At 39.4% G+C, this 1,137,696-nt stretch overlaps 4 protein-coding genes across 7 annotated transcripts; 2 read left to right on the top strand and 2 right to left on the bottom strand.

Annotated features, from left to right (window-relative positions):
• Positions 1-306,872: 306,872 nt before the first annotated feature.
• DAB1 (DAB adaptor protein 1) lies at positions 306,873-933,715 on the top strand. Of its 2 annotated transcripts, XM_063427998.1 has the most exons (19): positions 306,873-307,196; positions 447,529-447,606; positions 572,084-572,153; positions 728,787-728,937; positions 761,215-761,416; positions 831,441-831,580; positions 835,037-835,135; positions 878,796-878,927; positions 885,842-885,961; positions 886,482-886,520; positions 888,443-888,508; positions 890,502-890,561; positions 902,603-902,656; positions 904,103-904,156; positions 909,029-909,091; positions 910,951-911,059; positions 916,596-917,138; positions 926,052-926,179; positions 933,387-933,715. In XM_063427998.1, exons 5-19 carry the CDS (start codon positions 761,350-761,352, stop codon positions 933,435-933,437), a joined length of 1,725 nt encoding a protein of 574 aa, XP_063284068.1. In that variant the 5' UTR covers positions 306,873-307,196; positions 447,529-447,606; positions 572,084-572,153; positions 728,787-728,937; positions 761,215-761,349; the 3' UTR covers positions 933,438-933,715. The 2 variants fall into 2 exon arrangements, with proteins under 2 accessions (XP_063284068.1, XP_063284069.1); XM_063427999.1 differs by lacking the exons at positions 902,603-902,656; positions 904,103-904,156 and adding an exon at positions 927,674-927,769 and having other exon boundaries at positions 910,951-910,966.
• Positions 933,716-950,123: 16,408 nt separating this feature from the next.
• Positions 950,124-966,864, top strand: C8B (complement C8 beta chain). Its single transcript, XM_063427996.1, has 12 exons — positions 950,124-950,257; positions 952,770-952,908; positions 953,428-953,569; positions 954,188-954,329; positions 955,099-955,231; positions 956,964-957,161; positions 959,573-959,813; positions 961,888-962,016; positions 962,869-963,032; positions 965,109-965,262; positions 965,408-965,476; positions 966,478-966,864. Exons 1-12 carry the CDS (start codon positions 950,208-950,210, stop codon positions 966,627-966,629), a joined length of 1,713 nt encoding a protein of 570 aa, XP_063284066.1. The 5' UTR covers positions 950,124-950,207; the 3' UTR covers positions 966,630-966,864.
• A 17,484-nt stretch (positions 966,865-984,348) lies between these two features.
• Positions 984,349-1,042,015, bottom strand: C8A (complement C8 alpha chain). The gene is made up of 11 exons (XM_063427995.1): positions 1,041,818-1,042,015; positions 1,027,885-1,027,987; positions 1,015,573-1,015,717; positions 1,011,970-1,012,114; positions 1,008,255-1,008,444; positions 996,224-996,424; positions 995,263-995,503; positions 993,521-993,655; positions 990,559-990,716; positions 984,969-985,191; positions 984,349-984,608 (listed from the first exon to the last, which is right to left on the bottom strand). The coding sequence occupies exons 1-11, from the start codon at positions 1,041,925-1,041,927 to the stop codon at positions 984,457-984,459; spliced, it is 1,803 nt and encodes a 600-aa protein (XP_063284065.1). The 5' UTR covers positions 1,041,928-1,042,015; the 3' UTR covers positions 984,349-984,456.
• Positions 1,042,016-1,051,444: 9,429 nt separating this feature from the next.
• Positions 1,051,445-1,106,414, bottom strand: LOC134569093 (cAMP-dependent protein kinase catalytic subunit beta). Of its 3 annotated transcripts, none has more exons than XM_063427993.1 (10): positions 1,106,265-1,106,414; positions 1,065,329-1,065,390; positions 1,062,967-1,063,095; positions 1,061,901-1,061,999; positions 1,061,271-1,061,353; positions 1,059,703-1,059,829; positions 1,057,726-1,057,821; positions 1,056,993-1,057,115; positions 1,054,245-1,054,409; positions 1,051,445-1,053,378 (listed from the first exon to the last, which is right to left on the bottom strand). In XM_063427993.1, the coding sequence occupies exons 1-10, from the start codon at positions 1,106,308-1,106,310 to the stop codon at positions 1,053,253-1,053,255; spliced, it is 1,056 nt and encodes a 351-aa protein (XP_063284063.1). In that variant the 5' UTR covers positions 1,106,311-1,106,414; the 3' UTR covers positions 1,051,445-1,053,252. The 3 variants fall into 3 exon arrangements, with proteins under 3 accessions (XP_063284063.1, XP_063284062.1, XP_063284064.1); XM_063427992.1 differs by lacking the exon at positions 1,106,265-1,106,414 and adding an exon at positions 1,073,863-1,074,096; XM_063427994.1 differs by lacking the exon at positions 1,106,265-1,106,414 and adding an exon at positions 1,067,064-1,067,228.
• Between the last annotated feature and the right edge of the window lie 31,282 nt (positions 1,106,415-1,137,696).

Here is a 1,137,696-nt window from a genome sequence, read left to right as displayed (position 1 = left end):
TACATAGAAGTCTAATGGGTCCGGCCAAGGCATGTTGAAAGGTGGTAACTGGAGCTCAATGGTGAGATCTTGCAGGTCCTGTTGGTTGCGTACCGGCATGGGACCATTAGGGGTGTGAGCAGTTAGGCCGGTCGGGAAAGTCCATCGGTATCTCACCTTCTGAGCCGTCAGGGCTCGAGTGAGGGGTTTCAGGGCCCTGCGGTAGCCCAATGTGGCCGGGCAGAGATCAGGAAATATCTGGATCGGGTGGTCCTCGTGGGTAATGGATCCCGCATTACGAGCCGCCTGTAGTATGTCTTCTTTGAGGGAGAAGATAGTTAAGCAGCATATAACATCTCTTGGCGGCGCTCCTTCAGGGCCTCTGGGTCTTAATGCCCTGTGTGCACGGACAAAGTCGATCAGCGTGTCCGTAGGACGGCCTAGAAGGTCGTTGAATAAGGAGGTAAGTGTGTCTGTGAGCCGGGTTGAGGGTTCTTCGCCTTCAGGTAGGCCTCGGATCCGCAGGTTGTTTCTGCGGCCCCTGTTGTCGAGGTCTTCTACATGGCGCGCCATGGCTTGTAAGTGGGCAGTGTGGCTGAGAAGCGTGGACTCCGTGGTTGTGTGGGCCACAGTGAGGTTGTCTTGTTCCTCTTCCAGCCGCGCCATGCGGTCCGCCATACCCTGCATGTCCGCTCTCATCAGTTGGAGGTCGGCCCGGATCGAGGCATGGAGGGCCGATGTGGCTTGGGTCAGATCAGCTCTGGTAGGCAGTGCTCTCAGCAGGGCCATCCAGTCTGCCGGCGGGTGTTCAGTGGGTTCTCCGCTCGCGTCGCCGACCTGGGAGTTCGGGCTCATGGATGAGGCCTCCGAGTACAGGAAGGCCTCAGTGGAGGCCTGGGAAGATGGGTCCGGCTGTGTGGTCATGTATTGCCTGACCGATGCCTGGATTGCAGGTGGGCGGGTGGCCGCTGGTTTGGGGGTACCCCCAGCCTTAGTGTGTTTCCCCATATTTGCGTTTGGGGCAGCTTTCTAACGATTTGCAGGGCGAGTACGGAGGAGCTCAGAGATTAGGCAGCCATTCCGCTCCGCTGCTAGGCCACGCCCCCCAACATGCTATAGTTTTGAGTCAAACTGAAGTGTGCCTTTTAGAAGCTCTCCGTGGAATAATGGAATTATGTCATCCTTCACCTTTTTCATGATCTTTTTGAAAATACTATATTTTCTTGCTGTTGATTTAAATAGAAGAAATATCCCCAGGCACTCAGGATGTTAAAGCCCCAGGCAGGTTTATTGGAACAGAAAGGACAGCAACGTTTCGACCTAACAGGAGATCTTTGTCTTTAGCCTGACAAAGACCTGCTGTTAGGTCGAAACGTTGCTGTCCTTTCTATTCCAATAAACCTGCCTGCGGCTTTAACATCCTGAGTGCCTGGAGATATTTCTTCTATTTGCTTAGCTGTTGTGGGATTGCTGGTCCTGCTCCATAGCACCGGGTGGCTGCATAGGGATTGAGTGCGGTTCCTGCCTACACTTCTGCAAGGTTGATTTAAAGGGACATTTTAAGCACCATAATCACTACAGCTCAGTCTAATGGATATGTTACTAGGAGTCTATGGGTGTGGTACATGTGTTTTGTCAAACCATTTAAGAGAAATTTACAAAAATGACACCTGTATCCTGCCCCATCTTCAGATGCACTGACAATACCAATATTAATTCTGTCCTAGCTGGATGTGATGATTGACTGACTGCACTGGCACCAGAAGTGGATATTCCACATTATCAATCTGGTTCCAAGCAGCTTGGAAGAACATGGACAGTGCTCATGGAATCTAAGATCATAACCAGCACACAGAGCTGTAATGGGTTCTTTAAAGGAACACTCTGGACATCATTAAAACTTAAATGCAGTTGATAGGTTTTGGCCCCAATAATATGCTGTATTTCTTTGCTTGCTTAAATCTTTGTTTTTTTGTACAAAAAAGTATGTTTTGCAGAATGCTGCATCATAAGCCTGCCTCTTCAACCACGCCCATCACTCCAGAAAAATGTTTCCTTATCAAATGTATGCACACAGCTCAGCCACTGACAGTACTGAATGATATGAACTACAAAGTAACCTGCTTCAGAAGGGAAGGACACCCACGGAAGCTACTACTTGTTTATAGTTTCTCTGACTGTCTGCAGTCAGGTTGTGAATTAAAAGCCGCTCACTCAGTGCTGTTGAGTTGGGGCTGAGAGTGTGTGCATACAGTTCTTAAGTAAGTCTTTCTGGCATGTAGGTGTGTGGCGAAGGAGGCAGGCTTATGGCATTCTGCAAAACATTTCTTTTTTTTTGTGTGCAAAAACTATAAAGATTTGAGCATGCTCAAAACTCCAGCATATTAATAAGACCAAAACCAAATGCATCAAAGTTGTATTGATGAGCGGCATGTCTCTTTAAAAGGACATTATAGGCACCCCGATCACTTCATCTCATTGAAGTGGTCTGGGTGCAATGCTCCTGTATGTTTAACCCTGCACTGTAAAACATTGCAGTTTCAGAGAAACTGCAATGATTATATTGCTGGGTTAACTCCACCTCTAGTGACTGTCTTCTAAACAGCCACAAGAGGCGATTCCAGGTCCCTACTGTCTGACATTGGTAGTCATCATGCTTTGCATGAGGACGTTCTAACATCTCCTGTGATCAACGTAGGAAAGCATGCTTTCTTATGGAGAAGCTTGAGTGCGCATTAGGTCCCACCATCACTGTGATGTCATGGGCCGAGAACTCCTAGCTTTGAAAGAGCCTCGGGGCACGAAAGATTTAAGGTAAAAAAATGTTTTAACCCTTATTAACCAAACAGGGGAGGGGACCTGCTAAATAGGGACACTATGGTGTTTGTATTCCTAATAATATAGTGTTCCTTTAATGTTAATTATGTTTGAAGGGATTTTCGCTTTAGGCATCTTTCTTTGAGAATACAATATGTAACGTTATCAAGTTTATGGATATTTTGATTCAAGTTTCAAAAAAGTTTTTTTCGATTTAACATTTTCAGAATTCACTGTGAACAGACAACACAATCCTCATCATTTTGGGATTTGTGTACTTAACTATGGATTTTTTTTAGAATTGAAATTGGGATTGTAAATGCCCAAATAGCTGAATGCTCAGCCAGGATTTTGGTTACATGAACATCATGAGATATGCAGTTCTCAGATAATCAGTGTGCTAAAATAAACCATCATTACCTCATGGAGTTTCACTAATTACTTCTATTACTTCTATAAAACAACCTTTTTCTGGTCAACTGTTCACTAAAGCTGCAACTTGCTATATTTACAAGGCCAGTAATGTATGCCTTCCCAGAAAGGGTACGGGCTCGCCGACTGAAGGGGCCAGTCTTGCCAGCCACCAGCCTGCAGGTCTTTCCAAGGAGCGCTACTGAAGCATTCTCTGCAGGGTCTTTAATGGTGTCCCCCAGATGCAGGTAACGAGAGAACTAAATCGGTATGATGGGACAGGACCCCAAAATCAAGACTGTGGGCCTTGTTGTTTCTTACAGTTTATGGTAAATGTAGGTAATCAGTAAAGTTGTGATAGTTATACATGGTGTTTTAAAATTATGGGCAGCTAATACAGATGATGAGAACCTCTAGTGGGGAAATGTTTTACATTCAGCCTTCTATCTAAGTTGCTTTGAATTTTTACTCCTAGCTCAAAGAACTTTCACTCCAGAGAAATCATCTCCTACTCCCATGTTATTTAGTACATAAACTCCATATAGTCAAAATGCAGTTACGTGTGGACTTAATTTCCCATGATGCTAAGCCAACCTTTAAGGCCAGGCATCTTATGTACCATTGTTAGTCTTCAGCACTTTACAGAAATGAAGGAAAGCAATTCTCCCAGTAGCTGTTTGATTACAAAGTTCATCATTTCAATATTTTCTTAATCTTTTTAAAGCAAGCTGGCTGGGAAGTTGGGAGTTGCAGTGGCCTGAACTCACATGACCTCTGCTTTTATTTAACCTTAAATCAGGACTTTTACTTTAACGGCTGCAGTACACATCATAATATGATGTTTTTTTTATCTGTATTTAATAAAGTATTTTTAATGACTTATTTTACTTTCATAACATGCCTCTTATGCTTATTTTCAAATAATTCCCGACATATACCTGCCGTACTATCCTCAATGGCTAAGCATGCTAAATATCTTTAGAGAGACTGTTCTATCTCTATTTCACACCAATTGTAGTGTTATGAAAACTGAAATAACCAAGCTGTAAAAAAACTCTTTGCAATGCAGCTTCCAGCTTCCTGCAATTGGTGTTGTTCTTGCAATTTGCTAGAATTTGGTATTTAGTGAATAAGCCTCTGTAAATATTTTTGTGTAGGGCTCCCCATCCTCTGTGTATTTATTGTTGGTTACTTTGGTGTGGGTGCTGGTAGGCTCTGTTTATTTAGTATTTACCTCTTGTGTCACTTTACCCCACTCCCTGAACATAGTGCAACCCTCTGGGCTTCAAGTGCTCTTACTCCCCATGCATGCTCAGAGGCCCTTCATACTAAGTCCTTACTCCCAGCATCCCATTGTGAATATACATCTTATCCCGACTCTCGATTTGGCTTTCAAATCAAAACCATACTGAAACCTCTGAATGGATGCTCCAGTAGTCTTTATTGATTACTTTACAAAGCAGTTAGGGAATGGGATTCTGCATGTAATACTTTTATAGCACCCAGAAGAGAGAAATTACTACACAGGAGCGCTATCTCTGAAAGTTGTCTCCCAATCTGTTTAGAGTGTCATGTAGAAAGAACCATAAACTTCCTGTTGTACAATGTCCCATCCAGAAGTGTACAAATGAAACTGCTTATACAGGAACTGCCGCAAGGGGAACTGAAAGCAACGATGGCATCTATAGTCACATCCGGTTATTATCGTTTTGCTAATTTCTATACATTGATCATACTATTTTTTTTATTTTTAAGTACAGTTATTCCACATATATGCTTCTCTTTCACGATACAGAATATGTTTAGATTTTTAAGAGGTCATAGTGCAACGCAAGAATGTACTTGCTAAACACCCATTTGTAGTGTTTTGAAGACCAAATTGGAAAAAAATGTCGATTTGGGTAAAATTACCAACTCTGTTCTAGTCAAATGTAAATGTGCATATTTTAGCGTAAAGTTTACAAGTCAATATTTAATTCTCTAGAATGCATTTCTTAGTAAATAACCCCCTGAGTTATATTGCCTAGTAACTCCCATTTATTTCTATGAGAGTCTCCGGACTGTAGTGCTCAGATCAGCACTATTAGAGCTTAACGGATAACCGAGAGAATCTTCTACAAAACATAATTACAGCTGAGGCATGCTGGCTTTTAAGAAAGGTGGTAGGAACCTCACAAGGCCAGTCCTGCCATTTCACGGTTAACTGCACTAAGCTCCAGTACAAGGGATAAAGCGAAGAAAACCTGCACTAATTGCCTGTAAGTCAATGTAAGCTAGCACTGGATAAAACTGCAGAACTTGTCAGACCTTAATGAATCACTGTTTTATAGTCAAACTGTGAGTATTCGATCACTGGAAAATACACATCTACATGGACTGGAAGAATGAGAATTGACAATTGCTTTGCACTGTTTAATAATCAGCCTTAATTATACCATTGTGAAATGCGTTGAAAGTCAACATGATGATGAGAATATTTAGTGGAGGTTGGTAAATCATTAACCTTGCATTTTAGGGTGGTAATTTAAATTTTCAGGTTGATGGGCAGAATCTCATCTTTTGTCAGGTTAAAGTAAAATGTATTGCAAGGTTATTCACTAAAGGGAGAATTCAAAGTGAATTTCAAATGGTATGCCCAAACTGCAGAACTGGAAGCCTAGCTGAATTTTCCAAGTTTGACTATTTTAGCCTTTAACCCCTTAAGGACACATGACATGTGTGACATGTCATGATTCCCTTGTATTCCAGAAGTTCGGTCCTTAAGGGGTTAAGAGACATTATAGGCACTAAAACAATTGTAGCTTAATGGAGCAGTTTTGTTGTATAGATTATACCCCTGCAGCCTCACTGCTCAATTCTCTGTCATTTAGGAGTTAATTCACTTTGTTTATGCAGTCCTAGCTACACCTCCCTGCATGTGACTTACACCGCCTTCCTAAAGACTTCCTGTTTAGGGAGATCTAATGTTAAACTTCCTTTATTGTGGTTTAATTTTTAATTTCTTATCTCCAGCACTGTTAATAGCCTTCTATACTCTGCAGAAGACTCATGTGTGTGATTAAAGTTAAATTTACAGAGCAGGAGATATCAACTTCTAAAGTAAGTCAACATCTGATTGAAAATTAAACCTTTTTTTTTGCAGGATGTGTCAGTCACAGGGGAGGTGTGGCTAAAGCTGTATGGACAGAAATAAAAGTTATTTAATTCCTTAGTGGCAGAGAATTGAGCAGTAACCCTGTAGGGGAATCATCTATACACTGAAACTGCTTCATTAACACAACGTTGTTTTTATGCCTACAGCCTCCCTTTAAATTTAAACTTCACGTTTAATTCTCATTTTAGTGATTAACCCTATAAGTGTAAATGGCTGAATCATACATAAGATTCACTAAACTCAAAATTGACAAAGGGAGATAGAAGCCAAAATAGCCAATATGCTTAGTGTGAGTGTAATGGAGTGTTTTTATGAAACAAGGGTATTTTTCTAATTCAATTCTCAACTTAAAATTTTAAATTCACTGGTTTATTCCCAGTAAAATTTACTCCAAGTCTCTAACAAAGGTGCAGGCTCACATACTAAATTGCAGATTCTCAGACGGAATAGGCAGGATCTCATAGACTTAGGGCAAAGGTGAGATTCTCTGGGTGAATGAGAATTATCTAATATGCAGATTCACAATATATTGGGTTGAATCAAAACCTAAAGCTAAATGTACAGGTTCTCTGGGTGAATGAGAATTTCACTGTATGGATTTTATTTCTGAGAATCTCAGAGTGCACTGACTAGCTCTGATGGGCACACAGGTAGTAGCTGCCACTGACTGTGCTTTTTGCAGTAGATTATGGTTATATCTAACTTCTACCATTATCCATAACTGTAGAAAAATGCCCAGATAGACCAGAACAATTCACAATTTGCACCTGGGTGTTTTCAAGCTGGGACAAAACAGAAGAAAATAAGGATTGGTGTATTACTAGGAAAAACAGTTTCTTCTTTTTTCCCTGTATGTCCTGAAACAATAGCCAAAGACATAACAAACAAGCAGTGTGACTTACAATTGCCCATACAGCTAGAATTGTGCAAATCTGATGAGAAGGATGTAATAGTTAGTACAAGGACAGGAACTGCACTCCTCCAGAAGAGCCAATCACTGGGTGCTAACCAACCTGGGGTCCAGCACTACCTCAATACATTGAGTACGATACTCATTTTGGATTGGTAAGAATGTGTTTCAGCTCATCTTATAAAACAACATAGAAATTTCAAGAGAAAAAAAATCAAGAATGCAGCGTGTGCCGAACAAGGAATACACCTTGCCTAACACGTGTATTCACCTGTCTTACACAGTAATAGTTAATATCATATCATCCTGGTTGCCTAGCCTGAAGGAGAAAAGGAGTTAGGGGACATCCGAAGATCAGAAATGTTTCTATATAAGCCACACTAACAGACTCATTGGGGTACAGTATACTTAAAGGAGAACTATCATGAAAATTTATTTTTTGATATGTTAAAGCATATAGTATGTACTACTCCGTAAACCTGTAATGGGTATAGATTCTTATTAAATATATATATTTGTAGTGTTTATAGGCCTTTTGTGTACATAGAAAAAGTGTTAGATCTTTGAGTTCAGCTTTGTTCTCAATAAAAGCCATATATATATATATATATATATATATATATATATATATGGCTTTTATTGAGAACAAAGCTGAACTCAAAGATCTAACACTTTTTCTATGTACACAAAAGGCCTATATCTCTCAAATATTGTACACAAATCTAAGTGTTAGTGAGCACTCCTCCTTTGCCGAGATAATCCATCCACCTCACAGATGTGGCATATCAAGATGCTGATTAGACAGCATGATTATTGCAAAGGTGTGCCTTAGGCTGGCCACAATAAAAGGCCACTCTAAAATGTGCAGTTTTATCACACAGCACAATTTCACAGATGTGGCAAGTTTTGAGGGAGCGTTCAACTGACATGCTGACTGCAGGAGGTCTTGACCTTATTAAGGGTAGTGAAAACATCATGCTTGTGAAGTTCCTTCATAAAGGCTTCTCCAAACAGCCTACCCTGTGCCTGATGACCAAATTCACGTAGACCCAAGTCTGCCAGCTTAGCGTCAATCCTGAATAGGGCTGCCTTCCGTCTCTCTGAGGAGAGAGTGAAAGTGTTTCCTAAGAAACAAAAGCACCTCTGAGCCCATTCCTGAATGTCATGTGCCCATTCACGTACTGCATCTGCCTCAAAGGAATCCACTCTCGAGAAGGCATTGTCTGCCAGGAACATAATCCTCGAGAAAGGGGCAGTAGCATCCAGTAGTTTGTCCTGAGCCCTCTTAAAACCTTTCATGACACCTTTGTGTGGGTCCCGGGCACCACAGGCCATAAAGGTGAGCATGAGTGGGTCGAATTCAGGGGTCTGTGCAACCTTGTCAGGAAGCAATGGGCGAGGGTATACTGAGCGTAGACTATTACGTAGGTCCTTCTCAAGTGGCTTACGTAGCCATAGGTGCATAAACCTTGCCAGGTGATCTGGATGCGTCTAATTCCCAGAACAGGGGTGACAGATATTGCGCAGATCAAACATCGACTGACACGAGGGGTCCAGTACGGCTTTAGAATCTGGCTAGGATTTCGTCAAGATCCCTTCTCCAGCCTCAGGCATATGTGGCTAATCCAGGAATCCTCGGCCTGCCATTCATCCAGATCCCTGTCCTCATCCGATGACTGAGTGGATGGTATTACTGGAGCCCGTGTACATTTGGTAACACTCTCTTTAACAGGCGCTTTGCCCTTTGAAGACTTCCCTCGGGCGCTCTTGCCCTTCCAATAATGTTTAGCTAGGCGGCTAGGTTCTTTGGAGGAGGAATCTATTAAGCGTTGGGCTCGCTTCATGGGGGGCAGGTTTGACTGCATCAGGACTAGTGGTCAGCACCGTAGCCAGTGTCTTCTCTACAGAAGCGGCCATCGCCGCGTTAATCATAGATTGGAGAACAGTAGATGTGGCATTAGAGTCCTCCATCATCATGCAGATATTAGAACTAATACTGAAACAGGCACAGGGTAAATGTAAGGTTGTAACAGGCAGCAGATCAGTTCACTTTTGATAATAGTCACTAGTATCAGGGCAGATATACTGGGGCTCATCCAGAAAATGGAATGTGCTTATACAGACTCCCTCACAGCAGCTAGGGATAGTAAGGATACCAATGATTTATGAGTCACCCTAATAGCTGGGTTCAATATATACTTGAGGGACTAGACCCAGTAAGAGGGAGACTGACCTGCAGAGCAGGAAGCTCAAATTACGTTTCAGATCAGCCCAGACAGCAACCACTAACCTTAGGGTACTGTAGGAACATGGACAGACCCGTTCACGTGGGTCCGATGATACTAGTGCAACCAAAATGGCTGCCGCACTCTCGTGAGAGGCTGGAGACCAAATGGCTGTCGAACACGGGCGGAACCCGTCTGGACGGATTAAGGTAATAACTCCAAAACGGGGAAACTAGCGTGGGAGAAAACTCCTGAACGGCGGGATCACAGCCTACCCGCAATACCGCGCCGGCCTAGCCCGTTGTGAAGGAGCTAAGATCAGTGAAACAGGGAGACAGTGACCAGGAAGCCATGCCACAACGCAGGAACCCAGTGGGTTTAGAGGTGGATGCCTGATACAGGCACCCAAGTATAGAACACGCAAGCATTACAAGAAAGGAGAAAAGAAGAAAAAAGAAGGGGTAGAAAAACCCCTTCACAGGCAAGGCTGTTAAGCCTATAACACATAAATAAACACAACCAATAAATACAACAAAAATAATCACTCAGTAGAAACTAGTTAGTAAGGAATATAAAGCTGCACAATAAACAATCAAGGAGAAGAAGCAATTACTCTGACCTGACTTGTTGTGGAGCAGCAAAGAAAGAGGAAGTACTTAGAGTTACTGTACTGGTTATATACCTTACTTGTTTTTGATTTGTTATGTAAATGTCTTTCCTGCTGTGGAGTGAGTAAAGAGAGTTATGCAAAATAGGAAGCCTCCTGTCATGTGGTAATATTCAAAGTGAACTTCAAGTTTTAGGTGAAAAAGTCATCTGTGCTACTCTGAACTTTTCAAAATCACTTTTTACTCACTTTTTGGAAAACATCTTTAGCCATGTTTTCAGTTTGGGTAAAATAGGAAATTCACTTTAAGTTCTCATCAAATCACAGATTTGTGAATAAGCCTGTTGGACTGGAGGAATGACAATTAACCAATGATAACAAAAACCTGAATATCTTTAAAATGGGTCGGCCATTATGACTTTGCAAAGTCGTATATGATAATACATCTTTAAAGGACCGTTTTCTAGCATCCATAACTTGGCTGTGCATGTATATTCTAATTAACATCCCATATGAAACTGCAATATACTTCACAAGTCCATCTGGACTCAGAATGAAGGGAGAAAAATGCTTGAATATTCATATTCAGTTTTCTTTTTGAATATTAAATGAATGCTTTTTTTTTTTTTTGATCAAACAAAATTTCACCAGCAAAGGAACCCCTAACTAATTAGCAATATAATCCAGCGATGGATGATATGCATCAGGGTTTTATGATAATCTATAATGATTTTATGTCAGATCTTTAACGAATCTCATTGGGATTACACCTAGTTTACGATTAATTTATTTGTGGTTACAAAGTTTGTGTTAGTTTTTTTTTTTTTGTTACCTCTAATGTATTAGAGATAAAAAAAACGTTAGAAAATCTTCCAATGTTTTACTCCTTTCAATATATGTTGTAGTATGTTATTTGGTGGATGAGCACATGGATGATGCCAGGTACAGTGGAGATCGTTTTAGTTCCACTCATCTACAACATTTCTTTTCTTATGTTTAGATTTCAACAGATCCAGAACCCAGCTCTCATTTTTGGGGGGGAATTTTAACTCAGAATTCTGCTTTAGGAATGGTTATGTTTCCACTGCTGTTGCATGTATGCTGGGATGCACCTGCACGGCTGAATCTCATCCCTTTGTTCTCAAAACGGGGAATGAAACGGTCACCTAACTAATAGCAGTGCAGCTACTATCAGCTTCGGCAGCAGTTCTGTGCAACTTATCTTATGAACAAAATTGTTACCTAATACATGTCTCTTAAAAGTCTGTTGGGCAAGGGCTCAGAGGACATGTTAAAATCCACTGAAAAGCATCCTGATTGACCAAGCCACATTCTAAACTTGTTAAAGCTCACTGCACAAGCTACAAATTTCAGAAAATGCAAAATGCAGTTTTTTTTGTAAAATAATGCATTCAAATAAGGACTACTTTCAACCTGCAGTGACTTTTTAAATATGTTTAGAAAGACAAAACTCTGCTTTTAGTTATAAGCTATGTTCTGATCCAGAACCTTGTTTTATTAATGTATATACCTTCCACCCAGAATCAGTTATGCATGCATTCCATTGATCATTGGTAATCCACTGGTCTCTAAGCACATAAAGTGTTCACAAGTGGACCATCTTCCGTTTACAGAAAGACTATAACATATTTCAACAAGAAAAACTAAGTCTAAAAAACTAAACTCTGAATTGTCAAGAATTAAAACCTTTAGGTCTAAATAGCCAAATTCACCTTGTTGAGCAAAATTAAAATAGATTTTGTCGACTTTGTTGGGAGACTGTGTTTGCAGCATTCACCTGCACCAAGGATTCAAGATACCCAGAATTAAAACTGGAAGTGAAGTACGATGGCATTAGGCAGAGAAGTCTAACGTCCCTTAAGATAAATTGCCGGCTCAGACACTCGATGCCTCTCTCTGCCACGCTGAGCATCCCACAGCTAATTATAAAGAGATCCAATGCATGGCATAACTGGAAACTAGATCCATCATACTTTGGTGTTACTGAAGTATTACAACGCCTGACAGGCGTGTAGAGTTTACACAGGTTTAACACTTAAATCAAAATGTTTGGGTGGATTTTTTATTTATTTATACTTTTTTTTTTTGCTTCAGCCAGGGCTGGTGCGATGTTTTAAAATGATGGATGATGCCTCCAGAAGGTTTTCATGCGAAACATTTACAAATGCTATGAAAATATAGCAATTCCCAAAGCATTTGGTGGGTTCTGCGCTGTAAGTCTTGCTCACTAGAAGCAGTGGAGCTGTCAGCAGTAGTGCTATCATTTTACAAAATACAGATTTTTTTATTTATTTTTTAATTGCATTGCAAGTGCATTAAGATATACAACATGGCTGCCATGCCGCAACAACGGTAACAAGCGTTTTAGAATACATGACGTTTTAAGGTACATATATATAAATGAAAAAACAGGGGGTTGGTTGCTCTCTCCGGAACATGCTTAAATGGGGTGCTGCTGGGGGCCATTCAAGTCACTGCAAGTCATTCGAAAGAGTCTGCACAAATTTTAAAAGTAATGAATCAGTAGAGTAGTATGTTGCGCTTCGAGATTACATGTAATAAGTGAACTCACATTGCCACGACATACGATCAAGCATGTGTACAACAAGAGATGGTATGGCATGAGAAAAGAGATCAGCAAATTTTATGTTATTATGATCAAGCTAAATATGCTGAGAGAGATCAATAAAACGTATTTGAACGTAAGAGGTATGAGAATACAAGGCTAAGATGATCAGGTATGCCCATCCCTGCATAGGTAGACATGTTAAGGCATCTGGGGTTTAAGGCAAGTTAGTAGTTATAGAAACGAATAGACAACAAATGTCCTTCTTCTACAAGTGGCAGTGAAAGTCCTGTGGGGGGTTCTGAGCCTGAAATAGTGTCCACAGCTCAGTGCCGAGGGCAGCCAATGCTCTGTTGGCACAGTATAGTGCCCGGTCTTGAGAGTCTCATGGTCTAATCCAGCCGCTCACTCACATGGAGGTTTGCTGTAAAGCTACTGGTGTCGGTCCTGCCTGTAGTGGTTTGCTGGATGCTTCTTATAGGTGCAAGGTAACATTGCAGGAAGGAATGCAGGTTCTTCCGAGACCTCGCGTTGGGTCGTGGTGGATGACTTGACTTGGTCAGAGTCAGCGTATTCTTGTGTTGGGAGGTAGCTGCTGTCGGGTGCAGACGTGACGATTTGTACCCTGTAGGTAGAAGTCGCTGTCTTCGGCACCATTTTCGGGCTCGCTTTATGGGGTGAGATGTGCCTCTGGAACGGTTTTGTGTGTGCAGCGCCAAGAGTGAGTGCTTCTCTGGGGGTCTGCGAGTGCTTGCTGCTCCCTAAGTTCCACTTTCTTCCAGAAGGCTGCGAGTATGGCATCCAGCCGTACCACTGTGTCCAACCCTATTGCTGTGTTAAATGGGCCAGTGTCGGTTGCCGCCATTTGGGGGTTAGCCAGTTGCAACCGGGGATGCCGTCCCACAGCATGGAGGTGCCCTCCTGGGACAGAGATAACCCCCACCGGTCCATGAGGGGGGAACGAGGGCCCTTATTCGAGATTTCTGCTGTTGATGGCGGCAGGGGAGCGGCCACCTTCCCCGCGCCGACCATGCTTGTAGGCCGCAACTGTCGCTCTGGTGAGTCCTGCAGTTTATGCAGCTTGTTTGATGTTAGCGTGTGCCCCATGGTGTCACCTCTCAGTTGGTGGCCCATGTAACTTGGAGGCTGTTTATGCCTATTAATCAGCAGTATTTGCCTGGAAGAGCAGGAGCAGCTCTACCCTGCATCCTCTCAGTTCAGCGGTCAGGCCTCGTCCCTCAAAATACAGATTTTATGCTTACATGAGATCAACTGTCATTGTCCATAACATGCTTTTAGAGTTTTAGCTTTGCAGGGCAGAAAAATCCAATACTGACTACATCAACATCAATATCTCCTAACATAAGGTCTCTATAGCCACTACCCTTAAAGGACCGCTAAAAGCACCTACACCAATTGATCGCAATGCAGTGGTCTGGGTGTATGTTAACCCTGCAATGTAAAACAATACAGTTTAGCAGATCCAACAATGCTTGCAATGCAGGGTTTAACATTCCTCTAGTGGCTGTCTTCCTGACAACCACTAGAGATGTTTCCACTTAGAGAACTGGGTCAATATCGGTTCACACAGCTTAGCTTAATTTCATTGAAAGAGTGTGCATGTGCTTTTAATCCTCAATGATCCTCGATGAGACGCATTGGATTGGACTTTAGAAGCATTGGTGCGAGGTCGTGGGAGACGGATCCAGTGACTGCAGGGATTTGGCGCTGAAAGTAAAGACAACACCATCAGCCACAAAATAGGCAACATTATGCAATGCCGGTCTGCCATTGCAAAACCTAGTAAGGTGCTTTTGTGTATAAAAAGGGGTATTGATTCATGTCATAAAAAAATAATTTAGCGTCTTTATAAATCAATGGTAATACCCCACCTTGGATACGCGGTGCAATTCTGGGGACCAGTTTAAAAGAAGGATATTGCAGAATTAGAAAATGTACTACAAAATTAATTAGCGGTATGGAAAACATTCATTATGAGAAAAGGTTAGAAAAACTACATTTGTTTTCTTTAGAAAAAAGGTGCCTTCAAGGCCATAGGATAGCACTATACAAATATATATAAATACAAGGTCAGTACAAATTGCTAACCTGTTCTATAGCAGGAATATACAACAGACAAGTGGTAACCCATTGAGACTGGAAGAAAGGCGTTTTTACTTACAGCAGAGTAACGGGCTCTTTACAGTAACAACAATAAAGATGTGGAATTTGCTGCCTAAGGAGGTTGTCTTGTCAGTTTCTATAGACTTTTTGTTTAGATTAAACAGAATATTCAAGGATATAATTGATATGTATGTAAACTGCTTGTTGATCTAAGGAGAAATCTGATTGTTATTATGGAGCCAAGAAGTGATGTTTTCCTTTATTGTGGCATGATTGGAAATAGCGACAATAAGTTTTTGTTTTTTTTTGCATTCTTTTTGATCAACAGCATAAAAGAAGGTTGAGTGGTGGTTTTCAAGGTTCTACTTGACGAACTTTAGTCTATTTTTCAACCTCGCCAACTATGTGCCTATTCATTAAAGTGAGATTTTATCCTAATTAACCTCTATTATGATATATAATATCACCTGTATTTGTCTGCTGGTTTATCAAGCCCTTTATATTACTACGCCTGCCGGCAAAATAGTCTGAGTTTTATAAATAAATAATAATAATAATATAGTGTAAGTGATTGCATTAAAAGAACACTATACTGTTACGAATGCAAATCTGTATTCGTAACACTATTATACTTTAATTTAGATGTAAGGCCAGAGTAGCCGAACTGAAAGCAAAACCAAATTTTTCTAGTTTGGCTATTTTTAACTTAACTTTGAAATTCTCACCCTGTATAGCATTAGGAACACAGGTCTGTATATGCGACGCTATAGTGTTTATTTAATGCAATTCTGTGTACTGTATTATGATTTATTAATAAAGCTCAGACTATTTTGCTGGCAGGCGTAATATAAAGTGTATGAAACAAGCAGACAGGCATAGTAAATATTATATATCATAATAAAATTTAATGAGGATGGTGCTTGCAGGTGTTTACAGTGCACTGTAAATCCTGTGTCTGCACAACATGTAAATATTAATACGCATCACACATGTGTACATATGTAAAACATTGATAGTACCCAAGATACAGTTTAACGCTAAGACAGAGTTGGGTAGAAGTTGGCTTCTTTCAACAAAAATTTGATTTTGACAGCCGAGGCTTTTTTGACTAACTTGGCTACTGTGGCCTAAATTTTGCAGTTTGTTTGGCTGATGAGTGAATATACTATTGTAAGAGTATTTTTGGGACGTGCAATAAAAGCATACAGACATACTGCAAATGATTGATGCATAGGCCGGTGAGTTACCCATAGGCCGGTGAGATATCTCAGTGGGCTAATGCATCATCTATAGAATCTGTTTAAACCCTTGGAGGTCGTAGGTTTTAATCCCAGCAGAGTTGATTCAGCCCTTCATCCTTCCTAGGTAGATAAAATGAGTACCATTAAATTGGGTCATAGCAACATCCCCTGGATGTTGGGCAAACGTAACATCCCAAGGATGTACTTGGAAACCAGAGTAATCTGAATGTACCTTTCCTGGTTAAATACTTTATTATCATTATTTGGATAGAGCAGGGCAATAAATCAACATATATCTTCACAAATGTATTAACTGCATATGTATATATGCACATGTATAGCCCTTAATCAGTCCACAGAAAGTAGTGACACTGGAAAATCTTGCCTAGCCCACCGACGGCTTTTATCCATTGGTAAATCCAAATTAGCAGCACCAACCTTACACCTTCATGTCTTTCACGTTTTATACTGTAAATTGTCTTTCTACAGTTCTATATATCTCTTCATATGGTGCAATCTTATCAGGCAAGTCATTATGACAGCTTAACAATTCATGGATATCTAATGGGCTTTTGGGAAATCCATCCTGGCCTATTTTCTCCTGAACGTCTATGCAAACATACAATTTTTTTGTGCTTCACAAATCAAATGGCGAATCAATCACTCAACACGGCGTAATCATCTTTTCCAATCAGTATCCCTGTAAGTATTTTTCAAAAGTTGTATCACTCAAAGAGATAACAAAAGTTTTATTTAAATGGCTTGAATTCTTTTTCTAATGTCAGGATGTTTTTTTGTTGTTTTTTTTTTTCCCACATTCATTTTCTAACTGTTTAAGTGCTGGATTTATAACACAACAAGTATGCAAAAACACAATTAAGTCCAAATATGGAGTTAGGCATGTGCCAAACATAACCTTGCCTTGTGTAAGAATAGGTAGGCTCTTTTGGGTAGGGTGTTTATTTATTACAAATCATAACTTCTCCTGAAAGCCAAGAGATGTGTACGGCACAACTCCCAATCATCACAACTCCGGCGGGACTGTCATGCTTTTTGGGTCATGTCCCGGCTTTGCTCCTGTCTTGCTTTTGGAGATGCCAAGGAGCTTTCTCCAAAAAGTGGAGCATAAGCATATCATTAGACACGCTTGGGTTGTAGTCAGGGGCACTAGAACCCTGCAGAGCAGTAGAACAGTAATATAGGCTGTGGAAGTGGTGACACTAGAAGCGTGCATGCATTGGAGGATGATAAACATTGTGAGTGTGCGAAGGTGCACGTTTAGCCAACAGCAGAGACCTACGTGATATTTAAATGCATTGTTTATTCCGTGTGTAGTGGCATGGCTTGATTGACCTCTGCCAATGTAAAGGGCAGATTTAGAGTTTATTTTTTGTTCTGTCGATAACATCCAAAGAGAGATAATAAAAAAAAAGCTAAAAGTACTTATTCTTTGCAATTCTGATAGAGTGAAATAGATGAGAACCATATGGTCAGTAAACGGTTCTGTTTATTTACTATAAGTAAAATCTTTTAAATCATTTACTATAGAGAAAAAAAAACAATGATAATACATAGTACGTGGGGACATGAATACAAAAGGGGCATCTTTTTAAAAAAAAAAAATTACATTCTTTATTTTTGTCAAGCACCAGTTCGGCAACACAGTAAATCATGGTTAAAACATGACGTATTATACTTGTTTTTCACATTTAGGAACAGAAACTGAAAAATCTAAATACAAAGCACATTACAATTGAAAGAAAAACACTGCAAGATACAGAGCTGTTTGTAACAAGACAGCAGGAACCAGGAGGGCATTGTGCTCAGGCCCGGACTGGCCATCGGCCATACCGGGCAAATGCCCGGTGGGCCGCGATGGCCGTGGGGCCGAGGCCGGCAGGGGAGATCACAGGATCTCCCCTGCCAGCCCCAGCAGGGCCAGCGCTATCCGAGCGCTATCCTGCTCTGAGCCTCCATGGGCCGGTGGGGAGATCAAAGATCTCCCTCACCGGCCCAGAGACACTGACAGGCGGCCGCCGGCTGTGGGGTGTGAGGGAAGCAGCAGAGAGGACCGGCGGAGCTCAATCCAGCAGCTCCGCCGGGTCCTCTCGCGAGGTCTGAGCGTTGCCGCGGTTACCGCGGCAACGCTCAGATCTCGCGAGAGTGAACTCTAGCCGGCAGGTTAGAGTTCACTCTCACCACTGGACCACCAGTAAAGGAAGCTGCTCCTCGGCTCCTCGGCTCCTTGGCTCCTCGCAGGCAGAACGGCTCCCCCCCTCCCATGCTAAAGGTAAGAAGGGAGGGGGGGATCTAACTTTTTTTTTTTTAATTATTAATAATATATTTAAATTAAAATATTTAAATAAAAAAAATCACACCAACAGCCCCCTCACACACACACATCACCCCCAGAACACACAGCCTCCCCCCAGACACACACAGCCCCCCCCCGACACACACAGCCCCCCCCAGACACACACAGCCCCCCCAGACACACACAGCACCCAAACACACACAGCACCCCCAGACACACACAGCCCCCCCAGACACACACAGCCCCCCCCCCCCCAGAATCACACAGCCCCCCCAGACACACACAGCACCCAAACACACACAGCACCCCAAACACATACAGCACCCCCAAACACATACAGCACCCCCAAACACATACAGCACCCCCAGACACACACAGCCCCCCAGACACACACATCACCCAAACACACACAGCACCCCCAGACACACACAGCCCCCCCCCAGACACACACAGCCCCCCCAGACACACACAGCCCCCCCAGACACACACAGCCCCCCCAGACACACACAGCCCCCCCAGACACACACAGCACCCAAACACACACAGCACCCAAACACACACAGCACCCCCAAACACACACAGCACCCAAACACATACAGCACCCCCAGACACACACAGCCCCCCCAGACACACACAGCCCCCCCAGACACACGCAGCACCCAAACACATACAGCACCCCAGACACACACAGCACCCCCAGACACACACAGCACCCCCAGACACACACAGCCCCCCCCCAGACACACACAGCACCCCCAGACACACACAGCACCCAGACACTCACAGCGCACCCAGACACACAGCGCACCCAGACACACAGCACACCCAGACACACAGCATCCTCAGACACTCAGCACACATCACCTTCAGACACACACATCACCTTCAGACACACACAGCACCCTCACTCACAGACAGCACCCTCAGACAGACAGCACCCTCAGACAGACAGCACCCTCAGACAGACAGCACCCTCAGACAGACAGCACCCTCAGACAGACAGCACCCTCAGACAGACCGCAACCTCGCTCACACACATACACATATATAAAATAACCCTCAGTGAGTTAACAGACAAAGAAAATTAGAAACCTAGAATGTGACGGCAGATAAAAACACCCTCACACACAGCACCCCTCTTAAATACACACACACTGCGCCCCTCACACATACAATACGTCCAAATATATATATATATATATATATATACAAACACACACACTACAGCACCCCTCACACTGCACCACCACACACATTACGCTCCAGATACACGCTAGATCCCTTACCCTATATGCACTCTTAATCCTCTATATATATACACACACACACACACACAATCTCCTATACACACTCTGGGTCCTTTACACACTAGATCTCCTACACACCCTCTCTACAACCCCTACACACACTACGTCACCTATACACACACACACACTACAGCCTGTATGCACACACTCGCTACATCCCCTATAACACTATGCCCCCTATACACACACTATCTACAGCCCCTAGCCACACATATTACACCACAAACACAAATGAAATTGACCTATTTACACAATACCACACCACACTCAACACACACGCAATTTCACAAGCAGGCTCCAAACACATGCACCATACACTTTCCTGGCCCAATTGTCCTCTGGTATCCCACTTGTGGAGACACCAGAGACAATTTAAAAGCAAACACAGCGCACGCCTTTTTCTAATGCCAGAGCTCTTCAGCGCGGCTCTGCGCATTGAACCAACTTGCTCACTTTGAGAGGGGGTGTGCTTGTCATTAGTGATGACAAAACACACCCTCTCTGGCCCCGCCCCCTTCTTAGGGGGCCGCTCTGATTGAAAAATGCCCGGGCCTAATTTTTTTCCCAGTCCGGCCCTGATTTGTGCTATGCAGTCGTCTTCAGTGCCCACCTGTAATTTTACCATTTGCCGTTCGAGAGTACCCCACGTGATAGTGAGGAAATAAACAAAAAGAAAAATACAAGAACCAAAATGACTCCTCTACTGGAAATCAACTGGAATTATATCTGTAGTGCCCTTGACTATGTGAGTTGCCTAATTTAGGTAGGCCGGGCAAGAACAAGGACCCACCACTTGCCTCCATTGATCAAGTAGCTGTAACCTCAGTCACCCCTCCCCTCCCCCTTTTACACCAGATCCTCTGATGGTGCTCACACCTTTTCAAAAAATGTCATAGCATTATCAACTATAGGCGTGAGCTTATCCATCAAATAGCTTTCACGTATCCTGTGTTTAAGTTCCGTCAGTTTAGGCACCGTGTCACATTGTTATTCTATTGACAAGTTTCTGCAAGTCAGCCAGCACCCCCTCCACCAGTTTAGCTTAGTAGTCACCATATAGAGCTGCAGAAAAAGAGATCAGGTCACTTTCTATTTGACTTTTACCTTCATTGACATTCCTTATTTTTAAGGCTTGAAGTGTTATCACATTTTTATTTTTTTTTTAAATTCTTTATTTTTGTTTTGCATGAAATAACAGTCTGGCATGCTGCGCCACAATAGCTGCAGCCAGCCGGTCATACAGTAACATAGAGTGACATGGTAAGAGAAATAAAGTGCACTTGTTAAAGTAGTATAGGAGTTAACAAAATTAACTTTGCTGACATGTAAAGTAAACAGATTATGATATTAGATTCTAGCTTTTCTATTCTCGTTGGAACACTAGTGTGTATGTGGGGTATTACATTTATAAATCCTATTGGGTTAACGAAGATCATCTAGTCTATATGGCTAGGTATGCTTTTTTTTTATTTTTTTTATTATTTATTTATTCTTTGTTTGTAAGTGTATATAAAAAAAAAAAAAAGCAGTTACAAATGCGTTTGCCATGCCCCAAGAGCATGTACTTGCGTTTTAGCAGTCAACATCGGTTTACTAAAGCATGGCATGGCGATACAACGCACATTTTATAGTATGTTATAAGGATTTGTTGTGAATATACATGGTTAGAAACAGTGAAACGAACATGTAAGAGGCGTCTGAATATGCAAGTTAGTAAGTATTATATAAAATCTACACATTGTAGGCTGTCTGTAAAATAGGATGTCTATAGGTCATACCATCTAGGCCCAGAGGGACATTAGGCAATTCTATGCGAGGAATACCATATCATGTGTATAGAGGCCTAGTTTTGTCGTATTCGGTAGTAGGCGGTATGGGGGGGGGGGGGGTCAGGGATGACTGTGGTTATCTCATAGTTTGTATCAGATAGGGTTTAACTATGTAATGAGATATATGCTCTCTGGGTATAATCTTTACTTGGTGTTCCCACGCATAAGGGTGTAATATGGAGAAGTGAGTATGGTCTAGGACTTTAGGAAGTGACTCGGTGGGTCATCTTCCGTTGGGCTTTTTTGAGCGGCTTAGGTACCGCGTAGGTCGGTGCCTCGGTGGAGCCTGCTAGTGACGCTTATGGAGTCTTGAGTCATACTGTGACAGGGCACCGCTACAACTGATATAGGGTAAGGCCAGCGCCTCTATAGTACAGGGTGGTCTCTCTAGTGGGGTGCGCTTGAGCCTAGTGGCGAAGTGCGTGTGTGGTTTTCGTGGGGTTGGATCAGTCATGTTAATCATAGCTGCATGTATCCCCTAAGGGGTTAAAACAAACATTTTAGTGGTGTGTGTTTCAATACTGGTGAAGTCATTACCGGCCCATTGTTAGGGCTTGTTAGAGTCTCTTGCTAAGCCCCATCCTGTGGTCATGTGGGCCTTGATGATAACTTAGGTTATGTGGACGGGAGAGTCTCTTAATGGGGGGTCCTCCCGCCCCGTCAGGTGAGTGTCTCCAGTAGGTCTGTTTCTTCGTTTCTGCTTAGCGGTAGGGTTTGCTGCGTTGTGGTCCCCTATTGCGATCTGCTCCAGAGGGGTCGATGCTAGGGTGTTGAGTCTTTTCAGAAACTCCGTATGGTCTTCAGTGGCCGACAGGGTGTGAATGGTATCCCCCTGTGTTACCACCAGCGTTCCTGACAGCCCCCAGCGGTATTTGATGCCGTGGTCTCGGAGGGTCCGGGTGATGGGCGCGAACTTGCGCCGTTCAAGAAGGACCGTGAAAGGTAGGTCATCGTATATTGCGATCTTGTTGTTTGCGATCATCAGATGTGGGTTTTGCCTAGAGCGCGCCATGATGGCGGTTTTTACCGTAATGTCTCTGGAGACAACTATGATGTCGCGGGGTGCGTCCGCGGGTGCCGTGGGGGCCTTTCGGACCCTGAAGGCCGACACTATCGGTTGCCGATCGCCTTCCGTCCGGACTCCCAATGCCTGTAGGACTTCGGTGGCAAATTCGAGCAGGGCTTCTTGGCCTATTGTTTCTGGGGCCCCTCTGAGTCTGACATTTTTCCGCCGGTGGCGTGTTTCTAGGGAGGCTACCGTGCGTGTAAGGTGTTGCACTTGGTGGGTGAGGGCAGTGACCCTGGCATCTGTGTCAGCGATAGTTTTCCCCCTCTCCCCTTCTCGGGACTCGATAGCACCCATGCGGCGGTTCAGGCCTCCTACTTCCTCCTGTACCCCAGCGAGGTCCGCCTTCCACACTTCTCTCAGGTCCCGCAGGAGGTTTTTGATGTCTCCCTTAGTGGATGGGGACTGGTCGGAGTCAGATTCTGCTCTCTGGTGTACTCCGCTGTGGGTCCGGTGTTGTTGGGCTGTCTCATCCTCCCATGAGAGCTCAGAGTCACTCGAGCTGCGTGGCTCCGCAGGCGCCATGTTTGGTCGGGCATTCTGCGGCGGCCTGCAGAAGGACAGCCTGATGTCTGTGTGTTTCTGGCCCTCCGCTTGGGCTGTTTTTCGATGTTTTCTGCCCATCTCTCTCGGAGGGTTGTTCCGGGTATCGAGGAGGTAAGTGTTTGAGCTCCGTTGCGGTAAATAAAGCCAGTTTTTGGGACTCTGGAGCGGGAGCTTTGTAAGTGTGCGACCGCTCAGTAGCTCAGCTCGCATTTCCGAAGTGTTATCACATTTTGCAGCCGCCTTCTACACTTAAGGTAGGTGAACATTTTGAGAGGGGACTGGGCCATATTTAAGAATAAGAGTAGTCTTGGAGGTAATATTTGGTTATTATCAACACGATTGAGAAATGTTTCATAATGTTAAGTTACTAATTCTGTTTTTTTGACAGTTCTTCTCGAAATTTTATTTAACATTTATAAACAGAAGTAAACTTGTATTGGATTCTATAACCAGATAGGACTTCAAAAGTATTTCATAGTATCCATTCCACCTAGAAACAGCTGTGACCCCATGTTCCTTCCCACAAAGAATTGAAATATAAATGGTCCAGAAAACTAGCCAAACTCTGGCCAAGACAGCACCCAATACACAATAACAATAAACTGTCGAGGTCAGAAAATCTAGAGATTTGGATAAATTATAAATCTGGTGGTTGAAATCCAAAGATAATCTAAAAAGAATGCACTGGACCACGATGGACACTCCTGTTAAAATGGCTTATGTATACACTGTGTTCGTGGTTTAGTTCCCCTGGGTCACCAACAAAAGTGGTGGTGCTTGTGTGGAAATGATACATTTGACCATGAAACACTGGAATAATACAGACTTACAGAGCCAACAACAGATGCAAACTGGCAACTCTTTTATCATCACACTGTGCCACAATGTGGATGGAATGGGCTAATAATAACAAATGCCAAATATTTCTGTTGCAGGTTCTCATATTATAATTAATGTACGAACACGTGGTTTGCTGTCCTGTTTTCAGTACATTTTACCAATCCCATACAAAGAAAATGAAATGTGTGTTCTGTCTGAACACTGCCTCATTTACATGTGAATTGCAAGCGACAGATATACATGGAAGTGCTGTTCTAGCCAAATGAAGATCAATTGCATAAAAGGTGTTATTTAGGTTTAAATGGCAGAAACACACAATTACTGCTGCTAAGGGAAGCATAAGTGTGTCAGCTCAAAGTAGTGAGCCTCTGTGGGAGCAAATGTAAAGATAATGCAGAGAACAAGAGAGAGGACTTTTTATTGCGTAATTATGTAATTATACAAGATGAGCACCTGCAGAGGCCAGTCTTTAAGAATAAAAGAAGAATTAAAAAAATAAATAATAAAAAAAAAGGTTAGGGTCTCCTGATTACAAATGTATCAGATCTACACAGGAACATTCTGTAATCACGTTAAGTATCCATGCCAAAATGTGCTGCCTTTTATTGGGTAGCAGAACTAAAATTCTAATAGCTATTACTCTGTTAGAACATCTATTCTGTGATCAAAGTGGTAGTCACATTCTATGCTGGGAAATTATCATGTTACGTGTGTCATTCCACCCGTCAGTGTGTAGCCACTGTCTTTGTTTCTAGATCAGTAATGGCCCACATGATGTTTGGAAACTACAGTTCCCATTCTGCTTAGTAAGTGTCTCTGGCAGTAGCCACATGAAGGTTGACCCTGACAACTCAAATGATGCTCATTCAGTGTCTCAATCTCTACGCAAGTGAAAGTTGACGCTTGCACTCCAGTATTGTGTGAAATACATTTCCCATGATGCTCTACCTTCTCAGACGTCTGAACAGTAATGGCTTTCCTTAGCATCCATTATGTTTCTGAACTGCAGACTGAGAGTCTCTTTAAAATAGAATTTGTTTAGGTTTAGTTTTTTTTTTGTCTTATTTTAGAAAGTATTCATCCCCATAAGTACTACTAAAATGGTGTTTGAAGGGAATGTCAAATCAGCTTTCTTCTGTCAACTATACAATGAAGGTTACAAATCTTTTGAATTAGAAATAATCACTTTACAGTGCATACATAGATATTGTAATAGTTTTCTGTACTAAGATTTGAAATAATTGTTTGGTGAATAAGTGAGTGCGCTGGATTCTGTATATTTTGGCTCCAGCAGCACCCTATAATGTACGCATGTTTAGGTGAGTGAAGCCCTCTTGGTTTCACTTTACAGTGCATCTACTTACGTGTGCCAAAAACAATTACTACTGGACATAGACATGTCAACTTGAAGATCAAAGTTCACACTTACTTTGATAGAGGTTTGTTCTAGGAGTTTGCGAACAGATGGAATCATGGGAATCTAAATTAATTTGCATTAGTTATCCTCTGTGCATGTTTAGAAGATAATTGTGATATATTATAATTAAACACACACTTCTAAAATAACTGAACTGACATAAAAAAATACAGCATAAATGCACGTATAGCAGAATAACTTGCTGGATTCAAACACATTCACCACACCTGTTACTGGTTATACCAGTTGAAGCCCCACCAAGGCACAGTAGGGTTACTATGTATTATCCCATTTGTGAATATAAAGTGGGAAACGTGGATGCTGACTCGTCTCCTTTATTCCAATTCTACCCTTGAGCGCCCATGAAGCCTTCCCCACCCACGTCTCTTTCTCATCCATGTGAGAGTCAATTCTGTTGTAGTCTTCTTAGAAGTATGTGAGCTGTTACTGAGTGCTCATCGAGAGGATAAGCTGAACTGTCCCGCGGTGTTATCAGGTTTACCATTGTCACACTGACAGAGAAAACTAGGTCTAGGATTTATAGTGAACATAATAAAGTCATGGCTTCTCGAAGGGCTATATTACCTGTGTCCACGTCTTATTCCCTCTTTCTGTTGTTTCACATAGATATCCCGACTCTCGTTGGTGGGTTAAGCTGATCTAACATCATGAAAACACAATCGATTACTTCTTGTTTTTGGAACACTGACTTACAGTTCAACTTTATGGAAACCCAGTTCTGCATCCATGTACCTTTCTTCTGTCAGAACATAACTAGAGTTGCTAATTCAACTTAAGCGATGTCTCAACTTCATGTTGTTTTAGACATGATCTGATCATGGCTCATGAATAAACAGTGATTTAACAAAAACAGAACCATAACTTGCTAGAAGGTGTACAAACAGCTCAAATAACCACCTACAGTAAGTTCAAGGAATAAGACCAGTGGGTAAAAGGGCTTTCTGATGCCTATGGAAATTGGCCTATGCCAATTAAGATGGTAAATAAAAGTGGGATAAAGCAGTGCTTGCTAAACCATTCCTTTCGGACCATAGTTAGTCAATAAGTTAGGGTTTACTCAATTCTCTTCCAGGAATTCTCTTCCAGGTTTAAAAACAAAAAGAGATTGATGGCTTAATTGTTAGAAAGCAAGTGATTAACTTCAACAGCTGATGTATTTTACGCAAATTACCTATTGCAGAGATAACATCATATTTCATTCATATATTTGCATAGATTTTGTGTTTGCTCATTGAAAAGGCTGGGGTTTCAGGAACACCACACCTGGGTAGCCAACAAGTAGCTAGATACTGTCAGAGGAACATTAGGAGGTAGACTGCAACAAATAGAGCTCCATCTCCTGGCTACCACTGCACTACCCACTTCATATCCTTGGCTCTACCAATTTGATGTTGAGGGATTATTTCAGTTTAAATCGTCCTCGTTGTGTTTGTAGCAAGGAGAAACCATGATTTGGCTAAGGTTATTCCATTTTAGAGTTATGCTACAATGTATGGCATCCATATCCTTAATCAATATCATGTAACAAGTTCTGTTCCTGAATATTGTAACATTTATTACTTTTCGCTCACAATGTCATTAGTTCCAAACACACAGTGGGTTTGGGCAGAATTACATTGACTTTTTAATGACCCCGACTCTTAGACACATTTCGTCTTTTGCATTCAAGCGGGATTCAAGGTAATTAAATTTCTCCCCTTCCGGCCACATTGATCTATATTGGATACATGAGCTCCTGAGAATCAGATTTCTTTATAAAAATGTCCAGCTCCAGATTGCTCTTATATGTTTGATTAATGAATAATGGAGAATGGAAATACACAACGTAAACAATATAGGATATTTACTGAAAGCATTGAGAACAGATTCTTGTACAAGAGCTAAATCATGTGTAAATTAAAAGGGATATGATAGACACACTGTTTACGATATATATATATATATATATATATATATATATATTTACATATTTTTTTTTTTACCTGCTAGTAAAGGCATAAATGAAGGAAAAAGCCTATTTTTTTCTAACCTTCATTCCCCCAATGCCTCCTGGCCTGACTTTTATTTTAGCAGTGAGACAGGATTGAATTATCTTACTACTGTATTCCTGCTGTTGAGTACACTTCACCCATACCAATGAGTATGGCCAACCTAAAAACATGCATTATAACCACCATTGCTATTTTTACAGTTAAAGTACATCCGTTCATATTGCAAATGCATGCATGAACGCCATTACATTTTATGGGGTAAACCATGCACACGAATTGTATATGGCTTATTCCATTATTTCATTTATTTATAGGCAAGGGATTGAATGCAAAGCAGAGGGATTATCTATATATGTAATGTCTTGGCCTGTCCCTGGGGCTCAGTAATGACTAAGGATAACAATACACTAAGTTCTGAGTGGCAGTAAACGTAGATAAAACTGTTGGTGGCACATCTAATGTGGTCAGTTGTATGTAAAAAAAAAAATTCTGATGCCAATGTTATCTGTAAACATGCAGTATTATGGCACCTATGCCACCCGCCAACACAGTATTGTGCCACCCGCCAACCAGTAAATAGACAAATGTCTTTTAATCCAAGAAATGTATCAGCATGGATAGATTAAGGCCATTCCCAGACTTCCCATGCTACCACACAAAATAAATAAATATTTCTTGTTGTAATTCCCCATCCCTCTTTTTTAATTTTTTTTACATTTCAAGTTTTTATTGAACAGCTGTGTAGAATACAAACATATTCAAAATAGCAAAATACAAAAGTATGTTACAATAAACACTAAACCTTCGGTCACAGATGTTGAGAATACATTAAATCTATTTACAGAGACAGCATAACATACAAATACAATAATCATTCTGTATTTTGTCCCCAGTAATTTCGGGAGATGTAGGTTGGTAACTAATAGGGTTACATGTTTATTGACTTTGGTGTAGTTGGGGAGTGTTAGAGAGGTCTGAGCCCAGTTGTCTATTTATCCTGTACAGGGAGTTCATGCCCCGTGCTCACGCGATATTATATTTTACAGAGCTGCGGGTCCCCTCCTCTCGGGGTCCCCTTACGTCAGGGCACCATCTATCAACACCGAGAGATAGGTAAACAGTAAACATTAACAAGAAGTTAATCTCATTCCTTCCTCTGTTTGTTTATTTTCCTTCAATTAAAAAATAAATAAAAATAAATATATAATTAGAAACCATCACAATGGAACTTTTCTTCGCCACCCCAGCTGAAACTGCGGGTTTAAAGTCGGCCCCCTCTGATATACAGGCAATGATCACCCAAAGTCCTGTCGTACTGTGATGTGGGCACTGCGGCTGCATTGTTCCCTTCGTTGTCTGATCTGTCCCCCACCCAATCCCCATTGATGGGCTCCGTGTGAACCCGACCTAGGAGTGGGCAATATGATCTCTCTCTCGAATTGTTAGGCAGTGGGGGTGAAGGGGGGGGGGGCGAGAGGGAGAAGTTGTTACCCTTTTTTGTGTGTCAGCCCAGGGGAGTGAATTGCCCATCATTAGGGCCTGGCTTCGCATATATTCACATTACCCTTTACATTTACATACCCTGACTGTGACATGACACACCACACCCTTCGCCGTGGTGACATACTCCCGTTCCCCGTGTGGTAGGTCTAAGCAGACCAGCTCACCCATAGTCCCATAGCAGGTAAATCCAGACCACATCACCGGGATGCATGTGGGAAAGCCCCTGACCGCCCTCAATTTTTGGTTCTCGCATTGGCCCGCTTCTGTTTGGCTGCCCTCCACTCTCCTTGGATCCTGGTGCCACAGGCCTTTCCTGTTGCCGCCTTAACTGGTATGGGATGTTATGCTGGCGTAGGGTCTCCGTAATGGTCCTGTAGGTCCGCCAGCGCCTCAGGGTTTCCGCCAAGAGATTGGTAAAGATCAAGACATCTTTAAATTTTGCTGCCACATCTCTCTTGTTTCGGGGGTCTTTAAAATTAGTTCCTTAATGTGGGAGAAATGCACATGCATGAGAGCGTCTCTGGGTGTAGTTGGAGAGAGATGGGAAGGTCTGGACACTCTATATATCCTCGAAGCCACTCGACGATCAGCATGTCCACTGGGATATCAGGCAATATGGAGCAGAAGAACTCTGTTACGAAGGCAGTTAGTTCTGTCTGAGGTATTTCTTTGGGGATTCCACTTAACCGGAGATTGTTCCGTCGGGAGCGATCCTCCAAGTCCATCAGTTTACATTCATATCTCTCCAGCCTGATCTCCATGTCCTCCACTTTGTCCACCATAGTATTATGGGCTGTGGAAATTTCCGCCACCTTTCCTTCTAAGTGGGAGGTTCGAGTGCCCAGGTCCACTATATCTTTTTTCAGCTCCTCAATCACCGTTTTTACCATTTTCTGCATTCTGCCAGCCACTTCATCCAGCATGTGTTGTAGCATTGCTTTGGTTACTGCAGTCATATTTAATATCTTATATTTCTTATTTTCATAGCAAGATAAGGTTTACCCCCAGGTTCCTTGACAGGATACCCAATTGTTGCCCCATGCCTAGAGCTGTAGGTACCTGTCAAAATTACCCACATTTGATTACCTCTCTGTTTGTTTACCACCTTATTTTCTATCCCTGTACGTCAGTGGTTCCCAACCCAGTCAAGTACCACAGGGATTAGCCAATTGTGTCCAAGGTGTTTTTAGAAGAAAAGGCAAACACTTTAGACACAACAGGGTAATGCCTAAATCCTGGGGGGAACTTGAGGACTGAGTTGGGAAGCTTTGCTCTACGCCCATACAATCTCTCCTCTGCCCCAATACTGTCCCCCTGTAGCGTCCATATTGTACCTATACTATTCCTGCCTCTGCCTCCCTATATTGCTCCTGTAGTGTCTCCACTCCAGACTATCCCTACCACTGCCCATCATGCTAAGGCTTGTTCCCCAAATTGATCTGTTACCTTCACAGTTAACAGGTCCAACAAGGTAAATAAAAGTAGGATTTCAAGTGAGTTTTAGGGCTGCAGAGAATGTTAGAAAATGTAGGGTTAAATTGAGTGTTAGAAACACAATAATAGGTCGCGCTATACAGAAGAATATAAGTAAATATAATGAGCTCACATATGATGAAAAACGTTAAAATAGAATAAGAATATATACGTATAATAGTCCCAATACTTAATAGGCTTCTTATGGATTCCGGTAGGCTTGTAGAGACTTGGGTATATAGTAATTTCAATGGGAAGCTTGATCCTCTGTTATTTTCAGGAATCTTGACTCCGCGATGAACATACAAATGAGAAAACAGAGAGACTCCAATAGTGCAGACTGTGTGTAAATAGGTGAAAATTGGGTAAATACTAGGGAGGTAATTCACTCACCTATTTGAGAGCATAAACTCGCTCTAGTATGATTAGCATTCAGTGGCGTTTGCCCCTCACTGGTGGGATAGAGATGTTGGTAATTCCTCGGTATAAAAGAAAAAAAAAAAAAAGAGCCAAATATAGTGCTCACTGTTTGTATGATAAAAATAAGTTTAAAAAGTAGGATTAAAAGTACTCACATTTGTATGAGCAGGGTATACTGCTCAATATAATGGCGTGGGTGGTATTATCCCCACCTAGGATTCTTGGATGGATGTCAACTTCAAAGTGATGTATGACCAGGTAGAATGAAAATAAAAATATAAAATAAAAGGTATATGGCAAATATGTGATAAAAGAGCCAATATTCCTTTATTATTATAATTAAAATATGAAAATAGCCAAAACGCGTTTCGCCACACAGGGCTTTATCAACTGGCAATAGTAAAAATCAGCCTGGTACATAGATACTTATATAAACTTAAAAAATACATGATTATTCAAATTTTGGCGCCAAAATGACGTCATCAATACAATGTGTGAGATACAAAGATATAACAAATCTTAAATATAAAAAGTGCATAATGTGGGTAACTAAAAATATAATTAAAACCTTTAATTCTAGCTTAAAAACGAATCCTAATATTGAAAATAGAAAAGGGATCGATAATCATGTGATCACGAGCTGCCGCGATCACATGGTATGTACTGATGCCTTTTGGGAAATGTAGTATGGCGTGAAGCCTATGGGGAGACCGGAAAGAGAGGGGGGAATCATGAGCATGTGATCACGATCGTACGTATTATTGTGTTTCTACCATTTCCTTTTTGAGGACATTAGAGGGAACCTCATACCTATAGGTTGCAGCTTCTTATCTGTTTTTAGCTCTCATTAGATCACACAGCGCTGATCCTATACCCATTTTTTTAAATTGAGTGTTGAAATTTGGTTATGTTTAGGGAGAGAATTTAGATTAGAAGATCCTCATTCTTGAGGTAACAGTTAGGGTTACAATTATTTCTTTATTTAATTTTAGTATTATATGTAAGGTTGGCGTTAAGTTAAATTAACCCTTAACCCTAGTTTTAACCCACACCTTAACCTTACATTTCCTAGCTACTTGTGTGACAGTGCTGTTCATAACCGTTTGAGCATGATAGTAACTGTTGAGGTCCCACAGACTCCCCAGTTTCTGGAATGTGAGAGATTCATTGGGTGAAATGTGAAGGACTTCTGCTCTGTGTCACGGCTTACCTTAGTTGAAAGTCCAGTAGGCAGAGATCTGTGCTCAACCTTGCAGATATACACAGTCCAAGGTAATAAGGTTAGAAACCACCAGGACTATGAATCTGTGCATGGGGGCTGTGGATGAAAGGTGTTCCAATTCACAGTACAGACAAAGGCAAATCCAGAAGAGTAGTGCGACATGGTTGCAAAGGTCAGGGCAGGCAGCGAACAGGCAATAAAGAAGATCCAGAAGCAGGGGTCACAAGCCAAGTCAGTCTAAAGTAACAGGAAACATGAAACAACAAACTGACACTGCCCTCAGGGAGAGGCAGTGTTATATACCTTGGATAATGATCCATCTTCCTCAGGTGGTCTTTGATAGACAGGTGAAGCCACAGGTAAAGTCCATCCCCCTAGTGCTGGAAACAAGGCAAGGTTTAAAATCAAGCTGAAACATGAGCTTAAATGTGGTTCAGAAGCAAGACAGCAGAAACAGGACACGAGGGCCACAGTTCAAATCCCCTGTTGGGCACTTCTGGGGTGACTGCGTCTGGATGTCACGGTGAGAACTGTCACAATATATTAACCCTCCTTATACTGGTTCTTTGTAAGAAGGGCAGTAAGCTTCTGGTAATCTGTTCTTTGGACCCCTACACTTTCAGAACCACCTACCTTGCAGCTGAATGGGGTTATGGGCATTATTTTATTAGAATGGCTCAGCTCCGTATTTAACACTCTCTTGAGCATGGGTTGCTGGAAGGGTATAGACTCAGCTCCCTGTTAGTTATCAGGGGAAGCTAGGTTTCCCAGCACTTACAATAAATCCCTATCCAACAGGTTACGAGATAAAGGATTTCAATATAAATAATGTGGAAACAGAAAATTTTTAGTGGAAATCCATTGACGTCCCATTTTCTACTTTGTTTGAGTGACCATATGTGGTGAATGTAACTTTTTCACCTTGCTGTGTTAGAAGGGCGTAAGTGTATTTACTTGCTATTGCATTAAATTACTCTGGTCCACCTACAGATGCAAATAACAAACACACGGACACCCGTGAAAAAGTGATAAAACACAAGAAAAAAACGTAACTGATGGGTACATCCACCTACAGATGCAGGGCCGTCTTTAATATTGATTGGACCCTGGGCAAGCATCTGCTTGGGCCCCCTGGGCATGCAATCACTCCCTCCACCCCAACCTAGAGGCGAAACTAATGTAGAGAGTGCCTTGGTGCAAAAAAAAAAAAATTCAGGCCTGCCCTGTAGCACAAGAGTAAAGAAAAGATAGATCCCCATCTGTCATACAACTCCTGCGATGCTATGCCAGGTGGGGATCTAGCATCCTTGCAGGGTTGTATTTTTGAGCAGTGTTTGTGCAATTGAATGTCAGCATGTTATTGTATAGAGTGTATGTGTGCATGTAGGGGCGTATTTGTATGTACTGTTACCATTGGAATGCAGTGGTGTACTTTTGTGTAGTGTTTGTGTTTGAATGCAGGAATGTGTGATTGTCTGTAGTGTTGGCTTTTAAATGCAGGTGTACTTTTGTGTGTAGAGTTGGTGTTTGTATATAATTTTAGCGTTTTAATACAGGAATGTGTTTGTATGTAATGTTTGTATTTGCATGCAGGGGGTTGTTTGGATGTAGTGTGATTTCTATAACACATATACACATACACATTAACACGCAGATACACACATAGTTTGTAGTGTTTTAAATGCATATGTACATTTGTGTGTAGTATTGGTGTTTCAGCAAACTGGTGTGTTTGTATGTAATGTTTGTGTTTACAGGGCTCTGTTTGCATGTTGTGTGATTTCTATAACACATATACACATACACATTAACACGCAGATACACACATAGGCACACTGACACATGCTCACACCTTGACACATACTGGCACATACACACACACACTCAGATACAAGCACTTTGACACACACACACACTGGCACATCCACACACAGAGATACACACACACACTGACACAGGTATGTACACACACTCAGATACACACATACATAAAGGTATAAATGCAGGGGTGTATATGTGTACAGTGCTAGAGATGGAGTGTATTTGTGTTGGCATTAAAATGCTGGGATGTATGCATTACCACACACTCAGATGCACACTTACACACACCGACACATACATACATACACACACACACACACAAACACACACACACACAGGTACACATACGCACTGACACACAAGTACACATACACACTGACACACAAGTACACATACACAGGTATACATACACACAGAAACACTGACACACAGACAAACACAGCCAGATACACACACTGATACAAACACAGCCAGATACACACACTGACACAAACACAGCCAGATACACACACACATATATGTGTACATTTACATATTTTAATCTCTGCCTTCTAGCAGCTCTTGAACAGCAACTCCCAGCAACCTTGGCCAATATAATGTATCAACTCTGTTCTTACATACCCTGGTCCAGAATTTGGCAAAAGTGACATTTGGAAATGGTATACAGACTTTGATAACACTTGATGCAATAATATGTTAAAATAAATACTTTTAAAATTTATATTTAATAGGGAACTGTCAGGTTCTTCTAGGATTTTTAACATGTACTTATTCCCTGTGTGCTACATTACAAACACAAACACTTGAATAAAAGTGATATCAGAAATAAGCAAAACAAAAAACAAAACATATTTAGCCACCCTCCTGTCTCCTTACCTTTTGGGTACAGAAAGGTGGCTTCCCTGGGGTCCAGTGGGAGCTTGCTGGCCCAGGCTGATGGGAGTCTGCCATCAGCTTTCTCAGTCCCTCTCCCCAACAATGCTTGCATCCTCCTCCGTGTGGTGTGTGCCTCCTCCCCAGTCCCCAGCGGCACTGAGGAGGAAGTGATCTGACCTCACTTCCTCCCAGCATGCCACGAGAAGAAAAGGGATCACAGGGCAGTGTGTGCGGGGGCTAGCTGTATGTTTGTATTCAGCCAACCTCCATATTACAAGGGCCCGGTCCAGAGCAGTATTAAAGGGCTGTGGCCCCTGATTACCTCAGGTGCTGCAGGGGGCCCATGGGGCAGCTGCCTTAGGGCCCCCAGGAGTAACTGGGCCCAGGGCAGCTGCCCCTTTTGCCCCTCCTTAAAGAGGGCCCTGTACAGATGCACCTACAGTCCAACTGCACATATTTATTCAGAGACAAAACACAGCATGTCAGGGAGAGAGAAATAAAGTGTGTAGGTGTACAGAAATGTGCACCGTCCCTCGTAATATCACCGGAGGTCTTCTTGAATTAGCTTGTTAACATGTTAAGTCATCTGAAACCAAAGGTCACGTCTTTTATCATACTATAGTTAAATATACCTTACAAGGTGTCACCATACGTACCCAAACCTGATGATACCGCCCAGATTTTGGACTTGTGTGACAATGGCATTGCTGGGTTAAAGCCTGATACACTTATGGCTAACCTTGGACTCTGAAGCTGCGGACTGTGCATCCACAGTGCCTGAGCTTCATAGTAAATATAGTCACACTAGCTGCAATGCCAAAGGTTCAGCCATCGCTAGTGTAGGGGAACAAATTGATAGCGGTGTATTGTATATAGGACTCCCGAGCTATATCTATCCTCCAAATATACTCTTAAATAAAACCGGCTTTGAGCGGGACATATCAATCATATCAAGTTAATGTAAGAAAAAAAACTATATTTGTTTTCCTCCTGTCCACATGGATTCATTCACTGTCTCTGTTTTGCCATTTGCTAAATACATGGGCTCAGCTCTTTGGAGAAACGGATCATCTGTTACAGTGCTAGCACGCTGTCAGGGGTAGGATAGATCATTTATAACTGTCTGGTACCCTGAGATCAGAATCTTCTCAGTAAGGCTGTACCTTTCATGGCTGGGAAATAAACTGGCTTGAGCTGATAACGGTTATGTTGTCTCACAAAAAAAAGAGAATATGGATGGCTTTGGTAGACTGAGGTTTTTTAGCTTAGCTTTTCCCTGCTTCTAAAAAAGCGTCTGTTGCAAATCTGATACTGTAGACACAGTCTATCTCTGCTAGCATAGTAATGCATGTCATGTTTTAATGCATAACAGCCCCCTTTAAATTTGAAACTACTGAAGATTAGTGATATGTTATTCCTACAACCAGATGGCAGATGCTATAAATTGCATCTGTTTATTAACCACTTCAACTCCAGAGGTTTGAGCAACATTTTGCAGAGCAAGTACATATGGAAGTACCCGTATTATTATTTTTTCTTTCTTTATATTAAACCAGTGCTTCTTAGCCTTTTTTTTTGGCAGGGACACAAATTATATGCATGGCATTAGCTCAGTGACCTATTCTTCAATTGAAAAACTAGCTCAGTGAACCATTCTTTCTTAGTTAAAGTGGAACTGTTATTTCTTTGTAATTTACACCGTTGAATAAAACATTAAAAATCGCCAATAACTTGTGTTTGCTTTTTCGTTCCATTTTCTTAAATTTATACACTGAACAAAATGATAAATGCAACACTTTTGTTTTTTCCCCCATTTTTCATGAGCTGAACTCAAAGATCTAGGACTTTTTCTATGTACACAAAAGGCCTATTTCTCTCAAATATTGTTCACAAATCTGTCTAAATCTGTGTTAGTGATCACTTCTCCTTTGCTGGGATAATCCATCCACCTCACAGGTGTGGCATATCAAGATGCTGATTAGACAGCATGATTATTGCACAGGCGTGCCTTACGCTGGCCACAATAAAAGGCCACTCTAAAATGTGCAGTTTTATCACACAGCACAATGCCACAGATGTCACAAGTTTTGAGGGAGCGTGCAATTGGCATGCTGACTGCAGGAATGTCCACAAGAGCCGTTGCCCGTGAATTGAATGTTCATTTCTTTCCAGACATCTCCAAAGGCATTTCAGAGAATTTGGCAGTACATCCAACCGGCCTCACAATCGCAGACCACGTGTAACCACACCAGCCCAGGGCCTTCACATCCAGCATCTTCACCTCCAAGATCGTCTGAGACCAGCCACCCAGACAGCTGCTGCAACAATCGGTTTGCATAACCAAAGAATTTCTGCACAAACTGTCAGAAACTGTCTCAGGAAAGCTCATCTGCATGCTCGTCGTCCTCATCGGGGTCTCGATCTGACTGCAGTTCGTCGTCGTAACCAACTTGAGTGGGCAAATGCTCACATTCGATGGCATCTGGCACTTTTGAGAGGTGTTCTCTTCACAGATGAATCCCGGTTTTCACTGTACAGGGCAGACGGCAGACAGCATGTATGGTGTCGTGTGGGTAAGCGGTTTGCTGATGTCAACGTTGTGGATTGAGTGGCCCATGGTGGCAGTGGGGTTATGGTACGGGCAGGCGTATGTTGAGGACAACAAATAAAGGTGCATTGTATTGATGACATTTTGAATTCACAGAGATACCGTGACGAGATCCTGAGGCCTATTGTTGTGCCATTCATCCACAACCATCACCTCCTGTTGCAGCATGATAATGCACGGCCCCATGTTGCAAGGATCTTTAAACAATTCCTGGAAGCTGAAAACGTCCCAGTTCTTGCATGGCAAACATACTCACCGGACATGTCACCCATTGAGCAGGTTTGGGATGCTCTGGATCGGCATCTATGACAGCGTGTTCCTGGTCCTGCCAATATCCAGCAACTTGGCACAGCCATTGAAGAGGAGTGGACCAACATTCGACAGGCCACAATCAACAACCTGATCAACTCTATGCGAAGGAGATGTGCTGCACTGCGTAAGGCAAATGGTAGTCACACCAGATACTGACTGGTTGTCGGAGCCCCCCAGTTCCCGCAAATACAGTAAAACTGCACATTTTAGAGTGGCCTTTTATTGTGGCCAACCTAAGGCACATCTGTGCAATAATCATGCAGTCTAATCAGCATCTTGATAAAAAAATAAATAATAATCTAATTTATATATCATTGGCTACTTGGTGTTTGCATTCAACTTTGATGCAGATGGAAATTAAATCGTGGTCCCAGAACATGCACCGAAAAAAATGAGTTCATAGCATTATCAGGTCTATTATTCAGTGCACACATTCTAGAACAAGCATGTCAAACTCGCGACCCACAATTAATATTTTTGTGGCCCGGCAAGCGGCAAATTTGCCATGCTTACTAAAGCAGAGTAGACACCTGCTCTCCCCACATGGCAGATGCCTACTCTGCCAAAATTACACGGCCAGAGAGGAGAGGTTCCTGGCGGCAGTGAGGGAGCTCAGTCTTCCTGCTCCCTTGTGCGTACCCTCTGTAGTGATGCCTGGTGCCAGAATATTACGTCATTCTGGCATCACTAAACTGCGCGCACGAGGGAGCATAAAGGCTGAGCTCCAGAGAGAAGATCAGGGAGAGGCCCCATACCAGCTCCCAAAGGTAGGGAGCAATAAATAAAATGTGAGTGTGTGTGCAAGAATGTGTAAATGTGTGTGTGTCTGTCAGTAAATGTGTATGTCATCAACGTGCTCCACCTTTCGCACATGATGCAGACGGCACCATTGGGGGTATACCAGAGGAGTCTGCTTGTTGGTATATTGTTCTTGGCTTTACTTGACTATTCTCCGTTCTGTTTTCCTGTGACCTGGCTGTTGGTTTTTCACTTCCCTGAGTTCTGGCTTCCCTGACTCAGTTTTCCCTGACCATTCTTAATCTAACAACGTCTAACCATTCTCATATACACACTGCATGTTGGGTCACTAGGTATCGTCACAATAAAATATTGAAACATTAAAAAACTGGAAGAATGGTGGTTGTTTTTTTTTAAACAAGGGCTGGGGTTTAGTAGAGGTGGTGCTGGGATTAAGTATAGGGGGGGACTGGAATTTAATATAGGGGGGGACTGTCAATTAGTGCACAGGGGGGTACTGGGATTTAGTACAGAGGAGGGGACTGGGGTATTTATACTGTACCTTTCAAAACAAACCAAAGTTTCTATGAAAATTTAAGGTTTTCTTTTTTTTTTGCGGCCCTCTTAACTTAAACCTTGTTTATGTGGCCCGTGCTAGCCTTTGAATTTGACATGCTTGTTCTAGAATAATAAAAGTAAATATATACGGAACATTCCATAACAGTTACTATTATATCCAGATTCTAAATGTGCTCTTTAATAAAAGATCTACTTATATGACTTAAGATGACATGACAGAAGTTATCATATAATAATGGGAATTGCCTAACTTCATGTCATGAAAAGGTAAAAATAGCTTTCTTATCACATGTGCGCCAGAGCAAGCAACCATTTTGATTGTCTATTTTGCTCTCAACCAGTTATGGTACTTTCATATCATGGAATAACGACAGGAAGGACTCCGTATTGGTACTTAAATTGAATATTTTTATCACTTTCATAAGATAGCATAAAAGTAAATGGCACATCAATAATAAAGGGCAACTTCAACTGTAATACAAAGCGTTGCTATGGATGTAATGCCTGAAGATATATTTGAATTGAGAATTTCAGCTACTAATCACAATTTCCATGTCAAGTAGAGAAATACAGTCAGTCATGGGGACCAAGTAATGAAATGAGCATCTGGTTAGCTTCAAAAATATATATATATCAAGAAACAGCAATCTGCTTTTTTAACATGATGTGACCAAAACATATGTGAACATATGTCAAAGTAGCAGAAGAAGTGTATATATATATAAAGTCCCAAGGGGTACTGCACTTAATCTACCCACAAACGTTTATCCCACGGCGCACCTCCAGTCCATCTATATGATCCAACGAAGAGTAAACTCACTGGTCTTTCCAATGCAACATTAATTTATTCAAACAAATTTCACAGCACAGTCAGCGTTCTAGACATGTTCATTATTATTGTGGCCCCCGAAGTTATAGAAGGAAGCCAGAGGCGGTCACCTAAAGTCCTAGTACATCAACGCCAATTTATTCCAGACCAAGGCCATCTTCAGCTCCTGGTAGATGAAGCTGGCAAGAGTTGACTCATATGTGAACTCTAGCACATGCGTAACAATCCAAAATGGGGTTCTATGTAAGATCCCACAAGACTAAACAACCTTCCACACATGTTTTCATGCATGTGCAATGATATTGATATCTGCTGTGCATCTGGCTCAAATCTAAAGTGACGGCTGATGGCAAAATCTAGAATATAGTAAATGATATAGAACAGTATTTGTATAACATGTTTCTATACTTGTGGAGACACGATGCTTTAGCCATAAATCACACAATATAATCTCTCTCTCTCTATTATATATATATATATATATATAATAGAGAGAGAGTTTATGTCATATGTCATGTTACCTTAAGTTGCCCAGGCTATAACACAGCCTGGGAAGGTCCAGGAATGGGAGAGGGACCCTTACCACGGTCCCTCTCATCTCATCAGCAGTTCCGAATCCGGCTGCTGTAGCTCCACCCCTTTTTAATGACACTGATGACATCACAGCCCGCTAAAACATTGGATGTTGAACGTTTTGGGGTCGTGGCTATAGAGTTAAAGACATAGCCTATAAAAAGGGCACTTAGGGTGTGGATCATTGCCCTGTTGTGATTTATGTTTACAGTTCCCAAGAGTGTGTTATATTCTATGTTTGTTCTGGTATATTGTTCTTGGCTTCCCTTGACTATTCTCCGTTCTGTTTTCCTGTGACTTGGCTGTTGGTTTTTCGCTACCCTGAGTTCTGGCTTCCCTGACTCAGTTGTTCCTGACCATTCTTAATCTAACAACGTCTATCCATTATCATATACACACTGCATGTTGGGTCACTAGGTATCGTGACAATAAAATACTGAAACATAAAAACACTGGAAGAATGGTGGTTGAGGGCATGTGATGAAGAGTCTGTTCTATTTGTATTGGTTATGTTACTTAGCATTTAAATTGTTATTGTTATTGTTATTGTTCATTTAAACAAGATGTCACATCAGAACAGACCAAAATTATTTGCTTTCTATCCTTGAAGGGTGTCTATCGCCCTCTTAATATAATGTACTATCTACAACCTATATAGCCTAAAAAAATTTGGATCTTTAGTATTTCTGGCTTGGAATTGTTAAATAATCAAACAGTAACATACTCTGCATTCTATTACTAGAATTACTGAAAATTGCTGTATCTTACAGCTGTCTCCAAACAGTTATTATATATATATATATATACAGTTGCAAGAAAAAGTATGGGAACCCTTTGGAATGATATGGATTTCTGCACAAATTGGTCATAAAATGTGATCTGATCATCATCTAAGTCACAACAATAGACAATCACAGTCTGCTTAAACTAATAACACACAAAGAATGAAATGTTGCCATGTTTTTATTGAACACACCATGTAAACATTCACAGTGCAGGTGGAAAAAGTATGTGAACCCCTAGACTAATGACATCTCCAAGAGCTAATTGGAGTGAGATGTCAGCCAACTGTGTATCTGTGTGTGTTTGTCTTAGTGTCTGCATGTTTTTTAGTGTGTGTATCTGCATTTGTGTTTGTGTGGCAGTGTATGTGTTCATGTGCGTACATCTCAGCATTCAAACACACACATGATGCACAAATACACCACTGCATTCGAACTTCAACACTTTATACAAGCACACTCATTCATTGAAATGTCAACAATACATACAAAAACACATAGAAACATAGAAACATAGAAACACAGAATGTGACGGCAGATAAGAACCATTCGGCCCATCTAGTCTGCCCAATTTTCTAAATACTTTCATTAGTCCCTGGCCTTATCTTATAGTTAGGATAGCCTTATGCCTATCCCACACATGCTTAAACTCCTTTACTGTGTTAACTTCTACCACTTCAGCTGGAAGACTATTCCATGCAACACCTCTGTGTTAAACACCAAAATTATATATAACCACACCCTTGCATTCAAAAATCAACACAACTCATAAATGCATGCTTGCATTGAAACACCAACAACACATACAAACCTGCTCCTACATTCACACTAACACAAACACTGCTCAGTGCTAAATACAACTCTGCAAGCACGGGAAAATTGTAGATTCCCAGCTGCCCAGCTGTCAAAGCATTATTGGAGCAGCAAGACAGATGGGGATCTACCTGTTTGCCACCCTTGTGATGAGAAGCACAAAAAAATCTTGCACCAGGACCCTCTCCACTTTAGTGCAGTCACTGTGGAGGGGTATAGGGTGTGATTGCATGCCAGTGAGTGGGAGTTGGGGAACAGGGTCCAAGGGTCCCACGCTAATGCTTGCCCAGGGTCCAATCAATATTAAAGATGGCCCTGGTGATCCTACTAGTTTAGTGTGCCTACCTTTGTAATTTATTGTCCAAATAATTATTAGACAGAAAGTTCATACAGTGAGAAAAAAACATAAAATACTTACCATAAAAATCACAATTACCATTTAAGGGTATGCCGTGGTCAGAAGGTACGATGTTTCATTAATATAAGTAATGATCTTAAACTAATTTTATTTTTCAGGTACTGTTTTAGGGAGAGGCTAAGGAATATGCACACAAATATTTAGAAGCATGCATAGGGACTCAGTAATTTTAGGGGCATTTCATATCTGTGAGGTAGGACCATTTCTTTGCTACTGGAATGTTGGTGCTATAATACATCACTAGTCCCAGGGAGACGATCACCTCCTTGTGTTAGATATACAAGGTAGAGATACCTGTAATAATTTGAGATATACGCCTTTTATGGAGTGGGGACTATGGACCACTGACCCATGAGTTAAAAAAATACTCCACTACCCACATACAAAATAAATAAATAAACATCACTGTTTAGTAGATATACCCCAAATTAAAACATCCATGCATTTAATTATGCATTTTCTTCTTTGGAGTTATATCTACAAACAGCTTGCAAAAACTGCCGATCTCTTATCTTTACAAGCCCTCCTCTTCTAACCCTGCCCATACTTTATGTGCAACTCAATGAGAAGTCTATGCTAGGTGCACTGGGCGATTGCTACCTCTTAAGTTCAGTGCAAAACCAGGAAGTAATAGGAACTGTTGTCTGATTGACAGCCAGGGGGTGTTACTAGGTTAATTTATAAAAGTGTTAATTAAGCATAGCAAGACCACTTACTGTTATCTCACATATATATTATTATTCTTATTATAGCCAAATTTACCACCCTAACTCCTCCCACAGTTTTTACACTACATAGACAGTAATATACCGAAACGTGCGGATTGTTCCCGATTGGTGTGCTATTACTTTGTGGAATGTTTCGCCGAATGGTTCTCGGAATATCGTCGTTCTTGTGGCAAAATTGGTCCCATAGGAATAAATGGCAAAATGTTCAAAACTAGAGTGGGAGCTGGCAAAAGTTGAAAAATCAGGACATGATTTCTAAACTGCCACCACTCCCTCATTTTCAAGCCCACCTACACAAATCTTATATCAAAACGTTCAGCTATCCCTGCTGCCACTAAAAATGTCCACGACTAAGCCATATTCCTGATAGTTTTCACAATATGACCATTTGTTTGCAACTCACACCGTCCATTGACATTCATTGAAACTCCACTCTAGCCAGGTCAAATTTGAAGAGCAATTTCTAAACTGTGACTGTGCCTTCATTTTTAATACGTCAGAGACATACTATGCATCACAATGTAGGTCAGGCTCTTGTGATTCTCACAATGTAAAGCTCTTCGCTGTAGGATGTATAGTTTTTAAAATACGACCGTTTGAAGGTGGCAACCGCCAAAATACTCTGACTTGTGCCAGGCTGGAGCAGCAAGTGATGTCATAGACAGGGCCTTTTGCACCTGCTAATGTTTTTATAAATGTATGTTTTAATGTAACTGTGAAGCCCTTTGGGCAACAACGTTGCAATTAAATGTGCTATATAAATAATAAGTTACTCCGCCCACTCCAGTTGTAGACTAGTGGTGCAGGCAAGAACACTTCACACAATTTCCCCAGAAATTGTAGCTTTTCTAGTTTCTATTGAAATCTGCCCTTTTTAAAAAAATAAAAATAATAGGACACACTCTTCACACCTAAAGCTTTTCAGCTAGCTAAAGTGCCTTAAGAGTCTGGATTGTCCCTTTAATTAAAGTTCTCATTGAATAGACTTCTGCAGCTTTCATTATGGTGTTTAACTTTTAATTAAATATGTATCTGTCTCATTCCAATAACTATCTGCTTTACTAGCCCAGGTGACAGGACAGTAAATATATATGTCCAATGGAAGCCCTCTCCAGACTCCCCCATGATTCTGAAAAATACCAATAATTTATTTAAATGGGTGCTACCTTGTTCCCCTTTGAACATTTTTATTTGGTGTACCATAAAACACTAACTGGATAAATTGCAGAAATACATTTCAAAGCATGGCATTGACAACTTTTATTTAATTTCTCTGGTTGTTTCGTTCCCAGCATTTTTCACCCTTGTTTCGATGTACTGATGCTTTAACTAACCGTGTTACTAATTACAGATCAGCGATCAGGAACAGAGACTACATCAATATTGAAGCATTAAACATCCAGTGCAGTGCATATTCATACAAGTAAGTCCAGCTGGGATGTACCATTATGTTGTGATAAAGCTTATAACGCCAGATGGTATGTGGATAAAATGAGGGTAATATTTTACTGAATCTTGTGTTGTGTAGACTCCGTTAAGACAAAATCCAATTTCATTGTCTGGCTTGGAGTTCCACTGCCTTAACGGTTCTCAATTGCTAATTCAAGAATCAGGATCAACACTACAAATAACTTTATATTCCTTTTTTTTTTTACGAATCATGTAAAAGCAGTGTGCATGAAACACACACATTGAATTGACACTCTGCAGGTTTTATTAGCTTCTTGACAATTTAGCAATCACGGACAAAGAGAATTTGTGCACGGGAGGACTTAACGTGCTGAATTACACATATTGTAGAGTGTTTAATTCCCGGATTTTAGATTTCCTTTTGTGCGGCTGATAATCAGTCTGAAAGCGATGTGATCACGGTGCCCCAGATAATCTTAATAATCAAGGTCTAATGGCACAATATAATGCAATGCAGCAGGCAAGTGAACAACTTTCTTTCACAGGAGCAGGCTGAACCTAAGATCTCAGACAACACATTTATTTATGAACATTTGTAATGCATACTGTCTAGCCCAGGATATAGATCACTTAATAAAGCTCTGCTATTTAGGGAGGAGGGTATATAAAAAAAAAGGAAAAAAAAAGACAAATTCTATCATTGCAGCAGACTGTGATATCCAAGTGTCCTTGACTTTAAAGCAATATTTGGCACAGCGAACTTGGAAGCATCCAAAGGAAGGATAAATGGTGCCATATAGGGTATTATTGGAGTTTGGTCATCAGTAAGTATGATTTTTAATTTGAAGATGGCATTCCTCCTATTGAGCTTAGTGAACCTCAACTTAAAGGGACACTATAGTCACCAGAACAACTACAGCTTAATGTAGTTGTTCTGGTGAGTATATTCATTATATGCAGGCCTTTTTTTTAATGCAAGCACTGTCTTTTCAGAGAAAATGCATTGTTTACATTGCGCCTAGGGACACCTCCAAGTGGCCACTCCTCAGATGGCCACTGGAGGTGCTTCCTAGCTCAGTGCTGCACTGTAGGCAGCACTGCCGTTCAGCATCTCCATGCTCTGCATGGGGACGCTGAAGTTTCCTCATAGAGATGCATTGATTCAATGCATCTCTATGAGGAGGTGCTGATTGGCCAAAACAGCGTTTGGCCATGCCTTCTTGCAGCTTTTAGCCAATCCAATGCTTTCCCCATGGGAAAGCATTGGATTGGCTAAACATGGGCAATACTGATGATGTCACCAGGGGACCCCCTGGTTTGTTACAATCTCAGGGTTCTTGAAATACCTCCAGGAACTGCCCTCATCTAGGCCAAGTGTGTAATGAGGAATTAACACTTCTGCATTATTAATGTCAATTTCACCCAACCTAGACAACTTTGATTGACTAATGGTGCTGGGCTATTCTGCCCTCAGCCAATCAATGTTATCCACGTTGGATGAAATTTACACTGATAATGTGGAAGTGTTAAAGGACCAGTATAGGCACCCAGACCACTTCAGCTTAATGAAGTGGTCTGGGTGCCAGGTCCAGCTAGGAATAACCCTTTTTTTTATAAACATAGCAGTTTCAGAGAAACTGCTATGTTTATAATAGGGTTAATCCAGCCTCTAGTGACTGTCTCATTGACAGCTGCTAGAGGGCTTCCGCGCTTCTCACTGTGAAAATCACAGTGAGAAGACGGCAGCGTCCATAGGAAAGTATTGTGAATGCTTTCCTATGGACTGACTGAATGGAGGAGGAGAGTCCCCTGCCCGGCGCTGGAGAAAGAGGTAAGTTTAACCCCTTCCACCCCCTAGAGCATGGCGGGAGGGGGACCCTGAGGGTGGGGGCACCTTCAGGGCACTATAGTGCTGGGAAAATGAGTATGATTTCCTGGCACTATAGTGGTCCTTTAATTTTGCATTATCAATGCAGCAGAAATGGGGGCGGTCCCTTGGTATCAGTAAAATGCTCAATATATAACATCAAAGGTTTTTTTAGGGTATAGAGTGAAACTTTACTATGTATTTATAACTTCTCAAAGGAGCGATTTCACAAAAAATTATAATAAATAAAATCATCTTTTGCTATATTGGTACATATGTGAATATATCTTACTCTGAAATATTGAAATGGCAATGGCCCTTTAGTTTAAACGATTGTAGGATTTTGGTACGGGTTAACCCCCTTTCTCAAGCCTGCGTTTCCTGAGTACACTACAGACAGCAGCTAAAACCAAAAAACCTTTACTGTGTGGTATATACACTCACCCCAGTGAAACAGTGGAGCGCATAAAATGTGTTCACTTACCCTATTATATAGGTAAGGTATAATGTCCTATAATGACAAAATGCTTATATAGTGTAGTAAATCCAGTACTATACAGAGAATATCACTCAATATTGGTACACTCACATTTAATTGAGCCCCATAGGATAAGATCACAGATCTCAGATCATTTGAGCAGATGTGGTACACATAGGCAAGGTTCATTATACCTTACCTATATAATAGTGTAAGTAAAACATTATACCTTGCCTATATAATAGGGTAAGTAAAACATTATACCTTTCCTATATAATAGGGTAAGTGAAACATTATACTAGACATGTGCAATTCGTTTCGGTCCAAATAGGAATTCGGACGAATTTCGGACAATTCAGACATTCGGGTACTTCCGAATGTCCGAAGTGCCGAAGTGCCGAATTGCCGATGTCCCGAAGTTCTGAAATTATCGAAGTGCTGAAGTGCCGAAGTTCCGAAGTTTCCGAAGTGTCAAAGTGCCGAAGTGCCGAAGTTCCGGAGCACAGTATTGCCTAAGTACTAATATACTTACCCAGTGAAAGAAGAAGAATGTTACATTGTATACAATTTTAAAAAAAAATATAGCTTGGTTGCTTCATCTAAGTGTTGCTTCTAAGTGTCTGTGGTTGGAGATATTCTGGAGAGTGTTGCTTCTAAGTGTCTGTGGTTGGAGATATTCTGGAGAGTGTTGCTTCTAAGTGTCTGTGGTTGGAGATATTCTGGAGAGTGTTGCTTCTAAGTGTCTGTGGTTGGAGATATTCTGGAGATAAACTGGAGGTAATCTGAGGTATTCAGGAGGATAAATAAAAAGTTAAGATTCGTTTGATTTAAATAATTCACCTCATTGGAATGGCAGACTTAGTTCAGTGTAATAGTTGCTATGCATTTGTTTCGCGTTCCACTTATTGGAGGTTTGGTTGTTGTCTAATCTGTAGGCAGTTCTCTAACTTGCGGCAGGAGATTGTATTTTTGAATATAATTTGTAAATTATCTGGTAAACAAACTCAGGTTGGAAATGCTGCAAAGCCACTGCCACAGAGACATAGTAGGAATGGCAGATGGATTACTGTAGGATCTGGTAGACTTAGAGTTGTGGATAAAAGGCATATTGCACAGTCTGTTGTTCTACATAATTCATTTTCTGCACTTTCAGAGTGTAATGGTGTCATGGAGACAGGCACTGAGGCTAGTGGTGTTGTGCAGAGAGGCACTGAGGCTAGTGGTGTTGTGCAGAGAGGCACTGAGGCTAGTGGTGTTGTGCAGAGGGGCATTGAGGCTAGTGGTGTTGTGCAGAGAGGCACTGAGGCTAGATGTGTTGTGGAGAGAGGCATTGAGGCCAGTGGTGTTGTGCAGAGAGGCACTGAGGCTAGTGGTGTTGTGCAGAGAGGCTTGAAGACTATGGTGAGGCCTAATAGAAAGCAGTTGTTGTTGGGGGATTCCATCATAAGAGGTGTGGAGATGGACAATGGTGGTCTAGTGAGGTGTCTTCCCGGAGCTACTGCTTACAGAGACAGGAGACGTATCTGTAATATTGTTAAGCAAGCAAAGCAGGAAGGGGAATTGGATGTACTTGTCCATTTAGGGACAAATGACTTGGCTTGCAATGAGGTTTCAGAGGTTAAGGAAGTTTTTAGTGTTTTTGCCAATGATATACGGCAGGTTGCTTCCACGCTGTCATTCTCTGAAGTTCTGCCTGTGCATAACACTCAGAATGACAGGCGGATGCGTATTAGGGACTTTAACTTGTGGCTTGGTGAATGGTGTCGGGAGCAAGGATTTGGCTTTATTGCTCATGGTAGCTCTGTTTGGAATGGAAATAAACTGTACAAAAAAGATGGTTTGCATCTTTCTCAAAAGGGAACAAATGTTCTCAGTGAGCAGTTCAGAGGTTTTGCTAGGATGTATTTAAACTAGGAGGGGGGGGGGGCAAAGGGGTGATAAAACATCAATCCAATTGTCCCCCAAAACAAGGACAGAAGGTGCCTGTAGCAAGTGTGTTAAAAAATGATAAGCTTAGAGTCATGTCTACAAATGCTCGCAGTTTAGGAAATAAGATCCATGAACTTGTGGCAATAATGGCAACTGATAGTGTAGATTTAGTCGCTGTTACTGAGACATGGTATAATGGAAAAAATGGATGGGACATAGCAATACCAGGGTACTCTTTATATAGAAAAGACAGGGAAGGCAAGAAAGGGGGAGGGGTGGCCCTGTATGTGAAGGATAGCATAAAATCTAGCCTAATAAAGGTTACTGAGATGAACATAGAGTCCATTTGGGTTACGTTAGAATTTGGTAATCACACAGTAATTCGTGTAGGTGTGATTTATAGGCCCCCAGGACAAATTGAAGAGTTAGATAATCTACTAGTTGAAGAAATAGCTAAAATGACAATGAAGGGGGAAGTTATCATCATGGGTGACTTTAATCTTCCTGATGTGAATTGGAAAACAAAAATAGCTACTTGTGCCAGAAGCACACATATTCTAAACTCCCTACTGGGATTGTCTCTAAAACAAGTCATTGAGGAGCCAACTCGTAAAGAGGCCTTACTAGATTTAGTGTTAACAAATGGAGATTTGGTATCAGATATTACTGTAGGTGAAAGGTTAGGATCCAGTGATCATCAGTCAGTGTCGTTTAATATAAGAACAGTGACTGAGTCCCACCACACAAAAACAAAAGTTTTAGACTTTAGAAAAACAGACTTTTCTAAAATTAGAATATGTGTAAAGGAGTCATTATCAGACTGGAGCAACTTAAATGGAGTCCAAAAGAAATGGGATTATTTAAAAGCTGCACTACTGAAGGCAACAGAAAATTGCATTAGGCTTGTCAGTAAAAGCAAAAAATTCAAGAAACCACTGTGGTACTCCGCAGATGTGGCCAAAATAGTAAAAAACAGAAAGTTAGCACTTAGTAATTATAAAAAAAAAACAGAGTGAGGAAGACAGAATGACCCATAAGATTAGGCAGAAAGAGGCTAAGCAAGTTATAAGAGCTTCCAAATCACACACAGAAGAGAAAATAGCACAGTCAGTAAAAAAGGGGGACAAAACTTTTTTTAGATACATAAATGAGAAAAGAAAAGTAAAACAAGGATTAGTTAGATTAAGAACAAAAGAAGGAAGGTATGTAGATGAGGATAAAGGTCTAGCTGACTGCCTCAATGAATATTTTTGTTCGGTATTTACAGCTAAAAATGAAGGAAAGGGACCTCCGTTAAAAAAAAGGATAAATGAGTCATTTATTACACGTGAGTTTACAGAGGAAGAGGTTCTATTTCAACTGTCAAAAGTAAAGACAAATAAGTCAATGGGACCTGATGGAATACACCCAAAGCTATTAAAATAGCTTAGTGGTGTACTAGCAAAACCATTAACATATTTATTTAACCAATCATTGTTAACAGGAGTAGTCCCAGAAGATTGGAAGTTAGCGAATGTTGTGCCCATTCACAAGAAAGGTAATAGGGAGGAGTCGGGCAACTATAGGCCAGTAAGCCTTACTTCAGTAGTGGGGAAAGTGATGGAAACCATGTTAAAGGATAGGATTGTTGAACATCTAAAAACACATGGATTTCAAGATCAGAGACAACATGGGTTTACTTCAGGGAGATCATGCCAAACTAATCTTATTGATTTTTTTGATTGGGTAACTAAAATGATAGATCAGGGTGGTGCAGTAGACATTGCTTACCTAGATTTCAGTAAGGCTTTTGACACTGTTGCACATAGAAGGCTTATCAATAAACTGCAATCTTTGAGTTTGGATTCCAATATTGTTGAATGGGTAAGGCAGTGGCTGAGTGACAGGCAACAGAGGGTTGTAGTCAATGGAGTATATTCGAAGCTTGGGCTTGTCACCAGTGGGGTACCTCAGGGATCTGTACTTGGACCCATTCTCTTTAATATTTTTATTAGTGATATTGCAGAAGGTCTTGATGGTAAGGTGTGTCTTTTTGCGGATGATACTAAGATATGTAACAGGGTTGATGTTCCAGGAGGGATAAGCCAAATGGCAAATGATTTAGGTAAACTAGAAAAATGGTCAGAGTTGTGGCAACTGACATTTAATGTGGATAAGTGCAAGATAATGCATCTTGGACGTAAAAACCCAAGGGCAGAGTACAGAATATTTGTCCTAACCTCAACATCTGAGGAAAGGGATTTAGGGGTGATTATTTCTGAGGACTTAAAGGTAGGCAGACAATGTAATAGAGCAGCAGGAAATGCTAGCAGAATGTTTGGTTGTATAGGGAGAGGTATTAGCAGTAGAAAGAGGGAAGTGCTCATGCCATTGTACAGAACACTGGTGAGACCTCACTTGGAGTACTGGAGACCATATCTTCAGAAGGATATTGATACCTTAGAGAGAGTTCAAAGAAGGGCTACTAAACTGGTTCATGGATTGCAGGATAAAACTTACCAGGAAAGGTTAAAGGATCTTAACATGTATAGCTTGGTGGAAAGACGAGACAGGGGGGATATGATAGAAACATTTAAATACATAAAGGGAATCAACACAGTAAAGGAGGAGACTATATTTAAAAGAAGAAAATCTACCACAACAAGAGGACATAGTCTTAAATTAGAGGGACAAAGGTTTAAAAATAATATCAGGAAGTATTACTTTACTGAGAGGGTAGTGGATGCATGGAATAGCCTTCCAGCTGAAGTAGTAGAGGTTAACACAGTAAAGGAGTTTAAGCATGCGTGGGATAGGCATAAGGCTATCCTAACTATAAGATAATGCCAGGGACTAATGAAAGTATTTAGAAAACTGGGCAGACTAGATGGGCCGAATGGTTCTTATCTGCCGTCACATTCTATGTTTCTATGTTTCTATGTAACTCCCTAATTCCCATGGTACTATCTACTGTCTACTAAAAGGCTGAAAGACCTAAATTGGTCTTTTAGACAAATTTACTAATACTAAGTAAAGATTACTTAGTATTAGTAAATGATGCCCCTACTCGCTATAGCGCGAGTAGGGGCATGTCTATTAAACAGTGAGCAGCCTGTGGCTTGTGGCTGCTCACCATAACCCCCCAAAAATAAGCCCCCCCCGGGCCCCCACCCCTGAGCGGCGAGTGGGGGCCCTAATGTAAAATAATGGGGGGGACCTATTGTCCTCCCCCTGGGCCCCCACCCCTGAGTGGTGGGTGGGGGCTATAAAAAAAGAATTGGGGGGGGACCTAATGTCCTACCCCCTGGCCCCCACCCCTGAGCGGTGGGTGGGGGCCCTAAAGGAGAATAAGGAGGGGGACCTAATGTCCTCCCCCCTGGCCCCCACCCCTGAGCGGTGGGTGGAGGCACTACAGTAAAATAAGGGGGGGACCTAGTGTCCTCCCCCCTGGCCCCCACCCCTCAGCGGCGGGGCCAGGGGGCCAGGGGGGAGGACATTAGGTCCCCCCCTTATTTGTATTTAGGGCCCTCACCCGCCGCTGAGGGGTGGGGGCCAGGGGGAGGACACTAGGTCCCCCCCTTATTCTTGTTTAGGGCCCCCACCCACCGCTCAGGGGTGGTGGCCAGGGGGGAGGACACTAGGTCCTCCCTTATTCTAGTTTAGGGCCCCCACCCATCGCTCAGGGGTGGGGGCCAGGGGGGAGGACATTAGGTCCCCCCTTATTAGTTTTTAGGGCCCCCACCCACCGCTCAGGGGTGGGGGCCAGGGGGGAGGACATTAGGTCCCCCCTTATTAGTATTTAGGGCCCCCACCCGCCGCTCAGGGGTGGGGGCCGGGGGGCACTTTTTTTTTTTGAACAGTGAGCAGTCACAGGCTGCTCACTGTTTACTAGACATGCCCCTACTCGCGTTATAGCGAGTAGGGGCAACATTTACTAATACCAAGTAATTTTTACTTAGTATTAGTAAATTTGTGTGAAAGACCAATTTAGGTCTTTCAGCCTTTTGGTAGATAACTCCCTGATACCGTGGGAATTAGGGAGTTATCTACCAAGCGGCTGCAAGAGAAGTCCCGAGGTGCCAAAGTCCCGAAATGTCGAAGTTCTGAAGTGCCGAAGTTCTGAAGTTCTGAAGTGCTGAAGTGCCGAAGTTCCAAAGTTGCCGAATTTCCGAAGTGTCGAAGTGTCGAAGTGCCGAAGTGCCGAAGTTCCGAAGTGCTGCAGTGCCGAAGTTCCGAAGTTGCCGAAGTTCTGAAGTCTTGAAGTGCCGAATTGCCGAAGTCCCGAATTGTGAAAATACCGAATTTCGGATTGCCGAACCGAACCGAATTTTTTTCCCATGCACATGCCTACTTATACCTTGCCTATATAATAGGGTAAGTAAACCTTATACCTTGCCTATATAATAGGGTAAGTGAAACATTATACCTTGCATATATAATAGGGTAAGTAAAACATTATACCTTGCCTATATAATAGGGTAAGTAAAACATTATACCTTGCCTATATAATAGGGTAAGTGAAACATTATACCTTGCCTATATAATAGGGTAAGTGACACATTATACCATGCCTATATAATATGGTAAGTGAAACATTATACCTTGCCTATATAATAGGGTAAGTTAAACATTATACCTTACCTATATAATAAGGTAAGTAAAACATTATACCGTGCCTATATAATAGGGTAAGTGACACATTATACCGTGCCTATATAATAGGGTAAGTGACACATTATACCGTGCCTATGTAATAGGGTAAGTGACACATTATACCATGGCTATATAATAGGGTAAGTGACACATTATACCTTGCCTATATAATAGGGTAAGTGACACATTATACCATGGCTATATAATAGGGTAAGTGACACATTATACCATGGCTATATAATAGGGTAAGTGAAACTTTATACCGTGCCTATATAATAGGGTAAGTGACACATTATACCATGGCTATATAATAGGGTAAGTGAACAATTTTTAGCACTCCGCTGTTTACTGGGATGGGTGTATACACCACACAGTGAAGGATTTTTTGGTTTTACTTGCAGTGAATGTGAGGGACATTCACACAGAGGTGGTAGCAGCTCACTTACATTAGTTTTGCTCACTGTTTGAGCGCCTGTTACACAAACTTACCATTCTGCACAGACAGCAGCTGGTTTACTGACAGCAGCCTGATATGCCCTCCTTAGAGAAGGCTCACTGAAATTATTTTATTTACTGGGGCCACTGAGAGAAGCTGGAGGAAGGAATAACGCTTTTCCATTTTAACTAAGTATACTGGCCATTAGAGGTTTTGAAATTTGCATATATTAATATTAACATATCAAAGGTTAGGTTTTCATGACAGTACCCCTTTAAGGCATTAAAAGAACAGTCCTTCTGAACATCACAGAAACAATGGCCAGTGATCAATGATATTCTACACGTATGTCACTGATTTCTGTAACAGTTATTGCCAAATGTTCATAATTTAACAAACATCTTGATACATTAAAATAATGATGCTATTGCATTCTGTACTGCTGTCACGCCACATTATGCTTCATTTTTAAACCTCCGTACCCTTTCAGCAGTTCATGTCTGCAACATGCAGCAGATGATGTGCTACAATCAAAGTAAAGAACGTTTGTTTTCTCTCAAACACTTTCACTAGGAGAAATCTTTAGCAAATAAGGTCCTCCGAGATTTCTTCAAAGACCGTTTATTTCCAAAGGGATATCACTCTAGAGTTTGAAGCAACAATTAAATGTTGACTAGTTTGTTGAATGTTTTTTCCTAACACTGTAGCAGATGAGCAACTACATTCCTGTGTGTATAAGAAAACGTTGTTTAAACTTAGGGAGAAGGAAAGTGTGATCTCTGAATTTGAACGTCTGTTAAGGGGCATAAAGGATCAACATGAAAAATTGGGACAGTATTCCAGACCTCCCAAAGGTCCTTATTTTGGAGGGAGAGTCCCTTTGCTGTGCCCAAATCCCAGGCAAAAGGTAGGGTTCTGTTACACCAACCAATTAAGAAAAAACAACAACACTATATTGTAAAGAATATATTGGTAAGAGATACTAGGGTGAATGACAAAAGGCCAATCCAAGTGTCAATCTCCTATCTCCCACTCAATGTGCCTGGCCATACTAGCTACTAGATACATCATAAAGCTAACGCTGGTCTCACAGCATCACAGCAGAATCAATGAACAAGGCTATCTCCACTCCGATACACTGTATCACCGTTTACCGCATCAGTTGAATTTAAAGTATCTAGAAAAATTATGCTTGGAAGTATAGTAGGTTTACTGCTCCTTCTTTTTACTCCTCTGTTGGTCACTTTGTCTGTCTCCTTACTATTAACTATCATTGGTTTTTTTTCTACCTCTTGATTGAACAAGAGATCCAGCTAACATGACTGAGGAGACCTCTTGTCCATCATGGGAAATGTATCTTCTTATTTTCCCCCACTCAAAAACACATACCAAAAACAGCCTCTTCTCTAACTCTATCTTGCTTTTTCTGATGCTAAAAACTGCATTCCAAATCACGAGTGAAAAAGCGCATATTTGGGCTTGCACGAGTTGGTTCTCCTGAGATTCTGGCGTGTGGTGTTTTAGGTTACTCAATTGTCCCAAATCCAGACCATTTGTAGTTTGGCTTGAAACGAATATCCAAGTCTAGTATTTTGTTTAGTTGTTGATTTGCGGGAAGCGATTGCTTATGCGACATGTTGTACTGGTTTTGCTTTCATGGGGTGGAACTCATATCTGTAATTGTGCTGAATTGCGTGTATTCGGCCATCTTAGGCCTGTCCACCTGACTCTAAAAGTTCATGCCCCTAGAGAGTGTTAGATGAGGTATTTCAGATTCAGGTTCACTTTTTATTCATATTATTTTTAACATCAGTGTATTGTGTAAGGATATTGGTTAATATAATGGGTTAATAAAATGTTATGTGCATCATATTTCACAGAGCTGGATATAACTATATGGCTACCCATCCACTGATGTATGTTTAAAGGACCTTTTACAATTATTACAATTGCTAAATGTTTGCAAAATGAATCTATTTGTTTCCCTTTTCTTGTTTTCCATGGTAACTGCTTTTTTTGATATCTGCTTTATGACCAAGTAATAGAGTGTATAAATCACCACTGGATGTAAATTCACTCCATTACCTAAACAAACAGTACATACTGTATCGAAAAAGATACAAGAAAAACTGTGACAACTCTTCTTCATTTATTGCATTTTTTAACCCCTTAAGGACCAAACTTCTGGAATAAAAGGGAATCATGACGTGTCACACACGTCATGTGTCCTTAAGGGGTTAAATAAGTTTTGTGTCACAGTGATTGCTTTTGTAAACACATCGTTGAGTCCTTGTGGACCTCTCACTCTTACCAATTGGTTGGGTCCTCCCGTGTTACCTTTTGAAATAAATAACCAACCATTGGTCTCTTATATATATATATATATATAGGTGGGGGGAGGGGGGGTAAATGTATTTGTAAGATTATTAGTTAGTTTGCTTTTGGTGCTTATTATTGGAGTACTGAAAGTGGGTTTTTTTTGTGTCTAAACTAACTATACTTGATTAGCAAGGATTTAAAGGGACATTCTAAGTACAATAAATTATGCAGCCTGTTATAGTGTTCCCTTATATAATTGTCAAATTACAAATAGAAAGAAAAACAAATAAATTAAATCTTTGGAATGTTTTCTTCACTACTCATTTTAATTAATGTGCAAATATTAAACCAAGTGATTGTACAACTCCCTCTATATATAAAAAAATATTCTGTTGGATAGAGCCAGAGAAATTATAAAAGTAAAATGTTAACAACAAAATTGTTACGGACATTCATAAGTCTATAAGCAAACTCAAACAAAACATTTTCAAAAATAAAAATTATTTTACATATCTGACTCCAATAGAAGTCTCTAAAATGTATATTGATGATATAAAAGTGGATATGTAGAAAGAATCAGGAATTTTATATATGGGAGATCTTTTTGAATCTGGGAAAATGTCCCAATTTAGTAAGCTACAGAACAAATTTAACTTACCAGCAGATGGATTCTTTACATATTTAAGATTAGTAAACTTTTTTTTAAATCAAAACATATTAATAAAGATCAAAATCAAGATAACTAAATACATATAGATGATAATAACAAACTAGTCTCTATAATTAATACAACTTTATATAATTTAAAAGATAAAAGTAAATCACAGGGGATGATGAAATGGGACGAAGATATGAATTATTATTATTATGTTATTTATATAGCGCCATCAAATTCCGCAGCGCTTTACAATGGGTGGGCGAACAGACATGTAGTTGTAACCAGACAAGTTGGACACACAGGAACATAGGGGTTGAGGGCCCTGCTCAATGAGCTTACAAGCTAGAGGGAGTGGGGTAAAATGACACAAAAAGGTAAGGATAGTATTAGACTAGTGACCGTTGCAGAAGAGGAATCAGTTCGGAGCTATTTACAGTTTAATTGATACGCTTTTATGAAGAAGGGGTTTTTAACGATTTTTTGAAGGAGTGGAGACTGGATGAGCATCTAACGGAGGAGGGAAGCGAGTTCCACAGGAACGGTGCAGCCCTCGAGAAATCTTGAAGGCAAGCATCAGAGGTGGGAGTACGGACAGAAGATAGATGTAAGTCTTCAACAGATCAGAAAATAATAATAATAACAGATCGTAAGGGCCTAGACGGGACATACTTGTGTGTAAGGGAGGATAGATAGGGGCGAGCAGCATTATGTAGAGATTTGTCACTTGGGGTTTGGAAGAATTTCGTCCATGCAATCCTTTTGGGGATAAACAAATCACAAATCTTAATAATGAATCAAATTAAACTGTTCACCAGTTTAATTGTGATGACTAACAATTTTAGTCAGCTAAAATTTCTGAGATTTACTTGACTAAAACTAGCCTAAAACTAAAACAATTATAAGATGACTAAAATACAACTAAAACTAAAATGGTCTTTTAGTCAAAATACTATGACTAAAACTGAATTTAAATTTGCTGCCAAAATTAACACTGGCGTGTGAGGGAGCCACAGAGGGGTTGGAGAAAGGGTAAAAGAGACAGACCTGGGCTTGGGAGAGATACACCCAGAGGGGCTGGGGGACACAAAGAGATACAGAGAGGGTGGGGAAGGGGCAAACGAGACAGAGGCTTTAACTAAACCCATTAGATTTTAAGTTGTGTCAACTAAAATCTTCTGGAGATTTAGTCAACTAAAATTAGACCTAAAACAATTCAGATGACTAAAATACGACTATGACTAAAACTAAATTGAAATTTGCCACCAAAATTTACGCTGCTTTTCACCCACTGTTTACGTCATTTGTTTCGTCATTCATCCAGAGGAGCTTGGGATTTACTGAATTTGGACGACATGCACATTGCCCAAAATTCTGTCAAAGTAGACAGTCTACTAGAAATCATTTTCTTTCAGTATAGGAATCCCTGATATAAGATAGTATCAGAACGTTTACACCGCAGTATTCCCTATGTATAGAAAGTGACCTTCATTCCTTAGCAGATGTTAATGGTAGGCTGAAATGTTGACACCATTATCATATATTACCTTTAATTTAATTCATTCTGGAAACGCTGGCTTGTTCTGGCTCTGGGAAGCTATCATTGCTCTGGCACTTAACATGTTAATGTGAGTCCAACAATGCAGAGTAACAAGGTGAACCATGCATGAAGCTCAATACTAGCTCTGTTCCTTGTCACGCACCACATATTTTATATCCTCGTTTTAAGTGTCTGCGTGAGCGGAAAGAATGCGTATTAACCTCTTCACTACCAAAAAAATATGCCTATCATTCAACACAGGATTCAAAGGTCGTACTGGAAATTAAGAAAAAAACTGCATCTTTGAGCATAGACTGCTTTTAAAAAATGTCATAATTATGTAAATGTACATAAGTATTAGTTTTCAATTATTTTTTATCCTTTGCAAAATTTTGGGGAGTTACATGAACAAGTGAAGGACTCTCTTGAAATCCAATACATTACACATGTTATAAAATAATGATCTAGGAAGACAAATAGCAGTTTTTTTAGATATACAATGGATGCAGAACTAAAAACAAAACAATAATATCATATGTATTAATAAAGAATCGATCTTATATATTATATACATTTATATGTACTAGTATGCAAATAGAAATAATAATATAGCCATCTGATGGGTAATGGCAAATAATCTGCTGACAGTTTAGGAATGCAAATTCTCAAAATGCCATTACAGTGTAACTATTATCATTCTATACAAGTGGAATTCCCACATGCAGTAAACACCGTGTCTTAGATTTTAAATCTAACATCCATACTCGACCCAACACAGAAATCTGTTCACCTCTCAGTACCTCTACAGCACAAGGATGGACACTTGGCACTGCGATTCTAAAGATCATCTGGTAGATTTCAGTTCTACAACTCTCGCTTGGAACATGCCTCAACATCTAAACTAGTTGAAATGTGGTTCTCTAGTACTAAGGGAATTAGGCTGCATAGCTAAACCATTCACTTTGGGAAAACTCAGATCTACAGTTCTAGTTGGAGGTAGCTCTACAACTCAACGCATATCTTAGCATCTGACTTATATATCAAATGTTAACAAGTGTATAGAGCTATTCCATATCTTCTTTCTCAACATATCACTGATTAATTCAGGAAGAATGCTATTTAAACCGTTCTTAGACATTACAAAGGTTATTATGTAACGGCAATATATTCAGTTTCAGAACAAATTGTTTGAAAAAACATATATCTGTCACTTTGCACATATAGTGCTTGATATCAATTTGAAAAAAATGCAGTTTCCAGTTCATAGCAAGAACTTAATGTTTCCATTAGATGCCTCCACATTAGCCTGAGACTCTTAAGAGAACATTTTTAAAGTTTTTTTTTCTATATGTTTTAGGCATTGTTTGAAACCAATATATTATCATAATAGGACGTATGTAAATAAGACCGCAATACAGTATGGGGTAAGTAAAAGAAGAGAGAAGATTACATAGACTGAGTATTCCATTATGTCTTCAATAAGGTTTACGATACATATGTAGGTGTTGCAGGGCATACATTTTGGGCATAGTGGTTTTGATCTACAATGTGAGCACACTGACACATTCAGGCAGCAGAGAAGAGCACACAGCAAAGTCCGTACTTTCAGTGATGGAACTACAGGGGTCACTAAAGTTCCAAGTGCGATCAGACCTTCTGCATTCCACCTGTCTAAGGAGGCCCAGAAGGTGACCCTCTGGCCACCTCAGGGCAACTCCCAAGGTGGGTGGATATCCACTAAGGTAGTGAAGGCCCCTGCTAACCTGGATGGCCGGTGCATACTCTGCTGAAACATACAGTGTCTGAAGTAGGAGAATGGAGGTGGCGGCGATGGAGCTCTGATGTTTCTGCTCTCCCTCACTGTTTCCTCGCATGTCCTGCGGTAATGCCTGGAGCCGTGATATGATGTTACTGTAGCCCAGCATCACTAAATGGTGCATGAGGGAGTGATGAAAAAGAGCTTGAAGATTAAAGCAAACCACTGGAACCCCAGCTCTCCCAAAGTTAGGGTGGCTGGACGGGCTTAAAAAAAAATACAATAAAAAACTCCACAATAAATATTTTGTGTGCGTTTGTGAGATAATGTGTAAATGTGTGCGCAGGGGTGTAACTAGGAACCACAGAGCCTCAGTGCAAGAATCCGAGGAGGGCCCCCTTTAAGCTCTCACTGATACACATACAGTGACACACACTCACTGACATGACACAAACACTGTTTAACCAACACACACTTTCACTAACAGTGAGTATATGTCAATGAATGTGAAACAGTGAGATCGTATGCCTGACACACATCTCACTGACAGACACACAGTCATTTTCACAAACACTGTCTAACCAACACACACTTTCAATAACAGTGAGTATATGTCAATGAATGTGAATCAGTGAGAGCGTATGTCTCACACACATTCACTGACAGACACACAGTAATTTTCACAAACACTGTCTAACCAACACACACTTTCAATAACAGTGAGTATATGTCAATTAATGTGTATCACTGAGAGCGTATGTCTGACACACACACTCACTGACAGACACACAGTCATAGGCATACACACTGTTTGACCAGCACACACATTCACTGACAGACGCACACTCTCACTGATTTCAAACTCTCACTGACACAGACTGATACTGACGGATAAAATGTTATACACTATACACAATTGTATTATAGCTTGAAAGCACTTTATATCTACCTGGCACTTTAACTATTTATTAGTATTATGAATTACTTACCACCTTTATTCATGAGTTGGTTTTAATTGCCTTTGGCGCTTATCCTTTAATCCCCTAGTTCCTTTTTTACAGGTATTGTATATAATTAAAAGAACAAACCACACCATCTTTGCGTGAAAAGATCTCATTTTATGAATGACACTGTCACTTTAAATATATAGCGAAAGGAGTTTGCATACTTCATAACTGACACATCTTTTAATGCATGCATGTTATACTTTATACACAGTTGTATTAGATTTGTTAAGACATTTATATCTTCTTGACACTTTAAGTTCAAATTATTTATTGGCACTTTATTTATGAATTACCTTTTGCACTTATCTCAGCAATAGCACGTTGACTCATAATTAGTTTTTTGCTCTTATTGAAGCACTAGTTCCTTTCTTGTTTTTTTTTTTACACTGACTATATTTATATTAGATATTATTATACATATCCGCCCTTTTGTTTTGGTTTACAACGTGAAACATGCCTCTTTTGGACACAAGGCCAGTGAGTGTCTGCACATGAAGGAAGCTGCCACTCTTTGTACAATGTGAGTCACTTCTTTATTAACTTGATTAAATTAGAGATATGTGAAGGTATTTGTGTTGTTGTTTTTACATGATGTTACATGTTTTATTTCATGTTAATAGTTTTTACTTAATGTTGAATTGTAATTGAATTTGTAGCCATCTTTCGAATTGTGATTAATCACCGTGGATGGTATTTATATGGGTGTATCACACTGTTTATTCAGACTTGACAAAAGCACAGAATAGTGCCGAAATGTTGTCTTTTCTTCTGAATTTTAAATAAATGACTGCCTGTTATTAAGAAACCATTGGGTTCCGGAACATATGTTTTTGTTCCAGTTGGATTGTTTGGGAGTTGGCCCTCTGGTTTGGGGCACCCTGATGGCCTCTTCGCCTCTTTGCATTGCCTCTTACACACTACAAACACACACTGACATACACACTCATGGACACACGCACTGACAGACACACACCCACTAATTAACAGACACACTCCCACTGACAGACACACACACACACACACACACACACTCACAGACAGGCACACACACTCGCTGATACTAACACTCTCACACATTTACACCTTCTCTCACAAACACTCACAAAATAATTGAATTTATTGTGTTTTTGTTTTTTCAATTTTGGAGGCCCATCAAATTTCCCTATGTTTGGGAGAGCTAATGTGGGCCCTCTCACTAAGATCCAGTGGGGATACTCTCCCTAGAGTCCAGGGGCTCTTTGTCATTGCTTTGTCAGTGATGCCTGGGCCAGAGTGACATCATATCCCGGCTCCCGGCTTCACAGCAAAGCATGTGAGGGAGCAGCGAGGAAGAGCAGAAACATTAGAACTCCCTCGCTGCTGCCTCCATTTCCCACCTCTGGACGCTGTATATTTTGGCAGAGTAGGCACTTGCCATCTGGTTGAGTGGATATCTGCCCGCCTTGGCCACCTCCTGGACCCCTATGACAGGCGGAAGGCAGAGAGCCCAGTCACACTTGCCAATTGCCCCTTGCCCCTGTATTCTACCACTAGCAGATTGCTAATTTTGATCCAGAATAGTAAAGATGGAAAAATTATCAGCATTTGTCCGGTTGGATTATTTTGGCCTAAAATTTACAACTCCCTTATCAATTTTATACAAATCTTGGTTCAGTGAACAACCCTATTGTTAAAGAGCTTGCGGATATTTTGCGTAGATTAAGACATTTTACAATGTCACCTTCAATGGCCCCAAAGTGCAACAGTGAAACAAAGACATCTTACTTTTACTTAACTACTCTTTGAACACCTAAAAGCATTGCTTAGAATCTGCTTTTTAAAAAAGTTGAAAGTCTGTGAAATAACTTGTGTTCCCTGTAAGGGGGATGAAGATCCTTCTGAAGACACATGCAGTTAACAAGAAGAATGACTATTGGTGTCAAAAAACAAAGAAAATTAAATCCTGCCAGGCATGCTGTTCTTGTCTTCTGTTAGTTTGACAGGGTACCACTCATATCTTTGAGGAAATAGCTAATCAAGATTCCAGAGAAGTTCTATGTGCAGCACTGGGGAAGTACAAGAAGCTGTAGCATTCAATATTAAACAAGACAAGCAGCAAGTGATGCTTTGTGGGCCTTTGAGATAAAACGAAAAGGTCAGCTTTCTTAAGTTCCAGCAATTTTTTCATTGACTTGCCCAGCAAATGTCAGGCAGAATGCAGCACGTGTCAGCAGAAAATGCAAGGTTGGTCAATTTTGGCAAGCGCTTTGGTAATTCCACATTGTTAAGGTACCTTTTGGATATGTCACTTCATTGGCAGGCGCTTTGCCTGCAAAGAATTGATACCGAACAGTCAATAGGCAAAGAATGTATTATGTTAATTGCACAAGTTTTTATTTTTGAAAATACTGTCATCTGAGTAACCTTTGCAATCCTAGTAATTGGATTTAATTGGAGTTTAGAAACATCTATTTTCATTTATAATGCGATTTTGTACTCATAAAAAATTACAAAGAGTTGTTAGAAGTGTGCCCAAGAAACTTCAGCAACAATCACTAAAATCACTAGCATGACAAATCGCCGGCATCTCTAGAGCGTACCCATGAGTGCTTTCACGCTCCACAAATGCTTTCCATAGGCCAAGAGATAGCAGCAAAAGCACCCTCTGTGGTCAAATGGTGCAAGCGGCCATCTATAGGGGATTCACTATGAGACAGCGGAATCGGAGTGCCTGTCTGTTCCTAGAAGGTTGTGGACAAACAGTGAGAGAAGAAGGCAGCGGAGGAGACAGCTGTGGATACATTTAGATAATAGCGGAGGGAGTGTGCCATCTCCCACTCAAGATCTGTAGTCACATGCATAGAAAATAGGCAGTAACAGAGAAGAATGAAAGGTGTTTGTTGCTTCTAGATTCTCGTGATGGAGAAGACCAGATGCAGGGGATTCGTGTGTTCAACAGGTCCAACAAGTAATCTACTTTATTTCCTTTGAATACCACAAAAGGAACAGCACAACAATAAATGTCAATAACTTTCTAGTACCACCTAACTGTGTTATTCAACAAACTGCATCTCCCGAGGCCTACAAATGCTTGGTTTTCACTTACGATAAATTATAACTCCTACTATCGCATTAGCGACTTCAGAAGAGAACTAAATTGATTTACTGAGAAGGTCAGCTAGCACTCCAATAAATTGATATAACCATCACAAAAGGGGATGTCTGCTTTCAATATGTCAAACAAGTGGGCTAGTTTGACGATTTACTGTAGTAGTTATGGTGCCTAGACTGACCCTTTAAGAAGAACATTCCATGAGGTTTTTGGGACCTAGAAACCGAGTTGTGCTGACGCAAAGTGTTCCTTAATTGGGTTAAATAATACATTTACTGATGTATAAAATATTATGCACACTACATTATAGAAGTGATCCAGAGCATAAATCCTAAAATAGATTTTATCTTTTGCCATTTGGACCTCTGTAAGAAATGAAATGACGTGGTTATGATTACTGTGAGCAGAATGACATTAAGAAATGAATTTACATCTTTGGAACTTTCAGTAAGAGTTGTCCTTTCCAATCATTGTCTAACACAAAGCATGAACATAATTGTGTACATTAGATTTAATGTGGTTGATGGTGCATGCAAAATTGATATCAAGTAGTCGGAAGCTGTGTGCAATAAGGCAGAATAGCTATAGACAACTGAAGGCTTAAATGTCAAAAAAATTAACTTTGTTAATATATACTTTATAATGAGTTCCAAAAAGCAAGGATTTGTACTGAGCCCCAAAAGCATGAAAGATGACTTGGACCTGGTATTTGAATCAACCTTGGGTTCAGGTCAAATGTGGCCAGGATCAGATTTTTAGTCTGACTAGGTAACTCCCTAGGCCTGTGAAGGGTAAGCTCCTCAAGGCAGATCTTTGTTTAATTTTATTTCCCAAAATGCTTAGCCAGTTATTTGGGTTTGCAGTTCTTTAGATTATCAATCTCTGTAGGCCAGTGATAGATAGCTTTAGCAATACAGAGGGGTGTGAAATACATTTCCTATAATGCTCAGCTTGCCTAAATACCAATGACACCACTGGAAGGGCTCGATATATAATCTTAAAGCAATGCAATAGGCAACTGGCATACAAACTGTTAAATTTCCTTGCTCCCAGTAATTGCCCAACACTATATTTTATATTTCTTAATGATCTTTAAAGGGCTACTCCAACCACAATGACCACTTCTGCTTTTAGCATGAGTATGTATGTGCAACATTTCTGCTTTGGTAACATCGATGGGGGGATTGCAAACCAGTGCGAGGAGCTTCACCGGGTGCTGGATTCCAGGTACGTTTGTACTTTTAAAAAAAGTTACTTGTGCACTATCCCAAATCCCTACGCACATTTAAATAACTAGAGGTTTTTAGTATCACTCCAGTCAGGGCTGTATTTACCACGAGGCTAACAAGGCATTAACCTTGGGTGGCACTTTCCAGGCATTTTCTGCCACTCCCAAATGCACAGGCAAATGCCTTGTTAGCTTCATTTATGGGGGCCCAAGAGCTGGCCGACTGGCCACCTTTGGGGCCCCCCCGGGGCAGGCGGACAGTTGTGTTCCCGGGCGTGCAGCGAAGGAGTGCTGGTTTTATGAGCTCTACCTGCTCAGCTCCCTTGCGCAACCCGCCGTGGTGCCAGGAGCTGGAATATGACATCAGTCCAGCTCCCGGCATCACTAAGCAGCACACAAGGGAGCTGAGCAAGAAGATCACAGCTCTCTCACCACCTGCTTTGGTCATCCGCCTGCCTTCCTGCCTACCCACAAGCCTGCCAGCCCGCCTGCCTGCCTGCTTGCCCGCCCAGCAGCCCTACTGGACCCCACGTAAATAATCCACCCAGTTCTCCCAGAAGTAGGGAGGCTGGGTGGATTTAAATAAAAAAATACTAATAATGTGTGAGTGTTGGGGGAAAATGTGTGTGTGTGTGCATTTGTTTGTCAGTGTGTGTGTGTCTGTCAGTGAGTGTGTGTATGTCAGTGTATGTGCCTGTCAGTGTGTGTGTGTGTCTGTCAGTGAGTGTGTCACTGTCTGTCTGTGTCTATCTCTCAGTGAGTGTGTGTATCAGTGTGTGTGTCTATCAGTGTGTGTGTGTGAATGATTGTGTGTCTGTCAGAATTTGTCAAATCAATGAGTGTGTGTTTGTATGTCAGTGTATCTTAAAGTGTGTGCTTGCCCATGAGTGTGTCAATGTGTGTATGGCAGTCAAAATGTGTGTTATTCTTTAACAGAAAGAAGTGTAGTCTTGGCAGGAAGGGGTTGGACAAATTTAAATTAGGGGGCGTCCGAGTTTCCTCATACCTAGGGCAGTACCAATCCAAAATAGACCACTGACCCCAATGGCAACTTAACTGTAAGCTCACCTCCCATGTCAAGGCAAACTTCTAACACTAATAATTCACCTTGCTTCTTTAATCTTCAGATAAAACATCTCTAATGAGACTGAGATGGGTATATTTCCAAACATCTGCATACTTATTGGGAATTTTTCCAGGGGGGGCATAATTGGAGTGACATCCATGCTTGGCCCCTTTTTGACAGTGTCATGAAGGGGAGTGGCATAGTCATTATCACATAAAGCCAGGGTGACCAGATTTTGAAAATAAAAAACCAGGACACCCATTAGGCAAGGAGACAGCGTGATCAGCATGATGCCAGAAATAAGGTAAATAGCGTTAAGGGGGGGAGGCAGAATACGTAAATAGTGTTTTCACAAAATGTTGGTATTCCTGGCAGTACAGTGTTCCTTTAAGCAAATTAAAGGAATATTCTGGTCACCATAACAACTTCATCTAAATGCAAATGCTATGATACCAGGAGGCCCCTGGGTGCTATCTTTCCTTTAAGGGGTTAAACCATTTGAGAGCGGTTTAAAAAGACTTCCCCCAGCTGCAGATCTCCAGGTCGCTATGTGGTATTCAGATTCTGAAACAGAATGTCAAGAAGTGCAGATTGATGTCAGGCATGGGTGCCACTGATTGGCTAGAGTGGTCAGCTGATGCTCTAAGTCAATCGCTAGTTCCCAGTTCATAAAAATGCTTTACTGAGCTGACTGCTCTAGCCAATCAGTGGCGCCCCTACCCAGTGGCTTCCTCACACTCAGTAAATAAAAGTGAACACATTAACACTGATATTTTTTTACCTGGGGAGATAAGAAGGTCCAAAGTTTCCCTGTCAGGTCCAGGTACCAAAGCCTTATGATGTGGTCTCCAGAATAAAGTGAAAGGATCACTTCACTTGTCCTTCCTGCTCCAATCTCCTTCTGCTCCTTTACCTTTCTGCTACTTTCTGCTTATTTTGCGCCCTTCTGCTCCTTCTGACCCTTTCTGCTCCTTGCAGACCATTTCTGCTCCTTGCTGACCCTTCCTGCTCATTGTAACGGAATGCAGTATAACAGCATACGATATCCGTTGGTACATCTAGGAAATCCACAGTCAGAGTAGAAAGCAAGGCAATGTTCCCAATCCTCCCAATAACCGGACGAAACACAGTTTGGGAGTCAACTAACTCGGTTTATTCACAGGCAGCATATTTATACAGTTCCCCATGCAAGGGGTTTCCAGACAGTAATTCCAGGGGATTTCTCCCAACATGCACTGTGACTTTCCCAACAGGCCTTGCTGCACGAGAAAGATACTCCCACTAAAATGGACGCTTAAGTGGATTATCTCCTCGTGCAGCAAAACCGACAATTGACATTAAAATACACAATTCACACAATATTCGGTACTTTATAATAATTGAACGTTCGGTAGATAGCTGGGGTCGGAGCGCACACTTTGGGAGAATACCGCTCTGATCCCAGCTGAATTGACCGAACGCCGCACATAATACAGTAAAACATTAAAGAGGGTTTAAAAGTACCGAATAAGTACGGGACATATAATGTACCGAACGCGGGACTCCCGAACGCCCTGGAAGTCCAGCGGTGTTCAAATCATTGAGTAGCCGTTTTCCATTCCAGGCTCTCGACGACCGAACACCGCTGCAGAGACAAGGGATCCAAGATGGCCGACCGCCGCATGGTCGGTAGTCGAACGACGGCCACCTAGGAGAGCCCTTAATTACCGATTGCAACAATGTTGCAATCGGTTAATTGGTGCCACACGACCTGTGAATGTGTGGTCTACCTGGGGAGTCCGGCTCCCAGCATGCGAACGGCCATAGAGCAATACACATACATTTAACGTTATACATTATATTTTCAGCCTACGGACAACCGGTACTGTATGTAGTTCAGAAGTGGCTAGTTTTGCCACAATGCTCCCCCAGAACCAAGCCGGCATACACAGTCTGATCCCAACGGATCGGCTTGGGGATGTCCGGGAGAGTACCCACAGATCACTTCTCGAGTTCAGTCTGTCTGGATAACCCGTCAGCGTTACCGTTTTGTTTTCCTGGCCGGTAATGGATAGTAAAGTCAAAGGGCTGCAGCGCCAAGCTCCAGCGCAGCAGCCTGGCATTGTCTCCAGACACACGGTTTAGCCACACTAACGGGTTGTGATCTGTGAGTAAGGAAAAAGGTTGTCCGTACAAATATGGCTGTAACTTTTTAAGGGCCCACACCACGGCCAGGCATTCTTTCTCGATGGCGGCGTAGCTCACTTCACGAGGCAGCAACTTGCGGCTTAAATAGGCTACGGGGTGTTCTCCGCCATCGGCTCCCACTTGGCTCAGTACTGCCCCCAATCCAAACATTGAAGCGTCTGTGTGAACAAGAAATCTTTTAGTTGGATCAGGAGCAGTTAACACAGGAGCATTAGTGAGAGCAGTCTTGAGTTGTTGGAATGCCTGCTCACACTCTGGGGCCCAGACAACCAGTCGGGGAAGGTTCTTCTTCGTCAGGTCGGTTAGGGGTTTGGCCAGGGTGCTATAGTCAGGGACAAACTTTCTGTAATAGCCGGCTGTTCCTAAGAACGCCAACACCAGGGTCTTAGTCCTGGGGGTAGGCCACTTGGCTACGGCCTCAATCTTGGCTGGCTCGGGCCTCTGCTGCCCACACCCTACCCGGTGGCCCAGATACTGCACCTCGGCCATACCTATGTGGCACTTGCTAGGTTTTAGCGTTAACCCGGCCTCCCCAATGCGATCTAGTATCGCCCCTATGTGGTGTAGGTGGTCTTCCCAGGTCTGGCTAAAAACGGCTATATCGTCTAGATAGGCACAGGCATACTCCTGAAAACCGTCCAGTAGTCGATCTACCATCCGCTGAAAGGTAGCCGGAGCGTTTTTCATCCCGAAAGGCATGACCTTGAACTGGTACAGGCCAAACGGGGTGACAAACGCCGACTTGGGGATGGCGTCATCGGCTAGAGGGATCTGCCAGTACCCCTTACACAAATCAATGGTAGTGAGATACTGGCCCCGTGCCATCTTATCCAACAGCTCGTCTATCCGGGGCATCGGGTAGGCATCAGACACCGTTTTGTCATTTAGCCTCCGGTAGTCAACACAGAATCGGGTGGTGCCATCCTTTTTAGGTACCAGGACTACCGGCGATGCCCAGGGGCTATCGGAGGGTTCGATAACCCCTAGCTGCAACATTTCGTCTAGTTCGGCTTTCATATGGGAAAAGGTGGGAGGGGAACAGCGCTACAGTACTGATCACAAGGGGGAAAAAAAAGCTGCACACCTGAAAGGAAGGGCTACCCTCAAACCCTTCAGAAAATGGAGAAAACAAAAAACAACAAATACAGGGTGCGCTGGATAAAATAAACGAAAACGATAACACAAAAAGGAAAGTCTCTATAGGTACAGTGTAGACCTTGAGTAAATGTTCTTCTGTTCTCGCTTTGGAATCGCAGTGGTTGGATATGAAACACAAAAGCAGAGAAGGGGGGGACCAATAGTGCAAAACCGTATGGTAGAGAGGATCACGAACAACACAGACGTAGAGAAATGCCAACTTACAATTTTTAGAGCTAAGCCCAGCTCTAGGTAAAACAGCTTACAGTGGTATTTGATACTCCCCACATGTAGGATATAACTGGGCAATTGGAGTCTCCACACGATTCTTTAAAACTTCTGAGACAGACGTCAGCATATAAAATATATAAAAGAAAAAAACCCAATGGTGCAATAACTTAGGTAGTACTGCAACAACAGACAACACAGAGGTCCTAAGAGTGCCAACTTACAATTTAGAGAGCTATAACCAGCTCTGAGTAAAACAGCATACAGTGGTATTTAAACTCCCCACGTGTAGGATATTCCTCTAGTGATGCTTGTAGTGCCGGTCTTATGAAAAATAAAATCACAAGAGAGGGCCCATAGTGTTTTCCTTATGTAAAAATGACAAAGTGATAAAAAGAAACGTACTTACAGTGTTCAGAGCAGCCACACTGCTCTATGAACCAAGCGTAGGTGGAATAATCCCCACCAGGGATTTCTTTTGCAGTACTGGATCTTGTTAAAAATGATGATAAAAAGATCAGCCAGGATAAAACAGCAGCATATAAAGTAAATGAACTAACCCAAAGTAAAAGGTAGTAACAAAATACTTTAATATAAAACAGAGTAAAAATACACAACGCGTTTCGCCAAACAGTAGGCTTTTTCAAGTGTTGAAAAAAGCCTACTGTTTGGCGAAACGCGTTGTGTATTTTTACTCTGTTTTATATTAAAGTATTTTGTTACTACCTTTTACTTTGGGTTAGTTCATTTACTTTATATGCTGCTGTTTTATCCTGGCTGATCTTTTTATCATCATTTTTAACAAGATCCAGTACTGCAAAAGAAATCCCTGGTGGGGATTATTCCACCTACGCTTGGTTCATAGAGCAGTGTGGCTGCTCTGAACACTGTAAGTACGTTTCTTTTTATCACTTTGTCATTTTTACATAAGGAAAACACTATGGGCCCTCTCTTGTGATTTTATTTTTCATAAGACCGGCACTACAAGCATCACTAGAGGAATATCCTACACGTGGGGAGTTTAAATACCACTGTATGCTGTTTTACTCAGAGCTGGTTATAGCTCTCTAAATTGTAAGTTGGCACTCTTAGGACCTCTGTGTTGTCTGTTGTTGCAGTACTACCTAAGTTATTGCACCATTGGGTTTTTTTCTTTTATATATTTTATATGCTGACGTCTGTCTCAGAAGTTTTAAAGAATCGTGTGGAGACTCCAATTGCCCAGTTATATCCTACATGTGGGGAGTATCAAATACCACTGTAAGCTGTTTTACCTAGAGCTGGGCTTAGCTCTAAAAATTGTAAGTTGGCATTTCTCTACGTCTGTGTTGTTCGTGATCCTCTCTACCATACGGTTTTGCACTATTGGTCCCCCCCTTCTCTGCTTTTGTGTTTCATATCCAACCACTGCGATTCCAAAGCGAGAACAGAAGAACATTTACTCAAGGTCTACACTGTACCTATAGAGACTTTCCTTTTTGTGTTATCGTTTTCGTTTATTTTATCCAGCGCACCCTGTATTTGTTGTTTTTCGGCTTTCATATGGGTACGGACAGATTCCGGAACCCTATATGGAGCCTGGCGCATAGGTAGCTGCCCCGGGGTCTCCACTCGGTGGGTGGCTAGCGGAGTGTACCCAGGTAAATTGGAGAAGGTAGTCCCCTTTGCTACAATCAGCGCCTGTACCTGGGCACGCTCCTGGGGGCTTAGCCGTTCCCCCAGCTGAACTCCCCGGGAGGGCTCTATCTGTTCCTCGGGTTCTAGTAGGTCGGGTAAGGGTAGATTTTCCTGATCCTCTACGGAGGAGGCACATATTGCCGTCACATCCTCTATCCTCTCATGGTAGGGCTTGAGCATGTTCACGTGGAGCATGCGTCTCTTCCCTACCCCTGAGCAGGGGCCGATCACATAGGTAGTGTCGCATCGTTGCTCCACTACCTGGTATGGGCCTTGCCAGATGGCCTGCAGCTTATCTGTGCGGACGGGCTTTAAGATCAAAACCTTCTGTCCCACCTGAAAGCTGCGGTCCCTGGCTCCTCTATCGTACCAGCGGCGTTGGCGTTGCTGGGCCGCCTGGAGGTTGGTGTGTACAGCTTGAGTCAGCGCCTCCAGACGGTCCCTGAACTCCAGGACGTATGACACGATAGGGGTTTCGTTAAGGGTACTCTCTCCCTCCCAGTGTTCCCTAATCAAGTTTAAGGGTCCTCGCACCCTCCTCCCAAACAGTAGCTCAAACGGGGAGAATCCTGTCGACTCCTGGGGGACCTCTCTATAGGCAAAGAGTAGGTGAGGTAGAAACCTCTCCCAGTCTTTGTGGGTCTCCCCGAACGTCCGAAGCATCTGCTTCAGCGTCCCGTTGAACCTCTCACATAGCCCGTTGGACTGGGGGTGGTAGGCGGAATTAACTATTGGCTTAATGCCACACACCTTCCACATATGTTGGGTAACTTCGGCCGTAAACTGGGTACCTCGATCCGAGATTATCTCCTCGCACCCTACTCGGGAAAATACCTTCATTAATGCTTCTGCTACGGTCTCCGCGTGGATATTAGAGAGGGCCACGGCTTCGGGGTATCGGGTGGCGTAGTCCACTATAGTTAGGATATATCTTTTGCCAGAGGGACTGGGTTTTGGCAGGGGACCTACGATATCCACTGCTACTCGGCTGAAGGGTTCTGCTATGATGGGCAGGGGGCATAACCTGGCTTTGTGGCGATCCCCTCGTTTACCTACACGTTGGCAGACGTCGCAGGAGGTGCAATATTGGTGCACATCCTGAGAGATCCCGGGCCAGAAGAAGGCATGGGTCAAACGGTATCGGGTACGGGTCATCCCTAGGTGTCCTGACAAGGGGATGTCATGAGAAATTCGCAGCAGCTCCTGTCTATACTTCTGGGGTACCACTAGCTGTTTATTAGTTAAGGTGACAGACCCCCCCACATCCTTTGCCGTGACACGGTATAGCAACTCTCTTTCCCAGATGAACCGCTCCCCCTCTAACCCTGCTTGGTCGGTTTGTGCCCGGTCCCTATATACTTGGAGAGTGGGATCGGTCTGGACTTCGGTCGCAAAGGTAGTCGGGGTATCCCAGGACATGGGGGTCAGTTGGGGAACCTGGTCTCTTACCTGAGCCTCAGAGTGCATCGGTGTAGCCGTGGTGCGAGCCTGTTGCCGGGTGGTTACGGGAAGGGCTTCCTGGTACGGAGCCTGGGGAATAAAAGCGGAAGTCATTTGGCCCAAGTCATTCCCCAGTACAACATCGGCAGGTAAATTCTGCATCAGCCCCACTTCTACGGTCCCCTCTCCCACACCCCAATCCAAATGAACTTTGGCAGTAGGTAACCGGTATACTGCTCCCCCGGCCACCCGTACTGCCATGGAGCCGCCAGTGTGGGTTGCGCCTGTTACCAAATGGGGTGCAACCAAAGTTAAAGTGGCTCCCGAATCCCGGAGCCCTTGCACCTCCTTCCCCTCCAGGGTCACTAGCTGCCGATGATGTTGTCGGTTGTCGGTGGCTCGGACTGACATTACCTCGTGCAGCACCCCAAGAGGCTCCTCAATTTGAGCGCTCAGAAATTCTTGGGTGGCGGGTGCTACCTGGTAATGGTGCGCAGCAGCCCTGGGTGCCAAATTTTGTCGCACCTGGTTCCAAGCTTGTCGGCTCCGGTTTTGGGTGCACTCACGAGAAATGTGCCCCCACTGCTTGCAGGTGTGACACTGAATGTTAGCCCGGCCGTTGTATCGGGAGGGGGTTGGTGGAGTATTCAGTGCCGGCCTGTGCAGGGGTGCGGTGGGGCCGGTAGGGATAAAATTATTGGGTGGCCCGGTAATCCGAGGGAGAGTCTTATTTTGGGCACCGTGATGCCTCCTGGCATCAAAATGCTGATCCGCCAATTTAGCGGCTTCGGGTAGGGTGAGTGGTTTTCGGTCTCTCACCCATTCTTGTGCTTCTGGGGACAAACCATTAAAAAACTGTTCCAGCAGCATTAACTGCCTCAACTCCTCCATGTTAGTAGCGTTGCTGGCCTGTATCCATCCTAGTGATGCTTGGTCCAGCTTGTGCGCCCATTCTGCATGAGAATCTTTCTCAGGCTTGCGCAGGCCCCGGAATTTCCGCCGGTATGCCTCTGGGGTAATAGCATACCTCTCTAAGATCGCCCTCTTTACTTTAGGGTAATCCTTACTGTCCTCTCGGGGTACAGCACGGTAGGCTTCAGCCGCCCTACCCGATAATTTGCCTGCCAGCAGCGGCACCCATGTTGCGGGTTCCAAATCGTGCAAATCGCACAGCCGCTCAAAGTCCTGCAAATACCCATCGATTTCGCCCTTTTCTTCACAAAACGCTTTAAATGCGTGATGTGGGACTTTGGGTTTTACCTGTCCGTATGTGGAGGCCATAACAGACTCTGCCCTAGGCGGGGTCGCTGGTGTGCTGGTCGCCATCAGATAATCCTGTACATCCGATACCATCACGGTCAGTATTTCCAGCGGTACTGGTTGCGGTAAGAACTCCAACCTGGTTCGTAGCTCTTTTTGGAATGGGGTCTCTTCCTTGGCTGGTGGGGGTGTAGCGCTGCGGGCTCTGTCTTCCTCCATCAGTTCAGCGATCAGCACAGCCTTAGATTTGTTGCTGGCTATCTTACCCCTGGCTTCCAGTAGCTCCTTTAGAGTTTGTCGTTTTAGTATGGTATAATCAATCTCCATACGAATTGCCCTTGCTTTCCTTGTTCGGTAGTTCCAGTTTACACGAACGCTGCTTTTTCGGCTGTAAGGTTCGGATCCCGTCGCTTGCCACCAATTGTAACGGAATGCAGTATAACAGCATACGATATCCGTTGGTACATCTAGGAAATCCACAGTCAGAGTAGAAAGCAAGGCAATGTTCCCAATCCTCCCAATAACCGGACGAAACACAGTTTGGGAGTCAACTAACTCGGTTTATTCACAGGCAGCATATTTATACAGTTCCCCATGCAAGGGGTTTCCAGACAGTAATTCCAGGGGATTTCTCCCAACATGCACTGTGACTTTCCCAACAGGCCTTGCTGCACGAGAAAGATACTCCCACTAAAATGGACGCTTAAGTGGATTATCTCCTCGTGCAGCAAAACCGACAATTGACATTAAAATACACAATTCACACAATATTCGGTACTTTATAATAATTGAACGTTCGGTAGATAGCTGGGGTCGGAGCGCACACTTTGGGAGAATACCGCTCTGATCCCAGCTGAATTGACCGAACGCCGCACATAATACAGTAAAACATTAAAGAGGGTTTAAAAGTACCGAATAAGTACGGGACATATAATGTACCGAACGCGGGACTCCCGAACGCCCTGGAAGTCCAGCGGTGTTCAAATCATTGAGTAGCCGTTTTCCATTCCAGGCTCTCGACGACCGAACACCGCTGCAGAGACAAGGGATCCAAGATGGCCGACCGCCGCATGGTCGGTAGTCGAACGACGGCCACCTAGGAGAGCCCTTAATTACCGATTGCAACAATGTTGCAATCGGTTAATTGGTGCCACACGACCTGTGAATGTGTGGTCTACCTGGGGAGTCCACATTCGTACGGCGAACGGCCAGGATAGCCGTGTTTCGTCGTATGAATGCTTTGTATGCTGGCAGCATACGGCTGCCAGCATGCGAACGGCCATAGAGCAATACACATACATTTAACGTTATACATTATATTTTCAGCCTACGGACAACCGGTACTGTATGTAGTTCAGAAGTGGCTAGTTTTGCCACACTCATTTCTGTTCCTTTCTGCTCCATCTCCTACTTTACCTTTCTGTGCCTTCTGATTCTTTCTGCTCCTTTACCTTTGTGCTTTTTTTGTCCCTTCCTGCTCCTTGCTGCTCCTTTCTGCTCCTTGCAGACTTTTCCTGCTCCTTGCTGCCCCTTTCTGCTCCTTGCAGACTTTTCCTGCTCCTTGTTGACCCTTCCTGCTCCTTGCTGACCCTTTCTGCTCCTTGCTGCCCTTTCCAGCTCATTCTCCTACTTTACCTTTGTGCTCCTTCTGTCCATTAGTATCAAATAATAGTATACTTTATTTGGGAGCGGGGGGAGGGTTCTAATAAATGATGTCCAATAGGGTATTGTAAACTATACAAAATAATTTTGTATAAAAGGTTAGAGTCATTTTTGAGACCCTAAATAAAGTCAGATCCCATATGCACCAGTTTTAACTTTTCATTTCACAAAGTCTGAGTAAAGAGGATAAACATACAAAGGGCTATTTACTAAAGTGAGAATCCAAAGTGAATTTCACATTTAAAGCCAAACTGAAGGCATGGCTGACTTAGGAAAATTTCCAGTTTGGCTACTTTGACCTTGAAATCTAAATTTACTTTGAACTCTTACTTTAGTGAACAACCCTGATAGTGATCTGTGTCCAAATTCAGATTGTCTTAATAATATTAATTATTACCTATTGCATACATAGGTATACTTCTGTATCAAGGTATGAGATAATATAAATGAAAGAACATAAAAAAGGAACATATGAAAAGACAGTATTATAAACCATTATGTATTAACAATGTTCTATGCGATTAGTGTTGGCTGTTTAGCCAGAGGTTGTTTGATAGCGTTCCTCTATAGGTCTGTCTGGGGACTATACGGCATAGGTGAGAGCTTTAGTGAGGTTCGATCTGTCATGACAGTGTGTCTGTAATGAATTGGCGGTGTTCCCAGGGTGGACTTTGTGACAGATTTTGGAAAGTGGAGAGTCAGCATCTAGGGATTGTTTTCTTGGTAAGGTTGGATCTAGTTATCGAGGTTCCTTACCCTGTGTCTTTGTATGCTTCCCTTCCTGAGCACTCCTTGGCTGGTCAACTTCAGCTTGTTGAGTTTGCAGGTTGAGGCTCTGGATGATCTTCTCTGGGTCTTCGTCTGAAATCCCTTGTGGGATTCGTCTGAAATCCCTTGTGGGATTTGTAAAGATCTGTCGGCTTCCCATCGGTAGCGGACCGAATGGACCCTCAGCTTCTTAGCTACTGGTGCTAGCTTTCGCCTTTCTATAAGAGCAGCAAACGGGATGTCATTGAAGAGTGAAACTGCGGTTCCCTCATGCTGAACCGTTCCCTCTGGAGCGGCTCATTATGGCTGTGTGCACTGTTATGTCCCTGGTGACAAAGATTGTATATCTGGGGGTAGCGGCCGGGGCTGGGCTGCCTTGCACACCCAGAAAGCAGTCAGTATCATGGAAGGGTCTGTTCCCCCCTTCAGGCCCATTGAGGCTATTAGGTTTTGGGAGTAGGGTAGCAGTGTCTCCCCTGTGACCTGTGTGGTATACCCCTTAGGCAGATATTACGGCACCTATGTTGTGGCCACTGTTCTATGCAGTTTCTGGACTTGTTGGGTTAGGCCCTCCAGGTAAGTCTCATGAGTTCGCAGGCGTGCAGCACGGGCCTGTTCCCTCTCCTCCACTCCTCTGACCTTTTGCTGGAGTGCTCCCATTTCCTGTTGTGTCTCTTGGAGGTCCGTTTTCCAGAGTGCACGCAGGCCCAAGAGTAGCTTTTTAATGTCCCCCTTTGTAGAGGGAGAATAATCTTCCTCTGACTCAGTCTCCGGGGAGTGCACGCTCTGTTTGGATTAGGCCAGGAGCTCCTCTTCCTCCTGTGATTCCACTGAGTCTTCCTCCTTGAGTCTCATGGCGGGCGCTATCTTGGGAGGTGCAGGCAGTACAGGCCGCTCGAAGGAGAGCCATATATCTGGTTGTCTGGGGAGCTCTGGTGGGTAAAACTTGCGGTGCTTGCGCCCCATTATGTCTCTGTGGGGGTGCGATAGTGTGTAGGCTTCCGCTGGGCTCCGGTTAAATACATTTTCGGTATTGTCTCGGAATTGATGCGGAGCTCCATGGACTTGCGTCTGATCAGTTGTGCTGTCAGCAATGCCCCTCTCCCTCGTAACTCTCATATTTAAATGGGGACTACCACTTCCTAGGGTTTCTAATATTATGTTTATTTATCACCATGTTTAACTAATATGTATATGTGAGGTGCGAAAAATAAAATTTGCACTTTATTATCCTGCTACGGGAGCTGCCATCTTGGTTCCCTGTCAATCTTTCTTATAAGCTTTGTCCTTTGCTCCCGGCAGCCAGCATAAATAAAGTACAAGCAAGGAAATGAAACAATATTTCTGTTTCTCTTCCTCATTTGCAATATGCACTTTTGCTGTGCCTGGACCCAAAATGCCTATAATGTAATTTGATATAAATTTAAAAGAAAACCAGAGTGTCAATTGAAAAAAGGATAATAGAAGTTACAGATGATTTTCAATACTTATTTTTCTGGATGTTCTTCAACAATTATGTACTTCACTTTTATTCGGAACAGATTTTGGGCAAACAATTTCTTATCGAAAATGTAATAATGATAAAGGAATTGGCACACAGGGAAATATAAACTTATAAATATAAATTATCAATAAGTTACAAGGGGCACAAAGAAAATAAACCTTAAAAAAAATCAAAGATTCCATCGCTGCTTTAAGGATTACCCCGGTAATGACGGTGGAAATATATATATATAAATAAAAATCGGAACTGTTGCTGATTCTTGAAGCTGGAGGGAAAATGTTCTCAGGGGGGATTTAGTTGGAAATATACAGTGGTTTGACACGGCAAAGCACGATGTGTAACAGGCTGGTTATTGCATCTTTATGACTGTTAACATGATCAGACTAGGTAGAGTAATAACCTTCACTAAAGGAAACAGTATATTTCTTTCATGACAAGTTCCCTTTAACATGAGCGGCTTCTGCACACGCACTGTGTTCTATGTAGAACCGAGAGCAGCAGAACAGACTGGTCATCAATTATGTGCTCGATGAGCAATTAAACATGTCTCGGTGCCTCATAGGAAAACTTACATTAGTGCATATCTCCCCAACCTTTGCCTGGCAAATTTTCGACTCATTGTTTTCAGCTATGTGGTTAAGCTGCCCAAAAGACCGGCGCATTCCTTGAAAACAAAATGCTAATTAGTTCTACTACCCCAATGGGATTTTGGTTTTGTTTATGCACTAATTGGAAGGGCATTCATTGTTTGGACAGGATATTCTAAGCTACCTTGCTGGCCAAAGAAAAAGGGACATTGGTTGCAATAAAAATGTATATTTTGGCCACAATGACTGTTGTAAAAAGTAATTTTTAAAACGAAACCTAAAATTTGGCTCACGGTTATCCCATTATGGGGCATTCGAAGCAATGTAAAAATACATACCACATATTAAAGTGCTTTATTCTGTTGCAGACTAGAGTATTTTTACAGCAGAATGCTATAGGTCTAGAATGCTAATGTGATTGCAAGAGCTGGCCAGAACATTATTTCCAATAGCCTTAAGTGCAAGAAAATGATGTAGTTTCCTTAATGCTAAATAATAGCTACATTTAACGACCGTATACATGCACGTATTTCCTTATGCTGTTTAAAGTAAAAATGTGCCAAGTAACCACCCCAAAGTAAACCCCGCAATAGCTTAGCGGATTCACTTAATTGTTCTGCTTTTCCAATGTGCCTACGCTGTAATATCTCCCAGTAAGCGCCTGGCCACTCTTTTTCATTTGGGTGTCTTTGCAATACGTTTGTAACTGGAGCAGGACTCTAAGAGTAGAGCTGATTAAACACACAGACCTTGTGCAGTTTTTAACTCTTCATGGAGCATGGGAAACAAAATACAGCTAAAAAATACAAATAAAGCAATGTTGAATGTTAAAGAGCCTGTTTAATTTTTTTTTAACTTGGGATGCTGATGGATTGCTATGATGCATCCATGTCTAATTTTCCATAGTTAAGTAAACTACTAATTCAATAAGTAAGCAATAAGTAAGCAATACAATCTCCATTTTTTAAATTGAAAAAAAAATACAGATAAAGATATTTCACACAAATTATTAAATCATCGAAATAGGAACCAGAGAAAATCTGTAGGCAAAATTATTTATCATTACTAGGGAATCTATTAGTAGAATGGGATAACCAACTCTTTTAATATATGTTTCTAATAATACATGTCTCTAATAATAGAAGCATAAACTAGGCTAGCAGCTTGTGTAAAAAATGATGAATATAAAATGAATAAAACTTCCCTTCAACAATGAATGCAAGATTTCCTCTAATCTTCAACCACAGACATAAAGCAAGAAAGTAGGGGTAATTTTGCTAGGGGAAATAAGAAAGGCACAACATAGTGTTTAACTGTGTATAAACCTTTGTAAAAGAAAAAAACGTTCAATTGGCCACTCACATTTTTAATGCCAACTTCAAGCTTTCAGATAATCTTTAACGAGATCACTCTCATGCTTCAGAGCCTTGACAGTCTCAGGATAATTTATGGGACAAGAAAGTGCAGAAATTGTAGTGCAAATTTGAAAATAATGCGCATCACAAATTTATTCGCTTACATGTAATTTTAAAACAGCAGGTGTAGACGTCAAAAGCATGGATTTGTTGTCAGTTCTGTAGTCCTACGCGTTTCGGCCCTCCAGGGACTTCCTCAGGGACACTGACTGCTCTTGTGCAAATCACCAACAAAATGAAAACAAATATAAACAAGCCCTCCCTCCCCTCTCCCTTTTGAAATCCCCAAATTGACTAATTCATCCTTTGATTGGTTAAAAGTTCTTCCAGCAGATTTCTCTCCTGATGGTTTCCAGGTTATTCCTCTGAATAATGTCATTGTGTGCAGAGTGTGGCAGCATTACTGGTGTCTATCAGATGTTTAACCTCTCAGAGTCCGAGCCACCAATAATATGGATGGAGGTAGCAATCTGAAAGTTCTCGTACATAATGTATATAAAAGTTGGGACAAAAGAAGAAGAGTTTTCTATTTTCAAACATTCAACTTAGGGAGCCCTTGTTGACCATAATATGGTATCACTTGAGATCAACTAAAAAAACAAAAACGACTATATAGATTACTGAATAATATGATATTAAAAGCTACACCATCTCCGCTCATCCCCTCCATTACTTTTCTCGTTCCCCATTAGATTTTCTGGGTGGTTTCATACCCTCACTCCCCCTGGTTCCTACCACTTTGTATTCTACGTTTATAATTATTACACAAAACTAAAAAACTGGATAAATACAATAAAATAGGATAAAAGCATAGAATAAAGTAAAAAATTATATATTCTACTCTGCTCTAACAATCTAGAGCAAGAATGCAGGCAAGTTTCCATAAGTATATTTAAAGAAGAGTTAAACAGTTGAATATTTTGAAGAAACTCCTTGATGAATTCCCGAGATCTCTAGTGGATATAAAGGTCATTATTTTCAGGAGACGGAATAACTTGTCCCCTCACATCATACACACGGAATGCTTTTGTACTGATCGAGTGTTGCAGTCTCTGATCAATCATGCTGTACAGCTCCATAAAACTTCTTTGAAATGTAGAGAATGTGTCAGATACAGTTTAATAGAGGAATAGTTCATGTTTATTACACCCGGTAAAAGAAATGTGACAGCACCTTATTACCAAATGGACAAAGTAAATGGAATATATGCTGAAAAGGACCCACTACGCTAAAACAATCAATTATATCCTTTGCAAAGATGGGATTCAAATGTACTCACACAAAGTCAGACTTCTGCTACCTAAGGCTGGAATTCAAAGTCAAAAGAAATTATTCACTGTTGGGTGTCTTAACCTGAGGTATGTCAAAAGATGATAAACTGGAAAAGGTTTTATTAGGGGTATTTAATAACGTGGAATTAGTGGCAACACATAATCACACTGAAATCTCAGTGAAGTTGCCTGTCAATGGCCAAATGTCAATTTATCCTGATTATTATTATAAAAAATATTGGCATTTATATAGCTCCACAGCATTTTACAATATTATAAGGGTGGGATTTAACAACAAATGAGACAAACTATTACACATTTTGACAGGAACAATAGGATGATGAGGACCCTGCTTGAACCTAATATTATTTTACTCCCTCAGGGAGATATATTTACATGTCATGATTGACACATCGGCAAGGCGATCACCCAGTCAACGCTGGAAAATCTTGTTGCAGGGTATTTTTTTTTTTCACATTTATGAATATAATCACGTTTTTTGGGTTCCTCAACTCACAGACTGCATTCGTTATGTAAAGAACGCCTCAAAATGATCTTCACAAACAAGAATTCAGCTTCTAGACAACCAGAAGATGCTCCACAGACTTTACCGAACATTCTGTCCCAGAAACTCTACCCATTATCAGCATCTGAAACAATGGGTAAATATAGAGCAGTGATATCACTTTCTAGCATGAATAAATAACTTCAGTTTTTTTCAGAACCATGGAAAGCATACTATAAATAGTATGTATGTAAATCTATACAGTGTTTATGGATGTGGGTGTGTGTATTTTTTTTTTAAATGATCATGAGGTTTGTGTCAACTTTGCGCATGTAGCCAAATTGTCCCATGTTTGAGATTACAGAAATCATTATGTGAGTGTAACATTAAATGTGCTTGTGCCTCATTTTACTAAGCTAACTCAGATCATGCCGCTTGGTGCCTGCCCCAATTGCTTTTTGGTGGCTTTGTGTTGCCTGGCACATGGGCATCAAACACATCATGTGACTGTTATATTGACACTGAACATTTACATGATGATGATGTTATGTTTAAGACTGAGCATCGGCATGCATTGATTGAGCATCATAAACTGCATGGACAATGAAAAAACAACATGTCTGACATCACTAATTGTTGGTATATCTGTGTCGCCTTGGTAATTGGGTTATTCTCTGTGTCACAAATGTATCATTTTTCTCAGTCAGCTTTAAAAACCCCCAGAGCATGTTTCTAACTCTGGCTCAGTGATTCTGATGCCTTAGAGCCCAGAGGCAAGCATTCTAAATTTACCACTCTGGCACCCATTGACCATGTATACCCGCTCCTGCGTTTGGCTGATATTTCAATTATGATCTCTCACTGCTTGCCATATCCCTTCACACATTTTACACCCTAGTCTATCCTGCCTGAAGATCAATGATTCCAATTATCCCAGTAATGCTGTTTATTTTATTGTTGTCTTTCTGTACGTATCTGTTCAACCATAGATTTCCTATAAGCCAATCTTTATCTCCAGACCATCCTTATCAATGGTAGTTTTAAGAAAGATATAAAAGAGATTGTACTTTATTTATTAAACTAGGTTCTTCCCACCCTAAGAGTACATTTTGCCCATGGAGAACTCTGTACATATGCACCATTGAGGTTAGGGCAGTACATTTTTTTACTTTATTGGTATACCCCGATTATCATTCCTCCTGCTTGTTTTCCAGATCATACCGGGAGGTATATGAATGAAAAATATGAGACCCATGTTGGAAATTCTAAACTAAATAGATAAATAACACCACTAAGCTATTTTGTAGCAGAATAAATGAATACATTAAAATATGGCTTTGTAAATATATGTCAGTTGTTACTGGTTTTCTCTTCTTTTTTCATTTTGCTACAAAACTGTTTACATTGGAGCAAATTTAATATGCTTATTGTGAGATATAGCCCAGGGAAATTTCTGTAGTCCAAGCATCACCTTTTAATTAACACCTCTGTCAAATCATGTTTATAAAAACACCCAGGCACACGGAAGATCTTGACACATCACACAACTAACTCAGTTCTCGTCCTTATGGGAAATACCTTGGCACATGTTTCATAAATAGGTGTGATGAATTTTCTTCATTTGATAAGAACTTAACTTAAAAGTCACTCACAGATCAAACTAATTAGCCTTCAAACAAGCAGTAAAGGTCATTGTCACAGATTAATACACCATGCCAGGCGTCTTTAATGTGAATATTTAGCAACTGCTAACATGACAAAATGTGACATAAAAATAAAGAAACCTAAACTGAACAGGAGACTGTTGGAGTATCTAGAAATCATTGCTCGTCCTAGAAATCCACGTTTATGTGTTTTATACTGTGAAGTCCTACAGTATGTAACACTTTTGAAAAAGCCATTGGATAGGTGAAACACGTTAACTGTATCTTACTATTTTTGTATTACTTTTTATTGTTTTATAAACTAGTATATCTAATAAGGTAGTTAATATTTTAAACTTTATTGGACTTCACCTTGATTGTTTGCGGAGCCTGGGACCACATATTCCTTTGGTTGGGAAAATACCACCTGAGCGCTGTGTAGTGAGCAATAGCCTAATTTGTTTCATATTTGTGAGTACCTCTCCTATTTTTTAGCAAACATATTTTCATCAGTGAGCACTATAAATTTTATTCTGTGTTTTGCATTTATGACCGACTTACCAATAAGCCAGAGAGCGCATGAGGCAGGGTTGATATCATCCTGACCTACTGTATCCAGTTAAAGATTCTTTGTACTACAGCACTTTAAGATAAGAAGACACCACATATCCTTAGGCGGGGATTATACCGCCCAGGTGCAACTAAATAGAGCTATCCTAGCTCTACAAACTGTGAATGCAATTCCTTTTTTTTTTTTTTTACTTATTTTTTATTGTAACAGGATATACTACACTATATTTTGCTATGTTTTCGGTCTCCACATATTCTACTGTTTCTGGAAACACCTCTGTAGTGGAGCTCCCTGTACCCCATCTAGGTACCTCTGGTAAAGGGCTGCTTCCTAGCTGGAACAGGGAAATGGATAGGGGAACTAGCTCTTTTAGTCTTAGGACTTACCCCGCTGCATCCCCTGCAAGCTGGAACAGCAGAAAAAGGGGTTAAATCTTCCTTCCCTCCAGTAACTAGATGAGACACAGTTCTATAGGTACATACTCTGACAATCTTTATTTGGAACACACAGCTTTTATGCACAGACCCCCGCAGGGGGTCTTCATTCATAGTATCCAAAAAATAAACCTACTCCGTCGTTGCTGTGTCTGGAAGATAATCAAGTTCCCTCTCAGGTCCAGAGGGTAATCCCCACCATGATCCTCTGTGCCTGAGAGATAATCAAGTTCCCTCTCAGGTCCAGAAAAGTCTACAATAGTTCCAAATCCTCCCACACACACACATTTTAACATTACAAAATTGATTGTATGAAAGGACAGAGCTTACAACCTGAGTTACTCTTTGAAGCTACGGACTCCAACAGAGCTATCCGGTAAGGTGTGAGAAGTCACACCTAAGTGGCCTGGAAGCCTGGTTTGCCTCTTAGATAGGAAGTCCTTTGACATGTTAATGCTCATCAGCTTTCAGGAACAAACAACCCCTTGTGTTTCAATCTCATATTCAGAATGGGACAAACACAATCTTCCAATCCAGCCCAAACATGATTTGCGAACAAGGAACCCCACAACCAATACATTGCCTCTTAGATAGGAAGATCCTCGACATGAGGATCTGAAACAATGCAGGCAAGCAAGTGGACATAAGTGGGCATGGTACTCAGTGACGGCAGTCCGTCACAACCTCTTCCTCAAGAAATACATTGTGGCACTACCCCATATTCTTACCTGATAAACCAAGATCAACTTGTCCATTTTGACGATAATTCCTGGCCTCCTTGACATGTTACTCAGTCCTCTCAGGTGTAGCATTTTCTGATTATTTCATGGATGACCGAGAAGAATCCTCCAGTGATTTTAAAACACTACTGAACATACAGAGGAGAAATCCATCTACAATCAAACACATTGCTGGAACTTTCTTTGGGTATTGTGTTTTGAAATTTTTTAGGGATTCACTATTCTAGGGGTGGGCATTGGCAACCTTTGTCACTCCATATGTTGTGGACAACATCTCCCATAATGCTCTGACTGCAGTAATGCTGGCAAAGCATCAGGCTAGATGTAGTTTATAATACCACAAGTGTCGAAAGTTGACTACCACTTGCAAGGATCAATGGAAGAAGCTTTCAAATTTGGGATGCAGTTCTTCATTTAGGTCTTAGTTGAAGCTGCAGTGGTGTAACAGATCTAAACTGAACTACAGTATCTTTGATCCTGAAGATCATATGTCATATAGTAAAACAGCTGAAGAAATGTTATTTAGGTTATTTAGGTTATTTAGGACGAAATCAGAGAATATCAAGGTCAGGATTGGTGGAACATACACTCATAAGCCTGAAGAAGGGACAGGACTACTTTGACATGTTGATAGGCAGCATGGGGATAGTTAGAGAACATTAATTAGGGATTTGCTGACTCTAGGAATAAATAATTTATCAAGCAGTGTGGCCACAAAATGATTCCAATTTCTTTCCAAGCAGTAAAGTCTACAATCAAAAAATCTTCAAGAAAAAAAGAGTCTTTAATGAAGGGGTACTCTGGTCGTTTACATTTACTTTGTATATTTAACTTGGCATGTTGTCCTCAAAAATGTTGTAATCTTGTAGGGCCTAATGAGAGGAGGCAGGACCTACATGAGGGGGGCAGAGCCTAGTGCAGCATACTACACTTATTTACACAGCACCTGGGGGGTCTGCTCCCACCCAGAAAAGGTTCTGTAAGGAGAAAATGCAGGCTTGTTTTGGGTTTGAATTGCAAAATCCATACTTTGTTACATGGTGGCTGGCTAGCCCTTTTTAACCAGTCACCATGTTCAAAAGTAATAAATAAATAAATGCCCCCACCTGTGTACATCGGTTGGGGATTAGATGACAAAATAAAAAGGGGGAGGGGGAAGAGGCAATGCTTATGTTCCACATATGACCAGCGCAGTGGCGTACACACAACCCATGGGGCCCCGGTGCGAAAACTGATCCGTGGGCCCCCCCCGCGCTTACTCTGCGCGGGCTGGGGCCGCAACACATGGCGGCGGGCACCTGGTCGCAGGGCTGCGACCTGTGCGACCGCGGTATGTACGCCAGTGCATGCATAAACACATACACTTAAAGGACCACTACAGACACCCAGATCAAATCAGCTCAATGAAGTGGTCTGGGTGCCAGGCAGGGCCGGACTGGGAGAAAAATTCGGCCCGGGCATTTTTCTATCACAGCGGCCCACTAAGGGGGCGGGGCATAGAAGGTGTGTTTTGTCATCACCAATGACAAGCACGCCCCCTCTCAAAGTGAGCATGTTGGTTAAATGCTCTTCCAGGGCAGACCATGCACAGAGCTCTGCTGAAGAGCTATAGCATGAGAAAAAAAGCCCTGTATTTGTTCTGCACAGCGCAAGCAAATTTAATAACATGCTTGCACTGTCTCTCCTTGCAATTTGTCTCTGGTGTCTCTAAATGGACATCAGGAGACAAAAATGCCAGGAAAGAGTACTGTGCATGTGTTTGGAGCCTGCTTGTGGTATTGCGTGTGTGTAGAGTGAGCTGATTGTGGTGTGGTATTGTGTAATAAGGTCGGTTTTAGTCGTGTTGTGTTTGTGGTGTTATGTGATGCATATGTGGCTAGGGGCTGTAGATAATGTGTGTATAGGGGATATAGCAAGTGTGTGCATACAGGCTATAGTGTGTGTGTGTATATAGGTGATGTAGTGTTTGTAGAAAGTGTGTGTTTAGGGGTGTAGTATGTGTTTGCTTACAAAGAATCTAGTGTGTGTATAGGGGATCCAGAGTGTGTGTGTTAAGAGTGTAGTGTGTGTGTGTGTGTATATATATATTTGGAAGTATTGTGTATGTGTGTGGTGCAGTGTGTTGGGGGGGGGTGTGGTTCTGTGTGTATGTAAGGGGTGCAGTATGTGTGTGTGATGGATGCTGTGTGTGAGAGTGCTGTGTGTGATGTGTGTGACAGTGCTGTGTGTGATAGTGCTGTGTATGCTGTGTGAGAGTGCTGTGTGTGAGAGTGCTGTGTGTGAGAGTGCTGTGTGTGAGTGCTGTGTGTGAGACTGCTGTGTGTGATGTGTGTGAGTGCTGTGTGTGAGAGTGCTATGTATGATGTGTGTAAGAGGGCTGTGTGTGAGAGTGCTGTGTGTGATGTGTGTGAGAGTGCTGTGTATGATGTGTGTGAGAGTGCTGTGTATGATGTGTGTGAGAGTGCTGTGTGTGAGAGTGCTGAGTGTGATGTGTGTGAGAGTGCTGTGTATGATGTGTGTGAGAGTGCTGAGTGGGATGTGTGTGACTGCTGTGTGTGAGAGTGCTGTGCATAGGCGTGCGCACGGGGTGTGCCGGGTGTGCCTGGGCACACCCTAATCCCCGTGCGCCGCGCATGGATCGAGGCCGGCAGGGAAGATCAAAATATCTCCCCTGCCGGCTCAAGCTTACCCGATTAGCCCCGAGAGAGGCTCCGTTCCGTTTGGATACGGAGCTAACAGCCTCCACACTGCACACAGGGCAGCCCTCTCGCGATCTCCGATATTTTCAGAGCGTTGCCGTGGTAACCCGCGGCAACGCTCTGAAACTCCAGCTCTCACGAGAGGAAGACATGGTCTGTACCCTGCGGAGGTACAGACCACATCACTAGCCCACTGGATCACCAGGGATGACCAGCAGCATGCTCCCTCTTCCCCCTGCAAAGTAATAAGGTAATAAGGGGAAGGGGAGTAAATGTGGTGTAGGTTTTTTAAATTTTTTTATTTAAATAATGAAACAATCAAAACATATACATAAACTATACTCCACCACTTACTCACTACACCCTATATACACACTGCGCCTACACACCTTATACACCCTCCTGCACACTATACCCCTATACATAACACTACACCCCCTGCACACTATACCCCGATACATAACACTACACCCCCTGCACACTATACCCCTATACATAACACTACACCCCTGCACACTATACCCCTATACACAACACTACACCCCCTGCACCTACACACTATACCCCCTATACATAACACTACACCCGCTGCACCTACACACTATACACCTATAAATAACACTACACCCCCTGCACCTACACACTATACACCTATACATAACACTACACCCCCTGCACCTACACACTATACCCCTATACATAACACTACACCCCCTGCACCTACACACTATACACCTATAAATAACACTACACCCCCTGCACCTACACACTATACCCCCTATACATAACACTACACCCCCTGCACCTATACACCTATAAATAACACTACACCCCCTGCACCTACACACTATACCCCTATACATAACACTACACCCCCTGCACCTACACACTATACCCCTATACATAACACTACACCCCCTGCGCCTACACACTATACTCCTATACATAACACTACACCCCCTGCACACTATACCCCTATACATAACACTACACCCCCTGCACACTATACCCCTATACATAACACTACACCCCCTGCACACTATACCCCTATACATAACACTACACCCCCTGCACACTATACCCCTATACATAACACTACACCTCCTGCACATACACACACTATATACACACTACACACTATACCCCCTATATACACACTACACACTCTGCACTCACACACACACACACTCTATACCCCCTATACACTGCACTCAATCACTACACAAACTCTATACTCCCTATAAACACACATATTACACTACATACACACACACACACACAAAAGCACTACACACTCTATACCCCTATAAACACCTCACCACTGCATTCATACTATGCCGATATACACCTCCTGTGCACCCACTGTACCCCTATGCACACACAACTCCCCTAAACACACACTACACCCCTATTATTACCACACCAATACACACATGTGCACAACACCTATACGCATACACACAATGCCATCCCCTGCAACTCCTTGATACACGAAATACAGTCCTTACATGCAAACACAACACACCACTAGGCACACACACTCTAAAGACCCTATAAGCACACACACACACACACACACACACACACACACACAAACACACACACACACACACACACACACACACACACACACATATAATATACAGCCCAAAAACACACCTATACACTACAGGCCCCAGCTACATATTATACACCACAAACAGACCCCTTTACACTCTACAGCATAACCTCTACACACATGCAATCACATAAAAAACATCCAAACACATATAACACAGCAGGGAGCATTCCCACACGTGCAAAACACACGTTAACAATCCTTTTCCACTACTGGGGACACCAGAGACAAGTCACTAGGACTTGTTGTCCATCAGACAGCACTGAATGCTCTGGTGGGGTATCACACTAACATAACAATTGGGAGGGCGGGGAGTGCTTGTCAATGGTGGCGATATATCGCGCCACATTTCTGGCCCACCCTTCCTAGTGGGCTGCTCTGCCTGGGCTGACTTTTTGTCCCAGTCCAGCCCTGTTCACGGGCCCACAGGCAGGAGAGGACCCGGGAAGCTCTAGCAGCAGTTCCGCCTGGTTCCTCTCGCGAGGTCGGAGCGTTGCCACGGCCACGCTCAGATCTCGTGAGAGTGAACTCTAGCCCTGCAGGCTAGAGTTCACTCACTAGGACCAACAGGGATCAGGCATGGCAGCACAGACACACACACGCACTAACAGCACCCTCACACACACACACACAGCAGTATGCATATGTATATATATATATACACACATATATACGCGGCGTGTGTGTTTGTGCTTTAGGGTGCACACCCTGATGCAATAGGCTGCGCACGCCTATGGTGCTGTGTATGATGTGTGTAAGAGTGCTGTGTGTGAGAATGCTGAGTGTGATAGGTGTGAGAGTGCTGTGTATGATGTGTGTGAGAGTGGTGAGTGGGATGTGTGTGAGTGCTGAGTGTGATGGGTGTGAGAGTGCTGTGTATGATGTGTGTGAGAGTGCTGAGTGTGAGAGTGCTGAGTGTGATAGGTGTGAGAGTGCTGTGTATGATGTGTGTGAGAGTGCTGAGTGTGATGGGTGTGAGTGACAGTGCTGTGTGTGAGAGTGCTGAGTGTGATGGGTGTGAGAGTGCTGCTGTGTATAAATGTTAGAATGGATTGTATGTAAAGGGGGGGGGCTGTAAATAAACAAATAAAATAACAGGCATTATGTCCCCCCCTCCCTTCTTACCTTTAGCCTGGGAGGGGGGGACTGGTACCTGGGACTGGGAGGCGGGGTGGCGGTGTTCCCTGGTGGTCCTCGTGGTGTGTGATGTGTGTGACAGTGCTGTGTGTGATAGTGCTGTGTATGCTGTGTGAGAGTGCTGTGTGTGAGAGTGCTGTGTGTGAGAGTGCTGTGTGTGATGTGTGTGAGTGCTGTGTGTGAGAGTGCTGTGTATGATGTGTGCAAGAGTGCTGTGTGTGAGAGTGCTGTGTGTGATGTGTGTGAGAGTGCTGTGTATGATGTGTGAGAGAGTGCTGTGTATGATGTGTGTGAGAGTGCTGTGTGTGAGAGTTCTGAGTGTGATGTGTGTGAGATTGCTGTGTATGATGTGTGTGAGAGTGCTGAGTGTGAGAGTGCTGAGTGGGATGTGTGTGACTGCTTTGTGTGAGAGTGCTGTGTATGATGTGTGTAAGAGTGCTGTGTGTGAGAGTGCTGAGTGTGATAGGTGTGAGAGTGCTGTGTATGATGTGTGTGAGAGTGGTGAGTGGGATGTATGTGAGTGCTGAGTGTGATGGGTGTGAGAGTGCTGTGTATGATGTGTGTGAGAGTGCTGAGTGTGAGAGTGCTGAGTGTGATAGGTGTGATAGTGCTGTTTGTGATGGGTGTGAGTGCTGAGTGTGATGGGTGTGAGTGACAGTGCTGTGTGTGAGAGTGCTGAGTGTGATGGGTGTGAGAGTGCTGCTGTGTATAAATGTTAGAATGGATTGTGTGTAGGGGGGGGGGCTGTAAATAAACAAATAAAATAATAGGCATTATGTCCCCCCCTTCTTACCTTTAGCCTGGGAGGGGGGGACTGGTACCTGGGACTGGGAGGCGGGGTGGCGGTGTTCCCTGGTGGTCCTCGTGGTGAGTGAACTCTAGCCTGCGGGCTAGAGTTCACTCTCGCGAGATCCGGTCGTTGCCATGACAACGCTCCGGATCTCGCGAGAGGAACCCGGCGGAGCTGCAAGTTAGAGCTCCGCCAGGTCCTCTCTACAGGCAGGCTGGCTCCCTCCCTCTCTCCCCGCCGGCGGCCACATTTGTGTGTAAGGGGGGGGGGGCTGTAAATTAACAAATAAAATAACAGGCATTATGTCCCCCCCTCCCTTCTTACCTTTAGCCTGGGAGGGGGGGACTGGTACCTGGGACTGGGAGGCGGGGTGGCGGTGTTCCCTGGTGGTCCTCGTGGTGTGTGATGTGTGTGACAGTGCTGTGTGTGATAGTGCTGTGTATGCTGTGTGAGAGTGCTGTGTGTAAGAGTGCTCTGTGTGAGAGTGCTGTGTGTGAGAGTGCTGTGTGTGATGTGTGTGAGTGCTGTGTGTGAGAGTGCTGTGTATGATGTGTGTAAGAGTGCTGTGTGTGAGAGTGCTGTGTGTGATGTGTGTGAGAGTGCTGTGTATGATGTGTGTGAGAGTGCTGTGTATGATGTGTGTGAGAGTGTTGTGTGTGAGAGTTCTGAGTGTGATGTGTGTGAGAGTGCTGTGTATGATGTGTGTGAGAGTGCTGAGTGTGAGAGTGCTGAGTGGGATGTGTGTGACTGCTGTGTGTGAGAGTGCTGTGTATGATGTGTGTAAGAGTGCTGTGTGTGAGAGTGCTGAGTGTGATAGGTGTGAGAGTGCTGTGTATGATGTGTGTGAGAGTGGTGAGTGGGATGTGTGTGAGTGCTGAGTGTGATGGGTGTGAGAGTGCTGTGTATGATGTGTGTGAGAGTGCTGAGTGTGAGAGTGCTGAGTGTGATAGGTGTGAGAGTGCTGTGTGTGATGGGTGTGAGTGCTGAGTTTGATGGGTGTGAGTGACAGTGCTGTGTGTGAGAGTGCTGAGTGTGATGGGTGTGAGAGTGCTGCTGTGTATAAATGTTAGAATGGATTGTGTGTAGGGGGGGGGGCTGTAAATAAACAAATAAAATAACAGGCATTATGTCCCCCCCTTCTTACCTTTAGCCTGGGAGGGGGGGGGCTGGTACCTGGGACTGGGAGGCGGGGTGGCGGTGTTCCCTGGTGGTCCTCGTGGTGTGTGATGTGTGTGACAGTGCTGTGTGTGATAGTGCTGTGTATGCTGTGTGTGAGAGTGCTGTGTGTGAGAGTGCTGTGTGTGATGCGTGTGAGAGTGCTGTGTATGATGTGTGTGAGAGTGCTGTGTGTGAGAGTTCTGAGTGTGATGTGTGTGAGAGTGCTGTGTATGATGTGTGTGAGAGTGCTGAGTGGGATGTGTGTGACTGCTGTGTGTGAGAGTGCTGTGTATGATGTGTGTAAGAGTGCTGTGTGTGAGAGTGCTGAGTGTGATAGGTGTGAGAGTGCTGTGTATGATGTGTGTGAGAGTGCTGAGTGTGAGAGTGCTGAGTGTGATAGGTGTGAGAGTGCTGTGTGTGATGGGTGTGAGTGCTGAGTGTGATGGGTGTGAGTGACAGTGCTGTGTGTGAGAGTGCTGAGTGTGATGGGTGTGAGAGTGCTGCTGTGTATAAATGTTAGAATGGATTGTGTGTAAGGGGACTGCGGGCTAGAGTTCACTCTCGCGAGATCCGGTCGTGGCCATGACAACGCTCCGGATCTCGCGAGAGGAACCCGGCGGAGCTGCAAGTTAGAGCTCCGCCAGGTCCTCTCTACAGGCAGGCCGGCTCCCTCCCTCTCTCCCTGCCGGCAGCCACATTTGACAGCATGTGGGCCGGTGAGAGAGATGTTTGATCTCCCCATTGGCCCGCCATGGAACACAGCGGGGCCGGCGCTAGGATAGTGCCGGCCCTGCATAGACCGGCAGGGGAGAACCTGTGACCTCCCCTGCCGGCCTCGGCCCATGGCCACCGCGGCTCACCAGGCAATTGCCCGGTGTGCCCGATGGCCAGTCCGGGCCTGGTGCCAGGTCTCTCTAGTTTTAACCCTGCAGCTGAAAACATAGCAGTTTCAGAGAAACTGCTATGTTTCACTGAGGGTTAATCCAGCCTCTAGTGGCTGTCTCATTGACAGCCGCTAGAGGATTTTCTGCAATTCTCACTGTGAAAATCACAGTGAGAAGACACTGAACGTCCATAGGAAAGCATTGAGCAATGCTTTCCTATGGGCGGTTTGAATGCGCGCGTGGCTCTTGCCACGCATGTGCATTCGGAGCTGAGATGCGGATCGGGACGGAGAGATTCCCAGCGCCAAGGGAGTCCGCTGGCACATCTAGCATGCATTTTCTCTGTCATTTGTAAAAGTAAAAGAAGATAGGAAAAAGAAGAGTGAAACATGGCTTTTCCCTAAGCTGCCCTGTCTTGGTAGCTAACTCAACCAGGATATCTGTTAGTTGACCGGGCAAGAGAACAATAAGTGCAAAATAAAAACAGAAGGGAGGAAAAGTTGGAAAAATAACCGCACGCGAAATGCATTTCACTCGCAAACTCAGGCTCATCAGGAGTGCAGCCTGCCTCATTGGAAGCTTGTTTAAATTCCTCACCTTAACATGCTATTGGCTAGGCTGGGTCACATCTCCACTGTCACTAGAGGTGATAATGTGACCATCATCCTTAATAAACCTTTTTATTTAAAATGAGACTTAAGAGCTGCCTCTAATGCATCACTATATCACTATATATATAAATATAATTTGATACAGTATTATGCCATGCATCATTGTGATCGTGCCATTTCGCGGGACTGAATGAGTAGCCGTCATGTGACAGGTAAACATACATAGTGCCCTTTTATTATTATTATTATTATTATTATTTTTATTTATACAGCACCAACAAAATTTGCAGCGCTGTACAATAGGTGGACTAGCAGACAAGTATTTGCAACAGGACAAGTTGGAGGGTGTTGAGGGCTCTGCTCAAACAAGCTTACATTCTAGTGTCAGAAATAAACCATTACAGAATGTATGCCTCAATTTAATATAAACTTTGAAAATGACTTAATGTTATTAAAAATATTCTAATTTTGTAATATTTTGATATTTTTTAATATATTGATATATTTTTTTATATATGATATATGTTTTTGATATTTTAATATGTTAAAGAAATCATCGGAAAACTTTTTTCCAAAAATATTAAATCAAGGCTAGAAATAGACAAATATAATAAGGTTCTATGGTTTAATTATATCAATGGATGCCATACTCATTTATAACCCACTGAAAGATATTACGATCTTACCTACTTATCGATTTGTGCACAAATGCAAACAAATAGGCAGAGCTAAAGTCTGGTTATGGAAAGTCTGTTAAAATATTGATAAGGAGAAGTATATGAATAGAGGTAAGTGTGATCAAATATGGCACCTTTTGCAACGGATTCATAAAGTTCACTATTAAAAGTAGGTAGCATGAACGTTTATTTAAGTACTACATAACACCATCATATGATTTGGGTCACAATGGTAAGTAGTTCCATAGTTCTATACAAATTATGTTGACAAACACATTCTGATTACTGGCTGTTACAATGTACATAATGGACTAAACTCACACATGGTCCAAAATCAATGAAGCCATATAAACACAGTACTACTCTGTTAAAAAGTCCAAACGATCATGAGTCAACTGGAGGCAAATCATTAGATGGGAATCAAGGAAAACATATTACCGAGCTTACAAAATCTTATTGCCTACTAAATGATAAAGGATTGAAGATAACTGAAATCTAATGGGCATCCAAATAAGGTGTACTAAATGCCAATAATAAAATTATAAAGTTCTCCTAAACTTAAAACACCACTAAAATGTGCAAAATAAACCCCAACATTTAAAAATAGTGCTGCAATAATGCATTAAGAGAATGCAAGGGAATTCCTTAAATAAGATACCGGTTGTGACGAAGTGCCCTTCGCCACTTGGGCCTGGACAGGACTGCTTGCCAGCCTCTTGCCATGTGATTATGGTCCCTGGGTTTTGCCCTTTTCAAACAAGATTTGGGCACAATGGATTTTCGTTGGGCTACTGCTGGCCCTTTAACTTCCAGAGGAAGGGTTTGTACTTTTAATTTGGCACTTCGAATGCAGTCGAAGTGCCGAAGTCGTCGAAGTGCCGAAGTCGTCGAAGTGGCCGCCATTCGACAAATGAACACGTTGCGGCGGCCATTTTAACTCATTCGAACGCGGTCAGCGGTGTGTGCAGCCAAATCTATGGAACTGTTTGCGGCTACCCAAATGCACGAACACCGCTGAACCGTACCTTCTTCGACACTGCGGCTGGAGACTAAGTCCCGTTCGTAGATTCAAACACCCGTTCGAATGGGACTTAGTTATTTTCACGGTGTAAAATAGACCGACCGCACAGCCCAAATCCATGGAACTGTTGGGCAGGAAAAGGTGCCTGCGGTCGGTCAAAAGTGACTTATAACTATCTCCCGAACGGCTGAACGGATTCGTATGATTTTTGGGTATGTTTGTATTTGGAATTTGCTGATTAATAATATGAAACTGTTATTAATATTGGATGTATGGTTTTAGAGTTATGAATGTTAGGTAAAAAGTATGTTTTAAACTGTACGTATAATTGGGTTACCTCTCAGGCTAAGGGGAGGGAATCTGTGGGATGTAACCATTGTGTGATTGGGTAATGTATAATTGTATGTGGGCGTGTCTCTTGCATGGGAGAATTGCATAAAAGCAGAGTGTGTGTCATTAAAAGTCAGTCTTGTTCCAGCATTAAGCCTTGGCTCATGTGTGGATTATTCGGCGATACCAGCGATTTATTACACTGTGGATTACCGTATATACTCGAGTATAAGCCGAGTTTTTCAGCACATTTTTCGTGCTGAAAAACCCCAACTCGGCTTATAATCGAGTCACTGTCTGTATTATGGCAATTTACATTGCCATAATACAGACAGGGGGCTGTGGGGGCTGCAGAGATCTTACTTACCTCTCCTGCAGCTCCTGTCAGCTCCCTTCTCCTCTGCGGCGGTCCGTTCAGCACCTCGGTCAGCTCCCAGTGTAAGTCTCACGAGAGCCGCGGGGTCATAGTGCGGCTCTCGCGAGACTTACAGTGTGAGCTGACAGAGAAGCTGCACGGACAGGAGCTGCAGGAACTACCCCCCACTGAACTACCATGTATCAAGCAGGGAGGGGGGACGAAAAATAAATAAATATTAATATAATAAAATAATATTTATAAAATAAAAATAATAAAAAAATAATATTAAAATAATAATTTAAAAATAAATAATAATAATTAATAATATAATATAATAAATATTAATAATAATAATTAATTAATAAAAACAATAATCAAAATGTCCACCCCCCACCAACACATACACAAACACACACTGCATCACACACACTCACACTTCATTCATATACACACACTGCACTCACACACACACTGCACACACACACACACTGCACACACACACACTACACACACACACACACACTGCGCACACATACACACACACTGCACACACACACTGCATTCATACACACACACTGCATTCATACACACACACTGCACTCACACACACTGCATTCATACACACACACTGCATTCATACACACACACTGCACTCACACACACACTGCATTCATACACACACACGGCACTCACACACACTGCATTCATACACACACTGCACTCACACACACACTGCACTCATACACACACTGCACTCATACACACACTGCATTCATACACACACTGCACTCATACACACACACTGCATTCATACGCACACACTGCATTCATACACACACACTGCATTCATACACACACACTGCATTCATTATATACACACACTGTAAATAAATATTCAATTAACATTTTTTTTTAGGATCTAATTTTATTTAGAAATTTACAAGTACAAGCTGCTGCATTTCCCACCCTAGTCTTATACTCGAGTCAATAAGTTTTCCCAGTTTTTTAGGGTAAAATTAGGGGCCTCGGCTTATATTTGGGTCGGCTTATACTCGAGTATATACAGTACTTGGTGTTTTATTTTATGGGAAGAAGGGAATGCTTGACGGAGTAACGGATTGTACCGTCACACTGGTACTTATATAACGGCCATATAATTAAATTCCTTATTCAAACCCAAAGATGTTAAGGCTTAAATTCGTAAATCTGCTGTTGTAGCAATTTTCGATTTTGATCACCTTTTTGTAGGTGACCAAAACGATGATTTGATTTGCTAAATTAAGATAGATGGGAGGGATCTCCATTATGAATGAGGCGAATGTGGTGGGATATTGTGGGTTTCAGGTCCGGTCAAAATTGAATTTACATGCTGCAAGATAAATGGGCAAAACAATATTCCAATATATTGAAGGTGATGTGAACAAGTGATTTGATACACTATGTATGTAGATGGACACTTGATAAAGAATTTAATGCTTTGAGAGTTTTTTCCCATATTGCTGGTTACTTTTTTAGTTTGTTTGATGAACGGACAAGCCTTGTATTTTCCACAGTGTAAAACTGTGCTGCGTCGTTTAAGCCAAGTAGTTTCTAGGGAAGGAGGAGAAAGATGGCTGAGAGCGAGTAGAGGAACATCTGTCCGTCATGGATGGATGCATTGTCACAGTCTGACTGATGATAGAGTCTGATGCAAGTATGGGCCAATACTTTTGAGGTATAGAGGTTACCGCCCCCCACCCTGTGTCGTATGTGGCAATGCATCGTATTATTGTGTTTCCTGAGCGAGACTTTTTTTAGTTTGTTTCTCTGCAATTTCAAGTTGTCGGTCCCATTGAAAGATCTCTTCTAGGGTAGCCCTTTTCAAAAAAATAATTGTTTCGGAATAGAAGCTTTCTTTAAGAAGTCTTCATCTCTGCTGTAGTTCCTTCGTGCCTGATTTCCCTATCTTAGTGGCAGGGGTTGATAACTGTGCCAAAATGAGAAAACTGTGGCAGTATTTTTACGATGCAGTTTGGTTGTTAATCAATTCTGATCATTAATGGAAATCTTTAAATCCAAGAAAACCAATTCATTGGAATCAATAACAGAGGTAAGTTAAAAATAAAATAAAAAAATAAATCAAACATATATTTATATATATATTTGTGCTCGGAATTTAATTGGTTATGGAATGTATAAGAAGATGCATAGTTGGTTGAGGTGTGCCGAAACCAACGAACGAGTCGGCCTGTAATAAAAGAGGGCCTACAAAGGGGATAATTTAATGATTGATGGGTGCAGGTGGGTGGGGTCAATCAGCGTGAACGGCAGAGGTGAGTAGGGGCTGAGAGTTTAAGTTGGGGGACATAACTCCTCCCACAAATTCAGGCCTAACGGCCTTTTAACATATAAACAAATTCCTATGGGATTTAAGGAAAATTTGCAGTTTTTAACCCGACTTTGTCTATTTACACCTTATTACAGCCTAGCATGGAAGCGGCGAGTATCGTCTCCCGTTATTTTCTCTGGTAGATGGTAAAACTTGTGTCAGATGGTAGTTAACAGTCTCATCTGGTCAGATTTTCTAGTATGGAAGCAGCTGGCACTTGCTAACATTAGCAACTCCCATATTAGCAATTATAAACTTGTTTGTAAACCTTAGTGACAACACTGGATACAAGATCTCAGTATATTCATGTATCCTCAAGAGAAGGTATGGCAGAAATAATTTCACTAAACAAAGCAGGATAACGGAAATTTGCACAGAAAAAGGAAATGCATGCAAAATGAGAATGTCTGTAACTGTTACTTTTGTGACAGCGTGTGGTGTGCGCAAAACACATCTAGCTATTGCAATCCCCCCTGTCATTTAAATGTATACAGTGGTTTTGTACCCTGTATTTTTTTTTCCAGGATACTAATAATTTAATAAAGGTAAAAGTCTTTATTGTCTGCACTTTTTGTTCCAGAAGTGTTTTCCTTTTTTTTTCCTCAAGTGATGTTCATTAGCAGCCTGGTGGCTGTGAATAGCGAAGAGACAGTTCACAGGAAAGTATCTGCTTATTCGAACTACTTGATCAAAGGTAATATTTTTTGCCCACCTCTGTCTGTTCTTATAAACATGTTTTGAAATTTCAAAATATGCAAATCATATGAACATTTTAGACTTAAATACACAAGTTGGGTGGATTCCCCAATTCAGTGTTTTTTGGCCCAAATTTAGCAACTCGGTTGTCAACTCATCATAAATCACTGTTTAGCGAATAAACCCCTGGTTACAAATTAAAATAGCCTTTTGTCATATTGTCTGTATTTGTCCATACACTTTACCACTAGTTAGGCTTGTACTAAGTATTGATGGATTTTTTCAGTTTTGACGTTCAGTCATTTCATGCCGATGTAAACTTCAATATGTCAACTCATATTTAAGTGAAAGATAGTTTGTTGCTATTGATTATCTGTTACTAGAAAGAATAAATTGTAAGTGTTTTTTAAATACTCTAGGAATCAGCTAACCTTTTCCCTTAGAGAGTCACAGTAAATTTCTCTGCATCAATCCTCACTAGAAAACACCAATAACACTCCATATCCTGTCTTTTGCAGGCATTGGTGCAACCTTTTAAAGGGACACTACAGGCACCAAAAAAACTTTAGCTTAATGAAGTAGTCTTGGTGTATAGATCATGCCTCTGCAGTGTCACTGCTCAATTCTCTGCCATTTAGGAGTTAAATCACTTTTGTTTCTATTTATACAGCCCTAATCACACCTCCCCTGACTGAGAATGACACAGCCTGCAAGAAAACAAATGGTTTTAATTTTCAATCAGATTTAACTTTTAAAATGTTTATCTCTTGCTCTGTGAATAGAATTTTAATCACTCACAGGAGGCTCCTGCAGGGTCTAGCAAGTCAAATAACAGAGCAGGAGACAAGAATTTCAAAATTCAACAGAATTTGCCATAAAGGAAGTATAAACATTAGATGACTCCTTACAGGAAGGCTGTGTAAATCACGTGCAGTGAGGTGTGCCGAGGGCTGCATAAATAAAGTAATTTAACTTGTAAATAGCAGAGACTTGAGCAGTGAGACTGCAGGGGCATGATCTATACACCAAAACTGCCTCATTAAGCTAAAGTTGTTTTGGTGACTATAGTGTCCCTTTAATATTCTATACTCAGAATCTTTATTCACTAAACTGTAAGTGATGGTGTGGAATTTATTACAGAGATAACATATTGAAAAAAAGTCTCACTTCTGAATGTGTTTTCCAGGGATCTGATCCAGCTCCTTTGATTCTAATGGAATTCAGGAACTGGCTGAAAACTCTCAGCCAATCCTTATCCCCTTAGTTTTCTAATGAGAATTAGAGAACATTTGTTATGGATTTTTAATTCCACTACAAAACTATGTCATGTGTCTTTTTGTAACTGTAGTAGATTCGCTGATAGCTGAATGCTGTATAATTATTCACTTACTCTCTTTAGCTGTAGTCCGTTCTCTGTCACTGACATTCATACAAGGTCTTTTGGATAAGCCCAAACACAATGTAACGCAGCCAGAGCAAGTAAAGTCTATTAACACACCCAAATATGAGAGCAGCACCTGATTAACCCCTTAAGGACCAAACTTCTGGAATAATAGGGAATCATGACATGTCCCACATGTCATGTGTCCTTAAGGGGTTAATAAAGGTGGTCATACATACATTTTAAAATGCATTTGTTTTTTTGTGTCTGCTTTTCTCAGTAAATGGCAAGGTTCTTATATCTTCCATAGTAGGGCTCCATCATTAATAGGTGAGTTAGCTAGATGGACAGCTACTCTGCTTACATTGGGGGCAGTGGCAATAAGCCTAACTAAATGCCTTCCCCCAAGGCATACAGGCTGCATTCCACCTTTGGCCCATCAAAAGTTAATTCCAAGCCTGAATGCTCCTTGCATTTAGAACTTATGTTGTGATAACACACATGGCAGAACATGAACAGGAGTGAGAAGGGATGTATCTCTTTCACTCCTACCTAGGTGGAAGCCCCACAAAGTTTGGAGCTGATATATTTTACTATGGTGTCCAGCAAGAGGCATTGTACAGAGGCTGGAAAGGCGATCGCAGGAAATGGGTGGCAGCAGGCATGGAGGAAGATGGCTGGTAGAAAGGCTGTGTACAGGAAATGTCAGGTCAAAGTTGATGGCATAGATAATATGGTCACGAAATGGCAGATAGAAAGGGATGGGATGGGTGGTATGGTCTAAGAAAGCCTGGTAGAAAGGGATGAAATAGGTGGTACAGTCATGAAATGGCTGGTAGAAAGTGATGAGATGAGAAGTACGGTCTTAACATAGTAGAAAAGGATGAGATGGGTGGCACAGTACTGAAATGGTTGTTAGAAAATAATGAGATTGTTGGTACCTTTATAAAATAGCTGTTATAAAATGATGAGATGGGTGGTCTCGTCTTAAAATGGCTGGTAGAAAGTAATGAAATGGGTAGTACAGTCATGAAATGACTAGTAGGAAAGGAGATTGGTGATATGGTCATAAAATGGCAGGTATAAAGCTATTAAATAGATGGTATGATCATGAAATTGCTGGTAGAAAGAGATGAAATGGGTTGTACAGTCATGAAATGGCTAGCAGGAAAGGATGAGATTGGTGGTATGGTCGTAAAATGGCAGGTATAAAGCTATGAAATAGGTGGTATGTTCATGAAATTACTGTAAGAAAGGGATGAAATGGGTGGTACAGTCATGAAATGACTGGTAGAAAGTGATGATATGGATGTTACGGTCATGAAGTGGTTGGCAAAAAGGGATGAGATGGGTGGTGCAGTCATGTAATAGTTGGTGGAAAGGGATGTGATGGGTGGAAGGGCCATAAAATGGCTGGTAAAAAGGGATGATATGGATTGCACAGTCATGAGTTGGCTGGTAGAAAGGGATGAGATGGATGGTATGGTCATGGAATGGCTTGTAGAAAAGGATGAGATTGAAGGTACCTTCATAACATGGCTGTTAGAAAAGGATGAAATGGCTGGTCTGGTCTTAAAATGCTGGTAGAAAGGGATTTTATGGTGGCAGGAGCATGAAATAGGTGGGTATGTAAGGATTTGGCAGCCCAAATATCAATGTATGCTTTGGCTAATTGTCTTTTGTGCACACCCTTATGACAAATGCTGCACACGCCTAGGTCCTACATAATCCTTATTTTGGATTGAATTAGTGGAGAGAGAAAATCATGCAAATTGTATTACAACACATATATATGTCTATGTTAAACATTCATGTTACATGGTGCATCCAATACAAAGGAGTCTTTAAAGTCAGCATATGATCAATGTATTCAGACAGAAATGGCACATGTGCTACTAGGAAGGCAGTCTGGTTCCACACAGTCTTAAGCAGCCATACTCCTTCACCTTACATATAGCTCACAGTGATACCAGGCACCCAGGATCTTCGAAAGGGGAATTCATATTAACACTAACAGAGTGACGTTTTGAATCAAAACGAGAATGCTTCAGGAAACCTTATTGTGAGCTTAAACATCATATTTTTGGTGTTAAAAGTAATTAACATTTTAACAAGTTTGAGTGCCTACTCTTTCTGTGACTGATTATGGGATCAATAACATTTTAATGTACTGGTCTATAAGCCTGTACTTGGTTAAATGCAAAACTAAAATAATCCTAATTTTCTCTTCTGCTTTGCAATAAAACTGTTTATTTTTATCATAGATTGCAGTTTGTTCCTCTTTTATCACCAACTCATGCTTTTCGAGTAATTGAAAAGTCAATAAAATGCTGTTAAAAAAACAGTCAGGCTAATCCACCCAGGAATTGCCTTTACAAATGGTGAGAGCTGCACAGATTGGGTGTTTTGGAAATTGCAAATATATAGTGGTTGAGATTGATGATAGCAGACCAAATGAACGGGAAAGAGAGAAAAATAGTGTATGGTTTAGAACGAAGATTATCATTAGATGATTTCGATCGAAGACTTTGCCTGTCTCTTCAGTTATAGAGCTGTTTGGTGCATGATCCAGGTTCGGTCAATTAATTCTGACCAATGTGGTCTTCAGATGAGGTTCTCCATCAAGCTGATAAAAATCTGCTGATTTTGGGAAAGTGCATTTTTGTTTCTATGCCTAACAGTCAATAGACTCATCTGTGGATGGTAAATCCAGTTATTATCCATTTATTACTGGAGTTATTCGCAAGCTATAAAATGACTCGGGACAAAATCAACCTACACAAAAAAATATATTTTCATTTTTATTGCCCACAAAGTCTGAATTTTACTGCAGACAGGAAGTTGCCACATAATACCCACATCATAGAATTTTCTGATTCACATTCTCGTTATGATCGTGATTCACATTCTAGTTTTGTTCTGATTGATTAAAAAACAGGTAACCAATACAGATTTTTTTCAATCAGCATTATAATGCCACTAACCCAGTAATCAAAAATGATGGAACGTGAGGAGGAAGTATTCTATCTTTGAAAAGCAGAATTAATTTTGTATTCTAAACTAACATTAGCATCAAAACAAACAGTGGCAATTCTATAGGGGGGCTTGGGGTACCATGCACTTCCAAAAACCTTTGTAGTACCGCCACTGAGCCAGGAAAGAGAGGGTGGATAATAAGTAGAAAAAGGTTTGTGTCTGGTTATGTGTATGTATGTATGTTTGTATGAGTTTGTGTCGTGGGCACGTGTGTGAATGTTTGTGAATGTGTGTATTTAAATGGTTCTGAAGAAAAAAGAATAGTGGTGAATATGCAAGGAACATTTAATTGTTAAGGTTGAGTAGGAAGTCTTTGCTGAATTCACCCAGTCACATATTATTCTTTTTTTTTTAATTACCATATTTTTCCATGTATAAGACTATGTTTTTTTCTAAAAATCTTAAGTCTAAAATTGAGGGTCATCTTAAACACAGAATGTCACTGCAGGGGTTAAAAAAAACAGCCAACCAAGCTAGTCACATGTGGCTGGAGCTACTTCAAAAAAATCGAATTATTAGGCCAAATACGGTACTTAAACACTTTGCACAATTTGGGCACAAAACTTGGCTACTCGCTGACCGAACACTCAGCTAAATGTTGGGATCGTTACTGCCAGTTTCCTGCAGGCCTAGGCTGTGTTGTAGACTTCTGCGACATGCTTACATATTTGATGCAGAGGAGGTGCTTCCTTGTGAATTTGATCAATTGTGTGCGCAGGTCTGGGAGATCTAGCGCTACCGCATGCTTTCTCGCATCACTCTGGACCACGCCAAGATATCAAAGCTCCAGACTACACATAGAGGCTGCAAGGTGAAGCCTTGCCCGGACAACCCCCAGAGGGCATCATTGCCGCCAACAGCAGGATGGCGTTTCAGGGAACCAGTGTCCCGACGTGGCCGGACCTCGGGGAGCGGCCTACCGGCGTGTGAGAGGGCCAGTGACCGGGGGGGACTTCAGGGCTATAGATGTATAAAATATGTATTTCTTAATTTTGGGCTAAAAAAAAGAGGTCGTCTTATACATGAGGGCGTCTTATACATGGAAAAATACGGTCTCTCTCTCTCTAGCCAAATAATTTACAAACCTTTAACACTTCTTCTCCAGTTGCAGTTACTTTAGCTTATCAGGGTTTAGAAATTTAGGATTTCTCTGCCCAAAAACTTTATAAGAACACTCCAATCACAGTAACAGGTTCATCTAAATGAAGGTGTTATGGTGCCATTAGGTCCCCAGGAGCTTTTTTACTTATTCTCTAACACTTTAACACCAAAGTCTGCCTCCAGCACCGGATCTACAGTTCCCGCAACAAAATGTGTTTCACGAAGCGCGGAGTGCCGGCAGGCATGGGCGCCAATGATAGCGCAGACAATGGATAGCGCAGACTACTGTCACTCTAATCCAATCAGTGAAAAAGGAATGCACATCATAACCCTTTCGATGAACTTGTTATGGTCACTTCATTGTTCCTTTAAATGAGGCTCTATCTAGATAAGGTGATTTTGCAAACTATGCCTGAGTTTTGCTCCTTAATCTTTTACAGTATTTCATGTTAAACAGGAAGTTGTCTTTCCCATCTATTTTTCTGGCTTCAGAACCGACTGAGACAGAATAACGGTACACATTGGAGTTTTTTTTTTTGTCTGTGAGTCTACATTAATTATACTCAAACTTGGAAAGTGTCTCTTCATCTGTTTCTCTTCCACTTCGGTAATCATAGAGATCAAGCTTTAATAGTACAGACATTGAATGAATAGACAGTTGCTACAATTGTGAAATCTTGTGAAGCCCGAGATTAGTAGTTTTCTGACTAGAGCGTTCAAAGTGGACTCTCTCATCGTTTAGAGTCGCTACAGCTCACACTTCTAAGGAGAACATTTGAAAGATGTCTACCTGGTCACTGACCTTTATTAAGGCTTTGGGTACCAGCACTTTGGATCTGTGTTTTCGTTTCCTACTTGTATTTAGAGGCTATTGTATTTATAGGATATTGCATTGCATTACTATCCAGTTATTCTTTTGTTTTCACATGGAGCTATGATTGGGAATTGTTTTTGCATGGAGCTACGATTGGAAATTAACCCCTTAAGGACCAAACTTCTGGAATAAAAGGGAATCATGACGTGTCACACACGTCATGTGTCCTTAAGGGGTTAAAGGTCATTTAGTTCCCTTTCAATAATTTTTACTTTCTGCCTTGTCAGCCAAGTTGGAGAAGCTGCCCCTAAAGTGATATATTCCAAAGATAAACCTGGGAACAGACAAATAAAGTATGGATACATTATTTAAATCAAGGCCTTCCTGATCATTTAATACAAAATTAAGGATAATTTCAATAGAATAATGTCCAAATGGAATAGCTACATCATAGCATGCCTCCCAAGAATCCCACTTTAGGGATTTTGTTCCGTCCGTCCCACTTTTTTGTCCGCTAGCAGCACAACGTGTGCGTATCATTAGATGAGCTCACACTGTGCACTAGGACCAAGCATAGAGGACTTCAGGCATTCACTCCTTCTCAGTGGGTGGGACCACCATTTTTCTGGGTGGATTCACCCATTATGGGTGTCACTGGTGGCACGAGTTGCATTACTGGTAATGTCCCCATCAGGGCCCGGCCCCCCCTCACGATTGTAGACCTCCCAATGTTGCGAAGTGAGTCATAGACTGTTTTCCTTTCTGTTTATTCATTCATATTTAATAATTTACTGGAATAAGGTGAAATATACCACACTTATCTTTGCAGCATTTTCAGGTGTTTTGTTAAACACGTTTTTGAGAGCCCTGCATGTGCACACCTGCTTGCCATCTTATTTTCCCATTATGCATTGCATCAGGCCAGATATCTCACACATGGAGTCATGTGACTTAGCTCATTTGTGCTGGATGTCTGGCTGTAGCTGTGCAATATTAATTTGATTCAATCTTTAAAAAAAAATGTAATTAAAAAAAAGAACAATTTAAAAAAAACCAACAACTTCTAATTTGCTATAAGATTATAATATTACCTCCAATGTGAGATCTATTTTTATACATAATTCTTTTTTAAGTAACCCTTTACATTTCTTTATCAATATATATTTTAGTTTCAGTTTTTTATTGAAAATCCTGCCACAGTTTGACAAATGGTAAAATAATTTATAGTGGAAAACAATATCAGTCAATCTGCTTATTAGCAGGATCGCTGGAATAATTTTTCCACTGGGAAAGACTAATTGTATTACTGATCCCAATGTCACAGCTAAATGAGGCTTCTTGTTATTCCGACCAAGGTCGGTATTAATCCTATTACTTCTGTTGGTCATCTCCATTATTTGCATTAAGGCTTCTCAGCTTTGTTGCTGGAGGAGTCAAAGCATGTTGTATATAAGTATGCATTGCACATCACGTATTAAGTCTAAATAAAGAATACATTGCAACAAAACCAGAAACTATGAGAACTTTGAGAATGGGCAAAAGCTTATAAAAGCTCCATTGCCTGCTCTTCAGTTAATCCCCATTCAGATCTCAAAAATGTTTTCTGCCATTAGAGTGAAAACCTATGCTATTTGCCTATTGGACTGATCCCACCCATAAGGTCCATAAGGTCCAAAACTGAAATACCTGCAAGTTCTCTCTGCACAAGAGATACAGCAATCTCCGACATCATTCTGGCCTTCCTTGGGCCTAGTCAGCAAGGTGTAGCTGATACCTCTCGAGGGAAAGTGAGCACGGGAACCTTGTCTGTATGTCTATGTGTGAGTCTGTCAGTGTCCGTGTGGTTCTGTATGTCTGTGTTTGTCAATATGTCTGTCAGTGTATGTGTGTTTCAGTATGTCCATCTGTCTGTGTGTATATGTGCCAGTATGTCTGTCAGTGTATCTGTATGTCTGTGTGTGTGAGTCCGTCAGTGTCTGTGTGGTTCAGTATGTCTGTGTGTGTGTGTTTCAGTATGGCTGTCTGTGTCAGTACGTCTGTCAGAATGTGAGCCCAAGAAAAATGCATTGCAACAAAAACAGAGAACTTTGACGGTTAACAGCTTAGAAAAACTCAGTAGCTTGCCTTTTAGCAGGGCCGGTGCAAGGATTTTTAGCTACATAGGCGAAGATGCATTTTGACGCCCCCCCCCCCCCTCCCAAAAAGTGCATCTTCACCTGTGTGTCTTGTAACCCCCCCGTTTTGGGTTTCTTACTTTCTCACCCTCTTTAGTGTTTCATATCCCCTCTTTTGAATGTATTACCCCTTTTGTGCTTTAATGTATTTTATTCCCTCTTTAGTGTGTCTTACAACCTCCTTTGTATGTCTCTTACTTACACCCAGCCCCTTTTTGTGTCTCTTACCCCCAGCCCCTTTCTTTGTTTTTTTCTCCACCCTCTATGTGGCCATTTCTCCCCTGGGTCCGTTTTGTGTGTCCCTCCCCTCCAGATCCCTTTGTGTGTATTTTCTTCCAAGCCATGTAGACATAGATATGGAGGCAGAGACATATAGACACACAGGCAGAGACATACACAAACAGTCACATAGAGACATACAGACACAGGCACACGGAGATATACAAGAAGAGACATGCACACATACAGAGACATACAGGGATACAGAGACATGCAGGCATGCAGAGGCAGACAGAAACATACATACAAAGACGTAAAGGCATGAAGACACATACATACATACATACAGAGACATACATACATACATACATACAGATGCATACAGGCGGCCAAACCCTCATCCTCGGTGACACTGCGCCCTCAAGGGGAAACTCCAAGGTCCCGTTACCCTTCCCTCCCTCTCTGGGCCGGAGGGGGTCATCCCGGTCTCCACCAAGCAAGCACTTACCTCATGATTGCTACTTGGCGACTACTCTTAAGGGACCTGCAACGTGGTCTCTCCAAAATGGCGGACGCTACAGAAACCATCCGAAGCTGGGAAGCTACTTTCCACGCAGCTTATGAAGCAATATGTCAGCATTTTTGGAGGAGCCTGAAGGCCAGACAGACACACTCCCAAGACACAGCATATACACAAAGCACTGGTTTGGCGCCCTCCTCCAAGGCGGGGAGCCATATACCCGCCCGCAGTCCACACACCATCACCTGGGATCCCGATATACGGGTGAGGAGGGCCCATGGATTTGGAGAAATGGTTCCCGCTACCACCGGCGGCTGCAATGATGCCGCATGACATGGCACCATGGATGGCACAAATCCTCTCAAGTACAGAGTGGAACCCAGCCTGTCCGCTACAGGCATAGGGTGATAAGACAACACTCACGGAGTCAGTTGCTCAGTGAGCTTACACAAGCTGTTGCCTTGGCCAAAAGTCACTGACCCTGCTTACACCCCACCACAACCTGCCACATGTCTACCCCCTCCATGGAACATAACAAACAGGGTGCATACACTGTGCCCAGAATATATACTGCTTGGTGGCCCTTTACTCCTGAGTATTATCTTGTCATGTCAGCATGCCTACATGTTTATCTTTACTCGTTTTGCTTGTTTCTGCCTGACTCACAAGTATATCTATTTTCTATTATTAGCACTATTTTCTCCTTAGCATGTATCCGCTGGGCCTGTCTGCCTGCCTTTCCTCCCTGTCTCCCTCCCCTTACCTCAGTGTTATCACTGACTCACTCGTCTTCACTGTATAGGCGCCGCCATATTAAAGCCAGCCAGCAGGGGGAGCCCGTCCCTGCCAGCATCGGACCGCAGGGGACTCTGGGGGAGGTGAAAGTCGCACCCCTCCTGACATCATCAGGAGGGGGCGGGCCCGGACGGCACAGCACAGACTTCACCTCCTCTGGGACCAGACCGTCTGTGGAGGGAGCCAGCAACCAGGAGAGCAGGGCAAGGTAGGCTGCGGGCGGCTGTATAAAAATCCAAATCCCTAACCGGTGGCAGGGGATTCGGATTTTTGCGCCCCCCTGCTTGGGCGCCCTAAGGCGGCCGCCTGGGCCGCCTTATGGACGCGCCGGCCCTGCCTTTTAGTTAATCCCGCTCAGACCTCAAAACTGTTTTTGCTTACTTTTGCTATTACAAACTAAAACTATATCATTTGTATATTAGACTGATCCCACCCATAAGGGCAGTCAGAAACCAAAATGCCGGCAAGTTCTCTCAGCAACTAGCTGATAACCCTCTAGGCACATGTCTGGATTACTATTTTAGCTTAGCAAATAAAAGCATATGATGGGTGATTCCTGAATAGATATAGAGCAAAATAAAATGCCAAGACAAACAGTATACTTATTTGTCACGTTTAGTGATTTTCAGAAACCAATAGAACACTAAAGTAGAAATAAAATTCAAATTATGTTTAGAGTTAATAATTACATACAGAGAGTAGAAAAAATGCATTGCAAATTTCCATCTTTTTCTACCAAGTTGAATTTAAGTTCTTACAACGAAGTCCTTTCGGAACCCTACTTTTTTTTTTTATGGGGAGGCGTGAAGTCTTCTCTGGTGTGCTGTTGTAAACATAGCATCAAGTCTGGTTCATTTCTGCTTGTTCATTGTTAGTCCCAATACTGTGTGTGTAAGGGGAACTGATTGTACAGTTGACTGTGTGGCAGGGTGTCTTTTGTGAGGTTGTATGTGCGTTTGTGTGTATGGGGCTATTTGTGATGTATTTTGTGTGAGTGCATACGAATAGGGTGTACATACGGACTGGTGCTGTAGTGTGCATGTTTGAGGGGATATGGGTTGAAGGGTGTGTGGGAGGATAGGGACTGTAGTGTATGTTTTGGAGAAATAGGGGCTATAGGGCAGGGGAGGATCCAAATCCGAATCTTGGGAGGGGCACTTGGCAATTATTTACAGAGACAATGCAGGCACAATAACCACTACAGCTCTCTGTTGTGGTTATGGTTCCAGGAGTGCCGTGGTGCCCTCCCAGAGTAAATAGTCAAACCGTTTAAAAACAGTTTGATAATTTACCTGGGGTCTGCCGAGATAATAGGGGCAGTAATGTGTGTGTATGTGAGGGGTGCAGTGTGTGTGTGATGGGGCTGCATGCGTGTGAGGGGTGCAGTGTGTGTGTTTATGGGTGGCAGTGTGTGAGGGAGACAGTGTGTGTGTATGTGGGAGCAGTGTTTATGTGTGTGTGAGGTGGCAGTCTGTGTATGGGGGGAGGGGGCAATATGTGTGGCATTGGTAACCCACTACAACACTTGTGGGAGCCATACATGTGGTCTGTACTCTCGTGTATTCCCATGGTGCAGACCATATTATCTATAGGTGCCCACATCATCAGACTAGGCTTGCCCGTGAAGGAAAACTTTAATCTCGTCACTGGCTGCGCTGCCCCTCTACTGCATGCTTTCCAGACCATGGCCTCAGTGGCCTTGTTGAATTTCCAGCCTTGACAATGTTAGTTATATTTTTCATCAAAAAGTTAATTAATGAAGAAAGAAATGCAATAACAGACTACATGCTAGTGCTACCATTGCAGGACCTCCACTCACAATGCTGTATCCATTTGCTGACCTATTATTCTCTTTGGATGCTCTGCTCCCAGACTTCACAATGGTTTATGTTTCACAATAGTTATAGCAAATGATTTCTGAGTCTTAGCCAGCTATATCTTGTTTCACATTTGGTTATGTTATTTGGCCTTATGTATATGTGTTTTCAAAATTTGAGGGATTCGTGATTTAAATACCTACATCGTTCTGAGTTTGTTAACCATACCTCACCCAGAAGTTGAGGGCATTTTGGACAATTTCTTGTTTGATATTTGGTTTGACCTTGGTTATAGTTTATCATGGTTCATCTTTTCTGTCCTGCCAGACACTGACCTTAACTATATGTTTGGATTGTGGTGTACCTAAACACAGCTTCCTTTATCTTCACTTCTTTGGATGTGTATCACTATGCCTGGCCATTTTAAGGAAATATATATTTACGGTTCCTTTTCTTATTTCCCCAACCTTGCCTTTTATTATTTGACTTATAGGCCACATGGTAGGGTGTCCTACACAAAACAAATTTTAGATACCAGTCACACACAAATTAGGGAAATATTTAAAAATATTTGCAGCCATATTTACTGTTCTTTTGACATCTATACAGACTTTGTTGTGTTTTTTTTACAAGCCACCAATTGGATAATTTGATTAAATATCAATTCATTTAGACATGTTATGTGCAGGCCTTACTTAGTTTAGCAGTTTTTTTTTTTTAAATATTCTTTTGTATTAGTAATACAAGAACTCCACATATTTGTTTTTAGAGAGCAGCACATCTGACTCACTGAGAGTAGTGAGTCTAACTACTTCCAAAAGGTCCTTAGGTTGCTCTTTTAATTAGTAGGTTCAAAGAATCTCAAATGAATTCTGTAGGTGCCTGGTTCGGAGAGTAATGTTTAATGTAAATGAACTATAATTCCAAAAGCCATATACCATGTGAGATTGGATTTTGTGAGATTATCTATTATAAATATAATTAAATGTTACCCAAGCTCATTTGAAAATGATGGCAAAGAACAAAATGCAGGCAAACAGATAATAGAAGATGTAAAACTATTAGTGCAGTATACATGTTGAAAGTGGAGCCTAACTGAAATCCCGGATTGCTTAGGAGAAGATCATGTATCCCACTGATGTCTTCTCAGATTGACATAATGAGTACCTTTGGATTAGGAAATAGTGGTCTATCTAGCTATACTTATATTATTTACCCAAGTCAAGTGTTTTTTTTTTAAGTTTACAATTTACTGAATTCTGTGGAAGTTATGTATAAGAGTGTAGAGTTATGAAAAGTAGTCCAAAGATTTAAAACGGGTGAAGTCACACATGGAATATATCTCCTGGTTCCTCTTGTTTCCACTGTGATTGCTCCAAGTTTTGTACTTCAGATTACCTTTTAGCATGCATAACTTTTACATATAACCACTTGTATGAGATATTAATTGGCTCCAGAAGCACCCTAAAAATAAACGCATGTTTAGGTAAATCTATCTGTCTGTCCGTCCATCCGTCCCTATTATATTTGCCAAGCCAGGTATTTTTTAATAACATTTACATTATGTGAGCTATGGAGTTGGTTTATACTTCGGTGATTGCGCTGGATTCTGTATATTGTATAAATAGGTCCCAGTAGCATGTTTTTAATGTATGCATGTTTAGGTGAGTGCATCTTCCTATTTCATATGTATCTATCTATATGTGTGTGGTATCCAGCATGTTTCGTTGTGCTTATCATGAGTCTTCCAGCCATTCAGATGGAATGTTAATAGTGGTTCCTAGTAGTTGATTTATGTTTACGCTGATCTGTGTGGATTTGCCTGGATCAAAATCACTGAAGGAAGCTGCTTATACTAAACCTGAAATTGAACCTGACACTTCTGCAACTGAGCACCATCCCCCGAATGTCTGGAGGTTTTCCTTTTCACAGAGGATTCCCACCAGACACAATTATCTGACTGCTATTGGGGGTGGAAGTTCTATGCACTAAAATGTGCCCAGTTTGGCAGATGATCTTCCCCGATTTATTAGTAGTAGTAGTACGTTGTGGTGAATTGAGAAATGGATTGCAATATGTGGGATAGGGAATAAGTAAACATAATATTAAATATCCTGAGCACATCCGTAGTTTGCCCCATCTTTAAAAATGTTGAACAGAATTCCACAAGACCCCATAATATTCATTGAATATTGGGGCTACTTGATAAATGGAGGAATATGTTTAAAGAAACAACAGACATATTGTCTAGTAAAATATATTATGATAGCAATCTTTATGGCTCCCTAATGTATGGACGGGTATATATTACCATTAGTGTTTACTAGTTTGATTAGAGGTATCTGTTAGAGTGTCTGTTAGAGTATCAATAAAACATGTTGTACCAGATGACACATTCTGATAATAATCTCAGTGATTCCCCAAGGTCATAAGCATCACAGATACATATTACATAATGTCCTTGAAGGTTAGCTGGTAAACTGGAGAATATGAGAGCAAGGACACAGAATGTGTACATTTGTTCTAAGTCCTCTGCTGTGGTTATGAAGTGTCCTGGCACTAACCCTTCCAAGTTAAGTAATCAAACCGATTAAGAATGGGGGTCTGCTCGTTGCCTTGTCCTCTGGAACTGGAGGGAGCTTCTGGAGGGAGCTATACTGCGCTAAGTCCTCACGTACAGAACCAGCTCATTGGCTGAAAGAATCAGCTGAGTGCACTCAGCCAACGAGCTAATTCCTGCGCAGACCCCATGTCAATTGTCAAAACATTCTTAAATAGCTTGACTACTTACCCTGAGAGGGTGCCTAGCCACTCCTGGCACCATAACCACTATAGTGTGCTGTAGTGCTTATGGTTCTTGCAGTGTCTCTTATGGCGCTTGGAGTGTTCTTTTAGTAGAGCTTCTAAAGAACAAAACAAAGTGTTTATTGTATCTGCTGGAGTATTGTGTCAGTAGGAAGTCTGTTTGTAGCAACCATATCAAATTATTATATTATATAATTATATCATATTTTCATTGTCCCATAAAAATTGTGGGGGAATTAGGCATTTTAAATGGAATTTAGTATATTTTTTAAAGTGCAAGATAATGCATCTTGGACGTAAAAACCCAAGGGCAGAGTATAGAATATTTGATAGAGTCCTAACCTCAACATCTGAGGAAAGGGATTTAGGGACGATTATTTCTGATGACTTAAAGGTAGGCAGACAATGTAATAGAGCAGCAGGAAATGCTAGCAGAATGCTTGGTTGTATATGGAGAGGCTTTAGCAGTAGAAAGAGGGAAATGCTCATGCCATTGTACAGAACACTGGTGAGACCTCACTTGGAGTATTGTACGCAGTACTGGAGACCGTATCTTCAGAAGGATATTGATACCTTAGAGAGAGTTCAGAGAAGGGCTACTAAACTGGTTCATGGATTGCAGGATAAAACTTACCAGGAAAGGTTAAAGGAACATGTATAGCTTGAAGGAAAGACGAGACAGGGGGGATATGATAGAAACATTTAAATACATAAAGGGAATCAACACAGTAAAGGAGGAGACTATATTTAAAAGAAGAAAAACTACCACAACAAGAGAACATAGTCTTAAATTAGAGGGACAAAGGTTTAAAAATAATATCCGGAAGTATTACTTTACTGAGAGGGTAGTGGATGCATAGAATAGCCTTCCAGCTGAAGTGGCAGAGGTTAACGCAGTTTAAGCATGCGTGGGATAGGCATAAGGCTATCCTAACTATAAGATAAGGCCAGGGACTAATGAAAGTATTTAGAAAATTGGGCAGACTAGATGGGCCGAATGGTTCTTATCTGCCGTCACATTCTATGTTTCCATGTTTCTATGTTTTTGTCATGTGCTAGAATGCAGCAAATTTAACCTCTTATCAATCAGGTAAGATTACGTAGCTAGCAGCAATATATACCAGATCTCTCTCAGTAATTAAAATGTCAAATTTTTTTTTTTCTGCCAACGGTAGCAGTAAATGGGCTCTCAATGCTCAACTCATTTAAATTCTTCCTTAGCTTTCCCCATGAATGATGCTTACATGTGGATGTGTCCTTGCCATCCTTTTTCCCACAATAATGTGCAGGTCTGCCAATTATCATGCTCTGACATACACATTACGTGATATAAAAGATTTTCTGCCTATATCATGTTGGGCTTTGGTAACATAAGATATAATATACTGTATATCAACATGAAAGAGTGTAATATTTTGTGAAGCAAAACAGAAAATACTTTTAACCACATAACTCTTACAGTCCTATGAGATGAGAGCCACAAGGTCGAAAATGCAGTCCATTACTTTTTTCTGTCTTTGGTCCTGTTGGATCATAGCCCATATTTTGGTTTAATATAAGCTGTGTCTATTGCTAAGTGTATCTGTGGGAAGGCAATATGAGGTTATGAATTTGCATGTCAAGCAGAGAACTCTGGGAATGTTGTAGAAACATGATTTCCATGTTTCTGTTCCCAAGGAGGACTTCTCAAAATCCAACTTGAGATGTGCAGGAGACGCACAACAGTAATTTTTCTATTTGTACTGTGGGGACTTTTATTGTGTTTGGTCTCACCACAATAATTTTGGTATCGAGCTATATAATAATAATAAAAGTATTTAACCAGGAAAGGTACATTTAGATTACTCTGGTTTTAAAGTATGTCCTGGGGCTAGACCAGAACCAGCGCTATGCTGATGTGACCTTATATAAGTTTTAGAATGGTGTCCATTGCAAAAGTGCAGTATGAAGTTTGAAACATGATACCAGTCTGTGCTCATTTACATGTCAAGGTAGGAAGTCTGGGATAGTTGTGGAAACAAAAATTATTTCGTTTCTGTGCACAAGGAGGACTTCTCAATTTCCAAGATGAGATATGCATGTGGTGTGTGTCTCACACAGTTATTTAACACTCACACTTGAATCACAAAATACCAACTCTCACACCTTCTGGGGGTTCAAACTGCCCAGAAAGACTGAAAGAAAATGATTACTTGTGTTATTGGCATTAAACCTGCCATTACTCTTAATCACAAAAAAAAGTAAATTTGGATTAGACTTAACTTAAGCAATACCTTTAATTAAGGTTATAACACTAATGGATAGCAGGAATGCAAGAGAAATGAAATTATAGTGGAAATTAACTAACAGAAATAAAATTATAAATTACATTTTTAACAGAAATTACATTTAAATTTAATGTAATGTAGCATTTAACTCAACATCTCATTTTACTTTAGACTAACTGATTTAATGTGCAACATAATTCTATATTTTTAGTTTGGTGCTCGCTCCAATCTAAAAGAAAACCTGACTGATGATGTCATATGTCTTGCATAATTATCATTTATTTATAAAGCAACCAGCTTGAGCAGCATTTGGAATTTGGATTATATATATACATATTTCCAATGTATCACGGCATTCACCCTTAAGTTTTTTTGCCTTGGTGCTATCAGCGTATAAAATATATAAAAAGAGAATGAAGAGGTGCACTCACAGGTCTTCTTCCAAACGTGAAGTTTATTCAGTTATTTCAAGGTTGTCCCAACGTTTCAACCCCTAAGGGTCTTTTTCAAGGTCCTTGTTCTAAGTCCTCTGCTGTGGTTATGAAGTGTCCTGGCACTAACCCTTCCAAGTTAAGTAATCAAACCGATTAAGAATGGGGGTCTGCTCGTTGCCTTGTCCTCTGGAACTGGAGGGAGCTTCTGGAGGGAGCTATATTGCGCTAAGTCCTCACGTACAGAACCAGCTCATTGGCTGAAAGCATCAGCTGAGTGCTCTCATCCAATGAGCTAATTCCTGCACAGACCCCATGTCAATTGTCAAAACATTCTTAAATAGCTTGACTACTTACCCTGAGAGGGTGCCTAGCCACTCCTGGCACCATAACCACTATAGTGTGCGTAGTGTTTATTGTGAAACGTTGGGACAACCTTGAAATAGTGCAGAGTGCACCTCTTAATTCTCTCTCTCTCTCTCTCTCTCTCTCTCTCTCTCTATATATATATATATATATATATATATTATTATTTTTTATGAAATAAAGCTTTTGATATTTTAAATTAAGATAAACAGTCATCTATGTGTTAAAAAATTACGATTTAAAATTACGTTTAAAGAAAGGATTGGCAAGTTCTTAGCAAGTCGCTATTTGTTTTTAAAGTATGTTCATAATAGAGTGTTATCCTACTTCATGGGTAAATTTTACACTAGACGTATATTTGGTTTCAAACGAATTGCAATTCGTCAGCATTTTGTCTGATCTCTTATTCGTGTGAATTTCGTAACGCTGAAGCTCCCAATTGACGTATTACGTAAAAAACGACACGGACAATGGCCCAATAGGCTTTTTGATTTAGTGGCCCATTTGAATGGTAAAATATCAGAATCACTTTAACTAAAAAGGTTAAACAAATGATATTATGTATACATTTTGCAGTATAGTTACAGGATTCATTTGTTGTTCCCTTTTTGTTTATCTGGATAGATTTTCTTGAATCATTTGCATGGACACTATTTCGCCGAACCAAAGCGCCAGCATTGACGAAATTTGGCAGACATAATTACAGCTTTTTTTTTTTTTTTGGCTAAACTGATTTGGTGGAGCCAATCTTTTCTGTCTATCCACCACTCATCTTTTTCATGCACTAGGAAGATAATTCCCATTAAGAAAACCTATACTTTTGAATTTTGTTGTGTTATCTCTGCAATAAAATGGCTTATGGTTTATCATGAGTAAATAAAATAAAAAATAACTAATCTGTAAAGGCAGTTCTCATTCATTATTTTTTAACATAGTATTTAATTTCAGTGAAATTTCTGATGCAGTTTATTTTTAGCATTTGTGAGAAAAAAAATATCTCTGCATTAGGCAGATGTTCCTTTAAGTGAGCCAACATAAGTCAGCAATACAATCGTTCTACTAGCATTTACTACGTAAAGTTCTCTAAAAAGATGGAAGTATTTTTATATAAATAAAACCTTCCAAGCATACCGTCGTCAGCATTAGCTTGGTTTGTGAGTAGGTTTTAAGCTCTGATATATTACCACTTTTGAATAAGTTAGCGAATTCTGGATTTATTAAAACGGCTCCACTGTGGCACAGCGCATATATTCTGTGAAAATGCATTATTACAGACGCCTAGCTTTAATAAATCAATGATTACAAATTGCTTCTATCATCTACAATTGCCTGATCACATTGAATGCTTTAAATGTGCATTTTCCTTTTCATGGTAGGTTGTGATTAAATTAAATAAAACAGATTACTTTAAAAAAAAAAAAATGAAAGACAAATACAGTTCTCTAATATATATAGAAACTGACAGCCGATGTTGTATATGTGAAATGTAAAATATATTTAGTTTACAAAATTTCTGGTTAACTGTATCTGAGTTCAGTAACTGTTAGTAATATAACAAAAAATGGCAAAGACGTGCAGAATTGAAGACCAGACCTTTGCTAACACAGATTTTCTGGAAGATTCTCCTCTTGGAATCCCTATGTTGGTATTCGGCAATAAATTAACTGTGAGGGCCTTCATGATATTTTTATATTGGATTCACCGAAGCAACCATTACTGATGTGTTTGACGTTGCCAGATTTCAAGAAGAACATTGTACGGAACCTAGTTGCCTCTGCCAACTGAACTGGGTCCTTTTCACTGCCATTTTGAATAATTAATAATATATTTATATTCTCACATTATGCAAATCTTGTTTTTCTCATGATTCGTTCAACATTCTGTGTCTTCATGCATCAACTCTTGGCATCGAATTCAATAAGGAGACTCCAGCATTTGCCGGATTGAAATTATGATTGGAAGAGTCCGAGAGTGGGGCCCTTCAGTGATTCAGAATGCATTGCTGATGATGAATGATGCTTTTGACATTGGCTTACCAGTGATTCAAGATGCATTACTGGTTATGAATAATGGGTTAGCCTTTTGCGCATGTGCAAACCAGAGCTGTTCACACTTAAATCAATGTAATGGCCTCGTGTAGCCATGAGTGGATTACCAATGCACGTTCGTTGCACTCTATTGCAATTTTCTTTGGATATAGCTCTTTCAGTTAAAATCAATCAATTCAATTCATTCCCTATCTTGGCAATAGAGCGCCTGGTTTAAAGATTTCTTACTGTGTTATTTACTATAGTGAGGAATTCAAAGTAAATTTCAAATTTTAGACCATAATAGCCAAGAGAATTTTGCGAGTTCAGCTATTTCTGTCTAAAATAAAGCTAACTAACTTCATACCTAGTTCTGAAGACATTTGCTGCACTACGTTTTATAACAGTATTTGGTTTTTTTTGTATTAGCAGATTGTAATAATTCTTGCAGCTGGCAAATGATATTACATAACACACAATTAGTGGTGGAGCTTTACTCAGTAATCATTATGCTTAGATATAATTAAAACACTGGTATAAGTATTATTTACGGTATATAATTTTTCCCATCACCACCTAGTGTTTCCTTAATAAGAATAAACCTAACATTTATTGCAGGTATAGCTAACACTTAGGTAGAAGAAAATAATTACATATATAGATTCACATTCAGGGTTAAAGGGGAACAATTATTTCTCTGGAATTCATACCATTGAATAAAACATTGAGAATCACCTAGAAAATGTGTTAACCTTTTTTTTCCATGTGATTTAAATTAACATGAAAGATTTAGCAAGTTACATGATAACCTAATTCGGACAAGGCACAGCCAGGGCATACATTGCAAATGAGGAGGAGAAATAGATACATTATTTCATTTCTCCTCTTCTCTGTATGCTGACTACCAGGTGCGAAGGACCTATAGCTTATAACAATCTCTCACAGAGAGCCAAGATGGAGGCACCCAGTCGCAGGATAAAGATGTGCTGATTTCTACATTCAGTCTTATTTGTCAGATCTCACAAATACATATTTATTACCTGATAGGCCAGACGTCTCCACCTGAAATTGGTGGGATTAGGGTTGTGAGAATCCACCATTATTTTACAATTTACTTGAAAATGGTTTGCCAAAAAACAGGCAGTTTTTACACATAGCCTACTATGTCTGAATTTACAATCCATCTATTATTATTATTATTATTATTATTATTATTATTGGTATTTATACAGCGCCAACATAGGTTGATGAGGACCCTGCTCAAACAAGCTTACAGTCTATCTATCTATCTATCTATCTATCTATCTATCTATCTATCTGTCTGTCTGTATATTCTCCTTTAACAAAACATATTAAATGATGTAAAATGACACAGTATATAAGTACAATTTATTTTACAATATTACTGTTACTGGGTATTAGTTTACAAAAACAAATACAGTGTGTGTTACTAAGGAAGAAATAAAAAAGGGACACTATTCTGTTTATAAATACTTGTAATGAGTTTGTTGGTATTTTTTAGGAATATATATTCACAAAATGCCATCAGAAATGTACAGATATTCAGTAAAGTTAAGACTGGACAGAATTGAAACTGAATTTCAAATTTAAGGCAACATTTGTCAAACTGAAAGCAGAATTGACTTGAAGATTTTTATCCAATTCAGCTATGCCGGCCTAAATTTTGAAATTCACTTTGAGTTCCCAACAATTCTCACTTTTTGAATAACCCAGTATGTGTTATACAAATGGACATAATCATACTAAAACATCCGATTCCACACATCAATGTCGAATTAGTATGATGTATTATGTGAACAAACAATACAAACAGCAGGGCGTTGGTTACAAACAAAGTAAAGCCCCAAATGGGGTCAAAAGAAATGTCAGATTAAAAAACATCACTTTTATTGAGCATCATTAAAACCATCAATCAGTAATGAACGAAGATAAACAATACAAAAATAAAACAAAATAAACAAAATTGGTATAAAAAGTGTTTTTAATCAGGCATTTTGACCCCAGCTGGGGCTTTACTAGATTTGTTTCCAGATTTGATATTTGGTTAGGCCAATTATTTTTTCAACAAACTTTTTATGTCATATAAAAAGTTTCTTTGATTTTTGGTAGCAACAATTCTCTTCTACAGCAGAGCACTATTTGTGCTATACAGCCTTTTTTGGGAATCCTATTTTTGAGATTGCGCATTGACTCCACTGTACATGTGGAGAGGACCTGTGTCTATTTGAACAATATATAAAGCTGACGTGCTTTTAAAGTGAATTTAAAATTTAAAGTCAAAATAATTCAACTGGAAACAGCTATGCTTCCATTCAGCTAATCTGGCCTTAAATTTGAAATTCTATTCTATTCGAGCTCAACTTGAATTGTATCTTCAGTAAATATAACCCTGTTAGTTGTTTCTTGAGTCGCACAAATTTGCTCTGTACAATGTGATACACCATTAATCTGATATTTTGTTGCTTGAAAATGCTAAAAATGCCTTGTTGCTAGGATTTTTTCCATTCCGTTCTTCCTAATGCTGTGTCAGAGTTCTTTAAAAATCACCTCTAGACGTATTCAAATATAATTTTTTTTATTTAGTTTTTTAAATACCACATGTTAAATTATCCACCTTCCTGTTTTTTTATATCACAACTGAAAACATATGTCCATGATCATTTTTTTTTTAAAATGCAATCTGTCTTCACCGTGTAGCCTTGGCCATGTTTTACAAGCATATGAAAGAAAGAACGTATCAGAGCAAGATGGGGTAGGGAAGATATGCTATATCAGGGGTAGGCAACCTTTTAGCAGCACTGTGCCGATATAGGAATGTGATGTCCCGTAGCGTGCCGGTCCTATTTTTTTTTTTTTTAATCAAGGTGTGTATGCTGCCGTATTCTGCTTGTTATTTTTACTGTAATTGCTTTGTATTGCTGTATTTGTGCGTATATGCAGGGCCTTCTTTAATAGTGACTGGACCCTGGGCAAAGCATTTGCTTAGGGCCCCCTGGACCCTGTACCTCAACGCAGTGGCGGACCTAAAGTAGAGAGGTGCAAGAATTTTTGGGGGTCTCCCTGTTGCACGGGTGATTAAAAGGTAGATCCCCATCTGTCGTGCAACTCCAGAAATGCATTGATAGCTGGGGCTCTACCATTTACACATGTTTGGAGGTCTGTATTTAGCACTAAGCAGTTTTTGTTTGTTTGAATGTAAACAGGTTTTTGTATGGAATTTGTTTGTACGTGGTGTTGGCGTGACTGCAAGCATGTATTTGTGTAGTGTTTTTGAATGCAGGGGTGTATTTACATATAATTTTGGTGTGTAACACAGACATGTGTTTGTACGTAGTGTTGAGGTTTGAATGCAGAGGTGTATTTGTGTGTAGTGTTAGTGTGTGAATGCTGAGATGTATGCACATATACACACACAGAGATATATACACACTGAAATGCGCACACACACACACAGATACACACACAGACATACTGACACACACAGACATGCTGACATACAAACATACTGACACAGACATACTGACACACAGACACACACAAAGACATAGTGACACACAGACACACACAAAGACATACTGACACATGCTGACACACAGACATGCTGACACACACAGACATACTGACACACATACTGACACACACAGATATGACACACATACATACAGACACACTAACACACACACACAATGACAGACATATTGACACAGACATACACTTTAAAACCCACCCTCCAATTTCCTACCTTTCCTGCTGGTGGTTGAAGGTATTGGGAGTTGGGGTCTAGCGCTCTCGGCCAGCCCCCCTCCAATCTGCCTACTCTTCTTTCCCGCGCGCCCCTCTCTTTGTGGGAGGAAGTGATGCGCGGCCGTCACTTCCTCCCAGCCTGCTGCCGAAAAGCAAGGGGCCCGCTTGCGCTGTTAAAGCGCCTCAGCGTGCAGCGGGCCCCCGCTGACAGAAGCCCACCAGGTGGTCCTTTGAGCATGGGCCACCCGGTGGGCCTCCTTAGTGTGCAGATTACCGGCCAGAGGGTTAGAAATAGTTGAGGCCAGCAGGGCTCACAGTGCAGCTGCCCAGTTTGCCCTGCGTTAAAGTTGGCCCTGCGTATATGAGCTATTATATTGTTTATGTTCATGAGTAGTTTATGGTATTGTGTATGATACATATGAATGTGGGCTGTGTATGGGGGCCGCTTGTGCAATTGTGTGTGTGTGTGGATGGATATGTCACAGTGTGTGTTTGGTAGTGTGTGGGGGCTTTTTGGGGTATTGCATGTGAGGTTGTGTGCATGTATGTGGATTGTTAGTGGTGTTTCGTTTGTGCGGATTGTGTGTATGTTTGTGTGTGGGCTGTCCGTATTATTTGTATGAGAGGAGGGTTATTCTGCATTTCTGTGTATATCTAGCAGTGTGTGTGGCTTCCCTGGCTTCCAGTGGGGGCCAGGCAGGCCAGGTACAGGTCAAGGACAGGAGCTGCAACAGCAGCTGCAGGCTGCTCTGCTACAGTGTGGATTCCTATTCACAAGTGCTCTGAGATCACTACCTCTACGTCCTGCAATGCATAAATTGAGGATTGTCCTTCACCACCTTCTCGGATTAGCAGATATCTGAAGTTTTACTGGGACTCCTGATAGGCCAGAGCCTGTTTGGCTCTAGCAGCCTTGAGTGCCGTGCAAAGGCACCTCGAGTGCCGTGCATGGCACTAGTGCCGTAGGTTGCCTACCCCTGTGCTATATGATGGAAACTCATTCAGGAAGGAAAAGGTTAAGTCAGGCATAGTCTTCATATCATTAACATGCAACATCAAAGTATTGCTTTCTGCAAAGACTGGTGTACAGTGATTTTCTCACTCCCTCGTGACTTCATTACCTATCATTACTACCAAGCTCATTACTGATGTTATACAGCCTCTATTTTTGTAAAAGCCATTAATTGAATGCTATTGTTAAATTGTTGCAAATATCAATTTTCCCGTAATTATTTTTAATTTTCAAACAATCAGTATTCAAAGTTCCAAATTGACTTAATTTCATGTTTTGTTTTTTTTGAGGGTTAGGAAAGTCTATTCCTTTCCCTATATGATTGTCTTTACATAATTGGTGGTGTCTACGTCAGTGCTTTGGGAACAGGTATGATTTGCTGGTTTTATATTTCCTTGTTGAATTATAATAATCCCCCATCCTAATCTGGTACTATCTGTACTGAACCAATAGACCCAGTATAGAAGCATGAATTCTCAGTATATAAATAATTTAGTTTGTATGCATTGCGTCCTTTCAGGTATTTTTATAACAGATGGGTAACATGTAACAAATGCCCTCATGTCCGTTGGGATTAAATTTGAAATCAATTACAGGGTTATCGCCTAATTAGGGAGTTGAGGTTAATTGTTGACAGACTTGTTAATATTAGGACAAAATAGCCAAACTAGAAAAAGCAGGCAGTTTTATGGCAAAACACAGAAGCTTATATTGCATAACCCCTTCTTTACTAAACCACCAATATCAGCAAAGACAACACATTAGTAAACACTTCGCATTTGAAATATCCATCAACCAATCCTCAGAGGGGATATGATAACATTCTACAAATATATTCAGGGCCAGTACAAACCATTATCTGGAAATCTATTCATAAACAGGGCTATACATAGGACATGAGGTCACTAGTGATGTCCTGAACTGGCAAACATAGCTTGTTCGAGGCGAACGCGGCGGGCGAACATAAGCGATGGTCGGTCCGCCCCCTATTCATCATCATTGAGTAAACTTTGACCCTGTACTTCACAGTCAGCAGACACATTCCAGCCAATCAGCAGCAGACCCTCCCTCCCAGACCCTCCCACCTCCATGACGAATAGGGGGTGGACCGACCATCGCATATGTTCGCCCGCCGCGTTCGCCAGGAACAAGCTATGTTTGCCAGCGAACGGTTCCCGGCGAACAGTTCGGGACATCACTAGAGGTCACACATTTAGACTGGAAGAAAGGAGATTTCATCTAAGGCAAAGAAAATATTTTTTAAAGTAAGAACTATAAGGATATGGAATTCGCTGCCTGAAGAGGTGGTTTTATCAGAGTCCATACAGATGTTTAAACTGCAATTGGATAAATACCGGTACTTGCAAAATCATAACATACAGGGATATAATTTCTAATTAGTGGGGTAATAGCTGCTTGATCCAATGAGACATCTGACTGCTATTTTGGGGTCAAAAATGATTTTTTTCCTAGTTTGTTGCAAAATTGGAAGCGCTTCAGACAGGGTTTTTTGCCTTCTTTTGGATCAACAGCAAAAACATATGTGAGGAAGGCTGAACTTGATGGACGCAAGTCTCGTTTCAGCTATGTAACTATGTAATCCTGTTAGAAAACCCAGGTATAAAGCCAAGCACCCTCGTAGCATTTCTTGTTTCTTTGATGCTCCTCATGTCAGATAAGTACTTTCTTGTGACTTTCTGGTGACTTTCTTGTTTTAATTGTATTAAATGTATTGTTTTAATTAGATTGGTTCTGTTTCCCCTGTTTACCAGTGTCCCTCCCCTGGTGTATTATACCTTTTTTCACTCCTCCCGTATCCTTATTTCCTTTGTTTGGTCTGGCCAGCGCTTGCTCCCTCTATTGCAGTTTGCGAGGGGCGGACTCTTGTCACATGCATGCTTCTTCACTTTTTCCCGTGTGGTGTGAACCTTTTCCTCATGAATGTGTGCCTGTATTTCTCACAGCATTTAGGTGCAAAATTCCTATGTTGCCTCACAATTCTTGCAGGCTTTGAACTCAGGCTCTCTGCTGTTCTTCTGCTTCTCTGTCTCATATTGTGACCTATCCCTCAGTGATTTCTTCCTGCCTGCTACTATGTCACCTGCTGGGCCGTGGTGAGCTCCTGTGTTTGGTTCTTATCCCTGCAGTATTTGGTAATGCCAGGACAAACACTTGGGCATTTTTGGCCCACTTACCAAACTATTTGAATTGGCAGACGATGCCAAGATTACTAACCAGGCAGTGGAACTGGACATCCTCTGGGGTTGTGTTCAAAGGTTGATATGTATTTCAAGAAACGTTAACACCTTCTTCTCCATCGAATGGCATTTTATTCAAAATTTAGCCTAAACCGGCATACCTCGCCTTTAATGAGGCTGGTAATGGAGCCAATGGCCTAATTTTTTGGTAAGTCCTTTATTTGTTAGGGCCTCTACCAGGGTCAGCAGATCTAAGGTTGTCTAGCCAACCGCAGGTTCTCAGGACCGATTCGTTCAGGCCACGGCTCCTTCACCCAGAGTAACTCTTGTCAGGAGCGCAGAGAGCCCTACCAATTCTTCTTACGAGGGGTAGCCCATGGTAGTCTAAAGGATTTGGTGGTGAAAGGTGCCAGATGTCCTGTAAGTAAATTATCCTATAATACTACATTCTTCCTCTCTTCAGGTGGGAGGCACACATTGTTTTTTTTTTTCATGCCTGGGCTATCATTATGTCAGATGTATGTCTCGACTAAGTTCTGGGATACCATATAGAGCTGGTTTATAAGCATGTACAACTGTCTTCTTCTCCTCCCATTTCTTTTTGGCGTCAGGATCGAGAGCTCATAAACTCAGACCTAACCACCCACCTTAAAAAGGAGGCTACCAAAAGAGAATTCTCCATCTACCACAAGTTTCAGGAGCATCATATTCCTTGTGCAAAAAAACTGTGGTCAGATGAGACCTGTGATGAACTTCTGTTTCCTGAATGCTCTGGTGCACTATTGACATTTCAAGATGGAAGGTAATTATCTGTTGTGGGATCTGCTCCGTTGCAGCAACTATATGGTAAAACTTGACTTGAATGATGTATATCTGACATTGCTGGTGGTAGAACACTCTTGGGCCTCCTACATTTTCCTACACTACATATCCAGGAATTCTTTATACTTCAGTTCACACAGTCTATAGTTCCCAACCAGTGGTGGAACTAATGCAGAAAGGGCCCTGGTGCAAGAATAGTTTAGGCCCCCTGTCGCAAGGGAGGACAAAAGGTACATCTGCCGTACAACTCCTACAATATATATATCCGCAAATTTATGCTTTCCTGTAGTCACTTCCAAAGGGGCACTTAGAGTGGAAGGGCAAAAGTTCCAAAAGGAACCTGGTCTGGTCTTGTGGTTTATTATGATGCCTCCAGAACCCTGACATATCTATCTAACTATCGATAGATAGATAGATAGACAGACAGAAAGACAGATAGATCGATCGATCTCAGGGTTCGGAAGGCATTATAATAAAGCACCAGACCAGGTCACTTTTGGAACTTTTGCCACTCCATTCTAGTTGCCCCTTTGGAGGTAACAGCAGGAAAGCATAAATTTACAGATAGTCTCTGGAACCTGTTTAACCCCTTAAGGACACATGACATGTCTGACATGTCATGATTCCCTTTTATTCCAGAAGTTTGGTCCTTAAGGGGTTAAGCAGTAAGTACTGCAATTGGTATTTTATTCTTCTATGTTAAAATGTGCGATATTAAGGTCCTGTGACGTGGTGGTGGGTTTAACACAATATGCATTTCTTTTTGTGTGTGCTGTTGCTTAATCTGTATTATGTATATATTTTGATATTTACATCAGGACCACTGCTGAGAATTGCATGTTCTCAGGATCAGGTGATATTTTAAGACCTATTTATATATATATATATCTGTTATGTATAGCTACAGGACTCAAAATTGACACTACAATTTAGCCCTTGTAAGCATAGTTTGGCTTGCAGTGGTGAATAACTTTTAAGGCCTGGCTAATAGTAGCATAGGACTTTCAATATATATATATATACTGTATATTAGAAAGAGATGACAGTTTTCAAATAAGTTCAAAACTTAGTGCTACTGTATATTGCTTTTTTAGCCTAACACTTCGCTGTGGGACAAACAATTTAAATTGACACTGTTTTTTCTGGTCAGCGGCCCCCTGGTGAGGGAGCTACGACCTTCCTTACTCCTTGTGACTGACAGTGTATACTGTGCCGTCAGAGAGGAGTATTATTCCTTTATAACAGAGATAATGTCCCTGCAGCGTGAGGGACTGGAAAGGTTACAATCATTTTACCACAATAAAAAAAAGGTTACTCTCATACGGTTTGTTGTTGTTCCTTTTTTTCAGTTTAATGGCTACAAAAACAGTGCACAAGTAATTGCTCTGTTACTAGGGCAACTAACTTGACAAGCATGAGGATGTGACTGGGACTGTTTATACAGCGTGTGTGAAACTGCGCACATTCAGAATTATTTTTTGTGTTGCTCTGCTTTTTCTTGCATTATATTCCCCAGAAATTTCAGTTATAGGCACACTTTTAAGACATGCAGATTGAAATCCAATTCTTATCATATGCAGGCATCTTTTATAGTTTAGTGCACACAGTCTATAGTCCCAACCAGTGGCAGAACTAACACAGAGAGCGTCATGGTGCAAAAATATATTTGGACCCCCCTATCACAATGGTGGTCAAAAGGTAGATCCCCGTTTGCCATGCACCTTCCACAATGCTTTCCCAGCTGGGACTTTACCATTTGCCCATCCTTGCAGGGTGGTATTTAGTGCTGAACAGTTTTTGTGTGTTTGAATGTAAGCATGTTTTTCTATAGAGTATGTGTGTGTAAACGTAGGGGTGTGTTTGTATGTATTGGTGTCATTTGAATGCAAGCATGCATTTATGTGCAGTGTTTAGTAAATAGGTGTGTTTGTATGTAGTGTTAAAGTTTTTGTGTAGTGTTGACCTTTGGATGCATTGGTGCATTTGTGTGTAGTGTTGGCGTTCCAAAGCAGAGATGTATGACCATAGACTTTTACACACACACAATGATACACATACACACACAGATGCACACTGACACACATACAGAGAGACAGACACACAGATACACACACTGACACACATAACATACTCACACACAGACACACATACAGACACGCACAGATTCCTATTACTATCCCTTCCTCTCCTCTGAGCTCTGGCTCCTCCCCCTTCCTCCGGTCATCAGACCCTGGTGGCTCAGCCTTAAAAGTCTGCATTAAGTTAAAGAAGAGCACCATGTGGGATGCAGACAGTAGTGCACAATTTTCTGGGACCAGGTGGTAGTCCAGTGGAGCTGTGAGAGCTTGGAAGTCACCTCCAAGGCGAGTAGTCACTTTTCAGAATTCATTGTGGACTGGTCGGTTGTCCATGTCCCTGCTTCTTCCTGAAAGAAGGCAGAAAAGGCCCATTGCCAGCAGCAACATAAAGCAGTGGTGGAATTCCCAGCCATGTGCTAGGTTCACCTAGCATTTTACACCAGCTTCACCGGCGGTAGTTTCTCCACTATTCTCAACATCTTACATATTTACAGAAATTGCCATTTAGTGAATGAGTGAGTCTGCTGGATCATGTATGTTGTATGAATTGGCACCAACAGCACCCTTATAATGTATGCATGTTCACGTGAGTGCAGCCCTCTTGGATAGATATATATATGGGAGTCAAGGCCAACTCCTTGGTTTTGCATCTCTCCCTATCACAGGTGCCTCATTTCAGGGCCCTATTTAACCTTGCACTACAGTGTGTCCCAGGAGGAAGGATTTCCCCAAGTAAGTGGATTAATCTCATAAGAGCAGGCATTAGTCCTGACAAGAATAGTACACATGAGATACAATGGTACATTGGCTTTCTGGCAGGCTAATGCAATATATGATCATATAATGTAACTAAACCCCCATTATGTTTGCCTAGATTGGGTGCTTTAAAAAAAACAAAAAAAAACTATTACATTCTGTTAGCTTTTAAATTACTATTTAGTGAATAAGTGAGTGCGCTGAATCTTGTATGACATAGGTACATAGGCTGAAAAAGACTAATTCCAGTTCATACACATCTATCTTACTACTGTTGATCCAAAATAAGACAAAAAAAATCTGAAGAAATCTCCAATTTTGCCACAAATTTGGACAAAAACTTATTGAATCCAAAATGGCAGTAAGATTTAGTAAGCCTTAAAGGACCACTATAGTGCCAGGAAAACATACTCGTTTTCCTGGCACTATAGTGCCCTGAGAGTGCCCCCACCCTCAGGGACCCCCTCCCGCCCGGCTCTGGGGAGAGGAAAGGGGTAAAACTTACCTTTTTCCAGCGCTGGGCGGGGACCTCTCCTCCTCCTCTCCTCCTCCGATCCTCCCTTTCGGCTGAATGCGCATGCGCGGCAAGAGCTGCGCGCGCATTCAGCCGGTCGCATAGGAAAGCATTTACAATGCTTTCCTATGGACGCTTGCGTGCTCTCACTGTGATTTTCACAGTGAGAATCACGCAAGCGCCTCTAGCGGCTGTCAATGAGACAGCCACTAGAGGATTTAGAGGCTGGCTTAACCCTTATATAAACATAGCAGTTTCTCTGAAACTGCTATGTTTATCTAAAAAAGGGTTAAACCTAGCTGGACCTAGCACCCAGACCACTTCATTAAGCTGAAGTGGTCTGGGTGCCTAGAGTGGTCCTTTAAGCAAAGAGAGAGAGAGAGAGAGAGAGACCTCCACACAAAGCAATGTGGTATAATGATGGTTTTATTCAGCCATCAAACAGGATTTCGAAACATTTTGACACCAAATGTCATTACTGCTGACCCAAATACCAAACCCGTTACCCCCAATAACGACATGACACCAGTATGTTGGGTAAGGGCAACGGCCACAGCTTTATTAAACTTTAACACAGCCAGCATTTCCACCTGTCAGCTGTTGGGGTGACTACCCAACAGACAGATCCTCTAAGTCTTTATCCAGAGTTCGTACAGCCTGCCTTCGGCCATCAGCCCTAGCAGGCTGTGACTCCCCAGATACTTTCCGTGCATTACGTGTGCTGGCCAGGATCTCTGCCACCGCGATGCCGGCCCTCCCTCTCCTTTCCTGGCATCGCGCCCCCCGCAGCCAGGGCCTTTTCTATACCCGATTGCAGACCCGCATTAAATATGTCCAATCCTATTTGGTTCAGGTGCACTCCGTCTGCCCTCATCAAATTCTGATTGTCCCCCTCCGGCTCCACATGCCGGACCACCACACCACCAAGCCGCCGCACAAACCAAGAGATCGTCATGTTGACCTTGCGCCTGCTCCGCTCCAGACCCTTGGCATGCGGCAAGACCTGCCAGCCAGGACGGGGAACAATCTCCGACCAAATCAGGGTACAGTCTGTGAAAAGAGCCAAACACCGGGCCAAGTCGTGCTTGACAGAGTGCATCAGATCCACCGATCTAACCCTCCCTAAATCATTACCTCCCGCATGAATCACAATTGTAACAGCCCCCGACACGAACATGCTCAGGGCCACGCACTCCGGATAGACTTGCCTCCAGGACAGACCCCAAACACCCCTCCAGCGTACCCCTGCTATGTCCATGGAGATCCCTAGGTTCCGTCCATAGGAGCGAGACTGAGCCCGTCGAGCTGCCCAATATATAAACAAATGCCCCAAGATCCATACATAACGGGGGACACAACCTAAAACAAATTATAACAGATGCGGTCGAACATACAGCTGAAACCTCCTGGAAGACCATCTGCCTAATCGCTGCACCACCGAACCCGCCAATCCCATACCGCTAGCCTGAGTAGCGGCCCCGATTCTGAAGGAATGAGGCGAGAACCCCGATGGATCTTGCCCGCAGTCCACCAAAGCTCTCCCCAACACTGACGCGAACTGAAAATGCGTAAGCGGGGAACATCCGCATGCACCAACAACGAGGCCGACGCCGGCCGACTCGCCATATACTGTTGGAAGAGCCGTACCGGACAATACTCACCCCCATAGCTCCCCTGCGCGAGTGCTCTTCCCGCGCTCCGCCATCTTGGGCCCGCCTTACCGCAGCTCTCACCACCCGCGGCTGCCTGCTGGAAGCCCGGGATCCGCCATCACCGTCTCCATGCTCCGGCGCCGGCTGCCGCCCGCTTGTCCCGGCCTCCGATCCACCTCCTCTATGCACCGGACTGGGGGAAAGGCGGGAAGGAGGCCTAGAATGCCTTGGCCTCCTCCTGCGGCCAGAGAAGGGTCCATTGGATGCGAGGTAGGCCTGCAGCACCCCCAGCAAAGCCTCCCTTGACAACTCAGCCATCTTGCAGGGAAGGCCTAGCTTGCAAATAATTGAAACCACTGGAGTGAATGTAACTAAATCCTTTTTTTTTTTTTTTTTTTTTGAACAGCAGAAGGCTAAAAGCTAAAGGGCTCTGAAACTGTGAAAACTGTTCCAGACTGCTCCTTCTGCACTGGTGAGTCCCTCCCATCTGCTCTCCTTCTTATATCCCACCATATAGGCAACAATGTATCCCTCATACTCCCACTCCCTTAATGCAGGGCAGCAGTCATGCCTCCCCTTCCTTGCAGTCCAGGGGATATCTTTATCAAGCTATGGCTTCATAAGGATACTGATGCAAAAATCTAGGCACATCCTGTTTGATAGCTGAATAAAACCATTATTATATCGCATTACTATGTGCTGAGGTTTCTCACTTCTTGATATAGGAATTTGGTCTAATGAACAAGGTCATTCGTTACGGCGCAGACACGAAAAAAATTAAGTTTATTTGTGTGCCACACACCTATTTTACATCAGGCTTTAAACAAAGACTTTACCCCTGCTGTTTTTGTTACAATTGCCATCACGCTCAACTGGCATTTGCATTCCCACTCCCATTGCCATTATGCTTAGACACCTTATCATAGTGCAGCAGACACTTCCGTTACTTATAGTAAGGCTCCTGCTGACCACCGGCTGCAGATTGGCTAAGCTCTGTATGTTAGCTACTGTGAGTTTCAACTCCCTTTAAGCCAAGGCAGCCATAGAATTTATAGGATTTACAGTTACGGTACATATGGTAGACATAAAGGTGCTCCAGTATAAGTAGATCTTATGGATACTTCTAGAAAATTAAGTATTTCATATTTAGCAGAAGACATTTTAAAGCAATAGACAACCTACTTCTGTATGATAAACAGCTTTTAGGAAGTTGGAAATAAGTAAAAACCACAAGAATTATAGATACTCAACTACATTTAATAAAATGTTAAATAAAAAAAATGGTTTTGAATTCAGTTAAAAATTCAAACAACTTGCTGTTTAATTAATATGGTCCCTTAGGTTGAGGTCATTTATCCATCGAAAGGTGAAGAACACTGTCAAAAAAGTGAGTTACTGGCCAGTGGTCCTACTAATAAAATAAAATATACCCAAAGCTGGTTCTACTTACCACATCCTTAAAGGCACCAAGGATTTAATCCCAGAAAAAGTAAGTTTGGAGGCTGCATATATTTTACTTGGTGTCTAGTGACCAATGAGGCAGTTGAAAGATGTAACTAGGTAAGTCTAATACTTTTATGTCTTCATTGAAATCCAAAATTGATGATGCCCCAGGAAAGAACCCTACAGACTGGGTGCAGGAGAAAATGTAAAGCAGACTTGAGCGGCTGAATTTTTGATTTTCTTATTTTTGGTCAGTACCACCTTGGTGGGATGGATGCGTCCCATAAACATTAAAATCTTCCCATGTGTGATGTTACAAATGAGCTCAGTAGGGTTGATTAAAAAAAGAAGCGGTAAGTTCGATGTGGTATGTTGGAACGCCAGATTGGAAGGTCATAGTTCTATTCTGTGACTGTAGCTGGAAAGGACTTTGTAATTAAAACCTGATACCATGGATTAATTACCTTAAATTGCAATATATATTTAATTGGCAACCAAGCCTTAAAGGTAAATAGTTGAAATAAGAAATCATATAACTGAGATAATCATGGCAAGAGGTGAAGAAGAGCCTGCTCAAATTAGCTTGCAGTCTATTTGATGTAAGCAGATATAATTAGTTAGGTGTCTTGCCCAGGGACACTTACTGGTGGGGTGATCTGGATGGAATTCAAACTTTAGAAGCCCCCATGAATGGAAGAGACGTTGCCACTGCTCTAACCAGCATTGACAATGTACCTTAATTTTAAGAATTCATATAATATATGCTATATTATTACCTTGGACAGAGAAACATAAACACGACAAATTCTTTTTGTATAATACAATTTAATTAAATAGTAGAGAATATTTTATGTATTATTGTTCTTTTTTCATAACACGGAAAAGACTACAGATAGCAAAATTACTTATCTTGGTCCCATAGACAAAGTAATTTTTAGTTATCCAAGAAAATAAAATGTCATTTTGGCCATAAACAGAGAGGAAGGTCACATTTCCCCTGGAGCTAGGAAACGCAGGTATATATATATCTGTGGAATTAAACTTCATAGAAATAAGATTACACCTAATGCATTAGCAGTTAGTATTAAAAGTTAAATAATCAAAATGTATATTAAAATGGATAGGATGTGCTGTGAAGCCAATAATCTGCTGGAAAGAAGATACACAGTGCATGAACGGAGGGTTATTTGGGCAATAAATATTTGTTTTATTACCTTTTTTTTATCCTACTTTAATTTTTATATTTTCACTGGAGAAAATATTTAACAAAACAAAGAATAATTGCCCCCACTCCCCCCGTATTGAGTTTTACCATTCAACACCAGGAAGGCAGTCTGAAAAATTAACATAGTACTTAATCGGGGGTTGATGTATAATATTTTTTTTTTATTTACCCTCTATGTGTCACAGAATGCCATCACACTGTGTACAGCATATGGCACTATTTCTTTTTATTATTTTCATTTTTAGAATGTTTTCACTATTTCTTCGATGAACTTTTATTTTTTTTATTTTACCTATTTTATGCTTTTAATATTGTTTGTACAATTATATATTATATGGTGCTAGTGTCGTTGGCAGGTTTGGGAAGAATTAAGTTATAGGTTAGTACAATTGGCATGTACAAGATTATCTAAAGATAACCCATGAAAAAGAAAGTTATCTTAAAAATAATTGGATCATATCAAACACTATGCTTTGTCTCACATGTATTGTTCATGCTGTACAAGCTTAGCTTTCATTTTGAGTTATAACACATCATTTATTAAATAAGTCTTACATGATAAGGGTGGTTATCTAGGTGATACAAGGAATTCTGTTATCTATATAGACATTTCTTGATGCATACACTTTCATTTGACACTTACTAGAGAAACATCCCATCTTAGATAACATGCGAGATTTGCACACAGCCATCCCTGTTCTCCTCAATAGATCATTAACCATGATATAGTCTCCAAGATAAAGACTGCAAAGGAATGTTATAAAAATCATTTTAAAATGGTCCAGATAACTATAATGCTACCCCAAGAAAGATCTGATAACTTAAATAAATCAAAACATGACATTAAAAAATATTTTTTCATAAATACAAAAACTCACAAACTTATAAAAAAAATCTCTGGCACAGTGCTAACCAAACCATTTTCTTAACATAGCACGCAAACGATCAGATCTAGCAAAAAAATGAAAACAAATGGAAGGCAAAATCATGAAATTGAACTGGACTTGAGGGGGAAAGGGGGGGGGGGGGGGTGGTTAGTTTGCAAGGACTATCTTTTATTTATTTGTGCATATACAACAGAAATGAAAATATTAAATGTATAATGATGACAATATTGCAGCCACAAAAAAGTAAATAAAAAAATAAACAATATTATATTAACAATACAACAATATAACAATTAACAATATAATATGCATAATAATAAATTGTTTAACCAGAATTACTAATTTCAGCATTGCCCAGTTTTCAAGTATGTTCCTGGGGTACATGTCACGTCATGTTTGCTTCCCTCCTGCCGATCCCTCATATCTTGCGCCCACGGCCGGTGCGCCCTAATGGATGCGCTGGTCCAGGCAGTGCTGCAGCCACCAGAGCCTCTGGCGGCTGCAGCATTTGAGGGGTGGGTGCTCCTGGCGGCGCCACTTCAAAAGGGGCGCACTAGGCGACTGCCTAAGTCGCCTATAGGATGCGCCGGCCCTCCATCTAAGCTAATAACATTCTCATCTAGAGAGTACCATTGGAATTTTGTAATAATTGTATTAACTTGTTGTACTGTAAAAATCCTCCTACTCCAGCTATTTTTGCATATATTTTTACAGTTCCCTTGTCAGTTTACTAGAATGTCCTGGTTTAAACCCCATAGAGATTAGCAGATATCTTAAAACTTGTCATTCCATGTACTCACATTTAGTCTTTTTCTGCTGCTAAGTCAACCAGTGTGCTAACGGAACAGATTGCACATGTGTAAATAATAAATATTTTAAAAATAAATTCATATCCTAGTTTGCTATAGCCATGATCTAGTCACGCAGATTTATCTTGAACGAGTGCATCTAACCTGGCATCCTTTCTAAGCAAACCATTCTGGGAGAGCATTCAGAAGGCACACAGAACATTTTTTAATCTAGATCAGGGATGGGGAATGTCCGTAAAAGGCCCACAAAATAATTTGGTCCAGCCCGTTGAGAGCCGGCCCTGCTGTCTGATTTCCCCCCCCCCAACTACAATATAGACCCCTGACACACACTACACCACCTCACACATATACTGCACCCCTCACACACACACAGAACCCCTCACACAAGCACACTACACCCCCTCACACACAGAACCCCTCACAGAATCACACTGCACTCCCTCACACACACACAGCACCCCTCACAAACAGGTTATATATATTGACTTCAGAGATTCATTGACCTTCCTCTTTGTCCTAGGACCTGGCAGAGAAACATTTTAGTATACAGGGAGGGGCAGAGGTAGAGTTCTTTGCATATTATACAGCATATGTGCAGACTGCCATACCCTTTATTGTACAGATGCCTGATATTCCTCCCTTTTTTAGTGTGTGCATTTTACTCTTGTTTTTTTTTTGCAAACAACAGAACTCTGTCCATTGTCCATTTAATTTGTTTTGTGATTCATCCATATAGCTTTTTGGAGTTGCAAAATTCAGACAAATTCCTGATAGTCCAGAATTTGCAAACATTGCAATTCGGTTGAAACCGAATGTACAAATCTAAGATGAAGGATATAATTTATGTATTATTTAGTAAAACATTTTTATACCCTCGCTATTTCTGTAAAGGTTGAAGGAATGAATAATTGAAACGGAACATTTATTAACTTGCTAGGTATCCCTGAACATTAATCTATACACATAATTGCATTTTGTGGGCCAAAGTTTTCATCCTAAGTATGAAATAAATGTTAAACAAATAGTTTCAAGCAAAAAAAGAAAACTCAGTATCAATGGGGTTAAAGATAGGATTTTATTAGAACCGTAGTCTGCGGATAAGGCAGAGCTTGAGGCAGCCAATCAATGCACCTACAGTGTTAATATTTAATTTATTTCATTAGGGAATGAAAATAAGAAGAACCATGTCTTTCATTTTGCTATCCTGCAGTCCTTAATTTACCAAAGAAAATGCGGATTACGTTTCAATCTTCTCTGATTTTTTTTAAGTTGATTAGAATCTCATATTTGACACTGGAACTGTTTCCATAAGCATTTAATATTGTGGAGTGTCAAAGATCCCACTGTTTTGCTATAATGTTATCTCCATACTTGTAAATTAAAGCTAATTTGAATTCCTCACAATTGTCCGTGAAATGTTTTGCCTTTTCTGATTGCGGTTTACACAAATAAATATTCATGTTTCTTTCTGTGTTCTTTAGAAGAAATCCTCCTCCCCCCCAAAAATACCTATTTTTTCAATACCTATAATTAAGTATATTTAATTTGTATTCCACATCATTTACATATCACAATTTAATTATGAAACCAGTAATATATTTGCACGTCATTTTTAAATAGCTCTATTTTTCAACTGCTGTTGACACACAGAATGCCACTTAAGGCTACATACTTTGAGCTTATATTTTAAACCCAGGCAGGTTAAAAGGACAGGCATCACTTGACATTTATTATTTTAAATCAGCAAACACTATTAAATTAATATACAAACCAAAATAAAACAAGAAAAAACTTCTATGTAATAAACAGTTATAAACTTATTATAATGTTAGTGAGATTGCATTCTTGGGCAAGCCTCTGAGCTAGGGGAGTTTCTTCAACATCCCTCCTTCCGCCTTGCCCCCCGTCTTAATTTTAGAGCGGTCTACTAAGGACAGAAACAGGGCGTCATTGTGCAGCATTAGGAGAGAGAAACGCAACACCAGAGCCTGCTCTGCTTGAATTACACTGATCAGACTCCTCGTCTTCTCCCCTTGCAAAGAGAAGAGATATTCAATCTGCACATGTGTCACGCATGCCCAATTCACTTTTCCAGCATTGCTAGGGATAGGACACTGATTGGTTAGATCCGTGTCCCCAATGGAATGGGTGTAGAGAGTATTAAAAAAAAGAAGCAGGTAGATATGAAAAAGTCATATTAACCTGCTTTTTTCAGCCTGTAAAGTGAGGCAACTGTCTTATTCAAACCTTTTGGAATAAGACAGTTGTCCAAAAGTGATGTATTTCCATTTAATTACAACTTGGTAACAACTCCTTTCTTCCAGGAAAGCTGCCTTTTGCTTATCTACAACAAATTAGTTTTTATTTTACACTTTTTAGCCCTCTTGTAAATCATCTCCCCCAATATCATCCGCATCGTGACTGCTAATGCTTTACAATGTAATATCGAAAACACTAATATTTGTCCACATGATGGTACTTGGCAATATCACACATAGGCAGCTCTGACAAAAAGAAACACGATGAGGTTGACATTGTAAAGTTGCTTAAAATTGCTTAAACCTGTCCATCCAATGATACTCAATATATCTGTTGAAGATGCTATGAACGGTTCTTTTTTGATGTCTTGCTCCTTGCAAGCTGACTTGAAATTCACAATATATTTCTGGAACAAAGGGCAGTGAACTAAAAGTTGAAATACATCTCAAAGAACTCACTTCTATCAGTAGAGGAGAAAGTTGTACGGGAATGAGAATGACCTGCTGGCAGTATTGAGCTGCACACAGGCAAAGAGTTATATGAGTTATATAAATACATATATTTAAAAAAAAATGATTGGTGGTCCATAAGCCAGGACAAAATAGATGGATCAACAGTGATGTCAGCTGTGTGTCTATCTCCCATACCCCAGGTGTTTAAATCAAATAATAAATTAGGAAGAGTCCCATTGACGCTTACTTGTCATGATTGACCCAGTGCATGGTCCATTTATGCTCAGACATTCTGCATTTTGGTGAATAATGTGATACATTGAGTAGAGAGCTGCAAAGACAACTTGTTCCTTGACAAATAAATAGTAGAAAAATAATGGAAAATTAATAGTAGGATTACCTAACATCTACAATTGAATTTTATAACTGCTTATTTAAATACAGTATAAACAATGAACAATTAATAGTAAAATTAAATATATAAAAAGTTTAAAATAAACATGCCATGCTCTCCACAGTCCCATAATTGAATTGCAGTGTCTGCTCCATAAAATGAACTCCTATCCCATCGAGAATAGGGGATATGACACTCAGTAATAGGCAGTTTGGAAAGCCCTAATGGTTTATCAGCTTGTTTTATTATATGCTAAATGCTTCTTCAAGAATGCTATGTCACATGACATTGTGAAAGTCAGTTATCAATCAGCACTTTGATCTCTAAGCAGATAGAACCCTAGAATGTCATGGATCCACTGTCAATGTCATTGGTCCCTCTGATAAATAGCTGTTACCTGTCCTTGCTGAAAATGTGTTCCCGTAGATACAGACACCATAATGTTAATAATTATCAAAGTATCAAACAAAATAACTGGCATTCACTCTGTTTATAAATGTATTGTGTTCAAATCTTGTTAAGAATCAGGCAACTGATTGACGATATTTTACTCTTTCCTTTAATAAAATGGATTTTGGCTTGCTTTTAGAAAAACGTGGCTTAGTCACAAAGATTATTTTTATTATATTTGTCAAATTTTAAAAGCACACAAATAAATTTGCCCACTCCTAACCTTCAACCACTGCCAACATTTCAGAAACTATCTTAAAAATGATTTCCGTCCAGTAGCAAGGCTACTGGGTTAAAGATGATCTGATTTTTATGATTTTTCCGGTTAAAGTCTTAATGAAAAGTATGATAAATCCACTGTATCATAACATAGAACTAAAAGCATTTAAAGACTTTTAAATTGTTATCTGAAGGTTACGCATGATTTATATAAGTATAAAAGCCCCACCTCAGCAAAAGCCAGCTTTCCCTGATATCTTATATATTATTTCATAAAGCTGAATATCATGTTTCCAATTCCTTTATGGAAAAGAAGGAACGGGCTCTGCATTCTGAATATCTATAACGCTGGGGCGTCAGAAACATAACCAGAGATCAAATAGTCTCATTCCATTTACTTGAACATAAAATTACTTATTATACTGGGGTTTTCATAACAAAATTCAACGAGCTTGAAGTTTATTCACCCAATAATACGGCCATCTTCTAAAGCTATAGACTAGGGTTTTATAGACTTAACTTTAAGATACACTAGTCTTTCAGATGCTTTTACAGAGGACACTTAATACTGAGGTAAAATGGCAGACTGTCACAGTGTTGATGTAAAAATGGAGACACTGGTCAAATAAATCATGTCTATTTTATTCTTATGCTCAGTAAACTCTGACTATAAAAACTAAGGAATATAGTATTTGAGCAGGAAAATAATCTAAGGGATATTTTATAATGAAAGGGTAAGCAATACTTAAAGATTTGTGTATTTATCTAAAGTATTACCTAAATATTTATGTTTTAAAATATTTATATGTATTTTTCTCGTCTTCCACTACAGAGGATCCAAACACTTTGCACTAGAATTATGTGCATCTTTGAGTTCTATATTTTTATTTGTAAAGTAGCAATGCATTTTGGGAATTATTTAGCAATTTTCATATATAGGGAAGTAGGGCTAATACTCTCATCCCAAGCCTGGACTCGTTTATGGTCATATAGAGTAAATTTCAGGTGTTTTTGTGGACTGGTCTGCCACAAACAATGACACATTGGATTTCATAGTGAAGTGATATTATCAAAACTTTGTATGGCTTGGGACAATAGATCTGGAATCTTTGATAGTCCCAGTCTAGCTCATTCGGTCCTCTACTGAGTATGGACAAACAAGACAGTAAGGTTTTAATCAAAATGTTTTGATTAGGCCTGATCAACAAAGTGCTTCTATGTCACCGAGACATTATTATAATTATTATTATTGCCATTTATATAGCGCCAACAGATTCCGTAGCGCTTTACATTACATGCCGTAGGACCACAACTTCCAGTAGACACATTTGGCTACTCTTTTGCTTCCAGTAGACACATTTGTCTGCTCTTCTGCTGTAAGTTGACTCAGTATCATGAGAACTATTGTTCATAAACTTCCGGGATTGTCAAATTCAACCATTACTGCTTTAGTGGAACCAAAGATACATACAGAGAGCTATCTGGCACAAGTGAGATGGCAAGGTGGATCTCTATAGAAGGATTTCTATAACCCTTTTAAAATAATAATTTCCTAAAATCTAGAATGCACTAAGGCATTCTTATTACTCCCTCCAAACCCTTAAAATCCTGTAAAATAAGTAATAAACCTATCTTGGATTCGTGTCCGGCAAAGCTCCCTGCTCTGGTTTCTATGTCCCATTCCAACATCACTTCAAAGAGAAGCATTGGATTGGACCTTTTTCACCATCTCAGAGCGCTTTAAGCCAGGGAGGGGAGGAAAGAGTAAGTGAACAAGAGATGGGAGGGGTTTAGAAAATGAAAGTTGAGGAATTATTAGAAATACAGGGGGGCCGAGGCAGAAAGAAGGACTCCAAGGAGATAGAGCAGTGGTTTCCAAATCAATCATCAAGGCACGCCTACCAGTCCAGGATTTAGGAATTACCCAGTTATGCCTAAGGTGTTTAGAAAAATCCTGGACTTGTAGATGTGCCTTGAGGACTGGTTCTGAAACCACTGAGATTAAGGTCTCCCCTTGCAGCTGACCACGTCTGTCACTAGCACACTGTGTGACACGTTATGTACTGATTTAACATTATTGAAGCTCGGAACAGAGTTAGATGCAGCCTAGGTCACTAAACCCCTGCACAAAAGTGAATATATCTCTATATGTGCTACGTTTCAAGCAGACATGCTGCACATACAGATTCCTACCACCAAGATCACTTCTAAAAGCAAACATGCTTTTAGAAGTCCACTTTGGCAAAATGGAAAATAGACTGCAGGAAATGTACATAAATATACACTCTCCATATGGTAAAATACCCATATGCCTGTAGAATTTGGTCAAATATCCCTATACCTGTAAAATTTGGTAAAGTATTTCTATACCTGTTACAAATCCGTTATTATGCCTCACAGATATTGTGCTGTCCCTTCTCTTTTTATACTATCCCTGGTCTGCATTATCCATCGGTTCTCTGTGCCCACAGTGTGGTGATGCTGACCAGTGACACATGCATTGACTAAACTGTTATTCTGTCCTGTTTGTGGCTCTTGTTATCCATAAACCTGTTCCTTTAAGCAGGGGCGTACCTAGAGTATTTGACACCCGGGGCGGGTCCTATTTTTGTCATCCCTCCGCCCTCAACTTTAAAATTTAAAAAACAACTTGAATTTTTTTTTAAGTATTTAGCACTAAGCAGTGTTTATGTTTTTGAATGTAAGCATGTTTTTGTATGGAGTATATGCAAGTGAATGTAGAGTGTGTGTTTGTATGTGGTGTTGGCGTTTGAATGCAGGCATGCATTTTTATGTTGTGTGGTTTTTAAATGCATGGTGTGGTTATATATAGTGGTGGGGTTTGTATGTAGTGTTGATGTTGAAATGCATGGGTGTATGTGTGTGTAGTGTTGACGAGATTCTGAGATGTATGCACATATACACATACACACAAATATATATATACACACTGACACAAATGCAGATACATAGACACACAGTCACACACAGATACACTGGTCGTTCTACCCCCCCTGCTCCCCCTTAGTACGCCACTGCCTTTAAGCTACTGTAGTTTATTTGACTCAGCTTTGTATTGATGATTTGAGACCTTATTTATCAACTGTTTGATTCAACTCTCAGTTTTTCTAGTGCTGTGATTGATGTTTTTGGAAATCTCAGATAAGTTCTCAAAGCATACTAAAATGGTTTGACTATTTACCGATGGGCGGCCCCAGGGTACTCCTTGGCTTGGCTAATAGAGCTTGGTTGCTTCATCTAAGTGTTGCTTCTAAGTGTGTGTGTGGTTGGAGATATTCTGGAGAGTTTTACAGAAGCTTCAACTGTCTAAGAGCTGTGCTAAGAGTCAGGGCCGGCCTTAGGCATTTAGACGCCCTGTGCGAAAAATCTTCACAGCGCCCCCCCCCCCCCCGTCATCCATGTATGCTGTTATGTTTGTGTTGTCTGTGTTTGTAATAGTACGTGTGATGACTGTGTGTGATATGTATGCTATGTGTGATATTTGTAATGGGTATATTAACAGTGTGTGATATGCGTGTATTGGTTGTATGTGAGACACACACACACACACACACACACAGAGTCAGACGGCCATACACACACAGGAAGACATCCACACACGCACAAGCAGACAGTCATACACACACACACACACAGGCAGACAGTCATACACACACACACACACACACACACACGCAGACAGTCATACACACAGACACACACAGGCAGACAGTCATACACACAGAGGCAGACAGTCATACACACAGAGGCAGTCATACACACAGAGGCAGTCATACACAGTCACACACACAGAGGCAGACAGTAATACACACAGACAAACACACAGAGGCATACAGTAATACACACAGACAAACACACAGTGGCAGACAGTAATACACACAGACACACAGTGGCAGACAGTCATATACACACACACGCAGACAGTCATACACACACACGCAGACAGTCATACACACACACGCAGACAGTCATACACACACACACACACACACAGACAAACACACAGGCAGATAGTCACACACACAGAGGCAGACAGTAATACACACAGACAAACACACAGAGGCAGACAGTAATACACACAGAGGCAGACAGTTATACACACACACACACGCAGACAGTCATACACACACACACACAAACACACACACAGGCAGATAGTCATACACACAGAGGCAGACAGTCATACACACAGACACACAGAGGCAGACAGTCATACACACACACACACACACACACACAGAGGCAGACAGTAATACACACAGACAAACACACAGAGGCATACAGTAATACACACAGACAAACACACAGTGGCAGACAGTAATACACACAGACACACAGTGGCAGACAGTCATATAAACACACGAAAACAGTCATACACACACACGCAGACAGTCATACACACACACGCAGACAGTCATACACACACACACACACAGACAAACACACAGGCAGATAGTCACACACACAGAGGCAGACAGTAATACACACAGACAAACACACAGAGGCAGACAGTAATACACACAGAGGCAGACAGTTATACACACACACACACGCAGACAGTCATACACACACACACACAAACACACACACAGGCAGATAGTCATACACACAGAGGCAGACAGTCATACACACAGACACACAGAGGCAGACAGTCATACACACACACACACACACACACACACAGAGGCAGACAGTCATACACATAGGCAGAGAGTCACACTCACATGACAATCACACAGTTACCTGTGGAGTTAATTGTGGAGACAGTGCAGCTCCTGGTGGGGAAGCAGGGACTCCTTCCTGCTTCCCCTGCAGCAGTTTTCCGGCGCTTTTAGCTCCGCCCCCGCCGCACGGTAAGCTCCGCCCCCGCTGCAAATTTAAAAAAAAAAAAAAATTTTTTTTTTTTTTTTTTTAAATCTGCTGTGCGGCCGCACGGCGCCCCCTGCTCCATGGCGCCCTGTGCGGCCGCACAGCTCGCACACCCCTAAGGCCGGCCCTGCTAAGAGTTCTTTTTTACTGTTACAGGTAAGATTCATCTGTAGGAAAAGGTTACTGACTGCACAAGGTTTGATTTCCTGTTGGTAATTATAAGGCATTTGATTGGATTAGGTAGCTACTTGCTATTGATTGCTATTTAAATTAGCTATTGTTTGCTAATAAGCAGAGGCCTACCCAGGTGTTAAACATTCCTAGTGGGAGGTGATTTTAGGAGTATATAAGGGTAGTTGTCATTAGCTTGGCTAATAGAGCTTGGTTGCTTCATCTAAGTGTTGCTTCTAAGTGTGTGTGTGGTTGGAGATATTCTGGAGAGTTTTACAGAAGCTTCAACTGTCTAAGAGCTATGCTAAGAGTTCTTTTTTACTGTTACAGGTAAGATTCATCTGTAGGAAAAGGTTACTGACTGCACAAGGTTTGATTTCCTGTTGGTAATTATAAGGCATTTGATTGGATTAGGTAGCTACTTGCTATTGATTGCTATTTAAATTAGCTATTGTTTGCTAATAAGCAGAGGCCTACCCAGGTGTTAAACATTCCTAGTGGGAGGTGATTTTAGGAGTATATAAGGGTAGTTGTCATTAGCTTGGCTAATAGAGCTTGGTTGCTTCATCTAAGTGTTGCTTCTAAGTGTGTGTGTGGTTGGAGATATTCTGGAGAGTGTTGCTTCTAAGTGTGTGTGTGGTTGGAGATATTCTGGAGAGTGTTGCTTCTAAGTGTGTGTGTGGTTGGAGATATTCTGGAGATAACCTGGAGGTAATCCGAGGTATTCAGGAGGATAAATAAAAAGTTAAGGTTTGTTTGATTTAAATTATTCACCTCATTGGAATGGCAGACTTAGTTCAGTGTAATAGTTGCTTTGCATTTGTTTCACGTTCCACTTTTTGGAGGTTTGGTTGTTGTCTAATCTGTAGACAGTTCTCTATTTTGCGGCAGGAGATTGTATTTTTGAAGTCTGAGATTTGTAAATTATCTGGTAAACAAACTCAGGCTGGAACTGCTGCAAAGCCACTGCCGCAGAGACATACTAGGAATGGCAGATGGATTACTGTAGGATCTGGTAGACTTGGAGTTGTGGATAAAAGGCATATTGCACAGTCTGTTGCTCTACATAATTCATTTTCTGCACTTTCAGAGTGTAGTGGTGTCGTGGAGAGAGGCACTGAGGCTAGTGGTGTTGTGCAGAGAGGCACTGAGGCTAGTGGTGTTGTGCAGAGAGGCACTGAGGCTAGTGGTGTTGTGCAGAGAGGCACTGAGGCTAGTGGTGTTGTGCAGAGAGGCACTGAGGCTAGTAGTGTTGTGCAGAGAGGCACTGAGGCTAGTGGTGTTGTGCAGAGAGGCACTGAGGCTAGTGGTGTTGTGCAGAGAGGCACTGAGGCTAGTGGTGTTGTGCAGAGAGGCACTGAGGCTAGTGGTGTTGTGCAGAGAGGCACTGAGGCTAGTGGTGTTGTGCAGAGAGGCACTGAGGCTAGTGGTGTTGTGCAGAGAGGCACTGAGGCTAGTGGTGTTGTGCAGAGAGGCACTGAGGCTAGTGGTGTTGTGCAGAGAGGCACTGAGGCTAGTGGTGTTGTGCAGAGAGGCACTGAGGCTAGTGGTGTTGTGCAGAGAGGCACTGAGGCTAGTGGTGTTGTGCAGAGAGGCACTGAGGCTAGTGGTGTTGTGCAGAGAGGCACTGAGGCTAGTGGTGTTGTGCAGAGAGGCACTGAGGCTAGTGGTGTTGTGCAGAGAGGCACTGAGGCTAGTGGTGTTGTGCAGAGAGGCACTGAGGCTAGTGGTGTTGTGAAGAGAGGCACTGAGGCTAGTGGTGTTGTGAAGAGAGGCACTGAGGCTAGTGGTGTTGTGAAGAGAGGCATTGAGGCTAGTGGTGTTGTGCAGAGAGGCACTGAGGCTAGTGGTGTTGTGCAGAGAGGCTTGGTGAGGCCTAATAGAAAGCAGTTGTTGGTGGGGGATTCCATCATAAGAGGTGTCGAGATGGACAATGGTGGTCTTGTGAGGTGTCTTCCCGGAGCTACTGCTCACAGAGACAGGAGACGTATCGGTAATATTGTTAAGCAAGCAAAGCAGGAAGGGGAATTGGATGTACTTGTCCATTTAGGGACAAATGACTTGGCTTGCAATGAGGTTTCAGAGGTTAAGGAAGTTTTTAGTGTTTTTGCCAATGATATACGGCAGGTTGCTTCCACATTGTCATTCTCTGAAGTTCTGCCTGTGCATAACACTCAGAATGACAGGCGGATGCGTATTAGGGACTTTAACTTGTGGCTTGGTGAATGGTGTCGGGAGCAAGGATTTGGCTTTATTGCTCATGGTAGCTCTGTTTGGAATGGAAATAAACTGTACAAAAAAGATGGTTTGCATCTTTCTCAAAAGGGAACAAATGTTCTCAGTGAGCAGTTCAGAGGTTTTGCTAGGATGTATTTAAACTAGGAGGGGGGGCAAAAGGGTGATAAAACATCAATCCAATTGTCCCCCAAAACAAGGACAGAAGGTGCCTGTAGCAAGTGTGTTAAAAAATGATAAGCTTAGAGTCATGTCTACAAATGCTCGCAGTTTAGGGAATAAGATCCATGAACTTGTGGCAATAATGGCAACTGATAGTGTAGATTTAGTCGCTGTTACTGAGACATGGTATAATGAGAAAAATGACTGGGACATAGCAATACCAGGGTACTCTTTATATAGAAAAGACAGGGAAGGCAAGAAAGGGGGAGGGGTGGCCCTGTATGTAAGAATAGCATAAAATCTAGCCTAATAAAGGTTAGTGAGGCGAACATAGAGTCAGTTTGGGTTACGTTAGAATTTGGTAATCACACAGTAACTCGTGTAGGTGTGATTTATAGGCCCCCAGGACAAATTGAAGAGTTAGATAATCTACTAGTTGAAGAAATAGCTAAAATGACAATGAAGGGGGAAGTTATCATCATGGGTGACTTTAATCTTCCTGATATAAATTGGAAAACAAAAGTAGCTACTTGTGCCAGGAGCACACATATTCTAAACTCCCTACTGGGATTGTCTCTAAAACAAGTCGTTGAGGAGCCAACTCGTAAAGAGGCCATACTAGATTTAGTGTTAACAAATGGAGATTTGGTATCAGATATTACTGTAGGTGAAAGTTTAGGATCCAGTGATCATCAGTCAGTGTGGTTTAATATAAGAACAGTGACTGAGTCACACCACACAAAAACAAAAGTTTTAGACTTTAGAAAAACAGACTTTTCCAAAATTAGAATATGTGTAAAGGAGTCATTATCAGACTGGAGCAATTTAAATGGAGTCCAAAAGAAATGGGATTATTTAAAAGTTGCACTACTGAAGGCAACAGAAAATTGCATTAGGCTTGTCAGTAAAAGCAAAAAATTCAAGAAACCACTGTGGTACTCCACAGATGTAGCCAAAATAGTAAAAAACAAAAAGTTAGCATTTAGTAATTATAAAAAAACCCAGAGTGAGGAAGATAGAATTACCTATAAGATTAGGCAGAAAGAGGCTAAGCAAGTTATAAGAGCTTCCAAATCACACACAGAAGAGAAAATAGCACAGTCAGTAAAAAAGGGGGACAAAACCTTTTTTAGATACATAAATGAGAAAAGAAAAGTAAAACAAGGATTAGTTAGATTAAAAACAAAAGAAGGAAGGTATGTAGAAGAGGATAAAGGTCTAGCTGACTGCCTCAATGAATATTTTTGTTCGGTATTTACAGATGAAAATGAAGGAAAGGGACCTCAGTTAAGAAAAAGGATAAATGAGTCATTTATTACACGTGAGTTTACAGAGGAAGAGGTTCTATTTCAACTGTCAAAAGTAAAGACAAATAAGTCAATGGGACCTGATGGAATACACCCAAAGCTATTAAAAGAGCTTAGTGGTGTACTAGCAAAACCATTAACAGATTTATTTAACCAATCATTGATAACAGGAGTAGTCCCAGAAGATTGGAAGTTAGCGAATGTTGTGCCCATTCACAAGAAAGGTAATAGGGAGGAGTCGGGCAACTATAGGCCAGTAAGCCTAACTTCAGTAGTGGGGAAAGTGATGGAAAAAATGTTAAAGGATAGGATTGTTGAACATCTAAAAACACATGGATTTCAAGATCAGAGACAACATGGGTTTACTTCAGGGAGATCATGCCAAACTAATCTTATTGATTTTTTTGATTGGGTAACTAAAATTATAGATCAGGGTGGTGCAGTAGACATTGCTTACCTCGATTTCAGTAAGACTTTTGACACTGTTGCACATAGAAGGCTTATCAACAAACTACAATCTTTGAGTTTGGATTCCAATATTGTTGAATGGGTAAGGCAGTGGCTGAGTGACAGGCAACAGAGGGTTGTAGTCAATGGAGTATATTCGAAGCTTGGGCTTGTCACCAGTGGGGTACCTCAGGGATCTGTACTTGGACCCATTCTCTTTAATATTTTTATTAGTGATATTGCAGAAGGTCTTGATGGTAAGGTGTGTCTTTTTGCGGATGATACTAAGATATGTAACAGGGTTGATGTTCCAGGAGGGATAAGCCAAATGGAAAATGATTTAGGTAGACTAGAAAAATGGTCAGAGTTGTGGCAACTGACATTTAATGTGGATAAGTGCAAGATAATGCATCTTGGACGTAAAAACCCAAGGGCAGAGTACAGAATATTTGATAGAGTCCTAACCTCAACATCTGAGGAAAGGGATTTAGGGGTGATTATTTCTGATGACTTAAAGGTAGGCAGACAATGTAATAGAGCAGCAGGAAATGCTAGCAGAATGCTTGGTTGTATAGGGAGAGGTATTAGCAGTAGAAAGAGGGAAGTGCTCATGCCATTGTACAGAACACTGGTGAGACCTCACTTGGAGTACTGTACACAGTACTGGAGACCCTATCTTCAGAAGGATATTGATACCTTAGAGAGAGTTCAAAGAAGGGCTACTAAACTGGTTCATGGATTGCAGGAAAAAACTTACCAGGAAAGGTTAAAGGATCTTAACATGTATAGCATGGAGGAAAGACGAGACAGGGGGGATATGATAGAAACATTTAAATACATAAAGGGAATCAACACAGTAAAGGAGGAGACTATATTTAAAATAAGAAAAACTACCACAACAAGAGGACATAGTCTTAAATTAGAGGGACAAATGTTTAAAAATAATATCAGGAAGTATTACTTTACTGAGAGGGTAGTGGATGCATGGAATAGCCTTCCAGCTGAAGTGGTAGAGGTTAACACAGTAAAGGAGTTTAAGCATGCGTGGGATAGGCATAAGGCTATCCTAACTATAAGATAAGGCCAGGGACTAATGAAAGTATTTAGAAAACTGGGCAGACTAGATGGGCCGAATGGTTCTTATCTGCCGTCACATTCTATGTTACCATAACCACTACAGTAAGTAGTACATTGTACAGTGCTATGGAATTTGCTGTTGCTATATAAATAATACAATAATAATAATAATAATAATAATAATGATGCTTGTGACGTTACTTTAAACACAGTCACCCTAAGTCCAGGTAATATATTTTCTATTTCTTGCTTTGCTATCTTTCCTTCGGATTATACATTGTAAGTTGATGTCTGATAGATCTTTTGAAAAAACAATTTCTCTAAAACAAATAAATAAATAAATGAAAATCACAGATTGATAATTTCACAAACATTATTAATATTGATATTATATGGCAGTATACCATATTTTTCTATTTTTATGATTTGTGTTGTCATAGGAAAGCAACTTTAGTGTTTAACCGAATCTGACACGCATTGTTATAACAGGTGCCCCTCGTCACATTTTACTGAAATTGCACCATTTTAAAAAAATCATGTTATGTCTTATTCATTGACCTGTCTCTCACTGCAATCTTAGCTATGTCTTAGAAAAGCAAGAAAAGAGACACGTCTTACAAATCTTACATGATTTAATAATGTTATCTAATTATGTTTAAATAAAGGGACGGAAGAAAATATGTGTTGGGGAAATGCACTTTGAACATCATAGAGAGGTCCAGAGCTGTAGAACTGAGAGACCAATTGCAACAGTTTCCCTGGAAACCTCTATGGTGATTTCACCGAAGGCGTAATGTATAGCTTTTCCGTGTATATCTATTTTAGGCTAATCATTTAGTCTTTATTCACCAAACACAAAGTTGTAGTGACTTGAAAATTGAATTGCCAAATAAAGACTAAAATATTTGAATATTCTGTAAATTTTACTAATTGCTTTTCAACTTTGATTTCTGAATAAACCTCGTTTAGTTACTTGACGCCCACTTATTGTTTTTTTACTGAAATTAATTGCTAATTAATGCATCGTTGCTTAAGTACAATTTACCTCAAAAAGGTTCTTTTAGTGTTTCTTGAGTTGTTAAGGTTAGAAAAACCTATAACCTCTTCAGCATACAAAAAAATTAATTAAAAAAATAAAAATTAAAAAAAAATTCTGTTATCAATGTTTTATTTTAAAAAAAAACCTATAAAACACTAATTTTCTGATTATCCAAATGAAATCATATAACTGATATGTATCCTTTCATTAATTTGCCCTTTTCTGGATTTCCTTGTATTTTTGTAATACTCAATAGTTTCAGCATTGTATTTATATAAAGATCAAACGTTTCCCCAAAAGCATTCCTTAATCAAATTAACCCATTAGCCAAATGTAATTGATCACTGGGTTAAATTAGAGCAAATACAACTAGGCTAGATTACTGCCAGCACATCTGGATTTAAATATGACTTATATTTTAGGGGCTTGAGCCCAATGCAAACTTTATACCCCTTGGCTCCTTCACCCAATCTTACCTTCAGAAGACTCCACCTTTTTGTTGCCCCCTCACTTAACACCTATTTAGACATGCAGAGTTATTTACTAAAATGGGAATTAATTTGTAAAACAACAGGCGATTTTAAAGAGACACAGATGCAAATGCAGGCACATACATGGAGAGATACATTTATACAAACATACACAACCATGCAGAGACAGAGGCAAACATGCAGACATTCACAAACATACAGAGACACACATGTGCAGAAACCTGTAAACTGACAAACTCATACAAAGAGGAATATTCAAACACACGCGTAATTAGGCACATGAACAAAAGTTGTACACATATATATGCACATGCACAAATTACATTCACAATTTCTCATATGATATCAACATATTCTGCAGCGCTGTACAATAGATAAACCAAGACAAACAATACATTCTGACAAAACACGTTTGACATACGGGAATAGTAGCTCAAGAGAAACCTGCCCAAATGAGCTGAAAATCTAAAATAGAAACAATCCCAGAGAACACATAGGCAACCTCACACACAGACAAAACTATACAGGGAGTGCAGAATTATTAGGCAAGTTGTATTTTTGAGGATTAATTTTATTATTGAACAACAACCATGTTCTCAATGAACCCAAAAAACTCATTAATATCAAAGCTGAATATTTTTGGAAGTAGTTTTTAGTTTGTTTTTAGTTATAGCTATTTTAGGGGGATATCTGTGTGTGCAGGTGACTATTACTGTGCATAATTATTAGGCAACTTAACAAAAAACAAATATATACCCATTTCAATTATTTATTTTTTACCAGTGAAACCAATAAAACATCTCAACATTCACAAATATACATTTCTGACATTCAAAAACATAACAAAAACAAATCAGTGACCAATATAGCCACCTTTCTTTGCAAGGACACTCAAAAGCCTGCCATCCATGGATTCTGTCAGTGTTTTGATCTGTTCACCATCAACATTGCGTGCAGCAGCAACCACAGCCTCCCAGACACTGTTCAGAGAGGTGTACTGTTTTCCCTCCTTGTAAATCTCACATTTGATGATGGACAACAGGTTCTCAATGGGGTTCAGATCAGGTGAACAAGGAGGCCATGTCATTAGATTTTCTTCTTTTATACCCTTTCTTGCCAGCCACGCTGTGGAGTACTTGGACGCGTGTGATGGAGCATTGTCCTGCATTAAAATCATGTTTCTTGAAGGATGCAGACTTCTTCCTGTACCACTGCTTGAAGAAGGTGTCTTCCAGAAACTGGGAGTTGAGCTTGACTCCATCCTCAACCCGAAAAGGCCCCACAAGCTCATCTTTGATGATACCAGCCCAAACCAGTACTCCACCTCCACCTTGCTGGCGTCTGAGTCGGACTGGAGCTCTCTGCCCTTTACCAATCCATCCATCTGGCCCATCAAGACTCACTCTCATTTCATCAGTCCATAAAACCTTAGAAAAATCAGTCTTGAGATATTTCTTGGCCCAGTCTTGACGTTTCAGCTTGTGTGTCTTGTTCAGTGGTGGTCGTCTTTCAGCCTTTCTTACCTTGGCCATGTCTCTGAGTATTGCACACCTTGTGCTTTCGGGCACTCTAGTGATGTTGCAGCTCTGAAATATGGCCAAACTGGTGGCAAGTGGCATCTTGGCAGCTGCACGCTTGACTTTTCTCAGTTTATGGGCAGTTATTTTGCGCCTTGGTTTCTCCACACGCTTCTTGCGACCCTGTTGACTATTTTGAATGAAACGCTAGATTGTTTGATGATCACGCTTCAGAAGCTTTGCAATTTTAAGAGTGCTGCATCCCTCTGCAAGATATCTCACTATTTTTGACTTTTCTGAGCCTGTCAAGTCTTTCTTTTGACCCATTTTGCCAAAGGAAAGGAAGTTGCCTAATAATTATGCACACCTGATATAGGGTGTTGATGTCATTAGACCACACCCCTTCTCATTACAGAGATGCACATCACCTAATATGCTTAATTAGTAGTAGGCTTTCAAACCTATACAGCTTGGAGTAAGACAACATGCATAAAGAGGATGATGTGGTCAAAATTCTCATTTGCCTAATAATTCTGCACACAGTGTACACATTGCTTATCCCTAGAATCCCCTCTTTATGCCATCAGTCAATACTTAACTCCCGCAGATACCTTCACCCCACCATTCAATACCTAATCCCTGCTGACCCCATTACCCCATCAGTCAATACTTAACCATTGCAGTCTCCCTTTAACTCATCGATTACGTTACCCCCTGCAGCCCCCTTTATTCTATCTCTATTAATTACATCCCTCCTCCGTAACCTCACTCTGCAGCTCCTACTTTTACCATTTTTTTTTATTTTGTACAGCAATGCACATTTTCAGAGTAGTTTTCAGTAATCACCTTATTTTCAATGCCTCCTCCTTTTTAAAATGTTTATACCCAGACCCAACATTTTCCTAAACCTCTTGAACAATCACTAATTTCCCCAGCCCTCCTTCCCGTAGTAGATTTCTGTGAACATTGCAATCTTACCTTTTGATGTAGTAACATGGCAGCGGCAGCATTCCCGGTCTTTCTTGGCACATACTGTTCTCCATACTTCCCTTGCATTTCTCTTTTAGTGCATAGCCAGCTAATAAATGTCAACGAGAGTGTGTAAAAAAAAATAAAAAAAAATAATGAATAAGAGGTAAAGCTGCTTTTCTCTTAAATAAGAGATAAGTGTATTGTGGAAGTATTCCCCAAATATTTTCCAATGTGCTGGGCTATCCATGAGTACTGTTGGTAAATGCCCAACTCACAATTCCAAAAAGCACATTAAAGGTGCACTATAGGGTTAAAACCACCATCTAGTCCCCGTGGTCCCCTCATGCCTCCCTACATATAGTACATCTTACTTGTATTCAAGTCTGCAGCTGCATGCTTTGTCATTGTTTCCTTTAGACCTACCCACTGCCTGCTGACATCAGCAGAAGTGGTAGCCTGATCCAATCACAATGCTTCCACCTAGGATTGGTTGAGACTGACAAAGAGGCAGATCAGGGGCAGATCCAGCACAATTCAAGCACAGCCCTGGCCAATCAGCATCTCCTCATGAATTGAATCAATGATTTTTTATGAGGAAAGTTCAGTGTCTGCATGCAGAGGGAGGAGACACTGAATGTTTTGGAAGCATGTTAGGCAGCCATGACCCAGTAAGTATCTCTAACAGTCATCTAAGGAGTGGCCAGTGAAGTTATCACTAGGCTGTAATGTAAACACTGCATTTTCTCTGAAAAGACAGTGTTTACAGCAAAAAGCCTGTTTAAAGCCTGAAGGTAATGATTCTACTCACCAGAACAAATTCAATAAGCTGTAGTTGTTCTGGTGACTATAGTGTCCCTTTAATGACCTTCATGCCTTTTTGGAATAACACCCTGTGGACAGATGAGTCAGAAGTGGAACTTTTTGGGGCAAGCAGGTCCTGTTGTGTCTGGCATAAAGCAAACACAGAATTCTACTATAAAAACATCATATCAACAGTCAAACACAGTGTTGGTAGGATAATGTAGAATATCTGGCCATCAGTCCATGATTTGAAACTGAAGCATAAATGGATTATTCAACAGGTCAACATTTAAAAACACAAGAGTAACTTAATCTCACATCGGCTCAAAAGAAACAAAAAGCAAGGGATTTATTTAATTGATTTCCCAAAATTATCACTTGCAAAAAAAACACCAACAATTACTTTTATATTGGAATTTGCATCGGGATCAGATCAAGCATATTCTAACAGGGAGACAGATACATGTATTATCAGCTTAGTGTTTTAAGTCTTTGCTCTGGTTTAGAGGTTTAGATCGTAAGAAAACAACAGATGCATTGTACCTCGACTTTTGTATTTCCAAAGATAAAAGCTGCATTAGATCAAGCTAAATTAAAGCTTTATCCCATATCTATTGGATCACTCCCTTAGGCTCATTTAATCAATCAATAGGAAGACTGAACTCTAACCTTATACATTCAAATCTCAGTGGAACAATTTGACCTCCAGTCATTTGAATGGATTTACCAGAATTAAATCTGATTATCTCGTGTGGTATTGGGATTGGTCGTTTCAAAAATATGACACGGCTATGATATCCCAGAGAACGATGGTTGTTTTTTTTAATAAACCCAATGTTCTACATGAAAATAAATTGCATCACTCGGTTCAAAAGACCGTATTTTCTGCAGATACTTTGCCAAGCCCTATATAGAAGAAGCAAACTATTCGACATCCAGTAGAAACATGACGTGGTGTTACGTTAAAGCAATCCACAGCTGTTTATCGCAAATAACTGCAGAGTAACTGTTTACAACAGAAAACACAATGAATATTGCAAAACTACAACTCACATGGTTCCAAAACCAACTACTCAGTATGTTTTTTTTTTTTTTTTTTTTTTTTTACAAATTTCTTAAATCTCAGTAAAGGCACCCATCTCTGTGAGAAGCTTTGGAATGGAGATTTGCTTGTATCTGAAAAATATTTGAATAGACAATGACCAGCATCAGTAAGAAACTAATGATGGGCAAAAAGAGGATGGATCTTTTTTTTTTCCCAGCAGAAATGACCAGTTCTGTAGCTATTCAAAGGTACGTTTTTAGGATTATGGAAATATTTGTGCAAATTTTAATAAAACCATATTTTTTGCTTAATTTTATATATAAAATAGTTTTTTTTAGATATACTGTTTTCCTTTAAAGAAGTGGTATACAGTGAGAACACGATCATCATTATCTGGTCCCTATTTACTATTAGGAGCTCTGCTAATACTAAGTGAAGATGGCATTCTATATTAGCTTAGCTGTCTGTCTGTCTGTCTATCTATCTGTCTGTCTGTCTCACCAATTATATATTCAGTTACTTTTATCTTTATGTTTATATATTTCAGTAGACTTGTGCATGACACAAATATTTGGTTCATCTGAATATACTCATTCGAATTTCTTTGTTTCGGGTGATTTAGGTTTCATCCATGTGGCATTTTGATTCAGGCAAATGCAACCGTGCAATTTTTTCTGGAAAAACTACTTGGACTCAATGTAATGGAGCGAAAATGGGCCAGCTAATGCATTGCAACATATATACACAACATAGATATTATGCATGTATCGTTTGCTTCATAATTCATCTATATGGAGATTCAGAGTTTGGGATTTCAGATGAATCATGAATGGACAAATACATAAGTTTAGCGATTTATTTCTTTTTATCTATAATCTGTCTTTTTTATCTGTCCCTTTGTTTGTCAGTCTATCTATCTGTATGTTGCTTTACTTAATTATTTTTTAATTTTTGTTTAATTAATTTTTTTATAATATTTTTTATTAATATTTTTATTTTCAATATAAAACATACAAACATTAAAAGATAAATATACTCTGCGAAGATGTAATGCCTCTTCCCTTATTATACAATCCATTTTCATTTATTTCCTTATTTTCTTTGTTCCTTTACATCAGGAAGCTCACCACAGTCATGGTGCACTCAATCTACCTTTTTGTACTCAACTCCATGTGACGAGAGCAATCTCGCCACATTGCATTGGAGAAGCCTGGTTGCCCGCCTGCTGCCTTTGGACTATGGCCCTGGGAGATTGAGCCCTTTACAAACCATATTCGGCCCTAACAAAGTGCATGTCACTCATTCTGGCCCTTTAAATACAGTGGGGTCATTCGGTACTTGCCCTGTGTGAGCGGTGATACCCATTCATATAATGAAAGACTATGGGAAAGACTTTAGCTCCATGGCAGTTGAACTGTATGTGTGTGGTCTGAGCGCCATTCAATAATATGTGCTCAGACCTAAGCTATCTGGGGATATGTTGCATGTCTTTTTTTTATGTAGTAAATGTAACCTTGTGTATTTTATTGTATTTTATGTCTTTTTGCAACCATGTGCTCAATGGAGTCTGCCTCTATCCCTGGATATAATTGGATTATTTTCCCCATTGTCTCCAGGAAAGAGGGCTCTGTAAAACCGGTCTGAGCCAGATAGCCATGTGCTAGCCAGGGCCCAAAAGATATTTTACTAACTTTTGAACCCCTGGTCTGATTCATGCCATTTTTTAATATGTTGTTCCCCTGAATGGATTGATTGTGAATATGTAATTTTTTATGTGAATGTGATGTATGGTTTTAGAGTTATGAAAGTTGGGTAGAAAGTATGTTTAACTGTATGTATAATTAAGTTTCCTCTCAGGATAAGGGGAGGGAATATGTGGGATGTAACTGTGATGTGATTGGTTGTTTTATCCCTCCCTGTGGGCAGTCCTGTATTTGCAACAACTGTAATAAAAACCAGGCTGGGTGTGCCAGCACCTCAGACCACTGCTTGACCCTCAACACGGAGCCTTGTCTTGTTCTTGTTCACTGTATGCTGTTGGAGACTGATTGCCAGGAGTGTAAGCTGATGTATGCTTTTCCTGTTCGTCTGCTAGCAGCTATTCGTGAGGTTCCAGTTTGGAGTGCTATTTTGTATCCAGTTCGGGAGTTTGGTGTTCTGCAGTAGCTGTGCCTGTCTCTCAGAAAGGGGCATATCGCCTAAATGGATTTTAACCCCTTGTCTGCTGAAACGGTCCGTTACACTCCATATGTAACATTGGTATATCTTGACGTTTATACTACCTGCACCTATGTTTTATGATGTACAATCAAGAGATATGCATTTTTATTATTATTTCTAAGAGATTATACCTTTCCTGATATGTAGCCACTTCCTTTTCTTTATTCTGTAATCCCTATATCTGATGAACCAAAATTTGAAAAACCATATATAAACCATAAAGTCAAAGAAGTGTCTGTGGGGTGGGATTAGTGGGTCACAAAACTAACCTCTGCTACGTATCTGTCCTGAAACTATGCCTGACTTATGTGTTGTATTTAACATTCACAATAAAAAAAGTGTTTAAAAAAATAAATAAAAATAACTAACCTCTGGAAAATGTATATATTTATTTCTCTCAATCTCTTATGGCTACCTATTTGTTTCATTTTTGAGCCCCTACTAAGTGTTAACTTTGATAGGATGCTTAAGATATCTATACCAGATGATCAGACTCAAAATGTCCCTCCTGTCCCGAGTCCCACCACACCTTTCTGCTTAATTCTTTGTCTATCTATATATCTGTTATTGTTTTCTCTCTGTTGATATATTTGATCTTTTCCCTTCTGTGTCCACATTTCTCCATATATTTATGACTTTTCTAATAACTCCATAGTGTTTTTCACAGTGGATTACATAGAAAATTTCATGCTGTGTTTGTATATGATGGCTCCAACAGCAGTCATTGAAATCCTGGTTCCTAAGTCATTACAATGTGAAATGGTAGCTTTTTTTGTGTATATCAGCAAATTAAGTTCTAGATTGATGGATGTTTGTGTGCTACATTGGATTTTGCTTGTATGAATGCAACATTAGTTACATTTTGTTTATTACATATATCATTTATTATAGCTAACCATTATTAAATATCGCAGTTTTTACATACATCATTCCGTAATTATCCCCAGTTGTTATAATGTTATTTAAATATTAACCGTCCATAACAGTAAAGAAATCAGGCTTTTTAAAGTGTAGTTGAAATTGGTATCTAATAGGCAATCTGTTGTTTGAATTGTAAATATCACTAGTATTATTTTTATTATTATTTTTATTATTATTTTTATTATTATTATTATTATTATAATTACTGGTATTTATATAGCGCCAGCATATTCCGTAGCACTTTACAATATTATCCAAGAGGGAGATTTAACAATAAATCAGACAATTACCAAAACTTACAGGAACAATAGGTTGAAGAGGGCCCTGCTCAAACGAGCTTACAGTCTATAGGAGGTGGGGCGTAAAACACAACAGGACAGGAGGTAGCAATCAAACAAGGTGGAGTGAAGCAGAGCTGGAGAAGAGAATAGACTGCTGCCCTTTAGGAGAGAGCAAGGGACAGGTACGCCTGGTAGGGGTTACTCTGGGAGGCCATAATCTTTCCTAAAGAGATGGGTTTTGAGGCACTTTTTAAATGATTGAAGACTAGGGGAGAGTCTGATGGTGGTAGGCAGGCTATTCCATAGGAAGGGAGCCACCCGCGAGAAGTCCTGCAAGCGTGAGTTGGCCGTACGGGTGCGAGCAGCGGACAGGAAAAGGTCACGGGCAGAGCGGAGAGACCGAGAAGGGGCATACCTGCGGATCAGTGAAGAGATATAGGAGGGGCTAGAATTGGTCAATGCTTTATAGGTGTGGTTTAGAACCTTGAATTGACTTCTATAGGATACAGGAAGCCAATGTAAGGACTCAGAAGTGAGAGGTGAGAGGAGCGACAGGAGAGGAAAATCGGTCTAGCTGAAGCATTCATTACAGACTGTAGTGGGGCATTACGACTTGAGGGAAGACCTATTAGGAGAGCGCTACAATAAGCTTCTTCATAGCATCTTGCGCATATAAGGGGCAGATGCGGGATATGTTTTTAAGGTGGAATCTACAGGATTTGGACTGGATGTGAGGCTAAAATGTGAGGCCAGAATCAAGTATTTCAAGAATAGACTGATGTGGGTACCACTAACTTGAAGGGAGAGCGAAGGAGGAGGATCAGTATTAGGAGGAGGAAAGACAAGGAGTTCAGTTTTAGGGAGATTTAGTTTTAAAAAGCGGGAGGACATCCAGTCAGAGATGGAATAAAGACAAGCAGTGACACGTTGCACGACGGCAGGGGAGAGGTCCGGTGAGCAGACGTATATCTGAGTGTCATCAGCGTACAGGTGGTATTGGAATCCAAATGAGGTAATAAGTTTGCCAAGAGAGGCAGTATAAGGAGAAAATAGAAGGGGACCAAGTACAGAGCCTTAGGGTACTTGACATATTCTTGAGAATTTCTGAAGAATATACCTGTGAATTAGAGACTTTAATTTGCCTGTTTCCCTGGAATTTTGTTCTATTATTTATTTTATTTATTCACTTTGTTCTTGGCGCACCCTGTACTTGTTGTTTTCTGTTTTTTCCAGTCCTTTGAAGGGTTTTGAGGGTTACCCTTCCTTTCAGGTGTGAAGCCTCCCCCTCTCCGTTGTGATCAGTTTGGATACCGCTGTTCCATCCCTCTTTTTTCTTTACAACACCAGAAGACAAAGAGCAGTTGAAGATGTGTGTTAAGGAAGGCACAAGACAAGAGGAGAGAGATCTGACAAGGTGAGATGGGACAGGATCAAGCGGGCAAGTGGTGGGGCGAGAGGAAAGGAGAAGTGCCGCCACCTCTTGCTCAGTAGCCTTGGAGAAAGTCTGAAAGGTAGAAAAATCATGATCCAGGTGTAATTAAGAAATAGAGGGACAAGGTGATGAGAAATCTTTCCATAGCTGTTCAATCTTGTCGGTAAAGCAGCATGCAAAGCTATTGTCTGTAAGGTTAGTTTGGGGGATGGCAACAGCAGGGCAAAGAAGGGAGTTAAAGGTGTTAAAAAGATGCCTGGGATTGTGGGAGCATGAGCTAATAAGGGAGGAAAAGTATGACTATTTAGCAAGGGCAAGGACAGTGCTGTATGAACGCAACATGAATTTGTAGTGGAGGAAGTCCGACTGGGTGGGTGACTTCCTCCAGCAGCGTTCAGCAGAACGGGAGCATCTCTGCAGGTAGCGTGTTGATTTAGTGAGCCATGATTGGGGGCGTGTTCTCCTCAAGGTGAATGTTTGGAGCAGGGCTGCAGTGTCCAGGGCAGAGGTGAGGGTAGTGTTATATGAGGAGATAGCCAGTGAGGGACAGGAGAAAGTAGGGATGGATAGAAGTTGGGAATCAATATTAGCTGATAGCTGCTGGAGGTCAATATAATTCAGATTTCTTCTTAGTTGAGGGGGGTTGGGTGGAAGATGATGGGGTAAGGAAATATTGAGAGCAAATGATAAGAGGTGGTGATCTGAGAAAGGAAATGTAGTGTTGCAGAGATTAGAGATTGTACATTCATGAGAGAAAATAAGATCTAGGGTATTGCCAGCTACATGGGTGGGGGACTTTGCCTACTGCGATAGCCCAAGGGAGGAGGTCATTGAAAGTAGTTTTGAGGCTACTGAGGACAAGTGCAGGTTAATGGGAATGTTGAAGTCCCCAAGAATTAGGGATGGAATATTAGAGGAGAGGAAGTAGGGAAACCAAGCAGCAAAGTGGTCAAGGAAGAGGAGAGAGGTCCCAGGGGGACAATAGATAACGGCAATGTTAGTAGAGATGGGGTTTAAAATGTGACTTGAATGAATTTCAAATGATGAGAAAGAGAGGGACAGGGGTTGGGTAATGGTTTGAAGGAGCAGTGAGGTGAGAGCAGAAACCCTACACCACCACCTTTGTTGAAGACCACCAAAGGATAGATAGGCAGGGGTAGCGGCATCAGAGGGAGAGAGCTATGTTTCAGTTAAGGCTAGTAAGTCAAAGGAACGAGAGATGAAAAGGTTGTGCACAATTGTGGATTTAGTAACACTGCAAACAAAGCATGCATTCCAGAGGGCAGAATGTAAGGAGGACTGCTATCAATATGTGCATATATCAATATGTCTCTTTGTGTGTGCATTCACTAGTCCTGACCTCACCCATACCCTGAGTGCATCTCTGGGATAGTACTGGAAGAGTGAAAGTGATGGAACTTTTACTTAAAATATGAAATAATTTGGAAAGCCTATGCAACAAATCTAGGCCTTAGTTAAAGTTTTCATTATCTAGACAGAACCGTAAGAGGCAAGATGATGGATGTTTTAAATTCTTTATTTTGAGATTTGCATCCAACAACAAAACATCACTAGATAAATAATATAAGAGAAGGGAAAGAATGAGGATTGCACCAGTGGAGGCAATGTGAACCTAATAAAAGATTCATAATCCAGACGACTTATAATGACACTCAAGAACATAGAGCTGATTAAGAAAAACAAGGGAAGAAGTGGAGGGGATATTATCTGGAAAGGGAGAGGGGGTAGAGGATAGGATAATTACACTGGGTATCTTTGGTTAGTAACATATTGAACAAGAGGTTGGAGGCTTTGCTGTATAAATAAATGTTGAGGGAGGAAGTGCTAAGCCTTGGGGATGCTGATGACTTGGACCTTGAAGGGACATTCCAGATCCGTAAAGCACTTGTTGAAGTCTTTATGTGTGAATAGTGTGTCCTCTTTTTCTCCATTTTACAAAAAGTGAAGATTTCAATACAAATTGCCACTTTTATAAATTAACCTTGTTGCACCCACCTGGCTGTCAATCAGACAACCAGTCCTTGCAAGGACTTTTCATTGAGCTGCATTGGGAAGTCTGTAATTGTAAAGCCACAGAAAGTCTTGTTTTGGGAAGAAGGGAAGGGCTTGCAGAAGCTTAATATTATGCAAAGAAATAAGTAAAAGTATATATCAGGGTGTTGCAGTGGATGTGATCTACTTGGATTTTGCCAAGAAGTTTGATACGGTTCCACACAATAAGTTAGTGTTTGAACTCAAAGAAATCAGTCTAGATAAACAATTTTGTTTTTGGCTAGAACATTGGCTTAAAGATAGAGTACAGAGAGTTGTCCAAATTTCCAGCTGGACAAAAGTGGTAAGTGTTGTCCCCCAGGGTTCTGTTCTGGGAAAACTTCTATTTAAAATATTTATAAATGATCTTAAAATAGGCATTGAAAGCCATGTTTCAGTGTTTGCAAATGACTCAAAACGCTGTCAAATAATACAATGTGAGCAGGATATAGCTTGGGGGATAGATTGGGTGACTGGGCACTCAAATGGCGGATGACATTTAATGTAGAAAAATGCAAAGTTTTGCACAAACAATTTACACATTAAATGGTAATGGATTAGAGATAACAACACCCTAGAAAGATTTTGGAATTGTTATAGACAACAAACTAGGAAACAATGTGCAATGTCAAACAGCAGAAGAAAAAATAGCAAGGGGTAGTCTCGTAGGCCTAAGAACTATAGACAACAAGTAAAGAAGAGAAGAAGAAAAGATAAGACAAAAAGGAACTGTAAACGAGTAAAATAGAGAAGACTAAAGAAAAGGTAAGATAAAATGGAACTATATACAACAAATAAAGAATGATAGAGGTATGCCCTTTATACAGGCATTAGTCATCAGACTCAACAGTATTGGTCGATGAAGGATTTTTAATGATGTGTGAATACAGAAGAAATTGCTCCCTTTTTAAAGGTAAATTGGGTAGGTAGAACAGATGTCTTGTTGTATGTATGATGTTCATAGACCCCTATTATAAGCAGGAACAAGTATTTGTCATTAAGTAAATAAGCTTCTATTCTGTTTCCTTATCACATATGCAACAAATCCACTGAAACGAAGATGGTACAAGAGGCATCATTCATGCATATATACCGAGTAAATTAGATTAACATTTGTCCACTGATGCATAAAATGAAAGGGTTTCTCTTTTGTATCAATATTTTCTATTGAGCAAACATTTAAAGTGTTTTATCGTAAATATTCAACCTTTACTGCAGATTTAATAACTCAGCTTAACAATTTATTTATTTTAAAGTAGATATTAAAATATTTGGATATTAAAAAAATGATGTATTTGTTTGACTGTGATACATATTGCATATTGCTTAATATGCCTTAATATACTGTAATTAGGACAAAGTACATGTGAATAGGATTTTGGTACAGCTTTTATTTAAAATGGATTCTGTAGAAAGATAGTTATAGGACTGTTGTGGATAAAGACTCTAAATAATCTATTGGTTTACTTGTATATCCAAATTAATGACACAATTTTAAGGGTAAATTCACGAAATCAAATTTATTAAAAATTAAAAATGAATTACATTTTAAAAAAATATTTAAAAATTGTTTCAATTTCTATAATGCCCTTTAAGTGGAAAAAGTTGATTTATTTTCATTTGATGCTGAAAACTACACTGAGACATCAAACCAGTGTGTAAACATAAACAGGAAATGTAATGCATGAAACGAGTAGACATGCAGACTAATGGAATTTGTAATTTTATTTGCAATATAGCATAACGAGTGAATTCCGCCTATTACGTTTTACTTTACAGTAGATTGGAGGTAATGTAAGGACAGAATTTATTCAGCATTTCGTGATGCCAATGTATAGTAAGATTGTTTTATACAAAACTTGAATATATTTATGGTGCAACAGAAAGCACTCACTGAAAAAGAAAGGTGGGCTCCAAGCATTTTGGGCGTTGATTTACACTCTCCCTAATCCCTTCAATACCAAGTAATTTTGGTTTTAAATAGAAATTTATTTTAAACAACTTAAAAAAAACCATGGGGTGCAGTTACCTAAGGAATATGCAGTAAAACAGCAGTTATGTGCACAGACTAATGTTCAGAGCTGCATGAAAGAGCGTTTGTCATACGCAGTCACTTCAATAAAAATAAGTGAGTAAAATAGTCAAATATTCTGCTTTTAGGTATTGGTAAGGATCCTGATGGCATTTTAAAAATACCAAACCGACTGTGAAATTAAAGTCTGTACATGCACATAATTTAGTAGTACAGTTACACTAACTATAGTACAGACGCATGCAGGTTGCATAACTCCTTACAAATAATTTATGATCTGTACTGATTTATACTGAGCCCACTCTTCCTCCTCCACACTCCAAATGTTGTGATACATAAAGTTTATCATTCAAACTTGCGTACTGTGTCCATTCACAGAACCCTCTTAGTCGCATGTAGGGACAGAATGAAGATTAACAGAGACATTCATTTCTCTGTGCTCCGAGCTCGATGATAGTAAAAAGATGAAGTTAAGCGAAAGCAAGGCTTTGTAAGCTAAAATGTAATTTGCATTTCTTTGAAAGGCAAATGAAAATAAAAATAAAAGTTATATAAGATTTTGGCAGTGGTGGCATTAACAAGACTGGACAAACCAACACTGCCATTAGACATGGTGGCAGAAAATGTTCCTTTTAATTATATTTTCACGCAGATTTAATATTAGTAGCCAATTCAATAGATGCATGAACCACAAGGCTGCCTTCTCAATGTATGCTAAATTGAGATAGATATGGTATAAAAAAAAAGATTGCAACCTCTTCAGTCCAGATGATCAGCTCAATAATGTTTGCATTTTGAGTGGAATTCTAAGATTACATTGTCAAGAGATTTGACCTATGCTACGAGCAGGGCCCCTCCAGCAGAGGCTTCTCCAGGGCCACACGCAATAAAAGCTGATCTTATGATTTTCCATAATAGTTTAAATCACACCATTCGGGACAGCAAATGCTTTCCACCGCAAGGACATACTGTCCCTGCCTTCGAACGTACAGCTGTAGTATTAAGAATTATGTTGGATGTATTACCAGAGGGTGTTGTCAGTACTGTTTAATACTACTTTCAAGAAGGCTGACCTCACAAAACCCTTGAAATGGAGTCCCTCTGGTATACATTTTTACTGAATTCCGTTTCCCATTTCCTGGCATGACATATACAATTTTCAGTAGCTGGAGGTTTTAAATCTAGACACAGCCAGTGTCTGTACTGCAAACCTTTATAAAGACTAATATTAATAAAAAAATAAAACTCTCAAGACCTCGTTTGTGGAACCTCAAGCTATGAAACCTACATGATTATTTTTCTGCCCGGTTTCAGCTATAAGCACAGGTAGTGCACCACGATAGTTAAATACTCGTATGCAAGGCGATTGCCTTAGTGTATAGTGCTATATTTATAGAACCGTAGAATGATATCACATTCTTCCAATCCTATCACAAGACTAAAACAGAATGTCTTCAGGAAGAAGGACTTTGGTTGAATATAATTTTAAAGGGATATTAAACTTTTATTTTAACTTTTGATTTTTAATAGAAGTAAATGTTAAAACAGTCTCGGCAGCCTGATTGATTTAAAACAGACATATATCTATAGATGCCATATTGGGCATTTCCTGACCTCCTTATTTATATGACACCGTCCTCGTCTCTGAGCCCACCTTATGGAGGAAGGGGTAGGTTAGCCTATAATATACAATTTGTTCATTTCAATTTCCCATTCAATAGTACAGAAAGGGTAAACTACACTTTGTTTCTGTGTATACACACGGGGGTCTCACAGACCCCACTATGCATATTTTACATATTTCTCTATATTTATAATTTAATACCTTTTAGCAGCTACATTAGTTTCACCGCCACCTAGTACATCAGTCTGTGTCTATAAAGTTTACTTCTTTAAAAGTCTGAGTACATTACTATTTGAGTACATAGACACAGGTTACTGCATACTAATACATAGTGTATACACACGTCTGCACCAATCTTGTTAGGATTATATTGATACGATTATACAATGCAATGTTCTTCTACATGGAGGTACACCATGGTTGTGCTAGAAGTAACAGCAATTGATACAGAAACTTATGTGAATCTGGATCTCCTTGTGGATCACTTATAAAATTCAGGTATATATTTCTTCTTATTCCCCCCAGGCTAAAACAATTACAAACAGTGCAGCGTGTTCGAGAACAGCCTAACTAAGGAAATAGGATAAATGACAAGTTTGTTTTGCCGCAAATGTCTTATGGCTGCTCTCACATCTCTGACCAATTATGTTTTCTTTCTGTGAAAAATCCTCGCTCGTACCATTCTCCAACCTTAATGACTTGTGCAATCAAGGGAGTGCTAACATGTAACAATGCTCAATAAAAAGAAAGAATATCTGCAAAATAAAATTCACATAATTACATACATTTTCAATTCAATTCAATCGCTGAAAAGGTTCCCAAGATAACAGATTGCTCCTCTGCTCATTTAATCAACTATCGACTACGAAACCGACTTAGTCTCAAACAAAATATATTTACGTGGTACAGTATGTTGCTCAGCCTCAAGTAAACAAACAGAGGGCTGAATCAGGTTTCTGTTGCGTATCAAACGAACGATAATAGGTATGTGGATGAATTGTCAAATTTTTCACTTAAAGATTATTAATCATAAATAAATACACGTAACATATGTATATTTTGTTTCCATGATGGATTTAGGTCTATTGATTTTAGATAGCGTGCTTGTTTTTTGGTCTCTGAAAGCTGTTTCAGTTTTGTCACTAAACTGAGAATTAAGGAGATTTGATGAGGGAATTGCAAATGTTATGCCAAAATAGCAGAGCTTGAAAAATAATGTAGTGTTTTCATTTCGCACATGTATTTGGGCCGAAAATGTGCAATTCCCATGTCAGTTCTCTTCACTTAGTGGGTTAGTGAATACATTTCAATGTTTGCTACTTTTATTTTGTACGTAGCAGTTTAAATGCCTGCAAATATATTCAGGGTTATTTACTGAAGTGAAAATTATTGTGAATTCAAAAGAATTTTAAATTTAGGTGAACTGAAAAAAATCTCTAATTAAAGTGGCTCTGTTACCGCAAACGTAACTTTCTCCTATTGCTTCATCTTCTCTTCCTCTTTCAGAATCTGTTCTTCACTTCTGACCTATTTCCCTTTAAAACATAAGACATAGTAGGGAACTCATTTTCTTATATATGTTTCCTACACTTGACAATCTTGACAAAGGGTGAAACTTAAGGCAAGCTCCACTTCCTTTCTCGATTAACCAATGCAGTCGAGTTTTGGCCAGTTTGGCTAATTTGGCCTACCATTTAAAAGTCACTTTGAATTCACTTTGAAATCATGACAATTCTAACTTTACTGAAAAACCCTGATTGATTTTTATTCACTTAAGTTATGAACAATTAAAAAGAGAATTGTAGATTTTTAGCCAAAACAGTCATAAGGAAAAAAACAAAACAGAGAATTACAGAAAGGCCAAACAGAGAAGTCTAGATGACTGAGTCAGGCATCTCCAGTTCAGCAAGTCTTGTGTGGTGTTCATGGTATACAGTACTTAGTACCTCCTAAAATGGTGCAACAAGGACAACCAGCGAACTGGAAAACCAGCGTCAGGATCATGGACGCCCAAGACTCATTAATACACATGGAAGTAAAAGCTAGCCTCAAACTGTAGCTCAAATTGCTGAAAAACTTAATGCTATTATTATATAATGTTATTATCATATACATTAAGAAACAAATATCCTGTATGTCTACATAATTCTCACGTCTTATAGGTATAAATAACACAATATACATTATTTTTTAATAATAGTAGCAATAATAATATAGAGAGAAACATGCCAAGCTAACACATTTTTAGAGCTTTGCTTACAATAATGTATATATTTATAACAATATATTTTTTGCACTGCATATAGATTGGATGCATTTATCCATATTCTGTGCATGTGTGTATATATATATGTGTGTATACATATATATATATATATATATATATATGTTTAAGGCCGTAAGGCCTGTATTTGTGGGAGGAGTTAGCGTTCCATATAAACGCTACTCCCCCCCCTTCCTACCTGCCGTACGCACGCTGTTCACCTCTCCCCGTGACAGCCGAACTTCCGGTCCTCGCTCTTCCGGTCCTCGCTCTTCCGGCGGTCCCGACGTCCTCTCCGTTCTTCCGTTCCTCCTCCAAGGTAATCGGCAAATAGCCGCGCTCGGGCTATTTGCCGTTCTACAAACTTAATAAGGACCAGGGAGTGAGATTCGGAGTTGCCTTCTATGAGCTCAATGAATGTGCCAGGCAGAGCTAACAGGCAGAGTGCAGCGCCTGAAACTCTGCTACTGCGGACATCTGTGAGCTCTGCACTCACTCAATCATTATCACTTTGGCATATTCTTGCTAAATTACCCAGGGGTTTATTTGGAATCTTTCATTGTCAGTTTGACTAATTAATCAATGCCTGCTATACATATAATATATACATACAGCTCTGTTGGTTGGTCAGTAATTCATATATGTGCTGCATTTCTTGGATTTTACAGTAGTACCATAAGCTGATGAGTCAGCCTTGCATACATGTAACCTTTACGTTTTTTCTTCTCATTCAATACAACTTTATTTGATTTGCTTTCAAGTTTCCTGCAATTGCTTTCTTTTACAGCGATCAATGCTTCCCAGCTGACGGCTGTTGCCTATTTCCTTCGCATACGTTTGGACATAGTGCAATTGCTATGTGGGTGGGAGAGCATTCCCTTTTGAATTTGCCTGTCCTGTTTTGGGTGTATCTACATTAGCACTTCCATGTGACAATTCTCAATGTCTGACACCGCACTGGATTATGCGTTCATAGGGATTAATTGTTATATTTTTAGTTCAGTTATTCTGAGGGTTAATCCATTTTCCATCACTAACTGGTGTAACGTTTCACTGTCTGGTAATATCGTTTGTCAATCGAGTCAATTCATGCATTTACTACACTTTGTGTCTAAGTTAGACAACGAAGACTACTGCTGTATGTAATATATTACTCTCTGTCAACCATTAGGACAGTTTACAGTAACATATGGGGCTTGGATTAAAATCCCCTCCTTTCATTCATTTACTACCACTCGGTTGTTACTCCATTCATTTATAATTAACTTACAGGGGTTGTTAACATACAAATGTTGTTTACTCACCTTGCCGCGTCAGGCCACGGCGTCACTCGACTACTTGTTTCATGTTATAATCAACGCACTATCTCGCAACCAACATCCTAAACTCCTGTAACACCCTCCATTCCTTCACCATTTTCCCTCCATCTATACTACTATTTTAGGGTTGTCACCTTATAGGGGAATTTTAGTTAATGTCCTTAGTCTCTTTTGTATGCACAGGACCCTTGGTTATTATTCTATATGTAATATCACGGAATGCTCAATAAATATTCCCTACTATTTTCTACTCGTATGACCAACGGTGTTACTTTTTACATGTTCGGCATAATTTGTTTCCGTTTAGAGGCCTGGATTGTAGGGTGTCCTTCCTTTTTTTTAACTACACCTTGATTCAGGTTCATGACAGCATTCTATCGCCAATCAGTTACTGGCTTGTTTTCAGGTGTCATCATTAGACAATCACTAGTTCGCTATTGTCGCCTATTTCTTTCAGGTACAATTAAGTTTCGTCCACATTTCAAACAACTGCCTCGACAAGGCCACGTTGTTACACGGTGGGGTATCTACCTATATTTTATGCGATCAAGCTCACTAACGGTCTGACTCATGAACGCTTGACACTCACAGACAACACGGTTCGTATGAAACCGACAATCAGGTTACATTTCAGCAGACTATTTGTTTTGGTATTTATTGTCAATTGTGTCTGTATATTTATGCGAAACTATGTTTGTTGCAGGTACCACTTCCATAGTTTTCTTCTCACATTTGCACCTATTACATTGCAACCTTTATTCGGTCAGTATATTTGGAATTTCAGCGTTTTCCTTAGCAATTCTGCAATTTTCTGTAAACCATCAGTCTCACTGTTTTGGCTGCATCCAAACACCGGTGTGATACATTAATAACATGCTTTAAACAGGTCTTCAAATGTTTTCTATTTATTGTGGTCTTACGTTGTAGGTAATTCCGTTGGTGTTTAAATCACAGTTGACTCAGACTGATCAGCTGACTGTACAATTGCCTGCCTCAATTACGATTACGTAAGCTCGCAAATATTAATGTTATAACTAAGGTTACATATTATTCAGCCGCTTCACCATGTGGATAACCATTCTTTCACTGTTATTGGACTGCCTGTCCTAGTACTCCCAGCTTTGGCTAGGGTAGTAATTCATGTAATACCCTCGTTGGGGGACTGCTCTGTAAGTTATACTGTACAGGCAAGACTTTCAGGTAATGTTTTTCATACGTGTAATTGAAGGTGACAATCAATTGTTACATTAGTTTCACAATTACTATTGTTGTCATCTGCTATCAGTAGACAATTACTGGTTCGCTATTGTCGCCTGTTTCTAACAGGTATAAATGTGTTTTCGTTTACATTTCCTACAATTGTTACGCAATTGGCCGTTAGTCAATCGATTGTCACCTGTTTCCATCAGGTTTACCTTCGTTTTGTTTCCAAACAACTGCCTCTACTAGGCCACGTTGTTACACGATTGGGTTTTGGGGTACGGGGGCTTGATTCCTGCCTTGCCTCATCAGGCCACGGCTCCACTCGACAACTCTTCATTCGTACTCGCTACCCGTAACATTCGTTTTGTTACTCACTACCTTGCTAATTTCACCCTCCTCTCTCTGTCAGCTGCACAACACCTTCTTTCATCTCCTGTCAGGTTTATTTAGTTTCATCACGAGAATCTTCAGCACCCTCAGGGTCTATCGATACTGTTCTATCGGCTATATCTCTATAGTACTTCGCTGTACGGCACGTTATTTTCCTTCCCTCGACTTCAGTTCCTTTCCTCTTCTTTTTTCCTCCTTCCTCCCCCTTCATTTCCTCTGTCTCTGTCTGGGAATCTCCGGGTACCTATCATTATCCACAACTTGGGTTACCAAACACGTTACGTTACCCCCTTATCAAGCCCCCGTCTAGGGTCAGAGAACTGGCTATCTAGGGTTAGGAGCTGGCCTTAGCTGTACAACGTAGCTGGTCCCGCGAGGCCAACTCCCCAATCTCAACACGGAGATTTTCGCCCCTCGGCCCAAATCATAGTTAGTGCCTCGCATTCACCCACCTATCGGGTTTATAGTTAGGGCCTCACCTGACACGGCCACACGTTTTTGGATCTTTACTGTCACCGAGAGGCCACCACCCCGCCACCACGCTAGTGGCTCGAGCCCCACGCCCAAAACATAGGTAGAGCCTCTCACCAGCCGCTTGGCTACTAGCAGGGCCTCACTTGTCACGGGGTAGTGAGCTTTTCGCTTCGGCACTAGTTAGCCAGCCAGTTCTATTTTACTTAACCGTATTGTTGTTATTTGAGTTCATTGTTGTTGTCATGTTCTTTTTCAGGATGTCCTACATAGGCAACGTCGAACGAGGGATTGCAGCATTTTCGTGTCTTAGGACCGACTATCCAAGAGTCGCTCAGTCTCGTACCTCACCCAACTCACATCTCTCAAGCATAATCCGCATTTTCGCATCCCCTTCCGGTCACTCGGCTGTTGGGGCTCGACACAAGTTATCATCTAGAACATTATTCGTTTGCTCTAAGATACATATAACAGAATCGTGACATTCTTCCAAAAATCAGTGGAGCATGACTTCCACAGACATACTGATCACCCTGTAGTCTTTTCTACATTTTTGGCCACCTTTTATTCAAACCTTCATACGCACACGATCGCACTATTCCAAACTAACATACACGTTTATGACAAGCCTTTCAAACCATACCCCGTTTTTACACAAGATATCAAAAGATAATTGGTTTATCGCTCCACAGTAACGTTCATACACAGATGGGAATACCGGGCAGTATCAGACTCCCTAAAAACAGCATTCGCGCCACACAACCAGTTCTTAAATCTATGTGCCTGAAACCATACAAGGGTTCGGGAACCCTACAACTCCACGATCACAACTAATCAGACAGGTAAGTCATGTCTCCCCAAGGGAATGTAAGAAGGCACAAACACTACACCGCGTCACCTCAAACTCGAACCAGACAATCAAGACACCTGACCTACTAATCATTCCCTAACTACTTCTAAATACGATTCTACATTCACATTCCTGTCATTAGAGTAAGTAGGACCACTGGCTCCTATTTTTCACATCCATTCAATAAGCACGACATCCAGTAGCAGTACGCCGGAACAAACAATTAGAGGCACTAGGAATCGGCTATAATATACAGGAACATTCCCAATGCATGAGTAGAAAGACAACGGATTTTATATAGTGCTATAAGTGTGTTTTTCTGGCATTTCCTTTTGCCCTCTTTTTCAGGCCTACCCTCTACGTCGGTTCCGGCACACCACACCGACTTAATTCCAATCACAAGGTATTTCACTATACGATATTAACCGACCACAAGTTTAAGGCCGTAAGGCCTGTATTTGTGGGAGGAGTTAGCGTTCCATATAAACGCTACTCCCCCCCCCTTCCTACCTGCCGTACGCACGCTGTTCACCCCACCCACCTCTCCCTCTTATACAATTCATTCGGGGGGGCCCTCTTTTTCAGGCCTACCCTCTACGTCGGTTCCGGCACACCACACCGACTTAATTCCAATCACAAGGTATTTCACTATACGATATTAACCGACCACAAATATATATATATATATATATGCATGCAGTTGTGTGTATGTAAATGTTAATGTTTGTAGTTGTTTGTGTATGCATTGTTAGACCTTGAAATAGGTTAATGTCCACCAATCCTACAGGAATCAGGATATATCATTATCCACTGAAACTAAAACATCTTCCATACCACATGGCTGTAAACTAATGGCTTTTCTTGATTGCTGGACAGTTAGAAAGTCTTCAAAATGATGCCAAAGCATGATCAAAATGGTGCTTGGTGTTTTCTTAATCCTTACTGACTTCTTAATCCATAATATCCTAAATAATTCGATGATCACTTGAAGAAGTTTATCTTGGACTTAGCACATAGTTGGTCTCTACTGCCTTATAAAAGTCCATGCTGGCCACCGACTTTCATGATATAACCAAAGTGCCAAGGGCAGAAAAAAAGGCCATGTTTACCATCAAGCTCTTCAAATTATTTGTCATCCATCCTGCTTACAATGTCAAACAAACCACTATCAGTCCCATGACTTTGTTTGACATTGTGTTTCACTTTCTTCCTGGTTTTGAGGTGTAGGTCCTTCAATAGTCCAGAGTACCTTCCCACTGTTGTATCTTCTCATCCATTGATATACGCTTGACAACCCTGCCAGAGCTTCAAACTCAGCATGATTAAACTGGCCCTTTTTCTTCCCATCCATAATGACAAGAAATGGTGCAATTTGCAGGACAGTGCATGGACAGCTTTTCAGCATGAAGAAAATCATGTTAAGGCCATGAGGGCAAGCTTCTCAGTAATAACTCGAAGCAAAGGTATGAGCATTGTGCTCAAACTTCAGAATTGCTGACACAGTATCCACCAGCAACATCTATGAATTTCTCCCTCGAAAGATGCAGGCACTGCACGCAAAATGTGCTCCACATGGAAATACATCTCAATCAGGAAGAATTGCCATGGGTCATTTTTCACAAACCTAAATGCCAAGCATTTAGTAGTGGTGCTGCACAGAATAATAAAAAAAATATTTAAATAAAAAAATTGCTGACTTCACAGAAATGGCTTGCAGATTTAATTCAGGGTGCTAGATTCATTGACACAGACTAGCGCTAGCCTTAATAGAATTTGGATCTTGTTTTTATATATATATATTTTTTTATGTATTTTTCGTTTTACTCAACAAGGAAAACACTTATATACGCATGCGTTACATTTACTGATAAAATGTGGCTACTGATCCAATATAAATCAGTTTAAAGAGCAAACTGTATGAATTTAAATACATGACATCAGTTTAATTACATGGTAAATTAAAAATGTTTGCACATATTTGGAAGAGTAATAACTCGGGTGGAAAAGAAACACAATTGAAAAGGTTCTTAAATGAATAAGCCTTCTTTTTCTAAAGGGTAATTATGAAACTAAATTACGCGCTAAAGACCCTCTGGCGGCAGAAAGATTAACAGCGTTGGGTTTATTTTCTATATGTCTACATAAACAAACTGTTAATAAAGATTAGGAATTATTCCCTGCTCTTTATGAATAGGAACAAAATTATATATATTTTTTTCCTATGACCATTAATTAACATGCAAGGCACTGGTGAGATTTACACTCACCAACAGCAAGGTTTAGTATGTGCCTCCATATTGTTTTACGCTAACGAACCAAAGTTGTTTTTTTATTAATTCCATACACAGATTAATTGACATTAATTCTCACTGCATCAGAAATCCCCAGCAGAGTCAGCTATATCTTCACTTTGTCTAATCTGGCCTTATATTGCAAATCACTTTGAATTCTCAGTTTAGTAAATAACCCTGAAAATAATAAAAAAAATTAAATTTTGCATATTGATTTTTTTTGAGAAAATTTCACTTTTTTATTTGACTGACTAGCCTTCTGCGATTGCTCTCTGTGCTGTTTGTCAACCTGTAGCAGCAGCCAAGCCAGGCTGAGAAGCAGTTGGTCATATAACAGTTGACTCTGACTAAACATGGCTGCTCAGTCCGACAAAAAATTAAGTTTTCTGCACCACAAATCTAAGAAAATTAATTGATATAATAAAAAAAACTTACTATGTTTCAATAAACTATACATTTAAAAAAAATAACCAAATCACATTTTAAAGAACAAATAATGTGATCTTTAAATTATGCTACCTGAATATATTAACTTGTTAATATGAAAATTTGCCTGGAGTTTCAGGTTGGCTGCAAATAGGTGTTGCTGGGAAAGCAATGACATATCAACATCTCAGTTGCCATGGAAATTCTGTACCACTTCCTGTTTCCCAAGTTATGGAACATAAACCAAGTTGAAATAAAATCTCAATATTCTTAAAGAGTTGTTATGGTCCAGATGTTATAGACTACATTAGGGATGTGCATGGGCAAAATATTTGTTTTGGTTCGGCATTCTAAAATTCGGGACTTCGGCACTTTGGCACTTCCGGAATTTGGCACTTTGGTTCGGCACTCCCGAAATTCGGAAATTCAGCAATTCAGCACTTCGGCCATTTGGAAGCATTTGAATGTCCGAATATCCGAAATTCATCCGAATTTCCATTAGGACTGAACCGAATTGCATATGTCGAGACTACATCACCCTTACTGCTCTTACAGTCAAGACGCTGGCAAAGCATCAGGGGACATGTAGTCCACATCTGGAGTGCAGGCATTTGCCTACTCTTGCCTTAGAATGACAGAATTGAGAGAGTTTTGAAGAAGCTTTATCACTAGGCTTTACATGGACTGAAAAATATTTTGAGTTTTGTATCTATCCCCTGTTGCTTGCTGGCCTTTTTGGTAACTTTACATGTCCAGTAGGCTATCTTTGGCACTCCAGATGTTGTGGACTCTATCTCCCATAATGCTCTTAAAGCCATAATGCTGGCAAAGTATCAGGAGAGATGAAGTCCATAACATCTGCAGTGCCGAAGGTCGCCCTTCCCTGCGTCTAGTTTATGTTGTTTAAGAAAATGTTTACAATGTACCTGATTTATTTGTGCTGCTTAGGGTTTCAATTTAAACTGGAATCCATTGTGGTTTCACTTCAATCCTTTCTGCAGTACAAAAAAATATATCACCCCAGCACCTGTCCTAATTTTCAGCACAGCCTGTTAAATCATCTAGTGAGGGACCCAGTGTGTGTGCTTTTGGTGATAAAGCAGAATTCTCTGAGAATATACGTCCCACATGTAATAAATTGGATAATAAATTAACATAATTAGCTGTATGTGTAGAACATTTTAAATCAAAGAAGACTAACTTACAGTCCTTCAAATTTTTTAAAGGACATAATTCCTATCAATCACAGGCAGCCCCATGGAAACCAAATTTCTAATTTCTTGAAATCGAAACCCACGTATTGCTTTTTATTTGTATGTCCCTGTGTCAAATATATGCATTTATTTATTTATTTTAATGTTATTTTTTTGAAAAGGAAAACATTAAAATCTAATAAGCCCTGTATGAAATTACCAGTCATTTTTGTTTACTATTTATATTTCTTATATTTAAATTAGCGACTATATTCTATATTTCAAATTAAACATATAGTGATTCAGGAATAAAAAAAACTATGCACTGGATTAAGGTCATTAATATTTGATTTGCAACACTTAAAAAAAACAGCTGTTGCAAATATTTTCCTAAATCATTTTGTGGGAGTTTGATTTATTTTTCTTTTATCGCAGTAATAGCTATTTATATTATTTCCAAGCTCTTAGATTCAACTTATTTGTACACAATCAAAAATGCACACGTCTCTTTGACAGTGTTTCACCTTTCACTGTTCTTAAAGTTCAAAGAGGCATTAAAGGAACACCGCAGTATTAGGATTATAAGCAGGTGGGAGTTCTCCCTTCTACTATCAAATTATTGCCTTACGTTACTATGGCAACATTTTGATGCTTTCCCTGGTGACCCCCTAATGGGGGTGCAGACAAAATATGAAGTCTCCCATTGGACCACCAGGGAACAGTATTCCCCACTCCCTAGACAAAGGTAAGCCTCAGGGAGGGGGGAATACACTTTGTTATTTTTTACCCCATTACAACTCCAATCACCCCCATCTTAGCCCCTACCTCCACCATTTTAGCCCCAATCGCCCCATCTCAGCCCATACCTCACAATTTTAGCCCCAATCCCCTTCATCCCAACCCTTACCTCCACCATTGTAGCCCCAATTCCCTTTATGTCAACCCCTACCTCCACCATCACAGCCCCTATCTCCCCCATGACCCCTATCTCCCCCATAACAGTGTCTAAACCCCCTATAACTCCCCATCACAGCCCTATTTCCCAATCACACCCCCTATCTCCCCCATAACCCCAGGACAGCCCCTGACAGTTATCGACAAAATAAATCCTCACCTGTGGAGCCAAAAATCTTGCACCGTCCTGACTATAAAGCTGTATTCCTCTGCCCTCCCTTCCCACCACCCCCACAACTCATCTCCCTTGCTGTTAAAAGGTTAAACAATACATTTGCAATATGTGAAAAGGAAGGAATCCCAAAACCAGGGAAAGTAAGGGATTCCAAACTGGTAGAGTATATTGGAATAAAAATAATGAAAAGCTAACTAAAGTATCTACAATGACTTGGTAGGGCATGCATACACATTGCCTCCAGTGGGCTATCTAAGAAAAAAGTATCAAAAAAAGGAATAAACGTTATGGCAAAGACAAAAGGATACAGCTGAACCAATATACCCAACTGGGGAATAGTGAGCAATAACCTCTAAGTATGTTGGTCAGTTACCCCTGGGTAAAACCAGGACAGTGCATGTCCTATGTACTGATAAGTCAAAGCCTCCAAATAATGCTACTGACTAAACATGAAAACAAAACCACAGGGGGATTATTCGCTAAGCAGAACGTTGGATAACAGCCACTGAGAGGAAGACTGAACAAAGTGGGGGTAGAGGACAGATGGGTTAGGATTAGGATAAACCAGAAGGTAAAATAGAAAGGAATCCCAAAATAAGGAATACTAGGTAGTCACTACCACTGTAAATAGAGATTCCTGCCTAATCCACCTCTGAGTATGGACAGAGCAGCTCCTAAGTACACCTTGCTGGGTGTTCAGTGCTACTACGATATGAGCACAACTAGTGTCTATCTGGCTACAGGATCAGTAGACTCCAACTCCTAGGAAACACCTTTGTGGGTGTTCTGCACTATAGTGGTAAAGCGGTACTACTAACTGTCTACCTCCTGAACCTGAAAGGCTACAGCTCCTAAGGAATACTTTCATGGGTGTTCTATGCTAAGCTAACCAGTCGTCCTCTCCTCAAAGCCCTACCAAGACTAAAGTATAAAACAAAAACTTAAAGTGATGCATAGTGCTGAAGTGCTCAAAAGGTGAGTGAACAAATCAACCCAACGCGGGTTAGGTGTTATCTGGTTTTGGGATTCCTTCCTTTTCACATTTTGCATTATTTAGGGTTATATATAGGGTTCAAGCCCGGGGTGGGTCAGGTACCACCCACACTGACCTCTCTGTTCTAAGTCCCAGTTCATCTTGGACTCTGTGACAGTTCTCCTCTAGCTGAATAAAACGTTTTACACTAACTTTATTCTAGGACCGAGCTCCACTGAGGGGTCCTTAAAGCACATCCAAGGTAAGCGCACACATTAAGCCTTCCTCATAGGAAAGGATTGAATCAATACATACCTAAGGGGATTTAAAAGAAACTGGATGACCTCATCCAAAGTGTGCGGATGTCCAGCATCTTTTCATGAAGAACAACTGTGTAGTAGGAAACGACTCTAGTGGCTGTCTAGCAGACAGCCACTAGAGGCAGACTTAACTGTGCAGTATAAACATTGCAGTTTCTCTAAAACTGCAATGTTTTTCATTGCAGGGTTAAGGGGGCAGGGTGACTGCACTTCAATGAGATGAGGTGGACTGTGTGCCTAAGCAGTTAATTGAAGATCGATAATTCTGATTACAGTGTCTTTTACATCCATTTTAGATACAAACACTAACATTGCTAAACTAAAATATTCATAGATAGATATTTTGTCTCATCTATGCATTTTCTAGTCACTGATTATAGTTATAGTTTCAAGCGAATTAAAATTTCTGTCCTGGGACAATGCAGTTTCAAATTCACATTTAAAGGGACACTATAGCCACCAAAACAACTTTAGCTTAATGAAGCAGTTTTGATGTATAGATTTTGCCTCTGACATCTCACGGCTCAATTCTCTCCCATAAAGGAGTTAAATCACTTTTGTTTCTGTCCATGCAACCCTAGCCACACCTACCCTGGTTGTGACTGACACAGGTTACATGAAAACAGAATGAGATGTAACTTACTTTAAACGTTTTTATCTCCTGCTCTGTAAATTGAACTTTAATTACATACAGGAGGCTTCCAAATTGTCTAGCAAGCTATTAACAAAGCAGGAGGTTAGAAATTCAAAATTAAACAGAATTTGCAATAAAGGAAGTGCAAACATTAGATGACTCTTTACAGGAAGTGCATAGGAAAGCTGTACAAGACCCCCAGACATGAGTTGTTAGCACCATGCACTTTGCAGCAACAAAAAAATAAAAATAAAAAGTAGGTTTTGGTGTATAGACCAACCCTTTAACCCCTTAAGGACCAAACTTCTGGAATAAAAGGGAATCATGACATGTCACACATGTCATGTGTCCTTAAGGGGTTAAGAAGCATCCAAACACACATTATGTGACAATTGCTCAAGACCAAAGTTAGTCTGTTAAAAAAAAAAAAATTAAAGAAAGAAAACTAAACAGAAAAGCATTTATCATGTGCTATTACAATAGAAGTGACAGTTCTTTTTTAAGTCTAGCAAATCTAGTAAATCAAGTAGTACTATTGACAAAGCAATCCAACTGTAATGCAAAAAAAATAATCAATGATCTATTCTACAACAATGAAAAGGAGTTTAAAAATAATATATTTAAAGGAAAACAAAACATATAGAAAAAAACATCATGTATTAATGTGTAAATAGGCTGACTTCCTAATTACCCGTGAGCACCTTTACCCAAGCACTGAGTCCTCAATCAGTGGTGAAATATCACTAACCAGTCACTGTTATCCAAATCACTGGAAATAATATCACTGCCCACACAATTACACAATCACTAGTATCCCAATCACCTGTGAGCACTATTATCAAATAATTGGAATCCCAATCACTAGTGAACACCTCTACTCAATCTTTGATATTATAATCAATGGTGAACGCCTTTACCGAATCACTGATATTTCAATCATTAGTGAAAACCTCTACATAATCATTGATGTTACAATCACTCGTGAACACATCTACCGATTACTGGTATCCCAATCACCTTTAAATAATAGTACCAAATCAGGGGGCGAATCAGGGGGCGGGGCCTGACAGCCGACCAGGACAGTCACATGGTGCTGGAGCTCCTCAGGGAAATCCCCTTTTATGAGCCCAAAATTGATCTTTTACGTTCTAATGTTGGCTACAATTGTGTCCAGAGCCCTGAGGAACACTCAGCCACACTTGTGGTACTTTTTAGTCTGTAGCAGGTGACTACAGCCCATGACAGACCTACCTGTGGCCTGCAGCTGCACCCGAGGATGGGGAGGCAGACGATCCTTGGCCTTAATTTGGAGCCTGTTCGATTTGGAGCCTATGCTGAGCCCTGTTCACCCACCTTTGGACCAGTGGGGGATATCCCTGTCTCCACTGGAAGCTTGCAGTTGCCTAGTGGTTAAAATGGGGCCTTCCCCAATGGACCCTTACCACTGCTGTCCACAACTGTGGAACCACTACTCAAGGTGTTTGATATCTTCTGTGACCGATTCTGGGTGAAGCTCTTTGAAAGAGGGATTACCTTTACTCCTGGCGTCCCAATTGTGGGACCCTGGAGTCATGCTCCAGAACAGCGCCAAAAGTTTGCATCCTCCACGTGTTTTTTAGGATGGTGCGATGCAGCAGCAGGCAGCAGTCGGTTGTACTTCATCCACCACTGCATGTCCACTACTCACCCTCTCTGCAGAGGAACAGGTTTCTTCACCCCCAGCATACCAAGCCTGGTCCATGGGCCATCCTATCATGCCATCAGTGCAGGACCACAGATGCAGAGTTTCTATCTGGGGGGGAGTACATCGGACTCTCTGGGGACATGGGCGGGCCACTTTAGGGTGGAAGCCGTGCCTCTCTATCCCAGGGTAATTGCCTAGGGGGCATATGGGCACTGTCTGCAGCTTGGCTGGTTTATTGTTGGTTATGTTTGTTATAACACAAACAAATAGTATTCTTTAGTGGTTAGCTCCACACCACTGTGAGGTATCCCCTTCACCTACACCTTAAAACATATATAACACAAAAAAACATAGGGTGGAGCTAGTAATTCCCTCTCTTCTCAATACAGCCAACAATGCTGAAACAGGAAAAGAGTGGTATACAATAGTGCAGATTATGCTTATAACAGCATACATATTGTAGAATCTCAGTAAAGCACACTCACAAGAACAGAGCCATACACAGAATCTGGCTCTGGTGTGAATCTCCTTTTTGGGATATCTAAGCCCCACTTGAGATGGTATAAGGGTGATCCAATAGCCTCCCAAAAAACAATAGATAACAGGAAATATGGAAAAGGTGAACAAATGTATTGGTATAAATAAAGCAATAAAAAATTTGCATAAATAAAAGTCCAAAAATCACCAAGATGCGTTTCGCTAAAGTGTGGCTTCTTCAGTTGGTGCATATGGTATTGCTGAGTCCTTGTGGCTTCTTTTATATGTCCCTTGTTCAATTTCCACGGTCTTTTGCTGGTGGAACGCATCATGCGTAACTGTTCTTGATTATGGTTCAAAATATTCTTGCACAGGCCCTGGCTCCATTTAGTATTAAACTAAGTTTCTTGTGCGGCTCTCAGGAGCATAGTTATGCCTTACACTTAGCTTTCAGCTATGTCTTTTATTTGTCTTTCCATGCCCCTATTCTCTTTGTATTGCAGCATTTTTTTCACGTAATTTGCGGTGCATCCTAGGTTTCTCCTTCACTTTGCCCGTTTCCTGCTGACCACTATTATCGTGAGATTTCATGGTTCGCTGGTTCTCAGCTAAATTATCATCCATTTTCCCCTCAGCAGTGCCTCTCACAGAAATGTATGCAACGTCGCTTTAACTCTCTTGTTTATATTTTATTGCAGTGCTTTCCAAACTTTCCATGTTGGTGACACACTTTTTAGACATACATTATTTTGCGACATGGTAAATCAGTTTTACTAGCAAACCATAGGGTAAACTACTACTAACCTCTTATAAGAGATATGAACACATACATAAATCATAATATGGAAATAATAATAATAAACATAATAATCCAAGGATTTTGCTCACATTGAGCTACTCGTGGTTTTGACTGTTTGTGATATTTTTGATGGTTATTTAATTCAGATTAAAAAATAACAAAAGCATGTAGGCCCATGTGTGCAAATGTGTATGTTTGCAGTGTCACATGTACACAGTCTCACAATCAGATGCACACAGTAATACACATATACTGTCAAATACAGCCACATGCACACACTCCCAGACACATAGTCACACACACACAGTTACAGGCAGATAGTCATACACACACGGTTACGGGCAGACAGTCAAATACACACACTTTCTCTCTAATTACAGACATCATTAGCTGGAGGGGGAGCAGGGGCACTGCAATCTCACTGACACAAACACACATAAACAAGCAAGGTCATACTCACAAGCTCTCTCTCTCTCTCACACACACACACAAGCTCACTGACACACACTCAAGCTCACTAAAGAAAAGCTCATACTGACACACCCACAATCAAACCATAGACAAGCTCACACTGATAAGCTCACACTGACCTACAGACAAGTTTAATATAGACAAGCTCAAACTGACAAGCTCTCACTGACCTGCAGACAAGCTTACACTATAGGCAAGCTTACACAGACACACACCTAAGCTCACACTGACACACACCCAAGCTCACACTGACAAACTCACACTGACACACAACAAAGTGCACACTGACAAACTCACACTGACCAACAGACAAGATGATGAATATAGACAAGCTCACACTAACCTACAGACAAGTTCACTATAGACAAGCTCACACTGACTTACAGACAAATGTACTGATACTGACACAAGCTCATTACACACACGTTTACTGACACACACAATCTCATTGGAATGCATACACTCACCGCAAGCTGTTTAGAGAGTAGACCCCAGTTTTGCATGGGCAGGATTATTGTGTCTGAATGGAGACGGCAGCAGGCATCCAAAGTGCATCAAGTGAAGAGCCTAATGAGGCAGATACTGACACCGGCATGCCTTCCAGCCCCACTTCCTTCCTTGATCCCTTTCTCTCATCTTCCCACGTACATGGCCAACTCTGTATTAATTATTATTTAGTTTATTTTTTAGTTTTAAATGATTTTATTACTGAAACCGGTTATTATTAGATGTTTTAAGCACAAAATAACTCCTCAGTCACCAATCCCTTGCGCATCTACTGAGGATACTCACTGAGGATACTTTGTTTGCACTGCTATTTTTACTGCAATGACCATTATATAGGAATCGATTGCATAATCAGTGGCTAAGACTAGAAGCCATTCTAATAAAACAAGTAAACTGTCTCATGTTACTAATGCTCCCTCAGACCAATTTTGGTTAGTGGTGGAGTCTGAACGTCAGTTGGCTCAGGGTTTCAGGAAGGTCTAGGAAGGCCACCCAGAAATGAAAACAGTGTTTTGATGGTCCTTCAGATTCCCCATAATATTCTAAACATCATAAAATGGGGAATGACCAACACCATGACATAATGCAGCCTCACAAAGAATTGAACACTGTAGAGACCTTCTGATTAACAAACTCAGAAGGTCACACAGAGGAGTAAACCTGACTCTTTTAACATCTCCTCTAATGACTCATCTTCGTCTTCAGACACTGAAGATTCTGAGTCTGATTCTGCCTCTAATTACTCTGCGTATTCTGAGGCACCTGAGATCATAACTCCATTTGATAATTATTTATTTATTTATAAAATATTTTACCAGGAAGGATACATTGAGATTTCTCTCATTTTCAAGTATGTCCTGGGTCCACAAAACATTGCATTGTTAAAGATGATGATGTTATTCCAGATTCTAAGGGAAAAATGTGATTTAACACAGTTAAAACTCGCCTGAGTGGATTCCAATGGCTCATGTATTTTTTCCTAGTAGGAACAATTATATTTAACATTATTAATTATAATTTTCCTTGTGCAATGGGTCACATGAGTAATTAATTATCTGAGAGACAAGATGACAGAATAGTTTTACAAAAAACATGACACGAAGCTTGTTCGACTACAACAATGCTGGGAAATAAATAGCAACATGGTTAAGTGGAATGGAAAAGGTTAATGTAACATTAATACAGATATGACAAAGAAGGATACACACCCTTCCTTCAAGTTTACCCATTCAACAGCTAAAAAATCGTAGCGGTATAGTAACCAAACAGAGGATTAAAAACAAATTACAAAACATAGGTAGATGAAGTATATGATGCTCTCATCCAGGATATTTTTGCCAAATTATCCTGGATTTCCTCCCCAAAATATAATAAAGTCCCAATTATAATACAAAAAAATAAAAATAAAATAAAAGAACAATTATTATTATTATGTATAAAGTGTCGACAAATTCCGCAGTGCTGTACAATTCAACCATTATAACCACTGCAGGACTCTGATGCCAGGATTACACTGACTCCTGAGTAGTCAAACTGCGGCACTGAGAAAGTTTAGGTGACTTAATAATAAAAATGTTTGCAAATGAAATGTAAATGAACAAGAGCAATGTATCTTATTTACACAGACAGACTTCTAAACACATTTATTGTAGTTTAAAGATACATTGCTGGGAGTATTACTGCTGTGAAGCTCTGTTATATGCTCAGACACAACAACAATATAGTAAATCAGGATACCAGGCAAAAAAAGTCAAAAGTAATATTGAAAACAGTCCTTTATGTAATTTATATAATAAAATAAATTATTAAAAGTATCTACAACTAGTTTCACCTTGCTAGGCTTCTTCAAGTAGATAAATATAACGATTATTTATTTATTATTATATTTATATAGTTTTTATCAACCTGAAGAAGCCTTACAAGGCGAAACACATTGTAGATACTCTTAATTATTTATATTATTATGTAAATTTAATAAAATAACTTTTTTCAATATTCCTTTTGACATTTTTATTGCCTGGCTTCCTGATTTACCATCCCATAGAGCAGTGCTCCCCAACCTTTTTATCGCCGCGGACCGGTAAACATTTGATAATTTTTCCGTGGCCCGCTTGTTTTGATTTAATAAGACAAAAAAAAAAACAGTCACATATATTAAAAAAACACGCAGACACATACATAGTCAGAAAATCACAAACACAGTCACATAAAGACATAGACTCAAAATTGTGTGTATGTGTGTGTGAGCGGTGCAGTGTGTATGTGAGGGTGGCAGTGTGTGTGAGAGTTGCAGTGTGTGTGTGTTTGGGGCGGTGTGTGTATGGGGGGCAGTGTTTGCGGGGCAGTGTGTGTAGTGTGTGTATGGGGCAGTGTTTGGGGGCAGTGTGTGTAGTGTGTGTATGGGGCAGTGTTTGTGGGGCAGTGTGTGTAGTGTGTGTATGGGGGCAGTGTTTGCAGTGTGTGTATGGGGCAGTGTTTGGGGGCAGTGTGTGTATGGGGGCAGTGTGTGTAGTGTGTGTATGGGGGCAGTGTTTGGGGGCAGTGTGTGTATGGGGGAGTGTTTGTGGGGCAGTGTGTGTAGTGTGTGTATGGGGCAGTGTGTGTAGTGTGTGTATGGGGGCAGTGTTTGCGGGGCAGTGTGTGTAGTGTGTGTATGGGGCAGTGTTTGTGGGGCAGTGTGTGTAGTGTGTGTATGGGGCAGTGTTTGTGGGGCAGTGTGTGTAGTGTGTGTATGGGGGCAGTGTTTGTGGGGCAGTGTGTGTAGTGTGTGTATGGGGCAGTGTTTGTGGGGCAGTGTGTGTAGTGTGTGTATGGGGCAGTGTTTGTGGGGCTGGGTGTGTAGTGTGTGTATGGGGGCAGTGTGTGTAGTGTGTGTATGGGGGCAGTGTGTGTAGTGTGTGTATGGGGCAGTGTTTGTGGGGCTGTGTGTGTATGGGGCAGTGTTTGTGGGGCAGTGTGTGTAGTGTGTGTATGGGGCAGTGTTTATGGGGCTGTGTGTGTAGTGTGTGTATGGGGCAGTGTGTGTAGTGTGTGTATGGGGGCAGTGTGTGTAGTGTGTGTATGGGGCAGTGTTTGTGGGGCAGTGTGTGTAGTGTGTGTATGGGGCAGTGTTTGTGGGGCTGGGTGTGTAGTGTGTGTATGGGGGCAGTGTGTGTAGTGTGTGTATGGGGGCAGTGTGTGTAGTGTGTGTATGGGGCAGTGTTTGTGGGGCTGTGTGTGTATGGGGCAGTGTTTGTGGGGCAGTGTGTGTATGGGGCAGTGTTTGTGGGGCTGTGTGTGTAGTGTGTGTATGGGGCAGTGTGTGTAGTGTGTGTATGGGGGCAGTGTGTGTAGTGTGTGTATGGGGCAGTGTTTGTGGGGCTGTGTGTGTAGTGTGTGTATGGGGCAGTGTTTGTGGGGCTGTGTGTGTAGTGTGTGTATGGGGCAGTGTTTGTGGGGCAGTGTGTGTAGGGCTGTGTGTGTAGTGTGTGTATGGGGCAGTGTGTGTAGTGTGTGTATGGGGCAGTGTTTGTAGGGCTGTGTGTGTAGTGTGTGTATGGGGCAGTGTGTGTAGTGTGTGTATGGGGCAGTGTTTGTGGGGCAGTGTGTGTAGGGCTGTGTGTGTATGGGGCAGTGTGTGTATGGGGGCAGTGTGTGTATGGGGAGTAAGGAGGGTAGGGAGGCTTTTCTTATTTATTTAATTAAAAATAATATATTGATGTCCCCCCTCCCTTCTTACCTTTACTGGGAGGAGGGGGGACATTTCTTAGTCCCTGGTGGTCCGGTGGGGATTCCCTGGTGGTCCGGTGGTGGTGAGATGAACTCTAGCCCAGTTACAGGGCTAGAGTTCACTCTCGCGAGATTTGGAGCGTTGCCGTGGTTACCGCGGCAACGCTCCAAATCTCGCGAGAGGAGGACCCGGAGGAGCTGCAGGTAAGAGCTCCTGGGTCCTCTCTCCCTCCCCTGCCGGCTGCCAGCACCGTGCCTGCGGACCTGGGAGGGAGATCTCTGATCTCCCCTCCGGTCCGCAGGCACATTGCAGGGCTGGCACTTGGGCAATGCCAGCCCTGCATTAGCCGGCAGGCTCGCACACCCCTGGGCGGCCCGGTACCGTTTGATCCACGGACCGGTACCGGTCCGCGGCCCGGGGGTTGGGGAACACTGCCATAGAGGACCAAAGAATCCGAGGTGGGGATAGTACCACCAACGCCTTATACATCGTCTGCTCGATAAAATGTGAGTACATTTTCTATATTGTATGTCACCTATCGGTCTTAAAGCTACTGCACTATATTGTCGCAATCTTTTATTTTCTCGGTTTGGATCCTTACTACTGTCAAAGCATTTGACGAATTCACCTACCACAAATATCGCAGAAGTGGGGATCATTCCACTTCAAGCCATACAAACCGGAGCTGGATATAGCTCTGGTAAATGTGAGTTGAACCGACTTTGCTTATTTTTTCTATATTACATTTTAAACGTACTATACTATTTGAGTTTTTTCTTTTTATGTTATCCATGCACTACTGCAATTACAAGCACTCCACTGTCAAGAATGTCTGATTTTACCTAAGTCTGGCTGTTCCCTCCCAAGACTTTTTACCCATCGGACTTTTACCTATTGGATTTAGCCTTTACTATATTATTAAATGTGACGATTTATTTTATATATTTTTCCGTTTTATTACAGTCACTTTAGACTATAGTTTAGTTAATTTTATTGAGGCGCAACCTTCTCCTCATTTTCTTCCTCCACTTGGTATGTATGCATGTCTACTGTCCTTTTCTGCTCTACGCTTGATATGCACTGATATCAGCCATGGCCAGAGATATCATGGAGCACCAGTTCACTATTAAGAATTGATGGCTACATCCTAGATAAACACAGAGTGGCACCAGAGAGTTGACACGAATGCCATAAGTTCACCTTTACTATTAATCTGACAGTCATGTTTGATTTCTTTTAACTAATCCTTCATGTCTCCAAGGACCATTAATATGGAGATCCAGGGGGCCCAATTTCAAATGCAATAAAAAAAAATAAACCAAAAGAAAAGAAATCAAACATAAAAAGGATGAGAAAACACTTGCATAAACACTGGCAGTATTGTCTACATAGTATACATATATAGAAGAATAATATCTGCAATGAAAAAGCACTTTTAATCTGAAAACAAAACATCCCACTTAGGTTCTGAATATGTAGCACTATATTCCTTTAACCCCTTAAGGACACATGACGTGTGTGACATGTCATGATTCCCTTTTATTCCAGAAGTTTGGTCCTTAAGGGGTTAAATATGAAATATTATATGAATAATATATTAATATATATTAATATAAAATATAGTACTCTCACGTTATGGAGAGTCTGATGCTGGAGATGACAGCAATAATACCATTAGCATTCAGATCCTGTGCCAGACATTGTTGCAGTGATGTGTACGGTATTCTTAGACCTCAGTAGGATTCCAGAGAGCTTTTCTGATACAAGGGCTTGAGGTTAACTTGAGTTACTATTCTGTGATCAATACTGTAGATATAACTGCAACAAGGTCCAGTACTTCACAAACATGTCAATCCTTTGTGTGAGTGTTGATGATTTTAAACCTATAAGAATATAATAATATAAAACACAGAAATAAATATAAATAAGCACCTAGCTATTTTGATTAGCTGATTTCCAAAATGCACTTAAGTGACACTTAATATTGATGAAGTTGTTATAGTGCTTGCAGCCCTGCCCCCCCCCAAAACCATTTATTTCACTAATTAAAAGTCCTTGAAGCGCTGCTTCTCTTATACCGCAACACTGTGACATCACTCCTGCGCCTACATTCCCCAATGCTCATCTATGAGGCGCATTGGATTTGCCCATCATCCTGTTTTTTCCCTGCAGGAAGAATCAACCTGAGGAAGAGAAGCGGCAGCACCAAGGGAGACTCAGCAGCGGAGAAGAGAAGAGGTGAGCATTCATTTATTTATTTTTCATTTTACATGAAGTAAAGGAATACAGATATGTTTTCCTAACGATACTCTGTTCCTTTGACTCAAACGTAACAGATACGTTTTACAGTTTTTTTTGCCAATTTATATTTTTGCATGCACCATTCGTCAATTATTGTGTAAATCCTATATAAAATTAAAAAATGTGCATGTTTACGATATTTACTGATTTTTTTTTTATCAGACAATAACTGGGTATTGTCCCAAGACAGGTAAGACCAGGCTAAAAATCAATTGCTTCTTAGCGAGTGAATTCTTATAATCTGAGTATTTCCCATTCTCTGCAGTAGCAGCCAGCAGGCACGTAGCCTACAATTTCCTTGGCAGTACATGGGTTAACAAAGTGGTACCTGGCAGTACTGGCAAGAGTAAAAAGTACAAAAACTAAAAATAACATCCATATCACATTTGGGAGAATTATATGATATCTTATTTCCCTGTCTGGCATGAGTTTTGGCATATCACCGAAATAGTGAAGAAGGCAGGTGTATGCAAACACTAATGGCCAGATGATTACAGGTGATGTACACATTTGGTGAGTGAGCCTTTCAGAGTTATATGAGAAATAATTTGCAAAAAGCTAATTTCTCTTGACATAAGTCAAACTCACAAAACAGTAAATGCTAAGTGGTGGACGGTATCACAGGTAGTAAATGGGAAGACGTTACAGGACACCTGTCATGCCCCAAAATACAATACATCATTTTAAAGAGCATGACATTTCATCTCTAATTTGTGTTAGCAGGTTTACTAGCAAATGTATTGATTATTGATTAAAAAACTAAAAAAAAAAAAAAAAATTTGGTCTTTCTCCCATCTGTCAATCAATTCTTCAGCATTCACTCAGCCCCGCCGAATTGATTGATAAGGGAAAATAATCTAACGTAAAGGAATGCTAGTGTAACCCTGTTCAAACGCCTGCCACTTGGGCAATGAATTCAGCGTGTCTGTGTCATGGAGGAGGTTTAGAAGCATCACCAAGCAGGGTAGCTCAGTGAAGAGAGCAGGAGGAGTTAGGGCAGACCGGACGTGGGTGTTACAGAAATGTAAATGTAACACCCCTCTCTGTAATACGATTGCGGCAGGGGAGCGGAGACCGAGGTAATTTTTGTCAAGTAAGTTCCAGCTATTTTTTTATTTTTTTTTTCATTGTTAATTTTTTATTTCTTACACACACAGAAAAAACAACACAAACCATAAACAACACAAAACACAATAACATAAAACTAAATAAAATAAAAATAAAAATACATAAACAAAATAAATTCAATTTTACTTTTCTTTGCTATTACCTTGATTTAATTTATAATCCTTATATTCAACTTATACCAGTATGCAAAGTAAAAATAATTGACATTGACAATTAGTTCTTACTCACAAGCGGAATGCTCAGCATATTCGTCCTGTTTTAACAGTTTTAATACTATTTTACCTAAATCTTTCAGCTTTGCAGTCATACCCTATCAATTATTCATTAATATGCAATAATGTACATGCTTTAACCTCATATCTGTTTTAGGCTATTCCTCCTTTTGCTATAACCTCTATTTATACCTTACACCTATATGCTAACCAATCTTGCCATGCTTTTTCATGGCCACCTTCTCTTCCTTCTATTTTATTTACTATTCTCTCATATTCATACGTCTTGTCTACTCTTTCCTGCACTTCCAAAATATATGGTGGGATTGTTTTTTTCCAATTTTGAGCAATGCTTATTTTTGCAGCGATTAATATATGAATAATAACTACCTTATTTTTTATTCGACTCCACTCTTGGTATATATGTAAAAGATAGAACTCAGGGAAATTTGGTATCACTGTATCCATTAAAATTTGAATTACTAATTTAACATTGTTCCAAAACTATACAAGACGAGAGCATCCCCAAAAAATATGTAATAAAGTTCCCTTCTCCCTTTGACACCTCCAGCACCTGTCAGAGGCAGCTTCATACATTCGAGACACTTTTGCGGGAACTAAGTACCAACGCATTAATATTTTGCTATAAGCTTCCCAATATGTAAGGCTGTGAGATATTTGTTTAGTAATTTTTATAGTTTGATACCAATGGGATAGATCAAAGGTTTTTGATAGGTCTCGTTCCCATAATATCATATAAGGCAACTTTTCTTCCCCATTTACATATAAAAGGCTTTTGTAGCATATTGAAAGAGGTTTACTCTCCATATTAGGGTTCAAACAGAATTTACCCAACCAAGTCACTAAGGCCATATCTAATTTTAACAGCTTATTTTCTAACAAAAAATTCTTGATCCTTAAATACGAAAATACCTCTTTATTCGGAAGGGCAAACTCTGCCTGCAAACTAGGATATGATTTGAGCCCTGCCTCATTATATAACATATGCACTTTACTAATGCCATTAGTTTCCCAAGTATTCAAATTTAAATCTTGTATAAAGTACTTTATTACATATAATGGTGCTAAGACTAATAGCTTTACACCTTTTAGCAATTTAGGAGTCCATTTTGACCAATGATAGAGCATTAATTTTGTCGTAGAAAGCATGTTTTTGCCTATTGACCCATTCATTAAGGTCTCCCATAAAAGCTTTTCTATTAAATAGGGTTTAGCGCAAGCTTGTTCCAGTTTTAACCATACTGGTGAATTTAAACGGAAAAGTACTGCCAAAGCATAGGACAACATAGATGCCTGATAATATTTAATAATGTTAGGAATACCCAATCCGCCTTGTAGATATTGAAGCTCTGTAAGCCTAGCTGCCACCCTTGGCGTTTTTTTTTTCCATATGTATGAGTTAAACATAAGTTGAAATTTTTTTAATAAATTTTTTGGCACAGCCATAGGAATAGTTCGAAAAAGATACAATATATGGGGTAAGGCCATCATTTTAATTGTGTGTACACGCCCTAACCAAGATGTCCCCAAAGTCCCCCAATTTTCTAACTGATCTTTTAATTGATGTAATACAGGAATATGATTATGCTTAATTAAAAGAGAGCTCGTTTTAGTAAGTTTTATGCCCAGGTATGTTAGAAAATCTTTGCGCCAATCGAACGAGTAAGTACCTGCTAATTGATTTATCTCCGTTTTAGGTACACCCAACGGTAACGCCTGGGTTTTTTTAACATTATTTTTATAATAGGAGATCATACTAAATCTTTCCAACAGTTTAACCAAATACGGTAATGATTCTTTAGGTTTTGATACAAATAAAAGTGCATCATCAGCAAAAAGAGCTAATTTTTGTTCCCCAACCGGGGTATTTAACCCACATATACCAGCATGTTGTTTTATGTGTCTAATCAAGGGCTCTAAGGTTATTATAAAAATTATTGGGGAAAGTGGGCACCCCTGGCGTGTTCCATTTGAGATCTCAAATTTAGAGGATATAAAGCCAGTATTCATAACCTTCGCTGATGGTTTTGAGTATAATGCCATAATATTGTTCACAAAGGATTGTGGAAAATTGTATTTCTGGAGGACATGCTCCATATAACCCCAATTCAAACGATCAAACGCTTTTTCAGCGTCCAAAGCAAGCAAAATCCCCTGATAATTATTAATACTTGCCCATTCTATAAGATTAATATAATGTCTTGTATTGTCCTCTACTTGTCTACCTGAAACAAAACCAGCTTGCTCCTCTGAAATAAGCCCCAATAGGATCGGTTTTATTCTAGATGCCAATACTTTAGCATATATTTTTATATCTACATTTAAGAGTGAAATGGGCCTGAGGTTAGCGCATTCTGTTGGTGGTTTACCAGGCTTAGGAAGGGTTACTATAAATGCCTCTAACATTTCCGGCGGTATCGCATTTGGTGTTTTAAAGCTATTAAAAAGCTTCGTAAGAAATGGTGTCAAGATCGGTTCCATTTTGATATAATAATAGTTAGAAAAACCATCTGGCCCTGGTGCTTTATGTTTGGGAAGAGCCAATATAGCTTTGCTTATTTCATCTTCTATAAATGGCTCCACCAACATCTGTTGTTGACTCACTGAAATTTTAGGAAGATCTATTTCCTCCAAAAATTTCTCTATTTCAGAGCCAGAAGGCTGTAATATATTTGAGTCTTCCGTTAAATTATACAGTTTCCTATAATAACCTGCTAATTCAGCTACAATATCTTTTGGGTTAAATAATTTACAATTATTCGTCGAGATCATATAGGGGATTTTTGTTTGAAGATACTTTGTTTTTAGCATATTAGCTAACATTTTTCCTGCTTTATTGTCATGAATATAAAATTTCAATTTTAATGCTCTCATATATTTTTCTGTTTCTGCTAATGCCAATACATCGAGTTCCTTTCTTACTTTAGCTATTTGACTACCATACAATCTATTTGGTTTAATTTTATTTTCCTCTTCCAATTTGGATAGTACCTGAAGTAATCTTAAACGTTCAGCATCCATTTTCTTTTTACTACTAGCCCCTGATTTTATAAAAAAGCCCCTCTAAGGCAGCTGTAATATGTTTACAGGAAACACACTTCAGATCTCAAGAGGCCTTTAGATTAAAAATAAGACAATACCCACAGGAATTTCATGCATATTCAGCCAATAAAACTAAAGGAGTAGCAATTTTAGTTCATGCAGATTGGGGTTTTCAAGTGAATATACAATATACAGATGAGGCGGGACGGTTATTAATATTAGTAGGCTCCTTGAACGGGATTGAAATTACATTGGTTTCTTTATATGCCCCAAATACTTTCCAGATAAAATTTATAAAGGCAGCATTAAAAAAATTTTTGGAGTTGCGTGTGGGCCATTTGATAATATGTGGCGATTATAACACAACCCTTGATCCAACACTGGATATCTCTAGAACAGAAGAAAAAAGCCCTCATCCCTTGGCCGTTAGTAATAGTGAGAAATTAAGGAAATTGATCAATAATTACGACCTATATGACACCTGGCGATGTCTGTATCCATCGGGTAAAGATTATACGTTTTATTCTTCTGCACATATGACATACTCAAGGTTAGATATGTGCATAGTAGATAAACCTACTTTGAATAATATATTAGAAGTGCACATCGGCCTTAGAACTTGGTCAGACCATTCACCGGTTATAGTTACATTTCAAGCTAAATACCCGGGACGGGGAATGGGGTCGTGGAGAATGAATGAGGCAGTGTTGGACGATGAAAAAAATTTTTTTAGAAGCTAAGGAGGCTCTCATTAAATATTTTCAGGAAAATGACAAGGATGATATAGCAGCCTCCTCGTTATGGTTGGCACAAAAGGCTGTAATGAGGGGCTTTTTTATAAGTAAGTTCCAGTTAAATGCAAGTGTTGACCAAGGAAACCTCCACTGATGCTTGCTGTCAATAATTGTATTGCCTAACATCTACATTTGTCTGGGAATTTGTGAAAATAAGCCTTGAATGGTTGGTTTGATAACTAGTTCTAATGCAGAGACAAGCTTTAGAATTGTAAGCATTTTCTTAAACCTTCTAGTGGTCAAACTACTGCTGAAACATCCTATGATAAACATGTTGAAATGTCGTGGCTGTTTACTTTTTTTTGGTGTTCCTATTTGACAAAAAAAAGAAAAAAATTGCTAGAAGATTAAAAATCCAAGACAACTGCACATCTACGTCAACAGGCAATTAGCGCCGAGTGGAAAGAATGTGATATTTCACTGGGAGTTGACGCAAGTGAAGTGTTACACACAACTCATGCATACAGAACATTATCCAGATCTGATTGCAAATCCGTTCAATTTAAATATTAATTATAATAATCTAGCACAGATATAATGGGATCTGTTTATCACACGCAGAGATTTGACACGCTGGGGAGTCATTTATCAAAAAGCAAGAACTGTCTGCCTCCTGATGCTACCTCCAGTATGCAATCTGTGCTGGTTCAGTTTATCTAAACAGATTATATTTACCAATTCATGCTGATTTTCCTTTCTTTTCGTAAAATGGTTTACTGATGCTTAAGTATAAAATGTTAAATGTTTCTATTACAGTTCTTTGAATATTTGAATATCAAACTCTTCAATTGCAAAGACAAAATAAGACAGATTCATACTGTATCCGTTGTGTGCTCTATTATCTGTATGTGATTAGCATCTAGTATGTACATGCTAATATTTTGAATGTAAGTTACCATGTAAGCAAATGCATTATAAATATACAGCTCAGGTTCAGGCTCCCTCCAGTTAATATTTTTTGGGGTATGATTTATCCCTTCAAGGTCTCATGAAGGTCAAGTACAGATGTGAGTACGTGCAGCATTAACGGGGCTTTTGTTTTATATATAGTTAAAGGGACACTATAGTCACCAAAACAACTTTAGCCCTAATGAAGCAGTTTTGGTGTATAGATCATGCCTCCATAAGTCATTTTGAAAGTTGTTCTAACAGTATTGGATCATTTGTAAACTGTACTATAGGCATCGAAACAATGTTAGTGTAATAAAGCCATTTTAGTGTATAGATCATACCTCTGCAGCCTCACTGCTAAATGCTCTGCCATTTAGGAGTTAAATTAGTTTTGTTTCTGTACATGCAGCTCTAGCTACACCTCCCCAGGCTGTAACTCACACAGCCTGCATGAAAAAAAATGGTTTCATTTTCAATCAGATATTGACTTACTTTAGAAATTTTTATATCCTGCTCTGTAAATTTAACTTTAATCACACACAGAATAAATTCTAAATTAAACAGACTGTGCAATAAAGTGTAACCATTAGATCTCACTTTACAGGAAGTGTTTAGGAAGGCTGTGTAAGTCACATGCAGGGAGGTGTGACTAAGGATGCAAAAACAATGCGATTTAACTCCTAAATGGCAGAGAATACAGGGGCAAGATCTATACACCAAAACTGCTTCATTAAGCTAAGCTTGTTTTGGTGACCATAGTATCCCTTAAAGTTCTTTTGTAATAAAAAAAAGAAAAAAAGAAAAACCTTTATCAAAATTTTTTTAAAATTATGTAGAGCAATAAAATAAAATAAGTTAAAGGATATGTGTGGTTCGCAAGGTTTATGTTAATTTATGGGATATAGGGAAGTAAACAAGATTGCTGGTCACAAAGATTTGGAAAAGTGTAATTGGAGCAAATTCAGATGTCACCACAAAGTGTATAAAGTCACAAAAGGGCAAATATATTCCATAATAACTGACCAGACTTTCTTGGAATAAAAAAAATAAAAAAAAATCCTGAAGTGCAAAACAACACAACCAAACAAAAGAAAAAGCGCTTTGTCAAAAATGAATCCTTCTTCTCAGCATAGACTGAAATCTCAAAGTGAGAAAACCTAAATAAAGGCCTTACCATGCTTTCAATTTCAATCAAAACACTCTAATTGGCCCCAAAGCCAACCAATCAGAGTGTTCTGACAGGTAAGTCTTGCCTCACAAAAGAAATACAGTAATTTACATCAACCCACTGTGGGCATTGCATAGGGGTACCAACTGCTACACACTTAATTATTGTACAGCCAAGTATTTGTTTTTTAAAGGGATACCTCACTGCCCAAATACAAATAAAAACCACCGTTTAGTAGACACAGCCCAAATGAAAACATACATGCATTTTATTATGCATTTTTTCATCAGGGGCATATATAAAAACAGTTTGCAAAAACTGCAGATCTCTGTCTGCGACCTTTGCAAGCCCTCCCCTTCTAACCCCACCCAGACTTTATGCAGCTGTCCAATCACAGACTGAGCTAAACAAACCAGGAAGTAACAAAAATGTTGTCTGCTTGAAAGCCAGGGATGTATTGAAAATAAAATAAAAAAATATATAAATAAATACATTTTTCAATAAAGACTAAGAAAGAATTAAAAAAAAAAGGTTAAGAAGTTACATCAAAAAATGTATACCACTTCTTAAAACCACATTCATATCTCTCCAGCGTATGATCTCTAACCTAAACTTCAGACAGAGGTTAGAAATGGTGCATCAGCCATCCATTTCCAATAGCAATTCTGCAATTCCGAATCTAGACATTCCAAGACTGTTGCTAATTTTAAATAAAATAAAAAATATCACAAGATAAAAACAGTGATTTAATAATTTCCATATGACGACCAACTGTGTCAAGTAATGATAGCTGCAAAACTTACTACTCTAACTGCCTCAAGAACCTTTAAAAAAATTTTTATAAATAAAATAAAATAAAAAGAAAGCCAGGCATTTAACAAGGCTAATTTATAAAACTTATAATTTGTATTGAAATCTAAACTTTTTGTAAAATGAAAAAAAAAGGACACACTCTTCACACATAAAAAATGTCAGCATACAGCATTGTTCCTTAGCTAGGAAACCTCATTTAAAGTATTATCTATGTGGTATCGAGCCCCACAGGCCCTTCAGAGAATAAATCCATCACTGGATGGAGACTGCTGGCGCTGCCATGCGACCACAGGATCGTTCCTCCACATTTGGTGGGAATGCCCAAAAGTCAAACCTTTCTCGAAGGCGATTGACGCCATCCTACAGAGGTTTTCTCTCAGCCCCCCTCCCTTCCAGCCTGCCCCATTTCTCCTACACCATACCGCTTTGCCAACCGTAAATCTCTGGCGATTCGGATCTTAAATGTGGCAAAACAGGTCATCCCGCTATACTGGAAACAGGACCTTCTGCCACCCCTCAAAGTCTGGTTTAATAAAATGGAATACCTAAGACGACTGGAGGAATTGATTTACATAGCACAGGATCACTCCCAATTATATGTAGATATTTGGACGTTTTGGCTGACAACTGCATATATTACTGACTTCCAGAGGTTACTTACATAGGAGACCCAAGGAGAGTAGTTAGCGTAAGGGGAGTGGAGAGGGGGGTTGCCGCGTTGTGGGATCTTGGGTCACTGGCCGTAAAAGTAAGGGTTGTTTTAGCAGAGCTTGAGGTATGATGCTCTTCCCTGCCTCTGACCTTTGGCCCCTCATTTGAGACGCCTTCCTTGAGAGGGTTTTGTTGCTGACCACAGTCTGATTCCTGAACCCGTCTCAGGCGGGTTCAAGGGGGGTATAGCGACATGTTCCTACCAGATCAGGACGGAGTGGCGAAAGGATGGAGGGAGGGTGGTGTGCTCAAACTATCTAAGCTTATCTCTAACCAGTACAACTTTCCTCCTGAAACATGAATGGATGAAATTGGTGTATTAACAGTTTTACATTATACTAGAAATACACAAACTGATTGCAATGGACCTGCGTGTCCTTGCAAGTTTATTTTCTTGGTCCTGCACGACCTATGAATAGTTGCTGATTTGGACCTGCGTGTTCACGAGTGTTGCATCAGATGCTTTCCTTTACGATAAACAAAAATCTTATTCACAAAAAATAAAATAAAAATGTCAGCAAGCTTAAGTGCTTTAGGGTCTAGAGTTCCTTTGGACACTATAGGCACCCAGATACCTTCATCTCATTGAAGTGTTCTGGGTGCAGTATATCCATTCCCTTAACTCTGCAATTGTAATTTTTGCATTTAATTACCTTTCAGGGTTAACTCCAGCTCTAGCAGCTGTGTACCAGACAGCCAGACTTTTGGTCTGCTAAATGACGCTGGGTGTTCATTCAGCGTCATATAAAACCCCACAGAAAAGCATGGATTCAATGCTTTCCTATGGAAAGTCCTAATGCAATCGTGGCGCTAACCGTGTATGCGCATTAGATTCCCCTAATGGCTGACGGCAATGGAGGCAAAACCTGACCCAGTGCTGCTGGACACTGTCACTTGAGTCAGGTAAGTGATAAATGGATTTTTAACCTGTCTTCAGGTAAAAACAGATTGAAATCCAGTAGCCATTCTGTATTTGGTAAATATATTTTATGTAGGACATTGAACAGATATGACTGGATAGTGATTTGACTTTAGTAAATGTGAGAAATTACAAATTCAGTCGAAATTCTGTCATTTTCACTGAATTTTGTCCAATCAAAATAAAAAATTGTAGGTTAATAAAAAAAGAAATCCTAAAATATGTTTAGAAATGGGACAGTGTAAATAACTTAATTTGATCTTGTTCTAAATTGCATTTCGATTATATGTTATGGTTAGTATGAAAAGTCAGTAAAATATCTTATAAGAGCTCCACCCTTGCCACACATTTAGTGAACTGGCTGCTATTTAATATAGTTTATCTGACAGAGAAGGCATACACAGGGCAGTGTATGCAAATAAATTCCCCGTTATTTTTATCTTTTTTTTTTATATAGATTAATGCATACGGCCTAGCCACATGATTTCTGATGTTTTTTTATTTTTGGAGAGAACCATAAAAAAACCTAAGAAACAGAACAAAGCTGGATACAGGGTATGCCTCCATTCTTTTTTTTTTAATAAAACTGTATGATTGAAAAAAGAATATTGAGCATGGTTAATTTCATATCAATTTCCAGGACGAGACACATTATGTTCAGTAAAAGATACGTGTCACCAATGTTCTCCCATAACCTTCTTCATTAAATCAACATGAAATGATTTCCTATTTGACTTTGCAGCGGACCACTGTTTAGAAAGTAGCAAGTCCTAATTACTCTGCTAGTATTTCACTAACAATATTAATCTGATGAATTTATATGAAATTGCTACGGATGCAATTCATATTTCCCCACTCCTAATTTGTAATTTAGCAATTAATTAATGTCCACTTATTAAGTCCTGCAATTGTTACATAATAGTAATTTAAATGATTTCGAAAGGCTGGTGGCTCTGGGATGAGCTGTTTCAGTAAATGCAATTCAACTTAGAAAACAAGTTCGACATTCACAGCTAATGATTATAAAGTAATTAGCACAAAAAAACCTGTTACACTTTGACAATTATTTTGAAGAGATTTCAATGCATATTTTAGGCAATTTAAAATGCAATTTAAAGGAGTCATATGGATGCTTGGCTATAAATTCTTAGTATCATCGCTATATTTCTTTAATTGCATTCTACTCAGGTAGGGTGAGAGCTTCCCAGAAATGCTCTTATGCACAAGGCTGGAAAGATGAAGAGTGCATCGGGATTCCAGAGACAGCCAGTTTAGCTCTTTTAACATGTCTCAGTGGTGGGTAAAGTAATTACATTCTAGTACAAAGAGGCAGAACAAATTATATAACGTATGAAGTTTATTAAGGTGGGTTTGCGGTGCGGGTGCATACACTGCATCCCCATAATCAATGACCGGCATTAGCATTTGTTGCACTATATGTTTCCTTACTGGAGGGCTTAGGCAGGATTTGCTTCTGTACAGGGCACTTAGTTTTGGGTAAAGTTTTGAAGATTTTTTTTCAATGTGAAGGCCAAAGGATAGATTGGGGTCTAGCAACATACCTAGATACTTAAAAGAGCAGACTGCTGTCAGTGTGCTAATTGAATTTGTTCTGATACACAATTGTTGATTTTGCAGTTATATATAAGCTGCGGTAGCTTGGGTTTACTAGCATAGATTACAGTGTTGTCTGCTTACATGTGTACAGTTGAGGATCATTTAGGTAGCTCATTTATAAATAATGTGAATAGCAGGGGGCTGAGTATGGAGCCTTGGGGAACACCACACGTGACTGGAAGAGGGAGGGAAGCGCTATCAGAAATGACCACATATTTCAATCGGTCTGAAACATACGATTGAAACCTGGTTAGTGGACAATCACAAATGCCGGAGTTTTTAAGTTTTTGCTAAAGAATGCCATGGTCTACTGTGTCAAAGGCCTTTGCAAAATCAAGGAAATAGCTCCAGTTAAGTCTCCTTGTTCCATGCCAATTTGGATGTCATTGCAAACTTTTAAGAGGGCAGTCGAAGTTGAGTGATTTGGACGAAAGCCTGATTGATCAGGGTCAGATGATTTGATCATTGATAATATTCCCATAGTTGTGTGTGGACGCATTTTTCCAAGATTTTTGACAATACAGGGAGCAATGATATTGGGCGATAGTTAGATACCAAAGTATTGTCACCACATCAGTCTTCCAAAGTTTGAGTATGTATCCTGACACCAGGGATTAATTGATAAGGGTAGTGACAGGTTTAGCAATTGCTGGTGCACTGAGCTTCAGCAACATTGCTGGGATTTTATCTGGTCCACACTGGTTTTTCATTTTTAAATTATTAAGATGTTTACTAACAACACTAACAGGCACAGGTCTAAAATTGAATTTCTCTATATGAGGATTTTTAGGATTTGGCAGGGACTGATTTTTATTTGCGGTCTGAAAATGAGGGTCATTTGTTATTTTCGCTACCAGGGTGGTAGTACATCCAAAATAATAATTATTAAAGGTATTTGCTACATCTAGGTGGTGTTGCAGTGTTTGGTTGTCCATTTTGACAGTGGAGGGTTGGGAGTGGATTGTGGGGGTTTGCATGCTATTTATGATTTTCCAGAAGTTTCTTCAAATTTTCACTGAAATATTGGGCCTTTGCCATTTTTGTTTGTTTTGTGCATGCATTTTGCCATTGTCTGTAAGTACAGTGATCGTTCATGGAGCCAGTATGCTTGAACTTTGACCACAGTGAATCTTTAAACTGGTACATTTGAATGAAGTCAGCTGTAACCCAGGGCAGGTGTGTCCCTTTTAGTCACACTTTACGCAGAGGGGCATGCAAATTCCAAACAAAGACCTGGTGATTATAATCTTGGGAGGGGATTTAGTGGCCTTTATTTTGCGTATGCAGTACACTAGACAGTGGTCACTGAAACTGTTAGGGAGAATACCCACCTCCTAGATTCTGTCAGGACAACTGAAGAGAATCCAATCGAGCAAGGTATGGTTCTGGCTTTTAATATTAATGTGAGTTGGGGAGGAAATTAATTGTGTTTGCTGCAAAGTCCCAAACAGCCTACAGGATTTATTATTTTTTTAGGATTCAGCCAATCAATATTAAAATCTCCAAAAACCAGCAGTTCACTTTTTTGGTTTTTAGCTACAGACTCACTTAGTAATTGGGCGATGTCAGAAAGGGAGTGCAGGTGGGTGGTAGATTCCAGCAACAATGATTGTTTTACTGAAAGGGATCTAAATTGTGCCAGAAAGGAAATCAAAGGCAGAAGGGGAGTTATAGTTTTTTAAAGGAGTACATTTTATGGAATTGTCAACATAAATAACAATGCCTCCTCCTCTCTTTGCTCTGTCATTTCTAAAACATGAATAACCCTGTATTGCAATGGAGGAGTCTGGAATTTTAGTCCATGATTTTAATTTACCCATGATTTTTTGTTTGTAATGGGAACACCAGGCTCGCAGTGCATCCAGTTTAGGGAGTAAGCTGCGGATATGCACAAAAGAGAGGCATTTTTGAGTGGGGAGTTTAGAACTAGAATTAGCTGGGGGGACCAGGGTTAGACTCCACGTCAAAATATAAGGGCAAGTAACATAAGGAATAGGAATTTGGACATAATTTTTGTTTTGCCGTATAGTGAATGGAATAATTTATAATTTTGGGGTATGAGGGTTATTTTTATAACTCTCCACCAGCACTCAGCAGATAAGTTCCAGCAACAGAGCAGGCCATGGTGTATGATAATTTGTTTTCCAGTTTGAGGTGTGTGCTTATGGCAGTAGTAATGTTAACAAAATTGGAGTGAAAAAAGGGTTATTAAGAATAACAGTATGATCATATTTGGATTCATGTTAGTGGTATGAGGTGTGTAGATAAAAATGAAACACAAATAGCGAAAAACAAAAATTAAAAATGAAATCAATGTTTATAATGTGTGATATATAGCTATTTGTAGGGAGAGAGGGTATGTATTCTATAGGGTTAAGAGATTGGAAGGATGTGCTGATCAGTGTTTGCACCTGTCATATCAGGAGATTGAAAGTTGTGTGGGAGACTATCTATATATGAGGAAAGGAGCTTGGGGTGGGTGGGCGAGGGGTAGGGTTGGAGGGGAAACAGTCTTCCAGAAAACAACCTGTTGCAAAGGACCGTGGAACAGCTGCTTGAGCTCTGGGTGCTTTGCTGGGCTGGTTAAGTTTTAAAATCAGGCTGTAGGAGAGAGATATATTAGGGTCGAACATATATATTAGGGTAATAACTAAAAACAAGATAAAAAAAGGCAGCAACCCTTTAAGGGAATCCCTCTCACCCTTTAGGAAGACGTGGATAAATCAAAAACAGAAAGACCACAGAACAAACAACAATGTAATAACAATCTCCAAAGATACGACAAAAATAAAATATAGTACAGTATTAAAATATGAAGAATGTATAGTCCATAAAGTTCTCACATAAAATACTCACATAAAAGATGCCTCTACTAAGAGGGGAGGAAGTATCTAAAGCGGTAGGAGGAGATGTGAGGTACCTTCAGACTCAGAGGATTATAGCCCTTTTCAGATAGTTTGGATATCTACATAAAAGATCAACGAGAAATGCAGGGAAAACCAGTAGTGCAATATGTCAAATCTGGTGGACAAAAGTGTAGAAAAATAGTGGTATTATACTCACATTACACAGAGCTATGGCCAGCTCTAGCTTAAATGGCATACAGTGGTACAATCACCACTTATAGGATTTGATGGAAGGCGGCCTCGCCAATGGGAGTGTCCAGGAACTCGGGAAGAGATAAAAAGGCAACAAATAATAAAACTATTATGTATAAAAAAAAATTTGAAATAATACTTACAAGGGTGGAGCAGACTTACTGCTCTCTGCTGACAGCGTTGGTGGTATGATGCCCACCTAGGATTTCTTGGAGTAGGGTAATAAAATGCCAGAAAGTAAAATAGAATAAAATAAAATAAAAATTCCAGGAAAAAATTTAAATGGTAATTGGCACAAACAACAGTTGTAGTGACCAAAAAAACATTAATAGTAAAATAACACAAAAGTATCAGTATCTTAACGTGTTTCGCCAGTTGGCTTTTTCAATGGATTAAAAATGTACATCCTGGCTTATGGGGTATATATAGGTAAAAGGCACTTTAGATTTGGTGCCAAAATTGCATAGATAACTATCCAGCTATTCACAATACAACAATCATTAGTACAATACCGCTATAGGATTAGAGCTTATACAAGTAAAATATTGTAGTTGAGAAATGAGTGTGTATGATAAAATGGTTAAAATTAGGGTTCTATTAAAAGATATAAGTAACTTAATTTAGACACATGACAGGCGTTCTATTCATTTTGGAGATATTCACTTAATCTAATTTTTAGGCTCCTTGTGGTCATCCCCACATATTGGAGACCACAAGGGCATTCCGACAGATAGATGACATTCTTAGTGTTACAGAAAATTAAATTGTTAATTGGTAGACTTTATTTGTTTTATTGGATCTAAAATGGGTAATTTTGGATGGTACCAAAGGGACAGTATTTTAAAGACTATGCATCCTCTGCATTAAAAATAAAAAAACCTTTTGTATCAGAGAGAAAAGATTGGGGTTGTTTGGGTTTATTTTCTCTAGTAAAATTGGTAGTTAAAATGGACTTAAAAAACTTGGGCTCCCCGTGAAAATAATATTAGGCTTCTCAGGTGCAATATCCTTAAGGGTCTCATCTTGTTTTAATAAGTGCCAGTGTTTTTTTTTTTACTATTTATTTATTTATTTGGCCACTTTATTATTAAAAATAATAGGGATAGATGGGGGATTTTTTTGTACTTTTATTGTTATATTCTAAGAGGTTGTTCTTTTTTTTTTTTTTTTTACTCTATAGTATTATTCAAACTGGGTGACGGATAGTTTTTTTCAATTTTTTTTTTTAAATTGGCGTGTTCATTAAAATCATAAATTTGAGAGCAGTTTCTACAGAGATGTAAAAATTGGCTTTTGGGAGCACTCCCTAACCATGGCTTGTAGTGGCAGCTGGACTGGTCTATAGCTGTATTTGTGCAAACTTTTTAAAGAAAGTTTTAGTGTTACTTCTCCCGTCTTTAATAAAAATCTGTCAATCTAAAAAAAAAAATGGATTCCCTGCTATATTCACAGGTTAAAATAAATCCTCTATTATTAATATCTAAATTATCAATAAAAGAGCTCAGTGAGTCTTCTGAGCCATCCCATATAAAAAAAAGGATTTGATTAATGCGATATTGTTAGTTCACATTACCTGTAAATGTTATCATGTCACGGCTTGTCTTTATGGTGTTCATTCTGCATATACGCTAACATAATTTATGTTGTGTTGTTAATTCAGAAGAACTATGGGTTCTTAAACTTGAGTGTTTAATATTAGGTAATGATCCTTTTTTTTTTTTTTTACAATAATTATTAATGATATATCGGTCAGCATTAGTACATCAAATCAGGGTGTGAGAATTGCACGAATACATCATTTTCACAGTGAATACAGTGAAGTTGGTACACAAGGTGATAGCCAACACATGGCCTGGGACATCACTCCCTGGGTCTAGGGATACAGGGTTCGATATGTATGGATCTATGGATCTATTCTGTTGTCAATGATAACCTAAGTGGCTATTTGGTGCAACTTAGTACTTGCTGACCCTGTCTCATATATCTGCTTTTCTGTGCAGTATATTTGGAGAGGCATCACTTTCAATCCTGTGAATTCTCGGGGGAAACCACTTCAAGCCCAAATCCACCAGGCTACGGTTCATCCTTGTAATGTGTTTGTGTTGGGTCACTAATTTAAGCTTAGTACATTGGTCCCTCATGTGTTTACGGATCACCCAGGTCCAGTGCTACATCGTACACCCCTCCTGTGCTTTGACATGCATACCATGGTGCTATAACGAGTCATGGCCTGTATTACTTCAAATTTAGACTTCCTAGTATACATCTATGTTCCCTCCGCCGTACTACTGTTTCTGTGTTCTAATCATGAGATCTTACGTTTGTCTAGCTGCGAAGCCCAATAAGCCCCTGCATACCGCCTCCTATCGGTAATTCCGAACATTTCCTCTGCCCATCTTGCACTCACAAAGAATAGAAACAGAAGAGAAACACCGATAATGAGAAAAAAAATAATTATTATTAAATCTATTAAACTATAGGAAACGTGGCACTGTGATTATTTTGACAACATTAGCAGCTAATAGGCAGTTCTTAACGTTTTAATAAATAAAAAACAGACTGATGGTAAAAAATATCTAATTTTTTTTTAGTGGGGTGGATTATTGTATCTTTATTCCTTTTGGATACATTTATTTCACTGCCTCTATTTGGCAACAATTTGGATACAATGTATATCCTTCACTTTTTGCTACAAAGTTTCACAGCAAAGCTTGGTTGTGGTTGTTAAAGAGACACTGTAGGCACCCATACCACTTCAGCTCATTTAAGTGGTCTGGGTGCTGTGTCCCTTGTGCACTTAGTGCTGCAATGTAAAACATTGCAGTTCCAGAGAATTGCAATGTTTACATTGCAGCTCTAAGTCTGCCCTCAGTGGGTGTCTACCAGACAGCTACTAGAGCTATTCCGGAATTGAAACTGACCTTTGGTCCGTTATCTGATGCTAGATGTTCTTACGCTCTGCATGAGTACTTCCAGCGTCAGATTTTTTTCCCATCGGAAAGCATTGATGAATGCTTTCCTATGGGGATATCCTAAAGCGAGTGCGGCCATGCGGATTAGGTCTCCCCCGCCGGCGGGGGAGGAGTGTGTGCGGAGCCTAATCCACCGCTGAGGGACATTCAGGTAAGTGGCTGAAAGGGGTTTTAACAGCTTTGTTTTCCTGGCACTGAAGGATCCCTTTAAGTTACTAGTCTAAACATTCTTGATCACTGTCTCATATGGACGTTACATTCTCTCGTTTCATTCATGTTTGCTTGCTCAAATTATCTTAATAAAAGTCCACGTTAAATACTGAAACATTGATTCATTATTTGCAACATTTCTAAATGCTGTTGTAATAAATGAACACAGCTGATAACTTTTTGCATCAAGTCCTGTGTGTGTTCTCCTCCTATTTTTCTATATTTTTTGCCGGAGATTTTACCACCAAGACAAGTTTCCAAAGCAGCTTTTTAATGCGGTGCTCATGATGTTTATATATATATGTACACACGAGAGATATTCTTGCAATCCATATAGACTCTTGTTTGAGTTCATGAGACACTTTTTAACTGAAGGCATGATAGGAAAAAAATATGATTAAAGTAATACCCTTTTCTTCCAATATAATCCTAAGGGTATAAAGCTAAGATCTTAAGAGCACCTGTGCATGTTCTGTTCCCGAACAACACTCCGGAGACTGGTATCATAAAGAGAAAGCCTCAATAAAGAACGTTCAGAAAGATGTTGGATGACATCATAGTTGCAGTCTTTTATGGAAAAAGGTTTGTGTTGAGATTTTGGAAGTGGCTCTCCATTGAAACAAATAATTATGCATAATAGTACATAATCAAGTCGAGTACCAGAAGCAGACATTAGTAGTGTTTCTTCGTGATAATTCTCATAAACGTGGAAAATATTATAGTTGGCTTCGTGTGGGAGGGGGGACTATTGATTGAGGTGTTGAATTTTATATACTTTTTCTTTTAGAAAAAGAAAATTACAGTACTTACATTTTAGAATGAGAATTTAAATTGCCTAAATCTTCTTTCTTCTTTCTAAATGTTTAGCTTTTAGCTTCATACACGATTTACTTTTTTCCACCTTTGTGTGTTTATTTTAAATAAAATCTGATCCATCAAGTTTATTGTATTACCCATAATTTACTGCACATATTGTGTGTGCTTAAAAGGGAATATAAGGCTACAGCCTTATAGATAGAGCAGGCTTCCCCAAACTCCGGCCCTCCAGATGTTGCTGACCTACAACTCCCATGATTCTATGAATGAAATGAATAGGCTGAGAATCATGGGAGTTGTAGTTCAGCAACATCTGGAGGACCGAAGTTTGGGGAAGCCTGAGATAGAGCATCCAATGAAGTCCCCACAATTTATTATTTTAACACCTCAGGTGCTGGGCAACTCGGGTGAAGGATAAACACACCCGCTATTTTCCTCTTGAACAAGAGAACGTTTGTAAATATCACACTACGTAGGTTTACCTACTCACCTGTTGTATGTGGTTGAGGAGTATAGATGGGGACAATTAGTCCCTCGTTGGCTCCATAAGCTACCATTCTATAACCTGAGGTGGCAGATGGGGAGAGTTTTCTGCCAACTCATTTTACATTTTATTAACCCTAACAGCAGCAATCATGGTGTGAGGAAGCAGGAGGAGACATAACACGGGAAATCCAAACTAAATGGTTTAGTACGCCAGTATCACTTTTTAAATTTTTTTTTTAACCACTTTGTATTTTGTTAATTTAATTTTTACTACTTTACATTACCGCAGATTGATAAATCAGAATTAAACGTAATCTTTTTTTTGTAGTTTGCTTATAAAACATAAGCAAAATTAAATTTCCGACTTAAAACATTAAATGAAAAGTTCTGCCTTTGACTTGCCAACTTTGAGGAATGTCAGCTTTAATTCTGTGTTTAATAAATGTCAAGCATTTTTTAAATGCTTTCTGCTATATTTTTTATTTTTAGTACAGTGAACTTTTCAAAAAGTATTATATTCAGGACTTATCTCTTAATGTCGCTTTCATCTCTGAACTGGAATTTTGGGTCATAGTTTGAGATTTTTTTTTTAAATGTTATGAATTGTTAATCACAGTTTTTGTACACTATAATCTATATAATCCAAGATATGTATGCTTATTTGTGAAAGAGTATATTTATAACAATGTTAAAGGTTCTGTGTAAAATATAACTGTGGGAATTCCACCGGAAGCAGACATTTGAATCAGTTTGTTAGAAGTGGCTTTCTAACTGCCAGACAGAAAGCTTCTTCTGCTTCTACTGACTATATTTAATATGAGCTCTGCATGGAGTGGTCCATTCCTTTGGGACTTGAAATAGATCAAAAGGAACCGCTGAATAGTTGCCAATCAGGCCGGACACATGTTCTTCAGAAGTCACCTGACATCTAAGGTGGAACATTTACACAAAATTGCACCATGTAGAGACCATGTGCCTAATATGGATGCTGTGCTCTGCATCTCTTATTATCTAATAATATAGCACGTTCCATGGTTGCTATGAAACACAATCACAAACTAAATACAAATAGTATAAAATAAAGCAGAACATTTAAGATGTTCAGGATAACTAGTGCCCTGCAAACACTGGTCCTCTAGGTATATACATTGCCTGTAGTCAAAATTTGGTAAAGCGGGCATTTACCCGAGGCAGTAGTAAAACTTTTTATTATATATAGAAGAGTAGCTTCCAGTAGTTGAAGCTCATGAACAGTCAACAATTTATCAGCAAGCATATCCATAGGAACAAGATTGGAAAGAATCTAAATCCTGGACTTTGGGGTATGCCTTCAGAACTGGATTTGGGAACAACTGATCTACAGAACTTGTTCTAACAGGATGCTCTGTAATATGATTGATTTTGACATGGTATATTATCCAACACTAGCTCTTTATTTCGTCTACCTCAATACAAAAAGAAAGCAGCTCGATCCTTCTTTTCCTACAGAGGACCTCAATTATCCACCTTCTGCACACTTTCAAATCTTCCCCAGGCCTAAAGTCCTTTAAGAGATTCCTCTCTACATATCTCAAAACAGATTGCACATGTCATGGTTGATTATATATTTCCTACCTGTTCTATGTTAAATTTTGGATATATTGTGTATTAATCTTGTTTTTGTATTTTATTGTAAACTATTGTATCAATGCAATGTTTTGAAGACCCAGGACATACTTGAAAACAAGAGAAATCTCAATTTATCCTCCCTGGTAAAATATTTTATAAATAAATAAATCGTATATTATTATTATTACTATCTATGAAGCGCCTACAAATTCCGTAGCGCTGTACAACAGGTGGACTAACACACATGTATTAGCAACAAGACGAACTGGACACACAGGAACAGTGAGTATTGAGACCCTGCTCAAATGTGCTTATGTTCCAGAGGGAGTGGGATAAAGCTGCACAGGAGGTAAGGGAAATATGTATTTCATGTACAGGAAAAAGTAGGTTGCAAGGCCAGTGAAGGCTTAGTTTTTTGGATGACACAGTTGCAGGAGAGGAAGCAGGGTGTATTACAAAGTGAGGGGAGGGAAAGCTATTAACAGTGAAATTGCTATGCTTTCCTAATGCAGGGAGTTGTTAATGGTCTTTCGAAGGAACTGAGACTGGGTGAGAGTCTAACGAAGCAGGGAAGGGCGTTTCAAAGAAACAGCGCAGCCCTAGAGAAGTCTTGAAGGCGCGGGTCAAAGGTGCGCGTATGAACAGGTCCTGGATGCATACTGTATGTACCTTAGAAACCAATACTGACAGTGTGCACTGCATGTACCAAGAGTATTAGTTCTTACAGGGCACACTCTATATATGTGTACATCAATGCCCATTTGTTTCTATTATTTCTTCCCATGTTGTGCCCATTTCTATACAATAAAGAATGAATAAGGAGCACATCCCATAAAAAGTATAGGGTGAGGAATACACATTTTTGATCCTGACCCTATAGTGTCCCTTTATTTGAAAAATGACTGTCTAGACACCATCACCACTACATACCAATGTAGCTGTTATAATTATATTAGACTAGGGGTGCTGTCCTCCCTTTTTTAAACAGTTTGATAAAAAAAAAATTCTATCTTGAAGGATCATTTAATTTCCATGCTAACACACCTATGTCTGTATAAATGCATCTTTGACAGAACACAGGCAAATACATTTATTTTAAGGAAAAGTGTTCTGAGACCCTTTGAGTTACTGCAATTAACGTACCACTGAGAAGAGAGATTTTGTCCTGTTTCCAAAGAACTTCTCAGATCTCTAATCTCTTAAGTAAGCAGAACTGTGCGTTGCTTCTCTATTTCAATCTAAGGATCGAATTTACTGAAAAAGGGCTCCTAATAGCTAATTGGAAGCAGCCCTCCTAGAGCTGGCACTGTGAAGTGTGTGGGTTGCCTTCCTGCCACATTTCTAAATTTCAAACATAATTGCAGGAAAGGCTTAGAATTTTGTTTGAATTTGCTAATTTCTCTCTACCTACTGCACCAGTGTCTACAGTGCTTAAAGTTGTCCACCCCTCGCCTACGCACCACGAATATTACTAATGCCAGAGGTTCATCGCGTCTACTGACTCTGCTCTCCTTGATACACTACACACTGTTAATTCGTAATTGGAAAAATAATTGTAAGAATAAAAAATGTTTTGGCAAAAAACTAATTTGCCAAAATTAATGCTACATCTTATTTTGTTTATTAGAACCTAAACAATACAAAACAGAGAGTGAAAATAATTGCGACATTGTGATAAATAGTGAATAAAATAAGCTTAATAAAAACAGCACTTCCCCAACAGAGCATAGCGCTGTATATTTTTAACAAGTTGTCAGCCAATGTGCTAAAATCGCTAAAATACCTATCCTCACTGATACACAAGTCCCTATCCAGACCCCTACGTTCTGCCTATGATCTTAGTCTATTTTCTGTTCGTACTCACACCATGATGCCCATGCTCCTATGGAACTCCGTTAGACTCTAACCCAGTCTCAGTTTCTTCAATATATAATAAAAAATTCACAATTAAACTGTTAATAGCTTTCCCTCCCCATATCTTGGTAATTCTGCTTCCTCTCCTGCAACTGTGTCATCCAGTAAACTAACCCTTCACTGTAAACTACTCTATTAATCTACTTTTTCCCATACATGAAATACATCCTTCCCTTACCCCCTGTGCCACTTTACCCCACTCCCTCTAGAATGTATGCTCGTTGGAGCAGGGCCTTCAACGCCCTCTGTTCCTTCTTGTCTAGTTGCAAATACATGTCTGTTAGTCCACCTATAGTACAGCTCTATGGTATTTGTTGGCTCTTTATAAATCATAACACATTTTTTTTGGCTTTATTTGCACAGTTATGAAACCTCTCTTGTATTTTTTTGTTATTGTAGATTTTCTTTTCTTTTGAACGTTATTAGCTATTAGTCTCCCTCTGTCTTTGATTAACTGTTTATTGAATATACAGAGGTCTAATTTGCTACTGCCAGGAGAAATAAACACACTGATGCATCTTTGCGAAACATTCCTTCATTTATTTGCACACTACAGACAAATACACTGCTCATGTATGCCCTGACACTTTGCATTTCCACGAAAATTTTTTAGATTTACTAAAGTGAGAATTGTGGGAAATTCTCCAGCTCAGCTCTTTTTCTATCTTGGTCTATAATATGAATTTGTAATTTCTCCAATATTCCTCCTCCTTTAGCGAATAAACAACTGGTTTATATTTGTACATGCGCATATAGAACATCAAAGCGTTCGAGGACCTGAGTTAGCCCAAGACCTAGATTGCCTGCAGCCCGTCTTACGAATTCCTCCTCCTTTAGCGAATAAACAACTGGTTTATATTTGTACATGCGCATATAGAACATCAACGTGTTCCAGGACCTGAGTTAGCCCAAGACCTAGATAGCCTGCATCCCGTCCCAAGAATTTCCACTTTTTTTTATATATATAACAGTCATAACATCAATAACATGATCATTGATTACTGTAATGTTTGCTCCAGCAACACAATCTATTCCAATTGTTCCCTTTCTTCCTTCTTACAAATGAAAAAATCCTTGATTATATTAGAGTGAAACAATTACCGATAATCAATAATCACCAGAGTATTAAAACATCTCTGTGTTCCGTGTTTGTATAGGTACAGCAATTTACGAGATATATCTAATCACCTATGAATCAATGTGATGTATAGATCACGTGTAGCAAATTTCAGATTCTGTAATATGCACGAAGACCCCTCTTTGGTATAAATTGAAGGAAAGAATGTGTTCGGTTCACTGGTCTTGACATTATCACTGATGAACTTGCTAGATCAATCCTTTTGTCATCTTTTTGACATTTATGTAATTGAAGCACTCTTATAGGCTTGGTTTGGCAATTAAGAGTTTAATTTTCTATTTTAGCTGCCATGATTGCCTTTTTGTGTTGAATTTCTTGTACAATTGGAATTAATCCCAATTCCCCTACATCTGAAATAAATTCTCACTTACCCCATTATAACTCTTCCATGAACAGTGCGTTCAGCTATATTGGTCTGAATCTACTCCTATTGCATCTATTCCCATATTTAGCATTTTCATCTATAGAATAGACGAAAACCACTTTCTTGCTTAATCCCATATACTCTTGTGTGTGAAATCCAATGAATTTGGCTACAAGTGCCATTTTATCCTGAAATATATTCGATATTGTGTTTTAACCTTATTACTTTATTTCCATTTCCCTTCTTTGCTTTATTTCTCATTTTTATTACTTTATTTCTGTTTCTTATACCTGATAATAAATTTCATAACATTTCACCAAGATCGTCCCTCTATTTATCAGGTTTTGGAATATAGCTTATTTCACTATAAAAGTAGACAAAGAGAGAAATTGCAAGAATTTTTTTTTAAACTTTAAAAATAAAATCTGTTTGTTATGAAAAATTGTCTTATTATTTTATTATTATGAAATGATCACTCCATCAACCTTTTATTTGTAATGCTGAAGTGTTTAAATGTAATATTGACTAACTCACACATAGTGCCTTAAAATAGATAATTTGCCTGTAATACAGTGGCATGGGGTCTCCTGCGTAGCACTGCATTAGTATTTTAAAGGGACACTATAGTCACCAAAACAACTTTAGCTTAATGAAGCAGTTTTGGTGTATAGATAATCCCTCTGAAGTTTCACTGCTCAATTCACTGCCATTTAGTAGTTAAATCAGTTTTGTTTCTGTTTATGCCACTCTAGCCACACCTCCATTGACTGTGACTCACAAAGCCTGCATGAAAACAAAATGGTTTTATTTTCAATCAGATGTAAGTTTACTTAAAAGTTTGTATCTCTTTCTCTGCACATTAAACTTTCATTACATACAGGAGACTCCTGCTGAGTCTAGCAAGCTATTAATAGAGCAGGCGATAAGAAATTCTCAATTAAACAGAATTTGCAATAAAGGAGGTGTAAACATTAGATGACTCTGTACAGGAAGTACTTGAGAAGGCTGTGTAAGTTACATGCACAGAGGTATGCCCAGGGCTGCATAAAAAACTTTATTTAACTCCTAAATGGCAGAGAATTGAGCAGTGAGACTGCAGGGGCATGATCTATACACCAAAACTGCATCATTAAGCTAACATTGTTTTGATGACTATAGTGTCCCTTTAATGATCTCATGACCAGCCCAAGGTTTCTCATTGAGAAGCATTGGAATGCATGGTTCATGCCTGACAATTTGTGCTCTTGATGGAGAAGCAAGTGCTTCTCTATGTGAAGCACTGCTTTCATGTTTGTGCTAAGGATAAAACTATCAGGAAGTTTGCCTGACTCTTGTAATCAGCACTTATCTAAAGTGAGAAAAAAGGGGACATACTGTTAACCCAAAATCAATTTAGCAAGCTGAAAATCTTCTTTTGTAATTACATTTGTTTATTAGAAAGTAGCATGCATGTTCAAGTTACATGGTGTTTTCTGTCTGCTCAAGTGCACCCTGCGAATGTACATTTAGGGCTGGGGATACAATTGCATGCAAATTAAAAATCCTTTTTTTAATGTAAGTCTTCTTACATGAGCACTCCAAACACCTGAAGCTCTTTATCTTCCTATGTGAGGAGTGTGTCCTTTTTTGCAAAAAGTGCAGATTTCAATAGAAATTAGCACATTTGTTAATTAATCTTGTCACACCCCCTTGGCTGTCAATCAGGCAACTGGTCCTGTTACTTCCTGGTTTGATTAGCTCAGTGGAGCTAAACTCAAGAGGCAGCAATTGCACATAGCACCTGCCTTGCAAATACTTCTCATTTAGCTGCATTGGGAAGTCTGAGATTGTATAGTCACAGAAGGTCTGGGCTGGAGAAAAAGTAAGAGGTTTGTGAAGACTGTGTATAGCAGATCGTTTTAGATATATTTAATATATAATGAAATAAAATGCTTTTTTTCATTGTGGGGGAATATCTACTAAATTGATAAATTGTGATAAAAGGGTAGTGGCCCTAAATGAAAATGGGGGGGGGACCTATTGTCCTTCCACCCAGCCCCCACCCATGAGTGGCATGTGGATGCCTTAAATTACAATAAGGAGGGGGGACCTATTGTCCTCAGAATGCTCTGAGTCATTTTACACAGCATAGGAAAGTTCTTTGGAATTTTCCCATGCTGTGTAAAATGACTCAAAACTCTCTGATTGGTTGGATTCCAAGCCAACCAATCAGAGTGCTGTGACAGGTAAATGTAGAGACTTACCTGTCAGTCTCTTCATTTACGTGTCAGACAGGACCGGTGCTAGGATTTTTAGTTACACAGGCGAAGATGCATTTTAGCAATAAGGTTCATACAAACACAGAAATAATCATACAGAGACATACAGACACAGACAGAGACATACATGCAGGCATATAGACATACATACAGAGGCATACCGTCATACAGACACATACATACATACATAGACAGACATACAGAAACATACATACAGAGACATCCAGGCATACAGACACATACACGCATACAGAGACATACCGTCATACAGACACATACATATATACAGGTAAAGAGAGACATACAGGCATACAGACACATACGTACAAAGACATACAGGCATACAGACACATACATTTGTACATACAGAGACATACAGGCATACGGACACATACATTTGTACATACAGAGACATACAGGTATACAGAAACATACAGACACATACATGCATACAGAAACATACATACAAAGACATACAGGCATACAGAGACCTACATACATACATACATACATACATACAGAGACATACACACATACAGAGACATACACAATTACATACTTACATCAGTTCAATCTTGTCCCCTGGATGCATGCTGTCTGGCTCCTTGGAGTCCTGTCCTGCAGCCCAGCCCCATCACAGGGCGCCAGCCGCGTTGTGTGGTACACAGGGAGCAGGGATATGATGTCATTCATATCCTCGCCCCCTCCAACACATGGCGGCGGGCACCTGGTCGCAGGGGTTGCAGGGCTGTGACCCGTGCGACCGCGGTATGTACGCCAGTGCATGCAGATGCACACACAATTAAAGGACCACTACAGACACCCAGATCACATCAGCTCAATGAAGTGGTCTGGGTGTCAGGTCCCTCTAGTTTTAACCCTGCAGCTGAAAACATAGCAGTTTCAGAGAAACTGCTATGTTTCACCGAGGGTTAATCCAGCCTCTAGTGGATGTCTCACTGACAGCCGCTAGAGGAGCTTCCGCTATTCTAAAACACTGAACGTCCATAGGAAAGCATTGAGTAATGCTTTCCTATGGGCGGTTTGAATGCGTGCGCGGCAAGAGCATTCGGAGCTGAGAGGCGGAGGGATCCCCAGCGCCAAGGGAGTCCGGCGCTAGAGAAAGGTAAGTGCTGAAGACACACACACTCTCACGAACAGATGCATACACACCAGCTAACAGACACACACATTTACTGACAGACACACTCAGCGACAGACATACATACACACTCACTGACAAACACACACTCACTAACAGACATCAAACAGACTCACTAATACACACACAAACACACTCAGTAAGAGACACACAGTAACACACTTACTGACACTCACTAGCAGACACACACTGACACTCACTAGCAGACACACTCACTGACACTCACTAGCAGACACACTCACTGACACTCACTAGCAGACACACTCACTGACACACTAGCAGACACACTCACTGACACACTAGCAGACACACACTGACACTCACTAGCAGACACTCACTAGCAGACACACTCACTGACACACTAGCAGACACACTCACTGACACTAGCAGACACACTCACTGACACTCACTAGCAAACACACACACTGACACTCACTAGCAGACACACACACTGACACTCACTAGCAGACACATACACACACTAACACTCACACTAACACATGTTTTTTTTTTTTAAATTTAATCCCTCAGCCTCCTTACCTTTTTGGAGTGCTGAAGGGATTCCCTGGGGTCCAGTGGTGCTGCTGGGCTCCTGGGCTGGCTGGCTCCCTCCCTGGCTGGCTGGCTAGCTGGCTGGCTGGCTAGCTAGCTAGCTAGCTGGCTGGCTGGCTGGCTCCCGGGCGGACTCTCCCATGTGTGCTTCCTCTTCAGCTCCCTCGCGCACCGCGTAGGGATGCCGGCGCCGGAAGATGACGTCATCTTCCGGCTCCGGTATCAGTATGCGGCGCGCGAGGGAGCTGAAGAGGAAGCACACATGGGAGAGTGCTCCCTCGCGCGCCCGCAGAACCGGGCGCTCGGCCACGCTACAACAGGTTGTCGGTTGGAGGGGAGCGCAGTGCGCTTCCCTCCTTCCGGTCAGCCTGATTTTGCGCCCCCAGGGCCGGTGCGCCCTAAGGCGGCCGCCTGGGCCGCCTTATGGTAGCGCCGGCCCTGCTGTCAGATCACTCTCATTGATTGGCCTAAACCAACCAATCAGAGCACTCTGAGCCTAATTGCAGGGCGTGGGAAGGCTTTACAGGCCTTTCTCCACCCTGCAGAGCTCAGTCAACGCGGTACCCTCGCTGGGTGAAGATGGAATATTTTTTTATCGTCAGGCTTTTTTTTTTCAGTGGATTTCGACAGGTATGTTTTTTTTATTTGGCCTTTTTTGGGGTTGAAAATTATTATTAATTATTATTTACAGGTATTTAGTTTTATTGTCTCCTCCTTACTATTTGTAGGGTGAGGTAGGGCTCTTTTTTATTTTATTTGGGTGGGGGGTTGACTAGGGTCTTGGGGGGGTATTTTTGTACTTAGCCCCCACCCTTTCAGATGAATGAATAGATGAAATTCCCCTCTGATTTTCAGACAATAGCGAATGCCCAAGTGTTTAACTGGGCATATGCAGGAATTTCCCAGCGCTATCTAGTGTGGGCAGATGACATGTACCACAGGCCTTCATCTACCCACACAAAGATGGCGGCACCCAGGACCTACGTCCAGGCACAAAATAAAGATTAAAAAAAAGTTAATATGGGGGGCTTAGGGGCATATGGGGGTTACTAGGGAGAGAAATAGATGTAGTGGAGTCGGCAAGGTGGTTAATAAAAAACAGATGCGGCCATGACAGTACCGCATATTTCAGCACCAGCACACTGGACAGCTCATCACTGTCAGAAGTGCAAATGGAATAACCTAATATAAATGTAAAGAAAATCTGATATATACAAGAGTTTTTTTTATCCATTAGATAAAAGTAATAATAAAACAGTTCCTATTTAACTAATATACTAATATTTTTCATATATCTGTCATACTGTCTGTCTTATACATAACAGAAACGTAATAGGTTATGGGAATAATAAGTTAATTTGCATGAAATGCACTATTTTTCTGTCAGTGTGCTTTATTCTCATTGGCTCCTTTGAGAAGTTAGCTGTTAAGGCTGCACTGCCTCAAAGCCATTTAACTTTAAGAAGGCTATCAGAGCTGGATTGACATCTTTAAGATTTTGAAGTCAGCTGCAAACTGCAATACTTTCCTCATAGCTTTTCATCTGGACAATACTGGCGACATTAATGCAGTAGACTTTTACATTGCTTTCCTATGAAATGTCTGATGTTAGTAGATAAACAGAATGCTTGTTTTGCATCTGAATCTCTATAACGTGTATAAACATCTTAGAATACATGAAGTAAAAAAAAAAAAAAAATCACTCATAGAGAAAGACTCTTTTACCAAATTACTCAGGTTACCAAATTCCATACAATTGCACTTAGGTATGTGTATATACATGTATATTTCTATAAAATGTGAAGATATTGATGAGCTGGTCTTACGATAAAGTTGGCTATGGGTATAAATATATGTGCAGTTGGAGGAGATTGTCTGATTCTGTTCCCAAAAAGTTCAGTAAGCTTCTCCACATATGTTTCCATCTTTCATCCCCTTTTAATATATTTTTCTCTAATTTGTTCAAATGCCCTGATAGAGCTTCCGGGTAAGTGTGCGATTTATTACTGCCTATGGGCCCTTGGGCTTGCACCAGGAAGGTCTTCAGACATTGTCATTGGAATGTTAAGCTGTCAAACTGTGGACAATTAAAGCTATGACCCATGACATTCTCCAAAATGGCTCAGCTTGTTATTATTAATGTAGGGCAATACACCTGTTCATGGGATAGGTATGGCAGCGAAATATACAGTAATAAAGTTTTACATTATTGAATTTTTTAAACGTAATTTGCAAAACAATGCATAATCAATAATTACATGTTTGTTTAAATACTTTTTTTGCTGAAAGAACAATTTTACCTTTTTTTTCTGCCATTAGTCACTTTGTGGACTAATAGAGATGTCTCGAATAGTTCGCTGGCGAATAGTTCCTGGTGAACATAGCTTGTTCGCGTTCGCCACGGCGGGCGAACATATGCGATGTTCGGTCCGCCCCCTATTCGTCATCATTGAGTAAACTTTGACCCTGTACCTCACAGTCAGCAGACACATTCCAGCCAATAAGCAGCAGACCCTCCCTCCCAGACCTTCCCACCTCCTGGACAGCATCCATTTTAGATTCATTCGGAAGCTGCATTCTTTTTAACAACGAGCAAATTTCGGGGACAAAACTCCTATAATGGACTTTACACCTTACCTAACCTAATGGAACACAACACCACTATTATAGTTTTGTGTGTGTTCCATATATGGAACACAGATATAACCACGAACACATTGCGCCGCGTCACTTCCGGTATGACGCGTGCGGTTCACCAGTGGTTACAGGAAGCATCAATTACACAAAGCAGGAAGTAATTACCATTATTAGGACTCCTATATAAACGATTGGTACCAGGACATTCTCCACACTTCTGAGGAAGCCTTTTACAGGTGAAACGCATCAAGTGGATTACTAGAGACTATATACTTATATTTCACTTACTTTTTAATAAATTTTTGTTAATAAATTATCCTTTTTATTATATTTGGATTTTTTATCATTTTTTTATTATTTTTTATTCCTGGCTACCAACCTGTTCCTTGGTGGGGACTATACCACCCAAGCTATCAAGACTAGAGCAAGTTCTGCTCTAGCGAATGTGAGTATAATACTTTATTATTTATTTACGCATTCCTATCTATACACACTGCACTATTTGGAGTTATTTTATCTTTCCATATATCGCCCATCTGAGACTGTGAGGACAACTATATATCCTTAGGCGGGGATTGTTCCGTCCAGGCGCACTAACAGCTGAGCTCTAAGTTAGCTCTGGGCCATGTGAGTGTGGATTATCTACAACTAACTATCCACCCACTATATCTAATATACCACACCATTATTGTTTTTTATGTCTTATGCTTTTTTTGAGGTCAATTGATCATCTACTTGTTCCTTGGTGGGGATTATACCACCTATGCCATTAAGACTAGAGCAAGTTCTGCTCTAGCAAATGTGAGTACGATATTTTATTATTTATTCACACATTTTATCTATACATACTGCACTATTTGGAGTTCTCTTATTATTTTTTCATATATCGCCCATCTGAGATCGTGAAAGAAACCCACATATCCTTAGACGGGGATTGTTCCGTCCAAGCGTGCAAACAGTTGAACTCTGAGTTAGCTCTGGGCCATGTGAGTGTGGATCATTTACCACTACTTATCCACCCACTATACCTGACATACTACACTATTATTGTTTTTATGTTTTATGTTTTCTTTGAGGTCAATTGTATAAGAAGACTACTTACTATTACCACTGTGTATGTATACTTACATATTTTTTATGTATTTATATTAAGGGCGCGGTTTCCTTCTTTTTCTTTTGCCCCATGAGATGAGACTAGTGAATAACATAATACATGAACGGTTAAGGTAAAGGCATGTAAGGAACTACGACAATAAACTCTTTAGGAGGTGAAATAATGACATGTTTAAACGCTTGCTACTTTCCGATTAGTTAATGTGCAGAAAGCAGTTCATGTGATCAAAGGCATGGTGTGGAGGATCGGCTATAGTGGTTGGCAGGCTGCTGTTTACTGCTTGTGCTCATCCGATCCCTTCTGGGTGCCAGGTGCAGACCCTGGGAGTCCCCGATACCTGTAACAACAAAGGCAAGTCTCTGGCTGAGTGCCGGGTTCACGGCTTGAGGTGGCGGAAGCTTGTTTTGTCGGGTGGTCAGATCTGTCCCGGTGGTGCTTCACGTCCGGTGCGGGATTGTGGTGGCTTAAGGTGGAGGCGAGTGCTTGACGTGGGGCAGGCTCTGCATTTCTGTTTGTGCCTCCGGTCCCGTCTTCGACGCCTTTTGCGTTGGTGGATTTTAATGGGGACTGCTTCGCTTAGCTGTAGTGGAGCTTGTTGGGGGCTGTGGTGGAGCTTATTGGGGCTTCCTGCTTGTTATTTGCTTCCAAAATTGATTAAAGAGTCTGTCCAGCTTAGACTCAATATCCTGCCATGCTTTGCTGGTACCAGGAGGACACGCGGCTGCTGCCATATTGGGAGAGTCGCAGATGAGTATGTCAGCCTGGGCGGCTGTGCTCTGTGCGTCCATTAGCTCCAGACAGCCTCTCAGGGGTGGACCGGGATAACCCCCACCGGTCCGGGGGGGGGGGGGGGGGGGTAACGGAGCTCCTGCCGGGAAGTAGCTGCTCCTGGGCATCCCAGGATCAGTAGATCGGCCGCCTCTCCCACCCGGTGAGCACCAGGCCACACTTGCCACGCGGAGGTAAGTAAGACTCTGTCGAGTTGCTGACCACTATTGAGCATGTTGGGTCGGTCAGGTAGGAGCAACATTGCTGGGTCATCCCCTTCTGGGGTGAAATTCGCTTGTTGATAGCTGCTTAAAGTGAGATATTGAGGGAGCTCACACGAAGTGCGTCTTTCCTCCATGACAGCTAGGCCCCACCCCCGGAAGCTGCATTCTTAGTGTGAGGAGGGACAGTGTAGCTGCTGCTGATTTAATAGGGAAATCGATAGCTAGGCTAGTGTATTCAGTGTCCACTACAGTCCTGAAGGACTCATCTGATCTCTGCTGTAAGGACAGCACCTAAAAAGCCCTTTTTAGGGCTAGAACATCAGCCAGTGTGTGTGTCAGGCTCACAGCGTATACTGTGCCCACTTGCCCAGTGCCACCACTCATATCTCACAATAGCTTGCATTTAAAAAAAACAAAAAACTTTTTTGACGGTAATGTAATAGCCGTCAGTTTCCTTCACACGTGTGCGTTTCAGGGCCTGCCAGGGCACAGTGTCACACCAGTGCAACTCATATCTGGTGTAACAGTAGTGTACATTAAAAAAAATATATAGAAATTTGACTGTGAAATAATAGCAGTCAGTTTCCTTCACACGTGTGCGTTTCAGGGCCTGCCAGGGCACAGTGTCACACCAGTGCAACTCATATCTGGTGTAACAGTAGTGTACATTTAGAAAAAACAACACTTTTTTGACTGTGAAATAATAGCAGTCAGTTTCCTTCACGCGTGTGCGTTTCAGGGCCTGCCAGGGCACAGTGTCACACCAGTGCAACTCATATCTGGTGTAACAGTAGTGTACATTTAAAAAAAAACTAGAAATTTGACTGTGAAATAATAGCAGTCAGTTTCCTTCACACGTGTGCGTTTCAGGGCCTGCCAGGGCACAGTGTCACATCAGTGCAACTCATATCTGGTGTAACAGTAGTGTACATTAAAAAAAAAAACTATTAATTTGACTGTGAAAAAATAGCAGTCAGTTTCCTTCACACGTGTGCATTTCAGGGCCTGCTAGGGCACAGTATCACATCAGTGCAACTTATATCTGGTGTAACAGTAGTGTACATTAAAAAAAAACAACTATTAATTTGACTGTGAAATAATAGCAGTCAGTTTCCTTCACACGTGTGCGTTTCAGGGCCTGCTAGGGCACAGTGTCACACCAGTGCAACTCATATCTGGTGTAACAGTAGTGTACATTTTAAAAAAACAACAACACTTTTTTGACTGTGAAATAATAGCAGTCAGTTTCCTTCACACGTATGCGTTTCAGGGCCTGCCAGGGCACAGTGTCACACCAGTGCAACTCATATCTGGTGTAACAGTAGTGTACATTTAAAAAAAAAAATACAATTTTGACTGTAATAGATTGAATAGCAGTTAGTTGTCTGCAAGCGTGTGTGTCAGGCCTACAGCGTCTACTCTGCCAACTTCTGCCAGTGCACAGTGCCACTCATATCTGTTGTCACAGTAGCTTGCACGCATAGTACCACTAATCGAAAAAAAAATGACAGGCAGAGGCAGGCCACCCCGCAGGGGCCGTCGTGGTCGTGGTGCTGTGATTCCCTTTGGCCCTAGAATAATGCCCAGTGTTCAGAGGCCACGTACCCTGAACTCGAAAAGTTCTGAGGACATAGTTGACTGGCTAACACAGGACACCCAATCTTCTACAGCTTCCGCTCGGAATCTTGACGCACCATCCTCCTCCAGCTTAGCTTCGGGCACCTCTCAAGTTACCACTCGCCCGCCTGCCGCCACCACCAACACTAGCACCACAGCCGCTTCACTTGATCTGTCAGAGGAGTCATTTACACATCAGTTGGAAGAAAAGAGTGCTGCGCAACCATTATTGCCAGAGGATGTAGATAACAGGGATATGACTCCGTCAGGCAGCATTACACACATGGATGTACGGTGTGATGATGATGATGTTGTACCCGCTGCTGCTTCCTTTGCTGAGTTGTCAGATACAAGTGAAGCGGTTGATGATGACGATGCGTCCGTGGATGTCACGTGGGTGCCCGCTAGAAGAGAAGAACAGGGGTAAAGTTCAGATGGGGAGACAGAGAGGAGGAGGAGACGAGTTGGAAGCAGGGGGAGGTCATCGCAAGGAGCTAGTGGCACAGTCAGACAGCATGCATCGGCATCCGGGGTCAGCCAGACAGCACGCCAATCAACGCATGCTGTTGCTACCACAAGAATGCCGTCATTGCAGAGCACAGCAGTGTGGCATTTTTTTTGTGTGTCTGCCTCTGACAACAGCGATGCCATTTGCAACCTGTGCCAAAAGAAATTGAGTCGTGGGAAGTCAAACACCCAACTAGGTACAACTGCTTTGTGAAGGCACATGATTGCACATCACAAACACCTATGGGATCAACACATGAGTACAAGCAGCACACAAACTCAAAGCCGCCATCCTCCTCCTGGTCCAGCATCTTCAGCCACATCAACCACTGCTGTCCTCCTTGCCCCCTCTCAACCATCCACCACTCCGTCTCTCGCCTTGAGCAAGTCCTGCTCATCTGCCCACAGTCAGGTGTCTGTCAAGGACATGTTTGAGCGTAAGAAGCCAATGTCACAAAGTCACCCCCTTGCCCGGCATCTGACAGCTGGCTTGTCTGAACTCTTAGCCCGCCAGCTTTTACCATACAAGCTGGTGGAGTCTGAGGCATTCCAAAAATTTGTAGCTATTGGGACACCGCAGTGGAAGGTACCCGGCTGAAATCTCTTTGCACAAAAGGCAATCCCCAACCTGTACTCGATTGTGCAAAAGGAAGTAATGGCATGTCTGGCACACAGTGTTAGGGCAAGGGTCCATCTGACCACTGATACCTGGTCTGCAAAGCATGGTCAGGGCAGGTATATCACCTACACTGCGCATTGGGTAAACCTGCTGATGGCTGCCAAGCATGGAATGCGTGGCTCTGCAGAGGAGTTGGTGACACCACCACGACTTGCAGGCAGGCCTGCTGCCACCTCCTCTACTCCTCCTACTCCATCCTCTTCCATAACCTCCTTGGCTGAGTCCTCTTCTGCTGCTGGGTCTTGCTCCACATCAACGGCACCCCCCTAGCTCCCCAGGTACTATTCCACATCCCGGATACGGCAGTGTCACGCCGTCTTGGGGTTGACTTGCCTGAAAGCAGAGAGTCACACCGGACCAGCACTCCTGTCCGCCCTGAACGCACAGGTGGATCAGTGGCTGACTCTGCACCAACTGGAGATCGGCAAAGTGGTTTGTGACAACGGAAGAAATTTGTTGGCGGCATTGAATTTGGGCAAGTTGACACATGTGCTATGCATGGCACATGTGTGTAATCTGATCGTACAACGCTTTGTACATAAGTACCCAGGCTTACAGGACTTCCTGAAGCAGGCCAGGAAGGTGTGTGGCTATTTCAGGCATTCCTACACGGCCATGGCGCACTTTTCAGATATCCAGCGGCGAAACAACATGCCAGTGAGGCGCTTGATTTGCGACAGCCCGACACGTTGGAATTCAACACTTCTAATGTTCAACCACCTGCTCCAACAAGAAAAAGCCATTAACGACTATTTGTATGACCGGGGTGCTAGGACAGCCTCTGCAGAGCTGGGATTTTTTTTCCCACATTACTGGACGCTCATGCGCAATGCCTGTAGGCTCATGCATCCTTTTGAGGAGGTGAAATACCTAGTCAGTCGCACCAAGGCACCATCAACGACATCATACCATTTGTTTTCTTCCTGGAGCGTGCCCTGTGAAGAGTGCTGGATCAGGCGGTAGATGAGCGTGAAGAGGAAGAGGAAGAGTTGTGGTCACCATCACCACCAGAAACAGCCTTATCAGCATCGCTTGCTGGACCTGCGGCAATGCTGGAAGAGGATTGTGAGGAAGAGGAGTCAGAGGAGGAATGTGGCTTTGAGGAGGAGGAGGAGGAAGACCAACCACAACAGGAATCCCAGGGTGCTCGTTGTCACCTATCTGGTACCCGTGGTGTTGTACGTGGCTGGGGGGAAGAACATCTGAGGACGAGGAACGGGACATGAGTAGCTCGGCATCCAACCTTGTGCAAATGGGGTCTTTCATGCTGTCGTGCCTGTTGAGGGACCCTAGTATAAAAAGGCTGAAGGAGAACGACCTGTACTGGGTGTCCACGCTACTAGACCCCCGATATAAGCAGAAAGTGCCTGAAATGTTACCGAATTACCGCAAGTCGGAAAGGATGCAGCAGTTCCAAAATCAATTAAAAAGTATGCTTTACACAGCGTATAAGGGTGATGTCACAGCACAATGGGTATCTAACAGGGGAAGAGGTGAAAGTAATCCTCCTCCTCCCACGACCACGCCGGCAAGGACAGGATGCTTTACAGACGTGTTGTTGATGGAGGACTGTCAGGGTACCTGAAGTCTCTACCTCTGAGAGAGGTAGAGACTTAGTCGTTTATCCGTCTAGACAAGCCGTTTCCTCCGTTCCTCGCGGTCCATCCGGTCACTTAAACGCTGGCCGCGAGGGATCCGCTTCCTTTTCTAACATGACGCTCGGTACGTGACGCCATGACGCAATCCCGAGCGACCTGTCACTCTATTGTCATTATCTAATCAGTACTCGTCGGAGGCGTGTCTACTCTCCGGAGTCAGGGTATTTAAGCTTGCTTCTCTCTTCAGCTCATTGCCCTGTCGTGGTTCTAGCTTGTCTAGTCACTCAGTGCTCTTGTATTCTAGTATTCTCTTTGGTTCTGACCCGGCTTGTTGTACTATTCTGCTTATCTCTGTTATCCCTCTGACCCGGCTTGTCTCTCGCTTACCTGTCTTCTCGTTCCCTCGACCTCGGCTTGTCTCTGACCATTCTCTATTATTCTCTGTACGTTAGTCCGGCCATTCTAAGGTCCGGTATACGTACCTTTCTACTGTTTGTACTCTGCGTGTTGGATCCCTGTCCCGATCCTGACATTACGACAGGGCCAATGGATCCTGCAGGTACAAACAGTCAGCTTGGTTCTCCCGACCCCAGGTTTGATGCCATGGAACACAGGATGGATCAGATGGCCCTAGCACTACAGGCGCTATTGTCTCGTGCTAGTAACCCACCAGAGGAGACACGTACTCCTTCGATTTCTCCTGTAAGTTCAGGTCTAGAAGTAGCCACTGTAGGTGCTTCTTCTCGTATTACCCCACCAGTACGTTATGGCGGTTCCCCTGAGAAGTGTCGTGGCTTTTTGAACCAGATCAGCATCCATTTCGAATTACAACCCCGCTCCTATCCTACAGATAGAGCGAAGGTTGGATTTATTGTTACGTTACTCATTGAGAAAGTTTTGAGATGGGCCAATCCTTTATGGGAGAATGATAACCCGTTAGTCTATAATTATAATGCCTTTGTAGCTGCTTTTAGAAGAACTTTTGACCCCCCTGGTAGAAAGGTCAATGCAGCTAGATTACTGTTGCGCCTTAGACAGGAAAATCGAACACTTGTGGATTATGCACTAGAGTTCAGGTCCTTGGCGGCAGAAGTTAAGTGGAACGAACAGGCTTATATAGATGTATTTTTGAATGGGTTATCAGATGTAATCCTTGACGAGGTCGCTACTAGAGAGCTCCCTGAGAATTTGGAGGATTTAATTTCTTTTATCTCTCGCATTGATGAACGCTTAAGAGAGAGGCAGAACACTCGAGATAGGACCCGTAGACCCTCCTTTAAACTAGCTCCTGCATTTCAAAATTCTGAGATCGAAACCTTACGTTTTCCAGAGCCTATGCAGATAGGTAATACTCACCTCTCAGAGGAGGAGAGACAGTACAGGAGAAGGGAGGGTTTATGTATGTACTGTGGAGTCAGAGGTCACTTACGCCTAAATTGTCCCAATCGTTCGGGAAACGCTCGCACCTAAGTTTCTCTAGAGGACAGGCCTTGGGTGTATCTATTTTGTCCTCTATTCACAATTATAAAGATCACAGGCTTCTGTTACCCGTTTCTTTGACTTGGGAGAGGGGAGTAGTAAAAACCATGGCTTTGATCGATTCTGGAGCTGCTGAGAGCTTTATCGACCAAGTTTTTGTTACCAAGCATGCTATCCCATCCCAGTTAAGGGAGACACCCCTGGCCGTTGAGGCCATAGATGGTAGACCTTTACTTGAGCCTGTTATTTTCCGTGAGACCATACCTGTTAATTTAACTGTTGGTATCTTACATGAGGAAGACCTATCCCTATTGATTATTTCCTCTCCTTCCATTCCCATAGTCCTGGGGTACTCCTGGTTAAAGAGACATAACCCTATCATTGATTGGGAGTTAGGGGAGATAGTTTCATGGGGTCAGAATTGTCAAGAGAAATGTTTGCGGAGGGTCTCGCCTCTTTGTCTAGCTAACACGTCGGCTAACTCCTCCAACCCTACAGAGACACAAATACCGCCTCAGTACCTGGATTTAAAGGCAGTATTTGATAAAAAGAGAGCCGATACCTTACCTCCACACAGGTCCTTTGATTGCAAGATTAACCTACTCCCTGGTACCATGCCTCCCAGGGGTCATGTATACCCGTTATCTACTAAAGAGAACTCAGTTCTAGAGGAGTATATTCACGAGAATTTAGACAAGGGATTCATTAGGAGATCCTCCTCTCCTGCCGGGGCTGGATTTTTTTTTGTTAAAAAGAAGGATGGTACACTTAGACCTTGTATTGATTATCGAGGTTTGAACAAGATAACCATTAGGAATGCTTATCCCATTCCTTTGATTACCGAACTCTTTGATCGTTTAAAGGGTTCTAACATTTTCACCAAGTTAGATCTCAGAGGGGCATATAACTTGGTGAGAATCCAGCAGGGACACGAGTGGATGACGGCGTTCAATACTCGATATGGTCACTATGAATATACAGTAATGCCTTTTGGGTTATGTAATGCACCGGCTGTATTCCAGGATCTGATAAATGAGGTTCTTAGGGAATTTCAGCATGATTGTGTTATTGTATACCTGGATGATATACTCATACATTCTAGAGAGATTGAGACTCACCACAAACAAGTCAGAAGGGTTTTGCACAAACTTCTTCAACATGGCCTGTACTGCAAATTGGAGAAATGTAGCTTCGATCAATCCCAAGTAAACTTCCTTGGTTATGTGATCTCTGGGGAGGGATTTAAGATGGACCCGGATAAACTCCAGTCCATTCTAGATTGGCCTTTACCAAAGGGTCTCAAGGCCGTTCAGAGATTTATTGGATTCTCCAATTATTATAGGCGCTTTATTAAGGGATATTCTTCTATTATTGCGCCTATCACCAATATGACCAAACAGGGGGCTGATACTAAGAATTGGTCTACGGAAGCTCTCCTTGCTTTCAAAACTCTCAAAGAGCTTTTTGCTTCCGCTCCAATTTTAGTTCACCCTAATACTACTCTCCCTTTCCTACTTGAGGTAGACGCCTCAGAGACTGGTATAGGTGCTATCCTATCCCAAAGGTTAGGTGTGGATAAACCGTTACATCCATGTGGATTTTTTTCTAAAAAATTATCTGGTGCTGAGAGCAGATATGACATTGGTGACAGAGAACTACTAGCTGTTATCAAGGCTTTAAAAGAATGGAGACATTTATTGGAAGGGACATTACATCCTGTTACTATTTTAACGGACCACAAGAACTTGTCCTATATTGGAGAGGCCAAGCGATTGTCTTCCAGGCAAGCTCGTTGGTCGTTATTCCTCACCCATTTCAATTACGTTCTTACTTATAGGCCTGGTTCGAAGAATTCTAAAGCCGATGCCCTATCTCGCCAATATGAACCTTCTGCTTCATCTGAACCGGTTCTGTCCTCTATAGTACCCAAATGCAATATTATTGCTAACACAAGTCTCAAAATCCATTCTCCGTTGCTTGCCCAGATCTTGAAGTCACAACATCTGGCACCTGGACAGACTCCTGAGGGAAGAAACTTTGTTCCTCCTGAACTCCAACTGGAGCTCTTACAGTGTTTCCACGAAAGTAAGGTGGCTGGTCATCCTGGCATTCGCAAGACATATTCCCTGATCTCCAAGGATTTCTGGTGGCCTTCCTTACGAAAGGATATTAAGGAGTTCATCGGAGCTTGTGAGACTTGTACCAAGACTAAACAGCCTCATACATCTCCATGTGGTTTGTTGCACCCCTTGGACATTCCAGAGAAACCATGGTCCTGTTTGGCCATGGACTTTATTGTGGATTTACCTGCTTCCAAGAGACAGACTGTTATTCTCACGGTGGTTGATAGATTCACTAAGATGGCTCATTTCGTGCCGTTACCTAAACTCCCAACTTCTCCTGAATTGGCGGAGATTTTCGCGAGAGAGGTTTTTCGCTTACATGGGATACCTTCTGAAATTGTTTCTGATAGAGGCTCTCAATTTGTCTCACGATTCTGGAGATCCTTCTGTTCTCAATTAGGTATCAAATTGAACTTTTCCTCTGCATATCACCCTCAGTCTAACGGAGCTGCTGAACGTACTAATCAAAAGATTGAACAATATCTGCGCTGCTTTGTTTCCGAACACCAGGACGATTGGGTCGGTTTGATTCCTTGGGCAGAGTTCGCACACAATAATCTCGTTTGTGATTCTACTCGTTCTAGCCCCTTCTTCATGAACTATGGCTTTCATCCTTCCATTTTTCCTTCGGTCTCCTCTTCCCAAGGAGTACCGTCGGTTGATGATCATGTCGCCAATCTGAAGAAGTTGTGGGATCAGACTCGTCAAATTCTCCTGCATAATTCTATGTTGTTCAAAAAACACGCTGATAAGCACAGAAGGGCGGCTCCAGTTTTTGTTCCTGGGGATAGAGTATGGCTGAGTACTAAGAACATTCGTTTAAAAGTTCCCTCTATGAAATTTGCGCCTCGTTACATAGGTCCTTACAGGGTTCTGACTCGTATCAACCCGGTTGCGTATCGCCTAGCTCTGCCATCTGCCTTACGCATCCCCAACTCCTTTCATGTGTCTTTGCTGAAACCGCTAATTTGCAACAGATTTTCCTCTACGGTTTCCTCACCTCGTTCGGTTCAGGTGGAAGGTCAGGAGGAATACGAGGTCAACTCCATTATCGATTCCCGATTCTCCCGGGGGAGGCTACAATATCTGGTCAACTGGAAGGGATATGGTCCTGAGGAGAGGAGTTGGGTACCTCAAGAGGATGTTCATGCTCCTCGCCTCCGCAGGGCGTTTCACTCCCGCTTCCCATCTCGTCCCGGTTCCTTCCGCCCGGTGGGCGTATCTGAGAGGGGGGTACTGTCAGGGTACCTGAAGTCTCTACCTCTGAGAGAGGTAGAGACTTAGTCGTTTATCCGTCTAGACGAGCCGTTTCCTCCGTTCCTCGCGGTCCATCCGGTCACTTAAACGCTGGCCGCGAGGGATCCGCTTCCTTTTCTAACATGACGCTCGGTACGTGACGCCATGACGCAATCCCGAGCGACCTGTCACTCTATTGTCATTATCTAATCAGTACTCGTCGGAGGCGTGTCTACTCTCCGGAGTCAGGGTATTTAAGCTTGCTTCTCTCTTCAGCTCATTGCCCTGTCGTGGTTCTAGCTTGTCTAGTCACTCAGTGCTCTTGTATTCTAGTATTCTCTTTGGTTCTGACCCGGCTTGTTGTACTATTCTGCTTATCTCTGTTATCCCTCTGACCCGGCTTGTCTCTCGCTTACCTGTCTTCTCGTTCCCTCGACCTCGGCTTGTCTCTGACCATTCTCTATTATTCTCTGTACGTTAGTCCGGCCATTCTAAGGTCCGGTATACGTACCTTTCTACTGTTTGTACTCTGCGTGTTGGATCCCTGTCCCGATCCTGACAAGGACATGCAGAGCTTTGTAAGTCCTATGCATCGCCACAGCCCTTCGGGGTCCACCCTCAGAGAACGACTCGACCGACAGGTAGCAGACTACCTCGCCTTAACTGCAGATATCAACACTCTGAGGAGCGATGAACAACTTGACTACTGGGTGTGCAGGCTTGACCTGTGGCCTGAGCTATCCCAATTTGCGATAGAACTTCTGGCCTGCCCCGCTTCAAGTGTCCTGTCAGAAAGGACCTTCAGTGCAGCAGGAGGTATTGTCACTGAGAAGAGAAGTCGCCTAGGTCAAAAAAGTCTAAATTACCTCACCTTTATTAAGATGAATGAGGGATGGATCCCGAAGGGACTGACAGTGGGCGATACATTCGACTAAAAAAGGCCTGATGAGGGGGACGTAACAGGGATTAAACTGATAAGAATAGTACTACTTAACACACCACTGCTATCTGGTGGCACATTAGATTACATGCGCAGTGCCCCAAATTTGAAGTAGGAGGACAGGCCAAGCATCTTTTTCCATCTCCCAGTTCCTAAAATCGATGCCATATACACGTCCCCTGATAGGGGACGTAACAGGGATTAAACTGATAGGAATAGCACTACTTAACACACCTTATAATCACACAGATAGAGGCAACACAGATAGAGGAGTCTGAAGAAGAGGAGTCTGAGGCTTTGAGGAGGTGGAAGACAAAACACAGCAGGCATCCCAGGGGGCTTGTTGTCACCTTTCGGGGACCCTTGGTGTTGTACGTGGCTGAGTGAAGGAAGAGACCTTCAATGACATCAGTGAGGACAAGGAACGGGACATGGCTAGCTTGGTATCCAAACTTGTGCAAATGGGGAGTTTGCGGTTGTGCAAATGGACTGTTTGCGGTTGTTTGCGGTGCGTTAAACGGGGAGTTTGGTCTGTCACTGTGAAGCGGGCGTAGCCCTTACACAACCTGATCGATACAACATCATACCTGATGTTTTAAAGCACGTTATTCCAAACAATTTAGGAATGTTAAGTGATTTATGCCCTTTATGGATTAAAACCAAACTCTGCATCAACTATGTAATTTTCCATGGGAGTTTTGCCATGGATCCCCCTCCGGCATGCCACGGTCCAGGTGTTAGTCCCCTTGAAACAACTTTTCCATCACTATTGTGGCCAGAAAGAGTCCCTGTGGGTTTTAAAATTCGCCTGCCTATTGAAGTCTATGGCGGTTCGCCCGTTCGCGAACATTTGCGGAAATTCGCGTTCGCCATTTGCGAACGGAAAATTTTATGTTTGCGACATCTCTATTGACTAAACGTGTTGCAATTTCTTGGGAAGATTTTTATGCCTCTGCATCAAGGTTATCAAAGTGTGTGCACATATACAAATTGTGTTAAAAAATGCCTTCCAAACAAGCATCTATAATGGTCATCTGCTATTTTTCCCACAGTCAACAAAAAAGCTAATAATCTCGTTCATCCCTGCTAAATAGGTGGCAAATATCCTGCTGTGTTTTCTGACAGGAGTTTGCTTTCTCTTGGCCTAAAACCTGAATATTCTCGTATTTTATCAACATTTGTGACTGTGTGATCTCAACCTTCTGCCTGCTGTGTCCGCCCTTTAATGGATGCTAGCAGAACCTCTGGTGCTTGTAAAGCACAAATAAACTGCACCTCGTCTGCATTGTGTTGCTGCAAATTGGATTGTAATCTATCACACAGCTGCACAAATGAAATATGTACATTAAAACACGCTATATGTTCACGTAACATGTGTCATTCTGTGAAATGCGAGTGCTACAGATGTAGCACAGTCGGCGGCATACGTGACATCTGCTTTTCGATGTAATAATAAATTAAAACCTCCTTATTTCGGCATGGGATGGAATCCTTGAGTATCACCCAGTTCTGTACATATTCTTTTCTGCAACGCTCATCAGACCATGATTATCTCGTAGTATCACATCAACAAGAGGCCACACATCACAGAAAGGTCAATAAACCATGGAGCCATTGAATTATGATGATGTAAAAAGACATTAACACAGGGAAACCAAAGCTCTCAGTGAATGGGCTTTAATATTATAAATTAAAATTGTATTTATATATATGTGGGCTGTGTTCATGATATCTCTCTAACAATATGGAAAATGGCAAAAGAATAATGGTATAAAACAGTGTTAAAAACACTTTATTGGGGTCACTCCAGTCTGAAAGTGACCTTTTCTTTTTTGCTTTAAACAGATAATGCCTATAAAATAATATATAAAACAAAACCAAAAACATACAATCTATAATAGTAATAGAAAATACAGACATTTTTATTTGATTGCTTTTTTTTTTTTTTGCTAACTTTGTCCTATAAATATCTGCACAGCAGGCTTTTCTGGAAATAGTAGTTCTGTTATCTGTCTTTTTGCATAGGGAAGCTGCTAGTTAAACTACAACTCCCAGATCCTTGGCTTTGCTTTCTTAACAACTGTGTCACAGGAGCAACACTGGAGGTCAGGACGTAGGAACGGAAAGTGAGAGTTTATGGAACTGTGACATCACGTACCTCCGTATTGCAACCAACAAAAAAGTAGTATTTTAGAATGGTTAGGTAGGATAGAGGAGGCAGGGTTTTGATGCAGAATGCTGTAAAATCTTTGTTTTGCAAAGTGTACAAAACTGAGCATGTAAAACCAAAATATTAGTTAGGTCAATAGCTATAAAATGCTAAAATGTTGTGTTAGTACCCACAGTGGCGTACACATGACCCATGCTTAATCTGCGCGGGCCGGGGCCGCAACACATGGCGGCAGGCACCTGGTCGCAGGGGTTGCAGGGCTGCGACCCCTGCAACCGCGGTATGTACGCCAGTGCATGCAGATGCACACACACTTTAAGGACCACTACAGACACCCAGATCACATCAGTTCAATGAAGTGGTCTGGGTGCCAGGTCCCTCTAGTTTTAACCCTGCAGCTGAAAACATAGCAGTTTCAGAGAAACTGCTATGTTTCACTGAGGGTTAATCCAGCCTCTAGTGGCTGTCTCACTGACAGCCGCTAGAGGCGCTTTCGCGATTCCAAGACACTAAACGTCCATAGGAAAGCATTGAGTAATGCTTTCCTATGGGCGGTTTGAATGCGTGCCGCGCATGCGAATTCGGAGCTTAGGAATCCCCAGTGCCATGGGAGTCCGGCGCTGGAGAAAGGTAAGTGCTGAAGACACACACACACTCTCACGAACAGACGCATACACACTAGCTAACAGACACAAACATTTACTGACAGAGAAACACTCAGCGACAGACATACATACACACTCACTTACAAAACATACACTCTCACTGACAAACACACACTCACTAACAGACTCACTAACACACACACAAACACACTCAGTAACAGACACACACAGTAACACACTCACTGACACTCACTAGCAGACACACTCAACAGACACACTCACTGACACTCACTAGCAGACACACACACTAGCACACACACACCAACACACACACCAACACTCACACTCACACTCACACTCACACTCACACACTCATACACGTTTTTTTTTTATTTATCCCCCAGCCTCCTTACCTTTTGGAGTGCTGAGGGGATTCCCTGGGCTCCAGTAGTGCTGCTGGGCTCCTGGGTGGCCGGTCACTGGGCGGGCAGGCAGGCAGGCTGGCCGGCGCGCGAGGGAGCACTCTCCCCTGAATGCTTCCTCTTCAGCTCCCTTGCGCGCCGCGTAGGGATGCCGGCGCCGGAAGATGACGTCATCTTCCGGCTCCGAAATCAGTGCGGTGCGCGAGGGAGCTGAAGAGGAAGAACTCAGGGGAGAGTGCTCCCTCGCGCGCCTGCAGGACCGGCCATGGGGTGACAGCAGGGCCAGCCACGGGGGGCCCTGAGGTGGCCGGCTCCTGGGCTCCCCAGGAGAAGAGGCTGGCCACAGTGGCATACCTACCGGGTCACAGGGGCGACCGGGCCCCCTGGTGGGCTGGGCCCTGTCACAGCCGCGACCCCTCCGACCCTGGTATGTACGCCACTGAGTACCCAAATTAATCCTTTATGGATACATTTAAAATAGTAGTGATCCAAGGGTTACTGACAGCTGGTTGCAGTATTTTCCATGCTGTATATGGATGTAGCTAAATGATGTTACCCTTTCAACATCTCAGTCCTTTGTTATTTATATGTCTGCTTTTTTTAACCCCTTAGTGACCAGGCTGTTTTTCAATTTTCTTACCGTTTAGGACCACCTCACATGTACATATTTTTTTTTAAAGTAGACAACCCAGGGTATTCTATATGGGGTATGTCCAGTCTTTTTTAGTAGCCACTTAGTCACAAACAATGGCCAAAGTTAGCATTTATATTTGTTTGTGTGTTAAAAATGCAAAAAAAAACATTATGAATGCTAACTTTGGCAAGTATTTGTGACTAAGTGGCTACTAAAAAATATTGAACATACCATTTGCAATACCTTGGGTTGTCTTCTTTTGCAAATGGTATGCCATCATGGGGGTAATTCTCATTCCTGGGCTACTATATGCTCTCAAAGGCAACATAACCAATCTGGCAAATTTCAATGTGAAAAAACGGAAAAACAAGTCTTATATTTGATCCTGTAACTTTAAAAAAAAAAACATAAAACCTGTACTTGGGGGGGTACTGTTATACTTGGGAGACTTTGCTGAACACAAATATTAGTGTTTTAAAACAGAAAAATGTATCACAACAATGATATCATCAGTGAAAGTGCCTTTGTGTGTGAAAAATGCAAAAAACGTCACTTTCACTGACAATATCATAGCTGTGATATGTTTTACTGTTTTGAAATACTAATCTTCGTGTTCAGCGAAGTCTCCCAAGTAAAACAGTACCCCCCATGTACAGCTTTTAGGGTGTCATGGAAAGTTACAGGGTTAAATACAGTGCTAGCAAATTAAATTCTCTGGACTTTCGGCCTGGGTTGTCAGGCAGGTCCCTCAAATTTAAGAAAAAGTTACCTGCCCTCTCTCCTAAATCCCTATGTCTATTTAAACAAATGGAGGTCATTTAGTTACTCCAATAGCCATTGGAGGGAATTCCCGCCTGCCAACGTCAAGGCAGACCCCCTTAGGTGGGTTCTACACTGACCTTTCACCCTGCTTCCTTGACCCTCTGGAAAAGATATCTCTAATGAGACAGAGAGGGGTATTTTTTTATATACACCCCTATATACTTATTAACCCTTAATAGGGAACACATGGGATGGTCCCTCAAATCAATAAAATTACTTAATTATGTAAAAATATTACATAAATACGCACGTAGAATTTAAATATGTATATATATATATATATATATGTGTGTGTGTGTGTAATTGAATTATAAGTGTATTTTTATATTAATATTTGTATATATCAATAAACAAATACACTTAGTATGTCATATATATATATATATATGTATATATATATATATATATATATATATATATTGGAAGGCGGGGCCCCCTAGTTGTGGGAGGGGCTATGTCCCTTTAAAAGGGACTCCCCCTCCTACCTAACTTACCTGCTGGTCCAGATGTTCTTTTGGCTAATTGGTTGACGGCACTTCCGGTTTCCAGCACTGAACATTTGTTTTTCGCGGCACTCAGTTCTCCTGACAGCTGGTCGGTTGTTCACTCTGCCAAACACTCTGCCGCCCGTTACGGGACTTGCTTGCCCAAACAGTGAGTACAGCAGATGGGTATCATTGTACCCGTCTGCATGTTAATCCTAGCCTGACCCGCCGAGGTCCCCGGCTCCGGTTACACACACCGGGGATACGGCAGACCACCCACGGACTGACCGCAGGTCATGGAGGTCTGGGGTATCCCTGCAAACTGCCTCCACCGGCTGCGTTAGCAAGTCTCTTTGCGGCAGAGTGTCACAGGAAGGATCAGGGACAGTTAAGGGTGGTGGATTACCGCCAAGGTGCATCTAAAGCCGGGTGGTTCCCTCCATACACCGGCGCATACCCGTAGATACAGCCACAGGATCTCGGTACATCAGCCTGCCTGCCTCTTTTAAACAAACATATGATAGGGAAACTACTCCCATCACCTCCAAGGCAGTCACGGCCTATAAATACCAGGGAGAGCTAGAATCTGGGCACAAAACACTGAGCTATAACCCCCAGCTGCTGATGACAGCCAGCAGGGCTAGAATCTACTGCACAGAATCAATCTCATCTTTGAACAAAAAACATACAGACCTAATCTATGGAAAGAAGCTGACATTCTCCAACAACACACTTTCTCCTCCCTAATATTCTTGCACTTAGGTATGCGTAATGAGGCACATACTGTAGAAACAATTAAGCCAGTTATGGTTCGGTTGAAAGCTGGCTGCATATATACAATGTTTGTCTTTTTCATAAAAATACAATGTCAGCCAATGTGTCTCTCATGTTCAGCGCTCATATCTATAAATCGTGTTATGCTACAGTATTAAGTACACTCCGCTCCCTCCTTGACACCCCTTTCTCACTCCCTCCCCCCTTACTTACCATCAGAAGGGGAACCGCTCACATCGGCAAAGCTCCCTCCTCGGGTGCAGGTCTGACAGCCGGAAAGCACAACCAAGTTTAGCACTGCAAGCGGCAATACAGGCTGTAACCTCTAGAGGCAGTACATGCATACCACTCAATGCAGTCTAGGAGTTAATTATACTTGGCATATTTTAATTCAATTATATATGTTGATGCAAGATGTATTAATATACTGCTTAGGAATGGTCAAAGTCTCATTTTAAAAATATGCATGACTGGTTATTTATATATGCGGATATAAGTACAATATGCATAATCATGAATGATATTCCTCTCGGGAGGTTAATTATACCACTAAAAGTTATGTTACAACACTACCTGATTAATAAGGAATTAATTGCCCAGGGTATGTATACCGTATACTCAAACCATGGTTCTTCATTATATCTGCAGACCTCCTTACGTGATTCTAGAACCATATTACAATCTCAAGAATATTCTTCTTTATTCAATGGCCTTATATCCTGATTCTCCTGGCAGCGCTCAGAGACTGAGACAAAGACAAGATATCGTGTTGCTTTCTTTGGTGCATTCACTATATGAACTACGCACGTTTCGTTAAATCAGACATTCAACACTCAGTGCATACCCGCACAAATGTACGCCGGGCACACACACGGTGCCAGGCAGACATTTGCTATACTGCTATAACGTATTTGGACATGTGTTACAGACTCTAGAAGCCAAACTAAGACAGACTTGCCCATCAGAACCTACTTTAAACGTGACCAACAACTATAGGCCTTCCACCCTAGCTGGAATCAAACTACTACAGAACACCAGGCAGACGTTGGTAATACAGGAGACAATCCGTAAAGGCGCATCACCATGGCCAGTTAGGTTTTTTTTTTCTCTGGCACCTTCGGCCATAGAGTTAGAGGTCCCGCGAGGCCAACACCCATCCTCCATGTAAGATGTAACCACGTCCCACGGGCCAAATCATAGCTAGACGCCTCGCATGTTGCATAGATAGGGCATCACTCGTCCCAACCCTCCACTAACCAAAAAATTCACCACTGGTAAACCCACACCCAGCAGATCACCCCCTCGTGCCAACCATTGGAAACTGACCGAGCCGCTTGGCACTTAATAGGGACTCACCTGGCACTAGTATAACAAATTATTTTGCCACCTCGGCACTAGTTAAAGTACAACCATATAACACCCTCCTTAATAAAACTCACGATTCCATACGTATATATGGCAGTATGTCCCAAGTTCCTTAAGAAGGAGACGAACTGTCAATGCCAAGTACGCCAACCAGGACTGCCACCCACACACGGAAAAGGGACATCGGCAGTCCTTCATCTAAATAGATCATGGACCATTCCACGAATCACAGCTGAGCTACGCAAACGTAGTATACCTTTTCCTGCAATGGCCTGCAAGGTAAAACTATACAGGCTTATGCAAGCCAATACTAACAAATCAGACACGGGGGGGGAAAGCACAAGTGACACGAGCAATGCCAACCTGTATACCAGGATCGCCTCTATAGTAACATCCATGAGGCAGATGAACTATAGACTAAAGAGACTGGTAGCCTGTAGCTGTCCAGCCGTGACACCAGAAACCACTTGCAACTGATATTCCGGGCCCTCCCCATTACCAACCCAGTTAGTCAAACACACCCATTATCTTAGGGCCTCAAGTCATTACCCCAACCATATGGTACCAGCAAAACCTCAAAAGACATCCTGGAGGGCAAGAACATTAATCTCGTTTTGCTTCTCATTGCCTCTCAGGATGTCAGAGTACTGCGCATACACATAGGGCGATATCTCAGTGGTCCTTTAGGCCAGAGACACAAAACTGGAAATTTTTCATACTGGACTATTCCCACATCACCACTACATATTAGACCAGTCCATATACATCACATGATACTGTCCTTCTCACTTTCCTGGCTATTTGACTGCTCGGGCTACCATGGTACAAGTTACCACATTAGCCATGCATGTGCAATGCCTATGGTATGGCCTTACCCAGCATCTAGGCTGTTAAGTAATTCCAGCTTACAGGGGCAACCATGACCTTATCATACAATGGCAATTGTATTCACAACCACACTCTTTATATGTTACATACGACCCACCAAGGGCTATCCACTATAGCATAATTGCAGCCCCTCATTTGGGCTATCACATACGGCATAGGAATTACAATTTTGACATAAGTTTGCAATATTGTCACAACCTACAACAGCATGCCTATACACGTAGCCCTCACTAGGCCTTCACTCACATGTTACATATGACTCACCGCGAGCAATTCACTACAACTAAATTTCGGCCCACAGGTGGGCAATTACATACGACCAAGGTCACGGTAGATCACTCAAATCCTCCCTATACAGCCCTTCTTGGTATGTACAACTCCAGTCACAGACACTTACATGATCTCCAATATTAGTTCCCGCTGGTAAACTAGGAATATCCCACATACTTCATATTACAGGTTTTTCTAGCAGAAGGATGCCCAGCGGTAACTCACCTAGGCACAATATATTTAGGTGTCTCTTCCCTATACATATATATGTCTTTAACTAGGGTCATCTACATATGTAGTCACCCCGATGCAGCGGCTTACACAAGGCTTGCTGCAATCTCAGGGGACAGTGGGCTATGAGGTAGGTGGCCGGGAATTAAGCCAGATCTGAGGGTCCCTTATGAACTCTGCACGCTTCAAGGTATATCCATCGTAGCCAGAGCAGCAACATGGGGTCATTCATGGGCAAGCAGGCCGGTTCGAGGTCTCGGACAATTTTTCAATTGGCCACGTCATAAACAAGTCCGGTCTTGTATCCCTTATTAGGAATTCATCAGACGACTAAAGTAGGGGAAGCCTGTCACCAATTTTAACTGTATGTTACCACGTACCAGGCATTTACGATACAGCTGCTGACCAGTTATCTAGTCTTCAGTTTCAGGAATTCAGGAGGTCCTTAACAACTACCTCACGGATAGCCATGATTGCTCCCCAACTCCATGAATTACATATCGAATAGAAGAGTTGCAAAGTCACAGCAAGAATTCACGCAGTAGGCTCTCACAGAATACGCACTCTGCTATAACGGAGCTTACGGCATATATCAAAGTTCATGTCAGACCACCACCTTACAAACTGGTTCAAGAATACAACATTGGGGGCTTTCGCCATTTTTTACCACATCAAAATAAAATGTCACACAACATTATTAAGTTATATCTCCCGGGCATTCTACACCACATGTGTTCCGTTACAAACACCCTTCTCAAAACCGCCATATACTTGGCTTTTATGGTTTCCTATGACCCAGAGAATTTACCATCACAGTGCAACACGATTTCAAGCTTTGCCTACGGTATTCTAACCTGTACAAATACAGGATCACTACGTATTAAGCTTACCATCAACTAAGACCAGCGAGAGGGGTCACGAGGTGCTTATGCAGTACTACCCCACCTACAAGGCATACCTCAGCCAACACAGGAATGAAGAAATGCATTTGTGTAATGTCACCGTAATACGCTAACTCCATGTCTTGTGTTTTCGTATAAATATCTTTGATAACACTATATGGGTATTCCTTTTGCCCACTTATTTAGAGGCCTACCACACACGTTGCTTTCGGCACACCTCTACCGGCTTTATTATTATTATTGTGATAAGTATACTCACTTGCTATTTCATACTATACTGAAATGGCCCCGAACACAAATTGGAAGGCGGGGCCTGAAGTTGTGGGAGGGGCTATGTCCCTTTAAAAGGGACTCCCCCTCCTACCTAACTTACCTGCTGGTCCAGACATTATTTTGGCCAACCCTCCTCTCCCTCTATTCAATACTATTTAAGGTAGGCCCACTTATTTACAGGCCTACCACACACGTCGGTTTCGGCACACCTCTACCGACTTTATTATTATTATTGCGATAAGTATACTCACTTGCTATTTCATATTATACGGAAATGGCCCTGAACACAAATATATATATATACCGGTGTGTGTATATATATATATATATATATATATATATATATATATATATATATATATATAATATATTTTCTTTTATTAACTTTTTTTTTACTTTAACAGAAGCAGGGAGACTGCCTGTCAGTTTAGGCAGTCCCCCTGCAGGCAGCACTTTGGATGCCTATTGCGGCCATGTGATTGCTCTTTTAGCGTTTTTGTATTGTAGAGTTTGTGTTTGTAGAGTTTGTGTTTAGAGTGATCACATGGCCCGCGGGGGCCTAATTTGCCAAGGGGGGACTGTCTGGCCTGGGATGGCTCAGTGAATGCAATTGGATGACAGCTTGTTACAAGTTGGGAGTATGTGACAGGGAGTGTGACTCAGTGAAAGTGATTAGATGACAGTTTGAAACAAGTTGGGAGTGTGCAATAAGGTGCACGAGAAGTGAATGTAACTAAAATAAGTTTTGTTCACATTACGGCAATGTATACTGTTAAAAAACTGGGTATCTGGGTGAATTAACAAAATATTCAAAATAATTTGTAGACACAGTGAATCTACCATCAAAGGTAAGTTGACTGGGTGCATTATACACTGTGCACCTGTCACAATACCTGTCCCTCGTGGCACTGTGCGATCACAGGGATGATGTATTTTCTGAGTTCCTATGCACATCCTCTCACCCCTACCTTCCTGGTGCCTCATTATGATATCATATATCACTTGGAGCCTCTCCCATTAGTTTCCTTTTATAGTGTCGGCCTATGTGTCGCTTTTAGATGATGTATACACCTTTGTGACATCATGGTTCACTGTAACCAATCACAACCCAGTACAGCATACATATACTTCCTGGTTGTCCTTGTTTCCTTGCCCTATCATGGTTCTTGTTATTGAGCATGTGTTTACACTGTGTTTTGGATTTACTGTTTTCTGACCTATTGACTATTGTTGCTCTCTGTTATCCCTTTCTTTATTATTATTATTATTATTATTTTATTATTTATATAGCACCAGCAAATTCCATAGCGCTTTAGCGCTTTACAATGGGTGGACGAACAGACATGTAGTTGTAACCAGACAAGTTGGACACACAGGGACAGAGGGGTTGAGGGCCCTGCTCAATGAGCTTACATGCTAGAGGGAGTGGGGTATAGTGACACAAAGGGTATAAGTATAATTAATGAAATAGGTTGCTGGAAAAGTATTCACTGAGAACTTAGGTTATTTTTGACAGGTAAAATATACAGAAAGTTGTGTAGGCGCTTCCAATCTTAAATAAAACAGTAAACGTGAGTGTGAAAAAAGGTGTAATCCCTTAACACCTAAAGACAGAGTAAAAGAGTATAAATAAATTCACACATACTAGAAGGTACAGTATATAAATAGATATACCACCTATTGTAGATATAGATACTGTAGTTACATCTGAAAAACAAATGGAACATACATAGTGCTTTCCATATAGTAAAATATAAATAATCTATAATATATGAGGAATAAACACACAAAGATGGAGCCTCATAGGCTCTATGTACATCACCCTTGGGTGCCTGTCCAGGCTCTCGGTAAGCTTCTTATGAAGAACTCGAGGTCCACGAATTAGAATATAAATACAAATTTATTAAATATAATCATAAAAATATTATGTATAGGGACAAAAATAAGGCAGGTATTAAAATAGTACAAAGTATTCACCCGTTACAATTATGTGGAACAAAACACACCGGCAATATTAATAATAAAATACCTAAAAGATTCTCAGCTGTAGAAAAAATAGGACTCCTCCCAGTCCTCACTGTGCAATATATAAAAAACAAAATCTACAGGAAAGAGAATAGAAACTCATAGAGTAGTATAGTCAATATGCATTAATACACCAGTTTTACATGTTACACTCACAAAATTAAATTGATAGTAGGCGTATCTCAATAGTGTAGGATGATATGAGGTCCCCAACACTAGAGCATGGGCATGTAGGAGAAAAGGTAAAAGAAACCAAAAATAAGTGCAGATGGTAAGAACTTGTGTCTTGCGCTGTAATGAATTACACTTACAGAATTACAGTGATATATAAGCGTATCACAAGATGTATTCCTCCACCATCCTCCTCCAATCGTATAAATAAGGAGATGAAGAATGTAAGAGATATAGCTTCAAGCTTAAAATCTATCAATGCCAAAAATGCCAAAATAAAATAACAAACAATTAAAAGATAAAAAATAATCCTGGAAGATGATTTTCTTAAGACGAAAATCCCCAATAAACCCAAAATTATTTTTAAGAGGGGGAATAATCTCAAAAATATTTTGGCCCCGAGCACTTTTCGTATGAGGATGGAGAAAAAAAAATTCCACACAGGTTTTTATACTTGTAAATTGTAAAGCGTGTAGACATACATTTACATATTTCAGTGAGTTTAAGAGCACACAAACCAAGGAAGTGTTTAAGATTGAGGGTAGAATTTCGTGTTCCTCCACACATGTTGTGTACCTTATCACATGTGGTTGTGGTGCACAATATGTGGGGAGGACTGGAAGAAAAGCTAAAGTGAGGTGCCTTGAACACTATAACAACATACGTAAGAATGTTTCCACACATTCAGTTCCAGAACACTGCAATAAATGCCGCTTTTTCAAAAATAATATAAATTTTGTAGCAATAGAGCAAATACATTTAGATGAGAGAGGAGGTGACTTAATGCTGAAATTAAGAAAAAGAGAAGGCTTCTGGATACATAAGTTAAAGACCATGCAACCTCGAGGCTTGAACGTGGATTTTGATTTAGTGTGTTTATTAAAATAGTTATTTTCCTCTTTTACCTATGGTACTTTTTTATAAAGTTTTTTTGTAACATTCTGTACCTTTTGTCTGTAGGTTTAATGTATATTTTTTATATATTTTTTAATTTCTATAGGGTCTCTCTTTTCATTTAGAGGAGTTTAGAGTATACCTTTTAGGATCTAATTTAATTCTTTAAACTATATATCAATTTGCTGAGGTCTCCTTTAAGATTTGAACTTAGACTTTTGGGTGGTCATTTAGACAACATTTAGAAAATATTTTTTTATTATTTCTGATATTCACTATGTGATATGAAGCTATGTATTAGATTTTTAGTCTATTTTAATTTTTGAAGTCTCTTGGGTGGTCTTTTAGATACATAATAATTTTTTTAATTTTTTTGGGGACAGTGGAAGCACGTTTTGCTTCTTGTAACAATTGAAATGCAATATGTGTAATATACATCTTTTCTGTCTATGTATGTTCCGTTTTTTGGATTTACTACGTTGGGACTTTATAAAATGAGATATGAGGACTCTACACGGTGCACTAAGCTCTGTTTGATCTCCCGGTGATGAAAGAAATATGCAGTTTTGTGCACATGCGCAGAAGGAAGGACGGCACATGAAAACGAGGCTTGGAACGCTATTTCCACAGATGAAGCACAGCTGATTTCCCCGCTGATGATAGGTGGTTGGTGAAGGCGGGAGCCTCACCCGGTGATTTAAAACAACGCCGGAGGAAGGAAGGATCACATTGCATGGGAGATTCCTGAAGTTATTAACCCTGAGGAAGTCCGGTTGAAACGGACGAAACGCGCAGGGTTGGGCTTTTGTAGTGAGAGTGTTTAGATTATTTTTTATCTTTTAATTGTTTGTTATTTTATTTTGGCATTAATAAATAGATTTTAAGCTTGAAGCTATATCTCTTACATTCTTCATCTCCTTATTTATACGATTGTAGGAGGATGGTGGAGGAATACATCTTGTGATACGCTTATATATCAATGCAATTCTGTAAGTGTAATTCATTACAGCGCAAGACACAAGTTCTTACCATCTGCACTTATTTTTGGTTTCTTTTACCTTTTCTCCTACATGCCCATGCTCTCGTGTTGGGGACCTCATATCATCCTACACTATTGAGATACGCCTACTATCAATTTAATTTTGTGAGTGTAACTGTCAGGATCGGGACAGGGATCCAACACGCAGAGTACAAAGAGTAGCAGATACGTATACCGGACCTTAGAATGGCCGGACTTAACGTAAAACTACATATAGAATGGTCAGGGACAAGCCGAGGTCGAGGGAACGAGAAGACAGGTAAGCGAGAGACAAGCCGGGTCAAGGATAACAGAGAAGACAGGTAAGTAATAACAAAGCCGGGTCAGAACCAAAAGACAAGAGAATACAAGAGCACTGTGTGACTAGGCTGGCTAGAACCACGACAGGGCAATGAGCAAATGCTGAGAGCTCCCTTAAATACCCTGGTTCTAGAGACTAATCACGCCTCCGCCGAGACCTGATTCGTGTCCGGGATTTGACTGACAGGTCAGGCTAGAATAGCGTCATGACGTCGACTATTGAGCGTCACGTTACAAAAAGGCATAGTTCTCTCGCGGCCGGCGTTTACATGCGCGAGGGGACCGCGAGGAACGGGAGAATCATGCCGTCTGGATGGAAAAACGTCTAAGTCTCTACCCGTCTCAGGGGTAGAGACTACAGGTACCCTGACAGTACCCCCCCTCTCAGAAACGCCCACCGGGCGGAAGGAACCGGGACGAGATGGAAAGCGGGAATGAAAAGCCCTGCGAAGACGAGGAGCATGGACATCCTCCTGTGGTACCCAGGTCCTCTCTTCTGGACCAAATCCCTTCCAGTCAACCAGGTATTGAATTTTCCCCCGGGAGATTCGAGAATCGATGATGGAGTTGATTTCGTACTCCTCCTGGCCCTCAACCTGAACAGAGTGAGGAGAGGAGGCCTTGGAGGAGAATCTGTTACAGACCAGGGGTTTTAGCAAGGAAACATGAAAGGAATTAGGAATACGTAAGGCAGAGGGGAGCGCTAGGCGATACGCAACAGGATTAATTCGATTCAGGATCCTATAGGGTCCAATGTAGCGAGGAGCGAATTTCATAGACGGTACTTTCAAACGAATGTTTCTAGTACTCAACCATACCCTATCACCAGGGACAAAACTAGGAGCCGGCCTTCTGCGTTTGTCAGCGTGTTTTTTATACAGTATAGAATTATGTAGGAGAATTTGTCGAGTCTGATCCCACAACTTCTTCAGATTGGCAACATGAGTATCAACCGACGGTACCCCCTGGGAAGAAGGAACCGACGGAAGAATGGAAGGATGAAAACCATAATTCATGAAAAAGGGGCTAGAGCGAGTTGAATCGCAAACAAGATTATTGTGTGCGAACTCTGCCCAAGGAATCAGACCGACCCAATCGTCCTGGTGTTCAGAAACAAAACAACGCAGATATTGTTCAATCTTTTGATTGGTACGTTCAGCGGCTCCGTTAGACTGAGGGTGATAAGCAGAAGAAAAATTCAATTTAATGCCTAGTTGAGAACAGAATGATCTCCAGAAACGTGAAACAAACTGGGAACCTCTATCAGAAGTAATCTCGGAAGGTATCCCATGTAAGCGAAAGATCTCTTTAGCAAAAATCTCCGCTAATTCAGGTGAAGTCGGAAGTTTAGGTAAAGGCACGAAATGAGCCATCTTGGTAAACCTATCCACCACTGTGAGAATAACAGTGTGCTTTTTCGAAACAGGCAAATCCACAATAAAATCCATCGCCAAACAGGACCAAGGTTTTTCTGGAACTTCCAGGGGATGTAAGAGACCACAAGGAAGCGAATGAGGTAGTTTAGTCTTAGTACAGACCTCACAGGCTCCGATAAAATCCTTAATATCCCTCCGTAAAGAAGGCCACCAGAAATCCTTAGAGATCAAGGAATATGTTTTGCGAACGCCCGGATGACCAGCCACCTTACTCTCGTGAAGACACTGTAAGAGCTCCAGTTGGAGTTCAGGAGGAACGAAGTGTCTAGATGCAGGAGTCAGTCTAGGTGCCAGATGCTGCAAGCTCCTGATCTGATCCAGAAGCGGAGAATGGATTTTGAGAGTTGTGTTAGCGATGATATTACACTTAGGTACTATAGAGGATAAAACCGGCTCAGATATGGCAGAAGGTTCATGTTGGCGAAACAAGGCATCAGCTTTAGAATTCTTAGAACCAGGCCTATATGTGAGTATGTAATTGAAGTGAGTGAGGAATATAGACCAACGGGCCTGTCTAGATGATAATCGTTTAGCCTCCCCAATATAGGATAAGTTTTTATGATCCGTCAAAATGGTAACAGGATGCAAAGTCGCCTCCAATAGATGTCTCCACTCCTTTAAAGCCATGATAACCGCTAGGAGTTCCCTGTCACCAATGTCATATCTGCTCTCAGTACCCGATAATTTTTTTGAAAAATACCCACATGGATGTAATGGTTTATCCACACCCAACCTTTGGGACAGGATGGCACCTATACCCGTCTCAGAAGCGTCAACTTCGAGTAGGAAAGGTAGAGTAGTATCAGGGTGAACTAAAATTGGTGCGGAAGCAAACAGCTCCTTGAGAGTCTTAAAAGCCAGAAGTGCTTCAGTAGACCAATTCTTAGTGTCTGCCCCTTGTCTGGTCATATTGGTGATAGGAGCAATAATAGAGGAGTAACCCTTAATGAAACGTCTGTAATAATTAGAGAAACCAATAAATCTCTGAATGGCCTTGAGACCCTTAGGTAAAGGCCAATCTAAAATGGATTGGAGTTTCTCCGGATCCATTTCAAACCCCTCTCCAGAAATCACGTAACCAAGAAAGGTAGTCTGGGATTGGTCAAAGCTACATTTCTCTAATTTGCAGTACAAGCCATGTTGAAGAAGTTTGTGCAAAACCCTTCTGACCTGTCCGTGGTGAGTCTCAATATCCCTGGAATGAATAAGTATATCATCGAGGTATACAATAACACAGTCATGCTGAAACTCCCTAAGAACTTCATTAATAAGATCCTGAAATACCGCCGGGGCATTACAGAGACCAAAAGGCATTACAGTATACTCATAGTGCCCATAACGAGTATTGAACGCAGTCTTCCACTCGTGTCCCTGCTGAATTCTCACCAAGTTATAAGCACCTCTGAGGTCTAACTTAGTGAAAATCTTGGAACCCTTTAATCGATCAAAAAGCTCGGTGATCAAGGGGATCGGATAGGCATTTCTAATGGTTATCTTGTTCAAACCTCGGTAGTCAATGCAAGGTCTTAAAGAACCATCCTTCTTTTTAACAAAAAAAAATCCAGCCCCAGGAGGGGAGGAGGATCTCCTAATGAACCCTTTGTCTAGGTTCTCACGAATATACTCCTCTAAGACTAAGTTCTCATTCGTAGACAAAGGGTATACATGGCCCCTGGGAGGCATAGTACCAGGAAGTAAATTAATTTTGCAATCAAAAGGCCTGTGTGGTGGTAAGGTATCAGCCTTTCCTTTGTCAAATACCGCCTTTAAATCTAGATACAAGGACGGTATCTGTACTTTAGTAGAGTCGGTAGAGTTATTAAGTGTGTTAACAATACAAAGGGGTGACACTCTCTTTAAACATCTCTCTTGACAACCCTGACCCCACGAGACTATTTCCCCTGATTTCCAATCTATAATGGGGTTATGTCTCTTCAGCCAGGAGTATCCCAGGACTATGGGAACAGAAGGAGATGAAATGAGTAGTAGAGATATCTCCTCCTTGTGTAGAATACCAGTAGTTAAGTTAAGAGGTGTGGTCTCCCGGAAAATCACAGGCTCAACTAAAGGTCTACCATCTATGGCCTCAACAGCCAAAGGTGTCTGTGGCAAAACCAACCTCGCCACTGGGCCCTGGAGAAGCCTGTTTGCTAGCCTCCTACCTGCTGACTATGGCCCCTGGGTTATTTGGGGCATATTGTACTGTATATTGCTGCTACTGGCCCTTTTAACAGCATCTATGGACATATTGGGACTTTTGGGACTACTGTCCCTTTAAGATTGTGATACATATTCTAGTGTACTGCCTGTAATATTATATGTGTATTAAGTTTAACCTGGGATATGTATGCAGCATTCATCAGATTGTTCGGTAGAATCACTCCATTTATTATATTGAGTGAAACTACCGAACAACCAGACCACCCAGGAATAAGTGTGCCTCCAATTACAGTTTGCAACAATGTTGCAAACGGGTAATTGGCAATCCATGTAATGTATTCTTTGTCCTCTGGGTGGCCGCCATTCGGGAAACAAACACGTGGCGGCGGCCATCTTAAACTACCGAACAGCGGTGTTTTGCCGTCGAGTGTCTGGAACTAAAATCGGACACTTGACTAGGCAAACACCGCTGAGACCTCCATACTTCCAGAAATTCGTATGGAAACTACCGAATGACCCGCCGTTCGGTAGAAAGAACCCCATAAACAAGGGAATTCATTCAAACCCTCTCCAGGCTCTATAACACAGGCAATTCGCCTGTTTTCATTCCCTTGTTTGTGACCGACCGCAGGGCCCAAATGCATGGAACTGTTTTCGGATACTTTACCCATGCGGTCGGTCAAATCTTTGGAACCCCATATCTCACGAACCATTCATCCGAATTACTTGAATTTTGGATATGTTGTCCCCCTGAATAAGGGCTATCCAGCGATGCTGGATTTAAAGGTGTACCCCCGGGTTTTGGGGTACATCCAGAACTTGGCTGAAAAAGTGTACCGGATAATTGAGTTTAATGTTATCTGAGGGGAGGGGATGTGTGGGCTGAACCATGTATGTGATTGGTTATTTTATGCCTCCCCCTGGGTGTGGCCTGTATGTGGATTAGTGTAATAAAAGCCAGGCTGGATGAGCCAGTCCAGAGTTCCTGTTTTACCCTCAAAGTGATGTGTCGTCTCATTATTGGGGGGGAAGGATTTATGGCATGCTGTTCCAGTTGACTGCTAGGAGTACAAGCCTATTCGTATGGTTCCTATTCAATGGTCTACGGCATTCATATGCTTGGGAGAATTTAAAAGGTTTCCCGGATTCGGTGATTGTGGTGTCTGCCAGAGTGCTTGGAGTCCTCAGGAAGCACTAGGAGCATCCATTAACGGAGGTACCCAGTCGGGGTGCCAGGTGATCCGTTACATTGGTGGCAGCGGTGGGATGGCGTCCTAGTGCGAGGTAAAGCAGCTCAGAGACACTGTTTGGATTTACAAATTGAGGGCAACGCTAGCACTCGTGCAGCGCCCCTGGGAGCAGACTAGTATGGAAGGTTCTGGCTCTGGAGATGATTGGCTGGCCGAGGTGAGGCAGCGAGTGGCCGAGTATGGGGATGATATACCCATGGAGACACGCCGGGTGATCTGGAACCAGGTCATGGCCGAGCGAAACACAAGGCTGGACCGAGAATTCCGGTTGGCAAAAGAGAGGAAGTATGCTCAGCAGCAGGAGCGTTACAGCAGCCGAGTAGAGGCTGCATCCGAGGAGGTTAGCCGTCTTTCCCTGAGGCGGCGGGAGGAACCCGAAGTGGGGGTCCTCATAGACTGGTCCTGTGAGGAACCACAACAGGCAGGTAGAGATGGGACCAAGGTCTCTCCACCGGGATGCTGGGCAGCCGGCCCAGATCCCCAGCAGCAGCCAGAGTTGCCAGGTGGGGAAGCAGGTGGCCCTTACTCACAAATGTTGAGGGGCCTCATGGATTGGTCCTGGGAAGACCCACAGATGGCAGGTGGAGATGGGACTGCGGTCTCTCTACCGGCCCTACAGGGATGCTGGGCAGTCGGCCCGGATCCCCAGCGGCAGTGTGCGTTACAGGGAGCTGAATGTGCCGTTCTTGCTCCCCAGCGGCAGTCTACGGTGCAGGGAGAGGAGCCTGTTATCCCCTCTCCCCAGCGGTTGAAGGTGTGTAAGGGAGAGGAGTTTGTTATTCCCTCTCCCCAGCGGCAGCACAGCTCACCAAGGGGAGACAGTAAGCTCCTCACCAGCGCAGATGGGACCGTGGTCTCTGTGCCCTGCCTACAGGGAGTACAGAGGGTCAGCCCTGCTCCCCAGCGGCTGAAAGTGTGTAAGGGAGAGGAGTTTGTTACCCCCTCTCCCCAGCGGCAGCTTAGCACACCAAGGGGAGACAGTAAGCCCCACACCAGCGCAGATGGGACCGTAGTCTCTGCGCCCAAGTTACAGGGAGCTGAGGGGGCCGTCCTCCCTCCCCAGTGGCAGTGTGATTTGTTGGGAATTGGGAGCCCAGTCTCCATTTCCCAGCGGCAGAGTATCCAGCAGGGAATGGAGAGCCCAGCCCCCTTTCCCCGTCAGCAGGACTCTGTGCTGGGAGGAGAGACAGTCGGTCTCCCTCCGCAGAGACGGGAAGTATGTATGGGAGAGGAGATTGTTACCACCTCTCCCCAGCGGCGGATCATTAATGTACAGGGAATAGAGAGCCCAGTCTCCATTCCCCAGCGGCAGAGTGTTCTAATGGGAGAGGAGCTGGTTACCACCTCTCCCCAGCGGCAGCTTAATGTACCAGGGGGAGACTGTAAGCCCCACACCTGTGCAGATGGGACAGTGGTCTCTGCACTTACAGCACAGGGGGTAGGGATGGTCGGTCCTGCCCCCCCACGACAGGGCTGTTTAGCCAAAGGGGAGACAGTCTGTCTCCAGCAGCAGAGCTGTGTACCCAGAGGGGAGACTGTCGGTCTCCCCCTCCCACAACCAGGCTCCAATCATGCTACTTCAGGGGTAGTGCTGGCACCAGGGCAGAGTACCGCTGGGCTCTGCCCACTCAGCAACCCACCAAAACAGCCTACCAGTCCCCCACACAGCCATGGTGAGGCACCTGGACCTGGACAAGTTTTTCTCTTACTCAGGTGTAGTAACCATTTATTGTGGGTGGGCTGTACTGCTGTTTCTGTTTTGTGGGTGGGCTGCTGGACTAACAAGGGCACTGACCGGCAAGAGGTCAGGTACCCTGTTAGTCTGTTTGGAAAAGGGGAGAAATGTGGCGAAACCAACCTCGCCACTGGGCCCTGGAGAAGCCTGTTTGCTAGCCTCCTACCTGCTGACTATGGCCCCTGGGTTATTTGGGGCATATTGTACTGTATATTGCTGCTACTGGCCCTTTTAACAGCATCTATGGACATATTGGGACTTTTGGGACTACTGTCCCTTTAAGATTGTGATACATATTCTAGTGTACTGCCTGTAATATTATATGTGTATTAAGTTTAACCTGGGATATGTATGCAGCATTCATCAGATTGTTCGGTAGAATCACTCCATTTATTATATTGAGTGAAACTACCGAACAACCAGACCACCCAGGAATAAGTGTGCCTCCAATTACAGTTTGCAACAATGTTGCAAACGGGTAATTGGCAATCCATGTAATGTATTCTTTGTCCTCTGGGTGGCCGCCATTCGGGAAACAAACACGTGGCGGCGGCCATCTTAAACTACCGAACAGCGGTGTTTTGCCGTCGAGTGTCTGGAACTAAAATCGGACACTTGACTAGGCAAACACCGCTGAGACCTCCATACTTCCAGAAATTCGTATGGAAACTACCGAATGACCCGCCGTTCGGTAGAAAGAACCCCATAAACAAGGGAATTCATTCAAACCCTCTCCAGGCTCTATAACACAGGCAATTCGCCTGTTTTCATTCCCTTGTTTGTGACCGACCGCAGGGCCAAAATGCATGGAACTGTTTTCGGATACTTTACCCATGCGGTCGGTCAAATCTTTGGAACCCCATATCTCACGAACCATTCATCCGAATTACTTGAATTTTGGATATGTTGTCCCCCTGAATAAGGGCTATCCAGCGATGCTGGATTTAAAGGTGTACCCCCGGGTTTTGGGGTACATCCAGAACTTGGCTGAAAAAGTGTACCGGATAATTGAGTTTAATGTTATCTGAGGGGAGGGGATGTGTGGGCTGAACCATGTATGTGATTGGTTATTTTATGCCTCCCCCTGGGTGTGGCCTGTATGTGGATTAGTGTAATAAAAGCCAGGCTGGATGAGCCAGTCCAGAGTTCCTGTTTTACCCTCAAAGTGATGTGTCGTCTCATTATTGGGGGGGAAGGATTTATGGCATGCTGTTCCAGTTGACTGCTAGGAGTACAAGCCTATTCGTATGGTTCCTATTCAATGGTCTACGGCATTCATATGCTTGGGAGAATTTAAAAGGTTTCCCGGATTCGGTGATTGTGGTGTCTGCCAGAGTGCTTGGAGTCCTCAGGAAGCACTAGGAGCATCCATTAACGGAGGTACCCAGTCGGGGTGCCAGGTGATCCGTTACAGTGTCTTCCTTAACTGGGATGGGATAGTGTGTTTGGTGAGAAAAACTTGGTCGATAAAGCTCTCAGCAGCTCCGGAGTCTATCAATGCCACAGTCTCTAAAGTTCCCCTCTCCCAAGTTAAAGAGACGGGTAATAGAAGCCTGTGTTCTTTGTAGTTATGAGTAGAGGACAAAATAGAAACACCCAAGGCCTGTCCTCTAGAGAAACTTAGGTGCGAGCGTTTCCCGGGCGATTGGGACAATTCAAACGTAAGTGACCTCTGACTCCACAATACATACACAGTCCCTCCCTTCTCCTGTACTGTCTCTCCTCTTCTGAGAGGCGAGTAAGGCCTATCTGCATAGGTTCTGGAAACTGTGGAGTTTTGGTTTCAGGACTTTGAAATGAAGGAGCTAGTCTAAAGGAAGGTCTACCGGTTCTATCTCGAGTGTTCTGCCTCTCTCTTAGACGTTCGTCAATGCGAGAGATAAAGGAAATTAAGTCCTCCAAATTCTCGGGAAGCTCTCTCGTCGCTACCTCGTCAAGTATTACATCGGATAATCCGTTTAAAAATACGTCTATATAAGCCTGTTCATTCCACTTAACCTCTGCCGCCAAAGACCTGAACTCTAGTGCGTAATCCACAAGTGTTCGGTTCTCTTGTCTAAGGCGCAACAGTAATCTAGCTGCATTGACCTTTCTGCCAGGGGGGTCAAAAGTTCTTCTAAAAGCAGCTACAAAGGCATTATAGTTATAGACTGATGGATTATCATTCTCCCACAAGGGATTAGCCCATCTCAGAGCCTTCTCAATGAGTAAGGTGATAATAAATCCCACCTTTGCCCTATCAGTAGGGTAGGAACGGGGTTGTAGCTCGAAATGGATACTGATCTGGTTCAAAAAGCCACGACACCTTTCAGGAGAACCAGCATAACGTACAGGTGGGGTAACTCGGGAAGAAACACCTACAGTGGCTACCTCTAGCCCTGAACTCACAGGAGGAATAGAAGTATTACGCATCTCCTCAGGTGGATTATTAGGACGTGATAGTAACGCCTGTAGTGCCAGTGCCATCTGATCCATTCTATGATCCATGGCGTCAAACCTAGGATCAGGAGAACCAAGCTGACAGTTTGTACCTGCAGGATCCATTGGCCCTGTCGTAATGTCAGGATCGGGACAGGGATCCAACACGCAGAGTACAAAGAGTAGCAGATACGTATACCGGACCTTAGAATGGCCGGACTTAACGTAAAACTACGTATAGAATGGTCAGGGACAAGCCGAGGTCGAGGGAACGAGAAGACAGGTAAGCGAGAGACAAGCCGGGTCAAGGATAACAGAGAAGACAGGTAAGTAATAACAAAGCCGGGTCAGAACCAAAAGACAAGAGAATACAAGAGCACTGTGTGACTAGGCTGGCTAGAACCATGACAGGGCAATGAGCAAATGCTGAGAGCTCCCTTAAATACCCTGGTTCTAGAGACTAATCACGCCTCCGCCGAGACCTGATTCGTGTCCGGGATTTGACTGACAGGTCGGGCTAGAATAGCGTCATGACGTCGACTATTGAGCGTCACGTTACAAAAAGGCATAGTTCTCTCGCGGCCGGCGTTTACATGCGCGAGGGGACTGCGAGGAACGGGAGAATCATGCCGTCTGGATGGAAAAACGTCTAAGTCTCTACCCGTCTCAGGGGTAGAGACTACAGGTACCCTGACAGTAACATGTAAAACTGGTGTATTAATGCATATTGACTAAACTACTCTATGAGTTTCTATTCTCTTTCCTGTAGATTTTGTTTTTTATATATTTTAAGTATTAAAATAGAATATTGCACAGTATTGCACTGCAAATATGGCCAAAAAGTAAAAGCAGTGAAAATACCACAGCATATAAACAATAAGAAATACCGCCAACAGGAAAGTCCCAATAAAAGTCCAGTAGTAGGCAAACGCGTTTCAGCCCTTGATAGGGCCTTCCTCAGTGCTGTATTACTGGAGAAACTTCAGGGTTTAAATAACCCTCTTGATGTATCCAAAATAGGTCCGGCTGTGGTTCCGAAATGCCGCAGATCACATCACTTCCGGTTTCGGCAAAATACACGTGACTGCCGGTTTGGCGTGGTCACATGATACTTTTGCAGTCCACCATGCGTTCCATACCCAAGCATGGTGGAAATTGTCCCAACGGAGTCCATATTGAAAGAGGACATTTGCCCATACATGTTAAACAAAACACAAATTAAAAGTAGAAAAGAAAAAAACAAAATAAAACAAGTAGTAAGCTGTGAATCAATAAAAAAAATATGTTAATATAATATGCATAAAAGATAAAACATGATGGATGAAGCAAAGTGGATATGTAGAGGGGAGGAAATGTCCAATAAAATATACATATGCAAATACAAAAGATGTGGGGATATTGTTAAAAGAATTGTTAAAATCCTAATATCTTGATAAGAAAGAATTAAATTATAAAAAATGAACTAGTTCAAAGTCTATGTTCAGACCTTTAGGGCACATGGTATCTAAAGTAAAAATCCATTTGCCCTCTAATTTGCTGAGTTCTCGGACATTGTCCTCTGCTCTCCAATTCATCCGCTTTTTCCCAATCACCATAAAACTTAAAAGGGAAGTGTCACCATTATGATGTTCAAGAAAATGTGCTGATACACTATGTTTGGTGTATCCCCTCTGTATGTTCCCCATGTGCTCCATGATGTGGGTTTTTAAACTTCTAGTAGTCATACCCACATACTGGAGTCCACAGGGACACCAGAGAAGATACACCACATTGGTAGAGTGGCATGTGACAATATCACGTATCTTGAAACAGCTTCCTGTGACATTAGATTTAAACATAATTTGTGTATCTTTCTTTAAAAGAGTATTTTTGATACATCAAGAGGGTTATTTAAACCCTGAAGTTTCTCCAGTAATACAACACTGAGGAAGGCCCTATCAAGGGCTGAAACGCGTTTGCCTACTACTGGACTTTTATTGGGACTTTCCTGTTGGCGGTATTTCTTATTGTTTATATGCTGTGGTATTTTCACTGCTTTTACTTTTTGGCCATATTTGCGGTGCAATACTGTGCAATATTCTATTTTAGAAACCTGCCTTATTTTTGTCCCTATACATAATATTTTTATGATTATATTTAATAAATTTGTATTTATATTCTAATTCGTGGACCTCGAGTACTTCATAAGAAGCTTACCGAGAGCCTGGACAGGCACCCAAAGGTGATGTACATAGAGCCTATGAGGCTCCATCTTTGTGAGTTTATTCCTCATATATTATAGATTATTTATATTTTACTATATGGAAAGCACTATGTATGTTCCATTTGTTTTTCAGATGTAACTACAGTATCTATATCTACAATAGGTGGTATATCTATTTATATACTGTACCTTCTAGTGTGTGAATGTATTTATACTATTTTTGACAGTTGCAGGAGAGGAATCATGTGGGGGCAGGAATGAATAAAAACACGCTAACAGTTTAAATTATATGCTTTTCTAAAGAAGTGTGTTTTCAAATATATTTTGAAGGAGTGGAGATTGGGTGAAAGTCTAACGGAGAAGGGAAGGGAGTTTCACAGAAAAGATGCAGCCCTGGAGAAGTCTTGGAGGTGAGCATCAGATGTGGGAGTATGGACAGAGAATAGACATAGGTCAACGACAGAGCGCAGGGCCTCTCTGGGACATTCTTGTGTATTAGGGAGGATAGGAAGGTTGGAGCAGCATTATATAGGGACTTGTAAGCAAGCACCAGAATCTTAAATTGAGCCCTATATCTAACTGGAAGCCAATGTAGCGTCTGACAGAGGGGGAAGGCATGGGAGGTGCGGGCGGACAGGAAAACTAGCCTCGCCACCGCATTCATTATAGATTGCAGCAGTGCAATCTAGGAACACGTAAGACCACTGATAAGGTGATTGCAGTAGTCAAGGTGAGAAAGAACAATGACATGGACCAGCACCTTAGCTGCGATTGATGTTAAATAGGGGCGGATGCGAGCTATGATTTTGAGGTGGAAGCAGCAGGATTTGGCTATCGACTGGACATGAGGGGTGAAGGAGAGGTCGGAGTCAAAGAGAACACCTAGGCAGCGAGCCTGAGGTGGTGGTGGCGCCGTTGACTTGGAGACATACAGACACGGTAGTAGCAACACTTGAGTGAGGAAAGACCAGAAGTTCTGTTTTGGACAGGTTGAGTTTAAGGAAGTGAGCAGCTAACCAGTTGGAAATCGCGGAGAGGCAGTCAGAGACACTAGTCAAGATGGGCGGAGAGAGATCAGGAGAGGACAAGTAGATTTGTGTGTCATCTGCATATAAATGATAATGGAAGCCAAAGGAACTGATGAGTTTACCAAGGGAGGAAGTGTAGACTGAGAACAATAGGGGACCAAGGACAGATCCTTGGGGAAGGCCAACAAAGAGGGGTTGGGGAGAAGAGGCAGAGCCAGAGAAAAAAAACACTTAAAAAGCACTGGGAGAGGTAGGAGGGGCACCAGGAGAGAGCAGTATCTCATGGAATGGGATTATGGAGAATGAGAAGCTGTTGATGATCAACAGTGTCAAAGGCAGCAGAAAGATCAAGGAGAATTAGGATCTAGTAATGGCCGCGAGATTTAAAAGCGATTAAATAGTTGGATACTTTGGTCACAGCTTTTTCAACAGAGTGACAAGTGTGGAATCCAGATTGAACCGGGTAAAGCAGAGAGTTGGATTCGAAGAAGTCTGTCAATCTTTTCTTGGCCTGACTTTCGATTCTGTTTATTTCTGTTATCCTAGACCTCAGCCTGTCTCTCATTTATTCTCTGTCTGCTTGCAGTCATTTCGTATACCTGTCTCAGGCACTAACCTGGCCACTCTAAGGACCTGTAGGTGTATCTTTACTATTTCCGTTAGGTTACTTTATTGCTGACAGCACCCCACTTAGCTCACCCCTGAGTTAAAAATACAGACTCAAAAAATAAAAAATATTTTTCTTGGGATTTCCAAACAGTCTTTACTATTACTGGTAAGAAGGAAAAATAACCAATAGTAATTACAAGAAGAAATAATGCATCTCTGAGATTAATCTTGGCATTACATAGCACTGCTTGTTGATACACAACTTATTGACACGATTATCATGCTGTTCCTACTTGCATAGATACACTTGACATACCCCACAGTCACCAAGCATTAAACCCGTAAAGCCAGAAATTATAATCTAAACAGTGTTTTTCAAAGTAGAAAATAATATATGGAGACCACCCAGAATACGTATAATAAATGAAATACAAAGGGACAACCTGATATGGGTCAAATTCCCTAGAATGGGATCTGTGTGAAAATGAAAAACACTTTCATAGCGTAAAAAAGTAAATATAAATGGTGTTTAAAGTGAGATTAGAAATGCACTCACAAACAAACGGTTATTCAGGCCTTTCACCCTCTCAGGGGTAATGTGATGAGCACAGAGGTCCTCCAGCACGATATATGTGGATGTAAAGAATGCAATATAGTGAAGAATGTTTAGAAATATATAAATTCACATTTATTCATTGCACTTACAAATTTTCAGCATAAAAAAGGCATCTCTCCATAAACATATGGAACTCCTAGTGGTGATAGTCGAGTATCCACAGTCCAGAGTCAGGAAGAAGATACAGCATACAAATAAAATTAAATAAAAACAATTATAAGTACATAAGAAGTGTAGTAATATCCAACGCGTTTCGTCCTATTGGATGTCGGACTTCTTCAGGGATCCCTGAAGAAGTCCGACATCCAATAGGACGAAACGCGTTGGATATTACTACACTTCTTATGTACTTATAATTGTTTTTATTTAATTTTATTTGTATGCTGTATCTTCTTCCTGACTCTGGACTGTGGATACTCGACTATCACCACTAGGAGTTCCATATGTTTATGGAGAGATGCCTTTTTTATGCTGAAAATTTGTAAGTGCAATGAATAAATGTGAATTTATATATTTCTAAACATTCTTCACTATATTGCATTCTTTACATCCACATATATCGTGCTGGAGGACCTCTGTGCTCATCACATTACCCCTGAGAGGGTGAAAGGCCTGAATAACCGTTTGTTTGTGAGTGCATTTCTAATCTCACTTTAAACACCATTTATATTTACTTTTTTACGCTATGAAAGTGTTTTTCATTTTCACACAGATCCCATTCTAGGGAATTTGACCCATATCAGGTTGTCCCTTTGTATTTCATTTATTATACGTATTCTGGGTGGTCTCCACTTTTGTCTTTTTGTAACATATTTCCACAGGTGGTTGTGAAGTTCACCTGGAACTATCTCAGTATACGTGTTTTCTCTTAGTGTATATACTTTATCTCTTTGTTTCATTATTAGAAAATAATATATCCCTTAGCTGTTTCCATGGAAAGTTGAATGCTAATTAGTTATATTTATTACAGCTGCTTTAGTTGAGGGATTTATAAGCTGGCCCTATTAATGTAGCATTATATACTTAGATTGCAGGTAGCCTTTGTTGTTTGATTAGTAAGAGCTAAGAAATGTAATGTTTTCATTATAATATTTTCACTTTGACTCAATACTATTTTAATGTACATTTTAAAGTTGACCTGTCTCTATCAAACTGTAGTTCAATAAATTAGATTAGAGCAACACTACCAACAGATTAACATTATTTACTTCTAGCCTAGCAATAGCTGGAATTACCAGTGGAACTCTTGTTCTCGATCTTTGCTGAAGATACTGTCCGAAAGCTCATTTTTCAAACCTGCAAAAGAAAAAATGCAGTTGATAACAGAAGCCAACCAGAACCTGGAATTCAATCACATGAGCTGTTTAATTCCGAGAAGTACAATGTATGATGCAAGTGCTACTTGTGCCATGACAGCATATCTGTGTTGAGAAAACCGAAAAATCTAATTGTACATATTTTAGTAAATTGTAAACACAATGTAAACATTGAAGCTCTCAATGATCGGCCTTTAAGCTAATTTGCATATTTGCTGTGTAAAGGCAAGCATTCATTGATGCTGCAAGTAGAAAAAAGTATTTTTGTATTATTTCAATTGTAGTTTTGATTATTTGATATACAGACATTACATATAAGTATATACTTTGCAGACCTTAGGTTACTAGTTAGGGGGTCCCCTTCACTCCTATTATAAAGATGGAGATTGGGATCAAGCATTTTCCTGGCACTAGGTCTAACCGTAAAGCCTTAGTTCCATACCTTAGGTCATGTTATGTTGCATACCCACATACAGTAAATACAGATGCCCAGGTATATCTATTATATAGGTGCTCTGCAATGTACATTTTTTGTCGTGCATGGAAATAACATAGCTGAGCATGCAATGCTCCCAACGACAAGTGCATTCACAAGAGTAAACATAACATAGATAACCGCACGGTTGGTCAGTAGACTGCACATTTTAGGAGTATATAAGGAGAGTAGAACAAGAGTAAAACAAGACATTTTCGTGTACGTACATTCGAGTAAAGGACATAAATGTAGCTAAAAATGTCCTGGATTGGCAATGTACGTTTTTAATCTATATCATACAGAATGCAAGAAATGTCAGTGTTCCAGTAATGGAACACCTTGACAAAGTGGCAGGTTTAGCAGTGTAAGGAATAGAACAGGATTAAATCAACATACATTTTTCCTAAGATTGGTGTTTTATGCAATTGCTTGAGCTACTTAGCTACTTAGTATCTTAATATATTTTATCTGAGGTATGAGCAGCTTATGCATGTTTACATTGTGCTTTCCTACCGGTACTATGTGTGTGTGCATACATTAATTTATTACATTATCATTGAGTTATACAAGATACAGTGTTCTTGAAATACAAAACAGAACACACATTATAACAAAAAGAAGGTGTTTGCTGTACTGTCTAACATAAAGGTTAAAATAGATAGGCTTGAAAATATATTGTGTGGTCATACACTACAAATTCCAGTAGATTTAATGAATAACTAGCTAATGAGCACCACAAACATAATTACTAAGTGATAACAACTAATTATGACCTTTTCCCTTCTAAATTACAAAAGCGATCATATGGCTTGTTTAAAATATGCTGAAGTAGTGTAATTATTTCATTCTGGAAAAAGTCAGTTACGTGTGGTGAGCCCAGCACCTTGATCATGTTAATGGTGTCATTCGGTGTAATATCTTCACAAATTACCACACTCGGCTCACCGTGTAAATGGCCTGTATTGTCTTAGCCCCCAGTAAAAGAGGACTGATACACGGTAATTCAATTATTATGACTCAAATTATTGGATTAATAACAGCGTAATGCATCCATTTTAAGTCGGTTATTCTAGATATGAGTGTCAAAAAATGATTTTACTCTGCGTGTAGCTAGAACAATGACCAGATAATGGCGTGCGCTCTTACAAAACGCATCCTTGGATCATCAATCTACATTTTACATAATGAGACAATTTGTATCATTCACGGTGATGCAGAAGTGAAACAATGCAATATGTATCATTAAAACAAATGAGCATGTTCAAAAACCCAGTACAATGGCATTATAATTGTCTATGCATCCATAATGATAGCTGTATATTATATGCAGACCATTCATGGTTTTAGGTATACGGCTATCTGTGCACAAGGGATGTGATTAGACACTGACACATGTTTTACACTTTGACCTATTGATATTTGGTGATATCAATCCAAAACCTTTTCTTCTTTCTATATGTTACTTAACGATGCATTGTCAATGACATTGTTTATTTTCATGGAACCAAGCTCTTGTAAGTTTTGGGTAATGAAGATCTGACATTATGTGACATTATTCATAATGGAATTATATCACAATTTTGTATCTCTCAGTGACATTTACTGTTAAAAAAAAATTGCAGAAAATATTTTGGTATTGGCAGCCATCAGAATCTCTAACTATTCCTAAAATTCCATTGTGCACGGAAAAGGTAAAATTAGTTAAATGAACTCTAAAATGATTCTCCATATCCGTAGTTCCTTCAAAAATACAAACATATTTTAATAAGATAAAATCGCTGATTAAAGGTCATCCATACAAGGTATAGGCAGTTTTAAATAGGACTATGATGCAATTTATCATAAAAATTGTAATGAAAGTTCAAGAAATTGTCTGACAGTGTCTTTTTTTTTTTTTTCGAGGGACTCTTTTGAAGAGCATCATCAAGATTCTAAGTGTTTGAAACATCTGACATTGTGACAGCTGAAGGGTTAATTGCAAACACACCTCTGCACTGTGATGCTGCAGCGAGGCGGAATCGAAGCATTGGTACAAAATAATGAGGGTAGCATGGGAGGTTAGGTGGGGGAGGGAAGGAGGAGGATTATTGAAGACTTGGGTATTCCTCTAGATTAAAGAATGCTTACCATGGCAACCGTATGGAAGCTATGTGTCATCTAACCTTTGCCCTGACTCTTCTGATTTCCATTTACTGACTGTATAGTGTACACGTTTTAGGATACCCAGGTGAGAAACCTTAAAAAAATGCTACCCTGCTATAAAACAAACAAACCAAAAAAGCAATAATAATTCTTATAAGACTAAATAAATAGTAAAATAAAAATAAAATAAATTACTTAAATACTGGCTGCTTATATATATATATATTATATATATATATATATATATATATATATATATATATATCATATAAATGATAATGGAAGCCAAAGGAACTGATGAGTTTACCAAGGGAGGAAGTGTAGACTATATATAAAAAATACCAGCATAGACTTTTAATCCTTTTTTTATTTCATATATTTGCGTAAAATACAATGTTGACCTTTCAGTTGATGTACGAAACCTTCTTGAGGACTATATATATATATATATATATATATATATATATATATATATATATATATATATATATATATATATATATATATTTGTTAATAGGGTTAGTGGAGAAATTAAAAAGATACCTGTTACTAATGGTTTAATCCTAGACACTGTCACTTTAACTTTCTATACATTGTATTTTTACGATTTATTTATTTGGACACAGAGTTTTGCACCTGTTTAGCACTAAGCACTTTTAATGCAAATTATGAATATGTATATATTAACTATAGAATTGATTAATGGAATACTATGCATTATATTATATATATATATATATATATATATATATATATTTCATGCATAATATTCCAATTCCATTTATCAATTATTAATTGCTTAGAACAACCAGATTGTAAACTAGTTTAATGATGATATAAACTTTCAACTTGAGAAAATTTTATGACTTGCTCAGGCCATTGAAAGCTTTTTAATCCCCTCCCCCCACCATTTTAAAAAAAAATCTTCATGAATTTTATTCGGTTAGAAATAAAAAGAGATTCTTTTTAATTGACATTTTCATTGCCTCGTAACAGTTGATTTTCCACTTTGGTCCTCTACAATCTCCGAATGAGTAAACAAGGCAGAAAATCCATATAAACATTAACAAGAAAAATTAACGGATATAATAATCTTGAAAAAAATAAAAAATAATAATAATAAATTTGGTTATTCTTTTGTATCTAGCTACTCTATACCAGTGCTGGTTTGTCATTTAATGCATTAAAACAGGAGAGCTGCACTGATAATGATAAAGAGAATAAATTAAATTACATTAAATAAAAAATTAAGATCAGTAATAATATCAGCAAACTATTGTAAAGCAAAGATTCATGAAATCACAGTCTTGTCTCATAATCCTGTTTGTAAAACTCTCACAATTATTCGTGCCCACAAATATTGCAGTCTCTCTTCTTATTACAGACATTAATCAATAAAAACAAGTTCTCTAAAAAAAAAGTACATTTTTTTATTCAAACAACTATAATGTTTTTCTTTTATTTTTACGTTTCTAATTTACCATCACCTTAAAACCAATGCAAAAATGTTACAGTAAAAAAATATCAGGTGACATTTTAATACCTTGCAATGGAACAGATATTATTAACAGACTTTTTATTAGTGTACGACAGTTTAATTTTGCATTGGTACCCAAAATCCTTATTTTTCTGTTTTACATATTTGGGTTCCTGGCTTGAGAATGTATTTCGATCTCACTGTGACCAACAGATCAGACCTAAGAATCCTGAGCCCCAGCGTGGTTTGAAACATCTGTCTAGGATTAAGTTTGTTGGCACGCCACTCTTCTCTGACCTACTATTTTGCAGGAAAAAAAAGACATAGCTTATTGCGTGAAAAATTAAATGTAAGATTTGAAAAAACGCATGTATGCATAATTTTACCTATTTACCCCCCAAAAGACCAGCTTTAAAACTAAAGCTGGCTCCTGGTTGGGTTTAATGCATGAGTGATCCCAGTTAACGACATAGTGCAGGGCCATTCATTAGACTGGAAACATTTGCAAAATTGAAAAAACATTGCAAATTGTAGGCCAAAAAAGCTCAATTGGGAACATTCTTCAATGCAGTTTTTTTCCCAACTCAGGTATATTGGGCTATAATTTACAGTTTCTTGTATGTGTATAACCCTGTTTGTGTGTCTGTGTGTATCTGTGTTTGTGTGTAAGTATGTGCACACAAACCATATGTACTGTGATACAAGTTTGATTTTTTTTTTTAATGCTACAATAGATTATTAAATGTCCTGTTTTGCTGTTGTCTCCAACGTTGAGGGTAGTGGCATTTGCTATTCTAACTGTTTTCTACAATGGTTCCTAGGCAACTAATGCTCAGATTTGTCAAGGAATTCCAAGACAGCTAAGTGAAGTGGGACCTGATATCATTTAAATTTCCCGAATGCTCTAGAGATTATCACTAAAGGCCTTTGGCGGAGGAGGTAAGTAGAAATAAAGAGATACTATGGAGCGGATTGCGTGTGACATGACCATGGATGGATGCCACACGTGGTCAGCATCATGGCCATTTGTCAACTGTATAGTGAAATGGAAATATGACCTGATTGCTGACACTTGTGTAATTTTATAGAGAGAATTATATGCTTTTGAAGAATGTCTGGTGACAAGAATTTCCGTAGAATCATAATTATTGCATGCCAATGTTTTCGACCAAAGCTTGTTGGGAATAAAGCTCCCTTCTGGATTAAATGTGTATTACACATAAATGTAACGCTAACCATAATAAGCATTGGCATTTTTTTAAAATCTAGATGTTTCTATGAAGAAATGGGAAGGACAAAGAACTATGATAGTTTTCCTACATGGATGCTACTGAGTACTTTACAATATGGAAAATACACCATCATTTTAGTATGCTTCTCTTTTCAAAGCAAAAAGGTGATATGTTTATTGTATTTTGAAGCTGCGAATGTTAGCTGAGTGATGCTAATCAGGGGGCTCATTTGCATGTACATTCCCACTTGCTGTTTAGTGATTTACTAACGTGTGAATGGTCAGAATTTGAAAGCAAATTTGAAAATGTGGTCTCACATTTAAGGGTAGAATATCAAAATTGAAAATATAGCCAAATTGAATAATTTGAAATTCAGTTTGGATCTGCTTTGCTTAATTTATGAAATAACCTTAAATAGGTTTTATTCACTAAAGAAATTGCACCATGTATGCATAAGCCTATGCTAAAAAACAAAAACAAAAAAAAAACAGAATAGTTGCATCACGTTTACAACGTAGATGTTTTGGACCAAACATGTGCAATTTTCTTGTTAATTGTCCACAATTCCCAGTTTTCTGTGGACATTCCAGACATGTAGAAATATCCTGTAGGAGGAATTTTTCTTTTGTTTTCTACTAACATGTAATTACACAAATACTGTCTACATCACTGATCATTAACTATTAGCTATGAAGAAATGCTGTGTCTGCAGCCCTGTGGAGTGTTGTCAAACAGGTAATGCAATAAATACATCATTGCGAGGCTTCAGGAAAGCTTGTTTAGAGTATAGTTTTATATACAGTTAGCAGCATTTTTCACAGGCCAATCAAACATTTACAATTTCCTGACATCACAGTGCTGCACTATATGCAGATTAGTTGTTTTCTTTTGCTATAGATAATTTTCATTCTGTACTTGCATGGTGACCTTCTTATAGGGCAAAGGTCCCAAAGGAAAATCGATCATTTTCAATGCACAGATATTTTGTGATGATCAATATTAAATTCATTAAAAATTTTTTTTTCATATTTACATTCCCAAGCTCCTCTAAGAGCTTATGACATACAGTATATAGGTAGGATAATTTTAATTGTGTTTATAAAAAATACTATGACATTACTGAATCATGAAGGATATATTTAGTTTTTTCCCAGGAGCTAAACTGTGAATTAATAGGAATTCACTATGAAATTTCAGACTTTAGGACAATATACCCTGTTTCCCCGAAAATAAGCCGTAGCTTATTTTCAGAGGATGCTCATAATATAAGCCCTACCCTGAAAATAAGCCCTAGTCGCTAATTCGCTAATCTAAATTCAGGGGATTTTTCCCGAACATAGATTTGCGGGATTCCATTGGCGAGTAAACTAATCTATATTCGTGGAAATTTCCCCGAACATAGATTCGCTGGATTCTATGCCCTAGTGAACTGGCCTATGTTCGGGGGTATTCCCACAAACAAAGACCTGCTTTCTAGCACATGCATGCTATCGTTTTCCCCCAAAATAAGACATCTACTGAAAATAAGCGCTAGTTTATCGGGGGGAAAATTAATATAAGACCCAGTCTTATTTTTGGGGAAAGATGGTAGTCAGTTAAAGTTAGCTATGTTTCAAACACAGCTGTTTTTGCTTTAAAATTACACTTCTCTGCTGAATTCTGGACAGTTTTGTGAATACCTCTGTTGATGTTTGTATTATCCATTTGAAATAGCGTCATGTTTGGATAAAGGGTCATGGCCACAGCACTGCACTTGGTGGTTAAACAAGTGCATTAAATTTATGTAGAAATTGAGGTTTTATAAACATTTGAAAGTTTTCTGGAAGGAAGTGTTTACTTTAATAACACAGTGTTAGCACAGGAAACTAATCTGATGAAATACAGAAGGATAGGTCAGATAGATCCTTGTGTGACGTCCATCTGTAGAGCTTCCTTAGGGTGCACCGTGCATTCTCTGGGCATTAATCTACTGATTACAACATAAACAATCACCTATAACTTGTTTTAATCTTTTTCATGTGATGCTCTATTTTCTTTCAAGCGTATCAATTGTATATATTTGTATAGCACCAAATGGAATTTTTAGAGGTGAAGAAGACACTACTCAAACCAGATTACAATCTATGAGGATCTGAACTAGGCCAATATATATCATTTGATGTTTGGCCCAAGAACACTTACTGGTCTGACCAAGATTTGAAGTTCTAAGGCATGGTTAGGCTACCTCTGGCACTCCAGATTTGTGGACAACATCTCCCATAATGCACTTACAACTCTAATGCTGGCAAAGTATTATGGGAGATGTAGTCCAAAACTTCTGGAGTGCCAAAGGTTGCATAAGCCTGTTCTAAGGCATTGGGTTTGCCTCTACTCTACCCAGTCGACGTATGCTTTTCAGAGTTTTCTTCTCTTCCTCAGGTCTGAAGCAATATTAATTCAGAAATTAACATCAACAACTATGTCAGTCCATGCACAGTCAGGGTACACAATGCATTTTAGGAGGAGAAACAGAAACATTACTTCTGTTATCTGTCTAACAATGACAGATAAACAATGTTTAATTGCAGAAAAGGGCAACAAATAAAAGCTGATTGACAGTGAGCCAAGATGGAGATACCCAGTTAATTGATTGATTTGAATACAGCAGTGTGGTTTTCAACATTAAATTAGTTTTTCAGACCTCACAAACTCATATTTGCTACAGATTAGTAAGTGAAGCTTCTTTTCCACTTCTCAACAGTACATAATCAAAAGTTAACTTTAACTTCAGTTTCCTAATTATTACCACTGCTAATCATGAAAATGTAGATGGACATAAATAAATATTAATTGACACTAATTGTAGACTAAACCTCCCCTTACACTTGATGACCACATTTGTGGATTGTGGCCAGACAGTAGTGGCAAGAGGTGACCGGGAAGGGTGATCCCTTGCTGGTCCTCTACAATTGTGTGCATTATGTTATAACTGCATAGAGGGAATGACCACTGGAGAGAAGGTGACACTTTATGTTTAATTCACTGACAATTCTTCATTCATACGGTCATTGAACAAGGGACTTCAAATAACTACTCTGCAAGGCAGATGCGTACCCAAGAACAGGAAGATGACATAAGTTGTGTTCCATTGCTCCAGGTACATTGAATAACTCATAAGATCTTCTCTCACACTAACAGACAGCCAGACATTCCAAGCTGAACATCTGACCTGGGGTAGGTAGGTAAGAGGTATGCTGGAGGGTTGATTCTTTCCCTCTTTTTTAATTCCTCTCTTCTTTCTTTTTTGATTCCCATAACCTCCCTATAATCCTTCACTTCCCGTTCGGTATATCCCACACCCTACATACATTCTTCTAAAAAATACATGTATTAATGCTCTCTAAGTGTATTCCTAACCCAATATCTGTAGCTAACAAATGACCACCATAGATATGACTCTGGGTACTTTGTGGTTTTCTTTATTGAGATCATCTGGACATTTTTTCCTCCCAGATTTTTTTAATATTTGAGTTCTCTTTTTATCATGATTATGTATGATTTCATAATTTGAAATGTGAAGCTATTTCTAAAAACACTAAATCTGTGTATATGTGTTTTCATTTTAATTATTGATGCATATCTGTTTAAACATTCTCAAAAGGTTCTATTGAAACAACAAAAAATACTTTCAAGCAATTAGCACAATTACTTTCCAAAATGACGAAAAGCATTAAATGTTACTTGGCTATTTATTGGCAGCAAACAGGTTTCTATAATTACATATAGGTTAGTTAGCTCAAAACCAAATAACCAAACTGTGTCTTTACTTCAAATCTTTATTTTCTCAATTCAAAGTACTACTAAAAAAGAGAATAGAGATAAAACGGTAAGAGGGATACAAATAGAAAAATGTGGTTATTCACTAAACAGCTGATTGTATTGAACTGAAAACGGAATTTTAGCCAAATTGGAAAAATTCTCTGATCTGGAAAATTCTCCAAATTGCTCTAGCCACATATTGGCTATTTTAGATGACATTTTGTGGTTCAGTTGTCAATTCTCCACTACATAGAATCCAATTAACTGACTGAGATTGGATATTTTTGACTGTCTTTATTTAAAGTATCAATAATGTACAAGAAGAATGACACATATAGTGACATAAGTGACCACATGTAAGAATCCTGATGAGTACAAATATTCTAAACTAAGACTTTATCAATCTGGAAAACAAGTCCGAATGATTGTCCTCTTCTTAAGTTTGGCATTATAATGATATCCATTAGGAGTAGCATCTTAACAAACCTGAGAAAACTTGAATATAGGGTACCAGTGGGTAAACAGTAACCAATGAGGATTGTTCCACAAGCTGAATAAGTAGGAGTAAGGAGGGGAGAAGGGGGTGTGGGCAGATACAGAATGTGAAAAGACAAAATAATAGAAAGAAAATATATTTAGTTTATAATGAGAAATGGCAATACTAGGTTTTTAGCATTATACCAAGTAACTCTAATTCACTGCCAAGATAAATAGGTACAATACCAGAGGGCAGCTCAGTGTCAATGTTGTCTAGGTTATTCACCAAAGAGAGAATTTCTAAGTTAATTTTAAATTTAAGGCCAGAGCAGCTGGAAGCATAGTTGACAATGTTTCCAATTTGAATTAGAATTCTCACTTCAGCGAATAACCCTGTATATGTATGTGATTGGAATGTCAGTGTTTAGTAAATACATCCCTATATCTGTTTAATGTCTTCCTCAATGGATTGCATTATTCAAAGTGATGTTATGTTTAATCTTGTGTCCGCTAGTTGCCTTCTATGCATCATCTCTCTCATAGTTCTCTATTGGCTTTGTGTCTTCATGTGACAAACAAAATATTCAATCACACCTGGGTCACGCAGCCTGTACGAGGTGAATGGTGAGGGCACAGCTGTATGAAATTCATTTGGGCCATAATTCAATTCGCTCTTACTTGCCATTCCTCATTTGATGTATCTCAGGACATCTAGGAAATTTTAAATCACTATTTTATCCCTGTCCATGTCTTGTGATAGAGGAAGTGAGATCTATTGCATTAAAGGAGATCTGTAACATTTGAGACACGGGTACTTTTAATTTATTAAGGACCAATGAAATAGAAAGGGTGCCTTACATATGGTCCTTAAAGGACAACTGCCACCTCCAAACTATTTTTAATATAATAATCCTTTCATAACATTTTGAATTTTAACTTTTTTAAATTAGATATATCGGGGGAAAAAAGAGGATCTACATGCGCCTTGGGTCAGAATGTTGCAAAAAGACAGTTAGTCTCTGTAGTCTTCCTTTATTCTGTTTAAGGAGTGAAGCAGGGGAGATCATAAGATTCATTGTTGGTTTCCAAACGCTGCCTGACCCAAGGATCCTGTTATATGCTAAAGATAAGGATGAGGTTTTCTCATTTTCAACAAAGGTATTTCCTTTCAAAACTTGATGAAAATGTTATTATATTAAAAATAGCTTGGCTGTGACAGTTGTTCTTCAAGGGGTTACAATCCATAAAATTGTAGAAGATGTTACATATAATTACAATTTTGGCTACCCTAGACAAGGACCAAGCACCTCATAGACTTTATCACTTATGCACAAATCCCTGTCTTTACATCAACATACATAAATAGTCACACTCACACATATATGTAATTGGCCACAATCACACATATGCATAATGAACCGGACATGCATACATAATTTGCCATTTGTCATATTAACTCTCATAAGTAGATACACTTTCACACAAACAGATTAGCTCATTAATAAAGAGTCCCCTCCTATCCTCTGCTGCTCATAACCTCTGGTGGCAGTGAGCAGGATGGAGGGGAGGTGAGGAGGTATAGATTTTTGCATCCTTCGTATCTCGGGGGAGCAGCTAATCAGTGCAATGTGGTGCACATCTTCTTTCTGTACTTCCTTAGCAGGATACTTATGAACAGACTGCAGATCATCAGCATATCAGCTCACATCCAGCCACCCACTGACTGTGATTATTAGAATTATGGAGAGGTGGTGTTGCTCTGCAATAACTGGGTGGCACCAGGGCATTGAAAGGGAGAGACATAGTACATGGAGTGCTGTATGTTTTTAAACATTAAACTACTTTAATGTAGAAGAAAAAAACTAATACTTTCAAGAAATTAAAAAATACCGGATATTTAGCTACTCTATATAAAAATACATCACTGCTTATCCTATAAATTAATTTTTTTTTTAATTACTGGTACCTTTGTATTATTGTACATATGTAATTATATTAGGATAACCCATATAACTGTTATGACAATTGTCAAAAGGCATGGCCAAGGCATTTAATGCAAATAACCATTTTCTGCTGATTTCTATCTTGTGTTCAAAGTCTCATAAAAAAACAACAACAAAAATGATCTTGTATTTAAGTCAATGTTGCCTCACTCATCTCCAAGTTGAAACCCTAGGCTGGAATCCTTTGTGAAAATAAGTAGATTTGCTTAGGATGAACATTTACAGCACAAAATGGCAGCACCCGTTACCCAGCTCAGTTATTAGATGTAATTAGATCACTTAGTTGCTGAAGTACTTGATGTATGAAGAGTCCTCTTTGTTTCATTTTATAAAAGGACAGATCTTGTGAAATGTGCAATTTTATCAATGTACATTTAAACATCTCCAGTCACCCAGCCGGGAGGTATTTCTTCCTGCTAGTTTAACACAGTGGAGCTAAACTCAAAGGCAGATGCTTGCATAGGGTACCTGAATCTGAAAGACACATTAAGAAGTCTGTGATTGGACAGTTGCACACTTTTTGTCCTATGAGAAACCTCCGATTAGTTATTTTATTGTTATTATTTTTAGTGTCGCATCTATGCCGAGGAAGAAGGATATATATATATATATATATATATTCCTGCACTCAGGCTCAATGTTATTTTGCCGGCTGCCAGTCTATAAGGTTTCTGTGATACAATAGTAATCAAAAGTATGGCTGCACTTACGGTCATTACATAAAAGGTTTTGCTTTATTCCGAAATCATAAACTCCAGATAGATCAACGTTTCCGTCCACACAGGAACTTTCATAAGGATCAATATTGAGAGAGAGAGAGATATATATATAAATAGGGTTTCTTTAAGCCGTTTTATATTTTGAGTCGCTTACTCACAATGTATTTCTTCATTCATGTGACCAAGTAGAAAAGTAGACTTTTGCATGCCTTTTGAAAACCTTTTGTTTTGGCTAAATGATTTGAAAATAAAACAATCTCTGGATGGCTGAATTTTGTCAATATGGCATGCCAGCTTGGCCAGATTTTAAGGAAGAAATATTTGGGAAAACGAATCAGACAAACTAAAAGGCGCAAAGATGGGTAAATTATGCCTCGTTTCCACTGAGTGGATTGGTTCGGGTTGGTACAGTTTGGAAGGTTTAGAATGGACCAGCCCATTCTGGTGAGCGTTTCCACTGCAAGTCAGACCTTCAAGGCCATGCAGGGTTTAGAATAAATGCTCTTTCTGTCCACCAATCAATGGATTGTATAGTAGCTCCGCCCTAACCGAACCGTTCCATTTTCTATGGCCCTACATCTGAAGCAGGACCCCGAATGGATCGGTACGGTTCGCTTATATGGACCACTTTCATAATGGAAACACCCAAAATAGCGAACCGAACCGATCCGCTCAGTGGAAACGAGGCATTAGTGTACTGCAAAGTATACACATAACATAAATATTATAAATATTATACACAGCACACTGATAGCGGTATTTTATCACCATTTGGTTCACTGATATGGTGAGAAAATTGTAATTTAAAAAAAAAAAAGAGGATAAATCATTACAAAAATCTACACATGTATTTATATATTTATTTAAAAAATAAAATATACATTATTTTCCTACTCCTCTTATTTTTTTTCCTCAATTGCTTACTTCTCATTGATCTGTGAGTAAAATCAACATTTAGTGACTATTTTGTTTGGTGCCACAGGCTGAATTCAGAATCACAAATCAAAACGAATCATTTTGCGTGTTAGTTGGGTTCATGGTTTGGTTTGTCTACATTTTGGATCAGAGTTTGGGAATTCACCCGATCAACCGATCAACTTAAATTTGAATTTAACCGATCAACTTAAATTTGAATTTAAAGCAACCTCTGTGTCTAATTTTGAATCTGAAGATGTAATGATGACATAGCTCAGTTGAGTAATACAACATTAGTAGACCATAATTTCTATTTTTAGCAGAGTCTATTCAGCATGCTATTGGCGCTATGAGGATTTTGAGTTTCAAGACAAGATTGTCTAAAATGCATTTAGAAAAAAACATCTCAAAAACTAGTGGACCATTTCAAAGAGGACAACTCAACATATAGATAGTGTTTTTGTTCTATTGATTGACATTAAGCTGTCTTAAGTGACAGGTCTGCTTTCATGATATGTGATCATAAGTGCAATAGGAGCATGAATTTGGTCAGTCAATTGCATTTCTGTGGTCATGTTGCCATAACAAATCTCAATGTCAGCTGATGAGATGGCTCAGTTAGTTAATGCACAACCTTTGCACAACCTTTACACAATACAACTTTGTATTCAACTCCTCCTCAAAAAAAGTCTATGAAACTTGCCACATTAGTTGAGTTTGTAGTAGCTATGGAACAACAGATTATTATGTATTGTGTGTGCACTTTAAATTATTTGTGGTGTATTAATTTAAACTAATTCCTCTTTTTATATAATTATTATCATTATGTAAAATGCAGTTTTTACCAAAAATATTTATCTTGCTTTTAAATGCTAAAAAAAAAACTAGAAATAGTGTTTAATTTTTTTGTTTTAATCTAAATATGGTAACATTATTAATATGAACATTTAGAATAAAAATAATATCACAAAAACTGTTAAAATGAACAAGGTCCGTCCCTGGAAACTGAACTAATATCATTCACTTTATTTGTTTAGTTTTGCCCTACTCTATTTGTGATTAGTTTATCGTCTCGTAGCTATTCTTCTCTACAGTTTATGTTTGTAAAAAGAAAACAACAAAAAAACACAAACTAAACGAAATCCGGATCTTCCCATTTTGACATCAATGTCACCATGTTAATGTAAAAGCTCCTACTGCCAAGCATGTCTTTTTCTTGCTTAATATACAAAACCTCTTCTATTCCACTGCATAGATATAACATTTTTGAATAAATTATTTGCTCTGTGACCACATGCAAAATGCATTTGAATAAAGTTAATAGCATTTTCAAAGTAGGATCCAAATGAATATTTTCTTGCTGTGAAAGAAAGGTCACCATTAAATTGTTAAAAATAATATATACAAATATTTTACACGTCTATTAATGATAAAAATTAAAACTCCAATTTTGTTTTTTTATACATTTAAATATATGTTATATCACGTATTGTTATTGTGTTATCGAATCTTATTACTGTGCTTTTTATGGACAGCAATAGAGAATGAAATACCTTTTTTTTTTAGTTCTTGTCTGAAGTATATGGGATAATGTGCAGTTTATAAAATGATGAACTATGTGCAGGCCCGGACTGTCCATCCCCAAATGACAGGAGGGGCGCGATGACCATGGCCCAAGGCCTTGTTTTTTTTATTTATTTTTTTAATTACACCTACCCCCTACTACTGCATCATTCCCCCATCACAACTCCTATCGCCCTATTGCCCTTATCCCCATCATGGCCTGTTTAGCACAGCACTTTCTTTGGGTAGTGTGCATGTCATTGATGATGACACAACACACCCCTCTATGGCCCCACCCCCACCTCCTCCTAATTAATCTGCTCTGCCTTTAAATGTCCAGGCCAAATGTTTATCCCAGTCCGGCCCTGACTATGAGTGATGAAACCAGGCTAAACTAGATGGGCGCCATGTTTTCTTTAGATACACACATTTGATTATTGCATGTTTCTAGATTCTACAGAATAAGGAAACAGGTCCAGCAACAGATGATGTGTGGCCACATCATCACAGTGTTCAAAGTGCATTTCACATTTAAGGCCAAACTAGGCAAAGTGGAAACATTCTCTGACTCAGCTATGCTTCCATTTTAAATACTTTGAAATTTATTATTAATTCTTATTTTAGGGAATAACATTGATAATCTCTGATTTCAAATGTTTGATTCCTCCTAACATTTTAAAACTTTAATGGCACTTTCATATTTGGAGTGCTGTTTGGGGTGTGGTTAGGGGTAGGGCCCTTCTGAGAAATTTTACTTACTATTAACAATTCATACAATTAGAATACGAACACTCTGTTATACCCTCTGACACGCCAACACATGGAACTCCAAGAAAAGAGGTACATTAGGATAGAAACGAGGGACAGAAGGTTTGGTTCCAAAATAGGGACTGCCCCCTCCTAAATAAGGATACGTGGGACTTATGATGTTTTCACATCACACTTCCCACTTTATCATAATTATTCACCCACAGGATTATTTACTAAAGTGAGATTTGTCCGGAATTCAGATTGAATTTCAAATTTAAGGCCAAAATAGCTTGTCTGGCCTGGAAATATTTTCTAGTTCAGCTACTTTAGCTTCAGTTTTGAAATTCACTTTTAATTATCTTTGAATTTCCTAAAATTTTTACTTGAATAACCCTCGTCAATTTTGGATTGTTGGAAATTCTAAGTGTTTTTCAAGTTTCTGAGCTTGCTGACTGGTGGCATGGGCAGCTTGTAACAATGATTGGAAGGAGCCAAGATGGATGCACACAATTCTAGAATTTCTACATTAAATGTTTTCCTTTCCTAATGAAAACACATATGCATCGTACGTAGTGGATAAGTGAGGATCTTTTTCAACATCCTGGGCAGTGACAGTTCTCATTTAAGAGGAAGTATGAACAGTGGCAAAATTGTCGAGGCAATAGGCAGGACACTTTTGTACACTAATATGTATATATATATATATATATATATATATATATATATATATATGCCACAACATTAAAGGTCCACAAGATTAATCAGGTGGTTTTAATGTTGTGCCAAAACAGGTCTGATGCATCAAGTCATGTACTCCACAAGACCTCTGAAAAGTTCTGTTGTATCTGGCACCAATACATTAGCAGCAGTTCCTGTAAGTCCTGCAACTTGGGAGGTGGGGCCTCCATAGATCAGATTGTTGTTTCAGCACATCTCACAGATGCTCAATCAGATTGAGATCTGGGGCATTTGGAGACCAAGGCAACACCTTGAACTCTTTCTCATGTATCTTGAACCATTCCTGAAGACATTTTTCTGGGTTGCAAGGTGTGTAATCCTTGTGAAAGAGGCCACTACCATCAGAGAACACCATTCCTATGAAGGGGTGCACATGGACTGGAACAATCTCTAGGTAGGTGGTAATCTAAGTTGTAATCAAAGTGACATCTATGTGAATGCCTGGACCCAAGGTTTCCATGGTTTCCAGAAATTTGAGCTAAAGTAGCTCTTCTGTGTGATGGGACCAGATGGGTTAGCCTTTGTTCCCCATGTGAATCAATAAGTCTTGGGAACCCATGACCCAGATGCCGGTTAACCAGTTGTCTCTCCTTGCACCACTTTTGGTAGGTACTAACCATTGCATATTGAGAACCACCCACAAGACTTACTATTTTGAAGATGCTCTGACCCAGTTTTCTAGTCATCACTATTTGGCCCTTGTTAAAGTCACTCGTATCTCTTCACTTACCCATAATTCCTTCTTCAAACACATGAAATTCAAGAACTGACTGTTCACTTACTGCCTAATATAGCCAACCCCTTGACAGGTGTCATTGTAATGATATAATCAATGTTATTCTCTTCACGTGTCCGTGGTTTTAATGTTGTGGTCATCAGTCTCTATATATTTAATATATATTTATTATATGAACAATCTTTAGTATTTAACATGACAGAGTGGCCATAATGTACTCAACCCTAATTATATTTATGAAAACATTTAGAAAGTGCTAGTGGAATCCTCAGGATACTGACTTTTACAGCCAATGAGAAGATGTACATAATGAGAATGATCTTTTATCAGTTCTATGACAACTCAGCAAAAATGAATGTTCCATGCTTAGTACCTATCTGTCTTTTAAAATTAACCTGTCATTCACATAAGGCTGATGACAAGGTCAGCTTTAGGCATGTATTCAACTGTAATTTATACACAGGGCTAGCAAGCTTCCCAGAAAATGTATAGACTAAAAATACTATCACTAAAAATGCATATACAAAATTGCGTGTGTCTCCCCCCAAATGGCCAAAGCAATGGAGTTTCTAGATGCTGATTACATACATATATATGATTGCCATATATAATTTTAGTAATAAAACAGATATGTACTTACTGTTAAAAATTAGGTTATTGTCAGAGAAGTACTAAGACTCAGTGAGGGCCACACTTCATTCTTCATATACGAATCGTGAATAGGACCAAGCAAATTCATGGTTCTCTACAGGGCCAGAATGGGAAAATGTTTGACCTGGACACATAGTGTCAAGACCAGAGAGTTTTTCCAGTTTACAGTTTGTCTATTTTGGCTTAAAATGTCCAGTTTTCTGCCAGTGTTCCACAATTCTCAGTAGAGAGAATAAACAGTTTGGTTTTTTTAGGATAAGAGTGTACCAGGATTAATTCTAAGGTGACCTTAGAAGACCAACTAAGAGCTTAGACATTGAAACCAAGTCTGGACTGGCCATTGGGCAAACCGGGCAATTGCCCAATGGGCTCCGATGTCCAAGGGCCGAGGCTCACAGGGAGGATTAAAGCATCTCCTCCATGCACTGGCTTTCATGTGTGCCTTCATGGGCCAGTAGGGAGACCAAAGATATCTTCACTGGCCCAGTGCACTGTACTTTGGAGAGGAAGGAGACCACCTCTGCTGGATTCAGACTCAGAGTAGTTCTTCTGCATGCTCCAGCTGTTCAGGGCTACCATGGCAACACTTGCATACCACACAGTTGTGGGGTTTGCGAGATGGCAAATCCTCTCTCACTGGCCAAACAGTAAGAATTAAAAAAAAATTGGAAGCTTTTCTTTTTACAAATAAATACATTGAAAAAACAACAACAAAACATTATATTGCTTAGCTCTTACTTACTAAACGACATAGTCCCTATACCACCCCACATATTCACGCACACACAACATCCCTTATACATATACACTGGATCCCTTGCACACAATATACAGACATACACTAGATCCCTTATACACACACAGTCTACATCCACTCTGCACACACTGCAGCGACTACACGCTCAACATTAATTGAACACACTCCCTATGACCCCTACAGCCCCTACACACACACACACACTACTGCACCACAACCTACACACACTACAGCCCGTAGATGCACACTCGTGTTCTCTCTAAAGCAATTAGACACAAACTACAGCTCCTAGCCATGCATACTACACCACAAACACAGCACAAAGGAAACATATTTACCAATAAACTCACCTTTTTACCCTGAAGCGGGGGCCCGTTGGGTTAAGTTAAGTTTTTACTTGGGCACATATTTGGGCACATATTTGTATTCCTAACATTATAGTGTTCCTTTAATTATATAAATAGCAAGATTGTGCTTTGTGTTTCAAGACTTCACTGCAGTGAAAAACATTAGATTAGTTTTTTCGCAACATAATGTTGGATGCCTAAACAAAGTTCATTGAAAGAAAAAAGAAAGCGGCGGTAAGTGTGATCACTTGCCTGTTTATAGATAGCCTGTCATCTCCCCACAATTCCTAGTTTAGCGAATAAATTCCAAAGTGCCATTTATAATAGTGATTTTAGAAAGCATGGGAAATACCTTTGTCATGAGAACCGAGCTGAGACCGCTAACTTGTTTTATGCGCTTTTTTGACATTAATAGTTTGCCGTCAGTAGTGGCTTTGGCAAGATTTCATTGCACACCCGTTCCAGGCCACTAATCCATGCAGTCTCCTTCACAGACAACTAATTACAAAATGATCGTGAAGCCGGGAAAGGCTGGGATTTCTGAGTATATATGTTTGGCTGGCATAATTTCACAGTGGGTACTGCTAATATTCTTTTAGGTATAACTTCTTATTCCCTAGATTTATATAACTTGATCTTGTGCAAATTGCAACCTGCTATTGTTTTCTTTCTATAATTGTTCAGAGAGTGATATAAATTGATGGCATAACTTACTAATGATTATTTTATTTCTTGTTGAATAGGAGATAAAAGGAAACCATACAAAGAAAGACATAACTGGGGTTTAAAGAGGCTTTTTGAAAATAACTTACCCCAGACACTCAGCATTGGTGCAGAAATATATTCTTAACCAATGTTTTTAAAACAGTGAAACATCATATAAAACTGCAACCCAAGAGAAAATGTTTTTCACTAGGAATAAACATCTATTAGGTTGTAAGTTATACATTGTATAGGATTAGTAGTTCAGTAGTTACTTACATTCCTTTTTGGATAACCTTCCTTTTTGAAGAATAGTTGTTGATTGGTTCAGTGGGCTTTGAGCTTTTCCGGTGCATTGTGTGCTGTACATTCAATCACCTTTATATACATGTGAGTCGCATTAGGATTACAGAAATCATGGTATGATATGACCATGTGAGGTGTGTAGGCCATGTTGCGAGAATGCAGTTTGGAGCTTAAGGGTTGGGAAAGGAAGTTATGCTCATGTCTGCGAGTCTCTCCTCAGTTAGGTGAGGATAGTTAGAGGCTTCAATTATGATGAACGTCAGTGATTTTCAAAAGATTAACCATTAGCAGTGGGAGCACAGCAAGGATGCGTCCTATCACTCACACAGACAAAGTTTTGTATAGCAAACAAATATAGAGGGACTCAATTTGGGCTGACACCCCTAATCTTTTGCCAACTACAAATCTTCCTGTAGGGACTTAGAAGGTCTGGAAATTTATGGTCACAATTCAACCAAATACTTTTTCTTTAACCACTTTTATGAATCTATTTTTGTCACATGTCGACTTGCAACAAAAGTGGTATTGCTGTTTATACACTATAATTGTAATAATAGTACAATCTGACACCTTGTAATCTAACATGTTTTTTCCCCACTCAATAGCTTTTATAAATGATGAACAAATTAATGAAAAATTAAAACTGTGTATATTTGCATAATTTTATTGTTTAGGTATTCCTGACTATAAATCTATGTATAGAATTCTCTTTAAAACAAAATGTTATTGTTGTTTTTTAATAGTGGAGGTGCATCTTTGTAAGAACAAAAATAAATAAAATCTTATTTGATATTTTTTACAATCAAATTCTAATCCCGTTCTCCATTAGAGCAGGGCACTTTACATTATAAGATTATACCGTATCTCTTTATGGCTTACTTGATATTTTTAGTATTCTATTCATCTGGAAAATGAATTGTATTTTTATATTCATTAATGAATATGCCTTGAGTTTGTGTCATTTTATTCTGCTTAATTTATTGCTTTGTGGGGTTTAGAGTATATGTTACAGATTTGTCTTATTGGGATATATTTGCGGTGTTGGTTTTAATTTAACCTGTGTGTATTGTGCGTGTGTATATACATATATTCTTATTTATTTTTTACATACAAGCATTAGCTTTACTTTCATTTCTTGGCAATCTCAGCGTTCCACAATTGATTTTCTTGCTCTGGAGGATGCATCTTATTTTATTCTCTATTTAATAGCATCCCTTTGAGACATATGCCATAGATATGTGGATTGATGTAATGAAAGTCTCATCTTGTTTGTATCTACTCCTTATTTGCGTAAAACCAGCTGTGCAGATTGGCCTCCACTGCAGTCTCAGAAGCAGAAAATAAAGGGGGTGACAAGAGCATCATGCAAATAAACTATAGGAAGAGATGGCTCTATACAGAAGAGGTTACAACACAGGCTTAATTCAGAGTCAAGTTTATATCCTCGCTAAATTGCAGAGACTACAATTCTTCACCCTTGAGATTTGTTAATTCCAGTGCTAGGTTCGGGGCTTCATGGGCCTAGACCTTAAACTTCCAATAAGACTAATTATAACATTTTAATTTCCATTTTAGGTATCTAGTGTTTAGAATAGCAAGTGCTTGACCTCTGTCTGCAATTAGGCTTTGCAGAGGTCACTCCTTATCCTTTGGACCATGGAGCACAGATAATCCTTCCAATGAGTCATGCATTGGGTCAGGGTCAGATAAAGGCACCTCCTGTGTTCATTGAGCCATGGAACATTTAGACCCCTGCAGTTGTTAATCAGAACACAGATTAGCAATACACTGATTTGCCACAACATTAAAACCCCTGACAGGTGAAGTGAGTAACATTGATTATATCCCTACAATGGTTTCTGTCAAGGGGTGGGATATATTAGAAACAAGTGAACAGTTAGTTCTTGAATTTCATGTGTTCGAAGCAGGAAAAATGGGCAAACAAAACGATATGAGTTTGTGATGGCTAGATAACTGGGTCAGAGCATCTCCAAAATGGCAAGTCTTGTGGAGTGTTCTTGGTATGCAGTGGTTAGTACCTACCAAAAGTGGTTCAAAAAAGGACAACCGGTGAACCGGCATCAGGGTCATGGGCACCCAAGGCTCATTGATACACATGGGGAGTGAAGACTAGCTCGTCCGATCACACAGAATAGCTACTGTAGCAGAAATTGCTGAACAACTTGGAAACCCTGGGTCCTGGCATTCATGTTGATGTTACTTTGAGACATACCACCTGCCTAGAGATTGTTAAAAGAAAACTTTAAAAAAAAATGTTTTTTTTTTTAACAATCTCTTTGATAAATATCCCCCTATGTGTCTGCTATATATAAGGACTACAAACACACTCCCAAAATTCCGGTAACGGAAGGCTCTGCATAGAGGCATCTCTATGACTAGATGCTGATTGGTGCAGAGTTGCCTTTTGCCTCACATGTGCAAGAGCCTCCCAATGCTTTCCTATGGGGAAGCATTGGATTGGCTGAGATTATCAAATTTGATCATCTCAAGCACGGAGACAGAGACAGACACAGTAAGAACGGGGTGGCGCTGGATATAAAGGTGAATTAATGTAGTGAAGGTGCCGGGGACCTACATACATAGTTATTTTAACACTATAGCGTCAGGCATACATGATTATTTTCCTTACACTATAGTCCTCATTTACATGTTATCATTTTATGATTGAAAGGGAATTTGGAAAAAAATATGCAATTCTCCTAGCATGTGGATTCTAGATATTCTACATGTAATTATTTAATGTAATAAATATTCATTTTTTTTTGTTGACAAATCAGATTTAAAAATCACTTTTTAAAAAAAGAGTTGCATTCTATCTTACCCAAAGCATTTAAAGTGTTCCCACAATTCGAAAATGATAGAGGTGATCTCTAACAAGTAAAATACTTTTGATTTACCTAACATGCCAGCCAAAACATTTGATGTATACTGTATTCATAATATTTTGACCTAAAAAAAAATAATTCTGTATATGATACACAAATTTGGTTTGGCCGAGTGAATATATTTAAAACGAGCACACTCCCTAGAATACTATATCTCCTAAGTACACTCCTGATCACAATCCCATGAACCTTTTTCAAGAAAATACAGACATTATTTACTTAATTCATTTGGGCAACAAAAACACCCAAGGATACGTTACCACATTCTCACTAGACTCAAAGAAAGAGGGGGGATAGGCCTGCCAGACATCTGGCTACACTACCAAGGAATACATCTTAACTGCATCATAGATTGGTCATACCAGACAACTTCTAAACTGTGGATTCAAATAGAACAAGCCCTGATAGGGAAATCATTAAAAATAATACCATGGATGCTGACATCACCTAGTGACTGAACAGTCCCTAACCACTCGACAGTGACCCCAACAATCTATCTTTGGAAAAAAATCCTTAACATGACAACCATATCCCCAACCACATCACCAATCTATCCAGTAACTAATAACCCCAATTTTATAGCAGGGAAACAGGGCCTAAAGCTGAAAATACCAAATGGTAGCGACCAAATAGAACATATTACCTTATCTGAAGTGGTAGTAGAGAAGGGAATGATACCAGTGACCCAAATGACAGAGGGGAAGATACCTTCACTTATGCAGAGATTTCAATATGAACAATTGAAACACTTTCTGAGAGCTCAGGGTATAATAAATTGGACCCCCAGGGAAATTACTACATTTGAAGAACTCTGTATGAGACACTAAGCACCACAAAAACCAACCTCTATAAACTCTTACAAACACAAGCCCACATACATCTACCGTATTTTACTAAAATTTGGAAGGAACATATGGTTGTGAAACTAGTGGAAGAAGACTGGACTGCAATATTTAAAACCATTTTCCACACACATTCTAGTATCCCATTACAAGAAATTAATTACAAATTTGTTTCTAAATGGTATACCACGCCAGTCGATGTTAACAGATTTGACCCAACTGCACCCACTGATTGTTGGAGATGCACCTCAGAGAAAGGAACATTTCAGCATATATGGTGGACTTATGATTTAGTCTCAGGCTTTTGGAGGGAAGTGTGGAACACAGTAAATTTAGTAATGAATCTAAATATCCTCTTCACCCCGGAAGCCCTTTTATTGTTTCATTTTAATATTTCCAATCAAAAATTCAAACACTCTCTCACATATTTTATGCTGACAGCAGCTAAATGTTGTATAGTATACAATCGGAGGTCACCAATACTACCCTCCAAGAAAGAATGGTACTTGAAAATTGAATATTTCCACACTCTGGAAGAACTAAGATGGGGATCACTTGACAAATACCACAGATACTTAGAAATGTGGCAACCCTGGAAACAATTTTTAAGGGGCACACCATTAATTAGCACGAGGTCGGAATTGCAAGAATAGAGGGAAGCTAGGAGAAACATGGGGACTAAAGGGGACAGAAAAAAGGGAATGAACTAAGTTTATATATAATGTTCATTGTCTATCTTACAACTGCAATCACAAGATAACCAAGACTTGGGAACCTAACTCCATGAGGGATAATCTTCTCAAATAAATCATGAAACAACATTAGTACAACAGGAGTGAAAACTTCCACCATACACATCCAACTCGATAGAATCAGGGTATGAGTCCGAGACTGATTGTCATTGTTAACTTAGACATATCTAGAAATTGTTAAATGTTAGAACATGTGAAGTCGTTTAATCTACACAGAAATAATTGATATTATGCTGTTGACCTCTTGTTTCTTATGTTCTGTAAATGTCCTTTTACTTCTCTTGTTTTACATTGTGACATTTATGTACCACATAAAAAGGAATAAAAATGGGGCGGGGCCTGCAAAGCAAGATGGTCAGACGTGTCTGTTCATAGCTCCGGCGATCTAGAGCCATTAAACCAACACAAAGTGCAGAATTCAACCTGAAAGCCGACAAAAAAACACACTGCGGAGCACTTACCAGCCAGGGAACCGAGTGCTGACACTGGTGGGCACCGATCTGGCATGGATCCCCGAGATCCAGAGCTTGCGGCCTACAGGATCTGACAACACGTCGGTTGGTGGAGGCGGACGCTCTCCCAACTGACTCACAGTGAGCTAAAATCAGCCCTGTCACCCCCCCCCATGGACCGGGGGGGATATCCCGGTCCCCACTGGGGAAAGCAACACCTCCGCAACAGAGGACCTCTAAACCCGAACACCTTACAGCCACGTGGTAGCATCAAGATGGCTGCCGCACCGCAACAACTTCTAAGCCTAGAGGGCTCAAGTATACAGACCTGGCGGGAAAGCTTTGATAGGAAATTCGAGCAGATATGCCATAATTTCTGGAACCGACTTGCCAGTCGAACAGCTAAACCAACCTCACCAACACCGCTGCTCAGACCAGCCGCCATGCCGACTCTCTATGGGCTAAATGACCACGTCACGGTGAGACCACAAAACAGCAATCCACGCACCAGCGGGCCGAGACCCCGGCGACCGCTGAAGTCTGGCCCTCAAGCAGCGCACCCTACTGAGAACGGAGCGGGCTCTGGCAAGCGGGTCCGGCACAGGGGACCACCCGTTTCCCACCCTCCTTTTCGGCACCGGGCCAGCCGGGGATCTGCTCCCAGACAACGCCGAGGCCCTCCAGGGGGGACAAGATTGCCGACAGACTGGCAACACATGGGATACCTTATCTGGCACCGGAGGATCAATGGACACTGGGCACTGGCCCACATCAAAGCCTGGAGACAGAGGCTTGGAGACCAGGGATGCAGAGATATCGTTACACTGGCTGTGAAACTGGACCTCTGTTCCAGGCCCCTGTGTGGCATTGGGTGACTCAGTATGACAACACCTGGGCTATCAAAGTCTAGGCTTTTGTCCCCAGCCTTCTAATAGTTACACCATGAGTTGTTTAATTCCCCTGCTCGGTTATTTTATTATCTTTGCCCCATCTCATGCCCAGTGGCAGTCAAAAGCATGACACGCATAGCATGTTGACCAGCAAAATATTAGCACTGTTTATACCTACACTTAACCTAAACCCTGCTTAGAGCTTCCTTGCCATCTCAATCTCCTGATAGTCGCAACCGTTTAATGTATTGCACTGGACAAATGGCATGTTCCTTCTAGCAACAATCATACATACACTTGTTCAGCCCTAGCAACACTGCTAGTCACGTAGGTTAAAGCTGAGTTCAACATGCACGTGCTCCTGGTTCAGAATGTTTACTAATTTACTCTATAAACTCAAACGTGTACCACTCTTGTTTCGTAAAAAAAAAAAAAAATTGTGTGCAGACATATCAATATGCCTATATTGTTAACCTCATTGTTTATTCTTACCTCGCTTTTCCTGTTGTGGCATAGCGAGATTTACTGTTACCCTCATGCACATCAAAAAATAAAGAATAAAAAAAAAAGGAATAAAAATAAAATAAAAAATGATACGCAAATTTATTTATAAAATTGTTTATAAGGTATAATATATCAGGTATGTTCTCCTATAATTTATTGTATGTGATGTATCTCATAGTATATTTCTTCTACTCTCACATAATAAGGTGAATAGGTACTTTTTGAATGTACACAATGCAAAACTACCTCTCATTATTAAAAAACAAAGAAAAAAACTAAATTAAGATAGTTTGTTCCAGTGTTCCCTGTAACACAAATTTTCCATGCAGTTCAGCACAGAAACAAATGTTAAAGGGGCCCTGCTCAGCTTGCAAACAAATAATTAATGCAGATTGTAGGGGATAATTCGATTTATGACTTTTTCAGTGCTGGACCACATGCAAAAACTGTTATTAGAGGGAACACTCTCCAGCATAAAGCTTTGTGTTGCAATGATGCAAAAGCCTATTATCTGTATATGACTATCACTTTCATATTTCCATCTAATACTTAACAGATGTGCGGCAGTAATATAGCCGTATTGAATCACAGCACACAGAAACATTTTTTTTTTTTTTTATATTTCACGCTTTAAAGTTCACTTGAAATCCTGACAGTCTTCGATACGTTTAGCTTTAGCTATACTGGATTCCTGCAAATAGTTCTTATCTCGTTTAACACTACACATAACTGTTGTTTATAATGCACTGTGACCTAAAGTCTTGCTAAAAACGACTCTGCAATTATACAGAATTCCTGATTTCCCAAGTCACAGAGAACATCAATTCAAGGCCGTTTGCTAAATTAATGCCAATTTGGCAGGTGGCAGCAAGTGACAGGTGAGTTTGTATTGACAACAGCAGAGAGAACACAACATTCTCTCCAAGTATTTTTTTATGCAGAGCTTCACACGGCATTGGGTATGGGTGCCAGGTATTGGCTGGTAGATTTAAAAAAAAAACCTGTCTAAATCTCAGAATTTTCTGGTTCGCATGAAGTCCTTAAAGAAAGGTCATATAATCTATTTTAGTAGAAGCCCACCAGCGATGAATTCTCCATGGCAACTAAGGGCAGTAGATGGACTAGATGTCACTGCCGTTGGGTAAGATCTTAGGTAGTAACTATCTGATTCCTAATAAATCCCTTGCTTTCATTTGCAGAGCGTTCTTGAATAGAGATTAATTGATTACTACACATCTCTGGAAAGGGGGCAGGGGAGAGAGCTTATTGCCATTAATTATTTCATTTTCGTCTGTCCTTGCTCAGCTGACCAATATTTCCTTTGCCAAGAATCAATGGCATTCTCTTCTGCTCAGATTATCTAGTCATTTTTTTTCCTGGCTTATTACTCAATCAAGCATGGTGCTTCTATGTTCTCTGAACTGAACACAAGTGTATATTGTTTAATCCATCAATTATAGGTTAAAAGTCAGGTAATACATTAAATTATTTATCTTGGGATTCAGTTTATAGGGCAGATTGGATTAATGCACTGAGAACGTTCCTTAAACAAGAAAATCGCCGGCACGTACACTGACAGCACATCCAACACACACATAATACACGTCTACATTCACACAAATAACACGACAAATGCACACTAATTCATTCTCACACATATAAATAGATACAGGCTGTCTTGAACACACAAATGCACACTTACATTTTTTGTCACACACATGCACACTTGAGCAGTCACATTTTGGAGTCTATTCATTAAAATCTAAATCGTAGGAAATAGAATTTCCAAAATTCAGGGGAAAATATTGAATTTGTGACTGTGGCTAAAGTAGGAAATATTTTATACAACAGCTATATTGGTACAGATCTCAATTTCCTATCATTCAAATTTTAGTAAAATAAAAAGCCTTTCTCTTAAACACACAAATACATACGTACACCACAACATTTTTTCCCTCACATTTCTCTTTGTTTCTATCACACATGCATACAAACACTATTACACTAATACACACGCATACACATACTTGCATATTCATAATTCCATGTTCATGCACACAGACACTCAGTCTCACACTCATACACTCATGCACACTCATATTCAGACTAAACACAGACTGAACATATCCAATTAAGTACTATCTGCAAAATTACAAGAGGCAGCTGCCACTTCTGATTCAAAAATGTCAGTTTCAGCACCAGATTTTTGCAATGAAAGTTTATTGTCTATTTTTATTATTCACATTTAGTTGTAAGTTGACAGTTTGTTCATCCCACCTATACTGTGCCAGATCAGCAATAGCCAGAGAAGAACAAAGTCATGGAAATTGTATGAAAATGCAGCAACTGACATGCTCATCTTCTTTCTATCACTGATACATGAAGATAAATATAATCTGAATAGGGGCAGTACTGGCATTTCATGTAATTTAATGCATAATAAGCGCCACACGCACACCTTACTCTATGTGACATCAAAAGTGAACATGGGTGTGGAGAATTTGACATTTCGCATATAACGGAGTCTGCAGGAACAGTGTTCCGCAGCTATTTGACCAATAGGACACTTTATATCAACATCACATAAAATGCCTATAATTAACGTAAGGGCCATATGTAAAAAATAAAGCATATGCCATTCTGGATATTATCACTCATTGCCACCTCTTCCCCACTGCTATCACCATAACAGCACTATTCCCCCAAATCATTACCATCACAACTCATGCAAAACGGTTCCTTTTCTAAAGCAAGGAATTCAAAAATTATATATTATTATATAAGTAATTATATTACTTCCAAATAAAGCATTTCAATCTTCAATTGGAGTTGCTGAGTTTGAGTCCACATGAATTCCGGTGTCTGGCTCCTAGACTGTGGTTATTACCAGAAGGGATGTGTAGTGTAGCCCCTCCTCCCCCCTACTCCCCCACCCGACCCCCCCACCAATATCTCCAGTGGGGGCACTTTTGAGGCAATTTCAACTCTAACATCAAATTTTAGACATATAATTTGGATCACAGAATTGTGTATTGCATACTTGTGTTTAGTCGGTTAGCAACTGGGAAGTAGCCTTGGGAAGCTGTATTTCATTAAAAAGTTAAGTTACATTATTTTAGTTTTTTCATCTTGCACTGTGGTGCGAGGTTTTAGCTATACTTTAGTCGTTAAACCCCAATACATATTATGACTATGTTTACTGTCAGATTCTTCTTTTCATCATTTTCTCATAGTTAAAGAAACAGGACTGTGTTAGTTATTTTTTTTTCTGCTTGTGTCTGCAGTAATTGAACTAGCATGAGTTACTACTACCCTAGTGTACAAAAGCAGCCTTAGAAAACATACAGAAATAACAAAGGTTCAAAAATATCAAAATGTAACAGACATGCCCTAGGAGGCAAAGTTCCGATAATAATTGATAATAAAAATAATATGTTCATATCCTGAGCAGGTAATTACAGAGAACAATAAAATGAGCAACAATTGTGAAACAAACACCAACCATCTCTTGTCTGCAGCCTTTGCAATCCCTCCCCTTCTTCCCCAGCCCGCTTTGTATGGCTGTCCAATCACAGACGTCCCAATGCAACCCAATGAGAATTCTTTGTAGGGGCAGGTGCTCACACTTCACACATAACGCACTTCAGCAAGCTAGATTTGATTCAGTGTTCTTTTAATGACATTGGTATTGGTGTGTGTTCCTTTAAACATGTTCAGAGTGGTTTAGTAGACATGTACACATTGTACTGCAGGAAATGTCTGTGTTAATTTATATTACCAACTGCGGTGAGGTGTAGGTAAAGTTTCTTATGCACGTTATTAAGTTTGATAAGTTTGCAGACATTCATTAGTTTGTTGAAAAGCATTGTGAGTGATTTCAGTCTTTTTGGTTGTTGATTTTCATAAGGGAAAACAATTCTGAGAAAGGGCTTATAAGACGTATAAAAAAGTGATTGTTATCACTTAAACTGGCTGCTTTAAATAAGGAATAGGGCCCTTTTTTTGCCAAAAGGATAATGTAAAAAATGTCAGAACATTGGGAAGGTGTGATTGTGATTATGTCAACATCGTTAACAGCTCATCAGCAGCTTTTACCATGCAGATAACGATCAAACAGTAGATTCTGATTGAGACTATAATTAGGAAACAAACCTGCTAGAATTGCTCTGGTTTCTAGCAGGGATTTGGGGAAACTCATAAATACTGAGTAAAGACATAATGGGCAATATAGAGAGATTCTAAAACGTTATCTTATTATGGAACACTAAGTGAACCCTAATCTTTCCCAGATAAAACACTGAGTTTTAGTAGTGATACATTGTATAAATTGGGACATCAATTTAAAGAATGAAGGGCATTGAAAACCAAACAGAATGCCATGAAATATTTCACAGTTCTTCTACATGACCCCTTTAGTGTGCACCGTGTGTTATTCTGACTATATTCAGCATCCACAGACCTTGTATCCGAATTAATCAATACTTCCTAAGTGATAGATGGGCTTTGATGTTCCAGTTTCCTCTACAATACGATAGTCTCTTTATATCATTTTGTTCCGACAGAACTCATGCAATCAGTTTAGTATAACTATAGATTTCACATACTTGTGTGACTACGTCCCTTAATTACCAAATCCGTCTTTAATACTGGCACAGACGGGAGAAATAATCCTCTTAAAAGAGTTTGTTTAACTAAAGTTGAAGGATATGGACTGGAAAGTCTTAACTTTATTATGTTAATAAGTGAATGAATTTGCTGCTACCGGGAGCAGCATCTTTTGATTCATATGGTCTATGAAGAAATTAGATTTTTAGGGTAACATTTCTCTTTTTATTGCTTGTACACGTGTTCTTATTAGGACATTACAAAATAGAGATATCAGAATATAAAAATACATACAAATTATAATGGAACTTATGTTTCAAGAGTAGTTCTATGGCAATGTTCTAAACATGGAGCATGAACAAGAATAGTTTATTGGTTGCCATGGTGACTGCTTTATTTAATAACAAAATACCCCCTGGTTACGCTGATATAGATCACCCCATTTATTGACAAATGAATTTACCAGTATATCGATTCTCCATATTAAACGTTATAAGCTAAGGTTAATAAATACACACAGTAGTATTAATTAATAAAATGTGTTTTGCGTGAATTTCTTCCTCTATCTCCCCTATACCTTCAGGCTAGAAGCTTCTGCTACAGTAAGACAGGGGCCTGAAGGATGATTGGTTGGCATTTTCAATGATTGTTTCATATTATTAGTGAAAATATTTTCCTTTTCTCACTTCTAATCCCTACTAACTCGTTCGAGGTATTATATTCTTTTATAAATCCATTAATTCATTTCTCCTGCAAAATGACCAGTATCCTCAACATTTGTAGAATACGCATACAAGTATAGCACGTAAAGCTTTGGTTCAATTGCAGTGTGCACTTTTCCATCACTTAGAAATACATTCCATTTTCTCTATACGAAAATTTCAAATGACATGAAATGTGGAAATGTTTATTTCCATAATAAAAAAAAGAGTGTTATTCTTACAATGTTTTGTACGTATTTGAAAATATGCTCTATTTTAAAAGTATTGCTGTGTAAATCTAGGGCATATTTTACTTTTTTGAAGGGCTCACTGGAATATTAATTGGCATCAGTGCTTAAAGGAACATTCAAAATGCCATAGCAACACATGCTTCCTGCCATGCATTCTGTGCTTAATAACTAAAGAGAAGAGCACGACACCCACGATGACATCACAAAAGGAAGTCATGAGAGGTTTCCTCTAAACTTGCAAATGCAAGTATTTGAAAGGTGTCTTCAGCATTTGTCATTATGTCTATATTACATAATGCATTCTAAAAACTGCACAATCACTTACATTACTGGTTCTCAAACCAGTCCTCATGGCCCACCAACAATCCAGGATTTATGTATTTCCCTGTTTTATTTCAGTGGAGATACTGACAAAACCTGGACTGTTAGTGGGTCGCGAGGTCTGGTCTGGGAAACACAGGAATACATTATAGAATGTTCCTTTATGTCATATTTTATTTTTCCCCTGACCTCATAAGTTGGAATCTGACAGTAGTTTAACTGTGGGTTGGTTAGTTTTACCACCTTAAAACACACACACGTATTACGTATAATTTATTATGTACTACACAGTATTATGGAAAGAAAAGAATACATATACAGTATATGTAAAGTACAAGCATTTTATTATATAAAAATCTAAAACATACTAAACACTTTTATGAGACTTATTTGTTATTTCTTTCTTTATTAACATAAAATCTTTAATATATCATTAAGCCTTTAATCAGAAACACATGACTCAAGGCTTAATTTACCCCAAATGCAAGACATAAATGAACCTGAATTTCTAGTAAGTTTAAAGACTATTAATGATGTTTCTAATACTTATAAAAGTTGTACATGTAAGAGCTGTTAGGGTTATTCATAGAACTATATTTACTGTCTCTGCTAACCCACATATAGTTTACTCAATGGAGCACCCCCTCCCCCCCAAAGCTGTCTGTCTCCCTGTGATTACTTCTCCACTATTTTCTACCAAAATTGATTCATTGTCTGGCCTGCAATTTCCCAAAGCTAAGGATTTTAAGTGCTCCAGTTAAAAATCCTGTTTAACATTTTTGAAAACTCACTAACTCCCTCAGTCTCTCTTTTCCACTTATTTTGCCAACCTCTTTTTCTCAGAGACTGAATTCCTGCTTCACCCCGCCGAGTCTCTGTCTCCGATCCCCTACCAGCATTATCTTATCCTCTGTCACTCCTCAGACTCTATTCACTAGCTTTCTGTCTCTTGGTCTCTTTAACAATATTTCTCTAGTCACTCTTTAACCTACAGTCAGCCATTTCACCCCAAACTAGATTCTCGTTTTCCACAGCAAATTCAATTTGCAACACTCTTTGCTAGCAAGCTCTATTATTTCTCCCCATTACTGAGTATTCTGGGGTCCTGTATAAATGTGGGTTGAACACTTACTGTGTGGGGCCTGTATGTCTGTGAGTGGAATGGATGTGTGAAAGAGACAGCCAGGGGTGTTTTAGATTTCAAAACACAACACTTATTTAGCTTATCATACAAAGTGTATACATTTCTGGACACGTTATGGTACACCTGTTTGCAGAGAGGTGGGTTGACTGACTATGACATTCTGGCCAGTTAGTGAACTATACAGGAATGCACCTCAATACACAAAATATTTATTTTTCAATAAAGTTCTCGGTTGAACTAGTTCAATACATACAAAATACAGTAAAAAAAAAATGTCAATAAAAAAACTAAATATTTCATTTATAATAGTTCAAGGCACTTGAAAATACTCATATAAATAAATAAACTTTTCTAAAATGTTTGGTTCCAATATATTTACTATAACATGTTGCCATATTATGAAGTTCTAATTGCAGAAGATATATTGACATTAAAAAAGTTGTTCATGATTTTTTTCTAGCGAAATATGATTTTATTTTGTGATTAAAGGGACATTGTAGGCACTGTGTCTGCTTTATCTCATTAAACGGGTTATAGTGTCTTGAGTCCCCTGGTACCATCATTTCATTCAGCATTAAACAGTTTTTAATGTTTTTATATTTTAATGTTAAATGTGAGTCCCTAGCAGCCTATACCCTCGGTGTGTGCTTTTGCTAATAAGGAAGTATTAGCCTGAGCAGCAATGGGCAGCTGTGATGGGCTGAGAGTGTCAGCTGACTGCTTTTAGCTTATCCGAGCTACGACTGACGGTATGAATGGGTATGACTTCAAGGAAGTGTGAAATCTCGGCCTTAGCCCCACCTCCAGCAGGGGTCAGACCATGGGTGTCCAGGGATGCTTATTTAGTGTCAAACTGCTCTACAGGGGTTAATCACTGATTGGAGGGACATTACCAGGGAACTCCAGACACTATAACCAATTCAAAGAGATGAAATGGTTATAGTATCACTAGAAACATGTCCTGCATTCCCTGAGCAGGCAGCAAGGTCCCCATGTCTAATAAGCAACTAGTAAGCAGGGGTGATACCTATGTGATTCAAATGGTTCATTGTCTATCCTCATTGAATTATTGCACTTTATATTTTCCCATATTTCTGCCAACACTTGTCACTTTATCCATAATCGGGATTACTGGTCAGAATGGTTTATTTTTCATTAGACATTTTTATTGACAAGGAATTAGTATAGACTCCTTTAAAAGAACCTTTAATGGCTTTTTTGTGAAATGATTTTGTCAAAACAGTCAAACTATTATTGTTTTGGCAAATCAATTTACAAAAAGCCCATAAATGCCACTTTATTGTCGCTGATGATGAAACAAAGCAAAATGCAACAAATCAAAACAGAAGAAGGTTTAGCTGCAAACATAAACAATGAATATGGAATCTCAGGTCGACATTTGTATTTTACGTGGTAAGGAATATTTTCTTTTGTCGCACCAATAAATCATCATATGATGGCTGCCTGTTGATCTCTCCAGAATGAAATCATCTGATTTATGGTAGGAACATTTTGAGAGTCAAATTTCTTAGAATTTTAAGTTTACACAAATGTAATTGCTTATTTTTAGTTCTTTTGTTGTCTCCATTTTCCCTATTCGTGTTGCAGTAAAGGTTAGTATTTTGATTTGGAATATACCGTATTTATCGGCGTATAACACGCCCCGGCGTATAACACGCACCTCATTTCCAGAAGGAAATTCCAGGAAATTTCCACCCCTCCCATAGTATTCCCCCCCCTCATCCCATAGTGCCCCCCCCCTTTCCATAGTAATCTCCCCCCCCTCCCATAGTATTCTCTCCCCCCTCCCATAGTATTCTCCCCCCCCCATAGTATTCTCCACCCCCCCATAGTATTCTCCACCCCCTCATAGTATTCTCCACCCCCTCCCATAGTGTCCCCCCCTTTCCATAGTATTCTTCCCCCCCTCCCATAGTATTCTCCACCCCCTCCCATAGTATCCCCCCCCTTTCCATAGTATTCTTCCCCCCCTCCCATACTATTCTCCACCCCCCATAGTGTGCCCCCCCCTCCCATACTATTCTCCACCCCCCATAGTGTGCCCCCCCCCTCCCATGGTGTGCCCCCCCCCCTCCCATGGTGTGCCCCCTCCCATGGTGTGCCCCCCCTGCCATGGTGTCCCCTAGTGCACTTTCCCTCTGTCCCATATTTACTTACCTGTCTTGAAACGTGGGCCGGCTTCACAGCGCGCACCGCGGAACTGGAACTTAAATTTCAGGTTCCGGTTTCCGGCGGGACTGAAAGGAAGTGTACACACAATAGTGTGCACACTTCCTTTCAGTCCCGCCGGAAACCGGAACCTGAAATTTAAGTTCCAGTACCGGCGGGACTGAAAGGAAGTGTGCACACAATAGTGTGCACACTTCCTTTCAGTCCTGCCGGAAACCGGAACCTGAAATGTAAGTTCCAGTTCCGCGGTGCGCGCTGTGAAGCCGGCCCACGCTTCAAGACAGGTAAGTAAATGTGGGATATCGGCGTATAACACGCACCCATGATTTTCTCCCTATTTTCAGGGAGAAAAAGTGCGTGTTATACGCCGATAAATACGGTACTTTATTTTCAGGCTGCATGTGTTTTTTGGTACATTATTAGTTAGCAGAATATAATTGTTTTTTTTTTTACTGTGTTCCAAAATATCGTTATCGTTATTTTGCTCATATTGCGCGTATCCTGTGGAAATATAACCTATTTGTTTAGGTGAATCTCAAACTTGGTTGCTGGATGTACAATGCACGGAAGCTTCATCACTCTGGTAGCTTGTTCCCCATAGCTGCTAACAGTTTTTTGATTGGTGTAAAATTAGATCTGCTGCAGTACTCTGCTGTTGTAGGCAGACGGGACTATAATCTATCGTTTATACATTGTATCGTGATGAATTGTATCACTGATGTAATCTCCCACCATCAGCTGTCACTAATCAAAAGGACCTTTCTGCCATTAATGCACATGGTACACATACTTGCAACATAGCATGGCCTTGTTTGCAGAGGTTTTGACCTTTACAAGATGCATTTGTTTGGTTCTTGTATAAAATGCAGGTTTAACGGATCACTATAGGGTCAGGAACACAAACATATAGTGATAAACCCACCATTTAGGTGGGTTGCTCCCTCCTAACCCCCTATAAAAGTTTCAAACTCACCTTATTTCCAGTGCCGCGCAGGTTCGCCGGCGCTGACTCCGCCCCCTTTGTGACATCATATAAATGGCCGTTTTTTTAGCCAATCCAATGATTTTCCTTAGGGAAAGCAATGGATTGGCTAAAATCAGCACGGGGCAGGGCCAAATGCCGTTTTGGCCAATCAGGACCTCCTCATAGAGATGCAATGAATCAATGCATCCCTATGAGGAAAATTCAGCGTCTCCATGCAGAGCGTGGGGACGATGAATGGCAGGGGTGCTTACTGTGCAGCCCTGAGCCAGGAAGCCCCTCCAGTGGCCATCTAAGGAGTGGCCACTTGGAGGTGTCCCTAGGGGCAATGTAAACACTGCCTTTTCTCTGAAAATGCCTGAAGGGAGCTATTATACTCACCAGAACAACTACATTAAGCTGTAGTTGTTCTGGTGACTATAGTGTCCCTTTAGTTATAGCTGGATCGTTTCATGCCTGGCACCTCGACATTAATGTTTCTATGTTTTATTGAAATGTTTCCTAGGAATTACGAATAAGAAGAATCTTGCTAAGACACATGAGTTGTGGCACACACTTCTCTTGAATTCTTGCTCTGGGGATATCTTATTACTCTGGGAGCCCTGTTCTTCGGTTAACATCCAACCATAAATGATCCTTAATACAATATTAAGGAATGAATTCTACTTTTAAACTAAACAATATTGATAATGAAATACTGATGAAAAATGTAAACCTTGTACAGCTAGAACTCTTCAGCTGGAACACTAAGATTGATCAATGATCATCAGCAAAGTAGACATTCTTCAAAATGAACAATGGCCAGTGAGGAAAAAAAAAACTGACTGACCACTGCAAAATAATAGCAAGGCCAAATTGCCCATCTGGAAGAGTAGCTCAGTTTGTTTCTATCTTATTTGTTTTGGCCTAATTGTTCAATGTGGTTATCAATTAACTGTAATATAATTTGTGTTCAGTACATTTTATTTAGAATCAACAACATTAATGAAAATATTGTTTTATTTCTTTGTTATTACATTCTATCTTCTTCTTGTCCAACTGAAATTATAGTATTCAGTACTGCAACCATAACAACCGATATAATTTTTGTTTAATTTAAAACAATAACGTTTTGAATACTAAAATACATACATTTCTAACTGTCATCTAGCCTTTCAGGGAACGGCACAATATCAGAATGGTTGGAAAACCACAAATTGATTTAGGTGACTATTAAACGTACACAAAGCTTACCAAATCATGGACCCTTTTACCATCCATGTAACATGCATTTTGCATCACACCCTTTAAAGAGCAAACGTTCCTAAGGTATGAAGATGTTTTGATAGAAGCAAGCAAAATAAAACAGCCAAGGACCCAGTTTCAGATCCAGGATTTGGACTTGTATATATTCTTGCTTGGTCTCATCTTAGGACATGGGTTAAGCCAGTGCTTCCCAAGCTGTGTGCTGTGGCACCCAGGGGCGCCGCAAGATATTTTGTGCCTCACTGTGATAGCTGTGCCTCACTCTCACCTGCCAGCTCTCCAGGACCGGAGGGGAGATCAGAGATCTCCTTCACCGGCCCGCTAACAGTGTAATGCTGGTAGATGGCAGAAGAAGAAGGAAGGACCCGGGGGAGTTCTAGCCTGCAGCTCCGCCAGGTTCTCCACTCGTGATCTTGGAACGTTGCTGCGGTTACCATGGCAACGCTCTGAATCTCGTGAGAGTGAACTCTAGCCTGAGCTGCAGCACCACTAGGACTGCCAGGGCTTCTCCACCGAACCTCCAGGGATTAGCATTGCCCCCCCTTTTGAAAAATATATATATATATTAATTTGCCCTCCTACCTCCAGAGACACAATAGCTCCCCCGTATACACACTGCCCCTTACACAAAATTACCCCCCATACACGCACACTGTACTCCCATGCACACACACTGTACTCCCGTACACACATTGTCCCCCCATACACACACTGCCCCTCTATACACACACTTTACCCGTCACAGACACTGTACCCCTCACACAACCAGCCCCCCACACACACTATACCCCTCACACACACCCTGTACCCCTCATACAACATTCCCCCTACACACACTGCCCTCCACACACACACTGTATCCCTCACGCACAAACTGCCCCTCATACCCACACACTGCACCCCTCACACACACTCTACATCCTTCACACACAATACATCCTTCACAATCACAATGCACCCCTGTACACTCACTGCACCTCTCACTCACACACACTGCAACCCACACACACACACGCACACATTGCACCACTCACACACATGCACACACACACATACACTGCACCTCTCATGCACACATGCTCCAGAACTCACACACACATTTATTGCACTCCTCACACACACACACACACGCATACTGCACCCCCCCCCACACACACACACTGCACTCCACCACTCACACACATATTGCACCCCTCACACACACTTCTGCCCCTATCCCCTACTACAGCCACTATCCCGGCAGATCCCAGGTAAGTTGTCAAACTGTTCTTAAACAATTTGACTGCTTACTCTGGGAGGGTACTACAGCACTAATGGCACCATAACCACTACAAAGTGCTGTTGTTGTTTCTTTAAATAATCTACCAGTGCCCCTCACAAAATTCGGTTCTGCGCTTGAACGGCAAGCATTACTGCCGAACAGGGGCCCAGTATACCCGTGCCTGGAGAAAGTAATTTCTATTGATTTAATGGCATGAATGTATATTCGGAACGAAACAAAATGCACATGTCTATTTCTCATTTCATTGGACAGGAAATAGTGAAACCAGATTGGGCAAGCAAGAATTACATTGCACAAAAGGAATTAGCTTATTGGTCAAGATTCCTCTCATTATTCACATAATTTTCCCACCCTCTCTCTCTTGTTTTGCCACTTTTCATAAATCCGGATCACTTCAGCACTTCAGTGCTTTGATCCTTCTGAGCTTCGGCACTTCCGAACTACCGAACTTTACCACTTCGGAACTTTGGAGCTTCAGACATTCGTAAGCATCCGAATGTTCGAATGGCATGAAATTCAAATGTATATTTGGAACGAAACAAATTGCACATGTCTAGTAAATAATATATTACTTATAAATATGACATACTGTGAATATTGTGTATGTAAGGAGGAGTGTATGAACTAATAATCTGAAGTATCAAAGTTACAAAATGAATATATAATACACACTTAATAGTTACACACAGAGAACACACACACACACATTTACACACAGAGGACACTGACACACACTTTTACACACAAAGGACAGTGACAAACACAGACATGTACAGACAGAGGACACTGACCTACAAGGTTACACACAGAGAACACTGACACACACAGTTGCACACAGAGGACACTGAAACACACAGTAACAGACAGAGGACACTGACACACACACATATTTACATACAGAGGACAGGTGGCCAGTTGGTGCATGTACCCCCTTAGGTACGAGTACCATTTCTGCTCGCCGCCGCTCCTCCCAGTGATTATGTCAGCCAGTGGGCTGCTTTTCAATGCTTTCCTATGGGGAATTGAGTGACGCTGGAGGTCCTCACACAGCGTGAGGGCGTCCAGCGACGCTCTAGCAGAGGTTTCCTGTGCTATGGACACGTAAGTGCCCTCTAGTGGCTTTCTAGTAGACAGCCACTAGAGGTGGAGTTAACCCTGCAAGGTAATTATTGCAGTTTATAAAAAACTGCAATAATTACAGTTGCAGGGTTAAGGGACGTGGGAGTTGGCACGCAGACCACTCCAATGGGCAGAAGTGGTCTGGGTGCCTGGAGTGTCCCTTTAACCCCTTAAGGACCAAACTTCTGGAATAAAAGGGAATCATGACATGTCACACATGTCATGTGTCCTTAAGGGGTTAAGTTGACTGGCTTTAGTATCAGCTTGGTAAAGGTCTGTGAATCAAGTTAACCTGTTTTAAAGTTTAGAGTGGTAGCCTTAAAATGTTGTCTATGCCCTCTTTTTACTCTGTCTATGCCCTCTTTTTACCATGAAGTACACACTGCCCAATGCAGCTCGGGGTAGGTGTAACTATAGCTAATGCTGAAAATACAATAGAATGTACTCCTCACCTCTCTGAAGGTTAAAAAAAAAAAAAAAACAAGACAGATGTTGCTACAAATCTTATTGGGGTCTTTAAATTGTGTTTTGTTTTTTTTAACAAGAATTAGTAAGAAAAGTACCAACCAAAGTTAAACCTCTTAAAAAGTGCATTAAATTTGTGTTCTGTTCTATAAGCTCTGTTATTGGCTGTAGAGTGACAACTGCATAATTCACAACAAAATTAATTGAGCAACCTCTCTTTCATGACCAACTGTCTTCTATCATAGCCCAAATCATTATAATAAGCCCTAAGGCAAGTCCAAGACCCAAGGGAGATTATTTAGTAGCCGTGGGCCAGTGACCTTTTATGCTTTTATTCTTTTGCTGTGAGTTACATCATTGGCAACACACATGAGTCTTATTTGGCAACTACTGAAAATAGGAAAATTCTATACTATTTCCTTAAAGTATCCATTCAAATTGGTTTGATGTTTTGTAATTGTATAATAAAGGTATGTTTATTTTTTTTTATTTTTTTGGCATTAAATTAAGTAGAATATATTTAAGTTTAAAAAAAACATATTTGACAAATTTCAAGAAAGTCTCGAACGCATACTGTTTTACCCTAAAATATACAATTTGGTTGTCCACTCATACAACCATAGACTGAAATAGTTCCATTACAGATTTGTTCATAATTAAATACATAAAGTTTCATAAGCCATGTACATTAATATCGAGAAAAAGAGCAAGACTTTTGTAACTTTAATCAAATACAGATTATATTTTATTTCACAAGTGTACAATTAATTAACAGACTGTTAAATTTAAATTCTCCCACTCATGGGCCTTGATTTTGACCTGTGTGACATGTCATGATTCCCTTTTATTCCAGTAGTTTGGTCCTTAATGGGTTAAAGGGACACTATAGTCACCTGAACAACTTTAGCTTAATAAAGCAGTTTTGGTGTATAGAACATGCCCCTGCAGCCTCACTGCTCAATCCTCTGCCATTTAGGAGTTAAATCCCTTTGTTTATGAACCCTAGTCACACCTCCCTGCATGTGACTTGCACAGCCTTCCATAAACACTTCCTGTAAAGAGAGCCCTATTTAGGCTTTATTTATGGCAAGTTCTGTTTAATTAATATTTTCTTATTCCCTGCTATGTTAATAGCCTGCTAGACCCTGCAAGAGCCTCCTGTATGTGATTAAAGTTCAATTTAGAGATTTATGTAAGGTAAATTACATCTGTTTGAAAGTGAAACCAGTTTTTTTTTTTCATGCAGGCTCTGTCAATCATAGCCGGGAGAGCTGTGGCTAGGGCTGCATAAACAGAAATAAAGTGATTTAACTCCTAAATGACAGTGAATTGAAAGGGAATGATCTATACCAGGGCTGTCCAACCTGCGGCCCCCGAGATGTTGCTGAACTACAACTCCCATGATTTCCTGGCTATCTATTTCATTGAAAGAATCATGGGAGTTGTAGTTCGTCAACATCTGGAGGGCCGCAGGTTGGACATGCCTGATCTATACACTTAAAATGCTTTATTTAGCTAAATTAATTTAGGTGACAATAGTGTTCCTTCAAAGAATCATAGTTAGTTGACTCCTAATCTTATTTTGATTTTAATTGCTATCATTAGTAGTAGATATTAGTAAATAAGATTGTGTGAAGAACTGACTCTGCTGGGTTTTGAACCCTGGTTTCTATATTGCTAATCCTCTCACTTACCAGTTCACTAGTCCGCCTTTTGCAAATTTATCTGAGATCTGATAACCTTGACTCTACAAGCATTTGGATTAGTGCCAACCCTCTTCAGCTGTGTCTGGTCAGGTGTCTGGTTCTTGCCTATTTAAACCACTTCCTGTCTCTGCACTTTTTGCCAGATTATTGTGGTTCTTGTATGTTATGCTCAAGTTTGTTTCTGTTTCTTCTATCTGGTGTTGAATTTGGATTGTTTGACTTTGCTGCTTTTTCTTCCCACTGACCTCGGCTTGCCTTACTACGATTACTATCTTTCTGCTTCAGTCTCTCATCTCTGCTTAAGACCAGACGGCCACTCAAGGCTCAGGGGCTCAACCACCTGGGTAAGGAGTGGCTACCTCATTGCTGATCTGGCTGCTAGACTCCAAACCTTTGTAACATCAATAGCATTACAGAATGTGAGACCTGAGTATTGCGAATTAAGCACCCTGAAAAATGCAATAAGTAAAGATTTTTAAATACTTATTGTTGTAAAAGTAAGATTTACATTTGCAGTGTAGTTCTCATTTGTATCAGCTTTGATATACTGCTGTGTAAATAAGGCATAATTAAACAGGAGTATACTGTAATAGATTCTTGTTCGGGTTAAGGATGTGTTATGAATGTTGACTAATTAGTATAATGACTATCTTACTGGCTTTGAGAAACTTTGAGAAATCATGTAACCTAGGTGAAACGTGTTAGTGTGTTACTTCCTTTTTTTATATATTGTTTCTAATAAAATTAGGTATTCTCATTATCCCTTGGATCCTCCTGCTTTTATTATGCCATTTGGTCATCAATGTCCTTGCTGCAGAATGTACCACCAACGCATATGGAATGAGCAAAATAATTTTTTGCTCTACACCAGTGACTAAATATAATTTTTTATATATATATATATATATATATTTTAATTGCACATTAAACACTATATTTTAATCTGGGTTATATCTACATACATGATGGTGAGAACTTCCCCCACATATATCCAAGAGTGGGAACCTGTGTGGATTGTTCCACTTCGTGTCATTCACTGGGAGCCATCAGTAGGCTCCAAAAATTGTGAGTGTACACCCATTTATATTCATTCCACCTAGTACATGTAATCTACTACACAGTGACTGGCGTCAGTTTATCTTTTCTCTGCATACCTCTGGACCACTCTCTGTTGGACTAAGACATACAAGTACATATTCATGGGCAGGGATTACACCGTCTAGGCACATACAATTAGAGGTATTATCAGCACCACACACTAAGTACAACTCCCTTTTCTTTTTTTTATTAATTCAGCTATCAACATACTAAACTATATTTTGCACTTTGTCCTCTCGTCTAATTACATACTGACTCACACTGACCCGGATTTGAGGACTTTTTCAAAAGTAGACATCATTGCCACCTCCTATTCCATATAACCGGGTTTGTAGCTAGACTATTACCTGTGACAAGGCTTCCTAAACATGTGCCACCATCATTTTATCCTCTCCCAATGCTACCACATTACACCACCATCTTAGAACATTATTTTACGAATTGAGGCAGGGTGGTAGAGGGAAGGATGATATAAACATGGCTACAGCTGCTGGGGGGCTATTAACCCTTGAATACCAGTGAAACTATAAGTCACAAATAACCCTATATATTTTTGGGACAGAAAACTGACAAGAGAATTACAATTTTGAAGCCAATATAACCTAACAGAAAACATATCTGAATAAGGTATTTCAGCTTATCAGCTGTCCCCCAATAACATTAAATTACCTGTGATATTTATATCTCCATTTTGCATGTGTACTTGTTGCATTGAACAGCATTGGTGCTCATTTCTGCTTTTATTTAAGCCTGTTCCCATTTCTGCTTTTATTTAAGCCTGTTCCCATGTCTGCTTTTATTTAAGCCTGTACCCATGTCTGCTTTTTTTTTTAAGCCTGTTCCCATCCTATTACAATTTTCGTCTCTCTGGATACATTGTGGCTAGAACGTTCCTACATTCGATTTTTGTAACAGTGAGAGACACACATTTATACTTGGGCCATATTGCCCCCATTTAGGGGGAATTAAAGCGAGTTGCCAGGCTGTCCTTGTATTTCATTGATGCACACTGTGTGCTGTTCCACGGCAGGGACGCCCTATTAGGAGGAATGCGGTAGTGATGTATACGCTATGAGATGTGGCCTGCAGAGCACCTGGCACTGCCTCTGCTCTTGCTAGTTCTTGTGCTGCTGATGATGTGAATGAGCCTTTAGATCTCTCTGCTGCTGCTGAGGATTTTCTGACACAGGCAGTCCAGCTCCAGGACTTGGTGGTTTTATTAAGGAACATACTTATTTCTTGGACCAGGCAGGGGATACAGAACAGAAGATAAAAACCTGCAAGAAAAAAAATATAAAAATGTAAAAAAAAAAAATCTATATACATCTATCAAGGAGGAAAGAGGGAAGGATTCAATTGATGCAACAAGAGGATGAGTGTGTGATCAGAGAGGTGAGCTTCATACAAGGTAAGGGAAGGTAGATTTTATTTGATTGCAGTCAGGAAGAGGCACAGGGGCTTGAGATGGGGGGAGGACTGAAGGCTGAGATCTCTTACTAGAACTGAATTTATACATTCTGTTCATCATTCATCTGATTGAACTAGCATTTAACCCTTTGAGACTGTGGGAGGGTAATGTGACATAACCAATCTGGCTGTGCATGCCCAGTTTTCTATACTGCAGATCTGTATTTATTTATCTATTTTTATTTGTTTGTTTATTATTTTTTATTGCAACATTCTAAAAAAAAAAAAAAAAAGACACGCAGAGCAGTAAGGACCGTGAATGATGTCCCCATAACTGGTAGGAAAAAGAACATTGGAGACTTGAAATGATCCCTGTGCTGAAATCGATCACTAGGATCTCAGCTGTGCAATTCTGTATAGGGAAAGCTATAGGATGTATGTACACATATACATTTATACAGGCACCACCCCTTTTATGTCACATTGAATTCCTGCAGTTAGAGGAATAAATTGCTCAGAACAAACTTTATGGGTTTTTTTCTTTTTACATTTTTTTTCTTCTTTAATATCTACTCTTCCTCTACAGTAACCTTTCAACCTCTGTACAGCCCATTCTCAATCACATTACTATACCTGACTAGAGCAGGCTTCAATATCATCCTTCTAATGTATCTGTGTAATATGTGACTTGAATAGTAGATGGGGCTAATTTAGCTTCAGACACTGTCGGATATACTTGATGCATTTTTATTGCCTGGTCTTTATGAATTAAATATTTTTAGAGAAAGCAATCTTACTGGAATTGGATTTTTTTTTTATAGATAGAATTAAATGTTCATATAAGGGGAACCTCTCCATTTAAACATTACTGGTACCACTGAAACTGAAATATTTGCTAATGTACTAAATTTGCACTGACTGCCTATCGCAGAAATGCATGTCTAATCTCTGAAGTGCTGGAGAGGACACAATCAATGTATTGGGCAATTCTTCAGAATATTGGCTCATTTCTCCAGCACTCTGAGGGTTAAAGTAATGCCTGTGCCATTATTTTTTTCTAACAGTACTATGTTTGTTTTTATACGGCTGTACCACACCTCTGATATTTAACCGTTTATTAGCTAGAAGCGTGAGTAGCACATTGCAAAGCCACAGCTCTGGAAGGGTTAATGCTGCAGAATGCTTCTTTAAATCTCTTCGCCTGTCCCTTTGACAGCTTGTGTAATTAAGTAGACTGCCCTCTAGAAAGGTTTGCATGCTTGAGATAGATTTGTGGTTAAGTATCATATTGTGCATCCTTGGTTGTAAATGCTTAATATTGGGCAGACTTTATCATTGCACAAAGATGTGTATATTGCATTTGAAATAAATATATGTATAGATGAAGTGATACAGATCTTAAGTGCTCTGCCTTTTTCCAGTCAAATGAAACCAAGATTCAGTGTGATGCAGGCTCGTGATGTACAGGAATAATTAACATTTTCAATCAAATTTTTTGTCCTTTTCTTGTGTATTCTTGTATGTGCAGGCTGATGGGAGGATTTTTTCCCCTTGCAATATTTTATTTGCTTCCCTTTAAGAATCTCCTGTTCTCACTAGCTCCAGTTGTGATGCTGTTAAGTCCAAATTCATTTTAGTTTCTGGTCCTCCTGTACCTTCGTAGCACCGAGCCTATTGAAAATCCTTAGTTTAATCTTTTAGAGGAAAGTGAGTACAAGATCAGTTTAAATGGAAGCAAATATATACCTATGTTCCTGTTTATCTGAGCTCCAGATGTGTGCATTTCTATATTACTATAGAGATTCTTATTACTAGAAAAGAAGCCATATTAAAAGGGTCTTCAGAGTCGATGCTCTGTGGATCTACAACCTCTAATTAAAACAGCTTAAATGACTGTTTCTGGGTATTAGACTGAGATGACGGACCTCTCTTGCAACCTCACTGATTATTTGTTCGGTTTACCATTTCAAGGCACCATTTAAACTTTTTAAGACTGTCAGGAGAAAATTATGTTCAGATTTGTACATTGGGTTATTTTTTTGTAACAGGTGCTTTGAGGTTGACTGTACCTTACTGACAGATACCAAAAAGCCCAGTCATTGCACATGTTTTGGCCTCTTGGGCAAAACCTCACTTACTTATGCAGGAGTGTCCATATTCTAGAATGTCCCCATTCGAGATTCCTTCTATCTTGTTCAATGTAACAAGCAGATCTCTAAAGCAGCCACACTGTATCGCTGAATATGGACAGTGCGTTGCTTTACAATTGCGTGTTTGACTTGACAATATAGGCACAGGCTTGTAATAGTAAAAAATGCAGCATGCAGAGATCAGCAGAACCTTTTGCCCTACACAGCTATCTGCGGCTTCATATTAGAAAGGGAAAGCCCATAGATCTGGCTGTAAAGATTGCAAGTTGGGGATGGTTCTTGGTGACCTAAGTAAACAAGCTTAAAATGCAGTTTTCATTTCCCTTAGGAAACCTCCCTCTAGCTTTCTTAAGTCAACAATAGTGAGTAATTAAACAAAATCATGTCAAAGAAAATGTTCCATTATTTCAAGGTCCGTACTTATAACAAGACGAACAGTTGTTTTAATGCCACTGTAACTCTGAGAAGGTAAGAAGACACAGGGACATTATGTGCAGAATTTGTTGAGAGGTTTTTGATGCCGAGTGAGGCACATATTTAGGAAGGAACATATCGGCTGAATACGAGGCCTTTAACTCATTGTGTGCCGTGGGGGACTACACAACACATTGCTTGTGATCCCTAATGGCAGTTCTAATATAAAGGCACTTAATGTAATAAAAAAATGTAGGCATTTCTTTACTGAGAGTAAAAGATTTTTAATTAAATATGGAAATTACAGAAAGCAATTCATGTTTCCGGTGCATTTCTTACCATCTTGTGACAAATAGAGGACAGAACATGTTCCCACTGACACACTCACAGCTGTAAATGTCACACTCTTACCCGACACATTATTTATCAACTGCACATGCTCTCCCAACTGCCAGGATCATTGCCACAGTATATACCAACTGCCATGTTCACAACTTCCGACTCATCATCATGTGACAGAGAGCACATACCTTGCCAACTGCCAGGATCATTGCAACAGCATATACCAACTGTTATGTTCACAGGTTCAGTTCCTTGCCATCATTTGACAGAGGGCACAGAATTTACCAACTGCCGCATTCATTGTTATACCAAATGCCACAGCTTCAGCTTCTTACCATCATGTGACAGGGGATAAAGGCTTTACCAACTGCTGCATTCATTGCTATATCTGCAGCCTATACCAACTGCCACATTCACAGCTTCTTACCATCATGTGACAGAGGGAAAGGCTTTGCCAACTGCCGTGTTTATAACTACAGCTGCCATGTTCCTAGCTATAGCCTTGTACCATTGATTGAGTGCATAATCTGTACCAACTGTTTTGCCCTTAACTTTATCTGCAGCATTTACCAACTGATGTGTTCCCATAGATACTATTATATACGACGGAGGGTACAGGTGTTACCAGCTACCATGTGCATAGCTACAACATTTACCAAATGCCATGTTCACTGCCTCAGTCTCTGACCATCATATAACAGAGGACACATGCTGTACCAACTGTCACGCTCATAGCTACCCTACATCTGCAGCATTTACTAAGCTTCTGACCCTTACCATCATATTTCCAAGGACACCGTCCTTACCAACCTCCATGTTATTACCTGCGGCATTTGTCTTGATTCCACCTGATTTCTGGGAATGTTATTGCATTGGGAACATTGTATTACTACTAAGTTTACTAAAGGCTCTGTATGAGGATTATAAATTAAATTATGGTAAAGGTAAAAATGAAATAGAATGTAGATATTAAAATTACGATGGTTAAATGTCCTGTAGTAACATCATTTCTCAGGTCAAACCTCATTCACCTCAATGCAGACCTCAGTACTGGAAGAGATCCCTAGTGAGGTTCTACATGAAGACTAGCAATACAAGGCTCTGCGGGGAAAAAGGACCATCACAATGAGTTTAACTAACCTAGGAAAACATCCAACTTGCCTCACCATGTGTTTTACTACCATTTCCATCAGTCTCTTTTTGTCGCCTTCCCCCTCTCAGTATCTTTTTTAGTGTCTTTCGATCCCTGTCTTACCCAGGTCTTCTCTGTGCTCCCAAGCTTCCACCAGATTATATAAACTTCTGATGATGGTTGGCCTCTGTTCCCCACTTTGTCCCAACCCCACCCCACCCTGCTTCCCTTTTACTCCAAAATAAGAAACAGCACCTACCAACCATACATGGGTTCATGGAATCTGGTTCCGCTCAAAACGGTCTACGTTCAGGAAAGTATAATAATACGTTCCACTTCACTTTGAAAGTAGTGTCCCTTTATTCAGGTTCCCAAAGTGTACAACAGCAAAATTTCGACCGCTGCAAAGTTCTTTATCAAGCTCTTTTCGTTTTACATCACAAGTCATTCAAACTTACCAGACTCTCCCCCAAACCCCCCCCCCCCTTTTTTTTTTTTTTTACCAATTTTTATTTTACTTTCTTTCCACCTGCATTTTCTTCTGTCTCCCCAATTCTTCCAAACCACAGAAAGGTGCCACATATGTACACTATAAGTTTATTTGTTTTGTTTTTTTTGCAAATAAAGGGCAATTAGTGCAATGCCATATACAATGTTGATTTAATGACATATGCCTTTTAAAGACTATATTTTCATCTCCGATAAAATAATTAAAGTCATTAATAATTCTAAAACAAAAGCACAGGTGGCCATGATTACATGGTTGACTTATTCTGGTACTCAACCTATTCTGTAAGGGCAATACCAAATTAAACTCATTCTCTAATCTGCACAAATAAATAAAAGTGATGCAGTCACCCTGCAAAAAAATATATTTAAAAATTGGCCAACTTAGGCCAGAGCATCATGGAAGCCGCCAATCACAAACACTAGCACAATGTAATTGTGTCTACCATATGCATATAACACTGTGTGTGTGTGTGTGTGTGTGTATATATGTGGATAAACCTTGCTTTTTCACCCTTTCTTTTATTTAAAACAAATGAGTAAAGTTTAATTATGTCCATCGGTAATTATTTGATGAAGACAAGGCATGATCCTAGGTAGTACAGTGAGTGGAGTGCAGTTAACCTGCCGGTAGTGTTCAGAGTTACAGAGAAGCACTAAATCACATGGGTGATCTGCCAGATATCTGGAATACAGACACATCATAAGCTTCTAGAAAAGGGAACACTTTGGTTGAGAAAAGGGTTGTTGGGATTTGGGTCTACAATATGGACTAGTTCTCCAACTCTGAATGTGGCCTCCCTGTATATTGGTGGGAAAAGGACTGGAATCATGACAAGATTTTTTTAGGCAGCTTGGCGGAGTGCAAATGTGATTTGGCAGCTATTACTTTCTTTGTTTGACTAGACTAGAGCATAGGCATTGCCCTGGAGACCTGTCATTGAATATTCGATCCTGGGGATTCCAAGGCAAACCAAGAGTGCTCGGAGTTACTTGGGGTGATGGATATTTTGTATTTCAAAAAAAATATTTTTAGTAATTTAGCAATATTGAGGGAAAATAAAATTATAGCACACAGCATTGCATGTTACACAAGCTGCTGCACATGTGCAGGAAGTGTATTTAGTATCCAAAATATATTACATGACAGCTGCATGACCTGATCATTTTGGTTGTTCAGTAATTTGGACTTCCCATTTTGACCATTATGTGGTTGAGCAGTTTATAGACCACGATTCTGGCTATGATTCCCAATTGAGCATGGGTTCAAAAAGTAAATCTTTTTTTGAGTAAAATAAACACTAGGCTTGTGTAAAAATTAATTTGAGCTGGTTCATCCAAATAAAATTCCTGTCACTCGATACTGAAACAAATCGATCTAATCTTTTTAGAAAAATGATTCGGAATCGATTTCCTGGACAATCAGGAATTTTATTTAGGCGAACAGGCGCGAAACAAATTTTTGCACAAGTCTACTAAATACCATTAAATGCTTTCTTGGGCAGCAGTTCTCTGGTAGCCCAGTCTTTAGTTGTCATACCAACAAATTCAAAGACCTCCAAGGCATAATCAAGACAGCATGGAAAGCTGTACCGTATATGTAGAAATAAGAAACACAATACATCTTAAATATAGGCATAATTACCTTATTTTAATGTGCTTATCATTTCCTATTGGGCTGCCACATTTATTTATGATTGAGGCTTAACTGGAGCTATCCATCTTTGTGGAACACAAGTCATAATGCACTCAAGGGTTTAGATTCAGTTAAATTCAATGGATTCCTTTTTTTAATAGCAAAAATCATCTCATGTACTGATGAGCAAAATGTTGCATCTTTATTGTGTTCGCGTGTATATAAAGTTTTCTTTTAAAACTGTGGATGTTCTGTTTTTTGTCTTACTTGACTATTTTTGATCCAAATAATGTCTTTTGCATGTGGAAACTAATGTTTCAGCTTTTTTCAGGATTTTTTTCAGGAGTAGGCATTTGTAAATCAAAATGTAAAATAATAATAGTAAATAAAAACAAAAAAAAAACAACCCAAAAACGGCAAACTGCTAGATTTGAAAATTGATTATTTTCTTTTGTTTTGTGAGGAAAAAATACTGGTTCCAAATGTAAAGTTCTGGACAGGAGAAAAAAGATATGTCAAGCAACTATTATCCGTTCTGAGGTTGTGATACTATGTGTTATCTATAGAGACAGCATCTACCCTGGGGTTTTTCCATGTTCTGGCAGCCGTGACATCCTTGATGGACACAGACTGCCTCTCCGCCGTAATACCAGAGTATCTGTAATATTGTTTGCTTGTCAAACAAACATAATGTACTGTTTTTCTATTAATTGGGCAACTTCTAAAACTTTAGTATAGTCTACTTTATATGGTATTATACTACTGTAAATTCTGGGTAACTTTACGAACCTATGATTTGAAATTGGAGAGAACCAAATATTGTGACCTAAAAACTCTAAACTGTGGAACATAAGATAGCTTCGTTAACTTGCAAAAGGTATAACATTTTAGGCCAACTCCCTGTTTTATTACCTCCTGGCCACATGTTGGCAGCACCCATGGAAAAAGAAAGACTTTCTTGTTTTGAGAGTACTTGTGCTTGGGAACAAATTCCAAAGGCCACAGATTCTGTGCAGCACCCTCTCTTTGAGAGTTGTCTCAAGCTGTTATATGTGCAGTGAGAATGATTTACATATATTTGAATATCATGGGAAATGCAGGCAGAATGCTCCTGTTTTTTTTTTTCCTGCTGACTCTTCCTCATTGCAACAGAGTTATAACATATTGTGATAAATTGTTGCCGACATGTTTTCGATACGGTTATATATTTTTTGTACTGTTTTCAAGTATGTTACTATATGTTAAATGTAGTGCTGTTGAATCCTAGTCCTTGTGTTAAATTGAGCATTTTAGCTTTTTTTTATTGCCCCCCCTTTTACAGTAATAGCTGCCTCTGATAAGCAAAGGGTGCTAGATAGTCTGTGGACCTGTTTAATAATAAACACATTCACTTGGGGCTGTGATTCAAAAAATGTATTTGTGAAGATAGTCTTGAGAGCATGCAAGGGGGGACAATACCTGCCTGTCCAGTGGGTAGAGGACTAGACCTTCCCCTGTGTCACTGTGTTAGACACTTCTGCAAGAAGAGAATGGATGGAGTGAGTGAGTGGCAGAACAGGCCTGGATCCCAAGTTGGGAACCTATGACCCCTGTTTTTGCTACACATATATTTAAAGTGAGGCAATCACATAAGTTTTTTTTTTACCAACCTGATTTTAAGTTGAAGAACAAAAAACACCATCAATACATCATGGTAGCCAAATTGCAATCAAGTAAGCCAATTTAAATTAATTTATTAATATGTGTTTATATATGTAATCCACAGGCAACTGTACTTTCAGACACAATGTTGCCACGTAATATTCTAGCTGCCTACAGCAATTGTGTGATTAGTTTGTGATATTTGATGAATGGGGCAATAGCGTTTAAAGCCACCCCTTCCAATTCCAATATTTCTAAAAACAAGAAAGTAAACTTTTCTACAATTTGGATGGATGGCCTTTTCCGTGGGATAAGATGGTGCAAACATGGGGTGTAAATTGACTTCAAGCCATTTGATTTCTGTTGTAAAAACCGAGAATTTGTATGGATGAATTATACAAAATAAACACATAGATGACCGTTTTCACTTATTTTCAACGTGTATTTCTTTTGGGAAAAATAAGTCAGAATTTTCCCTTTTTCTAAAAATGACTCCAGGTTTGCGTTCATCATTCACCATTCATCATTAGAAATAATTGCGTAAGCATGCTGACAAATCTGAGAACCTTTTTTCCACTGGAGTTTGTGCCGTTTATAAGTTTGAAAGCCAATTAGAAGAACATGTAGGTACTGGTTCTGCATTTGATATAAATAGAAAGAAAATATTTAAATGATTTTGGAAGTCATTCATCAAAGAGGCAAACGTGTGGCTCTTGATTGGATTTGCATATAAACAAATAGGGCAGTATATAAATCTAAATGCTGATAATGGCTAAATTTGAGAATACATGATTGAATCCTAGTGAACCTGTCATGTAAATAAGGACCCAATATCACTTTGTAGGCTGTAACATTGTATCTGTAAATTGTACTAGCTAGACTGCTATCAAATGCTGATCGCATGGGCTTATTATCTCTTCTTCTGTAAAATATTAATTGTGAGTGAATAAAATAAACATCAGAAATGGCAGAACTTTGGCATCATTAGTCAATACAAAAAAATTCTTGCACCAGGGCCCTCTCTACCTTAGTTCCACCTCTGCATTTTAAATTGTATTCAAGATGCATTCTTGACAGTGACAACCAACTATTCCTTGCGCTGCCAGACAATTCAGCCAGCTTGTATTCAGTCACCATTGATTGTTGAATACACCAGCTCAGAGCTATCTTTAATGTAGGGTAAAAGGGGCAACTGCCTAGGGCAGCTAGATGTTTGACAGCATTCTCAAAATATAATGAAAGCAGTGATACTTGCACTTGGAACGTTGCATTAGGCCATGCCTCTTGGTGCTGCAATTTAAACTCCGACAAGCTAAAAACAGCTTGCTGTCTGCTTTTCTTTGTAATGAACATTGCATACTACTTGCATATAGTGAATGTATTTTATTAATATTGTTCTTTTTTTATAGCACCAACTTATTCCACAGTACTTTACAGTTATACTTATCTGCACTTCTACTGCTTTGTGTAAACTATACCAAAATGTATATATCATCCTAGTCTTTAATGTAAACATTCTGCAATATCCGTGCCCTTTTTGAGCACTCATTCACGTTTGACGTATAGGGTTATTCACTAAACTGTGAATTGACAACAGAAATGCTAATATTTAGCTCAAAATAGCTGAATTGGTAAACATTCTCTAGTTAATTTTTTCAAGCTCAGCTGTAAATAATACTCTTTTGAACACAGGTCGATATCATTGGAACCAGATAACTGGTGACAGAACATAATATTTGTGCCATATTTTGACAAGTCACTTCTTCAAACGTTGTTCCAACCAGACTGGTGTTTGGGACTTGTACGTTTTCGAGTCCCACTTGAAAATGATTCCACCATAATGAAGTAGCCAGTGAATATATTTCTCGCTGTCACATGTGATGACATTATTGTCCATTTTTTGACAGATGCATTACAATCTCTGAAAATGAGTGCCCTCGGTTCTATAATTGATTCGCTTGACTAGGAGATTTAAACCCCAAGTTCACCTTTTTTCAAAATGTGGCGACATGTTAAAAAAAGCAAGAAACTGTGTTAGAAGAGTGAAATGTCTTTTAAATTACGGGCACTAAGCTGAAGACACTGACAGTATTAGGGGGAAAAAATGAAGACTGATTCCTAAGGGATGTTCGAGAATTAAATATTTTGTAGGTTCTAGCATCAGACTCTTACAACAAACACTGATGTGACAAGTGATGCAGGCATTATTTGACACTTATGCGTAGTTGTGAACTTAAAACGGTTGTTATAATTGCTCATAATAATGAATATACCAATATAATTAGCACTTCAGCTGTAAGTAAATATGGTGACAGTGAGTTGAGGAGCTAATTAGAGCAATGGAGAAACATTTTTAAGCTCAATAAATGTGATTTCCAGAATGCATGAAATTTCTGGTCAAAGGTGAAACTGCCTGTATTTTTAATAAACCTGCAGTGACATTATGGTGACTTGTGCTGTTGCATTGTAACCTGCAGGGATTATCTATCTGTTATTACTCTTATTTGAAGTGAAATTAATATTTATCTTTAAAACCCTAAACACGTACTTTACCGTGTTTTTACTTTTTAACAAAATGCAGCATTGTTTCATCTTTGGGAGAAGCAGTGTGTGGAATTTTCATATCGTTCTCTCCCTAGAGACTGTGAATTTAGCAATTAAATTCTGAGTCTAGAAAAAGAAGACGAGCTGATGAGATGAACAACTTGAATGAGTTGTAACCATCGTGATAATATAAAAGAGGCTATTTTATTACACTATTCTTTTTACCAACATTTCTAATACCACTATTAAGGAGTTCTAGTTTTGGAACTGGCAAGTGTGTGGGTCAGTTGAAAAAACATTGTGAGTTAATCCACTGCTAATAGCAGTAGCAAAATTAACAACAAACAACAACAACAACAAATGTCTATTCCTAACGCTACAGTGATATAGTCACTGTCTAGGTAACCCTGTTGCAAGGGTTAATATGGTGTGTTTACTTACCTTTTCTCCCTGGTAGCGATGGTCTTCAACATGTCACTTCTCCTCTTATGGCTGAGATCATCGAGGGCGATGATCTCAGCCAATCCAATGTTTTCCCATAGGAATGAACAGGGAGGCTACTGCACGTGCATGACATAATGCTGTACTGCACTCTACTATTTTGGTGGAACCACCTCCAGTGGCTGTTACTTTGACAGCCACTAGAGGCAGATTAACCCTGCAATGGAAGCATTGCAATTCCTGCAGAAGGGCAATGTTTTCAGGTGCAAGGATAAACAGGGGGAGGGGAGGGAGAGATGGGGTGAAAGCACCAAGACTACGTCATTGAGATGAAGTGGTCTGGGTGTATATAGTGATCCTTAAAGTATTTAAATACAATAAAATATATTATATTTACATATTTAAAGTTATTTAAATATTCAGTGTGATTTAAACACATCTCAAAACAATTGTATTGCTATGGAACTCTGGCATGCACTCATACTTGTTGCACATTACTGGGATTCCATTGCATTGGAACTCTTTGAATTTTGTCCATTTTATTGCTGTGTGATGCTTTAGTATACTCACATTCACTGTACAATGCTGTCTGTGTTATTGATGTAGAGCACTGAGATACATTGAAAAGCATATTTCAAAAATGTTTTCTGGAATATAAGAACAATGGTATAGGAACAGGAAAAGGATTAAATTGATCTGAAATTTTGATCCCCCTGTTGTCCACATTACCACTGCTTTGTGGTTCTTCGGTCAGCATCCATTCACAATTTTCCACACGTCAGATGCAATTCCATAGTATCTTTACTGCTATTCTGTATTTATAACTGTGGATAAAGAATGAAGCTACATATTGGAGGTCAGCATATGCCTCGATGAAGATGCCCCGAGGGTGCAGTGCAAATGGATGGAGCTGAAATGTTTGATATTCACGTACAACAGTCATGTAATGTCTTGGGCAATATATATTTAAAGTACGTATCATGTTAATTTAGTTTTAAAAGCACAGTGATGCCTTTGACTGACCTTGATTTGCTGTATGGTTCATTCTGTATTGAGGACCAGTCGTGACAATTCATTGAGATAAGGAAGATTTACAATGGTGCTTCCGTTTTATTGGTATAACTGCAGAGACAGAGGCACTGAAATCAAAATGAATGAGAGGCAGATGGGGTATGGTGGGTGATTTGGGAACAATTAGAGATGCCAGGCTATGATATATATTTGTAAACCTTCCAGGTAGGCTTTTAATGGATATAACGACTTTCTTTTCTTATTGCCAACTCTTGCACGCTTCTTGATACATTGTCAAAAAAAAAACTTTATCTCCTGTGCTGGCAGAAGACTTGATTTTTTTGTTGTTGTTTGTCCAGCTTTAGCAATTGCACAGAACTTTGAACAAGAGGAGACAAATCTTTACTTTTCTAAATTGTTTTTAAAATTATTCCAAGAATTTACGTTATTTTATTCTACATTTCTGCAGTGATTGTGATCATGCACAAATGGGTTTGCTGGTTGTTCTAAATATGGGTTGGCATTCTTTAGACCCCTAGCTGTTCTAAAACTAAAGCTCAGAGAAGGATTTAGATCACATAGTGACATAGGCAGGTTCCCACCCCCTCAACCTTAGAGCTAGTAAATATGGCCAAGCAAATGTATGATTCTGGGGTACCTGTCTAACCCCTGGGCTCTAGGTGACTGCCTATCATCACCTCATGGTAAATCCTGCTCTTCTACGGTTCCTATGGTACTTTGCTGGCCCTAACGTCTAGTTGTTCAAAGGCTTCTTAATACTTGGTCCCAAAGGCTTCTTAAGACTTGGCTGTTTTATTAAATGAGCAGTATAAAGAGAGTTGTCCAGCAGTCATAGTATTTTTTTAAACCAAGAGGAGAGTTGTCCTTTTGCCCTCTTTGTCTTGTTCTATATAATATGGAGTAAATTTAGAGATGCATCTAATGCGGTAATTTTATATAAAGAAGGAGCACTGATTTCAATGGAACATTATTTCTTTGATATATATATATATATATATATATATATATATATATATAGGAATCACTTTACTCCAAGGCTGTTACAATTTCGTCTTGATGAATGCTATCCATAGTGGAAGCAATGAAACTGAACTGCTCTCATTAAAGCTTTTCTAACACCAGGTGAGAACCAGTTTTGATTATAGTGCTTATCTGTCATGTCCTACCTTACCGCATAGTGTTTAATGCTAAACCCAGAAGCATTACTTGTACCACATTACGCCTCCACACAGCCAATTTCAGATAGCGTAGACTCCAGTTAGTATTAAGTGAAGGTGCATATACTACATGCCCCCTTCAGTGATACAGTCTGCAGAGAGTATTTAAAACGGATTAGTGGTGAATACTGTATATCTCTGGCTGTTGGGCGTAGACAAAGAGTCACTAGGGTATGCATGGATGGACTTGCATATCTTTAGCCATTGGATACAATTCCAAAAAGCAAACTATTGCTATACCATTGTTAATTCTGCTGGTGTGTATCTAAAGAAATCCAGCCATAGACATCTATTCAATGACCCCTCCATATCTGTTCCAAAACCATTCCCCTCACTCTTTCTCTACAGTTTCAGACACGTGTCATCCGATCACTTGATCTTTAAGAATTGAACAGAGGCATGAATACGGTCCTGTTATCATGGTTAATTCATAAGTATTGAGTACTGATTATTCTGTTCGTATTGGAATCCTGTAATTGGCAGACATGTCTATCTGGAATGAAGAGGAAAAAGAAAACACCTTTCGTTCTTGCCCATAAATTATTCAGCTATGAGAATCCATTCCTTTGTAACCTGTTCCTTATTTATAAGTTCCAGTCTCAATCATCCCGACTCCTAAATTATAATCATTTGTGGTAGATTATAGGTTGGCTAAAATGAATTAGCATTTTTATATCACATATGCTTCATGTGGCTATTGTAATTTATTTTTCTGTTGAAACAAAGTATTTCTCGCCAGTTGCTGTAACATGTAATTGTGCCAAGCAAGTATACTTCATACCCCTCTATTAAATAATTCAAACAAATTGTAGGCCTAGAGGAAACGACAATATAAACCTGCATTAAAGTAGCCAGACACACAATGCAGCAGCACAGTTAGCGACTTAAAAACCTCTACAAAAATCTGTCTTCAGTGATGTGTTTCTTTCTCCTGATATCTTTTCAAATCTATTCACCATATTCTTATAGACATATAGATAGATACATTCTATCATGGGTGTAGTGTGTTCACTTCATACTTTTGCTATCCCCTGGTGAGTCTTTTTCCACCCCTCCTGTACTATATTATATGTCCACCTACCTGGATTGCAATGCGGTTGAGTTAATTTGCAGCAGGTGTTAAGGTTTGGGGTTCCACTGATAAAACGGTTAGAGGATCTTCCTCTGCAGCTATCCTGCTTGGTCATGCTATTATTAATACTACTGCAGGAAGAGGGTGAACCCTCTACCGCCTCCTGACATTTATCTGCAGTAAACTCATGGGCAGGACGGCTACACAAAAATATAACTAAAATAAAATTATATACAGGCTGTCCTCAGTTACCGACTGGGTTCCATTCTTACGACTCGGTTAAATTCCCCCGAACGCAGGCCAGTTCACTAGTGCAGGAAATCCAGCCAATCTATGTTCGGGGAAACTTTCACGAACATAGACCAGTTCACTAGCGCATGGAATCCCGCAAATCTATGTTCAGGGAAATCTCCCCGAACATAAATTAGCTTACTAGCACAGGGAATCGTTCTAATCTATGTTGGGGGAAAATTCCCCAAACATAGACCAGCTCTCTAACGTGGGGAATCCCTTGAATAGCCACGCTAGATACCTGGTCGTAAAACAGGTAGGTCATTAAGTGAGGACCATCTGTATACAGTGTTATTAAAATGCCTGTATTATGCAGCTCCTTGTGCCTTGCAACCCTAGGTCAGGGACGTTTTAGCTGCGATGCAAACAAGGCATTTGCCTCAGGCGGCATTTTCCAGGGGGCAGCAAAAAACGCCACCCCCAAATGCCCAGGGCAAATGCCTTGTTAGCCTTGCGGCTAACAGACATGCTGGGCTGCCGGTCAGGCTGATGGGCTGGACTGGCGGGTGGCGAGGGAGCACTTCCTCTGAGCGGTCGGCTCAGCTCCCTCGCGCGCCGAGTCGGAATATGACGCCTAGGGCAGCACAAAACCAGGATACACCACTGCCCTATGTTGTATATCACACTCTGTCTGTTTGTTTGTCTGTCCATCCATCTGTCAATCTTTTCATGTTTCTATAGATGTTTGGTTTATGTAATAAAACATATTTAACAGTGAAGCCTTTGGTCTAATGGTTTATTATGGTGTTTCCCGAAAACCTCTATGCCGTTTTTCTTCTTCACCTTGCATCCTATACAAGACATTCTGTTAAGTTAAGTAATTTTTTTTTATTTAAAAAAAATGTAAAGCAACATTGCTCCTTCCAGTCTTATCTTCTACTGGATCTGTTGTTTGTAGCTTCATACCAGTTCTGTTTTATAGGTTTTTTTTGTTGTTTTTTTTTTGTTTTTTTTTTACGCCATGGCTTTAAATAAATAAATCATCATCATAAAATACATGAATGTATATAGATATGAGATACCAAGGATTTTTATTGCTTTTCTAGCTTATTTTAGCTGAGAATGGCGCGTGAACTCTTTCTCAGAAATGTGGAGGTTGTTGCGTTTTATTCCTAGGAATGACTATACATCATACATAGTGTCAGCTTTCTGATTTTACAGGATTGAGTTTCTGGAGCATACATCAAACAGAATTCAAATGACTTAAAGCCTTCTGTTTTAGTCAGTGTTGTCTACAGTTACATTTCCCGGCAGTGATCGATGTAGCAGGATATAAACATATTCTATGGGCCGACCCAGTTCACGAGAAATCCTCAGCCATTGCCATTGATTTATTGTGAATTAAACACAGATAACCACCAATAGCAACACAGAAATAGCGAAGGTATTGCAAATTAGAATTAAAAGTTGTTGGTTTTTATCTTTGTTTACTTTTTGAATCACATTAGCCTTTCATTGTTACCCTGGCCACTTACGGGGGTTTACGCACCGGAATTGTGGCAAATAGATTAGTGGGATGCAATTTTTTAAATTTAAATTACCTAATTATAAAAAAATTAAAAAAAAAATATCCTACTAAGATATTTTTCAAGATCAGTTATTTTGACCTGTAATTTTTTTGTTCCTTTCCCAGTTGTCATTTTAGTAAATAAACTTACCAGTTTACTTACCAATGCACTAGCCTAATAAAAGAATGTTGCAGCAGAACTTAATAGTAACTAAAAGTTTTGGAGAACCTTCGGAATCTTGACGCCACTTTGCATTTTGAGATGCAGTTCCATTGAAGAAGAATAGAACAAGGAACCTAAAAACTCCTTGAGCCTTCATCGCTATGGTAGATAAGTGATCTAAAAACTAGCCAGTCCATGTTTATTGAATAACGAATATATATCTACCAGCAGGACATCATAATAAAAGTATGGACCATACTCTTTGAATATATGGCTGGTGCAGCAAGACACAAAGCCTACATGTCTTTGCTTGCACGTGTCCACACATGCATACTACGATTTATAGATTAGTTTTTGTCTTAACTGCAGTATGTCCGAATTTAGAACAATTGGGTGACTAGTTGACTTCCCAAACTCCATGCCAAAATGTAGCCGAATTACGAACCAGCTGATATGTGCGATGACTGAGCATGTTCATTTTGAATCATGATTTTGTATTCCGCCAATGACACCAAATAAATAGATGTTTAATGGGAAAAAAGATGATTGATGGCTAAGGGGCAGCTACTAAATGTCAATTTTATTCACTGATTTTCCCTCTATTAGTTACCAAATTGATCATTGATCTTTGAATCAAATGGCGAAAAAATGCTCCTATCAATTTACTGCAAATATATACATAATATTTATATTATGTTTATATTCTGCAGTCACTGATCGGTCCATTTTTGCTCCCTTTTGTTTCATTTGATTTGTTTCCCAAATCAGTTTTTCTGTACTGAAATTCTGCCGAGCCAAACCGATATAGGCCAAAATTCATCCATCCCAAAAGGTTTTTAAAAGTTTTTCAGTATAAATTGTTCAGGAAAGAATGGATTTTCTCACCATACACGAGTTTAATGAATATATTCAAACACAAACAAAAACACATACACATTAGCACACGCTTTACTGAAAATAGGTGAGATGGTCCGAATAAAGTCACAACTCTTTTGCCTCCTAAAACACTCTAAGAAATGCAACATTAGCTTTTGTGTTAGTGTATGCTTCTAAATTAACCCCCTAAATTATTAACGTTTTGCATATTCATTTACAATTATTTCAAAACAACATTAACCATTTAACTCAATGCTAACTGCTTGTATGTTGCTGCTTTATAAAAAGAGAGTAAACAATATTTGCACACTGTAGGAATCTGTATTTGCACTTTAAAGTTGACGAAGATGCAGAGTCTGCACCTGGTGAAGCCAGTCTGCTTACTCTCCACCCCCAAATGTCAGTCTTTCACCTACACACCCACACTGCCTAGGCTCTCACAAACCCCAGGTGCCAGTGAGTTGTTTTTGCTGTTTTTTTTAGCATTAACAAAATTAGTTCGTGTTAACGTGATGAAGTCAAATATATTCTGCTGTTAGCTTGTAATAAAGAGACAGGTTTATTTATTTTTTTATTTACCCCCCCAAAAAAATGGCTTAATGAGGTGAAATGTTCAAGCAATGTAAGTGCAGCAGGGTTATTTACTAATGAGAGAACTTGAGGTGAATTTATAGTGAATTTCACTATCATGTCCCTGTGCCCCCACCACCCCTCAATCCAGCAAAGAAAGGGATAAAAAAAAACTTTTTATGCTTGCCTGACTCCTGCTCCGATAACTTGGCGTTGGATCGCTCTTTGCCTCCTCTGATGTCATCTATGGGGGCGGAAACATTTGCATATGCAGCACGCACCCCGCACGCATTAGACCTCCCCTACAGGAAAGCATTGACTTAGTGCTTTCCTATGCAGATTTTCAAGTTGCTGGATCATGCAAAGCAGCGTTTCATGGAGTTAAACTCTGTGAAAGGCCAGGCAGGAAACACAGTTTGTGGCGGTCTGGGAGACAGCTACTAGAAGCAGTCTTAACCTTGCAATATAAACATCGCAGATTCTGTGAAATTGTAATGGCTTCGGAACAGGGACACTGCACCCAGACCACTTCAGGTCACAATAGCTGTACTGGAAACAGTTTCTAAGTCAACGATGCTTTCACTTTGCCTACTCTGGCCTTAAGTTTGAAATTCTCTTTAATATTACTTTAAATTCTTACGTTAATGAATAACCCTGTAAATAAATTAACCTCGGAAGAACGAACTGGGCATTTCAGCCATCTCTGAGCTACGTGTCCATGACTGCCAGACGAGGGATGCAAGTATGGCCCAGCGATCAGGGTGGAACAAGCTGGAGAGACGCTGTTAGCTGTGGCTTGTGCATGCTGAGAAGCACAGTTTGAGCCAATATAAGCTGGGAATCACTTAAAGGGAACTTTTGAAATGGTGTTGGAATCAACTGCATTTATAACAAAAATAAATAAATATTACAACCTGGTTAACCCCTTAACGACGCAGGACGGTTCAGGACCGTCATCGGCATTTTTCCATTGCCGACCGCTGACGGTCCTGAACCGTCCTAACTTCAAGAGTTACTTACCCGATCGCCGTCGTTCCCCCGGCGGCGATCGGCGGTGCTCCCGTTGTGGGGAGACTGCCTGCAGCCCAGACAGTCTCCCCATGGCGAATTAGGACCCCTGTGGCCATGTGATCGCCCAACAGGGCGACCACATGGTCACAATAGGTGTCCATGTGTCTGCCTGCAGGGGGACTGTCTGTGCTGACAGGCAGTCTCCCTGCTAGTGTAAAATCAAAAAAAAAAATTAAAGTCAAAGTTAATAAAAAAAAAAAATGATATATGTGTATATATATATGATATATAGACATATATTATACCTATATAATATATGTCTATATAACATATATATATAATGTCATACTTAGTGTATTTTTATATTAATATGTACATATATTAATATAAAAATACACTTATAATTAAATTACACACGTATATATATATATATATAATATATATAATAACTATATATATTGTATATATATATTATAAAATACAAATAATAAGTAAATTAAATTAAACATGTAAAAATAATAATACATTTTTTTTACAAAATTATATATCTATACAAAATTTTATTCTAACTGTATTTTGATATTAATATATATATATTTATATCAAAATACACTTAGAATGAAATTGTATATATATCTATGTATATATAAATAAATAAAAAGAATACGAACTATTCATATGTCCATATACAAAATTACATAAATAATTATATAAATATACACGTAGACTTCAAATATATAAATATGCATATATATTTTAATTCTACGTGCGTATTTATGTAATATTTTTACATAATTAAGTTATTTTATTGATTGCAATTTAAGGGACCTGCCTGCCAACCCAGGCCGAAAGTCCAGAGAATTTAATTTGCTATCACTGTATTTTACCCTGTAACGTTCTACGACACCCTAAAACCTGTACATGGGGGGTACTGTTTTACTCGGGAGACTTCGCTGAACACAAATATTAGTGATTCAAAACAGTAAAACATATCACAGCGATGATATTGTCAGTGAAAGTGACTTTTTTTGCATTTTTCACACACAAACAGCACTTTTACTGATGATATAATTGTTGTGATACATTTTCCAGTTTTGAAACACTAATATTTGTGTTCAGCAAAGTCTCCTGAGTATAACAGTACCCCCCATGTACAGGTTTTATAGCGTTTCTGAAAGTTACAGGGTCAAAAATATGGGTCAAATATTTTTACATTGAAAATGGCCAGGTTGGTTACGTTGCCTTTGAGAGCATATGGTAGCCCAGGAATGAGAATTACCCCCATGATGGCATACCATTTGCAAAAGAAGACAACCCAAGGTATTGCAAATGGGGTATGTCCAGTCTTTTTTAGTAACCACTTAGTCACAAACACTGGCCAAAATTAGCGTTCAATTTAGTTTTTTACTTTTTTCACACACAAACAAATATGAACGCTAACTTTGGCCAGTGTTTGCGACTAAGTGGCTACTAAAAAAGTCTGGACATACCCCATATTGAATACCCTGTGTTGTCTACTTTAAAAAAAATATGTACATGTGGGGTGTTATTCAGCGATTTATGACAGATAATAGTGTTACAATGTCACTATGTCACTATTGATACATTTTAAAAATGTATGTTTTGAAACCGCAATATCCTACTTGTACTTTTAGCCCTATAACATGCAAAAAAATAGCAAAAAGCATGTAAACACTGGGTATTTTTAAACTCAGGACTAAATTTTGAATCTATTTAGCAGTTTTTTTCATTCGCTTTTCTAGATGAGTAAAAGATTTTTTCACATAAAAGTAAAAAAACATGTATTTTTTTCAATTTTTCATCATATTTTTTCATTTTTAAAAAATTTAATTACATGAGATTATATAAATAATGGTATGTAAAGAAAGCCCCTTTTGTCCTGAAAAAAACAATATATAATTTGTATGGAAACAGTAAATGAGAGAGCGGAAAATTACAGCTAAACACAAACACCACAAAAGTGTAAAAAGATGCCTGGTCGCAAATGTACAACATCGCAAAAACAGTCCGGTCCTTAAGGGGTTAAATCAGGGTTATGCACTAAAGTGAGAATTCAAAGTGAATTTCAAATCGAAGTCCAAATTCTAAAACCAAAATCTCTAATTGAGCTATGCTTCATGTTTAGTTCCTTTGGCCTAAAATATGAAATCTACTTTGAATTCACGTTGAATCCTCACTTTACAGGATTATTTACTTAGGGTGAGAATTCAAGTGAATTTAAAATTCACTTATTCTTCCAGTTCTGCCACTTTAACCTTAAATCTGACATTTGTTTAGATTCACCTTTAATTCTTACCTTAGTTAATAGCCCTGTTTAGTTATTAACCCTGTATGTGATATATTGCATACAGATCTTGCTTTACTCGTATCTCATTCAAATTATGGGGTTTATGACATTAATCAGAACACTGCAACAATCTCCAAGTTCCCCACTTAACGAACGATCTTGTATTTGAATAAAACCAAATTCAAGCAGGAACGTTCTAACGTCCAATGAAATCCCAGGAGAGTGTAGGCTGCTATTTTTACACTTAAATATTTGATGACGAGAAAAGGAAGATGTTGTTGTGATAAACATTATGCTAACTGTTACTCTAACAAAATACTTTCTAAAATAAATGTCACATACATGTGGTGAAAAATGATGTGGACTCCTGCTTGTGAGACATCTAATTCCAAACACAGGACTAATTCCATAATAAATGGTCGTGATTTTGGAATAAGATGTTCCACACGCACGTGTTCACATACTTTTGGCCACATGTATGTGACATTTATTTTAGAAAGTATTTTGTTAGAGTAACCGTTTGCATAATGTTTATCACAACAACATCTTCTTTTTATCATCAAATATTTATGTGTAAAAACCCAGACAGATAAATATTTTTAGTGCTTGCATGCCCTCTATATCACTTAGATTGCAGATTTACAGATATAAATGTAATTTGTGAGACATTTGACTTTAGTTGTGTCTGTTATCCTGAGGATATTCGTCTTCAGAGGAGGTTATGGTCCTTCACGGCTGTCCTCAGACAAGGCCATCTGCAAACAGCATGATCACGGAGTTTATGACCAAAATCAAATTTATCGCCCTGATTCTGATGTTGTTTTTTATTAGTATGTTTAGTTTGTTTAGTGTCCAGATGGTCTAGATGACATCGCATGGACGTATTGATGAATCTATAAGTGATTGCTGAAACTTTTCCAGACTTTGAATGTCCCTCGTCGTCATTGCTGCAGACTATCTGCTAATGTACAAATATTAACCGTCATTCTAATATGTCAGATTTCATTAATAAAAAATGAATTTTGACACCCTGGTTCCTATTTGCACCAACTGTGACACAGCTCTCCGGTTTGTGAAATAAATCTGTAGGTCAGACAGAATAATGAAATGTCTGCTACATTGTGTCAGCGTATCCAAAAGTGATTAAGCAGTAAAATAAATTTTATGTTCTTTTAGTCATAATGTTATATACTATAAGTTTGTTTGTAGCAAGCCTTCCATCTGTCCTCAGTAAATAATAAAAACAGCTTTATATATTATACACCTTCAGCTGTCTTCTAGAGGTTTTGTATCCTATTAATTCGACATGCATATGCTAAGATCGGCTGTCATAGCAAACAGTACAAGAAAAGTTTACACAGCTCCCCAGTAAATACTCATTTTTTACATTGGATTTATTTTTTATTTTTTTTATTTATTTCAGCCTAATTATAATTTTTACTTCATATTTTCATGATAAACTAGGCTGACGGTGTTATTCACAAAAGTGAGAATTGCAGGTGATTCAAAGCTAATTTGAAGTGAATTTAGAATTGAAGACCAAAGTAGCCATACTGAAAGCATAGCCGTCTGAAAGAACGTTTCAAGTTCATCTATTTTTGACTTAAAGGACCACTATAGTGCCAGGAAAACAAACTCGTTTTCCTGGCTCTATAGGGTCTTTGGGTCCCCCCCCACCCTCAGGGTGCCCCTCCCGCCGGGGTGGAGGGGCAGAAAGGGGTTAAATTCTTACCTTTCTCCAGCGCTGGGCTCCCTCTGTGCTGGGGACTCTCCTCCCTCTTCCGACATCATCCGCCGAATGTGCATGCGCATTCAGTCAGTCCATAGGAAAGCATTTCTCAATGCTTTTCTATGGACGGCAGTGTCTTCTCACTGTGAAAATCACAGTGAGAAGCGCGGAAGTACCTCTAGCGGATTTCAAGGAGACAGCCAATAGAGGCTGGATTAACCCTAATGTAAACATAGCAGTTTCTCTGAAACTGCTATGTTTACAGCTGCAGGGTTAACCCTAGATGGACTGGGTCTGGGTGCCTATAGTGGTCCTTTAGGTCCGATATTCACTTTGAATTCTCACTTTTATAGAATAACCCTGTATTTGAAGAAATGAGTCAGTTGGCCTAAAACAGGGGTGCCCAAACGGTAGATCCCTATATGTTTTAAAACAGCTCCCATGATGATTTATCATTCTAAAGGCATGCAAGAATAATGTTTTAATTAAATTAGAGAATACACATTTAATTGCCATCTCTGGAATATTATCCCCAAGTGCATGAAAAGCAAGAGTATATAAGTATCTTAGGGCTTACTGTATTGTATTAAAGTAGTATGGAAAATGCATGTTAATGTTAATACATGAGAATTTGGCTTTGCGTAGAACATAATCTGCTCTTATTGAATCACCTTCAATTAGTTCACTTTTTAGGGTCCTAGCCCGTAAAGATTGAGAGAAACATTCTACACCAGTAGAGTTTGTAGAAAATCAATCAAGAAAAGAGAAATGCGTTGTGTATTCCCTCTGTTCATCTGCCTGCATCTGATGGGCAGGAGAGACCAGGCTTTGTGTGCCAGCCAGGGGAAAGACCCATTTTTTTGTTAAACGTTTTGAAAATATTTTGACAGACAAAGGGATTCCATCAAAATGCTCTGTAACAACAGGTGCGGGGTTATGGTACATATACTATTCCTATAAGCATTCTTCTATATTGTTTCTCCTTGGTGTTTTTGTGCAAATAGCACCATATTTTGTTTAAATTATTCATGAAAAATAAATTTTCAGAAAAATATATTAAAGTTTTTTTTTATTGTGTGTGTGTGTGCAAGAAAGACAGGTAGAGTACCTCCCAAGTTAGCCTGATTGACATTAAGAGAGGTGTTTCTGCATTTATTTATAAAAGTGTCAATTTCAAATAGAAATCAGCATTTTTGTAACCTGCAATTAAAATGAGCATATTCTCACGCATAGAGCACTTCAGCACTTTTAGTGAAATGCTTTTTGTGTGCGGAGTGTTTCTTTAAGGGATTAAACAATCATACTCCTATTCACAAATCCCACGATCTATTAATATCCTTTTGTTGGGACAAGTTACCTATTCAGTACAGCTGGTTATATTTTACCGTTTGCAGCTCTCAGTGGTTAACTTATTTTAGAGTAAGTTGGTTTAGATTCAAGAGTGATTGTATTTCACGCCGCAGTGCTTATAAAACAGCAGCAAATGGCACACTTTAGCTATGGCAGTTGTGAAAGATATCAAATCACACGGATTCATTGCAGTTTATATTAATTCTGAACAGCTTGATATACTTACTAAGTGGGTGACATTAAAACGTGGAATAAAATACAAGCATTCGCCAATTTGGAAGACCATAATTTAAAACCAGCAATTTTTAATTACTTTAACCGGAGCAGACTGGAAGATCTATAATCTTCACACCTCTCCTTTATCAGGGATGCTGATAAATAAGCTTAAATGTTGTGCAATGTCAGCAGGCTGGCAAAGGTATAGGAAAATATTACAGAATTACTCCAGTTAGAAATAATTGCATGTAAACTGTGTTATCATATATGGCCACTGGGGGTCACTGAGGCATGATGCCCTGTGTCTATATGGTTTCTATACTGTCCATGGTAGTGAGCACTAGAGACAGGTCTATTGTTATTGAACTTATCTGGTTAGTATTTTTGGAGCGCCCCATTTGTTGGGATATAATGTTCCAGGTCACCTATAATTCACACGTGGTTCTTTAGTATAGTTTGGTTTATGAAAGAGGAGATTTGGTAGCCCTGGTGTCAGCAATAGTTTTCACCCATAAATCCTCATTGTATTAGAATTTACATTGGCAAATCTGAATTATGTATCCCCTAAGCAATACTTTACCAACCGTCCAAATTATAAGACTAGGAATTTCTATTTGTTGGTTAAAAGAAATGCCAAAAAATGCTAAATGATGAGCAAATAATCTGTTGTGTGCTAGAAAACGGTAAGATGTATTCACTAAACCTTTATACTTTATTGGGCATTAAACTATTGGAGGTCCACTATGGAATGCTATTTATTCAAATGATTGAATGCTGATAATAATATCAATAATATTCAATTTAATTCTAAAATGTATATGTGTCCAAGATTCTAGAGTTTAAACTTTGAGCTTCTAATGTGTCATTCAGTGTTTTTCTGAATGAGTTAAATTAACTGATCAAATTCAGAAATTTCGGAGTTATGTTACGACACATTCATTCATTAAGGGGAGGAGGTGATATGGAGTTAACTCAGACAGCGTCCCCATCACTTGTGTTAGAAACATTTTCACTGAACTCACTAACACACTAAAGAAAATTACATTGTTAAGACCACTATAAGGGTTATTCAATAAAGTGAGAATTCAAAGTTAATTTCTATTTAAGGTCATAAAAGTATGATATTCTTTTAATTTAGCTATTCTTTAAATTCTCACTTTTGTAAATAACCCTGCAAAAATAGATGTAAATCGGTACCGAGGTAAATTAATCATAAACACCATTTATTATTATAAACAAAATGAAAAAAGATGGATGTTCCCTTTATATAGAGCAGTTGTGTGGATTGTATCTGGTGAGGTAGGTAATCGCTAGTGTGCTTGCAAACTGTCCAACAATTATGTGTAGAGCAAAATTGCAAATATTAATTAATAAATGGTATGCAGCAGACTGAAATGATGTTAATATTTAGATTTACTCAATGGATTTTGACCACTTCTTCAATTTGACGTGTGTTCTGTAAAGCAAAATCTTAATTAAGACCATTAAATGCTGTAAGTGATATAAATAATAATACATGTATCAGTTTCTCGGTTACCTTAATAATGCAGCAAAGCCTGTGGTAGTTCACATCAAGTGATAAGGAGAAAGCAAAAGGTATGATTTTTGTGCAATATACAAGATGTATCTAGAATTCCAGCTGGGTGGATATTTTGTACATTACATCAGCGATCTACCTTAGAAATTACTACCTGTGGCTATATTCCCTAAAAAACAGGATACTGTTTATCTTCCACAATGGCCACTGTGCAGTTGCTTGGCAACTATTAAACTTGGCATTGAATGGTGGAAAAGCTCTGCCTTTTCACTCTGAGCATTTATTTGTACCAGTTGAAATCGCTACAATGGTTTACTAAAAGTATTATAATGAGAAACCAAATACCTTCTGTAACACTGCAGCATAGTGAAAGTTTAGTTATTCATATTTGTTATTAAATCATTTTTTTTTTTTTATTACCGATGCACAAATTTAAAAGCAATTTGAAATGCCATTTTATGACTAAAAGTGTTTTGCTTTGTAGAGGATTTAAAATAAAATAAATATTTGCCGGGACGCTAGAAATATTGTCCCATGACTATCAAAACATGCGCTCATTTTATATCTGTAATATCATTTTTGATTGATTCACTGATTTTAATTAATTCACTAATAATCAGTGAATAGTGATGAGTCAACTTACAAAGTGTATGTTAAAATAGACAAGCCAGATATATAATAAAAATCATAGTCAAGATTTTCTTTAGTTATCCTCTCCTATGGGGTATGTCCAGGACACTCCGATACAAAACAGGGTAATTACTTCCCTGTGCCTGAGAGATAATTGAGTCAGGAACAGTACTAAACTCCATTATCTCCAGGCACGGAAAACACACATTTTAACAACCTCCCGAAAGTACCCCCAAAACACAAAGAAACCCCACAAAAGTCACATGCCCTGATAGCTACAATCTGGGGGACCAACATATCCAAAAATCACCCACATCGGTTCAGGGGTTTGGGATTTCCACGGAGGTCATAATTTGACCGACCACACATGAGGCTCCTGCCCCAAAACAGTTCCATGAAATCAGGCTGTGCAGTCGGTCTCTTTCTGGAGTTCACAAAACAACAGAAATACGAATGCAACCAGTTCGTATGTACACTTAGTCTGTGTCTCTTGTTCGGGAGTGTGTTTCCACCGCATGCCACTCTTCTCTAGTGAATCCAGACAAATGTACGAAAAGATTGAAGTCCCAGCAGTGTCCGATTATAGTTCCATGCACTCAACGACCAAATACCGCTGTATGTGTTTGTGGCTAAATATGACCGCTGCCACGTGTTCGCACATACAAATGATGACCACTCAGCCGATCACCCATTAAGTTGCGGTTTAGAGGTGTTAATAGGGGTAATGAGCTGCATACTCCACTTACAGGTGGTCCAACTGTTCGGTAACCGAACAAAATAAGTACAATCCGTTCGGTACATCTCATGTACTGAATCTGGTGATTTAAAAGGCACGAACAAAGCCTTTTAACAGTCCTGAACCAGGGGCCATAGTCCTGAGGCAAGAGGCTAGCCAGCTGGCCCCTCCAAGAGCATGTGGCAAGGTTACTTCCGCCACACCCTCTTCTGACAAAAGTGTAACTTCTTCATTATGGTGTCATTTACCAGCTCAGAACTTGAGTTTAGGGATGGCTAATGTCAATTCTGTGCAAATGCCATTGCACATAGTGTCATTCATTGGCTGAGAGAGGTCAGCTGATCATTTAGAAGGCACTATTTCCCAGTATACACCTGTCTGTCTTTCTGATTGGCAGCTTAGTGTGTTTCTTAACCAGTGAAATATGTTTTCTTATTTCTATTTCTTTATGTTTTGAAAAAAAAAAATAGTCTCTTTAAACATTACATCTACATTAAAGTATCTACGGATGCATCCTCCTCTTTTTCCCTTTTTTTTTATTCTAAATTAATTTTAGAATCTTATGGCTGGAATGATTTTCTATGTTACATGGCAAGCATGTAATATGGTATTTAGAATCCAGCATATCTTTAAATGTAATTTTCATTTGTTTGAGGAACAGTAGGTTAATGTAAATTGATTTCCTATTTTTCATTGATACCAATCGATTGACTCTATTTTCTATTTTATAAATCACTGCATTTGGTGCAGCAATTTTATCTATGATCACCTTTTCAGTGATTTGCACTAATTGAGGGCATTTATTGCCTAGGTGGAAAGAACGGAGATAGATGTAGTGCCACTTAGGCACAAAACATATTAGCACTTTGCCAAGCTATCTCCCTCCCCTTGTGGAATTATGTCTTATATTATTTGAAGGAATAAAGCACATATTATTTTTTGAAATACTATATACTGATTAAGACATCATCCTTCTTCTTGAGAGAAGCGGGCCTCTGCTTGATTACCGTATATACTCGAGTATAAGCCGACCCGAATATAAGCCGAGGCCCCTAATTTTATCCCAAAAAACTGGGAAAACTTATTGACTCGAGTATAAGACTAGGGTGGGAAATGCAGCAGCTACTGGTAAATTTCTAAATAAAATTAGATCCTAAAAAAAATATATTAATTGAATATTTATTTACAGTGTGTGTATAATGAATGCAGTGTGTGCGTATGTGTGTGTGTGTATGAGTGCAGCGTGTGTGTATGAGTGCAGCGTGTGTGTATGAGTGCAGCGTGTGTGTATGAGTGCAGTGTGTGTGTATGAGTGCAGTGTGTGTGTGCATGAATGCAGTGTGTGTGTGTATGAATGCAGTGTGTGAATGCAGTGTGTGCAGGGCCGGTGCAAGGATATTTGCCGCCGTAGGCAAAAAAAAAATTGCCGCCCCCTCCCCCCCCATATGTCCTGACTTCCCCTCCTCCTCCCTCAGTGGTCCTTACCTCCCCACCCCCGTGTTCCTTCACCCCCCCCCCAGTGGTCCTGACTCACCCCTCCCCTAGTGGCCCTTACCCTCCCCTCCCCTAGTGGTCCTTACTTCCCCCTCCCCTCCCATAGTGGTCCTTATCCCACCCCCTCCCTCTCATAGTGGTCCTTATCCCCCTTCTCCCTCCCATAGTGTTCCTTATCCCCCCCATCCCTCCCATAGTGGTCCATATACCCCCCCCCCTCCCTCCCATAGTGGTCCTTATACCCACCCTCCCTCCCATAGTGGTCCTTATCCCCCCCTCCCTCCCATAGTGGTCCTTATCCCCCCCTCCCTCCCATAGTGGTCCTTATACCCCCCTCCCTCCCATAGTAGTCCATAACCCACCCCCTCCCTCCCATAGTGGTCCTTATCCCCCCCTCCCTCCCATAGTGGTCCTTATACCCCCCTCCCTCCCATAGTGGTCCTTAACCCACCCCCTCCCTCCCATAGTGGTCCTTATACCCCCCTCCCTCCCATAGTGGTCCTTATCCCCCCCCTCCCTCCCATAGTGGTCCTTATCCCCCCCCTCCCTCCCATAGTGGTCCTTATCCCCCCCTCCCTCCCATAGTGGTCCTTATACCCCCCCTCCCTCCCATAGAGGTCCTTATACCCCCCTCCCTCCCATAGTGGTCCTTAACCCACCCCCACCCTCCCATAGTGGTCCTTATACCCCCCCCCCCCTCCCATAGTGGTCCTTATACCCCTTTTTTATTATTATTATTTTTTTATTATTTCTTCTTATTTTATTTATATATTTTTTTTCGTCCCCCCTCCCTGCTTGATATATGGCAGGGAGGGGGGCTCTCCTTCCCTGGTGGTCCAGTGGCAGTTCAGTGGGGGGGGAGAGGGGGGCTGGCAGAGCTGTAACTTACCTGTTCTGCAGCTCCTGTCAGCTCTCTCCTCCTCTGCGCCGTCCGTTCAGCTCTTCTGTCAGCTCCCAGTGTAAATCTCGCGAGAGCCGCGGCTCTCGCGAGACTTACACTGGGAGCTGACCGAGGTGCTGACCGGACGGCGCAGAGGAGGAGAGAGCTGACAGGAGCTGCAGGAAAGGTAAGTACAGCTCTGCCAGCCCCCCTCTCCCCCCAGTCTGTATTATGGCAATGTAAATTGCCATAATACAGACCTTGACTCGAGTATAAGCCGAGTTGGGGTTTTTCAGCCCAAAAAATGGGCTGAAAAACTCGGCTTATACTCGAGTATATACGGTATATGTGTAGATGCAGTATAGAGACCTGCACTATCTTTCAGGAAATATGATGGATCTTGAGAGGGTAGTCCTGTTGCTTAAATCTGCTTTATGTGGTGGCCGTGTGGCACCTATTGTTTTACTTTTGATTGTGACTACCCCGCCTAATATTTGTGTGTCATCTTTTCAAATGGTTTTAAAAAGAACTGAATGGAATTACATTATCTTTGAAGTTCCTAATTTGCATTAATGCTAAAAATGCAGAACAAGTTTTGAATTTTTTTGAATTTTAGATCTGGTGAGCCAAAAAGAAAATCTAACTTATTTAGGATACTTAGGATTTTCAAATATATAAATTTAACCAGACTAAATGCTGCAGCCATTGCCCTTCCCCTTGTCATTCCTCCAGACACTTTATTAATTAATTTCAGATAAATATCAAACCGTCAACGTTTAAGAGCCTCAGGATATGGCTACAAAATATAGATGACAAAATCTGTTTAAAATACCAGTTTCTATATACTTGTAACAAAAATATACCCCAACACACAGGATTCAACTCAACAGAAGACAACACAGAGGGCAGATACGTCTACCGGATCTTAGAATGGCCGGACTCGACGTATATGAGAGGAGTACAGAGTCAGGAGCGATTTGAGGTCAAGGGCACAAAGAGACAGCGTAAACTAGGACTAGTCGGGGTCTGGTACACGGTAAACAGCAAGCCGGGAAACAGAACAGAGAAGGGTAAAGAGAAAACGTAGTCAGAAATAAAGCCACGGTCAAGTACGAAGGAACACAAGTGAACACAGCAAGCGCTAAAGGGAACTGAAACAGAAACCACGATAGGGCAAGGAACTAAGGGAAAAAGGTGAGTATAAATACCTTAGCAATTAATTTGATTGGCCCCTGTCATATCCACACCCCCAAAAGGTGAGTGTATGGGGAATGTGGCATGACAGGGGCCAATGGGAGACCTTTTCCAATTTAGGCTCCCACTGTTCCTTTAAGAGCGTGCCCGAGACCCACGGCGCGCTCTTAGAGTCAGGCGGGACATGTGACTGCTTCTCGCGGTCACTGCCCACCTTTCTGTTACAGCCGTCGGATGAGGACCGCGCGCGGCTTGAACAGAGGACCCCGGCCGGCCCCTGGAAAGGGTAAGTACCGCTACAATACTGAAGTCTTGTAAAAAAAATGTTTAAAGGGATTCATTTAGGTCAACAATGCCTGGAATATCTACTAATATTTCATCTTTATTATAGATTATACATTTTCAATAACTTAAATATGTATATGTACATCTTGTCATTTTTTTTTAAAAAAGGAATTCATTAGGGCAACAAAGCCTGGAATGTCTACTAATATTTTATCTGTCTTATAGAAGATAAATTAGGCAGCAACTCTCTTTTAAATTACAGGGATGGGGAACTTGGGAATAGTGAACTGACCTCCCTGTGTATCCCCAGTCCCTCTCCCAGCATACCTGTGATAGGTGATGGCAGACTAAATAATGATGGAGGCAGAGGCAAACAGCAGTCCTGGAATGTAATTCCCACTAATCTCAGGCAGGTTGAGACCTGTATACCAAGGTGCTGCCTGAGATTATTATTTCCGGCATTGCTTTATAGGCTTTGTGGTGTCGTCCACTATGCAGTGTAACATTTGTAAACTTCTCATTCTATAACTGCTTATGTGTTGTTTTTTTTTGTGTTTCGGTGTTTGTGCAGGAAAACACTTTCCTTGTCCCAAGTTTAAATCAAACAGCTGTTCCATGAGTGGACAGATGTACATTTCTGCTTAGCGACAAGAACCACTGCCTTTTCCCTAGCAACACAATGTAAAAACGGCATTAACAGCTTTGACCCCCAGAGCACATGTTTCATTTCTCTTAGCAGCTTATATATAAACTTGGAGAACTATTCATGTTTTTTTTAATTAGACTGAGAGAGGTTAAATTTCAATTTAATACATTGTTGTGATCCAGCGACCTAGGGAAACAATGGCTAGCTAGGGAACTGCATTGCCTCAAGGAAATGTAATTTACAAACACTGCAGATAAAGGCTCTTCGATCATCATGGGATATGTAGTTTGTTAACACTACGTTGCCATGATTTTACTACCTATCTCACCCTGTACTGTCTGAGTGGTGTAACTGTCTTTGGGGTTAGTTCAGTTTCTATATCTTTATTCAGATGTAATGTGGGAAGTAAACACAAGACACGAACAAACCAATATGTTACTAATTCAAAAGTATAAAGTAAACTGAATTTTAATAGAACAATAGACATCCAACAGACATGTGTATAGTAATTTACTTAAATGTACACTGTAGCCACTAGAACCATTTGGTTATTGTGCCTGGAGTCCTCTGTTGCTGTCCCTTCTTTCAGTGCTAAACCATTTTTGAGCAATTTAACACAGAATAAGTGTGTAATCTGCTGCTTTAGCCTAGATTACACACTTAAGTAAGGCTAAAGCAGCAGATTACACACTTGCCATATGCATGTATACAGGCAGTGGGTGTTGTGATAGTCTGAATGCAAACAGCTCCAGACAATCACAGCTGCTCATTTTTGCTCAAGCTAATACCTAAGCAGAAATGGACCACTGTGGTTGGCTGAGAGTGCCCAAATAGCACAGAGGTTATTAGGGTAGTAACCCAAACAGCTAATGGAGCTGCCGAGGACTCTCATTTAGCATTAGAAGAGTCAATAATGGTTTAATGCTGAAAGAAAGGGCCGCGCCAATGGGATGTTAGACACTATTACCACTTAAATTAAATGAAGCCGTTACAGTGCCTACAGTGTCACTTTAACCCCCTTAAGGACACACGACATGTGTGACATGTCATGATTCCCTTTTATTCCAGAAGTTTGGTCCTTAAGGGGTTAAAGGGACGCTCTAAGCACACAAAACACTAAAACTTAGTGTAGTGGTTTTGGTGCCTAGATGCTGTCCCCGCACTGTGACAAACATAAGCATTGACGTTTGTGAGAAAGAACAGCGTTTCTATTTGCCATGCTATCAAATCCGAAATACAAATTGTATATTATACAGATGTACCTCGGTATATATACTGTATATGTATACATGTTGTTGCAGGCCTGATAATGCACATGACAAACCATCAGGGCTGTGCTCAAAGTGATATATCTGTGTAATTTCATTCAGAGCTTGAATACATTGTCATATGTATGTGGAACAAAGACAAACAATGTTTCACTTTATTTGTACAATCTATTTGCAGTAATTTATTAGTTTTTTTCTTATTTGCAGCCAAGGGCTGAATTACATGTTGAATAAACTGATTTAAAGTGTATCTCTGAATCTTCATCTGCATTTCGATGTCAAATAATTCTAGTAAATTCAAGGCAAGGAATAGCATGACTCTATCCTAATAGATGGAAGTTGGTTCCAAGAAATCTCTGCAGATAAAGGAATTACTATTTAACACTCTACAATTTTCCCCTAATAACTCTTGCCAAGATTTTGCAATTAACGGAAGCAGAAAGATATCAATTCATCTGCAGTCTGACCGAATGTGTTTGATTTAGTAAAGATAACCTTTTTTTAAAACAAATCTCCTATACTGATCAGTCTTTATACTTAATTAAGAAAACTACGGCTAATAAGCGATGAGTATCAGTCGAAGAAAGATTGAGGTTATTAAATATGATTGAGTAAAATCTCCAGCAGTTGCTTAACACTCAGGCTTAGCCTTAGATTAAAGGTAATAATGCAGAAAAAAAGATAACTAGATTAAGAGCTAAAAATAATTCTATTTAGTATATTTTATTTCTTTACAATTCCACTAGTTTAATATTTCTCACAAATTGTGTTCAGCCATATTTCCTCATACTTCCCACTTATTATAATTACCAATTTTATATATTATTCCCAGTCTAATATTTGTCATTTCTCTATAGCTCCCCTTGTCCACTTTCTGATTCCATTCCCCTGGTCCATCTGCCTTATCTCCTCATCATTCCATCTCACATTGCTCACCAGTAAAAATAGTGTACAGCACCTGGTGGTTTTAGTGAGTGGAGTTCTCACTGATACACTGATATAACCCAGAGCTCACAATCTGGGATGGCCCATTGGATGGCCCTCACATTTAGGGCCATGCAATGGGAATCTCTGATCAGGTGACCGTTTAACAGCCCAGCCACTGTGTGTACGGTTCACTTCCTCCCAGCTTACAGAGAATGCATGGGGAAGTAGAGAGAGGAAGTGGAAAAAGGAGGGTCTCATCAGCTTCAGCCAAAACATGTTGCAGCCAGATCCCACTGACCACAGGGAAGCCACTCTCTTGCAAACAAAATATATGGAAATAGGAAGGTGGCAAAAATATGTAAATAATGACTTGTATGTATGTGTGTGTCCTTGTTTATATATATATATATATATATATATATATATATATATATATATATATATATATATTGTCAGGGTATTTATATCGGCAGACATTTTGTGCTATGATAGAAATACAAAGTGTATATTCTGAAGTCATTGCTAAACAGACCAGACTCCATTTTGTATCTTCAAGCTAACAAAAGAGACACAGAATTTCTTTACTTTCTCTAAAACTGACCGCTTAGCCAGAGCTGAATGGAATGTGTATATAAACAAACCAAATAGATAAGACATGGAGAATGGGGGTGGACAGACTGTCTAATTGCTAATGGAATATAATAAATTCTAAAAACCCAGACCTGGGTGACAGAGGATTAAATAATTAAATTTTACTTTCGATATTGTACAACGTCCCATTATAGTTTAAGGTGAAACTTAGTTCACAAACTATCAATTTTAGGAATTATAGCAGAATTTGCAGACGCATAGTCTGGACAAAACTGAGAAAGACCCTGTGATCTGACAGAAAATATAAAGTTATAGCCACCATAAAGATAACGTAAATGACGTCAAAAATAGCCACCAGGAAAAGTTAACTCCTTCCTGGATAGGTATGTGTAGTGGAACAATGCTGCCATCTAGAGTCCAAATATTAAATGGGTTACCTAGAAGGGAACCACACCCCACATTTGTGATTGGCTATCACTTAGAGGAATTTCCCCTTTAAAAAGTTAAGACAAGAGAGATTCGAAAATTCAAAGATTGAAGAGAAAGACATTACAACACTCTGGTGATTGAGAGAGATCCAGGCAGAATCGGGCGATCAGAGTAACCAAGAAACTCTTACACTCCATGCAGAGAAAGAGACCCATGACACTTAGCTACCTGAGAACATCTGATGAAAATATCTACTTAACTGGTAAATATACAGGCATTTAATTAATTAATTTAAATTAATTAAAATTAATAGCATGATATATGACTGGATAAATCATGATTAGATTTCATATTTAGAAATCTTAATGATTAAAGAATTTATATGGTTATAGCATCCCATCTGCAGCTGGGATTAATATAGCCATTAATGTATTTGTGTGATTAATATCACATTAGCATATCATGACCATTTATCCAGCTGTATTGATTGGCTCTAAAATAAGATAAAATATCTGTTTAGACAAATTAATAAAATATCAGCTAATATAACATAGTAGATTTCTCTCATTGGATACAATCAAGGAAATGGTTGATGACTGGTTAAATGTTATTTTAATTAAAATCACACAAGAGTAGATCTTAACTACTTAGGAGGTCTAGCCAGCACTGCAAGGGTTATTTCTAACTGCTAGCTAAGTTCTATTGCCCAAACTGCAGCTCAGTGTGAAACTCACATTCCTTCTCTGAAACCTATCATAAATCAGTCTTGACAGCTAATGGAGTCTATGCTGTACTAACCACGAAGTAAATTGCCTATTGTATTGCATATTGTTTTATACTGAATATTCATTGATTATTGCCATATTGTATTGCATATTGTTATACTCGAATTCCATTGATTATTATCATGCATGTTGCTCATCATTATTAATTTAAATTGTTAAAAATAAAATTATATTTTTATAACAATTTGTGATATTAATTATGTGATATAAATTTCATTTAACACGATAACGATTAGGGATCTGAGAATTTAAATAGTGGGCAATTTCTCATCTGTTTACTATTATTATCCCATAAATATCCCCACAATATATATATATATATATATATGTGTGTGTATCTTTGTGTCCATGTGTGTAGAGTTATGTTTCAGAATGCGTGTGTGGCAGAGTATGAATGAACAAATATAACCTTGCCTTCAAATGTCAATACTACACACAAATACATGCTTATGTGGAAATGCTAACATTATATGCAAATACACCCCTGCAGTCAAACGCCAACACTGTGTACACACACACACTCGTGCATTCAAACATCAACATGATATAAAACCACATGCCAGTGAATGCAACCACAACTGTATTCAAATGCCAACACTACACACAAATACAGTAACACACACAGATACTCAATACAATACATAAATACAGTTAAACACATATACCCTGCTTATAAATACAACCCTGCCACGATGAGCATATAGATCGTCAGCTGCAAAGTTGTATGCCAGTTGAGGGTCTATCGTTTGACCTTCCTTGTACTATTTACAGTGAACTGTAATGACTGTAAAAATGAACACTAAAATCAGAGCTTTTTGACTCAGTGCTCAACTGCAGACTTAATGAAATCAGTTTGCTAGTGCAGCCAGGAAGCTTTACTAATTGGTGTTGGCGTAATGTTACATCAAAAATGTAATTTACTAACTTGTGTAATAATGCTACAATGCTATTTAGTAAACGATTCTGACTGGTGCACAGAGTCATAGAAACCACAATGCCATTTGCTGTTTAATAGACCGTGTCATGGTTTCAGAGAGCTGATCGGATTTCTCTAACTAGTTACAAAAAAAATAAGGAACCTTGGACTTAAAAAAAAAAAAAAACAACTGGATAGGGGCTCAATGAGTGGCCCCTACCTCTACGTTTGGCTCTACGTTTTTAAGAGGTTTACATAATTTGCCTTGGACCAGGTGATGCCCAGTCTCCTTGCCGATTAATTTTCATTTAAACGGGTTATTCCTATAAAGGGGTTCGGGCCCATGAGTACTTGGTCAGGATGTGCACAGTGCACAGTGTCCTGACCCATTATATTGCCCGTATAATTGTTAAACCTGAAAGTTAAATCACTGACTTTACCCTAACAGAAGGGCAGTCAGTGATTAGCAGTTGCATTGCTTCTCAAATTGTTCCTGACACTATTAAGTTCTATTAACAAAGTTATCTACCGAGCAAGACGCTTTAAACAAGAGCCGCAGAGACAAACTCTATCAATAATACACACCATGTACTGTCTGAGGACTGGCAGACACAGGGTTATTTTATTGTACATGACACTATTTTATTAGCGCTTATGCATTTGTTGCAGATTAATGCGGCCAAGGCACAATGTGTTGCTTCGAATTTGCCCAGATGTCCTTTGTTTAAGGTTTAGTGCTGAGATTTCCTATTGTACAGTTGGGATGAACTGTTCCCGTAGCATTAGAGAAACAGACAGAGCTGCATTAGAAGATTGTTGTATTGATTGATGGTGCCAGAGGTTTAGGACGTAGCGCATAAACGTTTACCTGGCTCAGGGCAATACTGCAGTTGTTGTATTTGCATAAAAAAATCATTGCTTCTGATGGGATATTTTTCAATGAACAGAACGTCGCAGTCTCCATTTTTGAGCTGACACGAAGGACCAATCGCCCGAGCGTTCTGGAGGAAACTTCTTTGCTTGCGGCTGTCGTAATTTTAATCATCAAATCAAAGACATAAGATGTTTTAAAATTGACTTAATCCACTGCAGTAAGAATTAACTGCTGCAAAAACTCTCCGAAAATGGTCTTCTAGAGCAGCAATGGCTAACTGGCATTAGTGGATTTTAGAGTGGATTTAAAAAAAACTAAAACATTAGTGGAAGACCTCATCTAATTCCACAATCTGCTCTTTTTCAATCAACGGCTTCTTTAAGAATGAAATAAGTCTTACAGGGTTATTCACTAAATGGAGAATTTAAAGTAAATTTAAAATTTAGGGCCAGAGTAGCTAAATGGAAACCATAGCTGACCTGGAGAATTTTTACAGTTTGGCTATTTTGACATTAAATTCACTTTGAATTCACCTTGAATTCTCACTTAAGTAAAAAACCCTGTTAGACTGAGTGCTGGTTCGGCCAAAAGTTACCACGGGGATGCTATATATTTTCCTTAAGTCTATGTTTTGTGAGTCATGCAAAAAAACACAATATGTTAAAAAAATTATAATATATATATATATATATATATATAATATATATATACTTTTTTTTATTTTTTTTAACATATTGTGTTTTTATATTGGGTTATTCCCCAAACTCCATATTGTAGCAACCTAAAATCTAAATTGCAAAATGTAGGCCTAATTATAAAAAAAAAAATAAAGAATCCAACTGTTAAGCCAATCCTGAAGACATCAATTACACCCTTGGTTGCCGGTCTTCATGTTTTTGGGGCATGACAATAGGAACCTTGCAAGTTTCAAAGATTCCTGGCTCCAAAACTGGATGAGTTGCAAGATTCATCAGAGAGAAGATTCTTGTTTGTACTAGAATTTCTTGCCTTTGATCCACAAGTGGCCCAGATTGCTGCTGAGAAGCTTTCATTAAACAAAACTTCACCTATATGCTTTCTTCAGCTTGATGGTGACATTTACATCTAAGACCCATCAGTTGTTCATCTGTAAGGTGAGGGCGACGCTGAGGTTGTTTGAAGCTTGCTCTTTAAGTAAAGATCCAACAAGTTATGATTCCTTGCTGAAGATGACTCAAGTGGGTCATGGTTCTTTCAAATAGGTCAGTACACTGGAGAAACTGGAATAGATTGGAACATTTTCATTGTTTGCACACAAGTGTATGAGTTATTTTAGAATTTAATGTCAAGAATATTTTTTGTCACCTATAAAGATAACATTTGTGATCTTTTTAGTGGTGTTGATTATCATTGAAAATATATATACATAACATACAAGACCCCGTGCTCTCACTAAACACCAACTTTAACCCCTTAAAGACAGACGACGGATATATTCCGTCATGATTCCCTTTTATTCCAGAAGTTGTGTCATTAAGGGGTTAAAGCTTACAGAAATAACAAAACCACAGGAGTTGAACTGGACTCTCAAATATCAAGAGGGATGCACTCACCTAAACATGATGCTCCTGGAGTCATTTAATACAACCACACACGCACTCATTCATGAAAAATAACTTCAAATCAGTATTTAAAAATAAACATTAAAAAGAGAGAAATTGATCCAATTTTTTATATTTTCAAGACCTCTTTAAATTCTACAATAAACAAAATAAAAAAGGACCAATAAAACACGTGCATTTTAGTAATGTTGTCATTTTGCCATTATCTAATTTGTGGAAATTGACTCTATATTATCTTAACGCTCTCCATGTGTATCTTCCAAAGTGGCTAATAATGTTAGCTGTCAAGGGATATACAGAAAACAGTTGTGAAAGTAATTTCACTTTGTACCACATAGTAAATCTTGGCAGTGTGATAATGTGACATTTCATGAGGTTAGTATATAGTTAAGTGTCCGAATGCTCCTTATGGAATCTAAAATAACATATCCACTTACGTTAGTAGACATTTGTAACAGAGCTGAGATTCCTTCAGAAATGGAGTATGCAGCAGACTGTGGACACGCTATTTAGATGCTATCATCATACTATCACGACCCCGATTTTTGTTTTTGTGATATTATATATAAGTAGTTTGACAGAAGACTGTTTTTCCAGCTGTGAATTCTTAAGACCCAACTACTTTACTAAATAAAATGGGTGTGTTTTGCAGTTTTATAACAAGGATGAAAAATGGATGGTTAAACTCATGAAGTGGTTCTTATCTGACTTCATATGCTATGTTTTATTTTATTTTTTGCATTACCTCTCTTACCTATAATTTATTTACTACTTTTTTTATACTACCATTATTAAATAAACTCTGTTCTTGATCTGAGCATTTACTTCCAAAATGAACATACCTAATCATGCATTTTACACAAGTCTCCTATATTTTGTTAAATTATATTTTCTTTTACCTTATTACCCTATAATTCTAGGTTACCAGCAAACACACATTTTGTGAAAGAATTTAATCTTTTCGAGCAATTAATGAAAAGGAAATATATTTTGCAGTTTTTCTTAATCTACCCGTCTGTGTTCTCTGTTTTTATCTGTTGTGTACAGTTTTGCCTGCATGGCGTGTCTAATTGGTTAATTAGCTGATGGGCGTCTATGCTACTTGGGCTAAAAGTATTGAACTGTTGCTCAAATTATTTTGCTTCTAACACTTTAGAACGCGCAATGGACCTTGAATCTCCAAAGATTTTGTTCCATTAGAGAAATGTTCAAGTGTGTTCTAACATCTTAGAACAATACCTTCGTATGTTACAAAAATGGTTCATCATTCTGACATTTTTTAATTAACCAAAAGCGGCAATACAGCTAAGAAAGTTTCATTACTTGGAATGTTAAAATGATCTATTAATGCATAAACCAATTGTATCTGTTAATCACAAATAGACTGCATTGAAGAAAAATATTTTTTACTCTTAATGTTTTGGGGGCATACTATTTATTTTATTTATTCAGGTTTTCTAAATAGACAACTATACACAGGATATGCCAAATAAATTGAATTGAACTTACCTTCTACTGACAAATGTTATAAAGAAATGACACAGTATAAACTTTGACTGCCTACCTTGTTTGTGTATATAAGCAAAGGTCTGAACTCCTAATAAGACTTTTCACAGTTTTACAATAATACCCAAAGAAATCTTTTGCAAAACTCCACACCATAAGCCTGCTCTTAGCCTCACCTCTTCCATTCCAAATGATTTCCCCATTACCCTGTATGCAGGGCTGACCTTAGGGGTGTGCGAGCTGTGCGGCCGCCCCTGGGCACCATGGAGAAGGGGGCGGCCTGTGGCCGACACAGCACACACATGGCCGGCTACCCGGGTGGAGGATTTAATTATTCTCCATCTGGATTAAAAAAAACAACAAAAAAAACATTGCGTCGGGGCTTAGCGTGGGGCGGGGGCGGAGCTAGAAGTACCGGGTTATTGCTGCATGGGAAGCAGGAAGGAATCCCTGCTTCCCCAGCAACCTAGACTCCAGGAGCTGCACTACTTCCACCTCCAAAATGAACAGAGGTAACTATGTGTGACTGTCTGCCTCTGTGTTTGTGTTTCTGTCTGTCTGTTTGTGTGTGTGACTGTTTGCCTGCGTGGGAGTGTGCGTGAGTGTCTGCCTGTGTGTGAGTGTCTGCCTCTGTGTGAGTGTCTGCCTCTGTGTGAGTGTCTGCCTCTGTGTGTGTGTGGGTGACTGCCTGTGTGGGAGTGTCTGCCTGTGTGTGAGTGTCTGCCTCTGTGTGTGTGTGACTGTCTGCCTGTGTGTGAGTGTCTGCCTCTGTGTGTGTGTGTGTGTGTGTGTGTGTGACTGTCTGTGTGTGTGTGACTGTCTGTGTGTATGTGTGTGACTGTCTGTCTGTGTGTTTGTGTGTGTGACTGTCTGCCTGTGTGTTTGTGAGTGTGACTGTCTGCCTGTGTGTTTGTGTGTGTGACTGTCTGCCTGTGTGTTTGTGTGTGTGTGTGACTGTCTGCCTGTGTGGGAGTGTGTGTGACTGTCTGCCTGTGTGTTTGTGTGTGTGTGTGACTGTCTGCCTGTGGACATGGATGACAGGGGAGCGCTGTGAAGATGTTTTGCACAGGGCGCTTAAAGGCTTAATGGAAAAACAGTATAAATTAATACTTATCTCAAAAGATAAAACGCGACAGCCTCCCAGGTCACTACCCAGAAAAGGTGACCTTTACACAGTGGAAATATAAGATAACAAAGAAGTTTGGGATACGGCTGCAAATCTACAACAAACAAAACACATACATAGTGTGATACAGTTTAAAAAACCAAATAGCATAAATGTAATGCACTCACAGAATTTCGTGGAAAATAGAGCTCTAGGGTGCCTCCCCGGATAACAATGGGGGGTCAAGTAATCCCTTCTGTAGTTCACCGATGGATACACAATGCAGGACTCCAGTGATGGTGAAAAATAGCAGCTTTATTAATACGGTGGAAAAGATACCACCAAACAATTTATAAAATAAAGTATAAAATAAGATATAAAATATCAAGAGGTCCTACGCGTTTCGTTCACTATATGTGAAATTCCTCAGGGACCTTAGAGTAAAATAATCATCACAAAATAATGACAAACATGAAAAGCAGCCTAATTCCCCATCGCCTCAGTCCCAAATATATAGGGCTACTCCCTGTGTCCATATTGGAATACATGGGCGTCTTCTTGTTTCTCAAACTTCATTGGTCCGGTGGAAACTTCTCCTCAGCTGTTCAGAGTTTTTTTCCATTTTCAATTACAAAAAACCCGCGTTCGGGTCCGTGAAACCGGAACCGGAAGTGACGTCCATCACAGACTTCCGCGTTCCACCTTGCATGTCACCGCTGAAGGTGATACAGCATCAGGGCAGTGCCCTCTGGTGGTCGCCAATAGAATAATCCCATAATGCAAAGTGTATCTATCTGAAAATACAAGAACATCGGCAGCAACAAAGTATAACCAATATAATAAACTCCCCTATATATGGGGAACTGATAAGACATTGTATCAAATGAATCATAATGAAGAAGAAAAAGAAGAAAAGAAAAAAGGGGGGAAAAGAAAAAGAGAAAAAAAAAAAGAGAAAAAATCTCTTGGTATTTTTTATTTTTAATATTTATTATTTTTTATTTGTAATATATTTATTTATTTATCAATATGAGTGTTTGTTGACAAATTTCAAATAAAGATTAAAGTGTATACACATCTACATTTAATGATATAATATATTATGTCCGCAAAGGGATATTATTATGTATATAGATCAATAGTAATCAATGTGACCAATAACCATTTGGTTATTATAAACTATAAAAATAATAAAATGCAAAAATTCCACAAGTGATGTAAATATTGTTATATATAGAGAAAGAAAAAATATAAGAAACCACTCAATTGGTTTTACTATATCTCAATTCGATTTATCATGCCTCAATGGGAATTAAAGGGATACAGACCAAAAAATAAAATAACATATGATTATAAAAAGCAGACCAGATCAATATCAACGTTTAGCCCGTTGGGCTCCAGTGTCTTCAATTCATGAATCCAAAAAGTTTCTCGTCTAGAGAGTTGTTGGACTCGCTTAAAGGCTTAAGGCTGGCCCTGCCTGTACATACACACTGCACTGGTCAGTGAGTTGAACTCTTGTCAAGAGAACATACAAGCACAGAGATGTCTGTCTGTCCCTGTATACCTTCACATTTCTTTTAACAGCTCTTTCATTTTCTGGTGTTGTAAGTACCACCAGGCTATGGGAACACTGTATAGTAGACCTGGGATCATTATAACTGTCATTTTCAATTTCTGACTGATACTTATACCAGTTCTGAAATGCTATTTATAATTCTTTATCACCCAGTTACCTGAAATCCAAACCCTTGTACCCAGGCCAGTGCTTTCTGTTTGCTATTAGCTACAATGGCAAACCAAAATACTGTTGCTTTGGCTACCAGGGGGTAATGTTGCCAGTATGTGACAGAACTATCACTCCGAGTTTTGCTAGCACACAAACTCAGTGGCAGTCTCATGAAAGTATCATTCAAGGCTTCAGCTCAGAAATTAGCACCCCACATATTCATGTGACAACCTCATGGAAGGATTGTACAATATTTAATGCAAATAAAGTTTTCATTGGATAAAACTTTTTTAACATTGCAGGAGATAATTAGTGCCAGTTGGATGTTCTTCTAAAACAGAGGTATCCGACCTTCTATGAGAGTCATGTACTTTATGCTGGTTGGTTACTGTATCCTAAAATGGAAGCTAGTTGAAATTTTCACAAGTAGTCTCTGGTTGGCCGCAGGAATATAGCTGGCACAGAGAAAATGTCAATAAAAAGCTACGCTGAATTAATGTCTGCAAATCTTGTTGAATGCATGCTTTTTAATGCTTATGCATTATATGCATGATACAGATTAAAAGAAGTGCTTAATTTCAACCCAGCGGTTCCCCTTAATATCTTTAATACAATGTTGTTAACTGCATAGATCAAAAAAAAGGAAAAAGAAAGAAAAGAAAATGACAGTTAAATTGACTAAATCTATGCCTTAGAGAATATGTCAACGTTAATTCTATAGCGTTTTGTTGGCTTGTGTGCTTTGGGAACGTGAGCCTCGCCAGGAAGCTTTAATAGAGATTCATTCATCTACATTCAGATTTTACGAGGAAGATTTTACTAGGAGCCCTGCGAAGATTGAACACTTGCACATAAAACACTATTTAGTATTTATTACATAGATATCTACCTAAGACAGAAAGCCCTTCAAAGGATTTCACGTAGATATAGAAAATCCCTCTCATCTATTTCTAGCACCCAAAGTAGGTAGTCATATTATTATACCATCATAAAGCTTATGTAAGTTGCCATCTATTTTCAGGATGGCAAAATTGTCTTGTGAAACACAATAGCACTGTTGTATGATAGTAAAACTATGCAAGACACACATCACATACATTAAAATAAAATGACCAGTTTGATGATATTTCTAAATGCAAATTTTCAAATACAAGTCTTTAGGATACAAATACCCTGATCAGCCAGAACATTAAAACCAATGAAGGTAAAGTTAAAAAGATTGATTATATTGTTACAATGGCATCTGTCAAGTGGCGGAATATATTAGGCAGCAAGTGAACAGTCAGTTCTTGAATTTCACGTGTTGGAAGCAGAAAAAATGGGCAAGAGAAAAGATCGGAGTGACTTTGAATGGGGCCAAATAGTGATGGGTAAATGACTGGGTCAGAGTATCTCCAAAACGGCAAGTCTTGTCGGGTGTTCCCAGTATTCAGTGGTTAGTACCTACCAAAAGTGGTGCAAGGAAGGACAACCGGTGAACCGGCGTTAGGGTCATGAGCACCCAAGGCTCATTGATGCATGTGGGAAGTGAAGGCCAGCATATCTGGTCTGATCACACAGAAGAACTACTGTAGCTCAAATTACTGGAAAACGTAGTGCTGACCATGATGGAAAGGTGTCAGAACACACAGTGCATTGCAGTTTGCTGTGTATGGAGCTGCATACCTGTAAACCAGTCAGGGTGCCCATGATGAACACTGTCCACAGCTGAAAGCACCTTTAATGAGGTTGTAAGCATCAAAATTGGACCATGGAGCAATGGAAGAAGGTTGCCTGATCTGATTAATCACATTTTCTTTTAGAGTGGGTGGATGGCTGGGTGCCTGTGCGTCATTTACCTGGGGAGAGATGACGGCTGGATGCACTATGGGAAGAAGGCAGGTCGATGGAGGCAGTGTTATGTTCTACTGGGAAATCTTGGCATTTATATGGATGTTACTTTAACCTGTAACACCTACCTAGAGATTGTTGCACACCATGTACATACCTTCATAACAATTGTCTTTGGTGGTAATGGACTCTTTCAGCAGGACAATGCACACTGTTACACTTCAAAAATTGTTCAGGAATGGTTTGAGGAACATGACAAAGTGTTACCTTGGCCTCTAAATTCCCTAGATCCAATTGAGCATCTGTGGAATGTGCTGGAAAAACAAATCTGATCCATGGAGGCCCCACCTCACAACTTGCAGGACTTATATGATCTGCTGGTAATGTCTTAGTGCCAGATACCACAGGATACATCCAGGGGCCTTGTGGAGTCCGTGCCTTGTCTTTTCATAGCTGTTTTGGCAGCAAAAGAGGGGCCTACACAATGTTAGGCAGGTGGTTTTAATGATGTGGCTGATAACAGCTATGATGTATTGGTCAGTGGATAATCAATACATAATTCCTTGCAATCCAAAGAACATTTCCACTCACAGGGCTTGTTGCACTGTTTATTCCGTAAGCAACAGGTAAGTCAACATTTTTGATCTTACAGGTTCCTTTTTCAAGAGAGACCATGTGAGTACCAATGTTTTTTTGGATTATATGGAATAATATATATATATATATATATATATATATATATATATATATATATATATATATATATATATATATATATTGTGAAGACATTTAGCATTTGAGTATTTAAAGTTTGTAAGAGTTATTTCATTATGAATTAGTTAACCCCTTAAGGACACATGACGTGTGTGACACGTCATGATTCCCTTTTATTCCAGAAGCTTGGTCCTTAAGGGGTTAAAGGTGAACAATCCATGTTAACAATATTTTCAGGACCTGGGACAGCTCCATAAATTCTGTGCACTTGTACTTCTTTCAGATTGAAAACCCCTATTCACTTTTCTACGATGGTGACTTTCTCTTCCATGAGCTGGAGATTCCTGCTATAGATCTAGAAGAGTAAAACTCATTAGAATTGTACAGTACAGATGATATATTACAGAACTCCACAGCAATAAACTCGCTGTAATGTGCACTGTTTCTTAGTGGATCATAGAGCTCCAGAGCAACAAAATTGCATAATACGTGATATATAATGAAAATACACTAATATTCCAAAGAGATGTCTCATAAAAACCATACCTATTGTACATTTTTGCTGAGATAAATTCAATATAAAATGTTATCTAATTGGGCTTTTAAGTCACAAAATGACTTTTCCATTCGTGGCCATCTTTTAAACTACATGTGTCGCATAGGTGGGCAATGCGGGTTTATTTACATCATCCATTGAGAATATTTCAAAACTGAACATCCCTCCTTGTATTATTTTCCAAATTCTTCTGTGGATTTTATTTAGAAATATACAGGTAGCTATACAGTACTACTTGTATCACAGGTGATAGAACATAGCCCTCAACTGTTGCTTGAAATAAGGATTCATAAGGGCCCAGTTGAGTCTAATGAGGCAGTTCGGAATGTGATGCCCATGGGTACAAGTGCAGGTTTTAACAGCAGCCAATTAAAGAGTCACTGAACTAGTGAATCACTGAGGGATGCTCTACATGAGTCCATCTAAACACACCATCAGATAGACAGAATTGAAAGCAAGATAAACTTCAGCTGGTTTAAGTGAGAATCAAATTGTTTGTGTGGCATTAACTCATTGTGACTCAATAGGCTGTCAACCAAGGGTTACAAAAAAAAAATACTGTGAATGTGACGCAGCCTTTTTGGGGGTTTTCAGTAGAAAGAATGTCACCTTTAACACATATCACATTGAACAAAAAATCAATAAGGCAATAAAATGGAGCAGCAAGTTACAGTCCCGGAATATTCACTGCCAATGCATTATGCCCGAATGATAGCATACCTGCATTTATTGCTTACAATTAAGCCTGTTCTTGCTTAATAATAAAAAGAGAAAGCAGCTTTCACGTTCGACATCATCATTCCAGATATAAAACATACAAGACATATAGTTCTCTACAGTTTGGGAGAGATGGTAGGGAGACATAAGAATGTGTTGTTAAAGGTGCAAGGACTCAGGCTGTTAGAGATCCTTCATGGGTCATGGTTGCCTAAAAGGCACCTAAACATTCAGTATCTCCTCCCTCTGCATGCAGACACTGAACTTTCCTCATAGAGATTCATTGATTCAATTCATCTCAATGAGGAGATGCTGATTGGCTAGGGCTGTGTTTGAATCCTGCTGGATCTGCCTCTTTGTCAGTCTCAGGCAATCCTATGGAGAAGCACTGTGATTGGATCAGGCCACCACTTCTGATGATGTCAGCAGACTGCTTGTTTTGTTTTTTTTGTTTTTGTTTTTGGCAAACAGCATGCAGAGTTACAGCTTCATGCTTGAATACAGTAAGATGTTGGATATTTATGAAGGCAAGAGGGGCCCAGGGGGGCTAGATGGTTGTTTCAACACTATAGTGTCAGGAATACATGTTTGTGTTCTTGGCCCTATAGTGATCCTTTAATAAAGACTAATTTTAAATCTGTGCATGCTGAATGCTTTTGTCAGTTGGAATTCTTGAGGTCAGTAGATACTCCTTTTGTTTATTAAACAATCGGTATATATTTGGAGCCAAACATTGGCATATGTTTGATTAAAATGGCACACTATAGACAATGACACACACACAGTAAATATAGTTACATCAAGCATTTGAACTATACAGGGCACTGATAGCTGTTACGGCAGTCTGAAAATATTCCCTGCAGTGTACTTAGTGTGCTCAGATACGTTAAACCAGCTATAAATTAAAAGTACAATTTGTTGGAAGACATAATTAAGTCCCAGCAGATTTTTTTTTCTTTTTTTTTTAAACAAAAAATAATAATAATTGGACCACTGACTAATCTAGATATGATTTTATGGTTTGAGTTCATTTTTGGCAAAGCCAGGCAATAGTAATCCCACGTAAACATATTTTTGGATGGGAGAAGATTGATAGATAACAGTAGGCCCAAGCTGTAATTTGCTCGAATTTGGGCCAATTAGGTGGTTTATTCCTGAGAAGATTACTGAGGTGTAAGGCAAAATGAAGTCAAATCACAAACCAACTGAATGGTCAAGCATGCTCGTTTTGGGTCGTGATTCTGAATTCCACCCGTGGGGCCAAAAAAAACCTGAGATGATCAATGGTAATAAAAGATGAGTGATTGGCTTGTGGACAGTTTCTAAATGTTGATTTTATTCACATTTTAGTCAAGTGAGAAGTGACCAATAGAGGAAACAAATAGGTTTTTTTTTTGTTTTTGTTTTTTTACAAAACATAGTAAATTGTCATGTTTACAGATATTTTATTGTCATAACTATTCTTGCCCCATTTTGTTTTATGAAAATTGTTTGTATTCTCTGTGATGGCTTTTAGAAGAGTGATGTTATAAAATAATTACCACATTATACTCAACAAACCTTTTGAAACTGATGAAAAGATACATTTTAAAAATGATAATTTTGTTAAATGTACCTGCATTCTTTTGTCCTTGAATAGCAACTTATGAATAAAATTGTGTTCAATAAGCTAACTATTCATCATGAACTTTTATAATATTTTTAGATAACATTTTTCACACTTTTGTATGACATCACTACATCCATAATTTAAGGTTTGCAATTTAAATCATCTTCACAAGTGATTTAAAAGTTTAAGTGATTTTTCGTGCTGTTTGGTGTGGGAGGAGCCAAACTCTAAAAGTATTCAAAAATAAATTAAATTGTAAAAATGAAATAAAAATCTGAATGTTTTAAATATGATTTAAACAACATGCTGACAAATGCCATTTCCTCACGCTGCACCCAGCAGATCTTCCTATAGCATAGTATAAAACAAAATTATAATCTTATCAAAAAGACCTGCTCCTATGGCGTTGAGACAATCACTTGTGCTACCAAATGCATCTACAGTGATTTACAGACATTTCAAAGACACTGATAGATGTTTTAATAATGTCATTTGAAAGGAAATTACAAGAGCGGCTGTCCTAAAAAAAAAAAATCACCCACTGATTCATTGGACTATGTTGAATATAAAAATATTTGTTTTTACCAGAATGAAAGCAAGAGTCTGAATCCAGAGATCTTTAAAGGATGGTTAAAATGTTGTATGTAAATAAAGACACATTTTTTAATTTGTTTTTTCTTCTTCTTTTTCCATTGCAAATTCTTGACAAAAATAACCCTAATGGAAAAGATCCCCACTATGTCTGTTTTTCCCGCTTGAATATTTTAGTTCCAAACTTTTACATCAGGTCCAATTTATAATAATTTCTTATTAAGAAAATGCACTTTTCCCACTTTTGTGTTGGCTAAAATTGGTTTCGAATCAAAGAAAGGCTTAAGAATATTTTAGTGGCTACCAAAACAATGACTTATGTACAAATGCATGTTCGTGTCTCGTTAAGTGTCTCATGTAGGTTTTTCGGAGGTTGTGGGGCATGAAAGCTTAGCTAGTTTCCATTGATACTATAATGAACCATGCAGCCACAGAGCAGATCATGGACAAATCGGTGAAACCAGCTTCCTATGTTGTTCTATGTATCTAGCAAGAATAGTTTAATAACAGCTTATAGACACCCTTCATATACAGATCGATATAAGCATCTAAGCATCAACGTTAATTCAAACAAATGTTTGAAATGAATCGGTCAAGCCAAAAATATTGTTTCCCATGGTGATCAACAAAAAGCCAAAACACACTCCGAAAGTTAACAAAACTTTCAGGGTGCATTTTGGCTTTGTGTTGATCACCATGGAAACAATATTTTTGGCTTTACAGATCCATTTGAAACATTTGTTTGACTTAAAGTTGAATTTTCTAGGTTTAAATAAAGTTAGAGTCTTTATTATGAAACACCTATTATTTGGAGTAGCCTTTTTACTTCTACTGTATTTAAGATATTTACCTAAAGGACACTATATAGCGTTACGAATACACACATATATTACTAATGCTGTAATGTCCTGTAGATGTTTAGGTGTCTACCTTCGCTTGGCTGTTCCACCTCCTTGGCTGAGATCACGAATATCGATAAGCTCAGCAAATCTAATGTTTCCCCGTAGGGAAGCATTGGAAGACCAGTGCGCATGCATTGCAAATTCACACACTCGCTAGGAGCAGCATTTGATTAAGAAATGAGTTGGACTCCGCTTTTAACAACTAAAGGTGTATTCAACCTTGCAATGTACACACTCTTGTTTCTACAAAACAACATTGATGTGCATAGCAGGGTCAAAAAGATAGGACCACTGCACCCAGGCCACTTCATTGACATGACCTGGTCTGGGTGAACTTAATTGCCCTTTAAGCTGTATAGGTTACTCAATTGTTCTTTAGGGTGCACTAAGCACCATAACCACTACAAGTGAGTGGGCTGCCAGAATTTGCAGGGAGAAGAGGGCAAAATAGTGCTTCCCTCGATGATTTTTGAATGAACATAAACTAGCTTATTTTTTTCAGGTTTTACATGGCTAAAGGAATAACAAGATGACAAAAAGCTATGTTTACATAGCAGATTAAGATATAAACATTACAAACACAGACGTGTGTGTGTATATATATAAAAAAACAAATGGAAACCTCTTGCACTCCAACTTAAACAAATAATACCAGGTGCCAAATCCCAAATTTATAAAGTATCAAAATAATACCGGCACTCGTCTGACCTAGCAGAACTTACCTACAATAAATTGGATGAAAGAAACCCACGAGTGCTGGTATTTTTTTGATACTATATATATATATATAAAACAAACATACATACAGTAAAAACAAACCTTAAAACATATTCTTTTTAGCATGACTGTGCTACATACTCACGACAGAACATTTCACTTTCAAATTCCTCTACTTGGCATTTACCTCAAAATATGAATATCACAAAATGATTATCCATTTACTTCAGAATGTGATGGAGTTGTGATTGCTCAACTGAACATTTACCTCAGTATGAAGCTTATTCTGTATTTTATTCGGAGCAATTTAGCTTAAATTCTTACTAGAAAACACATCAGAATGTAGAAGATTTTGAATGTGAGAGATTTAGAACTGGCGCATCGCCTATTTACATTTAAAATCTAAAGATTTCTTTTTTTTATTATACAAGAACGCTTTATCTTTGGAATGATGTGGAGTGTTCATGTCAGTAATCACTGTCATTGTATTAAGCTTTGTGAAACAGTAAGCAGAATTGTGTAGAACAATCACGATACCTACATTTTCTAAACTGGATAATGGTTGCTGCCATTTTGAATATGGCAAATCAACTTATTTTTTTTTTTTAGCATAAATCCACTATGACATTTTGTCAAACATGTGATTACTTTGGAGAGTTTTCCAGTTTCAAAATATTTGATTTTCAGTGAGGAAGCAACTCTCAATTGCCAAAAATAGTAGTATACAAGTAACTCCCATTTTACTTCATCATTACAAGCAAGTGCTCTTTATGGCTGCAAGTTGCATTTGCGTGTTGAGACAATAATTGGAAGGTGTCTCTGGCATTGGAAGTGAGGAACTCATGCACGCTGGCATAACTTTATGTAAAAGAGTCAATTTCTGGGTAATTGTGCATAAAAATAAATATCCTTTTCCAAACACAAATGGTTGACATCATAGTGACATCATACCGATTTAAATAGGCTTAAAATGTAACATATTACAAAACAAACCAATAAATAAATAATGCATGTATGAAGTACCTTTTGTGCTGAAAATTACTCTTTTCTCAAATGTGATAAATCTATTTTAGCTAACTCTAAAAATATGTGCAGATTACTTTGATGTTTATTTGCGTTACATTTTCCCCTTAACTAGTTATGTGAAATGAATACTTCTGTCTGTCTGTCTGTCTGTCTATCAATCTATATATATACACACACAGGGTCAAGGCAAGTTTTCTTCCCATTAAATTTAACTAGCTTGTTCAAATACCAGAAGCCCTTAATGGCCAAGATAAATAAATCCCCAGACTCAACAAATTACACCATGTTCTAATGCCATTATTTTATGCTTTATTTTACGTGGAATAAAAAAGATGAAGCATTTTTATGCATTACACCAGGAATATATCAAACTCATATTATCATTTAGACTCAGTGATTCTTGTTGTAAGGTCCTTGTTTCTGTGTGCTCAGCAAGCTCATGGTTTATGAGAATTTATATCTTCAACATTTTTGGACAGCTTTTTGGCTTCTTACACCCAGTATTTCTCATCCATTATTCCGTACTTCACATTTTCAGCAATTTTCTCTGTTTCATCTTCCTTTTCTTTGACGGCTCATTTTCTTTCTTTCTTTCTTTTTTTTTTGGTGTTCCTTATAAGTCTATCACACCAGCCTGATTTCGAGACAATTCTTCTATACACTGGTGATGCTACAAGAGACATTGGAAACAAAACTAGAGAGAAGTACTGGCTAGAGGCCCTCTAGGCAATGTAATACTTTAGAACTTTCTAAATTACCTAACAATGATACTTAAAAATAAATAAATCAATAGTCCATTGTGAAGATATAGTGACTGCCTATGGTGTTAACCATGTGGTTTCATCAATGGTCCTTATGTACACTTTAAAGCAGCTCTTTCATTTTGGGGTCTTTCCATATTTTGCAACGACTCCCAGCGACATCCCTATTTTGTGGGCAGCAGTCAGTAAGTAAAGTTAACGGTAGCTATGCTAACCTGAATCTCTTCCTAGTAGGTTCTTCAAGATTCTTACTTCAGCTTTTGGCACTTCATCCACCAGGAACCCGGGACACTACTGTTCTCACCTTTTGTCAACCTAGACTTTGACTTTGCTCATAAGACAACGTAGTCCATATTTTTTCTTATGATATCTTTTGATTGTGCTGGTCCTCTACATGAATATTTCACAAAGACCTTGCCTTTATAAAAAATACTCAGAGTTACCAGAGTGAACTTTTTCCACCTTATCTGAACTTTTCGAGTATCTGTCACATTTGTGATCAGAGTGTTTTTAATCCAGCAATTATGTAGATTCTACTTGTTTTATTTATACTTTTTATATATGTTACAGGTTGCCTAGATTACGTTTTATTTATACTTTTTATATATGTTACAGGTTGCCTAGATTACATTTCATACTCTCTCAACAAACACACAAGAATGTTCTTTTTTGCAATCGATGTTACCTCATCTTAACCAAATGGCAATAAAAAAACTAAAAAATTCATTATAAAATACCTGATTTCAGTATAGACTAATAATTCACGTTTGTATGTACATCAGAAACAGAAAAAAAATCTAAAGCCATAGGGGCATATTTTAATTTATGAGAAGTGGATCTGATAAGTTAAATATTAATTAATAGTATTAATTATCTAAAGTTATGGAAACCTCTCTCCTTTTTGCTAGCTCTGGCAATGTTTAACTTGAGTGGTGGCTGACCTCATACTAACATCGGTCATCAATCAAATGACACAATAGGGAATTCCTGTAAACAAAGACACAAACTTGACAAATTGCAACTGCAAAGAGGAGCCCATTATGTAAAACTGCATTTTGATTTGTGTTAGAAAAACAAAAATCAAAGTTACAAGAATACATGGATTGCTATTGAAAATGAAAACTGACATTTTTAAAGGAACATGATAGAGTTAGGAATACAAACATGGCTGCCCTCCACCCTGCTAGGTCGATTTAATTACCTTACATCCCACAGCGTGCCATTCTATGTGGGAAAGTTACGCTGAGATGACAGCCGCTAGAGGCATTTAAACTCTGCAATGTAAAGATTGACATCCCTCCAGAACAACCACGTTTTCACTTGTAGGGTTAAAACAACAGCGACATGGCACCCAGACCACTTCATTGAGCTGAAGTGGTCTAGGTGCCTATAGTGTCCTTTTAACTTACAATGCAGAAAACATTGGAGGCTGTTTTAGGTTACTTGTCTCTCACCCTCGATGCTCATTTTTTTTATTTTTTTGCCAACTCAGCAATAAAATGGTTAAAGCTGCTGTGAAACTTGCAATAGTCTCAGACACATCATTGCATTCACGCTCTTCAAAATGCCCCTGCATAATGGCACTGATAAGCCATTCCAGATACATTTTATAAAATGGACACGAAACACAACTAATTGTTCTATACATTTATTGAACATGTATTATATTTGTATTATACGGTTTGTTTGCTGTTTGTCTGTGTAATTCATGTCTGCAAACCCTGAGGTGCAATTCTAGCATTAGTAGCTGGCTGTACTGCACAATGTTAATTGTATTTTTCTACCCAAACAGATCAAGTAGCACGTTTCCTCCAGAATCCCTGTGATTTTGAGCATTAAGGCATAGTGTAGAAGCTGTAATTTTGAATAGAGATGGATGTTCATGGAGACATCTGTGGCGTCCTTCTCTCTTTAGTATTGTCGCTGAATTGTAACATTGTCAGATGACTGGGGAGAAACCAGAGAGGTATGCAATAAGCTTTAAAGGAACAGCAGGAGTGTGAAGTCATGTCGACTAATCATAACAACTGTTTCATGTAAAACAAACAACTGCAGAATGTTAGCACAGAAATGTGGCAACTGGAGAAATAATGAGTAATTAGTAGAGCCCTGCAAACAATGTATGTGACAAGACATGAACATATGTATAGGAATGCCTTTCTAACACTCCATTGACTGTGTAGATTAATCTTGGCAGGAAATTCTGAGCCGTAGAATTCCATCTAAAGTGTATTCTGATTTCCATATTTCTACTTCACATAGATTGATGATCATCATGGAAAACTCCACAACAGTTGGAGTAACAAAGTTTAGCCATCACTTAACTAAACAGACTCTGTGTGCAAGTGATCTAACATATGGATACAAGTCTAGAAATGGTCGGATGAGAATGGGGGCATGTCACTTAAAACTTCCTCACATCTTTACAACTGCAATTAGCTGTAGTGGTTGTGCTTAAAGGGACACTATAGTCACCAGAACAACTACAGCTTAATGTAGTTGTTCTGGTGAGTATAATAGCTCCCTTCGGGCATTTTCATGTAAACACTGCCTTTTCAGAGAAAAGGCAGTGTTTACATTGCCCCTAGGGACACCTCCAAGTGTCCACTCCTTAGATGGCCACTGGAGGGGCTTCCTGGCTCAGGGCTGCAGAGTAGGCAGCCCTGCCATTCAGCGTCCCCACACTCTGCATAGGGACCCTGAATTTTCCTCAATGAGATGCATTGATTCAATGCATCTCTATGAGGAGGTCCTGATTGGCGAAAACAGCATTTCGCTCCACCCGTGGGAAATAATTCGATTGGCTAAACTTCGCCAATTTTGATGATGTAACAAAGGGGGTGTAGCCAGCACCAGCGGACCTGCGCAACGCTGGAAATAAGGTGAGTTTTAAATTTTTCTAGGGGGAGTTGGAGGGAGGAGGTGTGAGGTAGGGGAAGGAGCAAGCCACCTAAATGGTGGGTTAAACACTACAGGGTCAGGAATACATGTTTGTGTTCCTGACCCTATAGTGATCCTTTCATACTGTGTGTGGTGCTTTTAACCCTTTCCTATGTATTGAAGCACATGTATCTGACCAGCCTAAGTCTCCATACATATAGCCAGGTTGCTAACAATATGTCTTGGGGAGACACAGCTTCTTGGGTTTACACCTGTAACTGTTTAGTTAAGTGTCTCTGCTTCCTGTTCTTCTACTGATCAGACATCTCCATCTTGTCCCAATGGCTTTGTGTCGATAAATATATACCGGGGGAGCTGATAACTAAGGGGCTTGGCTGTTGTCTAGTATGCATCAGTTATATTTGTATGTAATATAAATATTATATATACATGTCTGTTGTAGTGATTTACTCTGCCGTGTAAAAAAAATAAAAATAATTAGTATAGCGGACAAACATCTTATGTGTAATATAAATCTTGGCTTGGACTCTGATAACCAATTGAGATATTAATACAATTTAGAAATATGACCTTACTGTGTCCAGATTAGAAAGTGAAAAGTGAAATGAAAATTAAGTTTCACGGTACCTAATCCCTAAACTCTGAATTGTACCAAATTAAAATCCAAATTTAGGCCAAAATAGGTGATCAGAAAATGTTCCCCAACTATAGGCACAAGTTGACTAATTTACAATTTGATGTTTAGTGAAAATACTTTTTGATTTTTTTTTTGTAGATACTTTATCACAAGGGATACAATCTTTTAATTATCAATTTAGATTTCAGCAAAAATACATTTTAACAAGAGTAATACAGTTTATATTATTTTCATTTTATGCTATCTCTATATGAACTAGAAAAGCTCAGTAAATGTTATTGTTCTACAAAGGAAAGAAGAGAGAAGCAAGAACGTGTTTACCAGTGGTAATTTAGGACTTTAATATTTTGAAGACAAGGAAGGCTTTGTGTTTTCATTGTGTGCATTCTAAAAACATCAGAGAAATTAAATATTCTTCTAGTTTAATGAAGCATCTGGTGATAGCAGTGGGTATACTGACTGCTGTTGTGTGTCTGGCTCCGACAGGTATGTTACGCTTTGCTTTCTGGGGAGCACTGGAGATAATAAAGGGAGGAAGGGGGAGACGCAGATTGATGGGGGGCAGCATTGAGGATTACTGTAATCATATTGTCAAGTAACAGTTTCTCAGGTTGATAAAAGAATGATAAGAAGCTTTTCAAATAGGGCAATAAATAAAAGGTTTCAAGCAGAGAAGTGTCATGAAATTAGGCTCCCTTCTGCTATATCAAGCAGAAAATGCATTGGCCTGAATAATTTTTGAATAGGTTCAATTGACACAATTTTCCATCAAAATACATGCTTTTACTAACTTGCCAAATTGTAACATTATGTTTTGTGTTATTCAGAGGAAGAAATCTTCTATTTAGGAATGAAAAAGGGAACAGAACACAGGGATTTCTTGTGCAACTAAAAGCAGTTGAGGATAGCTCCCTCACTAATGCAGATTGTATACTTCTCCCTTCATTACTAGCACCCACCTCCTTTCACCATAACTACTCCAATCAACTGTGGTGCTTATGGTGTTTACGAGTCTAGAATTAAAAATAATTGCTTTAAAGGAGCACTCCAAGCTCTGTAATCATAACAACTCACTGTAGCAGTTATGCCAGGAGTTCCCTGATGCTCCTCCATTGTGAGTAGTCAAAGCATTTTAGAATGATTTAATTTCTTACTTGGGGTCTTCCAGGCCTGAGTTAATCACTGCCAAGCAGTGCTTAGGTCATTGGCTGAGAGTGATCAGTTGACATTGCAAGCCAATGAGCTAGCCATGCTTTGTATGGCTTAGGTCCGGCAAGATAAGGGAATGTCCGGCATAGGAGTGTATGGCTTCGTTGGTAGTGGAGTCAGGGAATGACATCGAGCAGACCCCAGGTATGAACTCAAACCATTCTAAAATGGTTTGACTACTTAGAATGGGGGAGCACAGGGCACTCCAGCACCATAACTGCTACCGAGAGTTGTAGTGGTTATTAGGTCCTTAAGCTATGAGAATGTAAAGGACCAGCACATGGACAAATACAAAAAGTTATCCTTAAGAGGCATTCTAAGCAACGTAATCACTATAGCTCGCTACATCTCTTATCAAATCAGTTGGTATCATTTGATAGCATTGATTGAAAGAACGGTACTGAACGTTTGAGAGTTCTGTGGACAATGTAAGCCCAAGAAACCAATTTAGTTTTTTCGAGGTTTTGAAATTAAACACTGGCCAGGATGCAGGCAATAATATTTAGTGGTTATATTGCTTAGACTGACCTGACTGAATTAAATAAGTCCAATGTATGCACAAGACTGGGAGGGAAGTGGTCCAAATATCTAAGTCAGGAGTGCCCAAACGTTTTAAAACTTCAGTTTCCAAGATGCTTTGTAACTATAAAGACATTCTACAGGCACGCAAAGCATCATGGGAGCTGTAGTTCTACCGTTTGGGGATTCCTGATCCAAGCAATATGAATTGAGAAAATACCTCTTCCAGTTTATCTGTGTGGCCATTCCATTCCATTTATATTATAAATGATTATATTACAAAGATAAAATTTTTTTTTTATAATTGGTCATTGCTTTTAAGGCTGCGTAAAAGAAAAAGCTGACATATTTTTTTCCGTTGCTTAAACTCCTTATGGCCACAATCACTAATACATATTTAACAATTCTTATTTTACTTACAGATTATTAGCATGTCATTTGCCCTGTAAAATGCAATCTGTTCGTTAAACTAATCATATGTAAAAACAAGGTCAGTAATTGAACCCCAAAGCAGTCATGAAATGTCACATTATATGTGGATAGCTCTGTGTTATCCTTGCATAATGTGATATTAGTCCCAGCCGTAAGATATGATAGAAAAGTTCAATTAATTAACTTTTATCTACTCTAACAGTTACATCTTTGACATGAGTTGTGGAGGTTACAAATTGGATGCACAGGGAGATATGTACAAATAAATTAACTTCTTGTAATGACGAACATAAACACTTTGGACATATTTTGCCTCTACATTTGATAATATGAAATAACTTATAAAGCGAACTACTTTCCTTCCAAGTTCTTTCTAAAAATGTTGCGAATGTGTGATGCTTCGTAAAAGGACAAAACGAAATCTTTCAGTGAACATTTAATCATGTAAAGAATTAAATATTTAATATTATTCGTAATTTTTAATACTCCATACAGGATTAAAAAACATATTTCATAAATACAAGCAAACAAATATCTATCTTATAGCTGTTCACATTTTACAAATAATTCATAGATCCATATTTACTATAGTCTCACATGTCAATAAAAAAAAATAATTATGACTGAAGTACAAGTGGGAGTTACAAAATGTCTATTAAACCAATATCAGTTTCCTATTACCATAACCCAACATAGTAAGCAATGCATTGCTTACATCCAGGTTGAATACCATTGGCTATTTGTAATTCATTTGCTGGTATTTTTGAAAATGCAGATTCCCAAAGTGACTCCAAAATGTCATGTCTGTTGGCATGCATAAGGACCATATAAATAGAGCTGAATGACTAAAACCAGATTCTTGTATTTCACAGGAAATAGCAAGCCTATGGCAGTCTGGATAGAACTTGGGTTGCCCAAACAATAGAGCCCCTGGTGTTTTAGAACTGCAAACCCCATGATGCTTTGCATGCCTTTTTGAATCACAAAGTATCATGGAAGCTGTAGTTTTAAAACATCTAGGCACCCACCTTTTAAGTACCCCTGTTGTAATACATCATCGGCAACCCTCCTGTGCTGCTAAAATGCAGGCAAGTTTTCATTGATTCAAACATGCTCCTCGATAGTATGAGAGGAGGAAAGGAATACGTAATTCACAGTGCCTTTGTATAAGGAAGAGGGATTTGCCTGAGTTCCAATGTCAATTTCTCTTCCACGTGAATATCAATATTGGTGTTGGGACAAAGATAAATGTTCTATTAAAAGGACAACAGTGGTTGTCCTTTTAATGGAAAATATATTTCTTAAAATGTAATAGAATAATTTTTTTTTTTTTAAACATGATATACTATAGAGGTGCTATTTGCTTGGGAGAGCTAAAGGAGTTGACCAAGAAGGTCAGAATTGTAAATCCCTTGCAAATTCTTCACAATTCTAATGAATTAACCCCTAAAAGAAGTCTTATACATAAATGTAGATCGATGGTTCCTTGAACAATCAATTTGCTTGTATATTTTGCTGCCGTTCTTTGAAGCAAAATAAATATGACAGATCTATTTTTTCAGTAAATTATTGCTATGTTGAAGAAGAACTATGTGGGTGGTATTGCATATCTTCCTAATACGACAGGTTAGGTTCAAGACCCCCTCTGTTAAGCAGAATACGGGATTTTTTTTTTTCATTCTCTGGTGCATATAAGAGCATTAAAACATACATTGTATGAATATTTACTGTGCATTAGCACCACACTAACCATACATATTGCTAACATTAAAAAAGTGAAGATAGTGGAGATTCATCATCTGAAAATTGAAAAATGCTGTATTAGTGAAACACTGCAAAGCGAGATATTACTGAAATTCCATTTTCCTTCACTCCAATAAGTGCTTCTATAGAGGTAACAGGGATAAATCACTTGCACTTCGGGGTAATCCGCTTCATCAGTTCTCTTACAAGCATGCACACAACAGTTTGTTCATGGAATCATGGGAAAAAGATACATTTGCATTGGCTTCCAAGCTGTAGATTGCATTCATTGTAAATAAAACAGCAAGTGGGACAAGTGGGAATCATGGGATATGAGGCCTAGACACATCTGTTATGTCAAGAAAATTCTTTTTTGAAAAATGAAACCTTTACAGGAGTCCAAAAACAGTATAACAAAATAATAATTATTACCTTCTATACAAATCCTATTGACAATTAACATAACAAATCCTGTACACTACAAGTTTTAAGAGAAAAAAACAACAAGCACACAAACAGGTTATACAGCATAAAAAATAGATTCCAACAAGGGAAAAACAAACAGTTGTCTGCCCATATTTTTAATGACCCTTGTTTCATCAAACTCACGAGAGGCATGTTAAAGAGGCCATCTGTATATCCTACCTGAAATGTAACTAGACAACACCGTGAGGGAGTGCAGGTGTGTAACAAATGAGATGTGATGGGAGTTCAGTACCTGTAAGGGTGATGGAATTAACCTGTCTCAGGTTTCCCAGCCTTTCTGTACAATAACCCGGGAGTAAATGTCACAGCTGTCATGCTTGGGAGCCGGACTCGCTACTAAACTGCCTGTATGAGTACAGGGCAAATTAACATAATGCATATGTTCGGCTTTTGGCAGTGGCCCACTAGAAAGCAGGTTTTATAGCTAACCGCATCATTGATGGGGACACTACGAATGCTTCTGCGCCTCTCAGAGCCAAAAGTCGATTGCCACTGTTATTTATAGACTATTAATTAAAATAAAAACCATAACTATATTTACAGAAAAAGATCACGTTAATCACTCATTAAAAATATACTGTTATATATATATATATACATATATATACATGTATTGGTTTTTTTTTTCACCAGACTTAGAATTGTGGAAAATTGACAAGAGAATTGGAAATTCAGCTCAGAAAATCCAAACTGTAAAAAAACAGTGGGGAATCATTTTTTTTTTTTTTTAATTTTGACCTTGAAATTTTAATTCTCTTGTCAATTATCCACAGGTTTAAAGGCACATGCATCATGGGATGTTGATCTAACCAGCCAGTGTCCAATCCCTTGGAATGCTGGAAAAGGGCACTGGGCAGGCCAGACAGATTTACACAAGTGCAGTTGGAAGATCTCTTCACAGTCCAACATCTTTCACTTTTCTATCTCATGCTGCTGCACAATAATGCCTTTGTTTCTGTAATTTGTGGGCTAGTCTAAAACTGAGATTAATGGGTAAGAGGGATCGGGGGACTGAAGAAACTTCCCTAACTGAGAAGTGTGCCCAATAATGCAATCTGACCAAGTTTATAGTAAGTTTATAAATGTTTATTACATACTTTTCAAAATTTTTTTTTGCTTGATTTAGATTTGTATAGTTTTAAATGTTTTTGCTTTCTTGTTTAAAAAAAATATTGTCATAGGATGCATGTCCCTTTAATGTAAAACCTCCATGGTTTCATCAAACCGCAAATAGAAACCTATGCAAATCAGTTTACATCTTCCAAATGAATCAGTTAATGTGCTCTGACATTTAAAAAAAAATAAATGCATGTTTTTTTCTTTACTGTTTCCACTTACCTTTCCCATGATTCCTCCTGTTCCATAAATCGATAGCCTTTGTAGCAACGCAAAAGAAGAACAAATTCTGTCAATGATATTGAGGAGTTTGGTTGCGAAAGGATGAAAACACGATACAAGTTAGTAAATAACACAAGTGGCATTTACTTTAACTTAAATGCATATTTTGCAAATTAGCTAAACTGCTTTGAACAATTGAATTAGGAAAGTGTTCACTCCCTAAATGTGTTAATCCTACTACTAAAGTAAGTGCTACAACACATTTTCAAGCCATAAGTTAGACAATGAAGAATATATAATATATAGCTAAGAAAGTAAGTCTTACTGTGCATGCCTAGTAGGTCTATTAGTCAGAGACAAAAAGCAAACACTGTATGCCCTATTCACATCAGATAGGGCTTACGAACAAAATTCAGAATGTAAAAGCAGTTGAATTATTAACACTGACATTTCGATTGAATACAATCGAAATGTCACAATCCCTGTTAGTACAAGATTTTAACCGTTTGACCTCTCGCCAATATATCAGATTATACGATAAACCAATACAAATTACATTTGCGATATAAACCATGTGACATGAACACTACCCTCATCCTTTCCCTTTTTTATTTTAATTTATTTTTTATTTTTTTGCAAAATGTGAGGCATGTGAATGACTTTATGTCTGCATGTAGGCAATAGGTGTGACCCGTAGAAACTTCGATCCATTTTCACAACTGTTGCAAGTACATTGTAAATGTCCCCCTGGCATTCTCGCTACTAGATCTTTGCTTTGAATGTGTTGTTTACAAAGTTGGGAGAAGTATTGAACTTCACGTTCAGGTTCGAAAGTATTCTACAAAGTTCTTATTGTTAGAAAACATTATTTTATGCAACTGATTGGCACATCGAGTGCACGTAATTGCAAATGTGTGACAGTCCAAAGCAGTACATTTTCTCTACCTCAGATGAGGTTATAGAGTCTAAAGGTGTTTCAATGTTTCTACGTAGAGACATTAAAGTGACAAATCTCTTTTGTGAGTTGTGTAGATAGATTGAATACTAAAATACAGTGGCTTTTGTAAGCATAAGTGTGTCATTTCATGGACCAGCATTCCAAACACTTAGCTGTGTCGAGGCAACACGTAGAAACGAGATACAATTGTGATGATGATTATGTTGTTATTGACAGCACTTTTAGTAAGGAATCTGGGTTTCTCATTAATATGCATTTCAACTCTGCCAAAGAGTTTTGTTATTGTAATTGTGACAGTGATTTATCCTTTTTATCTTCAGGTGGAAGAACAACGTATAATTTCCATTAACCCTTAGTGTCAGACAGGGAGAGCGATTGGGTGTAGAATCATGGTGGGCTTTAAGGGCAACTGTTGCCTCCCTAAAAATGTTTAATATTATGCTTACATATTCTTATATTTAATGAATATGTGTTTGTAAGTTGCAAAAAATAAAACAATTTATAAATCCACATCGTTTTATCCTGAGACTGCAGCCTACATCTTAGTTCCCTGTTGATCATTGTTACGCTGTGACCGCTGCACCTGGCCGTCTGCATACAGAATCAATACAGAGAAAAAAAAGAAACGATGCATGTTTATTATTTCTTTTCTTTTTTTCTAATCATTTGCAATGTGTGCCCTTCCTGTGCCTTGAATTAACTCGATTGTGATATAATTTGCTAAATACTTGATAGAAATATTAATGAAAATGGTACAACACGTGAACAACGGTTAACAGAAGATATAGCTGAATTTTTATGTTTTTCCATTTTTCTCTTTTAATTGTCCTCATTTAATTACTGCCACTGCGAGCATAAGAGAGGCCAAAATGCACAAAAATAATTATAAGAAAAATAATGTTGACCTAAACTCCTTGAAATCACTGAAATCTATATGTGTTATCAGGGAAGCTGATCTTCTAACTGTGCGGCAGAATGATTTGATGCAATTACAATATGGTTGTTAATTTTGAAATTAAATATTAAGGTCTGGGCAAATAAACAACTGAAATAAATAGAATTCATGCCACCGGCAAAAGAGAGATCAAATATGTTTTCAAGCAGAATCGTATCCGTTCCTGTTGGTTATAGTGATAATAAAACAGTATTTTAAATAGTTCTAACACAGTAATAGACATGGAAGCCTTTGTTGTCATTAAATGGCTGCAGAGTCATTATTATTGCCTCTGGTGGAATGATTTAGCTCTTCGTGGGGGTGTGGGAAATACTCAATATGGATATAATAATTTAGACACCTATATTAATTATTGGGTTCAGGTGTTTCAGCCTCTCTGATTGCCAACAAATGCATAAAACCAAGCACATCAAGTCATGGTATCTCCATAGTCAAAATTGGAAGTACTATGGGTCATACTCAATGACTTTAAATGTAACACTGTCGTAGCCTGCTGTCAGGGTACCTGTGGTCTCTACCTCCGAAAGAGGTAGAGACTTAGCTGTTCCTCCATCCAGACGGTCTGATGGCTCCCTTCCCCGCGGTCTATCCGGTCATGCTAGGCCGGCCGCGAGGGAGTGACTGCCTTTTACAGCATCTAGGCAGGAAGTAGTCATCAGGACACTCCCCCGGAACGACCTGTCAGTCAATTGCTGCAGGACCAATCAGGACGCCTCGGAGGCGTGGTTACTGCTCTGAACAGGGTATTTAACAGAGCTTCTTTCATTAGCTCATTGCCCTGTCGTGGTTCTAGCTTGTTCTAGTCACTCAGTGCTTGTGTATTCTATTATCCCTTTTGGTTTTGACCCGGCTTGTTTACCTTACTCTGCTTATCTCTGTTACCCTTGATTCGGCTTGTCTCTCGCTTACCTGTCTTCTGTTACCCTCGACCTCGGCTTGTCTTTGACCATTCTATACTGTACTACTTACGTTAGTCCGGCCATTCTAAGGTCCGGTATACGTATCTGGCTACTGTTTGTACTCTGCGTGTTGGATCCCTGTCCCGATCCTGACATTACGACAGGGCCAATGGATCCTGCAAGTACAAACAGTCAGCTGGCTGCTCCTGATCCTAGGTTTGAAGCCATGGATCACAGAATGGATCAGATGGCGCTTGCGCTACAGGCTCTATTAGCTTGTGCCAATAACCCACCAGAGGAGATACGTAATACCCCTGTTTCTCCTGTCGGTTCAGGTCTAGAGGTAGCCACAGTGGGTGCTTCTTCTCACATTACCCCCCCAGTACGCTATGGTGGGGCTCCTGAGAAGTGTCGTGGTTTTTTAAACCAAATTAGTATCCACTTTGAATTGCAACCTCGCTCTTATCCTACAGATAGGGCAAAAGTAGGATTTATTATCACCCTACTCATTGAGAAAGCTCTGAGAAGGGCCAACCCACTATGGGAGAACGATAATCCATTAGTTTATAACTATAACGCATTTGTAGCTGCTTTTAGAAGAACATTTGACCCTCCAGGTAGAAAGGTTAATGCAGCCAGATTACTGTTGCTCCTGAGACAGGAGACCCAAACACTGGTGGATTATGCACTAGAGTTCAGGTCTCTGGCGGCAGAAATCAAGTGGAATGAGCAGGCGTATATGGATGTATTTTTGAATGGCCTATCTGATGTAATCCTTGATGAGGTTGCTACCAGAGAACTCCCTGAGAATTTAGAGGATTTAATTTCGTTCATCTCTCGTATAGATGAACGTCTAAGAGAGAGACAGAACACTCGAGAGAGGAACCAGAAACCTTCTTTTAGGTTAGCTCCCGCTGTTCCAAGTCCTGACTCCACGATATCTTTGCTTACTGAACCTATGCAGATAGGGTATACCCGCCTCTCTGAGGAGGAAAGACAGCACAGGAGAAGAGAGGGTTTGTGTATGTATTGTGGAGCCAAGGGTCATTTACTCTCGAACTGTTCTAACCGCCCGGGAAACGCTCGCACCTAAGTCTCTCTAGAGGACAGGCCTTGGGTGTTTCTATTTTGTCCTCTACTCCTGATTATAAAGATCACAGGCTTCTGCTACCAGTTTCCTTAACTTGGGGGAGGGAAGTAGTAAGGGCTATGGCATTGATAGATTCCGGTGCTGCTGAGAATTTTATCGACCAAGCCTTTGCTAGTAAGAACAATTTCCCATCCAAGCTAAGGGAGACACCTTTGGCCGTTGAGGCCATAGATGGTAGACCACTACTAGACCCTGTTATCTTTCGTGAGACCATACCCATTAATTTAAATGTTGGTATCCTACACGTGGAGAATTTATCTCTTCTGCTCATTTCGTCTCCTTCCGTTCCCATAGTTCTGGGGTACCCATGGTTGAAAAAACATAACCCTATTATCGATTGGGAGTTAGGAGAGATACTCTCGTGGGGCCAGGGCTGCCAGGATCGGTGTTTGTGCAAGGTTTCTCCATTAGCTAATATTAACATACCGGAGAATCCTACTCAGTCCACAGAAAGACAAATACCAGACCTTTACCTAGACTTAAGGGCAGTGTTTGACAAGAAGAATGCCGATTCTTTGCCTCCACACAGGTCATTTGACTGTAAGATTAAGCTTCTACCCGGCACTATGCCTCCGAGGGGCCATGTATATCCTTTGTCTGTTCAGGAAAACTCGGTTCTAGAGGAGTATATTCGGGAGAATTTAGAAAAGGGATTCATCAGGAGGTCTTCTTCTCCGCCCGGGGCTGGGTTCTTTTTCATTAAGAAGAAGGATGGCACGCTGAGACCTTGTAACGATTACCGAGGCTTGAATAAAATAACTGTCAGAAATGCCTATCCTATCCCACTGATTACCGAGTTATTTGATCGTCTTAAGGGCTCCAAAATCTTCACCAAGTTAGATCTCAGAGGGGCTTACAATTTGGTGAGAATCCAGCAAGGTCACGAGTGGATGACTGCATTCAATACCCGGTATGGCCATTACGAATACACTGTTATGCCATTTGGACTATGCAATGCTCCTGCAGTATTTCAAGATTTGATTAATGAGGTACTTAGGGAGTTTCAGCATGATTGTGTTATTGTTTACCTGGACGACATACTAATACACTCTAAGGAGATTGAGACTCACCATAGACAGGTCAGAAAGGTATTACACAAGCTGCTGCAACATGGTCTTTATTGCAAATTGGAGAAGTGCAGTTTTGATCAGTCTCAGGTAGACTTTCTTGGATACGTGATTTCTGGGGAAGGTTTTAAAATGGATCCTGTAAAACTTCAATCTATTTTAGACTGGCCCTTGCCCAAAGGACTCAAGGCTATCCAAAGGTTTATTGGTTTTTCCAACTACTATAGGCGCTTCATTAAAGGATACTCCTCTATCATTGCGCCTATTACCAATATGACCAAACAAGGGGCTGATACTAAGTTCTGGTCTAAGGAAGCTCTGGGTGCTTTCAAGACTCTCAAGGAACTTTTTGCCTCGGCTCCCATTCTAGTCCATCCTGATACGACTCTGCCTTTCTTGCTCGAGGTCGATGCCTCTGAGACAGCAGTTGGGGCTGTTCTGTCTCAAAGGTTAGAGGCGATAAACCGTTACACCCTTGTGGTTTCTTCTCTAAGAAATTTTCTGGGCCTGAGAGCAGATATGACATCGGGGAAAGGGAACTGTTAGCAGTCATTAAAGCCTTAAAGGAGTGGAGACATTTGTTGGAGGGGACCCTTCACCCTATTACGATTTTGACGGACCACAAAAACTTGTCCTATATTGGGGAGGCTAAGCGCTTATCCTCTAGACAAGCTCATTGGTCCTTATTCCTGACTCACTTCAATTATGTACTGACTTACAGACCTGGTTCTAAAAACTCTAAAGCCGATGCATTATCTCGCCAATATGAACCTTCTACTGTACCTGAACCAGTTCTTTCTTCTATAGTTCCGAAATGCAATATCATTGCTAATACGAATCTCAGGATTCATTCTCCATTATTGGCCGAGATCATTAAGTTGCAACATCTAGCACCTAAACAGACTCCTGCGGGCCGTCATTTCGTTCCTCCTGCTCTTCAACTGGAACTTTTACAGTATTTACATAATAGCATGATGGCGGGACATCCTGGTATTCGCAAAACTTACGCGTTGATCTCTAAGGACTTCTGGTGGCCTGCTTTACGGAGGGATATTGAGGAGTTCATCGCTGCATGTGAAGTTTGTACTAAAACCAAACAACCCCATCCGCTTCCATGTGGATTCCTGCAACCCTTGGAGGTTCCAGAAAAACCATGGTCCTGTTTGGCCATGGACTTTATTGTCGATCTACCTATCTCTAAAAGACAGACTGTTATCCTCACCGTGGTTGACAGGTTTACTAAGATGGCACACTTCATTCCCCTGCCTAAACTCCCGTCTTCTCCCGAATTGGCAGAGATATTCGCTAAGGAGATTTTTCGCCTACATGGGATACCCTCTCAAATTGTATCGGACAGAGGCTCCCAATTTGTTTCCCGCTTTTGGAGGTCCTTCTGCTCTCAACTTGGTATTAAATTAAACTTTTCTTCTGCCTATCATCCTCAGTCTAACGGAGCTGCTGAACGTACCAACCAGAAAATTGAACAATATTTACGATGCTTTGTTTCTGAACACCAGGATGATTGGGTCGGTTTGATTCCTTGGGCGGAGTTTGCACACAACAATCTCGTTTGCGATTCTACTCATTCAAGCCCCTTCTTCATAAATTATGGTTTTCATCCGTCTATTCTTCCTTCGGATTCTCCTTCCCAGGGGGTACCGTCGGTTGATGTTCATGTTGCCAATTTGAGGAAGTTGTGGGATCAAACTCGACAAATCCTTGTGCACAACTCTATGTTGGTCAAGAAACACGCTGATAAACGTAGAAGGGCGGCTCCGGTCTTTGTTCCTGGTGATAGGGTATGGCTGAGCACGAGGAACATCCGTTTAAAAGTGCCCTCCATGAAGTTCGCTCCTCGTTATATTGGACCCTACAGGGTGCTGACCCGTATCAATCCAGTTGCGTATCATTTAGCTCTTCCTAATACCTTACGCATCCCGAACTCGTTTCACGTTTCATTGCTGAAACCACTCATATGTAACAGATTTTCCTCCACAATAGCCCCTCCTCGCTCCGTTCAGGTGGAGGGTCAGGAGGAGTATGAGGTTAACTCTATTATTGATTCTCGAATCTCCCGGGGGAGAGTACAATATCTGGTTGATTGGAAGGGATATGGTCCTGAGGAGAGGAGTTGGGTACCTCAGGAGGATGTTCATGCTCCCCGTCTCCGCAGGGCGTATCACTCTCGCTTCCCATCTCGTCCCGGTTCATTCCGCCCGGTGGGCGTATCTGAGAGGGGGGGTACTGTCAGGGTACCTGTGGTCTCTACCTCCGAAAGAGGTAGAGACTTAGCTGTTCCTCCATCCAGACGGTCTGATGGCTCCCTTCCCCGCAGTCTATCCGGTCATGCTAGGCCGGCCGCGAGGGAGTGACTGCCTTTTACAGCATCTAGGCAGGAAGTAGTCATCAGGACACTCCCCCGGAACGACCTGTCAGTCAATTGCTGCAGGACCAATCAGGACGCCTCGGAGGCGTGGTTACTGCTCTGAACAGGGTATTTAACAGAGCTTCTTTCATTAGCTCATTGCCCTGTCGTGGTTCTAGCTTGTTCTAGTCACTCAGTGCTTGTGTATTCTATTATCCCTTTTGGTTTTGACCTGGCTTGTTTACCTTACTCTGCTTATCTCTGTTACCCTTGATTCGGCTTGTCTCTCGCTTACCTGTCTTCTGTTACCCTCGACCTCGGCTTGTCTTTGACCATTCTATACTGTACTACTTACGTTAGTCCGGCCATTCTAAGGTCCGGTATACGTATCTGGCTACTGTTTGTACTCTGCGTGTTGGATCCCTGTCCCGATCCTGACACCTGACACCTTTTGCCACAAGTCAATTTCTGAACTTTCTGCCCTACTGAAGTTGTTTAGTCAAATATACATGCTATTATAGTGAAATAGAAGCACCTAGGAGCAACAGCACCCCAGCCATCAAGTAGAAAGATGGAAATATACTCACAGAATAGGGGTGTTTAGTGCTGAATCGTGCAGTGTTTAACTTTCTTAGATTATTATATCAGCTTGTTAGGGAGCTGGTAATGTCACTGCCCAAGAGCTGGGAAATCAAGGTTTGAGGTCACACCACCTCCCCAGCAAGTATCCAGATACCTACAAATATATACCTGCCTTTCTCAAATTATATAGATTGTAAGCTCTTCTGAACAGAGCTTCCTATAAATAAACCCTTTCTATCACTGTATAATGGTGCCATATAAATGAATATAATCATCTATTGTATCACTCACTGCAAAGTTCCAAATTTCCCATGGAAGCAAATTCAGCTCAAAAACTGTGTTGGAGCTTTGTGAACATTGCTGAAGCTTCCTGAAATGAGTTTTCATGGCTGATCAGCTGTACGCAAGACTCACATCAACATGCAAAATGCCAAGTGTTGGTTGCAGTGGTGTAAGACATATGGTCACTGGACTCTGGAGTAGCGGAACCTTGTTCTCTGGACAGATGATATACTCTTCACTCTATGGCAGTCTGATGGAAGAATCTTAGTGTGACAAATGGCAAGAGAATGCTACCCACCCGAATAGATATTGCCTATTGATCTGGGCTGTTTCTCAGGGTTTGGGCTAGGTTTCCTAGTTCCAGTGAAAGGTCATTGGATACAAAGATATTTTAGACAATTGCCAGAAATGTGTTTCCACTTTTGTGGCAACAGTTTCAGAAATACTCTTTTCTGTTCCAGCAGAGCCCACGAGATTCTATAGGCGTGATGCTTTGGTGTTTACATAATGTTGTCGATATAGTGTATATGATCATGATATCAGCATACAAATTTGATCTGCAGGAAGTTATGAGCCAACTTCACCCCTCAAAAAAATAAATAGAAATCTCATATCTGAACATGGGAAAACTGACACCTTTCCCTTCCTGTAAGAACTCCTGTTAACTTGTATGTAATCTTCCTCGTGACATACATCCTGCAAGTATGTAGAAATCTGCAAAACCAAATAGAAATTAGCAGTAGCGTTCATTCAACTTAGGTCGTTTTCCGTGCCTCTTCTTCTCTATGCATGTTGTTGCTATATTGTATGTGCTAATAAAGTTACTTGAAACTTACCCTGATTTTATACGGAGTAGTGTTTGCACATGTAGCATTTGTTGTCTGTCTGCGATTTTCAAATGTAAACTACGGCACATCCCCATATTCTATAAAATATGGAATACTCTGTTATTTTCTGTTTTATTTTACATTCAAAGCATCCTGAAATCGATTGTACCACTCACTGGGGTGTTACGAAGTGGGATGAAAATCATTTAGTGTTTTCACCTATTCACACATGTCTAATGTATGTGGGATCCTCTGGGACATTAAGCATATTGCTCTAACGGATCATGTTAATACACACTATAATGACACTTTCTACGTCTGTTAAATTATTTCAGCAGTGTTGATATGGAGATAAGAATTCCAATTTATTTTCTAAATAAGTTGCCAATCGAGGATGGAGAGAAAGTATTGTGGCATTAGGTAGGAAACTGCATAACCTTATTCAGCTAATTATTCCTTTGCCGAGTATGACGGAACGATATGAATTTTCAGTCCCAAACTCTCTTTAATTTACCTCTTAAAGGGCAGTATTGTGCATGAGGGATTTCGAATGCAAATCATTTTCGAAGTCTAATATTTGCCTCTATTAACTCTTAAATAAGTCTCTTTTAAAAAAAATAATGACTTGGATTGACCTAGAATCCATTTATCCCTACTAATATCACATGCTTGTATAGAACATTTCTTGAAATTAATTGGAAAGTTAAACATGTCTCCGTGGACTAGGGCAATGGTGGCTAATGTTTGGCTAATGTTTGAGGGCTATATGTCTATTGATGCTCAGCCAACCTTAAAGCTGACTAAGAATCATGGGAAATGTAGTCAAAAATTTCATTGTAAGCAAATAACTAAGACTTCATAAAATTATTGAATTGAATTTTTTTTAAAAAAAATATTTATTAGAATCATAGTTATATGTTAAAGTAAAACAAACTGTCAAGTTAAACAAATAGATTAGCAAGCAATATCGAGAGGGAAGTTTAACCAAGGCTGTATTTACCACAAGGCAAACACGACATTAGTCTAGGGCAGCACTTTCAGGGCGGTGGCAAAATACGCCGCCCTAAGTGTCCAGGCTAATGCCTTGTTTGCCTTGTGTCCTGGGAGGTCCAAGAGATGGCAGGCTTGCCACCTTAGGGTACCTCTGCCCCTCACCCCTTCCCAAGGTGTTAAACTACTAATATTCTAGCTGGGCCGCGAGGTAGCACTGTCCTGGTCTCTTCTTGCTCTCTCACGCGCCCTTTTGTGATGCCAGGAGCCAGAAGATGGCGTCACTCCGGTAATATTTAAAAAAAAATATTAATCATTGGTGAGTGTATGAGAAAATGTTTGTGTGTGTGTGTGTGTATGTGTATCTGTCAGTAAATGTGTGTGTGTAGCTCTCAGTGTGTATGTGTGTGTGTGTATGTCATTTAGTGTGTGTCATTGTGAGTGTTTGTCTCTGTCAGTGAGTGTGTCTGGGGGTGAGTGTGTATAGCTGTCAGTGTGTATGTGTAGCTGTCAGTGTTATTTAGTCGTGCATAGGGCAACACAAATCCAAAATACACCACAGGGTCGGAATGAATATCGATAAGCATTGTGTGAAAGGTATTTCAGAAACATTCACATGGCCAAGTTTAACCAACCCTGGTTTATAGTATGAAACATGATTCAGCTAGGTATCATTAGTTCGTTAACAGCTTTACTTTGGCACATTCTGGGATTGTCTCCAGCTCAGGTTTTGGCAAAGAGTGTGGGATCTCAAGGACTTCAGCAATGTCGTAGGTAATTCAACTTTTCAGTGCCAGCAATTCCCAGCAGAAATTGGAGCCATTGCAGTCCAACACCAAAAGAATTTACGAAACTAACCATTATGGATAAAAGATGGCTAAGATTTGAATCATGAATCAAATCTTAAATTAAGATATAGATTTTCAAATATTTTGTGACGGATGGCTGGATTCTAAGTTGCATTCATTAAGGCTAGACAAAATTGTTTGCTTTTGGTTGTTGCTGCTTGCCAATGCTTTTTAGAAGCAGAACCTGGTAGGGCTCCAGATGCGTCTGATAATTTGTAGTTTTTTACAGCAGAAAATGTTTTAAGCTGAATGACATTCAGTAAAATGCTGTACTTTTTCTATGAAACTTCTGTGAGATCTGATAAGAATGTGTACAAAAAAACAAGTAATAGGGTGGCGCTATAACAATTGACACGATACAATATTAATAAATAGCAGCACTATATATAGTGAAAAAGCTCCACTCACATACAATTACAAAAAACAAAAAGAAAAGTGCCCTGTGCCTTTAAGACTATAATTAATATAAGTTATACAATAACTTTAATAAGTTATACAATAATATTATAAAACGTGTAAAACTTTAATGTGATATACAGTAACCAAAGTGACCAGGTGCACTTGTGAAAAAACACACTATTTAGTGCAATGTGCAAATATTCCAAATGTGAAAATCTTTTAGTAACTCACTTGTGATAAGAATGACTTGATTTGATAAGAATGACTGTTACATGGAAATAAACTGCAAATTTCATATGAAAATAGAGAATTAGAGAGAATAAATATATATGGGCGGTGGACAGCAGTTGTATGTGATTAACAATACAGATGTGAACAGATTAAAACTCGTGGGTACATCCATATGAATAAGGATATGTTTTTCATCTAGATTACGACATTGGAATGCTGAAACTGAAACGTCATTTAATTAAAATTAAATGACGAAATGATTTAAATTAACTAGCTTTAAAAAGCATCCCTTCCAAGTATTCCAATTTAGGAGAGGCATTCCTAAAATCACTCTGTCCCTCTTTTCTACGCTAATGGCCCTCTTTTTTATGAGCTCCATAATGCAGGTGTTTCTGATATATCAAAGCTCCACAGCAATAATACTCACAGTAATGAATTTTTAAACTACAATAAATGTGTTTAGAAAGTCTGTATGACTAAAATACATAGTTCTTGTTCTAAGTTACATTTTAATTGTGTACTTTGTTATTAGTCACTTAAAATGTCTCAGGACTGCCTGCCTCTGGTCACACCCCACTTGCACCCCTAAACTTAAAGTGTCCCTCGTACAAAAAAAAAATCAGCTTTTTGACAGCTGGATTATGGTCACAGATGCAGACATAGCAACTGATATAGCTATAGTTGGCAGTGCGCAGAATTATCTTTAGAAAATCCCAAATGAAATTTGTCAGGTATCTGGGATCCCAGTTAAAAGCAACACGTTGTACTCTGTTTATGTACAATAATTTATATACTTGCTATATATGCCAGATTAAATGTTAAGGTGGTTATAGCTCGCAGAGCAGAATCTCAGAGTTTTGGTCCATCTCCTAGCAAGGTACACTAAACTTGTCATTCTTCCAGTGTCAACAAAACCACTTTAATTAAGTTGGGTAATTATAACATAAGAAAGCCAAAATGCTTGCAATACTGTAATGTATATCTCCTGTTTATATTGTTTCAGATATTTGAAGTAATCATGATGGCTGGAATCTATGCAGAAACAATGCACATAGCAAATGTAACCACTTTGTTGCTAGAGCTGTAACCCCTCCTCCGGCAGCCTCACTGGACTGGCTAATGGCAATTCTGTGCAAATTTTGATGCACATCTAATCTAAGTCATTGGCTGAGAGGCGTCAGCTGACACCTTGAACTAATGAATGAGGGCGTGGATTGACATCCAGCTTCTGCAGCCCTACCGAAGCCTGACGTCGTAAACCCTGACTCAGATGACCCTAGGGACCAGCTAAGAGGGCAAACCATTGAAAAAATGTTTGCCCAACAACACCAGGGTGCTCCTAGCATTATGATCAATACAGTGGACTGTAGTGATTTTGATGGTTGGTGTATCCCTTCAATATAATACTCAGTGTTTTCATACACACATATATTTCCCTAAATAGTCATGATGTACAGGTTGGATGATAAAATGCAACACACAGGTACATTATGATGCATAACAAATCAAGATTACTTTCAGTAGACATGAACCTATATAGGATGTAGGATGAAAGGTAATAGGGACTAGTAGTGTATATTAAAATAAAAAAATAAAAAACATATTTTTAAACATTTCCAACATTAACTTATTCTGACACCATACCAATAAACACAATTGTATGGAGCAGTGATTTTCCTTTTTTTAATGGATTTTCATCCTGGATAGCCATACTTTCCACTTTGCATGATTTACAATTAATAAATGTGAAGCTGGGTTGTTCTATTTTACAGTATAAATTGAGCTGATCGAGCACTTTTTATTTTTTCATTAAATCAGAGCCAGCAGAGCAGTTTTTTTTTTACTGAGGGATAGGTTGTGTTTCATTGCACACAAACAAATGATAATAGCGTAGAAAATAAGAGAGGTTTTTGGCACCGTTACTGAGTTCTGCATTATAGATCACCTTGAAAAAAAATATTGTCAAAATCCTGGAAGGAAAATAATAGTGGGGATTACAGATTGTGAACTTGTAAACTGTTTAATCATTTAGAGAAAGACAGGAATTTGAGAGTATTAAGCATTTCTTTTGGTATTTAATTTATCGTGTATGTAAATCTTGAAATGTTTTTTGTAATTTATCACAGAGGATATACATCCATTATTATATGTCATCAAACTTGAGATGAGTAATAAGTCTAACCGCAGTTTGTTTCTATAAAGGAATTTTACACATCAACTCAGAATTCATTAATTCACATTTCAAAATCGGAAGTGACTGACACATTTACACAAGACATGAATGATCTTGAATGGTAAATTACACTGTGCGTAAAAATATACATCTATAGAACTGCTTTGACTATTTGTCTTTTAAACCACTTATGACTTTGGTCATGACTGCATAGAGTGCAGTGGTCAGGATACAATGGAGTGCAGTGGTCAGGATACAATGGAGTGCAATGGTAAGGGAGGAAGGAATGGAGTGCAATAGGAAGGAAGGAAGGAATGGAGTGCAGTGCTTAATATAGAATGGGGTGCAGTGGTCAGGATAGAATGGAGTGCAGTAGTCAGGATTAAATGAGTGCAGTGGCCAGGATACAATGGAGTGCAGTGGTGAAGATTGAAGATAGAATGAAGTGCAGTGGTGAAGATATAATGAAGTGCAGTGGTCAGGATAGAATGAAGTGCAGTGGTCAGGATAGAATGAAGTGCAGTGGTGAAGATAGAATTAAGTGCAGTGGTCAGGATAGAATGAAATGCAGTGGTGAAGATAGAATGAAGTGCAGTGGTGAAGATAGAATGAAGTGCAGTAGTCAGCATACAATGGAGTGCAGTGATAAGGAAGGAATGAAGTGCAGTGTTGAGGATAGAATGGAGTGCAATGGTAAGGAAGCAATTGAGAGCACTGGTAGGGTTTTTTCATCGTCAAATACCCTACATTTGTTTGCAGAACTGTTCTTACCATCTGACCCAAACTATTCTACCAGGCTTATTATCTAAACTCTGAAATGTAACTTATTGAAAATCCAGAATTGCAAAAGTTTGGCTAAATAACAGATATGGATATGGAGAAATTGTCCTGTAACTGCAGCTTGACAATTTCAGCTTGATGTTTTCTATTCTATTTTCAAGTTACTTTGTTATATATTTTAATAGACAAGTGAATCACTGAACTCATACAATTCTAGAGTTAAGGTGGAGTTTGCCCCAGATGAGCAATAGTTTCCAACTCAGGTTATGAGGCATAACATTCCAAAACACTTTTTAGATCCATGCTCCCCTCGTTCCCCCTTAAAAAATTGTAAAACTCACCTTTATTTCAGTGCCGAGCGGGTCTGCCGTTGCTGGCTCTGCCCCCACCTTCCCTCTTTGATTGAGATAATCAGAATTGCCTAACGTAGCTAATCCAATGCTCTCCTATGGGAAATAATTGGATTGGCTGAGATGATCATTTCTGATGATCTCAGCCAAGGAAGAGGGAGGGGAACTGTTGCGGTCGCCGGCCCGCCGAGTCACACGGCCGTGCCCGATCGGCACAGCCTCGCCGACAACACGAGCTTACCTGCTCGTCGGCGAGCCAGGAACCACTCCCCCAGGTCTTCCGGGCATCGCGCCCAAATCCAAGATGGCGCCGACCGCGTGGTCGCGTCCATCTCTAGCTCCGCCCCCGAAAATTATACTAACGTGTGCGTGACGTCACGTCGTCAACGCACATGCACGTTTTGGGGTCAGAGGTCGCCCTCTGACCAATCAGAGCATAGAGAGGGATATTTAAATCCCTAACTCACCCTAGTACCTTGCCCTGTCGTGGTTTCCGTTTCCTGGTTTCCTGAGAGTGCTCTTTATTCGTGTATCTGATTTCCTGGTATCCTGATCTTGGCTTTTCTCTGGTTATTCTAAATTCTGGTTCCCCTGACTTGGCTTGTGTTCACGGTATTGTGTATTTTCTGACTTCCCTGACCTCGGCTTTCCCTTTGACCATTCTCTGTCTCTAGCGTATTAGTCCGGCCATTCTAAGGTCCGGTTTACGCTCTGTCCTTTTATTTCCCTTTTCCTTGTATATGTATATGTTTACATAGTTTCTGCGTGTTGGACCACACTAGTAGTTGTGACAGGAACCAAATGCTGCCTGGCCAATCAGCATCTCCTCATAGAAATGCACTGAATCAGTGCATCACTTTAAGGAATGCTCAGCGTCTCCATATGCAGCACTGACCCAGGAAGCACTTCTAATGGCTGTCTGAGTGACTGTCTTTGGAGGTGTCCCTAGGCAGTAATGTAAACACTGCCTTTTCCCTGAAACAGCAGTGTTTGCATGAAAATGCCTGCTGTGACTGACTATACTCGCCAGAACATCTACATTAAGCTGAAGTTGTTCTGATGACTATAGTGTCCATTTTAAGGATTGGGCTTGGTAGCACTGTACTTATATACTAAAATGCCACATGCAAGCATTTTTTGAAATGTATATAGTAAACCAGTGCTTAATATACTATTTTTTAACAGGGGCCCAAATTATGTATAGAAGCCATTTAATGACACATGCATAATCTGAGCTCCTGTTCAATTCTAGAATTCCTCCCCCATAAATGGTACAATAATTGTTAAAAATGTGCTTTATTTTTTCTTTAAATTAAAATATAGTCAGTAGTCTAGAAATTTTCTGGCTACATTCCACAGGAAAGTTTTCAGCACTTAGAATAGACTTGGAGATATTTTTTCAGTCCAAACTGCAATTCTTCCGATCTGGGCCGATCGGGTGATCGTAAAATTCCTGAACTCCAAGCCTAAATGTACCCAAATCACGAACAAGCTGAGATGTGTAACGGCCGAGCATGTACGTTTTAGTTTGTGATTCTGAATTACACCCATGGTGTCAAAAAAAGAGATGGTCGATGGCTGGGGAACAGTCCCTAAATGTTACTTTCATTCACATATCAAGTGAGCATTATGTATATATTTAGCAGTACACTGATTCAGTTCTCAAGTCAGTTTTTCACTACCAAAATTATTTCGAGCCAACATTTGGCTGAAATTCAAATGTCCATAAAAATCTTCTGTTTTTGGGAAAATGGGTTTGTTTGGACTGGGTACCTCCAACCCAGGCACTTCTTGGACTGTGGGTAGCTGAAGTGAGGTGCTCCATTACAGCATTCTAAACTAGCTTTAGATTAAAACTAGTCTCCCAATAGAAAAGGTAGCACAATTCCCTAAAAGTCAAACAAAAAAACATTACTTCTATGGCTGAGTAATTTTTTTTCACAAAAAGGGAATTAGAAATTTTGCTTTGTATGAGAATTTTGAGATGTTAGTTCTTGCAATTCTTAATCCCATACAAACCCCGAGTCTATCGACAGATATTATATAGATATTATAATTTATCGTACGGTGGTCAAAGAAGACTGTGTTATTACTTAAAATCCCATTTAAGCAGCCTTTCTGAATGTTCTGATATAATTGTAAAATTATACTGAGTACATAATAGAACAGCATACTGTGAATGTAATAGCATAGTGTGGAAGTAATGAATATATTGTGTATGCAAACATAATACACTACTTCTAACTATTTCTTATATAGGTTTTTTTTCAAATAATATTTGTCTGGGATAAATATCACAAGCTTTAAAATATGGATCTAAAATTATCATTTTCCTATAGAAAAAAAGCAAGGGCCTTTATTAAACCCAACAGTTTATAAATGTATTTATTGTAATTCTCAGTGTACATATTGCTTAAGGTAAACTGTGTTTATATTATTTCTACCCTGGCCCTCTGCTGTCTAATTAACTAATCTGTATTTGTATGTATGAATAGGTCAGTGTTAAAATTAAACAAATGCATACAATTATAAAATGTCATGTGTAAAATAATTATGGGAGAGGTAGAAATACAAATGGGTTTATTGAGAATAAATTAATTACATATCAGAGGTCTTTGTAATAATACTTTTATTGTGTCAAAAAAATTGTACACCTCGGTTCTGTCTACGTTTCTGTCTTGAAAAGAGTTCTGTGTTGGGCTGAAACGTCGACAGAACCAAGGTGTACATTTTTTTTTTTTACACAATAAAGGGGATTATTAGAAAGACCTGTGAGTGCACTTTTCATCTACCTTATATTTTGGCTGAAGTTTTGCACCCAGGCATCTACAGGACTGGGAGAGAGAGTACTGGACCCTCATGGATATATATATATATATATATATATATAAATAAAACAATAAATTGGATAGCACTACAAGAACCTCTAGCAAAATGAAAACTTGTCTTTAACATTTACATTTTTCATAAAACTTTTATCAAGGTCGTGATGGCACTCACTCTCAACCTTCTTAGTCTCTCAATATCTCATGCCCGGTTAATCAGAAAACTAATGGGGTGTACATGGAATCCTGACAGAAACACTTGTATTAAACAATATCAATATACAAAATAAATTTAATGAGAGACATTCTGGCTAATATACAGCAGGAAGTGAATTTATTCATGTAATTGGATAGCATTGACTTTCATTTATTTGCTTTATAATAGTCCACATTTAAACATAACAAGTTAACAAATGACATAGCAGATGTGGATAAAGAAACATTTCATTTTTTTCTTCACGTGTGAAGGGCAGAGGCAAAACTGTCAAAATTGATGCATATGAGGTGGGGAGTTATTGTCAGCGCACTTTAATTTGGCGCCCAGCTGTGGTCAACAATACAGCTGGCTTCCGCCTGGCCTAGTAATTTAACCCTAAATGAGGTTATTACAAAGGTTCCTCATTGAAGATTCATTTCTGTAATCTCCAGGTAAATCTCAGATATTGACTAAACAAAAAAGTAGGGAAAAAAACTAAAGAACGTTTCTTCTCTTAGTGCATTGAATGGGATCCCCGCTGTGAGATTTCTTTCCTTGGCTTTGGCAATGATAATACTTAGTGATGAGTTTGAAATGAAAATTTAAATCCATATTACATATATTAGAGTAAAGGAGCAGTAAATATGGCTGGAAAACTGGTGATTTGAATACATTTTAATGAGTAGTAGATGATGGTATTCGTGTTCCGGCAGATGTAGTAAAGACTAACACAATAGAAGATTTAATTTACGACACTTGGGTACCAGGGGTTCTAGTGAAGCCAGGGAGTCTGTTTGTTCAACATGTGTAAACAAGCAAAGTATTCTAGAATGAGGCATAGGGAAAAGGAATAAGCAGGGATAGATATGGTCTGTTGGAATAGCTCCTGGACATCTATCTTCTCAGTGAACCTAAACCCATTGTCTTAATGAATATGGATGCACCTTTGTGCTTTCTCTATTCTGTTGCTACCTTGTTATTTAGGATTTATATGCAGTATATCTTAAGTGGTCTCTTGGACTTTAGGAAAGGACAAATATATATATACATACAGATCTTACCTGCCACTGTTCTTCGACAAAGCTCTTAATATATATTTCTAATTATTTATTAATCTATAAATACCTGTTTCTCTGTAAGCAAAGATAAGTTCTATTCCAATTTTTCGTGCCCACCTATAAGTCTGTATATAGCCACAAGGGCAAAAATGTGTATATTTTATACCTGTGTTTTAGTTTAGTTTACTTAGCATTTTTTTATGTAACGTTTATATGGTATCATTCATTGGGCGCACACCTTAACCCCTTAAGGACACATGACATGTCTGACACGTCATGATTCCATTTTATTCCAGAAGTTTGGTCCTTAAGGGGTTAAAGTAACGCGCTGTGCACGGCAATGAATACTTAATATAGAGTTTATAGTTAATCATGACTATAATTATTATAAAAAGGATAAAACGGAGAATTAATTTCAATAAAACTGCATCCCAAGGATATGTCTCCTGCGAAATGGACCTTGAATTTTTCAACACGTCCACTTGGAAAATAACAATTAAAACATGTTATATAATCACAGCAGAATGAAACAGGCAAATGGATTTTATACCTTATGGTTTATAAAAAGCAATGCTGGCAATATGACCTTGACAATTCCTATAGAAGTGTAGTTAAAGGGAAACTCCAGTGCCAGAAAAACGATCCATTTTTCTGGCACTGGAGGGTCCCTCTCCCTCCCACCCACCAATCCCCGGTTACTGAAGGGGTGAAAACCCCTTCAGTCACTTACCTGGGACTGCGGCGATGTCCCTCGCCGCTGTCTCCGCCTCCGCGACGCTCCTCCTAATGATTACGTCGGCCGGTGGGCGAGACTAATCTCGCTCACCGGCCGAGGAGACCTAATGCGCATGCGCGGAAATGCTGCGCATGCGCATTACGTCTCCCCATAGGAAAGCATTGAAAAATCATTTCAATGCTTTCCTATGGGGTTTTGAGCGACGCTGGAGGTCCTCACACAGCGTGAGGACGTCCAGCGACGCTCTAGCACAGGAAACCTGTGCTAGAACCCAGGAAGTGACCTCTAGTGGCTGTCTAATAGACAGCCACTAGAGGTGGAGTTAACCCTGCAAGGTAATTATTGCAGTTTATGAAAAACGGCAATAATTACACTTGCAGGGTTAAATGTAGTGGGAGTTGGCACCCAGACCACTCCAATGAGCAGAAGTGGTCTGGGTGCCTGGAGTGTCCCTTTAAATATGAAGCCATTGACCAATACCTAGATCGTGTCCTTTAGGATTATAAAATTAATAGTTAAAGAAATTACTTTAGGGAAGGACAATGAGAAATAGTTAGGGTTGCTTGACCTGTTGCAATGTTTAGTTCATACTGTAATTAGTTGATTGCTTATTTTTCCCAAGTATCTCACGTTTTGCATATGTAAAGTGTTTTAAAAAAATTATAATAAAGCGTCGAAAAATAAGCACTTCAATGTTTATAACACATTCATGTTTATATCCTTTTAAGTTTACTGTGTACATGAAACCAGCTCTCATGAGAAATCCATTCGTATAGAACAGTTGCAAATGAATAAAACATCAGACTTTGCAAGTTTGCTTAGAAAAATAAAACACAAGTTAAAAAAAAAAGCAGAAAAAAAAAAAAAACAAATATAATTGGTGCTAGCTTGCAAATAATTATCTGACAGCTTTTGTTTGAACACTGTATAGCAACTTTGCCCGGTTCTAAGATAACAAAAAAGAATATAAGGAAAGTGATTTTATTTTCTAAAATTGGAGAGTGTGACACAATCAGTGGCAAGAGAACGTCAATATCTCCAAAGTGTGAAAAATAATTTATGATTTGCAAGCTGCAGGGAATTTATATGCATGTAGCTTTATTCTTGTAGGACGACCACAAAGCATTTATAACCTCGTAGTTTGAAAATAAATGTAGTATTTATTCACTACTGTGTGTGCTATTTTGGAAAGTATGTATGTTTATCTTTTTCTTTGTTCTACGTATCAGGGGTGTTGTTAGCGTCCAGAAACAGCCGAGGCATGAGCCCAAAGCAAAACTAGATGGTACCTACCCTAAGGCTCTACTATAGGAGACATATGCCCGGCTCTCTGTGCAAACCATGCCAGCTATTTTTGAGCAGGAATACCAACGATAAAATAGTCTGAAATAAGAACATACTGCATTGCCAAATTCAGTGGAACCCTGCCTACTCACACTACTTAAATGACCACTCCACACCCCAAAAGCACTTCAGAGGAGTACCCTAGTTTAACCCCAGTTTATGAAAGGGTTGATTTCAGTGAGAAATCAGCACTTTTATTAATTAAATAGGGACTTATCTGACCATACAATGCTGCAAAGGACCACTACACACCCTAGTTTAGGGTTCTGTGAGAAATCAGCACTTTTATATATTAACTAGGGAACTCCCCCCTTGCTGTCAATCAAACAGTCAGGGAGGATTCCTTCATACTTCAATTAGCTCCCCTGAGCTAACGGAAGTGGCTGGCATGTTCTACTTGAGCGTCCTTGCCTCCTCAGCTTCAGTGATGCGCGTGCACGTGAGGACTAAGTGAGAGGCTTCTGAATGAGAAGTATGCGATTGGTTATTTCCCTGTGGAGAGACTGAAAGTATCTTCTGGGGAAAAAAAGGGGAGGCCTTACAAAGGCTGCAGCCATAAGAACTGCAGCTTTTATAATCTCTTTTAGACTATACTCACAATGAATACATGCATGAAATTATGCATGCATGTATTATCTACTAAACTGTGTTTTTTTGTTTGTTTGTTTTTTAAGTGTGAAGTGGTCCTTTCAGTAATGGAAAAGGGTGCAGTGCAGACCCTCTACCCTTTGTCTATTACTTGGGAGATTGAACCCCTCCACCATTGTACCCTGGAGGAGCTCTATACTAGTGATCTATTTTGTATGAGGCTGCTGCTTTCAGAATACACGGCCTGATGTAAAGAGAACAAAAAGTATTTGTGTCCTGCTATTCCTCCAACACTTGAAGAGTTCCGGAGCTAAAGAATCCCACATCCAGTGCTCCAGCCCCCCAGGAACATTTGTTACGCAATACGGAATGGTGCCTGTGCATCATGGGAAAAGTAGTTTACAAACATTTGGATGGCCAGTTTTGCCATTACAGGGAGTGCAGAATTATTAGGCAAGTTGTATTTTTGAGGATTAATTTTATTATTGAACAACAACCATGTTCTCAATGAACCCAAAAAAACTCATTAATATCAAAGCTGAATATTTTTGGAAGTAGTTTTTAGTTTGTTTTTAGTTTTAGCTATTTTAGGGGGATATCTGTGTGTGCAGGTGACTATTACTGTGCATAATTATTAGGCAACTTAACAAAAAACAAATATATACCCATTTCAATTATTTATTTTTACCAGTGAAACCAATATAACATCTCAACATTCACAAATATACATTTCTGACATTCAAAAACAAAACAAAAACAAATCAGTGACCAATATAGCCACCTTTCTTTGCAAGGACACTCAAAAGCCTGCCATCCATGGATTCTGTCAGTGTTTTGATCTGTTCACCATCAACATTGCGTGCAGCAACCACAGCCTCCCAGACACTGTTCAGAGAGGTGTACTGTTTTCCCTCCTTGTAAATCTCACATTTGATGATGGGCCACAGGTTCTCAATGGGGTTCAGATCAGTTGAACAAGGAGGCCATGTCATTAGATTTTCTTCTTTTATACCCTTTCTTGCCAGCCACGCTGTGGAGTACTTGGACGCGTGTGATGGAGCATTGTCCTGCATGAAAATCATGTTTTTCTTGAAGGATGCAGACTTCTTCCTGTACCACTGCTTGAAGAAGGTGTCTTCCAGAAACTGGGAGTTGAGCTTGACTCCATCCTCAACCCGAAAAGGCCCCACAAGCTCATCTTTGATGATACCAGCCCAAACCAGTACTCCACCTCCACCTTGCTGGCGTCTGTGTCGGACTGGAGCTCTCTGCCCTTTACCAATCCATCCATCTGGCCCATCAAGACTCACTCTCATTTCATCAGTCCATAAAACCTTAGAAAAATCAGTCTTGAGATATTTCTTGGCCCAGTCTTGACGTTTCAGCTTGTGTGTCTTGTTCAGTGGTGGTCGTCTTTCAGCCTTTCTTACCTTGGCCATGTCTCTGAGTATTGCACACCTTGTGCTTTTGGGCACTCCAGTGATGTTGCAGCTCTGAAATATGGCCAAACTGGTGGCAAGTGGCATCTTGGCAGCTGCACGCTTGACTTTTCTCAGTTCATGGGCAGTTATTTTGCGCCTTGATTTTTCCACACGCTTCTTGAGACCCTGTTGACTATTTTGAATGAAACGCTTGATTGTTCGATGATCACGCTTCAGAAGCTTTGCAATTTTAAGAGTGCTGCATCCCTCTGCAAGATATCTCACTATTTTTGACTTTTCTGAGCCTGTCAAGTCCTTCTTTTGACCCAGTTTGCCAAAGGAAAGGAAGTTGCCTAATAATTATGCACACCTGATATAGGGTGTTGATGTCATTAGACCACACCCCTTCTCATTACAGAGATGCACATCACCTAATATGCTTAATTGGTAGTAGGCTTTCGAGCCTATACAGCTTGGAGTAAGACAACATGCATAAAGAGGATGATGTGGTCAAAATACTCATTTGCCTAATAATTCTGCACTCCCTGTACTGTATAGGCAAATTCATCTGTAAAAGAGTGCTTGATTTCATGTCTTTATTGATGGGTTGCTATCATGATGATTCTTTATGACTATACCTAGGTTTAATGTATCATGTTTACCTTTCTCACCTAAGGAACAAAATTCCAGGAAATCGAATGTTACTACATAGACTATGGCAAATCATCAATATATTGATACATTATGGATATGTTGGCTAAACTGTGAATTGAAAATGAAATTGCAAATCTTAAGCCAAAATTTCCGATTTGGATGTATTTGTTTTTTAATTCTTGTTCTAACATAATCACAGTTTTTTCTTATTTTATCCATGATCTTCACTTATGATGGCATGGTCAATGGCCTCCATTGAAAAGAGTAGCAGGATAATGTACAGTTAGTTACCTGAAGATAATAAGGTCCTACAATATTGATGCCGTATAGATAAAGTAATAATTATAACAAAAGACCTTTTAAAGCTTACAAAGCCTTTCCACACTATGGGATATAGGGGAGGGGGGGGTTCATTAAATAAAAAACATACAATCACTTTTTGCTTCGCTAACCTACTTGGTTAAATTTATTTTCTTTATTATATGTGTCCTATATGGTCTGCATTCTGTATCTCGTGTTCCTGAATCTTTTTTTTTTTTTTAGGTTTTATTATTATTTCAGGAAACAATATACCATATATGATCAAAAAAATGCAAATCAAAGGGAATTTCAGTAAGCAGAGCCGGGTTAACAATACATTGTCAGCAGATAAAGGTGTGCATAAATAATAAATAATGTCATGAATATGTGTCCAATAGTAGGAATTTATCAGTGCCCTTCAGGGACAAAGAAATCACATAACAGTCTCTTGCCAAAGGATCTTCACCAGTTAGTACTCGGCATTTACTTAATCTTCATTATAAAATAATGTTTAAAGCATGGACAACAAACCAAAATGGTATTTTGAGTTATGTGAAGCGAAAGAGGACTTAATCATTGACTAAGAGTCCAAGATGAAGTCACTTTGCTGGAACAACGCAAGATGTTCCTTTGATTGTGTCATAGCATATAAGGCTGACAATATAAGTTATAATGTTTTTTATGCATTACCAAAATTGTAAATTGCTCAGAATCACGGAGCGATATAAATTGTCATTTTTAAATCCAAAAGAAGTAAAATAAAAACCTCCATTCTAATTGATTTGTCCTACATATTCATGCAAGTCCCACTGAAAATTTGCATTGGCTCCCTAAAAACACATTTGTAAATCTTTATTTTTCAGTGCAAATTTAAGGTAACAGACATTATATAGGGTTGCCACAACAGCACATGTATAAAATATAGCAGTAGTCTGAGCATCTCGCGGTTGGAGCAAGGGTGAACAGTGCACATTTTAATTATATGGGACTGGTTGGTTATATCGAGTTGGTTGCCTGTGTCTTAAGGCTTTGTGGTAGGTGTCATTGTGGTACATTGCACCAAAGGCGATTTGGATTTGATACAGGGATTACGCTGGTAAGCTCCCTTTCCCTTTTCGACTAGGAGGTGTATGGAGAGATGAGTAGCAGTAAAAGGGCTGGGGGTTAAAATGTCGTCTATGTGTGGTGGAGTCGGGTTATAAAGCGTGGGTATCGGTGTCGTCGTGAGACTGAGCTCTTGGGGCTGTGGAGGGAGAATGTGTGTCAGAGATGTGAGATCGTTGCGAATGTGTGCTCCAACGATGGCTATGTCCCTGGACCCCGGGGCATTAGAGGGGGAGGGGGAACCAGAGCGGTGTGTTGCTTTGTTGTCTTGAGGTTACAAGGACCTTCAGTCCCTCATCGTGGAGGGGGTAAGTAAACTTGGCATATTGAGGGAAACACGTATCTTACTTAGTTAAACAGGGCAATAATAATAGAAACAAAGAGAGAGAAGAAAAATAAAAAAGTCAAAGTCCTGGTAGGGAACTTGAACGAAAAGTCAGTTGTATAGTCCTGGGTTCACGTCTCAGGTCCAGGATGCGGAGTGTCTGCTCTTAAATCTTTGGCAGGAAGCCCCAGTGTAGTCAGCAAGGCCGGTCCGTCCTCTGCGTTGGTGATCTTGTAGTGTTGGTCGTCTTTCGTTACCCATAGCGTTCTGGGGGTTGCCCACCTGTAGACGAGGCCTGCTGTCTGTAGGGCAGCGGTCACTTGCTGCAAGCTCTTGCGCCATGTTAGTGTGTCCCTGCATAAGTCCTGGAAGAAGGTAATTTGTTGCGATTCAAAATGGTATGGAGCTTTCCCTCTCATGGCAGTTATTAAGGCAATTTTATCTGTTAAGGTTTGGCAGCGCAGGATTAAGTCACGCGGGGCTGATTTGGGTGCCCGTTGCGGCTTGGCTATGCGGTATACGCCATCAAATATAAAGTGTTTTGCCTGCCTGTTGGGGATGAGGGAGGCCACCAGTCGCCTGATAAAATGGGGCAGTTCGTCCAATGGCACTGACTCCGAAATCCCCCTGATCTTGATATTTTTCCTCCGACCCCGGTCGTCTAGGATGTTTACTTGCCTTGAGATGGTGGCCTGTGTTGCTTGCAGCTGGGCCACTGTGTCTGTTAGTGAGGTTAGGTCTCGGCGAAGGTCTGTAGTTTCTCGTTCAGTGGCCTGAGTACGGGCCGATACCGCCTGTACTTTTGCCTCTAGCCCTTTTAAATCAGTTTGCCACATCTTCTGTAAATTACCCTGGAGTCCCACCAGCATGGCCTGGATGTCTTGTTTCATGGCTGGTGTCAGACCATCAGTAGTCTGCAGTTGTGCATTGCCTGTGATGGATGTAGTAGTGCCGAGTACTGAGTCCCCATCTTCAGACCTTTCAGGTGAGGCCTCCGTGTGGGCCCGTGTCTGTGCAGGTGGAGGGGTGTGCAGCAAGCTGCTTATGTCCCTGTGTGGAGTGGGGGCACTTGTGGCCGGTTTGTGGGACCTCCGTCCCATTGCTTCCGACGTGTGGGAGTCTGCCTCTGTGTATTGCGAGCTCCGATCAAGCCACGCTGTCAGCTCCCTGGTGAGGTACTGGTCGCGTGTGCGGTAGGCCCCCGTTCCCTTAGTGCGGCTTTTCGTGCCCGTTTTTTGAAAAAAAGGCATCGGTGTGTTCAGCCTGGTGTCAGGGGGTCGTATCGGTCGTTGGTTTTAGTCGATGGGCTGCGGGTGTGCAGATATTTCTCGCAATTTGTGCTGGTCTTGTGGAGCTCTAGTAAATGGCGTCTGCTTCGTTTCAACGCTGGCTCCGCCCCCCCCCTAAAAACACATTTGATATTTGAAATTGCTTGTAATAAAAGTACTAATAAAATTAGTATCAATAGAATATATAATAAAAAAAAAAAGAAAAAAGAAACAAAATAAAACATTGGTGGAATGATCTTTTCCATTCCTTGCTTGTCAAGCCCTGTTTTCGTCTGATTAAAATTGTTCTAAATACATCCAAATATCTCCCCCTCGCCCATAGATAAAGAGCCATATAATGTAAAGTATCACAAGTGTGTAAATATGAGTTCTGATCCACCTTTAGTCTTTAGTGTGACCCAACCGTACCTTACTGGAACTGGATCCTAAGACACATAAGAATAATTTTAATTGGAATTAGAAGTGCATCTTTATTAACTATATCTTTGGTAGAAACAGGGTGAGTCCTAAGAGATACAAGGTTACATTATCCTGTCTTAAAAAATGCAAGTGCATGACAGATGAGCTTCATATCTCAATTTCTTACGGACACAGACATACAAAACATCTTTAACCTAAGGGCAATTCTGTCTGCGAGGGCTTCAAAGTCATACATCCACGTCTTTTTGAAAGGTGCAATTGCCCTATCTTTAAAAGCCTTTGATTAATTGCAGAGAATGATAGGTGACAAGTAACAATATTTCATAGCTAATGCAGTTCATGCTGGTAGGAATCGGTGATAGCTGATTTCCATTGAGCTCATTGCAGAGATGAAATTATAGCAATGTTTCCATTACATGTCAGCTCAACGGCAGCTGCCAGGGCCATTTAGCATTCTCCATGCTTAAAACCAGACTACGGGAAGAGAGTCCATGGACGTGTCATCTCTACTGCTGGTTCTTTATCATCTACTACACAAATGTTGGATTCCATGAACTAATGTAAAAACATATGCATAGTATGGCTCACGGTAAATGTAATAAAAAATGTTTTGAAAATAAGCATTTTGTTTCTGAAGTAGATTTATACATAAAAAAAGAGACACATAATAAAAAAGGGATTTTGCAACAAACCTGTCTCATGCAGCATGTTTGACCATGGTGTATATCAATTTAGCGGTCATAACACAAAATTAACAAGTTTCTTCTGGTGTGTCAAACTAAATTGAGATGAAGAAGGGGAATGTTAGGCAGGTACATATTAGGAAACTGTGAATCAAGTAGGACATAGTTTTTTTTTTTTTTGCTAGTTTCTTGCTTGCACCTAATCTCCTCTCCTGTAATTCTAATAATTGAAGAAAAACTATTCTAAAATGACTGACTCCCGTTGACTTGCTCTTCACTCTAGAGACCATAGATCTCTTGAATCCACTACCAGCTGAGTAATCACAAGGAGGAGGTTATTCTTGATCTGGAGGGAGAGTCCCAGTTTGGGTACCCTCTGCCACCTTCCCATGAGTGCAGTATGTAACAGAAGTACTTCAGCAGTGGTCCGCACTTAGACCACCCTAGTTGGGCTCCCCATGCATACCTAAAGTGATGATTTGCTCCGTTCATGAATACACACATCACCACCACTCCCAAGCCTCCATCCAGTATTGGAAGATAAGTTATGGATAATGAAGGAACGGCACACATTGATTATTATTTGTCTTATTTTCTATACCCTTAAATGTGGGTTTTTTCATTCAGTAGATTGCACAATCATGTAACCTGATGTAGAACACATAAAAAAATTTTTCCTTGTAAGACCTAAAGTAGTACTGACAATTACATTTACTAAAATGTACAACTTCCTATTTAAAATTGCAGTTAAGTCCGTTTCCTCTTCTAGAAGACTTTATAAATAGTTTACTTTTACTGAACGGTACATTTAGTGTGTGCAAATATATATTTTGTGCAAACCATGGCAATATTATATCTTTCAAGGTTAGTTTCCTAATCTTGTTGTTTCACAGCGCAGAGCAAGGGAATTAACTAATCACGCACAAATAGAAGCCTTGATTGGTTGATTTATTAATTAACATCAGTAATACATAATCAAAATCAGTTGAGTTCCTGAATATAGCGTGCATTTTCAGAGCAGGGTTTCTGTATTTCAGAATATCTATAATGGAAATAGTTTATCGCTATTCATAGATGGAATTTCTACATTAAAGTCTGTTCTCTCTCTCTTTCACCCTTCTACCATTTTCTTTTATCATTTTATTTTCTCTTACTCTAATTCTATCTTTTTACTGTGTGTGCTTATGAATGCATATTACCCATGCATAATACCGAATAAAAGAGAACACATTTGAATTGGGCCACTATCATGTTATTAAAAAAAAAAAAAAAAAAAATCTTATTACTAACTTCTTTTGAAAATACTATTTTGTGATTCTGAAGCCCCTTAATGATTTTTCAGCCTGACCTTGTTTGTGTACATATTTTGATACCAAGAACATATAATTCAAGGGTCTGTCCATTTGGTGTGCTTTTAAGAAAAAACACAGTATACATTATACCCTAAGCTATAGTCTACCAGAACATATTCATGATTCAGACGTTTGCATGGCAAAAAAAAAAATAATTTAATTTCCTGAATCGATTTGCCTGAAAAAAAAATTAAGTTTGAGCGGTCCGAGATTGTTCACATTTCATGCAAGTGTGTTCAAATTATATCTATGCAAATGATTTAGGAAAAACAACGTGGATGAACCAAAAGGGTGCAAAATGGGCCAATCAGTATACTGTAAAATATATACACAAGAAAAATATTATGTATATATTTTGCAATACACTGATAGGTGTTTTTTTCCCGATACTAACCATTCAAAGACTGTCCACGCCATCAATTCTTCCCACAATCCAAGGCAACTATCATCCTGACTGTGTTTGAACCTTTGTTGACATGAAGTCCATTCTAGCTTTTGTAAACAAGACAACCCATTGACTGGGCCACACCAAGTTCCATAGGAATTTGTAACTATACTTCTTTTCGTGCTCTGCAACAGTACTGAATAAGCATGGGCAAAGTAACTGTTCAGAATATCTTTCCCTAACCTTACCCAGGATCACCACTTGTCCATGCAAACCTGCAAACTTCCAGTAGGATTAATCAGTAAGTCAGGGCTTGCCTGTGGCGTCAGAAGCCTGCCTTCTTGTTACCATGATGAGGATTCCAGAAGGCTGCATTCTTCTTACTATGATGAGGATTCTAGAAGACTGCATTATTGTTATCATGGTGAGGATTCTAAAAGGCTGCCTTCTTGTTACCATGATAAGGTTTCTAGAAGACTGCCTTCTTGTTACCATCTAAAGGTTTCTAGAAGACTGCCTTCTTGTTACCATGATTAGGATTCTAGAAGACTGCCTTCTTGTTACCATGATGAGGTTTCTAGAAGCTTGGGTTCTTGTTACCATGATGAGGATTCTAGAAGATTGCCTTCTTGTTACCATGATGAGGATTCTAGAAGACTACCTTCTTACCATGATGAGGATTCTAGAAGACTGCCTTCTTGTTACCATGATGATGATTCTAGAAGGCTGCCTTCTTGTTACCATGATGAGGATTCTAGAAGACTGTCTTCTTGTTACCATGATGAGGATTCTAGAAGGCTGCCTTCTTGTTACCATGATGAGGATTCCAGAAGATTGCCTTCTTGTTACCATGATGAGGATTCTAGAAGACTACCTTCTTACCATGATGAGGATTCTAGAAGACTGCCTTCTTGTTACCATGATGAGGATTCTAAAAGACTACCTTCTTACCATGATGAGGATTCTAGAAGACTGCCTTCTTGTTACCATGATGAGGATTCTAGAAGGCTGCCTTCTTGTTACAATGATGAGGATTCTAGAAGACTGTCTTCTTGTTACCATGATGAGGATTCTAGAAGGCTGCCTTCTTGTTACCATGATGAGGATTCTAGAAGACTACCTTCTTACCATGATGAGGATTCTAGAAGACTGCCTTCTTGTTACCATGATGAGGATTCTAGAAGGCTGCCTTCTTGTTACCATGATGAGGATTCTAGAAGGCTGCCTTCTTGTTACCATGATGAGGATTCCAGAAGGCTGCCTTCTTGTTACCATGATGAGGATTCTAGAAGACTGCCTTCTTGTTACCATGATGAGGATTCTAGAAGACTGCCTTCTTGTTACCATGATGAGGATTCTAGAAGGCTGCCTTCTTGTTACCATGATGAGGATTCTAGAAGGCTGCCTTCTTGTTACCATGATGAGGATTCCAGAAGGCTGCCTTCTTGTTACCATGATGAGGATTCTAGAAGACTGCCTTCTTGTTACCATGATGAGGATTCTAGAAGACTGCCTTCTTGTTACCATGATGAGGATCCTAGAAGGCTGCCTTCTTGTTACCATGATGAGGATTCCAGAAGGCTGCCTTCTTGTTACCATGATGAGGATTCTGGAATGTTGCTACATTCGAGGAACATAAACTTGTGCATTGCTGCTTGAAATCGGCTGTGTGCATGTAAAAACTCATACAATCTGAAAGGTACCAGGACTCTTTTTTTTTTTTCTGCTTGAAAATAGACAATCACGAACACTGTGCATTGTGGGCAAAACTTTCCAATTATTCAGTGTACATGGTTGACTATAAAGAGTTAAAGGAACACTATAGTGGTAGGAAAACAAATATTTATTCCGAAAGCTATAGTGCCCTAATCACCTGTTAGGTGACTGGGCCCCGAATGCAAGGGTTGAAAAGATGAGTGTATAGTTCTTTTATCCTTTGCAGTGCTGGTCTCTGGTGTGCTGCTCAACCTCTTTGGTGAGGATTATCAAGATCTATGATCACAGCCAATCCAATGCTTTCCTGAAGAGAAAACATTCGGAGTCTAGTGTGCCTCAAAATGCCATGTTGCGCCCATAAGATGGTCTCTATGAGATCATATGATTAAAATAGTTATACTGGAGTTTTACTCTGCTATTTCAGCCAAACCAGTTCTAATGGATTTCTGTCCTAGCAAACAGTGATGCTTTCAGCTGCTGGGTTAAAATGGGGGTTTGGGATACATGCCACTGAGACTACTTAATCTCAATGAAGTTGGGTGTGTGTCTACAGGGCCAGTGCTTGGATTTTTAGGTACATAGGCGAAGATGCATTTTTCCGCCCCCCCCCCCAAAAAAAAATCTTCACCTATGTGCCTCTTAACCAGCCCATCTCCCCTCCCCAACCATTAGTGGTCCCTTCCCTTCCCTGTCCCTTAGTGTTCTTCTCCCCTCCCACCTCTTTTCCCTGTCTCTTGGTGTTTCTCTCCCATTCCCTCCCTGTCCCTTGGTGCACCCCACACCACTTTAGTGGTCACACTCTCCTTCCTGGTGTGCCTCCTATGTCTATTGTTGCATTGCCGAGCGGAGCAGATCCCCTAAAGGAGCTTCAGTTTTCTGTACCCGGCCAGACTGACAGGGAGTGCTCTCTCTGTGAGCACCTCCTATCAGTCTGGCCAGGTACAGGAAACAGAAGCTCCTGTACCGCGATCCGCTCCGCTCCACTCTGTACATACTGACAGTCACACACTCAATGACAAACACACAGACGTCACTGACAGACACAGACTCATTGATCTGACACACACTCATTCATTGACACTGACAGACCCACACTGATTGACACTCATTGACAGACACACTGATAGTCACACACAGACTCAATGACAAACATACTCTCACTGATTTGACAGACACACACTCATACACTGACAAACACACTCATCATACACTGACAGACATACTCATACACTCACATGCACACACACTCATACAATCACTCACAGAAACACACACACAGACGCACTCACTCACCTACACACGCTGTCACTCACCTACACACGCTGTCACTCACAGACACACATGCTGTCACTCAGACACACACGCTGTCACTCAGACACACACGCTGTCACTCAGACACACACACTGTCACTCACAGACACACACACTGTCACTCACTCGCAGACACACACACTCTGTCACTCACACACACTCACTCAGACACACACACTTTGTCACTCACACACTGTCACTCACAGACACACACACTTTGTCACTCACACACACTGTCACTCACAGACACACACACTTTGTCACTCACAGACACACACACTGTCACTCACAGACACACACACTGTCACTCACAGACACACACTCTGTCACTCACAGACACACATCACATACATTCACTAATTATTATTTTATAAATACACATTTTCCACCCAGCCTCCCTACCTGGAGAGCTGGTGTGGATGATGGATCTGTCCCTTGGGCTGCTGGGCGGCGTGCGGCAGTGCTGTGATCAGACGTGGCGAGGGAGCTCTAATCTCCCTGCTCTGCTCCCTCGCGGTCTGTCTGCTGATGCCGCGGGAGCCATAATATGACGTCATCAGTAGGCAGCCCGCGAGGGAGCAGAGCAGAGAGGTTAGAGCTCCCTCGCCGCGTCTGATCACAGCACTGCCGCGGCCTGGGTCGAGATGGTGGCCTGGCAGGAGGGAGAGCTTCCCTCCTGCCAGTCACTGAAATATTGCGCCCCCAGAGGTCGTGCGCCCTAAGGCGGCCGCCTGTGCCGCATTATGGATGCGCCAGCCCTGTGTGTCTATAGTGTTCCTTTAATTTTAATTAAAAAAATAAAACAAAAACCTGTGCAAGCAGTTGCTATTTCACTGTATCCGATTAGGTAGCAATGCAATTTGGCATCACTCTCTTGCCTTGTGCCCGCTGCTTTTCCTATAGAGTATAGAGGAACCAAATACTACCCAGCAAATCTTTGTCATAGCAACACCTCAATATGTTCCGGCAATCAGTTCTAGTTAGTTACAATGAACAGCTTTCTCTAATTAGATGCACTTAAGAATACATTTTCTGTGTTTTATTTCAAGGTTTTTATAGTCTTGCTGTTTTATACCACTCATATTTTTACTTGTATTTGCAAACATTCAAATAATATATAAAATACAAGAAAAAAAGGAAAAAAAACAAAAACAACAACAAACACTTTTATATGATGAATATCAGTCAAATGGATTCAAGGAGGCACAGCGCTCTGTGTTAAATGCACCTTAACGTGTTACTAACACAACAATACAAGGTAGAGCACAGCTGTTTGGCCTGTTCTCTTGAGTATACTTATGAATGAGAAATTTAAAGCTCCTTGTGTAATAGTCTGGTTCCGTGTCCAAGCTCAGCTGGTAAATTTATTAATTCTGTTATCCCTCATTTGCACACATGCAACTGTGTTGGCACCACAAAGCTCTTCTCCTCTGTGTCCTGTCTTTCCTGATTTTCATCCCTTAGAGGGACACGTTGAATAATTTAATCTGCCAGGAATGTCAAGACTTTAATCCCAGCCACCAATTCTCACTTGGTTATTTGCAGATTCAAAAGAGTTGATTCTGATGAGACCATAAGTTTTCTACAAAGATTTTGCAGAACCCTTTGACACAAGGAGAGATAAATTAAAAAAGGTGAGTCTGCCTAGTTATCATTTACACAGTAAAGCAGGCTACAGTTATAACTGTACATTGTAAACTAACGAAGTGTGCATATTTTAGAAGAATCTATTCTAAACAAACGTCATGCTTTGTGTGGTTGACGTTTTGCTCAATGTTAATGTAAACCCGATTATTATCCTGACATGCCTAGTGATATCGATGCCACATTTGTGTGGATACCTAAGTCGATGGCCAAAAACATCATGTAGTGTAGTGTTGACTTGTCGCCTAAATTGGAAAATGTATTGACCTATTCTTATCATGCCCTTTCACATACATTGTACATGATATATCGCAGCAAAAACAAATCTGGATATTGATTAGAATAGCTTGCCAAGGGAAAATAGCTTCCACCATCAGAACACTCATGGGCTACTGTTGGACAAAACCTAGGATGGCATTAATAAGCTTTGGACAGATAATGCCGAAGTAAAATTGTATGTTTGATTGAAGAGTGGTGCCAGGCTATAGATTCTGAGCCAATTCAAAGACTTGTTGCACCATAACTACTACAATAAGCTAATGTCGCAACCTGGTGGATTTCGTGGGGATATTAGGAAAAGAATTACTGTCAGTAGGAACAAGCAGCCATTGGCAGACTGTTTGATCAATTACCAATCTGCACTGCTCATGTTGTATCATCACAGCCCTCCAGTCCGTGCCTCCTGGAGCAGTGCTGATCTGTGCTATGCCGAGCATCCTACAGCTGCTTCAAGTAACTGATGGAAAAGGATGTGCTGGGTGGACACAGTGGAAGGGGGTGGTGAGTGTAAAAGAATGGTTGGTTGAGAGTGACATAGTGAGATGAAGAGGCACATTTTTCACCTTCTGGGAAATCCAAGGGAAATCTGCAAAATATGGCATCCTGTGGCATGTCTATAGATATAGAGGAGCGTGCAGTGTTTCTCTTGTTGGTGTGTCTAGGGCAGGCTTCCCTAAACTCCGGCCCTCCAGATGCTGCTGAACTACAATGCCCGTCATTCTATGAATGAAATAGATAGGCTGAGAATCATGGGAGTTGTAGTTCAGCAACATCTGGAGGGCCGGCGTTTGGGGAAGCCTGGTCTAGTGTAATAATCCCAGATGCTATTAATGTAGATCTAGTCATAACCCACTCCACTGAGAATTATCTTTTTTTTTGGACAATGTACAAAGCAATGTGTTACAAAATTCATATTTTTTTATTTCCTTTTTCCCTGGTATCTAACCACCCAGCAAAGGTCCGGTGCAAGAATTTTTGCCGCCCTTGGCAAGCAAAGATTTGCCCACCATGTGATATCACAATGCCCCACCCATATGATTTGCCATATGAGCCAACGCCAGCGCTGCACACAGTGTATTTTATCTGTAAAGGCAGTGTGTTTACATTAAAAGGCCTCAGGGACAGGCTATAGACACCAGGACCACTACATCAAGCTTTAGAGGGTTCTGGTGACCATAGTGTCCCTTTAATGTGAGGTAAATTAGAGATTAGTGCCACTAATAATATACTGGATTGCCTACTTACAACCAGATGAGGACAAGAGGATGATGATGGGCTCAGGCTGCAGTCTGGCTTCACTGGTCTAGTGTTTAAACAGACTCTCTGGAGGCAGTGCTCACAAAAATAAACAAATAGGAAGCAGCTCCCTTACACAGATCACAGTCTGGGCCCCCAGAGCCTGACCGTGAGTATACCTACAAGGCCCACCCATAAGCCTTATGCCTACAAGACCAACCTATACGTTTGCTCACAGGGAGTGGATGTGTGTAGGGGATGTGTTATGTGTTATTGTAGAGGATGTAATGTGTGATTGTGTTCTTGTGGAATGTAGTGTATAGGGATATCAGTTCGTGTAAGGGATGTAGTGTGTGTGTATAGGGGATGCATTGTGTGAATCTGTGTTTGTATGTGTAAGGGATGCAAGGTGTGTGTCTGTGTATGTATTGTAATGCAGTGTGTGTGTCTGTAATGGATGCATTTAGTGTATTAAATAATAGGTTAAGATTGTGTTGCACGTTAAAAAATAAAAATACAGAGCGTCGAGTAAATTCAATTAGTAGACTCCCGATGGAGAGGATTTGCAAAGAGCATTTTGCAGAAGGCACCCACTGGTCTTCTAGTGAACTATGCTCATCCCATGCTAAGACCTATTACACTATTCGATTCATTATTTCAGCCTAACGTGGTCACAAAGTATATTTCCTGCTCTTTACATTACATCTGAATGGGTATTGTTGTGATCTCAACATTCTTATTATTATTTAAATTAAAATCCACATGGCATTCAGTCCTTGTAAATTACTTTGCTGAGCCAGTGGTTATTAGATTATTTCCATTTTACGTATATCCATTGTTAAATCTAAAGTTTTTGTAGTATATAACTGACAAATTGATAGTATTTCAAAAAAATGAATTTACTCCAGGCTCTCCTGTCACTATATGATATATAGATAGATAAACACACACTTGAAATAGAAAAATAAATGTCATAAATCAGATTCCACTTTATTATCACTTACCGCTATGCACTCAACTTTATAAAACTGAAAATTATGCAACTGTTTTGGTATGAAAAATGACTTCCTGCACATTCAACAAATTATAAATTATATTGAGTTATAGATTGAATTCCTAGCAAACAGTAACTAATTATCTTAGCGTAGTGTTTTGGAATTTTTATGACTATTCTAGAACCCGTTAAGGATTTGGAAAAGGTATATTGCACTTATAAGATGCTTTCAATGCTGGTGAGATAGTACAGATGGTTAATATATCAATTGTATAATTTTATTCATACACTGGAATCACAAGTTATGCTCTTGGCTGAGTTAACGTTGTTTTTCATTTCTCTAAATTTCATAAGAATCAGTACCACTGAGTTTAATAATAGCAGTCTTATCTATATAAATATATTTATTACATATACATACGTATAATTTAATTTCTCGAAGTTGGCATATTTAAAAACAATCTGTTTAAAATTAATTTTATTTCAAGTAAGCTGAAAATATATTGTGGTATAAATACAAAACTGTTAATGTTCTCTATGATTGTCTCATAATTCGTGTAAATATTTGTAAAAAATGGTTTGGAATTGTCACAGTTAAATCTTCTTAATTACTTCTTGTCTTCAGTTGATTGATATATATATATATATATACGTCTTTTGTATATATAGTCTTGGGCCAAATGCTCGCCACAATAATATATGTCTATATTATTGAAAAGTAATAATATGCAATCTGACTTACGGTTTCTTCAGGTTTATTCTTAGTTACGGATACATAATAAAACAACAAAGGATGTTACAGGATAATGGATGTTCAACAGCAGATGGTAATTGCTGGACTTCTTTACACCCTTACATCTTTACATCGAGAGAGAACCAGAGAGAGCTCAGAGCCAAGAGAGAAGAGCTAAGAGAGCAGAGAGAGAAGAGAGCCAAGAGGGAAGAGAGCGAGACCTCGTGTCCCTCTGTTACTATATAAAAGTGCCCATACTGACGTCAGAGCATACTCTTGCCATATAAGGACAAGACCCCGAAATCCACATTCCAGAGCTCTCAGACAAAGAAACCCTTGTGACTTATTGATACCATCTGTTTCTTATGTCAATCCACACATCCATATATATAATCAATAGAAACATAGAATATGCAATATTCTACAATATTTAAAAATAATACAAGCTAGTTTTTTTTTTCAAATTTTGCAAACGTATTATCTTTCCTGATAATCTTTCATCCTACACCTCTAGCAAGTTAATAAAAATAGCAGACTGTGAAGCATGTGTTATAAATTAAGAACAATTACATTAGAAAATCTTATGTGGGGCAATTGTGCCAATAAACAAGATGAGGTCAAAATGTTACTTATCAAAGTTGGCAACATTAATGACGTTTTATTGGGTATTTTCAATGTATTGTTTAATCTTTGCAAATAAATGCCATGTTTCAGATTAGATATAATTGAAAAATAAAGAGAGGAAATTGTGACATATTCAGAAGCGGATTAATATTACATTTACACCCGATAAGTGCTTTTTCAAGAGCAGAATATAAAAAAAGACTTCTAGTTATTCACTAAGCTCTGAATAGACCTCAGATTTGCTAATTTTGGTAAAAAAATGCAATTTGGATATTTATCGAACACAATTAAGGGGTTTATATGGGAAATAACACCAAACGTGTTCTTCAGGTTCAAAATAAATGGTCCATATGCCATAGCATAAGTATTTCATTTGGATACGTGTAATTTACTTAATTGCCTCCAAACTAGCACAGTTGGAAGGACATAAACAAATTTCTGCTTGTCTGCATTTTTCAGTTGAATAAGTAAAATCCTCAATATTTGTGCACCCAGCAAAAAAAAAGTAAATACATAGAAAGGTCCTAAGGACCCATTGTCAACCTTCACATTTCCTCTAAATGGTGGGAAATTGCTAGTATTAACCCTCACATTTCTCCAATTAATTGATATATGATATATATATATATTTTTTTATTTTATTTAAGAGTACATGAGGACATTGCTTATGCCGCATACGAATAATACAAGTGTATACATTTGTGATTATTGTAGATATTAAAACTAAATAGGGGGAAGACAAATTATAAGGTGGGGCAGGAGGGAATGGAGGGTCATATCAGGTCTCCCCTGTGGAGACTACCGCATTTATGCACAGATCATAAGAACCTTAGGTAATCCTGAGTTTATGAGATGTTTTTAATGTATTTCGGACATTTGCAGTGAGTTTGTTTATAAGATAAATATCATTTATTTTGATGATGATTTTCCTTTCTCTGGCATGTCTGACGCCAACCACACTTGTGCCAAAGCTTGTTTTTCGGCTATTAAACAGCTTTTGGGTATGTGAGGAGAAGCCATCCACGGGCCTCGTCAGCAGGAATATCCAACTCTAGAGGTTAAAATATCTTTCACCATTTCCCAATACTTAACTGCTCTGTGTCACTTCTAGGATGCATTATACTTTTACTTAAATTCAGTCTTAGTTGAGTTTTACTTTAGCTTTCTGTGTACAAATCACAATTTCCCAGAATAATGTCAAGAACATGGCTTCCTACTGTATAAAAATATATTTATTTTTTCTATATTATTTGGTTACCATAGTTCTGTAAAAGTGATTCTCTCTATGCTACAAATGTTGAATATAAAATACTGTCAGATATTAATTTTACATTCTATGTTTACAGATATCCCTGATGTGAAATAAACCTGTTGGCCAATATATGTTTAATTTTAATAGATGTCACATATTGGTTGATATAGTTTGAACAGTCCCTTTCATGCGTTTTTAGGTGTATTCCTTCAGAGCAAAGCAATCTAAAAATATGAGAATCGTTCAAATGTCCATGAAAACAAAATAGGTTCCTTACACAATTGCTCATTTTTTTCCCCATAAAATATCCAGGAACACTATTACGGTTATTCATTAAAGGGTGCATTGAGTTTAAAGCGAGTTTCAAATGTTGGGTAAAATAGCCAAATTGGAAAACTTCTATGTTTTCAGTTTGGCTATTTTATGTCTAAAATGTGAAATTCACTCTGAATTTACTTTGAATTCCCAATATTTCACACTTGTGTTAACCACACATGAAATTTACCAGGCATAAAAACTAAGCTTAAATTATTATAGCTAATCGAAAAAAAAAAAATTTTTTTTTCTTTTTGTGTGGTCCAAACGGAGAAGAATTACCATGTCTTCGCTTTTTAACTTAACACAACACTGCTCAGAGCTAACTAGCTACTTGGCAAGATTGGGCTTTCCAGGGATGTTCCTAGAAAACAGAGATTGGGTGAACTGTGTACCATTTAGAATTCTATAGAGAACATGCTGAGTTCATTATGTTATGCATTTCTAATTTACGTAGGAGAACTATTTGTAAATAGATAGAATATGGCACAGAGAGTAATCGTCAACCATTAAGAGATGCATTCTGCATATTTGATAATCATAGACATCTTGAAGAGAATAGAGGAGGTCTATCTCTTGGGTGGAGACAAGATATTTCAAAAGGACATTTATTGAGAGCGATGTTACTTCTTCCAGGGCTCAGTCATGCACGTTCTGAGACCTTTTAATCAACAATTGCCTGACCTGGACCTACAGGCGGCTTGACTTGACAGTTGGCTGACCACCATAGTAATTGTACAAAAGCCAAAGCTCCCTGTAAACAAATCTGGAAAATTCTTGATTTTTACGTCTCTGGATTGGATATTTGTCCTGTTATTAAAACACAGGGCTTTCCCGTGTTTCTGGAATGTATGGAAACCCTACTAGCAGAGCATGCTGGGATTTGTACTATACAGCAGATGGACTACTCAGAGTTTCTAACCCCTTACATTCATGTGTCTATTTCTAGTATGGAAATCAGAATGAATTCAGTTCATTATCTGTGCCTGTGTTTTACTAACTAATTGAGTGCTGAGATGATAATGAATATGTATGTCTCCCTGCTTAGTTCTAGTGCTGCAGAGATACATACGACAAGAGGGTTAGAACTAACGCAGCAACGTATTAAGAATACACAAAGGCTTGTGTACAATGCTATTTTAACTCCATGTGAAATGCTGATGGCAGCTTATTTGCTTAGGTGTCTAATTACCTTCATAAATAAAACATTAAAATATAAAATACCAAAGAAACAGCCTTTAGTTATCCTTCAGTCTCCGCGGCAACCTAAAAATGATATGTTATTCTTTAACACAAACACTATTTTCACGCTGCATGGATAAATCCTCTTAATAAGCTTGAACCACCGACACTTTGCAGAATTTGAAACTATATTTATATCTTTCTCTCTCTATATATATATATTGTTATTTTATATTACTTACTGTACACTGTGTTATAAATTGGCTTCATTACCAAATGCATAACAGACCATTAATATTAATGATCAGACACTGTTCAACCCTCATTGTTTTGGCAGGGACAACCCAGTCTTGCATAATTTTCAGGTCTGCAAATCAAGTACCATCGAGTTGGTAATGATGACCTCTAGATCCCTGGTCATACTTGAAAACTATTGAATACTCAGTGTGCCTGGGCAGAGCTAGATGAGTCAAGATACCTGCTACATCACTAGATATATATTTTATCATTGTAATCTCTTATGGTTTGTATATATTTTTATATTATAGACCCATGAATGCGTAGAAAGGATAGGTAGAAATGCAAACAGATATATACATTGACCGACAGTCATCATTCCATTTATATTATAAACACAGAGGCTACAAGTCATAAATGCTATTACAATAAATATCGACCCTCTAGAAATCAAGTGATTTTCTGCTGAAGTTACCAATATAGTAACTGTATCAAACCAATTTCATTGGTACTTAGCATACAATTCCGGAGTTTGCAGAGAATGAATAGCAAAGTAATGTATTTTTACTGCATTCCATTTCTATTTCTCGTGCACTAAAATAACTGATAGAACAACAAGACCTGCGGCTCTAACTGTATTGACCTTTCTTCTTCTACCAACTTGTCAATATTTGTTGTCCATTATGTCACCGGGACATGTCACTAGTTACCAGCTATTTATTCCTACAGCACAGAAAGGCTTAGGACAATAAATAAAAAAAAATTAAAAAAAAATGGAAAAAGTTAGAAATACGGTATCGTAAGCAATTGAGCAAAAGTAGCAACTAATTTAAATATGGAAATAACTTCAGAAGAAAACATGACATCCTGTGTAAATTAGAAAGAAGCGTTAAGTAGCCACGTCCACAATTGACAGCATAAACAAATTCACAAGCTACAAATTTACATACAATATTTTTGGAAGATGCTGGATTAGTCATTTTCTCTTGGGATCTTGGTCGAATTAAATTCAAAAGGCAATTGTAGCTCTAAAGTGCTTGCTTTTGCACATCTATGATGACTTATTGTTGCATTATTATTTTACACCTCGGTTTTAGCATTACAGTGTTTGTTGGATATTTATCTATTTCTCTGTCTACCAACATACCCACATATCTACCTATGTATCTGACCTTATTCCTGTCTGCCTATCAATCTATCATACCCAATAACTCTCCAAAATGCATATGTAGATGATTGATTTCTCTGGAGTTCTCTAGGCTACTGACATTCACGAAATTAACTATAAACAAATTAACAGATGGTATAAAATGTCAATCACACATGTACAGTGATCCAACAATGCTGGTCACAGTTACAGCCAGTTATAAGTTCTAACAAACCTTGAATAGTATATCTGGAACTGCACTCACTCCCACAAATCTGAGCCAGGGTGCTTGCTGAGCCGGAATCAAACACCAGATTTCCAAACATTAGTAAAGTAATAGAGGTCCAGGCACTCCTTGGTTCAAGACAGGCACTTTATTAGGAACCAACACAGCAATGTTTCGACCCGAAAAGGTCTTTGTCAAGCAATGCTCCAACAATGCTGGTCACAGTTACAGCCAGTTATAAGTTCTAACAAAGACCGCAAGTCATACCTCTCTGCAAGCCATATTGTTCCACCCAACCACCACTCCCCATCGCCATGTAAATCCTAATAAAATGTGCTTAATGCAGCAAAGTTTCTTATTTCAACATTTCAGAAGAAAACTGCCCTTCCAACTGTTTTGGATTGGATTGTACAGGTGGAGGGGATTAGGGTGATGGAGGAATTAAATGCAAGAGCCAGTTCCAACTTCCAGGCCAACCAAAAAATCTGGTTGGCTTGTATTTACACCACAAATCTGGTTGGCTTGTATTTACACCACAAATCTGGTTGGCACATATTTGCACTGCCACTTTCTGTTTATCACTGACCACTTTTCATGACACAAACACAATAACCAGGAGACATTGGTAAGCACATCAGACATGCATTCTATATTACATGCATAGGCCAACAGAACAGACAGGATCTTAAATCTCTCTTGGCCTCGGATGTCACTACTGCATGAATTATCCCTTATTGCGATAATGATCTTCTCACTCACCACACCAACCATAACCATTTATTTCAGCCTGTATATGATAGACAAATAGTGACCGTGTGTCTTTCCTAGTTCCTACCCTTATCATATTTATTTATCCTCTACCTATACATCTACATCATTCACCTTCCTTCCATTATTTTGTCATGTTAATTTGGGTTCTATGTTATATTGCTGAATTCACACACAATATGTACTGTTATCAGGTCTTAGTGTTGATACATGTATTAGCAACTGGTGTCTGGATATTGTACAATATGAGCTACAATCAAGAGTAATGTAAGTTGAGTTGCATTGTATGCCCTTGAGTAGCCCTTTCAGGATGTAATTATGATATCAGAATGAAATGCTATTTCTATATAACCAAAAAAAATAATTATATTGATAATATTTTTTTCAAAAATCCAACAGCACATAATAACAAGTCTTATTTCCTGTATTCTAAATACACTCTTGAAAAATATAAAGGAAAAACTTTGTGCAGTAAAGTATTTGAAATCCGAGAGAGAAGTAGAGAGTGACAACGCCTCCCTAAGGATGATCTCTTTTCAGCTTGCTAAAGTTTTACACAAAGGACAAGCTGCAACTTGGCTGTCTACTGCTGCCATACAGGTAATTCTTATCAAAATAAAAAGAAGATAAATGTCCAATATACATTACATTTGTGAGCTGTAGACTGTTTCCTGTAGTTCCAATGAGCTCAGTTGACCCCAAGACCATTAGAGTACCAAGGCAAGGTGGTTTACAAAATACTGTAGTATTGAAATTTGCTGTATAAATTATCAAGTAGAGTACTCAACCAAGATTAAGAAGCTACTCCCTACAGATTAAAATATCACATAATATTTTTTTCAGTTCTTCAAAATATAAAAATAATCTACAAAAGGAAGGTATTGTGCAACAAATCTCTAATTCTATATGATGCAGCCATTCTAAGATTTTGGCAGTAGGAGCACCATAATTTGCATGCTAGAATTCCATTGACCATAGCAGAAGTTGCCCAAAATACATTAAACCACCTTGCCTTGGTACTCTAAGGGTCTTGGGGTCAACTGAGCTCGTTGAAACCACAGGAAACAGTCTACAGCTCACAAATGTAATGTATATTGGACATTTATCTTCTTTTTATTTTGACAAGAATTACCTGTATGGCAGCACTAGACAACCAAGTTGCAGCTTTATAGCATCACTGTTGTGGCCATTATCTGGAAGACGGTAAAAATTATTTCATGGTCAGAAGAATTTGGATCAAGCTAGGAAGAAAATCAAGAGTATTTGTTATAATATCCTTCTCCTTGTTATTCTCTGTCAATCTTTAAGTGGGTAAAAACAAGTCTTAGATCTGTTTTGAATCATCTTGTCAAGAGTAGTTATATAACTATTCATGACCAAGAAGACACTCTAGATTCATATTATTCTGAGGATTATAGTATTCATTATCTTCCATTACTTTACTATCAATCTCTTCACAATACTACCATTGAACCAACTCCGCTGCATTTCCAGTATTAGAGTCATCCCAAAATATATATATATATATATATATATATATATATATATATATATATATATATATATATATATATAAAAAAGTGATTTTGAGGGCAGCCTTCACTGTTGATGGAATCAGGGTGGTTAGAAGGCTAGAAAATTGAATTTACTAAATAGAATTAAGACAATAATCTCTCACTAAATAAGCTGAATGTAGGAAAATACAGAGATATAAAATGGATTGACTTATTGCAAAGGTTTTTATTTATGTAATTAAGTTAAAGGGAACTTGAACTTTGTAGGGAATACATGTCCTATTCTCAGTGAGAATGTCATGACACTACATGCCTGTAATTCTTACCATCTTGCTATATATATAAAAATTTAGTATTTTGAAGCAAAAAAAAATATATTTTATATATTCTCAATAAATTAAACCAAAAATGGAATTTATAAGCTAAATGGTTTTCCCGTGATCCTCTGGTGCAAATAAATTAAATTGTGTCAATGTTCTTCTTTCAATAGCTTTTGAGTTTTCTCATCTTTTATTCATCCATTTTGGATGTAGCCTGCAAGTGCAACTTAGAGACCCTTAGACAAAATGTAAATGCAATTTAGAAATATCAAAGGGTTGTGGGATTCCCAGGTGTCTCCATAATGAACCAAAGTACATTGTTAGTATTTCACATTGTTCAACATTCAAACAATCACCTCCTGCACCCTACAAGAAGAAATGTATACAATTCCAAGTTAATTATAGCATACGGACTTGACATGGCAGGCATATGTTACGTTGTAGTTGATCTACATGTGTGGCAAAACTTCAGCTTTATTATTTAGTAAGTTGCCTATAGCTAAGTGCCATATTCTGTAATACTGCAGTATTTCAAGAAAGGAAACAGTGAAACGAGGATGTCCCATCACAAATAAGGTTAAGTAAACTATTAAATTGCACAATTGAAAGAATAAGAAGTAGAATAGAGAAGTAGAATAAAATAATAAAACAAATACAAAATGTAAAAAAAAAGTAATGCCGATCACATGTATTCTGTGACTTTATATTCAATTATGCTTGTCTATGTTGTTCATTTGATGAAACCTTCAGATATCTACTCAACTTGAACTTACGAGAAACCAGGGAGCAAGAGGGGCACAAGGACACGGTGTAAGATTGATAAAAGCAAAGCAATTTATTTGAAAAATAAGCCAAACATACATCAAAGTAGGGACTGGCCAGCTAGACAATTTCAATTGCAGGAATAATATACTTACATAGTAAAACAAAACCAAATCAGTTTTAGTTGGATTTGGAAATTAAGAAAAGGAAACATTTGTATTGACAAACCATGATGGGATACACCATTATCAAAAGCTACGGATGCATTTAGAATTGCCCTTTCTTAAAAGTTATAAAGACGGGCTGAATACATAGAGGGAACTTAAACATAAAATCAGGAAAAAGAGTCACGCCACTAATTACATCCTGAAAAAAAATAGAACTCCTGACTCAGCTGAAACCAGAAGCCATGGGGTAAGAGGAGAGGCTCCTTCTCCACTGTTGCTTTACAAATTGATTTCTGGTCAATATAACCCAACAAAAAAAGGGGTGGAAAGAAAAGAAAATTCTGTTAAATGTGGGAAGGTGTTCGGATTGTAGAAAAATGTAATGTTCAATAAAAATACACGGCACACAAAAATAGGAGAGACAATATGAGTAATGCCACCTTAGGCACGAAATGCATTAGGCGGCTCTCTTATTTTTGCACATTTGAATTTGTACTCTCTTATTTTTGCACATTTGAATTTTTATTAAACATTAATTTGGCATTCGCACTCTTTTTCCACATTCTATAGAGCATTTCATTTCTTTCCATCCCCCCCCCCTTTTTTTTTTTTTTTTTATTAATTGGTATTCTGAATGGATTCCTATTTGTATGAAGAGAGGGAGCCCTGAAATTAAAAACTCTTTCCACCGTGTTGTGTAGTTAATTTGGAACTGGCTTGGTACTGCAATACTTTCAATTTTTCATTTTTATGCATTGAAAACACAGAAATATAATAAAGTAAAAAGCAGGCAGTACACAAAGCGGAATACATTTTAGATCTAGCACTTTGTCATGGAAACAAACCAAGGTAGCGCGTAAAAAAAAAAAACCATACAAATATATTCGGAGACTCAGATAACATTTTAGGGAACATATTCTTCTTGGTGTGATATTTTTCACTTGTGTTTTCCTGACTGATTTCATGAAAGTCTGGTTTGTGATAAGTCTTGAATGGGAGGTTGCCATGGTGAAGTTGTCAGTAGTAGTTTGTGTTTTTTCCTTTTTACTTTGAAAAATAGCTATAAATAACTCACATTGAACAAGGGTGAAATTCAGATGGGGAATATTTCCATGGTACTTGTACACATTTTAATCTATTAACTGTTCATGTACCGAAGAAGAAGGAATAACTTCTCATAATTTTTTTTTATTCTATTTGTAAATATATATTTTTCAAAAATTAAAAAAAATGATACCGCTTTTTATGTTTATTGAATTGCTGTCATTTAACACAGGTTCTAAATGCAGTACTGTAATAATCTGATGTCCCATACTGTTAATTCTCTGTATATTTATTTCACTGTGTGGTGGTATATATAATTATTATGTTGTTTTTTTTATTTGTTAATCTGTTTTTTAAATTAAATATCTGAGATGGATAACCTTACTTTATTTAGTCGGTTATCTTTTAAGATAACATTTAAGGTGAGATAAAATGATTTCCCCTCTGTTCAAAGTTTATTTTTTGATCTTTAGAAAATCTAAATTTACCAATAAAATTTTCTGTGTAAAGTTTTGATTTTATACAACTTCCCTCAATCATCTATTAATTTTTTTTTATTTTTTACCCTGACTGTGTAATACAACTCATTTAGTAGATCTCACTACAGTGCAATTAAAAAATAATTGTTCCTCGGGAAAATGCATGTTTACTAAAGACTTGGCAGTTGATTTAAATTGCAAAAACATTGTTTGTCTAACTTACCACCCACCATGTCTCACATAATATGTATCATTTTGGAACATCAGTCTATCCTGATGCTTTTAGTGATTAAGGATTTTTAAATGAAGGCAGTAAAATTGACGATTTGAGTGCTCTTTGGGTATAGTTATAAATGCAAGGTTTAAAACAAATGTTCGCATTATTGAAATTATACAATGACTCTGACAAATAAACAATATTAAATCAGTTTTGGGGGGATTCAACAATTTAATCTATACAGTATGTATATATAAATATATGTGTAAATTAATACCTTTTTTTATCAGTCACAGTAAAATAGTAATATTAATAATCCTTCCCCCAGTGCCACTATCACTTTCTTTACATTGTAAGCTCATTCAAGCAGGACATAGTACATGTTTCTCTACCATTATTCGAAAGTTAGTTTATTAGAACATTTGATTCTCTGGACCCTCCGGATTCTCTTCATGTTCCTTTCTGCTCTTTCTTAGCTTTCAACATATGTAAGTACAATTGCAGAATAGGGCAACTGACTCACTTTCTGTGATTTTGTTGTTAATTGATACATATTCATTCACAGAGGCATAACAAGAAACCACGGGGCCCTGGAGCAAAAATTGCCCTGGGGCCCCATCATACATCTACCCCCACCCCATACGTCCCCCAACCTCCCCCCGTCTGTCCCCCCCCCACACATGCAGACACACACATAGACATACACATGACACACACACTGTCATGTAGACACACACATACATACATACAAACACACAGAGACACATAGATACAGAGACACATGCATACAGACACACACACACACACACATACACACAGACATACATACACACATACACACAGACACATACATACAGACACATACACACAGACACAAACACATACATACAGACGCACACACATACACACAGACACATACATACAGACACACATACACTAACACACACACACATGCAAAATGGTTGTCATCCTCCTGTTTCCTACCTTTTAGATGCAGGAGGGTGACTTCCCTGGGGTCCAGTGGTGGCTCAGCCTGATGGGAGTCAGAGTTCCCACTCTGACTCCCTCCTCTCTTCCTCCCGAGTGGCTCCCGGTGGTTGCTGGGAGGAAGTGACAAGGGCAGTCACTTCCTCCCTGCGCTCTGATGTCATCGCAGGGGGCCAAGCGGATCTACCGCACGGCCAGGGCCGCAACACAGATGGTGGGCACCCTGTTGCAGGGGTCCGCAGGGTGGCCGAGCACCCTGGAGTGACGGGCCCAGTTGCAGCTGCAACCCCTGCGGCCGCGGTTGTTCCGCCACTGTTCGTACATGCTATTTAATGTATTCACAATGAAATATGTTTAATTTATCCACTTACAGAAAAACATATGTTTCTTTATGAGCCCACAGACAATGTTAAATGGTCACAAAAACTCACAATCGACATTAATAAAGGAATTATCTGCAAGGTAATAGTATGTGCTAGATTAGTGTACAGAGTAACCTAATATGAACTTAGAATGGAAGCTGTATGATTTGTGCATCTACCTATTCTTTATGGCCCTAACATGCTTTTATTCTTCATATATATATATCAACTTGACTTTAATTATTACTCTGTATAAAGAACTAATGTACATATGGGACTTTGAGATATGCATTGTCTTGTGTTAACAGTGTGTATTCGATGTACGAACTGACCTGACCCTATCAAACAAACCTAGGTTAAAACAAGGTAGAAAAGTGTACCGGTCCTCAACTTGGCACGGTAACACTGAGAAATAAGTCAGAATGTCTGAAAACGTTAACAAGCCAAGGTCATGGATAATTGTACACAGAATCGATAAACAAGCAAAGGTCAGGGTTGCAGAGATGAAATAAGCCAAGGTTAGAAAACGTAATAAGAAGTAATATTTAAAGTACCTTCAAGTATACAGAAAACATGACAGGGCAAAGAACAACGAGTAAGTTAAATACCCTATAATGTGTATTGATTGGCTACATGTACGTGTGATGTCATAAGGAAATTACATGTCATAAAAAGGCTACAAGTATCTTTAAATATAGAAAGGGTCGAAATGTGAGCATTCTGCACCAGGTATGAAGTCCGGACTATGTGTCACGATGTCGGGAAATGTGTGGAGCTTGAAGTTCGGGTATTGTTAACGTGTGGCATCGCGAAGAAGTAACGCGGCACATGGAACCTTAAAATGTTCACAAAATCCAGATTGTTAAGAACACTATTCACTTTTATAGAAAATGGCCCATCGGGAGGAACAAAGTTCTCAATCTTATTGATCTTAGGAGGATTTGAAATGTATAAAAACAAACAAAGAAGAAACAGAACTCAATATATTTATCTCCTAAATGAAGTCTTATAATATTCACAGAAGGTGTACATGAAGGTTCACATACATTGACAGAACTTAATGTATTTGAATTTATGTGGACTATATCTTTTTAACATGCTGGGGGAGTAATTTTGCTTGGAATGTTATACTTCCTGCTGAGTCTTACAGCAAACTCCCTGCTCAGAAAGTGCTCAAGAGACTAAGTGAGGAAGAAAATTGCTTCCCCAGGAGGCTAACACTACCTGTGCAATTTTAACAATTATGAAGGTACAGGAAAGGTTCTATCTATATATTTGTGAATGTTACCAAATACAATTTTAAATATCCGAAACAAAAAGTTTAGCTATTTTATGTTTTCTTTACATATTGTGAGGATATTGTATGTGACATGAGGCAGATTGAGACCAATATTCAGTGCTCATTGGAACTATCAATAATACCGATGGCTGGAGTTTGGTATGCTTTTACCATCAAGCCAGTCCTATAACACATTGACCTGTTTGTTAATATCTCATAGTCACCTTTAGCATATAGCCAACGTGCAGAGTTAGCATTAGATACAGGCACCTGGAAGACCCTTGATAGTCGATTGTGATCACTAGGCTAGTGTGTGCATTTACCCAGCAGATAATGCTTCTTTGCATGGAACTCGCTACTTTATTAGCCAGTTTTACGTTGCAGAAAACCTTTTACCATCACGACCACAGATTCATTTTTGTCCTTGTAAATGGATATAAAAAAATGGGAAAAACACAGCTGTGCTATACTTGCAATTTCTTTGATGGTACAACGATAGACATTTTTGCAGAGTACTAATGAGGATGTCACCAATTAGCGAAAATGTTCCTGTTTTAAAAATGTAAGCATGTGTGACTTAATATAAGAATACATTTAGGACTAGTTAGTTACAGTTTTTTTTTTATTTTAGTTTTTTTAATTAGATTTAGATTGGCTGTCTGTACTTAAAATTATTTTAACCCCTGCCTCATTCCCCCACAATTTTAGTAATCCCTTATAGAGTTAATTCTAAGCTAAATTTTAACAGAGATGTGGTGAATGGCAAAAATTATATTTTAAATTCGCAAAAAATATATATATATTTTTTACAAAGTTACAAACCTAAATTGTCATGAATGGTCCATACTCAGTACTCAGTAATATATTTAGTAAAAGTGCTATACGAATTGCCATTGCTTTAATCATGAGAGTAATAAATGTATTTTACTACCAGGGTAGACCTTGATTTTGTATTGTTGGATACACTTTCCAAATGTAATGTATGTTTCTTCAAATTTTGAATGTATCAAAAAATATTTCAATATGTCAAAATTACATTAAAATATTTTTCATAATGTTAAATCATTTTATAAGTATATCCAAATATATTAAATCAAGAATATTAAATCAAAGTCATACTGAGGTTTATTCAATAAATTGAGCATTTTGGAGAAATTACCAGGGATATACCCATTTTGGTCAAAAATAACTGAAATCTTTTTTTATGTCTTGTTATTTTCCATGAAATATTCAATCTCCTAATTGATTATTTTCAGGTTCTATCTTAGCAAACTCTAATGTAATAAACATACCCACCAACCTTCCCTATCCACTTTCCAGGTTAGAGGTGGGCAACAAGCAGACTGCAAAGAGCACTATGCAGATAGTAAGCTCTGCACTGGCTGACTGTCAGCCTGCCTCATCTAGCAGAACAATTTGCTGAATCATTCTGTGCATGGTCCTAGGGCTAATTTCCCTCGTGCATTTTAAAATCTGCTGGTAGATGTCAAAATGTGAGACCGTTCCCAAGGACCTATTTTTGCTGGTTCAGTGCCCACAAATGCAGGACTGCCCTAGCAAATTCAGGACTGTTGGCACCTAAGGTAGTAGAAAGTGAGCCTCATCAGTTAAGGAGATGGCATTAAGGAAAGCTGGTACTAACTTGAGCCTGAACAAACCATTGTGTGGAAATCTATTCACAAACCGGACTTTACAAAGGACATGAGGCCATTCATTTAGACTGGAAAAAAAAAGGATTTTGTCAAAGGCAAACGAAAGGGTTTTTTTACAGTAAGAACAATAAGGATGCAGAATTCTTTATCAGGGTTCTTACAGATATTTAAACAGCAACTAGATGCATACTTGCAAAAACAGAATATTCAATGATATCATTTTTTAACTATAGGGTAATAGCTTCTTGATCCAAGGATACATCTGACTGCCACTCTGTTTTTTTTTTTTTTTTGCCTTCTTTTGGATCAACCGCAAAAAACAAATGTGAGGAAGGCTGAACTTGATGGACACATGTCTCTTTTCAACCAATGTAACTATGTAACTATGTGTGGTTTATTGAATTCCTTGATAACCTTGTGACCTCTACAGTTGTCTCAGACCGGAGACTGAGTTGTACTCGTGCCAAGCTTGGGGTATTTCACTGGCTCAAGTAGAGATGACTTTGAGCTTGACGTAAGCCTATATTTTTTTTTGAGGGTTTAATTTCTAAGTTTACATCATAGAAACATAGAAACATAGAATGTGACGGCAGATAAGAACCATTCGGCCCATCTAGTCTGCCCAGTTTTCTAAATACTTTCATTAGTCCCTGGCCTTATCTTATAGTTAGGATAGCCTTATGCCTATCCCACGCATGCTTAAACTCCTTTACTGTGTTAACCTCTACCACTTCAGCTGGAAGGCTATTCCATGCATCCACTACCCTCTCAGTAAAGTAATACTTCCTGATATTATTTTTAAACCTTTGTCCCTCTAATTTAAGACTATGTCCTCTTGTTGTGGTAGTTTTTCTTCTTTTAAATATAGTCTCCTCCTTTACTGTGTTGATTCCCTTTATGTATTTAAATGTTTCTATCATATCCCCCCTGTCTCGTCTTTCCTCCATGCTATACATGTTAAGATCCTTTAACCTTTCCTGGTAAGTTTTATCCTGCAATCCATGAACCAGTTTAGTAGCCCTTCTTTGAACTCTCTCTAAGGTATCAATATCCTTCTGAAGATAGGGTCTCCAGTACTGTGTACAGTACTCCAAGTGAGGTCTCACCAGTGTTCTGTACAATGGCATGAGCACTTCCCTCTTTCTACTGCTAATACCTCTCCCTATACAGCCAAGCATTCTGCTAGCATTTCCTGCTGCTCTATTACATTGTCTGCCTACCTTTAAGTCATCAGAAATAATCACCCCTAAATCCCTTTCCTCAGATGTTGAGGTTAGGACTCTATCAAATATTCTGTACTCTGCCCTTGGGTTTTTACGTCCAAGATGCATTATCTTGCACTTATCCACATTAAATGTCAGTTGCCACAACTCTGACCATTTTTCTAGTTTACCTAAATCATTTTCCATTTGGCTTATCCCTCCTGGAACATCAACCCTGTTACATATCTTAGTATCATCCGCAAAAAGACACACCTTACCATCAAGACCTTCTGCAATATCACTAATAAAAATATTAAAGAGAATGGGTCCAAGTACAGATCCCTGAGGTACCCCACTGGTGACAAGCCCAAGCTCCGAATATACTCCATTGACTACAACCCTCTGTTGCCTGTCACTCAGCCACTGCCTTACCCATTCAACAATATTGGAATCCAAACTCAAAGATTGTAGTTTGTTGATAAGCCTTCTATGTGCAACAGTGTCAAAAGCCTTACTGAAATCGAGGTAAGCAATGTCCACTGCACCACCCTGATCTATAATTTTAGTTACCCAATCAAAAAAATCAATAAGATTAGTTTGGCATGATCTCCCTGAAGTAAACCCATGTTGTCTCTGATCTTGAAATCCATGTGTTTTTAGATGTTTAACAATCCTATCCTTTAACATGGTTTCCATCACTTTCCCCACTACTGAAGTTAGGCTTACTGGCCTATAGTTGCCCGACTCCTCCCTATTACCTTTCTTGTGAATGGGCACAACATTCGCTAACTTCCAATCTTCTGGGACTACTCCTGTTATCAATCCAATGTAATTTTTGTCTGAGATGATTTAATCTAATACCAAATGTTGTAGTTTACCAAACTGCGAAAACTCAACACACATCTGCTTTTTTATTCATATACTTCTTTACTTCATCTTCATTTAAATAAACGACTTAATATTTTTTAATGAGATTCCTCCTGCAAAAGACCACAGTTCAGTTGTCGTGCATGTCATTGTGCTTGGAAAGAAAAGATAACGCACTAGGACTTTGTAACGTTCTACTAAGCATGCTGATATGTATTACAAACTTGCTCTGCTGATGATATCATACAAGTAAGAGTTAGAAAATTCCACAACTTTTACCAGGGGCTATTCCATTGATAGGCATGTCTATAGAGTCCCTTGCCTTATTAATTCAAATTCTCTGTCACCTGATAAAATCTGTCCTCATTTATTTTCAGTTACAGATTTCACAGAAAGAGACCCTCCAGGAAACAAATTAATAAACTGGAGTGCTCACAATTAGAGAAGGTGTTTCCATCCATACAAATGAAAGGCTGCGTTACTTTATGAGCCTACGGACGATAGTATGTGGTTATCTCAGTTTAAAAAAATGCTGACTAATAGATATTGTCTGAATTTATTATTGGTCTGCCTGCTAAGACGTCAAGTGCACCAGAAAACGATAGCATTTAGTTATATATACTTAATTAACACTCAGCTGTAAGGCAGTTACATATACAGCAAGGTCAGTGTCAAATTAAAATACAACGTTAAACATTGAAGGGATTAACTATATCACAATATTATAAGCAACAGCAATATATGAATACCTCATTTTTTACACACATGGAATAAAATCTGCACAGACAAGGGGGTCTGCCAACATTTTTATTGTTTTAACGTTTATAGAAAACTGTTTCCTTATTTTTTTTATGGTATATTTGGAGGGTTCACGGTTGGGCAGGAGGTGACTCTGGGTTGTTTATAAATCTGAACAGAGCTGACAAGTGTTTTTTGTGCACGCTGTATTGAGAATCCTTTTCTAATACACCATTATGTCTGCGTTTTATAATACAGCTTTATTTACAATGCCTAATAGGAAATTCAGCCCTCGAGCTAAACTCAGCAGCTGCCATTTATAATATACCTAGACTTGAAAAAACAAAATGGCACACATAACACGGTATGTTTGCGAGAGACAATTTTCTCCAGTAGCAAAACTGTGAGTATTTTTAAGAAAGAGGTGTCTAATTGTGTTTCTTCTGTTGTTCTTGAACTTTGTTCTCCAGAATAATGGGAGAAGTCGTCTGACAACAGCTGGAGACAGTGGCATTGCTACATTAGGCACTAGAAACATTTAGGATTGAGCCCAAAATGTTTTTCCTATACTAACATAGTGGTTGAGATATAGTACAACATATCCCTGCTTGTGCATGTTATCATCCATCCTTTTTACCCATGAACAGCGTGCTGCTTGATGCTCTCTGGGATCTCAATAAAACTATAGCCTGAAACAAGAACGTGTGGCACATCCAGGTATTCAATGTAATCCTGCCATGCTATCTAATAGAGAGGTGTATGCAACACAATTCTGTTAACAAATATTGTCCCTTGGCAGTTACTTGGGAGCACCAATAATTTCCCCTAAGTGGAGCACTGTACTATTGATGTTTTCCTATTATAATAGGAGATACAGGGCTAAAGAGCACCACATTTGGGGCTTCTGTCCCCCCAAAAACCCTCTAGCAACACCTATGATTTGAGAATCCGAGCTGGGTACCTCAGTTTTAGGCCTTAGCAAAGAATCTGCAAAGTGTTTGCAATAGCCGTCATACCCTGTCTGTCTCTCTCTATTGTCTTTCTGTCTATCTACTATGATGTCACTTAGGAAAACCATGAATGAGGAAATAGTTTCACCCCTTGTGATAAGCTGTCAACCAAGTTTTCCTATTCTGTAGAATTGTGGCGTCATACCAGTTTGTGTACCAGTTCTCTATCTGTCTATCTGTCTCTCTCTCTCTCTCTATTGTCTGTCTGTCTATCTACTGTGATGCCACTTAGGAAAACCATGAAGGAGGAAATAGTTTCACCCCTTGTGATGAAGATAAGCCGTCAACCAAGTTTTCCTATTCTGTAGAATTGTGGCAAATGCTGAATCACGTTGCCTCATACATCAAAAAATTTTTGGTGCCCCAGTATCAGAAAAAAAGGAACCTTCTTGATTTGATACACCTACTTTTTCTGGATCATATGTGCTAACAGCATTAAAAAGAGAGCAGGTTGAATAAAATAAAGATAACCTTTTACCAGGTATTGACTTTACTTAGTTCTTAAACAGAAAATATTGCAGAAGAGAGTAAAGTTTATATGACCTCAGCTTGAATTTTCAATCTTTTTTTTCCCTACGGAACCAATAGGCTAATATTTTTCCACCAAGGTTCAACACTACAGAAAAAAAAATCATGTTTCTAGTGAAACAAAGACGATAGGGAGACAGCAGGCCATAAATTGGCGAGCCAGCCTTTTGTAAACAAGAGCACACAAACTATTGGTCTGACCTCTTGTTTCCAGACAAGTAATCTAGCAGGAATGACATGGGTAGGGTTTTCATTAATATCCCTCGTGTTCTAATTCCAGACAAAACCCATTTTCTTAAAAGTATGTCATTTCTTTGGTGATTTGGGATTTAAATATGGGACACTGTTCTTATTGCAATCACAGCAGGTATACATTGAGAATAATGTTTTGTCTGCAGAAACATACAATAGGAAATTTCACAGTAATATATTTAATTAACAAAAACAGCTATAGAAATGAAAAAAAAATAACAACAACAAAAAAATATATAAATAATATTCATGCAATTAGTGGTTGAATAAAAAAAAAAAAAAGCCTCTCCGGGGAGTGAGCAGTAGTGGATTAGTGGCTGACTGGCATTTAAATATGTTATCAACAGTTTCCGAAGTCGCAGTAGAGATGCCACCCCATGGGATCTGGCTAGCATTATAGCTCTTAATGAGTGTTATTGTCTCGGTAGAATTGTGCATTGATTTATTCACTAAAACAATTCTGGAAATTCACTCTGCTTTTGTAAAACATGTAGGCTGCAGCATAGCACTGGTTCTGATTGTATTAAAAGTTATCGTATTGTCACATTAAATGGCATTGGGCTCATTTAGTTTGTTAAGAACAAGATGATATAAAGTAAGTGTTTCCTTGGTGAAGTGATTTGTCTCGCAAAGCATCTCTGATGCCTAAATGAACACTATGAATAGATGGCAGTTCTGCCATGGAGTTACAGCTATTTGTTCCCCATGTCACCACTGATCTTTCTCATGGAAATATGGCCCTTTGAAACTCACGTCCGTAAAACCAGACTGATTCTTAAAGTGAATTTACCATGACAGGTTAAAATTAAGCTGAAATAACTTTAAGTAAAAAAATATATATAATTTAAAGGGGTGCTCTAGGCAGCATAACAACTTTATTTCTTTCAAATAAATGCTGATTGAAGTCCCCTGGCTCCATCGCACTCTTTGGTGTAACACTGAATAAGATTGCCCAGGTGTCTGTGGCCCCACCCACCTCTGGAGGTATGGATAAAGTGGATTGTAACTCCGCAGTAGCCATATCCACTTATACTAGCATTTGTGATTGTGATAGGCTGAGAGAGCTATCTAGTGCTAGCCACTTATCTGACATACCCACCTATTGCTACACAGGTTAATGCAGTTGTGTTTGTCGTAGCATTACAGAAAGGTCTGGTGGGGTGTTGCCAATAAGCCCCATTCAGTATTGAATCATTCAAATAAACAACCGTCGTGAATTTAGAGCGTTACATAAACCTATATTTATAAACTCCATCCCTGCTGTATTAAGACCAAGCCAAGTTGTGTGAACCCTTTACCCCAATGTATTAAAACTCTGCACCTACTACAACTCCCCAAAACTGTGCTGAATTAAGTGGCACTGTCACTATTTATGTAATTGGAGGTCTAATTTCTCTCCCAGTATTACAGGAGACTTGGAGCAATACATGGTGCCAAAACGAGACCTGAGGGTTCTTCGGACCCCACTTGGGGCTCCAGCCGCCTAGCAATACCCCTGTCCCATTCACTCATTACTCCCTTCCTTTTCTCCTCATTCATATTTTCTTTCCTCCCTTTTCCTTATAGAGCAGGATTTACTATTTTAAAGTTGACTTTAGGCAGCTGACTAGGGCCCAGGAGCAAGAGAGGGGCTTCAGGCCAGACCCATTAATATGATTGGTCTCGTTCACCATCCATATGTAAATAATGAAAGGGGGGCTTGTTGGATTTTAACCCCTGTCTGTTTCCTCCTCTGTTTTTATTGATGCCTTGCTGAACCTATCACAGATCTTTTTAAAACACTGCTGTTATGGTACACGTAATCTAATCTGGAGATTAAATTTGGGTTATTTGAGATGTACATGATTTACAGTTATGCATAGAACCATAAAAGCAGCATGCTTGGCTATGGTTTCTTATTTACATGCATCTGGTTATCATGCAATTAATTAATCTGTTCTTATACACTTTGCTCTTCTGTGAAATTAGGAACATAAAGCTGATAAACAGGGAGATACGGGTTCGTAAATATTTTTTTTTAATCATATGATATTTCCAGAAACTGCAGCTGTACACAATGTGTCAATTCAAATAGTAAATTGCAACCACACAGCTTTAGCATTTTTACTTATTTTCACCAAAAATCTCCTAAATATTTTATTTAAATTAATATCTCCCCGATATTCACACTGAGCTTCTTAATTTCAGATTGCAGATTTGTTACTGCAGAGCTATCTTAGTGTGAACCTTACCTTTATTTAGAGAAATGATTTGACACCCAGCCAATCAGCATCGTATTATATTTGACACATTTATGCATCTGTGGACCTGTAATGACTGTTACCTGTCAGCAAGCTCCCAGCATCAGGCAACTCATTTTTTCTCTCTCCTTCCGATAGGGACAGCATAGAACACCCTCGAAGGTGTTTTAGGAGTTGCAGGGTATATACCTCTTTTTCTATGGACTTATACCTATGTTGTAGATACACATGTAGGTAATCTCTGCCTGTTGTCTCTCTCTTCCCTATAGGGGTAGTACAGAACACCCTTGAAGGTGTCTATTTTAGGAGTGGTAGGGATTATACTCCTGTCTATGGATTTATACCTATGTTGCAGATACACATTTAGGTAATCTCTGCCTGTCATCTCTCTCTTCCCTACACTGTGTGCAGAATTATTAGGCAAATGAGTATTTTGACCACATCATCCTCTTTATGCATGTTGTCTAACTCCAAGCTGTATAGGCTCGAAAGCCTACTACCAATTAAGCAAATTTGGTGATGTGCATCTCTGTAATGAGAAGGGGTGTGGTCTAATGACATCAACACCCTATATCAGGTGTGCATAATTATTAGGCAACTTCCTTTCCTTTGGCAAAATGGGTCAAAATAAGGACTTGACAGGCTCAGAAAAGTCAAAAATAGTGAGATATCTTGCAGAGGGATGCAGCACTCTTAAAATTGCAAAGCTTCTGAAGCGGGATCATCGAACAATCAAGCGTTTCATTCAAAATAGTCAACAGGGTCGCAAGAAGCGTGTGGAGAAACCAAGGCGCAAAATAACTGCCCGTGAACTGAGAAAAGTCAAGCGTGCAGCTGCCAAGATGCCACTTGCCACCAGTTTGGCCATATTTCAGAGCTGCAACATCACTGGAGTGCCCGAAAGCACAAGGTGTGCAATACTCAGAGACATGGCCAAGGTAAGAAAGGCTGAAAGACGACCACCACTGAACAAGACACACAAGCTGAACGTCAAGACTGGGCCAAGAAATATCTCAAGACTGATTTTTCTAAGGTTTTATGGACTGATGAAATGAGAGTGAGTCTTGATGGGCCAGATGGATGGATTGGTAAAGGGCAGAGAGCTCCAGTCCGACACAGACGCCAGCAAGGTGGAGGTGGAGTACTGGTTTGGGCTGGTATCATCAAAGATGAGCTTGTGGGGCCTTTTCGGGTTGAGGATGGAGTCAAGCTCAACTCCCAGTTTCTGGAAGACACCTTCTTCAAGCAGTGGTACAGGAAGAAGTCTGCATCCTTCAAGAAAAACATGATTTTCATGCAGGACAATGCTCCATCACACGCGTCCAAGTACTCCACAGCGTGGCTGGCAAGAAAGGGTATAAAAGAAGAAAATCTAATGACATGGCCTCCTTGTTCAACTGATCTGAACCCCATTGAGAACCTGTGGCCCATCATCAAATGTGAGATTTACAAGGAGGGAAAACAGTACACCTCTCTGAACAGTGTCTGGGAGGCTGTGGTTGCTGCACGCAATGTTGATGGTGAACAGATCAAAACACTGACAGAATCCATGGATGGCAGGCTTTTGAGTGTCCTTGCAAAGAAAGGTGGCTATATTGGTCACTGATTTGTTTTTGTTATGTTTTTGAATGTCAGAAATGTATATTTGTGAATGTTGAGATGTTATATTGGTTTCACTGGTAAAAATAAATAATTGAAATGGGTATATATTTGTTTTTTGTTAAGTTGCCTAATAATTATGCACAGTAATAGTCACCTGCACACACAGATATCCCCCTAAAATAGCTATAACTAAAAACAAACTAAAAACTACTTCCAAAAATATTCAGCTTTGATATTAATGAGTTTTTTGGGTTCATTGAGAACTTGGTTGTTGTTCAATAATAAAATTAATCCTCAAAAATACAACTTGCCTAATAATTCTGCACTCCCTGTATAGGGATAGTACAGAACACCCTTGAATGTGTCTATTTTAGGAGTGATAGGGATTATACTCCTGTCTTTCAATCCTATCTGCCTCCTTTAGATATTGTTCCATTGATTTCTCACAGTGAGAGTTCCCTCCTTTGGGTTTCAGGAGAGACAGCTTAATACACGATTATCAATGTGTTTAAATTAGGAGTTACAGGGTGGATACATTGTTATTGAGACATTTACGTTTTTCTTTAACCCCCTGTATACCTCCATATTGACTGGCATTATATCTATCCACTCAACCTGACCTGGAGATCCATCACTGCCAGGCCTGGCTGACTGGTTTATGGTACTCATAGACTCCTCATTTGATTAATTATTTGGCATACTATACTTTTTTCTTAGCTCCAAGTTTTGCTGTCTCCGTCTCCTTTTGAACGAATTACAATAAAGTTTTTTTATTTATTTTTTGAGACACTAATTGGATAGTATAATTTTATACTGTATCTTTGAATGCCAATATCGTTTTTTTTTTCCTCCTTTCAATTGTATATATTCAGTGCTGATGGTTGGGCTAGGGGATACATTTATACTGTGTAGTACTCTTTAATATATTAAAAAACAGTTTTTGATTCTCATTTTTTGAGTCTCAAATAATTTCCTTTGACTTTATAAACTCATTTTTGTCCTTTATTTATTTTGAACTCAATAGTATCTAAGTTGAAAAGAATAGTTATCGAAGAAGGATGTCAGAATGCATGAATAATAGGTTGTCCCACGATTTGAAAACCCAACTGTTGAGTTTTGTTTAGAAACATTACAAAATAACAAACCATGAACTGCAAAATTAGTTACATAAACAAAACATACAGAACACATTAATATGTTATCAATCTCATAACCAGTGTCCGAGTTACCACCAGGAAAATAAAATGAGAACTAGACCCCTACATCTTGTCATATATTAGGGTTAAATCTCCAAAGGGACCAACTAGAGCATTGTCTTCTAGTGGCGGTTACAAGATGCAAATGGGTGTCTGCTAATGTTGTCATTTCCTTAATGTCTCATTCAGGTCCATGCTTACCATACATATCCTTGTGTGCCTACTCCTTAATAGGGCTAATATATGTTCTATTACTTGCTAGAGATGTGGGGTAACAAGGATTAATATCCTTCAGAAGGACAACAAGAGCTAGCATTTGACCCTCTTTGCTTCAAAGAGAAATTGAAAAATAATGCAACCACGAGAGCATGAGTTTTGGAGTTCGGTGTATTGTCCTGAAATTTAACCTGGTTTCGCAAGATTTATTTTGTGATATTTGGAAGAGGTAATTTGAGACTGACTTCTAAATGTTATCATTAATTTTTACAGAAAAACTTTAGACATATAGGATATTTAACCATAGGTGAGATTCTGGGTACAGTGTCCATATATTCATGTAACAACTGTCATCCTGAGACTTATATTTTAAATGTTATATACTAATGGGACATTATATATGCATTCTTGGAATGATTGGTTGGTAAAGAAAGCAGAAATAATTTTTAGGAGGAAAAGAGGGAAGGGGAGAATGCATGCATTGGGACATGTCCCACACTAAAATTAGCATTTCTAGCAAATGTTTAAAGGACCAGTTTGGGCACTATAACAACTACATTGCAATTAAGTTATTATGGTGCCAGGAGGTCCCTGCCGATGTTTCACCTTAAGTGGTAAACCTTTGTCAAATTATTTAACCCTAAATTCTGTGTTCCAAGGCCAAATCTTCCCACCTCTCTGTCCTTCCGTTTTCTTAAAATCATGAAACCAGAAGGTCTTGCAGAATTGGGCAATGGCGCCTTTAATTGAGTTGTCAGTGACTCTCCAAGCCAGTTTTATGAACGGGGAGTCACTGATTGGCTGTGTGTTCTCAGCAGCGCCACTTCAAGAACACGGACTTAAGGGTTAAACTGTTTCAGAATGGTTTAACCCCTTAAGGTGAGCCAGTGGCAGTGACCTCATGGCACCATAACTACTTCAATTCAATTAAGTTGTTATGGTGCCAGAGTGTTCATTTAATGGCAAAGAGCAGATAGTGGACATTACCTAACATATAGATGATATTCTTCAAGTTGCAAAGTTCCAAACTACCAGGGTAGCTTAATGGGTAAGGACAGCATGGAGGTTGTAAAATGGATTTGAGTAAGAAAAATACCAACACGGTTAGTGAAGTGAATTAGTTATTTACTTGCTCTGTTTCAAAGTCACCATGGGTACCCACAAATATAAAAAAAATAATGATTCTCCAGGTAGTAATTTGAAGTTTGCTATAACTAGATACTGCTTCACATTAAAGGAAACTCTAACTACTATACTTACTGTGGTGGTTATGGTCTATGAAGAATGGAGGCTTTGTTTTCTCAGTTTTTTCCCTCTGTCACTTTTGAGTAGCTATATGAAATAATGCTCTTTCTACCTCCAAGTCCTACCCACTTCCAAGTTATCAGTTTAAACCATTGGACAGCAGTAATAGGTTGAGGATGCTTGGCTAAGCAGTTACAATTGTCCACAGCCTGTCATTGCTGACCAAGGTTGGACAACTTTGAAATTTTCACGTAATCTAAGAGGAAGGAGAGAGAATTGGTTTGGATGCCCAAAAATTCCAAGGTCTTTATAGAAGTAGTCTGAAAATGTTTTGATGGAAAATGGGGAGAGGGCACCACTGTAAGACTCCTGTCACCATATGCATTGCAATAAGCTCTTGAGCAGGCGTGCCCAAAAATCCCCAGATGTTTTAAAACTACAGCTTCCAAATGTATCATGGGAGTTGTAGTTCTGCAACATCTGGGGATCTACCTGTTGGGCACCCCTGTTGTAGAACATATAACCCTTAGAGTGTTCCTTTAAATACTTGACAGTTAATGATCGATTAATACCTAGAGAACATATGTGTAATGTATGTTGCATACTCAAAAATGTAATTAAATTACAATGTTGTGTTATTTTGAAACATTGTTTAATCAATTCTTAGACATCCATAATAGTAAATGGATTTGGGAGAAGTAAAAAAAAAGTGATTTGTTTTCCTTTTTGCCCGCTGTATAAACTGGTTGATTCACAGAGATGTGGTTTATTGACATCAAAGAGGCTTGGCTGGACGTGCCTGAGGAGTCTCTTGACTATAGTAAGGTCATCTTTGCTTGCTGGCTGCCATCCATGGCACATTATTAATTATTATCTGAAGCATAAAGCAAGGTTAGCAGTGGGAGCTGTCAGAGAACGCTGTGAATGCACTTCCATACGTGACTTAGGTATATTCTGTCAGTTGAGTCAATAGTTTAAGATGTTCCGTAGAAGAAATATGCTAAAGGAAAAAAAAAAAAAAAAGAAAGAAAATAGTGGGCCTGGGCAGTGCCAACAGAATGTATTAATAGAAGTGAATGTTTATGGTTGTGCCATGTGTAATGCTAATGTGCATGTTGCTGCATTGCATTCTGGAACTGCAGAAGAAACATCACATTCTATACATTGATGCAGGTTAAGCAGTTTTCTTTCTCACCTAACTTAGTAATGTGAGTGACCAGACCCATTATGTAAGTGACCTTTAGGATAAGAAATGTCTGTCTCTTCTAGTATCACTATAATAAACTGTTAATAACCAGCTAGGTGTCTTGCATAGGTTATCTGAATGATCCTGGTACAAAGGCAAGAATTATGCAGAAATGGAAGAGACCTTGCATGTTGAGGCAAATGATTCCTGTAGTTTCACAGCCATAATTGGTCAAACATCGGTGTATCTGGTAACAGAGTTACAAGCAGCATGCTTCAATTTGTATATGCCTGCATGGCAGCCTCACATTGTGGTCTACGCAACATAACCCTGGACCTGCTAAAATCGTAATGACATCTCTAAAACGTTATGCATGTGTTTGTGCTTCGAGTACCTACAGAGACGTGAGTGTGAGATGGTCACAATTAAAAGAAATCAATGGGGTAAAAATAAAGCCCTAGTTTATTGACTTATGTAGAAAATACATAAAATATAATGATGAAAATAAAATAACAAAAAACACAACTTATAGGATCCTGAAACTTCACAGATTAGTTTTAAGGAAAACAATAGCGCTGGGAATACAAACCTGTATTCATAACAGTATTGTGTTCTCCTCTTTAGTTAGATTCAGGCCGCTCCCGAAATCTGAATAAAGGGTATTACTTACCTTTTGTTTCCAGCACTGAGATCAATTCCCTGCAGCTGATCAAGCTGCCTCCCATGACATCATGCTGACGTTCTAAACATCCATTCCAATAATAGAGGAGCATAGGGTACAGAAAGCGCATGTCATATACACAAGATCACGGCCTGCACTGCACACCTTTAATGAAATTAATTTTAGCTGTGAGAACCGATATTGACACGATTATCACAGTGGAAGCGCCCCTAGTGACTGTCAGGTACACAGCCCTAGAGCAGGGGTGCCGAATAGGTTGATCCCCAGATGTTTTAAAACTACAACTTCCTGATGCTTTGCTATTCTAAAGGTATTCTAAAGGCATACATAGCATCTTGGGGATCATGATCATGACACCATCTGGGGATCTACCTGTTGGGCACCCCTGTACTAGAGGCATAGTTAAACTTGCAGTGTAAGCATTTATGTATGTACTAAAGGTCAATGCTTTCCATTGCAGGCTTAAAACTAAAGGACCAGTTTGAGATGAAGTTCACTGGTTGCCTTGAGTGGTCCTTTAAGTTGACCACATACTTTTATCAACAGGTAGAGGCTCCACCAACCATGTGCCTCTAATTCTAGTCTATAGTGTCTGCCAAGGGTTCCTGTGATGCATAGCCAGACATGCATCACTTCTCTCCCTACCTTTCTCTAACTGAGTAGAAGGAGGAGGAGGGGACTAAGGGGTGGCTGGGTAACAACTGCAGCAATGTTTTACAAGTCACTGCAGTTATAAGGCACTCTCAGAGCTCAGAATGAGTGCAGGATACCTTCCACACCACAACCTTTGCTATATGTTATATAGAAAATAATGTAGCCTTTAATTATTATAAACAGAATTATAGTATATAACACTTTTTAGTTGATATTATTATTTATATAATAACAATACTATTTTCAATGAACAAATCTGATCCTTCCTAGCTTTGAGATGAACAATCAAGGGTGAGAGGACAGATCATTTTATTCTTCGCACTCTTCTAAGAGGAATATCTGGATACAATGTTTATTAATGGATAAAGGGGGACTTCAATGGGCAAATACTCCATCTCTCCTTTTATGAAACCAGCATTGCCTGTTCCTTTCTTACAGCAGTGAATCAGGCTTTATATGACACTGAAAGGCCCTCGTAGAGCCAATGTTCCCAGTGCAATAATATGTCTTCCTATGCTGTACGTGAAGACAGAATGAAGAATGCACTGGCTCTGAGAATGGTGTCATACACACAAGATCGCTGCTTTTACAGCTCGGATCAACACTTTCAGTGCCAGCACCATTAAGACAGTTAAAACCATAGGGCTTATTCTCTAAATCAGAATTTGTCGATAAATGAGAAGCAAAATACAAATTGTAGGCCAAAGTAGTAAGGCTGGGAATACAAGTTTGAGTTTTTTGGTTTTTTTTAATTTGGCTGGTTTAACCAAAACTTTGCAATTCCTGTGTCCATTCTCAACAATTACTGTTCAGAATAAATCTCTATTGTTTCCATCCTTGATCCAGTCATGGGCAAAATAGCCATCTCTTCTCAGTTCTTGATCTAGAACACAAGATACGCATTACAAAACATTAAACATATTCAGTTTGAAAATCATAAAAAAAAAAAGGCTATTGAATTTTGGTGATGCTTCAGATGGTACCAGGTTTATAAAATTTCCTTTTCCTGTGAACTACGTGTGTGCTAGAATTTTCGATAACAAAGTAGCATTTGTTAAATGAAGACACGGTAAAAGCAGATCATATGTATGTTAGTGAGGACTCACATTTCCAAGGTAACATGGTAACAGAGTTATATAAGTGGTGCATAGAAAATCGTGCTTGAGTTGCCTTGATGATTTTCCACCTTGTAGAGTTCTTGTGCAAATTTTCCTCTGAAATTCATTTGGGGCAAACCAGAACAGCTTGAGGCTTCTGCAAAAATAGAAAACTCGTAATCAGGCATCACTTTAAGACACCATGATATGCAGTTTATTTCTTTACACAAACCGTGATAGTTTTTGTCTGCTCTACAGCTTTTTGGCTGTTTCTCTTTTTTTTAAATTTGGCTCGTTGAGTTGTATCTGTTCTCAATATGTACATGAACACGCTGTCTTCTTAGGATCCAATACAAGAACCTGTGTTCCAAAGACGTTCAGATGATTAATATATATCGATGAGTGACTTTTTTTGGAAAAGAAGTAATAAAAATGCTTTGGGAGTCGCGGCGAGCAGAGTAGGCAGATGGTATTCTCAGGCTGAATTGTCTAGATGGAGAACTCAAATTAAATCAGTGTGCAGATCTCTGTTTGCCTTCGGCAATCTTCTCCTCCAATATAAATGCTGGACAATCTCAATTCTGTGTATGTAGTCGTGTTGGGATTACATAAATAAGCATAGAGAAACCTTACACCAGAACTAATTTAGCAATTGACTCTGGATACTAAAAGAAACCATTGTCTACCAATAAATCTAGAACTCGACTAATAATAACATTTATGTAAGACATTTCATTTCTGACTTCAAGAGTATTTACACTTGCTTATTCTTTAGTATTCATTTGTGTGTATTTATAATACTATATTGTTTATAATGTGCGCATGCTGAAAGGTACAGAGATTAGTTTCTAAAGGTCAAAGGGCAAACTATCACCACTTATCCATATTTTTAAGGGCAACATTTTAACTAAACTGTTTTTGATTGCTATGTTTTAAGTACATATCCCTTCTATTGACTTCCATACATTTGTCTGTATATTCTAATTATATATAATTGTTTCCAGTAAAGAAAAATAGGAGGTATCCGTAGCATCAGGATAGGACAATATGAATTGATCCCCGTTGAGAACTGCTCTCTGTTTGTGCCACATACATTTACTGCTCAGCTGACATGCTAAATGTCCCAGTTTGGTTGAGACAGTCCTGGTAAAAGTCGACTGCTCTTTTTTATTTTAAATCCATATGTACAAGCTGATAAATTGACACAGTTGACTTCCAGGTTGATATACCTTTGATCTACATAATATGTTGAAAAAAATCTCCAGGAAGTATATTCTGTATAAAGTATAAATAAAAAAGGCGTCACCTGAAATTCAACAGATGGGATAGCATTTAGGGCTATGCCATCTTCGTAGACTGTTTGCTGAGGATTAGCTTACAGGAGAAGCACCTGCATCAAATAATAATAGCTGTTATTATTCACATGGACAGTTTGTTTCTCACTAGGAGGTACTGATGTAATCATTTTTTGAAAACCTTTTAAAATGACTTAGTATTTTGAAAAAATATTGTAATATTCAAACATTTTAATATATGTGATATATTTTTATGTTTTAATATTCTGAAAAAAATATATATTTAAAAAGCATATCCAAAAATATTAAATTGAGGTCTTTGTCAGAGAAATATAGACTTGTGTAATAAGTTTTGGGGTAATGGAAATGTTGCTTGGGAACGTGTACTCTTCTAGAAAGACTACCTATGTCCAAGGAAGTTGGGAGTTAGAAAGCCATTAAACTATGGTAACACTCATGAACCTGGGATCATGTTGGCCGTTATAGTGCCGGAGATGCTATCTGCATTTGCTTAACTCAAAAAGTCATGAAATACGTAAATGTATTATATGTAAATAATTCCAAGTCAAAGTTCGAAAAGTGGAGCAATCATTGTGGGAATGTGTCAATTTTTCCATTTTAAGAGCGAAACAATATCTCTTAATGCATACCCACCATAAGTCATCTCATAACCACTAAGGAGACAGTACTGCTAATTTTAACATTCAAGCGCAGTAGATACACAGAAAATTGTTCGTCTTTCATTAACGTACAATCAAGCACTAAGCACAAGCCGACGACACTTTTAGGTTCTAAAACTGACTAAAGCTGAAACTGCATTGTTGTCCATTCCAAGACTCAGGAAATGATTACATTTGCATAAGCTTTCCAACGGCATAAAAATGAATGTAAATGTACCTAAGGTTAATTTTACCACATGACAGGAGGCTTCATATTTGCATATCTTTCTTTACTGAAAACTCCAGCAGCATAGAAACAGTAACAACCAATCAGAGAAAAGATATGCTGCCCATAAAAGGGCCTGTCTATGACATCATTTCCTCTTTCTTTGCTGCTCCAGCCATTAACAGGTCAGAGTATTTTGCCTTGTGCAAAGATTTCTTACTGCATACCTACTTTATTTGTACTGTATTGGTTGCATATATGTGTTTATAATTGCCCTGACTGCCTGTACCTGCTCCCCTCTCCCTGCTCTGTGCTCGTTTTTATTCGTTTTTTCTACCTTTCTTTTTTCCGGCGATCCGCGGGCGGCGCGGCTGTCTGTGCCACGCTCGCCGCGCGGACCTGCCTCTACCTAGCGCAGGGTTATTGTGGGGTGACGGGTGGAGGGTACCAGGGCTTGTTTAAGTTTTTTTCCGCCGCGTTTGTTTTCCTTACCGATCGCGGCCGCGAGCGGGAACCCCTTCCCCACGCGGCCGGCGGCCATCTTGGATCTCGCGGTTATCGCGAGATCCGCGGCGGCCTCTCTCTGCGGTTCGGTACTCACCGACCGCCGTCACGACACCGGGGACCTCCATCAGTGTGACTCCCCGGTCTCCTTGCTCTCCCAACCCCTGCACCGCAGGCAGGGAAAGTTACACTTACGTTTTGAATGTTTGATGCACTCTCTCTCACTGAGGGAGAAGAAATTCTTCACATCACTTTTGTTTTTCCTATCTGTACATCTGCCTCACTGTAAGGCAAGGGATTGCATGCTAAAATTTGAAGGCTCATAAGGCTATCGTCCCCTCATTGTGAATACTATTAAAGGGACATACATACATATACACATATATATGCTATCACCCCTCAGGGGAATTTACTGGCACTACCAACCCTTCGGGGTATATCACTGGGTACCCCTCATAGGGTCCTGTTATCTTACTGCACCCAAGGGTGAAACTTATGTGGGTGTCCTCTGGGTATTTTTCATGGCACACCACCTGGGGTGACCCCCCAGTCACGCATGCAGGGCGATACAGCCCCCCTTTTTTGGTTGATGTGGGTGTCCTCTGGTTACCACGGCACGCCACCCGGGGTGAACCCCGAGAATATGCACTAGGGCGTACCTAAGTCTGACGCTTAGCCCTTTTTTGGATAAAATACGTGCATAAAAGCCTTCTAGATACGACTATATTGTCTATGTTTGCATACGATAAACCACCACGGTTCTCCCCACTGAACCTTGCTCTCGCCCCACAGGTTTGACGCTACACTTGGTCATGGAAGATACGCAAAGCTCAGACTTTCAAGCCATGATCAACGCCGCCGTGGCGGCTTCCGTGGAAAAGGCCCTCTTGCGAGCCCTTCCCCACAGCCATGGTGATACTAGCCCTTCGGGACGCATGGAAGCGTCGGGCTCTGAGACGTCCAAGACCAGGCGACTCAAGAAACCTTTGAGCCCCCCCTCCGCCAAGGCGAAGAGCAAGGTGCCCGCCAAAAGGGTCAAGGGCGCGGACCAACAACCCGCACCCCGCGCACCCCTGTCCTCGGACGAGGACGACGCCTACGACCCACGTGACCTAAATGTGGTGGACGAATGGCAACGGGAAGGTTCACCCTCGGACAACGAGGACTGGCAGGACCTGCCACCCACTTCTTCGACTTATGTCAAAGAGACCTTTTTGGACGGAGAGACCGATGACAGCCACACCGCCGGTCCGTCCGGGGATGGCGTCCTTATGGACGAGCAGGGCTTGCCACTGTTTGACCCACGCACCATCCGACACCCTCGCTCCTCAGAGTGGACACTGCCAGAACACCTGGCAAAATTTATTCATTACTGGCTGCGCAAGCCATTGGAGAAAGAGGTGCGGACGCGCCTCCGGGCCGAATGCCCCAGACCCCTGATCCCCGACAAGGTGGCACTAACACCAGAATTCGATGATACGATGGTAGCCTTTATGTCACGCTCGGGCAGAGACCCGCGCAAAGGGATTGAAAAGGGCATCAAGGCAGCACAGGACAAAGTGCTGGACCTACTGGGTCCCATAGCCAAGATGTTGTATCATGCTGACATGGCCCTCAATCAAGGATCGCTACTGGACCCCCATATCATGCGCGAATGGGCCCAACGCGCAATCTGTCTGCTGGGTAACGCCAACGCAGCGCTTTGTGTCGAGAGACGCAGATCGGCTCTGATCAGAATCGACAGCAAGCTCCTGGAACTGGGAGCCAAGGAGTTCGGGCCTAAGGCCAAAGGTCTTTTATTTGGCGATGCCTTCATTTCTGAACTGAAACGACATGTGAACCTATTCACAACTTTGAACAAGGCCCAGACCTCACTCAGACAAGTGTTCCACGCTCCTCCAGCTAGAGGTGTTTTTGGAAGGGCTGGCCGACAGCGGAACCGTGCCGGCAGCCGATTTTGGACCTCAGGTTCCAGGGCGTTCCCACAGACGCCAACCTTCTTCCCGTCCGCCTCGCAAAAATCCTCTACATTTCGAGGCGCAGGAAGGTCCAGAGGTTTCAGGAGCCGCGGACGCGGCCGCTTCAATAATGGTGAGTCCCTCCATACGTACATTTGCCCCAAAGTTTATTGCAGGCAACCTGTCTTCTTTTTTCCAGAACTGGACACGGATCACCAGAGACGCCTGGGTCCTCCAGACGGTACGCGGTTTCGTAATAGACTTCACCGCACAACCTGTCCGAACCGCTCTCCCCCCCCGATACACATGTCGGCAGAACAAAACCGACTGGTGGACGAGGAGATCCACTCGCTCTTCGAGAAGGGCGCGGTTCAGTACGCGCCAGACGGGGGAGGCTTTATAAGCAATATCTTCTTGGTGAAGAAGAAAACAGGCGAGTATCGGCCGGTTATCAACCTCCGACAACTAAACGCCTTTGTGGCCTACAGACACTTCAAGATGGAAGGCATCCATCTTCTACAAGACCTGCTCGTCAAGAACGACTGGTTTACGCGCCTGGACCTCAAAGACGCGTATCTCACGGTTCCCGTGGACAAAGACTACCGCCAGTTTCTCCGCTTCAGATGGAGAGGACGGGTATGCCAATTTACCTGTCTGCCATTCGGCCTCAGCTCGGCTCCGTGGTGTTTCACGAAGCTATTGAGACCGGTGATGGCTCACATCCGTACAAGGGGCATACGCTGTCTCGTATACTTGGACGATTTGCTGATTTTCTGCGAATCAGCGTCCAGGCTACGATCGCAGACGAACTTTGTAGTTCACTTACTAGAGTCCCTGGGATTCGTGGTGAACATGCAAAAATCGTCTCTCACTCCATCCCAGTCAGTGCAGTTCCTGGGGTTCGACATCGATTCGAGGGAATGCGTCTTACGCCTTCCCTCGAAAAAGATTGCCTCAATAAGGAAGGAAATCAGGCGAGTCTTGAAGATGGACTCAATGCCGCTCCGGATGCTCGCCCGGATTGTAGGACTCCTGTCCTCATCCATTCAAGCGATATTCCCGGGCCCACTACACTACAGGGCCATGCAACGGCTGAAAGCGGGATACTTACGCACCGGACATTCCTACGACCACTGGATCCCACTCACTCGGGAGGTGAGATCAGAACTGAGATGGTGGTTGCTACACATACAAGCCTGGAACGGCAAGGCGATCTTCGGCCCCTCCCCGGACTTCGTTGTGGAATCAGACGCCAGTTTATGGGGATGGGGCGCCAACTGCTCAGCGGCCTCCACAGGGGGCCCTTGGCAAGGGGAGGAGACCGGTCTGCATATCAACTGCCTGGAGTTGATCGCGGGCTCCTTCGCCTTACGCAGCCTGGCCAAGGACAAATCGAACTGCTGTATCCTGCTCCGCATGGACAACATTTCGGCGGTGCAATACATCAACCGCCTGGGCGGAGCGAGGTCCAAAGACCTGACCGAAGCTACGAAGGACATCTACAGCTTCTGCATGCAGAGGAACATCACGTTACAGGCGGAATACCTCCCAGGGGTCGCCAACCTGACGGCGGACTGGTTCTCCCGGCACTGGAGAGACACCAGCGACTGGACGCTCAACAGAGAGGTATTTCAGTCACTGCGACAACGGATGGGTCCGCTATCAATAGATCTGTTCGCATCGAGGACCAACCACCAACTGCAGAGATACTACAGCTGGCTTCCGGATCCGATGAGCGAAGTGGCGGACGCCTTCCTGCAGGACTGGCCCTCACACGGAGCCTACGCTTTCCCTCCATTCTCGATGATCCCACGAGTGCTACGGTACTTACGCACCCACAGGACTTCGGCTCTACTCATAACGCCCCTCTGGCAGAGTCAGCCGTGGTTTCCGGACCTCCTGGAGATGTCCCACGACACTCCCGTGCGACTCCCGACCTTCCCACTCCTGCTGTCGGGACCTCGAGGGGAACCTCACCCCCTCGTCCTGGAAGACCAGTTGGAACTGGTGGCTTGGACGATTTCAGGGGATCCTGGTCAGTCCACGGCCTATCGCAGTCTACTAAGGACCTCCTTTGGGATTCGTGGGCCCCGGGCACCAGGAGATGTTACATTTCCGCTTGGTCAGCCTGGAGTGATTGGTGCGTGGAGAGGGATTCCGATCCCTTTACTGCCCCTATCCCGCTGATACTTAACTATCTGGCCCATCTCTTCTCGACTGGTAGATCATTCAGATCCCTTAACGTGATCAGATCGGCCATTTCAGCGGCTCACATCCCAGTACAAGGCAGACCGGTGGGTCAAGACCCGCTGGTGTGTCGCCTTCTGCGAGGCGCTAGAATGACGAGACCCCCAGCGCCCAAATATTCCAACCTTTGGCAGGTAAGTAAAGTACTGGACTTTCTGAGAGGTTGGCCGGACAACCCGTTTCTATCTCTGAAACAACTCTCAGCAAAATTGGCCCTTTTGTTGTGTCTGGTCTCCTTTCGACGGGTGTCTGACATTAGGGCCTTTGACGTGGACGGTTTCTCTCTCACTCCAGAGGGAGTCACCTTTTCCATTGCGAGACGGACTAAATCGGATACGCCCTCTGTATCCTATCCATACTTTGAATTGGACCCCAAACTGTGTGTTGTCAAGTCACTCAAGAGATACGTAGAATGCACAGCCTCTCTACGGCAGGTCCCGACGGGTCAACTGTTGATTTCCTACGTGAAGCCTCACGGACCAGTGTCTACGACCACCCTGGCCAGATGGGTTCGCTGGTTATTACAACTGGTGGGAATCGATTCTAGCTTTGGGGCACACTCAGTTAGGGGGGCGGCGGCATCCCAAGCGTTCTTGGCAGGCGCCTCCCTAACCGACATTATGCGTTGCGCAGACTGGTCTAGGGAAAGTACTTTTCGGACATTCTATTTTCGCCAGGTTTCACATGCTTCCTTCACACTGGTTAGGCCTAAGCTTTAAAAATGCAAATATGAAGCCTCCTGTCATGTGGTAAAATTGAAGATTATATTAGCTTTAGTGTACTAATAATCTTAATTTTAGTAATGACAGGAGGCGAATATTTCCCGCCCTAGGGTTTTTTCTTTCCCTCCCAGATATTTTGTTTTTCTTCAGGTATTAAGTCCTAGTGCTCAGGTAAGCATGCAGGTTACTACTGTATATGTTAGCATATGTTTTTCGCATTATTCTGGTTATGTATGGATTATTCATATCATCACTTTTTTCATTTGATGTTGTGGTCATGTTAATCACGCTCCGTTTTGATACCTAGTTTAAGTATAATACTTTGATGCCCTAGGTTTAAATTTCTACTCTTAATATATATTATTGTTCAGTTATACAATGGTTATGATATGCGGACACGTTTCCACGCCAGAAACCTTTCACCTTTTTCTTTTTCTTTCAGCGTGAATATTCATTTCAAGAATCGTTTTCCACTGAGTCATATCATGGATTTACCTAAGTTCTTTATCGTTTTATATTGTTGAATCGTTAATCTGTATTGATATTTTATGTATTGACTGTTACCTTTTTTTCGCCTCAAAGAAAGAGGAAATGATGTCATAGACAGGCCCTTTTATGGGCAGCATATCTTTTCTCTGATTGGTTGTTACTGTTTCTATGCTGCTGGAGTTTTCAGTAAAGAAAGATATGCAAATATTCGCCTCCTGTCATTACTAAAATTAAGATTATTAGTACACTAAAGCTAATATAATCTTCAATTTTCAATCATCAAAAAAAAAAGAAAAATAACCCTACATCTATAAAATGATTTTTGCCAGAGTCCTTTACTCATAATGCTTTAAGTACCTTAATGTGAAGGATTTGTTTGCATATATAGATCTGAAAATCGAATATGAATCTAGTGGTAGAAATAGTGATTTTGCAGAGATTTTTTTCGTAGCGTTTCCCTTCAGGCATTTGATTCTTGGAAGTAACCATTAACAAACTGTCCAGCAAATGTTTCTTGTATGATTGCAATTCCTGATTTTAATATTGTTATTTTTTTTAGGGGTTATTTCAAGGAGGCTGTAAAAAAATTAAACGTTCTGTTTATTTTAACATCATATATAAGGTGTTTCCTGATTTTTTTTGGAATAACCACAAAGGTCACTAAACTCACAGCAAGATAAGGGTTCGGTGGACAGGTTTCATAGCCAGGACATACCTGCACAGGAGACAAATCTCAATATATCCTACCTGGGAAAATATTTTATAAATAAATAAATAGTCAAATCACTTGTACCCAATTTGTGAAGTTGTGGGAAGATTTCTAAGCCAGGAGGACTCATGCGAGTTGCTTCCCCCACTACATCACAACATATAAGGCAATATAAGGGTTAATAATTTATTTAATAAATGCAAGAATCCAACAACCCATAATATTTTTTTTTTAAAAACTGATTATTTATGCACATATATAGATACATGTGTATTAATAAAAGTTACACAAAATCTAGTTTACAAACTTACTAATCACAATAACATTTAAACTAAAATGTATACACATTTATTTTAATTGCTCATTTATTAAAATATACCTTGGGGAAACTGTGCCTAAACTAATGTAGAACTACGCACAATGTACTAGTACAATAATGTCAATTCTAGCCAAGACATGCCACAATGCAAAACAGAACTAACACATATGTTGAGAGTGCCACTATTGAATTAGAGGTTACCAGGTTTCACCTGCAGTTATTTTCAAATACAAAATGGTGGAGATTTACCAATTTATGGTCAAATAGCCAAATATGGTAAAATTCTCTAAGCCAGTTATGCTTTTAGTTTGGCTGTTCTGGGCTTAAATTTGAACTTTGAATTGACTTAGAATTCTCACTTTACTAAATAACCCTGAAAGTATTGAGTTCCGAACAGTCGTATAAATATGTAAAAGGTGAGGCATCACCAGTGAAATGCGTCGGTCTGGTTTCACTGTTTTTCACCATGATAATTCATCCCTATGTATTTCAAATGTAATATATATATATATATATATATATATATATATATATATATATATATCTTCTAAATGGATCAGCTTAGCACAGTTGTACATTTTATATTAAGTAATATTGCTCATAGTTTTATTCTATATAGCTTTATTTTTTGGAGAGAGTAATTTAGAACCTACTAATGTTTCCACCATTCAAGGTTCCTCGAGCCTTTTCTACTTCCTTAGACCTTACTGAAAAGATGAGTCTAACTCTGTCATATATTTATTAATATTAAATGACATTTCATTTGAAAAAAAGCTTTGCTTACCAGTTGTAGAAGTGATAGTTTAATTAGGAAGGCAGTTAACGTTTTTACGTTCCTTTAAGTAGTTGTCAGATCAGTGGTTTTAATAATGTCATCATATCAGTTTGAATAATCTAAAGCCATTAATACTTTTTTCTCTCAAAATGAAGTAACTTTGTAGAACAACATTAATGGGGAAATAAAATTAACATAAAAAAGACATCATTTTTTTTTCTTTGTGTTGTATATTATTAAAAACAATTGTTTGCACACGTATTGTAATTTTAATTTCCTGGTCAATCAACATTGCACAATTAACCAGTAGGTTAGCACATCTCCTTACAGAAGAAAGTAAAGGAAACATAACTCTGAAATTAGCATAAATTGAACCACCCCTCCTTTTCAACGAGTCTTTGTAACTAACTCCACAACTCTCATTAAAGAAGAGAAGAAGGGACTGAATGCGTGTGTAAAGTATGGAAACGATTTTCCTTATTGCTGGTCAAAACATTCTCAGCATTAACCAATGAGAAATATCTATGAAAAGTACAGTGGGAGGGACAGAGCTCAAATACAGCTAATATATACAAAAACAATTACTGGACTGCACAAACCTAATAAACATTTTCACCGTGATTAATGGGACATCCACACTCCTTCAAAAAATCTTTGAAAACATACTTCTTCCGGGAAGCATACCATTTAAATGACTCCTCTCCTGCAACTGTTAAAAATAACTTACTAAGTTCCCAGTAATTACTTTTCTAGCAACCTATTTCATTACCCCTACTTATACCCTTTGTGTCACTATACCCCACTCCCTCTAGCATGTAAGCTCATTGAACAGGGCCTTCAACTCCTCTGTTTCTGTGCGTCCATTTGTCTGGTTACAATTAAGTGTTTGTTAATCTGTTAGTCCACCCATTGTACAGCGCCACAGAATTTTGCTGGTGCTATATAAATAATAATAATAATAATAATAGCAGGGCTAGTCACCAAACCAGCAAACTCCAACAAACCCAATCCAATCAGCAAAATCAAGGCCAAAATAGCAGAAAATTCTCCAACTCAACTATAGCGATAGTTCGGTCATTCTAGCCTACGTTCTGATGCTCAGACTTGACTCACAAAAATGTGGTGTCCAGTAAAGAGCCCTGTATATCTGCTCACCCAAATGAGTGCTTTCCAGAGGCTGGTGTTCAGAAACTCCTTAACATGTAATCACAGGATTATAAAAAAAAAAAATCTGACAAATTATTAAAATTCTTCACACTTAAAAAAAATTGATATATTAATTCCTATAATTCCTCAAGTCTAGATATTTTCCTATGGACTCAAACAATTGCAGTTTATGTTTCACACTGTTATGCTGCAAATGCAGTCGTTCTGTACTCAAAGAATGTGATTTGGCTGTGAACACTATGGATTTCAGTAGAGTTCTCTTTCATAAAAATGTAAACCATAAATGTCCCTGACGTCCACAAACCTTGTTATTGTTTTAATGTGTGTCTTTTTATGTGACGTAGTGAATAGGAGCATTGTAATATTGAGTTATATCCAATCATTTGACTTGTATAGGATCAAGAAAGGACCTTGATGACGAATAAAATAGTTTTTTTTTATGTTGACATGGCATGGGTCTAAAAGTGAATGAGTGGGGTAAAAATCATGGTGGCTATAGCAAAAGTACATACTGAGGAACATTAACCTTTAACTTGCATAGCATTTAAATAATGCAAGTAATAAAATTTTTAACATATTTTCTTTTTCATTTCAGATCCTGATCTCTGAACAAACTTCACAGTGCCAAAAACTGGTGTCAATGACTGGTTTGAAAATCACTTTTATTATAAAGGTATTCATACTTATATTTATTTATTTTGGCTATATTACAATGTGTTATAACAGATCATAAAGTGAACTTGTCACTAGCTGTGGCTGCTTGGCTAAATTAATTTAATTCATCAGGTATCACAGAGATACATGATTTATTTAATGCAATTTTTTTTAGAAGTACTCACCTTATCTTCGTTCCAGCACCATGATTCCCTAAGTTTTATGAGTGTTACCCTTCTTATAACATCCAATTCTGGTCCTTGTGTGATCCAACCCATCTTTTCTGTAATTTGCCCTGCTTGGGGATACTGCCTGGTCAGTGCTAGCAGTGTCTGCAGTGCAGAAGGACTTTTATGCTATCTCTTACCGCTCTGCCTTTACAAAGAGCATACATTCTATATGGCATGGTGCCCTTTAATGCAGCTTTAAACTGGTTTGCAGGTTTACAGAAGAGTTGAAGCACTCATAGCAATAAAAAACACCTAAACCGCGATGAGCATGCATGGTGCTGAAAATGTAAACTTACTAAACTTTCAATAAATCATTTAAATGAAAACTTAATATGGAAAACTAATTCTGCATTGCTGATTGCTGTTTCATAAAAGCTCATGCAATGATAGACACAAAATAGACACAACATAATTAGTTTATCAAGTGTTTCTGTAGCTTTAATACGTTTTAGTAAAAATGTTATACATTCCTGTTCACTATTGTTAAAATGACTTATCTGACCATACAATGCTTTAAAGGACCACTACACATCCGAAAAGCATTTCAGCTTGCTGAAGTGCTTTATCGGTGAGGAATACCCTAGTTTAGCCCCAGTTTAAAAAAGTGCTGATTTCTGTGAGAAATAAGCACTTTTATAAATTAACTAGGGAACTCCCCCTTGGCTGTCAATCAAAAAGCCAGAGACAATTCCTTCCTACTTCTGCTAGCTCCCCTGAGCTAACGGAAGTGGCAGGCACACTCTACTTGAGCGTGCCTGCCTCCCCCTTCCTCATAGACCTCCAGCTCCTCATCTTTAGTCGGTACACGTGTGCATGTAGGGGCCAAGTCAGAGGCTTCTCAATGAGTAGCCTCTAATTGGTTATTTACCTGTGAAGAGACTTGAAGTCTATTCCTGAAAAAAATGGGGGATGGATTACAAAAGTTGCAGTCATAAGAACTGCAGCTATTGTAATCTCTTTTAGACTATACTCCCAATTAATACATACATAAAATATGCATACATGTATTCATTTGGGGTATATCTACTAAACTGTGGGGTATTTAAGTTAAGCCTCTTTGTCTTTCTAAGGAGTGAACAGATATTGAGCTGTAAGGGAGGGAATTGAGGGAGCTCATTAATGGTTAAGATACACCAAATTGGCAACTGAATTTCATGAAATTTGGATGAAATGCCTCACAAGGCAAGTCAGTGTCAAATTCGCATACTGTAATCAACTTTTACAATTCAGCTGGCTGATAGCTGGGTGGAATTTTTCATTGCAATTAAAGTATCTATTTTATCCACTACAAACTGTATATTTATATGACATGCAAAGCAAAGATAACGTAGGTGCTCACTATAGCGGTTTATCACCAATTGTTGTTATTTATATGACATGTAGGCATGTTCAAGCCCTATTGTTTTCATATGTAAATATATTTGGGAGTCCAGGCCAACTCCCTGGTTTTGTACCCCTTCCGATCACAGGTGCCTCATTCCAGAACCCTATTTAACCTTACATTGCAAAGAGCCCTAGGAGGAAGCATTTCCCAAGTAAGTGGGTTCATCTCATAAGAGCAAGCATTAAGTTGCTAGAGTAGGACCAGCCAAGAATGGGGTACATTGACGTTGTGGCAGGCTTATGCAATGTATGATCATATACTGTAACTAAACCCCCATTATTTGTTGCCCTAGGTTTTTTTTTTATTAAATAATAAAGTTTGTATGTTATATTATCTATAAAAAAACATATCATTTCTACTATTGTAAGTTGTTTATTGTTTAGCTTTTGTCAAATGTGTTTTGAACAATTATTTGGAGGATATGATTTAGCACTCAGTTTTTTAAAGGCTTTTGACTGTGATTTAGAATTAGCTTAAATAGTCTTAAACACTTCTATGAACAGTGGCTGAATTCTTTTGTCCTCATTTTATAAACCCCCCGAGTGCACTGGAGGATGAGGAGAAATTTAGGGCACTTCTCGACAGTGAAAGAAAATACAATAGGAAAGCGTTGAAATAATTAACTTTCTGTGCGTGGCATCTACTGCCTTTGATGTAAAAGCACCTATAAAAGGGGCTCTTCGGAGCAGAAATGTAAATATTACAGAGTGACACAGCTCTAAAGAATACTAAAGATTAGAAAAAAACATGTATAAAATTGTGTGAAAAATTGAAAATGTGTAAAATGTTAGACAAAATGAATTCAAGACAATCCGGTTCTTATGAAATGGTTTATATACCTTACACGCCCTTACAAAAGCTACACATTTCTTTGACAATCATTGAAGACAACATATTTACTTAATTGTCAGGACTCAGAATGCTAATGGTAACTTATTAGCAATCTATTTCCTGTCAGTGTAGCAAAGGATACTTCGGACAGACGGACAGAGAGGGTTGCATATTTTATCTTCATATGCTTACAATGTCCATGGCAGTGATTACATTTCAATGCATATTGAACTATCCTACCCTTGAACGATTCCGATAGTGTCCACCCCCCAAAAATACCTATTTAACTGGTTCCTTATTTTATTAAGTAATGGTTAATATAGCTCTTGCTGCTCTTTAAAAAGTTTTATGTCTCTCTTGTTTAATGCAGGATTAAGAGAGAGTGCAAAATCGCAAGTCAAGCTGTGAAATGTTCCACCTTAGCCTTTTTATCTGGGTTTCAAAAATTTCCACTTACCAATAGCCTTTGGCGAGTGAAAATTCAGCCATAGTAAGGAAAAAATTCATCCTTGGTTAGTCATATTTGTACTCCCCGGACTTGCAGTAGCAAGTAACATTTAGGTCTGGGTAGCATACAAATTGTGATTTTGAATCTTGGCCTCTATATTTATGTAGTGGAAAAACAAGGTTTACATTATAATGTTTGTGGAAACTCTAGAACAGGGTTAGGTAACTGCACTCAAGATGTTGTGGACTAACTCCTATAATGCTCTTATAACCGTAATGCTGGCAAAGCATCAGGGGAGATGTATATCACAACCTCTGGAGTGCAGAAGATTTCTTAACCCTGCTCTGCAAGTTCAGGGTTAAGTATTAAGTAAGAAAGTGAGAAAATCCACCTGTGTAGAAGGATCCAACGTTCTCTGTGGCTTTGGTTCATTCCAAACCTTCTGAGCATTTTTCTTTCTTCTTTTTTCCATTAAGTATTAAGTAACAGTGGTAGATTAAACAAATGTTATTACTAACTATTTAACTATTTTTATTTGACTATTTATTTATTTTCGTTCAGGACGTACTTTAGATTTTAGTTCATGTCCATTTGTTTTAATGAAGATGTCTTTAGCTGTGCTAGTAAATGGGAATTTCAAGATATAAATCAGTGTATCTGACAAGTCATCTTCTCTTTTTACATTGCACACATTGAGGTGAGCTCTTAACCTGCTTCTATTGACTTTAGTGACACTATTTAATGGAGGGACAAAAACCCAACTTCTTTATCTGCTTCCTTTGAGGATACACACTAAGAATGTGCAAACAGATTCATATAATGTAACACTTCCAAGGCCACGAGTTTTTGTACATGGATTATGTGCCCAGATATATAGTTCAGAGATCAAGGATTCAACCTGTACTTTATATTTGGCTGCATATTTGTTTTAGATATTTTATTACCAGGTTTTATTCAGTATTTGTGCCAAGTACAGCTTGGTATTTTTTTAAAAGCTTCATTAAGGGTGTTGTCAAATTTTCATTACATTAAAATTTGTATTTATTTTTAACCTTAACTCTATGTATTTTATGTATATATATATATATATATATATATATATATATATATATATATATATTGTTTTACTACAATTTACTTTAGTAATGTTTTTGCTAGGTTTTTGATGAAAAGTCAAATGTAATCTTCTTGAAAACTCCTCCAAGTAGGGTCTCAGTCTTACGTTCTGCCTTTTAATCTCCCACTAGAGCTTCTACTCTAATGGGAGAGGTACTGAACTGCTGTCATCACTGCAATATTTAATAGGAACACATTTGGGGGATCACGTACAGAAATCGAGGCCTGTGAAAAATATACCTTGGAATCCACTGGATTCACTATTAACTAGGAGGGATTCTACCAATGATCACCCTGTATCCTCACTCCACAAATGACAGAGTACAGATTAATGGCATGGAGTAGTATGGAGAAGGGGTATTTTATCCACCCACTTCTACCCATCGAGTCGAGTGTAGGATTGAGCTAAATAATAAGCAGTTGCTCTCTTGCGTCTCCTTCTTCAACCCTCAAGCCAAAGGTTAAAATACTGGCTTTGGATTGTTTAAGTTTCTTCCAGATCTACATTTCTTTGAATAGACTGCCTTGTTTGTTGTTGTTGTTGTTGTACATTAAACTTGTACTTGCATTATCTCAGTATTGTGAAATGGTGGGCACTTTAATTGAAAATGTTTTCACCCCTAATTTTTATTTTATCTTTTAGTACATTATATATATATATATATATATATATATATATATATATATATATATATATATATACATATATATATATATATATAGATTCCAAGTGCCCCGCACTCAATTTAACCGGTCTTGTTCGGTGCCTCGGTACAACAGCTCCAGCCACTCCATATATTCCCGAAAGAGTGCACTCAAAGGACTTGTATAAATTTTCAAATAAATGCTTTAATTCAGCAAATATGTACCAAGTGTACAGATCAAGTCGACGTTTCAGTCCAAACGGACTTTTATCAAGACCTATATATATATATATATATATATATATATTTAAATTATGGTTTAAACTGGCCTTTACTATTGTCACTTGGAGAGGGTATCCAAAATAGCCTTATAATCATTTACCCTTTTTCACTCAATGTGTTTTTGTGTCCTATAAAAAAATAAGTTGTATCTGTACATTGGAAATCCCTGCAAAATCTAACATTTCCGATACTTAGTATATCCCAGAAAACATGAAACGTATGAAAGTACCAAAGATTGCTAGGCAACTCAGTCAACAAATCGGGTATAATGTTTTCCTCTGTTTTCAGTGGGAATTGAAACATTGGATTGCTGTTTTTTTATGTGTCAGCAAATTGGATTTATTGAACTGATATTGCAAAGGACACAGCGGGGGAGAAAATGACTCTCGGACAATAGGTAGCGGAAGTTTAGTCAGTTCTGAATATATATTAAAGACAGTCTGGTTGCCTTAGACATTGGAGTTCCGATATCTCTAGTCCTTTTGAAATAACATTTTACTTGAAACATGTTGTGCTGTCCTGGGGCCAGAACTTAGAACAATATTCTTTTGAAGTCAAATAAAAGGTAGATGACCCAAATGTTAAATAATCAAATTGCAGCTGAGAGGTTACCAAAGCTCGCAACAGGGAATCATTTTGGAGAGCGGCGCCTTTCAAACATGTAAGACTCGGAGCATTTCAAAAAAACTCTTGGGTGCCATTCAACAGAAATAATGAAAACATTCTTTCAAAGTTGCTTTTAAGACAATATTTCAGCATCTGACCTACAGCCTTGCACAAAATTATTGTTTTCTGAATTTCTGATTCCAGGGGTTTTATTAGGTTGTTAGCTGTAATAGCTTCTGTGCTGAAATATTAATAGGTAATGAAATCATATTTATTACATTTTATTAGTATTGGTACTTTTTTTAACGGTAAGTCAGAATTGGAGACCAAATATTCCTAAAACAAAGTTAATTTGTTTTCTTGTATTCAACCTGATTTAATACTTACGGTAATTAGTTACTCTATGAAATTAGATATTCTTTCATTCTAAAGAGTAGGCAAACTGGTAGGGGTCCCAAAAGTGTATAGTCTTTACCACCCCTGTTGGCATAACTTTTTCTTCCCTTCCCCGTTATATATGTTTCAGATTTCAGAGGGTAAAAAAAGACCAGATTTACCCTCTGTGGTTATTGATCAAGGTTAACGGGAGATCTGTTCTCTTAGCTGAAGATTTGAAGTAGTAATGTATTTTATGAGTGCGCAGTTCCTTAATTCTATTATGTATACATTTTGGTCACTACGTACGAACCATTCCTACAAGATGCATGTTCCGGGTGTGCCCCGAATTTCCTTTTGCTTTTATAAATGTGGCTACTAACTGGATGTGATTCAGGTAAATAAATGTTTTTCTGAAGAAATCTTTGTGCATATATTAACTTTTTTTCTGACTTGCAAGACTGAATTAGCTCTAGCTGATTCTTGTTCGTTCAAGATGAAACAAAGTTCATAGCAGAATGCAGGTCATTCCAGAAAGAGAATAAACAGCAGATCTTGTATCCATGAGAGGTAACTTCTACAACTACTATCACCTTGTCTCAACAAGTCAGAAGCCTGTGAGTACTTATGGTCACCAAACTGGAAAACTACAAGAAAAACAAACAAACACTCAAACCACAATATAGTGGGTGAGTATGTGCTGGATAGTGAATAAGTATCTTGAGTTTGAAAGGATCATATATGGATAGACAAGCACCAAATTTGTATAAACAAAAAACACATATATCCCTGGTGCTAGTGGATTAAATAAACTAGCCTTATAAGGTTTCTCCACTATCTCATATTCGGGGTGTGGGGTTGTCTGATAAGGTGCTTAAATGGGTACTTGCTTTATTGATCTGCTAATGTTAGCATATGATCTTACCCAGTTCCCAACTGAATATAACAAATAATACAAAAATAATAAAAAAAATGTTAGCCAGGGTAGATAAGAGTAACTTTATTGTGGATCAGGTACTCTCAAAAACACAATCGCTATAAAGAGAGGGACCAGTCATGGTCCTTACTTCTGAGATAGAAAGGTATATATATTAAGGACAGTAAAGTAGAAAAGCCTCTCTCCCTGGTAAACTAACAAGATAGTGGAGACAAAGTCAAGAGAGTAAAAACTTAAATATGTTAAAAAGCTACATGTTTATATGGCATGGAAAACTATATAAACTGGAAAACTACCCTGAACACACTATGAATAGAACATAGCGTTGCATTCTATTTAGGAAAGAAAGGACCCGAACACAACAGTGTTTCTCTTGTAGTGCTGTACCTAGATTCGAACAGAAGCCTATATGTTAGCATGACTGATTCTCCTCTCTAGAGGCCAAGAAACACACTGCTTGAATTATATCTGAGAAAAGCAAAATGAGGAATCACCATGATCTACTTTTAAAGGAATAGCATTGTATAAAATGCACAATGCAAGAACAGACTACTCTATTTATAAGAGCAATTCTTCATTTGTTCATTTATTATCCATTCTTTCCGTAATTGAACCCAGTACAAGCAAGCCATCTTACAAGTAAAAAAAGGTGGTCAATTATCATGTACTCACAGTCTAGAACACTCTGTCTTCATATCTTAAAACATCAGATGAAAATACCAAATTCAGACACATCTAAAGACTTGGACCTTTTATGAGATATCTTCTCCCATCATCTTTAACTGCTCTTGCTCATATTTATCCTTTAATATTAACCCATGACGACCAACGGATCACATGCTAGTTTTAAAGAGATGTCAAGAGTCCTGAAATAAATAACTACTTGATTTTGCTTCTGTAGGTATATCAATAATAGCTAAAGCTGGCTTACATTCATTGCTGTATAGTGATTGAAGGATGTGCCATTGATAAATATAATATTGTTAACTTTACCTTTGCGTAGTAGTTGTCAGATTATTCAAATTATGTTTTGCTTTTTAAAGATAGGCTTGTAGAAAATGAAAACAAGTCATTTGAATAATACACACACCTGCTCATTTCTAGCTGAAATTTTACTAACCTTTCTTTTGGACCCGAGGGGTGGAGTTGAAAAGCCGAATTTTATTCATTCTCATGGTTCTGAGTCATTTCATATTATTGTCTGCTGCACCGGCATGCAAAAAAAAAAACTAGAATGCAAAGTGTAGAATGAAGCTTGGAAGCAAAGAGGTTAATTGTAAGGTTAATTAACAGATTGCAATCACAGTGAAATGATGTTCTTCAAACATTTGCTAAGTTTAGGAAAATAATCATTTGGTCTCGTAGTTCGAAGGAATAATCATTGCAGCATGAAAGTGTGTTTAACCCTTGAGCTATCTACGTAGATTGACCATTTACATTCAATTAATTTTTATGTGTTTGAAAATATTTTAATGGATGTGGAAAGATTTCACAGACAAGTAAATCAGAAGAGTGTTGTAAAAAAATATAGGCATTTATTGAACGTGTGCTAACAGGATCAGATAAAGAAGTAAATGCTTAGGGGTGCATTAAAAGTAAGGGTTTAGATCATCAGCTGAATCCATTGTATATTGTTCACTGAAAAAAAGAGAATCTCAGTCACAGGTTGGGTTCTCAGCTTGTTCAGCTCACCCTTTCTTCTTTCCAAGGTCAATAAAGTGCTATTAAAAATGGTTTATAATAGTTAGATCCCAAGATTTACTTTGAAACTAAAGCTAAACATACCTCTCCTGGTTAAATGTTTTCATTTTATTATTTTATCACAATTGAATAAACTAGATCCTTGAGTTAAAATAGAATGGATGGACGGACGAATGAAGGGATGGTTGGTTGAGTGGATGGATAGGTGAGTGTGTAGATGGATGGATGGATGGGTGGGTAGGTGGATTGATGAATGAGTGGCTGGATGGGTGATTGGATGGATGGGTGGTAATTTGGTTCTTAATGTAGACAGTTAATTAGAATGTCCACAGCTTGTTGCTAGAATACATTTACAGAAATAATTTGGTATGTGCTTACTGTGATAGCTAAGTTGCATGTGATACATCAAATACCTTGAAATATTCCTTAATTATGCCTACGCACATACAATGGTACAAATATAGCTAGCAAAGGCAGCTAAGAACACAATAAATTACACATTACTCTTATCTATGCTTATACTGATAATATCTACAAGACCTTATTGTGCAGGTTTAGAAGTTATCAAAAGGCTAATAAATCCATTTATGGATTTTGCAGATTTAAACTTATATTACAGTGATCATTGTATTCTGGGCTCTGTAGGCTAATGCCCAAGTTTAGCTTATAAATGCCTTCTCTGTGTGCTGTTTCAATCAAGTTCCATGTGAGGTCAGCTCATTTTAACATAAGTTGTACTGAAGCTTATCTCTGTGCCTATAAAAGCAGAGCTTTAAAGGCCATGTTCCTGTGGAAGGAGACTGTTAACAATTCTAAGTATTCTAAGCATGATAGCCTATACAATTCACTAGTGGTTATGGGGCAACAGGTCTGTGGACCCATTACTTTGGTTTTGACAAGACAAATGGTTCTCTTGGTGACTACAGTCCTTCCAATAACGTGGAAGTGAATAATTAGTGAATAATTAGCCTATTATTGCTGAGAAAATTTAGATGGAGTAACATAGAAGGCCCCTTTTGAAGCAAAGGGTCATGGTTTTATGAAGACTCCCACTCAAAGATGTTTTGAGAAGGAAAAAAACTGATGAAATTATGCCCATTGATTCTTTTCCAATAACCACTACAATGAGCTGGGGAGGTTATGATGCTTAGAGTTAACTGTAAAAGTGTACCTGTAATAACAAATATATCTTAATATTAAATAATAGAGAGTTAAAGTTGATCATCTATACGTTGTTTAGAATTACTAGCAAATGTCTAGATGTCTTTAAAATGCGATTCTATAAAAATCAGCAATGATAAGAAGGCTGTGCTCTACTTGTATATTATCAGGGCAACCTTCCTCTGAGAGTTTCTCCTGCTTGTCTTTAGCCTAAGGAAAAGCAACCTCTGTGAGGGGAAGGAGGGAGGAGGGGCAAGCTCTGTGTGAGAGCAACACGGAGAGACACACCCAGATGATTTAATGCAGCAGCTTTGCACATGCAATCTGAGTATGGAGAGGGAAAGAGAGAACAGATATGTTTTATTTACATACTATAAAGACAACAAGGGGAGACTTTTACTTCCCAAATAGGTGTATGCAGGAAAGGTGTGCCTTACTGCAATGGTAACACCCACTAAAAACGTGATTGATGTTTTCAGCCAGTGACAGGGGTAATTAAAATAAATTAAAATATAAGCTTTATAGAGTAATAGTGGCAAACAATACTTAATTTTATGACATGAGTTAAGCCAGATGGTTAGAACACTGCATATCTATATCTGCCATCACAGGTTCACACAAAACAAAACCCTGTTTCTGGAAAAGTTGGGGGATAAAAGTTGTTCCAATCCTGAAGAAGGAGATGTCAAAGGCCTGTCTACAGGAAAGGGGAGAGTTCAGGACTCTATTGCTGAGGAAGATTGAAAATCATATTTCAGGAGAAGAATATAAATACAACTAGCATTCCTGGGAAGGTAGGAGTTAAAGAGCCTGTACTTCGGGAAGTGGAAAGTAGTTTGTACCTTGGAAGCGGAGAGGAAAGTAAATGCCCCTTTCTTAGCAGCACATACGATGTATTTGGACTAAACACGTAATCAAGCTTAAAATTCTAGCACATCTAATAACACAACATTTAGAATTGTCTTAGCTTAAGCAGTCAGGTAACATTACATTAGAACAAAGCATTGTTATAGCCAGACATAATCCTTTAACAATGTACATCTAAAAGAGCAAGGATTGCTTGGGGCTTAATAAGTACTCAACATTATTCCAAATAATGAAAAAAATTGATGTTTGAGTCAGCATGAATCTCTAATCAAAAGAAACCTGCCGTTTATTTTTTTGTGTTTGAATTATTTGTACTGGCTAACATACTATTTATGTAACCATGCATTCTTTATGAATTTTTTTTCTTTTTCATATTTTAACTTGACATTCTTATATTGATATTTACATAAGATTGAAGTTCGTTTACTCAATGTCAAGTCCCACTCAAGGGCAAGGTCACTTTTCTGCCAAAGTGTTTAAACTTGGGTGATTTAGAAGTCTTAAACAACTTCTTTAAGTCATTTTTTTTTTACTAAGCAGACATTACTTAAAGGGACACTATAGGTACCCAGACCACTTCAGCTCATTGAAGTGATCTTGGTGCATAGTCCCAGTTCCCTTAACCCTGGAAAGGTAAATATTGCAGTTTTTGAATAACTGTAACAATTACCATTATGGGTTAACTCCACCTCTCGTGGCTGTCTACTAGACAGCCACTAGAGGAACTTCCGGGTTGTTAGGCAACTTTTGGTCGCCTAACTGACACTGTAGCACTGTGTGCCTATGGGGCTGTTCTAATGCGAGCTTGGCCATCGCATAGCTATTTTCACAGGGTGTTAAGCACAAGAAAACTGGCTACATCTACAGTTTCCTTTGCTGGCCATGATAATCCATATTGGATTGTGGACATTGATTTAGCACTTCAGAGATTTTTTTGTGACTACTGACTGATTTGGTGATTTATGTATGATGTGTACGCTGGGGATACTTCCATCTATTTTCAGAATGATACTTTTATCTCAGCTGCAAGTTTTATTACATATTCCGCATCTATAAATGTTCTATCCATAAGCCATCATTTGAGTTCTGCACCTTTTTTTTTCTATAATTTTTTTCTTCTTTTGTTTTGTTTATTTATTCATTTTCTGATTAAAAAAAAAAAAAAAAAGCTTAGATTAGAAAGTTATATTTCCATCAACAATTGCAGAACTTTGATTTGAAGTGGCTTCCTCGCCTGGAAAAATGTTAAGCTGGTCAACTAGAGGGGTTATTTACTGAACATCGATTTGTAGTGTAATTAAGGGCAAAATAGCTGATTGTAATATATTGTACAACTCAGTTATAGTCAGTGCTTGGCTTGTTTATTTTACTCTGACATTTGCAGTTTGGTTTTAAGTTTGCTACAGTTCACTCCTAAGTGATTAAATCCTCATGTGTTTTGGTTGCTTTTATTTTTTTACAACAACAGGTTTTGTAGTAATTCCCAAAGATCAAGTTATTGTGCTATATACTAAACAGGTTATACAATGGGTATTCTGGACAGTCCACTATAATCCTGGATGCCTTTGAATAAGTGCACACATCTTTCACGAAACATGCAAGGTTGACTCTCGGGATACGCTTACCTCCTTTACTTGACCATACAAGTTATGTCTTATTTCTGGAATGCCAGAGTTATTTCCTATAACAATTCTGCCCATTGTGTGTTTGGCTATTAGATTGGTGTTACTCCATATCTTGTAGCTCTAAGACATTCTTATGGAAGAAAAAACCTAGCAAGTGAGCTTATAACAGCTGTTATATTATGGGCTTTCTTTGGAACCGCTTTTTTTTTGCCACTCTGGATACTCTTCTAAATCATCTTCTATTTCCATAACTGGGATGTTACCTGAAGAAATTAATCTCCCTATGTAAAATAACTCCACCAGCTTCTCAACCAGCTTCTCCAATATATGGAACATCAAACTGTGTAGAGTTATAACTTGCTTCTCTTGGCACAGCTACCGCTGTTGGCAGTCCTATCTACTTTTAATATATTGTCTGAACATTTCATTGTTGTTTCACTCTTGTTTACCCATGTGCTAGCCTTTGTGGCCTCATATGGGGTAACCATGAGAATAGGATGGTTCCCAGTTTTGTTTCTTCCTTGTTTTTCTTCATCAGTTATAAAACACATTTTTGAAGTCCTTAAAGAATAAAAAAACGAGAACACATTCTGGTAGATATATTATTAGGAAATGGTGATGTTTGTGTGTGTATTTATATTGAGATTACAATAGGTATTTAAAAAACAAACAAAAACACAGTTTGTATTTGCTCAGGTGGTGGTTTATCTTAGAAACATAGAAACATAGAATGTGACGGCAGATGAGAACCATTCGGGCTTCTAGTCTGCCCAATTTTCTAAATACTTTCATTAGTCCCTGGCCTTATCTTATAGCTAGGATAGCCCTATGCCTATCCCACGCATGCTTAAACTCCCTTACTTTGTTAACCTCTACCACTTCAGCTGGAAGGCTATTCCATGCATCCACTACCCTCTCAGTAAAGTAATACTTCCTGATATTATTTTTAAACCTTTGCCCCTCTAATTTAAGACTATGTCCTCTTGTTGTGGTTGTTTTCCTTCTTTTAAATTTAGTCTCCTCCTTTACTGTATTGATTCCCTTTATGTATTTAAATGTTTCTATCATATCCCCCCTGTCTCGTCTTTCTTCAAGCTATACATGTTCCTTTAACCTTTCCTGGTCAGTTTTATCCTGCAATCCATGAACCAGTTTAGTAGCCCTTCTCTGAACTCTCTCTAAGGTATCAATATCCTTCTGAAATACGGTCTCCAGTACTGCGTACAATACTCCAAGTGAGCTCTCACCAGTGTTCTGTACAATGGCATGAGCACTTCCCTCTTTCTACTGCTAATACCTCTCCCTATACAACCAAGCATTCTGATAGCATTTCCTGCTGCTCTGTTACATTGTCTACCTACTGTTAAGTCATCTTTCTTGTCTTGTACGATGACGTGGTTCACATGACCTTTACTCAGCAAAGTCAAAGCAACTCTTCTGTAGTATAAATGCTCATTCTTTCACTTTCTAATCTGTGTAAATGAATTTAGTTTGTGTATGTCAATGAACATATGTTTGTGAGCGCTGTACAGGAATTATAGGCATTTGCTTTTTTTTTATGCAACAAATTCAGAAATTTTACTCTTGCATATATGTTGTTCCATTAAAATATAACTGTACATACTGTATTAATGGCTCAGAATTAAACAAGTGCACTTCAGAGATTATGTAAAATGTCCTATTGATTGCAGTAAATTGTGCTGTCGCCTTTAGCATACATTCTGATAATTGTATGGGCAGCAGAATGCAGAAGGGCTTAGGCTCTTTGTTCATTGCATTCTGTATATAATCTCTTCTAGGCAGCTTTTAAATATGTATTCCAATTTCTACACTTCTATGTTATGCCTTTTAGTAAATTCTGTACTTAATGTTTCTTGATGGATGAACAGTCCTGGATTTAGGGGTCGTCAGACACCTCTCCAAAAAAAACTAAAATATTACAATTTAGAGCTATAGGAAATGCTAAAATCTTAGAATTAGGTAAAATGGCAAGTATACTGCATATAAAACAAAACAAAACATAGACTTTAGTTTGATGTCAATGATAGGTTGTCTCTAATAGAAAAATCTGTGAATTTATGAAAAATTACTAATTTAGGAAAACGGGTGGGAAAAATGGAGATTACTTCTAAACATTTCCTCTCCAACTCTGTTCATAAAATATTAGTTCTCTGTCAATTTTATTGGTAAATGCACCCCTTTTGGGTAAATAAAGACACACTTTAACAAACAGGAAAAAGAGCTTTAAACGTCTAACGTCTAAATGGATTAACAGATGTTTAAGCCGTTAAAGTACATAGACATGTTTTTGTATCATAATAGGTTAAATATTCGTAATCTAAATATTTTCAAACAACTATTACATGATGTATAGACTTTGATCAGACCAGTCTAACAATATACTTAATATAATTAATCATACGGTATTTGAAATGCTTGTTTTTGTACTTTTAGATAGTGTGACAGTTTGGTGACGAGCTTTAAGTTGGAAGAATTATAAGATACAGTTAGGGGTTAAAAGACAAGCTTTCGAAAGATTTGACTGTCTCCATTTTGCAAGATTTCATATCATCTCACATGAAGTCAAAGCAGAACTGAAAAAAGCAAAATAGAGTCAGGAATGGAAAAAACTGAAGCAAAATGAACTAGACTACAATATAAAGTTTTATCCAAAGCGAGACATCACCATTTCAATGTGCACGGTCAGATCTCATTATATAACTCAGGAAGGTTTTCCATAAAGTACTGGTTAATTGTGGCTTTGCCAATGCTTATAAATTATATATCCAATGATGTTTTGCCACCCTTTAGGCTTAGCATTATGGGACATGTAGTTAACAAAAATGCATTATGTAAAATGCGGTTTAGAAACATTTGCATCACCAGGGTTACCCATCACTGCCTTAAGATGGAAAATGTGTTTGCTTAATCTTAGTATTGTTACAATTACCATTTTTAAATATCCTGAGTGTTAGATGTACATATAAATGTGACAGAGGGGGATATATTAGGTAGTCCCACGTAATTAGAAAAAAATATCAACTCTGATCTCTTAAGCTTGTGAAAAATGCTCAGAATTATACTATTACTTATTTTAATATGTGGGATACATTCTTGAGAGCCCATGTGCAAAACAAGATTTCTGGAACATCACTGAGTTATAACTAATAAAATGACAAAATGTTGAGTGCCAACGCATTGCACAGAACTCCATGGAAATCCCAAGAGATCTTTTTAAAATGCATTGGGCACATGTCCCCAACCCTTAGAGGTGGAGATTGCTTTATCAAACTTACAAAGGGAGACTAGGGAGACTGCAAAATGGGGTCATAATAATAATATCAACCTAGCCTACTTTTCACTTTTATCCTTTTTGTAGGGTTATCCACTAAAGTGTGCAATTTCAGGCATTCAAGGTGAATTTATAAAAATATTTCAAAAATGTGTCCAAGTTAGCTATATTTTTAATTCAGCTATTTTGGCTTCAAATCCCCCCCCCCCCCCCAAATCCAATTGAATTGACTTTGTGTGCATAAAAACACATGCTAATAAATACAACTGTAAGTTTTAGTATTCCGGATGATTACTGGTGTCTGCTAATTCCACCATGAAAAAGTGAGTTACTTTTGATGTGTGTAAATGTGTGCAGATATAAAATAATTTTTACATTTATTTTTTACATTTTATATTTCATAATTATTTGGCTAGCATATTTCTTAGAACTATTTGCTTTACCTAGAAAGTGTGTCCATGTAATTTTCAAGCACAAATAAGTCTATCAACATTTCAAACAATTGTTGTACATTTTGCCCAATGAACCAAGTATACAGTATATTAGTTGATATTAAAATCCATTGACATGAGGAATTAAATAACCTAATAAATGAAAGGGGGGACCTAATGTCATCCTGGTCCCCACCCATGAGAGGTGGGTGGGGACCCTAATAAAAAAATAATAATAGGGGGACCTAATGTCCCCACCCATGACCAGCGGGTGTAGACCACAAAAAATAAAGTGACTAGGGGTCCCCGAGCCCCTAGTCACCCCCCAATAAAAATACCCTACCTCCCCCACTCACCCTAATAATAGTGAGGGGGGAGGGCATTAAACTAAGCCTTTAAAATAAAATGTTTTTGCTTACCATTAGATGTCTTCTTTCTCAACTGTTACAAAAAAACAAAAAAAAGAGTTAAAAAAAAAATCAGAAAAAAATAATAATTGAGACGGTAAAAAAATAACCCATCTTCACTCATGGAGGGCACGGTGCAGAATGAGCTCCACAGGGTGAGGAAAGGCTTATAAAGCCTCCCCACGCCCTGTAATTAGGCTCAGAGTGCTCTGATTGGTTGGCTTAAGCGAACCAATCAGAGTGCTCTGACAGGTAAATGAAGAGACTGACAGGTAAGTCTCTACATTTACCTGTCAGAGCACTCTGGTTGGCTTGAAATCCAACCAATCAGAGTGCTCTGTATCATTTTCTTTCTTTGGAATTTTCCCATGCTGTGTAATTTGACTCATAACCCTCTGATTAGTTGCTTCCTTTTTTATAGCAACCAATCACAGTGTGCTACCTCTTTTAACCTTTAATTTGTAAGCTCACGTGCTATCTAGATAAGTACTTTGTATGAAAGAGCTTGAGAGGCTGGATCTCAGCTCACGGGCAGAGCCCTCTTTATCTTTTGTATTTGTAAAACATCTGGGGTAGATCCCCAGATGTTGTAGAACTACAACTCCCATGATGCATTACATACCTTTAGAATGTATTTAGTATGACAAAGCATCATGGAAACTGTAGTTTTAAAACATCTGGGGATCTACCTTTTTGGCACCCTGGTTTATATTTTACTGTCTCTTTCCCCAGTTGTACAACTCAGTGGAAAATATTGGCGAGTTATAAATGCTATTATTAATAATAATTATAATACAATATTACTAATTTAGGGATTAAGGACCACAACAGCAGTTTAGCATTAACAAGAGAACTGCTAATCTTCTGGTCAAAATTGTAAAAATTGAAGAAATTCTCCCAATCAGAGATTCATGCAGTTCAGCAATTTCCTCCAAGAATATGCAAGTCTTTTGTTAATTCTCAGATTCTCCTGCTCAGTTTCTCAGATTCTCAGATTCTCCTGCTGTGTTTTTTTATCCGACAAAAGATTGTGGGAGTTGTAATTCTCCAACAGCTGAAGATCTGAAATTCGAGTATCCTTGCTGTAAATGTTAGGTGGTTTAGTTTAAACGTGATTTTCCTATCATAGGATTCATCATTGTGACGTGCCATGTATGCTTCTTTTAGTTATGTCATGTCGAATTACATTGATCCTTTCTATAACCCGCCTGCAGCTTACATCAAAAATGTCTAGATTGAGAGTGACACAAAAGTGCAAGGGAGTAATCTGAAGGCAGACTGCATATTTTCTTCAGATCCTATCTATTGATGTATATTGGAATGACAAATAGTTTTTTTCCATAACCTTCATTGTATGACCTGTTGCATTTCATCTGAAAGACCGTGAGTATTTTTTGCTTCAAAGCGACAGAAGTTTTTTTTTGCTCCAGAACAAAATGTTCCTTTACTTCTCTGTGAATTAATTATTTTTAATTAAAATGTTGTTTGGATTAAAACTACTTCAGACACGTAGGAAAATTACTTCTAATTTTAATCAATTATGATTTTAATAATGATAAATCTAGCTTTCTCTAATTTTATTTCTTAACCCCTCAATTACATTTGATGCCCCAGGTTTGTAAGAATATCATAGGAGTAATCCCTTGTCCTATAAAAATATATTAAAAAAATCCTTACAAAAGTTTACACCCCGGCAGAGAATGCACAACTATACAACCGTTATTCACCTATATTAATCCCTATAAGCGGTTTCAAATAGAAAAATTACACATGCTTTTGCAAAAAAGTTACTTAATTATTTTTTATAATTTCTTTATATAGTTAAATGCAAAACTAAACAGATTTGTACATGGAGAAATACACGGCACAAATGTGGGGACACAAACTATCAAATTATTTAAAGTTGTGTTGGTGTTGCAGGTAATATCTTGCTCCAACTGTCCCTGTACAGGGTGGCTTATAGCTGCACTGATTTGCAAAAATTCGCTCCAGCTACGGGACAGCATCCAAAAATTGAGATGTCTAAGGAGGGATTTTATTTCCTTCTTTATCATCCAAATTTTTTCAACTTCTGCCTGTGAGTTGCAAGCACATCGTGCACACTTTGGATGGAGCTTACTCTTCCTCTATCTTTGACTCTGGAAAAAATTGAGAGTCAAAGACATGGTTGGTGATTTGGATGAAACCTTTATCTGGCCTGATATACAAAATAGTGAACCAATGTTGTTGTATAGGCTGCTATCGGAATACGCAGTAATTCCTGTAATCCTATGTCATGAGTGGATCTTTGGCTAGGAGGCTAAACTAGTCCCATAAACTTTTTCTAGACAAATAGACTATGGGGAAATACAAAATAATATAAAGTGAAGTGAGATGCTCCTAATTCGTTAAGCCTATATGTGGTCTCATAGGGGTGTGGGTGTGACAATTTTAGGAAGCGTAATAATAAGTATAAAGGTATTTTTTCCTAATATTATTTTAGTTTATTTATTCTTTAAAAATGTCATGATATCGTTAATCGTCTATAATATAGTAGAGCTAATTAATCTGCTGAAAGATCACAAAGGGAATTCATGACAAATTCATGAATTTAGCCAAACTAAAAAAATAAATCCCCAACTCAGCTATCCATTAAGCCTGGCTACTTTAACTAAAAATTAATTTTGCAGTTTCATATTAAGTGAAAACATTGAGTATTTGGAGTTTTTAATAAATATAGTGGAACCTCGGAACTCGAACGGTCCCTTATCCAAACAATTCGTTAGTCGAACAAAAAATGTGACTACAAAATGTCTTGGTATATGAACGATTATCGATATCCGAACAAATCATGCCACAAACATGTTCAATTATAAAGCTATGTCTCACTTTAGACACATTTTAAATGCCAGAAGAACAGTTACCTATCCCCATCCAACCAATAATTATTTTACTTCTCCTTTCCACTTACGCCATCAACTCTCATCATTACATGTAAAGTGAAGTTACATTTGCTTTTCATTTACTGTACATTGTCTTTATTTATTTTTTTTCTATTTGATTTTATGGATGTAAGGCATTATTAAACTGTAAACTTTGTGTTAAAATGCTGTAATTTTGTGCGTCTGGAACGGATTAATCAAATTTACATTAATTCTTATGGGAAATGTTGATTCGGTTCTCGAACAAATCGGAACTCGAACAGCCTTCTGGAACGGATTAAGTTTGAGTTCCAAGGTTCCACTGTACATTAAATGGTGCAAGAAGATGAGGGCGTTTAAATATATTTTTGTTGATCTGGTCTATCCAATTTTATTATCATACAGTATATAACCATGTTTTTTACATAACGTATCAATGTAGCGCAAAATATTAGTCGGGGTATCTGCTAAAATCCAAATTATAGCAAAATGAAATAAAAATTGCAAAATTAATTATAAAAAGCTAGTTTGGTGAATTTCTCTAATTAAGCTATTGTCTCTTCCCTTTGTCTTTATTTTTTCAGTTCCAATCTCAGCTCACTGCAATATGGAGTTTAATGATCTGATGTACTGTATTGTATCACATCACAGCTTTCTTTAAAACTCGGTTTAGTGAAATATCTTGCTATTAGATACAATATTAAAACTCTCTACAGAAACTATGAGACATATTAACTTTTGTTCATTTATATTCAGAATGTCAGTTGCTCTGTCTGTGAAAGCTCAAGGCTTGTCACAAAGTGTTCTCGTACAATGATGCAGTCTCCCGTTAAGTGGTGGGGTACAACAGTATTTTAGGTTGGTGTGATTTAAATTACTTTTGCCATCCTGAGAGGTCACTTGTCAAACACAGCATTCTGGCGGCAAGATGTGTCATTCACTGTCTATCTACATAAACCCCATTCAGGTAGTTGTGGGCAGCCTTAAATTTAGGCTTAATAGCAATGCATTTTCTTAAAGGAATACAACCAGAGTCTATTTAATTGCTGTTCTAACCAGAGCATGTCCTAAACAGACAATGTATGTCTGTATGTTTATGTATTAATTTTTAGATTGAATTGTGTGTGAAAAAAGTTTGCAATAATGGAAGCTACATCTAATCCTTAATCTCATGGATATATGGCATATAACATTAGAGCGCTAGCTCTGTGGGTCGCGTTGCCTCTGTTTGGGCGGGTGAGGAGAACAAAAGCTCTCCTCAATGGCTGTGCTCATGGGCGTAGGAACCCCAAAAAATCTGGGGCGGATAGCATTTTTACTCGCTGGGTATATTCTTATTCCGTAAACTCTGAGTTGTTTATCCCATTGTACAGCGCTACGGAATTTGCAGTCGCTATATAAATGATTAAATAATAACATTAAAGGGTCACTACAGGGAAGGTGTTTTACTTACCCGGATACAGCGCCGGGATCCTCCTGATTAGAACCACCTATACCCCTCCCATGAATATTAGAACCACCTCTACCCCTTCCATGCACAAAAGAACCCCACCTACCCCTTCCATGCATATTAACCCCCTACCCCTTCCATGCATATTAACCCCCTACCCCTTCCATGCATATTAACCCCCTACCCCTTCCATGCATATTAGTACCCCCCTAACCCCTTCCATGCATATTAGTACCCCCTAACCCCTTTCATGCATATTAGAACCCACCCTACCCCTTCCATTCATATTAGTACTCCCCTAACCCCTTCCAATACTTTTTCTACCTCCCCCCTCCTCCCATCCATATTAGTAGCCCCCTAAACCCTTCCAATTATTTTTCTACCTACCACTCTGACCCTATCCTTATTAGTAGCCCCCCTAACCCTTTCCAATTATTTTTCTGACATGTTAACTAACGCCAGTGCTGAAGTGCCGCCGTGTTTACATTAAAAGGCCTGCAGGGACAGGCTATAGACACCAGAACCACTACATTAAGCTGCTATAGTGTTTCTTTAATGTGAGGTAAATTAGAGATTAGTGCCACAAATAATATGCTAGATTGCCTACTTACAACCAGATGAGGATGATGATAAGGGTTGCATGATTGTGTGATTGTGTATGGGTGTGTGTGTGTGTGATGGATGTCAATCTCTCTCCCTCCCATGTCACTCTCTTTCTCCCCCTCCCTCCCTTGTCACTCTTTCTCTTTCTCCCCCTCCATTGTCACTCTTTCTCCCCCTCCCTCCCTTGTCACTCTTTCTCCCCCTCCCTCCCTCCCTTGTCACTCTCTTTCTCCCCCTCCGTCCCCTCCTTGTAACTCTCTTTCTCCCCCTCCCTCGTCACGCTCTTTCTCCCCCTCCGTCCCCTCCTTGTAACTCTCTTTCTCCCCCTCCCTCCCTTGTCACTCTCTTTCTCCCCCTCCCTTGTAACTCTTTCTCCCCCTCCTTCCCTCCCCACTCTCTTTCTCCCCCTCCCTCGCTCCCTTGTCACTCTCTTTCTCCCCCTCCCTCCCTCCCTTGTCACTCTCTTTCTCCCCCTCCCTCCCTCCCTTGTCACTCTCTTTCTCCCCCTCCCTCCCTCCCTTGTCACTCTCTTTCTCCCCCTCCCTCCCTCCCTTGCCACTCTCTTTTTTCTCCCCCTCCCTCCCTCCCTTGCCACTCTCTTTTTTCTCCCCCTCCCTCCCTCCCTTGTCACTCTCTTTTTTCTCCCCCTCCCTCCCTTGTCACTCTCTTTTTTCTCCCCCTCCCTCCTTTGTAATTCTCTTCCTCCCCCCTCCCCTACCTCTATTGTAGCATGGCCGAGCCCTGTATGATCCGCGGGTACAGGGAGATTTTGTTTCCCGTACCCGGCCGGACTAAAAGGAACTAAAAGGAAGTGCGCACTTCCTGTTAGTCCGGTCGGGTACAGGAGACAGATGCTCCCTGTACCCGCGGACCATACAGGGCTCGGCCACGCTACAGTGAGGGAGTGACAGGAGGGTGTGCTGAGCGCTTCCCTCCTGTCAGCCCCTCTCCTCATGCTGCGCCCGGGCGGTGCGCCCTCATGGACGCACCAGCCCGGGCAAAGCTGCAGCCGCCTGAGGCTCTCTGCAGAGCGCTCGGGCGGCTGCAGCATGAGGGGGGCCGGCGGAGCTGGGGGGGATTTCACCATAACCTGTCCCCCCCGCATGATTTGCTGTGGGGGATGCATCTCCCCCCGGTTCCTACTCCCATGGCTGTGTTCTATTGCAACTGTGAGAGAGCAAGTCTGCACCTCCACCAGAAGGGAGCATTCACAGAGGCCTGCATCCAGCTGTAGGTACTTTATTTGCATATGAATTGGTAAATCTCAATAAAATCCAGTGGTTTTGTTTTGTGTGTCTGCACCTATAAGGCAGTGTCTAATCAAAATGCTTCTCATATAGAAGCATTGGAAAAAAATCTTCAGCCAATAGCCTCTCATAGAGATGATGAGTTTTACTGAGATTTAGCAATTCATGTAACGAAAAATCATACTTAAATGTATTAGTGCCATTTGTAAGTATGAATTTTTATGCATCCATTAAAATTCTGACTTGCTATTAAAATCCATGATGGACTAAAATTCTAAATTTTAAACCTAAAAACTAAAGTTAGGCACAATCAGTGACTGGATGAGGTTGGTTATATCAGGTCTTTATTACATATTAAAAATGTAATTTATATCAGGGGTGCCCAAATGGTAGATCCCCAGATGTTGTAGAATTATAGCTGCCATGATGCTTTGCCATCTGGAGATCTAACTTTTGGGCACCCCTGAGTTATATCATATAATACATATTATATTATCTCCTACCAGCATCAGCCACAATTTTACTGTGCATGATATGAGTTGTAGTCCAGAAGAGGCAGGGAACTTTTTGCACTCAATTTGATGGGACATAAACTCTCAGAAATTGTTTTTTTTTTTGTTTCTTTTTCCTCTCACCGCTGCAAGGACAGAGGTAAAAAAGAAAAACAGAACTGATTTATGTTTTTTCTATACCAGGGAAATAGAGAGCTTGACAGTGTGTATATAACTCACCCAGCCATGGGCAGTCTGGCCAAGGAATCTGGGGGAGGCATGCTGTGTGTGTTGACATCAGATCCAAACGTTGCACAAAGTTGCTATTACAAACCAAAAAAAGAATGTCCCTGCTGGCTGATTGACAGCCCAGGAAGGCAGCACTACATCCAGAACAAAATGTATTTACCTCTGAAATGAAACGTGTTTCAATAGAAAGGCTGCAAGGACAGAATCTTTGCATTACAACCAGTTCAGTAAGGTATATTAATTATGGCCCTTAGAGTATCATTTGAACTAATGCAAGATGCATAGATACTTTGGTATTTGGGCTGAGGCTTTAAAGAACTACCAGACTACCCTGCCTACACATCATAACATACTCCTCAAAATGAATTCACAGTTATTATGTTTTTACTGTGAACTGCAAGCAGACAATCGTTTTTTTGAAGGACAACTGAGTTGGAATACAGATATTTGTGGGTTTTCATATGAAAATATCAGTAGCAATATAAAGAGACCCCTGTAGTGATTTTGTTCAGAAAAAGAAGATTTTGAGTGTCAGAGTAAGCTCGTAGTGGTTCCTTTTTATATGAATGAATATCAGAATATAAACATTTTCCAGTTTTCAATGGAAAAAATATACAAATATGGGTATCATAAAAAGTAGATGGTGAGTTAATTTAATATAAATATATACAAATATGAGTACCATAAAAGTAGTTGGTGAGTTAATTTAATTTAATTTAAATATATACAAATATGGGTAACCTAAAAAGTAGTTGGTGAGTTAATTCAAAGGGACACTATAGTCACCTGAACAACTTTAGCTTAATGAAGCAGTTTTGGTGTATAGAACATGCCCCTGCAGCCTCACTGCTCAATCCTCTGCCATTTAGGAGTTAAATCCCTTTGTTTATGAACCCTAGTCACACCTCCCTGCATGTGACTTGCACAGCCTTCCATAAACACTTCCTGTAAAGAGAGCCCTATTTAGGCTTTCTTTATTGCAAGTTCTGTTTAATTAAGATTTTCTTATCCCCTGCTATGTTAATAGCTTGCTAGACCCTGCAAGATCCTCCTGTATGTGATTAAAGTTCAATTTAGAGATTGAGATACAGTTATGTAAGGTAAATTACATCTGTTTGAAAGTGAAACCAGTTTTTTTTCATGCAGGCTCTGTCAGTCATAGCCAGGGGAGGTGTGGCTAGGGCTGCATAAACAGAAACTAAGTGATTTAACTCCTAAATGACAGGGAATTGAGCAGTGAAATTGCAGGGGAATGATCTATACACTAAAACTGCTTTATTTAGCTAAAGTAATTTAGGTAACTATAGTGTTACTTTAATTTAAATATATCAAATATGGGTACCATAAAAGTAGTCAGTGAGTTAATTTAATATAAATATATACAAATATGGGTACCATAAAAAGTAGATGGTGAGTTAATTTAATATAAATATATCAAATATGGGTACCATAATAGTAGTTGGTGAGTTGACTTAATTTCCTATCTTCCAATGTTGTAATTAACATTTCTCATAGACACACCATTAGAACACTTATTTTCCACTTGTTTCCAAACTTAGTTGAAACCAAGGTGGGGCGTTTTTGTAATTCGTCCACCATTTTTTTTTTAAATGTCATGTAGTCAGTATACAAACTCTTGAAAGAAAATCTCCATGCAGCTTTGTGACTTTGACGTTATATTTCTATACATAAATAAGTCTTATACCCCAACTAAATTACAAATTCAAAGAGTGAACCTTCTCAGAGAAGGAACTTCAGTCAAATTTGTGAGAAGATGACAGGTTAGTCCAGGTAGCTATGTAAATCTTTTGAAAAAAATTATATAGTTCTCTACCAGAAACAATTCAGCAACCCGTAGACTAAGCATTGACAGAAAATAGGCACATTGCCTGAAAAAGTGCAATGTATTTGATGTCTCCTCTGGATTTCTCGATGTGGAAGATTTTTTTCCCCTGTGTCCATCAAACATTGCATGACGTGATGGAACTAGAGAAAGCATATTGGTATAGCATGCATGAAAACTAAATTAGATTTTTTTTCCTTTTCATTAAAATGTGTTTTAGATTTTGAGATTGTTAATTTGGCCAAAGTATCAAATGCATATACATGATCAAACAACAGGGACTGAGGAATTCATTTTTGGAAGAGACAACTCATCCCTTCATTAGATCATTAGAGGGACACTTAAAGCCTGATAACCACTATAGCTTAGTGTAGTGATTATGGTCAAGGAGACTATGAATGCAGTCAAAACTTGATTTTTTTCCAGCACCCAAAGAGTGGTATTCACACTATTGAAATATTATGGAAGTGGCATTCCTGTCCAAGGTGGTGGGCTTTTGGTGAGATTGAGTATATAAATATTTTGGAAGTATATTGTGGACATGATTTTATTTATTATGACGATCCAAGCAGGCGTTTTTGAGTGCAAAGGCAACCCTCCAGTTTTTGGTTAAACCACTTAAATTGTTTGACAGAATCCAAGGGTGAAATGTATTTGTCGCCTCCTTGCATCATGACCTCTTCAATAAGCTGCAATGGTTACGGTGCATGCAATTTCCTTTTAAAGTGTGTGACATAACGATCTCCTTATCAAATTCCCAATTAGTTTAAATCCAGAGTGCATAACAAAGATTTTGAGGCTTACTCTTGCTATATAAAAATAGCTCATCATTTAATTTGTTTATACATTTTGATTGCATTGTAACATTCTCCCTTATCGTTTGTCACATGGTTGGTATTGCATTGTGTGTAATGGAATCTCAAATTCCATTTCTTGTGTAGCAAACACAAAAATACAATTAATACAGCAATTCAACTGCTGAGAATGAACTATCATCTCGTGTTGAATTATTGATGGGTATTCAGTTGCACCAGTCCACCCAACTGTTAACAGACTATCTGTCCTATAATACTCCGTTATAATACCCACAAAACCCATCTGTAGTCTGGCAGAAATTGATGGGAGTGGTAGTTAAATAATTAGAGATAATCAGATATTTAGTATGTTTGGAAAATTAAAGTTTATCTCTAAGGTCAATAAAGAATGTATTTATATAAAACAATTAAAAAAATATCAGGTTCCATTTAACAGCTGCAGGAAAGTCGCCCAATATACATTCAGACTATATTTATAGATGAAAATAAATTAAGCGAATGTTGGGATGACTCACTTAGGGAGAGGAATAAATGTATTAATCAGCTGGTTTGTGTGTATAGCTCTTCTGAACGTGCGACAGCAAAAAATGGTTATCGTCTGCCAGTTTTATGATATGCTCTGCCACAGACAATATTTTGCTCATGTGACTGTGCCGTGATGCATTTAAGCGGCCATTTAACTGATGACTAATGCAGAATTCCTGCTTTTGAATGGGGCATCTGTGCATTGAGCAAATGTTATTTACAACATATTTAAATGTAGCCACCATTCTTTTAGAAACATGTTGCCAAGCTTAGCTAATTTGTGGCAGTCCAGCTCCCGTGCTCAACCTCTCGCACGACTGTGCATCCGGTCTCTACTGTAGCTGGAAGTCCAGAGATTGCTTTGTTCAGTAGATGAATCAATGCCAATTAAGGCCAAACCTGGCAGCGCACACATTTTAGAATTATACATTTTAGTTCACAGATATTTGCAGTGCCAACATTAGCCATATGCACATGTATCTGACTATCATGCTTTGCAATTAACACCATAAACAAAGCATTCAAAGGCATCGGAACGTATGCCAGATCACGTACTGTATACATCCTTGTCGAAACAGAGTTGCATCAAAACCTTGAGATGAAATTACTGCACATCTGTATATTTTCTAGCTGACTGGATAGCAGAATGTGTAGATGGAAATCCAAGGTGTTGCGAATGGGACTCGGTCATGTTGTCCATAATCCTTTAATTGTGAATTCACTATCTAATCTAGTAATTTAGTAACATGTCTATGGCTCTTGTTAGTGTTAAAATAGTGCATGCAGCAAAATTAACAATTCAACAGCAAAATGAAGGAAAAAGCATCAGAAATTGAAGGACGTTTTGACTTATTTAGGAAAGATTACTCTTCAAACATGTTTCCTTTTTGAAGGTTGGGAAAGAATTCAGACTATTTAACACTATTTGCAAATTGCTAGAAAAAAAATTATCTCCATCTAGAAGGGATTTATAGTAAAAGCAATTATCATCAATAGCTTTCGTCTTCCATCTTGTAAAGGGTCTATATTAAAAACAAGCTTTATCAATAGCCTCCATCTTAGGAAGATCTATATTAAAAACAAGCAATATCAATAGCCTCCATCTTAGGAAGATCTATATTAAAAACAAGCAATATCAATAGCCTCCATGTTGGGAAGATCTATATTAAAGTAACCATTATCAATAGCCTCCATCTTAGGAAGATCTATATTAAAAACAAGCAATATCAATAGCCTCCATCTTAGGAAGATCTATATTAAAAACAAGCAATATCAATAGCCTCCATCTTAGGAAGATCTATATTAAAGTAACCATTATCAATAGCCTCCATGTTGGGAAGATCTATATAAAAGTAACCATTATCAATAGCCTCCATCGTGGGATTAAACATAGCAATAGCAATTACATCAATTTTTCTTTCTTAAGGCAATCAATACTAAATGCAACCAAACCAATTCCATCTGTATTTTGGAGCTTGCATCTCAATAGCAACTATATCAATTGAGTGAGCTAAAATTAAACTGTATCTACTTGCATCTTGGAACATTCATATAACTAGCAACTATATCAATTGTGGGACCTAAATTTAAACTGTATCTACCTCCATCTTGGAGCGTATATATACCAACAGTATTAATAGTATCTGTATCAATAGCAAGGGTTATTACAGCCCTTTTTTGTTCTAAATAGAATATTGCCCTATTGGCATTTTCCTGTAGGTCTTACCTAAAGAAATGCTCTAAAGTTGTTTAAACAATTTTTTCTTTACTTACCTTTGTCCAATGCTGAAATAAGCCTTTTGAGATAAGACATTGATTGGACCATTTTACGGTCCCAAGGCACATGCTCACGCTCTGAGTCAGTGAAGGTGGGGAGAGGGGGGGAACGGAGGAGGAGGGAGGTCAGAAAATCAAAAAATATAGCAGTGGGCATATGGAGGAAGGGGTGCTATCAATGTGGGAGTTAGGGGCTCTGTCTGCAAGGAACAAGCAGTTATGTCTCTGAGCAGCATGGTGCACACTTACAACAAACACAAAATATGCACAGAGTTCTGGGATGCCTAAGTCACATGTGCCGGGGTTGCAACTAGTCTCTGACACACAATTAACAACATCTCTGGATGTGCAATTTTTATATGCTACAACACTGCAAATCCAGACTCCAAACAAATTATCACATGCAACATTGGGTGAATATGAAGTTGCAGAATATTTTCACAAGTTACCTGAAAATTTTATCTCATGAACCAATTCATATTGCCTAAAATAGCACCTAATCCTCATTCTCTTAAGTGATTAGAATCCACTATTTATTAACAAAACAACAAGAAAGCACTGAGATGGTCTGTGCTTGAATGCTGGCTTTGGCAAGTTCATTTAAATCACACTAAATGAATCGAATCGTTGTTGTGAAATGGGAGTTCATGATCTCCCACATCACATATGCTGCATCTCCATTCTTGGATACTGATTAGTCTGAGAGGAATAGAGTGCCACTAGCCTCTTTATTTATCGCACTGGCATGAAATTGAATGCAGGAATGAATCATTGCACGAGAAAGTAGGAGATACATTGCAAGCCGAGTTCTGGCAATGTCTTTGATATTTATGCTTGAAATGGAAAAATTCCAATTAAAAAAATATGCAATTTTAAAATGAAAAATGTGCAGCAATAAGTTAAATCTATTTTTTTTAATTTTATTTTTCTGATGCATCCACATATGTTACTTGTGAGAAATACATTCAAACTGCAGACTGCTGGTGGACGACCTACAAATGTATATATTTTATTTTTACTTTTAATTTTAATTCAAATGCTTAACATTAATACATGAATCTATGGGTCACTTACTTTATTATTGTTAACGCATGGTAGTCATAAAAACGCAAGTGACACAATCTATCTAATGCACAGTAGTTAAAAATGAACATGTTGCGAGAGTGAAACCCCACAAACTAGAATGAGAGAAGGACACAGTTTTGAAAGGGACCGCCAACAGAATGGTGCCAACAAACCCCTGTACCTGGAAAGTACAGTTTTCACTGTATACGAATTGCAGGTCAATATTCACTTTGCTGTCAGGAACATGGTCCATATTAGAAATGAGCAAACTGGTTTATACCCTATTTGACTTTGCAGATACACCGATTTTGACCAATAATTTACTCATGGCTATCTAACTGGGAAACCAAAAAAGTTATCACAAGATATCTTCTTTCTCCCATAAATATTAAAACATTACATTTTGTTTCGATGTTTGCTAGTTTGCACATTCAACGTTCTATTTAAACTTCAAGTGCTAACTGTCCTCACTTCTCATTGCTCCAAAACAAATTCAGGAATCCAAGGGGTTTAATAGTCATTGCTCACATGATACGAAATCCAAATAAATTACCCGGACTATAGTGAGAGCAATACAACCAGAGGAGTCAAAAAATTGCCCTTAGAAATTATAGTAAATTTGTAGATTTTAATTCTAAGCGTAATACAAATAAAGCCTTGCTCCTACTTATCAATAATTTCTCAACATAAACCACGGTGTCGTCAGCAGAGAGGTTATTGACGAGGCTTGAGTGGCAGGGCAGACAAGGAGAACAGATTGGAAGTAGAGTAGATTCTCCAACTCTACTTGCTCAAGGAATATTGGAATGGAATAAATAATATAATTTTGTTCTGATTTCTGGATTTAAAGCCAGCATGTTGGAATTATGGTGGAAGATTGACGTTCATGGGGAAGTGTTCCTAAGAACGGTCAACCACTCTACAGATAGGAGAAATTAAGATGTGACTGAAGAGTATCATTATAATAGTGTGAAACCCATAGACTACTGATCATGTTGGCATGTGATCAAGGGGTAGAATGGATGTAAGATTATAACAGCTACTACAGCAAATAAACATATTGTTGATCTTTTTGATAATTACTATATGTATTGCTTTGGAAGGTGTAGTGTGAACCTAAGAAGGTATTTTGTTTTGGGTATTACAATTCTCTACGACCATATATAGAAGGGGTTGGTATTTGACCCATTCTTCTGCCATCTATTTCCTCAGCGTTAGTGGTAGAGATAGTGTTAAAAATGTATTTTCAAGAAATGATTCACAGAAAATGTAATTTTTGAGATATTTGAGCAGGATGTTTCTCAAACTACATTGCTGATGGTTTGCTTATCTGTAGTCCAAACAAAATGATCATTTAATAAATCCAGTGACATTGAAAAAAAATGCTCATATTTTCTATCCAACCGTGGGATTAATCTGAAATAAGGATCATCAATCATATTGTCTGTTTATGCTGCACTTGAATAATTGTTTTGAATTGTAAACTTAGGGTGTATTATATATCATGCAGACAGTAAATATTTCCTAAATATGCTTAATTTAAAAATAAAATGCATGTCACATATCTGACTCGTTATTATTGGTAATGACTTCCTAGCAGAAACTTTAAGCCACATATACGGTATTTTCAATGTCACATCTTAATCATGCCTTATACTTGTCTGCTGTTATATCTGACTTTTGTTTGCCAAGAGATATCCACAACATAATACTGTCACTCAGACAGAACTCAGCAGGGAGCCAGTCGAAAAGTACACGAAGAATAATGTAGGGTATATTTGATAGTTTTCCAAGGGATTAGATTTGAAAGTGCAATAATCTACCAGACTGCATTGTAAGGCAGTGCATAAAAAATCATTATAACAAAAGCAAATATTTAACAAACGGTCTTCTGAAAATTGGTTTGCAGTCTCATTTTTTTTATTGCGCGAAACGTGTTAGTAAAGTAGATCAAACCCTCCTTCATTGTACCTGAACTAATAGTTTGTGTTTAAGATGCATGATGGAGAGGTACATTCATGTATCCCAGATGTTTGAAGAACACTTCCTATGATGCTCAGTCAACTATGAGGCTGGCTGAGAATAATATGTACTTTTAAAACAGATGGTGCACCAGTGTTTTAATTTACTACTACAAGTGTTATTTACTAAGCTGAGAAATAATTGAAAATTACAACCTAAAAATTCATGTATTTTATTTTTCCTTTTAATTTTAATTCAAATGCTTAAACGTTAATACATGAATGTATGGGTCACTTACTTTATTATTGTTAACGCATGGTAGTCATAAAAAAGCAAGTGACCCAATCTATCTAATGCACAGTAGTTAAAAATGAGCATGTTGCGAGACTGGAACCCCACAAACTAGAATGAGAGAAGGACACAGTTTTGAAAGGGACCACCAACAGAATGGTGCCAACAAACCCCTGTACCTGGAAAGTACAGTTTTCACTGTATACGAATTGCAGGTCAATATTCACTTTGCTGTCAGGAACATGGTCCATATTAGAAATGAGCAAACTGGTTTATATTTGACTTTGCAGATACACAGATTTTGACCAATAATTTACTCATGGCTATCTAACTGGGAAACCAAAAAAAGTTTTGCTTTGGAAGGTGTAGTGAACCTAAGAAGGTATTTTGTTTTGGGATATTGCAGATTTTACTCTAAATTATTAAATAGGGGAAATCTATTTATTCTCTTTATTTCATTTAAACAGTGAATAAAAAATAGTTTTTCAAAATTATTTTCCGTATCTCCTAAAATCCTATGTTTTCTTTTTTTAGAAGTTTATTTTGCTGCTAAGCTGATCTGCCTCTTTTTGCCGGTACAAATAGTGCTAGACAGTGACTAACTACATGCTTCTCTTTGAGAAGCATTTTAGACATGGAGCATAATATAACCAGTTTATAAGATACAAACATTTTTTTTTTTTTTTTAAATGGAAGGCGATATAAACAAGTTTGCATAGTGCATTGGCAGACTGATATAAATTATAAAAAAAAAAAAATGGTCCTAACATGTAAGAGTGCAGGCCGGTGGGTTTTCTTCCAAGCATTGAAGTTCTGAATGCAGGACCCGGTGCTGTCAATGTATTGTAAGCTATGAAAACATAAACTAACATAAATGTTAGTTACTTTTTTTTAATAAAATAATGCAATACTTTTACAAATTGTATGAAAAAGTCATATACAATATTCACAATAATTATGTTCTTTAAAGGGTTGCAAGTCTTACCTTAAGTCCTTGTTTTATCTCACACAGGAGGCTGCTGGGAGGGAGCAATGCTTATATCGGCATTGCTTAGAAAATTTGAGAAACTACATTTATTGCAGAATTTGTGCAGCACATCCCTTTGTTGGACAGAATCGTTGTCCTTGTAAGCTTCTTCATTTGTTCCCTTACATTTTTGTGTTCATACAGTTACTAAGAGTGTGGGCCAACAAGTGATCATCAATGGTCTGTATCCAAAAATACATTGCCAGTTCATTTCCAATTGACTGAAAGATTTCTATTCATAATTTATAACTCAATTTATGGCCATGGTTCAGAAAAAAAATCTCTAGATTTTAATTTATGTTTAAAAATATTTTTTGTCCGACTTTTTTGTCAGACTGGATTTTTGATTGAGAGTATTTCAGTAACACCAAATTCAGCTTGCAATAATAACATTGTTACGGATCCGTTAGAGTCCTATTCTTTCTTACGAGCCTGACACTATGTCATATTACTATCCGTCTCACAGTGGTCAGTCTCTGGAAGGATGAGCCTTTATTAATCTTGCAAGTTTGCAGAAAAATCTGTATAAGCAACCACATGCCTCCCTGATCACTGATGACATTTGGAAAACCTTTGTGCTAGACATTATATCGTGTAAGCCTTTAATTTCAAAACAAGCAAATAAAAAAAATAAAAAATGCCTGAATCATTAAATCATGCGTATGTGTTGTGGTATAATTTATTAAAATGTTTTAGCTAACACAAACATACATAATTAAGCCCTGCACTCAAACTACCACTACGTCTGGGCAGCAGCAATGAATATAGTACACATCAGCACCAATACATGCAATAAAAACATTGTTTAAAAGTCACTTGCGCACTATCCCAAATCCTTTTGCACAATTACATAACTTGAGGTTTTTAGTATCACTCAAATAGTGTAATTAAAGTGTAAGCTCACCTGCCATGTCACGGTGAAACATTTTAGGTGAGCTCTACACTAACAATTAACCGTGCTTCTTTAAGCTGAAAGGCAAAATCTCTAATGAGACAGAGAGTGGCCTTTGTCTAAACCCCTACACACTTATTAAACCTTAACAATGCAAGTTTTTTTTTTTTTTTTTTTACTTTTTCATCTAATTGATAGATACCTCTGAGCTCACATGTCTTACTATGCAGGGAAAATATACACCATCAGGCATCGGACCTACGTTAACTAAACTATTTGCTTGTTCTGACTTTTTACACACGTAAAAATAATATAAAATTAAATAAATAAAAATGTGGCTTTTGAAATACTGGTACACAATAGCAAATCAATCGTGGTAATTCGAATACATAGTTTTTGGATTGTGCATAGTTTTATCTGCACTTTGATAGTGCTAAAAATATATTAAGTGCAACTAAATAACAATAGCGACTCCTTAAATTCCCTTAAATAATCAGTTATGACGATCAGCACCATATATTACAACAGGCTGTATTCCTTTAATATAAGGAATAATGGCAAGAAAGAAACATAAAAACATATTAATATAGTGTAATACTGTTGCCTATAAAAAGGTATTACGGTACATAGAACCATTCACATAATTTAGAGCCATGACCAGGCTCAATATAAAGCACCACAGGGTGCCTATCCAAGCTAAGGTAACTATTCGAGGTTTATTGCAGTAAAGCCATATGAAAACAAAGCTCTAAGATCTCAAAGCTGAAGGCATTATTGCTTGTTAAAAACAAATATGTGAAGAAACAAATATATACAAGAAATAACCACAGCTAATTCCAAGACAAAAACAAAACAAAAACTGCAGACATGTTTTGACCCTTCATTTACTTACCTGGTCCCAGCGCCGAAGTCGCTCGGCGCTGGGTCAAAGCCCCGCCCCCTCCTCCATCCCACAAGACGTGGGGTCTAATGCGCATGCGCGACAAATGCCGCGCGCACATAATACATCCCCATAGGAAAGCATTGAATCAAAAGTCCATTACAATTCCGGAAGCGCCCCCAGTGGCTGTTTGTAAACAGCCACTGTGGGCAGACTTAGAGCTGCAATGTAAACATTGCTGTTCTCTGAAACCGCAATGTTTAACATTGTAGCACTAAGTGCAAAAGGGACACAGCACCCAAACCACCTCAATGAGCTGAAGTGGTCTGGGTGCCTACAGTGTCCCTTTAAGTAATTTAGGACAAGGCCAATGCATTCATTAGTTAGTCTTGTGCAATAAAACCGTACACATAATTTGCTTTTGGAAGTTTGTTGTAATAAAAATACGAAAATTAATTCAGAAATAGTCAAGCTTAGATTTTATTAAATTGAGTATTCCTATGATATTCTGCTATTTACAATAGACGTCTAATATTTTGCATTCTGCAACATAAAAAAAAATTGATTCCACTATTAAGTGAAGAGAATAAATATTCCATTGGCTACACAAAGTGCTTCCTGTCTTCTTACAAACTTTAGCACCCAAGATCTAGGATAGGCAACCTACGACACTCCAGATGTTGTGGAAAACATCTCTCAAAATTCTTTTACAGCTATAGTGCTCGAAAGCATCACGGGAGGTGATCAATACTCCTTCTCCCACTATCAATACAATGAATAGTGGACATTTAGCTGTATACAGGAACAGTCAAGCTGGTTGCGAAAAAACTTATGGGAAAACTAAAGTAGACAAAATAAAAAATGTCTAGATTGTCAAATAATATTGCAACAGAATGGTAATGTATCACCTGATGGGATCTCTCACAGCTGCATAGACAAATTTAATCTTCCTAAAACATTCTATTGTTTATGAGGCCTGTGGGTCCAATTTTATGCTTGACTGAAGAGAATGCTAATAGCTGCCATATTTGTGTTTAAGGACATAGAAAAACTTAGCTAAGTGCTTTAATGATCTATGCTGAAGTCATTTTAAATTTAGATATACTAATAATATTTCTGTCATAGAACATCATCTTTTCAAGAATTTCAAAATAGATGTAATTCATTAGACAATATTGTCAAAGAATTGTAAAACTTCAGAAATATTTTTGAACGAGAAGAAAGTTTCACATTCTATTAAGTGCATTGTTTGTTTATTTTAATATAATGTTTATTGAATTTTGTTGTAAGAAAAATGTTAATTTTGGAGTTCACTTTATTTTATATATATACCCTCTTCACCTATTTTCCAGATCATAAGTGATGTTGTGAGTTATTTCTTGCATAAATTATGTAGGGATGGTGGATAAAACACTTATGTACTTTCTTATCTCTTTCAATACAAGCAACACGGAGGTTCATTAGACTGCCACTATGTGTGGTTATGATACATATTGTCAATGCTTTTTTATGTTTATTTAACTTTTGTTTCCCATTTGCTTTTATTAAGTCAATATGTGCTGATCAATGTATGATACAACACTTTGACCACAGAGGGTTTAAGATGGTGACCACACTGCAGATACGACTTATGTCCTATTGGAGAAGTCTTTCATACCTCTTGCTCTCAGGTATCCCAATCTGTCATTTATTGGACATCAATGGAGTATTGTTATCATTTTATAAAAATGCCAATGCGAGGCTCTGTTGGAGTCTATTTTCCCCTTCTCTATTCTATCTCCTTTTTTTTTTTACTTTAGTTTTTCACATGAGCATATCGAGTTGCCTCCCCCATCTTGACTGGCCCTTAGGATTAGACCAGTTTTTACCATGCTTATTTTCCTATTTTTTTTCAGGTGTGACCAGATGCTCTTTTTCTTACCCGACACTGAACCTCTCTGCTGTCCCCTACCTACAATGCGCTTGTACTAACAACAATGGGTACCACTTTCCCACTAAAATGTGTCTCCATCAATGCCAAGGGCCTCAATAGTCCTACCAAATGACACAGCCTACTAAGGTGTGCACACAAACAACTGGCTGGCATCCTGCTAGTACAGGAAACTCACTTTATCACAACTCACAACTTTCCACTACAACATCAATAACTCTTTAGACACATTTGAACTCTCTTTATTCTTCTTCCCCCAACGCCTATCTTATGAAACAAACTATTTTCATCTGGCTTCACACCCAAGCATTGTGCCCAATTTGAGGACAGATATATTATAAATTGATGCATATGTATCATATTTATGTTGATAACAAAGTAATTGACTACACAGATATGTCTGAACACATCTCCCTTACAAAAGTTGACTATTTTTGTTATTTACATTTACAAGTTTACAACAATCAGGCACAGCTTCCCTAATATCTTTTAAACACATGTGCCTTAATTCTCCAGCTACGAAAGGACAGATACTATAGTATACAACATATTGATATCAAACTCCCAAATGTAGCTACCCTATGTTACAGTCTGAGAATGGGATCTAATCCCTCCAGAAGAAGGAGACTAGACAGATATCTGGGAAGCCAACACACAAATAACATACATATACAATGTTGTTTTGCTGGTACCTAACACCCCAAAGACTAGCTCAAATACCTTTATGCCACAACAAATTATGTTGTAAACTTTGCTGAGAACCAGGGATATTCTTAAACTGATGGTAGACTTGACTAAGACTTAAAACTCTGTGGACACAGATCACTTCCTTTCTTACTCAACTCCTACCCATTGGACCCATGGGAACTATTGATGTCTAAATCCCTTGACATTTTCCCTAAAACTAAGAATAAATTAGCACCACAAGTCACAATGTCAACATGAAGAGCTATTGGAGAACAATGGGCCAAACAGGATATACCTAACATAAATATTATTATACAGAAAATGAAGGGGGCAGTAGAGATAGGTAAACACAATTTATAATTATATAATACACTCTTTCATAATATTTGGGACCCTTGTTCCCACATTTTGTAAGACTTATGAAGGCAATATTTCACTCCACTTAATCTTACGAAGTACACTAGTGCTCCTCCAATTCTTTCCTCCACTTGACTCCTCTTTTCCCTTCTCCCTAACCATTTCTTCAGGGCATGCATCAAAACACACTCACTTTCCCTTTCCCACTTTTCTAGACCTTCTTTCACACTCATCCCCACATTATCTTTTTGTCTGTCCTAATGGACCTGTACATAGTACTGAGTTCCTCGTTTTCCATTCGTTACCCCTACCCCTTTCTCCCCGGTTTCCTCTTTCCCCTCCAACTCCTTCAGGAGAATATAAGGAAGATCTGTAACACAGTTGATCTTCACACTTCAGGCTAAAAGCAATATGTGCTTTACCTTTAATTCTTCCTCTATCACCCCAATTGGAGAAATTCCCACCCCACTTTTTATGTCTTTCTGTTTCTCTAACCCCCTAATACCAGACATTACTCTAGGCAACATTCTTTCCCTTCAATATATCACAAGTGTTACCATCTTATAATAATGGTTTAACCTCTGACCTTCCAATGAATGTTCTGTTTCCCCTTGTTTATTGACTTTTGTTCGTTGTTATTCCTTTTGCTTGTATGATCAGTAAAATGAAAATAACGAATATAAAAAAGAAAACTGTAACAACAATTACTATTTCTAATGGAAATAAAGTTCTATTATTATATCATTTATATGTCATTATTCAGCAGCTCTGCTATATGGTTTAATAAAACATCCAATTACATGATGACAAACTTTGGATATGGACCACATAGGTGACGAGATCCCTGCTCAAATAAGGTTAAAGTTAAAGTGCGCTAAAGGTGTATAGTATACTATACCACGAGTGGAAATTGAATAGACTGTATATAATCCATGTGCAATTAAAGACATTATGTATACAAAGTAAGGTATGCATTTGAAAGTTTTACATTTAAAATCAGTGTACGTACATTTTAGAACAGCCGATGGGGGTACACATTATTTGAGGTGAGAGTGATCTATGTAGTGCAAATAATTGGTTAGATAATTAATTGCATAGAGAAATAAGTTACTAGGAGAACATCTTGTGGGATGTGTTAATACATTCTATGTGAATGGCTTAATCCAAGATAAGTCTTATTTTCATTTATTGTACTCAAATATTCTAATATATTCTAATACAGACGCTTATATATGTGTATCATCAAATATAAGCAGTGTGGGAAGAACGTTTAATTTAGAATTGCATTGATTTATGTGTTTCGCGTAAACATAATGTCATAGTAATTAGTATTTAGGAATAAAACCTATGACCTTATAGTTATGGAGGCTCCCGAGGAAATGTTCTGGGTGGGATATAAAATAGCCTCAGTTGGCTGGAAGTTCAAGTTAATGTGTTGGAAGTTTATAAAATTAGAGTTATTATTGTGATATGATCTGTGTAAATTGTCAATTCCAGCTGGAAAAGGATTGAGTTAGACAAAATGAAGCGTTGCTATTTAATCAGTCATTGTTCAACATTAATTTAATGGGATATGTTCAGACGAAAATTCAAGGTAGTGCAGCCATAAAGTAGACACTGGAATTAGTAGCACATGCGGTAATAGGGAGATAAAATATCATTAATGTAAAAAATTATTGTGCATTCAATTACCACGGACTGAATAATCGGATTTTAAGGGGATTTTAAATAATTTTTTTAATACATGTGCAACCACATACGGTACTGACATTTTCACTGTCAAGAAAACAGTCGTTCATGTATAAAATTAAGACAGATGAAGAAACTAAGTTGCCAATTTCAATAGTGTGTCAAAGGGTTGGTGATAGATAAATGACCATGTGATCCATCTAAACATGCAATTAAATCACAATCACTAATGGTATTACATGTTAGAATTTTTTAGGCAAAAAAATGTGAGTGGTTTATGTATAGAAATAGCACTGGTAGAATTTAAAGTGGATTCGGTATATATGAAACTAGGAGGGATTATTGTAAAAGTGGAGGGAGTATATGTGATTATTGGTTTGTGTGGTTGATATGTGATATCAGCATGTGTTGTTGATGTTTGTGTAATTTGGTGTGTTTGTTGTTCATTTGTGATCTTGGTGTGTGTTGTTTGTATGTGATTACTGTCTAATGTTGTCTGAGAGTGTATGATCTTGGTACGTGTGGTGGTGGGGTACAGGTTAAAGTAGGTGGGACATTAATGGAAGTGAGTCTGATATATGTTTAATTGGTTTGTGATGTGGAGGTACATGTGATTGATGAGTGATTTTGGTGTGTGATCGTTGTTTTGATGTTGGCGTGTTATTAGTGTTTGATGTGAGCATTTTTGATTGGTGTAATGCAGATTTAATTAAGTGAGACATCAGAGTATTTGTGGAAGTGGGTCGGGTATAAGTTGACCATATGTGTTCATATAGCTGGTGTAGTAAAAGTGAACTGAGTGGAGGGATCCTCTCTAAAGGGATCCTATAGTGCCACGAAAACAAAGTTGTTTTCCTGGCACTATAGTTATATAAGGAACCCCCTCCCTTGCACCCCCCCCCCTCCCACAGGGCTGAATGAGTTAAAACCTCTTCAGTCACTTACCTGAATCCTGCACCAATGTCCCTTAGGCAGACATAGAGCTGCCATGTAAACATTGCAGTTTCTCACCGGGTGCCAAAGGGACATTGCACCCAGGCCACTTCAATTAGCTGAAGAGGTCTGGTTGCCTACAGTGTCCCTTTAACTAAAAGTAGGTTGCAGGTTTAACATACACTCAAGTCATTCACAGTTTTGTTTGCCTCATCCCTAAAATGTATGTTCATAAAAACTCAAGAAAGAAAGAAGTAACTGAGAGAAAACTGCCTAATAACAAATGGGAGAGTGATCCAGGATTTTGATCTAAGTTATGGTTAAAGCATCTACCCAGTCTTTTCCATAAGATTTATTAAATATAGTAATATTAATTCCCACCAGCCTCTGGGAAGTTGCTACAGACCATATTTTATAAAACATCTATCGTTAACCGAAATTGATCATTGGTATGTCATTGAATTATGGCTAACGGGGTATAAGGTATTTTACAAATGTTCTGGCTACTACTTGCTAGAAGAAACAAAATATTACTCAATGTCTCAAACTAAGAGTTGAGATTAGATGACATCTAAATTTCCAAATATGAGCTGAATAAGCTGCATTTTGAACTACCTGTATTGATTTAAGTAGACTGAAATTGTTGAAGACATATTTCTTTTTGTATTCCAGATAGAAAAGAAAATACCCAAGTGTTGTAAATTTGGTACTTGCATGAAGCTCTGACAGCTTGGGATATATGTTTTATCCATCTTCATCTAGACTTCTGTAGCCTTCATTTGTGAGTCATTTGTGAACTCACTACAATTCTCTAAAGAATACGTTTATTACCAGAACAAAAACATTTGTATTACCAAAAAAAAAAATCATCTGAACTGTACAGAATTTCCAATCAAAACACAGGTCAATGGGGGTTTTATGCAAAACTTTCCTGAACTCTTCCTGTTTATTGTTCTCCTTAGCCTCTAGAAGCTAATTTACGTCTCTACAACGTCTCAAGATCAGCACAACATAATAACCCATTGCTTTAATTCTGTCTATGGATTCATATCACACATAAACAGAAGAAGCGCAGCTTTTATGTGCTGAATTGTATTTCTCATAGTAAACTATAAAAAAATATTGTATCGAAGCAAATGCCGATAGCAATGTAGATTTCTTTGAAACAAATATCACTGGCAGTTTTCTATAATAATGATAAAAAAAAAAAACAACTAAGTGCATACTTGAATTCCTGAGCACTATATTCCCCAGAAATATTGCACACTTACAGCTTTGCTAAGACTTTTAAACAAGGTTAAATGAAATGTTTTCTGTGCTAGAATTCCTGAAATGAATGTAATTATACAGTAGCATGGTGGCATAATAACAGTCTTGACACATTGGACATTCTATATTCTAAGCTCTATATATACTAAGTGTGGAGTTTATCGAAAACTATTGCAGAATCCGAGTGTGAATGGTTATTGAAAATTGTAAAATTATATTTTAATATGTATATTTTTTTATATAGATTAAAGTAATCAGTACATACTCATAATATGTAGTTATTTATTGAGGGAGAAGCTACCATTCTGCTGTTGATGTTTTATAGTGTATTTATGGCAGTAAATGGCACACAAACGTTAGTTCCATTTTAAAGAGTGTTAAACCATCTACATATCAATCTAGCAGAAATGCTAACAAATGTAGATTTTAATTTAAATCCTTTAAAGTCTTGGCCTCTGGTCACCTGTCAGTCAAACATCAGTACGTGACCGTCTTCCTGGTGGCACACCGGGTCTATTGCCACAGATTGAGTGCCAGGGGGAGGAAGATCACCATCTTTGAGCCCTTGGTCCTTGGCCACCTGCCAATCAAATACCAGCATTTGACCGTCTTCCTTGTGGCACACATGGTCTATTGCCATGGATTGAGTGGCATGGGGAGGAAGATCACCGTCTCTGAACACTTTGCCCCAGGCCACATATCAATCAAATATCGCCATTTGACCATCTTCCCTGTGGCACACCAGGTCTATTGCCATGGATTGAGTGGCAGGGGGAGGAAGATCACCATATCTGAGTCCTGTCACTGTTTTATTCCCCCAGCAGGCTGTGGTGTATTACCAAACTGTATAAATGATGTACGCATTCACATATAAACTCTGGCCTGTCTACTTTCACAAATATTTATTCAGAGACACAACAACAACAACATAAAAATAATGACACAATCTAACTAACTTAACCAACAACAACAACAACCACAATCTATCTAACTAACTAACAATAACAACTAAACCTTATGAAGTCATCAGATCCCACTCACAGTTCACCATGTTAGGAATTATCCCATTTCTGCTCATGTGTCTGCTCACTAGCACAGGGAGAATGGAGATAGGGGGAAGTGGTTATCTGTTTCCTGACTTGTAAAGGTATTGAATTGCCTAATTACTATATCAAAGAGTAAAGCTTACCCCCCTGCAGGCCCGGACTGGCCATCGGGCACACCGGGCAAATGCCCGGTGGGCCGCGATGGCCGTGGGGCCGAGGCCGGCAGGGGAAGTCCCAGGATCTCCCCTGCCGGTCTATGCAGGGCCGGCACTATCTGAGCGCCGGCCCCGCTGTTTTCAATGATGGGCCGGTGGGGAGATCAAAGATCTCCCTCACCGGCCCACATACAGTATATTCCGGCCACCAGCAGGGAGAGAGGGAGGGAGCCAGGAGAGGACCCGGCGGAACTCTATCTTGCAGCTCCGCCGGGTTCCTCTCGCGAGATCCGGTGCGTTGCCATGGCAACGACCGGATCTCGCGAGAGTGAACTCTAGCCCGCAGGCTAGAGTTCACTCACCCACTGGACCACCAGGGATGGTGTCACCGTGCCGGTCCCCCCCTCCCAGATACCACCATGCCGGTCCCCCCCCTCCCAGGCTAAAAGGTAAGAAGGGAGGGGGGGGACATAATGCCTACTTGTTTTTGTTTTTAATCTACCCCCCCAAACACACACAGCACTCTCACACACAGCACTCTAACATACACATCACACACAGCACTCTCACACCCATCATCCACAGCACTCACACACACAGCACTCTAACATACACATCACATACAGCACTCTCACACCCATCATCCACAGCACTCTCACACACAGCACTCTAACATACACATCACACACAGCACTCTCACACCCATCATCCACAGCACTCACACACACAGCACTCTAACATACACATCACATACAGCACTCTCACACACAGCACTCTAACATACACATCACACACAGCACGCTCACACCCATCATCCACAGCACTCTCACACACAGCACTCTAACATACACATCACACACAGCACTCTCACACCCATCATCCACAGCACTCTCACACACAGCACTCTAACACATCACACACAGCACTCTCACACCCATCATCCACAACACTCTCACACACAGCACTCTAACATACACATCACACACAGCACTCTCACACCCATCATCCACAGCACTCTCACACACAGCACTCTAACATACACATCACACACAGCACTCTCACACGCAGCACTCTCACACACGCATCACTCTCACACACACATCACACACAGCACTCTCACACCCATCATCCACAGCACTCTCACACACAGCACTCTAACATACACATCACACACAGCACTCTCACACCCATCATCCACAACACTCTCACACACAGCACTCTAACATACACATCACACACAGCACTCTCACACCCATCATCCACAGCACTCTCACACACAGCACTCTAACACATCACACACAGCACTCTCACACCCATCATCCACAACACTCTCACACACAGCACTCTAACATACACATCACACACAGCACTCTCACACCCATCATCCACAGCACTCTCACACACAGCACTCTAACATACACATCACACACAGCACTCTCACATGCAGCACTCTCACACACGCAGCACTCTCACACACACATCACACACAGCACTCTCACACACACACATCACACACAGCACTCTCACACACATCATACACAGCACCCACACACACGAATCACCCACAGCACCCTCACACACATCACACAGCACCCTCACAGAAATCAATCACACACAGCACCCTCACACACATCACACCTCACATACACATACTGCACCCCTCACATACACACAGAACCCCCCCGACACACTGTACCACACACATACACAATACTTCCAAACATATTTTTATATATATATATATATATATATATATATATATATAATATTCACACACACACTATAGCCTGTATGCACACTCTTGCTACATCCTCTATACCAGTGATGGCGAACCTATGGCACGCGTGCCACAGGTGGCACGCCGGGCCCTTTCTGTGGGCACGCGGCCATAGGTTCGCCAATAATGCAGAGTAGGCACCTGCCTGCCCGAAACGGCAGGCGCCTACTCTGCTTCCGGGTCGGGAGGCAGCATCGCGCGGGAGGACAGGGGAGCTGCTGCAAATATCCGCCTCCCGACCCGGAAGACTGCTTGCCACCACCGGACCACCAGGGATGGCTGTGTCCCCCCCTTCCTTCATTAGAGGTAAGAAGGAGGAAGGGGGGGACTGATTTAATAAAAAATAAAAAAAAGTATATTAAAACACCTTTAGCCCTACCCCCCACACAGCACCCCTACCCCCCCACACACACAGCACCCCTACCCCCCCACAGAGTACCCTTACCCCCACACACACAGTACCCCTACCCCCCACACAGCACCCCTACCCCCCCACAGATTACCCCTACCCCCCACACAGCACCCCTACCCCCCACAGAGTACCCCTACCCCCCACAGAGTACCCCTACCCCCCACACAGAGTACCCCTACCCCCCCACACACAGTACCCCTACCCCCCCACACACAGCACCCCTACCCCCCCACACAGCACCCCCCCCACACAGCACCCCTACCCCCCCACAGAGTACCCTTACCCCCACACACACAGTACCCCTACCCCCCACACAGCACCCCTACCCCCCCACAGATTACCCCTACCCCCCACACAGCACCCCTACCCCCCACAGAGTACCCCTACCCCCCACAGAGTACCCCTACCCCCCACACAGAGTACCCCTACCCCCCCACACACAGTACCCCTACCCCCCCACACACAGCACCCCTACCCCCCCACACAGCACCCCCCCCACACAGCACCCCTACCCCCCCACACAGCACCCCTACCCCCCACACAGCACCCCTACTCCCCACACACAGCACCCCTACCCCCCCACACAGCACCCCTACCCCCCACACAGCACCCCTACCCCACACACAGCACCCCTACCCCACACACAGCACCCCTGCACACCTACCCCCGCACACAGTACCCCTACCCCCCACAGCACCCCTACCCCCTACAGCACCCTTAACCACCCACAGCACCCCTACCCCCCACAGCACCCCTACCCCCACAGCACCCCTACCCCCACAGCACCCCTATCCCCCACACAGCACCCCTTCCCCCCACAGCACCCTACCCCCCACACACAGCACCCCTACCCCCCCACACACACACCACCCCTCACACACACACACACACACACACCACCCCTCATACACACCCCTCACACACACAGCACCCCTCATACACACACACAGCACCCCTCACACACACACACAGCACCCCTCACACACACTCAGCACACACAGAAACCCTCAGACACACACAGCACCCCACACACAGCACACACACAGCACCCCTCAATGCCCCTTAAACTACACCCCTCAATGCAGTATGTGTGTGTATTCAGCAGTCTGTGTGTGTGTGTGTGTATTCAGCAGTCTGTGTGTGTGTGTGTGTATTCAGCAGTCTGTGTGTGTGTGTGTGTGCGTGTATTCAGCAGTCTGTGTGTGTGTGTGTGTGTATTCAGCAGTCTGTGTGCGCATGTGTATTCAGCAGTCTGTGTGTGTGTGTATTCAGCAGTCTGTGTGTGTGCATATTCAGCAGTCTGTGTGTGTGTGTGTATTCAGCAGTCTGTGTGTGTGTACTCAGCGGACTGTATGTGTGTGTATTCAGCGGACTGTGTGTATGTATTCAGCGGACTGTGTGTATGTATTCAGCAGTCTGTGTGTGTGTACTCAGCAGTCTGTGTGTGTGTACTCAGCAGTCTGTCTGTGTGTACTCAGCAGTCTGTGTGTGTGTACTCAGCAGTCTGTGTGTGTGTACTCAGCAGTCTGTCTGTATGTGTATTCAGCAGACTGTGTGTGTGTATTCAGCAGTCTTGTGTGTGTATATTCAGCAGACTGTGTGTATGTATTCAGCAGTCTCTGTGTGTGTATATTCAGCAGACTGTGTGTATGTATTCAGCAGTCTCTGTGTGTATGTATTGCATTTGTTGGAGATATAAATAGATAAAATTAAGCTTATATTTATTAGTATCATCTTTTAAAATTTGTATTATTGAACTCTCTGCTGTTGTGTTCTTTTAAAACAAAAGTTGTTAATTAGTTCAGACAACAGTACGAGTTGTTTTTTCTAAACTTAAACCTCAGTATTGAGGTTTTATTGCCGTGTTGGCACTTTAAGGAAAAAAAAGTTGGCATGTATTGCGGTTTGGGCACTCGGGCTCAAAAAGTTTCGCCATCACTGCTCTATACACACATTCTCTTCAGCCCCTAGCCACATATGCATTACATTACACCACAAACACAACACGACTAAAACCGACCTTATAACACAATACCACACCACAATCAGCTCACTCTGCACACACACAATGGCAGGCTCCAAAAACATGCACAATACTCTTTCCTGGCATTTTTGTCTCCTGGTATCCATTTATAGAGACACCAGAGACAAGTTGCAAGGAAACACAGTGCAAGCATGTTATTAAATTTGCTTGCGCTGTGCAGAACAAATACAGGGCTTTTTTCTCATGCTAGAGCTCTTCAGCAGAGCTCTGCGCATGGTCTGCCCTGGAAGAGCATTGAACCAACATGCTCACTTTGAGAGGGGGCGTGTTTGTCATTAATGATGACAAAACACACTCTCTTTGCCCCGCCCCCTTCTTAGTGGGCCGCTGTGATAAAAAAATGCCCGGGTCGAATTTTTTTCCCAGTCCGGCCCTGCCCCCCTGTATGAAAGGCATACCTGAGCTTGGTCATATGACCCTGGTCACCATATTAGTTTGATGACAGAATGTCACCACACAGGCATTCCTCACACTTCCTGGAAGAATATTGCACTTACTGATGTCAATGTGGTGGTAGTAAAGGCAGCATGTCAGCATCAACATGTACTTGAGGAAGTGTCCCCAAGCAGAGCAAATTGCAGCCGGCAATAGGTGGTAAAAGAGGGTTGTCGTGCTGGAGCCAGGGACAACTAAATACATGATTTGTCAACTATAAAATTTTTATACGGTGAGCTATAGGAACACTCTGGGCCTCGCAACCTCATCATCTCTTTGAAGGGGTTATAAAGGCTGGGGGACCCTAAAGCGACCACCCGGTTCACTTTTAATCCTTTTATTTACTATTTAATAGTAAACTAGTTATTTGACATCTCACATAGTGTGTTTTATTTCTTTCATTTTATAGGTTCTAAAATGATCTTTCTTCCACTGTGAAAGTTAACATTTAAAGACTAATAATGACTTTCTCCATATCACTTCATACTGTAGCTCACTAATTGGATTTGAAGTTGGAATGCAAACCTTTTTTTTCTGAACCAAACTCCACACCAACCTTTAAAACATGGTTACCATCTTATAGATCTCATTATCTTTTTACTGGATTGTTAAAAATGAGACTCAGTGAAATACAAACAAACACATATTGTTATTTACTGTGGATCATGTAATTGTTGCAGAAAATTGTCAATTTGGAACTCTGATGTCTCCGGTATTTTCCAAAGGGGACACATTATAATAAGAGAAATAATCAAAGTACAATTCATATCTTTTGAATGCAGTGGTTTAATAGGGAGACTTCCTGGGAGGCTAAATATTGCTAAACAAGAAAAAATATATTGCATCTATATTGCTTTTCATTAGTGGTTCTTTCATTTTTCAGAGAGAGGAAATAAAATAAGAGATGGTAGTATAAATAAAATAAATAAAAAAAATAAGGATATATAGACTATCTATAAATCATTTCTAATTTTCTAGATTTGTGGTGATTTCAGTCCGAGGAAAACTGCTAATTTTCTTGGCATTTCTTGCCAAAGTTATATGTATCTGCATAATAGATTTTATAATGGAAAGCCTCTATCAAATGCAACCATAGTCGCACAGTTATAATATATATAAAGCACCACATTTACTTGCATTAAATGATGAATGGGAGGCACAAATGAAACTATTATAAAGCCACCTTCCATTGTTTCCATTGCTGTGCAACCATCGGTGGTCAGAGTTGGGCATTCTGGAAACTGTAGTTTTCATTTTCTTTTACTGTTCATAGTTAGATGAACTACAATTCCCAGAAACCTGTGCTGTGCTTCCCATATTACCAGATAAACACTGCAGAAATGGATCTGTATCATCACACACTTCAGTACTATATCCAGCAAGACGGAAGTATTTTAGAAAAGAGGAGGTGGGACGGAGAAGGCAGGGGTAATATGCAAAAAGCTGCAAACACAGGACTCCCAACAGTCCCAATTTTGCCAGGACAGTCCCACTGTTATATCTTGTTCTTGGTGTCCTGCTATTGAGGACACCAAGGGACTGCCCCCAAAAATGTAGCACGAACATATCATTACACGCGCTTGCACTATGCTTAGAGCATAGTGCAAGCTTGTCTAATGATATGTTCGTGCTACATTTTTTGGGGACAGTCCCTTGGTGTCCCCAATAGCAGGACCATGCCGAAAGTGAAGAAACAGGGCTCTCTGCAGGGTCAAGTAGGACAGACTGTGTGATTGGTAGGTAGCCTGGTGTGCAGTTATCCCAGAAGTGGGATGTGTCTTCCCTCTGGGTGGCACCAGTAAGTCACGCCACTGGCCCCTCCCTTTTACCAAGGTCACCGGCATCCCACGTTATGGGAAGCTGATGTTGCGCATAGAGAGTCACAACTTTTCACATAATAACAGAATGAATTTTATTTTTTTATCACCAAAGTCTAGCTATTATTTTTAATCCATAGGCTATTAAGCCTTTCACTATTTATTTTACCAGGAACATGTCAGCACAATTATACAATTTGTAATGTTTACATTTACCTGTTTTGCGATGTCAGAATTGTACAGGGTTATGAGCAAACACAAAGGCTCAGTACTCGTTCTACGTTTGCTATCTCTAAAGTTGCAAGTATTTTTTATATAAGGAAAATGTAGAATTTTGTCATTGGGAAGAAGGATGAATTTGCTCCAGAGCACTGTCAGTAATTCATCTACATTCACTTTGTTTGTCTCTGTGGCCCTGAGGGATTCAATATGAAGAGAGTTTGCGCAAAATCAGTAATACAGCTGCCAAAAGAAATACCGGATCCCATTTGTATGTGCATCTTCTGGGTACTAAAACACTAAATTACCAGAACCGTTGTATTTTTGTAGTCCGGTGATATTCTACAATTTACTGCTCTTATCAAGCAATCGTCTGTCATGTTCATAGTTTTTGCATAATAAAATTCTTCTGTACTTATGATTGAGACTCCCTGTCATTATTTGTGAAACTTATTAAACATATGCAGCTTTGGTTGCGTGCTCATACCCTTTGTGTGTGATTTTAACTTTTTGTATTTCATAGGTGCTTGGGAGCAGCCTTTGTACTCAGTTGGTTATTATGAAGAGTCATAATGAAGTTTGACAGTGATTTTACATAATAGGTTCCTGGATACAATTGCTCTCAAGCAAGTTTGTTAACATCCGTTCTCCCAACAGTTTTCCGAAACTAAAAAGAAATAGTCCTGAGGTTTAAAAGGGCAATCACAAATGTGGGTTGCTGTCCCGCTGTCCCGCTGTCCCGGGCTTGTCCCATGTGTTATGCTTCTGGGGACATTGGGGAATTGCATACTCATCATTAAATTATTTAGTCAGCCAATGCTCTGACCACTTTCCAAACATTCCAAATGTGCGCTGACATGAGTTGGACTGGCCAGGGAAGGTTTCATTCACATCAAGCTGACACACTCCTTTTTTGGATTGGCTAGCGTTCATTTTAGGCAGGCATGCCCATTTGAGCACTACCAATCATACACCGTGCTACCGACGTGCTCCTATATTAGCTCACTCACCTCTGTCCTGACTCCATTCCTTCCTTCGTTTGACGGTATACAAAATACTTCACTACTCTTTTATAGTGACAATAAAGCAACAAATCACTGCATAGTTTTTACCCTAAAAAAAATGGATATTTCCAACACATTGCATTTCACTGATGGATTATATTATAAATTTTCACCGATTAAATTATTATTATTTTTTTTTTTTTAATTCTTTATTTTATTTGTGCTTGGAATAACAATAAGCGTGCAGAGCCACAACAGCTGCTGCAAGCATGGTCGTAGCATTGTACATTGCGGCATTTCAAAACAGCACATTTTTTTATAATATGGAATTAACAAGTTCTGAGGTATCATCGATTGGTAGTGATTAATAAACATGCTATAATACAAAGTAAGCGAGCTAGGCAATTTTGGTAGTTAATAGTAAGTAGCAAACACGCTAACATGCTAGATTAGGTATGTATACAATAAAAGTTGTTGCTCTTAGGATTATGCATCTGAGAAGGCGTTTCTATATGTATAGAGGCCTAACTGGTTAGTCGGTAGTGCGTCAGCAGAAACAGTAGAGTTACAGAGTAAATATGCTTGGTCAGTTATGTCAGTAAGTCTGCAATGTCGATCACAGTGAGACCACAATATAATCAGACTAGGTTAACTCTAACTATTTAGGCAGCAGTTACATTAACTTTGTGGGTATTTTCCAGGGGTAAGGCGTCTCCGCTGTGTTGGGTAATGCAAGTCCCCATGATTGTTCCTGTCTGGTAGCCTATGCCCACCCTGGAGGCTTGATATGCCGACCTGTTTTGTACGTGCCACTTCAGTGGGTTGCTCTTGTGCGTTGAGTCTGTAGGTAGGCATTTGTTTGCGTTTTCCAGTCTCTTATGATGGGTGTTAAACCGGGTCATTTTCCCTTTGCCTTACTGTGGGTGCAGAGCGCCTCCTTTCTTCCCATGTGGGGAGTGGTACAGGGCTCTCTGGCTGGTTTTTGGCGGTAATCTTCGGCTGTTTGCCCGTGGGGTTGCTGTGTCACCGCCTTGCTCCTGATGGATATCTGCCCAGGTTGCGACTCCCTCTCGTGTTGTCTCTGTGTCTCCCGCGTTAATCGAGCTGCCTGTGCCATCAGACGCAAGCGGGCCTCCCATTTCGCCCAGAAGAGCTCAAAGGCGGCATCCACCGCACCTGCGGGCGCCAGAGGTGAGCGAGTTTGATGCCCTTGAAGCTATCCCCAATCTCACTTGTGTGCTGCCTGTTGTCCCTGCCATATTGTGCGTTGGTTAGGTGTTGGTCGGCCATCTTGGGGCACGCCATCCGGGCCGCAATACTCGGCTGGACCGGAGTTGAGGTGTTGCGGCATGCAGTGGTGGTTGCCCGTGGGGACCGGGTTGACCCCCCCGGTCTAGAGGGGGGGGTGGCAGAGCACCGGTCGGAGAACCGGGCAAGCAGTTGTCCCACCCAGGCTCAAGCTCGTAGGCCTCAGGCCTCTACCGGGTTACTTTGGTGCCGCTGGGGGTCTTGACGGGTATCACCTGAACCCCCATCGCCTGAGCAGTGCTGTAATTATATTTTCAGGTCGGTGTCTGCTTGTGGCCCGCAGTTAGCTCCGATATTCCAGCTCAGAAGCAGGAGCTCAGATGAAACATGTCTGATCCGACCGGCGGTCAGGCCCCGCCCCTCAATTATTTTATTTTTATCTAAATTTTATTGAGATTTATAATTCCCTGTCCATTTTATTGTATATGTAAATATCACAATATTGAGGTAAGCACCACAATGTATGTTCTATATTGAAAACAATATAGAAATCTTACTTTTTACTTGAAATAATAGAGGAATGACAATTTAATATAGTGATTTTACTTGTACTAACACATTTACCTAGCAACTGGTAGAACGATGAAATGCTAAAATAGGCAGTTCCACCATTGTTTGAGCAATGCTGCTGTAAATACTTAAACCAAGCCAGAAAGGTCTGTGGACTAGTGTACGGTTTAAATATCTTTCCAATGCATTCCTCATACAGAAATGCATTGTATAATCCTCTCTCCAAAAGGAACACTGCCTGTAGATTTATCCCATCCAAATAATTTGACACAGCAAAGCTACCCGTTCTTTAATTTTACCTTTTGTTCTCATCCATATAATCATCAGCAAAATGTACTTTGTATTATAAGAAATCAATTCAGTTGAAGTGTGCGTGCGTGCGTGCGTGCGTGCGTGTGTGATGAAAGGTATAAAAATCACATTTTATCTTATAATATTTTCTAAATAATGAATCATTTGCCATTTATTGCAATTTATTTATTTATTCTTCTTAATGAGAATAAAGAATTCCATGATTTGGGGAATATGTTATCTAGATAGACAAATGTAAAAAGCATGTATAAATGCTGATTAAGGACTGCGCTTAGAATGAAAGGGAAACTATGGTCACCAAAATAACTTTAGCTTAATGAAGCAGTTTTGGTGTATATATAATGTCCCTGCAGTCTCACTGCTCAATTTTCTGCCATTTAGGAGTTAAATCACTTTGTTTATGCAGCCCTAGCCACACCTCTCTGCATGTGCCCTGCACAGCCTTCTTAAACACTTCCTGTAAAAATAGATCAAATGTGTAAACATTTCATTTATAGCACCGTGTGTTTAATTTAGACTGTATTATCTCCTGCTGTGTTAATAGTCTTGTCGACCTTGCAGAAGCATTCTGTGTATGATTAAAATTTAATGCACAGAATAAGAGATAAAAACTTCTAAAGCAAGTTAACATCTTATTAAAAATGAAATCTTTTTTTAACTCATGCAGTCTGTGTAAGTCACAGTCAGGGTAGCTGTGGCTAGTACTGCATAAACAGAAACAAAAGTGATTTAACTCCTACTTGCCAGAGAATTGAACTGTGAGACTGCAGGCCCATGATTTCTACACAAAAACTACTTCATTAAGCTAAAATTGCTTTGATGCCAGTGGAGGAGGATCAGACTGGACCTTTCTTCTTTTATCTATTGAATGGAAGTAATGTTGCTTCATCTGTGAGATACCATAAATTATATCCATTTAAAGGGACAATATTGGCATCAAAGCAAGTTTAGCTTAATGAAGCGTTTTTTGTGTATAGATCATATTCCTGCAGCATCACAGTTCAATTATCTGCCAAGTAGGAGTTAAATCACTTTTGTTTCTGTTTATTTTAAAGAGAATTGAGCTGTGGGCAGGGGCATGATCTATACACACAAACTGCTTCATTAAGCTAAAATTGCTTTGATGCCAGTAGTGTCCCTGTAAATGGATATAACCCTATGGTGTCTCGCAGACTGAAGTAACATTACTTCCATTCAATAGATAAAAGAAGAAAGGTCCAGCGTGATCCTCCTCCACTCACGTCACTCTCCCTAAGCAGAGGACATCCGTCTCTGTACCCCCCTTCAAATGACCCCCAAGGCACTTGTACCCACAGCCCCCTCTAGTTTCGCCACAGGCAATTACAAACAAATAGCCTTATTTGAGATCAAGGCAGCATATTGTCTCATCACAGTTCACTCCCTTTCTTAATTTTATATTAAATGTATTTTACTATTACTTCAATAACTGTAATACAATGATGATAAAATAATATAGTTATAAATCCATCTGTCTATCTATATATATAGTGTTGTGAGGCAGCAGATAAAAAAAACCTCTATACTAATGACATGGGGGGCAAATGCCCCCTGCCCCACTTTGTCATCCTTCCTGTGCTATTGGTATGTTTATTGTTTGTCTGCAAGAAAGATATACCATGTGCTTCTATTTAAATGTTCTCATGTTTAAATTGATCTGTGCCAACATATTTCATTGCCCTTTGCTTTCCAGAGAAGGACAGTTTATACAAGACTATTAATATAACATTACAATAATTTTGTATGATAAGCATATACACATTTTTTTCCCCTTCTGTTATCCTAGAGAAATGTCATTTTGCATGCATCATAGAGTAAGTGCTTAATTCAGTATTCAGCAGCCACAGTTCCTCTCTTTTCTGTTGAAAGTGGACATGCTCCCTGGTACTAAATATATTCTGGAACACTGGGTAATAGAATGAAATACAATATCAAAGTATTCACCTGTTGATTCATAAGCATGAAATGAACATGGCTCCGCAGAAAGCAGGTGTACGCACTGACAGTCCCATTGCTCAGTCTGTATTAGTAGAACCAGTGAATCGATTCATTAAACTCTTGGCCAATGTTTCTTTTCCAGGTACTGGTGGGTGGATAGACGTACAGTATATTGCCTACAGGAAACAGGGCTCCAAAAGTGGATATCCATATGGAAAAAAAAAAGTCAGGCATCAAGGACCAGAAAACATCAGTAGAACGCAACCACCAATCCATGTCAACCATTTGTAGAATTGTCTAGAAACAGACAGATAGATAGAGAGATGATAGATTTTATTCGTCTGGGTGAGAAAAAAATCACTCATTCGTGAGAATCTGTATATGTCCTGTATTAATATGTACCCCCTAGTACAACATATGTAAAGCAGTCGTTAGAATTGTTTGAATCTCTTACAATCCAGTTATGACAACGAGGAAATTTATTCGAACTATCTGAACGTATAAAGTTAAGACGTTCTGATATACTCTACATGCATTTTTTCATTGCCAAAAACACGGTAAGAGGAAACAAATGGACCTTGTGTACTCCAGCAGTTATGAGCGTGAGACTCAACTCTCTGATCAATAGTACAGATACATGATATCAGTCACTATATAACTGTAAGGATATTAGAAGTGTGGCCTTTAACGTAGGCCAGTCACATTGTCAGCAGCAAATAGATTGGATTGGTCTGTTAACCCTTGCTGGTACAGATGCAGAATACTTACTTCCTAAATTGAATTATCCTGTGCTGCGTTACAGGTGCCCAAATGCTCCACTTCGCTCCCTAACCGGTTAATTGAATTAACCATAAAGCTTTTTAATTAATCTCCAACCACTGAACCATTCGCAGTATGTTGCCTAGCCATTTAATTAATGATCCTAATTATCAGCACTTCTGCAATCCAAACTAAAAAAAGAGAACTAATCAAGGACAACTTGGAGTAAAATTAAGTGGAAAAGATCCATATATTTTACCTATAACCGTCGTATCAGTTTAAAACGAGAAGCTGATTATTTTTTTTTTCTCTCCCAAAGATTGATTTTTGTGGCTCTTTTCCAGCGATGGGGTATCAGACAAGAATATACACAGAGAAAGACACAGATTAAATAGAAATTTACAATTGTCTGTTATGCAGCACTTTCTCTAACAACTAGTGCTATGTCTACTGGGCTGAATAAAAGCGAATAATTATCTGATAAGATCTAAGAATCTAAACGTAAAGTAGAGGCTAATTAATTTTTTTCTTTTGATGAAATATATGAATTTTCATTTACAAAAGAACTGTAGATTTTGTAATTATTATAATGGACGAGGTAGACTTTTTAATGCAGTCCCTTTTACATTATCCGTATTTGTGTCTGCCACTTTAAGAACATAATATGCTTTTAATAATTGATAAACAATGTGGATCTGGCTGCTACCATTCAAAAGGAAACAAAAGACTAAAAGCAGAAATGCTGCTTCAGTAAAAAAAGAACAAAAATAATAATACATCCATGCAATAATTTATTCGTTCTTTGTAAGTATTCCCCTGAAGCAATACTTTAATAAGATTGCTAGTCAAAAGTCAAACTCTGCCTATAATTCAGTTTAAGCTGTTATCATACATTTATTAATATAGGAACAGTACAAACCGAGTGGCCCAATGTAGGTGCAGATACGCAAATTCAATTTTCTGTCACATTTCTCCTAGATCGTGTGAAAACAAAAAAATATGATACAAAGCGAGTAACAACATTTGCATTAGGAAAAGACTTAAAGTCTTTTATTAGATAACAGTGAATGGTTCTTTTATTAGGTTTCCTTAAAGTGTTTATTGAGTGTGATGGATTATTCAAAGCGGCAGTGAAGTTAGCAGTTTAAAAAGCTTTTGTTTCAAAAATGTAACTGAAGATGTAGATATTGCAAGAGAGTTGCTTCTCGGAATCTAAGTTGTGAAAAGGCAGTGACTCCCAAAGGTTCTACAGCTAGGCGCCTGGATGGTACGATAAATGTGTGTTTTTAGGTAACATGCGCTACATTTATAACGGAAAAACATTCTATTGTGCTGCAAAGTGGTACATGTTGAGAGATGTTCTGTTTGTTTCCATGGTGATTTATTCTAATTTAGCACTCTGCCCCAAATTAGCACCTGTGTTTTGCTTGATAAATATAATGGAATGTGTGTGCTTAAAGGAACCTTTCAGCCTTACTATTTTATATGACCCAGTAACATACTATTGAAGTAAAAACCAAAGAAAAAAGTTACCTGCGCTCTTCCCAAATCCCTATGTTTATTTAAAGAAATAGAGGTTATTTAGTTTCTCCAATGGCCATGAGAAACTTTAGCCCACCTGCCACGTCAAGGCAAGCCTCTGACGTGGGTCATTCACTAAACTTTCACCTTGCTTCATTGAGCTTCTGGCAAAGGTATCTCTAATGAGACAGAAAGGGGTATTTTTTAAATTAAATAAAAAAAATACCCCTTTAAAAAAGTCAAGTACTCTGTGTTGTATGAAGGCTGCTGTAGAAGCTTGCAAATCCCTGTATAACACAAACACTTGGAATTGCACCCATTGTATATAGCCATGATTCCCCAAATATGAATATTGTTTTCACAATCTGTTTACATATTTAAGAACCTGTATTCCAAGAAATGTCACCAGGTTCCTTACAAATATCCAAAAGTAAAGGATTTGATCTTGATTTGAAGTTGGATCCTACATGTGCATATTTTCAAAACGTGCTCATATCAGTGCTAATAGATCTCACTCAGAATAAAGAGTTGCGTGCCCGGTTGAGTTATTAAAATTCTTTATATTTACTTTTTCTTTATAATTATAATTCCCTGACACCATGTAAAAGTTTACTGACTACAAAGACGTTGAAAATAACTTGTAAACTGTCCTTGCTTTTGCACTTTTGTTTGGCTCCTTTGCAGATTATCAGCTTTGAAAAACTTGCCGTTATTTTCCTAAAGGTTCACTCTTACGTACCATACCAACTTTAGTTGGCTTATCATTGCAGCAATTTACAATACTGCTGCAGCTCTAAGTCTGCCCACTGGAACTTTAATGTCCAAGAATAAAATTGACTCTCTTCTTTGATGTCCATCCTTTGTCAAAAGCACATACATTTTTGACAGACTTCCCTAACATCTGCGTCTCTGAAGTGAGGCTGAACTGCCGCACATTTGGGAAATCACTGTGTACAGACTAGTTCACTGATTTGTAGTTGCACAGTATGGCTGCTATCAGCTTGTTCAACAATTTTACTCATCCCGTGAGGCTTCCGATTGGTTGGGCCATTTCCTGATTAGGTAGGAGATTTGTGCAAGTGCTTCAAGTTTAGGAACTTTAAATGTAATTATTTATTTTGTACTTTTTTGTTTACATGTTTTTATATCAGTATATGATGCTTTATAAAATGTGGAATCACTTACTGCATAGTATCTCTTTTTAATCAAAGTAGATTTGTTTGCTTGTATGATTCCATTGTAAGAATTTGGGCATGCACAACATTCTGTTAACCTCACAGAGTAGGTTTTTCACGTCGTGCTGGGATGTGAATCTATTCTGACTGTTGGCTGGCTCTTTGCCCCACTCCTAATCCATATCCGATCTTAAGACTTCTCTGTAATACCCCCGTCACCTGCACTCCATTATAGTTAATGATCACAATATAGGAAACAACAGTTCCGTTTCACTGTTGCCAAGTCGCTGTGGTTTGCCCCTAGGTCTGTAAACATGCCTTGATGTTTAAGATCCTGCGTTGATGTTTTAGATGTTTAATTAAAAAACATATGTTATTATGTCAGTTTAAGGGGCACATAATCAAGAGCTGATATGTCTTCCCCCCAGCTGTTTGGTCATTAGCCTCAGCCAATCTAGGACTGTGGGTGATGGGAGCAACAATAACTGTTGTTCCAGGGAACGCAGCCTCTACCAACATATAATCTTTCTTTCTTGTGTTTCATAATAGAGTGAAGGACAACCGAGCAGTGTGAGGCTTTAATACGGACAAGTTCCATTCAACTACACCAGCATGAGTCATTTTCCCGCAATATCCACATCAATTTCCTTCTGTAGTTTATGCCTGTGCTGGTTCCAGAGCAGTCATTACCTTGCTTGCTTCTTGTTCCATAGAAATATAAAGTGGAAGGTTAATGTCAAACCTTTATAAATTTCTCTGAAAATGTATTAATAATTCAGTTTCAAACAGCTCTGTAGTAAGTACAATCATGGTAACATGGAATCTGAAATCTTTGTAGAATTTATTTTTGGAAAGAACACAAAAGTAACGCCTTCGTGGGAAACCTACGATTATGTTAACACTGGTCCTTATGATCTTTTCAAAAAAATGACCACAGTTTGTTACATTTATTGCTTTCTACGCAGACTTGTTTACTACAAAACACTTATTGCTTTCTTGAGTATTGCACAATAAGTGATTTTTTTTATACTAAAATAACACCATAACGCACTAAATTTCACAAGGGTATTGGAATCTGCTGATTGTAAACAAGAATAGCCTTGATAGGAAAACTCTTCAATTTAATAATGGTAGATGGATTTATTAATCATTGAATAAGGTATTTTTATTACTTGGGGGAACAAGGTGTGATACTTTAGGAACACTTCATTTGGAACTCAACTGCAGATAAATCAATAAATTTGATATGGTCACTTTAAGAAAATATATTTAATTGAAATGAAGTAAATTAACTTTGGCAATCTTCTGCAGCAATAAGAATTGGAAATAGCAATCTTGCTTAGCATTGCTTCAAAGAAAATAGCGTTTAGCAGAAATAAATAAACAAGGTAACTCCTTGTAACAAACTCCCCTTTCCAAGTGAGTTTGCCACGGGCTCCTGGAGGAGCCTGCTTGCTAGCCTCCTGCCCACAGACTATGGACCCTGTAAAATGTAATGTAAAAGTCTCAGTTCGTGTATTTGGAATGTATGGTTCGGTAACCGAACAGCCGCACGAACCGGAGACCACCCTGGAGCTTGTTAAGCCTAATTGCTACTTTGTAGCAAATTCTACCACAGTGTTCTAAATGTTCATCTAGGTGGCCACATTTCCTATAGATGACTACGAGGTTGTGGCCATCTTGTTTGCATGAACACAGGCAGTGGTGTTTGGTCGTTGAGTTCATGGAACTATTTTCAGACACTGAAACTCCCGAACACTGCTGGACTTCCATGATCACCTGTGTTCAGTTTTATAACACTTAGGAAGACACTGTTTGGTGGAAACGTTCCCACAAACAAGAGGAACACGCTCCAGGGCAAGAGTATTGACTATGTTCAGTAGTTTGTTCGTTTTTAGACTACCGAACTAGACTGACCGCTAGCTCTTTTATGGAACTGTTTTGGGATAGAGCCTCGTGTGCGGTCAGTCAAATTAAGACTTCCAGGAAATTCCCAAACCCCTGAACTGATCTGGTTTTTGGATATGTTGGTCACCCAGACCGGGGCTTTCAGGGAATGTAACTTTTAGGGGGATTTTATGTATTTTTAAGGTACTTTTGGAATGTTTGTGAAATGTGTGTTTTTTTGTGCCTGGAGATAATTGAGTTTTGTACAGTCCCTGACTCAATTATCTCCCAGGCATAGGGGAGGGATTATCCTGTTTTCTGTAAGAGTGTCATAGGCGTGCTCAACTGTATGTGGAGGATTCAACGGGGAAAGTCCTTGTAAGGAATAGAGTTCCCAGGACTGAGTGTCGTCCATTCGGCTCCAGGAGGGAGTGGTTCCAGGACCCCAGTCAAGCCACATCGACTGTGGGCAGAAGTGCTGCGTTTGGCCCCTGTTCCAGCTAGGAAGCGGTCCTTGGCGGAGGTACCCAGTCGGGGGTACAGGGAGATCTGTTACACTCCTTTATTAGGAAATTGTAACACAGTCCATTTGACATCAAAATAAGGAATAGGAGGAATAGGTAATTCCTGTTGTAGTCTCTTAAGTTGCAATAGTAAATGATGACATTAAATAGATCCTGTTTGGAAAAAAATCACTGTCCTTAGAATCGAATTAATAAATGAAATAAATTAGGAATAATAAATCAGCAGTAATGGTTACTTTTAATAAAGCAATTTAGAAGTTGCTGAATCCCAAAGAGTAGACAAACGTATTCCCTTTATACCCAATAACTTTAGGTATATGAACCAATTAATAATCCCTGTAACTGGGGAACTTAGCTTGCTTTACTTAGATGATGAGCATGGAACTCCTTTCCAGGATAGTGAGGATTCTGGTCCCCTGTAGTATATGGAGGAGAAAAGGAATACGTGGTGAAGTCTGTTCCTAGTCTGGGAGTGGAGAAGTCAGCATAGTCAGGCTCAAGCCATAGAGGTTTGGTACACAGGTAATCTTAAGAAGGAGCTCTCTCAGCAGTTAGCAACCTAGTACCAAGTATCAAAGTGGCAAATTGATTGAGCACCTGAGATCAGTTGCAGCTTCCTTTTAACACAGGTGTTGATGACATCAGAAACATAGGTGGGGCTTGATCGGGCATTAATGATAGTAGAAAACATGACACAAGGTCAAGTTGTACTTTGTATAGATCTAAGCTTGTTCTCTCTTGAGTTTAAATGGTACATGGTCAACAATTGGGTGGAATAAAGTCACTCTTCTAACATATCGTGGTGTAATGCCTACTTGTGAGTATCTCAAGCTGTGAAAACAATGGAAAGGTTGTGTTCAGTTGAAATGTGATTTATACATTGTTAACATGTGACAATGTATATGTGTACATTATGTTATTCTGTGTCAGACCCTTTAAAGAAAAAATACAAACCTATAAATCATATCAATTTGCTGAAGTGTTGTAAGGATTAACAAAGTCTCCCCACTTACTTATTTAACAATGGTACTGATTTCAAGAGAAATTGTAACTTTTATAAAATGACAAGGTGATACCATCCAAGCTAGGAGGGTGCTCTTCCTGATTACTTTGTTCCCCAGGATAAAGCAAAAGACTATGAGAAGCATTGAAGGTGCAGCGTAGCTATTGTCATCCATATGCCCTTCTTAATGAAAAGCATTTTGCTGGTCGAGAGTTTACCAATACAGAGTTGCATCAAAGGACCCTCTTTCCTTTCGGTTAGAGGTAAGCTAACTCTATATTTTTACAGGTACTGAGTGGACAGATAAGAAACTCCACAACACTCCAGAATTATACATGTATGCATTTTTTTAATAACAGTGGAGCGTTCCTTTAAGTTTAGAGTGAGCTAAAGGAGGGAGAAGAAATAGTCTCCAGAATACACAAAATAGTGCCTTTATGAGTACCTGTTGCATTCATTTCTTTCCAAGTTCCTGCCCTTGGGTCTTCCAACCCTGGGGAGCATGGTGGGGCTTCAAAGGCAAAGGGCCCACATTGTGTTATTAGAAAGAGCTGGCTGAAGTTAGTGTTGTATTTCAGTTACTCTGTATGATATCACTCACAAGAGCTTATTATTTAAGTCTGGTTGTCATGATCCCGTGAAACCCACATTCAGATGTCTTCTATGTTCATTTTGTCCACAATTTTTTTGTATAATCACGTAATCTTTTTAATGCAGTAGACTGTTGACTGTGCAATACCAAGGCAGATCTTCATATTAGTCTATGACATGCTTCCCAATAAGTCAGGCCAATAATAGGTATCGCTACAAACAAACATGATAATTTTATGGGCCTGATTATGATTTCCTGTCATTAATGAATGAAGCAATCAGACATGTTAAATCAATATGTCCCGAAAAATGAATTATGTATTAATCATCCTCCTAAAATGAGTGTATAATTGCCATGGCGTGAAAAGCCAAGACATGGATATTATGCCTCATTGTGGCCTCTCAAGGAGAATTCAAGGACAGCAATCAGAGATAAACTGGCAGTTTTATGATTGTGAAAATGAATGCTAGTTTTTGGTTTAAAAGGCCATGCTTCAGAATTCAGTTTCAGCATTTTTTCCAGTGTGTGTACTGGCATGGCGACAAAAACCATGAATAGATACGAGGTCAGAATATAAACAAATACGGCTATTTCCCGTAACCAACTCTGCATTAAAATAAATACAAACAAAAAAATGGGACATGTCATTAGAAGTAAAATCAAATAAATAATCAAACACAAATAAATACATTAAAATATACTATAATATAAAAAAAATACAAAACGTGTGCCACCTAAATAAGCATTAAAATAAAAATAAAAAATGCAAGGAGATTCAAATAAATGCAGTATACCAAAACTAAAAGAACAGAAAATATAAGCTGCCTTAATTTATTTGTGCTCGATGCATCCACTTGTTTAACCATTTGGACACCAGTCATCGAGCTTCCAGGTATTATATATGTATGTGACATTATTTGGAATATATATTTTATTATCTGGTGTGCATTTCTTTCATACTTGTTTTCGTCTTTCTTTTTCTCGCCTTATTTTTATTCAAGCAGAGTTTGACTCCTGGGTGTTGACCATCATTTTTTTTTACTCTGTGAGATAGGGCCACCAATATGAGAGTTGAATTGTCCCATTACGATGACCTTATTCTGTTAAGACTTGGACAGGTTTTTTTTCTCTCTGAGATAAATCACAGTAAACAATATGTTCCTCTTTGTCTTACAAGGTAGATATTTGCGGTCAGGGTCACAGACATGTGTATTTATTCCTGGTTATCCCTGACACATCGTGTTACACTAGAAAAAAAATGGAAATATCTGCAGAAAGGGAGGTTATTTTAATAGGAGTTAATGTTGCAATGACAAAGTCTAGCTTCCATATCTCACAAAACTCAATTTGGATCCATTTCAAGTCTCAAATAATTTTTCATATTATACATTAACATTTCTACTGAACTCTAGAATATTAGCCAGAGCAAAGATGAAAAATGGATCAAGGCCACAGTTTTAGAAAGTTGAAATGGAGAATATACCTTTCACGGAATCCTTGTTCGCAAGGTTAGAATGCAAGTGACAACTGTTTCTTGATTCATTGATGCTGCTAAAGTTATACTATGAGATATCTATTGTTCCAGTGTGATAGAGAATATGTTAGGTATGTGGTTTATGTGCGACCAATTAAAAAAAGGAACTTATTAAATTAATAGGAAGTGAGTAAGGACACGCACAAAAAAGGGACCCGTATTTTATAAGTTCACATATGTAATTAAAAATCAAAATTCACTACGGGGAATGTTTTAATTAAGCTAAGCTCTTGCTTGACCAGGCCATACAGAAGAAAGGTTGTCAGTGCTCTTGAAACTCCATGCTGTGGTTGATTTAATTTCCATACCATAATAAACAAAGTTATGTTAAACCTAGAAACAAAGTGAGGTGTGCGACATAAAGTGGGGTATATTGTGCAAAATAAATCAAACAATAAATGTATATGATAATATAGCAGATGTGGCACTTTGTTAACACTCCTTAAATCCCACAATGAAAATAAAACTAAACAGAATACTTCAATGTTTAGATTATGTGCTCCACCTTTAGGTGAAGTGCTGCAAAAAAGCAAAATAGTGCAATATTGTCTGAATCCAACGTTGTGTTAAATTACATCTAAAAGTAGTATACTCTACAACTTTTAGTGCCTTTTTGACGGTATAGCTCTAAACGTAAAAGCTTCTGTGCCTTTTTGGCGGCAATAGGACCTCTTTTGGTAGTTGTGCGAAATCTCTCCAGTGAGATACATAAAAATAAACAGAAAAGAGTAGTACAACCTATTGCAGTATTGTGATGAGCAAATGGACCTGAAGTGATGATGGTAATATGCTCACCTTTGCTTGAAGCCCATATATGACTGGCTCCAAGTTTGTAAACAAAAGGCCAAATTGGCAAATTCCTCTTTGCTTCCCCAGAATGGAGAATATTGGACATGGTGTCACTTAATAGTATAGATAAAATAGACTTTACTTAAACAAAAAATAAAATAAAAAAAATAGTATATAGAACATATAGTCTTTGTAGGTAGGGATCTACTGAAGACGCGTTTCACACTCCTGTGGTCTTTTTCAATCAATGTAGTTCTTTTCCTGGATTGCCACATTTATGGAATGCTTGTAAGTTTTGTCCAATTTGAGTTCTTTGATTTTGGGGGTATGGTGGGGCGTGTTTACTGTTGACAGGAAGTCATGCATGCTTTTCTTGTCCTTTGTGTCACTTCCTTTCGTTTCCGATTTCTAATTGAGAGTTCCGTTTTTCAGTAAGTGACGTAATGCATGTAGCCTTCCAATATGTCACTTCTGTAAATCAGGGAGACGGTCAGCCGGCCAACGTCCTGTACTACATTGACCATGATGCTTCATAGCTCATTAGGCTCATATACATGAGAACATTAAAACATGAACACACAGTAAATGTCAATAAATTAATCTATGAATGGTACAATTTTACTTTACCCTCCCATTTATGATAAACCAATATTATGGATGAAAGGTACACAAAACAGTTTAAAATATAGCTGTTTAACCTTAAAGTGCATAGCATATTGATACCTGGTGTTTTTTAGTGTAGTCTGTTTTCCATGTTCTTTTTGCACTCTACATTGCAGGGCAAGGGTGTTAATGGCTTATATAATAAGGAAGCACCCTCAGTTGACAATGTAAAGTATGTAAAAAGGATTTGAGGAAGAGAAACTAGATCCTCACACCCTGTTAGACCATCAGTGAAAGACCAGAAGCTCTAAGCTTCTTGCTTGCCAGGTTAAGCTAATGGGAAAAATACTTTTAAAAAACATGCATGTCTCATACCTATTATTTTGTGCTTCTCGCTCATAGGGAGGTTTAATTTCATGTTTATGTGTAGAGGAGAACCTCTTTCCAGTCCTGCAGTCTGTATAGTCTCCCGTACAATATTGCCCTACATAATGTTTTCCTGGCTTTCAATACAGGTTTCTGCTTGCAACTCCAGTCTCCACGTTCAGTGTAAGCATTTCCATTAACTCAGGATGGGTTGTGTATATTTTTATTTATGCTTGGAAATGAAATAACCATGTACAGATAGGAAGCAGGGTATTGTGTCCTAACGCTGGGAAATGATTGGAGAAAATGCATTCATTGTGATGCATGAGTTGCCGCACTGTGTAAAATTCTGAATTGGAGATGTTTGCGAGGTGCCGAGAGAGACTGAAACTTATCAAAAGGCATCGCAATAATTCTTATCAGTGGCAGAGCACAGAGAAAAGGTTCTGTAGCTAAATAAGAAGTGGATTTTAAATTTATTTTAACAAAGTAAAAAACATCTCAAGAAAGAATAATATTTAGAATTAATTTTCTTTCCCCCCATTAGGATGTACTTTTACCAGACGGATTTAGGCCTGTGAGCTATTTCTATGTACATTTGCATCTTCAGGGTTTTTATTCTGTGCAGCAGTATCACGAATAATGCTTGGCATTTAGGTTTGCATTTAAAGAACCCATATAAAATCAATTTAAATATAGATTTTCATGCACAGCACACTATATGTGCCATATCTAAACATTCATATTGAGAAACAAATGGATTTTGCAGGTACATGCACTTAGAGCACTTGAGGTTTATCCACCATGAACATGGATTTGCTAAGAGAAATCTGACGATATTGCAAGCTTCAGAAAAGTTGCACATGCAACAGCTTTATCCAAGGTGCACTTGCACTATTGATTGTTAAGGTGGGCACTTAGCTCGTCTTCACTGTTCCCAAGATGTGGACAATAGTTCCAAATTCGGATGGTAGAGTTGCATAGATGGTAGACATTTTTAAGATGTTAAATCTTAGCTCACCATCCTAAAAGTCACCTGTGTCAACCAGTCACCAGAATCAAGGCAGATGAAGAAGGGGCAATTAATGGGTGATAGCTTATTGGTCAGCCCTAAAAAATGTTCCAACAAATGTTCATTGTTGGTGTTGGTCTTGGATACAAGAAGTTCTTGAATGGCAACCATTGTGATGCTCAGCACATATATTTTTGTTGAGGTTGAATCACATAGCTACTAATACAGTTATGAATTTATATCTGAGGCAATCCATCTGTTCTTGATGGTGAGTATCATCCATTCTTGATGGCAAGTTCCACCGATTCTTGGTGGTGAGCTTTAACCTGAAGCCCATGTTCCTCTTTGCAAATACAGTTTGTCAATGTCTAACATATTCTAATTCTGTGATTATTTTTGATAACTGACTAGCAGCCATTAAATAATTGTAACCCCTTAAGGGCCCAACTTGTCATGTGTCCTTATGGGGTCCTTATGGGGTTAAAGTTTTGCGAGGCATATGTACCGTATATACTCGAGTATAAGTCGACCCGAATATAAGTCGAGACCCCCTAATTTTACCCAAAAAAACTGGGAAAACGTATTGACTCGAGTATAAGACTAGTGTGGGAAATGCAGCAGCTACTGGTAAATTTCTAAATAAAATTATATCCCCCCAAAATTATATTAATTGAATATTTATTTACAGTGTGTGTATATAATGAATGCAGTGTGTGTGTGTGTATATAATGCAGTGTGCTTGTATGAATGCGGTGTGTGTGTATGAATGCAATGTGTGTGTATTAGTGCAGTGTGTGTGTGTGTGTATGAATGCAGTGTGTGGTGTGTGTGTGTGTATGAATGCAGTGTGTGGTGTGTGTGTGTGTATGAATGCAGTGTGTGTAGTGTGTGTGTGTGTATAATGCAGTGTGTGTATGAATGCAGTGTGTGTAGTGTGTGTGTGTGTGTGTAGTGTGTGTATGAATGCAGTGTGTGTGTGTGCATGAATGCAGTGTGTGTGTGTGCATGAATGCAGTGTGTGTATGAATGCAGTGTGTTTGTGTGTGTGATGCAGAGTGTGTTTGTGTGTCTGATGCAGAGCCTTGGTGGGGGGGTGGGCATTTTTATATTTTAATATTAAATTATTATTTTTTTATATATATTATATTTTATTTTTATTTAATAAAAAAAAAGTATTTATATTTTTATTCATCCCCCCTCCCTGCTTGATACATGGCAGGGAGGGGGCTCTCACTCCCTGGTGGTCCAGTGGATGGGCTGTAGGAGGGGGGCTGGCAGGAAGCTGTAACTTACCTTCAGAGCAGCTCCTGTCAGCTTCCTTCTCTCTCCTCTGGTCGGCTCCCCTGTCAGCAAGTCTCGCGGCCGCGCGGAGTGTTGCCACGGTTACCCATGGCAACGCTCTGACCCCGTAGCTCTCGCGAGACTTGCAGAGGGAGCCGACCGGAGGAGAAAGAAGGGAGCTGACAGGAGCTGCTGTGAAGGTAAGTTACAGCTTCCTGCCAGCCCCCAACAGTACCGCTGGGCTTGTAATGAGCCCGGCGGTCCTGTCTGTATTATGGCAATGTAAGTTGCCATAATACAGACACTCACTCAAGTATAAGACGAGTGGGGGGTTTTCAGCACAAAAAATTTGCTGAAAAACTCGTCTTATACTCAAGTATATATGGTACATTTCTATTTTGCATATATTACTTCTATCATGTAGCTTTAATAATTTTATACCATATTATTTAATAGCTGTTACACACCTGACAAATTCTTTAAAATAGTTAACCAAAGTCTTTATCTTAATTTTCAGTTGCATCCCGTTCTGCCAGTCTCTGCATTGACTCTTAGTTCCAGAATAGAATGCCAAGTATATTCTCATTACTACCAAGAACATCTCCCATGTTGCACCCGTCCATTGGAATTCCATCCCTTACTCTGGCAAATTCTTCAAATGTTTTTTTAAATATGCACTTATGTAGAGAAACCTACCACCTCCCTTCTTAAAAGTATAGACGCTGGCATCTACCCCCAAATTTAGCTATCACTACCTAAGGCCTCTTATAGTCTGACTTTATCTTCCAAACAAGCCCCTCATTCTGCCACCCTACAATAAACTAGATTGTACATTTTAAAGAGCGGACGCTATATTCTTCTCTTCCAGTATATGTTTACATTTATGCTATGTAAAACCTACTAATGTAAATGTGAAGCTGTGTGTATCCCTGTTATGTTCTATACTGCTGTGGAATCAACTGCTACTCTGTAAAATGAAATGATATTAAAATGATTTACCTTCGTAATTGCATTTAAAACTGTGAGAAAGGGGGGAATTCAGTTCCATAATTGGGTTTTGTTCTTCTGTGTTGTGTCTGAGGTCAGCATGCATGATTTAAATTCCTAAAGGCAATCCCAAATAAATTAAGTATGATTTGTTAAGTCGATGATGCTATGCCTGAACATTCTCTCGCCAACGAGGTTTGTGGCTGTCCAAATTGGCGAGAGTTTTTTTTTTTTTGTAAACCCTTCATTATCAATATGTTAATATGTTTTTACTTCCAGTACTCCCTCAGATCCTGTGCTTTGTGATGCTCAATACGCAGTTCAGTACAAGTATCACATTTATAAAATATAACCTTCTTTTCCCTAATGATTCTGCTAACTCATAACAGAAAATATACATCAACAAATTAATCTGGGACTAGCTTCATTTCCAGGCTTGTATTGGCAGCATTTACTCTATCAGTGCTCAATCTACTCCCATGTTTCTGGCAGACTCCGGGCCCCAGATGCTGCACAAATATCTGGTGGTGGCATTCGTTCGTGTGACTGGTTCCTTGACTCTGTTTATGATCTTTTGGAAACACTCTTCCTGATGTGTGTAACCATGTACAAATCCAGTTCATTATCTCAAGATCTGTCTAATGATTTAATTGCGAATTAATTACACTTTTTTACATTTTTATTATTTTGCAATTTTAAAGTTTATATTTATATGTTTCGTTTTAAATGCATTCATTTTAAATTATATTCATTACATAAACATTCTATGCAGTAATCATCTTTTTGGTTTCTGTGTTTTCTATGCCTTTTTGGATTTTGGCAGTATATATACATTAAAGCTGTGCCTCTATAATCTCCCTCTCTTCTTACCATTGTTCCCAGAATATCCTTTACTAATATTCTCTATCTACATTCCATCATTAGATTTGGTTTTCTGTAGAACTGAACCTGGAGTTCGGATTCCACAGGCCAATAATGATGCCCTCTCATCCTTATTTCCATCTAACACTGAAAAAAATTAGAAATGCAACACTTTTTGTTTTTGCCCCCATTTTTCAGGAGCTGAACTCAAAGATCTTTTTCTATGTACAAAATAGGCCTATATTGTTCACAAATCTATCTAAATCTGTGTTAGTGAGCACTTCTCCTTTGCCGAGATAATCCATCCACCTCACAGGTGTGACATATCAAAATGCTGATAAGAAAGCATGATTATTGCACAGGTGTGCTTTAGGCTGGCCACAATAAAAGGCCACTCTAAAATGTGCAGTTTTATCACACAGCACAATGCCACATATGTTGCAAGTTTTGAGGGAGCATGCAATTGGCATGCTGACTGCAGGAATGTCCACCAGGGCTATTGCCTGTGAATTAAATGTTAATTTCTCTACCATAAGCCGTCTCCAAAGGCGTTTCAGAGAATTTGGCAGTACATCCAACCTGCCTAACAACCGCAGACCACATGTAACCACACCAGCCCAGGACCTCCACATCAAGCATCTTCACCTCCAAGATCATCTGAGACCAGCCACCCAGACCACTGCTGCAACAATCGGTTTGCATATCCAAAGAATTTCTGCACAAACTGATGGAAATCGTCTCAGGAAGGCTCATCTGCATGCTCGTCGTCCTCATCGGGGTCTCGACCTGACTGCAGTTCGTCATCGTAGCTGACCTGAGTGAGCAAGTGCTCACATTCAATGGCATCTGTCACTTTGGATAGGTGTTCTCTTCACGGATGAATCACGGCTTTCACTGTACAGGGCAGATGGCAGACAATGTGTATGGTGTTGTGTGGGTGATCAGTTTGCTGATGTCAACGTTGTGGATTGAGTGGCCCATGGTGGCAGTGGGGTTATGGTATGGGCAGGAGTATGTCATGGACAACGAACATAGGTGCATTTTATTGACATTTTGAATGCACAGAGATACTGTGACGAGATCTTGAGGCCCATTGTTGTGCCATCTATCCATGACCATCACCTCATGGTGCAGCATGATAATGCACGGCCCCATGTTGTCAGGATCTGTACACAATTCCTGAAAGCTGAAAACATCCCAGTTCTTGCATGGCCAGCATACTGACCAGACAATGTCACCCATTGAGCATGTTTGGGATGCTCTGGATCAGCTTATACGACAGCGTGTTCCAGGTCCTGACAATATCCAGCAACTTCGCACAGCCATTGAAGAGGAGTGGACCAACATTCCACAGGCCACAATCAACAACCTGATCAACTCTATGTGAAGGAGAAACTGCACATTTTAGAGTGGCATTTTATTGTGGCAAGCTTAAGGCACACCTGTGCCATAATCATGCTGTCTAATATGCATTTTGATATGCCACTCTTGTGAGGTGGATGGATTATCTCGGCAAAGGAGAAGTGCTCACTAACACAGATTTAGACAGATTTGTGAACAATATTTGAGAGAAATACTCCTTTTGTGTACATAGAAAAAGTCTTAGATCTTTGAGTTCAGCTCTGGAAAAATGGCCAAAGTGTTGCATTTATAATTTTGTTCAGTGTATTTACTGTAACCTTTCATTAAAGCAAGAAACTAGACATTTAGATTATGTTATGCGTATTGCAATATAACAATGTCAGTGAGCCGAGAAAAAGAGTTGGTCAGGTAAACACAAAAACGCAGCGGATCGGTCACTATATCTTGTATATTAGAGTATTATTTATTTTATTTATTACTCACATTTATAAAGCACCAACATATTTCGTAGTGCTATACAATTGGAAAAAGACAATACAGTGTAAACCAACACAACAACCAACACAAAAGGTAGAGGACCCTGTCCATGAACTTACAATCTAAAGGTTAAAGTGGGGAGATGAGACAAGAGTAGGTTATACCCCAAAGGATAGCAAAACCAATATACCAGTTGACAAACCCAATACTGACTAAACACTAATTTTTCATGCACGCATGTCTGGCAAGGTATTTTTAGACTTGTCCTCGGTGTCAAACCTAGAGTATTTTGAGGTAGTACAATCATCATAAGCCTTACATTTGGACATTTGTTTCCAAACAAATTATTTAGGCCCTCATTTTAAAAGTCAGTCATTTGCCAACTCAAAGAAACATATTGTTTATGTGAATAAAAACATCAGACCTCAGGATCTTCTGCAACAGATTTCTCTGGAACCGATTGAGAAACTAGAAAAGAGGACCATTTGTTGTTGGTGATGCAAGTGTTCTTATCCAGGAATCATTTGTGAGCCCAAAAGATGTTTACAACCTAGACCATTAGATTTGACTTCCACAAATCTATGACAAAAACAAATAAACCTAAAGCTGAAAATTGGAATATGGTTTGCTGATTGTAAAATGTAGAGGGGGCTTCTAAACAATGCTGGACCCATAATTTTCTCCCTAGCATGCAGCAATTGAACATCCTGTTCTTTAATGTTTACGGCCTCTCTCCATACAGCTGTTTGCACTTAGAAACATATATACTTATCAGCTGAGAGACGCATTAAACCACTAAAACCATAATCCTTAAATGTTTTAAAATTGGAAAAAAAAATAAAAATAAATCTAAGGTGTTTAAAGTGTTAATCCTACAGACGGAGATGTAAAAAAACAAAACAGAGGCCATTTTAAATCCAATGACCCATACTGACTGTGGGATCACAGCTTGCTAAATCCCGAGATAAAAAGACCCATCAAAGATTATTGGCGGTTTACCACTTAATGAGTGCTTCGGATTGACTTGTTTCTCTCGGGGGTGGGGATATGTGTTGCCCTCTTTTCCACATATGATTCAAAAGATTAAGAAAAAGGATGCTTCACGTCTAAATGATTGCAAAGACATGAAAACCATGGATAAGTTGCTTTCATACACCACCTGTTACATCTTAACATACCAATGTCTCTGCCATTCTTCCCCAGAACAACACAGTTTATTTATAGCTGTCAAGTGCTAAGGCAACTCCACTGATTCTTTTGCTGAATTATTGCACCGTCATATTACAGGATTCTATCACAGGATATCTATGCTCTAGGCCATGGGAATGTAACTTGTTTGTTTCTTGTTTTTTAAAAGAAGACAATGTGATATCTTGGGTTGTTTTTTTTTTCGTTTTTTTTCTCTTAGTTGTAAAGGGCTGAATACTCATGAAAAAAAAAGTAATTCACTGTGTTTTCAGGATTATATCATGTACTGATTTATTCTGCACTCAAACTTCCATCACTCCTATAATAATGTACACGGTTCTATTAGAGTTTAATAATTAATGTGTCAGCCTATTTAAGCTGCAGAAACAGTATGTCCATCATATATAGGTCACTGAATGTTTTTAATTACATCTGATAATGTATAATAATATAGATTTCAGTATTTCATCCTTCAGAGCAGTGTTCAAAAACTCCAGGAGGCAATGGAGGCAAGGAAATGGTACCTGATGCAAAGAATTTGTCTCGCTGATAGGTGAGAACAAAAAGATTTCCTCTGACTGGTTATTACTGGCTACATAGGAATTATTTACCTGCAGTACTGGTGCTCCAATGGGAGATACTGATTTGGAAGCCTTCTTGCTCTTCCATGCCACATACAAACAGTGCTGGGTGAAATCATACCATTCCCTTATGTCACTTAGAGTCTGCATACCATGTAAGAGAGAGATGGGATCCAACAAGCTGCCTGTGACATCAAAGCATTGAAAGACAATTCTATCCACTGAAAGTCCAAGGAGACAATGTTGCATTTTCTGAGTTTGAGTTACTGGTAATCATGTGTATATGTGGCTAGTTTTGTTTGCATTTTTATGTATCGATGTGAGTGGCTAACTGAGTGTGTAAGAGAGTCTAGCTAATAAGGTAAGTGATAGAAAGTGATTGTAGCTGTGTGTATGACATGGCTAAACAGGTGCATGTAAGTGTGCATGTGCGTAATATAATGGACAACTACAGCCTGTTGTAATGGTTATGATGCTTTGAATGTATGTTTGACCAGTTAGCAGTTTACTTTCCTTTCTGGGATTCACACCGCTATTTGAACAGGCTCTACATGATTAATTAGCGGAGCAGTGTTAGTGACTACCATTTGGAGTGAGAAGGGCATTTTCACAATGCTGCACATTTTATATCCTTTGTTGCTTTGCAGGTAGGTCAAACGCTTTATTTTAATATTTACGTAGGAGTCGACTTTTCCCACTTAAATATTGTTCTAATGATCAAATAAATTAAATCTCGTTGCAATAAATAAATATTGCAATATGGCTTTGATTACATTTATAGACTACTAGATATACATTAGAGTGAAATTACAAAGCAAAATAAACTTGTGTAAAAATGTATATGGTTATGGGTGGGCAAACAATTTTTCTTGGTCTATGGTTTTGCTGTAAATCCCATCACTCTCGGTCCTTCATAAAATGCATGTTGCCATAAATCTATAAAACCACGTGACTACTTTAGACGATGATTTAGGATCCTTGTTATGTATGCCGAACCTTTTTTAATTTGTTTTATGGATGTGCTTTTCTAGAGAATGTGATTACTCTAACGAGTAATTTAAGGGCACATTTATAAAACAATAATTTACTTTGCTGCACATAATAATATAATTAAACTGACATGCTGAAAAGGACAATGTACACAATAAATTTATCTGCATGAATAAAAGGTCTATTTACTTTAATGATCTTCTGTCCTTATTCGTGCTCTCCCTTTCCAGCCTTTGCTTTCTATTGGCAGTTTGTTGAAAATCAGAGACAAAAAGAGGCAGATTCTCCTGGACTTCTTAATATTGGAGCTCCTCAGTTTGGTCCTCATCAGACTTGTGCATGGCGGAAAATTAATTTTGGTCGAACAACTGCACCCGAAATTAAAAACATTTTCGGAACAGCTGAATATAATGCATGTGGTGGTTCAACTCGTCAGAATTCCAAAATAAGATTTGGTAAAATAAATCAGATAAACTAAAAGGCCACAAACTATGCATATATTAGAATATTATTTATATATTTTACAGTAAGCTGATCGGTGCATAATCTCGCCATTCGGATTAAAGATCTAAGTAACCAATACAAGGAAAAAGAAAAGGAGCAATCATAAATCTATAATTATTAAATCTATAATATATAAATATAGAATTGTTTAGTGATCCTTCTTTTTCTCTCTGTTGGTCACTTCTCACTTGATCTGTGAAAAAATTTTACATTTAGTGAATGTCCCCTGGACATCATTCATTTTTTTTCTCATTAATCAGCTCTTTTATCATTGCGGTGGATCTCCAAATGTCAAATTAAAACGAACATGTTCATCCGCTGTTCAAGTCGTTTATTTCATGATTAGGCTATATAGAGGTTCAGAAAAAGGAATTTGGGCGATTACCGGATGGACCCAAATTCAGATTTTGTAATGAAATGAGTCTTCAAATCTAGTACTTATCTAATAAAGTGGCTGTCTCAAAGCAACATGGGAAAGAGAGCTACCAGCTCATGCCGGTTGTTCTTATAAAAACAAGACTCTCTGCAGAAATAGTTTAACACAGTGGTTTTCAAACCAGTCCTCAAGGCACGTCTACCAGTCCAGGATTTAGGGATTACCCAGTTGTGTCTAAGGAGTTTTCGGAACATCTTGAGACAACCTGGTAATCATAAAAAAAGTTTATTACACGTACACATTTTACTTAAATCAGCTCATTTATAGTGAAGTATGTGCTTGAATTAACAATTTAGATTCATTTTTTCTTGATGCAGCGTGCTATATCTGATTTTGTGACTGTAGTAAACATTTCAGATGAGCAACACATATGTTGTATATAGCCTTTAAAAGAAAGTCTATTTTCACTGTCCCTTTAAGATACCATGTACGAGGCTGCACTACCGATGCATATTTGCATCCACATATCCTTTTTTTAAAAATGAAATGTATTTCTCCAAATAAACTTGCATCAGAAAACTGACCTAGTTTTGCTTCGTAGATACTTTATTTTTTTATTTTTAATACAAGCTAAGGATGTTCTAGCAATTTGTCTAACTGAAAAAAACAACCCTATCATTATTATAAAAAAAAATAAAAAAAAATTGGGCTCTGAATCAGAAACTGTGTTTGCAGTAATTTGTTTTTCTTGTCATTAGGTTCTTTAATTAGTTTTTCACTTGAGTACCTTTATCTACTGATGCTAACATTCTAACAGGTAGGAGGGAGACTGGGCGTTGTCATAGTAATTTTTCTCTTTGCCAAAGTTCTTAAATGAAGACATATGATTTTGTAAGTGTTTTGCTGAAAGGTCAGCATACCAGTTTTGTGAACTACAGGCACTTTTTTTTTTATTATAAACCGCCGCAGTATACAGTCATCAGTGTTTTTTGGGAAGGGACATGATAACAAGGCTTGTAATGTTTGACTTTGATCTCTTTGTCGGCTTTCAACATAGGAAGGCTTTAGAAAACCACTTTTGAAAGATAGATAAGAAGTATATTATTATTATTGTTATTATTAAAGTAACACATTTTGTAGTGCTGTAAAATAGGCAGACTAACAAACAAGTAGTTACAAGTTGGATGTAAAAGAACAGAAGGTATTGCAGGCCCTGTTCAAACAAGGTTCTACATACATTCTAAGAGAAGTTGGGTACGATCACACAAATGGTAAGGGTAAAATGTATTTGATACATTGAAAAAGTTAGCAGCCAGGAGGATTTCCAATGAAACTATATTTTAAAGGGACTCTATAGGTATCTAGACTACCTCATCTCAATGAAGTGATCTGAGTGCCATGTTCCCCCTAACCATGAAAACATTACCCTTCTGCATTGACTTGTTTAAATGCCTCTAGAGGTGCTTCAGATAAAATAGCTGGGTGGAACTCTGATATTTCAATCAGATGTACTCATACCAACCATCTGATTGGCACAGTGTGGCATTTTGCCATGTGTGCCTCCCAGCCTCCTAATGCTTTAGTATGGGAAAGCATTGGATTGGCTGAGATCATCAATCTCAATGATCTCAGTGAAGAAGGCATGCCAGCAGGATGGAAATTGAAATGAAAATGGAGGGCTATAAGATAAGTGTTTGTTCTGGAATATGTGCTAGAAGGGTGAGAGAATTTGAGGGGAAAAGTGTGACCTTCGTGAGAGAGTAATTTGGACATTATTGAAAAGCAGAATAAATTACATTTACTATCACCCATAGTATGTACCTGATAAATTTGACTCAAAGCTAAATTTAATGGAAGCACGCACATCCACATTAAGAATATCTACACATAGTGTGCCAGGGGTGAGCACTATAATCAATAAGGTAATGATTGCACTATATGATCTCACCAAGCTCATATAAGGCATAAGATTGTTTTGTATTGGCTGTCTATTTTAGGAGTAGAAACGTATCACATCTGTTAAAAGCTCTAAAGATAGAATGAGACAGAACAAGTATATCATTAACCAAAATGGTACTCAGCCCCACTACTTTACTTATTTAAAAATGAAAAATTCTTATCTATTAGTTTAATTATCTATTTTAATTTAAAAAAAACATTTCCTCAAACATTGTCAAAGTGCTTTTTTACATTTGCAATCACATATATTATCCAAATCAACAGCTGATTAAAATATATCACTATTACCCAACCGAAAGGGACAATCTAGGATGAGATTGACCCATTATTTTTTGTGCATTGTATTAATGCATTACAAATATGCAAAGAAATAATCTAATTTAGTTAAAGATAAAATGTTACTCACCTTATGTTTCCTTAACTTTGTGCAAACGCCCACAAATTTCTGTTAAAAAACCCAACATATTTTTCTGTAATAATTACCTGTTAAGCATATGTTAGAATTCATTCTGAGAAAGGCTGGCGTTGCCCTGAAATAGTATCACGTTACAAGTAAAAAGTTTTTTACGTTAATCTATAAACTCAGTTTAATTTCCTCCTTTTATTAACTTTTAAGTTAGCAATCTGTAAAAAAAAAAAAAAGTCGAAACTTTTATCAAAATCAATTTCTGTCTTGTTTATTATATAGCAATTTATATCTGTTCTATATCTCAGATTGAAGCTAAATGCCAAATACTATAAGGAAAGGAGAAGGTTTTATGCAGACCAATATGAAAATTAGTTACATCAATGATGGTGAATTTCATTGTTTTTCTTGCAAATTCGTTTTCTTGAACCATCCAATTGTTTGCATTTATCTGTGCCTGTCTATGTTTTCACAGTAAATGCTATTTTTGGTTACAGTCCCTTTAATATTTTTTTTTTCTGCTTGACAATAACTTTTTTATTTCCCTGTATAACTTTGGTTTTATTGTTTGTTTTTTTTGCTGGTCTGATTTTCACCATTTTACTGTAAATCCAATGAATATAAAACATCTCAGTTTCACATCTCAGTATGTTTCAGAGCAAAATAAATTTGGTTTACCTTTATTAAGTTGCTTGACATAAGAGTGACTGCTGAAAGTCTAAAATAGAAAAATATCTAATAAAAATCCCACAGCCTACCTTAGTAATATATACGCCCACACTGTATTCACGCTGAGTAAAAGTATTCAAAGTACTTTGAACCCAACATATACTGCCTACTTGAATCTCTAAATGTAAGTTATTGCCTAGACGGAGAATAGAAAATAGGATTAGGCACATCTAAGAGTGAAACGCGTCAGGTAGATGTCAAATTCCACCTTTGTACTTTATCAATATATTCAATGTATTCAATATCATTAAATGTAAACTATATTCAGTATCATAAGATATAGTTTAAATTGACTTGTTTGCAGTAACAGTTACTGTTTTTCTACACGTGGTCATTCTTAGAAAACATTTTTATTTAAAATGTATATATATATATATATATATACAGTATTTTTTTTTACTAAGAAAAAATAAATTGAGTTTCTCTTGTTGTCAAGTAAACCTATATTAGAAAAGCTATATAAAATGTTTTTACTTTAACGGATAACATCAGTATAAAGTGGATATGTTTTGTTGTTGTATGGTTGGAAACAAGTCATGTCTGAAATGCATCCAGGCAAATATTATCTGTTAGTGTCAAGTTTAATAAGAAGTTATATTCATGTAAAGTCCCCTAAACCATTTTTAAAGCAGCTATTACAATTTTAAAAAGTTATTTTATTCTAAAAAGGAGGCATTTGAGCAGTGGAGATCTAGTGTCTATGTTTGCGATGTTATTATCTTGCAGAGAATAATTAATTGCATATAGAATTGGGATGATGAAATTAAAGATTTATTTTTCCTCTAAAAACATTCCGTACCTTAACGTAAGATATATAGCATCCTGCTTTTTCATATATATCAAGTTTATGCATCCTTGGTTCTTTAGATTTTCTGAGGTGTATTTCCCAGAATTCACTGAAAGTGCACTCCTTTAATAATGCATATACTAGGAAGCATGTTTAGCTAAGTTATAAATACCAAGTAATGTGCATAACTAAAGGGGCACAATTGCTATAGAGTATTAAATCGATTATGGTGCAAGGAGGCTTTGGTTGCAGTTCCTTTGTTTTTGGACAAATTGTTTTCAAAAGTTTTGACAATAAAACTTTTGACTTGCTATAGTGGTTATAGGGCTTGGAGTGTTCTTTAAAGTTATATTTTGTTTGCATATCCTTATTGTTGATAAGCATTCACCTTTTGTTACCAACATATCACGTACTTGTAATTGTTAGCACTTAAGAAATTAAATGCCCAGTTTTTTTAGTTGGAGAATATCATGTACTTGTAATTGTTAGAACTTAAGACATTATTATGTTATTATTTATATAGCGCCATTTAATTCCGCAGCGCTTTACAATGGGTGGACGAACGGACATCTAGTTGTAGCCAGACAAGTTGGACACACAGGAACAGAGGGGTTGAGGGCCCTGCTCAATGAGCTGACAAGCTAGAGGGAGTGGGGTAACGTGACACAAAAGGTAAGGATAGTATTAGACTAGTGACAGTTGCAAGAGAGGAATCAGTTGGTAGCTAGTAACAGTTTAATTATGCTTAAATATGCTTTTATGAAGTGGGTTTTTAATGATTTTTTGAAGGAGTGGAGACTGGGTGAGCATCTAACAGAGGAGGGAAGCAAGTTCCTCAGGAACGATGCAGCCCTTGAGAAGTCTTGAAGGCGAGCATCAGAGGTGGGATTACGGACAGAAGATAGACGTAAGTCTTCAGCAGATCGTAAGGGCCTAGACGGGACATACTTGTGTATTAGGGAGGATAGATAGGTGGCAGCAGCATTATGTAGAGATTTGAAAGCAAGAACCAGAATTTTAAATTGAGCCCTATATCTTACAGGAAGCCAATGTAGGGACTGACAGAAGGGTGAGGCGTGGGAGGTGTGGGCGGACAGGAAGATGAGCTTCGCTGCCGCATTCATTATGGACTGTAACGGTGCAAGTTGGGAGCACGTAAGACCACTGAGAAGCGGATTACAGTAGTTAAGGCGAGAAAGGACAGTGGAATGCACCTTAGTCATAAGTAGGGTCGGATGTGCGCAATGTTTTTGAGATGGATATAAGGATTTGGCGATAGACTGAACATGAGACTTGAATTAAATGCCCAGTTTTTTTTAGTTGTAGAATAAAATATTTTAGGATTAAACATTAGCCCAGATAATATGTGAATAAGGAATGGTCCCACTTCCACAAAAGTACACAATATTTTTCAAGTGTTTAAAGCGGCACTCTCACCCCTGCTTCAAAACGTGTATTTTATAAGGATAAAATCTTCATGAAATACTCATATTGACTGTGTTGGAATTGCACTGAAATTCCAACGCAGTCAAACGATATACTGAGACAGAGTTGGGACTACTTTGTCTCAGAATAGTTTTATGCTTGACACGTCTTGACACTGGGTGGAGCTATCACCATCAAAAAGTGTCAATCCCCCAGCCATTATCAGTGATGACTGCAGAGAAATTGGTTCTATCTATGGAGGATCCCACGGTCTTGCAGAATCCTCCCTAGACCTACTGCAGCAACATCCGCTCTTGGCAGCTGAAGCGTCTGGAGCAGAAGAGGATCAGCACCAAGAGGATGGCAGTGCCCGCCAGGGGCAAGTTCAGGTAAGTAGAACTCACCTTTACCTGCCCCTTCCCAGACAGTGACAGTACCACTTTAAACGTACATTATTTTTATCACTTATCTTTATTTAATTGATTTAGTGTGTTAGTTTTTTTAATATATATTTTACCAACACCAACAAAACATTAAGATATACAGATGTACATAAAGATATATATTTCACGTTTTTTTTTTTTGTTTTTTTTACCAAGAAGCAATAGAAAACCGCTGAAATATGTAGAAGTCTGTCTTAAGAATTGATAAGACCTTGCGATTTGAATGTAACAAATCGCACCTGGAAGCATCATTTTACAGAAACAAAAAATCTGTTGGGAGAATTTAACTGCCACCGAATGTATTTATAGCAATAACAGTAAACATGAATAATCTATTCTGTTTGTTCACTTCCTTTATGAAAAATCTCCAGTGGTGTTTTCGTTTTCCTCCAATGTACTATAAAGTTCAGGATATCAATGCATAATCACTTGAAGTGAAGCATCGGTGGTACATTCTATAACCTTACAGATGGTTAAAGTATTACTAAGTACTGTGAGGTTAGCCGGGGAACACAGGAGTATATTTTAAAACTGGAAAAGATAAACAAAACAAAAAAAATGTGAACAGAAAAGTAATATACTATATTATATTTATAAAGCAGATTTTAAGATTATGTTTTGCATAGTTTTGCAGTGTGAAATATATGATAATCTTACTAAGTATTTATAGAATGTACAAACATGTTTTAGGTCATGTTTTAACTGTGGAGCTCTTGCATAAACAGTTTGTTTTTTTTTAACAAAAATAAGTGATAAATACCGATCGAGCCAGGAACTGCAGGAAGTTTCTTTGTTAAAGAGTTACTTCAACCCTTAAAAAAAATAGAATAAAAAAATATGCATTTTCAATTTATAATGTCCTAATGGGCACTATTCATAGAAACATAGAAACATAGAATGTGACAGCAGATGAGAACCATTCGGCCCATCTAGTCTGCCCAATTTTCTAAATACTTTCATTAGTCTCTGGCCGTATCTTATAGCTAGGATAGCCTCATGCCTATCCCACGCATGCTTAAACTCATTAGTCTCCCCCCCCCCCCCCCCAAAAAAAAATAAATCACATGTGCAAAGGGTGCCCCAGCACAAAACAGAAAATATATTTTAATGTGTAGTGTTTCAAGGAAAAACACTGCACATACAGACTCCTACTAGCATGACATCTTCTAAAAGCAGAAGTGGTCATATTGGTTGGAGTAACCCTTTAAGGAATCAAATGTGGTACATATACAAACCTCTGAGTCTCTGGTTCAATGCCTAGCAGAGTCAATTTAGAATTTCATCCTAAGTAACATATATCAGTTGACCAAGTGTACTATAAAGTGCAATGGGGACAATTGTATTATACTAAACACATATTATACAATACATAGAAACAAAATTACATGCTCTGTAGAAAACCATGTTTGTATTGAGGCAACAGCCACAGCTGATTACCATATGCAATAAAAACTGTAGTATTAAGCTTGTATGCAAGCTGAATCTCCCATGTTCAGACTTTAGTTAATTTGAGTACATTGTGTTCTAAGGTCATGAGCACACAATTTAATCCCTACAATGTATCTGTATAAAGCTATCACATATACACATAAAATCTATTACATGTTTAGTATTTCATGCTTTACAAACACATTTCAGTATGTTGTATCTTGTGTATGTTTGATTTTGACTACATAGAAATGAATAGCTCACGTTTGTAGAAATCGGAATAGTGAAATTGGTATAAACACAAATCAATTTTAATGCAGTATCCAGCCAAATTTTGACATTCCAGTGCTATAAATCCAAGGACTTATTAAAAAAAAAAAAAAAAAAATACAATGCAGGAATGCAAATTTACATCTTTATGGCATTGGTGGGTAAACATTCTTGCTTGACGTAAAAACGTGATAAGCATATTTGTGTTTTTATAAAGATTTGTATAGTAACATGACTATGTATATGAAATGTTTTAGTAATGGTTCCCCTTTCATGTGTTATGTAATTTGTTATGCTTGCTCTTAAAACACAGTTGCTAGGGATTTTTGTTATATTTTATATACGTAGTTACATAAACACTCCTTTCTCATTTATGTTCAAATGTGATTTGCTTTGCATAGAGCAAGGACGTTTATACAAATTTTAAACCATTTCACTGAAATGTTTTGCGGTCTTAAATCATTTCCATGCTGGATTTGATTGCATTAATCTGCTAAAAGTGTTATTTAAGGAAGATTTGAAATAAATCTGTGTGTTTTGGGTTTACAGTTGCTAACGAAAAAAAAAAAAAAATGAAAGAAAACCAAATTAGGCAACTATTTATTCTGTATTCTCAAAAGAGAATCATAAATCCGGCTTTATGATCTTACTGGCGCTATTAAGTCTCCTGAGGTTTATGAGAATTGCAAATATTGTGCTGTAATTTACAATTTTTAATGCTAAGGCCTCCTTCTTTTGGAATGATTTGTTACCTTTTGTATGATTTCTTTCATTTCTGGCAGCCTCAGATATAGTGTGATCTATAACTCTTTCAATGTTACAATAAAAAGCTATTCGTAACAAAGATTGTGAAACAAACAATGAATTTTATAAGATGGCAACTATGCGACATCGATAAAACTTGTTAGCTTTCTGTGAGCGGCGAATGTGTATCAAAAGAAACCAGTTGGATACCAGATTGAATATTGAAATTTTAAGGGCGAGGGTAAAAATTTTGTTTCTTACATTCTGCAGGTAATGCTGGTATGTGTCACGGTAAACGTAAACCCAAACACGCAGTATATGAAACCCAGAAAATAACACAGGCTAGAACATGTTATGCTTCATGGAAGACAGAGTAATAGTATAACTAGCCAAGGTCAAGGGATTCCAGAAAGCATGGCCAATGAGAACACTAAGCCAGGTCAAGGTTAACAAAGGTCAGAATCATCAAAGGGATAAAAGGGTTAAAATCACAATAAAGAACACTATAAATGCACTTAAGGGATAAATGAGCCACATTAGGGAAAGGAACATGGGATTTGGCGCCTATTTAAGTGATTTGGCATTGCCACCCCTACAAAACTTAAAGGGGCATCGAGAATGACACAGATGCACATCATTTACGTCTGTCAGGGTACCTGTGGTCTCTACCTCTGAAAGAGGTAGAGACTTAGCTGTTCCTCCATCCAGACGTCCTGATGGCTCCCTTCTCCACGGTCTATCCGGTCATGCAAGGCCGGCCGCGAGGGAGTGACTGCCTTTTACAGCATCTAGGCAGGAAGTTGTCATCAGGACACTCCTCCGGAACGACCTGTCACTCAATTGCTGCAGGACCAATCAGGACGCCTCGGGGGCGTGGTTACTGCTCTGAACAGGGTATTTAACAGAGCTTCTTTCATTAGCTCATTGCCCTGTCGTGGTTCTAGCTTGTTCTAGTCACTCAGTGCTTGTGTATTCTATTATCCCTTTTGGTTTTGACCCGGCTTGTTTACCTTACTCTGCTTATCTCTGTTACCCTTGATTCGGCTTGTCTCTCGCTTACCTGTCTTCTGTTACCCTCGACCTCGGCTTGTCTTTGACCATTCTATACTGTACTACTTACGTTAGTCCGGCCATTCTAAGGTCCGGTATACGTATCTGGCTACTGTTTGTACTCTGCGTGTTGGATCCCTGTCCCGATCCTGACAACGTCATGACGGTGTGTGAGTACCCCATCATAGGAAAAGGCAGAGGCAGAGGCCGTATTCGATGTCCAAAATGCTGGAAGAGGATACTGAATCGGCACACTGCATGGTTGGCTGGAGGTAAGTAAAGCCACCGACTTCCTGACCATATACGACTATTGCCATTTGTAAGCATGCAGAGATCATGCTAAATTGGCAAAGTACATTTCACATCTCGTTTCATGTCTTTAGAAATACAGTAATTCATAGGGTCACTCCTTCAAAACCTGAAATCCCACTATCATCAAAATGCACGTGTGTTGTGCTTGTGTTGACCAAAATATGAAAAAAAGCAATTTCAGCCACAAATCTTGTGTTACTATGTTATAGAAATCTTGTCGATGTGTTATTTGTAAACCTTTAGAAAACCTCAATGAAAGTTTTTTAAAAACGTAAATTGAAAAATTACTTTTTTTTTTTTTTAAATTTGAATTTTTATTGAAAGATTTTCATTGGGATTAGGGTACAGAAAAAAAAAGAGGGAGAGGGGAGGGGAGGGGAAAACATATATAAGGTCCAGTAGAATACATAACAGTGGCATACATTAAGTCATAAAGTCATACAGCATATTACAATAGGTTCCGTGGATTGGAAGCATTCCTAGATGACAACATAACATTAGAAACATTTTCATAACAGTGTTGAGTACCCGAAGGTGCTACTGGCACAATTTAGTTTCTCCTGTTACGGTATGGGTGTCTTATGGTTCCTTGCTAGGAGAGATTGCGGTATGCAATACTGTATAGTATAACGGTACATTACAAGAGGACACCTTGACACAGTGAGTGAAGACCCACGAAGCATAGTGATCGTCCAACAAATCGATCTTCGTATACTAAGTTCCCTGTTGAGCATAGTGCGGTAGTGGAGTACATAAATTGCATACATTGAATAAGACAGTTAAAGTAGATGTTGTGTATAGTTATTGTAGGCCTAGTCTAGCGGTTCAGAGGAGTGTCGAGCTTTGCCGGAGTGTGTTATACACGATCCCATATGGTCCAATGCTCTCTGACCTGTTACATATCTGATAGGAGTTACAATTGTGTTACGAGCCCTTATCTTTCTGTATTATATATGCATTTGAGTTCCATTGGTTCCAGTTATATTGGGCTGTAGATATTTGTGTAGCCGAGTGTGCTGACATTAGTTCATACCTTAGAAACTGCCTAGTCTTATGGTGTAGTAAGTTAGGGTGTGGGCATGTGGTCTGTTTCCAATTAGCAGCAATAAGACTACGGGTAGCTAGGATTAATATGCTTAATAACTGTTTATCCGTATGTGACAGAGTATCCGGTGTCATTAAAAATATACCAATTCGTGATGTCAGAGTTAAGGGCTGAAAGCCTACTTCATTCCATAAGTTTTGGGTCTCTTCCCATAGAGGTAAAATAAGGGGGCACTCCCACCATATGTGGGTCATGGTACCTTTGGATTGGAGACATCTCCAACAGCTATCTGGAGCGTTAGGGTAAATGTTGTGTAATCTGTCCGGTGTGAGATACCACCGATATATAAGTTTTTTGTGAGACTCTATATGAGAGTAACAGGAGGTAACCCCTTTTAATGCCATGAGCGAATGGAGCCATTGGTCGTCCGTGAAGTTTTGAGGGTTTTCTTTCTGCCACTGGGATTTATAAGCAGCCTTCGGTTCAGGGGATTGCTCAATCAAGGTAAGATAGCTTAAGGACAAAGTCTTGTTTTTTATTGGGAATTTATAGCATCTATCATATAGTTTAAGAAGGTTCTTGCTTGGCCCTGGGGTTAGGTCTACTAGTGTGGCTACTCTAGTAGCTATGACGTCCTTCAATTGAAGGTAAGGAAATATAAATGAGTGGGGTAAGTCGTAAAGAGTTTGGAGTTCTGGGAATGGTATGATCTCATCGTATCTACAAATATCAATTATTCAGGGATTACCCATCTGCTTCCATTTGTGTATAGACAGCCAAGGAGAAACCGCGGCTAGTGCCTTTAATGGTGCCCACGGCAGAAACTTACGATCAGGTATGTGTTTATGGTGTAACCTATCCCACGCTTGAATTGAGAATTTAGATAGTGGCAACAATGTGTGAGTATGTTTCCTCAAATGTTTAGGTGTCCACATGATCTCTACTGGGGACCCCAGTGGGGTATAATTGTTTTCTATGTCCACCCATTGTAATGTGGACTTAGCTGCATGGAGCTTAATTGCTGTTTCCAACAGGGCCGCTTTCTGGTACTGTATTATATTGGGGGTGCCCAGTCCACCTTTTGAGGTCGGGACTTGGAGGAGACTAGAAGCCAGACGGGGTTTTTTACCTCCCCAGATATATGTGGTTATAGTTCTTTGGATTTGTTTGCCTAGAGTCGGAGAGATCGGGATTGGTATCATCCGAAACACATATAGTAATTTGGGAAGAAGTACCATTTTAATTACGTTTATCTTCCCAAACCAAGACAGCATTACGTCTTTCCACTTATATATCGTTTGAGTACACAGTCGTGGTAGTGTCGAGTAGTTATGTTTAATGATTTCTCTTAACGTGGTAGATATCTTTATACCTAGGTATGTGATATGTGCCTGTCTCCAGTCGAAGGAAAATCTGTCTTTCAGCGATTGGACAGTGGTTTGTGGAAGTCTCAATGGTAAGGCCTGTGTCTTCGTTTGGTTCAACTTATAATAAGAAATGGCACTATATTCTTGTAGTGTATTCATAAGATGAGGTAGGGAGTGGGTCGGGTTTGACATGGTAATGAGAACGTCATCCGCAAACATAGAGAGTTTGCATTCCGCGTTGGAAATGGATATCCCTGTTATATCATTGTTTTTCCTTATCCTATCTGCTAAGGGTTCTAAGGATAATACAAATAAAAGGGGCGACAACGGGCAGCCTTGACGTGTGCCATTTGTTATCCAAAAGGGTTGTGAGATAAAACCAGCATTAGCTACCTTGGCTGATGGTTTGCCATAGAGGGCCAGAATCCCTTTAATAAATGGGTCGGGGAAGCCAAATTTTATTAGAACTTGCTCCATATATAGCCAATTCAATCTATCGAAGGCCTTCTCCGCGTCCAGCGCTAAGAGAAGGCCTTCCATGTGAGATGAGTCCATATGGGCTATTATATTAAGAATTTTCCTCGTATTGTCGGATCCTTGTCTAGATGTCACAAACCCTGATTGGTCAGTGTGAATAATTCGAGTTAGAATGTTTTTCAATCTATCAGCTAGGATTTTAGCATAGAGCTTGGTGTCACAATTTAGAAGTGATATAGGTCTAAAGTTTTGGCACAATGTGGCCGGTTTGCCCGGTTTTGGTAACGTAGACACATGCGCCTGTAGCATTTCGGGTGGCATAGCCCCGTTAGTAAAGCAGTGGTTAAGAAATTCCGTCAGGGAGGGAGCTAGGGTAGTAAAAAACGTCTGATAATAAATATTAGAGAGACCATCTGGGCCCGGGGCTTTATGTCGGGGTAGTTGTCTGATAATTTGGCCCAATTCTTGCTCAGAGATTGGTTGGATGAGTGAATCAATTTCAGATTGTTGTAGAGTGGGCAGATCAACCTTATTCAAAAAGGATTGTATTTGGGAAAGGGATGGAGTAGGAGTGGTTTTATCGTCTTTAAGGTTGTACAGGGTACTGTAATAGCGAGCGAATTCGTCCACAATATCCTGTGGATTCATTAATTTTTTGTGCGTTGAGGAATAAATCCAGGCCACCCTAGAGTTGGCCATTCTAGCTTTTAATTTGGCCGCTAATACAGAGCCCGCCTTATTTCCATGTGCAAAGAACTTATGTTTATAGCGTTGGAGAATAAAATTTGCTTTGTCTATATCGATATCATTTAATTTAATTTGAAGGCGTCTAAGTGCGTCACTACGTGTTACAGAAGGGCTTATCTTGTTAGCGTGCGTAAGAGCCGCAATTTCATTAATGAGGGTGGAATATTCTTTGTCCCTTTGTTTTTTGGCTCGGCTAGCATGTTTGATGAAAGATCCTCTAATTACGGCTTTATGAGCCTGCCAAATCGATTCTATAGTGGTATCTTGGGTGGTGTTTAGTTCAAAATATGTCTTAAGGTCTTCTGCTATTTGGCGTTTGATAAGTGGGTCTTTCAGTAAGGTTTCGTTGAGACGCCAGGTGCCGCGTCCCTTAGAGGGGAAACGTTCCTGCAGTGAGATAGTGATGGGCGCATGGTCCGACCATGTAATAATCCCTATATTTACAGCATGTATTTTTGGTATCGTGGAGGAATGGACTAGGAATCTATCTATACGCGAATATGAATTGTGTATTTGCGAGTAAAATGTGTAATCTTTGTCTGAGGGGTGGAGTACCCTCCAGGCATCTACAAGTTCCGAGGAATGAATAGCTTTCCTGAGATTGGACGCCACAATCGAACGTTTGCGGGCTGTGGCCTGAGTTACATTATTGGTTGAAGTCGTATCTATCGTCTCATCTAATACAAAGTTTGTGTCCCCTCCTATAACTAATGTTCCAAATGGGTGCGCTTGTGCCAATGCGATCATTTTGTTAGCAAATTGCAGTTGATTGTCATGGGGGCTATAAACATTTAGCAGTGTGTAGGGCTCATTGTTCAAATAACATTGCAACAATAAGAATCTACCCTCTCTATCAATGACCTTATGGTGAAATGAGAATACCACATCTTTACCTATCAAGATTGAGACTCCCCTTTTTTTCTTTACATATCCCACATGGAAACCAATCGGGAATTGTTTAGAGGAGAACTTGGGCATGTGTGATTTCAAAAAGTGGGTCTCTTGGAAGAACGCTACATTTGTTTGATGTTTTGTGGCTTCTGTTAGGGCTAATCTCCTCTTATGCGGAGAGTTTAAACCCTTAGTATTAAGGGAGAGTATGTTTAAAGGCATCAGAAAAATTTGAAAAGTGTCTACTAGGAAGTGAAATGTATTCAACCCGGGAGTAATTCCGGGGGGGGGTCTGTAGTCTCAACACACCCATGTTAGTGGTCATGAGAGTGAAGAGAGGAACTTCATCCATACCCAAAATAAAAGCTCTGCCACTATAACCGTAACATTGAATTAATACCTTGCCCTTTTTTTGTTTGTGGTTTCGTGAGTTATCCTGTGGCTCTTTATATTTGAGGGGGCTTAGGAAAAGAAGATTAAACCATTGTAAGTGCCATAATACATTATTGACCCATATATGTTTGCATCGCAAATTTACAACTTTCGGATCATTGTGGTCATTCAGGGACCTTAAAGGAGAGGGGGAAGGGTGGAGAAACGGTAGGGGAGGAAGGGATTTGAGGTGCCAGAAGGCAACTAAGTACAACAAGACACTCCAGGACTCACCGTCCAGTGTCTTAGTAAGAAGTATCGGCCACATGTAGCCAAATCGGGGGAGGGTGAACGTGTTATATAGGTAGGGACTTATACCAGTACTGTATTGATATTACCTTAAGTCCTCACCATTGGTGAGCTAAACTATCAGTTAGCATTGTTATCGGTATCGGTAGAGACTTGCCGATGCCTGACAGTACAGTAGCCAAACGGGCTATAAAACAACATAATCACAACCAATCATCATATACATATATACAGTAGGAATCTCACGTGATGTCAGGTCAAGTCGGCTCTGACAGGCAAGTTACTAGCGGGTCTATCGACCTTGTTCCCAGTAGTCTTTCATTTAGGCCTCGGAACTTGAATCCAGTCCTTCGAGATTTTTGCCGGTGATTTGCGGTGTTCAATAGGGCGATCTTCTCCAGTATTCTGAGCAAACGGGATTTTCCATTCCGTTAAGAGTTGAATCCCTTCAGCTTCGGTTTTTATCTGGTGTTCGATGCCGTTCCTTCTCACTATTAGTCGAGTAGGATATCCCCATTTGTAGAGGATAGTTGCTTGGCGTAGTGCTTTAGTGATGGTTATGAGCGATTTCCGCTTAGCAAGTGTGGCCGCGGACAAGTCAGTGAAAAGTTGGATCCCAGTGTATTCCGCTGGTAAGTCCGTGGTATCTCTGATTTTGCGCATAATCGCTTCTTTCGTGGTAAAATAGTGTATTCGGACAATAACATCACGCGGTACTGTATCTGCCAGAAATCGTGGCTTTGGTAGTCGGTGGATGCGATCTATGCATAAATCGTTATCTTCAAGTTGCGGGCATAGAGTTTTAAAGAAACTTTGAGCGTAGGCCTTGAGTTCCATCGCTGTGACAGTTTCGGGGATGCCGCGCAGGCGGATATTGTTGCGCCTGTCGCGGTCCTCCTGGTCTGCCACCTTAGCAGTGAGGAAATTCACTTTTTCTGCAAGTGATTCATAGGTGTCTGCTAAATTATTGTGAGCTTCTATGATTTCATCCGCTTTATCTTCTAATTTGGCGGTGCGCTCACCGATTTCTTTAATGTCATTTCGTACATCTCGAGCTAATTTAGCAAATTCAGCTTGTAGAGTATGCTGCATATCCTTGAGCATTTTGAATAGTGCGGTCTCTGATGCAGGAGTCAGATTGTCTAGGGAGACAGAGGTGTTGTCGCTCCTGTCTGAGCATGCTGCAGGAGATGAAGGGCCGTCGGCGCCATCTTGTGGGATTCGTCGCGGCGATGTTAAGGCCGCAACTTGTAACGCTGGCTGGCGCAGTTTCGCTTTTTTAGTGGATTTTTGGGACATGGCTATCTCAGGTAGGTATCCGATAGTCACCTTGAGTGGTTTCGTGTCTCTATCGCTCTGCTAATCGCTGTTTTTTCGTTCACCCTCGACGGAGCTGGTCACTCACACATCCACTCTCTCGAGTAGCCAGGCCACGCCCCCCCGAAAAATTACTTTTTAAGATCCAAAAACTACTATATTTTGAGAACAAATGTCATCGGCTAGGTTGAATCTTCCCCAACCAGGAAGAGGATCCACCAATCGGGAGACTCTCATTCTTTCTATGGGAATCTGATCTTACCTTATAAATTACTGTGCAAGGGGAAATAATTCACAGAAATGAAACATATACTACTTGCCCCACCAACTCTGTTGACCCATCTGCAGGTTGGAGCTCCTGTCAGGCAATGTAGCTTTTATCATAGAAAAGAAAACATGTCCAGGAATGTCCAAAAATAATAAAATAATCACCTGCTGTCAAAATGACCAATGTGTCATAAGACTGAATTAAAAATACAAAAACACTGAAATCTCAGATACAACAACCACAATAAGACTTGCACGTCAAACCGACGTGCAAGTTGACCCCCAAACCATGACTCCAAGTTAGTATACAGGGAACTGGAAATGAAGCAAAGGGAGTATAATCAGGCTTTAGAGTAACCAAAACATTGACAGTTGTTTGGACGTAGTAACTGATACTTGGAATGGAAACAAAATTGCATAAACAGGGACAGACAAGGTCAGGATTATAGAAATCAGGGTAGTCAAAATATAGAGGACCAGAATGCAGGAAAGCTAATAGGGAAGTCCAATACCAGAAAATCAACAGTGAGGTGTCTGAGATCAGGGGGCTTCTAGTAAAGTAACATAAATTAACAGGAATTACTGTAATTCTTTTTAGGCACAGAGGTAAAGCAACAATGTGTATTTATTATAGTGAGTAAATGTACAACGCATAAAGTCTGAAGATGTCTAGCACCAGTCTGGTAATTTATGCATGGCCAAACTTGGTATTCTATGTACATTGCTACTGTTGTTTTGGATCTCTACAAAACATAAGTGAAGATTCAAAAAGATCTGCAATTTATAGCCTTTGGGGAAAAAAAACCAATATGATAAAACATTTAAAGTGTTTTGATGCATCAAAGACAACGGAGAACTGTTTTATAAAAAGATGTGCACTTTAAAAAGAGGTTACTGTTAATTACAACAACGTGGAAAACTGAATGGTCATTTGAGAAGATATCCCTTACAGTAAAGGTTGAAGATACCTGTAACAGCTTTCTCGTGGGAGTAGTGGAGACTAATTGAGTGAAGGAATTTTAATGTTTAGAAAATCAATAAAGCTGGCTAGAAAACTAAAAATGGTGTATCATAAGGTAGAAGATCTCTAACTTCTAATATTTATTCTGTAACTATTTACATTTATTTTTTATGCCAAATTATATGTAATATTTTATAGGACATACTGTTTCATTTGCTGCACTTGTGAAATGAAGTACAAAGAGAATTAGGTTTGTCGTAGCCAACAGGATAAAAATGCACTCGGTCCACTCAGTTAAGGAAAGCAAATATGTGTTAAATGGGGCACAGCTTTATAAAACCAACCATTGCTGGTACCTGGTTATTCTTTTGGGAGATAAATGAAGTAAGCGTTTCGATCTGACTGCAGTAGAAGTCATGCATATTTTAAAAAGTGGCGTCAAATAAATACTTTTTATTCAAGGAAACGTATATTTCCATACAGATTAACATTTAGCAGCAACATATATCAGCAAAATTCTCATTTAGAAAACAATGTCGTATGTGATCTGAAAGTTTTATGAGGTCAGGAATCGGTGCAATGCCTCATGAACTTGTACTCCTTATGTTTAAAAAATCATTATAGCAATTAAATGAACTCTATTATGAATGAGTGAAAAAGTGCTAGTAAATGAATTCTAAAAAACAACAACTTTGACTTGATGTGAAAGCTAGGCTAAAATAATAAACATGTCTTCAAAGGAAATGTATCATAAAAAAAGATTTCATGGCTCATTTTAATCTTTATTGTAAATGGTCACAGACTCACAGTGACTATTTGCCAATTTAGAAAATACAGAAATAGTATTTAACCCCTAGATTGTTGCCCCCATTATTTCAATATTTACTTCCTCCTCAAATTATATTGCTAAATTCCAAAAATATATGTGACTTAGGTGCCCAGTAAGATACAATCATTTTCTCCTTCATGATCACATTAATTTCCCAAACACTTCATCCCTAATTGAGTGGATAACAATATATTTAATGGATGAAAGGGCAGCTTGGGGGCCCCTGGGGTGAAAGTCAGCTGGTATGTTAGTGATCTTGACAAGAAGGAGAGAAAAAAGAAAAACAATGGATAGGGAGCAGTGTCTGTCTCCATTTAATGTGAGTCTGCATACAAATGAAGTGCAGGTAGCATTTCCAGTGATGATAATTGTAAATCTTCCATTACACTGTGCGCTAGTATACAGAGATATGTTTTAAACCACCAAATAAAGGAAACCACTAGATATTATTCATTAAATTGACTATATAATCTCAGTACAAAAGAAGACATCAGCAAAGAACTTTGGATGCTAGGACCTTTGATATGGTAAGAGGCCATGGTGTGAAAGACCTGGCTGGGAAGATAACTTAAGGACTCTTTGAGTAAGAATGAGCCATAGGAATGTGGCACTGATAGGGGAGTCAAAGTAGAGTACTGGTAAGATATAAGGTATACCAAGGGAGAGAAATTGAGGTGAGGGCAATATCTTTGGAATGAGAATGAGCCTTAGGATCCTGGTTGGTTTGCTGGTAATATGAAGCCCTGGGAGAGAAAGGGGTCTATGAGGGAGGAGTGAGGTGAGTCAAAAAAATGAAAGGAAAGCCCTTAGATGTGTTTTTGGCTGGGCTTTTGAGAAGTTGTCATGGATGCTTGATCGATGGATCATCTTCCCGTACAGAAGGCCCTTCACTTTATTTTGTCATTTTGTCTTTTCTTGCAACTGACCAAGCAGTGTAAAAAAGGGTGTGTATATTAGGTTAAAATACAATAGACAAACAGAGTGCTACAATCACCTATGTGGGTCACTCCACCACACATAAATAAGTGTGGTAGAGTGACCCAGCTTAGTCTGAGCCAGCTTTTATTTTAAGTGGCTCAGAAATATGTGAGTTTGTACATTTACTAAATTACACATTTATTATCTGGACGTTATTACCCTATGTATTTTCTCCTGATTTTATCTTTTACAGGATTTTAATTGAACATAGGGGTAACAAATTTGTTATTTTATCTTGTGTGCTCTCACCATTTTTACTATTTTATTGACCAAGCAGTGTGCTGATCATTTTGCTGTCATGTAACCTACATGTGAAAAGAAAGATTGCAATCATCTGAAGAGAAGCACATATGGAAAGCTTGCTAATGCCTTAGTTAGGCTGAGCTGCATAAAAAATATAGATAATTCATCCATCATGAACCACCATGTGTAGACGTATGGCAAAATTACATAAAACAATTACCAGGCACTTACCTAGAACAGTGAAATCACCCTGGATTTCAGGGATATCTCACCTGTTCTAAATGGTTTATAGATAATGACTGGCTTGGTGATAATCCTTGGTTTGGATTGTGAACTACTAAAAATAATGCATTTTTTGGAATTATTGTTATATTGTAACTTTATTGTTATAAATATATTGTAACCTTAAATATATCATATAAAATGTTTGCTGATACTTTTGGTCCACTTATAATTTGCTATTTGATGAGTTGTAGATATTTCCCAATTCTTGATTAAAATTTGTGATTTACTTTTCAATTCCTAACAGCTTCATTTTAAGTGAGCAGATTATGGTACTCATTTGTAATGCCAAATTGATGCATCATTAGCACTGCATAATTATTGGTCACAGCAAAAAAATTAGGTTTTTTTAAACTGATTCATTAAAAAAAAAAAAAGTTTCAGGTTGTTCTGGTTTCGTCCATGTGGCATTTCGGTTCAGGTGAATTTCATCCATTTGTTCATTTCAGGAAAAATAATTCAGTCAAACCAAAATGGCTCAAAACTTGGCCAATCTGTGTGCTGTGAAATATATTAATAATATAAATATTTTCTAAACCATTTGGAACACAGATCAAGTGAGATATAGGAGAAGCAGTAAAATCAATAAAAATTTAAATTATATAAATATAATGCCAAAATACCAGAGTATTGCAGATTGCAGTATGCAATGATACCTTTTTTATTGGACTAACATAATAGTTCAAAGACAAGCTTTCAAGAGTTTTTCTCTCTTCCTCAGGTCTGAAGCAATACTCTTTGCCAGAAGCTCAAGGAAGCAGGCTGAAGGGTCAGTGTTAGGACCCGCTTAGGGGGGGTCTGCCTTGACGTTGGCAGGCGGGCATTCCCTCCAATGGCCATTGGAGCAACTAAATGACCTCCATTTGTCTAAATATACATAGGGATTAAGGAGAAAGCGCAAGTAACATTTTCTTTTCTGAAGCAATACTCATCAATCTGATAGAGTTTAGAGTTTCTATCAGATTGTTCAGTATTGCTTTGACCTGAGGAAGAGAGGAAAACTCTCGAAAGCTTGTCTTTGAAATATTATGTTAGTCCAATAAAAAGGTATCATTGCATACTGCAATACTCTGGTATTTTGGCATCTTGTGTACTGGACTAATACAGCTCATCCAATCTACAATATATATATATATATATATATATATATATATATATAGCGTTTAGAAAAAAGCCAGCACTCAAGGACTTTTCAGTTATAAAAAGTAAAAACCTTTTATTCCAATTTGTCTGAAGGTCGACGTTTCAGTCCACCGTTGTGGACTTTCATCAGGACTTTCATTCATGGTGTCCTGATGAAAGTCCACAACGGTGGACTGAAACGTCGACCTTCAGACAAATTGGAATAAAAGGTTTTTACTTTTTATAACTGAAAAGTCCTTGAGTGCTGGCTTTTTTCTAAACGCTATACATTTGTGCAGCCGAGCACCGGGCTGACACTTGAGGAAAGCTGGAGTGCAACTCCCATCAATTTTTGTTTGTATATATATATATATATATATATATATATGAAAAATCCAACGTAATCCTGCTTAAAGTATCCCAAAAAATCCGGGTGCTAGCATGCCATGGCTAGTGTTATATATCCATCCAAAAAGGCAGGAGCACTCACTTGTTAAAAATCCAAATTTTATTTTAACATCTTTAAAAAATGATCAACGTTTCAGTCCTGCACAGAGGACTTTCATCAGGATCAAATCTTTGATCCTGATGAAAGTCCTCTGTGCAGGACTGAAACGTTAATCGTTTTTTAAAGATGTTAAAATAAAATTTGGATTTTTAACAAGTGAGTGCTCCTGCCTTTTTGGATGGATATATATAAATAATATATATCTACAGTATATAAACAACTCAAGAAGCCAATTCCAGGACACTCAAGTGAACATTAAATGTGACATATACCAAGGTGATGCGCTAACCCCAATGCTGTTCTGCATAGGCCTCAAACCCTTAGTCAGATCATCAAGAAGAGTGGCTACGGATACAGGTTCAAGAGTGGAGCTACCATCAGCCACCTACTCTACATGGACGACATCAAGCTGTATGCCTAGAATAAGCGAGACATTGACTCACTGATCCACCTAACTAGGATATACAGCAAGGACATCAGAATGTAATTCGGAATAGAGAAGTGCAGACGCATGATAGCAAAAAGAGGGAAGATGGTCAGGACAGAAGGAGTTGAAGTTCCAGAAGGCCAAATAGAAGATGTAGAGAACAGCTACTAGTACCTGGAGGTACCACAAACGCATGGCAACCATGCGGAAGAGGCAAGGAGGATAGCAACATCCAAGTACCTCCAAAGAGTTGGACAGGTCCTGAAGTCCCAGCTCAATGGCAAGAACAAGATCCAAGCCATCAACACATATGCCCTACCAGTCATCAAGTACCCAGCTGGAATAATAATTTGGGCAAGAGAAGAACTGGTCACCATGGATGTCAAGACCAGGAAACTACTCACCATGTATGGAGGATTCCACCCGAAATCCAGCACCCAGAGACTGTACAGCTGCCGGAGGTAAGGAGGTCGAGGCCTGATGAGTGTCAAGGCCACAGTCCTGGATGAAACACAGAGCATCCACAAAAACATCACGAAAATGGCTCCCAAAGATTAACTGCTAAGGGAATGCCTGAGACTTCCACAGATTAAGAATGCAGAAAAAGAGGAGGTTCCTTGGCAAGACAAACCTCTCCATGGGGTGTACCACTGGCAGATAGTGGATGTGGCTCACATGACAAAAACCTACCAGTGGTTGGAAAAGGCAGGACTAAAAGACAGCACTGAGGCACTAATCCTAGCAGCACAGGAGCAGGCACTCAGCACCAGATCAATAGAATCTGGAGTCTACTACAACAGGCAAGACACAAGGTGCAGACTGTGCAAAGAGGCCTCTGAGACAGTCCAGCAGCTAGTAGCCAGATGCAAGATGTTAGCAGGAACAGCATACATGGAGAGACACAACCAAGTTGCTGGGATTGTGTACCAAAACATCTGCACAGAATATGGATTGGACCTGCCTAAGTCCAGGGGAGAGATACCACAAGTAGTTGAGAATGACAGGGCTAAGATCCTGTGGGACTTCAAGATCCAGACAGACAAGCAAGTGCTGGCCAACCAACCAGACATAGTGGTGGTAGACAAGGAATGAAAGACTGCAGTCGTGGTGGATGTGGCAATACCCAGTGACTATAACACCAGGAAGAAGCAACATGAGAAGGTGGACAAATACCAATGACTGAAAGAAGTACTAGAAAGAATGTAGAAAGTGAAGGCAGTAGTAGTCCCAGTTGTGATAGAAGCACTCGGGGCTGTGACTCCCAAGTTGGTGGCTTCAACAGATTCCAGGTGGGACATCTGAGATCACAGTCCAGAAGAGTGCAGTTCTAGGAACAGCTAAGCTACTGTGCAGAACCCTCAAACTCCCAGGCCTCTGGTAGAGGACCCAAGAATGAGGAATAAAGATACCACCCAGGAGGGGTGAGAAAATCTATTTATTTTATTTATATATATATATATATTACATATTTTTCCCTCTACTGGTCACTTCTCACATGAGCTGTGAATAAAACAAACAGTTAGTGGCTGTTACCTAACCGTCAATCAATCTTTTTTTATTATCAATAATCTTTTTGTTTTGGCACCACAGACAGAACTCTACATAATAAAAAAAAAATCAATGTTTTGTCCATTTAGAATATTTGTGATTCGTCCATATAAAGTTTTGGACATTGGGATTTCAGATGAACGTCAATAAATTTGGACAAATCACAATATGTTTTAATCAAAATGCACAAGTCTAATTGTCATAGTGAGAACATCACATTGCATATCTGCATATCTTCATATCTATTTTATATATCCATGTATTTACTTTTATTTGGGTAACTCTTATATTTCAGTTCTAACACCTACATCAGTGTCACACAATGCAACATCTTTTATTCTGCAATCTCTGGTAGCACTCCAAGGAATTACTTAGACAATTACCTTTAATACAACCTTTACGTCAGTATAAAACCATTAGAAGATTATATCAGCCAGGTGTCAGGAGTTCTGCATCAAGTTTCAACTTATCAGCCAGTTGCCAGAAATGTCATATTAATTACATATTTTATTCCACCTGATCACATCTGTCCAAGTGACTGTGCCAGTAACACAGTAGCTGCACTAGGGAGGACATTGCAATTGTTCAACATGCCAGGTACACCTGCCAAAAAAATTCACTGCATAAGGAACATCAAAAACATGCCTTCTATTACATTTTGATTATGTAATATTGTAGCACATTAGAGAAAGTGATTTCCAGGATTCTGAGAATGAAGCCAATAATATAAAATATTCATATAAAATTGATTACGGTAAATAAAAAAAAAATGTTTACATTACGAGTTTGATATATAATTTATTGATACATACAGTTATGATACATACAGTTACATCGGACATTTGTAAGACTATAAATGCCAATTGTGTAGTCTAGCAAACTAGTAAAAAATGTATACTGGGCATATGGCTGTATAATGAGATATCAGATTTGATAGGTAAGCTAGGCTCAAGTTTAGATGCGATTGGTGCCCTGATTGAGAGTGGTAAAATCTTGTATAAATGATTTTACACTCTACGCACTAATTTTCCCAGTTTTTTTGCACCATTTTATTAATTGGGGACAAGCACTATTACACAAAAAGCTCACACCAATAAATCTTTGACTCTGCTATTTTTGACTCAGTTAATTTGGCCAATCATGTTGATCTTTTACATGGAGCCACCAAAGGGGTATAAAAGTCCAATTGGTAGTGCTATATATTACCTGGATTTTTTTGAGGGTGTTGATAGATTTGGTTTTTAAATGTCAGTGTGTATTTTATGTTTGCTTATTTTTGGATTTTATAGCATGTCTACTGCCATGGGTAGACGATGGGGGAAACGAGTGCTAGATTAGCAATCCTTTCAAATGTTACAGGTCAGTTAGCTTTAGAGCTACTACAATAGAAAGGGTGTACAACAATGTGAACACGTTTACAAGTTACTTACTACTTTACAAGTTAATTCGGATAATTGAAAAGACTAAATTGCTAGTATTCCATTAAATTATTCCTTAATTAGTGAATTGTGGATTTTTCTGGATGCTAAATTGAGTTTTTGCATTGCTTATAAAATTAAAATAAATTCTGTCTGTGGCTGTTTAAGAATTTATTATACTATAAAAGTTAGAATTATAAGACATTGATTAGCTGTCCTGTTTTTAGAATGCTGAAGTCAGTTACCTCTTAGTGTTGTTGCCAAAACCCAAATTAATTATTTTCTTCTGATGGCTTGACGGTTAAAATTAAGCAGTTAAAATTACAGTTAAATGAAAACATGGAGTGATGTGTAGTTAATATAACTTTTTTTTTTAAAGTTTGTATAGAAGGATAGAAGTTTTATTCAAACCCAAATAATGAAATGTATGAGATTTGTGTGTGTGTGTGTGCATCTATGTTTTCCTTGGAATATAAAAGCAAAATTTTGCTTACTGTTAATAATTTGAGAAATGAAGTTGTTTATCCATTCTCCACACTGCCTCAGTCTGGCGCATAAACTGAAGCGATTATAATATTTGTACTCTCATAAATGTCTAATTTAACTCCGGAACACGACTTGTTATCAGCTCTAAAACAGCCAACAGGTGTTGTCTGTGTGGATTGTTAATGTAATCCTTTTGTAACAGCAAGTAACTCAAACATATTGTGCATCCTTATATGTCTTTGAAAATTATTTTATAGTTTATGAAAAGCAAGCCTCAGAAGGCTTCATTATGCTAACACTGGCATTATCTGATTGAATATTTCAAGTGTAAAATCCGTTTGAAGCGTGCCTGAATTTTGCACTGGAGACTTAAAAGACTGGTTACCATATGTATCCAAAAGATTGGGAAGGATTAGACTTAAGAATATAGATAATTTAAACTGCATGTCTTGCATTATAGTACCAATCTAGGAATAATCGTAAATGAATACCACGTAACATTTTATAATATATTAATTTTTTAAGATGCCATGTGTTTTTTGCATCAAATAGACAAATTAAGGTGCCAAATTAAGGAGGGATGTAAGGGAATGAGTGTTAAACAAGTGCTAAATAAATAACAAAATATTAGTAATATTTATATTTCTGGCTACAAAATTAATTTTAACATTATCTCAGGCACAAGGGTTATATAGAATAAATAAATTAAGTTTAGAGAACACTAATGTTAGTATATTATTTTGTTACTTGGGGAAAAGCATAAGGAGAATAAGGCATTTGCCCGGAGCAAACTCTCGAAGGGCGTGTTCTGTTGATCTATAGGCTGAATGAGAGTTCAAAAGATCTCTTGACTACAGTGAGAGAGCTTGTGGTCTGCTCCTGCTAAAAGGTCTGATACCAGCTAGTTCAGGGAGGGGACTATGTGGCCAACTTGCCCTGTGGGCAAGCTCTTGTAAGCTACATTTTCTATGTCAAACAGACTGCTGCCATAAGGTAACCAGAGCAGAAGTGAAAGGAATAGAATAGGCAATTCTCTGGTAATGCACAGCAGAAGTCACTCCTAGAGAGAGGACTGTTTAGTTTATGCACAGGGACACTGGGTTGACATATAGTCTTTCCTGTGAACGGAGCTACGGAGCGACTTGCCCACTTCAGTGCATTTAATGGTCTATTTGGTGTATTTTCTTCTGGTTTCCTCATCTGGTAACTCATCTGAATCTGCTGGAGGTCCATACCTCAACCCTCACCCCACTGTACTATTATAACCACCTAACATTTGCAATGCCCTGTCCGTTCCTTGAAATTCTCGGTTTAGGAAATCCTGACAGAATTCCATAACTACACTGGAATTGGTGATCATATTGACGACAGGTTGACAACCCTTGGCAACTGTCCATGTAATCTGTATTGATTTTTGAGTGGGATAGTAAGACGAGGTAACGTGAAAAATTTAGCCACTGGATTGACACTTGTAAAGTTTCAATACACATTTCTAAACAAGTTTCCAAAAATAAGTACCAAGTTTGAGAACGTTACATTAGCTGGTAAAGAACTATATTTCCATGTCAGACAAAGCAACAAAGAAAGTTTCTACAATCCTGTATTAAATGTTCTCCTATGCAAAGGAAAGTTAATAATGATAATGAAATGATCGGCTATGGATATCACAGTTTACTTAAAGAATGTCTAATAGCATGCAGTATACAGTACATAACCGCTTCTTGAGTGCCTTCTATTGAACCCTTAAAGATATAGCATGCTCCCCCAGCTGCTTGAGATTCTCACCCAATTACCTCTTCATTCCCCTAACATCTTACCAATAGCTTCTCTCTGTTAACTCTTTCAGCCATCACCTCCGAACTTCCCCTGCTACCTCTTGTCTCAAATCCCCATGGTTTTCTTTAGATTGTAAGCTCACGGGCCATCTAGCCAAGCACTTTGTATAAAAGAGCTCCAATGGCTAGATATCAGCTTACGGGCAGGGCTCTCTTACCCCTTGTATTTGTATGTGTATATTGTACGTTTCTCAACTAATTGTACAGCGCTGCGGAATCTGTGTGCGCTTTATAAATAGCAATAATAAATAAATAAATAAATAAATAAATGAACAGCCAAGACAAAAGACTACATAGAGTACCATTACATTTTACATTGTTGTCTGCTTTCCTGTATCACAGTTTACTAAATGAGCTTTGTATTCCTTGGACTTTTAATTTATGGGGTCTATCTATCTAACCAAACCAGAGCTTGTTTATTCACCTTCAGGTGTCATTTATCTGCATTTTATTTTTGAAGTTTTGCTCGTTTCGAGAAATATTTAGCTTCATGAATCTTAATGAACAGTAAGTAATAGATTTGTTGCAAATTGGGTTAGCATGATGTGATTAGCATTCAGCCTGATGCGGCTAAGTGTACCAGTAATGGAACATGTGCTCAAGTCTTGATGAAATGCAGATTAGGACCCTGGAGTGAGCCCACGGAATTTGGCCAGCACAGTTTCATCTCTGTCAGATTTAATCTAATCTAAAGTTTGTCCGCAGCATTCACAGTCAACAATGCTGTAAAAATTGGCAAACTAAACTAACTTGTGCAAAGCAATCATTGTATTTCCTCCATATACCCTTCTTACAATGTGATGTATGGATTTAGTACAGCATGGCTGACAACAGTCCCAAATTTGCCTGGACAGTCACGTATTTTGGCGCACTGTCCCAGCAAATATAGGTGGTGGGGATTTGTCCTACATTTTGAAATATATTCTGGCAATTTTCAAACTGCAGGAGGGTTCTGGGCACGAAGCTCATGCCTCAGCAATGCGCCGTGCATGGTCTTATTGAGGGAGCAGGCTCTCAGTCATCTGACCTCTCTCTTTAGGGGTGGTCCTGACCCATGTGACCCACCCCTTTGACAGCCAGACCCACCGCTTTGATGCCTCCGGCATGCCTAACTCTCTTCCCTGCTTACTTCTGTCCCGGAAGGTACAGGAGGGGACAGTACCAGTGAGAGTGTGTTCCAGTGCGAGCAAGTAATGCAATTCTCTGGTAATGCACAGCAGAAGTCACTCCTAGAGAGAGGACTGGTTAGTTTATGCACAGGGACACTGGGTTGACACATAGTCTTCTCTGTGAACGGAGCTATGGCGACTTGCCCACTTCAGTGCATTTAATGGTCTATTTGGTGTATTTTCTTCTGGTTTCCTGCTTTCAGGGACACACCAGAGGAAAAAAAGACAAGGGACTCAAATGGTGACTACACTGCCAGATCGGAGATGGTTGGTTACCATATCTCTTTAGTGGATAGAAGCTTATTTGGAGACTTATTGAGAAGTTTACAACACTTGCATCTAAGCAGAGTTGTCACTTCACAGAGGGGAGCTTCTTGAAATGATTTAGTGCATATAACGAAGCTGCTGTATCAGACCACCGTGAGCGCGATCACATATTTAATCATTTATTTGGAATTTGCTTTTGAAAGTGCTATGTTTTCAGATCAGATCTTATCTTAGCCATTAATCTCATTTAGCCAATTTTAAGTATTTTTATTTTGCTTTTATTTTAAGGCACTTATATTACATTAAAAAAAAATTCTGTGCTCTTCCTATTCTGGTTTCATACTCATTTTATACATTTAATGATTAAATAGATTCTGGGATTGCAAGCACTTTTAACATTACAGACAGATTGCAGAAAGATATCATATCTATCCACTGTCATTGTGTCATACAATATGCAAGAGGGATGAAAGATACGTGTCACCAAGTGCACAGGTCCTTTGCTCCACAGTTAGAAACCCAGGGATAAATTAGGTTGCAGCGAGAAATGCAGCGTGAGGTTCAGAGCTTCAAAGCTCGATTGGCAGGTGGTAGTTGCTTCTACCTCGAAACCTGTTGTTACAGCAAGTAATCTAAAATGTACTTGTAATATTCTGAAAGGGTCATTACCACGTTGAAGTAAAAGAAAGGTGCTTTTATAATGAAACACTTTAGAATGCAGAAGCATGGTCAGTTTCTTGGCAATTCAGATGCAGATTATTTCCTTGAAGCAACAAAAAATATAAAAGTAACAGAAAATGGAATTGTAAAGCTATTTTGTTTTTCATTAACTCCGTAAGACGTTTTTCTCTCTCTTTTTTTTTTTTTTCCTGTTTTTCTTTTTTTACGTCTGAGTTTTGATGTAGAACTAGACTGCTGTACATAATTCTAAAATAAAAAAATGCTCTCTAATTATTTTGTGAAATGTATTTGCATCTCTCAGTTAAGTGCCGTGCAAATAGATATAATGTACTTTAATAAGTATTGTTTATTGCTTCCTCTAAAGCAGGGCTCCTCAACCCTCTCCTCAAGCCACACCTAACAGTCCAGGATTTATGGATTAGCCATGTGTGTCTTAGGTGTTAAGAAAAAGAACCTTCAGAGTCCAAGACGTGTTTTCATTTTTTAAACACCTTAGACACGCCTAGCTAATTCCTAAATCCTGGACTGTTAGGTGTGGCTTGAGGAAGGGTTGAGGATCACTGCTCTGAAGGATCCATAGATACTCAAATATTCCTGTAGGCAGAGTAGGTAGTTGCCCAGAAGCTGCAGGTATGCGCTGGAGGATTCTGCCCTGCCATGTTGATTTTTCACAATGTCATTATTTTCAGATTCTAATGCTCAGATGAATATATTTAACACCATGCTACTTTTTTGTTACCAGTTATGGGGTGTCTCTCAACTGACAGTAAGAATATTGGGAGATCCAGGTATGCATTGAAGCTTTGGAATTCCTTCTTTCTTTTGGGACAATTTTTAGTGACCTCAATTCAATTGATTAAATGTAACAAGTGCACAAAGGGAGAACAATTCCATCAAAACTGAAAAGCATGACTGCAATTCTTTATTCATTGATGCGCTCTCTAATGTAATCAGTGATGTCACTAGGTATCTTGAAGATCAGAGGTGTACAAAGACCCTGATCAGGTTTCTCTGTATGTTCTTTAAGGTGGTGATCATAAAATGGTTGCGTGATCCTGCCACATGTGAGCCAAAATGACAGGCATTCAAGACAGCCAGCCAGTGCTTGTTCTGCACATAGATCACTGCTGAAATCCTCTTGTAACATTAGAATTCCATGAAAAAGCCTGAAACTATGTATTTATTAATGCAAGTTCCATAGGTTTTAAATGGGCTTCATTTGATCTCTACTGAAGTGGAGCACAAGAGAACACTAAGAATGATGGGGCAGGGGGTCAAATTTTGGACTGGCCTGTTGGATTCAGGACAGGTGCCACCTACAGTACTATCTTCACCAGAAGTTCATGCTGATTGTTAAAATCCTTAAAAAATCCACAGGGCTGCAGGAAATGAAGTCTGTCTAACCTCCCATTGACCTTTTTAAATTACAAATAGAAAATATTAATTCTAGTCTGGTGGTAGAACTGTGGGAAAGTGCAGATGTCTCTGATCACATGCATTTGATTTACAAAGCACACTAAGTTGTAGACAAGGTGACCTTCTTCTTGTTTGGTCTGCTCTTACTGTTTCAATTATGGACCACTTGTCTGACTATGGGGTTTGTCCGTATTCCTGAAGCCAACAAAATTGTTACCTTTGGAGCAATCATCCAAGAATTGCTGCTGACTGTCCCACATTTAGAGCGGTGCCCCAAAAATACTTCAGTGTTGCCTTTATAATGAACCCTAATATGTTTATTTTCTCCAGCTCTCTGTTCTTGTCATATGGCCAGTAATAATGTGTGCTACGCTACAGATCATCATCATGAAGAGCCAAGGAAATGTTAATGGTAACGACCAACACAAGTGGTTCAGGAAATGGCTTTGCTATCGCTGATGTTCATTTTGTTTAATATAGATGGTTCTCATTGAATGGCCATTGCATGTAAAATCTTGCTTTCCAGTAAGCTAACTTTCCCTGGAAACAGATTACAATTGGAACGTGTCCAAGTTGCTTAATAAGAGCAATTCCATCATCCGGTTTATAGCCAGCCTTTGAAACGCCAGAATAAGACAAATAATTAGATTTTTTTTCAACTGCTGTTTTTCTCTAGTGTTTTTTTTTTTTTGGTTGTAATTGTCCCCTACTCACAATTGTACTCATTCACTGTTTACACATACATCACTTCTTCCATTATGACATAAAATGGAGAAATACAAATCTCTACAAATAGCAGATTTTTTTTTAACTGTGTTGTAATTAAAGTAAATGTCCTATTCTAGTTTTAGGTGGGTTGAGTTTCCAAAATGTGATTTTAATGAGGGAGTTAAGTTTTGTTGTATTTATTTTTTTATTTACAAATTGTTTTAGCAGGAAGAATAGAGATTTCTCATATTTTTAACTGTGCCGCGGGATCCACAAATAATGCAATCTAAGAAAGGTACATAGCTAACATTCACAAAACAGATCATTATCAGAAATGATCACACATTTTGTTTCAATGGAGAGAACGAGACAGTTATTACCAAAGAAGGTGGACTGATGTAAGATTTGCACTGTTTTTATAATGAACGTGCAAATTGCTGTGAATTCAAAGTGATTTTGACGTTCGTCAGAATTATTTACCGAAGTGAGATTTGTGATGAATTAAAATTGAAATTCAAAAATAATTAAAAATGTAAGACCAATGTAGCCAAACTGGAAAAGTCTGAGAGACAGTTCTGTTTCCAGTTTGTCTACTTTAGCCTTACATTTGAAATGCTCTGTGAACTCACTTTGAATTTTAGACAGTTACTCATTAGCACATAGTCATTATAGTGTAAAATAGGTAATTTAGAAAAAATTCTCAAGGACAGTTGTATTTCCAATTTGGCTAATTTGGGCAAAAACATTGAAATTTACTTTTAATTCTTAAGAATTCATACTTTAGTGAATAACCTTGATTTGGGCTTGTGACAAGGTTGCACAACCTTTTGTAATGGGGAATGGATATATATATATATATATATATATATATATATATATTGATCCTGAAGAAAGTCCTATAGAGAGGACTGAAACGTTGATCATGATTTTTAATATGAACAAATAAAGATTGGAACTTTTAAACTCCGTGAGTGCTGCTACCTCTTTGGATATTTGGATAATCAAGCCCTGGCTTAGCACCCGGCAAACAAGGGACATTTACAGTGTGAGTGCAAGAGATTTTTCTTCGTTCCTTTTCTCTTTATATATATATATATATATATATATATATATATATATATATATATAGCAACGTCTAATGCAAACAAAAATACTTGAGTGAATACAAACTATGTTACACGTATTATACATTGAATATATACAGAGAAATGCAGTATCGTAAAAGACAATTGATAAACAAATGACCTCTTTAACCCCTTAAGGACTGGACTTTTTTTGCGATGTTGTACATTTGCGACCAGGCATCTTTTTGACACTTTTGTGGTGTTTGTGTTTAGCTGTAATTTTCTGCTCTCTCATTTACTGTTCCCATACAAATTATATATTGTTTTTTTCAGGACAAAAGGGGCTTTCTTTACATACCATTATTTATATAATCTCATCTAATTTAATTTAAAAAAAATGAAAAAATATGATGAAAAATTGAAAAAAATACACGTTTTTTGAATTTTATGTGAAAAATCTTTTACTCATCTACAAAAGCGAATGAAAAAAACTGCTAAATAGATTCAAAATGTTGTCCTGAGTTCAAAAATACCCAGTGTTTACATGCTTTTTGCTTTTTTTTTGCATGTTATAGGGCTATAAGTACAAGTAGGATATTGCGGTTTCAAAACATACATTTTTAAAATGTATCAATAGTGACATTGTAACACTGTTATCTGTCATAAATTGCTAAATAACACCCCACATGTACATATTTTTTTAAAAGTAGACAACCCAGGGTATTCAATATGGGGTATGTCCAGACTTTTTTAGTAGCCACTTAGTCGCAAACACTGGCCAAAGTTAGCGTTCATATTTGTTTGTGTGTGAAAAAAGTAAAAAACTAAATTGAACGCTAATTTTGGCCAGTGTTTGTGACTAAGTGGTTACTAAAAACGACTGGACTTACCCCATTTGCAATACCTTGGGTTGTCTTCTTTTGCAAATGGTATGCCATCATGGGGGTAATTCTCATTCCTGGGCTACCATATGCTCTCAAAGGCAACGTAACCAACCTGGCCATTAAAAATGTAAAAATATTTGACCTATATATTTGACCCTGTAACTTTCAAAAACGCTATAAAACCTGTACATGGGGGGTCCTGTTCTACTCAGGAGACTTTGCTGAACACAAATATTAGTGTTTCAAAACTGGAAAATGTATCACAACAATTATATCATCAGTAAAAGTGCTGTTTGTGTGTGAAAAATGCAAAAAAAGTCACTTTCACTGACAATATCATCGCTGTGATATGTTTTACTGTTTTGAATCACTAATATTTGTGTTCAGCGAAGTCTCCCGAGTAAAACAGTACCCCCCATGTACATGTTTTAGGGTGTCGTAGAACGTTACAGGGTAAAATACAGTGATATCAAATTAAATTCTCTGGTCTTTCGGCCTGGGTTGGCAGGCAGGTCCCTTAAATTGCAATCAATAAAATAACTTAATTATGTAAAAATATTACCTAAATACGCACGTAGAATTTAAATATATATGCATATTTATATATTTGAAGTCTACGTGTATATTTATATAATTATTTATGTAATTTTGTATATCGACATATGAATAGTTCGCATTCTTTTTATTTATTTAAATATACATAGATATATATACAATTTCATTCTAAGTGTATTTTGATATAAATATATATATATTAATATCAAAATACAGTTAGAATAAAATTTCGTATAGATATATAATTTTTTTTCAATTTTTTATTATTATTTTTAATTTTTTTAATTTAATTTAAATTATTTATTATTCGTATTTTATAATAATATATATATACAATATATATAGTTATTATATATATTATATATATACGTGTGCAAATTAATTATAAGTGTATTTTTATATTAATATATGTACATATTAATATAAAAATACACTTAGCATGACATTATATATATGATATATAGACATATATTATATAGGTATAATATATGTCTATATATCATATATATACACATATATAATAATATATATTTTTTTATTAACTATAACTTTAATTTTTTTTTTTGATATTACAGTTGCAGGGAGACTGCCTGTCAGCACAGACAGTCCCCCTGCAGGCAGATACTTGGACACCTATTGTGACCATGTGGTCGCCCTGTTGGGCGATCACATGGCCCCAGGGGTCCTAAACCGCCATGGGGAGACTGTCTGGGCTGCAGGCAGTCTCCCCACAACGGGAGCACCGCCGATCGCCGCCGGGGGAACGACGGCGATCGGGTAAGTACATTTTAAATTTAGGACGGTTCAGGACCGTCGTCGGTCGGCAATGCAAAAATGCCGATGACGGTCCTGAACCGTCCTGCGTCGTTAAGGGGTTAAAAGTCAAGTTGTGTTTGTAAAGCAAAGCAAGGATCTGCTTTAAAGAAATACGTTATGCGTCGTTTGTAGCTATTATTGTAAAATAGACCTTGGGGTTTGTTTCTAAAGCCATTGGTAAATATCTTCTGTAAGCTGTTATAACAACTAATGTTGAAAATATTTCCAACCAACAACCCTGCGTTTAATATCTACATGTAATTAATATATATACCACGACTATACTGATCATCACCTAACATGTGCAATTGTGAACATTGAAAAACAGTAAAAAAAATATAACTATAGGAACTACAACAGGAAAACCTTCTAATTAGCCATGTCAGTGCCGCAGTGAAGAGCAGCACAATGATCTTCATATAAGCACTGAAATCATTTATCAAAGTTCAAATAAAAAAAATAAAAACAAACAGGGCCCAAAATTGTCAGCGTACGGGCCTGACGAGAAGCCCCCACACATCCTTCACTCCATGTTCAGCAAGATGCAGAATAATGGACATTGGGCTCAGGAAGTAGGGGTTATTTGTGTCTTTCAGACAGCGTTTAACTTTGCAAGATTAGGGAAACCATTAACATTTAACAGCAGACTTGCAAACCAATTTGCAACTAGATGTTAAAGGCTTCCATTACTAATAACATCAATTGGTAATTCTTAGCTACTAAGGCGAAGATTGGTTGTTTGTCAGTGTGGGTTAGTAACTAGAATATTAAAGCACTGACAACAAAGTGTCCTGTGTTCTAGCAACGTATTGTGTCTCAGGTGGTTTAATATACAAAAGCTATCCAAGCAGGCCACATCTCGGTGACGGAGGACAGTCACACGTTCATCATTGACCATATTGACTGCTTAGTCATTTTCTATGATTATTACACCCCTGTGTAGGAACGGTAATATCATCTTTAGTCTAGCCATTTCCAATTAGTTAATCTCACAAATTAGCACCATTAATATATACTATATATGCTACTATAAAGTGAAACATAGACAGAAACAACATATTATACAACAATGAAGCCATGCAGAAATGTTACATTATATCACTCAGGAGACTATCTAAAATGAATTTAATACTGTTAAAATAGGCACCAACCAAAGGATTTAGCTACTCATAACATAGCTACCCATAACATATCCATGTCTATGGAATAAATCAGAGGACCTTTTTTGCACAAGTGCCTTGTTTTTACACCCTGTTTATTATCTAGTTATGGAGCAAATGCCATCATCAAAAATCAGAGATTTGTGAGAAAAAAGGTGATTAATGGTTAGTCATTAAATGTTGATTTTATTCAAAGTTCAAGTGACAAGTAACAAAAGAAAAATGGAGAAGTGAAAAAAAAATATATATATATATATATATAAAACTTTACATTTAAGGAAGGTTACTTTTTATCACTTATGATATATTTTATCACTTATAATATCATATTATGTATATCTTATGCAGTACATTCATTGGCCAATTTGCATGCCTTTTTGTTCTTTTCATTCAGTTCCCAAAGCAGAATCTCGGTTTCATAATTTTACCAAGGCAAATCGGTATTCAGTCAAAATGTGGGTGTTCTATCTTTGGAAAAAAATGGCTTGGCCAAGCCGAATTTTCCAACCATGCACAAGTATATTTATAACTATCCTGGCATTAAAAGAAAAACTGCTATATTGTAAGTCATTCTATACTTATGGTAGACGTAGTCAGTTATTTCTGATTTTACTGTTACTTTAATAAACCCTAGAAAAAAAATAATCAGTTTTTGTAACTTTGTTTGACATGATAACTCTTCAAAAATATTTAGCTTGCCAATGGTTGTGCATGACAACTCTTAGGATGACCAGTGAGTCTCCTAAGAATCCTAGTTTATGATATCAGTAATAATCTAGCTTTGGCTTGACGTGGAATTAACAAACGTTAAATGTTTTTAAATGTATTGTTATTTTCTAGTGAATTATGTCATCTAACTGCTAACGCCATGCTGTTATATTCCACTGATTACTCATATTTGGTGGTAGCTGTGACAAATGTTTTATCATTGTGTTGTGTGATTCAGGTTTGGGCACAGACCAAATTATTATCTTTGCTGCCATAAGAGTTATTGGAGCCCATGTGTTCTCCTAATAAATTATGATGCTTTGATTGGAAATTACATCTAAATGATTTCTGTAAACAGTGCAACATAATCTATTATGAATGGCCAGACAGGGTCGCCAGGCAGTGGAGAAAGATATTACTCAATAAACATGATAAAAGAGAGTAGAAATTGTATCATTGATCACACGTTTAACTCCACTAGTTTAGACTCTACTGCAAATCCATTCTAGCATTTTAAATTGTGTGTGATAACAATATAACATGGCATGACTCAAATAAATATTGTCTATGCAGCCATTGGGCAATGACCATTAAAACACATTGCCCCAGAATAATACCTGTTTTTTTCATTTAAATCTCCCTTTTATCCTTTAAATCCACTACTTATTAACCAAAAGTATAAATGCAATAGTATTGGGTGCACATGAATTTGGGCATTTCCATAATATCAAGAGTAGCATCCCACAATGCTTAACACGAAAGATAGCACATCTACAATGGATCCTATATCTTAGAGGTTTATATTATTTAATCTACTATTGATTTCACTAGCCTAAAGTAAAGATAACCTTTATAACGTACCTGAAGGCAGTGTTCTTTTCCACACTGTGATATGATGAGAGGTAGGTTTCAACTCCTTAACTCCCAGTTAAAACATAAACACATGTACTAACTAACCCGACCTATGCCCCTTTATTCTCTAATATTGGTTTACGTTCTAAAAAATGGTTTACTTTACAAAGAGACATTCAGTATTGTAGAGAAATTACAACATTAATTCATACACTACAAAGGAACTCCACCCCACAACAATATTTAATATCGAGCGTCATGGCTGCTTTTTACCAGCCACAGAAGAGAAGAACAGTTAGCTCTGAAGATAATGCATTGTAGAGATTTTTTACAAATTATAATAGAGCCATTATTGTATAGGTAATTGGGGACATTAACTTTTTATTCCGGTTTTTTTTTTGTAGACTCTTTGCATTTTTATAAATCTATTCGTGTGACTTCCTTTGACTGTTTTAGCTTCTGTTACTCGGCATCTCTTCATAAATCGTGAGCCACCCCTGTCACTTTCCAAACTACAGTAATCTTTGTAGGTCAACATTTATGGCTACAATCGAATCGCTAGTGAGGGGCAATGAGGACACTTGTTATACTACAATTATCCTTATAGACTTTACATACTGTTTTTGTAAGTATAAACTTGCAGCTATGTTTACGTTTCTTACAAATGTTCTTAAGTAGGGTATCTGAATTTTTTTTCCATCTATTTATAACATATCTGAATTTTCTGCTCTTAATGCACGGAAAGGGATACTATGTAATCTCTAAGATGTCTTCACCTTCAAATATTTGTGCAAAAGATGAACAAATAAATGAAAATAAGATATTTGAAAAACTAAAGCTGTATAAACTGAGCGGTGATCTATGCACAAAAGTGAGGTATTACCAAATGCCTTTCTGCTAGCTAGATTTTACATATATGTTGTGCTGGTTTTTTTTTTAAAACAAAACAAAAACTTAGTAGAGAAAATAAAGCTCAGCAAAACTAGTTTTAATTAACAAGTGCGGTGGATACAAACAATTAATGAGATCTAGTTACACACAATAATAATCATTAAAAAAATAATGCAGAAGACATTTGCATTTTCTATTTTTTTATTTTTTTTTAAAAGCATGTTCTTCCATTTTCTATATTTAACAGTTATTTTGTGTTACTTCTTAATATTTTGGTGACATGATTAATTGTAAACACCAACAATTACATTGACTGATACCTTATCATTTTCTACATTGAAGAATGCTAATTAAAATTGATTATAATTCTGTTTTTGGCACAACAGTGATTTTTCTTTTCTTTATTTTGTTACAGTTCATTATTCTGAGATTTAATGAATCACAGAAGACAAGTTCATTATTTTCTTACTTATTGTTCTTATTTTTACGTAGCAATACAAGGTGTGATTGAGTCTGGTTGATACGATTTCGAACAACAGAGATTGTCAGGGTACCAATGAGTTGCAACCCATATATTACATATTTTAAATAGAAGTTATTATCTCCAGACTGGCCTGAAACTGTTCACGGCTGGAATATTGCAGAATTAAAATTTGTAAGTGTATTTTAACTTCTTTGCTTTATGCATATATCATATATTCTTTGCATAAAAGCATTTGATTGTTAGCGGTCTTCGTCCAATATGTTATGGTAATGCACAGATTTACAATTTTATGAGATACCAAACTCTTGACATTATTCCACCTAGTCAGACAATGCTCTTTCTCCGTTAAACCCCGAATGAGCTATCTTTCATTGGCCACTGGGATGGATTTCAATTGACTGCAATACAAGTACGCATTTGTTAAGAGCGTGTTATAGAGAGATTAATCATTTTATGTTTAATGAAGGTATAAACACTGAGCCATTTATTGCCGTTGATGTGAATTGAAATGCTGCTCAGGATTTATCAAACAGGAAAATTCCAATTACCGAAACATATTCAGATAAAATATGGGTAGGTTTCCTCCTGTTTTGCTGCCAGAAGACTTTTTTAATGGTCTTTGAAAAGTCAAACAACTAGAGTATCGCTCAAATGCTGCACAATATTAAGGTTCTCTTATAGAGAACTTTGTATTTTGAAGGAATTTCAATTTACGATGACATGGCGAATGAAAAAAGCAAGTCTCGGATGAAAAATTGCTTTCGTGTTTTGTGCTTTAAGTGTTTTGTAGTGTCATGTAGTTCAGGGTTATAACAAATGTAGCTGACACAGGATATATGTAACTGCCCTCACTGCAGCACAGATTACAGTCCTGTACATTCCGTGAGGTTAGTACACAAAATGATATTTTAAGATGGTAACATTTGAGAAAACAGATAATTACTGTGAATTTCTGAGGTCAGTTTGGAAAAGGGAAAACACTGGTCTCATAGAGAGATGAAGGCTAGGCCTGGACCTGTGTGGTGTTTGTATACTTTGTTTCCTATGATATTAGCAGAAAATTAAAAGCTAAAATGTAGTTCAAGCACATTTGGGCGTGGCAAGGCTATCCATCACTGGCTTAGGGCATGGGCTATGATGAGTCCTCTCGAGTGTTTTTACACGTTTTTTTAAAATCAGTTCTAAAGTAGCATTTCAGACTCATTGACTCTTTAGAGAAAGATATATTGCTACAGGAATAAAGGCCCACATCTATGTGGAGTTTATTTACTAGAGAGAAATTAAATTCCTAACATGAATTAAAAGAAAATCTAAATCACCTATGCTTGCCTACATTTTGTAAATTGGATTTTAGCCAACATACCCCCTGTTTAGGGAATTCTCCCAATATGTATTAAAGGGACACTCCAGGCACCCAGACCACTTCTGCTCATTGGAGTGGACTGGGTGCCAACTCCCACTACCCTTAACCCTGCAAGTGTAATTATTGCAGTTTTTTTTAAACTGCAATAATTACCTTTCAGGGTTAAGTCCTCCCCTAGTGGCTGTCTATTAGACAGCCACTAGAGGGAACTTCCTGCTTCATAGCACAGGTTTTCTGTGCTAGAGCGTCGCTGGACGTCCTCACGCTGTGTGAGAACCTCCAGCGTCGCTCTATTCCCCCATAGGGAAGCATGCGCATTAGGTCTCCTCGGCCGGCGGGCGAGATCAGTCTCGCCCACCGGCCGACGTAAGCAGAAGGAGGAGCGGCGGGGGAGGAGGAAGCAGCGACGTGGGGCCTGTCACTGCCTCTGGTAAGTCACTGAAGGGGTTTTCACCCCTTCAGCAACTGTGGATTGGGGGGTGGGAGGGAGAGGGACCCTTCAGTGCCAGGAAAACGGATCGTTTTCCTGGCACTGGAGTTTCCCTTTAAACTCTCAACTCTAGAACATTGGATAAGACTAAAAAGCTGACATAAAGAAACTCCTGAATCTTTTTATCAGTTTGATAGCAATAATTCTGAGAATCGATAGGGACAAAATCTTGGTTGTCATGTTGTTAGTTATTTCCCAGCAATTTTGTTGTAAAATTGGCAGTTCTCCTGTCAGTTGTCTACAGTCCCCAGATTAAAGAATAATTCATTGTGTGAATAATCTGCTGTAACACATTTCAATATAGCTTGTTTCTCTCTCATTGCTAAAATGTGCTTGTTTTCTAAGATGTAAACAACGTATCTATGGAAAACCGTGAGAGGGAGTGAAATCAACAGGAGATCTTAATGTAGATAGCTATAATGACACATTAGGACCAACATTGGACTGTAAAGGTATTGTCATTTACTTTCCTTATGTTCATAAAAAATAATCAAAACGAACAAGATGTATTTTTCACTGGGCTCACATTGGATACCGAAATCCTTGCATTTCACACTTACATGTGGGGACAGAGAGAGCATGCTTTTATGTTCCTTGTATTAATCATTCTACTTTCCCCAGTATCAATATATTTTATATATTAGCCTAGTTAGCTTTGTGTACAATCTATTGGTGATGAAGCCTATTTTTAAATTAGCATCATTATTATTAATATAGAAATTTTATATTATCAGCGTCTCTCAGTAGTAGTGCCTGTGTGCACGTGTCCAAAGAGTCTTGACTCCTTTCTCCGTTGTTAATTTGAAATCTCGGGTTGGCTTTTTATTCTGGGGCTGAGATGCAGTCAAGAGGGCTATTCACATCAGAGGGTCAATTAGGCATAGATATGGCCAACAAATACTTAGATAGTTAAAAGAGAATTGTAAATTCAGAAGGTATATAATATTATCCTCTATATTTCTGTATCTGCCATGTATAACATATATGTGTTTGTGAGTTCTGAAATATAGAATTCCGGGTATGAATCCACTGTTAATTAGTGTTATAAGCTCTAACATTTTCTGGTATTGAGTGCTAAATCTTTACTGTTTGGTTAATAATTTAATATTACTTTGCAAACGTGGAAGTGACGAGCCAGTTATAATGTTGTACTGCATTTCTGAGGGACTCTTCACAGGCGTGACAGGAGGACATTCTGGGCCGAGCAGGGATGTTTGGATGTTGTAGTTCAATTATTAGTTTCCTGTTTACTTATAATAGCAGTTGGCTGAACCACAATTCCATTTAAAACTTTGCTGCGCTTCCTAATAAAATATACAGCTGTGTTATTGGTGAAACCCTGCTGGTTCAGAGGGACAGAAAGGGAACTGAACACACACGTGGTAATCAGAAAGAAAGAAGCACTTTGCAATAGAGGAGGTGGGGCATAATAAGAGACCGTATTAAGATTTGAAAACATACATTTTCACAAATTATATATAAATTGAACATAACAAATCCACATCCTTATATTTATGGTAAAAACTTTAAAATGTGCTAAATGTGTGTTGGTGGCTGGAGTGTCCCTTTAATCTTACTCAAAATGACCTACAGTCTTTGTCAAGTGAATGGGAGTTGATCAGCAAATGGGTTAAATATCAGAAAAACAGTGAACATTCACTGGATATTTAACAAAATGTATTTTTAATTAGTATTTTCAGTTGTAGTTTTTCGTCAATACACTTGGTTTTCAATACACCAGGAATTGGTTTTCAAATGATGAACTACAAAGAATCACTACAGGTACATTTAATTAACTCACTCTGTACAGGTTGAGGAGCCACTCCACCTGACTTGACTTCAACCACGAAGACAAATTCTGTGACTTGATGAATGCATCTGATGTCTCCATTAACTACAAAAGTAATGGCCAATCTCGGCAGTAGCAATCTGCACTAAATTTGAACATTTAGAAAGACATTAAATAATGTAAGTGTAATCTTTTACCTTGCATATGAACAACGATAGTCAGAGCTCAGCTGCATTATTGAAGAATTATTTGATATTTTCAAAGTCTTCTATAATTTACCCAATCCAGTAAAAATGACACAGATGATGTGCCTTTTATCAGCATCCAAAAATGTTACAGTGTATATTGGTATTTAAAGAACAAATTAATTGTGTCGACTGACACAGACTCCTCATTGCAACTTAAAGCAAGACAATTTTCATTAAAATTAGCTCAGCTAATGTAATGTGACTATAAGTTAATTCAATGTATGAATATTAGGTCCATGAGGCGCATATTGCCTGAAGCTTTTGCATTAGTGACAGTAAAAACTATCGGAGAAAGTCCAAATGCCCAATTTGCTTAACATGTCTTATGCGATTTTTGCCTCAAACTTAAAGAAAATCTCTCAATATATATATCAGTGTACTCAACTTTCCACAAGCAGGAAGAAATCCAACGCAAATTAAAAATTTATAATGCTCTTGTGTGTAATCTCATAACATTCAGAATGATTTATGTAAACTAAAAAGATTAAGCTAAAATGAAAGCACACTCTGCTGAATTTCCAATTAAGCCAAGAAGATACCAACATAAAAACATAACTTGCTGCATGAGTGTGGTTTGTGAGGGCTACTAAGCAGGTACTGGAGGCTTGGTGAAACTCCAACATGGGAGTTGGTCAGCTGTCCCACCCACCCTCTCATCCACTGGACCAATGATGAATGATTTTCCTAAAATAATATGAGCTAATGAAGGTGATGGTCTAATATAAAATCACTGGGTATCCAGTGCACCCCTTACCTATATGAGGGTAACATCAACTGCCTCAGATGTATGATGGTCCAATGTAAAAGGCTGGAGGTCCTGTTAATTCCCATTAAAGCACAAGGGAGTCTGTGGCCCACAGTAGCAAGTGGGTGAATGGAATGGGGACCTTCATTTTGTTCACGTGCATTCCACAGCCCAGGGGATTGTAATATTAAAGGTTGTAAAGCTGATGGGTAACCAGTTTGAAATATTAACCCTTTCTCTACTCCTCATCTAGGTAGGGAAAACCTTATCAAAGCCACCCACCATAAACACTTGTAGGGCTAAAAAGAAATAAAAGAATCAAGACGAAAAAGTAAGCATTCCATAATAAGCAAAACTATACAAAGACAAGAACAAAGATAACCAATAAGAACACAAACAACAAGACAAGAACTCAGATACTACCTCTGCCCCTCACCACAAAAATGGAGTGATAGCTTATTATAGGTTATTATAGGGTGTGCCCATAAGTGTTGTATACCATTCACCCATACTATACACAAAGGTAATGTGTTTTACTAATATCCCAAACTGTGCCACGTTATCTTTCCACAAATGGGCAATGCAAATCTGTGGAGCCGTGCTGATCCTATGGCATATCTTACAAGATGGTTGTGAAAGTGGAGGAGATGATAAAACACCATTCAGAAGGACCAACATAGGTTCAGGCTTCAAAGTAAAAAAAAAAAAAAAAATAACAGCTAAGGAACCTAAACACCTCCCTCTAAAACTTTGCTACTTTCTTGCACTACCACCATACGAGGAAGTATATAGTGCAGATTTTACATCTTCTGAAGCAAAAAGGGAAAGGTCTGGATAAATATGGTTTAGTCTTGCTGGGTCAATGTATCACCTTGAGGCAAACTTGTAGCCATTTTCTTTGATTGTAGTGTATATTGACAGTCTATAACAGTTCTCAAAAATATTTTTTCACAACCTGTCATTCAAAGTCTGACCCAGATACCTTTCCCAAGTCTTTTGAAACACCATTTCATAATTGCTAGGAACACTTTGCAGCATAACGTGATAAATGTGCTTGGTTTTATAATGCTATGGTTAGAAACTGTAACCTTTACTCAAATGTCCAGCAATTTCATAATTCATTCGCTATGTTTCTAAATAAGTGGGTTTTATTTACCAAACACTGGTCTCTAGTGAATTGAAAAGAGAATTATAACATATGGACAAAAAATTGCTGATTTAGGAACATTTTCCAAGTCAACTATAGTCACATCTTGGTTGTTTTGTCCTGAATTTTGCATTTTAGTTTTAAATTCGCTGCTATTTGGTGCTAACAGATAAGCACCATTATTTGTACAATTACACCATGATTCCCATTGGAGAATATTCAGTATTATTATCAGTCAGTAGGCTTGCACTTCATAATAAAAGGAAAAGGGATCTTATCCTGCCATAAATTCATTAGGTTGTTTGGTGTTAGATTTCCTTCTGGAACCATAATTAGACAAGAGACCAGTTTGGTTCCAGTGTGGGATGCAAAAAGCATGTTCAACGTTATTGTTAGTGTTTGGCTGTATAGCAATACAAGGTGGGAACACGACCAAGATAACACATTCCATGTTTTATATCTGTAGGAGCACAGTTCTTTGGCTCGGCTTCCATCTTGTATTTTTTCTTACTCAGTCAACATCTACCAATAAAGTTTTTTTTTTTTTTTTACAAAATGGCATTATTGCTTTTTGTATCCCCTGAGTGGAGTCTGGATTGTTCATGTGTAAAACATTTTCACATGAAAAAACTAATATATTAGATCTAGAGAATCATTTAGTATTCCCTATATGCTTTAAGTTGTAAACATAAAGAATGTGTTAAGTAAAAAATTGAATGCGATTTAAAAGGGGATTGTACACCGGTTTCTCAAAATTCCCGCTGCTAATTAAACCTATGATTTCTATAAGACCATGTGAGTGTATTTTTTCTTGACCTGCTTTTGATAAAGCAAATGTCAATATTTTTATACTAAACAAAGAGAAACGTGTTTCTAACACAATGTATTGCTCACTATGACACGAAAATAGTATTCTCTAATAGCTACCATTAATGTGTTAATATGTTAATATATTTTTGAACAGTTGATACAATTTATGAACAGATGGCATTATTATTAAAGTGATTTTAAAGGGGCGCTTCAGGCAGCATAACCACTACAGTTGATTACAGTGGTTATGGTAGCACGAGTTATAGGATTCTGTGCCACAGTTTTATGTAAAATATATCATATTTTTTATTTCTGCTCAGATATTGCAGAAATTTCATTTTGACATTATCCATCCAGAGTCCTAAAATCTCTGAAAGTAATAATCGACTGTGAGTGGCCAGTGCCTGCTGCCCGCAACCCCCAATTACTCTCTACTGTTAGTGAGATTTTGTCCCTTGTTTATTTCATACCACTAGACATGACACCTATTAACCCTTTGCACAATGGGGTTTTTGAGTGCTCATTTAATAATGTGAAAATCTATGGTACTTCATAAATGAAATTAATCTGGTTACTATGTCCCATCCCATTTTAGCTAATAAGAAAATATTCAGCTTATTACATGCACTATAAAACTGTATATGGAAATAGTGCTTTTAATATAAGTGGGTTTTTGTTCTTGTTAGCTCAATCGTAGCAGAATCCACTAGTGTTTTATTGCATTTCATATTATGCATTCCAGATAATAGTATTAGACTGGCACACATTTGTAAAGTGGTTTACATTTTGTCTGAGAAAATTGTACTGACTCCTTTGATCTTCTCTCGTTTTATAGATCAACCTATTATGAGCTTTTGCGAGATAGACACGTTGTTTACTGCACAATATAACAATGCTTGTGTCTGTTTATATTTTACTATATGCATAGATCCAACAGTCCTGAATTAGATGCTATGTTCCACCATCCAGTTCCTTGGTGGTCTACCTCAGAGGGATACAGAACAACATCCCCTAAAAACACAACAAAGGGGCTCATTGATCATTACTGCAGAATTGCAAGAACATTTGCTTCCTGCAGAAATGCTTCAGCTATCCATGCACACGTGGCAAGCTGGCTGGCAATGTATGTAGCAGTTCGGCACACATGTTTTGACTTACTTCCGATAGATCATTATTGCTGCATTGCATATGTTGATTATCATTAACAGGCCTAGGCTGGGGCAAGTTATAGGCCCAGGCATATTAAAAAAAACAGCAGACCAGTTTTAAGCATCAGGATTCAAAAGGTTTGAATATGGTTTGGTAAAAGGTATAGTTTGGGTTAGAGAACAAAGGTAGGAAAATTAGGGTGAGGGTTTAGGATTAATTCCAGTTAAAATAGTTATGATTGAGTGTTTGACTGCATTAAAGAGAAACTAGTCTAGTGGGTTCATATGTATATAGGTATACACACAATAGTCTGTTCTGGCTCTGGTAGAGTGTGAAGAAAATTGCATCATTTATAGCCGAAGTGCTGAGTTAATTTTTCATTTTCCCAGGGTATCTATGTACTTGTTCAGTGCCAAGTTCAAGGATAGTTCGATAAAATATTTTCTGTGCTAGTTTAGACTTTTTCTGGTAAATGTAGGATTGATTCAAACTGAATCAGTTAAATGAGTCCTAAAGTGTCAGGAATACAAACATATATTCCTGACACTATAGTTTTAAAACACAGTTTAGGCACCCAACCCCATGTTAAAAATGTAAAAGGTGTTAAAATCATTTTTTTTCTCCTGACAAATGGCCTCACCCCAGCTCCTCTTCCTTGACTGAGATCATCAGATTTGATTATATCAGCCAACCCAATTATTTCCCATAGGAAAGCATCGAGAGGCAATTGTGCACGTGCAGCAAAAGTCCATGCTGCACCAATCTGCCTAATGATATAGGGGTAAAATTAGTTTTCCAAGTTTGTACGCACCCCTTACACAAAACAATTTGCTCGCCTTTTGACCAGCTTAGCCAGGAACACTAACATCAGGCATATTTCTTACTTAGAGAAATCGAGGATTATAATACAGATAGCAATTGTGATGTATGAGTTCCAGGTGTTGCTATCAGATCCCTGTGCTTTGTCCATGCACAAACTGACTGTAAACACACTGGCCTGAGGCTTGTTGAAATCTCACAATATGTCAAATTCCCGAGTCCATGAATCCGGCTGCCATCAGTTTGTTTCCAAGCCAGGGCTTCTTAATGCTTTTAAGCCACCTGTCTAAGTGTTTTCTGTATGACCCAGCATTACACTTAATTAAGCCTCTATGCATCTGGTCTTCTTCACATTGCTTCCAGAACCTTTTAAACTATTTCAGCTTTCTCAAAAACAATCAGCCCTCATCATTTCTGAATGTAATTATGCCACTATTGGTCATGTTTTAAACCATCATCATGCTAAAACATTATTGACTCAACCAGGCTGAGATTTCCAAACACACACATCCAATCATTTGCTCTAAAACAGAAGAAAAAAAAAGCCATTTGGTATATTCTATTCTATTCAATATATTCATATTGTTTATTCAAAATGGCTGAATGCCTGCGAAGGTTCCCTAAACACACACACACAGAAGGCTATGTGTACAGAGCAGTTCTGAGTCAAAGTGAAATGAAATGAAATCCAATAAACGTTTCTGCTAATTATTCCCATTTTAAGATTTTACACCAAATACCTGTTGGAAGGCAGGGTTTTGAAATGTTTGTAAGCAACCAGATATTGCAAATATTAAATATAGGATATCCCTTAACGATATCATTTTCAGGCTAGTTGGGGAATCACTTGGTTTTTTACTAGCGTGACACATTATTAACCTTGAAGCACCTGACACACTTGACTGTTTTTTTTCCTGATATAATCTTCAGATCTAGACTATGACAGCAAAAATTGTCTAGGACATGTTTTTGCATGGCCGTGCTAACTCAACCCCTACATCTATTTCTTGTGTCCTCTGTTGCTTGCAGTTATCCACTGCTTTCCTGTTGCCTATTTGGTAGTGTGAAGCTTGTACACTATAATACTTCATGGTGTGTGCCAGAACTGTACTGTTAGAAGCCCACGCAGGAAGCAACAGGGCGCCTTTGTATGTCCCATACAATAAGGACAGCAAGAGGCTTAAGTGGGAAAGGCAGAAATGGTGGTTGGATGGTATATAACAATGTTCATCTCATGCATGCCAACTGTGAGGAAAATAGGATTGGCAAGACCATAAAAAAACTAAGCAGAAACTGGACAGTGGTAGCAATTTGTCCATTCAAACCTAGAATTTGCAATTCCATTGTCAGTTGTTTATGTAATAAACCCCAAATATACTGAGATACTCTATAAAATGCTCATCTTTTGGACACATCTAGTGTTTCAAGTCTCAAAGGATTTTTGACAGTTAAACTCTTCAGAAATCTCCCCATTAAAGTAAATAAATAGCGGAACAGGTACAGTTTTGCATTCCTCTTGTTTCCAAGTTATTACCACAGCTAAAAGTCTGGGCATTATAACTATGTATTGACTTAAGCTAGAGACTGAAGAGTTTGTTTACTAGACTACAAATTGTAGTGAGCTGAAAATTGAATTGCAAAAGTAAGCAAAAAATGCTGAGTTCACAAAATTGTCCAACAAAGTCAAATTTTGTTTTCATTTCACAGCAAGTCAGTGTTCAATGATTAAACTCATTAGGGTGCATTTTTTAATATCACAATATAATATTGCCAAGGATAATCTCTACCAGCAGGTGCTTGTATTGCCAATTCTGTGGATCATTTTATAATCTATGTTAAAAAATGTAAAACTACTGTTGCTTTGAATGTTTGGGAAAGGGCAGTAAAGACTGCAGACCCTAGTTCATTTCTTCCACTGGCTTACGAAGCCCTGAAAGGTGAAAGCATTCAATCTTGGCCTTATATCATATCTGGAAGACATGGGAGTAGGTACAATAATGTTGGAACCTGCATTTGAAGATCTGTCCTTCAACATTTTACTTCCACTGCAGCCCACGATGATTGATCACTTAATTTTCCTACCTAAATATGCAACTGAGGTTAGGATCCTAAAAGGAAACTATGAGAGAAAATGAATAATGGGACTACAATCTGCCTAATTATATGTTATTTGAAATGTAACACTCATCTTTTAGTAAATGTACTATCAGCACGCCATTTTAAGAGGTTAAAGAAATGAAAGGACATATTTTTTATTTTATTTTATTAATCTGTCTTTCGCCTTTAATACCCTAACTGGAATTGATTTAAAGCACCTCATAGAAATGATATCGCTATCTTTAGCTAGTAACATGTGTCTGGTTATTATTTTCTTTGTTAAAAAAAAAAAAAAAAAAATCTGGAATGCCATTTAAAAATTCTTTATTAATGTTGGACTTCATTTTAAAAATTGTCTCTGCCCTTGACGTCACTTTGATTCATGGCTATTTCAATGCTACCATTAACTAAAGGGAAACCGAACATACGTCTGGCGTGCGATGTTTTAGGAAAGACTAATTTTGAAGATGTATCCACCAGACATAATATAATTTTTTTGTGTTTCTTCAATTTGCAGCATTGGCCGTTTTAATCAAGCTTGATATATGTGACTGATTTGCGTCTATGTTTTTAGCACAATGCACTTACTAAAGAAATAAATTGTCTTCTTTTCTCAGTGACAACGCTATGGTGTTTATAATTTGGATTTAGCATTTCTGGTGAGAAGACATGCATCTACTCCTTCAGGTACCTATTTCATACATGACATATTTTCTTATATTACATATTGTGTAGATGTGTAATACATGTAACTACATGGATTAGAGTGTATTGTGACAATAATTTTGTTTATTATTTGTTTAAAACATATTTTCTTTGACTGTCCAATCACAGACTTCCCAAAGCCTCTCAATGAGAAGTCTTTGCAAGGCAGGTGCTCTGAGCAATTGCTTATACCTAGCTCCTCTGATATAAAAAAAACAAGAAGTAATAGGACCGGTTGTCTTATAGACAGCTGGACGGTGTAACAAGATTAATTGAAAAAAAGAGCCAATTTATATTGAAACACACTTTTCACATATAAAACACTTCAGCAAACTAAAGGGTTCCGGAGTGTCCCTGAAAGCCTATATTTTTTTTCATATGTAGTTTTTTTTCCCATGACCACTAGAAGTGTCTAGAGCAGTGATGGCTAACCTTGACACCATGAATTGTTTCTCGACTACATTTCCCATAAAGCTCAGCTAGCTTTTAGACTCTAAAAGCTAGCTGAGCATCATGGGAAATGTAGTCCAGAAACAATTTATAGTGTCAAGGTTAGCCATCACTGGTCTAGAGCCAATTACACTTAGCAATACACCAATACTAGGGTTGGTAACCTATCGAATTAGGGAACTCACATATGAAGTATTCAGATGTTTTAAACTAACCATTTACAGCTTGCATCACACAATGAGCAAAAAGGACATGAATATTTGCCAACAGAGGTATGGTACATGACAAACCCAGGTGCTCTTAGCAGTTAACTCACACTTTTAATCAATTGGAAATATACATGTTCTGCAATATTAGGCAAATTAGAAGAAATTGGAATTCTCAAAAGTTACAATTTATTTTCCCGGTGATAGATTACTGTTAAAGATCTGAAAAAGGCTTTAGTGTTCTTGTAACCCAAGTGTTAGAACAGATTGTATAATTTGTATAAGTGTTGTAAGAGGTTTTTTTAATTTGTATAATTTATCAAGAAACACCCAAGTTAATAGTATTAGGTGCATCCTGAAATAGCCCTGGGTGTTCAAAGCGATGACACATTAGCTAATGCTAATCATGTTATTTCTACCATAATTTTAAATACACCATTAGCAGTTTGTGATAGTGAGGAGGAAATGTTGGTTTTCTTAACAGTCTGTATGAGAAAAGGCAAGGCTGATTTGTAGACATTTGCAGCGACACCTAAGGCACTAAGTAAAATCAGTAATATTGGCAAATTACAATAGCTTTGTAGCTGCTTGTTTGCTAAATAGAGAGCTGGCATCTCAACCGACTGCTTAAAATAGTTGAATTGGAAAATTCCTCCTACTTGGCTATGCTGAGCTGAATGTCGCAATTGTGTTGTCAACTCAATACAATTCACTATTTAGGAAAAGCAGTGTAGAGATGAGTTGGTTGTTGTCGAAATAAAATTGTGAAAGAGGCTATAGATCAACTTTGGAAATATACTCCAACTAAACCGTTTATTCTTCAGCTTGCTGAAAACCCTTACATAAATATATGTGTTGGCTGAAAATACGATATGCATTAGATAAATGGGATTTACAGATTAATAAATTAATCTGTGGTCTGATTTCCATGTCATTGCTTCTAAATAATTATTGTTACAATGTGTAAAAATAGGGAACTAAGCAGGTGATTCATAAACATTATGACTTACAGCAATTTCACAGTGGGATTAAGCAATACAGTTGTGTCGATCTGAGTAGAACATTCACATTATTACCATCTTTCCCTGAAAATAAGATTGGGTCTTATATTAATTTTTGCCCCGAAAAACGCACTAGGGCCTATTTTTGGAGGATGTCTTAATTCGGGGGAAAGCATCCGGAAGCATGTGCAGGAAAGCAGGTCTACGTTCGGGGGAATTCCTCCGATCATAAACCAGTTTACTAGGGCATGGAATCCCAAGAATCTATGTTCCGGGAAACTTCTCCAAACATACATTAGCACACTAGTGACTAGGGCTTATTTTCGGAGTAGGGCTTATATTACAAGCATATCCCGAAAATAAGCTAGGGCTTATTCTCAGGGAACGTCTTATTTTTGAGGAAAAATGGTACCACACCACTTTTCCGTACCACCATCAAAATATGTCATGCTAAGGAAATATGCGTATACCTCCATATGGTATGGAGCCTTTTATGTAAATATGTAAACAATGATTTATTGATTTTGTTAAAGCACTTATATTTCTAAATGGCTATTATTAACATGTATATCTTTGTGTGTACTATTTTGCATTAATAAGAACACAGTTTGTAGTTGAGAATTTTTTTATGTTCTTTGACAGGCAACATTATTGCTTTTAACACATACAGTAATGTTGAATTCAGATTCTCTATTTTAACATCTATTTACACCTCTTCCAGGTTTATAGCTTATATCCTCCCAACATCATTTGAGTTCAGTTTAAATGTGAAAGTAACAGATCGGCCAAGACATATTTTTCTTCTCCAACAATCAATGGCATGTTTTCGTGATACAAGGCACTTTGGTTACTTATAGTTAAGTTGATTCTCTGAACAGTATTCGAAGCTTATTTGAAGCTTAATAAAGGCAAAATATCAATGATATATTCTAAAATTACCACGGGTAGTCATTTATTCACTTCATTGTTTAGAATAAATCTAATTCCTAATTCTTATATTTTGGCGAGCCAGCCCGAATCTCCCAGTACAATTCAATATACAGAAGCTTTTTTTTTTTTTGAATGATTTTTTAAGTGAATTTTATCACTAGCTTTGTCTAAACTGGGCATTTCAAAAACAGGCACTTGTTCATAAGGTAGGTCTGTAATTAGTGTGAATAAAATTACACGTTTTCGCAGGTAATTGTGTGACATAAAAATTACAGAGTAATTCCGTAATAATGACTATTACAGATTGTTTTTAAACATTTTCTCACTTGCAATGAATGTTCATCTCTTTACGAAGTTAGGTTTTATGTTGAAAGTCTGATTTAATAGAGCTATCTAACAAATATCTTTTTATATGAATACTAAGTACCAACTGAAGACTTGTTGACAGAAGCTTATTAGAAAATTGATCTACAGATGACATTTAAATAGAAATTATTAACTACATGTCAATGTTCAATTCAGAAGAAAGTTTAGGAAAAAAATTATCTTTCTATAAATCAGAATTTCTAAATATAACAAGAAATAATGAAAAAAATGAGTATCACAGCATGGGTTCAATCATGATAGTGATATGTCAAACTATAGCAATTATTCTGCAATCATTCTATAGAAGAATGTCCAAGACAGTATATGTAATAAAGTCCTAATTAACATATGCTTTTATACTAAGAAACTAATCGGTACATATATATGGAAAAAAGAAAATCCCTAAAAAATGTGTAAGGGTTTTGCAATATTTTATTTTTTTTGTGTCATTCAAATGTCAAGTTTCTAAACCCAGCTCTATATAGATGGGTTATTTTATTTGGTATAAACAAATCCTATATATATGTGAAAAAAAAAACCTGCACTCAAATGTATTTAACCATTCTGTACTCACAAGAGCTGGATGGTTCTTATTAGCCATCAAATGCATTTTGTTAGATACCAACCGTTAAATAATTTAACAACTACTGTCTTGGTATTAAGTGGTTTATTGTACATCCAGATGCTAATTCCTTTTATGATCACATTATTATAGTTGTTACTATTTGCAAAGTGCCAACAATTTCCATAGCGCTGTACAATAGGTGGACTAACAGACATGTTATTGCAACAAGACGAGCTGGATGCACAGCAACAGAGCTTATAGTGGGCCCTGCTCAAAACGAGCTTACGTTCTAGAGGGAATGGGGTAGAGTGCCACAAGAGGTAAGAGTTGGATGTATTTCTTTGGAAAATTGATTCCAAATAGAAAAATAATACTGTTCAGTTTTTGTTTGTGGGATAGATTGGTCTCACTATTCAAATTATAACAGCCTATCCAAAATACTACACATTGCTGTATTTGAAGCTTCGGGTAACATAAAAATAATACTTTTAGTGTGCTAAACCACGAACTCTTTGAGTGCTGAATGTTGAGTATGACTATATTGCAAAGTTTTGCTCACTCTCTAATAATTAAACAGCTATTGTTAATTCTAATTTTAAATCAGTCTAGATAACTGCTATGCTATTCCTTATAACTTCTGCAATACATTTTCTGAAATCCTCCTCTAAATCCTTTCTTTACCTCCTTCAGTTCCTCTCACTGGTAAGGTTTACTTTAAGTGTCATTTAAAAGGGACATTATTTGTTACATATTAGGATCGCATTTAGCATCTTACTGTACTTAATCAAACTATGAAAATAAAAAACATAATTGCATTAACGTAGCGCCTGCTTTGGTCAGGGTTGGGTGCATGCTGCGACACCTTGAAATCAATAACTTTCGTTAATTATTCAAGCCTTCTCCTTGCTGATTACAGAATATTGACAAGCTCTAATGATGTGTTCATTGTCCTCCTGGTACTGCTTGCAATCTATATATCTATTATCATTATTTATAAGGCACCGTTGTAGTAGAAATGTGGAACTGCACTCAATCCCAAGTGTTATGTATCTGAGTGCAACCAGGCTAGCCCCAGTGCCGGGGACCAAGTACTCAATAGCAGATAGAAGAAAGGTCCAGGCACTCCAAGGTACAAAAAGGCAAATTTATTGAACCCACTGCCACTTACAACGTTTCGACCTATACGGTTTTTGTCTTGACAAAGCTTGACAAAGACCGTATAGGTTGAAACGTTGTGAGTGGCAGTGGGTTAAAAAAATTTGCCTTTTTGTACCTTGGAGTGCCTGGACCTTTCTTCTATCTGCTATTTATAAGGCACCAACATTTTCCGCAGTGATGCTAATATGTAAATGAAAGATGATACAAAGCTTTAGATCTCTGCCATTTTACAGCAATTTGTTTTATTGCATCTGAATACTGCTGCGTTTAGGGTGGTGCAGGTTTCAAATACATTTACAGCAGATGAAGAAAATGGAATACTGCCAGACAAAAGCTGAAATATGGGTAATAAATTATTTAAAAATTCTGCATGTATAAAACCATTTGCTACCGGAAAAGCCTGGGGCTCCGTGTTTTTTTTTAATAGATTTTTTTTCCCTTTCTGCTTTGTATTTTGCCCCATTTCCTTGAAATGGGGATTAGTGTTTTTTTTTTGTTTCTTTCTTTATAACTCTGGCAAAGAAACAATGAAAGAAAAGAAGCCATCGCTCAATGAGATACAAATAAAACAACAGCAATAACTAGAAACTGACAATATCTAACTGATAATATACATTTAATCACTCGATTAATACATATGGCAAATAATTTTCAAAGTGAAGATTTAAAAGACAAAACAAAACATTTTCTTTTCCCAAATAAGCATTTTTAAAAAAAAAATTTAAAATCAGAATTAATATTTAGCATATAAAGCCTAATCACCTGTGTTGTAGACATGTAGAAATATGTCCCTTCATTTGGGAATATATCTAATTAGAGCAGCGATCATCAGCAATATTGAAATGGGCTTGTGTGGGGACTATTGTTATATCCCCAAATGCTTCACAAAATATATTGTGTTTTGTTGGAAGGAAGAAGCATACAAGGACACACAATTTACACATTATGATGGGAATGTTAAAATCATTTAAACAGGACCGGATGCATTTTAAATATTTACATGCTCAATTTTGTGTAGCTTTTGATAAAATAAATAAATAAATAAATTATATATATATATATTAGCACTGTGCATCTTAACTATAGCTCCTCTGGCCCACATTTTTCATTATAAAGCACTTTCTTCTTGCTGATTTGTGAATAGAGATATGTAATGCCTGATGCCACAGGTCTATAAGCTCATACATTATGTCACGCCCTTCTAAATAATGATGTTTTTTTTTCAATAATACACTTGTACATCTGCACATACAAGAAGCACAGCTAAAGGTTCAGAGGAGCTGTAGTTCTAACAGTTTTCCTGAACAAAATGCTGATAACTGAACTACAAAACGAAAACCCTGCTCAGACCAGACCCAAGGCTGTGGACAGAGAACTTTTAAATATTCTTGTCAACTTCTACCCCCTGTGCAGTGCATACATAAACAGACAGATTATTAGGTGTGAGTTATGTCCACATGTAGGATAGTAACTGTCACATAATTAAAGGGATACTATACTTCCAGGAATACAAAGCTGTATTTCTGGCACTATTGCTCCCCCTGCCTCCCCCCTCCCTCGTGTGCTATCCTCCCATTGAATAATGAGTTAAATACCCTTTTTAAAATGTACCTGATCTGAGTGCCGATGTCCCTCGGCGCTGGGTCAAAGCTCCTTCTTTTTCTCTTTCCGCGCCGAGCGAACTCTAATGCGCATGTGCAGCAAATGCGACCCATGCATTAGACCTTCCCATAGGAAAGCATTGATTCAATGCTTTCCTATGAAGACAAATCTGATGATTGGTGTACTCTTGCAGAGCGTGAGGACATCCAGCGTCAGATACCGGACCAAAGGTCCATTTCAACCCAGGAAGGCCTGTAATGGCTGTTTGGGAGACAGGCACTAGAGGCTGACTGTATGCTGCAATGTAAACATGGCAGTTTCTCTGGAACTGTAACATGTGACATTGCAGCACTAAGGGCAATAGGGACACTGTTCCCAGACCACTTCAATGAGCTGAAGTGGTGTGAGTACCTACAGTGTCCCTTTAAACAGTCTGCTTGTTAACCCAACACAGTGCTGTGTTAAACATGTCCAACAATTCAGACAGTTATGTCCACATGTAGGATAGTAACTGTCACATAATTAAAGGGATACTATACTTCCAGGAATACAAAGCTGTATTTCTGGCACTATTGCTCCCCCTGCCTCCCCCCTCCCTCGTGTGCTATCCTCCCATTGAATAATGAGTTAAATACCCTTTTTAAAATGTACCTGATCTGAGTGCCGATGTCCCTCGGCGCTGGGTCAAAGCTCCTTCTTTTTCTCTTTCCGCGCCGAGCGAACTCTAATGCGCATGTGCAGCAAATGCGACCCATGCATTAGACCTTCCCATAGGAAAGCATTGATTCAATGCTTTCCTATGAAGACAAATCTGATGATTGGTGTACTCTTGCAGAGCGTGAGGACATCCAGCGTCAGATACCGGACCAAAGGTCCATTTCAACCCAGGAAGGCCTGTAATGGCTGTTTGGGAGACAGGCACTAGAGGCTGACTGTATGCTGCAATGTAAACATGGCAGTTTCTCTGGAACTGTAACATGTGACATTGCAGCACTAAGGGCAATAGGGACACTGTTCCCAGACCACTTCAATGAGCTGAAGTGGTGTGAGTACCTACAGTGTCCCTTTAAACAGTCTGCTTGTTAACCCAACACAGTGCTGTGTTAAACATGTCCAACAATTCAGACGCCATTCACCAAAATAAGACTCCTCTGACTAGCTCAGCTACCGTCTGATAAAGACAGAGCTTAAAAGGACCTGCAGTCGTATTAACTTCTTAATCTCACTTAAATGGTTGTCTGGTGTCCCCTGTCGGTGAGGAAACATTAGTCTGTGCAGCAATGGGCAGTGGTGATTGTTTTAGAGTGTCATCTGATCACTTTCAGCCTATCACAACCTGAATCCAAACATTGGCGAGACTAAGGAGGAGCGTTATCACTGTCAGAGCCATACATCTAGTGGGGGCCAGGGTGTGGATGGACAGGGACCCACATTCAGTGTTAAACTGCACAGCTGTCCTAACTGACTGCACAATAACTTTATATACTTAATGTTTAAATCGGTGCTATGATGATAACCGTGATTTATAACAAGTGCATAAATCAGAAGGAGTAGTCAATTTAAGGTGAGTTTGTTCATCAAAGGTAATAACAAAAAAAATCCATGCAGATAACAAACTACCCATTATACTATGACAACTTGTAATCATGCAGAGCTAGAGGAACAGACCCATGCTCTTTGAGCGAGCAGTAAATAAAGTCTATGTAGATACAGTAAATATATTTGAGACAAGGTGATGGGCCTACTTTCCCTAAAAGTATTCCACATAATTGAATAATTACTTGCATTGCCTAAAAATGTATATAATTTTTCAAAAACAATTTAAAAGTCCATAAAGAATTGCATTCCAAACTAAAACAGTTTAAAGATTTTCAGCGACAGCTCCTATTTATTATATGTGTAATTATTTGAAGTATATTATTCTTTCTTTAATTTTCAACAAGGAATATCTTTTATTATATAACATGTAGACATTTTTTATATTCTTTTTTTTCTGGTAAATACCAAATGTCTGAGTGAATGCTGTTCTATTGTCAACTCTAATATGTAAGAAAATTGAATTTATCTTTGGGGACTTTATAATGGAAAAAAAAGGCTGAAAACTCAGAACCCTTATTTCTGCCAGTGGCTTGTCTGCCTCAAACTTAATAAAGTGGTATTTTTGTTTTGATTTGTTCAATAAATGTAACAAAAATGGTGCAATACGTTTCTTATTAGATCTCGCAGACGTTCTTAAAGCTTTTGGGTGGTCCGCAGTCAACTGCTTTAAACCTTTACACAGCTTAAGGGATACAAAGCTTTGTAACATGATATCAAGTGGATTGTGTGTGGAGTACTAAGAAAAAAAATGTACTATAACAGTGGTAAAAAGTTTAATAAAAGATGCATATTGAATGAGCAGAATACTTTGAAGATTAAATTGTTGCATTAGTATACAGGATTGTAAGAGGTGGTTAGCAGGTTTTAGTATAGCACGATTTTTATTTTTCCAGTGAAAATCCATCATCTAAAGAATGCTAAATTTTTCTAATGTTTTGCAAGTTTCTGACATGGTCTGTATTCCATATTCTTATTATGTTTAATAGTAATAATATCAAAAGTGGGTTACTATGAATGGTACATTTAGGTTTTGCTGTTTTTCATGTCTGTATAGATTTTTAATAGATGTAAATGATGGAGTTTTTAAACAAATTGTTAAGAAAAGTAAAACATTTTTACATTCTACAGCAGGGGTATGCAACCTTCGGCCCTCCAAATGTTGCGGATTACATCACCCTTGATGCTTTGCCACCATTATGGCTGTAAGAGCACCATGTGAGATGTAATCCATAACCTCTGCAGTGCCAAAGGTCGCCTGCCCCTATTCTACAGAGAGTTACTACCAAAAAGTATATCTATCTATCCATCCATCCATCATCCACACATGGGTTGTAGATGTTTTCACTGAAACATTTGCTCACAACTTTGTAGAACTATATTTATATAGATACTTATTTTGAAAAGGCTATTGTGAGTTTTCAGGCAAAAGGTTAATAAGCAAAGTATGTATCCATCTATCTCCGTGATACCAGACACACAATATATATCCTATTTTCAAATCAAGTGGGCATAGCTTAATGTTAGGCACAACCCTATACTCAACCTTTTCACATGTCCCATTAATGTGGACCTTTTCTCCATCCAAATGTGCCAACCACTCATTATGTGTCTTTTTTGTTCGGAACGTGTTACTTGTGAAACTTATTGCGTATATGATTTAAAATATTTTACAGTGATGGTTATCTTCTTAATTATAGCAATTGCATTAATTTTGTAAATGCTACATAACCTATTTTATTAGGTGTCATTTTTAAATCTCTACTTCTACAGCATACATTATGTCAATAATTAGGACCTGAAGCAAATCTCATGCATATACATAAAATAATTATATTATGCAAACAATATATCAACAAAATGTGGTAATGAGAACTGTTTTGCAAGCCACAAGCCATAGAGGTAGTGTACAGGTTATTAGTCATTAATCATTCATTATGCTAAATGTAATTGGATTTGGAACATTCGTTATGGCCATATTTGAAAAGCTAAGGTAAATTATCTTTACAAGTAATTATTGAATCTTCATTTATAAATAGATTTAGTAAGTAGAAATTGATTGATACACCATTGTCCAAAGCAGAATATTGTTAATATAAAATGATATATAATAATATATTGTTATGCTGGGGGTGGCAGATTCTGTCCGGCATGCTAGACGGACGCAAGCAATGTGAGCTCTTTATTATACATTTGTTATTTGGCACTTAATCAACACGTCGACGTTGTAAGGAGTCTAGAGCTACCTGGGTATCTTACAAATGATTTTGGCTAAAAGGAGGGATTCTCGGATGTGAGGGCTAGTGTGAGCCTTTGAAAGGAGTGGCAGCCAAACTCCTTGACAGTGTTTACTTAGACACAAGTTTGGTTGTGCCTGGAACACCCTCTCCTTTGTTCTGGTGCGAGTCATCTCTGTCTCCATCAACACAGATATTTGATGCCCCCATAATCATTGGGCACTCAGCCATGCACTAATGTTAGCAGTCCAAGATGACCACTAATTATGTTACACCAAAGTTACCGGTGGAGGAGACACTGCAGAGGTTGTTCTCATGGCATATTATGACATCTGCACTAGTCTTGTATTAAATTGGCTCCAAGTGGTGCTTCAGTCCTTCATTCCCTTCCTGGAAAGGTAGCTAATGGGGGTACTGTCCCCACATGCAGTCCACCACTTGGAGAAGCAATGTGCTCTTGAGACTTTGAAACATGGGGGATGGTTGCACTCACCTGAACATGCTTAAATGGGGTGCTGCTGGGGGCCATATTATCCAATAAACAATACACAAGATCCAGCACACTCTCCTATCTACTAAACAGCAACTTCAATGTTGACAGATTTTATTATTTTTTTAAAGTTTTTTTTTTAAAAACACCTAATCTAGGCAAAAAAATAATAATGGGGATTTAGTGACATTATATGATCATACATTGCATAAGCCTGCCACAACGTCAATGTACCCAATCTTTGGCAGGTCCTACTCTCACAGTCTAATGTCTAATTTTTTTGCCTAGATTAGGTGTTTTTAAAAAAACTTTTAAAAACTAATAAAATCTGTCAACATTGAAGTTGCTGTTTAGTAGATAGGAGAGTGTGCTGGATCTTGTGTATTGTTTATTATATATATATATATATATATATATATATATATATATATATATATGTATATATATATATATATATATATATATATATGTATGTATATATATATATATATATATATATATATATATATATATATATATATATATATATATATATAGTTATTTTACCATAAAATTAAATCATGTGTTTAAAACCCTCACGGGGAGGGGGGGATATTTTAAAATTTGTAGAAATAATGGAGAATCTATAAGCACATATTTAATTATTTTGATGTATTAGCCAGAATTGCAACGGTATCAAAAAGATTTAAAAAAAAAAAGTGAAATAATCAAGTAAGTGGTTAGTATTAATTGGCAATTAAATTCAACTTAGCACTTCAAACAACAGTTTCACGATAATTATTAATGACAAACTGCCTATATGCTGAGTTATTCATTACTAACTTTAAGGGTTACTTGAAATAATTCATGTTAAATGAACACTACAATGTTAGGAACACATACATTGATTTTTAATGTTGGAGTATTCAGTTTTTAAATAATATGTGGGCCCCCCTCATGCTATCTAAAAATAGAGGTCACTCTGCTCCTACCACTGCAGTTTACGCGCATAGAATGCTTCTCAAAGAGAAGCAGGGAATCCAGAACTTATCTATAAGAATACCTCACTTCCACTTTGAGAGAATGGTCAAAACGACAAGTAGAAAACTCTCCCAAACTGTTTGATTGACAGTCAGGAAAGTGTGAGTACGGATATTTACAAAAGTGCCAATTTCTTTTGAGATCACCTCTTTAACCCCTTAAGGACCAAACTTCTGGAATAAAAGGGAATCATGACATGTCACACATGTCATGTGTCCTTAAGGGGTTAAAGGAACACTATAGGGTCAGGAGCACAAACATGTATTCCTGTCCCTATAGTGAAAACCCACAATTGAGGTGGCTTGCCCCCTCTTAGCCCCCTCAGAATGGGTTAAAACTCACCTTATTTTCAGCTCTCCATGGGTCCGCCGGCACTGGCTCCGCTCCGTTGGTGACACCATCAGAATTAGCCATGGGGAAAGCATTGGATTGGCTAGAATCGGCAAGGAGGCATGCCAAACAACGTTTTGGCCAATCAGCACCAATTGAGAGGCATTGAATCAATGCATCTCTTTGAGGAAAATTCAGGGTCCCCATGCAGAGTGTGGCGACGCTGAATGGCAGTGCTGCCTACTGTGCAACACTGAGCCAGGAAGCCCCTCCAGTGGCCATCTGAGGAGTGGCCACTTGGAGGTGCCCCTAGGGGCAATGTAAACACTGCCTTTTCTCTGAAAAGGCAGTGCTTGCATGAAAATGCCTGAAGGAAGCTATTATACTCACCAGAACAACTACATTAAGCTGTAGTTGTTCTGGTAACTATAGTGTCCCATTAATAAAAATACAAAAGCTGAGGTGTTTTATGTATTTTGAGTGTTCATTTAACCTACCTGATTTAAAATTCCACTTTCAATAACATCATTTATTTATTTTTAACTGTTTGCTTACTGGCAACTCAGTGCTACCGATCGGCTTTTACACTACTCTATTTTTCGTTAAAATTATAGGATGTATTCAGTTTGAAAAGCCAGATTTGGACAACTGACACAGCTCGGTTTACCAGATCAGTACTCTGTAAGGAGGTGTATTTGAAGCAGCAAGGCTTCTATTATTCCTGCCTTAAACAAAATAAAAAGAGATTTCTTCTTAAAATATAATAGGTAACATTATAGCATTTAAAGAATTGCAAACAGAGTATTGAAGTAAAGCGCTGGACATTTTGACCCATATTCTGTTGCTATGTTCAGCAGATAATCGGATTGGAGCATGCTACAGATGCATGCTTCTGTGCGATGGTGTCAAACGTGTCATATGGTAAATGTGTGTGGTGTCATCACTTGAGAAATGTGACAGTAGAGTTAATCTTTGCTCCGTTTCTGATATATAAAATAGTTTGGTTTGCTTAAAACCCCTTAAGGACACATGACATGTGTGACATATCATGATTCCCTTTTATTCCAGAAGTTTGGTCCTTAAGGGGTTAAACAAGTAACAATGCTGTCCATAATAAGCTAATTCTATGTGTTTATACTTTCAGCCCCCCTCCATTACTGAGTAAGTTCACTTACTGATGAGGAAGGGAGGAAACAAATTTTAGTATAGCAATTTTCATTAAAAACCTTAAAAACTAAAAACCATAATACCATTAAAAAAGGTTTGCATTTGTTATATGGTTTTAGACAATATAACTCCCTCTCACTCACACAAAAACACACAAAAATATAACGAACCATAATAAAGTTTTATTTTGTTATTGTTCTCTAGAAATCTACAATATAAAGACAGTGACTATTTAATCTAGAACGGCCTAAAAAAATCAGACCAGGTATATTCACAGTCTAATCTGCACTGCTAAGCAAACATATGCGAAAGGTCCCCCGAGATTGGCGAAATATTAGTAACATCTGCTTCTAAACCACGGTATGGTTATGAAAGTAATTTATAGACTCTGCATGCATTTGCTTGTCTTCTAATAAGGCACTGCAGGATATCCCCTTCTATTGCCATCCCTTTGCTCATGAAACCATAATATGCACAAGTAGGCATTGGAATATATTTAGGCTGATAATGAACCTAATTGGCATCCTTTCCCTAGTCCTGGTGATGAAGCAGTATTGATTCTAGAATAAGTTATCTTTTATGTTTCTAAGTATATTCTATATGTATCAGTATTTTAATTAATGTTATCGGTGTATATAAGGACGCATAGTGCAGTGCTTCACATTTGTTTAAAGATACAGTTACTACCCATGGACTGCTCATTTTGCCAATTTTTACTTAAAGATGTATTTCCTGAATGTAAAATTGAGTCGAACTAAAAAAGGTATTTCAATATTTACGTCGCAATACGAAAGCATGAAATATTGATTAATGTTAATATTTGTTATTTTTACCTAAAATTTGAAGGCCCTTGTAATTTCTTCTCAGTTCCAAGTTTAGTGAATAACATGTTAAATCGTTACTAGAATCAGACTGGCCAAAAGAAAAAAAAAAACATGTAAATGTATAGTGGATAGCTACGTGCGCATGTCACAACAACTGAAAATCCCAAAACCCAAATATATAACAGGCTCTCAGAACAAAATTAAAAACTAGTTTTAGCAATATATTTAAACACTATGTATTGTGTGTACTATCTCTTTAAATGGTTCAACAAAAGTGAAATTGGACAAAAAGCATCAACCACTACTGTGCCAAACCAAGTTTTACCTTCTTATACAATAAATAATGTTGCGCTATTTAACATTATACTCAACATGTATTCTTCATTAACACATTTTTTTTTAGTCGCACTCACATATACCAGAGCCCCTTCTCACCCAGCTCTGGGTTTATGCAGCTCCAAATTGAGAGGGATCTCACCCACCATGATATATTGGCACTCTATGTTTCCTTCCTTCCACACTTTATAGGGGGAGAATAAGAGAGACCATGAACCATGAAACCCCTCTTTTATTAATACAAAAATAGATTTAAAAAAAAGGTAATGATGAGCTTGCCACATAAGACAACTCACAAACATGCTTATCCATGATACAAAATGGGATGTATGGGAAAAGAAGGGGCTGGCTGCACTCACCTAAACATGCTTAAATGGGGTGCTGCTGGGGGCCAATAAGTACAGTAAAAATAGAAATCCAGCGCACTCACATATCAACTAAACAGCTACTTTGATGCTGACAGATTTGACTAGTTTTATTAAAAACACCTAATCTAGGCAAAAAATAATGGGGGTTTAGTTACACTATATGATCATACATTGCATAAGCCTGCCACAAACGTCAATGTACCCCACTGCCAACTGTCTACTAAATGAGCTACTCACTTGGGGAAATCCTTCCATCTCGAGTTCTCTGCAGTACAAGGCTTAAATAGGGTCCATATAGTGTAACTAAACCCCCATTATTTTTTGCCTAGATAAGGTGTTTTTAATAAAACTAGTCAAATCTGTCAGCATCAAAGTAGCTGTTTAGTTGATAAGTGAGTGCGCTGGATTTCTATTTTTACTGTACTTATTGTCCCCCAGCAGCACCCCATTTAAGCATGTTTAGGTGAGTGCAGCCAGCCCCTTGTTTTCCCATATATATATTTAGGAGTCTAGCCAGTTCCTTGGTTTTGCACCGCCCCCTGTCACAGGTGTCTCATCTCAGGACCCTATTTAAAGGGAAACTCCAGTGCCAGGAAAACGATCCGTTTTCCTGGCACTGGAGGGTCCCTCTCCCTCCCACCCCCCAATCCCCAGTTGCTGAAGGGGTGAAAACCCCTTCAGTGACTTACCAGAGGCAGCGACAGGTCCCACGTCGCTGCTTCCTCCTCCCCCGCCGCTCCTCCTTCTGCTTACGTCGGCCGGTGGGCGAGACTGATCTCGCCCGCCGGCCGAGGAGACCTAATGCGCATGCGCGGCAATGCCGCACATGCGCATTAGCGCACCCCATAGGAAAGCATTGAAAATGAATTTCAATGCTTCCCTATGGGGAATAGAGCGACGCTGGAGGTCCTCACACAGAGTGCTATAGAGCAGGAAGTGTCCTCTAGTGGCTGTCTAATAGACAGCCACTAGGGGAGGACTTAACCCTGCAAGGTAATTATTGCAGTTTAAAAAAAACTGCAATAATTACACTTGCAGGGGTAAGGGTAGTGGGAGTTGGCACCCAGACCACTCCAATGAGCAGAAGTGGTCTGGGTTCCTGGAGTGTCCCTTTAAGCCTTGTACTGCAGAGAACTCGAGATGGAAGGATTTCCCCAAGTGAGTAGCTCATTTAGTAGACAGTTGGCAGTGAGAGTAGGACCTGCCAAAGATGGGGTACATTGACGTTTGTGGCAGGCTTATGCAATGTATGATCATATAGTGTAACTAAACCCCCATTATTTTTTGCCTAGATTAGGTGTTTTTAATAAAACTAGTCAAATCTGTCAGCATCAAAGTAGCTGTTTAGTTGATAAGTGAGTGCACTGGATTTCTATTTTTACAAAATGGGATGTAAACATTTTATTGCCAGTAATGGGTTAGGCATGGGTAAAAAACAGATAGAATGCGGCCAAAATGCGTGGAATGTTCCGTGGAATGGATAAAGTTAAAGGGGATACATTAGTTTCTAGGATTTTTAATATTATGCTTACTTATCCTCTTTATTTAAGAAATATGTGTTTGTGAGTTCTGAAAAATAAAATGAAATGTAGATATTCACATCACTGTATTTAGTTCTTTCTTGGAACAGAGTGCCACCATCTTGCTCTCTGTCATTCATTGCAATAAAAAAACAGCCTGTCAATCAAGGCACATAAGGCAATGTGTGCCCTGCCTGTGCCAGGATTGGACTGGGTTGCAGTGTCAATCTTCACTGTCAATCTTCAATATATATTTAAAAGAATATAAAAAGATTAACAATGTTACAGTTGATTTTCAGTGTTTCCTTCAATTAAGTAACATCTAGAAAAGGGAGAGTTTCCCTCTTAAAGTGTGCTTATCCAATATGGGTTCAGCAACCACAAAAAATATCCAATTGTCATTCAGATCTCCCCTAAAATATTCAGTTTAAGGTAAATTCCTGATCTACTATGGGGGACATATGACCCTGCTCACAGAAGAAAGGACCGGTCTGCCTTTCTATTACCAGCTCACAAATATTGTCAAGTAAGCCAGTAACCTAGGGCTAGTTCTCGCTAAAGACTTACTGAGGATACGGTTTTTCCTCTGATTTCCTTGTCACAAAATATTGATGACTTTAATCAGCAATTCCATGCCTTGCCAGATGTGTTGGAAACCATCGAACTCAATCTGTCCTCTATTCTTTTGGAACACCGTGCTTTCGTCTCTGAAACATCGAAGCGGTTTGGAACAAACATTCGATTTTAACACCATAAAATAGACATTAATTCAGTAAATTTATTTAACAAGTATGTTAATTTTAATATCCTTTCAATTGTAATAACATCCAGGGAATAGTTTGCTCTTAGAATGGACTGCACCTTCTAAGAATGAAAAATGATTATCTAATTCTAATTAATTTTTCTACCTAACGATCTGGATACAAATTAAAACACATTTCTTATCCTAATATATTACAGTGTGATATCCCCCTCCTATTCCTTCCTGGCATTGCTTAAGTGGTTTGATTGTCACTGCAAAAACTCTGTGTTATCCTTTTAACTGTTTCAGGCCCACATTAATAGACAGTCCGACAGTTCAGTATAGGTTGCAATTTAAAAATTAAAAAAATAAATAAAATTAAAACTATTTAGATATCCATGCTATATCTCACCTGGTGAGAGATTTAGCTGTTGTAAAACACACGGTATCTTTTACCAGTCACTTATTATTTAATTTTTTTGTGTTTGTAGCATTTAACTCCCAAACTGATTGCAAGCTTACCAGCCCAGAGTCGTCAAAATATACAGTAAAACGACACTACATTTCTATCTCTAATTTTTCTACTGGGAGCTAAATAGCGCTCACTGGAACCAACATCAAAGGAAAGGTAATGACTAACAATTACAAAGCTAATTGTACTCTAATAGCAAAGCCTTCAGAGTACGAACTGTATATACATTTATGATATATCTAACACCAAATTTCCTTTTAATGACCAATGATATGTCAGACATAGCATAATACAAATTAATTTGCTTAGCACTTGTTGTTTAAGGGTTAACCTTTTCGGTGTTGCATCTGAGAGATTATTTCTGATGACTTAAAGGTAGTCAGACAATGTAATAGAGCAGCAGGAAATGCTAGCAGAATGATTGGCTGTATAGGGAGAGGTATTAGCAGTAGAAAGAGGGAAGTGCTCATGCCATTGTACAGAACACTGGTGAGACCTCACTTGGAGTATTGTACTGGAGACCGTATCTTCAGAAGGATATTGATACCTTAGAGAGAGTTCAGAGAAGGGCTACTAAACGGGTTCATGGATTGCAGGATAAAACTTACCAGGAAAGGTTAAAGGATCTTAACATGTATAGCTTGAAGGAAAGACGAGACTGGGGGGATATGATAGAAACATTTAAATATATAAAGGGAATCAACACAGTAAAGGAGGAGACTATATTTAAAAGAAGAAAAACTACCACAGCAAGAGGACATATTCTTAAATTAGAGGGACAAAGGTTTAAAAATATCAGGAAGTATTACTGTACTGAGAGGGTAGTGGATGCATGGAATAGCCTTCCAGCTGAAGTGGTAGAGGTTAACACAGTAAAGGAGTTTAAGTACTGTATGCGTGGGATAGGCATAAGGCTATCCTAACTATAAGATAAGGCCAGAGACTAATGAAAGTATTTATAAAACTGGGCAGACTAGATGGGCCGCATGGTTCTCATCTGCTGTCACATTCTATGTTTCTATGTTTCTATGTTTCTCATACAGAAAGATTAGACAACTTTAAAATAGCTTAATGTAACCAGACATTAAGCAAGAACTTGGAATCGCCAGAGGATCAGGTGATCTTTCTTATTTACTTGAAAGATGTAGACATGTTTTGGTGCTATTGTCTCTTAGACTAGCAAATAGGCATTCTCTCAAAAGGCTTTATAAGAGAAAATATTCATGGATGCTGGCAACTTTTAATACATAAAACATAAATAAGGAGAGTGGCATAAAAATCTAGCCAAATACCAGCAACTTTTAATGCATGTTAAAGACTTTAGGAATGTAAATGCTATAATGCCCCTGTCACTATTTAGATCTATGCAGCCCCCCCCCCCGGTGTATAATAAAAAATTCCCTTTTCTCCAGCATTGAGCCTCTCTTAATGCCACATCCCAGGAATTTGTTAGAATCAAATGATTCTCATAGGAAAACATTACATTCAATGCTTTCCCAAGAGTTGCATTTAATGACTGTGATGGACCGCCTGGCACCCCGACCGGGTATATCTGTCAATCACTGCTTCCTAGTACTTGTGAGTACCATAAGCACTGCACTTGAAAACCATAACCACCGCAAACCCCACGAACCGCCGCAGCTTAGTTGGGGTCTCGCCGTCCTCCACCCACCCTGGACCCAAGACCAGGATCCAGCTTCCAGTGGGTAGACCTCTGATAGTCCAGAGAGCATAGCAGGAACAGCTCTTAGAAGAGCTAGTGATTATACTCAGGGGAGTATTGTGATATAGCAATCCCCTGAGTGTATGTAGTTCTCCAATCCCCCAAACATAAGCCAAGACTTTATGAAGGGGTAAAGCATTCCGTTTAATGGCAGCCACCACTGGCCTTATATGCAAGTACCCATGCAAGAGGCACTCCCACCTGGACCTTGTGGGAAACTGCAGCACCAAGTCACAGACCAATAACAACAATGGTAAAATGCATGACACTATACAGGTGATACAAACACACAATCCCTCCCCTCTGCATTGGAGATAATTGAATCAGGAACTGTACTAATCTAATCCAATTATCTCCAAGCACAGCAAAAACATACCTTTTTAAAACACCCCAAAAGTACACTAAAATACATAAGACCATACATACATCCCCTGATAGCCCTGATGTGGGTGACCAACATATCCAAAAATCACCCAGATCAGTTAAGGGGTTCAGGAATTTCCTGGAAGTCTTATTTTTAACCCACCGTGCACATGATCCCATGCCCAAAACAGTTCCAGAGAATTAGGGCTAACGGTCGTTCTCACTGTCTGGAGTACAAAAGTACATCCTTAACATGAACAGAGCCTTTTAAAGTGCATTGGGCAAGGTATATTGCAGGGCCTAAAGTCCTGAGGAAACAGGCTGGCCAGCAGGCCCCTCCAAGAACCAGTGACAAGGTTCAGTTGGTCACAGGGCCATAATCACAGGGTAGGAGGCTGGCAAACAGGCCCCTCCAAAAGCCAGTGATGAGGTTACTTTCGTCACAATGACGTTCAATGTCCTCATGGACATCGAATGTCACATGACCACATGACCCCATGAAGTGGAAGGGTTTTTAGTGGCTGTTAGGAAGTCAGCCACAAGATGCGTTTTTAACGACAATGTTTTACATGGTTAAAACTAAAGGGCCACTGCACCCAGCCTACTTCATTGAGATGATGTTGCCTGGATGACTTTACATAGTTGCATGGTTACATAGGCTGAAAAGATAGATGTGCTCATAAAATTTAGCCTTTCTCATATCGTGTTTTGCTGTTGATCCAAAAGAAGAGAAAAAAATCCAGTTTAAAAGACTTGACAATTTTGCAACTAGGAAAAAATCCTTTTTGACCCTAGAATGGCATTCAGATCGATCTCTCCTTTGACCAAGGACTACATCCTTGTTTTTTCCTCTTCTGCCGAGCATTCTAGGAGAATTGTGGAAACACAATTTCTCAGAAAACTTGTGCCCAAGATGAATTGTTCTCATGGTCTGTCTTGTGATAGACGTATATACACTTGTATAGGTACATATACACATCGAACAAGAGAGCTGCATTCACCTAAACATACTTTATAAAAGTGCTGCTGCTGACCAATACATACAACACGCATACTTTAAAGGTCACCATAATAACTTCATCTAAATTAATCTTTTTGTTAAGAATGGGAAGCTACTGATTGGCTTAGAGCGTCAGCTGACCGCTCTAGCCAATCAGTGGGATCCTGCCCGGCAGTACTCGACACTTCCTGAAACTCAATTTCAGAAGCAGGATGATGCTGCTGATGATTCATTTCTCCACCCTCTTAACTCCTAGAACAAGCTTGTAGACCACTGATTGTGATACACTTTTTTTAAAACCATGCTATTGAAACAAAGAATTGGAAATATATTGTAATGGTGCTGCATTCACGAGAAATTATAATTACAGTGACATTCATAATAAAGTAACCAATAGGCTTAGGGAATACTTAGTGTAGAGTGTACACTATGTAACTATGTAACTATGTAACTTACGAATGTGAGTGTTGAGAGGTACTGAACCACAGCCTGGCCTGTGAGAGTTTGGGAGGTACTCTATGGAGGCAAGGTTATAGTGTTGGATACACCACTCTGCTCCATGCTGTAATGATACCTCTCATTTTAAACAGAATTGAAGCAATGCTGCGTTCTTTTGGGGGAAGCACTATTACAGTATTATACTTGTCATTCTCAACTTTTAATGGCAACATTTTTAATCAGTGATATATAACCTAGAACCTATGCACTGCAAAAAGGCTAACTAGAAATCACAAAAAGTCTAGTCAACAAGTCAACAGGTCTTCTTCGGTCGGAACACATCTTGTCCAACCAAAACTATCGAGATGATAAAGAGTTACTACTTACTGCATGTTCAACATTACTAACATACTACCCAAACAATGTGGACGACTAAAAGTAGCAAATAAGGAGTTAAAATAGCTGCAGTGAAGTACGGTTCATTATCTGACTTTCAAAAGTAAGCAACGGATAAAACACAGTGAATTCAATTAATATATATATGACAGAGAGAATAGTTTAATTCATTTATTCGACAGCACTACATGTGTGTGTCCCTGATTTAATTCATTTATTTGACCCATATACCCACTTTATGAGTTGCTTAATGGCTTACTGTAATCGAACCAGATGCTAATGACCTTTATAAATAAATTATGGCTGATGCATTTTCATATTTTACTGCCCATTCAGGGTTTTTTTTTAAAACTTTCGGCACTTTTCCCACAAGATTTAGCAGAGCTTGTTCAAAGATGCAAATTTGTAACATATTGATGCAGACCAACTGCATTATTACCGGACAGTTTATATAAGAGATATGGACCTATATGGAGGCATGGACCAATGAATTATGAATTATGAGGTATGAATTTAGTATACAAAGTATATGTCGCTTTTTTTAAATATTTTTTTTTAAATATATTTAAATTAAGTTCATGCTAACATCAAGGATGCATTCTGAAAATGGGATTTCATGCAAGTTACCTTATTTTCTCATGATCTACTGGTACAATTAAAATTGTGCCAGTGAACTTTTTTCATGAATAAAGTTTACATCTTCTATATCTCAGCATTTCGGCACATGGTTTATTATAGTAGAGTTTACAGGGGAATGTATGTTAATATATTGTAAAATGCCTTGAAAAGCAGGTAGGTAAGGAAGATGGATGTGGGACTTGCAGCATAGTGTACATGCATTTGTGCAGGCTCTGACCTACATAGTACAGTTGTTTTATGCAACTATATCTATATGTATACCCAGTGGTGGAACTAAAGTAGAGAGGGCCCTGGTGCACGAAAGTTTTTTGGCCCCTTCTAGCACTAGAGTGGGCAAAGGCAGATCTCCTGATGCTATGCCAGCTGGGGATTTACCGTTTGCCCATCCTTTCAGGGCTATATTTGTGAGCAGTGTTTGTGCATTTGAATATAAGCATGTTTTTGTATAGAGTATGTGTGTGCAAATAGGGGTCTATTTGTATGTGCTGTTGCCATTAGAATGCAGTGGTGTACTTGTGTGTAGTGTTTGCTTTTGAATGCAAGGATGTGTTTGTATGTAGTCACTGGCATACAAATAGGGATCACAGTGGTCACAGCTGCTACCGGGCCCATCGCTCCAGGGGGCCGGGCCGCCCTGCGGAACCCTGCGACCTGGTGCCCGCCGTTATGTTTTTCGGCACCGGCCCGGGTGGCAAACCGCTGGGGCCACCGTTCAAGGGGTCCATCAGGAGGCCCATGCTGTCAGGGCCACATGATGGGTATCTATTTTCAGGGGGCCCGGTCAGCGCTGGGCAATTTAACAGCACGACCAGGCACCCTGTGATGACATCACACGCTGGGAGGAAGTGACTGTCCCAGTCACTCCTCCCAGCATACACAGAGCTCAAATGAGAGGAAGCAGAGGAGGGAGTCAGAGTGGGTACTCTGACTCCCATCAACCTGAGCCACAACTGGACACCAGGCAAAGTCACCCACTTGCACATAAAAGGTAGAAAACAGGAGGGTAACTTAAACATTTTGTATATGTGTGTGTGCTTGTTAATATGTGTGTATGTTTGTGCCTGTAGGTATGTGTGCCTGTCTGTTTGTATGTATATGTCTTTGTATGTATGTATGTGTGTCTGTCTGTCTGTGTGTGTGTGTCTGTCTGTCTGTATGTATGCATGTGTCTTGTGTGTGTCTGTCTTTATGTATGTATGTGTGTTTATGTCTGTCTGTCTGTCTGTATGTGTGCCTGTCTGTATGTATGTGTGTCTTGTGTGTGTCTGTATGTGTCTGTATGTATCTGTCTGTCTGTATGTGTCTATGTGTGTGTGTGTCTATGTATGTATGTGTCTGTATGTATGTGTGTATGTGTCTGTGTATATGTATGTGTCTCTGTATGTATGTGTGTCTGTATGTATGTGTGTGTGTGTCTGTTTGGAGGAAGGGGAATAGAGGGAGGGCACAGATCAGTTTCGCACCGAGGCCCCACGGATTGTGTGTACGCCGCTGTTTGTAGTGTTGACTTTAAATTGCAGGTGTGCACTTAAAAGTCAACACTACATGTTTGATTAATGCGGGTATTTAAATATAATTCTAGTATTTTAATATAGGGTTTGCACTGGCAGTATTTCCGACACTGTGTATAACATATTGCTGCATTATACGCAAAATATTTTCTACAGACATTTTTAAACTCTGCATTCTTAAAAATGACTGCAGATATTGCAAACAAATATCTTACAAATACCCTTAGAGTATTTCACATTTTATATCAATGTTAGTTCTCCACCTACTATGTGCACTTAAACCACAACTATAGGCACCCAGACCACTTCAGCTTAATGAAGTGGTCTGGGTGCCAGGTCCATCTAGGATTAATCCTGCCTGCTGTAAACATAGCAATTTCAGAGGTTCTGCTATGTTTACTTTAGGGTTAATCCAGCCTCTAGTGGCTGTCTCATTGAAGGCGCTTCCGCGCTTCTCACTGTGATTTTCACAGTGAGAAGATGCCAGCGTCCATAGGAAAACATTGAGAATGCTTTCCTATGGACTGGCTGAAATGCGCGCGGCTCCTGCCGCGCATGCGCATTCAGCCGATGACGGGGAAAGTAGGAGGAGATTCCCCAGTGCCGAGGAAGCCCGGCGCTGGAAAAAAGGTAAGGGATTAACCCCTTCCTCACCCAAGAGCCCGGCGGGAGGGGGGCCCCGAGGGTAAGGGGGACCCAAGGACCCTATAGAGCCAGGAAAATGAGTATGTTTTCCTGGCACTATAGTGTTCCTTTAAATCTATATCTTCTCTATTTTTTATCAGAATTATTATTAAGACATATAAGACTAAGTGATCGCTAATGTCTTACAGTCCCAATCCAAAGAAAAAATCTCAAGAGAATGAAAGAGTGAATATTCATGTAAATGTTTTTCTTAATATTCTTCAACAACATAGTTGTATTTTCCCTTGATATGTATTTGTTCAGTATGCATCTCACTTTACATATACATATTTAATTTCTCAACACTAGCTTGGCAGTGAAGTGGTTAAACTTGTGCATTAGGTCAACCTACAGCAGAACACAGATTCCGTGTGGGCACATAGAGTTCCGAGAGCCTATTTAACATTTCTCCTTGGTCATACTGCAGTTCACAGCCTAACAAATAGTATGTAAAAAAAAAATAGACAAACTTATATCTGGCCAAATAAATGTAACTAATGCAAAGGAGATGGATTTATGATACTGTGATTTACAGTTCCTAAAACACATTAGCTGTGCCTCATTTTAACCAATTCCCTTGCTTGATTTCACTGTGATGCAGAAAACCCAGCATGCCTTGTAGATCACTTTATCAGCATCAATGAGAGTAGACTTGGCAAAGTGCTTGGAAAACGCTAAATTAACAAATCACTGGTTAATGAATTGTGCCCACACTGTGCTGAGTCAATTTGCATTGTGCTTTGTAGATTTTTGTTAATGAAGCCCAGCAAACTATAACAGTACTGTTTTTATTCTCAGCAAGCCAACTGCTACGTAACCTACAATTCGTTCTTTGTTAAATGCAGAGGAAACTAGAAATAGATTTTATTGCTTCTAGTAATGGAAATTCATGTTTTTTTTCTTAACGTATTAACGTTCCCAAAACGTGTATTTTTTTTTTATTATAAGACTGTTGTCCACACTCTTTCCTTATACCTCCTGTCTCATTCTTGTCCCATTCCTCTTCAGATCATAAAAGGAAGGACCGGGTTCTGGTGTTTGTTACACGAAGGAGTTTACTTGCTTACTTGTGTGATGTTTTGGAATGTACAATTTTAATGAGAATTGAAAAAAATCCCCAACTTACCCGAATTGATCATTTTATCCGCAATTAGTTCTTTAGAATACAAACGCTAGGTTCTGTTTGATTACTGATTACTTATATTTGCATACTCCAATGCGAAATTTACCTGTTTGATATATTTTATTAATGATGCATAACAACCCATTAAAAAAGATAGTTCACCTCTAGATGACCGAGTTCTAATTTGCACTGGACTCTGCTCTTGCTGTTAGTAATAAATGGCTTGTGTAGTCTGCAGCATGAATTTTTACTATAAGTGTATATAGCGGCCATCATTCTCTGTTTGAAACATATGTATAATCAAGGCTCTGAATGTAAGATCAAACTGTTGTTTCTATCATAGAGAAAGCAGCAAAGGTCAGATGAGTAGTTAGCTGATAATTTCAAAAGAGAATCAGAAAATCAATGCACGAATGCACTCTGTATTTTACTCAGCAATATATATATATATATATATATATACAGCAATGAGATATAAATACAGTTGTAATCAACATTATTCAACCCCCATTGAAAATCAGGATTATTGTAAAAAATTACAGACGTTTAGATGTTTGTAATGAACAAATCAAACAAAAGCAATTGAACAAGCTGAACACAACAAATGCTTCAAGTGGACTCCCTAAATTCAAATGAAAATGCAACTTATGACTTCTCCAGTCTCAAAATTATTCAAGCCCTTCATGACAAGCATCTTTCATACTTGTAGAGCAACATTTTGCTGTTATGACCTGCTGTAAATGAGATCATAGACAGGCACCAGCTTCCTGCAGCATTCCCGAGGAATCTTGGCCAATTGCTCAAGAACGATGGCCTCCAGTTCAGTAATATTCTTGGGTTTGCCTACTGCAATCACCTCCTTCAAATTCCGCCATAGATTTTCTATGGGGTTCAAGTTAGGTGACTGTGATGGTCACTGTAAAATTTTCCATGATTTCTTATGCAACCAAGCCTTGGTGGAACCTGAGGTTTGCTTGGGAGCATTGTCTTGTTAGAAGGTCCAATGAAGCCCAAGCTTCAGCTTCCTCACAGATGGCATAACGTTTTCTCCTAGGATTTCCTGATACTTCAATTAATCCATCTTACCTACCACACGCGGCAGTGTTCCAGTGCCAGAGGAGGCAAAGAAGCCCCAGAGCACCACTGAGCCACCACCATGCTTAACTGTAGACAGAGTGTTCTTTTCAGCATATGCTTCATTCCTTCAGACATACTGAATCTGTTGGGCTGAAAAGTTCCAGTTTTGTTTCAATGCTCCGTAGAAAAGAATCCCAAAACTTCTGTGGCTTATTTATATGATTTTAAGCATATTGGAGCTAACCTTTCTTGTACTTTTGGGTCATTAGTGGTGTATGTCTTGGAATTCTGGCATAGAAACCTATTGTGTTTAGTAAGCGCCTCACTGTGCTCACTGAAACCTCAGGGCTTGTTGCCACTAAGTCTTGCTGCAGGTCTTTCGCAGTCACTCAAGGGTTTTTCACAACCTGCTTTCTCAGAAAACTGGTTGCAGTCATTGATAGTTTCCTTTTTCTGCCCTGTCTAGGTAGTGTAACCACTGTTTCAACTTTTAACTTGCAAAATTTGCTTCCAACTAGGTCTCTAAGAACATCCAGTGCCTTCGCTATCTTTTTGCATCTTATTCCTTGTTTGGGAAGGCTGACGATCTCTTATCTTGACTAAGCCATATTTCTAACATGCAGTAAAATGTGACACTCAACAAACTGCTAGCCAGTTTTTCAAATGTTCTAGTTCAAGCACACCTAGTGCACCTAGATTAATTGCATCAGGTGAGCGTGAGACAACACCTGTTTTGCATATTTGTGCTGTTGTGAGGGATTCTATTCAGGTAGTTGAATACTTTTGAGACTAAAGAAGTAAGAAATGATAACAGTGTATGTGAGGTGAGGGATGTAGAGGACAGGGACTCCTGTATCATTTTTCATTTTTCGGGGTTTGGTAGGAAATTGAAATCCAGACTACCTTCATTAAATACCTGAATTGCAATTTTTAGATACATCCGAGGTACATTCAAAGTATAGTAGATAAAGCTAATTAATATTAGAAGTAAATGCAGCAGCAAAACAAAATTAACAAAAGAAAAAAACAAGATTATTTTATTTAACAAAAATGTCTATTTTTAGGTGAAAAACAATAGTCTGGTGTTTCAGATGATCTGGTTCATTTAGACATATTTTCTGTTTTCATTAGCACACAGCATATCATACTTAAAAAAATATTATCTATTCGGCTGTTTGGTCCATCTGCCATCACATCTGACCTCTGAGATAACTGTCTAACCAGAGATTTTATGCCTTAACTGATGTTTTCTGCCCAATAATGCATAAAATACTTTAGGAACACAAAGTTCCGTGTTTAAAATAGATGTTCTAAATCATTAGGTTCTTCTGGATGATATATTTTGTCAAGGGTCGATATTGGAATAGAATTGAAAAGGCTCTGGTCAAAACATACTTTAGGTTTATATTTTTTACCTTATTAATAAGACATGGGTATGCAAATATCGACGCACAATACAAATGCGTTATTCTAAAAGCCACAGTGTTGTGAATATGGTATCCTGATAACTCAGACACCCCACTTACTAACATAGCCACTGTTGCATTAAAAAGAAGTTGACAAATAAATATGTTCATATGATTTATATATTGGCTTACACAATATACCGTTAATAAAATGTAATTTTAGAGGAATGTCAGCCTTTTTAATTTATTTTATTTTTTATAGCACAAAGATTGTATATTACCTACTGGAAATAGTCAAATAACTGGCATAAAAAAATATCAAGTTTGCTATTTCCAGCTCGCTAATGGGAGCAGAGCTTTGATTTTATTGAAGGGAATCAAGTAATTTATTATTATGTCATGCATGATTGAATAATCTGAATTATTGCATTACTGTCAAAGCTGTTTCTGAGGTAACTCCTCTTTACTCATTGTCAGTTCTGAGCAGAGTTGAACTTGCTTGCACATATGTACAGATTACTGTACAACAGTGGTATATTTTGGATTTGTGCTGCCCTAGGCACGACTAAATTCAGGGACCCCCAAAATCTAAATTTGACCCTCCAATTAATGTTAAGGCCACTTTTTTGACTGTCAGACACATGCCCTCATTGATACATGCACTGATATACACTCACTGATAGATACACAGTCATTGGCACACACATACAGTCAGAAAGTGCCGCCCTAGGCAAATGCCTTGTTTGCCTTGTGGTTAATACATCCCTGCTGTACAAGTGCAATAACACATTAAAGTTAATAGATGCAGTTGTTGTGGATCTGAAGAAAAAGCATTAACATTGCGGGAGCCTAGAGATACGGAGATCCATTGATAGGGCAGCAGACCCAAATCTCTGACTGGTAAAACAACTTGTTCTAACTTGTTTTACTATAAGTAAAATAATACCCACACAGTTTTATCATATGTGAAACAAAATTCACAATCATATTGACAATTTGAAAGTATGCTTTAACATATAACAAGTTGTGCATGGACCTCAAAATCAGGTTCTTAACCCCTCTAAGAATTGGTTATAGTGCTTGGAGTTCTCTTGTTCTGTCACTCCATTAAATGTTAAACCCTTTTCAATAAGAGGTTCACACTAAATGAGGGTCCCTTGCCACCCACAGTCCAGTCCCCACTGGATGTATGGCTAGGGCAGTTTTTACACACTTCCTTCAATGCATACCAATTTATACCATCAATGGGCACTGTGATAGACTAAAAGTGGTCAGCTAACACATTCAGACATTCATAGCTGCCCATTGCTGCATAGGCTAAGACTTTCTCATTAGACCAAGCAGCACAGAGATGACTCTCCTTTTAATACATTAAAATTGATATAACATTGAATAGAAGTATGCCACCTGGTCAGGGTCATCAGCAAGAGGCGAGACTGACCCAGGATAGAGCAAGAGTGGGCCACAAAAAGCTGTAGTTGGCCGTGAGTCTAATTAATGAATGGCAAAATGCTGAAACAAAATGGGGAGGAGGAAGGCAGAGAGGACCTCTGCCGGGAGCAGACCACCGGCAATGGCTTCTGTGAGCTCTTGCTGTTCAGAGCATTGCCACATGTTACCACAGCAATTGCTGGAGCTCACAAGAGAAACCAGACTGCATTCTGAGGTCCACAATATTTGTAGCAGATTATTATTATTATTATTATTATTATTATTGCAATTTATATAGCGCCAACAGATTCCGTAGCGCTTTACAATATTATGAGAGGGGATTTAACTATAAATAGGACAATTACAAATAAACTTACAGGAACAATAGGTTGAACAGGACCCTGATTGGGTTTGTGTGTGTGTATATGTGTAAATCTGGGAGTGTGTATAGGCCTAACAGACTGTGTGTGTGTGTGTGTGTGTGTGTGTGTGTGTATAAGAGTATATATGCAAGTGTATGAGTGTGTATATGTGTAATAGAGTGAGTATGTGTAACAGTTTGTGTGTATCGGTTTGTATTTGTGAGTGTATAATTGTGTATAGGTGTAACAATGTGTGCATTTTTTATTTGTAACTGTATGTGTAGGTATATATTTATATAAAATGATAAGCATTGAGTGGAGATTGATAAAATTAAACACATAGGAGGGGCTATAAAATGTTTTTTTTTTATCTTTTACCCACCTAACAAGTGTTTTCAGACACTAAAACCACCTTAATGTGATCATAATGATCTATTATTCTCGAATATATTTCTAAAATATAGTATTCTATCCCATACTCAGACAGCTGTACAGAGTTGTAGATCATCAATGATAATCTCAATTATTATTATCTCAATTTAAGGACCAGTGACAATGACAGAAATCTTTTTACATAATTCCTTCAGGGATTAAAAGTAGTATGCTTCCAATGTAAATAAATAAGATAAGTCTAAGTAAGAAAAGATGCATTCAAGGGTAGGCTGGCAAGTTTTAGACTAACAGCTCAAACATTGCACCCTCAAAATATATTTGATGGAGAATCTTCTTAGTTTAGATAAACACAGTAATTTATCACTGACATTGATTATTTAGTAAGCTTGTGTGAAGAATATATAGCTATTAACCTTTGATTACTGAATCACATGTCAATTTCCCATCATAAATGGTAGAGCAAGCTAAGTAAGTAAGGAGAAAATGTTCTCAGCCCTAAAATTTCAAATTTAATATCTCATCTATTAACCAATGACAGTCTACTCTTTGAATGCAAATTGTTAAGGATTATGGATATGAAATAGAGTTTTGCAGGTAGAAGTCTGTCTAGAGATCTCCTTTCAGTTCTTTAGGCAGCCAGCGTAAAGAAGTGACGGTACTACTGATTAACTGAGTTGTGCTTAACTGAGTCTGAATGGTTAGTTAAAACGGATACTGCCCAAATACGAAAAAAAAAACACTTTATCAAATATACAATGAAAACACGCATTCACTTAATTATACATTTTTGTTTCATTGGGAAATATCTTAAAACAGCTTGCTAAAGCTGCAGATTTCTTGTCTGCAGGTATTTGGCAGCCCACCCTTCTAACCCTGCCCAGACTTTCGGTAGTTGCCCAATCACAGGCTTCCCAATGCAGTTCAATTAAAGGAATTTGCAAGGCAGTTGCCCTGAGCAATAGCTGCCTTTTGAGTTTAGCTCCACGTATCTAAACAAACACCAATTGTCTGATTGACAGTTAGGACAGAGGAACCAGTTTTATTTATAAAAGTGCTTGATGGAATTGTTTTCTGAATTCTTAATCCCGATAAAAGGATACAATCAGAAAATTCAAGTATGTGAATTCAACTTTATGTGAAATCAAATATTTTGTCAGCTATGATTAACCCAGAACTGTGGTTTGATGACTCAGTCGTGTCTACATGAGTTGGATGCAGAATGGTTTAGGCTAGAATGTTGTAAGGCCACTCCAATATTCTACAAGCAGTTAAACATTAGAGAGTTGCATATCATTGATTTATTCATTGTATTACAGTAAAGATGAATTAAAATAAATGTAGGAATGAAAGTAAGTCCTACCATTAAAGCATCCCCACGACAATGCATGAGTCGTCTGAAGTGTCACCTTGAAACATTTATTCTAAGCTATGTATTGGTGTTTGTTTGCCGAGATGATAAGAGCACATGCTGTTTAATAACCTCATGAGAACACTAAAAGTCTGCAGACATATTAGGGGATTGATGAATAATGATTGTGAACAGTGACAATTTGACAAACTGTCAGTGATAGCATCAGAAGTTTAGAAATGACAAGTAAAATCCAAATGCCTACTCAGTCTGTTCATAATTGAATGTCTTGTCTCCAAGGTCTTTTAGAAATTTCTAAATCTCTCTCTTGGCTCCATCGCCATTTAAACTTTCAGGTTTGCAGATTCATTCGAGATTTTCTTTGAGCTTAGCTGACAAAGGACAAAGTCATCGAAGAAATGGTCCAAATTAATAAAGAAAGAAATCAGATGCTATATATAATACGTAGCTTGTGTTGTGTATCAGAATGTTGATCTTTGTTATATTCAGAGGAAACCCAAATTGTTGTTACAAGTGCACTTGGAGAAGCGAGAATTAGACATCAGACACGTGTTGGTATTCAAAATAAGCCTCTGACGTTTTATTCATCAGCTGGGTTTTATACATTAAAAAGTAAGTGCTTACGTGCAAATACTCTTAGAACAGTAATAGCAAGGGAGTACAGATAAGACATAGGGATGAGCGTCATGTACACATAACAAATACATTTCAAGGTAAGAGAGAACAAAAAGATTAGAGTAGAGACATCTTAGGTGGGGCCTCTCTGCTCCCGGAACTTAGGCATATATGGTCTTAAGTGTTGTTTAAGCATCAAGCATTTCCTTAGTCCAAGTTAGCCAATTTTAATATAGGATATCATTATATGACACTTATAAGCTTGAGCCTTGGAATCAAGATAAATTCTATCACACTTGCCTCCATGAAAACAACCAAAATACTAGTGTATGGTGATGCCTCACTATATTAATAGTGCATTTTATTATTTTTAGAAAGCAAGTGACAATGTTCTTAATAATGACTAAAAATGAGACCAACGGAAAAACGAGATGTATCAGAGCTATTTCTGTTCTGTTGTATGTGAGGATTAACTAACTTTGGCACTCTGTTGATAGAAGTCTGTAGCGTCGCCCAACAGGCTTAAATGTGTCAGGCTTTTTATCACGAGCCTATACATTTGGAGAGCATTGAATATTGGTGATATTTTACTGTGACTAACAATTTAAAAAAAAAAAAAATGGAATTTTAACCTTCGGTGTTGTTTTGCAGATTGCAAAAGCAGCCTTCAGTGCCCGCTATAGTATATACACAATGGGAAAGTAATGGCAATTTAACTTGCATGCTAACATTTCATGCCCTGTATGACATATTGAAAGGAAAGAGATTTTTTATAATCTTAAAATTGTTTACTCTCTCCCCTCCAATATTTTCATGAAGGATGAGCTAATATATAAAAAAAATATTCGCTCATCAGACTCTCCCCTAGCCTTCAATCCTTTAAGAAGTGCCTTAAAACCCATCTCTTTAGGAAAGCATATGGCCTCCCAGAGTAACCTCTACCTTACGTACCTGTCTCCTGCTCTCTCCTATAGGGCAGCGCTTTACTCTCTCCTCCAGCTCTGCTCCACTCCCACCCTATTTGATGGCTATTTCCTATCCTAACATGTCTTATATCTCACTTCCTGTAGACTGTAAGCTCGTTTGGGCAGGGTCCTCTTCAACCTATTGTTCCTGTAAGTTTTCTTGTAATTGTCCTATTTATAGTTAAATCTTCCCTCTCATAATATTGTAAAGCGCTACGGAATCTGTTGGCGCTATATAAATGGCAATAATAATAATTATAATGAAAAAGAAAAAGAAAATTAAAACTTAAAAAACAAACAAAAAGAAACCACAATTTCTTAGGGGTCCGTAAACAGCAAACTACAAACTACATGTGACATTGATGACTTGTCCTGCATTCATTTACTTGATACACATCATTTGTTTTAAAGAAATGTTACACTATTTAAAATAAATAAATAACTTGGTCGTGAAAGGGTTAGTGTGACAAAGAGAATGTGATACAATAGGATTTGACAGCCCTTGCTACAAGCTTACAGCCCAAACATGCCTGACGTGCGTGTGTGTGTTTTATTTTTATTTTTTTGGATTATTATTTTATACTTTGATGCAAGAAATGTAAAATGAAAATATAGTGGTACCTTATCTCATATAGATGCTAATGTACCGCAATGTATATTTTAGAGTTCTTTGTACGTACTAGTCATTCTTAATCTTTCCAGACATGCACATCACCCATGTCTGCTGTTCTGTCTTCGAAGAGCCAAATGACAGGAGATGATATTTGTGGCGTCCTTCTAGTCTGTCTCCACTTCACAAATAAATCCTTCCCTGCTTCTTATGCTTAATCCTCAAAACAAAAGCTTTCATGGGAATTAACCTAAGCAAATAGTATGCATCGTTTACAGTGTTTGCTACAAATCTTGACACCATACAAGTGTAAGAATAATGCCATGGGGCAACCTATTTGGGCGCATAGGTTAATTTATATGGTTAAGAAAATGTAGAACAAAACTTACAATTGTTAATAGATACAAAAACATAACTGGGAAAAAATACATACTGACTGATAAAAATATGTATTGACTAAAAAAAAATAATATTTAGGGTTTTTCACTAAAGTGTGAATTCAAAGTGAATATCACATTTAAATAAAAAAAAAAGTTAAACACAAAATGTTTCTAAGTCAGCTCATTATTCAGTTTGGCTATGCTGGCCGACAAAAAAAAAATCACATATTGCCAGGCCCAGACCGACCATTGGGCAAACTGGGCAAATGCCTGGTAGGCTGCAATGGCCAAGGGCCAATTCCGACCATGGAGATCTAAGGATCTCTCTGGCCGACCCATGCAAACATGTGACGAAGTTCCTTCATCTTTATGGGCCAGTGGGGATTTCAGAGATCTCCACAAACATGCAGAATGATGCAGGGAGCGTCAGGTCTCACCTACGACTGGGGGTATATTCTCGTGAGCTCTGGTCAATGAGAGCGTTGCCGTGGGTTTCCATGGCAACACTCTCAGTAAAGCTGAAGCTCATCCAAAGTAAGTGTACTGTGCACCCAAGCTCACCAGCATGTCCCCATGATACCCCCTCCTTTAGTCAAAGTAGGAGGGAGGGGAGAATAAATATATATATATATATTTTTTTATGATTTAATATTTTTTTTAAATAAAATAATTTGATTGTTTTATTTTAATATTTTTTCCACTTTGCAGCTGGAACCCCAATGCCCCCACACACAACAGCTACATAAATACACACTAAAGTCCCCTATACACATACTAAATCGTCCAAATCAAAACTCACTGTAGCCCCTGTACACACAATACATGCACATTAGATACATGTATACGCACAATACAGCTCCTAGATGCACACACACTCTAGTCTGTTGTGCCTAATCATTAAATTCATGAAGCGCCAATATCAAAAAGCAATAATCAATTGCCCTAAGGTTTTTAAAGATATTGGTGGGCACCAAAACCCGATTTGGGATGAGTGAATTGAGTATTTGAGAAAGGGAAAGACACTGACATCAAGTACTTGTAAATAATCAATACAAACTTTATTGATTAACAGAGACTTAATTAGTAATCATTCAGCTTAAAATTCAGCTTAAAGGAACAGCTCAAAGAAACAGCTTAATAAAAACAGCTTAAAGGTACACTGTAGGCACCCAGACCACTTCTGCCCATTGGAGTGGTCTGGGTGCCAACTCCCACTACTCTTAACCCTGCAACTGTAATTATTGCAGTTTTTTTTATAAACTGCAATAATTACCTTGCAGGGTTAACTCCACCTCTAGTGGCTGTCTACTAGACAGCCACTAGAGGGAACTTCCTGACTCATAGCACAGAAAACCTGTGCTAGAGCGTCGCTGGACGTCCTCACGCTGTGTGAGGACCTCCAACGTCGCTCAATTCACCATAGGAAAGAATTGAAAATCATTTTCAATGCTTTCCTATGCGGAGCTCTAATGCGCATGCGCGGCATTGCCGTGCATGCGCATTAGGTCTCCCCGGCAGGTGGGCGAGACTGATCCCGCCCACCGGCCAGGGAGACCTAATGCGCATGTAATACAGAGGAGGAGCGGCGGCGGAGGAACAAGCAGCGACGTGGGACATGTAGCTGCCTCTGGTAAGTTACTGAAGGGGTTTTCACCCCTTCAGCAACCGGGGATTGGGGGGGGTGGTAGGGAAAGGGGACCTGCAGTGCCAGGAAAACGGATTGTTTTCCTGGCACTGGAGTTTCCCTTTAATGAAACAGCTCAATGAATACATCACCATAAGAGAGGCTTGTTGCACTCGACTGAGAGAACTTCTGGCAGTCAGGCTTGAGGGAGACCCTCTCTTACTGGGAAATCAGCAAAACCAACAATATGCGTCCGTATTACAGTGGTGGGTAGTACTCCAATTGAGTGCAAAGTTTTCCCATCTTTTATAAGAAACTTAATAATCAAAAGGGGTGAATAGTCTGTACTTTTCCACCAAATTGTCTTATCAGTGCAGCCCAGCAAAGACCTTGCAAAAGCGTTGGATGGGAGAACTGTAGCTGGCCAGGCTTTCCAGTCCCACAACAATGCCATGCCAGATCGCTGCGGTTAATATCTCTTATCTAAAAGCTAGCTACGTTCTCTTCTCATAACTATCTTGTGAAGCTATGCATGAGTCATTCTGGTACTGTGTTTTGTGGTTATTAACATTTTCAGTACTGTGTACGGCGCCATCTTGACTATCTATAATAGTTTGATTTGCTCAATAGTGATCAATCAATCATTTTTAATTAATATGGAATATTATTATCACATAGACACACACTACACTACATATCATACACTAATACATACACTACGCCCTATAGACTAGCAAACACTCTGTAGTCCCTATACACACACAATGCAGTACCTATACAAACACAAACTACCCTGTAAATACAGACTACAGCCCCTATACATAAACACCCCCCCTACAGCCCCTACATACACTCGCAAGCACACAAAAGACCCTATACACATAGATGCAGACTACACCCTCTACAAAAATACACACATGCTCTCTCTCTCTTTCTCTACAACCATTAGACATACAATCTCGACAGTCCTTACACACACACTCTTTACCTCCAGTAGAAATACATACATGCTACATTCCCTAGCCACAAACCAGACTCTTTTACACACACACACACTACACCACAAACAGTCACATCTGTGCACACGCAATCCCACAATCAGCCTCCAACCACATATAGCACCACAGAGAGCCCATACATGCACAACACCTTTTAGTGACCAAGCACCACTTTTGTCCTCTCGTATCCCTCTTATGTAAATTATGTGAATTCAAAAATATGTTCACGTTTTATGCAAAATAGTCAGACTGGAAAGAAAGCGGTCTCAGAGACTTTCCAATATAACTATTGCGTTGAAGTTTGAAGTGCACCTGGAATTCACTGAGAATTTCTGACAAATCATATTTTAGAGGTTATTCCCAATAAGGATTTTCTTTGCAGTTCTAGATGATCAACGTTAGTGAACTGGACATAAACTATTGGACAAATCACTTTTTTTTCCCTCTTAAACTTTTTTTCCTAAAAAAAAATAATAATGGTGACACAATGTATCCAAAAATTTCAACATTGCCTCATGTTCTCTGTTTTATTTTAACTTAGTAACTTTAATTGGCTACCACTGACAGACAGCTCTAAGTGTCTAATTCTCTATGGATCAAACTTTTCCTTTAATTTTACACTACTAAAGCTAAAAAAAAAAAAACCAGTATATTTTCATGATGCCTTGAGGTCTTGTCTCTGCAGAATTGTATAGCACATCCTTAGACAGTCACCTCATTACTGTTAATTGGATTATATATTCTTAGTATTTTATAGATCACTGTGAGTTTCGGTGATGTATATTCTACTTATCGGTTTAGAACTCAATTATGAAGTTTATGCTCTAAATTAGGAATTGTGGAAAATTGAGTAGAGAAATGCAAATTATAGGTTAATTAAGTAAAATTTACTATTTCTTAGTCAATTTCCCACAGTTCTTGGCTTAGTATATAAGCCAGTGGATTTTAGAAAAAAAAATACTGTGGACTTAAAATGATTGGCAATGTACCTTGATAATGCATTAAAATAGTTGCATTCTGTCAACTTTCTAATAAAATGCAACATTCTGTCATTTTCAGAAATTCTAGGAAGGAGAGAAGAATGCCATGCAGTCTTTTTTTTAAATATTGCTCGTACCATGCACTGTGTTACAGTTTCCCATTTATACGAATACTGTGTGCGTGACTATTCTGATTATAGTCATTAATGAATCTCTTGATTCTAGATCAGGAAGCCACCCACTTTGGATCCTAGCGTAACATCAATATAAAACTATTAACCAGAAATGAAATTATTTTCGATTTGTATCCACTGGCTGCAGCAGAATCCCAGGGTAAACTTAAATCAATATACCAAGGCTGCATGGGTTTAACCCCTTAAGGACACATGACATGTGTGACATTTCATGATTCCCTTTTATTCCAGAAGTTTGGTCCTTAAGGGGTTAAACATCAATAACCAATGTGGGGGATTCTACCTCTGAGATGTGTTTACCATAGTCATGAATGCAGGCAGCAAAGTGTTAAATATTGGTCCCAAAATAGTCTAAATTAAAACGCTTATCAAAAATAGATTTTTCCTGATATTTTATCCTACATTATTTAGCAAATCCTCCATGATAAGAGGAGAGAGGATTTATATATTTTGATATCTGAATTGCCTTTAGCTGGCTGTGCGTCATGGGAAAACCAGTCAATAAATATTTGCAGGGTCACAATTAACAAAACTGTTTTTGGTTGCCTTGACACTTAAACAGTTTTAAACTGGCTGAAAAACATGAAAACTCTAATCCATTAAGATCTGTAGGGTTATAGTTAGTGATATAGTTGAGCATCATGGGAAATGCAGTTTACAAGTGTTTCCAGTGCCAATATTAGAAATACTGAAATTGTCCATCCTACTGCTAGACTGTCATATCTTTTTTTATATCATACTTTTTTTAGTCAATCTTTATTTAGGAAGGTTTTTAAAAATGGTATATGATCAACATATCTAAAAAGAAATAAATAAATTCGGAGAACCAAAATAAGAAGAGAGGAAGAGATGAAAGAAAAAAAATAGTGCCTGTGTGCAGGGCTGATCCTGGGTTGGTGCAGAGAGGCAGATTGGCAAGGTGTGCAGTCTTAGGCTCCGTCCCCTAATGTTAGGTCTCACCCTCTCTTGTTAGACTCCACCCCCTCTCGATTGTCGCTGGGTGGAAGAGCTGGAAGGAAAAGGTTACCAGCTGACAAGCTCTTTGAAGACAACATGGCCTAGTGCTGCTCACCTTGCCAATCTACCATTTTGCACCCACCCAGGATTGGCCCTGCAAATGTATGAGAGGGCAAGAGAGGAAAAGGACAAAAAGCAAGAAAGAAAAAAGATGAAAAAAGGAAAATGAGAGAATGGTCAGGGAGTGGGATGGAAGACACCCTCCGTCTATAACTTCTTCACCAGTTCCACCACACTCGCCAAGGTATTTCTAGCCCTGGTGCCCAGGTAGAGCGTTACCGTTCTTGCTTCCGGTACAAGTAAGCAGTTAATTTCTACATGGTCCACATTTTCCGATAATTTCTTTTGATGGGCAGCATTTGGTATATAGTACGGATCAATAAGTAGACAGAAACATTTTATTTAAAGAAACCCTAAACCCAATACATTAAATATTCTTGTCCCAAAGATCGTTGAGTGCAAGGAGTTAAAATATTAGTAAAAAATAAAAATGGCAAATATTTTTCACACATTATTTTTGTCAAATTTGCTTAATCATCACAAAATGCTGTTACATCACACATTACCAAAACAAGGCTTATTTTAATAAACTGTAATGCAGAGCACACATGTACTCTAACACTGCAATTACATGCAGAAAGTTTTGCTGCCCCTTTAATTTACAGGGCTTCATTGAGGCTTTATAAAATTGAGGAAGAGAAAGTCGCTATACCTGAATGCAGTTATTGGAGGAGAGTTTAGAGTCATTGGACTCAAGTCGTCTTCTTTAGCATGGAATGTCTGATATTTGCCAAGAGAAAAATCATTATGTTAGAATGCACTTCAAACAATATGACTTGCGCTGTCAAATAACCAGTAAGATTTCCTCAATAGGTCACATATTATTGTACTATTCAATCCACAGAGAGGCTTAAGCTAGACGTTATTTAAAATAAATACATTAAACTACTAAGTAATAAAATGTCAAATCAACAGGAAATTCCCCTCTAAATCCTTAATGTTTACTGTTGGCAGAAACCCAATTCTGCGCAGAGTAGAAGTCTCTTATGGAAAGGTTATTAAACAATCCGTCTTTGTAAAGCTTTGTGTCTGTGGATTTTTAGAAAGTGTGCTGTATTGAAGATAAAAAAAAAAAATGAAAACAAATAAATGCTATTCTAATAATTGCAGAAAGTAAGTTGTAATTTATCTTGTACATTGCAATGTCGGTATACATCCCCCCACTACAAAAAAAAAAATAAGAAATTGTATTAAACTATATATAAAAAAACAAAAAACCAACAGAAAATAAAATTCTTGTATACTTACAGCAAATCCCTGGGCTCCGATACTCCTCATCTATCTTTACCTGACATCCACTTAAATCAGGAACTCTAAGAAAATTCTCAGCCAATTCTTAAAAAAATAAATGGGAAATTTACTGAATATGTGTGCGAATATGAAGGGAGAGAGGCTCAAGAATCCAAGTATTTTAATGTGCTATGTTTTAAGTTGGCAAACTCTGAGTGGCTAGTCCATACTTTGATGTACATTCATCAATTTGGATAATCAGACAATTTTTTAAAAAAATTTTTTGGCAAAAGACATGATATATCTCCATATCTTCCAACTTAGGGAGATACGTAATCGGGACATGATGGTGGACGTTCTAGAATATTTAAAAGTGGCACAACTTACAGCACTGGGGACACATCCACAGTGTACGGGGCCTGCCTGGGAAGGCTGTCAAACAGCCTCGTGGCCAGCCTCTTATTTGCAAGACTATTCAGAAAGAACTGCTGAAGCATTTTCTGCATTGTCCTTGTGACTGCGAGTGCATCTAATGATGCACTTGCACTGTGCTGCTTGAACAGTTCCCTGGTGTCCCCCGGATGCAGGAAACCTGAGATCTAAATTGGGACAGGGTCCTGCTGAAAGTGGGGACTGTTGGAATCCTTGTATCTGTGAGGCAACTGAGAATGACAGGTCATGGGTTTTTAAAATGCAGAATGTTACTTCAAAACAGAGACATTTTAGAGATAAGGTCTTCACTGGGTAACCTCAAGTGTTTTTGATGTTCTAGACTTGGACCTAATTTGTAAGGTACACAGACAGTCCAGGGAATAGGCATTTTTTGATTCTGTTGAGAATTGACAAGTCCTGGACTAATGGTTTGCCTTAAGGTCTCAGTCTGGAACCACTGTGCTAGATGATCCCTGATTTTGGAAGCTCACATAATACTGCCTTCTAGGAGGACTGCCCCTTAGGGTATGCAAAGGGTCACATCCAAATATCCCCTGCTCCATTAAAGTACTCTGGCTATTTTTAAAAAAAAAAATCCTCTACAGTCAGCAAAGCTAGACTCAATGCTTTGGCCCAGTTTGTCTTTATGATATGGTTTTGCAAGGAACAATATACTGACACTTAGGGGTTAAAACAAATCAAAACGCACCATTGTATTTCAAAAAGAAACAGACCTGTGAACCTAAATGAGGTGTCACAACAAAGCATATTGTGTATTTCTGTGCAGCTATGGTTGCCGCTAATGTTTCACATAATAGTTTTATATATTAAGTTGGTTTGGAGGTCAATCTATTTGCTGTGTGTATTACTGATCCGCAGTATGAAGTTCTTGTACAACACGCGGGTGGATTAAACTCCACGACTTCCCGTTTGGACAAAGAAGCAGAGCTCTCTTAATGTAATGACATTGTGGCTAATATGTTCGCCCATGTCAAGCTTTCTGACACAATGCCACAGAACTACGGTAATGGGCACTCAATAAGATTACATTTGGAAGTAAAATCTTTGGAAGTGCAATCATGTAATCAGGAGGGGAAACCGAAAGAAGCTGATTTAACTGTTTCATTAGCAGGTGTGAGAATTGCATGCTGACATTCTAAGAGTTAAGATACCCTATTCTGAGTTGTGGTTCACCCTATAAGCTTATTGTTCAAAAAAAGAAAAAAAAAGAATACAAAATATTTAGCAAATAATTAAATAATAAAGTAAAAAAAAATGCAAATTCCTTAAAAAAGTAGATGTGATATATTTTATGTATTTTCTTTTTTTTTGCAATTTGATAGTATTTAAACAGTTTTTGCTTTAAACATGTAATGCTTGTCTTACATGATTGTCTAGTTAATATAAATATCAACATGAATATAAAAGAGAGCTGTTCAGTTGTTCAAGCCAGTAATTTCAGGTGTGATTTCTCCACTTGGACAACTGAGTGAAAAGTCAGTAGATAAACAATTAGACCAAAAAAACAAACAAACAAATTTAAAAAATAAATAAATAAAATAGTTTCCGTCTATAGCCTTTTCCCAGCCTTTTATGGCACAAGAGTGATAAGAGTAATACAAAATGTAACTTTACTATAGAATCCGGTGAGCTTATTAACGCCCTTCAACTCATTTTTCAGTGGGGCAGTGGAGTTAAAGCAACATATAGATGCCAAATGGGACCTTTCTTTGGCAGAATGGGCCACTGGAATTACAAGTGTGGGTGCACATAATATGAAAGAGGTGAATAACGCCTGAACAGACATATAGCGCAAATTCAAGGTTTTGTTTACGTTTTGTTTTAATCACAACTTGTACAACTGCCTCAGTCCTTAAGGGGTTAAACTCCTTCACTGTGTAAACCTCTACCACTTCAACTGGAAGGCTATTCCATGCATCCACTACCCTCTCTGTTGTGGTAGCTTTACTTCTTTTAAATATAGTCTCCTCCTTTACTGTGTTGATTCCCTTTATGTATTTGAATTCTTTCCTCCAAGCTATACATGTTAAGATCCTTTAACCTTCCCTGGTCAGTTTTATCCTGCAATCCATGAACCAGCTTAGTAGCCCTTCTCTGACTCTCTCTAAAGTATCAATATCCTTCTGAAGATACGGTCTCCAGAACTGCGTACAATACTCCAAGTGAGGTCTCACCAGTGTTCTGTACAATGGCATGAGCACTTCCCTCTTTCTACTGCAAATACCTCTCCCTATACAACCAAGCATTCTGCTAGCATTTCCTGCTGCTCCATTACATTTTCTGCCTACCTTTAAGTCATCTGAAATATTTACCCCTGAATCCCTTTCCTCAGATGTTGAGGTTAGGATTCTATCAAATATTCTGTACTCTGCCCTTTGGTTTTTACATCCAAGATGCATTCTCTTGCACTTATCCACATTAAATGTCAGTTGCCACAACTCTGACAATTTTTCTAGTTTACCTAAATCATTAGCCATTTGGCTTATCCCTCCTGGAACATCAACCCTGTTACATATCTTTGTATCATCAGAAAAAAGACACACAGGCTGTTAGTGCGGGGGATAGTAAGACAGGTACCTGCTTTGTTGTTCCTTTTTTGCTTTTTGGCAACTCAGTTTTTGCTGTGGGAAAAACGGAAAAAACAGACTCTGTTTTGAAACCGAACATTGATAAATGATGTGTAAATTGCAGAATCAATAATACTACAAATGGATACCTTTCTGAGACCTCCTCATTAATGGTTAATAGAATAAAATAATACCAAGTCAAACATTTAAATGAGAACATTACAATGGATTTGGAATCTACTTATTGAGTAATTACACCTAACTTCAAGGAGACCAAGACTGCCTAAAGAGTATATTTAGAGATGCTTTTCAACATTCTACTTTTCCATTCTAATGATTGGAAAAGCATCATGGGATCTATCTTTTGGTACCCTTGCTTTAGACTCTAAGCTTGGTTGAGTTTGGCCCTCGTTACCTTTATACATGTCTCACTGCATCACTTGTATTTTTCTTTCACTCATTGTACAGCACAATAGTATACGTTGTTGCTTTACCGAAAAACTATTGGAAAAGGAAAGCTTTATATATAACTTAAATATCTGAGTAATTCTTACGGTGTTCCTGTATTTCTAAATCTCCCTCCCGTTTGCTTTATCCTAGAGAGATGGTGTGAAACGCATGCAATGTTTCTAAATCATTCTGTACATAAGCTAGAAGAATGATTGCTATGTTTTCCCTTCAGATAATATGCCAGATTTTAATATGGCCTTCCTGAAATTGAATCTGTAGTTGAAAGATGAAGCTATAAGGTACTTAAGTGAAATGATTTCTCATGATGGCAACTTATGTATTCATATGAAGTCAGACATATGGTCTGTGTTATGAGCCCTTGCTCGTTTATTATCAATGGCATAAAAATTGAAAATATTGTGGTCATATCATTCTAAGACAGGAAAGCTCTAACAAATGGCGTCTTAAATCATATAGTTCATCAGTGTTTACTAAAACGAATCCCCAAATTACATTGCAATTGTTTACATTTTAATAGTTTTTTGTTTGTTTGTTTGTTTGTTTGTTTGTGTTTTGTTATTACTATAATTAACTATTACTATATTAAAACTCTAAAACTCTTTTTACATACATGTTTTTTACCTTGTTCAATATTAGCAAGTAGGATATGGGGACATTGTAAATTGAGCCTCACTTAAAAAAAAAAAAAGGTTCAATAAGGAGGGTACATGTTTGTTTCCAGATAGTATTTCAAGGAGCTGGCTATTAATTTCTAAACATATTCATTATACTTTAAAGAGATATTTCTGTGCATAGAAGGGTTGTTGAGCTATGTTATAAATTCCCGCATGAGAGGAACACAAGGGTAAATAAGAGTAATGGGTCTTTGCACATGAAGCAGGGACTGTCCCTCCTAAATAGTGTTTAGGAGGTACAAGCATATGAACTTTTTGTTAGAATATCAATATTCTACAACTATTTAAACTGCCTGGGGACTTTGCTCCATGGAGGGCCCGTTCAATAAAATAATTGCCCAATTTTGCATCAAATGTCAGGTGAAACTTTTTTTAGTGTAAAATCTCCAAACTGACTCTTCACCGATGAGTTTGTTTCAAATACAGAAATATAATACAATATAATGTAATGTATAGCTCTGTGATTGGTTAAGTATTGGAAGATCACCAGTCACTGACTTGTAGATAACTTGTAAATCTAAGCTGTCTGCATTGTTTAAAATGAAATTTCAGAATGGGTGCTGTATAATATCAATTGACCTGAACAACTAGTTGGGGAAATGGTCTTCTGGAATCCCAATATATAAGTAAAAATACATAAAAAAAAAAAAGAAAATAAACTCCTTGATGTGATTGTGGTAAGCAGTGCTGGTTGCCATTTAGTGTGGCCAAAGTATTCTGAGCCACCCACTGCACTGCATGAGAACAACAAGCTTGCTAGCACCACAAACAAGTATTTCATGGGTGATAAGTGTTAGGCTTACTGATTGTGAGATCACATGTTAAGAAGTACATTTTGGGAGCTGGGGATTCTTAAGGATGTTCCCAATCTGATTTGGTTTGGCAAAAATACAAGGGACTATTTAAAACCATATTCACTACAATAAGTAGTATCAGTTATGTTGGAGTGTCCCTTTAAACCAACTTGGTTTGTTTGCGTACTTTGCTTCAGACAAGTCATATTTTTGAGAATAATCTTCTTAGCTCTTAAATAGTGTAAATACTAATCTGACAGCTATCACCATGGTACTGCATGAATTTCTTGGCATGGAAACATGTACGGTAAGTTTGATTTATTTTGTGTATCAGAACGATCATATTCCTCTTGTAGAACAAATATTTGTAGCATAACATGGATATTTTTTGCCCCACCAGCTGTTTAATCCCCACATAGAGGGGTTAGTATTCTACAGTTATCAAAGCTTAAAAAAAAAGCTCTACACACTACAAACAACGCACATGCAAAAAAAAAAAAAAAAAAATAATAATAATACAAATAGCCAAACTACAAAACTGTATTAACTATTCATAATAATAACAGTTAAGATTTATTTACTCCAGAATGTTACTAGCAGCATGTTTTATTATCTAAGGATTAATGAATCAATAAACATTATATAACACAAATTTTTTCTTAGATAGTACTAGTAGTTTAAAGGTATATTCAGAGCACCATAACCTCCCCTGCTCTCTGTAATCATTAAAGTGTTAGTGGTGCTATGGTACCGTCCTAGTGTAATCTGTCAAACCATTTTAGCACAGTTTGATACTTACCTGTGTCCTATCCTCCCAGCTGAAGAAGCAGAATTTTAGTTTGTTTATTACAATAACCAGTTCAACTCATCATCTGGTTCTCTCAGAAGATAGATGAACACCTTACTTTGGCCTATGGCTTCTCTGCTCAAGAAGATCTGAAACAGCACAGGTGCAATGTGGGGCTTATGTAAGTGTTAAAGGGTTTGATCATTATGTAGTGTTTATACTGCTTGGATTGTTCCTTTGTACAACTATACCTAAATGTATGCATCCTGATATCATGTAGCAAGTTTAACCCATGTTGGGCTCTACACAATGTCAATAACCTTAGTTTGCCCTATGTTAATCCCGCCACCAAAACTCATTGATCTGAGTCAAACTGTGATTTGCCCTAATTTCACCTATAAGGCTTAAGTCTTTTTTTAAATGTAATCTTTAGTTGCTCTCAACCACAGTACAGCAAGGTATAAAGTACAATGTATTTTAAAGTAAAATGATTAATGATTAATAAGTTGACTATTGTTAGGCACCAATCTCTTACTAGATGTAATAGCTGTTAGAAGGCATATTTGAATATACTGCAATATACTGAACAATACTGCCATGCTCATGTGTTATGGTGCCTAGAGTATTGTTGAATGGACGCAGAGAAATTTCCAAGAACATCTGAGATTTCTTCTAAAATGCAGTCCTTTTGTTTGAAACAAGGAAGTGGAGACAACATTTCCGCTCTAAAGGCTCAGAGATGAGCCAAAACTTTGTCTTCACTTCCTTGTTTCAAAAAAGAAGATTGCCTTTTAGAAGAAACCTCGGGTGTTCCTGGAAATTTATTTTCTTCCATTTGATGTGTACAGGGTTTGGACCTCCCTTTATGGAGCATCCCCCCCCCACCCCCTCCCCCCGTTTTAGTGTGTGCATTATACTCTAGTTTTTTGGGTTGTTTTTGCAAACAACTAGAGCAGGGGTAGGCAACCTTCGGCACTCCAGATGTTATGGACTACATTCCCCATAATGCTCTTACACCCATAATGCTGGCAAAGCATCATGGGAGGTGTAGTCCAAAACATCTGGAGTGCCAAAGGTCGCCTATACCTGAACTAGAGTATTGTTGAAGTGATCAAGCACCAACAGATATATAATGATGTCAATTTCCATGGCACTTTAACACGTATGTTTTTTTAGGTGTTTTGTAAATTATTAAGAATGTGTGAACACCAATAAACACTGAGTTTAAGTGTTTACTGGCGTGAGTAATACAGTGAAGGAAAGTAAAACGTTTTCATAAGTCCACTGCAATTCCATGTTGCTAGTAATGGTACTGTCCCACAATGACTCAAGTACGCGTGTGCACGCCAAGCATTTTCTCCCGATGTGCCATAAACATGCATGTGCCTTGTATATGGCACTGCAAGAGCTAATTAATTTATATACGTTGACTGGTTTTACCCAGCAATGCATGTAAATTAAAATAAACAAGAAATAAAATATTTAAAAATAAAATAGCAAAAACACGTATTAATATTGCCTAAATGACAGTTAATTTCTAAACATAGCAACTACTGATGTATCTTAATTACTAGCTGGGCTATTCGATAAACTGATAATTCAAGGTGTATTCTACATTAATTTCATAGCTAAGGTGAAAATAGCCAAACTAGATTAATTCTCTAAATCAACTATTCTTTCAGATCAGCTAATCTGGCCTTAATATTGAAATTCACTACGACTTCTCTTTAAATTGTCACTTTTAGTAAATACCCCTGTAGATCTTTTTTTTCATTTAGACAAGGACAATGGAAAGTTGGTGGATACGTGGCTAGATAACATCGCAAATGCTCAACTCATAATTCCCGCATAGAATTCCATGCTCTGTAAACTGGAAATGAAATTCCACTGTGACATTTCTTTAACTTCAACAGAGTTACTTGCCTATGGGTACATTCCAAATAAATCTGTATTTCTATTGTGGAGACCATAAAGCTCCCTTAGGGTACACGACATTCAAATCAGGCCTGGGATTACTAACATTACTAATGAATTGTGTGGGATTTATCTAACGTTCTAAAGTTACAATGTTCTAACTTAAATATGAGCAATGGCCTAAAGTCATTTATTCTAAAGCAATCCAATCTATCTGGAATTATCACAATTCTGTAGCAAGCCATAGAAAAAGAGTACTTGGTAAATATTTTGTAGAAAAAAAAAACATAAAATATATTCACCAAGGAAGTCAACTTTGTAAGAAAAATAATTTAATTTTTTTCCTATGTGTTTATTTCTAGCACTGATGTCAACTCATCCACTTTACAAAATTGAAACTATGTGATAAAAAGTCGAAAAATATGAGGTCAAGAAAATAAAATGTTCTTGTCTTTTATGATTTAAATAGGCTTATGGTAAAACACGTCTATATCTTGGACAACATTAATTAGAAAAAAAAAGCCACATTTATTTATACTAAGAAATTCTGTGCTATATCCTCAGACTAATGGAATATATAAATAGATGTGCAGATGGATGGATGGATGAATTGATGGACACAAGAATTGAGAGGAATACAGGCTGGCCAAAAGACCAACAGACATATAAACAAACCAAATATAGATAGAAGCAGACAAGTAGAGAGACAGAGAAACAAAAGGATTGGATAGATGGATGAACGGACGGACTAAAATCGAGATGGATGACAAGATATTATCTTAACAGTAAATGTGTTACAAAACATATTTTTTTATATATATACTTGGCAAGGTCATAAATAAAATGTTATTGCATTGCTGTTTACAATCTGTGTTAGAGCTAACATATTTAATGTTCTTTCTTAAAGGGACTCTCCAGTGCCAGGAAAACAATCCGTTTTCCTGGCACTTCAGGTCCCCTCTCCCTCCCACCTCCCATCCCCGGTTGCTGAAGTAGTCAAAACCTCTTCAGTGACTTACCAGAGGCAGCGACGATGTCCCTCGGCACTGCTTCTTGGTCCGCCCATGCTCCTCCCCGTCACCACGTCAGCCGGCCAGGGAGACTGATCACACCCGCCGGCGGGGGAGACCTAATGCGCATGCGTGGCAATGCCCCGCACGCGCAATATACCTCCCCATAGGAAAGCATTGAAAATGCTTTCAATGCTTTCATATGGGGATTTTAGCGACGCTGGAGGTCCTCACAAACCTGTGCTAGAATCCCGGAAGTGCCCTCTAGTGGCTGTCTAGTAGACAGCCACTAGAGGAGGAGTTAACCCTGCAAGATAATTATTGCAGTTTATACAAACTGCAATAATTACAGTTGCAGGGTTAAGGGTAGTGGTCCATTGGAGTGGTCTGGGTGCATGGAGTGTCCCTTTAACGTTGTTCACAGAAATGTGAAAAACTACCACTGCTACTGCTCGATTTCTTAAATACTAGATACAAGAACTTTGATAGATCATGAGGGTGAGGTTAATATTTTGTATTCATGTTGAACAGATGTGCAAAAATGCCAGGAAATTACTTGACAGTTACTATGCCTTTGTGCTGACTACAACTGATACAAAATGTATCCATGTTCAAAATGAAGGGAATTAAAATGAAACTTAATGAAAGGTGTTAGAGCTGCACCCGTTGTCTCATATAATTTTATTTGCCATTGTCCCGACCATTTCAATAGCATAATCTCTCATCCGGTCCCTAAAGTATATTTTGGAGTTCCCAAATCACCTGTATTTGTGTGCAGCAAATAGAGTTTTTTAGTGTCTTGTTGTGTTATGTGTTAATGCGTGTTTCTCAGTCTCAGTGCAGAGCTTTTTCCTATGAGATGCTAAATAAATATGTTACCTCATTTAGACGCATATTAAAAAATGTGATGAAGCTAACCCCAAGCAGGCATAAGGAATAATAGTTTATTTCTAATAATTCTTTGTTACAAGAATTCCCATCTGATCACTAAAAGTCCTAATAACAGACCTTCAACCCAGTAATCTCAGCGTGTGTCTCACACATCAAACCTTAGATTCTTCCATCTTACACGTGGTCTGTTTGCGTTATTTTGTTTGATTCTGTTTATTATTTTGTTTCTTCGTAGGACATGGCAGTTCTGTTTCTGGGTTGTTAGAAACAGTTATTGATGGTTCTAACCACTTGGCAGTAATCTGCTTCCGTCTTGCTCAATGTGATTATTATCATTTGTCGGTTATTACTTCAAAAGATTTTTTTCCCCCTGCATTAAAATCAAATGCTTTTTTTTTATCTCAACGGCATGAAATGCATATTTTTTCATGTTCAGCACATGTAAATCTTCATAGTATTGTAACCGGGGATAAGATCTCCAGTGCATTAACTTTTCCAGCGTATTTACAGTATATAACATCAACGTGTAACAATGCAACTAAAGAGGTCATTAGCAACATGATTGACATCTGTGTGGTTTTAAATTATACAGGCAATTTTATTAATATAAGGTACTCCAGCAATATACTAGAGCTATATTTTCCAAATGCTTGCACCCCCCTCTCCTCCAAAAAAGGGAATATATTACATGCCATAATGAGGACTACTGAATGATTAAAGGAAAAACTAAAACGTTAGGAATACATATCTGTATACCTAATGCTTTGGTGTCTCTGTCGCTTGTCAAATATAGGTTCCCACATGGCAAAAAAAACCCCAACAAAATAAAGGATTTACTTATCTTTTTCCAGCACTGAGGCTCTCTCGTTGCTGTTCAATCTTACTTTTTCCACAACATCATGGAGGAGGCATTGCCTCCTCCATGATGATCCAATCCAATGCTTCTTTAAGAGAGTTGGGGACCTGATGCACATGCACAGTGAGCCCTGCATGGGCATCCAAGCTTCCCCATAGGAGAGCATTGAAGTAACGCTTTTCTGTGTCACAAGACATAGTCAGTGCTGTGGAAGAGCCTCTAGTGGCTTTCAGTATGACAGCCACTAGAGGTGGATTTAACTGCAATATAGACATTGCCATTTAAAAAAAAAATGACTACTGCACCCAGACTGCTTAATTGAAGCATAAGTAGTTTCCGCATGGTGCCCAGACCATGAGATCATGAGCTGGATAGTGCATGGAGTGAACACAGAATTACAACATAGATGGGTTATTCGTTAATATACAGAACTGTAGTCAATTGAAAACCATAGTGTATAATATGGTCAGAAACAGCCAAATGGTTACTATAGCAGATTTAGAGAATTATTCTATATTAGTCATTTTTGCCTACATTCTTCTGGTTTTAATTGGCTACAATTCAGAGTTTGGTAAACTTGTGCACAAATGATTTTTCACCTGGAATGAACAAACCAAATTCAATTTAATCTACTCCAAACAAATCGATCTGTCTGGGATTTCCCTGTGAAGTTGTATTCATGAAATAAGACTTCACAGGCAAATTCCAGACACATCAGTATGTTTGGGCTAGAGTTTCCTGAATTACCCTGATTAGGGAATTCATTATTAAAGGCACACTATAGTCACCATAACAACTACAGCTCAATATAGTTGTTCTGGTGTCTATTGCCTGTCCCTGGAGGCTATTTGCTTTAATCACTGCTTTCTTAGAGAAAATACAATGTTTACATTAAAGTTTAGGAACACCTCTAGTGGCTACTTCTCAAATGCCCCCTAGAGGTGCTTCCTGAGTCAGTGCTGCATAGTGTACAGCACTGATGTTCAGCGTTTCCACACTCTGAATGGAGACACTAAACTTTCCCCACAGATATGCATTAATTCAGTGCATCTTGATGAGGAGATGCTTATTGTCTCTGTCCGCTGCCCCGCCTCCTTGGCTGAGATCATCAGAGTTGATGATCTCAGCCAATCCAATGCTTTTCTATGATGAACAATTGTGATTTGCTGAGGTAATCAATTCTGATGATGCCAGACAAGGAGGCAGATCGGGGGCTGTCTCAGTGCCGGCAGACCTGTGTAGTGCTGGAAATAAGATGAGTTTTTAGTTTTTTAAAGGGAAACAAGGGGGCTGGAATTTTTTTTAATGTGATAGGGTCAGGAATACATGTTTGTGTTCCTGACCCTATACTGTTCCTTTAAACACCAAAATATAGAAAACTGAAGCCAGGTTGTGTACATTACAGAGTTATATATTTTTCCAAATCAACACTTGTTGCATAAAATATGCAGTCTGATGCATGGTGTTCAATGTTTAGTGAATAAACCCCTCAGGGTAGCAGCCTAGTCATGCATGCGCAGCAGAGCTGACAAGAATGCACAGCACATTGACTCATCTGAAAGTGCATTAAGTATACCAGCACAATTACAATATATAACATCAACATGTGACAATGTAACCACAGAAATAATGATCTCTATTATTGATGGATGTGTAGATCTATATTAAGAGAGGCAATCTGATTCCATTTACACATTAAATAATAATAAGAGAACTGTATACAGACGTCGAGGGCTAAGGATGAATATGCAGCTCTGCTCAAATAGATTCACAGCATTCACAGCATGTGCATTACGGCCCCCCAAAAAAGAATTTATTCCTATGTTTCAGCTAAAGAATGTTAACACAAGTCGATTATACTTTATAAAATATGATATTTGTCATGTATTATAGAAATATGTTTTTCAAATATCATATTTGTGTTACTTCTCTTAAGTGAAGTGGAAATTTATTCGATGTGAATTTGAAAAAAAAAGGAAAAGCTGAATTGAAAGTAAATTTGACTTGCAGAATTTTTTCCAATTCAGTTGTTTTGGCTTTAAATTTGAAATTCACTTTGAAATCAGTAAATGACCCTCTGGGTGTTCGATGGGATTCAAAAAAGTGCATGGTTAAGGAGTTTGTATAATAAAATGTGTTGTTTAGGGTTGATATCTAATAGTGGATGTTCCAATGATAAAAGGTGACTACAAAAAGAATCCATATACAAACATTTAAAAGCTGTATGTACATTTTCAAGGTAACCTTTAAATATATATTTTATAAGGTTTCTAGAAGATTAAGTAAGCTATCAGAAACTTTAATTTTCCTAGAATGAATGAGCCACTAATGCATCACGCCACTGCCTTTTAATCCAAACTAAACCATCTGCAAATGTTGTATTGATGAGAAATGTATCATTAGGTACAAAAAGGTTCATTTTACAGTTTTCTCAAATGCATTGAAAAATAATTTAATCAATGTGTTGATTATAATTTTCTTTGTAACGTAGAGCGCTAATCGATACATACATTAAGGCTGTTCCAAACAGAAGAAACATTTGAATGTAAGTCTTCCTTGCTACTGCACATTGATCAGATTGATGAAACCATCGTATTGTTCTAGATGTATCAACTTTTTAAAGTAAAACTTTCACATGAAAAGAATACTCTGATTGCTAAGTGAACATTACCTATTGCCTCTTTTTCTGGTTTTCAAATGTGTGTTTTGTTTTTTTACATACTATTCCTATTTCAAAGGTGATTCACTAAACTGAGAAGTGTCAACCGATATTTTTATCGTAATTGTTGAGCACATTTCAAAACTATATTAGAGCTTGAGAATTTTTAGATTAGGGGTCCACATGTGTGCTTTGTCAATGTGAAGTGGCCATTTTACCATTTGTTATTATACACCCATAAAAATAATATAGCAACGTTTACTAAAAACATTTTTAAGACCTATGGGTGTATGTCACAGATAGGCAACTCCAGATGTTTTGAACTACATCCCCCATAATGCTCTTACACCCATAATGCTGGCACAGCATCATGGGAGGTGTGGTCCAAAACATCTGGAGTGCTAAAGTTTGCCTATGCCTGGTGTATGCTGTAGAAGACAAAACTGGGCATTGGACACTCATTGAAGCTTATGGATCTTCTATCACAACACCTAATTGCTATGAATGAGAAAAATGACTGGGACATAGCAATACCAGGTTACTCTTTATATAGAAAAGACAGGGAAGGCAGGACAGGGGGAGGAGTGGCTCTGTATGTGAAGGATAGCATCAAATCTAGCCTAATGAAATTTAGTGAGGTGAACATGTTTGGGTTACGTTAGAATTTGGTAATCACACAGTAATTCGTGTAGGTGTGATTTATAGGCCCCCAGGACAAATTGAAGAGTTAGATAATCTACTAGTTGAGGAAATAGCTAAAATGACAATGAAGGGGGAAGTTATCATCCTGGGTGACATTAATCTTCCTGATATGAATTGGAAAACAAAAACAGCTGCTTGTGCAGGGAGCACACATATTCTAAACTCCCTACTGGGATTGTCTCTAAAACAAGTCGTTGAGGAGCCAACTCGTAAAGAGGCCATACTAGATTTAGTGTTAACAAATGGAGATTTGGTATCTGATATTACTGTAGGTGAAAGTTTAGGATCCAGTGATCATCAATCAGTGTGGTTTAATATAAGAACAGTGAGTCACACCATACAGAAACAAAAGTTTTAGACTTTAGAAAAACAGACTTTTCTAAAATTAGAATATGTGTAAAGGAGTCATTATCAGACTGGAGGAATTTAAATGGCGTCCAAGAGAAATGGGATTATTTAAAAGTTGCACTACTGAAGGCAACAGAAAATTGCATTAGGCTTGTCAGTAAAAGCAAAAAATTCAAGAAACCACTGTGGTACTCCGCAGATGTGGTCAAAATAGTAAAAAACACAAAGTTAGCATTTAGTAATTATAAAAAAACCAGAGTGATGAAGACAGAATGCTCTATAAGATTAGGCAGAAATAGGCTAAGCAAGTTATAAGAGCTTCCAAATCACACACAGAAGAGAAAATAGCACAGTCAGTAAAAAAGGGGAACAAAACTTTTTTTTAGATACATAAATGAGAAAAGAAAAGTAAACCAAGGATTAGTTAGATTAAAAACAATAGAAGGTATGTAGAAGAGGATAAAGGTCTAGCTGACTGCCTCAATGAATATTTTTGTTTGGTATTTACAGATGAAAATGAAGGAGAGGGACCTCAGTTAAGAAAAAGGATAAATGAGTTATTTATTACACGTGAGTTTACAGAGGAAGAGGTTCTATTTTAACTGTCAAAAGTAAAGACAAATAAGTCAATGGGACCTGATGGAATACACCCAAAGCTATTAAAAGAGCTTAGTGGTGTACTAGCAAAACCATTAACAGATTTATTTAACCAATCATTGATAACAGGAGTAGTCCCAGAAGATTGGAAGTTGGCGAATGTTGTGCCCATTCACAAGAAAGGTAATAGGGAGGAGTCGGGCAACTATAGGCCAGTAAGCCTTACTTAGTGGGGAAAGTGATGGAAACCATGTTAAAGAATAGGATTGTTGAACATCTAAAAACACATGGATTTCAAGATCAGAGACAACATGAGTTTACTTCAGGGAGATAATGCAAACTAATCTTATTGATTTTTTTGATTGGGTAACTAAAATTATAGATCAGGGTGGTGCAGTAGACATTGCTTACCTAGATTTCAGTAAGGCTTTTGACACTGTTGCACATAGAAGGCTTATCAATAAACTGCAATCTTTAAGTTTGGGTTCCAATATTGTTGAATGGGTGAGGCAGTGGCTGAGTGACAGGCAACAGAGGGTTGTAGTCAATGGAGTATATTCGAAGCTTGGGCTTGTCACCAGTGGGGTACCTCAGGGATCTGTACTTGGACCCATTCTCTTTAATATTTTTATTAGTGATATTGCAGAAGGTCTTGATGGTAGGGAATGTATTTTTGCTGATGATACTAAGATATGCAACAGAGTTGATGTTCCAGGAGGGATAAGTGCAAGATAATGCATCTTGGACGTAAAAACCCAAGGGCAGAGTACAGAATATTTGATAGAGTCCTAACCTCAACATCTGAGGAAAGGGATTTAGGGATGATTATTTCTGATGACTTAAAGGTAGGCAGACAATGTAATAGAGCAGCAGGAAATGCTAGCAGAATGCTTGGTTGTATAAGGAGAGTTATAAGCAGTAAAAAGAGGGAAGTTTTAATGCCATTGTACAGAACACTGGTGAGACCTCACTTGGAGTATTGTACGCAGTACTGGAGACCGTATCTTCAGAAGGATATTGATACCTTAGAGAGAGTTCAGAGAAGGGCTACTAAACTGGTTCATGGATTGCAGAATAAAACTTACCAGGAATGGTTAAAGGATCTTAACATGTATAGCTTGGAGGAAAGACGAGACAGGGGGGATATGATAGAGACATTTAAATACATATAGGGAATCAACACAGTAAAGGAGGAGACTATATGTAAAAGAAGAAAAACTACCACAACAAGAGGACATAGTCTTAAATTAGAGGGACAAAGGTTTAAAAATAATATCAGGAAGTATTACTTTACTGAGAGGGTAGTGGATGCATGGAATAGTCTTCCAGCTGAAGTGGTAGAGGTTAACACAGTAAAGGAGTTTAAGCATGCGTGGGATAGGCATAAGGCTATCCTAACTATAAGATAAGGCCAGGGACTGATGAAAGTATTTAGAAAATTGGGCAGACTAGATGGGCCGAATGGTTCTTATCTGCCGTCACATTCTATGTTTCTATGAAGCAACATCACAGCATCCATAATATATTCCCTTGCAACCTAATTGCAGGTGACTGACGCATTCATTGATGTCATATCTCAACACTCTCATTCATTAACCTGCACAAGGTCCATGGAAGCACAATACATATTTCTGCTCAGGAAGTCCTGTCCGGGCAGGAAATATACTAAGCATCCTGGACTGCTGCCCATTGACTTGCATCACATGCATTGCACACTTATCCTATTGTCAATTAAATCAGATAAAAGTTTAGTATTAACTTCAGTATGTAGTGTTTGTGTGCTGCAATATCTAAGGAGTGGCTGCCTTCTATATGAAAACCATCACTCTTAGTAGTCTTCAAAGAGCAATACAGAGGCATAGATCACCAGAGGTAGTAGACAAAAGGAGGAGGACATATCACATAACTGTTTTCTTCCAACCTGAAAAACTATTCCGTGACGAGGCTCTCACCACAATAAACTAAGGATAGCTGAAAACTAACTTACCAAAATAAAGCAAAAATCTCCAATTCAACCTATTCTTTCCCAATTCTGCTGTTTTGACCTTATTTTATCTAAAATGATTTCGGCTCACCCAAAGCTATTCTTTTGAGGCCAGACCCCTCTTTCTTTTTCCTGTAGATGAGATAGAACATGCTATTTAGGTGTATATCTAGGCTTAGGATTTTAATGGAAATATAATAAAACTGTGTTTTGCACTAATCGCTTGAAGACAAAATGAAAAAAAGCATGATAAAATCCCCAAACCTTTGACAACAGATCGTTGCATTCCTTCTCTGTGTATCTGATTTAAAGGGTTCAGGGTACAGCTAGCCAATAAATCTTTCTCTTGTATCATGTTGTTAAATTGCCTATCCTTGATAGCTTGTAGCTACAAAGCTAACAAGAGGCATATTGTACTTGATCCTGTTCCAAGAAGGTCTCAGCAGGGACAGGTGGTTTTTCCAGGATTCTGATGAGAAACACATCTTGAGTTAGGTCAATGCTGTCTGAAAATTTATTGCAGGTGTAAGTGTCCAGGGACTGGAATGAGAGATTTCTCATTACTCTGAAATACGCGGTGTGATAAGCTCTACCAACTTATCGAATTTAAAGCTTAATAAGAGGAGATTTAGATCAGGTGATTTTTAGAATGTAAACTCCTTTTTCCAGCTTTTGTTCACAGATTGGATCTGTTAGATAGGAATGTCCATTGCCAATTAAACTAATAGCGACTGTAGGTTTTCTTCAAGAATTCTAAATTCCAGTAGTAGAAATAAAATGAACTCTGTCCATCTTAATTGTCATATTATCTTGTTTCTGTGGATTTTAAATTTATTCAGAATACCATTTTGCTACGTTATACCAATTCGATAAATATAAGGAAATATAGAAATATACAAAAAAGTGATTTTGAAATATTTAGATATGAATTGAATGATAAAAAAAATATATATGCAAATAAGACATGATAAATAAAGAACATATTATCATCATTTCCAATTTCAGCCCAGGGCAGGCAATAAGAAAAAATGAATATAAATGTAACAGAACATCTTTACAAAATAAGATCTCTGTATGAAAGTATATATTTTTATATATTTCATTGGCTCCTATTGTGAAAACGAAGTGGGTATAAAACACATCTGCTTGTATTACATTGGATTCTATCTTGACAATGCAGGGTTATATTACCCTGTGCTTTTATAAAGAGCTCATTCTTTCTCAAAGCCATGTACAGATACAGATCTATCCCTATCGTTTGCAGCTGGGGATATTATTTTTAACACAATAAAATATGTACACTGTTTGAAATCCTCAAAGACGTCCTTTGATCTTTCAGTATATCACATATTATTGAACCTAGAAGTATTTAAGTATCGTTAAGAAATCAGAGTGAAGTGGTTGAAAAATGTTTAACATATTAATAAAATATGATTAAAATACTTAAAAAGGTCAGGGGAAAATGAAAAATTACACAACAGTGTGTAGTTTATGGTAACAAAACATAACTTCAAGTATCGACAAACAGCTTCCAGAAGACTTTTCCATTACGAGCACCATCTGTAACAAGTTCCCCCTCAAAGCTTCGACAAGAAATTTTGTTTACCCTTCAATGAATGTATCAAAGGTTACCTTACGTGTATAGAATGCACTTATGGTTATATGGTAAATTAACAACAAAAGATAAACTTTTGGATTTCTGTCATAAAATCAACATGTCACATGAGATGAGTATTTTTTTTAAAATCATTCCCTAAAGTAATTAAAATGTATTTTTTTTTTATTTATGTTATGTCATTTTTACATACTTTTCCAAATACTATAGATTGCAAACCGACACCTTATATACCAACAAAAAAAGAGGTCGACAGTAAATTTTATGCAAATCAAACTTCCCTTTTCCACGATTCAGCTGAATAAAATAAAGTCAACATGCATGATTCACTCGCTTGTATGTGATTTGCAGCTTTGAGTCCCGATTGACTTCAACTAGTCTTTCTAGTGAATTGCTGTGAATTGCACTGGTGAGCTGAGTCTCTATCGAATCATGGAAAAATTTAGTTCATTTTAGCAATCATGATGACAGTGGCCAGTTCACCCAGCGGAGTAAACTCGATTATGGACATTTTAGAATGCTTGTTAAAGGGATACTGCAGTTGAGTTAGGTGAATAATGGGGATAAGGTTACAATTAGTTACACTTGTCTCTGTATTTTTTTTATGTGTCTGGCTTTTTTTCCATTCTTCATTTATACCTTTCTGCCTTGCTGTTATAATCCAGCTGTATGAGAGATTAATATTTAGGTTCCTGGGAGTTGTACTTCATCTTAGGCTTTCTAGATTAGATAAAGATCTTCTCTGCAGTGGATAGTTATATATCTACAGGGAGCATCACGATTGGTGGAGATTCTTGCTATTGAGATATTTGCACGTTATAAAAGTATCTTAATGATTCTCCACTGGCCACATCCTCAGAAAACTCCATCTTTTGATACCTCTCAGGCTCTACCCACAAATATTATTTTACAGGCAGACATGTACAAAACATATAGACACACCCATGCAGAAACATTCAAACAAAAACAACAATATAGAAACACTCAGACAGAGACACACATATGCAAATGAGTATGGAAATGTCCAGACACATTCTGGAACACTGCTGCAAAGTCACAGAAGCATTCATGAACAAACTCATAAAGATAGGCAGGAATATTCACCATGGGTATCGTCTACCAGTGGGTAGACGGGGGTCTACAGAAAGATTTCAATGGACACACTGAGGGTCTACAAATAATCTCAGTAGGTGTACTGGGAGGTTTCAGAAGGAAACTTGGGGTCTCAGAAAGATACCTATATGAGTTCACTGGGGGTTTCGAAAAGATCACAGTTGTTACACTGGGGGTCTTGTGCTCCCTGTTATGTGGGAACTTGCTGTGTTGGTTACACACAGAAAACAAAACACAAAACGCCATGCATGCATGAATGGTAAGTTTGTGACTGGCATCACTAGCTGTTGATATTGACATTGATTTACACTATTTGCCTGTTTAAGACCACCTTCGACTGTCCCTTACCAGCCCAAATTTTGAATTATATTGTACCTCGGTTTTAATTTCTATATATAGTTATATTTACATAGTTACATAGTTAGATAGCTGAAAAGAGACTTGCGTCCTTCAAGTTCAGCCTTCCTCACATTTGTTTTTTGCTGTTGATCCAAAAGAAGGCAAAAAACCCAGTCTGAAGCACAATTTTGCAACAAGCTAGGAAAACAATTCCTTCTTGACCCCAGAATGGCAGTCAGATTTCTCCTTGGATCAAGCAGTTATCACCCTACATTGAAAGTTTATATCCCTGAATATTCGAGAATTGTTAAATTAAATGATTGAGAATTTAAAAAAAAAAAAAAAAATAAATAAAAAGCTCTATGTATGTATACATCACATATGAAACTTAAATAAGGGGAAACAAATAAACAACTGAGCAAGTAAAAACCAAACTGTGTTCTGATGCATGGTATAGGGGAATGGCTAAAATTAGTATACTGGTTGGTGGATGGAACATGTAAGCTTAACTGGCTCTCAGACAACCTTCTCTGCGGTTAGATAACATTAGACACTACTGGGGCAAATGGGAAACAAAGATTAAAAGAGAATATAGGTTTTGATTGCTTGTATAAAGAAATGCATTTGGAAAATAGTTTGACAACAAAAAATGTTATTCTATAATGCGATTATCTGAACTAGGTATTGTTGTGTCATGTTATGTATACTAGAATTGGTTATAGTCATTAGAATTTATGTTGAAAAAAGCTATTGTGGATGGATGCACTCCCCTTCCCCTTTTTCCCTTTTTTTTCTTCTTCCTTTGCCACCTCCCTCCCATTTTTTTTTATTTTTTTTAACTCATTAACATTGCAATTTAATTGCATAGTTCATTCATACCAATATGTTATCACTATGGAAATTGATTATAAAGTGCCAGTTCAATACCTTAATCATAGATGTACATATGGACTGGATACATTGGTATTTGCTCTTTTTATGGATAACATATATAGTATTTTCGTTTTCATTGTAAAGTTATTGTTATTGTAAAAATATCCCTTTAATGAAATATATTTGAAAAGGAACATGTAAGGTTGAAATAAAAGAAAAATGGAAAAAACTCACTACTTAACCCCTTAAGGACCAAACTTCTGGAATAAAAGGGAATCATGACATGTCACACATGTCATGTGTCCTTAAGGGGTTAAAAGAAAATGTGCAATCTGTTGGGCAATACAATTAAGAGTAGGTATGTCCTACAGCATTTACAGATATACTTGAGATTTTCTAACTGTGGTCTTTTCTAGAAGTAGTGCTTAGAATCTTTAGCTAGCCATTTCAATAGCTGGTGGTAATTTAACAAGAAGGCCAATTTTTTTTTATCAAACTTTCCACTTCTTCAAAAATTCAGTTCATCTGGAGGTTTTAACAATACCGATCAATCGCATGCTGTTACTTGTGATTTGACCAGCGGGATTACAATGCAGCAACGGCATGGGTTTCCTTAGAAAATTAATAGGTTTGAGTTATTAAATGTATTGTAGAGGGCACTTCCATGTTAATTAATAGCTAGTTCATCAGTGCAACTGCTTGAGATCCAAATTACAGAGAAACCTGTGTCATTTTCACAAGTAAATTGCCGCAGGATAGGTGATTGCTTCTCAACAAAATAAGTTGTCATGTGTTGGATTTTAAGCATTCTATTTATGTTAATATTCAAAATTTATCATCCCTAAATAATATAACTGAAGTGTAAGTTTAATATTGAAATGTTCGGAAAATACATTATGCATCAGACAATAGTGGATTAGAAATGTTTGCAGTCATAAGAATTAATGGACGCGGTTCTGAAAAATATACTTGGCGTACAGTAAATATACTAAGGTATGCCTTTTTCATCCATCAGTGTGCAGGACAAATCTCACACAGTCATTGCTCTAGTCCCTTTGAATAATATTTTCCCATCAAATGTACCCATTTAGTTATGATCATTACTTTTGCTTTTCTATTACTGTAGAAAATAGGAAGAAAACACACTTAATCAAAGTTGTCTGATCGTTAGGAATATAAATTGTTTGTGTACCTTCTCAATGCTAGTTCAGTGCTTAACCAATATATACCCACATTGGCCTATTTTAACAAAAAGTATAGATTAAAAATAGGTATTTTCAGTTTAGTTTTTCATACTTAGCTGAAATAAATGAGGTGTCTGAAATTAATGTATGCTAACTGACCTATGCCTTTATTTAGCCTTTTTAAGATTTTAAGATTAAAGGAACACTGTGGGCACCATACCCACTGTAACTGATTGAAAGGATTGTGGTGCCTGGGGTATGTGGGTGCTGGGTCCTGTATCTCTGTTAAATGGTTTACTTGCTGTTTAACCTAGATGCTCAGTCAGAGGTATGACTTATACCAAATCATACCAGGTATTGGGGCAGTGATTGGTTGAGAGTGCAGAGCCTCTACCCCTGGCATGGCATGAAGTTAGTTCTGCTTTATCCAATTTGTCATTGTTAACAAGGCAACATGCTTCCATGGACTAAGCATATCTGCTGAACAGTGAGTAAACCAATCACAGACTCCAGGTACTGTAACCTCTTCTATCAGATCTTTCGTTAAAGTCACCAAAACCATTTCATCTCAGTGAAGTGGTCTGGGTGCACTGGTACGATCATTTTAACTTTTCAATGTAAAACATTGCTTTTAACATGAAATACGCTTCTTGTGGTTGTCTTCCTCAGCCACTAGAGGTGCCCCCACCTCTAGTGGCACGTGATTGGAGGAACGTGATGTTTGACCACAGACGAGTTTCCCGTCCCCAATGCTTCTCTATGAGAAATATTGGATTGGATTAACAGTCATGCTTAAGGAGACGGTGGCAGAGCAGGCAGCTTCTCCGGAGGTGTTTGAAAGCTGAAAATGAGGTTAGTCATGGAAAAAAAAAACATTGTTGTATTAGGGATTATAGGTACATTTAAATAGAATTTTAAGATAACAAGGGGAATGAGCGGATAGTGTAAGATATTGGATAGATCCCTGTCTAAAAAGCATGGCAATGTCCAAAATTCAGCTATCTCTGTCTATTTCTTTCTTTCTTTCTCTCTCTCTCTCATTCTCGCTTTATCTCTCTCACTTTCTCCATCTTTCTCTCTCTTATTCAATCCCTTTTTCCTATGATTTAGTAAATTTCTGATGCTCTTAGCTTTATGCTACATAATATTCTTTCATGCACAAAGGCACATTTCAGAAAACAAGAGTTGTGAAGAATTGATAAGTAATTAAAAAGGTTACAACAAAGTGGAAACAATCTCCAACACCGCTACTTTCCCAGCTACGATGTTTTGGCTTAAATATTTAGATTTTCTTGTTAATTCTTTCTAAATTCTATGATGGCAAGAAGCATCAAAACCATAAATATAAAAAAATTTTATGATAAAATAAATTAAACTATTTTTATTTTTTAATTGAACTTTGTAGCTATTCCATTAAGCAATTGACTCATCCCAATCATCTGAATTGAATACTTGCGTGCTTGTTTTGACTAAGTATTGAGCCTGCCTAAAGTTCTTTGATGAGAAGATGAATTTGTAATAGCATATTCTTGATGTATGCTCTTTTGGAAAAGATGTCACTTTAAGAATTTCAAAAAGTTTTAGAACTGTCTTATGGGAGATCCGTTCCATGCTAAAATGTCATTTCAAATTCTGCGCTACACACCGTCTCGAGCTTTTCACTTATAAATATTTTAGGACACCTGCATATTTTATCATTGCACTTTCAGATGACCTGTAAAATCTTTCTTAGTAACCTCCAATATCTGCGTGAAGGAGAATAAGTCATGTTTAAAACATAATTGTTTTTTTTTTCTGTTGAAAGGGGCAAAATTGCCCAATTATCTTCTCCCCACCCATTCCATGCAAAACTATCCATATTCATAATAGAATCTTTATTTTGCAAGAAACAAATTAACATGTTTAATGCAGAGTATGAATGCAGAGAAGTATTTGAAGACATCCCAAATTGGTCATAATATGATTGGATTTGTATAAGACCCTCTCTTGAATAGGTTAATGCTAGACTTTCAGTGAGTCACTTATTTATGATAAACATAAAATTTACTCTGCAATTATATTGAATATTGCATTGTAATTGCTGCAATTAAAATAATGTGACGTTATTTGGGATGGCAGCAGAAGCAGAATTGTAAATGTGCCGATGTGATTTAAGGTGAATGCATTATTTGTGCACAGAAAAGCTGAAGTTAAATTAACTGCTACAAAACATGAACTATCCCAACCGCCCCTCAATATGAGAGCTAAATCTAGGCAAGAACATATTTATAGTAACTCAACCACTTTTAGGACCAACATTATATAGCATGATTTTAAAAAGTTACGGAAATGCTATGAATAATTTTAAATCTGTTCAGCACTTCCTAAAATGTGAAATGTTTGTTTTTTTGTTTGTTTTTTATACACAAATATAAGAAATATTAATAGCTGTGGCATATATAGAAAAAAATAAGTGTTTTTAATGGTTTCAGACCTTCCAGTTGTCCAAATTTAGGCAGGTCTGTCACAATTTTAGACTTGAGCTCTGCAGAACTAATTTTACTCCCCAGCCAGCAAAGTGCAAAGACATCGTTAGACACATGAGCACTGTGTACCACGTAGAGAGTACTTTAGCAGCCTGCTACCTGCTCTGTGCATGGTCTGCCCACCAGCAGGTAGTAAGTCAGTCTGATGTGCTTTCACGACAGGCTGATAAGTACCTTCTCTGGACAACACTGCTCCCTTTCCGAGAGGAACTGCATGTTTGGGGCATTGCCAGTAATGCTAGTCACCTTCATGCCCCTTTAGACCTACCTAACTCCTGTCCATCTTTCATACCACCCACATTTGGGAGGTAGACAGTTTAGTATTTTTTATATTGGTAAATATAATTCTGAAGACAGATATTTACTCACATTGATAGAATAAACTTCACAGAATACCGCCACGATATATATTTGAAAAAAAGCATACCCATCATTGCCGTCTGGAAATATTCGGATTCTAGTAAAACATAATTTGGGGAGAAACCTAGTCCAGGCAGTCAAGTTCATAATTCACATGCTTTATCTAAATCATATGTGGGATAAAAATTCATTCAATGGCTTAATAAAATGCTTCAAGGTCATCATAATTACAGTGGACATCTCCTTGTGGTATCTCATCCTGTACTGGCCAACTAGAAAGCTTATCGGGATAGTTATTTTTGTGAAAAGCCTCCAACTTTAAATGGTTTATCAACTTCCCCAGAGGTCCTGTCATATTTAACAACATAAAATGCCTGCAAAAACATTGAGAAGAAGAATGTACCTCAAGGTGGCTTATTGGGAAGAGAACGCATTTTTACTATATAATGATACATAACCCAGCTCTGCAGTCTCATCCCCTGCCACCATAACATAACCCAAGCTGTGCAGCTTAACTGCCAACAGCAGACTAATTGCCTATCTTAGATCTAAGGTATCTCAGTAAGTTTATATTAAGTCCTCAGTCAAGTACTATAGCAAATTGTTTCCAAGTGCCTGTAGGGTAAATACATTTTTTCAAAAGCAACTTAGTGATAATAGTTGGAATCTTGCACCTGAGATGTTTGAGCCAACATAATGTAGTGGAAAGCAGTATATCAGGTAATTAGACACTGCTATATTCCGGATCACCCCGTAAGTGCTTTGAACAATATGGCAGGTGGCCAGGGGGACATTAACATTACTAATGGCAAAAGTGTATTTTAAAAATTCTATTAACCTTTACCACTGAAGTATCTGATTCCACTTTAACAAAATCTATAATTAAACAGAAGTGAAACAGAATGGATATAAATTAATTAATTTAAAGACACTGAACAGGAATACTTTCTCTTTCATTACTTGTTAAATGTTCCTTTTTCTATTTTTTATTTTTTTACAGTGTAAGATATTTAATTAACATCGTGTGACCGAAACAATTATTGTAAGTCCTAATATTCTTCTTTAGTACAGTTAAAGAATCTCTCATTTTTTTATATCTCGGAAGACTTCCCTTTAATTGCTTTACATTATATAATATTTATCCTTAAAGTATATAGATTTCAAGAAAATGTGACACATTCTATACAATTTACTGTACACCCTGTGCTAGAAAATGTATAGATAACATTGTTTTTTTTCATATTATTCCTTATACATTGTTCTTGTTGCCATATAGTTAAAGTGGCATTGTCACCATCTGGGGACAATGTCAAATTTGCAAAGACCCTCGACAGTGACATTTCGGGAGGAAGAGGGGAAGAATGAGATTTACTTACCTGAACCTGCCCCTTGCGGCCATCTTGTTTAGTCTGTTCCGACGTCACTGCTGTACTCTCGCACATGTTTAAGCGCATTGAGGTCTGTGGAGGATCCTCTATAGACACCCAATTGCCTGCAGCTGTTACTGGTGATGGCTGTTGGGATTGACACTTAGACTCTGACCTGAGTCTAAGAAAGTCAGGTGGAAAAGAAATACTGAGACAAAGTAGTCTTTTGTGAATAGACCACTTTGTGTGTTTTTTTTTTTATGAACCTGTAAATAATCATATATTAAAGGAACACTATAGTCACCTAAATTACTTTAGCTAAATAACGCAGTTTTAGTGTATAGATCATTCCCCTGCAATTTCACTGCTCAATTCACTGTCATTTAGGAGTTAAATCACTTTGTTTCTGTTTATGCAACCCTAGCCACACCTCCCCTGGCTATGATTGACAGAGCCTGCATGAAAGAAAAACTGGTTTCACTTTCAAACAGATGTAATTTAACTTAAATAATTGTATCTCAATCTCTAAATTAAACTTTAATCACATACAGGAGGCTCTTGCAGGGTCTAGCAAGCTATTAACATAGCAGGGGATAAGAAAATCTTAATTAAACAGAACTTGCAATAAAGAAAGCCTAAATAGGGCTCTCTTTACAGGAAGTGTTTATGGAAGGCTGTGCAAGTCACATGCAGGGAGGTGTGACTAGGGTTCATAAACAAAGGGATTTAACTCCTAAATGGCAGAGGATTGAGCAGTGAGGCTGCAGGGGCATGTTCTATACACCAAACCTGCTTCATTAAGCTAAAGTTGTTCAGGTGACTATAGTGTCCCTTTAAGCATGCAAACCAATAAAAGGGTTATTCACTAATGTAAGAGTTTGAAGTAAATTCAAAATGATGCCCTCATACATGTAAACTAATTGACTTTTGCCATTAATAGCCACGCTTAAGTGAACTGGAAGTTTTTTACCCCAACTCGTTTAGTGATCAAACCTCTTGACGTAATAGCTGGTTGGACATATATACAGAGACAATGATTCATTTTTACAATGTAATTACGTTTGATGAGTCTGTGGACAAGTAGAGTCTTTCTCTTTTATTGTTGCCAGTCATAAGTGTCCCAGAGAGATTTACTGAGATATTTACAATCATGGGAAGAGTCAGTGTAATCTTCAATGATTGCAGAACATTGGAAATAAATGTATATTTTATATCAAAAACAATCAGACCTTCTGCCTTCTAATGTCCCTTTTCACCCATTTAATTACAATAAAAAATGTATGTTAGTGATTGTCTAAAAAAAAAAAAAAAAGAATCTGTGCATGAGTTTTTTTACAATCCAAAACACATTTTCAAGCATGACCAAATGTTTATTCAGCAAATAGTGATTTTTTTGAAATGACCACCAAATTTGTGTTATTTGAGGTGAAATATTTAAAGGATCACTAAAGTCACCCAGACCACTACATCTCAATGAAGTGGTGTGGGTGCAATGGCCCTCTAGTCTTAACAATGTATTTGTAGAAACTGCCATGTTCAGAATGCAGAGTTAAACACAACTCTTCAAGACAGCCACTAGAGGCGCTTACTGTTCAACAATGTACAAGATGTACATGAGGATGTCAGACATCATCAAAAGTAGCGCAGTGCCTGCCACACACAAACATCTTGTCCCCATTGCTTCTCTGAAATGAGCATTCGATTGGACGATCACCAAAGAAGTGGTGCCTGCACAATGACGTTGCGGGAGGTGGTGCAGACAGCAGCACAGAGCGAGTCTGGAAAACAGGTAAGGTAATTAAAAACTTTTTTTCTTTATTGTTCATTGGATGGGGGTACAAAGCTAATTAAATCTAATTAAGGACTACATCACTATAGTATTGCTTTAGGTAAGAAATATGCTCATATACAATTATATTTTGCTAACATAACAATATTGGGAACACTCTTATGTTATAACAAATTAAATTGTTGGGCCTCTACGTGTAAGTTACTAAACTCTTTTAATCCTGCACCGTTCCATTCTCAGTAGTGCATCTGTTCTACATACTGTAAGAACATTGTGATCAATAGATTTGCACACGGCATGAAAATTCCACACAGTCGAACCATTTAAAAAAAAAAATAGAAAACATTTTGGGACACATGAATTTTGGTTGAATGCTTGTTTAGCTCCACAGCATTTTGGTAGAGAGAAACAGAATCAGAAGAGCAAGAAAGGGGAGAAAATGGGTCAATTAATATGCTGCCAAATATAGAGATGATATTATGTATATATGTTGACGTACATCAATAGCAGCATTTTCCCACCATTTGCTTCACAGATTAAATGAGAAAAAGTAGCCAATAGAGGGAATAACATGAGGAATGGTAAAATAAATCTATATTTATATATTAATTAAAATCAACATTTGGTGGCTGTCCCTTAGCTGTCAATGTCACGGACGCACCCTACTTCAAGAGTGTGAATGACATAGTTGTGGTGGTGAAAGGGTTAAAGTTCATGATTTGTCTGCACAAGACCTGAAATAATGACAAAATTCTCCCTTAACACCACCCACACTTAAACATAATAATATAACTATTACTATTTCAATGCTGCCACCACCAAGACAATTCATAAATGCGGTGCCTTGGCCTCCCAGGTAAACTTAATAATAAAAACCCACCTGTGACGGTATCAATAAGTATCTCCGTCTAGTATTCCCTTATCCCAAATAACAGAATATCGCCAATAATCCACAGGGTAAAAATATCCAAAGCTTAATGCTGGAACAAGACTGATTTAAAGGAAGCAACAGGCATTCAATTTATACAGTACAAGCTCCTCCTCTGGGCCAGGCTAGATAATTGAGTTTTAGCAACATGCTAAATTTCCTTATCTGCTGGACAGAAAAAGTAAAAATTTCCACAATTTTTTGAAATATACTTTATGCATATCACATCAATATAAAAACATACCCCTGGGTAATTGAGGATGCTGTGGGTAACATATCCAAATGTCACGACAATCCATTTGGTACTTTCCGAACGGCACCGTGTGGAAGTTTGACCGGCTCCCCATGAGGTTGTATCCGTCTTAGAGTTCCACAGAATTAGCAATAAGAGCCGGTCTCCGTTCAGATAGATTTGCATGAAAACACTAAGGATAAAGTACAGATGATTCATGGAGAATGCTCCCCTTGTTCGTTTGTTTGAAAACGCCGAACGCCGTTCTTCTACCGGATGTGGAGCCAGTTCGTAATGCACTTCCATGGAGACCGGGTGTTCATGCGAGTGCCATGCCTAAAACGATTCCAGGCACTCGACGACCAAGTCCCGCTGGTCGCAATCGGGAGTTAAGATGGCCGCCATCCATTGTTCTCACCACGTGCGTTCGTATGCACGAAATTGGGGCCACCTAGGAGCATTCAATTACCTTGCGGTTTTCGTGTGGTTACATAGTGTTCCATGTTCTAATTGCTACCCAGGGTGGTCTCCGTTTGGTAAACGAAAGGTTTTTACCGAACCAATAAAATAAAACGAACAATCCAGTGAACTTAAATAGCAGGGAGGGAAAAATAGCCAAATGGGTGCAGGGAAATCCTTCACACCACCAAATACAACTTAGCACAGTATTTAAGAAATTGCTAAAATACTAATTAGTCTCTTCAGGTAACGTGATTCTTAACCAGACAAAAGCAGAATTTATTTATTACGAGCAAAAAATAGTCACAGTGCAAACAAAAGTATAGATGATAAACAAATTATTTAAACCAACAACACATAAAAACAAAAGGGATAAAATAAATCCTAAACACTTACTCACTTAGGTTTTCAAAGTCAAACTTTTGCTCAGGGGGTCTCCGACAAGGAAGATGGTGACTTACTCAAAATTAGATTTTGGCCCCAAGCAAGTATTCTGCCCACTTCAGTTTCATTAGAGATATACCCTTTGGATTACCACGCCTCACCCAGTGGTGGAGTTAAGGCGTATCTATAGAGACACTAAGTGACCACCCTCTTGTGTCCAGATCCACATTAATCCAAATGGAAACATTTGGCTCTATTTTCTTTTATGTACCTGCCACAGAAATAATAATTGCATCTGTGAATTTTGTATTATTTTCCCATTCTATAGAGATGTTTCATACCGTACTTGTGACCCAATATGGCGGACATCACAATTCCTTCCTCTAAGTTAGGCAACTCATGTTTGGGCTTGTTTGGAAGATGGCACTTATCATATTCCAAATATAACAAAAATGAGGCTTAATTATTATTATGTGGGGTAAATATGAATATTTTTTTCCTTCCTTTGCATATGATACTGGAACAAGGCTAATGGCCATTAACATATCACAGAGGTTGGCTCATCAATTACAAGGTACAGCCAAATGGCTGAAGCCAGCTAGACATTCAGGCTTTTAAAAACGTAGGATCTCACCCTGCAGAGCCTTGATTAATTCACATCCATATGGTAAAATCCTTTTCACATTGCCATTCACACTACCCCTTCTGTCATCTGACCTCTGTGGGGGTCCCAGCCTCAAAAGATGTTACCCCCTTTGACCTCCATACAATCAAATTAACCTCTTTTGACAATACCATCTCTGCCAGGTCGGCAGGTCCTTAATGCACTACACAAATTACATTAAAGGACAATATTCCATAGTGCAAAAATAAATTAGGCACCCTTGCCGTGACAGTCAATAATCTTTTAATTCCATTCATCATCTCTTTTATTTGCGCCACAGGAGGAATTCAGAAGCATGACCTGAACCAAGCATGTTCGGCATTGCGCTGTTCAATTGGTTTGTGATTCGGGTACATGTTGGCTAAGAGTTCTGAAATTCAAAGGAAACCCAACTGGCCAAATTGGGAAGAATTGCAATTCGACTTGAAACATATCTCCTAGTTTAGCGATCAATTATCTTGGTCCAATCCAATTATTTTCATAGAGAAGCTCTACCAATCAGATGCTCATGAAGAAGCATTGAATCCAGTGCTTCTCTAAGGTAAGAGTCAGCAGCATTTGATAAAGCAGAATATGAAGACTTTCAATAATTGAACATTACCATTAAGGATGCACCTCAAGTGGCTGTCTGATTGACTGGTTGAATGTGTGATTAACACTCATTAACAACATCCTTAGTGACAAATGGAAACATTTATCAGAGTGTAGAGAATGGGGCCTTTGTGTATAAACCACTTAACTACATTAAAATGCAGTGGTTTTGGTGCTTAGAGTCTCTGTTTAAGACATTCAATCTAGCTTTTGCTTCTGCTCAATTTGTTGTTTAATTAATAAACCCTTATATATGTGTGTTGAATGGGAAGATATGTGGATTTACTTGCAGCTTACACTATTAAAGGGCCACGTGATACCAGGTTGTTTATTTCCTGTGCGGATACTGCAGATTTATATGCACTATTTGCTTTCATGCATGGAAGGAGGATTTTACTATAGAGGTCATGAAAGGCTACAGAGAACATTGTTTCATCAATAAAAACAATGTGATAAAATCTATCTGTTTTGTCTTGATATATGATCCTGTTTACTGCAGATCTCACTTCCATTTTTTCCATCTTTTCGGAACTGTGTGGGTCATTACAAATGGGACAAGGAAAACCACTTTTGGAGGAGGCTTAATAATTTAGAAACAAATTATATTTAATATTGTCATCAGACTTTGGCAACTAAATCACCTGTGCAGTGTGGGATATCCCACTAATTAACCGTTTGCAGATCTACAGTCCTAGCACTGTTAACCAAGTTAAACATTCTATTGTAAATGGTCTTTATAGGCTGGTTTGTTAAAGGGACACCATAGGCACTGTATCTGCAGTATCTGCTGCACCTTATTAAACTGGTTATAGTGTCTGGAGTCCCCTGGTACTATCATTTCTTTCAGCATTAAACAGTTTTTAATGTTGTAATGATAAACCAGAGTCCCCGGCAGTCCATCCCCTCTGTGCTGCTTTGGCTAATATGGAAGTATAAGCCCGAGCAGCAATGGGCAGCTGTGATTGGCTGAGAGTGTCAGCTGACTGCTTTTAGCCTGTCAGAGCGCCAACTGACGGTATGAATGGGTATGACAACAAGGAAGTGTGTAATATCTGCCTTAGCTACACAAACAGAAGGGGGCAGGACTGTGGGTGGCCCTGGACTCTTATTTTGTGGCATACTGCATGAACATGGTGCAACACTAAATGGAGGAACAGTGCCAGGGCACAAATAGAGGAAATGGTTATAGGGACAACAGTGTCCCTTTAAGACAGAATTATCTCATTGATGGTTCTTTACTTGTTTAAATATTTTGGCATGCTTAGCTTTAGGGATTGCCATCAGAATTGTGCATTACAATACAATTTGTTTCAGCCAATCCATTTTTTCTGAAAATATAAAAAAGGTTGGGACGTCAGAATTTTGGCCATATGTCGGTTCTCCTCGGCAGAACTTTGGTAACAAACAATTTATTTGGGAAACAAATCAGTAGAACTTGGAACAAAACAATTCTCCAAGCCTGGTTTCCAGAATTTGCTAATTTTATGGCAATATAGCTAATTTAGAAGTGTTGGTGAGTCAGAGATTTTTTTATAGTTTGACTATCATGATGTACAATTGCTACCTTGTCCATTGTCTACAATTACCGGCTTAACGACAAAACCTCATTGTGGAAGCGCTGTATTTCGACTTGTATTTGTATATACACTTTGGGAACAGCAGTAACGACGCTGGAGATTGGAATAACAATCTGCATGCAGAACTAACATAATCAAAATTGAAATATATTATCGTTGCATGAAACAGCTACAAAATCTTCATTCTTGCTTCCCCAGCATGAAATCTAATAAGGTTGAGCATGATTTCTTCCTAATGAAAATGGACTGAACATGTAAAACTCAAATGGGGTGATATATTAAGTTTACTTTCTCCTCTGATTTTATTCAATTCTGAATTAACATAGCAGCAAGAAATTTAATTTTCTCCTGAAAACAAAACAAACAAAATAAAAACTAAACAAAAAAGTGTGTACCAGATTAGACAAAAAAAAGTCTAATGTGAGCTAATTTCACAGAGTCTCTTAATCAAAACAAATATATTTTCAATCATTTGCAATTCTCTTGGCTATATTAACCTCAAATTAGGCAATTGTTTATATGAGACATTTAATTTATGTGATTAACACATGCCAGATGCGAATATTGACAGGTTATATAATACAAGAGCTTCCAGTGTCTGTGTTTTTGTTCTCAGGAGAATGGCATATTTCTGGAGTAGTGTCTCTGGCTGTCTGCATGAAGAAGCTTGGAAACAGACGGTGCACTGTAACCTCTGTACGAGAGCCTCCGATTCTCCCCCCCTGCTGTTTTATTAATATAATGAATTGTTCACAGGTGCTTCAAATGAGGTTTAGATGATCTCTGAGACTGTTGTAACTAACACATGGCAAACCTAAATGAGCAAATTTATTTGCAAAAGCAACAGCACCCCTCATTTTAGGTGCCAAATCCAATTTAAACAAGGTTTCTACATACATTTGGACATGTCCCCAGTGATTGTAAAATCCTGAAAGTTTGATAATTGCTCACTGTTTACAGTGCACAAATGCAACCACTTCTCACCATTTAAAGAACTGTTATTTTTTGTGATTATGTTGTACTTAGAAGAATGAAAGTAGAAGCAAAATCCTTCCTTTTTATAAAAGCGCATTTATGTTTAATACAGGTTCCACCATGTGATTGTTTGTAGCAAGTACACAAATGAACTAATTTAAAAAGAAGAAAAGAAAAGTGAAATTGGTGCTCTCTGTAAATACAGCAAATCAAGTAGAATAAATAAATAGAATAGAATACAAAATGTAAATGATAAACATCGTGGATTCACTCACATGGCAGTACACTTGCCCTGAGAAAATATATTTCTGAAACAATGGACAAGGCCCAATGAAAAGACAAAATCTGAACTATAGGTGGGCAGAAGTGTGTATAGGTGTGTAGAAATAACTGGGTTATCTAGCCTTCTTTTCCTTTGTGATGGCATGGCATGTTGAGTCACGTTTTCTTCAACCCGTGAATATATTTTAATTGTATTAGGATAATCTTAATTATGATTCATTGTTTATGGTATAGACTTATAGATTTGTTTTGTTCTGAATTGCAATTGTCTGAATTTGTGACAATCATGTGACTGTTTGAATTCCTGAACTCTGAGCCAAAATGTAGCCGACGCATTTACCTAACAAAATATGCAATAGCTGAGCATGTTCGTTTTGATTCCGCCTGCGGCACCGAAAAAGAGATGATTGATGGGAAAAAAAAGATGATGGATAGCTGAGGAATAATCCTTAAATGTCACAGATTAAGTGAGCAGTAGCGGGGGGAAAAGGAGGAGCAGTAAAAAAGAAAAAATCTATATTTATATAATAATAAGTGTAAAATATATACATATACATTATAAATATATATTTTTCTTCTTTTGGTTACTTTTTCTCACTTGATCTGTGAACCAAATCATTGGAAAATGCTACTATCAGTGTAATGCAAAAAATATACATAATATTTGTGCCCTTTTGGCTCGGTTTTTTTTTTTTCTAAATCAGTTTTTTGTTGCCAAAATTCTGCCGCGCTTAACTGATATACGGACCAAATTCGTCTGTCCTAAAAAATGTAAAAAAATAATATATATATAGTTGAGCCAAAATAAATGTTTTCAACGTACAAAAGTGTAGTTTGTGAAATATGCTCCAGACGACGTTACCATTGTCATTAAAATGGTAGTCTCATACAATGTATTAATATTCCAACTTAATATTTTCTAAATATAAATACTACAATATAAGGATGGTGATACATTAGACATATATATTATCTATACATCATATTGCCCAGTCAATAAACATATACTGGCTGCTCCAATTATTGATGAGTTCAAGAATTGGATAGCATCAACATTACAATTAATGATAACTGCTCTCCCTGTCGGTAACCTTGTTACTGACCTTTATATCAATCAAGACTTGGAAAATATTGCATAATTGATGTGTCCATTACACATGAATAATATGGCTTTTAATAGAAAGCCTTGAAAGATAATTTTAACTTGTAAGATAACATAGTTCTAGCCCTTGACCTGGTCAATGTAATGTCCTCACCATTTAATCTTGTAAATATGCATCAAAATGATACATGTTTTTTTTTATATAATGCACAGTTCAGCAGTGCAATGTGTGTCTATTGCATAGAACAATATATTGATGTAACACTTTGAAGAGGTTACAAATTTGCGTAAAAGTTGCTAGCAAATTCAATTATTAGGAACATTAAAGTTTACGCTAAGGTTTAATCCCACAATCCATTACATACACTCCCTGCTTGCCTTGTGGATGACTGCACCCTTGGCACCAAAGTTAAATTACCTCTAAAGACACCCAGACCCCCTCATCTCAAAGAAGTGGTCAGGTTGCAGTAGTTCTACAGTTTTAACTCTTCCAGGTAAAACGCTGCCTTTTTGCTGAAATGTATGTTTACCTTCAAGGGTAATATGAAAAAAAAGCTATTCTACAGGAGGGCATTCTAATGAAAATAATTCTTATCAACAAATAAAATAATATAATATTATATACCAAATGGGTGCTCACTAAATTACTGTATTCCCTTAGAGTCAAAAGTATACAAATACTAAGTGACAAAGGAGCACACCCAAACGAAAACTTCAACAGTTTTATTGCAAATATTCAGTACATTTTACCAATGAAACATAAACATAGAAACATAGAAACATAGAATGTGACGGCAGATAAGAACCATTCGGCCCATCTAGTCTGCCCAGTTTTCTAAATACTTTCATTAGTCCCTGGCCTTATCTTATAGTTAGGATAGCCTTATGCCTATCCCACGCATGCTTAAACTCCTTTACTGTGTTAACCTCTACCACTTCAGCTGGAAGGCTATTCCATGCATCCACTACCCTCTCAGTAAAGTAATACTTCCTGATATTATTTTTAAACCTTTGTCCCTCTAATTTAAGACTATGTCCTCTTGTTGTGGTAGTTTTTCTTCTTTTAAATATAGTCTCCTCCTTTACTGTGTTGATTCCCTTTATGTATTTAAATGTTTCTATCATATCCCCCCTGTCTCGTCTTTCCTCCATGCTATACATGTTAAGATCCTTTAACCTTTCCTGGTAAGTTTTATCCTGCAATCCATGAACCAGTTTAGTAGCCCTTCTTTGAACTCTCTCTAAGGTATCAATATCCTTCTGAAGATAGGGTCTCCAGTACTGTGTACAGTACTCCAAGTGAGGTCTCACCAGTGTTCTGTACAATGGCATGAGCACTTCCCTCTTTCTACTGCTAATACCTCTCCCTATACAACCAAGCATTCTGCTAGCATTTCCTGCTGCTCTATTACATTGTCTGCCTACCTTTAAGTCCTCAGAAATAATCACCCCTAAATCCCTTTCCTCAGATGTTGAGGTTAGGACTCTATCAAATATTCTGTACTCTGCCCTTGGGTTTTTACGTCCAAGATGCATTATCTTGCACTTATCCACATTAAATGTCAGTTGCCACACGAATAAAACGAATTATATTCCCAAACCAAACATAAATACACTCACCCAAAACTGGGTGGTAAGCCACTTGAAACAATTCATACGAAAATATAAACAATCCAAAATATAAAGCAAAAAAACAGAAGAGAAAAAAAGATAAAATAAGGGGAAAAAATCATCACTACATATAAACTAATAGACGAGTAAACTAACCTTTAAGGGTAAAACATGCCTCTAATGGCTATTATACTGACAGCCACTGTAGGTGTTTCTACTGTAAGAACTGAGTTTGACACTTGAAGTTCGATGTCTAGGAAGATGTCGAAAATCATCAAATGCAGATCATAAGAAAGCATTGAATTCAATGTTTCTGTATGGTTTGATTGGATGCACATGTAGCACTCACCATGCATGTGTATCAGATCACCAATGCTCCTGTATGAGAAAGTGGACCAGTGACAAGGAAGCAACTAATCGTCGATGATGTCGCTATAGGTGGTTTGGGTAGTAGTGCCGAAGGGGGTCGTAGCATTGGAAAAAGATAAGTAAAAACATTTTTCACACAGCAAAGGAGGGGGGCTGAGTTTAATTAGGGAAAGGACACTATAGCGTTAGGTTTACAGGTTTGTATTGTAAGTGGAGACACCTCTGCATAATTCAAGAAGCAAACTTCAGATAATTTCATCATTTAACCTAGACGTTTGTACAAATTGATTTTCCTGGATCGCAGTCAGTATGTAAAGTGCAGGTATGGAAGATATGTAATCAAATGTTTGCCAGGGGTGCTGGTAAAACCAAAGGAGTTTGTTGAAATATTAACATAAAAACCATTACCATTAAAATGTAGACATGAGTTGCACTGCAGCATCAGGTACAGTAACTGGAGCTGTAACAATGTGGGTTACAGCAGTGCACCCTGTGCTGCAGATTTACAGTTAGTTAGGTTACTGGTAAACCTGAGGCCCCCTTAATTTGAACATCTCCTAACCCTCGGCAATACCTCAACCAAGCTCTCCCTAATGCTATAGACCATATTGGCCTTGATGGGAACTAAAGACAGATGTTGAGATTTTCTAATTAAGAATATCCCCTCTTAATGTTTAAGGAGCACTATAGAGTTATTAACACTATTTAGCCCCCTGCCCCCCCCCCCCCCCCCACACCTAAAGCTAGTAAAAACTCACTTCATTTCCAGTACCACATGGGTCCGCGCTGTCTCTGCTCCGGATCTGCCTCCTTGGCTGAAATCATCAAAATTGATGAATTCCCAATGGAAAGCATTCAATTGGTTAAACTCAGCCAAGGAGGCAGCCGATGGGCGGAGCCAAACTGTGCCCTGGCCAATCAGTATCTCCTCAAAGAGATGCCTTAAATCAGTGCATCTCTATGAGGAAAGTTCAGTGTCTCCATGCAGAGAATGGAGACACTGAGCGTCAGTGCAGTGCTGCACACTATGCAGCACTGCCCGAGGAAACACTTCTAGTGGCCCTCTGACGAGTGGCCACTGGATATGTCTCTAGGCCGTAATGCCTGCAGGGACTGACTGCAATCACTAGAACAACTACATTAAGCTGTAGTTGTTATGGCGACTATAGTGTCCCTTTAAGGAGCTAAAATAACCAATTGATCTTTTCCTTTTGTGGCATATTTTTATATAAAATGTTATAGCATTCTTTTACTGTTTGTAAAGTTAAGTTGAAAAAAAATGTTCTAGCACAGTAAGGCACTTCAAGCAAGAAGAACTGGGATAGCAGGAATGAATGATATATCTAAATGTTTTTGGTGGATTACCCAGTTGGTTCTTATTGGCTGTCACGGTTTAATATTCTATGTAAATTGGCCTTGAAGATTGTATGTAAAAGAAAGGAACGTTCTTTTTAAGATATCCTTAATCTGCTCCTTCCAGATGGGAAGCTACACACAGATTCAGGTTCAGCCTGTAAAAAACTGTTCTTGTAGAAGAAATAGCAAAGCATATAAGACACTTTATGATGACAAAATGATCCCCTGTGTTGTGCGTGATAGGCATTGCATAATAACCTTGCATGAAGAAATTCAATGAAAAAGTACATCTAAAATTACTATTCGGGCCTGTTCTATTTTCAAGTATTTTAATATAGTAAATTGCATGCTACAATTATGTTAATTTGCATTCATATTACCATTTCAGTGAGCAATTACACTCACAGACAGAAGGAAAAGTATTTAAAAAAATTGACTTGTGTTGGTACTTTTTCATTAAAGATTTCTGCCACTTGTAATTTTTCCTGGTTCATTTTAATCTTTGTTTCAGACAATATGGAAGAGAGGAGGTACAAATTGCACTTTTGCTAAGAAAACATAAAAACCTGTCTATATATACTGCACAGCCACAACATTAAAACCACTTACAGGTAAAGTGAATAACATTGATTATAATGCTACAATGGTACCTGTCAAGGGGTGGGAAATATTAGGCAGCTACTGAACAGTCTTTTTGCATTTCATGTGTTGAAAGCATGAAAAATGGGCAAGCAAAAAGAGTGTCACAGTGCCCCTAGAGAAAGGGAAGAGCTGACTGTCAGCCTCCTCTCTGGTTGATGCTCCACGTGGGGATCCTCTTCTGGGGGCTTGGCCCAGGCCTTAGGGAAGTAGTAGGTTAACAGGAGGAGTGGCGATGCAGACTTAGAGCCCACCATGGCACCCTTGCTCAGAAAGGTGGTATGGGCATATGCAAATTATGGGATGTTACCTCTCTAATTAGATAGGCCACCATATTCCTCTCCATGGTAGTGTTAACCACTCAAATTCCTGTATTTATACCCTGTCTGCCAAAAGCTTACTACTCAGATAATGGGCTGGGAAATAAGTGGGTATAAACACACAGGACATTCACTCTTTCCCCTTTAATTTGCTTGCATTGGAGATGTTCTAGAAAACCCAGGTGCAAGTTCCTTATAATGTAACCTTTATGTGTGGATGAAGGCTTCTTACATGATGTGATCAGCGCTGTATTTACCGCAAGGCTAACAAGGCATTTGCCTTGGATGGCACATTCCAGGGGGTGGCAAAAAAAAACGCCCCCAAATTCCCAGGCAAATGCCTTGTTAGCCTAGTTTTAAGGGGGCCCAAGAGCTGATCGGCTGGCCACCATTGGGCCCCCCCGGGGCGGGCAGCAAGTTCTGTCCCAGGCGGTCGGGTGCGCAAAGCAGGCAGTGAGGGTGCTGAGCTCTTCCTGCTCAGCTTCCTTGCGCACCGCAGAGTAATGCTGGGAGCCGGAATATGACTGTCAGTGAGTGGGTATGTCCGTGTGTGCCTGTCAGTCAAAGTGTGTGTTATTCTTTAACAGGAAGAGGTGTTGTCTTGACAGGAAGGGGCAGGGCAAATTTAAATTAGGGGGTGCACGATATTCATCATGCCTAGGGCAGCACAGATACAAAATAGACCACTGGATGTGATAAGGCATCTCAGAACATATCTCTCTGTTGTCTTACACCCAACCACTACCTAAGGTAATTACAAAGATTGCTGAGCTGGTATCTTCATCCCCATTAGTGGACCCACACGGTTGATGTGTACATAAAGTCTCCAGCAGTACGGAAACAGAAACAACAACAAAATAATCAGACAACAGTATTGTTGTTATGAATTATTATTGGTGTCATCCTGAAATATATTTGTTCTATATCAGTAATATAGATATTTGTATTTCTTCAATGATCAGTTTCCATTTAAAGAGTGTTCTTTAATGCTATCCATAATAACAATGTTCTCTTTTCTAGCTTAAGTGTACATCTGTGAAAAGCACTCGGGGATTAAAGCTAATAATTATTGTTAGGAAAAACCATAATTAAGGTTTGTCTGAACTACAGAATAAGTGGATACTTATAGTATTCATTTTTCATAAGCCAAGTGATTTAGAAACTGGATTTGAGACCAAATGATTTTCTTCTAGCACTTTTATGACTTTATCAGATAGAAGAGAAAAGCCTGTATAACAGCATGTAAATTTAAGAAAAAATACATTCACATTTTATATTTATATCAGCAGAAAGTGTATATTTGTATGTTTATCTGCATTTGTTCTTAATCTTGGCATGCTGCTTGATTCATATGTCAATTGGTTGTGAACTAAAGACATTCATATATAATAGTATTATTGTTATTATTATTATTTTTTAAATCAAACCTTTGACTTTTTGGACCTCTGCCTTTTATTTGCAAAGATCTTCCTCTTGGTTTAAAAGGGAAGAGATGTAATTGCCCACCTAAATGTATCCATCCTGCATTAGTAGACCTGTTGAGCTCTGCATGAGAAGTGGACTTTTCCCACCAGATGTCTCAAGTGAAGGCATGATGTCCAGAAGTCAATCGATATTACGGTTTGAACTTTTTTGGAAGGATACTCAAAAAAAAAGTAAGAAACAAAGCAAAAAAGGGTCAGCAAACTTATTTCACCTCCATGTCGGCAAACATTTTGTATAGTTAATGAGGGATCTTGTTTTACAGGTGTGGCGAATGGGAAGGCCCGTTCAGCAAAAATTTTAGAAAAGATTATGGCCTACTGCTCACGTATGTAATAAAAACAGAACATATCCAAAGCATGTTATGCGCATCGTCTTTTTACTAAATTCATTTATTATAGTTTAAAAAGCTATATTACAGTGAGATATAATTTTGTAAATCAGTGTACATCAGTGTAGGAAAAACAAAACAAAGAAATATTGTCCCCTAAGAGGATCTGTCCATCCTGCAGAGTAAAATTTGGTTTAGAAATGGCTTTGGTGACATGGTTTGCAATTCTTGGATCTCTTGGGATCTGATGATTTTTCGCCAACACGTTCATTAGCTAAATTCAATGTAGGTTAGTTATTTTCCACTTGGACGTGGTTAGGCTCTGATGATTTGTTTTAGTTTAGCGCACAACACCATCTCATCATCTGTACGATGAAGTAGTCATCATGATTTGTCAGACCAAGCAACAACGTTCTAATCTTCATTTGGACTAGTAACCATGTGTTCCCTGTAGCCTGTTTCCCATTTCCTTCAGTAAAACTTGGATATCTTCTGCTATATACTTCAACTTTTACACTTGTGGCTCAGCAATACCCTTAAGCTCATAGAGTGGATGTTCATTGTCTTTGTATTAGTTTTAAAGTGTCCGTTAAATATTGTAAGTTACCTTTACACTTATTGCCCAATTTTCTGTTAACTCTCGAGAGAAGAATGTATCAAATGCTAAGAATGCCAGTTATTACCGAGATGCTTGTAGTCCCTAGCAACATCAAATATCTCACAAAGTGCTTGCACTCCATATATCCCACTTTGCACAGCTCAGTCAAATAGCAACTAATAGCAACTAATCTTGACCACGTCTGCAGTATCTAGATATTTTTCTGCAACTGTGTAATTTGTGGTTTGGCTGTTTCTGTTGATGAACAGGCATAACGAGTAAAGTGGCCATTAAGTGTAACATTTATTAATGTTACAAAATTCTCTTTCACAAAGGAAAAGCTCTTTTTTCTTTTAATATATATATATTTTTCCATTTCATATTAAGGAAGGCTGAAAATGATCAAGAAGAAAGGAGAGTTGAAATTCCTTTGTCTATTTCTTTGCATCCTTTTCTTCAGCCCAGTCTTGCTGCTAACCCATTGTTTGTTTAACTGTTCTCACGAGAGACTTCTCTCTATGTGCTAGGGTAGCCTTCCATCAATTTGGTGTAAATCCCATTACAGAGTAATTTCAACAGCGGCAATGAAACATAATAGGTGGGTGAAAAGCATCTCCTTTGATCTCAGCATACAGCTGTGGTGCTTTAATAAAGCTCTCGAGAGGATGGAAATGTGATCTGATGCAATATGTGGTTTTATCCCTTCGGGCCAATGATATAAGGCATATTTTACGCATGAGCTGATGCTAAAAAGTGTAACCTACCAAAGGGGACATCCAGGCATTGCTTTAATACGCTGCAGGACTTCCCTGCCAAAAGAGAAATGTCTTAGAGAGCAATTATGTAGTTTATCCAAAAAAAAATATTGAATGGTTTAATAGTATTCCCAAGCAATGTATTGAAAGAGCTTATATTTTGTAAGGGAATAAAATATGTAGTGACATAAGAGACCTTTATTAAATTAAACAAAAATAGAAAACCTAAAACAATGATGACTAAATAACTTTGCCAGCCCAAATGTTTCTGAGTTGCATTTCGTATCCTTAACTGGCCTTAAAGGAACACTCCAGACCCCTAAAGCACTTTAGCTTGCTGAAAGGCTTTATGTGTGAAGAGTGTGTCCTCTTTTTTCATTTTGCAAAAAGTGCTGATTTCAATAGAAATTGACACTTTTATACATTAGCCTGGTTACACCCCCTTGGCTTTCAAGCAGACAACAGGTAATGTCACTTCCTGTTTTTGTTAGCTCAGTGGAGCTAAACTCAAGAGGCAGAAATTGTTTAAAGCATCTGTCTTGCAAAAAACTTCTCATTGAGCTGCATTGGGAAATATGTGATTGGACAGCCACAGAATGTCTGAGCGGGTTTAGAAAGGCACCAGATGAGAGTACTGCAGTTTTTGCAAGCTGTTTTTATATACACCACCAATGTAAAAATGCATATTTAACTGCATGCAAGGTTTCATTTGGGGTATATCTACTAAACAGTTGATTTATTTTGTATTTTGGCAGTGGAGTGTCCCTTTAAAAATAGCTGGGCATTCTGGCAAAGGTAGTTCAGAATATGCTTGGCTGCTAAATGTACTTAGCCAATACTGTCCAGAGAGAGCAATATATTATGGTTACATAGTTACATAGTTACATAGCTGAAAAGAGACTTGCGTCCATCAAGCTCAGCCTTCCTCACAAACGTTTCTGCTGTTGATCCAAACGAAGGCAAAAAACCCAGTCTGAAGCGCTTCCAATTTTGCAACAAACTAGGAAAAAATTCCAACTAGCATAAAATCTAGCCTAATAAAGGTTAGTGAGGCGAATATAGAGTCAGTTTGGGTTACGTTAGAATTTGGTAATCACACAGTAACTCGTGTAGGTGTGATATAGGCCCCCAGGACAAATTGAAGAGTTAGATAATCTACTAGTTGAAGAAATAGCTAAAATGACAATGAAGGGGGAAGTTATCATCATGGGTGACTTTAATCTTCCTGATATAAATTGGAAAACAAAAATAGCTACTTGTGCCAGGAGCACACATATTCTAAACTCCCTACTGGGATTGTCTCTAAAACAAGTCGTTGAGGAGCCAACTCGTAAAGAGGCCATACTAGATTTAGTGTTAACAAATGGAGATTTGGTATCAGATATTACTGTAGGTGAAAGTTTAGGATCCAGTGATCATCAGTCAGTGTGGTTTAATATAAGAACAGTGACTGAGTCACACCACACAGAAACAAAAGTTTTGGACTTTAGAAAAACAGACTTTTCCAAAATTAGAATATGTGTAAAGGAGTCATTATCAGACTGGAGCAATTTAAATGGAGTCCAAAAGAAATGGGATTATTTAAAAGTTGCACTACTGAAGGCAACAGAAAATTGCATTAGGCTTGTCAGTAAAAGCAAAAAATTCAAGAAACCACTGTGGTACTCCACAGATGTAGCCAAAATAGTAAAAAACAAAAAGTTAGCATTTAGTAATTATAAAAAAACCCAGAGTGAGGAAGACAGAATGACCTATAAGATTAGGCAGAAAGAGGCTAAGCAAGTTATAAGAGCTTCCAAATCACACACAGAAGAGAAAATAGCACAGTCAGTAAAAAAGGGGGACAAAACCTTTTTTAGATACATAAATGAGAAAAGAAAAGTAAAACAAGGATTAGTTAGATTAAAAACAAAAGAAGGAAGGTATGTAGATGAGGATAAAGGTCTAGCTGACTGCCTCAATGAATATTTTTGTTCGGTATTTACAGATGAAAATGAAGGAAAGGGACCTCAGTTAAGAAAAAGGATAAATGAGTCATTTATTACACGTGAGTTTACAGAGGAAGAGGTTCTATTTCAACTGTCAAAAGTAAAGACAAATAAGTCAATGGGACCTGATGGAATACACCCAAAGCTATTAAAAGAGCTTAGTGGTGTACTAGCAAAACCATTAACAGATTTATTTAACCAATCATTGATAACAGGAGTAGTCCCAGAAGATTGGAAGTTAGCGATTGTTGTGCCCATTCACAAGAAAGGTAATAGGGAGGGCAACTATAGGCCAGTAAGCCTAACTTCAGTAGTGGGGAAAGTGATGGAAACCATGTTAAAGGATAGGATTGTTGAACATCTAAAAACACATGGATTTCAAGATCAGAGACAACATGGGTTTACTTCAGGGAGATCATGCCAAACTAATCTTATTGATTTTTTTGATTGGGTAACTAAAATTATAGATCAGGGTGGTGCAGTAGACATTGCTTACCTCGATTTCAGTAAGGCTTTTGACACTGTTGCACATAGAAGGCTTATCAACAAACTACAATCTTTGAGTTTGGATTCCAATATTGTTGAATAGGTAAGGCAGTGGCTGAGTGACAGGCAACAGAGGGTTGTAGTAGATGGAGTATATTCGAAGCTTGGGCTTGTCACCAGTGGGGTACCTCAGGGATCTGTACTTGGACCCATTCTCTTTAATATTTTTATTAGTGATATTGCAGAAGGTCTTGATGGTAAGGTGTGTCTTTTTGCGGATGATACTAAGATATGTAACAGGGTTGATGTTCCAGGAGGGATAAGCCAAATGGAAAATGATTAGATGATTAGAATGATAGAGTCCTAACCTCAACATCTGAGGAAAGGGATTTAGGGGTGATTATTTCTGATGACTTAAAGGTAGGCAGACAATGTAATAGAGCAGCAGGAAATGCTAGCAGAATGCTTGGTTGTATAGGGAGAGGTATTAGCAGTAGAAAGAGGGAAGTGCTCATGCCATTGTACAGAACACTGGTGAGACCTCACTTGGAGTACTGTACACAGTACTGGAGACCCTATCTTCAGAAGGATATTGATACCTTAGAGAGAGTTCAAAGAAGGGCTACTAAACTGGTTCATGGATTGCAGGATAAAACTTACCAGGAAAGGTTAAAGGATCTTAACATGTATAGCATGGAGGAAAGACGAGACAGGGGGGATATGATAGAAACATTTAAATACATAAAGGGAATCAACACAGTAAAGGAGGAGACTATATTTAAAAGAAGAAAAACTACCACAACAAGAGGACATAGTCTTAAATTAGAGGGACAAAGGTTTAAAAATAATATCAGGAAGTATTACTTTACTGAGAGGGTAGTGGATGCATGGAATAGCCTTCCAGCTGAAGTGGTAGAGGTTAACACAGTAAAGGAGTTTAAGCATGCGTGGGATAGGCATAAGGCTATCCTAACTATAAGATAAGGCCAGGGACTAATGAAAGTATTTAGAAAACTGGGCAGACTAGATGGGCCGAATGGTTCTTATCTGCCGTCACATTCTATGTTTCTATGTTTCTATCTTGACCCCAAAATAGCAGTCAGATGTCTCCTTGGATCAAGCAGCTATTACCCCACTAATTGGAAATTATATCCCTGTATGTTATGTTTTTGCAAGTATTTATCCAATTGCAGTTTAAACATCTGAATGGACTCTGATAAAACTACCTCTTCAGGGAGAGAATTCCATATCCTTATTGCTCTTACTGTAAAAAAAAACCTTTTCTTTGCCTTTCTTCCAGCCTAAATGTGTGACCTCGTGTCCTATGTATTGCCCTGTTTATGAATAGATTTCCAGATAATGGTTTGTACTGGCCAGAATATATTTGTATAATGTTATCATATCCCCTCTCAGAGCCGTTTTTCCAAACTAAAGAGATTTAAATTTTTTAACCTTTCTTCGTAACTAAAATGCTCCATTCCTTTTATCAATTTTGGTATCAGATAATGAATGCAAAATTGCAGTTCAAACACCTTTAGTAATGAATACATTTATATTTAATGAAGATTGCAAGTTCATTGCCCATCTACATGTCCTCTCCATTTTATTGCTCCCCTACTGCGATCTACAACCGTTATCATGCTGAGCCTGGATCTGGCTGAGTTTGATGAGAATTTTAAGCCAGAGGAGCTGCATTGGTTGAGATGAGTTTATCACGGAGCACAAGACACTATAACAGAAAAATATAATAAGAAGGGAGTGTGGGTAACTGACTTGCAGTGTGTGGCAAATTACAGAGTGCATACCTCACAACAAATTGTTGTGGTGGGAGGAGTAAAAGAGGCAGGCTAGTGATGAGATATTTCTCACTGGCTCCGCCAAAGTTAGTGGACTCGCCGAGAAAAGGGTAGTCCACCTGTAGAAATGACAGGTCAATTGACTGGTCAGTTAACAATTGACTAGAATTGACTGATGTGAATGTACGTCAGACTGTCTGCCTATTAAAGCTGCACTTTCATCATCTGGGGACTTTGCAGACTTTGCAAAGATCCCCACGAAGACATCACGAGGACGCAGGTAAAGATGATATTTACTTACCTGAACCTATCCCTCGCGGGCGTAGCCATATTGTTCCAGCAGTTCCTTTTCAGCTCCTGGCACTTCAGGGAAAATTAAACTTTCATTCTTCAATTATTATGTTACACGTATATGTTAACCACACATATATATATATATATATATATACATCAAACATATACTGTAGACACATTAAGTACACTGATATGCCTCACATAATATACACATATAGTTTATAAATCACGTGCCTGCATATGCATCATGTACATCAAGTGTATATGTACCAGACACATACAAATGCATTCATACTCAGAATGTAACACATTGTATACATATATATATATAGCTATATGTATATAACTCCCCATCCAACTACCGTCCTATCTCGCTACTGCCTTTTGCATCCAATACCTAATACACAAGTATGTCCCGTCTAGGCCCTTATGCTCTGCCGAAGACTTACGTCTATCTTCTGTCCGTACTCCCACCTCTGATGCTCACCCTCAAGACTTTTCAAAGGCTGCACCGTTCCTGTGGAACTCGCTTCCCTCCTCCGTTAGATGCTCACCCAGTCTCCACTCCTTAAAAACATAATTAAAAACCCACTTCTTCATAAAAGCGTATCAATTAAACTGTTAATATCTCCCGACTGATTCCTCTCTTGCAACTGTCATTAGTCTAATACTATCCTTACCTTTTTTGTCACTCCCTCTAGCAAGTAAGCTCATTGAGCAGGGCCCTCAACCCCTCTGTTCCTGTGTGTCCAACTTATCCGGTTACAACTACATGTTTGTTCGTCCACCCATTGTAAAGCGCTGCAGAATTTGTTGGCGCTATATAAATAATAACATAATAATATATGTAAAGGTGTGATATAAGGAGTTACACACTAGCCACCCAGTTATAGCATATTGAATTCCCACTTGCTAAAGTAGAGGCTAAAGTAGCCAAGCTGTGACTGCAATAGAGTTGGAGAATAAATAGAAAGGTTCCACTTGTGAGGATGGGTCCAGAAAATTGGAACCACTACACTGGTGGAACAGCACCTTAGTGGACACTCCAGGGGTGTCCTGGGGCTTGACCCCTAGTAATAAAGATAGAGAAAGATACTCAAAAAGCTGGAGTAATCCAGACTGGCTGAGTATAGTACTGGATGGGTAGATAGATAATTTACCATACGATATAGGTACTGAGTAATCTGAATTAAGTTTAATTAAGATTACTCAGTACCTATACTCAGTACCTATACTATACTCAGCCAGTCTGGATTACTCCAGCTTTTTGAGTATCTTTCTCTAGAGTTGGAGAATATCTCCTAATCAGCTATTGTTACCTTAATTTTTCCATTTAAATTTCAGTTCACTACATTTGGAAGTGTATTGAATACACTCAATATTGTATATATAAGGAAGGGTAAAAAAAAAAAAAAACTGGCTAAATCTAGGGGGGCAAACATCATAACATCATGTGCCAATGGTATTATTTAGGATTGCTCTTTCCACTGTGTATATGCAAATTTCGGCCATATGTCAGTTCAGCTCTGCAGAATTTTGGAACTAAGATTCCGATTAGAAAAGTAAAAATAGGCCAATCAGTGTATATATGTAATATTATGGGTATATTTGTAGTACACCGATAGGAGCATTTATATATTTATGTAGTATATCCATTATATATATATATATAAATGTATTTCTTTACTGCTCCACCTTTTTGTCCCCATGTTGGTCACTTCTCCTTTGATCTGTGAATAAAACCAACATTTAGTGACTGTCCCCCAACCACCAATCATCTTTACTCTCCATCTCTCCATCGATGATCTCTATTTTTGGTGCCATGGGTAGAATTCAGAATCACAACAAAAAACTGAACTTGTTTACAATTGCATGGTTTGGGTAGTCCATAAGTCAGATACATTTTGGCTCGTAGTTTGGAAATTCAGCCTAATACCCAATTGGTCCAAATTTGGATGATTTATTTTATACTTCCGCCTGAAACAAATCTTCAAGTATAGTGGTAACCTGTTTAGAACAAAACAAGTGCTTTCTATCAGTTTGACAAATATGTGATGTTCTCCCAGCATAAAAAGTGCACCCTATCTGATGCCCTAAGCGCATAAGGTGTTTTAATTTCTTGTTATCTGTTCTAATGTGAACGGCTAGATGTAGGGACAGCTTAGTCCAGTGTTCAACCCTGTTAGTGCCTTCAAAATTTGGATGGTATGTTTAGCTTCATGTACTAGTAACAAAAAAAAGGACTTGTTAAAATACATTAAATTACATTAAATAAGTATACTTTTATCTTTAAGGATTTCAGTTTCTTTCTGGTAAAATAGTAAAATATATAACAAGCATGCTGGGATTGTTAAAAATATATAAAATACAATAATCATTTTTCTAAACACACCACATTCGTACAGTGGACTTCGGTGCCCTCTACATGCTTATATGACAGATTTTAGCACAAGGTTGACCAGAGTTCACTACTGAGCGGCGACTACTTATTGTCAGAGACAGGCCTTTAAACTAGGCGACTTGCTTTTATACTTGTGCATAAACATGAACTATCAGCATGATTAGAAGTACAATAATAGACAAGACTAGAATCTGACCCTACAGGGAAGCTTTTTTTCGTGAGATAAAGCCTCCCTTTCCTTTTTTCATATCTCAGCGGGCTGCAAACCCCCATCTCAAGCATTCTCCCTTCAAAAGCATCAAAAGGATGCTACCAGCAAAATCCCCCAGATTCCTTCATCATAACATATCAACCTACTGCCCTTAATACGAAATGTAGCTAAACCAAGAACGTTAAAATATCCATCTACTCTTTTTATGTATTGTATTTTTCAAGGTTAGTGATTTATGTTTTATTCATTTTATTGCATACCAGAGGCGAAATAACTTTTTCTCCTTACACTCACTTTACAGATATCACATTGCTAACTTATGTTTGTAATTGTTGGTGATTGTTTGTTGATTAATCCAGATTTACATTTATAGATAGCAGTGGATACATAGTCGTAAATATAAATTCATTATCTGTAAAGCAGGTATACCACTAGACCCCTTTAAAAGCATTCCAGCTAAGACAATGTAAAGCTAAGGAGAAACCAATAGCGCTTTATTTACTGGAAGGGCAAAGTAAGATACAAAGGAACATAGAATGTGATGGCAGATAAGAACCATTCGGCCCATCTAGTCTGCCCAATATTTCGAAATACTTTTAATTAGTCCCTGGCCTTATCTTAAGTCTAGGATGCATATCCCACGCATGCTTAAACTCCTTCACTATGTTAACCTCACTTCAGCTGGAAGGCTATTCCATGTATCCACTACCCTCTCAGTAAAGTAAAGCTTCCTGATATTAAACCTTTGCCCCTCTAATTTAAGACTATGTCCTCTTTTTGTGGTAGTTTTTCTTCTTTTAAATACATCTCCTCCTTTATTGTGTTGATTCCCATTATATATTTAAATGTTTCTATCATATCCCCCCTGAAAGCAATGTTTCTGCCCGGTTCTATCTGACTGATACAAAGTTCAAAATTGGCCACTGTCCATTTTGATGCATGGGTTATTTTCTAAAGAAGCATTGTTTCAAACAATGGTTACAATTGAACCTAGCAGAATCAGTAAATAAAATAATGGGGGGTAGGGTTAGGAGTGTGTGTATATATATATATATATATATATATTAAATATCCCAAATTACTTGTTTTATTTTCATTGTGTTGACTGATAAAAGCAGGAATACAGCAGCCTTAAATTCTATGAACCTTTCTACAAAGCATTTGTTTTGTGGCTGCATTGATTCTATTCCACTCTATGAAAATATAACAAAATATAAAATGGCAAATTTTCACTGGAATTTTGTTAAACAGGCACAGGACACATATATTAATTATTTAGAGACATACTAAATCTATGGCAATCTATAAGAATGTATTACTGTGAGTGTACAAATTAATGGAGGTTTAAAGTTGCCAAGGAAAATCTGATTCTGTCTCGTTGGGAGACTTGTTGGACCTGGTCAGAGGAACAGGTGATGACAGATCCACATCAAGCATAAAAAATTGTCAAATATGACATATTGTACGACTGTCGGTTTTGGTGTGTCAAATTATTTGAAAATCCCTCTAGGCTAGACTTTATCCTGTGTTTCCCATATGACCATATTTCAGACTAGCTGTGCCAGTTTATAGCCTCATTTCATGGAGTTACTCTGTGACTGAGTGAGACAGGATTGATACAACCAGGTTTATTTTCTATTTGACCCCCCTCACATATTCTGTCCTCTGGTTCTCTTTGACTCGTCTTGTCTCATCAATCTTTGGCTTAAGCTAAAATTTCCATTTAGTTCTCTGAACATCCTGTGCATGTCATCTGAAAATGCTAAGGACTGGTAATACACCTCTCTATATTAACCTATTTTTCTGGATTTTGTCTCTGTCTGTGTGCAAGATCATTTGTATTGTTGACATGAAGGAGGCTTATGTCTGTGACACTGTATATACATCAGTGAAGTACCAGTGTTTCTGTTTGTATTGACTTTTCTAACTTAACTATGATTTAATATGTTCCTGGAATGTTTGCTCTTTAGGGTGATCCCTAATTGTTTATAATTATCAGCCTTTCACAATTCAAGAGTACTGAGTGTGTGGAAGGGAGATCAGTTCACTTTAAATGCAAGTTTTATGTAAGAGAATTCTTATATAATTATTTTATTATTTATGATCTATTTTATATAGTGCCAACATATTCATTAGAGCTGTAAAATATAACAGATTTACAGACACGTTGATGATTAAAACAAAATTGTAGGCACTAGGACCACTACAGCTTAATGTAGTGGTTCTGGGGAAAATGGGCTGCACCTGCAGGCTGAGCAGTGTAAAAAACTTTTATATGGAAATGCAGTGTTTACATTGCTGCCTAAAGCCACCTGTAGTGGTTCTTATTTGGACTATCACTAGATGGGTTTCCTGGAAGCTTCAGCCTCCCCTTTTTTGCATGGAAATGTCTAACATTCTGCATAAAGGTACATTGACTCAATGCATCTTTTGTCAGGATCGGGACAGGGATCCAACACGCAGAGTACAAACAGGTGGTAGGTACGTATACCGGACCTTAGAATGGCCGGACTTAACGTAAGGAGTAAGTAGAGAATGGTCTAAGAACAAGCCGAGGTCGAGGGAACGAGAGGACAGGTAAGCGAGAGACAAGCCGAGTCAAAGGGTAACAGAGGTAAGCAGGGTAGTACAAACAAGCTGGATCAGAACCAAAGAGACAACTAGAATACAAGAGCACTGAGTGACTAGACAGGCTAGAACCACGACAGGGCAATGAGCAGATGCCGAAAGCCTTACTTTACACCTTGATTCTAGAGGGTAATCACGCCCCCGACGAGTCCTGATTAGTGCTCGGGACTTGACTGACAGGTCGACCCGGGTTGGCGTCATGACGTCGACTACTGGGCGTCGCGTCATATAAGGAAGTGGATCCCTCGCGGTCGGCTTGTAAATGGCCGAGAGGACCGCGAGGAACGGAAGAAACAACCCCTCTGGGAGGATAAACGTCTAAGTCTCTCACCTCCTCTGAGGTAGAGACTACAGGTACCCTGACATCTTTATGATGAGATGTTGATGGGCACAGGGCTAATTGTTGAGATTGGTGATCTCAGCCAAAGAAAAAGTGGCGTATGCTGTGAGATTGGCACACCAAGGGAATTAAGGTCAATAAAATTCCTTTTTTTTATTACTTCTGGGGAAGGAAGTGTACTTAACTAGATAGTATAATACTCCCATAGTAGATATTAACGTGTTCCTTTAACAAATATTGCAAATCATTTTACATAGCCTATCTTAATATCTGCTATCTCAAGAGAAGCATTTTTTTAATAATGTAATAGTTTTTTGTTTGATCAATCACTGCATCTACTTATAGTAGCAGAAGTAAATATACCAATGGTGGAAATTTGATTTAAAAGTATTGCTTGAGGAGTGTTTGCCACCGTCCTCTACTCCCGGTGGCTTAGTTTGCCAACAGCTGCATTGGTTATGTACATGTGTGCATGTACAAAAGACACCATGACATCACAGCACGTTCTCTGTACGATCTGGTGCATGCACAATGAAATGCCATATCTTCAGAAAAACTCAAAAGTGACAATGCTGCTTTATTAAAAAAAAAAAAAAAAAGAAAAGTAGAAAAGTCAATAGAAAGTCTTTCAGTCAAGAAAAATTACAATTACCCATATTCTGTGAATCTACAGTAGGTTTTTATTTCTTGATTTTGATTTCTTATTAAGAAATCTTATAATAGCCTACTTATTTGTAATGACTATTTTGACAGGTGTTGTGTTTTCTCCTCTTTGTAGCTTCCAACGTAGACGTTATTAAAGTATCAGACAGTTTATATAAAAACAAAAATACATTAGTTTTGTTTTTTATTTATTTTGATGGAAAAGTATAGAGCAAAAAAGCTGAAAGGAACAATGCTAATTTGACAGTCGCACAAGTCACCTCTGCTTTTTCTTTAGCAATGTAAAATACCCTATTAGAAGAGATTGTAAATGTCCCATTCAGTTTCCAATCTTTAACCCAGTTAAATATAATGTTCTTGAAAGGTTCTATGTGCTTCACCAGTGACCTCACTTTGGCTTCGCCTGGAACAAAATTGCCTTTCTTGTCTCTGTCTCAAGAATTTCATCTATAAATTTATTTTCCAATTTTGCTTCTCATAAGTTAGCTAGCTATTGGTCTTTCTGCAGTAACATTAGAAAAGATCAGCACACGGAGCTTTCGAAAATTGTCACATCATGACATGCGGTGTCACCTATGTATCCCTTATAATGCAATGGAGGCTCAAACAATAGGTTAAAACTCATACATAACAATCACTACTGTTTATCAAAGTCAAGGAAATATAGGGAAATGCTTTTGTGTCAATTATTAATGGTTAGATTAAATCTTCTTGCTGCAATTAAATTAAATGACTGATGTATCTATTTGTAACTACAAGCGTATTTATGAAAACTGTCGATTATAGATTTAGCTTATCTCTTTTGACAGTAATCCATTAATCCCAGCCATCCATAGCTTGGTGGCTTGAAACTGGACTTAATATAATTTTTCATTATTCATTAGTTCTTTAAAAAAAAACTAGTACTTGTGTAAATCGTTTTTATAAACATTGAGTAATGCATGAGCTTTTCCATAACACTTAATCTTACGATATCATCCCTAATTAATAATGTAAACTCAGAAATAATAATATTAAACATTGTTTTGTACCCTGCAAGCATTTATATACTTTAACAGCTTATTATTTTAATGCAACATTAAAATAATAAGAAATAAAATAGAATGTTTTATGTAACAAACTGTTTTTGCTGCTTATAAATCTCAAAATCGAGTTGAAACAAAACATAGACAATTAAAGTTCTGAGTTTGGGGTCTGATGGAGGTTGTTTACAAACAAAGCCACAGATTGTCTTGTGTAATTGTGTGAGTCTGCTGCTTTTTTATTTCTTTGTGTCCAATCAACAGCAGTCTGACTGGTGCTCGAAATGGGATCTGTACCAATCTAAATGCCTTGCAATTTACAACCTGGCAATGGAACTCACAGACTCATTCCTAGCTTAATTTATGTACTGATTACTTAACTCCATCTAGGTCACAATCTGCTGGCCAGCAACACATTCACAAATGTGAAGAGCTTTCATGGTGCCTATAAAGTGGAACTAATCTAGATCAGAATATAAACAATGATTAAAGAAGAGAATAGAATTCCAGAAAATGTACATTTGTTCTGCTGCAATTAAAATCCCAACTTTACCTATTATCTGCAAGCCAAGTTCTAAAGGATTTTACTATTCCACGAATTTTGTCATGCATTAAAAATGATAATTAACAAGCGGCTGAACTTACATTGTTTTTATTCCGGGGTTATCTAGTAGTTTTATGCCAGCAATGCCCAATGCAGAACATTTGTGTGTGTTTTTTTTTTTTTCCAATAACTTACATTTATTTTTTAAAACCATATTTACCTCATTTAAGTATTACACGCACCTGTCAAATTTGCTGCCTTTCAAATTATATTTTAAAAAAAAACCGCATTAAATATTTGAGCACATTGGATCTTAAGAAACATAAGTGAAAACAGTTTAAATCCTTGGGATGGAATAAAATATAGCTGGTATACGACTTGATTTAATTTTAGTTTATACAATGTTGTTAATTCCGAGAACACAGTTAATTCCGAGAACACAGTTAAATCTGAGAACACAGTTCATTCTGAGAACACAGTGAGTCTACGACTACTGAAATACTTTTAAATCATTAAATGCCATCTAACCATTCAATGTGGTCATACCCCATTTTTTGCAAAGAGTATATAACCAATGGAGTGGTAATGCCCAAAATAAACTCGAAGAATACACCGGTACAAGTGAAAAGCAAAGTAAAAACTAGTAAGATTTTTGCTAGTTCCATTAATCAGTCTGTGTGTTTATTAGAATCATATAACTAATCTAGACTTGAAAGGAGGACATTTAAGAGAAAGCTATATATGTATATATTTTAACTAGAATTTTACATGTTCCCAATGTAGTATTTGGCTTCCATAACATTTTCTGTATTCTTTTAAAAAATAAAAAAATCTGATAGGTGGTTACGAGATTTTGTTTTAATTATAACCATTTATATTTGCCAAGAGCACCATCACCATGATCCATACTTCCAATAAAAAAAAAAAAAAATGAATAAAAAAAAGCAACAAAATTCACAGCTTCTCTTGTGCACCGAACTCTCATTATTGTGTGAGGGATCAAGTAGACAAGTGCCTGTAATTAGATTGTTAGTCCCGTCAGGGGAGTCTAATGATATTGTAAAATATGAATTGGTAGGTGAAATACTTTGTCTCTGTCATCATTATAGACAAACCACTGTCTCTTTTAAAAAAAAATACACCATCCAAATTAATATTGGCTCCCTTGTGTTTCGACAATCCAATTTGAGCATCCTTCCCTTCTCTTTGTGTGTTTACTTGACTTTACTGCATATCCTAGGATATTGAGACTAGAAATTGACATATTGTGTCTCATTAGTGCTTTTCGTGCTAAAGAGAAATGTTATATGGCTTTGGGGAAAAAGCTCAGAGTTGAATGAAAGCTGACAGTTGAGAGTAGCATATCGTAATATTGGATGAAAGCATGAAAAGGAGACAGGGTGTCATTCGTGATTGAGCCAGCGGATGCTGAGGTGTGAACCTTAATTATGGTTTGTTGGAGCAGTTGATTATGGTTCATAGGGTCTCGATTCAATATCACTGAACTCCAGAACCCATTTGCCATCTCCCATTCTTTCTATTACAGATGATATTATCAACTGTCCTGTTTAGATGACAAATTAGGAAGCCACAAATGGACACTAGCAAGAACTGTCAAAAAAATAATTTATTTTCAAAGGAATGCACTGCATATAATATTACAAGCATTTTAGATAATATAAAAGATAATATAAACGTCATGCTGATATTTAAAGGAAAAATATATACTTGGTATTATTTATGCTTAGTTTTTGTAATTATAGCAATAATCAATTTTTATATAGCAGTTTTCGGCTCAATGGAACTCAGGTATTTTTTCTACTTTAAGAACCAGTTGAGAGCTGAAATGTAACAATGTCTCCGATATAAACTTCTTAGTGTTGGAGTGTGATATATTTACGTTTTTTATCATTGCATTTAATTCTTTTTAACAGTCTGTGATTGCTGGGAGCGGCTTAATTCCTTAAAATATTAAAAAAAAATCCTCACTTGTATTTAAATCTGTTATGTGTCAAATGATTATTACCTAGAAAATAAAAACGTTCTCCTGTACTTGAAACTATTCTGACATAAACTTGCTCACTTCCACCTTCTTTACCATGTTGTTTTTAATGTGGTATCCTTGTGTTATCGAGTTGCATATGTCTTCAGTTGCACAGTTTGTGCAATGCTGTGTATGCATCCTGTGCTGATACTACAGAGGTGTGAAACCAAAGCTTAGAAGACTAGTCACAGCCAATTAAGGCAGTGATGCATTTGTCCAGTTGCACCCTTCCTGCAGTTGACTGACAGAATGAGTAGTGGTTCTTTGATTTGTTTGGGCTACTTAAATTGAGGTTGGCTGTAGCCTGCCTCGTGTTCTATATTGCTAATATAGATATCCTCTGCACACTAGCAGTGAGTCCTAAAATACCTCATATACCTCATATTTAACGTTTGTCTGTTTGTTCCGAGACTCCAGCTGTGTCTACTCATTTGTCTCCACTTATAAACTTGTTCACAACTTCATATTTTTCATATACAGATCTCCCAATACTCCTGGTCTTCGACTCTTGACTCATCATCCCATTTGTTCCTTAGTTTGTCCTGCTAACTGTACTCAGGGCATTCAGCCCATTAACAGAACATGTTAACATTCACATTAGGCTATCATTACCCTCTTTCTGATGGACACATCCCATTTTGCTTGAACCCTCTCTCTTTGGGCATCAGATTTAGGTGCAATTACTAACAGAAAGATTGGTTACTACCTTATTGAATCTTAGGACCCGCTTTAAAACAGCTTTTTACAGGTTAGACTTTATTCAAAGGATTAACATTCTTAGAGTGATGCAGCATAAGGAACATCCATTGAGCTCTGCCTAGTGGTATCAACCTCTCGTTCTCCTGACTGTAAGTGCTTAGCAGTAATTGCACTGCCAGAGTTAGAATTAAAATCTACATCTTTTAAAGCTCCTACATGTCAACTTGTCCTGTACACCAAACCATGAAAATGTTCCTTAATGCTGGGATTTATGTTTTTTTTTTTTTTACTATATTAATCAAAACTGTCGTTGTTCATATTGAAGCTTTTAATACATGGAAAATATATGCATACATTTGTAGGTTTGTGTGTGAATGTGTGTGCATGCATATGTGTGTGTCTGTATGTTCACTTGGAGATATATTTGCATGTCTGTCTATCAGTCATTCTGCACATCACTTGCAATGTTTGTTTCTTTCCTCCCTTGATTAATAGTTACATAGTAAAAAGAGACATGTGTCCATCAACTTCAGCCTTTTTCACATCTGTTTTAGCTGTTGATCAAAAAGAAGGCAAAAAGCCAGTTTGAAGCATTTCCAATTTTGCAACAAAAATTGGAAATGCTTCAAACTGGCTTTTTGCCTTCTTTTAGGGTTTTTGCCTTCTTTTAGTAACACACATCCTTCTTGACTCCGGAATGGCAGTCAGATATCTCCTTGGACTAAGAAGCTATTAACCCACAAATTAAAAATGAATATTCTGTTTTTGTAAGTATTCATCCAATGCTGTTTAAACATCTGTACAGACTCTGATAAAGTCACTTCTTCAGGCAGATAATTCCACATCCTTATTGTTCTCACTGTAAAAACCCTTTCCTTTGCCTTAGATGAAAGCTCATTTCTTCCAATCTAAATATGTGACCTTGTGTCCTATGTATAGTCCTGTTTATGAATAGATTTCTAGATAATGGTTTGTATTGGCCCCAATTGCATAATACTACCATACGCCCCAAACTAAACAGATTTACATTTGTTAACCTTTCTTCGTAAATAGAATGTTCCATTCCTTTTATTAATTTTGTAGCCCGCCTCTGCACTTTTTCTAGTACCATAATATCCTTCTTTAGAACAGTTGCCCAAAATTGCACAGCATATTCAAGTTGTCATCTTACCATTGATTTTTAAAAAGACAAAATTATATTTTCATCCCAAGAATGAATGCCCCTATTTATAAATGGCAATACCTTACTGGCCTTAGCAACTGTTGATTGCCTACTTTGCCTAGTTTGTTGTCTATAACAATTCCCCAATCCTTCTCGTGTGTTGTTATCCCTAATTCACTTCTGTTTAGGATGTAAGTTGCTTGGGCATTCTTTACTTCAAAGTGCATAACCTTGCATTTATCTACATTAAATTACCTGGACAACAGTGTCCTGGTAAGGGTTACTGCCTGAACTGACCACTGGGTTCACACAGTAGAAAATAACAAAAGTGTTTTTATATATTAATCTGTTTGTGTTTAGTGTCTGTGATTATCATTCCCCTTAATAACAAGTAAAAGTGTTTATTCCAGTGTAATAACTTTTGTTTTAAAATACAGTAAATACAACTTGTGATTTTAGTAAAAACATGTTTATTTGGATCATGGTAGATGTAACACATTGTGTGTATTGTGTGATGTATTCTATATAAAAAGACAAATGTGCCTTTTTTAAATTATGTATTTGTTTTCCGTTCCCATCTGTTCACTGAATACTCATAGGGGAATCTTGATATTGAGCCTCATTCAGCCTTGCTTTTGCACTGTGTATCTAAGCAATATGTATATTCCAATAATAAAACAATGTGTTGGGTATATTTGGGTAACTGGCAATGTATGTAAAAATACATAAATCGGGTTTAAAGTCATGGCCAAATTAAAAAATACAGATTTCTTAGAAAGGCTAACATGCATAGCTTAATTACTATGGAGGATATTAAGTAGGCATTCTGAATATTGGGATTTAAATTCCATCATTGTTTTGATCATATTTATTTCAGTGTTGTAAAAGTCATCAAAGAGAAAAAAGTTCCACCAGTTTTCACAGACATTTCCAATTCAGAAGGCTGCCAAATTTAAAATGGTAGATAAAAATAGAGAGGTGAAACAAAAAGTTTTTGTTGCAAAAATAAAAATCATTAACCAGTTGCCAAAAACAATTGGCGTAAATTTTTTAAAAAATGACGCTTAGGGTGCAAAAAAAAGCAACAGATGAAAAAGTCTGACAGATTTAAAAAACTGCTTCACAAATTGGCCAAAAATTAGGCTTAAAAGTGTCAGTGACGCTTTCATAGATGCCACCAATGAGTAGCAATTATTTTACCTTCTTTTATAGCTTAAAAGACTGTCAGAAACAATCTAAGGATAATATTTGGAGTCTCGCTGCTCAATTCCCTACCATTTAGAAGTTAAATCACTTTTGTTTCTGTTCATGCAGACCTAACCACACCTCCCCTGGCTGACACAGCCTGCATGGAAAAAAAAAACTTTGACTTTCAACTTGCTTTAGAAGTGTTTATCTCCTGCTCTGTAATTTTTACTTTAAATACATACAGGAGGCTCCTACAGTGTATAGAATGCTATTAACTGAGCAAGAGATATGACATTCTAAAGTAAACAGACTTTGCACTAAAGGAAGTTTAAAAATTAAATGTCTCTTTACAGGAAGTGTTTTCGGAAGGTGTTGTGTAAGTCACATGCAGGGAGGTGTGACTAGGGTCGCATAAACAAAGTGATTTAACTCCTAAATGACAGAGAATTGGCTGTGAAACTTTTAGTGTCTATAGTGTCCCTTTAAAGTCCAAAAAATAAAATGATTTTTTGTTGTTGCACTTGTTAAACCTTTACAGACAGTGGATAGAAGCAGCAGACCCATGCCTCCACCAATACAGATCACTTTAGCAGTGCTTCCTTTTCAATCTCATATTGCGGTAGACAAGAAGAATAGGGAGCACTTCTATGGAAAATTCCACACTGGTTAGGAGATCTGCCATGCACACTGCTTTACAGATTTATATACAGCTACAGAGATCTGCACACTACTGTAATTTTCAAGGAGAAATCATGAGAATTAATTAGTTAATATTGCATTGTTTATTCCCTTGATCTGTGCAACTGCATATTTAGCAACAATTGTGGCAACACAGATTTTTACCCTTTTAACTAATGAATTTCTAAATTACAATATCTTTCGTGTAGGATTGCAACACTTATTCACACAATACAATTTCAGATTGTGCATTCATAGAACTGCCGTAGAGTTTACTGTGTAGGTTAAAGTACTAAAACATAGTGGAATATTCCATTACCTTGAACCAAAATAGAATAGAGATAAACAAACAGCAAAAGACAATAAAACAACAGGACCAAGGGGAGGGTCCAACAAGCCTTTAGAAAATGTATTTTATTTTGCTTTTATCGACCTCTTTTTGGGTGCCTTTATTGTTCAGAGCGTATACTGATTTCGCAAGTATCAAACATAAGGATCATTAACAGAGTTATACGGTACCATGTGAATTGACAGAAACTCAAAGGAAATTCACGGGAGTTTATTAATTAAACTCTGATTTTTAGTGATTTAAATTCAAAATGGCAAAATCTAGGCTAAAAATGCTAATTCATCTTTAGTCATAGCTTGATAATTTCAGCAAACAAATAAAAATATAGATTAAAATGAGGCTCGGTTTGGCCTCCAAAATAGATTTCAAATTTTAGGCTAATATGCCCAAATCGGAAAATTTCTACACCCCAACTATTATTTTTAGATGGTTATTGTGTCCTTAAATTAGAAATTCTCTTTCAATTCACTTTGCTTTCCCAGTGATTTGTACTTCAGTGATTAACCCTGTAAATCTCTACAAAACGCAATCACACGCAAATATATCTACACTTATCATTTGGATATAAATTCAGATGGTCTCTTTCTGGAAATCATTTGCGGAAGGTAAGGTAGCATAACATGAAAGTGATTTTCGTTGTCTCTCTCAAGAATAAAATCAATCTTTCAGTGGAAATGGGGGGAAATTGTCCCTAATGTTAAATATGTGTTGACTAAATGAAGTGTGCATACTCTCGACCTTTAGACAATGGAAGGACAAAAGTAATTGGAAAAAAAAAGTAATGAAAAATAATGACAAAGGTTGTGGAAGGAATTTTTTTTTTTTTATTACTTTCCTGTTTAATAATATTCCTGGTATTATTCCCTGGATCTTATGAAGTTCAGCTCATTACAAGAACAAACCCTATTCAACAAACAAAGAAAGGAAGAAGATCAGTACGTTTGATAATAAAGACTAATGCGAACAAAATTGTAAAATATGAAGCACTAGGTGGATTAGATGTTAGATTCAGTAATGTATTATGTCCCACAGCTCAATTAATTCATGAAAGTGTCTGAGATAATGAAATATTGAAAATATTCAGAATATGAATATGAAGAGAAAACACAACTATGCTGGTGTTACACTTTCTAACAAGCTGAATGTGACTTTTTGGGACATGTGACTTTTTGAAACGTGTAGGTTGTCTGCTTTAAATTTATAGGTTATAACAGTAATTTAAAGGGAAACTCCAGTGCCAGAAAAACGATCCGTTTTTCTGGCACTGGAGGGTCCCTCTCCCTCCCACCCACCAATCCCCGGTTACTGAAGGGGTGAAAACCCCTTCAGTGACTTACCTGGGACAGCGGCGATGTCCCTCGCCGCTGTCTCCGCCTCCGCGACGCTCCTCCTAGTGTTTACGTCGGCCGGTGGGCGAGACTAATCTCGCTCACCGGCCGAGGAGACCTAATGCGCATGCGCGGAAATTCCGCGCATGCGCATTACGTCTCCCCATAGGAAAGCATTGAAAAATCATTTCAATGCTTTCCTATGGGGTTTTGAGCGACGCTGGAGGTCCTCACACAGCGTGAGGATGTCCAGCGACGCTCTAGCACAGGAAACCTGTGCTAGAACCCAGGAAGTGACCTCTAGTGGCTGTCTAATAGACAGCCACTAGAGGTGGAGTTAACCCTGCAATGTAAATATTGCAGTTTATGAAAAACTGCAATAATTACACTTGCAGGGTTAAGGGTAGTGGGAGTTGGCACCCAGACCACTCCAATGAGCAGAAGTGGTCTGGGTGCCTGGAGTGTCCCTTTAACATGCAGAGGTGTGCCTAGGTCAGTTAGCAGTAAGGGCAGACACGTATGTTGGAACCCACCACCATCCGCAATTTTAAAAGTTTCTGTGTCCATCATTTTGGGCCTAACTCCTGACCCTTCCTGTGTGTTTCTCCTTATCCAACTTTTCAACCTTGTCCGTCTATCTCTTAATCCCTTTCACTGTCTTGTGTTTCTCTTAAAGAAACAATTCACATTACACATTAAGAAATAAACTACTATTTAATAGATATACCCCAATGAAAACATGCACACATTTAGAGCTTGCAAAGGCTGTAGTTCGTATTCCGGCAGCCAATCAGGGAAATGGCCAATCAGATTTCACTGAGAGGCCTCTGATGCTTAGCCCAAGCATGATGCAGTGAGTGGGGAGCTGATGACAGCCAAGAGAGGACTCACAAGCAGTGGTGTATTTTGGATTTGTGTTGCCCTAGGCGTGGCTAAATTCGGGAACTAATCTGAATGTGCCCCACCAATGTGTGTGAAGGCCACTTTTTTGACTGACATACACTTACTGACAGATACAGAGTCATTGGCACACACATACAGCTTTTTGCACACACACTGTTTAACCAACACACACTTTTCCTGACAGACACACACTCACAGACACACACATCCTCACTGATTTGACACACTCACTGACAGACACAAACACACACTCACTGGCAGGCAGACACACACACACATTTACAGACACAAACACACTCAACCTACCAGGGCCGGACTGGGAACTAAAATCAGCCCTGGAAAAAAATTCTATACCAGCCCAATAATGCGTCGCGCCGGCATAGTGTGCTGATATAGAGGGTGAAAAAATAACCTAAAATTGAAAACTCTTACTCCAACGAAGGAACGCATATAGGGCTTCAAAATAAACAAAAGAGCGCCTTTATTTTAAGAAGACGTACATTTGCATGTAATCAATATTTCAGTACAACTACTTTGGCCTATTAAGGACATTTTAGTAATGATACTGAAATGCTGAATGTCTGCAGTTGCACAACTAAAAAAAATGAAGTGATCTGGTTAATTTTAAAGTTCTATGGGTGCGCTCTTCACTTTGCATATGTTATTGTGCATGAGTATGCAACTAGCAACAAGACAGGGCCAATACGTGCTCATTACACACATACACACATACATACATATATGACATTTATGTGTGTGTTATGCATATATAAATGTATATTACTATATGTGTAAATATTATAGGCTTAATTATATGTTACTAATACACACATCAATATACATGCATATATATATATATATATATATATATATATATGTGTGTGTGTGTATTACTGTCAGGATCACATCAATTTACGTCTATTACCTTTACCTTGTTTAGTGTATCTTGTCTCCAATTGTCTCCTTTTTTTTCCTCTTACAGCAACCCTTGTGCATCTTTTACTTCATCCCAGTCCCTGTGTGTTTCTTTTTACCCTTCTCCAGCCTCTGTATTTCTCTTTCCCCCAGCCACTATGTCTCTTTCTCCCCTTCCAAATCTCATCTGTGTGTCTCTTTCTAACTCCAGACTCTGTGTGCCTCTTTCTCTTCTCCCAGCCACTCTCTGTCTCTTTTTCCCCAGCCCAGCGTTGCCTCCCACTTTGTTCCCCCTTCCCTACTGTATGTCTCTTTGTCCCCCCAACAAACCTTCAGTGTGTCTCTCTTCCCCATCTCCTCCCTGTGTCTCTCTCTTGCCCATCTGTCTCTTTGTACCCCCATCCCCTGTGTCTCTCTATTACCCCATATGTCTCTGTGCCCCCCTTCTCCTGTGTCTCTCTAATCCTATAGAATGTAAGCTCGATCTATAGAATGTAAGCTCGATTGAGCAGGGTCCTCTTCAACCTATTGTTCCTGTAAGTTTATTTGTAATTGTCCTATCTATAGTTAAATCCCTTCTCATAATATTGTAAAGCGCTACGGAATCTGTTGGCGCTATATAAATTGCAATAATAATAATAATAATAATAATACCCCTCTCTTTGTCCCCCCAACCCCAATGTCTCTCTATTACCCCTCTGTCTCTATTACCCCTCTTTGTCCCCCCATCCCCTGTCTCTCTATCACCCCTCTGTCTCTTTGTCGTTGTCCCCCAACCTGGTGTCTTTCTATTACCCCTCAGTCTCTGTGTCCCTCCTTCCCCTGTGTTTCTATTACCCCTCTATTTGTCTCCCGGCCTTCCCCTCTATTTGCCCCCCCTTCCCCTCTATTTCTCTCCCCCCTTCCCCTCTATTTGTCCCCCTCCTTCCCCTCTATTATTTGCCCCCCCTTCCCCTCTATTTGTCTCCCCCCCATCCCCTCTATTTGCCTCCCCCCTTCCCCTCTATTTGGCCCCCCTTCCCCTCTATTTGTCCCCCTCCTTCCCCTCTATTTGTCCCCCTCCTTCCCCTCTATTTGCCTCCCCCTATTCCCCCCTATTCCCCTCCCCCTATTCCCCTCTATTTGCCTGCCCCCACTCCCCTCTATTTGCCTCCCCCTTTCCCCTCTTTATCCCCCCATTGCCCTCTATTTGCCCCCCCTCCTCTCTATTTGTCCCCCTCCTTCCCCTCTATTTGCCTCTCCCCTTCCCCTCTATTTGCCTCCCCCCATTCCCCTCTATTTGCCTCCCCCTTTTTCCTCTTTATCCCCCCCATTCCCCTCTATTTGCCCCCCTTCCCCTCTATTTGCCTCCCCCCTTCCCCTCTATTTGCCTCTCCCCATTCCCCTCTATTTGCCTCCCCCTTTCCCCTCTTTATCCCCCCCATTCCCCTCTATTTGCCCCCCTCCTCTCTATTTGTCCCCCTCCTTCCCCTCTATTTGCCTCTCCCCTTCCCCTCTATTTGCCTCCCCCCATTCCCCTCTATTTGCCTCCCCCTTTCCCCTCTTTATCCCCCCATTCCCCTCTATTTGCCCCCCCTCCTCTCTGTTTGTCCCCCTCCTTCCCCTCTATTTGCCTCTCCCCTTACCCTCTATTTGCCTCCCCCCATTCCCCTCTATTTGCCTCCCCCTTTCCCCTCTTTATCCCCCCCATTCCCCTCTATTTGCCCCCCCTCCTCTCTATTTGTCCCCCCCCTTCCCCTTCTGACCTTTTTACAGGAGGACTGAGGGAGGGGGCGGAGCTAACTACCAAGCTCCCTCGCGGTTCCCATAATTCCCAGCATCTACACATCATAGAGTAATCCCTACTGTATGATGTGTAGATGCTGGGAATTATGGGAACCGCGAGGGAGCTTAGTAGTTAGCTCCGCCCCCTCCCTCAGTCCTCCTGTACTGATAGCTGCACGGCTGTCAGTATCAGTGAGTGTGCCGCCGGACCGGTTAGGCGGCCGCCCGGCACACTCACTGCTACTGACAGCAGCATAGCTGTCAGCAGAGGAGATGGGGGCCGCCGGCCGCAAGTGATCACCTCATAGTGTGCCGCCGGACCGGCCACCCGGCGGCACCGACATGCGCCCGGCGGCCGCGATATTCTTGTGCAGCAGGGCTCCCTCTCTATCTCCAGCCCCCCAGGTGCCGCGGCCCACCGGGAAATTTCCCGGTATCCCGGTGGGCCAGTCCGGCCCTGCAACCTACCTTTGGGAGAGCTGGAGTGGATCCTGTCCCTGACTTCTGCTGAGCTGGCTGGGCTCCTTGCTGGCTCTACTAGGGCTGCTGGCTGGGCTGGCTGGGCTGGCTCCACTGGCTGTGTGGGCACTCAATGCAGGCAGCTCCCTCGCACACTGCTTATTAATGCCAGGGCCGGAGTGACGTCATTTTCCGTCCCCCGGCATCACAGAAGGGCGCAAGGGAGCAGGAAGAGCTGAGGACAGTGCTCCCTCACCACCCGGCTAGAATATTAGTTGTTTAACACCTCAGGGGGCCCTAAGGTAGCCAGCCAGGGAGCTCTTGAGCCCCCATGACATTAAGCAAACAAGGCATTTGCTTGGGGTGGCGTGTTTTGCCGCGCCATGAAATGCCTTGTTTGCCATGTGGTAAATACAGCCCTGCTCACAAGCTCACTATGACTGGGATAAGCACAGACAGGAACCCTCTATATGACAGTCAGGGAGGTCTTGATTTAGAAAAGTGCTCTATGGTTGATTTAGAAAAGTGCTCTATAAGTTAACTTCTTGTGAATCTCTTATTCCTCCTTTACATCTTTCATGCTTTTTTTGCCCTCTTACTTTTTTTGTCTCCCACATACATACTGAGTTGCATGCATGCAATGCACAAAAACATTCAACATTCAATACATGCACTCACATACAAAAATAGACATGCACAGTCACATACACACAAACACATGCAGAGTCACATATACAGACACATAATCACACACAGTTGCAACATATATAATTATAAAAAACAGTCACTTAAATATACATATACCTAGACACACAGTCACATACATACACACACGTTCACACATATTAAGCTCAGAAGGATGAAAGTCCTTGATCCTGTAGATAATAGAACATGGGACAATGAGGTTTGAACAGGGTTTACAAGCCTTCTAACCTTGGTTACCAATTGGTTCTAGAGTGCGGCATTGGGACACAAAGCTCTAATTTGTTTTTTGTCCCTCCTGCTCCTTGTAGGTTTAGAGGTGATGACTATTGCTAGATTGCTTGGCTGGAACTGTTAGCATTTAGATCGCTCATGAATCACATGCTCCATGACAATGCCCCCTCGATGTATAAACATGACAGGGTCATGTGCAACTAATGTACATCATAAAGCTTTTTTTAACTGTTTCACTAGCTCTGTGAGCTCACATGGCTTTCTAGCAGAGCAAGGTCAAAGGCTTGCTCTTGCTAAGAGGGTCTGCGATAATAACCCCTAGATTTATAGTTAACATTCTTTTCCCTGTGTAAATGTCATGACTGGGGAGTGGGAGAATATATCTATTCTAGATTTTATTGTCCTATCATTAGTTCATGCGGTTCTTGGTGCTTTAAGTTATATTCCAATTTCCTGTTAGCTAACACCATAATACAGCCATTGTACCTTTTAAACATTGAAATGTAGGAAATTCACCTCCAAACTTCCAAAACATTTTTATTTATTTTTTAAAAGCAGATATAGAAAAAAAAATCTAAATTGTTATATTTCCAAATAACCAATACTTTGACTAACAATTTGAGATTCCATTTTCAAAAAGCCACAATGTGCTGTTTTGATAATTGACCCTTTTGTATTTTTAAGAACATGGGATATATCATGGAACAAGTCTTGTCCTTTGCTTATTAAAGATGGACTCATCAGTATTAAAAAAAATTAACTGGTGTTCTCTAATTTAATTTATTGAAATAATGTAACTGTTATGTTTGTTTATCGGGAGAAAAGTGCTGATGTGCATTCAGACCCAGTGACCAGCATCATATATTAATAACAAATTATAAATCTTGTTTCGGTTTAATTAAGAGTGAGCCCACGCTTGTATTGATTTTATATATCTGAGTGTACATAACATAGTACTGTGCAACTTGTGTGGGTAGGAAGGAAATTGCGCAGGTTTTCTAGATTGAAACATAAAAAATTAAAGAAAGGAATTTACGATAACATAGTAAATATTTAACCAGCATTGCTTCAAAATTCTAATTATGAGCAAAATAAAAAGTAACCACCTTAAAAAAATATCTATCTGTCAACCTGCCTACTAGATGAATCAGATGGTTAGTGCATTGATTGTAGAGTAACTCAAATCCCAGAATGTCGAGTTTCATTATTTAAAGCAAAATAAAAAAATAAAAAATAAAGAAACAAAAAATAAAAATAAAAATGTGTCCTTCCTAATACTGTGCTCATATCAATAAATCTATCACTTGGTTCTTGCATTCAGCTAATATAAATTATAAATAGTGGTGCCCGGCTGAAGTGCGTTCTCAGCAAGTAGATACAGAGTTCACAAATGATATAATACTTGTTGGTCTTGAAAATAGTATGTTTCCTTATTCGGTTACAATTAACCCATGTTTCAGGAAAACATGCTTGGTTTTATCACGGTCCTGCTAAGTCCTTTCACTTTTTTCGAGTCCTCCACCTGTTCCCTCATTTTGAATTCTCTCTATATATATAAATTACAAAAAAAAAAAGAAAAATCTAATCAGCAGTCACCCTCTTAAAAAAGTAGTGAGTAATCAACATTGTAGCAACATTGTGCTGGCTATGGGGTGTCTTATGTAACAGAGGGGTGTCAACTGGCCTCACATGCCAAATTAAAGGACCACTCTAGGCACCCAGACCACTTCAGCTTAATGAAGTGGTCTGGGTGCCAGGTCCAGCTAGGGTTAACTAATTTTTTTATAAACATAGCAGTTTCAGAGAAACTGCTATGTTTATCAATTAGTTAAGCCTTCCCCTATTTCCTCTAGTGGCTGTCTCACTGACAGCCGCTAGAGGCGCTTGCGTGATTCTCACTGTGAAAATCACAGTGAGAGCACGCAAGCGTCCATAGGAAAGCATTGTAAATGCTTTCCTATGTGACCTGCTGAATGCGCGCGCAGCTCTTGCCGCGCGTGCGCATTCAGCCGACGGGGAGGAACGGAGGCGGAGAGGAGGAGGAGAGCTCCCCGCCCAGCGCTGGAAAAAGGTAAGTTTTAACCCTTTTCCCCTTTCCAGAGCCGGGCGGGAGGGGGTCCCTGAGGGTGGGGGCACCCTCAGGGCACTCTAGTGCCAGGAAAACGAGTATGCTTTCCTGGCACTAGAGTGGTCCTTTAAGCTTTGTTCACCATACAGCAGATTATAATGAATAAAAAATAACATTGGGAAAAAAATGTGCTAATACAGCCAAGCTCTGACCTTAGCACATTTGTAATTTTTAACAAATCATCTATTTTCCGTCAAGTGTCCTTATTCTTCTTACAATGTCATGTGTGTCATATCAGTTGTGCAAGGATGGCTTGGCGATCATCACTTTCACACTTACGGCTATTCACACAATTGTGAATTGTAGGTAATTAAAAGTGGATGTCAAATTTCAAGCCAAAATATGAGAGCTGGAAAAGATTCTAGAAGTCAGCTATGGCTTCATTTTAGCTAGCTTGGCTACCTTGTCCTGAAATTTTACATTTACTTTAAATTCATTTAGAATTCCTAACAGTTCACACTTTAGTGATTAACCCTTGTTGTGTCTTAACTCAAATGTGCTTACAAGTCTTTTTTAAATGCTCCTTCCTCCCCCATGCCAAGGGCACCTGCAATGACCAGCAGTAGTCAAGCAAAATTGGAAGCATTGCATTTATACAATTTTAAACCATATCTTTTAAATCTACTATCTCCTGATCTGCATTGAAAATATATTAACCAGATTATCATATTAAATTCATATAGCAAACATGACTCTGTGAAAATAAATGACATGTTTGTATATTTACTCTTGTAATCATTAGTTTACTTGTGACTGTTAATATCTTACAGCTGTAAATTGATTTATAGTAATGGAGCCATAGGAATGCCACCTACTTATAAATGGTGCATGTTTTATTTGTCACCGTTCTCATTTTGCGCAGGACTTTTCACTTTGTAAAAAGGATAAATACTTCCTTGGAGACTGGGCAGAATTAAGAGCAAAGTGTCTGCTTGCTAAGCACTTAATCAGGCTGAAGTACTGATTTATTTCTTTAAGAAAGTAACACAAGTCAAGATGAGGTCAGGTATTGCTTGTAATTGCAAGGGAGACAAAGGCGTGCAACGGAGGAATAACGGTACAAGAATTTTGTAATTCACTTAGAGCCTTAAATAAAAAATGCAGTAATGGCCTTTTCTTTTATCTTAGAAGATACCCCTGAGACACACTACGAATACAAAGGGTAGAGTGACTCAGGTGTGGTTCTTATATTTTCTGAAAATGTCGGGAAAGAAGTATGTACTAATAAAAGAGACTGTACTGGAGCCATTAGAGCTCTGTTAGAAGTCAATAGCCTCTGTTTCGAGACTTTTTGAGTTCGCAAAAGAAGTAATAAAGAAAGACCCTCGAAATATATTTCGTGTTTTATGTTACGACTGTTGATGGGAAGCCATTTAGAAGTTCCTGCTTCTCATTCTTTACGTTATGGCCAAAATGCCACTGTCTTCATTATTACTTTCAACTGGTTTTCCCGAAGATAATTCTAACTATCTGCAAACATGCAATCTTCCATCTCTGCTACGTACTCCCCACGTGGATAATTCAAGGTCTCCCATAGTAGGCATTCTTTTTTCTCCTTGTGAAAATTGCACAGAAAATATTTCAGAGCACCGTTGCCTTACTCCAGTTGATCTGTAAGGCTATTGCCATGTTTTTATGAAGTTGACAACATGCTTACCAAAAATCAATAGTTAAACAATTTAGCAAATAAGTTATTAGCGATGCACCAATAAAAATTATTATGCCTAAACAAAAGTTGAAATTATATCCATAGGCGTCCATCACAGTTGCCGTAAATGGTCCTTGATTTATTTTATGTTTTTGTGTGTTGTTTAAGAGCTGTAGGCCACTATTTACTCTGGGATTGTGGATGGGGAAGAAGCCTGCTAAGTTTGGAGAACAGCAGCCAGATGACTTATTAAATCACGGGTGAACTTGGGGTGAAATATGAAATATGGGATTATGGGTTAGAATATGAAATCGCGTATGATATAATGGGGCGAATATCGTGAACGTTAAAACATATCCTCAGTTTATGTGCTATCTGAATTATGTACTCCTTGCCTTTGCCTAGTAATATATACTATATGAGTTTGGATTCTACCTCTGCTCTATTTTATCATTACTGTATTAAACAATCCATGTACTGCGTGAGGGCAGTTGAGAGTGTAGTGTTTGCAATATGTAGTCAATGTTTCTGTGTTCCAATTGCTCTACTAGGCTCTGCCTTTTCTTACAGGCAGATATTGTGTTGTTCTTCCTGTATTTACAGGTGAGTAGATCACAACGCAAGATGAAGCAGTGAGTATGATGTCTTTAATAAGTTCATATGTTCAGCCAAAGGTGGGATTTTAGGTTTAATTTATCCTGTTATCATGTTTTATAGCAGTTGTATGACTGTTCTCATTCAGTAGTGTCTGGAATTCTACGGTTTGTTCAGGCCTGGTATCTGGAAGTCATGCTTTTGACAAGGGTCCAGTTTGAAAATGCCATCCATTGAGTATTTTCTCTATATTAGAGCAGAGCATTAACTTGTGTTTTTGTCAACAAACGTTTATAATTTGTAGGATGTCTTTATGTTTTAAATAGGTTCTTCTATTATCTATTGTATTATTCTTCATAGCAAGACAGATACAAGATGGCTGTCTCATTTCTTGCAGGAGTTTTAGTCTAGACTTGTTCATTTTATACGTTTGGTTATCATGACCTTAATTCCTACCTGGCACTATAATACTCCAGTATATTCCCTATATTTTATTACCACGAGGTTGCTGACCAGCAGCCTCTGGGGTGCAATAACTTGTATGAACAGATATTATGACAATAGCTTATGTATTACTTGTTTGGGTTTTGCTTAGACTTATTAAGTTTATGCAGCGCAATAATGGTGTTTATAACTATTAGCTGTATGGGAACGCTGTCCCTCCCTCTATATATACTGCTTGGGTATTCCCCATAAGTAATGCTACCATGTTTGCTCAAAAATAAGGAAAATGTTTCATACTTACCACAATGTCATATTCCTGATCATTACACATGGCAGCATTGTATCCCACTCATCTACTTTGAGAGTTGTGAAAACAAAGACTGCCTGATGGGGAGGGGTGTATACTTATACCAATTTCGGAGTTCAATTCCCTGTGCTTTCTGCTGTGAGAGAAGGAATTAACCCATAAGTTAATGCTGCCATTTATAATGATTGGGGAAATAAAAGTACGGTAAGTATGAAGCAATCGTCCATATTTTTAAACCACAACTTTAGAACACAAAAATGTTCACTTTTTTTGACAAATTGAGAGCCGTAATCGCATTGCCATTTAACTGCCAGTTCTATCTGACCTTGCTTTTCCCATATCTCTCCTAGAATGTACACCTTGGAAAAGATTTATTTGAGTCTTGTCTTTTACTTTACTATATTTAGTGCTGTAGTGGTTTTTTTGGCCATTTTATCAATAAATAAATAATAATAATATATTTGTTACTGTGTGTACAGAGAAGACATTTGAGGCTCACTTTGCTTGTAGAGGTTTAATAGAGCGAGATGAATTGGTAGTGAAGGGAACCGTTCCAAGTGCGGTAACACTTTAAATGTGCAATATCACATTCCTAGCTGCAAAGTATACATTTTAGACACACCAACGCGGGACTGCAAGTGGGGACAAAGTGTGAATATTTAGTCAGGATACAGCAATATCAAACAAGCAGAGGAGATCACAGGTTTTACTTTATCTTGAATTAATAAGGATTTAAATCCATATAATAATATCATACTACAGTATATACTAAAACAAATAAACAACAAATATACAGTTTATAGACATATATTATAAGCCTTAGACTAGGATGAAGTAACATGTCCATGTTCATTTTCTTTAAATTGTAACGCTTTGTCCTTATCTTGGTAGACGATTGGTAGAGATTATCAGTGTTAATTTTGTCGACTAACAAATTTAGCCAAATTTTATTAAACTAAAATTTTTTAGATGTAGTTGACTAAAACTAGACTAAAACTAAAACAATTCAGATGACTAAAAAAACGACTAAAAACGAAAATAGCTTTTTAGTCAAAAGACTATAACTAAAACTAAATTGAAAGTTTGCTGCTAAAATTAACTCTGCCCAGAGCGGCTGTGGAAGGTGCAAAAGAGACAGACCAGGGCTTGGGAGAGAGATACCTAGGGGGGCTGGGAGGACACAAAGAGGCACAGATGGCCTGGGGGAGGGGCTGGAGGAGGGCCTGGGGAGGGGCAAAAGAGACAGATAGAGGCTTTATCTACACCCATTAAATTTTAGTCGTGTCGACTAAACACAACTAAACATACAGGATGATATATGGGATAACAAAGAAGTTTGGGATACGGCTGCAAATCTACAACAAACAAAACACATACATAGTGTGATACAGTATAAAAAAACAAATCGCATAAATGTAATGCACTCACAGGATTTTGTAGAAAATTAAGCCTTAGGGTGCCTCCCCGGATAGCAATGGGGGGCCAAATTATCCCTTCTGTAGTTCACCGATGGATACACAATGCAGGACTCCAGAAATGGTGAAAAAGTAGCAGCTTTATTGATAAGGTGGGAAAAATACCACCAAACAATTAATAAAATAAAGTATAAAATAAGGACCTCTTGATATTTTATATCTTATTTTATACTTTATTTTATTAATTGTTTGGTGGTATTTTTCCCACCTTATCAATAAAGCTGCTACTTTTTCACCATTTCTGGAGTCCTGCATTGTGTATCCATCGGTGAACTACAGAAGGGATAATTTGGCCCCCCATTGCTATCCGGGGAGGCACCCTAAGGCTTAATTTTCTACAAAATCCTGTGAGTGCATTACATTTATGCGATTTGTTTTTTTATACTGTATCACACTATGTATGTGTTTTGTTTGTTGTAGATTTGCAGCCGTATCCCAAACTTCTTTGTTATCCCATATTTCTGCTGTGTAAGGTCATCTTTTCTGGGTAGTGACCTGGGAGGCTGCCGCATTGTATCTCTTTGAGATAAGTATTAATTCGTATTGTTTTTCTATACAGGATGATATACCTGGAACTAAAACAGTGAATTGATTTTCACATGCACATTCTCAAAGAAATTTTGCACATTTATGAAAAGAGTATATTTGATTCCCAAAAAAGAGAGCAATTAATTATGATTTAATATTTTGCTATGGTGCATGCATAAAAAAAATACTTGCTCTTATTTGTAAGATCTTATTTGTAAGATTCTTTACATTTGAAGCAAGCTACACACACTCCTGTTCATTCCCAATTTCCCTACTGATGAAAATAGTCATATTTATTTGTTTCCTTTTGGCACTGTGAGTTAGTATCCCGAGTATTGTTATCGTTTTGCTCACGGGATATAAATCTACGCTGGCTCGCGATGAAGAATATTCTTTTATCCTTCATTATTCACTAAAAGCCTTAAAAGCCATCTTGTTTTAATATGGAAAAGTAAGCTTCTTTTAAATTAAATATGACTTTCTAGTTTATTAGTGGTTACAGAGCTAAAGGAAGATCCGGTAAAATTTCACTTGAACATAAAAGCAAACATTTTTTGCCATTTTTATTCACAGTTTTTGATACTTCTTTAGTTAGGTCCTCCCAACTCTGCCAAGCGTGTTGTGTCATAGGGCTGACCACTCTAGAGATTGTGGTTTTCTCATCTATACCTCCTGATGTACAATAATTAACATAAAGTTGTCAACAAAATTACACTGAAAAAGTTGATGGAAAATTGTAAATAATTGATGTTAAATGTTATACAAGATATTTAATTGTATGTAAGACACACACTTTGAGCATTCAAAGTACAGATGTATTATGTATTTCCAAGATGAATTATTACTGAAACAGTAAAACATATCTTGTAGTCTAAGAATTTCCATGTCTTTCCAAATGATCACTGGGACAAGAATTCCTAAAATGTGTATTTGTGTATTCGTGGAAAGTGACAGTGGGGCGTAGGGAAGATTATGAAAGTGTCATATTCTAGAAGTGGTTCTAAGGTGAAAAAGAATCGGAGCCACAAAAGAATGGGCCTCATGGTTCTACTGGTTACCATAGTAATTTTATCCACTTTGGTACTTTGCGTTAATTTTCAGAACACAATACTTCATAGTGGCTCATGAAATATAGTTTGCCATACCTTGTTTGGCTAATTCTGGACAATTAGTTGTATTTTTAGAATACAAACTTCTCAATCCTTCTTCTAGAGTGCAAGGACATATAAGCTAGCCTGGTGACTTACCAGAGGTTCTTGGTTTTACATTGAGCTAATTACTGATTCATTTGATACTCCCAGTTAGGTACATACCAGCTTTAAGCTAGACACTTTTACATAGTTACATAGCTGAAAAGAGACTTGCGTCCATTAAGTTCAGCCTTCCTCACATATGCTTTTGCTGTTGATCCAAAAGAAGGCAAAAAACCCAGTCTGAAGCGCTTCCAATTTTGCAACAAACTAGGAAAAAATACCTTTTTGACCCCAAAATAGCAGTCAGATGTCTCCTTGGATCAAGCAGCTATTACCCCACTTATTGGAAATTATATCCCTGTATGTTATGTTTTTCCAAGTATTTATCCAATTGCAGTTTAAACATCTGAATGGACTCTGATAAAACCACCTCTTGATAAAACCACCACTTTAAAAATGATTAATGTTACCAGCCTGCTTTAGATTTTTTTTATTTATTTTTTTTAAAACACCATGATACATATGATGCATAGACTGAAAAACAAATGCTCATGGATTGCTCATTCTTGAGTCTTTGAGTTGCCTTTGAATTACAACTTCCATACTGTCACCAGGGATGTGGGCAACGATCTGCTAGAGCTTGTTGACACTACGTATACCTGCTGCCAAATTGTCACAGTGCCAAGCTACAGTTAAATGCCACGTGACTGTTATGTGACTAGCATGTGACTGCAAGGTATTATTACTAGCATGTGACTGCAAGGTATAGGAATACTTCTCCTGAAATGAGACTCTACTCCGTACGTCAGTGAGTCTAATGATAACTTGTTTTATTCAAGGTATGTTTCATTCATAGAATGTTTGTATAGAAGTCTTTAAATCAAACCATAAAATATAGCCGGGTGAAATTCATTAAAAATAAAAAATAAAAATGTAAGAATAGAACATCTACTTTAGTGTGTTTTAAAATGTGTTTTTTTTCCCTCATCCGTATAACAGCTCTTAGCAGTCTCAGAAATGGATTTTTCAATCTCTCTGTCTAAACATCTTTGAAATGCCCTCTTATTACTTGAATAAATTGAACAGCAGCAATGAAGTGTGGAATATCCAGAAAGAAATTAGGTAGAGATTTAATATGAGGAACAAAATCTAAATAAAATCTTTCTTTTCTGTTTCGTTCTGTTCTGCGACAAGTACTGCAGGGCTATGTTATTTGTTATTTATGAGAATATATTCAATAAAGGTCAGATTGCACTGACTTTGTAACCTGTTTTCACAATTCCAACTTAAAATAGCAGCCTTGGGGAAACATCTTCAAAGCTCGCAGTGCCTGGAAGGAAAGTTGTTTGCTAAGTCATCAATACAAGCAAGACATACTACCCGGCTTAAATCAAAGTCCAGCTTTAAAATAGCCAACTCAAAAGTGTCACATGTTAGCCAAAAATATATATTAAAAAAATAACTAGATACATAAAAGTGTGCCTTACAGGTTGCCACTTATTGTCTTTAATTACCCGGTAACATTATAATACTGGGGGTTGGTCAATCTTCATTACACAACTAGTGGCCAACACTTTCTACTTATTTCGCCATTGGAATTCTAAATTGCCCTCTAACCTACAGTGTCAATAGCACCCTCAAAATGCACGTACTTGTTATCAATAACAATGTCATGAAATGTAAAAGATATTACGCCCTTACCTTCAAATTCCAAATATCCTCTATAACTCATGAACAATAAAAACAGAAAACAAAATGTATTGTTTACTATATTTCATAGTACAATGGCTGTATGAAAAATAGAAGGTTCCAAGAAGGTGATTTACAACCATTTTGTCATCTCTGAATGTCCTATCATGTTAGGCTATCAATTCCCCATTCACTGATCATATTTTAATGGTTTGGTTTTATTTTAGACAATCTGAGGCTAGTTGGATGCTTATTGACTCATGATTATTTGCCTGTTGAATTAATTTTCAAACTTGGTCAGTCTGCAAGAGGTCCATATGAGTCAACCTCAGACTGTTTAAGGCATCCTTGTTTTGTTTTACTTGAGTTAAGCAGGTAAACGTTTCACCATATTTGGCTATTAGTGAACAGCATTAGTATGAACAGGCATGAACCGATAAGAACATTTTTCTTCAAATTTTCCTAAATAGTTAGTAGAAATGTTGGACTAGTAGATGAACCTCATGGTGTTTCTAAACCTTAAGGTTGGTGAAGTCTTATCAATCTAGAACAGTTGTGAATCTAACTTTTATCCATTTCTGGTTTAGACAGTTCCATAAGAAATGAGGAACCTGTACAGGAAGCTCTGCTTCCTGGGTTGCCACATCAATCCTTAGAGAAATGAACAGTTCCACAAATAAATTTTTGAATACAGTTGCTTAATCTCTTGCAAGATACAGTCAAAGCTGTTTAATCATTACAATTCTCAGGAGTTTTCATTCCATAATATACAAGTGGCTAAAAAAACTTTATTCTACTCTTTTCTTTCCAAGAGTAATATTAATGGGGTAGACACCAACAGTGACTAACCACTACAGATATTAGTGACCTACATTTAATTATCTACCCTGGAATGCAACATGATTTTATGAGTGTAAACAGTCCTCCTGATCATTTCAATAAGTGGGTCTATCACACAGTGTCAGGAGGACTGGGAAAAAGGGTAACATGAGTACATGTTCAAACTTGCTCACGTGCACTTGGAGGAGAATTGCAGAGCATCTGAGCCCATACACAATGCTCCAGCAACACTCATCAATATTGCAGCCTTGATTACCTACCTTGCTGCGCAGTCTATCATACAAGTACATATGTGCGCCATGAGGTCATCCTCCCCTCCCTCTTTACAGGCAAAGACTGCAGACTTATAATGGAGACAGAGATGGGTGCAGAAGTTCCCAAGCACTTGCACTTTCAATTGCCTGTGTTAGAGATTTTCTCCCTTTTATTAATGATATGTAAGAATCAATAAACTCTAGAGTGTTTGCAGATTGCACTCCATTCTGGTACCCAAAGAGTTAAATTAGCTACCCGCTTGGTTGTATAGCTCTCGCTCTAGGCTCTCACACTTTACAGAGGTTGGCAACATTGTGAAAGAGGAGACTGTGTGTACTGTGTTCAAATGCCCGAGGCAAAGCCCTTGGCTGTCATTTGCAATTGAATGCCTAGACGAGATGAACTCCATTAAAGAATAATTACAAACATTGTTACATAAAATTAACTATAATATGTTTCATGATAATCTTCACAAACTATTTTTTTTCTTTCCGTCTGTGGTGGAGAAGAACATTTGCTGCTCTTTTATCATCTTTTCTACTTCAAAAAGAATACTTTAAAAGTCTAGTACAATCCAAAACTGAGATTATTATTATTGTTATGTTCATTTATAAATTGCTAGCATTATCTGCACAACATGGTTTATTATCAAAAGGTACAGAGATAAAATATCTGCTACATTCCAAAGCTGTGGTACAAAGGTACCAAAATTAATTCTCAGGAGTTTTCATTCCAGTCTGGCACAGGTCTTGACTTTATTTTGCCAATGAGTTAACTGGGCAAATGAACGATGGGCCACAATGCTCATTAAAGAATGTCAGTTGTGGAGGCTAGGGAAGCCATAGTTTCCTCCTTGGCTGGAATGTGAGAGCAATATATAGGCCCAAGCTGTCTATTTTTGTCACCCCTCTGTAACATCTAAAAAAACATATACTAATAAGTGCGAAAACACAATTTTGAGACTTGAGCATGGAGTAAACAAAGTGAAAGCTAATGAGATTTCTATGAGCTCTCCCATTCTCATAGTCCTCTTGTTTCCTGTTTTTGTCGCAATGCATTTACTTAGGCTCTCCCTAAGTTAAAAGAGTAATCCAGATGTGGATCCTGTGCTCACTGTGCCTATAGAGATATCATCTACACCTTGCTGATGAGGCACAAAGAAGGCTGAAACTATTGTCAGTTACTGCATCTCTCATGCAGAGGGAATTTGCTAGCGTTTTGGATCTAGCCTGCCCTTGTGAGCGGGATCAGTCTGATATGCAAATAACATACACTGATCAGCCACAACAGTAAAACCACCTAATATTGTGTAGGTCCCCATTTGCTGCCAAAATACCTGTGATGTGTCAAGGCATGGACTTCACAAGACCTCTGAATGTGTCCTGTGGTATCTGGCACATGAACAGCAGATCCTTTAATTGCTGCAAGTTGTGAAGTGGGGCCTCCATAGTTTGGATATGTTGTTCCAGCACATCCCATAACTGCTCAATCAGCTTGACATCTGGGGAATTTGGAGGCAAAGGCATCACTTGAACAAATTTTGCAGTGTTGCAAGGTGCATTACTGCCATCAGGAAACAATATTGCCATGAAAATATGTAAGTGATCTGCAACAATCTCTAGGCAGGTGGTACATCCACATGAATGCCAGGACCCTAGGTTTCCCAGTAGAACATTGCCAGAGCATAAAACTGCCTTTGCTGGCCTGCCTTCCTCCCATTATGCATTTAATGCCATCTCTTCCTCAGGTATATGAGGCACTTGCCCCTGGCCATCCACATGATCTAAAAGCAAATGTGACTTTTGAGACCAAGCAACCTTATTCCATTGCTCCATGACCCAGCTCGGATGCTCATGTCTCCATTGATGGCACTTTCTGCAGTGGATGGGGTCATAATTTTTTCTGCAGTGGATAGGGCAGTCTGACTGGATTACAGCTACGCAGCCCCATATGCAGCATACTGTGATGCATTATGTGTTATGACACCTTTCTTTCATGGCCTGCATTAGGTTTCCCCATAATACTGCCTCTGTCTGCCTGCTTTCTTCCCATAGTGCATCTTGTTGCCAACTTTTCTGCAGGAAAATTAGGCACATGCACTCAGCCATCCACTTGATCTAAAAGAAAACATGACTCATCACACCAGGCAACCTTCTTCCATTAATCCATGGCCTAGTTCTGATGCTCACATCCCCATTGAAGGTGCTTTCGGCAGTGAACAGGGGTCATCATGCATGCTCTTAGCAACAGCTACAGAGCCCATATGCAGCAACATGCGATGCATTGTGTGTTCTGACACCTTTCTATCATGGCCAGCATTAAGTTTTTCAGCAATTTGAGCTACAGTAGCTCTACTATGTGATCTGACCATACAGACTAGTCTTCTCTCCCCACGTGCATCAGTGCCTTGGGCCTTGGCCCTAAAGCCAGTTCACTGGTTTTCCTTCCTTGCACCACTTTTGAAAGATACTAACCACTGCATACCAGGAACACCCCACAAGACTTGCTGTTTTGGAGATGCTCCAACCCAGTCATCTAGCCATCACTATTTGGCACTTGTCAAAGTCACTCTTTTCTTATTGCTTGCCCGTATTTCCTGCTTTCAACACATGCAATTCAAGAACCGACTGTTTACTTGCTGCCTGATATATCCCACCGATTGACAGGTGCAATTGTAACTATATAATCAAAGTTATTCACTTCACCTGTCAACGGTTTCTGATCAGTGTAGGTGCTCCCTGTACTGGCAATTTATATACAAGCTAGTTTTTACCACCACAAAGCAGCATAGCATATATAATTGGGTTTGTGTGATAAGTTATTTAGAAAAAAGTGCACTTTTCAGAAACATATTATATACAATTGACGTGTGAGAAACCCAAGTGCTAAAGTGGTTCTAATATGTTAATATATTTGTGTAGTTAAGGTGTAGTAAAGTCAATAATATGCTAATTAAATAATACATAATTATTAATACAAAACACACAAAAAGTCAGGCCCTTTTTTTCCCAATCATTCCTTTATTTCTACTGAATAATTAATTGACTTGCGGTCCGAAATTCTTTTATATAATTCTTTTATATATGAATGATATGCATCCATGCAAGTGATTTGGGAAAATGATGACAAACCAAAACAGTGTGGATATTTATTGAATATATAATATACAAATGTATAAATATTGTTTTTTTTTTTCACTGCTCCACCTTGTTCCCCCCCCCCATTGGTCACTGATCTAACTTGATCTGTGAATAAAATCATAAAATCAGCATTTAGTGGCAACCCCCTAACCATCAATCATGTTTTTTTTCATTAATCATCTCAATCTTTTTTTATGCTATGGAATGAACTCTGTATCATGAACTAAAACTGTTCATCCATTGTCCATTTTGTTTGGATTGTGATCCATGGCAATTCAGAGTTACAGATTTCGGGCTTACCAACAATTGTCTTAAATTCTAACGAATCTTAAATAGTTTAATATAGTTTAAATTGTTTTAAGTTATTTGGGGGATGTCAAACATGGCACCATAGTAGCTAGATTATTTTTTATATATTTTTCACTTGTCTTTTGAAAGCGGTATTTATTGTCAGATTATAATTTAGCTCTAATGATTATTGTAAGATAATATAGGTTAACTTTAATTTTCACTTTTTCATGTTACCTGATTTTTTTTACATTTTTTCTTTACTTTTTTTTTATGCTTGCACAAAAACTAGGAAAATGAACCTGCAATCACAGTGAAAACAAGCATACGTTATGTTATTTTTGCAATACGTTCCAATTTGAGTTCATCTGGTAATATCCCCTATACAAAAAGGCAGCAAGGCATAAACTGATGAATGGCTGACTGTGCCCAACGCTGAATGAAAATCTCAAACCTCTTTCTGGAATGAATAGAAAGATGTACTCTTGTCTGGGATTCCAATCCGTGCTCCTCCTGTTTGAAAGGACTGAGGAAGGAACAAATTTAAGGAAATGGGTCTTCCCCCAGATTATCATGAATAGCTGAAGCCCTGATTGAGAATTCCAATCACAGTCTCGCAGTCCTTCAGATCACAAACAGTAACAGTCAGCTCACTCCTTCCCATGCCTTATGCCTCTCTCTGCTTACGGATCCTCTTAAGTGTAAGGCTAACATTATCACACAAAGCATGATTGATTGCTTGGGGTACCTTTCTCCGTAGAACCTGGGAAATGCTTATCTCTCTGTATCCGAGTAGCAGAGTATGACACCCTCATGAATGGAACAGGAGACAGATATAATGTCGAATCAGCTTATTTGCTGCCAGTGATCAGAGAGACAGTGGTGCATTGTGGGGAATGTAAGTATATTGTCTACTTCTTTTTCTTTTTTTTTTTTCTTTTTTTTTTACCCCTTAAGGACCAAACTTCTGGAATAAAGGGAATCATGACATGTCACACACGTCATGTGTCCTTAAGGGGTTAAATAGTATTGATTATAATAGCAACATCATTATTATTATTAAAATGCTTGGTAATTCATAATACAAACATTTAACGAGAAATATTTGATTTTTGAGACTGATTTGTGGTAAACGTGAATTGTGTTTTTTCAAAACTGTAGTAATGTAGATTACAAAACATATTGTTGGCAACAACATTTAGCTTTGATGTAATATTACAGGGAAAATCAAATAAGGATATATGTGATATCCAGAATAAAGTTAATTCAGTGACAAATCTCTCCTTTTTATGCTTTCCTCTCTCTTTCACTCACTCAATCACTCACTCACTCACCCCTTCCTATTTTACTATATACGTTTAGAATTCATGGACTGGAGTGGTTTATTCCTTTTCAAATTGAAAAAAGGCAAACATATTGTTATATATTCTGAAATCACATCAAAGAACGCTACATTTTTCTACTGTGAATAGACTATTTAAATAAAAAAATAATCAATATGACTCGTACAGGAGAAATCTTATTGACTGGCGCTTTGTTGTGTTGCATTTAGTTTGACTTTGTAAAATTATGTTTAATAAAGCTGGGGTTGTTTTGCCTCAGAAAAAAAAATCAATGCGGCATTTGTTGCAAAAAAGTAATAATAATCGCAATAATAATATCTAGGTATTGAACAGAAGCATTTACTTTAAGTGTGTCGCATATTATGAATAATGAACTAAATAAATATAGACCAGCTTCTTCATCCTTCATTCTTTCCAGTTGTCAATAGGTCTGCTTAAGAGCTGAATTTGACCAAAAAAAACTGTTGCATGATTGCCTTCTAACTTGTGAGGATTTAGAATGACATTGATTGACCATGACAGCCTGGTATTGTCCACTTTGCAGAACTCCTAGATTCTATAGCCACACAGTAATGAACCTGACACTCCTCTGTAGGGTTATTTTAGCAGGCATAGTAACAAGACTAATTGGTGACGTGGACAGAATACACTCCCAGGAATTCATGATAGCTTTTATTGACTGGATATAAAATTGCTGATTGATTTTAGATACAACTTTTTTGTTTTCTTTGTTATACATTCGTGAGTTTCAGGAGTGTGTACCGTACTGCACTTTAACTTTCATAACCTGTAAATCCATTTTACTATACTTTATAGATTTTTTTTTGTTCTATATTTAAAAAATGAAAGATTTTTAGCATAGGTCCGAAAATGCGTGGACAAAATGTTCCATTCAAATCGAGACATTTGCCGAAATGATCACTTTTAGACTACGGCAATATTGAACATATAGCATATGGCTAATTTGAAGAAAATTCAATTTGATTGACTGGTTTGCAGTGCCAACCCAATGCTAAACCATCACTGTGCAACCACAAGCAAGTCTAACTCCTATAAAGCCTGGCTAATGATTTTATCACCATCTAGTAAATATCTAATAGCATTGTGGTTTCCATGGGTATTTTGTTCTGGAATAATGACAGAGATACATCTGCTAGCAAATCCAATTTTGGAGTAAATTTACCAAAATGTCAGAAACAAATAGTGTAAGGCTCTAGAAAATGTATCCCTATATCTTCATTTTTACATCTTATACATTACCTATGTCATCTACTATCTATATCTGTGAGGTGCACAGCGTATAAATAAAGTCTTTCCTAAACATGACTCTACTAAACCTCGGTATTCAATGTCAGGTTAAAAACAGAAACTTTATATGCCATAGAGGAACAGATATGGACAAGTCTATGGTCACCACACTTAATGTCAGATGTAATCTGGAGTTGTGTAGAGTTTGTCATTACTGAACTTAGAATCATGAGAAACAAGTTCTCTGGAGTGAAGATTCACACTTCATCATTTGGCAGTGAAATGATGATGGCAATTCTAGGTTCAATGGAGGCCAGGAGTACGTTACCAGCCTGGCCATACAATTCAACTTGTACGTTTTTTGTGGAGAAGGAATAATGATCTGGTTAAATCTACCTTCCCAACTTTTTTCAGTAATGCCTTTTCCTGTATCAATACCTTTGCGAACAAAACAGATTCTAAACTGAGATGGTTTGTTGGGCAACTTGCACAGAATCCAGACCTCAAATCCAATAAATGTGGAGAGAACCAATTATGGTAATGCTCATGTGACTGAACATTCTATCCATAGTAACAGTGACTACAACAGATGTGTAAATAGTGAATTAGACCATTAATATTTCTTGTTGGGTATTTTATACAATTCTCAGTTTGGCACTTTTCTATAGTGACTTCCCATCAATTCCTGATTCATTAATTACCTAATAGTGTAATAATATTTAAAGCTTACTCTAGTTGCGGTCATATGCAGAATCCCTTCCTTAATGATCTTTTCCACATTTTCCATAAACTATTTTAACCCGTTATCCACCATTGCATTTCTACAATCGTTGTCTATGCTCTGCTAAAATATATACAAGTACTTCCCAATCCTCTTCTTTTTTTTAATATATTTTATATAAAAGGGTTAATAACGAAAGCTAACAAACCCTGGTGAATCTACACAAAATTCTTCAAAAATTAATTTCTTAAAAAAAAAAAAAAAAAAAAATAGATGTATTTGAATATCCTGGTATTTTTATAGAAAGTAGAATAAATAAATATTTTATTTTCTTCTATTATTATATAAAATATTGCTGATAACCACTTTTGGAATAATTCATTTGGCAGATGTCTGTTCTGATTCTGCAATATAATTTATAAACGTTTTTAACACAGAAAATGGAAATATTGGAATTGACAGCAGATACAGTCCATTTACCCTGCCTTGTCTGCCAATTTCTCCTATTTAATCTGAAAGCACACTTTTTAAATCACAGAGGATTCCAAGGAGCTTTTTTTTTTTTAAACATATTTGAAAAAGCACAGGGTACAAAATGTTGTGTTTTTTTTTATTATGTTCACAGTCCAATTATTTGTTAGGCAACCTGGGTAGAAGCCTTGGGCAAGTAAGTGATATGGACCTGGCTGCGTGATTCAGCTATGGACAGGTAAAGGGGCATCTTTAGATTTTGTTTTACTTGCTCGGTATTACTAAACATTTACTGCAAGGGATGTATTAGGTGTGTGTAACACAGACAATGTAGGTAAAACTATAAATTTAATGGTGCAGGCCAATAGCCCAACCTTAACATTGGTTAAAGTAATACTCCAGACCCCTAAAGCACTTTAGTCTGCTGAAAAGCTTTATGTGTGGTGTGTTTTTTTTTGTTTTTTGTTTTTTTTTGGGGGGGGGGGCAAAAAGTGCAGGTTTCACTAGCAATTGACACTTTTATAAATTAACCTGGTTACACGTACCTGGCTTTTAAGCAGACAGTCAGTCCTGTTACTTCCTGGTTAATAAGATCAGTGGTGCTTAACGCAAGAAGAAGCAATAGCTCAGGGCACCTGCCTTGCAAAGGTCATTAATTGTGTTGCATTGGGAAGTTTATGATTGGACAGCCACAAAGAGTCTTGGTGTGGTTAGAAGGGGAGGGTTTGCAAAGATCTGCACTTTTGCAAGCTGTTTCACGATTTATGCCCAAAGAAAACATGCATAATTAATATATATCTACTAAACACAAAACAACAACGAATAGGCACTCACTACAATAACAGGATGGAAAGCAGCAATGAACCAGCAAGTATTCCCAACCCTTGCTAAAATACAAAAATGTGAAAAAAACGATGTGGTAAACCACGCCAAAGAAGGAAGGTGTTTAAAACAAATCAATACATATATATATATATATATATATATATATATATATATATATATATATAAAAGAAACCAAGACTTTCAGAGAGTCCCAGTAAGGATGTATTTCCCAAGTAAGTGGATTAATCTCATAAGAGCAAGCATTAGGCTGCTAGTAGGATAGGACCTGCCGAATATGGGGTACTTTGACGTAGTTGGCAGGCTTATGCAATGTATGATCATATAATGTAACTAAACCCCCATCATTTTTTGCCTAGGTGAGGTGTTTTTAAATAAAACTATTACAATCGCTAAGATGTGAAATCACTGTTTAGTTAATAAGTGAGTGCGCTGGATTCTGTATTTTATATATATACACTTTATGAGGTCCAGTGTTGTATATAATGACCTCAAAATAAAAATGAGATAGGAAAAGATAATAGTGCAATATTTCAAGCAAGTTTTAAAACATCTTTTAAAACCCAATAAAAGACTAACTCACACTCTTTTGAGCTCTGCTGCTTAGCGCGTAGATGGTACAATCCCTGTCTTAGGATATATAGGTATTCCTTGTATTGGACATCCACTTCTCAGCAGTCATATAGATAAAAGAAACAAAGGGAAAAGAAGCAATGGCACAGTATATTGTAAGTAATATAAGGTATAAAAACAGGTAGCTATCCTACTTACAATTTCCAGAGCAATGACTTGCTCTGGTAGTATACACTTATGGTGGTACAATCCCAACCTGGGATGTGCAGGAAACAGATTTAGTAGAGCAGCAGCAGGGTAATGTAAAATAATAAAAAATAGTGTTGTATAGTAACAGTTAACTTTATTGTATTTTTAAAATATAAAGTATTAAAAACAAATATAGCAAATGGCAAAGTGCTCCAGTCCTCACTTAACGCATTTAGCCTGGATTTGGGCTTCCTTAGAAGAAAAACAGAAGTAGAACTCCAGGCGAAATGTTTCAGACCATGACTATGTGCATTTCTGACAGGCAGCCTGTCACTACTCCTATATGCTACAGTGGTAATGCGAATATGGCTGTGGGAATGCAGGCATGATTATGCAGAAACACCTTGGTTACACATTAGGAATAGGTTTATGGAAGTCATACACTGATATCTTAATCCAGCTCTCATTTTAGCTAGTCAGAATTATCAGTTAATATTTAGACCTATGCACATTGACAACATTCGGCTCGGCCAAACCATTTTTCGTTTTTTGAACTTTTTTGGGACAACTAAATTTTGGACAAATGTTGGTTCGGTTCGACAGAATTTTGATTCTAAGATGTTAATGTTATGTATGTATTTTCCACTACACTGACAGGAGCATTTCCTTGCCATTTGCTTTATTGTTCGAAAAAAAATTAACCAATAGAGGAAAAAAATAGGAGGGAGAGAAAAAATATCTATATTTATATATTATATATTTTTCAAATATTTAAGGGATTTCACTAAAGAACAAATGCATAGGGGAGCATTTGGACTGCAAAATCTCTACATTGTTCATGCTAGTTAACCATGTGCGGATTTTGCAATTCAGGCCCTGAATGGGCCTGAACTTGGTTTGGATTTTCAGCCAGCCTGAACACCACTGGACAGACCGAATGCTCCAAATCCGGACCTAAATGCTTCAATGGCTGGCTCAAGCTTAAAAACAATCCAAACTATTTGCTCGCAAATCATTAAATTTGTTAATTAAGTGGCAACTGGCCTAAATAGTTAGCAAAATAATAATAAACAAATAAATAAATTAAATAATGGGGAGAGGGCACTAAAACTGATACCTGGTAGATAAAATGATATTGACTCGTCAAAAGTCATTTTTTTCCCCAACTCTTATTTTCTCTAAACCCACAAAAAGGCTGCCCCCCGTTCCTATTATTCCACAGGCCACAAACCCATACTTGGCATTAGTATATTTGCGAATTGTCATTGTGGTCATAATTTGGTCATTTTCACTGGACCTTTAATGCATTTCAATTTGAGGTAGTGTTAGTTAGAAAAGTATTGTAATGTTTAGACTAGTGGACTTTTCATTTTTCATTGATATTCAAGTTCCTCGTTGTTAGTATTTTTGAGAACCAAGTAGTGGTAGTAGTGTAGGACTGTCCCCCACAACATTTGCTCTGTAACTTGAAACAGAAATGGCTCTTCCTTTCATCAGAGGATTTCTTTTCGTATGAGTATGCAAGATGGCAGATCACTTCTAAAGGGTGAGGCCTGTCAAAAAACAGGCACAGAGTAAGATAGAATTTGGCAGAGTTCATAAGCTAAATACTACAAAACACATCGCAGAAACCTACCTGTAGAGGAATAACAATAAAGTTTAACTTGCATGCAACAAACCTTTAAAGGGATTCTATAGTGTTAGGAATACAAATACAAATACGGTCAGCACCGCAAGTGCATTAGGCCTTCCCCCGAGGAAAGCATTTTTTAAATGCTTTCCTATGGGGATTACACTGATACTGGAGGAGCCTATGCAGAGTGAGGATGTCCAGCATCATTTAGGGGACTCAGAGTCTGCTGGCATCCAGTAAGTGCCTCTAGTGGCCTTCTGATTGACAGCCACTAGAGGAAGTCTTAGTCCTACAAGGTAATTATTGCAGTTTCTCAAAAACTGCAATGATTTACATTGCAGGACTATGTAGGGACCGTGCACCCAGACCACTTCAATGGGATAAAGTGGTCTGGGTGACTATAGTGTCCATTTAATGTCATGAACAATGCTTGTATGTATCACACAAACATAAAATTCCTCATAATAATATAACAGTGCAAACATATTTATTTTCTGGGATTTTTAGACAAGTTCTAACCAACATGAATCACAATTGACTAAATTATTTATGTTCCTATCATGCCAAAAACTAATTAAGATTTAAAGAAAGTAGAAATATTTTTAACTTTTTCTAGTTGGCTAATTCAGGAGTCATTTCACTAAACAGTTTGACCCTTAAACAATTAACCAAATTTTATGCAGATAATTCTACATATTAATTAATTATAGCTCCTCAGTCGCCAGCCTCTTTAATCAACAAACAACTCAAATGTTGATTTTAAGATTTTCCTGAACTTTATTGACCACTGTATGTTCGCAACTTTTATAATTACGAGGAATAAAGTTCATATGGTCAAATCCTCAATTTGGAATGCAGATCTCGGTGCAATATATTGCAATAATGGTGCTGATGATAATTAAAAACTACTACTATGCCAAATACCATAACAGATTTTCAAGACTAGTAAAAAAAAAAAAATGATGAAGTTTTTTTTGTTTATGTTATTGGCAAAAGAGAACTGAAATAGGCATCTCTGACATAAAGTAAAGTAGTCATAAAGCACTGTATATTTAAAACGACACTCAAGTTTGTTGGTTTCCTTGGTTAAAGAGTGCAGACAACAAGCTTAAAGATTTCCTTCCTGGGAAAAGTTCCATCACAGCCCCAGGCAGAAGATCCCCGGAGACCAAACATAGGTCAGTGTCCTTTTAGCAGTCTTTCCCTAAAGACAGGTAACTGTATCAGGAAGAGAGACAGATACACAGCTTGCTCCTAGCATAACAGTCAAAGCTTAAGCCATCTGCCACTGAACACCGCAATGCTCTAATGGGTAAAAAGTATATATTGCACATTTGAAAAAAGATAAGTTTGGTTCTTACTGTTTACCTACAATAAGTGATTGTTATTGAGACTCTCCTAGATTAAATGCATACATTATATTGTGCCTCTACATGTTTTTAGTCCCTCTACGTGCAGTCTGTAACCATGCAGGTTACAATTTCAGTGCAGTAACCAACTCGAGCATCACCCCCTGATAGGTGCTTTTAACCTGATTTGCATATTAATGTTAAAAGCTTTAAATTGGCCGTGGAAACAGCGTTCTTTTCTTTATGTCCTCCTTATCGCTCCGATCTCATTACTCGAGCTGTATACCTTGAACAGATTGCAATGTCCTGATCGCAAAAGGTGTAATATATCTGATATGTATAATTTGAACAGCTCAAATCGTTTTCATACATCTAAAACACTAAAGGCTGAATCCATAGAGCTTGGTAGCTGACGAGTGTAGCACTCTCTCTCTAACACAGGAAGGTCATTGGTCATTGTCAGTCTTCCTCCCAAGACACCCAATCACTGTGCCACCATCTATAGGGCATCAATAGTGGTTGGCAGTGTTATACTCACATGATGTCAGTAGATCTCTTGACTGGGCTGGAAATTCTAACACAGTCAATATGACTATTTCTTAAAAATTCTATCTTTATGAAATGCTAATTTTTCATGGGAGAGATGACAGTGCTTTTTAATGGCACTCACCCATGTTTACACTAACATGTTGGCTTCACTGGCGTCACTACATGTCTTACTCTTGCTGGGGGGGTCACAGTTGCGACCTCAGTGACGCCTGGTGTTCTGTCACTGAATCAATGTAACTAACTTCATTCTTTCGAGCTTCAAAAACATAATTATTTCTTATGTTGACCAGTTTTCAACCTATTTCATTGTTCATAATTTTATTTATAAAAAGCTCTTTGGTCTGTGTATGTGATATTTAATTACTAGTCTTATTGTTCAAATAATGTTTCTACCAATTTTGTTTCATTGCAATAATATACTACTAGATGTAAACGTACTGTCTCAAACAAAATAGATTTTTAGCTTAGATAATAGATGTCTTATCCTGCTATATTTTCACAGTCAATATTATTCGTAAACTAAAATAATATTAATAATATCATGTCATATGTGCCTTTTAAATTACTGCAGTCAGGTTAAATAGTTTCTACAAATGTCATGGCTAGCCCAATATTTTGTAAACACGTCAAACCTGTTTTGTGAGTCTGTTTGATTTATTTTGCAAAGGTGACAGCCACCTTAAAGAGTCCTTGAAAAGGCAGTAAATATCTGTTTTCGGGGATTGTTGAAGTATACTGTTATATATGTTTTTTTTAATTTCACATATTTATTTATTTATAAAATATTTTACCAGGATGGCAAAATAACATATTTGTTAGTGTTTAAATTTAAATGAGATGTGAGGATTGAAAAATTCCAAGATGTTCACTTACCTTTGAAATTTCTCCAAGCTTAGTACTTGGTACACGAAGTCCATGTAACCAAATAATGGCAACAAATGAAAGCATTTGTTGGAAATAGATAAGTGATTAGCCACCTGCCCAACATTAGGTCCCCCTTGTGTTGCCAAAACAGTTCTGAACCCAGATGTTCAAATTTCCACAAGACCTCTGAACATATCCTGAGGTATCTGTCACCAAGACGTTAGCATCAGATCCTTTATGTCCTGCAACTTGTGAGGTGGAAACTCCATGGATGAGATTTGTGCAATGAAAATGTGATTCATCAAACCAGGAAACTTCTTTCGTTACTCCATGGTCCAGTTCTGACTCTGACATCCCCATCATGGGCACACTGACTGGTCTGATGTTACGCAGCCCCATATACAGCACACTGCACTATGTGTTCTGACACCTTCTATCATGGCCAGCATTAAGTTTTTCAGCAATTTGAGCTACAGTAGCTCTTCTGTGTGATCGGTACCAGACAGGCTAGCCTTCACTCTCCACATGCATCAATAAGCCTTGGGCGCCCAAAACCCTGACATTAGTTCTTGCACCACTTTTGGTAGGTTATAATCACTGCATACTTGGAACACCCCACAAGACATGCCGTTGTGGAGATGCTCTGACCCAGTTGTTATCACTATATATCCTTTGTCAAAGTCACAGCGATCTTTTCGCAAGCATTTTTCCTGACTGTTTACTTGCTGCCTAATATATCTCACCCCTAGATTGCTGCCATTACTTAACGATATATAAATATATTTTTTAGTCAATCTTTGTTTATTTGTTTTTTTTCAAGATTAGTTAGAAATACAGAAATAAGAAGTAAGAAGACAGTGAAATAAAAATGGATTTGTCACAGGATTTCAAATAAACATTCCCCTCATGGGGATTCCACATTGCAATATTCACAGAATGTTTTTTGGATCAGGTTAAAGTTTCTTATGAAAGAAAGAGAATTACATATAAGGGGGCCATTACTTACAATCTCACTGTCCCACTGTACCATAAAGTTAGCTTAGGTAAAGTGTTATTGCAACCTCATTTTAGTGCAAGGTTGCCCGGTCCAGGATTTGCCAGTATTATTTTCCTAGGTAAGCTTCTTTTAATGTTCCACATCACATTTTTATTTTCTGGGAATGCCATTGTTGTGTGAGGTAGGGGAGTGTCTCGTCCCTCTTAACAGTGTCTCCCCTGTCTTAGCCTTGCGCTGTCGTTCATACAGATTATACCCTTGGAAGGGGACATGAGAGTATTCTCATCCTATATGAGAACTGTGGGGGCACCTCCGACCCGTGTGTCCTAGAGGATAGCCCCTAGTGTAAGTCCAATGTGTATGTTGCCCACTTATCTATTAAAGGAACACTGTAGGCACCCAGATCACTTCAGCTCATTGAAGTGGTCTGGGGGCCAACTCCCATTACCCTTAACCCTGCATGTGTAATTATTTTTTATAAACTGCAATAATTACCATGCAGTGTTAAGTCCTCCTCCAGTGGCTGTCTACCAAACAGCCACTAGAGGGATTTCCATATTCTTAGATGACTTTTGGTCATCTAAACGATGCTGGACGTCCTCACACTATAAATGAGAACCTCGAGCATCGCCGGAATCCCCGTAGGTAAGCATTGAATAATGCTTTCCTATGGGGAAGTCTAATGCGCACGCGACCATTGCCGTGCATGCACGTTAGGTCTTTCCCAGCCGGCGGACATCAGCGTGGGAGGAGCATGGGCGGAGCCTGACCCAGTGCCGAGGGACATCGACGCTGGATTTAGGTAAGTGTCTGAAGGGGTTTTAACATGAGATGGGGGGAGGGAGGGTGGCACTCCAGGATTCTCTAGTGCCAGGATTTGTTTTTTTAGCACTGGAGAATCCCTTTAAGCTAAGCGCACGAGGGAAGAGTGAAGTACAGTGCTAGATCCAGTTAATTGCCATTTGATATTAGTGAGTCAGCCTTGGCTGATGAGATGAGAAAGGTGAGTGAACAGTATAAGACAAGTATGGTACGATAGTTCAGAAAAAAGGAAAAAGAGGAGAAGAAAGAAGAGTTGTATCCAAATTTGCTAGTAGAGGTATTTAAGCATAATAAACAACAAACAAACCAGAAATAGTGTGGACCAGGTGCGGAAAAATAGCGTGACAAATGAAGTGGACAAATATTGCTTAAAAGTTGCTAATATCCACAAAGACGATATATGACCTCGGAAATGACATATTAAACCCTGGAAATGATGGAATAATTCACAATATAATTGTTTAATTTATTAATTATTCTATGAAAACATTTATAGGATCGATTCTTCCTTTAAAAAGGTGATTGTGTCATATTATTTTGTCTCAACAAAAATGCAGAATTTGTTTTGCATAAAACTAGCGGATGTAATTCTGTTCTAAGAGCAATATTGCATTAATGTAGCTATGTCAGGGAGATGTCTGACCAGGTGTTTAAATGTATTCCCTTTTGATGACACCGGATTAGCCGTATTACAGCTCTGTCATTCCACATACACCAGTTGTTAATGCGATGGTACCTAAAGGCAACAGAAGCGATTCCAATGAGACATGCCAGAGAAAGTGTCTCAAACTGCAGAGGAATTTAACTTGGGGCACTTAGCAACCAATTATAAAGCCCACGGAGCACACACATTTCAGACTAGTGAGGTAATTCAAGAGTTTGAATGTCGAATGTGAAAACCCTTCTCTCAGCTTCAACATTGCTTTTTTTTTTGTAAATCCTTTATAGTTGAGTAAATGAAGTGAAGCAGGCTTCGGGCTATTCAACAGTGTGAGGAGGTTGTAAAAAAAAAAAAGAAATTAAGAGAAAAAAAAAAATAATACAAGACTACCGGCATGTTGAATTCCTTGTCTGTGAATCTAACTGTGAAAGCACAATTTCAAAACTTTCATACTTGACTTGAATGATAGCGCTTGAAGAAATCTCAGTTGTACACAATTTGTTATCAAATGGGTACTCTGCGGTTAAACGGTTTCACTTGGTGGTCATTGAAAGAGTTTACTGCTGTAAAAGTGACATCCACTAATGCATCCAATAGATTTTGTTCATTCTAGTAGTGAGATGCCTCCAGCAGAGAGCTGCTGTTTTTTTCTATGCAATCTAAACGATTTACTAAGTAGTATGTTTTTTTTTTTTATAGAAATAATAATTGTTATTTTTTAGCTAAAAAGTCCTAATTTGTGTATTTCCATTATTGTGCAAACTATATCGTAAGATTGATTGACTTATGAGAATAATTTGATTTGTTGAAGCCATTAAATCATTAACTCTAGATGTTATTTGTTATATATTTTGTTTGATACAAGAAAGTGAACACTAATCTACATTTACACCACAGTGGTAAATTCTATACCAAAGAGTCCCTTTATAATGATCATATATAGTATTTGATTGTCTGTATGTCTGTCTGTCTGTCTATCTATGTATCTCTATCTATCTATCTACTAGCAGTTTGAAAGCTGACCTTGTCATCTACGCATTTAGAGTATTGTAGCTTTTAATGAGTAAGACTAAAATGTGATTTATAATCTGAAGATTCCATTAGAAATGATTTACATAATGTTTTATTCATATGGAAACATTTATTTTTTGCTACAATTGATTTGTCATATATTATTTTACTATGTTGGACAGTATAGAATTTGCAGATTTTGTAAAATAATTAGTTTTGTCTCTAGTTGTCTTTCTGATTATGTCATCCACTCGGCCCACCATTTGTCCCATTTCTAGTCATACACTGTTTGATTGTTGCCATTTACTAGGGGACTTTAATCCTACTTTTAACACTTAAAGGGGTACTCCAAAAAATATATACTTACCGTGCTGGTTCATCCACCCTCTAAATTAAAAAAAACTAGGAAGGCTGAGATGGGGACATGGGTGGTATGGATGGAAGCCATGCTGCCATTGGACCCTTGTCATCAACATGCTCTGTGTGCTGACGTCAGACATCCAATATGCACAATAATAACATTAATCAAGGCTAATCATGCTTAAATGTTGCTGCCGGAGTTGGAGTCACATACCAGCAGCACAAGTGTTAAACTATGTATGTGCAGTGTTTCATAGCAAAACAGACTCCAGGCACCATTGCCATTTCAGGTCAATGCGGCCATGGTGCTCGGAGTAACCATATAAGCAGTCTGGTAGAACAGCTAAGAAAAAAAGATAGTGAGAGAGAAGCCTGCATTCTGTAATGCAAGTTTCAGTGGAAGCCCAAAAGATAATTTGCGTGTCCATTGACACATATTGTTGGTTGAAAGGTTTATTGATTTACTGTTAGGCTTACACATACATATATATCCTTAGATAGTGTTTATAAAAAATAAAAGTTGCCACTGAAGTATGTCTCTTAATAAATGGTAAAAAAAAATTCTGTGTGAGAAGGTGTGTATGTCCACTATCCCACGTACTAATAAGGACTGGCTGGTAGACTCTCCAAAAAATAATTTGCTGTGAATTTCCAAATGGATTTGACATAGCAAATTTTAGTTGAAATAACCACGGTTGGACAAAATGAATGCAATTTGGTTGCCATTCCACACTTAGTGTACAGACCTCATGTGTTTTTCTGAATTAAAAAGCCATGTTTGAAATTCCTGTAATCTAAAAACTTTGAAAACATACCCTGTAAAAATGAGTTAGAATTAAAAAATAAAATAAAAAATTAAAAGGTAAAAAAGCACGCAAAGCATCATCACAGCAATGCTGAAATGTTGCTGCATTCTCTAGAGTACAACAGAATTACAGAGCTGTTTACTACTATGCAAATCATTAAGATAAGGTTACAGAGGTGTACCACACTCTGTATCCCCAGATCCTTACAACCTGGCTTAAACTAGTGTACCTCCTAATCCTGGTGAATAGTCTACTTAGTACCATAAATACTGTGATCTGCAACACCCATTATTCCCTGACATAGACTGGCTATGTTTATAGGATTTACAGTCCACAGAACCTTGAGGGCAAGTGTGTCTGCTAGCAATGGACCCCTATCACTAGACTTCTGTACCCCCTAACACTAACCCAACATACTCGTTTTAAGGTAGTTTACGTTAAGATGACTGTCAGTTATCTTAAACAACAGTAAAACAGGGCATGGGTTATAATATTCTTCTTATTAATCTTATTCTTATTGTCCTCTTTACACAATATTCACGTTCGATTATCACAGATTTAATAAACCAAGTGGAAAAATTGAGTGCAAATGTAACGATAGAATTGGAAACCACACAACTTAAATGAATATAATAATACAAATGAAACCACTTAATTTGGTAGATGGTGTGAAATAAATTGGGCCGCACAGAACGTAGCATGTTCTCTTGAAGGCTTGGTGATATAAAAGTACAGAAAAAAAAATCTTAATGACGCTTACCAAAGGTACTTAGTGTGGGAAAGCTGTCTATTCTTTTTCTTATGTCTGTCGACAAGGATTTTATCATTCTTCAGGGACTTTGTCTTGCCAAGACAGGACAGTTTGACTGTTCAACAAATAATGAGTATCTGTGAATCTACCGACCATTTAGCTATGCTTGACTAATGTGTAATGATCAAATGATTTACGCAAGAATAGGTTATATCAAGAGACTTACACAGCTTGACTACAGGTCACCTTGACCGCTGTTAGGATTCCTTTCGCCTAATGTGTGTCAACTGTGTGTTTTTCGGGTTAACTTAAAATTTTGATTAGACAATCAATTTTTTTTTCCTCACATGAAAAAAAAAATCTGTTACATTCTAACTTTAATTTTAATAGATAGATGAGGATGATCAGTTAATCTGTGTGATAAAATATGCAATACGTCTGGCAATGTAGTCTGCTGTATGATATAATACCTACTTACCACGAGAGAAAATAAATAAATACTGTAATAAAAAATGCACAAAATGTGATGTCATGTGATTGTTGCATTGTATTTAGAATCTAAATTAGCATTTTCAAGAGTCTGAAACCTCACAAAGCATTTGCTCATTTCTATAATTTATATCAAGATGCAACCAACACTAATGTTAAATATTAAATAGCTCAAACAAAATAGATCAACATAATGATATAGAGCTCACAAGTAAGGCCACCAACACGTTAAGATGGAAACTTATTCAGCTACTCATGGTACCATAGAGCATGGAGATGCAGAAGGCTCCCCATAGAGATGCATTGATTCAATGCATCTATATGAGGAGATGCTGATAGGCCAAACAGGCGTTTGGCCCTGTCCCCGCCCCCACCCGCCTCCTTGACGATGTCAGCATATGGGCAAGCATTGGATTGGCTGAGATCATTAATTTTTATTACGTCAGCCAAGGAGGTGGATTGGGGATGGGGGCCAGTGTCAGCAGACTGGAATTAAGGTATGTTTTATTACCTTCTAAGAGGTGGTAAATGTGTTCCTGCCCCTATGGTGTACTTATAAGGCAGGCTTCCCCAAACTCGGGCCCTCCAGATGTTGCTGAACTACAACTCCCATGATTCTAATGAAATAAATAGGCTGAGAATCATGGGAATTGTAGTTCAGCAATATCTGGAGGGCCGGAGTTTGGGGAAGCCTGCTTTAAGGAAAGAGATGTATAGAGAGATATATAAACTCCAACATCATAGTGACCAAAATATGGTCGTAATGTAACTCCTTCAGTTACTGGACCTGTTTATTTTAAAATATTGACACTAGAAAAATATATATATAAGGCAGCATTTATTCATGCATATTTTACCATTTTCACTCACATGCATGCAGTAGCACGGTGACCGATGTATTGTAGCAGTGTGGGCTGCACACGATTCATTACTGAAACTTTTTTGCTTTTTGTACCCTGAACAGATTTAATAGCTTAAATAGTCATGTCTATTAGCAGGATACAAAATATGCCAGAAAAGCATAGCTAGATAAAACACAGTGGATTGTTAAATGAAAAAAAACTAAATGTATCCAAAACAACTGAGCTAAAACTTGGAACAATTTAGAAATATGTGTACAAATTCTATTCATTTTGGCTATCGTGGCATAAAATGTGATATCCCCTAGATACTTCTCCATGTTATGTGATTTAGTGACCAGCCCCATGTGAGTGGTAATGTGTACCCATGAGCTTGGATTGGCCCTTTAACATAAGTTCTAATACGGTGATAATGTATCTTTAATTTCAGGGGAGAGTTGCACAGTTATAAAACCATTTGGCAGATCGTGTTTATGATGGCGGATTGTTTATTTGGGATTTAAGAGGCAGTATGATTCAGCTTTATGTTGCCTCAATAAAGGGTGCAGTTGAAAGGAAGCAAAATGTTGCTTGCTGTTGCTGCTGGTTTTGTTCTGCAATAAAGATTGCCATCAAAATGGGCTTTAAAATGCAGTTTAGTAATGTGTTCCTGAATCTCAACTGTCCTGGGATATTATAAATAAATGTCATGCTGGAAGTCTGCAAAGGTTCAGATTTGCTCCAAGCTAAGCAAGTTAAATTCAGAGTGATAGTGGCACCGGAAAAACACTGAGCACCTTCCTTCACATTACTCCCACGGTAGATTTGCTATGGCTTTTATATATATATATATATATATATATATATATATATATATAAATAAAGTGTGTGTGTGTGTGTGTGTACATATATATGTATGATAGATAGACAGACAGACAAACAGACAGGCAGGCAGACACACACTGGATATGCATTTTATTTATATATTTATTTGTGTATTACTGGCATTTATAAAGTGCCAACATTGTCCACAGCGCTGTACAATTGGGAAAAAAAATACAATATAAACAGACCAATACAAAAGGTAGATGGCCCTGCACGTAAGCTTACAATCTAAATTTAAAATAGGGGAATGAGACAAGAGGTAGCAGAGGATGTACACATACAGGCACACAGACACACACATTCATAAAGACATATATCCGCACTGACAAACTGGCCCGGATTTACCCTCTCTCCTACCCCAAGGCCAGTTTCCTCAATTTCCCCCTATCCCGTATATATATATATATATATATATATATATATATATTTATATAAAAATAAAAATCCAGAGAACCCCTGCACTCCAACTTCAATGATAAGAAAAATTTACCTGGTGCTCTGGTGGCTAAACAATACGAGATACAAAATTACCGGCACTCAAGGGTTGAAAGTTGCTTAAATCTTCATTTATTTCGAAGAGAAAAAAATCGACGTTTCAGCTCCTCACAGGAGCTTTCATCAGGACACAAAATATTTAAACACTAAAAACACTCTTATATAGGACAAACAATTATTACTAATGGGTACTCACTATATATATCATTAAAGTTTAGTAAATATTCCCCCAAATGAAAATTGCATGCATTTAATTATGCATTTTGTCATTGGAGTTATAACTAAAACTGGCTTGCAAAACTGCAGATCTCTTGTCTGAAGCCTTTGGTCTTTCCTCTTATTTAGTCTTTCTGTGGCTGTTAAATCACAGGCTTCCTAATGCAGCTCAACAAGTAGTCTTTGCAAGGCAGGTGCTCTGAGCAATTGCTACTTGTTCAGCAATTGCTACTTGCTACTTGTTGGCAGATGAAATTTAATGTTGAAAAATGCAAAGTTATGCACTTCGGCGTAAAGAATACACAAGCAACGTATACCCTTAATGGAAGCGAATTAGGGATAACAACACACGAAAAGGACTTGGGAATTGTTATAGACAACAAACTATGCAACAATGTGCAATGTCAATCAGCAGTGGCCAAGGCCAGTAAGGTATTGTCATGCATGAAAAAGGGCATTCATTCTCGGGACGAGAATATCATTTTGCCTCTCTATAAATCACTGGTAAGACCACATATTGAATATGCTGTGCAATTTTGGGCACCTGTTCTAAAGAAGGATATCATGGCACTAGAAAAAGTGCAGAGGCGGGCTACAAAATTAATAAAAGAAATGGAACATATCAGCTATGAAGAAAGGTTAACAAATTTAAACCTATTTAGTTTAGAAAAACGTCGCCTGAGAGGGGATATGATAACATTATACAAATATATTCGGGGCCAATACAAACCATTGTGTGGAAATCTATTCACAAACCGGACTTTACATAGGACACGAGGCCATGCGTTTAGACTGGAAGAAAGAAGATTTCGTCTAAGGCAAAGGAAAGGTTTTTTTACTGTAAGAACAATCAGGATGTGGAATTCTCTGCCTGAAGAAGTGGTTTTATCAGAGTCCATACAGATGTTCAAACAGCTACTAGATGCATACTTGCAAAGACAGAATATTCAAGGATATAATCTTTCAATGTAGGGTAATAACTGCTTGATTCAAGGATAAATCTGACTGCCATTCTGGGGTCAATAAGGAATTTTTTGTCCTAGCTTGTTGCAAAATTGTGCTTCAAACTGGGGTTTGTTTTTTTTTTTTTTTTTTTCTCTTTTGGATCAACAGCAAAAAACAGGTGTGAGGAAGGCTGAACTTGATGGACGCAAGTCTCTTTTCAGCTATCTAACTATGTAAGTTTAGCTCCACTGAGCTAAGCAACCAGGAAGTTACAGGACCTGTTGTCTGCTTGAAAAGCCAGGGGGGTGTAACCTGTCTAATGTATATCAGTTATAGAATACTTTAATAAATATAATCAAGTTAGTCTAAATCATAAAATACAATACAGTTAACTAGTGCATCAAATCAAAATAGTGACTGAATTTAACCACCACTGTCTGAATGCGCTTAAATATCCACTATATAGTTAGACACACATATTCATAATGGCAGAATCATACAAAGACACACACACAGGCATACATATAGACACAGTCATTCATAAAGACACACAGTCATTCAAACATACATACAGGCACACATACACACACATTCATAAAGACACGCAGTCATACAAACTGAGATATACACACACAGAGGAAGTGAGGAAGGCTCCACAGCTGGACCTTACGCGATATACAATGCAAATTAAATGTCATATGTTGAATCTCGCAGGCACTCAGTGCCGCCTCTTTCCTGCCTGCCGCCCCGTGGCCATGGCCTTCGGGGTCCTTATGGCAAATCTGAGCCAGCTGACATACACAAACTTGCATATGAGTTTTTTTTTTCAGAAACAAAATTAGTGAGATAGTTACCATTACAGGTGATACTCAAAAAATTAGAATATCGTGCAAAAGTTCATTTATATTCAATAATGCACCGTAAAAAGGGAAACTAATATATTAGATAGATGCATTACATGCAAAGCAAGATATTTCAAGCTGTGATGTGTCATAAGTGCAATGATTATGGCTTACAGCTCATGAAAACCCCAAATCCACAATCTCAGTAAATTAGAATATCGTGAAAAGGTGCAATATTCTAGGCTCACAGTGTCCCACTCTAATCAGCTAAGTAAGCCATAACACCTGCAAAGGGTTTCTGAGCCTTTAAATGGTCTTTCAGTCTGGTTCAGTAGGAATCTTCATAGGGAAGACTGCTGACCTGACAGTTGTGCAGAAAACCATCATTGACACCCTCCATAAGGAGGGAAAGCCTCAAAAGGTAATTGCGAAGGAAGTTGGATGTTCCCAAAGGGCTGTATCAAAGCACATTAATAGAAAGTTATGTGGAAGGGAAAATTGTGGAAGAAAAAGGTGCACAAGCAACCGCAGCCTGGAGAGGATTGTCAGGAAAAGGCCATTCAAATGTGTTTGGGACTTTCACAAGGAGTGGACTGTGGCTGGAGTCAGTGCATCAAGAGACACCACACACAGACGGATCCTGGACGTGGGCTTCAGATGTCGTATTCCTCTTGTCAAGCCGCTCCTGAACAACAAACAACGTCAGAAGCGTCTTACCTGGGCTAAAGAAAAACAGACCTGGTCTGTTGCTCAATGGTCCAAAGTCCTCTATTCTGGTGAGAGCCACTTTTGCATCTCATTTGGAAACCAAGGACCCAGATTCTGGAGAAAGAATGGAGAGGCACACACTGCAAGATGCTTGAAGCCCTGTGTGAAGTTTCCACAGTCTGTGTTGATTTGGGGAGCCATGTCATCTGCTGGTGTTGGTCCACTGTGCTTCATTAAGTCCAGCGTCAACGCAGCTGTCTACCAGGAGATTTTGGAGCACTTCATGCTTCCTTCCACAGACGAGCTTTATGGGGATGCTGACTTAATTTTCCAGCAGGACTTGGCACCTGCCCACACTGCCAAAAGCACCAAAGCCTGGTTCAATAACCGTGGGATTACTGTGCTTGATTGGCCAGCAAACTCGCCTGAACTGAACCCCATAGAGAGTCTATGGGGCATTGCCAAGAGAAAGATGAGAGACATGAAACCGACCTAGCAGAAGAGCTGAAGGCCGCTATTGAAGCATCCTGGTCTTCCATAACACCTCAGCAGTGCCGCAGGCCGATATCTTCCATGCCACGCCGCAGTGAGGCAGTAATTGCTGCAAAAGTGGCCCAGTACTGAGTCCATATGCATGCCTATAATTTTCAGAGGTCCGATATTGTTCTATGTACACTCCTTGTTTTATTGATTGCATGTAATATTCTAATTTACTGAGATTGTGGATTTGGGGTTTTCATGAGCTGTAAGCCATAATCATCGCACTTATGACAAATCACGGCTTGAACTATCTTGCTTTGCATGTAATACGTCTATCTCATATATTAGTTTCCCCTTTTACGTTGCATTACTGAAATAAATCAACTTTTGCACTATATTCTAATTTTTCGAGTATCACCTGTATAGTTAAAATAATTCAAAGAACATTATAGACCAGTGGTTCACAAACTTTTTAGGTTCAAGGCGCCCTTAATATTTCAGTATTTTTCCAAGGCACCCCAAGTAAAAATTTCTAGGTTGCGTATCTGTACAGCGCTGCGGCATTTACTGGCGCTATAGTGTAATGTACAGTGTTGGTGTTTGAAGGGGTGCTTGTATATAGTTATTGTGTTTTAATACAGGGGTGTGTTTGTATGTAATGTTTGCGCTTGATTGCAGGGGTGTGTCTGAATGTAATGGTTGTCATTTCCTCCCAGCCAGCCAACATTACAGGGGTCCGGCCACGGTCTTAAAGGACTGCGGCACTCGACCGGGCCCCTGTTCAACATGTTTCATCAAACATTCCGCGGCACCCCTGCGGCACACAGTTTGGGAACCGCTGTTATAGACGAATAAAGCATCTCACTTAGGTACTCTATGTGTCTCGTTTCTTAGACAGCCAGGGAGGTTTTCTTACACTTCCGCTAGCTGCCTTAGCCCAGCATACGTGCTTTCTCACCTTCTCGTGAGCTAAAGTACAGTTCATTAAGAAGCTTAGGAGAGCCATGATTAGTGTGCATGTGAACCTCTGACTGATGTATTCCTCGGCACAGTCTGGAAATGTGTGCTTGGGAAAGACAGACTGGAGGGCTTGCAAGTGCTGCAGATAGTAGTCAGCAGGTCTGCAGCTTTTACAGGCTGTTTTTATTTATTTTATTTTTTTTATACCCCACAAAAAACAAACAGAAAAAAATGCATGCATGTTTCTTTGAAAATACATCAACAAAAGTGTTTTTAAAAATATATAATAAATGGATTGTTACCTTAAATTGCAGACATAATAATAATAATAATAATAATAATAATAATAATAATAAATAATTACTAATAATAATTACTTGTTTTTTGTTTTTTTAAGGCAATTCTAAATATCCCCCTGTCCTTCGTTTATAACCTTTTTTTTTTTTTTTTTTGCAGTAAGCCAATAATTGTGGAGAATTGGTTTAGTGAATGAAGCCTACAATTGGGTCGGGGATACTAACTGCTGAATGTATTAGATGAATTGTTTAGTTGTCATCATTATAAGTTAAGCTATACATTGCCGGCTTGGTAGCAATTGAAGGTAAAAGCATATATTAGAATTATCTAAGAGAACATTGCCTTTCACACAGAGCTGGATTGCCTTCTAGTTGTTGACAGTGTGCAGTTTAGTGGGCTATACATCGATTTCATGACTTCCCCTGCTAGAAAAATGCCGTAGAGTGGATGTGTAGTATTAATGTAACTATTTTCAATGATCAAAACGAATAATGATTATGGCTGAGAATAATGTTGTTTATGTCTGGCTCTAAAAGTATACATTGCACTTAGGAGATGCCTCCTGTGTGATCTCTGTAAAATGCATGACAGTACATTTTATCACATATTCGACTTAACATTTCATGCCATTAAAATGGTAGCATTCTCAGAATGGTTAGAGGCTTGTTGGTGTTGCCCCGAGGGCCAAAATAAGTGTTTAGATTACTTAAAGTAGCAGTCTGCTTCTTTATATAGGTTTTTTTTGTTATCTGAAAGCAAGTATATATAGGGTAACTGGTAGGCATTTTTTTTAGATTTAAAATATACCTGTGCACATGGAAAACTAGATTTTATGTCCCTCTGCTTAGTAGTCCCAGGAGAGAATTATCAAGGCAAAATATGCTATTCTCGGTGCAAAGTGCTAAATGTTAAAGGGATCCTATAGTGCCACGAAAACAAACCAGTTTTCCAGGCACTATGGGCTACTGTAGTGTCCCCCTCCCTCGCACCCCCCCTTCCGCAGAGCTGAAGGGGTTAAACCCCCTTTCAACCGCTTACCTGAATCCAGCGCCGATGTCCCTCGGTGCTGGGTCAGGGTACGCCCACATTGTCAGGATCGGGACAGGGATCCAACACGCAGAGTACAGACAGTAGAAAGGTACGTATACCGGACCTTAGAATGGCCGGACTAACGTACGGAGATAGAGAGAATGGTCAAAGACAAGCCGAGGTCGAGGGAACGAGAAGACAGGTAAGCGAGGAACAAGCCGAGTCAAAGGGTAACAGAGATAAGCAGAGTAATACAAACAAGCCGGGTCGGAACAAACAAGCCGGGTCGGAACCAAAAGGATAACTGGAATACAAGAGCGCTGAGTGACTAGACAGGCTAGAACCACGACAGGGCAATGAGCAAATGGAAGAAGCACTGTTAAATACCCTGGCTCAGGAGAGTAGACACGCCTCCGACGAGTCCTGATTAGTTTCCAGACAATTGAGTGACAGGTCGGTCCGGGTTGGCGTCATGACGTCGACTGCTGGGCGTCGTGTTACAAAAGGAAGTGGATCCCTCGCGGCCGGCGTGTAAATGGCCGGGAGGACCGCGAAGAACGGAGGAAACAGCCCTTCTGGACGGATAAACTTCTAAGTCTCTACCTCTCTTAGGGGTAGAGACTTCAGGTACCCTGACACACATCAGGCAGCGGGGGAGACCAAATGCGCATGCGCGGCAACGGCCATGCACGCATTAGACCTCGCCATAGGAAAGCATTATTTAATGCTTTCCTATGGGGAAAATCTGATGCTGGAGGTCCGTGAGGACTCCAGCGTCAGATAACGGACCAAAAGTTAGTTTAGATTCCGGAAGCCCTCTAGTGGCAGTCTGTTAGACAGCCACAGAGGGCAGACTTAGAACTGCAATGTTTTACATTGCAGCACTAAGTGCAAAGGGGTCACAAACCACTTCAATTAGCTGAAGTGGTCTGGGTGCCTACAGTGTCCCTGTAAGACCTGTTGGTTTCCATGGTAATTGTTCCCTAGAACTTTCCCCCAGATTACCATCTGTTTTTGCCTTGATACATCATAGGCAGTGTTGCCATGAGTGATGTACCTTAGTTTGTTCGCTAAATTCGCCACTTCAAAGTCCCCACCGATAGGACTTATACTTGCTCTCGGCTTATTAAACTGTGCTAAATGCATACATAAAGCAAATATACCACCTTGAAAATTATATATCACCTAAAATCAGTGCAACTTTATCAAAATGAAATATGTAAATGCAAGGGGTAAAGTTTGGTAGGTCAGTGGTTAGTACTCCAAATGCCAAACTACTACCCAGGATCAGTTTGTTACAAGATCAGCTCAGTCTTTACCTTTAAAGTATCATTATGTAGATTTATCAGAAGATTATTAAAATTGTTTGTTCTTAGTTGGAGTATTATTTAAGGGTGGAGGCAGTGTGCTATATATTAAAACTATTTAGATATTTATTTAAATTATTATTATTTAAAGAATGCCTACATATTCCACAACACTATACAATAAATATATGAAGAAAAACAAACAAAATAATTGTGATAAACAGCTGCGGAGGGCACTGCACTAAGAGCTTACAATCTAGAAGGCTAAATTTAGTAGATTATCTATCTTTTATTTAGTATAATTATTACAGCTTACATTTCTTTTCTCAATCAGAATAATTATTGGCTTAAATAATAGATGAAACTAGGCAGATGTCTGCCTTTTTTTCTCATCAAACCTTTGTGTGCTTGCCACACGTGTGTATTTGATTAAATAATTACAGCAATGATTTATTGTGTACATTTTTTTTTATATATTTAACTATTTTTGTTGTAGTAAATAATTTTGTTTTCTACTGGAGGCACAAAGACTGATTCTAAAATTGATAGAAATAATTTTATTTAAATCTAATTAAGACTGGCAAATATGATTTTCTGTTTCCACAACTGGAAAAATGAAAATTGACAGGTTTTTTTTACAACCCTTCATTTGGGTAGGATAATTGATTAATTTTTAAACTTTTAATAGCAGAGACTGTAGAGTACCACATTGCATAGATTTAGTTCAAGCTAGGATTTAAGCTTGCAGCTAGGGGAGTTTTTGGCAAGGGAGGCTTATGATTTGGGGACTAAGTTTAGGGATACCTTTCAGATGCTGGACTGCAACTTTTGCATGTAATAAATTTGGATAAAAAACTCCACCGATGTTGCAGAGTAAATAATGGGCAAGAACTAGCATAACAACCCCATGACAGTTTATTGTCGGCTCTATTTATTAACAAAGATGATTAACTTATTATACACTTGTAGAACAAACCAAAAGCATAAAGAGACAGGCTGTTGCATTGTTTAAACTCATTGGGGAAGAGAATTGGTTATAACTGTGGCATTATTTGGTTATCTCTTTTACAAATAACCAGGCACACACTGGTCCCCTATGGAATGTCGAGCATTCTAGTTTATTTGTGTCAAGCCACTTGCTTGTCTTTTGCTTTAGCACATCCTGATGATGTACATGGGGAAGTGTTAAGCTGCAGACTTCAGATCTTACCTCTCTCTACCTCAAATTAAGGGAGGACAGTCAGGAAGCTCTAAACTGATGCAGTTAGCTTCACACAGAGTTGAATTTTACTTTTACTGAGCCAGCAGATAGCAACCTTACCTCTTTCCTTCCCCGTCTTCATAAAGCTGGAGGGGCAAGAATATATTTATCTGCTGCTCAGAACAATGTGTTAGCTTATTGTCAATGCTTCCCCAACCCTGTGTGTTCAAAATACAGTTGGGTAGTATTTCCAGAATTTGGTCCAGCAACATTTAGATTGCCATGATTGGACAGGACGGACCTAGGAGTTTGTTACTGCCAATTGACACTTACAGTGTGTATCGTTATGAGATATTTGATTATTAGAAGACAAATTAAAGAGCAATCTCTTATTTATCAAGTAAAATGCTTTTGGGTCAGGTCTTACAATCCACAAATAAAAAGTAATGGACTCAACTAAAGCAGATTAATGAACAGGCCAAGAAAGAATAGATCCTCCAGGAGTGAGAAATGAGACCAATTACTTTTTTAAAAAATGGCTTATAGAGTTGTCAATAGAAAGAAAGGCCTACAGAGATATGCCTGACACAGAACTATACATTTAAATGGTCTCTTGCTTGAGTTACATTGCTAAGTATCTAATGGACTTGTGCATGGGTAAAAAACAATTGTTTCATCCGAAATAAATTTTGGTTTGGGCGATTAGTTTCGTCCTTGTGGCATTTTCGATGTAGACACAGTTTGTCAATGCAATAATTTCAGGAATAATAATTCAGACAAACCAAAATGGCACAAAAATTGACCAGTTTGCGGCATAAGAAATACATGTTATATTATATACAAATTTGCTAGTTTTCTGCATAAATATATAAATAATATGTATATATATATTAAGTACTCTGGTTCACACGTCAAGTACGAAGAAGTAACCAATAGAAGAAAATAAGGAGGAGCAGTAAAAAAACATTTATATTATTTATTAAATAGATAATATATAAACATGAAGTTTTAGCCATATTCACTAAAGTGAGAATTTGAGGTGAATTCAAAGTAAATTTCAAATTTAAGGTCACAACAATATAAACTGGAAAAAATTCTCTAAGTCATGTCTGACTTTCATTTCAGCTACGCGGACCTAAAATATAGAATTCGCTTTGAATTCACTGTGAATTCTCACTTAGTAAATGACCCTGTATATTTAGCATTGGGAGGTGACAATAACATTAATTTTAAAGGAGGATTAGGTCAAGCTGCATCTTATTATTTACATTAATACATTTTGTTTATGAAGCGCCTGGGTCTATTTAAGGTTATAGTATAGATACAAGGGAGTTTAGGCATGGAAGCGCTGAACGTTGCCCATAGAGATCCATTGATTAAATGCATTTTTATAAGTAAATGATGATTGGCGCAGCACAGAGTTTTGCCGCGCATGCGCAATAGCCTCCCAATGCTTTCCTGTGGGAAAGCAGTGGATTGGCTGAGATCACCAACACTGATTATTTCAGCCATGGAGATGCAGCCAGCTGCAGGGAGACAGGTGTGGAGTGGGAAAAAAGGTGACTAAAAACACCTTGCCCATGTGATTAAAGTGGGGGCCAGGGGCCTACATAGTTAAACACTATAGTGTCAGGAATGCATGTTTTTATTCCTGACTAGAGATGTCCCGAATATATGCGATGTTCGGTCCGCCCCCTATTCGTCATCATTGTTTAAACTTTGACCCTGTACCTCACAGTCAGCAGACACATTCCAGCCAATCAGCAGCAGACCCTCCCTCCCAGACCCTCCCACCTCCTGGACAGCATCCATTTTTGATTCATTCGGAAGCTGCATTCTTAGTGAGAGGAGAGACAGTGTAGCTGCTGCTGATTTAATAGGGAAATCGATAGCTAGGCTAGTGTATTCAGTGTCCACTACAGTCCTGAAGGACTCATCTGATCTCTGCTGTAAGGACAGCACCCCAAAAAGGGCTAGAACATCAGTCTGCTTTTTTTTTTCCTGTGTAATCTAATTGCAGTTGCCTGCCTGCTAGCGTGTGTTAGGCTAGCAGCGTATACTGTGCCCACTTGCCCAGTGCCACCGCTCATATCTGGTGTCACAATAGCTTGCATTTAAAAAAAACAAAAAACTTTTTGGACTGTAATATAATAGCAGTCAGTTTCCTTCACACGTGTGCGTTTCAGGGCCTGCCAGGGCACAGTGTCACACCAGTGCAACTCATATCTGGTGTAACAGTAGTGTACATAAAAAAAAAACACGTTTTTGACTGTGAAATAATAGCAGTCAGTTTCCTTCACACATGTGCGTTTCAGGGCCTGCCAGGGCACAGTGTCACACCAGTGCAACTCATATCTGGTGTAACAGTAGTGTACATTTAAAAATATTTTTTTGGACTGTAATAGCAGTTAGTTGTCTGCAAGCGTGTGTGTCAGGCCTACAGTGTCTACTCTGCCAACTTCTGCCAGTGCACAGTGCCACTCATATCTGTTGTCACAGTAGCTTGCACGCATAGTACCACTAATCGAAAAAAAAATGACAGGCAGAGGCAAGCCACCCCGCAGGGGCCGTAGTGGTCGTGGTGCTGTGATTCCCTTTGGCCCTAGAATAATGCCCAGTGTTCAGAGGCCACGTACCTTGAACTCGAAAAGTTCTGAGGACATAGTTGACTGGCTAACACAGGACACCCAATCTTCTACAGCTTCTGCTCGGAACCTTGACGCACCATCCTCCTCCAGCTTAGCTTCGGGCACCTCTTAAGTTACCACTCGCCCGCCTGCCGCCACCACCAACACTAGCACCACAACCACTTCACTTGATCTGTCAGAGGAGTTATTTACACATCAGTTGGAAGAAATGAGTGATGCGCAACCATTATTGCCAGAGGATGTAGATAACAGGGATATGTCTCAGTCAGGCAGCATTACACACATGGACGTACGGTGTGATGATGATGATGTTGTACCCGCTGCTGCTTCCTTTGCTGAGTTGTCAGATACAAGTGAAGCAGTTGATGATGACGATGCGTCCCTGGATGTCACGTGGGTGCCCGCTAGAAGAGAAGAAGAACAGGGGGAAAGTTCAGATGGGGAGACAGAGAGGAGGAGGAGGAGACGAGTTGGAAGCAGGGGGAGGTCGTCGCAAGGAGCTAGTGGCACAGTCAGACAGCATGCATCGGCACCCGGGGTCAGCCAGACAGCACGCCAATCAACGCATGCTGTTGCCACCACCAGAATGCCGTCATTGCAGAGCTCAGCAGTTTGGCATTTTTTTTGTGTGTCTGACTCTGACAACAGCGATGCCATTTGCAACCTGTGCCAAAAGAAACTGAGTCGTGGGAAGTCCAACACCCACTTAGGTACAACTGCTTTGCGAAGGCACATGATCGCACATCACAAACACCTATGGGATCAACACATGAGTACAAGCAGCACACAAACTCAAAGCCGCCATCCTCCTCCTGGTCCAGCATCTTTAGCCACATCAACCACTGCTGTCCTCTTTGCCCCCTCTCAACCATCCACCACTCCGTCTCTCGCCTTGAGCAGTTCCTGCTCATCTGCCCACAGTCAGGTGTCTGTAAAGGACATGTTTGAGCGTAAGAAGCCAATGTCACAAAGTCACCCTCTTGCCCGGCATCTGACAGCTGGCTTGTCTGAACTCTTAGCCCACCAGCTTTTACCATACAAGCTGGTGCAGTCTGAAGCGTTCAAAAAACTTGTAGCTATTGGGACACCGCAGTGGAAGGTACCCGGCCGAAATTTCTTTGCACAAAAGGCAATCCCCAACCTGTACTCGATTGTGCAAAAGGAAGTAATGCCATGTCTGGCACACAGTGTTGGGGCAAGGGTCCATCTGACCACTGATACCTGGTCTGCAAAGCATGGTCATGGCAGGTATATCACCTACACTGCGCATTGGGTAAACCTGCTGATGGCTGCCAAGCATGGAATGCATGGCTCTGCAGAGGAGTTGGTGACACCGCCACGACTTGCAGGCAGGCCTGCTGCTACCTCCTCTACTCCTCCTACTCCATCCTCTACCATAACCTCCTCGGCTGAGCCCTCTTCTGCTGCTGCGTCTTGCTCCACATCAACGGCACCCCTCCAGCTCCCAGGTACTATCCCACATCCCGGATACGGCAGTGTCACGCCGTCTTGTGGTTGACTTGCCTGAAAGCAGAGAGTCACACCGGACCAGCATTCCTGTCCGCCCTGAATGCACAGGCTGATCAGTGGCTGACTCCGCACCAACTGGAGATCGGCAAAGTGGTTTGTGACAACGGAAGAAATTTGTTGGCGGCATTCAATTTGGGCAAGTTGACACATGTGCCGTGCATGCCACATGTGTGTAATCTGATCGTACAACGCTTTGTGCATAAGTACCCAGGCTTACAGGACATCCTGAAGCAGGCCAGGAAGGTGTGTGGCCATTTCAGGCATTCCTACACGGCCGTGGCGCACTTTTCAGATATCCAGCGGCGAAACAACATGCCAGTGAGGCGCTTGATTTGCGACAGCCCGGCACGTTGGAATTCAACACTCCTAATGTTCGACCGCCTGCTCCAACAAGAAAAAGCCATTAACGACTATTTGTATGACCGGGGTGCTAGGACAGCCTCTGCGGAGCTGGGAATTTTTTTTGCCACGTTACTGGAGCCTGTAGGCTCATGCGTCCTTTTGAGGAGGTGACAAACCTAGTCAGTCGCACCGAAGGCACCATCAGCGACATCATACCATTTGTTTTCTTCCTGGAGCATGCCCTGCGAAGAGTGCTGGATCAGGCCGTAGATGAGCGTGAAGAGGAAGAGGAAGAGTTGTGGTCACCATCACCACCAGAAACAGCCTTATCAGCATCGCTTGCTGGACCTGCGGCATCACTGGAAGAGGATTGTGAGGAAGAGGAGTCAGAGGAGGAATGTGGCTTTGAGGAGGAGGAGGAAGACCAACCACAACAGGCATCCCAGGGTGCTCATTGTCACCTATCTGGTACCTGTGGTGTTGTACGTGGTTGGGGGAAGAACATACCTTCAGTGAGATCACTGAGGATGAGGAACGGGACATGAGTAGCTCGGCATCCAACCTTGTGCAAATGGGGTCTTTCATGCTGTCATGCCTGTTGAGGGACCCTCGTATAAAAAGGCTGAAGGAGAACGACCTGTACTGGGTGTCCACGCTACTAAACCCCCGGTATCAGCAGAAAGTGCCTGAAATGTTACCGAATTACCGCAAGTCGGAAAGGATGCAGCAGTTCCAAAATAAATTAAAAAGTATGCTTTACACAGCGTATAAGGGTGATTTCACAACATAACGGGAATCTAATAGGGGAAGAGGTGAAAATAATCCTCCTCCTCCCACGACCACGCCGGCAAGGACAGGACGCTTCACAGACGTGTTGTTGATGGAGGACATGCAGAGCTTTTTAAGTCCTACGCATCGCCACAGCCCTTTGGGGTCCACCCTCAGAGAACGACTCGACCGACAGGTAGCAGACTACCTCACCTTAACTTCAGATATCGACACTCTGAGGAGCGATGAACCCCTTGACTACTGGGTGTGCAGGCTTAACCTGTGGAATGAGCTATCCCAATTTGCGATAGAACTTCTGGCCTGCCCCGCTTCAAGTGTCCTGTCAGAAAGGACCTTCAGTGCAGCAGGAGGTATTGTCACTGAGAAGAGAAGTCGCCTAGGTCAAAAAAGTCTAGATTACCTCACCTTTATTAAGATGAATGAGGGATGGATCCCGAAGGGACTGACATTGGGCGATACATTCGACTAAAAAAGGCCTGATGAGGGGGACGTAACAGGGATTAAACTGATAAGAATAGTACTACTTAACACACCACTCCTATCTGGTGGCACATTAGATTGCACGCGCAGTGCCCCAAATTTGAGGTAGGAGGACCGACCAAGCATCTTTTTCCATCTCCCGGTTCCTAAAATCGATGTAATATACACGTCCCCTGATAGGGGACGTAACAGGGATTAAACTGATAGGAATAGTACTACTTAACACACCACTCCTATCTGGTGGCACATTAGATCAGTGTTTCCCAACCCAGTCCTCAAGGCACACCTACCAGTCCAGGATTTAAGGATTACCCAGTTTTGTCTAAGGTGTTATTTCTTTTTTTTCTAAAAACACCTTAGACAAAACTGGGTAATCCTTAAATCCTGGACTGGTAGGTGTGCCTTGAGGACTGGGTTGGGAAACACTGCATTAGATTACACGCGCAGTGCCCCAAATTTGAAGTAGGAGGACCAACCAAGCATCTTTTTCCATCTCCCGGTTCCTAAAATCGATGCCATATACACGTCCCCTGATAGGGGACGTAACAGGGATTAAACTGATAAGAATAGTACTACTTAACACACCACTCCTATCTGGTGGTACATTAGATCAGTGTTTCCCAACCCAGTCCTCAAGGCACACCTACCAGTCCAGGATTTAAGGATTACCCAGTTTTGTCTAAGGTGTTATTTCTTTTTTTTCTAAAAACACCTTAGACAAAACTGGGTAATCCTTAAATCCTGGACTGGTAGGTGTGCCTTGAGGACTGGGTTGGGAAACACTGCATTAGATTACACGCGCAGTGCCCCAAATTTGAAGTAGGAGGACCAACCAAGCATCTTTTTCCATCTCCCGGTTCCTAAAATCGATGCCATATACACGTCCCCTGATAGGGGACGTAACAGGGATTAAACTGATAAGAATAGTACTACTTAACACACCACTCCTATCTGGTGGCACATTAGATTACACGCGCAGTGCCCCAAATTTGAAGTAGGAGGACCAACCAAGCATCTTTTTCCATCCCCCGGTTCCTAAAATCGATGCCATATACACGTCCCCTGATAGGGGACGTAAGAGGGATTAAACTGATAAGAATAGTACTACTTAACACACCACTCCTATCTGGTGGCACATTAGATTGCACGCGCAGTGCCCCAAATTTGAAGTAGGAGGACCAACCAAGCATCTTTTTCCATCCCCCGGTTCCTAAAATCGATGCCATATACATGTCCCCTGATAGGGGTCGTAACAGAGATTAAACTGATAGGAATAGTACTACTTAACACACCACTCCTATCTGGTGGCACATTAGATTGCACGCGCAGTGCCCCAAATTTGAAGTAGGAGGACCGACAAAGCATCTTTTTCCATCTCCCGGTTCCTAAAATCCTCCCGGTTCCTAAAATCGATGCCATATACATGTCCCCTGATAGGGGTCGTAACAGGGATTAAACTGATAGGAATAGTACTACTTAACACACCTTATAATAATGCAGACAGAGGCAATGCAGAGAGAGGAGTCTGATGAAGAGGAGTCAGAGGAGGAAGGTGGCTTTGAGGAGGTGGAAGACCAAACACAGCAGGCGTCCCAGGTTTCACCCTGTATGAAACCTGTTATACTAGAATCATGTGTAACACGTATCTCCCCTCTAAGTAGCCCTGCACACACTGCACTAAATGTTACCAAGATTTAAAAAAGAAACAAAAATGATATACACTAATCTCTGAATCACAGTAAATTTGCAACCAAGTAGAATATAACAGTTGAATTGAATAATGTGACACCCTAGAAATATGTAATTATAGATAATGATCCAGTTATTTTATGACAAATCAAGTTTGTGTTCATAAACATTGCATATTGTTGCAGAATATGTTTGACACTTTATACATAATAGTAAGGAAAAGTGCTAAATATTATTGTTTATGAATGGGAACAGTTGCACGGCAGGCTAGCATACACAAAACATTTAATTTGTGTCCGGCTATATGAATTGCAAAGCTTGTCTATAACTCATGCAAGTTAAGGCCAGGGATATAATTATTACTGGAGTCTTTTCTCAACTGGTAACTGTCCAGACTTCAAATGGTGGGAGTTTATGAAATAAAAGCAGAAAATAAACAGTAATGGTGCTGTGCGTATGAAACTATGTGCAGGACTTTCAACAATAATGTATATGGTCTATCACTTACATTTGAGAATTACATCGATTACAGTGAGCACTATTGTTTGCCATTTTTATTTTTTTTATATCAAACCATACATTGAGGGACAAGCCCCCAGATCTACATATCCATCAGTGGGGATTGTACTGCTGCATGCTGTTAAACTCAGAGCTGGTCTTATAGCTCTCTCAAATTTGAGTGATATACCATATGCATTATTGTTGTATGTCTTGCACCTAGTTTCATACGCCCAGCACCATCGCTGGTTATTTTCTGCTTTCATTTCATATACTCCCACCATTTGAAATCTGGACGGTTGCCAGTTGAGAGCAAACTCCAGCAATTGTGGACTAATTAGACTTTATATTGGTGCAACCTATATTTTGCGTAAATTGTTTTCTCTATATCTTTCAGTAAGGGGTTTAGGGTAACGCTTACTATTAGTGTTTGCTGCCTGCTATCTTATCTATATTCAGTTGACACTTTAGCGCTTATCCTATCTGTGTATTCTTTATATAATTATTACTGCTAAGGCGGAACCTCTTGAAGTTTAGAATTTTGAAGTCTACTTTATGAATGTACCTTCATAATTAATGTTGGCCACGAACATCTGCTTTGGCTTCTTTTAAAGGACTTTCTCATCTTAACTGAGTATTTTTGCTTCTTGTGAAAAAGCTTAACGTGCCATATTTCAATTTGATTATCTGTTGTGGATTACATTCCCATGATGCTTAGACATCTAAATGTCATTTTTGCATGCATGACTTTCCTCCGGAGATACTTTCACATGTTATATGTTAATTGTATTTTTTTTGTATTTTTTTTTTTTAAAGAATCTACTAATTTGTCTTTGAACAAAAAAACATGCACATAGACACAATGTTAGCGTGTTTTCCTGTCAATGGTGAAGGCAAAGAGGTTTCACTTGTTCTCTGTTTCATTTTATTTAGGAAAATTTGACCATCTTCATTCATAAAGAATTTCAACTGCAAAAGTCACTGTGATTGACAGCTCTGTTGAACCAGTCAAAATCGCCATTCCTCCCTACTTCTACAAGAGCTGCATCTGTAAGATTGTGGTGATGACTTCACAGCTGGACCTGTAAGAATATATTTATTTTAAATCAATCATATACCATATGAATTAGTGCTTGGAAAGACTCAAATCTGTTAAATATTCAGTTACCAATAACGTTACTGGAAGCCATTGGCTAAATGTTTGATATTCTGATATTTAGTTCACTATAGATAGTAAATCATTATTGCGCTTGTATTCCAGCAAATATTGTTGTTTGATTTCAAATGTGAATTTTGCTAATATTAATATCCTTACTAAGCTGTGCTATCTGATATAAAGTGTCATCCTGGTATAAATACTTGACATTGTTTGCTAAATTGGCTATAGTGGAGCTTATACTTACTATCGCAATTAAATATGTTTTCCTACCAGTTTCCGTGCTTTAACACCAAGGTTCGTGAACTTTGCTCAGAAGCCAAGAGGAAACCTGCCAATGCAGGGATTCTTTATCCAAGTAATGTTCATTTGCAAAGCTGGCGTTTCAGGCTGGTACTGGATATGCAATGCTTAGTGTAAAAATATAAACAGGACGTCGATACCACAGTGTTTACAATACATTAGAACACAAAGTATACAAAATAATATACAGGTACATATTTAACCAGAGGCATAATCACCCTTTACATAAAGTGTATACTAATTTACATTGTATCTTCATTTAATGATATCAAAAGTGACAACTATTAATAAAAGATAATATACCAAGAACTACGAGGCCTTAGCATTGTGACAGTAGTCACCATCACCGGGGGCTGAAGACGGACACTTTATGTAGGTCCTTTGATTAATATTATGTTGTAGTCAACCTGTGCCCAATATAGGTGCAGGGTGTGTGTTTTTCCCTCCATTTTCTTTGTTGTTTTTTTAGAAGGGTGTTTTTCCATGGTACCAGAGACACTTCCAGGCTAGTTCAACCTGGCTGTACTGCAATGCCCTTAAATAAAAAAAATGTGGTCCTCAGCCCTTGTTATTGTCCGTCCCCACCCTGTCTTGTAAACACAGCAATGTATTTATGTTTATCTAGAACAGAATGGAAGTTAATTGGGTTATTGCGTGATTGGGAAACTGTTATTGTGCAACGCTTCTTGGTGTCCAGCAGGTCATTAAATAATTGTGACTTAAACTAATTATGTCCTGGACACCAAGATTCTAGGCAGGGACTTACATTGTTTTAACTGGTGACTTCCTGTGGAGAATGTGCCTATGAAATACCTGTGTTGTGTTCAATAAAGTCAGTTCTACTTCACCCTACCCTAAGTCTTGGCTAGTGTTTGGGTGAGACTGCTATACAGCTATATCATTGTATACTGATCCAGGGTGGAAAGACCCCATTTAAGCTGCGGCGACTGGGACAAAAGTGTTCCAGGTTTTTCCCTGCTTGGAAGCAACCTTGGCACAGGTACCCAGCCATGGTACAAGGAGCTCCGTCACAAGCATGTCATATGAGACACCCTATTGACTCTCGCTAATAAAAAAGCGGAGTCCCCTCCACCCAAAAAACAAAAGAGAGAAAAAAGAGTGGAGGGAAAAGAGGGCAGGTAACTTTTTGGGCCAATCTTATTTTCTAGGGGATTCTAAGAGAGTTTTCTTATTTTAGTTACGTATTTACAAAGGACAGACATGGCCGAGTCTTAGTGAGAGAGCTGATTAGATTACATTACATTACATGCTCAGTATGGAGAACATAGTTTAGAGTAGAGTAGCGGTCCTGTTAGCTGTCCTATTGAAAGGGTTCATTTTATCCCCATGTCACCTAGTGAGAATCTATGCTTGGTCTCACTAGACTGAACATTTATGCCATTAAAAGTGATTTTTTTGAGCCCATTCACCAGAAATGCCATTTCATGAATAGGAAGTGGTGTTGCAATTTGTTACATAGCTTTTTAATAATTTGCAAACAACAAAGTTAGGCAAGTTAGTAAATAACAGTTTTGACATAACTTTGCTGTGACACCAAAAATAAACTCATCAGAATCGAGTAAATCAAGCTCATAATGGCTTAGCACTTCGCGCTCCACACAATGGATGCTTAATGAGTAGAGTTAGTATTGGATTTTTTTGCAATTAGTCTTACAAATGCTTTAAATTAACTGTTAATCAAACACATTGTCTTCACAGACATTCTGATCTTTGGCTCAATAATATACCATGTGCTCTATATCAATTCAAGCTTTGATCTTCCACACTTTTCTGTTGAGTTCTAATTGATGATTTGATCCCAATTACCTTTCTATTTAAAAAATCCCACCAATTGATTTGCACTTTCCATAAAGGGTTTGTTTTTCAGGCTGTCAAGATTTGTGGCATTATAATTGTGTTGTCCGATTTTAATCATTCAAGTTAGAAATTGTTTGTAGCTAAAAAAAAAAAAAACACTGATAGGCCTCAGATTGCAATACATATTGAGGTTCTTTCTGACTCTCAAAATGTGGTATTTAACCCTTTGGGTGCCAGAGACATGACCAGCACATGTATGTGGCACACCTCTGGTACTGGATTGGTTAAAAGAACGTTAACAGCTATAGATTTTTAGTTGAGTTTATGGGTTATGAGTTAGGTCAATCAAGCAAGCTAAGCTTTTAAATGTAGGTAGTAATGATTGATTTCCACGAATATCATAAAGGTGATATTTTCTGTCAACTCAATGATACTAATTATATTAACCTTGGAATTAAAAAAAAACATTTAAACTTTGCCTCTCTAGTGCATCTTCGTGGCTTCTTTTGCCCAATCAACAAGAGGATCCATCAAAAACATTGACATATTTTAAGTCCTCCCATTTTGATGTTGGTGTAGAATGGGGTCCCAAAGCCATGGCACCGATTTTAAATACTAGTGAAAATTATAGAAGTATCGAATTCCATAATTTTAGTATTTGAAGTTTGACAAGATAAATTGATTCTGATAGTAACAGACACGGAATTGAACATTAGAATGGAGTAGGTTTGACATTTGGTATACTAACTCACTGAGCTATCTCATATTTGGAAAAAATTCACGTTCTCTTTATAGTACAGAGATAAAAATATATGTTTGTGGAACAAGGTATAAAATATCAAAATATTTAAAAATGCATTCACACGGTTATGTAGTGTGAATTGTCTGGGATTCAAAGTGAATTTCAAATTTAAGGCGTAAATAGCTGAATTTTGAAAAATTGTAACTAATATTTTCAGTTTAGCTATTTTGGTCTAAAATGTGAAATCCACTCTGAATTCTCTTTAAATATCAAACAATTTTCACCAGTAAATAACCCAGCCATTTTAGGTAAAGGGCAAGATTAATTGACAATAAAGATCTCGTTGCCCTCATACAACTGTCACAATTGTTTCTTTCTTTCTTTCTTTCTTTCTTTCTTTCTTTCTTTCTGTCTGTCTGTCTGTCTGTCTGTCTGTCTGTCTGTCCTAGGCTCTGCTCACTAATAAGTGACTTTCATAATACATTTTAAGATTGATGCCACAATAGAAGTTAGAAATATGTACATAATTCTATTAGAAAGGATTTTTTTTAAACTTGGCTATATGTCTGTGTTTCAATGAATATATTTCTTATGTATTGTTTTGCATTGATAGGAAAATTATATAAGGGGGGTAGTTATAAACATTATCAGAGTATAACTGAATGGGGAGGTGAAGAAAACTCAAAGTAAACATTATTTTCTATTGTAGCCTGTAACAGTACCTTACCTTTGTTTGATTTTACCATTATCCACAAAAAAGACCGTTTCTGGGCCATTAACTGTGTTGCACAAAGAAAGGGTTTGTACTTTTAAACTGGCACTTTGAATGTAGTCGAAGTGCCGAAGCCGTTGAAGTGCCGAGGTTCAAGTGTCGAAGTCGTCGAAGTGGCCGCCATTAGACAGTCGAACACGTGGCGGTGGCCATTTTAATCCAGTCGAACGCGGTGACCTATACCTTCCCCTACCCTTCGACACTGCGGCTGGAGGCTAAGTCCCGTTCGAAGATTCGAACACCCGTTCGACCGGGACTTTGTCATTTTGGCGTAAAATGGACCTACATTAGACTATGGAACACTGCTAAAACGCGCCTCGGTTACACTTCGACACTTCGACAAAAGTCGAAGTGAGTTCGACGATTCGAACGCCGCCTTCGGATGGGACTTTGCTATTTTCAAGGCAGAAATAGACTGACCGCACAGCCTGAATCTGTGGAACTGTTTTTGGGCATGCAAACAGGCGTGCTGTCGGTCCAAAGAGACTTTTTAATATCTCTGGAACCACTGGACGGATTCTCACGAATTTTGAATATGTTGTTTCACAATTTATGTTGTTCATAAAAAAATGTACATTTTATTTATGTACCATGTAAAATGGGGAAGTTATAAAAATGCATAAAAAAGTTTTAGCTTGGAGATAATTGAGGAGATACAGTAAGAAACTCAATTATCTCCCAAGCAGAGGGGAGGGAATATGTGGGTTGTAACCACTGTTTTATTGGTTAACGTCTAATTGGTTGTGGGCGTCTCCCTTGCATGGGAGCACTGCATAAAAGGAGAATCCCTGTCATTAAACCTGAGTTCTTCTTGACCCTTCAAAACGTAGCCTCGTCTTGTTCTTGGAAGGGGATTTTTACTGCATTATTGCTTTACTTTTTAACAGCTGAACCTGACTCTCCTCTTGGATCTTGTGGATGGGAATAACCAACTTCATTACTATACAGCAGCTTGCCGGGAAAAAGGACGTCTCCAACGGCTGATACCCTCACCTGGGTAGCCGTTTCATAGCCCATGCAAATTAGATTTTTAAACAATTTCCAGTCTAATTTTGTTTAAAAACAAAACAGTATTTATATTACAAAAAATGAACATGTACTACATTCATCATAAAAAAGGTGGAAATAGATACACAGATTCATATAAACAACATTATTCCATGCATTTGGTGGGGTGGTGACTCATTCAGTCCATATTGTTTGCCAATCATAAATGCCTGCCTGACTTCTTGGATGGAGTATTTCTCCCTCCCCCCATTCCATCATTGTCATTAGCTGAACATTTGCAGACATTAAATTGGTGGCATGGGCTTTTATTTGAGGAAATTGGTTTTGTAAGCTTGTAATCATCCCTGTTAAATACATGAAAGTATGTAAAGCGTTAAGGGTTACTATAATCCTTTTCAAGACATACATTTTTAAACTGAAAACGACCAATTGGGCATTACAGGCTAGGCATCCCCCTTTCAAACCTGCAATGAAGACTTGGAAACATATGTAATCCATCGCCGGGCATATTGAAATTTTGCACAGAACTGACATTTGGCATTTTAGAATAGAGTGCTGGGCTACCTAAGCCACACATGCCGGGGGTGTAACTAGCCCCCTGGCACAGCAACTCCTTATGATCATAATCTTAGTGAGAACATGGCCGTCTTCCAACAGCATTCCCATGTGGTATAACAGCCAACCTCCTAAGGGTCCCCATGTGAAAGCACAGCCATCTTCCTACAGGATCCCCATGTGAAAGCACAGCCATCTTCCATGTGAAAGCACAGCCATCTTCCATGTGAAAGCACAGCCATCTTCCTACAGGATCCCCATGTGAAAGCACAGCCATCTTCCATGTGAAAGCACAGCCATCTTCCTACAGGATCCCCATGTAAAAGCACAGCCATCTTCCATGTGAAAGCACAGCCATCTTCCTACAGGATCCCCATGTGAAAGCACAGCCATCTTCCATGTGAAAGCACAGCCATCTTCCTACAGGATCCCCATGAGAAAGCACAGCCATCTTCCATGCGAAAGCACAGCCATCTTCCTACAAGATCCCCATGTGACAACACAGCCATGTTCCTATAGCATCTCTGTGTTACATCATGGACATCTTCCTGCAGCTTCTCCATGTGGTCAGCACAACCATCTTTTCACAGCAACTCCATATGACAGCACAGTCATTTTCTCTGTCGAGACGACGTATCTCTTACCTATGTCCTCCTGGGTTATAGTATCTTTTCTATACATACTCAAATAAATGGGAGTTGCTTACAAATAATAATAGACTGTGTTTGGTACTCTACGCAAACGAAAAAAGAAAAACAGCAAATTACATTTTTTTCTAAAGCAGAACGAATTTCTACTTTTGGTTAATAATTAGAAAGTGTTATTATCTCTGAAGTGGAAGTTTCTCTTCAAATCGCAGACACCAGCATGTTATAAAGTGCAAAAATACTCTAACTTAAAAAAAAATGTTTCGTCCAACCAAACAATGAACTACGTGAAGCTAGAATACACCACTCTAGTAAAACATATTTTATTTAATAAATATTTTAAATGTAAAAATTTAGAAATAGCATTATATGACCTCTTTATTAAGCATTAGTCCAGATGTAGTCCACGGATAACTGTCCAAATTTTGTTGAACTCCAACTGACATGAACCTCAAGACATGATGATTGCGATTCTTGGGTAATTGAGGATTCCACAACTCCCGAAAGATTACTCCGTGAATGTCTTTGGATTAGAGTTTGCAAAGCAGTTTACTCTTCGCATCTTCCCAGCTGTCGCTACTTCCTGTAAATGTTTCAACACAGCATTATAGCTTTATTCAGCTGACAGTAGTAATTAATGCATACTACAGAAGTGTACTTTGCCCCTGGTTTGATCTGATAGTATCACCTGCGTAAGGCTTCATTCTGTGCAAGAGAAAACAAAAACATGTCTTTCTGCGGCTTACTGAGAGAATAAAGGAGCTGAACTCGTGAATTGAGAGGCAAGGTTTGTAAAGAAAATCCGACATCAAGGGCGAACTTCAATGGTGTGCAACATATTTCTATAGAGGAAATAATCAGATATTGCTTTACTGGTACGGGTCTAGTCAATAAATTGTGAACTGGCATGAGATGAGGACAGACTTGCAAAATTTACTCAGAAATGGCTGATTTGGGAAAGATTTTCAAAAAGATCAATGGTATATTTTTCTAAACTGGTCTAAAATTTGTTAGCATTTGACCGGCAACCCATAGCTAATCAGTGATGAAAACATGAGAGAGAATGTTTGTAATCAGTAGAAATCGAGAATTTCCAGATATTACATCTAAAACCTATTGTTGATTGTTCCTGCCAATCAGTCATCTGTGACGTTGAAGGTCCTGCTCTTGTGTCCGGAATTCTTGTGACATTTTTCATTAATTTAATATTAGAATGCTGTGTTGTGATCTGTTGACTTGTTTGCTAGTTTTGTCATGTTGAGTTTTTTAGAGCCATGATATAATTTTGCAGCTTAAATGCTCAATTCTTCTAAGATGTATTTTTATAGATAGAACAAGTGCTAATTTTCACCGGAAAGGAAATACATTTGCTTTTTCAGAAAATATCTGCATTTCATTTTGGTTTACCCAAAAGTGAATTAATTCAGTATTTTTTATCTTTTGCTAGTGTTGTTTATTATTCACAGTCAGGAAAAATCATTTTTTTTTCTTGCTTATTCTGCAGTTTCCATCCTACCTTGCCCTTTATCCATTTTATTCTGAGACTATCAGTTATAAAAATCATATAAATCAAAGGCAGACCACGGAAATGTATTCATTAACCTCTTCGTAACACGTGCTAGGTAAATCCAAGTATATAATGATGACATATAATGATCTTGGTACGCTATCAGTCATGAAGGGGTTAACCCGGGAGATATGATAAGCTTAGAATTGACTTGCAAAATTAAGAGCAAAATAGCAGATTTAGAAAAAAAAAAAAAGAATGGCTAATATTTTTACATTTCCGCTATTTTTAGTTAAAATTTTCTAGGCATTTGACAATGCGAAATTGCTCGCTGTACAGAAAACAGACCCCAAGCCGGGCTTATTCACAATTGCTTGTAATAATCAAATTTTAAGTATTTAAGCCACATTAAAATGTCGGAATGCAAATTAAGAAATAATTTGAATAATCAATCGCACTTAAAGTATATATCGGAAATAAAAAAGGGTACATGTGTCACATATAGGCAGCCTTTGAGCTTATCACCTAATGTGTTTAAAATGTAAATACTATACAAAACACTTTCTAGTTACATTTATCTGAATAATATAGGTAGTGATATATGTATAAAAATTGTTAGTATGCCAATGCTGCTCTTAGTGGGAAAAAGCCTCTGTATTTTCTTGATTAACAAAGTTTTTATCCTGGATATTTATAATCAGTTCAAAATAAACCATATCTCATTGTTTAGAGAAAAGAAACCTCAGAGCATTATACAGGGGAAATGCCATATTTAAAAATGTAAAAAATGATCACATATTCAATGATAAACATATACTTGCTTGCCTTTTAATTCTTATCTTATTAATGAATGACTATATCCTTTATATTAAAAAAATGTGTTTAATTTTCTATTTCCCTCAGTTTGTAAAATCAGAGAGGCTTTTGAAGTTCACTCACTTTATCTTTCTATGCAAAAATTGTTTTTGTATGTAGAGCACTTTACTAAGTGTTGGGTTAATTCAATGTCCCTGTCATCTTAAAAGGTTGAGTCCATCTCCCTCGATCCCAGTGGTCTTTGAAACAATGGCCTTCATATGAATGTAAACATTTAATCTTCCTATGAAAGGAACACTCCCAGCAGTACTCTGTCCCCCAAAGGAGACAAACTGTTTTTGAGCAGTTTGACTACTTACCAGAGGTCCCATGGGCACTGGTCACTGACTCCCATACCATTGTCGATAGAGCTGTTCCCCAACACAGGACTTAGCTAACTGACTGAGAGCATCAGCTGATAGGCATAGCAGCGGATCCCATATACGAATTTAAACTGTTCAAAAAATGTTTTATTCCTTACACTGTGAGTGTACCAGGACACTCCTGGCACCATAACCACAAGAGTAAGCTAGTCTGTGTAGCGGTGCCCACTCGGCACCACCATGTGATTGCAGTGCGGTCACCCTGCTGGAGGGGAAAGCTACTCACCTAGTTTACAGTGACTCTCCACCTGAGCTGCATCTGCTGCAGCAACCCCGTTCCAGCATCGAAAGGATGCCGGTGGCAGCACTACCGCCCTATTTATAGCGTCGCCCCATAAAACATCAATCATAATGTAAACATGCATGCATTGTCACGCTATTGACACACACACACACACACAATTTGGGGTCATAGAACCCATTTGGACCAATCAGCAGGGTGTTAGGGTTATTTAAACCCAAACCTGCTTGTTTTCATTGCCTTGCTGTGGTTTCCACTAGCTAGTTCCCTGGAGCACATTTTTTGAGTTTGTCTTCTGGTTATTAGATCTTGGCTTGTTTCTGTCTATCCATATTTCTGGTATCCTTGACCTTTTGGCTTTGTCTATTCGTTTACGCTTATGTCTGTGTCCCTGGCCTTGGCTTGTTACTAACTGTTCTTTCTACATTAAATCCGGCAATTCTAAGGCCCGGTAATACGTTTAACTTGTTTTAGTATATGTTTTACTTTGTTCTGCGTGTTAGGCCACAGTATCGTCCTGACAGTCAGTTACTCTGGCTCGGCTAGCCTACTGTCTCCATGATCTTGTGATATAATAAGTTTGATCATCTTTGTTATTTATACCCTTGGAAACATATATCTTATGCCCCCCGGTGTGTACCTGTCTTTAGTTACTTATGTTAGGACTCTGTAGCCAAATAGACAGACCGCATTTTCACGGCTGCACTCACTGCATGTTGACACCAGTGAAAGTTAGAACTGGGGGAAGGATGTCTGCTGTAGCTCTTGCAGTCGTGAATAGCCTGTAACATTTATTAGAATAGACTTCTATGTATTATTAGAAGTGACCTACATTAGGAGACAGTAGAAGCCGTGAACAGATTGACTGTCACGCTAATCTGCATAACAAACATCTCACATGTGGACAGTATGGGGGATTTACATACTGCGACAGACAATCTCCCAGGCAACAACAGTAATGTTCTTTATGTGATTTTTTTTTTTTTTAAAGCACGATTATTGGCAAGAGTTGCTTGAATATTTTACAATGACAAGGAGAGTAAACAGTTTGTGTCACATTGGTGCAACCTGTATTGATATGAATGTTATTGAAATCATCCCTTGTGAATGCATTTACAACTGCTTAGAGGTACCTATTCCACAGAGACCACTAACCATTGCCCACCCTCTGCTGCTACATGTATGTATACTGTACATGTGACCTGTAAACACTATATACATGTAGGGGTAGATATTGCTGGTATTTGTAATTAGAGGTAGCTATAAGAAAAGAGGAGAATACTATTAAAAATTAGCAAGAATGAGAGTGAGTTTTGAGAATGCAAGGAATGGGCAATGGGAAAATGATCAACTAGTGGCGATTACAGCCAAATACAATGAAAATGTAACCTTTAAAAAGATAGGATAACATAATAATGAAATAGCAGTCTGATGATCACAGTTCACAAAGCTGCCCTCCAAAAATGTGCAGTGTAAAAAAAGGACTCCACCTATGTAAGTGAGTTGTGGGATTTACAGATGGGTTAGTAATTTAGGATGAGAGTGTAGTTTGGTAATGGAGTAGTGTCAGAAGGACTCAGGGTTGTGTTAGGAGGCTTCCGATTAGGAGTTGTTTAGGACATACATGTTTCTGACATATGGCAGGGCTTTCTATGCATCCTCTTCCCTCTGCCTGCAAAGGTCAATGATAGGAGAAGGGAAACATCTGTTGGTTTTGGAAGATCTCATATACTGATCTCCCTTGAGTGGACTAGCAATTTCACTGCCAAGAGGAAAGTAACCTGGACCTCCTGCTCCCACATACAGCTCTCTGTGCTTAATTCATTCCTTGTAGATGTTTTGGTGCACTCCACTAGTTATTTTATGTCTTTCTGGACTGGTTTATTTTATTTATCCCACCGGGAATTGAGGGACAAACAATGTGTGCTCTCTGCACAGGACCACCGGGGTGTATTGACCTTTGTTGTCAATGCAATACAATCGGTAAACAAGAGTTGAGGAGCTAAGAATGCATTACCTCCCTAAATTAAACTACCTTAAGGAGAGTGCGAAAGAAAAAGAGCAAATAGTTGTAGGAAGACAGGAAAAGGTCCTGCATTAAAGGAAGGGGGAGGTGGGGGGGGAGAGGGACTGGTGAAGGGAGAGAGCAAAAATAGAGACATGGAGGCAATTAAACTATTAATTTATATTTGAAGTTAATGGTAGTTCCGCTGCTTAATTAACAGAATTGTTAATTAAGTGAAAATGCCATAGAATTTTTACTGGCCCATAAAGTGCATCTGGAATTCACGTCAGTCAGTGACTTCTAGTCATCTCCAGAACTTGAAAGGTGAGTGTATAAATTATGTATCTTATGCACATAAGGTACACACAATCACACGTTACAAATGGCCTAGTTTATAATACATGCACCCCTCACATATACATGCATTTTCCAACATACATTACACATACACATAACTATGAATGACTGAAACATATGCTTTCTCCCCTGGCAAACAAACAGTTCAATAAATCGAATCTATATTTCTTCTGATTCTTAATAAATGCAAAGTTATGCTGGAAAAAAATAAACACGTTTTATCCCAGTGTCATAATAGGAAGTACATGACCGTGTAATTCTCTGTCAAATCTCTAATACGCTGACAACTTTTAGTGAAAAATGTGAAATCATTAAACCAAACAAAAAACACATTAAAGAAATGTCACAGAATGTCACCCATCCATTGTACAGTACACTGGCTCATTGTGCCCCCAGTCATTCTGTTACAGTTCATGACAAAGCTTCGCAGTCCGCTGTGTCAAAGGTATTATGTAATTTACACAATGATTACTCTGATGGGAGACTAAGAGTCGGGCATGCAAGCCTCCCAAATCAAAGCAGAACAGGAGAGAAATGGAAAGTATTGTAAAGGATTTCCCATGGGGAAAGGATTAATACAGTGCAGTGTATACGTAGAACCCTGATACTGAATCTCCATTTCGGCACTGTGTTATCAATAAGAGGGACGGAACGCCTGTCTTTATAGAGACCACTTCAATGGAGATCACTTCCTTTTGGAAAAAAATAACCAATAGAGGGGAAAAAAGGAGGAACAGTAAAAATCTATATTTTATTTTATGATTTATTTTTATACATATATATATATTATTTTATGATTTATTTTTATACATATATATATATATTATTTTATGATTTATTTTTATACATATATATATATTTTATTTTATGATTTATTTTTATACATATATATATATTTTATTTTATGATTTATTTTTATACATATATATATATATATTATTTTATGATTTATTTTTATACATATATATATATTTTATTTTATGATTTATTTTTATACATATATATATATTTTGCTGCTTCTACTTTTTTTCCTCTCTCTTCGTCACTTCTCACTTAATGTGAATACAATTAACAGTTAGTGGCTGTTACCAATTGATGGCAATCTTCTTTATTCCCATCAATTGTCTCTTTTTTTGGCACCAAAGATAAAACTCTAAATCAGAAATCAGAATGAACATGTTTGTCCATTGAGTGAGTCTTTTCTTTGGTCGTATGGTGGTTCAAAGTTTGGGAATTCCGATGATCACCCGATCGGCCAAAATCTAGACGAATTGCAATTCTGGACAAACTGAATCTCCATATCTACAGTGTTTACAGATATATCTTTTGGTAGTTAATATATTCACCATACAAACATTTTATTTTCAGAGCATATTGTTGTTGGTTCACATCTAATGTTGGTCGTATGAGTGAATCAAATAAATCCTTGTTTGTTTCATTTATTTTTTTATGATTCTTCCTGACTCCAGTGATATCTCTCGTGTTTCACACTTTACTTCCACTTAATGTTGATTCTCTTACAAGCTGCTGAAAATCATTCATTGTAACATTGTGCAAGTGGCTTCCACAAGAAGAAAAACAATATCACCTTCAGCTATGTCTACAAAAAAAACTCTATATGATGATAACTTTTGATCACCTATAATTGCCTAATAGTGAATATGAAATGGCAGGAGATTGATTTTGGCACAGAGAGGCAGAGTGAAATACCAACTTTACTTCCTGTATTTTCAAAAACAGGAGGAATTTAATTTATTCTCTTCTTTAGCTAAAAAAAAACATTACAGAAAGGGATGTGCATGGGCAAAAAATTTGGTTTGGTTCGGAAATTTGGCTAAGTAAAAAAAAATTGTTGGCTTCGGCAATTCGGACCAACCCCCTAACCCCTAACCCTAACCATCACAACCACTTACACATTTATAGGGCTCCCAGTGCCCGGACTGCCACCACAACCACTTACACACCAGGGTGGCTCCGTAACCCAAACCCCTAACCCTAACCACCACAACCACTTACACATCTATAGGGCTCCCAGTGCCCGGACTGCCACCACAACCACTTATACATCTATAGGGCTCCCAGTGCCCGGACTGCCACCACAACAACTTACACATCTATAGGGCTCCCAGTGCCCGGACTGCCACCACAACAACTTACACATCTATAGGGCTCCCAGTGCCCCGACTGCCACCACAACCACTTACACATCTATAGGGCTCCAAGTGCCAGGAATTAGCTTAATGATCAAGATTCCTGTCATCATTTATGTAATTTTCCCTCCCTCTCTTGTTTTGCCACTTTTCAGAAATCCGAAGCACTTCGGCACTTTGGCAATTCGGCATTTCGGAAATTCGGTACTTCAGCAATTTGGAAATTCGGCAATTCGAACTTCGGACATTCGTAAGCATCCGAATGTCCTAATTGCATGAAATTCATCTGAATGTACATTCTGAACAAAACAAATTGCACATGTCTAGTTACTGCTTTGCTACCAATCTTATATAATATTTTATAGTTACGTTTAAATAGTTTATAACTGTAAGCTACCTCATCACCAATCAAATGGAAAGACAACTTTGAGTGTACAAAGGGCGGATCCAGCCATAGTGGGACCATTATCACATAGTCTGTTATCAGGGTTCTCTGAGAGAGTCTTCATCCCAAAGTTCTGCCTACATATATTATGGTGTAGGGCAAGCCATCAGTGTCTGAGCAATTCTTTCTTGGGTTTAAACTCAGGCGTTGTTTACACAGTGAAGGAAACTGACACTTCATTTTAGGATTAGGGCTAAGCTTTTACCTGTCATAAATCCAGATGAGAATTGAGAAATGTTGGAAATGTAAAGTGAATTTCAAATTTAAAGCCATAACAACTAAATTGGAATCACTTTGACTTTGAGAATATTTTTCAGTTCTGCAATTTTGACATTAAAGGAACACTATAGTGTCAGACACTATAGACAACGATTTAGGTGTCCAGCCCTCCTCCACCCTTCTTTGAAAAAATAAAATAAAATAAAAAACAAGTTGTACCTACCTTGTTCCCCTCTCCACATTGGTCTCTGTGCTTTGATAATATCAGCCAATCCAATACTTCTTATGAGGTAGCAGTAGGAGGATAGTGTGCATTCACCGCAAATTGCCATGCTGCACCACTTAGCATCTCATAAAGGAGATGCCTTCATTCAATACATCTCTATTTGGAGAGTTTAACTTCTCCATGCAGAGCTTGGAGATGCTGAACACAAGTCCTGCAAAGATTGCAGGACTTCTTCCAGGAGGTCCCTCTAGTGGCAGTCCGAATGACAGTCACTAGAGATGGACTTCTGCAGCAGTGTAAATGCTGCTTTTTGTCTGAAAGGACTGTGTTTACAAAGATGAACTTGCAGGCACAAGTTTTATGCCCTGTAGCCAGTGGCATACACACAATCCATGGGGCCCCGGTGCAAAACTGATCCATGGTCACTTCCTCCCAGAGTGTCATGTCATCACAGGGGCCCGGTCGCGCTGTTAAAGCGCTGCAGCGCTGACAGGGCCCCTTGAAAATTCATACTCATCGGGTGGCCCTAACAGCATGGGCCACCCGATGGACACCTTAGACGGCGGCCCCAGCAGTTTGCCGCGCAGGCTGGGGCTGCAAAACATGGCCGCGGGCACCAGGTCGCAGAGGTCCGCAAGGTCCGCAAGGTGGCCGGGACCCCTGAGTGACTGGCACGGTCACAGCTGCGACCCCTATATGTACGCCACTGCCCATAACCACTACATTGAGTTGTAGTAGTCATGGTAACTGTAGTGTCCCTTTAAATTAGATTTATTTTTTGTCTTTGAATTCACATAGAATTCCTGACAGTAACTCTGTAGCCGTGTTAGTTAACCATGGTATTGCACATGTTTGTGAGCTAGATTGTCAAAAGGCTAGGAAAGCTTCATGTGTAATGAAGTAGCAACACCTAAACGCTGGTGGAGCCTCACAGGAAATTATGTGCCAGGATGGCCAGCTAGTAATGAGCTTGTTAAAAACGTTTTATAAAAGTCCCGATGTGCAGCATTTCATACTGTCAACACTCAGCTTGGAATCTTATTTTTAGAGTGCATGATAAACTCATTTTTTTAATTTATTCCAAATTAGAATTCTAAAGCTGACATGAGCAAATTCTGTATAGTCATTTGGGCATGGTTTTTATGATGTTCAGTCTGGGTAAATCACAAAAATTACAATATTCTTTAAAAATAGAAAATCATACATATTTAAGCTTTTTTCTAAGATCTTGTGCAACAGCCTAATTTCACAACGCACAGGCATTGTATAAGAGTCACATAACACACCTTAGAATGTACTGTTTCATTTGTAAAAAAAATCAAATGACAGTAAAGTTCCTGTTATCACATGACGACAATATTTGCTGTATTTTAACTGAAATAATTAAATAAATCCTGAAATGTGCCAACCATTTCGTAAACAGATTTCTACATATCTGAAACAGTAATATTTGTCTGAATTCCATACTTGAAAATATTGCATAGAATAGCTAGAATTAAGGAATTATTACGAAATCAAACATAGACATTTATATTGTTCCTGTGTACACAGCTTGTACTAGACTATTCATGTGGGTGCAAAGATCTGTCAAATTCTGTGGCTCTGAAATGTCACTTCGTACATTATTTACATATAATCATCCCAAACATTCAGCCCATGCTGACATATGTTCTGTAAATATAATGTATATCAGTGGAGCCATTCTTAGCTTTAGCCTTTTCGGTTTTAGATTTGTTTTTGATAAAAAAAAAAAAAGACATTAAAGGGCTTGTTTTGCAGTGCTGTTAATTCTATGTTTGCATTGAGCTAGTCGTATGACAAGTAAAACTATAGATTGAACATGCCAAGATAGTTAGGCCTTGGAACTACAAAGGTGGCTGCTGCTCCATCAAACTTTTACTGTCAGGGTCCTAATTATAATATTTAAGTGAGGAGGCCTAGTGTCCCTCTCAGCCCCCAGGTAAGTATTTTTTAATAAGGTTAGTAAGTTAGTAAGTAGCCCCTACCCCCATTAGTTTACAGGCTCATGGGATAGGGCATTTCTAGCAACAGAGTAGCAATGCATAGTTTTAGATAATTAATAGCTATTCGGCAGGTGTGGACATTGGGAGGTTTAAAACCTCTATTATAGTACTATGATGTTCTTTTTGGTCCACACAGGCTTATTTTTTTTTATATAAATTTATTTAACTTTTCTAATGTCATAGCCAAAGAGCCAGCACATAGTTACCACCGCATAGTTACCACCACAGTTTCATCATTTGCCTGCTTGTATTGCCTTTGCTACTGCTCCCAGCAGGCAAATAGTTTAGATTTTTAAAATCCAGATTTGAAGCATTCAGATCAGGATTTCAGCTGTCAATCAGCATTCGATCCAGCTAAAATCTTGACTCAATTCAATAATTCAGGAGAGCTGAGCAGTGCTTTAAGCTGAAAGGGGTAAATGAGCCCCCTGTTTCTATTATTATTATTATTTTATTTAATTATATTATTATTTATATAGCACCAGCAAGTTCTGTAGCGCTGTACAATAGGTATAAAAAAGGAATCCAATTTCTCAAAATCTGCTTTAGAAAGGTTCCACAGTGATAAGTACATCCTCCCCCACCCACTTGCCTATTGATTGCTAAAGTAAAACAGCAAGACACATTCCCCAAAACGTGGTACTTGAAGGTTCCATAGTGATAAACGCTTCTCATAGAGAAATGGTCCGTAAGTAGCTTAGGTTTTCACATATGCTAAATCCTGCAGAGTGTTTGGCAGCTCTGAACAAGAAACAAAAGTGCCAAGCATCTGATTTCTTGTATATGTGTAGAGAGCAGCAGTTTCCCCAGCATGTCCGGTCAAACAATGCCGCAGTCCAGTTCTTAAAGGAACACTCTGGGTAACAATGTCACTTCATCTTAACGCAGACAATTTGGGGCTTAGATGCTGTGCCGCCAGCCTTGCTAAAGAAAACAGTGCCGTTTCGGAGACAAATCAGTTTTCTCTTTGCAATCCACAAACCTTTGGTGACTGTCATTCAAACAGCCACTAGGGCAGGGGTAGGCAACCTTTTAGCAGCACTGTGCCGAAATATGATTGTGATGTCCCATAGCGTGTCGGTCCTATTTCTTTAAATTGAGGTGTGCATGTTGCCATATACTGCTTGTGTTATTTATACTGCAGTTGCTTTGTATCATTGTATTTGTGAGTATATGAGCTATTATATTGTATATGTTCATTAATAGTTTTTGGTATCATGTATAATACCTATGAATTTGAGCTGTGTATGGGGGCTGCTTGTGGAATTGTGTGTGGATGGATATGTCACATTGTGTATTTGGTAGTGTTTGTATGTGTGGGGCTGTTTGGGGTATTGCATGTGAGAGGCTGCATGTGGGGTTGTGTGCATGTATGTGGATTGTTGGTGGTGTTGTGTTTGTGCGGACTGTGTGTGTGTTTGTATTATTTGTATGAGGGGAGGGTTATTCTGCAGCTCTGACGCTTCCCTGGGTTCCAGTGAGGACCAGGCTGGCCAGGTACAGCTCAAGGACAGAAGCTGCAACAGGAAGCTGTGGGCTGCTTTACTGCAGTGTGGATTCCCATTCATAAGTGCTGGGAGGAAGTGATCTGAGATCACTTCCTCTATGTGCTCCAATGCATAAATTGAGGATTGTCCATCACCACCTTTTCGTATTATAGATATCTGAAGTTTCATTGGGACTCCTGACAAGCCAGAGCCTGTTTGGCTCTTGTAGCCTTGAGTGCCGTGCAAAGGCACCTCGAGTGCCGTGCATGGCACTAGTGCCGTAGGTTGCCTACCCCTGCACTAGGGACTTAAAACTAAACAGATTCCATAACTGAATCTATTTTACATCCGCAAAGTATCGTGACACTGGACACTATTCTCTATTGGAATGCTGCACGTTCTCTGTGTAAACCATCTTATCAGTTTTTTATGACTCTTGAGAGGCAAACTGGCACTAATATAAAGGTAAGTTTCACTGCAGGTTTTAAAATCTTAGAGCAGGCTTTCCCAAACTTCAGCCCTCCAGATGTTGCTGAACTACAACTCCCATGATTCTATGAATGAAATAGATAGGCTGAGAATCATGGGAGTTGTAGTTCAGCAACATCTGGAGTTTTGGGAAGCCTGTGTTTAGAGGATTCTAAAATATTAAAGGGATACATGTAACTATTTTGTTTAAAGGGCTCCTTTAATTCTCCTACCCTTTCTATAATAGCCTATTGGCTTACCTCATTTAGTTAAACCAGTGATACATTAATGTGTATTTGTGCAATAAACACATTTTTTGTATTCTTTTACTGGGCGGATGCATGAGACATACATACCAACCTCAATGTTAATGAGATGTAAGAAAGGGGCTAGCGAGAAATACAAAGGCCGGTATACATTTAACAATCTTTTTTTTTTTTTTTAACAATTCAAATGCAATGGGGATTGTTCTGCATATTGTTTACACCCCCCAGCACCCAGATTGTTGACTGTATCATCTTTTATTTATGCGTTTATTTTTATTTGTGCTGCAGTTGTTTTTCTGTAACAGAACTGCAGGATTGTGTGTAGGTCTGCATAGCAAATGTTTCCTTTAATAAAATGAGCCTGCCATTTGAATTATAATCGTGTCTGGTAACATACTTTTTAATAAAGTGAAAGCATTGAGCCGTGTAAGTATTTATCTTCCAGTTCTAATGTGATATTTTTAAAATCTGAATTTGTAATGGCTTATGTGTGATTTTATTTTTGTTTTCGCCTGAAGCAGCACAACTGTATTTTACTATAAAATCTAATCTAGCCTATGGTTGCCATTTGGTTTTGAATTTCAAGTAGTATTTAAAGGAACTCTCGCTAGAATAAAACGCTAAGAATAAATATATTACATTTTAAGGTAGAATAGTTTTTTTTTTATTTTATTTTTTATTTATACTTAGGGTCCACTTATTAAACTGAAAAAAAATAATTATAACGGCATAAAAACATTAAACTTACCTGTAAGATAGCCTTTGGTCAGTCTGAACCATTCAGAATGAGATTACCTTGCTTGATGATCTCTGGTCCAATCCAGTGCTTCTCAAGGAGAAGCATCGAGGGCACATAGTGCATACGTGTGCATCCACCATTTAATGAAGTGCTTTTGTATGAAACGCTTTAGCCGTGTTTGGGTCATCATGTTGTGTTTAATGACTTTGAGCATGGCTTTATAATCAAAGGTCTTAAGAAGGACTTTGAGCATGGCTTCATAATCAGAGGTCTTAAGAAGGACTTTGAGCATGGCTTTATAATCAAAGGTCTTAAGAAGGACTTTGAGCATGGCTTCGTAATCAAAGGTCTTAGGAAGGAATTTGATCATGGCTTCTTAATCAAGGAAGGAACATTAAAAAGAAGGAACCAACATGCTTCCACTAGAGATGTGTTTTCAGCAAAATGTTAACATTGCTATTTCTCATAAATGGTTTTACCATTGTTTTACATTGTCTGAGAAATGGGGCAGTATCTTAGTGTCCAAACCAGTACATTAAAATGTAGTAGTTTGGCTTTGAGTTTACTTTCAATTCATGTAGAAAATAGTTTGGGATTACTACTAATACTATTGTCTAGTGAAGGAGTAAGCAAACTTTGGCACTCCAGATGTTGTGCACTACACTTCCCATAATCCTCTTACAGCTATAATGCTGGCAAAGCATCAGGGTAGATGAAGTCCACAACATCTAGAGTTTTAAAAGTCACCCACCCCTGGTATCTAATGGTGCTACATTTGTTGTTAATAAATGAAAGAAGAAGTTCCATCTTGGAACGATTTACACAAAGTTAGGCTCTGAAACCGCTGGCTGCGAACTTTCAAATGACCTTACAAACACAAATTAATTATAACTAACCTCCACTTTTTGGGTGTATGCATGCATTGCTATGTCTACCTAAGCACAATTTATGGGTTGATATATGAACTACTTTGCACTAAAATGCTCCCTCTATTGGTTGTTGTCGGTATTGCTTCTACATTTCTGTGTGATATTTATTTTATTATTATTATTATTATTATTATTATTATTGCCATTTATATAGTGCCAACAGATTCCGTAGCGCTTTACAATATTATGAGAGGGGGGATTTAACTATAAATAGGAGAATTACAAGAAAACTTACAGGAACGATAGGTTGAAGAGGACCCTGCTCAAACGAGCTTACAGTCTATAGGAGGTGGGGTATAAAACACATTAGGACATATTTATAGTCTTATATTATCTGAAAATTGTGTATTATCACATATGAGAACATTATAATTTGTCTAAACATGGAAACCTCCGCAGAAATACAGGTACTAAAAAAAGACAACCAAAAGCACAAATTCCCAACCCCTTCCTGCTACAAAAAAAAATAATAAAAAATCACAATTTATGTATCAAACTCTTACACTCAGTCAGGCTACATGAATTCTTTATACAGTACCTTTTCATGATTATTATAAGGCATTCTATAATAAGGTTGTTCTGTCTACAAGCTTCCCAGTAATGTAGATACATGCCCAAATTATAGACACCCTTATAAAAAAATCATCAGACGTTGCTCAGCAGTACAGTTTTGTCCCTGGCACTTGCAACTAGAACAGAACAGAAAATTCATTTATTAGAACTGTCAAAATCTTCAATCTTCAAATCTTCAATTTTATGCAATATACAGTGTAATACAGTAGAGTTTGTTCATTTTGCCTTCGCTAGTCTTGAAGAAAATAATCTACTGTCAAGGTTCTGTGATGGATACTATAATTCTTTCATGTAGCTTTTTTATGCTTCACACTGTTTATTGGTTTGATTTTTCTTAAAGATAAACTTCACAGTGGTTGTTTTTAACCTTAAGCATGGCTTCATGCTGTAGTAACATAGTTATCAAGTTAGATAAAGAAGTCAATAAACCCACCAAGACTTATATTTTACACTTTGTTACGGACAATCCAAAAGAAGTCCAACCAAAGAAAAGGAGCGAAAGTATAATAATAATTATCATCAAAAAAAAAAAAGGGGAGACCTGTGGTCAAGTATGAAATGCAAAAAGCAAGGTGCTGGATATCCTCATAAGATAAGGGATCTGCAGAACAATTCATTTTAGATAATAGTATAGGTAGGATATATTACAATAATAAATGTAATATCCAATTTTCTAAGGATATTTTTAAATTGCTTATTTAAGGTAGTATTTCAAACACACTCCTAGAATGTCATGAAGCAATATGTGATTAAATGTGCAAATAACAATATGCATAGGTAGCAAGATCGACTGCGTGAGGAAGAGAGTAGGCCGACATAAAGCTGGTGGATGTCAAACAATGGAATTTCACGCATTACTACGTTTAGAAATGTTTGATTTTGCACAGTTTGATGTTGTTTTATAGAAATGGTAGTTTTATATTGGCATTGCAGTAACGTCATAGGACGCCTCTAGTTGTATGCTATATGATAACATTATTTCTTTGGTAGGCAATGGCCTGCTATCTTTCCATCTGTCAGTATTTATGTGTAAAAGATAGGATATTTTAGGGATTCTGCTGATGTACCTAGAATAGAGGATAAAACATAGTGCAAATATTGTTTGATACTCAAAGGTAGTGTACTGGTATATATGCACTCACAAATTCCAAATGGATTAGCGTTTTAAAGGTGCCGCCCCACGATGTAGATGGGGGGTATCGATCAGTATTCCTCCTCGAGTGGTAGCCAATGGGGTGTCTGGGTCAGCTAGATGATTCAAAACAGACTCCGACCAAAAGAATCCTTCCAAGGCAATTTATTCACTCATAAAATCAGGAGGTGTACAAAAAAAAATAAAAACAAACAAATATAAAAATAAAACAGGTCACCGGTCCTACGCGTTTCGTCCTTTTAAAGAAGGACTTCCTCAGGGACCTTTTCAATAAAACCAGCAGTGACATGTACAATAGTTGGCAATGGCATCCTAAAAAACGCTAACACAAGAAATCTTATATAGGGCTAGTCCCTCCAAGTCATTGGTGGAATAGTGGGTGTCTTTTTTCCTCTCAAATTCATTCGCTGCCCGGTATTCTCTTCAGGTGTGGATTCTTGCCGGAGATTGCAATTCCTCCTCGTGTAGTTTTCCTATCACTTCCGCATACGTCACGCGTTACGTTCCGGTCACGTGACCCGTATGCGTTCCACACTCGGGAAAAATAACATGGCCGTGCGTTCCACCATAAAAAGAGATGAGTCCATTTATTGCTTGATGGTACTTGAGAATCTAAACGAGAGGGCTGTTATACATTGCATACAAAATACCCATAATGCTAATAAGAACATTAATATGTCCTCTCTAACTTGTAATAAAAACGGAAAAATTTGAAAAAATAAAAAAATGAGTGCAACAGCTTATACCCATAATGCTAATAAGAACATTAATATATCCTCTATAACTTATAATAAAAACGAAAAAGTATGAAAAAATGGATGCAACAACTTCCTATCCAAGTGTGCATACAAATATAATTCTAAAGTTATATATCACAAATTTATCTTATATTATATACCATAAGTAATTAATAGTTTGTGAATTCTTAAAATACCTTTTAAACCAATAGTTCATGTGAATATATAGCTATAATTTTTAAATTTTTCATTTTTCATTTTAAAGTGACATATCCATATTTGCATTTGCATATTGTGTTTGACATAGTTTATTTCTCGTGCCTAATCGCAATCCATAATTGCATGTGCATATAGTGTGCAACATAATTTATTTCTCTTGCCTAATCGTGAAGACTAGTGTGCTCAAATCTCAGAAAAAACTTATCTACATCAGAAGAGAATATATATCTCTCTCTTTAACTCAGTTAATCCAAAAAACAAATGATATCCATATCTACATTCAGTCCCCTTGGTGTAAGGGTGCCCAGTCTATGAATCCAATAGGACTCTCTTTTGGCCAAACGCTTTTCCCTGTTCCCCCCTCTCCAGTGTGGTTGAATTTGTTCCATCCCCATGCACCGTAAACCTTTTAAAAAGAATTGTGGGCAATTGTTGCAATGGAGAGGAACAGAGTGGGTCTCAAGTTTTTTCTTGATGTTGTTAATATGTTCAAGAAGCCTCACTTTTAAACACCTCTTAGTGCGTCCAACATACTGGCTGCCACACGGACACTGAAGCAAATAGACCACAAAGTCCGAGCGGCAGCCAATCCCCGACTTAATGTGAAACTCCTTCCCAGTGGTGGAACTGGTATATGACATAGCTTTGTCTGTATTGACCTGTGAGCAAGCTTTGCAATTCTTGCATCCCTTGAAACCTTTATCGCTCTTTTTGTTTTTAAAGACATTTTTTAGAGCATAACTTGGTGCCAATAAATTTTTTAGATTTTGTTTTTTCCTGTATATAATTTTTGGTTTCTTGGGCAGATGTTCTCCCAAAATAGGGTCCTCCAACAGTATTGGCCAATATTTGCACAAACTCCTCCTAATTTTAGGATGATCTATGTTGTACTGGGTAAAGAAAGATTGTCTGAAATTCTCTTTATGTCTACCAATCGGATTATTTATTAAGAGGTCATTCCTATCTTTTTTAGACATCATATCAATTTCTCTATCTATCCTCTTTTTGCTGTAACCTTTTTGGACAAGTTTGTCAGCCACATGTTTGGCCTGTGTATGGAAATCTTTAATATGGGAACAGTTTCTCCTGACCCTGGTAAGTTGTCCTTTTGTAATCCCTTTCAACCACGGTTGGTGGTGACAGCTGTGTTTATGAACATAGCTGTTTCCATCGGTTGGTTTAAAAAAACACTTTGTTCTGATTTCATTTCCTTCACTAAACAAGGTTAGGTCCAAGAAATTAATTTCCCTGCGGTTCCATATTGGAGAGAGTTTTAAATTGTATTCATTAGAGTTCAAATAATTTACAAAGGTCATAAACTCCAGATCTGACCCCTTCCAGATAATGATGACATCGTCTATATACCTCCGCCATAGGACCAGGTTCTCCACCCAGTCATGCCCCAACCTCACGCAGAGGTCTTCCCACCTGCGCATGTATATGTTGGCATAACTGGGGGCGAACCTGGTACCCATGGCGGTCCCCACTAATTGTAGAAAAAACGACTGATCAAAGAAAAAGTAATTGTGTTCCAGTATGAACTGGATACCAAAAAGTACAAAGGTTTTAAGCCCTGGAGAAATATCTTCATCCCTGTCCAAATAATGGGCAACTGCTTCCAACCCCAAATCGTGACTGATGACTGTATACAGCGAGGTCACATCTAGTGTGGCCCAGCTGTAATCTTCCCGCCATTCCAGATTTTCAACCTCTTGTAAAAATGATTTGGTATCCTTGGTATATGACCATGCCTTTTGCGCATGTTTTTGTAGGTGAAAATCTAGAAAGGCGGACAGATTTGCTGTAATTGATTCAATGCCACTGATTATTGGGCGTCCTGGTGGATTTCTTAAGTTTTTATGGATCTTCGGAATAAAATAAAAAATTGGAATGACTGGAGAAGGATTCCAAAGGTATTCAAAATTCTTTTTAGAAATAATATTTACAGCTCTTGCTTCTTCTAAAAGGGTTTTAAGTTCTGCATTAAAGGCTAGGGTGGGATCACTTTTAAGCTTTTTATATGTCTTCTCATCTGCCAGAATGTTAAAGGCCTCTTGTCGATAATAGTGTTCTGACATAATCACTATCGCTCCACCTTTGTCCGCCTCCTTAATGACAATGTCTTCCCTTGAGGTTAAATTTTTTAATGCTAACTGTTCTCCCTTAGTTAAATTTTGTGCCTCCTTTCCTCCTTTTTGTTTATTCTTTCCTGTCCATTTCTCAAAATCTTTTTCCACTAGACTTTCAAACGTCTCCAAATGGGCCCCTTTGCTTTGTACTGGAAAAAATTTAGACTTTCGTTTGAAACTCTTTTGTATATCATTTTCCTTGACTTCAAAACCTGTCTCAATTGGATTGGGGAACTTCAGAAAATGTCTCGTTACCGTCATAGATCTAATAAATTTTTTCAAATCAATGTACAATTGGAAATCATCCGCTACCTGATTGGGAGCAAATTTCATTCCCTTCTCCAACAGATCAATCTCTTGTTCTGTCAAATTAGATCCGGATAAATTAACTATCCCCCTCTTTAGTTCTTCCCCCAAAGGGTCTAATCCCTCCCTTGTAGTCTCTCCTGATCCTCTGCTCGTTTTCTCTTTTGTGGGGATTCTATGTACAAATTGGAAAACCGATTGGGATGTTCCCACCTTTTCTCTCGGGGACGGAAATAGTTGGTGATCATTTTCTCTTTGGGGGCTCGGGTTCTCCCCTGAAAATTTTCCTCCTCTCTTGAGTCAGAAGTATTTCCTTTCCTATTCTCATCTTGATTTTTGAGGGCCTGTGCATAAGATCCAAACCTTTTTGTGCCTCTATCTGGAGATCTTTCCATACCATTCAAATTCCTATTTACATGACTATTTACATTATCATCGGCTGTTCTTCTAAAAGATGGTCTCCCCTCTCTTTCTGGGGTTCTCTTATGTGTCCCCCTTGTTCTTTCTGGGGTTCCCTTCCTATAATCATTTGATGACTCTCTTTCTCTCACTGGAATTCTCTCTCTGTGATGGATTGGTGGTTTTTTTTTGCCAAAATAATATGGTGCTTTCCTTTCTCTCTCTGGGGTTCTTTTTCTAAAATTCAATGGATTTCTAGTGAATTTTCTTTGGGCATTCGATCTACCTAATCTCTTCCGAGTGACCCTATTTTTAGTTGAAAAGGTATTGTATGTCATGTCCTCTTTATCCCTTAGATATTTATTATTTTTGGTATCTGAAATTTTTTCGTCTAGATTTTTTAATCTTTTGAACATGATTTCCTCTTTCTCTTTAAATTCTGGGTCCTCTCTATTCCCAACTTCTATCTTATCTAAAATTGTCAAATCCTCTTCTGCCTTTGCTTTACTTGCTTTAGAAAAATCTAATAGCAATGTCATTAATTGACAAGAGCAATTAAACAAGATATGGTCCCATTTATTCAAGAATTCCTCATTTTCTAAACCAAACGCTGGGGTTTTATCTATACGGAGCCCTCTTGGAATGAGGCCTTCCCCTAGATAACTCTCCAGAAAAGCAATCTCCCACCATTTTTTTGTTTCCAAGCTTAACAGCTTCTCTTTCTATTTAAAAAATTCCTCTAGCCCTTCCACATATTTCGGTTTGGCTACATTTTTAAACATTGACTCAAATTTTTGAGATCTTGCTTTTTGTATCCTTTGTAAATAGCTGCTGCTATCTGCCATTATATATGATTTGAGAACACAATATGGATATGTATAACAATACTGGGAATACAACAGAAATACAAACAAAATCACCCGTGAAACAAAGTGATTGAAAAAAACTTAACTTCTGGGTACACAGCTCCCAAGGTTATTTCCCAGTTGATAACCGTTTAGTAGAATAGTATTTATGTGTGTCTGTCCTTCAGTCTGTCAGTCCATCTGTCTTTCTGTCCAACTGTCTTTAAATCCAATTGGAATTTAAAGAGGCAATTGATTTTTTTTAAAAACCTTTCTACTATTGCCTTATTCCATTTATAGCATGCTCATGTTGTGGTGGCTGAGGCGTTTCCAAGTAGCCACCACCATCTTCTTCTTTGGCCCCTTTGCATTTCACCTGCTGAGATCCGCATCATTGCTGCTATCTTGCACATGAGCATGTACAATAAGGAATTTTACCCTGGCATGTATATACTACTCAGTAGTAACATATCAGCTTTGAAGGAACACTATAGGGTCAGGAACACAAACATGTATTCCTGACCCTATAGTGTTAAAGCCACCATCTACCCCTGTGGCGAAACCGACCTCGCCACGTGTCCTTGGAGGGGGCTGCTTGCCCGCCTCTTGCCTTTGGACTATGGCCCTGCAGGTTAAACTGTTTATTTTCCCTGCAGAAAGGCTTATTCGTGTGATCTGAGTGCCATTCATCTAATAATGTGCAGTCAGATCAAAGCTATCTGGGGATATGTAGAAATGTGTGTTTTATGTACTAAATGTATCAGTATGTAATTGTATGTCTTTTACTGTCTTTTTGTCTGCCATGTGGGTAATGGAGTTTGGCTCTGTCTTTGGAGATAATTAGATTCCTTCTCCAATTATCTCCAGGGCAGAAGTGAGGAAGCCAGGATGCGTTGTGGGGATGTTTTACTTTTACTGTTTGAGCCAGGGGGAACAAAAGATACTTTTACTAACTTTTGAACCCCATGTCTGATTCATGCCATTTTTTTATATGTTATTCCCCTGAATGGATTGATTGTGAATATGTATTTTTATGCGAATGTGATGTATATTTTGGGAGTTATGAATGTTGTGTAAAAACTGTATTTTCCCTACCTATGATAATTGTATTTTCCTGTGTGTACAGATAATTAGTTTACAGGTAGAGGGGAGGGCTATGTGTGGGATGTAACTATTGTGTGATTGGTTAATGTACGTTACTGTGTGTGTCCCTCCCCTTCATGGGAGCACCTAATAAAAAGGGCTGCAAGCTAGCAGCCAGGGAGTTCTATTTTTACCCTCAACTTGAGTCCTGTCTCTTATTGGGGGAATCTGCTACAAGGGATTGCTATGCTAGGCATATTCCCTTGCTATAATCACTGAGCTCTTGTAAGAGCTTGTTCCTGCTTCGTTCTGAAGGGAGATAGCTGCAGCCTGCGGTGCTTATGGTGTCTGGTGGAGTGCTTGGAGTCCTCTGGAAGCGCTAGGAGCATCCATTAACGGAGGTACCCAGTCGGGGTGCCAGTGGATCCGTTACAACCCCCTTCCCCCAATCCCCTCCTTGCCTCCCTAAAAATAGTAAAATCTTAATGGTATTCAAGTCTGCACCTGCTGCCTCTACTGGCTCTGCCCCTGATATGCCTGCTGTCTGCTGGTGGTTAGAGCCAATTAAAATGCCCCCCTCCCCCCCCCCCCCCCCAGGAAGCACCTCTAGTAGACATCTGAGGAGTGGCCAGTGGAGTTATAGTCTGTAATGTAAACATTCAAAACACAGTTTTACATGAAAAAGTCTGAAGGGAATGATTATACTCACCAGAACAAATACAATAATCTGTGTTCTGGTGACTATAGTGTCCCTTTAAGTTTAAATATAACGTTTTCCTAATGCATGACATATTATGCTGAGCAGGCAGAATCCTGCTTTTTCTGGCCCATGTAGGCTACTCTGGTTGGCAAGTCACTGATATGGTCTCATTTTTAGATGGCAAAATAATTAGAAAGGATCCAAAGTAGGTTTTCTTTGACTAATTACAAAGAAAGTCTAAACCCACTTCCTGGTACCTTCACTGCTGGTTGCTTAGGCATGTGCAGATTTGCCTGATAAGCAGTGATTGACTGTCTACGTGAAACACAGTGTACCTCCAAGTTTATGCTGCTTTTACTTGGCTCGGGTTTGTTATAGGAATTTAAAGTTTGCGTCTATCAGTGATGTGAAATGTTCAATATTAGCCTTAAACTTTTCACTTTCATCTCAAAATTCTTTTCACTTTCATCTAGAATGTCGAGTCCCTTTTTGTAATTAAGTGGCCAAGCCCCCAGGACCACATGATGATATTACCTTATGTAAGCCATAATTGTGCCTACAGGATGAGACTTATTGCACAATTTTCTGTGTATCCGTTACCAAGTCTATTTCAACATTTTAAGACAGATTGTGTGTTAAAAAAGATACTGACTTTCACAGCCAGAATAAAATCTGTTCTGTTTTTATAATTTAAAATGCTAAATATTCAGACAACTTGCTGTTACTGTGTATTACTTGCCAGGAACCTGTGATTTTTCTTGTTTTTTTACATGGGGGAATCAGCATGATAAAAATGCACTAAAGTTATTAATATTAATATTATGTTTACATATATATATCACTATAACATAATAAGAAATAGCCACATTTTTTTTAAATTATTTAATTGTATTATCTTTCTTAAAGAGACTCCCTAAACTGCAATTAACCCATTATTTTCAAAATATTATATAGATAATGCATACAAAGAAAACTCAGATGTAAAGATCCTGCACATGCTGCTAATTCCCAAGGTATGCGAGTTCTGCAATTGGCTCTCACCAAACCAGGAAGTAACTTAGCACACTTTACTTTCAATAGCACTGCTAATCTTACTACAAGACCACTGCATGCAATTTAGTTGTCAGCTTCCTGCCATAAAATTCATGACAGCATACACAGCAGGCTGTCTGAGGGGTGGGCAAGAGGGAAGAAAAGGTAGGCCGATTTAGCAAAACTAAGTTCTGTAAACTAGTATAAATAACAAAATACTACGTTCAGAGGCCAGAAACATATCCAAAAAACGCAAAAAGTATAAAAAGATGAACAATCTGTATGGTCTTATCGTTATGAGAGTTTAGCCAGGTGGGTTCTCATCCCACAATGCACACAGTCAGGTCAATGGTGCTGGGTCCAATCAACAGGACAGATGGTCCGAACTCAAATGTGAGGATTAAAAGTCATTACTTTAAATACATGTATCACATCAATGCAAAGAAAAATAAAATATGTGGGGGAGTTGCAAACGCCTTTGTGCCAAGGGCACGTCCTCAGAGACCTCCAGCCTAGTAAGGTTATATCAGTGCAGAGTAATTACAGCAAAACACACAGGATCAACAAGCAACTAGCACAAGATACAAACAAGAACATTAACTAAACGGATGAAAGTGTAAGATACTGTCGACTTCAAAATAGATTCAGGAAACAAAGTAGCAGCACTGGATCGAATGTCCACAATATGAAACTGTTACTAAAAGGCCTAATACAGTACGAGTAACATGGAGAAAGTAGCCCGGGAGAATTGACCAACTACCAACAATAACCTAATACCCTAATATACAAAGAAAGTAAACAAAAGACAAAAGAAAAATAAATACATACAAATCTAAAATCTAAAAAAATACTGTTAAAAAAGAGAAAGTAAGTCTAAACAAAATAGAGCATAACATAAATGTTCTTAGTACTTTACCATCAGAAAAGTTTTTTTATAATCAGTGTCTAAATCTGGAATTCAAATCCTACTCTTTGTTGAGGGCTTAAAGGACCACTATAGTGTCAGGAAAACAAACTCATTCTCCTGGCACTATAGGGTCTTTAGGTCCCCCCCACCCTCAGGGTCCCCCTCCCGCCAGGTGGTTGAAAGGGTTATTCGCGTACCTTTCTCCAGCGTCTGGCTTTCCCAATGCTTCCCTATGGACGTCAGCGTCTTCTCACAATGATTTTCACAGTGAGAAGCCTGGAAGCGCCTCTAGCGGTTGTCAATGAGACAGCCACTAGAGGCTGGATTAACCCTTTTGTAAACATAGCAGTTTCTCTGAAACTGCTGTGTTTACAGCTGCAGGGTTAACCCTAGATGGACCTGGCACCCAGACCACTTCAATGAGCTGGAGTGGTCTGGGTGCCTATAGTGGTCCTTTAAGAATTAAAAAAATAAAAATCTAACAAACCCTGTAAATAAAATTAACTAGGTCAGCATAAATGACAAACCCCCGAACACTTGCTGTAATTATATAGGTACAATTATAATACAAGAATAGAAAATAATAAAAGCAGCTACAGGTACAATTATAATATAAGAATAAAAAATAATAAAAGCAGCTTACCAAAAACGAACAGAGGGGTATTTTAAATAAGTTTGCGCTAGTAATAAATAAATTATATGATATATTGTAAACAATAAAACATTTTTTTTTTAAATTGAATGCCAGCACATATAATACTCCTCATGTGCTCTCTAGTACATAACTCAAAAATCGAGTTAGCTTCTCATAATTTACACTTTTCTTGGACAGTATCACCTCTGATGGAGATAGAATATCTCTCAATACCTTGAAGAAAAAAAACATATACTGGAACTTAACCTATACATTGCACCAATCATGAAATATCCAATAGCAAATGGAACGGTTTATATAAATACTTGTTTGACGTTTGCTTATTATTTGAAACCTTTGGGTCACTTGCTGAACACACATTTCTCCTCTAGCTGCCAATAATATAATCACTATAATATTTATTGCTTTTTATTATTCACATTGCTTGTTAGAGTTACAAAATGTTCATTATTTTCAGTCCTTACAAGATATTCTTTTTGTATTGGATTGTCTAGACAAAAACACAAAACAAAAAAAAAACAGTTTGACAAGAAGTGATACTGATGAATACTGATTTAAAAAAAATAATCTTTTAGAATAGTCCATAGTTTTGTTTTATTTCAAACACCTTGCATCAAATTTGTGCAAGAAAAAAACAATTGGTGGTTTGGTACGATGAATGTGTTAGTTTCAAAATGTACTGTCCATCTAGCATATCTTCCAAGTGTCTCTATTTAGGAAGGACAGTACATGTTTTGGGTTCCTAATGTATCCTTTTGTAGAAGCTTGATATTCTTGGTGTGTTTGAATGTATAGTAGAGTTAACAGCAATAATACTCAGTAACCTGTCTTTAAACTTAAAAAAATATGTTTAGAAAATAGTCCGTGTAAATAAGATACATTGTTCTTGTTCGAAATTAAATTTTTGATAAATAGTTACTAATAAGTCATTTAATATTCCTCGGAACAGCCCTGTCCCTGGCCACAACCCTACTCACACCCCTAAATGAAAGTGTCCCTCTTTGTCCATTTGAAATGTGGGGAGGTATGGTGGGATCAGCCACAAGCTGTCCTAATATGTTGCTAGGTATAGACAGCCCTTACTTGTAGCAGATATGTATGATAGTTAGAAGTTGGGAAGACTTAAGTTGTGAAGTATTACTTTGACCAATGTCAGTTAGCTATAACAGTGGGTGACAGAAAATTATGTTTCCCAAGAACAAAGGACGAGCCTAGATTTGATCCTCTTCTGTTAAATAATTCTAACTGTATTATCCTGACAACTTTTTTGTGGCAATGTGTTTTTTTTACTAACATGGTTATTTGTCCTCTTTTCTTGCAGCTCACTAAAGCAATGACTGGGATATGTGATTTGGGATATTGTATATAAAGGCTAAGCTATTTTGTTGGAGAAGAGTTCTAAATGAGCCTGACTGAGACACTGGATCTGTGTGAAGACGACTAAGGATATAATAGGATGTCAACTGAGACAGAACTCCAAGTGGCTGTTAAACCCAGCTCGAAAAAGGAATCAAAAAAGAAAGGTACGTCTCACTTTGTGCTTTCATGCGGTACCAGGTCACCTGGCAGCATCGTCAAAGAAGCCTACTGAAAGTTCTAAATGATATGAAAAAGTTCTTTACTGATGTGAAAGAGTTAGGATAACATTATCTTAAGTAAAATTCATGTACAAAAAGAGGGCTGAATTTATAAAATATGGAATCGATGCTTTAGAGACAGATGTTCTTGATCATGGCAAACTTGTTTAGACATTTTTGTATAATTACACTTCAAACGGCACACTTGTTGAGAAGCTCGATACTTGGCTAAACTGTATTAAAGTTGATGTGTGGATGCTGGTCCTTTTTGGCAGGTGTGTCAGTGCTCACTCCCACCCAATTATTGTTGCGATCAAAAAGAAAAAAAATGGGGTGGTAAGGACTAATAGTAAATTTATGTTAGAAATAAACATTGTGTCTGTCTTAGTGTATTTATTATACCCATGTTTTCCTTCCCCTCTTATAGATGGCTATAGATGCTCCAGAGAGGATAAGCAACTAACCATGTTAAATTGTTGGGACATTTTTCAAAAATGCCAATTTCCTTGATATAAATCTCTTGTATAGTCTTTGTGTTGTGCCATTGGAGCCTGTATGTTCTAAGACATGTCTGCATATTGTTCTGTCTAGTAGGGCTCTTACTTGGTGATAGTATCAGGGGTGGAATCATATCTTTCTATTGTATTTGTTGTTTCCCAAATACATGGATCTATAGGTTTATGGTGTTAATGAGCAGTAATCTCATTGAGTACATGGAGGTATTGAGTACATGGAGTTAAGTGAACTGTGCCCAAAAAGCCAAGGGCAAAACCTAACCATTTTTAAACTTCACCAGTCATTACTGTCAAAAGGAGGTTAAGGTAGGAAGGACAATTACAGCTAATAGTTCTCCTCTTGAATAGTATAACACTTTTAAAATAACACTTCAAGCATGATAAATTGATTATGGCCCCCAATGTAAGTAGTTAAACCATTTGCTGATGACTTGACTTCTTAAGTAGGGCTTCCCTGTTCCACTTCCATTATATTACACATGCTCTGGTCTAAAAAGTATTGCAAAAATATAAAAGGTGAGGAGTCACCAATGGCATATATCTGCTGGTTTCCCAGGCCAGATTTACCCTCTGTGCTGCCCCAAGGCCAGTTGTGTCAGTGCACCCTGGCCCTTCATATATACATTGATATGAAGTATGGTGTGATTCAGTGGGTCGATGCGACTCATTTCGGGTATGATTTAATAGTAAACATGACTAAGTGGGTTATTGGATGGCAATATGTAACAGGTTCGGTGGGTAAGTTACATCTGATGTAGCCCAGTGTGTGAATGTGATAGGGCGAGTGGGAAGGATTGGGAGATGAAGTGGGCCTAAGGCACTTGGTGGGTGGTAGAATATGACTAGTTCAGAGTATGTGGATGGGTGGGCGGCTGGATGGCAATGTATGAATGGGTGAAGTAAGGTAAGTTCTGTGTGAATGTGTCATGTTGTTGGCTGTAAATGACAAGTAGGTGAAGGGGATATATGACTGGGAGTTTATGTGCAAGTGATGTGAAAGTGAAGTGGAGATATGTTACAAGATGAATGAGTGTAAGTAAATGGTAGTGAACTGGCAATGTGTAATTCGAGGTGTGTGTAAGTGGCTGGGAATTGAGCTGGGGGTATGTAATTGGAGGTGTGTGTAAGTTGCTGGGAATTAAGCTGGGGTATGTCATTGGAGGTGTGTGTAAGTTGCTGGGAATTAAGCTGGGGTATGTCATTGGAGGTGTGTGTAAGTTGCTGGGAATTAAGCTGGGGTATGTCATTGGAGGTGTGTGTAAGTTGCTGGGAATTAAGCTGGGGTATGTCATTGGAGGGGTGTGTAAGTTGCTGGGAATTAAGCTGGGGTATGTCATTGGAGGGGTGTGTAAGTTGCTGGGAATTAAGCTGGGGGTATGTAATTGGAGGTGTGTGTGTAAGTGGCTGGGAATTAAGCTGGGGTATGTCATTGGAGGTGTGTGTAAGTTGCTGGGAATTAAGCTGGGGTATGTCATTGGAGGTGTGTGTAAGTTGCTGGGAATTAAGCTGGGGTATGTCATTGGAGGTGTGTGTAAGTTGCTGGGAATTAAGCTGGGGTATGTCATTGGAGGGGTGTGTAAGTTGCTGGGAATTAAGCTGGGGTATGTCATTGGAGGGGTGTGTAAGTTGCTGGGAATTAAGCTGGGGGTATGTAATTGGAGGTGTGTGTGTAAGTGGCTGGGAATTAAGCTGGGGTATGTCATTGGAGGTGTGTGTAAGTTGCTGGGAATTAAGCTGGGGTATGTCATTGGAGGTGTGTGTAAGTTGCTGGGAATTAAGCTGGGGTATGTCATTGGAGGTGTGTGTAAGTTGCTGGGAATTAAGCTGGGGTATGTCATTGGAGGGGTGTGTAAGTTGCTGGGAATTAAGCTGGGGTATGTCATTGGAGGGGTGTGTAAGTTGCTGGGAATTAAGCTGGGGGTATGTAATTGGAGGTGTGTGTGTAAGTGGCTGGGAATTAAGCTGGGGTATGTCATTGGAGGTGTGTGTAAGTTGCTGGGAATTAAGCTGGGGTATGTCATTGGAGGTGTGTGTAAGTTGCTGGGAATTAAGCTGGGGTATGTCATTGGAGGGGTGTGTAAGTTGCTGGGAATTAAGCTGGGGGTATGTCATTGGAGGTGTGTGTAAATTGCTGGGAATTAAGCTGGGGGTATGTCATTGGAGGTGTGTGTAAATTGCTGGGAATTAAGCTGGGGGTATGTAATTGGAGGTGTGTGTGTAAGTGGCTGGGAAATGAGCTGGGGGTATGTAATTGGAAATGTGTGCAAGTGACTGGTGGAGAGGTGTGTGTGTGTGTGTGTGTGTGTGTGTGTGCGCGCGCGCCTTGGAAGGCAACTGGAGATTTTGTGACAGGCTGGGAGTGCAATAATAAAGATGAAGATTATTAAAAGGACTCTTGAAATACCGAAATTACTTTATCTTAAAAATCAAAAATGGTTTTGGTGTGTATGACCCTTTTGCCTAGCAATTTATTTTTTTATTTTAAAGGTTCATTTTAAACTGTGTGTGAATGTACGGTATATTTGTGTGAAGTGTGGGCATGTGAATATGGGGTATATTTTTGCACAGTGTTATATGTGTGAATTTAGTGGTGTATTTTTTCAGAGTGTCAGTGTTTTATTTGTGTGCATGTATGCGGGTGTGTTTGTGCATTGTGTTTCCAGCCCCCATCCACCCTCATCTATCTCTTTCCATCCTCCTCTGTTTATTATTCTTTCCCTCACATGTTCCCCTTTTACCACTTGTACCCTCTCCCAATATTCCTCCTTTCTCCACTTGTTCACCTACTCTCGTACCCCTTTTTTCTTACTTGTTTCCTTACTTACATTTATCTCCACACTGCCTCACCTTTCTTATCACACCGATTGCCAACTTGCTCCCCCTTATCTCTGCTTCTTCCCCCACTTGTGTCCCTCTTCTAATAACCCCCCTCTCCCCCCACAAGTGCACACTTTATTGCTGCCCAACAGTGTAGGATTTGTAGCATGACACCAGTACAGGAGGTCAGATGGATGATGATTTTGAAGTCATCTCCACATTCTCTTCTGTAATTAATTTGGCTGTCTGCCATGATGAGAGGGACTGCTTCCACAGGTGCTGGATGTGAAGGATAAAGCGCTATTTCTCTTCTCATACGAGCACATTGTTGACTCCCACCATACTACTAATGATAAGGCTGTGATCACACACACCCATCTCCTACTTGTCACATTGAGACAATGTTGATTGCCTCAATTTGAGTACTTTAGACCACTTTTTACATAAATTTCACCCAATATAATGATGACTGACATATACTGGTAATCAAGTATAATATTTTAGAAATAAACAAAACTAAATGTCTTAGCTTGTATGAAAAATCAAGTTATTTCTCAAAATGGTTGAGTCAGTCAATTAGCTTTATTATATATATTAAATATTCTTTATAAATGGTATGTATTAATTACTCTATTGACCTGATATTTTAATCATTCAGTAAATAGCAGTCTATTCAGTACTAGTGTTGGTTCATTGATAAAATAGCTTACAGATTTGAAGGAAAAATACATCAAATTCAATTTTTTTTTTTAATTTGTGCACTTTGATCCAAATCTTCAATTTGTCATTGCTTTATAAATAGATCCAAAGTAAGCATTGTTATATCTCGCATTAGTATATTAATATCTTATAGGGGTAACTGTGCATTTAGGAAAGTTATAATTATATCTTTGTAAACAATATTAGTTACCGGTAGTTGGCCGCATGTACATATCTTGATACTTCGGTTTTGTCTCGTGAAATGGACTCGTATCCCTAAAAGTGTAGTATTATAATATAAATGGCTTGAGAACACTAGTCTACATTATTCTATTCTGTTATTCTGTATATAATTTTTTTGGCTTTTTTTTCTGTAAAAAAAGCCAGTTTGTGTTTTCTTTTTTTATTTCTTTCTTAAAAGATTTAGGACCAATACAATTATTTACAGAATACTAATGGACTTATTTGGTAACAAATATACACTAAATATAGGGGTACTACAAATCTAAAAATACAGCAGTGTAACGCTGCAAAACAATCATTTATATATTAATTATATTAATAATATTTTTAGGGTGAATAGGAGGGTTAAGGATAGACAGAGCCTTATACTTTCAGACTGATTGGACTGTTTCTATTACTTGCAGTATTACTCTTGACACTTTTAAAAAAGACCTTGTGGGTTTTGGTAAGGATAAAGGGACCACACAAAATTAATTCAATGTATAGAAATTCCAAGTGTGAGAATTGCCATTTTTGTCATTAACCGGAGAAAATGTCAAGTAAAAAACCTGGAGATCTGGCTGCCTCTTCATACAAAAATTTTCCAACAGGTTATAATGTAATGCTATAGGAAAACTGAGTAAATGTTAAACAGTTTTTTTTTGTTTTTTTTTACAGTCAGTCTTTTCATAAAAATAATTATTAAGTTACTTTGTTGGATCATATTATCAGTTTTGAAGTGATATACAATGCTTTGTAGCAGATACGTTCGTAGAGGTTTTGTAGTAATAAGGAGATATTCTCACTGTATCTATCAATAATAATGTATTCCTCTTTAGGATAACTATGAGAACTACAGACTTCAGTTTATCTTAGAATGAATTTACAGCTATACAATTATGTTTCATTTAAATATGTTGAAGGAGAAATGTAAAATGTAGCCCAAAACTGTTGCTTTAGAAAAAAATCTCAAGCCACATCTTGATTATTTTAGCCTACAAAATGGGTTTAATTTCCTTAATTCTGAGTTTATGAAAAAAACATGTACAGTGTCATTTCCAGTTTACCCACCAATAGATTTTCTCAGTTTTAGCTGCTGAATACTGACTTCCTATTGCTCCTGGATTATCTAAATTATGTTTTTTTCCTTGTATAGATAGGAGAATTAACTTGTCTCTTCTGACAATAAGAATAATCTCAATTTCTTTCATTACTGCCATACTGCGAAAGAATTTGCTGATAGTATGAAATATATATATCTCTGTTTTCTACAGGCTACAAAACTTCAGAGGTTTATTGGTTGTCTGATCTCCGATCAGCAGACTCAGCTGTCAGGGGGGACAAGCTCTGTTGTATGTTCATAAAACCTTCTTTTCGGCTTTCAATACACGTCAACAATTGTTGACAATTCCTAGTCACTTCACTATCCTGTACGAGATTACATGGGATTACTGAAAACTACAAATCTCTTATTTTACAAATATTTCAACAGTGGTGGATGCCTTCTAGGCAATGAGTAATACAGCTTATGATATATAAATGTAAAATTCCAGAACCTTTTTGAGTAACAGGATATACGAAGTTGGACAAGTTATCATCAAATGGTATATAATGTTGACCAGCGGAAAATATTCTGAATCAAACCTAACCTGTTTTACTGAGTATGATGTGTTTCAATTACATTCAGTATGTTAATCTTGTGTGCAGTCTGCTAATTGCCTGTCTGTTGATTTAAATGGTGTCTACAAGCGACTGTTTAGAATAGTTGGCTAATAGTGTGCCACCTGTGACAACTGTTTAAAGGGCCGAGAGACCCTCTTCAAAATAAAGGTAAAAATGTGTGTAGTTAATACTAACACTTGGTAATACAACCACACATTTAATCCAAATATGCATTTTTGTTTGTGAGAAAGTGTTCTGTTTTTCTATTTGCTTGTATTTAAAACTTGAAGTGGCGATCAAGTGTATTCTGCAAGAATTGTACTGTTAATGGAAAATGCAACTTTTAATCTTAAATATACTTGAATGTTGGGGACAGAACTCAGCGGTGTATCTGTCTGTCTGTAAAAATCACTTAGCCTATACCCAAAGTGTTCTATTGCTGATTAATTTCCAATTAAGCATTTAATTGGTGTAGCAGAAATAGAAATAAAAAACTAAACAAAAAACCACCTGACATATCTGTCCATTGATGGACACATGAACAGACCGATAGATAGATAGATAGATAGATACCTCCCAAGTGTCCCTATTTAGGAGAGACAGTCCCTATTTTGGCCAAAATCCATCTGTCCCTGTTTTCTAATCTAATATCCTTTTTTTAGGAGCTGTACATTGCTGGTATATCTGAGTGTGTAACCAAGCTCCACAGCAATAAAACTCCCAGTAATCTGTCTTTAAACTACCATAAGTGAGGAGTTATGTAAATTTGATACATCATTCTTGTTCTAAATTATATTTTAGTTACATAAATTTTTATATCACATATAATTTCATATAAATAGTGTCCCTCTTTTTCCATTTGGAATATTGGGTGGGGTGTAGATAGATATGTTGCATGCAGCTTGCCCTTATATGCAGATAATCATTTCCACTGTCTCTATGTAAACTGAGATCACAATCCACCTTATATATATATTTATTTATAAAATATTTTACCAGGAAGGATACATTGAGATTTCTCTCATTTTCAAGTACGTCCTGGCTATAGAAAAAAAATCTTTATGTGTTTATTCTTTAGTTAAGAATCACAGGTGGATCAATCGGTTCTTGAAATTCAGCTTCCAAGAAATAGCTACTGCATTTGTTTATAACGTACGGCATTTTAAAATAATTATATTACCTCGAGTAAGATTAAATCCCCCACATCCCAAAAGATAGTAGGAATCCTTCTAGATGTCAAGATAACCAGACAATTATTATTGTATGTCCCTCTGGCTACAGCACTACCTGGAGATAGCATATCTAATCTGTATAGGAGCTGAGTGCATTGTTGGAAATCGCTTCATTCAGTGTTTGACATATTTCACAATGACACAGAAATTGCATCTTCTCTACATCCATGTTTAAAGTCTGTTCCCTTTCTCTTCAGTCATCAAATTCTATTGTTACTTTATATTTTTGAGTAAAGCTGACCGCGAGCGTAGCACTTTTCAGTAAATTAATAGAACCATGTATTTAAATTCACAAAAATAAAATACATTTTGGTGTGTCCATCATTGCTTAACAAACAACAAAACTGCACAGTATTTGTATATCCACAGTTAAAGACGGGGTGGGGTGCGGGGGTCTGTGCAAAATTACCCTACTCATATTTTTGCATTTTTTTGTTGCCAATCACAACATATTTTCTCTCTCTAAATTACAGCGTCTTTCATAGTGATCTATTGAACAAGACAGGCAGATAAAGACATGTGGATTAGAAATGTGGAAATTTGCAAACATGCGAATCTAGATGCAGAAATGATTTGTTACTGGTTTTATTTAAATTACAAAATACGTTCTGCGGATGGAATTCATGTTTAAAATGCAGGCAAATTTATTCTATATAATAGAATCGGGGACTTCAGAGAGAAATGTCAACTTCTTTTGCAACCGAGTTCTTATTGGGTTTTTCAAAAATATATTAGTGATATATATATATAGGTAATATTCAATGCATGCAAACATAATTGTAATATTTATCATAATTATGAGAGAATCCGGAAGCACCTTAAAAGAACAGTGATCGATCCATATTTAAATAAAGGCCACAATGTGGAGGTCTGGGGGAAAACTATATTATCAATGTAAAAAGTTTGTTAGAGATGGGTTTGGATCAGCATCTTGTTTTAACCTAATTCCCCAAATATTGTAAAATTGTGCACATAATTCATATGGGACAGGAGTTAACTTTTGTTGTGAAACATGTTCCAAATTTTAATTTCCACAATTGTAGGAGGTCCAAGGGCCTCACAAAGAATCTGCTACCGATATTATGTCTCAGGACTGCTCGGCACATGTTAAGTACATAGAAAGCTTAGAGCACCATACAGTGCCGGTGGGGGTTATCCAGGTCCCCACAAAGCAACTACTACATTGCTCCTGAGCGACTCCTGTGATGGCAGCCTACTTGCAGCTTTTCCAATGCTGCAGCTACCCAAATAAGGGAAACAGAATTCTGTAGATCATTTGAAGCCATGTGCCAGTGGTTCTGGAAGGGCTGGTAAGACCAAGACAGCAACCGACACTGCCCACACCTCAGACAAAGCCTCCAGTCCAAACTTCTGTTCGGAGTCCTTCTCCTCAGTGGGGAACCAAGAATGTTCAAGTAACCATCTATCGTTCACACACTGGGATGGCACATAATCCCGAGGCTTGCTCCCAGAGATGGTGAGAAAGGTCTGTGGACATTGGGAGCTGGTTCCCGATATCTCTACATGCCATGCCTATATATCAACGTGTACGTTATTGAAGGCTTGTCAATGATGTTGTGGCATCGCAAGCATGTCTGTCATTACTTGCACTGCAAACAAAAACAGTAAATGGAGGGAGTAACAGAAAGCATGAGGTGTTACTTCCTTGACAAGTATTGACAAGCGTTCAATAACGTACATGTTGATACATAGGCATGTAGAGAAATTGCACTTCACAAGGTGAAGGTATCACATTGAATTAATTTTAAAAGCTTCCCTTTCAATTTGGGCACATACTGTAAGAGATCCTCAAGGACGCAGCTAAGTAGGTGATAGATTATGAAGAAGGAGAAGAATATATTACTAAAACTTTAACTTCTTAACAGAATTTTTCACAAATTTTATCTGGTCAATTTTTTTTAGATAAATACCCATGATGTCATGAAATCTTATACATTTTCATTGGACTTTGTTTAAATTAAATCATTGACTCTATTTATTTGTGTTCAAACATATTCTGCAGGATCAGTACAGGATATAATTCCCAACTTTACATCCCAAAATTGTGGACTTGTTCCCCCACAAAAATCTACAAGACACAAACACAGGTTTTTGATATAGGTTTTGGAAATGCCATCTGTATTATCCCTTATTGGTACCATCAGATGTATCTCATCTCATACCACAAGCCGAAAAACTACAACCGTGCTCTAACAGGCGCTATATGTATGTATATCATTTCTGGTATCTTACTGGAGAGCACGGGGTTCAGATCCAGGTTATTTGCAACATACATCTGAACAAAACTGTAAAGTTCAAATATATTGTGCTTCAAATAGACACACATTTGAATAATAACCAATTGAAATAACCTCAAACTGAGCTGTGGCTCAGAATGAAGAAAAAAAAATTATCTAAGATTCAACGCTGACAAAAATCTGAAAGCAGATGTCATACACCACATATAAGGGGAAAAAAATCATGTTGAGCCAACCAGAGTACATTGTTTGTATTGGCACTTCTCAATGTTAAACCGATCACATAGAACTCATATATGTTTATCTAAAAAGGACTTTCTATGTAAATGATTTCACCGTAGGGGATATAATTCTGTATTGTTGTTTATTGTCCCATAGTGATGTATTTTATGGATGATAGCACTATGATTACACTGTCCACCACTCAGAAACCATGTAATCTAAATGACAAATGTCCAACTACATGCATTTAGGAGATTGGTAGATAATGACATTGAATAGAGTCCAATATTGGATAACAGAAACATTGTCAAACTCACAGGATAAAAGTAGTACAGGGGTGATGGAAGAAAAATACCCCTTGAGTTTATGAGCTTTCTGTCCTGCAGTAACAAACATAGCTACTGGTACCTGACCCACTATAAACTGGATGTCTTTTAATCTACTCCCCATTTTATTGGGTACTGTGCGTTGAACTATTTTTTAGGATAGTCCTAGTGCCAAACATTATTTTAGGATTTTGTGCTGCCAGAACCAGGATATGGTCTGGTGCTTTCCAGACCATATTTAAATAGTGTTCATTTATGTCACCAAATCAGGGTCCTTAAAAAAGATGGAACTTGAAAGACTTCAGCCTCATTGACAATGGAGCTATGTAACAAGCAGTAATAAGCCTTCTATTGTGTCGTCTTTGACTTATTTGTGGTGAAATCTTTTTGAAGCGTTACTGCTAGAATCTAGTTCATCTTTTTTGCTAAATATATCACTCCCCTAATAGCCTCTCACTAATCGGACGCAATTACATTTTTTTCTCAAGAAATGTTCTGTATGAAAGAGACCATAGCCTCCAAGGTCAACGATGAACCAGAGCTAAAATTTCCATTTCAAAAAATGCAAGTTCAAAGAAAAAGTCCTTTTCTATAGATTTTAACTGGAGGTGAAATAAAGCTTCAAATCAGAACACAAAAGGCAGCATAACTAAGCACTATTCTGCTAACATCTCCATCTAATGACTCGGAAAGACGACCAGCCATCCGATTGGGAAGGAACATTTCCAATGTTTTACTGAATTCTTAAAATGTGAACTATTTATAAACCAGATTTATACAATGCTGGTTAATAGTTTTCTTTTATTTATTTTTTGTGTGTGCTATTATATGCATTCTTATCTTGTCTCTACACATACAAGTAATATTCTTACAGTTAAATCTAACTGGTCATACTTACCGTATATACTCGAGTATAAGTCGAGTTTTTCAGCACATTTTTTGTGCTGAAAAACCCCAACTCGTCTTATACTGGAGTCAATGTCTGTATTATGGCAATTTACATTGCCATAATACAGAATGGGGGCTGTGTAGGAGGGGGGCTGGCAGGAAGCACTTACCTCTCCTGCAGCTCCTGTCAGCTCCCTTCTCCTCCGCGCCGGTCCGGTCAGCACCTCTGTCAGCTCCCATTGTAAGTCTCGCGAGAGCCACGGGGTCATAGCGCAGCTCTCGCGAAACTTACACTGTGAGCTGGCAGAGGGAGCAGACCGGACCGGCGCGGAGGAGGAGGGAGCTGACAGGCGCTTCAGGAGAGGTAAGTGCTTCCTGCCAGCCCCCCTCCACTGAACTGCCAATGCCACAGGACCACCAGGGAGTGAGAGCCCCCCTCCCTGCCATGTATCAAGCAGGGAGGGGGGCCGAAACAAAATTTAATAAAATATTAATAATAAAAAAAAAATAAAAAAAATTACTTATAAAACAAAATAATAATAATATTAAAATAATTTAAAAAATAATAATAAAAATGCCCCCCCCCACCAAGGCTCTCCATCACACTCTGCATCACACACACACACACACTGCACTCATACACACACTGCATTCATACACAGACTGCATTCATACACACACTGCACTCATACACACACTGCATTCATACACACACTGCACTCATACACACACTGCACTCATACACACACTGCACTCATACACACACACACTGCATTCATACACACACACACTGCATTCATACACACACAATGCACTCATACACACACACTGCATTCATACACACACTGCATTCATACACACACACACTGCATTCATACACACACACTGCATTCACACACACACACACATACACACTGCATTCATTCACACACACTGCATTCATTATATACACACACAGTAAATAAATATTCAATTAATATATTTTTTTTAGGATCTAATTTTATTTAGAAATTTACCAGTAGCTGCTGCATTTCCCACCCTAGTCTTATACTCGAGTCAATAAGATTTCCCAGTTTTTTGGGGTAAAATTAGGGGCCTCGGCTTATGTTCGGGTCGGTTTATAATCGAGTATATACGGTAGTTTTTTTTTTTTAAATCAGTGCATTAACTATATATTTGTATACGTTGTGCTTTTTTTGCTAATATATTTGTTTTCATGTTACTGTTGCAAACATGTAGCGATTGTTTTACCTTGTAAGCATTACATCGTTTGGCGGTCACTTGATTGATGGCTGAGTTCCATCATGAGTCATATTCTAAGAAGACAGTTTAAGCACTGGTAACTAATTAAAATGTTGGCTTGGCCTTAGATTGCCTGCAGGAGGCAAAGCCCTATAGAGTAATATAGTCTTTAACATTTTCACAACTATAATTGGAAAACATAAAAAAGTCAGGGGAAGAAATTTTTTTCAGTCCAAAAAAATAAAATAAATGAAAATATCAAATTGCAAACATAATATAATGTTGTTGAAATTCTGAGTATTTTTTTATAGCAGTCTCATAGACCTCTGGTCTTCATTGCTAGAGATAAGTAATACACCTCTTGTGATTTGGTTTGCATGCTGGTAATTCAAAATAAGCGATTATTTTAAATTTTAGTTAAAGTGCATTTGTTTATTTATTCTAGGTTTTGTGTGTGTGTTTTTTTTTTTTTTGCTTTTTTGAGTTTCCAATACATTTAAAAGTTCATAAAGCCGCTAGAAGTGCGTTATTCAATGCAGAAGTAGAACATGTTCAAAGGAATTGCGAATTATAATATTTATAGATATTCAGAGTTCCAAAATTATAAGCGGATCACATAACTATATTCTTCACTATTCAGAGTGACATTTATGTCTGTATTTTTGGCATGTTAAGGTATACCAAAAATGGGGAAACAGATGGCAAATTTTGCAAGAAGTCTGCTTAAAAGTGAAGATTACTTTGACACAGTCTGCTCTTGCAAATGCACAGCAACTATATTAAAGAGCAACTGTCATGTCAGATTAGGGCTATAACTACCAAAAAAGTTATTTATAAGTATTTTTATTTACTTTTATTTATATTTACACCAGATACATTTAAATTAAAAATGTATAATAAACAAGCTTTACATTTTAGCGAGTTAGGTCATAATGGTTATTATGATATAGCTAAAATATATCATAGACGTTATATAAAACATTTTTTTCTAATTAAAAGGTCATATTTCATTCCATTTTATCAATCTGTAATTGTATTAAAAAAAAAAAAACAATCTCCAACTCAAACCGAGATAGACGTAGAGAATTTGCAAAAGTGACTTCAACCTCAATCGGTGATGTCATAACATGAAATGTAAGATGCTCCTTGACTGTCCAAGTTCTTACAAGGTATGTGTCCCCCGGAAGGATATGTATAGTTCAAGACCTCGTCTTTTTAAAGAAAAATGTGTGTGAATGAGCCAGAATTACAGCTCTGTGTCTTATCATCATGTCTATTTTTCAATCTATTTTCATTCCACATTTACCTGATTCAGACCTGCAACATATGTATGAATTCTTTAGGTATCACTTAATTAAAACCATAACTGAACACTCTTTTGGTCTGTCACATTTTTAATCGGAACTCCATAAATTATTCTCAATATTAAGTACAGCAAACTATACAATCAGCAAGAGAAAGCATCAAAGATAAAGTGATACAAACAATCTTTTTGATTACACTAAGGTTAACAAGTAGTATGAAACACCATATGAATAATTTAATATTCACTTGAGAAAACATAACAGTGAAAAGCAACTGGATGAATTATGCTGGTTATTGTACAGATTTCGCGAATAGCGGGAGAAGAATAGAGTTGCACAAAAAAACTTAGTGGAAAGATATTCTTATTAAACTATTGTTTTTTAATACAATAAATATTGTTTTATTTAATGATGATATTTGTATTCAAATTTATTTACAATTTACTGTTTTCCATATAGTTTCATATAGGGAGTAAAAAAAAAAAAAAAAGGTCTTTAGCTGTCTTAAAAAGAAAGCCTTTCCATAATTTGTACCACTAGTCAAACTTCTAAAAAAAATTATCACTCATTGTCATGAGGATGACAGGCAGTAACTTAAGGCTGCCCATGTATAAAACGGTGCTAAAGCACTCATAAATACCTGTAGGTAGCATTTTCTACAGAATTTTCAATTTTATTTTTAATTGCATGGCCTGCAAGAAGATGTATAACTGCTATATGATTATACACACGCCGTTAATGATAAATAGTCAGATACAGAGATATATGTGCATCCCTAGATATTAATAAGCTCCTGGCACAATGCACTTCTGTTTTAGATGAACATTTAATTTAATTAATTACAGATACAAATAAATTGCACTTTTTTTTCCCCATGAGCTTTTCTCGTGGTCAAGGGAGGAAATGGGTAGAAAATTAGCAATTTTGCCACCAGCAAAAACTATGACCTTTCATTATCTACCATAAACATTTTTTTTACTCATAGAAAAATGAAATGCATCATCCCACACCAGAAAAACATGAATCGTTCCCAGCCTTATAAGAATTATCTCCTATCTTAAATCAAACCAAATTCTTTAACAATTGTGTAGCTTTGTAACAAGATTTTTTTTTAGCATTTCATGACATACCAAGAAGAAAACAAATAACTAAGAACTTATTTTATATTCTAACTGAAATGCTTGCATTTATACACAGTCTTTTACGTGATGTAGTACAATAACAGATTTCTTATAGAAAAAATATTTGAGAAATCGCTTTAAAAAATAAATGATGTGTACCAAAGGACACAAATAGCGAAAAGTCGATGGACCGAAAAACAGCTACAATGACGGGACGAAACACCGCTTACTAGATATAGAGACATGTCCGGAACATAAACATTGATATATTACCTATGTGTTAAAAAACGAAAATAGTCAAAGACTAGCCTCTCCTTTTCCTTTTCCGGAGTTTTACAGATAACTCCAAAGTTATGGAGTATCCCCACCATCCTTCTCATTTCCTTCCTTCTTAATTTTAATTTTGGTTTGTATAAAAATGTAAAAACCTTGACAGAATGCGGCCACAAAGAAGGTCTCTGAGCAATAGAACCATCATTTAGCAAATCATTCTAATTTTTCTGTATCATTGTGAAACTGCTGTAAATCCCGAAATTTGGCTTTTGCACAAGCCCTTGTACTGTTCACATGCCGTAATTTCTGTCATTGTAAAATAAAGAATTACAAAGTAATGATGTGAGCTACTTTTGGTTGCCTTTTCCGTAATTAAATAATTTGTTATTTCTAAAAAAATGTATTACCATAATTAAGTTACCATAAATTGGCTTAGTAATATATAAATATTTTAAAGCCATGAGTAAGGACTCTGGTGTAGACAACTTGTATAACTTAACTGTCACAGCATTTACAGAGGCTCTGGGGAAACAGCTGTCACTTTTCCTATGACTAACCTCTGGGATAGACAAGCAATTTCCTATACAACTAAACCCTTCGAGGGACTGCACAGTTGCTCATTTTCATTGGATAAAGCAAAAGAGCACAATGTTCACAATTGTAATAAAAATGATACTGTATGTATATACTTTTCACACCCTGAATATTTTTGCTATATCCTGATAAATTCTTTAATAAGTCAATGTCCCCCCCTATGGTTGCTATAGGTACATTAACGTATTGCTTCTCTCCTGATTTTTCATGATCTTCTTCCTTTAATGTTTTGAAGGAATCCCAGTAGAAATTAAGAGGAACCTTTAAAAATGTTGAACAAAAATATCTTCAAAGAAAATATTTAACTTTTATATTTCACATTTGTGTTACATTTTAAACCAACCCTAGTTAAAATATAGTAATAAAACATCTTAAAAATGTCACATCAGTTTTCAAATAAAAAAAAGTATTATTTTTTTTTAATTGAAGGGGTAGTCTGAGCACTAACATAACTTTAGCTTAATAAATCAGTTTTGTTTTATATAATCATGCACCTGTAGTTTCACTCACGTCTCTACCATTTAGTAGTTAAATCACTTTTCTTTCTGTTCTTTCTGTTTATGCAGCCCTAGCAATATCTCCCCTGTTTATGATTTACAGCCAACATGAAAAAGTTACATTTTCAATCCGATCTTACAGCACAGTGTGTTTACTTTAGAAGTTTGATTCTCCTGCTCTGCTAATTGAATGACACACACAATGTGTCTGCATGCTCTAGCAAGCTCTTAACAGATCAGGAGACAAGAAGCTCTAATTGAAACATATTAATCAATATGGAAAGCTAATATCTTTAGGGTTCTTTTTCAGGAAATGTAGGGAAGATGTATGGGTCACAGCCAGGAGATGTGTGTCTAGGGTTGTAAAAACAAAGTGATTTAACTTTTAAATGGCAGACAATTGAGCAACAAGAGTGCATGGGCAAGAACTATACACAAAAAACTATTTTTTAACCTAAAGTTGTCCTGATGTTTAGTATCCTTTCAATTACTTTTGATTATTGTTGAAAGTAACTGAGCAGTGTATCTTATTAGGTAAAGTAAATTATATTTTAGGCACTATAACCCTTTTTATAAATTGATAAATGGGAAAATGTGAGTTAGTAATTAAGGACTTTGCACATCTGATTAGTTATTTAAAGTCTTTGAATGGATACTGTAGGAACAGAAACTTCTATCTTCATCACATCTAATTAGTTATTGTGCCTGAAATCCACTGGCACTGACACTCCATTCAGTATTAAACCATTACCGAGCTGTTTAACAGTAAATTAGAGTCCCTAGCCATTAACTACCTGGCCCGTACTGGAGGTAAGGTTAAGACAGAATTTACACATTTCCTTCTAGCCATAACAATTCATACCAGCAGTTGGCACTGTGTTAGTCTTAAAGCGGTTAGTTGACTCTCTCAGTCAGTTATAGCCACTCACTTCTGCTCAGGCTCATATTTCGTCAGTAGCCCAAGCAGCGTAGAGGGGATAGACTGCTGGAGACTCTCGTTTAGTATAAAAAATATGAATGGTTTAAAACTGAATAGAAGGACAGCAGCAGAGACTCGAGACAATATAACCATTTTCATGAGATGAAGCAGTTACCGTCCCTGTAAAGACTTTTAAGATTTGATCAGACGTGCAAAGTCATTAGCTAACTCATATTTGCACATTAACCAATAAAATAATCATTACATTTGTGCACACTGAATTTTTTTTTTTAATTATCCAAAAATAAAAAAATAAAAGTTTCAAGAAGGTAACATTTCAGCCATGTGCCAGTTCAGCTTGTCTAAATTTCATTAATGAAAACAAATTGGGGAAAATGAATCAAGTGAACTAAAAGGGAGCAAAAATGAGCCAATCAGTGTATTGCAAAATATATATATAATATTTCCTGCCCTTTGGTTCATAGATCAAGTAAGAAAAAGTAAACAGAGTGAAACAATGGGCAGAGGAGGGACAGGTTTTTTTTATCGCTCTTTTTTTCCCTAACTTTTTTTTTTTTCATCTATCATGTGTTTTTTGTTGCTATAGGCAGAATTCTGAATTACTAATTAAACATACTCGTTAATTGCGTGATCCCTTTGTTTTGTGATTCGGCTACATTTCAGCTCAGAACTCACGTATTGACCGATCAGCCCAAATTCGGACGAATTGCAGTTCACAATAAAAAGAATCTCTAAGTCCAGTACTCACAGTTATCTGTCCTCATATCAAAATATTAACTAAAGAGTGTACATGCATTTGACATTGTGCAGTAGCTGGAGGAATACGTTTTTCCTTTTTGAACATTAATCTGGACATATTACATTTAATTCATTCAGCATTTAATCATCAGCTACAATTTCCCTACCATGCAATTGCCACTGAACTGTCAAATTAGTTTTCAGGAATTATAGTGAGAGCATTCAGAACTAGTGTTGCAATATACTGTCTTAAACATTCCTTTAGCCGAGACATCCTTGTATTTTACAGTTGGCATCTTTCCTTCCAGCCTGAATTTAGCAGATTCCCTCTCACGATAAATAGGAATGAATTCTTCATGTTATATCCCCAGGATGTTTGAGCTCAGATGTACTATAGCAAGTATACATATTGTCCTCATTGTTGCATTTGGATTTTTACCCTGATTCATCCCTTGTACACGAAATAACGAAATGTATCTTTCAAAGATAGTGCTGTTTAGCCCTCGCTGCATGGTAGGTTAGCAGCTTGTTACTGCAATGTATTATTAAAACATTTAGCAATCAATGAGTTAGTTAAAAATTAAATTAATAATTATTACAGACCACAACTATTAACCTTCTGAGGGCTTGTGGAGCCTGAAATTTATAACAAAACAATGGATGACTGTCCATTTTAGTATCCAAAAATAATTTAATGCCATGAATCTCTGTTCTCCTCTGATGTCAATTTTTTATTTGTTTATAATATTTTTCTGTAAACTTACCTGCAGGTCTAAAATATAAAAAAAAAAATCTGTTCTCTTTAACTATATGATAAGAATACAATGTATGTATTTATACCAACTTCAAGGATCCAGGGAGCATTATGTCCAGCCTATCTATCGGTACCTAACCCTGCTTATTTCTGACGGCACTCAATAGATAAGGATTTATAATAAATAATTTCATAAATACATTTCACTTTCCTATTTTATATATTTGTGTGTCTGTTTTATTTTATTTTGCATGAATATAGTTTGAACATACTCACAATATTTAATGAAATCATCTTCATCTCAAGTGGTCTAGGTGCTATTCTCCCCCACCCCCATTTTAACACTGCAGTGTAAAGCATTTTTGTTCTCCAGAATTGCAAGGCTTTCATTCAGACAGCCACTAGAGGCACTTCCTCTTATATCGACCATCTGATAGGTGCAGTGCAGCTTTTTGCTGCGCATGCCCACTAGCCTCCCAATGCTTTGCTATTAAAAGACTGGATTGGCTGAGATCATCGATCTTGAAGATCGCAACCACGAAGGCAGGACTGCACCACAGGAACTGGGCACTGCAAGATAAATAAAATATATTTTTTTCTCCCTTCAGGCAAAAGTGTTCCTTTTAGTTATAAAATATCACCAGTAATAAACAGTATGATTTGTTCTGGCAAATAGAACCCACATGTGTTCATTATAAACAGAATTACACTTTTGGAATTATTTGCATAGAGCAATGTCGAATAGAGATAGAAAAACAGCTATGTATGCATTTTGAGATGTTCCCTCTGGCAAGATTGGCCACGTTTTTCTGGGTATTGTCCAGAGGTGACAGATTGGAGCCTTTACCTTCAAAAGAACCATCAGGAGACAATTGTAGTAGACAATTTCAAATTTTCCACAAGGCATCATAATTCGCCTCCAGCAATAGTTTCCATTTTGTCAAGCAGAATACATGATCATTAGGAAATCAGAGTTAGGAAAAAGCTGTAAAAAGGGCTATAGGGAAAAAAGACAAAGTTGTATTCCATCTCCAATAACAATAAATCAGCAATGGCTTGTAACCCTTTAAGGGTTATTTCAAGAGTGTCACTGGGATGGAATGTGTTAAAATTTGCTAATAGGTTTAATTACAAAGCAGTACATTAATAGGAAGTGAGGATCCCCCACTGCAGAATGTAAAAATCTAAAAATGCAAAGGTATCTAAGTTACAAGATGAGGCAGGACATGAAAAACTCAGGAATGGTCAACAAAGTCAAGTCACAAGGAGATATTCTTTTGGCAAGGAAAAAAAAAAGTAAAGGAACACTATAGTGTTAAGAATACAAATATGTATTCCTAATGTTATAGAGCCCTAGTCACTGTTTAGGTGACTTGGGCCCTGTTCCATGGCGAATAAATGGTTAATTAACCATTTATTTGCTTACCTTAATCCAGGGCCAGGCTCCCACGGCACTGGTGACCTCTGCTCCTCCATCGATGTCAGCTTCCGAGTGGAGCCGAACGCGCATGCGCGGCCAGAGGCAAGCACGCATTCAAACCCGCACATAGCAATGCATTACTTAATGCTTTCCTATGGGGAATTTGACACTGGACTCCGTGCAAATCGTGGAAGCAGTCTCTAGTGGTTGTCAGGGAGACAGCCACTAGAGGCTGGATTAACCCTGCAATGTAAACATAGCATGTTCTATGTTTTGCTAGTTTTCAGCTGCAGGGTTAAATCTAGGGGGGCCTGGCACCCAGACCACTTTATTGAGCTGAAGTGGTCTGGGTGCCTATAGTGGTCCTTTAAGTGGAAACCATACAAGGATATCTTTCTAGTGGAGCAGTGAAGATATATAGTCCTGACTAGACTTGGAGACTCGATCTAGTCCTAACTAAATTTTAAGCTGATTCGGTGCATTTCCAAGTTTCCGAATTCCAAATGCAATTTAGCCAAATTTTGAAATTCCATGATATGGGGTAATCATCAAAAGAGACTTTTCTTTTAGGATGGGTTCCTTTTCCATGGGTACATGAAAAAGAGAAAAAACAGAACAGCCTATGGTGTAGAACTTCTTTGTATATGAGGACACAAAACACTTATGTGAAAAGTTTGCACTCACGTAATATGGAGCTTCAAACAGGCTCCAGTTACAGTAGTAGCATTGTAGTATGTAGAATTGTACTCCCCACCAATAGGTATAGGTGTCATGTGAATTTCTCCATAATGGATATGGAATAGTGCAATACTGTTAATCAATTACTGCAATAGTGTTGATTCAAAATTATTGGTCATAAAAAATAAAGCACTCACAAGCAAGGAGCTAACATTTCAAGCTCAGAGTATCATGTGTAGGGTGGTACATTTCCCGCCTCATTGATATCTTATTTGCCTCATTCTCCTTGGGGAATAGGTGGAATATACCGATATATAAAAAAAGGAGAAACAATATAGTGCTCTCTGAAATACAACAGAGGATAAAAAGTATGATATTTTACTTACTTTTTATAGAGAAGATAAACTGCTCAGTACTTCCAGTGTAGGTTTGTGGATCCACTAAGTAGTGCTTCTCTTGATATGCCAGGGACAAAATGTAGACAAGGGGATAAAAAAATAAAATTAAAATAGTCTAATGGCAATAGAAGTATCTGGATAAAACCAAAGTTTGTAAACCATTCCACTACGTGTTTTGCCTTTTCTGGAACTTTTTCAATGGAAGTCAAATTTCATGTGAATGGGGTTTAATATAAAACATCAAATTTGCATCCAAATTAGGTTTTGCTAATGATCATGTTTCAGCGGATCCCAGAGTTTGATGAAATCAGTCATTACATGTATGGAAAGTGTTGTTAAAATCTGCTTATCTTGTTTCTGAGTAGGTAGTTTGCCTTGTTACCAATTACTAGCAGTGTACAAATGATGAGCACTCTACAATAAATAAGTAAATTATGTACCACTATTTCATTTATTTATTAGTTTTTTTCATATTGTTGCACCTTTCTTTAAACTCTTGTTCTTAGTTCTGCGATGCATTAAAAAAAGAATACTATATCCGCCTTGGATTGTGACTTAGACATTATGCTATACAGCAATCCCCACTACTCCAATGCTGCTCGTTGAAAAAATATTTTTCAGTCCACAGCAGATAATATATCATTTATTTTACAGCTTCAGAAATGTGTATGATATTTGACGTTGTGTTTTATATCATTGTGTCTGGTTTTTCCATCAGTGAACATCTTTAGGCCCAGATTGTACTGGTTTTGTGTTTTACATTTTATTTTCCTCCCAATTAGCTTGCATGGATAAACAGGAATATAGATAATATGCTCATCTGCCGAAATATATTACAGACTTTGTGCAATGGACTGTGAAGAAAAAGAGCTTTACGTTGTTATCCAAAGTGCTCTACTGGGTTACATTAAAGCACCAAAAACATATATTAACGGGAAGCCTCTCTTTTTGTTCTTCCCAGACGAATGGAGGCAATCTCTCCAACAAAGTTCAAATCTGTACAGGATAAACTTGTTTATGTTTAGAATAGTAATCTTATTAGCGGAAAAAAGAATAGACAAGAAATTATGCATATTTTTGAAAGAAAGATAATCAGAACTGTAATTATCATCTAAAATGGATTACAATGTAAAATACAAATGCGTTCTGGTGTGTTTTTCATTTTACAACACTGTTGAAGTCTGAGCTTCCCAAATTTTATGGACAGTTTAAATTTTGGACAGACGGTTAGAAGAGAATTCTCAATGTGGCTTGTTTTAGTGCCGTACTGTAATATGATAGTCCATAAACCTTTGCAGCAGTTTTATTCTGTGTCTGAATTACAATGCTTTTCCATATAAGAAACTCATTTTGTTTCTCTAAAAGTCTCATTGTATGTCACAGTATTTATCAGCATGTACTGACATTCTTTCCCTGATAGGTTTCAAAATGTTATTTTTAAATGGTTTCGGACTAAGGAATTACAGACACAAGAAGCAGGGGCCGGATATTAGTTATAGTTCTGTGAATCAATGCAAAATATACAAAATGGTAGTAATCCCTAAAAAAAAGCTAAACAATTAAATAAATAAAATGTAAGAATGGTAAATGTCCTTATTTTCTATGTGATTATATTGTAGCATTACTACAGTAATTACCTAAATTAAAAAGGTAATCCAGATGTGGACCTCATGTTCACTGTACCTAGAAAGGTATCAGGTACCTCAATGATAAAGCCCAACAAAAGCTCAAATATTTTAAATGTATTTCTTTCATGTAGAGATAGTTTGCATTTCAATTCTGGACCACCATTTTGGGTGGAATCATTCTCACAGGCAATAGGTCAAGGTTCTATCTGTAGTGTCACATTACATTTTAAACCTGAGAGGGCACTAAGTAAGGGGAAGTTGTTATATTTTTGCCTGCTCTCAGTATTATCATATCTTCTGTTTGCTAGAATGGCAGCCTCTTTTTTAAATGTGCACGTGTTTATTATACTAGGGGATATGCATTCAGGACAGGATCGTTGTGGGTCCCCATAGGAAACCTCTCAGATACATGAATGTCATCACTGATGACTCTCAGAACCCAAAACGGTGTTTGTCATTGGTCACCCCCTTTTATGCCTCCTCATGCGACATGTATAGCTGAAACAAGAGCAAAAAACGGGTCACAAGAGTATTCTGAGAACGGACAGCAACTGAAATAGCCTGTCCTTCGGTGGATCCCCGCTCAGAACTCAAGTTGGTTTTAGCTCATCTTGTGCCATTACAGAGAGAACATATCTGAAGCATATCAGACTGGTCCCACCCATACAGGCAGTCCAGATCCGAAATGCCAGCAAGTTCTCTAGAAAGATATTAGCTATGCCTCACTGATAATGCCTAACAAGGCTGAAATGATCGTCTGGGGTTGTTGTGGTTCTCGTGCCTGTATGGGTGGACTTCCTGTATGGGTGGGACCTGTCTGATATGGTTCAGAGATGTTCTCTCTGTAATGGCACAAGATGAGCTAAAACCGGCTTGAGAACTGAGCGGGGACCCACCGAAGGGCAGGCTATTTCAGCTGCTGCCTGTTTTCAGTATTCTCTTACGCCCCGTTTTTTACTACGTATAGCTGAAATGCTCTTACATGGGCAAAATTCTCCACAAAACTATTTCTGTGGATTGTTTCTGGAGTCGTGAGAAGCACAATTGTCCTGCTGAGTTTTGGACAATTGAGAGGTTTGAAACACTGCTAGACATGTGCTCATGTGTTTTTCTTGTAACATAGCCTTTATCTTGCTTTCTAACCATGTTATTTTCTCTCTGTATCAAGATACTACATCAGTGTGTTGTATAGTCTGCCATTTCTCAACTCTACATTCAAGTACAAACATTCCTTTTGGCTTGAAACATATGCATTGCAGTGTTGTGCCCCCCTAAGAGCATGATGAAAAACTCTCAGGTGGGATTTATATATTTTATATATATATTATATCTAATTAATTAAAGTTTGCTGATCTTCACCCTTGACATTGAATTTATATCCATGGCGTGTAGGAAACACAGTGACAGCTGACACGCTGGCTGTCAGAGCCTGTAGCAGTTAAAAAAGCGTGTGGTTTAGAGCTAGCTGCTGATGTGCTGAGCTGAATTTAAATGTCACTCAACTTCGCATTTGGGGGGAAAAAAATATCAAAATGCAGACGATCCCCAAGGTGACATGGGCCACATGCTGCTGTCACTCTCTACATTGTATCACAACGTAAATACTAAAAAAGGTCTACTGAGATAGAAAACTTCACTCAATATTGCAAATTAAGTTGAATTATTATTTCATCAAACTTTATCAACCAGTTATCAATGGCAACAAAGAACACAGGCTAGGGAAGGAGGAGGGGGGGGGGAGGGAGGGATTCATTTCCGGTATTCTCTCACAGCCAGGACCTTTCTGTAATGGATTTGTACATGAATTGCCCCATGATCTGGTTATTTTCTGCCAAACACTAATCTTCTGATAGTATGACCTTTCACTTGACCCTTGAGGAATCCCCTGTGATTATCCCTGTATATATGGCAATGATACATTTCAAATACAATCCCAGTGTATGTCAGCTTGTCTGTAACAATTTTATATTGTGTGCTAGAAATTGTTTCTCGTTGTGAATAGTAACAAATTGTGATAATAATGATATCGGCTAGCACATAGTTTAATACTAGTTTAGTAATGTAATGTCAGTGTTTATTATATGACGTAAAGGACTATTGGCGCATGTTGGGGCAAAACATTGTATTTCTTCCTCTCCCACTAATTACATTACCTCTTGTAAGAGTGTTAAGAGATTGAAAATAAATTAATTGATTAAGTTAATTCATGTATTTTGCCTTTTCTATGCACCATGCACATGCAATAGATGCTGACGTATAGAAGGCTGGATTATAAAGCCTCCTTAAGGTAGCACCTTAATGTCAACTATATACTAAAGGCAAGCCAACTGCAAAATTATCTACTTGATGTTTTTCACTCAGTTAGCTGCAATCTGTTTGGAAAAAAATTGTCAGATGCAATTTGATAGCCGGATTCCAGTAGTCAAAATTGTGAACAGCTCACCAAGACAGTGGAGACACAGTCCAAGTACCACAAGGCTGAGCATGAGAAAGGTCCTCCTATGGCAATGATCCATAGGATGGGTCCAAAATGCATTAACAATAGATATAAGACAAAAACAAGATTAACAAGTGCAAAAAAGAGCAGTAATGAGCGCTACTGCTTCAATGACCAGCAACTGTTTAAGGAAAGATAAAATTTGCTGAGCTGCTTCGATGGTTATATTGGTCAAAAATAGTATGTAGCACTCAACACGAGGGAGCAATTGTGGTAGCAGAGGTATTTTAGTGTGCCTACATATTGGAGCTGTCCCATACACGCACAAATCATTTGACTTTGGGGTATATAAATACCAGGGGGTTTAGTTGCCACACTATCTTTTACTCTAATTGGCACAGGGAATGATGTGCCTTTCTTTCATTTAAGAAATAAAAGCAATAATTGAAGCTGTTTAATAAAAAGTAAGCAGCAATCTATTGTGGTTGGATTCTATGTATTTCGGTGGTTATTAAAAGGAGCAGGCCATCAATTTATTTCTTCATTCACAGTTTCTAGCAGAGTTACGTCTGCTGGAATTCTGGAAAAGTTCTTTTGTTCTTTAGTATTCTCATAAATCATGGGCGATCATATCTCGCTACATTTTTCTCATTGTATTCTACACAGTCCAAGAGTACTGCCATTGTTTCCTCCAGTAAGTTAACCCTATTATTCCAGAGTCACCGGAAGGCTTTTAATTAAATACAGAGGCCAGCTCGTCTCCTTCCATGCACAAATTTGTCAACCCTGATTGTCATATTCTGACTTTCCTTTATTTCTGCAGTTTCTTAATTCTTTTATTCCTTGACTAGTATAATAATGACTTTTCAGCTCATAGCTATTGATCCCTCTAATTAAATTAAAATACAGAAAAAGAAAAGAATATTGCAGGTAATAAATGTCAGTACAATTCTACCATACAACATTTCTGAAATAGTTGGACTTGAAGTTATCATGAAATAATTCATGAGTTGTAATAAGTGATATAATAGTTTAACACTTTTAGTACCAGAGAAAGGGAAATACATATAAACAATTTTACTTAAAAGGGTTTGCAATGTACTGTACCATGCAAAAAATTATGCAAGCAGAGAAGGCGCTAATATTAAAATAATGTGATAATATTAGTAAGTATTAAAAAGGGGGAGCTGCACCTTTACAGAGAAATAGCCCAAAAAACACTAAATTAACAAAACAAGGTTAAAAAGGTGTGCTGTACCTTTAAAATACTATTCAGTGAATTTGTAAAGTGCAACACAGTGCAAATAACAGTGCACTATAAAGTGCTGAAAAAATTGTGTAACAAAAAAAAATTATAGATAAAATGCAAAAATTGCAAGTGCACTAAGTTATAAATATAATAAAAACTTACTAGCAGTCTTTTAAAGATGGGATTTCATAATGTTCTCCCAGAGATATATTGGAACATAATACACAAAAATAAAAGGAGAAAATATACAGTGTGGCTTAGCAGTCTTTAAAAGTCATGGCTAGCACTTGTGGTTTTCAAGTTGCGGCACAGTGGGAGTTATTTCGGGAACTTGAGCGTCATGCGACTACCGACAATGGACTTCATTTGGGAGAAAGGCAGAACTAATCATATTCCTTATAATTAGTACAGAGTATGATAAATGTATCACAAGCATATTTCGCTTAACTTTGATCCATAATATGCCCAGGATCCAGGTTTGATGGACTCTCCCCAAAAATCTTTTGATGAATTTGTTCTGATTTTTGTACATCATTTTTCATGATCAAGTCTTTCGGATAAACTATTGTTGTTTTTTGATCTATATATATGATGTACAGAATATGAACTCTACTTGTACAGTCAATATTGTATATAATATGAATTCAGGTTTTTTTCGACCAATGGAATTTTTGTGTATATTGATGAATTTTAATGTGAAGTGATACACTAATTGATTGTATTTAATATTTTTTGTTTACACTATCCATTAAATATGTTTTACTTTTTTGAGCAACATTTTGGAGTACGGTATAATTCCTTATTTTTTTTTTATATTTTCATGTTGGGGCTAATATAGGTGGGTAACCCTGATACCAGCACCCTTCTGCAGGTTAGAGTTTACATTTAGATTTTTCACAGCAATAGAAATGGAAATGATTCTGTGCCTATCGATACATAGTGTTGTTATGTAGCACTTACAGTACTGATGTGCACGTTGCCTGCTGTACTTGTCTGCAGTTCTTACACGGTGCCTCAACTGTTGGTTATACGATCCTGCAATAAGCTGACATGTTTTCTAGAAAGACCAGACTTTGAATTATATTTGGTCTGTGAAATGTTTTTAAACTGCTTTTAATTACATATACATACTTATATCAATATACTTGTATATGGATATTTTGGTGAGTGGGCTTAAAGATGCCAACTGGCATATGCCACTTTGAAACTGACTTGCCTATAGAGAATAGTCAACCTGGAGATTTTTCCCCAAGGTACGCAAGTGGGTTGTAAAGTCACTTCAAACCGCCTTTCGTGACAAGACCCTTAAGTAATTCCAAAAATCTATTTGCTGCTGAGTCTGAAATTGGAAAACAAAACAAAACAAAACGTATAGACTTGTACATTATCTTTCAACAGAAGTGAATCTTTTTTTTTTTTTTTTTTGTCATGGAGCATAAATATTTACAGCTATTCATTTTTATCTGTACTTGTTTGTCATATGAAAGTATTGTGAATGGAAAATAGAAGTGATTCGGCACACAAGAAAATTGATTTCTGTCATTTTTCACTTTCCTAAAATCTTCTATTATTTTTTAAAATATACAAATCTATTGAGAATAGAAAGTCCTTAATCTGTTCAACTTGTGTTCTCAGAGAGAGTATCCTTGGAAAGTAAAAAACAAACCAAAAAAAAAATGTTGTGTCTGAAAATTCTTGGCAGGTCAATGGATTGAATAGGCATACTATCCATTATTAAACTGGTTACTTGCCAATGTTAATAAGCCAGTATTGCTTCTGTACCCATAAGTTTCTAATATAGTATGTTGCAGATTCCTTCTTAGATATGTTCTATTACTTCCATAGAGAGCATCACACAAATTACAGTAAACATGTATATAGATTTATGGAGAAATAATGAAATCTCTTATTAGTTAGGCAAGCTATCTCTCTCATATGAATCAGCAGGCATAGAAAGACTTGAAATCCCAGATACGAGGATTACTTTGTTTTATTTTATTTTTCTGACATCATACCGTATTTTTCGCTCTATAAGACGCACTTTTTTCCTCCTCAAAAGCGAGGGGAAATGTCTGTGCGTCTTATGGAGCGAATGTGTGTGCACCGCGGTACAGGAACTTATGTTTCCTGTCTCACTGAGAGAGCACTTCCTTTCAGTCCGGCCGGGTAAATTAAACTGAATCTCCTGTATCGCAGTGCACACTCCTCCGCTCGGCCACGCTACACTAAAGGTAGGAGACCTACCGGGGACCAAGGGGGGAGAGAAAGGGACACAAAGGGGAAGGTGGAATGGTGGTAAGGCACACTGTGGGACAGGGGGTGGGTGGAAGAACACTTTGGGACAGAGGAGGGGAGTGGGTGGTAAGGAAGACTATGGGACAGGGCAGTGGGTGGTAAGGAACACTATGGGACAGGGGAGGGGAGTGGGTGGCAAGGAACACTATGGGACAGGGGAGGGGGGAGAACACTATAGGACAGGGGAGGGGAGGGGAGTGGGTGGTAAGGAACACTATGGGACAGGGGAGGGGAGTGGGTGGTAAGGAACACTATGGGACAAGGGAGGGTAGTGGGTGGTAAGGAACACTATGGGACAGGGGAGGGTAGTGGGTGGTAAGGAACACTATGGGACAAGGGAGGGTAGTGGGTGGTAAGGAACACTATGGGACAGGGGAGGGTAGTGGGTGGTAAGGAACACTATGGGACAGGGAGGGGAGTGGGTGGTAAGGAACACTATGGGACAGGGGAGGGTAGTGGGTGGTAAGGAACACTATGGGACAGGGGAGGGGAGTGGGTGGTAAGGAACACTATGGGACAGGGGAGGGTAGTGGGTGGTAAGGAACACTATGGGACAGGGGAGGGTAGTGGGTGGTAAGGAACACTATGGGACAAGGGAGGGTAGTGGGTGGTAAGGAACACTATGGGACAAGGGAGGGTAGTGGGTGGTAAGGAACACTATGGGACAAGGGAGGGGGTGGGTGGTAAAGAACTCTATGGGACAGGGGAGGGGAGTGGGTGGTAAGGAACACTATGGGACAGGGTAGTCGGGGAAGAACACTATGGGACAGGGGAGGGGAGTGGGTGGTAAGGAACACTATGGGACCGGGGAGTGGGGGAAGAACACTATGGGACAGGGGAGGGGAGTGGGTAGTAAGGAACACTATGGGACAGGGGAGTGGGGGAAGAACACTATGGGACAGGGGAGGGGAGTGGGTAGTAAGGAACACTATGGGACAGGCGAGTGGGGAAGAACACTATGGGACAGGGGAACGGAGTGGGTGGTAAGGAACACTATGGGACAGGGGAGTGGGGGAAGAACACTATGGGACAGGGGAGGGGATTGGGTGGCAAGGAACACTATGGGACCGGGGAGTGGGGGAAGAACACTATGGGACAGGGGAGGGGAGTGGGTGGTAAGGAACACTATGGGACCGGGGAGTGGGGGAAGAACACTATGGGACAGGGGAGTGGGGGAAGAACACTATGGGACAGGGGAGGGGATTGGGTGGTAAGGAATATTTTTTTTCCTTGTTTTCCTACTCTAAAAACTAGGTGCGTCTTATGGTCAGGTGCTTCTTATAGAGCGAAAAATACGGTAGCTGTTAGATGTAAGGGATACGTTGAAAGGATATTAAAGGGACATTTCAGTCTCGAGTCGCCTAATCACTTCCCTGAGTGCTTTATGTGTGAAGAATTTGCCTTCTTTTTTCATTTTACAAAGAGCACAGATTCAATAGAAATTGTCTCGTATAAATTTACTTTGTTACACCCCACTGGCTGTCAATCAGACCACCGGTCCTGTTACTTTCTGGTTTGGTTAGCTGGTTTTTATTTATTTATTTGGGTAGTCGAGTGTCCCTTAAAAAATCCTGATAGGTAATGGCTTCCCTTTAACCCCTTAAGGACCAAACTTCTGGAATAAAAGGGAATCATGACGTGTCACACACGTCATGTGTCCTTAAGGGGTTAAGGAGGGGACCAGAAATGTTCAGAATTTTTTTTTATAGTCTCCCTGAAAGGGATACAAATTTAAGGTCTTGCCATCTTTGACAACCTTGGTTACATAACAAGTATGGTATGTTAATTATCCTCATGAAACTTTGATAGAGTCTAGTGAGTGGCTTCCTCTCATTCCACACTACAGGTGTGGATAAAATAATGTGTACTGGTCCTCTTATTATTATTATTATTATTATTATTATTATTATTATTAGCATTTATATAGCGCCAACAGATTCCGTAGCACTTGCATTATTATAAAACAGGGAGATTTAACAATAAATAAGATAATTACAAAGAACTTACAGGAACGATAGATTGAAGAGGACTGGTCCTCTTAAAATTGTATTTGGTACCGTGGGATCCCTAGCAACAAGTGGAGCTAAACATGTAATCCCCCGTTTACCTTTACTTTAAACTAAGCTTGTCTGCAAGGATCAAGGGTAATGAATCAAGAAGAGGACTGTGCAGTGCTCCAACTGCATTTTTTTACATTCATACATTGTATGCACTTCATAAATTCTAGAACATAAGATTCCTTTTCCTAAATTTAATGCAATGCTTGCTAAAGAAAAAGCTTTCACAATGGAATACATTTTTTTTCTCAAGATATGATGAAATACATCTCTTAAAATTGAATTTGTAATACAGACAATATCACTTCATATACAATGACATACATTGATAAGAATAACTCTCCCTCTGAAACACTAGATGTATCTTTAGAAAGTAAATACATTTTAGAGAATTCATTATTGTGGGACATGACAGGACAAGTCTTGACTACTTCAAATAATAAAAAAAAACAACAGAAGCAGAATTATACTATAATATACAATACTGGGATTTACATTTCCACTCGACTTATAAAACCCTTTCATTCACTTACCTGATTCCAGCATTGAGGTCTGTCAGCATTAGGCCTTCTCTATAGGAAAGCATTAAATATAGGCTTTACTGTGGGTGTTTTCAAGACGCTGGATGTCCCCATGCAAAGCGTGAGGACATCCGGCGTAATTTCACGGAGTTAATCTCTGTGTGAATCAAGGAAGTGCCTCTAATGACTGTCTCTAAAACTGCGATATTTTACATTGCAGGGTTAAGGGTATAGAGACACTGCACCCAGACCACTTCATTGAGATGAAGTGGTATGGGTGCAAATAGTGTCCCTTTAAAACACACCCTATTGCTCCTCTTTTTATGTCACTGTTAACCTTCCTGGTGTGATATATGTTTTGCTCCTGTAAGTGCAGAGGGGGCTGAAAGACTCCTCAGTACTACTAGGGTTAAAAACCAGATAGGGCAATGGCTGTTTAAAGTTTCCTGCTGTAGTGGTTATGGTGCCAGTGCCCTGTTGCCCCCATTTTAGTTAATTAGACATTTTTTTGAATAATTTGACTACCCCCCCCCCTTGTGTCTCTTACTCAATGTTTCTTTCTCCCACTTTGTGCCTGTTACCCTGCCTGTAGCATGGCTTTGTGTAAGGTGGTAGTGGATCTTCTATATCCTCTAGCCAGTCTGAAAGGAAGACACATGTTGTTCATTCCCCACTACCTCCAGTCACTGAGAAAGCTTCCTGTCAGACCGGATAGAGGATAATGAAGATTCTTTAAGTGAGGACCCACTGCACTAGACTGAGTGTGTGTGGGGGTGAGCTTTGGGCACCCACTCCCACCTGTCACTCGACCATTACAGCCCATGAGCTGGTGTGCTCTAAGTTGGCAACCTGTGCTCTGGTTATGATTGCCATGCTTACTGAGAATATCACAAAATTGAAAACTGTTGCCATTTGTCTCCTGCAATGCAACTCCAGTACACAACATCGCAAACTAACTCTTCTCAACCTTTTGACCTTTTAAAGAAACCTTTCCGAGACTATCATACACGTGTGCTTCCTGTGTATGTGCTGAAGGTCCATATCTCCTTAGATAAATGGACTCATGTGCTGCCCTGAATTGTTGAGGAAACTACTTAGAAATGTAGTGAATTGCAAGAAACACTTTATGAAAGCATACCCACTAAATATTTAAGAGTGTGACCAGCTGAGAATAAAACATGCAACTTTCAATTTTCTCATCAGCTCAGTTATTTTAACTTAAAAGGAATCGTGTCAGCTTCTAAGAATCCTAAAAATAAGTTTCGGCAGATGTTGAGACAAAAAGCTGTCTGCAGCAATCATGTCAAAGGAGTCACAGCCAAGGAATGGAAATATCTGATACATAATTTAAGAGTGAGGACCACCTGTCTTCTGTTCTTTCTTCTATGAAGATAATTAAAGTCGGTGTACGTGTGCCGTGCTCACTCATCTGTGACATTTGACTCCACAAAGCTCTTCCCAGGCCTATGATCACAAGCTGTAGAACAGGTGCAACCCAAAAAGCATTGTTTAAATAACAAGACAGTCAAGAATATTAAGGTTCCCAAGTCATTGCTTTCATTATGTACTCAATAAGTCTTTGCAATGACTAAAATTTAAATATTAAAACTGTGTTTATATTTTATTTATTCATTTTAATGCAAATAGACTACAGCCAACCGTAAGTCTGCCCTGTTTGCTGAAGATGTGCCAAAGCTCCCCAACAGGCAACAGAAACCCTCCAAAGAACGTGGGGATACTCTGGTCCATTTTTGCGTTTAAAATTGAAAATAAATGTACTTATTCATCAAACAACCAGTTGCAGTGAGTTAATTTTTCAGGTGATTTTTACTGTAACTTACAATTTTATAAACACATACCCTTATATATTTTAATTTATTATTATTATTATTATTATTATTATTATTATCATAAGTGGTAAAAGCAGGTGTTTTAAAAAGAAAACCCTAAATTGTTATCTTCGATTTTGCCTATTCACACGACTTTAAACAGTATGTGTGCTCACAGAATTCTCTCCAGCGTTGGTGAGGAGTAATGAAGGGTATGCTTTTGGCAGCTCTCCTGACATGTAGAGAGAGTGCCAAATGAATTTGCCCTTTGTGTTTTCCTTCGGTACAATTAGTGTAGACAAAGGTTAAACGAGACACACAGGAAAAGGAGAGAGAAAAGATGCAAATAAATGAAACTGGTTAGAAGAAACAGACAACAAGGAGACTGTAACAACACTTGGAAAGAAAAGGAAGGGACAGCATACAGGACAGTTTGAAGGATTAAAGAGAGATGTGGGATTATTGGTAAAGTATTTAAGATGTGTGAAGATACCGAGAGATAAAAAGAGAAACATGGGATCACACCGACACTAAAAAAGACATTAACTCACATGGAAATGTAAAATCATGTTGCTATAAATTGTGTTTAGACTCCATTGATGTGAATTTGGATAGCTGCTTAGAGGACCTAATTTCAATGGACATTGTGTAAACCATCATTGGTTTCTAGAATCCAATGCACTTTCAAATGGATACTGTAGCTGTGTTATGCATGTGTCCATCATTCTACAAAATTCTAAAGTTGAGTAATCCATCTAGAGTCTTTTAATTACCTATAACTCCCAGGACATCTAAAGGCTATCCTAAATGTAAACAAGTGTGACTAAATATCCGTGTACATGACGTAGGAAAGGAGTATGCAACCTTTGGCACTAAAGAGCAATAAAGCTGGTAAAGCATCAGAGGTAATGTCGTCTACGACATCTGAAGAGCGGAAGGTTGCCTAACCCTGTTGTGTTTGGGACCCAGGCTCTGCATAAGGCTTGTAGCTGAGAGTCTTGGGAGCTAGTTGATGTTGTCTTTGGGACCCAGGCTCTGCATAAGGCTTGTAGCTGAGAGTCTTGGGAGCTAGTTGATGTTGTATTTGGGACCCAGGTTCTGCATAAGGCTTGTAGCTGAGAGTCTTGGGAGCTGGTTGCTGCTGTGCTTGGGACCCAGGCTCTGCATAAGGCTTGTAGCTGAGAGTCTTGGGAGCTAGTTGCTGTTGTGTTTGGGACCCAGGCTCTGCTTAACCCTGACATAGGATATGACATAGGAACTATTTCTCATCTATAATTGTATGAGTGGGTCTGTAATAGATGTATGTATATAAATAGTTTAATGTTAATTGTCTTGAAAAACTATTCCTCAACCAGTATCTCCATAGAGGAAAGTGACACCTCTTGCCTCATTATATAGAGTCTTTCACACACACACTGCCTCAATAAAGTGGTCTGGGTGCTATGTCCCTGCCCTATTAACCCTGCAATGTAATGTTTCCATTGCAGGGTTAAAACCCCCTTTAGTCAGTGTGTCAGTATGTCGCTGCACTGACCGAATAAAACAAAGTCACATGACACAGAAGCATGGTGCGCATTAGGTCCCGATGCCTCTGAGTCACGTGACTTTGTGTGAGGCAGAGAGGTAAGTGGCACTGAGGGAGTCTTAGCACTGGGGTCTTAGCACTGGAAAATGTATTTATTTTTTATCCTTAAAATTGTTCCACTGCTGATGAGGTTGCCATCACGCACTAAACGTAGTTTCTGCTGTAAATAATATTGTCGGTGAGCATTTGTTAAGTGGCCCTCAAGCCAGCAGTGCCTCTACTTTACTGTAACTCAAAAATCTAAATGTAATAATTACAGGTAAGATAAAAGATGACAATAATGAATACAAATCACCAATAAGTTGTAGTAAACCCTTCGTTTATCAGTTTTAATGTCAGTGGGGATGTGATATACATGACTTGACTCCCTTCTGACATAAGTAAGATACATAAAATAATATTATTATTTTTTTTTTATTGAGAATGCAGGTTTGTTACCCAGAAATAATAGAACGTCCATTTAGCCTTTATAGTTATCATGCACACATGAGAATTTCTTTTTTCAGCATATGTTGGCTTGTCCTGGAAATAGCAACAAAAGCTTATAAGCCAAATTCTCTGCAGTTAAACTGACTTGGGGACTTTCCAAGATAAACCAGCACGAGACAAGTGTTTGCAGTAAACTCCTATTGCAAAGAAACGGCTTATACATCGGCACACACTGATAAAAAAAAATATAATCCAAGTCATTTTAATGCAGAATGCTTTTCACAAACGAAGATGTCGGTTCTCTGCATATAAATCCCAAGATATGGCTGAATTGTTCTGCGGTTTAATAACGCCATGACTGCATAGTTTCTCTTGACTTCTTTTTTTTTTTTTTTTTTTTTTTTAAGAAGAGGCTTCACAGTCACATGTTTGCATTTGCAAGGGGCAAAAATCGATTAAAATGCAGGTCTTACATCCTTTTCAAAAGTGAAAGAGCTCTTGATTAGAATGTGAGGGCACTCTTAAATACAAGGTTCCTCTGATACCACAAACTAATTTGGGGATTAATAATCCAGTCACATAGCACAGACGCAATGTTAAAATGAGACAGTCTGTTCCCCAGTGGGTGTATTAAGTACCCTGAATGGAGGCTGTTTGTCCTATTGAGCTTATTAACTGATTGAGCTACCAGCTCATGGATAGTCCAAAGCGCCTTAATTATATGTTGTATAAAATGAGTCTATTAGAAGCACCCTTTACTCAAGGTCATTCCATTCTGTTTCTGTAGACTAAACACTTATGCAAATGACATTTAAGGAACATATTATTATTATTATTATTGACATTTATATAATATTTAAATATTTAACAATATATGAGACAATTACAAAATGTTACAAGCACAATAGGTTGTGGAGAACCCTGCTCCACCAAGCTTACAATTTAGAGGAGGTGCGGTATAAAGAGACAACAAGAAAAGCATTGAATGGGATATCAACTAAGCAACGTGGTGGGAATGTAGCAGAACTGGAAGGTGACCCTTTAAGAGAGAGCAGGAAACGGGTTTGTGAAAGAGAAGTTATAAAGGATCAGAGAAAAGACAGTGTTTACATTGGTGCCTAGTGGTAGTCACTCAGACAGCCACTAGAGGTGCTTCCTGCATCAGCGCTGCACAGCGTGCAGCACCTATGTATAACGCCTCTGCACTCTGCATGGAGATGATGAACGTTGTGCATAGAGATGCATTGATTCACACATGCAAAATAGCCTCCAACTTCTTTCCTATGGGAAAACATTGGATTGGCTAAGATCATCAAAACTGAATATTTCAGCCATAGAGGCGGAGTCAGGTGGGGCCAGACTTGATGAGACTGGTGAGGCGTGTGGAAATAGGTGAGTAAAATAACTTTTTCAATGCTCTGACATGGGGGGTCGGTAACCTAAACAGCCAGACAGACACTATATTGTCAGAGATACATGTTTGTATTCCTGACCCAGTAATGTTGCTTTAACCCTTTAAATGCCGGGAGAACAAGGAATTATTTATTTATTTATTTTCTAATCAGTAAACTGTAAAAAATGTATCAGGCAGCAAAATTGAGGAGCCAGACCATGTTTTTCTAAATACATACAACTTTTTGTTGGGTTGTGTAGGAAGAATACATAAAAGGGCTAATTCTAAAAGATATTTCAGTGTTTTAGCAATAGACAAATTGAACCACCAATCAGAGGACATGAGCATGCTAACACACAAGACATAGTATGGATAACCCTTAGCGTACTAGAGATATATTTGCTTTTTTTTCATGAAACAAATTGAAAAGAGTTTGAGGAACACACAGAGGGGCTGCATCCATTGGTCCTAAGCATAGATTACTTTAGCATGCTCACAAGCAGTATATATAAGACATATGACTCCAGAGTGGTAAAATGATATACATTTCCAATTACACACGTCAGCCACCAGTCACAAGTCAGAGTTTATCTTGTGATTCTATAAAGTCTCTTTTTAATAGGTGGTGTTTTTCCAGTTTAAAGTCCCTTGTGAGGGCAACTTAAAGTTTGATATGATTTTACCATACAGGAGTCATATGTACTGTGTGTGCTACTTGTGACACACACATTGCAGTGTTTCATACTGAAAGATTGTTCAGTTGAGTTGATACAATTTGCTTTCATGCACTGCGTGAGCTTGGTGGTTACAGAGCGGGCCTGTTTTGTTTTTCTATATGAGGCATGGCTTCCTAGAACCAAAACTAATGCAATAAGTGTGCACACAAATCAGGCAGGGCTGCTACATTTCTTCAATGTAGCTATAGTCTAGCATCAAATTATCAAGTTATATACGTCCTTAAAGATGCTGTGTTACTTCTTGAAAGTTGGCAATGGTTGTCTGCATGGTTGGTCATTGCTGTTTTTGGAAAATATAGGAATCCTATTTTGACGGTAGTAGCACAAATCAGAAATTTTGTGTGTGTATGCATGCATGCGTGTGTGTGTGTGTGTGTGTGTGTGTGTGTCTGAAAACCTTAAACACAGGCACTGAGGGATTTCTACATTTAAAAAATTAATATATATCAATTTGTGACCTTTTTTTAAGCTTAACAGACCAAACAATAATGCACTACTTTCAATATGTAACCTATAGCTGCTAGTAAGTTTTGAAAATTGTAACTCCTGGTGATCTCCACAATCATGACACCTCTATTCTGCAGTATTTTCCTTTAGCTATACTTTATTCATACAAAATAATAATATTTAGTAGATATACCCATATGTTAAGAACAAGAGATAAAGGTGTGAGTGCATTCAATGAGAGGGACATCATACATGAATAAACACAACAGAAATGCCTAACTAAGTTTGGCATTTGATCCATTGCAAGACTAAAATAATTCTGGCCCTGGAGGGGGTTAAAGAAAAAAAATTCACATATTTATATTTGCAGTATAAACCGTGAAGCAAGAAATCACTATAATGTATTCCATATTGGAGCACAATTCGCACACAGATCAAGCATGAACATTCTGATACACACGAACACCATCCAAGCTTTTCAAAACCTGACCATTCATAAACTGTTTGCAATAATTGCTGTTGACTCTTTTGTCTGCCGTACCAGATTTATTAACCCTGTTACATTGTTTTATAGTTTCTGCCTTTTGATTTGACAACTCTTAAATTAAATTGAAATTAATTGGAAAATAATTACTTCTGGGTTGTGTTCAGGGTGATCAGAATCATTTATATGCAGAAAATAATTAACCCCTGGAATGCAAGACACATGTTGACAGTATTATAAAGCAACTGGTCCCGTATTACAAAATTGGCTTTAAATGTCTCACTGGGAATTTTGAAGGAAACAGATCTTAATGCTGTTAAAGCAATGTTGCTGCTGTCGTTTTTTATTCTTTTCATGAAGATAAGATAGAATCGTAAAGACTGACTTAAAATTTAACTGAAAGCGCTTATCTTCTCACACACTTATTGTGAATACATGTGTGATGTGGCTCCTGGCAGAAAGTTAGAAGGTAAAGATCAGGATGAAGAAGAAGATGGTATTGAAGAAGGGGAGGTGGGGGTTCAAGTATATCTACCATCAAGGACGGACTGACAGCCTTCTGGGCCCCTGGGCAAAATCACCTCTTGGGCCTCTTATACGATATATATATATATATATATATATATATATATTTACATATATATATATATATATATATATATATACATATATATATATATATATATATATATATATATATATATAGTTAATACAATGTTAAACTAAAATCTGCACACGAGTCAAGCCATTAAACTTGCTTTACCCACAGAAATCCCAAAACTGCAGAGATGTTACAACCGCAAAGGTGTAACGGAAATATACCCCAACACGCAGGATTCAACTCAACAGAAGACAACACAGAGGGGAGATACGTCTACCGACCTTAGAATGGCCAGACTCGACGTATATGAGAGGAGTACAGAGTTAGGAGCGATCCGAGGTCAAGGGCACAAAGAGACAGCGTAAACTAGGACTAGCCGGGGTCTGGTACATGGTAAACAGCAAGCCGGCAAACAGAACAGATAAGGGTAAAGAGAAAACGTAGTCAGAAACAAAGCCAAGGTCAAGTACGAAGGAACACAACTGAACACAACAAGCGCTAAAGGGAACTGAAACAGAACTGATAGGGCAAGGAACTAAGGGAAAAAGGTGAATATAAATACCTTAATATCTATTTTGATTGGCCCCTGTCACATCCACGCCCCCAAAAGGTAAGTGTATGTGGCATGACAGGGACCAATGGGAGGCCTTTGCCAATTAAGGCTCCCACTGTCCCTTTAAGAGCGCTCCCGAGACCCGCGGCACGCTCTTAGAGTCAGGTGGGACACGTGACCGCCTTCCTGTTGCAGCCGTCGGATGAGCCGCGCGCGGCTCGTGCAGCAGCAGGACCGCGCGCGGCTTGAACAGAGGACCACGGCCGGCCCCTGGAAAGGGTAAGTACCGCTACAGTACCCCCCCCGAGGACACGCCCTCCGGGCGGAGAGGGCCAGGCCTGGCAGGAAAACAAAAATGGAAAGAACGCACAAGGCGAGGAGTGTGAACAGCGTCAGCGGAAATCCACCTGCGCTCCTCAGGCCCATAGCCCTTCCAATGCACCAGGTACTGAAGTCGACCCCTGAGGAAACGAGAGTCAAGAACCGCACGCGGCTTGAACAGAGGACAAAGGGTAAGTACCGCTACAAAAGGATTCTGGGTGGGCATATGCAAATTAGTTTAACAAAGAATCACATTTTTACCTCATTCCATTTTAAACATGGATTCCTTTTAATCTGTGTTTGCTGTATATAACAGCTTGAAACACAATATAGGAAAATATTCAAAACCAGTAAACCACTCATGGACAGCTGTTTCGTTGTTAATGCAACTCATCAGCATGAGGTTGGTCACATCAGATGCAAAACCAGATGCCAATTCACCAGGATCATAAATGCCCAGGGATCATTGGTGCATTTAGGGAGTGAAGGCTAGCCTGTTTGGTCCAATCACACAGAAGAGCTACGGTAGCTCAAATTTCTGAAAAACTTAATGCTGGCCATGCTAGAAAGGAGGTATCCAAACACACAATGCAATGCTGCGTATGGGGCTGTGTAGACACAGGCCAGTCAGAGAACCTATGATGACCCCTATCCACCGCCGCGAATGCCTTAATGGGAGCATGAGCATCAGAACTGGGCAATGGAGCAATGGAATAAGGCTACCTGGTTTGCAGATTTCCTATTTTTTTTAGATCAGGTGGATGACCGAGTGCATGTGCGTCAGTTACCTGGGGAAGAGATGGCATCAGGACGCACTATGGAGAGAAGGCAGGCTGGCAGAGGCAGTGTATTGTGGGCAATGTTCTACTGGGAAACTTAGAGTCTTGGCTTTCACGTGGATGTTATTTTGACATGTACCCTGTACCTAGAGATTTTTGCAGAAATTGTGTTCGTTGATGTCAGTGGCCTTTTTTTTTAGCAGGAAAATGCACCCTGCCACACTGCAAAAATAGTTCAGGAATAGTTTGAGGGACATGACAAAGAATTCAAGGTATTCTTTGGCCTCCAAATTCCACATATCTCAGCCAGGTTGAGCATCTGAGGGATGTGCTGGAACAATAAATCCATTCCATGGAGGCCCCACCTTGCAACTTGCAGGACTAAAATAATCTGCTGCTAATGTCTTGGTGCCAGATACCATAGAACACATTTAGAGGTCTTGTTCAGTTTATATCTCGACACATCAGAGTTGTTCTGACAGCACAAGGAGGACCTACACAATATTAAGCAGGCTGTTTTATGTTGTGGCTTATTAGTGTGTAAGGGGCTTTTTCTGGTATGCAAGCTCAATCTACGTGGAGTCCACCATGGGTCAACGTGAATCTATTTCCAAGTGGTGTGTTTGTTTTTTCTGAATTTTTTTTCTTTTTTGTGATTCTGCACATTCTTATGTACGGATGAACCTTTTATTTTATTTTTTCAACAGTTCTGATGGTACTTAATGTTTTTTTCTTTGCCCTTTTCTTGTGGCTGAAGAAAAAGAGCTTAATAAGTAAGATCTGTTGATATAGTATACATACATATATATATATTTTTAACAGGAACTTTATTGGGTTTTATTTGCTAATTTAACCCTGATATGATTAGGGAAAGGAAGGATCAAGAAGCTCTGCTTAAATGCCAGCAATAAGTGAAAGGTTAAAAATTGAAAGCAGTTGTCTGAATTTAATTTACACCAAAACTATGCAAATAAAATTCGGACAAACCTAATTAGGTTCGACTGAATAGTTTATTTTCTGACAAAACTATTCAGATGGACCACATTTTCTGTCTGTGCACAAGTCTTAATGTCAAGCGAGTTTTGAGTTGTTTGACAAAGCATGGACAATCTCTTTACATGAAGCCTGGGTCCTATGTTGTGACGCTGTTAATGAGGAAGTGAATATTAGACTTGGAGATTTGTTTTATTCTGAACTGCAATTTGGCCAATTTTGAGCTGATGGAGTGATAAGTTGAAATCCTGAACTGCACAGCTGAAATGTAACTGGATCACGAACCAACAGAAAAAAGATGATTGACAGTCACTAACTTTAAAAAAAAAAAAGTCTCCATATCATACATTTATATATTATATATTGAATACATATTTCATATATAAATAGATGCTTTACTGCTCCTAGAGGTTACTTGTGGTTTCTTTTTCTCACTTGATCTGTGAACCCAATGGCTGGAAAATCAGTGTACTGCGAAATATATACACCATATTTATATTATTATTGCAGTACACTTATTGTCCTATTTTTTCTCACTTTTGTTTATGTGATTTGTTTCCCAAATCAGTTTTCATTATAAAATTTCAGCCAAGTCAAATCAACATATGGCCAAAATTTGCCCGTCCTGAAAAATTATTTATTTTTGGAAAAAAAATGTTCACGTTCTTTTCTGCATGCACAAATCTGGTGAACTTCCATATTATCTGACCAGCATTAAAAAAAAAATAAAACTATTATGTCATTATCAGAGTTGCAGCAGAGTGATATGGGATATACAGCTGTTGGCAAACTACCCAAAAACATTTTGACACTAACCAGGAACACTGTAAATGTAGCTAGCAATGGCCATTATCTGGTAAAAGAAAATAAATGTAGACATAAAAATCATATTTTCTTTTCTTGGACGTAGTGAAAGGCAGTTCCTTATATTATAGCATAAAATGTTTAAACTGGATCCAGTTATGAAAATGTTGCCCAGAGAAAGGATGGAGTTCCACCTTTCCTCCTATGAGCAAAAATTACTCCAGTTGCAAAACTATAACGCAAGCTAGCAACAGCTACATTTCCAAAACAGAACTAAATAATTAAGGTTTAAATAAACCATGAACCTGTTTAAATTATTATTCTGATATTTATATAGCGCTTTACAATGGGTGGACGAACAGATATGTAGTTTTAACCAGACAAGTTGGACACACAGGAACAGAGGGGTTGAGGGCCCTGCTCATTGAGCTTACATTTTAAGTTTAAATCCGTCACATGAGCAGGAAGCAGAGTAGACATTTGTCTATAAAAGCACTGACTATAAAAATGAACATTTTTGCAATTTTAGACATATTTTGAAATGCTTTGAGAGATGAGAGAGGTGCACTTTGAGACTATCATGTGCATCTTCCAGGAATAAGAAGGAAAGGATAATTAACTATAGAAATAAAGCTCCAATTTCGTAGATTAAACCCACGGATTTATGTACGGATGGTCCTTGTGGGACATAGGTTCATGCCATTCAACTGTCATTCCTGACTCCATTGACATGAACGTCTCATCTCACCCTGCAGCCGCTTGCAAAAACTTCCACATCCTACATTCTCCTGATAGTTTTGCAGCCTGCAGTCTCCCAGGAAATATCCCAGTGAGCCGGTCTGGGCCTGGAGAGTGCTGAGATTCTGGGCCACTTGCGCAAGCCCAAATGCTGGACTATCAAACGCCCTACACATTTCCTGCCTGCTATCTTCCTCCTGCAGTACACTGTTACATGGCATCCCAAAGCACCTCTAGTGGCTTTTAATCAACAGATAAATGGTGATGTCAGGCTGCAGACCACAAAATCTTTGTGTTAGTAGCCCAGGGGCAAAGGCCCCCAACCCTCCTTGCCTGTCCAACCTGGAACGTTCGCAGCAGAGAACTGGATTTCTTGAGGAGAATTCTACACCTATTGACATGTAAATCTGAATGAGCACATAGATGAGTTACCCATCTTGCAGCATCAAATAGTGGAAACATAAATGTATCTTAGAGACTCGTTGCCAGGAGACTATTTATAACAAGATGCAAAGTCTCTAATGTTTCTCAAACTAACTAATCTCCGTCGTTTGAGTGTAATTATTGGTATGTTAATTTGCAGACAGTTTTTGACATGTTTAATGGGTGACAGATTAATGCTACCTTGTCTACTTTCAAGGTGAGTTTCCTCGAATGCTCATCTTGACTTTATTGTTTGAGAAGAAAAACACAGATCCACACCACTATTATTTTCCAAATGCAAAGTGCATGTTCTTGTCACTTTGAAAGCTTTTAGTGAGGTCCCGAGCTGTTGTTTTACCTCTCTGTTTCTTACAGTGTCACAGATCATTTGGAATCATACGTGAAACTATTTTGTTTGCCCTTGAGAATTCTTTCTGCCGGCATCTGAATCAGAAATTCACACATGTAGTGAATTCCCTTTCATTTAACAATACCTCTTTTTTTTCTGGACCCAGTGGATCTCTTGTTTTGTAACACGTTTTTTTCCAACTGCCTCAGGATCTGCTAGAAACTGCCTCGGGATCACTGAACCTATTACCACTTATTCTAAAGAATAAATCATTCGTAAACACAACCCAGGCTCCTCCACCTTCTGTACACTCATTGTGATTCTCACAGCTGTACAGTAAATGCAGGGAGCGTTAATCAGCCAGAAAGGTGCAGTCACATCATCTATAAATACTGTAGAGATGCTCCAGGCACATTTGCTTTATAATTCTGTGTACAATCTAAACCCAGAATATTTAGAGAGAGTGAGAAACAGATTGAATTGGTGAGTGCGTTCATGTCCTCTGCATACTTATTACATTGGAATCTTTATAATTTTATATGCTGTGTGTATATATTAATCTAAATTATTTGTTGGTTCCTTCTGGGCTTGTATTTGCTAGTGATATTCCAAGCTCTGTTTAGAAAAAAATAAAGATCTTGGCTTGATCTCAGTTTAGCAGTCTGCATGTATGTTATCTGCTTGGTTTAATACACGTTTTTGGCTCAATTGATGATCAGGGCAAATGCTCCCCCCGAAACATCAGGGGCATTTATGCCTGGCCGATTGTATGGGCTGAATGAATGGACACACACACACAAACATGCACAATCTTGTAGTCATTGCATAAATTAATCTATCTCCATGTTGTTGTATATGTTAGTGTGACTTTATGTTGGTGTTGGTAACTGCATTTGGGCATATGTATGAATATGTGTCAGAGTAAATGTAGGTATTTGTTATTGTGTCCATATTTGTAAGTGTGTGTACCTGTGTTTGTGCCAAAGTATGCACCTGTTTTATAAAAACTGAAACAGAATTGACCAGTGTCCCTCACATAATTTGGGTTCCACCATTTATGGGCTAGGAAAGAAGAAAATGACTGCCCTAACTTACAAATTCCCCTAAGGAGCAGAAGGATATTTATTAAAGCATCATGCTCCTGTTCCTTAAACACGGGTACATTGATAGTATTGCAAAGATTACATGTGACTAAATGACTGAAAGTAAGAAATGCCTATTAATTTTAGTATTTATTTAGGGGGAGTGCTAGGCACCCTTACATATTGTATTAGGGGGACTGGACTGGAATGGACAGGGACAGACACTGAAAGGACAGTCTAAAGTAAATGTTAATAGCCTGATTGTGCAGATACTGTAATATCAGCCCATGACCATTATTACACAATACGTATTTGCCTAGCTTGTTTGATGGCTAGTCTGGCCACAGACATACCAACAATCCAACTCAACAGAGGATTAGGAAATGCTGCTTAGAGTTTGCAAATCCCTGGCCACCTTCCCATTAGAGCCCAGTCCTATATTGGATTATTAGTGGGTATTTATATTAAAGCCAGGTGGCTTGGGTATCTTCTGACTCTAGTGTTATTAGGGATAGAGGAATGGATATCCCCTAATCCTAGAACTATTTACTGTAGATAAGCTCATTAGAGACCTGTAAACTCACCATTATATTAAACTCCCACAAGTTATGGGTTGGAGGAATTGGTAGGGATCATTTATCGAGCTACTAACCAGATTAATGGAGGTTTATAAGGATATCCTTATACCTGTCATTTGGGGAAGGACAATTTTAGGCCCTCTCTGGCTTGACAGATTTCTTGAATACCTACTTAGTTTGGTTTCCATGAGGTCCTACAGATTTTAAAAGATGTATGCATGTGTTTACTTTTAATGCTACACGTTCCCACTTTTTCCCTCTATAGAAATTAAAAACGAACAACACAATCCTTTATTTCTAGGTCCACAGCCAGAAAACAAAATAATAAGGTCCAACATACCTTGGGATATATATAAAAATTGTGATGGTGTTCCTTATGTATTATGAAATTGTGGTATTAAGTATAGATTGGAAAACTTACACTGGAATTACATTTTTTTAAATAGTATTTTTTATAAATTACTGCTACATATCTGTTCAGAGGCCAACTGTGTTTTATTGCCCTTGTATGAACACGGTACAGTGACAAACAAGGTGAATCTGAATTTAAAAAACCTAAAAGGCTCTTTCTAGGTCGAAATGTTATGACACAATAAAGATCCATCATTATTTTTAAATACATTCCAAGGTGTGCTAAAACCTTTTCAATTTGTTGCTATTTGACAAAAATTTAAGTAGCAAGTGTAACTGAATGAGGAGAACAACAAGTCACAGTTTGTGGTTCGAAATCCTTGCTGTAGTTTGCTTTCGGGCATCTACACTTAGAACTACATACTACGGCCAGGTGAAATGAAAATGATAAACGTCTTTGGACATGCACATCACTGGTGCGTTTGGATTACAATGAAGAAGGAAGAACTTAATACCTAATGTCAAGTATAGCAGTAGATAATATTATAGAACGTCTTTATTTTACTTTACTGGAACATTTACTCGTTATTAAGGAAGCTGGCATCACAAAGTCTGCAAAGTCCCAGCACAATTTAGTTAAAGACCTAAGTAACTCTGGAAAGCTTACATTGGTATGACCTCTAGCACACATAAAACACCACACAGAAATTATTTGTTAACCACAAAATCAATACTTGCAACAGTCATCTCCAGTCTGGAATTCTTTTGAAAATGTGTTGGTTGAACTGGAGGGTGTTATCTATAAGCAGGAAGTTAAAGGTCTCAAAAGGAAAGATTCTTTAAAAAGGACGCACGCTTAGATGTCCTCTGATATGTTCTCCCCAAAAATATGAGCAAACGCTCGGTATTATGAAAGTGTGCACAAAATATTGAATACTGTGATAGTAATCATTTTGACTCGATTCACTTGAATCATCAACAAAGTTCAAGAGTTATTTAATATGCCGGAAAACACAATTTAGCTAAACCCATTTTTTGTAGCTTCATACTCATGTACTTTATCTTCTCAATAAGAGAAATATTATTTTCCCTGACTTTGACTTGTCTGAACTATAATATGATATTATTTGCTATATTTAAAAAATATACATTTAAAAGAAAATCTACATATATAAAAATCTAATATATATGTATATTGTTTTATCTAATTGTGTAAATACTAGAGTGACTGCTCCCGTTTAGGAGATGACAATAACCAACTACTCTATATCAGGGCAGCTAAATCTGTTACTTGCCAGGAATGTTTGGGTGATCCATTGCACCAACAGAAGTCGCCAGTCGATGTCATCAACAACCATTTGCCCCTTTTTTCTGGAAACACTGTTAGTGCTGATTGGATAATTCCTGACGTATGACTTTTTTTAAAGCAACCAATTAACATCAAGAGGATCATCAACACTTGGAAATGACTTAACCAACTTGAATACACCTTTTCACGTTTTATTGTATGTTATTAAAGCAGACTTTTTCATCTTTTTTTTTTCAGTTGACATTAGTTGAGCAACCTCATTACCTTCAAAGTCATTAACAGTACTTCTGTGAAAATTAAACAAATATGCAGGAAATGCCATGTATATGCCTCTTTTGAAAGCCTTTGTTATATTTGCGTAAAATTATTTTTAATTCTCCTTTGAAACTTTAAGAGAAAATAATAATTTCTACAATCTGTTAACCTGCACATTTTTTTGTGTTACACAAAATTTAATCTTGTGTGTATTTTTGATAAGACAAAGCAGAATACAAGCATGTTTTAAAAATTGCAATACATCTTTTCAACTTAGCCCTAGATTCTAAATGCCTGGAATTAGTACGGTGGTTTAATTTATTCCACTAGAAAAAAACAAAGGTGAGCTCATTATGTATTTAAATGATTGTTTTAAATTACCTGCCGTTTAAAACCACCAGCATCCACTATTAAATGGAGTTTAAGCTCGAGGAAAACAATTAAGTTCCTTCTTTTGTGGAGACAATTGTGAATATACAACACTGCAAGCTGAGACAAGCCATACAGTACTGCAATCATGTAACACGGTATTACTGCTAAAGAAAAAAACCTTCGGCGACATTGGGTTTATTTTAATTATTTTTGGGGATTTGTATGTTTGAGTATTAATAGAAATGATTGGCAGGGGCAGAGCATTCAAAATTTAGATAACAGATCCATATGTACAGCTTATTATTTTTTAAATGCATTTTTTTCGTATTAATGAGATTCTTGTAATTTTTCATTACAAGAATCTCTGGTATTCATATGATCAGATTAAGATTATTATGGAATAAATATACGAATCTATAAAAATAGCATGGAAAATTAAACGATCAAACATAGAGGCACTCGTGATTCTGTGCAGAGTGGCCAAACTGCATGGATTTTATATTAATTAATACTTACCATTGTTATTATTGGTGATATTATTACTTATTTGGCACCAGCAATGCTCCTGCACTTTAACATTCCTCCGAACAATTTAAATGGACAAAGAGGGACGCTTAATTTTTGAGCTGGGGTATGACCAGGGGCGGCTGTTCAGAAAAATGTAGGTGTCTTACAATTAATGTATGCAAATAAAATGTAATTTAGAACAAGAACGTTGTATCCTAGTTACACAGACTGAATTGTCAACACATTTATTGTAGTTTAAAGATATATTACCATGGGTATTATTACTGTTGAGCTCAGGGATGCTAGGATAGACAATAGGGACAGAGAGGTTTATGGCTAACATAGGAAATGTTCCTCCTAAATAGGGACACTTGGGAGGTAGGCTTTAAGAGTATATAATAAAAGAAAGTCAAATATACAAAATAATAAGGTGTACAGAAACCAGAGCTTGTTTCTAAGGTGGGCTACAATGTAGAGGAAGCGGGGGTATAAAACACAATAGAGAAATAACAGACGGACCTCCTGGTGGAATGCCTGGACTTACAACACATAGATTTAAAATTTTACGAATTGTATAGATAAGCGGAAAAGCTGAAAAGTAATGTCATGTGTTAAATGTGGTGAGAGGCAAGGCATATGCAATAGTGAAATTATTAAGTGTTTATAATGAGAGAAGATTGTAAGGACTTTTTAAAGAAGTGGATACAATGGGAAGTCTAAAACTCTAAGTACAGTAAACTATGTAACCCTCTGTAATAATTATGGTGCCAGCAAGCTCATGGAACCAACCTCCAGCTCTGTGTCAAACTGGTTTCAAATAGTTTGATACAAACTGAGGTCCCCTTGTGCACCAATGGCCCAGCCATTGTCCACATGGCTAATGCAGAAGTTACACTTCCACATTAGGAATATTAAATCCATCCATATTTGGACTGGATTCATTGGATGACTTCTTTCACTTAGCTGGTGCTATGGGGAACATCTTGACGAAGAACCAGTGGTTGGCGCTATGGACATGCTGTTACCATAACCACTATAGCAAGCTATAGTAGACATGCACCTTAGAGCAGTTCTCCTCAACTCTCTCCTCGAGGCACTCTTAACAGTCCATGATTTAGGGATTGCATGGGTGTGTCTAAGGTGTTTAGAAAAAGAAGAAGATAAAACACCTTAGAGTTTACGGTGTTTTTTTGTTTTGTTTGTTTGTTTTTAAATGCCTAAGACACACCTGGGTAATCCCTAAATAGTGTTAGGTGTGCCTTGAGGCGAGGGTTGAGGAGAACTGTCTTAGAAGACCCCTATAATGAGACTGCGACTGTCTCCATTTGTGCATACTTGGGGTAACAGTCTGGGCAACCTAAATACATGGATGAAAAAAGGGCTTCTGACTGTGCATTAGACCATGTTAATCTTTACGGAGATGATGGCATTAATGTAGAAAATTAGTTCATTATATGGAGATGCAGATGCTAACACTGAATAGGATAAAACTTTTATAAGCTGATAGTGTGCTTTCTCCACAATTTCACAAAAAGCATTGTATCAACTAGTGTTTGCTGAGATGAAACATCATAAATAGAAGTATGACAGTTCCTCTGTAAAGCAGCTGGAGATAATGTGACTTGCCTTGGGTTATAGGGTTAAAACGTTTTTAATGAGAGCACCCTATGCCTCTTCTATAGAAAAAAATAAACAGCCCAATGTCACAGTCCTATTTCACTAGATACTTTACCAAAGGCAATACTTGCAGTAGACATATAGTGACAAAGTACTCACCACAGCTCATGTGGTTCTGAGATGTAAGTGGCACAGAAGGGGGTGTTGTACTTTTCCTATATACTGATTCTTAATGGAAAAAAGCACTTACCATAAATGGCACAGCAGGAAAGGGCTGATTCAAAATCTACAGTCTATTTTGTTTCTTTACTTCCCAACAGTTTTACACTCCGAGCAAACCTGCTCATATCAAAACAAAAAACCCAAAAACTATTGGATTTAAAAAAAAGATATTTATATTTATTAAAAAAAAAAGTTATGTAATTTGTACACACTATCCTTTATTGTTTAAGGATTGCAATCACTCTAAATTAATTTCATTTCATTTAAACATTATCTTTTATTTTAATTTTTTTTTTAATCTAAAACGATGCTACCATGAAAATAGCATGGATTTTACATTTTTGAACGCATGCTGATTTTCACTCGATATCTGGGATGTAGTAAACCCTTCAACAGTAGGAAAACAAAAGTACCACAAATACAAAATCCAGTCTCAAATATGCTATTGTATATTTACACACCAATTTAAAATTCAGACATCACTAGAACTGTATCACGTTTTAGCCAAAGAACATATGATGCCAGCAGCCAATCAGATTGTGGGCTTTATTCAGTTGAAATGATTAGCACCGGGCTTTGAATGACAAGGGCAGAGGAAATTTTCATAGTTCATGATGTAATGTCCCCTATATATCTGTGGGAAATTTAGTTAACCTGAAAGTCTATTAATCTACTTTCTAATGTAAAGCTAATTAAAAAATAATAAACATAGCATGTAAGACATTTTAAAAGATTTCCGGGAGCAGAACAACATTAGACTCAATTTTTCCAGCATATTAGGGGCAGGAAAATTTTTTATAGGTGTAGCTTGTGTTTATTGCAAGATAAAGACCGTACAATTCTGGGAAAATAAATCTTTCCTTGTTTGTGTTTATCCTCTGTTAGATAAGTCGTGTCTATAGGGAACAGTGACGCTACCTGATCATAGCTAAAAAAAAAAAAAAAAAAAAAAATATTCATAAACCACAACAGCAATAAACCCGCCTATAAATTCTATTACTCTAGCACCAAGTAATGCAGTTTTCAGAGGGTTAATGATTTTTCCATATCAATTTGTAATTTGCTTGCCAGAAGCTATGGCAGAAATGGGATTTGAGGTGTTGCATGGAACTGTGTCAGATCATTTTCTGTTTTGTCTAGAGGTTGTAAGATGTTTTCCTATAATGTTATATATCTTGTTATAATACAAATGTATATTTTGGTAGCTGGAAATGCAGACATGTATGCATGTGTTTGCGTATTGATATCAAGTGTTATGTAAAGCAGAAACATGTGTATATGTATTTCTTTTTCTGGTTGGGCTAAAGATATTGTGGAACAGGAGTGGGATATTCACACCTGCTTTAAATGTAAGTTTTTCTTGGAGCAGTCACGTTGCTGAACCTCAGAGGCGGGGCCATTTTTAAGCAGGGGACGTATTTAGCTTTGGCCACTCCCTGTTCTACTTTAATGTCTTTTGGAGCTGTCTGCTTCCTTTCAGGCCAGAAAAAAACACTAAGCTTGCTAGTTTCAGTTTAATTTCCCTGTGGGAAGAAGAAGGGAAAGGTCACTCTAAAATATCCCCAATATATAAACTATAAAGGCTATGATACCCTAGCACAGGGGTAGGCAACCTTAGGCACTCCAGATGTTGTGGACTACATCCCTCATAATGCTCCTACACCCATAATGCTGGCAAAGCATCATGGGAGGTGTAGTCCAAAACACCTGCAGTGCCGAAGGTTGCCCATGCCTGCCCTAGTAGCTAGAATGGTGGGAGTTGTTGTTTTGGTGCTGTCAGTTGATTGCATGGGTAATAAATGCCTAACATCTGGAATTTTGGAACAGAATAATAAGTTGTGATTTCTTAACAGCTAGCCTCATTTTGTCTGTGTTTGAGAAATATTATTAAGGTGCTATACCTTATCTTATCATGGTAAATATGCTTTCTCATACAATGAGGAGAGTGAGGGAAGGGGTTTATCTTAATAATATATAGTGTTGCTTAATGTGCAGATATTCCCATTCTTGCAAGTTTGTTAAAATATGTGATTCATTTATCAGAGGTAAGCGGGACTCTGTGACAGGTAAACAATGCAATGAGCTAGATTAATCACATCTGCTGATTACTATCACTTGATAATTCCCATCTGCATGAGCAGGATAGGTGTGGAATGTGCTAAAATGTCATTTATTGTGCTGTCTCAGAATAAGGGCCAAATGCTACACGAAAGCACTTTTAATGTATGAACGCTTCAATTTAAATTAAATGCTACAAGCCTGGAATGAAGATATCATCCAAAGAAATACCCAATCTTTTGTCTGTTCTTGGGTTTACAAAATTGCCTAGAATAATAAAAGTATATCTCGGCCATGAAAATGTGTTTTCTTGTTTTATTGGACCATTCCTGTAGAGATATCTCTCTGTCAATGATTAGTAAATAGTAATACACTATTTACCTATTAAAATGAGAAATTCCCTATATGATTCTGATATTTGTAAACTCGCCAATTTTAAACTTGAGCACTGAGACTAGGCTTGACAGTCTGTGCTTTGCTTCACCATCCATAAGATGGGGCAATGGTTCTCCAAAATGTTTAAATACTTGAATCAGCTTTGAAAAAGATCCACGTGATACTGGACACGGATCTGTCAAGGGTGCCAGAAGAGTTAAATTAGAGCCTCAAACTAAGTTGGGTCTGAATTAAAAAACCATAACTATTACAGATCATTGTAGTGGACAAGGTGCTCTGGATCTTTGTTTGTTATCTCTGGTTTCTATCAAACTGATTCTGAGAGAATGGCATATTCAAGGTTTAGGAAAATGTTTAAATTGTATAAACATCATGCTTAAAAGATTGTTTGAAATAATTAGAAAAATTTAAAAACTGACACATAATTAATACAGCTTAATGGATCTATGAAAAATGGATGTATTTGTACTCGGAGCCATATTGTTAACACACTGATCAAATATATATTTCACCTGTCTGTATACAATCATTGAATCATGATGAGCTAACATATGCATTTCCACAGTTAAGATGGCTAACCTAAGCATATCTGTAAGAAACCAACTCTAGTGGGCTCATAATGTATCTCTCAGAGAAACATATGCTGCTTGTTGCTCAGCAACTATGTCTTTAGAGGTAACTCCAAAGGGACATTCTACAAAGGGACATTCTAATGCCACCTGCATTGTGTTTTATCAAGAGAATAAGGGATAAATGTTAATTAAGCTTAGAGAATCGTTTCACAAATACTCCAAAGTTGCATGAATGTGATTCTTTTGCATTCTATGAACTGGGTTGATTAATACAGTGTTTCATTAAAGGACTCCAGACAACAAATTAGGTTAAATACGTAAAATCCCTCTCAATTTATTTAATCTGCTCCCCAGAATAAAATTTCCTTGGAATTGTTTTTTTTTTTTTTACTCAACCTGAAGAAACAGAATGTTTATGTTTTTTAGAATCAAAACTAAGTCTGAATACCCTTAAGGTGTTTTGACAAACTAGATTCATCAAAACATGCATTTTCTGATTAGTTAACTTATTAAAACATATTTTTCTCATTTTTACCTCTACGTTATTTTGTTACTGTGTTCATTAACAATTTAAAATAAATTTAAATATTTTATACTGTATATAAATTCTACAGAGCTACTCACTATAATATTTTATATAAGTTAGCACAGTGTGTGTTTGTGTGGTGTGTGTGTGTGTCCATGTAGAAACAAGGCTTTGAATTGCATTTATATATAATCTGAATGAGCATTTGTGCTAGTTTGAAGCTATTTATAGTAGATAACAACAAAACATGTTTTCATTGCTTAAAATGCTGGGAACTAACATCTGCCACAATGTATCCTTAAGCAATAACTCTAACATAAGTCCTGGGATTTCTTACTGTAACCTAGTTTGTATTCCTTGAAGTCAAAGACAGGGTGGCTGTTCTTTGAGAAGGGTAATGAATCTTAATGGCCCACATATCAGGTGATCTAGAATACAGAGGTCGATGTGTGTTTGCGTGTGCATCTTTATAGAGAGACTGACAAAAGAGGAACAATGGGAAAGATAGATACATCAATAGATAGAAAGATAGACCAATAGATGGACAGATAGGAAGATGGATACATGTACTGACAGTACACAGTATTTACTGAAGACTTTTGACATGTGGTTATTGTAGAAAATAAAATTGAATAGGGTTAGCACATACAATAGGTTAATAAGGCAGGAATAGAGTGAAACAGGTAGTGGCAATTATTGTCTAGTTATTATCCCTTCTGGAAGTGTGAAGGCTAATACACACACATACACACACATATATGTATTATTATTGGCATTTATAAATAGCACCAACCTATTCTGTAGCAATTTACAATATTATTAAGGGGATTTTAACAACAAATGAGACAAAATTAGAATAGGGAAAACAGTTGAAATCAATTAAAAACTAGCAACTACTACAGCAAGCATGCATATTGCAACCCCACTTATTAATGAACTTGCTTGGAGGTCTAATTATGCAGTTCCAGTTAAGATGCATACATCTCTCAAGGTCACACAACAGATGTTAGTGCAGAGGAAGCTTTCACAAGGTATAAGGCAAAGGTGAAAGCATACTTGTTTGTTGAATACTTCATTTTCCAGCAATTCTTTAAGGGGTCCCAGAGAAGAGGGACGCCAGATAGATCATTTGCAGCATTGTGATTTAGTTACAAAGAGTTTTGCAAAACATATAACTGTATTAAAGAGACACTGTCAGGATATTTATATCAGCAGACATTTTGTGCTAAGATAGAAATTAAAAGTGTATATTGCCTGAGTCACTCAGAACAGAGAGGACTCCATTTTGCTATCTTCAGGATAACAAAGACACATAATCTCTTCTTGCTTTCTGTAACTAACCACTGAGCCTGAGCTAAGGAATGCATTATATAAACAAGCCAAGTGATAAGCAATGAAGCAAGGGGATGGAATGCTCTGTTTAAATGTTAATGGAATAGAAATAATTTTAAACACAGACATTAGTGACAGAGAAGACTAAGTAATTAATTTTACTTTCTAAATTTTACAAGGTCCCATTGTAAGTAAAGGGTGAAATTGTGTTTATACATGTCAACTCTAGAAATTACGATCAAAGTCGTTGCCACAAAGACTGAGGCAAACGCTTTGAACTGACAGTAAATGTAAGTTATGGTAGTCAATATAGATAAGCCAAATGACGTAAAAATCGTCATCAGGAAAAGTTAACTCTTTCCTGGATAGGAAGGTTTAGTGAGGCGAGACTGCCCTCTATGGACCAAATACCTAAATTGCAATCTGCAGGTTGACCACACCTTCAGTATCCTATTGGTTATACCAACTGATGACATACAGAGAATCTTTCCCTTTAAAAAGTTAGGACAAAGGGAAGAGAGTTAGATCTGGGCTTTCAGATTCGGACATTAAAAGAAATCCAGGACAGATATTCACTCTGGGACTAACATTCAAACTCTCTTGGACACAACTCAAGAAACACTCCTTGACACTTAGCTACCTAAAAGCATCTGATGAGAACATCTACTTAACTGGTAATTATGCTGGTTTTATTTAATTAATCTAAATTAATTAAAAATCTAATAGCATGATATATGACTGGATAAATCATGGTCAGATTTCAATATTTAGAAATCTTAGTTAACTAAAGAATATATAGTTATAAACATTCCATTCTGCAGGTGGAATTAAGAATAATTATATATTAATGTGATATTATCACGTGTTAGAATACCGCTGTTTTTATCCAGGTGTATTGATTTGCTCTAAATAAGATAAGCTATCTTTTTAGGCAAATTAAAATTCGGCTAATAGAATCTGGTAGATTATTCTTATTGAATGGTTCCAGGAAATGATTAATGAGCTGGTTTGAACGTTAGTTTAATTGAAAATTACATGAAAATAGGATAGTAAATGCCTAGGAGGATCTAGCCAGCATTGAAAGGGTTACTCAGTTGATCTAACCGTTAGCCAAGGTTTTACGACTTTTCGCTGGCCTGTGTGAAGTTTTGCTTTCTGTCTGTGAAGTACCCTCATAAATCTAAAGTCTTGACAGTTGATGCTGTTAGCCATTGGAATGTGCCATTCCACTGTATTGCATACTTATGTTATACTAAATATTAACTGATTATTATCATGCATGCCACCTAATATTATCATTATTTTATTTGTCACAATAAATTATATCTATTTTTATAACAAATTGTGATTTTATTTGTATGGAATACATTTCACTTACATGATAACGATCTCTAAGATCTAAGAGAATTGAAATAGTGGGCAATTCTCGACTGTTTAATATCATCATCCCATAAATATCCCCACAACACGGTAGACCACTAAAGCACATTAGCTTGCTGAAATGCTGCATGTGTGAAGAGTGTGTCCTCTTTTTCAGTTTACAAAATGGGCAGTTTTCAATAGAAATTGTAGCTTTTTGCAAAGACAACTTGTTACACCTCCCTAGCTATCAATCAGACATCCAGTCATGTTACTTCCTGGTTGCTGTTCAATGGAGTCCAGAGAACCTGCTCGATGAGCTGCATTGGGGAGTCTGTGACAGAAATTCTGGGCTGGAACTTGCAAATAATGTAGTCAAGAGATCGGCAGCTTTTGCAAACTGTTTTTAGATATACCCCCATTGAAAACATTTTTTGCATGGCTCTGACCTATAATTAAAAGAACAAGGGTTGGTCCTGGATTAAATACTGTTGATTAATGTGACACTAAAATTCAGATTTATGTTCTTTCTTTTATTGTATAGAAGTGCCTTACACAGATATAGACAGAACTAGATAGAAACAAACCTGTAGATATTCTACTCATATTCTGTATACATTCTCAAGTAAAGCAACGTAAGAAAAGAGCCCTCTGTTACTTTGCAATAATAAGATAATACTATCACCAATAAATGCACTAGCTTACACTCTTCACATAATCTTCTTAGCTGATCTTAGAATAATGCAGTCTGTGTTCTCTATGATTTTTCTAACTCTATGTATACTTTTTAGCATTTATTATTCACAGTTTGTTTTAGCCTTCCTGGTACAGCTGCTTCAAGTCCTGTTTGTGTACTATGTTAAGGTCTAAACCTCTTCACATCTTATTTGCACATGCTGTGTTGCAGTGTACATCAGAGCTTTAAAGACGCAGGAGCCAAACACTGAAATTCCAAATACCAGTGATCTATCTAAAAATCGTCCGTTTTAGATGTTTGCTTTACTATGCCTTTAATTCGTTTAGAATTCCACTTTAGTCTCATTCTCACCTGCTCTTTGAACGCCGTCTCACACAGCCGTAACCTGGTTAATGCTTCAGATACAGAGAATGAATTCTGAGCTCCTTAATCTGTCTTTATTGAAAAATAGTTGGGCATATAAAAATATGATTTTCTCAACTAAACACTCCGGCTTTGTGTGAGTGACCAGGAGCTCTGAACGAGTAAGAATCTGATGTGCTTTAAAAAGAAGACTACAATTCTTGTGTGCCAAAGCTTTTCTATATTTATAAATATATATTGTGCCGGGCAGTTTCATGTTATTTTGCAGAGTAAGAACAGAAGAGATTTTAAAGTAAATTGAATTTCTATTTCCTTCATCTCAGTTTTTAACGGGTCAGCACTTGTATTGAATATTTTTTTGTTTGCTATGTTTCGTGAATAACTCTAGAATCATCTGTTCCTCACCTAGTTTATTCTTTTTTTTTTTTTCTTAAATATTGAGCTGCTTGGAGATTTGGAAATTGTTCACATCAATTATTTAGATGGTAAATAGACAACATTGGACATACATTTTTAAAGTCTGTGCATGTAGTAAAATATACAGAAACCAAGAAGAATCAAGAATTACCAAAGGAGTACAGGATGGAATTAGTGGGCATCTTGTTCATACGCTTATATGCTTAAAGTAGAATGAGCAGGATGGTGTGATGGAAGAGGAGCTCTAATCTACATTTTATTGACGTGCTACCCAATCATGTCCAATCAGATTGGTCGTGATCTTGAGGCCGGTGGCCAATGACCTGTGGAATCAGGAACTGGAATGCCACCCCTGTTGGTGTAAGATGTATGCAATATGTTATCTATATTTGTGATACATTATACATGTATTATTGCATTAGAATACACTAACCACAAATATGAACTTTTCATGGAAGGTAAGGTTAAGCTTAATAACAAAGAATCGCCAACTTTAATTATTGCTATAACTGTTTATTTTTACAAAGGTTGATCCATGGTTCACAGTTTCAAAATGCTTTATGCCTATAATTCTTTTTGCAGTTAGAATTACATCGACTGTCAGGTGAAATATGAGAGATCTTAAAAGTGAGCCATAACATCTTTATCTTAGCTTATCACAGCTTCTAAAGCAATCATCATATAATTTTACACAGATATAAATATATATTGAATTGGTTTAGGAGATCATACATTATGATCTTATTTATCTTCTGTCCAACATGGATTGTAGGTTTGTGGGTGTTACTCTATCAATCTTCCACCTCTCTCTTGTGAAATTAGTCCTACTTTGGATAATTCATATTCAATTTCAGTGCATTGGAATGAATTGACATCTGTAATTCCATTCCTATACCTATGATGGAGTGCAGGAGAACCACTTGTAGGTGGATTCTCCTGCTCTCCCCAGTCACTCACTTGTTTGCATAGACCTCTATATCGCCAAATGATTGACATCAGAAGAGACCCATTAAATATTTATTTAGATGTATGTAAAAATATATACATTTGCTAGCATATCTGCAAACACAATATACTAAATTGTTTTTCTTCTGTCATTTAAGCTGATGTGTGTACTGATTACAGGCATACTTTAACTCACAAGGCACCTATTTGCATTGTATATTGTATGGAAATGTATTCATGCATGTTTGTCTGCCTATGAATAAATTGCATGTAGATTACAATGGAAAGACAATTCACAGTGTCTCCAAAATTATTGATTTGGAAAATGTGACAGTCTGTGAGTTTTGAGTCCCTTTATGAAACATAAAATGAAAAATATCAGGTAAGTCGCCGCCCGTGGCACTGAAATAATTACAGGAAAACTTATGTTAACCTCTATAATTTAGGTGTCTGAAACAGCTTCCATGAGGAATCATAAAGTCAATATAATCAAAACATGAACAAGGAAACAAGCACAGCCTCCTAGTATAGCCATCCTTTGCACTAATGGCTCAGAGAGGTTTTGAGTGCCAAGTTTAGTTGTCCATATCAGTAAATAAAATACATTTGACCCAATGGTTTTTTTTTTTTTTTTTTTGCACAGGCTGAGTTTCAACATAGGTTATTCACCAAAGTGAGTTCAAAGCGGTTTTTCAAATTTCACATTAAAGTTCTCATTTTAATTTAGATGTATTAAATTTATGCAACTTTATATAATTTTGGACTGTCAGCATGGAATGAAGGAAAAAAATTACACAAAAGGAATATGGCTAGGGGCGGTGCCTGATAGCCGACCAAAATGATTGCATGATACTGGAGCTCTTCGGGTAAACCTTTCACTAACCCTAATCCTATACTTAAAGGAACACTATAGTCACCTAAATTACTTTAGCTAAATAAAGCAGTTTTAGTGTATAGATCATTCCCCTGCAATTTCACTGCTCAGTTCACTGCCATTTAGGAGTTAAATTTAGGAGTTAAATTAAATTGAACTTTAATCACATACAGGAGGCTCTTGCAGGGTCTAGCAAGCTATTAACATAGCAGGGGATAAGAAAATCTTAATTAAACAGAACTTGCCATAAAGAAATCCTAAATAGGGCTCTCTTTACAGGAAGTATTTATGGAAGGCTGTGCAAGTCACATGCAGGGAGGTGTGACTAGGGTTGATAAACAAAGGGATTTAACTCCTAAATAGCAGAGGATTGAGCAGTGAGGCTGCAGGGGCATGTTCTATACACCAAAACTGATTCATTAAGCTAAAGTTGTTCAGGTGACTATAGTGTCCTTTTAAGCACTCTATTTTTTGCCATAATCCTGCACATTGCCATTGAGGGGCACCCTGTCGAGCGTGTATCTCACTTTGGCATCTTGTCCGGCGGGCTCAGCCTATGCAACCTGCAGAAATACTAGAGGCAGGGGAGGCTCTGCTCGGGTTTGGAAAGCCCCCACTGTTGAGCCCTGTTCTCCCCCCGCTGGACCGGTGGGGGTTATCCCAGTCCCCACTGGCACATTCTTGCGGCTTTTTATCAGAGGCCTTATAACCCAAGCAACCCACAAGGTCGTGGCCTACTGCTCAAGATGGCCATCGTACCGCAGCCTGCACAGTCCTTTCCATAGTCATCTATCTATGCTGCTCCATTCCTGAAAGCCTTTGACAAGCTGTGTGCCCAGTTTGTGGTGAAAGAGCACTTGCATACTCACCACTCCTTCTATTAGCCCAGGGGAAGTCTCCCAGCTCTGGTCTGTAGATCTATGCCACGTGCTGGAATCTCACCAACGTGCCCACTGAAAGACATTGCCGAGATGGAAGAGATGGAGGCATAGGCACCCCGACGTCGGTGGCACATAACCGCCGCATCAGATAGGTGAAGAGAAGAACCACAGTTGATCCATGATCGCACCCTGCCACCGCTCTGGAAGAGGCAAGCACCATCTGCGCTGTGGGAGGTTTGTTGCATGGCAAAGCCAAAGACAGGCAACAAGGTGGATTCAGAATGTTGTTCCTGCAGTAGTTAAAAAATCTATCCCTAGGCATACCCTCCACAGCATGATAGACTCTCAAATCTTTTCGTCAATAGCCTCCCTTCCGCGGGTAATGGCTGAGCAGTCCCATGTAAAGATCACAAGTTCTTCAAGGCTATCCTGTCTTATGTTTCAATACTCTGTATAAGATAGGTGGCATTTACATAGGCCTTGAACTTATTATTCTTGTCATTCCTCTGTAGTTAATGCCCTATGGCACTTTATCTAATTTGTTTATGTCTCCTCTTACTTTAGGCCAGTACCGTACTTTAGCATGTCATATATATTTGGGTCATAAGTTCTTGTAATTTACTCTGTTAAGGGACCCTAATGGATTATCTACATTGATTAATATTTTAATGTTCCAACTACAATCTTCTATTCTCATGTATACTCTTATGGAATGTCTTTGCAAACCTGTTTGCTATACTATGCACTGTAAAAATTAAAAATATTAATAAACAAATAATTTAAAAAAGGAGTATGGTTAAAGCAAAAATATAACTTCAGCTTTTTCAAAAGACCAGAAGTAATGTGTGCACTCACAGGATTTGAATATGGTTTGACTTTTTGCCATGGGGTGATGAGATTCTGGCACTATAACGTCTACAGCCGGCTGAAATGATCCCATCAATTCATGCTCATTTTCACAATATTTCTACTTTCCCACACACAAAATCCCCTCAAAATAATTAAAACTCAACTTTTATTGTGATGCAAAAAAAACATAAAAACAATGATTTCGGTATTCAATGTTCATGCTATTCTGGATAGACCTTTGCACAGCAGAAAAAAACAGTTTAGCTGAATGAATTTGTCCAAACAATGAATTGGTTAGTCAAGTAAATTTCATCCATGTGGCTGTTCAGTTTGCCCAAATTTCATCTATGTATGTGTGTTAGTGCGTCTTTGTTTGTGGGAGTCCGCATGTGAGCGTGTTTGTGTCTGTATGCAAGTTTGTATAAACATGAACTTGTGTGTGAGTAGGGAGCAATATGGAGAGAGCTAATAGGATATGCTTGGAATATGCTATGAGTGTGATCTATTGGATTTATATGAGGTGTTGCATACAGGGATGTGGTGAGATGTACACTGGGGTATCCGGGGTATGAGACTTAGGGAAATTAAATGGATAGGGATGTAGGGTGAAGTTCTGAGTTCTGAATGTGGCTGTACAGAAATGTATTAGGGTTGTGTGGAGATGTACTGGGTCGATGTGGCTGAGATGAAACTTATTTGGTTGATGAAGACGAAATGTAGGAAAAATGTGGCTGTATCATATGAATTACGGAAAACATTGAGTGAATATGTTTTAGGGGAAGAAAAATGTTGAGAACATGGATAACGAGTGGAATAATTAAGTGGTGAAATTAATTGGGCAAAGGGCATTTGGGGGAATTTGCCATGGTGGTGATGAACTGATGTATCATCTATAAGGGTGTGTCAGAGGAAATTAAAAGGAAAATGTAAAGGGATGAACAATGGATTGGGGGTGCAGTGGAAAAGGTGTGTGGCTTCATTAGGTGGGTAAGGAGAGAGAAGTATTGCTACACAATTTCATGGGGCAGCCCTTGACCTCATAAACATAAAATGTTCTCTAATATTCTTGAAGTTCAAATTAAAGTGGATGGAAAATAATGTCTATGTACAACCCAGAAGTGTACCTCTACTTATCTGCGTGTGTAGAAGTGTACCTCTACTTATCTGCGTGTGTAGAAGTGTACCTCTACATATCTGCGTGTGTAGAAGTGTACCTCTACTTATCTGCGTGTGTAGAAGTGTACCTCTACTTATCTGCGTGTGTAGAAGTGTACCTCTACATATCTGCGTGTGTAGAAGTGTACCTCTACTTATCTGCGTGTGTAGAAGTGTACCTCTACTTATCTGCGTGTGTAGAAGTGTACCTCTACTTATCTGCGTGTGTAGAAGTGTACCTCTACATATCTGCGTGTGTAGAAGTGTACCTCTACATATCTGCGTGTGTAGAAGTGTACCTCTACTTATCTGCGTGTGTAGAAGTGTACCTCTACATATCTGCGTGTGTAGAAGTGTACCTCTACTTATCTGCGTGTGTAGAAGTGTACCTCTACTTATCTGCGTGTGTAGAAGTGTACCTCTACTTATCTGCGTGTGTAGAAGTGTACCTCTACTTATCTGCGTGTGTAGAAGTGTACCTCTACATATCTGCGTGTGTAGAAGTGTACCTTTACATATCTGCATTTGTAGAAGTGTACCTCTACTTATCTGCGTGTGTAGAAGTGTACCTTTACATATCTGCATTTGTAGAAGTGTACCTCTACATATCTGCGTGTGTAGAAGTGTACCTCTACTTATCTGCGTGTGCAGAAGTGTACCTCTACATATCTGCCTGTGTAGAAGTGTACCTTTACATATCTGCATTTGTAGAAGTGTACCTCTACATATCTGCGTGTGTAGAAGTGTACCTCTACATATCTGCGTGTGTAGAAGTGTACCTCTACTTATCTGTGTGTGTAGAAGTGTACCTTTACATATCTGCGTGTGTAGAAGTGTACCTTTACATATCTGCGTGTGTAGAAGTGTACCTCTACTTATCTGCGTGTGTAGAAGTGTACCTCTACTTATCTGTGTGTGTAGAAGTGTACCTCTACTTATCTGCGTGTGTAGAAGTGTACCTTTACATATCTGCGTGTGTAGAAGTGTACCTCTACATATCTGCGTGTGTAGAAGTGTACCTCTACATATCTGCGTGTGTAGAAGTGTACCTTTACATATCTGCGTGTGTAGAAGTGTACCTTTACATATCTGCGTGTGTAGAAGTGTACCTCTACTTATCTGCGTGTGTAGAAGTGTACCTCTACTTATCTGCATTTGTAGAAGTGTACCTTTACATATCTGCGTGTGTAGAAGTGTACCTCTACTTATCTGCGTGTGTAGAAGTGTACCTCTACTTATCTGCGTGTGTAGAAGTGTATCTCTACTTATCTGCATGTGTAGAAGTGTACCTTTACATATCTGTGTGTGTAGAAGTGTACCTCTACTTATCTGCATGTGTAGAAGTGTACCTTTACATATCTGCGTGTGTAGAAGTGTACCTTTACATATCTGCATTTGTAGAAGTGTACCTCTACTTATCTGCATGTGTAGAAGTGTACCTCTACTTATCTGCATGTGTAGAAGTGTACCTTTACATATCTGCATATGTAGAAGTGTACCTCTACATATCTGCATTTGTAGAAGTGTACCTCTACATATCTGCGTGTGTAGAAGTGTACCTTTACATATCTGCGTGTGTAGAAGTGTACCTTTACATATCTGCATTTGTAGAAGTGTACCTTTACATATCTGCATTTGTAGAAGTGTACCTCTACTTATCTGCGTGTGTAGAAGTGTACCTCTACTTATCTGCGTGTGTAGAAGTGTACCTTTACATATCTGCGTGTGTAGAAGTGTACCTTTACATATCTGCATTTGTAGAAGTGTACCTCTACATATCTGCGTGTGTAGAAGTGTACCTTTACATATCTGCTTGTGTAGAAGTGTACCTTTACATATCTGCATTTGTAGAAGTGTACCTTTACATATCTGCATTTGTAGAAGTGTACCTCTACTTATCTGCGTGTGTAGAAGTGTACCTCTACTTATCTGCGTGTGTAGAAGTGTACCTTTACATATCTGCGTGTGTAGAAGTGTACCTTTACATATCTGCATTTGTAGAAGTGTACCTCTACTTATCTGCGTGTGTAGAAGTGTACCTCTACATATCTGCGTGTGTAGAAGTGTACCTCTACATATCTGCGTGTGTAGAAGTGTACCTCTACTTATCTGCGTGTGTAGAAGTGTACCTCTACATATCTGCGTGTGTAGAAGTGTACCTCTACTTATCTGCATGTGTAGAAGTGTACCTTTACATATCTGCATATGTAGAAGTGTACCTCTACATATCTGCATTTGTAGAAGTGTACCTCTACATATCTGCGTGTGTAGAAGTGTACCTTTACATATCTGCATTTGTAGAAGTGTACCTCTACTTATCTGCGTGTGTAGAAGTGTACCTCTACATATCTGCGTGTGTAGAAGTGTACCTCTACTTATCTGCGTGTGTAGAAGTGTACCTCTACATATCTGCGTGTGTAGAAGTGTACCTCTACTTATCTGCATGTGTAGAAGTGTACCTTTACATATCTGCATATGTAGAAGTGTACCTCTACATATCTGCATTTGTAGAAGTGTACCTCTACATATCTGCGTGTGTAGAAGTGTACCTTTACATATCTGCATTTGTAGAAGTGTACCTCTACATATCTGCGTGTGTAGAAGTGTACCTCTACTTATCTGCGTGTGTAGAAGTGTACCTTTACATATCTGCGTGTGTAGAAGTGTACCTTTACATATCTGCATTTGTAGAAGTGTACCTCTACATATCTGCGTGTGTAGAAGTGTACCTTTACATATCTGTGTGTGTAGAAGTGTACCTCTACTTATCTGCGTGTGTAGAAGTGTACCTCTACTTATCTGCATGTGTAGAAGTGTACCTTTACATATCTGCGTGTGTAGAAGTGTACCTCTACTTATCTGCGTGTGTAGAAGTGTACCTCTACTTATCTGCATGTGTAGAAGTGTACCTTTACATATCTGTGTGTGTAGAAGTGTACCTCTACTTATCTGCATGTGTAGAAGTGTACCTTTACATATCTGCGTGTGTAGAAGTGTACCTCTACATATCTGCATGTGTAGAAGTGTACCTCTACATATCTGCGTGTGTAGAAGTGTACCTCTACTTATCTGCATGTGTAGAAGTGTACCTCTACATATCTGCGTGTGTAGAAGTGTACCTCTACTTATCTGCGTGTGTAGAAGTGTACCTCTACTTATCTGCATGTGTAGAAGTGTACCTCTACTTATCTGCGTGTGTAGAAGTGTACCTCTACTTATCTGCGTGTGTAGAAGTGTACCTCTACTTATCTGCGTGTGTAGAAGTGTACCTCTACTTATCTGCGTGTGTAGAAGTGTACCTTTACATATCTGCGTGTGTAGAAGTGTACCTCTACATATCTGCGTGTGTAGAAGTGTACCTCTACTTATCTGCGTGTGTAGAAGTGTACCTCTACTTATCTGTGTGTGTAGAAGTGTACCTCTACTTATCTGCGTGTGTAGAAGTGTACCTCTACTTATCTGTGTGTGTAGAAGTGTACCTCTACTTATCTGCGTGTGTAGAAGTGTACCTCTACATATCTGCGTGTGTAGAAGTGTACCTCTACTTATCTGCATGTGTAGAAGTGTACCTTTACATATCTGTGTGTGTAGAAGTGTACCTCTACTTTTCTGCATGTGTAGAAGTGTACCTTTACATATCTGCGTGTGTAGAAGTGTACCTCTACATATCTGCGTGTGTAGAAGTGTACCTCTACATATCTGCGTGTGTAGAAGTGTACCTCTACATATCTGCATTTGTAGAAGTGTACCTTTACATATCTGCGTGTGTAGAAGTGTACCTCTACTTATCTGCGTGTGTAGAAGTGTACCTCTACTTATCTGCGTGTGTAGAAGTGTACCTCTACTTATCTGCATGTGTAGAAGTGTACCTTTACATATCTGTGTGTGTAGAAGTGTACCTCTACTTATCTGCATGTGTAGAAGTGTACCTTTACATATCTGCGTGTGTAGAAGTGTACCTCTACATATCTGCGTGTGTAGAAGTGTACCTCTACTTATCTGCGTGTGTAGAAGTGTACCTCTACATGCGTGTTTCACATGTAATATCACTTTTTGCCATCTGGTTTTAATTTCCCAGCGTGTTCTACGCCTTTGCATATTATAGTAAATGACAGGCAGCTGAATAGGTCAACACATTAAAATTGTGTTTGCATTTTCATTTAATAGCAACATTAAATACCTTTTTCATACTCATCGGCTTTGATTAAAGAAATGAATGAATGTGTTTAATTTAGAAATACAGTTCACAATGGTTGTGTCTTCTCCGTTAACCTGCAGAGAAAGCTGCAGGAAAGGTTATCTCATACTAGCATTGTCACTTTAAAATTAATGTTCTCTAATATTTTAGGATGTTCTAAATTAAATGTAGCTTCTATTTTTTTTTATTTTTTTATTATTTATTTATTGTAAAATGCATAATTTTCAGATTCTATTATGCGGTTTTGAAAATGTGATTACAAGAATTTATATAAATTGACCATTTGTTTCCAGGAACATTTATGCGTGGACTTTCTCATTTTTTTTCTTCCTTTAATTAATAAATTAAGATTCTATCTCTACATAACCCGTACACAGAAAGCAAAGCTGCCTGCAATGTAAAATTAATTTACATTAATGTTGGATCTGTCTGAAACAAAATTTCCAAATTAATTCATATCAGGCTTATTTGCATTGCTTGATTTTAATCTGTTAAAGCCCATCTATGTGAGGGGCTTGGTTTTTGTTTTATTATTTTTGTATTATTGTCTCATTGGAAGTGTTAATCACTATTTTGACTTGTATCGTTCTCAAAGAAAAATTATGGATTGTATATCATTGCCAATCGAGGACGAGAGACACACATTTATATGTGCAAATTAATTTCTTAAAAGGTTATTCCAAGCACCAAAATCCCTTCAGTGGTCGTCATGGTGCTTAGAGTGAGTATGTGCAATGTTCCAGCACATACAGAGTTAAAGTACTTAGCTGCCAGAGGTGTAACTCGCCTCCTGCAGTATCATTAGCCAGCCTGGAACAAGAGACTGGCTAATGTCAATTCTGTGCATATTTGGTGACTGTCATCTGCACGCATAGCATGCTGCCAATAGATGATCAATGGAACCAACGGAAGAACAACCCCCTTTCCCCCGCCATGCTGCCCAAGTCCTCTCCTCAGGCCATCTTCCTTGACATCTTCCCCCCTTTAGTTAGGTGGAGTGATGTCACCAGTACCGGATCTGGCTGCAGAGAGAACTTGGCCTTGGCGCTGGAGCAAAAGTATGTTTATTGTTTATTTCTTTATTCGTTTTTAATATAACTGTGTTTTATACTTTGGTCGGAGTTACCCTGTAAGTATTTACGCCCACTGAGCCTTTTCTTGTATGTGTTTGTTCACTGTACTTCTTGCTTTACCATTAACACAACCCATACATATTGTATTTTACTTTCTTTTAAGTGGTCTCTTCTGATATTCCTAATATCTAAGGCATTACGTATGAATAAAATACAAAAAAATTAATAGACATGTCATATTTTTCCTTATAATAAATTATACACAGCTAAAAAACTAACCCCTGGTAACCATAACCCTAGCTAAACCTATCTAATATCTAACCATAAATCTAGCTTACCCTAACTAACCATAACACTAACCTTAATAATGTACTATTTAGTAGATTGGACCTCAAACTAAGTTAGCATGATGAGAGCCAGTCACAGTGATCACATTGTCTTAATGGACAACTACTGTGATTGATTCATAAGGTGACCAGTCAGTGTGGAGCCAATAAATGGCTACTAATGAACCTTTTCATTAACTGTCAATCACAGCATAGAACCACTCTGATTAGATGTCACACAGGTCATATGGCATATGGCATCCTTTATGGGATATCATGGGTAAGGCGTTCCTAATAAAAACAAGTATACACTGCATTTGCAGCATATATTCTTAAAGAAGGTCTTCAGACTGGATGAGGTTCATGGACAAACTTCATAAGTGGTATTGCTGTACTCTGTACAGTGGTTAAAAATACACTAAAGTAGATTATACTGCTGTATTATAGTCATACAACAAACACATTACACCATGTTTCCTTGTTGTGGAGCTATGTGATACATTTATACACAATGTAGATAAATGTGAGTATAATTGATGTAGGGTTTTACTGTACACTAATACATAAAGCTTATTACTGTGTGTTTTATAGTCGTGGAGCTCTAAGTGACAAACATATGCACACAAAATAGTCTAGAAAATAACATTGGATAACAATGTCACAGGTAGGGATGCATGGAATCAATGTTTTACCTATGGAGAGGAAGCCATAGAGTGGTGTTGCTACACGTTAAATAAATGTCAGAGGAATGCAATCAAATTAGAAAGCTAGAAATTAGAAAAAATATATATAATACCATTTTAGGGTCAATTGCTAATGCTTAAGTGTCGGTGACATTTTCAAATGAAATACTTTAGAATTATGTAACTTGCTGTATGCTACAAACTTCAGAACCATCTTGGCTTATTTTTTTCGTATGTAGCACAGGGCTAAAAGAGTTTTTTTTACCAGAAGAAAACAAGATGAAGAAATAACAGACAGATGAAGCTGTAATTATAGCTCACAAGTAGTTGGATGCCTCTTCTGTGGCGCGACGTTTTTTCACAATACATAGAGCTGAGTTGCTAGTATATCTCAGCATATCCAGCTTGTAGCTATGGAAACTTTCAGTAGGCATGTGTCTCTTTTTATAACATTATTTATGTCTTAACGTGAAAGGGAAAACGTATTTCCATAAATAGACGTTGCTGCCAAGTGGTTTGGAACAGCATCAGAAATGTACTGGTATCTCGCCTTGTGCCAAAACATGAAGTACTTTCAAGACTTGAGCAATTTAAACCTAGTTCTAGCATGGTATCTTCTTAAATTATGTATCTATTCTGCTTTGGAAGAGGGTAGCTGCATTCTTCAATAGAATCATTGACTGCGAAACCGTGTACACAGCACTAAACATGGCATATGGGGATAAATAGTTCTGTCTCTTTGTACAGAGTATGCTATCTTGACTTAGGTTGAGTTAAATGTGAGCAAAATTGAACAGCTTTAGATTCCTAGGACTAGTTTCTGTTTAGAGCAATAAGAATATGTATGGTAATTGAATAACAATTTTCACATCTATATGAACCCTTCTTAGAAACAAACGTATCTTCAGAGTGATGGGAAAATAAAGTCCACTGTTGGCACCGAAAGATCATTGGATAAACAGTTAAAACAATAATTAACAAGAAAACAGGATGGGATCGATGTGTTGGATGCAAATGTAAAATGCAAATTCACTGGCCAACAGTAATGGCACAGGGGTTAGAAAATAACTTGGGCTTTACCAGAGTTTTTATTTTAAACTCTTAGTGTCTGGGATTGATTATAAGAGATGAGCATTTATCTGGTACCTGAGTAGAAAAGGTTCCATAGAAGAGAAGAGAAGAACTGCTATTCAGTTATCTTCTACAGTTGAAATTGGTCAAATTGAAACATTACAAAAGGTCCTATATTTTGGAACAGATGGTGACTCATATAAGTTGATTGTTGTTATGTTTCCTACAACCTGATTAAACATGAACTTGTCTTTCACTCTTCGTTGTGAGCTTGTGCTGCCTAAAGCAAAAAAGTAAAAAAGAAGAAAATGTAAAAAAGATTTGGTAGCCAGATATGTCTAGAACTGTAAGTTTCACATGGTCTAGTTGCCCTCCGGGAGTTTAGAAAGTGTCCTCTCCGTTATTACATGATTATATTTTTGCTTAAATATCTTCTTTCTTTACTTTCAGGTCAGGAACGTAGTGAAGCTACTTTAATAAAAAGGTTTAAAGGGGATGGTGTACGGTACAAAGCAAAATTAATTGGAATTGACGAGGTTTCTGCCGCAAGAGGAGACAAGTTATGCCAGGATTCAATGATAAAGCTCAAGGTACCATTTACATTTCTAAATAAAAATATCAAAAATGTTTTGATTATGTCTTTCATCAACTGTCATAATGCACTATGGTGTTTTACAGGGTTAAATACTGTATGCAAAATAGTCACAATTACAGATTATCCATCAATTCATCAACGATAAATACCAGACAGCCATGGATGACTTTTGTCCAAGTCAGAAAATCAACCTCAAAATTAGAGAAATTTCAAAATTATGATTTCTAAGCATTTTGTAAAAATACAAACAATTTTAATCTCTAGCAACCAGTTGCGTTGCCAATCTCCAAAGTGATGGTCCCAAGGTATTACAGATTATCCATCAATTCATAAAAAGTACTAGACAGCCATGGATTACTTCTGTCAAAATCAACCTCAAAAAAAGAGAAATTCCAAGATAATATTTTCTAAGCATTTTGTAAAAATACAAACAATTTTAATCTCTAGCAACAAGGTCCGTTGCCAATCTCCAAAGTGATGGTCCCAAGGTACAGAGGTAGAAACGTCAGGTTAAAGGAGAAGAGCTCAAAATGCACAGAATGGCTTAGCAGGATCTGGCTTGCAAGATAGCCATCTGTCACAAAGGATTGAGCCCCCTGCTTTTGATAACTATATTGAAGGATTGGACCCCCTGCTTTTAATTACTGTATTGGAGGATTGAGCCCACAGCTTTTGCTGACCATATTGGAGGAATGAGCTACTGCTTTTAATGACTATATTGAACGAAACTAACAGAGTTATAAATAAACAACTGTAAACCTATACATAGTAAGTTGTTTTTTCTAGATACACATACAGACAGGCAGAGGCAAGTTGTACAATTTTGAGAATTAGAAAAATCACTTTTATTTCTAACGTATCGTTAGTATTGAGACTTCAATACTCTTGTTTGGAAAATTCTCAGTTCTTTAAATTATATTATAGCTACAAATCCATGTGACTTGTTATATGTAAATAAAGCATTATAACATCTAGCTACTGCTAAACATGTTTATAATTCACAACGGGAAATATTTAACAGTTTTTAATCTGTAAAAAGGATTAAGAATAAAAATAAAATCTACTTTTTTTACAGAGTATGTTAACATAAATCATAAAGATCAGTCTGTAAATTTCACAGTAGATATAAACACAATCTTTTTATTTTGTAGTTAATATGCCTGATCAATGTTTCCAACTCTTTAAGTGCCAGATTGGCTTTGTATACAAAGACTGTGTGTTTAGTAGCAGAACCTGCCCGTAGGTAGGACTCCAGTATATAATCTGTAAACCAAGTGCCAGTTCACAAGATGCTTTCTAAATATTTGAACTGAATATTGTGCAAGTATTATGTCTTTGTAATAACCTATTTTTGTTATTAGTTATTCTTTTTCAGCAACTTGGAAATAGCTACGTTAGAAATTAGTTTTAATCCCTTTCATTTCCACTTAACCAACAGGCAGCGCAGACACCTGCTGATAAAATATGCCATTTGTTATGTCCTGCATGTCTAAAACGCATGCTTCTTTTCTTAAAAATAATTGAAAGGTTTATCTGAGCGCTGGTAAATGATGACAAGATCCAGGCCGACTTGCAGATTAATGTTCTTGTCTTGTAAGCAACCATAACAGCCTTTATGTTTAACAGTAGGACATAAGGGTTCTTTTTAATTTCAGTAATTTCTGCTACATTGACTGAAGGCTGCGCAAGGCGTTAAGGTTATTTTATGAATACACATGACATCTATTGCTGTTAATACGCTCTGGTCGGTGGCAGTAAGTGCTAATGCTCTCATAGACAGAGAAAGCCATCCTGACATTTATTGGTTCAAAGATATCATAGCACACTATAGAGGGATAAGAGGTGCAGGCGCACGTAGTAAGTTATATTGTAGTTGTTGTAAAGTGCACTCGTGCATCAATTTTTCACCGCTGAGATGTAATATTTGCTTGATATTTTAATCCAATATTAGTATAATAGCTAAAAGGATTTTGACCTTAAAACATCAGCCTGCTATCTTTGATTAAATTATATAGTTATTTTCATGCGAGTGATTTTTATTGCTAAAAATGAATGTATTCTTTAGTTTGATATATTTAAGAGAAAGAATGTGTGCATTGAATGGTCAGTGTTGTTGCGTAGCAAGTGTTACCTTACGTGAGCTGCCCCTGTTTTGAAGATGCCAGGTTCTAAAATAGAATATTGTATGTTTTCATGAAGAGTTTAAAAATACTGGACCAATTTATGCAAAGATCATGAAGAAGAATGTTGTCTGGTATTCAAAAGCAAAGTTGTTCAAGGGGTAGGTAACCTTTGGCACTCCAGATGTTGTGGACTGCATCAACCTTAATCATTTGCCACTCTCATGTCTTCAAGAACATTATGGTAGATGTAGCCCAGAATATCTTGCCTACCCCTGGTCTAACACCTTATATCAGCTCTAATGACCCCCTGTTAGCACTTGCACTAGGACAGAAGATACAACAAATAAGCTCTTGTCTACCCTGCATCCATTGAAAGCTATGTGTTTTACTTAATTAACTTAAGTGTTGAAGCCACATACTAGAAAATGCCCAATAAATCTTTGCCTTAGCCAATCCATATTTATATCCATTGATATATTTTTGCTCTTCCATCAATAAATCAGTTGGTCAAGCAAAAGAGGCGAGATTTTGAGTGTCACTGCACATCAGCATACAAGCATAGCCAGTGTTCATAGTATACACAGAATAGGAGGGCACACATATACTAAGGAACGGGTAAAATCTAGACCAACCAAACTCCTCAACACAGGAATACAACAGAGAAAACAAGCACAGCAGGTAAGTCATTTTCAAAGGTTTATATCCCAACCAGCAGATGATGTTTCAGCTCAAAAAAGAAATAGAAATGAATTCTCGAAAAGGACTTACCTGCCGTGCCTAGTTCCTCTGTTGTTGCTAGTGTGCATGAACATTATTTCAATGCAATCTTTAAGGTTAGTGGGCTCACTATTAAACTAGGGTGTTATGGCTACAATGCTCTTCTCTCTAAAATGCATATAGTAGTATGAAAAAAAAATCAGTGTTTCACAAAGTTATGGTTAAAATTTTTTAACTTTACTGCTGATTTAACTTGCTAGAACATTCCGTTTATATCTTGTCTTCATGGAACAGCACTTTTTAGACAGTAAAATATTGATACAAGGCACACTCATAAATACCTCTCTCTATAATCTACTTGCTGGCAATTTCTTCCCTTTTCTTACATCCCCTGCACACTCTGTCACCCGTCTCGCTCTCCGTTTTTATTTGTATTTCTGTTTCATCTCTCATTGTACATGCCAACTCTTTGGCTCTTTCTAGGAAATCCATTTATAAATCTGTGGAGCTCACATGATTGAACATTGGACTTGCAGATTCCTTTCGAAATGTTTCAAAGTTGTGAAAAATAATAAAGTAACCTTTTAACCTGGGTATCTTCTTATCAACAGGGAATTGCTGCCGGTGCTCGATCAAAAGGAGAACACAAACAAAAAGTATTTTTGACAGTCTCCTTTGGAGGAATCAAAATCTTTGATGAAAAGACAGGTGTAAGTAGATTTAACATCCACCCACATCAACATGAACTGTTTAATATTCGCAGAGTACATGGAAATTGTCTAATGCAATTTGTGTATTGAAAATGTAGCCGAGATTCAGAGTGACACTCAACTCTGTATACAAAGACCACACTAATGCCGACTAAATATTGTTCAATATTAAACACAAATACTAGGCTAAAGAGAGAAAAATATATAAAAAAAAAATATACTAATAATAATATTAATACATTGATTTAACGTATATTTAAAATAAAACATTAAATATAGTTAGTGTTATCCCTAAAATAAAATGATTTACATTACCAAACATGCAACATTATTTAATGATTATTTAATATACATTATGTAATAATAGATAGATAGACAGACAGAAAGAAAGAAAGATAGATTGATATAGCCATGGGAAAAAGAAAGTACACCCTCATTGATTTCCATGATTTTACAATCAGAACATAATAACAATTAACTGTTCCTTAGCAGGTCTTAAAATTCTGTAAATACAACCTCAGACAAACAACACATGAGGTATTAATCTGTGTCATGATATGTTTAACAAAATGTAGATATACATTCTGATATGACATACTGATATGTATAGATCATGTGTATATTACAGATACATATGTAGATAGACAGACAATCAATCAGACAGACAGACAGATTTGTTTACATTGGAATGGTCAGAATGGACCGAAGGACAGACAGATTTCTTAATTTCTTTATTTGAACAATTTTTCTATTCTCCTTTATTCCCGTAATTGTAAATTGAGTTTAATAGGAAAATGAGCAGTTGGCTTTCAAAAGAAAAGCAAATACTAATTGGATAAATTCAGAGAACAATGTATAATCTATAGATACTGGTGATATGGGTACAAGCCAGTTCTATGGCAGTGTAAAAACCCACATGGGATTTGCTTTTCTTGTCGTGTCTGCACCAGCATTGCCGCTGACTTTGACACACAGTGAAACAAATATTAGCGAACGATCTAACCACCTGGATCTTGCAGATGCGGTTAACAAGAAACCAGCTTTGTGTTCTAATTAGAAACTGTTACAGCAGTTTATATCTATGTAGAAATCACATAGTTTACCGTATATCTCCTAGCTGCAGAACTAGCTCCTACCTTCTGAAAACGGGATGATGCTACCTGTAAAATTAATTCTTCATAGTCTCAATCCTGGATCTCCATCTGGTACTTTTCATCTGATGCTGCAGCCCAACATCACTGTTGCTTTTATATGCTGCTAGTCATCCTGTATTTGGTCTTACTCAAGCTTGCGTCGTTTAGTAGACACCTGTTGTAATGCATCATTAATGCGCATGTATAATCACAGATTACGGCAATGATGGTTTTACACAAGCCATTGATATTTTGTCTATCACTATAGCATGTAACCCTATTCGCTCTCCCAATGGAGCATTCGCTGTGATACGCCAGTCTCAACTAGTATATATAACCGTGTTTACCTGTTGGTGATTCATTAAGTGTGGCCACAGAGAAGGACAATACGTCTCACTTATTTCTGTATTACTTTCTTATTTTTCCATGTTAGATTCCAGAATATACCAGGAGAGTTTGGGTCTCTACTTTCCCTGACAAACACAGGGTTCACTAGTAGGTAGTTTAATAACATTATATACACAGTAGGTGAGAAGGTGGCTGTCACAGTGAATTTCATATTTTAGCTCAAAATAACCAAACTGGAAAAACTGCCTTACAAGAGGCACATATGCTTTACTGCACTTACAATAGCAGTAACATTGCATGACAACAGGCAATAAAAAAAAACAGGCATTGTATATTGGGTCACACCAACAAGCACCTTCAAAGCTCAATACAGTGAGCAATCTGGTACAACATTGGTTAAGTCAAGGCAAGTAGTACCCCATGCTCTATCTTGTTAAATATCATATCTATCTTCATTTGGTACCTTTCTTTCCAAATGGTGAACTTTATAACATCTTTTGACCAATCTTCCATATTTAGAGAAACACTGTCAAATTTAAGATCAGAATGTTCTTGAATCAAGCAAATAAAACCAGTTCTTGCTCAAGGTATAAATTCCAATTAATAAAAAAAAATGTTTCCTCTTGTATCACCAAAGTAGTCCAGGACTACTTTACTTTTGCTATATGGATTAGGGGTTTGCCAGCCCTGTGTACAGTGCACTGAGATTAACAGTGGATGAGACTGCGGATCCCTCCTTTTTTGCTATCCTCTTGTATCACGACTTATTTTTAGGGTCAGTACAAGAATTTGTTTGTTACCTTAGACAAGAATCCACTATGCTTACAAGTTCCCCAACACGTTAGTGAGCATTCGTAGTCCCAGCACCCATCAATATATCACACTAAACCAAGAGAGAAAACACATATTTTTAATGCTTGACTCAAAAAAATAGCAGCATTTTATGGCTCACATTAAATCTACCCCTAGGTCATGATGATAGAGGATGTTTTTTCACCTAATTAAATGTAGAATAGTTTGCTGTTGTCATTAACTGATTGATATTAATACAGTTATGGTACTGTTGTGTTATGTAGACATTGCTGCCTCTATTCTGATGTTTTGCAAGAATGCGGCTATTTACAAATGTCTTTCTCCAAATGAAAACCCCACGGCATATTTATAATACAGGTACTAACTATATGTGGCCTACAGGGTGTTCTATTTACTTTTTGAAGGACCTACACTGGTGGAATTAGGGGCTGCCTGGAACCTTAAAATATCATATGCTTCTTCGTCTAGGCACATACAAACTGAGTAAGATAATTAGCAGAATCCTTTCATTTATTGTAGACTTTCATCGTCCGCTGTGCAGTTTCGCATAAATTTCTTCTGGCAGTTGTTTTAAAAAAAAATATTCTTGAAAAGACATCATCAGAAAATCATATCTGTGGGTATTAAACAGGAAGATTATAACTTGCATCTCATTATTGCTGTATAAACTATCTTCTTTTGGTTCATTAAGTCTGTTTTACTTGATATATCATTGAGCAAATGTATGTTCTAAAAACAAAGATTGGGACCCTCGTGAGATAGCAACAGCCCATAAACGACCTATTTTATTGTCCCTCTTGATTATGAGGCATTCTGGGAATATGAATCCATTAATATGAAGTTAATCTGGAGATTCTAATACAAGTCAAGCGTAGTACATTGAACAGAATCACATGCGTATTGAAAAGACATCTGTCACACAGGGAAATAAACAGCAGTTTAAGAAGACTGCACCATAGAAAGATGGCTGTGAATTCATATGCTTTGCTGTCAGCTCTCTGTGTTACCACTTCTGTTAGAACCCTCACCCCATATGTGTAACATTTCACAGAAAATGTTTTTGATTGCATGCCAACAAAAAAGATATACAACCGTCTCCGAATGAATATTTTATACATTGTAACATACATAATGTTGGTGGTTTTGATATCTAAAAGGTCAGCTTTTAAGCATTCATGGTAACTTTTTTTGATTTAATAAAAAAATATATATATTTTAGTACCAATATGTGTTTATGTACTATATTATATATTATATATATTATAGTGTCAACTCACCGTTCAGTCAAAAAATCCCTAAGTATTACAATAAAAAAATGCTTTGTGTCCTTCCTCTCTAAATATGCCACCTACATCTATCTCCCTCCAGTTCAGAGGTACACCTATACCTCAATCCCCTGTTTCCAAATCATGTCACTTTCATTTGAAAAATATTGCTCATATTTACCCCTAATTAACATAAGATGCAATTAATGAACATCATGCCCTTGTCATTTCTTGCGTTGATTACTGTAACTCTTTCTTCATTGGCCTTCCTGAATATCAACATTATTTTACTTTAAACAGCAATGAATGTGGCCACCAGACATATTTTTAAAAATCATCAGTAGACTCACATCTCAACCCTTTGACAGTTCTCACATTGGCTTCCCGTTCCCTTTAGGATCCAATTCAAACTGCTGACAAACTTACGAAGCTCTCAACAATTCAACTCCTCATTACATTTCCACTTTAATTAACAAAAACAACCTTCTCATTGCAGGCATTCTGTCGGTGACCTTCTCTTGTCCTCTTCTCATTCTAACATTTCTAACTTTTATCGACAGGATTTCTCAAGAGCCACAGTATGCTCATGCCATGCCCTTCCTCGTCCTATCAGACTTTTCCCTAGCCTTCAGTCCTTTAAGAAGTTACTGAAACCCAATCCATTTAGGAAAGCCATCCATATTCCTCAGATGACACTTCTCTTATCACAATAGCCCTCTTGGCCCTCCACACTCCCCTTGTTTCTGCAGACCATTCCACTCTATCTCCTTTCACCTCCAAGTCCTTGCACACACCAAATGTATAAACTTAACTATACATAAGTATAATATTAAAATAGCATGCCTCCCTCCTAGGCACATTGTCCTTCCTTCCATGTTCCTGTAACTCTACTTCCTAGAGTGTAAGCTCATTTGAGCAGAGCCTTCTTCCCCTCTTTAGTCTGTCAACATGATTTGTGTCTGTCACATAGTTACTGTTAAATATCCCCATTTCATAATTGTAAAGCACTAAAAATAATGTTGGTGCTATATAAATACTTAATACATAATAATAATAATAATATATCTGTAAATATACAAATTGATGTTTTTATAAAGCACATATAAGAACATCTTTAAACAAAAATAGCTTAGAAAAAGAGAATAATCCTAGTTCTAGCGATTAAAACTCTGTCCTTGAAACTTTTCCAGAAAATCTGTGCATCGCTCTGTTTAAACAACTTACTCCAGTTTACCATCTGCAATTCTATTACCATCTGTGCAAAAAGTCATAATTTTCAAAGCTTTATTCCGACCTTAATTGTGAGTTCACCCATATTAATACTGACATTCCAGATTACCAGACTTTATTTACTAGAGAGGTGAAAATAATTGTTTTATTAACTTTACATTTAATTTATCTGTTCGGGATTAGGGAAGAAGGAATGTAAAATACATATATAATTTTGTAGCTTGATTATATATACTATTACATTCAAGTCAAATTATATTGTTTATTCAGTAAAATGTATACTTCTGAAACATGTTAAACATAAACAATTATTATCACAAGCACATGTTTAATTACTTTTGTTCAACATATTTTCAATACTTCAAAGGAAACAAAAGATTATAGTAAACCATACATAACCTTTAACAGGGAACAAGCTTATGTAACTTTGCAGAACTAAATCTAGCAAATTAAACCTCACTCACCCTAATTTATACTGTAGGAGGGATTACCAGAGGGACAAATGTTTCTGCCAAAAACCACTAATCACTTTAATGTCTGCAAATGTGTTGAAGATTTTAGCACACTCCCTCTTTCCAAACAATAAAGGAAGTTCCAATGGGTGATACAATTTCTACAGTTATAAAGGGGGGAGGAGTGAACGAACTCGTCCATTACACTATTAGTTTTCATTAGCATTTACGAGAATGATAACGATTTCTATAGCACTTTGTAAATGCCTTTATTTTAGAACTATATAATTGTATTTTCTGTGTGTGGGAATTGTGCTAAAATGAATATTTGTTGCTAATTATTAGTATGTTGTACTGCTACAAATTACAGCAGGTACCTTACAAATGTCTACAAGCAGGCTATTTTGTCATTTTTATTTATTAAACTTGTAACATCTCCTGTGTATGAGGAAAAAATAATAATTTTGCCTTTGTATTAGTATTGTCAGATCCTGTGTGATATATTGCAAGATTTGAGATAAAGATTTATACTGTCCTAAGCTTTCCATTCCTCAAATATTTCTATAAATGATGAACCAATGAATGAAAAATAAATAGCACGTTACATTTGAAATGGAATTCGCCAGATTGGTTACGTTGCCTCTGAGACTGTATAGTAGCCCAGGAATAAAATGTACACCCATAATGGCATACCATTTGCAATAGTAGACAACCCAAGGTATTGCAAATGGGGTATGTCCAGTCTTTTTTAGTAGCCATTTGGTCACAAACACTGGCCAAAGTTAGCGTTAGTATTTGTTTTGGTGGGAAAAATGCAAAAACCGCCAATTTTGGCAAGTGTTTGTGACTAAGTGGCTACTGAAAAAGACTGGACATACCCAATTTGCAATACCTTGGGTTGTCTACTATTGCAAATGGTATGCCATCATAGGGGTAATTTTCATTCTTGGGCTACCATAGGGTCTCAAAGGCAACGTAACCAATCTGGCGAATTTTAATGTGAAAAAAATTAAACACAAGCCTTATATTTGACGCTGTAACTTTTGAAAACAGCATAAAACCTGTACATGAGGGGTACTGTTGTACTCAGGAGACTTTGCTGCACACAAATATTTGTGTTTTAAAACAGTAAAAAGTATCACAGCAATAATATCGTCCGTGTAAGTGCTGTTTGTGCGTGAAAAATGCAAAAAACGTGACTTTTCCTGGCGATATCAACGTTGTAATACATTTTACTGTTTTAAAACACTAATATTTGTGTTCAGCGAAGTCTCCCGAGTAAAATAGTACCCCCCATGTACAGGTTTCATGGTGTCTTGGAAAGTTATAGGGTTAAATATAGTGCTAGCAAATTAAATTCCCTATACTTCCGGCATGGGTTGTCAGGCAGGTCCCGCTAATTGTAATTAATTAAGATACCTAATTATGCAAAAATATTACATAAATATATATGTAGAATTAATATATATATATATATATATATATAATTTTTTAAAATATTTTTATTTATATATAGGTATATATATATAGTGATATATACGTATATTTTTATGTATATAGATATATATATATTATTTCATTCTACGTGTATTTTGATATATATATATATATATATATATATATATATATATATTAATATCACAATACAGGTAAAATGAAATAACACACATCTATATATTTTTTAATTATTTACTTTTAATTATTTTTTTTTTTTTTTTTTTTACGAATTTTTTTATATTATATATAAATATATATATAACAATAATTATATATATATATATATAATCAGTATCAGTCTACGTGTAATTTGATATTAATATATATATATATATATATATAATTATATATATATTAATAGTAAAATATACCTAGACAGTGTATGTGTGTGTGTGTGTGTATATGTGTATATATCATATATGTAAAGGCTTTGCCTGTAGTTGTGGGAGGGGCTTGAATTCCCTTAAAAGGGCTGCCAATCCCCTCCCACCTTACCGTGGACAGTCTGGCGAGTCACGTGACTTCGGACTGAACTTCCGGTTCCCTGATGGCTTGCAGCTGTTTCAGAATGATGGCCAGCAGTTCCTCCTGTCAGCTGGCGTTCCTCCTTTCACGGCTGTTTTCGGCGGGAGGTGAGTAGGCAGGCCGGTATCATTGTACCGACCTGCGGACCACACACAGCCTGACCCGCCGAGGTCCATGGCTGCTGTACAGGGGCATCGGCTCAGGGAGTTCCCCGCAGGGGGGCCGGGCCCCCATGACAACTTACCCGAGTGCCAAACTAACCTAAGTACCCCCTCAGCCGGCACTCACCACAGTGCTCTGCTGGCTACTAGTCTCTAGTGCGGCTCGGTAACCTCCTCCCCCACGGTGTCACCTCCAGGGCAGGAGTGTACCCACATGCCAGGTCCTTACTCCCCCCCGCCCCCCCCCCCATCAACACGGGCACGGAAGATTGTCACTTAGCAACAGGGGCGGAGGGGTTTCACTTACCGGCCACGCATCTCCCTGTAACAGGGGCACCAAGGGTAGTGACGTACCGGCTTCCCTCCAAGACCGGCGTCGGTCCATTTACGGCAGTAAAGTAAAATCTTACCACGGCTCTGCACAGCAGTATAGGCGGGAAAGCACTAAGTCAGCTCAAATCCCATCACGCTCAGCCAGTAAGTGAGTAATAATGGCACTGTCAGGGAAACGGCGTTCCCACACAATTTCTGTTTGTATACATGAGGGGGAATTTTGGGCATTCCTTATTATGTAATATAATTTGCTGTGGTTGTGTGAACTGGTATTGCTGATTGATATTAGGTTCGGCTACATTCCAGCTATTCGGTTACACGATTTAGCTTGTTTCAGTCTTGTCGCCACCTGGTGGCCTGATTGTGTAATGTCATGTCCCTGGTTTTAAGTCATATGCCCCTGTTGTTTTAAAGGTTTAACCATATGCCCCTGTTGTTTTAAAGGTTTTACAGATTCCAAGTAAATGTATTTATGTGTGGGTGTTCTAAATATACGGTATGCAGCTGGTTAATTTATCTGTTAGCTGGCAATTATGTTGTTCCTACATGGTCATTTCAGGATGTTAAGCTTACGTTTCTGTGACATCGCTCCAATACTGGCCTTATTAGGTTGATAACATGATTGTAGGTTGTACGCATTGCAAGTTATTTTATTGCATTAACATCTCGCTTTTTAGGTACCTAGGTCATGCTGCAAGGTTGCTTTACAAGCACTGCAATTCCTTTCACCTACCTCTGTCTTATGTTCATTGTTTATCTTTAGGTTCTGGTAGGTTTTCCGTTATGGTTTGAGTCCTCAATCTGGGTCCCTCACATAACTGGTACGCACAGATACTCCCCTTATCAATTTTCTGAATTGCAGCACGTATCTACTGCCACCCTCTCGCTCCTATTTTCCTGCAAGTGATTTCGTCCTGACTCAAACTTTATCAGGCACATTTCACAACCCCGTACTTTCTATTTAGAGTGGTACTGGCTTTTGGAGAATTAGGTTGCCCAACTAGGTTCTGTTTTCCGGTCTTAATCCATACGTTAGTGGTCCCGCGAGGCCAACACCCATCCTCATACTCGGAGGTATACGTCCCTCGGCCCAAATCATAGGTAGCCGCCTCGCATGGTTGCATAGGGAGGGCCTCCCATGTCACTCCCATTCTATCTTATGCTTTAGTTGCCACCGAGAGGCCAACACCCTGCCACAACGTTCGGTGGCCTCAAAATATCCCCTCGGGCCAACGCATAGTTAGCGCCTCTCACGCCGCTTGGCATTTAGTAGGGACTCATCTGTCACGTTGAGGTAGCTTAATTCTTCGCCACTTGGCTTTTAGCTAGCCTGCCAGTACCAGGTCCTTTTTCCTCATATAATACTCAGGTTACATATGCACGGGTACTCAATCCTCTTATCGTTTTACTAGGTTACAGCACGTATCTAACACCACTCTCGCTCCTATTTTCCTCCTGGTAATCCCACAAGGTATGTTTTTCTGGCCTTCTACGCCTTTCGTTAGTGGTCCCGCGAGGCCAACACCCATCCTCAATTCGGAGGTACGGCATCCCCTCGGGCCAATGCATAGCTAGCCGCCTCGCTTGGTTGCATAGGGAGGGCCTCACTTGTCACTCCCTTTCTGTCTTATGCTTTTACAAGTCACAGAGAGGCCATCACCCAGCCATAATGCCAATGGCCACGTACCCCACACGAGCCAAATCATAGATAGAGCCTCTCAAAGCCACTTGGCTACTAGCAGGGCCTCACCTGTCACGTTGCTTAGTAATTCTTCGCCGCTTGGCATTAGTAACAATATAAAAATAATAAAATTAATTGTTTCTGTTAGATGTCACAGTTCCGGAGGGGCTGGTGGTTGCTGGTTCAGATGCCGTGGCATGCTCTGGTTTGACGGCCTTCGGAGGGAATATATGGCGTTGCGCGTCATGACCCATAGGCATTAAGTCCCGATCCAGCTTCTCCTATACTCCAAACTTGTTTCATATGATATCCGTTCATGAAGCTGCCATAGCCTGGAGACCAATATGGTCCAGTCACACTGTCAGACATTATTCACATACACCATTGTACATAGGGGCCGATCTTCATCTCTGGTCTTAAGGAGACTATTAAGGGAAAACACGTGTATAGCTGCTTGCTAATTTTTCTCTTGTATTCACATGCCGGGTTTCACAAACGTCTCAGCAGACCACATTCATCGGTTTCGTTTCGGGGCCTAAGCCAGACACTACTCACCTCTTCCGGGATAGCTTACCGGCCCGCCATTCCGAGACATGCTCATGGAATAAGGTATGGTTTAACCTTGCACATCACATTTCTCACCTTACACTTTCAGTCGTCAAAGGTAAAGGGTGTTCACATATTTCACTAAGGCTGTAGGAGGGTTCAAGCTATTGACATGTTTGCTATGGAATCTGTTTTGGGGTTCACTTCTTTTGCCACCTTAAACTCATATAATCATTTAACACAATTAAACGGGATCTTATGGATATCCAACACCACATGCTCCTACAACACCCCAACGATACAGGATTCCTTTTATATTATCTGGTAAAGACCTACTGAAAGGAATTCATATCCAAACACCTGTGCCATATCAAAGGCTACTGATCCACACGACATATTCATTCACTATCCAACTATGGATTCAGCTCCTGCGGAACACATGACCATACAACAATAAAACAGCCAAACCTCTAGCATACTATGGGTTCTTACATCCCATGACTTACCACTAAGAACCACAGACACCATAGTTAGACCATTAGGACCTATCTTTACATCAGCCTATACCTAGCCCTATAGCACATACGGTTAACATACCCCTATTACCTACTCTAAACTATGAGGCCCGGTAAAGTTCTGGATACTTATTGCACCACTTTACAGATACAGCCAGTCCAGCCATTTTCAGAACTTCATGGCTCCCATTCATACAGCATCTTAAGGTATGCTTCGTGTTCACTTACTGTTAACTAGGCTCGGCATATACAAACCTTTCATCAGGACACTCCTACCCCATGGGGGCAGCATTCTCAGCTTCCTTCAACCATATTCTAGCTCATGTCATCGGGACTATGGGATGCTGGACGTGCTCCACCTATACTCTTTACAGCCCGAACCAGTGGAAGAGGTAATACAAGCTTTTGTGACTTATCCGAATAAACGATTGTTGTTATATGATAAATTGGTATGGTATTTTCTTTTTGCCCACTTTTATTACAGGCCTACTGCTCTGTCGGTTCCGGCACACCACAACCGACTGGTGTAATTTGAATATGTCTATTGGTTAAATATACTAGGTTACACTATCATTACGGCTAGATTGCCCCGACCACAAATGTAAAGGCTTTGCCTGTAGTTGTGGGAGGGGCTTGAATTCCCTTAAAAGGGCTGCCAATCCCCTCCCACCTTACCGTGGACAGTCTGGCGAGTCACCCCTCCCACCGCTCCCTCTATTCATATCACCCTCTAAGGTGGGCCCACTTTTATTACAGGCCTACTGCTCTGTCGGTTCCGGCACACCACAACCGACTGGTGTAATTTGAATATGTCTATTGGTTAAATATACTAGGTTACACTATCATTACGGCTAGATTGCCCCGACCACAAATATATATATATATATATATATATAATATATATATATTATCTAAGTATATATATATTTTTTTACACTTATTTAAATTTTATTTTATGTTATTTCCAGCCAGCAGGGGGACTAACTGTCATTACAGGCAGTCCCCCTGCTGGCAATGCAGCAGCCAGCTAACCCGGCCATGTGATTGTGAGGTCTTCGCAAGGACCTCACTCTCACATGGCCGGGGGGGCTGTAGGAGGCAGGATCCGCCACGTGGGACTCCCTGGGAGTCCCCCCAGCTGCGATCGCCGGCGTTGGATTGTCAGAGACTGGGTAAGTAAAAAAAAAACAGAGGGCATACTATTACCCCCTCGGCGTTTAGAGCCACTTAGAATAGGGCGTAATAGTACGCCCTCCGGTTTTAAGGGGTTAAAAAGAAAAAATATCCCCCCCCCAAAAAAACACCAGAAAAACCCAGCTGAGCAGGGCACGCAAGTATATAGCTGCATATATGTATGTATATAAATTGATCACAATAAAGGTAAAGTGAGAATATTGAAAAAGAACTATATAGGACATTAAGATGTGCGTTTATAAAAAGTGCTAGTAGTGTGTGAGAAAGCCAGAGTATACATTAACTCCTTCATTTCTGGTGTTGAAATGTGTAATCATTTTCATCTCAAATGTCTTTCGTTCATGAGAGTCTTTGAAATTCCCTTTAAAGGGACAGTGTAGTCACCTGAACAACTTTAGCTTAATGAAGCAGCTTTGGTGTATAGAACATGCCCCTGCAGCCTCACTGCTCAATCCTCTGCCATTTAGGAGTTAAATCCCTTTGTTTATGAACCCTAGTCACACCTCCCTGCATGTGACTTGCACAGCCTTCCATAAACATTTCCTGTAAAGAGAGCCCTATTTAGGCTTTCTTTATTGCAAGTTCTGTTTAATTGAGATTTTCTGATCCCCTGCTATGTTAATAGCTTGCTAGACCCTGCAATAGCCTCCTTATTGTGATTAAAGTTCAATTTAGAGATTGAGATACAATTATTTAAGGTAAATTACATCTGTTTGAAAGTGAAACCAGGTTTGTTTTTTTCATGCAGGCTCTGTCAATCATAGCCAGGGGAGGTGTGGCTAGGGCTGCATAAACAGAAACAAAGTGATTTAACTCCTAAATGACAGTGAATTGAGCAGTGAAATTGCAGGGGAATGATCTATACACTAAAACTGCTTTATTTAGCTAAAGTAATTTAGGTGACTATAGTGTTCCTTTAAGAACTTTAATCCTGAGGTTTTGGATGGAGTGACCAGTCTGGGTGAAGTGATGACCAATAGGGGTACAATATCCGTTTTTCATATGGTTCTTGATTGAGTGTCTGTGTAGATCCATTCTGAGATGCAGCTTAAAGCCAGTTTTTCCAATGTAGCAACCTTTGTCACACACTATACACTGTATCATGTACACCACATTCGCAGATGTGCATGAATATGATCCCTTAATATTGTATGATTTGTTACTGTGTCTGGCTGTGTTATAGCCACATATACGTTGACACAGTTTGCAGAGTTATTTGTTGCATCGTACAATGCCATTCTGTGTGAGCTCCTGTTCTGTGGTCAATTTGCTGCGGACCAATCTCTGTCTCAAGTTAGGCGGTTGTTTGAATGCTGGTATGGAGGTTTCAAGAAATGTTTTGTTTGAGTGTGGGGTCCTCTGAAATTAATGGTTGTAGCTCTTTAATAATTTTACGTACTCCTTCTAGAGTTGGGTTGTAAGTAACTACTAGAGGGTTCTTTTTTTTTTTGTATTGTAGGAGAATTTCCCGTGGTGTTTTTAGGGCAGGTTTTATTTTTTTAGATATTGTCCTTTCTATTTTATTTTTCTAGATATTGAACTAATACGACTAATTCAATCTACACTCCTATATATATATATATATATGCAATGTTTAAAAAAAAATATATATAATATATATATATATATATATATATATATTGAACTAATACGACTAATTCAATCTACACTCCTATATATATATATATATATAGGAGTGTAGATTGAATTAGTCGTATTAGTTCAATATATATATATATATATATATATATATATATATATATATATTATTTTTATTTTTTTTGAAACATTGCATGGCAGTGAAGGTGTTAATGAAGGTTATATGAGTTAATTCAGTACTGTATCTGAAAAAGTAGATATGTCTCACCTTCTTAGTAAATCGCAAATAGCCATGCTTAAAGTAGCAGTAGGATCACCAAGCCCCTTGTTATCAGATCTTTTACAACTATTATCACATAATATTATCACATAATAAAGTAATTAATCCAGTATATCTGTCAACATTCCAGATATAACACCACTAGAGGACATGCTGTGAAATTGTATTGTAAACATTCTGTCCTTAAAGTCAATGGTACTGAGACCTAAGTCTCCCAATCCTTGGCAACTCAAAGTGTATTCATTTTTTTTTATTTTTTTTTAAATGCTGAGGATGCCAAGAACAATTCCTCAAGTGGGGCCCAAATTTATCTTAGATCATGCTCTACCCATTGAGTAAATGTATTGTGTAATCTCGGGAGCATACTGAGGACTACATTTAGAGGAAGAAGGCACAATGCTCCTCTGTTAAAGGTTTAAAGGATGAGCTGAAATGTTCTGACACTCACTTGAATATGTTCCTGCGGATTTTATTACTGTTGGCATCTAATGCATCGTTTTCTTTGACTTTAAATGTCCTTAAACCCACACGTTTTTCTTTTTGTAAAGGACAATGAAGCTAACACTTATATTATTATTCATTAATTTTTATATTTATTATTCTTTAGCAATTAGTTTGGGCATTTTAGACTTAGCCTCGAGAAAATTAACACTGGAGAACCGGAGTATCTCCTCTCACTATTTATAACTACCAGCCCTGATAATTAAGCAAATGATTAATATATCATTTGAATCATCTGTATACCTGCGTTCTGGATGGCTGGAAAAGTTATCCAGCTCTGCATGACTAGCAAGAGACATTATGACTAATTAACAGTCAATTTATTTTCCTTGTCTAAAATAATTGAAGAGAAGATCAGCCGTAGCTAGGGTAACTAATGTGAACTTTCACCCAGCTGATAGGAATACTTTTAATAGAAGGCTACAAATTAAATAAGGAAAACTCAATCTGCAACAGATAAAGCAAACTCATGTGTTCGGAAAATCTCAATGATGCCCTGTTAATCTTCTATAATTTGTCTTCTCATTTAGATTATTGATATTTGTCATATTTTTTTCTTTACTGATTTATGCTTTAAGCTCCCCAGTCATTCTTCAGTGAAGCGCAGTTGACAAACATCTCACACATTTCTGGTAGTGCTGCGCTACAAAGATGTCAGTGGGAGAATCTGTAAGGCAAATCATGGGTATTGTTGAGCAACATAAGTTTTAGAGGACAACTGTCCCCAGAATTTGTTTTTTTATATATATATATATATATATATATATATACACAAGAATTCGAGCAGCATTTAATTAAAAAATATTAATTTTTTAATTAAATTAAGTATGTAAAAAATACCTGAATATCTGGCCCCAACTTTTACAGAACACTAGATCCCTCTGCCATATGCATACACCTTCGGTTGGACTGAGGTAGAATCCAATGGTTAGGCTCCTTCTTCACTTCCTGCAAAAAGCGGTGACATCATCAGCCATCACCCTGTGTGGTCTGCCTGGTTCAAATTTCGACCGCATTGGCAATTCTAATATTTACTAAAGCCAAATGCAGTGAGAATTTTCTCAGTCCGACCAATTCTGTAAGTCAGCCAAGTCTCAAGAGAAGCATGTCCACTCCCCACCTACTTTTAGGGCCCCCACCCACCAGTATGGGTGTGGGCCAGGGGAGGATACCCTAGGTCCTCCTTGTATTATTCCAGTGCTGTAGATTTTTTCTAATTATTATTATTTATAAAATGCCAACAAATTCTGCAGCACTGTACAAAAGGGGGAGTTACAGACAAGTATTTGTAACAAGTCAAGTTGAAAGCACAGGAACACACGGTGTAGAGGGCCCTGCTCAAAAATGCTTACATTCTAAAGGGAATGGGGTGTAAGTGGGAGTGATGGGATGAGTTCAGAAAAATGTTTATTTACTTTTCTGAACGAATGTTACAGAATTGGTCAGACCAACCAAATTCTGACCACATTTGGCTATGGTATATATGAAAAATACCAACAGAGTTGGAATTAGGTTGGAATTTGGACCAGGCCGACAACACAGGGTGATGGCTGATGACAACACCACTCTATGAAGGTGAAGCAGGAACCTAATGGCCAGATTCTACCTCACTCCAACAAAAAGTGTATGAATATGGTGGAGGGATCTAGTGTTCTGTGAAAGTAAGGGCTAGAATTTCATGTATTTTTACATATACTTCATTAAATAAATGTCAGATCTTTTCATTATTTGCGGCAAGGATTCCTACAGTAAAAGAAAATTCAGATGCCAATTGTTCTTTAAGTGAAAAAGGCTTATACAGAATGTATTCAATGTTGGTTTAATTTTTAGCCCACGTCAAATGCACTGTCTAATAAGCACGAAGGTACTGACTGATTCGTACTAGGTCAAATAGCAAAGGATCACTACTATTACTGAAAGGAAAATGTAGGAATTCACCTGCTGAACAAGAAATTGAATTTTGTTTTACTTTGTCAAGATTTAAGGGTCATCAGCAGAAGACTCATCTATGAACTTTAAACTTATTTTATTAAATTCTTTATTTTGGTTGTGCTTCAGTAGGCGTACAAAGCAATAAAGACATATCTGTGGTTTCAACAATATTTCACAAAAAGAGAGAGGGATCATGTCAATGGCATACAGCACATTTTATAATTTTTTAACTAATAAACACTGTTAAAACATTATACTGGAGCCCGTCAGCTAATGTATCATGTGTGTTCATGAACTGGAGATTCTCCAAGCTTCCGTCTGAAACAAGGACTGTCACACTTGATACTAAGTGATAAGTGTATCGGCTGGTCTATTCACCTAAATAGCGGTCAGCTATGTCTAGTGAGGTAAGCAGTGGTATTGGTCGTCATGTAGAAAGTCGCATTATTATATATGAGGAGGCACTTATCTGTCAGCTGGCGGGGAGAGGGACACTAGTGATCTCCGATTCTACATCAGCTTGTGGAGCCAGAAGAATAATAGGAAATTAAAGTAAATTAATGAAATAGTAATAAAACAAAAATATAAACCACTGGTAGTAGCACAAAAATTAAAACCAAACGTTAGATGAGAGAACTGTGTGCGGTAATATTAAGCCTGCAGTTCACATCAAAGAGAGTGGTGTCACTCTTTAGATTGGTGCGTTGCTAGATGGCAAAGCCGTTGCTCCTGGTATAAATTGAGTTATCCGGTCCACTGACCACCTCAGTCGAGATGTGTTGCCAATAGGGATCCATCTGGCAGTCCCAGCTCGCGGAGCAAAGAAGATGCCTCTGAGAGGTGAGTGAGGGAATGGGTCTTGTCACACTTTCCAGTAGAAGCCTGTACATCCCCTCTTTGTCCTGTACCTTGTGGTCCTGGAGTAACTGGGTGATTTGCCGGAGTGACTGTCTCCAAAGGATGGTGTGTCAGGACAAGTCCCTATAGAAGGTGAGTTGGTGGCCCTCAAAATTCACAGAAGGCATATTCCTTGTTGCCCCCATAATTATCCCCCTGTCAGAGTCCAGGACAAATTTTATAAGCACGTCTCTGGACGCCACTGGAGGAGCTTTAGGTGCTTTAGGCAAGCGAAAGCAATAGTCCATTGCTACTTGTTTCACCTGTTTTGGTGATAGAAGCGTGGTCATGAGTCGTTTGAGATAATGAGGCAGTTCTTCGGCTGTGACGGTTTCAGGGATCCCCTGAGTCTCACATTTTTCACCCTTGTCTTGTCCTCTAGGGTAGCCAGATGATTAAGTATAGCTGCATTGTTCTTCTGCACCGCATGTAGGGCTGCATCTGTAGCTGACTGTGCCACCTTCACAGTCCCCATCTCTTCTTCCATAATGACAATCCTGGTGGCAAGTGTGGCTATCTCTTCCCTGACCACTGCCACTTCAGCTTGAAACATTGCCCTAATTTGTTGGAGTAGAGCTTTTGCGTCGGCTTTAGTGGAAGGGGCCGTGTCTCCAGTCCCAGGGGGCCCTTGGGCTGCTTTTGGTACCTTTTTGAACTCAGAGAGCTGTTTAGGGAGGCTTTCCTCGTCCAACAACTCCGACGTGGAGGCCCCCGCCGGCTCGGATTGGCCCGGTATTTCTTATTGCGCTTCCCCATCTGCTTCCGCAGGCTGGTGCAGCCGGGAATGGCTTTGTGACCGGCTAAAGCTGTTGGAATTGGCGGGTTTCTGTGAGCTTTGCACAAAACTCTCTTCTCCTGCGTCCGTCCCGTAAGTCTGCTGGTTCCGCCCCAACTTCAAACTTATTTTACGTTTGATTGAAGTTGAAGCTAGATATAACTGATTTTAAGTGCTAACTTAACTGCTTTTAAATTGCTTTTACTGTGTTTCTGAAATAGTGTTAAATATAGAATTTTACAGAGGTACATAACCAAAAATATACATCATGGTTTGAGTTATAGATACTGGTGTTGGAATAGATGTCAAGTGACCTGAGATGACATCATATGAAGCAAAAAAAACATCGGCCACAAACAAATTATTGTGGTTTTAGGACTGTGTTCTTAGGTTTGATGAATAGTTAACACTTCAAAAATTAGAGACATCAATTGCTACAAAAAAGAACTGAGGAGAATGCAGTGTTCTCACCCTCATATAATAAATGAAGGACAGATATAATAGAGATATGAAGAAGGTCCATTAGGTAAAGAAATACAGGATAGTAAACTAGCAATCTGAATTCATTAGGTCGGTCAGTAACTAAAAATGGTGGCCAGCAACCTACAAGGTCTGTGGATTGTAGTGTAATCAGTAAAAAGGCCACAGCCTATAAGTAAAATAGATACAAATAGTAAATATATACATTATCAGTTGGAATGCCGTGGTCAGATTAGAAATGCTTTAATAAGCTAGCATAATAGTACCATCTCTGAAGGAAACCATCAACCACCTGCCATTCCCAGAGAGCTTGATGGAGCCAGATTAAACAATTAGGTTCACCAGCTCAGTTTTTGTAATGGTGGAAGACCAGTTTGTAATCACAAGAGTAAAACTTTGTGTCTTACCATACTGAAGATCTAATGTTCCAAGGGTTCCAGGTCCTGCTCTTTTATGCACTTTTCTCCAATGAAGATGGGCAATTATATAGACCAATCAGATAAAATACATTCATTATCCTGTTTGGAGATATTAAAATATAAAGTCTGTTTGATAACACATAACGAGGTGCTACTTTGCAGCAAAATTAAAGCCAGAAAAGCAATTAAAACTGTTTGCAAACTTTCTGTTGTATGAAAGCATAATGTTTTTGGAAGGACAAAGAAAAAATGGCACTTTGATCTCCTAATTAATAGCATGTTTGTATTATACAAGTTGTAAGGTAGCCAGAGGTTGCAGTTAAAAAAAAATGTAAAGAGAAAAAGAAGTAAAAGAAAATAAATTGCATCTCTCTTTTATCATGTCATACTCAGGTGAAACTGATTTTTAAAGGAACACTATAGTCACCTAAATTACTTTAGCTAAATAAAGCAGTTTTAGTGTATAGATCATTCCCCTGCAATTTAACTGCTCGATTCATTGTCATTTAGGAGTTAAATAATGTTGTTTCTGTTTATGCAGCCCTAGCTACACCTCCCCTGGCTATGATTGACAGAGCCTGCATGGGAAAAAAAAAATTGTTTCACTTTCAAACAGATGTAATTTACTTTAAACAATTGTATCTCAATCTCTAAATTGAACTTTAATCACATACAGGAGGCTCTTGCAGGGTCTAGCAAGCTATTAACATAGCAGGGGATAAGGAAATCTTAATTAAACAGAACTTGCAATAAAGAAAGTCTAAATAGGGCTCTCTTTGCAGGAAGTGTTTATGGAAGGCTGTGCAAGTCACATGCAGGGAGGTGTGACTAGGGTTCATAAACAAAGGGATTTAACTCCTAAATGGCAGAGGATTGAGCAGTGAGGCTGCAGGGGCATGTTCTATATACCAAAACTGCTTCATTAAGCTAAAGTTGTTCAGGTGACTATAGTGTCCCTTTAACTTCAACCAAATTAGTTATTTAGTTCTTCCAAAGTGGAGGACAGTGCTGGAAATGTGGGAAGATAAAAGGGCTGTAAAAAAAAAAGTACATAAATAACAGGATGTCAACTTTTGTATTTATTTTTTTTATTTTATTTTTTATTATTATGAAACTGAACTTTGATTACAGAAGAGCAAATGTGTTAGAGAAGAGCTTCAAAGAATTGATAAGTAAAGTTTTTAAAGAATGGCTTGCACAATGTCTCCAATTTCATAATAATAACACATTATTCCAGCAAAGTAGATACCAATTTTAAGAAGGCTAAATGAAAATGCATTTTTCTTAGGGGATAGGAATCCGGGGGCAGTAAAAGTTAAGAGGTTAAATTTGTCCTAATTTTATTTGTGTCTTTGTTGGTTGAAACGTGTAACTGATCGCCAAATATATCAGGATCTTTTCTCGTTGCAATCAGTAACTGAACAGCCAATAATGCTTAAAATTGCTGTCAGTAAAGTTAGAGTCTCACAGCTGCTTCCAGTGGAAATTAGAAGTAGCCAATGGAAGACGTATAGTCACTGGAAAATGTAGCTTTTTGTCCAGTTTACAACATAGTAAATTCGAAATGGTGGTTGCTGTCTGTGGAAGCAGATGTGAGTAGCATCCCGACATTAAAGGCAGGGACGGACCCATGGAAACCTTTAGTATTTTTTTTATTCTGCATGATCTACCAGCTGTTTTTACTAACAATTCTTAACAGCTGCATTTTACCAATAAGCATAAAAAGCCCATTGTCGGGCTATAACATATTTCTGCGTAATTTTACATTCTAAACTCAAAATTAACATGAAAGGTTATTTAATTCTAAATTATTTTTATTGTTGAAAAAGTGCTATTTCACAGTGTATTCACATAAGAAATATTAAGTTCAAAACACATATGGCAATCAAACGTCCACAATAAGCACTGCAACATTATTCTGATTCGAGATAATCAAATTGATTTGTTGTAAAAAGGTCACAAAAAACAGAAATGCAGAGAAGAAGTACTGATTGCTTATTTGCATATTTAACAAAATGTGTAACCAAATATATGACAACAGCTTTTGGTAGACCAAATGTTACACACTAGTGCCAGGGAGTAATCGTCCTTCTTACCATACTCAGACGACTAGACGTCATTATTAAAAAAATGTACCCAGGGTTATTTGGGGGGCCATGGGCAACACAAATTTGTGTCCTACCTCCAACCTGCCATACTCCCCTTAGCCATGAGCCGAGGTGCCATCAGCCCAGTGTTGTATGAAACTGAATATCATCTGCAATATTGCCTCCTATTGTTCTGACAGAAATGTCTGTGATACAAGGGTCTCCAAAATTTAAGGAATGCTGGTGATATCCAGATATCCATAAAATAGGTATCAACATTTTTGCCCCCTTTAAAAACTGCAAAATATTCAACCCATGGCAACATCAACCAATAGCGCGTTCTCTCGCATAAGAATGCCAATGCTGCCACGGTGACTGATCACAAAAAGTAAAAATTATAGAAAGTATGTAAAACATTTTGTTGAAGATGTATCCAAAATTGGCCAAAACACAGTTCCACCAAATATTTCAATTAGATCCAGCAAAATGTTTGCATGTATTTGATTCTGATAGATTGTGGAGAGCAATATCATTGAGGTAGCAATTCAAGAAAATATTATTTGCTTTGCTGGCATATTTACTTTAAATCATTATTTTTTTTTTTTTTATTTTTTTTTATTCTTTATTTTGGTATGCACGGTGATTAGTACATACAAGCTCTTGGTGCCCCAACAGCATTCCTCGAGCAATTTGTCAAGCATTACATTAGGAGCATTGGTATAACGAGCACATTTTATATATTTTTAACAGCTTTCTAACAATAACTTTCTATCTGCTTGCGTGTAGGATACGATTCATGACTATTTAGTTGTGTCTTATAAATACTGCGCGATTAGTCTTGAGGAGGTTTACCTCACATCACATATTCTGCCCTGTTTATGTTAAGGTAAGTCGCTTACTCCACGTGGCTATGTAAAGCTAATTAGTAGATGTGAGCATGTAATCTATGTCTATCGCTTAGAACGTGTATGTTAACTTGCGTGTGCGAACATGTTTTAAGTCAACAAAGAATAAAATACATTAGAGGTTTGTTTACATAGTTAGAGTAACAAAGTAAAAGTGCCACTGGGTTGCGTTAATGTAACTATAACATAGCATATGCGACAACTGCGGTGTCAAAATGGCAGAAATATGTCTAACTTGCGAGGGGGCAAAAAATATAAACAGGCTTTGTTGTAGAGTGGTCAGCAGCCTAATCAGCCGATGCCTGCGGGAACTGTCCTTGGCATGCTGGAGGCTAGAGTCCGTCTCGTTCATCCGACCCCGTCTCTGGAGGCTGGACAGGTGTGCTGGGGGTGAGGACAGGTGGTCCAGGTAAAGTCCGGGATTGTGGGTGTCTCCTCCCCTCTCGCTTGCATCAACTTTGCACTCCCGACCCGGGATCTCCAGAAGGAAATCTGGTCCAGTGGTCTTGAGGGCCTGTTAGGACCCTGGTGCGCTGCTTGTACCCTTTTGCTTGGTTTCGCTTGAGAACTGGTGCTTTTTCGCCATGAGCCCGGGTTCCGGTGCGGCCATTGGATCTCCCCTGTCTGGGTTTTGCGGTGGGTCTTGTTCCCTGGTCACCCTTGCTTCTTTCCTGCTACCCTCCGCCAGTGTGGCTGGCCCCTGTGGGGTACATCCCCTTTCGCTCTCGGTCCAGGAGGGCCCCCGGTTCGGGGATTCGAGGCTCGAGGTTTCCAAGCGCCTGGAGGTGGCGTTCCCAGTCCCCCTTCAGCCGGGGCTACTTGCGTTGCAGGCTTTATGTGGCTTGGTCCAGCAGTCTGCATGCGTATCAGTAGTTGGGCCCAAAAGTTGTCGAAGATGACCTCGATCGGGTCTCTCTCATTCTCGCTAGTGCCCGGCCAAGTAGGCTGGAGTTTGTCTCGCTTAGCTGGAGCAGATATGTCCGCCATTTTAGAGGTCCCGAGCCCCACATTGCTTGTAAGCGTAGCTGGCTGGGTCGGGGGTTGTGGGGTGGGTGGTACTCCGTCTGGTGGGGACCGGGATAACCGACAACCGGTCCATAGGGGGGGGGGGGGAGGTTGTACTTGCTCTTGTGCAGTCATGTGCGACTGGCAGGAAAGCGGCTGCCATTCCCCACCGCCACCCGCGGTAGGCCTCACTCCGCTGTTGCGGTTCCCGGTAATCCCGGGCATCGATTTTGGCATCGCCAGGTTCGGGTAGTGCTCCCCAGTGCAGTGGTCCGCTTTGTTGGAGGTTTGTGGCACTTCAGCACGGGTTAAGCCGTCGATTATGCGCTCGTCGGCAGGAGCTCAGGCAGAGCACGACCTGTCCGCTCACTTGCTAGGCTCCGCCCCTTTAAATCATTATTTGTAACCCCTTAAGAATATTAGGACCCATGCTGTCCTTTGCAGTGTTGGTTTCAACAATGGGATGGGATGCCTTAAATTGTCTGGTATATGCAGGGATAAATCCCTATTTTCAGCAGGGAGACTCAGGTATTACTCTCCTCTGTCATTTGGGGACACATTTAGCGATTCCAAACTGACTGATGAGCTGTATGCAGCACTCAAAGGGTGTGCTGTGTACAACCCCTTGAATGCCATTTAAATTCCCTAGACTAAGCAATCACACTTCTGAGAGTACCCCAAATCTATGGGAGTACCCCAGGGTCTGAAAACACTCTGACAGGGTCTCCCTGTATGCCCCCTTTGCCGATTGTGACCTACACTGGGCTTTGGTAGCTTCCCAACAGCAATCACAGTGGGATCAAAAGGAACAGTATGCTGGAGCTGCAATCTCCCAGTAGATGGGCTCATGGACTGATTTAGCTGAGGAATCCCTCTGCTGATATTACCAGGGAGAATATCTCTGATTTAGGGCTTTTTTGTCAGCATTTAGGGTAGAGTGGAGGCTTAATGCTGAGTTATTGCTGAGGGTTATTGAGGGTTTTTGTTGTTTAAGGGTTAGGGACAATGTAATACTAAGGTTAGAGGTAAGGTTGGGGTAGGTTCTTACACATCTGGTTGAAGATCATAACTGTGTGAAAGAAGAAGCAATTTGGGAGATGGAGATAAGATTTAGAGATGTTAAGCATTTTTAAGCATGCCCTATTGATGCAGGATAGGGTTAATTAAAGGATGTCTTATTAGACCACAGGTGCAAGTCCAATGATCAATGTTTGCCTAGATCAGGGATAGGCAACCTTCGGCTCTCCAGATGTTTTGGACTACACCTCCCATGATGCTTTGCCAGCATTATGGGGGATGTAGTCCACAACATCTGGAGAGCCGAAGGTTGCCTATCCCTGGCCTACGTAATGTCTATCTATATCTATACTATTTAAATCATTATACCATTCCACCACTCTAAATGCAGTATTGGTGGCATCATATTTTAGAAATTCTGCAAGAACCAACCACCTCACAATTCAGTCTAACAATTTTATCACTACAAATAAATTTACAGTCTTAAAGGCCAAGGGGGTGATTGATATTGAAATGTAATACTTTTATCTTCAAAACCATTCTCTGAAACCAACTAATGTTCAAGTTTATCTTGGCATCAAGATTTTTCTTAAGATATAGTCAGTTGCAGAAGAGAACACATTGCCAAACTCTGTCTACTCAGGACAACAGGATACTGTTACTATTACCTGCTACCTGACTAGCTATGTCTTTAATTTCCCCACAGTGACACCATAATGTGGAATCCTCATGCAATGTGATTAAAGATTACAATACATTAAAATGCCCATTGAGACATATTGCTTTGCGCCAGTTGTCCCGACTATAATATTTCTCATCTCAGCAAGCAGTAATTCATGAACATGAAAAAAGGACACGTATACAGTGAGGGAAAAAAGTATTTGATCCCCTGCTGATTTTGAACGTTTGTCCACTGACAAAGAAATGATTAGTCTATAATTTTAATGGTAGGTGTATTTTAACAGTGAGAGACAGAATTACAAAAAGAAAATTCAGAAACATACATGTAAAAAAAGTTATAAATTGATTTGCATGTCAATGAGTGAAATAAGTTTTTAACCCCTTCAACTTAGTTCTTGGTGGCAAAACCCTTGTTGGCAATCACAGAGGTCAGACATTTCTTGTAGTTGGCCATCAGGTTTGCACACATCTCAGGAGGGATTTTGTCCCACTCGTCTTTGCAGATCCTCTTAAAGTCATTAAGGTTTCGAGGCTGACATTTGACAACTCGAACCTTCACCTCCCTCCACAGATTTACTATGAGATTAATGTCTGGAGACTGGCTAGGCCACTCCAGGACCTTAATGTGCTTATTCTTGAGCCACTCCTTTGTTGCCTTGGCGGTATGTTTTAGGTCATTGTCATGGTGGAATACCCACCCATGACCCATTTTCAATGCCCTGGCTGAGGGAAGGAGGTTCTCACCCAAGATTTGACAGTACATGGTGCCGTCCATGGTCCCTTTGATGCGGGCAGTTGTCCTGTCCCCTTAGCAGAAAAACGCCCTCAAAGCATAATGTTACCACCTCCATGTTTGACGGTGGGGTGTTCTTGGGGTCTTAGGCAGCATTCCTCCTCCTCCACTGTGAGTTGAGTTGATGCCAAAGTGCTTGATTTTGGTCTCATCTGACCACTATACTTTCACCCAGTTCTCCTCTGAATAATTCAGATGTTCAAAGGCAAACTTCAGACAGGCCTGTACATGTGCTTTCTTAAGCAGGAGGACCTTGCGGGTGCTGCAGGATTTCAGTCCTTCACGGCATAGTGTGTTACCAATTGTTTTCTTGGTGACTATGGTCCCAGCTGCCTTGAGATCATTAACAAGATCCTCCCATGTAGTTCTGGGCTGATTCCTCACTGTTCTCATGATCATTGAAACTCCACGAGGTGAGATCTTGCATGGAGCACCAGACCGAGGGAGACTGACAGGTTTTTTGTGTTTCTTCCATTTGCGAATATTTGCACCAACTGTTGTCACCTTCTCACCAAGCTGCTTGGGGATGGTCTTGTAGCCCATTCCAGCCTTGTGTAAGTTTACAATCTTGTCCCTGACATCCTTGGACAGCTCTTTGGTCTTGGCCATGGTGGAGAGTTTGGAATCTGATTAATTAATTGATTGCTTCTGTGGACAGGTTTCTTTTATACAGCTAATGAGCTGAGATTAGGAGCACTCCCTTTAAGAGAGTGTTCCTAATCTCGTTACCTGTCAGAAAGACACCTGGGAGCCAGAAATCTTGCTGATTGATAGGGGATCAAATACTTATTTAACTCATTGACATACAAATCAATTTATAACTTTTTTGACATGCGTTTTGCTGGATTTTTTTTTTTTTTTTGTTATTCTGTCTCTCACTGTTAAAATACACCTACCATTAAAATTATAGACTGATCATTTCTTTATCAGTGGACAAACATTCAAAATCAGCAGGGGGTCAAATACTTTTTTCCCTCACTGTATGGTGAAATACACTAATAGCAGAGGAGAAACTTCTGAGAAGCTCAGAAGCAATTCAATGAGACAATAAAACAGGTTTTTACAACGGTGCCTGTAGACAACTTGGTTCTAATTTTAACTCTAATATTCCCCTAGATTTGGCCTCTAATTAATGGGAAACTCAGATTTGCTCAATTTTCTTCAGGCTATATGTTTTCACAGTGCTGAGAAAAAATAAATATATATTTATTTATTTATTTTTGTCTACAGTAGATGTTTCCTTGATTCATAATATCTTGTCTGTGAGCAATTTGAAACTCCAGTTCTAGTCTCAGAGCTTGAAATATCTCTTACTGTTTTCATATGGGCTGTAGAGTGCAAAGGTGCACGTTCTTTATCAAGTTAGCTTTATTAACTCACAGAACACCCTACATTCTTTTTCTCTGCAATGAAATGTGGCTCTAACCACAGAGGAAGATGTGGACCAAATGACTGTTCATCTCATTCTGACAGATAAAGTGCATTTGTGGCTCTCCTTTACTGGAAAGTTAAGAGAAGGTGCTAACGATTATAAACATCTTTCAAGGGTCAAGCGTAAAAGCAGTCACTGGGGCAATATATTATAGATGTCATCTTTTTCAGTCATTATTCCATTATAATGATTACAGGAAATGTTGCTGTTATACTATTTTTGTTAAGTATGAGTATGACATAATGTCTGTCTAGATTTTATCTTAAAAGGTCAGTAACTTTAATAAAAATAAACATGGTTGTGTACACAGTTTGACATAATGATAATAATAATACAATGTATCCATATATCATTTTCTAAATCATTATCGGAATGCTGCAAGGAGCAGATGGATAGCTGAAGACACCAGAGGATCTCAATTGCCTGGCCAAGCATTGTGCCTCAACTAAACAACCAGTTATCCTACAGAAAGAAGCCTCAACTTCTGCATCTCCATGTTTCCCTTTGTCGGGGTTCTGTGATAGAGACACAGGACCAGCACAACCATAACAGGCACAGGCACAGGCAGCCGCTTTAGGGCACACTGACAAGCAGGAAGGAAGTGCAATTCTTTCACTTCATGTAGCATGGCTGAGCAGACCATTGTGGAAGATCTTCTGTGCCGACTACCCAGTCTGAGAGGATACAGAATATCTTCCACTATGGTCTGCTCAGCCATGCTACAAAATAGAGATAAGTAGAAGGGAAGGGGAAGGGACCACAAAGAGATGGAGGAGGGGAGACACACAAAAGGGGCTGGAGGGAAGAGACACACACAAGGGCTGGGGAAAGGCAGAAAGAGACACACAAAAGGTACTGGGATAGAAGAGACATAGAAAAGGGGCTGAGGGGATAGAAAAAGACAGAGAGGCTGGAGAAGAGGAGAAAGAGACACACAGAATTGGGTGATGAAAAACGTAATGGGGATTAGAAAGGGGAGAAAGAGACGCACAGTGGGGCTGGGGGGAGATTCCAATAGGGTCTGGGGAGGGGGAGAAAAAACACACAGAGGGGCTGGGGCAGAAACACACACAAGGGATGGGGAAAGAGACACACAGAGGAACTGGGGTGAAGAGACTCAAACAGTGTTTGGAGAAGGGGAGAAAGAGGCCCACATAGGGGTAGGTAAGCAGAGACACATACAGAAGCTTGGAAGGGGAGAACAATGCACATAAAAGGGGTTGGTGGGGAGGCACCAAAAGGGTCTTGAGGGAGGCACATAGAGGGATACAAAAAAGACATAGAGAGGGACTGGAGAAGGGGAGCCCACATCAATTCCAAAATAAGGTAAAGAGGCTTAAATATACATTTCTGAATGTAACGCCATATGGAAATAAGGGATGAAATATGGCCATGGTAAGTGTGGAATGATATTTGTCTAGGGTGAGCCGTGATTTAATTTTTACCAACAATTAGCCATATTCCATGATGTGAAGATCTTTCAGAATTTCAGGTGTTGAAGGAGGAATAACCTCCAGTTGTTTCAAGTTGTCTTGTGTCTGACAGCCATTGTCTTTTCTCTGAAGGACAGGTTCTTTCCACCAAAACCACTTCATTAAGATTAAATTAATCTTAACTCCCTTCAAGGAGTTTACTCAAATTAGCATAGGAATTCAAGACAAATGTTAGTTAATATGACTGTAAATTTCTGTCTATATCGTTTCAAAAGCCACCAGGAAATTGAAGTGCAATTATGTTAATCAAAATATATTTAAAATAAAAATAGTAAAGATATAAATATGTCATACAAATGCTATTGTGTATTTTTGCTATTGTAAGATAATTTAAAGCCAGCAAATATTACATGTATATAAAACCAGATATAAGAAAGCTCTACCAAATATCTAACCCCCGTAATGTGCCCAATTCAGGTTAATGAATATAGGCAGATATATGCAAATGAAGAGATTGTTAACCAACTGTATACAATTTCCTTCTGTTTGAACACTCCTTCTGCCTTAAACACAGCTTTTGGATGTGACTTACAATGAAACGCATGAACCAAAGCATTCCACTTACAGTCAGCCTGTTTTAACCTTGTCAGATTTCATCAGCACCCAAGAGAAATTGTATCGGTTCATCTTAGAGCATCCGCTGAAAGGCGACTCACCACAAATTCATTAGGAAAGCTTCCAATGAACAGAAAAGTGACAGAAGCCCTCCACCACACAGAGTACAGGAAACAAAATGTACACTTAATGAATTGTTTCTATGTCAGCATAAATCTTAGAGCGATATAAAAGTCACAGTTTATAAAATTGCAACTTTTTAAATTATTTTTTTTCCCTTTGCATATTCATAGTATTAAGTTATCATTATTTGCTGAAACCCTATAAAAAATACCTTCTGGTTCTTACCTAACTATACATCTGTAAAAAGCAGCATCTTGGTGATGACAGATTAAAGGACCACTATAGGCACCTAGACCACTTCAGCTCAATGAAGTGGTCTGGGTGCCAGGTCCCTCTAGTTTTAACCCGGCAGCTGAAAACATATCAGTTTCAGAGAAACTGCTATGTTTACACTGAGGGTTAATCCAGCCTCTAGTGGCTGTCTCACTGACAGTCACTAGAGGTGACAGTGAGAAGACGCTGGACGTCCATAGGAAAACATCGGCAGGGGGTGGAGAGTTCCCCAGCACAGAGGGAACCCGGCGCTGGAGAAAGGTAAGTGGCTGAAGGGGTTTTATCCCCTTCAGCCCAGTGGGAGGGGGGCCCTAAGGGTGGTTGGGGGGGTCTAATGACCCTATAGTGCCAGGAAAACAAGTTTGTTTTACTGGCACTATAGTGCTCCTTTCAGTTGTGTTTCAAGGATTGTAGAGACCACTGTCAATTCTGTTGGCTGTCTAGCATGATTACATTCTTTAACAGGAGGGCAGTAAACTACTGCATCTTCCCTGTGCAATAGAATGTTGTCCTGTGTATACAGGAAGATGATATAAGCATTATGTATGTTTTGCATGAGAATGTTCTTGCTCCTATTAAAGGGACACTCCAGACCCCTACAGCACATTAGCTTGCTGAAATGCTTTATGTGTGAAGAGTGTGTCCACATTTTTTTCATTTTACAAAAATTGCAGATTTCTCTAGAAATTTTAACTTTTATATATTTACCTTGTTACACTGCCTGGCTAGCAATCAGACAGCCAGCCCTGTTGTTTAGCTCAGTGTAACTAAACTCACGAGGCAATAAACTGCCTGGAGCACCTGCCATGCAAAGGCTTCTCATTGAGCTTCTTTGGGAAGTCTGTGATTGGAGAGCTACAAAAAAGACTGGGTGGGATTAGAAGAGAAGGCATTGCAAAGGACACAGACAAGAGATCTGTCGCATTTGCAAGCTAGTTTTAGATATAACTCATTTGACAAAACAATATACTTAAATACATGACTATTTTCACTGAGGGTATATATAGTAAACAGGTTTTTGTTTTGTTTGTTTTTTTGTGCAATGGAGTACCCCTTTAATAATTGCAAGCGATTGGCTGTTGGCAAATAACAAGATATTGAATTTGAATTCTCTTTTGGAAGCAACTAGCCATCATCCTTTTCATCTAGTAAGTATTCCGGTGGGTCATTTTTTAAAGCTGAGAAGGAATTGTAAGAATGAATCACACTTCCCTGAAAAGTTATATGCGATTAGGAGTGTATCACTGTATGGTGAAATACTATTTTATTATCTTGCAAATTGTGGAGTAAATTTTTTTTTATTTTAATGGAACGAGCAGGGATGAAATCTTAGTGAATACCAACTCTTAGGTTATATTTTTCATTTGAATCTCACCAATATCCTTATTTTGTTAAAGTCCTCCTTTTAGATAAAATTATCCCTATTGATATATATATAAGAAGAAAAAAAATAAATAAATATATATATATATATATATATATCTCAATGGAATTTCATTGTTACAAAACAATATATATGACTATTTCATAAAGATTCTATCTTTATGTTAAACTCAAAAGTAACTCTGCTTTAAAGTTCATTACATTTTGCATTTGCTCTTACCTTGGCATGAACGGAGCATCCAGCATCCAGCTCTCCCCTTATTATCTAAACTCAAAGCTAAGTAAATAAGCTCCATGTTATTAGTCTTACGAGATGTTAGACTAACATCTGTGTTTTGTACCAATCTGTTTTATTTCGATACTCAAGTTCATTATTATTATTATATTCTTTTTTTCTTATAGTATTCAATTTAATGTACTCTGGGAATAGAAATGAGTTCTTATATCTCTGGACCATAAATGAAATGGTCAAGGTATGAGTTGATAGGGAAAGATTATTCATATTGAAGTTAACTGGGAAATATTATTCCTAAGTATATACGGTGCAGGTGTCTTCATCTATTTTGTAGCTAGTAAGGCAGATTCTTCCATTTTATTTTGCACGACAAAGTTTTAAATTAGGTCACTTTAGCTCTGCTGTACAGTAATGCGGCCCCTGGTGATTACAGATGCCTGATATCAAAGTTTGTGCCAATTTCTCTCTGAGTCAAAAGAGTGGCTTGGGGCTAGAAAAATAAATGTGATTCAACACAAAAAAAAATGACACTTTGTATCAAGACAAGTTTGGGACAGAATAAGAAACTGAAGAACAAGCCAGTGAAGTATTCCATTGCACATAATAATGCACACAGTTCAGTAAGTAGCTAGAAAGGGGAGCAAGCTCATTGCAGCTCAGGGATGGTCCCTTGGGGGAGATTTAACAAAGTTTTCTGCTCTAAAAAAGTGGTGCAAACATGTAAAAGTGGAGAAGTTAGCAATAGGATGTGGCCACTGGTTTTCATGGTGACCTCCACCACTACTTTATTAGAACAGAACACTTTAATAAATCTCCCTATTTGTTTCCATCAACTCCCTTTATATAACTAAGTGAAAATAAGGCATCTGATTGGATGGATCCTATACATGTCTGAAGCTGTGTACGTTCGAAGGAAGATTGGGAGGACAAGAAGGATTCGTTAATGAAACAGCACCGATTAACAGTTGAGTTTTGAGTTTAACATAGCTGTCAAAGGGTGGATGTTGATGGTGGTAGTTATAGACTATATCATTCTAGGTATAAACTTATGAGTGGCAAATCAATATGAGAGATCTGTTTGTATAACAGCTAGGTATATATATGTCTGCAGTCTTTGATTTGGTAGTATTAGCAAATGGCACCCAACCAATACATGTTGCTGTCTTCGAGAACACTTTTTTAAATAATATATTTAAATAATATATTTATATATAACACTTTTTTAAATAATAATATTCAAAGTCAGTTTTGACAATCCAGTTTACACATATGATTTTTATTCACTAAACTCTTAATTGTGGAGAATGATTATTATTGTCTTTATAACACGAACAATTTCCACAGAGCTCTATAATTATACAGTGGGATTATTGACAAAAACCAAGAGGTAAAAAGGTCCTGTATCTTGTAAACACATTGCAAAGGGATGTAGGTTAAAATGTTAATCTATCTCAAAGTAGAAAGTACCTTAAGCCCAGTGTCCACACATCCCTTTTCATGTTAAAGGGATACTCCACTGCCCAAATACAATAAATAAATACATACATACACTATTTGGTAGACATGCCCCCAATGAAAACATGTATTTAATTATACATACATATAAAAGGTGGAGCTTCTGGGTAAAAATTCAACAGATATTCTCAGTTGGCTGTTGTGTCATTTGTTTGTTCCTTCCTCCTTTTAAATAGCCCGCTCATAAGGTTCGGTCCTAATGCCTTCTACTTCCGCGTTGCGTCTAATGGAACGCAACGTGCGTTCCAGCGCTCTCGATCGTTATTTCACTTCCGTGTATGACGTTCTCGATCGACGATTTCATGGAATCCTCAAACTTTATTAGAATGAGACAATCCTACCATATATGTGGAATGCATTTCCGTTCCAAAGTTATTATTATAATCGATCTGTGTCCTTTTCTTAACAAAAAAATAAGGAATTAATGTTCTGAATATTTCATTAGCATATATGTATTCCTATAATTATATATTGGAGCATACTAGTCCCATTCTACCATATTCTATATTATTGAAAGACCGTGTTTAAGGTAATTTGGACATTTAAAGTGATAAGTTCATAAAAAAATCCTTTACATCCTTTAAATATGCATATAATTTGAGTGGTATAGATTCTCTACGATTACATACAAAATAAATATTCTAAGATCAATATCAACAAGAAGATCATCCTAAAATCCAAAGAATTAAAACAGAGGTTGGTGCATAAAACCAAAATAATGAAAAAATCTTTTAAAAAGTATATTTTAAAATGTATATTGGAAGGGTTCTAAAATAGTGCTCTATTTAAAACCTAAAAAAGTTTTCAATTTAAAAAAAACCATAGTTCAAAATCATTATTTAACCCATGCGGTATCATAGTGTTAAATTGAAAATAAATTTAATTTTTTCCATTCCTATTTTTTTTAGGAATGTTTAGTATCCTCCTCTCCAATCTTTTTTAACGAGTTTAATAGCACTAAAAAACATTCCTTCAGGGTTTTTGATTATGAGTTGTTTTAAAATGGTTTGAGACACTATGTGTCTCTACTCCATTTTTTATGTTTCTTGTGTGCTCTGCCACCCTGGTATTGATATTACGTATTGTTCGGCCTACGTATAGGCGAAACGCGTTTTGGACTACTGTTATAGACTACACAGCCTACCCAGATATTGATCTGGTATTATTTTATTGATTTTATGTCTTGATTTTTATTTGGATAAATAAAGCAGCTTTTTAAAGAAACCTCTTCAACCTGACATCTTTATACTTTGGAGCCAACTAAGAGAGAGAAGGAAAGCACTCAGCACTTTAGTAAAGAAGGATTTGGACATCCTTAAATGGTCCAAAGGCGCATACCATCCGAGTCATATGAGGGTATGACTCCAGGCTTGTGAGTGACATCGCTCTTACATTTTATTATTTAAATCTTGTAATACTGTATTGCACTATTTATTGTACAATTCTATTTTTCAGAATATCTGTTGAATTTTTACCCAGAAGCTCCACCTTTTATATGTATGTATAACTATGTGTTCTTAAGTGGTGTAGGGGATACCACTTTTTAGGGGTGTTAGAGCTTTTTCATCCACTTGCCTCCATATTGTGCACATATCTTGTTTTATTATATGTATTTAATTATTTATTTTATCAATGGGTGTTATCTAATAACAGCTCACAAAATCTGCAAAACACTTGACTGCAGCCTTTGCAAGCCATTTCCTTCTAACCCCGCCCACACGTTCTGTGACTGTCCAATCACAAACTTCCCGGTACAGCTCAATGAGAATGAGTGTTTGCAAGGCAGGTGCTCTGGGCAGTTGCTGCCTCTTGAGTTTAGTTCCATGAGCTAAACAAACCAGGAAGTAACAGGACCAGTTATCTGATTGACAGCACACAGGGGTGTAACAAGGGAAATGTATAAAATTGCCAATTTCTATTGAATCTGCCCTTTTGTTTGTAAAAATAAAAAAGACACACACTCTTTACATATAAAGCACTTCAGCAACCATCTAATATGTCATTTTGAGAGCACATATTACTAGGATGCATGTAAAAAAACGTCGAGGAAATGAACTCCAAATGACAAATTTTAAGCAACAATAGTCAGGCTGTGACTATAGCTAAGCTGAAGATAACATAAAGTTCTTCACCACAATTATTGTGTTTTTATTTAAAAAAATAGAGTGGTTATTTGTAAAGGACTTTTTACAGGGATAATATGTTTTTGTTTCTTTTTTTTTTATACATAGTACTTTTAACATTTTGTAAAATAAGCACACAGAAAGTGATTGTTTGTGTCCTTCAAATTCTTTCTCTGTCCACAACACTCAATAAAAATACAGAGAATAAAGAAACTTACAGATGGAAGCTTTCAATGACATGTTCATGAATCATTTTCTTTTGTGCAAAATTAATACATGTTACAAATACGGTCCAATAATAATTTATTGGATGTGAACATTTATCAATTGTAAGATATATAGAGATAAACTATTTTAACAAAAAGATATTCTGAGTATAATCAAATTTTGTGACCTTAAATACACTGTGACGAAGCATAGACACCTACTTCAAACATGTCAATTAAGAATCGCGATTACCACTATGGAGTATAGCCTCAACTGCTTTAACAGCTTCCTTTCTTATCGGAATACTTTTAACTAGACATCATATTATTGTGACAGTAATGTGATATGTTTCAGACGCAAGCGCAAGTCATTCGCTGACATTGTTAAAATGTTCCTTGCCAAACTGTTAACATTTCTATCCATCCAAAAGTGTCTGATGGGCTACATTTCCGAGCCCTGTGCTGGCTGGACAAGTTCTGCGATACAGTTCTTAATAATCACTATATGGACCTTGCCTTGCACATGCTGACTTTAGATGCTAAAATGAGGAAGAGGCTTTGCCATATACCGCACAACATTGGATTCACAGCGTCATATGGTTATGGGCCTTGTACAGACAATGAACAACCTCCACAGACTATAATTTATCCCCAAACTTTACAGATGGCATTTTGCAGTTGATTAGGAGTGTTCTCTGGCCTTATAGATAATGAAATATGATTTATCACACCTAAACCCCGGAGCTCAATGACGTTGAGTTTTCCGTTACTCCTGCTAATACATTGTAAACGTGTGATCTTGGATTTACATGTAACATGCTCTGTCAGACATTTAATAGAACTCTAGAATTCTGCAATTATTCTGCAAACTATACTTCCAAAGGTAGTTTGGTAATGGGAAACAAGTGTTTCAGCTTAGGATAGGTTTACAAGCTACAAACTTCAGGACCGAAATGTATCATTCTCTGGGATTCCTCGGCAAGACAAATCATGTTTACGTTCCTCTCATGTTTCCACTCTTCATCAACAGCTCTAGCAGTTAACTGAAAAATCTGTGCTGGGTAAAAATGGAGCAAACTGACATATTGTAAAAAATACATCCTATGTTGGTGGGGTAGCAATACTGTTTGTGATTATAGTACCACCAAAAGGGTGAATTCAGAGTTCTCATTTTGCCAAACCTCAGGTTATACTCACAGCCCATGGGGAAAATGTGGTTGTCAAATCTTAAAGCCATGTGTATCTCTGAACTATCTGGAGTTGAGTCGTAATAGAAAGTCAGGCTCAGAAACTCATACAGGTAAAAAGCACTGCATCTAGCGTGACTCTCTGAATCTTATCTACATAGCAAATCAGACAATGTTTTTATGTGACTGGGGCCAAATTTATGAGGAACCCCCAATGCACTTTCCTCCCAAGTTCATCCAAGTTGTTAAAGGTTATGGAAATCCCTTAATATGAACAAGAGCATGTGTTGCACTTTTAGTTTATAAAATTAACCATCTAAGAATAAACCAATGCGTTCTCTAAATATGAAGAAAAGTGTATTGCCATTATTAAGGTCAGTTTAGAATTTATTGTGGAAAGCAAGGAATCTGCATTTTCCGTGACTTTTTAAGTTCAGGGTATGTAACATGAGATTTTATATGAGATTTAGAGTTAGTAAAATAGCCTCATGAGTTTGTGTTTGTCATACACGGGTATAAATTACTTTTAATGTCAGAATGCCGAAGAATAGGGAAGATATTAGTGTATTATGCAACAGGTACAGCAATAGCCACAGGTAAAAGGCTTTTACAATATAGACATTATGACACAGATATTTTTGGCATCTAATAGTAAACGCAAATTGCTAAAAGTGTAACAAACAACAAACATGATGCAAAATAAGCATATTTTCCATGCCGAAGTCATGGAGATATTTCTTTATAACATAGTGTCAAGGTGCTACCCGAACATGAAAACTAGAGGTAAAGATAAAATACATACTATCGGAGGAGTCCTTCCTCCAGCTGCAACACAGCCACCAACTCCTCACAGTACAAGTGGCAGCACAAGAGGATAAAAACCGACGCAATTACATTAAAATCAGAGGCATACCCGCCTCGGTGAACAAAGAGGACCTACTACACTATATTAGGAGACTCATGCAATCACTACTACCACCCGCAATGGCAAGGAAGCTCACATTCGCGGGGATATACCGCTTACCAACACCTCCCAGAGCCGCCACCACGCTTGCTGGAGATGTCATTGTCCACTGTGTCCTACCCCAAGACAAAGGGCACATCATGAATGCGATCAAAGGCAAGACTCCACTGGATTTCGAAGAGTCCCAACTAACCTTCTATCAGGACTTAACCAAAACCACTCTCCAATGGAGAAAATCACTCAGTGAACTCACCAGTCAGCTGCGTTCAGCGGGGATACCATACCACTGGGGTAACCCACGCTCCTTACTAGTCACCCACAAAGGGACCACACACAAACTCTCCTCGGGGACTGAAGCACCCGCACTTCTAACGAAGCTGGGCCTACCGAACAAACCCGACCAAAACACCACCCAAGCCTGGAACCCAGCAACCGCGGAAATATTCATTACAAGAAGGCAGAGACTGGACACACAGGCCACCTGACAGGTAGGGGGGGAGAAGTCTCCTACCCCTGCCTGTTCAAAGGCGATACAAAATGTTCATGTTATAAAATGCCTATATACCATTTACTGCACACGCATACTTGTTAATGTTACACAAGTTACAACACTAGTTTAATGCTCATTATAAGAGCCTGCTAGAGAAGGTGCTGGCACACAATACCACGTCCACAGAACACGTATCACGGCGTAAGACGGAACACACACCCCCGACAGCCCCTAGGTTAGGGCTTCCACCCCTCATCAGTAGTCTCTATTGAGCTCAAGCCAACTACACCTCTACTGAGAGGTAGAGCAAACTGAAGAATTATTCACAGGACTCAACAACCAGCATTGCAACCTCTACCAAACCCATACTGACCCAAGCAAGGAACCAGAACCACGACCAGCCCGCTGATAACACTCACACTGGGCCAGACCTCCGCAACCGACCCATGACCTAGCTAACAAAACCACAATCTCATACGTTAGCTACACATATTCTAGACCTTACTCACCACCTAGGATTATATGCTTGTTATAACTAAAAGAAAAAATTGTGCTAAGCTCTGACACATGCATTGTATAATCTTTGTTGAAATCTGTTCATACCTGCTATTATGCATATGGAAAACCTATTGTAGGTTTGCAGCACGCAAAAATAAAGAATTTAATTTAAAAAAAAAAAAATACATATTATCGGACCTTAGAGTGGCCGGGCTTAACGTAAGGATTAAATAATATAGTCCTAATATAGAATACGGGTATTCGGAGACAGGTCAAAGTCAAGGATAGGAGAAGGTAGAAAAATCGAGTAGACAAAGCTAAGGTCAGGGATTCCAGAGGTCGAAATAGTCTTGGGCTACTAAAGCTATGACATGGCAAGGAATGGATATTAGAGAAAGACTTAAATAGGCATAAGTGTGAGGTGATTAGTTGGGGAACAATTTGTGATTTATTATACCTGTATGTATTTAGCCCACAAGTGATTTGAGCTGCAGTCACCTTAAAATGGGATGAAAACAGGTGTTGTATCATGTTGACATAGCGTACGTCCCACTCTCTGTAGGTGACTTTAGTTTAGTTAACCCAATAATAACAATTTTAACACAATAATAAATGCAGCTGGTAAAAATAAATGTACATTAGCGCCCGGCAAGTATCAACATGTGCTATTCTCTTATTTCATATTTTCTTTCTTATTTATTTGTTTTTATAGTAAATGTAATTACAGAAAATAGAGAAAAACAGAAATATAGAGAGCAGGCTTCACAATGTAGAGTGTAATATTAACCCATTTTATTAAAGCCACTGAGGGCTCTGTGGCATAGAAAAATTTACAATAGGAATTTTAGTTATTTCATATATAATAATGACTGATACACCTACAGTAGTTAAAGCATCTGGCTGCTTTGTGGTATCTAGATCAGCTGCTACAATTTGGTTTTCAACATTTTGCTGTCTTTTTATGAATTTCATTACATTTAAATGTTTTAAGGATTAGCTGGTTTTATTTACTTTTTCCATCCGATACTGTTCATGTATAAATGTATGTGCATTTAATTCCAAATACTATACAGCACGATGGGTAACAAAACACTGTGCATTAAAATATGATTCACAGTTTGATACTATGCTTTGTGAGATCCCTAATCTATTAAATAAGGTGACATCCCATCCAACTCCTGTTAATGATATGCTGGGAGAGAAGCTGAGGAAAGTGCTTGTGCAATTCTTTCTCACCCAGCTCCTTATCACAAAAAGGGGGGGGGGGGAGGTTAAATTAAAGACAGCAGCCCCAAATGACTGTTGCTGTCAATCTTGTGTGATGATACCTTGATCTTAACCCTTACATTAAGTCTATTTATGTAATATAAAATATATATCACAGTGGAAGCATGTTTTAAAGGAAAATATTGCCGTCATAAAACACTTGACCTTTTCCCAAATATTATTAACATTATTAGCATATTTTCAGCGCCAACATATTCCGCAATGCTTTTTACAATTCTACGATGGGGCTATGAAACAACAAGTAGTGGCATACAAAGTCAATTTTACAGAAACAAAAGGTGGAGATAGCACTGCTCAGATGAGCTTACAATCGAATATACATACGCTATTCATATCAATTATATAATTGTTAATAGTGAAATAATTGTTACTAAATATTTTTATTTTAATGCCACTAATACTACTTACCTACAATTTTTTATTGGGGTAAAAAAAAATGCTCTTAGCTTAAATTGTTTATCTTTTCTTGAAGTTTTGGAAGTGGGGATAATGTTCCAACTAATGTGGAGAAGGCTAACAGGGTGAGGAAATGTAAATATGATGATAGGCATAGAGTCGCTATAGACAAAATTAGTTGTGGTGTAGTTAAAACACAACAGTTAATTCAAAATGAATAAGTTGAAAAAAATGTTTGACCTTTTTTTTTTTTTTTTTTCAAACACTAGTAATTTAAATAAAATGTTGCAATTAGGTTGTCAATCCATTACAACCCCATAATTAAAATATATCAATATTTTATTGGAATTTTAATGCCGGTAGAAAAACTGTTAAGCTGAGTGGGACATGCGACTTCTTATCGAAACATTTTTGCAAGAATTTTTGAAAGCTGAAAAGTCTTACAAATTTCAGTATTTACCTTGGATACTAATGGTGTCAGTAGGGACGTTTCATTGGTTTCCATGGAGATTTCTTCACTGTTAGAGTTTTGCCCCATTTTTCCGTTAGTGACACATTTATAAATTGTCCTTTTTGTATTTTAATTTTTATTTGATGGGAACAAGTACTCCAACATTAGTTTGAGCATTTGGCAGAATGAGCATGGCTAAACTAATCAACATCTGTGTCTCTCCAGAATGAAATTGAGAAACATACATTTTATAATATTTTTGGCTATTTGTACCATTTGGTGTCACATACAATCTGATGATATGAATATTGTTATTGTGGCGAACAATTAAAATCCTGCTTTTGATGCGTGGTTCGAGTTCCCGTTTCCTGATCTGATTGGCGGGATATTGGCTTGGTTTCATTTTAACTCACGTTGCAAGTCCCAGAAGTATACCTTAGAATATTTCTTCATTGTTTGCAAAATGCAAATGCTACATGCCTAATAAAACAAGCCAAGTCATTTAGTTTAAATGAATTTGAGAAAAATGCATTTTTATATACCTAGAGTCATAAAGTAAAAGCAAATAAATTCATGTTTGTTTGAGGATTTGGGAGAAAATATCATTCTCTGGAATCAGCAGAATGAAGTGCATACTGAATAATTACTGTATAAAACAAACATGTTTTTAATCTCCTGGCATTATTTAAACATAAGGCGTACTTTTATAAATTAGTTGGTAGTTAAATACAAAAGATAACATAACGCTTGTTTTATTGAGTGGTATAAAAATGTGGTAGGATTTAGCATTTTTCTATCTGATTAATTTTGCCTTGTAGTAGAAAATTATCATAAGGAAAAAAAATAGTTTTTTGAACATTAAAGTTGGCATGGTGATAAGCCTATCTTATTGTCATAATAAACGTATGAATTTATTTGTACAGATTGAGGTTTACTAGATGTTATTAAATCCTCTTTAAACTGAAAATGTCATGTTCTTTTTTTTTTCTTTTTTTACAGCATTTTAAAGATAATTTAAGACTGCATATAGGTTGTGTTAAAAAATAACAGCATCATCATTTTTAAAATATTAGACTTCAACTACTGATGTTTGTACTTTGTATGCACATTATCCTCCTGCAAGTTCCAGGTCAGATATAGACAGTTAATTTGCATAAAAAGGTTTTAGAAATTGTCAAGAAACAATGGTCTTTTACATCAAATAACTTTGAAATAATAGTATTCCTATTTTAATTTTACACCATCGTTTTAAAGTCTCTACAAGTGCTGTCAGAATCGAACTCTAGGGGTTGAGTCTAATTGCACACCCCCTTTATATGTTTTTTCCAACCAAGAACAATGTTCTAATAAAACACTGTTTTTGGATTGATGGATGGATGGATGTAAGGAAGGAAGGAAGGAAGGTAGGTTGGTTAAACTTACCTGCGACCCTACACCAAAAGTTTTTCCTGTGGCATCACTCCTCGCTGGAGGGGGATCGTCATTCTGTAGGATGGGCTGTGGGGAGAGTTGAGTGGCACGGGGGAGGTACATGCGACCATTGGTTGTCTGTCACTAGCATACTTTTAGAAGAAAACTTAAAATTGAAGATATTGGCGTCTGTTCACTAAACAATCAGAGTAACTTGAGAATCTGGTAGCAAAAGTAAGTGAGATTGTTAAAATATCTAACTCACATATTTTCTCGATTTTATTTAAGACAACGTATAGTGGGTGATAAATGATCAAATAAGTAAAAAGTATGTGTAACTTTGCAGGTTATTTCAAGATATGGAATGCTAATTTACTAAAAAAAATTGCTTCTCCGGTATGCCTACAAGCATGACACTGTAGAGAACTGTTTGTGTGCCTTCTGAAAAATTCACTATTGCTGTGTTTCTATGGGCTGGGGAAGGGGAGAAATGGAAATACAAAATGGGCTGGGGGAAAGAGAAACACAAAATGAGCTAGGTGGAAAAGAAACACTCAGAGGGTCTGGGGAAGGGGGGAAATGTACACAAAAGGAAGCTGGGGGAAAGAGACATACAAAAGAGACTGGAGAGAAAGAGAAACACTGAGGGGGAGCAAAAGACACACAGAGGTGCTGGGCGGTAGAAAGAAGGAGAGAGTAAGACAAAGGGACGGGGGAGACAGAGACACACACAAGAGCTGGGAGAAGAACGAGATACACAGAGGAGTCAAGGAAGGGAGAGAGAGAGACAAAGAATCTTGAGGGAAAAAGAGATGCACACAAATTAGCTGAGAGGAGTAAAAGACACACAGAGGGGTTGGGGGTTTAACCCCTTAAGGATACATGACATGTGTGACATGTCATGATTCCCTTTTATTCCAGAAGTTTGGTCCTTAAGGGGTTAAGAGACACACAAGGTGGAGTTGTAAGAGATACACAAATGGGGGTAAGACACACAAATTGGAACAATAGGGAATAATATACACTAAAGGGTGGTGCAAGGGGGTAAGACATTCAAAATAGCAGATAAGAAACACAAAAGGGAGATTAAGAGACACACAGTTGAAAAACGTGCCATATTTATCAAGGGTTATGTATAATAAACAACTCTGAGGCAAAGTTCTGAAACTTTCAAGTTCAAGAACTTGATAAATATGTTTTATCAAGTTTTCCACTGTGATTGCTTTACTCTTGCCCCATAATTACTCTTTCTGCATATTCCCCATTATCTTTTACATAAATCATCGTTATACATAATACATTTTATATTACAAATTCCTTCTTATTCATTATGCAACTTTTGCATCCAAGATGGTCATTGTTTTTTGATTGTGTGTCTACATTTGATATTACCTATTTTCTTTTTGTTGTTGTACTGATGTTTGTATCAGTGTTGTTCAGTTGTGCTGAACATGTTAGTGCTTTATAAATAAATCATGAGAATAATGATTAATAACCAAGTGTATTGCCTCTGGCTATCTTTACCCAGTTTATTCGTCAGTAACTCGAAAAGGCAGATGTAATAGAACATTCGGGTTTCTCAAACCACTTGTAAAGAGTGCCAATTGTTTTTCTCGTATAAATTTTAGATCAGGAACATTTGAAAAGCTAAACATATAAATCTGAATTTCATCATTACCATCTATATATTTTATACTTCTGTATGCAGTACATTTTCAACCCTTTTCACCCATCATTAAAGAATAAAAGAAAATTGACATTTATCACTTTAGTGCCTTTGCAGTATTAGAGTCATTTAGTAATTCTATGTGTGCCTGGTAAGTGTTATACTATTCTTAATGGCATCATGGCCACATCTCTCTTTGGTCTTTCAGGGTCTCACAGCATCCCCAACTGCATTTCCCCACTTGTATTTTTCATTTCTATTACCAAGTTTGTTAAGTTTTTAAGAACATTACAACATATATGCAAAAAAGGAAGACACGAATAAAGTTATTTTAATAGAAATAAAGGACATTTTAAAAAAAAAGATATATAAAAGATTGTAAAAAAAAGTAGTATTTACCAGTTGATGAAAGTCAATGAAACTCTTTGTTGTTGCCACTGCTTGAGAAAGAGCTGTACAAACTTTACAAAGACTTGTCTTATACAAAAGATACTTAATGACACACTGGGCTCAAAATACTTCAAATAAACCCCATGACATCTAGGGCAAACCTCAATGGAATTGTTACCCTTGGTATATTCTATAAAACCAATCAATATCTGTTGAAAGACCAATGGAATTAGGTGAATGGTACATGACATTTGCTCCCACTCCATGTTGTCATTGAGCAGGATATTAACCATAGCTGACAGATTAAGAGTTGCTGTTGACCTTCAGTACTCTTGCCTGGTTTGGGCTCACTTACATTGGGTCTTTGTATTTTGTTAAAAAGAAACCAAAATATTGGAAAACCAAAACACATTACTTATAAAATACAAGAGTGCATGAGTGCCTATAACAGTTAAAAAAAATAATGTTTACGAGGAGTGGATATGAACAATGGTTGATATTTTCTTCTTTTCTTCCTAGATTCTACATCACCACCATGCTGTTCATGAAATTTCGTACATCGCCAAGGATATCACAGACCACAGGGCGTTCGGATATGTTTGCGGAAAAGAAGGAAATCATAGATTTGTTGCAATAAAAACTGCTCAGGCAGTAAGTACTTTACTCTATTTTGGTTTAGAGTTACATGATCACAAATATAAAAAAAGTCCTTAAAGTAATTTTTGTTTCTTGAGAATTTTCTTGTAGAATCTTCTAAAGAACAATGAAAAGTTCTAAAAAAAATAAAATAAAACCATCAAAATGAACTTTCCAATTCTTTCCATTTTAAATACTTAACACGTGGAAATGGTTCTACTTCTATTGTAACATAAGTCCGGCTCTAGTATCTAATTTCATTAAGTTTTACGTTCTAGCAGCTATTAAAGCATATGTCCGTGTTGTCATTCGGACATATCTACAACATATTCCCATTTGTTTGGTTAAACATATTCTTTGCAAGGGACTTTGGGGAAAGGTCCCTGGGAAGACATCCACAAATATCCACCATTCCTACAGTTAAAGTATTATTCTGCTTGATTTAGGGATTGGTGGTGGTATCTATTGTTTTGCAGTGCTATATACCTACAACATTTCCAGTAAGATAGATATATATATATATATAATGTATAACATCATTTCCATATTATGAACTATATTTTTTGTATTGTTTGTACTTGTCATTGTTCCCGGAGACTCAAAAATTCCTTTCTGTGAGTTTCTCCCTCATTCATTCTAGTTGATACTTTGGAAGTTCAGGCAGCATTTTATAACATGAAGCTGCTCCTGGGCAAAAATAAACTGCTGTGCTTCCATGGCAATAAGCGAATTCTCGAAGCCAAGCTTTATCCCCTTCGGCTGCCTGGGAGTCAACGAGAAATTGCTTGAAATATAAATGGGTTCCAACAAGGCACTTTGGGGTTTAACAAGGCTATAGCAAAACTGGAACACTTGTCAAAATGAACTTTGCTTCCAGTTTGGCTAGTATGCATCCAGTTTGGCTACTATGCTTCAAGTTTGGATACTTCTAGTTTGGCTACTATGCTTCCAGTTTGGATACTTCCAGTTTAGCTACTATGCTTCCAGTTTGGCTAGTATGCTTCCAGTTTGGCTAGTATGCTTCCAGTTTGGCTAGTATGATTCCAGTTTGTCTACTATGCTTCCAGTTTGGATACTTCCAGTTTGGCTAGTATGCTTCCAGTTTGGCTAGTATGCTTCCAGTTTGGCTACTATGCTTTCAGTTTGGATGCTTCCAGTTTGGCTACTATGCTTCCAGTTTGGCTAGTATGCTTCCAGTTTGGCTACTTCCAGTTTACATTTGAAAATAACTGACAATTTTCATTTTAGTGAACAACCCTGTAGACTAGTTTATGTATGTAAAAATATATTGTTCATGTGTGACGGTTATGTTACAGCAAATATTTTGAATTTCCAATTGGGAATGTACCAGACTTGTCAAGGGTAAGAATATTTTGCTTTGGCATTGAATGTATACACTGCTCTATGTTTAGCATCATTGTAATTTGTTGTATAAAGACCGCATAGAGCGAGACAGACATGTCTAAGTTACAATAGAAAAAGTACCTATATTTCTCGGGTTCTCAGGTGGTAAGAGTTCTTTTTGCATCCCATGATAAATATTTCCAAGAGTTCAAATTGGAAACAAGGTTAAATACATTTATTGGAAGATTCTTTGGAGAATAAGATTGGTCACAGTTTATTAAAATGTAATTTTGCATCCTTGAGAATTTTGATGCCGCACGTATTTACAGCCATTTATCAGAGATAAGGGAAGATTCATACATACCTAGTGAGCAGAAGGTTAATCTGTGTGAGCTGAGTTGTGTGTATATTTCGATGACAGATATAGCATTACATATTATTGAGGCAACCGCATAACATTTTAGCACCAAATCCTTAAACATGAGCCAAACGTGTCATAAAGAGATTCATTTCCAGCAGGTAATGTCTGCCTTCCTTCCTAAACCTTGATAAATCACATCCCCAGGAAAGTTTGATTTCCATGCAAAATATAGCACTGTAATATGCATATTTCTTATGAGAGCATTTTTCAAATGTGCAACAAAAAATGTGCGTGTGTGTGTGGTCTGTCTGGAAAAAGTCAAGCCGTTGTTAATATAACAAAAACGGTTTGCGCAGCATCGATGTAACCTTGCATAGAGTGGACTGGAATGCACATGTGTGAACAATGATGACTTCACTGTTCTAGTGAGTGGGGGCGCTAGACGTAGTTGAGTGAGCATGTGTACAAGGTGGCCGTCACATTTAAAATGACAGAACGAGTAGAGCAAGGAATCTGCATCAAAATTTAAGTTTTATGATGGCTTTGGGGGATGATGCAATGAGTGCAGCACACATAAATGTGTGCACAAATGCTTCAAAGATGGTCAAGAATGCCCTGTGATTTCTGGCTTTTCCCAAATCAAAAATTACCTTTGGAAGGAAAGAGATTTCAGACTGTCGATGAGATTCAGGTAAATAGGACGAGGCAGCTGATAGCAATTCCTAAAAGGATTTTGCAGAGAGTTTTAAACAGTAGAAGAGTCACTGGGAGAACTGTGTAAGGTCCCAAGGTGCCTACGTTGAAGGAGACTGAGATGTCATTGTCCTATGTACAGTGTTTCCTGTATCATCAATACATGTCTTTATTTTTCATATTACATGGCTGGACACTTTCCAGACAGACCAACAAGAATAGAATATATATTTATATATACTCTTCTTGTTGGAAAGAATGAGTGAATGTTCTGCACAAAATTAAGATACACTATTATAGGAAAATACATGCAAGGTGAAGAAAATATATAACATTGGAACCTCTACAACTCTTTCATGAACTGGCACTAATAATTTCCCATGATGCACTTATCTTGTTTCCATAATGTTGTATACAAATACATCATAGAATACTTGGTGATTTGCATTTGTTTGCCAGACTGTGCCTTGATAATATAGAATCATAAAAAAACAGCTCTGCCGAATAACGTTTTTTTTTACCACTCAACTATTCTTGCCTAAATCTGTTAGAAGTCAATAATGAATTTATAGGTAAATTTAAAAGAAATCAATGAACATTGTGTTATATATAATTATATATAATTATTTATAATATATTTTAACAGGAAAGATACATCACCACAAAACATTTCACTGATACAAAAGCGTACAAAGGAAATATATAATCAATCATGACAGGTGCATTTTGTTTTGAGGTATGGAGAGAGAGAATATTTGGAAGTGTGCGGGAGGTCGTTCCATAATTGCGGTGCTCTGTAGGAAAAGGAGGATCGGGCTGCTTTCTTTTTGTATTGAGGTAGACTAAGTAAAGTGGTATCCAGACCATCCACAGAGGGATTTGGATCAGCCTTAAAGATCCTAAGGTCATCCACACAGAGCCAGGTTAAATCTATGGCTCTTCTCTTGTCAGTGCATTCTTATAAAAACAGTATTTACATATATGGCTTTGAGTTATCTGCACTACTGTATACCACTCTGTCTTTGCAGCATTGCTGGACTTATTGAGATGAGAGGAAAGTATACGATTTGCTCCACCTATTGTGTCTGTATTATATGTGATTTTAGGTGTTGGGATAGGGGAGACCACACAGGTGTTTGAGTTTCTTGTCACTATTGCATATACCACTTGTGTCTTTTCTTGTATTTGCAGACATTAGGCAGATCATTTATAAATAATGTGAATAGTAGGGGGCAGAGAATAGAACCTTGGGGAACACCACACGTGACTGGGAGAGGGAGGGAGTTATCCACGATTCAGAAAGCACAATGATTTTGGGCTTGTAATGTGAACACATTACAGTGCATCAATCTTTGGTAGTAAGCTGCGGATATTACAGTGCACAAAAGAGAGGCATTTTTTAGCTGGAAGGCTAGGAAGGCTAGGAATGGAATCTGCTGGGGTTAGACTCTACATCATTTGCAAGGGCAAGTAACATGAGTAATAGGAATTTGGACATAATCTTAGTTTGGTAGTATTGCAATTCTAGGGTTTTATACTTTTGTGGGGTGGGGGTTGGAGGGCTTGATTTTAACACACAAATTACAGCAACAAAGCAGGTCATGGAAAGGGAAAAATACATAGGATGAGAATGCATTGTAAGGGTAAATACATGGGTGCAGGGGTGAGACAGATAGTGTTGCAGGGGTTAACTGGGATCAGAGCCAGAGATTACCTAAATATGTGGGGTGCAGGGGTGAGACAGACAGTGTTGCAGGGGTTAACTGGGATCAGAGCCAGAGATTACCTAAATACATGGGGTGCAGGGATGAGACAGACAGTGTTGCAGGGGTTAACTGGGATCAGAGCCAGAGATTACCTAAATACATGGGTGCAGGGATGAGACAGACAGTGTTGCAGGGGTTAACTGGGATCAGAGCCAGAGATTACCTAAATACATGGGATGTGGGGGTGAGACAGACAGAGTTGCAGGGGTTAACTGAGATCAGAGCCAGAGATTACCTAAATACGTGGGGTGTAGGGATGAGACAGACAGCATTGCAGGGGTTAACTGAGATCAGAGCCAGAGATTACCTAAATACATGGGGTGCAGGGGTGAGACAGATGGCATTGCAGGGGTTAACCTGGATCAGAGTCAGAGATTACCTAAATATGTGGGGTGCAGGGATGAGACAGACAGTATTGCCGGGGTTAACTGGGATCAGAGCTAGAGATTACCTAAATACGCGGGGTGCAGGGATGAGACAGACAGCATTGCAGGGGTTAACTGGGATCAGAGCCAGAGATTACCTAAATACATGGGGTGCAGGGATGAGACAGATAGCATTGCAGGGGTTAACTGGGATCAGAGCCAGAGATTACCTAAATACATGGGGTGCAGGGATGAGACAGACAGCGTTGCAGGGGTTAACTGGGATCAAAGCCAAAGATTACCTAAATATGTGGGGTGCAGGTGTGAGACAGTCAGCATTGCAGGATTTAACTGGGATCAGAGCCAGAGATTACCTAAATACGTGGGGTGCAGGGATGAGACAGTCAGCATTGCAGGATTTAACTGGGATCAGAGCCAGAGATTACCTAAATACGTGGGGTGCAGGGGTGAGACAGACAGTGTTGCAGGGGTTAACTGGGATCAGAGCCAGAGATTACCTAAATACATGGGTGCAGGGATGAGACAGACAGTGTTGCAGGGGTTAACTGGGATCAGAGCCAGAGATTACCTAAATACATGGGATGTGGGGGTGAGACAGACAGAGTTGCAGGGGTTAACTGAGATCAGAGCCAGAGATTACCTAAATACGTGGGGTGCAGGGGTGAGACAGACAGTGTTGCAGGGGTTAACTGGGATCAGAGCCAGAGATTACCTAAATATGTGGGGTGCAGGGGTGAGACAGACAGTGTTGCAGGGGTTAACTGGGATCAGAGCCAGAGATTACCTAAATACATAGGTGCAGGGATGAGACAGACAGTGTTGCAGGGGTTAACTGGGATCAGAGCCAGAGATTACCTAAATACATAGGTGCAGGGATGAGACAGACAGTGTTGCAGGGGTTAACTGGGATCAGAGCCAGAGATTACCTAAATACATGGGATGTGGGGGTGAGACAGACAGAGTTGCAGGGGTTAACTGAGATCAGAGCCAGAGATTACCTAAATACGTGGGGTGTAGGGATGAGACAGACAGCATTGCAGGGGTTAACTGAGATCAGAGCCAGAGATTACCTAAATACATGGGGTGCAGGGGTGAGACAGATGGCATTGCAGGGGTTAACCTGGATCAGAGTCAGAGATTACCTAAATATGTGGGGTGCAGGGATGAGACAGACAGTATTGCCGGGGTTAACTGGGATCAGAGCTAGAGATTACCTAAATACGTGGGGTGCAGGGATGAGACAGACAGCATTGCAGGGGTTAACTGGGATCAGAGCCAGAGATTACCTAAATACGTGGGGTGCAGGGATGAGACAGATAGCATTGCAGGGGTTAACTGGGATCAGAGCCAGAGATTACCTAAATACATGGGGTGCAGGGATGAGACAGACAGCGTTGCAGGGGTTAACTGGGATCAAAGCCAAAGATTACCTAAATATGTGGGGTGCAGGTGTGAGACAGTCAGCATTGCAGGATTTAACTGGGATCAGAGCCAGAGATTACCTAAATACGTGGGGTGCAGGGATGAGACAGTCAGCATTGCAGGATTTAACTGGGATCAGAGCCAGAGATTACCTAAATACGTGGGGTGCAGGGGTGAGACAGACAGCGTTGCAGGGGTTAACTGGGATCAGAGACAGAGATTACCTAAATACGTGGGGTGCAGGGATGAGACAGACAGCATTGCAGGGGTTAACTGGGATCAGAGCTAGAGATTACCTAAATACGTGGGGTGCAGGGATGAGACAGTCAGCATTGCAGGATTTAACTGGGATCAGAGCCAGAGATTACCTAAATATGTGGGGTGCAGGGATGAGACAGATAGCATTGCAGGGGTTAACTGAGATCAAAGTCAGAGATTACCTAAATATGTGGGGTGCAGGGGTGAGACAGACGGCGTTGCAGGGGTTAAGCTGGATCAGAGCCAGTTATTACCTGTGGATGAGAGTAGAGGGATGCCAGATTAGTTTACATTAGTCCAGGTGTGTGGAAGAATTGAAGATGTTGAGTTAGTTCCCTTGGTAAACTCCTAGGATTCAGGGCACTTATTGGAAGTTGGCACACAGATGGAATGTGGCCTGTGCTCCCTATGGTCGTATGTTCCCCAGTGACTTAACTAATAAAACATCTCAACGTACTGGCAATATACCTCTATATGCATCATGCTCAATTACAACATATGTATTAAAAAAATTAACTTATTTCCCTACATTACTAAGGTTAAAGAGTAATACTTGGGTTCTATTTCAGTATATATAATTTCCCTTTAAGAATCAGATGTTTTGGAAAAAGATTTTTTTATTTTTTATTTGTTTTTATAGTAAGACAAGCATGAAATTGTTTCTCAAAACTAATTTAATATATTGTCCTTCCCATTTAGGCAGAGCCAGTAATTTTGGATTTACGAGATTTGTTCCAGCTTATCTATGAACTAAAACAGAGAGAAGAAATTGAGAAAAAGGCACAGAAAGATAAGCAATGTGAACAAGCTGTATATCAGGTATTTATACGGTCTTGGAGAAGTTTTTGTATACACAGTGACAACGATCAACTTTCTTTTCAAGTTTCTAGTTTCGGAGTGTAAAGTAACTTACAGTGAAATAGATATTTACATTGGTGTAAGATAATTTGATCCCATCATATTCAGAACCGTTAGTTCAGACTAACTCATTGTAACCCTCTTTGTTAGACTATATACTAAAATGTAAAAACGATACAACTCGAATTATTATATGCATTAAAAAAAAACTTAACAAAAATTGCCTACATTAGGACATGTACTGTCACACATCACACGGTACAGTAGTAATGTGGAAGCATTTGCTTGTGAAAATAATAAAGACGTCATAATGAGATGCCCAGCTGGATGGATATAAATTTATGTCCATGCATTTCTTTGAGCTAAAGTGTGCCTTATGAACTCCCAACAACATCTTTGCTGTCTTCCATTTCTGATTGTTTTCATCCTTGTTTGCTTTCTATGTCCGCTACCCTCCTTACCTCTGCTTGCCTTGGTTCAGACAATTTTGGAAGAAGATGTAGAAGATCCTGTTTACCAGGTAACATCTCTAGACAGCAACCATGCTCACCATTCAGTCTAGCGTCCTAAACTGTAGAAGTAGATACAGAGAAGACACTGAGACATTTTAACATTCCATTCCTCTATCTCAATTTCCGATACCGAGTTCATGGATGAGACAAAAGCAAGTGTTAACTGAAAACGTAATTTCTAAATAATTAATCTAAAAATCTAAATACTAGTAACAACAATTTAAAGTAGCACTTGATCCAAGAGTTATTATTGGTAAAAATTCGGAGTCTCAATTTTATTCAACGTTTCGTGAAAAGCTGTCATATTCTTACAACTGACAGAAGGTTTAAAAATTATTTTATTTGGCTAATTATTCACCCTCTAGCAAATGGTAAAGTTCCACTTACCAGATTTTGACTGTTGAGAAGAATATACGATTAAAGCACCTTGCCTTAGTTGAAAGCGCCAGGCCCTAGTTCAGGGATAGGCAACCTTCGGTACTCCAGATGTTGTGGACTACATGCTCTTACACCCATAATGCTGGCAAAGCATCATGGGAGGTGTAGTCCAAAACATCTGGAGTGCCGAAGGTTGCCTATGCCTGCCCTAGGTAGATTATGAAAGAAGAGTTTGTTATTAAAACACTTATTGTCCAAGGTAGTTGAACTCATCAAACACAGCATTGAGCAATGTGTTATTGAATGCCTTTACAATATAAAATGTAAAAATATGTTAAATGACACACATTTAATATAACTATAGAAGTTTATGGTTGCTGTTTTATCCTATTAGTCACACTGCTAGTTTTTCTTCTGTTTAGAAGTCAAAAACGAGCAAAACGCAAGCAACAGTGTTACAATATTAATCCAGAATTAATAAACTCAGTGAGCTAAATCAGATTATCTAGATCAAATACAAGTGACACAGAAACAGTGAGTTAATCTAAGTCATTATACAGTGAGAGCAATGTCAAATCCATGCTGTAGCATGTTCTTCTAATAAACGTTAGCCACGGGAAAATAAATAGAGTACCTGTGGATTAAAAAGGAATCAAAGGAGCCTTCGTTCTGTGTTGTCACACAAAAATACTTTGCTAATTTTATTGAAGACAGGGCCAAACCGATCCAATTTTTAAACAGGAGTATAAATAGTGTAAATTGAGATCTTTCCCCCATAAATGTGGCAATTTTCTAAAATTCTAAATGTGGCAATATTGTAAAATTAAAAAAAAATACATATGCATAAAAAAATATTTCATGCCACAATAAGAAGTCTAAGTAATGAAAACAGTCATAAAGTCTATCAACTACACAGTATGTTGTGGTGAGTGGAAAATCAACATGCAAATTCCCTTTAAAATAACAGTTTGGAAAAAAATCTGACTCTGATCTAGGTTTTTCTCAATTCTTTTGCTCTGAGCTTGTGCAAGTCAGTTCACGACTCATTATAACCTACTGTTTAATCAGCAAACACTTAAATTCTTTTTAAGTTAATAGGTTTGTTGATTAAACTGAAAATTGTTCTGAAACGAGAACCAACCTGTAAAACGTAAAATTATTATAATTTTTTTTTTTACTTTTGGCTATTTTGCCCTAAATACTTAATTCACCATAACTCAGTGTTTAGTGAATACACACTAAATATTTATAGCAGGAATTACAAAATAAAAATTACCCAGCATTTTTACAAACTGTATTATTTCAACATCTGAATAAAAATATTATAAACTCAATGGCAAATTAATGTAACTCAACAAAGAAAAAATCCACTTTTTAACAAGGTACATCAGAGCAGACGTAATACAAACAAAAAAGAAATTAAAGAGAAATGAATGTGTCTTTAATTGTTGCTGAATTGCTGCTTTTCTGACCTTTTATCTGAATTTTCCAACTTTTCTTTGGTTCTCTTCTATCACTTCCATATTCTCTGCTATGCTGGATGATGTCTTAGTACATAGTGTTTGAGGCCGGCCATGAATCTATTCGAGATCCAGACAGTGAAGAAAGCATTTACCAGGTACCTATGAGGGATTGGATTTTGGGGGCCCAATGTAGAGACTTGGGATGGGCAAAAGTGTCCTCCGTAGGAAACAAGGTTCTATTATCCTTGAGAATTTAATTATTCAGCATTTTTCTTGCATGCTGAGCTTGTATGCACATATAGGGTTATTCATTGATTTGCAAATTTCCAGGAGTTAACACTGAATTTAAAATTGTAAAACAAAATAGTATTGTTGTAAAATTTCTCCAAACTCCCAACAACATGCACTGTAGGAAATAACCCAGCTAATGTATACATGCTGCTATGAATATGTTTGTTCCCCTCAGGACCATTGTTCAGTAAGCTCCCTTCGTGCACATGTAAATAACAATTCTATTAACACTCGTAAAATGTCACTCTTATGGGGGAGTTTTGAGAAACCAGGAGGTAATAGATGGGACGGAATAGGCTATTTAACCCCCCAATAACCTGTAGTAGATACTGCATTTTCTAACAATGATCTTTTGTCATCATTTGTTCTATTTCAATAACTACAAAATATGTCTGTGTCTTTTATCAGCAGTGGCATTCGAGGAGATATTTCACATGAGATAGCCACCTCTGTCTGCACATAGATAACACTGTCTATAATAAATTAGTTACTGTTAGTTAGTCTGATGGCGCTATATAAATAATAAAATAATAATAATAACTGCCTCACAGGAAACAATGGCTGCATGTGTTATTAGTTTATATTTGGATACACGGATAGTGTTTTGTTTGTAAATTAGCAGTGAAATGTCACAAAGGGACATTTTGAGGGAATATAATTATCATAATTGTCAAAAGTACTGAATTCACAAAACAGAATTAAAAAGACATTATTTGCAATTGCACTGAAATTATTTTGTTGACTTTTTCTTTTAATTACTACTTCAATATGGCTTGTAAGCAAGTTGCTTTACCTTAAAATACGTTAATGAATATCTTGGATGATATGTTATAATTATAAAGAGCGGAGGCTTTTGTTTACCTTATTTCTGTGTGAATTGTCTGTGATCATTTTATAAATCATGGTTTTCACTGTTTAGTACAGTAAAACTGGAGCAGATGGATAGGTTGTTGTGCTAGTGAGAAAAAACAAACACGTTTAAATGGTTATTATCCCATATCTGCATTGACAGAAAATTAGATTATGTGTTTTTTTAATAGTGAGGTTTTTTTTTTTACTTTTAATATTTTGATGTTAATGTTTTACAGCATATATAACTCTAATTTTTTTATTTATTTTTTATTCTTTATTTTTGTTTGTGCATGAAAAAAAAAACATTCAGGTCTGCTACGCCACAGTAGCTGTATATAACTTTATTTTAAGAAGTGTGAGAAGCCTTTTTTATTTATATTTTTTTAAATCTAAGCTCTGGTTAGTCTTTTTTCCCCGTGCCTAGTTAATGGCATACTTGATGACTTGAAAGAGTTAAATTCATATGACCTATTTTTTGCAGTCTTTTGTTCAAAGTCATTACTCATATGAAAGGTGTTTTTTTTCCCGATACTCTCTCTTGTATTTAGCTGCCTTAGTCTGTACCAGGGCTTTCTTTAATTTGGGGCAAAAAGAGGAACAGGTTCACATCCAGCCCTGCTGCTATTGCCCCATTTATTGTCACAAAAAGATGGAGCATATTTAAGGAAAACAGTCACATTTGTGGATTCAATTTGCTATGTGTGTTTAAATACAGATTACCTGCTTCTACGAGTCAGCAAACATCTATTTTTGCAGATTTGAAAGACAATTACTTTGAATAGCTGCATTGAACTTAATTCAAAATGACTAGATCCTCGTGGTAATTTTAACCTGTAACCCAGTGATCTACTAGATAAATTAGAATTTAGTAAAATCCCAAGAAACTAGCAGACTATCCATACGAAATAGTGCTTGAACAGACCTTTTTGCCATGTTATTGTGTAGAATAACATAACAGATGAGCATGTGGTTTTGTTGTAATATCTTTCACTAACATATTTCCAGGTTCCTACCAGCCATAAGAAAGAAGGTGTCTACGACGTGCCAAAAAGTCAACCCATAAGTGTACGTATTGTTTCGTATTTTTTTTTCACAAATTTAACTCTTTCCATCTTTCACATTTAACCCCTTAAGGACACATGACATGTGTGACATGTCATGATTCCCTTTTATTCCAGAAGTTTGGTCCTTAAGGGGTTAATGTTTAAATTCTTCTTGTGCGTAAATCTAAAGTGAAATCCTTTATTCACCATTAGACATATAACAAGCTATTGTCATATCCTTTGTGCTATAAGTGTCTGTTCTGTAACTATGAAGGGCATATAAAAAATTATCTGGTACTGTTACATTATATTATGCCACTGAAGAATGTGTTTCATTAGCTTTTATTATGAAATTAATGTCTTACATTAAAGACAGAGGTATCTCAAAATTGTAATTGAAATGGTAAGCATTAGAAGTGGTTGGGATCCCCAGCATTTTACATCCTGTCGACAGTCAGCCATGTGAGCTTTAATTGATTAAAGATAGACTTGCCTTTCCATCTTGGCAAGCAAAAATTGCAGATTAATGGCATATAACACAGGGTTGGACCGCTGTGAGCAAACTACAGGATTATTTAACAATTTAATGGATGGTTCAAAAATGAAATCCACTGATCGACCTTCATTGTAAGATATGAGCATTTTCTAACATCACTGGGAATCGATATATATCCCTAAAATAAGAATCCCACAATTTGACAGTGATGACTTTTGTTGACTCCCTAGATCAGGGATAGGCAACCTTTGGCCCTCCAGATGTTGTGGACTACATCCCCCATAATGCTTGTATGCCCATAATGCTGGCAAAGGATCATGGGAGGTGTAGCCCAAAACATCTGGAGTGCCGAAGGTTGCCTATGCCTGCCCTAGATGTATCTGTCCTACATTTCCTTTGATCCTTATTCAGCCAGCCTTGAGTTTTCCATCAGGCTTGCCAGCTCTCCCATAGAAGCGTAGAATTATTTATGTGTATGTATTTTTTTTTTATCATTTACATTATAGTCAGTAACAGTAGCACACATTAAACAATTATTTATCAATCAAGAAGATAACGTTGGTATTATACTAATTTTTTTTTCTCCGAAATATATTGTCCAATAAAAATTCCAGCTTGCTATCTAGGACCAACCCAACACTGGCAGATTAAGATAAAAAATAAAGTTTGCCAGAGGAGAGGCTGTCAGATGTTTGTTAGATAGTTCAGTGACAGCGCAGAAGAGGTCAATATGATAATTACTGTGCTTTTCTGAAGAGCGATCTGTCAGGGCTTATCATCAATGGTAAATTAAATCATCAATCACATGTGTCGTTTATCCAATGTTTTCTTGTGCATTGATGTTATGAATACACAGCAAACTTCAGATATACTCTGATAAGTCCGAGAACACATTTTGTTGGCTGGTTAAAATGCTGGTCCCTTGAATACGTTTTGATATATTCTATAATTCTATGTCAGTTGATGGTCTGTTCTAGGCTAGGTTTAGATGTTTTTAAATTTGACTTGAGACAGATAAGTAAAATATGCAGAATGTAATTGAAAACATTACAAGGGAGAAGCTCACATTATTCTCAAGATGCTTTACTTTTGAAGAAAGTATCTTACCACCTAAGCTTTAATATCATTATTTTTTTTAATGAGTGATTTCACAAAATAACATGTCACTCCTGCTACCTTAATTGCCACTCCTACCCTTTTTGGCTTCTTTTTTTTTATTTATTTTTTTAAGAATAATGCCATATTGGACATTATTCTTTAACCTATAATACAAACAATATATCACCACAGTGTCAAAAAGTAGTGAATATTAAGCATAAATAATACTTAGCTTTAGAGTCAAAAAACAGCCTCCCAAGATCGCTACCCAAAAGGCTACCTTTCAACAATACATAGAAAACCAAAACAGATATATGGGATACGGCTGGATAAATCTAAAAAGGGAACATAAACAGAAAATAGTGCAATACAGTAGATACAATCAGTTATGCGCCACACGTGAATGCATTCATGAGATAGCAATGAATATAGTGCTCATAAGGTGCCTAGGGGGCTATTGGTCCCACTCTCCGCTCCAAAGTTAGCAACTGTAATACAGGACTCCAGTGGATGAAGGTAAAAAATCAGCGGTTTTATTTTTCATTTTTTTAAAGGTGAACAATCACCATAAGTATAGGTTTAAGTTAAAAGAAACAATTGTCCCAACTCCTTCGGGGGAGGCACCTTATGAGCGCTATATTCATCGCTATCTCGTGAGTGCATTCCTGTGTGGCGCGTAACTGATTGGATCTACTGTATTGCACTATTTTCTGTTTATGTTCCCATTTTAGATTTATCTAGCCGTATCCCATGTATCTGTTTTGGTTTTCTATTATTATTAAAGAAGGTAAATATATATTTTACTTACCTAGAATTAAGAACTGAGCAAATCTGAGCTCAAAACAGAGTTCTGGTATACCAAAACCATGTGTGCCAGGGGAGTAACAAGCCCCCCGGCACACACTTGCAAATATCTCCAGGGTTTCAAGCCGAAATGCTGCACATCCAGATTCCTACCACCATGTCCTACCACCATGTCCACTTCTACAGGCAGACCCTTTAAGCCCAGCAGCTATGTTGAGGCTCAATTAACCTGGCATTTGAATTAATCAAAGCTATGATAAAATGACTGGTCCCACTAGTACTAGCCTTTTCATGAGCAGAAGCGCTATATTTCTCCCCGTGAAACACTAGCTCAACTTCGAATATAGCAAATGGTATCAATGGTTTATATGGTTGCCTATGACATGTCTATACTCTGGTCACTGACTTTCATTATTTGACAATGCAATAACTTTGCCGAAACACCAATAAGTGATTGTTTTGTGTGCACCCAATAGACAAAGGGAATACAGAGTACAGGGGAAACTGTTGATAACAAGAATAAGGAAAATATATATTAGATTGTTTATGAATTGGTTTCAAATATTCTCCAACTTAAGTAAAAAATTTTAAGTTAACCGATTGTAGCATTTTTTTTCTTCATCAGTATTAAGATTTGTAGACTTTTTTCTCTGACTACTGGGGGAGACTAATCCAAAGATAACAGATTTCAGGTTTTTCCAGGAAAAACTTACAGAACTGAGAGATGAATATTTAGCTATGACAAATTTAGCTTAATAGTGTCCCAGTTAGAAGCAGCACATGATAGCAAATAAATGCATCAGAATTCCATATGCTCCAAAACAGCTGATCTCATCTTTGCTTAAAAAATGTTATCATTTTACTAAAAATGGCAACAAGATTAGATATCTTTATTACATTACATCACCAACGTTGGAATGAGAGAAATGAAACGTGTATGGCTATTACATCAATTTAATGTTAGTTATATATTAAATGTTTGGTTTTCTTTCTATGTACATCTTTATTAATCAGCTTGTAATATTTTCTTAATGGGCTCTTTATAGTATAAAATGTATAGTATATAGTGCTGTCCACTTGCCTCTTGAGAATTGGCAAGGAATACAATAGAATATTAACCCATTTTGGTGGAGTGCCAAGTAGAATTAGCAGAAAATCTTTTTTTTCTCTCCTTATAATGTTACATTTTCATTTTTAGAAGTTGACATTTATTTAGGTAGGAGGACTTTGATAGCAGCTTGTGCTTATTTGATTATATTCAGGCATTTGTCAGTGTTATGTCCTAATTAACTTCTGTTGTACAATGACAATGTAATCAGAATTGACATGGCTATCTCATATGTCACATCTGACATTTCTACATAATATTGGCTGCATTGTATTAACTCCCTGAGCACATTGATGGCCCTGTATCTCATACAGCATTGCAACATTGGATAAAACAGTAATATGTCAAGATTTGGAGAAGTTTCCAATAATAACAGGTATTTTTAACTCCTCTATCCCTGACATCATTATTTACCTTTTATTTTTGTAACTCACCATTTTGTGCCACAAGCTATAAGAGAAACATTATGAATGTTTTTTAAGTTCCAATGGACATTTGGGTCTATCACAGGGTAGACTATGCTGACTGCCTTCCCTTTCTAATTGCCCTACCACACCTCTTGAGAAGTTAGATAAAGGCTCCACCATCCTATCCCAGATAAACTCACTCTTGTAATCTGTTCCCAGTATATAATACAAAAAAGTGTCATAACCATATGTATTCTAGAGAGGAAGCCAGTTGTACCAAGGACCAACTAGAGGAAGCTGGTTGTACTAAGGTCCAGAGAGGGGAGAGTGATATGGGATGAGACACATAAAAGGGCTGGGGGGAATAAGACACATGAAATGGCTGGGGGGAATTAGACAGAAGTGTGCCCCAGTGCAGTTTTCGCACAGGGGCCCAGGGGTTTCTAGTCACCCGTCTGACTGTAAATTATAGTTTGTGTTGGTGTATTTATGCTGCAGATTTAGAAGGCCCCATAAAGATAAATAAAGGATTATTGTTATTAAAGAAATTGTTTACATTACATTACATTACAATTCACATGCTCTAAAATCAACAATCTTTTTATCATCATTGTATAATTATTATCATTTATATAGCGCCAACAGATTCCGCAGCACTTTACGATATTATGAGAGGGAGGATTAAACTATAAATAGGACAATTACAAGAAAACTTACAGGAACTATAGGCTGAAGAGAACCCTGCTCAAACGAGATTACAGCCTTTAGGAGGTGGGGTATAAAACACATTAGGACAGGCAATAGCAATCAAATAAGGTGGAAGTGAAGCAGAGCTGGAGAAGGGAGTACAGTGCTGCCCTTTAGGAGAGAGCAAGGGACAGGTATGTAAGGTAGAGATTACTCTGGGAGGCCATCAGCTTTCCTAAAGAGATGGGTTTTAAAACACTTCTTAAACAATTGAAGACTAAGGGAGAGTCTGATGACGGGAGTCAGGCTATTCCATAGGAACGCAGAGCGGAGAGATCGAGAAGGAGCATACCTATGCATCTGTGAAGATATATAAGAGTGGTTAGAATTGTTCAGTGCTTTATAGGTACAGGTTAGGTCTTTGAATTGACTCCTATGGGATACAGGAAGCCAATGTAAAGACTGACAGAGGGGTGAGTTGTGAGAGGGCCGACTAGAGAGGAAAATCAGTCTGATGGCAGCATTGATTACATACTGTAGCGGGGCAATACGACTTTTGGGAAGACCAATCAGGAGAGGGTTACAATAATTCATGCAGGAAATTACTAGAGCATGGACAAGCTCCTTAGTAGCATCTTGCATAAGAAAGGGGCGGATGCAGGCTATGTTTTTATGATGGAATCTACAGGATTTGACAACATACTGGATGTGAGGCTCAAAGGTGAGACCAGAATAAAGTATGACGCCAATACAGCATGCTTGCAAGGATGGACTTATGTAGATACCGCTAACCTGAAGGGAGAGCGAAAAAGGAGGATCAGTATTAGGAGGAGGAAAGACAAAGAGCTCAGTTTTAGAGAGATTAGGTTTTAAGAAAGCGGGAGGATGACCAGTCAGAGATGGAAGAAAGGCAAGCAGTGACACGTTGCAGGATGGCAAGGGGAGAGGTCCGGGGAGGAGAGATATATCTGGGTGTCATCAGCGTACAGGTGGTAGTGGAATCCAAAAGAGGTAATACATTTGCCAAGAGAGGCAGTATAAAGAGAAAATAGAAGGAGACCAAAGACAGAGACTTGGGGGACTCCAACCGAGACAGGGCGAGGGGAGGAGGTATCATTAGAAAAGGAGACACTGAATGAGTTTTGGGAGAGATAAGAGGAAAACCACGAGAGGACAGAGTCACAGAGATCGAGTGATTGAAGAGTTTGAAGATGAAGAGCATGATCAATGGTGTCAAAGGCAGCAGAGAGGTCAAGAATAATTAGTATGGAGTAGTGGCCTTTGGATCTTTGGATTTAGCTGCGATTAGGCCATAAGTAACTTTGATAAGAGCAGTCTCATCAGTAGAGTGGAGAGGGCGGAAGTCAGATTGAAGAGGGTCAAGGAGAGAGTTGGAATTGAGGAAGTGAGACACACGGGTAGACTAAAGAGTAGTTTTTCCAGAAGCTTTGAGGAAAAAGGGAACAGGGATATGAGACGATAGTTAGAGGGGGAGGACGGGTCAAGGGATTTTTTTTCAGGATGGTTACTACAGTGGCATGTTTAAGGTCTGCAGGGACAATGCCAGAAGAGAGAGCAGTTAAAGATGTGTGTTAAGGAAGGCACAAGACAAGGGGAGAGAGATCTGATAAGGTGAGATGGGACAGGATTAAGCGAGCAAGTGGTGGGGCGAGAGGAAAGGAGAAGTGCAGCCACCTCTTGTTCAGTAGCTGGGGAGAAAGTCTGAAGGGTAGAAAATACATGATCTACATGTGGTTGAGAAAGAGAACGGCAAAGTGGGGAGAATTCTTTCCTTAGCTGTTCAATCTTGTCGGTAAAGTAGTATGCAAAGCTATCGGCTGTAAGGTTAGTTTGGGGGGAGGCCACAGCAGGGCAAAGAAGAGAGTTAAAGATGTCAAAGAGATGCCTGGGATTGCGGGAGCATGAACTAATGAGAGAGGAAATGTCTGAACTTATAACAAAAATTCATAAACTATGAATATAGAAAAAAAGATTGCATTTAAGTGATTTTTTAGCTAATTCTTCTCAATAGTTACTCAGTAATTACTAAAATCCCCCATGTTTATGTATTTATAAAATATATATCTAAGATCTTGTAGTTAGATCAATGCTGGAACATGCAAAAATATATGTAACAGTTACATAATTACTAAACAGTCTCTTTAAACCTCCAAGTCCCACCACCATACAAGGTTTTAAACGCCCATGCATTACCCATTTTATGGGCTATGTAATCCATCAATCACTGGCTGTAGAACATCCATTTCATTTTCTTTTTATCTAAGATCTAAGATGCTGTTGTTCAAGGATGTCTGGAAGATTTTAATACAGATGAAAGAACAACCTTATTCTACCAACCATTTGGAAGTTTGATGATCCCAGTGTTCTAATCATTTCAAAAATAAACCACTAAAATGTTCAGGGCAAAGTTTATCTGGCGGTCTTTACAATGAGTGCACGAACCTCATTACCCAATACCGTAACCTTTTGGACAATATAAATTAAACTTCTTTCAACTCTCCAACCTATGTGGTGTGTGGAATTTCAGGCCTTTAAAAAAAGAAACAGAGATACAAGAGGTTACAAGCAAGTAATGTATCATTTTGAATTTCAAACTCGTGTATGACAGTCCTTGAACCTGTATGATAGGTTTCTTTTTTGATCTTTTTAGCTTTCTCACATTCATTTGTATTAGAGGACATACAATTAAAACATCACCTCTCACTTGCCTGTGACAGACGCCCACAGTCCATCATTTTAATTAGGCCACTCACATACCAAAATATGTGAGATCTCCATTCCTTCTTCTAATCAGATTAAACTCCGAAATGTCATTATCAGAATAAAATGTATTTCCTAAGCTTTCTATATGATTGCCACGTCTTCACACAAATTGATGCTTTACTTGTCAAACACATGTCTGGTGTTACTAATAACTCTGGTAATGTTGCTCCCTTGCCATGTGTACTATATCTCCAGTCTTTAAAAAAAATGAAGTGGCAATGTTCATTATCTTTAAAAATGTCACTCTACAAAATGTTCACAGGAGTGTAATTGCTCGTTGAGCACTGAGCTGTGTGATATCTAGCTTTGCAATACAAAGTCATAATTTCCATTGTTAGAAAACACAGTTATTGAAGAGTTTAACCAATATTAGGAAGCCTACTCACTGAGGACTGGAACCAGGTGGGATTTTGGGACATTGAAATGCTTGCGACAAAGCTTTTGTTGTTAGTCATTTTGACATCATTCTTTACACTAAAATTTTAGTCCGCGGAGTGCATCCGGGCAGGGGAAAAGCTGATTGGCTCATAGCGGTTAGCTAATGCTCTCAGCCAATCGGTGACTCCCCATTTACTAAACTGGCATGGAAAGAAACTTACCTTTATCAAGCTAGTTTAGCTAATGTGGAGTCCCTGATTGGCTGGGATTGTCAGCTGACTGTTAGCCCCTGTCTGGCAGCACTCAACACTTCCTGAATCTAAAAATTCAGAAGCCTGATGCCATCTGGGTGGAGTGGAAATTGATGCCAGAGGCAACTATGGGGTTAAACCATTCGTGAATGGTTTACTGCAGAGTCTTGCAGTATGTCATTGCTGACTGCAATACTCTATCTATCTAGATAGATAGATAGATAGATAGATAGAGAGAAATAAATAGAGAGAAATAAATATAAATGTCAGTATATCATAACTATCTGTCAAAATCCCATGACCAATCGAATAACTAATTAAAGGTTAAGTGCATTGATATTAAAGATGAGGAAAATCAATTAAATAGAAATGCTAGCTGTGAGCATGCTGATTGGCACAATGCCACCTACGTATATGTATGTTGGGATTTGTGGGATGCCACATTTAGCATTGTTGGAGCACTTGTATATATAACAAATACTATTATTATTAGCATTTATATAGTGATAACGTATTCTGAAACACTTTACAATTATACAATGCAGATATTTGACAACAAGTAATTAACAGTGACTAGAGACCAAGCACTGCCTGCTAAAATGGGCTTAGAATCTACATTTGCTAGCAATTTTCCACTCATAATCTGTAAATTAGTATTAAAATTTAACAGTAGTGTTCCTTTTCACCCACATATCTTATGGATGATAAATCCAGTTTAACAGATGTTACATATTGCAATTATATTTATCGTACTGGGATACGTACAGTGATGCACCATGCGTTAGTTGACTCTGACCCATTTCTTTAAAGCAATGTATAGATGATACATTAAACATTGCAAAATACAATTGCTACAGTAAACCGCTACAGGCAGAAGGGAGCGGTGGAAGCACTGTACCCTATACATGCAGGTTGTCATGATGCTTAAAGTGCCCCTTTGATTCTTCAACTGCACTCCACAACACAAAGGAAACACGGCTTACTTTATCATAGTGACTACAATGATGTCAACAACTACATTTGGTTCAAAAGGAAAGAGTGAATGGATCAATAAAGATCAATCATACAAGCCAAACAGAGATTATAGCTGTGGCATTGGGAACTTAATGCCATAGCACAAGTTCTCAGAGTACTGAAAGGTAGTTGCAAATACATTTTTCCAACCCTCTATAAAATATCAAACAGTATGTTTTTTTATGACAAATTCCCTTTGAGCATTGTGAGTTATACTGCTGGTCTCTATGTTGAATTTCAGATAAACACATTGCAACAAAAACAGAGAATATGAGAACTCTGAGAACTAGCAAAAGCTTAGAGAAAGTCAGCAACTTGCCCTTAGGTGAGTCCCTGCTCAGGTCTCAAAACGTTTTTCTTATTTGTGCCATTACAAAGAGAACCCATACCATTTGCATATTCGACTGATTCCACCTATAAGGGCAGTCCAGATACGAAATACGGCACGAGAGATTCAGGAACCCCGAACGATCATTTTGGTATTCTTTGGGTCAGAATTTTGGCTGGCTTTTCAGTTCTATACTACCCTTATGGATGGGACCAGTGTTAAATGAAAATGGTATAAGTTCTCTTTGCAATGACACAAGTAAGCAAACATATTGTTTCAGACCTGAGCGGTGACTAACCGAACGACAAGCTACTGAGTATTTCTAAGCTTTTGCCAATTCTCATATTCTCTGTTTCTCAGATGAACACAGTTTGCATTACATCTTTTCTTTTGTGACCTTGAGTGACCTTGCGAATCATGTAATACTACTGAGCTTTTCACTTACCCCGGTTCAGTGGATTTAATATTTTATATGTATACATACCATTCACTGTGCATTTTAAACCAGCGATGCTAATCATAAGCAGTCGTGTTGCATTAATTTTGTAACCAAAAGTGCCCAAAGATATCTCCAGTGTATGTGTTTACTAAGGAAACATTAGTTGCAAAGACATTTATTGCATTTGCTTTTAAACTGTTTGCATTGGATGAATTTGATTTGGATTATATTATTAATTTAATCAAATATTGAACATTTTTCACAATGTGTGTATTTAACTAAACCAATGGATCAAATTGAGCATTTCTGACCAGGAAGAATTCAAAGTCAATTAACAAACATGTATAGTTATTCACCCCAACAAATTAATATGCCTCAGTTAGGAGAGCTTTCTCATCCTCCCCCCACCCCACTTCATCTTACCCACCCATCTCAGTTTCAGACCAGTCCACTAATACCAGAAACAGGGCATCATTGTGCAGCTATATTAGAGAGAAACCCAACATAGGTGCCTGCTCTGGGTGAGCATCTCTCTTCTTCCCCTTGTCAGGATATTGCAAGGTGAAGAGATCTTTTAACTGCACATGTATAAATTTGTCAAGCATGTCCAATTCATTTTTTCAGTATTCCTAGGGATAGGACACTGATTGGTTAAGAAAGAAGAAGCTGGTATATATGGAAACAAAATCATATTTCCCTGCTTTTTCCAGTTTGCAGAATCAGGCAACCGTCTTATTCAAAGCTAAAGCTTTTGAATAAGATGATTTTCTCAAAGTGATGCATCTTCCTTTCAAGTTGAAATGCTAACACAAGGCACAGGAGTAAGGGATATCTACCCGTGCTTCAAAGGTTGATTGAAAAATTCCGTAAAAGTATGTTTTCAATTTTGATTATTTACTAAAGTGAATTCACAGTGAATTTCAAATGTCAAGCAAAGGAACTCGAACAGTTGATTTTTTTTCCAGTTTGGTTATTTTGCCTTGAATTTAAAATTCACTTTGAATTCACTTTGAATTGTGACTTTAGTAAAAAAAAAAAAAAAAAAAAATATAAACCTACAAAATGTATCATAATATATTCTATGAAAAAATCTCATGGAAACAAAACAGCAAACATTTATTCATCTGTGTTTAATTTTTAAATTAAAATCTGATATATTAATATATTTGCCTAGCAAGTCTAGCATTCTAATCATCAGATAATAGTATTTCTTCTTCTTATTATTATTATTATTATTATTATTATTATTTTATTATTTATATAGCGCCAGCAAATTCCTAACGCTTATGACTTGATAATGAAAGGAATGTCCTTGTTTTTGAAAAAAAAATATATTAGATCAAAACAAATTTTAGTATATAGGGCAATTATATATATTATTTATGATTCACAGTACTGGAGAATTCGTTTTTAAGAACTCTACTTGCATAACCATAACCATAAACTGTATGTTATGTTGCTTAGCATCAATCAGTCATTTAAGAGATCTATTCTGAAAAGAGTATGCAAGGAATTTATATGTCATATTTGTAATTAAACCAAAATTAACATTTTCTTGATGTTGCAAGCTATTTTCATAACACATGCTGTGCAAAGAAAATTGACCATAAAGGAAAAAAGTATTGAAACATGTTAATATGTACACGCAATTAACTGATTGGTGAAATTAACAATGTGATTAGTTAAAGAACATATAGATAATGTATGTAATTAGACTAACTTTTTAATTGTTTTTTTTTTTTTTAATTATGTGTCATTATTTCTGAACCTACAAAATTTTAATTAAAACAAAAAGTAAATAAAATAGCGAGATATTTGTAATTAATTGATAAAAGTCAGCTATTAAATGTAAATCAGATATTTACTATAATTTTAAGGCACTCTAGCGGGAGGTGTTATTTATGGGAGCCTTAATTGACAAGTACTCTAATATAGTAGATAGAAAAATTGCTTCCAATATAATTGAATTTTTTTGTCACATTTATGAAAAGCTATTGAGGCTTCTGCATGATTAAGTAGATATAAATATCTCTTCCTATATGTAATAATTGTGTCACAAATGACAAAAAATAGATTCTTGTCTCCACTGAATAATCTCCATTACTAAAGGATAAATAAGCCTTTTTTATGATACATTCATCTTGAATTTATTTAGTTCCATCTCTCTTTAACATTCCATGAAAATGTGACACATGCTCAACACATGCATTTTTTTTTATCATTTTCATTTTATTTTATTCATTTCATTCTCATCCATCATTCATTACAGTTACTGAACGGAGAATTATTACAATCTGATAAGAACCCTTGTGATGTCATAGAGGTAAGGTCGGTCTCGGACAGGAGAGCAAAGACATATCATGACTATTAAACTGACTGCTACAATCTGTCAGAGATCTATGCATGCCTCTCATATTTTACTAAAAAGTAACAGGAACAAACTTAAGCTATTGTGTTTTTTGTAATATAAGTGATTTTTAGATTGAGCTTTTTTGGGTTTATTTGTTTCTTTATACATTATGTATTTGGGAGTAATTTGGGCAATTAAAAAATATGTATATTAACTTAGAAGAAAGAAGTTGGCATGGACACATAGTGATATTGTATTTGACTACAGGGTAGGCAACATTTAGCAGTCCAGATGTTGTGGACTATATTTCCCTGATGCTTTGCCACCATCATGGCTGTAAGAGCATTATTGGGGGGTGTAGTCCACATCTGGAGTGCCAAAGGTTAAACAAAGGCAAGTTTAGTGGGTTATGATCAATACTTAAGAAAATTGGGGTTGTTTATTTAATAGAATAATATGATCAACCTTATTAAAGGCCATTGCAGACATAATGTGATGTAGTTTATTGTTCTCTTATTAAATGCAGTTACAGTTACACTTATATCAATAATAAGAACTTTTTGCAAAACTATTGACCCAAATCACATTATGGCCTCGATGTATTATGTCGAATTATCAGAAATATTTCCTTGTGTTGGAAAAAATTCTTCAAAATGATTTATCTAAGAGAACAATAAACTAAGCCTATGGAAAAAAGTATAGATCAAATATTTGAAAGCTTCTTTTTTTTTCTTAAAAGAATGGATTAATTTCTGATGTGGATACAAACAAATGAAATCAAGGTCTATATATTTATATAATTTGAGTCCAGTAATTGATTAATTTTCCCAAGTAGTTTACTTTTTCGATCATTCTATTGTTGGACCACAATCCAAGACAGTCTGCATCTACATGGTTATATCAAAGGTGTATTTTCGAGAAAAAAAGAATCTCAGAATTGTAAATAGAACCTGTACAGTTCTGTCGTATTTTTGCTGTAAAAGTAATACAATTATTTATCAAAAATCTGGCTATATTTTGTTTTTTGTTTTTCAAAGTGTCCCATGTCATTGCTATTGCTCCAGGAAAAGAGGGGCTACTTTCTCTTACAGCCCTTCATCCTGAAATCTTTAAAAGACTCTTTCAGAATCTTAATCCACTTTACCGTGTTTAAGCGCTAGTCCTTTTATTCAATTTCTCTGTTATGCAATAATGGTGACATTTAGTAAACAAGATGAAAGTAGATTCTCCTTCACACTGATTTATAACCATCACTCAGGCATGAATACAACTAATGTTCCATTATTCCTGATTCTCGTTTTTACTATCTATGTATAACCGTTCTTGGCATTACGATAAATGCACATCGTATCCATGTCTGCTCATTATCATTATTTGTTTCATTCATATCATTTCATTTTCATCATTCATTCTCCACAGTCACAGAATGGAGATTTAATCAGATTTGATGATGACTTTTGTGATGTCATAGAGGTAAGTGAGGCTAAAACATGTATATAAACAACAACAAAAAAATAGTCTATATTTGCTGCATTAAATCTATAATTGCAGCCACACAGTTCAAAAAAGGTTTGATTAGTTTGTATTTGTATTTTTTTTTTTTTGGCTCATGGCTCAATTTTTAAACAATTGTAAACAATTAAACAATAAAATTATGCTAAAACAACTCTAACCATTACGATTTTCTGCATTATAAAATATATATTATATAATTTGTTTTATTATAATGTGTAATATATTTTAAAATAGGATTATTGTTATCAATTCCCAGCAATTAGTAGAGAATAACCCTGTTCTATTTTCCTGCGTGATATCAATGGGTACATATAATTAAGAACAGGTTATCTAAACAATGTAGCTGTTATGTATATAGATTATAGATTACATTACCTGCAGATAATCTGATTATGCATGACATAGTCCTTTTAGTAAATATGACATTTAATTAAATATTTAATTTTTACAAATAATATTTTTTAATTAAAAATAGAATAAATTAAATATAGAATACATTTAATCAGTATGTTAGGAAATTTATGTGTTCTGACTTCGCAAAAAAGGAATCTGTGCTACATATCTGTATCCTCCAGGTGTTATTCACACACTGTAAGAAAATAATAATTTACTAGTTTTGAAGGACATCATAAACGTCTTTTTCTGACAAATTTTGCTGTGCATCAGGTTTTTAGATCAACATATTTGGTGAGATTTTTCGTAATATACCGTCAGGAAATGTATATTGCTGGAGATGAGTTTAAATACATTCTTCATAATGCTTAAACTATGGACACAGGGGATATCTGGCAATGTGTGGCCTAGGGGCAAATACAGTCAAATATCCCTTTTTGCACACAAAGCTCCCAGATCTCTGGGCAGATGGTCCAACTCATGCATGTAGTTATGGATTTGACAGATGGAGGCTTTTGGAGATGTGTGGTATGAGGTCGCACATCCCTTCAACTCCATCAGTATGACCTGCGCAGCATGACAACACATTCATGGAAATCCATGCTGCCCAAGAGATGCAGACCATGGAGGGGCATACGCGTCTTTAAAAATCTGGGTCTTATTTGGATTTTTTTTTTCTGTTAATTATCTGTAAACATCTGTTAATTATCTGGAAATGATCAGTTCTGGCGGTCTTTTCCACCATTTATCCTTTGCAATGCTTGCACTTTGTTTTGTGTGTTACTTGTGGTGTAGTCCATTCCATTAATTCATATTCCTGCCTTTATTGTACTCAAAACAAGTATGCTGTTATCTGGTTCTCATCCGCCACTTTAATTATGTCATAAAAAGTGAGGCAGAATAGTTGTAGAATATTCTCACAATATCTTAGTGGGACATTATTTGGCAGGTATAACATCTATTGCACTATACAAAAAGGATAGGTGACACTTTTCAAACTGCTTTTAAAATATTTTAATAAACTGGAACATATTTTTTAACTTCCTCCTCCAAAACAATAGACACATTTTAGAACACTTTGATCAACTTCCAGCTGTCAACAGCTGTCCATGAGTGGTTCACTGGCTTTGCACCTCTTCCCAAGTTGTGTTTCAAAGCTGTTAAATACAGAAAATATAAAAGTCAAGGAATCTACGCATAATGTGGAATAAATGAGGCAAATTGTTGATTCTCTGTTGATCTAATATGCATATACTCACCCAGAATCCCACGCAGTAGTAATATCATTACAAATGTAAGATTTCTGTGGGAAAAGCACGTTTGTGGCCTGATTAGTGTGTGCAGATCTGTGTTTAACAATGCATTGACTACCGACTGATTTCAAGTGGAAGGGGTTTTCAATATCTTTTCCCTACCATAACTTTCTTGGTTTGTTCTCCTGTAGTCATTGCAAAGATTTCCAAACAAGTGCTTAAAACTCATTCTAGAATTGCAATTTGGTCTGTCCCACATGCCTTGATATTTCAAAAAGCATGCTCTAAAACCTAGATTGCATGGAATAAACAGGAAAAATATATAGGGATGTATTCACTAAACAAAGAATTATGGTGAACTGAAAACCAAAGTCACTAATTCTACCTCACCCATAGAGCCAGAAGACCCTAGACCTAGCTTAGACAGAAAAGTTCTATTTCTGGCTGAGGTAGTAGAGATGGGGACCTTCACGTTGTGGTCTCCAGGTAAAATGGTTTGACTCCTTAAAATGAAGTTAGAGCCAGGGGACTCCTGGCTCCATAACCAATACAGCACACTGTGCTTATGCTTCTTGGAGTGTTCCTTTAACTACTTCTTTAACCACTATTTAATGTTCTATGAACCTATCTCATAATTCATGTGGGGCTGATGGAGTATTGTCACTCACATGTAAAGCCAGCTTTACTTATTAAAGTATTTTGTTAATGGCAAGATGTAATGTGACGACAGAACAAGCTCTTTAATATGTATACATAGAGCAATATGTCACTCTGATTATGATGGGTGTAGATGATAATTTACAGAGAATTTCGCTGAGTACGGTTTGTGTGGGAAGACAGACTGCCAAGATGGGTGGCTCCTGGTTATTTTTACAAGGTCTGTAATTAAGAAATTGACAGCACAGGATTCAACAGATGCTGAAGACGGCAGATACATTCTATCTACTGAAAAATAATTTATAATGCTTGAACTTATCAAAAGTGAATTCAATTCTGCTTGTCCTTTGTCTGTTAAATCTAAAACAGCCGAAAAAGGCAGGAAAATGTCTTGTTTTTTTTGGATCTCTTCCCAGTATTTAAATTCCCGATTTGATCTCGCATTATACATGTTCATTTTTCCTAACCAACCTTGAGTAGGGCGTTCTAAATAAGCCATGTTGTTCAAAATGAGGTCAAGTATTCTATAAATGATTCATTCAGAATTTTCTTTGTACCGTAACAAAGAATAGAATCAAGTTGCGGATGGCGGGTATATTTAATACAAAGTGATTTATACCAAGCTATGCCAGCGCCTGTTCAATGTTTAATGTAGGAGTTTAGCATTTATTGTTATCTATGTAGGAACAGTCGCTACAAGTCCATTTTATGTTATTATTTTTGATATCCTTGTTATCTCTATCATTTGTTTATGTAGATATGTACATACAATAGATGTGGTGTTTTGTAAGCAGACCTAATTTTATCAACAGCGATTCAATGCTCTACTGGTTATAAGGGATAAGTACACACGCAGATTAGAAGTTAAACAGTTACTCCACCACCATGACCATTTGATTTGAAGTGGTCAGAGACTTGGAGAGTATATTTGTAGCATTTCACCATGAAATGTTGCACATACAGACAAAATGTACTTTGCTGCTGGAGGGGGGAGAGTTCCAGGCTGGAACTGTTAACATTAATTGTGTGTTTACTGGGAGTTTGTTGTCAGCGTGCATAGCAATACTGGTGATAGACAACCAATACTGGCACAGCCCTCCTATGCCACACAAGTCCACCCCCCAGTAGTCCTCTGTGACATCACCAGAGGAGGAGCTGACTGCAGGGAAAACTCGGCCTCGACATGGGATCACCGGTGCACGCTCGCTCTCTCAAACAGTATCTTAATAAAACATAATTTTTGGGTGGAGTTATTTTATAAGAAGAATGGGATACAGAGAATGGGATACATAGTTACATAGTTACATAGTTACATAGCTGAAAAGAGACTTGCGTCCTTCAAGTTCAGCCTTCCTCACATATGTTTTTGCTGTTGATCCAAAAGAAGGCAAAAAAAAAAAGTTTGAAGCACTTCCAATTTTGCAACAAACTAGGAAAAAATTCCTTCTTGACCCCAAAATAGCAGTCAGATGTCTCCTTGGATCAAGCAGCTATTACCCCACTAATTATAAATTATATCCCTGTATGTTATGTTTTCGCAAGTATTTATCCAATTGCAGTTTAAACATCTGTATGCACTCGGATAAAACCACCTCTTCGGGCAGAGAATTCCATATTCTTATTGCTCTTACTGTAAAAAAAGCCTTTTCTTTGCCTTAGATGAAATCTGGAAATCTGCCTTAGTCTGAAGCATCTGGGTTCTTCTGCTGGTGTTAATATAGTCTTCAAGAGTCTTCTTGATATAGCATATCTCCCAACATCAGCATCCACAGAAATAGGATGCCAGTGGGAGGGGGTTAAAGCAGGCAGATCAGAGACATGATTGCGTTACTGGCTCTGCCTCCAAAAGGAGCGGGGAAGCCCCATTATAGGAAGGTCAGACTGGCATGAATGCACTCCAGGCTACCTGCCTAATATTTACAATCAGCCCACTGAGGATAGACCCTATAGGGAGCAGTGTTTCAGTGTTCTATGCAGGGTCTTAGCGCCATGAGCGCTGCGCGAGTATGTCTGATGCGCTATGCTTGTGACACAGAATGCTTGGGAACAGTTCCCTGGCGTCCACTAATGCAAGACACCCCAATAATTTGTCCCCCATGTTAATTTAATCATTTATTTAACAAACAGCTCCTCATTGAATACTGTTGCCATATTGTCTTTGAATTCATCCTCTGGAAACCATAACATATACAGTATCTGAATAAAAGGCGACGTTTTATATATTTGTACTTTTTAATAGCAATTTTAATATCATTTAATCACTCAGCCATATCACATGTTCTGTATTATTAAAGAAGTTAGATTATTACTGCTGAAATCGATGAACACTGTCTTTATGAAACTCTTTTTAATAGAGCAAAATTGAGTTTCTTGGTAAATTAACACAAGATTACATAACAGCCTCTTTTGTGAATTGCATATTTGTATTTTCACTGAATCAATGTCTGACATACCACTATTTATGAGCTTGTACTTATAAGAAATCAGTAATGTTGGGTTTTTTGTCTTATTTTTTGTTTTCTCTTAGGCTGTTACCCAATTAGCGCTTTTTGGAGATATGTCTACTCCTCCTGACATAACGTCTCCCTCCGTAAGTGTGATTTATGATATTTAAACTTTACACAACATTTAAGAGCAAGTGTATGAATTGGTGTTCCTTTAGGTGGACCTGCCATGCTTTTGTTTTTAGAATACTGGAAGTCTTCAGCAAAATCTCTTATTCAACCAAAATGTGTTTGTTTAAAGGGGAACTAATGAGCTTAATCAGAATGCTTGAATTTTAATAAATAGCATATGCTGTCATAATGAACTGGCCATTGAAGTAATCTACCCCATGGAAAGCTTGACTCCCCATGGCTAGTAGTTAGTTAGTTAGTTATAAGTTCTTGGCCAACTCCCACTATTTTATGTCTGTTATAGGCTAGCAGAACAATACGCACGTTGTAGTTCATAAACACCTGAGGTGGGAGAAGCTTAAAGGAACACTATAGTCACCTAAATTACTTTAGCTAAATAAAGCAGTTTTAGTGTATATATCATTCCCCTGCAATTTAACTGCTCAATTCACTGTCATTTAGGAGTTAAATAGCTTTGTTTCTGTTTATGCAGCCCTAGCCACACCTCCCCTGGCTATGATTGACAGAGCCTGCATGAAAGAAAAACTGGTTCCACTTTCAAACAGATGTAATTTACCTTAAATAATTGTATCTCAATCTCTAAATTGAACTTTAATCACATACAGGAGGCTCTTGCAGGGTCTAACAAGCTATTAACATAGCAGGGGATAAGAAAATCCTAATTAAACAGAACTTGCAATAAAGAAAGCCTACATAGGGCTCTCTTTACAGGAAGTGTTTATGGAAGGCTGTGCAAGTCACATGCAGGAAGGTGTGACTAGGGTTCATAAACAAAGGGATTTAACTCCTAAATGGAAGAGGATTGAGCAGTGAGACTGCAGGGACATGTTCTATACACCAGAACTGCTTCATTAAGCTAAAGTTGTTCAGGTGACTATAGTGTCCCTTTAATATATCTGTTCTATTTATTTAATTATGGCTCTCACAGTTAGGATACCCTTTCTAGTTAAGTTGGACTTTTCATAATGCCATATCAATCTTTTGGGCAAGATGACATGACAGCAATAGGTTTTGTGGATCATTAGGTTTTTAATTAGATTATGTGTCCAAGCCCACCTTTCTCACAACCCTCTACATTTAACTCAAGTATTGACCATTAGTCAAGTCACATAGGTACTTGTTTTTTTGAAAATATGTACAGGAAGGCACACCCATAGAAAAAGTAGAAATAGTACTTAAATGCGGTACTATGTAAAAGAGCGGGAATGTGGGAGGAACAGGACTGATGGCTATATGTTAATTAATTATGTAAATATATCTGGATCATTTAAGGATCAAACAGGATTTGAGGCAATGCCCAATATGTTGAATATTATTATAATCATATTTATTTTTCTCATTATTAATGTAGACTACTTGGTAAAAGGTGATATTGTGAAATGCAGTGATATTCATAAAACAGTTTGCTGAAAAATAACTAAAAAATGTTCAGTAAATTTGTCAGATTTGAAACAAATAGAAGACGAATACTTTGGTCTAAATCAGTGGTTCACAAACCAGACCTCATGCCCACCCAACTACCAGTCCAGGGTTTAGGGATTACCCAGTTGTGTCTAAGGAGCTTTTAGAAAAAAATAACTCTGTAGACACAACTGGGTAATACCTAAATCCTGGACTGGTAGTGGGGCGTAAAGTCTGGTTTGGGAATACCTGGCCTAAGTTGAAAATTCACCACAAATAACTGCGTCATTAACTCCATTAAACATTTTAACAAATCATATTTATATATTATGTGATTTTTTTTTTTTGGTAATGTATGTTTTTCTAATAAAATCTATTGTTGCTCCTTTTCTTCTTTTTTTATATTTTGCAGACTCCTGCGACTCCAGGTGATGTTTTTATGACATGTCCCTCCCAGCTTTATCCTTCCACCGCTGCTCCCATTCATGGAACCTTTCCCTACAACCCACTTTTACCATCAGGTGAAAAAAAGCCCACGGCAGTTCTCGAAATTGGGATTTATTCACTAAACAGCAGAATGCCAACTTGGAAAGTTTAGATCAATTTAAAACAAAATCTCCAACAAATGATGACTAGCACCAGGGGAGATAGAAATTAACAGAATTATGCACTAAAGTGTGACATGTCAGGAATTCTAAGTGAATTCAAAGTGAATTTTAAATTTTAGGACAAAATTAGAACTGCCAAACTGAAAACAAGATACTTTTTCCAAGTTAGCTCTTTTAACCTAAAATGTGAAATTAACTTTAATGAATAACTCTCTTCGTGTCTATCTCTGCTGTTCTGGTCTGAACTTTGCAACTTTGCATCTTACGGCTAAAATATTTAATTTAATTATTATATTATGGATGTATTCGGAAGCTACATTCTGCACATTAAGTTTTGACAGATCAACTTGCAGATGTAGCATAATGCAGCCAAAAATAGATTTGGATTCTTTAAATAGCTTGCTATTTAGATAACAGACCCCAAATATATTGCCATTTCAATGATTTTGGACAGCACATCATATTAGAAGGATTATATTCACAATCACTCAAAATGCTACATGTATCAAACAGTAGGTAACAGGTAAGTCGGTTGCTTTCAAACCAATGATTTGCTGTTAATAGTCAATAGAAGATCCCAAGAAGCAGTGAAACCGTCGGATTCTCTGTATATCTGTTATCTAGACTTAATCATTGAGGTTCCACTGGCATACATATAGCGCACTGTATCAGTGATTTCTTTGTCAAAATGTTACATATGTAAGACAGTGTCATTTTAATCTCCTGACTTCCAGCTGAGTATCCAGTTTCCTTCTTATTAGAAGATTATTTTGTAAAAGTCTTACGTTGATATAAAAACTAAGGGCAGTTTTTGACATCTGATGACTTATAGGGACACTCACTACCCATATAACAGAGTATCACGTAATAAATATAATTTTGACCTGGTACCAGATACATTGTTTTGACGAAACTGTCTATATTTAGCCACAATAAAGAACATTCACCTAGCAAACACAGAGCATTTTACTAGTGTGTAGCAGGACATTACAGGCCATTCTAGCCTCCATGTTGCTAAATGATAGCTCAATGTTTCTCATTTATATTTGTCCATGAATGAGAAGCAGACTGGTGAATGAGTGCACATGCTTTTCTTTCTTGGTCCATAAAGCTTATTATAGCTACTGTGATGTCTCTCCTTTCTGGTGACATTACAGTACTCCCTTTGAGAAAAAAAAAAGACTGAATGAGAAATCTTATGCACGTTTTGGTCCGAGCAGAACAGGATTATCCATAAGATGAATCAAGGCAACTGCCTAGGGACCAGAGATTAGACAGGGACCCTGCAATCATGGACTTGCTTGGCCCCATTAATCATCTCTGTAAAGAATGAAGGAGATGGGGGCAAACTAGTAACCTCCCAGGGACTTGTGTGATATTAGTTCTTCTCTGCAGTCTCTGAAGCAAAACAAGAATACTGTTGATTCAAATATTTTAATATAGTCTACATGTACCAAGACATACAAAATTAAATATACGTCATCTCATAATGTTATATGTCTTAATATACACATAGCAGTTTCAATTTAGAATAAAAAATCTAAATATATCCATTATCAGATACATATACTCTATGTATATCAGCTGGTTAGAGCGCTGGTAACGTTTAGAATTGGGAAACCCAAGTTCGAATGCTGGTCAGACCACCTCAACAGTAAATGTCCTTGGCCAGGCATCTAACGATATATATGGCTACTTCAAATCCTCATGGCTTGTAAGTTTGTTTGAGCAAAGCTTTCTTCGCCTTCAAATATCTCATTTCTATAATTGTAAAGCACTATGGAATATGTTAATGATATATAAATGCTATATAAAGGCCTCTAGAGCAGGGGTTCTCAACCCAGTCCTCAAGGACCCCCTACCAGTCCATGATTTAGAGATTACCCTGTTGTGTATAAAGTGTTTGTTGCCCCCTCCCCCCCCCCCCAAAAAAAAAAAACACATTAGACAAAGCAGGGTAATCCCTAAATCCTGGACAGTTCGGGGGTCCTTGAGGACTGGGTTGAGAACCCCTGCTCTAGAGATTAGGAACATGAAATCATTACATGAGGGAGAAAAATACATCAATCAACATTCTGGCTAGAGGATTTTTTATATTGATTCTACACAACACACCAATCAAGTGAATTCAATGGTTTAATTTGTTTAAATGGAGGAATTGGATAGCAGTGTGTGGAGTAACCAAATGCATTCTAACCACAGGGGTAGATAGGGCAATGTCTAAGATATGTCAACATGTCAACATGGCAAATATTTTACTAGACCATTGACTTTTTGATTTCAGTTCAGAAATTGCAAAAATAACATTTGAAAAAAAATTGCAAAAAGTAAATTGCAAAAAAACATTTCCAAGAATGTATATATATTATGTGATAAATAGAATGTATTACTGATTAGAACTAAGTTTCAATGAAATAAGGCAGGGGTGCACCCGAGGGAAGAGAAGAAGAAGGGGGAAATGATGATTTAAGTAGATTTTAATGGAATCCAAATTTGCTACATTATAGTCTATAGAAAAGAGCAATTGAAAGTTATACAATTTAATAAATTATCCAGAAATGGTTTAGAGGAGAAGACAAGCTCCTTGAAAATATTGAGAGCATGTGGGTAAATTAATCAAGGTAGAAAACCGTTTTAGGCAGGGGCAAAGTGCAAAATAAAAAGCAATCACCATGGAAACAAGAATTTCTATCAACATTTAGTCATTTGCATTGTTTTGTCTTGATAAACCGCCCCATAAAACTCGTCCATAGTCCTATCCGTTCCTCACATACCATATCATTTTTTACCATTTTAAGAGGGTTGAGGTTTTTCCTCTTATGTCTATTTTATTGCAGATTCGTTAGGAGTAAGAACTGTTTACATTTTTATGGGAGCTTCTTATTTTTTGCACCCCCACAGAATACTTTCTAAAAGCCATATAGAGAGCTGAATAAAATTACACATCCTTCTCATACTATGAAATTATTACAACCTCAAATGTTTCCTATGGAAAAGAAAGATTGTACCATATACTTAATTCTAAACAGACAGCTATTATTGGCCTCAATTTTGTTCACATTTTATAGTAGACTGTATAATTTGTTAAATGCAAGATGGATAGTCAATTTTATCAGAATTCTTTAACTACAACCTGACTCAATACTGACATCTTGTGGCCAATGTTCATATATATTATCTAAGTAGAATTATTTGTTTTTGCCTCCACCCCCCCAAAAAAAAATTGTCAATATAAACTTATTCTTATACTTGTTCAGTATTTCCGAAAATCAATCATGTGTTTGTTTTAGGAATATTTGCATGTGTTTGTTTTAAGAATATTACACGCACAATAACAAATGAACATCAATGCAATAACATGAGTAAATATATCATTGACCATTTATTTAACGGGATATAGAATATAAAAATCATATCATTTTTAAGCCTCTGAAAATGTTATATTTCATGTACATCTAACACATGGAATCATGTAAAGAAAATGTATCAAACATATGGCATCCATTAAACTAGCTAGTTAGAAAGTGCAATGTTTATGTATTTCTGAAGTTCAATGTGAACCAATGTTTCTACCCATTTACATGCTCTCCCATAAATTCCCCAAACACATCAGCATATCATGGCATGTCAATAAGGTTGCACCATAATAGAAGCTCCATAGGTTTATTTGCCACCTTGACCAAAGGACAAAGTTGGAATGTGATAGCCCCTTCAGAAATATTAAAATAGTAAGTAATATGGTTTAGTCGGCACCATGCTGACATTCTGGGAACACCTGTATTTGTGTTTGCATGACTCTGGTGCACCCACTTTAACAAATGTTTCATGTTCTACTAATTTGATTTGTCATTGACTTTGATGGGAACTCACCTCCCCAAATCAAGTTCAATTTGCAACGCTTTCCTCCATGCTTAATTGCTCATATACGCTCAATAGTTTTGTCTTTAAAGACATTAGTGTTTTATAGGCTGAACAAATCCACACAAAGTGCTTTCATACTCATGTTGGAAGTGGGTTAAAGGGATGCTCTAAGCACCGAAACAACTTTAACTTAATGAAGAAGTTTTAATGTAGCTCATGCCCCTGCAGTCTCATTGCTCAATTCTCTGCCATTTAGGAGTTAAATCACTTTTGTTTCTGTTTATGCACCCTTGTCACACCTCCCTTGGCTTTGACTCACACAGCCTGTATAAAAAATAATGTTATTTTCAATCAGGTCTAACAGCCCAGGGTGTTTACTTTAGAAATAGATTTTAGGCCCTTCACATAGAAAAGCATTGCTTCAATGCTATCCTATGGGGAATTTACTTATGCTGGATTTCCTCATGCAGAGCGTGAGGACATCCAGCATCATTTAGGTGAAACAAATGTAGAAAGGTCCAGGCACTCCAAAACGCAAAAAAAGCAATTTATTAAACCTACAGCCAAATCACAACGTTTCGACCTACAGTGAGGGGGAAAAGTATTTGATCCCTTGCTGATTTTGAATGTTTTCCTACTGACAAAGAAATGATCAGTCTATAATTTTAATGGTAGGTGTATTTTAACAGTGAGAGACAGAATAACAAAATAAAAATCCAGAAAAAAGTTATATTGATTTGCATGTCAATGAGTGAAATAAATATTTGACCCCTTCGACTTAGTACTGAGTGGCAAAACCCTTGTTGGCTATCACAGAGGTCAGACGTTTCTTGTAGTTGGCCACCAAGTTTGGACACATCTCAGGAGGGATTTTGTCCCACTCCTCTATGAAGATCCTCTGCAAGTCATTAAGGTTTTCGAGGCTGGCGTTTGGCAACTGGAACCTTCAGCTCCCTCCACAGATTTTCTATGGGATTAAGGTCTGGAGACTGGCTAGGCCACTCCAGGACCTTAATGTGCTTCTTCTTGAGCCACTCCTTTGTTGCCTTGACTGTGTGTTTTGGGTCATTGTTATGCTGGAGTAGCCATTCACGACTCATTTTCAATGCCCTTGCTGAAGTAAGGAGGTTCTTACCCAAGATTTGATGGTATATGGCCCCGTCCATCGTCCTTTTGATGTGGTGCAGTTGTCCTGTCCCCTTAGCATAAAAAAGCAAAGCATAATGTTTCCACCTCTATGTTTGACGGTGGGGATGGTGTTCTTGGGGTCACAATACTCACAATACCATTATCTTAGGTAGGGTGTGGACTTGGTGACAAGTATGGAACCATCCAGTGCTTCGCAATCATGTACCTATCACTCACATTTATTTGTATTCCATGATATAAAGAAGGTACAGAGAAAGCCAGCTCCTTTTTGATTATTTTGTTGGTGTTGTCTCATATATTTTATAGCTTCCACACATAAGATACACAAAACACCTATCTTATTATATATATTAAAATGATAAGTAAAATTTGTTTTTTGCCTAATTGTACTATGAAAAATACAATGCATTAATGTTCAGTTTTTGTTTCTTGGTTACAGGTTATGTTGCGATGGGAGCTGTCCAACCATCTTTCTGGGGACAACAACCATTGGTTCAACCGCAAATGGTCCTGAGTGGCCAACCCAATGTTGCTCAGGTTATGCAGGGAAGCCAAACAATAGCATGGGCTCAACCAGGCCTTTACCCAACTCAACAACAGCCATGGCCAACCCTGCCTGGCCAGTTTCCACCCACTGCCTTCATGCCAACACAAACTGTTTTGCCTTTTCAAGCAGCTATGTTTCAAGGTACTAGTGCTCCTGTAGCCGCAGTTCAACCAACTAGTGACTCCATGAGGACAAGTCCACTACGACCTGGACAGAAATTAGGAAAAGATGCATTTAGAGATTTTCAGATGGTAAATCCTCCTCCAGTGCCATCACGACAACCAGACCAGCCTACCCTTCCATGTACCTCAGAGGCCTTCTCAAGTTATTTTGAAAAAGTTGGGCTGTCACAGGATACCGATGATTGCGATGACTTTGATATTTCACAATTAAATTTGACACCCATGACTTCCACATCACCATCAACCAATTCACGTGAGTATAACTTGACCTGGGCTAAGTATTTGTGCTAAAGATGTTCGTGCAGAATTAGTTAGCCTGTAAACAATTGTAAACGTATTCCAAAAAGTTATGAAAGTAATATCATTTGTTGGACCCATAAAGTAAAATAAACTTTGGTTGCAGAATGATGGAACACGTTTCAATCTAGGTAAAGGTAAAAGTGCAAATTTCACTGTACATACAGCTTGATTTTAAAGTGTATCTGTCATGGCACTTTTAAAAAAGCACGCAATTATTTCTATCTAGCAGAATTGCTAGCAAATGTATAATTTAGATAGAAAACTTAAAAACGGGTATTTCTCCCACCTGTCAATCAATTTTTGGCCATAGACTCCTGTGTTAAAGAACTAAGTGAAAGAGAGAGCAGAAGACACCTCTCATAGGCGATCCTTCTCTTCTCCATGCATAGCAACCACAGCACATGCACTATGGTTGCTATGATCACTGCCTAGCTGGCGCTGCAAGTGCTGGCTAGGGAGTATAGAAATACAGTGACACCGGAATGTGCTGGATGGAAGGTGCGTTAATATTTAAAAAATGTTGCATTGAATACATCAGGTATCTCGGTGATAATGATGTATTCAATGTATTTAGTGGGATTTATGCTAAAGTGGTTCTATCATGGCAGTGTCACTTGAAATGAAAGAGGATTAAAGTTCGGTCTATACATTGTGCTAGTATAAACTGGTATAAATAGAACTGAGCCCTGTTGATGTCAGCAGTACTGAAGTAAGAAGAAGCCTACAGCTCTATGAGCATCAATGGACAGTCAGTATGTTATATTACATACATGTTGAGTTCATTTATACCAATTCTAACCTTGAAATGCAGCTCGATGAGAAAGCCATTGGCATCTATGGAGCTTCATATCAGTATAAAGTATAATGTTCATTTGAAACAATGGAGAGAATGAATGTGTCTGTGCTTCCGAAATACGCGGTACGTGATATTAACAGCTTAATGTTTAGTGTATTGTACAATTATACAAAGTATGTTTTGTAAGCACATTTTCCTTATCTAGCTTTTGCACACACCACGCTTCTTTTTGTTCTTACAACAACAAAAAAAGAGATCATAAAAAGATTTCTTTTTTTTTTTTAAATTAACTTTCTGAATGTTTCATGTAAACATGTTTTTTTTCTGCTCAGCTGGGATTTTTTAAGTAACGGGATTTACAATTTCAAACATTATTAATAACTGGTTTTTTCATAATATTATTGTTTGAAACATTAAACAGTAAAAAAACAATAAATATTTAAATATAATGAGAGGGAGACAGAAATGGATGGCAAATACATTGGCAAAAAAGGTGGATAGATAGATAGATAGATAGATAGATAGATAGACAGATAGACAGGCAGATTATAGATAGACTGACAGACAGACAGATAGATAGATAGATAGATAGATAGATAGATAGACAGGCAGATTATAGATAGACAGACTGACAGACAGATAGATAGATAGACAGATTATAGATAGATAGACAGACTGACAGACAGATAGATAGATAGACAGATAGACAGATAGACAGGCAGTTTATAGATAGATAGACAGACTGACAGACAGATAGACAGACAGACAGACAGATTATAGATAGATAGACTGACTGACAGACAGATAGATAGATAGATAGATAGATAGATAGATAGATACACAGACAGACAAATAGTCATAATAAGGTTTTGGTGTTGTAGAAAAATATTCTTTATATTTCTGTACTTTATTGATTATAAGTTGTTTTAGAACATTTTACACTCTTGTGAATCCAAAGTGCTGATAAATGAAGCATATAAATAGTATCACTATTTGGCTATTTTAACAATGCCAAAGTAGTAGCTTAAGTAATTAAGGTTAAAGTTCTATGCTTGGAGCAATTAGCAGGAATAATCCGGTTGATTTGCTAGAGCCGACGTGTTTACATTTGGTGTTGCAGCAAAGTTACATCAAAAATACTAATTAATTAGTAGCTGTGACAGCAGTTAGCAAAAAAAAATCGTTCCATACAGAACGATAGAAACAATATTCTCTCCCTAAAAAAAATGGACCGTCTGTAACTAGTTAAGGTCCAGTGTTCTGGGTAAATTTGTATATATAATGCCCTATTCCTGTGTCTATTGAGTTAATAGAGGATGCTCAGTAACCTGGCCTCTGAAGTCATTAGGGCGAGGAAGTGCCCCGTTTCCCTATCCTAAATCGACATACCTCTTGTAGTGGCTAGGGCTGTCCAAGCTCCTCGTGATTCTCCAAATTAAACCCAGAACATCCGTCCTTCACACTAAAAAGTATTAGTGAGAGGCGTGAGTATTAAAATTAAACAAAAACCTCTAAATTAAATATTTCAGTTTCGCCTCTGTGAAGTCCTGATTGAAGATATTCTATCTTATTAAACAAAAATGGCCAAAAACCGAAAATCCATTGAAACCAATGCAAATAATTTTAAATAATTACATACCTAAATTGCTAGCATATTTATAGATACAAAGTGTCTATTACAAAATCTGCTCAGAAGAACACATATTATCAGTAACCTTAACTGAATATTTTGGTTTATATGGCAGTGATAATAGCTTCACAATTGACAGGAAAATTTCCTTTTTTGAAGTAGATAAATTGTAACAAATATTGCTTCTTGGGTTCAATTTGTCTTAGTTTATTGGTTGTTTATCATGATGATTGCTCTAGATATTATACAGTATTATTATTTTTTAATTATATATTGCCTTCTCGATAACTGAGCAATTTTATTTTTGATTAAAGGGACACTATAGTCACCAGAACAACTATAGCTTAATGTAGTATAGTCAGTCCCTGCAGGCCTTTTAATGTAAACACTTTTTTTTCAGAGAAAAGGTAGCATTTACATTAACGCCTAGGGCCCCTTCCAGAGGCAGCCACTAGAGGTACCTCCTGGGTCAGTGCTGCACGTTCAGGAGACACTGAACTTTCCAAAGTGCCTCTCTATGAGGAGATGATGATTGGCCAAGGTGGCATTTGGCTCAACCCACCTCCTTGGTTGAGCGCATCAGAATTGACGATCTCAGCCAATCCAATGGTTTCCTACAGGATGGATGGTTCTAGTGTTTGCTGTGTTTTGCTTTCTCTTTATGCAATAAATTAGTTATTTTGCTGGTTGTACCCCTATCATTGTGATGATTGAACTACAAATCTTCAGTATTACCTACGACCCAGTTTCATTGCTAGATCCATTGCAAACAGTATCATTTTTCCAAAACTCCTGATCCTGATCTGCCCATGTTCTTGTTCCCTAAAACCAAATGTCCTGATTCCACTTTTGACTATCACTGCTTCCTGTGTTGGCATCAACTGCAAATGTCCTGTAGATCTCCACTCTTTGTTCTTTGTTGCTGGGAGCAGTTATAAGCAATGCTCCGAGTATTCATTGGGCTGAGTACCTTAACGGGTTCAATCATTTACAAATAGTTTCACCCCAGATTTATGAAGTCCCCATTGTCTAGCCCCAAGTTGTCTGGGCCCATACCTTTCTCACATGGTGCTGTGAATGGAAAACTAGTGACAGACTGAGAACATCAGCTGACACTCTTAGTATCGCACAGTCTTAGGCTTCTCCTAGGCTTCCTTATTAAAGACAGAAAACATGGGCCTGAGCAGATGGGTGCCATCTTCACAACATTGGGGTTAAACTGTTCATAAACCACTTAATGTAAAATGATGCCCAGGACCTTCAGGCACCATAACAACTTCATTGAGATTAAGTTGTTTGTGTGTTCAGAGTGTTACATCTATACTCTCAATGCCTGAAAAAAATAAAAATTTAAACACTATTCTTTTTTACAAAAATCGGATTTTATCCACGCCTTAAAGAAGGATCTGCCAATGGACAAAACTGATTGTAATCCAAAGCACTGTTAAAGTACTGACAAACCATGTGATGGGGAAGGGTAAATAGATTGTCGCTGCAATGTCTTAAAAGCAAACTTTGATCACTGTCACTCTTAAATAGATTCATTTATTGATCACAGGAAAAAAGAGGATGTTCTATGTCATAGGAAGACTTCATGCAATCAATATATCTCAGAGCAAAACAGGTTGTAATAGCAATAGCGTGCTGTAAAAAATCACATATCCTTTAACCCCTTAAGGACCAAACTTCTGGAATAAAAGGGAATCATGACATGTCACACATGTCATGTGTCCTTAAGGGGTTAAGTGCATATATATATAGCTATTTATAAAATATATATAAAAGGATCTAATAGTCTGATCTTTAAGATCAAATATTGTTTTTCTCAAAATAAAAAAGTCTTGGATTACATGAACATTTGGTTTAAAATACACATAGAAATTTTTATTTTTCTCTAGTACCTGTGAACATTCATCTATTGATATATTTTTTCAGATTTTAGTTATGTCGGACTGCACTAGCCACAGACTGTGACTATAGTGAGAACACACGGATACATCCTCAGTTGTACTATTTGCAATTTCATTCTATTTTTGTTACAACATAAAACGTTTCACAGCTGTTCCTGAAATTTTCTTCAAGGGACACTTTGGAAAACGGAAAAAGAAAATAATGCAAATAAATAAATAAATAAATAAAGAGAATAACTGAAAAAGTGGTTCATATTTTCTTTTAGAGAAACGGCTGTTTATTATGAAGTTGGTCCTTACTGATTTCCATTGTGCAGGGAGACAGTTAATAAAGTTATTTCTGAATGACATTGTGTATGGCACAGCGATACAAAACAAATTTGTAGGGAAACGAATTGAAACAAAACGTGTACATGTATTGGATTTGTTTAACTATTTTATTTCCTATCTCCTTCCTGCCTATAATTTGGAGAATCGATAGGATAAAACTGTAACTGGGAAATATTTACGTTATAAATGTGCTTCGCTCCTGGCTTAGCCCTTGTTTCTATACAAACAGTAATGCTATAACCCTGTTCCTGCACTGGTTGTGCCTAGATTTGTTTAGGCAATGCCATGTTCGTGTGCTAGTTTATATCTAGATGCTGTGCTGACTGTACTTAGATATTTATTGTGCTTGCTGTATCTGGATTATGTGCAGGCTGTGCTTAGTTTCTGTGCCAGGTTGTTCTTTGATATGTTGCTGGCTCTGATTAGTTCCAACGCCGGCTGTGCCTAGATATTTTGCCAGCTGTGTTTAGTTCCAGTGTTGTTTGTGTCTACATCCTATGCTGTCTGTGTCTACTTCCAATGATGGCCGTGCCTAGTTCCAAAGCTGGCTGTGCCTCGATATTGTGCTAGATGTGTTTAGTTCCAGTGTTGTTAATGTCTACATTGTGTGCTGTCTGTGTCTACTTCCAATGATGGCTGTGCCTAGTTCCAATGCTGGCTGTGCCTAGATATTTTACCAGCTGTGTTTAGTCCTAGTGTTGTTTGTGTCTACATCCTATGCTGTCTGTGTCTACTTCCAATGATGGCTGTGCCTAGTTCCAATTCTGGCTGTGCGTAGATATTTTGCCAGCTGTTGTTAGTTCCAGTGTTATTTGAGTCTACATCCTATGCTGAGTGTGTCTACTTCCAATGATGGCTGTTCCTTGTTCCAGTGCTGGTTGTACCTAGATATTGTGCTAGATGTGTTTAGTTCCAGTGTTGTTTGTGTCTACATCCTGTGCTGTCTGTGTCTACTTCCAATGATGACTGTTCCTAATTCCAACGTCGGCTGTGCCTAGATATTGTGCAAGCTGTGTTTAGTTCCATAGTTGTTAATGTGTACATCCTGAGCTATGTGTCTACGTCCAATGATGGCAGTGCCTAGATCCAGTGCTGGTTGTGCCTAGATATTGTGCTAGCTGTGTTTAGTTTTAGTGTTGTTAGTGTCTACATCCTGTGCTCTCTGTGTCTTGTCCAGTGTTGCCCGTGCCTTGTTCTAATGCTGGCTATACCTACATATTGTGCTTGCTGTGTTTAGTTCCAGTATTGTTAGTGTCTACATCCTGTACGGTCTGTGTCTACTTCCAGTGAAGGCTGTGCCAAGTTTCAGTGCTGACTGTGCCTACATATTGTGCTAGCTGTGTTTAGTTCCAGTGTTGTTTGTGTCTACATCGTGTGTTGTCTGTGTCTACTTCCAGTGAGGGCTGTGCCTAGATCTCGAACTGACTATTTTTAAATCCTGTGATGACTGACAAGGTCTTAGAATTATGTGTCTTACATTCCGTTTGTTCAATTTCTGGTAAAATGCTGAACCTTTATTCCCACAACAAATACCTGTTCTTAGCACTTAGCTACTTTTGATGCAGAATTCCCAGTTACCGGTAAAGCAATTTTCTCTATAGAAAAAGAAGACAAAAAGTTTAAATACATCCTTTTTGTTCACTAGGTTATGTTCACAAAATCAAAATCGAGACTTAGTTATTTAGTGTTCAATATAACATCTCTATATATACACCTCGCTCTTTGGTTTGCTTGGCAATCAGTGCCCCTCCCTTTTTAATTATGTGTGTATTTACCAAGGGAACATAAATTACCAACAAATATAGATTGAGATGTGTATTTAATTTCCTATGATTTCATAGGGATCATTAAAGTGAGAAAATAATAAGCTTGGTATTGAAACAAATAGGAATGTGTAATTGAAACATATCTGTAACACAGTAAATCCAATTATCCAAGAAAAACGCCTTATCTCACTTTGCGGTAATCAGGTTTATAACATTACAATTTCTGAAAATCTTTTTCCAAGGGACAAAAAGCTCCACATCTCTGTATGTCGGTAACATTCGTGAATCTGCATCAAACAATATACGCTATTCCCCATTTGTTGGTAATATTAACAATCAAATGAAAATATACATGACTTGAGCAACGTAGGCCCTATTCACCACGCACAACTAATTCTACTGTTCTGTCTGTTGTCTTGTTATGTTCGGTAAATGGCTTCAGTTATCATGTCTCCTCTACAATGGCTCTTAAAGAGAAACTATCACTTCTCAGGAATTTTAATAATATGCTTTTCTGTCCCTATATTTAATGAATGAAATGAAATGCAGGAATCCACACTACGTTATCCTGCAACTGGGCGCCTCCATCTTATCTCCCTGTCAATCATTGTTATAATGTCTGTCCTTTACACCTGGCAGTCTGCATAGAGAAAGCATACAAAGAAGAGGAGATTATGATGTAATTTGCTGAATCTTTACTATAAATAGTATAAACATGAAAGAAAAAAAGTGCATCACATAAAAAAAAACTTACAAAAGTGTTATTATTTTATTTTCAATGTTATTAGTTATTATTAGATTATCAATGTTTTACTCAATGGCATACATTCCACCTAATAGACAGTTCTCCTTTAATCTCTGGTTTGGAATCCAAAGTGTTTCCCTATTGTCATTTTTGTGAGGACCCTATTGGCAGGAGCAGGCACATGATATTCATCGAACCGGAGGAAACTGTCCACTGTAAGTGAGTTATTGTAGCTGCGGTGATTTCCCCAGTGTTCTAGAGTCCACTTGATAATAGGAAGAGCCTAATTAAGTTTTTTTGCAAAGCGTATATATACTGCTAATTGCATTACAGTTGAATGGCCGCCAAGTTAATTTTCCAATTGAAATATGACAATCCATGTTCATAATTTGGCTCCCTGACAATAAACGGTCAAGAACCACAGACTCAGAATGTGAGCTGGAGAGTCGATTAGGGCCACACAACGACTTCAACCATCCTAATTTTCAGAATAACACATTTCTTAACCTTTATAATCATAGATGAGACACTACTACTGTGGAGAAAACTGCTCACAGATTTTTTTGATTCATTACCCTTGACACAAAAATGTAGACCTATAGTAAATTACACATTGTGCCTAGCTGTGAATTCAGTATGTATATAGTGTCTAAAGGTCCTTAGAATGATTTGATGGGCTCACAACCACTAAAACCATAGTACTAGCTGGATCATCTCCCAAAACTTTAAAAAACAACTTGGTGTCCAGTCGTGATTTTTCTTCTTCTGGCACTATAACTCTGTATGCAATACAGAGAGTGTAGAATATTTTGGTACACTTCATCCCTTGCTATACTGACTGACACCCAACCATTGTCTAATACAGTCGTGGGTCCACTCTCTCATCCATGAGATGATTGATGCAAATATCTAAATAAAGGGCTAGATTGCTATTTGCCAGATTCGCTAAAGAATCAATATTTAGTTACACATAATAATTATTACTGCTATATATTTTCTGTAACCTGTGTAGTGTTGAGGGTGAGAGGGCGTCCCCTTTGTGACCCAAAGGATCAATTAAAGCATTCTTGTGGACAATAGATCAAGAAGAGACTGGCAAACTGACATGGTAACATCTATATTTCCTGTTATCTATGTCAATTCATCAATAATTTTGTATCGGTTTATGCAAGATCATCTTCCACTGTGACCAGCAGCTTTTTGTTTAATTTGCACCGGCCTTTCACTCTTGTGTATTTATGTTTAACCTAATGAAAACAACCTTAGCAATGTTCAAATATTTCTCATTTACCAACTCCCAACACATGATAAATGTATTTGTTTCTTCGTGAAAAATACTTCTGAACGGGTTTAGACAGCAAACAGGCTGCAGAAGAAAATTATTAGTTTCAAACCACTGACTCCAAAAAGAATTTGATGGAGTCTCTTTAACTTCTGGCAGGCAAATCTGTAATATAAAATGAAATATGGATTTCATAGCCGTCTTTGTCCTTTTATGAAACGTCTAACAAATGATTCTTTTATCTCTACCTAAGCGTGTCCTCGAAAAATACAGTTACTTCTCAATGTCATTTTAATACGTGCAGTAAACAGGTTTTTAAAAAATGCTTTCCCATTTTTGCTTGATGTTTACTTTTGAGTACGTGGACGTGCCTTTTTAATTACTGCCAATGTCATCTCTCTACCCAGCGCCAACACCAGCTCCAAGGCAAAGCTCTCCATCAAAATCCTCAGCGTCTCACACAAGTGATCCCAATGCAGATGACATCTTTGAAGAAAGCTTTGAAAGCCCGAGTAAAAATGTAGAACAAGATGCAGTAAGTTACCCTTAGATATTAAAACTTATAATAAAAAAAAACAAATCCCTAGACTATAGAAATACCAGACTGTCACAAATTCAGCTAGTAAACGAAAAAAGTTGTTTTTTTAAGAGCCCCTCTTTCTACTATTAATTGAAGTAGAACTATTTGATGCTTAGCATTTTTTTTGTATGCACAACAGAATATATTAACAAATTTCTGTCTATAATATACTAACGTTTAAAATGTTATCACCCTCAGAAAGATGAAGGAATATATTGACCCTTCTGCTGCACAACATGCCACATTTGGGATAAAAGCCTGCTTCGCCTGCAGCTTATTCTGCCCTATTAGCAACCCCTGGTATTATTACATACCAGTGTCTCCTAAACTCCACTCAATCCCTTTTCCAATCTCCAGGTGATGTAGGGGTCAATAGAGATTAAAACCTGTAGACTCTTAATTGCTGTTATATAAATCCTCGGTATTATATGTTTTTTCTGAATAATAACCATTCTTGAAGGAAAACTAAAGATAAAAAATGTTTCTCGTATAAGAAAGAAATGTTTAAACTATTCACGAGACCTATTTGCTTAAAGTAAGGAAAATTCCACACATTTCTCTCAGCTAATGGTGGAAGCTTTTTTGACTTTTGTAACACAGTTTTTGTTATTTTGCTAAATTTTAATTAGTATAAATTCTTCCATGTGATCAAGAGATGCTCAAGAGCTGAATTGTAGAGGATAACTGCTCCTACTCGCTTCAAATTATTGTTCCTTTAGAGGGCACATCGTTCCAGAGAGTGAAGGCACCAATATATCAAGTCAAACCCTGGTTAGAGGACAGTCACTTAATGTTGAATGTATTCACAAATCGATATGAGAATTAGCCAACAGAGAGGAAAAAAAAGGAGAAGCAATAAAAACACATGTAAACCAAATGGCGCAAAAATAGACCTACTGTACTGCAAAATATATACATAATCTTTATATCATGTATATATTTTGCAGTACACTGACTGACCCATTTTTTACCCCTTTTGGTGTGCCCAAATTATTTCCCCAAATATTTTGTACGGATGATATTCAGATAAGCCGAAACACCACAAGGATGACTAAAGGACTACCAAAGCTAAATTTTATTTTCAGATTAGGTGATTCAACCAAACCTAATCTTTCCACTGTGCACAAGTCTATTGGTCAAATTATTGATATTTATGAAATCAGAGGTACTAACATGTAAAATCACCGTAAATAACCAGAAAAATCCCCGTAATTGTTGGTGAGGAGCATTTGAGTTCTTGGTGACTCTAGACAACCCATGATTTCTCTGCTATTATTTCATCGAAGTATCCATATTAATAAATTCATGAAAATAAGTAGGTTTTACTTAATATATGAGAAACAAATATGTATTTATCTTAGTTTCACTTTACGTCTTTTCTGCGTATTACTAAACTCTTTCTGTCTCTTAACTACTCTGCAAAAAAAGTATTATCTTCTTATATTTTAGCCTGATGCATCTCAGGCCTCATCCTGCACTGACCTAGGTGAGCCAAGTGGTGATACTATATGCCCACAGGTCGGTAGCTAGATAGCACATTTTGGGGTAGGTATCTGTCTCTTTTCTCTTATTCTTACTGTGTCTTTGTTTCTTTGTTGTCTGTTTGTTGAACTTATCACAGTGTGTCTGCTTGTTCCTAGTGTTTGCTCATTTACTTGTTTTCCCACTATAAACAATTCTGTATTTCGTGTGTGGTTTCTATTGTTGCATGATTTTCCAGTTTGTGTGCTTATACTTAATTTGCTCCATTTCAGTATTGCTCCATCTATGTAGACCATTGACCTTTGTGATCTACTGGAAAAACTTGGGCATTTCATCCAGAATATGATCTATGCTGTAAAATGTAAATGTAATAATGTAGTAATTAAGTCAACAAATAGAGATGACATATAGTATTTATATATAACACAACCACAAAAGTGCATATTTACTTTGCTAATACATATATTACCGGTGTAGGTGTTCTAAGGTAATTTTTCAAGTATATCTAACAATGCTGAGTTTTGTAAATATTTGAATCCTATACGGCAATACTTTAGTCTTGGGTTATTATAGAATATTACAATTAAACAGATCTAATTCTACATTTAAGGTATTCCCTACTAATCATACATTCTCACTAGTATAGTATATATGTTTGAGATAATAGCATTATCACTTCTGCAAGCAAAATATTTTTATTAGTGTTCATTTTCTATTTAGAATAATATAATTTAAGTTTGATGTCACCTGCTACAACTGACTTCTGAAGAAGCACGAACAAGGCATTTAGTGCAAATCAAGTTATATTTCCCAGGGTTTAAATTAATCTCTGTCGATGTCAAATTGGCACCATCTTAACATTTCTTGAACTAAAGTAACTGTGGAGAAAGATGTGAGAAGGGTGATGTTGTATTCAAGTGCACTTGTATTGAATATCAATAGCGTTGTTGTTTACTGGGGACCCAAACTGGTCATTACAATTTTGAAAGCGTTACAAAGCGTTAAAAAATTAAAATTTAGAAAAATAAAAAAAATGTAATTACAATTTTGAAAGCCTAATTAAAACATTTACAATTATTATCTTTTTAAACAAAAGCTTCTCACAAAGTAAGTAACTAGTAGGAATGGATCCAGAACCTTAATGTTAGAGGTGCACAGCTATTTTGAGGGAGATTATAAAATGTGGACAAATGTAAACAAACACAGACACACTCACTTACAAACATGCGTATAATGACAAATGTCAACACCTACCTATCATATATTCACCCGCTGACAGACATATTTTAAAATGCAGAGATAGATACACAGATTCTTACAAGCAACATGACTTTATTCAACTTTTGCTATGTCCAAAGGCATACAATTGACACAATGATCCCTGCTTTGTCTTGTGTTTATTTGTATTGAATTGGAATGTCAGTGAAACTCCAACATGGCATATAGTCATTTTTCATAAAACTTCTACAGGTGTATTAAAATTAAAAGTCACACTTCTACTTCAAGAAGATTCATGAGAAATACAGATGTTTAAGAAATATTTCAAATATTTAGACTACAACAGCTGTGAATTTAATTGATTTATGATGTCTGACTGTGTTTTTAGTAATGCTTTGTTAACTTTGCAATCTCTTAGCCATGAGAACAGATTTTCAGATTTTCTAATCCTTTGTGACCAAAAACCAGGAACAGCTGTAAATTATTATTTTTTAAATATTCAATCTCAGATACTATTTTGAGTGATGTGATTCTTTTTCAATCTATGCGGAATTTAGCAGTAATATAATTTGAAATGTTACCACTTGAAAGCAGATATAAATTAAAATATTTTTCTATAAAATGTTTGGGACTACCTTAGACAAACAGATAAAATGTTTAATGGTATCCTATGCAGTGAAATGTGGGTTTTATATATTCAACATCGACTAAAAGCATTTAATTCATGCAGAAGCTTTGAAATTTACCTACACAAAATTTCTTCAAATAGGTGTAAAAACAACACATGGACATATAGAAGTTTGTACACATTTTGTAGACTTTTTAGTCCCATCTCTATCAAAGTTGGATTAAGTTAAACCACAACCTTGAATTACTTTTCATTGCTCCCACACAGATCCTCACTCTGCCAAAGGACAATTTGCCAGTCAACCATGTGCAATGTGAAAGAGACTGCAATGCTCAAGGCTGCATGAATAGCATATTGCAGGGAGTAACGAGGACTTGCCGCATCCATATATGTAGTTCATTAATCAGGCCACTTGCAGCAAAGTGTGACTTTGTCTCACAAGTTAAATTCGATCTTTCCCTTAAATTAAAAGAGAAATATGAAAACAAATGTCAACAAAACAGTGAATTGTAGAAATTTACAGAGGAGTGTCAAAATGTAGTTAACAGAAAAGGTTAACCATGGCACTGTAGATGTGGCAAAACACATAGTAGACCAACGGACACAGATACAGGGATTGCAGACAAAAAATTAAACTGTATACAGAAGGATGCTAAAAAGGTTTAGGTCAGGGGTAGTCAATCTGCTTCCTATAGTCCACTAGTGGGCGGTTTGGGATTTCAGGTGGGCGGTAGTGGGCAATTAGTTCCAGCAGTGGGAGGGAAGGGCCTGGGAGGTGTGTTTTCGTGTGAGCAGTCTGGTCTGAGTATTGCCGCACGTTACCATGGCAATGCTCCGTTACAGTGCTGTGCTCGCAGAAGGACAAAAGAGTCAGCCTGCAGCTCAAGGAGCTGCAGGCTACAGTGAACATGCCACCACTGGACCACCACAGCTCCCTGGTTAAAGGTAAGAAGAAGGGAGAGGGAGACATTAAGATACATTAAGATAGATTTTCACATCTCACCCACCTACACACAGCATAGACCCTATGCACCACACACAAACACACACTACACCCCTCACATACACACACTGCCTCCTCGCACACATTACCACCCCCATATACACAGACTGACCTTCACACACACACACAGACTGCCCCCTCACACACCCACACAGACTTCCTCTCACACATACTGAACCTCAAACACACAGACTGCCCCCTCACACACACATATACACACACACACTGCCCCCTCACACGCACCACCCCCTGACACACACTGCACCCCTCACACACTACCTCACACTGCCCCCTCACACACACTGCACCCTTCATACACACAGCACACTTCACACACACACACTGCCCCCTCACACACACACTGCCACCTCACACACACAGCCACTCTCTCACACACACAGCCACTCTCTCACACACACAGCATCCTTCACACACACAGCACCCTTCACATACACTGCCCCCTCACACACACTGAACCTCTCACACACAAACACTAAACCCTTTACATGCAAACACACACACACACAGATACAGCACTCTTCACACACACACACACACACACACACACACAGCACCTGACAGACACACATAGAAAATAAAGGAAAAAAAAATAGAAATATTTAAGTACATATTTTAAAAAAAAAGCTAAAAAACCCTACTTTCTAAAAAAATTTTTTAAAAAGAAATAAATAAAATTGCGCTATAATATTAGTTATGTGGCACTAGTGTGCGGTAAGGAAATTTTACCATCAACAAAGATACAAAAGTGGGCGGTAGGTATTAAAAGGTTGACCACCGCTGGTTTAGGTGGTGGAAGAAGATATAAGAGGTTGCTGAAAGGCTAAGAGTGGGGACATATATATAATAAGGATAACACATCTGGGAGATTGATTGATATAAAATGTTATATACTGGTAAATATTGATATTTTTCATGGGGAAAGACAATTAATTTTATTTGAGCAATAGTTTATAAACAAATATAATTTCTTGAAGCTTTGGAATATTTTGTCGCACTAAGATGTTGTTTAGCTTTCAAAAAGAACCAGCTCTTTTAATTGCAGCTTTGATCCAAAATAACAAAGCTAAAAAATACCAGCTTGAAGTTTCGCAAATTGATGCCACAACACACTTTTGCTGAATAAAAATTTTAGAGTTTGGACCATTTCAAAGAGACTATTTGTTGAAAGTATCCGCACTGATGTGTTTATATTTGGATAACACATAACACTTTGCTGCATACACAATACATTATAAACAATTCCCTTATTTTAGTAATCTCATAAAATGCAGATAGTGCTATGATCATTTCAAGGGACACTAAAGTAAAATCAGGTACAACCCAAGAGGATAGGAGACTGCTAACGCCCTAGACGCCCTAGACCAGGGGTAGGCAACCTACGGCACTAGTGCCATGCACGGCACTCGAGGTGCCATTGCACGGCACTCAAGGCTGCTAGAGCCAAACAGGCTCTGGCCTATCAGGAGTCCCAGTAAAACTTCAGATATCTGCAAATTTGAAGGGGTGGTGAAGGACAATCCTCAATTTATGCATTGCAGCACATAGGAAGTGATCTCAGAGCACTTCATTCCAGCACTTGTGAATGGGAATCCACACAGTATTAGAGCAGCTCGCAGTTGTTGTTGCAGCTCCTGTCCTTGACCAGTACCTGGTCGGCTTGGTCTCCCACACTGTTAGATATACACAGAAATGCAGAATAACCCTCCCCTCATACAAATAATACGGACAGCCCACACACAAACATACACACAATCCGCACAAACGCAGCACCACTAACAATCCACATACATGCACACAACCCCACATGCAGCCTCTCACATGCAATACCCCAAACAGCCCCCACACACTACCAAACACACGTGACATATCCATCCACACACACAATTCACAAGCAGCCCCCATACACAGCCCACATTCATATGTATCATACACAATACCATAAACTACTCATGAACATATACAATATAATAGCTCATATACGCACAAATACAACAATACAAAGCAATTACAGTAAAAATAACACAAGCAGAATATGGCAGCATACACACCTCAATTTAAAAAAAATAGGACCGGCACGCTACGGGAAATCACAATCCTATATCGGCACAGTGCTGCTAAAAGGTTGCCTACCCCTGCCCTAGACTATAACATTGTACCTGCATTTAGTGTCTCTGAAGGTAGAAGAACCATTGGGCAAGCCTGTTTAAGATGGTATCTCTGATTTACAGAGCGCTTTCTAACATATACACAAACACATATGCAATGGCTCTTAAAGTGAATCTGTCATTTGTGAGCATTTTATAACGATAATTTCGTTTAAGATTTCGTTTACTAACAGATCAAAATGCATCATTTTTAGAAGTTCGGTAACGCTGAAATTCCAACATAATCAAAAGACAAGTATGGACTACTTTACTTAGGTGTCAATCCAAGGTTGGCTAAAGTTGACAAAAGTCTTCCACTTTTCTCAATTCCCAGCAGTCATCACTAGAGGTGGCACTTGGAAAAGGCATTTTACCATGCATTATTTTAGTATTCTATGGAGAATCCTGCAGTTTTGCAGGATCATACATTGTGTTGTTTGTACAGGCAAGTGCACAGTGACAAGAGCTCCTTGCAAATAAAACACCAGGGCATGTTGATAAAAGCACTTCTTGAGCACTCTATCAAACCGCCATGTTTGGAAAATATTACAAAGTACAGTTATAGTTAGGATTGTCTCCTACTCAATTTTCTGTTTTAAAAATAAACAAATTGATGCTTTTATGATGTGACATTCAAAAATATTTTGTGTTCCGTTTTGTCCTCAGATCCGTTCAGGTGAACCAATATATGCTCAGATCAAAAGACCTAAGAAATAGCACTATAGATTTTCTAGTGCATCAAGACTGGACCGAACATCTGGCTGGCTAATGGCACTTGCAACATTCTTTCAACTGTCCGTGGCAATGGGTTTTACCAGTGTACTGAGTGAAAGAGATTTAAGGATGAATCGGTGCAAACAGGTTCTCTAACAAAGAAAAACCAGACAGCTTCACTGAGGAAGTTGATTTTTTTGATTTATTCAGAAACGTTGTTTTCATCACTATACTTCTTGAAAGAAGTCAATCAAGTTTAATCACTACTTTTTTTTTTCTTTTTAGCAAAAATAAATGTTAAAAAAATACTAAAACTTTATGTAGGACATCATCTAGGTGTCATATGGGACCTTAATATGGGACTGTTCACCTTCGACACCTCCTGCAGTTCTTCTCCCCAAAAGATAGGGGAACACTGAAAGCCAATTCTTTTTATTTTGTATCTTTTCACATTCACATTTTTTTCTGAAAAAAAAATCAAACTTTGACAAGGCTGGGTAGAATAGAAAATAAAATGATATAATTTTTATATTGCTGCCTCTTCGGCCTTGAAGGAACTGACAGAGAAATTTATGAACTTTTGCGATCTACATGGATGTAGACCAGAATATCTACAGAGCAAATGAAACAACGAAATTACCAGATGGTTGGTACGAAAGGTTTTTCCAGACAGTAAAAAAATTTGGAGGTATTTTTCCTCCTCTTGTATCACGCTGCTGTAAAACTATGCAGACAAGCATTTCAATCTACTTGTGCCATTTTTGAAGACAAACTTTTTGCCTAATAAATTCTGGAACAATTCTGAATCTTGGATTTAGAGAAAAAAAAACGAGACTATGTCCTGAGACTGTAGAGGCATGAATTTTTTTTTTTTCTTACAACATACAGAATATGTGATTAAAATTACTTATCTCTGTCTCTTTTGTATATTAACGGGGGAAAAAAAGAAAAAGAAAAGAAATTTGGATTTTTATTTTATAATCGTAACATTAAACTCTTCAAATGGAAAAGGCTTTAAGTAATTAACATAAAATGACAGATTTTGTAAATAGAACTATTATGACAAATGTTTTCATATTGCCATTACACTGTAGAAAAAGATAGAAACTTTCCGTGGTTGAATGGTGTCATATTAAGGTTGCATACATCACGGTTTTCAAGTGCAGAGTAATTAGCTTGTCAGAAACTAATAAAATGAATGGGGATCATTGTATAATGATTGTATTTGTTTGTGAGACATAACACAGTATGCATTAGCCCACACAAACCCATATTACTTTGCTTTTGTGAGTTAAGTACTCTTAGCAGGAGAGCTAACACCACACCCCCTAACCCCCCACCCCATCTTCTATTAATAATTGTATTGATTTATACCCTACAGTACCCTACAGTAGTGACATAAACCAAGCATATTGAACAACCAGTCTGCCATATGTTAACTGATTGCAACGTTCATGTTCGACAGCAAGCCTGGGTTTAGGAGCTTTGCCCTTTGGAAATCTGGTGTAGCTTTTAAGACCATATGTTTCAGGGTTTAAGAATGCTAAGAAATGCAATACCTATGTTAAAAGAGTTGGCTATCAAATTCTACTATTAGACTCCCGAGTAATAATATATAATTTTGTCTGAAAACTGTATGGGACTGGGATTACTATGGGCTGCCCGCCCATCCAAATGTTCTACACTGATGGCAGCAGGACAAACCAAAGCAAATAAGTAGCATTTGAGATTTAGTTTACTATAAAATCAAAGTACATTATTTGTCTAAGTTCGGTAACACTGGCAAATCTAGGGTGGGTCAAACTTCAGAGGAGGATTTGACAGGTAAATAACTCGTTTGTTAGTGTAACGGAACTCGGTACTCAGCCTGAGTATCCCCGTTAATATCCCTCCTTTTCCAGCAGAACACCTTCAGTGATTATAACAGGTCATTGCAACTCACACACCAACATCAGCCAAGACTTGAAGAATGGTGAAGACAAAAGACACTTTATCTGGTTCAACTAAACACATTAATACACAGACCCCCAGCATGGGGTTCTTAGCAGAACAATGGCAACCCCACCCAGGCGTCTCTGTGTCTATGGAAAACAGTGGTAGTCCGCATGTTAGTGACTCCTCAAACCCTACTCTAAATTTTTGCCCACCCTGGGCAATTTCTATCATCCTAAAACAGTCATGATATAATTATAATACGAGGTGTAGTCCAAAGTAAAGACTGGTGGAAATGTATGTGGCTTTGCTGTGTATGTCCACTTTTTACCCCCCAAAATATGTCAATAAAATTAGGATGGCATTTCAACTCTAATGAGGCAGGAAATTACTTTTTAACTCTAGCAATGACCTGTTCAGACTTTGCAAAAATTCCTGCCACCAGCAAATATATTGTTTATCTAATTTCCATTTTATGTGTGACTAAATGTGCAAGCCAATAGATTTCCATGGTTTGGTTGCAAATAATCCAGATACATGTGAAAATGTTAACCTTTATTGATTTATTTATCTTCTATCATCAGCCATTTCTCATATACTAGCTCAAAATTATTTATTGCAAGAAATGCAGATAATGCAGTCAGCACTAGCACATTATCACACACATACGCATACACGCGCAGATATAGAAACATTAGAATTAAGCCTTTGTTTTCTTAAAACCAGAATAACTATATAACTATACCTCCTTCAATGTAACTTTCCTGAGAAAGTAGAATTGTTGACACCTGCTACTATGTCGATGTCCTATCCTAATATATTTAGGTACATGCTTCCTTAACAACTTTTGGACCATTTTACTCAGCTTCCCACTTGTGTTTTAATCAGTTTCTCAAGACTAAGTCTCCTAATTGTGGTACCAGTTTTTAAATCTCACTGCAACAAAAAGTCATGCCATATTTGCTGGGGCCCAAGAATATTACCTTCCCCCCTCCCACCCCCCTTTGTTATCGATCTTTTCCCTGAATGGAAGACTCTGGTCTGGTGGCTGCAATGTGAGGTGTATGCTCTCTAAGGTGCCCAGCCCTCTTTCTCACTTAATTATGTCATGAGAACCATGGCATACCTGCCATCAGTCTGTATCAGTATCATTCTGCTACAGTGTAGGTCTTAATACTAGCAGTGAGAATTAGGTGTGCACAGAGGAAATGCACTAACCTTATACTGCCCCTCAGTGGACACAAGCAGAACAATGGGATTTCATTCACTTTGAATATTTTAATGTTTCTCACGTGTGAAAATACAATTTAAAAAAACACTGCTGGGATCACTGAGGGGACAGGGTCCAGGTAAGTTGCCCCTGTTACCCCTTTGAAAGAGAGGCCTAGTCCATTCTAGTCTAATTTCTAAACATTTGACGAAATGGTGTGACAGAAAGCTCATCTGTGATATAAGGTAAGTCACTACATCTACCTATATGTATATAGTGGAAGTGCACTCAACCCTTCGTCCTGGAATCCTGGGTGCTATACTGGATAAGTCCCAATACCAGAAGGGACCAAATATAGAATTTGAATATAGAAAAAAATCCAGGCACTTCAACAAATTCCAAAAATAGGCAGTTTTATTGGACCCAGGAACCAGCTAGCAATGTTTCGGCCCTAAGGGATCGAAACATTGCTTGCTGGTTCTTGGGTCCAATAAAACTGCCTATTTTTGGAATTCGTTGAAGTGCTTCGATTTTTTTTATATTTTTTCTCTATTCAAATACTACATCTACCTATTTGAAGACCTATGTACTCCAAGTATGTATCTACATATTAAAGAAAACATATTTATAGCAAAGGTGAAAAGGAATATAAACAGGTTGCCTAAAACCACAGAGAGTCCAAAAACCTTGGATTTTGGCAATATGTCAGATAACCACACTGAAAACCTTGTTTTTGCTGTTGCCAAAAAAAACTTATTTTGTGTTAAGTAGAGCTTGTTGACCAATCCTCGGGCACAGACATCCCTTTTGACCTTATGGGTCTCTTCAGCGTGGTGCTGATTTTTCAATTAGCAGTGGGAATCTTATGCATAGCGTGGAGTTGGTAATTAATTAAATGTTGGTGAAAAAAAGACTGACAGAAAGCTCAACACTGATTTAAAAAACATCTCAAACTCATGCATATAATAGACTGCTAGAGATGTCCCGAACGGTTCGCTGGCGAATAGTTCCTGGTGAACATAGCTTGTTCGCGTTCGCCACGGATGGCGAACATATGCGATGTTCGGTCCGCCCCCTATTCATCTTCATTGAGTAAACTTTGACCCTGTACCTCACAGTCAGCAGGCACATTCCAGCCAATCAGCAGCAGACCCTCCCTCCTAGACCCTCCTACCTCCTGGACAGCATCCATTTTAGATTCATTCGGAAGCTGCATTCTTTTTTTTTCTTTTCTTTTTTCTTATAATTTTTTTTTTGTAGACAGAAGTGTGTTATATTTGAGCATGCTAGGCTGAACGTGCGTATATCATGGCTAGTTGCACTGAGGGTATGAGTATATAGCAGTACATTGTTGTGAAAGATGGCTGTCATGTTTAGGGTGTAGCTTGCATGTTATCAACTGTGTATTTATATCAGCAGCTCCACCACTAGTTATAAATCAAGTGTGAGTCGCCCCATGAGATGAGACTAGTGAATAACATAATACATGAACGGTTAAGGTAAAAGCATGTAAGGAACTACGACAATAAACTCTTTAGGAGGTGAAATAATGACATATTTAAGCTCTTGCTACTTTACGATTAGATAATGTGCAGAGAGCAGTTCATGTGATCAAAGGCATGGTGTGGAGGATCGGCTATAGTGGGACATGCTTGGCAGGCTGCTGTTTACTGCTTGTGCTCATCCGATCCCTTCGGGGCGCCAGGTGCAGACCCTGGGAGTCCCTGATACCTGGAACAACAAAGGCAAGTCTCTGGCTGAGTGCCAGGTTCGCTGCTTGAGGTGGTGGAAGCTTGTTTTGTCGGGTGGTCGGAACTGTCCCGGTGGTGCTTCACGTCCAGTGCGGGATTGTGGTGGCTTAAGGTGGAGGCGAGTGCTTGACGTGGGGCAGGCTCTGCATTTCTGTTTGTGCCTCCGGTCCCGTCTTCGACGCCTTTTGCGTTGGTGGATTTTAATGGGGACTGCTTCGCTTAGCTGTGGTGGAGCTTGTTGGGGCTGTGGTGGAGCTTGTTGGGAATTCCTGCTTGTTATTTGCTTCCAAAATTGATTAAAGAGTCTGTCCAGCTTAGATTCAATATCCTGAAATGCTTTGCTGGTACCAGGAGGACACGCGGCTGCCGCCATATTGGGAGAGTCGCAGATGAGTATGTCAGCCTGGGCGGCTGTGCTCTGTGCGTCCATTAGCTCCAGACAGCCACTCAGGGGTGGACCGGGATAACCCCCACCGGTCCGAGGGGGGGTTAACGGAGCTCCTGCCGGGAAGTAGCTGCTCCTGGGCATCCCAGGATCGGGAGATCGTCCGCCTCTCCCGCCCGGTGAGCACCAGGCCACACTTGCCACGCGGAGGTAAGTAAGACTCTGTCGAGTTGCTGACCGCTATTAAGCATGTCGGGTCGGTCAGGTAGGAGCAACATTGCTGGGTTATCCCCTTCTGGGGTGAAATTCGCTTGTTGATAGCTGCTTAAAATGAGATATTGAGGGAGCTCACACGAAGTGCGTCTTTCCTCCATGACAGCTAGGCCCCGCCCCCCGGAAGCTGCATTCTTAGTGAGAGGAGGGACAGTGTAGCTGCTGCTGATTTAATAGGGAAATCGATAGCTAGGCTAGTGTATTCAGTGTCCACTACAGTCCTGAAGGACTCATCTGATCTCTGCTGTAAGGACAGCACCCCAAAAAGCCCTTTTTAGGGCTAGAACATCGGTCTGCTTTTTTTTTTTCCTGTGTAATCTAATTGCAGTTGCCTGCCTGCCAGCGTGTATGTCAGGCTCACAGCGTATACTGTGCCCACTTGCCCAGTGCCACCACTCATATCTGGTGTCACAATAGCTTGCATTTAAAAAAAAACAAAAAACTTTTTTGACTGTAATATAATAGCAGTCAGTTTCCTTCACACGTGTGCGTTTCAGGGCCTGCCAGGGCACAGTGCCACACCAGTGCAACTCATATCTGGTGTAACAGTAGTGTACATTTAAAAAAAAAACTAGAAATTTGACTGTGAAATAATAGCAGTCAGTTTCCTTCACACATGTGCGTTTCAGGGCCTGTCGGGGCATAGTGTCACACCAGTGCAACTCATATCTGGTGTAACAGTAGTGTACATTTAAAAAAAAAATTTGACTGTAATAGATTGAATAGCAGTTAGTTGTCTGCAAGCGTGTGTGTCAGGCCTACAGCATCTACTCTGCCCACTTCTGCCAGTGCACAGTGCCACTCATATCTGTTGTCAGAGTAGCTTGCACGCATAGTACCACTAATCGGAAAAAAAATGACAGGCAGAGGCAGGCCACCCCGCAGGAGCCGTCGTGGTCGTGGTCGTGGTGCTGTGATTCCCTTTGGCCCTAGAATAATGCCCAGTGTTCAGAGGCCACGTACCCTGAACTCGAAAAGTTCTGAGGACATAGTTGACTGGCTAACACAGGACACCCAATCTTCTACAGCTTCCGCTCGGAACCTTGACGCACCATCCTCCTCCAGCTTAGCTTTGGGCATCTCTCAAGTTACCACTCGCCCACCTGCCGCCACCACCAACACTAGCACCACAGCCGCTTCACTTGATCTGTCAGAGGAGTTATTTACACATCAGTTGGAAGAAATGAGTGATGCGCAACCATTATTGCCAGAGGATGTAGATAACAGGGATATGTCTCAGTCAGGCAGCATTACCACGTACGGTGTGATGATGATGATGTTGTACCCACTGCTGCTTCCTTTGCTGAGTTGTCAGATACAAGTGAAGCGGTTGATGATGACGATGCATCCGTGGATGTCACGTGGGTGCCCGCTAGAAAAGAAGAAGAACAGGGGGAAAGTTCAGATGGGGAGACAGAGAGGAGGAGGAGACAAGTTGGAAGCAGGGGGCAAGGAGCTAGTGGCACAGTCAGACAGCATGCATTGGCACCCGGGGTCAGCCAGACAGCACGCCCATCAACGCATGCTGTTGCCACCACCAGAATGCCGTCATTGCAGAGCTCAGCAGTGTGGCATTTTTTTGTGTGTCTGCCTCTGACAACAGCGATGCCATTTGTAACCTGTGCCAAAAGAAACTGAGTCGTGGGAAGTCCAACACCCACCTAGGTACAACTGCTTTGCGAAGGCACATGATCGCACATCACAAACACCTCTGGGATCAACACATGAGTACAAGCAGCACACAAACTCAAAACCGCCATCCTCCTCCTGGTCCAGCATCTTCAGCCACGTCAACCACTGCTGTCCTCCTTGCCCCCTCTCAACCATCCGCCACTCTGTCTCTCGCCTTGAGCAGTTCCTGCTCATCTGCCCACAGTCAGGTTTGAGCGTAAGAAGCCAATGTCACAAAGTCACCCCCTTACCCGGCATCTGACAGCTGGCTTGTCTGAACTCTTAGCCCGCCAGCTTTTACCATACAAGCTGGTGGAGTCTGAGGCGTTCCAAAATTTTTTAGCTATTGGGACACCGCAGTGGAAGGTACCCGGCTGAAATTTCTTTGCACAAAAGGCAATCCCCAACCTGTACTCGATTGTGCAAAAGGAAGTAATGGCATGTCTGGCACACAGTGTTGGGGCAAGGGTCCATCTGACCACTGATACCTGGTCTGCAAAGCCTTCAATGACATCACTGAGGACAAGGAAGGGGACATGGCTAGCTTGGTATCCAACCTTGTGCAAATGGGGAGTTTGCGGTTGTGCAAATGGACTGTTTGCGGTTGTTTGCGGTGCGTTAAACGGGGAGTTTGGTCTGTCACTGTGAAGCGGGCGTAACCCTTACACTACCTGATCGATACAACATCATACCTGATGTTTTAAAGCACATTATTCCAAACAATTTAGGAATGTTAGGTGATTTATGCCCTTTATGAATTAAAACTAGACTCTGCATCAACTATGTAATTTTCCACGGGAGTTTTGCCATGGATCCCCCTCCGGCATGCCACAGTCCAGGTGTTAGTCCCCTTGAAACAACTTTTGCATCACTATTGTGGCCAGAAAAAGTCCCTGTGGGTTTTAAAATTCGCCTGCCTATTGAAGTCTATGGCGGATTGCCCGGTTCGCCCGTTTCCGAACATTTGTGGAAATTCGCGTTCGCCATTCGCAAACGGAAAATGTTATGTTCGTGACATCTCTATAGACTGCATATCATCAGACAACTTCAAAAATTTTCTACACACTGCATCATTCTTTAGATTTTCCTAATTGATATTGTTCAATAAGTGTGTGTGTTTGTTTGTTTGCTAATTTATTTTTACAAATGATCCTCTTTTTCCACAAAGTGGAGCAAGGTCTGTGAAAAATATTGTGAGGACTCCAAAGGATCCCACTTTAATTATTAGCTACACAAGGCCACTCTTTTCCTTCCAGCCTACATGCGAACGGTTGGGGGTTAATAATGAAAGTGTGGCATATGTAATTTACTTGATTACTCATGCCCTGATCCCCACTCTAATAAAGAAGATGATGTCTAGCACTTCTTGTAATTGAAATAGATATCCCTTTGTTTGCATTCCACCAACAGCAACGTTTCGACAAAGTGTATTTTTCAAGAAAATTCGCTATAAGTGCTGTGAGCTAAGAATGAGGCAATGGATCTCCAATCCCCAGTCTGTATTAGTGTCCACAAGTTCCATTCTCCCCAAGAACAATGCCAGGAGGTGCTTCATTCACCTTCACTCTTGGTGGCCATGCTTCCCCACCCACTGATATTGACTGCAGAAAGTGGGCGATACGTGCTTATTTACAAAAACAAGTCTTGCACTCAAACTCCCACTACTCTTGGGCGGCAGCAACGACCATAGTACACATCAGCCAGTTTGAGCGCAGGACTTGTTTTTGTGTATTTGTATTCACTTTTGTATCATACAGCTATGTTACAATGTTGCCGCCCACCCAATGTGTTCCCTATTAAGGGTTGATAAGTATGTAGGGGTTTATAAAAAATACCCCTTTCTGTCTCATTAGAGATATCTTTGCCAGAAGCTCAAGGAAGCAAGGTGAATAGTCTGTGTAGGACCCACCTAAGAGGTCTGCCTTGACGTGGCAGGTGGGCATCCCTTCTCATAGCCATTGGCGTAACTAAATAACCTCCATATGCATAGAAATTTGGGAAGAGCGCAAATAACTTTTTTTCTTTGGTTTTTATGACACGTACTTATTTCTATAGAAGATAACGACCTAGAGTTTCACTTGCTGGAGCTGTATTAATGTGAGTAGTAAATTGATGTTTTTATATTTTGCAGCGAGATGTGGCAGGGTAGAGGTTTACAGTTTTTTAAAGTTTTTTTTTAAGTTTTTTAAGGCCATGTCATCATAGATTTTCATCCACAGAATATATATGCCTTGTATGTGACAATACAAGCATACATGTACTCACTAAATCAATAGCTTAGAAAGAGGACTGCCATTATGGGCATATGCCTGTGCTTTTTAAAACAAATATCTAAAAGACCTGTGCAGGGGTGCCCCCTACAGGCAGGTTTCTTAACTACACAGTTCACTTGTCCCAAAAACCCACTTTCTAATTTCTAGAAAGTCAGAAATGTATCTTAAATTATATAATTGTAAAATTATGTTAATAATTATACTACCTTTTCTAAAACCCTCTATAAAAGTTCATGTCTGTAACAGCCTTTATGTTAAAGTTTAGAAACATTCAAGAGCTGCAATTAGATTTATTGGAGTATTCAGCAGAATCAAATATTGTCCCATGTGTCTCATTCCACCATCCCCCACATGTGTCTCATTCCACCATCCCCCACATGTGTCTCATTCACCCAGCCCCTCGTGTGTCTCATTCATGCATCAACATGTGTCTCATTCACCCAGCCCCTCATGTGTCTCATTCCCCCAGCCCCCCATGTGTCTCATTCCCCCAGCCCCCCATGTGTCTCATTCCCCCAGCCCATCATATGTCTCATTCCCACAGCCTGTCATGTGTATCATTCATGCATTCCCCCATGTGTCTCATTCCCCCAGCCTATCATGTGTCTCATTCCCCCAGGCCCCCATGTGTCTCATTCATGCATCCCCCATGTGTCTTATTCCCCTAGCCCTCCATGTATCTCATTCCACCATCCCCCACATGTTTCTCATTCACCCAGCCCCCATGTGTCTCATTCCCCCAGCCTGTCATCTGTCTCATTCATGCAGCTCCTCACGTGTCTCATTCCCCCAGCCCCCCATGTGTCTCATTCATGCAGCTCCTCACATGTCTCATTCCACCATCCCCCACATGTGTCTCATTCCTCCAGCCCCCCACGTGTCTCATTCTCCCATCCCCCTCATAGTAAGCCACAGTTTGGCAATTTCTGCTCTATACAAACAAAATATATGAACCTGCCTGCATAAGAACAGGTGAAATGAAATGGCTTTCATCCTGCATGGCTTTAAATAGTATTTAAGGTGCCTTCAAGTGTAAAGAAACATGCATTATACATTGTTTCCTCTGCCCACCTTTACCCAGAGGTAGGTTATTTTATCCATCAAAAAGAGATTCTCTGAAATTTATACTGATATCAATGGACCATCAATATAAATTACTGCTCAGAGTCAATGCACATGACTGGCTGTAAGTAATCTACATGACCCCATTTGTCTTTTTGTTGAAGGGCATACCTTTTTTAAAATTAGGGTTTAAAAGCACACATTACAAGGAGATAAAGGGACGGTTAAGCAGTATGGCAAATGATCCTTACAATGAAACTTTGCCAGACACACGTATAAATATCTTCATAAAATATCTTGAAAAGATCCAAGAGAGAAACAAAACAGTGATGTTCACAAAATATTTTTTTTTAAATAAACCAGTGAAAAGAAGACATTATATTAAGGGATGAGAGAGGGGCTATTTGATTTGTGTGTGTGTGTACATATATTTGCTATTAGCAAATAGTGATGGCAGAATGGGTAATTGATTAACTGATTGATTGGCACGCAGGAAAATTCATTAAACACCAGATTTTGGACGAATTCAAACTGGAATGGCAATGCTTACATTTAGTAAGGCAGGATGCATTCGGTGTCTGGATTGAAATCAGTGCTTTCACAGCCAACCCCTATAAAAAGTATAGGATTTTGTATATTCATAAAACACTGATCTAAAAAAAAAAATATTGGGACCGAATGCATGCAGCAGTTCATGAATAATTGTTCACTTGCTTTTTGCAAGCGAACGATAATTTTCCTATTTGCCTGCTGGGATAATAGTTACTAGCCAAGTGACAGTCAATATCCCAGTTACTAGTCAATATGACTCCCTAGGTGCCCCTTGTATTATTTAAGTCACCACCCCTTGCCTATGGGTGGTGCTAGATGAGACAATGGGTCCCCCGAAATTTAAATAGAAGAGCCGTGGGCAGGGGGGGGGGGGGGAGGGGCAGTGGGGGTTGGACAGTGATTGGTGAAACACATCATTTAATTATTTTATTTTATTTTATTTAATCCCCACCTGATTCTCATAGTAGGGTTGCAGGGTGATCTAAAAACCTTCAGATTTTACAGGCACCATGTTCATGGGATGGGTCCTTTTCAGCAACTGGGCAGTAATGGCTGCTCATTCGCTAGTTATTTTTAGATTACAGTGTTTCGTTTATTACATTGTTTAGTAGATGTGACCCTACCTGTGGCATGGCAGGTGTCGGTATAAGGGAAGTTTATAACCATGCTTCCATACTATACTTTGTACCTAAGTTTAAAATTCACTTTGAATTCTGACTTTAGTGAATAAGCCTTTTAGTGGCCGTCCCTGACCTTGAAACACCTTTTTTCCCATCAATCATCTCTCATATTTCTTTTTTGGCTCAATGGACGGAACTCCGAATCACGAATAAATATACTTGTTCATTGTGAGAGTCATTTGTTTGGTTAAATGTCCATATGGACAACCTGCCAAACTGATCACATTCAGATGAATTCAGGTTTGTTTGAAACCGAAATGCACACGTCTAAAAGAAATTCACATGGCTGCAGATTTAGTCTATGAACAGATGAAGATGCCAGGACAAAGTATTTTTGTACCATGTAGACTACAACTACTTTAAGAGCTTTAAGGTAGAGAAGTCTATATTCTCTCACCCCTGCTAATCTAGCTAGGATGCAGGAGGTCTATGCTTCCGGTATCACAGAATTTTAATATCTTCTAGATTTGGTATCAGCAAGAGCCCAGAAAATATGCTGATTATTATTACTTGAGTCTTATGTGTGAACAGGGCTGGATTTTCCTATAGGCTAACTAGGCTTCAGCCTAGGGCCTGAAGATCAAGAGGGGCCTACATTCAAATTGTTAGCAAAATTTAAATTAAACTATTCTAAAAACAGTGAACACTAAAACACTGAACCAAAAATAAGGAGAAAATCTACGCATATGATATGACCAGTGGCGTACTACGGGAGGGCTGGGGGGGGGGGTGGTCCGCCCCGGGTGCCACTTATTAGGGGGGTGCCCGGGGCAGACTGCAATGCCCCTCCTGCCACGATCACCAAGACCGGCGGTCTGCAGCTCCACAATGTGCAGAGCTGCAGACCATGGATCTCGCGTGCACTGCCCAATCAGAGCGTTGCCGCGGGTTACCACGGCAACGCTCTGATTGGGTCTCGCGAGATCCATGGTCTGCAGCTCTGCGGAGCTGCAGACCGGAAATGAGGGCCACCGGACCACCAGGGACCCCACCGGACCACCAGGCAGCCCCCACTGGACCACCAGGGATTTAAGGTAATTTTTTTTGTCGCCCCCCCCCTCTCCTCATCACCCACCTCCCTCTCACAATCACCCCCCTCTCCTCATCACCCCCTCCCTCTCACAATCATCCCCCTCTCCTCATCACCTCCCTCCCTCTTACAATCACCCCCCTCTCCTCATCACCCCCCTTCCTCTCACAATCACCCCCCTCTCCTCATCACCCCTCTCCCTCATCACCCCCTCCCTCTTACAATCACCCCCCTCACAATCACCCCCCCCCCACAATCACCCCCCTCTCCTCATCACCCCCTCCCTCTAACAATCACCCCCTTTCCTCATCACCCCCTCCCTCTTACAATCACTCCCCTCACAATCACCCCCCCACAATCACCCCCCTCTCCTCATCACCCCCCTCCCTCTCACAATCACCCCCTTTCCTCATCACCCCCTCCCTCTTACAATCACCCCCCTCTCCTCATCACCCCCCCTCTCCTCATCACCCCCTCCCTCTCACAATCACCCCCCTCAAAATCACCCCCCTCTCCTCATCACCCCCTCCCTCTCACAATCACCCCCCCCTCTCCTCATCACCCCCTCCCTCTTACAATCACCCCCCTCTCCTCATCACCCCCCTTCCTCTCACAATCACCCCCCCTCTCCTCATCACCCCCCTCCCTCTCACAATCACCCCCCTCTCCTCATCAACCCCTCCCTCTCACAATCACCCCCCTCTCCCCATCACCCCCCTCCCTCTTACAATCACCCCCCTCACAATCACCCCCCACAATCACCCCCCTCTCCTCATCACCCCCCTCCCTCTCACAATCACCCCCTCTCCTCATCACCCCCTTCCTCTTACAATCAGCCCCCCTCTCCTCATCACCCCCTTCCTCTTACAATCAGCCCCCCTCTCCTCATCAACCCCCTCCCTCTCACAATCACCCCCCCTCTCACAATCACCCCCCTCTCACAATCACCCCCCTCTCCTCATCACCCCCCTCCCTCTCACAATCACCCCCCCCCCTCCTCATCTCGACTTTTTTTTAATTTATTATCCGTGCCACATTTTTTATGTAGGTTAGTACCAATCACAACATGTTTAATTTAACATATTGATATATATCACAGTAATGATGTATTTTATTGTCTCTCATGTAATTTCCAAACTTAAAAATGGGAGGTGAAAGGGCCTCACAAGTGGAATAGCCTAGGGCCTCTTTTCATGTAAATCCGGCCCTGTGTGTGAAACACATTTCATTTTTCCTCTATTCATCTATACAATTTGCATAATTATTATACATTTCAGAATTTTTTTAAATTAAACGTATAAATTGCAAAACAGGATCAGGGCTAACATTTTCACTCTAGAATAAAAAGTTCCACATTGAGTACATTCTGATTTACTACTGAAAATATGCTAAAATCTTCACAGTGGTTTACTAAAAATGACTTCATCACATGAGATTGTTTTATCCTGCTTTAATGGATGTCTTTCTTTTTATAACATATTTAATATTTCACAGTTTAATGATAATTTAACAAAATAAAACTATTTACTTTTTTATCTGGAGTACCTTGTGTAAGTCTATTTACAAATAAATCGCATTGTCACAAAAACACTCAAGATTTGAGAGATCAAATCACTAATCTCTCAATTTTATGGTAAGTAAATCGTATTTGTTTGTCATTGTTTGTTTGTCTGATAACAACGTGAAGAATACCTACAATGTTTTTTTTTATATATAAATGGCTTTTTAACCTAACATGTATCATTGTTTGTAATGCAATATTCTCTGTCATTGTCCTTTGCTTAATGTTATTTGTCTTTCTCTTACTTTTTAACGAATTACTGGATTTCCCAAGAAAGCTAAATCGTTCCCGTAATGAGTCAATAATTAACAGTGCGCCCAAGGGTCAAGCTAAAAGCTAAACACAATACTTATACATGGACTTATTTTTCTACAGAATGCTATTCAATAAATCTGGCATGCAAATACTTTCAAAATTGTAAAAAAAAAAATTTGAAATGTATACAGCATGCACCAAATGACATTTAAGCACTATATACTGCGTTGTTAATTAACGAGACTCGGAATTGGAAGTCAACTATTTTTTTTGCCAAAACAGATTAACCCCTTAAGGACACATGACAGGTGTGACATGTCATTATTCCCTTTTATTCCAGAAGTTTGGTCCTTAAGGTTTTAATAATGAAACAAAATAAACAAGCAAATACATAAATAAATACAAATTTAATAATTAAGCAATACAATTATTTCCAATTAATTGAAACAGAGAATATAGGAAACAAAGAGGTTTTCACACAACATGCAGACCTTTTTTGAGCTGTTACTGCTTTTAATTAAATTACTATGTATTGTGGATTGAGACAGAGGTAGAGGCCCCTTATCCCACAGTAAATGTGGGCATCTACCCAGGCCAATCATATTAGGAAAGTCACAAAATGTGGTCACCAAGACAGGAAAGCGGGCGAAGCAAAGAATGAAAGGTAGGGAAGGGAAATAAATATTTATCATCTGGACCCTTCATGTGACTATTCCACCACAGGCCAGGTGAAGTACGTGTTGAGTAGACATGTGCAATTCGTTTCGGTCCGAATAGGAATTCGGACAAAATTCGGACATTCGGTACTTCCGAATGTCCAAAGTGCCGAAGTACCGAAGTTCCGAAATTACTGAAGTGTCGAAGTGCCGAAGTTGCCGAAGTACCGAAGTTGCTGAAGTTCCGAAGTCTTGAAGTGCCGAATTGCCGAAGTCCCGAATTGTGAAAATCCCAAATTTCGGAATACTGAACCGAACCAAATTTTTTTCCCATGCACATGCCTAGTGTTGAGAGAAGGGCTACAAATGAAAGCTGTCTGGGGCCGAAAGGTGTAAATGGACCAGGTTTAAGGAAGGAACAGAACAGTAGAGGTGTCTGAATATAAATGCAGTTGTAATATTAGTTACTAGTTACCTGTTACATTAACCTTCAAACCGGTTTTAGTTTTAAATTTTTTATATTTTTCAAGTTATCATTTCCTTAAAAAATCATACATATTTGTAATCATTTCCTTTTTTTTTTTTTTTTATGCGATTCTCTCAGGACTTCCGCAAAACTATTTCATCTCAGTCAGACCAAACACGTTAGTATTTAATACTGAGATTTCTAGATATTTCATTTATTTCTGCCAGTAACAATTTCCTATTCGTCAATCAAAACTGTTAATATGTAATATTTGTATAAATTGGTTCGTGTGAGATAGCCTGGGGGACAGAGCTCCAGCAACAGTGAAGTGGAGTCACAGGTTCTATTCCAAGTCAACTCAGACTCACAACCTTTTGAGATCAGTAAATTGAATACTGTTACACTGGATAAACCATTAAAACCCCAGAACTACTGAACAACTGAGTGTAACTGTTCCAATACTTTGTTATTATTTATTATTTTTATTAATATTTATTTTTGCTCTGTCATACTCAAAACCTATATATCACACACATAGCCTAGAGTTTATCGTTTTGTGGAATTTACCAGATGGCGTTCAATTGGGCAAAATATACCTGAAAAGTTATGGTAAAGTTTCTAAACCTTGCATTTATTCACTAAAGCACGAACAGGGAAGAAATAAAAAAGAATTTTAAAATGTTAGTAAAAACTAGCCATATTGTAAAAAAATAAAATAAAAAATACTTTTGTATTTCCGCTATTATATATATTTTTTCCATTTAGAATATTCGTAAGTCCCTCGTCAATTCGCTGTTATTCCAGGCTATATTTTTTAGACAGGGCACTGTATTTTTTTTTAAACTACCAGCAGGTGGCATAGTCAGTCTGTAGATTTTGCCTTCAATTAGAAGGTTAGTGTTTAAATATATGTATGGAGTTTTGTGTGATAAGCACTGCAGTTTATTACCTGCACAGGGGAAAGGGGAGACACAACTGAACTCTATGATAAAGTCTGAACGGAGAAGGTTATAAACATGTTTTTGATTCATGCAGTTCTGCTGTTTTTGAGCTTAGATTTTTCCAGGTAAGTAACAATATGAGAATGTATTTATGAATGCATTGATTGAATGTTGGTTAATGACATATTCACTCCAATAACCGAAACTGTGATATCAATTTTCTGGCACTCAGATCTCTCTTGTGGGTTGTGTGCACGGTTTTCATGAATCTGTGTTAGGTTTTCAGATAAAAGTACATATTTTACAGTGAGACATTTATTCACTAAACTCTGAATTGTAGAGTTAAACCCGGATAGGCAACATTAAGGCAATAATAGACATGCTTTTGAAACCACAAATCTTTGCCTAAATTTTGTAATTCAGTGTTCAATTTATTGCAGTTCGGAGTTTAGCGTGTGTGTGTCTGTGTGTCTGTGTGTGTGTGTGTGTGTGTGTGCGTGAGATATTGAGGCAGACTAAAAGTGTACTTAATTGAGTTTACAAAGAATTTACTGATATCTTTGATTGTAAGGTTTTAGTTTTATTGAGTAGTAAATACTGATGAAATGAATACCAAAATTACCAAATTCAAGCTAAGATGTGTATCGCGGATATTAAAGCTTTTTTTTCGAACTCAGCTAGTTGCTCAGGAAAGGCATTGTTTATATTGATCTGCAGGGCCGTTCTTTGGGGTATGCTGCAGGGCAATATTACACACTAATCATGGTCACCAGTATCAGGTTGCTGGAGCTACACCGTGTTCATGTATATGTGTACGTTCTGGCAGTGGTGCTGCGGTGGGGTTGACTTGAGAAAGAGTCTGCTTTGCATGATAGATTGACACCTTATTGTTCACGACTGAATATATGCACTTTAATGTCTCAGTATATTAGTTTGACAATTATTGTTTCCCACTTTAGTTTGTTTACTGCTGCCATTTTTTTATAATGATACTTATATTGCACTTCCAAGTTTAATACCTGTTAATAAAAATGTTATTTTCATTAGTCTTTCTAATGTCTTTGTTTTGTAAGAATGGGAGATTTTTAATGGTGGGAGGTATTGAATGAGGGGGTATGGCTATGAAGGGACACAGTGAATATTTTGGCACAGGATGCCCAGGGGCTTAAGGTCAGCTGTGAAACTAGTGGTAGTCACCCACACAGTCAAGTGTGGCACTCACTGCTACAGTCCTGCAATCTTTATAGGGCCAACGTTCAGTGCCTTCACACTTAGTATGAAGACGCTGAATTCTCCCCATATTGATGCATTGAGCTAATAAGGAGATTATTGGCTTATATATAATAGCTTATTGGCGAGGGCGCAGCAATTTACACACTTGCATAGTAGCCTATATGAAAGCGTTGGGTTGAAAGAGCTCACGGTCACTGATGATCTCAGCCGGGGGTGGAATGGCAGCCACATTTTGGCATTGACAAAGGTAAAACCCGAAATGTCCTTCAAATATACTGTATGTAGCACTCTCTGCATATTTGACATCTAGTTGTGCTGCATTGGTTTTTTTATATTCTGTACTTAGCATAATGTTCATAAATATGTGCAAAAAATAAAAATATAAACACGTTTAAAGAGTAAATGTGAGGTTCCTGTATTTGCTGTAATCCAACTTTTGCAAAGACTAGGAAGTAGCTAAAACACTGTCAGACAATCTGACATTCTCATTATTAAAGAGACAATATAGTCACCAGAACAGTTAAAGATTATTGAATTTGTTCTGGTGAGTAGAATCATTCCCTTCAGGCTTTTTGTAGTAAACACTGTTTTTTTTTTTTTTTCCAGAGAAAAGGCAGTGTTTACATTACAGCCTAGGAATACCTCCACTGGCCACTCCTCAGAGAGCTACTAGAGGTGTTCCACCCTCTGCATTGAGTCAATGCATCTCTATGAGGAGCTGCTGATTGACCAGGGTCGTGTTTGACTTGTGCTGGATCGGCCCCTGATCTGTCTTCTTGACAAGCTCAGACAATCCAATGCTATCCTATGGGAAACTATTGTGATTGGCTCAGATCAACACTGCTGATGTCAGCCAAGGAGGCAGATCAGGGGCAAAGGCAGCAGCAGCAGACTGGAATAGATGTACAATTTTACTGTATTTAGGGGGGCAATGTGGGTCAAGGGGGCTATACAGTGTTTTTAACACTATAGGGTCAGGAATACATGTTTGTGTTCCTGACCCTATAGTGTTCCTTTAACAGTGTGAATGCACTAAATGCATAATAAGCCCCTATGAAGCCCTGAGGGGGCGATTATCATTAACAATCCCACTCCACACATGGGGGGGAGGGGGAGTGGAGAATGAGGGAGTTAACCTGAACCTCTGTAAAGAAATTTGTTTCTGTGGTAGGTAAGGAACAGCAAAGGAACATAATAGAATGTAAGCATGGCTTTATTTCTTTTAACTTTTAAATAAAAAATACCATAATATATATATTGATATCTATATAATTTACACTTTATCAGTGCATGTTTCCCACGATGCCATGATCCTAGTAAATAAATATATAAATGTTTCTATCTTTACTATTTCTTGTACTTTCATCATACATTGTTTGTGTGTTTGTTTTTGTTTTGCTACAGTGGTGAGGAGTATTTAAAGACCACCAAATGGGAAAAAAGTAGGAAAGCAAGATCAGTGCAGGAACCTCCTCAGCCAATTGACTGTGAGTTGTCCAGTTGGTCTGGTTGGAGTGGTTGTGACCCCTGTGAGAAAAAAAGAGTAAGTACAGACATGAAGTATTTTACCGAAACAGTTTTTATTTTTTATATATGTTCAGGTTTTAGCACACTTTAACACAAATAAAACTGTTTACAAACCAATTTAGAGCTGGCATTCTCTGGTGTATCATCAAACATGTTTTATCTGACATTCCATACCCTACAAGTAAGCTAGACTTGACTTTCCCTGGTGACTTTCTCAGCAACTCAGATGTCTAAGCAGAATAGGTAACCATTTAAACAGGTCCATTTGTCTTCATTTCAGTAGAGGACACCCATACCAACTCCCACCTCTTCCACTTATATACCATCCAAAATTCCACCCTGTGTGTTAAATAAACAATACAGTAAAATAAGTGTGGGATAACTAAACAAGGAACTTCGCCAACGTTGATCTCATTCACTAAACCTAAACTAGAAGCAAGGGGGAGGCAAACTGGTAACCATAATAACAGTAATCAAATGGACCGCTAACAGAATCTTAATTATTTTGTGTATTTTACTTTTTTTTTCTGTATAGTACAGATATGCTCAGCTAGTAAGAGCCTCTCAATTTAATGGAGAACCTTGCGGGACAATTGACAAAGAAGAGGAGTCTTGCTCTACCAACAGTCCTTGCAGAAATACCAAGCGATGCGAAGGGTTTCAGTGTGTAGAATCAGGTATGGTGGTAGATCTGTTACTTTTTTCATAGCTTAGACAGATATCTACAGTGCCCTTTTCATTATATCTGCTCATAGTGAGCATAGTGTTAAGGCATTGTTTTAACTTTCTTTAATGAAAAGGTAACAGTGTAATTGTGCATAACAGTCCCAATGGAATTATTAGTGTTATTACCACTTTGCTGGGATCACAGAAGTCTTGTTAGACACTTGCCTGCAGCTATTTGTTGGTGTTGAGAGGCATTTGTCTGTGGCTTAATGCTAGTTCCACCCATTCTTGTCAACTGTCTTAATGTTTGTCCCATTCACTCTTGTCTATTGTCTTACCACTTTGAAAGACAATGGCAATTGTAAACACTCCAACACTGAGTCCTCCTCATTGAAGATCACATGGGAGACCACATTGCTTGGCAATGTAGCTCACCGTTCCTTTGCTGGTTGAGATTTTGTTGAGTGCATTGTTTGTGTCTGTATATATGTGTCTGCGTATATATGTTTTACTCATTTCTGGATTTTTGGTTAATAAACATAATAGCAATTGATGAATATAGCCTGTGTAATTAAGCTTAGGTACGTTTATTTTAAAAATGTTGTGTTATTTCTTTCCTACACCGCAAGGAAAATGTATTGTACGCAGACTACTATGCAATGGGGACGATGACTGTGGCGATCGGTCTGATGAGAAAAACTGTAAGACAGTTCGAAATCCTTGCACTGATGATATGGAGCAGTACTGGGCCATAGAAAACCTGGCAAGTGGGTAGGTATCCTTCTAAGAAAATACATAATTCATCGACTGCAAAGCCGGGGTAAAACATATGTACATAGTGGGCACTGGATAGCAATAGCTATCAACCATAACCTCCTCGAAACAAACCCCCCACCCCCAATGAAGATATACACCAACCTTGGATGAAAGTGGCAACTGCATTTAATAAACATATAACGACTATATAACACATGCTTCTTTTATTATATACGTATACATCTTTATTACATATAACAAACTACAATACATTAAAAAAATAACACATAGAGTCATACAGAATAACCTTAATTAAACTTTATTAAACTTTAGTTAAACGTCATCGCCAAACTCTAACCAACCAAATACACATGCTTATCACCCCCCACAGGGTCTTCACTTCCCCCCTCATCCACCAATTTCCTTTTAACCTTTCAATGCCAACCACTAGGTGTCTTTTGGCTCAGTGGGCAAGTCCAAACCGGTCTATCTGTCTATCTCTGTCTATCTGTCTGTCAGTCAACTACAGCTTTAATGTGGAAAAAAGCATCTTGAACTGTCTACCTCTATTTTTAAGTATTTGGTAATCATTTCAATACTTTCCTTCTTTATTTTACTATATAGTTTTGTAGATTTAAATACGTTTTATAGTTTTTTAGGTGTATATATATATATATATATATATATGTTCATATTTGGTAAGTTACACTCTCAGATGTATCAAACTATTCAATTTAGAATTTATGTAAAATTTTATAGTGATATTGCTTTGTGTTTTCTCCAGAATTAATTTGTTCACAAATAACCATGAAGGATTGGTTTTGGACCACCGCTATTTTGCTGGAGGCTGCTCTCCGCATTATATTTTGGATACAAGATTTAGAAAGCCTTACAATGTTGAAAATTACATTCCACAAGTAAGTCAGTCTTAATGGGTACCAAGCAAAAATACTTTTATTATTATTGAAAAAAGTTACCTGAATTTATTAACATGCTTGTTATTATTATTGTAATGTATGTCTAAAGACTAGATGATTTATACTACTTCCACTGGTAGAATAATTTCTTTATAATTGCAAATATAAGGGTGAATCACACTGAAATCTTAATGGTTACCTCAGAATCAATGGGGTATATTTCCATTGTCATAGCTAAGACTGGAAGACTGGAAGCAACCTTTAATTTAACAAAGTTTCGATTAGAAAATTGGCCTACCTGAAAAATTCTGTGATGCAAGACGGAGCAAGGAAAATTTATGAGAGATTCTTTATATTCATCAACTGCTATTATGTTATTAAACAATATATTAATAATTATTTGGGGTATATCCAGAAATGAGTGAAACATTTATTTTGCATCATATATATTCACAATGCTCTTACAACAAATTATTAAAATACAGGTTTTCTTATTTAGCTCTATCACTATTTAATTTGTCTCCCATGTTGGAATTAGTGTAGAACCCACCAATATTGGGTTGGGCTTAACACAATATGGCCCCATGGTGGAACTGAATCCCAAGATTTGCTTGCCGAGATAGGTGATTTTAGGTAGCCTTATAAAATTTAAAAATGTATTTTTATGTGTGCATTGTTCCTTAATTTAATTCAGAACTTTTAACAGTATTTGCTATCCTTGGCTCACAAACTCTCTATCAAACTGTAATCGAGTGAGGGTTCATTATTCTTTTCAATAATTTATTGTTATTTATTGTTAAATAATTTATTCTTATTTATTGTTAAATAATTTAGTGTTATTTATTGTTATAAGTTATTTATGTTAGTAATATTTAGAGTATGCAATTTCTTGTGGCAGACTAATGATGACCAAAGTTTAAAAAGTTTTGATGTAAAATTACCTAAAAAATTAATTGTACAACTATAGATAACTAAATTTCCATGTTTCTTTAATAAATATAATAAATATATTTATTATATATATATTAAATATATGTTTTATATATATACAACACAGTTCTCAACAATATTTATGGAATAGACCCCTAAATCTTATTATATTTATTATATATACATATACAACTCCGTTCTTAACAATATTTATGGAATAGACCCCTGAATCTTATTATATTTATTATATATATACAACTCAGTTCTTAACAATATTTATGGAATAGACCCCTGAATCTTATTATATTTATTATATATATATATAACTCAGTTCTTAAAAATATTTATGGAATAGACCCCTGAATCTTATTATATTTATTATATATATACAACTCAGTTCTTAACAATATTTATGGAATAGACCCCTGAATCTTATTATATTTATTATATATATACAACTCAGTTCTTAACAATATTTATGGAATAGACCCCTGAATCTTATTATATTTATTATATATATATATAACTCAGTTCTTAAAAATATTTATGGAATAGACCCCTGAATCTTATTATATTTATTATATATATATACAACTCAGTTCTTAACAATATTTATGGAATAGACCCCTGAATCTTATTATATTTATTATATATATATATATATACTACTCAGTTCTTAACAATATTTATGGAATAGACCCCTGAATCTCTTACAACTATAGGTTACTCTATTTTGTTTTAATATATATTTAAAAATATATCTTCTTTTTATGTATTCAAAATAAATCCTTTTTTTTTCCAGACTAAGGGAGAATATGAGTTTAAACTGTCTGAATATGAGTCCTATTCAAATTATGAAAGAGATTTCTTCAGTGCTCATGCTCACCAATCCAGTTTCAAATTTGGACTAATAATCCCAGCCGTGATTGAAATTGGATTCAGCTACAGTGACATGAATTTCAAAAAAACTGTTCAAAGGATAAAAAAATACTCCCACACTGTAAGTATGCCAAGGATATTTTCCACCTTCAAATCCCACACATTGATATCACTGAAAAAATATATTCAGTAAGGCTACCGATGATCCTCCTCTAAGCAGTGTATATCAGGCTATCGATGATCCTTCTCTAAGCAGTGTATATCAGCATAACGATGATCCTCCTCTAAGCAGTGTATATCAGGCTATCGATGATCCTTCTCTAAGCAGTGTATATCAGGCTATCGATGATCCTTCTCTAAGCAGTGTATATCAGCATAACGATTATCCTTCTCTAAGCAGTGTATATCAGGCTACCGATGATCCTCCTCTAAGCAGTGTATATCAGCATAACAATGATCCTCCTCTAAGCAGTGTATATCAGGCTACCGATGATCCTCCTCTAAGCAGTGTATATCAGGCTACCGATGATCCTTCTCTAAGCAGTGTATATCAGCATAACGATGACCCTCCTCTAAGCAGTGTATATCAGCATAACGATGATCCTCCTCTAAGCAGTGTATATCAGCATAACGATGATCCTCCTCTAAGCAGTGTATATCAGCATAACGATGATCCTCCTCTAAGCAGTGTATATCAGGCTACCGATGATCCTTCTCTAAGCAGTGTATATCAGCATAACGATGATCCTTCTCTAAGCAGTGTATATCAGGCTACCGATGATCCTTCTCTAAGCAGTGTATATCAGGCTACCTATTATCCTTCTCTAAGCAGTATATTCAGGCTACCGATGATCCTTCTCCAAGCAGTGTATATCAGGCTACCGATGATCCTCCTCCAAGCAGTGTATATCAGGCTACCGATGATCCTTCTCTAAGCAGTGTATATCAGGCTATCGACGATCCTTCTCTAAGCAGTGTATATCAGGCTACCGACGATCCTCCTCCAAGCAGTGTATATCAGGCTACCGATGATCCTCCTCTAAGCAGTGTATGTCAGGCTACCAATGATCCTCCTCTAAGCAGTGTATATCAGGCTACCGATGACCCTTCTCTAAGCAGTGTATATCAGGCTATCGATGACCCTTCTCTAAGCAGTGTATATCAGGCTATCGACGATCCTTCCCTAAGCAGTGTATATCAGGCTACCGATGATCCTTCTCTAAGCAGTGTATATCAGGCTACCGATGATCCTTCTCTAAGCAGTATATTCAGGCTACCGATGATCCTTCTCTAAGCAGTATATTCAGGCTACCAATGACCCTTCTCTAAGCAGTGTATATCAGGCTATCGATGACCCTTCTCTAAGCAGTGTATATCAGGCTATCGATTATCCTTCTCTAAGCAGTGTATATCAGGCTATCGATGACCCTTCTCTAAGCAGTGTATATCAGGCTATCGATGACCCTTCTCTAAGCAGTGTATATCAGGCTACTGATGACCCTTCTCTAAGCAGTGTATATCAGGCTATTGATGACCCTTCTCTAAGCAGTGTATATCAGGCTACCGATGATCCTTCTCTAAGCAGTGTATATCAGGCTATCGATGACCCTTCTCTAAGCAGTGTATATCAGGCTACCGATGATCCTTCTCTAAGCAGTGTATATCAGGCTATCGATGACCCTTCTCTAAGCAGTGTATATCAGGCTACCGATGATCCTTCTCTAAGCAGTGTATATCAGGCTATCGATGACCCTTCTCTAAGCAGTGTATATCAGGCTATCGATGACCCTTCTCTAAGCAGTGTATATCAGGCTACCAATAGTCCTCTGCTAAGCAGTGTATATCAGGCTACCGATGATCCTCCTCTAAGCAGTGCATGTGAGACTGTTGCCAGTGTACTAAAGAGTTAGACACGCCTATAGATATTTTTAGAATAGTCAAGAAACACAGCAGTTTACACAGGAAGGAGGAAAGTTTAAAAAACACCAAAAACTCATTTTTATTTTACAAAATAGCATACATTGATTTATATATACTATAATGTATCGAAAGGTACATTTACTTTATGGTTTCCCTTTAAGTGGCACCCCAACACCAAAATCCAGTTGCGTCATAATGCTGCTCTTTGCAAGGTGAGATAGCTTTAAGATCAAAGTAGTAACACCTAGAACTGTAAGAATTAATGAATGTGCAAGATGTAAATGAGGCTATCCTGAATAATAAACAGTCAAAGTCACCTGAGAATTCATAATGAACAGGTTACATGAGCCAAGTGATTCTTAGGCTTGATTACAGTCTACTGTCTTCTTCAGGACAAGGTGTGAGTCAAATCTCGAATCTTGGTTTGAATAGCAGTAATTAGCAATATCCATCATTTTTGGTGTCCTCTACATCTGAATATATTGCAGTGACATAATGTACTTATATATCGGAATTATTTTTCTTTTTACAAAATATTTTTCACCAGTAAATATATATTGAAATTTCTCACTGGAAGCGTACACTTTCTTTTTTCTTTTTTTCTTTTTTTAGAGCAGTACATTTATCCATGCCAAGTCTACTTTGGAAGTGGCAAAATACAAACTAAGGTCCCGGAACTTTATGCTTCATTCCGAGTTTTTCCAGCGAGTGAAACAGTTGCCAATTGAATATGTCTATGGAGAATATAGAGAACTCTTCAGGGACTATGGAACTCACTTCATTACTGAAGCCACTTTAGGAGGCACTTATGAATATACATTGATTCTGAAGACTGAAACCATAAAAAATGAAGGTACGTGGTTTCTAAGTATTACATTGTAATAACAAGTGGAATCTCCTTATCTCGTGGTCTTAGATTTCAAACAAATGGTTACCCGATTTTTACCCAACTTTATGGCACTCGTTAACAATGCCAGCAATGAACTTGTAAGCCTAGGACAGTTTCTACAGTGTACTAACTAAAAAAGTAATTTCAGTTTGTTTGTTTTTTATATAAAAATGATATACTGAGGGCGGGGCCTGGCTGCAGAGCAGAGAGGAAGCATGTCTTAGCAGCTCCTGCTCACCAGAACAAACAAAGCAGGATATCGCGACTAAAACAGCGGCTACTCAATACAGCAAGGTCACTAACCGAGAGGGAACATTGAGGTGAACAAAATGACACCACTTAAGCGACAGTTCAAGCAATACTCACCCATCACCCTGGTGAGGCCTACAAGCAAGGCAGGCGCAGGAGAGATGGCTGCTCCCCTGCTGCCACAACAAGGCGAAAACTTAAACTGGGGCCCGGTCCATCCCCACCCGAACCCCATGCAAAGTACTTGTAACATGACACCAACTACTACCGACAAGGCCAACAAAATGGCGGATGCCTCCCACGCTTCTGACCCATGCAGTGCAGCGCTGGAAGCGGAGCGCCGGTTAAATAAAATCTTCGCCTCCTTTTGGGAGAAACTGGAGGCCTGCATGCAACCTCCAGTGCCAGAAAATCTGCCCACAGACCTGCCACAGAACCTACATCAGGCAGTCAAGTGGAGGATAGCACTAACCCCCTCTGAAAATAAACTCACAAGAGGCAAGCACCAACAAGGAGACATCTTGGGGTCATGCTTCTGGAGCCCCACAGAGTGCAGCAGCAGACCAGGGGCGGCACCCAGAGACCTGGGAAAACGCCGGAGAGGGCGCCCAAGGCTACCTCACCTGCGAGTGGAGATGCGACACAAAGTGGGCTCGAACAAGCTGGAGAAACGGCGGGACGCTAGGCCCCATGAAGCGACAGCCACAGGCAGATCCTCCCATGGCAGTGGCATCCCACGATCGGTCCAGGAGACAGGCCACGCAACCACAAGACTGACTCAATATGCCCCACCAAGATCACGTCCACACGGCACAAGGTCCATACGCATCTCAACCCATGGGCTACAGAGCTGGATGCCTCACCCTGCACAGTGTGGATACACACAGCCCCTGCAAGGCATCGGCTGACTTGAGAATCAAGCTGGAGACTCTAAGACAGGCAAGGTGCCTATTGCCTAGTATCTCTAAGTACTTTAGTTGAACATTCACATACGTTTAGCCTCTGCTATAGAGACAGTCCTAACCTACCTTGATTATTTGGGGGGACGAGTGGGGGGTCTTATTTTATGTTTATCTTATGTTTAGTTATTTGACAGAATGCTAATCGCTCATATGCTTTGCATACATCACAGCTACACATCACATGCTCGCAAACTGTAATTTGCTTGTTGATCATCTGCTATGTCTAGCATTACTAACTTACTAAAAATGCTCACTCCTGCCATAACACTGTAAAATTGTGTTGATTATGTTTGCGCTTGTTAAAGCTGTTAAGGCAATACAGGCATCGACGACTCATCTGCCTACACGCCATTGGGTCAAGACAGCTAATCCCGCGATGTCTTAGCTATACCATAGTGAATTATCTGGTTAACAGTATCTAATGTGAAAATAATTGTAGGAACACAGCTTAATTTAGTACGCTAATCTCGCATATGGTTTCTTACTGCATAGACAGCTCGGAATAACCGGTCTCCTACTCTACATAAACTTTAAAATGTGCAATCAGTATGTAATGCTGGCCAACTAGCATAGTATGTTGTTTGTTGCATTCTCATCTCTCACCTCACAACTATCTAAGTTTAAAAACAGTCTTCACGTCATTATATATAAAAAAATGTGCATTGTATTCCCTTGTCATGCCTTACTACATTGATGTTTATTACTATATCGCGGGTACATGCTGTTGGGGCATGGCACACGCATTTGCAACTGTTTTTTTTTTCCTTATGCACTCAAAAATAAAGAATTTATAAAAAAATGATATACTAATTAGATGTTTCCAATAGGTTATTCGTTAAATGATGTACAGTCCTGTCTCCAGGCTGGATTTACACTTGGAGGAAATATTGAAGGCATTTGGGTTAGTGTCAGCATGTCAGCATCTGCATGTAATTCTCTTTTAAAAGAAATTGGAGGTAAGTCAACTAATGCTTATGGAAAAAACTAACAAATACATATTGAGACTTGCAAAAAAAAAAAAGGGAGGGTAGCTGAAATGAGAAAAATTCTCTTATATTGACGGATATGTGTCCAGGGCTGCACCTCTTCTGTGGAACTACCTTCCCTTCTCCGTAAGACTTTCACCCAGTCTCCATCCATTCAAAAAATCATTGAAAGCTCACTTCTTCAATAAAGCATATCAATTAAACTGTTAGCAGGTTTTTATCCCCCACCCCCCATGACTCCTCTCCTGCAACTGTCAAAAATAACTTACTTCGTACCCCTACTTTTACCCTTTGTGTCACTATACCTCACTCCCTCTAGAATGTAAGCTCATTGAGCAGGGCCCTCCACCTCTCTGTTCCTGTACGTCCAGTTGTCTGGTTACAATTACATGTCTGTTAGTCCACCCATTGTGCAGCGCTACGGAGTCTGATGGCGCTATATAAATAACATAATAATAATAATAAATAATGTGTCACAAGAGCTGAGTGATTTTCAACTTAAAGATAGAACAAGGGGTCCCAAGTTCTATAGTCCATAAGACATTCATACAACAAGGAGCCGGGCTGCACGGAGTGTAACAGCTTCTTTTTATTCTTTATTTTCTGCCTATTGAAAATTACATCAATTAAAAATCAAAAATACAAATAAATACAAGTCCACATCCCTATATTTATGGCAAAAGAACCTTAGTAAAAAAAATCTCTCTTTTTTTCTGTGTAAAATTTCATACATCCATTTCTATAATGGTCTGAAATTCTGCTATTGACTGATAATTAACTTTAATTTCCTAGATATCATATCATTTTAATGTTGTGTTACAGACAATTATTCCACACATAAGATGGTAGAGGACTTTGTTGCTCTTGTTCGAGGAGGATCAAGTGAGCATATAACAACCCTTGCTCACAAGAGTCTTCCAACCCCCGATCTAATGCAGGAGTGGGGTGACGCAGTCTACTATAATCCCGAGATCATAAATACTAAGGTATTACACATTTTGTATACATAGTGAATTATATTATATTATGCACACAGGCATCTTTTTTTGCAATGTTTACTGTAGAGAAATATGAATTAGGCCAGACTTGCAAAAACTAAAGTTAAAGGGACACTATAGTCAGCAAAACAACTTTAGCTTAATGAAGCCGTTTTGATGAATAGATTATGCCTCTGAAGTTTAAGTGCTCAATTCACTGCCATTTAGGCGTTAAATCACATTTGTTTCTGTTTATGCAGTCTTGGTCACACCTCCCATGGCTGGTTTCATTTTCAATCAGATTGTAACTTGCATTACAATTTTGTATTATCAGCTCTCTAAATTTAACTTTAATCACATACAGGAGGCTCCTGCAGGGTTTTGCAAGCTATTAACAGAGCATGAGTTAAGAAATGCTACATTATACAGAATTTGCAATAAAGGAAGTATAAACATTAGATGACTCTTTACAGGAAGTATTAAGGAAGGCTGTGTAAGTCACATGCAGGGAGGTGTAACTAGACTGCATAAACAAAGTGATTTAACTCCTAAATGGCAGAGAATTGAGCAGTGAGACTGCAGGGACATTATCTATACACCAAAACTGAATCATTAAGCTAAAGTTATATTGCTGACGATAGTGTTCCTTTAATTCATGTCTAAAAGTGAACCTTTCATTATTTCCATATGTGTGATGGATCAGGTGCTCTCTACATGAATTATAATATATTATTATAAGTAATTATTGAATCTGATAAAATAATCAGAAAACACATAGAGGCTCAATGGTAAACTAAACCTGAATGTTGCATCTGTTATGTATGGTAAGTACATCCATTTGCTTCTGCAAAACCAAGAGTAATATCCACTAGCATAGAGCTATAATTTAAAAACATTAAAATAAATATCCACTTTGTTATATTAAATTGATTAGTGCTCTTTTAAGACCAGCAGACTTTTCAGTACCATAGATTGGCATTGTAGGTATTAGTAGTTGGTCATCTACAATTTGATAATCAAATCTGTGATTTTGATTGACATACATGAGCCTGATCAGGAATAGTAATAGTATTCGATAACTATCTGTAGCTTGGATTGGCATGAGAAATTTAACAATTAGGAGCCATATAAGTAGCTACAATGCAGTTCTGCATCATTCCACCATTCTTTGTGGTGTTCTAATACAAGTCTTTTTCTCTGAAGGTATCCCATTGTTAATCTACCATAGTAGATGCACAGATATGCCCACTTTTGAAATTACATCTTGATACCCTTAGTCACCAAAAGTGAGGTTGTTTGTGAACAGTTATTCGCCAGTAGATTTCACTAAACGATAAAGTATTCAATAAAAAAATACTTCTAGTATACTGGTAGGCAAGGTTGACTATTTAATAGAAGTGAAATAATACGGGTAGGTGAAATGTGGCTCTAGCTTACATGGGAGGTATACTATTAAGAAATGACGAAAAACAGGCTGAATTTTGTAACAGAATGACTAAACAAGCCAATTGGTGCTCAACTGTTGGCATAACTGAGTATATATGTCAGTCATAGAATTCAAATTATAGAAACATAGAATGTGATGGCAGATAAGAACCATTCGGCCCATCTAGTCTGCTCAGTTTTCTAAATACTTTCATTAGTCCCTGGCCTTATCTTATAGTTAGGATAGCCTTATGTCTATCCCATGCATGCTTAAACTTCTTCACTGTGTTAACCTCTGCCACTTCAGCTGGAAGGCTATTCCATGCATCCACTACCCTTTCAGTAAAGTAATACTTCCTGATATTATTTTTAAACCTTTGTCCCTCTAATTTAAGACTGTCCTCTTGTTGTGGTAGTTTTTCTTCTTTTAAATATAGTCTCCTCCTTTACTGTGTTGATTCCCTTTATGTATTTAAATGTTTCTATCATATCTCCCCTGTCTCGTCTTTCCTCCAAGCTATAATTATCTGTAAGTTAAATTTGTATAGAATACTGACGGGAGATTGAGAAGGTTGCAGAAACACATTGTAAACATGTAAATGGATAAAAAAACAAAAACATGAAGAAGTAGTAAATGGTCTACTCTGTGATCATTTGCAGGTCAGTCCTTTGTATGAGCTGGTAACTGTAGCAGATTTTGCGGGAGCCATCAATCTGCGAGAAAACATGAAACGTGCACTCGAAGAGTTTCGGCTTGAAACCAGTACCTGCCGCTGTGTTCCCTGCCAAAACAATGGGATACTTAACTTCAAGGGTAAAATTAAATTGAATCTAATAGTACATTAATTCTAAACCAAAATAGCCCATCTGGAAGCTCGGCTAACTTTAGTCATTAACCCTGTAAATAATGTTTTATATATTTTGAGTGGCAAAATATGACAAATATTTGTTTTGTACAGAATCTCGCTGTGAGTGTGTGTGTCCTTCTGGGTTTCAAGGTACAGCTTGTGAAATCACCAGGAGACAAGGTAAATATGTTGCTAAATAATACAGGTTTGTTAGCTATTTCTCAGATCATCATGTTTTCCTTCCAAAGATAGGAATTGAAAGCAAACCTACTTTAATTTGTTTAATACTTTCACCTGAGTGTTTTTCCAACATTAGAATAGCATGTACATTTACCAAATTAGCCAATCTGGGAACCCAAACCATAACAAAGTTTTGTTGTCTTTTATATATTTTTTGGCAGGGATGGGGTTTTTACAATGTTTTAGTATTAGAGAGAAATTAATAAACCATTTTTAGCATACTGCTGGTTTTACATTCAAGAAAGATGGACAATTTAAAGGGTCACTTTAGGCACTATAACCATTTCGTCTTTTTGAACTGGTTATAGTGATTGGAGTCTCCTGGCACAGTCCCTCCAATAATTGTGAAAACATTTTCTACCAGTTTAACACCAAGTTGTCAGGATTACTGTTTGATCCAGCACGTAGAACTGTATAGCACGGATGACAAATAAGTAACGTATTACTTATGGTAGCCCACTGGTAGCCCACTTATGGAGACATCAGAGACAAGTCACAAGCAAAAACAGCACAAACAAGTAAATTATTTTACTTGTGCTGTCCAGTACTAATACAGGGCTGTTTTCTCATGCAAGAGTTATTCAGCAGGGCTCTGCACATCGTCTGCCCTGGAAGAGTATTGAACCAACATGCTCATTTTGAGAGGGGACATGCTTGTCATTGGTGAAGACAAAACACCACCACTCTGGCCTCGCCCCCATCTCACTGGGCCACAGTGATTTTTAAAAAATAGGCGGGCCACATTTTTTCCCCAGTCTTTTCCTGGCTTGTTTGATGACATTAGAGAAAAATATGTTTATTGTGCATTTAGGACTTGATAAAGTGCTTTGTAAACTAGCCTTCAGGACAAATTAAAGCAACTAACGGAGCAGGAGATGACTAAGAATGTATTACATTGATTCAATATTTTGTGATGTATGGTTTTGCTGTCTTGCTTTTAGTCAGTGCTATAGATGGAAACTGGGGCTGTTGGTCCAGCTGGACACCTTGCAAAAGTAGAGAGAAGACAAGACAGCGAGTGTGCAACAACCCGAGTCCACAGAACGGCGGCCAACAGTGCAATGGTGCAAGTGCCGATGCAATAAACTGCTAAATGTATCATGGCTCTCCATGTATTTTATTTAGACAGAGGAAGCCCTTTCTTGAAAGATTATATTCTGTAAAAGAGATTTATTTAACTCCTCTAGTCTTTTACAGGCAATTTACAAAATATTCATTTGCTCTACAAAATGTTTAGTAAAAATCATAATGTTGCCACTTGTTGTCCAGGAAAAGTGATGCTTTGCAAAAAAGATGGGGTCCTTATTGATGACCAGCCAAATACCTCAATTTAAAGGGACACTCCAGGCACCCAGACCACTTCTGCTCGTTGGAGTGGTCTGGGTGCCAACTCCCACTACCCTTAACCCTGCAACTGTAATTATTGCAGTTTTTCATAAACTGCAATAATTACATTGCAGGGTTAACTCCACCTCTAGTGGCTGTCTATTAGACAGCCACTAGAGGTCACTTCCTGGTTTCTAGCACAGGAAACCTGTGCTAGAGCGTCGCTGGACATCCTCACGCTGTGTGAGGACCTCCAGCGTCGCTCAAAACCCCATAGGAAAGCATTGAAATGATTTTTCAATGCTTTCCTATGGGGAGACGCAATGCGCATGAGCGGCATTTCCGCGCATGCGCATTAGGTCTCCTCGGCCGATGGGCGAGATCAGTCTCGCCCACCGGCCGACGCAATCACAAGGAGGAGCGTCGTGGAGGCGGAGACAGCGGCGAGGGACATCGCCGCTGTCCCAGGTAAGTGACTGAAGGGGTTTTCACCCCTTCAGTAACCGGGGATTGGTGGGTGGGAGGGAGAGGGACCCTCCAGTGCCAGAAAAACGGATCGTTTTTCTGGCACTGGAGTTTCCCTTTAATAAGCTTTCCCAATCATTTAGTACTGTCAGAAAAGGTTCCTCAATCATTTATCTACAAAAGTTACCATATAAATTAAGGGTGAGTTCTGTAGAAAAATCATTTGGAATAATTTTTGTTTTAAAAGTAATGAATCAATTGAAAAGCTTAATGAATCGAGTCAAACAAATGAAAAGAAGTGAACATTCATCGGGCTTAACTATTGGAATTATCGAGAAATAGGACTGAAACTGGTCTGTCCATATGTTGTAATAAATTCATAAATTCCAAAGATTAAAGGAACACTATAGTCACCTAAATTACTTTAGCTAAATAAAGCAGGTTTAGTGTATAGATCATTCCCCTGCAATTTCACTGCTCAATTCACTGTCATTTAGGAGTTAAATCACTTTGTTTCTGTTTATGCAGCCCTAGCCACACCTCCCCTGGCTATGATTGACAGAGCCTGCATGAAAAAAAAAAACGGTTTCACTTTCAAACAGATGTAATTTACCTTAAATAATTGTATCTCAAGCTCTAAATTGAACTTTAATTACATACAGGGTCTAGCAAGCTATTAACATAGCAGGGGATAAGAAAATCTTAATTAAACAGAACTTGCAATAAAGAAAGCCTAAATAGGGCTCTCTTTACAGGAAGTGTTTATGGAAGGCTGTGCAAGTCACACGCAGGGAGGTGTGACTAGGGTTCATAAACAAAGGGATTTAACTCCTAAATGGCAGAGGATTGAGCAGTGAGGCTGCAGGGACATGTTCTATACACCAAAACTGATTCATTAAGCTAAAGTTGTTCAGGTGACTATAGTGTCCCTTTAAGTCCGATGAGAGCTCTCTTCTTTTCATACTTTACATATATATATATATATATATATATATATATATATATATATATATAAACTACGAAGCATATTTTTTAGTTGTTTCATCATCATATACATGTTGTACTGGGTGGAATTTAGCAATTAAGATGTTTGAAAATCTGTGTTCAGCAGTACAAAATCTGGAAATCATTTTGAAAAATAACGAACATTTATCACATTTGTAAAGTGAGGTCACTGTTTTTTTCTGCATAATAAATATAGTGCATTCTTGTTATATTTTTGTGTTTTGTATATTTTTATTTAAGTATGCATATTGTTCTTATTGTTCTACAGTGACTCATTTAATCAGTCACACGATTTATCCACTGGATGGTTAGCATGTGACATTGAGGTATTTTGCCTACAAGAATATATGCACAAAGCTATACCTTCAGGCACACTCCAATGAACAGGGCATACACAACTAATCTTAAAAATACAACACCCTTTACTGCATTAAAAAATCCATTCATCACGATCCCTTGTAGACAGATGTACCACGACTTTTGCCTCCAAGAATGTAATGAAATGATGCCACTTTAATGTGCAGGACCTTGGCCAAATTATAAAAATTAAAAACACACACCTAAACTCCAGAAATAGAACTGTCCGCATACTTACATAATCATAATAAACACTGAATGGTTTAGTAGTAAGTACACATTTTTAATACTTTGTAGGGCCCCTTTGCCTCAGAACAGCAGGAATAATTTGTGGCATGAATCCAACATTAACACTGCTGAACTGACAACTGCTGAAAACATTTCTTGGAGGGTTCTATGTTGGCATTATAGCATGAAGTTGTTACTGTAGATTTCTCAGCTGCACATTTATGCTGTATGGTGCTGTGGTGGAATCTCGGTAAAAATAAATTTAGTAGGCCGAGATTACCACGTGGCATGTGTACGTGCATATGCTGACGTATCGATCAGTTGGTTGCACGAGGCAAGATACGATCAGTAGTGTACGGAGCATGTGCAAGAATACAGGATGCAGTATTCCCCCTCCTCCATTGTGCTGGACAAGCCATGCGGTCAAGCAGGAAGTTAATTCTTATTTTGTATTGATTGGTCAAGAGAATGTGCGGGTGGAGCTTAATATGGGAGGAGTTATGTGCCTATATAAGGAGCCTGCACTATTGTCCGGGGCTCAGAACTTGCTGTATTTTGGTGACGCTAGTCCCTCTGAGTCCCGATCGGTGATCCAATAAAGAATCTCTTCCTTCCTGAAGAAACCTGTGTCCATCTCTCTGTGCTTCGCTTCCGTCAGTTTCTCCGGTATCATTTGGTGCATTGGCCGGGAAGCTCATCGTTCAACGGTAGCTGAGAGGCAGAGGCGTGAGACGGTCTATCTTTGCCCACGTTCTCTACGGCTGCACCCCTGAACTTCTGCGTGGACCTCCCTTCGTCTCGGCGCCACTGGTCTGTTGTCCAGGAGATCATCGGCCTCTACGTGAGAAGTGCTGGGGTGTCCCCGTCGATGAGTGTGAACTCAGGTTCAGGAACGAGGAGGTAAGACAACTGCTGTTTTAGACGGCAGAACCCACTAGGGGTATACCGATTGTGCAGTAGGCCCAAAGGGGTTTGAATCTGTGTATCTGCCCCCTCTGTCGGAGGGAAGGAGCGAAGACGCACCGCTCGATCGAACGCTCTTTAGTCAGACCGTTTGATTTTGTTAGTCAGGCGGGGTCCTGGTGTAAATAGCCCTAGCCGGACACCGGTGTCTTGTCTAGACTAGCGTTCTAGGGTGTATATTACGTTCGCTAGGTCGGAGGGACCGGGAGACTAAGCGGCGCCTGTGTAAATTCGGTTCGCTAGCTCTCAACCTATCTGGGCTAAGTGGGAAGGCGTGTAAATTTGGAACCCACTAGACTTTTGATAGTGCGACTAAGAGGCGCCTGTGTAAATTCGGTTCTCTAGCTCGCTATATGTGGTGATTGGGCAGTGTGGCTAACCAAAACGGGTGTATATAGTTTTAGGTAGTCCATTCAAGGTACTGGCCAATAGTTTAGTTGGGAATTGTAAATGTGATAAAGATTGTTTAGTAAAGTGTATATCTTGTTAGATAGCGCGAGCTCAGCCGTCTAGCGAGAGTGTTAATAGTGTGTTGCTGTATTATAGTGCACGGTACCATAACCCTGTATATTTACTGACACTGTATATAAGTACTAATCATTGTCGTCCATTGCATGTTTAACACCATAACCACTAATAATTGTATTGTGACCTTAACTTGTGCTTTGACCTATGCTAACCGTACTGTAACCGCTATTTGTAAAAGACGATGTTACTGGGGTGTGTTATAGACGGGTAATTCGTATATAGAGAATTATAGCGTGGGTGACTGTATAGTTTCGCCAAAGGGCATAATATTGATTATATAGTGACTGGTGTAACAGCTGTGTGTGTACGGGAATTCCCTGAGTGTTTATTGTGTTATTGTGTACGTTTCACTTGGTAACTGTACCACGTGGTGCTGTTGCCAGAGGAAACGGGTGTGACTGTTGAATAGTACGCGTGTATAGTATTCGTTGTCGACGACGTTCCATTGTTAAGTATGGGTGCGTCGCAGTCAACGATTCCGGATCCCTTAGGTTGTATGGTGAAGAATTTTAAAAAGGGATTCAAAACTTGTGATTTTGGGGTTAAGATGTCTCCTGTACGTTTGGTCACTTTGTGTACTAGGGAGTGGCCTACTTTGGTTGCGGCATGGCCGCCACGTGGCAGTTTGGATCCAACTCTGGTACAGCGCTTACACGTGGCTGTATCGGGTAGGCCTGAACTTTACGGCCAGTTTCCTTATATCGACTGTTGGAGACAGGCCGTAAATGACTCGCCAAAATGGCTCCAGACATGCCACGAGGAGCAATGTCGCCTCATGGTAGCTAGGACTTGTTTGTCCACTAGGACTGGTGTTAGGCCCATTTTGGACACGCCCCCTGAGTCCGAGATCCCTTTGCCGCCCCCTTACTTTCCGTTAAGAGGAAGTGACGCAAATGCAGGAAGTCCTGCAACCCTCCCCTCATTACCCTCATCCACTTCCGCTTCCTCCTCCAGTACAGGATCCACCCCCCCTCGTACTAAATCTCCCCTTCCGGAATCAGAACCAACCCCCATTAAAAACGAATATCCTGATTTGGCGCCACTTCAGACTTCCGGTCAAGCTTCATCTAGCTCGGCTCGAAGTGTTTTATTTACAACCTTTTCCCAAAACCAAGCTCCCATATCCCCATACCCTATTTCTCCCCGACTGGAACCTATGACTGACGCCCCTCCACGTAGCCCCATACAGACCCGACAGTTGACCGGTGCCCAACAATTAAAACACTATCAGATGCCTCTTCGTCTGAATCCTGGGTCAGCCTATATCGATGCCGCAGGCCAAATGGCACATGCTGACCCAGTCTTTGTATATGTCCCATTCACGACAACCGATCTCTTAAATTGGAAGACCCACAATTCCTCGTATACTGAGAAACCACAAGCTATGACTGATCTGTTCACCTCAATAGTACAGACACATAACCCGACATGGGCTGATTGCCAGCAGTTATTAATGACTTTATTCAACAATGAGGAAAGGACAAGAATTAATCAAGCGGCTATTAAAGCGCTAGAGGATAAAGCCCGTACTTTAAACCAAGCCAATCCATCAGCATGGGCCGCAACACATTATCCCAATACCGATCCCGACTGGAATGTAAACGGTGCTGATATGGTTCAACTCAGAGCCTATAGAGACGCTATAATTGCTGGCATGAAAGCCGGAGGAAAGAAAGCCATTAACATGTCGAAGACAGTTGAGGTGATTCAGAAAAGTGATGAAGCGCCCAGTGTCTTTTATGACCGATTATTGGAGGCATACCGCTTGTATACCCCCTTTAATCCGGAAGACGCAGATAATTCCCGAATGGTGAACTCCGCCTTTGTCAGCCAAGCTTACGGAGATATTAAGCGCAAGCTACAAAAGTTAGAAGGGTTTGCAGGTATGTCAATCACCCAACTAATGGAGGTAGCAAATAAGGTTTATATGAATAGGGAAACAGAAAGTAAGAAAGAGGAAGAGCGCAAGATGCGTAAAAAGGCTGATATGCTAGCGGTAGCGATCGCAGGCGTAGATAGACGGGGCCCAGATAGAGGCGATAGTAGATGGAATAGGGAGCCTTTGAGTAGGAATCAATGCGCGTATTGCAAGGAAGAAGGGCATTGGAGGAACGAATGTCCACAAAGAGAGCAGTACGAGAGAGACCAACCCAGGGCAGGTTACGGAAACTTTAGAGGCAGAGCGAGAGGTAGAGGAGGCCACGGAGGGAGTAATGGTAATAGAGGGAGTAATGGGAACAGAGGAAGTGTTAGGGAAGATAGATATATTCCAGCAGCGCAAAGGTCCCGCGATAGAGAAGGTAGGGACTTTGTAGGATTGGCTGACACGGTCATGGAGGACTATTGATACCGACCGGGCTCCATCCCCCTTGGTCGAGCGGAGCCTATGGTCGATGTATCAATAGGGGGAAAAAGGAGTGCGTTCATGATCGACACTGGTGCTGAACATTCAGTGGTGACTAATCTAGTTGCTCCTCCATCTGGAAGGACTATTACTGTGATAGGAGCAACTGGAAGAAGTGCTGAAAAAACGGTTCTTAAAAGTCGACTCTGTACATTGGGAGGCCACGTAGTAAAACATCAATTCCTTTATATGCCTGAATGTCCAGTCCAATTGCTGGGACGTGATATGCTATCTAAGTTACAAGCGCAGATTACGTTCCTACCAAATGGAACAACATCTTTAAAGTTTAATGGACCTTCAGGTATCATGACATTATCCGTACCAAAGGAAGAAGAGTGGCGACTTTATACAGCGTTGACTAGCCAAAACCCTAGGAGTGATGAGACATTATTTAACATACCAGGAGTTTGGGCAGAGAACAACCCACCAGGACTGGCCCGCAATATTCCACCTATAAAAATCGAACTAAAACTTGGGGTTTATCCAGTGAGCCTAAGACAATACCACATCCCGCAGAAGGCCAAGAAGAACATCCAATCCTATCTGGATAAGTTCATACGGTATGGTATCCTAAAATTCTGTACTTCCCCCTGGAACACCCCATTGCTGCCTGTTCAAAAGCCCGGTACAGATGAGTATCGACCTGTGCAGGACTTGAGAGCAGTCAATGATGCGGTTGTTAGTATACATCCAGTTGTACCCAATCCATATAACCTGCTTGCTTTAATTCCGGGCGGGGCTACTTACTTTACAGTCTTAGACCTCAAAGATGCCTTCTTTTGCCTCCGAATTGCCGCAGAAAGTCAATGTATTTTCGCTTTCCAATGGGAGAACGCTGTAACGGGCTCAAAACGCCAAATGACTTGGACAAGACTGCCCCAAGGGTTTAAAAATTCACCTACCCTATTTGGTTCAGCCCTAAGTCAAGATCTACTGGATTTTGAGTCCATCCCAGGAGAGTGTGTATTGTTACAATATGTAGATGACTTGTTGATAGCAGCAGTTACAAAAGAAATCTGTCAGCAAGCAACGCACGATCTACTACACATTCTATGGAAGGCAGGATACAAGGTGTCTAGAAAGAAGGCTCAGTTGTGTTTGCCAACTGTCAAATATCTGGGATTCCATATCTCTGAAGGTCAAAGAATTATGGGGCCAGAGAGAAAAGAAGCTGTCTGCCAAATACCAATACCCAAGAATAGAAGACAAGTGCGAGAATTCTTGGGGGCAGCAGGCTTCTGTAGGATATGGATTCCCAGCTACGCGATACTGGCAAAACCTCTGTATGCAGCTATCAAAGGTACAGAGCACGACCCCTTCTTATGGACCCAAGAACAGCAAACGGCATTTGAAGATGTGAAGAAGGCTTTGATGAGTGCCCCAGCATTAGGTCTACCTGATCACACACGACCATTCTACTTATATGTACACGAGCAAAGAAGAATGGCTGTGGGAGTATTGACACAGTACTTGGGATCATGGCAAAGACCTGTTGCCTACATGTCTAAGCAATTGGATGCAGTGGCCAGCGGACTTCCACCTTGTCTAAGAGCCGTAGCTGCAGCCGCCCTGCTAGTAGCTGAAGCCGATAAACTCACTCTGGGTCAAGAACTTTATGTACGAGTCCCACATGCAGTACAGACATTGTTGGATTACAAAGGAAATCATTGGTTTAGTAACAGCCGTATGACCAAGTATCAAGCAATGTTGTGTGAAAACCCCAGAGTGCATTTAGAGACTGTAAACACCTTAAATCCAGCTACCCTTTTGCCACAACCTACTGAAAGTCAACATGATTGTTTGGAAGTAATGGATGAAGTATTCTCAAGTAGACCAGATCTTCGTGATTTTCCCATCCAGAACCCCGATGTTCAATATTATACCGACGGCAGTAGTTATGTGAAAGAAGGGATCCGCTATGCAGGATATGCAGTAACAACAATAGACAAGGTGATAGAAGCTCGGCCACTGGCGAAAGGAACATCAGCACAAAAGGCAGAATTGATAGCACTGACACGAGCGTTACAATTGGCTGAAGGTTTAAGAGTGAACATCTACACGGACTCCAAATATGCGTTTTTAACCACTCATGCCCACGGAGCTTTGTATAAAGAAAGAGGACTACTGAATTCAGAAGGAAAAGAAATCAAATACGCAGCTGAAATCCTACAACTATTGGAAGCAGTGTGGGAGCCGAAAGAAGTCGGTATCATACATTGTCGAGCGCATCTGAGAGGAGATGGTGATGTAACTAAGGGAAATCGGATGGCAGATAGTGCAGCTAAGCGTGCTGCTGAATCAGGAAGACAGGAGTATGTGGGGCATATAGCTGCTCTTATACCAACTCCACTGTCCCAATGGACTCCAGTTTATACAGCTCAAGAAGAGGAGTGGTTAAAGACTGAACCGGGAAAGTATTTGGAGAACAAGTGGTATCAGCTAGAAGATGGAAGAATAGTCACACCAGCATCACTAGCGGTAGAAATTGTCCAAAATTATCACAACGGGACACATTCTGGGAGAGACAGTACTGAAGAATCTCTCAGAAAACATTTCTACATACCAAGATTGTCCAACTTGACTCAGGCCATTGTACGCAGATGTGTAACGTGTGCTAAAAATAATGCAAGACCAGGACCAGTAAAGCCACCAGGAGTCCAGTTTATGGGGGGACTCCCCATGTCCGATTTACAAATTGACTTTACAGTGATGCCTAAATCGGGTGGACATCGTTACCTACTGGTAATTGTGTGCACCTATTCAGGCTGGGTAGAAGCATGTCCTACTCGTACAGAGAAAGCAGGAGAAGTTGTGAGATTCCTGCTACGAGAAATAATACCCCGATATGGACTACCCTGTTCTATAGGATCGGACAATGGTCCAGCTTTTGTTCATCAGTGCCTACAACAACTGACTCATATGCTTGGTATAAAGTGGAGGCTTCATACTGCATATAGACCCCAGAGTTCTGGTAAGGTAGAGAGAATGAATAGAACTATTAAGAACCAGTTGGCTAAAATGTGTCAGGAAACCCAACTTAAGTGGAACGTTCTCTTACCCATAGCTCTATTGCGAATCCGCAGTACCCCTACCAGAAGGATGGGCCTCTCTCCTTTTGAAATCATGTATGGGCGACCACCTCCCGTACTTGGTAACTTAAGGGGGGATTTGAGTCAGTTGGGAGAAGGAATTACCCGGCAGCAGGTTGTAGAGTTGGGTAAGACTATGGAGGAGGTACAGAAATGGGTACAAGATAGATTACCTGTGAATATTTATCCCCCTGTTCATAGTTATCATCCAGGAGATCAAGTGTGGATTAAAGAGTGGAATAATGTACCGTTAGGGCCCAAGTGGAGAGGTCCTTATGTTGTTCTTTTGTCTACCCCTACAGCGATAAAAGTAGCCGAAGTGACTCCGTGGATACATCACTCCAGGGTTAAACCAGCAGCAGTCGATTCTTGGCAAGTTACAGCAGATCCAGAGAATCCCTGCAAGATCCGGTTAAAACGCACTACTCAGTCGGAGTAACGAGGAACTATTGTGGATTACAAATTTTATTGTTACAGGGATTTGGTGAAGTGTTTTTAGACGGCCATAATAAAGCCTGTCCGCTCACCAGCACATAGTATATAAGCCAGGGAAAGTCTCGAAGGGACTCCTGTGAAGACGAGCAGAACTCCATTCCCTGCAGCCCTTACAACCTGGAAGCTGAGGTGCCTTCGCACGGACGAAGACTGAGGATGACGGCGAAAGATGTGTTTTTGATAGTGTTTATTTATGTGTGTTTTTATATTCAGGAAGGTAGAGGTACCGACACTCCTAGCTGTGAGGTATGCATTAAGACTACGAGAACAGGTAACCATATTTCCCAAACCCTAATTTGGCACTCACAATACGAGTGTAAAGGAGATGTATCGAGATGTAGATACCTAAATATAGACTATAGTGTGTGCCATTTAGGAGTAGGAGAACCTAAGTGCTTCAGTCCGGAGTATCAACCTCGTACAATTTGGTTGACTCTCAGGAATGGAGATCCTCAGGGGACCCTAATTGATAAGACGGTGTTAGAATCCGTACATTCTTCGGGTGTTCTGCTATTTGATGCGTGTAAAGCGATATCGAGTGGTAGAAAGCCGTGGAATGTATGTGGGGATCTTAGATGGGAGAGGTATGATAAATATATTTGTCCCAGTAGTAAAAATAAATATGTGAGTCCTAGATGCCCAAATAAAGACTATAACTTTTGCCCATATTGGTCTTGTGTGGGGTGGGCGACTTGGGGACAGACAGTAGACAAAGACATGATAATGACTAAGTTACCGACTAGCCCATATTGTAGGTCTATGGAATGTAATCCCATCCATATACTTATAAATAACCCCGATAAGTTCTTAGACAAATATGGCAATTTATTTGGGTTTCAAATATACGGGACGGGTTTAGATCCTGGGACAGTATTGTTTATAGGGATAGAGACTGATACGGTATCCTCCCAAACTCATCAAGTATACCATTCCTTTTATGAAGAGATGAGTATAGATAATAAGATCCCCCATAATGCTAAAAACCTGTTTATTGATTTAGCCGAAAGTATTGCCAGTAGTCTTAATGTTACCAACTGCTATGTGTGTGGAGGTACTAACATGGGAGACCAATGGCCTTGGGAAGCAAAGGAGGTAATGTCCGGTTCTGAGGCAGTTGACCAACTAATATCTACACAAGCCGATTATCATATGAGTGTTAGAGGAATAATGTATAATACTTCTGTAGGAGAATTAACTTGTCTAGGGCAAAAAGCTTATGATGATGATACAAAGAATACAACTTGGTGGTCGGCTTCAAATGTCTCAGAACCATCTAACCCGTTCGCTAGATACGCCAATTTAAAGGATGTGTGGTTTGACCTATCCATCACATCTACCTGGAGAGCCCCAGCAAATTTGTACTGGATCTGTGGTAAGAAAGCCTATTCGGAGTTGCCACAGGACTGGGAAGGGGAATGTGTGTTGGGTATGCTCAAACCATCCTTCTTCTTGTTACCGATTGAAACAGGTGAGACTTTAGGTGTTAAAGTGTATGATGTGAATCATAGGAAGAAAAGGGGGCCCATAGAGATAGGCGCCTGGGAAGATGATGAATGGCCTCCCCAGCGTATTATAGATTATTATGGGCCAGCCACGTGGGCAGAAGATGGTACCTTTGGTTATAGAACCCCTATTTATATGCTCAACCGAATTATAAGATTACAGGCGGTGGTTGAGATTATCACCAACGAGACATCACAAGCGCTCAATCTTCTAGCGAAGCATAACACCAGGATGAGGACAGCAGTCTATCAAAATAGATTAGCCTTGGATTATCTTTTGGCAGTAGAGGGAGGTGTATGTGGGAAGTTTAACCTGAGCAATTGCTGTCTTCAAATAGATGACGAAGGGCAAGCAATAGCTGAGCTTACTAGCCATATGGTTAAACTAGCGCATGTGCCTACTCAGGTATGGAAAGGGTATAATCCAAGTAGTTGGTTTGGTAGCTGGTATGAGTGGTTTGGAGGGCTTAAGGCAGTGGTAGGTGGAGTCCTACTGATTTTAATGTTGTGTCTACTCCTGCCGTGTCTTATACCCTTAGTAGTTAGGTCTGTGCAAAGCCTGATAGAAAATATAGCAGAGAGGAAGGCTGCTGCACAGATAATGGCGATTTATAAGTATAAGGCTCTAGATCAGGGAGAACCAATGCAGGAAGATGAGTGTTAAAAGATTCACATCATAAGATAAGTCTGGTCTGGTTCAAGGTAACTTGCGGTGTATGCAAACCAAGGTTAAGTGATGCCTCAAGTAATTGTGAAATATCAAGAGGCATCAAAGGGGGGAATGTGGTGGAATCTCGGTAAAAATAAATTTAGTAGGCCGAGATTACCACGTGGCATGTGTACGTGCATATGCTGACGTATCGATCAGTTGGTTGCACGAGGCAAGATACGATCAGTAGTGTACGGAGCATGTGCAAGAATACAGGATGTAGTATTCCCCCTCCTCCATTGTGCTGGACAAGCCATGCGGTCAAGCAGGAAGTTAATTCTTATTTTGTATTGATTGGTCAAGAGAATGTGCGGGTGGAGCTTAATATGGGAGGAGTTATGTGCCTATATAAGGAGCCTGCACTATTGTCCGGGGCTCAGAACTTGCTGTATTTTGGTGACGCTAGTCCCTCTGAGTCCCGATCGGTGATCCAATAAAGAATCTCTTCCTTCCTGAAGAAACCTGTGTCCATCTCTCTGTGCTTCGCTTCCGTCAGTTTCTCCGGTATCAGTGCTACGATCTGGTGTCTGTAAGGGTCATTGGAATGTGCAGAACACAATGTAATTTACATGGAAGCAGATTGAAAAGACTTGTTTGGAAGTAGTCATTAGAAGATGGGTAGACTGTGGTCGTTTGAGCAACAATAATCTGGTATCGATGTGTGCCAGGAAAATATGCCCCACTCCATTGACGAACTATTGAGACAGTTGGCCACTTTTGAGCCCCCCGAGGCGGGCGGTAGGCAGCGGGCAGCGAGGGAGCATACTCGCCTGAGCTCTTCCTGCTCAGCTCCCACCGCGCCGCTTAATGAAGCCGGGAGCCGGAATATGACGTCAGACCGGCTCCCGGCATCACTAAGCGGAGCGCGAGGGAGCTGAGCAGGAAGATTAGAGCTCCCTCACCGCCTACCCAGCCTGTCTGCCCCCTGCTTGCCTGCCCAGCAGCCCTGTGTTGGGGTAAATGTGTCTGTAAGTGTGTATGTGTCTGTAAGTGTGCATGTGTGTGTGTCTGTAAGTGAATGTGTGTCTGTAAGTGTGTGTGTCTATGTGAGTGAATGTGTGTGTGTCTATCGGTCAGTGAGTGCGTGCGTTTGTCAGTGAGTGCGTGCGTTTGTCAGTGTGTGTCCAAGTAATAGTGAGTGTGTATGTTATTGTTTGTCTGTGTATATGAGAGTGTGTGTCTGTCAGTGAGTGTATACATCTGTCAGTGTGTGTCCAAGTAATAGTGTGTGTGTATGTCATTGTTTGTCAGTGTATATGAGAGTGTGTGTCTGTCAATGAGTGTATACGTCTGTCAGTGAGTGAGTGTGGCCTTGACAGGAAGGGGTGGGAAAATTTTTAATTAGGGGTGGGGAGGGGGTGCCAGAGCACCGTCCTGCCTAGGGCAGCACAAATCCTAAATACACCACTGACCTTACTACTAAAACAAGAGAAAAACTTAATTTTGATAGCTTTACAAAAATGGGCCCAAGATATGAACATTTTCATTCCTACAAAAGATTGGTATGATTCAATGATTGTTACAAAGAAGAATATTCATTGTTTAAATCTAATTGAACTCCAATTTAAGTTACTTAATAGATGGTATCTAACTCCTCAGAAAATGAAAAAGAAATATCCAAATAACATCTGCTTGTTGGAAATGTGGAAAACAGGAAGCAGACTTTATGCATTTGTGGTGGAAATGCCCTGTTATCAGGGAACTCTAGAGAGAGGTCCAAATTTAGTTGGATAAAATATTGGATTATAACATAACTTTTACACCAGAAATGGCGATTCTACATTTAAATCTTCTTAAAAACAACAAACAGTTCCTTAAAATTATTGCTTCATGTTTCCACAGCAGTGAAAATAGTAATAGCAAGGAATTGGAAAAGCCAAAATAAACCAGACTGGCCCACAATTAAAGCCCAACTCAAATACCAATTGAATATGGAAAAAGATATTAAAACTTCAATAAACGTAAAAGCTAATTTAACCCCTTAAGACAGGAGGGCGTACAATTACGTCCTTTTAAAAGCGGCTCTAAACGTCGCAGGGCGTAATTGTACGCCCTACGTTTTTTTGTTACTTACCCGGTACGCCCTCCCAGGGAGCCCCCCGCGGCACCTCCGTCCTCTTCAGCCCCCCCGGGCCATGTGAGAGTAAGGTCCTTGCGAGGACCTCACAATCACATGGCCGGGGTAGCTGGCTGCAGCAATGCCAGCAGGGGGACTAACTGTAATGACAGTTAGTCCCCCTGCTGGCTGGAAATAAAATTAAAATAAGTTAAATAAGTGTAAAAATAATATATATATATATTATATATGATCTAAGTATATATATATATATATATATATATATACACATATACATACACACACATACACTGTCTAGGTGTATTTTACTATTAATATATATATAATTATATATATATATATATATATATATTAATATCAAATTACACGTAGACTGATACTGATTAAATATATATATATATAATTATTGTTATATATATATTTATATATAATATAAAAAAAATGTAAATACGTAAAAAAATAAAATACAAAAATAATTAAAAATAAAATATTAAAAAATATATAGATGTGTTTTATTTCGTTCTAACTGTATTGTGATATTGATATATATATATTTATATCAAAATACACGTAGAACGAAATAATATATATATCTATATACATAAATATATACGTATATATCACTATATATATACCTATATATAAATAAAAATATTTTAAAAAAATGATATATATATATATATATATACATATATATGTATATATACACATATGTATATATATATATATATACATATATTAATTCTACACATATATTTATGTAATATTTTTACATAATTAGGTATCCTAATTAATTACAATTAGCAGGACCTGCCTGACAACCCATGCCGAAAGTATAGGGAATTTAATTTGCTAGCACTATATTTAACCCTATAACTTTCCAAGACACCATAAAACCTGTACATGGGGGGTACTGTTTTACTCAGGAGACTTCGCTGAACACAAATATTAGTGTTTCAAAACAGTAAAATGTATTACAACGATGATATCGCCAGTAAAAGTGACGTTTTTTGCATTTTTCACGCACAAACAGCACTTACACGGACGATATTATTGCTGCAATACTTTTTACTGTTTTGAAACCCAAATATTTGTGTTCAGCGAAGTCTCCCGAGTACAACAGTACCCCTCATGTACAGGTTTTATGGTGTTTTAAAAATTACAGCGTCAAATATAAGGCTTCATTTTTTTCAAATTAAAATTCGCCAGATTGCTTACGTTGCCTTTATGACCCTATGGTAGCCCAAGAATGAAAATTACCCCTATTATGGCACACTATTTGCAATAGTAGACAACCCAAGGTATTGCAAATGGGGTATGTCCAGTCTTTTTTAGTAGCCACCTAGTCACAAACACTGGCCAAAATTGGCGTTTTTGGCATTTTTCACACACAAACAAATACTAACGCTAACTTTGGCCAGTGTTTGTGACCAAATGGCTACTAAAAAAGACTGGACATACCCCATTTGCAATACCTTGTTTTGTCTACTATTGCAAATGGTATGCCATTATGGGTGTAAATTTATTTCCTGGGCTACTATACAGTCTCAAAGGCAACGTAACCAATCTGGCGAATTTCAATTTCAAATGTAACACGCTATATTTGACCCTGTAACTTCCCAAAACACCATAAAACCTGTACATAGGGGGTACTGTTTTACACGTGAGACCTTGCTGAATACAAATATGTGTATTTTATTGCAGTAAAAGCAAACAGTATTATGACATTGACAGTTAAAATGTCATGTAGAACTAAAAAAATAAAACAAAATCTTATTTTCTCCCATTTTTTTTATTTTTTTTCATATTAAATTATGTTTCATAGCTAAATATTTGATATTAAATGAAAGCCCCGTTTCCCCAGAATAAAATGATATATAATAAGGGGGTTGCATTTAATATGAAAGAGGTGAATTACGGTTGGACAGACATATAGCGCAAATGCCAGGTTTTGTTTACATTTTGTTTCGTTCACAACGTGTACATTTGGCTCCGTCCTTAAGGGGTTAAATGGTTTATGGGAAAAATGGATAGAAAAATTGGAACTTCTTTAATTGAATTTGATTCAAAAGTGGGGACCGCCCTTCACGTTCAAAAAATGGAACCTTCTCTCATACTTCTTCCTCCCTGTAGTATCTACAATATCACACTCCGTTATTTACTCATTTATTAATTAATTAATTATTATTATTTTATTTATTATTTATTACTTGTTCTTTTTTCTTCCCTATTTTTGTTTTGTTTGTCCTGTGAGGGTTAAACATCAACACAAAGGTATATATGAGCCATTATTATATCATAAACTTATACCTATATGATGTCTAACTTGCTTAGTTCACTTTTTATAAAACACTTTAAATGATGACCACATGTGTTCCCTAGTCTTATAAACATATGATTTGTAATGATTGTTTTAATTTGTATAAAATCAAATAAAGATGGTTTAAAAAAATATTGTTATATCTCAATATTTTTATATATACTATTGTACATATATATCTATATATGATTATCTAATATTTCTTAATTGGCGCAGTCTGTGTTGTTTTTTTTTTTTTTATGTACAATTCCATTACATTTTTTATGAATACAAAGAGCACTATATTGTGTTTCCTTTCTGTTAAGAAAGTGCTGAGAGTTCTGTGACCAACAGATATCCATATCTTGGGGATTATACTACCATTTGCCTGACACATTGAACTTATGATTCAACTTTCTTCTTTGTGAGTGTTTCTTATTTACTACACTTCTCACGTAGGTTTACAATATCACACTATTGGTACTTTTTTTACCCTTTTTTTTGAGAATCATTTCATTGTTTGTATTGGTCACCATTGGCTTTTATCCATTAGAAGCACTGATCCACAAGTGGAACCATACCATCGCATGTTATTCAAATTAGAGATTATTTGAAGCTCTGGACAGTGTGAATGGACATTCACATAGTGTATGTGGTGTGTGTGTGTTCCACCCTATATATAAGTCTGCACAATTGGTTTCCTACTTCTGTTCGTTTTTATGTACCCGTGAATTTAATTACAAACTCCATCTGGAGCAAGATTATTTGATACAGAAAATTGTGGACTATATCCAGTTGGACTTTTTTTTCATAATTTTCTATTGTACTTACTAATTGTTTGTTAATAGGCACAACCTGTGGTTTTCTTTCTTGTTTTGATCTGTTTGCACACACAGACCTCAATAATTAGCACCTTTTCAAAACATGGAAGTGGTTGTAGTGATTGAATTAACCCTTTAAGCAACATAGCATTCTTGCCATCTGTTGGTCAGTAACCATCCGAACATGTCTAGGAATTTTAGAGGGCCAGTGTACTCGAGATCTGTTATTGCCTCCTATAAGCTGTCTTGTACTTCTTTTCAATATAATTAGGAATCTGAGGGTTCTATAGACAAGGCCCAGAATTGTAAACGTAGATATGCAAAAGAGGACAGACTAGCCATTTGTGAAAAATATGGTATGGGGTTACACAAAGTACCATCAGAAATTTGTATTATTGCAAATATGGTAATGCATATAACACAACTCTGTGGAACTCCTATCACAGCAGCTTTAAATTTGCTACTCAGAACTGTCAACTAGATACATTAAGACACAAGAACACGTTTTTTTGAGTTATTATTGTGAATCTTATTATTAAAAACATTTTGTAAATAACAGTTCCTATATTCGGTGATTATTGAGGATTTGTGGAGTCACATTCTCCTGTCCCTAGTGTATGGTTTCAGGGTAATGTTAGTTTAAACTAACTCTCTAACAGGATACTTTGTTAACATCCTTCCCAATACACCGCATCCCATCATTTTGGGGACCTGGGTTGTTACATGCCCTTGTCCTCTGGCGTTTTCCATACTGACAACTTGACCAGGAAGACCAGCAGCTCCAGCTGCCATCAACTTTGGTACCTGGAAAAAGATGATTAAATATTAGCGTTTATATATATATATATATATCAATATACTAATATTCTTATCTTATACATCCCTGAAGAACAAGGTGAGTCTCCTTTTATTGTTGATTTTATTTTCAGATGGATTAAAAATGACAAAATTACAAACATAACATTCTTTCTTTAGTGTACACTAATTCCTAAGTAGGCTGCATGGACATCACACTGAAAGAGCCCAGGAAGAATCCTATTATTGATTTTACTATAATATATCCTACAGCCTGTAGCAATGTGCATAACTGCAGGTTTCAAATAACTAACTGGGAATTCTTGTTTCAACAGTAAATTAAATCTTACTACATAGGAAATGTTTTACCTCTGCGTAATGTCTCTTCACACGATGGACCACTATATCCTCCAGGACACAGGCAGGTGCACGCATTGTTATCGAGCACTGGTTCACCATTATTTTGACACGGGCCACATCGACAAGCATTAAACTCACTCAGAAACACATCATATGCTGTCTTCAGGTTTTTTAACTTTGTCTCAATTCCAGAGATACCTGTTAGGCGTAGACCTTCGTATATAGGCTGTACCTAAAATATAATGAAACAAAATAAAACAATTTGATTGCGTTCAGGATCATCTACATGGCAGTCTAATGCAATGTAGAAGTGATTGTTAGCAATGGAAGTGATTGTTAGCTATCTGCTGCTCTTGTGCAATATGGTGTGTAAAGGACAGACACGTGATAATTCATCAGCAAAGACAATCCAGGTACCAATACAACTTTGATGCATTTTAGGACATTTGCCCTAAATATTTGGCTATCTGTATTTTTTATATGATCCATTTGGTATAATTTTTTGCAAATAAATAAATGTGTTACAGATTTCTGCGTCCTAACCTTGTTGTATGTTCCACCACATTTTATAAAGTTCTGACTTTTCTCTGGTTACTAGTGATGTCGCGAACATAAAATCTTCCATTCGCGAACAGCGAACACGAACTTCCGCAAATGTTCGTGAACGGGCGAACCGGGCGAACCGCCATAGACTTCAATAGGCAGGCAAATTTTAAAACCCACAGGGACTCTTTCTGGCCACACTAGTGATGGAAAAGTTGTTTAAGGGGACTAACACGTGGAATGTGGCATGCCGGAGGGGGATCCATGGCAAAACTCCCATGGAAAATTACATAGTTGATGCAGAGTCTGGTTTTAATCCGTAAAGGGCATAAATCACCTAACATTCCTAAATTGTTTGGAATAACGTGCTTTAAAACATCAGGTATGATGTTGTATCGATCAGGTAGTGTAAGGGTTACGCCCGCTTCACAGTGACAGACCAAACTTCCCGTTTTACGCACCGCAAACAACCGCAAACAGTCCATTTGCACAACCGCAAACTCCCCATTTGCACAAGGTTGGATACCAAGCTAGCCATGTCCCGTTCCTTGTCCTCACTGATGTCATTGAAGGTCTCTTCCTCCACCAAGCCACGTACAACACCAAGGGTCCCCGAAAGGTGACAACAAGCCCCCTGTATTTTTTTTTTAAATGTACACTACTGTTACACCAGATATGAGTTGCACTGGTGTGACACTGTGCCCTGGCAGGCTCTGAAACGCACACGTGTGAAGGAAACTGACTGCTATTATATTACAGTCAAAAAAGTTTTGTTTTTCTTAAATGCAAGCTATTGTGACACCAGATATGAGTGGTGGCACTGGGCAAGTGGGCACAGTATACGCTGTGAGCCTGACACACACGCTGGCAGGCAGGCAACTGCAATTAGATTACACAGAAAAAAAAAAAAGCAGACTGATGTTCTAGCCCTAAAAATCAGCAGCAGCTACACTGTCCCTCCTCTCACTAAGAATGCAGCTTCCGGGGGGGGGGGGGGGGGGGCTAGCTGTCATGGAGGAAAGACGCACTTCGTGTGAGCTCCCTCAATATCTCACTTTAGGCAGCTATCAACAAGCAAATTTCACCCCAGAAGGGGATGACCCAGCAATGTTGCTCCTACCTGACCGACCCGGCATGCTTAATAGCGGTCAGCAACTCGACAGAGTCTTACTTACCTCCGCGTGGCAAGTGTGGCCTGGTGCTCACCGGGCGGGACAGGCGGCCGATCTCCCAATCCTGGGATGCCCAGGAGCAGCTACTTCCCGGCAGTAGCTCCGTTACCCCCCCCTCAGACCGGTGGGGGTTATCCCGGTCCACCCCTGAGAGGCTGTCTGGAGCTAATGGATGCAAAGAGCACAGCCGCCCAGGCTGACATACTCATCTGCGACTCTCCCAATATGGCGGCAGCTGCGTGTCCTCCTGGTACCAGCAAAGCATGGCACGATATTGAGTCTAAGCTGGACAGACTCTTTAATCAATTTTGTAAGCAAATAACAAGCAGGAAGCCCCAACAAGCTCCACCACAGCCCCAACAAGCTCCACCACAGCTAAGCGAAGCAGTCCCCATTAAAATCCACCAAAGCAAAAGGCGTCGAAGACGGGACCGGAGGCACAAATAGAAATGCAGAGCCTGCCCCACGTCAAGCACTCGCCTCCACCTTAAGCGACCACAATCCCGCACCGGACGTGAAGCACCACCGGGACAGATCCGACCACCCGACAAAACAAGCTTCCACCACCTCAAGCCGCGAACCCGGCACTCAGCCAGAGACTTGCCTTTGTTGTTCCAGGTATCAGGGACTCCCAGGGTCTGCACCTGCCACCCAGAAGGGATCGGATGAGCACAAGCAGTAAACAGCAGCCTGCCAGGCATGTCCCACTATAGCCGATCCTCCACACCATGCCTTTGATCACATGAACTGCTCTCTGCACATTAACTAATTGTAAAGTAGCAAGCGTTTAAACATGTCATTATTTCACCTCCTAAAGAGTTTATTGTCGTAGTTCCTTACATGCCTTTACCTTAACCGTTCATGTATTATGTTATTCACTAGTCTCATCTCATGGGGCGACTCACACTTGATTTATAACTAGTGGTGGAGCTGCTGATATAAATACACAGTTGATAACGTGCAAGCTACACCCTAAACATGACAGCCATCTTTCACAACAATGTACTGCTATATACTCATACCCTCAGTGCAACTAGCCATGATATACGCACGTTCAGCCTAGCATGCTCAAATATAACACACTTCTGTCTAAAAAATAAAATAAAAATAATAATACAAAAAAAAGAATGCAGCTTCAGAATGAATCTAAAATGGATGCTGTCCAGGAGGTGGGAGGGTCTGGGAGGGAGGGTCTGCTGCTGAATGGCTGGAATGTGTCTGCTGACTGTGAGGTACAGGGTCAAAGTTTACTCAATGATGACGAATAGGGGGCGGACCGAACATCGCATATGTTTGCCATCCGTGGCGAACGCGAACAAGCTATGTTCGCCAGGAACTATTCGCCAGCGAACCGTTCGGGACATCACTACTGGTTACAATAATTGGGTACATGATGTTGCAGCTCCTTCTTTAAAACTTTTTTTTTTTTTTTAGTCCATTGCTCTTAACCTGCAATGTTTATCCTTCAACACATTTGTACATGTCATTAGGAAGCAGAGCAAGGTTTCTGCAGTTAAATTAATATATTTCAGGAGTAGAAAGTTGACAAAGTACAATTCCCATAAATTCTGCTCTGAGCATAATTTAAGCTGTGCACAGAACGTTTTGATATATTCTTATCATTTTCTCCCCTTATACACAGGGAGGTATACAAGCAGTTTAGAATTGATAGATGTATAGGTGATAGAGACATGGACACAGGTTATGCTTCCATGTCTGCTAGCAACTAAAACATTTATAATCTCTGCAAATAGATTTAAACTACAGATTCATATGAAAATAGGCAACTTTACAGGTCCTAACCGATGGCGGTGAACTTTAGCAGCTGGTAACATCCTTCAGGTTTGACCACACAAACTTAAAAATATGTGTCCAAAACCAGGAAGGACCATAGCTATAAAGTCAATGCACCATCATCACTACAATAAGCAGCAGTGGTGCTTAAAATTTCCCAAAACTCCCTATCATTCTCACTCCTTTTCAAGCTATCCTCATTCTATGAAAGCTAAATTGTTGAAAACTTATTTTTTTAGAAAATATCTAACCCAGTATATAATAAACAGAGGTACTTCAATATTTAAGAGTCTCTGCCACTTCTAAACCAGCTTGGTTCCAGAGATCATATTATCATCGGTTCCTAGAAAAGCATTTAACTTCAAAGAACAGAAAGTTGAGAGATTGTAAAAAAAGAAAAAATTTCTTTCAAATCTCGTATATTGGATCAAATATATTGCCATTGTACAGTTGCCCATCATAGTTTACAGTAGAATTAAATTGAAGTTTAGGTAGTTACCTACTCAGTCACCCTCTTATATAGGTATATAACAGATTAGCTTCTTCAAAAAGGGCAAAAAATATTCGTATTTCACCATTGTTGTTCAAGCCAATAACAAAACGGGAGAAATTAAACATCTATATGGTTTATGAATTCATTTCAGACACATTACAACACTTGTCTTCTAGACTAAGAAAAATGCTCACATGTAAATTTTGAAAACTTGATTCGTGAAACTGTCAAAGTAGCAAAAAATATGTGAGAGATGGAAAATGGATACATTTTAAAAATGTATCCATTATGTGAGAAAAAAATGTGAGAGAAGGAAAATGGATATATGAAATGAGTTTAGTGTTGATGGCATATTCCAATATGGAAACATAGAAACATAGAATGTTATGGCAGATAAGAATCATTCGGCCCATCTAAAGTTGAGCTATTAGTTGCTAAAGCTATTTTTTAAAACAATTATTTGATTTTATCTGCAACATAAAGGTAACAGCTATTTGTGGGGTTTTCTTAGCATTACAAAATTATTTAGTTTAGTATATTCTTTATGTTAATATATCTGTCAATTTAAATATTTTTCAAAAAAATCCAAAAAACTAGCTTTTGCATCAAATGTTTTTGAATTTTGACTTGATTTACTATCATTCATATTTTGAACAGCTGAACTCAATAAACGGGTCGGCTGGTCGAAATGGAATTCACATATATCAGCCATAAAAGCCATTTGCATTTTGTTTTTGGCTTATTGGTAGTCATGCTCCACTCAGATTGAGCCACACTGCACATAATATTCAAGTTGAAAATGTTAAGGAATCATCAGTTACAACCATGTATGTATATTTCAATGGCAAGCCAGACTGAGCCAATAGATCACTAATTTAAGCTCAGTTTCTGCAAGTTAATGGACAGTCGAATCAATATATCTGTAGTGTCCAGGCACCATTCTTTGATATAATGTAAAACCATTTAAAAATAGCATAACATAAACCGGGTCTCTTTCCAGTGATCGGACAAGATCCCTCCTCAATCACATTGATTATACAGTATACAACACTCCAGTCTAAACCAGTAATCTCTGATTACCAATGTTTCAATGTCCAGACACTTTTTAAGTCAGCTATAGAGGTTATGTTACTTATAGTGCACTTTCAAGCTGAGACAAACGGCCTTTCATAAGTAATACAGCTGTATTGTGTACTGAGCATGTGCATGGTGTATGTGTGGTGTCCAGTGTGCACAATATATTTAAAGTATATCACATGTGAGCAACTGACTTATGCCTGGATGCCTCAGTGATGCCTATCCTCTTTACTAACATAATGTTTGGCTTGTCCTCTCACCTGTAGAACTGAGTCAAACTCCTTCCTCATGAATGGATTAGGATATTTGCCCCACTCCCTCTAGCATGTAAGCTCATTGAGCAGGGCCCTCAACCCATCTGTTCCTGTGTGTCCAACTTGTCTGGTTACAACTACATGTCTGTTCATCCACCCACTGTAAAGCGCTGTGGAATTTGTTGGCACTATATCAATAATAACAGTAATAATAATATTTAGCAAAAAATTAAAAAATTAAAAAATATATATACATTTGATCATACCTCGGATTCAATTAGTGATGGATTATACTTCAAAGACCTTCCCCAGGAACGATATGTGTTCACATCAAAAAAATGCATTAATCCACCCGTTGATGCAGTATCTCCACCTTTTATATTGGTGATAACATCCTTTATAAAGCTGTTACTTCCGGTTTCATCTAAAAAATGATGTTCAACAAGACTTGATTATCGACACATCACATATTTTCAACAGAACTTGGTTCCTGCATGGTTTATTGCATGCTTTTTGCATTTTGGCATTGAAGCCTTCATGTAAATGAACATAAAGTCCCTCCCATGTCTGTAGATTTCATATCTCATTAATCAGCTACACATATCACTAATCATTATGACCAATACTATATTTGTTGCTTAATGCAATATCATGGATTTAGGTGAACCAGGTTCACTATAACAGCGTAAAGGCAGATTTGGGATTTTGCATGACTCTTTATCCTGTAGCTGGATGTTTCCATCTAAGCTCCCTAATAATCATTGTTATTAAACTCTGACCTTTTTACCTGGCAATCTGCAAAGAGAAAGCATACTGAGAAGAGGAGAAATTAAACACTGTTTCTATTTCTCCTACTCATTTACAATATGCGTTCCGACTGTGCCTGGACTGAAGTGGGCTACAGGTGCTCCTAGTTTTATGACCTACCTGTTTTACGTCGGCTCACAAATACGACCAGCTCTCTCACGGGGTGGTAAGTGCAAACCATCATGGGATTTAGAGGGATTCCCTGATCTGCTGCGTTCATCTGTGTTCGGGAAAATGTCCCTGAACACAGACATGCGCACTAGAGCAAGTAATCCCTCTAATCTATGTTCGGTGAAATTTGCCCGGACATAGACAAGCGCAGCAGAGCAAGGAAATCCTTAACTCCTCACTTACCGACCAATTCGTTCTAGGTCCAGGTCGTAGGAACGAAACCCCGGTCGGTAAGTGAGGAGTACCTGCATAATATAATTTACTTAATCTGTAATGTAAATTGAGCAACTCATGAAAAAAAGCAGCTTGATTTTTAGATATTGTATATTTAAAAAAACACCATATTTGAACAATCTGATCACTAAGTATACACTGATAAGCCAAAACATTAAAACTGCCTGCCTTATGGCATGTAGGTCCACCTCGTGCTGCCAAAACAGCTCTGATGCTTCGAGGCATGGACTACACAAGACCTTGGAATGTGTCCTGTGGTATCTGGCACCAAGACATTACCAGTAGATTCTGCAAGTTGCAATGTGGGGCTCCCATGGATCGGATTTGTTGTTCCAGCATATCACAGAGGATCAATCAGATTGAGATCAGGGGAAATTGGGGGCCAAGGCAACCCCTTGAACCATTTGTCATGTTCCTCAAACCATACTTTAACAATTTTTGCAGTGTGGCAGGGTGCATTATCCTGCTGAAAGTGTCATTAGGGAACACCACAGCCATGAACAGGTGTATGTGGTCTACAACAATCTCTACAGTTATTTAAATGTGCACAGGGACTTGGTATACTGTGCAGGCAATTTTTTTTTTTAATTTTTAACAATATCTAGGCAGGTAGTACATGTCAAAGTAACATCCACATGAATACCAGGACTCTTTCCCAGCAGAACATTGCCCAGAGCATAACACTGCCTCCGCTGGCCTGCTTTTTTCACACACTGCCATCTCTTCCCCAAGTAAAACCAAGCACCCAGCCATCCACCTGATCTAAAAGAACACGTGATTCATCAGACCAGTCAACCTTTTTCCATGGTTGAGTTCTGGTGCTCACAACCCCATTGAAGTGACCTTCAGTGGTGGACTAAGGTCATCATGGGCACTCTGACCAGTCTGCGGCCCCTTACACAGTAAACTGTCATGTAATGTGTGTTCTGACAGCTTTTCATAATGGTCATCAATAAAACCTTGGGCACCCATGACCCTGACGCCAGTTCACCTATTGTCCTTCTTTGCATCAGCTTTGGTTCTAACTTCTGCATATTGGGAACACCCACAAGACTTGCCGTTTTGGAGACGCTCTGACCCAGTCATTTAGCCATCACTATTTGGCCCTTGTCAAGTCACTCAGATCTTTTTGCTTGCCCATTTTTCTGCTTCCAACACATGACATTCAAGAACTGACTGGTTACTTGCTGCCTAATATATCCCAACTCTTGACAGGTGCCATTGTAATAATATAATCAATGTTATTCACTTCACCTGTCGGTGGCTTTCATATTGTGGCTGATCAGAGTATACTCATTTTTTCACTTTTCATCAATCCCTTCTTCCTAACAATATGTTTACAAGCATAGTTATTCAATAAAGTGAGAACAGAATTTATACATTTACAGCCAACGTAGCTGAATTGGAAGTATAACTGACTTAGAGAATATTTCCAGCTTAGCTATTGTCACCTGAAATTTAAGTTCTCAATTTAGTGACTAAACCTTGACAGTCTAGATTTCGTTTTGTATAACATGGTAATGCAAAACTAGATGTTTCCTATAAAGCCCTTACTTCAGATCTTGTTTGACAACTATTTAACCCCTTAAGGACCAAACTTCTGGAATAAAAGGGAATCATGACGTGTCACACACGTCATGTGTCCTTAAGGGGTTAAATTGATCTTTGACTAACTCCTGTATAGACTCTGGGAAGGGGACTGCATTGAAATAAAGACAACAGCTAAAAGCTTATTTGGGTGTTTCAGTAAAATTACTGTTTCATATGAGTATCAGACAAACCAAAATAGAGATTTCACTCATTTAAGGCAACATTAAGTCCTAATTTTATATTATGGAGTTTTCAACTCGAGCATTATAAAGGACAGGACTGGATTAACATAGGGGCTGATAGAGCTGCAGCTCCAGGCCCATGTCCATGGAATAGGCTGGGAAGTATATAACTTGTTTTTTTGTTGCTTATTTAGAGTTGTGGTTTTTCTTATCTTTTAGTTTCAAAAGCATGGAGAAATGTTACCTTCATTATACTCATTCACTAATTTACAATGCTCTCCTTTTATTTTCAATGCACCCTCCAATTGTTTATCTTCTGATTGTAGAGTTAGGCCAAGATGACCACCAATACAACGTGTGATTGTTGAATATTCAATTTCTGTAAAAAAAGAAAAAAAAATAGAGAAAAGGAACTTAATTAATGACACATTGATTAAATAGTCCAGATGTCTCCTGCTTCTTTAGAGTACCGTTTGCTGTGGGATGTCCTAGGAAGAAGAAGCATGTTTATAATGTTCACGCTTATAACTGGCCTCCTAGGACAGTGATGGCTAACCTTGACACCATAAATTGTTTCTGGACTACATTTCCCATGATGCTCAGCTAGCTTTTAGAATCTAAAAGCTAGCTGAGCATCATGGTAAATGTCGTCCAGAAATAATTTGTGGTGTCAAGGTTAGCCATCACTGTCCTAGGAGGCCAGTTAGAAGCGTGAACTTATAAACATGCTTCTTCTTTATCCATTGTGAACATGCTTCGGTTTTTTTAATCAAATTATAAACATGTTTCCACTTTATCAATTATTTTCTTATCTCTGCACTGAATCTTGCTAGGGTCATTTTTAAACAGTCCAGTTGTAATGGTGCCCGGAGTATGGGATTGTAAGATTTTTGTCAAAGGATATCTGGCCAATTTGACCTTGTAAATAACAATGCATGTTGTCTAATTTGCTTTATCATCTCGTGGACAGCGCTGTTAGAAGTGCCATTTTTAAAATATACAACTTTTTATGCAGAATTAAAGGCACTGAATAAAAAATCATACCCAAAGGGTAAGTTAGCTGAAAGTTATTCCCAACAAACTGAAATGATAAACAACAAGTTTAACAAGTAAGGGATTCTTGGGTGAACAGTGTCAAAAAGTGGAGTCCAGCATAGTTTCAGAGCACATCTATTGAACTGATCCCTGGTTGCCATGACACCACACAGACCTTTGTATGCCCTAACTGGAAATAGCAATACAATAGGCGATGAATTAACTAAACTTTAAAGGGACACTATAGTCACCAGAACGACTACAGTTTAATGTAGTTGTTCTGGGGAGTATAATCATTACCTTTCATGTAAACACTGTCTTTTCAGGGAAAATACAGTGTTTACATTGCCCCCTATGGACACCTCCATTGGCCATTGCTCAGATAGCCACTCGAGGGGCTTCCTCGGGCTGTGGAGGAGCTGAATTTTCCTCACAGAGATGCATTTATTCAATGCATCTCAATGAGGAGGTGCTGATTGGCCAAGCCAAAGTTTGGCCCCGCCCTTGTCCCACCACCTTGCCAATTTCAGACAATCTAATGCTTTCCCATGGGCTAAAAATCATAAATTCTGATTATGTCAGCAAGTAGGTGGATCGGGGGCAGGACCAGCACTGGCAGTCACACGTGGCGCTAGTAATAAAGTATGTTTTATTATTATTTAAAGGGGCTGGGAATGCAAGCCACCTAAATGGTGGTTTTAACACTGTAGGGTCAGGAATACATGTTTGTTTCCCTGACCCTATAGCGTTCCTTTAACTTGCAATTTCATGAATACTTGAAAATGAGAACTAGAATTTGGAAGTGTGTCTATATTGAATTATACTGTATTGTCAGATTAATAAGTATTGTATAAGTATGTCTAGGTATAATAATATTAATAGTGTTCAGGTTAATACGTTTGTCCAGGTAAATGACAGAAAACTTGTGAAATTGTTGGAAAATATATTAACCTTTCTTTTTCATGATTTCATGGTCAAGCACAAGAATATTTTCAAGAGTGCCGCCCATGATTCCAGATGTTACGAAATGAGTTCCGTAGTCTTGAATAAACTTTGAGTAAAGGCCATAGTTGTACTGATCTGGGAGCTCCATCAGTGACTGGTGCATGTCTTCATCTATAACAATGGAATTCCGTCTCATCTTAAATTGAGCTGTTTGAATTTTGGTAATAAGACGCATAAACCTTAAATTCTTCAGATAAAAATGAAATAATCAAGGTTAGCATTTAAAGCAGAAGACAAAGTAATAGTGGTTTAATTAACAGATCATACACATCTACAAATACTTTCATTATGATTCAAACCTGAAAATTGGTCAGAATTGGCTAATCATGGACATGGTTCTCATGGTTCTAACTCACATCTGCGGAAACTATTAATTGAATAATGTTTAAATAATAGATTGCAGGACCATTCATCATTCCCCATTGCACATTTACAAGCTTAATTTGCATACAGAAATTATAAAGGTACTCAAAGATATTCGGTTACAGTGTTATAGTTTTTAGAATGGTTTGGCACGTAGGTGCCATCGACTGCCCACACCCACACAGTCAGCTTCCGTAATTTCCTTGCAGGAGAATCTGGTTAGCTCCACTGATCTAAGCATGGCATGAGCTGAGCAGAGGCTTTGCTCAGTAAAGATATCCAGTTTTCCTTCAGGATCAGATGCAGCTCAGGTACCCTTAGGACCCAGATAAGTTGTCACACCATTCTAAAATGGTTTAACAGATTACTCTGGGAGGAGGTCAGTCGACTCCTGGCACCATAACCACAAGCCAATGGGTTTTAGTGGTTTTGCTGCTTGGATTTATCCTTTAACGAATCATTCTAAATTAAAGAAAAGACAATCAGACCAGTGAATATCTAAAACCACTTGGGTACACATAATCAGAATGTTTATATAGTATACCTTGGCATTATAGGTTGTTATATTTTTCAGACGCTCATATGACATCCTGCCTGTTATACCAGCTTCCAATCCAACAGGTGATTCTGCAGGCTTAACAGTGAAAGAAAACCCTAAAGAAAAAGAACCACCTCGCTTAATAGCATTAAGCAATTCTCTTGAATCTTCGAAAACCTCAAATGCTAGTCCAGTATCTGCTCGGGCCTAGGAAGAAAAATGCAATGATAAGAACGGAATGGAATATTAAATGATTAGTGTTCCACAGTAGAAGGTTAGAAGGCAATTCTAACCAAAAAACTATTAATAAACTTGTATACTTATTAAACCAAGCAACGCGTGACATAGATCATGTGTTATAGAAAACCGCTCACAGTTGATTACATCATTGTTCAGGTCATGAAAAGTGTGGTGACTGGTGATCCAACGCTGAAACTTTACAGCAGATATCACAGTACATGAAACAAGTACGTATGTGTTCACACCATACAAGAACTCTAGATTTCTGCATTATGATGTGCAGAATTCAGGTGACAGTAGAATGCTGTTTTTGTTAAATGAAATAATTTGTTGTGGTTGTCGTGCTATAAGTAACCCTTTAAAATGTATTGACAGATTTAAAATGGATTATAACCTTGTGATCTTATAACTGTAAGAGCACAAAGTTGTAATAAAAAAAATATAATAAAGGATTAGTTTGTTTTTTGTTTTGTTTTTTTAAATCCTTTCATCATGCAAAGATCTGAGGCTTATCAGAAGGGCTAATAACATACACCAGCATTTTTTTTTCTTATTTCCCAGCTCTGCCATTTCACTATATAAAGTACAATTACGTAACATATGTTAAAATACCATTATTTATCTATACACATAATTGCCTTTGCTGTTGGGTTGGTAAGTGTAATTTTTTTATTCATACTTTGGATTTCCAAGGCAACAGTGAAGACATGGGGGGGGGGGGGGAGGAGGGGGTACTCTCTGATTACGAGTTGCAATTGTTGCTAAATAGGAAATAATGATTTTGTTCCATGGATATATGGATATAGTTTTAGATCTGGTAACAGCCTCAAACATGAACTACTGTGATGAACAATCCAAGCGAAACAGCCATACTTTGAAAGGCAGCAAATGCAGCTCATTTAAAAGATGCCATCTTCCAGGCCAAGCCAAACAAATCTCTATACGTTAAGCATTCATTCTATGTAATATCATTGAAATTGATTTTATTAATAAAAAGGTTATTGACTTCTTAAATCCAACTCTGAGTTTTGGCCCACTATTTACTTATATTATTATTTTTATTTTTTTAATGAAAGCTAAAAAGCTGTTGTGCACTTCAGCTATGTTCAGTCTAGTTAAAAATGAATAAATGCTTAGATTTTTACCTTACATTTTGTTGCTTTTTACATTTTCATTTTATTTTTGTAAATACCTCTTACATACTGAATGCTTTTTGCAGTTAGCATATTTTACTTGTTTAAAAAAAGAAAAATACATTTTTTATGAACATTTGTTTTTACCCCCTTAAGGACAGATGACTGATATATCCCGTCATGATTCCCTTTTATTCCAGAAGTTGTGTCCTTAAGGGGTTAAACCAGTGTTGGATGTGACTGATGACTGAATCAAGCCTTTGATATGTTGTCAGATGACAGAAATCTAATGTGAAACCAGGACATCTCTATGTTATCAGAAGGATATTGACTAGTAAGCAGCCACAGAATTATGTTAGCAGATGACTACTGACTAGCGTGGACCCAGAACAGTGCTATGCTATTGGATGGCATAATGACTAGTGTGGAGAAAAGTCAGTGTTATGTTATTCCATGACTGACGCCCGTGGAACCAGGTCAGTGCAATGCTATCAGACGACTCCTTACTAGTGTGGAATCAGGACAGTGCAATGCTATCAGACGACTCCTTACTTCCGTGGAACCAGGACAGTGCAATGCTATCAGACTACTCCTTACTTCCGTGGAACCAGGACAGTGCAATGCTATCAGACGACTCCTTACTTCCGTGGAACCAGGACAGTGCAATGCTATCAGACGACTCCTTACTTCCGTGGAACCAGGACAGTGCAATGCTATCAGATGACTCCTGACTAGTGTGGAATCAGGACAGTGCAATGCTATCAGATGACTCCATACTTCTGTGGAATCAGGACAGTGCAATGCTATCAGACGACTCCTTACTTCCGTGGAACCAGGACAGTGCAATGCTATCAGACGACTCCTTACTTCCGTGGAACCAGTACAGTGCAATGCTATCAGATGACTCCTGACTAGCGCTGAACAAGGTCAGTGCAATGCTATCAGACGACTCCTTAGTTCCGTGGAACCAGAACAGTGCAATGCTATCAGACGACTCCTTAGTTCCGTGGAACCAAGACAGTGCAATGCTATCAGATGACTCCTTACTTCCGTGGAACCAGGACAGTGCAATGCTATCAGTCGACTCCTGACTACCGTGGAAACAGGACAGTGCAATGCTATCAGACGACTCCTGACTTGCGTGGAACCAGGTCAGTGCAATGCTATCAGACGACTCCTTACTAGTGTGGAACCAGGTCAGTGCAATGCTATCAGATGACTCCTGACTAGTGTGGAACCAGGACAGTGCAATGCTATCAGACGACACCTTACTTCCGTGGAACCAGGACAGTGCAATGCTATCAGACGACTCCTGACTAGTGTGAAACCAGGACAGTGCAATGCTTTCAGATGACTCCTGACTAGTGTGGAATCCGGACAGTGCAATGCTACCAGATGACTCCATACTTCTGTGGAATCAGGACAGTGCAATGCTATCAGACGACTCCATACTTCTGTGGAATCAGGACAGTGCAATGCTATCAGATGACTCCTTACTAGCGCTGAACCAGGTCAGTGCAATGTTATCAGATGACTCCTGACTAGCGTGGAACCAGGACAGTGCAATGCTATCAGACGACTCCTTAGTTCCGTGGAACCAAGACAGTGCAATGCTATCAGACGACTCCTTACTTCCGTGGAACCAGGACAGTGCAATGCTATCAGATGACTCCTGACTAGTGTGGAACCAGGACAGTGTAATGCTATCAGATGACTCCTGACTAGTGTGAAACCAGGACAGTGCAATGCTATCAGATGACTCCTGACTAGTGTGGAGAAAAGTCAGTGTTATGTTATTCCATGACTGACGTCCGTGGAACCAGGTCAGTGCAATGCTATCAGACGACTCCTTACTAGTGTGGAACCAGGACAGTGCAATGCTATCAGACGACTCCTTACTTCTGTGGAACCAGGACAGTGCAATGCTATCAGACTACTCCTTACTTCCGTGGAACCAGGACAGTGCAATGCTATCAGACGACTCCTTACTTCCGTGGAACCAGGACAGTGCAATGCTATCAGACGACTCCTTACTTCCGTGGAACCAGGACAGTGCAATGCTATCAGATGACTCCTGACTAGTGTGGAATCAGGACAGTGCAATGCTATCAGATGACTCCATACTTCTGTGGAATCAGGACAGTGCAATGCTATCAGACGACTCCTTACTTCCGTGGAACCAGGACAGTGCAATGCTATCAGACGACTCCTTACTTCTGTGGAACCAGTACAGTGCAATGCTATCAGATGACTCCTGACTAGCGCTGAACAAGGTCAGTGCAATGCTATCAGACGACTCCTTAGTTCCGTGGAACCAGAACAGTGCAATGCTATCAGACGACTCCTTAGTTCCGTGGAACCAAGACAGTGCAATGCTATCAGATGACTCCTTACTTCCGTGGAACCAGGACAGTGCAATGCTATCAGTCGACTCCTGACTACCGTGGAAACAGGACAGTGCAATGCTATCAGACGACTCCTGACTTGCGTGGAACCAGGTCAGTGCAATGCTATCAGACGACTCCTTACTAGTGTGGAACCAGGTCAGTGCAATGCTATCAGACGACTCCTGACTAGTGTGGAACCAGGACAGTGCAATGCTATCAGACGACACCTTACTTCCGTGGAACCAGGACAGTGCAATGCTATCAGACGACTCCTGACTAGTGTGAAACCAGGACAGTGCAATGCTATCAGATGACTCCTGACTAGTGTGGAATCCGGACAGTGCAATGCTACCAGATGACTCCATACTTCTGTGGAATCAGGACAGTGCAATGCTATCAGACGACTCCATACTTCTGTGGAATCAGGACAGTGCAATGCTATCAGATGACTCCTTACTAGCGCTGAACCAGGTCAGTGCAATGTTATCAGATGACTCCTTACTTCCGTGGAACCAGGACAGTGCAATGCTATCAGATGACTCCTGACTAGTGTGGAATCAGGACAGTGCAATGCTATCAGATGACTCCATACTTCTGTGGAATCAGGACAGTGCAATGCTATCAGACGACTCCTTACTTCCGTGGAACCAGGACAGTGCAATGCTATCAGACGACTCCTTACTTCTGTGGAACCAGTACAGTGCAATGCTATCAGATGACTCCTGACTAGCGCTGAACAAAGTCAGTGCAATGCTATCAGACGACTCCTTAGTTCCGTGGAACCAGAACAGTGCAATGCTATCAGACGACTCCTTAGTTCCGTGGAACCAAGACAGTGCAATGCTATCAGATGACTCCTTACTTCCGTGGAACCAGGACAGTGCAATGCTATCAGTCGACTCCTGACTACCGTGGAAACAGGACAGTGCAATGCTATCAGACGACTCCTGACTTGCGTGGAACCAGGTCAGTGCAATGCTATCAGACGACTCCTTACTAGTGTGGAACCAGGTCAGTGCAATGCTATCAGACGACTCCTGACTAGTGTGGAACCAGGACAGTGCAATGCTATCAGACGACACCTTACTTCCGTGGAACCAGGACAGTGCAATGCTATCAGACGACTCCTGACTAGTGTGAAACCAGGACAGTGCAATGCTATCAGATGACTCCTGACTAGTGGAATCCGGACAGTGCAATGCTACCAGATGACTCCATACTTCTGTGGAATCAGGACAGTGCAATGCTATCAGACGACTCCATACTTCTGTGGAATCAGGACAGTGCAATGCTATCAGATGACTCCTTACTAGCGCTGAACCAGGTCAGTGCAATGTTATCAGATGACTCCTGACTAGCGTGGAACCAGGACAGTGCAATGCTATCAGACGACTCCTTAGTTCCGTGGAACCAAGACAGTGCAATGCTATCAGACGACTCCTTACTTCCGTGGAACCAGGACAGTGCAATGCTATCAGATGACTCCTGACTAGTGTGGAATCAGGACAGTGCAATGCTATCAGATGACTCCATACTTCTGTGGAATCAGGACAGTGCAATGCTATCAGACGACTCCTTACTTCCGTGGAACCAGGACAGTGCAATGCTATCAGACGACTCCTTACTTCCGTGGAACCAGTACAGTGCAATGCTATCAGATGACTCCTGACTAGCGCTGAACAAGGTCAGTGCAATGCTATCAGACGACTCCTTAGTTCCGTGGAACCAGAACAGTGCAATGCTATCAGACGACTCCTTAGTTCCGTGGAACCAAGACAGTGCAATGCTATCAGACGACTCCTTACTAGTGTGGAACCAGGTCAGTGCAATGCTATCAGATGACTCCTGACTAGTGTGGAACCAGGACAGTGCAATGCTATCAGACGACACCTTACTTCCGTGGAACCAGGACAGTGCAATGCTATCAGACGACTCCTGACTAGTGTGAAACCAGGACAGTGCAATGCTATCAGATGACTCCTGACTAGTGTGGAATCCGGACAGTGCAATGCTACCAGATGACTCCATACTTCTGTGGAATCAGGACAGTGCAATGCTATCAGACGACTCCATACTTCTGTGGAATCAGGACAGTGCAATGCTATCAGATGACTCCTTACTAGCGCTGAACCAGGTCAGTGCAATGTTATCAGATGACTCCTGACTAGCGTGGAACCAGGACAGTGCAATGCTATCAGACGACTCCTTAGTTCCGTGGAACCAAGACAGTGCAATGCTATCAGACGACTCCTTACTTCCGTGGAACCAGGACAGTGCAATGCTATCAGATGACTCCTGACTAGTGTGGAACCAGGACAGTGTAATGCTATCAGATGACTCCTGACTAGTGTGAAACCAGGACAGTGCAATGCTATCAGATGACTCCTGACTAGTGTGGAGAAAAGTCAGTGTTATGTTATTCCATGACTGACGTCCGTGGAACCAGGTCAGTGCAATGCTATCAGACGACTCCTTACTAGTGTGGAACCAGGACAGTGCAATGCTATCAGACGACTCCTTACTTCCGTGGAACCAGGACAGTGCAATGCTATCAGACTACTCCTTACTTCCGTGGAACCAGGACAGTGCAATGCTATCAGACGACTCCTTACTTCCGTGGAACCAGGACAGTGCAATGCTATCAGACGACTCCTTACTTCCGTGGAACCAGGACAGTGCAATGCTATCAGATGACTCCTGACTAGTGTGGAATCAGGACAGTGCAATGCTATCAGATGACTCCATACTTCTGTGGAATCAGGACAGTGCAATGCTATCAGACGACTCCTTACTTCCGTGGAACCAGGACAGTGCAATGCTATCAGACGACTCCTTACTTCTGTGGAACCAGTACAGTGCAATGCTATCAGATGACTCCTGACTAGCGCTGAACAAGGTCAGTGCAATGCTATCAGACGACTCCTTAGTTCCGTGGAACCAGAACAGTGCAATGCTATCAGACGACTCCTTAGTTCCGTGGAACCAAGACAGTGCAATGCTATCAGATGACTCCTTACTTCCGTGGAACCAGGACAGTGCAATGCTATCAGTCGACTCCTGACTACCGTGGAAACAGGACAGTGCAATGCTATCAGACGACTCCTGACTTGCGTGGAACCAGGTCAGTGCAATGCTATCAGACGACTCCTTACTAGTGTGGAACCAGGTCAGTGCAATGCTATCAGACGACTCCTGACTAGTGTGGAACCAGGACAGTGCAATGCTATCAGACGACACCTTACTTCCGTGGAACCAGGACAGTGCAATGCTATCAGACGACTCCTGACTAGTGTGAAACCAGGACAGTGCAATGCTATCAGATGACTCCTGACTAGTGTGGAATCCGGACAGTGCAATGCTACCAGATGACTCCATACTTCTGTGGAATCAGGACAGTGCAATGCTATCAGACGACTCCATACTTCTGTGGAATCAGGACAGTGCAATGCTATCAGATGACTCCTTACTAGCGCTGAACCAGGTCAGTGCAATGTTATCAGATGACTCCTGACTAGCGTGGAACCAGGACAGTGCAATGCTATCAGACGACTCCTTAGTTCCGTGGAACCAAGACAGTGCAATGCTATCAGACGACTCCTTACTTCCGTGGAACCAGGACAGTGCAATGCTATCAGATGACTCCTGACTAGTGTGGAACCAGGACAGTGTAATGCTATCAGATGACTCCTGACTAGCGTGGAACCAGGACAGTGTAATGCTATCAGACGACTCCTTACTTCCGTGGAATCAGGACAGTGCCAGGGGCGGACTGACCGGTCGGGCACTTCGGGCATGGTCCGAGGGCCCGGCCGGGAGGGGGGCCCACCATCAGGGGGCCCAGGGGCACACTCTGAGTGGGCCGGCCGCATTCAGGGCTGGCCCTTTAAATGCTGCAGCCGCCTGAGCGCTCTGTTAAGAGTGCTCAGGCGGCTGCAGTTGCTTCTCACCTCCCCTGTAGCGTGGCCGAGCTACAGAAACTTCTGTTTCCTGTACCCGGCCGGACTCACAGGAAGTGCACACTCAGTGTGCACCTTCCTATCACTCCGGCCGGGCACCGCGGACAGCAGAGCAGCTCGGCCACGCTACAGTGGAGGGGGGAGTAAGAAGAGAGGGGGGAGTAAGAAGAGAGGGGGGGTAAGAAGAGAGGGAGGGGGGTAAGAAGAGAGGGAGGGGGGAAGTAAGAAGAGAGGGAGGGGGGAAGTAAGAAGAGAGGGAGGGGGGAGTAAGAAGACGGTAAGAAGAGGGGGAAGGGGGAGTAAGAAGAGGGGGAGGGGGGAGTAATAAAAGGGGGGAGGGGGGAGTAAGAAGAGAGGGAGGGGGGAGTAAGAAGGGGGGGTAAGAAGAGAGGGAGGGGGGGAGTAAGAAGGGGGTAAGAAGAGGGGGAAGGGGGTAAGAAGAGGGGGAAGAGGGAGTAAGAAGAAGAGGAGGGGGTAAGAAGAAGAGGGGGGAGTAAGAAGAGAGGGAGGGGGGTAAGAAGAGGGTAAGAAGAGGAGGAGGGGGGAGTAAGAAGAGGGGGGAGGGGGGAGTAAGAAGAGAGGGAGGGGGAGTAAGAAGGGGGGTAAGAAGAGAGGGAGGGGGGAGTAAGAAAGGGGGAAGAAGAGGGGGAAGGGGCAGTAAGAAGAGGGGGAGGGGGTAAGAAGAAGAGGGGGGAGTAAGAAGAAGAGGGGGGAGTAAGAAGAGAGGGAGGGGGGAGTAAGAAGAGAGGGAGGGGGGAGTAAGAAGAGAGGGAGGGGGGAGTAAGAAGAGAGGGAGGGGAAGTAAGAAGAGAGGGAGGGGGGAGTAAGAAGAGAGGGAGGGGGAGTAAGAAGAGGGGGGATGGGGGAGTAAGAAGAGGGAGGGGTAAGAATAGGTGGGAGTAAGAAGAGGGGGAGGTGGGAGTAAGAAGAGGGGGAGGGGGAGTAAGAAGAGGGGAAGGGAGGAGTAAGAAGAGGGGGGAGTAAGAAGGGGGGGAGGGGGGAGTAAGAAGGGGGTAAGAAGAGGGGGAGGGGGGTAAGAAAAGAGGAGGGAGGGAATAAGAAGAGGGGGTAAGAAGAGGGGGGAGGGGGGGTAAGAAGAGGGGGAGGGGGTAAGAAGAGGGGGGAGTAAGAAGAGGGGGGATGGGGGAGTAACAAGAGGGAGGGGTAAGAAGAGGTGGGAGTAAGAAGAGGGGGAGGTGGGAGTAAGAAGAGGGGGAGGGGGGAGTAAGAAGAGGGGGAGGGAGGAGTAAGAAGAGGGGGAGTAAGAAGGGGGGTAAGAAGAGAGGGAGGGAGGAGTAAGAAGAGGGGGGAGTAAGAAGAGGGGGAGGGGGGAGTAAGAAGGGGGTAAGAAGAGGGGGAGGGGGGTAAGAAAAGAGGAGGGGGGGAATAAGAAGAGGGGGTAAGAAGAGGGGGGGTAAGAAGAGGGGGAGGGGGTAAGAAGAGGGGGGAGTAAGAAGAGGTGGAGGGGGGAGTAAGAAGGGGGTAAGAAGAGAGGGAGGGGGGAGTAAGAAGGGGGGTAATAAGGGGGAGGGGGGAGTAAGACGAGGGCAATTGCCCTCCCCTCCCCTCCTCTCCCCTGTCCGCAGGCACCGTGCGGGCAGCCGGCAGGGGAGGGAGGAAGAGAGGACCCGGGAGCTCAGCCTGCAGCTCCTCTGGGTCCTTCTTGTGCGAGCACAGATCGTTGCCGCGGTTACCACGGCAACGTTACGGCTCTTGCGAGAGTAAACTCTAGCCCTGGAGCTACGGGCTAGAGTTCACTCTCAACACTGTGACCACCAGGGATTCCTGGTGGTCGCAGTGGTGAGAGTGAACTCTAGCCCCATAAACACACTGCCCCCACACACACACACCATACAAATTCACACACTGCCCCCACACACACCATACACATTTACACACATTGCCTCACACACACATACACTGCCCACCCATACACACACAGCCCCCCATACTAACATTGCCACACACATACACAGCCCCCTCATACACACATTGCCCCACACACCCTACACATTCACACACTACACCCCCTCACACACTGAACCTTTCACACACACTGCACCCCTCACACATTGCACCACTGCTCCTATACCCTACTACAGCCTCATATCCCAGCAGACCCCAGGTAAGTTGTCAAACTGTTCTTAAACGGTTTGACTACTTACTCTGGGAGGAGGGTCTGGCCCTCCTGGCACCATAACCACTACACAGAGCAGTAGTGGTTATTGTGCATGGATTATTTCTTTAAATAATCTACACGTGCCCCAGTAGCCAGCAAGCCAGCCAGCCCACAGGCCAGCCAGCCAGCCCACAGGCCAGCCAGCCAGCCCACAGGCCAACCAGCCAGCCTACAGGCTGGCCAGTAGCTAGCCAGCCAGCCCACGGGCCACCATTTAGCCCACAGGCCAGTAGCCAGCCCACAGGCCTACAGCAAGCCACAGGCTTACAGCCAGCAAGCCCACAGCCTGCCAGCCGCAGCCAGCAAGCTACAGCCTGCCAGCCAGCAAGCCACAGCCTGCCAGCCAGCAAGCCAAAGCCAGCAAGCCACAGCCTGCCAGCCGCAGCCAGCAAGCTACAGCCTGCCAGCCAGCAAGCCACAGCCTGCCAGCCAGCAAGCCACAGCCTGCCAGCCGCAGCCAGCAAGCCCACAGCCTGCCAGCCGCAGCCAGCAAGCCCAAAGCCTGCCGGCAGTAGCCAGCAAGCCCACAGCCTGCCAGCAAGCCCACAGCCTGCCAGCCGCAGCCAGTAAGCCCACAGCCCTCCAGCAAGCCCACAGACTGCCAGCCAGCAACAGTAATTAAGATAAGAGGAGCCAACTTGGCCTAGGTATCAGCGAGCTATGTTGTGTTGCTATATTGTGGATAGGAACCAGAGTGTTGGAGAGACCCCCCTCCAGGCCCCATTAGACTCCATTGTAGTCTCTAATGGGGCCTGGAGGGGATTCTTTCTAACATACTCTCTAAAGGACACTGAGATAGCCTCTGCTAGAAAGACCCCCCTCCATGGCCCATTAGCCCTCAATTGTAGTCTCTACTGGGGCCTTGAAGGGATTATTGCACTTTTGTTCCTTGTGTCTAAAGATTGTGTAGGGTGTGGCTGGAGGCGGTGCATGTTGGCGGGACAAGAGTGGCACTTGCTGCGGAGTATGGGTGGGGCCTGTAAGGGGGCCCATGATTTATTTTGCCCGGGGCCCTGAGGGTTCTCAGTCCGCCCCTGGACAGTGCAATGCTATCAGATGACTCCTGACTAGTGTGGAACCAGGACAGTGTAATGCTATCAGATGACTCCTGACTAGCGTGGAACCAGGACAGTGCAATGCTATCAGACGACTCCTTACTTCTGTGGAACCAGGACAGTGCAATGCTATCAGATGACTCCTGACTAGTGTGGAACCAGGACAGTGTAATGTTATCAGATGACTCCTTACTTCCATGGAACCAGGACTGTGCAATGCTATCAGACAACTCCTGACTAGCGTGAAACCAGGATAGTGCAATGCTATTAGACGACTCCTTACTTCCGTGTAACTAGATCAGTGCAATGCTATCAGATGACTCCATACTTCCATGGAACCAGGACAGTGTAATGCTATCAGACGACTCTATACTTCCATGGAATCAGGACAGTGCAATGCTATCAAACGACTCGTTACTTCCGTGGTACCAGGACAGTGCAATGCTATTAGACGAGTCCTGACTTCCGTGGAACTAGATCAGTGCAATGCTATCAGATGGCTTGTGACTAGCGTGGTACCAGGACAGTGCAATGCTATCAGATGACTCCTGGCTAGCGTGGAACTAGATCAGTGCAATGCTATCAGATGGCTTGTGACTAGCGTGGTACCAGGACAGTGCAATGCTATCAGATGACTCCTGGCTAGCGTGGATCCAGGACAGTGCTATGTTATTCCATGACAGACTAGTGTGGAACCAGGACATTGCTACCAGAGGATTAATAACTAGTGCACATTTAGGACAGAGCTATGTTATCTGGATGTCTTGAAACTAGTTTGGGACCAGGACAGTGCTGTCTGATAACCTACTAGCATGAATGTAAAACAGTGCTATGTTATTCAATGACCAACTCTGCCATCACCTCCAAATTCACTCTGATACCTAATCGTCTCAACTCCACATTGTAAGTTAATGGACTATCTAGCAAAGTTCTCTGTATAAAGGAGGCTTCAGTGGCTAGATCATAGGCAGGGTCCATTGCTATTTCAAAGCCTCACAACATCAAAAAAAAAAATAACAACACATTAACCAATAGATCCTACTCAATCAAACACTAAGACACACAATGCAAATATAAATATACTTACAAGGAATTTGTATACATGAAAGTTGTATGGTTTTCTAAAGTATTTTTCATCATCGGCATAGTACATCTGTTCACATGTAGGGTCATATTTTAATTCCCTCCATTCTCCATTGTAGATATACTCACACTGACCCCCATAATATCTGTTATCATACACATTCTGTGCATAATCATTGGTGAGTATATTGAACCTGCAGACAAAGGAACAATTTACCATTAGTTAGACAAAGGTTAATAATTACGATCTTTCTATTTCAATATTTATTATTTAGAGAGTGACTAGCAGTACAGACAAATACAACTGTCTATTGGCCATTTATCTTCACATGAAAAATATTATCAGGTCGCATAAATATAGTTTAACTAGAAGAGAACCTTGCACGTCAATATGCCAAAGTGGCAATTTATAGGTCAAAGTGCTAAAAAAAAATGCATAAATACTTTTACATAAATATTGAAACTTATAAGAGGACACTGGGTATGATAATTGTGGATTAAGTGGAAAAGATTATTCCTCCCCCTCAGAATCCTAAATTGTTTTATTGTACCGAAGAAGTTCCATACAGATCTGTTGAGCTGCCCATTCAAGGGCTGCAAGAACAGGAGATAAATGTGGAACCTCTGGGTAAAGATTGTTTTCTCTGCTCCCTCCAATGTTATGATTTCTAATAAGGAAACACAGTCCCCACTTGGGATATGGCATATATAATCATATAAGGCTGCCGAAAGCAGCAATAGTGCCCTGAACCCTGCAGAGGCGCAGATTACACCCAAGGCGCTGCGAAGTAAGCTTGTTTAAGAGGGATTCTCATCAATCTATTGTTCCTGTAACAATTTATAATTGTCTCATTCATTGTTAAAGGGATACTATAGTCCCCATAAGAACTACAGCTTATTATATTTGTTCTGGTGAGTAGAATAATTCCCTTCAGGAGAAAATTCACTTCTGAGAAAATGCAGTGTTTACATTACAGCGTAGTGATAACTCCAATGGCCACTCCTCGGATGGCTGCTAGAGGTGCTTCCTGGGGCAGTGCTGCACAATGTGCCATTCATCGTCTCCACCCTCTGTGTGGAGACACTGGACTTTCCTCATAGAGATGCTGATTGGTCAGGGCTGTGTTTGGCTTGTGCTGGCTTTGCCCCTGATCTGCTTCCTTAACTAGCTCAGCCAATCCTATAGGAAAGCATTGTGATTAGCTCAGATAATCACTTCTGATGATGTCAGCTAACCAGGCAGATCAAGGAGAGGGGCAGCAGCTGCAGACTTAAATACAAGTAAGATTTTACTATATTAAAGGGGGTAAGTGGGGGAGAGGTTATGTAGTAGTTTTAACACTATAGAGTCGGAATACATGATTGTGTTCCTGACCCTATAGTGTTCCTTTAAATTTTCCCCTTTATAATATTGTAAAGTGCTGTGGAATACGTTGTCACTATATAAACACCAGTGATAATAATAATGATGTAATCATAAATTTAAAAAAAAAATTGCGCTAATCATAAAAGGATTCACAGAAAGATGGCTAGGCAATAAGGGCGAGACAGAATACATCAGATTAGGGTGAATATAAAAGATTTATGCAGACAAGACCTGGGAGAGAATAGTATAGGGAAAGCAGGTGATCAAGACTGAAAAGATCATGAGAATATTCATGGGACATGGGAGGCGTGGGGAAGAAAATGGGGAAGATTAAACTGGTTAGGAGACAAATAAATAGGAAATAAAATAGGTTGAGGTGAACAGATATATTTTCCAGTTTCATCACAAGTGAGGTATTCCAGATTAAGTCAGAAATTGGTTGACGCACGGACTATGTAGTTTATTTACTGCAGTGTCCGTGCGGCAAGCAATATGTGGGAAGGACCAAGAGGCTCCTAAAAGTGCGACTTTTGGAGCATATAAATAATATCAAAAAGAACGTGGCCACTCATTCTATCCCGGTACATTGTAACCATTGTCCCCAATTCTTCTTCACTGGTTTAAAGTTTATAGGTATCGAAAGGGTTTTGGTCGATTGGAGAGGGGGAGATAGGGTTAAAAAGTTATCACAAACACTGGAGCCTGGTGGATTAAATGTGGATGTGGATCTAGTGTGTTTCCTATAAATGCATATCACTATTTGTCACAGTTATTATAAATTATTTTGAATTAGTATGTGATTATAATTAAGCACTGATTTTCACAGGATAAACCAGGTTTATTAATAATAATAGTAAATAAGACACATTTTTGATTTGATTATAAGAAGGATAACACATAAAATGATAAACTATATATTAGAGGTAATACTAGATATTTAAATAACATCACAAAATTAGGAGATAAAAGATTAGTAAATATAAGATCCATATCAACAAATTATGAGTATATACAATATGGGAAGACTTTTGTGGTCTGCTGAGTATTGTGCAGATGGTATTAAGTCAATAAATTTATATATTATAGGGGAATACACCATAAGTGGATTTGTGGTTAAGTTGTAGACCATTTATATGTATTTTTGTGGCTAGATGTTTCAAAATACAGGTGGAACGCAAAAAAAACGAATGTGGAACGCATGCCATTTCCGGATATACAGAACTTCCAGGTTTGCGAGTATAGTTGGAACGCATAGCACTTCCGGTTTCCGGAACGCATGAAAACGCCGAAAATAACCGGAGAATCACAGAAATAATGAAGATCAACTGTGAACACTTGAGAATGCAATTTTCAACAGATGATATTCATCTACACAGGACCAATGAGGAAGGACAGAGAGGCACATGTGATCAATTACTCTTAGGGATTAGCCCTATTTAAAGGACTTGTGGGTGGAGGGGTGTTAGGCTGCTTTTTTTGATTGTACTGCATTGATTGTTATTTTAATATTGTGGTCCCTGAGGAAGTCCCATACTTTATAGAAGGGACGAAACGCGTAGGACCTCTATTTGTATTTATTTTATTTTATATACCTACTTTTATCCAATTAAAGCCGCTTTTTTCATACCTTCACCCGGAGTCCTGCTTTTTGGGTGGAAGTGTCCAGGGGATTCCCCCAGCCCCCCACATCATCAGGGGTGGCACCATATATGCCTGAACTGTCCAAGATCCTGTGAGTGCATTTCATATTGCGCAATGTTAATATTGTAAAACTGTATTACACTATATTTCTTTTTATTTATCTTTATTTAGGCTACCAGCTGGTTCCCTCGTTGTGTTTTGTATATTCTTGAGGTAAACAGATATCTGATTATATAGCGAGAGGAAGAAATAAAAATGACTACAAGTAGGAAAAATACAGGAAACAGATTTTTTTTCCAGAAAATAAAACAGAGATAGGAAGCTGTGGAGGAGATATGACAAATGAGGGAGCGTCAAAATTATAAAAACAAATTGTATTAGAATTAGGCATAGTAGTATAACGACATAATAATATAATAATATGATAATCAAAAGTCATGTGACTTGCTTCAATTCCTTGCTCATCATCCGGAATTTATGAACCTGCAACGTGACTATTTTATGTACATGTATGTGTATTTATATAGCATAACAGGCACAGCATCTTAACTTCTATGAATAAAGCCAATTATTTAGTATGTACAATTGTTGACCATTTCACAATCCATTGTATAGATGTTTAAAGGTTCATGTTTATTTAATTGTATTTTTAATGCTTAAATTTGGAACACAAATTGGGAGACGTGATTTAATCTTTAAATGATAACCATACCCTCTCACAGCTTTCTCTGATCCAGGAATCGAGAAAAGTTGTCTGCAGAATGTCTCGTCTTCTGGAACATCACAATCCCTCTCATCCGAGCCATCTGTACAGTCTAGCTCTCCATTGCAAACCAGTTGTCTCTTAATACATCGACCTAGAGAAGCAGTAAGACATATAGATACCACCAGCAATAGGGAAATGGTCTCTGCTATGATGACCGAGGATATGGGCTTGAAAGGCTTGGTTCAAATACTTTTAGTCTAGTAGGGGGAGTAAGAGATCCCTATTCCCAGCCTGCTCTTATTGATTCTGATCTATTACAGAATTTCAGGACATGAGGTCAGAACACGGCATGTTGACTCGATTTTCCATCTAAACATGTTCATCTTTTCCAGGATCCAATAACTATTAAGACTGTAAAAACTATATGTATTTCCCTACTGACTGTAGATGGAAGTCAGAAGGATATAAAGAATGATAACTTAGTCACCACCATAGAGGTTTCCCTAGATTAAACTTACATAAATACCTGATTACATTTGTAAAGTTATTTCCATTGAATAGTTGGCATAGATCCCCCTTAGTGATATAAAAATGTAATGAATTATCCAACCGTTGAATCGGTGAAGAAAGATAATCCGTGCTACATACACATCTCGCCACTTGTATATACTTAGATTGTTTTACTATGGAAATGAATGTGTGTGACTCCTAAAGAGGGATGTTTAACTCAATACTGGAGCACTCACATAGAGTCCCTAGTGGGAACATAGAAGAATTGATAAGCAAAAAACTTGGACCTGCATCTAGGAAATTGTGGTGCAGCAGCTGATATTGGTCTACAACTCCTAAAGACCTCAGGTAATCTGAGTGTGAAGGAATGTAATCTGACTGCCTTGACAAAGTGAAAGTTTTATTCCAATAACAGGCGCCAATTGTTTGCAGTTTGATGTTTGCAGTTTCGATCTTTAAAACAATTAGAACTAGAAAAGCTACAATTTCTGGGGAAATTGTGTGAAGTGTTCTTGCCTCCACCAGTAGTCTACAACTGGAGTGGGCGGAGTAACTGTTAGTATTTATTTATATAGCACATTTAATTGCAACGTTGTTGCCCAAAGTGCTTCACAGTTACATTAAAACAAACATTTATAAAAACATTAGCAGGTGTACAAAAGGCCCTGTCTATGACATCACTTGCTGCTGCAGCCTGGCACAGGTCAGAGTATTTTGGCGGTTGCCATCTTCAAACGGTCGTATTTTAAATCCTACAGTGAAGAGCTTTATATTGTGAGAATCACAAGACCCAGACCTAAATTTTGATGTATAGTATGTCTCTGAGATATTAACAATGAAGGCACAGTCGCAGTTTAGAAATTGCCCTTCAAATGTGAGCTTTGCAGAGTGGAGTTTCAATGAAGGCCAATGGTCATATTGTGAAAACTATCAGGACTATGGCTTAGCTGTGGACATTTTTAGTGGCAGCAGGGATAGCTGAACGTTTTGATATAAGATTTGTGTAGGTGGGCCTGAAAATGAGGGAGTGGTGGCAGTTTAGAAATCATGTCCTGATTTTTCAGCTTTTGCCAGCTCCCACTCTAGCTTTGCCATTCATTCCTATGGCTGAGAAAATAAATAATTGCGGTGCACTCAGACACCTGCATTATAATGGGGTACTTTGAAAGTAGTGGTGGGCTTAACAACATATGGCCATATGGTGGAACCAAATCCCCATATTTATACTTAGTTAGGCATTTTAGTAGCCTTCTTTGTTTCTTATTTTTTTGTAGTCTGAGTGCGCCGCAACTATTTATTTTCTCATTCATGAAGTTTTGGTCACAGCGGCAGCACCTTTCATACAATTATAATGGGGTACTTTGAAAGTAGTGGTTGGCTTAACAACATATGGCCATATGGTGGAACCAAATCCCCATATTTATACTTAGTTAGGCATTTTAGTAGCCTTCTTTGTTTCTTATTTTTTTGTAGTCTGAGTGCGCCGCAACTATTTATTTTCTCATTCATGAAGTTTTGGTCACAGCGGCAGCACCTTTCATACAATTCAGGTCTCGGGAGTGCCCCCTATCCTTTCTCTGTTTATATTATATTTGGAATCCAGGCCAGATTCCTTAGGGGTTAAGCACCCCGCCCAGGCCCCCCCAGCTTCAGAGTCTCCTTTAGAGGTGGCCGCAGGTGTGTATGTTAAGGAGGAGTTTATCAATAGTCAAGTCACTTTTATTATTTTTTCCAGCTAGCACAGTCATCTGCATTAGTGAGTATACTCATTTTTAGCACCAACACATTAACTATTTAGTTTTAACACTGTTTTTACTTGTTTTCATCACTTATGTTTGTATACTCACTATGCTCTTACTAGTATTTAACCCTTTTTTTTATTTGTAACACTATTACTATTTATTTGCCCCCCACATTTTAGTGTAGGACCCACCAATAATGGGGTACTTTGAAAGTAGTGGTGGGCTTAACAACATATGGCCATATGGTGGAACCAAATCCCCATATTTATACTTAGTTAGACATTTTAGTAGCCTTCTTTGTTTCTTATTTTTTTGTAGTCTGAGTGCGCCGCAACTATTTATTTTCTCATTCATTCCTATGGGACACATTTCGCCACAAGAACGAGGATATTCCGTGAACCATTCGGCGAAACGTTCCACAAAGTAATAGCACACCAATCGGGAACAATCCGCACGTTTCGGTATATTACTGTCTATGTAGTGTAAAAACTGTGGGAGGAGTTAGGGTGGTAAATTTGGCTATAATAAGAATAATAATATATATGTGATATAACATTAAGTGGTCTTGCTATGCAAGAACACTTAACAAGAAAGTGTTCAGATCTGCTCTGGGTATAAGAGTGAAATGGGAGATCCCATGTTGTCGCCCATTTTGGGTTGGGATTACTTTTTTTCACAGTCACAGGCAATGGGTCCAAATATATATTGCAACGTCTAAAAATAAGCATTTTAGTAGCTGATATGTTGTCTTTCTAACAAATTCCATCTGAAGAATCTTTAGTAGTAATGCAACAAACAAAACTATTTCACTCATTAAAGGGACACTATAAGCACCAAAACAACAATTGCTTAATTAAGTGTTTTTTGTGTATAGATCTTATCCTGGCAGTCTCACTGCTCAATTTTCTGCTGGCTAGGAGTTAAATCACTTTTGTCTTTTGTTTATGGAGCTCTAGTCACACCACCCATGACTGACACTCACATGGCCATATTTCACAGTCTGTTTAATCTAGAATTTCTCATTTTCTATCAATAGTCTGTCAATAGTCTTCAACAGCCTCATGTGTATGATAAAAGTTCAATTAACAGAGCAGGAGATAACGTCTAAAGTAAACACACTGTGCTGCCATATGTGATTGAAAATTAAACAATTTTTTAATGTTTGCTGTGTGAGTCACAGTCAGGGAAGGTGTGGCTAGGACTGCATACACAGACTAGATAGATAGGGGCATGATATAGACACTAAAACGGATTAATTAAGCTAAAGTTGCTTTGGTGCTTAAAGTATCCCGTTAACAAATTAAGTGCCAAAAGTGTCTATGTCCTCCTGTGCAGTAGCCAGTGATTAAGTGCTCACCTGTTTCTTCACATTTAAAATCAGATCCACAAATATTTGGTTGGACACATTTATCTGCGGTTTTGCATTTCATTGTTTCCATAAGTGTCCCGATACAAATACGTCCATTATACTTCGCTGGCTGATCCAGGCTCCTGAACCTGTGCTGTGCAACACAAAAAAGAACAAATTCAAGATACATAAATACATAGTATATGCATTCTTATTTCTCAGGTTGTGTCACGTTTTTTTAATTACATTCATTCATTTTAATAGCATATCAGAAGATGAGTATTGCACACTGAAAAAGGGACATTAACCAGAGTATTGCACATTCTACATCAAATTAGCCAAGCTGGGACATAGCTAGCCTGGACAATGCTTCTAATAATGTTCAGTTTGCAAATCCCTGTTCAATTTACAACAATTCCTGGTTTAGTGAATAATCCTGATGGTGTAAAATAAACAAAAAAATATATATACACATTTTTATGTTGTCCTGAAGAAAGTTCCTATGTGGAACTAAAACCTTGACTGCTATGGATTATATTGAATAAAGAAGATTTTATTGAAGGACACGGAGGCTCTTATTAGGCTTATCTCTTTCTTTTATTCCTAGGCAGCAAAGAAAGCTAAGGTGTTTATTTGTAGAAAAAAGAAACATGTATAACTACCCTCACAGGGTTAACATTACATCATTATCTCCTATCCAATAGGAACAGTCCTTCTCTGATATCCTTTCATGTAACCTCCTCCTCCAGGGGCAGTCTGGGCCGGGGGGCAGGGAGGCAATTGCCCCCCAGGCTGCCCAAAATTATTTTAGGACCGGCCGCGGCGGGCCGGCCCTTTAAATGCTGCAGCTGCCGAGCGCTCTGTAAAGAGCGCTCAGATGGCTGCAGCTGCTTTTCCCTCCCTCCCCTCCCCTGTAGGTGGCCGAGCTGCACTCCGGTCCGCGGTCCCGGCCGGAGTGATGGGAAGGTGCACACTGAGTGTGCACCTTCCTGTCAGTCCGGCCGGGTACAGGAAACAGAAACTCCTGTTCCGCATGGAACAGGAGTTTCTGTTTCCTGTACCCGGCCGGACTGACAGGAAGGTGCACACTGAGCACCTTCCTATCACTCCGGCCGGGACCGCGGACCGGAGTGCAGCTCGGCCACCTACAGGGGAGGGGGTAAGAAGAAGGGGGGGAGAGAGAGTAAGAAGAAGGGGGAGGGGGTACGAAGAAGGGGGGAGAGAGAGTAAGAAGAAGGGGGGGAGAGTAAAAAGAGGGGAGGGGGGAGAGTAAAAAGAGGGGAGGGGGGAGAGTAAGAAGAGGGGAGGGGGGAGAGTAAGAAGAGGGGGGAGAGTAAGAAGGGGGGAGAGTAAAAAGAGGGGAGGGAGAGTAAAAAGAGGGGAGGGGGGAGAGTAAGAAGAGGGGGGGAGTAAGAAGAGGGGAGGGGGGAGAGTAAAAAGAGGGGAGGGGGGAGAGTAAAAAGAGGGGAGGGGGAGAGTAAAAAGAGGGGAGGGGAGAGTAAAAAGAGGGGGAGAGTAAGAAGAGGGGAGGGGGGAGAGTAAGAAGAAGGGGGAGAGTAAAAAGAGGGGAGGGGGGAGAGTAAGAAGAGGGGGGAGAGTAAGAAGAGGGGAGGGGGGAGAGTAAGAAGAGGGGGGAGAGTAAGAAGAGGGGGGAGAGTAAGAAGAGGGGAGGGGGGAGAGTAAGAAGAGGGGGGAGAGTAAGAAGAGGGGAGGGGGGAGTAAAAAGAGGGGAGGGGGAGAGTAAAAAGAGGGTAGGGGGAGAGTAAGAAGAGGGGGGACAGTAAGAAGAGGGGGGATAGTAAGAAGAGGGGGGGAGAGTAAGAAGAGGGGAGGGGGGAGATTAAGAAGAGGGGAGGGGGGAGTAAGAAGAGGGGGGAGTAAGAGGGGAGGGGGGAGTAAGAAGAGGGAAGAGAGGGAGTAAGAAGAGGGGAGGGGGGATAATAGGAGGGGGGGTAAGAAGGAGGGGAGATAATAGAAAGAGGGGGGTAAGAAGAAGAAGGGGGGAGTAAGAACAAGAGTGGGGAGTAATTAGAAGAAGGGGGTAAGAAGAAGAGGGGGGTAAGAAGAAGAGGGGGGAGTAAGAAGAAGAAGGGGGTAAGAAGAAGAAGGGGGTAAGAAGAAGAAGAAGGGGTTAAGAAGAAGAAGGAAGGGGTAAGAAGAAGAAGGAGGGGGTAAGAAGAAGAAGAGGGGGTAAGAAGAAGTAGGAGGGTTAAGAAGAAGAAGGGGTAAGAAGAAGGGGGTAAGAAGAACAAGGGGGGGAGTAAGAAGAACACAGGGAGGAGGGGGGTAAGAAGAACACAGGGGGGGTGAGAACACACAGAGGGAGGAGTGAGAAGAACACAGGGAGGGTGGAGGGGGGATGAGAAGAGCACAGGGAGGGTGGGTGAGTGTGAGAAGAGACCGCTAGGGGAGGGTGGGGGAGAGGAGAGACCACTAAGGGGCAGGGGAGAGCTCTAAGGGACAGAAGGGACAGCTCTATAGGACAGGGGGCAAGACAGGGAGCTCTTTAACACTACGCGCACACACACACACAATGCACCCCTATACATACACAGAAACACACAATGCATCCCTATACATACACAGAAACAGAACATGCTTCCCTTACACACAGAGAAACACACAATGCATCCATTACACACACACACACAATGCATCATTTGCACACATACACAGAAACATACAATGCAAACCCTTACACACACATGCAAACACACACACTGTTTTTCTAACATACACACAGAAACACAATGCATCTCTTACACTCAATGCACACACATACAGACACACACCTTGCATCCCTTATGCATACAAACACAGATTCACACAATGGATCCCTCACACACAACCAGAAACACATAATACATCCCTTATACACAAATACACACTGCTTCCACTACACACAAACACACTGCATCACCTGCACAAACTGGTATCCCTATACACTACATACCATAAGCACACATATGAGATAACACATAACACATCCCCTACACACTCCACTCCCTGTGAGCGAGCTCATGGGTGGGTGGAACATATAAGTGGACTTATGAGTGGGCCTTATGGGCATACTCACCGTCAGGCACTGGGGCCCAGACCTTGAGCTGTGTAAGAGGCCCCCAAAAAATTGAGCTGCTTCCAATTCTCCCAGAACGTTGAATTTTGTGACCACAGTTGCAAACAGCCTCCAGAGGTCCTGTTCTACACCAGACCAGTGGAGCCAAACTGCAGCCCATCATCATCCTCATCTAATTGTAAGTAGGCAATCTAGTATATTATTAGTGACACTAATCTATAATTTACCTCACATTAAAGGGACACTATAGCTTAATGAAGTGGTTCTGGTGTCTATAGCTGGTCCCTGCAGGCTTTTTAATGTAAACACACACTGTGTGCAGCACTGGCGTTAGTTCATATGGCAGATCATATGGGTGGGGCATTGTGATGTCACATGCAGTGGTGTATCCTAGTTTTGTGCTGCCCTAGGCAGGACAAAACTCAGGAGCCCCCCCCCCCCCCACCCCCACCCCCACCCAACCCCGCCCCGCATTCTAAATACACACACACACATTCACTGACAGATACGCATTCACTAGCTAACATAAACACACACTCAGTAACAGACAAACACACTCACTAACACACACACACAAACTCACTAACAGACACACACTCACACTCACTAACAGACACACACTCACACTCACTAACAGACACACTCACACTCACTAACAGACACACAATCTCACACTCACTAACAGACACACACACACACACTCACTAACAGACACACACACTCACACTCACTAACAGACACTCACACTCACACTCACTCACATTAACACTTTTTTTTTTTTTACTTTAACCCCCCCCAGCTGGGGGGGTTAAAGTAAAGTTACCTACTTGGAAGGAAGATCTGCCAATCTACATATCTGGTCTTCTGAGAAGGAAGCTTATTCACTCAGCACTCAGTGGTGAAGTCATGCTTTCCTTTTACCCTTTCCTTTTACCCTTAAAAGTACTATAATGGTGTGTGCATACGATTCACGTTCCTACTACTTTTAACAGTCTCCCCCATTGGTATCTCCTATACAGGCTGTGCTGCAGTCATGCACATTTGGCTTCATCCATTGAAAAACACAAATTAAAAGTTTTGTTCATGACATTTCATAAAACTAATACCAACTTGCCAATTGATCATTTCCATATTCCTTAAATCCTTGCTGTGGAAGAACTAAAGGATCCAGCTACTTCTTACACACCAACCATGGGAGAATGCTGTGCCCACAATCTGCAATTTAGGGAATGCTGGGGGGGGCGGTCATCTTTCTCCCTGGTGGTCCAGTGGCTGCTGGGCGGCTGGCGAGGGAGCACTTCTTCTGAGCTGTCTGCTCAGCTCCCTCGCGCGCCGCACAGTGAGGCTGGGAGCCGGAATATGACATCATATTCCGGCTCCCAGCCTCACTCTGCGGCGCGCGAGGGAGCTGAGCAGACAGCTCAGAGAAAGTGCTCCCTCGCCAGCCGCCCAGCAGCGCCGCCCCCCCGCCCAGCATGTCTGTTAGCCGCAAGGCTAACAAGACATTTGCCTTAGGCATTTGGGGCGGCTTTTTTTGCCGCCCCTTGGAAAATGCCGCCCAAGGCAAATGCCTTGTTTGCCTCGCGGCTAATACGCCCCTGGTCACATGGGGGGGCGGCAAATTTATATTTTGTCTAGGGCGGCAAAAATCCTTGCACCGGCTCTGATCCTGGGCAGGTGCACCAGTCTACTGGTGACCCACAGGAGGGGAGTGCACTGATTGCACTGCACTCTTCTCCTGCCCAGACCCGTCTTGACCGCAGTGCAAGTGCCCTCTGCCCCTAATTTACAGTGGCTCACACTCACAACAAGCAGTGCCTAGAGCCCTTTGCAGAGACGGAAACAAAGAGGTTCTGCGGCAGCTGGCCGTCCTGCAAGCATTACATTAAACAGCTGTTCCCCATGCAGCCACAGGTGGCGTTGTGCTGGGAGACTGTGATTACTCTTCACTTCCTCCCAGCCTACAGAGCAGCGCATGGGGGAGAGAGGAGGAGGCATGATTTAATCTTGACTAAATCCTCTAAGCAAACCTTTATAAATTTGGGGGGGATCAGCTCTGTTTCCACAGTTTATTGATGTTTACTCTCATCTCTGTATTAATATTGAGGGATGTCTAAGTAGTAACATCAGTGTGTGTCAGCAGGGCCAGCCGTTAGGGTGGGCAAGCTGTGCGGTCACGCAGGGTGCCATGACAACAGAGGCGCCCGGCGGCCAACACAGCTCACAAGTTGGGTACACCAGCATATTTAATTTAAACGATTCGCTGGTGGTCCACTGGTGCGCACCAGCAGTAGGTGCAGTCAGATCATATCCTCTCCCTCGTGGTTCCGGCGCTCAGTTAGTGAGTCAGAGCACAGGCTCAGAGATTCTCAGCCTGTGCTCTGACAACATTGAAAGTCAGAGCCGTGAAGGAGCGGGTATGGCAAAGAGCTACTGATTAGCATAACATCAATATCCGTTATAAAACCAGAAAAAGGTGGGCATGGACGGTGAACTGATTTGGTGGCGCAATGGGCCACTTGACTGGTTTTGCCCCCCAGGCCTAAGGCTGCCAGCCCTCCCCTGTCCTCCTCTTCCTCTTTCTTTGCTGCTGCCTCAGCTAAGTAACACCTTGTTTCTTACATGTCATTTTCATTGTGATTTACCTATATGTGTATATGGCTTTATTTTGATTAATGATTGTTTGATTTGCACTACTCGCACTAAAACGCATTGGGCGTTTTGTTTCAGCCCTCCCTGAGGCTACTCCTCCGTGGGGAAGCCTTTTCCCTCACTTTCCCACCGGTACCCCGCCCCCCCGGCAGGGATACCGGCTCCGAGAATACCGCCGGGTAGTTTATTACCCTCCCCTCACGGACACACGGCGCAGGGTACCCTCGGGGACCGGCCCGTTTTTTTCTCCCTGCAGAGAGTTCCCCCGCCGCATCCTCTCACAAGTGAGCACCGCGCGCGCGCATGCGCGGTCCTGACCGCACATCGGCATCCATCTTAAAGGGGCGGCGACCCAAAAATGTTGCCGCTCTTTTTTCTCCCTCAGCTCGTTCAGCCCATTAACAGGGCGCGAGCTGATTGGCCTGATAGTGTGCCTGTCAGCTTACCAGTGCTCCCAGAAGCCATTCCTGAGGGAACACTCGGTAAGCTAACAGTGCAATCTGTTTTTGTTGTCCTATTGCCTTGTCTCCTGCCTTTATCAGCCCTCACACTGCTGCTACATCAGGATACATATATCTGCCTTATTACTCTTGGGTCACACTTAACTGCTCGAAGATGCAGACCCCTGAGGATTACTCTGCCCCTGGCCCTAGTGACAAAAGGGATACCAAAGCCCAGCACAGACCCACTGTGGCTGAACCCATAACCCAGCTAGAGCACTTGGACTCGGAGGAGTTCCACTCGCTCCTGGACGCCACCATGTCTAAGTCAGTTACCCAAGCTATTTTTACTGCCATGGGGGTTATGTCTGATAACATATCACACTCCATCTCGAGTGCCATTAAGGCATCCAAACCCAAAATGACTCACGCCAAGGCCGCAGAGGGGGATCCTTTACACAGAGAAGACCGTAAGGCCGTGAGTAAAACCCACAATGTGGGAACACATGCCTCCAAAACTAAACGTCCTGTCACACCTGAGGTCGTGGGGCCCCCACGAAAACGAGCCACCCGCCGGGCAAAAGCGGCGCGGACATGGAAGAGGGCAAAAGCCCTAACAGATTATTCCAACTCTGGTTCGGATACTGAGGAGGTTTCGAACGAGTCCGACGAAGTCGACTCAGACGAATGGGAGGTTTCCTCCCCGGACCGTAGTCCAACACGCAATCCAGCCAACCCCTTGTATGACACTGAGGATGCAACCGCTATTCTAGACCCCCAGGGTGAACCTCTGTTCAACCCGGATACTTTACAAAATCCTAGGTCGGCGGAATGGTATCCCACCGATCATGTGGCACGATACATAGCAGCCAGAATCCACAAAAACCTTTGGATAAAGCCACAGACAAAAACTTCGGGCGGAATGCCCACGCCCAACAGTGCCCGATATGGCCTGCGCCACGCCAGACATTGACCCAAAAATAGCACAATTCCTGGGTAAGTCTGGCTGGAAAGCAAAGAAGGGACTTGATTACTCCCTACGCCATTGTCAAGATAAAGTGCTGGATACACTAGGCCCTAGTGCCAAGATTTTTGAATTGGTCGAAGCGGCCTTAAATGAGGGAACACCTCTTGATTTACTAGCCATTAGAGGCTGGGCCCAGAGGTCGATATGCCTCATCGGCAACGCAAACGCTTCGCTGGCCACCGAAAGGCGCAAAACTATATTAATGAAAATCGAGCCCAAGCTCATTAACATGGCCCTCACCGAACCGGGACCGCAAGCCAAGGGTCTCCTGTTCGGAGACAACTTTGTTAAGGAACTGGGAACTTATGTGAGCACATTCACGGCCCTAGACAAGGCACAGACGAACATAAAACGAGTGTTCTCCCCCAGAGTTTTTGATGGGGCTGGCAGACACCGGGGCCGTCTGCCCTGCGGTTCTTACCGGGGATACAGAGGTCCTGCCACGGCTTGATTTCAGCCACCAGAGAGTAGAATACCCTCACCCTTCTTTCCGGTCAGGGCCAGACCATGGCAACCTCGAGGACCCAGAGGCAACTCGTACAGCCGACGACCTTATGGTGAGTGTATTACCTTTCCCCTCCCCGGGTATACCGACTGTGGGGGGCAGACTGTTACACTTTATGGAGACCTGGCAACAACTGACAGCAGACATATGGTTCCTCAGTACCATCAGGGGTTACCACATAGAGTTTGTACGACCCCCGGTCCAAACATTCATGCCACACCGCATAGCTTTCTCCACACGAGACAAGGGCTTAGTGAGCGAAGAGATTCTCACCCTCCAAGAAAAAGGTGCCATATATCAGGTCCCTTTACCATCCGCTGGGTTCATGAGCAACCTTTTCCTGGTGTCCAAGAAGGGCGGCGGAGTACGCCCAGTCATCAACTTGCGGCCACTAAACGCATTTGTACGGAACCACCATTTCAAAATGGAGGGTATCCACTGCCTGCGAGACCTGCTCAGATTAGGGGACTGGATGGTGAAACTGGACCTACAAGATGCCTATCTTACAATCCGTATTGCGGAGGAGTGCCACCACCTGCTCCAATTCCAATGGGAAAAGGCGACATGGAGATTCCGATGCCTTCCCTTTGGACTCTCATCGGCCCCTTGGTGCTTCACCAAGCTTCTGAAGCCGGTGGTCGCCTCGTTACGCATCAGTAACATGCGGATGATCATTTATCTGGACGATATGCTGATCATGGCACACGAGGCCCATCAATTGCAACAACACCTAGCATGGGCATTGACATTGCTACAAAATTTGGGATTTCTCATCAATTGGGAAAAATCGGTACTTACCCCGTCCCAAAACATGGAATTCCTGGGTTTCCACATAGACGCAATTACCGGGACACTCAGCCTACCAACGGAAAAAGTCAGACGCATAAAAAAGGAGATCCGCAGAATGCTCGCAAGACCAGTGTTAACACTCCGGCAACTAGCCAGAGTAATCGGACTCCTCTCAGCCTCCATCCAGGCAATCTTCCAGGGGCCACTGCACTACAGGGCCCTGCAATGACTAAAGGCCGCACAGCTGCGCTCAGGGCACTTGTACTCCAACTCTGTGCCACTCGACTACGAGGCCAAGCAGGAGCTCACATGGTGGCTGCAACATATGGAGGCATGGATCAGCAGAGCAATATTCGGGACTGCCCCAGACTTCATCATAGAATCCGATGCGAGCACACACGGTTGGGGAGCGCGTTGCGGGCCTACCTCCACCGGAGGAATCTAGTCGTGCTCAGAGAAAAACTTGCACATCAACGGTTTGGAACTCATGGCAGGATCTTTCGCGCTGAAGAGCCTCCTCGGGGGCATAACCAACTGCTCCATCGTCCTCTGAATGGACAACATTTTCGCAGTCTGCTACATCAACCACCTCGGTGGCACGAGATCAAAGATATTGGCAGGCCTGGCCAAGAAGTTCTGGCAACACTGCCTGGAACACAATATTTCAGTCCAAGCGGAATACATCCCAGGAATGTCCAATGTAGTAGCGGATTGGCATTCCAGACATCTACACGACGCCAGCGACTGGCGGCTGGGCCGAAGTGTGTTCTTACGACTTCAGACGCTCTGGGGCCCGATGCAAATCGACCTATTCGCATCTCGGCTGAACTCCCAACTACCAACAATCTTCAGGTGGAGACCAGACCCAGACGCACTAGCAGCGGACGCTTTTCTCCAACACTGGCCGAACAGCCGATTGTATGCCTTTCCTCCATTCTCCCTCATAGCTCGAACACTAGTACATCTCAGACGTACTCAAGCGTCACTGGTCCTCATAACACTGTTTTGGACAGCCCAACCGTGGTTTCCAACACTCATGGAAATGTCCATGGACCTCCCGAGACTGCTTCCGGATCCCTTGTTCCTTTTATCAGACCCAGAGGGCAATCCACACCCCCTCCTGGCCCAGGGGCAACTCAGAATTCTTAGCGTGGCTCCTTTCAGGGGACCCTGGATCATACCAGATGTTCCACAAGACACTATCGAGCTACTGGCAGGAGCTTGGTCGCCTGGAACTAGACGCTCCTGCCTCTATGCCTGGAACGGATGGACTAGTTGGTGCATGGAACAACAAGTGGATCCCGTACATGCTCCTGTAAATTACCTGTTACGTTTCCTCACCAACCTGCATAATCAAGGCTTAGCCTACCGAACCATTAATGTCTACAGATCGGCGATCTCAGCAGGACACAGAGGAATAGATGGAACCCCGATGGGTCAACAACTACTAGTATGCCGTCTCCTAAGGGGAATTCGGTTTGCTCGTCCACCACAACCCCGATATACGTCACTGTGGGATGTCAACTCAGTCCTCAAACTGTTGGAATCCTGGCCTCAAAACTAAGCACTCACGCTTAAACAACTGTCAGTGAAACTGACCATGCTCCTCTGCCTGCTATCTTGCAAGAGAGTATCAGACGTTAGAGCACTGGATGTTGATGCACGTACTTTACCCCCACGGGAGTCTCATTCAACATCTCCAGATGTACAAAATCGTCAATTACATCAGTTTCATACCCTTCGTTCTCACATAACAATAAACTCTGCCCAGTGCACTGTTTACGAGAATATGAGAAACGAACCTTGGAGTTCAGGAACCCAACACAGCCAGAATTGTTTTTGGCTATCAGACAACCTCACCAACCTGTATCCACGGTGACCCTCGCCCGCTGGGTGAAATGTATAATGACTTTAGCACACATAGATACCACCGTATATGGCGCACACTCTACTAGAGGAGCCGTGGCATCAAAAGTTTTCACGTTAGGTTGTAGATTAGAGGACCTCATGAGAACAGCAGATTGGTCCCGGGAATCGACATTTAAGGAATATTATTTTCGACCTACGGAACATGTATCGAGTATAGTTATTTCACAGCTTTGAACTAGCCTAATAAGAGCCTCCGTGTCCTTTAATAATATATCACACAGGTAACGATTGCATGTTTTTACATATAACTGGTTACATAAACAGCTCAAGTTGATATAAAAGATTAAAACGAAAATAGTTGGCAAGGACACGCTTTACCATTGTTTTTCTTTGTCCCTTCCAGCGTGAAAAATTCTACAACACCCATTGTGGATGATGATTGACCTCACAGTTCAGGAGGATCAGTTCCGGAAGTTCCTTGTTTTTCTTTCTCATGGAAGAGTTCAAGATCGAATTCAGTGGTCAACCGTTTGTATGTTTGGTTTAGAACGAGTTGATAGTTAATCGCTACAGGAAAAATTTTTAGCTTCGGCATCATCAGAAAAGAGGAAGAGGAGGAGGTTACATGAAAGGATATCAGAGAAGGACTGTTCCTATTGGTTAGGAGATAATGATGAAATGTTAACCCTGTGAGGGTAGTTATACAGGTTTCTTTTTTCTACAAATAAACACCTTAGCTTTTCTTTGCTGCTGAGGAATAAAAGAAAGAGATAAAACTAATAATCGCCTCCGTGTCCTTTATAAAATCATGACTTTACGTCATGTGATTAGTAAAATCTGGTCATTTGTTTGGAACTCCTAGAGTGCTGGTATCATTAACCTTTATAGGCAGTGTGGCACTGACACCAGGTAAATATATAACTTTCAATGTGGAGTGCAAAGCCTATATATATATATATATATATATATATATATATATACAAAAAACAAGTCCTGCGCTCAAACTCCCATCACTCCTAGGTGGCAGCAATGACCACAGTACACACCAGTTCCAATATGTACAGTAAAAACGAAAGAAAAAAGTTACCTCCGCTCTTCCCAAATCCATATGCATATTTAAACAAATGGAGGTTATTTAGTTTCTACAATGGCCATTAGAAACTTTAGCCCACCTGCCACGTCAAGGCAAACCTCTCAGGTGGGTCCTACACTGAACTTTCACCTTGCTTAAAGAGCCAGCATTATATGAACAGTGTAAAAATAAACATTTCAGGTGAGCCACCTAAAATGTATGTAGGTTAAAGTCACATTGCAAGTCCCTTATGCATTACCTAGATCAGTGATTCATAACTCTAGACAAGGACCCAAAATTAGATCAGCATGCTAGATTAGTGTATCCTTAGTGGTTGGAACAGACACATTGCATGTTTCAAGCTGCACGAAACTACCAACAATACATTCGTTAACATAACATCATTGTCTTCCTAGGTGCAGTCCACACCCCTCTTACAGTGGCAACGTTTAATGATACTGTTACATTGATTTTCAAATTCAGGTCACCAAACTAATAACAAACACGTAACCGGAGTACATATCACAAAAATGAGGACTACTCACCTAGACATAGGGAAGGGAAATGCAATCTTTGTTATTTCACTTATTGATATTTAGTAGTAAACCAATTTAGTATGACAATAGTTCATAATAGTAAATTCCTAAACCTCCTAAAAAAACAGTCAATCCTGAAACTGTTGAGAAGAAAGTTCTGCAACATTAATTTGAGATATGTTAAAGAAGTATTTTTAGAAGACGATCACAAGATGGTTTTACTTTCTATTGCTAAATTTTTTTTTTTATTATCTCACTCACTCACCCTATCCATTTATATATAAAACATTAAAAAACAATTCATCTAATCTTTGTTTTACTTTTACTAATGGTCAAATTGGAAAATAAATCTTACTTTGCTTTCTTGGCATGGGAAACATGAAGACCATTCAGACCACTGACCTAGACGGCAGTCAACAGTTTGAGGTGGAGCTGACCATACATCTCTGGCGCTTCTTCTGCAAATACAAGATGACAATACTGTATGATGTAACACTAGCATTATTTATTAGTGTAACATGTTGTAGGAAATGCTTATAAAGTAAACTCATGCAGTGATACAGAGAAATTCTCTCCTGTAGGAAGGGACAACTCTGATGAATGTACTAGAAATATAAAAAATAATTTGTGGCGAACACCACCAAAAGAATATATCACTCCCCTGGCCCTATGTTCCTCCTCTCCTCCATAGACACCCAACAGACGCTCATCTCCTGCCTGTCCGCAAACTATTCCCGAAATGGAATGTACTGAATGAGTCAATGAGACTTCTCTGAGTTCACTCTGGAACACAAACTCGGTCACACATACCTCCTTTGTCCTGGTTAACTTGTCATTCAGTTTTCACCCCTTTTCCAATAACCCAGGTGAGCACACTTTGGAGGGGAGCTACAATACCATGAGAGAAACAATTGCTACCTATGAGGACCCCAGAGACCCCGTTAAAGTACTGACAAATACCTAGAATCGCCTGGAACTAATTTCGGCAGCAAACCACACTAACGATCGGCCACAAAATTTGACCAGGTGGCATTTCTTCAAACATCCACGGATTCGAACACTATTCGGACTATTGGGGGTTTCATTTATTTGGTTCTTTGTATCTGGGAGATAATTAACTAACCGAGCTTTGACTCAATTATCTCCTAGACAAAGAGATGCCTGGGTGGGATCAATGTGTAAAAGAATGGAGACATTCTGAGCAATAAAAACGGATTACTCCTAGAATTATGTCTTGTCTGGTTACTGTGGGGAACAGGAGAGTTTAGCAGAGGTAACCAGTCGGTTTATCGGTTGTCCACTACATAATTTATGGGAATAAAATGCCCAATATTCCTTAAAGCTAATAAAGAACCACATTTATAAGAGTCCTGCATTCTTACAAAGCTGTTCATAACCATCTTTTTATACTAAAGAGTTTTGGGTGGGCTTCAGGTAGGGGTTAACTGCATTCAAGATTATGTAGATCTATTCTCTAATGTCATGGCTGGCATAACGACATTGGGTGCACTGCTAGATCATATGTTGAATACTGTATGATTATAGAAATGCTATAGCAATATTTTCAGGGATATTTACTAAAGTGAAAATTCAAAGTGAATTATCCTGAATTTCAGATTGAAGGACAGCATAGCAAAACAAAAACAAAAAATTGCTACGTTAGAGAATTTTTCCAGTTTGGCTATTTTTTTTTTTTTTAATTCTTTATTTTCATTGTGCATGAAATAACAACAGGCGTGCAGGGCCACGATAGCAGCTGCAGGCTTTTCATAACATTTTTACAAATTATGTTGTGGCAGATTAGACATTTTTTTTTGTAAAACAAACATGTGAACTTCTAGCTTTATAATAGTAGTAGATATATTTAGACATACTAAGCTATACGATTCTATGAGTTGTCTAGTTTAACGACGTTTAAGATTATATTAAAACGTTATGTCACATAGGTGCAATATCTGAGTTATGCTATGCATTTTAAGGTAGCAAGTTATGCAGACGCTAGTATGCTCATTCATATTCTGCGCTTGTAGTGGTAGGTATACATTAAGCAATCTCGCTTTTAAGGATGTAGGGACATAAAACATGGAATGAAGCGTAACTCAAAAATGGTAATTACAAACATCGATAGAAAATCTAGGCATTGTGGCTTCAATCTGTATTACAAGCTATATACGAGTCTATGAGTTGTCTAGTTTAACGATGTTTAAGATCATATTAAACGTTTTGTCACATAGGTGCAATATCTGAGTTACGCTATGCAGTTTAAAGTAGCATGGTATGCAGACGCTGGTATGCTCACTCATATTCTGCGCTTTTAGTGGTAGTTATACATTAAACGATCTCGCTTTTAAGAATGCAGGGACATAAAACATGGGATGAAGCGTAACTCAAAAACGGTAATTACAATCATCGAGAGTAGATCTATGCATTGTGGCTTCAATCTGTATTACAAGCTATATATGATTCTATGAGTTGTCTAGTTAACAACGTTGGAGATTATATTAAACGTTTGGTCACATAGGTGCAATATCCGAGTTATGCTATGCATTTTAAAGTAGCAAGGTATGCAGACGCTAGTATGCTCACTCATATTCTGCGCTTGTAGTGGTAGTTATACATTAAACTATCTCGCTTTTAAGAATGTAGGGACATAAAACATAAAATGAAGCGTAACTCAAAAATGGCAATTACAAACATCGAGGGTAAATCTAGGCATTGTGGCTTCGATCTGTATTACAAGCTATATATGTACCACTGGTGTCTGGTCCTAGCATTAGAAATTGCAGAACTTGTTAATTCACATTGCTCATACAGTCAAGGATGTTGGTGTAGCTTTATAAGTAGGCTGGGGGATATACAGCAACAAGAGAATATTATATATATTTCTATGTTGAGTCTCATAACGGGTAAGTCCAGTTACTCGGCTTCCCCTTTAAGTGACTGGGCATCACGGTTGCAGGTTGGATTACCCGCTCAGCCTATTCCCACCAGCGGCAGAAATAGTGCAGGCGTGTGGGCGATATTGCTCAGAACGTCCAGGCGGTGATGATGGGAGTAGCAGTCCCGGGTATCTGTGGGTCCGACCAAGTGCCTTCTTTCTGCCCCTGTCTGCCGTGATGAGCGGGTCTGCAGGTACCGACCCCTCCGTTTCTCGCCATTCAGTTTGCGCCAGGCTGGGGTGAGGGCTGAGGTCTTGTTTTTCCGGCGGTTGGTGTGGGTGCGAGCAGTAGACTTCGCTGTGCATGCTGTGGCTTGCAAACTACTGTGTTCGGAGGCTGCTGGTGCCGTTGAGTGGTAAGTGGGTCGAGTGTACTTGGCGGTTTCGCTCGGTTGTGTGCGAGGGTGAGGGATGATGTTTGGGGAGTCTGCTTGCATTTCCCGCCAACCGGCTCTCCGGTCCGAACTCAGTCCGGAGGCAGCTCTAGGAGCGCGGTGTGAGTGTCTCCCCAGGCGGCGTCTGGTGGCAGGACGGATCCATGCCGCCATTTCCTTCACCACTAGATGGAATGCCCGACCTCTGATGCGAGATTGCGTCCATAGGTTGGTACAAAGCCGATGGAAAAATTCCTGGACATTCTCAGGCGGCTTTGTGAGGGTGCTTCTTGTCGCGGGTCTCTGTCGGGCCGCCATCTTGCGTGGGCCCTGGCAGGCTTGGTAGGCCGCTGGTTTCGTCGCTTGATTAAGCCGATTGGCAGGGGCAAACGTCCCCAGCGCGGACCGGGATAACCCCCGCCGGTCCAAAGGGGGGGGTAGCTGGGCCATGTTGTTTTAAATATTTTTATTGTTTCATAACATATGCGTGTATTTCGAATTGAGTCATAGTAAGGCAAGTGGATGCCCTCGCAGGGGCTTATGCAGTAACTTCCAATAAGGCAATTAGTAGCCTACGCAGAGGCTTAATTATCAGTAGAAGAGGAGAAATGCATAATACCGCCTGCGCAGAGGCGAATTCGGTGAATACATGGAATCGCATTTAAACAAACTTTGCAGGGTTAAACTTACAAGCATTGCGGCGTGAGTTGCCCTGTGTAGGTTGGCACTATGACAAGTGTCATACGCATTTTCTAGCAATTAAGCAACAATTGTCTGTCTTAGAACTGCAAGTAAACAGATATAGTGCAAATACATGTCAACAGTAAACAAGAACGTGGTAGTTAAGATTCAGCACCCATACATATTTTAATGTAAGGATAGGTCTGAGGTACCCTCTCATTGCAGTACGTGGGTCTGTTTGTGTAGGTTTGTTATGTTAATCGGTTTATGTAATCTCATCGTAGTGGCTGGTGTGCGCATTGCTTTGCGCGTGTGTTGGTATGTGTAAGTGCTTTGCGTGATCCGGTTCGTAATGTTCATGTGTTTGTTCTGTTTCGGAAATGTCTATTGTGTTCGCCTCAGTGATACGTGAATCTGGCTGCTGTGTAGGACGCCAAGGCTTGAGGTTGCTTACGCGTGAGCGTGTATTGCGGTTAGAAGCCGTGTATGCATATGATTGCCTGTGCAGGGGGCTATATGGTGTAGCTGTTGTGTTCGCAGTTCGTTATTTCGAATCCTATTCTCCGAGCTGTTGTGCGCGAGTAATAAATTCCTAATTATTTACACTGCTAATGTAATGGTTGCTTAGCGGGTCAGTGCCTGCGCAGAGGTCTAGTTATGGTCTCTTGATCGAGTTTATAAGTTATGGCCTGCGCAGGGGTCCTATATTCCAGTCTAGGATTGTGTAGCATTTGGCTTTGTAACTATTCCAGCCGAACGTCTTCTAGGTGCTAGTAGGCCCCTAAGAGGTCCGCTGGTGGGTTAGATCGGAGTGTCTATGCTTCAGTTCTAACAAACAGTTCTGTGTGCTCGCTCCATTGCTAATTTTGTCAGCAACTTCGTCATTGTCGTCTTGACTCTCTTATCTGGTCGACCCCCTGCCTTCATACTCCGTACACGTTATATATGTCCTGGGACAGGGTACTGCACCTTGTTGGGTCATGGGTATGGTCCAATGAGGTGTGTTAGCGGTCCGTTGTTTGCGTGAGGGTCATCTGTCCGGTCATCCCCATGTGCAGACGTGGGCTGGCCTGAGGTCTTGTGTACGTCGTGAGTACGTCGCCTTGTCCGTGGGTGTCACGGTCTGTGTAGTTGGTTGTGGTAGGTGCTGTAGCGGGTGGGTGTCTGTGTATGTGATATGGTCTGGTGGGCCAGACGTTTTGTGGTTCGCCCCCTGTCTCCCGCCCGAGCCGCTGCGTCTCGCCGGCCTCCTTTCGCCTTCCTTGTGTCTCCTGGCCGCCTGAACCTGCCTCTGGTTACGGAGTGCTTAGGTGGTGCCTGAAGGAGTCCGATGTAGTTAGCCTCGTCCAGTGGAACCAGCGTTTGTTATGACGGTCTCTGAGGTTCGGGGTGTCTGCTTTCATATCCTCGAATGACTTTGTGGCTTCCACCTCCTCTAACCATCTTGTTATGGGGGGAGTATTTGTCTGTTTCCAGAAGATAGGTATGGTCACCTTGGCTGCGTTCAGGAGTCGAGGGATAACCGATCTCTTGTATGTTTGTATCGCCATGGTAGTGTGATGCAGGAGGAATGCAGCCGGGGACTGTGGTAGGAGCTCCTCCGTGACCTCGTGTATTATTGTCCGGATCCTGTCCCAGAACGGTCTGATGCGGGTGCATGTCCACCATAGATGTATAAACGTTCCTGCTTCCTCCCCGCAGCGCCAGCATGTGTCCTGGAGGTCAGGATTTCTTGCGTGTAGCGTCGTCGGCGTCAGGTACCATCTGGTGAGGATCTTGTAGGAGTTTTCTTGGGAGCGTGCCGAACTCGGTGTCTTTTGTATCAGGTTAATGCTTTTGTCCCAGTCCGCGTCTGTCATTGTTTCCTCAAGGTCTTCCTCCCATTTTCCGATGCATGGTGGTGCCAGCAAGTATCTACTCGCGACAAGGGTAGTGTAGATTTGCGAAACGGCTCGAGGTGGTTCCCTGTCTTGCGTGCATAGGAGCTCAAATTGCGTCAAGTCCCTCAGGAGGGAAGGTTTTTGCGTGATGGATCTAGCGTATTGAGCAATTTGTGCTTTTGCTAGGGCGTGTGCGAATGTGTGCGGTCTATCCGGGTATAGTTCTCCCAGTGGTCGAATGTCGAATGGCTGGCGGAGTACATCTCTTATGCGAGGCACCGTATTGTGTCTTGCCAGGCCTATTGTTGGGCCGTATTCTCCAGCCGGGAAGTCCGGGTTTCCCTTCAGGGGCAGGAGTGGGCCTGGGTCCGTAGTCAGATATTGTTTCGTGCCCTGCCCGTGCCACACCTGCATGGTCGCTGCCACGAATGGGTTTGTGATGCGTTTGCTTCTATATGCTGACTTAGGGATCCACGGTAGGGACCTGAGGTCGCACCTGATTATGTCTGCTTCTAGTTGTGTCCACTGTTTGGTGCCGCTAGCTATCGACCAGCTGAGGACTCTGTTGATGTGTGTCGCGTGGTAGTACTTTTCAAAGTCTGGGAGTGCAAGGCCCCCTTTGAGCTTGGGCAGGATCAGTTGGGAGTGTGCTATGCGTGGGGACCTGCCCTTCCAGATAAAGGTGCGGACCTCCTTCTTGAGCGCCAGGAAGAACGTCCGTGGGACTTTGATGGGTACCGTTTGAAATATAAAGAGTAGTTGCGGCAGTAATGTCATTTTCACCGCATTCACTCTACCCAGCCAGGATATGTAGTAGGTTCCCCATCTGTGCAGTTCCTCTGTCGCCTTCCTCAGCATTGGGAGGTAGTTGTGGGTGTAGAGGTCCGACGGGTTAGGCGTTAGCCATATCCCTAGATATTTCATACGGTGTGTACACCAGCGATACGCGTGTTGTGTTTGGATCGTGCATTTGAGAGTTTGGTTAGCGGTTATGTTCAGTATCTCCGATTTCGCGTAGTTAATGCGGAGATTCGAGATGCTGCCGTACATGTCAAATTCCATCTGAATAGCCTGTAGGGAGGTCTCCGGGTCCGTGACCACGAACAGCATGTCATCCGCGTAGGCCAGAGTTTTGTGATGTACTTCTCCGACCATCAGTCCTCGGATTTCCGTGTTGCGTCTGATCCTGTTGAGAAAGGGTTCCAGCGTCAGGGCAAAAAGTATGGGCGAGAGCGGGCACCCCTGCCTGGTGCCGTTGTGAATCTGAAACGGGTCTGTCAGTGCGCCATTGATCCGGATGCGCGCCGTTGGGGTAGTGTACAGCGTCTGCACCCAGGACATGTACTTGGGCCCGATGCCAAGGGAGCGGAGCGTTTCGAACATCAGGTCCCAGTCCACCCTATCGAACGCTTTCTCTGCGTCTGTGGACAGGAGTAGAGTTGGGGCCTTCTGTGCTTTCGCGTGGACTATGAGGTTCAGGGCTCTGATGGTGTTGTCCCGCACCTCTCTGCCTGGTATGAAGCCCGTTTGATCCGGGTGGATCACGGTGGGCAGCAGCGGTGCCAGGCGTGCCGCCATCACGCTCGCTAGCAGTTTGAGGTCCGTATTCAGAACGGAGATCGGGCGGTAGCTGGGGCATAGTGTCCGGTCCTTATCTTCCTTTGGAAGAAGGGTAATGTTCGCTGAGGTGAATTGGGCCGTTGGTGTGGCCCCGTCCTGGACTGAATTCAGCGCAGCAATGAGTTTCGGTAATAAGGCTCCAGCGAAGGTTTTGTAGTATTGGAGGGGTAGGCCATCCGGTCCCGGTGCTCTGCCCGTTTTCGCTTTTTTGATGGCTTGCGCTAACTCCTCTGGGGTTATAGGAGCTTCTAGTGCTTCCTGGTCTACTTCCCCTATTCCTGGTATGTCTGCCGCAGCTAGGTATCTGCGGATGTCTTCCAATTTTTGGGGCCTCGGATGCTCCGGATCTGTATGTCGGAGACTGTATAGGTTTTGGTAGTACGCATGGAACGCTGTCGAAATCTGTTCCGGTAGGTGTCTGAGGTGTTGTTGTGCATCTTTGATTTTCGGTATATACAGCTGGCTCCTGCGTTGCTTCAGGAGATTCGCTAATAGTCTCCCGCATTTGTCCCCGTGTTCATGGATCATATGTTTGTAATGTTGGTACGAACGTTGGATTGCGCGGTTCAGGTGTGTGGTGAGTTGGGACCGCCTGGTCTGGAGTTCTTCGTATGTCGTCGCGTCTAGGGTGCGTTTGTGTCTGGCCTCTAAGATCTCAATTGCCGCGCTGAGTTCATGTATCGTCTGTATCGCCCTCTTCTTACGGGTCGCACATATCGCGATGAGCCGGCCCCGGATAACTGTTTTGTGCGCTTCCCAGCACGTCAGTGGGGTGACTTCGTCTGTTTCGTTGTCCTCGAAGTACTCCTGGATGTGTTGATGCATCTGGTCTACAACCGTGATGTCTGAGAGCAGTGATTCGTTCAATCGCCATGACATTTGTCTGGGTCTGTGTAGCGGTGACTTCATCCGTATGCGGATTGGGCTGTGGTCCGACCATGTCATCGGTAGGATTTCTGCGGCACTGAGCAGGGCTAGGTTGCGGTGAGGCATCAGGAAGTAATCCAGTCTTGTATAGGTCGAGTGTGTCGTTGAATAGAACGTGTAATCCCTGGTGGAGGGGTGTAGCGCCCGCCAGCAGTCCGCCAGCTGGTGGAGGTGTAGGAGGCGAAGTGTGTTGGCGTGCCTGTTGTATGGTGTGTTCCCATGCGAGGCCGTCGAGTCCTGGTCCGGATGGATCGCCAGGTTAAGATCTCCGCCCATGATCAAGGTGCCCTCCGTGAATTTCATCAGGGTGTTTAATGCGGCACGTAGGAAGTGGTATTGTTTCGTGTTCGGAGCGTACACATTAGCGAACGTGTACGTTTGGTCTAGAATTGTGCCTTTCGTGAAGAGGTACCTGCCTTGTTTGCATCTTACGGTGGCTTGCTCAACGTACGGGACATGGCGGGAGAAGAGGATGCATACTCCCTGCGAGCGTCGGTTTGGGTTGTGGCTGAAATATCCCATTGGATAGTTGCGATCCTTCAAGGCTGGTGCCCTGCCTTCCTGGAAGTGCGTTTCCTGGAGGAACGCTATCGAGGCTTTGTAGTGTTTCAGGTCGCGCAGTAGTCTGGAGCGTTTCTCCCTAACGTTCAGGCCGCGGACGTTGTAGGAGACCATACATAAGTCCTCCCTAGCGTATCCGCCCGGTCCCGGTGTCGGCATCGTCCGGGCGAGGTCCAGGGAGCGAAGTGGGCTAGCCTTGTGTGTACGTGTGTCACTACGTGCTGTCGGTGGTGCGTCTGGGTTCAGAATGGAGCTGTATCTGTGTTTACTGTCGGTTAGGTCTGTTAAGTCTAGGATATCGGACAAGCGTCCCGATTTACCGGTCCCTAGGTCACCCCGAGTGGGGTGCCTGTGTCGGTGTCAGGAGTGATGTGTCCCCTACCAGTTGGGGGCTGTTTTGTCCTATGCCTGTGGGGGAGTCTGGTTATCTGTCCGACCAGATTCGGTCCGTCGATTCCGTGGCAGCGCGGAATGTGGTACCGTGTGTGGTATGTGGAGTGCAGTCACTCGTCCCCTTGGTGGCTATGTAGGTGGAGCGGCCGCTCCGTCCTTTCTGTATAGAGCATATGTGGGTCTGCGTGTGTGTGCCATGCATATTGCTATGTGTCGCGTCTCTATGTTTAAATAGCTCTCTGTTTTACTGTGGTGTCTCTCGGTCTGTATATTATGTCCCTGGCGAGGCCTCAGTTTGGGAGTTCCTACTTGGGTGCATGCGCGTCGTAGCTGTGTTGCAGGCGGGGCTGGGTGGTTAGTAGGTGGTTGTGTGCTCGTGGGGTTACGGGGTGAGTGTATATTAATGTTCAGGCTAGTGGCTATGTCTAGCATGTTCGGAGGTTAGGCTCTTTGCGGCCCATCACTCCGGTATGTCTTCGTGGTTGCCTCTACCCTGGTCTGTCGGGTTTCCTATTGCTATATCTACTGCAATGAAAGTAGTTAAGGCAAGGCCTTGTAGGCAAGCCAATCTTTGGGCTGTCGCTAGGTCTGTCTTGATGCAATCATCATTCATGTATTTTATTTTTTTTTCCCTTCCCCCCCCTCCCCCCCCGTGTTTCCTCCCCCCCCTCTTCATACCTCCCCCCTTTCCCGTCCCCCTCCCTACCACCCCCCTTGACATCTGTGTGTGTTGCCTCGGGGCGTCTATCTCACGTCTCCTCTTATTGCCACCTGGCCTCTTTCCCCGCCCAGCTTCCACCGTCCGGTATTCGGCCACTTGTCTCCTATCTATCCCCCCCTCCATTACCCACTCTCGTGTCCAACCCTCCCAGGCATCCCCCCCCCTCCCCTGAGCGTATGCAGCCCCCCCCCACGTCACTCCCGTTCTGCCCCACCCCCAGCGAGGGACGCGGGCCGTCCAACGCCGACAGCGTGTAGAAATGTACAGAAGGGGGCAGTGCGTAATGGTCAGTTAAGTTACCCACGAAATTAAATACATATAAACCTTGACAATGCTGAACCAACCAAAGTAGGCTGATAAGGAGCGCCTAGATTGTAAAAGTGGGCAAACAGTCAGGAGCCGGTATGTAGGCAGGCAACCGAAGGGAGAGTCCCTGTATGCCTTAGTAGTATCGCTTCTAGTCCATGACCTTACTTGGTGGGAAAGTCCGTCCGTCTTCGGCTCAAAGTAACCCGGGGTGCCTTTCTAACCCCCCTCACCGTGGGCATGTTCGTTGTTGTGTCCCGAGCTAAGTGCCGTGTGTGGCCCCCAGTCCAACAGCTCACAGCATATCAGTAGCAGTTCAGAGTACTTGTATGCCTGCCCGGCCTTCGCAATGCCAGTGAAGATGCTGGACCCCGTCCCCCTCCCCAAGTGTCCTGAGCAGCTCCCCCCCATGGCTCTGCAAGTGCGGATTAGTGCCCTAGAGCCGAAACCCCATGTTGCGTGGTGTGTCGTGGACTCTTGTTCCCGTATCCCCGTTCCCCACCCCATTTTTGGTCTATGTGGCCAGTTCGTGGCTGCGTGTCTCCCCAAGTAGTACTCACGGTTTGCAAGTCCTCTGTGCTGCTAGCAGGTTCTCAACCTAGGGCTCCCGCTTCTCCGGCTGGCAGCCTGCTAGTTCTCTTGTTCGCGCCTTGCCGGGCCCGGACTCCGGTCCCTGCGGCGTTGTTGCTGGGGTCTTTGAGGACCTTGGTCCGGTCTGCACGGCTTCTGCGGTCCTGGCGGGAGCTGGAAAAACGATCTTGCCAGCCAATCTGGAACTTGAAGCGGTGGGAGGTCCATGGTGCGGAGGAAACCCGGGAGATCTTCAGGCCTCTCACCACCAGTTGGTCTGGGCCGTGCCTGGCCGAGAGGGAGAATGGGTAGCCCCATCTGTATGGTATTCCTGCCTGTTGCAGCGCGGATGTTACTGGGCGTAGGGCTCTCCTAGCCTGCAGGGTGTACCTGGATAAATCTATCCACGTGTCTAGGTTGGCTGTGTCCGCTTCCTGGCTGGCCACGGCCGAATTAGTGTGTTCCAAGTCCGTGCGGAGTGACCTGGCCTCAGACTCCACCACTGACATCCGGGCTTCCACATTAGTCAGGTCAGTGCGGAGTTGAGCCACCTCCTCCCTCACCACGCGGCCCAGCCGTTCAGATAGGGCCTCAAAGTCTGCCTTAGTGAGCAGATTAGGGAGTATGGCCTTCCACTCACTCTCCTGTGGGGGCTGTACCTCTGATGCGGTGGATGGTGCTGGCGACATCCTAGCCGGCGTGGAGGGGAAGGAATCCATGTCCTGGCTTGCGGCCTCCTCCTCCCGCTGTGGTGAACGGGCGCGAGTTGTGGCTTGGAGGTAAGAGCGGATAGAATGCTCCCCTTCGCGCCCCGAGGGTCTTGGGGTGCCGGTGGGGTCGGATTGCTTCCTAGTGCGACCCATATCTGTGTGTGGACGGGCTTGGTGCCGGTATTATAGCAGTGTTATTGCGGGTGCCACGAGGAGCTCCGGAGTTAGGCGTCCATCTTCCTCGGCTGCCGGACACGCCCCCCGCTGGGCCATGTTGGATGCTCGCTTGTGAGCGGGACCCGTGCCGGGAGATCGGCCACCTCCCCCAGGCTTCAGGCTCCGTTCTGAATTAGGCCGCATGGCCGGTTCAGGTGATTTCCCAGAGTTTCGGTGCGGGACAGTTGTCATTCCGTTCCCTGTGCAATCTTGTGTCGTTTTCCAGGCACCTCGTGCTGCAGGCATTAATATTTTGTTTAGGATTAGCAGTTTTGTGCCCGCTGGTGCAGGAGCTCTCAATGAACACGACCGGCCATCTTGGCTGTCAGGCCCCGCCCCCCAGTTTGGCTATTTTTACCTTAAATTTGAAATTCACTTTGAATTCACTTTCAATTCTCACACTAGTAAATAAACCATTTGGGGTTTTAAGATTTTCATGTTTAGAATGGATTGATAATCTAGCTATGTGGATTACAACACAATCTCAAAGCAGGTCTGTTGCACTGTGTGATCCGAAAGGAATGAGTTTGGCTCAGAAAAAAAAGGCTTATTAGACAATCAGGCCTATTAGTAAAAGACCAGCATCTGGTAATATCTTGTGTATTATTAGGAAATGTTTTTTTAGTTTGCAAATGTGTATAATTCCACTATGATATGCTAATTTTGGCATTAATATTATAGAGAAAATAACATTTATCAATAAAGGATACAATGCGTTTATTCATTAGAGAAAGAATTTAGAATATTAAAAACCAGATTGCAAAATGTAAGCTATAATTGCAAAAGTGTGTCTATAGCCGGGCTGGACATATTTTGCAAAGAATTCATTTTGGCCTAAATTTTGCAATCTTGTTTAGGATTCGCCACTGTACGGTGTTAAGTAAATAAACCCTATGTTATTTGGGACAAGCAATGCCAGTAAATCCTGCAGAAATATTATGTGAATCAGAGTTAATTATTTTCTTTATTTTAATTAAGTTATTTTGGAACAAGATTTTGTTTCAGGTGTAACCAAATAGAAAAACAAACTGTTTTTATTGTGAAAATACTAAATTTTAACATTGTTTTGTTACAACTTTGATTTAAAAAAAAAAAGATGATAAAATGCAGCCAGGCTTATAAAGTGTGACTTTTATTTCAGAGTTGTTTAAATTTGTGGTGTAGGATTCCCCCATGGGAAAACTATATCTTATTGTATAGATTTTTATTTTATCGTTCAGATCTGGTTTGTACGCTGAGCTCGGTTTTTACGTATTCTGAAAAAATGTAAATAAATAAATAAAACCTGTAGAGGAACTGTTAATGGCCATTGAGTTGATAATTCGAATAAAATGGGGCAGAAAGAAAAAAGAAATCTGTGGGTATAAAAGTTTTGAATTTTGTAAATGCATTTATAGGAAATTTGCTGGTAATTTGTTATCTGACACAATTACCTGTCTTCAGAAAATATATATCAAAAACAGAAAAACAAATAGCAATTAGTATTTCAAATTAGTAAGCCAAATTCTTTTTTCATTCATTACACTATCTCGGCAACTCTGCAAATGCCACTTAGAATCAAGTTACTATTTGATAGGAGTTGTAACACATTCATTCTATAACTAAATTTGATCTTGGACCTTCAAGTAAGTCTCAAAAGGAATATCGGGGCCCACTGGGAAGATTTAAATCTGTCATGTATATTGGTGTAATTCGTCTTCCATTTGAAAAAGCTAAATTTGGGAATTTGTCAAAATGTAAGAGTAGTCTTCGTTCATATGTAGAAAAGAGACCCTGGCAAGGGTGCATTGGGATCAAATAGACCATTTACCCTTTGATTGAACCCCTTAAGGACACATGACATGTGTGACATGTCATGATTCCCTTTTATTCCAGAAGTTTGGTCCTTAAGGGGTTAATCATTCTAGAATCAATGCAACTTTACATGCAATTACGGTAGGTATGGAAAAAGATGAAATATAATACAATTATTTCCATTCTATCCCCAAAACTCTGTAAACATTGCTATTTTAGGAAAATGATGCACCGTTTGATTCTGAAATATACAACTACAATCACTCACAAAAGTACTACTGGAGGTCCTATTTTTTTTTATCTACACAGCAAAAATTTGTAATCCTGATACTAAAGTTGTTCCAGAAGAAAAAAAATAGGAGAATCCTTTCTTTCACAACACAATTAAAAGACACACATATACTTTACTGATATATTTTTGAACAGTATCTAAACATATACAACAGAAATCCATAGAAAACCAATGTTGTGTTGGAGACACCTCTCTAATAGAGTCAAGAGATGGTACGGGGACTAATTCCTAGTAAATTTTTTCAGTTATGTATTCACATTATGTTGTATATGTATATATGTATACAGTTTCTTTTTAGCCCTTACCTGTGGGATAATGGAATGTCAGCACTTTCTTCCCCTGTTCCAATGGATAAATGTGAGAAAAAATGGTAGGTGTACAATAGAAAAATACATAGATCTTTACAAGTCCCCATGTTTCCCAACTAATTTTTTCTCTTAGGTTTTTTGATGGCGTGGAATATCCTGGCATTCAGTTGCTATTTCGAACAGTGAATCATTGACAGAAATTTAGCTATTGCCCCTGATAATCCGAGAAGAGGATTGCCAAATCAAAAAACAAAGTTTACAAAGAGTGCATTTGTGTTTGTTGCACCAACCCCCGTTTTTTTTTTTTTTTTACTTTTCCACCATAAAACCTATAATCCCAGACATTGCAAACAACTGGTATCTTCAGTGTGAATCCATTATCTATCTAGAATAAGCAAGCACCATTGTGTTTAATGGACTAGTGGATTTAGAGTCTTGTTTATTTGATTTTTTTTAACAGTGAAAATAAAGAACGTCCTTGACATCATGAGATCATTACTTTAAAATATTTGAAAACTATTGAATTTAGACTATGTTTAACCCCTTAAGGACACATAACATGTGTGACATGTCATGATTCCCTTTTATTCCAGAAGTTTGGTCCTTAAGGGGTTAATGTTTGTTTGTTTTTAACCTAAGCCTGATCTCTAAATGTAACATGTGTGCTATCCCAAATCCATATGCACATTTAAATTACAGAGGTTTTAGTACTAGAATTTGCTTTTTGTGAATCATTTCGTCCCCCTAAACGTTTTGCTCAGTTGATCCGAAGTTTGCCCATGCAGCGCATAAGTTTTCGTTTATGCGACGATTTTGGTAAAAACTATTCAGGTGAATGAAAAGGACTTGAAAATTCACCTATCAGTGTACTGCAAAATATATGCATAATATTTACATGTATGTGCGTTCTGACGGACCTTGGGTTTATTTATTATTTCATTTATTTGATTTAGTGACTGTTCCCTAACCATCAGCCATCTTTTTCTGGGCCGTCATGGACGGAACAACGAATTACAACAATTCAGTCACATGGCAATTCAGAGTTAGGTAATCTGGACGTTTTGCTGATCACCCAAATCGTGATTCGGTCAAAACTGAATGCACCCGTCTGTCACCACTCCAATGGGCATTAAAGGGTAAGGGTAAGCTCTCCTAGACAAAACTCTTAGGTGATTCCTAAACTAAATATTCACCTTGAGGCCTTTAGCTAAAAGGCAAAATCTCTTATGAGTCACATATTCTTTTTTTTTTTTTTTAATTCTCCAGTTCAGCTTATTTGACCTAAAATGTGTCCTTGAATCCTACTTGTATTATACCTTTCATTTAAATAAAGAACAATTCCAAATGGTTTGATTGATTTACACAATCAAAAATGAGTAACAACAAACTAAAGAATTAAGCAAAATGAATTTATGAACTACGTATCATGCAGTGGAGTAGAAATAAATAAATTAATTGGCATAGTATGGACTACTGATAAGTGTGTTATAAGAACACACGTGTCTATCACGATGATATCTTCCTTTTCGCTTCTCCCCTTTACTGATGTCTGGAGATGCAGCTGGTTTTTAACTGTGTATGGCATCTCATTGGGTTAAGTGGGCAGAGTTTAACAAGTCAGTGGGGCCAGTGCACCACCATTTTGAAACTTCACTAGCTGCCAATGGTATGACTGATTGAGATGGTTTGAATGGTTTTGCATTAAACTCTGATTGAAGTAACACTTGACCATAACCAGTACACAAAAACACGGTGCCCTGACGCCAAACATTGTATGTATTTAAACTGCTATAGAGAGGCTTAACTTCTCACCTGGGTTCTTCCAGGTGTCGCTCCCTTCCTCCACTGCAGCTAGAAGCTTTCTGCCGGAGCTAAACCCGGCTATGCAGGGCTTAGTTAATTTGCAGAGAGCGATCAGCTTAGTTCAGATGAGTTAAGAGAAGCACCCTAGCATGAGTTACTAACTCTCCTGGTAGCTGAAAAAAGTCACCTACCAGCAGACAAAAAATAAATATAAAAAAACAGTTCTAAAATGTTTTTACTACATTAGATGGGCACTAATGGCACCTTGACCAGTCTAGCGCTCTGTAGTAGTTATACAGTTTCCAGTGTTCCTTTAATTCATCTACCATGAATTTGTCAACCTTTTTATGCACACATTTTGGACAATAGTGACACCTAGTGGATTAAGAAGATATCTACTGAATACCCAGAGAACATGAAACTTTTAAAAACTCATCTGTTGCAAGGGATATTTTTTAAAATGAGATACAGAGTTACTACTGAATAACAATGTGGTAAATTTAAAAAAATGAAGAGAGAACATTGATTCTCGAATCTGTCATGTATAATGAATGTGGATGCAAAAAGACAGGGAACACACACACACACACACACACACATATATATATATATATATATATATCATTATTTAAGGCCCTTGCCTCATCATCCCAGTTTTTTTACCTCAAGTCCTGCTTCTGAGACCCACAAGAAGCCTAGAACAGAAGGAAGGAACACGTTGTGAAATATGTGAGAACACTGTATCCCCTTGAAAAGAGAATTTACTGTATGCATACATGTATTTGCTTCAATACTTCCATTGCTTAGCTTCAAGGGCAGCTTAGCCCACTCAGGAGGGATTGCAGGACACATTTTCGTCTCTCCAAAATCAGATTGAAAATTGGATTATCACAGAGGACAGGATTCTATTCATTTACCAGCCCTATCTGGAATAGCGTAGGCAAAATTAGATTTTGGTACTTTTCTTATTGGACTACTTGAAAACAGGTTTTAGTGTTCTTGAATACTAGATTTGGTATGATCGTGCTGCATTCTTAAAATTTAGACTTGTGCATGGCAAAAATGGTTTTATTTGTCTGAAATGATTTGCACAATTTTTTTTCTAATTTGGAATTTCGCACAGGAATGTTTCTGTTCGCCCCAAATATCTACACCCATGAGAAATGATTCAGGTGAATCAGAAAAAAGTTTTTCAGATGCACTAGAAAAAAAGTTTTATTAGTAAAAGGGAGGTATAATGAACTTTCTGATAGGCAAGTCTCATCTCTCACAAGACTTTACTGGGACTCACGGCAAGTTTTAGAAACATAGAATGTGACGGCAGATAAGAACCGTCTGCCCAATTTTCTAAATACTTTCATTAGTCCCTGGTCTTATCTTATAGTTAGGATAGCCTTATGCCTATCCCAAGCATGCTTAAACTCACTCACCATATTAACCTCTACCACTTCAACTGGAAGGCTATTTCATGCATCCACTACCCTCTCTGTAAAGTAATATTTCCTGATATTATTTTTAAACCTTTTACTGTGTCGATTACCTTTATGTATTTAAATGTTTTTATCATATTCCCCTCCGTCTCGCCTTTCCTCCAAGCTATACATGTTAAGATCCTTTAACCTTTCCTGGTAAGTTTTATCCTGCAATCCATGAACCAGTTTAGTAACCCTTCTCTGAACTCTCTCCAAAGTATCAATATCCTTCTGAAGATACCGTCTCCAGTACAATACTCCAAGTTAGGTCTCACCAGTGTTCTGTACAATGGCATGAGCACTTCCCTCTTTCTACTGCTAATACCTCTCCCGAAACAACCAAGCATTCTGCTACTCTATTACATTGTATGCCTATCTTTAGGTTGTTTAGGCGAGGTGATAACAGCTAAATACTTTTTTTTTGTGTTACAACATCTTGAAATGTTACATGCAGGTCAGTATAGAAATACACCTCATCCAACCACTGGACAACCCCCAGCATGACTTTTGTTAGGTCGAGTACTCAGGCCAAAGTTGGATCTATTAAAGCCTGAGATTCAGCATAGGGTCATCAAACAACAATCGAAGTTGCAAGGCACAAAAGCAGGCCGTTGTTATCAGAGGATTCTGTTTGGATGCGTGCATATCATCAGGGGAATCGTTGGCAAGCAGCGGTGATAAAGGAAGTTCTGGGGTCAGCACACTATAACGGTTTAGCCCCAAATGGATATTGCAACCGGACAATGATATCTGGCACGGAGTGTGACATGATGACGTTTCTGAAGTCTGCAATATACCTGCTCCTGAGCTCAAGATAGAGATAACTTTCATATTATAGGGGTGATTTGGAAGCAATATTCCACAAAACTCAGGAAAAATAAGTTTCAAGTCACAGTACAAGTAACCATGGATGCCAGGGTCAAGAAAATACTGTCCATTCCACAAGAGAGAGAGAGGCCCCAAACCGATGGCAACTGCAAGATCCATTAAGAGACTATATTCGGAGAAACTCCACATTGAGAAGGTGTAAATGGCATCCTAGTACGAGTAGAATAAATTATCCTGAAACAAAGATTGTGGATCTGGAAGATGATGGACAAAATGATACAGATAAATGAACAATGTAATTAAATTTTCCTTATTATTATGGGCTTTTTACTATTTAGTTTTTTCTCATGTTGAGAAGGGAAGGAGATGTGATGTATGGACTGTTGGACTAGATGAGTTGTGTATTGTGATGTATGTGTTGTTGGACAGTTGCTTGTGGATAATAATTTTCCCTATTGCAACACTATGTGATTGTCGCTTATGTGGTTACGAGAATACAGGGGAGAAATGAAAGGGGACTGAGAACTAATTTCAAAAGAAAAAAAGTGGTAGCAACAGACAGAGTAGAAAAGGTTGTCCAATTTAAAATGGGGCAGATATGTGGAGCATTAAGCTAGAAAATAAAAGGAATGATTGATCTACTACCAGCACAGAATAATGAGTTGAGTTCCAGCAAATGCCATAGACTGTGTGGGTCAGAAAGGAAAAAAAAAAAAAAAAAGCTGCATATAATAAGTTCTGTATAATTTTCACCCACAATGGTAAAAAGAGGGCCATGCCATAGAAGGAGCATACATGCAATAAAGATGCTATCTTGATCTATTGATGCATATTACATAGGTTCCAGGTTTTTTAATCCCTTGTTAGAACAATGTCAGTGTTAAGATTTTCCTATCGTATGGTGGATTATTCACTAAAGTGAGAATTCAAGGTGAATTTCAAATTATAGGTATTAGTAGCCAAACTGGAAACATTGTCCAAGCCAGCTATGCTTTCAGCTTCAGCTATTTTGGCCTTAAAGGAATACTATAGGATCAGGAACACAAATATGTATTCCTGATCCTATAGTGTTAAAAACACACTCTAGCCCCCCTAAATATAGTAAAAACTTACTTTTATTCCAGCCTGCTGTTGCTGGCTCTTCCCCTAACCTGCCTCCTTGGCTGACGTCATCAGAAGTGTTGATCTGAGCCAATCACAATACTTTCTCATTGGATTGGCTGAGATTGCCAAGGGAGTAGGGCAGGTAAGTAGCCAAATGCCACCCTGGCCAATCAGCATCTCCTCATAGAGATGAATTGAATCAACTCTATGAGTAAAGTTCAGTCTCTCCATGCAGAGGATGGCACATTGTGCAACACTGCCCCAGGAAGCACCTCTAGTAGCCATCTGAGCAGTGGCCAGTGGAGGAGTCCCTAGGCTGTAATGTAAACACTGCATTTTCTCTGAAAAAACAGTGCTTACAGGAAAAAGCGTGCAGGAACTGACTATACTCAGTAATAGTTGTTCTGGTATCTATAGTGTCCCTTTATATTTAAAATTCACTTTTATATCTCACTTTAGTGAATAACTCTGCATTAGTGTTTTGGCTAACCTACACACAAAGTTTGTTCTTCCTGGCACCAAAAAAAAATTACATTAAATAAAGTTTATTGATATTAATTGGGAACATGGAAAACATGCTGAATCATTTCCGAAAATTGACCCTATGTCTAGAATTTCTAAAATCTTATTAGAGGCATTTTGGGAACGCTAGAAAAGCAAGGCTGGAGAGTCAAAGTATATCCACCCCATCACATTTCTGCATGGTTGTTAATCTTGCTCAGATCATCCAATATTCAATTCTGGATTCCGAGGACAAGTGTTATTTTAGTTACTCTTTGCTATACCATGTACTGTTATTAAACTTCCTGCTCTCCCTGTTACTAATGAAGGTTTATTGCTCAAACAGTTGAAAATGTTCTCTACTAGTTTTGATACCCTGCCACATGCACATCCAAATGCTTCTCATAGGAAAGTATTACATTCACTGCTTTCCAATGAGCTGTAACTGCATGTGACCGAGTATTATGTTGATGTTGTTGTTGTTGTTGTTGAAAACGCACCCTAAGGGACTGTGTGGAATGCAGCCACTATTAAGTGTGTTTAAGCCTTCGAAGTAAATATTGCACTTTCTATAAAACTACACTGTTTTACATTGCAGGGTTATATGAACAGGACAACTATATCCAAACCACTTCACTGATATGAATCCTTTAAGACTGGACTTGTCATTTACCCAGGTCAGAAGTCAGGAGTAGGTTTCAACAATTACACCTATTTACATAAACCTAATAAGGTGGGTGGGTACACTTGGAGATAGTTTCATTCTTCATTAAGGACGGGGACATGTACTGTTGAGGCTTACACCACATTGGCCACAAAACATTGTTTTTTATCGTTTCTTACTTTCACAAGCATGCATATGAATCAGTAGGCTGTTGAATTTCAAATAATAATTAATACTACCTTCAAACATGCATTAGTAAATCATTTAATCATGGATACTCCTTAATTATATTTTAAATATCTTTGTGGCTACTTCATTGTATTATTATTATTATTTTTTTTTTTACTAGGTTTTTTATTCATAGTTACTATGTACCTTTCATTGTCTACTGGAAGTTTCCTGTCTGAGCATTTTTTGTTTTCTTTTTTTTTTTAAAAAAAACACACTTTTTTTTTTTTTCAATACTCATTGTAGATCCTGACATCCTAGAAAAGTTATTTCTCCTTTCAAGGTTGTAAGTAATATGATGTAAGTTGAGAATAACATTATTATTACAAATAACATATGCTTGTGCCAGGATCACTGTAAGAACACAGGCTCTTTCTTCAACTTGTAGAAAGTTTTTCTTCACCAATTTCAAAGTTTCGATTAAATATTTCTCATTTGGATGTTCACGCATGCAATGTGATATGTACAGTACACTTACCTTATTGTACATAGAAATAGTAAAAGATCTTATTGACTAGTTAAAAGATGAAACAGAAAAAAATGAAATTTAAGATATTTCGCTGAGCAGTATTTTTTCTTCTTCTCTCAAAGTCAATAAACCGTTATAAACAACAAGTTTACAAAATAAAGCCACAATAAACAATAGGGATTAAAACTCAGTGTAGAACATTTCATATTTACCTGCTACTTATAGGCCAGTCAGGAGGCCCTTTGTGTTTAGACAACTGTTTAAGGACTAACCTTTCTTCACCTGCTCAAGTTTATTTAGTTAAACTAAATTTTTATATCAAAATTCAGCATTTTCAATAGAGGAAAATGGGACAGTGCAGTCATGGGAACAGTACTTACAGCTGCTCTGATGCAAAAATCTAATGTTTAGCAGTCACATTGTTCTAATTGGACATGCCACTCAATAGGATTTCCTACCACTTGAAGGTCCTGTTTTATAAGTCCTTTTTATGCTTCTTTTCCTTAATAACTGCTCTTTATCTGCAACATGTCCGCAAGACCATTTTTTGAAGATATACACCCTAGCAGAGGACCTTCTCATCACATAAAAAAATGATCACACTGTGATTAAACATAACTTTGACATAGAATGTCATTGACACGGACACACATTGGAAAGACAGGAACTGTAAGTAATATAAACTTGGGTCATATTGACCCAAGTTTTGTGGGCCACCTCCTTGCGCATTTTCTTGAGAATTGGAGCTTCTTATTTTTTTCTATTTCATAAGTGATCTTGCTAAATAACTTCAAACTCTTATTACACAGTATTACCTTGTTTGGTACTCTAAAGTACGCTAAACAAATATTAGCTAGGAATCCAACCACAGAGAATGTAATCTGCAATTTAAGTTGTTATGGGGTAGGAGTATCCAGGAACTGTTTGGCAACAGTTTAATCTCTATGTTGAGGCTCATTCATGGGGCACTTCTGCCTCTCAGCTTCCATTACTCTTTGCAGTGTAGTACAAGGTACGGTTCGCCAGGAGCTCATTGATAGGCTAAGAGCAACAGCTGACATTGTCAGCGTATCAATGGACAGCCACTGAAATAAAAAGAAAAGAATAGATACTATTTTTCTCAATGGGTGCCCACTCTCAGCAGCCGCCTGACTAACCCAACCATGTACTGCACTGTAGAGAGGAATAAAAGCCGGGAGGAATAAGTGATGGATGCCAAGCACCAACTCTGGGTTTAAACCGTTGCCAACCATTTCAACCACTGAAGACAAGAAGGCTCCCAGCCACTCCTGCCTACATAATTGAAATTGTTATTGGAGTGTTTTTTTTAAAACCATTTCTTGATACGTCATGCCAATTCCAAAAACTATAGAGCCACCAAACTACCATGGGACCAAAATTTGAAATCCAGAGCCAATGGTTAAAGGGAAACTCCAGTGCCAGGAAAACAATCCATTTTCCTGGCACTGGAAGGTCCCTCTCCCTCCCACCCACCAATCCCCGGTTACTGAAGGGGTGAAAACCCCTTCAGTCACTTACCTGAGGCAGCGGCGATGTCCCTCGCCGCTGTCTCCTCCTCCGCGACGCTCCTCCTCTATATTGCGTCGGCCGGTGGGCGAGACTGATCCTGCCCACCGGCCGAGGAGACCTAATGCGCATGCGCGCTCCCCATAGGAAAGCATTGAAAAATAATTTCAATGCTTTGCTATGGGGAAATGAGCGACGCTGGAGGTCCTCACATAGCGTGAGGACGTCCAGCGACGCTCTAGAGCAGGAAGTGACCTCTAGTGGCTGTCTCGCAGACAGCCACTAGAGGTGGAGTTAACCCTGCAAGGTAATTACTGCAGTTTATAAAAAACTGCAATAATTACAGTTGCAGGGTTAGGAGTAGTGGGAGTTGGCACCCAGACCACTCCAATGGGCAGAAGTGGTCTGGGTGCCTGGAGTGTACCTTTAAGAATTATTGGCATTAGGCATTCAATGATTGTTATGATGGGGAAAAAAAAAACATTGTACAGTTTAAGGGGTTAACATTCAAATATTTGTACATTTATTCTTATAAGGGTGCAGAGAATGGGCAGCGGCCAAAGGAGCAATATATTTTAGGTTCAATAAAAAATAAAAAATAAATTGCAAGAACAAACCCGCTTAAGGAAAGAATCTCTCATTCTGGAGGGTATGTGTTCTCATTAAGAAATTCAGCAAGGAGAAAAACAAACATTTTGTGGGACAAATATATGGAAAATTAGACCAATGTCTTGATCTAAAGGTCTGGTGGTTTTAATATTTTTATTTGGTTGGTATGAAGACCAAGGAGGATTTATGTCACAAAACATTGCTTTCATGTCTTCATAATTTTTGGGGGGCTTCCAAGGTCAATTACTGCATCATTTAATTTACTTGCACCATCTTCCATGCACAATTTACATCACAGGCAAGACATCTTCGATCCTGCACATACAGCCATTTTTTTCCCCAGTGCCTGACAAACACACATTACACGGCAGAACAATTATTTCTCTATTATGTCACTTTCTGCAATAATCAAAACAAACTGATCTCCAGCATTTATTAAAATCTTTTTTTAAGTTCATAAACGACAACAAAGTTACTGTAGAAGGTATGGCATACAGCTAGCGTACAACAGCATATCCTCAGTCTAAATGAAATACAAAAGATTTTAACGTTTTCATACAAAGAATTCTTTTAAATTTATTGTGACGTATATATATATTTTGTTACATAAAATTTGCTACAGCAAAGTATCTTATACCTTTCTTGCACATATGTAAGTAAGGGTGGACAAAGACTGCCATTATCAGTCTCTTAATCGCGTAGTTTGTGCAAAACTGCTCGACGACCTAAAGACGTACAGAATGTCGGACAGTAACTAAGGCTTCTTGTCACAGGAGTGTTACACAGATTAAAAGGAAGTATTGCCAGCGATCTCCTGACATTCAAACAAATACAATGGCTGGATATTCATCCTTCATAAAAACAATTCCTTCTTTTATGTATGAAAATGGCTCCGAAAATGCGACCCTCAGACAGGTCATCAAGATAAACAGTCAACGCTCTGAGTGCAGCAGGAATGAGCGACACACCAGTGGCATTGAGAACGTTAAAAGGATACATTTTCCAAAATGTGTGAAACACTGAAATTTGCTTGTGAAAGTGCTAGACGCTGGCGCAGTCAGTAAAATAATAAAAAAAAAATCTATGGCCAAACACTACCTGTGCGAGTGACAAAAGCAAAATTAACACACAAAACGGTGGCAGTTTATTCATTACACAGAGCTCCATCCTCAGTTTACTAATATAGTATACCAGAACACAATTTGGCAACAACCTTCTTACTCCGCTAACAAAAAAAATTATCAACCTTCATCTTAGGAACGCATCCATGATCTGCGCGGTTGCTAAACCACTTGTTATGCCAGAGCCGATCATTTGCCTTTTCTATATCCCATCGCAACAAATGTATTTATAGTTCAAAAATAAAATCCAGATTTGAATACAGAACTAGTTACGGAGTCCTAATAAACTCACTTTACTCACTCTTTTTTTTATTTTTTATTTATCATGATCCATTAAAAATACTGACCAAAACTTTAAGAGAGAAGGTTTAGTGGTAATAAAACCAATCTCAAACATAGTGACATGGTGGGGGAAGTCACCACCTGGAAATCCTCACTCCTAACCAATGGCTGAGCTGCGTGGCATACTGTTGGATCACACAGCACATTTCGATCCCACCTAAGTGAGGGATACCCCAGACCGGGCAGCATGATTACATGGAGTATAGAAAACCAAGGCACAGGGTCTACCTACCAAACATTGCACTTCAGCTGTTTTTTCTACCCAGTTTTGGTCAATCTCTGGGAAGATGATCTCTTTCCATTTGTAGCTTTATGGCCATATCGAGTGTGGTATAATTGAGCTATGACATGATTCCTCTACCCTCAGACAGACTGACAAAGAAAAAAACAAACCTATGGGGTGGCAACATCTCCCGGATTCACTCAAACAAATAATACATTTCCAAAATAAAAGGGAGTGTAAATAGGTAAAATATCTACTTAAAAAATAAGAGTGAGGGAGGGGGCCAAATATACAAGACGCAAACATAATAGAAAGGAAAAACCAAAGGATAAGTGGTCTAGTATTGTTACAGCACAAGTAGCCTCGTTGTGCCAGGTTAAAAGGTTGGTGCAAACTGCACACATGGAAGATGGCAAATTGACACCTCAGTCAGCTTCGCGGAATGATGGAACAAGGTAAGATGGTCTCCGCTCCACCCCATCGGATAACAGAGTGCAAATATCCCAATATGAGCCCTGACTTCATTTTGTCCTCAAACATCCTAAAAGTCAGCAAATTCCTTTGCACATTTTTCTGTGAGTGACACACGGATATCTTCTTCCTCATAATCGTCGAAATTGCTGGTATCACCAGGTCCTCTGCACTTTGGGATGAAGGGAGCTTCTACCTATAGGACAAAAAAAACAAATGGGTAATTGAAGAGAAACGTCTGCAAAATTCCACTGAAATCCCCACCCAAATGCATACAACTTCAATTCCAAAGCGTGCTGCTACTACCCATATAATACCATGCCTTAATCATAAAGCATGCAGCCACTATCTGCCTAAACATACTACTTCCATAAACATAACTCAAAAACTTCAATTCACTACTTCAAATCACGCATTATGCATTTACCAAAATACACTCCTTACATCAAAACCAAAATATCTCACCAACAAAATACAAAACTGCTTCAATCCAAAAGCACCTCACTTCAAACATAAACTACTTTAAATGAAAAGCATCTCCCCATTACACAAATACATATTACTTAAAGTTGGCTCAATCAAAAAATATTCCAATGAAGTTTTTATAGCTTAACATTTGTGTGTAAAAAAAAAAAAGAGTGCAGAAAGAGCAGATTAGATAATTAAGGTTTAAAGCACAGAAATGTCTGCTAATTATCAGCTTCATTGTGATAAGCGAATAATCATCTTGTCTAAAATAACACACAATTGCTTTCTTATAATAAACCGAAAGACTATTTTTGATAGTGTGATTATTTCCTTTCTAGAAATCTACTGAGAAGTGGGCGATGAAATGAGGGATAAAAACCCGATACTAGCACTAAATAAAATGGACGATGGCAAACCTCTCTAAACAGAACTGGATAAAAGCTGGTTATTACGAGAGATGCATTGTCAACTAAGAAAATCCGAGCTGCTAGTTGATGAATCCTCACACTGTATTTACATTATGATGCTAGGATGAAATAGCGGCAAACTTTGCATGGGGAATGAATAGAAAAGCAAGGTAAAGAATTATTGTACCTTTCTCTGGTAAATGGCAATCCAATCTGTAGTGGCAAACCACTTGTGATTCTTAATGTCATTTACACCATTCTTCAGATTCCCAAATCGTTTGGTCAAGTCTACCTGAAGCAAGTTCCTCAACAGGTCTTTAAGATCTGAACTGAAGTGTGATGGAAATCGTACCTGAAATAAATAAATGAATAAATGTTCCATTAGGAAAAGAGAAAAACTAGTAACTTGCCAAACTGTTTTGTGTGTGGAGAGACCAATGAATTACAGTATAACAGTAAAGTGTTTTGTATTTTTTTTAAATGGATACAATGTACCTTTCTAAATAAGCCAATAAATGATTTTAATAGATTTATTATGACATTATGATTTTATTATACTTTCTAGGATAAACTACCTAGATTTTCAGTAAGGTACACATCAATGAAAGCTAGATCTACATTGTATATTCTGATAGTATCTTATTATTCAGCAATATTAAAAGGAAGACTCCAGGCATCATAACTTCATCAGAATGTTGTTGTTATGGTACCAGGAGATCCCTGGTGCTGGCTTACCTTTGGGGTTAAACCATTTGAAAACAGTTCAATCATTAAAGTCTTGAAACCAGTACCATACAGCTCTACCCCTACTGTTCTGCTTCCCTCTGATTCTAGAAAAAGAAAGCCTTGGGAAAGGTACATCACTGTTTATCTGAAAGTGTAAGCTGACGCAAGTCAATTAGTAGCTCCCCATGAACAAAACGGCTGAGTAATGTGCGTATATTTCTCTAGCCATCTTTATAAACGAGGAGCTACTGATTGGCTTAGAGTGTCGACGCTATCAGCCAGTCAGCTGCACCCATGTCCAAGTTGAAGAGCAAAGCTAATTGGTGCTACAATCAAGACAGTTTAACCCGTAAGGGAAAGCTGGCACAGAGAACCTCCTGGCACCATAACTTTATTCTGATTAAGTTATTAATCAACCCTGAGTGTTCTTTTAACTAAAGTGGCATGGGGCTTGAGGAGCAGGTAAGAACAACAGATACAAGCCCCAGCATATTTTACATCACACTAGGATAGGTTGCAAAGAGTCTCTGAAAATTGTTCCCTGGAAAACCATGGCGCTACCCAGTATCTGGAGACTGCTCCTCCTAACCTACAATGATAATGAATACATGATATTCAATCTTGATGGGAGTGAGACCTGAATACTTGTGGCATAGTAGCCCATGTCTTTGAGCCTATCATCTACATCCAAGGTTAGATGTAACAGACATTGATAATGTAGAAGTGTCTATTCCATATGATCTATGCTGCAGAGGAGGGGGTGCTGCCTATGTTTGTAAAACCACTCCTAAATGGTTTGAAAAAAAATAAATACAATATAATAAAATACAATCTGGAGGAGGGAACCAAGAGACTTTATGTTTAGAGTGCCCCTTAAAGAATCATTATAAACAATGCACTTGTCTAACATAAAGTTGATTTAAATGGTTTTCGTTAGGTGGTGTTTAGCACGAAAGAAAGAAAGAAAGAAAGGAACAAAGGAAGACAGACACAACTAAACACTTCTTAGTATATTAGCATGTTACTATAACAAGGAGACAATGGGTGTTCCTTACCCAAACCCACACACCTATGGTTTTAAATTAAATCGCTGATGGCTTATCTCCAGCTCACTTTTGTCAGGATTCTTATAAGATATAAATGGTGGCCTAATTAGTCTTGTTAAGATATCAAAGTGTTAAACCTAGAGATGTACACTATGAATAGTGCCTGGCTCAAGGAAATCATATCAATAAACGTTATCTAAATCTTTTACTATAAATTCTGGCAGTGAATGTGTGCAGCTGATCTCATTATTTTATCAACAATTTCATATTATGTTCATGAGCCAATAGATGGATGTAAATTGACGCAAAACCCTGCAGGAGCTGCTCTAAGCATTTCTCAATCCCCAATAACACATTGTTTGCACTCCCACTCAAGGTAGTGAATAGGAATAATGAATCATTCAGGACAAAAGAGGGGGATTATCGGTTTAAGCAGAATAACTACAGTTCAATTAGATTTGCTTATATACATCATGTGACTGCTTCCAACAGCCACTTGTAAGTTACCGTAATTACATTAAACATCTCGGAACAGTTACAGACATACGATTATTCCAGCCAGAAGAGGGAGCATTTTACATAAAAAAAAAAACAACTTAATTATTTGCTTCCATTTCATTCATAGTCTCTCCATCAATGTTTCCTTAAGCCATCACATAAGACAGGTATTTAAATGTCTTCATGACTGCCTTATGACATTAGAAAAGGGAGGGGGAAAAAACTGTATTTGTGTGTGAATTAAGAACCAATTCGAAAGGGCTGTGCAAAGATCTTAGTTTATAAAATGTGGTGAATGTAGGGGTAGGTGCCCTTGAATTCAACTTAGAACCCAAGCCCCATCCATCAAAGTACACAACACATGTCAAGTCGGGAATATCAAACTTAAGCCCTTAAGAATTTACTTGGACTAAATTCCCACAAACGCCTATAGCTGGCAAAGAATGATGGCAGTTGTGCTAATACACCACACTGGGGCAACATTACAAGATCCCATGGTAATTTAAGGACTTTGAAACCATCATTAAAAAAAAAAAAAAAAAAAAAAATATTCCATGCAAAACACAAGCTCAGAAATATAATGTAATTTTTTTTAAATCTGCAAACATTAACGGAAACATTGAGAACAAAATAAACCTTGCTTCAAACATCAAAATTTTACTCACCTTTCCAGAAACAATTTTTTCATAGATTTGAATGGGCTGGTCTGCGAAAAACGGTGGGTAGCCAGCCGCCATTTCATAGATTAAAACGCCTAATGCCCACCAATCAACTGCTTTGTTGTAGCCCTAGAAAATGAGAAAGCCAAAAGTGACAAGAAAAAAAACCAAGGACACCATCAATGAAATGCCATTTCATTAATCAGAATAAGGCCTAGTATAATATAAGGAAAGTGTGAAAAACGTGTGTCACCCAGTTTAGTCTAAAATGCATCAGTCTGGATTAAATGCATTATGTGAAAATGTCTTGGATCCAACATGGGAAAGGGTGGGGTGAGGGGGATAGACATTTATTAGGAAGAATGTGAGTGATGAAATGCCAAGTACAATGTTTCTATGTATGCAATTTCATTTTTAGCCAGTTAAAGGGACACTCGGCATCCAAGTGGTCTGCGTGCAGTGTCCATGTGCCCTTAGCCCGGCAAGATAAAACATTCACAGAAACTGCAATGTTTATATTGCAGGGTTAAGACTGTCTCTGGTGGCTGTCTCTTAGACAGTAATTACAGAGACTATTCCTCTATTTACACAGTGCTTAGCTCTGTGAAACAACGCTGGGCATCCTCGTGCTTTGCAACAGCTTTAAGGCAGAGTGACATTATAGCAAATAGCAGCCGGAATATCAATCTTTCCTTATTTAGCAACACATTTCAGTAATTAGAATCATAGAAAAGCTTGCCTTGCTCAAAATGATTTCTGGTGCTAAGTATTCTGGTGTTCCACATAATGTCCAGGTTCTGCCCTTTACTCTTTTGGCAAATCCAAAATCTGTGACCTGTATATAAATAAAAATAAATAATAAAAATAATAATTTATATATATATATATATAACATTTTTGTATTACTGTTAATATCTCAATACAAACACACACTTTTTCACAAAGTAAACACAGTAACCCCAAACGAAAACATTGGTTTTGATTACAGTAACACTTCATAATAAACAAAACAAAAACAGCAGCAACAACAACAAAGGTGGAGTGATATATCTGTCAGCAGATGGACTAAACTTAGGAAATGCAGCATTTCTTAGAGAAATGTTGGAGAGGATAAGGTGGCCGATACGCGAAATGGGGGAACAAAAATAATTTGTGTAGTCTGAGTTGTTACTTTATACCTGCAGATGACTAGGCATGGTCTCGAAAATGTTTACCACCATTGAACTAGTGGCCAGGTTAGCAGCAGAGTAGTGGGAGCAGTGACATCCCTTGGACACACAAATAAGTTACCAGGTGACTACTGAACTAAAGCCAGTATGTTAGACCTAAGAAATACTCACCTAGCAAAGTTTATAAAACGTGTTATTAAAGGTACAATATATCCTGGCACTATAGTGTTAATAGGTCCCCCCCCCATCCTCATGATCCCCTCCCGCCGAGCTCTAGGGGGAGGAAGGGGTTAAAGGCTTACCTTTCTCCAGCGTCGGGCTTCCTCGGCGCTGGCGACTCTCCTCACTCTTTCGACGAATGCGCATACGCGGCAAGAGCCGCGCGCACATTCAATCAGTCCATAGGAAAGCATTTCTCAATGCTTTCCTATGGACGCAAGCGTCTTCTCACTGTGAAAATCAAAGTGAGAAGCACAGAAGCGCCTCTAGCGGCTGTCAATCCCTTCTCTGAACTGGATTAACCCTAATGTAAACATAGCAGTTTTTTTAAACTGGATTAACCGTAATGTAAACATAACAGTTTCTCTGAAATTGCTATGTTTACAGCTGCAGGGTTAACCCTAGATGGACCTGGCACCCAGACCACTTAATTGAGCTGAAGTGGTCTGGGTGCCTATAGTGGTCCTTGAAATCAAAGACGGTTACAAAAAAGTTTGAGACATAAAAAAAAAAAAAATGAAATCACAAGATTTATTCCAGCAAGCTTAAATAATTGGAGAACAAGAAACCAAAAAACAATCCTCGTTTGTTGTTAGATCAAGTTAGCAAATTGGGTCTAAAGCAAAACACACTTGTTACACAAACATATTTTTAATAAGGAGATACAGTTTACGTGTAAAAATAATGCTACATACTTATTATACTACAAAATACAATACAGTCCTTTACTCATGCACTCCTATGTTAACATATTCATTAACATGTTGTTCTGGGCAATTGCTGCCTCGTAAGTTGAGCTCCACTGAAAACAACCAGGAAGTAACAGGACCAGTTTCCAGATTGACAGACAGGGGGTGTAACAATGTTAATTTATAAAAGTGCCCATTTCTATTGAAATCTATACTTTTTGTAAAATAAAAACCAAGAACAAATTTAACATATTAAGCATATCAAGTAAGCTATAGTGCTTTAGGTGTTTACAGTGTTCATTTAGGGCACATCATCAGGATGTGATTAAACCTTTTCTAATAGGGGAAAGTGACAAAGCCTAGACTGTTGAGGATTAGATTGGAAAATGTGGATCTCACGACAACACAATCTTGTTAGCAGTGATCTGCATGTAAGTTAGAAGAAAGTTCAGCACAATACAGATTAAATGTGACAGCTATTAAATGGACACTACACCTGCATAAAGTGTGAGGAGCACATCTCAATGGCAGTATATAAAAGTGTTGGAGAACGTAGTGTGAAAGTCTCAAGCACGACCAGAGGCTTCTCAGTGAAAGTCTGTGATGGGGAAAAATGGGAGGGCATACATACATACATACCTGAATATATCCTTGTTGGTCAATTAAAAGATTTTCTGGTTTGAGATCTCTGTAGATGAGGTCTAATGAATGGAGGTACTCGAACGTTAGCACGATCTGAGCAGCATAAAATCGTGCATGGGGCTCACTGGAAATGCGAAAAATAAAGAAGAAAGAAACACATAAATATAAACTTCTTTGAACTCCAATCACATAGAACCATAGTAAGTGACGGCAGATAAGAACCATTTGGCCCATCTAGTCTGCCCAATTTTCTAAATACTTTCATTACTACCTGGCCTTATCTTATAGTAAGGATAGCCTTATGCCTATCCCACGCATGCTTAAACTCCTTCACTTGTTAACCTCTACCACTTCAGCTGGAAGGCTATTCCATGCATCCACTACCCTCTTAGTAAAATAATACTTTCTGATATTTTTAAACCTTTGCCCCTCTAATTTAAGACTATGTCCTCTTGTTGTGGTAATAATAGTCTCCTCCTGTGTTGATTCCCTTTATGTATTTAAATGTTTCTATCATTTCCCCCTGTCTTGTCTTTCCTCCAAGCTATACATGTTAAGATCATTTAACCTTTCATTGTAAGTATTATCTTGCAATCCATGAACCAGTTTAGTAGCCCTTCTCTGAACTCTTTCCAAAGTATCAATAGCCTTCTGAAGATACAGTCTCCAGTATTGCGTACGATACTCCAAGTGAGGTCTCACCAGTGTTCTGTACAATGGCATGAGCCAATACCTCTCCCTATACAACCAAGCATTCTGCTAGCATTTCCTGCTGCTCTATTACACTGTCTGCCTACCTTTAAGTCATCTCAAATGATTACCCCTAAATCACTCATCTCAGATGTTGAGGTTAGGTCTCTATAAAATATTCTATACTCTGCCCTTGGGGTTTTACATCCAAGATGCATTATTTTACACTTATCCACATTAAATGTCAGTTGCCACAGCTCTGACCATTTTTCTAGTTTACCTATATAATTTGCCATTTGGCTTGTCCCTCCTGGAACATCAACCCTGTTACATATCTTAGTAGCATCAATAAAAAGACCTCCCTTACCATCAAGATTTTCTGCAATATCACTAATAAAAATATTAAAGAGAATGGCTCCAAGTACAGATCCCCGAGGTACTCCACTGGTAACAAGACCTTGCTTTGAATATACTCCATTGACTACAACCCTCTGTTGCCTGTCACTCAGCTACTGCCCAACTCAATTAACAACATTGGAATCAATCACCTATTATATCTTCGGATATTATACATTCAAATTGTTTACTCAAGTAGAACATATTAGATTCATGGAAGAGATGAGATATTCCATAGCTGAACACAACACATATAAACAGATCAAACCTCATGAACCTTTCCAATTGGGGATGTGGGGGAAGGAGGGGTACTTTCCGATGCCCCTGACAGTTCAGAGTTTAATGCTTTTCAACTGACTGACTGAACGCTAATGCAGAATTGAGGAATTCACCAATATATTTTATAGTGACCAAACAAAAAAAACAAAACATGGATCTCTAGCAAAGGGAACTTTATAATGCACCGAGAAAAGACCGACCTGAATCTGCCGATCCTTCTTAAATGAGAGAACATCTCACCACCAGGGACATATTCCATCACCATGTATAAATTTGAATTATCCTGCATAGAACATACAAATGCCAGTTATAAATGTGGGTATGCAAAAAGCCACTAGGTGGCGCAAAATTACTAACAATGCTGACATGACAACAGAAATGTAAACATACACAAAAATATAAAATATTATGCCTGTTTTAAGATATATTCCATTGTATCCCTTGCCAGGAAGCTTCCACTTTGCAGTCAATTAAAGGACCATATGAGCAGTTGATACAGGGGATACAAACTAGTTTAGCTGTACATGATTAATTAAAATATTGTACTACCGCACCAATAGTATAAGACTGTCATATATCATATGCCACTAAATTCCAAGTGGCATAACAGTGTGCAAGAGACTTGTTACAGGATAACCCACTCCCAGCTGTTTTTTATGGCACGTGTAAGAGTTAGAGAGTTCAGCACAACCTACAGACAGCAAAGTTTACAGTTGCAATAGGTTTGCATTTTACAGTCTATGTGCCCATTCACTGCAATAAATCTAACTGGACAGTTTCTTGTGCGCTGGTTTGGGTGCAAAAGAGAACCTGTCAATTAGTGTAGTCACCTTGAAAGAATATTCGAGCCGGACCAGAAAGGGAAAATTCACTGCCTGTAATATTCGTTTTTCATTCAGTGTGTGTTCAATTTGCTTCAGTTTCACCACCTGAAACCAACAATGAGGTAAGGTTATAGCTATAAAGTTTGCTAAACACAAGTGGAAACACAGAAATATCACAAATAAACTCGGATACGGCCCTGTGAAATCTCAGCACTGCATAACTTAGAACTAATAATTACAATTTCCATTTTCTGATAAATTTTAGATTCTATCATTTAATGAAACATGCTTCAACAATATTTGCCACAAGACGATGTCATGAGTCATTATTATTATTTTTATTTATATAGCGCCATCAAATTTCGCAGCTCTTTACAATGGGTGTACAAACAGTCATGCAGGGTATATGTATTGATGTCCCTCGGTAATGGACCAGGCTCTTCCTATGAATGCTTTCCTATGCTGGACGTCCTCATGCACATAAAATGTAATTTCTAAATGTAACAGCAGGCCGGCTGCACAATTTTTTCATTAAATGTTATTCTCTGCAAAGCAGTATCGATTTTTGCATTACATACATGCCTTAAAGGGACACTAGAAGCAGCACAACCACTTCACCACAGCGTAATAGTTTTGTTGCTTCGTGTCCTTTATAGGCACTATACTGCTAGTAAAAATATGAAAGTCTTTATTTCAACCCTTTCTTTCTCAGGTTACTTTCTGTTTGTCAGATGCTGCAGTGAGTGTATAGCCGTCTGTCCCCTACTGAGCATGCCCAGTGTTCAACTAAGGAATGAATAGGAGATGCTCAAGCATGCACAGTACAACGACACAACCGTCTTCCAACAAAGTTAGCTGGTATGCATCTGTGTTGCTACTGGACTTCACATGCTTGGAAACTGCCATTGATTTGAAGTAAAAGCAAAAACTGCAGCTTTGATTTGGATACTTCAGGCAGTAACCTCCTACTTACCACAGAGAGCATAGCTAAAGTTAACATTTTACATTAATAAGCGATTTATAAGGAAATGATTAGCTCTTTCTACATTGAGTCGCTACCAGCAGCGAGTACCTTCTGCTTATCCAGGATCTTCATAGCATAATACTGTTCTGCACCTTTATGCTTCACTAACATTACTCGTCCAAAAGAGCCGGTCCCAAGTGTTTTCATCCTTTCAAAGTCATCTAGGCCGGCGGTGTTCTACAAAACAGACATTTTACAGGCATTATGGGACAACTGAACTCCGATTCATATACGGAGGCTGCAGTGTAGTAAAAATGTAAAATATATTTAACATAAAATTAAAACACATTTATTTAAAACTCTTCAGTATGGCTCAGAAAGGTATTTATTCACAGAATCTGTGTGCAAGGCCCAGAGGCAATGGAACAGATTTCTAGAAACACTGAACAGCAGTAATTTTTGCACAGCATAGTATACTTGGATTTATATTATACAAGGGTTTACACACTAATCTGAAATGTTAATCCTCAAAAATAGAGTAAATTCCATACAAATGGAATGGGAAGGAATTCATATTTTATATTATTAGCAACATATTATTAGCAACATGGACAGTGAAGGGTCAAGCCAGGCGACGTAAGGCTAGGTAGACACAGGAGCAAGAGACAGTGCTAGAGTCATGCTGGAACCATAAACACTACAGCAGCAGATGTACTACAACTCGGTATAGCATGAAATCTCAAGCCATTTTTCCAGGAAAATTACATTAGAAACCAAATTTTAATTGTCAACGACTGAACATATTGTCCCAGGTTTCACAGACATTGGTAATTGTAGGCAAATTAATTTTAGACATAGAATAGAATTAAACATAGAAGTAATATGCTGTCCATATAATATACTCCTCAGTTACTCCCTTCTCTGAGTATTTATCTCTTTAGCTTTGTGTTATCTTATCCCGTAAAATGGGATTGTGGTCCCTAATTTCTTCGCCTCTTATATGGCTGTTTTCATCACTATTTTGTTATCTCTTGTGTATCAACATAAAACCTCAATAAAGTGTTAAAGGGTTACCCCAAACATTTTCAATCGATTTTATTTAAACTAACTTCTTGGGCATTCGTAATTATGGCCACCCCTTCTGTTTAGACAATACAAACTTAGTAGGAATCCAGGACAGGCTGAAGCTATCACACTGGTTTCCACATGCTGTCCAACCACATGTTCCTTGGTGCTTCTCATAGACCATTCTCCCCTGCTCAGAGTGAGTGTGTGTTAGTGTGAGTGAGTGAGTGTGAGTGAGTGAGTGAGTGAGTGTGAGAGTGAGTGAGTGTGAGAGTGAGTGAGTGTGAGAGTGAGTGAGTGTGAGAGTGAGTGAGTGTGAGAGTGAGTGAGTGTGAGAGTGAGTGAGTGTGAGAGTGAGTGAGTGTGAGAGTGAGTGAGTGTGAGAGTGAGTGAGTGTGAGAGTGAGTGAGTGTGAGAGTGAGTGAGTGTGAGAGTGAGTGAGTGTGAGAGTGAGTGTGTGAGAGTGAGTGTGTGAGAGTGAGTGTGTGAGAGTGAGTGTGTGAGAGTGAGTGTGTGAGAGTGAGTGTGTGAGAGTGAGTGTGTGAGAGTGAGTGTGTGAGAGTGAGTGTGTGAGAGTGAGTGTGTGAGAGTGAGTGTGTGAGAGTGAGTGTGTGAGAGTGAGTGAGTGTGTGTGTGTGTGTGTGTGAGTGTGTGAGTGAGTGAGTGTGTGAGTGTGAGTGAGTGTGTGAGTGAGTGTGTGAGTGAGTGAGTGTGTGAGTGAGTGAGTGAGTGAGTGTGTGAGTGTGTGTGTGTGTGAGTGTGAGTGTGTGTGTGAGTGTGTGTGTGAGTGTGTGAGTGAGTGAGTGTGTGAGTGAGTGTGTGAGTGTGTGAGTGAGTGTGTGAGTGAGTGTGTGAGTGAGTGAGTGTGTGAGTGTGAGTGTGTGAGTGTGTAAGTGTGTGAGTGTGTGTGAGTGTGAGTGTGTAAGTGAGTGTGTGAGTGAGTGTGTGAGTGAGTGTGTGAGTGAGTGTGTGAGTGAGTGAGTGTGTGTGTGAGTGTGTGAGTGTGTGAGTGTGTGAGTGTGTGAGTGTGTAAGTGTGTAAGTGTGTGAGTGTGTGAGTGTGTGAGTGTGCTCCCAGTACTGCCTGTGAGGGTAGAAGACGGCGATTACATATGTTGCCAGTGTGCACTTGACACATTCGTAATTTGTTTACACAATTGGCATTAGGTTGTTCTGGACAGCCTTCGTCATGTGTGCCAAGGGTGCAACAAGCCCCGAGCACAAAAAAATGTCAATATCTCTGAATTTGCAGCATTTCAAGCTGAAAAGCTGCACATATCAATTCTTACCACCATGATCACTTCTAAAAGTAGAAGTGGTCATGGTGGTTGAAGTAACCCTTTATTAAAAAATTACTCCATTAGTAAATTGCTCAAAATCATATAAACAAAAAAAATCACTCTTACCTGTGGCGGACTTTCCCATTTCCTTAAAAAGTCTTCTTTGGCTTTGGCTAGAAATTCTTTCACTGTAAAAAAAAATTAAAAATAATAATAAAAAAAAAATAATCCAAAAATGAGATTACCCAATTGGAAACTCTACAGAATATTTTATTTTATTTATCTAGATATACAACGCTAACACGTATAGGGGTGCATTTCCCAGCCCACTGTGAGGGTTGAGAACCCTGCAACAAACTAAACATCGTTACCCACAAATTCACAACTAAGTCAATCAACTTGTCCCAACCACTTTATTAGTATTCGCATCCCGCGCCAAACAAATCAGGACCAGGGTCATGCATCTGCACCAACTAACTCATGACAGGGGTTGTGCATCTACACAAACTAACTTAAGACAAGGGTTGTGCATTCTGTGCCAACCAGCTGAAGAAAAGGGTTGCATGGGCTTCAGCAAGCCAATTCATTTAGGGTAAAACATGATTAGCCAACCAGTTTATGAGTGTTGCATGTCAGCAGAACAAGTGTTGCATAGCTTTTGCAAGCCAATTGATTTACAAGGGCTACACAACTTGCACCAACTGGCTAATTCTGAAGGTCCCACAACCTGCACCAACTAGCTAGTTACAAAAGTCACACATCCTTCCCCAACTGGCTAATCCTGAGGGTCCCACAGCCTGCACAAACTAGCTAGTTACAAAAGGTCACACATCCTTAACCAGCTGGCTAATTCTTGGGGTCCCACAACCTGCACCAACTACCTTGTTACAAAGGTCACACAAATCCTTTACCAACTGTATAATTCTGAGGGTCCCACAACCTGCACCAACTAGCTAGCTACAAAGCATACATCCTTCACCAATGGCTGAGGAGGGTCGCACAACATGCATTTGTGGATCACACAACATGCATTAGTGGATCACACAACCTGCAGCAACCATCTTAATACAGGATCACACAAGCTGTACCAACCAGCTTAATAAAGAAAAATAAGCTCAGAGATCTATACAAAAAAATGTTTAAAAAAATATGAATTTAAAAAAAAAATTGTCACAAGGTGTAATTAGCACACATTAAAAATATATATATATATATATATTTACACTAAATATTTTCTGGATCACAAGCATTTTTTTTATAATCTTGTAATAAAGAAATACCTAGCAAATATTAATGTTCAAGGAAACTGATCACTAGTTTGCTTCCAAAAAAAAAATTATAAATAGAAATATCAGAAAACAAAAAACCACATATATTGAGCATTTGAGTTTATAAATCCACCAAAAAAATTGAGGTTTAATGGCTTGAGCGCAAATAGAAAATGTATTTAACTAAACCATGTACATATAGGTCATCCCCTCCTCCTCAATTTGATGCACAGTGCTTTAAATCCAATGTTGGCATTTTACTGAGAAGTAGACATGCGATTGCATAAGAAACACCCTTACCATCTCTCATTTAACTCATTTAATGTATTCTGCATTGCTACCATCTGCTCAAGCCAATGTCACCAGTAACACAAAGTTTCACAACCCAGCAAATAGTGCATGCTGCAGAACACACTAACAAATCCCAAATAAGCCTTTCCCACTTTGAAATGACGTTCAATATCACTAGATTATTATTACTGTCGTTTGCAGGGCATGGAGCAAGGCCACTGACAATCTGCACATATAGATGAAAACCATTGCCTGCTTTCCAGAAAATCCCTGCGTTTACGCACATCTCAGAAGGCACTTACCGTTCATATTGAAGATACACTTCCCAGAATCATATTGCTTATCAAAGCAAACAGGAAACCGGAGAATGGGTTTGTCTGATCCTTGCAGGGCAGAGCAATGTAAACAGATCGAGTGCGATCACTAATGGCGCCAAATCCTGCTATTTCTAAAGTGCATTAATCACTATAAACCCCCTGCAGCAGAGCTTGCTGACAAACCCTCCCCTGTTTAACCCCCGCACAGCTAGGCTAACCTACACCAAGAAGGAAATGACACACATTGCTCCATGTATTTACTGCTGTGTGAAACGGTTAAACAGGCTTTTATTAAATTGGTACCCTTTGTTACCATGGAAACAAGCTCAGAATGAACTGTTTATGTCCTCAGATTATACCAGCAGATCTTTAAATCAACCCCAGCAATGGATCGTCATCAATACAGTTTTATAAAGTCATCTGTACTTACCCCCTCCCCAAAAGCTTTAGCACCCACCAAAATCTATATTATGAGCAAAGATAATGGGATTAATGTGAGTCATGGAGCGGATTTAACACGTCAGTTATAACACAGAAGAGCAACGTTGGCTGGATTGATTTCATGAGGACATATTCCTATCAGATGGACAATTTACTATGTTATTCCATACTGTAATGATGCTTGCAGCTTAGCGGAATATGAGAGACTTCTCACAATTGCTTTTAAACTGGTTTATAACTGCGATATCTGTCACAAGCTTACAGGATGTGCCCTGCGGGGAGGCAGAGAAGGCCAAGCATGTGACTAATGCCTTTTTTCCACTGAGCGGTATGGTTCGGAAGGGCTAGAATGGTCCAACCTATTCAGGTGAGCGATTCCACTGCAAGTCGGACCTCCAGGGAGCATGCGGGGTTTAGACCAAATGCCTAGCGTGTCATTTGTCGTGAGCATTGACGGTTTCCTGTCCGTCAATCAATGGATTGTCTAGTGTGACGCCAGTAGCTCCGCCCTAAGAGGGCCCATGAATGGTGTGGTTTGGTTCGGTTGTATGGGCCACTTTCATAATGGAAACACTCAAAATAGCGTACCATACCGTACCGACCTGAACCAAACCGCTCAGTGCAAACAGGGCAATAGTGAAGGAACCTATTCCTTCTAACATTCGTAAGCAGTAAATACCAGTTCAGACAGCTAGTTCATGTTTAGATGTAATTTGATTTTTAGTATAAAAAATAAGTAACCATGACTTCCTGTTTGGGGCCAAGAGCCAGTGGCCTATAGATATTGTATGCTTTTTGAGACTAGAGAGGAAATGAAAGCCCTTTGAGACTAGATGAAACCACAATTGTAGAAGCAGGACCCACAGTTGCATGCACACTGCTATTAGAGGACACAGATACTGAATGCCTTCTCTCACAGTAAAAAAACAAAACACATTTTATATTAAAGGGACACTATAGTCATCAGAACAACTTTAGCTTAATAAAGCAGTTATAGTGTTAAAATCATGCCCCTGCAGTCTCACTGCTCAATTCTCTGCCATTTAGGAGTTCACTTTTGTTTCTATTTATGCAGCCCTTGCCACACCTTCCCTGGCTGTGAATCACACAGCCTGCATGAAACAAATTGTTTCACTTTCAGTCAGATGTAGCTTACTTTTAAAGTGTTCATCTCCTGCTCTGTAAATTGAACTGTAGTCACACAAAGCAGGCTCCTCCAGCTATAACCTGAGCAGGAGGTAAGATATGTTAAAGGACCACTCTAGGCACCCAGACCACTTCAGCTTAATGAGGTGGTCTGGGTGCCAGGTCCTTCTAGGGTTAACCCATTTTTTCATAAACATAGCAGTTTCAGAGAAACTGCTATGTTTATGAATGGGTTAAGCCTTCCCCCTATGTCCTCTAGTGGCTGTCTCATTGACAGCCGCTAGAGGCGCTTGCGTGCTTCTCACTGTGATTTTCACAGTGAGAGCACGCCAGCGTCCATAGGAAAGCATTATGAATGCTTTCCTATGTGACCGGCTGAATGCGCGCGCAGCTCTTGCCGCGCGCGCAGCTCTTGCCGCGCGTGCGCATTCAGCCGACGGGGAGGAGAAGAGGAGGATCGGAGGAGGAGAGCAGGAGGAGATCTCTCCGCCCAGCGCTGGAAAAAGGTAAGATTTAACCCCTTTCCCCTTTCCAGAGCCGGGCGGGAGGGGGTCCCTGAGGGTGGGGGCACCCTCAGGGCACTCTAGTGCCAGGAAAACGAGTATGCTTTCCTGGCACTAGAGTGGTCCTTTAAATTAAGTGCTGAATAAACAAAGTGAATAAACCCTAAAAGGAAGAGAATTGATCAGTGATACTGCAGGGGTATGATCTATACATTATAACTGCTTCATTAGGCTAAAGTTGTCTTGGTGACTATAGTTTCCCTTTAAATGTTTGGGTTTTCGCACTTAATATATGTGTGACATTTCTAAGGATATTATTCCTTTATAGATAGAATGTGACGGCAGATAAGAACCATTCGGCCCATCTCGTCTGCCCAATTTTCTAAATACTTTCATTAGTCCCTGGCCTTAGGCATAAGGCTATTCTAGACTTAAGATATCTCACGCATGCTTAAACTCCTTCATTGTGTTAACCTCTACCACTTTAGCTGGAAGGCTATTCCCTGCATCCACAACCCTCTCAGTAAAGTGATATTTCCCGATATTAATTGTTAAACCTTCGCCCCTCTAATTTAAGATTAGGTCCTCTTGTTGTGGTAGCTTTTCTTCATTTAAATATAGTCTCCTCCATTACTGTGTTGATTCCCTTTATGTGTTTAAATGTTTATATCATATCCCCCCTATCTCGTCTTTACTCCAAGCTATATTAAGATCCTTTAACCTTTCCTTGTAAGTTTTATCCTGCAATCTATGAACCAGTTTAGTAGCCCTTCTCTGAACCCTCTCTAAAGCAGAGCTTGACAAATTTGCTTTAAATATAGGAGCCAGCTAAAAAGGTTAGGAGCCAATTTTTTCCCCAACGACAAAAAAAATATTCTTAAAGGAACACTATAGTTACCAGAACCACTGTAGCTTAAAGGACCACTCTAGGCACCCAGACGACTTCAGCTTAATGAAGTGGTCTGGGTGCCAGGTACCTCTAGGATTAACCCTTTTTTTTATAAACATAGCAGTTTCAGAGAAACTGCTATGTTTATAATGAGGGTTAATCCAGCCTCCTAATCCTCTAGTGGCTGTCTCACTGACAGCCGCTAGAGGCGCTTGCGTGATTCTCACTGTGAAAATCACAGTGAGAGCACGCAAGCGTCCATAGGAAAGCATTGTAAATGCTTTCCTATGCGACCGGCTGAATGCGAGCGCGGCTCCTGCCGCGCATGCGCATTCAGCCGATGACGTCGCGATCAAGATGGAGAGGAGGAGGAAAGCTCCCCGCCCGGCGCTGGAAAAAGAGGTAAGTTTAACCCCTTCCTCTCTCCAGAGCCCGGCGGGAGGGGGTCCCTGAGGGTGGGGGCACCCTCAGGGTACTCTAGTGCCAGGAAAACGAGTATGTTTTCCTGGCACTAGAGTGGTCCTTTAATGTAATGGCTCTGGTGTCTATAGCCTGTTCCTTTAAGAATTGTATATTTGTTGTTGGAAAAAAACGAACTCCTAACTAAAGTTTCTGCACGCTCTGCATGGAGGAGTTAAACGTTCCCCATAGAGATGGATTGATTTAAAGTATCTCTATGAGGAGATGCTGTTTGGTACAGCATTGTGTGGCGCATGCTCAATAGCTTCCCAATGCTTTCCTACGGAAAAGCATTGGATTGGCTGAGATCATCAAAATTATCTCAACCATAGAGGCGTACCAGCCGCAGCGAGACAGGCACGTCGGGAATAAAAAAGGTAAGTAAAAACACCATTCCCATGTGACCAAAGGGGATCTGGTGACCTAAACATGTACATGCACTGACAGATGGATACACACATATACACCAACATACACACAGACAGACACACATATACACAAACATACAGAATGACAGATTCACAGATACACACAGACAAACAGACATACAGAAAAAAAGATAAATACATATATTACCACCCTCCTCCTACCTACCTTGTGGGCGCAGAAAGGGCTTTCCTTGGGTCCAGTGGGACTGGGAACAGTTTACATTGAGGCTGTATGCGGCTGATAGGAGTGGGCTGCTGCTGATCCAGACTTCCACTCTCCTGCCTCCGTTATCTCAGTGCGCCTGGAGGAAGTGACAAGAACTGGAAACAGCGCAGGGGAATGGGCAGACCGGCGTGCGACTCTGCCGAATGAGTGGGGAGTGCACGCGGCTCTGCAGAATTGGCAGGCGGCTCTGCAGAATGGGCAGACGGGCGGGCGGCTCTGCGACCAGAGACATCTCAACCTATTTCCCTGTCAAGTAGTTACAGTTCCATTCACTTCCTCCCAGTGCGCAGAAATAAAGAGACAGAAGGATTAGGGGACAGGCTGACAAATGCTCGGCACCATGAAGAAATTCCGGGATTTGTCAAGCCATGCTCTAAACTATCAATATCCTTCTGGAGGTATGGTCTCCAGTACAGCGTACAATACTTTAAAGGACCACTATAGGTACCCAGACCACTTCAGCTGAATGAAGTGGTCTGGGTGCCAGGTCCTTCTAGTTTTAACCCTGCAGCTGAAAACATAGCAATTTCAGAGAAACTGCTATATTTACACTGAGGGTTAATCCAGCCTTTAGTGGCTGCCTCCCTGACAGCCACTAGAGGCCGCCTCCCTGACAGCCACTAGAGCCCGCTTCCGCGTTTCTCACTGTGACATCACAGTGAGAAGACGCTGGACATCCATAGGAAAGCATTGAGTAATGCTTTCCTATGGGCGGTTTGAATGGGTGCGCGGTTCTTGCCGCACATGTGCATTGGGCACTGATGTCGGCAGCAGGAGGAGGAGAGGTCACCAGCGCCAAGGGAGCATGGCGCGGGAGAAAGGCAAGTGGCTGAAGGGGTTTTAACCCTTTCAGCCCAGGGGAGGGGGGCCCTGACGGTGGAGGGGACCTAATAACCCTATAGTGCCAGGAAACCGAGTTTGTTTTCCTGGCACTATAGTGTTCATTTAAATTATGAATGCTGCACTAGATGTTTTTGTAACAATTACTGTGTTTCCTTTTAAAATACAACATACCATAAACAATGTTACTGTTGGCCCAACTATGGGGAATACAGAGTTTACAGGAGCATCCTTATCTACAAACCAATTTGACTTTTTGTAATGGTTATGGTCCAAGTAGATTTTGGCTGCAAATGTGGTAGAATCATCACATTATCTAACCAAAGCCATCCAACCTTGGAAAACAGTTATATGTAGGTTAGCCCAGAGCTCGCAGCCAGTCATTACCATCTATGGTAGGAAGGATAAAGTGAAAGTGAAGCATAACAACAATAGTTGAAAAGCAGGATTGGGGCTGGGCATTGGGTGCTAGGAATGTCCTGCACTTTGTCAAACCAGTAAAAAAAATGTAGATAAAATGGGGGTGGTATCAAAAGACACCTTACATCATAACCGCTATAATAAGGCACTTCTAATTCCCCTTTCAAGAGATTTTGCCATCCACGTGATCTGCAGAAGGTAATCAGTCAGGTAGTGCTTTAAACTATACAGTGAGAAAATGTAATACTTAAATAACAGTTCCGGTACACTTCCTATGGCACCCTGAACTTGATGATATACAGTCACCACTTTGTGAAGTAACACACAAGTAGTTCCAAAAAGCTCTAACATAACTATACAGTAGTTTGCATGCACAGGTTGTTACTCCTACCCTCCCCTCCATATTTGCAATCGCTCACCTCTTTGTTGCCCCCTTCTTATGCTCATGTACCACTATCTTAAGGGTGTATCAAGATTTCACTTCATGTTATGACAAATGTGCAGTGCTTTAATAAAAAAAAACAAAAAAACATGTCAATAACAGATTCTAATAATTAACTCTTATCAATTATTGCTATTGGCAGTTTAAATTATAATGTGGGGAGATGTTAGGGTTGGAGAATCCTTACAAGGTAAGAGTAGTTTGAGGTAGCACTAAGAGGCTTACACATTTTAGGCACAATTCCGTGGTCTGTATCAGAGGAAATGGAACAACCGAATGAAGGTAATTTGGCTGTTTTTGAAAAGTCCGATCACCAATGTTATATGGGCATCCTGCAGATTTCAAGAGACAACAGAGACAACTAAACTGCAGCTACATGCAAGTGCAAATTAGGATGAGCTCAACAAAATGTGCCTTTTCTGAACAGCTGAATGGGTTAAAACAGCATTTTGCTGCCCTTCTGCACGTCAATAGTCCCTGTAGAAAGCAGTTGTGCTTTTTCTTTTTTTTAATAAAACATAATTTTTACTCTATGCATCTGAATTAAACGCAAAGCACTTTTGTCAACATGATGCTGCATACAAAAAAAGAAAAAGAATGTCATGATTTCTTGCAAGAGTGATCATCAAAATGGCACAATTCCTACTTAAAGGAACACTCCAAGCACCATAACTACTACAGTCCACTATAGTGGTTATGGAGCCAGAAATACCCTGATGTCCTCCCATGATAAGCAGTCAAACTATATGTGAACAGCCTGACAATTTACCTAGTGTCAGCCAGGCAACTCCTGACTTCAGAAGCTTCAGTGCCACTCAAATACCATACATAACTATGCAAATCAAAGATGTATTGAATCAGCTAATGATTTTGAAATGACAATGTATGTTGACACTCATAAAGTCCAAAGATAATGGCAGTAAAAGCGAAAAAACATTATTAAATGTATTTTTTCTGTCCAACCCTGCATTGATTAAAGTGAAAACTCACTTGTTTTATCCCACAACACGGTGTTTTCTGATACGAACTGGGCCTCATTATCCACAGGTACCCTTTGCTCATGTATGCTGCTCCTGCCATTTCGGTTAAACAATCTATTTGCAAACCCTTCCAATCTTTGAAGGGCGGTGGACGTACCGTGGGACTGGCTGCCTTCATTGTATAAAGCCATACACGGAAAGTTTAAAATCAGCCCTTACAATCGCTCTTGAAAATTAAAATGAAGAGAGAAGGGTGTGAATGACTTCCTGTTAGTCTGTGAGCAAGAAACCACTATGTCTGCTTGTTCCGGAGTACAGTCACTTGTGGCAATAAAAACAGCAGCTATTTTTTATGATGGAAAAAAATCCACACTGTGACTCCCCCCTCCTTTCCGGTTGTGGCCACTTTGCTTGAAACGGCCCAGGTAACATCTCCATCTTGAATCCTGGAGTAGTAACCAATATTAATAGCAGGGTTGAATTGTGAGCTTAGTATTTTGTCTTTTCTCCAGTTTAATTTTACAGAAGTTTTGGTGAGCTCCTCTTCACATGGATAATGTGAAAATGTGAACATGATATTGCCAATTATCAATAAAGAAAGATCAGCCTTGGTTTGAAAGGAACACAGCCTTTAGAGTGAAAGTCAACCAAATAACAAAACAATGGGGTAACTTGCAGTCTATCATTTGATAATTATTGAAACATTAATGCCTGCTGATGAGCAGTAAACAATGTTGAAGTGTTTTGAGTTTTCAACAGCACATTTTCCATGACTAGTTATGTGGAAAAGAAGAGCCCTATACTTTACATTTAACAACCAAGCTTTAAGTGACACTATAGTCACCAGAACATACACAATTTCATGTAGTTGTTCTGGTGTCTTCAGCCTGTCCCTGTGTTTAGAGAAAATGCAATGTTTACATTACTGCCTAGGAACACCTCCAGTGGCAGTCACTCAGACAGTGCAGCACTGACATTCAGTAGACACTGAAAGTTCCCCATAGATATGCATTGATTCAGTGCATCCCTATGAAGAGTTGCTGATCAGCGCAGCGTTCTGCGCAAATGGACAATAGCCTCCCAATGCATTGGATTGGCTGAGATTATCAAGTTTGATGATCTCAGCAAAGGAGGCCAAGCGGGGGTTTGGCCAGCTGCGGTAGACCTGAGTGTCACTGGAATTAAAGTTTTAACCCTTTTTACCCAGAGCAAAGGAGGACTGGCCACGTAAACATTGTTTTTCAAACTATAGCGTCAGGAATACATGCTTGCATTACTGACACTATAGTGTTCCTTTAAGCAAACACAACTCAAAGAACGGTTATTGATACATTAACAGAACTATCCACACAAATAGAAAAAATTAGGGCAGCGCAAATTTCGGGTTATCCCCTTTCTCAATGTATGTCCTTGATAAATGCATTAATAAAGGGGATAACCTAAAACGTTTGTACCTTATGTCCTTGAAAGTAAATCTTTTTGTAGCACTTGGTGTGCACATCTGCCCCTCATTTTTTCTATTTTTGTGGATTACTTTACCCTGCTTGGAGCTGCAGAGGGAGGTGTCAGCAGCACAATAGGAAAAGTTTGTATTTTGATTTTCTCTGGGTAAGTAACCCTTACCTCAGCTATATACCGGTCTTAACAGAACTATACTAACTTGAACTGAATTCAACACCAAAAAAGGACTTGATACCCTCTGGAAACATTTTTCTAACAAATAATCAATGCAGAGAATAATAGCGGCAGTGTGATTTGTTGGGAATTGGGAGCCCAGTCTCCATTCCCCAGCGGCAGTGTGAATTGCAGGGAATTGGGAGCCCAGTCCCCATTCCCCAGCGGCAGGCTGAGTTACAGGGGGCAGAGGTAGTTGGTCCTACCCCCCAGCAGCAGAGTGATATGCCGGGAAGGCAGTGTGAAGTGCAGGGAGAGGAGAGCAGCGTCCTCCCTCCCCAGCGGAAGGCTGAGTTACAGGGGGCAGAGGTAGTTGGTCCTACCCCCCAGCAGCAGCGTGATTTTTTGGGAATAGAGAGCCCAGTCTCTATTCCCCAGCAGCAGGACACTGAATTGGGAGGAGAGACAGTCGGTCTCCCTCCACAAAGACTGAAAGTAGGCATGGGAGAGGAGATTGTTACCACCTCTCCCCAGCGGCGGATCATCAATGGGCAGAGTGTTCTAATGGGAGAGGAGCTGGTTACCACCTCTCCCCAGCGGCAGCTTAATGTACCAGGGGGAGACTGTAAGCCCCACACCTGTGCAGATGGGACCGTGGTCTCTGCACTTCCAGCACAGGGGGTAGGGACGGTCGGTCCTGCCCCCCCACAACAGGGCTGTTTAGCCAAAGGGGAGACAGTCTGTCTCCAGCAGCAGAGCTGTGTAACTAAAGGGGAGACAGTCGGTCTCCAGCAGCAGAGCTGTGTAACTCAAGGGGAGACAGTCGGTCTCCAGCAGCAGAGCTGCGCAGCTAAAGGGGAGGCAGTCGGTCTCCAGCAAGGCTCCAACCAGACTACTCCCGTAGTAGTGCTGGCACCAGTCTGCCCACTCTGCCCACTCAGCAACCCACCAAAACAGCCTACCAGTCCCCCACACAGCCGGGGTGAGGCACCTGGACCTGGACAAGTTTTTCCATTACTCAGGTGTAGTAACCATTCATTGTGGGTGGACTGTACTGCTGTTTCTGTTTTGTGGGTGGGCTGCTGGACTAACAAGGGCACTGACCGGCAAGAGGTCAGGTACCCTGTTAGTCTGTTTGGAAAAGGGGAGAAATGTGGCGAAACCAACCTCGCCACTGGGCCCTGGAGAAGCCTGTTTGCTAGCCTCCTACCTACTGACTATGGCCCCTGGGTTATTTGGGGCACATTGTACTGTATATTTCTGCTACTGGCCCTTTTAACAGCATCTATGGACATATTGGGACTTTTGGGACTACTGTCCCTTTAAGACTGTGATACATATTCTAGTGTACTGCCTGTAATATTATATGTGTATTAAGTTTAACCTGGGATATGTATGCAGCATTCATCTGATTGTTCGGTAGAATCACTCCATTTATTATATTGAGTGAAACTACCGAACAACCAGACCACCCAGGAATAAGTGTGCCTCCAATTACAGTTTGCAACAATGTTGCAAACGGGTAATTGGCAATCCGTGTAATGTATTCTTTGTCCTCTGGGTGGCCGCCATTCGGGAAACAAACACGTGGCGGCGGCCATCTTAAACTACCGAACAGCGGTGTTTTGCCGTCGAGTGTCTGGAACTAAAATCGGACACTTGACTAGGCAAACACCGCTGAGACCTCCATACTTCCAGAAATTCGTATGGAAACTACCAAATGACCCGCCGTTCGGTAGAAAGAACCCTACAAACAAGGGAATTCATTCAAACCCTCTCCAGGCTCTATAACACAGGCAATTCGTCTGTTTTCATTCCCTTGTTTGTGACCGACCGCAGGGCCAAAATGCATGGAACTGTTTTCGGATACTTTACCCATGCGGTCGGTCAAATCTTTGGAACCCCATATCTCCCGAACCATTCATCCGAATTACTTGAATTTTGGATATGTTGTCCCCCTGAATAAGGGCTATCCAGCGATGCTGGATTTAAAGGTGTACCCCCGGGTTTTGGGGTACATCCAGAACTTGGCTGAAAAAGTGTACCGGATAATTGAGTTTAATGTTATCTGAGGGGAGGGGATGTGTGGGCTGAACCATGTATGTGATTGGTTATTTTATGCCTCCCCCTGGGTGTGGCCTGTATGTGGATTAGTGTAATAAAAGCCAGGCTGGATGAGCCAGTCCAGAGTTCCTGTTTTAACCTCAAAGTGATGTGTCGTCTCATTATTGGGGGAAGGATTTATTGTATGCTGTTCCAGTTGACTGCTAGGGGTACAAGCCTATTCGTATGGTTCCTATTCAATGGTCTACAGCATTCATACGCTTGGGAGAATTTAAAGGTTTCTTGGATTCGGTGATTATGGTGTCTGCCAGAGTGCTTGGAGCCCTCAGGAAGCACTAGGAGCATCCATTAACGGAGGTACTCAGTCGGGGTGCCAGGTGATCCGTTACACACTATATTTAGGAAGGGGAGGGAGAGGGTAACACTATAGGGCCAGGCATACAGGTTTGTGTTCCATTAAGGATTGGCTGCTGTACTATATTCCTTTTTTTTTTTTTTACAATTTTTATTGTTTTGCAGGTATAAAGGAATACAGAAAGGAAGGGGAAGGGGTCACGTCAATTTCTAGCACATATCAGACTGTATTTTCTACCACATCTTAGACCATATTAACCATACAGAAGAGAAGGTTGCGTTATGTTGCATTCTTTCACAATCTTTTTTATAGAACTCATTTATAAAACTCATTTATAAACTGATTCATAAAACCCATCATAAATCCCACTCTCTCTTGGTAGTCTTCTTGTTGTTACCCTTCTGAGTGAAAGGCCCATGTATGTGAGAGGTCTTTGTCCGCGGTCGGTGATGCTATATGAGTCATGTTGGCCCAAAGGATGGCAAAAGCAGTGCCAGTAGTAGTGTGCCCAGTATGGGCTTCATATGGTTTGTGGGTTTAAATAGGTGCTAAGGTGAAGTGTAGCTGGGTGGGGGGGGGGGGGGGGGGAGAGAGAAGATGGCAGGGTTTAGTAAGAATTAGTTTGCCAATTGATTAATTAGTTAACCTATCAATTATTTCAATCAATTAATTCACTGAATTCACAAGGTCATGCTGTGTGTGGAGTGCGGAGTGTTGTTTCCAGGTGTCCCAAGCTTTGCGCCAGGGTTCTGTGTTAGATCGTGTTCGTCTTGCCATCAGCTCATATGTGCAGTTGGTGTCTACTGTGTGTATACATTTTGCAATCGTGGGTGGGTTTGAATTTTTCCAGTGTCTACTGATTTCTGTGAGGGCTGCGATAAGTATTTGGTATAATATGTACTGTTGCATTTTGTGCAGGCCTTTTGGGCGCAAAAGGAGTAGAAATGTTTCTGGCTTAAAGGGAATTCGTGTGCCTGTGCATTGTTCTGCGAGATTGTGAACCGCTTGCCAGTAGGCCTGAAGTTTGCTGCAGTGCCACCAGGTGTGCAGCATCGTACCTTTTTGGGTTTGGCACCTCCAGCAGGTGTCTGACATGTTCGGGTAGCTGTGTTTGAGCCGGGTGGGGACTAGGTACCATCTATATAGTACTTTACGCGATAGTTCAATATGCGTTGCGCACAGGGTCATTTGTTTTTGGGCTTGGATTATTGTTTTCCATTGAGTTTCTGTCAATTTATAATTACATTCTTTCTCCCAGAGTGACTTGAATGGAAGGGAGTCTGTGTTGGACATTTTATGTTCTGAGGCGTAAATCGTGGAAATTAGTTTTGTCGGTGGGTTGCTGCGCAGGCAGATCCTTTCCACTGCTACGGAGGGTGTTGTTGGCTCAGTCGAAGGTCGTTCCTTTCGTTGCGTAGTGATCCAGGATAGAAGTTGTTGGTATGAAAAGTGAGCTACAGAGGGGAGGTTGAACTCTGTTTGTAGTTCTGTAAATGACTTGGGGTGCGAGTTTTGCATAAGTTGGGACAATGTGTGGACTCCATGCCTATTCCAAATCTTATGATTAAAGTCAGGGATAAGAATCGGCATGGCTGCTATTGGGAGTGCTAAGGGAGTTTGTCCCATGAGACCCTGCTTCATTCTGTAGTTGTCCCACACTGTTAAGGTTAGTTTTGTCGTGGGTAGCATGTTTCGGCATATAGGTCTTTTTTCTTTGGGTAGCCATGCTAGGTGCGTGAGTGGATGTCCTTCAGCAAATTCCTGCTCAATCTTCATCCATGTTAATGGTTGAATATGATGGAATGCGGCTAACAGTGGGGCTATTTGGGCCGCCGTATAGTAACCTGCCACATCGGGCATACCCATGCCCCCTTGGTTAAACGTTTTGTACAGAGTCGTTTTTGCTACTCTGGGTTTAATGGATCCCCAGATGTAAGTGTTAAAGAGTGATTGTATGTCTGAGGTATTGTGTTGGCAGTTTGAGTGGGAGTGTGCGGAAAAGATATTGGAGTTTAGGTAAGAGTACCATCTTGACCGCTGCTATCCTACCAGACCAGGAGACGTATTTCCCTTTCCAATTTTGAATGATGGTTTTGAGTCCGGTCAGCAGCTTGATGTAGTTGGCTTTGTGTAGGTTCATTGTCGTAGGGGTTATGTTGACCCCCAGGAATTTTACATGATCTTTGCGCCAATCATATGCATAGTTTTGTGTCAGGGAGAGTAATTCGCCTTTAGAGATGTGGAGACCTATTGCTTGGGTCTTGGTCATGTTTAGCTTGTAGTATGAGCATTGGCTATATTGTTCGAGCAGGTTGTGAAAGTTCGGTAAGGAAATATGAGGTTGTGTTAGCGTCATCAATATATCATCGGTGAATAATGTTAGTTTGTGTTCCTGTCCATGTAGGGTTATGCCATGGATGTTTGGATTGTCTCGAATCCTCTGTGTGAGAGGTTCCAACGCCAAGATGTAAAGGATAGGGGGCACCCTTGTCTGGAACCATTCGATATTGTGAATTGATGGGATGCAAAGCCTCCGTTGATCACCTTGGCCGTTGGCGAAGAGTACAATGCTTTGATTAGGGATGTTATTTGGGGGGGGAAACCGAATTTGGTGATAACTGCATGAAGGAAGGGCCAATTTAACCTATCAAAGGCTTTTTCTGCATCTAGTGATAGCCAGACGCTCGAGCTTCCATCTCTCTGTGTCCCGTGTAGTATGTTCAGCAGCTTTCGTGTTCCATCTGCTCCCTGTCTACCCCCCACAAAGCCGACTTGGTCCTTGCCTACAATCGTGGGAATGATTGGTGCTATGCGGTTAGAGAAGATCTTGGCCAATAGCTTTATATCCGTATTCAGCAAGGATATAGGTCTTAAGTTTTGGCCTTTGATTGGGGGTTTACCCGGCTTAGGTAGTGTTGCCACATGGGCCATTAGCATTTCTGGTGGCATTGAACCATCTTGTAGAATTTTGTTGAAGGCAGTTCCCAAACGTGGTGCTAGTAAGGTGACGAAGGTTTTATAGTAAATGTTTGAAAGGCCGTCTGGGCCAGGTGATTTGCCCGCGGGCAGTGCGCGGATTGCATCAGTAATCTCCTGTAGTGATATGGGCTGTTGTAAGGTTGCACTTTGTGAAGGCGTCAGGGTTGGTAGTGTGGTTTGTTGTAGGAAGTCAGCAATCAATTTAGTTGTTGGTTGTGGCACCGTCGTGTCCTCTTTAAGGTTATAGAGGGTGTGATAGTATGCCGCCATCTCATTATTGATGTCCTGTGGGTTATATAGTTTTGCGCCTTTGCTGTTTATCAAGTAGGGGATCTTAGCGTTAGCTTGTTTTTGACGTAATAGTCGAGATAAATGTTTCCCAGCTCTGTTGCCTTGTGAATACGTTGTTGGTTTCAATTTTTGGAGGATGTATGACGTTTTGGCTAGTGAGATTTCATTTATTTGGTTAGTCGTTTCAGCAATTGTTTGGGCATGAGCTGCTGATGGATGCACAAAATGTGCGTTGGTGGCATCTCTTAGTTTGCGTAATAGGTTAAGATGTTGTTGTTTTGCTTGTCTTGTTTTATATGTGGCTCTGCTTATTAGTACTCCCCTTATTACCGGTTTATGTGCTTGCCATAGTGTGGTAGCACTGACATCCATGGTGTCGTTGAGCGCAAAATATGTATGGATCTCTTCTTGGAGCTGTTTGTTGAACTCTGTGTCGTGTAGTAGTGTGTCATTGAGGCGCCAGGGGGGTTTGCCTCTATGGTAGTATTGGTCCTTTAGTTGTGCGGTGATTGGACCGTGGTCAGACCAAGATATGGTCCCTATTTCACAGCGGGAGATTTTGGGGAGAACGGTGCCAGATACCAGTATAACATCGATTCTTGAGTGTGTCTTGTGTACTGTAAAGTAGAATGAATAGGCTTTAGCAGAGGGGTGTAGTGTCCTCCAGAGGTCGTATAAGCCGTATTCCATAAGTAGTTTCGTAAGTGCTTTGCTTTGAGTCGCTAGAGTTTTGTGTCTGTGTGAGTCGCTTTGGATAGTTGTGTCAATGCGGGAGTTGAAGGTGTGATTTAGGTCTCCACATAGAATTAGGGAGGCGCTCGTGTTTTGTGGGATTTTGTTCAGGACTTTACACAGAAAGTTTCTTTGGTGGTCATTGGGGCTGTAGAACCCTACCAAGACATAGGGTTGAGTGTTAATAATACAGTGAAGGATCAGATACCGTCCCTGACCATCTTTTTTGATGCTTAACGTTTCGACCGTTAGGGAGTTGTGGAACAGGATTGAGACTCCCTTAGATTTAGAGGAGTGGGTCGCATGGTATTGCGTCGGGTAGTCTCTGAGGCCAAATTTGGGGATTTTGGAAGCAACGAAGTGCGTTTCTTGGACACACACTATGTCTGCTTTGCAGCGGATTATGTCCTCAAGTAGCATGCGCCTCTTGTGCGGTGTGTTTAGTCCCCTCGTGTTATGGGAGTAAATCTTCATTGTGCTGTGTGGTTAAGGAATTGACGTGTCGTGTGTGGAGGGGTTGGGGGTGTGGGGTGTAGTTAGAGGGTTTTGGGATAACCAGAAGGGAGAAGAGGGGGGGTAGGGGGGGAAAGTATGGGACTGGGTGAAAAGTGGACCTAGTCCACGCGGTCGCCCTGTAATGGGTCAAACCCGTCTGGATGGTCCCTAGTTATCGGGGTTCGTAGGCACCACGGGGGGGGATAGGAGTAGTAACTTTCCTAAAGGGTGGCTGTGGGCTCCTTGGTGATTGATATATGTTGAGCAGAGATCATTATCAGTTAGGTTCTTTAACTGGTTAATTAAAACTTAATTTTGAATTTAACTTTTTTTTTTTTTTCTTAATTGGTTTCATGCTTTTAGATTTTTTGCTTTTAGATTCATTAGGGGCGGCTTGTGATTAAGTTGTGTGTAATCTTTCCCCCTCTCAGTGATTCTACCAGATCCCGACGTGTCGGGCATGTCAACACAGAGTATTACATATGAAGCATGGGCCCGCCTGGGCTTCCTTATTTGTTACGTCGGTCTGTCTCAGGTCAGTCGCAAAGGGCTCTCTCGGGTGTCCGGCGCCACCCCCAAGCATTCTCATTTTAATTTGTCTCCCCCGCCACCCCCATTGGACCGGCGCGGCGGCATGCAGTCTAGGGCTTATTGGGCAGATCTTCTGCCGACCTCTCTTTGTTTAGTGATCTGAGTAATTGTCCCCTAGCTACATCCCAAGTCCTCAGTGAGTAGACTACCGTCCCCAAGAGATGCCCTGAATAGCATAAGGGTGTGTAAGTGCAGCCGGGACGCTCCTGTTCCGTCTCCCATATGCCGCAGGCCGACCTCATGTTGTACGCCCCCCCCCCCCTATCACCGCCACCGCCCCCCAGGCCAGCCCCACATGGGAGTGGCCGAGGCGGGAGCGAAGGCGAGGGGCTCCTCCACCTCGAAACCTCTCATCCCCGTGTGCAGAAAAGTATCACTGTATTCACTGAGAAGAATCACATATAAGTCGTCAGCCTATCCCAGCCCCATGCAATATGGCTTTTACCTTTAGTAGTGGTAAATCAGCATTATTGTAGAACATACATACTATTAAGGAAATAAAAAACAACTAAGTAATGTAATTTAGCGTTAAACCTAAAATCTCAACTTGTATAAGTTCGTAGTGTACAAATGTCTTTTGATAACATGGCGATACTTGCGGCTAGAAGGCTTCTGCAGTGCCCCTCTGACCAGAATCTCGTGCTGCCGGCGTGGCATCAGTGCAGCGTGGGGTCTCGGCTTCTTTTACAGGTTGCCCAGCGTTCCGGCCCCATTTTGTCAGCAAGCTTTTCCCTTCTTCTGGGTTGTTGATCACAAAGTTTTCTCCGCTCTTGGTGATAATTAATTTTGTCGGGTATCCCCACCGATGCCTGATGTTCCGGTTCCTCAGTTCTGCAGTAATGGCGCTGAAAGCTCTTCTTTTGCGGAGTGTCATTGCTGACAGGTCCGCCATGATGCGCACACTGGAAAATTCCGGTTGTGGGTCCGGTCTGCTCCTACTGGATCGAAGAATCTGTTCTTTTATGTGGAAGTAATGAGCCCGGAGGAGGACATCGCGGGGCGTTGTATCTGGTAGGTAAGCGGGCTTCGGGATTCTGTGGACCCTGTCCACCAGTAGCATATCTGCTGGTATATCTGGGGCATAGGCATGCATGAGACCTCTAACGAAGCCTTGTAGGTCGCCCTGCAGCACGGATTCTGGGACCCCTCTGAGGCGCAAGTTGTTGCGCCGTGCTCTATCTTCTGAGTCCGCCATGCGTGTCTCCATGGAGTCTAGCCGTTGCTCCAGGGCTTGTACTTGGTCGGCCATTTTATTGTGCGACGACGCCAGTGCTGTACATTCCGATTCTATGCTGTTCGTTCTGTGGGTGAGGTTGTTGATATCAGCTCTAAGCTGTGTCGCTGAGAGTTGCCAAGTGGTGATCAGCTTTGTGGACATTGCGTCCATAGTTGTTTCAAAGTAGGACCTCGTCAGTGTTTCTGAGGGCTGTGTTTCCCGCTTGTTTGCCGCACGGTCCTCACTTCCACTCAGTCCTTCTCCCTCCAGTAGGCCCGGCATGTCAGACTCCGCTGCCACGGTTGTTTTTTGGCCAAAAAAGTTTTGTTTGTCTCCCCTGGTGGGGTTTTTCTTAGATTTGTGTTGAGACATTGTGTTTTCGGGGTTAAATGACGATCTCCGCTGGGTTATATTCGCATATGGTAGCGCCCGAGTGCCGGAGCAGATCAGTTTACGGCCATCTTGCTCGGCGGTCAGCCACGCCCCCCCGTACTATATTCTTAAAGGGCCACTATAGTGCCAGGAAAACACTCGTTTTCCTGGCACTATAGTTCCCTGAGGGTGCCCCCACCCTCAGGGACCCTCTCCCGCCGGGCTCTGGGGAGAGGAAAGGGGTTAAAACTTACCTTTCTCCAGCGCCGGGCGGGGAGCTCTTCTCCTCCGATCCTCCTCCTCTCCTCCCATTCGGCTGAATGCGCACGCGCGGCAAATGCTGCGCGCGCATTCAGCCAGTCTCATAGGAAAGCAATATCAATGCTTTCCTATGGACGCTTGCGTGCTCTCACTGTGATTTTCACAGTGAGAATCACGCAAGCGCCTGTAGCGGCTGTCAATGAGACAGCCACTAGAGGCTTTGAGGGCTGGATTAACCCATTTATAAACATAGCAGTTTCTCTGAAACTGCTATGTTTATAAAAAAAAATGGGTTAACCCTAGCTGGACCTGGCACCCAGACCACTTCATTAAGCTGAAGTGGTCTGGGTGCCTAGAGTGGTCCTTTAATAAAAGACTCATACTAAAGTTTTACGTACTGAATGTACCAACAAACCCAGTTTAGCAATTAAAGGACCACTATAGTGTCAGAAAAACAAACTTGTTTTCCTGGCACTATAGTGTTAATAGGTCTCCCCCACCCTCATGACACCCCTCCCGCCAGGCTCAAGTTGGAGGATGGGGTTAAACGCTTACCTTTCTCCAGCGCCGGGCTCCCTCGGCACTGGGTACTCTCCTCCTCCTTCCGATGTCATCGGCTGAATGTGCATGTGCGGCAAGAGCCGCGCGCGCATTCAGTCAGTGAATAGGAAAGCCTTTCTCAATGCTTTCCTATAGACGCTGGCGTCTTATCACTGTGAAAATCAGAATTTCTCTGAATTTCTCGGAAATTGCTATGTTTACAGCAGGCAGGGTTAACCCTAGATGGATCTGGCATCCAGACCACTTCATTAAGCTGAAGTGGTCTGGGTGCCTATAGTGGTCCTTTAAGCCCTGATAAGTGAACATACATATATCCTTACACATTAGCTACCCTAAACATTCCACAATACTTGTGTGTAGTGTTTAATGGTTAAATTGAAAAGTGCATACAAATGGTTGTGCTTAGAGTTGTCCTACAAGCATGGCAGGCTGGGATGATGCCACAATGTTTCCTGTATAGATAAAAGAGCTTCTCGGCATACCTTCTGCTGGCTATGTTTATTTAATTTCTGTTATACACACACGTGGGCCTAGAAAAATGAAGTCATTAATCTGGCATCAGCAAGGAGTGTTATGGAAATTAAACAATGCAAGAAGAGGCATTTCTGGGAGAGAGGCACCCTAGCTGTACATTAATCACAGGCAAGTAGACTAGTGGAAAATACCAGTCTTGAACATGTGGCCAGTCCTTATATACTTATAGACTGTCTATTCTTATTGCAATCATTTTAATAGTAACTATCATAATTATACCACAGAGCAACATTCTGCCCCTATACCTGTACCCAAGGCTGAAATCCCAAGGTACAAAAACTATACAGAAAATTGTGTGTAAATGATATACACACACAAAATGTAAAAAAGCATCCTCTTAGGCTTTGCTTTCCAGTTTAAGCATTTCTATGGAAACATTTCCTGTGCCGTTCTTTATTTGTGTAATCGAGATCCTGCAAAAGAGGAACTCTAACACTATTTGCAATATTCAAAAGGAAATTCTCACTTATATAAAAGTAAAAAACAAAGATGGTTCTGATATATATAACGATGTGAAAACACAGCTATATGTATATAGGACATAAAATAAAAAGGGAAATCTATTTGAAACTGTTTTTCAGTGGTGAATTTTAACATGCCTCGTGACACTGGGGATCACTGCAGCATATATATGCAGCATATATATGCAGGAGGCTATATATATATATATATATATAGCCTCCTATTTCCCAATTCCTGTAATAGTTACGAAATGTGCTACAAGAACTGAAAACAATAGAAAGTAAACAGCTAGTCAAGATAAATAAACCCTCAGGTTAAGATGCAGTTAAAGTAACTCTACAGGTTCAGGAACACAAACATGTATTCCTGACCCTATTGTGTTAAAACCACCATCTAGCCCTCCTGGCACCCCTAAATATAGTACAATCTTACTTTTGTTCACATTTGCAGCTGCTGGCTCCGCCTGATCCAATCACAGTGCTTTCCCATAGGATTCGCTGGGACTGTCAAGGAGGCAGATCAGGGGCAAAGCCAGCACAAGTCAAACACAGCCCTGGCCAATCAGCATCTCGTCATAGAGATTATTATTTTATTATTTATACAACGCCAGCAAATCCTGTAGCGCTGTACAATGGGATCAATGCATCTCTATGAGGAAAGTTCAGTGTCTGTATACAGATGGTGGAGGCACTGAATGACTGTGTAGCACGCACTCCAGTAGCCATCTGAGGAGTGGCCAGTGGAGTTATCCGTAGGCTGTAATGTAAATACTGCATTTTCTCTGAAAAGACAGTGTTTACATGAAAAAGCCTGAAGGGAATGATTCTACTCACCAGAACAAATACAATAAGCTGTAGTTGTCAATGTGGTGTCACAAAACATCTTAAAAACGTGACTAATTTATGAATTAACAGAAATGAAGAGAAGCATGTATTCTATTAAAGGGACAATATAGTCACCTGAACAACTACAGCTTAATGTAGTTGTTCAGGTGAGATCTATAGCTCCCTGCAGGCAATCTAATGTAAACACTGTATTTTCAGAGAAAATACAGTTTTTACATTGATTAAAAGGAATACCTCCAGTGGCCGTCACTCAGACGGCCACCAGAGGGACTTCGTATCATGTATGGCCCTAAAAAGGCCATGTTCACGTCAGACGTATTAAAATATGTCTGACATGTGCAGGAGAGAGAAGGCACCGTGTGTGCGCGCCTTCTCTCTCCTGCCTGTCAGCAGAGGAGGGGGGCGGGCAAAGACCGCGAGCGAGCTGAGGTTGTCAGTCAGCTCAGCTCGCAGCCGCGCACACATGAATGCCGCCCTATGAAGTATGTCCACATGTGCGGCGAAGCCGCGCATGCGCACAAGGGAGCAATGACGCTTCCAAATGGAAGCGTCTGATTGCTCCCTGCTCGCTCCCGCCTGTTTCGTCATTTTGACGAAATGGGGGGGGGGGGAGGGGGCTTCACAAGGCTCCCGGCGCTGGAACGAGGTGAGTAATAAGGGCTGCCTGGAGTGTCCCTTTAATGATTCAAAGATAAGAGGTTCTGGACTTTTTTTTTTACATGGGGGGAGGAGGAGTATTTTGACATGAATACAAAAAAAAATCTAATTAAAATAAAGTGTTACATTTATTATTATTTTTTAATGACAGCAGCGCCATAGATTTACTACATTTCAAATTAATATTTATATCAAACAGACAAAAAAAATGATGTTAATGGCCCAGATTTCAGCTGCATTGCGCCTGGAATGTGGGTTTAATAAAAAGCTAGGATTAGAGAATATCCTTCTGGACAGCTATAAATAGTTCACATATGACATTAGCATTCACTACAAGGTGTTTTGCTGCCACCTGCCGTTCAACAGACGGTAAGCATTCTATTGAAGTTGTTTATATTGAAGAAGAGGCGTAGAGAATATCTAATATGTGCAAAAGTTATGAAACAGTTTTACTTTGGTTCCAGGGTATCATGTGCAGCATTTATGGCCAAACTCCTGAACTTATATACACTTTGGCTGCCATCTTGGAGGAGGAGCTGCAAGCAATATTTTAAACAAGTTTGAATTGTAAACATTTGTTTGTGATCTCACTAGCAATGCATGGTTGAATGCAAGTCGGTAGACTTCGGAATAAAACGTTTTCCTTTTCTGAGGAAAATTAAAGGGAAACTATAGTCACCAGCATAACCATAGCTTCATGTAGCAAAGAGGTGCTTCCAGGGTCAGTGTTGCACGTTCAGTGTATATACCACCTGCATGCAGTCTCAGAACATTCCCCATAGAGATGCATTAAGTCAGTTCCTTGTAGCGCTGTGTTTTGCTGTGCGTGCGCATTAGTCTCTCAATGCTTTCCTGTGGGAAAGCATTGAATTTGCAGAGATTGTCAATTTTGATCTTAGCCAAGGAGGTGGATCGGGGGCAGAGCCAGCGCCAAGAGACGGGAGCAGCACTGGAATAAAGGGGAGTTTAACACTTTTTAAGGGGACATGTGTTTATAACTATAGGGTAAGAAATACAGGTTTGAATTCCTGACCCTATAGTGTTCCTTTGACAGAACCTAGGTTGACACAAAACAATATATTTCTCCAATTTTAAACATACTATTTACTTTACTTAAAGGGACACTAGTCACCAGAACAACTTTAGTTTAAAGACACAGTTTTTGTGTACAGATCATGCCCCTGCAGAAACATCAGTCCTTTAAATACGTCTCATTGTGTTGTGCTTACACTATTACTATGGGCTCCTCTAAGTAGTGGATTGAATGTACAAAAAAAAAAAAAAATATGTATTTTACAGAACAGGGGAAGTTAGAAAATGATATCAAAATGCTCACTGTTTGTGGTTCCCACTGTTCAAAATGTCTTTACAATATGTAATTAAGCAAAACTGTATAAGTCACGGCAAGATCTGGAAGACCAAGAACAATCTCCAATACAGTTGCTTACAGACTGGTTAGGAAAATAAATAAATGGAATTCCCAAACCACTGCAAAGGACCTGCCAAGATCAAGGTGGTGTGGCGTGCACTGGTCCACAGTGAAGTGATGCCTAAGCAAACATGATGTGCTTGGAAAAGCGAGCAAATAGAAAGCTTAGCTGTATTGCACACTTATAGGCACAAAGATAACTTCATTTTGATTAAGTGATCTGGGTGCAATGTGCCCCTCGATTCAACCCTGCAGCTGAAAACATTGCCATTCTGCAGGAAGGGCAATTCTTTGTAAGGTTAGTCCGCTTCTAAAGACTATCACAAAAATCACCAAAAAGTATGCTGGCGGGGATAATTTCAAGAAATTACCTTGCTGTTGGGGGTGGATCGTTTATGCTTTGGTGGCACAGGAAGTACACTATAAAACCCCAGACAGATTAGGTGAATATATATTGTTACAATGGCACCTGTCAAGGGGTAGAATATATTAGTAAGTTAACAGCTCGTTCTTGAATTTCATGTGTTGGAAGTAGGAAAAGAGGTCAAGCGAAAAGATCTGAGTGACTATGGCAAGGTACAAACAGTGATGGCTAAACAACTTGGTCAGAACATTTTCAAATGGCAAGTCTTGTGTCGTGTTGCTGGTAAGCAGTGGTGCAAAGAAGGACAAGCGGTATCAGGGTCATGTCCAAGGCTCATTGAAGACGTGCCCGTCTGGTCCGATCACACAGAAGAGCTATTGTAGCTCTATTTGCTGAACCACGTAATTCTGATAAAAAGGTAACAGAGCACATAGTGCATCTCAGTTTGTTGTGAATGGGCCTGTGAAGCAGCAGTCCGTTTAGAGTGTCCATGATGTCCACAGACAAAATAGCCTTCAATGGGAAGGGAGTGTCACATTGGACCATGGTGTAATGAAGGAAGGATGCCTGCTTTAACATCACATTTTCTTCAGGTGGATAGCAGAGTGTATGTGCACTGTTTACCTTCGGGAGAGATGGCAGCAGGACGCACTATGGGAAGAAGGCAGACAAGCCAAAGCAGTGTTATGCTCTGGGTAATGTTCTGCTGAGAAACCTTGGATCCTGGAATTTATGTGGATATTAACCACCTACCTAGAGATTGTTGCAGACCACATACAATCCTTCATAGCAGTGGCATTCACTGATGGCAGTGGTCTCAGGATAATGCACCCTGCCACAATGCAAACAATTGTTCAGAAATGTTGTGAGGAACATGACAAATCGTCCAAGGTATTGCCATGGCCTCTAAATTCGCCAGATGTCAATCTGACTAAGCATCTGTGGGATGTGCTCAAACTACAAATCCGATCCCACCTCACAGGACCTATCTGCTAACATTCAGAGGTCTTGTGAAATCCATCCTGTTCTGGCACCACAAAAGGGCAACTACACAATATTAGACAGTTTGTTTTAATGTTGCGACTGATCAGTACAAAAGTAGAGGGTAGAATTGATTCTATCAAATAACATATGGGCGCTAACGTCCTATAGTCTGTTAAGTAACTGTGGCTCCTCAAAGACAATGATCCGAAACACATATTACATCAAAAAATGAAAGGCTCAGGTTTTGGAATGGCCTTTGTAGTCTCAGACTTCAATACTGATGAAAGTTTCCTGGGCTGGCCATAAACATTCAGTGCATGAAATACAACTTGATACTACTAATATTGCAGACGGCATGACAATTAACATACACGTTTTAGTAGCAAAAATTTAATTTGAATGCATATTTTACATAAGGGCTTGACAAATTTGCTTGGAATCTAGGAGCCAGCTAAAAAAGTTCGGAGCTAGGTTTTCAACGTCAAAAATACAATTCTTAAAGGGACACTATAGTCACCAGAACCACTACAGCTTAATGTAGTTGTTCTGAAGTATATAGCCTGTCCCGGCAGGGTTTTCAGCGTATACACTGACATTTCAGAGTTTACATTGCTGCCTAGTAACACCTTGAGTGACAGTCACTCAGATGGGTCAGTGCTGCACAGTGGAGCTCATTTTAAGGCAGGGAGGTGAGAAAGTGAATAATCTAGAGCAACTGGGCCGGCTGACAATAAAAGGAGGGTGATTGCTGTCAGCAAGTTCAGTTAATACCGGATTTGTGTAGAAATGGTGTTGCTTTAAAACTTTAAATTTACAGATTATTGTGCTGGCTATCAGAAAAAGGCCTGAAAGGCAACCAATATTCGGAATCAGTATGGGCTCTGAAAAAATGATATTAGTTGATCCCTAGTTTGTAGTCGAATAATTTAAGAATGGTATGATAACTTCTCTGGGTCCAGCTGGCCACCTGCTGCTGCCTTTCTTGCTGTCTGAGGGGCTAGCTCATTGGCAGTGAGTATCAGCTTAGTGTTCTCAGCAGGACCCAGGTAAGTTATCAAATCGTTATTTAATGGTTAGACTAGTTACTCCACAGCATCAGGGCACTCGTGGCACTATAACCACTACAGTGTGCACTATTTATGATATGTTACTTTAATCCACTTCAAAGTAAACAAGGACTAGCTCGTGAACTCTGTACAAAAAGACAAAAAGGTGGGGGGGTGTACTATACTGTGAGAGTTACCGGTATTTACAAAATATTACATTTCGGGAAATTCTTGGGTGAAATGCAATTTATCTCCCCCCCCCCCCCCTTCCCCCCCCCATCCCCCCCCAAATTTTTTTTATCTGAATCTCCAATTCAGTTATGTTTCCAGCTGAGTTATTTTGGTCTCACATTTGGAATCATCTTGTGAATTCCCAACACGTTACAGTTTAGTGAAAAACCCTGAGTATAAAGCATTCTATCTGGGCTATACAGAAGTTATTTGTGAGGTTAAGTGTAGGTCTGTAATAGCTACGATTATGTGCTGGATTCAAAAATACTCTTATCTCATAAGTTACAGTTTCTCTTAAGAAGGGGGGTACACCATCCAGCGTTTATATCTGAAACACTAAAAGGGAATGTACTAAAAAAGAAAATATAGTATTGAATAAACAGCAGCAAACACTGTTCATTCACAGTACGATGGCAAAGAACCAGTGGTTTATTTATGTTAATGGCTAGCCGTGTTTAACTTTCTGAGAATTTTTAACAAGCTTGTGAGAGAGCAATAAACTACTATTTCTGCATCTTAAAGCCTGCTGTACTTCTTAGTTTTGGAATCTGAGTTTGCATGCAACAGGATTACATGCATAACTGAATGGAACAGACTGTCAGGGGGTTAGGAATTAAAGGGTTACTCCAACCAAAAAATTTTTTGCTTTTGTTACCCTTCCTTTCCTGCCCCCATCCCCTCTCCAGATCCAGTCAAAGTTTAAAAAATATACATATATAAAATTATGTTTAAAAAAACATAACTGTGTTCCAACAACAAGCCCGCTGGAGCCAACTCTTGTTCTGGACTAGCTAACAATGCTGCAAGAGGTGGAGGTATACCTTTGGCGGCAGAGGTGTTTAACTCAGTATTTGCAAAGTTTCATAGTGCATAGCTGCAAATACAGTATAGACTCCAGGCACCATGACCACTCAAAAGCATTAAGTGGTCATGATGCTTGGAGTTACCCTTCAATGGGTCACTAAGTACTACTCGGACATATTGTACCCCAGTTCTCTAAAGGTAAGGAGGCTGAGTGGATTTCAATGAAAAGAATATATATATTTTTTTAAATTACAACTTATGAGTGTCTGTCTGAAAGCAAGTGAGCGTACATGCGTCTGTGAGTGAGTGTGCGCGTTTCTCAGTGAGTGTGTGCGTCAGAGTTAGGAATCTATTATCGGTTTGGTCGATATTACGGATTTTGGCAAATATCGGTATCAGCCTCTATTGATACCAATATTGCCGATAATGTGAGAGGAGGCGGTGGACCAACACACGCAAGGCCGGCACGTGCATAAGGCGGCACAAGCGGCCATCTTTGGGCGCACCGGCTCTGGGGACGCAAGAATCGAGTGACCAGCAGGAAGGAAGCGCTCAGTGTAGTGTGGCTGAGCGGACCGCGGCACACTAGCTTCAGTTTCCTGTACCCGGCCGAACTGACATGAAGTGCTTACTAAGAGTCTTGTCAGTCCGGCCAGGTACAGGAAACTGAAGCTCCTATACCATGGTCAGCTGTGCTCTGCCACGCTACAAGAGAGGTAATGAGGGACACCAGGGAAGGGAGAGGAAATTAACACTAAAGGACAGGGAAGGGATGAGAGAAGTACACTAAGGGACAGGGAAGGGAGAGGAACACTAAATATTCTTAAAACCATTAAAAAAAATCTGACTGGCATGTATATTTTGTGCATTTACCACTTTAAAAAAAAAAAAAAAAGATTTGCAAAAAAATTATAATAAAACAAAACATGTTCAGTTAACAGTAGATTTGTGTAGAAATTGTTTCTTTTTTCAAAACGGTAGATGTACAGAATATCGGTATCAGTAAATTATCGGCCTGAAAGTTCACAGATTATTGGTATCTGCTCTAAAAAAATCTATATCGGTTGATCAGTCAAAGTGTAGGTCAGTGAGTATGTCTGTGTCTGTCTGTGAATGTGTCTGTTTAGGTGACCAGTCCCTAATCTGATTGCATGGGAAAGTTGATTTTACTCACCTTTTTCCCCATGCCGTGGCTGGACCCGCTTCCATGGCTGAGATTATCAGTCTTGATTACCTCAGCCAATCCGATGCTTTCCCATAGGAAACCACTGGGAGGCTTATTGTGCATGCATTCATCTGCATCTCCTCATAGAGATGCATTGAATCAAATGCATTTCTATGGGGGAACATTCAGCACCGTTTGAGTGACAGCCACTAGAGGGGTTACTAGACATCAATGTAAACACTCGCAATGTAATGTCTTTTCTCTGAAAGAGCAGTGTATACATTAAAAAGCTTGAAGGGACAGGCTATAGACACCAGAGCCACCTCATTAAGCTGCAGTGGTTCTGGTGACTTTAGTTTCCCTTTAAGAATTGTATTTTTGCTGCTGAAAATGAAGCTTTGTTAGGTAAGCAAGAAATACTGTCTCGTAACTTTTTTAGCTGGCTTCTAGATTCCAAAATTTCTAAATTCGTCATTCCCTACTATAGTCTTTACATAAATGAGTACACTTTTCAATACAGGGCCCCCGTTGATTGGCTAGCGCGGTCAGCTGACGCACTACGCCAGTCAGTAGCTCCCCAATTATGAATAAAGTACGTACTAACTTTTAACATTACCAGTATCCTTCCATACCTATTTTACTTACAGATGTGGCAAGACTATCAACAATAAATGTATCACATTTTGTATGCAGGGAGCCAAAGTGTTTTGAAAAATACAAACTCCACATGACAAGATTATGGCTTTGATTTTTTTTAACAACAAAGCACATCATGTTTTATAAAATTAAGGATAACTTTCCTGGAATCTTATAGCTGCTTTGTATAGTGTATACCAAACAATTGTTCCTTGTGTAGTATGACAGCAGGTTTTATAGAATGATATATAGATTGGGGGGGGTGGAGGAGATAAGAAAAAGGGAAACTACTAAGTCCCGGGATCTTGATTAACATGGCTGTATGTTGCACAAACAGCTCACTTATGCTTTACACCAAACGCCTTGTCCATGTCAGTTTATCAATGAACTGGCTGCCCAAGGTCGGAATGGAAGCAGAGAGAATTTTCCATATACAGGGCCATACATCAGTGTGTACTGGCGGAGGCCTCTGTTGGCTGGGAAATAATAAACACATATCTCGGCTAGGCCCGGACAGTAGACTGGAATTTTGTAATCGGAGCTACACAGTAAGTAATAATTATTCACTGCATGGGAATGAAACTCGTTTGGCTCGTTCCAGAGCAGAAAACAAAGCAGGATGTTTGGCATTATTTAAGTTTGACCAGAAAGGGGGTCTAATACCTTTTGAACCAAAAGGCTGATTTTAAGAAGCATTATAAAGCCCCAACGATTAGAGTACATGGAATTTTTCCACTTTACCTTATACATGAGGCTGTTAGTCTCCAATGGCACAAGCATGCTAACAGATCTGAAAAACATTCTACAAATGGCTCTTAAAGGAACTCTACTACGGCTTATAGAAGGGGTCAAATTTCAGTTTTGTTAAACCTTTGTAGCAGTATGGAAGTAAAAACAAATAATACATATTATAAATAAATAAATAATAATATAACAGAGCTTCCCCGGCATCAGAATCCAGCCCCTTCACACAGCAGAGCTCCCCTGGCACCAGAAGCATGTCCCCTTTACACGGCAGAGCTTCCCTGGTATCAGAAGCCTGTCCCCTTCACACGGCAGACCTCCCCTGGTATCAGAAGCCTGGCCCCTTTACACAGCAGAGCTACCCAGGTACCAGAAGACTGGCCCCTCCACACAGTAGAGCTCTCCTGGCATCAGAAGCCTGGCCCCTTTACACAACAGAGCTCCCCAGGTACCAGAAGACTGGCCATTTTACACAGTAGAGCTCTCCTGACGTAAGAAACCTGGCCCCTTTGCTGCTGCATAGAGGATTCAGAATTTTTACATCAGCATTATTCATACAAATCTGTCCAAGTCTGAGCAATGAAAGGCTCGTAGCATTGGCCTATGCCATGCCATGCCATGCATATTATTGCTGTTCCAAGCTGGATGGAGGTTTATTCATTAGTTTAGCTGCTGCAGATAGACTGGGTGCTTGGAGAGTCCATTTTCTTAAACTGCATAAAAACTATTTCACTGCACCATAACAACTACAAAAAAACTGCAAGGGTTATGATGCTTAAGAGATTGTCCCCTTTGACCCCTTAAGGACCAAACTTCTGGAATAAAAGGGAATCATGACATGTCACACGTCATGTGTCCTTAAAGGGTTAAACAACCCCAAATCATTATACAAGCGAATACAACAATTTGGACAAGGGCAAGATTTATCAAAGTACTGTGAAACGTGGTGACATCACCACAGGTATAGTGGTCACAACAGGGGAGATTTTAAATTTGTGCAAATTCTGACTAAAGGATTTCAAATAATTATTTAATAAGAATCAGAAAGTGTTGTTTTTTTACGTATTTATTCTTATTCTGCATTCAGAATAAAGGCACATCACTTTCTACATCAAAAATGTGTACACACATTGCTGGTGTAAACATGTAACAATAATAATATATTTAATGGGCACAGCAGATAGCTGTACTATCCTGACAGACTAGATAGGTGATGTAGATTACTGGTCACCTTTCGTACTGATTTTTGATAACTGGGGCAGATATTATGTACATTTAAGTTTTGAAAAAACACAACTTCTACACAAATCTGACATTAACTGAACATGCTGACAGCATTCACAATACTTTCACTCTCAGGCAGCCAGTACATGCTGGGATCAGTGACATCCCAGCATGTACATCGCTGTTACTCGTTGAGAGTGACATGAGTGTGATTGCGGTCATCAATTACACTCCTATCACTCTCAATCAACAAGCCCACTGCATTACAGTAGATTATTCACTGTCTAACCTCCCTGCCTCCAGCTGGGGACTCTCAGGCAGGGGGTGATGTGAGGTGGCGATGTAGCTTCTCTCTAGATGGCGGCTGGATTTTTGGGATGCAGGAGATAGCGTATAGTGCTTGGAAGAGTTGAGTAAGTTATTCATTATATCGGTAAGTTACAACATCGATATGGAAATATGCCGAATATATGCTCTAACAAATCGGCAGAACAAATAATCAGTGTATCCCTACTAAAGAGCAGAGGATTGTATGTTCTCTTTTTAATGGGCAGGGCCCTCTTCATCTACAGTTCCCATGTGTCAAACAAATTTAGTAAGAATTGTTTGTCTTGTTTTACCTAGTACAGAACTCTGTTCAAGGCTTCCAATGTTAATTCTGTGCATACTTTTTTTTTTGTCTGTCGTCAGCGCGCACAGCATGCTAGCAACAGACGTGATGAACTACTCCCTTGCAGGCAGAGCACCTGCGGGGGAAGATTACTTCCCCTCCCCTACCTTCCTCCCCCCTCAGTATACAATATATATTTTATCCTTTAATTTCTTTAAAACCCTCCATTTCTCCCCTCGCCAAACCAGAGCGCGTGCAAGCGCTCTGAGCCGGCGAAATGGACCAATAGAGAAGCCTGTGATTGTACAGAGTGACGCCCATTTATAGTTGGGGGAGGGAGAGTGTCGCCCGGCGCTTGTCTCTAGCTAAGTAAATTTCTTTGATTTGAAGAAAATACGCCAAATTAAAGGGGGGGACCTTCTTGATGGTGTCCATTAGGGCATATTACACATGAAAGGTACTCCCCCCTCAAAAGGGTTGGAGTAGCCTTTTAATTAAGTGATTTTGAGAAATAGATGTAATTCTGATTATATATAATGATAAATAATTCAGTTACTGAAAGCCTGTTGAGTATATTGATGTAAGATGCTGTGGGAGCCAAATGCTTCTTTCTGAAGCACTGAATTAAAAGTTTCTAATAGAGAAGCACTGGACTGGCGGATCGCATCTATCACTGGGAATGCTCTATGTATTTTTAATGCTTCTCTTTAGGTAGGATCAAGCTGCTGTAAGAGACTATCGCTGCAAGGGAATAAAGGTAAAATTAATGGTTTTGTTTGATTTTTTTTTTTTTCTAATTAGAACATAGAGGTCCATAAATTAAAAATAATAAAGCGCTGTTTTTTTTTCATTAGTGTTCTGTGTGTTAAATTAAGCTTTCTGTTCTATTACACTGATACCCAGAGTTCCCCTGCCCCCCTCCCCACCCCCAAAAAAGCTCTCATGTATGTCACAAAGTGCATACAACCATTGTAGACATTGCATTCAGCCAATAAGCTAAGCTTTGCATCACAGGGTATAGCCAATAGCTGAGAGGTTCTTGCTGAGTGGAGGCTACAGTGGAGATGGGGAGTAGTGATCAGCAGAACCTAGGTAAGAAGTGGTTAGGGATAGACACTCCAGGAATGTTCCTTTAACCCCTTAAGGACCAAACTTCTGGAATAAAAGGGAATCATGACATGTCACACATGTCGTGTGTCCTTAAGGGGTTAACTACTTTATGAAAGATTATATGCTAGAAAAGTCAACCTTTACTAGGATTTGCATAGCCTTTTGTCAACGAGAAACATTTAGAAAAAAAAATCAAATTCCATTCTAATAAATAAAATAAATATACTCTATCACCACAAGCCTGTCAGTAGAAAAACAATGGAGAGCATAAAAGTCGTAATATAAATAAACAAACAAACTATTCTACAAAAGAAAGCCAAAAGGAAACTATACACTGGGTAACTGTCCAGTTAAAACAGGTCACTTTTTTGTAGTATGTCCCAAAAAAACCTTTGTCTGCCCCATTAAATTTTTTACAACTTTTGAACTACTTTTCCTTCCAGCAAGTTGACAAAAGTTGGCAACGGGTGGAGCTTAAGTCAAGCACCACAGCTTTTGTCAACATTATAATTGGCCCTCTGTGTGTACGCACCTCCCTAAAGCGGACAGGACATCCTGAAAAAGGAGTTCCCTGATCTTCAGCATAAACTGGGTATGCATGTCATTTAAAGATGGCACAGCCTGGAAAGTTCCCTCCATGACCGGATCCTCTCATCATGATCTATGGCAGGGCCAAAACAAGAGATGGAAGTCCTTTGGCGTGTCAGTCCTGTTTGTTTTGTTGAAATTAACGTGCATGTATGTTCCTGTATTCTGCTTGTGTTATGTATGGATGCTTGTGGCTGGTTTGTAGGATTTAATTTGTGCATACATGGGCTGTTGTATTGTGTATGTGAGTGAACATACTCAATATATAGTGTGTTTATATGTATGTATGTATAATGTGGGCTGTGTATTATGTTATGTATAATGTAGGCTGTGTGCGAGGGTCAACTTGTAGGATTGTGTGTGTGGGTTATATGCTGTGTTGTCTGTGTGTGAGTAATGGTGTCTGTATGTGTGGGTGATTTTCTTCAAAAAAACATTAAAACACTAAAATCATGCAGGCATCTTCAGTTAAGTTGTCTGGATGCAGGGATTTAACACACTTGCACCTTTAGTGGAGTAAAACATGGTCACGTGAGGTTGCAGCACTGAATGCACTATGAGGATGTGTTTGCCATACATGCGCATGAAATGCTCTATGAGGAGCAATGGATTGGCCATCAGCTCAAGAGCCCAATAATGGCACATGGTTTAATTCAATGGTGTAATTAATGGGACACTCCAGGCACCCAGACTACTTCTGCCCATTGGAGTGGTCTGGGTGCCAACTCCCATCACGTGTAATTGTTGCAGTTTTTATAAACTGCAATAATTACCTTGCAGGGTTAAGTCCTCCTCTAGTGGCTAGAGGGACTTCCGGGTTCTTAAAACCCAAAAAGTGTTTTAAACTACGCTGGACGTCCTCACGCCCTTGCCGGAATCCCCATAGGAAAGCATTGAATAATGCTTTCCTATGGGGAGGTCTAATGGGCGCACAAATGGAGCCTGACCCAGCGCCGAGGGACATTCAGGTAAATCACTGAAGACGTTTTAACCCCTTCAGCAACATGGGATGGGGGGTGGGAGGGAGAGGGGCACTGCAAGAACCTGCAGTGCCAGGAAAACGGATATGTTTTCCTGGCACTGGAGAGTCCCTTTAAAAATTATTCTTCTGATGGCTGAACTTGACCAAGCCTAGAAACGTCCAAGGCTTACACATTTTATACAAAAAAATTGAGGATCTGGTCCCACACCCATTCTACTTACGCAGGAACATTTTCAACAATTAGATGCACATTCTAGCAATCCCTGCACAAGATAGGAACCAATGGAGACAAACTACCATCACATGAAATAACTAGTAACTAACAACCGAAAACAAACTATAGGATGCAGTTGCTTGCATGACATTTTACACAAAACCAAATCAAACATTTAAAACATCCATTTCACGGATCAGATTTAATAAAAAATATTGTAACGCATGCATTACTACCATGGCCACCTAAAGCGTTTTTTTTTTTCATTAAGATTTACTCACTATATAGATAATTGTAGCAATCTGAAAATGTATTTCAACCTTTAGTCTAAACCAGCCAAAGGAAATTGAAGAAAATCATGGCTGGGACTAGAAAATCCATTAGGGATGAATTTCACAATCACTGCAGAAGCTGGGAGAAACCATACATGGTACGACTGAACCCCAGCAAGTACAATATATCCTGCAACCAAGTAGAACTATTTTTCCCAAAAGCATGGTATTTCCAGGTAAGACTACATTCTTTCAAAGTAAGGTATCCCCTGACATTTACAATCATCAGTCTGTATCTCAGCTCAGCAGCCCTGCTGTTTCCTCCCCCGGTTAGCACCCCACTATTCTAGTTTAGTACCCATTTAAACACAAGTGCTCAAGACCAGCAGCAGATGAATGCGCCGATAGCCTTACTCTTTCCCTCTGTCTACACATGCCTGGGGCACAGCCGAGGTGTGACAATAGCTGCTTTGGTGAGTTTTTCCAAAGTAGCTGTTTTACCTAAATTTTGCAATTCTGTTTGCATTGCGAAATGATCAATTATAATAATCGTGTTGGCACTCTACTACAGGGTGGTGCAGGTATTAGAGGTAACACCCATAAGAACCTCAATAATATATACAAATAGATCACTATTAATACCGCACTCAATCACATAAAATATGCTTCAAAAAGAAAATAATCAATATGTAGAAATGCAAAATTCCTTTATTATACAGAAAAAGAGAAGAAAAAAGGGACAACATAAAAAAGTGGACCATTATTGTCAAATATACAGAATGGTGGACACTCTGTTAATTCACCCAATGTACAATGATTAGTAGAAAAAATTCATAATAAATACACAAAATATGTACAACGTGTCCTATATACACCCTATACATGTAGCGTGATAAGTAATGATAATAAGTAGTTCATATACAGTCCGGTGAACCCACCAATAATGTTGCTTGGATAGCAATTGCTAGTCTGATCAGACAGATCAGACAGAAAAATATGTTTTTCTTTTTATATGTCAAAGCAGAAATAAATGAAAAAACAATGTATAAAAAAGAAAAAAAAAATGAATATGAAAAATATAGAAAAAAACTTTTGAGAAAAAATATATAGGCAAAGAGTTTCTCTTGAGCAGCTTTGTAAATGAAAGATTGGTTGGATCTCACCATGACTCGCTGTGGCTGTCAATATAGGATGCAGAGCGGAGTCCGAAATGTCCCTTTGAATGGACATTTCGTTCCCGAGCGCGCAGCCCAGGTAATACGAGACAGGAACCGGACCGGACAAGCCCTATACTACATCACTACTTATCTACAAAAAAATGCACTTCTGTATTTAAGGAATACAGAGAACCTCTCAAGTCTGTGTTATATCTACTCACATATGTATGGACTCCGCTCTACAGCCCATAGTGACAGCCACAGTGCCTCATGGTGAGATCCAACCAATCTTTCATTTACAAAGCTGCTCATAGTCTATAAAAAAAATCTATATTTTAAATTTTTCTATATTTTTTCTTTTTCATTTTTTTCTCATTTATTTCTGCTTTGACATATAAAAAGAAAACAAGTATGTTTCTGTCTGATCAGACTAGCAATTGCTACCCAAGCATAAATGATCAATTATTGGTCGATTCACCGGACTGTATGAACTATTAGCATTATTTATCAAGCTATATTTATAGGGTGTATATAGGGCACGTAGTACATATTTTGTGTATATATTATGACGTTTTTCTACTAATCATTGTACATTGAATGAATTGACAGAGTGTCCACCGTTCCGTATATTTGGCAATAATGGTCCTCTTTTTTGATTTTGTCCCTTTTTCTTCTTCTCTTTTTCTGTATAATAAATTCATTTTTGCATTTCTAATATTGATTATTTTCTTTTTGACACATAATAAACTGCATTGTGTTGCAATTAAATCTACTAGATAAATACTTTATGAATATGTCACCTCAAAATCTCAGTTTGACAAAACACACTGATGAGTAAGAAGCATTGTAATCCAAGAAGCAGCCAAAAAGACAATAAAAGAAAATATGGTTGAGACTGGAGAATCCATTAGTGATGGGGTAGGCAGCCATGTTGCGGACTGCTTCTACCATAATGCTGGCAACGCATCAGGAGAAATAAAGCCCACAAAATCTGGAATGCCAAAGTTTGCCTAGTGCTTACCCATGCATCAGTGGGACAAATACCGCTAACATTCCAGAACCTGGAAGGAACAATCCATGGTACAACTGTCATCCTGCCAATTCAAAAAGTTAAAAGCATATGACCAGGAGACCACGTTTTCTGAATGCTCTATAAAATAGCTCCCTTAACGTAGTTGGGCTTTATTTGAACAGACAGAAAACAGTTGGAAAGGGACCTGTAGTCAAATAAAACAAGAATAAACACGGCTTGAAGTAAAATCAAGTCAAGCATTGACCTGATATCATCTACATAAATTATGGTGGATACAGTATCGTGCCTGGAAACAGTCAGACCTACTTACACTTGCGTGATTTAAAGACAAGAAGCTGATTGGCTCCCTCAATATCTATGTAACTTAAATCTGTTTGTAAATGTGTCAAGACTCAATATTTTATAATAAGCACTTTAGTTCTTAACCTGGACCAAAAAATGGATCCCCATGACATTTTAGAGTATCTCCACTGGAAGGAACTGGTATCTTATAGTCATTAGGCAAATGCTCACAACAATCTGTTTTGCTCTATCAGCTCTAGCACAATGAAGTCGTAGCAGACACTGTACAGTACCAGGTTTATGCACTGGTGAATTGTAATTTAATAAAACAGAAAGAGTAAACAAACCTCCATCTCTGGCTTTACTCCGTAGCCTGCGACCCCAGGCCAAAGCTGCTAAATAAGCTTTCAGTCGAACCTAGGTAACTCACAATAAGCCTGACTTCATATTCTCAATACATGACAGTCTAATGGTTCTCTTCAGCACTCCTTAAATAGATCTCCAATGCAGTTGAATATTTTGTATCCTAGCCACCAAATAACGAGCCTTCTCCTTGTCCCCAGCTAACTGTATGTTCTTCAATACTTCAGTTATCTGTCACAAGATGTCCTCCTTCATGACTGAGCATTCCCCTATCCCACACAACCATGGTGTCCCTAACCTTTATAGACCGCATATAGAAAGTGAACAGAGATGAGAAGAAATTACATTTCTTTAACTCCTCCAATGCATTTTTTGTCGTGGATGTGCGACTATGGCACAACCCTGGCATTCCTCCTCCAATTATACTACATATCCTGCAACCACTGTATCTCCCACCAAGTAATCTGTTAGCGCTATATAAATGGCAATAATAATAATAATAATAATAATAATAATAAGTACAACTACATATCCCGCAGCCACTGTTTCTCCCACCAAGTAATCTGTTAGCGCTATATAAATGGCAATAATAATAAGTACAACTACATATCCCGCAGCCACTGTTTCTCCCACCAAGTAATCTGTTAGCGCTATATAAATGGCAATAATAATAATAATAATAATAATAATAATAAGTATAACTACATATCCCGCAGCCACTGTTTCTCCCACCAAGTAATCTGTTAGCGCTATATAAATGGCAATAATAATAATAATAATAATAAGTACAACTACATATCCCGCAGCCACTGTTTCTTCCACCAAGTACAAACACATATCCTGCAGCCAATGAATCCCCGACTAGGTACAACCATATATGCCGCACCAAGTACAACTACATATCCCGCAGCCATTGAATATCCCACCAAATACAATAAGATATCCCACAACCACAGCACCTCACTACTGTAAGCACAATATAAACTACAACCATTGTATCCCTCACAAATAGAACTATATTCTCCCCCCCAAACATGGTATTCCCCTGGAAAGCCTGCTCTGCCTTAAGACCATGGTACTCCTCTATTATATCAGTATCACCATCTTACCCAGCTCCAGTATTACCCTCACACTACCCCGACTGGCATGTACAATTACCAGGCTCTCTAACAGCCGTCCAGCAGCCCCTGTATTAGCCCCCCACTAAGCCGGTTAAGTACCCCCTGTGTCAATATTAGCCCCCACTATCACAGTTAGTAACCTTTGTGTATTTGCCCCCACTATCCCGGTTAGTACCCCCAGTGTATTAGCCCCCACTCTCCAGGTTAGTAACCCCTGTGTATTAACCCCCACTCTCCAGATTAGTAGTAACCCCTGTGTACTAGCCCCCACTTTCAAGGTTAGTAACCCCTGTGTATTAGCCCCCACTCTCCAGGTTAGTAACCCTTGTGTATTAGCCCCCAATCTCCCGGTTAGCACCCCCTGTGTATTAGCCCCCACTATCCGGGTTAGTAACAACAATGTATTAGCCCCCACTATCCTGGTAAGTACCCCCTGTGTATTAGCCCCCACTAACCCAGTTAGTACCCTCTGTGTATTAGCCCCCACTAACCCAGTTAGTACCCCCTGTGTCTGTACTAGCCCCCATTATCCCAGTTAGTACCCCCTGTGTCTGTATAAGCCCCCACTCCCCCGGTTAGTACCCCGTGTATTAGCCCCCACTAACTCGGTTAGTACCCCCTGTGTATTAGCCCCCACTAACCCGGTTAGTACCCCCTGTGTATTAGCCCCCACTAACCCGGTTAGTACCCCCTGTGTATTAGCCCCCACTAACCCGGTTAGTACCCCCTGTGTATTAGCCCCCACTAACCCGGTTAGTACCCCCTGTGTATTAGCCCCCACTAACCCGGTTAGTACCCCCTGTGTATTAGCCCCCACTAACCCGGTTAGTACCCCCTGTGTATTAGCCCCCACTAACCCGGTTAGTACCCCCTGTGTATTAGCCCCCACTAACCCGGTTAGTACCCCCTGTGTATTAGCCCCCACTAACCCGGTTAGTACCCCCTGTGTATTAGCCCCCACTAACCCGGTTAGTACCCCCTGTGTATTAGCCCCCACTAACCCGGTTAGTACCCTCTGTGTATTAGCCCCCACTAACCCAGTTAGTACCCCCTGTGTCTGTACTAGCCCCCACTATCCCAGTTAGTACCCCCTGTGTCTGTATAAGCCCCCACTCCCCCGGTTAGTACCCCGTGTATTAGCCCCCACTAACTCGGTTAGTACCCCCTGTGTATTAGCCCCCACTAACCCGGTTAGTACCCCCTGTGTATTAGCCCCCACTAACCCGGTTAGTACCCCCTGTGTATTAGCCCCCACTAACCCGGTTAGTACCCCCTGTGTATTAGCCCCCACTAACCCGGTTAGTACCCCCTGTGTATTAGCCCCCACTAACCCGGTTAGTACCCCCTGTGTCTGTATTAGCCCCCCTATCCCGGTTAGTACCCCCCGTGTCTGTATTAGCCCCCACTATCCCGGTTAGTACCCCCTGTGTCTGTATTAGCCCTCCCCCTATCCCGGTTGGTACCCCCTGTGTCTGAATTAGCCCTCCCCCTATCCCGGTTGGTACCCCCTGTGTCTGTATTAGCCCCACTATCCTGGTTAGTACCCCCTGTGTCTGTATTAGCCCCCCTATCCCGGTTAGTACCCCCTGTGTCTGTATTAGCCCCCCTATCCCGGTTAGTACCCCCTGTGTCTGTATTAGCCCCCCTTATCCCGGTTAGTACCCCCTGTGTCTGTAATAGCCCCCCCCCCCGCCTATCCCGGTTAGTACCCCCTGTGTCTGTAATAGCCCCCCCTATCCCGGTTAGTATCCCATGTGTCTGTATTAGCCCCCCCTGTGTCTGTATTAGCTCCCCCCCCCCATCCCGGTTAGTACCCCCTGTGTCTGTATTAGCCCCCCCTTCCCGGTTAGCCCCCCCTGTGTCTGTATTAGCCCCCCCTGTGTCTGTATTAGCCCCCCCCTGTGTCTGTATTAGCCCCCCCTGTGTCTGTATTAGCCCCCCCTATCCCGGTTAGGTAACCCCAGCGCTCAGGCCCAGCACACAGGTAGGCCCCCCCCCATTGTCTCCCATGCCGGGGCACTGACCGCTCTCTATCTCGCTGCCTTTCTTGGCGGTGGCTGCGTTCCCCATGCTGCGGCCTCGGTGTATCTGTCACAGGGCTGCGGCTCACTCTCCGGCCGGGACCAGACTCTCCGCTCAGCAACCGCACCGGAAGTGACGCTCGACCCCGGACACCCGCCCCCCTACCGACAGGGCGTTACCATGGGAGACGGGATCCCTCCTCCTCTCTAAACCCTGGAGCCTGTCAGACACTGGATCCCTCTCCTTCCAGAAACTGGATCTCTCCTCCCCGTCAGACACTGGATCCCATCAGACACTGCATCCTTATCCTCTCTAAACCCTGGATCCTCTCAGACACTGGATCCCTCCTCTTACTCTCACTGACCCTGGATCCCTTACTCCCAGACACTGGATTACTCAGACACTGGATCCCCCTCTCCTCTCTGACACTGGATCCCCCCCTCCTCTCAGACACTGGATCCCCCCTCCTCTCAGACACGGGATCACTTCCTCCTCTCAGACACTGGATCCCCCCTCCTCTCAGACACGGGATCACTTCCTCCTCTCAGACACTGGATCCCTCCTCCTCTCAGACACTGGATCCCCCCTCCTCTCAGACACTGGATCCCCCCTCCTCTCTGACACTGGATCCCCCCTCCTCTCAGACACTGGATCCCCCCTCCTCTCTGACACTAGATCCCTCCTCCTCAGACACTGGATCCCTCCTCCTCAGACACTGGATCCCTCCTCCTCTCTGACACTGGATCCCTCCTCCTCTCTGACACTGGATCCCCCTCCTCTCAGACACTGGATCCCTCCTCCTCTCAGACACTGGATCACCCCTCCTCTCAGACACTGGATCACCCCTCCTCTCAGACACCGGATCCCCCCCTCCTCTCAGACACTGGATCCCTGCTCCTCTCAGACACTGTATCCCTCCTCCTCTCAGACACTGGATCCCTCCTCCTCTCAGACACTGGATCCCTCCTCTCAGACACTGGATCCCTCCTCCTCTCTGACACTGGATCCCTCCTCCTCTCAGACACTGGATCCCTCCTCCTCTCAGACACTGGATCCCTCCTCCTCTCAGACACTGGATCCCTCCTCCTCTCAGACACTGGATCCCTCCTCCTCTCAGACATTGGATCCCTCCTCCTCTCTGACACTGGATCCCTCCTCCTCTCAGACACTGGATCACTTCCTCCCCTCAGACACTGGACCCCTCTCCTTCTCCTCTGTAAACCCTGGATCCTCTCTAAACCCTGGATCTTCTCTAAACCCTGGATCCTGTCAGACACTGGATCCCTCTCCTTCTCCTTCCAGAAACTGGATCTCTCCTCCCCGTCAGACACTGGATCCCATCAGACACTGCATCCTTACCCTCTCTAAACCCTGGATCCTCTCAGACACTGGATCCCTCCTCCTCTCAGACACTGGAACCCCCTCCTCTCAGACAATGGATCACCCCTCCTCTCAGACACTGGATCACCCCTCCTCTCAGACACCGGATCCCCCCTCCTCTCAGACACTGGATCCCTGCTCCTCTCAGACACTGTATCCCTCCTCCTCTCAGACACTGGATCCCTCCTCCTCTCTGACACTGGATCCCTCCTCCTCTCAGACACTGGATCCCTCCTCCTCTCAGACACTGGATCCCTCCTCCTCTCAGACACTGGATCCCTCCTCCTCTCAGACACTGGATCCCTCCTCCTCTCAGACATTGGATCCCTCCTCCTCTCTGACACTGGATCCCTCCTCCTCTCAGACACTGGATCACTTCCTCCCCTCAGACACTTGACCCCTCTCCTTCTCCTCTCTAAACCCTGGATCCTCTCTAAACCCTGGATCCTGTCAGACACTGGATCCCTCTCCTTCTCCTTCCAGAAACTGGATCTCTCCTCCCCGTCAGACACTGGATCCCATCAGACACTGCATCCTTATCCTCTCTAAACCCTGGATCCTCTCCGACACTGGATCCCTCCTCTTACTCTCACTGACCCTGGATCCCTTACTCCCAGACACTGGATTACTCAGACACTGGATCCCCCCTCCTCTCAGACACTGGATCCCCCCTCCTCTCAGACACTGGATCCCTCCTCCTCTCTAACACTGGATCCCCCCTCCTCTCAGACATGGGATCCCTCCTCTTCTCAGACACTGGATCCCCCTCCTCTCAGACACTGGATCACTTCCTCCTCTCTGACACTGGATCCCCCTCCTCTCAGACACTGGATCCCCCCTCCTCTCAGACACTGGATCCCTCCTCCTCTCAGACACTGGATCCCTCCTCCTCTCTGACACTGGATCCCTCCTCCTCTCTGACACTGGATCTCTCCTCCTCGCAGACATTTGACCCCTCCTCCTCTCTGACACTGGATCCCTTCTCTCAGACACTGGACCCCCCCTCCTCTCAGACACTGGATCACTTCCTCCTCTCTGACACTTGATCCCTCCTCTCTAACAATGGATCCCTCCTCTCAGACACTGGATCACTTCCTCCTCTCTGACACTGGATCTATTTTCTCTGACACTGGATCCCTCCTCCTCTCAAACATTGGATCACTTTCTCCTCTCTGACATTGGATCTATTTTCTCTGACATTGGATCACTTCCTCCTCTCTGACATTGGATCACTTTCTCCTCTCAGACACTGGATCCCGTCAGACACTGGATCCCTTATCCTCTCTGACACTGGATCCTGCCTCATTACCTCTCAGATAGTGGATTCCTCATTCTCCTCCCAGATAATGGATCCCTACCCTTCTCCTTTCTGACACTTGATCCCTTTCTCTTCCCCCAGACACTGGTTTTATCCTCTTTGACATTGGGTCCCTTCCTCCTCCCAGACTTTGGTTACGCTCCTACTCCTCCTCTCTGACACTGGATCTGCTCCTACTCCTGTCTGGATCCCTCCTCCCCTATGCATTGATACAAGATCCTTCCTACTTTTCCCTGAGAAAGGATACTTAATTCCTGATTCCCTATAACTCCCTTACACTGAATCACGTCTGGTACCGAATCCCCTCCTAATCTCTAGTACTGAATCCCCTCCTTGGATTCCTCAGCTTCCTTGGTACTAGATGCCCTAAGCGTCCCTATGTACAGATCTGTAAAACCTAATTCCCTGTATCTCTGACACTAGCAGGATTATTTACTAAAGTGAGCATTCAAAGTGAATTTGAAATTCAAGGCCAAAGTAGCTGAACTTGAAACTTAGCTGAGTTAGAGAATATTTGACAGTGAAACCCCCTTTCTTCACTGAGAATGGATCTGTAATGCCTGATTCCATTTAACTCCCTGACACTGGAATCCCCCTCTACTCTCTGGCATTGGTTCCCACCCTTTCCCTGAAACTGGATCATCTATCCCTGATTCCTTTTCCTCTCTGACCCTGGCCTGCCTCCTCTCTCTTAGGAATGAATTCTTCCTCCATAGTTCCTTCTTTTATCTCTGTCTTTGTACCATCATCTTGTTTCCTGGCAATGAATTCTTCCTCCTTGATTTCTCTTCCATTTTGACACTAGATCTCCATCCTCATCCCTAAGATTGGATCCTTCTTATCTTATTCTCTATAGCACGGCTGCCTTAATTTCCCCTAGAGTGAATCCCCCTCCCATGTCTCTGTGAATGGATCCCGGCTTTCGGATTCCACCTCCCTCTCTGACATGAAATTCCATAATCCTGATACAGGATTCTCCATCATTCTGACATTGGGTTTTCCTTTCTGACATCAATCCTTGTCCACAGGATCTCTCCTCCTTCTAGAGACTGGATCATCTAGCTCACTGACACTGGATGCCTGCTTTACCTTCCCAAAAACTAGATTCTCCTTCCTGATAACATCTTGTTTGACAATGGATCATCCTTTCTGACACTAGATAATATCCTACTTCCTGATTCTGGATTATTCTTTCACACTGAAAGCTCAGTTACGCTGATACCAGATATCACTACTCTGTGATACTTAGATTCCTCTTCTGTTAAATCCTTCTCTTCCTTAATACTGGATCTTCCTCAATAACATTTGATCCCTCTTCAGTTGGATAGTGGAGTCCTCATCCTTCACACCAAAACACTATTCTTCCTCTGGCTCTAAATTCATTCTGGTATTTGGGGGAAAAGAAGGGAAAACAACTATTGGTTGTGATATGTTATAAACCACCTAATGTTAATATTGACGAGGAACAACAGCTGTTTGAGCAAATTGAAAAAGCTGCAAATCTGGGTAACATGTTAATTATTGGAGATTTTAATTACCCGTACATAAATTGGGACAGAGGGACTAGTAGCTCAGCAAAGGGAATTAGGTTTTTAAACTTGTTAAATGACACCTTCATGTCACAACTTGTACAAGCACCAACTAGAATGGACGCTTGTCTGGACCTGGTTTTAACAAACAACGTTGATCTTTTGACCAACATTCAAGTAGGTGAGCACTTGGGAAATAGTGATCACAATATAGTGTCTTTTGAAATAAACTCAAAAAAACAAAAGCACATGAGGTATACTAAAACATGTCATTTTAAAAAGGCCAATTTCAATAAGTTAAGGGAAGCTTTACAATATATTGACTGGCATAAACTCTTTAGTGAAAAGAACACTGAGGATAAATAGATCATCTTCCAATAAATATTAGAAAGGTACATTTCTCAGTATGTACCATTGGGAAATAAATATAAAAGAAACAAATTAAAACCAATGTAGCTTAGAGAAGTAAAACAAGAAATTAAAAATAAGAAAAGGACATTTAAATCGGACAAATCAGATGCATCTTATATAAGATATAAGGAAGCAAATAATGCGTGCAAAAAGGCAATTAGACTTGCTAAACTTCAAAATGATAGCTAAAGAGCAAAACCAACCCCACAGCATTTTTAAGTACATAAATTCTAAAAACAAACAAACATGAAAGTGTAGGTACACCAAAAACTGAAACGGGGGTGTTAGTTAATGAACACCAGGAAAAGGCAGGAATTTTAAATAACTATTTCTCCTCCATATATATTAAGATAGAACCCATGGCAATAGATGTGCAAATGATTGCTACAAAAACTTGCAGAATAATTGTAATTGGTTAACTCAAGACAAGGTGCTGCAGCAACTAAAGAAAGTTAATATAAACAAAGCTCCAGGGCATGACGGTATCCATCCACGTGTACTTAAGGAACTAAGTGTAGAAATAAATGAACCTCTGTTTTTAATCTTTCAAGATTCTTTTCTTTCAGGAAGTGTTCCGGAGGATTGGAGGAAGGCAGATGTGGTTCCTATATTCAAAAAGGGTTCAAAATCCTTGCCTGGAAATTATAGACCTGTGAGCTTAACTTCTGTGGCTGGTAAAATATTTGAAAGGTTATTAAGTGATAATATTCAAGAATTACTTGAGAAGAATGTGGTTACCAGCAAAAATCAGCACAGGTCATGTTAAACTAATTTGATTGCGTTCTACGAAGAAGTAAGTAGAAGTATAGATCAGGGTGTTGCAGTGGATGTGATCTATTTGGATTTTGCCAAGGCATTTGATACAGTTCCACACAACAGATTAGTGTTCAAACTCAAGGAAATCGGTCTAGATGAAAATGCTTGTTCTTGGGTAGAACATTGGCTTAAAAACACAGTAGAAAGAATTGTCATTAATGGTAACTTTTCAAGCTGGACAGAGGTGGCAAGTGGTGTCCCTCAGGGGTCTGTTCTGGGACCCCTTCTATTTAACATGTTTATAAATTATCTTGAAGACAGCATTGAAAGTCATGTTTCAGTGTTTGCAGATGACACAAAACTTTGTAAAATAATACAATGTGAACAAGATATTACTCTGCTGCAGAGGGATTTAGATAGAATGGGGGACTGGGCACTCAAATGGCAGATTACATTTAATGTTGAAAAATGCAAAGTTATGCACTTCGGCGTAAAGAATACTCAAGCAACGTATACCCTTAATGGAAGCGAATTAGGGATAACAACACACGAAAAGGACTTGGGAATTGTTATAGACAACAAACTATGCAGCAATGTCAATCAGCAGTGGCCAAGGCCAGTAAGGTATTGTCATGCATGAAAAAGGGCATTTCAATATCATTTTGCCTTTTTATAAATCACTGGTAAGACCACATATTGAATATGCTGTGCAATTTTGGGCACCTGTTCTAAAGAAGGATATTATGGCACTAGAAAAAGTGCAGAAGCGGGCTACAAAATTAATAAAAGGAATGGGAACATATCAGCTATGAAGAAAGGTTAACAAATTGAAACCTATTTAGTTTAGAAAAACGTTGCCTGAGAGGGGATTTGATAACATCATACAAATATATTCGGGCCCAATACAAACCATTGTGTTGAAATCTATTCTCAAACTGGACTTTACATAGGACATGAAGCCATGCGTTTAGACTGGAAGAAAGAAGATTTTGTCTAAGGCAAAGGTTTTTTTACTGTAAGAACAATCAGGATGTGGAAATCTCTGCCTGAAGAGGTGGTTTTATCAGAATCCATACAGATGTTCAAACAGGTACTGGATGCATACTTGCAAAAACAGAATATTCAAGGATATAATCTTTCAATGTAGGGTAATAACTGCTTGATCCAAGGATAAATCTGACTGCCATTCTGGGGTCAAGAAGGATTTTTTTTCCTAGCTTGTTGCAAAATTGTGCTTCAAACCGGGGTTTTTTTGCCTTCTTTTGGATCAACAGCAAAAAACACATGTGAGGAAGGCTGAACTTGATGGACACAAGTATCTTTTCAGCTATGTAACTATGTATTGGATCCCTTCTTCTCAATACTGTCTCTCTCTTCCTCCTTGACACTGGATCCTTCTCAGTCCTCCTCCCTGACCATGGATAGATACAAACACTGATTTCTAGTTCCATATTGTGGCGGCATACCTACGAGTAGTTGGGTTGCCACCACCAAGGTCACCCTTTCCCTTAGTAATTGGGTTGACACCACCAAGGTCGCCCTTTCCCTTGGGTTTATAGCCCCAGAGTTTTTAAGCTCTCTTTTGCAGAGAATATAGCTGTCTCACTCAGACACTAGTTGAGACTGAAGAGTGAATAAGAACTAATTTATTGGGAAAACATGTCACCTTTTATACCTGGGGTCTCAACATTAGGTCCCCAGGAAGAACAATACAGTTGCGACATCTCCGGCTCATTTGTGCCTGTGCTGGTCATTTAATTAGCGGCCAGACACCTTGGCACCGGGATACAGGGGACGATATCCGACTACATACCAAAATACAATGTAACTTTCATTACCATGCCTACATCCCCACACAACCAGGAAGCTTGGCTCAGTGTGCCCACTTAGTCCACAAAGTGCCCAGGTCAGATGTGGCTAGCCTGAATTAAGTGGAAGTTCAAGTTTCAGCGAGTCGCGGCTAGCCTCCATTCCGGCGCAGAGTTTTCATGACGCTGGGTAGAGTTTCCCATTCACCTTAGGACAGCATTTTCCATGAGTACATGGAGTTCCCCCAAGTTATTGGTGTCATCCAATGCCTCTCCACTTCCTCTAGTATCCCACCAAAATGATTGCTAGTCTTGAGGGCGAGAGCGCACTTGTTGAAATTTTAGTTTCCAGAGGGTTTTAGGGTTACTCCCGATCAGGCTCGCCATACCTCAGGAGACCCCCTGGCCGGCGCAGGGAGACTCCTGAGCCACTTGCTTGGAAAGGTCACTGGGCTACTAGGCACGGGCTGGAGGATCTATTAGTGGTGAACATAGACTTTTAGGAGAGGAGTGGTGGTTGGGGAGACATGTACCCGTCCTAGGTGACCAGGTTGTCTGGCATACTATTCTCCCCTTGACCTACTTCTGGCAGACACTGCTTGACACTTTTCGGGTCAACTTGGGGATGTCCAGGTACTAAGCTCAGTCCTGGGTTACAAGCTCAGTCTGCTGGGACAACCCATCATCATTTCTGTTCTGCTTACTGGGCTGTCATAGTCATAGGGTTGCAAGGCAAGACTCCACCGTAACAGCCCGGCATTGTCTCTGGTGGCCCTGTTTAGCCAGACCATCAGGTTGTGGTCAGTGATGATTGTAAAGGATTGTCCATAGAGGTAGGGGGTGAGTCTCTTCAGGGCTAAGCACTCTTTCTCTACCACAGCGTAGCTAACTTCCCGGCATAAAAGCTTTTGGCTGTTGTAAGTGAAAAGGATGCTCTCCTACATCCTCCACGACCTCAGAACAGCCCCCAGTCCAAACATGGAGTCATCTGTGTGGACAATGAAATGCTTGTTAGGATCTGGGGCGGCAAGGACAGGGGGATAAATGGGTGCGTTTTTTAGGGACCAGAAAACATGCTCGCATTTGGGGGACCACAGTACCTGCCTAGGGAGATTACTTTTAGACAATGGTGCTATAGTCTTAAGTTCGGGGGCTGGGCAAGTTAGCTATGGCCTTGATCTTAGCTGGCTCTGGCTGCTTCCCACACCAGACCCAGTATCGTAGGTATTGGACACTTGTCATGTTTCAAGTGCATGACCCGAATTTAGTACAGGCCGAACAGGCTGACAAAGGCCGACTTGGGAACAGCCTTTTCAGCTATGGGGATCAGCCAGTATATGGCGGACTTCAAACGACAGTGCACACTTCACCAGGTACCCCTCTATGACTGGGTACCCATACTTGTGGGCAAGTTGACCGGGAAGGCGTAGGTTGATAGTAGTCGGATATCGTGCCCTGTCAGTGCGGTCCAAAAGTTCCTCCACCCGAGGCATGGGTAGGCAACAGTCACTGACTTGTCATTCAGTCGCCGGTAGTCTACACAGAAGTGGGTCATTCCATCCTGCTTCGGTATTAAGACCTCAGGGGATGCCCACTGGCTATCGGAGGGTTCTAACACACCCAGATATAACATCTCTTGTATTTCTTCCCAGATTGCCTTGGGAACCCCACTCAGGAAAAGACTTGCATCAGGGCAACCACTACGGCCTCAATCTGTATGTTAGTCAGAGCCACCGTTTCTGAGTACCAAGTAGCGCAGTCCACTATAGTAAGAATGTATTTCTTACCAGAGAGTCTAGGCTTAGCTAGGGGCCCTGCTATGTCCACAGCCACTTGGGTGAATGGTTCTCCTATGATGGGCATCGACTGTAGCTTCATCCGAGCATGGTCTGCATTCTTCCCAGCTTGCTGGCAGGTGTCACAAGCCTGATAGTATTGTCGGACATCCCATGAGACTCCAGTCACCCAATAGAGAGTCAGGTGAATACCAGGGTGTCCTGCCAAACGAATGTCGTGCCCGATCCACATACGTTCCAGCCAGTACTTCCGTGGGACTACCAGATGGTGCTTTTTGGTTGGGGCAGCCATACAAACCGGAGTCTCGGTCATTCTATAGAGTCGCCCCTGTTCCCACACAAACCATTCCTCCTTGATCCGTCTCAGCCCTGGCCCTGTACTTTGTGAGTGTCAAGTCTCAGCCCTCTTGATGTTCGGTCATTCACCAGCACCAGTTGGCAGTGGTGCTGGCGGTTGTCTGTGGAAGCTGCCTCGTGGAGGGTACCCCAGGATTATTCAGTTCCAAATTCATCTCCCTCTGCGATTTGAGGTGTATTATAATCCACGCATAGTGCGCTGGCTCGGGAGGCCGAGGGACAAGGTCGTGCCCTGGTGTTATAGGGTGCTTCCCCGGGGGCAGTCCTTTCAGATGTGCCCCACTCGCTTACATCTTAAGCAACAGGTTCCATCTCAAGTCGAGATGATTGCTGGAGTTGGGGCTGGTCCTGAAACCGGGATGGCTGTCGCTGCAGGGCTCTTGTGGCTTCCAAACGTAGGGGTGCCCATTGGGTCTACCGGTCCAGCCGCCTGGAATCGGCATATTCCTCTTACCCACTCCCGGAGCTCTGGAGAGACTGCGGAAAGATTTTCTAGAAGCATGAGCTGCACCACATCTTCCATGGTCGTCGCTTGGCACCTGTGGAGTCAGCATGACCATTTGGTGAATGAGTCTCGTTCTCTGTTTTACACAGCGCCGGTATACATCTGGTGTTACAGCATCCCGAGCTAGTAGGGTTTCCTTCACCTAGTCATAGCTTCTCAGATCTTCGTCGGGACATGCAACACCTCTGCTGCCTTCCTGGTCAACTTGCCCTTCAGGATGGGCACCTAGTCGTAGAGTGGTACCTGGTGAAGCATGCAGTGTTCTTCGAAGTCCACCAGGTGCCCGTCGATCTCCTCTTCGGTCTCATTAAATGCCTTGCAGGCAGTGAAGGGAATCTTCCGCTCCTCCAGCGGGGTTTGGTGTTAAACCCACGCCAGGAATACTTACTGCTATGATCCTGCCATCTTTTGCTCTGTAGTCTCTTTTTGCCTGAGCAACTGCGTCCACACTGGCAATCACCCGCAGGACTATCTCTGGGAGGGGTTGGCACCCATCAGGGCCAGCCATGACATTTAGGATGTAGGCATCGTCTTCGTCGGAGGGGTCTGGGGATCAGCTCCATGAGTTCTGCTCCAGCACAGCTTTAGATTTGTTCCTGGCAGGTCTCCCTCGCACTTCCAGGAGGTCCTGGTAGGTCATCCGCTTCAACTGCTGATAACGTTGTCCATCCACTCCACTCTGGCTTCAGGGAAAGGGACCACTGCTGCCACCAGATGTGGCGGTATACCCACGAGTAGATGAGTTGTCACCGAGCAGGTCACCCTTTTCCTTGTGTTTATAGCTCCAGAGTGATTAAGCTCTCTTCTGCAGAGTGTATAGCCATCTCAACCAAACACTAGTTGAGACTTAGTGAAAGGTGAATAAGATCTAATTTATTGAGAAAACGTCCCCTTTTATACCTGAGGTCTCAACAGGATGTTCCGAAGGAGGACAATACAGTTGCGGTATCTACAGCGCCTTGCTGTCTGTGCCTGAGCTGGTTATTTAATTTGTGTCCAGACACCTTGGCACCGGGGTACAAAATACAATGTAACTTACTTTCCCGTGCCCACATGCCCACACAACTGGTTTACCCAGGAAGCCTGACTCAGAGTGCCCGAATTAGATGAAAAGTTGAAAGTCCAAGTCTCAGTGAGTGGTGGCTAGCCTCAGATCCAGCACAGAGTTCAATGACGCTGGGTAGAGTTTCCCGGTCACTTAAAGGACTGTGAGTACATGGAGCTCACCCAAGTCCTTGTTGTCATTTGATGCTTCGCCACTCCCTCTACCATCCCTCAAAAAATCGCCTTGATTGCTAGTCAAGGGATTGAGAGTGCCCTCATTGATGTTTCAGCGGATTTTCTCCAGAGTTCCAGAGGGTTTTAGGGTTGCTCCCGGTCAGGCACTGTGCCTCAGCAGAACCCTGACCATTGCAGGGAGACTCCTGATCTGCTAGGAAGGGGTGTGTGGCTGGGAGGGCCAAGTTACGGTAAATATAATATTTTATTAGAAGAGTGGCAGTTGGGGATATATGTACCTGTCCTAGGTGATCAGGTGGTCCGTCACACTTAGGTAATGCCGGGAGCATAATTTGTCATTTCACTGTAGATTATTGCTGTTTAAAGTGATTTGTGTAGTGCATTCATTAATTGGCTACCTGGTAGAGGTGGTATGGCCATTTTCTGAATGAGAGAGGTTAATCTGATTGTATAGGAATGTGATAAATATCAGAAGGTTTTAAACTTGTGACTCAAACTAGTGCTCCTATGCCAGATGTGAAATGTTACACATGAGTTGCCTCTAGTCTAGCTTGACAACTTAATGTACCAGGGCACCAGGGACATAAACGGCACTATTAGAACTACAGTGTCAGGGATACAGGTTTGTATTCCTGACACTAGTATTTATTTAATGTAAACTAACTGGCTAATCTACCATATTTGTGTATCTACTCATAGATGGCGGATTCTTTTAATATGCTAAGTGACTAAAAGCAGTCATGAGACTATTGTCTTCCAGTAACATCCAAAAGAAACATTTATAATAACTCACAGATTAATAATCATGCCTCCTTTTGTGCATATTCAAAATGTGAAAAGAACTTCCTACAGAAGGAAGATTAATATGGCTAGTGCAACTTTAACTGTTTGGAAGGAATTATGAAGAACGTGGTATTGAGTCATAAGTACAAAGTATGACATATCTATGGAATTGATACATTGAAGAAATTAATAGATGCAAGAATAATTTCTCTAGAAAATAAGATTTTCTATTGGTGTTGGTCTGAAGCACAAAAGGGGGGCCACGTATTGTTCCTATAGGTACTCCTTCCTACTGTCCATATACCACCTCTGGGCAGGCTTGGAAACCTGAGATGAATACAGGAGATACAAAACTAATGATGGTCAAATGTCTAGTGTACTTACTAGCAGGGCTCAAGTCCTGCAGAAACGCATGTGAACAATGGGGGTGAAGCTTAGCAAGTGGCGGGGTAAAGCTTAGCGAGCAGCTGGGCGGGGCTAAATGTGACATGAATTGGTAAGTGTTGGGTAAGCTGGAAGGAGTCCATGCTTCCCATCTATCTACCCCAGTGCCCCTACAACTCCATCATCCCCAGTGCCCCTACTCCCTGTCTATCATAGTGCCCATGCTCCTTATCTATCCCAGTGCCCCTACTCTTTATCTACCCCAGTGCCCCTGCTCTCCATCTACCCCAGTGCCCCTACTACCTATATACCATAGTGACTCTGCTCCCTATCTACCCCAGTGTCTCTACTACCCCCAGCTCCTGCTCCCTGTCTACCATAGTGTCCCTGTTCGCCTTTCTACCCCAGTGCTCCTGCTCCCTGTCTACCATAGTGCCCCTGTTCGCCTTTCTACCCCAGTGCCCCTGCTCCCTGTCTATCAAAGTGCCCCTGCTCCTTATCTACCCCAGTGCCCCTGCTCCTCATCTACCCCAGTGCCCCTGCTCCTCATCTACCACAGTGCCCTTGCTCCCCATCTACCATAGTGCCCCTGCTCCCTATCTTCCCCATTGCCCCTGCTTCCCAACTACCATAGTGCCCCTGCTCCCTATCTTCCCCAGTGCCTCTACTCCCTGTCTACCATAGTGCCCCTGCTCCTTATGTACCCCAGTGCCCCTGCTCCCCATCTGCCACAGTACCACTGCTCCCTATTGACCCAGTTGCCCCTGCTCTCCCATCTACTGATATAGTGCCCCTGCTTCCTATTCACCCAGGTGCCCCTGCTCCCCCATCTACTGCTATAGTGCCCCTGCTCCCTATTTACCTCATTGCCCCTGCTCCCTATCTACCCCATTGCCCCTGCTCCATATTTACCCCATTTCCCCTTCTCCCTATCTACCCCATTGGCCCTGCTCCCTATCTACCACAGTGCCCTTGCTCTCCATCTACCATAGTGCCCCTGCTCCCTATCTATCCCAGTTCCCCTACTACCCTATCTACCACAGTGCCCCTACTCCCTATCTACCACAGTGCCCCTGCTCCCCCATATACTTCTATAGTGCCCCTGCTCCCTATCTACCCCAGTGCCCCTACTACCCTATCTACCCCAGTGCCCCTACTCCCTGTCTATCATAGTGCCCCTGCTCCTTATCTATCCCAGTGCCCCTGCTCTTTATCTACCCCAGTGCCACTGCTCCCCATCTACCCCAGTGCCCCGCTTCTTATCTACACCAGTGCCCCTGCTCCCTATCTACCACAGTGCCCCTGCTCACCCATATACTTCTATAGTGGCGCTGTTTCTATATATAAATCTACCTCATTGCCCCTTCTTTCTATCTACCACAGTGCCCCTTCTCCCTATCTAACTCAGTGCCCCTGCTCCCCCATATACTTCAATAGTGCCCCTGCTTCTATATATATATATATATATATATATATATAAATATATCTACCCAATTGCCCCTGCTTCCTATCTACCATAGTGCCCCTACTCCCATCTTACTCAATGCCCCTGCTCTTCCCATCTACTACAGTTCCCCTGCTCCCTATCTACTGCTACAGGGCCCTTGTTCCGCCCTCAAACACATAATGTAAAGAGGTAACTGTCTGTCTGTAACAGTGTGTGTGGCTGTCTGTAGACAGGGAGCAAGGGCACTTTGGTAGATAGGGAGCAAGGGCACTATAGCAGTAGATGGGGGGCAGGGACACTGACTGTCTACCTGTAACTGTGTGTATGTGTCTGTCTGCCTGTGTGTGTGTGGCTATCTGCTTGTAACTGTGTGACAGTCTGTAACAGTGTGTGTACAACTGTCTGTAACAATTTCTACGACTGTAACAGTGTGTGTACGAATGTCTGCCTGTTACTGCCTGTACGTGTGTTTGTATGACTGACTACCTATAACTTTGTGTATGTGCCTACATACATATTTTTATCTGAATGAAATACCCATCACACTCAGCCAACAAACCCTGCACAAATATTATACACATCCAATACACACATATATCACACACAGTCAAAAAAAGTGCCCGAGCTCATGAGACACTTGCATACAAGTTCCCACACTTTTTCCCCAGGACTTGACCTTTGCTTATTAGGGGCCAAAATCTAATTTTGATAAATCGCCACCTTTCCTTCGGAGTCCTCTGGACAGAAAATACCATTACTTTACCATTTAAGTGAGTAGTTAGGTTTTCTGTTAATTTCTCCTTTTTATTTTTATCTGTTTTTGTGTAAATAATTTGTAATTTGTTTTTTGTTTTTTTTGTATGACTCGCTTCGTACATAATAAATATATTTTTATTAAGTTCTATCTTTGTCTGGTAAAAACTCACATTACATGATTAGACCAATTTTGTTAATAATTTTTAATTGCATAGATATTGTGCTAACGTCATGATACCTAGTGACCCAACACGCAGTGAATATGATAATAGATTAGGTAATGTTTAGCAGTCCTTAGAATGGCCTGGTTATACGTTATTAGAATAGAGAATGGTCAGGGACAAGCCGAGTCAGGGAATCGAAAAACCAATAGCCGAGTCTGGAAGAACAGAGCGGAGAATAGTCAAGAGGAAGCCGAGATCAAAAATACCAAAGTAGTCACAGAAATACAACGCACTCTTGAGAACTGTAAACAGAAACCACAACAGAGTGTTCCTTTTATACCCTATGCCTTTAATTTATAGCCATGCCCCCAAAGGCAGGATTTGACGTCATCGTGGAGCCGCGTCATAAAAAGTGGCGTAGCTATGGTGGCCGGCGTCGGTCCCACTGGAGACATTAGAGGGACCGTGGGAATGGTCCCTCTCTCTATCCTGGACCTCCAGCCTGGGCAACATAAGCCCAGCTAAATCATAGTTTTAGGCTAAATACTGCATTTATAAATTGTCTTGGTGGTGGCAGCGTTATGATATTATTTATGTGATTAGAATTAAGTGTGGTTGGTGTTAAGGGGGATTTTTATCACAATTTCCAGTCTAGTGCTGAAAATAGGGAAATTTAACTCACGTACATGTTTGCGTGCTTTGTGACAAATTGGTGACATTCTCAATTTCCAAAGGCTGAATATATTTACACCTCAACAGTCCTCAGGGTCAGCGCTACCTGTAAGGCAGACTAGGCAGCCGCCTAGGGCGCCCCTTGGGAAGGGGAGCCGCCAGGAGCGCCGGCCCCCCTCATGCTGCAGCCGCCCGAGCGCTCTGTAGAGAGCCTCAGGAGGCTGCAGCTTTGCCCGAGCTGGTGCGTCCATGAGGGCGCACCGCCCGGGTGCAGCCAGAGGAGAGGGGCTGACAGGAGGGAAGTGCTCAGCGCTCCCTCCTGTCACTCCCTCACTGTAGCGTGGCCGAGCCCTGTATGGTCCGGCCGGGTACAGGGAGCATCTGTCTCCTGTATCCGGCCGGACTAACAGGAAGTGAACACTGAGTGTGCACTTCCTGTTAGTCCGGCCGGGTACAGGAAACAAAAGCTCCCTGTACCCGGCCGGACCATACAGAGCTCGGCCACGCTACAACAGAGGTAGGGGAGGGGGGAGGAAGAAAGAAACAGGGAGGGAGGGAGGGGGAAGAAAGAAACAGGGAGGGAGGGAGGGGGAAGAAAGAAACAGGGAGGGGGGGGGAAGAAAAACAGGGAGGGGGAAGAAAGAAACAGGGAGGGAGGGGGAAGAAAGAAACAGGGAGGGAGGGGGAAGAAAGAAACAGGGAGGGAGGGAGGGGGAAGAAAGAAACAGGGAGGGAGGGAGGGGGAAGAAAGAAACAGGGAGGGAGGGAGGGGGAAGAAAGAAACAGGGAGGGGGGGGGAAGAAAAACAGGGAGGGAGGGGGAAGAAAGAAACAGGGAGGGAGGGGGAAGAAAGAAACAGGGAGGGAGGGGGAAGAAAGAAACAGGGAGGGAGGGAGGGGGAAGAAAGAAACAGGGAGGGAGGGAGGGGGAAGAAAGAAACAGGGAGGGACGGGGAAGAAAGAAACAGGGAGGGAGGGGAAAGAAAGAAACAGGGAGGGAGGGGAAAGAAAGAAACAGGGAGAGAGGGGGAAGAAAGAAACAGGGAGAGAGGGGGAAGAAAAACAGGGAGGGAGGGGGAAGAAAGAAACAGGGAGGGAGGGGGAAGAAAGAAACAGGGAGGGAGGGAGGGGGAAGAAAGAAACAGGGAGGGAGGGGGAAGAAAGAAACAGGGAGGGAGGGGGAAGAAAGAAACAGGGAGGGAGGGGGGGGGAAGAAAGAAACAGGGAGGGAGGGGGAAGAAAGAAACAGGGAGGGAGGGGGGGGGAAGAAAGAAACAGGGAGGGAGGGGGAAGAAAGAAACAGGGAGGGACGGGGAAGAAAGAAACAGGGAGGGACGGGGAAGAAAGAAACAGGGAGAGAGGGGAAAGAAAGAAACAGGGAGAGAGGGGGAAGAAAAACAGGGAGGGAGGGGGAAGAAAGAAACAGGGAGGGAGGGGGAAGAAAGAAACGGAGGGACGGGGAAGAAAGAAACAGGGAGGGAGGGGGAAGAAAGAAACTGACGGGGAGAAAGAAACTGACAGGGGGAGGGGGGAGAAAGAAACTAACAGGGGGGGAAGAAAGAAACAGGGAGGGAGAGAGGGGGAAGAAAGAAACAGGGAGGGAGAGAGGGGGAAGAAAGAAACAGGGAGGGAGGGGGAAGAAAGAAACAGGGAGGGAGGGGAAAGAAAGAAACAGGGAGGGAGGGGAAAGAAAGAAACAGGGAGGGAGGGGAAAGAAAGGAACAGGGAGGGAGGGGGAAGAAAGAAACAGGGAGGGAGGGGGAAGAAAGAAACAGGGAGGGAGGGGGAAGAAAGAAACTGACGGGGAGAAAGAAACTGACAGGGGGAGGGGGAGAAAGAAACTAACAGGGGGGGGAAGAAACTTATGGGGGGGAGAAACTAACGGGGGGAGAAACTAACAGGGAGGGGGGGAAGACTTTGACAGGGAGGGGAATTGACGGGGAGAGAGAAATTGACAGGGAGGGGGGAGTGGGAATGAGAGTAACAAGGGAGGGGGGAGAAGAGAGTGACAAGGGAGGGGGAGAGATTGACATCCATCACACACACACAATCACACACAATGCACCCCTTACACACAAAGACAATGAACCCCTTGCACACAGAAAAACACACAATGCATTATACACACAATGCAACCCTTACACACAATGCATCCCTTACACACAGAGAAACACACAATGCATTCCTTACACACACTCAATGCACCCCTTACACACACTCAAAGCACCCCTTACAGACTCACACACTTCATCCCTTACATACACAGAAACATACCTTGCAGCCCTTACACATACAAACACAGATTCACACAATGCATTCCTTACACACAAATCAGGACATCCCCTACACACTCCACCCCCTGTGAACAAACTCATTGGTGGAACATGAAGGTGGACCCTGGGACCCAGACCTTGAGCTGTGTAAAGGGCCCCCAAAAAATGGAGCTGCTTCCCATTCTCCCAGAACATTGATTTTTGTGACCACAGTTACAAACAGCCTCCAGAGATCTTGTTCTACACCAGACCAGTGGAGCCAGACTGCAGCTAGAGCCCATCATCATCCTCATCTAGTTGTAAGTAGGCAATCTAGTATATTATTCATGGCACTAATCTCTAATTTACCACACTGCAGCTTAATGTAGTGGTTCTGGTGTCTATAGCCTGTCCCTGCAGGCCTTTTAATGTAAACACGGCGGCACTGCAGCACTAGCGTTAGTTAACATGGCAGGTCATATGGGTGGGGCATTGTGAAGTCACGGGGGGGGGAGGGGGGCGGCAAACTTTACTTTTGCCTAGGGCGGCAAAAATCGGCCTCCCCCCCACCCATTTTAATTTTCTATAATTTCTTTGGCCCATTTGAAAAATAGAGTATCAAATGCAGTCCAATGCATTGCTAGACCAACATTGTTAGAAGAGGATTGCCAGGGAGAAACAAAAGAGGAGCTTGTACAAGCATTGGTGGACTATGACATGCAACAAGCAGCGCAAAGTGATGCCTCAACCACTGCTGAGGGTGGCATGGTCACAAATGAGATATCGGCAGCTGTTGTCAGTAATGTACTATCTGGAGTTCCCTTGAACTATTATTTACAAACTGTGTTGAAATATGTGGTCTCAGCAGATGTAAACCAAAGACTACAACTACTCCTTAAATATCAGGAGGCTGCAAAACGCCAGGCTGAGATAGAGGTTGCAGAATGCCTGGCTGTAAGAGAGCACCAAGTAAAACTGTCCGGGTTGGGGAGCTTGACTTGTGGTGGAATCTCAGTAAAAATAAATTTCCTAGGACAAGATTACCACATGGTATGTGCACTTGCATATGTTGGTGTATCAGTTAGTCAGTTACACGTAGCTAAGATACAATCAACAGTGTACTGAGCAAGTGTAGGAATACAGGATATACGAGTATTTCCCCTCCTCCATTGTGCTGGGCAAGCCATGTGGTCAAACAGGAATTTAGTCTCTATTCGGTTGATGGATAAGAGTATGTGTAGGTGGAACTGATTATGGGAGGAGCTACATGCTTATGTAAGGGACCTACACTGTATGATCAGGGCTCAGACTTTGCTGTTTTTTGGTGACATTAGTCCCTCTGAGTCCCGGTTGGTGAATCGAATAAAGAATCTCTTCCTTCCTGAAGAAACCTGTGTCCATCTCTCTGTGCTCGGCTTCCGTCAGGTTCTCCGGTATCATTTGGTGCAATTGGCCGGGAAGCTCATCGTTCAACGGTAGCTGAGAAGCAGAGGCATGAGACGGTCTATCTTTGCCCACGCTCTCTACGGCTGCACCTCTGAACTTCTGCGTGGACCTCCCTTCGTCTCGGCGCCACTGGTCTGTTGTCCAGGTGATCATCGGCCTCTACGTAGTAAGTGCTGGGGTGTCCCCGTCGATGAGTGTGAACCCAGGTTCAGGAACGAGGAGGTAAGACGACCACTGTTTTAGATGGTGGACCCACTAGGGGTATTGGATACCGATTGTGCGGTAGGCCCATAAGGGGTTATTTGTGTATGGAATCTGCCCCCTCCAGTGGAGGGAAGGAGCGAAGGCGCACCGCTCAATTAAACGCCCTGTAGTCAGCCCGTTTAATTTTGGTTTGGAGTCAGGCTGGGTTCTGTGTAAATAGCCCAAGCCGGACACCGGTGTCTTGTCTAGACTAGCGTTCTAGGGTGTATATTACGTTCGCTAGGTCGGAGGGACCGGGAGACTAAGCGGCGTCTGTGTAAATTCGGTCCGCTAGATCTCAACCTATCTTGGCTAAGTGGGAAGGCGTGTAAATTTGGAACCCACTAGATTTTTGATAGAGTATATAGACTAAGAGGGTGCTGTTGTAAATTCCGCCCTCTAGTTCGCTATATGTGGTGCTTGGGCAGCGTGGCTAACCAAAACGGATGTAAACAGTCCATCGAGGTACTGGCCAATAGATTAGTTGGGAATTGTAAATGTGTTAAAGATTGTTGTAGTAGCGTGTATATCTTGCTAGATAGCGTGAGCTCTGCCGTCTAGCGAGAGTGTGAATAGTGTGTAACTGTATTATAGCGCACGGTACCATAACCATGTATAATAACTACTGATATTGTAAATAACTACTAATAACTGTCGTCTATGTTGTATGTTTAACACCATAACCACTACTAATTGAACTGTGACTTTAAATTGTACTCTAACCAATGCTAACCGTACTATAACTACTGTGTAATGATATTGATGTTACAAAGTTTTGGAGTCCAGTAGACAGATCAGCAATGTTTTCTGCCAGAGGTAACCACTCGTTACCCAGGTGGTTGAGCCCCTGAGCCTTGAGTGGCCTTCTGGTCTTAAGCAGAGATGGGAGACTGGAACAGAGAGATGATAATCGTAGTGAGGCAAGCCGAGGTCAGTGGGAAGGAGAAGCAGCAAAGTCAAAACGGTCCGAAATCAGCAACAGGTAGGCGAAACAGGAACAAGCTTGATTAGAGAGTACAGGAACCACAATAATCTGGCAAAGGTACAGAGACAGGAAGTGGCTTTTATAGGCCAAGAACCAGACACATGACCAGACACAGCTGAAGAGACTTGTCACTGATACCAATGCTGTAGAGTCAAGGTTACCAGATCTCAGGTACATTTGTAAAAGGCAGGCTGGTGTACTGGTAAGGAAGAGGTTTAGCAGCATGTAAACCAGGGTTCAAAACCCAGCAGAGTCAGTTCCTCACATACTGTTTGTAAAGACGATGTTACTGGGGTATGTTATAGACGGGTAATTCAGATATAGGGAATTATAGCGTGGGTGACTTTATAGTTTCGCCAAAAGGCACAGTAATAGTTATTTAGTGACTGGTGTAACAGCTGTGTGTGTACAGGAATTCCCTGAGTGTTTTGTTGTGTGCGTTTCACCTAGTAACTGTACCACGTGGTGCTGTTGCCAAGGGAACGGGTGTGACTGTTGGAAGTGTGTTTGTTTAGTTTCTGTTGGAGACGACGCTTCATTGTTAGTATGGGTGCGTCAGATTCAATGGTTATGGATCCCTTAGGATGTATGTTGAAAAACTTTAAAAAGGGATACACTGTGTATGATTTTGGGGTAAAGATGTCTCCAACATGCCTGACTACTTTATGTAGTAGGGTATGGCCTACTTTGGTGGCTGCATGGCCACCACGTGGCAGTTTGGATATTAACTGGTACAGCGTGTACACGTGGCTGTATCAGGTAGGCCTGAACTTTACGGCCAGTTTCCGTATATTGATTGTTGGAAGCAGGCTGTAAATGACTTGCCAAAATGGATCCGGGTATGCCACGAGGAACAATGTCGCCTCATGGTGGCCAGAACTCGCTTGTCCACTAAGGCCGTAATTACGCCCATTTTGGACACGCCTCCTGAATCCGAGATCCCCATGCCGCCCCCTTACTCCTCCTCCACAGGAAGAGGAAGAGGAGGTGCTGTTGGTAACGCTACTCCCCTTGCCCCGTTGTCCCCACCTACCCCCTCCTCTAGCTCAGAGCCAGCCCTCTTGTTTTAAACCCTCCCCTTCCGGTACCTACCTCCGTTAACCCCACCTATCCAGATTTGACGTCATATCTAGTTCCTGGTCAGGCTCCTCCTAGCCCGGCCCAGAATATTTTACTCACTGATCTCCCCCTCAGTAAAGCGTCCCCTTCCCCTCGTCTTACTACCCCTCGACCGGAACCCCTAACTGACGTTTCTAAACGAAGCCCCATACTAACCCGACAACTGACCGGTACCCTCCAACCCCGACATTATCAAATGCCTCTCCGACTGACACCAGGCCCGACACACATTAAAGGTGACGGCCAGTTAAAACACGCTGATCCTGTATTCCAGTGTTTCCCAACCCAGTCCTCAAGGCACACCTACCAGTCCAGGATTTAAGGATTACCCAGTTTTGTCTAAGGTGTTTTAAGAAGAAAAAAAAAACACCTTAGACAAAACTGGGTAATCCTTAAATCCTGGACTGGTAGGTGTGCCTTGAGGACTGGGTTGGGAAACACTGCTGTATTCGTCTATGTTTCCTTCACTACTACTGATCTATTTAACTAGAAGACCCATAACTCTTCATACACCGATAAACCTCAAGCCATGACGGATTTGTTTACCTCCATAGTCCAGACACATAATCCCACTTGGGCTGATTGCCAGCAACTGCTTATGACATTGTTTAACAACGAGGAAAGGACACGGATAAACCAAGCGGCAATTAAAGCGCTGGAAGAAGTGGCCCGTACACAAAATCAGGCCAACCCAGCAGCATGGGCCGCAGCACATTATTCAAATACTGATCCGGAGTGGAATGTCAATGGCGCAGATATGGCCCATTTAAAAGCATACAGGGACTCTATTATTGTTGGCATGAAAGCCGGAGGAAAAAAGGCGATTAATATGTCTAAGACGGCTGAGGTATTGCAGAAATGTGATGAATCGCCCAGTGCCTTTTATGACCGATTATTGGAGGCATACCGTTTGTATACCCCCTTTAATCCAGAGGCTCCTGAGAATTCCCGAATGGTTAACTCTGCCTTTGTCAGCCAAGCCTACGGAGATATAAAGCGCTAGCTACAGAAGTTAGAAGGGTTTGTAGGGATGTCCATAACCCAACTAATGTAAATAGAAAATAAGGTCTATATGAATAGAGAGACAGAGACGAAGCAGGAGGAAGAGCGAAAGATGCGTAGGAAAGCAGATATGCTAGCAGTAGCTATCGCAGGCGTAGATAGAAGGGAAAAGGAAGTATATAGGGGAACGGATAAAGGTGAGGATAAGTGGAATGGGGAGCCTTTGAGTAGGAACCAATGCGTGTACTGTAGGGAAGAAGGGCATTGGAGAAGTGAGTGTCCACGAAGGGAACAGTATGAGAGAGACAGACCTAGGGCAGGATATAGCAGTAATTATAGAGGTAGAGCGAGAGGTAGAGGAGGTCCTGGAGGAAATAGTGGGAATAATAGAGGAAGTGTTAGTGGAGATAGATATTACCCAGCAGCGCAGAGACCCCGCGAGAGAGAGGATAGAGACTTTGTGGGTTTGGCTGACACAGTCATGGAGGACTATTGATACCGACCGGGCTCCATCCCCCTTGGCCGAGCGGAGCCTATGGTCGATGTAGCAATAGGGGGAAAAAGGAGTTCTTTCATGGACATTTCATTAAAGCAGTTTCTCATGATCTAGCTATGGTATACTTTGTTTCATATTACAGGAACTTGATAATTCCGGTGTTAGTCATATCCTTCTAGAAAATACATTCTCATTCTAATATTCTAAATGCTGTTAGGAAAATCTGTCATATTATGAAGACAATGGAGTTAATGAGAAATTTAATTAAAGAAATTTAATAAAGGCTTTAATAATTCTATAACAATAGGAGCAACTGGAAGGAGTGCCGCTAAACCGGTTCTTAAAAGTCGACTATGTACATTGGGAGCCCACATAGTGAAACACCAGTTCCTTTATATGCCTGAATGTCCAGTCCAACTGCTAGGACGTGATTTGTTGTCGAAATTACAAGCACAGATAACATTTCTACCTAACGGAACAACATCTTTGAAGTTCAATGGACCCCCAGGTATAATGACAATATCTGTACCAAAGGAAGAAGAGTGTCGACTTTATACAGTGTTGATTAGCCAAAACCCTAAGAGTGATGAATCCTTGTTCAATATACCAGGAGTGTGGGCAGAGAATAACCCACCAGGACTTGCTCGCAATATCCCACCAATTCGTATCGAACGAAAGCTTGGGGTGTATCCAGTGAGCTTAAGACAATATCACATCCCACAAAAGGCCAAGAAGAACATACAATCTTATTTGGATAAGTTCATAAGGTATGGTATCCTAAAATTCTGTACTTCCTCCTGGAACACCCCATTGTTGCCTGTTCAAAAGCCCGGTACAGATGAGTATCGCCCTGTGCAGGACTTGAGAGCAGTCAATGATGCGGTAGTAAGTATACATCCAGTTGTGCCCAATCCATATAACCTGCTTGCTTTAATTCCGGGCGGGGCTACCTATTTCACTGTTTTGGATCTCGAAGATGCCTTCTTTTGCCTACGAATTGCTGCGGAAAGCCAGTGTATCTTTGCATTCCAATGGGAAAATGCTGTAACGGGCTCGAAACGCCAGATGACTTGGACAAGATTGCCCCAAGGGTTTAAGAATTCACCTACCCTATTTGGATCAGCTTTAAGTCAAGACTTACTGGATTTCAAGTCCATCCCAGGAGAATGTGTACTATTACAATACGTAGATGATTTGTTGATAGCGGCAGTTACAAGAGAGATATGTCAGCAAGCAACACATGATCTACTGCACATTCTTTGGAAGGCAGGATACAAGGTGTCCAGGAAGAAAGCCCAGTTGTGTCAGCCAACTGTCAAGTATCTGGGATTCCAGATCTCTGAAGGTCAAAGGATAATGGGGCCAGAGAGAAAAGAAGCTGTATGCCAAATACCAATACCCAAGAATAGAAGACAAGTGCGGGAATTCTTGGGGGCAGCATGCTTCTGTAGGATATGGATTCCCAGTTATGCGATATTGTCGAAACCTCTTTATGTGGCTATAAAAGGTACAGAACACGATCCCTTCCTGTGGACCCCCGAACAGCAAAAGGCATTTGAAGATGTGAAGAAGGCATTGATGAGCGCCCCAGCATTAGGTCTACCTGATCATACACGCCCATTCTACTTATATGTACACGAGCAAAGAAGAATGGCTGTAGGAGTATTGGCACAGTACTTGGGATCATGGCAACGACCTGTTGCATATATGTCCAAACAATTGGATGCAGTGGCCAGTGGTCTTCCACCTTGTCTAAGAGCCGTAGCTGCCGCCGCCCTGCTGGTAGCCGAAGCTGATAAGCTCACTCTGGGTCAGGAACTCTACGTGCGAGTCCCACACGCAGTACAGACGTTGCTAGACTATAAAGGCAATCATTGGTTTAGCAATAGCTGCATGACTAAGTATCAAGCTATGTTATGTGAAAACCCGAGAGTGCATCTAGAGACTGTTAATACCTTGAATCCAGCTACCCTTTTGCCACAACCTACTGAGAGTCAACATGATTGCCTGGACGTGATGGATGAAGTGTTTTCAAGTAGACTGGACCTTCGTGATTTTCCCATCCAGAACCCTGATGTCCAGTACTATACGGACGGCAGTAGTTATGTGAAAGAAGGGATTCGCTATGCAGGATATGCAGTGACACCCATAGACAAGGTGATAGAAGCTCGGCCATTGTCAAAAGGAACATCGGCACAGAAGGCAGAACTAATCGCACTCACACGAGCGTTACATTTGGCTGAAGGTTTAAGGGTGAACATCTACACGGACTCCAAGTATGCGTTTTTAACCACTCATGCCCACGGAGCCTTGTATAAAGAAAGAGGACTACTGAACTCAGAGGGTAAAGAAATCAAGTACGCAGCTGAGATATTACAACTACTGGAAGCCGTGTGGGAACCGAAAGAAGTTGGTATCATACATTAAAAAAAATACATACAATGTCGTAGGTGAATCACACTTCCAATAATGTCTAAAAGGAATATACAAAAAGCAACATAGTATAATACTGTTATAACAATGTAGTAATAGGTGTGGGAGTCTGGTACTCACAAGCCTAGAGCCAAATCACAGCATATGGCTCTCATGGATGTTGCCTTGGGACTCTTTGTACAGGATGTCCCTCTCCTGTTCTTGGACAGCCTTCAGTCAGGAAATAATCCAATGGTGTCTTTTTCGAAAAAATCACTTTTATTGCTCCACAATTTGGAGTGAGATAGAGTAAAATGCAGTAAAAGACCACAAGATAAAAAATATAAAATAAAATAAAATATAAGCAATATAAAACAGACTTGTAATTAGTCCTGCCACTGGCAATTAAAGTCCAAATGCTCCGAAACGCGTTTCGCCCCGTGCCAGGGGCTTTTTCAATCGGTATATGGAAGTCTTCTCTCTTTCGGCGTCTTCTTAACTTCCTCCTTCATTGTATTCATGTTCAAGTTAAGAAGACGCCGAAAGAGTTATTGCTCAATTGTGGAGCAATAAAAGTGATTTTTTCGAAAAAGACACCATTGGATTATTTCCTGACTGAAGGCTGTCCAAGAACAGGAGAGGGACATCCTGTACAAAGAGTCCCAAGGCAACATCCATGAGAGCCATATGCTGTGATTTGGCTCTAGGCTTGTGAGTACCAGACTCCCACACCTATTACTACATTGTTATAACAGTATTATACTATGTTGCTTTTTGTATATTCCTTTTAGACATTATTGGAAGTGTGATTCACCTACGACATTGTATGTATTTTTTTTATTGTATCTTTTGAGTGGTGTAAGGGATTTCCACTCAGGTGATTGTGACAACCTTTCAGGTTGCCACCACACTTTATTCCACTTCGTTTGTGTATAAAATTGTATCTCAGATGGTATCATACATTGTCGAGCGCATCTGAAAGGTGATGGTGATGTAACAAAAGGAAATCGGATGGCAGATAATGCAGCCAAGCATGCCGCTGAATCAGGAAAACAGGAGTATGTGGAACGTATAGCTGCTCTCATACCGACCCCAAAGACTGAAACTGGGAAGTACCTGGAGAACAATTGGTATCAGTTAGAAGATGGAAGAATAGTTATTCCAGCATCGCTAGCTGTAGAAATTGTCCAGAATTATCATAACGGGACACATTCCGGAAGAGATAGTATGGAAGAATCTCTTAGGAAGCATTTCTACATACCAAGATTGTCCAACTTGACTCAAGCCATTGTACGAAGATGTGTGATATGTGCCAAGAACAACGCAAGGCAAGGTCCAGTGAAACCACCGGGAGTCCAGTATATGGGAGGACTCCCTATGTCCAATCTCCAAATAGACTATACGGTAATGCCTAAATCCGGCGGACATCGCTACCTACTAGTAGTTGTGTGTACCTACTCAGGATGGGTAGAAGCATGTCCTACTCGTACAGAGAAAGCAGGAGAAGTTGTGTGATTTCTGTTGCGAGAAATAATACCCCGATATGGACTACCATGTTCTATAGGATCGGATAATGGTCCAGCCTTTGTTCACCAGTGCCTACAATAACTGGCTCATATGCTTGGTATTAAGTGGAAGCTTCATACGGCATATAGACCTCAGAGTTCTGGGAAAGTGGAAAGGATGAACAGAACTATTAAGAACCAATTGGCAAAGATGTGTCAAGAAACTCAACTTAAATGGAATGTTCTTTTGCCAATAGCTCTGTTACGCATTCATAGTACACCTACCAGAAGGATGGGTCTCTCACCTTTTGAAATTATGTATGGGCGTCCACCTCCTGTACTTGGTAACTTAAGGGGGGATTTAAGTCAGTTGGGAGAAGGAATTACCCGGCAGCAGGTTGTAGAGTTGGGTAAAACTATGGAGGAGGTACAGAAATGGGTACAAGATAGATTACCTGTGAATATTTATCCACCTGTCCATTGTTATCATCCAGGAGATCAAGTTTGGATAAAGGAGTGGAACAGTGTACCGTTGGGGCCAAAGTGGAGGGGTCCTTATGTTGTTCTTTTGCCTACCCCTACAGCTATAAAGGTGGCTGAAGTGACTCGGTGGATTCATCACTCCAGGGTTAAACCAGCAGCAGTAGATTCTTGGCAAGCTACACCAGATCCAGAGAATCCCTGAAAGATCCGGTTAAAGCGTGTAACTCAGTCGGAGTGACGAGGAGATATTGGGACTTCAAGAGTAAACAAAGAGATCAGCAAGTAGATGTTTTGACGGCCATAATACAGCCTGACCACCTACCCACGTTACATAGCCAGAGTGTCTTGAAGGGACCTCTGTGAAGGGAAGAGAGGACTTGAAGGACTCCATTCCTTGCAGCCCTTACACCCTGGAAGCTGAGGTGCCATCGCACGGACGAAGAATTAGGATAAAGATGTCAGGAGAAATGCATTTGATAATGTGTATATTTGTGTTTTTAATTATTCAGGAAGGTAGAGGTACCGACACACCTGGCTGTGAGGTTTGCATTAAGACTACAAAAACAGGTAATCATATTTCCCAGACCCTTATTTGGCATTCACAATATGAGTGTAAAGGATATGTATCTAAGTGTAGATACTTAGGTATAGATTATAGTGTATGCCATTTAGGAGTAGGAGAACCTAAGTGTTTTAGTCCAGAGTATCAACCCCGTACAATTTGGTTGACCCTTCGGAATGGAGACTCACAGGGGACCCTAATAAATAAGACAATACTAGAAACCGTACATTCTTCGGGTGTTCTGCTATTTGATGCATGTAAGGCAATATCAAGCGGTAGAAAACCGTGGAATGTATGCGGGGATCTTAAATGGGAAAGAACGTATGGGTCTAATGATAAGTATATTTGCCCCAGTAATAAGAACAAGTATATAGATCCAAAATGCCCAAATAAGAATTATAATTATTGTCCATATTGGTCTTGTGTAGGGTGGGCAACTTGGGGACAGACAGTAGATAAGGATATGATTGTTACTAAGTTGCCTACCAAACCATATTGTAAGTCTATGGAGTGTAACCCAGTCCATATACTTATTAATAATCCTGAACAGTTTATAGATAGGTTCGGAAACTTATTTGGGTTCCAGATATATGGGACAGGTTTGGATCCTGGGACAATATTATTTATAGGGATAGAGACCGATACTGTGGCAGCCCAGACTCATCAGGTTTTCCATTCTTTCTACGAGGAGATGAGTGTAGAGAATAAGATCCCCCATAATGCTAAGAACTTGTTTATTGATCTAGCCGAGAGTATTGCCGGTAGTCTTAATGTAACCAACTGCTATGTGTGTGGAGGTACTAATATGGGAGACCAATGGCCCTGGGAAGCAAAGGAGGTAATGTATTCCGGTTCTGAGACAATTGAACAAATAATATCTTCTCAAGCTGATTATCAAATGAGTGTTAGAGGTAAATCTGAGTGGCGATTAAAGACCTCCATTATAGGTTATGTTTGCATAGCAAGGAAAGGAATAATGTTTAATACATCTGTAGGAGAATGGACTTGTCTAGGGCAAAAAGCTTATGATGATGATACAAAGAATACAACTTGGTGGTCAGCTTCAAATGTCTCAGAACCACCTAACCCGTTTGCAAGTTATACCAATTTAAATGATGTGTGGTTTGACCTGCTACATCGAGTTGGAAAGCCCCAGCAAATTTGTACTGGATCTGTGGTAAGAAAGCCTATTCGGAGTTACCACAGGACTGGGAAGGGGCATGTGTGTTAGGTATGCTCAAACCATCCTTCTTCTTGTTGCCTATTGAAACAGGAGAGACTTTGGGAGTTAAGGTATATGATGTGAATCATAGAAAGAAAAGGGGACCCCTAGAGATAGGTACCTGGGAAGATAATGAGTGGCCTCCCCAGCGTATTATAGATTATTATGGGCCAGCTACGTGGGCAGAGGATGGCACTTTTGGATATAGAACCCCAATATATATGCTCAACCGTATTATAAGGTTACAGGCAGTGGTTGAGATAATTACCAATGAAACATCGCAATCGCTCAATCTCCTAGCGAAACATAATACTAGGATGAGGACGGCCGTTTACCAAAATAGATTAGCCTTGGATTACCTTTTGGCAGTAGAGGGAGGTGTATGTGGGAAGTTTAACCTAAGCAATTGTTGTCTTCAAATAGATGATGAAGGGCAAGCAATAGCTGAGCTTACTAGCCATATGGTTAAACTAGCGCATGTGCCTACCCAGGTATGGAAAGGGTATAATCCAAGTAGTTGGTTTGGTAACTGGTATGAGCTGTTTGGAGGACTTAAGGCATTGGTAGGTGGATTCATGCTAATCTTGATGCTGTGCCTTCTCCTACCATGTCTGATTCCTTTGGTAGTTAGGTCTGTGCAGAGCATTATAGCATTATAGAGAATATAGCAGAGAGAAAGGCTGCTGCACAGATAATGGATATATATAGGTATGAGGCTCTAAATCAGGGAGAACTAGTACAGGAAGAGGAATGTTGAGGGACTCATATCGTTAGGGAGTCGCAAAGTCTGGTCTGGTTCATAGCAACCTGAGGTGTAAGCAAACTATGGTTAAGTGATGCATCTGGAATTGTGAAATATCAGAAGCATCAAAGGGGGGAATGTGGTGGAATCTCAGTAAAAATAAATTTCCTAGGACAAGATTGCCACATGGTATGTGCACTTGCATATGTTGGTGTATCAGTTAGTCAGTTACACGTAGCTAAGATACAATCAACGGTGTACTGAGCAAGTGTAGGAATACAGGATATACGAGTATTTCCCCTCCTCCATTGTGCTGGGCAAGCCATGTGGTCAAACAGGAATCTAGTCTCTATTCGGTTGATGGATAAGAGTATGTGTAGGTTGAACTGATTATGGGAGGAGCTACATGCCTATGTAAGGGACCTACACTGTATGATCAGGGCTCAGACTTTGCTGTTTTTTGGTGACATTAGTCCCTCGTCGGTGAATCGAATAAAGAATCTCTTCCTTCCTGAAGAAACCTGTGTCCATCTCTCTGTGCTCGGCTTCCATCAGTTTCTCCGGTATCAGAATTACCTATCAGTATTGAGTCAAGAGACTCTTCTGTACGCATGTGCAGGGAGTTTCCTAACGCTGAATAAAGATGGGGATCTGGATGTGTTCCTTTTCAGTTTTGAAAAGGTTTGCAGTCAGTACCAGCTACCAAAGGATTAGTGGGCAAAGTACCTCTCCCAAGGTTTCAGAGATCCTGTTCTGGAAGCATTTGCAGAGCTACCAGCAGAATCTGACCAGGACTATGATGTGATTAAGGCTGCACTGCAGAAACATTACAACCTTACTCCTGAGGTGTACCAAAAGAAGTTCTGAACTTTGTCTAAGCGTTCCACAGAGGTTTAAGCTGCAGTTGTGGGACATCGGATGATGGTGTTCTGACAGTGGACTAGAGGGCTGGAGACTAAAACCTTAGAAAGGAATAGCTGCTGGACCCACAACCCAAAACAGCATTGGAAGCTGGTGAGCTGGCAAATTTCCACACAGCCAGCTGATCACCAGCGGACCGGAGCAGAGGTTTTGCTAAGGGAGCATCCAGCTGTAAGAACACTATACCATGACTCCCTATCACCAAGACTACCGAGCCATCTTGTTGTCAACTTCTACCTCAGGGAAAAGGGGAACTAGTGCCACTTCTGTGCATAGCGACAGCTGCAGATTGCAGATATTTTATTTGGAAGAAAGTGGGGCACATTAGTCCTACTTGCCCTGAGAAACATTAACCAGTGCCATTAGTTGTAGATGTACACTCTTCAAAAGCACCATCCTCTGTGTTGTTTGTGACAAAAAAAGAGGGTGGCTACAATGTAAACTTGTTATTGTAGAAAAGAAAGGTAACTGTGGGACTCCAGGACACTGGGGCAGATGTGACTCTTGTAGGACAGCATTCCTAGCAGTAAAAGGAATTGGGATGGTGCATCTTGAAGTGCCAATGGAACGAATATATTTGGTTTGTGGAGCGAGAAAAAGGTTAATAGATGTTGGGGTAGATGATAACATCCCTACAGATGTATTACTGGGTACTGACTTAGGTAGGTCGTTATCGCAGTATGTGCCTGAGAATATCTGTAATCATCCCTAAGCCGATAGGGGCCCTAATGTCAAAAGGG

Source organism: Pelobates fuscus, chromosome 7, assembly GCF_036172605.1.
Source record: "Pelobates fuscus isolate aPelFus1 chromosome 7, aPelFus1.pri, whole genome shotgun sequence".
Taxonomy (NCBI): domain Eukaryota; kingdom Metazoa; phylum Chordata; class Amphibia; order Anura; family Pelobatidae; genus Pelobates; species Pelobates fuscus.
This window is presented reverse-complemented; position numbering and strand designations above follow the sequence as displayed.

Coding starts and splice junctions, on each gene's coding strand:
- DAB1 (XM_063427998.1), top strand. CDS start 761,350: ATGTCAACTGAGACAGAACTCCAAGTGGCTGTTAAACCCAGCTCGAAA. Junction 761,417..831,440: donor AAAGGAATCAAAAAAGAAAG/GTACGTCTCACT, acceptor CTTTACTTTCAG/GTCAGGAACGTAGTGAAGCT. Junction 886,521..888,442: donor TAGAAGATCCTGTTTACCAG/GTAACATCTCTA, acceptor ATGATGTCTTAG/TACATAGTGTTTGAGGCCGG.
- C8B (XM_063427996.1), top strand. CDS start 950,208: ATGTTTTTGATTCATGCAGTTCTGCTGTTTTTGAGCTTAGATTTTTCC. Junction 953,570..954,187: donor GTTTCAGTGTGTAGAATCAG/GTATGGTGGTAG, acceptor CTACACCGCAAG/GAAAATGTATTGTACGCAGA. Junction 962,017..962,868: donor TCTTTTAAAAGAAATTGGAG/GTAAGTCAACTA, acceptor GTTGTGTTACAG/ACAATTATTCCACACATAAG.
- C8A (XM_063427995.1), bottom strand. CDS start 1,041,927: ATGGGGACTTGTAAAGATCTATGTATTTTTCTATTGTACACCTACCAT. Junction 990,717..993,520: donor AGTGAATGAGTATAATGAAG/GTAACATTTCTC, acceptor ATCATTTTTTAG/ATGAAACCGGAAGTAACAGC. Junction 984,609..984,968: donor TGAAGAGACATTACGCAGAG/GTAAAACATTTC, acceptor ATCTTTTTCCAG/GTACCAAAGTTGATGGCAGC.
- LOC134569093 (XM_063427992.1), bottom strand. CDS start 1,074,043: ATGGCTTTATACAATGAAGGCAGCCAGTCCCACGGTACGTCCACCGCC. Junction 1,059,830..1,061,270: donor AGAAGGATCGGCAGATTCAG/GTCGGTCTTTTC, acceptor TCGCATTTCCAG/TGAGCCCCATGCACGATTTT. Junction 1,057,116..1,057,725: donor CAGAAATCATTTTGAGCAAG/GCAAGCTTTTCT, acceptor CTCATTTTCTAG/GGCTACAACAAAGCAGTTGA.